General features: G+C 33.2%; 3 protein-coding genes, 1 non-coding gene and 2 pseudogenes across 21 annotated transcripts; 3 read left to right on the top strand and 3 right to left on the bottom strand.

Annotated features, from left to right (window-relative positions):
- Positions 1-30,804: 30,804 nt before the first annotated feature.
- Luzp2 (leucine zipper protein 2) lies at positions 30,805-502,406 on the bottom strand. Of its 4 annotated transcripts, none has more exons than XM_021728306.3 (13): positions 501,727-502,406; positions 308,508-308,625; positions 304,783-304,853; positions 299,193-299,274; positions 285,500-285,562; positions 166,264-166,326; positions 162,799-162,861; positions 112,188-112,223; positions 108,668-108,742; positions 100,842-101,006; positions 52,634-52,726; positions 38,546-38,623; positions 30,805-37,727 (listed from the first exon to the last, which is right to left on the bottom strand). In XM_021728306.3, the coding sequence occupies exons 1-13, from the start codon at positions 501,786-501,788 to the stop codon at positions 37,623-37,625; spliced, it is 1,074 nt and encodes a 357-aa protein (XP_021583981.1). In that variant the 5' UTR covers positions 501,789-502,406; the 3' UTR covers positions 30,805-37,622. The 4 variants fall into 4 exon arrangements, with proteins under 4 accessions (XP_021583981.1, XP_077902450.1, XP_005328116.1 ...); XM_078046324.1 differs by lacking the exon at positions 501,727-502,406 and adding an exon at positions 366,258-366,326; XM_005328059.4 differs by lacking the exon at positions 112,188-112,223.
- Positions 167,904-168,446, top strand: LOC101956859 (vesicle transport protein SFT2A). Its single transcript, XM_040284593.2, has one exon. The coding sequence runs from the start codon at positions 167,943-167,945 to the stop codon at positions 168,420-168,422; it is 480 nt and encodes a 159-aa protein (XP_040140527.1). The 5' UTR covers positions 167,904-167,942; the 3' UTR covers positions 168,423-168,446.
- LOC144377071 (uncharacterized) lies at positions 501,197-912,372 on the top strand. 15 transcript variants are annotated; one of them, XR_013437681.1, is made up of 9 exons: positions 501,197-502,139; positions 502,589-502,653; positions 605,046-605,105; positions 779,753-779,958; positions 781,995-782,127; positions 784,802-784,899; positions 786,699-786,796; positions 884,764-884,814; positions 910,848-912,358. XR_013437681.1 is itself a non-coding variant. In XM_078046328.1 (5 exons), the coding sequence occupies exons 1-4, from the start codon at positions 501,787-501,789 to the stop codon at positions 561,073-561,075; spliced, it is 519 nt and encodes a 172-aa protein (XP_077902454.1). In that variant the 5' UTR covers positions 501,197-501,786; the 3' UTR covers positions 561,076-561,093; positions 561,331-562,798. The 15 variants fall into 15 exon arrangements, 10 of the variants coding, with proteins under 10 accessions (XP_077902454.1, XP_077902457.1, XP_077902458.1 ...); XR_013437684.1 differs by lacking the exon at positions 502,589-502,653; XR_013437685.1 differs by lacking the exons at positions 501,197-502,139; positions 502,589-502,653 and adding an exon at positions 569,827-571,383 and having other exon boundaries at positions 910,848-912,372.
- On the top strand, positions 538,308-538,498 carry LOC120890114 (U2 spliceosomal RNA). Its single transcript, XR_005734366.2, has one exon. It is a non-coding gene; the product is annotated as a U2 spliceosomal RNA (small nuclear RNA).
- LOC101965643 (ribonuclease H1 pseudogene) lies at positions 791,040-791,896 on the bottom strand (annotated as a pseudogene).
- A 226,713-nt stretch (positions 912,373-1,139,085) lies between the features above and the next one.
- LOC144376768 (succinate dehydrogenase [ubiquinone] cytochrome b small subunit, mitochondrial pseudogene) lies at positions 1,139,086-1,140,348 on the bottom strand (annotated as a pseudogene).
- Between the last annotated feature and the right edge of the window lie 13,085 nt (positions 1,140,349-1,153,433).

The following is a 1,153,433-nucleotide window of genomic DNA, read 5'->3' on the forward strand; positions in this document are numbered from 1 at the left end:
TATCCTATGCTCATATATAAATACATAACCAGTGTAACTCCACATCATGTTCAACCACAAGAATGGGATCAAATTGTAATGGGTTGCACCCCATGTATATATAATATGTCAAAATACCCTTAACGGTCATCTATATCTAAAAAAAAAAAATAAAAAACAAGAATGGAGCTTAAAGAAATATTACAAATTATACTAAAGATGTGTGATCCTTAAATTAATCCCAGACCAGAAAAATTATATGAATGGGAAATTTGGAAAAATATGAATAAGTTCTATAGCTAAGTTAAAAGTATTTTATCAGTGTTAGTATCATGGTTTTGCATATTGTTTTACAATTACATAAGACGTGATATTTAGGAATCTGGGAATGATGCATACAGAAGGGTTTTCATTATTTCTCTAACCTGTTTAGAGTTTGAATGATTTTATAAATCATCATTTTGAGCAACTCAATGTTAACGTTTTATATATATATATATATGGTTATAGGTAAAAAAAGATAAAATCAAGGTTTTGATAAAATCAAGGTTGTATATTGCACAACTTTTGGACAAAATAACAAAAGAACAAATTATACTTAAATTGGTTATTATTGGCCACATAATTATTGGTCATATAAATTAGTGTATGTGTTTTAAATCATTTTAATTATAATCATGTCTGAAGAAAAGTGCCAGTATACATATAAATATAGCACAATCATTTTTTGGCAGCGCTGGGTATCCATCCCAGCTCATCACACATTGCTCGGCCAGTGTTTTACCACTGGGTTACCCCAGACCCAGGACAGTTGTTTATCATCAATTCTACCTCCTTATTACCAGGGTAACTTTAATTTTACCGTAACAGTAATCATACAGATTCACATCAGTTTTTTCCAGATAGTTTCCAATGACTGTCATTTTTAACTTTCATTAAAAAAAATGAAGGCAAGAATGTAATAAAAATATCACCAACATATATCTTAGTGCAAGAGTCCTACCAGTAATATATTTAATCTGATATGTATAGATAACTTCAGATAATATAGGAAGTTTTTTTCTCAAAGATTTGATATAAATTTGCCTTTATGTTAACAAATTAATCTTATTCATTGTTAGTTTTGCAAAATACAACTATTTTTCTAGTGACACTTTTTGTGTGTGATGTATGTGGATGGCAGGGCCACCATAGAAATTTTTCTTTTTAAAGATTTACATATTTTTGAAGAATAAGTGACATGATCCAATTTTCATTTTAGATGAATTACTGACATCCATTATGGTTTCCTGAGAAATAAAAATTTTAAAAAATATTAATATATACACTGAAGTAGAAAGTTCTACTGCAAAAGGGACTGGATATACTGTTTATAAGAAAAATTGTTTACGCCAAGTACAAGAAGTCTAAGCCTAAAATATCTTTTTAAGAAAAACGCCTTCGAGTTAGGTGGAACTCTGACCACCAGCACATCAGGCCCAGCAGCCTACTGAGGGGCAGGCCTGCCCTTGCCTGCAAGGTAGGTGGAACTCTGACCACCGGCACATTAGGCCCAGCAGCCTGCTAAGAGGTGGATCCGCCCCCTCCCTCCATGCCTGCAAGTTAGGTGGAACTCTGACCACCAGCACATCAGGCCCAGCAGCCTACTGAGGGGCAGGCCCGCCCTTGCCTGCAAGGTAGGCGGGACTGTGACCACCAGCACATCAGGCCCAGCGGCCTGCTGAGGGGTGGAGCCGCCCCCTCCCTCCGTGCCTGCAAGTTAGGCGGAACTCTGACCACCAGCACATCAGGCCTAGCAGCCTGCTGAGGGACAGGCCCGTCCCCTCCCCCCATGCCTGCACGGTAGGCGGACCTGCGACCCACAGGTAGGTCAGGCCCAGCAACCTGCTGAGTGACAGAGCTGCCCCATGCGCCTCCAGGGTAGGCGCACCTGCGACACACCAGCAGGACAGGTCCAGCGGCCTGCTGAGCGGCAGGTCTCCCCCTCCCTCCGTGCCTGCAGGGAGGCGGAACTCTAACCACTGGCACATCAGGCCCAGCGGCCTGCTGAGGGGCAGGCCCGCCCCCTCCCCCAGTGCCTGCAAGGTAGGCGGGACTGTGACCATCGGCAAATCAGGGCCAGCAGCCTGCTGAGGGGTGGAGCCGCCCCCTCCCCCCACACCTGCAAGGTAGGCGGACCTGCAACCCATGGGCAGGTCAGGCCCAGCAACCTGCGGAGGGACAGAGGTGCCCCACACGCCTGCTGGGTCTGCGGACCTTCGACCGACCAGCAGAGTAGACCTAGTGGCCCGCCAGCGTGGTAGACAGATTACCCCAATTGGAGGAGGATCACAGCCACTACCTGCCCTGCAAGGGAGATTTTTCAAGTATACAAGAGCCATATAAATAAATAGAGGGAAAATTTCAAAAATACAACAGTTTCACCAAGCAGAAAGAAATGCCAGCAGTATGAAAAGACAAGGAAAGAAAGGACCACAAGCAATGCAGTTCAACTCAACTTTAGAAAAGGTAATAGCTGCAACACATGGAATGTCAGATAAAGAGTTCAGGATATACATGCTTCAGATGATCTGGAGTCTCAAGGAAGACATGAGACAGCAAAATCAGGCAATGAAAGATCACATTGACAAGGAACTACATAAACAAATCCAGGAAGTAAAAGATCAATTTCACAGGGAGATAGAGGTAATAACAAACAAACAAATAGAAATCCTAGAAATGCAGGAAGCAATAAACCAACTTAAAAACTCAATTGAGAATACTACCAGTGACTCCACTTAGAAGTGATCACTAGATCACTAAGTGATCACTTAGAAGATAGAACATCAGACAATGAAGACAAAGTATTTCAACTTGAAAAGAACATAGACAGCTCAGCAAGTCTGCTAAGAAACCATGAGCAGAACATCCAAGAATTATGGGATAATATTAAAAGACCAAACTTAAGAGTCATTGGGATACAGGAAGGCACAGAGCTCCAAACCAAAGGAATAAACAATCTATTCATTAAAATAATACGTGAAAACTTCCCAGACTTGAAGAATGAGACAGAATCCCAAATCCTAGAAGCCTACAGGACACCAAATGTGCAAAATCATAAGAGATCCACACCTAGACACATTATAATGAAGATGTCCAACATACAGAATAAGGAGAGAATTTTAAAAGCTACAAGAGAAAGGAAGCAGATTACATTTAGGGGTTAACCAATCAGGATAACAGCTGATCTCTCAACACAGATTCTGAAAGCTAGAAGATCCTGGAATAACATATTTCAAACACTAAAAGAAATTGGGTTCCAACCAAGAATCGTGTATCCGGCGAAATTAAGCTTCAGGATGGAAGATGAAATTAAAACCTTCCACGATAAACAAAAGTTAAAAGAATTTGCAGCTAGAAAACCATCTCTTCAAAAAATCCTTGGCAAAACACTACAGAAAGAGGAAATGGAAAACAACAATGAAAACTAACAGTGGGAGGTAGGACAGTAAAGGGGGGAAAATAATCAAAGAGGAAAACAAATCAGGTTTAGTAGCATTAATAAACAAATATGGCTGGAAGAACAAACCATATCTCAATAATAACCCTAAATGTGAATGGCTTAAACTCACCAATTAAGAGACACAGGCTAGTTGAATGGATCACAAAACAAGACCCAACAATATGCTGCCTACAGGAGACACATTTGATAGGAAAAGATATACATAGACTGAAGGTGAAAGGTTGGGAAAAATCATATCACTCATATGGACAGCGGAAACAAGCAGGAGTGTCCATACTCATATCAAATAAAATAGATTTCAAGCCAAAGTTAATCAAAAGGGATAAAGAGGGACACTACATACTGCTCAAGGGAACCATACACCAACAAGACATAACAATCATAAATATATATGCCCCAAACAACGGTGCTGCTATGTTCATCAAGCAAACTCTTCTCAAGTTCAAGAGTCTAATAGACCACCATACAATAATCATGGGAGACTTCAACACACCTCTCTCACCACTGGACAGATCTTCCAAACAAAAGTTGAATAAGGAAACTATAGAATTCAATAACACAATTAACAACCTAGACTTAATTGACATATATAGAATATACCACCCAACATCAAGCAGTTACACTTTTTTCTCAGCAGCACATGGATCCTTCTCAAAAATAGATCATATATAATGTCACAGGGCAACTCTTAGACAATATACAGGAGTAGAGATAATACCATGCTTCTTATCTGATCATAATGGAATGAAACTGAAAATCAACGATAAAAGAAGGAAGGAAAAATCATGGATCACTTGGAGAATGAACAATAGGTTACTGAATGATCAATGGGTTTTAGAAGACATCAAGGAGGAAATTAAAAAATTCTTAGAGTTAAATGAAAACACAGATACAACATATCGGAATCTACGGGACACAATGAAAGCAGTTCCAAGAGGAAAATAAATTGCTTGGAGTTCATTCCTTATAAAAAGAAAAAACCAACAAATTAATGATCTCATACTTCATCTCACGATCCTAGAAAAAGAAGAGCAAAACAACAGCAAAAGAAGTAGAAGGCAAGAAATAATTAAAATCAGAGCTGAAATTAATGAAATCGAAACAAAAGAAACAATTGAAAAAATTGACAAAACTAAAAGTTGGTTCTTTGAAAAAATAAATAAAATCGACAGACCCTTAGCCATGCTAGCGAAGAGAAGAAGAGAAGAACTCAAATTATTAGCATACGGGGTGAAAAAGGCAATATCACAACAGACACTTCAGAAATACAGGAGATAATCAGAAATTATTTTGAAGCCTTATACTGCAATAAAATAGAAGATAGTGAAGGCATCGATAAATTTCTTAAGTCATATAATCTGCCCAGATTGAGTCAGGAGGATATAGACAACCTAAACAGACCAATAGCAATTGAAGAAATAGAAGAAACCATCAAAAGATTACCAACTAAGAAAAGCCCAGGACCAGATGGGTATACAACAGAGTTCTACAAAACCTTTAAAGAGGAACTAATACCAATACTTTTCAAGCTATTCCTAGAAATAGAAAAAGAGGGAGAACTTCCAAATTCATTCTACGAGGCCAACATCACCCTGATTGTGAAACCAGACAAAGACACTTCAAAGAAAGAAAACTACAGACCAATATCTCTAATGAACCTAGATGCAAAAATCCTCAATAAAATTCTGGCAAATCGGATACAAAAACATATCAAAAAAATTGTGTACCATGATCAAGTAGGATTCATCCCTGGTATGCAAGGCTGGTTCAATATACGGAAATCAATAAATGTTATTCACCACATCAATAGACTTAAAAATAAGAACCATATGATCATCTCTATAGATGCAGAAAAAGCATTCAACAACAAAGTACAGCATCCCTTTATGTTCAAAACTCTCGAAAAACTAGGGATAACAGGAACATACCTCAACATTGTAAAAGCAATTTATGCTAAGCCTCAGGCTAGCATCATTCTGAATGGAGAAAAATTGAAGGCATTCCCTCTAAAATCTGGAACAAGACAGGGATGCCCTCTCTCACCACTTCTGTTCAACATAGTTCTCGAAACACTGGCCAGAGCAATTAGACAGACGAAAGAAATTAAAGGCATAAAAATAGGAAAAGAAGAACTTAAATTATCACTATTTGCAGATGACATGATTCTATACCTAGCAGACCCAAAAGGGTCTCCAAAGAAACTATTAGAGTTAGTAAATGAATTCAGCAAAGTGGCAGGTTATAAAATCAACACGCATAAATCAAAGGCATTCCTGTATATCAGCGACAAATCCTCTGAAATGGAAACGAGGACAGCCACCCCATTCACAATATCCTCAAAAATAATAAAATACTTGGGAATCAACCTAACAAAAGAGGTGAAAGACTTATTCAATGAAAACTAGAGAACCCTAAAGAGAGATATAGAAGAAGACCTTAGAAGATGGAAAAATATACCCTGTTCATGGATAGGCAGAACTAACATCATCAAAATGGCAATATTACCAAAAGTTCTCTATAAGTTCAATGCAATTCCAATCAAAATCCCAACAGCATTTGTTCTAGAAATAGATAAAACAATCATAAAATTCATATGGAAAAATAAAAGACCCAGAATAGCAAAAACAATGCTAAGCAGGAACTGTGAATCAGGCGGTATAGCCATACCAGACTTCAAACTATACTATAGAGCAATAGTAAAAACAACAGCATAGTACTGGTACCAAAACAGGCGGGTGGACCAATGGTACAGAATAGAGGACACAGAAACCAATCCACAAAATTACAACTATCTTATATTTGATAAAGGGGCTAAAAGCATGCATTGGAGGAAGGATAGCATCTTCAACAAATGGTGCTGGGAAAACTAGAAATCCATATGCAACAAAATGAAATTGAATCCCTTTCTCTCACCATGCACAAAAGTTAACTCAAAATGGATCAAGGAGCTTGATATTAAATCAGAGACGTGGCATCTGATAGAAGAAAAAGTTGGCTATGATCTACATACTGTGGTGTCGGGCTCCAAATTCCTCAATAGGACACCCATAGCACAAGAGTTAACAACTAGAATCAACAAATGGGACTTACTCAAACTAAAAAGTTTTCTCTCAGCAAAAGAAACAATAAGAGAGGTAAACAGGGAGCCTACATCCTGGGAACAAATCTTTACTCCTCACACTTTAGATAGAGCCCTAATATCCAGAGTATACAAAGAACTCAAAAAATTAGACTATAAGATAACAAATAACCCAATCAATAAATGGGCCAAGGACCTGAACAGACACTTCTCAGAGGAGGACATACAATCAATCAATAAGTACATGAAAAAATGCTCACCATCTCTAGCAGTCAGAGAAATGCAAATCAAAACCACCCTAAGATACCATCTCACTCCAGTAAGATTGGCAGCCATTAGGAAGTCAAACAACAACAAGTGCTGGAGAGGATGTGGGGAAAAGGTTACACTTGTTCATTGTTGGTGGGACTGCAAATTGGTGCAGCCAATTTGGAAAGCAGTATGGAGATTTCTTGGAAAGTTGGGAATGGAACAACCATTTGACCCAGCTATTCCCCTTCTAGGTCTATTCCCTAAAGACCTAATAAGAGCATGTTACAGGGACACTGCTCTATCGATGTTCATAGCAGCACAATTCACGATAGCAAGATTGTGGAACCAACCTAGATGCCCTTCAATAGATGAATGGATAAAAAAAATGTGGCATTTATACACAATGGAGTATTACTCTGCATTAAGAAACGACAAAATCATAGAATTTGGAGGGAAATGGATGGCATTAGAGCAGATTATGCTAAGTGAAGCTAGTCAATCCTTAAAAAACAAATGCCAAATGACTTCATTGATATAAGGGGAGTAACTAAGGACAGGGTAGGGACGAAGAGCTAGAGAAGAAGATTACCATTAAACAGGGATGAGAGGTGGGAGGGAAAGGGAGAGAGAAGGGAAATTGCATGAAAAGGGAAGTTGATCCTCAGGGTTATACAAAATTACATATAAGAGGAAAGGAGGGGTAAGAGAAGAATAATACAAGCGGAAGAAATGATTTACAGTAGAGGGGGTAGAGAGAAAAGAGGAGAGGGGAAGGGAAGGGAGGGGAGGGGGGATAGTAGAGAATAGGATAGACAGCAGAATACATCAGACACTAGAATGGCAATATGTAAATCAATGGAAGTGTAACTGATGTGATACAGCAATCTGTATACAGGGTAAAAATGGGAGTTCATAACCCACTTGAATCAAACTGTGAAATATGATATATTAAGAACTGTGTAATGTTTTGAACTACCAACAATAAAAAAAAAAAGAAAAAGAAAAACGCCTTCATTTTTTCCAGCAGGTTAATTACTTGTTACTATTAATACAGTGTGTCTTTTTTACTCATGATATTTCATAGCTGAAAGAAATCTTATAAGTCATCTCATCCATTTGCTTGATCTTATAGACAAAAAACATTCTCAGAGGGTTAAACCAATTTACCCAGCTGAGCATAACGAATGTTGCCCTATCATATCACACAAAATAAAATTATATCTAGTTATAATACTGCTTTACACATTTTTTAGTGTGCCGTTTTACACTAAGACAATGGTATTTAATCTGCCCAGCTGGGGTAAAATCTCATTTTGTATTTTTAGAGAAATGGATATATGAAAGTGAGATTAGACATTAGAAATGACAAATGTTCATCTTGCTATTTTTTATTTATGCAAATGAGAGAGGGTCAAAGCTGAGAGAGGTAAAGCTCTAATCAGAAAAAGAACAGTGCAGTTAACTGTAGCACTGACCACCTTCTCAATACTCCTGTTTTTAAAGTATTCTGTGCTGTTAGAAAAGATTAATTTTTTAAAATGCAATTTTTTTTTCATTTTTGGATAAACTGTTCAGGAAATTTAAACTTCGCAGACATCAAAACACATATTTTAAACATTTATTTATTTTGTCCTAAATGATATACTTATGACTAGAGTTGTAAGAGAAAGCAACTTAAATAGAATCCCTGATCCTTTAGAGTATACTGTCTGGATGAGAATTATAAAATAACAAAAATAAGGACATTCAAAAATAGTTGTATATGTGTTATGATATATGAAACACATCGCATTGTGATAGTGCACACAGAGGGTGCAGAATTATTCAACTCTTGCTAAAATAATATTGTGTAACAAACCAGCACACACACAAAAAATATCTATCTTTGTTTTCTATGTTTTTCTCTTGTGGAAAAGTGAGTAGTAGAACAACCCTCCCAGTGTAAATACAGAATTGCACTAATACAGAGGAGGCAATAGTTTTCAGCAATTGAATGATACAATCAGGGAATAACAGAATCTGGAAGGTAAATTTTTCAAAGATAGAGACACTTGAATAGTAATGTAGGATCCCAGGAATATGCACCAACAATGTATAAATTACAGATATAAAAGTTCAAGGTGACCAACCAATAAGTGAACCACTTATCATAATAAAAGTAGTCCTTTTCAGAGGAAAGAAATAAATGCAGAGTTTGTACAATATAAATTAGCAAGGTCCAGTGCACAACATTTAAATGGTTAATTATAAAGAAATATCAAACATGGGACTGAATTTACATCATCACAAACACATAAATGTCCAGTGTTAGACTCTGAAGATCTAAACAATATTACATTAAATAAGTTATATGATCTCTATTATTGCCATATATTTCTGAAGGGGATCACCTTGTTTTCAAGGTGAGATAGATGAAACCTAAGCAGAGCATGGGAGTCTTGCCAAAGGAGGAGATGGATATTAGCAGTCAGGGGAAATAGAATGTTCAGTGAAAATTACTAGGGAAGAAAGCTACCAGGAGAAATGTTTCCGAAACCTTCACAGATATCCCTTTGAATTTTAACCGAACAATAAGCTGTAGAGTAACCAATTCTTAGAATTTATAAGATAAAAAAGTGTTCAAGTTCCAAGTAGCTTAAGTGATGGTTAAAATCCCAGAATGGTTACACATAAATCATGGGGCTCAACTTGTTTGTATCCTTTAAGCCTCATTATGTAAAACTGCTCCAGAACATATGGAATATATGAACATACAAAGGAGGGAAGTGTACTACATGAGAAGAAAGCACATACAAAAAGGGAATTACTAAAAAATAATACATATACCATTCACTAAATGGGATTACCAGTGGGTAGCATCTTGCAGAACAAAAGATCAGTGAACTTGAAAAATAGAGTAACAAAAAATGCATTTAAGGGATAGTATGTGTCTAACTCACGTGTACCTGGAGTCACAGAAGAAAAGAGTGAATGTGGAAATAGTACAAAATTGAAGAAACAATGTTCATTGTACATTTAGCCTTGCACAGTGTCACACTTCTGTAATTTCAGACAACCAAGATAAACCTTGTTTCAGTATAAAAATATAAAAACATTTATTTGACAATGTAGCTCACTGGTGGAGTGCCCATGGGTTCAATCCCCAGTACTGCAATAAATAAACAAATGCATATCTAAGGTTAAGAAAAATTTTCTTTATTGCTATTTTGATCAAGTTTGATGCAAATTCTAAATACAGAATCCCAAAATTTCTCAAAAGAGTTGGAAAAAGATAGGCACAAAGAAACTTATCGAGGTAGTTCATAGTCAAATGATGAAATTCATTCATGAAAAGAAAATAAATCATAAGGTTAAGCACACAGATAAATTATATTCAAAGGAAAAGTAGGACTTGTTTAATTATCATAATCAATGCAAGGGCAAAGGAAGCAACATTTATTCATCTAGTTTAAAGGCTAAAAAGAACCTCTGGCTCATGGTGCAGGCCTGAAATTGGTCAAATTGTCCAGGCTGGCCTTGAGCTCATGATCCTTCTGCCACAGCCTCCTGAGTAACTGGGATCACCGGCAGTTTTTTTTTTTTTTTTTTTATCAAAGTAGGAAAAAAATCACAATTCTAAAATTCTCATAGAAACTCAAAACATCCAGAAGATAATAAAAGGAATCTTGAGAAAGAAGAACCAAGCTATAAATATGGCTTTTCCAGAATTTAAAATGTTACAAAACTACAGCAGTTAAATCAATGTGGTACTTAGGCATAAAGACAGACATATTGTAGAAAAATAGAACAGGATCAAGAGCCCAGAAAGAAACCCCTGTATATGTGGTTAACCAAACATTGGTAATGGTGCCAAGATTACACATGTGGAGAAGGTAATCTGTTCAGAAAATGACATTGAAGAAATGTGCAAAAAAAAAAATAGAAATTGGACACCCATCTTACACTATGCATAAAGATCAACACAAAATGGATTGAAAACTCATGTGTAAGAACTGAAACATTAAAACTCCTAGTAGAAAACATAAGGTAAAATATGCTTGTCCTTAATCTTAGTAACAATTTGTATTGAAATTAAAAACAACAAAGCAATTATGGACAAATGGAGCAGTATGAAACTAAAAGGCTGTATAGGGCATAACAAACAAACAGAATGAGAAAAGAATTCAGAGCAATGATTTGAAAGTCTAGTTATGTGGTGCTATTCTCTTCTCAAAAATATGTAATGCTTTCATTTCAGTATATAAGATAAAATCATAATAAACGGCCTATATGGTCATTGTTAAGGCGAGACTGCAATAAATCACCAATTTGATCTTAAAGCAGGAGATGGGTCAAGGGGCAGGCTGCAAGTCTACCTCCTTCAACCCCCTTCCAAGGTTTGAGTATACCTTTTATAGTCCAAAACCATATTAAAGCATAAGTGGCTGTTGCTATGATTCAAAACCATAAACAAATGTCATGAGATAAAATCCTGAGCAGAAAAGAGAGAGGGCCAAAACGTCCCTAGTTAGGTACAAGTTAGAGAATGATCACTAACATCTAGACACTCAATCTCTGACAAGGTACAATGTCCAAGAAAAATGGGAACCAAATAGAGAACACTTTTACATTGTATAAGAATTGCCATTTTGTGTTACGAAACATGCTATACTAGGCAACTGTTGATGGGTACAGAGGTGGGGCTTTCCCTGGGAGAAGAATTTCTTACATGATATGGAGTTTCAGGGCAAAATGGAGTCTGTCTGGTCATTGCCAATATTGCCTGGCCTAAAACATCATATATTATTGCATTCTCCTATTGTCTATTTTCTTACTTTCCAACCCAGTCATTTGACTCTACCTTATGTATGTTCAAATATGCCATTCATATTAACACCTCTAGAGCATGGAATAATCTTTATAAAAGTACATTTATGGCTTGCTTCCCTTCCTTCTCAGTGTCAAATTATCAGTGAGGTATTTCATGGCCATTTTATTTAAAATGGCAATATTCATACTCCACCCACTACCACACTTCCTTCCTTTCCAGAGTACCAGTTTTATTGCTTACCAGCATTTGACCTTGCTGTTTTTTTCCATTGATGTATTTGTTTCTTGTCTGTTTCTCCATCTCTGTAGATATCCACCAAAGGCTTCATATTCCATGAAGCCATTGATGTCAAAAGGTTATTTATGAGCCTAGCACAGTGGTGCATGTCTGTAATCCCAGGGGCTCAGGAAGCTGAGGCAGGGGGATCATGAGTTCAAAGCCAGCTTCAGCAAAAGCAAGGTGCTAAGCAATTCAGTGAGACCCTATCTCTAAATAAAATACAAAATAGGGCTGGGAATTTGGCTCAGTTTTCAAGTGTCCCTGAGTTCAATCCCCAGTACTGAAAAAAGAAAAAAAAAAAGGTTATTCCTGTGTGTTAGTTATTGTTGTAAATCCAATTCTTAGAACAGCATTGTACACACATCCATGTATATTTGTGTGCGTGTGAGTTTATGTATGTATATCAAATGAGATTCTCTGCGGAATTGCAGATAAAATTTTAATTTATATAAAAGGGAAAGGATCACTAGGTATATCAAAAACAAAATTCAGTCAATACAGAAAATTATATATATATTATTTATATATATATATATTATATATATATGTATTAAAGAATGTGGATTTTATAAGTAAGATAGAGGGGTCATAATTTCAGCTTATCCTGTGAACTAGTATATAGTATATTCTGCATGCAAGCAGTGGGGATCAGCCCATATCCTGTTTGCTTGACTTCATTGTGACCACACTTTAATTGTAAACTAAGTGTGTGTGTGTGTGTGTGTGTGAAGTCAAGCAAACAGGGTATGGGCTGATCCACTCCTGGCATGCAGGATATACTATATACTAGTTCACAGGATAAGCTGAAATTATGACCTCTCTATCTTACTTATAAAATCCACATTCTTTATATTGTTAAGCATGATATGGATGTTTGCTTGGAAAAAATGCCTAGTTTATAAGCTATAATTATTTGGGAAAAATATTTTACAAGTAGTAATAATTATATTTCTTCTTTTTTAAATTTTATGACACGAATAGGAAGAGACAAACTGTCATCTATCCTAAAAATTAATAAATATTAAGAATGCTCTTATTTTGACCATTATTGTTATTTTTAAATTGCAAGTGTACATATTGTCTTGACATATTTTTAATTAATTTATTTTAATCAGGTATATATGACAGCAGAATGCATTTTGATTCATTGTATACAATTGCAGCACAATTTTTCATTTCTCTGGCTGTACAAGATGGAGCATCGCACATTGTGTGGCGTTGCACCCCCTGGGCCTACCTGGGAACCCAGGCCTAGCCCACCTCCATTTTGAGAAACTGCAGCCATCACAATAATTTTATTTCTTGATGACTAAAAAATCCTTCACACCTCTCAAACCTACTGTATTTCTGACAGCTAAACAATCATTTGATATGTGAAGATTAAGAGTCCTTGTCCTTCATCATGCATAAGTGATCCTTGGAATAAAAAGTCTTTTTTAGAGAAACAAACAACTCTAAAACCTCTATGAGGTTAGAGAATGCCCTTATACACCTCTCAGGAAAAAAAAATGAAAAGAATTTGTACAGTGATTAGAAAAGAGAAAACATTTTCTACAGTTGCACAACTTCTTTGAACCAGAGTTTCTGTGAATTTAATATGAGCAGCCGTAAGGATCAAATGGAGATTCTCTGCAGAATTGCAGATAAAATTTTAATTCATATCAAAGGGATAGGACTACTAGGTATGTCAAAGACCTAATCCAAACAATGAAGGAAACTGACTTTCTTAAGGCTGATGCAGTAGGGTGAGGAGCCTGTATCTGAAGCAGAGTGTCTCCATGAGAAGGTTTTGCCTCATACTTTTATAAGGAGGACTGTACAAATTAAAGGTAATTTAGAAGGAAATGTTAGTCAATAAATAGAAAAAAAAGTGTATTGTCATTTTCTTGTGATTTCAGAGTGTCAAACAATTCAGCTAGCCTTTATAAACCAAAGGACAAGGAGTGGGAGAGTCTGATTTTATCAACAAGAACTAGCAGGACAGCCTCTGTTCTGTCTCATCACAGGTAAACAAGAGTCACCTGCAAATCTTACGGGATTTATAAGAACGTGTGCACAGTATTTCCAACTGTGTCATGTGGGGAAGTCTAGTTCTTTGTTTTGAGCTATTTCCTAGAACACAAAATAGCAGGGAATTTCTTCATTGTTCCTGTTTTCCAGAAGTGAATGGTTCAGGGAAAGTTCAATATTGTCAAGATCATAGTGTCATATTCCTTATTACAAGATATGGGAGATAAATGGATTCTTTTTAATGGAGAAGTGTTAATATTTCACTGTGCCTTGTGAACAGAAGATGTTTAATGTGATCTGTTCATCATTAACATTAGGATGAGTATTATATCATTACTTTCAGTAATTGTGCAGCGAGTTAGCTTCTCCTTCTCACAAATAGAACATGGAATGAACTCCTTGCTCATTTTACTTCCGTGGACAGAGTTTTTATCCTATGACAGACTCACTCACAGATCTTCTATAAGTTGCAATTGCCTGGCTGATCCTAACCTACCAGATGAGGTCCTAGAAAATTGCCAGCAATATTTGGCTTTCTGTGCACCCAAAGCATTTGGGTTAGATGGTGGGTGTGTTCCCATTGCTTTTTACATCAATCTGTAGTCTGATAATTTACACATAATTATTCCCCCCAGGGAATTCTGTCAATGACTTAGAAAATATATGTTCTATGAGATAAATTGGTTACCTAGTGCCAAAGAATAAACAAACACACACATAATAAATTCTGCAGCTTACTCTATAGATGTAAGTTTCTACCATGATTCACTTTGGGTGCACCCTGTTTGCCTTAGGTTGTGCAGTTTAGAATGAGGAGTTGCTTTTTAATAGCCTGTGCAATGCAGGCTGAAATTGCTGTGAAGTATTTTCTCCTAATGTCTTTTTCTTTCAAATAATATTCATTTTTTAAAGCTTCCATTTTAAAAATGGATAACGTATTGTCACATGCACAGCATTTTCCCAGCTGCAATTTTCAAAATAATGAGTTCCATAAAAATTATTCCCTGAATGAGAGACTATAATTTGCAACAAATTAGCTTAAATATAGTTTTTAAAATATGGTTTTGAATCATTACCTGCCTTTTTATTGGCTCCCAATAGAATGACATTTGCAGCATCTTCTGCATATTAAGCCTTCAATCTCAGACAATTTCGCTGAGGTATTATCAGGACTAAAGACCTTTATTCTGACATATCTCTCAATCACAAACCTGCAAAAATCATTAGCCCCAAGATTCCTCTGTAATCAATAGATCAATTTCCAAGTAAAATTTAAGTTTTTACGGAAATAAAGTTTCCCTTAAGATACAGAATTTAATCATGTATGTAACAAAGTGGAAAAATACACATGAATATAGGAACATTTGAGTTGCATTAAAACTAACATAAAAATTAAAATAAGGTGTTCTGCATTCAAATTAAAACTGTGCAATTGCAAGTATCATGACATTGGGCAGGTTAGTCTTTCTGCATTTCATATTTTTTTTGATAAAATGTAAGAATATCAATGTTTAAATATAATACATAAAAGTCATAGGATATAAATAATACAGCAAAATTTAAATGTGAAGATTTAAATTCAAATTTAAATCAGTGGTGCTTGATATGTGTTGCACCACAGTACATGTAAATTTTCTTGCTGAAAGATGTCACATAAAGCATATGAAGGTACTTCCATATACCACATGCTTAATCAATGCCTGATAAGTGCTAAAAACTGCATGTACCTATACTGGATAAATTAACACAATATGCTTAAAAAGTTATTATTCCTCTAAGACGTTAACACAATGTCTTATATTTCCATACAGATGTGATAGTGTCAGAAACATACTTAGGTCACTTGTGAGAATAAAACTTAGAAATTGAATTGAGATGGACATGGTGGTCCATGCTTGTAATCCAAGTGTCTGGGGAAGCTGAGGTAGGAGGATAACAAGTCCAAAGCCAGACTCAGTAAGTTAGTGAGATTTAGACACTAAACAACTTACACCCTGTTTCAAAAAAGAAGAAAAATAATAATAAAATAAACAAAAAAGGGCTAGGATGAGGCTCAATCGTTAAACACCTCTGGGTTCCATCCTCAGTACCAAAAATATAAAATACTATAAAATTAGATGGAAGTTTTATCTTCTTTTTCTATTTTCTGGAAGATACTGAAGAGAATTAGATTTTTTTTGTTATTTTTGTTTATAAATGATAAAATTTTCAAATGAAATAGTTTGGTCTAATTTTTATCTGAATGATTAAATTAGAACCTAGTTTAAAAGTTCTATGAATTTTTATGCTATTTTTCTATTTGGTGAGACTTGATACTTTCTACTTTTGAAGTGGAGATTCATTTTTATAAATATACTTGTTTATGTAGAGATTTGTTGTTTTTTTCATATTATCTTTTTAATGTTTTCAGAGTTTGGAGGTGAAATACTCATAAACTAATTGTACATTCTTTTTATCATTTTTAATTCATTTTATCTTTTTAAATTTGTCATTTCACCCAGATTTTTATAATTTCTTTTATTTACACATGACAGTAGAGAATATTCATACACACACACACACACACACACACACACACACACACACACACACAAATCTGGAGTACATCCTATTTTAATGAGAATTCCAGTCTGTGGTTGTGCATGATGTGGAGATGTACTGTAGAGTATTTATATATGTCCATAGGAAAGTTAAGTCAGATTCGTTCTACTGTCTTTCTTATTTCTGTCTTCACTCCATTCCCTTCTTTCCCTCTTGTCTAATCTACTGAACTTCTATTTCCACCCTCTCTGTTGTGTGTTAGCATTCACACATCAGAGAGAATATTTGATCTGTGTTTCTTTTTTGGTGGGGGTGTGCGTGTGAAAAATTGGATTATTTTGCTTAGCATAAAAGTCTCCAGATCCATCCATTTCCCTGGAAATGCAACAAAGTCACCATTTTTTATGGCTGAGTAATATTCCATTGTGTATATATTCTCCATTTCTTTATCCATTCATGTGTTGTAGTGTATCAAGGTTGATTCCATAATTCAGCTATTATAAATTGAGCTGTTATAAATATTGAGGGTGCTGTGTCATTGTAAGTCCTTTGTATATATACTGATGAGTTGGATAACTGGGTCTCATGGTTGTTCCATTCCAAGTTTTCTGAGGAACCACCATACGCTTTCTAGAGTAGTTACAACAATTTGAAGTTCCACAAGTAATGTATGATGAGTGTACCTTTTTTTCTCATATTCTCACTAATATTATTATACTTTGTATTCTTAATTATTGCCATTCTAACTACTCTTCTTCTCTAAAGTATCTATTCAGTTCCTTTGCCCATTTATTGATTGGGTTATTTGTGTTTTTATTTGTTTATTTAATTTTTGTTATGTTTTTTGAGCTCTATACATATCATGAAGAATTATACCCTATGCGAGGTGCTGATGGAAAAATTTTCTCCCGTTCTACAGGCGCTCTCTTCATGTTTTAGATTGTTTCCTTTCCTGTGCAAAAGCTTTCTAATTTGCTACCATATCATTTATTGATTCTTCATTTTCATTCTTGCACTTGAGTTCACAAATTGAGTTTTTCTTCAAGCAAAGGACGTTAGCAGATGTTGGATGTGATAATAATAGGCTGTGTTCTTATGGTTGCTTACCCTTCTGGTTTAGTCACATGTTCTGTCATTCAAGAAAATGAACTCTGGATTGTACTGTGGGGGCCCCTTGTCCTCTGGTTTCTAGATGAGCCATCAGAGAATCTGCAAGAGTATTGAATAGAATAGAAGGAGACACCTTGGGATTTGATCCTGTGCTGCATTTCTGATATTCCCTTTCTTCCTGACTGAGGCCCTGAGAAGTTGCAATATTTGAAGATTGGAGCTTCAGTGTGGAACTCCTTTTTCCACTGTTCTCTACAATAGCACTGTTTTTTCTTCTTGCTCCTTCAGGTGTAGATGTGACCAGAACTGTTCTAGGAACAGGGCACAGTAGGGTAGCTCAAGAAATGCATTAAATTAGTTATAATTAATGGAAGCCTAACATCACATACACCACATGCTGATATTAAAACACTACAATCGTCGAACAGTCTCTGCAAATATGTCACAGATTCCTTAGAATTTGAAAGTGTTCCTTGATAGTATTTCTACTTCTATTTTTAGTAATTAATGATCGTGGTTTCTTTAAGCACTTTTTAAATCTTCCATTGTACTCTCACACAAGATGTGCTAAAAGACAAAGCAGTTTTATTATCACTGCTTATTTCCTTCCTTTACAAGTGAAAATATTTAATGGAGCCAGCTTAAGTTATTTACAGCTGCTACAACATAAGATTTATTTCAACTTTATTTCTTATATGATAAACATCACATTTCCTTTTGAACCAACTTTTGACTTTTGATGCAGGTAATACCATTGAAGACAGGTCAGCTGATTTTCCTAGAATAATTGAGTTAGAAATATTTTTTAATCTATTAAGAAATGAAAAAAAAAGGAAATTTCTTTTTCCAATATTGTTATACATAAAATATTTTTGCATGTTTTATTTAATTATTTTCTGTATAATAAATGAAATTTACTCATCTGATAAATTTTGGGACTAAGAAAGAAAAAAATTGGGGAAGATTATTACCATTATAACAGGAGTGAGATAAAATCTCAGAATGGTTTTAATATATATTTTTTTCTGATTTGCTTGGGATGTTCAAAACTTTTTCATGTATTTGTTGGCTATCTGCACTTTTCTTTTGGGAAATATTTATTGAGGGCATTTGCCCATTCATTAATTGCATTACTTCAGATTTTTTCATGTTGTTTTTTGATTTATTTATATATTAATAATATTTATCAACTGTCAGAAAAGTTGCTGGCAAAGATCTCCCATTCTATAGATCCCTTCTTCACACTCTTAATTATTTCCTTTGCTGTTTGGTTTGAGGTCATCCCTTTTATAGATTCTTGGTTTTAATTCTTGATCTTGTCTTATTAAGGAAGTCTTTGCCTGTGTGTTTTGTTCAGGTATTGAACCTAGGTTTTGTTTTGTTTTGTTTTTCTGGCAGCTATCGTGTTTCTGGTCTAATTCTTACGTCTTTAATCCATTTTGAGTTGTTTTTTGTGCAGGGTGAGAGACAAAGATACAGTTTTATTCTTCTATATATGGTTATCCAGTGTTTATGGTAATATTTGTTAAAAAAACATAATGTTTCTCGAGCTTATGTTTTTGGTACCTTTGTCAAGGATCAGATGACTGTATCTATATGTATTTGTCTGCAATTTCTATTCTATTCCATTTGCCTTCATGTCTGTGTTTATTCTAATGTAATGTTTTGTTACTACAGCAAAATAAAATGGAAATTTCTCAAATGACTAGAAATGGAACCACAATATGACCCAAATATTCCACTCCTTAGTACTTATCCCAATGAACTAAAATCAGCATACTATAGTGATATATGCATATTAATGTTTATAGTAGCAGAATCCACAATAGCCAAGTTATGGTACCAAGATGCCCATAATATATACAACTGGGTTCATAGATTAAGTCTTTCCTACAAGCAAAGGACATCAAATAAGTAAAGAGAATACACACTGGAGTTTTACTGAGCCATAAAGGAGAGTAAAATTATATCATTTACTAGTAAATGTATGGAGTTGGAAAACATGCTAAACAAAATAAGCCAGACTCAGGAAGTCAAGGGAAAATTGTTTATTCTCATATGAGAAATCTAGAGAGAACCAAGGAGTAAAAAAGGGGAATCTCATGAAAATAGAAGGGAAGAGTGGAGCAGAATGAAATTGATCAAATTATGTTATGGGCATGTATGAATATTTCACAATGGATTTCACTTTTATGTATAACTATACTGTACCAATTTTTAAAAAGCAATAAGTAAGGAGAAAGAATATCAGTAAAATAAAATAAGAGCATCTGGGGAGCAATAGGGATAGAATAGGGAAGTACTGAGGATTGAAATGAAACAAATTATGTTTATGCACTTATAAATAAGTCAAAATGAACCTACTATAATATATAACTATGATGCACTGATTTTAAAAATTCAAAAAATGTATATGGAGAAGACCCTGAAATAACTACCTTTCAAAGCACATATTGAAACAGTTTTTAATTGTGCTAAAAATGCATTTGTGGCAGTACTGAGAATTGAAATCAGCATTGCTATACCATGGAGTCATATCTGCAGTTTTTTTTAAATATTTGAGTCAGGGTCTCACTAATTGCCTAGGTTGGCCTTGAACTTGTGATACTCCTGCTTCTGCCTCCTGAGAGAATTGGCAGTATTTGATACCACACTCAGCTGTAAAATGTGTATTAATTTACCACTAAACTTTTTCTGCACTTAGTATATAATATTGTTTATTTTATTCCAAAGTAAAATTACTTGCCATGCATTATTAAGTTTTAAATAGTTTTTTTTATGTCTTACCATATGTAACATCTATCCATGAACCTCTTCCAAAACCCTCCTCTTCTGCAATTTCAAATTGTGTTGTTTAAAAATTTCCTGATATTTCACCCAACTAATACCTGCTACTCATTAATAAATGTGTATATACCTGTATTTTTTTTTTTACCACTTTTCCTTCCACGTCAGACAAATAACCAGAGGATTTTCCTTCAAAACTGTGCTTCATGGATGTTTCAGAAGTGGACTACAGTGCAACACTTGTCCAATTTTCAATAATGTCTGCATACCATGCAGAATCACCTTTAAATTAGGCCTAATTATTCTATCCTTCAACCTCTGATCAGAGGAAATTCCTCTTAGTTATGGGACAAGAGACAAAAGCACATGTGGCATGAGTAGAGATAAGTCCTTTGAGTCACTTTCTCACGAAATTTACTTGCACCTTCCAAGTTTGCTCAATCTGATTTCATATATACTGCTTCCATTCAATGACAGAATGTGACTCTTCATGCCTTCCTCATGACTAATTTAGTTCATAATGTTCAATTCTCATGGTAACTTGGCAGCCCATGATTAATTGTTCAGTCTCCAAGAATGCTCAAAAGGAAGTATAAAGATATTTACAAAGGCCAGTATTTGTCCATAAAAGAAGGAATTGTTTTTTCTATAAATTCCCAGAGATGGGTTGTTGTTCATACATAGAGGTCTGGCAAACACATTGAATATTTCAAACAGTAATTCTATTTTCCATATTTCCTTTTCTTTGATATAAGGAGAGTGACTTATAGTGGGATATGGCACAGGAGCATGGGAGGAATAGATGAACTCTAGATAGGGCCGAGGGGTTGGAGAGAAAGGGAGGGGACATGGGGTTAGAAATGATGGTGGAATGTTATGAGCATTATGATCATAAGTACATGTATGAGGACATGAATTGGTGTGAATATACTTTGTATCCAACCAGAGATATGAAAAATTGTGCTCTATATGTGTAATAAGAATTGTAATGCATTCTGCTGTCATATATAAATTTAAAAAATAATTTAAAAAACTATGATCTTTTGTTGGATTTATTTCCTACTTTCTAACAAGCAAATGTCTCAGTTATATACTACAGTACTTACTACATCTTGATCCTTAGGTATAGTCACCCTAATATTTTCTATATAATTCATTGATATGATGTACTATAGAAGAGAAATTCAATCAAGTTTCCTTTACACTAAATTCTAAAACAAGCCTAGGAAGTTGATAGAGTCCAAAGGTAAGATATTAAAATGTATTGGTAGCCTTCTCATCTAAAAATAACCAGCTTCTGGTAATTTTTTACTAGAAAGTTTTGAGAAAAAAAAGTGCCAGATTGATAGCTACGTTCTAGGTACGTGGGCATATGTCAACCTATCTGTGTCTTTTAATCCAATTGTGTATTCAATAACATAGACTTGGATCATGATTTATTTTACCAGTTTGATTAATTGCTGCCTTATAAAGGATTTAATCAACTTACACTTAAGGTGATTTCTGATAAAGTAGGATTTATGCTTGTCGCTTTATTATTAACTATATGTCATGTCTCTTTCTGGTTTTCTATCCCACCATTAGTGCTTTCTTTCATGTTTAATATTTTCTAGTGTGCTCTTTTAATTCAGGTGTCATTTTCTTTGCCATATCTTTAGATTATTTTTTCTTAGTAGTCCATCTGAGAATTGCAATTAAATTTTAATTTATAACAATCTAGATAAGCCTAAATACAAAGTAATTTCAATAATAAAATTTTTGTTCCTGTGTGATACGCTGCCCCCCTTATGCCATTATTATCATATAAATTACATCTTCACATATTGTGTGCCCCTCAACACAAATTTTTAATTATTATTCTATGTATTTTTTAAAAAATAATATTTGAAAAAAATAGTCAAACACTTTAAAAAACATTTATCCTATGGACAGTAATCTGACTATGAGTTTTTATCGTGATCATTTCATTGCAATTTAAATACCATCTATTCTAATTTTCAAAGAGCAGGTCAATTAATGTTATGGTTTGGATGTGAGGTGTCCCCTAAAAGCTCACATGTGAGACAATGCAAGGTTCAAAGGAGAAATGATTGGATTGTGAGAGTCTTAATCCAATCACCGAGTGGATTAATCCCTTGATAGTGATTAACTGATTGGTAGGGTATGGGTGGAGGAGGTGGGAGTAGAGGCATGGCTTTGGGGTGTATATATGTATCTGGCAAGTGGAAGGCTCTCTTCTTCCTGTGAGCTATTTCCCTCTGCCACCCTCTCCCACCATGATGTTCATGAAGCCCTGGGTAATGGAGTTGACGTTCTATGGACTAAGACCTCTGAAACCCTGAGCCCTCAAATAAACTCTTCTTCCTCTATGATTGTGCTGGTCTGGTCCTTTAGTCACAGCAGGGAAAAAAAGCTGACTAAAACAATTAACTAGGAATTCTGTCAGCTTTGCTTTTATGCTAATGTTTCAATTTTACTTTCTTATCTATCATGTGCTGGCTATAATTTTCCATGGACTACTTTCTCTTTTCATATATTTAGTACATCATCTGATGGCTTTTCGGGCTTCTGTGGAATTGATGTGGATTGAGATGCCAGTGTTACTGAGAATCTCATGAACATGTTAGGCCACTTTCTTATTTCTTTCAAAATTTTCTTTGACTTCCCATAGTTCTACTATTAAGTGTCTAGATATGGATCCCTTAAATTTAAACTAAAAAACACTGAAATTCAAAGACTTCAGATTAATGTTGTCATCATATTTGAAAAGATTTCTGCAATTATTTTTTTCAAGTATGATTTCTGCTGCTTTCTTCTGGGACTGTCCCCATTATCTCAGTTAGTGCACATGATGTTGTCACAAGGGTCTTTGAGACTTCAGGCAAGAAGATGTGATAGCAGGACGATGTGAAATTACAGAGGCCCTAGGCAGAAGCATCTAGACTAATCAAGGAGTAGCCAGCACTTCAGCATATATAAATACAGTTGAGTAGAGGAGAGGATAACAGGAAATCAGGACCAGCCCAGGAGTGAACCACTTTGCAGTAGAAGGTCCCTAATCTCAAAAAAGTGCCACAATGGTTTTAATGCTTTGCTGTTATCATCAAAGGATAATTAAGGATTTTTAAATTTTTTAATACCTTTTTATTATTATTATTATTATTATTATTATTATTATTATTATTATTTTGTGGTGGTGAGGATTGAACCCAGGACTTTGCACATGCTAGGTGAGCACTCCACCACTGAGCTACAACCCCAACCCAAATAATTAGTGATTTTTGAGTAAGCATTTCATAGTTTTATTTTGCTTTGAGTCTAGAATATATTGCTGATACCTTAAAGAAGACAGACTTAAAGGTATGGACAGGCACCCTATGAAAGATATTTATACTGAATTTTATTTTAAGTGGACAAATATTAGAATGTATTAAGCCAGAGAGAGATCTGGTCTGCTTTGGTGGTAAGCACACTGGTTAATAATATGGATTCTGAAAGCAGACCACTCTGGTTCACATCAGCTTTGTCATTTGCTATGTATGTGATTTTAGACAACTTACTCAACTTCTCTTTGCTCTAGTGTCCTTGAGTATAAAATGAGAAATCGATTCAATTTATCAAATTGGTTGTGGGCTTAGGTATGTGTATTATATGTGTGTTCCTGTGTATATATGCGTGTGTTAAATGGGTTAACATATATGGCATGATTAGATATTATTATAACATTATAAGTACTGTATATTAATAGTTTCATAGCATTACATATTATGTATAGTATAATATAGGATAGTAGCAGTTGTACTGTTTAGTATTAATTATATACTAAGAAAGATATAGTATTAGCTAGCCATTGTGATAGTAGCATTACTAGGATATTAGTAACAAGTTTCTTAATAATCAAAGACTCATAAAGTAGAGGAAAGGGACAGGAGGAGGCAGAAAGATAGAGAAAGGGAAAATAACTGAGGAATGATATTGGATATTGGCCAAATTACATTATTATATTGTATATGTAAACAAATAATGTGCAGTGAATCCCACCATTATGTACAATCATAATGCATCAATAAGTATATGGGGAAAAATGCTGCTGGCCATTTAGCTTAGACCAGGGATAGCAGTGAGAGAAGAAGTGACAAAAAGGGAAGTTAGATGTGAAATAACGAGTGGTCAGATCTTGTTGAGTTTGTCATCCTTGGTGAGAAGCTTGGGCTTTAAGAAAGAGAAATATTGATATTAAAAGAGTGAAATGCTCTGGTTTGCATGTTATTCTCGAGGTTGCCCTCTCTCTATTAAAGATTTAAGCTCCTGTTTTGTCTCAGAATCCACTCAGAAAATAAGAAGAGGAAATTTTTGAATTTCTGCTGCTTGTTGACATTTTCAAAATACAGCAACTTCACTGAATTCAAGTCTGACTTCACTCCTTAAACTTCCATGAAATCACAGAAGACTTGTGGCTAACTGTACGGTGTACTCCAGAGACCATTCAAGTCCAGGTCCCTTCATGGCTCACCAAACACTTGTTGAAAATATTCTCTTAATAACCATTCTCTTTATGACCCTTTCAAAGTCACTGACTACATCCAATTTTCTTCATATTACCTTCTCAGACAATAGTGGGCAGGGGGGGGTGTGGAATTTCTTGCTCCTGTAGTTTGCTTTGCTCTCTAATCCCCCTGTTCCCGAGAATAGCTGCACCTTTTTTTTTTTCCTCTACTAAAAGATATTTGCAGGTTCTTGTAAATCCAAGATCCATTGTCAAACCCAAAGCCTCTGGTCCTGAGGGAGAAATATAATCACAGTTCAAAACAATTTACAATGACATAAAAATAATGAGGCTAGCAGTTTCCAAAAGGAACTGTTGTTATGGAAATCCCTTTCCAGTAATCTTGCATGGCAGCCAATTATATAATTATTGTTAGAATAATTGCTACTATTATCAGCCATCAGTTACCATATTCATTGTTTTAATACATTCCTGTAGAAAGGTGTAGCAAAGCCATTATCTTGCCAACTTGGTGGCATAGTCTGATACCTTGTTTTTTGCATAGAAAATAAGAAATTTAAAAAGAAAAAAAAATCGCCTCACCACCTACTGAAAAATTGCAGTACAGGAGAGAGGCGGAAAGAGATTCTGTTGTATAGAGTTAAAAGGATCCATAAAGAAAAATCTTAGAAGAAGGAAAAATTTATAAAACTACATAGATACCATATATCTACAAAATGGGGCATCTATGGGGTACAGATTATTGTAATTAAGGTCATGTTGTGTCCCAAATACTTCAGTGATTTAAATATTATTTTGCATAGTTATAATGTTAGTGTAAACAAAAACTTAGAGTCCAGTTCCAGAAAAATCCAGAATGTGACCCAGGAATCAGTTTTTTGTAATGTTAATTCTCCTAAGGCTAGATACACAGGATACATTAAATACTAGGGAGGTAAGAAGACACTGGATTCCAGATGTAGGAGGAAAAGAAAGACCTGGTTGATTTAATTCACAACCTGGTAAATTGATGTACTATATAAAACTTTATTATTTATTTTGTTGTATACTAAAAATCACTTATCCTTATTTCAAATTTGTTCATCGTTACTATTTAGGAAAAACAATATCTGTGACTTTTCTAAATTAGATTTAAAGTTTATTTGTTTTCAACTCTTTTGTAGCAATTTAGTTGTGAAGGATAAAGTTCCAATATTTATAGCCCCACAAAATATTAATGCTTAAGCTTTCCCACTTTTTCTGAGTCACTTATCCAAGGTTATTACACTTATTTACCTCCAAGTTGCAGAGCAGTGGCCTGGCCTCAAGACTTTTAGCTTATTTCAACTTCTAAAGTTGAAATAACTTCACTTCGCTAGCATGATAGGAAAGCATGGAAACATTTGAGAAAGAGGAGTGTTTATTTATTTATCCAGTTAATACCCATTGACCACCTACTTGTTCCAGACTCTGACAATATAGCAATGAAGAAAACAAAGCCCCTAGTCTCTAGGAAAGAGTGTATTAAAAGTAGAAAATGAATAGATACATATACTGTCAGATATTGATAAGTTTCATAAGTAGAAGACAAGCTAAGGGAACAGAATGATGGAAGCAGAGTGATGGGGAGAAGTTACAATTTTAGGTCAAATAATCAAGAGTCTTTTTTTTTTTTTGTATCAGAAATTGAAAACAGGGCAATTAACCACTGAGACGCATCTCTCGCCATTTTTATATTTTATTTAGAAACAGGGACTCACAGAACTGTTTAGGGCCTAAGTGGCTGAGGCTAGCTTTGAACTCTCAATCCTCCTGAGCTGCTGGAATTAAAGGCATGTGCCATTGCATCTGGCTAATCAAGAGTCCTTCTCAAACAGTGGTATTTGAATAGAGATTTTTTTAAAATGTGAGCTGCATGAATATTTAGAGAGAAGCATCCCTGTCAGACATGGACAAGTACTAAGACCCTGAGATAAGAGCTTTTCAGCAAATTCAAGGCACGATGAGGAGGCCAATAAGTGGAGCCTAGGTATTGGGGCAAAGAATGGTGGGAAATGAGGCTGAAAGGAGGCTGGCCAGCACAGCAGGGCCTCGAAGGACACAAGAGATTTTCTTGCTTCAAATACAGTGAGTTTGGAAACCACTGTACAGTTTTAAAGAAAAAAACTATTGTCATATGTTTTAAAAAATTTTTTTAAAGAATCAGTATGAACACTCTGTGGTGAATAGACTGCAAGGGGCAGAGGTGACATGAAATGACAATTAGAAGCCTGTTAGAGCAGTTCAAAAGTGTAAAAACTTTGTATCTAAAGACTAGGTAGGTTATGTGAATTCTAAGTCTTTCAAGGGGCTTTTAGTTTCTCTGGGACTATCTCATTTACACCCTCAAAAGAAATTTGAGGGCACATCATGAAGGTATCTATTCACATGCTTTTCTTTAATAAAAGGCAGGACAGGAAAGAGGGAAGATGTAAAGTTCACCAGTCTTTGAAGCTTTGAAGTGGGGATGAAGAAACACTGAAAGGGAAAAATTGATGCTTCTATTTCCTAAAAGAGAATAAAAATCTAATTTCAAAAAAAAAAATAATAATGTGTATAGAATCATTTCTATCATACAATTTGAAATGAGGCTTGGTTTTGATTAATGATTTATAAGTCTTTAAAGTCCCTGTAAAACTAGTACAGGGACCTCTTACACATTTAAAACATGGGCAGCAAAAAACAAAACTGTAATTCCAACACTTGTGCATGAATTTTATATATCTTTTTCAATAAAAGTATTATTGATTCATGCAATTTTTTATTTTTACATCAAGTTACTAATGATTTTTAGAAATGACTTTTCAAAACCCCTCAGTTTATAATCTGTAATTCATCTTATTATAATTATTATACATGTTAATTTTGGCAAATACATTTCTAATTATTTCCCATATCTCATTCATTGTTTATTGTGATTCAATAAGAAAAAAAAATTCTAGAAGATAATTTATATCAGAAGAGTAAAGGAAATAATCATATTCTTATAGAATTTTTGGGAAAAATGCACCAACTCCCAGAGTTTTAAATAGTACTTATGAATAAACACAGGAGAGAGAAATAAGATGATTTTAGAATATTGGCAATATTGATTGAATAAACAAATAGTCACTTTGAGGTAGGGGGAGAAAAAGAACAGCTAGTATAGGTAATAAATATTTGGGTCTGATTGGGAAGATGGGGGCTGATTAGAAAGGACAGGACATAAAAAGCTAACACCTCGGGACATTTCTCCCTCATCTACCTGTGGACAAGATGACCTGTCTCCAGGGATTGTTCCTCCCTACAAGGAGCTGTTAATGAATGAATGCCTCCTGGGCTAATACCTTCCTTTCCCACCCCATCACTCCATCTTTGGCCCACCTTTTGGCCACTAACCATGCACATAGGATATGGGGAGGAGAGAACATGAGAACAAAGAAAATCTAAAAAGTATGAAAGGGAGAGAACACCCCCACTTCCTTGGATACCAGCTCTGGATCCCCTTATTCTTCCTGGGAGAAGTCTGTCTCTGTTCTGTCCCTTAAACAAAACTTGCTTTCTACCCTCTCCTTGGTGTTTCTCAGGAGTTCAATCTTCACATCTGGGGAAACGGGACTAGGCCCATCACTATATCAATTTGATGCCTCCGCGCAGGGATTTTATTTTATTTTATTTTATTTTATTTTTTATTTTTTTGGCATTTAAAAAATCTGTTTTAATTAGTTACACATGACAGTACAATGATCTTGACATATCATACATTTGGATCAGATGGGCTATAATTTCTCATTTTTCTGAGTGTACAGGTATTAAAAGTGTGATTGTAAGATCAGGCAGCAGCGACCAAAAGAAGGCAGATTTTAAAAGGCTACTGAATGAGACTTTATTGAGATTTCACTGCTGGGTAGGACTCTCAGACCTACAGAGTGGGTCTAAGGATAGCACCAGGGGCTCACCTGAACTGGAATTTTTATTGGGCTTAGGGCAGGAAGGGAGGGCTGGGGACAGAAAGAGGGGTTTTTAGAGTCCCTTGGCCTACTGGGGTTGATTGGGGAAGCTGTATAAGATCCAGGATTGGCCAAGAGACCCCCCTGTTCTGTCAGTGCCTGATTTGTGTTTCTTTCGCACATGCAGGTTGCTTGGTGCTTTGTTCCTCAGCCACCTCCATCAAACTAACAATGATAATCAGATCTTAATTAATTTACCTTTAGAAATTTGAACTCACCATAAGCATATGTAGACAAATTCCCACATTTTCTTCAGGTAATAAAAGTTAGCGTTTCTTTGGAAATGAGACAAATAATAACTTTTGCTCACTAATATAGACACCCGCCCTCCCCCCCCCACACACACACACAGAGAGAGAGAGAGAGAGAGAGAGAGAGAGATACTGAACATGGGCTCAAATCCACATGCATAATAACTTTTTTATAGGGTATTTTTTGAGGCATTTATGTATGCATAGTACCTATAAAACAGATACAGCTAGCATTTTATTATTGGTTATTTCCAAGAGTGTGTGTGTGTTTATATAAATATTTTTTAAAAAGAACTATTTTGCGATTATTGTTTACAGTATGCCTGATTTATATAGTATAATATATATTTAATATTTATCTTCAGGTTATCTAGGAAAAGAAAATTATACAAAGCACACCAGATCTTCAAAGTCAATTATTCTTGACAGTTGCACCATAAAGTGCTCAGTATTTTAATACTGCATGTTATAGGCATATATTTGGTTGTGTTTATCCCAAATTTGTAATAAAACACAATAAAAGCTGAAGACAAAACATTAGCAAACTATTTGTTTTTTTCATAAACAGACATAGTTTTTTTGAAAGTATATTGAATTTCAATGTAGTTAATATCTGGAAACTTCTATGGTAAATTTCTTTCATAAGAACATTCTTCTATTACCATTTGAGATAAATGAAACAAATTGCCCCCTTTCCTTGATCTTTATGATTACATTCATTATTTTACCAGAGCACTTTTGTTTTCATCTGATTCAATTACTTCATTTCCTCAAATGAACAATAATAACAAAAATGTTTTGGTTATTATTAGGATAAATTATAAAATCTCTTTCAGGCTCCATACACACAGGTTCACACTGACAGAAATCTCTGCTTTAGGGTATCTGTAGAAAAGCTCCACATTTAAATCTATAGTCTAGATTTTTCCGAAATTGAATGAGCTGACACAAAAAAAGTACAGGAGCTAAGCCTGTGTCCTTCCAAATAGTGGTGGTTTTCTGCATCAAATGACTGATTTGGTTTGCAAATATAGTGTATCCATTCTTATATCCTGGATTATATAGTATGTTCATTGTGACACTGGTGCACATATATGTGTATGGGAAAATATTTAAAATTATCGGGTTTTAGTTCATAGATGATAGGCCAATGAAAAAACAAATGATTCCAGAAACTTCTAATATTTATTCATAGACTCCAAAATCTAAAACTTTTACATACCTAAAACTGATATGAAATGGTAATGAAAGGGCTATGATAGACATTTCAGATTAATATTGTAGAGAAATATCTGTACTAACTTTTCAGTCAAAAAAAAAATTCTATCATAGGCAGAATGAGTATCTGGGCAGAATGGTATTATGTGTATCTCTCTGAAGTTTTATGCTTTCCCAAACCACAGATACACTCATGTTCCTTTACTTAAAATGAATTTATACAAATAGTCTGTTTAGTTTGCTTCCAGGGAAATAAAATATGTGAAGCTGGAGTACCTTTCTACAATAGTACAGTTAATTTCTTCAAGTTGCTGATGACCTACTTTACTCTTTTTGAACATACCTAGCTGATTCACAGCTCTCCTCAAACAGATAACATTTATTACCTTTTCACATCTTTTCAAACTTATTAATTTGGCTAATAGTCATTAAAATATATCATTTAGGAGTTACAAATGACTGGAAACACATCTAGTAAATAATTCAGTTTATTCAGGCTTTATTTAATTCAACAGGATCTATTTCAAGAATCAAAATAACAAATTTAAAATGTGCTTTCCATTACCTATTCCCCAGTATTACCCTGTTCCTCTTCATTTTGCTTCTCTTTCTCTGTGTAAAAATCACCTAAGATAAGCCATCCTTAGAGGTTTTCATAATCAAAGTATCAACATTTTGTTCATGTGGGAAACATGACCATTTCAAGATGTGAACTCTACCAAGTAAACACTCTGATTTTCACTCAAGACATTATCTCAAGGAGAGGCATGAAGGGAGATTTTGGATTTCTAGCCCAAATAAATTTTACTTTGGGAACAAGTATCAGGAGATGTGATGGGGTTCAACATGATATTTGCTGAGCAGAAGTTGTCATTTTGCTGTCATAAATAAGCTGCCAATTTGACAGGCATCCTTCTGTATTCTGCTATTTGCCCTGAAATTGCACTGGGTCCAACTGCTGAAGGTCTGTCTCTAGACTTGCTTTGCATGGGCACCTCATCATGAAAAAGTGTTAAAGATAAGCCATTGACAGGACAGCACCCATAACAAATTGTGCTCTCCTGTTCTCATTCTTATAAAGACACATCCAGGGGGTAAGCTTACTCCACAATTAGCTGCTGAGGTTAAGTTCTTCCAGAAGCTTCAAATAGTATCACTTTTCAGAGAAAAAATGTCTTACATTATATGTCCTTCCCAAGTAGCCATTGCATTTACATGGCTTGTAGTGAAATGGTGCTCTCGCAAGAATCATGGGACTTAGGAAGGTGGAATCACTAAGGATGAAAGGGAAATCCAGGAGAACACATGGCACACTAATCCCAGCGGCTTGGGAGGCTGAGGCAGGACAATTGCTAATTCAAAGCCAGTCTCAGCAAAAGTGAGGTGCTAAGCTACTCATTGAGACTGGGTCTCTAAATAAAATACAAAATAGGACTGGAGATGTGGCTCAGTGGTACAGTGCCCTGAGTTCATCCCCTTAAACCCTTCAAAAAAAGAAAAAAAAGAGAAAAAAATCCATTCATATCACATTTGCTTGCATTCTGGTTCAAATATTCTAACTATTCCATGGGTAACTTTGTTGATTCATTTTAATTAAATATTTGTTTTCTGAGACAGAGAGAGAGAGAGAGAGAGAGAGAGAGAGAGAGAGAGAGAGAGAGAGAGAGAGAGAGAGAGAGATTGTAGTAGGCAAGCATTGATTTGGGAGTTTTCCTCATTAGTCATTGTATCCCTACACACTGTAAGTTCTGTTAGGGCAGGTCCCCACTATTTTCAGGAGAGGCTGTTTGTTGAGATGGTTAAGCACATGGGTTCCAGGAACTTATCTCCAGTTCCACAACCCACCTCTTCCTCTTTCTAGTGTGTGATTTTATTTTAAATATTTTTCTATCTTAATTTCTTCCTATTTGAAAAACATGATAATTATAATATCTTATCAATGATTTCTAAAAGTATTGAAGCAATGCAATTGTAAGTTATATATTTAACTGATAGTATTCATTATTGTTGCTATTAAAATTGGATCTTTAACAAGGAGAATAGCAGCCACGTTTTGAGATGTCAAAAATAATTTCTTGAATAACTGATCACCTCATTGACTAAAAGAGCAAATGGGAAGAGGGGATCACAGAGATCATCTTAATCTGTCATTTTCAGATCACTCCGATCTTGGATTCCTTTTCTCCATTAAAATCATATGTATATTGTGCCCAGGATTTGTGACATACACCTGTAATCCTTGGGAGGTTGAGGCAGGATGATCACAAGATCCAGGCCATCCTTAGAAATTTAGCAAGACCCTCAGCAACTTAGTAAGACCCGTTTTCAAATAAAAATCAGAAATGGCCGAGGATGTAGCTCAGTGGTAAAGCATCCCTGATTTCAAACTCCAGTACCCCCCAAAAGAGGAACATATTCCTGTTTTAAATGGCACCTTTCTATATGCCTATGATATTTAGGAGGAGGAGGAGGGGGAGGAGGTGATGATTGTGAAACCCTAAAAATACATGATAAAAGTATAAATTCTCTAGTTGAAAATGAGCAATATGGAATCCAGGGTCCAATCCTCTTAAATCTCCTTTACCTCCTCAACAGTTCTTTAATTGCTTTTACTAAAGGATTAGGTCTCCACAGAATGTATAGAAAAATTTTGGTTCAACTCATTAAAACCTAAAAGATTCATGTGCTAGTCTAAAATAAGAGCTGGGTATGGTCGTGTATGTGTGTGATCTCAGTGACACAGGAGGCTGAGGGAGGAGAATGGCAAGTTTGAGGTCAGCCTTTACAACTTACGGAAATCCTGTCTCAAAATAAAAATTAAAAAGAGCTGGAGATATAGGTCAGTGATAAAGCACCCTGGGTTTATAGCCTAGTACCACAAAAAAAAAAATTGGGCCCTTGTGCATGTGCAAGGGTGTGTCAGAGCTGCATGCCTATTAATGATTCAGAGCCCATATGATATACAGGCATATACTTTTTAGTGATATTTTGGTCATCAACAGAATCCTTATGATACAGTGTTCTCATAAATTATAATGTAGCTGAAAATTTTCTATTGATTACAATTTTGACTATACATTTTCTCTGTTTAGATGTGCAAATACCATTGAGGGATAATTGCCTACAGTATAATGGCATGATGTACAGGCTTGTAGCTGAGGAGCAATAGGTTGTATAGAGAGCCTAAGAATGTATGTGGTGGGCTATCCCATCTGCATTTTTGTATATTCACTGTGACATTCACAACAATGAATTTATCTAATGGTGCATTTTGTAGAACATGTTCCTGTTTTCCATAGCATATTTCTATATGCCTATGATATTCAGGCATATAGTAATTAATCCAGGAGTGCTGTATTCTGCTTTGCCTGAAGTCAAGATATACTAGTCTCACAGAGAAACCTTTCAGAGAGAAAGGTAAAAGAAGTTTAGTCTGTGAACAAAACAAAACAAAGATGCACGTAAAACATTTATTTTCTTTTTCTGAAACCATCGCTCATTCTGTTTTCATAACAGAATGTGATTCTTTGCCATTTCCTTTGCTTGTTTTATGCTGCTTCAGAATCTGAATTATTAATTCAGCAAATATTTGACAGACTTCTAGAAGGAAGTTAGTTCTAAGATCTTGAGATCTAATTGTGAGTTCATGGGTATGTAAGTTAGCTGGATATATCCATCCCAGAATGCATAGTTATATCAACACATCGCATTTTGCTCCTTGAATATATGCAATAATTATTCAGCAATTAAAGCTAACATTCAATGAAAAAAGACAAAGTTTCTGCCATCATGGAATTCTACTTTTAAAAACTCACTAAATAAAATAAAATATTTCTGGGGCATTGTCAAAGAGACTGAAGAAATTTCCAAGGTGGCATTTCAAAAAAGTTCTTAGATTGTGATACACAGAAGAAAATACTATTTTTAGTGCTAACATTTGTTTTTTCAGTTAGCTTATGTAGGATGTTATATAGTCTTGGTAACAAACTTTTACTGAACAAGAATATGCCTTTTTCACCACCTTTTATTCTTCACCATGTGGCCATTAATATTATATAACACAATTCAGATGGACACATCACTTGGGGAGATTGTATGATTTCCTTATTCTCTAGGTTTGGCCAGCTCACGCTACTCTATGGTATCAGTAATTATTTTAGTCTCTCAGGCCATTAGTGCTAATCACAGTACCTTTTGCTATAAAAATACAATATTCCATTATAGCAAAGTTCATAAATATTTTTTTAGTCCTGCAATGCACATTGTCCATCAAAACAGTAAATGTCTCCTTCATATATTACTGTCTTAGACTTGTAGTTGAGTATATAGTATGAAAGAGAATTGTAATGAAGCCATAGTATAATACTAAATATTTGCTTGGACTTAAAAAAAAGTTAGCCTCTTATTATATTCAGTATTCTGATATTTGAGATTACACAGAAAACTACATCCAAATGAGTGTCTGAAATCATTCACTTCTCTTCAGAACAGGTTGTCATTGGAGAGATACAGTCAGCATTCATTTAGGTCTTGTACATTTTAGGCACTAGTTTAATTTACATAGTTAATGCACATAATAGGAAGGACAAAGTCCAAAACAAGTTTCTAACTTAGAAATGAGTACATAGTATTTGATTAGTATTTTAAAATTTACAGAATACATCAAAATAACTAGAGAGAAATCAAATTTCTGTTAGTTTGGTAATACCTATATCAAAACAAGTTATTCCATTGGACAATGTTTTTTTTTCTATAGGAATCAGTCCATATTCTGTAAGATATCAGTAGTTTTTCATTGTTTATGATTACAGATACATAATCCAATTATATTATCCATAGTCAACATTTCAGGTAATATTTCTTCCATATGAGGATAGTTAGAACCTAAATTGTAATTCTTCAAAACACCATCTGTTTATATAATTGACAATTAATATTGATAATTAGTAATGAAACCTATTTTATAAACAAACACAAGTCAGTAAAACATTTTAAGCCTCTCTGGTCCTATTTTAAAGCAATTAAAGGACCAAGAGAAATGAAATACGTTAATTAAAGTACAGTGATGGATCATATTAAAAAGCACCCCCCTACTCAACCATTAAAAGGAATTCCCAGAATATTTCTTTAAAATACTTATAGAAATCTCATGATACCGGTTTTTTTTTTTTTTGGAGGGGAGGGAGAGAAGGGGTTGAATTTATGCAATAAATATAGCATGATAAACCTTGCAGAATGCATAAGGCTGTGTATTTTTAATGTACATTATAATGATTCAAAGCCCATTTGATCAAGGCAGTAATTAAGAAGAGCAAATGAATTACATTTTCACATACTAGAATAGTGATTCAGAACACAGAAAAAATAATCAAGTATGAAACTGCTCGTACTTCATTAATAATAAGACAAATCCTTATTTTTCAATGTTATCTCTCATAACAACTTTAGATGTCTCAAAACATTCTGAGTTAAGAAAACTGGTGATCAATGTTTCATAGAACCCATAGGGACTAGGACAAAAGTTTAGGACAAGAGGATGGGTGACAGAGTAGTTCTAATTTAAAGCTAAATTATCTCCTTTCCTTTTGTAAAAGGAGATGGATAGGGTACCTAGATACAGTGGGAAAATTATAAGCAACCAGAGTCTGGAGACTAGTACCCCACTCCCTTGTAGAACAAAATGAACTTTTTTGCCTTTCTTTCTTTCTTGTTTATCTTTTTTCTTTTTCATTTTTTTTCTTCTTTTTGAATTTGAATTGAGTAAACTGGAATTTCTGACCTGAGTCTTTTATTTTATCTTGGCTGCTTCAGCTGAAAATTGTATGGATCTTTTAAAATATCATTTATTTTCTGATTAGGCTGTTGTATGAAAAATATTGATAAAGAATACTGAGCTGCTTTGCAAGTAGAATTGCCACATAACTATACAACATTTCTTTTACTACTAGTGATATTTTTAAATTCTCCAATTCACTACATTTCTTCAAGTATGCCATTGTGCTCAAATTAACACCATTCTATCCTAGAATAAGTACTTCTATTGATCACAAATTAAATTTTCATTTAATATGTTTTTATAAATTTCCATATAAGAAAGTCCAAATGTATTCATTTTGGCTTTAGAGATTCATTTTATAAAATCTGTGGTTTTATATGCTTTCTGAATTTATAAAATGTGTCTGTTACTCTATTAATTTGAGTCTGCAAGTTTGATGCTCCATTGATTCTACCAGATTATTATTCAAGTGTCAATTCCCTTTGATTCTGAGCTTTTTTCAGATTTGAATGCAGTTATTTAATACTGACATCCACATGTAGAAACCTAGTTTGGAGGATTAAAACATAACAGTGATTACTTTCAATAATACATTAATTTAAAAAATATGACTCTTTTTATTTTGTGTGTCTACATAGTTATTTTACTTTCTTTAAATACCCATTTTTAAATATATAATGTCTTCTTGCTTATTCTATTTTAGAACCTTCCTCCTATTCTATATTCCACTACCCAAATTCATATCAAAATTTGTGCTGCTCATTTCAAATAGATGGATTTCTAGCATGGAATAATTCTGGTAGAGAGAAACATATGTATTAAGATGTGTCTACAAAATGTAAAAGAAAAAGAGAATGTGTCAGAAATTTGGCTATTCATTCAAATATTTTGTCTACATGATGCAAAACATATTTAATAATTTCTGTTACCTGTATACATCCTTGACAAAATTGCCTTGGCATTTTTTACATAAAAAATTATTATTGGTTCAAAAGAATAAGGACAGCAATAACCGCAATGACATGAAGAATGTATTCAGGTAGAGAAATTTCCAATCTTGGGTAAAGTGACCCCAGTTTGCTAGAATAGACTGAAATCTTTTATAACATGGTTGTGATTTGAATTTTCAGAATACTGAAGACCCACAACAGTTAATTATCCTCCAGTTGATTTCAACAACTAGATCATAAAACAACTAGTATCAGATATGCAAATGAATAAAAATGATTAAAAGTTATGTGGCATTTTAGTTCAAAACAGGGCAATTTATACTGGGCAATTTGGTGATGACATTGAAATACTTATGATCAGAAATCCTCTTCCAGTAGGTTATTGCTCAAGGGTCATAATCAGCTTGGAAACTTTCAGACTACGTGGAGATTACTTTATAAAGTTACATAAAATCGTGAAAAAAAATGCATGCTTTAGAAATTTAGTATTTCCATCAAGCTTGTTGTCTAAAAAGAGTATGAATATAAGAGCAAATGGATGTTTTAAACACAGTTTCTTGGTATTTACAGTATTTTCTCTTCTCTTGCCGCCATCCCTTCAAAGCTGGTTAATTGTTTCTCTGGAGCCTTTTTCACCTCACATTCAGAACACAGAGGCATTTGCAATTTCTGTCAAATAACATAGAAACGCAATTAGAAGAATCAAAATAAAACCATTTTAAGGTAAAAATATAAAATCCTAAAGGATGGTAATGAAAATCCATATCTAAATCAACGCCTTTTGGAAAACTAATCACAGACACAAATCAAAAATGTCAAATTGCTAATACTTTTACTTTCATGGAAGTTAACATTTTGTACAGAAATAGCTGGACTTCCAATAACTGCTTTCAGAAAATTTTGATTGAACCATTCACGTCTGATCAATCTAACTCTAATAAAACGTAAGATTGCTATAACGGAATATTTTTGGTTGCTTATAAAAGCAAAACAGAAGAGAATTCAGAATGAAGCCTTTGAGTTGTGTTGATAGTTTTTTTTTTTGGGGGGGGGCAGGGGAAGGTGGGATAGGTACCCCTTTCCACCTTGCTTTCCCAAATCTTCTTTATTCTTTTTCATCCCATAAGAAGTTTATTTTGCATGTATTTTGTACTCTGTTTACACACACACACACACACACACACACACACACACACACACACACACACACACGTATATATACATATATACATTTTGTATGTACATATACATATTTTTGGTTGTGGCGTGGGTGAAGGTGAGGGACAGCTCCTTCACTGTGAATCTTATGAGAATCTTTAGTGGAAAGCACAGGGCCCGCACAGGTCCAATGGCCCTTGTTGAAGGAACTCTCTAGTACTAGTCAGTACCACCCCCCCACTACAGCTAAAGCAAATGCACTGAGTGCAATGGATCCAAGAAGTACTTCCCAACATAATCAAAACAAAACAGACCAAGAAAGCACATACCTGTGGGACAGGCTGTGATTCTGCAGTTGCATTTCTCGGGGGACTGTCCTTGTGTTTTGTTAAACAGGTCCTGCCCTCCTATAAAAGTGGCAAATAAAAATAGGTCAATTGAGTTAAATTAAACAAAGAAAAGTGGGAGCAAAACTCTTTTGAAAAATTCCCTTTAAGAAGTTCTCATCATTTTGATGAACACTGAAAGGGAAGCTAGGGACAAAATCAATACATCGTGAGTGGGATTTCAAGAACAGATCAAGTTTTCATGGTCAGTTTTGAAATCTCAGCAGTGCTTATGGAAATCAGCTGCTACAAAGAAGTTCAATTCCAACAGAAATCTTGTTTCCTTTTTTTGAAAGTTAAAAATAAGGGAAGAATTTTAGAACTACTATATTTGTGATGCGTGTGGACTCAAAATTTAAAAATGTCAATAACCTCTGTGCTGTAGGAATAACAAGATTGCAAGCCAGGAAGCAAGTGAAATGATACTATCATCAATGTGTCTCACAAAAAAGTCTTAAGTATCATGACAAAATATGTTATTTTTAGAACTTAAAATTTTACTAACCAATGAACTTTATTTTACTATTATTATCATCAATAATGTTGGCAATCAAAAATATTCCATTTCAGCCTCATTTTTGGTGCCACCTACTCAAACTCAGATTTTCTTTTCACCGTCACTATTAAGTACACACAAACACAAAACTTTTTGTCAGATCAATATTTTCTTTGCCTGATTTCCCAATAGTACTTTTAGTAAGTATCATTTTCTTTAATTCTTATTGCTATAACCTAAAATAGAATTCCAACTCATAGAAAGAGACAAAAAGTCCTATTTGTATAAGAGATTTTATGACTAAGCACAACAAGGTTGTGTTTGAACCCATTGACTAAGAAGTACATGATTTCCCAATGCTCAAATTCTTAAATTTACTATTACTTCTTTTGTGGCCTTGGACAAAGTACTCAATTTTTCTCGATCTCAATTCATATATATTTCATTATTTTTTTTCCAGTGAGGAACTTTTGCTCCTAAGTATTCACAGGAATTAAATTAAAATATTTAGGGCACTTATCTCAGTGCACCTAAACCTACTAAGATTTCAGTACATTGTTTACCCTTTAATGATGAAAATTATTAACATAATGAGACAACCAATGTCCAGAAGCTCTCTTCGCTCATCCTTTAATAAGGATGTACTAAATCATAACTGTGTTCTTGGTAGAATAGCAAGCTCACATGCACACACACACACACACACACACACACACACACACACACACACACACTACATGACACAAACACCAATACTGCAAAAACATTTGTCTCCCTCAAGCATCTTTGCTGCAGTCTGGCTGGGCAAACTAACCGGAGAGTGATGAGCAACTTGTGAAGATTGATACAGCAGGAGCGGGAAGCGCTTTATTACCGGACAGTAGAGGTATATATACATTACTGAATACACAGCTTGACTCAATTTAGCATCATCCAGTTATAGCAATTAGTCATTAAAGAATCATCATCATCTTAATAATTATACACAGCTTAACTTAATTAACATCATTGGATACAGTAGTCAGTCATTAAGGAACCTATCATCTTAATGGCTCCCTGGCATTACTTCTCAAACCACTCCTTCTGGCAAAGTGCCAGGCGCCATCTTGACTTGTCTATGGCCCTCATCATATCTTTGCCATATTATGTGGCAAATATCTTGGTCTTAGGTATTTAAAAAATAATTCAGCAACTGAATTATGGTATTTGGGGGAGTTAAAACATTTCTTTACTATGCCTGTTACTTTCATACAAAAGGAAGACATTGATTTAGAGTCTAAGCAGGGCAGTGGTTATGATTATGATTTTAAATGCTAACACAAACATATCTTCCAACACTTGATTATAATGAAATATCTTCAAAAGAACAATATGGAAAATTGTCAAAAGTTTGAATGGTTAAGATGAACACACTATTCATATTTCTTAAGAAAGTCCACATGGATAATGAAGTGAAGAAAGGTAACAATAACATATGTATCATTATGAGATATTTGAGGATAAATTGAGATCAAGAATATCAAGCTCCTAAGCAGTGAGAGGAACAGGCTCTGCATTCAGAAAACTTAATTGTGAGTTCACTCATTAACTTGTTCACTGTTGGACATGGGAGCTGTAACTCAACTGCTTTTGGCCTAGGGATCATGTTCCTTATTTATTTCATAGGGGAAAAAATAGAAATTATGGGTTGTTCACAGATTTTAAATGAAGAAGGAATTGGGAATAAAATATCTGACACATTTTAAATACATAATAAATCAATCATATCTAAGGTTAATATAGCAGACTACTTGATATTATATATTTAATAAATGGCAATTGTAATGATTTATGATACTGAAAACTGATATAGTAGAATTATGCTAACATTAATAAATAATTATTAAAATGGTTAAATATTTTGTTTCTAAATGAAGAAATAAAAGCAATACATGTTTTATCAGCAGTACATATGAAAATAGACTTCTCTGTCTACTAACAACTCTTCTGTCTGTATATCTCTTTTATAATGATAGTATGCAAATAAATTTATATAGTTTGGAAATAATTTAATAAAATTAACACATTATTTTAAATATTTTCATGGTATGGCATATTTTCATTTTGGATATTTTGTTTTCAGAGGAAATAATTTGTTATTGAAAGAAAATGAAAGTAAAAGAAATTTGCACACAAAAGTAATCATTATGGGATTGTATATAATATAAAAGAAAGAATACAAAATAATGGTTGTATAAAATAGTGGTTGTACATAAGTAGGAGAATTGAATAATGTTGAAAAAAATGGATAAATAATTTATAGCTGTGAAGAGAATGTTCTTCAAAGATACTTACATAAAATATATTTAATCTGAAAACACATGATAGAAAATTATACAGACAATATCAAAATAATGCAAAGCTAGTCCACTGAAAATAGATTTTCATAACATTGTCAAATGTCAAAGCAAACAAAAAAAATTAGGGATGGCAAAACATACAACTTTATTGTTGTACTTTGACATTTGTATCATTTTCAAAATAATATGCAATTATTTTTTTCTCTGCCTCTCTGATCCTACATTTATCTATCTCTATGTGTATCTCAATCTATCTCTCCATCCTTCCTTTGATTTCCTCCCCACTTGCCCTTTATTCAGATCTTTTCCTGTTTTCTATCTTCTCTTTCTTTCTTTCATTTTTCCCCCACCATTCTTGTGGATATAACTCATGTGTCTCTTTATATTAAGTATTACTATCTATACAAGGATTATCTGTTTTCACTTGGCCAATAGATCAATGCACAGTTTTGTAAAAATGTAATGTGTAAGTTAGAAAAGTGCCTCTCTAAGCTCAACCTTCTTTATCAATTTGAACCTCATTTATTTTCTTGTGCAGAAAGAAAAGTTCAGATGTAATTTTCCCTCACGCATGTATAATTAAACAATACTGTTTCACTTGGGGAAGAAAGACAGAGATGTAACAGGGTATAGTGAATGATGGATTAGTTATAAAAAATAATTATTTTTGTCTTAAAAGAAACAAAGTTTTGTTAATTGTCTTGGGAATTTTATAAAATGGTACAATTAAATGCTAGCACAGGCCTTCAAAACACTTCTGTGATCTCAATTAGGTAAAAATTCAACCTGATTAGTAAAGTATCCAGGTCTTTAAATTAAAGCAACAAAATATGCAGACTGATCAGGAAAGCATGTACAACTTCAGCTGCTTCAATATTCAGCTCACCTACTCAATTATGTAGGAGACCTAGGGAGGAGTACTGTTGCAAATTTATAAATTATGAACTGGGAAGAAATGAAATGGGCCGAGCCATGAACACATCTTTATTAAAGTGATTAAAAATAGTCTCACACACATACACATTTTCAGCAACAACATGAAAAAAAATTAGTTTGCTTCTGAGATTTGTCAATGAACTGATACCTGAAAAATGTTGGCTTATGACCACAAAGCAATTTAGGTAACAAACTATGTAGATGAGATAAATCCTGCTAATTACTTACTTATATGCATAAGAAAAACCAGGTAATCACAATGTTTGGTGGAGGGGTCTATAATACAGAGGTATTCCTGATAATTATCAGGATTCTCATTGTGATGGGGAGAGAATAATCTCTGAAGTCACACATGAATGAATTTGAGTCCCATCCTGGTCTTCTACTATTTGGGATAATGTGGACATGCTGATGAACACTGAGCTTTCTAGTCATTAGCATTATTAAGTTTAAATTTTGATATTAGAGAAGATAAATCAATCAAAATGCAGACTACTATATTTCAGAAAGGGCAGTATTTTAATATGAAGAACATTTAAAAGAATTGATATCAAAAGAAATTATATTTAAAGAGGGGGGTTAATGGAAAGTCCATTAATATGTAGTTATTTGGATCTTTGTTTCATTTAAATTTGTCTATAACTGTCACATTGAAAATTTCACAGGACAGGACAGTACTTGATGGTGGAATGTTGACTGAAAATAGCAATTTAATCTCATTTATACTCTCACTTGTGAAATGAAGCTAATGCTGTATATATTCAAAGTGTTGACATCACAATGGAGTGAGATAATAGAAGTAACACAGCAATGTGAACAAAGTTAGCCATTTCTACCTTAGAATTCTGGTATTTGTACACACTTCAAAATACATATGTTGAAATTCTAAACCAAAAGGGGGTGGAATTAGGAGAGCAGAGATATTGGGGGAGGGGGTGATTAGGTCATCAGAAACCGCCTCAAATGTGGGATTTTTTTTCTTTGTAAAAATGTTTCCAGAGAGATCCCTCACTGTTTCTGTCCTGAGGTTTCAGTGAGATAGTGGCAATTACAAGGAAGTGGTCCCTCACCAGACATTAAATCCACCAGCACTTTGATGTAGGAATTTCCATCCTCCAAACCTGTGAGAAATAAGTTTCTACTCTTTAAAAGCCACTCTGTTGATGGTATTTTGTTATAGCAGCCCCAATGGATTAAGACAATTTTTTTTTCTTTGTTTTGGTCCTGGGGAATGAACCTGGGGCACTCAACCTGCAAGTCATCTGGTTGTACATGATATAGAATTACACTGGTCATGTAATCATATTTGCACATAGGTTAATAATGTCCAATTCATTCTACTATCTTTCCTACCCCCATACCCCCTTCCCCTCCCTTCACTCTCCTCTGTCTAATGCAAAGTACATTTATTCTTCCCAGATCTTTTTATTTTTACTTTGAGACAGAGTGTCACTCTGTTGCTTAGGGATGCCTAAATTGCTGAGGCTTTGAACTTGTGATTCTCCTTCCTCAGCCTGCCTAGATGCTGGGATTAAATAATTGCATCACTGAGCCTGGCCCAGACAATTTTTTTTAACCCCCAATAGCTGTATAAACTTATTTCAACTTACTGAAGTTGTAAATTCCTTAATTGTGAGGTCAACAAAACAACAATGACTTTAACAGGTTATTAGAAGAATTGGATTATATATATATATAATATTATGGGAATCCAGATGAGGAAGCAGGAGATAGGCAAGGTTAGAACATAATTAGTTAGATTAAGTGTTGTTATTCCACAGTGTTGTTTAGCCAGTGTTTTTATAATAATTATCAGCATCATTATATATATATATATATATATATGTAAAATTCCTAATGGAATATTCTGCAGTTCTCAAGTGCTCAATTTAATTTAATTTACATTTTTCCTCTTCTTTTAGCAGCTTTCCTTCAATCAAAATTTCTGTTCTTAATAAATACTTAAGTTCTATGGGACTCAGTTGCTTTAATTTTACTATTCTGATATCAATATACTGACTGGTTGTTATAGAATCTTGACATTGTCAAAAGATTTAACAGCTGCTTTTTCCTTCTAGGTCTGTGGTTCTTGTTCTCTCTTTTTCTGTTTATGATTAATAAGGAAAGATAAAAGTATTATTAATTATCCTTAACTTTAAAGGATTCTTTCTTTTTTTTTGTCTTTTTTTTCCTCTTCAGCAATACCATTAGATCAGTCCATATTATCTACTTAGCCATTCAAACACTTGTGAAGAGATACATTGTAGGTCATGCATATATTTGAGTTCTATGCAAATTCTCAATTGGAAAATTATTTATGAAAATAAAGTTACATATTCAGAATAACATTTTCAAAAAGATCACAATAATTGAATCAACTATCAACAGAATGCTTATAGCAGAGAAGAGTCTCTTGATTTTAATGTACTTTTAATTTTATTCCTATTCTCAGAAATAACAAATAAATCTTTAAGAAGTAAAGCAAAAGGAATCATTTATAGAGACTCATGGTCAAGTATTTTAGTTTGTACCTCAGACTCTGACAATTGTTCTAATTTTGTTATTAGTATCAAACACTTAGTTGTACTGCACAGGAGAGATTAATAACATTTCTTATGAACTTTTTCTAAAACATTAAGTAACTCAGAATAATTAATGCAAATATAACAACTGGGTAACCTGAAGTTATACCAACAAAAAATCTATGACAGATATAAAAGTGATTCATTCTCCATATTTAATTGAGATGGGACAAACTAGAGGCTAATAACTACTATGTTCAGAACATTACAAATGAAACCAGAATGCAATTAAATATGTTACTCAGAAACATAAATGAATTTTGGCTAAATTTTTCTTTGGTGTCACCTTTGTACACAAAATTGATTTGTCATATTTATTGCAGAACTATATGTATGAACACATACTTTCTTCAGTACTAGGGATTGAAACCAGGGGCCACTTGTCACTGAGCCAAATCCCCAATCCTTTCATCCCTCCCTCCCTGCCCCCCTTCTCTCTTTCTTTATTTCTTTCATTTTGAGACAGGATCTCCTTAAGTTGCCCAGGCTGATATCAAACTTTCAATCTCCTGCCTCAGCTTCCCCAGTTGATGGTATTACAGAGATGTGGCAGTGTGTCCAGCATAACACAGTATTTTAGAAAACAAAGAATTAAAAAATTGAAAACAAATATGCTGAAAACAGGTGACAATTCTCTATTCAGCTGCTAGAGAGGACAGCAGTAGTTTTAGGCTGTAAGGAAGGCATGGTTTAATATCCATGTCCCTGAAGCAGCTGCCTCCAGGCATATAATAGTCCTTCTCTAAACCTTAATTTACAATACAAAGGTTACTATATCCTCATTCTTTAAATCAAACTGAGAACCTCATACAGATGACTAAAATGCAAGGTGAACTGAAATGAAGGACAAAATACATTTATCAACCAAATATTATGGGAATCCAGATGAGGAAGCTTGAGATAGGCAAGGTCAGAACATAATTAGTTAGATTAAGTGTTGTTATTCCACAGTGTTGTTTAGCCAGTGTTTTTATAATAACTATCAGCATGCTGTTTGCTATATTTTACCTAACAAATGGATATTGTAACCAGTATTAAAGCTTTTATGCTGCTTCTAGAAAGAATTTACAACTGAGTTTTTTTTCTTTTCTGCTTGTTTAAATTAAGTTGCTTATAGGGGGATAAACATAAAGATTTATATCCAATGGGAAAAGCATACATTGAAGACCTTTGGAAACCATTTACCATTTTTGCATTACCCATAGGCATGCCTGCTCCTTCTTGAAATACCACAGTACCATAATAAAGAATGCTTCCTAGTAAATCAACCTCTTCATATGGTCTAAGGCCCAGAATGTCAATGTTGTATTGTCTCTTACCCCAATTAGAACAGCACATAGTTTTTCTAAAATGTTCAGTTTAACCACGTACAGGCTAACAACTCATCAAATGTCACACAATCAATGTGGCCTAAATCAGGAAACGAGAATATCTTAAATCTCTGACAAAATTGTTTTACCATGAAAGAATTGGCGTCATTTGCCGCAATGCAGCTCTAGGGTTTATTTTCCTCAGATTTTCTTCTCTCCTTTCCCTAGACAATGCTGTACTGTTTAATAGACTCCCTTTGCTCAGAGACTCCAAAGCAGGCATAATGGCATGAAGCTGAGCAAGCTCTCCCAGCCATAAACATGAGCCATTGTTGTTTTGCATTTTCTTAGCACATTAAGAAAAATTAAATGCTTGCTACTTATAGGAATCACAAACATTGCAAAATGCACTCACATTGAGCCTTAACTCTGAATCCCTAGTGAAAATTAAAATAAAATGCTCATTGTCTTTAAATCTCAATAAGCTAATAAACAATATGAAGAACATTTGCAAGCTGCAGGAAAATGGGATAGGGTAGGTACATCTTTAGCTTTCTCAATGTGATCCAATATTACCATTTAAGCAAAACAGATTTTAAAATAATTTAAATATACCCCAGACTGATGGTTCAATGTAGTGCTAAGCTTTAGTGAACAATTTTAACTTTTATTTTTCTACTAAAAAAGAATTAAGGAATCCAGAAGACATTTTTTCTAAGTCACCCTATTTGGCTTGTAGAGAGCATAGGCAAGAAGTGGAACAAACTCTCAAAGGTATCTGTGAAAAATACAAAGTACAGTGATCCATTTTCAGAATATAGGATTTAGCCTTAAATGTAAAATGGGGAATGTAGGAAAAGCAGCTGGAGTGTAAATATAGCAGAATGGTAAGTTAGAAGCAGTTAACTCACACATTAGCACCATATTCTATGGATGTGACAGATCCAAAGTCCTTGAACCTAAACAGCCCCTTGACAAACACAAAGGGGAGGAAAAGGTTTGGCCTAACCAAGAAAGAAATCTCCCTGTTAAGAAATAGTAACTTAGGTAAATTAAAGTAAAAGTTTTATATGTGTCAAAATGCATTCATGTAAAGAAGACATTCCTGACACATGAAAACAAAGGGAAGTGAGAACAACTAAGGTATATTTCTTTAAGTAACCCAGTAAAAGTAAAATCTGACAACATTCAGGAAGACTGTATAGACTATAATATTTAACCAGTGAGGAAACAGGGGAGGGACCTTGAACACTAGGGGAAAAAATGCTGATTAAATGCATCAAGACCATCGCTTTCTCAGTATCTTTTCTCTCTGTCTCTTCTGTGTGTTTGGACAGGTGAGCATGCTTCTCACAGTATCAAAAAAAAAAATCATTCAGGATATATTACAAACTTTAATGAAGGAATAAAGTTATAAGAAATCATACAAGAGAAAACTTTCTGTTCTTGGAGAAAATATTTTGGTTTTCTTTTTGATAAATGCTCATCAGAATCTACTTTTCAACATAATCTGACATCAACAAATGGTGTCAAAGACGTGGAGAAACTGGAACTCTTGCACATTTTTAACAGGAATGTAAAAGGTGTGGCCACATTGGAAAAAATTTGTTTAAAATCTAAGCATGACTTTACAAAAAAGCCCAGTTATTCACCTTATAGGCATTATCCCCATGGAAATTGAAACATATGCCCCCACAAAGATATTTATGTGAATGTTCATAACATTATTATTCAGAATAACCACAAAGTTAAACAAACCAAAATGTACCAAATAGTAAATGGATTAAAAACAAAAAAGAGAAATATAATCATATGATAAAATCCCATCAACAATAAAAAAGATTTAACTATTGATACATTCTACAGCATGTCTGAACTAAAACTCATTATACTAGGTGTACGAAGTCAGATGAAAAAGATTACATTTCATGTATGATCGATTCATACAAAATTTATGGAAAAGAGGAAATGTATGCTTATGGAAACTAAGTTTGTGATTGACTAAGAGACAGGGGTTCACTGTAATAAAAAGGCAGTAGGATCTTAGGAAGATGGAAATGTTTCAACACTGGATTGGGTAGTGGCTGGACAATGGAGTAAATGCAAAGAGTCACTGAAATATGCACTTGAAATGGGTAGAAAGTATGGTGTTCAAATTTTATCTCAATAAAGTTGTTTACAAAAAACTATCAAGTTTTTCACAAATAATTCATTCCATTTTTCCTTTTCATTAATTCAAAGTATTGAGAGAGCATCACTCTCTTCTGTTCAGATGTACAAATGTTAACTTAAAATATCTGTATCTCCCTCTTTGTTATATTATCTGAGAAGAGCGATGCAAATTTTCAGTCAATCAAACTTTGAGGGTTCATATTAACCTTTATCAATATCTTCACTCAGTCTGAATTTAATGGATCTTTATTTTTGCTCCTCCCTTGTTTTTTTGTTGTTTTAAATCTTTTCTGTTATTACCTTCATTAAATACTTATTTTAACTTACTTGTATTATTTTTAAAAGTTCTGAAATAAAATTAAAATTCTTTGAAAAACCTTTTTACAAAAGGAAATAGGAATAAAAGTGATAACCATTAATTCTGTCAATTAAGGTTATTAAGATTAAAATGAAGATACACTATCACCTACTTTATTTCCTTGTATAAAACTGAGAAGCACTGATTCAATTTCTGATTGAAGAAAAGTCATAAGAAGGCATATGCCAATATTTTATAATATATACAAGATTTACAGAATATAAATGAGAAAAATGAGCCAAAAATGTATTTTGTGCCCTTTTATTTTTCTTAAGTGAAGGAATGTTCTGCTTTCTTGGTCATTTGAAACGTGCAATGAAGCAATCCAAAGATGGAACTTAAATCTCTATCTTTGTATAGTGTCAGGTTGGTTGAAGATATTTTTATATTGACATATTGAAGTTGAAAAGATATATTTCACAATCCTTAACAAAATTCAGAATATTCTAGGTGAATTTCAACAAGTTCAGGGACAATAACTTTAACCAATCCAAATATAATCCCACTTTTCTTTCTGTAAGTTATAAGAAGTCAATAGATTTTAATTCAACACTGGGGAATCATAAAAATAAAATACAGCGTTCTCAATGCTTTAGATTAATCATAACCCAGACTCTGTAGTTTAGAGTGGTCACCATCCACCAGCTTTCTCTAGAAAGTCTATCAATGAATAAAATTGTATCCAGCTTATTAATCAATAACACAGACATATATAAGTAGAAATATGTGTATATACACACATATATTATATATGCATATATATATATTGAAGGTGATTATAGAATAAATGAAGGTTTCAACTAGTATAGATGCACTGTACCCTTTTCAAGCTGATACCAAAATTGTTCATTGTCAACATTACAGAAACTCACATAGAAGTTTTTTTCTTTAAAATGCAAATATAGGGTAATAGAAGTAAAAAAAAAGTTAGCAATATATGATAACTACAGAGATTATGTTTTTTCAAAAGCAAAGTGCTTCAAATTATGGACCATAATCCTCAGGATAACCTGGATTGGAATAGAGTTATTAGGCACATGCTATTAAAAAAAAATTGAAAATCCACCCAATCCACCCAGTTCTCTTTATTTAGAATACTTGAGTAGTTGCACATAATCTTAATTTTTCAAATGATTTTATGATTATTTATATATGAAAATCATTGTTAATAAAAGTGACCTGCACTTTAGTATTGTGTGGGGAAATTTAAAAATAAGTGAAATAAATATCCAGGTCTCACTCACAAGAGAGCTGAATTAAGTTTCTTGGAGTGCATCTTGGGGGATAATATTTTGCAAGTGTTCTCTAGGTAATACAATGCTAAAGACAGGGCTAGGAAACACTGGTCTAGAACTTGAAAACTGATGTTTTCACAATTTCCACTAGTCCTTATAGGCTATGTTGACTGATTTCATTAATTTTTATTATTCTTTTGGCCTGCAACTGTGACTGAATCTATAACCTCTGAACACTGAGCACTGTTTACACTAGAAATTGCAGCTGCTTAAAAGTAGACACAACAAACCAAAATCTACTGAGGTCAGATTAGAGAGAGAATTCTTCATATTTGTGCTAGTAGAGGAAGTTTTTATTTATTTATTTATTTTTTGCTTTGTTTTTGTTTTTGGTCTGGGGGTGCTGCAGGTTGAACCAGAGGCTTTGTGGATGCTACGTAAGTGCTCTTCCATGGTGATACATCACCAGCTCTAGTGGAAGAAGAGTTTTAAAGGGATTCAGACAGGGACCACTAGTGAGTAAGTAGATGTTTATGAGACTTACTGAAGGCAGGGAGGAGTTGCTACAGATGATGAAGAGGAGAGAAACAAAGAGCAAAATGTAACATGATTTTGAAGGCCCAATTCTTGGTAGAAAAAGTAGAACAGAATGGTGTTTTGGGGACACTAACAAACCACACATAACATTCCAGTGTCTAATGAGAACGTGTTTTTATATAGTTTCTGAAAAATACATCAAAATACAAAAACAACTTCCTTAAAACTAACACCATGATTTTCTCACTAAGTTGGTCATAAATATTAGAAATATTAACTATCTCCCTAATTCAAACCAAACTCCTTAGCTTGGGAATTCAGGGGACCTCACTTTCTAAGTGTTAGAGGACAAACAGATGAGGATGGTGGGACACAGGATTAAGAGAATAATTCTATAAAGTGGGCCTATTGTGCTGATGCACATGTGCTTTCTTTTCAAAAGAAGAAATTTATCTGCATCCCTGCCTGGCCTAAGTGGACAGGATATGTCACATTCCTCAACAAGCTACCTGTTATCTGCAAAGAAATGATGCAGGAAAAAAATGTTCATAGGAGGAACCCAAGTTACATTGAAAAGAGAGATTTTTGTGATGCTTTCATAGACAAGATTCTGGAAGATACGTATAATTTCCCCCAACCATAAAATCTGTAAGAATGTATGGTTATGAATCTAATTAGAACCACTCAGCATGGACACAGGGGACCTAAAATTGGCATGGCAGAGAGTACTTAAAATTTTCATGTCACTTTGCTGTCAGTCAAAAGTCAAGAGGTGGACCCAGATGGGACTCTTAGAAAACTTCTGAGATCCCCCAATAAAGGTGAAGTGCAGAAGAGACACACTTTCTCTCTCCTCTCTGAGAAGACCCACTCTGTCCCTTGAGAGTGTCCCCTTTCCGTTTTTCTATCCTTTCAGTAAACTCATTTCTGTTATTCTGAGTGACATGTCTGAAATCCTTCTCACTTGATCATAAAAATTGGGGCTTGAAGGATGATTCTTTGCTCTACCTCAGTTTCTTGGAAGGCCCCAGCTCTGTAATTACAAATTAATGTTTTGGATACATACCTCACCACTTTCTGCACTGTAATCTCACCGCTGTACTGCTCTGATATATTTTTCTGCTTCTGAAAACTTAATCACATTGTGAAAGTTCTGCATATCATTCAAATTAAAAGAAAAAAGATTCCTTTCTCTCCTGAAAGCCTTTCTGACTGTTCCTTTAGAAACATATTGCAAAATATTGTATTTCTGCTACTAGTTAAGTTGCTGTTCTACATTACATAATTTTGGTACATGTTTCATTATACAAAGATTTAAAGGTAAACTATTGAGAAATCCCTCTTTCTAAATCCAGTTTTGCAGACAACAGAGGAAAAAGGGATGATATGATTTATTTATTTTTCTCTCCCCCTTATTTCCTTCTTCTGCTGCCCGGATTTCTTCAGGTATGAATGATCTGAGTACGCACTTTCTAATTTTTAATTTAGTCTAATTAAATCTGCACGACACAATTGGCATTTGTTGTTAAACCTAGACATCATAGATCTGCAAGCTTAATTCTGCCACACTGAAACTTTAAAGAGCTAAAATTTCATTACCATCATTTTGAATGAAAAACCATAGGACTCAGGTCTATATTTTCTAATATCATTTGGAGGTTAAGTATTTTCCTGCCTATAATATGATGTCTCATAATACTTGGATTATTTGCCTTAGCTGGAGAATATTATAGAATCATATTATGTGTTTGTTTTTTTAAATTTTGTTTTGAAATACTTTAATGGCTTCCAGTCTCTTGGTTGTGGAAATGAAGCATGATGCTGATTCTGTGGTCACCAACTTATGCCTCTAACATCTGTTCACAGTTACATCCTAAGGATCTGGTGGTGGAACTCCCTAATGGAATGACTACCTAGTTCATAACTAGAATTTGCATTATCACATTTAGGATTTCAAAGTTTATATAGCACATATTACATGTGATTAGAAAGTTTCATGGAGACATGAACAAGAATTTTAAAATGCTTATGTCCTTTTTTTTCAAACCACTTTAAGTTAGTCTTACATCTTGAGAATCACAGGCAATGGTACTTGGATTTTCTTTCTTAGTTGATTCAACTCGAGTGTTTTCATTGTTTCCAGTAGCACTTTGCTGGGGCTTGAGAGAGAGAGAGAGAGAGAGAGAGAGAAAGAAAGCATTAAAAACAAGAAAAATGGATTTAACAAACAGATTCACATAATCATTGTAAAACATGCCACAAAGGCAGCATTGTACTCAGAGAAAAACAAGAAAGTAGCAATTTGTATATAACAGAGACCTTACAATTGTGCCTTAGAAATTATTCACATTGAAAAGTAATACTTTCTGTTCAAATTTTCATTGGTGATGTCCACTGGGATTAATTTTCCAATGAATATATTCATTTTCATAGTATCATATTATTTTAAAGATCCTGGCCCTCAAAAGCCAGATACCACACTGGGTGCCATGGCATGCACCTGTAATCCCAGTGGCTTGGGAGGCTGAGGCAGGAGGATAGCAAATTCAAAGCCAGCCTCAGCAAAAGTGAGGTATTAAGCAACTCAGTGAGACACTGTCTCTAAAGAAAATACAAAATAGGGCTGGGTATTTGGCTCAGTGGTCAGGTGGCCCTGAGTTTAATTCCAGGTACCAAAAAAAAAAAAAAAAGGCCGATACCCGTTCTTTCTCTTTATTTAAATCCCTAGCATGCTTCATTTTCTTAATAATAAAGAAAATGTTATGTAATACTTCATAAATTACATAGAGGATTATATTCACTCCATTGCTTCACTAAGCAAGTTCTGCTTTATACCTTTGGGAAACCTAAATATAATTCTAGAATTTATCTCTTTAGGAACACTACATTGAACAAGAAGTTTCCTGGTTTTTTTAACAGAGAATGGTATGCCACAACTAATGTATTTCTATATCACTATAGATAGCTCTAAGATTATCCACTCAAATGTGAATGTCTTTTTCAGGCAGAGCTGATTTAAATATGGTGTTACACTCATCAAAACATGAGGGGACTTCTGCAGAAGAGACAAACAATAAATTCAACAAATGCTATTTCCTGAGTCTGAAACTTTGATCACAGGGGGAAAAGAAATATATAGATAGATACACACATACCTATATAGTATACCAATTTCATTTGGTATAATAAGAAAAGGCATTGTAGACAGGGTATCTTTAAAATGTATTTCTGAATAGTTCAGCAAGAATGAGGAGACTCTCTGTGTGAAGGTAATCATTTAAGCAAAGACACAAAGGAAGAAGGGTCCCGTGTTAGCTAGCATGTGGCTTTATAAGGTAGGAGCAGATTAAGCATGGAAAAAATACAGCAAAGTAGAGAGCTACAGATTTGTAGTACAAAGATCATACTTAATTTAGTAGCCAAAAGGAGGTCCCTTGGATATTTTGAAACAATTGTGGCATGGCCAAAACCTTGTTCATAGCAGCACAATTCACAATAGCTAGACTATGGAACCAACCCAGATGCCCTTCAATAGATGAATGGATAAAAAAAATGTGGCATCTATACACAATGGAGTACTATGCAGCAATAAAAAATGACAAAATCATAGAATTTGCAGGGAAATGGATGGCACTAGAGCAGATTATGCTTAGTGAAGCTAGTCAATCCCTAAAAAACAAATACCAAATGTCTTCTTTGATATAATGAGAGCAACTATGAACAGAGCGAGGAGGAAGAGCAGGAAAAAAAAAGATTAACTTTAAACAGAGACATGAGATGAGAGGGAAAGGGAGAGAAAAGGGAAATTGCATGGAAATGAAGGGAGACCCTCATTGCTATACAAAATTACATATAAGAGGTTGTGAGGGGAATGGGAAAATAAACAAGGAGAGTAATGAATTACAGTAGATGGGGTAGAGAGAGAAGATGGGAGGGGAGGGGAGGGGGGATAGTAGGGGATAGGAAAGGTAGCAGAATACAACAATTACTAATTGGGCATTATGTAAAATTGTGGATGTGTAACGGACGTGATTCTGCAATCTGCATTTGGGGTAAAATTGGGAGTTCATAACTCACTTCAATGTAATGTATAAAATATGATATGTCAAGAGCTTCGTAATGTTGTGAACAACCAATAAATAAATAAATAAATAAATAAATAAATAAATAAATAAATAACCTCTAAATCCCCCCAAGGGGGGGGGGAAACAAAAAACAAAACCTTGTTACCATGATGTGACAGCAGCATACAGGTAAAAATAGAACAGAAGACAAAGAAAGCAGCAGACTAATAAAGAAGCCATTAAAATGAGCAGGAAGATGGTAACAAGGGCCGGCGAGTTGTCAATACTGACAATTTAAAGCAGACTGGACAAGTATTATATATTGAGATAAAAGGTTAGAATTGATGAAATTTGATGAGTTCTACAGAAATAGACAAACTGGAAGAAAAATATCTTTATAGCAAGAAGGGTGACATTATATTTCCATTAGAGAGTTTAAAGCATTTAGGACTCCTAAATAGACAGGCACTATTGGATAGCAACATTAGAAAGAAAATCAATTTTAACAAGAATCAAAACAGCTATTTATTCAGCTAAAATATACTGAACATCTACCACCTGTCTTCCCATAGCCTCCAACTTACAGTCACATTGAGGAAACAGGTTAAAAAGAATAAAAGCAATAAATAAACACTAGTACTGAAGGAAAGTCTCCCCTGGCTCACAATAAGAACTACAGCTGCAGCACTATGAAGAATAGATTAAATCACTGAAACAGAAAAGGGGCAAAGTTAGTATATTTTGTTTCTACTCAACAAACAGATAACTGAATATATAGTCCCTGGATTGCCTTGTAAATTTCTTTTAATATTTAACAACATTTAAGAAAAAAGAAAACTATATTCTCACAATAGTTATTTTTATTTCTCAATGCCATCGCTCAGTCTTTGTCAATATTAAAATGCATGGATATCTTATATAGCCACAATTTTAGCCCCCATGTTCTAAGTACTGTCTTTGCACATCTAATATAAATGTTGGCACCCTTACATGTTTTTATCTATGATTAATAGGTATACAATTCATAGGGTATAATTGGAAAACTGTGATGCACTTGAATATTTTGACAGTTTTTAGTTTGGGGTTATGTGAATAATATTGTCATGAACATCAACCTTCTTGTCTCCAGATTGAATGGATATTTCATATCATTCTTGACATTGATTTAAACATCTGCCTCACTTAATAGGCTGGGAGTTCCCAAAAAGGTAAATATCATTTCTTTCTTATTTAAAAAGAAAATTTACTCTTTTAGTTATTTACTCATTTGCTTTTTGATCTTTTTGTGTGTATGGTACTGAGGAATGTACACGGGGGCACTCTACCCCTGGGCTATATCCCAGCAGTTTTTAGTTTTTATTTTGAAACAAGTTCTCTCCAAGTTACTCAGGCTGGTCTCAAAGTTGCCATCTTCCTGCCTCACCCTCCCTAGTTATCCAAGTTTAAAGGAGTGTGCCACCATAACCAGCTCAGATATTACTTCTTATTCATCAATGCCTTCTTGGAAGCTAGTGCATATTTTGAAATCAATTTATTTTTGTTTACCTTTTCCCTTGTGTTGTTTATTTGCAATAGGTTTTTTAGGATAAAAAAAAAAAGGTCAGAACTGAATCAAAGGGAACGTACATATTTATGGTTGGGAAAGCTTTTCAACAGTGGCAGTTTTAATTACTCCAACAATGTAAGACCACAATATTTGCTATGCATACATTCTATACAAAATGTTTAGAGCTCAAAGATTGAAAAACACAGTTCTTTATCTCCGAGTGCACCTGTTTGCTCATCCTAAAATGTTCCTCGTTCCTAATCATCTCTGATTTCTTTCTTTAGGGTTGTGTTTCTCTCAAGGTATGGTACATACTAAGGAATGTGTTCTCTTTCAATTTCCTGTCTTATGCAAGATATGAGTATGTGATCCAAGTTAGGACATTAGTAGCTGCATCACTGGAATTTAATTTAATTTAATTTAATAAGTCTGGACTGCAACATACACAGTGGAGACAGACTGGTTTTAAATGGGCTGGCTGCAACTTTAAGCTAACAAGGCCACAAAAAAATCGTACAACACAGACATAATTTTTCAAATCGAGGACAGGACAGCTCTTTAACCTTAAGGGTCAGCTTCCCTGCTTGGAAGAGAGCCAGAACCCATGATCCATTTATTTATAGGGGAATTAACAAAGGATTTTCGATAGAATGTTCTTCACCACATAGGCAGGGGTTGGGCTGGTCAAGCCCCAATGAGTAACACCCAGGTCCAGAGCCATGGGAAAGCAGACTTCTTTGCTGAATGAAGGAGGAGGCCACCTGCATCAAGCAGCGCAAACAACGTGCAATGCTAGACCAACACCCCCTTGGCTTAAGGGTGAGAGAGGATGCTTAATATAGCTCATGGGTGGCTCCCAACAAATAAAGAGCACTGCTACAGTGATTAGGTTCATTACTTCTGGTTGGATGCCTTGGCTCAGTTATTCCTTATCATTCATGAGTCCCTGGAGCAGCCTTTGTTTCTGTTTTCCCCAGGCTTGTTTCTGCAATTCTTTCTTGATTTTATGATCTTCTGATATTCTATCACTGAATTCCCCTTCACTCAATATGGTCAAATTAGCACTTGTTGCATGTAACTAGGGAGGGCTAAATAATGCAAAATGTCAAAGCCATAAGTTGAAATTGACAACACAGGGTAAATGCCCTGATAATGGTCTACCATGGAGCCAACCAGATTAAAACCTAACTGAATTGGACAAGCTCAAGAGAGGCTCTTTAATGATGGAAATAATATTTCATGGTGTTCAACATATTCCTAAAAATATACATTTGTGCAGATGATACATTTTCATGCTTGATTAATGACATATTCTTGTGCAAATGTTTTACATTTATGAAAATGTTCCCAGACTTTGGAGGTGCCATAGAGACAACAATATGCCCAAAGTGAGAAGTTTTATTTATTATTTAACTATTTATTTGACAATTTACTTATCTATAATTTTGTGAGCCTTTGATATTTTGAATGAAAGATAAAAGAGCCTTTATTTTATTAAGCTGACAAAGAGGGAAAGACTACTACAACTTTCTTTCTTCATAAATTTGCTAATATCTTCCCCTGTTTTCATCAACTAAATAACTGCGGTGCCTGGTTTTCTACATTTTATATTAAATACTGAGGTTATCACACTTAATTTTGCTTCAGAATTAAAAGAACTATAGTAATTACTTTTAACAATGGAAAGAAATTATATATTACTGCAAAGGTATAAGCACCGATGCATAAATTTTTAAAATTTATTTAAATAAAAAAGCATAGCATTTAATTAAAGCACAGCTTGCATTTAAGCCTAATATATGTATTTCTCAATATAACTCTTTGCTGTCAATGACATCTCTTCTTTATACTTTTGTATAAAGAAAGCAAAATGAAAAAATATATAAAACTTATTGAATCTGATAAGCGAACTTGAATTTGAACTGACTTTGGGGATAGATAATGAATTTTATAGTCAAAGAAATGTGGATTTCAATCTTGGATTAGCACTTAAATGAAATAGGGCTTCAGACAATTTATATATCTTTGCAGGACTTCTGTTTCCTGCTGCTCTGCCAAAGGAGGGCAAAATCACTTAAATTGCAGTGTGCTTTTTTTTTTTGTTGTCATTTATTTCAGGGGAGTAGGAAACTAAATAGAAAGTGTCTGGTACCTTCTGGGAAGCTATTGCTTTAAAATTTACTATTTACTTGAATAAATAGAGATCTCCATCTTAGTCTGGGAGAGTATGGCCCTGAAATAGAGTGACTATATTTGTAAGCTAAATGGTGGACTTGGGCTGCCCCCTAAAAGTTATGCCAATATCTTCTGACAAAAGATGGAACATTAACTTCTCTGGCAAAGTATATGATGAAATTAAGGATCCCAAGATGAGGGAATTGCACTTTTATTGCTCATTATGGACTGAGAAAATGAAGTACTATAAATAGGGTGACTTAAAACAATAGCAATCTCTTTCCACAGTTCTGGAGGCTAGAACTCCCAGATCAAGGACCTGCAGAGTTGCTTCTGGTAAGGACATTATTTCTACCCTGCAGTTGGCTGCCACAGCACTCTATCCTTACTATGCCAAGAAAACAACCTCTCTGGTTTTTTATTAGACACTGATTTTGTCAGGTTATGCTTGTGCTTATTTCCCACTTAACATTTAAACTTAATTGCATCCATAAAAGTCCTGTCTCCAAAAGTAGAGTCAAGTTTTAAGAGAATATAATACATTTCATAGCACATTAGATTATTTACATGGGCCTAAATACCATCACAAATGTGCTTATAAGAAAGGGGAGTTCACAAACACACAGAAGAGAAAGCAGAGTAAATATGGAGGCTGAAGTAAGAGTGATGTAGTTATGAACCCCAGAATGCCCAATAACCACCAGAAACCAGAAGAAGCATGGAATAAATTCATATCTACAGTCCCCAAAGAGGATGCAATCCCGTCAGATTTCAAACTTCTGGATTCCAGACATGTGAAAGAAGGTGTTTCGGTAACATATAGCCATCATGTTTGGGAGAAGTCATTACAGCAGTAATAGATTATTAAAACAACCATACCTTCCTCTAATTTAGAATGTGCTAGAGATTCATTTTCCTAGCTCTTGAATATACTTTATGGTCTTATTCAAGAAAAATAATTTATTATTCTTTCCATAGAATAACTTTCATATTTTGAGATAAAAAGCGAAGCCTAAATATTTTAAATAATGTTCAGAATCCATATTGAAAATCATTGAAGCCTCAATTAAAGAAACTATTTCATAAATGGATAAAACTAGAATTTTCATTCAGACACTTTCAAGTCAAGAATTCCAGAACAAATGAAATATCATAGTCCTTCCCATATATTTTAGAAGAAAGAAGTAGTATGCATACTACATACGCATATTCTAATTTAACTTGATTTTTATATAGTGTGCATCTTTTAACAAAAAGGAGTGGAAGTGAATTGGAAGAGGTAATATGTAAAGGTCTTTCCTTAGAGGTAAAAAGATCCAGAATAATTTTCTGGGAAAGAAAATGTAGCTAACATGGAAAAATTGGTTTGTTTCTGGACTCACAAGTGTCCTCATAGTGATACTAAGTATGTACATATGTAGGGATATAGAAATAGACTGAATATATAAGATATGTATCACTTTATATGTGTATTTGTATGTACAATCACCAAGTATACCTCAGCTAATTGATAAGCATTTTAAGTGTAGTCTTTTGTCTCAAAACCAAATGATATTAATTATGTTTATGAACAGGACACAGTAAACAATAAACAGATTTACTCTGATATCTGAAATGCAAAAATAAGAAATAGTAGTAATGAGGAAACCGACAAAAGGCCACGAGGAACAGTAACTCCTGAGGGACACAAAGGAGATGCATAGAATCTATACCATTGTCAATCAGATGCCAAGAAAAGGGCCACAAACAGCTGAACCAATGAGACATAACTAGTTCTAAAGACCTATTCTGATAGTGAATAACGCTGACCAAGCCACACACACAGTGGGCTCTTCAGCTTTCTCTCCAAGGGCTTAATGAGCATTATCAAGATGAATGACATGATTGAAATTGTTATTTTGTTCAATTGACTTGATGTAGTTCCCATGAATCCTTACCAAAAGTGAGATTATGAACACTTTAAAGATAAGGACAATATTTCTTTTGTCACTGTGAATTTTCATACCTACCATCAAGACTGAAAAAAAAGTATTTGATATAATTTTTAAAAATAAGAGAACTCTTGAAATATTATAACAGAACTGTGTGTGGCAGATATTATTGTTTTCATATGTTAAGTAAACAAACAAACTCTGGAAGCTACACTGATTCAGCAATAAAAAACTGTTATTTGTATCATATAGTTAGTGACTTAATCCATGCTTTTAGATTTCAATTTCTTTGGTTTTTCAACTCTATCTTAGTACTCCCCCCTTATATTCAAGAATGATTGATGAGTTTTATCTTCACTATATAAAGCACCCTTTTTAAGCTCAAATTATGGAATGACTTCCTCCAAGGTCAGGTTTCTCTGTATTATTTGCTATCTGTTAAAACAGAACAAAACAAAAAGCAATAAATAAATAAATAAGAAGAAAGAAAAACAAAAAAAGAAAATTTTACAGAATCTGTGTATGCAGTACAGTTCACCAAAATACATTTCAACTTCAGTAAGCCTGGTTGGATGGCCAAGTAATTGTTTTGAGAAAGCAGAATAGAATAAAATAAAATACATAAACATATAAAATGATACAGAGTATAACCAGAGACATTTTCTGTAACAATATTTTAAAATATTGTTAACATCCAAGTGCTGTGACAAGTTCCTATAGTCTCAGCCACTCAAGAGTCTGAGGCAGCAGATGGCTTGAACCTAAAAGTTAGAGGCCATCCTGAGCAACAAAACAGAATGTTGTGTCTAAAAATCAATAGATAAATAGGCAAATAAAAACAACTTTTCAAGAAAAATATTCCAGAGTGTTTTAGAAAATTTAAAAAGAGAAGTGGAAAGGAGAATATATGTCATTGCTCCTCCTCTCTATCATCAGATGAGGTCATTTGGTGCAATCAAAATAAAGAATAGATATTTTTCAAAGTTGAACTAATACTTTGCATTAATATTTCTTTGTTCTTCATTTATTAAAGTCCTTCTAATATGCATCAGAAGAAAATATGCATCTTGGTTACCCTTCTTCCTTGTTTACCTTTGCAGGAAATACCAGGAAGTACAGAGATATAGATATATTTGTCTTTGGTTACTTTTATATGCCTCACCCTTAAGGTGTTTCCCATATAACAGTTTTAAAATGAAGACACACAAGGTTCAAGGTAATGTTTCTTTCCAGCTTTCCAATTTCAGATTCTTTGCTAAAGTAAGATGATTGCTAAGAGGGATAAGAAAATCTTGTGGGATTTTGTATAATAGAGTTATTTCTAAACAAGAGTCAATGAATAATTCCCTAGTGGCTAAATAAATGACTTGATTATTGACAAAATCAAATCTTGGGCTTTACTCAAAACTTCCTTTGGTCTAATGTGTTCAGAAACTATGGTATACAGGATGGTTAAGCGCTATCTCTAATACCAAAGATGAATGTTTTAGATAGGCACTCCATCGCAGCAAATTCTAGGAATTCAGTGTTTTCTGAATCAGTCCTACACAATCTTCTGTGTCTTTCTTCAATTTGTTCTACTTATTTCAATTTACTTTCTTCCTTGGATAAAATACAAACCCTGTCCATGCTACACGGCCAGGTTCAATCACACCTTCCTTCCCAAGTACTTTCTGAGAACATTTCTGTGATTCTAAGTGATGGAAAAAAATTTGACACTATTTAAGGATATTTGTATGGTAGGGAGTGCTAGAGTAATAATATAACTTAATTCAAGGAATACTAAAAGATAAAGAAAATTGTGCTTTAGAATCCCCATTTTTGTCAAAAAAATAAATAACACAGAAACTCAGATATTGATTAAGACACTTCTCCAAAGTCCTAGTGTTACTGAGTCTGAAACAATACCAACATACTAGTTTTCCTCTGTTAGTGTAACAAATCACAACATACCAAGTTAATGGACATTCATTATCTTAAAGTTCTAGTGGCTTGATATCTTTATGATTTTCAGCAGGCTAACATTAAGATTCCTGGTGGATCTTTGTTTTGCTCTTTTTTGTTTGTTTTTCTTTCTGAATGTACTAGGACCAAAATTACACTTCCTGGTCTCCTCCATTTGCTAACAGGCATTTCACAGGCTTTGAGTCTTTACTCCCTTCCTATTTACAGGCCTGCAACATTGTATCTCTCTGTGCCTGGCATAGTAGCAAATCCCAACTCCCTCTGGTCACTGACCATTTTTAAGATCCCTTTACAAGTATATTGTGCTCATAGAGATAAATCGGTATAATCTCCTTATTTTTGTCAATTGGTTTTCAATTTTAATTTTCCCTTTTCATGAAACCTATTCAAAATTTACTGTTTCTATTTTTAAAAATACATTTATGAAGAACTCATGCATCCAAGAGAAATTCATAATAGACTTTTAAAAAGTCTTAAATTGGATTTCAAATAAAAATGGTATATTATTGGGGGCCATGAGTAAATTATTGGTTTATTTGAGCCATCTCAAGGCAGGGAGGTTTGCTTTTCTGAGAACTCTCAATGAAACTCCACCAATTTGAGACAGCCCAGATTATGCTGACACCCTGCCCTGGTCCAGGCAGCCCTAGGTTCAAATACAGCAGCCAGAAGGGAGAGGAATTAGACATAACCTGCTAAGCCTCAATCAAATGTGTTTGCCAACTTCTCCCTATTTTCCCCATTGCTGTTTCCAACCCATTTAAATAAAGACTGCAAGCTCCATTTTGGTTTTAGATCCAGCTTCCATCACAGCTAAATCATCCCACCATGTCGCCAGCTTTTCATTTATTTCTGAATCTTGTCTTTATTTATTTATTTTTTTAGTTTCTCATACCTTTAATATTTCTAATCTGGCTTAACTCCTGACTTTTCAGGAAACTGAGTAAAGACCATGGGGGTCATGATAGTTATTTTAAATATTTGGAATAGAGTAAAAGGAAACTTTTGTAGGAAATTTATAAATTCAAAATGCTTAGACATAAAAAGAGAATAAGGCAAGTAACTTAAAATGTTAGGAAAATAGTTCAAATAAGGGGGGGAAGCTGATGTGAGAGAGGAGGAACAAAGTTAGAAAATTTTAGTATTTGAAAATATTAAGGCATAGTAAATGTAATATTTCCTGAATATCAATGTCTACAAAATATATTATTTGGAGCAAGGAAGTTGGTGTAAATTTATTTACAGAAGTTTAGAAGATAGGGTTAGAGATGCGGTTCAGTGGTAGGCTAGTCCTTGCCTATCATGTGCAGTCTTGGGAACATCATAAGGAATAAAATAACAATAAAAATGAATAAAATAAAATCTAACAAAAATGATACATAGGCCACAGACAATACTGTGAACACTTTCCTATGTTAATCCATGGGAAATCGGCCACTTTCTTGAAAAATATGACTTCTCAATGCTTAAATAAAATGGAAAATTTGTTTATGAAAGAGATCAATAATATAGTGGGGAAATCATATCACACACATCACTATAAATAGTTGTTTGCAAATCAAAAGGTTTTAACCAGAATATTAAAAAAAAGATTCTCATGAATATATAAGTAAATAACAAATTTCAAATTAGAAAAAGAAAAAGATATAAGTAACCATTCTTCAAAATGAAAACCCAAATTGCATGTTACATGAGCAAATTATGGCTTTATCTTATTAATATTTAAGAAAAAGCAATTTAAGACCCAGAGAGCTACCAATTTGTATACTAGACTGGCAAAATTTAAGGCTTAAAGTGGTAAGTGCTCGTAAGTACATGGAACAGAATGAGAGTGATCAATCTTTAATATTTGTAAATCTAAATTTTAAACACCTATTTTTGGAAAAAATAGTCTTCAATAATTCATAATATTGTCAGGGATGTGGTTTTAACCACACATTTCTCTTCCTGGTTATTTCTTAAAGATTTTTTTATATGTGGTTTTACTCATATGATATGAAACAGACTGCTCATCACCAAAGTGCTCATGAGAACAAAGAATGAATTACCCTAATTTTTAATCAATTGGGGATTAGCATTAATTTTAGTAATGAAAATCAATTTAAATACAATTATAAGCAACAAGCATGAATATATTATAGAAATTTTTGGAAAAAGTTCCAAAAATTGTAAGGTGCTATTTTTATGAAATTCAAAAACAATAAAAATTTTTATCTCTTAAAGCCAAAAGTATACAAAGGGAATATAGACATATATTATAGAAAAGCTTGTAAATAACAAACACAAAATTTAGAACAGAGATTGCACATGAATCTTAAAGCTAATATCAATAATATTGATAACATACCAAATCATGTTTGTTGGTGGGTAAGTTTGCTTCTGTGTGTTTATTTTATAATTATTTACATGTCTTACATAAAACATGCAATAGTTACTTTGGCAGTTATACAATACAAGTTTTAACATGGATTTTTTTTTTAAATCCAAAAATAAAATAGTTCACAAAACATTGTGTGTAGTATCATTCTCTTCAGTGAAAATACAAAAAGCAAAGTTGCTGAGAGAATGTATGTGATGTATTTTTTTCTGCTTCAGGAAATTATGAATTTTTTCATGTTCTTGTAAAATTATTTGCCATTTTCAGTATATTTTTTTTACTTGAAACAGCATAGATTTTTTTCCTAAAATGAAAAATGATCAAAATATCAAATACTGTATGTGTGCACGAGATTAACTCGGTTGTCCTATATAGAGGATGCACTGAAATTTGAAATGAGGAAAAGAGGAGATAGAGAAGATTACTTAGAATTCAGGAAATATGAAATGGAGAAAAAGATGAAGGAAGTAGTAAACCCAGTACATGAACATACTCCAAGGAGCAAGTAGAGCAAATGCTGTATCAAGTAATGTGTGGACTTGACTTCCATGTGGAGGAGTGTGGAATCCATGCTATAGGCAAAGAGAGTGGATGGTATCTAAACCCTAATGTTTACTATATCAACAGCTGTAGATACAATTTAATTTTAGCAGTTGACACACAATTAATTTAAAATTCTATATAAATTAACAATAATGTATAAGAAGAATGAAAAAAGTGCATTTTAGGTGTTTTTAAAATTCATCTATGCTAACAATGTTGGTAATAAAAAGCAAAACTAATGCAAATAACAGCATACAGCATTTATTCAAGAGAGTTATTTTAAATTAATCATGAGTAGTAGAATATTAGATTTCCAGAGTATTTTGAAGTTGAATATTGCTGTACTAACATGAATTGCTAATTAATAAATTATTAATAAATGTTTGTATTAAGATTTGAAAGTGGCATAAATACTTGTATTCACTAGAAGTACTATGTTTGTAATATATTCTTTCTTATGCTAATAATTTCTGAGAAATAATCAGTGAATATTGCCTATCTACAACTGGATACAGGAAAATTTTAAAATACTATAATTATTCATGAATCTGTTTCTTATTATGTTTGTAGATTTGTGGGATCCAGGTGTATAATGGGAACTATTTGCAATTATATGAATATATATGATTAAAATCTACAAAAAGAATTCAATTTATATAAGGGCAAAATCTTTCACAGGTTTAAATGGCTGAAACAAAATAATTAAATGAAAAAGTATCTCTGAGATTCTCTCATGTGTGTGAGTGATGAGGGGTAACAATAATAGTGACAATTTACAGATCCCTTACTATATGCAGAAAAATTGTTACTTATGTATATTATAGTCTATCAATCAGTCATACTCTTAAAGATGAGGAAATCACAGGACAGAGGGTAAGAAATTTGCCCAAACTTAACAAAGCAAGTAAATTTAGAGCTTACTCAGATACTTCTAATAATTAGTTCTAGTACTGAACATCAATAAATATTAAGAATTTAAAAATCTACATTAAAAAATAAACTTAAGTTATTTTGACCTATATTCCTTTTACTTCACTCTCCAGAGCATCTAAAGGATTTTCAGGAAGAACCATATTCACAATGTAACAGTTTAAATACCTTGTAACTCAAATTTTGAATCAATCAACTCTCATGCATATCCAGAAACTTTTCTGTTAAATTTTGAAAATTGTTAACTTTCATGTCATTTTAACACAAACATGCAAGAATTTGAAGTTATAATCCAGCAATATTTCATCAGCAACATAGAGTGCCCAGATAACTTTCAACTTCCCAGTCTAAAATCAATTTTGTAAGTTTTTAATAAGTATCTCCAAACATAACATTCCTTAGGTTTATATATGATTATGCCACCAGTGAAACTCCACATCATGTACAACCACAAGATTGGGATCTTAATTAGAATAAGTTATACTCCATGTATGTGAAATAAGTCAAAATATACTCTATTGTCATGTATATCTAAAAAGAACAAATTAAAAAATGATTTCTTAAGCAGATACCCATTTATACTAAATTATGGGTGTTTCCCACTGGAAAGCTCCACTGAGTTTATGATATTATTAACATCTACAAAGTACTAAAGATAAAGGACACGTGATTCAAAGCACCTTCCTTATGTCAATATTACCATAGGGCTGGGAATGCAGGTTAGTGGCAGAGCTCTTGCCTAGCATGCACAGGACCCTGAGTTCAATCACCAACACCTCAAAAATAATATCACAAACACACATACACACACAATATTGTCATAACCCAAATGCCTTATACATACACCTTCTTTTTAGGCTAGCAGTGAGTATTTAATTCATTTGTTCTTATTTCACAACCAACAGCTTGGGTGATCATGATGTGGTCAAAAACAGCAGATTGCAAAACAGACATGAGCCCTGTGTTCATGGAACATTCCATCTGGGGACACAAGCTACTTCAGAAAAATTTAGTTAAATGCAATTTGTATAACTGACATGAAAGAAAATTTTAGCCTCATTCGAGAACACAGCATACAACACTGTGAGCTGACCCATATAGAAGTCAGGTGTGTTCCCTGAAGAAGTGATGTCAGGTATGAGTCCTGAGAAATGAGCAATAGTTCTCCAGATGAAGAACTCAGGGAGAGCTTTTCATAAAAAGGAAATAGAAGTTATACTGGAATAAGGAGTGAGGGACTATTATAACTTTAATAACCCCTCACCCTGCCCTGCAAAGCGATAAACCACAGATAGGGAGAAATCCAGTTGAAGTGGAATCCATGGATGTCTTACTGCTGCCCCTAGTCCTTCTTTCCATCCTACATTTTTTATCTTTGTCTCCAGATTCATCCTCATTGTATACTAGTAGCTTCAAAACTGGTCTCCGTGTTTCCAATTCTACCATTTTTCTCCATCAATAGTACACTCCTTGTACTACTCTGTGTAGAGCAGTGATTTGAATCGTGGCTTGTGACTGTTTATGCCTGAGTTTTGCTGGGACCTTCCTGTGCAAAAGTGAAGGTTCAGATGGCCCAGTTGCTCTGGTGATGCCAGCCAGAAGAGGCTACCTGCAAAGCCACAGAGCTGAATCAGTCAGAACCTTGAGCTCAGGATCCAGTTCTCAGGGATAGACAATTTTGGGCATAACAACATGTCCTCAATGTCTTGCAAGTTTCACTGCAACCTTCAAATCTGTCTGCTTTTCTAAAAATTTCCCATAAATAAGTTTTTGATGACAAAATCTATATAATAAACATGCTGTGCTAGCTCTGGGTCATTCATCTCTCATCAAGGGGTATAAAGTCCCACCTGGCCTCAGTTTTCTCTATGTGTATCTATTTATCTTTTCTCTATCTCCCATTTCCTTTCATGTTTCTGAATTGATGGCCACGCTGTTAGGGACTACTCCATGTTACATCCTCCAAAATTCTGAGAAAGAAACAAAATAAAAGATTAAGGTGAATCTGATCATGTTTCTCCTCCTAAACTGGCTTCTACATTCAGGTCAACAAGAATATTCCTGGATCTTGGTCAGAAGTTCCTTTGAAAATTCTTTGATGCCTCTTTCTGTCCATGCTAACTTACTCTTCTCACCAGCAGCAGCTCAACATTCATCATTATACACCCACTGTTCTTTTTTTTTTTTAAGAGAGAGAGAGAGAGAGAGAGAGAGAGAGAGAGAGAGAATTTTTAAAAATATTTATTTATTTATTTGTTTATTTATTTATTTATTTAGTTTTTGGGAGACACAACATCTTTGTTTGTATGTGGTGCTGAGGACCCAACCCGCTCCGCACACATGCCAGGCGAGTGCGCTACCACTTGAACCACATCCCCAGCCCCCACTGTTCTTCTTATATACCCACTGTCTATGTCTCTGTTTTTGTTTGTACTTTTCCTCCCTGTCTCACCTACACCTGCACACACACTTTCACATAAACACACGTGTGGATGTACATAGACAGTATATTCATGTCCTACATTATTCATAAATATGCCCTCCTGATCCTGCTCCTCTGTCTATGGCTAGAATTTATACTTCCCCTTACCCTTTTCCTTGTAAATTCTCATTCATCCTTGGAAACACCATTTGAATATACCTGCACTAATGAGTCTCCCTTAACTTTTTCATGGATCTCTCATCAAACTATTCTTCACATTCTGTTATTTCATAGATTTTTAAATAGATAGACAACTCTTCACATCCACAAGAAATTGGTTCCAACACACTCCTCTCAGGTACAAAAAACCCAGGATATTTTTGTAAAATAGTGCTGCTTTTGCATATAACCTCTTCACATCCTTCCATATGCTTTAAGTTACCAACAAGTTACTTATAATACTTAATATAAATGTTATGCAGATAGTTGTCCTAATGGATTGGTAACAAAATAATGAAGGAAAAAAGTCTGTACATGTCCAGGACATACAAAATTTTTGTTCCTCAATATTTTTAGTGTTCATTTGGCTAAACCCACGGACACAGTGCCTGGGGGTATGAAGGGCTGGATGTAGTTTACCTGGGGGATTGGGTGGTGACTAAGTGGTACAGCACTTGCCTAGCATGTGCGAGGCACTGGATTCAATTCTCAGAACTACGTATAAATAGATAAAATAAAGGTCCTTTGAAAACTTAAAAAATAAATATTTTTAAAAAAATTTATTTAAACTACACACTTTTTTACACACAAAAGACTTGGTATCAGTTAAAAATCACTTATTTGTGAGTTCTATAAGCTTCAACTAACAGTAGTGTAAACACCAAGGGTTTATTATCTCAAATATGTAATCTTTAAAATAGAAGGGGTCTAGAGTTGGTTAGTTTTGCAATTAATCTTCATCACAAAGATCTGGGGTGCTTTTCATCTTTCTACTCTACTGTATTCAGAATACCCCCTAGTAATTTTGAGATTACTGTAACAGTTCTAATTTAATAAACTCTCCAAATTACTCAAATTACTTTATTGGCTACATACAACCCTATGCTTATTATGTATTTTATATCTTGTAATGTGATCAATAGAAGGATTTTTGAAGTAGACATCAAGAAGAATTATTAATTGTTAATTGGGCACTAACATGTCATAGAAATGTAAAAGGCTTCAAAAATCAAAGTATTTTTAAGATATAACATCTGTGCAGGAGAAACAGATATGAAAATAAATAATGCTGGCAGATATTTAAATGTCAAATCAAAACTGAAGTGTTTGATAATGACAGAATATATTTATTGTTATGTACATCAGCACCAGAAATATAACTCTAGAGGAATGACAGCAGAAATGAAGTTTATGTGACTTGTGAAACACAAGAAGGATGCATAGAACGCAATAAGAGTGATTCTTCAAGTGAAGGAGAATGGAGCTTTGTTCTAAAAACCCCATGAGAAGCTTCAGGAAATAGGCTTGGAGGACCTGGCCATCCTGATGGACAATATTATGAAATAAAAATGGCCGGGGGCGGGGGGATGGATTATTATACTTTATTTGTTAATGATAAATGGAAGATGATTTTTCTTGAACACTTCATTTTACAAGTTTCAGAAAATGACTTTGGTGGCCCTAGTTAAAACAGACACGTGATATTGGACATAGTAGTCTTCCCAAAGTGAACATCCTTTCTGGTAAAGATGCTGGGAAACTATTCATGCTTGTTCAGATAAAAATGTTAGAAAAGAAAAAATAATTACATTTCCAAAAAGATTTTGACACGCAGCAAGTTCTACAGAGAATAGTCAGTTATGAGACGAGAAACCTATAAATCCCTTCAAATATTATGGGTCTTTAAATAATGTTATATCAAAGCACATTCTAGGATATGAAACTCTGAAGTCATTTCCAAGGGGTAAATTATGCAATACTAGATGAAAACAACATGCCAGTCATTCCCTCACCCACATTTCTGCATGAGACAGTGGTTTCAAGGTGATGGTGATAGGTCAGTGTACATTCATCATTTTTAACAAACATATCACACTGGTGCAGGACACTGGAGGATGCTGTGCCTGTGTGGGGACAGTGAGGCACATGAGAACTCTGTGCTGTTTGTTCAGTTTAGCCATGAACCTAAAAGCACTCTGAAAAATAAGAACTTCTTAAAAGAAAAAATATATTGACAATCATAGTATTGGATTATAACCAAAAGACAAAATAAATAAATATCTACAAGTTTATACTAACATAAATAAAAGATTGAATAAATACATACACATAGAAGAAGAGATAAATATTCCTCATGGAAGAATTCTGAATAATTTTTATATGCGTGTGTGTATATATATATTTATACTTCTGCTCCTCCTTTCAAAAGGAAGGTGCTTTATTTTATACACACACACACACACACATAAATGAATATATATAAATATAATATGAAGGCCCCTCCCTTTGAAAGGAGGAGCTTCAATCCCCTTCCTTTGAGTGTAGGCTCAATATAGTGATTCAATTCCAAGTAATAAAATATATAAATGAAAAATAGTAAGTTTTTAGAGAAATCTGGTAGATATCACCTAATCCGAGTCATGGTGTTTAAAATCTCCAAAATTTCATGTGGGTATCAGGAGTCTATTATATGCTACTGAAGAGGATCTGTGATATTATTTACAAAATCTGGTAATTCCAGTCTAAGCACGCAAATCCATCTGACAGAACCATTTGGCAAAATTTTCCACAAAATATCTAACAGTTCCTCTCCAAAAATGTAAAGGTCAAAACAAACGAGGAAAGACAAAAACAGTCACAGACCAGGGAAGACTAAGGAGACAAGATATCCCCCAAATGTAAAGGTCATAAAAAATGAGGAGAGACTAAAACAGTCACAGACCAGGGAAGACTAAGGAGACAAGATAACTAAATTCAATGTGGTACCATGTATTGCATCCTGAAATTCAATATATAGTGGAGAAACTTTGTAGTTTGGTAATAGTAATGTACTGATGTTAAATTAGTTTAGATAAGTATGCCATAGTTATAAAGGATGTTAACATACATAAAGTTTAGTGAAATTTATACAGAAAATGTATACTATCAAATAATTTTGTAAGTATGAAAGTGCTCCAAAAGCAAAATGTATTTTAAAAACATGAGGGTAATTGTGTTTTTCGTTTTTGCCTTTTTTGAGGATTCACATGAGTATAAATAAATGCCAACTTATATTAGTATTATTACAATTTAAATATTTTCCAAATATTATCTGTTACAACTCTATATTATTTCTATAATAAAAATAACCAATGTGATTTTAATCAGTAGTTGATATTACATATGGTTAGTGTTGGGTAGCCTTATGTTAAGAGGAATGTAAATGTTACAAAGAATCGATATTCTACACATACACACAATAAGTTTTTCTGAAAGTTATTAACAAATGGCTCAAAATTAAATTAAAATATAAGAATATCTGGCATGATTATATGAAATGTATATTTTTACATTTCAAATTAAAATTAAAATTACATGTATATATAACATTTGTTTTATATATATATGTCTATAAGATATTAAGCTTATGGGTATGTTTTTAGTGTAGTTTCAAGTAAAAGTTTAATGAGACCATGGAATGCATTTGACTCCATTACTAGTGATGTAATCACATTTGAGATTTTAATGGGCCATTTAAAGGCCTTAAGCAGGGTAATCGGGAGGGATGAGGAGAATATGAAGGGTTTTGAAGAATGGTTCCAAAAAGGGTTTCAATGGGTATGGACAGTTCAGTCATGGCTATACACTATATTTGAAGGTTGAGAAGAAAGGATATAAATCAGGCAGATGTTTTTTAGCATTACTGCCAGCATGCAATAAGGAAAGCATCAATCTTGTCCACACTTCCTGATTATTCATGTTAGAGACTGATCAAGATACAGGAAGTAGAAGCATATTATATTCTGTCTAAGTGGGAGACCTGAGAACATGTCAATTAAATGCTCAGCAAAACAGATTGATATTCAAGAATTAAATATAATCATAAGATGAACAGAATGCAGATTTTCTAAAGCATGAAAATGAAGTGAAATATGCGGTATAACAAATAGTTCACTTTATTTGTATGAGTTTTGAAGCAAGGGTGCTGTAAGTGGTGGGGAGGATTCAGTAATGAATATCAGTAATGATTCTGAAATGGATGAGACACTTCCGGTAATATTCAATGGTAAATTTACCTGTGTGGAACTGGGAGTGGCAAAATTAAAGTAGTCCAGTGACTCCACCTCTGTATTTTAGTCAAAGTCTAGACAAAAAGGTACTTAGTTTAAAACAAAATAATAATAAAAAATGAAAAGGGGCCCAAATATAAATAACCAATGCTCACTCCTCTTTTACAAAGAAAAAACACAATAACCAATAAATAGTTGCATTTTGAAGTAATCTAGCAAGGGAGGGGTAGGAACCTTGTGGGATAGGACATCTGAGGTAGTTGCATAGAGCATGGAAGAAAGTACACTAAAACTGTAGCCAAAGTTCCCTGGCTAAGGAGACTTCACACTGGGATTTAGGGTAAAAGGTGAACAATGGAGTCCCAGCAGACACCAAAATTGTGGACATGAGCAACCTGGCCACAGACAAAGGATTCAAGGTACAAGTTTAGAACCAAATTAGGGGAGTTTTCTGGAGTCTGTTCCATAGGTTTGCTCCAGAGAGGGAACATGCCTTGTCTCTCACTTAAACACTAAATCCCAGGATACGTGGAAGTCACATTGGAGACAGAACTACACTTCCATTCCTGTTACCACACAGTTTGTACTTGATTATGTCACTACCCTAATTAACCCAAGATGAGTAATCAACCCAAACAATCTTTATGACCTGGTGAGGCACCACCACAATCCACCCAAAATGCACAGTAGGCCCAGTTGTGAGCATTCCATGCTGCAACGTCATGTTGAGCTGCCTCCATTAGTTAATTAGAGCTGCTGTTATCCCCTGCCCTGGCTGTATAGTCAGTTAAGCTGTCATTAATTGAAAAAACAGTGTGTTGGGAAAGCTGCCACCCAATGATTGAAGACAAGTAATCAGTCACCTCTGCAGTCAAGCAAAACCAACATCCAAAATATTACCATACCCAATAAAACAAAATCATGATTTACCACACATTTAATAATGTTCCTATGACACTTGAGCAAGAAATTCAAAGTAGAATTATTTTTAATGCCAAGTTTGGGCCATCCCTATTTGGCCCTAAGTAAAAGTAAAGATGCAGGGAAGAGGAAAGCACACATTGGGATGAGGAATCAAAGGAGTGGTAGTATCAACGGTTAATAGGCCAATTTATTAGAAAGTGAGACCCTGAGACCCTATTAATTATAATTTACACATTTATTTTTGATTAATTCTTAAATACTTGAACTACAAGTGAAAATAATCTGTTAAAAAATAATACCTTTAATTAGTCATGGGCATCTCAGATATTCTCAAAAATGAAATCAAAGAGGAAATAACAGGTTTAAAAAAATAACTTGAGTGTCTCTAATCTCTTGTGGGCTATAATAATACAGCAATCTCTTTACACATGTTTAATGTAAATAAAACCCTATAAAATTAGTTAATAATTGTATGTTTTATTGGGTCATCTGATAAAAAGTATTATGAATTTATGAATATTATAATTAATACTTTAATAAATCCAGACTTTATTTGTTATATAATAGTTAGATATTTGAGAATGTGTTACTTACTATATGTGGAATACAAATAATAATTAATAATATAACTCATACGAACAATGACCTACATTGACTAAAATTTGATTGTAGAAATTTTCAAAAATCACTTTTTGATTAAGGTTAAATAAAATGTCATTTAAAATATGTATCTTATTTTATTTCCATTTATATTTGAGCATAATCAATTGAATTTTGGTTAATTTTGTATCCTTTGTTAAGATACTCGATTTCATTGCCCAATTTGTTGGAATATTTATTGTATTGAAATGATATTTAGAGAAATTATTCAGAAGTTTCATTTTAAAGACATGACTTTTATATATTCCTTAATTGGTATTTGTATTTATTTACTCATTTTTTGAGGATTATGGCTCTTGGAAAAATGTTAAATAAACACAGAATTGGATATTAAAAACAAGTCCTCTGTTCACAATTATTTCGTAGAAAATTATTTACCTTATAAATTATAGTAATTTCTGATCAGTTTTAGTTACACTAACATAATACTTTTTAATATTTTATATTTCCACAATTAAGTCCTCACTATGTAGTAAAAGTACATGAAAGCAATCATTTCCCTCCCTATTAATTAGACAACAAGGATATGTTTGAGGATTAATCCATCAAAAATGGTACTGAATATGTAATCAGAGTGTGAGTCCAAATGTGGATTTACCACTTATTATTTTTACAGTGATTGACAGGATATAGGCTCTCTGTTGTTTTGGTTTCACCAAACATAAATAATGTTCCTATGACACTTGAGAATACTATGCTCAAGTGTCATAGGAACATTATTTAATTTTTAAAAATCAGAATAATAATGGGACTTAACCTATATAGTTATTTTATGTATTAAAATATTCACCTGTGTAAAGTGTGTCATAATATGTAATACATTGCTTGTGTCCTTTAAAGTGTAGTCATTATTATTCTTGGTGATGAGAATGTATTATTATATTTTATATTTTGAACCAAAAAGAATAAATATACTTTTGGTTTCCCTATAAATTTGTCAGTTACACAGAATTCATGAGGCATACTAAACAAATGGATAAATAAATAAATAAATAAATAAATATCATAGCCTTATGCAATAAAAGTACACCTAAATTTTAACTTTATAAGTGATAGCTTCTAAACATTAAAAGCCATGCATACTGAATCTGTAGAAAGTTATTTTTTATTATTAAGATACTACATAAAATTCTTTAGACTCTTACACTGTGATTGGAAGATAAATTCCTTACTGAAAGAAAAATTTTAGTTTTCTTTTCAAGTGGATATCTTCTGGAAATTTATTTGTCATATTTTGCCATCAAAATTTGTACATGTCCAAAGTGAAAGATGTCATTGAGAGAAACATTCTGAATAATTATAGGAATGACACTTATGTTTTCAGGAACAGGAGGAAATTTTTTTTTTTTTCTGTAGCTATTTCTCAATGCAATGTTCATACCTTGGCCTAAGGTTTATTTGGAATCAGGAAGTTAATGGAAGGTTTAACTTGCCTTTTCCCTGCTTGTAGAAGTGTAACTGAAGTGCAATAGGTGTGTAAAATTAATTAGTCAGAGAGAGATGGAGGTTTATAAAGTTGAAATTGTTATACCCAAGTTATTCAAAGTGTGAAAATAATCATATTTGAAATGGATAAGGCTCAATGGTATTAATTGAAAATGTACATTATAGATTTAAATATATGAAAGAGACAAATAACACAAAATTAGGATTAAAAGTTTAAAGTACATTCTTGAATTAGCAAATATAAGGCCAAAACAACAACAAAAAGTGTTGACATTGATTCCTAACAGATAGAAAAATTTCACACTCAAAATGGCTTTTAAAGGACTTCAGCTTTCAACAAACATGGAGTAACAAAAACTAAGTATCTTTATAAGAGCAAGTAATTAGAAAATCACACAAAATTTATAAAATGACCTTCCTTTGATATTAGAAAATGAGAGGTAAATTTCACAAGCTTCAAGCCTTTCTGTCTGGAAGCAATTCTTTGGCACAGGACCTGGTTTCAATGTACTTTTTTTTTCCCCTCAAGACTTCAGGTGTGGCTAAGTCAGTCCCCATTATAGTTGTGCTGAGATGGTAGAACCTTTAAAGATTGGTCCTAATGAAAGATAATTAGGCCACTGACATAGCTCCCTTAAAGGGATTAATGCTGACCTTACAAAGTGGGTTATTTCTCATAAAAGTAGTTTGTTATGCAGTAAGGCCACCCCATTTACTTGCTCCTTCTGCATGAGGCCTTTTCCCCACTTATCTTCCATACCGTGAGGCAATTAAGGGGGTGCCCCCATCAAGCACGACACCACACTGATAGGAATGGCCAACCACCAGAATAGTAGGCTAAATAAAACCATTTTTCTTTATACATTATCCCCAGTCAAAGTAGAGCCCCAAAGTAGAAATACTGCTAAGTTGAATACAGGCAAGTAGAGTTTAAGAAGGCTGAGAGCACTAGCTTTTATGGAATAATTATAGAAATTAGAGAGTTAGGCAGGAACTGGATTTCATCCAGCCATTATTGTTCAAGGATAGGTAAAACTTCTGGAGGAGCTGTTATTTAAACAACTGTAACCTGTTAATTCTCAGAGGCTACACAGTTTGGGGGACCACCATGGTGGAATATCTGTCGTGACCCCTCGCCGGCAAAGGAAACACGACGCAGGATTCTTCTTTCAGCAGTTTACTCAGGACCTTTGAATCATGATGAGAAAACAGGAACAAGCAAGGAAAGAGCGCGAGCAGCCGGTCTGCCCTAGCTTAAGTACCCAGCCTCGCCAATGAACTAGCACCACGTGGAGAAGTCTAATAGGTGCAGCGCAGCGGAAGCAGGCCAGAGCCCAGCCCCACAGCCTTACTAGGAGTTGTTTACTTCTAACAACTCTAACCGCTAAGTCATCAGAAGCAGGAGGCCAGCGCCATTTTCAGGGTGCGGTCGCCGGCTCCCAACAAATATTCTCACTCCCAAAATATGGTATTTGATGGAAAACTCAGAGATTTCACAATCTAAAGATTTATCCATGAAGTGAGGAGTACACTAGACTATTCCAGAGAATTTTGAAAGAGGTCTTGAGGGATGAGTGATTTCACAAGAATCTGTTTAACTGGAGAGAGAGAAAGAGAGAGAGAGAGAGAGAGAGAGAGAGAGAGAGAGAGAGAGAGAGAGAGAGAGAGAGAGAGAGAGAGGAGAGAGGGAGAGAGGGAAAGGGAAAGGCAGAGATAGATAGATACAGATGCATTAATTAAAGGATGAAAAAATAACTTAAAAATAGCAATGAAATCATGAAGCATGTCAAGAATGAGAAAACTATGGTTTATAAATAAGAGAAACATCATTCAACATAATCTTATGAGAAAAATACTGATAATATAAGTTTTAAAGATACAATTCCTATATTTAATTATCCAAAGACAAAAACAAATAAAAGAGAAAAATATGATAAATAGTGGCATGAACCTACAGATAGAAAACTTTAATATTTGAGATATTCAATTTATTACAAAGTTGGTAAGAACTGTTTTTCTCTATATTATATTGTGTTTGTTATATACCGAGATTTGAACCTATGGCCTACTGTTCAGAGCTAGATCCCACTTTTTAAAATTTTTATTTTCAGAGAAGATCTTGATGAGTAGTCTAGGCTGTCTTAAAACTTGGAGTCCTTACTTCTCAGCTTCCCTAGTCACTGTGACTACAGTCTACCATTCCTGGCACACTGTAATTTATTTTTATACATTGTCAAAGGTATTTAACAAATAAAATGAAGAAAATGAGTCTATACCATTCAGAAGAACAAAAACATTAAATTTTAATATAGTTAAGTAATATTATTCCTTCTGCTTATCTACAGATTCAATTTTATACCTGCAAAATTATAGGTTAATTTAATTTTAGAAATTGACAAGATGATTTTAAAATTCACATGAAAATGCAACAATCAAGAATAGCAAAAGTGACTTGAAAAATAAAAAAAACAAACCTTCATAAATAACATTTCCTGATTTTAAAACTTTACTAATCCATAGTAATTTACACGAACATTGGAAGAAAGACAGGTAGACAGATTAATGAACTAGAATCAAGTGCAGAAGTAAATACTTATATCATGGTTTATTGACCATAAAAAAGACACCATGACAATTCCAATTTGATAAGTACTTTCAAACAAATGAAGATGGATAACTGCCAAATACCACACAAAAAAATGACCCCAGACTGGACCACACACACACACACACACACACACACACACACACACACACCATTAACATACCGTGTTTTTAAGTTCATGTGTCCATATATACTTAGATGTATGAACTTAAAACCATGGTCTTTTAAAATAAAACAGGACATAATCTTCATAATATTATATTTTGCAAAGTCTTATTAAATTAAAACAAATGTGCAACACAAAAATAAATATACACATATTGAACTTCTTCAAATTAAAAAAGAATGTGCTTCAAATGGTATATTCAAGAAAGTGAAAATATAACATAAATAAGAGAAAATTTTTATTAAAAAAACAGGAAAAATGTGAAATAATTTAAATGATATAATATTAATCACGCAAAAGATGGTGTGATGATTGTAATCAATCAAAGTTATCAGAACAAGAACAATTAAGGGAGAGAAAAAGGACCTTCTATAATAGCACAGGGTGAGTTTGTTAATAATAAATTAAATTTCTAAATATATGTATACATTGGGTTCCTAATAATAGCTGGGAGATGCAAAAGCAAATAAGGGTATGAACTACTAGTAGAAGGCAAAAGAAGATTGGTACTCTCACCTTCTCTGATATATTTCTCAAGAGAATGTTACTTAGAGGAGAGCTGCAAATAACTCACATGCTTAGGACACAGATAGGTTTTGGTATTGGCTGTTTAAATTCTAACAGTTCAGCTCTTTTATTTGCCATTCAATAGTTGTTTATTTTATTGCAATTGAAAGACCAATGAAAACAGATCTGCTGGAATTGATTTGTATTTATCTCCCATTCCACACCACTTAAGTGGTCTGGCCAGGTGAGTCAATATAGCACAGCACTGTTCTTTTATTCAGATAGACAGCCCTTAAACCAAATCCCAACTCTTCAGTTTTCATTGAATCTTTAGCAAGGGTCTATTTTCCCAAAATCTTAGATCTTTTTAGTTAATGGAGTATTGAAATTATTTAGTTATTGAAATTGATGAAGATTTGTGTGAAGTGTTGCATAATTCTCTTGAAACTTAATAGATAGTAATACATTTTAAATCTTGTCACTTAGTAAAATTTTCAAACTTTATTATTGAAAAATTTCTGGGAAAATTGAAAAGAGTGTTCCAAAAATGTGAATGATGCTAGCCTGAGGCTTAGCATAGATTGCTTTTACAATATTAAGGTATGTTCCTGTCAAATCAGAGACACGGCATTTGATACAAGAAAAAGTTGGCTACGATCTACATACTGTGGGGTCGGGCTCCAAATTCCTCAATAGGACACCCATAGCACAAGAGTTAATAACTAGACTCAACAAATGAGACTTACTCAAACTAAAAAGTTTTCTCTCAGCAAAAGAAACAATAAGAGAGGTAAATAGGGAGCCTACATCCTGGGAACAAATCTTTACTCCTCACACTTCAGATAGAGCCCTAATATCCAGAGTATACAAAGAACTCAAAAAATTAGACAATAAGATAACAAATAACTCAATCAACAAATGGGCCAAGGACCTGAACACACGCTTCTCAGAGGAGGACATACAATCAATCAACAAGTACATGAAAAAATGCTCACCATCTCTAGCAGTCAGAGAAATGCAAATCAAAACCACCCTAAGATACTATATCACTCCAATAAGATTGGCAGCCATTATGAAGTCAAATAACAACAACAAGTGCTGGCAAGGAAGTGGGGAAAAGGGTACACTTGTACATTGCTGGTGGGACTGCAAATTGGTGCGGCCAATTTGGAAAGCAGTATGGAGATTTCTTGGAAAGCTGGGAATGGAACCACCATTTGACCCAGCTATTCCCCTTCTGGGTCTATTTCCTAAAGACCTAAAAAGAGCATGCTACAGGGACACTGCTACATCGATGTTCATAGCAGCACAATTCACAATAGCAAGACTGTGGAACCAACCTAGATGCCCTTCAATAGACGAATGGATAAAAAAAAAATGTGGCATTTATACACAATGGAGTATCACTCTGCATTAAAAAATGACAAAATCATTGAATTTGCAGGGAAATGGATGGCATTGGAGCAGATTATGCTAAGTGAAGCTAGCCAATTTCTAAAAAACAAATGCCAAATGTTTTCTTTGATATAAGGAGAGTAACTAAGAACAGAGTTGGGAGGAAGAGCATGAGAAGAAGATTAACATTAAACAGGGGTGAGAGGTGGGAGGGAAAAGGAGAGAGAAGGGAAATTGCATGGAAATGGAAGGAGACCCTCGTGGTTATACAAAATTACATACAAGAGGAAGTGAGGGGAAAGGGAAAAAAAACAAGGGGGAGAAATGAATTACAGTAGATAGGGTAGAGAGAGAAGATGGGAGGGGAGGGGATGGGGGATAGTAGAGGATAGGAAAGAAAGCAGAATACAACAGACACTAGTATAGCAATATGTAAAACAGTGGATGTGTAACCAATGTGATGCTGCAATCTGTATACGGGGTAAAAATGGGAGTTCATAACCCACTTGAATCAAAGTGTGAAATATGATATGTCAAGAACTATGTAATGTTTTGAACAACCAACAATAAAAATTAAAGAAAAAAAATGTGAATGAGTGGAGTGGATGTTTAAAAACAAAAAAAGTTGGAAGTAGCCATACACTTTAGGTAATACAATAATAACACACATGTACAAAATTTTAAATAAAAAGGTCATCAAATAGGCTAATTTATAAGTCATAATATTTTGGGAGCATTATTGTAATTTCAAATAAAATTTAAAATAGATGACAGGAAATAGCAATATTTCTTATTTGGATTAGAAAATTTCCAGGTATGATGAATCATGTCATGTGGAAGGAACTCTCACTTCCCTTTGAGCCATTCATTCATGCAACAAATAGATATTGAAAATTTTCTGTATGTCACTTCCTGTTCTTAATGTTTGGAATTTATTATCATGCAAAGAACCCGATATACCTGTTTTCATGGAGTTTGTTATCCCTCAGCTAATTCAATTAACCCAATTCAGTTAAAATTTATTCTGCTTTATCACATTTGATGGATTGTATTTTCTAATGAAAAAGTATGGTGAAATGGTTCTCTCATAGCCTCCCCTTTCTCTATCACACACGCAAGTGCACGTGCGTGCGCACATACACAGAGTTTTAAATTGATGACAATGGATTTTTTTTAAACTATGTGTAAGATTAACTCACAAACTTTGGCAGTAATCTTCAATTCAAGACAGTAGTTACTAAAGGAGTATTTATTTACTAAGAGCCTGCTTTCTGAGTGTTGACAATAAAATAAAATCTCATGAAGGTGTTTATTTATGAGGAACTCACAGCCTAGTCAAAGTGTTCAGGTCAGAATTAAAATGTTGAAATTTTCAGAAGATGCCATACAAACAGTATAGAGCTCTATACATGCCATAGAAGCAAAAAGTAAAAAGTCAAAGAGGTGAAATTTGAGATGAATTCATTAAAGAGAAGTATAAAAGTTCCTGAATATTTGAGTAAGAATTCGACTATGAGTGAAAAGTATTATTGACCCAAAAAAAAAAAAAATCAGGAAGGATTTGCAGGAAATCCTGCTGACCTCCATTTAGCTCCTTTTCCTTTCTAACTTGAATCAGACTTTTAAATCTTCAACTCTTAGATTGTCTAATAATATAATTGAATATGTACTAACTGTGTCAGTCTCTTTCATCCTCTGTTTCTAGCAATTGCAGTTGCAGTGAATCTCTTTCAATGTCTCCTCTGGACCACTCCCAGGATATTCATAAATGATTTTCCTAATTTTATCTTTGCATTCATCTTTCAATTCATCATTGTTTTCACAGAATAACCAAGTAGCAAACAGTTAAACAATTTATTACCAAGGCTGAGTCGTATATCTCTCCTGATGGTAAATTAGTGATTCTACTTGACTAAGAATATTCACATTTTGAAAAACATATTGAAATAACTGAAATTAAAATTTACAAATAAATTGCAGCTGCTGCAGTGGTCTTGACCCATAATTTCAATTATTGAGAGGCTGAAGCAGGAGGATCACAAGTTTGAGACCAGCATCAGCAACTTAGTGAGTCCCTCAGCAACTTAGTGAGACCTTATCTCAAAATAAAAAACAAAAGAACTGGGGATGTAACTCAGTAGTAAAGAGCTCCTGGATTCAGTCCTCAGTACCAAAAAAAAATACAAAACAAAAACAAAAAACTAACAACATGGATGGATTGCAAAACATATGTATGTAAATTATAATTTTACACACAAGTTGTAAAAAATTACATGCTGTAGAAATTTAAAAACTCAGTAAACTTCAAGTGTATCCATTTGATTGTATTTAAGTTACTGAAGATATAGGCATCTGAAATGCTGTCAAAGGAGATAGTGAAAGTTGAGTGCATTCCTTTAATGTATGACAAAAACAACTCATTATTCTGCTAGCATTGTCAGAAAATGTTGTACTGGCTCCCATCATATTGTAAAGGTCAAAATATTTTTAATTCATTGAAGGAAATCAATAATTTTCTAGTGATGACATTCTGAAATATATTTCTGCCGAGGAAGATGTCAGTGCAAGTAAATTTGGAGAAATGTAGTCATACTAGTGTAAATACTATCTGGAATACAAACTAAATGGAAACATTTCTCTGTCACTTCCTACTCTCTGGGCACCTAAATTATAGATATTGTCTGTCTCTATTTAATCCTGTTTCTTGAAGAGTCCTGGTTTAAATTGTAGTCACATAATCTTGATGATCCTATCAAGATATACAGTCCAAGCACCTTGTCATTGAATCAAAGAAGATTTGTGCCACTTTGACCATTAGAAATGGCAAAAGAAACACTATATGACTTTCAAGGCAAACACATAAAAGACATGTCACTTATTTCTATTTTCTGAAATATCCCCTTTGAAGTCGTGTGTTTGCCAAGAAAGTAACCTGTCTAACTTGAGATTTTATTATTGAGGAAGCCAAAAGTGAAGGGAGAAGTTCTGAGTAAAAATTTTAGCCTATGACCCCAACATGTCTATCCTTTGAATTATCCCAATACTCACCTAAGTGAGTGATGATACCAGATAAATTTCCCTCCCAGTCATTCAAGTCTTCCTAACTGGGGTCCCACTCATTATGGATCGAACAAATCACATTCAAATTCCTGAAGTATAATACAGTAGTTGTTTTTTGTTTTTGTTTGTTTGTTTGTTTGTTTTTTCAGTACTACATTTAACTTTGTTGGTAACACAGGCAAGACTTCCAGAAATCTGAGTATCCAGCTCTGAAGACTGGGAAGTTCAAGATCAGAATGCTGATCGGAATGCATGGTCTTCATGCTTCCAAGATGGTCCTTTGTTGCCTTATCATCTGGAGGAGAGGAAATCTGTGCCCTCATGTTACAGAGGACAGGGGCAGAACAGGGCAAACTCTCCATCAAGGACTTTTATAGGGGCATCTAATTCCACTCATAAATGCATAGCCACCATGATTCAATTATCTCTTCATAGCCATAGTCCTTGATATTGTTACAGTGGGATTAAGTTTCAAAATTAATTTTTGATGGAATAAAAATGTTCAAACCATAGTATATGGGTAACAGGTAAACATTGGCTTTTCCAAATGTATAACCCAGAGCAATTTGTGTATGAATTCAACAAGCTTCATTTTTGTTTTTTGCCCATAAAATAATGTTGACAATGGTGCCTAAATGTATTGAGTGAATAAATGTTATAAATTCATGTTTAATATTTAACATTTTTCAGGTTTTAAGATATTTATGATGATTACTTTTATTATAAATGTTATGGAATATTAATGCTTTCTATTAGTAATTGAATCCCACACTTTTTTCCCTTGAATTCCCCAATGCTTTTTAATGAACTGGACCTTGAAGTTCAACAATGAAGAGAGTTATGAAACTGTGATAAAACTACATTGATTTTACTAAAAAAATTGCCACATTGTCTGTCACATAACAGGTGGTTAATGATTACTTTCTTACTAAAGTAATAATGAAAATTTCAAGTTGGTTTTACATCTTCTTTACACAGATATAGCAAATTCTGAATTAATGAGTTTATGAACAATTACTGCCATAAATTACAGTTGTACATATAGTTATGTAAAATAATTTTGTATCATGAAATATTTATTTATATGTATCCTCATTTGATTTCAAAAGATATTTACAAAAATATTTATCAGGAAGTGCATTTACTCAATTAGTTTTATATGGCCAAAACCTTGCCCTTTTTAAAATAAAAAATAATACTTTCAAAGATATAAACAATAGTATTAAGAAAACAGAAACATGATTTTTTAATTCCATCTATCATAAGTTTCAATTATTTGCATGTAGCAAAAAGAAAATAAATGAAATTGACAGTTACTAACATGAAACTATGGTAATAATTACCAAATTTTAAATTAATGATAGTTATTAATCAATAAATATGATATTAAATAGCTTGTATGTACTATGTAATGAATGAATATTGATTAAAAATAAATAACAATTAGTAAATGAGAATAATAAAAATTCACTCCTGGAGATGTATATTATTTTACATCTGTAGATAGCTCAAAAATTTTATAATATCTATATCCTGTTAAATTGAAGTCCATATTCTACATAATTCATTTTTTGGATACTTTTTCATAATCTCAAATGTTCTTTTAAACACCTTCAAAAATATCTGCTGAATGTAGCAGTGACTGTATATATATTTTAATTGGTTTAGCACTCTACTAGTGATGTTTGTTTTTAAGTTTTAAGAAATATGCTAGCTCATAAATCTATGTTCAATTAACTTTTAATAACAGTTTCACTTTTAATAGAGTTGAAAACTGCATAAATGCATACTATAGAATCAGAGACAGGAGCAATTTTTTGACAGACTTCGTGGTATGCTTCATTATGTACTAAATGTTTCCCACTTTAGTAAGATGTCAAGGTCAGATATTAAGATGCAAATAAGAGAATAAGTTATGTGAGATGGAAAACTATGGGAGTCTCTGTTCACATGAAAATATAGAAACTCGGCAAAATTTGATGAAGTTATGCAAATGTTTCTTTAAATAGAAACTAATTTCATAAAAATATATAGTTTCTTTTCATATATGCACATATTTTTGAGCATATGAAAAAAAGATTAACTAAAATATTTTCTTCCCTTACCAAAGGTGAGACCTGAAATATATAGTCTAGGTACCTCGTCATTGAGTCAAAGAAATATGTTGAGAGAAGAAAAGTAAGGATTAAAGGAGGAATGGAAAGGAAAACAATACTAAAGCCTAATAGTAAATTTTCTTTTTTAAATTGCAAAGAACTAAAGAGCTTGCATTTGCTGGAAAGCCAAAATCTGTACACTTTTAAGACATTTGGTCTTAAATGGGTTTAAGTGGGTATCTACCAAACCCTACCAAAAAGGGTTTAGTAGGTATCTTGTACAAAACTGATATTCAATTTCAAGGTTATAAAAATGATATCTTTTTTATAAATAGTTTTTCTAAAAGAAAAATGATGCATGTAAATTTCTAAATAATACTTGATATATTCAAGATGCTGAAGGGCTATTTATTAAATTCATGACCCAGAAAAATGAATGTACAAGGTTTAAGATATACTGGTGCTTCAGGAATAAGGATTAAAAGTTCCAAATTAGTCTCAAAAAATTTGGTGAGACTCTGTCTTAATGAAAATTTATAAAGAACTGGGGATTTAGTTCAGTGGTTTTCTTGTTTAGATTTTTTATTTATGCATGATATTAGGATTCATTTTGATATAATTATAAAAGCATGGAATATAATTTGTTTCAATTCAGTCCCCAAAACTTTACCATATGTACTCTTCTCCCTGCCCGTTCTTCTTACCTATGCTTTTCCCTCTACTCAACTGATTTTTCTGCTATTTGGTTATAGGTTTTTGTTTTTTTTAATTAGTGTTTTGATAGATGATGATGAAATTCACTGGTTATACATATATATTTACATAGAAAAGCTCAGTGGCAAAATATCCTTGGATTCAATCTCAAGTCCTGGAAAAAGATATTATTAAAAAAGCAAACATACATATATATTCATTCTATTACAATCCCAGTAAGTATAAATTATATGTATAAATATAAAATATATATATTTTATATATGTAAGTATAAAATATATATATTTTATATATGTAAGTATATATATATTTTTTTTATATATGTACTGGGATTGTAGTAGAATTTGATGATAATAAATCTGATAATATTTTTCTTCTTAATACTATAATGTAAATGACTAAATAGTCAAGTTTTCTGTGATTTGCAAGATAATTCTTTGATATATCATGAGTGCGTTTTGAACATGGATCCTGCCAATCTAATAACATGGATTATAATTTAATACAAAGAACATGATCTGGGGGGCCTTGAGAAAGTTATAAGAGATAATGATTAATCACCAATTTCTGCAGTAAGATAATTAAAGAGGAAGTCTTCCTAGAGTCATATCTACTCAATTTTAGTCAATAATAATTGTTTATTGTATGATTGAATATATGGTAGCAACCTGCTATCAGTATGATACATAAAAGGCAATATTTTATATTATATATTTGCTATTGTCCATCTATTTGAGTTCTTATCTCTTATCATACAAGAAGCATAATCAGCAGCAAATTGAAAATTATAAGCATATATGCTTGTCCTTCAAAAAAAAGAAGCAATACAGTATACTGCAAAAAGAGATCGTTTTTCTCTTAGTGTATAATTTAGGTAATAATTTCTATACACTCAGTTATAGACACTCAGAAATTGTTCTTGCTTTCATAAAAAATGTGAAAGACTGCCATGTATCCATATATGTCATATGAAGATTGAGTACAAGCACTAAAGGGAAATCCAACATCCTGTTTATGATTTCATGATAGCCTGAATGTCAACACATTCCATATACTGATGAAAAACAAAATCAATATTTCTAAACTTCTATGATGCATTTAACTTTCCAGTCAAGACACCCGTACAATGAAGTTAGATGAAATGATAAATAATTTCTCTGATCTTTCATAAGTTCTAGCACTAAGAATATAATTACTTTTGGAAAATACAAAGATCTTATATTTTCTATTGCTTTTGGAAATATTATTGTATAAATTCTTTTGAAGAATGTTCATATATTTGCTTATTGTCAAATGTTGTTTACAGAGTTTTTGATGAATGTTCCCCCAAACATGATCTCACAACCTTATTTTATTAAACCAAGTAAGTTTGAAACTAGTAATATTCATTTTATCCTCAACACAGTCCTTTGAAGAAAATAGCACTATTGTTTCCATATTAATGGTGAGAAATAGTTCAAAAAGTCATCTCTACTATTCTACATCGTTGAATGGAGTGTCAGAAAACAGATTCAAACCCAGTCAGTTAGCCTTTTAGAGTCCATACTCTTAAACACTGAACATTCTACATATGTGGTATCATGTTATAGATTGAACACATCCACATTTTTATTTATTAGAAACATTGTATTGTTAGCTCTGCTTTGCAAAGTAATAATCAAAATCCCCAGTATAATTACTTAAGTCTCACTTGCATAGACTAATTGGCAAAAATCAGGACTTTCACTTGGTTTGCTGAATTCCAAATTGTGTTCTCACACAAGATTCTTGGCACTGATTAGCTGATATTTAGGCACAGATTCCAACAAAGTACTCCAGGTCAGTAGAATTAAAGGGAGAAAATGTCATACTCAGTTACTTATCTAATTTAGATTCCCAATGTCTTTCAGAACCTGTTAGAAATCAGCATAAGCCTACAATCCCAACAATTTTTCTATTAATTTTTCTCTACATGTATCATTATGTTATTCAAGTAAAAATATATATAAGCTAAGCCTATCTCTAAAGAGAGAATATTACTATATGAGTCACAGGTAAATTCTAGGAGACTTCTTCTCATAGTGTATTTTATTTTCAAATTAAATTTGCTTGAATACACATGCATATATTTCTTTTGGAATTTATTATGAATTTTAGTTTTTATTTTATTTGTTATTATTTTGGCTTTTATCTTGGTAAATTTTGGTAAACATTCTCTCATGATAGAGATGATACATAGTAATAAGATTTTCCCTGAATATAAATATAACTTCTGAATTTGCATAAGATAATATTTTCACAAAGGATGTATGTTTCCAATTTATTTTAATTGTAGAAGGATTAAATGAATTACATTTGCTAGTTGATAGCAAATAGTCTTTGAAATGTCTCTATATTAACCTTTGTAGAGCTACCTAACTACTTAAGTACCATAACTAACTTTCTCATTATATATGTACCAAAAATAATGAATAAATGAAATCTTATGAGGATTTAGTTTTAAACCATTTCTGGGTATAGACTTCTAAAACTGTTTTTAAAATATCATAGAATCCTGTCGGATTTAGTATTCATATTTACTACTCTAAATTTACATTTTATGATTTATAGTATGTCTTGAAATATTCATGTGCATATAAATATGCTATTATAACAACATGTAACATACAATGACAGAATAATGTCCAATCTGCTGAGTAATTAAAAAGCATTAAGACTTGTGTGGCAAAATGGAATCCAAATGAAATTTCTTATTTGAAATATCCTATGTTAAAAAGATGTTTTAGAGTCATCTCTTCATTTTTATAGTCCCATTTTTAAAAGTTTAAAAATCATCTTTGTTCAATTAAGTAGATACTGCAGGTAACCTACAACAATAGAAAATTCATCGGAGCCCAAGGTAGTGAGTTGCATATAAAGAAGGATCAAGTCAGACAGTAAATAGTAGTATCCTGGAACATGATGATATTGATTTTTCATAGCACAATTACACTTTTATAAATTGTATTATGTATGTGAATCACTTCTCATTCCTGCTGTCTTTCACCTTTTTCTTTCTTTATGGCAATCACTATAATGATGCCTTGCAATAAATGCATTGTAAAAATTGTGCATTGTTTTGTGATAAAAATATTAAAGTTGTATTTTGAATAGATGTATACTCATACATGAAAAGCAAAATGAAGTAAGCAATATAGTTTTATTTATAATTAAATATTCAATTTAAAACTTTCTTTACATTGTTTTCATGGTGTTATTTTGCATTCTGAATACCATAATATTTATATATTTATGGACTACTCTCAGTGTCCTGTAATGCCACCTATGCTGACATTGTATATGAATTTTTGTATTTGATTTCTACATCAATTGTCTGAGGCTGCACTATTATTTTCTTAATTTAAGAGTTAGATAAATAAGGTTTCTTCAGAAATATTAAATAATTTGAACAAATTATCAAAATTAAAAAATAGGAAAAAGGAAATTTTTACTTATTCAGCCTAATATATTGCATTATTAAATTCTATAATTATATTCTAATTTTAGTGTTAATCTGCACTTTTACATATTGCAGTTTTTAATTTTTGTTGGAGTTTTCAATTTACATTTTAGATTTCAATTTACAACTGTAAATATCAAATATATTTCTGTGGCACTAATTCATATACTTTCATCTAAAAGTGATAGAATTCTTGGTAATATCCTTCTGGTTTTTCTCCTACATTCATCTATTTTCTGAATTAGATGCAATCGCATTTAATATCATATATAACCAGTTAAAGCATTATTGTTGATATGTAAGGATTAATTATTCTTTAAAATGTGGTTAATTAAATAAACTTTTTGTTTAATAATTATTTTGCTTTTTCTGTGTGCAAATATGCATCTAGCTCTACCATGTAAAGATTAGAAGAAAAAACCTGAATATGTTGATATTGATGTTTATATATTGATCATGATGTCCAGTAGACAGATCTTAAATACTTTGCACACAAAGGAACATGCTGTCCACTAGTTCTCTGTTTTATAGAATACTGATTTTTACTATATGTTAAATTCTATGTGATAAATACTAGAATTTCAGTCTACTAATGAGATGTCACAAAAAATGAGATGGAACAAAATACACACCCTTATATAGCATTTCCACTATATAAATCCAAAAGTCATAATATTAGCTATTGTGAATTGTGCTGCTATAAACATTGATGTGGCTGTGTCCTTATAGTATGCTGTTTTTAAGTCCTTTGGATATAGACCGAGGAGACGGATAGCTGGGTCAAATGGTGGTTCCATACCCAGTTTTCCAAGGTATCCCCATGCTGCTTTCCAGATTGGCTGCACCAATTTGCAGTCCCATCAGGAATGTATTAGTTAGCCATTTTTGCCACATCCTCACCAACACTTCTTGCTGTTTGTATTTTTAATAGCTGCCATGCTGACTGGAGTGAGATAAAATCTTAGAGTAGTTTTGATTTGCATTTCTCTAATTGCTCGAGATGATGAATACTTTTTCATATATTTGTTGATGTTGTTCATATATTTGTGATGCCACCTGCTTCACTCTTTATGCTAAGGATTGCTTTACCTATTCTGGTCTCTTATTTTTCCAGAGGAATTTCATGACTGTTTTTTATATTCCTATGAAGAATGCCATTGGAGTTTTGATCGGAACCACAAAAAATTGTATAGTGCTTTTGGTAGTATGGTCATTTTGATTATATTAATTCTGTCTATCCAAGAGCAAGGTATATCTTTCCATCTTCTAACGTCTTCTTTGATTTCTTTCTTTAGGGTTATGTAGTCTTTCACCTCTTTCTTTAAGTCGATTATCAAGTATTTTATTTTATTTTATTTTTCTGAGGCTATTGTAAATGGGTAGTTTTTCTCATTTCCCTTTCAGAGGATTTCTTATTGATATACAGAAATACCTTTCATTTGTGGGTGTTGATTTTATACCCTACTACTTTGCTTTGAGTCTTCTAGGTATATAATCATATTATCAACAAATAGTGCTAATTTGATTTCTTTTCCTATCTGTATTCCTTTAATTTTTTCTGTCTGTCTAATTGCTCTAGCCAGTGTTTCAAGAACTATATGAAGTAGAAGTGCTGAAAGAGGGTATCCCTGTATTGTTCCAGTTTTTAGAGGGAATGTTTTCAATTTTTCTCAAATTAGAATGATGTTGGTCTGGGGCTTTGCACAGATAGCCTTTAGGATGTTGCAATAAGTTCCTGTTATCCCTAGTTTTTCTAGAGTTTTGAACATGAAAGTGTGCTCTACTTTGCTGAACACTTTTCCTGCATCTATTGAGTTAATTATATGGTTCTGATCTTTAAGTCTATTGGTGTAATGAATTACATTTTTTGATTTCTGTATGTTGAACCAAACTTGCATCCCTGAGATGAACCCCACTTTACTGTGGTGCACTATCTTTTTGATATGTTTTTGTATTCTATGTGCCAGGATTTTATTGAGAATTTTTGCATCTATGTTTATTTGAGATATTGGTCTGAAGTTTTCTTTCTTTAATGTATCTTTGCCCGATTTGGGAATCAGGGTGATATTGGTCTCATAGAATGAGTTTGCAATTGCTCCCTCTTTTTCTATTTCCTGAAATAATTTGAAGAGTATTGGTATTAGTTCTTCTTTAAAGGTCTTGTTTCCTTGTTGGTTGTCTTATGATGGTGTCTGCTATTTCATTGCCTGATATTGGTTTGTTTAAATTGTGTATATCATCCTGATTCAATTTGGGCAAATCACATGACTTAAGAAATTTGTTGATGCCTTCAATTTTTATATTTTATTAGAGTACAAGCTTTCAAAATAATTTCTAAGTATCTTCTGTATTTCTGCAGTGTCTGATGTAATATTTCTCTTTTTAATATGTATGTTAGTAATTTGAGTTTTTTCTCTCCTTCTCTTCATTAGCGTAGCTAAAAGTCTGTCCATTTTACTTATTTTTTCAAAGAACTAACTTTTTGTTTTGTCAAATTTTTCAATTGTTTCTTTTGTTTTGATTTCATTGATTTGAGCTCTAATTTTAATTATTTTCTGTCTTCTAATGCTTTTGGTGTTGATTTGTTCTTCTCTTTCTAGGGCTTTGAGATGTAATATTAGGTAATTCATTTGTTGACTTTTTCTTCTTTTAAGGAATGAACTCCATGTAATCAACTTTCCTCTTATTACTGCTTTCATAGTGTCCCAGAGATTTAGATATTTTGTGCCTATGTTCTCATTTGCCTTTCAGAATTTTTAAATCTCCTTTTTGATGTCTTTTGCAACCCATTGTTCATTCATTAGCATATTCTTTAGTCTCTAGGTGTTGGAGTAATTTTTATTTTTTTATTTTGTCATTGATTTATAATTTCATTTCATTATGATCTGATAAAATGCAGGGTAGTATCTCTACTTTTTTGTATTTGCTAAGAGTTTTTGTAACATATTATATGGTTTATTTTATGTAAGGACTTATATGCTGTGTATTCATTTGTTGAAGAGTTAAATATTCTATATATGTCAGTTATGTCTAATTTTTTGATTGTATTTTTGAATTCTAAAGTTTTTGGGGTTAACTTCAACTTTTGTGTGGAAGTTCTATCCATTGGTGAAAAGGGTGTGTTAAAGTCACTCAAGATTATTGTGTTGTGGTCAGTTTGACTCTTGAGCTTGAAAAAAATTTGTTTGACAAACATAGACGCTCCAATGTTTGATACATATAAAATATATAATGTTTGATATGTATATATGTAAATTTATTTATTTTATTTTTTATTATTGGTTTTATTTTTTAAATACATGACAGCAGAATGCATCATACTTCTTCTTACACATATAGAACAATTTTTCATGTCTCTGTTTCTATAAAAACTGTGTTCACACCAATTCATGTCTTCATATATGTAATGGATAATGATGTCCATCATATTCCACCATCCTTGTTATTCCCCTGCCCCTTCCCCTCCCACCCCTCTTCCCTATCTACAATTCATCTATTCCTCCCATGTTCCCCCTCCCATATGAAAAAAATGTTCATCATTCTAGCAATTAGAGAAATTCAAATTAAAACTACTCTAAGATACCATCTCACTCCAGTCAGAATGGCAGCTATTGTGAAGACAAACAACAATAAATGTTGATGAGGATGTGGGGAAAAAGATACACTCATACCTTGCTGGTGGGACTGCAAATTGTTGCAGCCAATATGGAAAGCAGTATGGAGATTCCCTGGAAACCAGGAAATGGAACCACCATTTGACCCAGCCTTCCCTCTCCTTGGACTATACCCAAAGGTATAGTTTACCAACAGTATTCTATAGGGACACAGCCACATCAATGTTTATAGCAGCTCTATTCACAATAACTAAACTGTGGAGCCAACCTTGATGCCCTTCAGTGGATGAATGGATGAAAAAAATGTGGCATATATATACAATGGAATTTTACTCTGCAATATAAGAGAAAAAAATCATGATGTTTGCAGGTAAATGGAAGGCAATGGAGAAGATAATGCTAAGTGATGTTAGCCAATCCCCCCCAAAAGAAATGCCGAATGTAAAGAGGGTACATATATTTATGATTGTTATGTGTTCTTGGTATATGGTTCCCTTGAACAGTATGAAGTGTCCTTTTTTATCCCTTTTAATTAACTGTGGCTTGAAGTTTACTTTATATGATATGAGAATGGAAACCCCTGTTTATTTCCACAGTCCATGTGAGTCCTTTCACTTCAGTCCATGTATGTCTTTTCCTAGATGAGTCTGTTGGAGGCAGCATATTGTTGCTTCTTTTTTATTAATCCAATCTGCTAGTCTGTCTTTCAGTTGGTTAGTTTAGGCCATTAACATTCAGGGTTATTATAGAGATATGATTTTTATTCCCAGACATTTTTGTTTATTTTTGTTATTTAACTTGACTTGGTTTCTCCTTTGATTAATTTTTCCTTTAGTGTAATACCTCCCCATGCTGATTTTCATTGTTGTTTTCCATTTTTCCTTCATTGGGTATTTTACCAAGGACATTTTGTAGTGCTAGTTTTTTAGCTATAAATTCTTCTAACTTTTGTTTATCATGGAAAGTTTTTATTTCGTCATCAAATCTAAAGCTTAATTTTGTTGGATACAAGCTGATTGGTTAGCATCCATTTTCTTTCAGACCTTGATATATGTAGTTCCAGGATCTTCTAGCTTTCAGGGTCTGGATTGGAAAATCTGTAATTATCCAAGTTGGTTTCCATCTATATGTAATCTGATTCCTTTCTATTGTGGCTTTTAATATTTCTCCTTATTCTGTATTTTGGGCATTTTTGTTTTAATGTGACTTGGTGTGGATCTGTGGTTAATTTGTACATTTGACATCCTGTAAGCTTCTTGAATTTGGTTTTCCAATTAATTCTTCATGTTTGGAAATTTTCTGGTATCATTTCATTGAATAGGCTTTTCAATCCTTTGGTTTAAAACACTATGCCTTCCTCTATTCTAATAACTGTTAAATGTGGTATTTTTATGCTATCCCATATTTCTTGAATGTTCCTCTCATGGTTTCTTACCATTTTCACTATGTGATCTACATTTTTTTCAAGATTATATATTTTGTCTTCATTGTCTGAGGTCCTGTCTTTCAAATGGTCTAATCTGTTGGTAATGCTTTCAATTTTTTTTAAAATTTTGTTTATTATTTCTTTAATTTCAAGGATTTCTGGTTTGTTTTTTTGTTGTTGTTGTTTGTTTTTTAGAACCTCTGTCTCCCTATTGAAGTAATCTTTTGCTTCCTATGTTTTTTTATAGCTCTTTGTTGAAATAACCTTTTGTTGCATGTATTTGCTGTGTTATATAATCCTTTAATTCACAGAATATTTCAATTATGTACATCCTGAACTCCTTCTCTGTCATTTCTTCTGCTGTGCTGGCCATGAATTCCAATATGTGGTATATTGATTTGGTTGGGGCACTTTCTTCACTTGTCTTTTTATGTTGCTCATGTGTCTTCACTTCTAGCTCTGAGTGTCTGATGTGTTATCATTTTTATCCTGTAGGCTTACAGTAATCCTGTAGGGTTCTAAAACCTCTCCTTTGTGGGGAAGAACAATGTTAACAGATCCAAATATAAACAATATACTACATATAAACAATTTATTGCTATTAAATGTTTACAGTTTGGTCACAATGTACAGAAATGTTGAATTCAAATTTGATTATTATCTATAATATAACCAGCAAGTTTGTAAAACAGTTTACAGTTTCTGAAGGTGGACAATGAAATGGGGGTGAAGCATAGGGTTATATGCTGTGGAGGCAGGATGTGAGGATATAGAGTTAGTATATCTTAGGAAGTGTGAAAGAGAAATCTCATGGAGAGGGTTAGTGGCAGGAGAATAGACAGGAAGTAATTTGGGGTAGACAACTACATGGGAAGACAATAGATACATAAAACAAACACACATATGTATTCCAAAAAATAAAGAATGTTAAAATAGTAAAAATTTGAGTAAAAAGAAAAAGAAAGGGCATATACAACACAATTATTATATATTATTCAGGTGTCCCAGTCCTCAAAAATGCTAATTTATGCAAAGTACTTGGTTTCACATATGTTGGAGATGTGAGGTCAGGAGGATAGAGGAGGAGAAGAAAAAGAAAAAAAAATCTCAAAGGAAGAAACTAGGATTGTTAATTGTTTTGGTTGGAGATCATTATCTTTCCTGCTTCCTTTCTTACCCAATAGGTGGGGTCATCTCTTGTTAGCTGGTATCTCAGCCCTTAGGATCATGGAGGTAACCATGGTGGGAAAGCCTTTCCTGGTGCAGGACACTTGGAAGTGAGGTGTGGCACCCACCAGTCCCTGCAGGGAGACTGCACCTTAAGGGTCTCTTTTGGGGTCCGCTCTTATGACTTGAATGCCCAGTCCTATTTCCCCATCTTGCCTAAAGATTTCCCATTTTCTGGTCTCTCTATTAGTTTCCACACTTTTGAAAGGTCTCCCTCTCTCTTAACATTTCCCAATTAAGAGACCTATCTCACCTGGGCTTCCATGGGCAGCACCTTCTATGCACTGCACACCTGTCCCACTGAGAGCTGTTTTGTGTTGGGCAGTTATTGTGCCAGGTTACCAGCCACTGGGAAGAGAGGCGAGTTGGAAACCAGGTACCTGGCCAGCTGGAGTTCCAATCTGGGAACTGCCCCCACCAAAGATGGTGAGGAAGGTGACCCAAGATGGAGATGGACCACTTCCAGCGCTGGAGTGTCAGGTAGGGGGAGCCAGGCAGTGGTGTTGTGCGTTGTGTTCAGAGATGAGCTCTGTGGCATGCAGTATTGCGGCTTTGGCTGTCTTCAGAGCTTTTGAGATGTCCCCAGGTGGAGGCAGTCTTCTGTGCATAGAGGATTATGACAGTAGCTGCAAGTTTGTAAAACGCAGTTGGCTTGGGGAAGCCTTATGTTGGTAGATGGGATTCCACACAGGAGTGGCAGCTGGAGTTTCTGTGGGTGGGTAGCAGATGAGTGTCCTGCATGGGAACAGATTGGGGTCTGGGAGTTCTGCAGTAGTGGTGATGTGGTGATCCTACTTAGGCACTTTAACCCTGTGTGGGCTAGAACTTTGTGAGCTGGGTGTCAGGCCTGGGGAGTCCTGCTCTGATGCTGAGGCCATGATTTCTGTGAGAGAGCAGCTATGTAGGGGTCCTCTATGACACTCAGACAAGCAGTATTCCTACTAGTTGAGACCCAGGTCCCAGAGCTACACAGAATGCTGCCTCCTTCTGGCCCACCATCTTGAATCCCTCCCATGTACCCCTCTTAATCATTAGGTCTTGTCAGTTTTATGCCTTAATAACATCTGGAATCCCATTGTTAATTTTTGTCTTATAGCCAGGTCACAACCATGTGCTGCATGGATCAATGAAACCAATTGTCACTGATTTGTTTGTTTCTATTCTAGTTAGGACCCTTTTATGCAGAATAAAAATCCGATTTCATAATTTAATCCTTTCCATATACCAGTTTTTAGAAACATTATCCACATAACATATACTGTATCTTAACAAAGAAATTACAAATACATCCTCTCATGTGCATTAGGAACCTAGTATTTTCTTAGTTTATCTTTAATCAAAACTATTTGGATTACAGAATTCCAAACACCAACATCAAATAAAAATGAAAAAAAAATGGACTGGTCTCTTATTAATAACAGGACTGTATTTTTCTTGATTTGTCTATAAAGAATTAGACTGCAATCACCAAAAGATCAGAACCATGTCATTTCAAATTTGCTTCCCCAGTTATTAATATAGTCTTGGTATATAGATAGAAAACAATATAGTTGAACACAAAGCAATTAATAAGTACTCAGTAAATTATATTCTTCTAAGTTGCAAATGAAGAAAATGTCTAATAAGGAGAGGGACATACAATAAATGCCACTTCAAATGGATTCTCTAAAGACTTTGGACACTGAAAAATGTCAAGCAAATAGATAAACAAAGCACAATCATCTTCCTTAAAGGGAAAAGTATATGCAGAATTCCCTGCATTCAAGGTATGACCAAGCAGAGGGTAGTAAATCCTGCCATCAGAGGAGAAAAATAAGGCTAAGTTAGAAGAGAAGAAAAAATTCATTCAAATTAGGGAAGTAGACATAACAACTATAGAAAACACAATGTTGGAAAAGAAGGCAGTATACTTGATTAAAGGTCCTCAGCAGAAACACTATAGGAATAGCAGGTTAGATAAATGGGATGTACCAGAATACAAAACAAATAAGGTTGGGTAACTATGTACAAATTAATTTGTAAGCAATTTCTGGTTAACTCTTATCATTTCAAACTCTCACTCTAACCTTTGATTTTTAAAATCAATAGTGAGTATATATGTACTTACATGTGGGTATATATATATATATATATATATATATATATATATTCATTCTCAATTTTAGTATATGAATATAAATTGCATAATAGTGGATATATACACATACATATATAAATAATGAATATATATGCATGCATACATATACATATATAATAATTCCAATATATAGTGCTTGTATGTATATGTATGGTATGCACATATATGCAGGTAGCTACAGGAATAAAAACTTGTTTATATTACAAATCTCTTAGAGAAAATTATATAATTTGGGGGCTATTTCATCTTGTTCCATATGTGAGATGAAATTTGTGTTTTTAGATGTGTTACACAAATTTGGAGGGAAAAACATTCAGATGCCCTCTAAAATAGGGCTGAAAACTGTAAAACCAAACAAGAATAGATGAGATTGATCAGAAATCATGAAAAAGAAAAATATATATATTTTTAATATTTACATAATAATAATTCTACGAGATGAGCAACAAGGAAACAGAAACACAGGGTAATGATCTGTTGTGGCTATCAAACAACTTAAAGGGACAAATAAAATTAGTCTTCTCTGAAGGTTTCCCTGACTTTAGGGTGGAAATGCAGCCCAGTGGTGGAGGCCTTACCTAGGTAGAACTTAGCTTTTGTATGTAGAGATAAAAAAAAAAAAAAATCATTTCATGACTGAGAAGCTATTTTTTAATACACCTCCACAACACATTTTATTATTAAAGATTTTAAAATATATCACCTGTGAAGTGCTTGTATAGAGATTAAGGCCCAAACATACATAAAATATAATTTCTGTCACCACTAAAAAGATAAAGAATATGGGAAAACATAAACCCCAGACAAGCTTTTAATGCAATGCTATAATATAAGATACTCTCTAGTACATTAACTTGGATTTATTGAATTTAATCTTAAATAATTGGATTTTTCCTGTTACTGGTTTTTGAGAAATGAGCAATCTCCAAACCAGGCTCATTTAAATCCTTACTTTTGTTTTCCATGGTAAGCCAAAAGAAACAATATATATTTATTTACTTCAATGATGGAAAAAAACATTTATTCCTAGAAAATCAGTTAAAGGCATAATCAGTAATATTCTTCACACATTGAGGGTCATAAATAGCCCAGTTTTAATACTGGGCTTAAGAAAATATATTTTAAATGGAAACAAATTAATATACCCCCAGAATTACAAAGCTGTTTTTCCCAATAATTAGGTGTGAGGAGCCTCAAATTCACCTCCTGCCTTAGACTGAAACAGGAGGAGGAGTCATGGTGTGGCTTCCTGCTGGGTGGATGATATTGTGTGGTAACTATGCATTTGATCATTTGCAAGGGATTTACCCAGGATTTTTCATGAAAAACATAATGCAAAATAGCATTATCTAGTTTTCTTATCTGAGTTAAGTAAGCAAATTCTTTGAAGCTAGAGTTTTTAGAGAAAGGGACAGAAAAAATAAAGTAGAAACCTATTGACTTCAAAAATTTTAGAGTTCTTTCAGTATAAAATGAGATGAAAGATGATAACAGAATGGAATAGAAATACTTATTTTTTAAAAGATTTTACAGAATAATATATTAATACCTCATGATAAGATTAGATAGAATAAATTTGTATAGGTATACATTGACTAGTAATATATAAAAACACAATGTTAGAAAGCAAATAATCTTCTAATAAAGCAAACAAACATTACTTATTTCTATCTCTCTATCTCTACACTATAAATTTCATTTATCTCCTTCAATTCACATACAGGCTATTTCAGAAATGAGAATTAAGAAAACACCATGTGCAACACGTCACTCAGTATTGGCATCAGTGGTCCTTGGGTGGTTCAGGGATTGCATCAGAAGTCAGACTGATACAATGGCACTCCTTTAATAACAAGTGATACAAGATCAGGGAGACAACTCCTTCAAAGATATTGCTTAAAACAAAACTCCTCTGTCCAGCAGGAATTCCAGGCTGTCTGGATTTATTCACATGTAAAACTCAGTAGGCTGGGTATCTCAAGATGGAAATGGGCAGCAGTGAAATGTTCTCTTTCTGTCTACAGTAGTGCAATGGGGAGGTTAGAGAAAGGATTACTTAAATTTATTGTTCCCAAACTTGGTTGAAATTAAAATTCCCTGGAACTGTTAAGAATTACTTGTGGCTAGTGTTCTGCTCAAAACTATCTGAAAAAAAAAATAGGACTGGGGTCAGACCCTACGTATCAGGATTTTTAAAAAATTCTCACGTGCAGTCACTGTCGAGAGCTGTGGACTTACCCTATAATAGAATATTTATGTCAGAGTGATATGTATACTCCCAAAGACAGCGTCAAATCTGTTTTGTTTATTTTAATACAATATAAGATACTTCTTTTAACTCATTTAAAATTATTTTTGTTGCTTTCATTGTTTTAATTTTAAAATTATTTGGACCTGCCTAACATACAGGCTCTCTGAACAAAATCTGTCTTCCAATCCTCTCCTTGTGATTACAGAGACCTTAAAACTGGTTACAATCTTCCATATACCTCCTAAACTTTAAATAAACTGAATATCTTACTCAGGCTCACTCTGTTGATGTACTTTAAAGACAGTCCAGTACTTGACATTACTTTTCAAAGCTCTGATAAAACGTACCTTGCTTTTTGTCTTTTCATCTGGAATCTTAGCAGCAATTGTCCTAGTTGGAAATAACATCTGAGCTGGATTTGTTGTGATTAGACTCAAAGGTGGAGGTTGATCACGGAAAACTGATGTCAAACAAAGCTGTACAGTCTCTTTCATTGCTTTCATCTGTGACTCCTAAAAACAGAAGAGAGAGGGGCATTAGCATTTTCACATATGGCTTTGGTCATAATATTCCACTTCCATTCTTCTAGCCTACATTTACTTCCCACACAAACATATATCCCAACTTATAGGTTCATTATCCCAATTTATAGGTTCCATTATGACATTCTTTGTCATTCATGTTCAGTCTATTTCTAAGAGATAATGTGTTTAGTGACATATTTTCAACACCAAAATTCAGATTGCATTTTATTTTTCCTCTTGAATTGTCATGATTTCAATCATGATAGATTCCTAAGAAGGAAATATACTCAAGTTATTCTGAAATTAGATGCCCTTTTTAGATACATGTCATCTTTCTATTGACATCAATCCTCTTTATTAAGAATTGCTTCCCTAACAATGCAGGATACTGTGTTTCTCAGAATACCTAAAATGTGTTCTATTTTAGGTATTCTGAGAAATTTCCCATATAATGGGAAAAAAATGTCTCTGATAGAACTCTCATTTCTTCTGAACTTTGTTTGGCAATAGAAATTAATCTGATGGGCTAATATTACCTGTGTCTTATATTAGCATATCAAAATATTCCACATCCTTTCATATACAAGAAATAGTTTTATGCTTTGAAGCGTCTATATAAATGACACTATTATTACTATTTTACATGGAAGAAAAGAAGATTCAATGCTTTCACACAGGACGATTTCTGGTTTGAAAACAAGGGAGACTGATTAAGATAGATGACCATCTGTAACTCCTATCTATCCAAACCATCAATTATTTAAAAATAGTTTTAAAATGTCAGGATTAATAAAAGTCTGAACACAAATAATAGAAAGATCCCCAGTTACTAAACTGAAGATATATAAATATTTTAGAAAAAAAAATGAATGGGCTATTCTTATAGTAACTAAAAAGTAATTTGGGGCATGACCAGATAAATTGGTGTCATATGTATATCCATTTAGAAGCACTGAAGGGTGCCTTTGGACTATGAGAGAGGAGACAGATTAGTCACTGGAACCAAAACCCAAAGACTAGCTGGTGCAAGTGGAGTTACCCTTTTAGCACACACATAGATCATTGCAGAAACAAGGTCTGTGTTCTCAGATATGACAAGCTCTCAGCGCATTCTTTAATGTTATATACCATGCCAGGTATATATATATATATATTTATATAGCACCCTCTCCTATTTCCTGTTTCTTACTATAAAGCCCTGTTGGTCAATTTCTGGACAGTTGACTTAGATCCTTTCTGAAGCTTGCCATTTTGCTTTTTGTTAATATTTATTTTAAGATGAGAGTGCTTACTGATAGAATAGCAATTCAAAATCACTCTTTAGGCCATGACAAGAAATTAAAAACAACATGACAGCAGTGGCAGTAATATAAGCAACTGACCATGTAGTCGAAATAGAACATGCATGAATTTCCTTTTCATTACTTGTGCTCCGTCAAGTTGTCTCAGATGAAATAAAATTTATTAAGGGGCAACCTCTATCAGGGGCCCCTCTTGCCTCTTGGAGAGTTCTGTTTCTATTTTTTACACTTGAATAAATTCTGTTCCTTTCAAATCTTGTTTCCATTGCCTGTGAATTTCATTCTTCAGATTTATAAGACAATCTGAAAGATTTGAACTTATTAAGGACTAGGATGGAGGAGTATGAACTGGGCATGGAGGGAGGGACTGAGCTGAATGATGGCAATGATGAATTCAACTGTTTTATTCAAATTGATCCCTTTTTATAATTACTCTAATACCGAGATTCTTGCCTCTCTTCACCCCACTATTTTCCACAACTGATTTTGTTTCCTTTCTTCATAGAGTTTCTCAATAATTGTGATATTTAAGTATATGCACTCTTGTATATGTTTGACAGAACTCAGCATAATCCCTGATACTACAGGGTCTCAAAAACATCTTGAATAAACAACTTAAAAGTTACTTGAAAGTAGTGTTTCTGTACATCAGAGAGGAAAATTTACAAGTTATTTTCAAAAAACAAGTGGAAAAGGAGTTATAATCAGATTTTCTGATCTACTTGTTCTTTGCTGCAATCTCAACTGACCCTTTTCTTCTCTAGGGACATACTAGGAGACCATGGCATTGAATGCCGTGACAGGAGCTAAATAATGTACATAGCTGTGAGCAATTTAAATATATTTTCTCCTTTGCATGCTAACACGAGACAGGGAAAAAGAAAAAAAAATGACTGCATCAGACATATCTTGACCAAGAACCAAAGCTTTTATGGCTTTGAAATGTTGAGTTTGAATGCTTAACCATGCAGGAAGCAATGATGTTTGTTGTGCTCACTGTACTCATATTTTGTTTTCTCGTAGCACTATTTATTTAAAACTTTGGTCTATGGAAGTTTTAAAGTATATGCTGACATAATATACAATTCTCTAAAGGTGAGCAATGGTGGAACTCAGTTGCTAAAAATAATGAATAGTATCAACTGATTCAAACATTGATCGTTAGTAAATGTTGTTTAAGCAAAACAAAAATTTTAAAGGAACATTGAAAGGGATGCACATATATATTAAATTTGGGTGCCTAAATATTGGTGCACTCATCTATTTCCACAGGTCTCTTGACCTTGCCAGGATAACCCCAGGTTAGCAGTGTAAACATTATAAAATGTGCTCTCCACCTCTTCCTTTTTCTATTATTCTGGGAAGCTAGCTTTCCTTCATATTTTAACCTATTCTTAGTGTTTTGCCTACTAGTTTTATTTCCTTGGGTCACAAGGCTGCATCAAGACCTTTCATCTGGAATTTCATACAATTTCTTGAATGTGTTGCAGGATTTTCTGCCAAAGATTATGGATTGCTGCAAGCAAGCTGCCCTGATTTGACCACTTTCTATATGACCCCTAATCAGTGCCTCTTAATGTTTAACAGGGCCTGTTGTTGATATTACTCATATTTGGCTCGATGGGGTTCCATGAACAGGACCCAACAATTTTACAATACATATAAAATTTATTGCATTTTCATTTATACTGCTAACTGAAATCTGTCTTAAAGCTGTAGGCTACTGCTCACTTTGAAATTTCGCTACAACAGGATGTCCCTTAATGCACTGTGATGTACCTCATATATAGTGTACTTTCCCCTAGATCCTAAAACCTATTCTCTTCCAAAGTTAATCTTGTTTATGCTGTCTTTGCCCTCACTGCATCAAACCACTTTTCTATATGCTATTATGATGCAAATTTCTTAACTATACCCCTCTGCTTGTCTTGGTATCCTTTGTTTATAGCCCCTCAAATATCCCCAGCTGCAGATGCCTTACCCAAAGGTCCACTTTGGAATTTTTACTGAAAATGCTCACACACTTAACTCACAGTTTATCTTTTAGGAAACAGATCTTGAGTACCCTTTCTAAGAATGTGCCTTCCTTTAAGCCACTATTACCTTTCCTAATATTATGTCTTTCTTAGCCTTTACATCATTTCAATTTATTTTCTTGCATATGTGTTTATGAGATCATCAAGTTTTGAAATATAATGCATTATCTTTGAGATTTGGAAGCTTTTCTGCAGCATCAGTTTTCAACTGAACAAATATTTGTAATTAAAAAAAGTAAAGAAAATCCTTCAGAATGTAGAGGCTAATGCCCTATTACATGAGGAAATAACGAAATATTTCTATTTTATCCAGCACATTGGGTAATACAATCATATTATTATCACAGATATTAAAAATACTTATATGTGTACTATATCCTATGGAAAGTTCATAAGAAATAACTGTTATATGTGATTTTATGATGGTGAGAAACTTAAAAAGTAATATTTCATGTGAATATATATTAGTGCTTTTCTCCTAAAAATGCATTTTCTTTGGGGACAATGAAATATATCCTAGAAATATAATGCTTCTCCTAATATCTCATCTCAGAGTAAGGACAATTTACAACTATTCATGGTCATCTTAACTCTTGTACATAAAAACACTATCTCAGAAAGATCAGGGTGTAATATCAGCTGCTGGCTTCAGAAAGACCATGAAGAGTTGAAACTTTATTTCCTCAACTTTATTTCTGACACAAATCAACTCTACAATCCCAGGAGTACTCAAAATATTTGGATCTGTACACTAGTAGTCCCCAAATCCCTTGGACAATACTATGAAAACATCTTTATTTATTTGGTAAGTTATGTCTTCATTTATGTATTCAAATAATAACAATTTCTTGTAATTTGGCTATAAGTCAAATACTATGCTTTTGCAAAAAGATTTCTCCTTTTGACAACTTTGTCCTGAGAATCTAGGTAAATCTTATCTGCATTAATGTATGATTTCCTATGTAAAATTTTCTGAGACTCAGATGCTATACAAAATTTTTTTGGTATGAAAGGTTGAGGGATTTTTATACCTTATGGCCATTTTTATATTCCAGTTGTGAAAGCTGACCATAGTTCATAAGATATTGCCAAATAAATAATTGATTGTTTGGAACCTCAAGGTTGATTTTTAGATTTTGAGTTTATTGCTGCTTATATTAGAATAGTAATCTGAGACTTTTTTTTTTTTTTTTTACTATATATGTCAGGAGGACCAAGTTGGAGTTTGAATGTTTTTATAATATTTTTGAGGTATTTAATTAAAGCCAAGATATACCATTTTTAGGAGCTAGACACCTGAATAATATAAAAAGTCTCATATAAAGATGATGGAGAGAGGTGAAGAGCAATTTCATTAAACTGGTTTTTATCCATTTTGAAATAAGCAACATTTCTATTTGACTTTATGACTGCTGTTTATGTGCCTCATACATACCTTACATGAGGTGTGTGGAACTCAACATCTAATATGAAACACTTTTATAGTTCACTATAAAAGGAGTGACTCAATCCTAATGGTTAAGGGGGAAATTGTTTTAACAGAGAGGCAGGCTCTGTGAGCTCATTCATTAATAATAATAATGACTGTTTTGCATGTGACAGGTATTATTCAAAGCACTTTACTTTTCTAATGCATAAAAATCTCCCATCACCTTTATAAAGTACTTTGTATTATTGATCCCAGAGAAATTTAAAGAGTTTGAGGGATTTGAACATGGTAATTCAGCAAAAAAAAAAAAAAAAAAAATGTTTTAGTTTGAAGATAGGAAGAAAGATTCTGGGAATCATTATTTAAGCAATACAACATGCAAACTCCCATCTTAAATCCAGACTGTGGCATGGTATGGGCTGGGTACATAAATGCATATGTAAGAGAATGAAATTGGGAAGGAGGAAAAAACATACATAAAGATGAAGAAGCAACTCTACCTTAACCCTGGGTTTAATGACACAGGCTCAATTATAATGTACCAGTGAAGGGTTTTGTGACTATATCATTGTAAGTGACCAATTATACTTACATTTTCTGTGATTCTATTGTCTTATGACTCAGTATATAATTATTTACTAATTGTTTATGCTCAGGAAATTATGACACATGTGGGAGTCAAAATCAGATATCAAATATTTTCTATTTCCCATAATACCTAGCACAAGAAAAAACATTACAATGCTATTAATTTATTAATTTATGAAAAGCTTCTGTGAAATCTAATCAGGAAAAAAATGTAGTATCAGTTTGATCCAATAACTAGATATGATAAAAACTAACAGAATGTCAAGATCATAAGAATTCAATGTGTTTTAGGACGTAAAACGTATTATAAAGACGGTGGTAGAAATGACAGAGAAAGGTATTTTTTAAAAATTTTTGTTTTAAGTTGGTCTACTTGAACTTTAAGTTTATATGTCGCCTCTGAATTTCTGATTTCACTAATTCTATAGTTTCAAATGCCTTTTTACAAGTAATGTTATGTAGCATGAGTTGGATATGGTCAGAGATTAGTCTGTATGAGTGTACACTTCTTTTCTATGAGCTAACACAATGCTTTACAAAACTAGAGTTTTCATAAATCATATTTTATCTTTTCCACAGAATACCAGACTCCCCTAAAATTATTAATTATTTAGGTAAATTTATTTAAAATACAGCAATAATAAGAAAGTTAGGTTGTTAAGATAACAAATTACTCATTCAAATGTTTATTGATCCCAGAGTTCTAAGCCTTATAAAGGAATATCATTAGCACTCACAAATACTCTTAGTAGCCCCTCTAAAGGACACTGCCCAGATATCCTGTTTGACAATTTGGCTATCTTAGCTGTGATAGCCATCATAGTTTGGTCATACCATACTGAGGCAATGAATAAAGTCCCTGAGAAGTGGAGTCTTAGCCTGGTCTTTCAAAACCACTGCATAGTAACAGGTGGCTGATGAAAGACATCAACAGAGCTCAAGGTAAAACCAGATTTAAATATTCCATCTTCTTTCTATTTTCTAGCCAGTTTGTTATTAGGAGGCACATTCCTTTCTTTGAAAAATTACAATAATACACTGTGTATAAATAAATATATTGTATATATTTTTTATAAGTGCATTAATTTTTCTTGCTTAATTTTCTCAATAAAAAGACTACTAATCTGTAATCACAAAATAGAACGCTCTTGAAAACAGAACACAGTTTCTTAAAATTTAAAAAATTATTTTGCTGACTCTACAGAACAAACTAACAAATATCAAGGGAATAGAATTCCTAATTAAATGTTTAAAAAATATTGCATTAATTATATAATTTATATGCGCTACATACAATATTTTACATAATTTTATGACACAAAAATTGTAACATATACATAAATGTAATATACACATATGTTGCATACCTCAAATGTACATCCCCTCCATATATAACACATGTATGTAATATATAAAACATACATGCATGCATCTGTATGTATTAAATATTATTTTTCTTTATCCATTCATTTATTCAAAGTCAAAACATTTGAGATTGAAAAGTGCTTCTTGCAAGCATCCCTAGTATAATTTTACTCAGTCTTTTCCCAAAGGTGATGACTTCTATGAATTTGATGTATATCTTGTCCTTTAAACTGATTTTATGATACACAATAGTTTACATATAGTTCATGTATTTGTATGATTGTTAAATACTGTACATATAATGCTGAAAAATTTCACTCAACATTATATGTTGTATGTGAATCAATGTTGATACAAATATATTGTTGGTTTATTCATTAAGTTTATATTTTGCCTTCAAAATATCATTATAGAAAATATATGAACTTTGTACATTAATTCTACTAAAAATAAGTAATTAAATTACTCCCACTTTTTAATATGAACATTGATGCATTTAATGTGCTTGTGCATATTCCCCAGTACATAAATTCTAAGACCTACACATTTAAAAACTAGTTATAACAATTGAATTTCAATGACTATTTCTGTTTGCTTCACAACTCATTCATCCAGAGTTAATGCTTAACATCTTAGTTGGTGCTATAAAGTATGTTTATTCATGGTGTTACATAACAAATGTAGGAATAAGTTAAAAATTGAAGCCATGAACTCACAGAGCCTGAAACTTTAGTAAATACATTGTAGCAGCAAAAATAAGGAAAAAAATTGGAGTCCATAGAGACTATCACATATTCATGAATTCTATAACTGTCTTATATACAGAGCATCTGGAACAGAATTAATAAATCAAAGAAAGCAATGAGCATACTATAGCATTTTTTTTTTTTTCAAAAAGCAAAGTGTGATGGCTCATAGACGTAAACTTACCCTGTCAAGAGCTGCTTTCTCTAGTTCATTTTTGGCTACAGCTAATTTTTGTTCCAGATCAGTAAGCTGTTGGGCCTGTAACATAAAAGAAAAGCAAGTCTTTTCAGTAAATTCTAAAATCTCTCAGCCTATTTTAAGTATCTGTCATTCGTTTCCAATGAATAAAATATAGAAAAGAAAAAAATCACTTTATAAATTTCATTTACAAATTCAGGTTTAAAACATAATTTTGCAAGGTCATTTGATCTGCATGCAAAAAGTGAAATATTCTGAATGAATATGCACTAAATGTTTCACTGGACTAAAGCATATGTTTCCAAAATTTCAACTTAAGTCTTTGAAATATTGTGATTTGATCTATCAATTATGTTTCCACTTCTTAGGACTGAAATGTATCCCCCTGAAAATTTCCTATGTTGATTGAAATTCTCACCCCAAATATGACTACATACTTTTATTGGCTATAGAGGTATTAAGGAGGATAATTAAGGTTAAATGAGTTCATAAGGTTTATCCCCAATTCTTTGAGGACACATGTTCTTCTAAGAAAAACATGAGATTTTTCTCTACTAAACCACATTTAATAACCATGTGAGGACAGAAAAATATAGTACTACCAATAACCCAAGGAGAATCTTCTCCAGAAACCAAATATATGGATATCTTTATCTGGGGCTTCTAATGTTAAGAGCAGTAATAAAATAAATTTATGCTGTTTAATTCACCCATCTGTCATTTTGTTATGGCAACCCAAGCAGATCAGTGCACTAGTATTCACTGTGTTTTTTATTTTTGAGTCTTAAACATATATAAATGTATCCCATCATATGTCTGCAATTCTTAAATACCATAACTGTGTTCTTTAAAGAAAACAGCAATGGCTTCAGATTTGAAAAATACATATTCAAATCCTGCCTCCATCTCTTCCTAGTCATGTGATCTTGGCCAAAGCACATGACTTTTCAAAATTAAAAATGACAATACATTTCTACACCATACAACAACATCCAAATGAGAAATATTAAAAATTGGAAGTTTCATTGTCAGCATACCTATAGCATTTGTAACACCTTGATTTGTTCCATTATTATTTTGCTCATCCATTTATCTTTAACTATTTCCCATATTTCTACTCTTCCCGACACTGTGCTTCACCTTGAGTATTGCAGAGGTTAATTTAAAAATTATCCTTTCTCCTAACTGACCTTTAAGCTTGTTTTCTAAATCTAGTTTATTATGGTATAAGTTAAGAGAGAATAATTGAATACATTTAATTTGTATTATGAATGCTCTCATCTGATTACTTACTAGAATTAAATCAAGCATTTCATACACCAAACAATATTAGTTTGCTGAGTGTGTGTGTGTGTGTGTGAAAAAAAAAATATATATATATACACACACACCAGGGATTGAACTTTTGGGGTGTTTTACCATGGAGCTACATCTCCAGTTCTTTTCAAAATTTTAAAAATTTTGAGACAGGTTCTCACTAAGTTCCTTAGGACCTCACAAAGTTGATGAGGATCGCCTCACACTTGGCAATCCTCCTGCCTCAGTTTCCTGAGTTACTGGGATTACAGGTGTGTGCTACAGTACTGAGCTTGAACTTGGAACATTTACCAGAAACTCTGCATTGATGGTAATTAAAGAAATCCCTATTCTCAGAGAGAACAAATTTGGTCATATACAAACACACATATGCTTACAAATTCAAATAGTTACAGTGGCTGAAGAAAAAAAATATGGCATTCGCTGGTAAATTGATGAAGCAGGAGACAATCACACTAAATGAAATAAGCCAGACTCATAAAATCAAGTGTTGAATGTTTTCTCTCATATGCAGAAGCTACACAACAGTGGAGGACCCTGTGAAGTTTAAAGGGATATTAATGTGATTGTGGAATTGTGGAAGAAGATAAAGGGGAATGAAGGAGTGATGTGAAAAGGGAGGAACTACCAAATGAAATTGACCAAATTATGTGATGCATATATATAAATATGCCACAGTGAATTTTTCTTGTTGTGGATATCTATAAATCACTAATCAAACAAAACTATAAATAAATATAAGAAAAATCATTAAAGTAGAGGAAGAGGAATGGGGGGAGGAGGTGGAAAGGGAAATAGGAAATGCTTTTGACTGAATGTAAGCAAATTTATTTCTTGCATAAACAATTGTGTAAAAGTGAAGCTCACTATTACATATAATGCACTAATGAAAAAAACTGTAAAAAGAAAACTAAGAAAAGAAAATAGAAAAATAGTCAGGTTATAATCATAACTTATATCCCTACACTTCATTTCATTTCTGTCTTCTTCCACATCCTTGGCCACATTACTTGCATATCTTCCCATCAAGAGATAAAGCATATTTACTTTTCCTTTGATTTTGATTGTGTCCTTGGAAGTTACTTGAAACTGGGCTTTCTCTCCGATTTTTTTGACATTACATGGGAAGGATAAAACTGAGTTAAACTGCTGGAACAGAACTGCCCCTGTTAAGTTCCTCTGGAAAAACCCAGGTTAGAATAGGCGAATAAGTAGATATGAGCCATGCAGGGACCCAGGAAAATCATTGACTTTCACCAACCCACAATGATTGTTTTTAGCCTCTGCGTTTGGGTTGTTTGTTTCAAAGTAAAAACTATTAATATAGATAGAGAGGAGAGCTCTTCTGAAAGAAGGATGAAAGAAGCAAATCATGCTTGGAATTTTAAGACCTTTCCATACAAATAATATTAATCCTTTTGAGCAAAAATAAGCTGAGAGTATACATACATAACACACTGAGCAAGAAGCAAGTGATAAAAAGATGAGATAGTGAATGGAACAATAATGCAATGCCTTATCTGTGACAATAAAGATATTATTTTAAATCAATAAGTGCATAGAGGAGTATGAGAACTTCAAAACTTGTATTTTAATATCTTATACTGCCTTTTCTACATGTAATTGTCTTCTTCCACAAATATTTAGTGTTACTTATGCAAAGTTCTCCATTTTTTTCTACAGGTATAAGAAAATGTTAGTTTTCAAAGTTGTGCATCAGTCTTCCATATTGTTGTCCTCCACTGTATAGATCCAACAGAACATAGATTGTGGCTATTGAAATTTGAGGTCTGGTTCCTCCTGTTTACCAATTTTTAATCCATTGGGAAATTTGATAAATGCATGCCTCAGTTTTGTCTTCTATAAAGATGAAAACAATTGTAGTAATTAACTGTATAGGATTAATGATAAGGATTAAGTGAATTAGTATATATAAAACACTTTAAAAAGTATGACATAAAATATAACAATACTTGGTAAAGGATGTGTGCCTTTTTATGGCCATATATACTTCTAGGTGTGGTCTGATATATGTATGTGTATACATTCATATATCTCAGAAAAGAAACAATGTATCCCAATATAACCATCTCTAGATCTTACATCAGGTCAATAAAAATGAACTAAAAATAAAAAATTGCTCTCAAAGCTATTATTGCCATTAATTCATAGGATTTTAATTATTTACCTTTTCTAGAATCTCTTTGGTCCCCAGCAAAGAGATCTTGAAAGAGAGTAGGTAACAGAAAGTATAAAGAAAAATATTAGAATTGCACATGCCATCATATTGCTTTTATATTTGTTTCATTTTGATTTGCTTTTTTGTAGTACTTGGAATTTAACCAGGAGTGCTTTACCATTGAAATACATCCCAAAACCTTTTTATTTTGTATTTTTAGACAGTGTCTCCCAAGTTGCCAAGGCGACCTTAAATTTGTGATCCTCTTGCCTCAGGTTCCCATGTTACTGGTATTACAAGCACATACCATTGGGCTCAAATACCATCATATTATGATATGTCAGTAATAGCTCAGATATTGGATTAGCTCATGCATACTAGTTGTATTATATGCCACAAGAACATTTCTGTGAATGGTAAAATATTAGAAGACCTCTGAAAGTTAGGGAACTTAATAAGATAGTACACTTTATTTGTTTTGACTTAATAAAGTTAAACTGAGAAAATGCAATCTTTTGTAAAATAAATATGATTTTAGAGACTCTGATAATGATCCAAGGGTAGCTCTAATTCACATTCAATTATTTAACAGAATTTATGAGGTGATTAATTGTTCTTAGTCCAGGCGACATTATTTGCATACATAAGTTGTAGATATGCACACAGGAAGAAAATGCACTTGAAATTAAAGTAATCATATAAGATTCTAATTTCTAAACTGGAAGTGAATATAGGCTGACACTGAGGGAAGAAGGGAAACTTCTCAGTGTGGTCTAACCAGTCAAAATGTCTTCTAATAAAAGTAATAACAGATAGCTATAACACTCATTTTCTCACCTGTGCATTTCTTATTTGAGCTTTATAATGTGTCATGATACTAGGGTTCATATCTTAATTCTTCATCTACTAAGAAATATAGAAGTACAGAATTCAAAGTATTTATAGACATGGAACTCCAGGGCTTCCTTGACTCCATGCTCCATTACTCTAAGCTCAGAACTTCTGAAGTTGTTGCTTTTTTGTTTTTGTTTTTTGTTTCTTTTGTTTTTTTTCTGTTTGTTTTGTTTCTAAGGATTAATTTTAAATTGAACTAGATTTTCTCCTGAGAAAAATGAAGGTGTACCTTTGTTAGACGAAGTAAAAATGATGCTAGATGGTTAAAATTTAACTGAAATTTCAATAAATCATTTAACAAAAATTTCACAAGTGACTAATTCTATGAGGTTCTAATTTATTGAATATAGATTAGTCTGTAAGTCCAAATTGCTGAAAAGCTTAGACACAATTTATTTTATTTTTTTCCCTACCTTCTTCAATATTTCTTCTCTTAATTTTTCTCATGAAATTCCATGAAGTCATAGAATGTTAAATTCATATACATACATACATACATACATACATATACACACACAATATATGCATATATAAAATAAAATATATACATACACAAGTATACATGTATACATTTATATGGTACATTTGTATTATATGTTGATATGTGTATCACACATATATGTGTATATAGATAAACATATGTGTGTCTATCTGTGTGAATATTATCTGTATCTCCCTTACCTTCTTCCAGAAAGGACTTCACTTTAAACATAGTAAAATGTTAAATGACAATGGAGGATACCAGTGAAGCCAGAATTGGACAGGTAGTTAGTATAGATAGGTAAATCGTGTCAGGTTGGATCAAGGAGGCCAAATCTGAATGAGTAGACAAGTTGAAGATTGTCCCCTGAGAGATTAAATATTAATTCCTTCAGAGCCCTTCCTCCACCCTTATCAAGAACCTGCCCCTGCTCCAATCTGTTGCTAAAGTAACCTATTCCAGGAATTGCCCCTCCCTACAGCTAGCTTTAAGGTTGTTAATGTGTCCTTGACTGCTCCACCCTGCTCTTCCCCCTTCAGCCCACCTGTTTGCCACCTATTGGCCATCCCAAGGAGCATTCCTGGGCCTAGTCATTGAAGGAAGAAAGATAAGGGGAAGAGGGCAGGAGAACAAAGGAAGCCTAGGGCATATAAAAAGGGCAGAACACCTCATTTCTTGGGATATGAGAATATCTGAAGAAGTCTATCTTACCCCTTTTGAAATAAACCTTGCTTTATATGCTTGCCTCAGTGTGCTTCCCTAATGTTCAAACTTCCATATTTGAGGGAACAGAACTCGTCGCCAATAGTCGGCTGTATCACCAGGTCAATGGCAAATGTGCTCAAATGTCTCATGAGTGGAGTTTGAAGATAAGGTTGGAGCAGCAACAGCAGAAAAAGGCCTTGATAAGTGAGCTGTTAGCTTCTATCCATTTTTCTTGGCTGAGCTGTAAGTTTTGTTCCAAAATTTCTGTCAGCCATGTAAAAATGAATGTTATTGGCTCAAAATTTTTAATTTTCAAAGATAGTATGCATCTCAGAGACACAAAAGATACTGAGCTTTTCCAAGTAATGGCTATTTAAATTAACAAACAAAACATTATAATTCAATTCAGGAAATCATTTTTTTATTGGCCACATCAATAAAATCCAAGTCCATGATTCACCTTAAGCCCAAATTAAAAATTAAAACCTAGAATACTACGAGTCTGTGAGTGTGTGTGTGTGTGTGTGTGTGTGTGTGTATTTTCCCACCAAGTCACAGAAAGCTCCATAAAGATTCTGTAAAATTGAATTGCCCTGCAGTGCATACATAGTATCTCCATTCTCTTATGCATTCAAGATTGATCAAAATACAAAAGAATGATAAACAGCTTAAAATCTAAGTTATGAGATTACAGCTTTTTCCCCTTATAATTGAATCTTAACAGTTAGCTAGTTATATTTTTATCCCATCAAATGAGAAAAAACAAGAAATATTAATGAAATATCTTGGTCAATGTTACACAGAAGGGAAATAGATTTGTAATTTGAAATCAAGTAATATATATCTCTATATAGCTGGCACTCCTAACCACTGACGTCTATAATGTCTTTCTGCTTAATCACACACTGATAAAAGAACAAAACTGTAGTATAAAGATAAACATTGGCCATTGGATTTTTTAATGTAGTACCTGCTCATTTCAACATGAATATCTTGAGAGAAATACTGGGAGACTTGGCGATGAATGACTAATATAGGTGTAAGAACTAAATTTAGATCCCACATCACACACAAATAGCTTAGTATTACATCTAGTAATATGTGCTATTGAAAGAAAATTTTAATGTGACAAACTTATAAAGTTCAATAAATTTTGTCTTGGAGAAATAAGTGAAAACATACAATTTTCAAGGTTAATTTTAAAAATTAAATTATGTTGTCATCATATATATATATATATATATATATATGTGATTATTATGACCACTTTAAAAAAATATATCATGGAGAATTTTTTATGTATTTGATATTGAATTCCTTTCTCCTCTATAGAGCACCTAGACTTTGAGACAAATTTTTGTACATTCTTTGTCAGTAATGTCTTAGGTGAGATATCAGTGCTCAATTCTAAAAATGGGGGATGTGATTTCTTAAAGCATTTACTTAATTTCAACTACCTAGTCAAATCATTGTGATTGGATTTGGCACTTAATTAACTTCAGGCCAACTCTAAGAATATATGTACCTTTGGTGATAGGAATGCAAAATATCTTGTCTAAGTGAAAACGAAATATATTCCTTGCTTTTTCCAGTAGAGTATGAAAACATTTAAGTCTAAACTCAAATATGCACAATTGCTAGAATAACAAAAAGCAACATGAGGCTACAACAGTCAAGAAACAAAGATAGCAACAGATAACAAAGAAAATAGCACAAAGAAAATAAAAGGTAAATATATAACAGGCTTCCGTGACTTCATAATCAGACCATACCTGTAATCAAGGGTCTTATGTTTTTAGTGAATATATGAAAGCCAAATTTCCTTATGTTAATTAATTTCTAATTAGGTAATTATATTTTCTTTTATTTAAAAATAAAAGATTCAAATCCTCTCCTCTAATACATAACAGAGTAACCAGTGATAGACTATTCTTTCCACCAACCACTGTGAATCATATGTGCCAGGCTAGGAACCCTAAAATATGAAGAATGTAATAACTACACTAATTTTCTGCCTGAGGTCAATTTGTTAACCAAAGTACAGGGAGAAGTGACCCAAGCAAGGATCACTGTGCTGTAGAGATAGAGATTAGTACCTGGGCAGATTAAATGGCTATAACACATGGGGCAGGGCAGCAGAGAAGAGTAAAGAGAAAAATGAAACTCCCCTAAGTTAGGATAGGGGATATTCCTTTATATCCTTCACTGAGAGTTGGTCTACATATGCAAAGTTTAATATCTCACTGAAGATAAATCTTAGAGAAGCTATAACATGGCTAAGAACAGAACAAAAACAGTCAAGTTCATGTACTGTAGAAGGGTCTTGGAGTTCCAGAGACATGAGCCAAATGTTGCTGCTAACCCTTCAGGGGTTAAAATGACAGCTGTTAGGTAAAAAGTGAAGCACAAGAGAGGATTGGTAAACTGTAGATCAAAGACCAAATCTGCCCCACTAAATCTTACTGTAAACATAATTGTAAATAAATTCACATTTTTCAGTAATGTATTTTCTAAAATCTTAAATATATTGTATTTCTCATTATTATTCTACTATTTGTATTCCCATGCACATGTTAAAATGTTTAATATGATGTTGAAGATCTTTGAGTCTTGTTCAGATTTCTCTAAGCATATGTTTATTTTTAACCTCTTTTACTTGTTTAAGTGCTGTCTGGAAGCTTTGTGTTACAGTGGTGGAATTGTGCAGTTTTCGGAGAGCCATGTGGCCTGCAAGGATGGAAATATTTAATCTGTGACCCTTTACAAAGAAAGTTTTTTGAGCCCTGCCTTAGATATGGCCTCTTGTAGGTTAACTTTACAACCAGAGATATGAAAAATTGTACTCTATATGTGTAATGTGAATTCTAATGCATTTCGCTGTCACATATAAATTTTAAAAATTAATTTAAAAAAAGAAAGGCAAAATCAAAACCTAGATATAATTTGGAAAGGGAGAAGAAGCAGGTGTTTGGAGGTGCAGCTCAGTCAAGCTACAGGACTTTGGGTATTTATTAACTTGAATGTTTTATTGATCAAGAACTTAAAAGGTATTGTGTTCTTAATGAGAAAGATTTAGGTAATCTTTGCACATAAGCTGAAAAAACTAAATAGAAATTATAGGAAAGAAAATTTTGTTGGATGGGCTTAAAGAAATAAGAATGACAAAATAAAAGACCACTACATATGAATTGATACAAATAGAAATGATCAATTTTTAAGATGAGTGAGAGGAAAAGTCTGAGAGAAACATAATCAAGACCTAAATATCTTTAGAATAATATCAACAATTTACCATATGTGCATTGCAGTAGCAGGAGGAGAGTGTGAAAAAAAATGTGTTCAAAATTGCCAAGGATAGCATAAAAAGACCAAAAGTTCTTTCCTAAACGAAAGAACTGAAAAATCACAACAATGAAAATTACAAAACATTACTGAGAGAAATGACAGACGTTATAAATAAGTGTAAATATACATATACAATGTCTATCAATTGAAATAGGCCTTGTTTTTGAATAAATATCTAATAATTATGTCATTTGTTCTTTTAAAAATAATATACATCTGAAATGCAAATCAGATTAAAATTCTCACAGTATCTGTTTCACAAATTTGCCAATCAATCTGGAAAATCTATATCAAATAATTTTTTGAAGTGCTAGCATGTAGAGTTTATGCCAGCAGATTTCAAGATGATCTCTATAGCTACATTAATAAAGACAGTGTGGTAGGGCATAACAACAGGCATGCAACAATTAATAAAAAAAACTCCACGAATTCACCAAGATCTCTATGGTAAATCAAAAAACATGCATAGCGATTTTAGTTTTTAAGAAATACAAATATGTGTGTGTATATATATATATATATATATATATAAATTTGTAAATACTAACTTCAATAAATGGTAATAAAGAAAGTGGAGATTTTTTAAACATATATAAGTGTGTATGTGTGTGTGAAACCAACATTGACTTGCTCTTCAACATTATTCACAAATGTAATATGAAATTATTATAGACCTAAATTTAAAGCTAAAAATGTAAAATTTCTAAAAGCAAATCCTTGTGAGCTTGATATAAAAAATTATAATATAGAAATAAAAGTTCAAATAGAAAAAAAATAAATAAAACTTTATCAAATAAAAATTTTGCCCTTCATTAGTGATTAACAGAATAAAAAAGGACAAAAACTAAAAGAAAAAAAATGCAGAATATTTAACAGAAAAAGTATTTTTATCCAAAAAATGAATAAATAAATAAATAAATAAAATTTCATAATAAAACTTAATAATCAGAGACAATCAAATACCAAAATAGAGGTCAAAAAGTGAACAAACTACAAAAGAAATATCAGTAAACTTATAAGATGATAATATTTGACATCATTAATTATCATATGGGCAATAAAATCCACAATAAAATACTACATCCCTGCTACAAGACTTATCTAGATCATGCTTAAAGTTCTCTAAAACTTATTTGAAATAGGCCATGTTTTTGAATAAATATCTAATACTTATGTCATTTGTTCTTTTAAAAATAATATAAATATGAAATGCAAATCAGAGTGTGGTAGGGCATAACAACAGAAATTTATTTGAAAATTTAATGATCTGTGAATCAGAGATATCTCATGACCTTGGCAATTTGCTGTTTGATCTCAGTTTCCTAATGTGTAAAATGAAAAGTGGAGTAGATATTTTAATGTCTCTTCTAGCTAAAGGCATACTTTGATTAGTTTCCATAGTTTAAAAAAAAATTACAGTAATGTTCTAAAATCAACAAAATAACCTCTGTCTTTATTTTCTAAGTTTTATAAAAATAATTCATTTTAATATTTGACATATATTTTAAATTTCTCCTTCCTTCAATTCTATTCCTAAGTCTCTTTTCAACTATTATGAGTAATTTAAATTTATATGTAAAAATGTGGTACGATTTTATTAATAATTTTAATAATAGTAAAAATACTTTGTAAAATGTCTTAATTTATGCACCTTCCTCAATATTTACTTCAAACTCTTTATTCTTATGTTTTTATATTCTATCCTGAAATAACACTTTTGAAACCTTAGGAAATCCATTCAGCCTTTTTGTGAGTTAGTAAATCATGATATTATTATTTAATGGTTATCAGATTTTTTAAATATTTTTTCTTTCAAAGCAGAGATATTTCAGTGAAGCTTTAAATGTTAATTGGAACAGTTGGCAGATTCTTTGTGTCTCCTCAGAAATCTGAGTGTGGGTCTAGGGAGAAAGCTGAACAAACAAAGCTTTCAGAAGAAAGCAATCCTTTAGAAATACATTTTTATGTTGGTGATTTTCACAGAATATTTACTACACTATTAATTTTACTAAGATATAAATTCTTAAACATACAATGTTAATTACATTATGTGTGAATAATTTATATCAAATCAAAGTGGAGAATGTGATATAGATTCATAAGAATCTATAATTCAGTATTGAAGATAATAATGTTGCTGTTGGCAAATTAAGCTATATGCCTAGAAATCATTTTTACCATCTTTGTTTCTTAAATTAGTATTGGGAATCAGGATAAGACTTTCCAGCTACTTTTCCTAACACTCTTTTATAACTTTTTAAAAATTCTTAACTAAGCCAAATTAAAAGTTCAATTGAAAGCATCACAAACAGTTTAGACCACTTGGAAGACAGGACCTCAGACAATGAAGACAAAATATATAATCTTGAAAATAATGTACACAATAAAGTGAAAATGGTAAGAAACTATGAGCAAAACATTCAAGAATATGAGATAGCATAAAATGACCAAATTTAAGAGGTTTTGGAATAGAGGAAGGCATATAGTTTCAAATCAAAGGAATGAGCAATCTACTCATGACATAGTATAAGAGATTTTTCCAAACTTGAAGAATGCATTGGAAAACCAAATTCAAGAGGCTTACAAGATGCCAAAAATACAAAATCACAACAGATTAAAAAAAAAAAAAAGCACATTATAATGGAAATGCCTCACATGCAGAACAAGAAGAGTATATTAAAAGCCACAACAGAAAGGAATCAGATTACATATAAAGGGAAAACAATTAGATTATGTGCAGATATTTCAACCCAGACACTGAAAGCTAGAAGATCCAAGAAAAACAGAAATCAATCTCTGAAAGAACATGAATGCCAACCAAGAATCTAATATTCAGTAAAATTCAGCTTTAGATTTGATGATGAAATAAAAACCTTCCATGATGACCAAAAGATAAAATAATTTACAACTCAGAAGCTTGCTACAGAATATTCTTGGCAAAATACTCCATGAAGAGGAATTGAAATACAACAATGAAAATCAGCAAAAAACTAATCAAAAGAGAAACCAAGTCAAGTTAAATACCAACAATAAACAAAAATGGCTGGAAATGCAAATCATGTCTCAAAAATAACTCAAAAAGTTGATGTCTTAAACTCACCAATCAAAAGACATAAACTGGCAGATTGGGTTATTTTTTAAAAGTACCCAAATGTGTGCTGCCTCCAAAAGACTCATCTCAGAGAAAAAGACATCCACAGATAGAAGGTGAAAGATTGGGAAAAATCATACCACTCACATGGACTGAGGAAGCAAGCAGGGGTCTCCATGCTCATAGCAAATAAAGTAGACTTCAAGCTAAAGTTAATCAAAAGGGATAAAGAAGAAAACTACATACTACTCAAGGGAATCATACACCAACAAGACATAACAGTTATAAATATATATGCCCAAAACAATGGAACATGTATGTTCATCAAACAAACTCTTCTCAAGTTCAAGAGTCAAATAGTCCACAACACAATAATTCTGGCTGACTTTAACATGCCTCTTTCATCACTGGATTCATCTTCCAAACAAAAGCTGAACATAGCAACTATAGAAATCAATAACACAATCAATAACTTAGACTTAACTGACGTATATAGAATATTTCATCCTTCAACGAGAGAATACACTTTCTTCTTAGCAGCATATGGATCTTTCTCTAAAACAGACCATATACTATGCCACAAAGAAACTCTTAGCAAATATAAAAAAGTATTGATACTACCCTGCATTCTATCAGATCACAATGGAATTAAATTAGAAATCAATGATAAAATAAAAATATAAAAGCTATTCCAACACCTGGAGACTAAATAATATGCTGCTGAATGAACAATGGGTTGCAAAAGACATCGAGGAGGAGATTAAAAAATTCTTAGAGGTGAATGAAAACACAGATATCAAAATCTCTGGGACACCATGAAGACAGTACTAAGTTTATTGCATGGAGTTCATTCCTTAAAATAAGAAAAAAAGTAACAAATAAATGACTTAACATCACATCTCAAAGCCCTAGAAAAAGAAGAATAAATCAACAACAAAAGCAGTAAAAGACAGAAAATAATTAAAATCAGAGCTAAAATCAATGAAATTGAAACAAAAGAAACAATTGAAAAAATTGACATAACAAAAAGTTGGTTCTTTGAAAAATTAAATAAAATCGACAAGCCCTTAGCCATGTAATGAAGAGAAGGAGAGAGAAAACTCAAATTACTAACATAGATGATAAAAAAGGAAATATCACAACAGACACTAAGGAAATTCAGAAGATAATTAGAAATTATTTTGAAAACTTGTACTCCAATAAAATAGAAAATATCAAAGACATTTACAAATTTCTAGAGTCACATGATTTGTTCATATTGAATCAATATGATATACACAGTTTAAACAGATCAATCTCAAGCAATGAAATAGAAGATGCCATCAGAAGCCTACCAACCAAGAACCAGATGGATACATAGCCAAGTTCTATAAGACCTTTAAAGAAGAACTAATACCAATACTCTTCAATTTATTTCAGGAAATAGAAAAAGAGGGAGCACTTTCAAACTCATTCTATGAGGCTAATATCACCCTGATTCCAAAAACAGACAAAGACACATCAAAGACAGAAAATTTCAGACCAATATCTCTAATGAACATAAATGCAAAAATTCTCAGTAAAATCCTGGCACATAGAATACAAAAACATATCAAAAAGATAGTGCATCACGATCAAGTGGGGTTCATCCAAGGGATATAAGTTTGGTTTAATTTGTGGAAATCAACAAATGTAATTTATCACATCAATAGACTTAAATATAAGAAACATGATCATCTCAATAGATGTAGAAAAAGCATTCAACAAAATAGAGCTCCCTTTCATGTTCAAAAACTAGAAAAACTAGAGATAATAGGAACTTATCTCAACATCATAAAGGCTATATATGCTAAGCCCCAGGCCAACATCATTCTAAATGGAGAAAAATTGAAGGCATTCTCTCTAAAAACTGGACCAAGACAGGGATGCCCTCTTTTACCACTTCTATTTAATATAGTTATTGAAACACTGTCCAGAGCAATTACACAGAAAAAAGAAATTAAAGGGATACACATAGGAAAATAAAAACTCAAATTAGCACTATTTGCTGACAATATGATTCTATACCTAAAAGACCCAAAATTTCCACCAGAAAACTTCTAGAATTAATAAATGAATGCAGCAAAGCAGTAGGATACACAATCAACACCCATAAATCAAAGGCATTTCTGTACATCTGTGACAAATCCTCTGAAATGGAAATGTGGAAGACTATCCCATTCTCAATACTTGGAAATCAACCTAACAAAAAAGTTCAAAGACCTCTACAACTGAAACACAGAACACTAAAGAAAGAAATTAAAGAAGACCTTAGAAGATGGAAAGATGATCTCCCTTGTTCTTGGATAGGCAGACTTTATGTTGTCAAAATGACCACACTACCAAAAGCACTATACAGATTTCATGCAATTCCAATAAAAATCCCAATGGCATTCCTCATAGAAATAGAAAAATTAGTCATGAAATTCATCTGGAAAAATAAAAGACTGAAAATAGCTAAAGCAATCTTTAGCAAGGAGAATGAAGCAGGTGACATCACTATACCAGATTTTATACTACAGAGCAATATTAACAAAAACAGCATGGTATTGGCACCAAAATAGACTGGTAGACCAATGATACATAACAGAGGACACAGAGACTAACCCACATAATTACAGTTAGCTTATATTAGACAAAGCAACCAAAAACAAACATTGGAGAAAAGATAGCCTCTTCAAGAATGGTGCTGGGAAAACTGGAAATCCATATGCAACAAAATGAAATTAAACCCTGTCTCTCACCATGCACAAATCTCAACTCAAAGTGGATCAAGGACCTAGAATTTACACAAGAGACCCTGTGTCTACTAGAAGAAAAAGTAGGCTCAAATATCATTATGTCAGATTATGTCCTGCTTCCTTAAAAAGATTCCTATAGGGCAAGAATTAAAATCAAGAATTAATAAATGGGATGAATTCAAACTAAAACACTTCTTAGCAAAAGAAACAATCAGTGAGGAGAATAGAGAACCTACAGCTTGGAAACACATTTTTACCACTTGTACATCAAATAGAGCACTAATCTCTAGGGTATTTAAAGAATTCAAAAAGCTAAACACCAAAAACAAAACAAAACAAAACAAAACAAAACAAAAACAAATTACCCAATCAATAAATGGGCCAAGGACATCAATAGACACTTCTCAGAAGAGGATAGTCAATCAATCAACAAATGTATGAAAAAATGTTTATCATCTCTAGCAATTAGAGAAATGCAAATCAAAACTACTCTAAGATACCATCTCCCTCCAGTCAGAATGGCAGCTGTTAAGAATACAAACAATAAGTGCTGGTGAGGATGTGGGAAAAAGGCACATTTATACATTGCTGGTGGGACTGCAAAATGGTGCAGACAATCTGGAAAGCACTATGGAGATTCTTTGGAAAACTGGAATGGAACCACCTTTTGACCCAGCTATCCCTCTCCTCAGTCTTACCCAAAAGGATTTAAAAACATCATACTACAGGGGCACAGACACATCAATGTTTATAGTGGCACAATTTACAATAGCTAAACCATGGGACCAACCTATATGCCCTTCAGTAGATAAATGAATGAATAATCTGTGGTATATAAACACAATGGAATATTACTCAGCAATAAAAGAGAATAAAATCATGGCATTTGCAGGTAAATGGATGGGGAGTTGGAGAATATAATGCTAAGTGAAGTTAGTCAATCCCCTAAAACCAAATGCTGAATGTTTTCTCTGATATAAAGAGGCTGATTCATAGTGGATCTGGGAGGGGGAGCCTGGGAATATTAGATGAACTCTAGATAGGGCAAAGTGGTGGGAATCAAAGGAAGAGGGCATGGTGGTAAAAACAACAGTAGAATGAGATGTACAACATTACCCTAAGTTCATGAATGAAGACGACACAAATGGTGTGAATATACTTTGATACAGAGATATAAAAAATTGTGCTTATATGTGTAACATGAATTGTAATGTACTCTGCTGTCATATATAACAAATTAGAATAAAAAAACAATGGAAATTTAAATATTAAGTATTTCTTCTCACTCCCTCAACAGTTTTCCCAGCACATATTATGTGAAGATATGTGTTAGAAAAATTATAGCATAAAAATAAAATAATAATTACAATTCACTATGCAGTACTGGGATATTTTCTATAATTTTCAAAACTATATTGTGAACTTGAATAATAGCATAGTATTTCAGAATTTGGTAAATAGTTTTATGAAGATAAATAATTCAGTCATATTGGTTAAATTTGGACATATTTCATGTAGTAAATTAAAATATACATATCTATATCTATATCTATCTATCTATCTATATTCTTAAGACAATCCAAAGTTTCTGAAATATCCTTTATTTAATTCTGAAATATCCTTTATTTAATTCTATTACTCTCAATGTATATATTTTGCTTTTAATTATTTTGTTATCAATTTGTAATACTTATTTAGGGGGATGTCAGAGCTTCTACTCTGTTGATTTATTTTAAATCCACTTTAGATATAAACATAATAACATAAAACTAATTTAAGATTAGAAATGGGCTGTTTTTAACTGTTGTTTTAGTTTGCATAGTGGGAAAAAAAGAAACTATAAAACTTAAACTTGTTAATTAGCTTTTGGCAAACACAGTTACAAACATTCAAAAATCATAGTTTATTAAGGTTTAATAAAATGTGCTGATAGCTGTTAAAATAAATAAATAAATAAACAGATAGACAGATCCCTAACAAATGGGTCCTAGATATTAGAGCACACATGTAGAAATTCTGAAATATTCTGAAACTGTCAGGAACTTTTATTCATTGTGACTATCATTAAGTACACAATATTTTCACTTTCATAAAAAAAAGGATATTAAAAATGTCCCTTTAAATAGTGCATTGATTTCTGTGATATATATGAAGTGGTTTTAGTACATTGTTTTGAGAAAGGATCTAGAAGAATCCATTTTTCTTTATTCTGGAATTTATTTATCTTGTGAGGATGAAAGTTTCCAAAAGTAACTATGTATCTATTTTGACTTTATCTATTTAAAATTTCTTAAGAGGTAAAAAATTGAAAAGATAGTTGGTCCTAAATCATAAGAAACTATGCAATTATGCAAAAAAATGCAAGGGAGTATGGTCTCATGTTGAAATGTACCATGCAAATATTCTTTTGAGAAAAATTGGGACAAAATGAAGAACATCTTCTTTAGCTTTTCTTAGACAAATATCATGGGCTTGACACACACTCAAATATTTGAAAATCCTGGAAAATAAGTGGTCCTATAAACTACAGATGTAGTTTGATGATTGATTTTAAAAAATAGCAGCTATTTCAAATAATTCTGGGCTGTTAGAAAGCAAAAATAAATTGCTACTTCTATATTTTTGCATTTATGATTTGTTAATTCAGAATTGTCATTTATCTAATAGTGGTTTCTTTCTGCTTTATCATACTTCTGTTTCTCTCTCCTTTTTCAAGAAGTATGAAAATAAATACTATTTTACTAGAAGGTAGTAAAATGTTTTGGTTCTCATACATTAATACTAAATATTCTCATTATTCCTAAGAGGTAAATATTATTATCCACATTTGACACATGGCAAGTTTCTCCAAAAATGTGCATCAAGGGGAATATTGTATACTCTTGGTGGGAGTATAAATCAATACAGTCTTTTTGGAAAACCATATGACCAGCTGTCACAAAAGTACAAATGTAATTGACACATGACCCAGTAATTTCACCCACGGATATTACCCAATAGATTGAAATCAAAATGTCAAAGGACATCTGAACTCTCAAATTCATTGCAGCACTATTGATAATAACCAAGTTATAGAATTAAACTATGTGTCCTTCAAGAGATGAGTGAATTAAGAAAATGTTTATATACACAATAAGATATTATTCAGCCTTGTAAAAAACATAAATCCTTTTATTTGTAGTAGATGAATGGAATTTGAAAACATAAGTGCAAAAAAGTAAGGTCTGTAAACTCTGCATGATTCCACTTTTAAGTAAAAATCTAAAACAAAATGAAACTCATAGAAGCAAAGTAGGAAAATGCTTACCAGAGGCAAGCAAAGGATAGAATGGGGAGATTTTGATCAAAACATATAAGGCCTCAAATTTAAGAAAAAGCAATATTTTTTCTTTTAAATATATTTCACAGTATGGTGAATGTAGTAAATATTAATGTATATTTCAAAATTGTTGAAAATAAATTTAAATTGTTCTTACTATAAAAAAATGATAATATTTGAGATCATGGATGTTAATTTAATTGATTTAATTATTCCATGTTGTACTAGCATCACTTTGTATCCATATACATATGCTTATAGTTTGTCAATTTATAATAAAGATAAAAATTTCTTAAAAATAAGAAATGAATTATGAAAGACTAAATATATAATATAAACTATGTATTAATAACACATCTATCTAGATCAAAGATTATCATTGCAGGCTATTTTCACTCTAATTCTTTGAAAGCTGCAGGGAACAAGATTGGTCTTATGTATAACAAAATATTTTTAAAATTTCAGACCATGGGTGACATTTAACTATATATATTATGTATCATTGAACATTTTTTTCCTGAGTCCTGTGGAATTTTAATCTAGAAAATATTTGATATACTTTTCCTTAGTTCCATGTATGGGCAAACACCTAAAACCAAAAAGTTTTGAAAAATACAAATACACTTCATGAATATTGTATACTCTTGGTGTTTACAAAGTTCCTCATTTCCCCGGAACTTTACATGTAGAATATTTGGCAGTAGATTTTTCAGGAAAAATATTCATTAAAATGCCTCAAAATCTTTAATTTTCTTTCATTTATTACAACTCTGTTAATATATATATATATATTATATACGCACATATATATATACACAATATATATACATATATTTATATATTTACATATTTGCTGATTCTCATTTGGTTCTTTTTCTTCTTTCTCCACTTAAATTCTATTCAAATGTAAGAGTTCACCAAAAACTCTAGTTCCATCTAAACCTATGTTTGGTGAACACTTTCTCCATGATTCCAAGAACAGAACTCTATTACTTCATTTATGGAAAAATATATCTAGTTGTCTTATGCTATTTATTCCTCAAAACAAGCTTGTATATAACCCTAGACACAACCTTCCCACTCTTTCTATTATTGCCAGTAGAACATTTTATTAATTTAGTTTTCTCTCTCTGCTTAATGACTGTCCTAAAGCAACAAAATTCTATTACCATAATGTTTTGCAATTTAAGAATCCATATGTCTTACTGGACTAAAGTCAAGACATCAACAAGCCTAGTTGCTTCTGGAAGCTTTAGGGAAGAACCTGTTCCTTGGTGTTGCTGCCCCAAATGACCTGTATTCCTTTGCTTTGGGCCAGGTCACTCCACCAAGACATTGTCTGTGCTGATTCTGACCCTCTGTCTTCTATATTAAGACCTTTGTGGTTACACTGGTGTCACTCAGATAGTTCAAGACAATCTTCCTGTCTTGACATCCTTTTTAAAAGGAATACACATCTAAAATTCACTTTTGCCACATGCAATAATATGTTCACATATTTTGGGCATTACGATGTGCACAATTTTAAGAGGTCATATTTGTATAATCCCCAACTTTATCTCTACCACAGTCTCAAAGGACTTTATGCAATTTTACATTCCATTTACCCCACTCTGTCATCCCCATAAGGGCATCCCCCATGGTCTACTGTGTTTATTTTTTTTATGAAATTTAATTTGAAGATTTTCCTCTTGTCAAAACAGAAACTTTAGCTTTCCATTATATTCAGTTTGATGCCTTTCCCAGTTTATGCCCACCCTCTCCACACTCTTATTATTTTGTTTATTTTTTCTTTTTATTTTAAGCTAGGTTAATGATAGCACTTCCTTTTACCATTGGTCAAGAATTTAATTGATATTGCATTCATCTTCTTCATTAAAATTCACCTGAACAAGTCAACAAAAAGGAAGTTCTTGAGAGAATTGCTTTATTTCACTAAATAATGGTCTCAAATTTCATCCATTTTCCTGAAAATGACATAATTTCATTATTTTTTAAGCATAATAAAAAAGCTCCATCTTGTATATTTTGTGAATTTTCTTTATCCATTCTTCCATTAATGGACACCTACACTGGATCCATAGTTTGGCTACTGTGAATTTTGCCGCTATTAACATGAGTATATGAACATATCACTATAGCATGATGGTTTTAATTATGTGGTAGTTCCATGCCTAGTCTTCTGAAGGACTTTCATACTGATTTCCATTATGGTTGTCCTAATTTACAATCCAACCAACGATCTAAGAGTGATCCTTTTACTCCACATTTTCTCCAGAATTTATTATTATTTGTGTCCTTAAAGACTGCCATTCTGACTTGAATAAGATGAAATCTTAGGGTAGATTTGATTTCGAATTCCCTAATAATTTTGAACACTGTTTTATATATTGTTGGCCATTTATATTACTTCTTTTGGAAAGTTTCGGTTTAGTTCATTTGCCTGTATATTAATTGCATTATTTGGGAGGGAGTTGGTGTTTTTGAGTTCTTTGTATATTCTGGTATTAATTCTGTCAGAAGAGTAGTTAGTAGAGATTTTCTTTCTTCTGTAGATTTTTAAAATCAGATTCTTAATTGTTTTTTTTTTCCATGCAGATGCTTTGAATTTTATGTCATCCATTTATTAATGCTAGGCATTATTTCCTGAGCTTTAGTGGATCCTTTTATAAAAGTTGTTGCCTGTGTCTGTATGTTAGAGTGACAACCTAGTGTTTTCATTCTTAAAAGAACACTTCTTCTTAGTTACATAGTTTCTGGTCCAGTTCTTAGGGCTTTCATCTATTTTGAGATGCCTTTTGTGCAGAGTTAGATATAAGGGTCTAGTCTCATTTTTCTACCTATGGATAAATGGTTTTCCTGACACTATGCATGTTTTCTCCACTGTGTGTTTTTGAAAACTTTGTTAAGAAACAGATGACTGTAGTTACATAGGCTTATGTCTGTGTTTTCCATTCTGTACCACTGGTCTATGCATTTGTTTTTATAACAGTACTTTTCAGTTTTTTACTATATAGCTCTGTATAATTTGAAGTCATGTATTATGAGGCCTTCAGAATTTGATTGTGTCACATGTAATTACTTTATAATTTTATTCTCTCTTATTCCATCTTTCTTCAGATATTTACTACAAACGAAATAAATCACAGACATTTTGCCAATTTCATACTAAATAGAAGACTTTATTTATTCTCTCCTCCTTCTTTCTTCCCTCTTTTGGTTCATTGATTCCTTCCGTTTTTTTTTCACACTTTAATTAACCAACTATTATTTTTAACAACCAATTTTAAAATCAGTTACAAATACCACACAACCCGAAACAATGTCACTATCTCTAAGAAACTTACAGTCTGTAAGTGCTTCTTCAGCATTTCTGTATTCATGTCTAAAGCTATCCATATGCCTTCCACATGCTGAGACCATTTAATTATTGGTTTTCTAGTTAAACCTCAGAGCTCAATCTTTACTCGTAAAAATATCAGTGTTTTGCTAGGTCATCAGAAGGGTTATTTTGGCCCTAGTGCATTGTATTATGTTCCTTTGACTTTCTTTACAGTTCATTGGATGAGGCACATTCTCTCTCTCTCTCTCTCTCTCTCTCTCTCTCTCTCTCTCTCTATATATATATATATATATATATATATATATATATATATATTAGTTTTGTAGTTGGACACAATACCTTTATTTTATTTATTTATTTTTCTGTGGTGCTGAGGATTGAACCCAGGCCTTGCATGTGCTAAGCGAGTGCTCTACACCCACAATCCCAGCCCCGAGGCATATTCTTACAGACTTCAGGAGCATCATATTTAATGTTGTGCCTAAAATCATGAAAAATTTCTTACTATACTATACCCTTATCCCAAGCATAATTTAGATACTATTTGAAATGCTAATTCTCATAGAGATGCATTTATGAACTATAAATATAATTGTAGTATCCTTGAAATAGTCTCCTCTGAAATGATGTCTTATTTCTTCCTAATATTTTCACCAGTTATGATAATCAAAATATAAAATGATTAATATGATATTGACATGGATCAATGAAATCTCTGTCCTATATGCTTCAGTAGGTTCCAAGAAACTCCCTGCCTGATGTGTTCCAAGCAGTCAGGCAGGCACTGAGCCTGGTGAAAGCACTTAAGTTGGCATGTCACATTCCCACAGATTCATCCAGGAAAAAGACAATGAGTCCAAATCAATTTGGACAGTTTATTACTCACACTCAAAGCATAAGGGAGATCAGCATGGTATTGGCAACTCACATTCCTTGTCTCTGCATGACAACAGACCAGGGGTGCCAGATGACAGAAGACACAATTGGTGGGTCTCTCTCCCATTGTGAATCCAAAGCTGCACTATAGACTACAATTTTATAGTCTACATTTGTAGCCAAAAAGGGGAAGAGGTTCAATATAAAAATTCCAAGCCTTAGTGGCACCAGAGGAACAGATATAAAATTGGTTCATTTCAGTCTCCTACATGATAGCACAGTAGATGATAAAGCCCTGTGATATCTTCCAGTTTTATCTGTCCTTTAATTTCTATGGAGAATCACTGAGTATTCCCCCAAAGACTTGAATTAAACTATAAGTGAACCTTTCCTCTTTGATTTATGAGTAGATCTGTAAGGTTATCAGGCTATTGTGTACAAGCCATTGTGCTTCAATAGATAATTTCCATTTATTAATGTATAAGACCAAAGAGCCAGGGAGAAGAGGAGGGTTCTCGGAGATGGGCCAGGATGGAGAGAGCAATGGCTACCTATCAGTAGGTACAAAAGTGCTTTAATATTAAATAATTTGCATGGGTATATTAGTACAAACAGGTTAAACTCCATTCCTATTTAATACAGTTGTCATCTGTCATTTTTCTGTTTGATTGATTCATATCTCATTCCTTCATTACACATTAGGCTCATTGACAATTGGGATTTGCATCTGATTTGCTAATCATTGAATCAGTAAGTTTCAAAATAATGCTGGATACATAGAAAACACAGTAAATATGGAGTGAATGAAAGAGTATGTGAATGAATTTGATGATGATGACACACACTGAATTAAGCAAAAAAGTTGATTATTTTCCTCCATTAAACTTGTTTGTGTTGTTGTTGTTGTATTTGTTTTCTCAATTAATACTGATCCTTATAATTTATAAGTACTCTGTAGTTACTTAAATGTTTTGAAGAATTTACATCTTGCCTTTAACAGACCAAGGGATGTAATCCATTTTTCAATCTTTTTTCTCTGGTGGTTCATTGACATGACAGACAATAGCCTCATTTTCTTCTAAAAGCAACAGAAATCCATGGTTTATCAAAATTAATAAGTTGCTGAATAGAAATCAAATAGAATCCAACATGAAATTTTGTAGATATCAGGATTAAATCAATGAAAACGTTTCTGAGAGTTACATTTTCTTCCTACGTGAATTTGCTTGAATGTCAAGGTCTTCTGTATTTGTATAAATCCTTCTGCCATTTGAATGTTGGACTAAGTCAATTGTTGAATTTTGTCACTGCCAAAGTATAGCAGCTGCACTGACTGCTTATCCCAAACATCCTTTCAAAATTTTTATCCCATTAAGTGTATTTTGTTGAAAGCAGCACACATTAAAACATCTCTATGCATACCAGTTTATCAAATGCCTTACCACACTAAATATTCATTTTCATTTAAATTTATTTTAATGCATTGTAGTTGAGATTTTTAAATAAATTTCCATAGCATGTTTTCCAATAGTGTCTTTATTTGTTTTTTGTTTTTGTTTTTGTTTTTCACTTGAATTTGAAAGTATAAGCAAAAGAAACAGAAAATGGCAAATTTACTTATATGTGGCAAGCAAAACTCTAATGAATATGGAAGCTCTCGAAATATCTAGCCCCAGAGATGAAACAAAGAACTTTTTATTCTGTGTCAATATTCGACCTCTCAAGTAATTAACACCTTCTAAATTATTTTACTACATTAGGTAGCAGTTAGTTCATGCAAGCAAAATTCTAAAAATCATATAAATATGTTTAATAGTCAAACAGTGAGACAAAAGTATGCCTTTTCTGGTTTGTTACATGTACAAACAAAAGGTTTACCTGTCTAACACTACCCTAGACCTAAACCCTAGAAAACTACATATTTAAAACAAAAACGTAAATAAATAAAATTTAGCTATTGATGACTTCAAATCCCATCCTTTGGATTTCCTCAGCTCTCAATTCCTTACTTTTTCAAGTCTTTTCTTGAGTGTCCACTGTATAAAGAAATATACTTTACACCCTTAACACTACAAATTGCTGCACTTCCCATCTGAAATTTCCAATCATGTATTGTTTTGTACTTTTTCCTTTAAGATGTACTACATAAATTATTTTTCTGTTCATATACCCACACTCTACTGAAGTATGAAATCTTTGTTCACTGATAAAACCTGGAAAATGATTTGACAATATTTGTCTCTCAAAAAATTGTTGATTAAATGCATTACATTTACAAGATGACTTAGGTCTTTGTAAAGATTAAGAACTATTTTAGGGGCTGAGGTTGTGGCTGAGTGTGTTTGCCTAGCATATGTGAAGCACTGGGTTAGATCCTCAGCACCACATAAAAAAAGAAATAAACAAAATAAAGGTATTGTGTCCATCTACAACAACAACAACAACAACAAAAATTTAAAAAGGAACTGTTTTAAATGTCATTGGAATATAGGGTGCTCAGTAAATGATGAAGGTAATAATGATGATAATAATAAAAATGCTCTATATTATATTTAAAGAGATATCCTTTTTATTTAAAAATTATTTTTTAGTTGTAGATGGATATAGTTCCTTTATTTCATTTGTTTATTTGTAGGTGGTGCAGGATCTTGAACCCAGTGTCTCATGCATGCTAGGGAAGCACTCTAGAAGTGAGCCACAACCTCAGCCCTAAGGTTTCCTTTTTATATAAGGCTACTTTCATATTATTTAGTTTCTGGCTATCTATTACCAGATCTAACATTCAGTTGAGAGTAAATACATCTGCTGAATTGTTAACAAAATAATGACCTGCATTCAAATAATTTTGAGTTGATTCTATAAATATGTATCATTTATATCCTACAGATAAGTCAATTGTATATTAGAGGGATTATAAAGATTCAAAAGACACAGATCCTCTCTATGCAGTACATACAGTTATATCCCATTTTATAGCATTACCACAGTAGAAGATAGTGCATGGTCCAGCGAGGATTTCATTTAGGACTAATTTTTACTATATTTTGAGTGACAAAAAAAAGTATGCATTTTCTCCATGCTACAAAACAAACACCACCTACCAACAAAAACCAAAACTCCCAAGTGGTAGTACTAGATTGGAAAGGTTGATTAAAGATTTTCTAATATCTAGTAGTATCAAAAAAGTTTATTTTTATTATATTTAAATATATTTTACTTGAGCTAATTAGGATAATTACTGAAGTTACAAATAAGAATAAAAAATAATTGGCTCCTAAGGACAAATTTTCATGGTACAATAACATAAAATTTATTTAATCTATTATCCAATCTCAACTGCTTATAGTAAATTAAGTGCTTACAGTAACAACAATTACAAAGAACAATGAAATGTAACTTGAAAGTCTATATTTTCTTCCCTTTTTCTTTTTGCTTCCTTTAAGATCATATAGAAGGTTATTTTTACTTCAATTTTTTTTCTGTAAAATTGTATTAATAGTATCAACATAAATTCAGAAAACAATGTTTATGTGACAAGAAATGTACTGGTATTTAAATATGTTAACTATTTTAAGCTTTACAAACTCTAGGTATTGAAACTACTTATTTAGCAAAGGAGGTATGAGAACCTTAAAGCAGCTTTAAAACTGTATTACTCCAGATTCTCACTAGCATTTGGCAGTTGGTGCTTAATCATACATCTTATTATAAGTCTTCACCTTATTAAGACTACTCTGTATGAAGTTAATAAGATAATGCACATTTTTATTACCAATTATTGTGCTGCTTTGGTCTTCATTATATGCCAGATGTTAGTAAGTAAAATGGGATATGAACTTACTTCTTCTTCCTCTTTGATAAAAGATCAAAAAACTGGTGAATTACAAACCAGGGTCTTTACCTGAGATATTTCATGAAACCACCACAGATGATACAGAAAGAAGATAAGAACCTTCCTTTTGTCTTTTATTCTTTTTAGGCAAGTGCCCCACTACCAAGCTATACCCACAACCCCCAAGAAATAGTCTCATTGACATCTCCATTAATACATTTTTCATAGTTGAAGAAACCTTAGAAATACAATAAACCTAATCCTCATTTGGTTTTCTTCTTAATAAATAATACTAAAATATTTAACTATATAATATAATTGTTCTTAAGTATAAAAGTGATAATAAATGCAAAAAATAATAAAGCTGAAACACTGAAGCATGACATTTTTGATTCTTTAAAAAATTGTCCCTTGGTATAATTAGCTGGAAGTTAGAACAAAAGCTAAGACTTGAACTTTGTAATTCATTTCAATAGCTAAGTTGCTTCTCTAAAGACAAAAAGAACTATTTAATTTTTTATGTACCTCACATGTCACTGGTCTCTTCTTATAGTTACACAGATTGCATTGCATGCCTGAAAATATATTCTGTCCCAAGCAAGTTAAACACTTATTTCACCTTTTTTTTTTTTTTTACAGTTATCAATTTACTTAGTTTCCAAAAAGCTTGGTGTGTTCTCATGTCAGGACCATTATATAATTACAAGGAATTCACCACTGGATGATTAATAAATCTCTCCTCAATAATACCATTCTTCAATAAAAATTTGTAGAGACTGTAAGGATATGCTATGGTTATAGTTCCTCTTTTATTTCTGCTTTCATTTATTCATCAATCCATTAATCTTACAATTCCTCTTTTGGCTATGAGACAATACATCCATTCAGTATTTATTTTCTACTCACATCTTTCTCTCTCATTATCCATGCATTCCTTCACTTATCTCCCCATACATCCAGATATTTATCCACCCCTTAATTTATTCATCCCTTCATTCATCCCTCACTTTTTATATGTATTCCCTTTCCCCTACCCAACTTGATAATCTCTCCTGAGAGCTCAGAGTGGAAGAATAAAAAACAAAAAGAGGAGTTTTAATAGTTTTTCAGACAAGAAAGAGTGAGGCTTGATTTCCTTACATTAGAGCATCAAAAAGTTTATAAACTATTTTCAGAGAAATATATTCATTTCTCATTTGTGCATCTTTATGCATTTAAATAATGAATATATACATATATATATATATATAGAGAGAGAGAGAGAGAGAAAGAGAGAGAGAGAGAGAGAGAGAGAGAGAGAGAGAGAGAGAGAGAGAGAGGAGAGAGAGAGAGAGACCCATGATTCAAAAGAAAGTGGTAGCCTCATGGTACTCCTAACAAAATTGGAAACAGCAAATCTGACAGTATTTCGCAGAGAAAATCAAGGAAAAAGACAGAAAGAACATAGTTCTGAGATTGCACACAATCCTAGGTATCAGGATGTTACACGTACCAGGCTATGCTCACTCAGGAGCAGAGTAACACATGAGCCAGACTGAAAGTATTCTTTAAGCCACATAACCATTTATCAGCAAAGGACAGAAACTTCAATGACAATTTACTTATCCACAATTTTTGATGAAATATGATTGGGAAAAAAAAAACCTACTGTGATTCAGGGATAACTCCTAAGAAGCAAAGATTAGAAAGAGAAGCAGAAATAAATAGAAAAAGTAATTGAAGAAACAAGAGCTAAAATATTCCAAAATATTCTGAAAAGATTATTATTAATATTAAAGAGTCATTCCATGAAGATCTGAAAGTCTATGAATGCCAATAGTTATACCCATTTAGGAGAGGAGAAGAAACATCTAAGTTATTAGTCCCTGATTAAACTTGAGACAAAATTATATATTCCTTAAACTATAACCACAGTGTCCAAGCCCCATTCAGAAAGCCTAGAAAATCTAACTGGCTAATGAAGCTGAAGAAGGACTGCTAATCAACAATGTCTTTGTGGGAGTCTAGGAATGACCATGTTGTAATCTTCTGAGTGATGAAAACAAGGACGGGGGCAAAATCTGAGTGGGAAGATTTGAAGATGTATAATTGAGGGAACAATCTTCACAGATTTAGTTTAGCAAAGTCACTAAACAAAAAAATATATGAACAAGAAAAGCAATAATAAGAACAGCAAATCTCAAGAGAAAGAAGAAATCAGAATCAAGATTTGCCACAATATATTATCAAAATGTCTACTTTTTTAACAAAAAACATTCATAGACAGAAAAAGAAATAGGAATGTATGACTTAAAAGTTGGTTTTTGGTAAAAGAACACTGTGGAAATTTTGGAGTTGGAAGAAAATGGTCAAATAGAAAAAAAAATACCACTCAATAGATATTTGACCTGGAGAAAAGGAGAAAGAATTGGCAAAACTGATAATGGATCAACAAAATTGATATGATTAAAGAATAGAAAAAATGAAGAAAATGAAAGGAACCTCAAAAATATGAAACACCATTCAGCACAAAGATATGCATAATGGAAATACTAAAATAGGAAGACAGAAAGGAAGAAGTATAAAAATTATTTGAAGAAATAAAACCCAACATATTTCAAATTATTCCAAAATATGGGAAAAAACTAACCAATGGAGTCAAACTCTAGAGTCTTCATATAATATAAACACAAGGAGATCTAGGTTAATATGTATCACAGACAAAGTGTTGAAAGGAAAACATAAAGAGAATATTTTGAAAGCAGCAAGAGTAAAACTTAGCACATACACACAGTGATTATCTCAACAAGACCAACAGTTCACATCTGATAAGAAACAATGGAGGCCAAAGGCAGTGCAGTGAAATATTCAAAGTTCAGAGGAAAAAGTGTCACTCAAGATTACATATCCAGAACATCTAGCTTTCAAAAACAAAGACAGGAGTGGGTGGGTAGGTCAGTGTTAGAGCACTTGCTTGGTGACTGCCAAGCTCTGGGTTCAGTTTCAAGCACTAAAAAAAGTAAACAAAGGCAAAACAAAGGAATTTCCAAATGAACAAAAACAGAACTTATTACTAGCTGATAGGCTTATAAGAAACCCCAAAGGAACTCTTTAGACTGAACCAAGGGATGAAGGCCAATAATTCAAATACACATGAAAAAAAAATAATGCCAATAAAAGTAATTAAATTAAACAAAAGAACAAAAGTACAATTTATCTCACTCTAATCTTTTATTTCTAAATAATTAAAATAATTATATACTCTATACATGGATACATAGAATTATTATATGTACATATACATATATGGGACTTAATATGTAGAAATATAGTATATTTGACAATAACAGCATACAGAAGACATGGTAGAAAACTGGGTGGGGGAAGGGCACTAATTTATTATTTGAAATCACAGTAATGAAGAAAGGAAATTAGAAATTAAGAACAAGAAGGTCAATATAATGCAATCTAAAATTATATATTTGCTCTAATTCCTACTCTCAGTTTTTAGATGGCAAAAGATAACTTATATAGTTATAATGTTCATACCAATAATAGAAAAGAATAAGAGAAGGGGTAAATGGAGCATATAAACTTTAATTCCTCCCTAGAAATATCAGTATAAACCTGAGGTAGAATGGCTTATGTTAAGATGTATAAAACAAGTAAATTTAAGTACACAGCTCAAAAAAAATTTACCTCTAATTAAAATCAATTAGAATATTTTATTAGAAAGCATCACATTATACAAAAGACAGCAAAATAGCATCAGCAAAACAATGTAGCTATGAAATGTATTGAAAAGCAAAGAGAAATGCACACATATACTTAATTAAATCAATATTAGCATTAAATGTGACGGTACTAAGCAATCCAATCAAAGGACAGATAGTATCAGACTGCATACAAAACAAAAAGAGAATGTATTTTCTATCACCATTATTCATTTCTAATATGTAGAGAAAATCTAATGTCTATAAGCTGACAAATGGATGTGTACATCCATCCAATGGAATACTGTTTGGTAATAAAATAAAATGTATTAACATACACTCTGATATGAATGAACCTTGAATACAATGGAGTGAGCCACAGAATCCAGTAACAAAATAACAAATAATGTTTGGTTATGTGAAATATTAAAAGCATAAAAAAACACAGATAAAAATTAAACTAGCTATTGCCTAGAACTTGTGGGGAAAATAAATGGGTAGTTACTGCTGGTGGACATGGGTCTTTTTTTTACAGAAATGAAAATATTCTAATATTTGATTCTGGAGATGGTTGTACACATCTGTGAATATGGTACAAACAATGAATTTTTTTGCACTTTAAGTGAATGGATTGAATATTCTATAAACCATATCTCAATACAATTATCTCCAAAATTAGCAAGAAATTTCCAAGAATAGAAAATCAAGAAAGATGTGTCAGGAAAAGAAACAAACATTAGGGCAGAAAGCATAGAAGTAGAAAACTATGAGAATTTCAGGACTCTTATTGCCCAATGTTTCATGTTGATGGGACTAAAGAAACTACTCAAGATAGCTCCTACAGAAGCTTGGAAGCTATACTAATGAGGATGAAATAATTCCCATAAGACCTGGATGAATGATGGTAAAATTAGTAGCAAAAAATAGGCAAATTTGAAATTTGTAAAACAGAAAACCCTTCTTGCCACATTGTATATGACCATTGGGTAGAAAAGAAGATGAAAATCAATCTATTTACCATTCCTGAAGGCCTTCAGGAATGGTAAATAGATCCTAACCTTCAGGATAGGTAAACGAGTCTGAAATAACACAATAAATGTGAGGATGTAGAAAAATATTTCAAGGGAAGATCATAACTTTTCTGTGTGGTTATAAATAAATGCACCTCAAGCTGGAAACATCTTACTGTATTTTATTGTAGGTTTCTGAGTTCCAGAAAAAGTAAGATCATCTGCTTCATTCCCCTGGCTTTCCCATTATGAAAACAGCAGGGAGGAGTGGGAAAAGATGTGGAAAGCATGCATTTTGACATCCAATTATATTTTTAATCACTAGAACTGGCAAATAGGACTTTATTCAGGGATGTGTGCTTCTTGCCAGTGGCATCTGGCAATTAATACTGAAATGTGGTTTCCAACTTGCAAAGAATTTAGAATTTCACTGAATAGATTTAAAGTTAATTGGCCTTCACTAACTGTTTTCTACTGCACTGTACTCAAAATCAAAATTATGTATAAATGTAGATGTGAACATATAATCTGCACTGAAACTGAATCTATCTGTGCCTATTTTCTGTTAAATTCAGAAAACCTTTAATAAGTAGTAAAGTTTGAAGCTTTTATCATGGAATACAAGGCATTCCAACGTGAGGCTGAGGCACATCCTTCAGCTCTGACTCCAGGACTCAGCCTCTGCCAGATCACCACTGGCTCTTTCACTATTTGCCAAATTGAAACACCCTATGCTGTCTCCTGCCTTGGGCTGTTGAACATGTTAGCCAACTGCCCCCAAAGAGCCTTCACCAGTTCTTGTACCCAGATAACTACCATTGTTTTCAAACTGAGGTCAAACCTCAGATTTTCTTCAAAATGTTCCAACCCTAACATGTTCCAAATCATGCAGATTACCCCAAAGTTACATTAGGTTTTTATGCTTGTGCTAAAGTAGGTTCTGCCAATTCTTTCACATTGTTGTCTACATATTGTGTGTGTAAACAAGTAAATAACTTATGTTTTAATGTGTACACGTAAATTTAGGTATGAAAAAGCAAAATGCATATATTTATCATTTAAATTTAATTGAACTTTACATAATGTAATATTTCACATTACATTGGGCCTTACAACTAAGTGCCTTAATATTTCAGAATCATAATTGCCTCATCTGAATTCTGGGTTTGGTGATATTGTGACTGAGTTAGGGCAGTGTTTCTGAAAGCCATCTACACATTATAATAAACTGAGCAGCTTTGTGTCTTTGCATTTCCCACAGGAATTTTTTATGTAATTTGCCTAGTGTGTTGCCTGGGTTTTAAAAATTCTGAAAAATCTCCAGATGGTAATTACATTCAGACATGTTTAGTTATTTTAATACTTAAAATAACTAAAAGTTATTTTAAGTATTAAAATAACTTTTATTTTTGTTTTAAAAGTTATTTTAAGTATTAAAGGTGATTATGAGTTAGTAGCTTATGTCCTGCCAGTAGTTGACAATTAAAATGATAATTGCTATTATTTTTTTGTGGACTTTAAAAAAGCAGAAACCATACTCTTCTTATTTTTATCTGTGGTGCATAGATGATAGACATGATACAGGAAGAGTGGCAGTCAATAAATGTTTTATTGGTAAAATAAATTAGAATAAATCAATGGTAGATTAACATAATCCACCGTGACAGCTCAGAGTCCTATAGGAAAAGGTAACTGACACATAACTAGAGAACACATCATGAAATACTGAGCTCAGAGTTCTATGACAGTAGAGCATTCATTGGGGGAAATGTATTTTCCTTGCCTAAAGTAAGGATTCAACAAAGAAAATTAAGTGGAAAGAATGTATAATAAAAGGGTTAATACTTACAAATCATCTGATTCTCTGTTAGGCATTGCATAAAACTATGAAATAGCTGAATTTTACAAATGACACTAAGAGTCATAAACTATTTTCTCAAAATTACTCTAGTCACTGACAAAACCAAAATGGATTACTAAGTTTTTTACAATTCTGATTCAGAATACTTAAATCTGCTGAAATGCATGGAAGAAGATTTACTGCAAAACTCTAATCAGAAGAAGCATATATAGAATACTTATGCACGTCTCCATGACTTTAGTGGATAAAAAATATTAGGACTATTCAAAATGTTTCTATATACATCAGTTAGTCTATCATCAGCTTAATTACAACTATGTGATTATGAACCTGCCACAATCGGATATTGATAAAGAAAACAACTCCTCAAAGGTTAACTCATAAAACACAAAACCTAAATTCAGGTGGATCTTGTATATAAACACAAGAGTCAAACACTATAAAATACCTAAAAGAAAATGTAGACACAAACTGGTGTGGCCTTAGGTAAGACAAAGATTTCTTAGATACTACAGAAGCTCTAACATCAAAGACACATAACTTGACTTTATCAAACAGAAAGACATTTCTTTCGCTTCGAAAGTCCTACTTAAGAAAATGAAAAGTCAAGACACATACTGGGAAAAAAGCATTTGTATATTATGTATGTATTTAACAGTGACCTTGTATCTAGAATTTTTGAACAACTATTACAACTTTATTTTATGAGAAAATACAGTGATATAAAAATGAAATCTTAAAAAAGAACAAAAAATTGAGAAGACCCTTGACTAAGAAAGATATATAGCAGGGCATGGTGTACACTCCTGTAATCCCAGGCTGAGACAGGAGGATTCCAAGTTCAAAGCCAGCCTTAGCAACTAGTGAGGCACTAAGCAACTCAGTGAGATCCTGTGTCTAAATACAATACAAAATAGGGCTGGGGATGTGGCTTAGAGGCTGAGTGTCCCTGAGTTCAATTCCCATCACCCCCATGGGAAAAAAAAGAGATATGCAAATGAAAACTAAGCATATAAAAAAGTGTTCCACTTCCATTGCTTTACATATTGCCATCCTAGTGTCTGTTGTATTCTGCTGCCTTTCCTATCCTCTACTATCCCCCCTCCCCTCCCCTCCCCTCCCCTCTTCTCTCTCTACCCCCACTACTGCAATTCATTCCTCCCCCTTGTATTATTTTTCCCTTTCCCCTCACTTCCTCTTGTATGTAATTTTGTATAAACCTGAGGGATAGTAGAGGATAGGAAAGGCAGCAGAATACAACAGACACTAGGATGGCAATATGTAAAGCAATGGAAGTGAAACTGATGTGAATCTGCAATCTGTATAAGGGGCAATATGGGAGTGCATAACCCACTTGAATCAAAATGTGAAATATGATATATCAAGAAATATGTAATGGAGGGGTAAGACAAGATAATACAAATGGAAGAAATGATTTACAGTAGAAGGGGTAGAGAGAGAAAAGGGGAGGGGAGGGGAGGGGAGGGGGGATAGTAGAAAATAGGACTAACAGCAGAATACATCAGACACTAGAAAGGCAATATGTGAATCAATGGAAGGGTAACTGATGTGATACAGCAATCTGTATACGGGGTAAAGTTGGGAGTTCATAACCCGCTTGAATCAAACTGTGAAATATGATGTATTAAGAACTGTGTAAGGTTTTGAACGACCAACAATAAAAAAAAAAAAAAAAAAAAAAGAAAAAAAAAAAAAAAATAAGTAAATAAAATAAAGGTATTGTGTCCATCTACAACAAAAATAAATTTTAAAAAGAAAAAAAAAAAAAAAAAAAAAAAAAAAAAAAAAGTGTTCCACATCATTTATCTTAGGAAAATATAAATTACAATTATATGTCCATCACCAGACATGCATTAGAAAGGCCAGAATTTAAGATTTACTAGTCCAAGAGTCTAAGTTATCAGTAAGAAAACAGTGTTTTGATGTCTCTTATACACTGTGGGAATTTAATGATACATCTAATTAGGAAACAATTTGTTAGATTCTTGTAAAATTAGGCATCATATGACCTAACTATTCTACTCCAGGGTTACTCCCCCAGAAAACAAAACGTATGGCCATTCAAACTCTGAGTGTTCAAAATAGCATCACTCATAACACATCAAACTGGAAACTACTAAAATATTAATAGCTGGTAAATAGAAAAAATATTGCAGTGTATCCATCTATGGAAATTAAATTAGCATTAAATAGGGATAACATGGGGCAGGGGAACGATATATTCAACAGTAAGAATGAACACAGAAGCATTACACTAAGGCACTATACTCCTATGACATTCTGTAAACATTCTATAAAACACAAAACTACAGACTGAAAGCAGGGCCTGCCTAGACAGAGGAGAGGGGGACCAACTGCCAAGGGGTTAAAGTATTTTTTTTTAAATGACAACGCTATAGGTCATGATTATGCTGACAATAACACACCGTACATATGTGTTTAAAAATTAATGAGTTGTTCAACTAAACTGATGCATTTAACTGAATGCAAATCATATCACAAAAGAGCTTATTTTAATATATGCAAGTTCAATATATAAGAACTTTTTATTCTCATGGGGATGCAGGATATGTGGGAATTAGAATATGAAATGTGGAGTAGAAATTATATTGTGCTGGACAATAGGACACTACCCAATGTTTTCATTTACTTCCATGGACTTTATGTTTCCTATAGAAGGTAGTATATTTAAATCATGTTCTAATACATGGACTGCATGTAAAATAGTGTCTGAACTATTGGAGTTTCTTCAGAAGCATTAGTTTGATAGATTAATTTCTTCTTGGTCCAGCTGATGAATTCTAATTTACAGACTAGTGTTTCTTTTTCATACTTGTGCATTTAAGTGTTTGTGATTCATATATTTGTCTCTAAACAAAGAGAATAAGAGCTGAGCATTCTAAATAAAGAATAATGGCATAAATTGTTTTAAATTGCCCATCAAAATACTATCATTGATTCAGAATATCATAATTAGTTTCAATAGATTAAACCCAACTGTGATATTCAGTAAAGCTCATTAATGGTGTGAAGTATCAAACATTGACAGCCAACATGTTGAGAGGATGTAGCACCTTCGTGTATAGTCATAGAATAAACAAACTTTCCACATTTCCCTTGAGATAGCAAGAGGACTCTAATTGCTGTACCTAGTGGTATTCCCTATGGATTCTTTTTCTGTCCCTTCTATTTAATAGAACAGTAACTCTCACTCCAACCCCAGAGAGACCTAAGAGCATCATGAACATGGGAAAGCATGTGTATCTATTCTTCTCTGCACATCTTGAACAAAATAAAACAAAAAATCCAGCAGAGTTGATATAAGCAACTAGCATTTGCAGAGTTCCTGTCAGGTTGCTGGCTCACATAACCTATTCTCTACATACATGCTTGTGTAGTATAATGGTGCTATACATTTTGCATTTGGGAAATGGCTCAGAGGTTATGCAACTCACTCAAAAGTAGAAACAGCCTGGATTGAGCCTAAGTTCCTGTTGGACCACAAATACTTAGTTTGTGGTATTATGATAAAAAGTAAAATTCCCCTTTTTTATGCAAAAATTACTAATACTGTTCAGTGAATATATGCCAGACAGGATTACATGCTGATAATTTACTTATATTAATTCATTGAATTCTCAAAATAACTATATGATTTGAAAGCTATCATTAAAATAATTTTATAGATGAAAAAATAAAGGAGACAAAGTTTACTCATCTTGTTCAAATCTGTATTGTAAGTGACAAAGACAGTATTAAATCTAGAAAGCCCGGGTCCATAATCTCTGCATTTAAATTCTGCACTGTCTTGCCTCTTATATGGATTGAAGACAGTAATACCAACCCCAGTTGTGGGTAAAATGCAGTCTTAATATGCTTGAAACAAGTAAGACCAATCCAACAGCTCCCATGTTCTTCCCGTTACACAGAATATTTGGGTTCACTTCTCCTTTCACAGTCAAGTAATTAACATTAAATGAGATGTATTATATTTAATTAATTAGAAAGAAAGACTTCATTCTCATTAAATTGCAAATTAGAGAGAAATATGAAAATATTAGATTATGGTATGCTTTTTAACTCCATTTTTTAAAATTTATAGACCTCCTTTCCCCTCTCACTTTGTCTTATGTTAAAGTCAAAAGACCTTTAAGTTAGCACATTCATCATATCAAACATTTTTCATTTCTTTTGTGTTGTGAGCAGTCAAAATTCTCTCATTTAGGTATTTTGAAATATACGATGAATTATCACAAACTATAATAACCCTGTCATGCCTTGTAGAAATCTGGAACTTAATCCTCAAACCTAACACTACTTTTTTTTTTTTAATCCATCAACCAAACATTTTCTATCCTCTCATTCATCCTACTTTTCCCAAAACTAGAAACCACTATTGTAAGCTTTGTCTAAGAGATCACCTTTTATTAGTTTCCACATATAAGTGAGACTGTGTGGCATGTCTTTCTATGCCTGGCTTATGTCACTTTACAAAATATCATTTAGGCTAATCCATGTTGCCACAAATTTGTGAAACGACAGGATTTCATTCTTTTTGTGGTTGAATGGTATTCTATTGTGTATGTACACCTCGTTTTGTTCATTAATTCTCCACTGATGAACACCTAAGTTATTCCAAATCTTGCCTATTGTATATCATGCTGCAATTTACATGTGTGTACATATGTCTCCTCACATGGTGATCTCTTATCCTTTAGATATATGCCCAGAAGTGGAATTGCTGAGTCATATATTAGTTCTAGTTTTAGTTTTTTGAGGCAACTTTGTACTGTTTTCTACAACTATATACAAGAGTTCCTCTATCTCAACATTCCTGCTAGTCTTTGATTTTTTTTTTCTTTTTGATGATCTATACTCTGAGGATGGTAAATGTTGTCGCTTGATTTGAACATTGTATATTGCATACTTGTTGAAAGATCACACCACAATTTATGAATCTGTACAATTACTATATGCCAATAATAAATAACATAAATTAAAAGTAAAATATCACAAAAATTTCAAAAAAGGTAGTAACTATTAAAAGAAGAATAAAAAGAAAGACAAAAAATTAGAAGTAGAACCAATGAGCCTGCTGATCAGTCAGAAGCATCAATTAATGGCTATATTATTGCTGGTCTCAAGAACTGAAAATATAAGCCAAGCCCAGGACCCATGAGAACAGAAAGGCAAGTCAGAGAGGGAGCCTGATTACAAGATGCAGGGCAGCAAATGCTGGAGTCTTTTTCCCATCAGAAAAGGAAAACACTATATATAAAATCTTTTCACTTTTCTCTGAAGTTTACTAGTATCACCATCAGTGTCTCTCATGATTTGTCTCCAACTTATCTTCTCAATCTCTTCCCTTGCCTTTCTCCACATGTGACATACATTTGCATTAGTTCCTGTGACAATTTACTAGTGGTTCATCTTCAAACCACCCTCAATATAGACAACACTCCTTACTTAATTACTCATTCTTTTCTTTCTTCTTTCCTTCTTTCTCTATAGATAATACTGATTACCTAGCAAGTTTGTGCAATGCCTACAAGGTCTAATCCACCACTCTTCCAATAAGCTACTCCCAAGATAGAAATAATTTCACCGATTTTTTTTTTTTACCATTTCTCTGGGGTCCCTTTCCCAAAGATTTGTAGATAAAATGTTTACAAAACACAGAGCATGATTTATTAAAAGCATTTGCAAACTAAACTACCTCTCTCACTAGACGGAGAGCATGACAATTTTTTTATGCAACTTCATTTTCCTATGCCAATTCAAAGTGTCACTTGAATTAAGTGAGAAAAAAGATATTAATAATAAAGGCAAACACAGTCATGAATCCCATAATGATAATTTGGTCAGTGATGAACTACATTTATCACAGTGATCCCAAAGATTATAATGGAGCTTATAGCTTATCCTAGCCCCTATTGATTTCAGATCTGTCTTAATGTCATAACACAGTGCATTATCCACATGCTTGTGTTGATTCTGGTAAAAAGAACATTGTGTTGCCAGGAGTATAAAATAAAGCGCATGCAACTGTATGGTAAATAATTCATAATCATAATAAATATGTTACTAGATTATGTATTTACTATATTATACTTTTTACCATTATTTTAGACTGTCTTCCTTCTACTTATAAAAAAATGTTTGCTATACACAGTATGTTGTGTTACATTGGCAACAGCTCCAAATATAACATGTTTATTTAATTATACCCTGTTTTTTACACAATGATGAAATCATCCAACCATGCATTTCTTAGAATGTATCCTCTTTGTTTCTTTGTGTCTGTACCATCATTCAGAAATTAACATAAAACAAATCACTAGAAATGGCTAAAATGGATTTTAAATCACTGGATTTCTAAAGGTTATTCTTTCAAACACAAATGTCTGGAGAATATTTAAATTAAGAAAAAAGAAGAAGAGGAAAACAGCCCTGTCAAAACCCTCGTTAGTTAAGTGGGTAAGGTCTTGCAATTTTAGAGTGTGGCCCACAGAAGTATCAGAGGCACTGGAGTGTTTGGGCTTGTTTGAAGTGCACAATCCCAGCCCCTCTCTCAGAAAGACAAAACTATAATTTCCTTTTAACATGATACACAGGCGTTTCTCACATGATACAATTTGTGAAGAACCAGCAGAGCATCATCTTTCAGTTTGGCTCAAGCTGAGTTTTGTTATCAAAACAGGTAGAATCGAACAGGCAATCTATAAGACTACTTAATTGCTATTGAATTCTTGTGTACTAAAATAACATTAAAATCCAAGCACTATGCAAATAAAAGTGTTCGAAGAAGTGAAGATATCAATATGAGATCACTATTGTCTCCAATAAATCTAAAGTAAACAAATATAATACACAAAAATGGGGTAGTGGTATTACATTGAGTTAACATAGTTTCTGATTCATTTTTTAAAAATCAAGAGAGCTATTTTCAATAATATTATTTAGAAGACTTTAAAGATGCTAATGAATACATTATGAACATAGCAACATATCAAATATGTTCAAAATGAAGCTTAGGATTTTGTTGAATAATTGTAGTAATTTTCTTTATGTTATTAAAAACTGGGACGAATTTCTATTATACCTACAAATAAGTTAAAGATAGTTGGAAAAGGGAATACAATCTTTCTGTCTCCAGACAATGGTCAACTGCAATTGTGTTTAGCAATTTTACTTCTATTTTGTTCTTTACATTATTTCTTTTCTTTAACTCATGTAAAAACTTTACTAGAAAAAATCCTTATACCCTAATATCTCATGTCTGAATAGATATTGGTTCTTTATTTCTTAATTGCTACATAACTATCATAAAACATGAACAGCTTTCTCACCAGAATGTTCCTGAGATTCTTCTGCTCTTATTTATAATTAATTAAAACAAATACATTTATACTTAAATTGAAGCAGATGATCTGCTTTTCTCCTGACTTCCAAGAATATTTCATATCTTAAAGGGAAAAAAGTGGTGTGGATTGTAATTATGTGTCCCAGACATGGCTAAGTATGAGAATCTGAGTAAATGAAGCTAAAAGTAATAATTCTTTGGACTGCAAAAAAATGAACTGTTAATTTCTTGAAAAATAAATTTTCCTCAACAACAGAAAAAAATAATTCATTGATCATATAGCATATATAAAATATTTTCAAGGTACATTTGCATGAACAATTTCATTTGATCTTGAGGTATGAATTCTGATCTTATTCATATTTCACTCACCAAGGAACTAGTATTCAAATGTCTTTATGTAAGTATAGTTTCTAGATTTGTAAAAGACTAATAGAGAGCTCAGTCCTCTTATTTCAAATGTGTACCCTTTTTACCACATGAAGCTAAATTTATAAACAACAAGAAATTTACAAAACATTCAGTGATGATGCCCAGGCTTACTATAAGTAAGAAATTAGGTACATAGATTAGTCAAAGTTGTAAAACATTTTTTTAGAAGTAATTTTTGTTGCTCCTTTAAGGGTAAAATGCAAAAATTTGAGCACTCATATTTTGTGCTTTTTAATTATACAGAGTGAACAGTGTTTTGGTTTTTGTTTTGTTCTGTTTTGCATTTGTGTTGTTTCAGGAAGCACCAAATGAACATAACCATCTAACAAAAATACAGACACAGAATTCTCATAAGATGTATAATACATCCCATATAGATCTTTTCCACCTCGAGGGATTTTTACACTTCTGTTTTTTTTCTGGAGGAGAAATGGCAAGGGTTGGGGGAGGGTGGGAAGATGTACTGGTTATGAGAGAAACAAGAGTAGAGATTATTCATTGAAATGAAAATTTTAAGATATTTTAAAATATAGTGAACTTGACTATAATACTTGGCTTCTGGCTAAGTGGGTTCAGAGCTCTGAAATGATATTCATTGTCTACAAAAGTTCTGCATTGGACCTTACCTTCTGAGTTTATTCCATGGTTTGCAGGGAATTAAACTCTATTCTTGCTTAAAACTACTACCATTCCTGGGACTGAAAACCTATTACAAACTGACCTTAAATTCTTCTAAGAAAAGAGAGTAGATAGAATATAAAGGAAAGACAGAGACAAGGAATAAAGAAGGAACAAAAACAAAAGAATCATGGGAAAACACACTTTGATAGACAGGAGCCTGGCATCTCTGTTGGAACCAGGGAGGAATATAAATTATCTCTCATTGAGAATGACAAGGGGCTCTTTAACACAGGATTTTGTAAATGGGTAAAAGCACCTTTTGCCTTAGAGTGTTGTGAACCTTCAAAACTAATATTTGTAATGACAAACAATGCCATTGGGGAGATTGTTCTATATCTTGTAGGAGACTGGATCAGAAGCTGTTTCCAGGATCATCCCAAGGTAAAGTCTGATGGCTCTTGAAAATGTCCTCATGAAGCTGATGTGACTTGTTTCTTCAATGGGGGTTTGTTATGCCCCAGTGACCAAGGTAGTGGTCAAGATACTTGAATATTTCTTTAAAAAGATAAATCCAAGTAAGATGACTTAACTGGTGATGTTCACAGGTCAAAGTCTCCCAGTGTGTAGTGCTTAGGGATTCTGCTTTTGCCTCTATAAGCTCTAAATTCCTTTTCACAAACTACAATATTTATGTAGGTGATCTCCATCTCCTTTTTAAATTACTATAGACTGTATCTGCTGCAGCTGCTTTCTTTGCAATTACCTCCAGAGGTAATTGGCTTCTTCTTTTTTATTATGTGTAGGTTAACAAACACCCTTGAAAGTAAGTAACAATAATACAATGAGGTGAAATCAATCAAGTAAGTTCGGAAATATACTTTTGAAATGTTTCCTGTGGGGACAGAAAGATAATGTCGAAATGCACTACTTTAAAAAGAGAATAACAATAACAAAAGAGAACAACAATAACTTGCTCTTGTCTTCTGAAATTACTTGGCTTCACCACTAGAATAGAGGATACAGAAAACAGGTATGTTAAAAAATTATAATGAGTAAAATTACTGATTGTTTACCATTCTTTCTTTTTATAGTTTGGGTCATAATAAAGTTTACATTTAGAATAGAGATGCACTATAATTGTTTTGTATTTTAATCAGAGATGAGAATTATTTGATGTGTAGAATTGTCCCTGGGCAGTAGTTTCAGAGTGCTCAAATTTAATTCTGAAAAAGGGCATAATTTCTAGTCAGAGTACATTTGAACATTCCATGTGCTCAGAAGAATATAATATTGTTTTGTATTGAAAAATATTTTAATATATTTGTAAGAAGGAAACATTTAGGCAATAAAAAAAATCATTAAATTGACTATTGCTATGCCTATAGCTGATCCAGCAGTATTTGAGACAGTTTCATGAGGAAGTGGTTTCCACAAAGATCATGTGAGGGCACCCCTGCTGTATATATACTCCAAGCAAGGAAATTTGCAAAGTCATCTAAACTTGGTTAAGGTGGAAGACCATTCTCAGTGGGAATACAGTATGTTAAGCCAAGAAACAGGTCACCTAAGGGACAGGACCAGAACATATAGGGAAGGTCCACAATTCAGGGATCAGTCCACCTCCTCAGACCAAAAAGGAACATTCTGTGATTGGCCTAAAATTAGTTGTTATCAATTTGCTTTTAAGTACAAGAACTCACAAGTATTCTGAGTTTTGCATTCTATTCTGACATTCTTTAGCTTATATTCCACTTTTCTATCAAGTCTTGGAAAATATAGCAAATATTGTTTATTATAGTGTTAGAACAGTAGTGAGTGAATATTGAAAACAGCTTTTTAGAGCTGCTTAGAGGTTTTCAGAGGCTACTATAAGCAAAGTATTAGTAATTCACCCAAAGGAGGAAATGAGTGTCATCTTGAATACTGACTCTAAATATCTTTTAAGAAACTGTTTCAAATCTTAGAATGAGAATTTGAGGCTAAATCCAAACTTTGTGGAAAAATGTACTATGACTCTTTAGCAAGGATTGGAACAGGTACAGGGAAGGACATGAAGAACACACAGATGTATTTATATTTTCAAATGGATCTACAAGTTCTGTCACTCCATTTTTAATGTTTTGTTCTATTCTGTGATGCACCTTTTTTTTTTAAATCCTGGATTAGTTTAAAATGTGGTTTATAACAACCCAATTTAAAATATGAAAGGTTAAAATTTATATACATTTTAATGGAACTGAAGATCAAACCTGAACCTGGAGTATGCTAGGCTACATATATTATTTAAAGTTGTAAATGTTTTCTTTAAATTATTACTAATACTATCAGAAGCCTGGCGCATATATATATATACACACACACACACACACACACACACATATACACATACATATATGTATATATATATGTTTTAAAACTATGTGTATGTATGTGTATATATATATGTTATAAAACTATGTGTATATATATATATATGTTTTAAAACTATGTGTGTATGTATATGTGTGTATATATGTATGTTTATATATATATATATATATCCCTCAATTTTAGAATATATATATATATATATATCCCTCAATTTTAGAATATATATATATATATATATCCCTCAATTTTAGAATAAATGAATAGAACAAAAAAGAGAAGACAAAACTGTGAACAAGCATGGATTATGACCAATGACAGCCAGAGAAACCTCCTCCAATTTTTTCCTGTGAATTCTTAGAATGAAGAAGATAAGCATTAACATACAAAGCAATAATTATTAAAGTATTAAGGTTTAGCTCAATATGCACCAGCAATAATCTGATAAATTTTATGAATTTCTAAGAAATATGATATATGCAAACCTATGAAAATTTTGGACAAGTTCGAAACAGTCAATGCCTTCTTGAAATGCATTATATATTGACTCCAAACCCCTTACTAAAGCAAGAAAGCATCTTGGCCAAGAAGAATACATTGCTCAGTGCTGGATATGTACTACATGTGGAGTAGATGCTTTTGCTCAAAGAAATGAATATGAAATCAAGAGACTTCCATAGAATTTGTCAAATTGTAGATAAGTAACTTTAAATATCTGGACACGGTTTCTTCAACCAAAATTTCTTTCAAAATGTTACACTAAACTTGATAATAACATTGATTCTTAGTGTTTGGAAATTCCCATAGCTTATGGAGAAACAAATTCAGTATTCATTTAATTTTAGCTTTCCATGACTTCTAATAAGAAATAAGTGTGACCTTTTAAAAATTTCATCTCTATTACAGTTTTAGTGAGTAATTAAAAATAAGTGAGGCTATTAAGCTTTTGTACTTTAAGCATGGAAGTAATAAGGCTGAAAACCTGGGTTGACTCTTGCAGTGAACTCTTTCATGATTCTTATCCACAGAATATGCTCTTAACATTCTCTAAGACTATTAAGAGTGGATCACAAAAATAAGGAGTCTTAGAAAAGACACCTCTATTCCAAGCAATTGTCAATTCTAAACTGAAGGCATCATATTTTTATACTGAAGACATTTATTTTTAATAAAGTACAGTGAGTTTTATTTACCAACTAAATTATTTTCTTTCATGTTACCAAACTTGTAATTCTAGCTATTCATGTCTGACTTTTAGACTTGGAGTGCATTAAAAAATATTCCTAAAAATACATAATATATAAATCATCTTAAGATACAAAGTAGAAATATCGCTTGGCACCAAATGACATTGAGAAAGACAAAACCCTTACACTCAGTTGCCCCATAATTTCAGGTGGCTTTTATAACTGCTCTCTGTCTTGATTCTCTGATCCATCATAAAGAAGATCAAGTTGACTATCCAACTGATCATAGAACTATTTTGAGGCTCAAATGAATGTGTTCTGAAAACCTTAAAGCTTCTGGATTCATGCAAGAAAGTAAAACAATAAAACAAGTAACCACTCAAACCTCTTTTACAAAGTGCCTACAATTTAGAACCTTACTTCATTTAAGTGGTGATAATTTGAAAGTAACAATGAATGGCACTGAAAATTCTTCAGCTCATTTATAAATTTGGTTTAATATATGGATGGAATAAGTATAAATTAATGAGAGACAGATGCACTAAAATTGCACAAGACTTTAAAAATTAAGGTACAATAGTTTCACAAAATCTATTATAAATAACCGGAATGATGATATATTTTTGACACTCACTGGTATCCAGTCTTGGAATCAATGTGGAACATTCTCTGTTTGGAAATAGCTGACAGTGGGGCTATGAAATTTAATATGTCTAGTTTGCAGAGGAAATAGCAATGATGGCACTTGCAATTTTGATGTCTGAGTTTCAGAAGGAATGGATCTCTTCTAGAGTTATAGATTTTAGAATAAATATCAGCATTTGATATGATTACATAAGCATATATTATAGGAATAGCTACCACAGTAAAACCATAAAACCCTGCCAAATACACTAGATTCATTTATCCCAACAAGTTATTTTTCATAAAATATAAATAAATAAGTAAATACAAGGTGAGAGCTTCTATTAATAAATTTGTTTTACTCATAAATATTTTGGTGGTTATGAGTAAGGATCAAACTTCTCTAGGTCGCAATTCTTTCATTGTGTAATGGAATGCAAAACTCTTCCTCTCTCTCTCATAGGAGTTTTGGTAAGGGTTAGATGAAATAATATACATCAAGAACAGGATAAATTATAAAATGTGAGTCAAGAATGCTACCTCAAAGAATGGCATTTTGGCTTGCTGAGTACTTTGAAGTGAAAGGCTTTGGAAGAGACTCAGAAGTTCTCTCTCTGAACATCTGCCCACTTCTCTTCTGCAAGGTGAGTCATAGAAACCAGAACCTTTGGTCCCCAAAGATATCCATAACACTAAGAAATGACACTCTAACCTTCCTCTGCCTTTCTTTGGAAGAGCTGCTTATAAAGAAATTCTATGACCTACTTTTCCTAATAGTAGGTTGTAAGACTCTCATACCAGAGGAGTCTGACCTCATCCTGAGGAGCAGGGGATGCTATACAGAAAGGCCAAGGAAAATATAAACAGACAGACATTTCTGGGTACCCACCCCTGCAGTCTATAGCTACTACATCATACTTTTTTGTCCAATCACATTTGTACTTGGTTCACCATTCTTCAGCAAATATAAGCAAAAACAAACAAACAAACAAACAAAAACAGTTTTTGCAATTTCTTTGGTCTTCATGTTGGAAAGATCCTGTGTCATGTAATAGTTTGATTAAATACATTTATTATGCTTTTCTATTGTTTACTTGCTTTTCACTATTCAATTTCAGCTATGATCCTCTTATGATGGAGAGGGAAATAAATATAGCATTCTGCCTCTATAAATGCAATCATATCTTACATTAAATTTCAATTAAATATATAAATTTAATTAATCGATTACTTTTGTAAAAAGTAGTTTAAATCACTATTTCAAATGCCAAGGAACACATGTTATCCTCAAACTGGTTTGTTCAATAAATAACACGTATAATCACAAAATTATCTTTGCATAGCACATTTAATATATAATTGTCTCCCTTTTAATTTTGTCTTGTTTTTGTTTTGTGAAACCAATAGAATGCATTGAAAATCCCCAAAAGTTGGAATATGGGGAGAAAGAATGATGATTTTGGCCCAAAATGCTTTCCATCTGAAAACAAAAGTCAGAACATAGATAAAGAGTTCATAAGCATCAGAATAAAAGCAAGATGGGATTTTCAATATGTGTTGCAACTACATTAGAAAGAACAAAAAAAATTTGGAGTGAAGAAAGTGGACAGAATAACTAATGGTCGGCAAGCCATCAGTAAAAAATAAGGAAACATGATGGAGCAAACAGAGGAGCAGGGGAAGGATTCAATACAACTCCAGACTTTGCCTGATAGATTTGAACTAGTTGTTAATAAAACACTACTTTAATTACCTTGAGTAAATAATTTCTCAGGCCTCATTTTACACACAAAAACACACATTATGTATACATGTTTATGCATATGTACACACAAACACATATCTCATATTCTCATATATATCTAAGTTGTCTGGAGGAGCAAATGGGATAATGCATATAAAGCACATAGCAAAATAGGAAATGCATAGGTATTGCTCAATATATGTCAGCTTTTTATAATATCAGAAATTTTCTAATTCTATTGATTCAAGATTATGCATGTAGATGAGACAAATAAAACTTTGGGAATTTTTGAAATCATGTAATTTGGGCATACTTAACACCTACATATCATTTATTATATTTATAATGCATAATATAAATATATACAGTATGTATAATAAATGTATGTATAAATAATATATAAATATAATATAAAATATATAAATATAATATAAAATATATAAATGTAATATTAAATGAAGTGATATTGCACTTCTAATTTTGTTTATGAATGTGTAATACACAATAAATGTATACATAAATGTATATATAAATATATATATGTAAATAAACAAATGTAACATAATTATAATATATATAAATGTAACATGAAGTGAAGGTTGATTGATATTATACTTCTTATTTTAAAAGCCTAAGTGGGAGCAGTCTGACATGTTGCACCAAACACTTGACAATTGTGTAAACATGTCAGTCCTCATAAAATTAAAATCATGGCCAAAATTTATGTTCGAAGACCTTCCCAGTCAAGCTGTATTTAATTATAAGCTTATGGAAGATGAAATGAAGTTCAGAGTTAATTTCCAAATATGTTCGAACATTTTTCCTTTTAAATATGTTGTCATAAGTCTTAGTTTATTATGCCTTTATTCAACAGAGTAGTTGATAGTTTAAATTTTTGTGACCAAAAATTTGTGAAAATTGACTCAATTTTACCAAAATAAGTTAAATAAAAATTAGAAACAGAAATCAAGTGACTAATATTCTAAAGTGTATATTCAACTGCAGAATTATGAATTGTATAACAAACTAAAAGGATAACTTTCATTTTATAATCTCTCAAAACAACAGTTTGTTATTGCTGTATTGTATTTGTTAATTTTTATAATTACATACATACCTACTTATTTGGTTGTGTTTCATTAAAGAGAATGCCCAGTGAAAAAATAAGTCTTAAACTCAACTTCATCTTATTGAACTGATAAAAATGAACTGATGAAAATGTAAATTGTTTTTATTTTCTTAAAAGTAACCAGTATAAGTTATTGCTTAATCTTATTATTACAAATAATAAGGTTCTTATGAAAAATGACAAAATTAAAAGAAGAAGGCATTGTTATCACAATGTAAATTAAAATCTTATCTTTCATATACATATGTATACACATATACACATTCATGCACATTTAAGGGAATGGTTAATTCACTTTGGCATATTCTTATAGAAGATTATGCATTTAAAACAAAAAGACCTCTTTATGTTTTAAAATTGTGTTTTAATTATAATTTTATATGTGTATCACATGGTTTCAATTATGCATTTTACAAAAAAACTAGATAAAAATATGACATATGTCAAAATATTGTTTGTGCTTGTTGTGAGTGATGGTATTTGAAGTATTTGCTTATAGCATTATATTTTGCAACTTCTCTTCAATGAGCAAATAACCCTCTTGAAAGTAAATATCTATAATATTTAATATCTAATAGTATATATGTATATATATGGACCAGAAAATGGAGAAACAGAGCATAGATATTATAGAAATGTCAGCGGCAAATGTTATGATGAAGGATTAAAGGTAACTCAAGTACTAGCAATGAGTGAGTTGTCGCCTCCTTCTTCAGTGGAGAGTACTTTCTGTAGCTGACTGACTTCCCAAAGCCAAAAACAGTTTCCAGGCTTTAATAAGGACACTGAATTTATCATGGTGCCTTGGAATTGTCAGTACATACCATTGTTTTTAGCATTAAATTTCTAAGCTCCATCAGCAAGTGCTGCTCCTTCAGTCTCTGCATTTATCAAAAAACATCAATTCAATCCAAAATTCAACAGAATCTATGGGGAAATCACTTGAAATAGAATCTTCAAGTTATCATCTCAGATATCAGCAAAGTATCATCAAAGAAAATTTGTAGACTCATTTTCAAAGGTATATGAGTGAATTTCTGTGGGAACCTACTGCTTAGTGCCACATACATGAGTTTCTGTGATCTAAATCCCTGACTTGTTTATTATTTAATATATGTTTATTCAATAGTTAATAAACTAATTGATATTGCATTAAGCAAATCAGATAAGTTTGCTGTCCTCATGATAAGTGGATGTGTAATGCTCATTACAGCAGAAGCTAGTAGGTTGCTTCCTGCAGAAGCTGTGCATTGCCTCCTAATCAAAAATTCCCTTCCTTTCATTTTATACCTAAAAGAAACATATTTCAGAACAGAATCTGAAAATGTTAAGGTTTTATTTTTCATAGATCAAGTTTATGGAGATCTCTCTAAAATTCATCTTCTTTATGAAAATAATAACCTTGAAAGACATGTACTTCCCTTTTCTCCTCTCCGCACATTTGGATGAGGATACCTCTTACACATCTCTAGCAACCATCATGAAACAATGAGGAATCAGAGCTTAGAGCAAATCAAGTTGAGGGTGGTGATATGAAAAGGTGGAATCAAGACAAACTGCAGTCTTCTTGTCATTGTTAAGCTAATGAGAAAACTATAAATTTGTCATACTTTCAGACTTTTTATTAGACTTTTCAAAAATCCTGCTATGAAATAGCTTTTGAGGAGGTTAACAGCTTTGTTTTCCAATAACACACAGTTCTCCCAATTTTGTATATTTGCATTGCTCCTAAAGTGGCACAAAATAACGAAGATTATAAATCATGTTCCAGTTTTCACACAGTTTTTTCAGCAAACTTTGATTTGAGTAACTTCTGAAAGTTGATAAATTATGAACTACATTCAACTGGCTTATAACAAAAAAGAAAATCACAGAACATTATAGGATATTCTTATTCTCTTCTCCCAACTTTTCCAAAACTCTTATTTTGAGAAATATAATTCAAAAGATTCAAAATCCTCATATGATCTATTATCTTTGCAAAAGTCTCTCAGCCTAACACCTACAGCTCATGAGTGCCAAGGAAACTAAATTTTTTAAAAATACTTCTAAACTTGTGTAGTTAAACTAACTCACAGAGAATTTGATATTTCTTTGGAAATGATGACAACACACACACTCACACACACACAAACAATTTTGTTGTAAATTTCAACTGTTTTTTTTTTTTTTTAATTGAGCGAAAAAGCTAAGTCCAGGCTGAATGGAAGAGTTAAGTTAACCTGAGCTCCACAGTCTTAGCATGAAAAATTAAAGGGAGAAAGCAAATACCCTGGCTTTCAAGTTCATCCTATCTATTTATCAAATAGGGTGCTGGGAGGTGAGGTTACTAAGTATCAATGGAATTAATTCACAATTTCCTTGGAGTACAAGGAAATACCTTGCTCTAAATAAAGCCAAAGAAGTGGCAGAAAGCATATATATACATATATATATATATGTATATATATGCAAATGGCAATGTATGCCCAGATTCATGTTTGCATGGGATAAGTATTTAATACACATTGCTTGGCATAAGAAGAAAGTATTTCTATAATTCCAAAGCCAAGAATAAAGGCACCAAAGTAGAAAGATGAGTCATTTTGCATTGTTCTCATTAAAGAAATTGCTAACTTTCTCAATTATTAAAAAAAATAGGGAGTTATTCCTTTTTATTTTAAACCTGACTTTTGTAGTTTGAAATGATTATTGTGAAAATTTGGTTAAAATATATTGAATATAAATTAATTTATATTATTGCAATGACAAATTATCATTATTACTCATAAAAACCTAATGCTATATCACTCCCTTTCATTTGTCAAGGCAGATGTACAAACGCATATTTAAAATATCTGACTTCTTACCAAAAGTTCTCTATAGGTTAATGCAATGCCAATCAAAATCCCAATGGCATTTCTTGTAGAAATACATAAAGCAATCATGAAATTCATATGGAAAAATAAAAGACCCAGAATAGCAAAAGGAATTCCAAACAGGAAGTGTGAATCAGGTGGTATAGTGATATCAGACTTCAAACTATACTACAGAGCAATAGTAACAAAAACAGCATGGTACTGGTACCAAAACAGGCGAGTGGACCAATGGTACAGAATAGAGGACACAGAGACAAATCCACAAAATTACAACTAACTTTGATAAAGGGGCTAAAAGCATGCAATGGAGAAAGGATAGCATCTTCAACAAGTGGTGCTGGGAAAACTGGAAATCCATATGCAACAAAATGAAACTGAATCCCTTTCTCTCGCCATGCACAAAAGTTAACTCAAAATGGATCAAGGAGCTTGACTTGATGTCAAATCAGAGACTCTGCTTCTGACAGAAGAAAAAGTTGGCTCCAATCTACATATTGTGGGGTCAGGCTCCAAATTCCTTAATAGGACACTCACAGCACAAGAGTTAATAACAAGAATCAACAAATGAGACTTACTCAAACTAAAAACTTTTTTCTTAGCAAGAGAAACAATAAGAGAGGTAAATATGAAGCCTACATCCTGGAAACAAATCTTTACTCCTCACACTTCAGATAGAGCCCTAATATCCAGAGTATACAAAGAACTCAAAAAATTAAACAATAAGAAAACAAAGAACCCAATCAACAAATGGGCCAAGGACCTGAACAGACACTTCTCAGAGGAGGACATACAGTCTATCAACAAGTCCCTAAAAAAATGCTCCCCATCTCTAGCAGTCAGAGAAATGAAAATCAAAACCACCCTAAGATACCATCTCACTCCAGTAAGATTGGCAGCCATTATGGAGTCAAACAACAACAAGTGCTGGCGAGGATGTGGGGAAAAGGGTACACTTGTACATTGCAGGTGGGACTGCAAATTGGTGTGGCCAATTTGGAAAGCAGTATGGAGATTCCTTGGAAAGCTGGGAATGGAACCACCATTTGACCCAGCTATTCCCCTTCTTGGACTATTCCCTAAAGACCTTAAAAGAGCGTACTATGCGGATACTGCTACATCAATGTTCATAGCAGCACAATTCACAATAGCTAGACTGTAGAGCCAACCTAGATGCCCTTCAATAGATGAATGGATAAAAAAAAAATGTGGCATTTATACACAATGGAGTATTACTCTGCAAGAAAAAATGACAAAATCATGGGATTTGCAGGGAAATAAATGGCATTAGAGCAGATTATGCTAAGTGAAGCTAGCCAATCCCTAAAAAACAAATGCCAAATGTCTTCTTTGATATAAGGAGAACAACTAAGAACAGAGCAGGGAGGAAGAGCATGAGAAGAAGATTAACATTAAACAGGGACAAGAGGTGGGAGAGAAAGGGAGAGAGAAGGGAAATTGCATGGAAATAGAAGGAGACCCTCATTGTTATATAAAATTACATATAAGAGGAAGTGAGGGGAAAGGGAAATAAAGAACAAGGGGGAGAAACAAATTACAGTAGATGGAGTAGAGAGAGAAAATGGGAGGGGATGGGAGGGGAGGGGGGATAGTAGAGGATAGGAAAGGCAGCAGAATACAACAGACACTAGTATGGCAGTATGTAAAAACATGGATGTGTAACCGATGTGATTCTATAATCTATATATGGGGTAAAAATGGGAGTTCATAACCCACTTGAATCAAATGTATGAAATATGATATGTCAAGAACTATGTAATCTCTTGAACAACTAATAATAAAAATTAAAAAAAAAACAAAGTACATGTATGAAGACACAAATTAGTATTAACATACTTTATATAAAACCAGATATGAAAAATTGTGCTATATATGTGTAATAAGAATTGTAATGCATTTCGCTGTCATTTATTTTTTTAAAAAATCAATAAAAAATAAAATGGACAAAAAAAAATATCTGACTTCCATCACCCCTGATCAAAGGGGAACAAGAAATTATCTGTATTCATTTTTCTTTGCTGTTATAACAAATTACCACAAACTTAGTGGCTTAAGATAACCCAAATTTGTTGTCCTATAAGTTTCAAGATCAAGAGTCTGAAATGAATTTTTTGGAATAAAAGTCCAGTGTTGGCATGGTAGCTTCTTTCTGGAGGCTAGGGAGACTCTTTTTCTTTATCTTCGCTTCTACTGCTTTTGTAAACAAATGTTTTCTTTACCTTTATTGCCTCATTCTTATAAGAATTCATATAGTTAAATTACTGCTTAACTAGATAATAAAGATAATTTTTTTCATCTCAAGAATCTTAACTTGGGGCTGGGGTTGTGGCTCTATGGTAAAGCACTTACCTTGCATGTGTGAGGCATCGGGTTCCATTCTCAGCACCACGTATATACAAATATGTTTATAGTTAAGTTTAAAATAAAATAAAGGTTCATTAGCAACTAAAAACAAATATTTAAGTTTTATGTATAAAAGAAATTTAACTTAGTCACGCCTACAAAATATCTTTTGCCTGTAAGAAAATACTCACCAATTCTGGGAATTAAGATTGGAATGTCTCTGCGAGACCATTATCCAGTCCACTGTATATATAGGTTGTGTCAGATTCCTAATTATTCATAGGATTTGACCAGGTAGTTTTGTAATGAGAGTATCAGTCCAAAACCAAGCAATCATAATGAAATATGTGGACTCTTAGTATCTTTAGGAACTTCTGAAAATCAAGAGTCTAGGTCACTGGAAAACTTCTTTGGATTTTGCTTAATGTGTACAAACTTTGCAAAAACAATATTTTCCCCATATTGAATTAAAGTAACTGGGATTGAAAAGGAAATACTTTGTAACAACATATGCATTTAATAAGAAATGTACAAAAGAAATTATATTTATCTACATTAAGTGAGCAAGAACATTAAAGTATCTTCAGTGCTTTAGCTTGCAACTCTAGTTCTTGACAAAGTATAGAAATAAAGTTTAAGCTAAATAACGGTTTTGAAAGTTTAGATATTGAGCTAGGAACTTGGAGGAGAGAAAAGGATGCTCACCTTAAATAACAAATCCTTCTTCCCATAACGAAGTTCCTTTAGTTGGGCTTGGATCTTTTTTGACTGTAAAAGAAGAAACATAGATTAGTACCTAAATTCACTTATATTTCCAAGCTTATAGATTCACATTTTTTCAGACTGCACAAGCGTAAATTTGTAGTGAAGCAAAATAGAACTCCACTACTTTGGAAATAAAAAAAAAAGAACACTTAAACTCTGCTTTGGGCATCAAACATTCCAACATCTGAGACTGAAAGAGAAAAGTCAGAGCCTGTTTTTAAAAAGTCTTATTTTTAAGAAAAGAGTATTACTTAAAGAATTTTACTTATTGCTCTTCCCCACTCTTTAACCAAATACACAAAATTTCTGTCACCAAGGCATTGCTGAAAATATAATTTTAGATGTTAAATATATTTGTGTATGTGCGTGCCTCAGTTGTCACGGTTGATATAAAATGACTTATTTTTACATATCAACTATAACAAAATTTAAATTGAAGAGCATTTTTAAATTTTCCACTTTTCTAATGGAGAAGGAATTAAGCAAATATTACTGGAGGAAATATACTTAGGAAGAAGATTACTTAGGAAGAAGACATATTTGACTACAACACTAAATTATGTTCTAAGACATAGATGATGAGCATGCTTTCCAAAATTTTCAGAAGAGATTTAGTTTCCAACATTTTAATGTAAGGAACTCAGTTTACTGCATTTTTATACCTTAGATTTTGGGTCCTGATATTTTATTCAGGAGAAACACACACACACACACACACACACACACACACACACACACACATACACACATGCACACACACACGCACACGCACACGCACACGTTTATCATGGTCACAAGAAGAAAAATAATAATAATTAAACATACTAGTTGATTTTTTGCTTCTTCAGCACATATACTAAAATTAGAACAATACAGGCAGGGAGAGGTAGAGAGAAGAAACAAAGGAAAGAATGTGAGAAGGAAGAAAGGAAAGAAGAAAAAAAAGAGTTTTAAGAGTTTGACATATTAACAACTCTGTACTACAACTCTAAACAAGGAAACAACAGGAATTTGTAATTTCTTATAAGATTGTTAATGTTTTCTCATTTCTATAAAAATTCACTCTTTTTTTTCATGATAGGAGTACTGAAGTGCATGGAACATAAGAAAATAAAAAGATGTCATTATGTGTCTATATTTACTAATATTTTATTCAGAATTTAAAATTTTGCTTGAGCCACCAGCCCTTTAAATTAATAAATTTACTTCAAAATTAACAATTGCTACAGCTCTGCCCATCCCCCAATTTTCACTAGTGTCCCAAAATAATGATGTTTTAGACATAGCATCTCTGTCTCTTATTAGTTTTCTAAGATAATCCTTAATTTCCTGGCTGTTATGTTGTGATACTCATTTCAGTTAAAGATAATTTCTATTAGGTTTCACAAATTGAATGCAAAGTTGATTGACATTTTGCCCCTTTTGTCACAGTCTAGTGTCTAGAACCCATTTATACCCAGGCTGGATAGTCTCTTACGAAAATATACTTTTTTCCTAATTAGTGTTGACAAGTATCAATGGGAAATGGGAGCTTGTTACTACATTCTGTGTAGGTGATGTGCCCAACTCCTTTTCTAGCCTTTTACTTAGTTGGTGCTCTTTCAGGTATCAGAAAGAAATCATATTATGTCATTTGGGCTACTATTTTTTAATGAATATTTATGCTGAATGAAGAGAAAATATATATATTTAAATTTTTAATCACTATTAAAACATCAATTATTATATTATGTAATGATTCATTCATTAACTACAACAAAACTCAGATGGTGTTTTTCTTCAGTTAGCAACCACAACTTGGGAGATTTATTAAGCTTTGTTATAAAAATAACCTTCAAAAGTTCTTCTTGTGGTCTCTCCTCTCTTCTATCAATTTTCTAATATTTAGTGAATTAACATTTAGTGAATCAATTAAGCAAATCTGTTCTGAGCATTTGATGATGAATTATGAAACAATAAATTTTGATTAAGCATATCTCTTTTGTAATGTAAATCAACAGGAAGCACAGTTGACATATTGGTTATATTGTTAAGAAGATTTTGAAAAACTAAAGTCATCAAAAGAATAAACTTTATATACTTGAGAAATTACTATATTTAGGATTTTTATGATGTTCTTTTTAATTACAAAATAAAATATAAATTTAATTTTAAATGTTGTGTGTAGATAAAGAGTTTTTGTTTATTTGCTTGTTTGTGAAGGTATATTCTCTCCTTGGAGAGAAAAGAAATCCAAATTTTGACTAGGCATGTGACCACTCTAATAACATTTTTCAATATCCCTTCAACTTGGTAGGCATGTGACCTAGTTCTGGCCAAAAGGGTATATGATGATGGACAATTTCCTCCTTAGAGTACCAAAGAGCAGTGCTTATGTTCCACCTGAAATCTTCCCTTCATCTCTCTCAGAAAGATAATGACTGGAAAGGTGTTTGGGGCCCAGGAATGGTAGCTCTGGTTCCATGTTTAGAAGATGGTAGATCTGTGTGAAGAGCTCTCTGCCTTATTTCTACACAACAATGGAAAATGGGTCGAATTTTCAACATGCATGTGTAAACCTTTGCTCTTATTCTTCCTAAGACCCTTCCTTCCCAACTCTTGCACAGGTATTAGGTCTTCATTGTGGTGTGAAAAAGTTTCTCATACCTGTTCCTTATCAATTAAAGGCTTTTCATGGAATAAATCTCTGCTACAATTACTCCTTTCTGTGTGTGCTTCTTGCAGGATACAAGTAACACAATGAATTCCGTCTCCTCACCTTGAGGAATAAAAGATCACTTCCAATACTATCATTACTATTTTATTGCTCACATTAAAAAATATTTAATATGAACTACACTCCTACATTAAACACAGGATCATAGAAAGATCTGAAGATGAGAGGTGAAAGAAGTTAATTATTTTAGGTAAGCCTGGATGAATCAGAATGACTTTTTCTTCTCTGAGAAATGAATGAGACAATTTTGCTGCACAGCAAACAGAACCAAAGAATGTATTCGTTTTACAAAGTTTATGATCACTACCAGCATCTTCATTCTGACAATCAATTATCAGTACAAAACTTTGTAGAACTCAGGTAGACAATACAAAAAAAAAAAAAGGAAAATTGAAAATTGATTAACTTCCAAGAATTTTCTATTAAGGAAGTTCTGATAATAGAGTTAAGGGAAGAATCTAGGATATCACCCCAATGAAAGCAACATTTAGCTAACTTTCTTAGTTTTTTCTTTAGCTGTAAAATGTTAAAACATTCGAAGATACAGAAAAGCTTAAAATGTGTTTTATTATTCTATTCCAAAGTTTGATTTGTGTTAGGAAAAATAAATAATCATTGACTGGATTAAAAAAAATATCGGCCATGGATATTGTTTTTCTCCAGTTGAAGCTAGAAGAAAATTTACTCACCTCTTCTGCATGGATCCCACACAGCTTGCTTCCTGACAAAAGTTTGTTTTTCAAGCTTTTATTCTGTGGAAAGAAAAATGGTTTTATGCTCAAAAGTAATAAGATACTAAGAATTTCCTTAGTTTTACCAACAACATTATGTTTAGTTCATAGGCTAGATCTTCGTGATATATAGAATTTGTAAAAAGCTGAATTAAATCTGTAATGTAAAATAGAGTTCTTTTTATTTAAACAAAAATTTTATGTACTAGTATTAACACATTCATTTAAAAAGATAAAACTACTTAGCCTCTCGTTTATTTTTATTTTAGTATAGTTATGTTTATGATTTTCTAAAGTAATATCAGTTACAAATCAGTAATGCCTGGTGGTTTCTTAAAGCACCATTTGAAGTGCAGGCATTTATTCCCACTGCCATCTCTGCTGGTCATCTTGTATGCTATCATAGTCTTCATTCCCTCTGACAGTCATAGCTTTAGATTTCTCTACATCCCTTATCTCTGGACATTGCTCTTAAAGGTCTCTTTCAGAAGCATTTTATACCCCACCTTAGAGGTGTGCTTTCTCTGTTGAGTGTAAGTACAGACAGATCTGTTAACCTATTTAAGTTTCTCATAATTGGTGCAGGTTAATAGGAAAAAAACTTGTTCTCTAATACTACTTCTTAATCATCCAAATACACACACACACACACACACACACACACACACACACACACATACAAACACATACACACACATATAATATATATATATATTTTTTCTTTTTTTCCTTTTTGGTTCTGGGGATAAAATCCAGGGTCAGGAGAATGCTAGAGAAGTTCTCTACAACAGAGATACCTACATTCTCAGCCCTACAACTATAGATATTTATTTATGTCTCTTACACACAGATTTTTCTGTCTTTTGCCCCAGTAACTGAGGAACAAAGACCAGATGGTCAAACTAACACATACACACACACAAAAAAAAAACAGAAATTTGAAAAGCACACAGAATTTAGATCTCATAATGACTCCAATGGGTAAAGTTGTAAAATGGGAAAGCATGCTTTTTTTTTTAACATAATACATAATGACTCTAAAGATGCTCAATTTGATGAGTAGCTTGAGCAAACTGTACAAAATCAAATGTAGACGAAACAAACAAATGAATGGGCATATTAAATTTAAGAGATCTCCACCATAATTCCTATGTGATCATTTTGGTTTTCTTCCATTAAATTTTCAAAATTTTAATTTATTCTTTTAATGGTACAATATGACTATATAAAAAGTAGGATTTGTTGTGACATACTTGTATATGCACATAATTTGGTCAATTTTATTTCTTATATGATTTCAAACATTGTTTCCTATTTTGTTTCCCTTTTATGCTTTAACAGAGTGCAGATGTCCTGTTTGAAAGTTTGTTTACTTTCCTCTGTAGTTAATTGTTGAAATTCTGGACAGCTCATTTAGAATTTTAGTACAGTGAAATATTTTACATACACAAGGAGAGCGTTACATTGATTCATTCAGGTGAGATTCTTTGGGGAATAACTGTACTTATACAATGATGCATAAGATTAATGTTTGTGAGGAGAATCTAATGTACATTATTCCTACATTTAGAAATATGACAGGTTCCGAGTTTCCGGGTGGACGCGAGAGGCAGGCTCTGCGGCCCGCAGACTGGGCCATGGAGAAGTTGCGGTGCGTCCTGAGTGGCCAGGACGACGAGGAGCAGGGCCTGACCGCGCAGGTCCTGGATGCCTCATCTCTTAGTTTCAACACCAGATTGAAATGGTTTATCATATACTTTGTGGCTGGCATTTTCTTTTCTATCCTTGGAACTGCATTGCTGTGGCTTCCTGGCGGCATAAAGCTTTTTGCAGTGTTTTATACCCTTGGGAATCTTGCTACATTAGCCAGTACGTGCTTTTTAATAGGACCCGTGAAGCAGCTAAAGAAAATGTTTGAAAAAACTAGAGTACTTGCAACAGTCATTATGCTTCTCTGCCTCATATTCACCCTGTGTGCCGCTCTTTGGTGGCATAAGAAGGGACTGGCCTTACTATTCTGCATATTGCAGTTCTTATCAATGACCTGGTATAGTCTGTCGTACATCCCATATGCAAGAGATGCGGTACTTAAATGCTGCTCTTCTCTTCTAAGTTGAAAATCAGAAACTGCTCCTGGAAAAGCACCTTGGGATGCTGAGAGTCCCTTGCTAGTGAAGCACACTATTCCTGGTGCAGTGGTCACTCCAGCAACAACCACAGGACACCGTAAGCCCTTCTGCATACTGGTCAGACCACACACTCAGTTAAAAAGCTAAATGTGCCTAGCTTTAACTTTGCTGTATCATTAACATGCTCTTCCAAAGATAAAGAGATTTTAATCATTGCCAATTTTAAATAATTTTAGCCAGTTTTTTAAATCTTTTCAAAACAACTTTTAAAATGTGAATATTTAAGGGAGAAATCTGTGCTGTGAGAGATCCTTAGCTTATTTGGCTTTTTAAAAGTGTCTATGTTTTTAAGACATCCTTTTTTAAAAAAACTTTAAAAATGTGAAACTTTTTACTGTAAGCTTAAAATTGCTTATTACATGTAATAAAAATAATATATGTGTATATATCTTTAAAATTTGAAATAAACCCATCCTTGGAAAAAAAGAGAAAGAAATATGACAATAAAAGGCTATATGCCGCTATATTCTAACTCTCTAATGTTGCTTCAATTGTAGAGCAAACCAGATCTCTTTAGGACTCAGATAAGTACAAATAGTAGGATGACTTATGTACCAAAACAAAGAACCCACACCTCAGTGGCTTTATTAGATATGAGAAATGACTACAAATTAATGGCGGCAATAATGTATTTAAACATTGGTCTCTGTACTCTGTACTACTTAAAATTTGCAACTCCACTTAAGATTAATTTGTCCTTTCTTCTTTATTTTTCTTCTCCCTCAGTGTCTGAAAAAGAGGATGCTGCAGTAGGTTCTGAAGATTGATTTGAATAGTGAAGATCATTATACATACTAATTTCAATTCTTTAAAAATGATATAGATTGATATTTGCCTGAGAAACAAATATGCATTTTAAAAATGATAGACTATAAATCACCAGTTTTCAAGATGTTATTTATCATTTATCTCTGATTATATGATTTAATTCTAAAAATAAATGGTTCTTTTTTTTTTTTTTTTCCTTGTGGTGCTGGGGATTGAACCCAAGGCCTTGTGCATGCAAGGCAAGCACTATACCAACTGAGCTATATCCCTAGCGCTAGACCATTTTTTATTGGTTTGGAACAGTTTTTTTTTCAGTAAAATGAATATGTGTCTCCCACATTTATAGATTCATAAGCAGTGCTAAGCATCCTACAGAATTTACAAGGTTTTCCCTGTGCCACTAAGATGATCAAGTATTGATATTGTGGCAATATGGGTTGAATAAAATTAAACAGATTTATTTTCTGTGAAATTCTTAGAGCCTTTATTATAATATTGTTTATGGTAAAAAATGTTTTTCTATAATTTTTTAAAAGTGGGTTATTTTTTACTAGAGCATTTATCTTTCACTAGAATTCGAGGAATATCATTATAAATATTAACAGATGTTAGGTATTAATAAAAGAGGCAAAAAGAATCACACTAATATATTTTGTTGGAATTTAGGTCATCTTTTTTTTATTTTTATAATATTCAAGAAAAAAAATTAAACATGTTACAATGGTTAAAAGAAGATTTTTTTTCAGAATTTTTGTAATAAGTGTTGAGAGTTTTAAAATAAAAAGGAAAGATGGGACTCGACTCCTAATACAGCAAAGACAGCTGAAAATGCAGTCAATAAACAGAATTAGGAGGGTCAAGGGATGGAAATTTTTCACTAGGAGCCATTACCCTGGATAGGTTATTGCTAAACAAACTTCACAGGATTCTTGGTGAAGGCACAATATTAAGAGTAGGGATGAAGAATTAGGTTGCATTCAAATATCATGGGTGAGGGATCTCCCTAAATTGATTTAGCAGAATTCCTACTACAACTGGACAAGGCAGACCAAAGACAAGGCTCAGTCTAATAAGAAGGTTCAAAGGAATCAGTGTTAGGTTTAATTGAAGAGTCTTGGTAGAGTTTTCATTTTGTATCTAAAAAATCTGCTCACCTTAAAGTCCAAAAGAATTTTACTTAAACTTTTCCCTAGAATTGTTAGTTCTTGATTGTGCACTTATGTGTAATTTTCATTAAGTTAACCTGCTCCTTTAAACACAGGTTTCCAGGTACTTGAACAGCAGCTGGTGAAGTGACTCTTCTTTGTGTACTGACATATCTAAGAGCCTTTTACAAAAATCAGTTGAGCAAATAACTTCTTGGGCCGTTATGGAACATTAGGCAACAGACCTTCCTTCTTGCCATGAACAAGTACACAACCAGATCAAATATACTAAGCAAATGTTTCAGACATGACAACAACTGTCAGATCATGGTCCCAGAAAGAGTAGCAAAAAGTTAAAGAACTTTGCGATCTCTGGCTTTCTATCTAGAGGCAATTTATGAGTTATAATGCAAAAGAAAAAGCCAGAAAGAATACAGAAGTTTTGATAAATATTGAGAAGTGTCTGACATTAGAAGAAGTTTGTCAGGAAGAATTTGTGTGACAATGTACCAGAGTGTTGGGATCAATGTAGAAAAAGAACTTCAGATTTTTAGTGGGTCCCCTTATTCCTTTATATGAATGGAAAATTGCATTTGTATAAAGTGACCTGCAACAACAACAGTTAAGAACCAGTAGGAAAGAACTGCAAGGTGAAAAATCATTAGCACTTATATGAACATTCAGTTTCCAATCAGTCAAAATCAAAAGACTTAACAACTAAGGTGTTTAGTAAAGAACTCAGAAGGGACTGACTTAAAAATAGAGCTAAATTAATTTAGGGAGCAGGGACAGGGAAAAGTGAGAGAAAGAGCAAGTACTGGGAATGCAAACAGAGTAAATTACATTCCATACATGTATGATTATATCAAAATGAAGCCCACTATTATGTATAACTATAATGGATTAACAAAAACTCATTTAGATCAATCTTACATAGTTTTAAAATAAGGTTCAAAATAACCACATTGAAAAAGTGCTATTCAGGGCTGTGATTGTGGCTCAGCAGTAGAGCACTTGCTTAACACAGGCAGGACCTGGGTTCGATCCTCATCACCACATAAAAATAAAGGCATTGTATTGTGTCCATCTACACCTAAAAAATAAATGTTAAAAAAGTGCTATTCAGTGACATAAAATTTAAACATAGAAGAAATAAAGTTCAGATACTCAAAAAAGTTATATTTACAATTCAGTATTCACTGAAGATGGTAAGACAAAAAAAGAAGTAGAAAATGAGATCTTCAAAACACAGGCAAAAAAAATGTCAGTATAAAACATTATTATGTGTAAAGAAAGATAATGTCATTGATTTAATATAGCATTATATTATGCTATGTTATATTGTATTTTATTATGAAAATTCTTATGTTATATTGTATTTTATTATGTTATGTTATGTTATATTGTATTTTATTATTTGGACCATGATTCTGAAAGACACAATCCTAAACACAATATTACTGAATGTTGAAATCCTGACAGATCAAAATCCTTAAAGTTCAAAACTCCTAAACGATAAAAGTTCCAGAAATATTATTCTGGCAAAAACAGTTTAAGTTCTTTATAGATAATTAATTTGTATTTATAAAACATATTTATTTGTCAAACACATAGAAACAGAGTGAAACACCTCACAGGCCATTTTGCACAATATAAAAGGAAATGATAACACACATATTTTTCACACATAAACAGCAGGTATGCTACCAGTTATGAGCAGATGAACCACATTCACAAATTAGGTCAGAAACTGAACTGTATAACTGCATAACAATATGGTTTGAAATTGTGAGCAACTTGATTTGCAGTTTTGGTCATGTGAAATTCTATGAGGGACAATCTCATTCTTTTGATGAGATTGATCAAAATCCTGAATGGGTCACCACTGCATATGCAATCACTAGAAGAGCTATCATCTGGAGGAATTATTTGTTTTGCAAATTAAGATGTGTTAAAAAGACAGATCCTCATTCACATTGTAACAACATTTATACCTACAGGAACCATGCTTACACCTCAAAGTCAACATTATGATAATGCAATTTTGTACTGTCAATTTGTCAAAAAAGGAATAAAATGGATTAGCTATCTTGTAAAGGACTTTACTGAACTTTTACCTCTACACCTCCAGTACAGGAATGGGATGGTGCCTGCACACAAACAGGGTGAGTCTTCCACACATAGTCCACTCAAACTCACACAAACTGCTCTGGTAACATCCTCACAGACAGACACATTAAAAAAATGTTTTAATTGCATTCTAGGTATGTGAGCTACATAGCATTTTTAAAATTTCTCTAACATTAAAATGCACGCACCCCTTTCTCAAAATTTAGCTTTCTACTCCATTGTACAGTCTTTCTTTCTTTTCTTTTTCTTTTTTTTTTCCCATTTCATCACTTAATCATTCAAGATCATAATTTGGGGGGACTTCAAACTTTAGGAACTTGGTTTTTAAGAATTTCAATATTTAAGATGATGGCATTCTGTATCATGTCTTTCCTAATAATGATTGGCACTGATATTCAAATATATAGAATTTGTTTTGCATCAAATGTTTTGACAGTCTTTTTGGAAGCTTACACAATTAAAAATTGTTTTATCATTGTGAAGAGTTCCTGTCTCTAGCATTAATATAAAGCACCTCTTAATTTCTGCCAAATTTCTTTTATCATGCCTTATTTATCTGATACAAAAGAAGGCAACTGTTTCTCATGTCTACAGAGCATGTCTATTTTTATATTTTTATTTTCCTCTGATATGGGTCTTTATATATTAAGAATTTCTTTTACAATCATTATATAATTTGTTCTCATATTTCTGTGCAGTCTGGTAATCTCTCTCTTTCAATTGAAGTATTTATGTGTAATATGTTCTCCATTATCAAACAATTTGATTTTCTTTTACATTTTAAAAATTTTAGTGTCTACTTATCTATTTAGAAGAATATTTAGAATTAATATTATTCCACTTCACACCTCAGACTCCATCATACTTAAATACTAAGTCAAAAATTATAAAACATATATTAAATGAGAAGACCTGTGAGCCATGATAAACGCATTAAGGACACCTAATTTGAAATGATTTAATCAGAATATTCCTGAAGAGGCACTTAGACATGACTTGTTAACAAAAATGAATAAATTGAAATATTTCTAAAAGTTTCAGTCATCCAAACAATGAAAAATATGGTATTTTTCTCAGGGTTCCACTTTATCCAGTTTAAATGAATTGAAAGAACAATAATCCGTGTAGGTATAATATGTCAAAATGCACTGTTCTATCATGTATATCTAAAAAGAAAACAATTGAAAAAAAAGAAGAAAGGGGGAAAAAAAGAACACTGACAACATTATTTGAAGAAAAAAAAAACAGACTAGGAAAATTACCAATCTCCTCATCAGTTCCAAAGACAATCTTTGCTATTTTCTTTTTTAATTCTGTCTCAGAAAATGATGTCTATAAACTGTCTTGATTGAGTTTAACACATGGTTTCATGTGCTAGGGATCTACTTTTATGCCTGAGTATTTTTGCCTGCTTCTTTTGGTACTCCAGTCAATTTCCTGATGTCTCAGAAGACCTTTGGCATACACACAAAAAGTATCCAATGAATAAAAATATGTAAATTTCACAAGAGATTAGGAGTATTCTTTTCAAAAACTCTCTTTAGAAAAGGAATTTTGACATTTCATCTGTATGTGTGCACCACTCTGAAATGTCTTGGTTTTACAACTACTTTTCAAAGAGGGAGTTACTACAGTTTCGCTAGAATCTGTGCCCACAAGTAAGAAAACAGAACACATCTACTGAAAGTTTTGATAAGCATGACTTTTAAGGAGCAAACTGGATGTCCTGGATGTGCTTGACTCTTCCTCTTCACCTATTCTCTTCTCATGTTGTTTCTCGTTATGGAGATTTTCTCAAAGACATGCTTCATGTAAAAAGGCATGAAGAATCATGTACTTTTGAAAATATTTTTCTTTTCTTTTTCTCAAGAGGTGAGTCTTCCTGATTTGTTCAACTACACATATCTCAGTATCTATTGCCATTGAACATATTTGTATTCAAATGAATACTATAGATTATTGTACAATTTTAAATTTCCATCATTTATTTTACTAATATGCAAATTTTATTATGATAATTTCTTGTTTAAAAAGTATGGAGAAATCTATGTGAAAGGAAAAGGAATGAGACAACCCTGAATTTGAAATTTGATTTTCTTGTGTAGTTTTTCTTTCAGGAGTATTCCTACACTTTGATCACATTGTCCTACCCTCAGCCCAGACTTCCATTTGCCCAGTTTATCAAATAGCCAATTCTCTGGTCTACTCATGTTCTCTGTGACTTATCATATCTGAAATGTTCTGTTATTAAAGATCTTAAGAGATGACTAGAATCACACTGACTGAAAATCTCTCATGAAATATTTTAAAGGATTAACACTTTGACTTTCAAAGGATAGAAAATGTGACAGTATCTCCCAGACCATCTTCTGCCCTAGAAGACACACTGTTGTGGTCCAGTGGATTACTCCTTCCTCTCCAGACAGGCTGAATTGCCATAGTTTACAATTATTCTTCTCATCCATGTGTTTGATGACATTTTGTTTCTAAGTTTACTTCTGAAAATTTTCTGCAAACTTCCTACTTATTCTGATAGAACCACTCTTCCCAATAACTCCATCCAATGAACAAAATGTCCAGAAGTACTTTTTTTTTTTTAATTAAAGGATTCACTCAGGCACAGGTACCAAAACAAACAACTGAAATAAACAACACACAATGTAAGTTATAAAGCCATCAAAAACAGTAAATTGGGTTCATAACTAATCTTCTGAGTAGATTCTTATGTTAAATTGTATTTAAGAAAAACAACTCACATGGGCATACACACGAACTTCAGCTAAAATTATGTGGAAAATAATAATAATAATCCATATGTAATTGTGTGTGTGTGTGCGCGCACACACTTGCAGGCATCTGCATGAAATACAATGGAAATTTAAAAAGGCATGTGTGAGTCTTTAAATACTATGTTATAATATGAACTGAAATGCAGATAATTAAATCAATCCGTATTTTGAATTCAAATGTGTGAAACTTAACTGTGTATATTTAAACCTAGGAGACAGGATAAGCAGACAAAAATTTTTGTGTGATTATGTGATGTGATTATGTATTATTTTCCCAAAGAATCTATGTTGTCATTTTAATGGAATTTTATGCTTCACAAGTAAATATCAAAATGAAAGTAAGTGGTAATATGGAAAATAATATAACGAAAGTGGGGATATGAAAAAACAGTGGTGTGTGTATGTGTGTGTGCATAAGCAAATGTGCATGTGTATATATAGAGAGAGTGTGTACATATATATATATATATATATATATTTCTGAGAATTGAACTTGGGTAATTATATATATATATATATATATTTTTTTTTTAATTGTAGGTGGATGCAATGCCTTTATTTATTTAAACATGATGCTGAGACTCGAACCCAGGGCCTCATACATGCTAGGCAAGCCCTTTACTTCCGAGCCACAACCCCAGCACCCAGTACTTTTTTTTTTAATGTTTCCTGTTTTTACTGTGGATTATGCTCAGTTCCTAAATATATATCAAAGTTTTCTGAGTTAAGAGTGCCAAAAACATTATCCTACTTATACTTATTTTCAATGAGTGTTCATGAATAATATTTATAGATGAATGAATATTTGGTTATAAAGGTAATGTTATTATTACTAATGAATAAATTGGCAGGTCATCACATGTATGTGACATTATTTTTTTATTATTTTATTTGATAATAACAGTATCTTAAATGCATATCTTCAAAACATATGATAATATTTATCTATCTTTGTCTTTGTTATACTTCTTGGGGAAAAGGAGATAATTATATAAATAGGTGATATATTTGGTGAAGTATCTTTTCCTAATGACTTGGGATTCCAAAAAAGCAACAGGGTTATATAGACTATGTTATATAGGCTGTGTTGTTCAAGGCTTGCAAAATAGCATTTATTTTAAGAAGCATTGCACTATTTTATATTTATACATTATTTTTTTTCTTGGTATCCCTTTTATTTTCAAATACCATTATACATATATATATATATATATATATATATATATATACACACACACACACACACACACACACACACACATATATGTGTGTGTGTATATATATGTATATATATATATATATTTCTTTATCTCCTTGTTTTTTTCTAGGAATTGACAGAATTCACAGATGCACTTAACCACTGAGCCACATCTCTGAAAATGTTTATATTTTAGGGACCTGCTAAGTTGCTGAGGCTGGCTTTGAACTTATGATCCATCTGCCTCAGCCAGCGAAGCCACAGGATTACAAGCATGGATCACTGCACCCATTTCAAAAACCAAGATTCTTATATTGTTATATATCAGGGGGTATTCTCATTTAACTGCACAAAGTAGATGTTCAAAATGTAAATTGAATGAATGAATTTCATAACCTATGGAAAGGTTGTGATCTCAATCTGAAGCACTAATATGCACATTACTTGGTTGTCAGGATGTAGCTAAAAGGTTGCCCATTGAATCTACACTCATGAAAGAGACTAATATGAATAAAAATATTTTAGGTTTTATCTGTGAACATATTTCAGGGAAAGAAATGTTAACACAACACAATACCTATTAATAAAGCATATATAAATATAAACAGATTGCACATAAACTTTTAAATTTTTCTCAATAGCAAAGACTTCCATCATGAAGTTTAACTTTTATACTAGACACAAATATAGATGCTATTAAATATGACTAAGAATTGTAGCAACCTTTACTCCTCCTGTAAAGGGCCCCAAATGATCTTGATAACTTTTCTATATTTCCTTTTGGAAGTTTCCATTAGTCTCTCATGCAAACATGTATATACATGTATATGGTAGCCACAATATCAGTAAATATAAAATTATCACCTGTGAAATAATGCATTTTAAAATAAAAATGAATAAATCTAGAGTATGTGATTATCCCCACCAACCCATATTTTGATGCCACTAGTTAGGCTTCCTAGTGCAATAGAGATTCATGTACAAAAACATCTCATGGCCCTCTTTGCTTATTCTTACTTCCCTAACTGAAGTTTTCACAACCTTGAAATTCTCATTCATACATCAACTCTACAAGATTGTTTTGATTGGATTAATCTGTTAGTGACCACTCTGTTTATAAATTGTGATTCAACTTCACTTTGATAATCAAACTAAAGAAGTTGCATGTGGGTACATCCATTAAAAATATAAAGACAATTATTTTTTATGTTATCAGCATCATAAAATACAGCTAGGCTATCTGAACATATATAGTATGGACTTTTTTAAAGCCCTAATAGCACTGGTACCAATCACTTCATTACTTCTGTCTGCTTCTGTTAATGGTGTAATTTAATTTGCTAAACAGAAAAAATCATTCAGCCATAGTCTGGCTGGGCACAAATCAGGAGCCACTGAAGCAGGAACAAACTTTATTTCTGAACTCCACCAGCACACTCCACACACTCTCCCAGGAAAAAATGCCAAACACCAAGCCAGGTGGCTCCTCCCAGGATAAACGACTCCAACAGGAAATCCCTTCTCCGGAATTCCCTCCTACTGCATTTCCCCAACCAATGGGAACTCTCTGGAGAGCTCCAAAGTAGCCTCGGGAGAGTAGTCTCAGGAGAGCTCCAAAGTAGCAGGCAGAGGCAGACAGCAGGGGTCTAATCTCCAATTGAATGCATATCTTAACATAATCATTATCATCTCAATGGCTTGCTGGCATCACCTTTCAACCAAAAATGCCATGCGTCATTCCTACTTGGCGATGGCTCTCAGCATCATTCTTTTGATGAATTCAGGGTATGGGCTTGTATCTCATATCTGCATCAACAGGATTCAAGAGAGAGTGAGAATCTTTTTTTTACAGCTAGTATATGCTTGTTTTTTTTTAATGATAAACTTGCTTATTTGTTAATTCACATTGAATGTTACATATTACAGAATAAGAGCTGGAGGAGAACTTGTGTATCATCTCAGTCAGACTATATTGACTTCTATAAAAAAATTCTGTAAAAACTCCAACATCACTTGAATTTTTTTTTGTTTATTGTGTTCAATCATGAGTTAATAAGGCTGTGAAATGAGCATCACTTCATTCACAGTATTTTTATGTACTTAGATAAGGCACCTGAAGTTGACTATGGAAGACTGTTGCTTCTGAACATGAAAATCCTGTGGTTACCCACAAATGGCATGATTATAATGTGTGACCACAGTTGACTCTAGAATTTGGCAATTCTGTACAACTGTGCAAAGCAATATGTTTCTGTGAAGTTAGAAGTCACTGCCAGAGTTTAAAAATGAAGCTATTTCATTATTTAGAAATATATCAATTAATTTGGGAATACTTATTTAAGCAGCCATAGTTGGGCCAATTTGGGGGCACGGAGGAGACATTCATCAAGAACCATACTAAGACTATTGTAGGTATCATATTCTTCAGAAACATGGATGGCTCAGTACAGTAAAGAGAGGGTTCTGACTATCAGATAATTCACTGATATAACCAACTCTTGATCATACTATTTTATTTATTTCTGAAATAATTAAAGTTTGATATTACTTAGGCATTGATAAATGAAAACATAGGTTTTAAAGTTTTGTAATCAGAATCCTATCATTGCTATCTGCCCCTAAACAATGGATCCTATCCTCTTCAGATATCAAGTCTTTTATAAGATCTAAAATAAGAACACATAATTGGGTTAGGTGGGGAACACCTGTAATCCAAGCAACTCAGATAGTTGAGGCAAGAGGATTACAAATCTGAGGCCAGCTTCAGCAACTTAGCAAGGACATAAGGAATATTTCTTAGTGTTTAAATGCCCCTGATTTCAATTTCCTGTCTTTTTTATTAAAAAATAAAAATAAAAAGGAACACATATTTAACTATACTCAATGTCTGCATGTATTATATTTCATTTGAGGGCCAAAAAGAAAAAGAGTTTAAAAGATTCACTGAATGTTTAAATGGCTGTCATATCTGCTGCCAGCCTCTACTATACCTTATTCTCTGAATCATACACTGAGTTTTCTCATGGAAAGACTTTCCCTAAGTTAATTTCATGTAGCATTGTGGCACTAACTTGACCCACATTATCAAGGAAAGGGTAATACTCAAATACACTCATTTAGAAATGTTGGTCTATATTTGGTAAAATAACAGAATGATTAGTGGTAATTTCCACATAAATATTATTTTTTCTGTTTCCTGGGGAAAATGTACTAATAGGCACCACTAAGAGAGAGCTTATCTGATAGTGGACTATACTTAGAAAACAGAGACATGACTAGGGGGAAAGAAGTTCTGAGCATGATAATTCTGATTACTCCACCTCCTCACATTGATAAAACCTCATCTGATGCAAGGTTTATTATTTATTTTTGGCTTTTTTGGTTACATGCTTTTACCCAACCACCTTGGTCCCTTGACATCATGCTTAAACATTGTGCTTCCTACACATGTAACAACCTTCGATGATGTCCTCATTCCTTTACCATTCAGACAGCAAAATGTCATTATTAACCAGGCTTATATTTCATGCTAATGCCAAGTTTACCAGGCTGTAAGCAGAGAATATATCCTCCACTTTTAACCTCTGTATATAAAAGGTAAACTGCGCATACTACCAGCTTAGTTACTACCTTTTAAACGGATGGTGTAGCTGTTATGTTTTGGATATGAGGTTGCCCTCCCCAAACACTTATGTTAGGCAATGGATCTACTTTCAAAGATGGTATGGTTAAATTATGAGAGCTGCAACCTAATCAATAGATCAATCCATTTGATAGCTTAAAATTCATTATTGTTGATAACTGGAGGCAAGTGGGGTATGACTGAATGAAGTTTGTGACTGGGGGCATACCCTTAGTTATTATCTTTTGTCCCTGGCTCCTCTCCTGCCCCCCATCTCTCTGTCTCTTTCTCTCTCTGCTTCCTGGTACCATGAGCTGAGCAGCTTTCCCTTGCCAAGCCCTTCATGTTCTGCCTCACTTCAGGCCCAGAGCAATAGAGTTTGCCAGCCATGGACTGAACTTATGAGACTGTAAGCCCAAAATAAACATTTACTCCTCTAAGGTGTTCTTGTGAAATAGTTTGGACAGAGCAATGAAAAACTGGCAAACACAGTCAATCAAATATCCCTGAAATTTTGGGGGAGCCTATACTGCACACACATCATCACTAAAAATATCATTTAACATTTCCCAATACTTGTAAAATAAAAAATAGCAAAAATTTGGCAGCTACAGGTAAATCATTCTCAATAAATATATATTTTTATCCTTTTAATCTCAATATGTTTTTCACGCTAACCTCAAACTCCAAGGGTTCAAGTAAACCTCTTTGCCTGAATCTCCAAAGTAGCTTGGAATACAGTTGAGAGGAACCACTCCCAGCTCCAATTTACATTTAATTTTTTTAACTGAGAACTTAAAATATACATTTCAGTATAGTTTGTACAGGAGCTCAAATTCAACAAAAAATCCAGTCTAGAAAACATAAATGAATGATCCTAAGTCAAGTATACCTCTATAGTCTTGCTATATGTAACTTTTTTAAAAGTGAAAATTACTATCAGCTTCCATCTTACATAATGTTTTTATATATAATCAGATATTAATTGGGACTCTTACTTCAAATAATCATATTCAGTAATGACTAAATGAAGTAAAAATGGACTTATTAGAATAGATTTTTTACAATAAAGAGAAAGGCATTAAATAAGGCTCAGATGAAGGTGTCCATATAATGGGACATCTGAAATCATCAGGCAAGGACAGTGATTATGGCAATGAAATGAAAGGCTGTAAGTCAATCCACATAAAGGTTGGAATGATGATGCTTCAGTGAATATCCATGTTGAAACCAATTCCAGGACCACTTAAGATCATTAAAATATAATAAATCATGTTAATGTGTTTGTTACATTAGTTTATAGATTTAAATAAAATATACCATTGTGGTCAGGGAGCTGAAAACATGCATAAACATGCATTTATTTCTCCATAGTGCAATTAAATTTAATCTGAAAGCAAAAGCACCTGCAGAGGCATCTAAAATAAAATCAGAGATTGCTGTGTCTGATTGTTGAAAGCAACTCTTATTTTAGAACTTCCTAAAACTGATTGTGCAGAAAGCACTTTATTTGACTGCTTGAGATCAATGTTTCTTTCAGTTTTAGTGCTTTTAAAAATTATTAGAAAATCAGTCTGCCCTTTCAAAAATGTCATTATACAGAGGAAATCTTATATCCTGCATAGCAAAAGCACTAAGGTTTAGGTGTGATATGGAAAAATACTTTGCTTCTAAAATATTGTCAGATGTAATATTTTATAGATTCCTTCATAGTTCCTTGCCTTAATTGATTTAGGGTCCTATAATCAAATATATTTTGGGTAGCTCATCAACAACCAAAATTTGTTTTTTAAACTTGTAGAAATTGGGATGTTTGAGATCAAGTTGCCAGTGGAATTCATGTCTCTTGCAGACCTATTTCCCAGTTCTTATATTATACTTCCAGCTGTCTCTTCACCAAGAGGAAAGACAAGGAGGCTCTGCTGGGGTTATTTTATTAAGTCAGTCAACTAACTATTCATGAGGGCTCTTCCCTTATAGCCAAATCACCTTCGAAGGTGAAATTTCCATAGCCCATCTTCTAAGATGAATGTACTGGGTAGTAGGTTTCAACTGATAAACTTTGAGTAAACTCCAAAAAAAAAAAAAAATTCAGACCACAGCCTCCCTTACTGAAGGAATCACAGGAATCAGATGGAGTAGTGAACATAAATCGAAACCATGTATGTTTATCTTGGAAATTCTTAAATGCATATTTTTTTTCAAGATGCAGTCCACAACACTATATATTTTCCTTTAGTCTCTGAAGGACACTTTTTCCAAGATAGTTGGTTAAAAAAAAAAATAAAGACCAATACAAAATAACATAAATGGCTCTATACCATTTAACATATCTTATTAAAAAGTTCTTCTTTCAAAGTAAAAGGCAAACTGATAAGTGAAAAGGGAAGTAATTTGTCTCCCAGCTAGAAAATCTTAGCAGTATAGAAAGCAGGGGGAAAAAAGAAATACACACTAGGCATTTTAATTTTTTCTTAGCTATTTGAATAAAAGAGTGGGTTTTTGTACAGAGGGAGTTAAATTTATCTGTAGAATTGTTTCATATTGTTAAAGAAGAAAAGTAACCAAAAAAATCATCCACATAGGATATATAATATGAATTCAGAGTTTTAAACCACTGAAATATTTTTTATTAAACAAAGACTTACAGATATTTTTTTCTGAAATCATAGAAGAAATCATATGTAATTAGTGAGAATGATACTTAATTGAAACCAAACTGCTTCCATTAAAGTTTGTTTTCCAAATTAGTCCTTTGTTTAAATATATTATAGTCTATGTGTAGATCAGCTGCTACTTTATCGTCATTTTGTCATGGACTGTTTCAGGATTAAGTAGAGTAGGTAATCATTTCATTCAAAAAGTTTAAATAAAAGACCATCATACAGCCATGTCATTATCAAAATGGTAACAGGGATCCCAGTAGAGTGCTGACCTTGCCAACTTGAATTGCAAATCAGTTGCAGCTGCAACAAAACTTTTACAAACGCACAGAGATTTTCTCATTCAGGTTATCTGGGGGTGGGGCAATGCATTTAGCTCTTATGTTCATTAGTAATTTTATGAGGACATTAAGAATGTCCCATCTTATCAGAGCACCAACATAACTCTAATAGCTAGTATGAGAGTCTTAGTACATAGATTATATACATGTGTATGAAATAAAGGAACATGTGGAAGTTTGGGTTATTTGCATTTTCATAACTGCTGAATTTGGAGTAAGTGTCCCTCAAAGGCCCAAAAGTTAAAGGTTTTTTCCCCCACCCATTGTGCTACTAAGAGGTGGAGCCTAGTGGGAGGTCTTAGGTAATTGGGAGTTGGTTTTCAAAAGGAATTGTGAAAAACCAGCCCCTCCTTATTTTATTTCACTCTTGGCAAGGAAGTGAAAGGTCCTCCTTCACCAAATCATAGGAAATATTTTAATTAATAAGTCTTTTAATTTCTCATATACATAAGGATATTTGGTGTGAAAGTCATTGTACTGATATTTATATCTATGTCAGATTTGTTCTTCCACTAATAAAGACAAGTCTTTAAGATAACCTGAGTTTTCTATTATTAATAATTCCTTTCTATTATTGGAGAGCTCTAGTTCTACTGGTTCAAAAATGGGCTCTACATATGGAATACCATTCGCACCAGAAAAAACTTTATGGAAATACATATATAACCCCATCAACATTTGTGAAGTCCTTCTGTGTTCTAGGAATGGGCTATAACAGTCTTTACTTGAAGGAGTTCACAATCTGTGAAGGATTCTGAGAGTAACACTGAGAGTCTCTGGGGAGGCTTCTGCTCAAAGAGAGGCATTGAACTGTCTTTAGATGTGTAAAATATTTGGGGGAAAAAATAGGAAATGCAAGAGAGAGACAAAAGTTTATGCCCTAGACCCAAAAAGAAAAATGTGCAGTGAAATTATGCATAGGGGACTGGTGAAAGCTTTAAGAGGTGAAACTGGTTAGACTCTCTGGAATTGTCCCTATGAACTCTGTAGGTCAAGACATGGAAATCATAGAATTGAATGCTTACTTTGAAAGTCATATTATCATATTTAGACTTTATAAAGATAAAGTAGGAAGAATTTTGAGTTGCAATTCAGTAAGTATAAATGAAAATCCATAGAAGGTAAACAAGAAAAATTTTAAGCAGTATTTTACAGGGAGAAAAAAATACTGGGTGTAGAGTGTGCATACATTCAACATTTCCAGGATGTTTATTTTGTGCCAGGTATTATTATACAAAATTCTTTAAAAATGTTATTTTATTGAATCCTCTCAGCAGCCCTAGAGGCAAAATACTTAATCACTTCGTTTTAGAAATGAAAAACCTGAGGCTTCATGACTTTATTTAAACTCTTTTTGGTTGAAATGGCTATGTTCAGGGAGTTTGTTTTTGGAGTCTTTACCCCAGATACATATAAGTTTCAGCAGCCAGTCCAAACCCATTAGACAATACAATAATTTACAGCACAATAACTATGCAAAATAAATTTGTTATTAAATCCTTTCCTAAAGTTCAATAACTTCTGAAGATATTTTTGTCTTGATTGACCCAGTAAAGACTTGAATGACTGCAACCCTTTCCTGGTAATTCTGTTTGGAATTCACAGGCAAATAAAAACATTTCCTCTAGGAACAAAGGTGAATGGAAGATTGATAACGGATTCTTCTCTTCTTGGACTGTTTAAAACTGAATTCTACTTTTGAAATTTTAACAAAACCTGATAACATTCTTCAAACCCAGCATATAAATCATTCTACCTATTTCCACATTCAAATACAAGTACTCCATGTGCATAGGACATGGCAAAGCTGTGTCATTTAAAATATATATTCAACTAAAAATATATATTTTTGTTCAATGTTTGCTTGTCAGTCCTCAGAACATATATGATAACTAAAGGATATTATCAATACATGCTCATAAAAATAAATTTGGACACAATTTATTACATATGAATAAACTGAAATTTGCCAAATATTGACAATTGTAGGCAATTCCATCTTAAAGCCTTAAGTTTTCATGTTAATGAAAATTTCATGTTTCAGTTCACACCAAACAAAGTAGCTGTTACAAATTTCAAGGAAAGATGTTTTATTTAATACTTGGGAATTTCTTCTAAGCATCACTGGAAAATTACTCCCATGGACCTAAGACCAGTCTCATCACTTACTTTCGTGTTCCAAACTCAGGGAAGTTAGCCTTACTGATGGTTTTACAAATACGTCTCTTCAGTATTGACAGAATAACATTTTTGTCTTCTTATTATAAAAAAATCTAGCTGTATTAATACAGAACTTGTGAAAGTCAAAAAATGATCAAGGTTGCTTCTTATGCTCCTACCCCCAAATTTGCTACATACTACCATATATGCATGCATCTCTAAACTCTATAATTTAAACACACACATACACACACACACAAACACACATAAAACTTTTCCCAAGTATCTTGTTAAGTGTGCAAGTTTCTGTTTTGTCTTTTTTGTCTTATCATCAATATTTGTTAGAGTCAATCATTACCTCTCCTCAGGTATATATATATATATATATATATATATATATATATATATATTTTACTTGCTTCTGGAAATGTTCTTTATTCATTCACTCTCTTTTTCTTTTTCCTTTCTTTTTCTTCCTCAAAGGATTTTTAACAATTAATTTTTTTCTTGGACATTTCAACTTTAATTTACCATGGTACTTGAAAACTTTCTGTATTTACTCTCATGAGTGATGCTATTCAGGCCCATTCCATTCATGTTTATGACTCTATATAAATACCAGACAATGATTTAAAAATATATATCTACTATCTAACTACTCTTCCAGATGCTAGCCACTATAATTGTTCATTATACATAGTCATCTCAAATGTATACAAAATTAAAATAACATGTTTTTTCTCCCAGCTTCCTTTACCTATAATTTTGTTTCTTTCATTTAGAGCAAAATCATTTTTCTGTTTGTTCAAGCTAAAATTCTCTTCTCACTCTATTACAATGCTATACATGACTTAATATTCCATAATAATACATATATTCAGAACTAAACTTTATATCTGCACTATGCTCTGCAACCTCCTCCCCTACAACCTCTTTACTTGATATTAGGGATTGAAGTCAGGGGGCTTTACCGCTGAGCTACCTATGTCTCTAGCAATCCTGCCTTTTCTTTCTTTCTGTTTTTTTTTTTCCCCCTCAATGAGTTTGCTGAAGCTGACCTCACACTTGTGGTCCTCCTGCCTCAGCTTACCAAGTCAAACTCTCAAACTTTCACCCAGTTTCCATAAACAAAACAAAATAAAAACACAACTTTTTATTTCATTTTGAAAAATTTTAACCTCATTGCTTTAAATATGCTAAGAGTCACCATATCGTTTTCCGAATAAACTCAGTAAATAAATTATTTTTTATTCTAAATGGCTTAATTCATTTTTATGGTTGTTATTTTTATTTATTTTTACTGGTGCATTATTATACATAATAGTGAGATTCATTATGTCATATTCGTACATGCATTAAAATAATTTAAACTTTATTCCTATTTTAAACTATTTTTTTAACTTTATATACATACTTTTTCTAAGAAAGGTTTGTATTTTTTCTTATATTTTCATCTTCTATTTACATATTAGAGTTACTTGAACTATTTATTTTAAAAATAAAAGCTAGCTCACAATATTACCTACTCAGAAATTTATTTGCTAATTTTATCTACTGTTTCTTATCAATAAATTGATTGTTTAGTTATCTCTATTTTGTCATCAGACTGTCTAATACTTCTACTATCAAGGAAACTATGTATCGTATTCATGAATCTTGTGCCTTTCTAAAATAAACAAAATAATAAGTGTATTTACAAAGGAAGAAATTTCATGCAAAAGTTCTTTTACTTATAATAAGCAAAAATACAGAGCATGAACTGTACTTGGGAATATCAGCAATGAAACTCCTCTGAGATACACATTCATTAATTTGCAGCTATTTGATCTTTTCAGGTACTGAAACCATTCTGATCTACACTCCCAAATACTTTAAATAAAAATAAAGTAAGTACATAATTTATATCTTCACTGAAGAATTTGAAATGATTTGAAAGCAATGTGTGACTAAAGTTTTCACTTATAATCATTACAATTAATAAGAATAATTTTTATTTTTGTAGTCAATATAATTTCTTTTCTTTTCTGTAATTAATTTGTACCTCATTTCAGTATCATAATTTCACCTTATATGTATTTTCTAACAAGAATTGCAGCTTTTTATTTATTTTTATGTCCTCGCTTTTTTCTTAAACTTATGCATATATTTTGTGCATGTATTTATTTATTCATATCTTATGTATTTTTGTCTTATGTATCAAACTATTGATTATTTTATAATTCAAACTTTTTAAAATGTTTGGTTTTTCAACATAGTATTGGAATTTTAAGGTAAAAGATTATGGCTTTTTTAAAAAAAATTTCTACCTCAATGTCACTTACAATATTTATCAAAGAGTATCAATATAATAAAGTTTGAAGTGAATATAGAAATGTACATATGATGTACTTCTGCAGAGAAATGAATGATAAGAAATTCACATATTTATTTTCCTATAATTCTTCAAATTAAGTACATATATTTATAGCTGTTCAATTATAATCCTTAATGTTGGACTCAATTTTGGAGCTGATTTAAAAGAAAAAATAATAGATGCCATATTTCTTAAATGAGAATCTGCTTAGCTAAAAACATTTTAATTTAAAGACCCTTCTCAAAACGTAATACTTGAGCCAGACAGAGTGGTACACACCTGTAATTCCAGTGACTTAGTAGACAGGGGCAGGAGAATTTTGAGTCAAAGCTATTCTCAGCAACTTACACCCTATGCAACTTAGCAAGATCCTGTTCCCAAATAAAACACAAAAAGTGGTGGGGATGTGGCTTAGTAGTAAAGCCCCCCTCCCCAGGGTTAAATTTCAATACAAAAAAAACATTGATTTTATATTGTGATATTCCACAACATTTGACAAACATGAAGCTCCTGTGAGATTCGACAAGTTATTCATTAATCAAATTGATGAAATTTTGCTCTGCACACATTTAAATATTTAATAATGAATCCCACTAATATATGATTTAAAAGTAATGTATGAATATATATATATATATATAAATAAACATAGTGTATCAATAAAATTTTTAACAACTTAAAAAAGAGTTGTAGTAATTTTTCTCAAACAAAAAATTTCAAATTGTACTTCTTGGAATGAGGTTTAGAAAAAAAAGATTTTTACATATAAAAAACACAAGTAATTTAATATAACTCTGTAGAGGAAATATAAAAAATGGTAACTATTGCTTTACTTTCAAACATGAGATATTTATGTGTGTTCCATAGATATATGCAAAAATAAAATAGGCAGTACTCTAATTATTTAGATATATGCAAAAATAAAACAGACAGTACTCTAATTATTTATAAATATGACCAAATCAAATATTCAATGATTCTAAAGCTCTTTGGTAGGAAATAGTTTGCTATAATTAGTATGATTCAGTTCTCTAGGATGTTACACTTCTCTTCATTACAGAGCAAACTGAATTCAACATGACTTAATGGATGGAAAAAAATTGAGATATATTAAATTCTTGGCATCTGGCTTCTTCCAGATGTCGGCTCACCATCCATGAGACTATTTAAAGCTGACAAAAATGAAAGATAACTTTTCATTTTTCCCTGTTAAACAAAATAAGTTCAGATGAGTCAAGAAAGATGCTGGAAGAATGTGTGATAACAGAGTTAAATTGCACTTTATTTAGTGTCAAATTTACCTGCTATTACTTTTTCTTAAATCCGAGTTTGTTATCTGTAAGTCTTTGGTTATGTACTTTAAATACCAAGTGTTCTTCCAATATCCTTGTTTAGTTATTTAAAACTTAATAACCTTGTTATAGCAACTGTATTCCAAGTGAGTGGGCATGCTGTGAGAAGAACAGTCACTGCCAGTGGTACACACAATCTCTCCCCTAAAAGGAGTTATATCAGTATGAATTCTTTTGCATGTGAAGGAGCACTTCCATCTTGGAGGAAACATCTGTGTTCTGAGTATATTCTGAGTGTTGTGGAGGATGCAGCTGCTCCTAAAATGATCTTGAAGCATTCCATGGAAAGGCTACTTCTCATCATTTCAATTTTAGCCCCTAGTGATATCAGAAATCTCACCATAAAAATCAGAATTCTGTTTTTGAGTTTAATCATTTTATAATTCATTAATTAATTCATTCATTTCAAATTCATTTGTTCATTTCAAATAATAATAATAAATGCTCCTATGATCCATGTATGATGAATACACAAAGTTTTAGCATACAATATTGATGCTTAAGATCATGTGTCAACAGAGAATCACAAATGAAATCAATAGTGATACACCACTGGATACCAATTAGAAAAATCAAAATGCAAAAATTGAAACATTAACTACTGGCAAGGATGTGGAGAAATAGAAACTTCCATTCAGTTCTAACAGGAATACAAAATTGAACATCCATTTTTCAAGACATCTAGGTAATTTCTTATAAAATTAAAACAAAATCAAGTAATCATATGTCTTGATATTTACCCAAAAAAGTTGAGAGTTTACCTTTAAAAAATATCTACATGTGGATGTTTATAACATCCTTATTTCTAATTGTCAAATTTTGGAAACAAGTAACTAATATGTTCTTCAGGAAATTGTGACACATTCAGACAATAAATTTTTATCCAAATCTAAAAAGAAATGTCTTATCAAGTCATAAAAAGACATGGATGGATCATAAATAAGTGAAAGAGGACAATCTGAATTATACACATTTCGTTTCTAATTGTATGATATATTAAAACAGATAAATCTATATAGATGGTGTTTTAGTCAACTTTTTTTGCTGCTGTGACTAAAGGACCTGACCAGTCAATTATAGAGGAGGGAGAGTTTATTTAAGGGCTCATGGTTTCAAAGGTCTTAGTCCATAGAAAGCCAGCTCCATTCCTTAGTGCTCCAGGTGAGGTTGAACATCATCATGGCAGAAGAGTGTGGCAAAGGGAAGCAGCTCACAGCACAATGATCCAGAGAGAGAGACTCCACTGGCCAGATACAAATATATACCCCAAAGCCAAGCCCTGATTCCACCTTCTCCAGCCACACCCTGCCCCTTGGGTTACCACTCAGTTATTCCCATCAGGGGATCAAATCATTGGTTGGGTTAATACTCTTATAACCAGATCATTTCTTCTCTGAATCTTCTTGCATTGTCTCACACATGAGCTTTAGGGGGACACCTCACATGGAAAACCATAACAGTGAGACAGAAAATGGTTGCCAAGGGTAGGGTATAGGGACATTGGAATAGGTGAAGCACAGAAGATGTTTGCTTCTGTATGATACTGCAGTAGTGGGTATATATCATTTCACATTTGTCCAAACAGAGAGAATGTTTAGTACCAAGAGTATATGCTAATATAAACCCTGGATTTTGGGCGGTGATGTGTCAAGAAAGGTTCATTGATTATAATAAATATATCACTCTGGGCTAGGATGTTAATCATGAAGAAGGATGGGAGAGAGGTGACCAGAAATATAGGAATTCTATTATCAGTTTTGCTGTCTAAAACTGTTTATCAAACATTTTTAAAATGTGAAAATAAATACATGAGCAAACAAACCTGTTCAACTTTACTTTAAAAATCAATATTTGATCTCACAATCTACATAAAAATAGATTAAAATAAACAGGATTTTCACCATGTAAATCAACTACACAGGACATCAATGCAAAATATGTTCCCTAAGAAGTGATATCAATATGATTTAATACAGTAGAGAGATGGATATTATTAAAAATATCAATAATCTTTACAATGAAACTACCTTTATTTGCATGAACTGGTCTTGCACCACTGAGAGCTATCTGAAAGTCTCTAAATTAAGAGATTAATTATTAAGACCTTAAGATCTAATGGAATAATGAATTTTTTAGCAGATCATAAACTTCAAATATTTACTTTATTGTTCACTGAAATAAAATAAATAATAAATAAGCACTCTGAATAAAGAGGATTTTAGCAATGTATTCTTATTTATATATATTCACTAATATACATACAATTGATTTTGTTTTTCCTTGTTTGATCTTTATAAACTCTGCAAAAAATATTTTCTATATAATTTCAATATAATATTTACAAAAGTATTTTGTAGCAACTTTGTCTCATGAGGTTTTCATGAATATTAGTAAATATTTTATTCCATTTTTATTTCCACTGGAATTATTGATTATTATTTTCCTCATATGACAAAAGGTTTTGAACCAATCTTCTGAAACTGTATTCCCTGGCAAGAAAATATATGTGGTGGGTAACCATGTGTTTGTATGCTGGGTTATACTTCTCTGAATATTTGAAGCATTTTGATATTAACATCAGATACTTTCAGATCTTTCTGGTCATTATTCACATATTCTGAGCAAGCAAAGTCAAGAGTACTAGCTTGTGCCATGAACACCTTATGTAAAAGCACATGATTCTTTGTGCACATGAATCATTCTGATCAAATTATTACAGAGACAAAGAGATACTCAGACCTACCTTTAATCCCAGTTTTATTGCCAAATCTCTCTTGTTAAGACCTCTGTTCTTCCTCCACTTTTTTTTAAACCAATATGTAGTCTCTCCATTTTATTCAAATATCTTTATCAAAAATAACTCTTACTTCCCTTAAATTAGAACCTAACATCTCTCAGTTAATGAAAAATAATATAATTAAAATTTAACAGCATTAACTCATTCAAGACTTGAAATAACCTCTTAATTTATGATTAGCTCAACTGAGTTAACACACATGACATCCCATGGAGAATACTTGGGAAGTTTAGGAAATATCTTAAGTTAACATGGCAAATGAAAAGCAAAGCCAAGTTTTAAACCCCACTTTTTTTTTTTTTTTTTTTTTGAACAGCATCAGAACTCCTGTTTCCAAGGCCTAAGCTCATAAAATTATGTCCTGACTCTGACTGAAAAGCAAGTCTGGGCACATTGGCAACTCACCTTAGGGGAAATTCTCAGTGTGGAGCAACTGTCACCACCCTATGTGTCCATAAAAATCATTTCTGCAACATACATATATTGAAAAGAACACATTACTGCCTGGAAAAAATTATCAGGGTGAAGGAATAGAAAGCAGTTTGAAGCAGCTAGGGAAGTTTCAACTCTGAAAAACCTTAGAGGTATGATAAAAAGATGCAGGCTTTGCCACCCAGGAATTTACAAGGTAAAATCTGTGATACAGAGTATGAGGGCATTTGACAACCCTCAGAGATCTTGATGCAGAACATGTCTGCTTACCTAACACACTCTGTGCAGACATTCTATAAGCCACCAGATCTCAAAATGTTCTCTCTCATGGTCTGGGTACTCATTAGAAATGTAAATTTTTAGGCTTAAACTGACTCAAGCCTACTAAATTCAGAAACTCAGAGAAGGACCTCTCCTTCTGCATTTAACAAGCACTTCAGGTGATTCTTCATCTCATTCAAGTGTAAGAAGCAACATAGAAAGCAAATATAAAAAATCTGTCTCAGATTTATACAGTCAGAATCTAGTGAGAACTTCATTTCTGGTTTTATACTCACAGCTAAGGAAAATCTCTCTATTTCACCTCACCTACAAATATTCTAAATTAAGAATTTCCATTCTTTTATCTCTGCCATACCACTTTGGGTGATTTTGAATAATGCAGAGTATCTCACTAACACATGACTACCTTTATATGCTACTCTACTATCATTACTAAGCAGCCCTCTCAAGTAGGGCAAAAGCACACCCATTAATCTTACTGGCTGCAGTTTTGTGATGGGACTATTTTTCATGATGATGTGAATACGACTGAAAAAGCCTTTAACATAAACTTTGCACTGTACACTCTTCATGAATAATAAACCAGCCACCTGAATCACCTTTCTAATGTCCCCATCACAAATATCCCTCTGATATTATTAAGGGCCTTGGAAATTAGCATTGCCCCTGCTTGATGTTGAGTTCTGGCTCTGGCTCCCAGCAAACTAATCAGGGTTTTTGTGTCAAATGCAGACTGATTTGTGTTCCACTTTGGGCTTTTTGATCTGGAGGTCATTTGAGGAATCTCATAGCCAAGAGTTGGAGATAGTGTTTTGTTTTTGTTGTTTTATGTTTGTTTGTTTGTTTTGTTTTATTTTCCCCTTAAGTTGCTCTGTTCACCTTAGGATAGTATTTTCACCATAGACTGCCTTGAGCAGTCTTCTTATATTCTTTTCTTCTGTGAGTCTCCTAACAGTCTTAGGAGAAAAGTGTTGTAATACACATTTCGCAAGTGAAATAACTAAGGCTCTGCATTCACAGTATAATATTGCAAAGTTCTAAATCTAGGTGCTTACTTGTTGCTTTCATTAGAAATAATTGGATTTACCTTAATGTGACAGGATCCCAAATTAGCAGTCTTAAACAGATAGAAGTTCCTTTCTTTCCCTGACTTCCTGACATGAAAGTCAGAGTGTTGGGACTGTTAATTGAAAGTATGAAGAGATAGACTCCTTCTTTTATGTATTGCCACCTCTATGATATTTCCTGGCCTCTTTGGTCTGATCCTCATCTCTATGTCCACAATCTACAATCAAAGGAGGAGAAAACTAAAAGAAAAACAAAAACCAAAAACCAAAAAACACTTCTTTTTTTTTTCCCCCTTATGGATGTAACCTGAAAGGTGATGACATGTGTTGTGTTCTTATACCTGTGATGGGACCTTTGGTGCCTAACCCCAAAAAGCTGCAAAGGAGGCTGGGAAATATTTTTTCTGGATAATAATTTGCATGACTAGAAGTAGAGTCTTTTAAAACTGAAATAATAGCTATTTGGGGAGATCTATTAATCTTTTACCACTCTTTCTCAATTCAGACCCTGCAATCTTTTTTTTTTTTTTTTTTTTTTTTTGGTTCTGAGGATTGAATTCAGGGGCACTTGACCACTGAGTTACATTATAAGCTCTATTTTGTATTTTATTTAGAGACAGTGTCTCACTGAGTTGGTTAAGCACCTTGCTATTGCTGAGGCTGGCTTTGAACTCCCAATCCTTCTGTCTCAGCCTTCCCAGCTGCTGGGATTACAGACATGTACCACTGCACCAGGCTGGAACCCAATCTTAACTGAAAATAGAAAGTAAAAACTGGAGGAAAAACAAATATTTAGTACTAAAGTTAATTGCTGAATGCAGAAGAAGCACCATTTTCAGCAGCAAACATTTGTCTAAGTGCCTCATACCCATAAGTCTGCAGAAATCAATTAATTATGAACTCTAGTCCTTGTTCCCAAGGCACTTATTATCCATCTGGTAAGACAGCTGCATCATGGATGGATTAAGTCAATATTTCTTTCACTTTCCTAAAAGTCATCTGGGGTACTTATTAATAAATCAGAATCCCAGACCAGGTGAATCAGTATCTTGAGTCACATGGCCCAAGAACCTGCATTTTAGCATTGCTCTCAGAAGAATATTATGCAAACCAAAGGAGTTTGACTTACCCTCTAGCTGTTACTAGAGCTCTGGGACAGACAAATGGATAGGTTTTTATTCTTTCAGAGTTCCTCTACCAGAACTTTATTTTCCCATTAACAATGTTGTTCTACAGTATCTGCTGGTAATTCTTTTCTTTTATGATTGCTGATCTCTGCTGTACCTGACATTGAACTCAAACATTATAAGAGGGAGACATATAAAATCACTGAAAACAATTATCTTATTGTTATTATCACAGTTATTATCTTATAAAATCTTGACATCCCTGTGAGTTGGCTAGATAGATATAATATTCCTATTATACAAATAGACCAACTAAACTGATACTCAGAGAGATCAAGAGAATTGCATAATGTCCCATAATTCTTAAAAGGAAATGATGTCATGCACATCCTTATCTGGCCCCAGGCCTGTGCTCTTCTTCTTCTTGCAATTGTCTCAAAAATAATGAGCATGAGAGCATCACCTTCAGCATTCTGAGCTTCAGCTTGGCCACCTCTGACCCATGAGGTTCATTTTGACACCTCTCTCCTTGGCTTCTGCAATTTATCCCAACCAAAAATTCAGCTTAGTAATTATTAATGATGCAAAGTGTATTTAAACTCAAAGCATCACTCTGAAAGAAGAGAAAGGGAAGGAACTGTAACTTCTGAGCTGTTCTAAGAACTTAGCTAGGCTTTGTACACAATGCTGATGCTAAAATTCACATAGAATACAAAGATCCAAGTGTTTACTGATCTTCCATTCTGACTTATCTTAGGCTTCTGATATATAAATGATCTATGATCTTGCATTTATGTTTTTTTCTAATTTCAACATTTGAAAAATAGTAACTCATAAGGAATTTAAGAGCGATGTAGGATGTTGAAATCACTAAATACTATATCCTTTTGGAAGACCTACAACTTGTACAGTTCTGGGCCTGGATTTGATTTTCCTTGCAGTATGCCTGCTGTGATCTGTGCTTTTAGACTAGCACTGGGGTTTGAAAGCATTAGAGTCTGTGAATGAACTGTCATCACATCTGTCTTAATTTTATTTCCATCTGCTCATGCAGTGTGCACCTGGACTTGGATGATTAGACAAGAACAAGGGGAAAAAAATCGTAATACCCTTCTTCTTTCAGTCAAAACCAAGGCTTTTCATTTCATCTTTGACAGTGTTATAGAGGAAAACACATGGAACAGAATTCACAAGATATATGGTCCAGTTCTGAGTCTCCCATTCACAAGCTGTCACCATTGGCTTTTTTGTACTATGACATTTCTAAACTTCAGTTTCTCCATCTGTAATGTCTGCTTCCACACTAGGTTAGTGTGGGCATAAAAGGAAGCAATGAATGTGCAAGCTATGAAATATTAAAAAACACAATTTTGCATATGCCATATATTCATATGTCAGTTATGCTGAAGTGTAAACTAAAACCTGCAGGGTGTAGGATTTTCCTAAAATAGTTTTCTGATGTATTGAAAAGATCCATGTGTTTCTATTTCTTTCTTAGGCTTAAATTGTTCTCGGTTATGGGTAAGTTTAAAATGGGTGATAAAAACATGAAGGAAGAAAAGACTATTGAGAAATTGATAGGTAATTAACATTTTAAATATGCTTTTTAATCCGACAAAATGTTTTAATCCCCCTGAATGGTTTAATAGCTGCACTACTGAGCTGCTACAATGAGGGCAGAGAACAAAGTACTTAGATTAGGGTGTACAGCTGAGACTGCAGCAAATAGAGCAAGCAAATACAGCGTGAAATTGTTCCAGATGGATATAAGTACCCATAATTAGTAGCAAACATTGAGCAGAGCATATTAGTGGGAACAAAACTCCTTTAGAATGCTACTGACTTAGACAATCACTGGCATATAAGGTGAATTTTCAGCCATTGTATGCAATACTGAGAAAAGCCTGTGGTGGTAACTACTCCTAGGTAAGAAAAAGATAGCTTTAGGCAGAGTCATGTGGGGAAGGATGGTTTCTGCACATAGAAAGAAAGGATAAGATATAGACTATATAAATAGCAGGGAAGGAGAAAGTAGAGGATGAGAGAGAGGGGCCTGGAGATAGGTGGGGGTAAACAGAAAGAAAAGTGGAAAAGGAGAAAACTATATGGAGGTTGGAGTCAAAGATCACTAATGGTTTCCATGTTCCATAGCAAGGTTGGATTGTAAAAGAAAAAGATAATCTTGTGACATCATCTTAGTTTGGGATAATTACAAAGTATCTGTGTGGTACTTTGCACATAGAAGCTCATTCCCAAAATGTGGGTTAGTCCTTCTTTAAATAAATATTTTCATCAACTTCATGAAAGTTTGTATTAAATATTTTCTCCAGGTCTGGTAAACATTTTTAAATGTAGAGAATACTGGCTGTCTGTGATTCTAGGAGTAAAAATATTACAAATAATTCTGTAGTTAAATCTATTTATAAAATTTTGCCCTCGGCTTGAGGACATATCAGGACCTGACTTAAAGAAAGCTTGATCAGAGACAGACTAGAAGTTACATCATTGAAAATCAGTCTCCCTAAAAGAGCCTTTCTGATAACTCAATGTGAAGTGTCCAAAGGGATTAATTCAGATTAACAACTGAATTATTCTCTGGAATAAGGTACATTATAACTGGTTGTTGGGAACAGTCTATAGGAGAGATCACACAATCGCCAAGAGACTAATAATAGCCAGAAAAAAAGGCTATATTAGTGGTTAAAGGTCAATATTCACCAATTTCCATAAAGGAAATGAGGGTAGCTGGCCTCACTAATAATAAATGTAATTTAAATTCATGAGATACTTTTTATATCAAATTTATTTTTAAAAATTTTAGAGGTAATCAGGAAAATTTTAAGTATAATAAAAGAAATTTTTAAACACAACTGAAGAGATTATAGATTTGGATAACACTTTGGGAAATAATTTGTCAACTTATTTAAATACCTTGTAATTTTTACTACATGATAACTCAATATTGCCAATTTTAATGAATGAACCTAAATACAGTATAAAGGAAAATACATGCTCAGGAAAGAAAATGTTTCTTTACCTAATATTTTATACTAATATAAAAAATGAAAACAACCTAAATAATTTTCAGTGCAAAATGGAAACTGAATGGATACACATTCACACAATGGTGATTGAGTTACCTGTGGTTTTCCTTGCATTTGGATCATAACCTGGGACACTAGTAGAGATTATGTGCCTTGAATGTCTTACCAATGAAGTGATCAATATAAAAACTCAAATTATATTGTTTTTATTTTAAAAAAATATTATCCAAGCTAAATCCTCTTCAGACTTTGGTAACTGTTGTGATTAAGATAGAAATACAATCATTTTATTAAATGATTTTGAACCAGTATCATATTCTTCAGTCAAGTCTACACTAAAACCAGGGCACTATATTAAGAGTTGGTTTTCTTGGTCTCAGGAAACAAAATAATGTTGGTCATCTAAAAAAGAAAAGAAGTGTGTGTGTGTGTGTGTGTGTGTGTGTGTGTGTGTGTGTTTTCACAGATTCTAATAATATAGGGTAACTCTAAGATGATGGTTAGAGACAGGACAGTACCCCTGGGATCCCAGGAGACTGGGCAGAGGAATAATGATCAAGATTATGCTATGGCTGCTTTCAATGTATCCTCAAAATTATTATGCAAAACATTCAAAGTTCTGGCAGAAAATGTATAATTGGTAAGGCTTATGTGATGAGATTTGCAAGTAGATGAATAGGAGAAGGTCTGTCCTTTCTCAGTCTCTATAAAAGGGCAGAAGCAGAAGGCAGTAAGACAATAGCCAATAGGAGAAGTCTCCTGATGGAGGAAAATGATGCCTATAGGAAGAGGGGGTAAGTTGGATGTTCAAAAGCCAAAAGCTGACCAATTCTTGAAAAATAACATTTAGGGTTGCTTACTACTAATAAAGGGCAATATAAATACACAAAATAGTTAGTCTACTCATAGGATCATGTTCTTGCTGAAAAGAACACAAATTTTCTCATTCTCATGGGGCGATTGCACATTGTACCCAAGTAAGATTAGTATACACTAATTTCTTCACTCTCTCTTGTCTATCAGGTCTAGCCCTTTTGTTATAATTTATTATATCATTTGCTGCTTTTATTAAATTCTGTGATTCCTGTCTAACTATCTCATTAGGAATGACAGTTACTGATTCTGGGGAGGTAGCATACATAATTGTCTCATTTTCCTCTAATTGATGGGGAAATGTTCAGAGTTACCTTCAGCGTATTTAGAATATCCAATTCCTCTTCCTAGAACTGTGTTATGGTTTAGATATAAGGTGTCACACAAAAGCTCTTATGTGAGACAATGCAAGAATTTTCAGAGATGAAGTAATCAGATTATGAGAGTTGTAACCTAATCAGTGGATGGATTTGCCCGTAGATTAACTGGACAGTAACTGTAAGGAGTTGGGGTGTGGCTGGAGGAATTAAGTCACTAGGGGTATGAATTTGGGGTTCATATTTTGTCCTTGGTAAGCAGAGTTCTTGCTTTGCTTTTGATTGCCATGTTCTGAGCTGCTCTTCCACATCCTTCCACCATGAGGTTCTGCCTCACTTCAAGCCCAGAGCCATGGAGTCAGCCAACTATAAACTGAACCCCTGACACCTTGAGTCAGAATAAACTTTTCCTGCTATTGCTATTGTCAGACCTTCTGGTCACAGAGACAAAAAAAAAAAAAAAAAAAAAAAAAGCTGACTAAAAGACACTGTTGTCTGTAAATATTTGGAGAAGTTCTAGGAGAAAATTTCCCACAGAGTATACATGCCTTAGATACCAGGATAGATGCATTGTGCCAAAATTTTCCTTTTCCTATGTGCTTCCAGTGCCATTTACTGAGATTCTGCTGTGCAACACTCATTGTGATTGAAACTGGAATATACAGATGAGTGAGACATCTGCATGCTTCCAGTATATAATTCATTGAAAATATAAAAATAGTTTGAGACACCTATACTACTGACATGGCAACATTAGATGCTGATATTAGCTAGGATTTATGGTGATCTGGAGGAGGGAAATTTGATATTGCTGGAAGACTGGGGAAGCTGCTGACAAATTTAGGCTATATCTTGAAGATTGCAGTAGATGTCTCTCAGTTTCTATGTCTCTCTTTCTTTCTCTCAAAAACACATACAGGCATAATCCAAATATAAACCAACAGGTGCTTAACTTCTGAAGAAGTGGAAGCCTGAAACTTTAACTTAGGTAAACAGTACAAGAAATCGAAATTGAGCTTAGAATGAACAGGGTGTGAAATTTAGAAAAGTTTCCAACCTAATCTAGAGTGGCTTAAGGATCACAAAACTATTTGAACTGTGAAGTTTCATTAGGGAAAAAAAAAATCACTTGGAGGCAACACTGGAGGAAAGAACAGCCCTTTGTGTTGATGTGCAGTCTTGTCCGTCACTTGAGAAGGACACATAAATGTGTCAGATGAGTTTGAGAAAAAAGGTGTGAGAGTTATATTAGGAAAGGAAACAGTGGGACTGTTTCTTGAAAAAATACGAAAGGAAGAAATATCAGTTTTACATAGGGGATCAATGAAATACCTGGCTTTTGGTTAAGTGATCCTAATTTATTTGCTTCTACCCAACCTCAGTAGCATTTTACCCTCTCCAATCTAAAATGTCATTTTGTTCCCTTTACCAGTATATTTCAGGGAGAATATTTTTAATCCTACATCTGCTCAAATTACTCAACTGTTTCTCAAAATTGCCAATTGAAGGCCTTTTCAAAGAGTTGAATATATCTCTGAGTATTGAGGTTAGTTAGTTCCAGTGATAACCAAGAAAAAAAGGTGAGAGATGTATGGTCAAATTGATCATACCTGTTACAGGAGAACAATTTTGGATGGCTACTCATTCTCTTTCCATAATTCTCCAGAATTGGTTTCTCTTCTGTACTTATGTTTACATCTAAGAGGAAGTCTTAATTTGGTAGTCATGATTTTTGATACCGATAATCTGCCTTTGATGAGAATCATGCCAATCTGCTTGAGATGAGTTCTCATGAAGTAGGAGATAGAAACATAAAGATTCAAGGGAGCTGGAATTATCTGATGCCAGTAGTACTAAAGCTTAAAATCCCTTAGGAAAGGTGTGTAATTTGAACTACACTGCAATCAGAGGGCCTCAAGCACGTGCTCACGATGGCATGATCTTCCATTTTCAGTAGGTTTCAAATCTAGGTTATTGCATTTTGTTCAAGTTATGGTGACAGTCTCAGAGGTTTAGGAGGAGGAAGTTGAGACACGCTGTTTAAGAAATGGCTAGACAGACTTTTCAGTAAGATCCTGTCCAAGAAAATCTACTTTTTGTATTCACATTTCTCAGAGTACCGTCACCTTTTAAATTATCACCTCAGGTTCTTGTTTACAAAGTTATTTCAGAATTTTCATATCAGACCTGATGAATCATAATACTGAGAAATGTGGAACCAAAGTTGCATTTAAAAATACCTAGTTGATTCATTCGTCTCACAGTCTGACAACTCCTGATGTAGATAAGTAGAGGAACTAACACTGCCTTTACCCTCTGTCTGAGTATGTGTTCGGAAAGAACTTCTGAGGTAAGAAAATATGAAATTTCCTAGAAATTTCTCCCAGTTCTGAGAACTTGACCCAAGTTCCTTGACAAGCAAAGACGGTGAGCATTAGAAGCACCAAGGTCATGTCTCCTAGGACACATAAGTACAACAGGAGCATTTAGAGCTCCATGAAAATTAATCAGTCCTGTCAACAGAAACTCAAAGACCTGGGAACTGTAGCCACATGTAGCATAAGATTAACCATTAACCAAAGGTTGACTATTGCACTTTTTGAAGCATGATAAAAGCAAGGTTAAGACAAGAATTAAAATTTGGGATGATGTGCAAATAAATAAATTCACTAAACTCAATGGTTTTTTGAAATGTTGTCAAAATGAACAATATGAAATAACTTTTAATAGCCATTATAAGTGAAATCATCATCAACATGAAAATTATATCTGATAAATCCCTGGACACTATACATCAAAGTTCTTATTTTCTTGAAACTTGTATTTCTACTTGAGGAGAATGCAAGATATTACAATTGGCTCATAGAAGGATTCCTTTCTCCTTTCTTTGGAGTAAATTTACCTTTTTATTAATTTACCTTTAGCAAAATAAGAAAGACTATGGTTTAAAATTTATACTCTATCACCTAATTGGTTGCCTGCTAACTCTTCTAATGATTTTTTTTTAAGTCCAGTTGTATTATTGATCTCTTATAAGAGTCCTGCTTTCCTGGGAAAGAGTTTTTAGACTGGAATTGCTGCTATTAGCAGCAGATTTACACTTCAGAGTGTCCAGACCCATCTCCCACTAAACTTCTGTCATAGTGGCAAATTCATGTTCTAATTAATCTGAGCATTTTTTAAGCACTGATATTATATGTTTGCCATTATTTCATGTGCCAGACTTCTTTATGAATTGAAATTCTACTAAATTTACAAAGCCTAGAAAAATATTATAATGGCTCCAATGAAATCTTCCTGGATTTCCAAATACCCAAACAACTTCCTCAATTTTATCATGTTACCAAGTATGATGGCAGACATATCTAGATTTCCAACTGTAGTGACATATATGTTAGGGTGGCTGGTAACTGATTTTTGTTCTCCCTGTGTGTCGAACAGTGCTTTGCACAGTCATATTTGATAAGCATTTTCTACCACATTTCTTCTTATAAGTAGTTTTTCTGTTTTACAGAAAAATGGTTGCTTATGTATATTACTGAGAAGATTAATAAAATTGGCAGTTATTGCTTTGTTTCTGAAAATTAGGAGCAGGTTTCCTCTTAGTACGTCTTATTTCAGGATGTTTCCCATGGCTCATGTCTGCCAGATTATTATGGAAGTTACTATAAACTTCAATAAGAAACCATACCTTACTCACATTCTTGGTGTAGTGTTTATATAGAAAATTATCCACATTCGATTATTTCTAATTTCTATGAGCCATATATATTGCTGAGCTGTTTAGTTATAGTCTTAAGAGGACATCAAGAGAATAATGGACTAATGAGTATAACAATATCTGAAGAGGAATGTAAGGTACAAATAAAAAGCAATTTAAAAATATATGCACTTGATAGGAAAAGAAGTAGTAACTCTCTGTTTGCCAACCATATGATTTTATATCTAAAAGACCCCAAACTCTACCAGATGACTTCTAGAGTTTATAAATGACTTTAGCAAAGTATCAGGATACAATATAAATATCCAGGAATCAGTAGCTTTTCTATACTCCAAAAGTGATTCAGCCAAGGAAGATATCAGGACAATTATCCCATTCACAATAACCTCAAAAGTGTTTAATACTTGGGGATTAATCTAACCAAGGAGGTAAAAGAAATTTATAGAACACTGAAGAAAGAAATTGAAGAACTTAGAAGATGGAAAAACTTTCCATATTCTTGGACATACAGAATTGTTATTGTCAAAATTCACATAATATGAAAAGAAATATATGGACTTAATGCAATCCCCATCAAATTACCAATGACAGTCTTCACAAATTAGAAAAACAAAATCTTACATTAATTTGAAAGAACAAGAAATCCAGAATAGCCAAAGCAATACTAAAGCAAGAATAAAGAAGAGAAGACATCACAATACCTGATCGAAATTATATCACAGAGTAGTAGTAACAAAAACACCATGGTATTGGCATCAAAATAAATGAAGATGAACAAAATAAAAGACACATATACAAATCCACATGCAGATAGCTATTTGATAATTGACAAAGCTGCCAAAAATATATTTAGAGAAAAGAGAGCCTTTTAAACAAGTGATGTTTGGAAAACTGGATAGCTACATGTAGAAAATAAGAAACTAGACTCATATCTTCTACCCTGCACAAGCCTCAAATCAAAATGTATGAAAGATTCAGTAAGTAGACCAGAAATTTTACAATTACTAGAAGAAATTGGGACAACAAATTATTATATAGGTATCATCAAAGAGTTCCTTAATAAGAGCCCAAAGAACAAATTATAAAACAAAGAATCAGTAAATGGGATGCTATCAAACTAAAAAGCTTTGGGATAGTAAAGAAAATGGTTAAAAGCATAAAGAAAGAGAGTACAGAAAGGGAGAAAATCTTGGCCAGCTACTCCTCCAATAGAGGATAAATATCCTGAATATACAAAGAATTCAAAAAACTTAACAACAACAACAAAAACTCAACTCAATCAAAAAATGGAAGAAAAAACCAAAACAGTTAATTTTCAAAAGAAAAAATACAAATGGACAACAAATAGATGAAAACAATACTAACAAACAAACTAACTAAACAATGATAAAAGATCTCTAGCAATTAGGGAAATGGAAGTCAAAACTACACTAAGATTTCATCTCACTCCAGTCAGAATGGTAATGATCAGGAATATAAATGCCGGTGAGGTTATGGGGAAAAAAGGTACACTTATATATTGTTAGTGGGATTGCAGACTAGTAAACATTCTGGAAAGCAGTATGGAGACTCCTCAAAGATGTAGGGATCGAACCATCTTACAGTACAACTATTCTAGTCCATGGTATCTTCTCCAAATATCTAAAATTGGCATATTGCACTGACACAGCAGCAAAATTCAAAATTAGTAAATTATAGAATCAATTCAGATTCCCTTCAACAGATGAATAGATTAAGAAATTGTGATATTCTCTCTCTTTCTCTCGCTCTCTCTCTCTCTCTTTCTCTCTCTCTCTCTCTCTCTCTCTCTCTCTCTCTCTCACACACACACACACACATATACACTAGTTCTACTCAGCTATAAAAAGAATGAAATTATGGTGTTTGTCAGTAAAATAATGGATGGAGAATATCATACTCAGTGAAATTAGCCAAACTCAGAATCTCAAAGGACAAATGATTTCTCTTATATGTGGAAATTAAGGTTTAGAATTAGAATTTGAATTTGGAATTATGTATTTTCAGATTAAAATGCTCAACCTGTGTTTATGCATACATGTATATCAACTATCTATCTATTCAAAATAATTACTGGAAAATATAATGAAGATATTCAGTGTGAATTAATAGAAGCTCTCAAAGGCATGTAAGGTGGGAACAAGAACACTTAGTAGGCAGAAGGGGGTGGTGTTTTGATAACCCTAGGACATATGTTAAACTATGCTACCCCTGCTGTGCCCACACAGGCCTATGTAAAAGGGAAGAACAGTAAAAGACTTGGACACACACACACACACACACACTATATATACACACACACACACACACACACACACACACACACACACACATCTACACATACTGTAGATGGACAGTTTCTTTCTTTCTATTTATGTGGTGCTGAGGATCGAACCCAGTACCTCACACATGTGAAGCTAGCACTCAGCCACTGAGCTACACCCCTTGGAATCTATATATTTTAATTTAAAAAAACCTCATTATTTGCTAAATATTTGTAATGAAGAAATTGAGTATATATGTACAGTTTATTTAAACTTCTTGACAAATACTTTATTCATATTAAATTGTTCTACCTTATAAATGTTAAAACGAAGACAATAGCATTATCAAAAACAAGCAAATGAACATACGTGGATAATGCTCATGAAGCACTTTTCAACTTCTAAGATTTTTTTCTTGCATCAAATGTCAGGTTTTGTTGATAATATAAGCCACATTTTCAACGTCACACAGAGGATTATAAAGCAAACTTGTTCTAACTCAGCTTATTCTTACTCCAAGAATATTACCTTTAATTGTCATGCTATAATTCTACCTGAGTGTGATGTTTGCCAGAATGCACATCATTATCCTAACCACCAGCATTAGTACTTAACACCATTTAGTAACAAATGCAGAATCAAAGGAAATAGATACATCAGGAGGTAAAAAAAAAAAAATTCTGATTTCAAGTCTTATACCACCAATACACAGGTATGAGATTTTTGAACAAATCTATAATTATCTGAAAATCATTGTTTAATGCAACATAGTAAACATTTGTTATTTACCCCATATCTTGTCTTTTTAATGTGGAAACTACTTTGATATTGGATGGTGATGCTACATTTTTATCACTTTCAATTGTGTCTTGAGGGATGAAATTTATGAACCAGTATAAACCAGTTCATAACTATAATACCCTGGTCAGAATATGAATATAAGTTTAGAAGAACAATCATCAGCAGGGAGAATTTCCTGACCTTTACTTAGGATGCTATTTGCTCTTTATGACTAAAATGGTGAATAGAAGAAAATTGCAGTCACCTCCCATTCCCTGATTTTCCTTCCTGCCTGGAAAATTCTCTTCCATTTTCTGACTGTATGGACTTGCCTGTTCTAATAATATGAATGAAATCATGCAATCCTTTGTGGGTGGCTTCTTAATGCAGGAACATTTTTTTTTTCATTCACACTGGAGCATGAATCAGATATTTCAGCTATTTTATTGTTCAATATTTAATTTTATGGATATGCCTCATTTTCTTTACCTATTCATTGAATATTTGGTTTGTGTCCACTTTTTAGCTTTATAAAAGATGCTGCTAAGAATAATCGTATACAAGTTTGGTGGTGAACATGGGTTTGTCTTGCATATATATTTAGGAATGGAATTATGAGTCTTGTGGTTTTTCTATGTTTAACATTTTGATGAATGGCCAAACTGTTCTGCAAATCAGCTACATTGTTTCACATTTCCACCAGCAATCACTGAAGGTTCCAATTCCCTCACAGCCTTGCACTTGTAATGAATGATTACACTAAACAGGTTCCTGTGTGCTTATTGGCAATTTTGTATCTTATTTAAAGAAAAAAAATTCCCATATTTGATGCTTAAGAGGGATATATGCATATATAATCTCCATATTTTTCTGATACAACCTATTATATTATCCAAATTTAAAAATATCTCGCCTAGTTTCCATTTCAGAGGATTTGTCGCTGATATACAGGAATGCCTTTGATTGATGCATGTTGATTTTATATCCTGCCACTTTGCTGAATTCATTTATTAGCTCTAATAGTTTCTTTGTAGACCCTTTTGGGTATGCTAGGTATAGAATCATGTCATCTGCAAATAGTGATAATTTAAGTTCTTCTTTTCCTATTTTTATGCCTTTAATTTCTTTCATCTATCTAATTGCTCTGGCCAGTGTTTCAAGAACTATGTTGAACAGAAGTGGTGAGAGAGGGCATTCCTGTCTTGTTCCAGATTTTAGAAGGAATGCCTTCAATTTTTCTCCATTCAGAATGATGCTAGCCTGAGGCTTAGCATAGATTGCTTTTACAATGTCGAGGACAACCACCCCATTCACAATATCCTCAAAAATAATAAAATACTTGGGAATCAACCTAACAAAAAAGGTGAAGGACTTATTCAATGAAAACTACAGAACCCTAAAGAGAGATATAGAAGAAGATCTTAGAAGATGGAAAAATATACCCTGTTCATGGCTAGGCAGAACTAACATCATCAAAATGGCGATATTACCAAAAATTCTCTATAAGTTCAATGCAATGCCAATCAAAATCCCAACAGCATTTCTTCTAGAAATAGATAAAACAATCATGAAATTCATATGGAAAAATAAAAGACCCAGAATAGCAAAAACAATGCTAAGCAGGAAGTGTGAATCAGGCGGTATAGCGATACCAGACTTCAAACTATACTATAGAGCAATAGTAACAAAAACAGCATGGTACTGGTACCAAAACAGGCGGGTGGACCAATGGTACAGAATAGAGGACACAGAAACCAGTCAACAAAATTACAACTATCTTATATTTGATAAAGGGGCTAAAAGCATGCATTGGAGGAAGGATAGCATCTTCAACAAATGGTTCTGGGAAAACTAGAAATCCATATGCAACAAAATGAAATTGAATCCCTTTCTCTCACCATGCACAAAAGTTAACTCAAAATGGATCAAGGAGCTTGATATTAAATCAGAGACGTGGCATCTGATAGAAGAAAAAGTTGGCTATGATCTACATACTGTGGGGTCGGGCTCCAAATTCCTCAATAGGACACCCATAGCGCAAAAGTTAACAACTAGAATCAACAAATGAGACTTACTCAAACTAAAAAGTTTTTTCTCAGCAAAAGAAACAATAAGAGAGGTAAACAGGGAGCCTACATCCTGGGAACAAATCTTTACTCCTCACACTTCAGATAGAGCCCTAATATCCAGAGTATACAAAGAACTCAAAAAATTAGACAATAAGATAACTAATAACCCAATCAACACATGGGCCAAGGACCTGAACAGACACTTCTCAGAGGAGGACATACAATCTATCAATAAGTACATGAAAAAATGCTCACCATCTCTAGCAGTCAGAGAAATGCAAATCAAAACCACCCTAAGATACCATCTCACTCCAGTAAGATTGGCAGCCATTAGGAAGTCCAACAACAAGTGCTGGAGAGGATGTGGGGAAAAGGGTACACTTGTTCATTGTTGGTGGGACTGCAAATTGGTGCAGCCAATTTGGAAAGCAGTATGGAGATTTCTTGGAAAGTTGGGAATGGAACCACCATTTGACCCAGCTATTCCCCTTCTCGGTCTATTCCCTAAAGACCTAATAAGAGTATGTTATAGGGACACTGCTCTATCGATGTTCATAGTAGCACAATTCACGATAGCAAGATTGTGGAACCAACCTAGATGCCCTTCAATAGATGAATGGATAAAAAAAATGTGGCATTTATACACAATGGAGTATTACTCTGCATTAAGAAACGACAAAATCATAGAATTTGGAGGGAAATGGATGGCATTAGAGCAGATTATGCTAAGTGAAGCTAGCCAATCCTTAAAAAACAAATGCCAAATGACTTCATTGATATAAGGGGAGTAACTAAGGACAGGGTAGGGACGAAGAGCTAGAGAAGAAGATTAACATTAAACAGGGATGAGAGGTGAGAGAGAAAGGGAGAGAGAAGGGAAATTGCATGAAAATGGAAGTTGATCCTCAGGGTTATACAAAATTACATATAAGAGGAAAGGAGGGGTAAGAGAAGAATAATACAAGTGGAAGAAATGATTTACAGTAGAGGGGGTAGAGAGAGAAGAGGGGAGGGAAGGGGAGGGGAGGGGGGATAGTAGAGAATAGGATAGACAGCAGAATACATCAGACACTAGAATAGCAATATGTAAATCAATGGAAGTGTAACTGATGTGATATAGCAATCTGTATAAGGGGTAAAAATGGAAGTTCATAACCCACTTGAATCAAACTGTGAAATATGATATATTAAGAACTGTGTAATGTTTTGAACTACCAACAATAAAAAAAAAATATCTCGCCTACACTACGCCAAAGTTCTATATTAAATGAATGAGGAGAAGCAGCTTACTAAGTATGGAGGGTAAGGGTAGGTATAGAATGGCTGATAAGAGATTCAAGAAAAGTGATGTGTGATTAAAGTGTGAAGTTCTATAAAAAAGGTGAATGAATAGCAAATGATTTGTGATAAGCAGAAATTAATCCATTATGTTTACTTCAATTTATTCCTTTTCTAATACTATTTTATTTTAGTTATAATAAACTTTGTGTCCTTTGAATTATAATAGCATGTATAATATTGTCATATGCAATTATATTCAATATATTTTTATATTATTCTCTTATTAATCTGTCTTTGGTTATACATTCATAAATTTATTTATGAGAGGAAAGAAGAGATCTTTCCTCAACTATACTGGCTAATTAACAGGCTGAGAATGAAGGTCAATTAAAAATATCACAGTAAATTATAACAAAACACAAAAAATGTAATTGAGTTCAGTTATTCTGATGTTTAAGTGTGTTATATCCTCCTGAAACATTATATATCAGAACAAGGGTGGGGTAAACCAAATAATGAAGCATAAGAATGGACTGTCAGACAAGGCCTGAAGCTATCTTGCAAGGTTTCCTGGTATTTGTCTTGCTGCTACAAGATATTTGTTCCTTTCCCTCAAGTAGTGCCTGCTCAGCATCACTCATACCAGAGCTTGCTCTGATTTTCACAGGCACAGCCTGACACTAAGAAACTACATTGTTCACAGACCTATTGCCACTCAGAAGACAAGGTTGTAGCAATATTTTCTAACTTTAAATGGATCATTAAAGTTCCTTATATTGGGCAACAGCTCTTCTATTTTTCCAAATGCTCCTGCTGACACAATCAACTCACGCTGGCATACATAGAAATGTGACATTATTTTATGCTTCATTTTCTCTAGATGTGATGATAGCATCTGCATGGAAACTTTTTTCTCCCAGTGAGAAAGAACAACAACTTTGTCCAGGTTACTTGAGTTGCCTGGGAAACTATTATGCTGTTTAAAAATAATAGTTTTATCTTTAAAACCAGATAGCATCTCTTTTAGAGTGGTTATAATTTATCAAGAAAAAGAAGTAAGGTAGAAAGACAATTATATTTTCCATTTGGGGAAGTGAACAAAGCTTAAATGACAACATTCAGGAGGACTAGAAAATAATGTTGTATTAAGGATAAATTCCCAATGTACTGAACGCTAATCTCTGAAGAAGTTGTTCTCAGAGGATTTGCAAAAGTCAATTTAGGTAGGGGATTTGTGAAACTTCCTACTTCTTTCTGGAAAAAAAAAATCTAGTTATTGGATATGAGAGACACCTTGGCATGTGTGATAAAAGCTATGAGTCTTTTCTTCAGGTTCAAAAAAAAATACTGCACAAAGGAATCTGCATATCATTATAGGAGTCCAGAAAGACCACTTGAATCTGATATATGAATTCTGGATTCAAGTTCCCCAACTAGTGTGTACTTTAATCAAGATAACCATAAGATTACTGTGGTTAACTAAGGTGATATGAATATCTGTTAAATATGTTTGGATTTTTAGCTTACAATTTTTAAGATATAGTGAAGATACAGGACTCGGAGATTGGGAAAGCTGGGTACACACTAAATGACTTCCAAAAAATTGAATTTAAATGGAAATTTTCTGAATGTAGCTCATGCTAGTAAATAATCATAGTACACTTGTACCAGGTGCTCATATTGTGCCAAGTACCATTCTAAGAGTTTTATGTATAATAACATTGATTTAACATTCACAGTCAGTTAAAAAAAAAAAAAACAAGTTGTATGCCATGAGACACAGGAAGAAAAACAATGTATTATGAGTGTGCACCTGGAACAAGACATTGCCAGGATTCCACACAAGAGGATTTGACTCAGACTAAGATATCATAGCAGTGTTAATGTGTAAATAATTGAAATAAATGGAAATGATATTACTTGTTTACAGATATTTTTTGAATCCCTATGATGCATCATAGGAATTTAAGTACTACTCAATACTTGATATGATTTCGTGAACAACAAGTATATACAGACTATCCACCAGAATTTTATAGTATATTCCAGTGGATAAGGGAGAGGGGCTACATGGACTATAAACAAGTATGCAATATGAAAAATAATTTACAACCAGGTTAACCTCAATAAAGAAAACAAACAAGTTGTAATGGTAACAAATTGCTGTGTGAGGGGGAAACCTGCCTAGGGTGGTTGTGGAAAATATTTCAAAGAAATTCTTAATGGGGAGAGAAAGGATGAGAAAGAAGACATGTGGCGGACAGCATTCTAGGCAGAAGGCTCAGTATGACATCACAAATAACTTTTTTGTTTGTTTGTTTGTTTGTTTTTGCTTAAGAGCAGCAGAGTGGGAAAGTAGCACTTTGTGAAGTAACCTAGATCATGAAAACAAAAATTACAAACTATAGTAAGTGGTGTAGATTTTAATACAATGATGAACCATTGGAGAGATTTTATTATTGAGAAGCTATTTTGACAATTCTGTCAAGGGCAGTTCATAGAGTTTTATCATTGATACTCTCCGTGACATTGCTAACCACTGTAAAATTTAGCTCATTCCTAACCAATACATTTTAAAAAATAGTCTTCTTTATGAGGTGAACTTGGTGTGACAGTGTGGTGGTTGGTCAGATTCTTAAATGAAGGTTAGGTGACCAGTTCTTTTTCATTCCCTTACTAGTTATTAGACATGTGTAAGTCAACTAATCATTTTATTTCTTGCTTCAAATATGTAAAATCAAACTTACATTGAATGATTAAGAAAATTTATTCAACAAATACATATATATGTATGTATATATATATATATATATATATATATATATATATATATATATATGGAGGAAGAGAGTGAGGGAGGGAGGGAGAGAGAGATGACCTTCTGTATGCATGAAACTTCGTTATGAATTCTAGAGGAAAAGTGAAAATTTGCATGTCTCTTGATCTTCAAAATGCTTCAGATTTGATAGAAAGTATTTGTGAAAACAAATTATGATAATATAAATGGCTTTAATGGAAGTGTTTTCAAAGAGAAACAATAACACAAAAGATGTCACATAGACTAATTGAGAAAAAGCATCAGGCATGGCCTTTCACACACACATTTCCCCCTTAAATAAGAAGGAATAGAAGGCAATTTCCAAATTGACAAAGGATTATGCATCTTTTCAAACAGAATAATTGTGTTGACCAAGTCACATGGACCGTACCATGATGTCGAGTTGTAGGAACTGAAAGTACCATGTGATTTGTAAGTACTGGTGAAAGAATATAAGAGGCTGGAAAGAAGAGTAGTGGTGAGATCAACCAAAGCAATACATGTGCAAAGAGGTTCAGATAATTCTTGTGAGAAATGGTTTCAAAACACCTTTCTAAAGAAACACCATATTACTACTATATTTCATCTACATAGTATGTTCCTTTAAAAATGTTCTCTTAATATTTATATTAGGACACAGAAGAACCATTGATCTTGCTGCAGTTTACATATTGATTCTGTATCCAGTAACCTACAAAAATTTTGTTAGTTATTTAGGTTTTTAAGTACATTTTTTTTTGTCTGATGCAGGTACCATATACAGAGGTTGACATAAATTTTAATGATCCTAATAACTTTTTATAAACCAAATATATCTGTAAAACAAACAGATATCAATAAATAGAGTAGTAACAATGATCTAAAAGCCTCATTCACTCTTGCTTAAATGGCAAAACCCTTTGTCATAGTTTTTTCACAATATTCTCTTACTTCATAGTTTATTTGTATATGTATATTTGCATCTCTCTTTTTTGTTGTTTTTAATGTTAACTGTTTTATTCATATTTCTTTCCACCAACAGCTTCAAAATCTGTCTCAAGAGACCTTTAAATATATCAATTTATATTTCCTTGTTTTCTGGCTCATCACTCTTTCCTTTTTTCTTTATTATTTCTTTTCCTGAGTTCAAATTGCTATTCTCTTCTAGGTTTCTGTTGGATATTTGGATCATTAATATTTTCATTATTATTTTTAATATCAGAATTTAAATGTTCCTTTTCACTGAATCACTTGTACAGCTTCATTGTAACAATCCTAACGTAGCATTTTTATTATACTAAAGTTTAAACTTTTAGCATTTGTCACTATTGTGCCCTCTCTCACAAATGGGTTATTTAGAGTTGTTTATTTGTAAACAGCAGCAATAAAATTTTGTTATTGGTTTGTAGCTGAAAGTTTAGAAAACATGGGACCTGGCTTGTGGTAGAGCACTTTCCTAGCATGGGTGAAACACTTGGATTTGATTCTCAGCATCATATAAAAATAAATACAATAAAGGTATAAACTAAAAAAATATGTTTATTAAAAAAAGTTCAGAAAACGTAAGTTGGTAGTTTATCAGTTTTATTTTGAAGTTTAAAAGATTTGTTTATTCACTAATTTGGGGGGTGCAGAGTTAAACATTTGCTTATTAAATTAATCATTTGTTTGCGTTACTAAAATTGTGTACATTACTACTGACATTTTCCCCTATTGATCTAGCTAATATCTAGATTAATATGTTGCTTAGAAAGCTACCCTAGCTGTTCTACTGCATACATTTTAAAGATATTTTCTTAGATTCATATGTGCTTAGAACTACTATATCATCTTAGGATATGTATTTTTTCATATAAGATAAGGACATAGCCAATAACTGGTTTTGTCTTAAATATCGTTTTTATAATTTTTTAGTAATCACTACAAATATTAGTCAGTGATTTTTAATTATATCATCATTTCCATATCATTTCATTTTCAATAATTTTGAGCATTTATAACATATATTTACATTTTTAAAGTTTAACTAGCACAGTCTAGATTACAACAATGGATATTTTAATCTCTTTGCCTTCATTTTGATAATGTGCAAAGAGGTTCAGATATTCATTTAGTTTACTTATACTATGCTATTTACTGTTATCCATTTAGTTTACTTATACTATCCTGATATTCATATTCTACAAAATCTTCAGGGAGATATTTTATCGTCCTATTACAAGTTTTGGAATCAAGATATCCTATGGAAGCAGAAATATTTCATTATCAGTTCCTCTTGCTCACCAAATATTAATACTTTCACAGTGAGTTTAGCCTCTTTAAGCATCCCTGATTCATTCACAGGTTTAAGGTTTATAAACCAAGGCATATAATATCAATGTGCTAGTCAATTTGAAAGTGCCATTTGATCTTAGGATATTCTTGACTTCAAGTCACTTAAATTTATTTCAATTGTTTAGTTGTCAATTGGAATATATTTTCTTTCTTGAGGTGCTGAAAATAATTTTAAAGTAAATGTGCTATAGTTTCTGAAAAACTAAGTGTATTACAAGAGAACAATTTTAAAGCATATATAATTTGTCATTCAGTCCATAGAATTCCATCAACTGCCACTTCACTTTTCTTTTTTTTTTTTTAATTGATCTCAGATTGGGCTTGTGTAACAAAATTTCATAGAGTAGATCACTAAAGCAAGAAACATTTATTTCACACTCTTCCAGAAGCTGAGAAGTCCAAGAATCAGGTGCTGGCACATCCAGCCCCCAGAGAGGGCCAAGGTCTTGGCTTGTAGATTGCTGTATGCTTATATGGCAAAGAGAAATCTAGTGCTGTGGTCTCTTTTTCTCTTAATATGATACCAGGCAATGATATTAGTTAAATATATTGTTTTATTTTGTGCATGTACAGATATATAACAATGAATCCCATCATTATGTACAATGCAACAATAAAAATATGGGAAAATTAAAAAATTAGGAATGGCAGCAGAATATAACAGACACTAGTATGGCAGTATGTAAAAACGTGGATGTGTAACTTATGTGATTCTGCAATCTGTATACGGGGTAAAAATGGGAGTTCATAACCCACTTGAATCAAATGTATAAAATATGATATGTCAAGAGCTTTGTAATGTTTTGAACAACTAAATAAAATAAAATAAAATAAATTTTAAAAAAAGAAAAAAAATTAAAAAGGACACTAAATCTATGTTGGACACTAAGGTCATTCTCATGACCTTATTTAAAACTAGTTACCTTCCAAAGCCCTCCCCTGTCCCAATAGCATCCCATTGTAGGCTAGAGTTTCAAAAAATGAATTTCATGGGCATAAAACACCCAAACATCAAAAAACCTATAACATCAATCCAAAGTCATCATATTCTGCATCCTACAAGAACATCATTGAGAACAAACAGAGGCAGATTAAGCCCAGTGACAATTCTGCAATAAATAAACCATATAATTATGTTTTAAAATTGCATTTAAGTCCTATGAAGCCAAGTATGCATGTGCAGAAATGTTGAATATTTTGGATAATGTTGCATTCACATTTTGGTTAGCAAATTTATGGCTCTTGGTAGAATGAGGTTTACAATGTAATGTATTAAAATGACATGTTCTGGGCCTTGACCTAAATATCAAGTCATTAGAGATATGCTTTCTCTGTTCTTATTCATTTAGTTCTTTGATAGACTTGGGGAAATCATTTCACCTCATTGTCTTAACCTTGAGCAAAAACCCTGAGTTCTGATTCACCCCAGATATTCTGATTAAATTTTTCCAGTGTAGAGTCACAAATCAGAATCTCAGGAGGAGAGGCCTGTGTATAGGTGTTGTTTACAAGCTTCACAGATAATTTTATTGTCTGCAACTCATTACAGTTTTTTTTATTACTAAGCTTTGTAAAGTCTTCGTAATTTCAACAAAGCTCACAATTAGATATGATTTGGTGTAAACAAACAATTTGCTATACATCAAACCTTTCATAAGCAAGGTTATACCACTCTCTAGTGAGTCCTGCTACAGAACATGTTGACATTGGTCCTGAATTTGAATAAACATTTCTCTGTTTTAATCCTAAGAGTGGGAGGGGTGTAAATATGAAGGAAGAATGAGAAGATACTGATTTTTAAGAGTTTCTTAAGCACAGTCTACAGATCCTGAGCCTGAAGACTCTGCTGCTTAATAATAAGATTGACTTTTAAATATATTCAGAAAAATATACCACACCTTCCCTGGAACAGTCACAAATTTCAGGTGCCATCACTTAAAATTAAGAAATATTTGTAGTCTTCATCAACATATCAGAAACATTAAATGGGACCATGAACCACTTCTCCTCTCTTTCTATGGCAAAATATGAGAGGAAATAGATGCCATGATATTTGAGTCAATCAAGAATACTGAAATTTAGGGCATGGATTAAGTTCAAAAGAACTCTAATTATATCACTAGGCTGTATCATCAAATATCAAAAGTAAGGAAAAAAATCCTCACTTCCATTTATATTTTGAGTCACTATCATTTTGATTCTTTCCCTTGGTTTATGAAAGATCAGACAGGAACAAACTGAGCAGTGATAATCTGACTGTCACACAAAAGTACCCTGAAAGTGTCTGAAGGTCTTTGTTAGTTTCGTGGAAATTTCTTTTCTTTGAAAGTAATTGTGTTTTAACAGTAAGATACCTTTGAGTAGATCAGTCATCAGATTTTCTCCAGGAACATTTGCAATGATCATTTAGCAGGGATAAAAGATTCCATAAAGATAAAAGCCTAAGGAATTTCCTTCTCATCAATAATGAATTGTATTATAGTGCTAACTTCAGCAGTACATGCAATTTGGGATATTAATGATTCATAACCTGACTTGATTATATTTGGGACCATTTTTATACTATCTGAATCGCTATAGCCTGGAAGGCTTAGCCTCAATAAAAATAGATGGTTTCTTAATAAAAATAATAAAAAAAATAGATCAAAGTGATTTAACTACTGAGGTAAGTCATGTTTCAGAAAATAGATCACTCTCAGTAAAACCACATCAGTGATTTAAAAGCATGTTTGCAACACAGGAAAATTTTCCATAGGCTTACAAATACAAATACTATGGTTTCTAGAGGATCATTTCTAAACTACTTAGAATTCAACTTTTAATAGATTATTTGGAATAATAAGTACAAAAATAAAAGAAAAAGGAGAGTGTAGGTGAGACTAAGATACTGTAATTTTGGAAAAGAAATGCTGATGACAAGCCAATCTACAGCATGATTTCCTCACATTTAAAATTAAAATATTAATTTTAATAATCTCATGTCGCTGCTTTTTAGGGGAAGATTGTACATCAAGCATGAAGCATTCAAAATATTTCCTGCAATATAAATGCTAACCGTGGCAGCAGTGATCATAGAGGTGGGAAAAGAAGTTAGTTCTTAATTTAGAATTCAACTGTAGGTTTCGTGGTGACTTCAAAATGCTTAGAACTACATGAACATCATTTTTTAGCATATCCATTTTTAAAGGATAGTGTTCCAACTTTTCATCACTTTTAAAACATCATAGACCCCAGATATTACAATCTTAATTTAGTAATAGGGGGAGAACACTTCAAAAACAAAAACAAAAAAACTTCTCTTAGCTTGTTCCTAGGGAAAACAGCCAAATGATTTTATTTTACTTTTTTTAATGTACAATGTGTGAGGCTCTAGCAAGAAAGATATGGGTAATCAAATGTGTGCAGAGAATAGTACTGGGAAAGAGTCTTGTTTTTGGAATCAGAACTGAACTGTGTCCAATCTAATTTACAACTGTGGACAAATGACTTATTTGAGCCTTAACATATTTTCTAAAAAAAAAAAAAAAAAAAAAAAAAGGATGCTAAGATAAACCAAACAACATCTCACACACAAGTTTATAACATTCTATACAAATATTACATGCTGTAAAATAGGGTTTACAACCTACCATGACTATTATTGACAAAATAAAGCTGTTCCTCTACAATAAGACCAGAAGAATATAATACTTCCCTGTTGTGTATGTATCATATAGATGAAGTTTTATCTTGTTTCTACTTAATATGAGCAATGTGAATTTGAGAAAATTACTAAAACTTTTTTCTATGCATGGTAAATGGGGAAAATAATAGCATATCGCAGAGCTATTAAATATAGAGTGTGTATAGTAGTGCCTGTTTCTTTATCTTAGGTTACCTGTTATCGGTCTTATGCCCTTATAGTCATCCTGCACCTCTATCTGAAGTGTAATATCTTCATGTGAAAGAAATCAAATAATCATTCAAAATGTTATTGCGAAAATCGGCACAAACACTATGGTAACCTGTAAGTATAAGACTGAGATGGTAGACAGTGTAGTTTCGATCAAATATTGAGCATGCACAAATACATATTATAAGATCACCAAATTTCAAGTTATGTAGTTTCCAAAAAACCCAAAAGATATATCCTATACACAGATGAGGACACAGAATTCATGTGAATTGAAACAATTCAGCCAATCTGACATTCAAATTCTTCCTTTGCCTTCAAGATCTATATCTATTCATTGTTGAAAAATAACTGTGTTTCCAGGTAGATTTCCTTATGTGAGACCATATTTTCCCACAATCTATTTATAAAATGTACAGAACCCTAATCATTTTCTCATAACATCCCATTTTTATCCTCATTCCAGAGGTCTTTGTCTAATGAAGATTCATTTTAGAGCTACTCTAGCTCTAAGGCAATTCATGAATATAATGTAAAGTTGTCATTGGGTCCTATATGATCAAAGGCTTTACATTACACTCTACTCATCTTGAGTAGCTACATCTTGTCCAAGAAAATATCTGTCCTGTGTTTTCAGACGTAAATATCTTAGGTAATGTAATTTAATAATTATTGTTAATTATTAATTGGAACTTTATATTTAAACCTATGAAAAAGTACAAAAACTGTAAACATGCTATATAACTTTTATTGACAATTTACTGTGTGTCAGAAATGACAGGAGCATGAAGGAAAAGGTATGACATACAAGCAAAATGTTTTGGATGGATTTTTGAAGGACTTCAATTCTATTCAACATTCATGAACATTTCAAATTCTGCTGCTATTCCTCAGTGTTTTATGTTATTGTGTATATATTGAAAAGAAAATTAGCAAGTGGAGTTAAAATTTATTTTTTCTTGTATCACTTGAATTGTCAACTTGATGGCAAATGTATCCTCACACTTAATAAAGCATCAAAATCAAGAAATGAGCATTGACACCTTGATACAGTTTAACCTTGTGTTTCATTCAACTTTTCCCTCATCTCAATAATTATCTTTATGATAAAAAGTTCGAGACCAGAAGTACATTTTGCATTTGATTGTCAAATTTCTTTATTTTTCTTAAAATAAGCTAAGTCGTCTTCTTTGTGGCTTTTATGACCTCAATGTTTTTGAAGATTAAAAATGTTTCTACCTTGGAGTTTCTGTTATGTTGTCTTAATAAGATTCAAGCTATTAAAGAGTTTTTTTTAAATCCAAAAATGACTCTGTGTTTTCCTCATTACATCATATCAAATGGCAAATAACTCTGATTTGCCTTTTTACTGTTCATTGTAAACTGTATATTTTTGTCTCTTTCAAAATTCATATGCCAAATTTCTAATGCCCAGCGTAATGGAATTGCAAGCTGAAACATTGGTAGGTAATTAAGTCATGAAGGTAAAGCTCTTGTAGATGGGATTAGTGATTTTTATAAGAAGAGACACAGTAGTTCTATATCCCCCTTGTCTTCCATCCATGTGAGAACTCAATGAGAAAAACGTTATCTGAAAATCAGTAAACCAATGTTCATCAGACACACTGGGTATGACAGCACTTGATTTTGGAATTCTCTGCCTCCAAAACTTTAGGAAATTAATATCTGTTTTTTAAGCCACCCAGCCTATTATATTGTGTTATAGTAGCCTGAACTGACATAGACAATGCTGATATTAGCTTTGATTTAGGTGGTAAGTGCCACCACTTCTCCACTATAAAATTACTGTTTCCTTTTGTATTTGAGAGATATTTAGTTGTAATGAATATCAGAATTAGAAAATCTTTCTTATCTAAAACATCTCCTTTATTTATGTTTCATTTCACCCTTTTTATTTTTATTTTTTTTCTCATACTGGAATGTTGTTATTTATTTTGATGCTTAATTTGTCCTAGGTTCAAGCTGCAGCTTATTTAGAAAAGGTTTCTGTGTCCCTTGTTTGTCCCTTTCTGTGACAAAATCATTATTTGAGAACATTTTAAAAATAATTTTCTGGTAAAATGATATTTTCTCTGTTCATCTTATATTTCCCAAGCCAAAGCTCTGAAATTATTTATATCTTTAAGGAATACATGTTTTTGTAGGATATTTAAAAACTAAGAACTTCATGCTAAGTGGGCTTATTCCTGTTGGGATATTGCAGATCTCAGACCTTTTGGGTGCTGAGTGATTTAACATGCACTGTATGTTTATGCACATAAACATACATATGCTATACTTAAAACAAATATTTTATGCATAATTATGCTTACATATGCCTATAGTATTGTCTTTATAATCATCTTCTCAAATAGCAGGGAGCCTACTTCACCTTTAAGTAATTTATTTAATAATTAAACAATATCATAGTACATGCTCATCTAGCTATTGTCCTTGCCATCTCCAGGGACACTCACCTCACTCCACTTGAGATCCAACACTTTGTGCTTACTCACCCTTCTCTCTCATCACTCAGGCTCAGGCTGCAGTCTCTTATGTTCCCTAATTGGACCTGTCACTATCAAGTTTGAGATAATGTCAACCTCATTGATTGGGAAGTTAGTTATTTTCATATTGAGTTTTTGATCTATTTATTATTTTTTTGAATATTACCTGGTGTAAACAAGCTTTATGGACTTAATAATTATTGATAATATTAAAAACACTGATCACTGTATGCTCAGGCAATGAACTAACCTCTTTTACGCATTTCTCACCTAATATTCACTCACTCAAATCACATATTCTTGCTGGGGTTACTGTTGTTACCATTAACGTTATTGCCTGCTCTTAGACAATGAGACAGTAAAGGTCAAGGAATTTATGCAGGGTCACTACAGCCTTAATGCTGAGAACAGAACAGCCAGAATTTTCTTCCAGCTGTGTCTGAGACTGAAGCCCATGCTAATGACCCCAACAATGCTGGGTGCCATGTGGCATCTGTGTTCTCATCTGGAGGTCAGTATAACCTAAGTAAGATTTAATTTTATCTTTTTTTCCCCTAAGTATTTCCTTTTGAAATTTTTATGATTAGCTTCTTGATATCACATGGAAATGCTTAAAAAATGACAATATTTGTTATAGTTTAATCTTCACTTAAATACAGAAATGCATTGTATATTGTGTATTAAGGAATTTAGGACACCAAGATTGCTAATTTCACACTTCTAAATAGTTGCAAAATTTCTCAACCCTATTTGCACTTGAATGTGATATGAAATGAAATGGGCATTAGGGCATTAGGCAATTTGGATTCTGGTCTAGCTTGTTCAATTTTCTGTTCTTTTTTTTTTTTTTTTTTTTTTTTGCCTTATACAATAACCTCACCTAAGAGTTAATTTTCTCATATATAAATTGACATAGTTGTTAAATTATGAACATTGACTGCAGCTTTAAGATGCATCATTTTATAAAATTTAAAACTTCAGTAATTACAAAATATATAGCACTTTTAGGAAACATAAACGTGTTCTATTATTGCCAAAAATTTGCTTTCCTTCCTTATGAGACAGCAACCCATATATTTTTCTGTATATCTCATCACAAGGTAAATACTGAGGAAGAACTCAGTAGTTGTCTCAACCATCTCAGGACTAGGGAGGAGAGCGAATTGAGTGAATTTACACCTCACTTTAGTCTTCTAAAAGAATTAAGTGTGTATGTGAGGGGCAGACAGTGAGCCTGAAGTGATTCTTCTATTTATTTGTACATGTAATTAGTATGGTGGTGAGAAATTCTGAGAAATTTCTGATTAATTGAACTGAAGGGAAAACTAGGAATGAGCACTTTTACAAAATGCTCCTAGAAAGCCAAGGTTAATATCTGTTTTGAGTTAGTAATTATTAGATGAGCAAATGCATGAAAGAGATTAGTCCATTGCCATAGCTTAGTTAGAACTAAAAGATCTCTCTATACTCATGTCTACCCAGAAAACCTGTCTGTGAATCACCCTCCACCTGTTAGAAACACTTTAAAAAATGCTGCACATCCTCAAGAATTGAAAATGCTCTAATATTTTTCTGAATGTACTAAATAACAATTATTGGAAACCAAATTTTCTCAACACAACTAACACTGGGATATTTTGTTTTTTTATTAGTGCCCATTGTTTTGGTGAAAATTATCTTTCAAAGTTCTTGTTCTTCTAGCAGAGTTTTCCTCAGTTTTGTAATTGGAAAATGTGATGTAAAGGAGACAAAATACAGTACAGAATTGTTTCATTATCATTCAACACACCTGTGTAAGTTTTCTTTCTTTTGTAAGTAGCTGTAATTCATTCTAGATTTTTCTGAGTTTCTGCATTCATTCTTCACTTATTACTTATGTATATAGCTGTAAGATCATTATATATTGATAAAACATGTCACAAAGAGACACCCTTGTTAAAATGCCCTGTTTCAAAGTCACATAAAACCCCAAAGTTTAAATGATTAGTACAGAAATCACCTGTGCAGTTTGTCAGAACTTATATAGGTCCTTTGTACTGAGTGGTTTTCATTAAACCATGCTGATTACACAGGGCACTACAGTACAAGTTACACATGTCATCATTTATATATTTATATACACTTATAATAGAAATATATGGTAATATATCCATCTAATTAAATATTGTATTATTTGAAATATTTCAATATTTATGTAAATGCTTGAAATTCTTTACAACTTACAATAATGAACTTTATAAGACACAAACCTTTACAAATTTTATTACTTTTTATATATGTAACTTTGATAGACTGTTTTTCAATAATTAGTCTATAAGAATGATAACAACTTTTTACAATTTGTCAATTTTACACATTTTGTAGTTTATCTTTGATTGTTTCTAGATGAAAAGCAATGGATCATTAACAATATATTACAGAACACTAATTTCTTGTATGTAATATTTTGCTTTACATATACAAAAAAGATTTTTTAAATAGATTATACTGATTAGGGAAATTATAGCTGTTGCAATTATCATGAAGTCTATTTCATTATTTAAAGACATGAATTCTCTATAAAAGGGAAAAATAAGTTATTTACTATTTCATTTCTCTTTTGGTTGAAGGTAAGGGCTGTCACAGAGTATAATATGATCATTTAGTAAATACATACTAAGTCAAGTGATGATATTAAATTTTTCCAGTATGAAATCTCCTCACATTTCATTTATTCATTCTTTCAAGGTCCATTGTCTCAATAATGGCTTTCATTACTCTAGGTAGAATTGCTTTCTTTTTTCTTCTATTACATATCACAAACCCTCCTCTGTGTTATATAAATTTGTATTAAAATAAAAACTCCTAGGAAATAAAGTGTTTCACATTTTGCTCATGCATTCACTTATTCAATTTACATGTATTTACAAGTATTTACCTACCACTGTTAAACATACTAGAGTTGTTAACAGAAATGTACAATAAAATCTTCAAAGAAACATTCTACTCATTGTTTTTTGGGTCTCTTCCAAGAACTTACATACAAAAATCACATAATACACACTGATTTTTTTTTGGGGGGGGGGCTTTGGTTCCAGGGATTGAATCCAGAGTCAATTAACCACTGAGCAACATCTCCAGCCCTTCTACTTTTTATTTTAAGGCTGAGTCTCCCCAAGTTGCTTAGCTAGCTTTGGACCTGTGCTCTTCCTATCAGAGCTGATGAGATTACTGGCATGTACCACTGTACCCAGCAAGTATACACAGAATTGTAAGATTTACTTATTACAGATATTTCTTTACCAGACAGATGAAAAGGAAAAAAAAAGGTATTTTTTCTTCTTTTTTTAACTATTTTTAAAATCCCTTTTCTCATGATGACTGGTTGGTTCTCTTTCTTTAGAAGATAATAAAACCAGACAACTGAAATGCTTTCCTGTATTCTTTAAATGATATACAGTAATGTTTATAATAATAGAGTTTGTGCTTGACTTCTATTCACAAGGTCTTTTTTACACATAAGGTAAAGGCAGTCATTAAGTAACTTTCCAGGTTTCTGGAATAGTTAAGATGATCCATAATATACTTTATACATTTTTTAATGATTTGTATTTAACTGCCTGTTACTTCTTTCAAAATTCCTCTAAGAGCATCTTGTTTTCATTTCTTAAAGAAAGCTTCAGCTTCAGTGATCCTTATTTTATATAAGTTTCTTTACAAGACCCAAAAGAACTCTACCAGAAAACTTCTACAACTTATAAGTGAATTCACCAAAGTAGCAGGATAAATAATTAACACTCAAAAAATCAATTGTGTCCCTATACAACTATGATGAATCAACTGAAAGGGAAATTAGGAAAAACATCCCACTCATAATAACCTCAAAATACAATAAAGTACTTGGGTATCAATATAACAAAAGAAGTGAAAGACCTCTGCAATGAAAACTACAGAACACTAAAGAAATCAAAGAAGACCTTAGAAGATGGAAAAAATTCCCATGCTCTTGGATAGGCAGAATAAATATTGTCAAAATGGCCATACTACTAAAAGTGCTATACAAATTCAATTCAATCCCCATCAAAATTACAATGATGTTCTTTGTGGAAATAGAAAACAGTCAAGAAATTTATTTGTTAAAAAAAATAAACAGAATAGCTAAAACAATCCTCAAAGAGAAAAGCAAAGCAGGATGAAGCCCAGTACCAGAACTAAAATTATACTATAGAGCTATAGTAATAATCAAAGCATGATAATGCCACAAAACAGGCAAGAAGACCAATGGAACAGAACAGAAGGCACAGATACAAACCTACATACATACAGTTAGCTTACAAAGGAGCTAAAAACATACATCAGAGAAAAGTGGCCTCTTCAGCAAACACTGCTAGGAAAACTGAAAATCTATATGTAATAGAGTGAAATTTAACCACTATCTCTTAAACTGCACAAAACTCAGCTCAAAATGACCTAGGTATTAGACCAGAAGCCCTGCACCTACTAGGATAAAATGTAGACCAGTAATCTACCTACATTGGTTCAGAAACTGACTTCCTTAACAGACTTGTAAAGTGCAAGAACTAAAATAAAAAATCAATAAGTGGGATTGCATCAAACTAAAAAGCTTCTTCACACCAAATGACAAAATCAAGAGGAAGGAGAGACTACAGAATGGGAGAATATCTTTGCCATCTATACCTCAGATACAGCTTTAATTCCCAGAATATATAAAGAACTCAAAAAACTTAACACCCCCCCAAAAGAAAAATGATCAAATCAATAAATAGGCAAAGGAAGTAAAGAAACACTTCACAGAAGAAGAAATACAAATGGTCAACAAATACATAAACAAATGTTCAACATTTCTAGCAACAGAGAAAGCAAATTAAAACTACACTGAGATTCCATCTCACTTCAGTCAGAATGGCAATCATCAAGAATACAAATAACAATAAATATTGGTGAGGATGTGAGAAAAAGGTACACACATACATTGCTGTTGGGACTGCAAATTGGTGTGACCACTCTGGAAGCAATATGGAGACTCCTCAGAAAACTTGGAATAGAACCACCATTTGACACAATTATGTCACTATATTCCTCCCGTGGTATACATCAAAAAGATTTAAAATCAGCATATTAAAGTGATGCAGTCACATAAATGATTATAACAGCTCAGTTCACAATATCTAAACTATGGAACCAACCATGATGCCCTTCCACAGATGAATGGATAAAGAAAATGTTGTATAAATGCACAATGAAGTATTACTTTGCCATAAAGAATGACTTTATGACATTTGCCAGTAAGTGGATGGATCTGGAAACTCATGCTAAAATAAAATAAGCCAGTACCGAAAAGGCAAAGGTCAAATGTTTTCTCTGATATGTGGAAGCTAACTCACAATAAGTAGGGGTTAAGGGAAAGAATAGAAATTCAGTAGATTAGACAGTGTGGAATGGAAAGAAGAGAGGAGGCATAATGAAAGGAAAGACAGTGGAATGAATCTGATATAATTTTTCTACATACATATACAAAAGCAACACAGTGAAGACCACTATCATGTACATCCAAAGAATGGGATCATAACTAGAATAAGATATAGTTCATGCTTACATAATTATACCAAAATGGATTCTGCTGTCATGTATAACTAAAAGAACCAATAAATTAAAAAAAGAACGATGCTTGCAGAAGTGACTTTTATACTGATCAAATGAATTCTCTGCATGTTTCAATGTAATACTCGTTCAGACCAAATGTTCTATTGAATCTTCCTACCCTTTGAGTTAAGGAGCTCAAATAATAATGAGCAAACTATTGTGATTCACTGGTACAAGAACATCAATAGGAGTTTGTTTTTCTCATGTGTTTATGCTGCTAGACATGATGTATAAAGAAGTGACATCAATCATATTTAGTAACTGCTAGATAGTCAGCTACACTTTGCCTTTGTTTTCAATTTGAGAGGTAATACAACTTAGAGGCCAGGGTCACAGGTTTGGAAACAGACCTCTTGAGGTTGCCTACCATTTTTGCAAACAGAAAAATTCTGGACAAATTATAAAATTTCACATTTTTAATCTAGGAAATAAGGTTATCAGGGTCTGGTGTTGCAGCTCAGTGGAAGAGCATCTGCCTAGAATGTAGTAAGTCTTAGGTTCAATTCCTAGTGTACGAAACACACACACACACACACACACACACACACACACTACACACACACGCGCACACAATAATAGTGCTTATTTAAATTGTTCTTGTTTTAAGGAATTCAATATATCTAAAGGTTTTATAGTAGCTAATATACAATAAAATATATTAATAGTAGCTATTACCATTCATTTAATATTTGTGTGTCTTTTATATACTATTCACTGTTCCAAGTCTTGAAAACAAAGCCACAAGGTATTCTTGGTTCCAGCCCTCCATCAAGTGGGTATATTATAAACAAAAGTCAGTCACAATTTGTCTGATGTTTTATGCTAGGAGAAATAGGGGTAAAATGAATATATAAAGGAGGAAATTGAACTCAAAATGGAGAGGGAAAGTGGACTATCAAGATATTTATGAGAAGGAAGTAATACTTGAGCTAAGATCTTAGGGATAAGCCAAAATGTACTAAATGTGAAATATACCATGGAAATGTGTAATATAAGTAGATTTGCAATAGAAGCAATTATGAAGCCTTTACGTTTTTCATAAAATTTATATTTTGCTTATTTGAGTAGAATCAATAATATTCAGTACCCTTCCTACTCATTTAAGTTGTTAATAATTTTCATAAGTCTTTAAAATCTATTTCTTTACATCCATGCTATTCTGTCTTCCTTAAAAGAACCAAGAAAGAAATAAGGAAATCCTACCATTTCTTAAAATAAGATCCAAGTTGTATTCCTCCACAATTGTGTTTTGCAAGAAGGCAGCATCAGTAGTTAAGGACTGATTGCTGAAGTCGCTTCCCCTTAGAACATTAGGAAATTACATTTCCAAATTCAGCTTTTCATTTACATAACACACATGCAGTCTTAAACCTCACACCATGATCAGGTTCCTCTCTTAAAACTTTAACAAGAATATGTCAAGATTATTGTAATGTTTTGAGCAACTAATAAAAATATTAAAAAAAAAAAACTTTAACAAGACACCATTCTTGTCAAAGCATAGCAGCAACAGCCACCACCAGATAATGTAAACTTCTAATTTTACCTTTCTCTAAACAACAAGGTAACATCATACGTCTGTGTGTTTTGATGTCTGCACAGCAACTGTCCATCTTCCTACATTTGCTAAATTGTTATTAAATATTTCTACCATTGGGTGATTTCAAAATACAGACTTTAATGACCCATGTTGGTGTGTTTGTAATAAGAGTGCTGTGATTTCTCCAATGTGCGGCTTGTATGATTTCTTTGCTCCTCTCTCCATCTACAGTTTTTATTTATTTATTTATTCATTTATTTGTTTGTTTGTTTGTTTTTGTTTTCTTAGGACATTTCTTCATTTTGGAGTGATCCCTGCCCACCTCTGAACCTCTTTATTCCTGCTAAGGTCTTGATGGGCATTCTTTCTCTCTTTTGTCTTTCTTACTTTAATCCCTTCTCTCCTGAGTCATTCCTTCATTTCTTTTTGTTTACTCTCTGAAGCAGGTTACTCAGGCATATCTATCCACTTCTGTTCCTCTTTTCATAGGGAGTAAAATAGTTGGCAGTGAAGCTTTTCTCTATCAGCAGTCAGCTAGTTCTTTCTGAGGGAAACTAACAGGGCTTCATCCTGCCTTTTCTTTGAAGACACAGGAGGACATGTCAACATCTTTCCACTTTCTTTTAGATTTGAAGTTGCAACCCAGGCCTCTGTCTGTTTTCTTACCCACAGAGATCCCAGAGTTCCATTTTCCTTCTACTTGCTGCTTTTTATAAATCACAAGGAAAAAAAAAAAACTGCACACAGTAAACTACAAAGAAACTAAAAGCAAATTGACTTTTCTTTATGGCCCTCTCTACCCTAATACACACCCATGGTTTTCGCAGTCCAACTTGACCATCTCTGGGTAGCTGCCTCCCCTGTAACTCTGGCTTAAAGAATATAAATACTGCTGATACTGAGACATTGAATTTTGAATTTTGGTTTGTCATTTATTCATTGTGTGAAATAACATCCAGAATCTGGTAGAAATTCACCAATCCACTGAGCAAAATGAGTAATATTGATAAACATATCTACTCCAAAGATGGTAGTTGTGTAAAATATGTGTAAGACAGGAGATCAATAATTGGAATATCAATTAAATTATCCAATTATTAACTTAGAAATTTATCATATTTCTCTATTACAAGTCAACTTTGGAATTTTTGTATGCTCAATGGAGCAGTAAATATGGTTAATTTTTACAAAGGCAATTAGAGACACTTCTAACCTACCAGAAAAAGGCTGTTAATGACTTTTGGTTTTACACACAGAACAAATCAATTATTCTAGGAATATTTTTGCATATGATAAAGAAATGCTTTATTATTGAGTTAGATTATATGTGACAGTAAAATCCAGTGAATATGCTATTATTCAGATGCTGATTTGCGGGTTATAGTTTATGTAATCTGGTCAAAATAAATCACCAGAATCACTCACTTATCCATCTTTTATTTTCTGTTTTTTCCTCTTTAAACACTGTTATCTTTCTTGTATACATCTGTGTGTTTGCCTGTGTTTCAGTCTCCTAACATTTTTGGAACTGGGATAAACCCTATAAATCATAGATCGACAGCAAATCTTAAATTACTTTTCAGCGTGTCCTAATCTAATGTATGGATGTCTGTGGGAATCTCCTGTAGCTTAAAGTTTGGTCCCCTATTTTTTTTCCTCTCTGGTAGTTTCCTTCTTTCAGTAAAAATAATTTTATGTTGTTATTATTATAATTATTAGTGCATACTAATTTTATAATATAAAATTAATTATTAATGCATACTAATGGGTTTTTAAAATAATATAATTTTATAATATTACATAATTATTATTGCATATTAATGGGTTTCATTTTGACATTTTGGTGAATGCATATGTTTGTTGAGACTCACCCTCCTTACCACATTTCTTTAGTCCCTCATTTCTCACCCCAAACCCCAGTTCCCTGCCCTAAATGGCCCCCTTTTACTTTCACGTTGTTTATTTGTTGTTGTTGTTGTTTCTAGATTCAAAATAAGAGAGAAAAAAATTTTGGTGTTTATGAGACATTTATTTCACCTAACCTGATGATCTCTAGTTTCACTCCTTTTTGTGAAAATGACACGATTTCATGCTTCTTTATGGAACTTACATTCTTTGTACACTTCATTGTGCACATAGAGCACATTTTCTTTACCCTCTAAAAAATATGGAGATGAGGTTGCTCACACTCACCACTTTTACTCAACATAATACTAGAAACTTTAGCGAAAGCAATCAGTCAAAAGAAAAAAATAAAAGGGAGGGAAGGAGGAAGTCAAATTAACCCTGTTTGCAAATGAACCACACCTAGAGAACCTTAAAGAATCCAGGAAAGTCTCTTAGAACTGAAGAAACTAATTCAGGAAAAGAAAATAAGAATATTTAATCCAACTTTTAAAAAAATTGGTAGCTTTCCTATACACCAGAAATGACGTCACCAAGAAATTAATCAGAAAAAACATTTCTATATACAAGAGCCTCAAAAAAATACCTGAAGATAAAAAAACCTAATCAAGTTGGTGAAAGACATCTACAATAAAAAATATAGAACATTGAGGGTAACTGATGTGATACAGCAATCTGTATACGGGGTAAAGTTGGGAGTTCATAACCCACTTGAATCAAACTGTGAAAGATGATGTATTAAGAACTGTGTAATGTTTTGAATGACCAACAATAAAAAAAAATATAGAACATTGAGGAAAGAAATTAAAGAAGACATTAAAATATAGAAAGACCTCCCATATGCATGGATTGAGGAATTAATATTAGTGCTTTATTCACAAAAATGGTTTCTAATGGCAGCCACCAATTTGTTAGAGGACCTGTTCTCAAACACAAATTAACATAGATAGCAATATCTTAGTATATGAAAAACCCCAGATCAATCTTAAGAGATAACTCATTTGGAGATAGAGTTAATATTGTGACATACACATTATTTTTGTATTCTCATCTGCACCTATCTTTTCAGACAAAACTTGCATGAAAATCTCACTCCCTTTCTTTTTAGTCTTTTTATCCTGTTACAATTCATTTTCTCTGAAATGTTCTCTTTGGTCTTGAGATTTTTGTAGCTAAGGTTTCTTAAGAATTGCATGCTATTTTAACATTTTGTTAAGGTCTGACTTCATTGCCAGATGGTGAGGATCATTAAGGCAGGAATTTTGCCCTCATTGATGGCAAGTTCAAAGCCTCATCATTCTTCTTGGATGTGGAGGCTATTTAATAAATGCTGGTAATAAATAAACAATAAAAGCATAATGCTAATGAAGCATTCTTAGTCATCTCCTTGCAATTTATGCAGAAAGGACTCTAGACCTGTAGTTCTTTTGAACTTCAAAAAAGCAGAAATCTTGCTTTTTTGTGTGAGGGATAACCTTTGAGTTTTGACTCCCTCTGCTTTTATAAGTGACTATATTTCCTAGCAGAGTCATGATCATTGGTGATTAAATGGTGCAGATCTAAGGTTTCTCATCTGAACATGTTATACAGCATAAATTTATAAATTAGTCATCCAATATTCTACATCATTTATTTTGGAAGGTAATCAAGCCAAACTTATGCATTACTTTTGCATAGTTGTATCATTATAAGAGATTAAAAACTCAGTATTAATTTCTAATTAAAAAAGCAATGACATTGTAGTCTTATGAGGAGAATTACATTCAATTTAGATATTCCTTTACATCAAGATATTCTTGATTTTGCTTAGTTGCATATTATAGACTCCTCTCTTAGGTATAAAAATCATATGCCTTGTTGGTCTGTGAGTAAGCCTATTTCAGGTTTATGTAGTTCTACTTTAAGTAATACTATATCATTGTGTATTTAATCTTAAACTAAGTATGTTTGCCACTTCAGAAAAGTTATTTTTAATTTTTTTTTGCATGAGATGTTTGTTTACTCTTCAGTTACTTAAGAGTTAAGTGCCTTCATTGAATCTCCAGGTTCTTCAAAATACAGAAAGGCCAGTTTTTAGAGTAAATGGTGAATATTACAATGGAAAAATTGATTTGTCTTGTTCTATTATAGATGCTGCCAAAACAATTGGTGTCGGTGCTATTACCACTTGTTTGGAAGGAAACTGAAGTTAGGAAGATAAAAATGAAGCTTACTCCAGATGTAGAAGAAAATTTTTCCAGTGTTTTGTGAATTTATTACCTGGAGGAAGTCTCAATGCATCACAATGTGTTTCTTTGGCATGAGTTTTAATAGTGTAGGAATAACATGATCTTTTGACTTACTGACAGGCAATTTGATTTTTCCTTAATTCAAGCCATCTCTGAATCTCAATGGGACACAATTATTACATCAGTTTCAAAATCTTTACTATTATCATTACAGAGAATTGGTCTTGAGAGCTTATATTTTTATTGGTTATTCAAAACATTACAAAGCTCTTGACATATCATCTTTCATACATTAGATTCAAGTGGGTTATGAACTCCCATTTTTACCCCAATTACAGATTGCAGAATCACATCGATTACAAATCCACACTTTTACATGATGCCATATTAGTGACTGTTGTATTCTGCTACCTTTCCTATCCTCTACTATCCCCCCTCCCCTCCCCTCCCATCTTCTCTCTCTACCCCATCTACTACAATTCATTTCTCCCCTTGTTTTTTTCCGCATTCCCCTCACAACCTCTTATATGTAATCTTGTGTAACAATGAGGGTCTCCTTCCATTTCCATGCAATTTCCCTTTTCTCTCCCTTTCCCTCCCACCTCATGTCTCTGTTTAATGTTAGTCTTTTCCTCCTGCTCTTCCTCCCTCCTCTGTTCTTAGTTGCTCTCATTATATCAAAGAAGACATTTGGCATTTATTTTTTAGGGATTGGCTAGCTTCACTTAGCATAATCTGCTCTAATGCCATCCATTTCCCTGAAAATTCCATGATTTTGTCATTTTTAGTGCAGAGTAATACTCTATTGTGTACAAATGCCACATTTTTTATCCATTCATCTATTGAAGGGCATCTGGGTTGGTTCCACAGTCTAGCTATTGTGAATTGTGCTGCTATGAACATCAATGTGGCAGTATCCCTGTAGTAAGCTCTTTTAAGGTCTTCAAGGAATAGTCCGAGAAGGGCAATAGCTGGGTCAAATGGTGGTTCCATTCCCAGCTTTCCTAGGAATCTCCATACTGCCTTCCAAATTGGCTGCACCAATTTCCAGTCCCACCAGAAATGTACAAGAGTACCCTTTTCCCCACATTCTCACCAGCACTTGTTGTTGTTAGACTTCAAAATGGCTTATTAACACCAGCTAAGATGAAATGACAGATTATAAATACTTAAGTTTTTTTCCCTGAAGATGTTACTGTAAATTTAAAAATCTACTTCACTTACAATGGAGCTGCAAACTATTTTTTCTAACTAGTATTGATCTGGGAGTGTATATCATGGAACATAACAGTCTTCCATTAAATTTATCCTATTCAAGAGGGAACAACATCAGGTAAAGCCTATGGGACACTTGTGAAATATTAAGGAAACATTACATTTTAAAACTCATGATCAAAGAGACAACCCATATTAAATACTAATTGGTAATTTTTTAAAATATATATTTCTTCTTTGGGAAAACAATAAAAAATATCTACTCCCTTTACCACTAAATTCTACTCATGCTTTATTAAGATGATGGTTAATATTTCAATACCAAAGACAACATCAAGTTCAGTGTCTGTTAAAATATAAATTTTGCATAATGATACTGGATATGTGGCAAAACAGTTCTGTCACACAACAAGGGGGAAAAGCAGAAGAAAATATCCAAAGTGGAGGATCTAAGAATGGGGAAGTACAAAAAGTATAGGCTTTCAGTTAGGAAAAATAGTGATATAGCAATCAGAAAGATGTTAGGGAAACTACACTATAACAATATGAGTGTTCTTATTAAATTGTTGCCCTTAATGAGGCGAGAATGTAGTGGAAAATTTGTGTTTGTCATATGTAACCTAACTCTTTTTAATAGAAATATTACATACAAGCTCAGTTTTCATAAGAATGCACATTAGAATTGAACACAAAAATTAGATGTCATCTTAGACTTAGATTTATTCATTTATTTTATGAATAAATCCATAAAATAATCATACATATTCTGGAAAAATGAATAAATGGATAAATATTCTGCCTTAGTATGTGTATGTGTGTGTGTGTGTGTGTGTGTGTGTGTTTGTATAGGCTTATATGTGAATCCATATGTAACTAATTGAATCTTTAAAGCATCAGATATAAATTAGTTTCACAGGGTAAAGCTTACATGAAATAGTCTACATTTATAAATTAATAAATAAATATGGAATAAAGATGAAGTTTATTTTGGCATTAAAATGTAATTTAGCATGTAATTTATTGTATTAATAATTGATAATGAATTATCATTTACTCTCATGGTACTATGCATAAGCACAAAATGAGATTTTTGAAAGAACATAATACACATAATGAAATATCAGGAAGAAACACACTTTAAGTATCAGACAAACATACAAAACAAATTTTATGGGAAAGCTACTGGTATTTGTAGTTTATTTAATTTTTTTTACATTATAAGACTTTATATTTGGATGAAAACTCTAAAGCCGCCTAAATAAATTCACATATTAAAACAAAACATTTTTTTTTGTTTGTGGTACTGGTGATTAAACCCAGGGCTTCATACATAATAGGCAGGCACTCACCCATTGAACCACACCCCAAGTTCCACATGATGAATCTAAGATCAGCATGATTTTGTGGCTTATTTCTTAGCCCACTGTTTACTAAGACAAAGAAAAGCTGTAACTCAGGTCTTCTGAGTAGTCCTCCAGGAATCTTTCTCAATGATGACATATGTTCCCTAAGAAAAACACCTCCAAGATTTCTCTTCTATAAGAAATGGAACAGTTAATGCATTTATGAACACATATTCAGTGCGTCTCTAGCAATTAGATAAATGCAAATAAAAATTACACTGAGATCTCATTTTAATCCAGTCAGAATGGCAATTATCAAGAATACAAGTAATCATAAATGTTGGCAAAGATGTTGGTGGGACCGTAAATTGGTGCAAACACTCTGGAGAGCAGTATGGAGATTCCCAAAAAACTAGGAATGGAACCATCATTTGACTCAGTTATCTCAGTGCTCAGTATATACCCAAAGAATTTAAAATCAGTGTACCACAGTGACACTGTTGTATCAATAGCAGCAAATTCACAATAGCTAAACTATATAGCCAATCTAGGTGCCCTTCAATAGATGAACAAATAAAGAAAATGTAGTATATATTCACAATGGAGTATTACTCGGCCATAAGAAAGAATGAATTTTTGACATTTGGCAGTAAATGAATGGATCTGAAGAATATGGTGCTAAGTGAAATAAGCCAGTACACCAAAAAAAAAAAAACAAAAAAAAAAACAAAAAAAAAGTTGAATGTTTTCTCTGATATATGAATAAAAATGGAGTAGACAAAGGGAAATGAGGGAAGAAAGGAAAGATGGGAAAAAGAGAGTGTAATGAATCTGCCATAACTTTCCTATGTACATATATTAATATACTACAGCAAAACTCACCATTGTGTACTTCTACAAGAAATTAATTTAAAAAATAGTTACAGATAAATTGCAGAAAGATCACTAGATGCAAGCAATCAAGAGGTGGGGAAAATGAAGGGGAAGGAAAAGTAACTGGGATCAGAATTTTAATGACATATTTCATCCTTTTTATAATTTTGCCAGAATAAAATCTATTGTCATGTATACTTAAAAAGAACCAATAATAAAAATAGATGAAGAAAGAGAAGGAGAAGAAGGAGTAAAAGAGGAAGAAAAGGGACGGGGGAGAGGAAGAGCGGAAGAAGAAAAGAGAAGGTAACACTCATTTGCTTCACCCCAGACTTTAGAGATATTAGTGTGTCTCCATACACAAGTACTCCTTTCACATTTGGAATAAGATGACGAATTCTATCTTCAGAACTTGCTCCATGCTCACTATCTTCACTGCTGCTAATGTAAAACATGGTTCTTCTTATCCAGATACTTAAGAGGTCACCAGGTGGACCTGTGCTTCCCCTGCTGCCTCTCAATCGTCCGTTTTCCATAAATGGACAACACTTTTCTCTATTTACCAAATCATTGCTAAAACTCACCAAGACTGACAAAACCTCAAGGCTTTCAGCTTTAAAGTCTTCCTGAAATTCACCGCAGATTTTAATATGGCTGCTTCCCGAGTATTTGGGATGCAGTTGAAATGTTGCTACATGTTACGGAATCCTACCATGACTTAATACAATAATACAATAATGACCATGTATTACATAGCTCACTGTATTAACATCATAGTATTTTTTACTACCTGAAATTCTTATTGCAATGTAAGCTCCAGGAGAATAGGGACAACATCTGACTATCTCTTCACTGTCTTTTCAACTCCAGAATAGTTCCTGACATGTGTCAAGTATATAAGAAAATGCTGAATGAATGAATTGTTGTGATTATATCCACACAACAAACGGAGAACATATAATTTCAAGTTTTCTTTATGTAAAAGGCAAAAAATGGACAAAACTGGATTTTGTAGCATAATTTTTCAGGTTCACACACAGGGAAATAGTAATTAAGTATGGCATATCAACCACCATTCAAGCTACTGAAACCTTCATTGACTTCATAAAGGAACTTGCTTTTAAAAAATCATGCTGCACATTTATTTCTCAAAATGAATAAGAAGCAATGTGAAACACTACCCTATATAGAAACACAGTCAGTACGTAAATAAGTCAAGGAGGTGGACATGCTGAGAACTTGGACCAAACTATCGTCTATCAAATAAAGCTTACTATTGTAGAAAGATAATACTTCTGTATCAGACACTTTTCATGGGAGTTAGAATCACCAAAGAATTATAATATTTACAAAGAATGAGAGCATAAAATGATATTCTGGTAATATTATTAAAAGCTAAAAACTCTTACAACTCAGTAGTAGGGCTCTTTCTTAGTAAGCATGAGGATTTGGGTTTGTTTCCTATACTACTAAATATAAACAAATAAATTAATCATAAAATTGATAAATGTTTTCACATAATAGGCAGGCACCACATACATATAGCACAAACACACACACATAAATATATGCACACACATATATACACATACACATCTGTGATGCACATATGTCATAAATTTACATGTATTAAATCCTGAGGAAATCTAAGGATAATTTTAAAATGTATGTCACATACAGTACTAAGAAAGCTAAAATAGGAGAGATACTTTTTTGTTCCATTGAGGAAAAGAGAAAAATCGATGACAGTTATAAATATAACCAATCCACAGAAATAAAAAGGAAAGAAGACTGGCAATACAAGCTTGTAATTTCAGTGACTGGGAAGGCTGAGGCAGGAGGATCACAAGATTGAGAATAGGCTTAGTTACTTAACTAGAAAGTGTCTTTAAAAAAAAATGAGGCTGGAGCTGGGGATGAAGCTAAGTGGTAAAATGACCTTGGGTTCAAGTTCAATCTCCAGTAACCAAATAAAAAAAGAAAGAAAAGAAGGAAGAAAATTATCATAATTATCATTTGAAATGAGACTTCCTTATCAGGAGAAATGGGGAAATAATATCCATAGAGGATCCAGAGTGTACGGCATTGTACCAGAAACTTCACACAATGCTTTTGCATTTTTTTTCCATTTAATTGTCACTTCTTACAATAATTCTATGAAGGATATAACTTAACCTAATAATTGGAAAGAAAAATATGTAATAATATTAATAACATAAGACATCACATAACAAATTCTCTGTTAGACCAAGATGTGAATATGTTAGTGTGACTACAGAATTTTCATTCTGCTTACCAATTAATATTAAATCACATCATTTCATTATATTGATCAACTTTATTGACCTATAATCCCATCATTTTAAATAGATGTCCTGCAGTAAATTTTTTGAAAAGACTGCAGTCTGCTACACCTGTTTATACCTCACCTATACTTTTATCATTTTTGCAACTGTTCTTTATTATTATAAATGCAACAAATATGAACAAGTACATTTTTACCTATAGCCTCCTTAAAAAATGTACAAGAAGATAGTCTGCGTTTAAATAATTTACCCAGAATTCAGTAGAAAATGGAAAGCATCAAACAGCCACATTTCAAATAAAAACCACTCAGAGGTATGTTTACTAACATAAATTCTAAGACTTAGAGTCAAGCAGAATTTGACAGCAGTGTGATAAAGTCCTAACAATATGAGCTGAAATGTTGAAGAAGTAGCTAAAATAGCTATTAGAACTCTTCCTTAAGTTATAAAAGGTGTCACTATTTAGAACAAAAGTACCAGAGTATAATGGCTAAAAATAGCATCTGGAGAGCAGGATTAATTCCCTTCTTTACCTGTCTTTTCATTCATTCTACAAATAACAGATGAAAATGTTGTATTCTAGGCATTGACTTAATGTAAGGAAAAGTGTATATTTGTATATGCCACATACCACAAAAAATGCTTAATTAACTACACATTAATAAATACTTTCCACACCCTCAAGAAGAGAAGGAAACAAAGACTAAAACAATCTACATGCTGTATTAGATTTGCTTTTAAACTTTTGTTCATTTTCAGGACCTCATCTTCCTGAAATATGAAGTCGAGATTTTGACAAATCATTATCCATACAACACTCTCTGAAGACATCCAAAGTCTTCCATGGTCAAATTTGTTGTTTTGCAGATCCACTGATTAGCTGCAAAATGGAAACACAAACTCTGCATGTTTCCCAGGCTTAGATCATCCATTGAAGCCACCACAAATTGATGAACTTCAAAAACTCCCTCTGTCATAGAATTCACTAGCTGAAAAACATTGGTTCACGTGACATCCAAGGTTTTACCATACTATGCATTCCACAACACAGGTAGGTAGGTTTGTCTTAATGTATGTCCTCTATACACTGCTGTCCAATGATAAAAAAAAAATTAAAACCTTCTTTCTCATGTTTCATTCCACATTCCTTTGTTCAATCAGTCAAATTATATTGGAGATGACTTTCAAATCCTTATATTTTCAATAATCCTACTGTCCATTTCCTAAATTTCTTGTTTTCAGGTTTCCTCCCTAATCCATCTGATATCCTAATTCCCACATCAGACTTCCTAGAACAAATCTAACCAAGGTCTCCCACTATGTTAAACACCCTGGTGGGTTATATCACCTCACAATCTAAACCAACTTAGTGTTTTTATCTCTGACTTCTTTCCTGAGAGTTCTTGAAAGATTTTCTTCCTTACACAACATACACATCCACAAATATACAGTTTGTTCTCCCTGAACCTGATATGGATTTCCACTTTGCTCTAATGTCAGATATGCTGTTCTCTGTTGTTTCCTTCAGGATCTGGCTGATGAACACCCATCTGAGCCATGAGATAGCTCTGTAATGCCACTTCCCTAATGAAATCTGTCTAAATCCTCAGGCCAAGTGCTCCATTGTCAGTGTGTGTAATCACTTACTATAACAGTTTCCACACTTTATTTCTTTTCTTTGTCTCATACGGCTAAAATTACCATGGGAGTACAGAGTAATGTTTTTTCTTGTGTACAATCATGTACCCCGTAACAATGTTTTGTTCTGTTACAGAATCTACAATAGTGGTTCCAATAACATTATAAGGGATATGAAACATTCCTATGGCCAGGTGGCACATAGCCATAGTAATGAGGTAGTACACTGTGGGACTCACGTGGGTACAGGGATGCAGGTGTAAACACAGCTACTGCACAGCCAGTCATAAAATTATAGCACATAGAATTAAGTGCAGTATATACAATGCTTGACAATGACAATAAATGTCTACATTACTGTCATATGTTTTCTATGCTATACTTATTACCATGTTTCAGCATGTTGTTGTGAAATGATATGCCATGCTATGCTAACAACAGCCTCACATATTTTGTATTTACCATTCCATCTCTTCAGTGCATAATTTGCTCTTGTGCTTGAATTAATGTTGAAAGGTTTTATTATTCACTGTGGCTCTAGGAGAAATAGTCTATATGGTATACGTATATGTATGAGTGCATTTTAGGCTAAACCACCTGGGTCTAAATAAACACATTAAATACATTCTGTGATGTTCACACAAAGACTTAATTACCTAATGATGTAATGCCTTTCTCAGAATGTATCCTTGTCATTAATCAATGCATGACTTTATATAGAACCTTTAATAAATGCGAATTGAGTGAAATAGATTCATTTTCACTCTCAGCTTCCAGGACTTCTTCATATAGCTTTTCTCCCCAGTGAATAAAACGTATGCATGATTATAATTTAATACCTATCACAGAAAGAAAAGAATTGTCACTTTCTTTTAATGCACCTAATGCTTTTTGTTCATATTTTATTATGTCTTATGTAAAATAAAGAACCACATTGTGGAAAAAAAAATCATTATGAAATCATCTAAATGTTAACTGTAACACTTAAATTTTTGATATATTCTGTTGCTTACTTAAAAAAAAATAAAACAAAAACCCTCTCTGTGATGAATGTGTAAAAGAAAAATCTAGCTTCCAGGCAGGTGATATGAATTTGATTAATAGAATCGTACTATGTGTCATGAATTCTTTACAGTCTCTAAAATATAAAATATGAAAAACAATTCAAAATGATGATTTGATAAAGCACTTCAATAGAAAGTTTTAAACTCCAGGAATATTTATAAATGTATAGTCCTATAAAGTTCTGTGGATATATAGACCACAAGAAATGTCCAAATGACTAAACTATCCAAACATCCCAAAGATATGGTGTGGAGATTTGAGTCCAGATGTAGCTTCTCCCCAAGAAACCACTACAAGAGGGGTTTTCCCTACCTGAAAATTAAATGTTATCATTCTCCAAAAATGTCTCAAAATTTTTCTCTCCAAAATCATGTACATGAAAGTCCCTTGGGTTAATGGAGGGCTTCTCAAAAGATGTTTCCCTCCCCTTGTTTGAAATCATTTCCTGGCCTATATTATGCCTCACTCTTTATTAATCTAATTTGTATGTTCCTAGGCATGCTGTGATGGAAGGCTTTCTCCTCCACCACTACATTGTGTTTGTCTTCCCTTCCTTTCTTCACAGAAACAAAGAGAGCCTTCTAAGCTGTGATAGTGATGCTTATGAGAATGAGTGGATGTAATGACTCTTACCTTGATCAAATATGTAGCCAGCTCAAAGCAAATAATTTTTGAATGAACAAATAAATAACAAAGTAAAACTTTCCCACAATATTACATACAATTTCTAACAATTTCTGACCTTCTTTAAAGAAATTAAATGTTTGAAGGCTCAGGGTTTTTCTAATAAATTAAACAATTAAAATGTGCCCGGATACTTGAACCTGGCTAATAAATTTAATTAACTATTCTCATAAAGGCAAAGAAAATTGTCCTATTGGAACTTTCATAGAAAAGAAATCACTTTTGTTGTGTGCTTTCTTGACACAAAGAACCTGAACATCATCCACCTTCAAGATATATCATCCGTTTTGTCATCTCTCTGCATAGACTGCTTGAATTTCCCAGTGACAGCTGACTCCATTTTGCTAATCTATTTAGAGGATTGGAGCCAAAGTTGTTTTAAAGAGCTAGACTTCTGCCACCCACAGAGCTCAGGGAGTTTTCTAGCTCAGCGTTAAATGTTTTTATTTAATTATAATATGGCTTGTGTGTGCCATTTTTCTAAAGCATAGATTTAATAAGTGCATGTAGCCTGCCCATAAGGACAAAAACACACTAATAAATCTTATTATCCCCATATTTGCTAGAATAGGTTGGGAAATATTCCATAATACATGAAAACATAATAGAGCATATGACAGATAACCACAGATGGGGAGAAATTAGTAGTTGAGGAATTGTGATGTCTTACTTATTGTGTTCCTTAAACAGTGATTTTTTATTGCATTTCATTCTGCAATTTAACACAGTAGACAAATGTTGTCTTTGCTGAGGACAATTATCGGTATATATCCTATGCACAGAGTTGTAATAGTGTGAATCTTCACTTGATGGCTTTCAACAAAGTATAATTTCAATATCCTCAGATATTTTGGAGAATTGAATTTGTTTTTGTTTGTTTATTTTTGGAGTGCCAGGGATTGAACTCAGAGGCACTCAATCACTGAGCCATGTCCCCATCCTATTTTGTATTTTATTTAGAGACAGGGTCTCACTGAATTGCTTAGCACCTGACTTTTGCTGAGGTTGACTTTAAACTTGTGTCCCTTCTGCCTCAGCCTCCTGAGCTGCTGGGATTACAGGCGTGCACCACTGTGCCTGGCTTGACATTGTTCTTGAAACATTTCTATTATCAATCATTGTAATTTAACCGAAAGTATGTGGAATTTGAAGAAAAACAAATGTTCTAAAATTTGGATTTCAGATCCTAATTCTGCCACTTAAGAGTTTTATAATTTTCTTTGGACAGTTTAACCTCTCTGAGGCTGTTTTATTGTAAATTATAAATATTATATACTTCATATAATAAAACTATGAGACATTATATGTTGTTGATATACCTTTTAAGAGTACTGAAAGGATTGTAGTTTTGACGAGACTCCCTGGGTCCTGGTCCTACCTATCTTAGCACACTTTAATGCATGTCTAGATAAATGTTTGTTGTCATTAATGATAACACTTATTACAACAAAGCATGAAAAATTAAGATGTTATTATTCTCATTTTATTGATAATGAGATGGTCTTGTGAGGAGTACCGTAAATTGCCAAGTTACTAAATGACAGAGCAAAATCTGAATCCTTAGGTGTAATCTCATAACCAATAATCTCTGATCATAGTTTTTTCCAAATGATTTTGTAAAAATATATATTTCAAAATTCAATTCTTGAGGATAGGGTTTATGTCTTAAAGCATGTAATAGGATATTTAAAAATCAGTTATTTCTTGTTTTGGGAAAAAAACAAAATTGTTATCAAACACTACAAAAAAAAATTCTAACAATATCACTCTGGAACAAAATGCAAACTTCACCCCAAAAACTCTTTTCATTACATGTCCTGTATGTCACCTGTCACCTGAAAAGTAAAAATAATAATAGGATCCACCACAGTGGTTTTATGAGTTTGAAGTGAGATGATAAATGTGTATGACTTAATTAACACAGTGCTTACTAAATTACCAAATGTAAAGGAACATCTGAGTTTGGATATCTGATTTCATAACATCAACAAAAATTAATAAATATCTGGGGCAAAATTATTGCTATACTGTTTTACCTGGTGAAAGTATTATAAGAAATATTTTTAAAGCACAGACACACACTTACATCTTAATATTATTATTAAATAAAATAAAAATATTTTCTAGCATTGAATTTCTGTGTGTGCTACTAGATTTTATTTGTTTTCACATCTTTTTAATTCTGTAATGAACTTAAAGCATGCTTTCCCACTTCATTCCACTGTTCATTGCCTAAATCTAAACTTTTTACTTTGAAGTATCAGAAGGATACAGAGTGCTAAAACAGAACAACAGCAAAAATCAAGCTTTAGAAAACTAACATGACCCAACCATCATAGTATATAAGGAAGGGTCCACACAGGACACTATCTTGTCTAAATCAGTATCTGCCATCTGGAGTGTGCTTATTGCAGAGACTAGAGATGTCAAAACATTATCCCTAATCCTCACAAAAGTTATGTACAATTTCCTAATGATAATTTCTCACATGGTGAAATGGGTGGATTAGAAAGTTTACATATAAAGGGATCAACACACATACATACATGCATAAAAATACCAGGCTCATAAAAGTCATTATTTTCTTGACTATAAAAGAGAAGATGAAGAGATACATCAATACAAACCACCCTGGGCTTGATGGTATACACAATCTACTCTTATTTATATGTCCTCAATGACTGAGAGAATTATGTTACTAAGGCAAATGAAACTTTTACTAATGAGTTATTTTTAAACTTCTCACTAAATGAAGGCACTAAAATATTAAGAAATTCAATTTGACAGCTATTCTTCAAACTACCTTAAGTTAATGTCTTGATTTATGCTTCCGATTATTATCTGGGATATAATTAGTCATTTCTTTCAACTCTCAAATTTAAGAGAGAAACTGTTTTTAGAAACAGTAGTAAACATACTAAAAGTAAGAAATAAAATTGGTTAACTCACAGTTATGTAGTCATAATAATATTACGCTTTGTTATTAAATTATAAAAATAATCAAATATATCTATCAATATGCCATTTTATAAGAAAATTTGTATGAGGTGTTTTAATTGTAGAGAATGAAACACATTTTCCATTTAGATGAAAAATCTTAATTTTTAATAACAAAGATTTCGATTCCCATGTTCAAGCTAAGATATCAGTACTTGAAAAATATAACTTGTGATAAAGATAATAATTATTATTTTGTATTAGTGTTAATTCTTCAAAAATATTAATAAAATCCTAACATACTAGACCTCTCTTTTTTTAAGCACACCAGGTCACCATTACCATAAGTCACATGGAACTTAGTACCAACAAGAGCAACCAAGAATTTCATTTTCTGAATCAATTAACTGAACAGTTTCAAGTAGAGGAAGACATTTCTTAGGTGTGAAACTGAAAGAAAAAGATATCATATCCATTTCAGAATATGAGGAAAGATGATGTTCACATGTTTTCAGAAAGAAGTTGATTTCTTTCATAAAGACTTCAAGGACTACACATACATTCCCAAGCAATAAAAAAGTTTTTCTTTTTTTTTCTTTCTTTTTTGACAGAAATCACCCAATCTCATTGTCCTTTCAATTTTTCAATGCATATTTATAGCACATCTCTTGTGTTTCAGGATTTGTATCAACAGACAAGGATGGAAATATAGACATTTTCACAGTTCAGTAAACAAGTCAGATACATAATCAAATAATTTCAAGTAGTGTCAGAATAATTATCTATAATGTAGAAGATAGGGGGAAAGAAGAAACAATAAGTTTTTCTGAAAATAAGGAGAAACTGTGATAGAAACATTTCCAAAGAAAATTAAAAAAGTAACATTTGGCATAAATTCAAGTGGCCCAAAATATAATAATAATAGTTATGTGTGAGATACAGGTGAGTACTTTTAAAACATTAATCACATCATGAGCTACTCATGACAACATTGGTGTACATTCTATTATTATCTCCACTTTGTAGTTGTCAATCTGAGGTACAGAGAAGTTCAGAATTGTGCCCAATGTCTTGTGGAGGGCCTAGGGACTGGGATTTAAACTCAGGTCAATGCCTCTGACCATTATACTATACTGCCTCTCATGTAGAAGGAAGGAGCAATGTCTCAGAAAATAACATTCAGATGCCAGAGGTGTGTCACCACATTGAGTAATTCAGCATATCTGGAACAAAGCTCTATTTAGAGAGTAGCAGGCATAGGACTGGATAGAACAAAGAGGTACCCAACAAGAACAGCAGGGAATGTTGTGCATATGGAGGCCAAAGTATGCAAGCATGAGCCTGTATTACAGGAGGTCAAATGAATATGATCACCGAAGTCAACAAGAGATAGTGGTGGTGGCTCGAAATACACAGGATGACATGATCATCAAGATGCTTAGGAGGAAGACAAGTGAATTTTAGAGACACCAGTGTGTCAAGTGAAAATGAGAAAGACCACAGCGATTCTCAGGTACACACCTGTGTGGCATAGTGTTAAGTTGACATAAAACAGAGTTAAAGGGTGAGAATTATTTTTCAAGGGACCAACCAGATCCAAGACCTACAGAAAGTAAGGACATCTTGAAGACATGTATATGCAAGTAAACAACGTCTACAAAAGCATCTTCCATTTACTAGAGATTTCTCTGAGTGTGAAAGCGCTTTCTTGAATGTTTTGGATGGGCAACAATATATCCTTTGATTCCCTCTCATAAAAAAATAAACACAAAAAAATAAACAAAACAAACAAAACACAGTATCTTCCCTCACCCTAATTCATGCAAAGCCACAAGACAAAAAAATAAACAAAACAAACAAAACACAGTATCTTCCCTCACCCTAATTCATGCAAACCCACAAGAAGATTCTAATTTCCTCCTTTATGTGGGGCATCAAATTGCTTTGCAAATGTTATCTCATAGGTGTTTACATTATTTACATGACACATACCAAGGGACAAATTAGGACTACATTTAAAGACTAAAGAGAGGTTACATGACTGATTGAGGTACCAGCAATAAAAGCTCAATCTGGATAATCAGCTCATGTGGAATAATATCGGGTAAATGATTAATGGTATTTCATGGCTGGATTTCTTGGTCATCAACTAGCAGGAAACAGAGATGAAGAAGAAGGGGAATTGAAAATAGGAAAAAAAAAAAAGCCTGCATATTGGGTATCTTTTCAAGGTAGAGCTGTCAGAATTTCCAGAGATAGAATATGATTTGTGTGAGAGTTTGAGAGAGGCATAGATTTCTCCATGATATCTGATTGAAAAGCAGAAAGAATGAACTTGCTTTTAACTGCCTTTGAAAAATTATGGGGGTAGTATATCTGTGCTAGAAAGATTTTCAGGAACAGAGTTGAAGATATACCATATTTGAAACACCTGTTAGATATTAAGAGTGCACCAATATATTAATTAGTATTCAATTAAAGAATCAAAATCAGTGCCAGTGATATGAAACGTAAAATTTATTTTAGAGATTAACACTTTCAGGATTTATGATCTAGAGAAGAAGTCTAAGTCTATGAGTCTGGGTCTGAAACTGCAATTGAAGTAAGTCAGGAAGTCTGAGAGTCACTAAGAAAAGCTAGAAGAGAATAGATGAGTCAGAACAAAGTAGAACCTTGAACAATCAACTAAAACTTATAAAATCAAAGTGGAACAGCTGTGGATAAACTAAGACTGTAATCCATTTCTTAACTATCTCTAACCTCTACCAGAAGAAGCTGGTATTGTTTGTCATGAAACTTACAGTTCAGGACATGGAAATTTAAAAAGGAGATCTATGAGTAGCTTTAGGAGCTTCAAACTTGGAGACTGATGGGTATCAAGTGGCAGATCAGTGATACTGAGCATATGCTGTAGTAGCACTTGACACTTGACATCCTATAATGGCCTTTAATGAACATGGCTACTATTCTTCTGAAGCCATTCAGAAGACTGGCCCTGGCCATTTACTTCTATCAGAACTTTTTTTTTTTTTTTTTTTTTTTTTTTGAGTTTGTCAACTATCCAGGCAGGACACAACTTTAAACTTTTTCTGTAGGTATGTGCAGAAAATTTGCTATATTCAGTACTTAACTGGGGAAAAGCATAACTCTAGACTCTCTGGACTTATTGTATTTTTCATGATCCTTTAATGGGTAGCTTTTTCTATTCCAAAATTATAGAAAAAGAAACTCTGTGTAATATACTGAAAGTTTAAGGATTCTCTCAATTACACTCTAGTAACCTAGGAAAATGCAGCCATTTCTCATTGAGTCACACAAACACTCTCTCTCTCTCTCTCTCTCTCTCTCTCTCTCTCTCTCTATATATATATATATATATATATATATATATATACAAATATGTAAATATGTATTTTTTCCATTTTTCTAGGGGAAAATAAAGAATAAATCTTATTCTAAAATATTTTTAAATTTCAATTTAAAACCCCCTTGTTTTCAGAAAACAACTTCTTAACAAACGGTTCTACATTATTATTCATTCCTTCCCTCTCTACCTGACAAATATGTTGTGGTATTCTAACATTATTTATTCCTTACAATTAACTCTGGTCAAAGTAAGGAAAAGTGAGATCTCCACTTATAGGAGATATCATGAAAGAGGAAACATTTCTTAGAATGAGAAGTTGCAGGTTCAGGTAAGATACTAAAATGGGAAAAGGAAAAAGTGGGCAGTTGAAAATGGAAACTCATCCATTGATTATTTGTGACATGTCATTAAATTACTAGCTTGTTTCCTCAGCAATTCTGTGAGGTAAGACTGTCTTTTCTTACTCCATGTTTTATTCATTTATTCATTCATTCATTCATTTCTATTTGTTCTCTTCTGTGTTTGAATAACTTGAGGTTAATAAAATTACTCAGGCTGAAATAACTTTCATTTGATGTTTATTTGTTGACTTTCTTATTGGCTTGCTTATGTATATTTTGCTTTTTGACAATGTGGTTTGAAACAGTTTTAAAGTCATACATTTAGTAAGTATTAATGCTCCTATTGAAACACAGATCTCCTTTATATCAAACTTTCTGCCTTGACAGCTAAAGCACATCAGCCATTATTAATGTGAAAACAGGCTCATTAATAGTTATTGTACTAAGGATTTACACTTTCTCTGTGCAAAAGGACTGACTTTTCCCAAAAACAAAATGAAATTATTTTAAATTATTAATTTATTTTTTCTTAGCTCAAACTAAGCCACAGTAATTTTAATTAACATTGTACTTCTAAGAAAGTATCTTGAAGAAAATCATCTCTTAGGTAAAATTTTCTCTCTAATACTCTGACACACTAATAGCTTATTCAGTGGTAATAAGGAATCATTTTATCTTTAAAATTTTATTTGTGGACAATTCTAATTTGAGCTGGTTATGCCTCTTCATATTTTTAAATTCATACACATTTGTCAAATGTATGGGAAATGTGTTAGTCCACTTTATGCTGCCATGACAGAATACCAGAGAAAGGATCATTTAGTTGAACAGAAATTTATTTAGGTCATGGCTCTAGAGACAACTAATTTCAAGAGGATGACACTTACATTTAATGACGATTTAGTGCTGTCGTTGCTAAAGAGAAGGGCAAGATAACAGCACAAGATCAAATTTGAAGCTTAAACCCCTTGATAACTTACATGAATGAATTCATTAGGGCAGAACCCTCATGACCTAAATACCTCCCAAAATGACCCCCATCCCAAAACTCGTGCATTTGGGATTAAGATTCCAATATATGGCCTTTTAAGGGATACATTCAAGCCACAAATAGAGGGAAAAACTCCTGCTTTTTCATTTCTTTAAAATAGAAAGCAAGTCCTATGTACAAATATTATTTGTTTATGTGGATTTTATTAAGACTATTTTTTTAATAGAAAGCTAGTTATTCAACTCAAGGGACTCTTTAGATATAAAACATGAAACTATGAGTTAATTGAGCAAGTACGGACTTTATGTATTAATGAAATTTGATGAATTGTTTGTATTACAGTGATTATAATTTTATATATTTGATCACCTGATACTGAAATACACAAAGATGAAACTTAATCTGAAATCATTCTCTTAAAGTTGACAGCTGGTATTTGTTTAAATGCTAGTAGTTTTCAGTGCATTAGGGATAATCGATTTTAGATATTAAACTTTATATTGAGATGTGCCAAAGGAGAAGGCCATTTCCTACAGTAAACAAAACTACATTTTTTATTAGTACATGGACCAGATAGGGTTATTCCTTCCTTGAGCACTTTAGAGTAAATCCATATAAGAGCTTTAAATAAATCAAAGTATTGGATTTTAACTTAGAATCCTAAAAACTTATCTGTACTGGAAAATGTAATATTGGACTTTCAAGTAAGAAGTTGTGTTTGGAAACTATTTTTCCCATTCTAGAGATTGGCAGAGAAATAATTAAATTTTCTTACCCTCATTTTATCAGATAATATCTACAGGAAAGGTTATGTGACTATTGGAATTTGCCAACCTTCAGAACTGAATACACAGTAAATCCAGTCAGAAGCTTAAATAAATATAAGATAACATGTTAGTGACCTTCACAGAGACATGTGCTAAACACTAGAACTTATACTGTGCATATCCCAAAATATCATTTGAACTTGTGGAGCTTATGGACATGACAGTAATATGTATTTTATCATAATACGTTTGTATTAATTATTCAACCTGTTAGTTTAAAATTGGAGGTGGCCATTTAAGTGGTAGTCCTTAAAAGACTCGAAAATTTAGATTTTGCAACACTAGTGTCTCTATTTCTGTTGGTATTAAAAGGTTTTTATATTTATCCACTAATTTTATAATTTAGAACTTAAACTCTTTCTGTAAAAACATGCCCCCCAAAAAGTCAAGAGACAAATGTATTCCATGGTAACCATACTTTTATTTTTCTTTTAAACTCAGCTCCATGTTTTCAGGGTAACACCAGAAACACAAAACGCCATGTATTGCCAACATCAAGTGTGTGAATGTCACAATGGGCAATAACATGAGTGCCCATTTGTGATATTTTCAGACACTGTGTCCCCTTTACTGATTTATGTTCTTTGAAGGATAACCAATCAGATGGTTTACATTTAATTGTGTTTAATAAAATTATTCACAAAATCATTCTTTGCATTTTATTTTTAGTTTGTTTTGGAAATGTCAAACCCCAAAATTCAATAAACTCATATTTAATTCCATAGAGGACTGTCTAAGGATCTTACCTTATCCAAATAGTCCTTCTGAGAAGCGGACTAAGGCTTTTTTTTTAATAGTTTAGGCTTGGTATGGATATTTTTCTATATTCCAAAGTCTTATTTCAGGAAATAAAGCTAAGGAGCAAAAACTATTAAGTAAACTGATAGAAATAACATGGGACATCATCAACAGAATTTAAAAAAAAATAACCTCAAATTCTGAATCTCTACTCCCTTACCTCTTTCTGTATCCAAGTCCATGTTTACTTCCCTACTTCCTCTTTCTCCATCATAGCAATTACATAGCCATATATATTATTGCTAATACAGAGGTAATATTATTCATTTGCACAAAGAACAATAGTATATATAATGTTTTTAATATTTTAAAGACTGATGGCCAAAAGAGTTTGCAAAAATCTGCACAATTTTGGTGATGCACAGAGAAACAAGCTTTGGGGTAGTGGAAGCTAATTTATTACATTTGCCAAATTCTGTGGTGTAAATATTCCCATGATGTCCAATTTCATGCTACCAAGGGCAGAACAACTGACTCAAAAAAATCCATGAATATTTAAAAATTAACACCCACCAATTGATAAGAGCCAGTTGAGTCACCTCATTCTATGTTCTTACCCCAAGCTATAATTTACCCATGACAGAATAAGTCTTTCGTTTTGACCTAGTTTGTTTAGTGAAGACATTTCACCAGTAAATACTTTATATAAATTGGCATCTGTATAACACACATTTAAAGATTATATTGCTGGCCCTTCTGTATCTTCTTATTTTATTCTTTGTATGCAAATTTAGTTCTACATCTAGCTCCGGGTACCTGCATTTCTTTACTAGCTGATTGTCTGCCAAGGCACATTTTTCTTGCTTATAAAACAAGACAGAAATATCGTGGAATTGAAATCCCTGAAATCAGCCCTCTGCCAAAATTTAAGAGAAATTTTACAATGGCATCCAAAGTTTTCTCTAGGAAGACTAAACTCCATCAGTTTTAACTGGCTACCTTCCTTTCCTTGTCTTATTTCTGCATTATTCTGCTACTGTTTATTATCTTACCCAAATAAACTACTTAGTCTTTTGAATTTTTGTCTTAGAGTCGACTAGAGCAGAAATCCAAAGTAAGAAAATAATTAGGAAAATAGTGGGGTAAAAAAAAGAAAAACTCAATGATGGCTTTAAGTTTGAATTTTCGACATTCAAGATATTTTGTCAAAATTAAGTCAAGATTATTTCTGACATTTTTAGGCTGAGAGCATCTATTATTTTTTGTCATTGTGTATGACAAATACAGGTGACCTCATAAAGTTTTGCCAACTAACTTTATATGAGAAAACCAAAAAAATATTTGAAAAGGAGTATAAGAAGCCAGGTGGAGGGATTTATGAGATGAGGTTCAGGGTCTGCTACCCCAACATATGGCACCTTGGCATTTGAAGAAACAAAAACAAAGGTTTCTAGGATCTTCTCCTACCTTTTTATACTGGAGCACATGATAAAATAATTCTCTGATTACCTCTAAACTAAGTTATAAGATTTTCATCCCAGAGGCAGCTTCCCTGTAACTGGAAGAAAAAAGTGTCCTTATCCTTGCAGACACTAAGGTGCTAGAAAGAATCTGAGGAAACAGGCCTTGCCACATTTCCCAAGTTTATTTCCACCAGACCATAACTTTTTGTTCTTCAGTCATGTTTCTGTATGATTACGCATAGAAATAAACACGTTTTTTTCTGTTTCTTTGGGTCTTCATACTGAAGGCCAACATGTCGTGTAAAAGTTGTGTTTCTCTTGTCAATCAGCCTCTTGCTATAGAGGTCTCAGTCATGACACCTGATATGAATGATATGACACTACTTTTTGTCTCCGGCACTATCAACCTCTGAACCAGAAATTTAGGCTTTATCTGCATTTCCTGGATGTTCACTGATACTTCAATCTGCCAATAATTTTCGTTCATTTTAAAAAATTATCTTGTGATATCATAAGAAATACAATTAGTTTGTGCTTCAGTTCCTCCTGAGCTTCTAAACACATGAACAGTCTGAGGGTTGAGAAAGAGGGATGTATTTCATTATATGTTTTTGTCTATAATTGGTGTCACATCGCTTGTAAAACTCTAGGAATTGTGGGGGTGCACATCTTCCATTATTCCTAATAAGTTCCTTTCAACCATACCTGATTGTAGAAGATGGTGTCTGGTTGCCAGAAGAACTATTGATGTGATTAATGGGTTAGAAGACTCAGCTTCCAGAGAAAGGAGAGGGGCTAGAGATTGACTTAATCACCAAGGTCTAGTGATCTAATCAATTATGTTTTACATTATGGAACCAACATAAAAACCTTAAAGGCCAGGGTCCAGAAAGCTTACAGGTATGTGAGTACATGCACATGCCAGAAATGTAGCATACCTCTACTCTACAGCACAGAAGATTCTATGCTTCTGTACCTTGTCCTATGTACTTACTCATTTGGCTGTTCATCTTTACCCTTTTATAATGTTTTATAATAAACAAGTAAGTAAAATGATTCCTTGGGAATCTTTGAACCATAATAACACATTATTTAATTGGTACCATTTGGACAAAAATATGCAGACATACAATTTTGTAACTGGTGTCAAATGTTGGGACCAGTCTTGTGGGACTGAACTCTTAACTTGGGTGTTCACACTGACTCCAGTTAGTGTCAAAATTGAAGTAATTGAACTTTCTAAGAATTCCCAGGAAGGTCACAAAGTATTGGAGAACTACTTAGTGTAGACATATTGACATATTGGCTGCCAGGAATGTCATGAAGATGAAACATTTTATTATAGTTGAATCCTTCATGGCACTTGCTTTGTGTGTGCTTCAGTACCTCAGGGCCCTTCTCCAAATTCAGGGTGCTCTTGGTTTGATCAGAAAAAGTCATTTCTCATGTCTTGACTTGAAGATACTAATGATTATTATGATAATAATAGTCAACAAGATTGTTATAAAGTGCATAAAAACCAACACACATCAAATGCACATATCTTTCCTCAGTACAATATATATGATGTGAATATACTGTACAAAATTATTCTTTGGAGGGGCTGGGATTGTGGCTCAGTGGTAGAGCACTTGCCTACCATACTTGAAGCACTGGATTCAATCTTCAGCACCACATAAAAAATAAAGAAATAAATAAGATAAAGATATTGTGCTCACTTACAACTTAAAAACAAAATTCTTTTATACAGAACAGTCCCCTATCTCGAATCCCAGTGCAACAATGTTGAAAGGTGGAGCCTACTGAAAGGTGTCAGGTCATGAGGGTCCTTCATGAGTGGATTAATGCTGTCATAGAAGAGCTTAGTAGAGGGAGTATTGAATCCTTTTGCACTTTTGCCTTCTGAAAGCTGAAGACCAATTTTCCTCCCATCTGGAAGATGGAGAATTCATGGTGCCAACTTGGAAGAAGAGAACAGACCCTCACAGTCACCAAACCTGCTGCTGCCTTGGTCTTAGACTTTCCAGTCTCCAGAGTTGTGAGAAATAAGCTTCCATTCTTTAAAAATAAGTCTTGTGGTATTCTATTAGGGCATTACAAGTAGACTAAGACAAAAGCACACCACTTACATCTGGGAATTATTATTAATGAATATAAAGCAGCTAAAAGACCTGAAAAAATGTGTCTATAATGGAGTAACAAGGAAGTTTGGAGAAGGCATTGAGGGTTTGGGGAGCAGAGGTAGGCAAGTCTGTTCCTAGACTAGGGATATGATGATTTGTCAGCTGTGTTTTAAATATGTACCCCTCTGCGAAGATTAGCAGAAACTTTCATCAGCATCTCCTTGATGTGATAAGTCTTGTGTTGATTCATCAGGAAGAACATTCCCTTGTGATTCATGAATCTTTAGAAAAGATTGATTTGTAAATAAAAGTTCTTTTAACCAATTTATGTTTGGGAGCTAAAATAACGAAACATGAAACAAAACCAGATTTCATGATATAACATGAAATGAAGGGGGAAAGGTTAACCTATCCTGTATTTTTTTGCCTCAAATTCTTTTGTTTTGGTAGCAAATACAAGTAGATCTCACAATAGCTTCTGGTTATATGTTTGACACTAAGAATGTATAAAGTAGATCGTAATTAAAAAAAATGATTTACAGAGTTTGAGGAGAAAATCCAGGAAAAGCAAATTTGAAGAAAATAATTATTTTATTTTCCAATTTCTCTTTCATTTATAGATTTTAACCTTGACACACTTGACATGAATTTTTTTTAAACTGCTCAAAATAAAGTTTAAAGAGTCTGTTCTGTCAAGTAATGCTCAGTTTCCCAGCAGGTGCAGTAAACTGGTGATGAATGTGCTCATCATCTAGGAAGTAAAGCATTAGATTTCTTTAGAATCTTTTGGGTTAAATGATAGGTATGAAAATATGACTTAGTTATGTCACTACAGCTCTGAGTTTGCTTATCTGGGGAATTCAGTAATACCAGCTTGTTGTCTGGCATCTAATCTATTCAGTTATTTTTATTTATTAACTTATTTTTATTCATTTATCAATGCTGGGTACTGAACATGGCTTCAGACATGAAGTGGTTTACCCCTGAAGAAAATCCCCTATTCAGCAATTCTTGATAGTAGCAATGTCATATACCAGGTGGTTCTGTTGACTGCCAAGTTTCATGTTAGTACGATGGGACAAGTCACAACAATGGGACACATGCAGCCTCCTCCTAGATAGGGCTTTGGCAAGAATTTCCTACTTAGGGCTTTGGCAAGAATTTCCCAACAAAATCTTATCAAAACTTCTACAGCAGAAAGAGAACTTTCAGTGATGTTTGTTTCAGGGCTTCATGCAATACAGAGAACATGGATAGGGGAAAGGGTTGAAGTATCCTCTCCTTCCCAGAATCCAGCCCTGAATAGAAAAGTGCAGGAATGGGCACAGAACAAGTAATGGGAAGTAGGACAAACGAAAGGAGAGGCTGTGTGTAAGTGCTCTAGAATGGGGTTAAAGAGCTCAAATCTGGACCCCTGCCTTGCCTCTTTTCTATTGAGTTCTAAGGTTGTATAGATTATCAAGAAATTTAATTAAGCATATTTTAAAATTTCCATTTTCTGTAGCAATTAGAAGAATATCTCCAATGCCTTAGCTTAAGGAAAAACTTAATTTTGCTTAACTCTTTCTGATGAAAATATAACAAAGTATTACTTTCATGTCCTAATAGTCATTTGCATTATTGCCAGGAACAACAACAACAAAAAAAATCATTACTTAAAAAAAATTTGACTTAATATCTACCATATCATGAAGTAGTTGCTAGTATTATTATTTATCCAATTTTATGGATGAGAAAACTGAGAACAAGCAGTCTAAATCAGTTTATCGTGGTTACAAATTAGGAATTTGGAAGACCTGGTACTAAAACTCACTTTTGCCCAACTCTACAACAAAAAACTAAAACATCTTCAAGGAAAGAACATGAAGTCAGATGTTCTAGTGTGGATTTGGTATCTGTAAACCCTGTACAAGTTTGTTCCTCATTAGTTTCCCTCAACTTCTTGATATAGAAGTGAAAGCTTTCTCGTAGAATGTTGCAAATGGGCTGTAGGTATAGCTCAGTGGTAGAGCTCTTGCCTAGCATGTGTGAGACACTGGGTTTGATCCTCAGCACAGTATAAAAATATATAAATAATATAAAGGTATTGTGTCCATATACAATTAAAAAAAATAAAGAATGTTGTGACAATATTTTTGTTTGTTTATTTGTTTTGTTTTTTGATACCAGGGATTGAACTCAGTGACACTTAACCACTAAGGCACATCCCCAGCCCTTTTTATTTTGACTTTGAGACAGGGTCTCCCTAAGTTACCTAGGCATCCCAAGTTGCTAAGACTGGCCATGAACTTAGAATCCTCCTACCTCAGCCTCTCAAGCTGCTGGAATTATAGATGTGGGGTTGAAAATCAAAGTTGATCATGCATATGACAAAGTGCCTAGAACAGTGCCTGGATCATGAAGAGGGCTCACTCAGCTTGTGGAGATGATGACAGTCATGATGATGACAGAAGAGGGACAGAAACAGATGTCAAGAAAACTCGTTGTTTTCAGAGATGAAACAAGTTTTCCACACTAAGTGAGTATTCTACTACTCATAAAACAACATGTAAATTTCTTGTAGCTGAAAATCTCCTTTCCTCTTGGAAGTAATATCAGACAGAAAGTGAGGAAGTTCACCTAATCGAAAATAAGTCTAAATATTCTGTGTACTCCTTGCACTAGGGGTAATGCATGTGTCCATAATTTACTGCATTATTTCTAGAAGAAATGCATGTGGGCTCTTCTGGTTCTTTCCCATCATTTTACTGTCATCCAAGCTCAGGGAAATCTCTTCCCCTCTTCTAAATGCAGGCAAGAAAAAGTGAATGCTCAGCTAACAGAAATTATTGGTCCTAAAACGCTCAGAATCCTGTCTGTAGAAGGAAGTCTGTACATTCCATCTGAAGTCTCTGGAAAAAAAAAAAAACAGCCCCTCTTCATTCTGATTTGGTATTTCTAATAAAACATATTGAAATTTAGGGAATGCCACCTTGTCATAGAAAAAGAATTTGATTCAAGCCATTAAACTTAAACAACAAAATAAAAGATGCCCCTGACTGGAAAGAAATCATGTTTCAATTTTTAAAATAAAAAAAATGAGTAAATAAACAAAACTATAAAAACCAAATACTCATGTATTTCACACAGCATATCAGAGTAAAAGGAACCTTAAGAACAAAAAACAAAAGATAAAAACAAACCTTTTTCCATTAATGTATGTTGTATTAGTAAATTGGTCCTATTATCAAATATTCTTACTTTGTATTTTCCTTTGTGACATGTTAGACAAAGCCACTCATTGTTTTCTTTCTCAAATAATAAAGGCTTTAAAATAGATTGCAAATAGGGAAAAAACTGCAATTTGGTAAATGCTGCACAACTTTGGTCCATAACTCTCATTACTGTCTTGCCTGCAGCTTTTTATTTTATTTATTTTTTTACATAGATGACAACAGTGGAGTGCATTACATTCATAATTATCCATTCACAGCACAATTTTTTTTGTAACTCTGTATATAAAGGTGTTAAGAATTGCCTGCTGTTTTCTAAGAGAATTCTGTCAATAAAGAGAACTCTTAAACTATGTCAGTTGTTTCATAGGTTTTGTGACATGAATCCTAAAATTTGTTGGTATTTTAGCAACAGGAAATTAAGATGCTACTGATAAAATGTTTTTCCCCAAAATGATCATCTATGAATACCCTGGGAGCATTTTTATGAAAGACTGGCAGACTTACTGGCAAGAGGAAGGTTCTCTGGGGCTTGAATCCTGGCTTTATTGCTCATTTGCTTTCTGACCTTCTATAAGAGTCTGAAAATCCCTGACTTCCCATTTCTTTGCATGTGAAATGGGAGGAAAAAAATCTTTTTCTTTACAAAATTGTTTTTAGGATTAAACAAAAAACCTTAGGTAAAAGACACTCCATAGAGTATTTATTAAATATTCAATATTCAAGAAAATGCTATTACCATCATGATCTTCATCTACACCATCAACAGTAGCTGTCAGAATTTCTACCTTTCTTGGATCAACAATTCTAGTCAATAACTCTTGAATTGAGCTAGACTATAACATATGACATGATAAGCTTCTGATGAACAGGACAATAATTTTAATAATTAGGATACAAATTATGATGTAGAATAATATATCTGCATATGAAAGGAATTTAAATTTACTGTTTCCTCTATGTGATGGGCATAAGGGTAGTTTGTAGGTAATGTTTGGTAGGGGATGCTCACTATCCTAGTATTTTTATGTGAATCCTATTCTTTCCAGAATAAAAATATAATCTGTTAAAAAATGCTAACTTTATAAGCATAATATTTTAAAATATGTACAATTTAACCCTTAGCCTTGATTATAATCATCGTGTTTCACATATTCAGATATTTAACTCTACCTCTATCAGTTATTAGAAATTTCACCCAGTGTATTTAAACACTTACCACATTCCATAAGAAACCATGTTATAGACTTAAAAGCAATGCTTTCAAATGATAAAGAAAACACATGTAAAATTTGGGGAATGGAGTAGTTTCAGAGTAATGAAAACAGAAAGTGTCAAAAAGTAACAAAAATGAAAATTAGGACATAGAGTATCAAAAGAGTCATTTTAAGGGATAAGGATGTAGTTCAGTGGTTGAATATTTACCTAGCTTGTGAAAAGATTCTAGGTTCAATCCCCAGAAGTGAAAAAAATGAATGATAATAAATAAAGACATTTCAAACCAAAAAAAAAAAAGAAAGCAAGAAAATTTAGATGCTGTCATTACTTTTCAGTATAATGTGATAATGACATTCCTTTCTTACTATATGTCACATATTATATTAGGTGCTTTATACATATTAATTCACGAATTTTCAAAAGATCCCTATGAGTATACCATTATTTTCACCATATTTTTATGAAGTACTAAGGCTAATAGAGTTTGAACTGTTTGCCCAAAGTCAGCAATAGAGTGATGAGCTGGAATTGGAACTGAGTTGGTTTAATTTCTGACCTGAAAATTCCAACCCAAATTCACTGTGCTCAGTTGTCTTAAAACCTAACTGTACTTCCTTCACATAAGAATGGTTTACTACACAAGATAAAAGATGAATATGCTGATAGTTTGCACTGAACTTGAGGAGAATTAACTTTATCTATCTGCATAATACATTCAACTAAGCTTTTCCAGATACATAATTGAAAACAAACTTTGTACACTACCTAAATCAAACCTAGTATGAAGCAATGTTTCACTTTAAACAGCCATTATAGGCAATCATGGAAGAAGGTTCAGTTCAATTTGACCACAAGAAAGTTATACCCGTTAGAGCTCCACAGGAGCCTGATCACAAGCCAGATCTGTGTGATTTATACCTTGTGATCCTCTTTCCCTCACTTACATGCTTTGACTTTCCTTTTTCTATCTATTGCTCTAACACAAACACACACATACACAATGGCTATTAGCAAACCAATTTAGACTTGTAGTATTTATAAGCAACCTGTATCTGTTGGTGAGAAGAATCACAATTTTTTTTTTGCTAATAATAAAATAGTATTGTATCTCCTGCACAAAAAGTGTTATGAAAAGAGGTACAGAGAACAAAAAAGGCAGAATATGATAAATACAGAAAATTCTAATCAGGCTATTCAAAAGGACAGACCCAAGTGATTCTGAATGAATGCAGTTTGCTTTGTATGTGCCATTTACTTGAGGTCTTGAAAGTACCAAAGCAATTTTTTCTCTAAATCTTATGCCCTTGTTTGTTCATTAAATTTATTCACTACACTGTGAATACAAATGAATTATAACTGGTTCCAAAATTCGATTTTGCCCTCAAAAGTCAAGTTTTGCTACATTTAAGAAACCTCAGAATAATTGCATTCAGTGTGTAAAAGTAAGACTCTGATCCATGGATGGGATGGGAACCTTGAGAAGTTCCTTGCAACACAGTAGGGAGTTTGCTTCTTAACCACTCACAGAGACTGCACTGCAGTGCTCTCTATAGCCCCCAGGACTGCAAAGCAAAAGTGCTTAGCTCAGTGAAGTGGTATGTAGTCCTGGAGCAGCTGGAGGTGAGCTGTTGATAGTAGGTGTATGATCTTAGTGGAGCCTAGGGCTCTGTGTTTTCCTATAACTCTCTAAACCAAAAGCTCAAATCTAAATTACATAAGAACACTTAAAAAATCAAGGTCAGGAGCATGAGTACACCAAAATACTGACAAATCAGCAGCAGAAAATGCTGCCAAGAGCCCAGGTGTCAGAGTCTAAAGTTTTGATTTAGTCGTGAGAGTTGTACTGACTCCTGTAAGTTCTCATAACTCTGCTCCTTAATCAGTGAAATGAGGCTAGTACCTTCAAATTCCCACAGATATTAGGAGAGGTTATACATAATGAAACTAATGCAATGCTCTATAAGATGCATTCTCTTCAGTTAATTATTATTGCTACTATTCTTTTTTCCATAATTTTATATTTCTTTAATGATGTAGGTATTAAATGTAATCAGTGAATAATTCATGAACTTTCTGCATGTAAAAATAAGTATTATATACCTGACCTTCCCATTATTCTTGAGAGAAGACAGTAATAGTAAAAAAACAAACAAATGAAGAGAAAGAAGGTGGTAAGTGAGGGGAACAGGTTTCTTAAAGATATAGGGAAGATCAGTGGAGCAGATGAAGGAGAAGGAGATGAAGGAAGAAAGACAGGAAAGAGGGAGGAAGTATGATTTGGATTTAATGAAATCAAATTATGTGCATACACAAATGTTCAAAGGGAATTTCACCTTTGTATATATGTAAAAAGTAACAACCAAAAATAAATGAATAAAGGAGTGAACAGAAGATCAGTGCAGGAGAGGAGGGAGAAGATGGAGAGGACGGAGGGGTGGAAAGGTGGGCAATGGTGATTGAAATCAAATTCCATGCATGCATGATTTTGTTAAAATGAATTAATACTATGTCTAATTCTATTATAAACAAAAAGGAAAGCAAACAAACAAAAAGGCAAAAATATAGTGACTATGAAAATCTCAAATCACTTTTATGTTACAGGAAAGATGAAAATACTACAAAGAAAACAAGCTCACTCATTATAATCTGTTTCATCATTTAATCATACATTTTAATAATGTATTGAATATTAGTGTTTAAGAAACAAATAAGAATAATTAAGGACTTTTCCAGTAAATCAGGAATGCTTTGGTGAATGTAATGGACTAGGAGATTAATAAATTAGAGTTCTATATTCTATTTGAATTTTAAGAATATTTAATTTTCACTAGTTATGTTCCAAACAAATCAATATATTATTCATGACCAAATGATCTTAAAAATCTACTAATATTTTAAAAGCTTTTAATTCCTAAAATTGACTTCCTGGTTACCAAGGTTATTATGAAAGTCAAATTTACTTTTCTATTTTATTAATGACGTAGCATCTTATGTCCTTTGTCTCCAAGTATACTTTCAATATCATACTTTATTTGAATCTTGATTAGTAACTTGGAATCTTTATTAGAATCTTAAAAGAATGAAATTTCAAAGAACACTATATCTTGTAAATGAGAAGGTAGACAAATTGACACAAACAGAAAACATTGCACCCTTCATTTGAATAAATCATGGCACACTGTGTTGTAACTCATAACCAGTTTATACAAACATCAAATATGTGGTAGTACTTAGCTCAACTGAGTGAAGAACATGGTGGGGAGTCAGATTGGGATTTTAGTTTTCATGTTAGTATCTCTTGATTTCATTTAAAAGAACTAAAATCACAGTCTTTCTGAAAAAAAACACTATTATTAGGCACTGCCAGGATTAGGAAAAAGAATGATGATGAATTTGTACACATTCATTCCTCACTACAATCAAAACTCATAAAATTAATAAATAATAAATCCATCTCTATACTTTAAAAATAGCACATGAGGTGTCAAGTATGTGGCCTTAGTAGAATATCAGAGTAGGCTGTGTGGGGTATAATTATATGAAATCAATCTCTCCAGATTTCTTTTTTCTGGGTCAAAATTTAATGATACTTTTTAAAACCCGGAATAAATCAGTTAAGGGGATTTCATAAGCCCAACATGATCAATTTCTTTGATTAGAACATCAGATGAAGAATTTCTTATTTTCAAGGAATCATCTTTGCCAACTTGTTACTGGAAATAAAAAATACAAGGTCAAAGTGAAGAAAAATGGATTTTAGTTTCTTCTCACACTCATATATTAGGAAGATTATCTTGCTGACTTTTTATTAATAAATTATTGAAGTATTCAGAACACAAAAGAAAAAAAAAGATTTTGTAATCTTTTGTAAATGTAACATCTGTGCCTAGATTGGATAAAGAGAAAATCTCTCAAGGCAACCAGTAAAAAACGTTAGGGTAGCTATTCATGCTTTCAAGTTGTTTAGCAGGTGTGACTGCAGGTGAAATAATGGAAAAGACTTTTGAGTGACTGCTAGTGTTTCACAGAAAATGAGGTTTGACCAAGGCAACTTTGACACTACCCTCACGATTAAACTTACATAGCCTGACTCTGAAAACCTCTGAAAAGAGGTCTGGATCCCTCTTAGAGAGTTTATTTTAACAAGTTTATAATTGTAAATTTTTTTCTTGGCTTCTGTGAGCTCTTACTCTTAAAACCAATGAACAAATCTCTTGCCACTTTTACAGGGAACCAAACAGCCTTTAGCAAGCACAAGTAGCTTATTTGCAGAAAAAAAAAAAATTTGCAAACTCAGGGGTAAGTCAATTTGTAGGGTTCTTTACACTAATTAATCTCCCTCATACCTTTATTTAGTATTGTTTCATGGGAACCAAACCATAGTCCTTAGTTTGTTTTTTTTTTTTTCCTTACTATGGTTGAGTTCAAAGTCGGTTCTGGCCTTTCTTCCTTGTTATTGTAGCATTGAATAAAGTCTTTCTTAACACTTAGTTTCATCTGGTGTACTGTCTCTTTGGTCACGTTTTGCCAGGACTTCCTTCTTTTATAATTCAGAATCTGGAAGATTCACACAAACCCTTTCATTGTAGTCTGTGAGCAGAGCACATCTCTACAGATATTTGAAGAGAGAAGTATCAACAGGGCCAATGTGAACTGAAATCCATTGGGTCCAGGTTCATTTTCACAGGATTACCCAGAATTCATTCAAAAATAAATCACAACACAAAAATTTCAAACCAAGATACAATTGGTGTTATACCTACAAAGCTGAAAGGTTTCACATTTTAAAACTAAAATTTAAAACTATAAAATGTTAAATATTAATAATTAGCATATCTGTAAAGATAGGAAGGGAATAAATCTGACCTTATTCATGTAGGAATAGAATGAACATGTCACACGAAACCCTTTTCTGAGCATCTAAATAAAGCACTAGGAAGAAACTTACCCATAGTTAACTCAGTTAAAATCCAAGCTAAGACCTAAGAGGAATGGATGGTTAAAGCAAAAGAAGACAATGAACTCAGAAATAGAGCAATCTTCCAGGAAGCAAGAAGCCAAGAACTTTTGCCAAGAAGATGGGGAAAATGACTCAAAAATACAAGCCATGGAAACTGCTTCAAGGGAAGTTTTCTAGGTTTTAGTGGGTATACATTTTCAACAAGATCAGGAACCTATCTCAAGTTTGCCATAGAGTCCAATTAGGTAGAAGCAGAATGTGGGCAGAGTTGGAATGACATCAGGAGTCTACTTTCAACAATATAAAGGAATTTGAGAGACAGATTATCCTTGCTTTAAATCCAGACTATGTTTTTTATTGTTTGGGATAAATTAGGTATCCTACCTTCACAGTATTTCAGTATATATTACTATTGTTCAGAGATTATATTATTGGCTTTCTGGATTGCTATAAAGATGAGAAATAATATACATTAAAAAATCCTAGAACAGACTTCATATAGAATAGGAGTAGGTGCCCAATAACTGATACTAATATTGTGCTGTTATATTGTTATTTACCTTGCATAATGTCTCATGCCTTTGAAAATGGAAGTACAAGAAAGAAGGACCAAAGAGCTAAATATACATTTCTATACTTAAAGTACATGATTGGATAGTTTTTAAATGGGTGATTAAATTTCAAAGCTCTCAAAGGTAAAAAGGAAAGAAAGAACCACTGTTTATTCATATTGAACAAAAATATACTCACTATAAAAAGAACACTGAGTATTAGGAGCAAGTCTTTAACATTTATAATATCAAAGATTTTTGTTCACTCTTTCTTACTCCATCCACAATTCCCATTGTTTGAAATGTGGATGACAGAAAGGAAGTCTCTAAGTTTCTGTTCAAATTTTTCTAAAATTTTTCAGTCTCTAAATATTAGGACTACAGTTTGCAACGATAAAATAACACATAAACAATTTCTTATGAAAGAAAATAACAAGTATATTCTTTACTTAAAATGAATCCTAATCACCCTAACCACCAAGGTGAAAGGAAATATAGCCTCTATGAAGTGATTAGGAGAAAGAAATCCAAGGAGTTCAATTGTTCCCTCCATTATATGGAGACAAAGCATGGAGGCACCATATTTGATTTAGAAAGTGGGGACTCACCAGACACCAAATCTGCCAGCACTTTGATCTTATTCTTGCAGAACTATGTGAAACAAATTTCTATTGTGTGCTATACACCCAGTCTATGGTATTTTTTTATAGCAACCTCAAAAAGCTAAAACAAGCTACATGGTAACTAGGTTGGCAGATGTGCAGGAATATGTGAGAGATCACTGCATATAACTTATCAGTCAGTATTTTATCAGGAAAGAAATGAGACAATCAAAATAACACAACTTGAACAGGTTTGAGAGACTATTTGCTAAAATGTAAGAAGTGTGATAAGCACTGCAATAGCTTGAAGAAATGATTCCTTTGTGCATGAAGGGCACAGACATAAATCCAAGAGACTAGTACATAAAGAGGTAAATGCTGAGAAGAACTATGAACTTTGGTTGACAATCCTAACAACTCTTATTTACCATGAATTCTGCTATCAAGAATTTCCCTTGGTGAAACCCAACCAAAAGCCAAAAGTCAAAAGCACAAATTGCTGCAATTCATAGAGTGCATATTTCATGGACACATGCTAGTTTAATATCAAAAAAGTAAACTTGTAAGAGTAAATATACACCAGACAGAATGGATAGCTTATATTTTCTTGATGAAATAAGTAGCAGTGATTGATGGCTAATTTTATGCATCAAGTTGGCCACGCCACAGTGCCTAGACTTTTGATCAAACATTACCCCTGATGTTTTGGGGACTCTGTTTTTGGATGAAATTTTGAATTACATTTGTAGACTCTGAGTAAAGTAGATTTCCCTCTATAACATAGGTAGACATAGACCAGTTTTCTGAAAGCCTGAATGAACAAAAGATAGACCTCCCCTGATCAAGAGGAAATAATGCAGCAGACATGCTTCAGACTTGAGCTGCAGCCCAAGATACAGATTTAGGAGTTGACACTCTCCATAATCATATGAACCAATTATTTAAAGTAGATGTTTATATAGGTGTTGAAGGTTTAGGAATATGTTTATGTGTTTTAAAAAGAGCACATGTGCATGCTTTCAAGTGCACACGCATACACAAACAAAGTAGTCAGACTACTGCATTTGCAAGTTTTGCATTCAAGGATTTAATCAATTGTGAATAGAAAGTATTACTAATAAAAAATATTCCAAGAGTTCCAAAAAGGAAAACATGAATTTGTTGCTTGCCAAGAATTATGCTAAACCCACATGAAGCGGTAGATGTAAGCTCCCTCAATTTCTCTGATCCTCAGTCTCTCACACTCATGTTTCAATGTTGTTAAGCTTATGTGTTATTTATGCACTATGTAGCTAGGTCTATGATAGCTGTATCTCTGACATGTGTGGACATTTTTGCTTTATTTTTTCCTTTATAACTAGAACATAGCACCTATTTTTTTATATATTCACATTTTATTATGTAGTATAAGTAATCTAGAGATGACAATTCACATGGAAAGATTACTTATGTTATATGCAAACACTATACTAGATGAAATAGAGACTGACCATGTGCAAAGTTTGGTATCCACAGGAAGTCCTGGAGCAAATTTTCTTTGAATACTGAGGGATGACTGCTATGATGTGAATGTGGTTTGTCTCCCAAGGGATTATGTGATGGGAGCTCAGTCCCCAGGGGCACAGTGATAAAAGGTGGGGGCTCATTGGAGGGCCTCAGATCACTGGAAGAGTTGCCCTTAGAACAGAGTAGGGAAGTTCTTATGGGACCTCTCAGTTATCAAGAGAGTAATTTGTTATGAGAGCAAGTCCAAACCCAGTATCACACTCTGGCTCTATTTTGAGATGTGATTTCTTCTTCCTATATGTGTTGCCACCATTACCATCTGCCAAGAAGTGATGTGGCCAAGAGAAGCCCTCACCCAAACCTACAATAATCTGTTTAGACCTTCAGCCCCTAAAGTGAGGGACTGAACAATCATCTTTTTTAGTTCTATTAGTTCCTATTCATTTCTTTTCTGTGGAAACACGAATACAAGTACATCAACAAATAATTTTTTGTTAGACTCAGGAATTTGCAGTTAGAGGACATAGATTTCTGTTATAGTGGATTAATTAATGTTTTGCTAAATATGTAAGATTGCAGAATTGCCTAGCAGTAGTAAGGGCTCAGTTAAGAGCATTGAACATTAATTTAAATTCATAGTTAATAGATTTTCACCAGCCACAATCCTTTATCCTTGCTCTCATAACAAATTACTCTCTTGATAACTGAGAAGTCCCATAAGAACTTCCTTAATCCTTTAGCAGGCACAGGGAAATGCACATCTTAAGTAGAATTAAGATTTAGCTGTGCATGCATGACAAAGGAAAGGTGGGTAAGATTTACAGTGGAATAGTCAAGGGAACATAATACTCCCTTATATTCATTATAAGGATGAACAATACATTCTGGATGAGAAAGAGGAAAGGAAAATTCCAAGGACTGATTGAAGGACAGTGAAAAGGTCATGAGATCAGTGGGTGCTGTATGGTCACCAAGGCCAAATGAATACACAAAACAAAAACCTCAAATGAGTTTCATTAATTAAAAAATAACAGCATATTGACAGTTGTAAAATAAAGACTGTTTCATAATTACAAGTCAGGTGAGAGAAGATTTTAATATTCTGAGCTACAAAATGAAATAGGGGCCATAGGCTGCTGGGGAAAGTGGCCACAAGCCATTGGAAGCTGAGGGAAGGAAAGGCACAGTGACCAAGAATTGTCTTGTAATGTGCATAAAACCTCACAGGTAGCAGCTCTTCAAAGAAAAAAAAAAAAAGTCATAGACGGTACCAAAGTATCTCTGGAAGAAGTTTTAATTTTTACTTTCTTTTCTGTGATGTGAATCCGTTTTCCCTGGCTGACAAGATATCTGGAGAAGGCATTCAAGCCAAATGATTTCCAATTGCAGAATCTGGTCTTTTGGTCAGTAACTTTCCATATGGCTTCAACTTAATCATCTTGACAAAGCATCATATATTAGAGTATCAGTTTCTAAGCCCTAACAAATGTATATCTCATACATAATAACACCTGATAATAGGTAGGGAAAAATAAGGAAAATACTATCTTCATCTAAGTCTGAGAGATAAAATTTGAGAACTGTTTCACATGTATGCATGCATACATGGGTATATGTATCAAAACAAATATTTACTTGGGTAAATACTTATGTATGGTGCTATATATTATAGGAATAGATAAATTAGTAAAATGTAGAATAGAGACAGAGATGAAACTAGAGATATGGCATAATACATTTAATTCCTGTTTTCTATCTCTTTACTTATGTTTCTCTTGTGTGCTGTAGTGCTTTAAATGTTTGTGATAGCATAATCAGACTTTCTTTCAGAACTCTCCATTCAGTTTTAATGGTCATATCTTGTTTTTCAGTTTTGTAGATAATGATAAGAAATGGCCTTTAACAAGGAGAATTAATGAATAAATGCAGGTGTTCCAATTGAATTGTGTCCCAGCCATTAGCTCTTGGAGTGACTGAGACTTCACATTCAGCAGCATCAGCACTAACACACTGATGATAATGGTTATGTTGATGCCCCAGGTATACCAAAACCAAGGACCTAGTTTTATGAACAATAAGGACAATTATTGAATATGAACCCAACTTTTCTGTCTGTTTAAGATACCAAAAAGATAACAAAAAGGACTTTCAGAGAAAATAAAAAGAATCAGATGTTAGATGGAGAATCATGAATATTTTGTCTAAATGAAAACCACTAAATTAGAACTACCAATTAAGAGCTTTATTCCACAGTCATCCCCATTGCTACTTATTCTTTCATTAGAAATAAAAATTGCCTAAATATAGTATGGAATGTTATCCATTTTACTGTTAATTAACAATTCTAGTAACCATGTTGATTATAGTTAACATTAATGAGATGGTGACTATGTGCCAGTAACTATTCTAAATACCTCTATTTCACAATACATATGTGAGGTGACATTACAATATGATCGTCTCTATTTTATAGTCAAAACAAGGATGTGATTCAGCAATATTCCTGAATGTATAAAATCAGAATATATTTATTTTAATCATTTTTTGCCAATATCTTGAGTCACGGACTCAAGACTTAACTGATACTTAAATTCAACTGATATTTATATGTTGAGCTTCAGGGTGTAGAAGATTTGAAATATTCAAACAGGCTTGGTTTTTGAGATAAACTAATTGACCAGAATTTTAGAAGGGTGTCTAAAGATAGCTATTGAAATAATAAGGTATTTTTAAAATCATTTCAAGAAGGAGCATGAGACAGAGCTTGTGTTACTGGACTTAACAAAAACATTTAATTAATCCAAACTCTCATTCTTCAATTGCATTGACAATTGTGTCTGAATGGGATAAGAAAGGCTGTCAATCCTGCTGTATTTCAGGAGAAATTATTATTTTCCAAGTGTGTAATGCCCACTGAAGAAGGCACTGATACCATCCTTCTAATTCCTGACAAAAAACTTTCTTAATGAAAATTACTACAAAAATGACTAGAAGATAATGTATTCAAATACTTAATCCATTCCAGGATAGAGAGAGTTTTTTGATCTAACCATTAAAGCAGAGGTTGAGAGGGAAAATGTGATTGACTTTTGCAGTTAATAGAGATTTGCCAATATGATGACAATTTTAGATATCATCCCCCAAACACACACACACACACACACACACACACACACACACATATACATACACACAGCTTCTAGGGAGAAGTAATTGTTTTAAATAAGCAACCATTAACATGAGAGTTACCAGAAATTTGCGGTATTATTAGAAACTGTGTATAAGTTGAAAGAAAAACAGAAAAGTCATGTCTAAGCCTCTAAGACTCATGTGTAAAAGGAGAAGGATAAGTTAGATGCTGTCTGAGATTTCTTCTAGTTCTTATAGTTTATATGTTTCATAAATAGAATAGTAGCCATAATTTTATTGTTTGAATAATGATTTATCTTAACTGAGTTTTTTCTCCTTCGTATTAATCATATTATAATAAAATATTAAGATTGAAATTAACACTATGATCAGTTCATCAAGTTTCTTAATAAAGTGTCAAACTCTACTACTGATATGCCATTAAAACTCCTAAGTAAATAATAATGTCTTCACAGGTTGCTTAAACATACTTAAAGCACTCTGCTAAACATTTCCAATCAATGCCCATTCTCCATTTAATAATTCACAGATTGAAAGAATCCAAGTTATGATACCATTTTCACCCACCATTGATTATAAATTCCCTGCCCATTCATACTGCCATGTCTGAGATTGTTAGTTCCTTCTTTCCTGGCTTTCTCTCCTTTTCAGCACGGAGAATCCAAGAGTATAATCTCTCTTCAGAGCATAGTAGATAAAACAGCCACAGTAACAGAAAATACCCAGCAAAGTGGTGAAAGCCACAATAGAGCTGTGTTCCAAATGTGATGTCAACAGATGATAAAGTCAATCTGTTTACACAGGAGAGTCTAAAAGGCATCACAGAGAATTCTTTGAAGGAGCAATTGGCTTGAATGGTATCTGATAGCAGGAAGAATGTTATGTGTGCTACATGGTAAAACTGAAATCTGGTATGGCTCTATCCTTTTGACAAAGGTGTGGGAATTGTACTTGGATCAAGTTTTCCAAAAGCTTGCTCCCAGGTAAATGCCTGGCTACTTAATAGATATCTATATGTCTGCATATATTTATGCAAATATATTATGTGCCTACATGCATATACACATACTTAAAAATTCCAAAACTAATCTATTAGAAGATAAAAGTGACAGCAAGTTGTCATGCACAGTATGCCTTTTTAGAGCTCACAGTACGTGGTGAAAGAAGCACTCCCTCCTTATTGTCACCAATTCCTGATTGCCCTATTTTAGTAGAGACTCACTCTTCAAATGAATATGAGTCTGACTGTGACTTTAGACAAAGAATCTGGTTAATTACTGCTAGAAAAAGAATTCAGCTTTCTTTTGAAAATAAACACATAAGCAATTAACCTTTTTTGACAAAATCAAGAACAACATCTAAAGAATGGAAGAAAAATATATTTATGAGAAAAATTTTAATAGAACCAATACCAGTGAGTATGTATACTGATGATAATATAGGCTAAAATTCATCTTGTCACCATTGTTTGCTCAAGGGAAATTTTCAAAGGTTCTTAATTATAAAGTAAGGCATTTTAGTAGATATATTCCATATTATTGATGGTAAAAATTATTGAGAATTCTAAACTTATGAGGTAAGAAAAAAAACGAAGTAGAAAAAAAATGCCCATTTATGGGGCTTAAATTTCTTAAAAAGTTTGCTCTGGCATTATTAAAAGAAAAAAAGTTTCTTGTTTTTTGTATAAATGCTGTTTTTATGCTGTGTTTGTTCACGTAACATCAGTGTAAAGTAACTGGTAACAGATTAAAGATGTATGGCTCTGGATGTGTTTAATGATGCTGCACAGGAAAGGCCTAGGAAATGCCTAACTGGCACTATTTTCAATAAAAGTTTCACTCTCCAATAGGAGGTTTATTCCTACAAAAACAGATGTTATAATAAAAAAAAGAAATGAGATAGACCTAGAGATATCAAAGGTTAAAGGTTTACTTGATTACTGATTAAGAACTTATTATATATCACATACTATCCCATAAAGTAGAGATGATTTGAAAACAAGTAGTATTTCACCCCCCCTGTATAATAGACCCACACATTGCAATAAAATATCTTTTGAGAAAAGAGAATTTTAGTGCAATGCCAGTACACATATGTAGGGGACATTAATCTAGCTATGACAAATTGTATATAGGCTCTATAGGGTTGAGTCAAAGTTTTCCACAAAAGGCAATAAATGTAAATTCAGATATGGAAAGAGTACATTGCCTTGTTTATGAAAAGATAAGAATAGAAAGCCTCTCAAATAAGTCATGTAGCATATCCTGTAAGAAAAGATCTAGTTTGAATATAAAAAGTCTTTGAAGTCTAACCCAAACTTACTAAATCATACTGAATAGTTTAACAACAGTTACTCAATGTGTTAGTCTGCTTTTCAGAAATATGTTCAAAATACCTGAAAAGAACAATTTAAAGGAGGAAAGTTTATTTTGGGCTCAAAATTTCAGAGTCTCTGTCTATTATCAGACAACCCTATTACTCTGGTCCCGTGGTGATACATAACATATGACTCAAGGGCATGGTGGAGGACATTTGCTCAGCTTATGGCAGTCAAGAAGTATATATATATATATATATATATATATATATATATATATATATATATAGAGAGAGAGAGAGAGAGAGAGAGAGAGAGGAGACAGAGAGAGAGGTACCTGGGACAAGATATATAATCCCACAATGGCATGTCTCCAGTGATCTACTTTCTCCAGCCATGTCCTGCTTGCCTTTAGTTACCACCCAAGGGTACATTGAAATTATCAATCCATCAAATGAATGAATCCACTGGTGAAGTTAGAGATCTAATCATTGCCTGAACCCCACTCTGAACTTTTCTGCATTGGGGATCATGCTTTCAAACATGAGCTTCTGAGGGAATATTTCTAGATCAAATGAGTGAGAAAAGTTAACTTTATAGAACAACCACAACTTTCTATGATTTATATAGACATATAATTACAGATTTACTCATATTCTTTGGCTGGAATATGGTTATAAGCACTAATTATGTGCAGAAGATATCAGGAGGATAGAAAATATGGTCCCTATTTAAGTAGGTAAAAATTTCCAGCTAAAACATGTACAATATTACCAAAGGAGAGACTGGGAGAATACTAGTGGATATGTGGCTGATTCTATCAACCATCTTATTTTAAATTGAACTGGGAACCAAGGGAGAAAGAAAGAATCTGACATGGTAAATGGTACAAACAAATAGAGTACAAAACATAATACTTGTATTCTTAAGTCTAGAAAATCTATAAAATTTATGAACCTCTGAGATTATCCACAAACACTAGCTTTACATAGACTACATTAAAATAAAATTCATTTCACACTAAGTATTTTCAGTAACTAAAATTTACTATGTAAGAAGAGATTATTTCCCCTTCTTTTCTTTTACATGGTAAAATATTTCAAAATGTATAGTAACACATCACTTTGTTATGAAATTTTGTTTTCAAATATAAAAAAAATTAGAAAAATAACAATTTATAATTTAGATTTTCAATCCTTTTATCTCTTAAAAAGTAGTTTTTTTATTACAGCTATCATGTACATTTATCAATTAAGTTTTAATTATAAGAAAAGTTATAAATTTACATTACACTTCTCTGTAAGTGTAACATTATTAAAAGACCAGAGTAGTATTTCTCTGCTCTGTCTACACCAGTGTAATCTTATTTATAAAAGAGTGCATGTTAGTATGAGAGGAGTAACATCCAATAGAACAGGAAATGCTTAATAAAGAATCCAGAAAAAGTTTTTATTTTAGTTATAGCACAAATAGACAGCTTAGACAATGGACACCTTCATATGAAATTTAGAAGATTAAAAAAGGCAGTAATTAAGGTAGTTAGTGTCCCTTTTATTTCCAAGTCTACAGTAATGGGGTTGAGAGAACCCCACACACAGCGAGGAAAGCCCCAGAGAAGCAGTGAGAAAGTTGAGTGCCTAGTTCCTTCACCCTCTCCTTCAGCTGTGGGATTAAGCAACTTGGAGGCTATCTAGGATTTAGTTTTCTTTATCTCTTTCTTCCATTTTGAAATGTGGTTGGCCTGACTTACCAGATTGTGTAGAAACTAAGTGAAGTTATATATTCAAAAAGCTTACCACTAAGAAGAGCAATTAGAAAGGTAACATGTGAGCTCCAAAATTGAAAATGGTGGCTGGGAGTTATTTTTTTTAATTACACTTAATAATTGTACAAATTTAAGGGGTACAATGTGATAATGTAATATATGCATGCAATGAATAGTGATTGAATCAGGGTGTTTAGTATTTTCATCTCCTTAAATATTTATCATTGGCTGGGTGTGGTGGTGCATTTCTGTAATCCCAGCAGCTGAGGCAGGGGATCAAGAGTTCCAAGCCAGCCTCACCAATTTATTGAGGCTCTAAACAACTCAGCAAGACTCTGTCTCCGAATAAAATTCAAAAAGTGCTGGGAATGTGGCTCAGTGATTAATTGTCCCTGGGTTCAATCCCTGGTATGAAAACAAAACAAAATGAAACAAACAGTAAAATTTATCATTTGTTTGTGTTGGGATTATTATCCCTCTTGTAATTCTTCATGAAATTTATAACAATTTATTGTAGGTTGTAGTCACAGGATTGGGCTATAGTTTTAGCAGTAGATTTAACTGGGTTTATATTTAATTGTGTTTTGGTACTTTTTATCCTGCTTCTTTCTATATCCCTTTATTCCTACTCTTCCCAACCTCTAGCAATTACTATTCTACTCTTCTATGAGATCATGGTATTCGCCTTTCTGTTCTTGGCTCATGTCCTTTAATGTAATGTCCTGCACGCATATCTATATTGCTGCAAATGACAAGATTTTGTTCTTTTTAAGACTAAATCATATTTCATTGTGCATATACCTCTTTTTCTTTATCTATTCACCTATTGCTGAAAGGTCAGTTGATTCCATATCTTGGCTATTGTGAATAGTGCTTCAAAAAAGCTAGGAGTGCAGGTATCTCACTGATTGCTGATTTCATTTCCTCAGGATATATATCTAGGAGTGGGAAAACTGGGTCATCTGATAGTTCTATTTTAGAATTTTGAAAAACATCCTGTTCTCCAAAATGGCTGAACTCACTTACATTCCCACCAATTTGTATGAGTTTCTCTTACTCTGCTTCCTCATTAATATCTTTTTTTTTATTGTAACCATTTTTACCTGGGGTGAGATTTCTCATTGTGGTTTTGATTTGCATTTATCTGATGAGTAAGTGATATTGAACCTCTTTGTTTGTATACTTTCTGGCCATGTGAATTATGGGACATTTGATCAAAATACTGCAGAATGCATATTCCTCTCATCAGAACATAGAACAGTCTCCAGGAGTGTCCCATATGTTAGTACAAAGCAAGTGCTCACAAATTTAAAATCATCAAATAATATTATGCATCTTTTCTGACTAAAATGAAATTAAGCTAATAATCAACAAGAGAGACTTTAGAAATTCATATATATCGTGGAAATTAAACAACATACTCATGAAGAACCAATGAAAAAAATTTCATTTTCTTTTGATAAGCTATTTTTTAATTTTAGAAATGGATAAATCTAGCAGCAAAATAATTAAAACATACTTACTGAATATTGACTATGTGATAGGCATTAGATACCTTGACAGTGATAGCTGTTTATTCAAATTGATCCTCATCTTCCTTGGCTAATAAAAGTATGTGAGGCCCAAGATATACCATGGTATATCCTCTCCAAAATTGCACATAGATTGTACTTCTGGTGCAACACACATTACTTTTGAAAATTTTCCTTCCCAGATCTTTGGAGTCACTGAGTCAACAGATTACCAGTGATCTGTGTGACTCTTTGCCAGTAAATAGGATGATTTCACCTAAATCTAAGAAAGGCAGATGGCCAACTATCTAGTCACTCCCACTGAATCATAGACTCCAAACAGCTTTTAGGAATTCACACATTAAGGAAGCTCTGAAAATGATTGTTATCAGCCAATCAGCACCCGCCTATCAAGCAGCATTTGACAGCCACTTTTTAGAGCCTAACTATTCAAAGTGTGTATCCAAAAACTGCTTTAAGATCACTTGGGCACTTGATAGAAATGAAGAATGTTAGGACCCACACTTAATCAGAATCCTCAATTTTATAAGATCCCCAGGTGCTTCTCATACATAATAAATTTCAGAATCACATAGAAAGAAACCTAATTTAAAAAAATTTATTCCTTAAGGAAGAGGTTAGAAGTTTATGTGAAATGCTAAGTTTAAATCATGTGTGGGATATGATTTCAGAGGCAGGAATGTTCTTAATGTTAAAAAAAAGGGGGGGGACCTTTCTATGAAATAGCTGATTTGCAATTTTTAATACCAGTTTTATGTATCTGATATTCACCACAGTGTGTAAAAAGGTCTACATTTTATGAAAAATGTGAAATGGTACAGAAATTGAAGTTCCTCCTACCTGTGGCTATAAAACCTCCTGGAACACAGGTCTCAACTATTGAAGAAGATTGCCCCATCTAGTGTTGCCTTCTGCAACTTTCAGTCATAGGTTGAAAAAGATAAAATATAATTTTAACCTTCAACCTATTTCAACAATGATAAAATAGTGCAGAGCTTAAAATATCTCTACATTTCTTTGAGTTTGAAGGGCATATATGATAACATTATCAAATATCTTATAATCAACCTATTTTAAGTATGTCAAAGTGAATGGAATATTGACAAAATTGAAGGAGGAAAGTTTGGAGGCAGAAGGACACAAGATGGTGTATCTCAGCTGTTCATGGAAATTATATTTAAAATAAGGAAAAGAGTTTTTCAAACTAGGTTTAATGCAAACATGGTAAAGACTGAACCTAATTTCATAATTCATATTATGAAGTTTAGTTGAAAGGAGGCAATATTAACTTTTATGTCAGGAAGTCTTGGTTGAAACCCTAATTGAATGACTGATATATAACTTTTAATTCTCTTTCAATTGTTTTGTGTTAAAACTGTGTATGACAATGCAACAAGGAAATCTTTGCTGAGTCTAGATCAAGTTTTGGTTAGTACATTTGCTAGTATTTACTACAAATTAACTGAAAAGTAGGTAGGCATGGTGGCCCATACCTATAGTCCCAGCATTTTAGTCCCATGGGGCTATTTCTATCTAAGATGGTATAATGTGTATTATGTGTTTGTTGGTCTTTGGTCTGTCCCTGAAAAGAGAGAACTTGAAAAGATGGAGTAAGACTGTCTAGAAATGAGAAAGAGATATATTCCTGTGTTACCTTGTATTATTATTTAATACATGGAGTTCTTGATTGTTTAACTGTTTAGAGTTATTACTAAAAAAGATTATGTATTTGGATATAGCACAGCTTATTGATGAATAATATGGGGCTGGGGATGCTACTACTAAGGTGGTAGAGAGCTTGCCCAGCCCATGTGAGGCACTAGGTTTGATTCTCAGCATCACATAAAAATAACTAAATAAAATAAAGGTATTATATCCATCTACAACTAAAAATATTTTTTAAAAAATAATAAATATACTGACAATTATTTCCATGTGTTGAGAGATTAAATGTGCTAAGGGTCTTTCATGCATTATTTTGATGCAAATTAAATTGAAAACACTTTGAAGTACATAAGAAAAATAAAATGTTTGCAAAAGACATAAGAATAAGGAGTAATACTTTCCCCTTCCTTTGAAGCAGGGTAAATATGACTAGATATTCCTCTATCAGGAAAGAGAATAAGTGACCTGGATGCAGGTAGAAAGACAAGAAGCACTGCTTGATCTGTTATTTCTAATGTTTTATACAAGCTAAATATCCAGACAATAGGAAGGTACTCAGCACTCAGTGAAATTGATTCACAGCAAGTCTAAATAAAACAAAATCTTATGTCGACAAACATAAATAACCCCAAGACTGTGATCCTGACTTAATCGGAAATGATGAGTAGAAATTCCATGCCATCGCAAAGGAGAAAGTTCTTAGTAACAGTTGTCTGATAGAAGGCACCTTTCAGATTTAACTTTCTGTATATTATACTTCAGCTGTATCGATCAGATTGGCTGCCCCAGCATCGGCTCATAACTAATACAGCCTTCATGAGGGTACTGCAAACATGTTCATTAAAAGTGAGCTGACCTGAAGTTGTACTCAGAAACAACACATCTCCAAAAGCAACCATTTCTTCCAGTCAATAAAGAACAACTCTTCACCTACAGGGGAACTTTTCATATATCAACTTTTTAAAAAAATGTTTGCTTTCTTGGTTTTGAGTGAACAGCTATAAATTTCGATTCTTTCATTCCTTTCACAGGCACCATTCGATGAAAGCCTTCAGTGTCCAGTCCATGTGCCAGGTTATTGTCCTTATCTGTTCCTTTTTTTCATCCATGTTTTTGTTGTTGCAGTATAGCTATACACAATCGGGAGATTAGTTATTATATATTAATATATGCAGACAATATAACAACATAATTTGGCTCATATCATTCTCCAGCATTTCCTCATTACCTACCCTCCCTTTCCCCCTGTCCCTTTACTCTACTGATCTCTCTTCAATTTTCATGAGTTCACACCAAGACCTTTCTTTTCCCTTTTCCTGTCTAGTTCCACATACAAGAACAATCATGCGACCCTTGAACTTCTGATTTGGCTTATTTTGCTTAACATAATGATCTCAACTTCCATTTATTTTCCTACAAATGACATAATTCTATAATCCTTATGACTAAATCAAACTCCATTTTGTATATATACTACATTATCCATTCATGCATTGATAGACACCTCAACTGATTCTATAGTTTAGCTATCGTGAATTATGCTACTATAGTATAGTATGACTTTAATTCTTAGGGCAAATATGAAGGAGGGGTATAACTGGGTCATATTGTGGTTCTATTTCTTTTTTTTTTCTTTCTTTCTTTTTTTTTTTTTTTTGTGATGCTGGGGATTGAACCTACTAGTGCTTTCTGCATGCAAGGCAAGCACTCTACCAACTGAGCTATATTCCCAGCCCTATTCCTAATGTTTTGAAGAAATTGTACATTTATTTCCAAAGTGGTTGTACTAATTTGCAATCCTATAATAATGTAAAAGAGTATCCACCTTCGTTCAAACCCTTATTATTGTTTGTATCCGTGATGGCTGCCATTATAACCAGAGTGAGAAAAAAACCTTTACTAGTTACTCTTCTGACAGGAGATTAATAAACAGAATACATAGAGAACTAAAATCCTTAAGATATACACACACCAAAAAAAACCCTAATAAATCAATTAAGAAATGGGTAAATGAATAAAACAGTCAGTTCTTAGAAGAAGAAATACAATTGGCCAAAAATACGAACAAATGTTCAACATTGTTAGAAATTGGGTAAATGCAAATTGTCTGCTAATTTTCAAAATTTTACTCAAAAAATGCTTGTTTCTATCTGTTGTGTATTAGACTTACTTTGTGTAATTTTAGTAGTGATTGACATCTACATGGTAAATATGTCACATATTACATAATATTTCTCATTAAATTTCTGAAGGTCAGACAGAATTTTGTATAACTGAAATTTCATAATACTTCCATCTTTCTAGACTCTAGTTCAATATTGGGACAATACAAGGAAGTAAGTAATATATTCATTATAGTAATAAATATATGAGTAAATATTTATATGCATATAAATAAATAAATAAATAAAAACATGCATATAAGTAAATTGAATACTTCCCTAGGCATACTTACACCAAATAAATTATTGCCTCTTTTCTTGTTTAAAAAATGATTGAGTTATGTTTGGGGAATACACAAAAGTTTTATGTATACATAGAATCTCAGAATGTGAATTCATTTGGAAATGGGTTCTTTTCAATTTTAATTAAGTTTTCAAAGTTCATTTGTATTGGCATAGGTCCTAAAATGATTAACTGGTATATTTATAAGAGGAAATAATACACAGATCCACAGAAAATACACTGTGAAGGTGAAACAGAGATAGAGGGCAACACAACTGCACTCAAAGAGTTTCAGAGATTTCCAGGAGGCACCCAAAGCTAGGAAGAAGCAAGGAAAGATTACTCTGTAGAACCTTCAGATGTACCTGATGTGTCTGATGTACCTGAGTGTCTGTGGGTTTTGAACATGTCTGTATACCTGTGAGAGGGCAAACTTCTTTTATTTTAAGTTACCCAGTTCAGGTACCGTTTACAGAAGTTTAAGACCTAATACAAATGAGTTACAATAAATTTTAAATATTGAATACAAAAAAGTCTGAATAATCTGTTGCTTAAAATGTTTCCTAAATCTTCACTCAAAAAGAGCCACATCACCAGGATAAAGTGAAAAAGCTGTGAAAAAAATAATTTAAAGACATTTGAGCATGTCCTGGGCTATGTGTATTTGACTTAAGCTGTTAGAACCATTCATCTGCAGGCAGGCAGAGAATTCATTTTCAGAACGATGACCCTGAAGCACTCTATCACGTTATGAAATATCCCAGCATCTTCACTTCAGAGTGTTTGCTGAGGCAAGAAGATGGGATAATTTATTTTAGAGAGATTTAGAGCCAAGAGGGTTGAGCCAAAATGGGTGTTCTTAAAATCTACTCAAGTTTTCTTTACATCAGTGGTATTTATACTTTATTAGTTTTAACTTCAGTCCTGGTCTCCCTAGGAGAATCTCCACCTTCCTCCTAGAAAAATATACACAAGCACATATACCTTTTTTTTTTCCTGTTATGTTAGCATGATCAGAGATTGCCTGATATTAGTCTTTATATTTTGTAGGGTCTCAGAACAATTCCATTGGAGAGAATAGCCAATCAACAAATTGGATTTTAATTCCAAATTAGGAGGTTGTGTCTCATATTTCTTTAATTCATTAGTATTAAAAGAAGATTTGATGCATTCCTTATTTTTAATGCATATATATAAAGCCCTGGCTGTTTATTATCTTGTGAAAAAAATGTGAATTATCATATTTTATGGTAGATTTCTAATTTCAAGGAGTCTACATCCAGTTGCTAAAAAAGTAAGACAAAAGAAGATTAAAATCACAAGATAAATTTGATGAGTTGCCATCTATACACCTGAGATGTTGTCACACACACACACACACACACACACATTCACACACTTGAGTGCTAGGCAGTTGTCTCAGAACATATTTCTTAATCACTCAATGCCCTTCAATGATGGCCTGCTGGATGCTAACGCCACACACTATAACACTTTGTTTAGAATTTCTGTTTATACATGTTATCAATCTTTGGATCATTGTTTCTACAATGTGAATGCTTTCTGTAGAGTCAGTTCCTTGTTTTCAATGAAAAATTAAAGCAGAGAAATAAAAAGTGAATAAGCAAGCTCTCTCCACTTCCAGAAGACATTGCAGTGTTAGGGCAGAAATGACTTAAGCTCTGCTCATCAGACATAATCCTTAAAATACATACCTCTAAAAAATGTGTTACATTTGAAACCAGGGTAACTTTAGTCCACTGTCTTTGTGAATGACATTAAGGCTATATGGTTCTCAAGGCTGCTATTGTGGGTTACCATACAGACAGGACACTTCTGGATCTGGCACAGGAGACCCATTCTTTAGTCTTGTCAGAAGTATGTTTGAGGAGCTTTTCCTAAAGGTCAGTATAAAAGCTATAACTGCACTTCCTCTAATAATTTTGTGGAATAGCTATATAGCCAAGTAATTTTCTTTCTTAACCATGTACTTTGCCACAACCATGAATTTTACTAACTGCTATACTACCCCTCACAAGCCTATTCCTTATTCTTCTATGTCTGAACATGAGTAAGAGTGGTTTGCAACTATTTGAAAGCCCAGAGATACTTATGGGAAGGTGCTCTTCCCAGGTATTTAGAGAAATGTCAAACAAATTTAAAAGAAGATTAAATGAATTAATAAAAAGAGCTGTAGGTGACAGATTGTAAACTCAAATTTGGATTAAACTTTATGGTCCCTATGTTACTGTAAGTAGAGAAAAATGGAACCATGAAATAGAGAGAAAGGCTGACTAAGAAAGTAGCTTTTAGGAGTTCCTAATTTCCGCCACTGAGAAGACTGAAGCACATTCATTTTTCCTGGCCTTGTTTTCAGAGTGATTCCTTATTTCATCATTATCTGGAAGTATCTTGAATGCATCCCAAAGGGAAAAAAAAGTCAAAATCCAGAAAAAACAAATAAACAAAAACTACCACCATAGGAAAGAATGGAGGAAAATATATCTCCTGTCTTGTCTTCCCTCTTTTCCATTCCCTCTCCTTCCCCTTGCTTCCTTCCTCTTTTCTCAACCTCCCCTTTTCCCTCACACATTGCTATGCACTCCCATAAAATGTCCTGAACATTGTTAAACTCAATTCTTTCATTAAGGGATTTCAACTTATCAAGGATGTTTGTCACAATGCCTGATGTGCCTTGTGTACTAGCCTGCTTGTTCCTGGAGCCTTTCTTTTATCTAAAACCATTATAAACAAACTAATTTGATCCCAGCAGAAAATTGGAAGAAACTCAAGAAAAATAGAAGTGATAATAGAGAAAGAGGGAATTGAAAGTAAAAATTCAAAATGAAATCTCAGCTTTGCATGGCATGAGCTAGACTATGTTAGATGATGCCGTGAACAGATATATGGAAGTCAGGGAAGGAAGACTGAATTTTTTCTTTGTTTTTTATTTTATTTTTTATGGGAAGAAATGTTCCTATAAATTTTGTCCTATGATATCCAAATAAAAAATTGAAAGTAAACATGTAAAAAATGTGTTAAAATGAATTAAAACAGAGATCAGGCTTTAAAGGCTACCTGAGCAGACAAGACCAGTTAAGATTCATTAGTGGCCTTAACCTTGCTTGATTTGCAAACATGAACAAAACTTAATTGGAACCACTTCTTATAAAAACTCATTAAATCAAAGAGAATTCAAGCTTAACCAATCAGAAGAAACTAACCAATAACTATAAAACTAGAGATTTCCTAAGGGGATAGCTATATAAGGCAACTGTATAACTGTAATCAATCTAATATTTTCTTAGCTTTACTTCTGTTTGTCCTATAAAATCCTCTCTCTAGAGCTTCCTTGGTGGAGCTCCAAGTCACTTCTGGTTTGGAGTTGCACACTTCACAAATTACTGGCTGTTCAAATTTACTCTTTAAAATATTTATTGTGCCTCAGTTTACATTTTAATAGCTGGGTTGCACTGGAAAGATAACAACAGGCATAGATTAAGAAGTAATGGAAAACATTTTTTTTTTTGCTTCATGGGAAAGCTTATATTCTGCAAATTGCACACAGAAAGTGCAGTTTGAGGGAAAAAATAGAATTAGTAAAACCACTTATTGTATAAATCTGTAAATGTAGTATTACCAAAAACAACAACAGAACAAATAAACATACAAGCAAAATCTCATCTTAAACTCAGGATTTAGTGTCCTAAGATGTAGATTCTGGAGGGAATTGGCTTCTTATAGAGCACATTAGCATAAAAATTAAAATCTGAGATGGATTTTTCATTCATCTCTTGTTTTCATGCAGATGAAAAATTCTAATAGAATCTTCTCTATTCACAGTTTAGCCAGATATCTTGGTGCAGTGTAAAGCATAGGAATTTTGAAAGCACTAAATCCCACTATAAGTATAGGCTTTTCTATAAATTTTCTATTTTTCTTGAGTTCTTTATTGATTTAAAAAAAATTCTCAAAAGTTTGACAAGGCTATGACCCTATTGCTTCAAATCTTAACATATTGAGGGGAAATATGAGTTTTAAAACTTATATAATTCTGTCCTTTATTAATTGCTAATTTGCTGCAAGGAAAAAAAAACTGAGAAAAAGTAGATTGGACTTGAATGTTCCATAAAAAAGAATTTGAACAAGAGGAGAGGCCCAGGAACTGAGACTTGAAGACACCTAGTTCTCAGTAGAGCTTTCATAAGTAACAGCATTCCAATTCAGAGGCTAAAAGTCATGCTCTTGTGAAAAAAGGTGAACACAGAGGTATATGCGCAATGCTCTGATGAAGTACTCAGAGCTCACCCAGCTTCCAGTACCATTATTCTCCCTTCCCCCTGTAAAAAAGAAAAAACCCACTAATCATTTTCCTCTTTCATCTCCATTTTGCTGTCTGTATTCTTCCCAGTTACAATTATAATTTCTGACTCCACAAATCTCTGGGGCACAGACTCCCATGTAGTCTGTTCCAGATAGGTATGCCTGGATGGGGACACTGGGAGGTTTTCTTGCATATGAAGTCCTTACATTAAAAAATTATAGTCTGAATAAACTTTTCCTCTCCAAGGAATAACTTAAATATTAAAATCTAAGCTACTGGGAGCTAATGTAAAAGTGCATTTTATGCCTTCACATATGAAAAAAAGCTAATTTCTTTAATAATGTTTCAAAAGTCTCATATTGAGAATTCACCAATACTTTAATTCAAATGTTGTCACTCATAGACTTCAATTCTGTTCTAGATATCTATTTATACCTCTATTGTCTCAATTGCTTGTTATTGTTTTGTTTAATAAGTTTATTTGTTTCATTTGTTACTCCTGGATATATTTCATATCCATATAATTTCAGTGTAGAGAGTATGGGTCAATTACTTTATTTTATAAATTTGCTTCATTCTCACCATACTGACAACTTGCCCAAATAATAAACACAAACATTCAAGTAATCATTCAAGTGAAGAAAGAGAATTTTAAACATTAAATTGATATGTGTCCAGAATTAGGTTCTATTAAGAAGTTTAAAGATTGTTTGGAGGTTTTCAGTTTATATCCCATAGATTTTCAATATCATGAAAGTAAACATGAGTAAATTTAATTATATAACTTATATTAAGCAGATCTTACCTCTGTGAAGATATAGTTCTTTCAAAATTCTTTAAGTCTACACAAGTATCAAATTAGAAGTTCTCTATAAAGTGATCCCGTAAAACAAAATCTTTTATCAGTCTTTATATTTACTTACTAGGAATAAATTAAACTTCTATTTTTCAAAATTCTTTTTCCTAAATTGAATATTAGAGTTTTAAAAAAACATCTTAGATTAGAAGTTAACTGATATTACTTACAAAATAACTAATGAACCCAAAATCCACTTCTCCAGTAGCTGGGTTCTTATTGCTGTGTATATGTGTCTGTGCATGTGTGTGCAGCTGCAAACACACTTCTTATCATATTTTAGTGCTTATTTTAACATTGTTTTAAACATTTACCTTACTTTAAATTATATGTTGGCCCTTACCCTCTTCCACCTCCTTCTTCTTCCCTTTTCCACCTCCTTCTTTCTCTTTCCCCTCCTCCTTCTCCTCTTTCACTTTTTTTTTTTTAGTTGAGTAATTTAATCTTTCACTGAGCTTTAACTGTACTCTAATAAACAGGTATTTATCCAGAATATTCGATATTCTGATAACTCTGATCTGCTGAAAGTTATCACCTTAGTCAAGAAATCTAGAAAATACAATGTACATCCTAGTACACTTGCTTGAGAAGACTCAGAAAAAAAGAAATCATTAAGAACAAAATTAAAATGCAATAGAATCATTAAAACAAAGTTGAACTGTTATTGCTTTCTAATCTTCTGTACAACTTTTCCAGATTTTAGTCTTTTAAAGTCATAATCCAGGTATAAATGTAGAATATTGGTACCAAATATCAAAGATTATTTTTGAGTTTGAATACCAAGAGGGAAGCCATTTGGAAATAATAAAGTTCATTTGCTGTTTAAAATATCTAGAAAAAAATAAAAGTAATGGAAAAGAACAAGAGGGAGGGAATAAAGAATGAATAATAATGAAGACAGAAAGGAAGAAAGGAAGAAAAATATGTGCTAAAAAATATTTATTTGGGATTCAAAATAGGCCATAGTTAGTGGAATTATTCAAGTAAGATTTGTTACTATTTAGTAATTGATGATCAGAATTGCATAATTGCACTTAAATGGAAATAAAAAGTGATCAAATCAGAAAAACAGTAATTATATAATTAAAGAGAAGAAAAACATGGTAATAGGGCCTCATATGTTAAAATTTATCATGCAAGTGGTTATAGCTCATTTATGTCAAAAATTACAGCTGGTTTATGAATTTGAGTTTTTCAGGAATGCACTTTACATTCCAGATTATTTTTTGCAACCAAATTCCTCCTTGCTTTTTTTAAAGTGCTTATGATATCATTTAAGAGACCATTAAATTCATGAAATAAAAATTTTAATATCAGCCTAACAAAATATAATTAGCAAAATGAGCTGGGAAATTTAGACTAATACTACTATCAAATTATATAATCATGGAAATTATTCACTATTTGAAATTTCTAGCCTCAAGTTTTCTCGCCTTTATTCATCAAAGGTCAAGTCAGCATGTGATCAAACCTCCAAACTTGTAGCAAATTTCTGTGTATATTTTATGTATTCTGTGATTTATACAAAATGTTCCTGAAATATAAATCTTACCTCATTTTGGAGGTCTCGGATCATTTTGGTCTTTCTTTCCACTTCAGTCTTTAAAAAGTTAATCTGAAAATGAATACAATATTATGTAGATCCATCCAAAATTTATTTGTATGGGTTTTTATTTTTGATTATTTTCAGGTACAATAAAATGAATGTCCCTTTTTTATCAAATATTGAAAAAGAATAATTAATTAAAAATTTTCTTAATCAAAAGCTTCATTATTCAATTCATACATATATTTAAGGATTATATGAAAATATTCTTTCTCAGGTAACAATAAATTCATTTTTTTTAAAGTTGAGAAACCATGCATATTACAACTGTAATTCATTTATTTTGCTAAACAATATGTTTAGAAAATTGAAGAGGGAAGGGATGGGAATAGGAAAGACAGTAGAATGAATTGGTTCATAAATGAATATACAACCAGTGAAACTCCACATCATGTACAACAAGAAGAATGGGATCCTAATTAGAGTACTTTATACTCCATATATTTATAATATGTCAAAATGCATTCTACTGCCATCTATTTCTAAAAAGAACAAATAAAAACAAAAATATTACAAAAAATGGTTCTTAGAAAATACATTCTTATGTCAAGTCTAGTAACCTAGGAATTTCCCTTCATAAACATTCTAGTGTTAAATTAGTCCTGTGCCCAGCTTTGAGAGCAAATGTATGGTGATCTACCTTTTATAAAGGTATGAAATGTTATATAAACTGTATCTAAGAAACTGTGATGTTTTCTCTTGGTGATCATATTGTTAGCATCTACAGTTACAACTTTAAGGTTGTATTCCAGGTGTATTTATTTGAATAGATATTGCATTTTTATCTGACCTGAGTACTTTGAAAGAAAAGCAGTATTACACAGTGTTAGAATTTTTATAAAATGTATAGTCTTTATAATCTCTGAGTGTCCATAATGGTTAAAAAAAGACATGATAGTTGATGAAACATTTAATTTCTCAAATTTGCTGCTTTCTGGTAATCACATATTTTAAAAAGTAAGAAGATGGGTGAATTGATTTTCTTGATATGTTTCATTCAGTAGATTTAAAATACTATTATTTGTACATTTAATGCATTTGTGTGTGTTGCTGGGGATGGAACCCAGGGCTCTGTATATATTAGGCAAACATTCTACCAGTGATCTGTTGCGCTTCCAGTCAAAATAGATTTTTTAAAAATATTTATTTTTTAGTTATAGTGGGACACATTACCTTTATTTTATTTATTTATTGTTACATGGTGCTGAGGATTGAACCCAGGGCCTCACACATGCTAGACAAGTGCTCTACTGCTGAGCCACAACCTCAGCCCCCATAATAGATTTTTAATGACAGATTTACATTCTTTATTTGTAGTCTGTATTTTAAATTTAATGTTTGTTTTACATTCATAGCACATCTGTCTTTGGACTAGCCATACTTCTAATGTCCAGTAACTTCATCTATTAGAAAAGATAGCTTTAAAGATTCCTAGAATTATGAAAGGGAACCATTGTATATATTATCTTGGACTGCAAAATAAGTCATTGGGCTGGAAATAAAGTTTAAAAGAGGGTTACTTTTCACCATAAACATAGTTTTAAAAATTGATTATTTATAAAATATTTCAAAAACAAAAGAGTAAGTAATATGTGAAATGTCCTGTGGGCCCACCCCTATGCAGATAGAATTGTTTTGTCCAATTTCTTTAGCTATTTCATAAAGAAACTGTTATAATGCCATTTAAACTCTGCCTAATTTTCCTTCATTTATTCTTCCCAAAGGTAATAACTATCCTTGAAGTTGATGCACATTTTTCCTCTCATGCATATTTTGACCATTTTATTTATTGCATATGGCCCCATGAAAAACATGTATCACCTTTTTGTGTTAAAGTTTCCAAAAGTTCTTTAGATTTAAAGTCTATATTTGTGAGTAATATCTATGTTCATTTTATGTAAAACCAGTTAATTTGTTGTAGATGATAAATTTATCATCATAATAATCTAGTAAAAAGTACAAATTACTTAATTAATCAAAGTAAAGACTATTACTGTAACCATTCATAACTACAACCATTTAAATAAATGGATACTATTTTTCTTTTTTTATATATAACAGTATACTAGTATGTGACCATTCTTGGGGCCCATAAGTGAGTGTCCTTGATCTAGAGTTCAGATTTGAATGTTTTATGGTGGGGATAACATCTCTGGAATCTGCAACTGTCCCTTCATTGCTTCCATTAGCACCATTTCCTGATCACTAGATACAACAATTCCAGGGCAAAGAAGAAGTATAGCACAAATTCTGACTCCAAAATAGAATCTGGGCATATTAGATTTATTATGATACATTTAAATTAGGACCCCAGAGAGAACTAGCTAGATTGTAGCTGAAACAGATAAGGAATGTGGTAGATTAATGTAGATGTTGTGGTAAGTCAATTACTGTACAAATAATGAGCAGAGGAGGTCAGTTGTTAGAGTGATAGTAAGAAGCAGGGAGAATTAGCTGAGTCATTGAAGTACAGAATAACAAGAATGAAAATCAGCGGATTCCTGTTTTTCATGTCTTCAAGAGCAGCAGTAGCTCTAGAACCACCTTGACAGAATTATCACTTCTGACTCCTGAGCTTAGTTTTCTATGAGATCAGTTGGAAGCCTCATAACTGTTAGCATCCTTTCCTTTATGGCATGGAGAGAATGCATGACTAAATGATAGCAAAAACCCATACCCAAACAACTATGATGGTGAAAGTACACATAAAACAGGAGGAGTTTAAGAACTAGCTCATATCTACTGTTCTGGTCATATTTTCTTTTCTATAATTTTTAAATTGGTGCATTAAAAGTATATATGAACTAGCTCGATTGACTGACATATTCATACATGTATATAACACTTGCCATATCAATTTTTTTTTTTTTTGGTGGTTCTGGGGATTGAACCCAGGGCGCTGTGCATGCAAGGCTAGCATTCTACCAACTGAGCTATATCCCCAGTCCACCATATCAATTTTTAAGGTTACATTTGAACTATAGGATAATGACAGCAACTCAAATCATTAGTCATACTTACTATCTAATTAGGTAGGGAGCTCAAGTCAGTTGATAAAACAAAGGTATTATTTGGAAGAACTTGATGCAATTTGAAATTAGATATGCATGCAGTACAGTATGCCTCCCTACAGACAGATATTTACATCTATTTCTACCCAAGAATTTTATTAGAACCAGAAAATTTCTATATATTGCTGATTTGTCTTTAAGCAATGAACTAGTGAAAGACATTTCAATTATATAAGTCATCTACGTTTTTACTGGTAGCATTATTTTCCACGAATCTTCACATATTGGGATTATTCAGTATAAATTTTCCATAACTAAAAATTCAATTAAATGAAGAGTATACTGAAAATATGCCTATAATTCTTTAAATATTAAATATTGACATAAAAATTTGAGAATGTGATATTTATTCAGGACCAAAAAATTTCAGAATATTTTAAAAGCATTAGCATTTTATAATCACTGGTAGAATCCCAGAAGGATATAAGATCCTTAGAGAAATAAACATCCCTAGCAGATAGTTACAAAATAATTTTCAGAGATGGGAAATACCATGTGTCTACTTTGAATAAAGAATGAAGCACAGTAATATTTCTTCCTTAATGAGAATAAAAGCTTTAAGGTAAGTTTGTTTTAGAATAATTATGTCTCACTTAAGACAAGTTAAGCCATAAAAATTAACAAGAGTAATGAAATGCATCAAATGATCATCAATATCTTTAATTATTCTGGCTACACCTGAGAGCTCCTTCTTCTTTGCTATACTTTTCCATGAAGAAGACAAGTTTGAAAGATTTGTCACTCATTACTGGCTTAGGGATAAAAATAATTATTCAGTTCTCATAAACAACATGTATAAACATTTAGATAAAGACAAATTTACCCTTTTAAAATTAAATTATTTAGAAATGTATCTTTTTATATTTTTATAATTTAATAAACAAGACTGCCTTTATGCTTCATATTATTTTACTTGGGACTTAAATAGATACTGTTGTTATTTGTAACCTAATTTGCAAAAAAAAAAAAAATAGCGTTTTTTTTTTATGGGAGAAAAAGCATAGCCTTTGGTATTTAATCAAAGTCAGCAAAAAATCTAAAATAGTACAAAAATATTTGTAGAAACAAAGCCAAATTCCCTCCTGATTTGAAAGAAAGCAATTACAATTACTTTAATCTCTTTCTTATGCAAATTTCAGTTACAACTATAGCTTTTTAAACAGTAAAACAATTAGTAATGACTCACAACAATAACAATGGTGAGAATATGTATAATTTAATCCTTACTTAGTGTCTTCATGTAGCAATACAAATCACAAAGCATTCTGTTTGAGTCTACCCACATTTTCAAAAAATGATCTCAATAATATTAAACTCATATTCTCCTGGATACTAAATGCATAGGAAAAACATGAAACAATCGCAATTTACATATTTTTTTTTGTATGTGAAATCTATAAAAAATATATATTTTATTTATTTCTGGACTTACTTCATGGTAAAAACTTTCAAACTTTGAAGTATTAGAAGATATCATTTATTCAATTCAAATATAGAGCACATTTCTCCAAAGTGAACAGTATAATTTCTGTTACATGTAGATGCTTTCATTCATTGATCAAAATATTTAATATATTAAAGCATTCTTAGATTTGTTTATTTGGGATTTCTACATCAAAAAGTCATTATAAAATATATCTGAGTATAGGCATATTATCATTTATTGATTTTGGAATCATAAATATACATGTGCATATAGTGATATCAGAGTTCTAACTCTTTTTCTCTTCTCTAGGAAATATTGCATATATTAGAGATGATTAGTCTTTAAAAATACAGATGAGAATCACTATTAAGTGGTCCGTGCCTATAATTACAGTTGCTCAGGAGGATGAGGCAGGGAGATTACAAGTTCAAAGCCAGCTTTAACAATTTAGTGAGGTCCTGAGCAACTTAGGGAGATAATGTCTCAAAAAAAAATAAAAATGGCTCAAGATTTGACTTAAGCACCCCTGGATTTAATTCTCAGTACTGAAAAAAGAAAAAAAAAAAAAAAAAAAACAATACTTCTCATGCTACAGTTTGAAAGTTTGGAAAAAGTACATCTTTTCATATATTAAATTTCTAAGTATATTGGCCTATTCAAGTACTGCATTCTCTAGCAGAAATTTTGAAAATGTGTGTTTATCTAAAGCTTTAATGGAGATTTTCAAAACTTCAGTGGACACTGTTCTAATGAATTAATTTGAACTGTGAACATAGCTACTTTTCTTCTTTTACTCAATATTATAAAATTTGAATAACTATTTTTATTCTGTTTTGCAACTTATTTTATTTTTTCAATTAAATTATTTTAACAAGTTACATAAACATTATTTTACATATTAAGAGAGTAATATGATATTTCAATGCAAGTATATAATATATAATGTATACATCAGGTTAACATATCTGACTTAACAAGCATCTATAATTTCTTCATGGTAAAAATTTTCAAATTCTTTCTTTTTTTTTTTTTTCAGAGTAGAAATTAGAAGTTTATTAAAGGACAGCAAAAAATACTTCTCCCGGAGGAAGAAGGGGACCCAAGAGGTGGAATCCTTCAAATTCTTTCTTCTAGCTTTTTTGTAAACTATACAGTTCTTTATTGTTATCTGCTGTCTAATAACACAGAAGAACTTCTTGCCTGTGTTGAACTAAAACTCAGTACCCATTGATCAACCTTTCCCTCTACATTTTTCAGTCTCTGGTAACCACAATTCTGCCATTAAGTTTTCTGAGATCAACATTTTTAGATTTCACATGAATAAAGTTCAATGACACTTGTCTTTCTGTGCCTTATGTTACTTAGCACAATAACATCCAGTTTTATCCATGTTGTCACAAATGACAGGATTTTAATCATTTTTATGGCCTAATGGTTTTCAATTGTATCTATATACCACATTTTCTTTAGCCCTACATCAATTGATAGGCATTTAGGTTGTTGCCTTTTCTTGCCTGTTGTGAATAGGTGGCAATAAACATTGGTGTGCATGATTTCATTTCATTGAGATGCATACTAATTAGTTGGATTAGTGAATCATATGGTAGTTCTATTTCTAAATGATGGGGGACCCTCCATATAATTTTCCATAATGGCTGTGCTTCCTTTACATTTCCACCTATAATGTACATGTACTGTTATAAAGATCAGTTGACTGTCGATGTGTGGATTTACTTTTAGGACCTGTATTCTATTCTTTTGGTTTATATGTCTGTATTTATACCAGTATCATTTTTTTAATTACTGGATCATTGTGGTATATTTTGTACTCAGGTAGTATAATGCCTCTTGTCTTAGTCTTTTTGCTCAAGATGATTTTGGCTATTCAGGGATTTTTTTTTCCTGTTTCCATATTAGGATTGTGTTTTATAGATCTTTAAAGGGTATTATCTTTATTTGAATAGGGATTATATTGAATCTTCAGAATGATTTATTATGGTCATTTAGAAAATATTGGTTCTTGCCATCAGAAACACAAGATGTTCTTCCATTTTTGTGTCCTCTTCCAGTTTATTTCATTGATACATTAAAATTTTCATCATAAAGACATTACACTTCTTAGTTTTAAATGTATCCATAGATAATTTGTTGCCATTGTAAATGGGAACATTGTAAATCACTTTCTTGATATCTACTTCAGATAATCCACTGTTGGCTTATATGACTGCTATTGGTTTCTATGTTGCTTTTTGTATTTTATAAGTTTGTTGAATTACATCATTAGTTCTAATATATTTTAGGATGGAATTTTTGAGATATTCACGTCACCTGCATACTCTGACTATTTGAATTTTTCTTTCCTGATTTAGATGCCCGATTTTTCTTTCTCTTGCCTGATTGCTCTGGCTAGGGCTTTCTGCACTGTGGAAATACAAGTGGTAAAAGTGGACACCTTTGTTACATTCTAAATCTAAGAAGGAAAGCTTTTGCTTTTCCCTACTCAGTCAGTGTCAGCCATTTCCTTAGGAGAATGGTGTTTATTGTATTCAGGTCTGCCCCTCTTCTACCTACCTTGTTCAGCATTTTACCATGAAGGGCACTTTATCAATTGCCTTTTCTGCATTTTTTAATATATCATGTTAATATATCTGTCTTATCAAACATCTATAATTTCTTATAATGATGTGGTGTACTACATTTATTGACTTGTATATGCAAACCATCCATCCCTACATCCATGGAAGGAATCTCCCTTCATTATTGTGAATAATCTTTTTAATGTACTATTGGTTAATTTGCTAGCATTTTGTTACAGATTTTTATAACTATGTTTTACAACTATGTTCATTTTTTTCTATGGCATACCTATTGTTTAGGTGTTAGGTGTCCCCAAAATACTCATGTGTGAGATAATGAAAGGAAGCTTAGATGAGTAATGATGGAATTATAAAATATTTAACAATGAATGTATTAATCTAATGACAAGAAATAACTGGGTGGTAACTATAGGCAGGTTGGGTATGGCTGGAGGAGGTAGGTCATTAAGGTTGTGACTTTGATGTGTACATTTTGTTCCTGAAGAGTCTCTTCTTCTTGGTGGCCTTGTTCTGACCTGCTTTCCTCTGTCGCAGGATGCTTTGCCTCACCTTCAGTCCAGAGGAATGGAACTAGCTGTCTGTGGACTGAGACCTCTGAAACTGTGAACCCCCAAATAAACATTTCCTCCTGTAATTTTTCTTGTCAGGTCCTTTGGTCAGTATAGATGAAAAACTGCCTAAAACAGCCCATCAAGAGTATTTGCTTATAGTCTCCTTTTTCCCTTATATCTTTGTTATGTTATCAGGGTAATGCTGGTCTTGAAGAATACATTTGGAAGAATTCCTTCATATTAATTTCTTTTGAATAACTTAAAAAGTATTGTTATTATTTTCTCATAAATGTCTGATGAGATCAAGTAGTAAAGCTACTTTGTGTGGACTTGGGCTTGTCTTTATTGGAAGAGTTTTTATACTGCTTCAATCTTCTTATTTCTCATTAGTCTCTTCTCTTTCTTCATTACTTTACTATAGTCTTTATTTTTATTCTCATTTGTTCTTTTGAATACTCTATTTATAATAATCTTTTGAAGAACTCAGCTAAAATGCGAGGGGAGGGCATGTCTATCTGTTTTTGCAGCTGGGAATCAAATCCAGAACCTCACATATGCTGGACAAGGGCTCCCCCACTGAATTACATACACCCTAAGTGCCTACTTGTTTTATCTTATTGCTTTATTGTCCAAACTTTATAATTCTTTCTTTCTTTTAAAACTGATCTTGACATTTTGCTTCTTAACCAGTTTGTTGAGTTATATTTTTCTTTAATATTTCCTAATAAATACATTTAACTAATTTAACTATTTTCCCCACTGTTACCTTGGCTTGTGTTGTTTTCATTTGTTTAAGTGTTCAGTATGTTTTACAGCATTTTATTATTTCTTTCTTTCTTTTCTTTTCTTTTCTTTTCTTTTCTTTTTTTCTTTTCTTTTTTTTTTTAGAGTAGAAAGTAGAAGCTTTATTAAAGGACAGCAGAAAAGATTTCTCTGGAGGAAGAAGGGGACCAAAAGGTGGAATCCATGGAAGGAGAAGGTAGTCCTCTTTTATAGCTAAGGTCTACTTTCAGTTTTCCCAAATTTCTGTCACGTTCCTTTCCTTTGTTCTGTTATCTTGCAAGTGGTGGAATGTAGATGGGAAAGTCCAAAGGGTGGGGGACAGGTGGGCTGAAGGAGTAATATGGGCAGGAAGGGGTTTTGGATTAGCATCTCCATGTTTTCTGGAAGCTGTTAACATTTCCTTGGGATGGGCTGGGGCCTTGGGGGCATTAACATTTCAATCTCCCCAAGTGCTGCTCTGGTTTCCTAGATTCCATTCTCAATAATGGCTTCCATCTTATTTATCTTACTTGATATTAAACCTGATTTACCTAACTACACTAACTACCTATCTGTAAATCTGGCTTCATTTCCCCCTCTAATTTTGGGAACTCCTTAGTGCTGTAAGGAAAGAGGGCAATGACCATTCTGGCTTCTTCCAGCTAAAAGGGGGCGGTGTTGAGCAAGCAGTTTTGGAGTTCCCCCTTTTTAAAAATTGGGTCTATCGAGTGGTCCATGATAGTGGTCCATGATAGAAGTCCGATTGAGAAGTAATAAGCTGGAGGGCCATTTGAGTGATGGGTGGTCTCAGTTAGATCTCAGTGGGGAACATCCAATCTGTTATTGGTGAGGAGTCCTGGCTTCCTCGAATGCTGAAGTATAACACCAGAGAAGTACACAGAGACAAGTTTAGAGTGGAAAGTACAAGCTTTATTAAAGGACAGCAGAAAAGACTTCGCCAGGAGGAAGAAGGGGACCCAAAAGGTGGAATGCCTATTATTTCTTTTTAAGGCAAAGTTTATTAGGAAATGTGTTATATATTTTCCAAACTTAAGGAATTATTTTAATCTTACAAAATTATTACCTTTATTACAATGGGTTTGAATAACTTATTATACATGCTATTAATATTCTTGAATTAACAGAACTTCATTTATGTGTTAAACAATTTTTTTATATAGCATAACTATGAATGATTTGCCCCCAAAAATGTCAAAAATTTGTTGGAGATTCCCTGTTTGTGTAGTAGTTTAAAATTATGAAATATATTTTTTTAAAATATTTGGTGCATCTACTTTGGCATTCCCCCTATTATTTCTATTATTTATGTTTTGCTGGATGTTTAACCTGCATTTCAAGGTAGAAACATGTATTTGGACTTTTTAGTTTGTTTTTATTTTTTTGTTAGTATACATAGTCTTTGCTTTTTATCTTTGTTCTTTCAATTGTTTGCTTTCAGGTATTAATATAAATTGTTAAATATTTTACATGATGTTTCACAAATATTTTCTTTTCTTGATTATATTAAGTACATGATATTTTCATTTTTTTAAAAAAATTATAGCATATATGAAACTGTCCTGTTCTCCTCCTTTAAACTCTTTTGCCTCCTTTTGAAAACTATATCATGGGGTTAGGTGTTACTCAGTGGTAGAGCTCTGGCCTTAAATGTTCTCATACATGAAGCCTTGAATTTAATACCCAGGACTGAAAAAAGAAAGAAAGAAAGAAAAGAAAAACAACAACAACAACAAAAAATTATAGTGTTGGTAAATTTAACATCTTTTAATTTACTGTAACTTCTAGTCTATTGGAATTTGGGCCAATTAGAAATTTTTTCTTTGTATTGGATAGTTTACTTTTTGTCTGATGTTCACTCTACTGGGATGTTAATAACGTCCCAGCATATGTTATGCTATATCATATGTGAAGATATTTTTCAGCCTCTTGTCCCAGAATGCTCCAAGTTGACAATCTTTTAGGGGTAGAGTACTGCAAAAGGAATGGCTCCTACTTAAAAAAAAATCTAACTTTGAAGCTCTAGAAATTAAATCTGGCATTTTTTTTTTCTCCATGATAGTTTCTCCTTTTATGTCTTCTCCTGTCAAAGACCCAATACAATACAAGCAGTTTCTTTACATTTGTACCTTGGATAATCTCAGGAATGACTCTATTTGGAGTTGCCACTTGTGATTTTTTATTTCTGCTGGGACTTGTTGCTCTAGTAATGCATATTTGCTTCAATTTTGTCAAAAGTTGAAGGAACAGATGTGTACCTTTGTTAACTTCAAGAAAGGTATGGGAATGGTATTAGTTTAATGTCTACTATGTACTACATGTCATATATAATTTTGGGGGAATTATCTTTGTTATCTTAATGATACTCACCTCCTAAATTGGATCAAAAAGCAAACTTGCAGAAGTTAAATAATTTGTCCAAGTTTCCATAGTAATTAGCCCACTAGGAATTTGAACTCAGAACATACATATTCTGAAATGCAAGCCTAGTTGAGGGTCTGCAGAGTTTCTGGTTTAGTACAATAGTGGAGTGAAGGAGACGAACCCTGAAGTATTGATGATGACCCATAATGATGGCATTGCAAGCCTGTTGAGAGGAAGAATTGGTGACACAGCCTGTCCTGTCTCTCTGTTGCTTCCCAATTGAGCACTCTTTGTCATTTTCCACAATTGGATAGTATAACTTGGGCTTATGATCTTTCAAAAGTTACAACTCTATTCATTTTGAACCTTGGTGAACATAATATACTAGAATTTTTTTATTCTCTGAATACTAGCTATGGAAATGCAAGCTACAGATTTGCCTTTTTTGAGTTCTTTACTTTTCAGTAAAGAACAAAACATCACAACATCAACAAATTAAAACCTAATGTGGCTTTGTTTTGAGGATATGAGAAAATAGTACATGGTGAGCACTTCTGTTCTTACTGCTGTCATTTGTTTTCAAATTATATATGGATCAGATAAGTCCAGATTAAATATGATTGATCAAGGCATAAATAGAATTGCAATTTGAACTGTTCTGTTGAGAGCCACAGCCGAAGAGGCCCCAGCAAACTTCCAGCTGATTGGCTCACTGTGGCCCCAGCAAACTTCCAGCTGCCAGATGATTGGCTCCTCTGTGGTGATGCTCATTGAGCTGTTTCCCCGCCCTTTCAGACCATGGAGCTGCTCATTGGGGGATTCTTTTGGCTCTGCCCATGCAACTCAGCCAATCGGCCTCAAGAACAGGAGGAGTCGGGGGTTGAGAGGCTCCTGGGAAGCCAGTGGTGGCAGTTGGGCTCTGAGGGAATTCCTGAAGAGCTCTTGTGATGTGTTGTGTGTGTTCTAAAAATAAAGTTCATTTCTGCTTGACAAGTGACTTGTGAATTGTGCCCAGCCAGACTGCGGCACTGTTCAGTAATTTGATTAGGTGTGGAGAGGTCAGATCATCATGCAGATGCTGAAAACTTGTCTATTTTGTGTGTGTATGTGTGTTAATTTCTAAATGTAATACAATTCTTCAGCTAAAACAGAAATAATGAGACCAAATGTTTTTCAAAAGTACAATAGAAAAATACTGTACACTGGTTTATTTTTCCAAACAAGCAATACGCTATTTACAAATAAGCACATCTTCAATGATAGAAACTTGTCTATTTTTTAATGTAACATTTGTTCTACATAGAACCAATCACTAAGCCTTATTACAAATAAGCAGTGAATGTTAACATAACATGGAAGGACCAATATGTCTGTCCTTACTGCTGGGAAGAACCGATAACAGTAAGTCTTTAAAAGGAAACAATTCTGTTTCTAGGTACATCAACAATCTTTATGAGAAACACTATTCCCAGGGATCAGGTGTCTCAGGTGACAGAATGAGCTGAATTTCAGAAGCAAAACTCCAATCTAATCAAGGTTGTTTAAAGAAACCTTGCAAATACAAGGCTGGATGGGTGTTTAGAGGACCTGGGATTCCAGATAACTGACCTAGAATGGAGATTCTACAATAACCATATTTCTAATTTCTGTAAGGTTGATGCTTTATCATATGGTTTGTCCAGGTAAAGTTTGGTCCTACACTCATGAGCTGGACTCCACCTTGTTCTGAACAATCCCATGATATGCTTGAGTTAGTCTGCCTTATCTACCTACCCTCCTCATTAGAGTCTGATGGAAGTCTTCCTCCTAGGATCACTTTTTTTTTTTTTTCCAAATGCAAAACCATCAATCCAGAAAAAAGCAGTTTCAACTATCCATTTTCTTGGGCTTTCACATTTTGGGCCACTAGATTCCCACTCTAATCACCTCAGAGTTAGGTACCCACAACTTGTGAAAGCTTGCATGTCACAGAGACTATGGAAATAATTCAGACTGGCAATCCTAAACCTCCCTACTCTGCCTCACCATCGCATTGCCTCAGAAACTATAATCAAGTCTCCTGCCCACAGTTTCCCTTTGCCTCATAACCCATCTTCCTTACAGGTTGCTATTCCTCTCAGGAGTCGTAAAAAATAAACTTTCTTTCAATAGTAGTTTCAGATCTCTTAGCATTTATTAAACACCATATAGTCTATGAGAATACTACCTTGTAGAATAGGCTGAGGTCCTGGAAAAATGCATAGGGCTCAATCCCTATAAGTGGTGCATAGGTGGGTCAGCAAGAAGATAGGACTTTCCCTTTCAGAATTGCTCAGAAGCACCTTCCTCCTATAGTAGTTTCAGGAGCAGAAATGTGGGAGTCAAGGGAACATCATTTTGAGAGAAAAAGATCTGGAGACTAACTTAACCTTTAAGCTTTGGCATATATCAGATGAATGACTTACAGAATTGATTAAGCAGGCAGTAGTTATGGGCCTGCCTCAGAGATTTCTTTCAGTGGGTGTGGGGTATTAGTTAAGAATCTGGATACTGTAATACTTCAAAGTCAGTTTCACTCTCAAATCCAAAAGCTGTTGTTGTGGAGTCTGAACTAGGGTGTTTGCTGAATTCTGTCCCTTGGATTATTATCTATAAAAGAAGATTAAAAGTTGTCCCCCAAGAATCAAATATAACAGTAATATTTTCTTGGAATAAATGATGATCAAGTATTCATCCAATCATAATGACTGAAGCTTCTTTGTAGTATTTTTATTTTGACTTTATATAGTATATTTTTCCATAGTGGTTTTGAAAAAAAGAAAATATCAGTTTCACTCATTAAAGCAAAGGGACAAAGAAGAACACACTTACAGTAGCCTGGTGTTTCTCTGCTTTCTCAGATGTCTCTTTAAGTTGATTTTGTAGGGCCTCCTGGAGAGACTTCATTTCTTCTCTAGTTTTTGTAGAAAATAGCAAAAAGGAGATATAACATAATTCCATTATTTTCTATGTACATTCTAAACAGAGGTTTGCAATCTACCCACATCTAGGAAACAGATAACCAGAACTGTATAATACTATAGTTACACAAATAGAATATATCTAAATATGGAAATAAAAGGTTTTCTCTCCTATGCAAATGCTAAAAGTAAGCTGTATTTCAAGAAAATTGCCTTGTTATTATGTTTTATGAGAATCCCACTGTGTGAATCATCAGTGAGCTACATAATGTGTTAAACCAAATCAATATATTAATTTGAGTTGAAAAGCTAATTTTACTGACAGCATGCCAGGTTGTGAACATGCTGGTTAGGAAAAGTCACCACAAACTTTCTGATAGGATAAAATCACCACTCCCTTCTGATGCCTCTAATTGATTAATTCTATAGTGCTGTGCTTTAGACATCTTCTATTAGGCCTAAGACTTTTTACAAAAATAAAGTAAAAAGAGACAATTCTGAATGGAGTGCTACTTTCTTTAATGGGCAAAATAAAGGAAATGCATGACTATACATTCATACCAACTTCATCTCAAGATATAAGTACATATGTACCCTGTGTACTTTAATAAAATAGAAATATTTCCCTAAATGTACATTCCTCTTAAGGACTAGAATGTAGCCATAGAAGTCTAATGAATTGTGTTGGTGTGTTTTGATTTTGTCACTCAAGCTATGACTTCCAAATATTAAGTGAGGTTTAGTGGTGGGGGACACACCACTTTTGGTTAGAGAAATAAACATCAAATTAATAGCAGCAACAAACAGAAAGCTTTTTTAGTGCTGTCAGCACCCAAACCAGTTTGAAATTTCCGATCAAGTGCCAACAATCTAGCTCTGGTCACTTGGACAAACACCTTTCAGAACTAGTTTCGTCATCCATAAAATGGGCACAATGATACGACTATATTATAGGCTTGTGGTTAGGTTTAGATGAAAAAAGTAAACGAAATTCTCAAAATAATACCCTGGAAAGAATTAGTCAATAAATGTTAAATCATTGTCACAAGCACAATGCTATCCCCTGTTCATCCTTGAGCACCATGTCTCACACAACCACAAGCTACTCTTTCATTTAGTAGTACTTAATAATGCTCCCAGATTTCTTGCTCTAAGAACTCCTAGATCCTCATTTAAATTTCTAGTGTTTGAAATAGCTCTGTATGTTTATTGAAATGAAATTGGACGTTCTTTGGCAATGCAAATATATACAGGACAAGTTATAACATAGTTATAGTCACTTTGGTTCCAAGACGATTTATTTATATATGCTTGACTAAGGATATATAATTTATGTATATATGCTTTACTATCCTTTGCTTAGAGCATATTTTTCATTGCAGCTGCCATTACAGGCTTCACTTGACTTCATTTGTCAGATTTGCTCCACCTATCGACACTTAAAGCTAGGATTTCATTATTATAGTCAATATTTTTTAGTAATAGTATTCAAGGCATTTTATATATATATATATATATATGTGTGTATGTACACACACACACACACACATATATATATTATACGTGTGTCTATACATTATATACATATAAACATATACATAAAAACATGATATAATATGATATAAATATACATACATACTGTAGGCCTGTAATGTGCAAGGCATTGTTATAAGCCTCAATCAAACTATGGTATCATATTACAGATTGAACTGATGTATAGAAAGGTGGTAGAATTGTATTCCGAAACTTTGTGCTAGAACTCTAGAGTCACTACACTATATCTATTAAGGAACAAGAAGGAAGGAACGAAGATGGAAGGAAGGGAGGAGGGAAGTGAGGACGTAAATGTTGAACTGAGTACTCAAATCTTAATAAAAACCTGAATGATATATAATAAAACTATATTTTCAGCTAAAAATTATAATAATGTGTTAAATAGTTATTATTTTAACATGTTATTTCAATCACTTTCATTTTAAAATCATATATAAACATTTAAAACAAATTAGTTCATAAGATATATTTGTTATAAACACATCTACCATACAAGCTGGGCAAGATGGCACGTGTCTGTAATTCCAGCAGCGTGGGAGGCTGAGAAGAAGCACGGCATACTCAAGGCGAGACTCAGCAATTTTGCAAAGCCCTAACCACTTAGCGACACCCTGTCTCTAAATAAATAAACAAATAAATAAATAAACAAATAAATGGTACTGGGGATGTGGCTCAATGGTAAAGGGCACCTGGGTTAAATCTCCAGTATCCCTACCCCCCCCAAAAAAAAAGAAACCTCCCTCACTGTGATATATACATGCAATTTAGGAAACCATAAAAAACAAACAGGAATATCTGTTAACAAAAACTGTAGACATTAGTAAATTCTACATATTTCATGACAAGGAGCTTGGACAGCCTGGAGAAGTGTGTCTTTAATTTTTCAAATCTCTCCATATACTTTTCTACCTTCCTTTCTGATGCCTTCCTTCACCTGCTCACTGCTCCTGGGCTTTAGGTGGCCTAACACTTCTGCCTCACAGACTATCACTTTATGCCCCATTGGGGGAGGATTCCTGACTTGCATTTTATCCCTTGTGGGAAGTGATTCCAGACTTGCTTCTACTCTACTTTCCTCCACCCAGTGGGGTTTGACCAACTATTTCTAGCTGTTCTAGTTCCCTATTTGATGCTGAACCAAAGCTCTAATTCTAAGGGAATGATGGCTCCAGGGGCACCCATGACAGATTATTCAATGTTGATATGTGTTAACATAGAATTTGATATTACATAATCTTTTTAGAGCACTTGGTTCATACCTCTTCCATCCCCAATTATAAATATAAGAACATGTTTACACACCTCACTCTATGGCACAGCACATTTTTCACGTGATTTTTGAGCTTGTATTGCAATAGCATCACAGATGAAGAACCTGCTGCGGTCACAGCCATTCTTTTACATTTCAGAGAACACTGCTCTGAAATCCTCGAGTATACCTACTGTCTTCCAGGAATCTTCATTCCACCAATAGTCATAGAAAATAAAATGCTTTATTCCATTTTTCTTTTCAAGATAACCTTTCTGACATTCTGGGGCCTTCTCCTACCTACTCCTCAATGTCCCTCTCTCTAAACTGTTTTTTTCTTCACCCGTCACAATTCTTTCTTTCAGCCCTAAACAATGTTAGTAGAGTAATTTCCCTCAAATATTTCTTTAATAATATCATGTTTCCCAGAGCTACCTAAAATGAGTTATTTATTTCTTATTATTTATTTATTATTGTGATTTACTCTGATGGTGATTGCAATGAATCAAAATTTAAAAGCTTTTAATTGTGGTACCAGGTCTTGCAAACAGATTTATTTTCTCAACTGCTCAGCCTCAATCTGTCTTCCTCAGTCACTGCAACCTCTGACTGGTGCTATATATCCATTGTTTGGAGGTAGCTTCTGTTATTATGTTTTGTTTAACATTTTTCTGCTTCCCTATCATGAAATACTCCATAGAAGTATCATTTTCTGCACATCTTGGTATCTTGATCAGTTATTTTTCCTTTTTTTAATATTTTTCAAAATATTGTTCACTACATTCATTATACGGTACAATAGATCTCGAACCTATTCTTATTTAGCTGACAATGTACACTTTGACCAACATTCCCCCGTGCTCCCCCTCAACCATCTCAGCTACAATAATCAACATTCTGTTCTCCACTTCTATGAGATCAACATTTTTAGATTACACATAACAGTGAGATCAAGTGGTATTTGTCTTTCTATACCTGGATTTTCCTCCATGTTCAACAATCTTGTCACAAAAACACAATTCCTTGGTTTTATGTTTGAATAGTATTCTATATTCAAAGTGTTTAATTCTGCATCACTAAATTTATGAGCCACTAATACTTGTAGAATATTGAGCATAAGTGTTTTAAAAAGTAATGCATTTGGGGCTAGGGTTGTAGCTCAGTGGTAGAGCCTTTACCTACTACATGTGAGGCACTGGGTTCAATCCTCAGCATCAAATAAAAATAAATAAAATAAAGTTATCGTGTCCATGTACAACTAAAGATATTTTTTAAAAGGTATTGTACTTTAAACCAATAAAATCATTTAAAATGAGGTAATTTTTGAAAACATGCTCAAATAAATATTTTACTCAACCTTTTTTGATATTGGACTTTGAAGAGAATTTCATGTTAAATAAATAGTAAATGTCATTGCAAATAATGAAAGCCAATACATGACACTTAATTTAATATTTTAACAGGTGTCATTTACTCCATCCAAATGAACTCCAGTGAAAAATTTCTGGGTCAAGAGGCAAGGTCAGTGTACGTGACAGAGTCTGACAAGATTTAAAAGGGACAACGCTATCATGATTGTGAAGAGCTTTTCACTTTGTGATTAGTGACCTAGTGTGGAAAGATATGGCTGTCGAGTAAGAGAATGGATTTTAAATTCAACATCCAACTATGATAGTCCTCAAATATTGACTTAAACACTGAGCAACAATTTCTTGGGAATAATAATATCTACTAAAAAGGTAGTTGTGAGAATATAGTACAATTGTATACAAAGAATCTAGAAAACATTCTAGAAAATGAATAGTAAATATTTGATTGCTTCTAGCTTAAAATTCCTCATTTATAATAAAATTTAAAATCATATGGCTTGTAAAAAATAAAATAAGCAAACAACATTAATAATATCATAACAATGGCAATTTTGTTGTTAACATATTTGCCCTCTTCCTTACCACACCACCATACATTGTACCCATGATATCCAGGTGCTGGTTGGTTTTTGTTTTTGTTTCTGTTCCAGTGATCGAACCCACTTAACCACTGAACCACATGCTCAAAGCCTACTCCTTTTTTGTGTTGTTATTGTTGTACTTCAGAGGGCACTTTACCACTGAGCCATATCTCTTACCCTTTTTGTATTTTATTTTTAGACAGGTTCTCCTTGAGTTGTGCTTAGGACCTTGCTAAATTGCAGAGACTGGCTTTGAATGTGCGATCCTCATAGCTCAGCCTTCTGAGCCACTGAGATTACAGGCATGTGAAGATCAAGTTTTGACCCTTTTCTTCATGATTCATTGTGATAAATAGCATCCATTCTATGTAGTGATGGGCAGACTTTTCATGTTCTATCGGTGCTTAAAGAACAGTGTTACAGATCATTATCATTCAAACCATGATATGCAGATAAGGAACAACATTACCATCACTAAGGAACTCCTTAGAAATACAAAATTTCAAGCCCCACCTCAGATCTACTGTATAAGAATCTACACTGAAGCAAGAATTCCCCAGTGAATTATACACAACACACACACACACACACACACACACACACACATATGAAAGTAAAGTTAAGAAGATAAATACATTCCTGAATTTTAGTAAATTTCCAGATATACTTTGATGGAACATCAAAAAGAATGTAAGAATGTAGGGGAAAATTACAAAACAAAAACAAAAAAAACAAACACAGTCTTACCTTTGTTTCTGGCCTAATTCCAGAAGCTTCTGAACATCAGTTTTGGCAGATTGCTCATCACTTTTTAAAGACTGACAAGAAAAGTGGGAAAAGGAAGTCTTATTTAGTGAAACACCGAGGCTCACTTTCCTTTAGTCTACCTCATACATGGTATGACTGCACTTTTGACCTGTGACAGAAACGTAAAAAGGAGGCCCTAATGGTCCTCCTAGCTCTAAAGATCCATACAGAAGTCTGTGACACTTTCCAGTGCATATCACACACTGAGTCAGAGGGGTAAGCTTAGACTCAGCTTTGAGAGGCTTGTTAGAGGAGAAAATACTCTACAAAAATCTAGGTCTTTTTCTAAGTTAATATAAAATATATCTTCTACACTTTCTTTGAAGTTTTACTGTGTTCTCTGAGGGCATGTTAAACTAGCTCTGGCAAAGTTTTAAAAAATACAAGGAGACACAGAAAGCCTGTCTGTGTAAGTCAGGAAATAACACAATTAAAGATAAAAGCAGTCAAAAGGCACATGCCTGTTTGGTCTTGTCCTGTTATTATTTGTCAGTAATGTATTAGGATCCACAAAAACATAGGGCCATGTAAAATTGTAAATGATCCCTACAGATAGGGTATTTAAAAAAAGAAAAAAAATACTGTATATATATATATATATATATATATATATATATCACAAACAGATACACACTATCTCAGTCATTAGAGATTATATACTCTAACAAATTCAGGATTCTGAGGCCATCAATTGAAGTAGAAAAGATCCCCAAGCTTTTTCTCATTAGGGACACTGTCATATTAAACCTTCCCTAATATACTCAATAAACTATTTAAGAGAGTAACCTGTCATTCTTGACATTAAAATTTCAAATGAAAAGGAAATACAATTGTTTATATAGCAGCTTTGACAGGTAGAGAAATAATAATAGCAAAAGGAAAATGCTTTGTTTTCTTAATATTTATTTAATAAATATCTATCATGAATTATGCAAAGACTTGTGCCTGCCTTCACCCATTTTTCAATCTCATGCCTAAAAGAGAACATGAATATAGTATGATAATTATTATTATTAAGATGTAGTGGGATAAACTGTGCTTGAAAAATCTCCTCCCTAAAAAGACTGACTGGGGTATTCATTTGGAAGCAGACAAGAAACAGTGTTCTGTCTACCTGGGAAGAGTAGCTTCACATAAAATACAAGGAAAGCAGGATGAGGAATTCAAATGGAAAAAAATGTCATAATTTGTGAGATTTACTGATCAAAGTCCATCATGGTTGTTGACTTGGGGCAGTTCACAAAATCAACATTTTGACCTCCTTATTTGTACGCTAAAGATGAAATTTCTAAGCAGCCTATTTTAAAAAGTAATCTGACTCAAAGAATTTAAGTAGACATGTGAAAGCATTGAGAGAATAAGTACAATAAAATATGCTTACTACTCTATTGATCAACTTTTATAATATGGATCAGAAGAAAAGCATGAGTAAAAGGTCAGGGAATTATACTTGGCAATTTTTCTTTTCCATTTCTTTTTTTTTTAGATTCTCAGCACTCTTCAAACCCCTCAAAAAAAAAAAAACGAAATAAAACAGAACAAAACAACAACAAAAACAACAAAATAATTCCACAAACCTGATGCAGAAATGGAAGGCATATGTACACAGATGGGATCAGCAAGGCCAATCCAATTAGAAGAATGAGGTGTACTTTATTGTCATTTACTCAGCAATATCCAGGGAAGCAGGGTATAACTCTATGAAAATAATCTTGTCCCTATAAGGATACTAATGGTTTATATAAAAACTATTTAGCAAACATGTTTACTTATTGTGCTATATTATCATCCCATCTAGGTGCTATGGTTACAAAGATGAACAGGACTTTCATCCTTGAACTTTCAAAGTTCCTTCAGCTTATGTTTGAAAAATGCTGTGTACAATGGGCTATACATTTACTTGTAATTCTGAAACCTGGAATACTATTTATTATATGTATGATTTCAGGAAATTCCTGTGGCCTCTGTGACCTTTGCTACCTCATTTTACAATGATTATAAGATGCTCTTAATGCTGTGGAGATTTTGTTAAAAGAATTTAGCAAGATGAAAAACATCTTGCATAGTGGCTGGCACAAAATAAACAAAAGCATTTTAAAAATCACAGCTACATGTAAGAGTAGAGTTGTTAACTTTTCAAAAACTGTAGCTCAAATAAATAAATAAATAAATAAATAAATAAATAACTGTAACTCCATGAAGATATACATTTCAATCAATTTTCTGTAATTAGATGCCTTGACTTCTATAGAGGGACTTAATGTCCAGGGAGCTCTGTGAACACTGACCTCGCCTGGTCATTTAACCACATGCTTGCAGTATTTGCAATGTGCCCGATGTTCCATGACTCTGAGAGGTTCAGATTTCTTGAAGATTCTTCCCCGTCTTATTCACCTGGCAAATTTCCACTTACATAAAGTACATCTCAGGCACTGGTTCCTGCAAAACTCAAAATCAATTTGCACCCCCTTTCATCCTGGTTATTGTTTGCCTAGTGCTGTGTACATTTCCAGCATGGTGCTATTATTGCACACTGCTATTATCCTGCTACCTCCCTCTGTGTCCTACTGGGTTGTGGATGGATGTTTTTTTCTTTTTCTTTCCTTCTTTCTAGACATCACATAATCTCTGGAACGGGAGCTTGAACACTGGGTTTAAATACCAGCTCTGTCCCTCAATTATCTTTGTGTTCTTACTTTCTTCCTTTTTTTTTCCCCTTAACTCTGCTTTCTCATCTATAAAATAAGACTTAATAAGCCTAGTATAGTTTTCATGTTGGAAATTCTAGAAAGAATATCCAAAACAGGACTTTGACCAAGTTCAACAAGTTCTGTTGGTTGCAGATAGCATCATAATTATCCCCTGGGAATAGAAAACTGTGCAGTAGAGTGTGGACAACGGTAATTCTACATGATTTATTCAGTTACAAATAGAAAGAACCTAGAGCTGGATTTCTGGCATTTAAACTTTGGCTTCTTTTGTGACATTCAAAATAACGTGTTTTTTTTTTTTCCTGTAAACACAATTGCTTGTATGAAACAAGGAAATCACAATAAAAGTATTCACTTCATGGATCTGAGTATTGCATCATGCAATATACACAAAATTCTTAGTATACAGTAAGTATTTAATAAATGCATTGCTTAAAGTCCAATATTAAAACATTACAGGTATGTCAGAAGTATTTCTTATCTGAAGTAGACTTTATTTCCACTTTAGTAATTGAGATTTCATTGTATGAATACATTTTTTAGTCTCCTCTCTAAAGCATTTACCCATTTCAGTAATGAAGTTTATTAAGGATTCTTCAGAGCTCTCCTAGGGGGAATTTAATATTCTCTTCTAGATAATATTCCTATATTCATTTAACTCTTGGTCTAATTACTTTTCATCATTTTATAATATGAAAAACATAAGGGTCAAACTGATCTTAGAAGCTGAGAGGAATTGATGGTTTTACCAAGCACACAATTTTCTTCTTTTTGTAATTGCACACCTCAGATCCCTAGACTGCATTTCAGATGGCATTTCATTTCAAAGCTTATATAATAATAAATAATAACCACCATGGTCAAACTCAAAAAGGTATTAAAATCTGCTTTAAAATGCATATTAATATGGGACTGCTCATTCTTTGCTGCTGAGCAAATTAGTTCTCATCTCACCTGAAGGTTGACTTTAATTCCATCAAGCTCTCTTGATGTCTTTGTCAGCTGACGGAGGATGGTGCTCCGCTCCTTAAATACTTCTTTTAGCTGCTTTTCTAGCTCTTCATAGTCCTGTCTAACACAGAAAGAGAAGGTGTGAGAGCCCTCAAACACTCCACTTCGCATCAGTCATAATCAGGAACCATCATATTTTAGTAAAATCTAGATAAAAATCTTAATTACTTCATATAGAAGAGAATTTTTGAAAAAAATAATATCTCAAAAGTTTTTTTTTAAATGAGAGGTATTTAGGCTCCAAAGAATTTCCATGCAATATTTCAAAATTTCTTTATACACATAAAGCATAAACATAGTTTAGCATAGTTTACCAGATAATTCTTGGAAAACAAAATGGATATTTTTCATTATATCACTAACCTTTTTTTTTTCCCCTCAGATCCTTGAAATTTTATAAGGAGAGTAGTGATTTGGAGATATATGTTAGACACACAGAAGAGTTTTGAGACTGAGGGAATAAAGGGTAAAGCCTGAACATAAACCCAGGGTGTTGGTTTCTTTCCTAGTTCATAAAGAAATAAAACTCATTGAAAAGTGCCCCCTTTCAAACATGTCTAAGAAAAATAGCTGATATAGCTACTATCAGTCAATAAATTCAGGAATTATACCCAAAAGATTAAGTTACTACTTATTATTTACCCAACAGATTAAGTTACTACTCTATAATTCCTATTCAATAAGATAATAAGAATGAGTGTCCATGCTTGTGTATGTTTGTGTGTGTGGGTGTGCATGTGTGTGTTTGTTTGATGAGTGGGAAACGGGGATAGAAAACACGTGATTTGCAGTGCAATCTAAAACTTCACCTGATAAAGGAAAGTCACAGTGATTAATTGGAACACATAGAAGAGCTTCAAATCCTTTCTGGAAAAAGCAATATGAAATAGGTAGGATGTATTTTAAAAGACAAATGGAAATCAGTCATCTGCAAAGTGAAAGCACTTCTAAATATTAATGAAAATAAACTTGCTTAATTTCTTAAAAAGTGAATAAATCTCAGAAGGTTTGAGACTTAATTGAGGGGCGGTGGATTTGCTGATGATAGAAGAAAGTAGAAGGATGTGCAAGCCTTGTAAAAGATGTTTAGGAGTTAGGGCACTGTTAGGAAAGTAAAGCCATCAGATGAGGGTCTTTAATTTCACTATTTGCAAACTTAAGAGTGAATTGGGGCAGAGAAACCCCTGGTGCGGTGCTTTAGAGAACTTAGCATTGCAATAGTCCAGGCAAAAAATGGCCCTGGCCTTAAGAGACCAGAAGCTGAGACAAAAGGGATGATTAGTTTGATTCTAGCCAAACATTGGAAAATAAATCGATAGGATGGTTGTTTTTAAAATTATTTTGTCTGTGTGTGTTGTGGGTTGAGTGTAAGGTAGTTAGGTTATAATGATGCCATGTTTTGGGCTTAGGTAGTACACTTGGAAACAGTCCTACACTGAGAAAGAAGTCATAGGAAAAATAGTGTTTTTAGTGAAATATGGGCCGAGAAGTTCAGTTTCTAATATGTAGAAAAATGTCTCCTGCTCTCCAACCTTTACTTTTTTTTTTCCTATAAAATCTAACATTGACTTCATCCAATACTTTATGTATTAAATGGAGTAACTTATATAAAGTTTTGAACTCAAAAAAGAATGAATTTGAATATATATGTATAAAATTTCTATTACTGAGATATTTGATAAATTTTATAATTATTCTGCAGAATTATAAAAAGCTATATCCACAAGGGACCATAATAATAATCAATAAATGCAATGAGTCTTGAAAAGTTTTCTGCTAAAATTCTTTTTCTCATTTGCTAAATGCCAGTGTCTATCATTCTTCACAGTCTTCCTGTTGAAAGGAAACTGGAATGGACCATTGTTAAGACATACAATATTTCTTTTCTCTGATCTTGAGATTTTTACTTACAAACAATAATTTGTCAGTAATCAGATGATTATTAACGCCCCAGATATATCTATTCACTCTCACTGCCAACGCTAACTAGAAATGGACAAGTCACATTTTCATTTTATTCCAAATTCACTACTACTTCATGCTTCAGTTTATTTCTCCTAGATAATGAAAATATCTCCAAAGTGATCTTAAATAACAACGATGTAATATTGGTAAATAAGGTGCATGGACAACATTTTAAATATAGCATGGTGTTATACACACCAACTCATTAATATTCGGTACAACTCTATGAGATAAGCACTAGTTATTAACCTTATTTTACAGTTGAAGAAATTAAATCACAGGGTCAACAAATTACTTCCAAGGATATGTCACCATAAAGGAAACTGTATCAATCAACCGCTGGAGTTCAATGTCTTGGTCACTAGGCTGGAAGAACATGCTGACTTGAAAATGAATTAATCACAATTAACTGTCACTATGCCTGTCATATAATTCGTCTATTACGTATATCAATTTTCAATATTAAAATTATTTACCATTTATTATTTTAAATTAAATTAAACTGTGATGTTTCTTTGTCTGATATTTTAAATAATTTGTACACATTTCTTAATTCCATAATTGTATTTGGTCTTTAAATAACTTCATGGGTATAAGAGAATCAATCAAATGCTCCCAAATTTCTTTTACATAGACATTTAGAAATATTTTGCCTTTTTGCCATTTAGATTGTTCTCTATGAGTTGATTATTTTCATACTAATGCACAAACTTATTTTAACTCTATTTTTTTGAGTTGTCTATTCTGATTCACTAATGAATTTGTCGATCTCAGTGTCATATCATGGCTTAATTATTAAAACTGTGTTTTACATTATAATACTTCCTATTTTTGCCCCCCTGTTGTTTTGATTCATAGTTTTATTGACAAATTTTATATTTCGCTTAGAAGTTTAGAATTACCATGTCTATTTCATAAAACACCTGCAGGGAATTTAATTGAAACTGCATTCACATTAAAAATTTAGAGAAATAGATAATAGTTGTTCATCTTCCCATCCAAAAGCATAGGTTGCCTCATATGTTATACTACTGTTCTCCTATGATTCATCAATGCCTTACAATTGTGACACAGACTAATTATGCTTTTGTTAGACTTACTGCTGATGTTGCAGGTAAACTTTTGCATTTAATTTCTAATGAATATTGCCGATTCATTAAGCTATTAATTTTATAGGTTGATCTTTATTCCATAATTTTTACTAAACATCCTTATTTGTTTCTGTATCCAGTTAAATCTTTGGGCATTTTTAAGTGGGAAGCATTTTTGATGGATTTAACAACAATATTTTCTTTTTTCTTTAAGAGCTATAACTGTTTTTCTTTACCAATTCTATTGGCAATAATACCCAAAACAATATTGAATTGGGGAAGTGGCAGAATGAATACCTTTTATCTTGTCCCTTTCTTTAAGACAGAAGTACTAATTACACTTCCTCCCTGAGTAATATGTTTTCTATAAAGTTCTCGTGATACTGTTTTCTCAGAATATTATTTAAATATCTTTTACTGAGGTATAACAATCACAGAATGTCACACTCCATGAACTACATATAATATTGTTATATATACATTTACTATAATATAGGATATTTAATATAGCTTTCACTTTAGAATCTTTCTTTGACCTCAGTCATCAATCACCTTCACCTTCCCGCCTTCCCCTCAAAATAAAACCAATATTTTTATTTCTATTGTTTTATAATAGTTTCCATTACTTTGTTATTGTTATTCCCATGTAATCATCAATATCATCTTTTGTGTTTGACTTGTTTTATACAGTACTGTTTGTAAAATTACTCCATGTTTTATAGACAGTTTATTGGTTGTTACTGTTATATAGTAATTATAGTGTTCTGGCAAATAATTATACTGTAATATATTCCAGTGTGGATAGACACTTGTTTTTTTTTTTTATTTTCAGTTTTTTACTGATATTCATATGCTGCAATGGATTTTTGGTATGCCCATGGTTAATATATGAATACATTTATGCCTGGTGGAATGATAAAAGTAGGTTCCTGAAACATAGGGCATGTATATGATATATATGTTTATCTATGTATTTGGTAAATTTGACCAAAAAAAAAATGAACAGGTCAGTTTTAGAGTAGGAGAGATGGAGAATTTAGATTTCTTCCCACTTTTGTCCACACTGGTATTGTCAGTATTGTTTATTTTTAAAAATTAATTCTATTAATTGTGTAACAGATCTCCTCTTAGCTATAATTTGTATTTTACTAGTGACACAGAGAGAGCATGTTACAAAAGATGATATTGACATGTTATCTTTTATGAAATGTTTGTTCATGACTTCTGCCATTTTCAATGTTTTTTGTTATTGATTTATTGGAATTTATATACTTTATGTATGCGCTTTTGGTTTTTAAATATATTAAGAATAAAATTACCAGTTTTTTTGAATTTTGCAGTCTCTTAATGTTATCTTTGGAAAAGTTGTAGATAAAATAAATATAGACCAGGGGCTGGGGATGTGGCTCAAGCAGTAGCACGCTCGTCTGGTGTGCAGTGCGGCCCGGGTTCTATCCTCAGCACCACATATAAACAACGATGTTGTGTCCGCCAATAACTAAAAAATAAATATTAAAAAAATTCTCTCTCTCTCTTTAAAATAAAATAAAATAAAATAATAAAAATAAATAAATATAGACCAAATTATTAATCTTACATATAAGGATTTTCCATTTTATGCTCAATGTAACAAATGTAGTCATATTTACTATATTATGTCCTAGAAGGTTATTAAGTAATTGGTTTTCTTGTTTAACCTTTCACTTCTTGGATCTGTGAACAATTTGACATTGTATTTATCTGTGTTGCACATGTTAGGGGTTAAAATGAACTTATTTTCATATGCATATACAGTTTTTGTCTCAGCAAAATGTATTGAATATATAATGAAAATTCAATATTTCAGTGTAATTTTTTCATGAATAAATTGTATAGGTATCTGTTTCTGTATTATTTAGTCTGTCAAATTAGTCTGTTTGGGAGTTGGGCTGTAATTCAGTGGTAGAAAACTTGCTTAGTCTATGTGAGTGAGTCCCTGGCTTCATGTATAGCAATGAAAAGACTTAAAGTTCTCTTTGTCTATCTTTTTGTTAATGTTAATCACTCTTAGTTTTTGTGGCGTTTTGAAAGTATAACATATAAATATCCAGCATTCTAAAAAGGTAAATTTTATAATTTTCTTCAAGACTGTTATGAATATCCATGATTCCTTGAAACTTCATATACCTTTTAAAATCGGTTTATCAATTTCAGTAATATTAGGAATCTGTATTAACATTTTGAAAGTACTGAGCTTTTCATTTATTAAACAATTTATATATTACTATTGACTTAGAGCTTTCAATATTTTCTCTCAACAACATTTTGTAATTTGTATGCGTTTCATACAATTTAGATTATTTCTAAATATTTGAAAAATTATGTGATTATAAATATTGTCTATTTTAAAAATTCATTTTTTAAAATTTATTTTTGTTATTTAGAATCAGTTATACATGACAGTAGAAAGCTTTTCAATTTGTTGTATACAAATGGAGCACAACTTTTCATTTCTCTGGTTGTACACAATGTAGAGTCACACCACATATGTAAACATACAAGTATCTAGGGTAATGAAGTTCATCTCATTCCACCATCTTTCCTGCCCCCATACTCCTACCCTTTTTTCCTTCCCCTTTGCCCAATTAAAGTCCCTAATTCTCCCCACGCTCCTCCGTATATTATCGATTGGCATCCATGTATTAAAGAAAACATTTGGCCTCTGTTTTGCGGGGATTGGCTTAATTAAAAATTAAAAAAAAAAATAAAAGCTAGATCTCTGTGGTATATGATGAAAAGAAGACTGCAGATGTGGACCCCACTTCAAGGGCAATCCTGTGATGCAAAAGACAAACAGGAAAAGTTAGCAGTGGACGTAGGTTAGGAAAAAAAGGTTTTGTTCATATTTTTGGACAAATCCTTTGGACTTGATCATTTTTCTCTGTTGAGTAGAAAATAGCTAAGAGAGAAGTTGAGAATAAAGATTCAAGAGAGAGAGACTAAGGATTTGTGCAATCTCTGGGGGAGATGGGAAGGAAGGCATCAGGCACAGATCTGTTGAGAGGAAAGACAAGAAGATAGATGTGGTATGGACAAGAGTCAGTGGGAGGCAGGAACTGAAAGGATTTCCACTGGATAAGCTCTCTTTTCCCTGTGGAAGAACAAGCCAGGTTATCTGCTGACCATAAAAAACTTGTGTTTGAAATACTCACCCAGGGAAAGAAGATTATTGGTGGGATTTTACATATAACAGTAATAACAGATACTGTACAGTGTTGAGTAAAACACAGCAATCTCCATAATTATCCAAACACTGATATGAAGAAGCTTTGAGTAAACTTTATATAATTATTTAGCTCTTCTTATAAAAACAATTAAAAATAAACATTCATATTCAATTTTATATGGTCACATATAAAATGGAGCTTTATATGATTTTACATTTAGTAAACTAATGATTTCTAAAGTTATTTGTAGAATTTTTGAAATTTTTATATGTATCTTCTATAATGATAATTGATCTTCTTTTCTCTTCATTTATTATTGGGGATCATTCTATCATGTTCTATAGAATTGGTGATATGAACATCCTCATCTTATTCCAGATTGCAAAGGGAAGAACTTTCAATCTTTCACCACAAATATGGTATTTAGTGCAGACATTCACAATCAATATTATTTCTCTTCCTCCTCCTCCTATCTCTTCTTATTTTTAAATGTAGAATGTTTATTTCTTACTGTCTTAATAATTTCAGTTTAATCATGAATAGAATTTGAATGTTATCAATTGTTTTCATTGTGGTAGTTGTTACTATTTGCTCACTATTCTTTTGTTCCTATCTTCCTTTGCCTCATTCTTATTACACATAAAGACAGATTAGAAATCATCACACCTTTCAGGGGGTCATATGACATTCCAATGGCATGCAGGAGAATAACACCCCAGAGTTATTAAATGTTGTTTGTATTATTTTGCTCAGTCTCTGTTTCTTGTGCAAATGTAATTGAAGAGATTATATCAGATAACTGCTTAAACTGTAGGATTTTCAAAAAATAAAACAGGAACAACAGAATTGATTTGACCCATATCCTAAAGCAGAAACACTCTCAAGATTTCAGCCTGAATTTGAAAAATAAGATTTTTATTTTTAAATTAAGTCTTAAACTTTTGTGGTAATTTATAATATAGCAATAGCTTAGCAAATGTTTGTCTATTAAATGCATTCATTTATGCTTTCACATAGATTTTTCTTTTATACTGTTAGTGTGCTGAAATACATTGATTCATATCACACATATGGTTTGATTCATTAACTCAATCTCAAATTGTTGGAACAAATTTTAGGCATAGCTCTGCTATATTCAGTTTTCTAATATTTTGATTATGGTTTTTATGTTTATTCTTATGGAAAATTGTATTTGCTGATGTTCTTTCTTATAATGTCCTCCTAAAGCTTGATATTCCAGTTATGCTTAGTTCCTGAGATGAATTGGAAAATGTTTCCTTTTTCCTATTATCTGAAAGAGTTTGTATGACATTGATAACCTTTATTCCATGAGTGAGAAGAATTGGTAATTAAAATAACATGGCTTACAATTTTCTTTATGAGAAAGTATTTATTTAAATAGTCAGATTTATAACTATTTAATTGACATGTAACTATTCAGATAACCTGTTTCTATTTCAATATAAGTAATTTACATTATTTTAAATATTCTTTTTTATTTCATTGTTATTTACTTAGCTCAAGTTCTGCATATAAGCTATTGTTCTTATCTCATTGGGAAATTCTCCAATTTGGTTAGACTAACTCTATGATCATTTACTGGTCAGCCAAATAATGTTTTTATGGTGAACTAGCTGTCAGTTTGTCAATGGAGAGGACTTGGCCACATGAATTTGATCCTCCACAGGCTAGCCTGGGTTTGTTCATACACCACTTGATCAGGGAACTTAAGAGAATTAACAGAGGTAAAGTAATGTTTTTCAGGTTTAAGTTTAGATTTAGCACAACTTCATGTCAATCATATTGTATTATTCCCAAAGTAAGTCATATTTCCAGGCTGAACTCAAGAGGAAGAGAAAGATACTTCACTTCTTGACTGGAAAAGCAACGTCATCCTATTGTAAATGGACATAAGCATAAGAATTATGGTCTGATTTGCAATCTGTACAGAGCCCTAAGTGCTTGGTTACCTTCTCTGTGATTCATTTCTTAGAAGTTGGCCTTTTGAATGCTTGCCACAGCATGCACTGAAGGTTTTTCAATGCCTTGTGAAGCATCTTTATTTTGCATTTTGTCCATTTTTCCATTGACTTCCACAAAAAGGTTTTTTCAGCAAGAAGATTGACAAATTTGTCAAATTTCACTGAAAATGAACACTATTTGGGTCATCATTTCACTATCTTCTTTATTTGCAAAGATAATCAATTGTTTGCTCAAATCTAATCTTTTCTCCACCTCTAAATATATGCACACATTTATTTGATCCACTCACTTTTATGGTCCCAGTTAGATTATAACTCCTAAAATATTTATGGCACTAAGATAATTGATCTTTTTTATTCTCTAATCCATTTTATCCATAGCTTTCAGATTTAGATTTTTTAACTTAAAATTCTACTTGGATCAACTTGCAGTCCAAACATCAATGACTTCTTTGGCTCTGTCAAGGTCAAAGCTGTCTGCTTTCTGGCTTCTGGCTTAAATTTATATTTTTTCTCTTGCAGTTGCCTTTGTCAGGATTCATGTATTTCCTATTATGTGTTCTCTGTTTATTTATTAATATAAATAAAATTTCTTGAGGATATTAAATATGTTTCTACTTTGTGTGAATTTACTGGATCTGAGATTAAATCAAATCTCCAAGTAAACATTTGCTTACATTATTTCTAATCATCAGAAACATCCATCAGCCATCAAACTCCTCAACAGTCTTTAGCTTCTAACTTATGACATAAAACCTCCACAATAAATCCAGCCAGTCTCTTCCATTTTTATTCTTGTGTCAAAGATTTCTATATACATTCTATTCTTCATCTCCATGTTTTCCCCATTGTTGCTCTGGTGGAATGTAATGAATGCTGCTTAATGGCTAAGGTAGAAGAAGTTAACAACTACTGAACTCTACAGAGAGAAAAATAAAATTAAAAAACACCACCACAAATGTGAATAGAGGTCCTACTTTGTTCTGCAATGATGTGGACCTACTTTATTTGCCTCACCCCAGTAATTGTTACATTTCTTCTTTCAAGTTGACTAAGCATACTTGTGTGTTCTTTTATTCTATTTCTTTCTTTTTTTCTTGTCTTTCTTTCTTCTTTCTTACCCTTTCTGCTTCCTCACTCTTTCTCTCCTGCTCCATTTCCCTCCTTCCTTCCTTTCCTTTCCTTTCTTTCCCTCACTCTCCCCTTCACTCCCTCATTCCCCCCTCCTTTACTTTTCTTTCTTTCTAAGCCAGTTTTGGAACTATGTCTGAATATCATAAATATCTTAAACATAGTTTCTGCCTTTGTGGAGCTTTTAGCCTAAAGTGTGACAGATGCAGATATATAATTGCATTAAAATGGAATATATTTATGCTGAAGTGCTAGAAGTGTGTGGATCATGATAGATAATATCCTTATTGTGCAACTCAGGCAGTAGTGATCTCCTTTGATTAGAGAAATCCACATACACCTGAGAAAAAAATAACTGGCTACTTTCAAAAAGAACTGTTAAAACAATCAATAGGGCTAGGCATGGTAGCACATGCCTATAATCCCAGTGGTTCACAATGCTGAAGCAGAATGATCGAGAGATCAAATCCATCCTCAGCAATTTAATGAATACCTAAGCAACTTAGCAAGACTCTTTCTCAAAATAAAAACAAAACAAAACAAAAATTAAAAGGCTGGGAATATAGCTCAATGATAAAATGCCCCTAAGTTCAATCTCCAATACAGCCCCTCTTAAAAAAAAAAAAAAAAAAAAAAATCAGTAAGATTTTCTGTGACATTGGCATGCAATGTGAAGCCATAAATCACAAAGAAAAATAGCCTTACTGATGATGTATGATCAGTGTGTTAGTTTTTTTATTAGTTTCATTTAGGTACACAAAGCAGATGAACCCATGGTTGTGCATTCTGTTTGGTGCATGAAAATGAAGCCAGATTTAAAGTTAGGTAGTCAGTGTAGTTAGGTAAATGGGGTCTAATACCGAGTAAAATCTAAAATGGAGGCCATGCTGAGAATGCTGGGAAATGCAGGACAACTCATGGAATGTTAATGAAGTCCCGAAAAGGCCCTAGGCCAAAGTCCACCTCAAAGAAGTGTTAATGAACAGCCCCCAGCAGATTTGAAGATAGTCCATCCCAAAGAAGTGTTAATGAAGTCCTTCCTGCTCAGACTACTTCTTTGGCCCACCTGTGTCCCACCCCTCAGGCCTTCCCACCTACATTCCATCACTGAAAGAACTATAAAAAGGGGAGACAACCACACTTCCACAGGTCCCCTTCTTCCTCCAGGAGAAGTCTTTTCTGCTGTCCTTTAATAAACTTCTAATTTCTACCCTGACCTTGCCTCGGCGTGCTTCTTTGGTGTTATTTTTCAACATCGGGGAAGCAAGGACTCCTCACCGGTCAACAGCGGTAACAAAATGAATCTTCTGGATGGAGACTGATAGGGCTCACATCAATTTAACAAACCTCTCAAGCTGAGTAGTTTCAGAACCCGCCATTCTGCAAATTCCATCTAGTCAGAAAAAGACTCTAAAAGGAGAGAAAAGTTTATGACCTACATGATATCTCTGAGTCTACAGGGGGACAATTTCAAACACTCCTTTAGAATAATAAAATCACTACCTTTCATTCATGTTATACTTTTCCTTTCAAGACTTCTCAGTGGTTTAAAAATCCCACCCCATTGATTTTCCCTTTCACTCCTAAAGACACTGACAGGATCTTATTAAAATGTTAAGTGGGTCTTCTCCAGGCAAGTGGCAATCACAGTGAACTTGAGGTCAAAAGAAAAACTTTCACCAGAGGAGATCTTTTCTAAAACTTTCCAATGACAGAACCTGCAGCATTGTGGGGTCAGGCCCCAAATTCCTTAATAGGACACCCATAGCACAAGAGTTAATAACAAGAATCAACAAATGGGACTTACTTAAACTAAAAAGTTTTTGCTCAGCAAGAGAAACAATAAGAGAGGTAAATAGGGAGCCTACATCATGGGAACAAATTTTTACTCCTCACACTTCAGATAGAGACCTGATATCCAGAGTATACAAAGAACTCAAAAAATTAGACAATAAGTTAACAAATAACCCAATCAACAAATGGGCCAAGGACCTGAACAGATTCTTCTCAGAGGAGGACATACAATCAATCAACAAGTACATGAAAAAATGCTCACCATCTCTAGCAGTCAGAGAAATGCAAATCAAAACCACCCTAAGATACCATCTCACTCCAGTAAGATTGGCAGCCATTAGGAAGTCAAACAACAACAAGTGCTGGCGAGGATGTGGGGAAAAGGGTACTCTTGTACATTGCTGGTGGGACTGCAAATTGGTGTGGCCAATTTGGAAAGCAGTATGGAGATTCCTGGGAAAGCTGGGAATGGAACCACCATTTGACCCAGCTATTGCCCTTCTTGGACTATTCCCTGAAGACCTTAAAAGAGGTCTAAAGGGATACTGCCACATCAATGTTCATAGCAGCACAATTCACAATAGCTAGACTGTGGAACCAACCCAGATGCCCTTCAATAGATGAATGGATAAAAAGAAAAACGTGGCATTTATACATCATGGAGTTGCAGCACTAAAGAATGACAAAATCATGGAATTTGAAGGGAAATAGATGGCACTAGAGCAGATTATGCTAAGTGAAGCTAGCCAATCCCTAAAAAACAAATGCCAAATGTCTTCTTTGATATAATGAGAGCAACTAAGAACAGAGCAGGGAGGAAGAGCAGGAGGAAAAGATTAACATTAAACAGAGACATGAGGTGGGAGGGAAAGAGAGAGAAAAGGGAAATTGCATGGAAATGGAAGGAGACCCTCATTATTATACAAAATTACATATAAGAGGTTGTGAGGGGAATGGGAAAATAAACAAGGAGGGAAATGAATTACAGTAGGTGGGGTAGAGAGAGAAGATGGGAGGGGAGGGGAGAGGGGGGATAGTAGAGGATAGGAAAGGTAGCAGAATACAACAGTTACTAATATGGCATCATGTAAAAATGTGGATGTGTAACCTATGTGATTCTTCAATCTGTATTTGGGGTAAAAATGAAAGTTCATAACCCACTTGAATCTAATGTATGAAATATGATATGTCAAGAGCTTTGTAATGTTTTGAACAACCAATAAAAAAAAAAAAAGATCTTGGGTCTGCCTTCTAATCTGGACAATGCAGGAGATGGTAGCAAACCAAGGAATGGCATCATCCACAGAGGACAGGGCGGGGCAGCATTCAGCATTTGTGGAGTAAGGAATCTTCCCTAACAATCATAGCAGAGATGGAGGATCTCCAGGGATCTTAATGTGTTAGTAAGAGAAAGAGATATCAGATTTCCCTCTTCCCAGGGGATGAGATAGGCACTCAGAATGTTCTTAAACTACATGTAAAAGAAAAAAATGAGAAGAACTGACCACTTTCCTGCAAATATTTCTGTTGGAGAAATATAAGTAACAGTTCCTGGCACTCAACAAATGTTAAATTAATATTTTTAATCCCTACCCCCATGTGACCAAAATATTTGAAAACATAGCAGTTATCATTCTTGACCTCATGTTCTTCATAGAAATAGATTATAAAACAAAGATATCACTATCCAGTAATTTCCTATGCTGTAGAATATGTCTATTCCCTTGACCTTGGGAAAAAGTGCCAAGTCACCACACAGTACACAGTAAAAATATTCCCTTTGCCATACAGATAGTCCCATTTCCACAGATATCAAAGCATTTTAAGCTGTCATTCAGCATCTTCTAAAAAGTCAATCAAATGGAGACACTTTTTTTTCCTTTAACTTTCAACATCATGAGCACATCTCTTAAATTGCTGGAATCTTGAGCAGCCAGTTTGTCATAACAGTTTGCATATGTCACTTTCATTTGAAATATGGGCAAGTCCTTTATAGATTATGAATGTGTTTATACAGATTAAATTAATAGCCAAGTTTGAAAATGTAAAATGTCACTCTTTAATGGTCCAGTCTCTTCAGGAAATACTTATTAATCAAGGTGAGCAATCAGGACAGTGGGCAACACTCCAACTTTTGGAAGTGGTTTGCAGCATTATGATTACAATTGTACAGCTTCTGTCCCTTGTATTTTCTGAAACCTGGGAAGTTCATGTCTCATCTTGTGTCATCCATGTTGAATACTCAAACAATTTTTAACAGGCAGCACTACTTTCATAAAATTATTATTAGCAATGTGCCTCAATAAATATCCAGAGGAAACTCTAAGGTCAGCAGATATTGAAACTAAATCTTTAAATCCCTGAGTCTCAGATCTGCTTAGAACACTGTGCCCAGTTCTGTGAATTTGTAAATTCTATGACTTGTCTGTTAGTCTTCACATAAGATTTTTTTTTTTTACTCAATAATAATCAAGGTAGGATAAATATTAAGGAAAATGAAAAGTGACTTTGAGATATTCTGATATATACCCTGTTTCATATTTCCTTCTCTTGTGTCAGTTACCATTTCTCCTCTTGCTTCATGTTTTTAAGTGAAGGGAGAACAAAGTGCTCTCAATATAAAAGACTATAATAGAATAAGAGTAGTTGTAGAAAGGTAAGGTTTTAAAGTCTTATCTTTATTCACAATTCAAGATTGGATAAGATATTTTCTTAATAAATTAACCTTTTTTCAAGGAGGAAAGGAATAAAGAAAGCAGAATAATATTGTTTGCATAGAGAGAGATTTTAATTTTAAGACTTACAGTTAACTGACTGTTATATATGTGTACATGCATATGAGTTTGCAGACAGCCAGAAAGATACGGCCACTCATTCTAAAAGCCGTGTGAGCCCAAGCATTTGTGGTAATCAAATTATGTGAGTAATAAATATTCTCCCTGAGGTTTCCTTTTTGGTTTAAAGTATCTGTAGTGATCCTGTGATTACAAATAGTTCATATCTGTACCATGATGTGACTTCATAGTTAACTTTAATATTCTCCAGTTTATCAAATTAACCCATCTTTTATGTTCTCTACTAGTTTAATCACAAAATATTATCGGCTGCAGATATGTGTGATTATAATCTTTTTTGTAAATATAATGGTTTAAAATATTAGAGTTTGAACAAATTTGAACATATGATTATGTAAGAGTAATTATACCCCAGAGACTTATTTTAAATTCTCTCATATACCTACTCATTCAACTCAGAGAAATATCCCTGACAATTAAAGCAATACAAGTTCAAACTAATTAATGCCATACAGAAAATAAAGTGGTAAGACATGGTACTCACCCACTTCTTGTTAATTCTTTTCTGACACTGTGTTTTTAAGAGCATTGTCTAGATGTGTGTGAAAATAAGAAATATGGATTACACTTGTAACAAATGATAGAAAAAAATGGGAATCTAGAATAAAAATGTTGTTAACTTGTAATAAAGAGAAAATCAATCCCTATTGCATTAATTTTTATGCTATTTCCTAGCAAAATAGAGTTAAGTCCAACTCTGTGCTTGTTTTGAAATGATGAAATAGTGGTTTGGTCCATATGCTCATCCTCACAGATCTCTAAAGAAGAGCTTTCCTGGTAAGCCAGAGTACACATGCTCCCTTGTTGGTGCACATGTAAGTATGTGTGTGTGTGTGTGTGTGTGTGTGTGTTTGTGTGTTTGTGATAGAGAGAGAGAGAGAGAGAGAGAGAGAGAGAGAGAGAGAGAGAGAGAGATGTTGGTGGATTAAACAAACTCTTATTGAAGATCAAAGTTCAATTTTACTTTGGTTAAAGTTTATGTCTATGATGGTTCTAAAATATTAATTAATTTAGACAATCAAATTGTTTTCTCTGTTACTCAAATTACTTAAACTATCTACTATGTGGCTATAACTGCAGGAATTATCTTACAGTGAGAGACATTAAACTGGTTGGTGAATCATTCTTTATTTATGCATGATGAATCCTAAAAATTCCTTCACTGTGTCTAATTTAGTGGTGCTCTTGATTATTGTTCTATATAAAAAGTCTTCTATACTTCAGATTATTCAGGATCAAAGCCCTCCTCTCCATCCCCAACCCTCAACTCAAAGACTTTTTTTCCTATGATTTCATATTAAACTGCTGCAATTTTCATAATAAACTTCTGGAAGAGTCCACCATACCATCAGCAATACATGTGTGGATTTTCAGATTGTTCCTTGTAGCCATGGGTGACTTTCTGGGATCACTTTGTGAGTTGTTGCAAGCTTATACACACAAAAGCCAATGGAAATAATAGTCCCAGGAACCTGAGAGAGGTGATGAACAATTAGATGAAAGCCCAAAGGATTTTTAAAAATAATAACGAAAACAATCTCAGCACATATACTTGAAAATGCTGTATTCTGTCACTCCTATTGCCATAGTTCTATGGTCTTTTGGCTAGATATCATTCATATGTTTCTTATATGTTCCTTCCATATTTATCTGCCTCCTTATCTATCATAAATTCCATGTTTTAATTTCATCATTATAACTAGCGTATACATACATATATATGTAGAAAGTTCCCAACTTCACAGTGATTAGACTTAACTTTTTTTTTTTTACTTTAGAATAATGTAAAAATGATATATGGTTAGTAGAAATCATACTTGTAATTTCATATTTTGATCTTTTCCTGGGATAGCAATGTGATATGATAATATCTCCTGAAGCTTAGCATGTGGAATTTCAGTATTGAGAAAGGGTGATTTTAAATTAGATGATCTTGGAAAGCATTGCTAAGATGCTGATATCTGCTCAAATCCTAAAAAGTTAAGTAAAACAGCTATATACCAACAGGGAGGATAACTCTCTAGGGAGAGACAGTGGCAAAGTACAAATTTGGAGAATGAATTGTGCCTTATGAATTCCTTTTCCCTCACAGACATTTTCTACAATCCTTTGATTCTGTTAAAGTAACTACATTCTTCCCATCTGAGTTTCTCAGGATTCTCCATTTATCTCCTTTTCCTTAGGGTGTCATGCATCCCATAAGCTCATATTCATCTCTATTCTGATAACTTCTGAACACATATCTCTAGGCTAGTCTCTATATTGCTATAGACATGTCTTCACATTTGCTTCCATACCTCAGACTTATTGCATTCCAAATAAAATTCTTATTTATTTCCTTGTCTTCCCCAAAGGTAAAACGACTTTCTTCATTTCTCTACCCAAAGACAGTCATGTTTGATTTCTACCTTTGCCACATTTAATACTCAATTCACCAGTAAACTCTGTAGATTATAGTTCCTAATTTTGTTTCAGATAGACATGGATGACTCTTCCCAAGTAGCCTGGATAATTGTTTTCAAATATTGAAGTCTGATAATTGTGTACTCTGTTTCGTAGTTTCCAATGGCATCAGAATCCACATAGGACAAAACCCAAGGTTCTTCCCATGACTTCATAGAAGTTTAAAACTCTGCCTTTGCCTAATCACACATTTCATTATGTATTTCTCCTAACCCAGAAAGCTTTAGCTACACTTGTCTTCTAAACACTCAAGGTACTAGTTCCGCTATACTTGCCTTCCAAACACTCAAGGTACTAGTTCCGCTATACTTGCCTTCCAAACACTCAAGGTAGTAGTTCATTCTTTGACTTAAGGCTTTAACACTATAATTTGTTTTTCTTAGAATTGTTTATTTATTTCCTGTGCCTACATATAGCTATATCTCTTACATACCATGGATAACAGCATATATCTGTATATACATACGTGTGTGTGTGTGTGTGTGTGTGTGTGTGTACATCTTTCCTATCCCTATGCATCCTCCTCCCACCTCCCTTCCCTTTGCCCCATCAAAGTTCTTCCATTTTTCCCATGTCTCCCCCATTATGGATCAGCATTCACTTATCAAAAAGAACATTTGGTCTTTGTTTTTTTGGGATTGGCTTACTTCACTTAGCATGATAAGTAGACTGTTTTTTGATATTGTTTATTGTCACATTTTGAATCTTCTCTATTGAAGTCCTGATTTACACTTTTTTTTCTTTTTAACATTTTATTCCAAGTGTTTTTAAAATGGTAAAAAAGAAAAAAAGTGTAAAACATAAAACATTTCTGTTCATTTGTTTATTATTCCCCTGGTACATAATAGTTTTCAATAAATATATCATTGAAAATGTATTAATATGTTATTATGAAATAAAGAGAAATTCAGTTTGACAGAATGTATATGATACAATTTCTGAATGCATCAGAATCTGATTATCTAGATTATTACGGTGACTTTTAATATTGTGGTTGATAAATTCCTATTGCAAAAATAAAATATCAAATTGGCAGTTTAGAAGAAGGCATAAAAGAGAATAATAGACAAATGAACAGAAATGTATTATGAGTTTAAAGTACAAGGTCATTTCTGTTTGTGTGTGGCCTCAGATAACCTTCTCTCTGTTAAAATATCTGTTGGCAGATTCCAACCACATTGTTTTTGAATAAATAAAGCAATTTCATCTTATTTCCTTGTTCTACCCAACACAGTGAATCTGATTTTCTTTAAACAACATTCTTGCCAAAATACCTCTCTATTCAAAGACCTTCCATCCATGACTTCCTAATCACACAAATCAAATAATTAAATACTTAGACTTAATTTTCAGGGTGATCTGTCTCTAGACCTTAAAATTTCTTTTCTCCGATGTGAGCTTCAAAGACTCCTATTGAACTTGTATATCTGACATTCCCCTAGTAACCTCCACCTCTAAGCACCTACTCCAATTGGTTCTTCTATTTTATTCTCTTGTTCTTTCTCTACCTCAAAGGATTTTAAAAATGTTTATGCATTTTTTATATTCTTGTTATATTCAGGTAATGTATAAATTCTTCTTCACATTTACTTTTCTCTCTGCCAGAGTTCATTTCCCAAAGGCAATGGCTATTATTACTTTGAAGTACAACCTTAAATGCCCTACACATATCATAGGTACCCAGTTTTAAGGCAGATATTCCTGTCACTCCACATAACTACATCATCTCATACTGATTCCAAAACTCACTCAGTCACTACTTATATATGTCTCTGGGATGATTCCATTTGTAAATGTGTGAATCTTCCACATTTAGTTAAATCTTGCATAATATTTCTTAGAATGGATTTAAAGGTGAATTGTAGTGCTAGACATTGAGAGTGTGTCTAGATATTTCTTATTACCAAGAAATTCTGAAAGAGAGGAAAAAAGTTTGATGTGATGTTTTAGTGATTCTAGATGCCTGAAATAGAACATTGAAACAAAGACACAAATAAGGTTACCTATGGAGAGGTAAAGGAGTGGAAAATGCTATATAGTGTTAATTAAGATAGTCAAGGTAACCCTCTATCAGACAGTAAGATTTGAGTGAAAGACCAAGCAGGTGAAGAAGTTACAAATTCTTCACCTAGAACTTTACATATTCTTAATCTACCAATTTGAATCTTTCTTTTCTCACCTTTTTTTTTTTTTTTTTTTTTTAGACAGGGCTTCACTGAGTTGCTTAGCACCTCACCTTTGCTGAGGCTGGCTTTGAACTCAAGAGCCTCCTGCCTCAGCATCTTGAGCTGCTGAGATTACAGGCTTACATCACCATGACTGGACCCCCCACACTTTTATATATGTATAATATATATTCTGTTATTAATAGATTATTTTTTCTAGTCTGATATTTTATACTCAATTCCTTCCTAATTAGGGAGGGTACACACAACTTACCCATTTATTAGTTTTGTTATATCTTCTCTATTTTAGTCACTTATTTTATGTTGATAATATTCAGCTTTATAAATTTATTCATGTATAATCCTTAATACTTTTTCATTTTTTTTAATTTTTAATTTTTTTATTGGTTGTTCACAACATTACAAAGCTCTTGACATATCATATTTCATACATTAGATTGAAGTGGGTTATGAACTCCCAATTTTACCCCAAATGCAGATTGCAGAATCACGTCGGTTATACATCCACAATTTTACATAATGCCCAATTAGTAATAATGTGCAGTGATTTTTTTCTAGTGTCTTTGCATTTTTCTTCCAGTCTCTACCTTAGTCAAGTCAAAGTAGCTAATATATAATACAGAAAAACTGTCTTTTCAAATGAATAACAAATGAAATGCATAGTTTATTTTTAAGAAAAAACAAAGACTTCTAGTTTCTATTGTAAAAAATGACTAATTATATACTTTAATTGCATAAAAATCATTATACTTTCTATCACTTTTCATCAACTTACCATCATGAAAACACTCTAACCTATTGTTTTTGAAGATTTGTTCCTGAGGTGGTCTTGTGAAAAAAGCTCAACGTATTATTTTAAAATTTACAGAAAATACTTTAATTCTAGTGGCTGAATAGTGCAGTGTCCCTATGCTGTACAAAGACATTACTTTAAAAAGAAAGATATTATTGATTGGGCATCAAGAATGTAGGGATACGGAAAAGGGAAGAAAATTAATGAGTAAAATCAAAATGCAAAAGTAAAAATGAACACTAAATAGAAGATAGCCAAGACTATTAATTCTTAATAAGTTATTTTGGTGTTACCTGGTAAACTAGCAAAGTTAGATTTCTATTCACTTTTATTGAAGAAGAATATATAATTTAGGTACTTTGTAAAATCCAAGGAGAAACATGGAAAAGAATTGTAACTCATATGTGGAGTAACATCAGAAGGGAAAATATGGAATATCAGCTATGATAATCAAATAGTTTACCATGTATAGTTATTTGCAGGGGAAATGGTTTGTTTTTAGCCTTTATTGTATTTTCCTCATTTTATAAATTAAAAAATAATGGCTTAATATTATTTTAAGTTAGAAGCCAAAGGTAATACCTTATATTGTGTCAACTTCGAGTTAATAACTTACTTAAGTTAAAGAAAAAAATCATAGTTTTATTTTATTTTGTTTTCAATGTATAGCCAAATGTCATAGCATGTGCTTAGTAACAATTGCTAACTTTTCAGCTAGGCAAATTACAATGAGAAAACAAGGCTAAATCTGAAATAATGACATTAAATATATGACATTATAGAAATTAGATATTGTGTTGTTCCCAATTTTTGGTAATATGCTATTATAGCACACATAAAAACTGCAATCAGACTACATTTCTTTCTTTGCAAACTTGTTTTTGAAAGGTTAATGTTACGTTAGAAAGAACTTCTTGTTCTCCTGGGGTATATTTTTGTTGTTGCTGTTTTTTGTTTTTTGTTTTTTTAGTTGTTGATGGACCTTTATTCATTTATTTATATGCAGTGCTGAGAACTGAACACAGTGTCTCACACATGAACCACAAACTCAGAACTGGTTTTTGATTTTTGAGTTGGGTTTTGCTGTGCTGCCTACACTGGTCTCAAATTTGCAATCTTCCTGGCTTAGCATCCCAAGATTTTGGTATTATACATGTATGAGTGCCACTGTTTCCAGCTCAGAACTTCACATTCATGACACAGCCATTACCACTTTGCTTCTTGGTAGCTGTATCACCCACTGGTAACTGTGATGTTTTTGCTGACATTTAGCCGCTAGATACATGGAAGATGTCAGAATCCAATAGGGTTATGTTTTAGCAATTTGTGCTTCTGCTCAAAAACCATGATGTGTAAGGGCTATTTTCATGACTTGTGTGAAGCTCTAGAACAATTCTTGCTTCACAAGAAAATTTTGGTTTTTTTTAATTTCTGAATAATACTCAATTGTAATGAAATTCCATAACTTCCAGAAGTTGATTGAGGAAAGGGTTAAAGAAAATATCATATTAATAAATAAACTAGAAAAAAGTCTCCCAATCTCTGTGAGTACAAATATAATTTAGCCAGAAATAATTAATATAAAATAATTTCATCTGTAAGGTTTAGAAGGCACATGATAATATTTAGTTACTTTTTCTATTAAAAAATAATTTATAATGAGTGCCATAGAATATTCCTTTTAGCACAAACTAATCAGATAAATCATTTGATTCTTTTTTCTTATAAACACTGCTCTTTTTTCTTATAAACTCTTATAAATCACTATAAAAAATAACCCCAAGTCACAAACCAAGTTTGATTAAGAGGGTTCCATTCAGCTGTCCACAAGATGCCACTCACACAGATAGAATCAAATGATGATCCAGGACAGATAAAACACAGGGCCATAATTTTGGAAAATTATACAAATAACACCTTCTCAAGTTCCCTTTCACTAGTCACATGATTCTAATGTAATGGCATTCTTTGCTTTTCTCTTATTTTGTTCAGAATATTTATCTCATAATAAGTCTTCTTTTTCCATGTCAGTCCTGATATGTCCCAAATTCTCAATTCTATCCAGCAGCAGTAGAGACTTACTTATCTTCTTATCCATATTTTAGGAGAAAAATCTTAAAACACATTGCTTCAAACAAAAATAGGAAAGGGAGGGGAAAACAGGTATTTATGTTAAAGAAAAAAATTCATAGGTTTACAAAAAAAAAAAAAACAGAAACCACAAGAACTTCCAAATTCAGAAAAGATGACAGGATTTTATTAACATACTATCAGATACACCTTTTATTCTTTGATACTGGCTGGGAGTGATGTATGGAGAATTTTCCCAAGGGAATACTGACTCCTTGCATCCTTTCCTTTCATCTATAGTAATTTTGCCATGTGTATCTGCTGTGCCAGATTTGTCAGGGTGAATGCCTCCCATGCCATACAGTATGATCTGAAGCACCACTGGGCTGAGTAGAACACTTGGCAGGCATATGAATAGGTTTGTTGCTTGTTACACTCTACAGATTTTTAGGTTAAAAAAAAAAAGGTAAGTTCTATTCCCTGAGATTCCCACTGGAAAATAAATGCACTGTATATTTATGCTAGTGAGTGTGTACCTTTGTTTGGACAGAAGAGGACTTCCATGTTGACAGGCATTAAAGAGAACTAAATTGTCTTCATGTCCTTACAATTTATGTTCATGATGAAAGGAGTTTAATACACTATTTTCTGGTTCTGTATATTTCAAAACTTATTTTGTTGTTGTTGTTGTTGTTTTCCCCATAATGATTTTTTTTTTCAATTGCTGAGAAGGTAGTAAATGTTCTATTTCTGATTATACCCCTGAACTTGTAGCTCCATATCATGACAACTGGGATGTTGGTACACTGGGAGTACTGCTCTTCCACATCTCCCATGGTATGAAGTAATATGACTAAATGAGAACCCTGTGCATCTATATTCCTTGAAAATCTCAGTAAGTGCAGGCTCAACTCAAATTTCCCTTTTGGATGGATCACTATGATTCTACTAGTACATTAGTACAAAATGAAGAAACTTGGAAGGATATCACAGTGAAAGAAATTGAAAGTTATTTATCTTTTTATTTTTATAAATATTGCAACTAGTTTAAAACTATGTGAACACATTTATAGGATCATTCCCAGATCTTGAGAGGAGATTGTGCAATTAGAAAGTCTAGAAGTTAAGGTTCATCAGCTTTATTTGAAACCCTTGAGTAAAGTGGGAAGAAAAAAATCTAAAATGAAGAAGGAAAGATATATATATATTTTTAAAAAAATGAATGTTTTTATGCAAAGGCTGTTTATTAAAAATTCTCTTATCTTGAAAAATTAGAACAAGATCCTATAAAATATATTAATCATTAAGCAATTTAATTAATATCAATTAATAATTAATAACAAAATTATTAATTTATAACAATATGACTAAGCACTATGGTATTGAACTCTTAGCAGAATGAAACATAATTCTTGTAGCAAGAAAAATCTATGATGCCAAAGTTATAAGAATTGATTTCTCTTCCTATCCATTTGTCCCTTCAGGCCAGTGCCTTAGCATTTCTGCTTAAAATCAGGAAATAAATACATTTGTTTAAAGAAAATGTTTTGTACCTCTTTTGTATCTTCTAAAACATTCTCTAAGATTTTCATGTTCCAATTATTTTTACTGTTGCTAAAATAAAAACGAATGTTGGTGAATAGTAAGAATTTATTTAAGTGGGACACAAAGAGGCAGAAAGAAGAAAAAAAAGTCAAGGATAGGAAACATTTTGAATAGGCAAGGGATATATAATAAGGAATAATTGAGGGTCAGGAGCATAATCCAGTCCTGAAAAACCAAAGAGTAATACATACTTATAGATGTAACATGAAAAACAACAACAACAACAACAACAACAAAAACAGTTTGAAAGGAGCTTGTTGGCTCCAATGAAACAAGACTAGGAAACAAGTGCTGGGAGCTCAAACTAGGTCTTTTTACTTGGAGATGAACAGTTCTAGAATTGAGATGGCAGAGTCAATCTTACGTTCTTTTTGTTCGCCATTCATAACCTATTATCTAGGAGGTGTGATGGCATATAGGAAAGGAAATCCCAGTAGTATCATTGGAACTCAGGCTCTGTTATTGACTACAGACTTCTTCATATACAAACACAGCAGGAAAACACATACCAGTCACATGCAGTGTTAGACTGGCATTGAGTCAAAAGTGAGACAGGTCAGCAGAGTGTATGTGAGGAAGAGGTAGGAGAGGAGACAATCTCATAATTAGTGGGCCCTGTATCATGAAGAGCTAACTATCTGGACATCTGTTCCTAGTGTGATAGGAGCCTGACTGCCATCTCCCTAGGATTCATCTGAGCATCATCAGTGTGTCATGTGCAAAGAAAGCACTTTTCAAAAAACAGTGAGAAAAATTTTATTTTCTCAATAGTACCCATATAAGAACATTGGGCTTAGAAGAAAGATATGTGAGTTTAGGCTAAGAATTCGCCTAAGAAAATGTGCAAAAGGCAGGAATGTAGGAAGAATGGCAGCCTACAAGGCATCCTTTGCTTCTCCTTTAGCCTAGGGATTTATATTGATGGAAACATCAGAAATAGATTGCTTACATACAGAATTATGATGCCAGACTCCCTGTTCTGATGACTCAATAATTCTCAGTAAAAATTCAGGACCTAAAATTATTTGTTGAAATGGTATTTTTTAGGCTGTAAAGTGAAGACAAGAAAGATAAACACAGGATGTGATAGAAATCCATCAACAGCAGGAATTCAGAACAAGGTATTATAGCAAAAACATGAACCTCAAGAACCTTTTTTAATAAAATCAATGGGGGATGAGAGGTGCAGAGTTCACATCTGTTAGAAGGAATTTGAGTCAGTTTTGAAGATGAACAATACCCAACTAACTCCAGGTAACAGATAATAGAGAGAAATGGGTGTCTGATACCAGAGCTATATCACAATAAACCACATCAACAGAGGAAGTTTCACTTGATTCAGAGCCACTTGCTAGAAGGAAGTTAAAGATTCCAGAGCCTTCTACAGAATTTCACGTAAGGAGGCAGAAAAGAATAAACCATGTGGTTATTTAAGAAGTGAGAGATGTGAAAATCCGAAAGGCTGGTTGAGACAGGAGTTGAAACTCGGCCAGGGGCAATACTCTAAAGTGAAAAGATGAGTCTCTCCTTTCTCTCAAAGGTAATCACCTTTCCTAACACTAAGTCAATGTTTCTTCCACTTATCAAAAGGAAGAGCAAAATAAGCACTAAAACTTATCTCCAGTGTTGGAGAAGGAGGGTATATGAATGCCACACTCAAAACTGCTCCTGCATGGGAACCCTAGCATCATGAAGGCGTCTCTGCTTTCCACTGTACCCACAGAGTTACCACAAAACAAGAATTATTGTAAACATCCCTACTAAAATATTTATGCACTGCTGTGATCTCACCAGTAGATAGCTTTCTCCCATAAACAAAACATGGATGAATGAGGAAAATGTGCACGCATAGACACACAGTGAAAATCTTTAAATATATCTCATAGTATGAAATGTAAGAGAGGGAAGGTGAAGGTGGTGCATCTCCTACATATGAAGAGACTTAACTAACATCATCAGGAAAGACAAAGCACACACAGAGTGAAATAGAGGAAAGAGCAAGCAAGTCCTTTAAGAGATAGCCAACATGGGTGAAAATTGACAGCTACAGAAATGAGAAAGGCTGCATGGATGTAACTTTTAAGAATGATGATTACTTTATGTTAGCCTTGAAACAGTATCTAAACACAAGTGGTTTATTTGGGTATTGATTCCTTGAAGCCCTCTTTGGGGAGTTGGGCAGTGAGATAAGGTGGGGAAGGAAACAATTCAGGCAACTTGAGAAGAAGGCTAGCCCTAGAATCACCTGGGGAACCACAGAGCTAGACACCTTTATGAAATACCAAAGGAAAGGCCTAGAGATGTCTTCCCACAGGGCATGGGAAACAGGATACTTCTTCCTTCAGGGCTCATCTGTCTTCAGCTGACACTATTCTTGTGTCTTCAACTTCCCAGTGCCTGTGGCATGGAAATCGCAAGTGCCCAGGGCACAAAAACATTATCAGCAACAGCTATGAAAATTTGACAAGACCTAAGTAAAAGGAGAGAGTAATCTTTGGGACAGAGAAACCATGATAAGCAAGTAAATATACATGGAAACTGTCAAAGAATACCAGGGATAATATGCAACATGATTGTTGTGAACTCTAAGTGGAGTGAAGGGAAGTCCAGATGAAACAGGTTTGGAAAATAATAAGCTAGCAGTCTAGGATTAAAAGTTCAAATCTTCTCATGTGAGGACAACAAAGCTAATCTTCAGAAAGTTCAGCTTCATATCAGGTGGAGAAATGTGTGAGCACCATTAAGAAAGAAAAAAAAATATGATGTATAAGGTAAGGAACCTTGTGCAACAGTGCTGAGAGATGAGACACTATACATATTTGTCCTTCTATCAGGAGACGTTGGCAGAAGACTGAAAAGGGAAATTAACATTTCCATTTTTTCTGCTTCTTGGCACCACTGAATTGACACACAGTATATGATCAGTTCCTACTACTTGCCTGGGAGTAGAGGAGCAAGAAGAAAAGGAATAGAAAGTTAAAAGGAAAGACATTATTTAAAAAAGAAAGAAAGAAAAGGAAAACTACAAGAGAAGCTAAAAGACAAAGAGAATAGTGTCCACAGTAAATTCTTGCCTCCAGGTATGCACAAGGAAGGGCACAGAGTTGCTAATGCCTAGCAGAAAAGGAGCTGGGCTAATTATTTTTACATTTTTGCAGGTTTCTTGCATCTTCCCCGCAGCAACTAGATTTGCTTAAATGACTCATGTGTCAGAAGGTTTTTAAATCTTTTTAAAAGATTGCCTGGGGGCCTCTCCTTCAGGAAAGGATTAATGGTACCCTAAATGCATTTCTTCAGTGAGAATACGGCACCAATCCAACCCTGACTGCCAGGTGTGCCAGTCCTCCTTTAACTACTTTTTCTTCTATTAAACAGTACGAAATGGTTGAGGATCTGAAGGTATGCGTCTTAAGGTTGGACAGGTAGCAAGACTGTGTAGGGAAGGATTTTCAATTTTTCTATCTTTTGTTGCAGCATTGCTGGGCTATATTTGTTATCTGTGCTATGAGCACATTAGCTAAAAAAAAATTGTAGTGCATCGAGAAATAATAGACCTCTCTGTTCATGGTATATCTGGTAAGGAACTTAACACATCTGTTTTCAATTAAGAGTTACAAAAACTATGGGAAAGATGTTATCATCTTCATTGTACAGGTAAAAGAGTCAAGAGTCATACTCTAAAAGCAGTTAGCTTGTCCAAGGCCACAGGCTAATACCAGTGTAACTTGGCTTTGAAAACAGATCTACCCTGCTCCACACTCCCCCCACCACCCAAAAATATTTCATGAACTTTGGACTCTTCCAAAAAGCAATAGCTATTTGTCCAACAACTCATGCAAACTTTAAGGAGTTTAACTTTATAAACATTGAGTCCACGATTTTCTTATTTCTCTAAAAGATCATGTTTCTGAGATTCTATGACCTTGGGAGCCTTCTCAAACATTCATTCATGGAGAAGTTCCAAGATATTAGACTCATTTACAAAGAAGAAAGAGTTAGGAGGTTAATAAATATGCCAGTGAAGAAATAAGAGGGGAGGGACTTCTCTTGAGTTTACAATTCTTGAAAGAATTCTTACTCTCTGATGTTTCTTGTATTTATATTTACAATTTCCTTACATTTATTTTCACATGTTTAGGGAATGATAGTAGGAACACAATAGATATTAGATTCTCAATATATCTGATAAATTATTCAGGCTATCTGGTTCAGCTGGAGTCTTAAATGTATCTTTTCGTGTCTTCAGCAAATGGAGAATGAACTTTGCAGTTTACAATAACAACATTTGGTTCATTTTAATTTATCTTGAATTAATAGACTATGTCTGCAATGTTTATGTTAATGAAAGATGTTTTAATTTTCACTCCCCCAAATTATTAGTCTATTTCAATTCATTTTGTCCTTTATGCTATTTACATCATTTTACCAAGTATCACAAAGCTAACTACATGGAATTTTATGGTGTTTTTCTAGGAATAGATTACATTTTCTTGGAAAATTGGGAATGGAACCACCATTTGACCCAGCTACCCCTATACTTAGTCTATACCCAAAAGACTTAAAAACAGCACACTACAGGGACACAGCTACATCGATGTTTATAGCATCACAATTCACAATAGCTAAACTGTGGAACCAACCTAGATGTCCTTCAATAAATGAATGGATAAAAAAAAATGTGACACATAAACACAATGGAATATTACTCAGCAATAAAAGAGAGTAAAACCATGGCATTTGCAGGTAAATGGATGGAGTTAGAGAAGATAATGCAAAATGAAGTTAGCCAATCCCAAAAAACCAAATGCTGAATGTTTTCTCTGATATAAAGAGGCTGATTCATAGTGAAAGGGAAGGGAAGCCTGGGAGGAATAGACAAACTCTATATAGGGCAGAGGAGGGGAGGGTAAGGAGGGGAGTATGGGGTTAGAAATTATGGTAGAATGAGATGGACATTATTGTCCAAAGTACATATATAAAAATGTAAATTTGTGTGAATATACTTTGTATACAGAGATATAAAAAATTGTTCTCTATATGTGTAATAAGAATTATAATGCATTCCTCTGTCATATATAAATAAATTAATAAAAAATAAAAATTTTTAAAAAATAATTAAAAAAGGAAATGACCTTTCCAAGCTAATAGTCACTTTTATTAAAATGCAAAACCTCTAAATGCATGTGGAAATGTTTATAAACTCTCTGAAGCCAAAAGGAAGAGTTAATGCACATTCTCAAGTTGTTTCCATTGATTTTCCTAACCTACACTGCATTTTAAGAAGTCCATCTCAGAATTAGCAGCAAAGTTCATCTTAGAAAAACTCCAAGACAATCCCCAGTGAATGACTATTGGAGGTGGTTCCAAGATACCTCATGTTCACCAGCTTTCAGTATACATGGAGACTGCTTGAATAATAGATTATGTGACAGAAGCAAAAAAAAAAATGAAAATTCAATAAAGTTCAGTAAATAGTTTTATCTTTTTTTCAATTAAGGAAAGTGTATTATGACTATGAATAGCAGCATTTATGAAAAGACAGGTATTTGCTTTTGCTTTTAATATACCAATTGGTAACTGCTCAGGGAATGGTACCTAAAAGATTTCTTTAATCTTTTAAGTTTTTCTTCTTTAGTTTTGTAACCAGTATTTTGTAAACAATAAAGAATTGTTTTAATATATTGGAAAACAGGCTGTAGGCCATACAAAGGGAGTGTTGACAATTGTGTTGCTTCCCTTCACTACATTTTCTAGTCAGATTTCTAAACTTTTTGAGCAAAGACTAAATTAAGGATTGTCAGTACTTGGGAGTTATTTTGAGGTTGACTTAATCATATCATCCATGTCACACAAGAGTGGATACTGCACAAGGTCATCCTTACTGACTTAGGTGCTTATCTGAGAATCTTGATTTTTCTAAAAACCTTTTGGTGCTTTGCCAATTTACAGGTTAGCTTCAACATTCATTTCTACTCGTTTTTAATTGAAGTAGTTTTAAAATGTCACTATTGTAGATATTTGCATTTGCATAATTTCTTTTTCTTTTCTTTTCACATAAGTTTACAAACTTTGTTGATAATTTCTAGATTAAGCCTTACACAGCACAAGTAAGCATGGAAGTAATCTTCTATCCATAAATCTGTCATCTCAACATATATTCAGTAAGCATATATTATATGTATGTAAAACAAAATAAGGAAGACACAGTATTTATAGAGAGGAGTTAATATTCTAGTAGTACAGGTCATGAAGCCAAAGATTGTTACTAGGTAAGGATGGTGGGTAATTGCAGTAGAACATTCCAGAAAGGAAACACTATTCCATGCATCTCCTTCATACCACACAATTGTCCTAAAGATTAAGTACAAATTCTAGAAGTTTACCACCTGAAAAATAATAAAAAGATAAAACTTAGAAAATGCCACCTTAATTTCACTACACTTAAAAAAAAACTTAAAGCTAGTTATTATTTTTTAAAAATCTTTAAAATGGATCCAATGGAAAGTAAAGTGTTACTCTAGAGGGAGACACAGCTGTGTTTTTTTTTCCTACCATTTATACCTAACTTACTATAGGGGATAAACAAAAATTTTGAAAGAAACAATGAATTGAATAAATGATTTAAGAAACATAAGGAAATATTTCTATTTCCATGCCTAGGGTTTTCTGTTGTTTCATGAAAAGAAACTTGTGTACATTGTTATTGTCTTTTCTTAAAGAAACATGTTTTGAAAACCTTATATGTTATTGCATTGTTGGTGGGACTACAAATTAGTACAACCACTCTGAAGAGCAATATGGATATTCTTAAAAAACTAGGGACAAAACCACCACACAACCTAGTTATCCTACTCCTCAGTATTTATTACCCCAAACTAAAATCAACAGGAATAGAGTGATACAGGCTCTTCAATGTTTTATAGCAGCACAATTCACTATAGCCAAGCCAAGATATGCAACCAGTCCAGATGCCCACTGACAGATGAATAAATAAAGTGTGGTATATTTAAACAATGGAATTTCATTCTGCTGTAAAGAATGAAATTATGGTACCTGCTGGTAAATGTAAGGGAATAGAGAAAATTATGCTAAGTAAAATAAGTCAGACTTAGAAAGTCAAGGGGCAAATGTTTTATCTCATATCTAGAACAAAAGAAGGGGAAAAAAGAGGAGAGGGGGTTCCAGGAAAGTAGAAGAGAGAACAGTGGATTGTGGGTAAGGAAGGAGGAAGAGGAAAAAGGAGGAATGGTGAATGAAATTAACCAAATTATCCTATGTACCTATACGATTATGTCCTAGTGAATTTCACCTTTATGTATATTATAATGCACTAAATTTCAAAACTATAAATGAAAAGAAGAAAGATCAGTAGAGTAGAAGGGAAAAGAGGTATAGAGGAGGGAGGGAAAGGGGGTGTTCTGGGGACTGTATTGTAGCAAATTATATTTCCTGCATACATGTGTATGCCCAAATGAACCTCAATGTTATGTATAACTATAATTTATTAAATACAAATTGTGTCACCTTTTGAGAAAGGAATGTTAAAACCTTATAACATTGCCTTGTTAACAAGACAATGAAAGTCGGACCTAAGATGTGGACATTCATCTGTCTGACACTTAGGAAAACCACTGTCTTCCCATGACTAACAGTTCCTTCCACTAATGAAATAACTGAATTCATTCTAACAATATTTTATTTTATAACCCAGTGAAAATAATCCTATTTAGCAGTGGTTATGACTATATAAGCTTACTGAAATGTTACTGTGATCAGAAGTTTGAAATGAAAAATACCTCTCACAACTCATTTCCTAGCAAGAAGACATAACACTTAGTCTAAATGCCAAAGATTGTCTTTTGCAGAGCGGGCTTAGATGCCTGGATGCAACACTATATCTTATTTTGTAGAAAACAACCTTTCAAGGAAGAATAAATACTTCTCAGTGATGATAGGAATTCTCTTACCAACACATTCACCTCTCATTTTTCAAGCTTAAATTAACATTTGGAGAGGTGCTATGAAAGTCTGTAGGTCATGTCTTTGAAACAACCTTATTCTGATATATTTTCATGTTTGTAAGTATATATTAAAATAACAATCAACCTAAGTACCTGCATTTATGTTACATACTTGACATATTTTTCTTAAAAGTAAATAGTGTCTTAGACATTATTTGGAGCTAGCTATTGAGTATCATAAAATTATTTGATAATATAAATCTTAGAACACAATCAATTTTTGGTAAAACAGTTTAGGACAATTACAAAAAGAAAATTGGAAGTACAAATGAAATAGAAACCAGGCAAAAGTTGTACAGAAGAGAAAGAGGACATTGTACTGTAGCGTAGGGTCCAATTATGCATACAATATAGGGTTATTTCATATGCATTTATTTAGCTTTAAAAATTAGATAATTATTCTTTTGTTCGTTTTTTTCATTTACTAATACTTGGAGGATATACAAATGAACTAAATGCTTGCTATGGGACATGTTCGTACTAGGCGCTAGATAAATTTTAGTGACATATGGTCCTCACCTTTACAGAATCAGCAATGGTCAAATAAACAAGTCAAAAACAATAAAAATAATTTACATTTTTTTCTACTAGTCTCTTCTTTTCCTCCTTTTCTCTCTCTTTCTCTTTTTAGTGTTCTTCTCTCTCACATATATGAGTCTGATAGTGTGTACCTTGTATATTTGTATTCCTATTTACAAATTATTTAAAGAGCAAATAAAGAAAGAACAATAAGCAAAAGTAGAGTCAGACCTACCTAGAGTGCTCAGGGATGATGTTGCTGATAAGTGATATATAAAGTCTAAAAGAATGTAAGAATGCCTGCTTTGCAAAAAGCTGGAGTTTCAGAAGTCCAGACAGCAGGAAGATCATGTATGAAAGCTCTAAGTTCAGAGCAATCTTAGGTGCTCAAGGACATTTAATGGGTCAGCTACATCTAGAAGAAGAGAGAGGGTAGCACAACCTAAGTTAGTGAGTTTGGTGGGTCATACAGAGATGGTGAGATATTGGGTTTGTGATATGTGGGAAAATACCAGTATTTATTATTATTTCATTGTTATTCTAAATGCAAAATGGAATGCTAAATGTTATTTGTTATAACAGGAGAATATGAGGGGTTATTACTGGAGAATAGTTTGGAGGATGTGTATAATGAAACTAAAACTAAGTTTAGAGTGAAAGCAGCTGGGAGGTACTTGCAATAGTGCCAGGCAGCTGAGAATTGATGCTCAAATTAAAATATTTACAGTGAAAATAGACAAAGGTTGTTATATTTGGTATCTCTTTGAAAACAGAAAATCGGGGACAATACATTTAATCAATTTGTTTCTTCTGTTCACCATTGCTCTTTTTATTTTTAATTTTTTATTAGTTCTTTTTAGTTATACATGACAGTAGAATGTATGTTGATGAACCATGCACACTTGGAGTATAATTTCCAATTTTTGTGGTTGTACATAATGTGGAGTTACACTGGTCCTGCATTATATAAGAATATAGGAATGTTATGTCCAATTCACTCTACTGTCTTTCCTGTTCCCACTCCCCATCTCCAATCCAGTGAACCTCCATTCCTCCCTCCCCTTCCTCTTATTGTGAGTCAGCATCCGACATATCAGAGAGAACATTCACCTTCGAGTTTGGGGAACTGGCATACTTCACTTAGCATGATAGTCTCTAGCTCCTTCCATTAACTGGCAAAGGCCATAATTTTATTCTTCTTTATGGCTGAGGAATATTCCATTGTGTATATATAACACATATTCTTTATCCATTCATCTAGGTGTTGAAGGGCACCTAGGTTGGTTCCAAAGTTTAGCTATTTATGAATTGAGCTGCTATAAACATTGATATAGCCACGTCACTATAGTATGTTGGTTTTAGGTCCTTAGGCATGTGCTGTCAGACCTACCTAGAGTGGTCAGTGATGATATGGTCCAGGCATGTACCAAGGAGTGGAATAACTGAGTCAAATGTGGTTCCATTCCAAGTTTTCTGAGGAATCTCCATAGTGCTTTCCAGAGTGGTTGCACCAATTTGAAATGTTAGAAGCAACCATTGCTCTTTTCAATTCCATCATTTATATTGTTATTTTGGAATGTTCAATTTTGTAAAACCAATGGGAGGTTTTTCAAAGCATATTGAACTATTGGATATCACTCAGAAAAGTTCACCACTATTTTTCCATCAATCAAGTTTTTTCACTCTTATTATATTAGTTGTATTTATTTATTTTTCTATTTGTTTTTTTTAATATTTTTTTAAAGAGAGAGAAGAGGGAGGGAGGGAGAGAGAGAGAGAGAGAGAGAGAGAGAGAGACAGAGAGAGAGAGAGAGAGAGAGAATTTTTTAAAAATATTTATTTCTTTTAGTTTGGCGGACACAACATCATTGATTATATGTGGTGCTGAGGATCGAACCGGGGCCACACGCATACCAGGCCAGCGCGCTACCGCTTGAGCCACATCCCCAGGCCCTATTTTTCTATTTGTTAGTTTCAATAGTCATTCTCTTAAATTGCTCTATGCAAACCTCTGGATTGTTGCATCCTAATGATAGTATTGAAAACTTTTATTGGACATATTTGGATTATATGCTAGTTAATGCTTTGGTATTTTAAGAACAAATTTGTAAATATCCCCACTGAAGGAGACATATAGTTTCAACAGATCATTCACACTTTACAGAATTTTTCAGAAGCTAGATAAATGGAGTTATTTTGGCTTTAGAAAAATTACAACCTATGAAAGTCAACTCTATTGAAAAATGCTTTCATGATTCAAGATTATTTCACTGACTGTTAAACTTCTTTTTCAGTTACATCAAAAATAAAAGAATACAAATCTAACACTAATATTTTGTTTTTTGAATGTTTTAAGAAGTATGGAAAATTAAGAGTTTCATAGGACAGAAATATTAATAGTAGTAATTTGGAAAAAGCCGGTATTTTTTGAAAATATCTTTAAAAGACTAAATTTATTTTCATTATTTTTATTTTAATAGTCACTATATGTTAAAAATGATAAAACATAAAAAGAGAAATTTTTATTCAAATGTCAAGCTTATGTAGTGAAGTTTGAACAAGGAGAATATTCCATTTTCAACCATGATAATTCTCTTTGAAAATCTCCTATGATAAGTTAATTTTCCATTGAATAGTTCTGCATTTATAGTACTGTGCAAAATGAAAAAATTCCATAACAAATAAGCAAAAAAAACTGATTGTATGCAGATAATTTTAAAATTTGTAAAAATAACCCAAGGGGCTGGGGTTGTGGCTCAGCAGTAGAGCACTTGCCTAGCACATGTGAGGCCTTGGGCTTGATCCTCAGCATCACATAAAAATAAATAAATAAAATAAAGGTGTTGTGTCCAACTACAACTAAAAAAAAAATAAATATCATTTGAAAAAAAATCACTTATGGACCCTAAAACTGAAAAAAAAAAAAAAAAAGAAAGAAAAAGAAAGACATTCTCAGGAATAATTGGTAGGTTTTCCGTTTCCTTAATAGCAAATGTAGGAAGCTTCACTGAACAAATTTCAGAAACACTAAGTATGTTTCATTCTGTAACCCTGTTAGAGAAAATGGGGTCTATTTTTCACCTCGACATTGGTCCATGGCATAAAATTAGTTTTCTGATAAACCAATTCTACTTTTAATGGTTTATCGATTCACCTTGTACCTGAACTACAGCCTAATTTTCTCAAAGTGATCACAGGATAAAAAAACATCAAGGTCGGGTCTACTGTAAAGAAGAGACTGTATCGTATCAATTTCTAACCTCAACAGGCAGGTTAAAAAATGTTGTCTAAATTTCTATAAACCATCTTGCAATTTCCTTCTGCACATTTTAAAGATAAAATCAACAGAACATTTCCCTTGCTATATAGGGAAAAGGGAAGACTATCTTAAAATTTCTGAAATACCGCTTTCAAGCTTTCAAAATTCTATCTATGGGGTAATGACACAAGGGAATCCTATTGGATCTTACAGATGAAATTGTTAAAAGGTGCAGAGGTGAGATGGGCAAGGAAGGACAAGGGAAGAAGACAAACAGAGATGGTGAATCCAATTCTGTTTTCTTTTGTTTGTTTTTTCTTTCTAACTATTTCCAAGGGCAGTAACACTTGCTTTATATGCAATCTTGGATAACTTACTTCATCTTAGAAGGGCCTTTTCTCAACAATGTTTCCAAGCCGTCGAATTAAAACAATTCAGTAAATTGAAGTAGATATTATAGCATACAAATGTAGATAGTATTTTATAATAAATGTAAATTATCCTATAATAAGTTTGAAATCAGTGCACTAACTGTGGCTTTCTAAAAATAAAAGCAAATAAAGAAGATTGTGAAAAATTATAATTTTAACTATATTTTGAGATATAGTAGATATGGTATCATAATGCACTCAGGGAGACTAATTTCACCATACTAATGATTTTACAATTACTATCAAAAAGCATAAAGGCTTCAAGAGAAGAGTTGCCTCAGTGAGCAAGAAAAAGTTGGGCTCACTGCACAATTGAGAATACACAATAACATCGCTTCTTCCCCAAAATGTGTAGATAGGGTCCATGTTTTTACAGAACTAGATTGAACAACATTTAATAAATCCCACACTGAGAGTCATTCCTCAATTGTAAATTCATTTGTTCTGGAATGTGTTTTGTTGAGAAGCCCATTCCCTTACAACATTCCCTGTCAGTCTACTGATAAGCTCTATGCATGCCAAAGCAAATGAGTTCCCCCTCACCCCCACTGCTGAGAACAAGTAAAAGGAAAAGGAAAAATAAGTAAGTAAATAATCCTGAATTGCTTTGAAAGATAAATTAAAATACCTACTTCTTATACATTTAGCCTGTTACATGGACACTCTTAAGATTTTACAGTCATTTCTAAAGGCTTACTAGGAAGATTTAGCTTATGTAGCTCAATTAGTTTAGTGTAATATTCAGAGAAAGGAACTACTTTTAGATTATTTTGCTTAAAAATGCAAAGGAATCTCCAGTTGTCCATTAGATATTTCTCACATTGAAAAATACCTTGATAAAGGAGCACCAGTCATTACCTAAGCATTAACAAATATATAAAATTTGTTTTAAAAAAATGTGTATGTGCTTAATGAAAAACTGTCTTGGCCAAGAAAGATGAAAACAAATAAAACAAAACAAAAAATCAAAACCAAAGACTTTGTGGCATTAGCATCTAGTATTTTGTTGTGGTTGTCTGAAAATCAACTGTTTTCATATGCAGATATGTCCATAACAGTTTTTATTAAAATAATAAAAATCAGAAATAAGTCAATCTATTCATAAAATGACAATTGTAAGAATTATGTGAGGGAAATATTTTCAAAGAAGGAGAAAATCTTAGATACAACTTGTAAATCAAACAGAATAAACCCACTGGAATTGAGTTAAACACAATCAGAAGTACAGGAAGAAAACATTTTAAACATCTGCACAGATACAAAGAAGGACTTAGAGACACAAGAGTAAACTTCAGTTGTCTTGGCATAGAAGACTCACAGTCGGTAGCACACACATCAAATACACAAGCCCTAGACAAAGGATTGAATCACTATAATTTCCATATTGTTAGACTTTTTAAAAAGAATTTTTTTAAAAAAAGGTTATTTTAATATTCTTAAAGGTAAACACATACAAAAACTCAGAAGATTTTTGAGAAAGATAAATGAGACAATTAACTTTAATACAAAGTGAAAATGTATTTTGAAACCAATCTAATTTAGATTGATATTGACTTAACTAGTCATATAGAAACTATCATATTAAAAATTATTAGGGGAACCTAGATTATTCTGTCAAAAATTCTAGGTAAGAACTATTTAGCCCTTTTAATGAAAATAAAATGCTACATACTGATTTTGCATAAACTAAAATAAATATCTAATCAGTTATGTTTTAATTGAAATGAAAAGAAAATCTAAAACTGTTAGAACTTTTACAAGGTGTATTAATGACGTTTGCTATAAATTTATTAAAAAGTCCCCAAATTAATTTTATCAATATAGGTATAAAGAATCTGTCTCAAAATAGATGTGTATGTGTATCTCTCTCTCTTTCTTCTCTCTCTCTCTCTCTTTCTTTCTCTCTCTCTGTCTCTGTGTGAGTGTGTGTGTGTGTGTGTGTGTGTGTGTGTGTGTGTGCGTGTTTTCAAAATACAGAAAATTAGGCAGAACTCCATGGTAACAGTTTGTTAGGTACTCCATATTCAGCTAGAAAGATGGACATTTGATGTAGCAAATGTAACAGTTTCTAAGCTTACTTCTAATATGAACCCACTTTAGGTTTATATATACATATTATTGATCTGAAATATTTTGGTGTGTGTGTATATATATCTTCACTTTATCCATAAAATGAGGATAGCAACATTATGGAGTTAACTTATACTGTCTCTAGAGGATATTTATATCATAATAGTCTTAACAAAAGAAAAAAAGATGAAAAATTATTGTTGTGAAAAATATTTCAATAACAGTGAAGCTAATTGTCAAAGGTGACAGAGTTATTGGTACTAAAACTATAACCTCAGCATAGTATTTAGTTTTATTCCAGGTCCAGTGTTTCTTCTATAACACTATATTTTCAGCTATCAAACTGAAAACATGAGCATATATTAAGCAAATGTTCTCTAAAGGACATTTACTGAACTACATTTTATTTTTTCAATTTAAAATTGTAGAATTGTTTTAACTAAAGTCATTCAGTGTAAATATATAACTATAATGGAAACATGCTTTCAGATTTTTAATTAATAGTTCAGAATATATCCAGATAAACTTAAAATTTTTGATTGACTCAGTGTGTTTAGTATCTTACCATTATGTATTTTAATTGAAATGCTCATAAATAAGGTCATCTTTGGCTCAGAGCAAGTTTTTTTTTTCTTTTTAATACTCTTAACATAAGCCTAAATAATTACCTTTTTGAAGTGTAGAAAGACACTATTTGCGTATTTTGTATAGTACTACCAAAACACAAGTCCTCAAATACTGAACATGAACACTATACCTCTAAATCAATGAGGGGAAGCTACTGATAGTTATTACAAAATGTGTCACCTTAAAATAAACCAAAATACCCTATCTTCTCAACCACAAATCTAAAAGATTGATATGTCTTAAAGTGGCTGTTTTCATAGCACAAAACAGTGAGAAGATAAAAGAAATTAGGAGCCATTGGCAGTTTTCTTCAATAGGTTTAAAGAAATGTAACATTGCATTGCAATCCTCAAAGACTCGCTCTATGAAAACACACATTTAAAAGCAAATCAGAAATATTAATCAAGACAGCATTTAGTATACCCAGACAGAATTTTTTGTTGTTATTGTTATAAGGATAGGTTTAAAATTGCTGTACTTGAGTGAGACTGCAAAATAAACACAATTTTAATTGACTCAATGTGTTCAGTCATATATTAATATAATAAGTAATAAATTTGGAAGAGAATATATGATTCATAAGTAGAAGAAATTGCTCATTTTTCTTCTGGATAAACCTAGGCACACACACACACACATATTGTTTTTGCTAATTAGCAGATTCCCTCCTTCTATTGACAAGAGATCAAAATATCAAAGGTAATTTCTGTCAGTTGAGTTGGGTCTTAAAGTCAGTTCCTCTGATTTCCTTTTCTAATGTTGCAACTTTTTGGCAGCTAGTAGCAAGTTAATGAGATAGTATTTCATTTTATACCCAGTATTTCTGGTTAAAGGAAAAAACAGTTTAATGAAAAACTATAAAGTGCAGGAAGCATTCAAATGCAAGTTAAACTAATTTTTCTTAACATTTTCTAAAACTGTAGTTACAAATTGCCGCATAATAAACTTTTAAATATCTAGGAAAATCTTTTGCTTGTTCAAGTTTTTCTTGTGCAAAGCCACACATTATCCACACATTATTGCCCCTCTTTCTTTTCATCTGTGTTTGTGTGCATTTTATTTCCCAAGAGGAGGGCTGAGTTTCAAAGTAGAGCTGTTTATAAGAAGCAGAGTTTAAGAGATGTGCATTATAACAGGTACTAGTTGTTTCACTGCCCATATCAATTCCCTTCCCTGAAAGAGCACAGGACTTTACTAGGGAAGTCACCCTCGCATGACTTTGTCCCATGGAGGGGAGATGAATTGGTAGACTCCATGTCTTTGGCTATGGTGATTCATTCAGTGATGAGACACAGGCCCTGTCTATCCAGAGTATCTCAAATCTTTTCCAGAGTTAACAGACTAAAGTGATGGTCTCTTTTTACAAAGGTTACAAAGGTTTCTGTAGAAGTGTTCATAGACCTTCTAGTGCACAATTTGTCTCCATATGGACAGAGCTAACTTAAGAATAAAACTACAAGGGGAACAGACAAGATAGGAAGAAACTTCCCTCAAATCCTGAGGACTTGATGTTTTTACATCCAGCCATGACTGAAGCACAGTAGACTCTTTTCAGGGTTCTTCATGGAGACCAGTGAATTCCCTCTTTCTGTTTAAGTGTTGGAGTCAAGTTTCTGTTATTTGGCAAGCACAAAATATTCCCAATAAATATCAGCAGGTGAAACCAGTGATTAAGAAGGCCAAAAAAAAAAAAAAAAATCACAGTGGTTTTCTTTTAGTAAACTATCAGACTTGCACAGGGAACTCTTGGAGAAAAGGAATGTACATTTGTTCAGTTCCCTGCAGTCCTCAATATGACACTTGCCATCCTAACACTGATATTAGCTATTGGCAGTTTTGTTGCTTTACAACTCTTATTCTCATCAAAACTAATTAATAAATTCATAGAGAGAACTATCCATCTATGAATTCTCTTCATTCTTTGAATTTTAGCATTGGATAAATTTCTGCTCTTAAAGAAGTGGGAGATGAGTTTTGGGTTGGTTGGATGGATGAGAAGGCAATTCTGCTCAGTCAATACAAACAGAACTCTCAAGGTCTTTGACAATTCTGAGTGTCCATAAAACTTGGTCCACTTGAATGGTAAATTTTCTATTTTTTGACTAAGCCTACTTATCACTTGCTGTGTTTGCTCAAGTCTTTGACTTGTTGGGAATTAAATGTTCCTGAAAAACCTGAACTGTAATTCATATAGCTCAGGAAGGAAAATCAGCTTTTTGAATGTACAAAACCTGTGTCTTCTCTACCCTGCCAACTATTGTGCAAAGTGCATAGTTTAATTACTTTAACATAATGCAAGCATTAAAATTAAATATTAACCCTTATACATTCAAGAGCACATGTATGTATAGAGCTGAAATATGATGTATTTATAATATGAAGATGAACAGTTACCCTTAACCTATTTGTGGGCAATACTAGTGCCATTTGGCATGTACATAGCATGCTATTATTATTAAAGAATATTTATATATCTCATCTCACTTTTCTTTCACAAATATTTCATATGAAAACTTATGATTGACAATGAAAATGGTAAATGACCCATACAAAGCTATAACATGAGTGAAAACTAGAATGAGACCAGAAAAAATTACATAATAATGCATTCTGTCCACTGTTTATCTTCTTCATGAATTTTTTTCAGCAGAATCCAGGCTTTTGTCTACTTTTATTTCATTTTATTTTACTAAAAACATCCTTCATAACTTCTTTAGTAATAACCTTAAAAAAATTATTTCAAATGTTGAGAACAGGAACTTTTAATATACTGATTTTTTTTTTCTGTGAATGCTTACATGATTAAAATCTAAATGTATTTCTTCTTCCACTTCAGGGGAAAAGTTCAATTATATAAGTTCCTCTTAATTTTAAGGCTTTTAATATAAAATACTAGAAAATCAAATCACCTCTGAATGAGATTTTGGATTTGTTTTTGACGTTGTGTTTATTTTTAGTGTAGGGACTATTTTCAAGCAGGTCTCAAGTTTTCATCTCACTCCTTCATTTCTGATGCCAAAGATGTTTCTTAATGAACTTTCAATCTCTCCTATATAAAGAATTCTCTATGACTTTCTTATACAAACTTTGCCTGTGTCAGTCATATCTTGGTATTTTATTCCTTATAAAATCAATGGCTTGGAGCAGGTGCTACCACTGTTTTTAGGAGGTTATTTGTTCCCCGGGTTCTCCATCTTCTTCTGCAGGATTTAGCTAGTAACAGAAGCCATTGATTCATTTTGGCCTTGTTAAATTGCCCTCCTGACTCCAGTTACAACCTAATTTTCAAAATAGACGCCGTGTACAGTAAGCGGAGTCTCCTAATGTGTAAATATAAATTAACAAAATTGTTCTGGGGAATACTTTTTATTGAGTTTCACAAATGTTTGTTAAATAAACAGACTGCTTACCTCAATAATGTTATAGTTAGAAATAAGCTCAGGAAAAAAAAAAAACACTTGAAACACACACAAAAACATATTTGTAAAGATGGTCACCACAAGGTGGGCACAGTGGTGCATGCCTGTAATCCCAGCAGTTCAGAAGGCTGAGACAGGAGGATCATGAGTTCAAAGCTACCCTCAGCAATGGGGAGGTGCTAAGCAACTAATTGAGACCCTGTCTTTAAATAAAATACAAAATAGGGCTGAGGATGTGACTCAGCGGTTGAGTGCTTCTAAGTTCAAACCCCTGTACCAAAAAAAACATGGTCACAACATTAAAAATGAAGCAAGTTTTTAATAATAGACCATAATTAAATGAATCACTACACAACTTCTTGAAGGAATTAAAATCAGAAAAATAAATGTTAGAAAGCAAAAATACTAGAAAGCAAAAAAAGATTAAAAAGGTGTATATTAGCAGCATGTAGAGGTACATGCCTGTAATCCCAGCAGTTTGGGAGGCTGAAGCAGGAGGGTCAAAAGTTCAAAGTCAACCTTGCAAATTAGTGATAAAGAAGAGGGGGAAAAAGGCATGACTGAACACTGTAACTAAAAAAAATATATATATTATAAAAATTAAATAATGATTACTACTAAATTATCTCCAAAATATAATAATATAATCACCAACACTGTAAATATGAGCCTGGAAGAAGAAGTGCTATGTAGAGTGCATTATAATGATAAAAATTATTATGTTTGGAATGCAAGATTAAGAACTTACTATTTTTATTATTACTATTTAGCTCAGGTATTTTCCTCAGTCCTGATTTTTCCAAATCTTTTCATTGTTTTAATGAATTTTTATTCATTGAAAGCCTTCATTGTCTCTCACACATATACACTCCCTGCTTCTCATGCTTTGTTCTCTCTTCAAGAATAAATATTATTTTTTAAATTCCTTAACCAACATTCAAGAACAGTTAAATAACCATATACCAAATCATCAATGCCCTCTATCTGGGCTTAGTAGTTTACCACCTTGGTAAAAGTTTTATTTTAAAATACTATGATTAAATATGTAATCCTAGGGACATGGGAACTTACATCTCATATCTACATCTCTGAATATATAATATGATCATCTATAAAATTATCATTACTGAATTATTTTATTTTTATTATTTTCTGAAGCAGAACTTTGTTCTTTTTTTCCCAGAAATTCGCATTTTTTTTCTACATCTCAATTTTCCAAATTACTTCATACTATCTACAAATGAATCTTATCATCATTATTCCCCTTAGCATTGCATGAATTCTAACTATTTCATCTTTGGTTTTCTTAGAAAGATTCAAAAATTTTACTTCTTTGAATATTTTATTTCCACAAATATCTTGTGTTTTTTATTTTTAAATTTTGTTTTGTTTTGTTTTCCTCTAGAAAAGTTTATGAGCCATGTTGGAGTCTCAGAATCTATCCATTTTATCAATTAACTTCTGTATAAAAACATTTCTTCATTTCTCCTGATTGCTGACAGCAGTATTAATCTGAGCATTATATTTAAAGTCTTAAGACTAGTCAAACTAGTTCAGCTCTTAGAAATATATAAATAATATCTATATTGTTTATGATAAAATTTAGGTATTTAAAGAGAAGACTATAAAATATATATTTAGGTATAGTTTTTAAAGAAATATATAAAAAGTCTCCATGGTCTATATCTGGTGATTTTTCATGACAAAGTTTTATTCTATGGTTGTGATATGTTCTCATGTCTCTGAAGCAAAGAAAAGTCTTATTTTAAAGCCTCTCATTGCTTATTAATTCTATGGGTAGGTATTTAGGTTTTATTTTTTGATCTTGGTGCTGCTTCTCATCTATTTTATTGTTTTCATTTTTTTTTCAAGAATTTTTTTGGTGCTTGTTGATTTTCTGCTTAATTTAACATTTGAAATTTCCTGTTTACTCATCTGTGTGTATTGTTTCTGTTTACTGTAAACTATATCTAGTAATTTTGAAAAAAGTGACAAAGCTGTTGAAAGTAAAAAAGAAAGAATTTGTGAATTGAAGTTTTCACTTTTAAATGTGCTGCCTCCTTTCTCCGTTGTGTTGTGTATCTACTTGGGGCATGCTTTGTTCTCTCTTCAAGAATAAATATTAATTTTTAATTTCTTAACCAACTTTCAAGAACAGTTAAATAAATATATACTGGATCCTTAATGCCCTCTATCTGGGCTTAGAATTTTACCACCTTGGTAAAAGCTTTATTTTAAAATACTGTGATTAAATAAGTAATCCTAGGGACATGGGAATTTATCTCCCATCAATTAAGAAGTAGAAGCTGATAAAAATCTAGTGTGAGATGGATTTCAACATAAAGGACAACTGAGCTCAACAGTCCTGGCAATTCTCAAATCTAATATGCTAAAAATTACAGTGGGCTGACAAGGAGACTAGATGGGAGCAGAAAGTACATACTGACTCTGCAGCTCAGCTGTGCTGTGCAGGGGGCACATCTGATCCAAGCATCTGTCTGCAGCTCATTGAGCAGACCCCACAGAGTCTAACAAGGTTGATAATTGTTTCAAAAAGGCGGCAGGTGCTGAGCATGTCTTAAATTGGCACAATCTTCACCAAGTTTCGTTCCTCTTCATATGCCAATGTTGGATTTTCTTTCAATTAGCAATCACATGGCAATGAAGTGGAATAGCTCAAGCTGCATTTCTCCTGTGACTTAACGTTTTATTACTAGCTCTAGACTGCTAGACTGGCGAGAACATTTCTGAAGAAAGAATGTAAAAACACATATGTACTTCTTTTAGAATATTAGAGAATGAAATCCTAAAAATTAAAAAAAAATCCTGCTGAATATTTCTCCTTTAAAGACCATTTATAGATCTGACTTGGAAGCCAAAATCAATGTGGTCTCTAAAATTCATTTTTCTCCTCTCACCATAGTATGACTCCAGTATTCTTGATGGAGTTAAATTACTTAGTAATGTGTCCCAGTAGTCATACACATGTTCAAATGCCTGCATGTAACATGTAAGAACATATAATTTAAGTGTCTTGATTTCTGATAAAATAATATACCCATTTCTAAAATACATAATGCAGGTAAGGTTGTTAGTTAATAACATTATTTCATGTTGTTCATCAAAATATACAGTTTTTTAAAAAAATCAACCTAATTAAAAAGAATAAAATTTCAAAATATTACCAAACTGTTTATCTATTCAATAATATCATTAAACAATGATTAATTGAAAGGGCATCCTGTTTAATTTATTTATTCTGGGTAATTGAGGATTACAGTGAATAAATATATTTTCCGTTTAATATAAACAGTTCTTTCTAAAAATATTCAGTCCACATTTTCTCAGAAAGAGTCTTTTCAATTTTTTTTTTAGTTGTAGATGGACACAATACCTTTATTTTGTTTATTTATTTTTATGTGGTCCTGAGAATCCAAAACAATGCTTCACATGTGCAAGGCAAGAACTCTACTGCTGAGCCATAGCCCCAGCCCTTAGAAAGAATCTTTATGAGCTCAAGTGCCAGAAAACTTCTAGAATTCTAAAGGAATTCACCAAAATAGCAGGATATAAAATCAACACCCATAAATCAAAGGCATTTCAATATATTAGTGACAAATCCTCTGAGAAGAAAATGAGGAAATCTACCCCATTTACAATAGCCTCAAAAAAAAAAAAAAGATACTTGGGAATTAACTTAACAAAAGAGGTGAAAGAGCTATATAATGAAAACTATAGAACCCTAAAGAAAGAAATAAAAGAAGACCTTAGAAGATGAAAATATCTACCTTGCTTTTGCATAGGCAGAATTAATATTATCAAAATGACCATACTACCAGAAGCACTATACAGATTTAATGCAATTCCAATCAGAATTTCAATGGCATTCCTCATAGAAATAGAAAAAACAATCATGAAATTCATCTGGAAAAAAATAAGAGACCCAGAATAGCTAAAGCAATCCATAGCAGGAAGAGTGAAGCAGGTGGCATCACTATACCATACCTAAAACTATACTACAGAGCAATAGTAACAAAAACAGTATCATATTGGTACCAAAACAGACTGGCAGACCAATGGTACAGAATAGAGGAAACAGAGACTAACCAACATAATTACAATTATCTTTTATTAGACAAAGGTGCCAAAAACATGCAATGGAAAAAAGATAGCCTCTTTAACAAATGGTGCTGGGAAAACTGGAAATCCATATGCAACAAAATGAGATTAAAACCTATATCTCACCATGCACAAAACTCAACTCAAAGTGGATCAAAGATCTAGGAAGTAAACCAGAGACTCTGTGTCTAATAAAAGAAAAAGTAACCCTAATCTTCATCATGTGAGATTAGGCCCCAACTTCCTTAATAAAACTCCTATAGTGTAAGAATTAAAACCAAGAATCAATAAATGGGATGGACTCAAACTAAAAAGTTTCTTCTCAGCAAAAGAAAAAATCTGTGAGTTGAACAGAGAGCCTACATCCTGGGATCAAATCTTTACCCTTCACACATCAGATAGAGTACTAACCTCTAGGGTACATAAAGAACTCAAAAAGGTAATCACCAAAAAAACAAATAACCCAATCAACAAATGGGCCAAGGACCTGAACAGACACTTCTCAGAAAAGGTTATACAATCAATCAACAAATATATAAAAATATGCTCATCATCTCTAGCAATTAGAGAAATGCAAATCACAACTACTCTCACTCCAGTCAGAATGGCACCTATTATGAAGACAGCTATTATGAAGGAAGCTATTATGAAGACAAACAACAATTGTTGGCGAGGGTGTGGGGATAAAAGTACACTCATACATTGCTGGTGGGACTGCAAATTGGTACAGCCAATATGAAAATCAGTATGGAGATTCCTTGGAATTCTGGGAATGGAACCACCATTTGACCGAGCTATTCTTCTTCTTGGACTACACCCAAAGGACTTAAAAACAGCATACTACAGGGACACAGCTAACTCAATGTTTATAGCAGCACAATTCACAATAGCTAAACTATGGAGCCAACCTAAATGCCCTTCAGTGGATGAATAGATTTTTTAAAAAAATGTGGCATATATACACAATGGACTATTACTCAGCAATAAAAGAGAATAAAATAATGTCATTTGCAAGTAAATGGATGGTGTTGGAGAAGATAATTCAAAGTGAAGTTAGCCAATCCCCAAAAAACAAATGCTGAATGTTTTCTCTGATATAAGGAGGCTGACTCATAGTGGGGTGGGGAGGGGGGAGCATGGGAGGAATAGATGAATTCTAGATAGGGGAGAGGGGTGAGAGGGAAAGGGAGGGGCAGGGATTAGCAAGAATGGTGGAATATGAGGGACATGATTGTACTTCATACAAAGTACATGTATGAAGACACGAATTGGTGTCAACCTAATTTATATACAACCAGAGATGTGAAAAATTGTGCTGTAAATGTGTAATAAGAATTGTAAAGCATTCTGCTGTTATTTTTTTTAAATCAATTTAAAAAAGTTCTTCACTTGAGTTCATACCTCTTCCTCAAGTAATTCATGGATAGATTTTAGAATATCATTAACTTTATTAGAGAAAAATTTCACTAACCTATAACTAAAATGTAGTATTTTCTTCCATTATGAGTGTCAGTAGCAAATTATAGAAAAAAAATTGCCATTCCTGTGACTCTGTTGCGAGCAAAAAAAAAAAAAATAGATATTTTCTCATAGCATTATAATTATAGCAGATAATATAGAAAAGTGGTTTATGGTCTTCAGCATTTTGAAAGGATGGATGTTATGAGATCTAATGATAGTTCCTTTTATGTGTCTTTGATTTCTATTGCTGTGTGACAAATATACTGTAAACGTAGTGGTTTACAACTATGTGGATCAGATATCCTGGCAACATTTAGCGGGTCTTATGTTTATGATCTCACAAGGCCACAATCAGGTTGGGTCTATGACTTCATTTAAGAATATGGGTGTTCTTTCAAGCTCATATGGTGTTTGCAGAATTCACTCCTTGAAGTGGTAGAATGCCTGGTGGCTTGATTCTTTTAAGCTAGCAGAGGAAAGCCTCTTTGGAGTTTAGTTTCTGACCTTTAGACCCAATTTTAAAGGGTTTATGAGATCCACCCAAGATAATCTTCCTTTTGATAACAATTTAAATAATCAGGGACCAAATTACATCTCCAAACATCTCTTCAACTTTGCCATATATATTTCCTACTGCTGGGAATGGAATTCATCATATTGCAGATGCTCATACTTAAGGAGAAGGGGTTGTTCATATCAAAACACAGTAATCTTAGGACAATCTTAGAATTCACATATATGCATATATGTATATACAAACACTCAGCCACAAAAACAAGCACACATATGCACACAAATGAAGAAGCATATGAATTATGTCACAATTTTAAAATATTTTGATAACTGTATTTTAGCAGAGTGTTATTGTTTCTCCTATGTATTTTACTTTATGTATTTAAAAACATTCTAAGTTCTATTGACAACACTAGGCTACCAAGATGGTGACTAGAACTAAGTAAGTTTAAAAATTCCATTTCAATAGCACTTTATTTACTGAATTGCTCCGTCCAAAATTGAGAACTTATTTTTTGTTTTGCTGGTCACCAATATTTAACATATAATTTGTCCTATTGGCTCTCCTTTCAAAATATTATCTCAAATTCAAACTCTTTTATTACTTCTACCAACTCTTCTAACTTGTGCCTCCTTTGTTTCTCAATTTGACAGTTGCAATAATTTTCTATATATCTTTCTTGCTTTTATTTTGTGTGTGTGTGTGTTTTTGCCTTCTTGGTATTTCATTTACATAGAAGATTCCAGTCTTTTTCCATAACATTAAGGAAAAAATATATATATATTACTCCTCATGTCTGTGGAGCAAAACACTATGATGAAGAACATTATTATCTGCCCTTATTTCTGACAAACTTTCCACGTCCTAACCCCAAAAAGCTGTGATTAGTTTCATGGCTAATTGGACTTTAAAAATATAACAAAAGGTCAGATTGGGATTGTATCCTGGAGTATCCAGATGAGCTCAATCTATTCACATGGTCCTTAAAAGCAAAAGAATTTCTCTGCCTAGAATCAGAAGAGAAATGAAGCAGAAAAGCAGAGGAGGAGATGGGAACGTGTCAGTGTAATGAAGACTTGGCCTGGTGTTGCTGGCTTTGACTTTGGGAGAAGGACAGACCTTACTCTGAGAGTGCAGGTGGCCTGTTGAGTGGCAACCAGCCAACTTCCAGCAAGGAGGTAAGAAGCACAGTTTTTCAGTAACATGAAACTCAATTATTCCCCAACCAGAAGCGTCAAAGCAAATGCTTCCACAGGGCATCCAAGAAGGCATTTAGTCCTGCCAACAGCTGAATTTAGTCAGCATCAGACTTTTTCATTTGGGGGCAAGGGTACCTGGGATTGAACCCAGCAGCACTTACCTACTGAGACATACCCCCAACACTTTTTTTATATTTTATTTAAAAACAGGGTCTCATTAAGTTGCTTAAGCTTCACTGAATTTGCTGAGGCTGGCTTTGAATTTGAAATCCTCCTGCCTCAGCCTCTTGAGCTTCTGGGATTATAGTGTGTACCACTAGGCCTGATAACCTGATTGATTATCAACTCATTCTTCAATTAGTCAGCCTAGCAACAGAGGTCTTTATCCTACAGAAGCCTCTGCATTTGTTTTAACTTAATACTTAGCCAATACAAAATTAATGCAACAAGTGTATTTATTTTGACATTAGTTAGGAACCAATGTGTACGTATATAACATTTGTTCTAGAAGATTAGGATACTCCTGATCAATAGTAGGAATCTGATACTAATAGATTTATCTTCCTTATTTTGAGTTCCATTTATTTTTATTTGAAGGGAAATATAAACTTTAAAACAATCATAACAAGTTCTTGAATATTTCACATCATTTCTTAGAGAAATGAAAAGAACTTTGGGATCAAATAGAATTCTGTTATTATCTTATTGAGAGTGGGCAAATTATTAATGATTCACAAGTATCAGTGTGCTCAGTTATAAAAACAGGTGTATTCTTCAGGGTATTAGTTAAGGGAAATAGAGTTACCATACTAAAACCTCACTTAACACAATGCCCAGAATCTACAGGATATTCAAGAAGTGTTTTTGAGGACCTAAGCAACTTATTGAGACCCTGTCTTTAAATAAAATATAAACAGGGCTGGAGATGTGACTATGTACCTTGAGTTCAATCCTCAGTGCAAGGTAGGGGGGCAGAGAAATGGAAGAAAGAAAGGAGAAAAGAGAAAGGAAGGAAGGATGTTGGTTTTCTCGCTTTGCACCAGAGATTTGGAAAAATTGAATAAATAAGCAAGTAAAAAGAAAAAAAAAACATGACAAACTGTTTTCAAAAGTCTTGGGGAATATTACCTGTATGCAGCAAACTCCATTGTTCACACAAGTTGGTCACTAAATTCTGAACACAGACCCTTCTCTAAAGAATTTCACACTGCACATTTCTTTCTTCTTGAGATTTTTTTACAGAGCATATAATCAGAGCAATGTATCAACCCAATCCGCACACATTTCTTTTCTGGCTTCCACAGGACAATATTTTAGTTTCTGTTTTAGCAACTTTGATGGCAATTCCTGTAATAGCACCCTCTTAAGCATCTGCAATCTGAAGAGCCTCTGGCTACTCAACATCATCCTGCGACCTGGCAGGTGCAGGTAGCTCCCTTCCCAGACCATAACCCAGATGCTCCCTGCAGTGTTGGTGTCCCTGTGAGGGGACATACACAGACAGCTGTTTCCCAAATTCCTCTTCAGAGTTTAAAATGCTTAATGTATTGAAATTACGAATAATTACAATTATAAACACCTTCACATATTTAACAAAAGAGTGATTTTTGTCTTGAACTGGCAGAAGTCCCTATTGACACAATTAAACATAGTGTCTTAAATATACCCATGTAAAGCAGAAAGAGTTTAAATTGAAAACAACCTTACTTTTCATGGTTAACTGCACTTTCATAATAAAATAACCAATGTTCACACAAATCATAAACCCTACTTTCATATATTATTTGTAGCAGACTAATCTTCATCTTTTAATACAATAGCATAGAAAATAGTTTTTTAAAAACTAATTTTTGGCTTGTCTCACGTTCATCGAAGGGGTAGTAGCTTAGTCTAAACATCTACACAAAATTGCCAAAAAAAAAAAAAAAAAAAAGGCCAAGCTTTATGTGTTCATTTTTCTGGGAAGAACTTTCACTAAATTCTTAATTCACATAATTCTGAAAAATATTAACAAAACTTATTTGCTTAAGAAGTTAAAAATGATTAAACTTTCTTTCTTTTTTTTTTTTTTAGAGACATTTTTATGCAAAGCTAGGGCCAGGTGGGATACTGAACTCTGATGGAGGAACAGTGACCCAGAAATAGCTCTGCAAGTTTATTATATAGGGTCTTATAATCAGGAAGTTAAATTATAGGGGCATTGTAAAGTTTATGAGGTTTTTAAAATTTTTTTATATTTTTTATTAAACTTTCTAACTTCTATAAAATTAATGAAGACCAGAAAAAATTTCCTAGTACAAACGTGGAATTAGTTAAGTAAATGAAATATTAGGCATATCATTCTGAACAGTAAGTGGACGTGTCAGTTACTTTAAGGGATCCCCATACTTTATTACACATAGATCTGTGTGTGTGTGTGTGTGTGTGTGTGTGTGTGTGTGTGTGTGTATTTGCCCTTGCTGTGTATGAACTGTCTAGTTGTTATATTGGGTCAACCTCTGTACTTTTGTCTTTCTTCTTTACCTTTTGCTTAATGGTATATAATTTCTCAGTAGTGGAGAATTTTTTTTTTTTCCAGGGAAGTACCAAAATTGTTTAAGGGTGTGTTTATTCAAACTCCAAATCAAATATTAAAATTTCAGAAAGACTTCAACGTATTAATATTTGATATTCTATCCTCTCTTTGTGCACATTTAAGTAATCACTCTTTCTCTCTCCATTATCATAATTTTTTTCAAATACAAACTTGCTGCAAAATATGTGGCACTGAAAAACTTTCCTGGCTATTTTCTAAAATCTCAGATTTATGCTGTAAAAAAATTTCTTGAAGAAGTTATCTATACTCTAATACCTATCTTCCTACTATCCCCGAGTCCAACATAATTTCTACTTTCATCTACACTGCCCTTTGGAAGTAAATTTTGTTAAACTTGTTGGTCACCTCTCGGATACAAATATCCGAGATAAGTTTTCAGTCCACATCTTACTTTGACCTATGGGCAGATGCATTTGTAGGCTCTCTTCTAGAATCATACTTCTTTGTTTGATTTCTGGGAATCAATTATTCCTCCTCCTCCTCCTCCTCCTCTTCCTCTTCCTCCTCCTCCTCCTCCTCCTCTTCCTCCTTCTTCTCCTCCTTCTTTCTCCATTCTTCTTCTTTTTTTCCTGTCTTGATTTGCATGGTTTGTATTACTTTTCAGACTCTGCTTTATTTCTTTCTACAATACCCAGTTCCAAGAATAGAAAAACAAGAAATCCTCAGAAGACTTATCTCTCCTCTATTCAATCTTACTTTGTGGATAATCTCAGCTAAACTCACGGTTATAAATCTCTCAGAAACAAGAGAGCAACAAATATAAATCTCCATACTTGCTGCAAATATATATATGGAATTATATATGTACACGTATATATATAATTTCATATATATATAATTTAATATACATACACATACATATATATACTCTTTATATATACACTCATGTATATGTACACATATATATAGTATAATGCACAAAATGAGGATGGAGGTGATTGTTAAGAATCTTCACAACCCTTAAAAATTAAGTTAATTTAATTCTTAAAAAGGAGATACAGTGATAGAAATTTGCAGTGATCAAGGAATTAATAATAATCTTGTTATTCAGAGCCCAGAAACGCCACTTATGATTTGAAATAATAAATGAAATCAAATATTGAGGAAGGCTTGTGCCTGTGATAGAAATAATCTTTTATCAGAACTCAGCTCTACCACTTGCCCTCCTGACTTAGGAGATAGTATCCAGGGCTATTACTGGAGGCTTAATATCAAAATAGGAGAGATGCAAATTACCTAATCTCAAAAAATATCAGTGACTTTTGAATACCTGAAAAGAGCAAACTTCAAGGTCATTAATGCTTCTAAACAGTGTTTCAGTGATAAGAACATTATGAAAAAGATAATATGCCTGAACATTCAGATTGGGTGACCTGCACATAAGACCATTTAAAATTGGAAATTTAATCTTATATGAATCTCACTAAGCTAAAACCTCCTTCCTTCCCTCACAATTTAAGAGGCTTATTCAGAATTAATGTATGCCTCAAGTGAGGTGGGTTTGATCCAGCACAAATAAAAATTACTCCCTGAAAGTAAATAGCCTCTGAAAAAGGATAAGCATGAAAAAGACCTGAGACCAGCATACGCCCACAGAGCCCTGCCCTCTTAGCAGGATCTTCTGGTTTTTTTTTTTTTTTTTTTTTGTGGGAAAGAATCTACTGGAAAGCTTCCTTCTTACCCTCCATCAAAAGTCACTATTTCTCAATGGGCAAACCCAGGAAATGGAAGTACATTTTCTTTTCAGAATAGAAAATCTTTAAAAATGAGAAAAGCCTTATAAAATAGAGGCTTATGAATGTTCTCTCCTTTTCCTTATTCAGGCAGATGTACAGCCATTTTTCTTACTTCCTTTCATTATGTTAGAGAGGATTAGTTACAGGATGGATCACATGCACTAGAATACCCTTATATATATATGAGGGAGAAAACTCTAGTAATGATCAAAAACTAATTCTTCACTTACTGGGGCCCCGTAAAGAAAATAAATGAACTATGCAGTGTTTCTTTTACATTGAAGTTTGCAGAGAAGGAGAAGTTTATGGTATAGTAATTTAAATTTATTCAAATAGTCTTTATAGTTTTAGTTTCTACTATCTACATAGTTTTGGGACTCAGTACTCAATTTTGATTTACAGCCTCCATGGTCTACCTGACTCCTTTGCCATGGTACACTCACACCCCAAGACCTGCAGCTGTACTTGCATTTTAGCTTCTGGAAGTAATCTTCAATCTCACCTTGACATTACATTCCCACACACAAATATAGTAAAAAAAATCAACATTTTGTGCTAAATAGCTCATGTGTTAATGTCACAGGATGTTGAAAAATATTTGCATACATTATTTTGTGACTAATCAGAAAGAACCTACATACGAGATCAATTGAATGTTACAATCAGTCCCTTAAATTTGTAGTGTGTATTAGAACAGGTACATATATGGGAATGTTTGTGTGCATATCTGTGAGTGTGTGTGTGTGTTTGTGTGTGTGTGTGTGTTTGTATGTGTTTGGGGGGTGGGTAGAGAGCTGGGAGGCTGAAGAATTGAAAAAAAATATATTACTAAAGTGGACAAAAGGGATAAAATGCTAATAACTACCAGGTTGCATGCATGAATAAGCACAGGGATATTTGTGTTAAGGAATAGAAATTTAAAAACAGGGAAATGTCCTGGCTTTTAAAAGATAAGGAAATGGGTGTTAGAAATGTTGAATTAAAGATGGCATGCATTTAAATAGAAAAATATTTTTTATGTCAGTGGTGAACATAAATCTGGCACTTACAAAGAGATCAGAGTTCAGTTACAGAGTTAAAATCATTAAAGTGAAATAAGTGAAGTCATGGAATATGGGCAGAAGGATACTGGCATGGCTCAGAATGTATTACCAAAGGAAAAAGGAGTATGCACATTAGGTTAGGAAAGATAGCCCTAATGAAAATTTCTATGAGTAAGGATGGAAATGAGGACACATTGTTTGGTGAGCCATTAGTTAGTTCTAGACACATTTTGTCTTTAAAATAATTGGTAATGGGAGCAGGAAGTACTGTATCGCTCTTGGATATCAGAATATTCAAGGAATATTCAATTTATATTATAGGTAAATATGAAATATTAAAATATCTGTTTGATATTTTAGCTACAATAGAAAGAGAAAAAAGACTAAAGCAGGTAAAAAATTAAAAAACAGGAAAACAAACAAAAGTATCTTGGAAATAATGAGAGTCGTGATACAAGTTATTAACTTCAAAATAAAATAAAGCAAAAAGGTAAATAATTTGAGAAAGATAATAACATAAGCTACATACCAAAAATGCTGTTGATATTTGTTTTTGTCTGTGATTGTCTATTAGCAAAACCTTTAGTATATAATTACATTTCACTTTATTTCATTTAGTTAAAAAAATCTACTTTCTCCAAAGAGAAAATAAACCTCCCTGGAGTTGTTTTGTGTGGCATAGACACATGCCTTTTGGAAAAACAATACCAATAGTTTTTCATGAGTTTTTAGATAGTAGGAATGTTCTTTTTTAAAAAAGTTTATTTAAATATTGGGTACACTGAGTCCTTACAATTATCTTTCTCTATAAATTTGATCAGTTGTTCATACAAATTTAAAAAATCCTATAGTAATAGAAGGCAGAAAAATAAAGAAAGGCGTTTTTTCATTATGCTAAATTAACTAAATGATGCATGGACTGAGAAACAACTGCAAATGTCCTAGGAAGAGGGTGAGCTTGGTGTATTAGAGGAAGAAAAAAGAAAATCACAATATGCTGGGGAAGTGTGGAATGAAATGAGAGCAGGGGAATTTCTCAAGTGGCATTTCTCCCCTGCTGTTTCTTTTTTGAGGTAAAAGAGAATAACACAAATAAGGACTCATAAAAAAAATCTCAACTTCAGGATAAATAACCCCTCCTACGAGGGGTGAATTTAGACTTCAAAGGCCTGAAGCAGGAAAAGCCACTAGAGCTTCTTCCTCATTCATAATTCAATATTAAAACAATAAATACTAAATGATAATATGCATATATAGAAGTCTAAAAAATGCTTTTGTTTCCTGTGATGTCTGTTCAGGCCTGAGCTCAAAGTCACTCATCTAGTCCTCATTCCTTTATTGCTTTCCTGTGATTGTAGCTTTGGTACTATTGTGTGGAGCATATTCCTCACCTAAATATGTGTTTCCCTAGTTACCTTGAAACTTTGAGGGACTCCTGGATAGAATATCACCAACAAGACATCAACAAACATCTCAGAGGGAACTGGGAAAAATCACTTGTTTTCTTGAATGAAGAGGAGCCAAGGTCAAGGACACCCTCCACACTCAATCTGCCTTCCTTCCTTGAACATACATGTGGTGACTCAAACAGAAGCAGTCGTCTTTCAAGAATGAGACTACAAATTAGGAAAGCAAGGGTCCAAATCCTAATATGGAAGAATATTAAAATAGAAAAATCAGAGTCCTCGGTGACACTGAGCCACTGAAACTTGTCTGTAACAATACATCTTTGACTTGTTTATGTGAGAAAATTAAACACTGTGCCTTAAGGTGTTGTTGTTTAGGCTTTCTGGCATGTAAATTTAAAAGTAGTTTTGATTATTTAAACACTGATGTGACTTATAATTATGAATGTGTATATTTACTGTTTGCAGAGCTGGAGATTGAATCCAGGAACGCAAGCTTGTTAGAGGAGTGCTCTACCAATGAACCACCCTCTAGCCCTTTTAAAGCCACTATCATTTTTACTTTCATAGTTTTTGATGCATCATAGGCTTGGGTTGGATGCATTTATTCTGAGCTCTATGGACATAAATCTGGGAAAAGCAACATTCACTAAGTTCTTATTAGGAGCAAAACAAAGACTTTGGATAATCTGTTGGACAGATGGTCTGTCCAACAGCTCTGCAATGCTATCAAGCAGGTGTGACAGCATTCACATTTAACAGATGAAGGAGCAAGCACAGAAATGAAACCATCCCAAGACCACACAATTAATGAATGGCAGTTAGAAAGGAACTAAGGTTGTATTGCTACAGGGTCTCTGTCCATTTCTACAGCTTTTGCCTCTTAAAATGAATGAGCCATTAGATTACACAAGACTTAATGGACCAAGTTAGTTTTTTTTTTACATAAACTTTATTTTCTGTGGAAAAACATGTAAAAAGAGAATGACTGTCTCTAAGGAAAAACACACACAATCTTAGTGTATATGTCCAAATCAAGTGTCCTTGTTAACTTTTTGTTAAAAGTTAACTTGTCTATATAATTATAACTTCGTGCTTTCAGACATAACACCAAAGCAACTTGGCAAACATCAGTCTAGTTGATATTATAAATGACCAAATAATATATATGTCTACTTTGTTGTGGAAGCTATTTTATGAAAAAAAAATACTGACAGATTGTTAATAGACTAAAGTAGCAGGTACTCCACTAATTAGATAAATTAGACACAGTATGCTTCTGTTTGCTTTGGAACCTGAAATTTGTGGAAACATTTGAACATGAGGATGACAGCTGTCAAATGCTCTCCTTGAGTTAGATTTTCCCCGTTGTCATGGCATTCTTCCAGTGCCCTGTGTACCCAAGATACTCTTGTCAATCTAATTTTAAAGTAACATGAGTGACTATAGGATTACATGAACAAAACTTAAGCAAAAAAAAAATTAATTTGATAGATATAGAGACTTTAAACAAATGGGCTGAGTCACATTATATTTAATATAGATTGTATGTGTGTGTTGGGGCTGTTTCTGGAAAAGGATATGGGAATTATTGAGCATATGTCTATACTATTGTCTGTGATTTCTCTTGCTCTGTGAAAACTTCTTTCTCAAATTTGCAAAAGGTAGAAGCAGTCTGATAGTAAACTAAGAATGCAAATCATTATTAGGCAAAATACCAAAAGGCTCCATGAAAACTAATGCTATAAATGAACAGTATGGGACTTGAAAGAAAAATTTAAATTATACTTGGACAAACAAAGAGACACAAGTAAAAATAATAAGAAGAACATTAGAACCACTGTTTCTGAAGTGATATACATTAAATAGTCACTGTCACTGAATAAATATAAACTTATGGTGATTTTTTTTCCCAGTTGTCTGTTATTTAATCCAAAATTCTTTGCCAGCAATGATATCTTTTACTTTTTTGATTTTCTTTGTATCTGATTATAGCAAAACTACATTAAAGGAACAAATAAAGAGACACAAACCAAACTATCAAAAATATTTAGAAATTTATATTCTGGCATAATTAAGAAATCCTCCCGCCTTGCCTTCCTTTTCTGATCAAGTGTCCTGTGATTGAGTACCTGTTGATTTGGTGACTTGAACACTGGCATCCATGTTGATGTCGCATTTCCATCCCTACTTGAATCCTTCAATGTTCTTTCATTTTCTTGTGTTCTAGGGTAAATATGAATATTTAAAAAAAGAAGAACTATCCATTGCAAATAAGCCTGCTATCATTTTAGCTGTTTATTCTAGCTATGTCCATATGGTTTGGGTACTCATGCAAAAAAGGGATACTGAACAGGAGGAGAGTGTGTATAGCATTCTTCATGATGCAGTGTGAGTAGGAGGAGCAGAGCAGATGAGTATTTACCCTTCATTGCACAGTGTAAACAGCATCTTCATGGGCTGTGGGCTGTGCTGAAGTTTCTGGGGAAGGAAGATTGTGGAGGAGTCTCCCTGGCACTGTTCTCACAACCCATGTCTGAAAGTTCCAACAGGTTAGGGTAAATGCAGGCCCAGCTGCTGGCAATTGATGTAAACACTGAAGAGCCAAGAAGGCCATCCTTCCAAACAAGACAATGAAAAAGATGGCTGAAATTATGGATGTTTATGTATGTTGGAGGCTAACTTTCAAAGGGAGACACCAGGAAGTGAAATCAGTTCCCTACATACTTTGTCATGGGATGGGAGTATTCAGCTTTCAGAAATGACCACTGAGTCATGGAGTGAAAATTCTTTGCCTATGCAGAAGTAGTGTCACCCAGAAGAGGAAATATAATTTTTTGTGTGTGGTCCTAGAATTTTAGTTGACCTGACACCAATTGTGTTAATGAAAGATAATTATAGTATGAATATAACAAGACCACTTTATTAATTAGAATCATCCCTGAATTATCTCCCTGTACAATTGTACAGTCATGAAAAACAGAAAACCAAAATCTGCACTATATATTGGCAAGGAAACACTTCCCTAGCTGTAGTTATGTGAAGAGAGTAGCCCTTTTATGTGGCCTAGTTGAAAGAATAGTAGTGAAGTTAGCCAATCCCCCAAATAAATGCCAAATGTTTTCTCTGATATAAGGATGTTGACTCATAGTGGGGTAGGGAGAGGGAGCATGGGAGGAATAGATGAATTCTAGATAGGGCAGTGGGGTGAGAGGGAAAGAGGGGGGAGGTCAGGGGATGAGCAAGGATGGTGGAATGTGATAGACATTGTTATCTAAAGTATATCTATGAAGACACAAATTGGTGTCAACATACTTTATATACAACCAGAGATATGAAAAATTGTGCTGGATATGTGTAATAAGAATTGTAATGCATTTTGCTGTCATTTGTTTTTTTTTTAATCAATTAAAAAAAGAAAGAACAGTTCTTTAATTCTAATTTAACAGACAACTCTTATACTATGGAACACTATTTTCTTTAAACTTATTCAGCCATTGAATTATCCCACTTTTACTTTCAAAGTATTTCAAATTTCTTCCACTGCTTAATCTCTACTCAGTCTCTATTTTCAACACTAATAATTTAAGCTGTCAGCACATTTTGTCTAGATCTTAGCCTTCAGAATTCTCTTTACCTCAAATAATCTTTCCTTAACAAAAATTTAGTCAGGCACCTCTAAGTTGTTTTATTACTGTGACTAAGCTTTATCCTCAAGCTTCCCTTTACAAGAGCAGAAAAGCTACTCAGCTTAGTAAGACCTTCTTCCAGCCCCCCACCTTCAATTTTTGATCCCCCTGGTCTGTCTTCACAAGAATCCTTTCAAGATAGTTTATCCATTATCCAACTATCTCTGAGGATGTTTACTCCTAGTAATTTTGTATGAATTGACTTCCTCATTGCTACTTGGTTAGTTACGACTCTTTTCCTTCTGTGCAGATTTGAGCCCAATCTGTCTTCCTTAACACCAAAATTTCACTGCAGTAGTCTCCTGAATAAAGTGTTCCTTATCATCTTTGATGAATGTCAGAAGAATGGTCCCTTCATATTCCCCACTGGCTAAACCAAGTGAGATTTGTGAATTCAAATCTGAGCATATTAACCCCTCACATAGAATTACTAATGATTATTCATTTTGACACAGTGGTTTCCAAATTTTTTGACATGTGGAAATTTATATAGAAATAAAATTCTATATGGAGAGGTTTCATGAGTTTGAGGAAGATTGAATAGGATGACAGAGGCACTTTTTTTTTAGGACATCACATTCTCTATAATATAGTGGAAGACATATTATACTGTGAATTTGTCAAACCTATAGAATTTTACAATGTAAAAAGTTAACTATATAGCAGGTGGTGGTGATGCATGCGTGTAATTCATTCCTGTAATTGTGGAGGCTGAGGCAGCAGGATGGCAAATTCAAGGCCATCCTTGGCAACTTAGCAAGAACCTGTACTAAAATTAAAAAAAAAAAAAAAAGCAAGGATTGGGGATGGAACTCAGTACTAGTATGCAAATTTATATACTATATTTTAGGACTATATTTTTAAATATGATTTTTTTCTCAACAGTTATGTTTGGGTATGAGCTAAAGTCAAGTTTAAAATATTTATTCCATTTCTTCATTTATTCCACTCAATTATTATATTATAAATTGTGTTGTTTCCCTTTTTATACACAACATTGTCATACATTGATACAGTTTCAATATTCTCTTTTGTTTTTTAGTTATTAATCAGCTCTTTAACTTATTGACTTAACATTTATGTTATTCTTTTTATATATGTTCTATAATTATTATTGTTAAAATTCAGAGAATCTCTTTTGCATAGTAGAAAAGTGGATTTGCTAAATTTTATATACTGAAATTTTGAGTATGTTTAGACTAATTTATTTTATATTACCTTATTATAATATGTTTTATCTTTAATGCTAACCTTATTTTCCAACCTTTCATGTGTTTTTGATTGTGTTGTTGTAAACGGAACTCTGCCCAAGTAGATTAAAAAATAGGGGTAGGAAGAGTGAGCACCATTAAAATGTTTTAAAAGTAACCCAGGACAGGCATGGTGGAGCATGCCTATAATTTCAGTGATTCAGGAGGCTGAGGTAGGAGTACCAAAAGTTCAAGGATAGCCTCAGCAAATTAGCAAAGCCTTTTTTTTCTGAATATTTCTTTTTTTATTATTATTAGTTGTTTAAAACATTACATAATTCTTGACATATCATATTTCATACATTTGATTCAAGTGGGTTATGAACTCCATTTTTACCGGGTATACAGAATCATATCGGTGACACATCCACGTTTTTGCATATTGCCATTACTAGTGTCTGTTGTATTCTGTTGCCTTTCCTATCCTGTACTATCCCCCCCTCCCCTCCCCTCCCCTCCCATCTTCTCTCTCTACCCCATCTACTGTAATTCATTTCTCCCCCTTGTTTTTTTTTTCTCCCTTTCCCCTCACTTCCTCTCATATGTAATTTTGTATAACAATGAGGGTCTCCTTCCATTTCCATGCAATTTCCCTTCTCTCTCCCTTTCCTTCCCACCTCTTGTCCCTGTTTAATGTTAATCTTCTTCTCATGCTCTTCCTCCCTGCTCTGTTCTTAGTTGCTCTCCTTATATCAAAGAAGACATTTGGCATTTGTTTTTTAGGGATTGGCTAGCTTCACTTAACATAATCTGCTCTAAGCCATCCATTTCCCTGCAAATTCCATGATTTTGTCATTTTTTAGTGCAGAGTAATATTCGATTGTGTATAAATGCCACATTTTTTTTTTATCCATTCATCTATTGAAGGGCATCTAGGTTGGTTCCACAGTCTTGCTATTGTGAATTGTGCTGCTATGAGAATCAATGTAGCAGTATCCCTATAGTACGCTCTTTTAAAGTCTTTAGGAATAGTCTGAGAAGGGGAATAGCTGGGTCAAATGGTGGTTCCATTTCCAGCTTTCCAAGGAATCTCCATACACCAATTTGCAGTCCCACCAGCAATGTACAAGTGTACCCTTTTCCCCACATCCTCGCCAGCACTTGTTGTTTGACTTCATATAGGTTGCCAATCTTACTGGAGTGAGATGGTATCTTAGGGTGGTTTTGATTTGCATTTCTCTGACTGAAGCAATTCTAAGCAGGAAGAGTGAATCAGGCGGTATAGTGATACCAGACTTCAAACTATACTACAGAGCAATAGTAACAAAAACAGCATGGTACTGGTACCAAAACAGGCAGGTGGACTAATGTACAGAATAGAGGACACAGAGACCAATCCACAAAATTACAACTATCTTATATTTGACAAAGGGGCTAAAAGCATGCAATGGAGGAAGGATAGCATCTTCAACAAATGGTGCCGGGAAAACTGGAAATCCATATGCAACAAAATGAAACTGAATCCCTTTCTCTCACCATGCACAAAAGTTAACTCAAAATGGATCAAAGAGCTTGATCAAATCAGAGACTCTGCATCTGATAGAAGAAAAAGTTGGCTCCAATTTACATATTGTGGGGTCAGACTCCAAATTCCTTAATAGGACACCCATAGCACAAGAGTTAAAAACAAGAATTAACAAATGGGACTTACTCAAACCAGAAAGATTTTTCTCAGCAAGAGAAACAATAAGACAGGTAAATAGGGAGCCTATAACCTGGGAACAAATTTTTACTCCTTTCAGATATCCAGAGTATACAAACAGCTCAAAAATTAAACAATAAGAAAATAAATAACCCAAAAACCAAATGGGCCAAGTACCTGAACAGACACTTCTCAGAGGAGGACATACAATCAATCAACAAGTACATGAAAAAATGCTCAGCATCTCTAGCAAAGCCTTAAATAACATAGCGACTCTGTTTCAAAATAAGAGTGCAAAAAAAGTGGGGAGTGTATCTCAGTGGTAAAGCATCCTAGGAGCAATCACCAGTATTCAAAAATAAATAAACAAATAGATAAATAAATAGTGGTCCAGGCAAGTGATGATTGTGAGTAGGATGAGAATGTTAGTTGTATAGATAAAGAGGAAATCATATATGGTCATGTGTATGAATCAAATGAGAATACCAGCATGTATTTACATTATTACAAATACTTGACATACATTATCACATTTGCATTCATATGATGACATTAGTATATTTACTCCTCTGTATCATTGGAAAACACTGAGATACATAAAAATCACTACTATATGACACAAATTTACTATTCAAGCCCAAGAACACAGATTTGGAATCCACACTCTTGAGCGCCTATGTAAAATTACATTGTTTTATTTATCACCCGGATTCCATATTGGTTCCTTCCAGTTATTGCTCATTGTTTTCTGAATAGAAAAATATTCTTGACAGTCTACATATTTGCTGATGAACTGCAGAATATACTGTAGCTGAAAACATCTTCAGTTTGGGATGCTGATGCTGACACAGAATACCATCCATCACATTATCAGTTAGGCAAATAAAACTCAGTGTTCTCTCAGCCTGTCTCACCATGGACAAATAAGAAAATCTTCCTGGCTCCCAGACAAGCCCCACTTATTCCAGGGTATTTATTTCTTATGGATAATTTAGAGCCAATGTATTTCTTTTCAGCTGACAATGAGAAGCTCCAGAATAGATTGCCACCCAGTGTGTTTTCTCCAAACTTCCACTCAGACAATATGATCCTTGTAAGAATGGCATCCACTTTTCCTCTCATTCTGCAGTCACCCACTGCTTGGGTAGGCTTGCAATGTTTGCCTGCACTTATATTTAAAGTAAAGAATTGTTGTGGGGCTTCTTATAAATACTGAGATTCACTTTAAGTCAACACTGTCTCTTAGCTTTTATGTCCTTGAAGGTAACCTGAGTTGATTTGTTCCAAGTTTTACAACATCTGATATCCTCAGAATCTCTCTCCCAGTTTCATATTTTTTTTTCTTTTTTTTAATATGTTTCTTTAGTTGTAGATGGGCACAATGACTTTATTTATTTTTATGTGATGTTGAGGATTGAATCTAGTGCCTCACAGGTACTGAGTAGGCACTCTACCACTAAGCCCCAACACCAACCCTAAAATTTCTTTTTTATATTAAAAAAATCTTTTAGTTGTTTTCAATTGTTATACAGAAGACAGTAAGATAGAAATACTTGTGCTATGATAACTTTAACAAAATTATCATTGCTTTGATTTCATTTAAATTGAGGAAAATAATTAATTAGGAAAAATAACATAATAAATACTTATTATTTAAGTAGGAAAACAGCAGAAAGCAAACTATATATTCTATTAAATCATATTTGGTATCCAGATTTATGAGAAATAATATGTTAATAATATGTTAACCAACTAAATTTAGTTTGGTATTTACTTTGGTGACAAATATATTTTAATGTAGATTAAAATGTTTTTTTAAAATTTATTTTGCCTTAAAAATATGCACACATGATCACACACACAAAACTTTTTCTGATCTGATATTTTAAATCTTATATATTGCATTTAAAAGTCAACTTCTGATACAAAAATTGTGTTATGAAATGTCAAGGTGAGATCAAGTGTTTATTTTTTGTAGTACTGTAATAATTTTATAAATGTCATTACTCTTTATGCATAGAAACAAAAAAGTAAAACTGTGAATTGTTGATTTCATTAGCTTTTGAGAATTGTTTTTGAAGTAATAAGTATATCGTTATGTTATTATTAAAGTTGCTGTGGTAACTAATGGAAGTCAATTGAGAGATGGATCACTTGAGAGACTGAATTAACATTGCATTCATTTGTTCTTTTGGTACATATCATTCATCCTTACTAGATTCATACTAAGAAACACTAGGCTGTTCAGAGCCAAAGAAGCAAAATAAGGCATTTATTTCATTTGATGCTTTGTTTTGAAATATTGGAACAAAGAGCAGTGATATCTTTAACTTCATGATATCAAACTCCTTCCTCCTCCAACTTGCAAAGTTAAATGACTACAAGGGCTGAGTAGGTATAACATAAAGGGGCTGGGGGGACAAAATAAGCTAGAAACCAAGCCAAGACTCAAGCAGCTAATTTTCCATGAAACCATGGATCCAAAAGAAAAGTATTTACTTTTAAAAAGCCGCAGAGCTAAACACTGGGACAACTTGAAGAGGATATTTGGTCCTAGTTTGAGGAAATAATAAGACTTGGGAACCCAAGAAACTAGACAAGCAAACTATTGAACTTAGGGGTATTTGTGATAAGTGGCACATCTTTCATATATTCTGACAACTGTATCACTTAAAAGGAATTATGTGAACCAATAGATTGACAACCAAACAAAAAACAAACAAAAAAATCTAGACTGAAGACAATACCATCATGTTTATTTCTGATCATGGTATAATCTCATCCTAAGGTTTGGAAAATAATTTCTATGTCACATTTTGAGCAATACTCTCATTTTAATATCATTTTTTCTTTTACAAATTTTCGCCTTTATTTTCTTGAACCTCATTCCAAGTCTTTGATTAATTCATAATGTTCATAAGGAGGTAACAAGCAGAGAGAGATGAATAAATTGCTCAAGATTATATCATAGTTAAATTTGAGAGATAAATAAGTTGCTCAAAATTATATTATAGTAAAATCTTGCTATATAAAACCAGTTTAGGCTATATTGTTTTTAAATAGACATATGCAAATATTTTGCCAGTTAAAAATATAAAGAATACTGTTTCCCCCAAATTGAAAGATGTCAAAAATGATGATTTCAGTGCACACGATTTTAATTATGCATAAGACTTTAATAAAATAACTAATTGTTAATTTTGTGTATAGGGGAAAAATCTTTTTTTACTACATGTTTAATATCAGCAATCATATTTTGAAATTTATTCAATCATTTAAAAATACTTATTCATTAATTTTAAAAGAATGATGGATATAGAAAATGGATCAAAATTCACAGTATAAATTTGGCATACAAACTTGGCCTTTTAGAAAGTTGTTCTGAAATTTTTGAATGACAATATTTCATGTATCCTTTGCTAAGAAAAATCACACTTAAAGTCACCTTTAATATATTTGGTTTAGATTTAGGGTGACCTAAATATCCTCCTTTTATATTTAAATATTTGAAAACACTATGGCAGACCTATATTTTGGTTTTGAGATGGAGTATATTTTGTGTTCTCTACTATAAAATGCCTTTGAATGTGAGACAAATCAAGTGTAAATAACTTTGCAAGATAAAGCATATACATCGAGGTACATTATATGTGGCTATTATGAAAAAGATAAGACAATCACCAGGACTGAAAAAGGCTGGACACATCAACACAACACTATCTTTTCCTCCTGTTGCTCCAATTTACTTTCTGAACCCTATAGTTCTTAACCAACCTTCTTTTCTCACCAAACAGGAATTCAGCAATCTTTTCTATTACATCCATTGGTTTCAGTTCTTTTCATTGTTTAATACACTATTTTGCTGAAGCAGTTTAAAACAGTGTTCTCTCAAACAAGATAGGGTGAGTGCTAATATCCCACAACACCTGAAAGACATGTATCTCTGATCATTTCAGGCTTTCTTGCCAATTTAGTTTGTAGTCTGTGTAACATCCTGTATTACCTTGTTGGGAGAATTTTAGTCTGCCACTGTGATTAAGGTTAGTCCATTGTATTTATTTGCCTTTCTCTCATATGATGGAGAGGATCCGGGAGACTTTGGACCATACCTGCTTTTAAGGCACAGATGTTGCTTGTTGGGGATGCTATCAGGATTGATATCATGAACAGACAGAGATTTTGAAATGCTAATTGGTGATCACCAGGGATTTTCACAAGGAAAATTCTGTGATTCCTATACAAGATTCCTGAAGACATACATTAGAAAGCATATCTGTTATATGTATACTGCTAGCAGTGCTCATTTATTGCAATGCACCAAATATAATGGTGCAGAGGAGCTTAGTTAAGCATAAATCATCTTTTCACCTATATACAGACTCCATGTCACTTTCACACATTTTAGGATATTTGGTCCAGATTTATTTTAAATTATTTTTTGTGAGAAATGCGTATTTGATCAGAAAATGTCAAGTTCTTTCACAATGTTACCACATGCATAATATTTCCTGTGAACCTCATATTATCTGACTCTAAGGATAATTATTCTATTTTGATGTTACATAACAGCCTCATATTCCCACACAGGTACTTCTAAATTTGTTTGACAATATAACTCTGAAATGTCTGTTTTCTAGGTCTTTAGTGTGTTGGTATATATTGGCATGACCTCATGCGTGAAATGACTTTACTTACTTGTTCTGATACTAACAATAATATTAGGTACCTAGAAATACCTGAATTCTACAGTAACTAGTAAATGCCTATCCATGTAACATTTTCATTATGCATCACTTACAATGCCAGAAGTAGGCAGTAGCAGCAGGCAGTCTTCAATTTGGGTCAGGTATAGTGATTGTCACATTCACATATCTAATTTTGTGTACTAATTTGTGTTGTCTACTGAGAAGATAAGATTGTCCTAGAAAGTTCTGCATTCCCTATAGAAATTATCAATTTGCTTTGTTTAGATGTATGTCACACTACATCTTATATTTATGTATATGTAAACATGTATGTGTGTGTATGTGTATATATATATATATATATATACCTACATATATATTATCTTTCTGTTAATTTCTTTACATTCATATGCAAATAAGTATGCACTATGTATTCATTTGCACATACATATGCTCTTACATTTATTCAGCTATATATAGGAGCAAAAAAGATTGAGGCAATTACCTAGAGAATGCTTTTATAATTAATGAACCAGGATTAAATTGCACCTAACTTCAGAAAAGAAGCAAGCACCTCAAGGATCAAAACAATGATCCCAGCCAAAGTCTTAAAACTGATAATAGGTAGGAATGAATAACAAGGAAAGAACCAATTTTCATTTCCGTGGATCTATGGTGCATTATTAAATTTCTGAAATCCTTTGAACAAAGTAAAAAATCATAAGTGACCAAGGAAGAGAATGTTTTTTTAAAGATAACTAGCATATTTCTACAGAAATAAATAGCGTAAATTTCCCAAGTGTGTGTGTGTGTGTGTGTGTGTGTGTGTGTGTGTAAAGAGAAAGATAATTTTATAAGAATTTTCTTTCTTTCAAAATATAACATTATACAACCAAAAAGTGTATCATCCCACAATTCTCCCAGAGTATAATTTTTGTGGATGAACTATCAGCAATACAAAATGGTACCATAGACTAAAAATCCCCCAGAGAATAAATATTTCAGTGTGAAAGTTGTTTGACTAGGTTGATCATGATTAGCCTATTTAAAATATGTCATGATAATTAGTAAAATGTAGTTAAATATGCACTCTCATTGAATAAAAAGGGGATATAGTAGGTATTTAATGAGATGTGAATTGTTTAATGTTGTCTGAATATTGGTAAGGCAGTGGCACTCACCTGTTATCCCAGCAACTCATGAGTCTGAGGCAGGAAGATTGCAAGTTTGAGGCCAGCCTCAGCAACTTAGTGAGATTCCCTCTAAAATATTTTTTAAAATTAAAGAACCTATTGGGGAGGTAGCTCAGTGGTGGTAATCCACCGCCCTTGGATTCAATTCTGAGTACTGAAGCCAGATTTACAATAGGCAGTCAGAATAGATACATAAATTGGGTCAGATTGAAGAAAACATACTAAACCTGTGTAGGTCTGAAAGGCAGGAGACTGCACTGTGGGAGATTGAAATGTTAATGTCCCCAAAGCCTGGCCTCTAATGCCCCTCCTAAAGAAGTCAGCAACCCAATAGCAGACAGGAAGCTGTTAATTAATTTGCCTTGGGCCTTCCTTTCTACCAAGATGACTACATCCTGGCCCCTCCAGCACACCTGTTTCCCACCTTTTGGCCTATGGCCAGCATCTCCTGATCACAAATGCAGGATAAGGGGAAATGAACAAGATGAGATGGAAAAATGTAAAAGAACAAAGAGAACTTTAAATTTATAAAAGGGATGGGACTTAATTATTCCACGGATTCTGCCTTTTGAGTCCCCTTGTTCCTCCCAGGGAGAATTCTGTTCTACTACCCTTTAAACAAAGCTTCACACTTTCTACTCCACACTTTTCTTGGCATGCTTCCCAGGTGTTATACTTCAACACTCGGAGAAGCAGGCCTCGGCAAGGTAACCAGTAACAGCTGTACCGGAGCCAGAATGAATAAAAATTTAAAATTCTAAGAATTATGTTAATTATCTTCAACTAATCAAAATATGAGCTTTTGTTGTTGTTGTTTTGTTTTGTTTTGTTGAAGTATGCTTAGGGACATTTTATTTTCACAAATTAATAATGTTGGTTGATTACATCTAAACTGAAAATTAGAAGTTTTATTTTCTTACAAAACAATGTTAGTCTGAAGTAAAAATGCAGCTGTCACTGACAGCTTCAGGATATAGAACATAGGAAGTGTGATTACCATAAGTCTAAGAGATAAAAATGCATCTCCTGTATGGATATGCAAACAAAGGCTTTCTGTCACAACCACTCACCTCTGCATGAAAGCAGCCAGAGATAATCAGAATGAGTGTGGCTATGTCTTATTTTTACTTTATTTGTAGAAGGAAGCAGCACATTTGCCCAGTAACGTGTGGAGCTGGCAGATCCCTGATATAAGAAAAACCCAGAATATATCATTGTACATGTCACATGGAGGAACATGGTACTTTCTGTTATCCTTTGTCATATACCATCTTGGAGTCTAAATCAAGGTGTTTTTTTTTTTGGTTTTTCTTCCTAGCCATAATAAAGTGAAGCAGATGCTCAATTTCATGACGCCTATTATTTTGTTAAATGTTGATCAGAGTTCTGAAAAAAAAAAGTTGTTGTCTTTTTATATTGCTTTTAGCAGTCATTTTGATACTGAATAGACTTTGTCATTGTGTTAGTCTGTAGAGTTGATTCATAATACTTTTTTTCTTTACAAATAATTGACTATATAGTTCAGTAACAGTTGCATGGAAATTATCCAACTGGCTGTCATTTACAGTCTATGTGCTTCATTGATTACTGGTCTCCCATCTCACTCCTGTAACTCACTGAAAGGTTTCCATGGCACTGATGAAAGTCTACTGCATTCAAGACAGTAGGAACTATTGATAGAATGTCTAAAGGGGGAAACATAATTATAATTCATTGCAAAATTACACTTAAGAATGCATTTTTAAGATTTTACAATTTAGGGGGCTGGAGTTGTGGCTCAATGGTAGAGCACTTGCCTAGCATGTGTGAGGCACTGGGTGCAATCCTTAGCACCCCATCAAATAAATTAATAAAATAAAGGTATTGTGTCAAACTACAAATAAAAATATTTTAAAAAAAGATTTTACAATTTAGAGTAGTCTGATTTATTTTGCTCGTGCTGATAGCAGTTATTTTAAAACTTGCTGAAGATATTGTAATGGCAGCTCCTGCCTTTCTTTTCAGGAGATAGGATTCCACAAGTGAGGGCATACTGGCTCTTCTCTGGCACTCTTTTGTCTCTGTTGAAGTCTAATTCTCCCACAGGACCCCTGTAAAACCAGCTAATCTTCGGGGAGAAGGATAATGAAGATGTATGCCATTTATTAAGGAGCAGCCAGTATCCAGCAGGATCCACCCCTCTTCAGCATTTCACAGACACTTTCTCACTGATCAGGACAATAATCTTTCAACGTTGGTACTACACAACAGAAGAAATTGAAACAGAAAACCTTAGGTAAGATATATATGAAACATTGACATGCTTTAAGATATTTTCATTGCATATTGCTCATGTCATGCCACCTAGCTAATCTGAGCTCTCTGTATCTTGAGCAATATCTTTTGTGGGTTTGGTTATTCCCTATTTCAATTGAGCAGTCTGAAAGAAGAATCAGAAAACGTTACAATCTATGTGGATAACACAAATAAACACTTAGGACCTATGCTCATAACAAATTTCAAGTATACAGCTGTATTATAAATATGCTTACCATGCTTTAGGTTAGTTCTCTGGAAGTTATTCATGTTGCATAACTAAAAATTTGTACCTTTTGACCAACATTGCTGTTCTGCTCCCTAATCTCTCCCTTGATGATCACTAATCTAGTTCTATTTATATGATTCTGTTTCAGTTGCCAAATGCAAGATCATGCAGTATTTGCTTTTCTGCCTGCTTTAGTTCATTTGCCATATGTCCTCCAGTTTCACTAAGTTGTTACAAATGACATGGTTTTCTTCTTTATCAGGGCTGAACAATATTACACTGTGGTTGTAGAGGTGTATCTATGTGCCACACTTTATTTATGTTGTTTATTTTTCTTGGCTGTTGGTAATAATGTTACAATGAGTGCATAAGTATAAATATCTCTTTGAAATCCAAATTTCATTATATATATATATATATATAGATAGATAGATAGATATAGATACACACACACACACACACACACACACACACACCTAGAAGTGGGATTGCCGAATCATATGATGGTTTTAAAATAATTTTTTGAGAAAGTTCCAAACTGTTCTTTACATGGCACAGTAATTTACATTCCCATAAAAAAATTGTATGTTTCCCTTTCTCCAAATCCTCACTAATACTTACTATTTTGTCTTGTTAATAGCTGTCCTAAAAGGTATGACATGATAACTCATTGTTTTGGGTTTGTATATATTTCCCTGATGAAATAAATAAATCATGATGATCAAATATGTACATGATGATGATTAGTGATGTTTTGGATATTTTCATGTACCTATTGGCCATTTGTATGTCTTCTTTTGAAAAATTTCTATCCAGGTCCTTTACTACTTTTTTCCATTTTATTATTTTAAACTCCTCGTATATTTTGTAAATTAACCGCTTATAAGATTTATTATTGCTGAGAATAGTTGGGTATATTTGATTCTTAGCACTTGGAAGGCTGAGGAAGGAGGATCACTTGAGTCCAGGAGTTCAAGACCAGCGTGGCAATATAAGGAGAATCCATCTCAAAAATTGCTTTTAAAAAAGAATTTACCATTTGCAAACACCTTTCACATCCACTGGTTGCCTCTTCACATTGTTGCTTGTTTTCTTTATGTGCAAACACTTCTTTAATGATATGTGACTTGTATAATTTTTGCTTTTCTTGCCTCTGTTTTTAGTGTTATGATCAAAACATTGTTACCAAGACCAGTGTTAAGAGGCTTTTCTCCTATTAGTGTTTTTACAGTTTCAAGTCTTACATTTAATTCTTAAATTGTTTTGACTTAGTTTTGGGATATGGCATGAAATGTGGGTTCAATTTCATCCTGCATTTGTTTATCTGCTTTTCCCAAATACTGAGGAGACTGTCCTTTGTTTCTCTAAATCTCACGCTCACCTGGGTATTCATTGTTTCCTTTCTCTCACTCCCCTCTTCCATTTGTCTTCACTTCTCTTATTCTGGACATTTTCATTTTACCACGAATTGTCATCTTCTTTTACTTCTTAAATACAGACATTTTTAATGATTGTAAAAATCAGAACAGGAACAATATTTTGAAAACATGAAGTAATGGACACTATGTATATATATATATCATTTTATATTATCAAAATGCAGAGGTGAAGCTGACTGTTCATAGCTACACAATGAATCATGACATCATTAGAATGAAAAAAGTAGATCTGCCTTTCTTATTTCAAGCTCCATACTTCTCTTTAATTCTGAATTATTACCTCCATGACTTAGACCTGTATGATCCACTCCAGTAAGAAACTCTCACCAATATCATGAGCTCCCCTCTCTCCTTATCCTTCTACTACTGGAAATCTCAACCTCTGGAATTATGACTGTATACATAATTTGCTCCTGAAAAAAGTGACATGAACAATGTTGAAGTCAGTGGCTTAATTCTGTTCCTGGTTTAATTATTTGAATTCTTGAAAACAAAGATGATGATGATGATTACTACTATTCCATTGAATATTAGTCATTATTATCTTTTGAATAAATTAATATATTAATGGATAATTACAGATCCTTTTGTGACATCTGAAATCCAGGCACTGAGATCAATATTGCTCTTATTCTATATGAATTATGCTATAAAATCCATCTTACTTATCTGGCATTCAGTTTTTCTGCCTGTAAATTAGAAATAATATTAATACTGTCAACATGCTTCAAATAGCTAATATTTACAAGATATTTATAAGATGGAATAAATTATGAATGCTAACTAGCTATACAAACAATAAATACATGTAAAATACTAGTAGTTGATACTAGACAAAGTTGTATCTTCATAAGCATTACATGAGATCAGTAATACATTAATGAATGGAAAGCAAAATATAGTCACAGCAATTTTGAGCATTTAATGAATGTTTGGCAACATTTGAAATATTCTAAATCATAGCTATGATTGGTTATGTAAATCCTAGCTCACATGGGAAGGACCATCAAGTGGCAGGCAAAAAGTAGACCCCTGTGCTTCTTCCCATTAGAGACTACAAAGTTCATCCTGTGTCTTTATGTGAATCTGTGTCATACCAAAAAATGAAAAAAACAAAACCTAAAAAGAAAAATTGCCTTTCCTATTCACAGTTAAGATTATTAACAGATTCTTCCTCAAGCAACCCTGATTTTATTATTTTAAGCCACTCTCAGGATTTTACAAAACATTTAGATTTGAAACATTTTTCCTTAGAGTTTGTTAGGCTCACAGTCTATAGTGAGAACATGTTGGAATTTTCACTAATAAAAATATTAGTTTATATTTTGTGGTTTGCTTGTTTGCTTTTATTCAGTAAATGACCACTCACGTCCCATCTTTTAAGCATATCCACAGCTTGAAGTGTGGAAATGCTTTCTTCCATTCCACTGGGATAGAAGAGAGACTGATGAAAATCAGCTTACTTGCATTACTAAAAGTTACATTCAAAACAGTTTTTCTTTTTTTTTCTTTTTCCCTCTAAACTACAGTACTGATTTTTAAAAACAATTCTACATATAGTTTGAAAATTAAAAAGAGAGTCAGTGTAAGAATTCCTCAAGGACAGAGATAAGCAAATCCACAATGTGAAAATGAAGGCTGAAGGGATAATATTGATTTTTCACAGTATTTTCAAGTTAATTACATATGTTTCCTTCATACCAATTTTAGGAAGTGGGTATTATTATTATTCCTTGTTTTTTTTAGCTTAGATGTATAATCAGTGGTTCAGCAAGATAGAAATATTTTCCCAAGCTCCACTTATTAAGCAGGTTAGTTAGAATTTAAACTGAGAACTGAATGGTCATTAAGATAAGTCTCTACTATTTTCCAATCTGCAAATCTAGCAGCCTAAACTTTGTGAGTGAGTTTTTTTTTAAGTATTTATAAAAATTTATATGTAAAGAAGTTTTATGTAAAGAGGCATCAAGAAAAATCACTAAGGAAACAGAATTAAAAGATATTAGAATGAATTTGTATGTTTTTCTTTTTTATAAGTTGAAGGAGCATTGAGACCAGTTAAGTAAAACAGTAGTAAAGACAATGTTCTATCAAGAGAAAGGGAAAATGGATGTCATGGCATGCTATTTGAAAGTCCTCTGTGAGAATAATGAAATAAAAAGCTGTTTGAAACAGCAAAACTTTTCAGGAAAAATATGGCATATGTATAGATAGTGCAAAAGAAAGTGAAAATACAATCATAAAACTTTCACAAGTAAGCATCGCAGACTTTTAAATTAATGACACAGAAAGCTTAAAACTTCAGTGGCATTTGAATTCTATTGCTAGGTTCAATAGAGAACATTTGTTGCTAGAGTTCACATGGGATGAATCATTCAATAGAATGAACCACGTCAGAGATAAATAGGAACTGCTCAGCCAGCCATGAATACCCAGTGACTCAATGGGAGGAATAGATTTACCTGTCTCTAAAAAAGCAATGTGATATAGCTGCCAGGAAAGGGTTTTAAAGTCAAATAAACTCTAGTTCAACTCCAGGCAGAATTGCTATCTGACCTTGAGCTGCCAGTGTCTTTTACAAAAATCTGAATTTTCTTATCTTTTCAAAACAGGAATTAACCAATAAAAAAATTCTATAGATGATTAGCACAGAACTGGTTATAGACAGCAAATAAAAGAACTTTAAAAATGCTCAGTGATTACAACTACAAAATATACATACACACACACACATACACATATATATATATACACAAATTTGAATATATAAATAACTTAAAAAAGGCAAAAATAAATTTTACAGAATACAATTACACCTATGACTGAAAAGTGAGGACAAGTTTTATGGAGAAATTCTTATGGAATGAATCAATAATCAATAGTTTGAATTTAGTATGCTTCTGTTTGCAAAATATAATCTCTGCTTTTTCTCCCGTGAAATACAACTAAAAGCCCTGGCCATTACATGCAAATAAATCACAACGAGACTCCAAAAGGTGGAAAAAAGAAAGCAGACAAACTAAAAAATTCATGACTTGAGCAAATAAGTGGATTTTCTTTTTTATTTTCTCATGTATCTCAGACTTGGTACTAAAAAAGCCACAAATCAGAAACTCCTGAGGTACCCACAAGATAGAAGCTACAACAAAATCTTGCTCTCTCACAGTGAACATGAAAGAGGAAAGCCTAGCAACCTGAGATACACAGGCTATAACTTCTCCATTCTAGTCAAGCACAGCAGAAAAATAACTGTGGCCTCAGCCTGACTCCTGATAGCAAATGTGGAATGTGCAGCCTAACCTTCACTGGCCCCAGCTCTAAAATAATACCAGCAAATGCCAAATAGGAACCTGAGACTTTCATACCCCAGGGCACTATTGACATCTCCCCAATGTGATGGTGGAGAAATTCCGAAAAGCCAGAGTTTATCCCTCATCCAGAATGATGAGATTCTTCTCTCATTTCTGGCTATGTTGCTGTCACAAGGGACCTTTTGGAGATTCAAAACTTTCACCTGCTGCCCAGTGGTAAAAAGGACCCATTTCATCCATCCTTCAAGAGGAGTCATAGTAGGCCACAGGGATAATATAAATCCCATACCTGCCCAGCGCAAATGAGAGGTCCTTTTCCCAGAGGTGAAACTGGAGGTGTGGTGATACTGGTACTTCTACCATTATATTTTTTATCTTGCCAAATCAGTGTCAAAGGAAGCCAACTAATAAATGATTTAAATAAAATCCATAATACCTCACATACCCAGGCTCCAATTTAAAAAATCTTTCATCATACAAAGAACTACTAAAATTTCAACTGAAGGAAAAAGAACACCAACATAGAAATAATCCAGATATTATAATTACCTGAGAAAGATTTTTTTCTTCAGATCCATCAATGGAATAATTATGGGCATACTTAAAAAAATTAAATGATAGAATATTTCAACTGAGAGCAAAATGTTATAAAGAAAAACGAAAGGAATTTTTAACTGAAAAAATATATTAGCCAAAATAAAATCTGAGTACAGGGGTTCAAATATATCACAGTATAAAAATCAATGAAAATAAAGATAGTATGATAGAAATTATCCAATCTAAACAACAGAGAAAAAATAAAATGAAAAGTATATCTTAGAAGTACAGAACACATAGATATCTGAATAGAATGCTACAAAAAATTCTACTAACATAAACTTGACCATTTAGATAAAAAGCTTTTATTCTTTAGAAAGTATTAACTACCACAGCTTGTCTAGTATTATAGAGACAACTTGAATAGCTGAATAGCTACTAAAGATAATCCTACTTGCAACTGAGTTAATAATTAAAAGCTCACAAAATAAATTGCCAACTCCAGATTTTGTCCCTGGAAAATTCTGCCAAATGTCTTCAGAAGAAATAACACTATTCTATGTAGTTTCTTACAGAAAATATTGTATGAAGCCTGTGTTACCCAGCTATCAAAACAAGGGGAAAAAAAGAAAAATAGATCAAGCATTACATATCTGCATTTCTCATGGATACAGACCAAGATTGTCTATCAAAATATTAACAAATATAAATCAGCAGCATATAAAAAAATTCTGCCTGACAATCAAATGCATTTAAATACTGAAAATTTCCGAATGTTGTTGAGCTTCGTAATTATCAATAAAGGAAAAAATGATACATGATCATTTCAATTAGTAAATAAACATGAATTGCCAAATCTAATTGCTAAAATTCTAAGAAAACTAGAAATTAAACTTCAGAGAAAAACAAACAAAAAATAAAAGGGAATTTTTTTGGATTAAGACTAGGAGAGAGAGAGAGAGAGAGAGAGAGAGAGAGAGAGAGAGAGAGAGAGAGAGAGAGAGAGAGAAGGAACTATGATTCATAAAAGGAAAAATGAGCAAAATACATTTCATAAATATTCAAATTTTACTTTTGTGTAAGACACATTAAGAGGATAAAAAGCAAGCTGCAGACAGGGATAAAATATTTGCAAATCATTTTTAGCATAAAGGACTAATAATAGAACAAATAATGAACCTTAAAAAAAGCTGTATAATAATAGAATATGTGTTGGGGGAAGCAATATAAACAGCCCATGCACAGAAGAACTAAAAAGATATTCCACCAGTGAGAATAAACAGATTTCAAAAACCCATGACAAAATATTCATCATAATTAGACACTAGGGAAATGTATATAAAAAGCATGATGAGATATTATCACTATGCACCCATGAGAATGTCTAAAATATTATTCATTTTAACACAAAATACTGACAAAGATATGTTGAAACTTGATCAATATACTTTGTATTGGAAAGGTAAACTGTTATAGTTCCTCTGGAAAATTGATAGTTCTGCTTAAAACAAATCATGCCTCTACCATTTGATACCAGAATTGCACTTCTGAGGATCTGTTCTAAAAAGTGAAAACTTATGTCCACCTAAAAGCTTGCTCACAGATGTTCATAGCATCATTATTGATCATAACTCCAAAACTGGAGGAAAAAACTCTAGTTATCCTTCATTCAATATATGGTTAAACAAACTGTAGTGCCTCTAAATACTCAGAAAAAGAAATTATAAAATGTACTTCTAGCAGAAATTTGCATTCGCACAAATATCTAGAGAATTGTGCTGAGTAAAAAATATAAAGAAGTAAAACTCAAACCTTTGCATATTATATTATTTGATTTATAAAATATTCTTTAAATAATAATGTCATGTTTTAGATATTAGATGTCCTCCAAAAGCTCATGTGGAAGAAAATGTAAGAAAGATTAGAGGTGAAATGATTGGGTTACAAGAACTTTAACCTAATGAGTGTAATTATCTGATAATAAGGGTTAACTGGGTGGGCAGGTAGAGTATGATCAGAAGAGGTGGGTCACTTGTAGGGAGGGACCCTTTGGGATACTCTTTTGTTCCTGATGAATGAAGTTTCTCTGTTTCCTGGTTGCCATTTCCTGAGCTGCTTTTCTGTGCCAAATCCTTCTACCACAATGTTCTGCCTCATGTTGGGCTAGAGCTGTAGTCTATGGAATGTGATTTCTGAAACTCTAAGCATCAAATGGAACTTCTCCTCTCAAATTGTTCTTATCAGGTCTTTTGGTGACGGCATTGGAAAAGCTGACTAAAACAGATAATAATTTGGAAATGAAAAAGAACGCAGAATTTTTTAGATGTGTTTTTAATTTTAACTTGTAATATATGACAACAGAATGCATTACAATACATATTACACATATGCAGCACAATTTTTTCTCTGATTGTACACAATGTAGTCACATCTTTCATGTCTTCATACATATACTTAGGGTAATGATGACCATTGCATTCCACCAACTTTCTTATCCTTATGCCCCCTCCTTTTCTTTCCCTTCCCTTTTCCTCTTTGTCCTATTTAGAGTTCATTTAATCCTCCCATCACCTCTCCACTCTTCCCACAACACCCCCACCCCACAGCATGTTATAAATCAGCATCCTTAAATCAGAGAAATCATTTGTCATTTGGTTTTTGGAGATTGGCTAATTTCACTTAGCATTATATTCTCCTGCTTCATCCATTTACCTGCAAATGCCATGATTTTATTCCCTTTTAATGCTGAATAATATTCCATGTGTATATACACCATATATTCTTTATCCATTCACCTATTGACAGTCATCTAGGTTGGTTCCACAGTTTAGCTACTGTAAATTATGCTGCTGTAAAAATTGATGTGGCTGTGTCTCTGTAGTATGCTGTTTTTTTTTTTTGGTGAGGGTTTTAAGGTCTGAAATATGTGAGTAAATTCATTGGGTATGACTAAAAAATGGCAACAAGGAGTTAATCATTGGGGAAATTAAGTGAAGGTACATGGGATTTTTCTGTATTCCTTCTGTATATAGATCTACAAATATATTGAAATTAAAAGATTATAATTAAATGTTTAAGTCCATAAAATCTATTTTGGGAATTAGGAACAAAAGAGCCTGGAAAACTTGAAAATTCAAATTGTATTGTTTGTTTTTTGTTTTTTAATGACAAGCTGTAAATTTTAACTTATGAGCCTGGAGGAAGACCTGAAGATCAACTCATCATTTTAGGATTTCATTTAAAGTGGGATTCTTTTGTGTAATTTTTATATTCTAAACATTTCTCTTTATGCTTGTGATATAACAATACATAAGATTGGTAGTTGGTGATGCCAGGAAATCACATTTCAATTGGGATAGAAATTATAAAAAATAGTAGAATCAAGAAGATGGTTTTAAATGATGGTAAATACAAAGGTAAATAAAATAAAATATGGTAATGCTATGATAGTAGTCAGTAGGGACAGGTGAGAAAGTCTACTTTAGGTGTATCATGAAGGACTGTTTCTCAGAAAACAAAACGACTGAAACATATGACTTTTTGAGGTGAAATACTTCCCAGGAGAGGGAAAACATAACACAAACATCTAAAGCAAGACAAATTGTCATGCATTTGAGCAATAGAAAGATCATTCTGGCAACAATAGTGTGAATGCAAACAGAAATTGGCAGAAGATGACATCTAAGAGATAGATCAATGCCAAATCAGGTAGGGCCATACCTTCTATTCTAAGAAATTTGAATTTTGCTACAGATCATGATGAAAAGATTTTGAGGTGTTAATTGAATTACATGCTTTGGATATTTTAAAATGTGCAAATATTATAGGTGAATCAAGGGTGGAAGAAAGATGACTAAATGACATGCATTGCAGAAGCCCCAGAAAGAGAGAATGATTCTTCAAATCATGGTAGAGAGATAGTGGAGATGGAATGAAGTCGATTAAAGATGTGCTTTCTAGAACAGAGAAGACTTACAAAAAAATTGGATGGCATTCATGGGAGAGGAAAGAGGAATCAGGATAACTCTTCAATTCTTATTTAGATAACTGTAAGCTTTGTATTTTTTAAAGAAACAAGCTTTTGAAGAAAGCACTAATTTGAACATTTATTCTACAAACATTTATGATGATCTATTAAGTCTGTCCTATGACAAGTGCTGTGGTAATGGTCTAAGAGTGAGTTTAGTATAGCAGGGAAAGAAGCAGAGCTGAGACAGCATGCACAACCAGGTAATAGACCATAACACAGAAGTGGTGAAAATTAACCCTCCAGGATGACAGGAGTGAACTCTAAATTTATTGATAAAATGTTTTTGTTGGGTACCTTGGATGCACAGAAGTTTCACTTTGGCAGAGGAAGGATTTTTGAGAGTTTCTGAAGGAAAAACCGAGGTTTACAGTATAACAAGTGACTACTTCTGAATTAAAAACATTTTGCAAATAATAGCCTTGTAATGTTTTAGCATCATTGTTTTTGCAATCCTTCTCTCTTTCCTTCCATTTAAAAAAATAATCATTTCATATTCTCTCTCTTCCTGGAGTCCTTAAGTCAGAAATACTTATGGTTCATGGTCACAATTCCTAAATTTGGATTCATTTTTCAAAGTGATGTAGAATCAGCTAATTCTAGATTTTTGCTGCCTCCTCCCACATATATTTCCAATTTGACATACCCAGCTCTTATTTCTTCCAGAAGAATATGAACCAGGACTCATTAATGACAAAAATTTCCACAGTTCAAGTTGCAATAATTAAAAAGAAAACTGTATTTACTTTTAAAATTTACCTAGATACATTCTTTATCTTACTCTATCATTTTGGCTTCTATATTTTCAAATTATATTTTTAAGTGTTTTTTTAAATAAACTAGAAAAGAAAAGGAAATAGAAAAAAGTGTACATGTGTGTGTATGTACCCAACACAACACAAAAATCTAAACAGAGAAGCAAAATGTGTATAAGTTCTAAGTTCATTTTCTGGCCAAGCATGAAATTATCACCTCTATGTCAAGCCATAGCCATCCTTTTATTTTGTGTATATTTGTATTTGTTCCTGGCTTTTGTAGGTCACAGAAAGACACCAGAGTCTTGAACAAAATTACTCTCCTACTAGGTAATATAGAATTGAGACATGGGAGGGTCTCCAGGAAACCAGGAAGGACTTAGAGATAGATTGCCACAAAAGGAGAGCTCCTTTGTCAATGTTCATTGTGAATTTCTAGAGTAGAAATGGGAGGGACTTTTGTTCCTTTGGATTCTTCAAATATAATAAATATTTAAGTGTTTACTTGCTAAACAGTTGTTAAAACCTCTAGATTTCCCTAATCATAGGAGGAGGCAAATATCAAGTGAAAGGATTTTTGAAAGGGATCAATTTCTAATGAAGAAAGAAAAGATGCACATCTTTAAAGAAAATCTTTAAAAAGTCTGGATGGTTTTGTATCCTTAAAATGTGCTGGGAAAATCCTTTGTAATCTGTGCAGAAGAAATTAAATAAGTATCCTTATGTAAAGAAAATAGATTAGGTCATGCAAGATTGTGTTTCCCAACTGGAGGGCCCATACCCAGCAAAAAATAAAATAAAATAAAATTATATATATATATATATATATATATATATATATGAATTCAATGTTCACCTGTTAACTTTGTAATAATTAATTCTCTTTCATAGTAAAACAAAGCTAGCCTCATTCACAAAGATGCAAGTGTATAAGTAAAAATAAGATATAAATACAAACTATATTTTAGAAAGGAAGGTCTAGACCTAATAGGACACCTTCACTGTAAACATGGTTTCAATAGAGATGAAAAGTTACATATTTCTATTTAATGAGAATATGTCCATGATAAAATGACACCTTATTATGATGAATATAGATTTATAAACTCACAAATGGAATGTTTAGTCAGTTTTAAACATTTTTATCCGATATCAGAGACATTAAAAATGCAGCCCATTTAAACCTACATTAATTAATTTCCATCAAACTTATTCCTCTGCTGCATTTTCCCTCTGATAATGACCCTCACCTCTTTATCAATTCATCCAGGTGTGAAACTTTGTAATTGACATTTCTTTCTTTCTTTCTTTCTTTTAACCTCTTGCCATTTAAATGATCACCACAACTGTCAATTCTACTCTAAATATAATTGGATTTGAATTTTTTACTTCCAATGACCGTAACTATTCACCAAAGCAACTCTCACGTTTCTTGGCCTAGAATTTCATAATTTTCTCCTAATTGGTCTTTCTTGATCACATTTTCTCTAAATGATGATCTTTTGGAAATGCATAAATCCTTATAAGATGCTCCATGAAATCATCTGTGACATATTTTTTCAAGTCCACATTCCTTGGCTCAATATACTGTTTGACTCAAATCTATTTTATAGTATTTATCTTTTATGTTTTTAAAAATTTTCTTGCTATATCATGGTCTTTTGAGAGCCAGTATATAAGAAATAGTATATTTCTGTGCACTCACTTCCTCCATTGTAAAAGGTGACAAATGTGGAAACTATCCTTGGGCTTATTGTGAGGTTTTAAAAGGGTTAACTCACATACAGAACTTGCACATACCATCTACTGAGTCCTCACTCTATGCTTGATTTGATGATAAAAAAGAGTGATCATGTTAAAGAAAAACATTTATGTACATTTATGTCATTTTTATTTCCCAAATGAATCACCCTTTCCATCATAGTTCTCTACTTGCCAAAATGATTAAATGTGTCTTTCACACGATCTAACAAATTTTGTCTGAGCTCACCTACATCAGTCATAACACATATCACATTGCAATATAAATGTTTAAATTTATTTTATTGGGTAAAATATTTATATATGTGTGTATATGTATAGATAGAGTGAGGATTGACTTTATTTCACTTGTTTATTGAAGTTGAATCAGATGTGTAGATTTAATAGTGAACTATACAAATACTAATTTAATTATTATTTCACTGCTTTAAATGTTGAGTTCTTTAAAGCTAAAGATTGACCTTCTTCAGTTAATAACTCAAACCTTGCACCTAGTAAAAGTTTAATATTTTTGAATAAAGTATCTAAATATGTTAAATTTCATAGAACTTGTAAATATAATACAAATTATAATATCTTGATATCAAATAAAGTAAAATATAGCATAAAGAAAAAATATAATATAAACTAAGGGATACTGTAAAAATTCAAAACCTAAAACATGTGAGTATAACACTGATGTATCTATATTAGAAAAATAATACTTTGTCCTTTGTTTCAATAATAATGAAAAATATTATTTCCCTCTCTATATTGTGTTTTATCCATTCTAAAATTCTTGTTTTTTGAAAATTTTGGACATAGAGAAAGGAGTTAGTCTCAAATAATCAACTCACAGAATAAAACTGAAATTATTGGTTTTATGGGATGTTGTTATCTTGAATACACTTTTTTTCATTGTTACCATAAAAAATGGTCACATTGTAGGGCAAGGATGCCTGAATACAAATGGGATCATTGACTTATTTATTCAATCATTCAACAAATCCTTACTTATTTAACAATATTTTATAATTTTTATTTCTCAATTCATAGCAAAGCAAGACCAGGAAAAGAGGAATTTCAAATTTTCCTTTTCTTTGAATTATCACTGACATATTATTTCCTAAAGATAACATACTTATGTATAAGATTAACAAAAAGAAACCCTACTTACTTGGTAACTTACAATAATATGGTGTGTTTAATAAGGTATTATTAAAATAAACACATACACACAAACACATACATATATTCATACACACTATTTTCCCACCAAAAGCGTTAAAAGTGTTAAAGCCATTGAGAAGACATATACTAAACATATAATTATTTTAAAATATAATTACAAATCATGGTAGGGTTATGAAGAAGTACAGATGGATATGAGAAAACAAAAAGGTATGAGCTAATTTAATTTAAACATGTGAAACAATAATGGTATCCACAAGTAATTATATTTCAGATGAGATCACCAGGTCAAGTAACACTTAAATAGTAAAGATTGGGACAGATAATATAGGTCCATTCAGGGGGTAGAAGAGTGTAAAGGAAAAATCTGCTTTTCTGGAGCTTTGTGGGTAAGAGAGGGTGGATGAAAGGAGCATCCTGGGGTCAGTGACTAGATCATGAAGGAAATTGTCTTAGATACACTTAGAAATAAACAGTTGATAAAGGAGGAAATTGATTCATTTGTATCTCTCACTCTCTCACACTGCAGAGAGCTCCTGAGTTCAGGCTATCTGACCTCTTCATCAAGGAAGAATATATCATCTTGATAAAGAAGTTATTTTAGAGGAAGAATGGAGTCCATGTTTATGATCTTTCATTTATGAGCTATCTGAATTTTAATAGTTTTCTTAAAAATAACCTCATATATAAAATGTAAATATAAATATACCTATTTTATTGTGTTTGCACGTGGATCAAATAATATAATGTAGTAATCCACTCTTTTTTGTTATTATTGTTAATATGATCATCTCCCATCACCTCACATATTGATTAATTATGACAATCATTGTATAAATGTTAAAATAATAAACTAAAATGTACACATGATAAAGAGCTAGAATAGAATTATAAATCATTGCTACAGAATTTTATGCAAGTAATTAATTATACTCAGGAATGACTCTGGCTAACAGCAATAGTTTTTTCTTCTTTCTTAAATTTCTTAAAGGTAAATATGAACAAATAAAACATTTGTAAATATCACAAATGGAATTGTGTCTACTTCATACAGATTCTTTCAACAGACTAGAATTCATTTGTCTGTGTCTTTCCTTATCTCCCTTTAGAATCTTCCTTGTTACAATTTATTCTAATTCTTTTTTACAGAATTTAGAATCTTCACCAAGTAGTCATCCTTCTAAGATGTCCTGAAATTCCTGGAAGTGGATGATTAAGCAGCTCAACATTCCTTAGATCTTTTCAATAAATGGTGTTGAGTAAATTTGACATTCATATGTAGAAGAATGAAACTGAACATTTACCTCACAATATATCAAGTCAAAATTGATAATTTAAGAAATGTGCAAGATTATCAGTTTTTTACATGAACAATTACTTTGAGAAACAAACAAAAATCTTTCAAAGTTCAATATCTTGGCCAAGTCAACAAATGGTAAAGAATAGGTCTAAAATGAATACTCATTTCACAGCATCCAGTACCAGAAATCATGTTGTCATCCTATATGCTTTGTATACATAGTACCACTTTTTCCTCAATTTCTTCACATTCTAATAGAATATTGCATAATTCCTATTTCCCTATCTATATAGGAGACAAAATGCAAATATAAAAGAAAGCTACAAAGTGCTTATTCTTAGTTATGTCTTGAAACTTCAACTTGGGAATGATAAGATCCACTTCAACATTGCTTAGCATTGTATTATTAGCACATATCACAACTTAGATCACATTATAACTTCAGTAGTTATCTTTCAAATTAATAAAATTTTCTAACACAGCAATGTCTGAGCAGGATACCTTCGTAGTTTGCAATAAGATATTAAGAAAATAAATTGTGCTTTCAAGAACTCAAATTTAGTGGAGATTCCACCATTAAGACATGATAAAAAAAAGGTAAGTCCTAAAAGATACAGCATGTGGAGGACGGTCAGAGGACAAGATTAGTTGATAGTTATCATTTTATTTAATCCCAAGCTAGAGGAAAAACTAGACTTACATTATTGTATTGTTATTTACACAGAATTTTATGCATAAAACCTTGATAAATTAGTCATTTGGTGAGTAATTTTGTTAGAATTTTACCTTAACCAATACAGAGATTTATGCATAAAGAGATTATGTACCATGATAATGTGGCTAATATTGGCAACTTAAAAGGAAATGATAAGCCAGGGTGTGACTCTAGTTCCCTCCTCTGATTTTCAGCTCTGTATCCCTGCATTTTCTGTCTTTTTTTTTTTTTTTTGCCTCACAGAAAGGTTTTACAGAAAATATATAAGTTGGACTTATATAAGTGAAGTGGAAATTATATATTCTCACTTATTAGACTTATATAGAGACAGAAGAAAACACTCAAATTTATATATAGTTTCCATATATATACATATATATATATATCTCGATATATCTATATCAATCTCTCTCTATATATATGTATATATATACAAATATTTTAGCTCACACATATATATGTGTGTGTGTTTATATATATACATATATATGTGTATATATATATAAAACATGTATACATATCTGCATGTTTGAATTTTTCTTTTTTATTTGTCTCTTCCACTACAAATTGCATAAAATATTTCTTTGGGAAAGAATTGTCAAGAGAAAAACCACATCTTATATTTCAGGCACATAAAGTTTCTCCTGAATTCACAGTGTTGTAGTTTCTGTGTCATATTTCTGGCTCTTACTTGGATGATATTCAAATATTCCAAAAGCATTAGCATCTGGAAGGCTTAGATAAAGATTCCTCTGACATGGAAACTAATGAATTGTACCTTTTCTTAGAAAATTGTCTTCTCTTCAAAAAATGAGTCCACTTGAGCCGGTTTTTTGGGTCACTCAGAAACAACTTTGGAATCCCACATAGGGGTCAGCTGCAAAGGCAGCTTGGGGACAGCTGGCCTCATGAAAGTTTGATGGTTTCTACACTTCATCTTGGGATTTCACATTTAAAAGCTCATGCCATTATACTTTCCTAAAATAGCCTACCTCTCACACAATTGGAAACCAAATTTAGTGCTTTTCATATATTGTTTGGAAGCAAGTATGCCACAAACATATACAAATGACATAGAAAAAAAGGATAATACATTGCTTTAGAAACTTGCAAATTGATGTGCAATCATTCTAACACCTGAATATTCTGTCCATGTTATGGATTCTGAAATAAAGACATTATTAGGTCATTATACTTGAGAATAGTTGCTCTATCATAAAATTTTTATTTATATCAGATATAAAATAATGGGAAGAGATTTATGCTTTTTTCTTATCTCACTTCCTTTCTCTTCCCAGTGAAAGAAGAGCGAGTCATCCAAGGAGAAGCCATTGTTGGTGAATAATTTTGGCATCAGAAGGAATGTAAGAGACCCCAGGTATGCCCATTCACACAAGATACATTTTTATTTCAGTGTTTTCAAAAAATAAAGTTGTTATTTTTCTTTTTATTTGTGCATTTTAATTGATGGTAAGCTAAGAGGAATGTAAATAATTATCATTCTTGAAGTAAAATGCACAAAATTTGGACTACAGCTTCTGAGAGGTAACAATCTTCTATCTGAATCATGCATCCAAATCTTCAAACAAAAAGATTCTCACATGGCATTTCAAATATATTCAAATTTAATTCCAATTTTAACAGTGAAAGAGAAACATACAATAAGAAAGTGTCCCCTTTTGTGTGGGGGCATGTATCTGTCTTTATATGTATGCATCTATAGAAATGTTTGTATTGATTGCTATTATGCTCAAGAATATCGATATATAGTTAAGTCATGGAGATTTCAAGAGATTCCACATTGCGTCATTATAACCCATATTTATTACTAATAAAAGTAGTTAATTTAATTTTTGTACTGGTTTACATTGAAATACAATCTAAAAATTTAAGTAATGGTCCCCATAAAATTATTGGCAAGGAAAATTCAAAACAATTTAGTGGACTACTGATAACATAATTCATGAGTTATTTTTACAAAAATGAAATTAACTATCAAGGAAGCTGGTAAAGTAAAAAGAAACCAAAAGAGGAGATTAAAAATATTACATTTTATTCTGACTGCATAGTTATATGCAGTGTTCTATTATTGCTTAGCAAACTATCACCTACCTAGAATCTTGAACCAAATTCCATTTACTACCTACAATTTTATATATCAGAAAATATCCTCCCCAGCTGGAATCTCCACACTTAATGGCTCCCTGGGGTTACTTCACAAACCACTCCCTCTGCAAAATGCCAGGCGCCATCTTGACTTGTTTACAGACTCTAACATTCTGGATGCGCTCTCCAATAACAAAAATTCAGGCATTCATAAGAGGATCACAGAAAGAAACTTTTCAGGCTTGTTCCCTTCGTTGGCAAAATTCAGTTTCTTAAATTTGCTTAAGTCTAGAAATTCTACCTTCTTTCTAAATAGGTAATATGAATGCAAATTGTTAGCACATCCCTTTACTTTCTCCTCTGATTAGGATTGTAGAACATTTTCAGACACAATGAAACAAGAAGCATTTACACCCATAATCTTATTTAGTTCTACTAGGTCTAGAAGTGTTGAGTACATCAAACAAAAAGTTGGAGTATTGATACATGATGAGAGGTTGAGAACTCACTGAAAACTACATGTTTTCCAAGTGAAATAACCACAATTTGAAATTTGCTTTTCTAAATGTGACACTAATCCAAAAACATCAGGGAAACTTTTCTTAGCCTGTGGTGATCCAACCCTTCTGTACTATGTATAGCTCCCATAGCAAAATACCACAAAACCTGGGGGCGGTTTAAAGGACATTCATTCTCACAGTTCTGGAGGCTAGAAGTCAGAAATCAAGGTGTCAGCAGGGCCATTCCCTCTTGGTTTGGGGAGGTTGTTGGAAATGGGTGCCTGCAGTTACATATTTCCATCTCTGATTCTTTGGTTATAAAAGCTTCCCTTCTTCTGTGTGTATGTCTTCACACTATATGTTTCCCAACTAGTTGAATCATTATCTGTGTCTGTCAACCTCTACTTATAAGGATATTAGTCATTGACTTAAGGGCCCACCTTGTTTCATATGACCTCATCTCCATTTACACTAAGACCCTGTTTTCAAATAATATTGTTTTTACAGGTACCTAGGGTTAGGGCTCACTATGTCTTTTGGAAGAACGCATCATAGTTGGTTTCTTTATAGATAAGTGTACTTGAAATTTTTGTTTGTTTTTAAATATTGAAATTTGGGTTTTGCCCCATCAACAAAATTTACCCAAAACATGTGAAAAGAAAATTTGAATAAGTGGCAAAGGACTTTGATTCATAAAAGATTTCAGATGTACACAACCAAAACAAATGAAGAGAATTTCTTATGTATTTCTCAAATTTGGTAGTTTCTTCAAAAAGTTAAAAATATGATTAACAAATACCTCAGTACGTTTTAGGTCTCATGAGACATTCAGATGATACCACATTTTTATTTGTATTTGTAGTTGGACACAATAGCTTTATTTATTTATTTATTTTTATATGGTGCTGAGGATGAAACCCAAGGCCTTGCATGTGCTAGGCGAGTGCTCTACTGCTGTGCCACAATCCCAGCCCCTGATTCCACATTTTAAGAACAACGTTTAAAAACTAGAATATAGTTAATTATGTAGGAGGAAAAAACAATAAACAAACAAAAAAAAAATGAGAAGGAGGTCAGAAGCTCAATAGTTGATTTTCTTGGACAGGTGAATGCTAACTGTTTATGTTTGCTTTGTTGGAACAGGTGAAAGTATTGAAGCAGAAAAATGATTAGGCAATGGGTGAACCCAAGTGGGTAGGCATAATGGGTATCAGTTATGGGCAAAATAGGATTTTCTGGCAGTTAGTGTCCCAAAGATAAAACATTTCTACCTATGTAGAAAGTAAGCCATCAGAAATAATCAGAGATACTCTGGGCATGACAGTGTGATGGGAATTAAGTCATAACCTAAGAGCTAGGGCAATAATGCACCTCATGTGAGAACCTACAGCAGACTACTTCATGAACTTAAGAACAGCGGTTTCCCTTTGGAATCAACATGTTCATATGTTTTCCAAAATCCAAGTCCTCAGGACCTAAAACATGCCTGTTCTCACACCTTCATCTCTTTGCTGCTGGAGAAAACGTTTTCCACCCTAGAGGGAAGCTCAGTATTTGACAGCCAGATATATAGTAGATAATTCAATTAGAACAACACCTGAGAGACTCTGCCATCTGTCATCACCTAGATTACTAATTTAAAATAAATACCTAAGTGTACCAAATGGCCTGGGGTTTGAGAGAAAAAGAAATAGCGGTCATTTGGATAGAACCATGGATTTCACTGTAATTACTAAACCAACCTCTCATTTGTCCCTGACTTTCTGGTGTCAGCAGGCTTGCAGAGTTGGCAACAAGCCTATCTTCCAAATTGCTTCTCTGGAGTGAGAGACATCCTATTGTGCTGTCAACATCTGCAGGCTTTCCATGTGCCATAAGGATGAGATTTAGATAGGAAAAAAAAAAAAACTGACTCCTGACTATTGCAATGCTCTATTTTCGTATATGAGATGATAATCTGCCTCTGCCAAGGAGTCATATTTCTTAATAAGGGCTTTCATTCCTCTGGTTGTAATTAGCTTATTTTCAGAGACAATATGAAAATATATTTCTTCCTCTGAACATAGAAAGGTACAGATTATTTGCACCTGTTAGTCTGTCTCCAATATCACATCCATCTAATCAGCCAGTACACTTATATTTGTCATCCATCTGATTTTGCTTGAAGATGTAAATCACACTGAAGTTCTATAAGAAACCATCTGTTAAACCCTTGGCCTTTCCATTTCAGTTTTAGGAAACTTCTATGTTTAGGCAGTTTCAACATTAAAATTTTGGTCAATATAAAGCTCTCATTTGCATTTATTTGCTTGGTATAAAGAACTTTGTACAAAAAAAATGCTCTAATGGCTTAAATTTCATTAATTGATGTCATTTCTATATTTGACTGTCATGAGACTTCTTCTGGAAAGAATAAGTCCATGGATTTCTTTCCATATCTCCAGAACCATGTCTACCATTTCTGTATCCACAAGGGATAAAACAAATGCTTAATAAGTGTTTATTATGTTACTAAAGAATGAATAATTATCACTTTTTAATAGTCTAAGCTGATTTCTAATATGATGCTATATAAGGGGAACAGAGGCAAGAAGGTAAGAGTTTATCCAAAAGAACAGTTCAAGAAAAGTGTAGTCTTATTGCTTTAAAAATTATTTTTTTTTATTGCTTTACTTAATTATCATTGAATTAAGTCTAGTCATGAAACATAAGGACAGTTCTAACACTCAGGTCTTGTACTTTGCTAATTTTTGTCACCCAAACCAATTAATCATTTTTAGAAGGACATCATGTCTCATTGTGTTTTTTTTTAATTAGGTTGTATTTTCATGTGTAATTACATGCATATAAGAATTTGTTTAACTGTAGTACCAGACACACTATGGGAATTACTGCACTTCTGAATATATGGGCTATCTTCTAAGGGTTTAGGTTAGTAAAAAAAATAAAGTTTTAATTAATAAAAATTAATTAATAAAAATTAATCCCACATGGAATTACTTTCAAGGAAGATTTGCTAAAGCAAACACATGTAGTATTATTCAAGCCATTCTGCTTTGAATTTGGTAACAAACCAAGTTAAATGCACTTATAAAAGTGTTAAATATAAACTGAAGAAAAACTGATAATTTAAAAATTTTCAAAGATATATCTATGTATATAGTTATGGATAGATATGCATACACATGCAGTATATATAATTAATATTTCACATTTCATTTTATGTCTTCTCTTAACTCCTTGTAATGCATACATATTACTCATGACTCTAAAAATTTCCTCTTTCTAATATCACTTATAATGGCAGTCCCTTTATTTGAATCATCATGCCACCCTTAAAATAGATTACGAACAGTGGTCCTGGTCCCGTTTAATCAAAACATAATATGGTTGTGTAGACTGATTTCATGTGTCCTTCTCATATTTTTTTACATTTTAAAGTGCTGAAAGTCAGAGATTAAAAATTGTTGGAGTTTTGTTTCTGGAAAGCTGAGATATCTTAAGCATTGGTAGAATATTGTAACAAGAGCAGCTCATTTCTGATATCTTTTTCCTGCAGTTTGGGCCCTAAAATCCAGTTCTTGGAAGAAATTCACTTGATCATTGAAGAGTCCTGAACCAAGATTTTTGTCTTTTTTGGAATCTTAAAGCAATAGAGATTCTTCCCTAAAATATTTTCTTTATGAGCATAGGTAGAATTGGAGCCTATTACTTACAACCAGTGTCTTTATGACGGAATTTTTTAGAAGACATATTAAATGTTCTGTAATGGAGTGACAGACTATTTAGGCAATTTTCAGCTAATGTGCTGAGAAACTCTGCAAACTCCTTGATCCCAATAACAAAAATTATATTTTCCTGAATATTTTCACTATTTTCTTATCAATGATTATGATTCTACCAATTCCTCACCTGGAAATGTCCACATAAATCACTTTACTGATAGAAAAATCCTAAGCCAGCCCAAGTGCAAACTCTACATTTTTTTTTAACCTTGTCTCCTGGGAACATTAATCTTTCCTCTCTTAAAAGATACTCACAAAGTTTTAACTCCAATTTTAAAACTTTTTCTTAAGTTTTATGTATGATTCTTTGTTGGAACTCAGAAAATAATTTTAAAAGTAATATATTGTTTGATATGAAGAAGAAAAATAAAATTCAGGATAGATGTGAAATCACTGACGTGATGTCTCAAGAAATATAAAATTGATACCTTGGGGTTATATTTCTTTGTGCTATAGCATGTAGCTGTTTAGTTGACAAAACTGAAGATTTTTTTTTCAAGTATCGTATCATGTTCTACTACCATAGTTTTAAAATTCTCCACAAAACAGATAAAGTCAATTTGGTATGTGCATGACAGTCCAACATACACATGAAGCCTTCTGTATAGATACACTGAAGTAAGTGTTTTGCTAAATGTTCTCAAAGTTCTTAGCAATCTAAATAAAAAAAAAATTTACTTCATGTCTCTAGAGCCAAAAGCCCGTTCCTTAGGGTCAGAGAATTGACTTGAAACCTTGAACTATGCTGACTATGAGCTTCTGTAAAACAAGGGCAATAAATATTGACTAGTTGAAATTCCATCACCACACTCACTTGCCATCTCCTTATTGCCACAGACAAAGTCATATTCTCTTCTACCATCCTGAGTTCTCTTTGCAGATGCCTCTGAAATTTTCTGATCCTGGTCTCATCTATTTATAAATAGATAACATCTTGCCTTCTAAACTGGTTTTTGAAAAATGTGAACTAATTTCTTAAAATGTAACATATTGATATTGGAATTAAATATCTCAAAAGCAAATAAGTTTTTTTATACCAAAAAAAAGCTCACAGCTGCACACTGATTTTGAAACATCACACCATAAAGCAGGAACTGCTCTGTCTTGGTTTGATTTCTCCTAAAGTACTTTGCCATTGAGGAGGAAGAATCTGATCTACTACTGACCTGTGCCTAATGTAAACCAGTGACCTAGAAAAGTTTCATGTCCCAATTCCAATTAGTTTCTCTCTGCTTGTGCTTCTCTGCTCCTGCTTGGAGCACCTGACATTTTAAAGCAATTAGAGGGCATTCGGATCTACAAAATTCACTGTGTCAATACTCAACAGAGCTGAACTTCTGAGCTTCAGCCCTTGTAATAAAAAGGCATCAGAACAACTGACAAACTGAGACCACCTCTTTTTTGAGAATCTCATAGAATTGGCTCTATGTATAGACAAAGATTAAAACTGCCTCTGCTAGAATTTGAGAAGCACTATGTTTCCCCTCCCTGACATCAGTCTTTTAAGAAACTGTAACCATGTCCAAAATCTGGGCAGTGAAGCAGATTTCTATGTAAACTTATAGAGATTAATGTTTAGATAAAAGTCCTCTACTTAGGACAAGTTAATACATGATATACCTCTTAATGAGTAGTGGATAAGTCTATTTTTTTTCATAAAATTTAGCTTCGGACGCAATTCAGTTCATTTGGGGGAAACAATTATGAACTGTTAGGGGACAAGTAAGAAAAATTAAGACTGTTCATCTATAGACAGGACATGTCTTGCTGTGACAGCAAACTATGAATCCTATAGTTATATATTTTTCCTCAAAGCACAAAAAGTTTCTGGAAATACTATAGTGGAAATAGTGTCTCCTTATTTGTTTGATTTTTATTGACTCCCAGAATTATAGATACATAAAATAATTCTCAAAAGTGCTTGCTGCCACCTTTCAAACACTACCTATGACTCTACCAAAACATTGCCCAGGGTCTGGAATCATTAATAGACCCTTGATAGTGCTCATTATTGGTCTAGGCATAAGAAACAACTTTGCAACTTTATACCTATTTATATTTAGCTGAATAAAAAACAGCCCCAACAATATTTTTATTCTCACAATTTTGGGGGGGTGACTAAATTCAGGTGGATAGGTCTTGTTTAGGACTTCTCGTGAGGCAGCAGACTTTCTCTTAATATATTTTCTCTTTTCTTTATTCTTAGCCCTGATTCAAACTTGTCATCTTTAGCAACATAATCAAGATGTAATCCTAATTAAATAAAATTCAATGGAGTTTTTGCTTCAAGTAAGAATTAATAATAATTTAAATTAATGATGTCTTTTTGTATTGATTTTTTAATAATTATTATGTGTCTACTATATGAAAAGTACTCTGGAAGATATAAGCAGAAGCAATGCAATGTAAATGTGAATTAAATCATGCTTTCTGGAAGATTACATAATACATGGTTTGGCAAGGTGCATCTTCGAACTATGGCTGCAACAATATCTCCATTATAGAGTTCTCTTCTGCAAGGTAACCTTGTCACTCCCTGAAGGTGAGGATTAATTTCTGAATTGGAGCTGGGTTCACTTGACTAAAATAGGGAAGCTAAGGAGATGACAAGTCACATCAGAAGTTAGATAATAAAAAATATTTCAGCTACTGTAAGAAACTTTTGGAACAACCTCACTTTGGATACTGTCCTTGAGGAGCTCAGTCCTAGGCTATGGGAAGCCTAAGCCTCCATGCATTACTATCTCACTTTGCCCCAAATTGTGGAGATTCCCAGGATGTTATTATTTTAGTGCTAAAATTGAGAATATCCTACGTGAACCAGGACCAATAGATTCACAAACTCTAGAAGATAAACCAATTATAGCTGTGCATATGAGCTGCACAGCTGAGTTCCCAACCCACTGGCAGCTATATGAATAAACTAGAGCTGCTACCCACAGCTTTCAACTGACATCTGACTGCTGCCTCACGAGAAGTCCTAAACAAGACCTATCCACCTGAATTTAGTCACCCCCCCAAAATTGTGAGAATAAAAATATTGTTGGGGCTGTTTTTTATTCAGCTAAATATAAATAGGTATAAAGTTGCAAAAAGCAAAATTGTTTAATTTTTATATATAATTTATTTATAAGATAAGATAATGATACATCTCTATCGGAGACAACGAAATACGGTACTTTGAGAGTTCCAAATGAAGGAAAGTTGATTTTTATTCAAAAGCCAAAGTTAAATATTCTAAGCCTCTGAGGGAAACTAGCACTGACATAAATAACAAGTATGAAAAAGGAAAAGAAAGAGTAGTGATGAAATATTTCAACATTAACATAGAGTGAAAGAAAAAAATGGTGGAAGAAATAAAGAAGAAAATGGTAAGAATAGAAAAGTGAAAAAAAAACCCTGTGAATTAATCTGATGATTATGTAATGGAAGACCCTGATTGACCTTAAGAAGAAATGAGAGGCAAGCAACTTTAGGTATATAGTGGGATGGGGGCCACAGGAGCTGAGGGTCCTCTTGGGAGACCATTCCATCTTCTCCTGGAAGCACAGTGAATGCTAACTATTCTTTAAAGCTCTGAACAGGCCAAGTTTCCCACATAGGTCCCCATTTATCCCACTACCGTTTTCATTCAACTTTAGCTAGAAAAAAAAGGTAAAGTTTTATATTCAGAATGATTTATGTCTTAAAGGAAAAAAGTAAAGGTCCATTTGAGACAGAAGGATGCTAAAGAATGTGCCTCATTTGACTCATGCATCACTTGCAGATATCTGTAATGAACTCTGTTTTTTCAAAATACAGGACATTCTACTGAAAGACTAGTCTTGCTGCAATTTTAATTCTCTTTGCCTATTCCTGTCACTACATAGCCCTGACTTTCAAAATAAATATTTCATTCCTACCTACTCCTCATTGCTTCCATCGCTAACATCTTTAGAAGGTTATCTATACTGTGCTGTCTTTAAATCAAGAGAGTAACACCCAGTTTTGGCTCCCAGCACACCACCATTGCTTCAAGAGAATTACACAGGTTCTGCTACAAATGTGTCTTTTGTTAACATTTAGCATTCGTAAGACAATGCAGAGGCAATAGGGAAAGAGTTCAGATATATTTTATGTCATTTATAATGTCAACAGTCATGTTGCAACAATGAGAATTAAGGAACACATAAAACTAGAAAAATATCATGAAACACAAAGCTTCCTGTAAATCAGGATGCCAATTTCCTTTGCTTACATTGTGTTGATTCTCCCTTAAATAAACAATTGTCTTGAAAAATATCTTAAGGTTGACAGTATTTCTGCTACAATGATGTTGAAAAATCAAAATCTCAATTAAATGTGAGATGCTCCTCAAATTCTAATTACTAAGGTTCATAAGAAGAGTAGATCTGATGGAGAGAAATACTAAGAGAATTACAGTATCTCATAATAGAAATGCATGTTGTCAGGCAGAGTGAAACCTGAAGATCCCAATACAATATCCCGATTAAAGAACTTGATGTTTGCTTAGAGTAAAACCAATAAAATTCACAGTGAAAAGTGCTGGTCACCAAAAGGTAGCCATTCACAGAATGTGTCCTGGTGAGTTTTTTCCATTCCCTATCACAACAATCACTGCCCGGTTCATTTTCCCTGATTGCTCTTTGACAGTCTGTCCTAAGTGTAATGAGTAAATATATTACAAGACAACCATCACTGGCTGAAATGGAATGAAAACCAGCATGCATTTGTTTTTAATTAAAGGACTGTGTACCCCGAACAAGAATTGTTTGATTATTTTTAGTGAATCTCTTAGAAATAAATATTTTTAAAAGTTTTCACTCTTTTGTACTTTATTGAACGCCAAACTTCCTCTGAGTGCAGGCTTTCTAGGAATTGACTGCAGTAAACTTTGCAGAAATGTTTTCATATATTACCTATTATTATCACAATTTTCAGCAAAGAATAACATTGGGAAATTGCATATGACTTGCTCAAGGTGATAAAATTCCACTGAAATCATAGTCATGCTCTGAGTTTGAGGGTCTTTGTACTCATCATGAAACAAATTAAAAGGTAAAGTCAGAATTTGAATGCAGTTGAAGCAGAAGTCAATATATTCTTGCTATAACAATCCAAATTATATTTATCTCCTCAAAGGACTGCAGGAAACAGCAATTATTATTAAGTTATCTCAACTTCAGAAGTTAGACAAGTAGAAGGTCAGTGAATCAACTGATATCCAAAATTATCAATATGCAATTCTTGATACTGGAAGATTATCAGTGGGAGCATTTAGAAAGAGTTTGAGCTTCAAACATAGACTCACTGATGTCTGAAGCTAGACTCCATCCTTCACTAGGTGTGTAATCTTATTCAAAAACCTGTCTTTCCTCCACTTTTGTTTTTCCACATGAAAATAGTGCAGTGCTGCCTATTTAGAAGCATATAGTATATTGTAAATCTGTTTGATAGTACACATTATAAATGTTCAAAAGATAGTGTTGTCAGTATTTCTTAAATGATAGATTTGTGAATACATCAAGAAACAATAGTATAAAAAATTCTAATGTGCAATCCATGTGAAAATAAGACAAGGTACTGCATAATATTCATGGAGGGAAAACATGCACCTCAATATTGACTTTAGACACAATGGAAATGGTTAATATATTTTCTCTTTTGGGTGCATTATTGTTTTGGAAGTCTCCTAAAGACTCTTAACCAAATCCAGAACTGTTCAGAGATAGTGTTTCTGAGAAGTGATTGGATCACAAGAGCTCTGAAGTCATCAGGGGATTCATAATCTGAAAATATTGGGAGCTGGAAGAGGTGGGAGATAATTTATGGGTGGGTCTTAGGGACAGTTCTTGGGGAATATATGTTGCCTCAAGCCCCTTCATCTCTCTCTCCCCTTCTCTTTACTTCTTTCTCTCTTTCCAGGCTGCCAAGAGCCAAGCAACTTTTCTCTCCCACACCTTTCCACCATTATTATTTGACCCATCTCAGGCCCTAATCAATGGAGCCAGCTGACCATGGACTAAAAACCTCTAAAATCTTTTTTTCCTTTAAGTTTTGTGTCAGGTATTTTGATCACAGCAAAGAAAAGTTGATTAACACATAAGGTGATGCATATATTTTTAATGACACTAGATATACTTTAAATGGCCTATAAAGTCAGGTCAATATTTTTTTTACAGTATTTAAAAATAAAGTACTTATATATTATCAGACAACAAAAATAAACAGTTACAATTTATTATAAGTATAGGGCATTTCCCTAGACACTTTACACCCTCCCTTACAGTGAGCTAGCCAGCCTGCCAAACACCTGAGACAGGGGCAAAAGACGGATGGCACTTTCCAGCACAATAATTACCCCCTAGACACCTCTTTTCCTGCCTTTCAGCCTTTTCTTGTCTTTTGGTCACATAGGCATGAGATGAAAGGAAACCTAAAATCTATGAAGAAGCAAGACACCTCATTACCCATAGGCACCAACTCTGGGTCCCCTCCTCTCTGGAGTTTCTCTCTCTCTCTCTCTCTCTCTCTCTCTCTCTCTCTCTCTCTCTCAAGATCTGGCTGGGCCCTTGGTTCAGTGTAATTTGTGTATTATAAAGAGATGAGGGCAGGACCCTGGTTCAGCTTGGCTTGTGTCATTAGAAAGAGAGAAGGGTGAGGCCCTTTGTTCAGTATGTTTCATGTCCTTATATGGAGAGCATCATAAGCTTTAATTCAATATGCCTTGCTTCATTATTTGATGGTCTTCTCTCCTATTTAGCTGATACTCATAGTGAAATATTTTAATTTCCTTACCTCTCATTTTTGGAATTCTCTATAAGCATTTCTTTCTGGTTCCCAAGGGGTTCCATTTAACATGAGAAAGAGATGCCACTGAGATGTGAATCTATAACAACATGAATTCAGTAGTGTACAGATGTGGCTGCTGTAACTCTCCAACCCTTGGCCCTCACTTACTGATGTTATGGTGTCCTATATTGTATTTAATCAATAGAGTAGAATAAAATTGGGGTATTTTAATACATCTTTCTCTTACATATTGTAGAGAACACAAGTAGCCCTAGCTTTTACAATTTCCAGGGGTCTTTCTGTCTTCAGGAAGACCTGAGTTCCATTCTAATGTCCTTCAAGGCAACCTGAAGAACTCCCATCACACAGGGCACATCTAGTGGGAACCAACTCCTGGGCTCTTGTTTATCAGGTATTGTAGTTTGAAGGTGTGTATCCCTCCAAAATTCCTGTTGACAGTTCAGTCTTGATATAGCAGTACTGAGAGCTGATTAAGCCAGGAAGCTCCCACCCCAGGGATGGGGTATGCACATGAAGAAAGCTTCTCTGGCATGTGCAAAGACCTAGTTCAGTTCCCAGCACTGTGCACACGTGCACACACACAGACACACACACACACACACACACACACACACACAAATACGTTTTTTAAGCTGGGCACAATGATGTATGGCTATGTTTTGATTAGCCTTTTTTGTCCCTGTGACTAAAACACCCAATAAGAACAACTTGAAGGAGGAAAAGCTTCTCTGGGGCTCACAGTTCCAGGAGTCTCAGTTCCTAGATGAGTGACTCCATTTCTCTGCCCAAGGTGAGGTAGTCCATTACAGTTGGAAGGGCCCAGTTGAGGAAAGCTCCTCAGTTCAGGGCAGTAAATAAGCAGAAACTTTGAGTGCAGATGTGATGAGTTGAGTTAAGATGTGATAAGTTAACCATAGAGTTATTACAGATTTTCAGATTCGAAGTAAAAAGCTAGGAGGTTTTTTTTTTTTTTTTTTTTCCTTTTTATTCTGAGAGAGCCCTCATGTCAAGTGCCAGAGCTTCGTAGCCATCCTTTCCAAGACCTGGACCACTGTGCCTTCCTCTACTGCTTACTGTATATATTCTCTCACCTTGAGCCAGTGTATGCCTTCCTCTACTGCTTACTGTATATATTCTCTCACCTTGAGCCAGTGTAAATGGGGATTCACTTGCCTTGAGTCAGTGTATATGGGGATTCACTTGCCTTAAGTCAATGCAGATGGAGACTTGCTCCCCTTGATGGGCTGTGGACAAACATGCTCCTGTTGAGCCAGTGTCAACTTGATTCACTTTAAGCTGGTCACTTTGGCCAGAAGGAATCCTTTTTCTTGTCTTCAGGCTCCTCCCTGAAGTGTGTGGAGAGGGTTTCAGTTGTTGGAGAAGATACCTCTGGCAAGGTATTGGAGACTCCAGAATGTTCTATGGCTTCATTTCTATAATCCCTTGTGCAGGGAGCAAGAGCTGGGCCAGTAGTCAGGGATGGGCCTGCTGCAGCAGTGGCTGTGTGCTTCACCACATGCCACGCAGCCTCCCTACCCAAGAGCTCCTCCCGGTTGCAGCTGAAATTTGTGGAGAGTGAACACATGGCATTTGAGGAGCAGAAATGTGAAATCTCAGGGATGCTGCTTACATAAAAGAATAGTGCATCCATGTGAAATTCTTCTTATCTTTGGGTTCTGTTGACACTGAATTTTGTAAAATGAAGTGCACACAAATAAAAAGTAAGAAATACTCAGGTTAGGACAGGAGCTTCATGCGCCTTCCAGCTCTGGTATCTATGCAGCTCTGGTACGCCCAGAGCTGCTCTCAGAGCTGCTCTGGGCAGCTTCCTTCTGCTTTACCCTTTAGTAGTCAAAAATTGATTCATTGGTTATATCATATGCAAATGAGAGTTTGAATATCCAATCCTTTTCATGTTTTCTCAAAACATCCTTAAGACTTCCTTTTTTTGCAATACTAGTGACAATACAGATGTTAGGTGGTTCTGTGCAAATATTGAAGAGGGGGATGATCTTAGGCCTTAACTCACACATCAGCTGCACTTCCTACAGAATACTCTGCTTCCTAACCCAGGCTTCTCCTTGGTCACCAACATAGCAGATGGTCAAATGGTTTCCAGCTTCAAATGTCTTAGTCTATAGAATGCAGGCTCCATCGATGGGGGCTCCATGTGAGGCAGAATATCATGGTGGAATCAAAATACCAATCAAAATATTAACAAGTATATTAATAAAAAGCTAACTATCCTTATATATTAATGATATGAAATAAACTATTATCACCTGTGAAAAAAATAAAGATGTTTGTGTAAGCAGTAGCTATAGCAACCTGTTCAGAATGACAAGGCATAGCTTACAAAGTGTTATATTCTGCTATAGTTATACACAGATAAGTATTGATTTAAGGAAGTGAGTAGGTGATTTTACTGTAATGATATTCTATAAAACATTCACATTTCTTGATGGAAGATTGAATGCCAAATACACATACCAGGAGTGTAAATTTTTATACTTGTGAATCAAAAGAAAAAATAGAACAATTTTAAATGCACATAAATCAAACTAAAATAGTCCATATACTGACACCCAAGTTAGAATGTTAAACTTAAGAGAAAGAACTAGATTCTTTTCAAACTCCCATCATTTCAGTTGTGAGCATAATTGCTGTCATTTCATACCCAAGATACAGTGTTTGAATTAAAAATGTTCACTTTTAGATTAGATGAGCTGAAAGAGTTCTTGTTCAACATCCAATTATAAACCGAATTGGCAAAAAAAAAATGAGGCCACATGTCAAGGTCAGACTAAGTAAGAAAAAAGAATTTCCTATGCCCTATATAATCTCAAGCAGTGACCTGTTTTTAAATGCTAACTTACAATTATATCTGCATCACACAATTTGAAGAAAAAGGGAAGATACTTCTTCCAAAGTTATAATCCAAGCACTCCTCTGAGAAACATCAATGTGAAGAGTTTTTTCAATTCTTTTGTGTTTCTACCCTCCCATCAGTTTATTACAATTCCTGTTAGAATCAGCCTCAGCAATAAACTAAAATATTTGGAGTCTGATTTTTTTTTGGGGGGGGAGCGGATATACCTTAAATAGCAAATTAACAAATTACAGATGATGTAATCACCGAGCTGCTGGAACTGTAGGGAGAAACAAGTGTGATCCTCTACTTTTAGTAAGGTGGAAATTAAGAGTGCTAAATTTTTTCAAGCACTTTCACATGTGTCCTCTCACTTATCCTCACAGCAGCATTGTACAGTAGAGACTAAGTAACTAGGGAAACAGCACAGGAGGAGAATCCTACAGCAAATCACTGGAAGAAAGAGAAGCCCTGGGGACACTGTGATCTTAACTACAAGCAAAGAAAACCCAGGTGTCAGTGGTGACAAATTGGAGACATAGAAATGACTAGAGAGCTGGAAAACAGTCCCAAGGGACAGTCAGACAGCATGTCCAAGTCTCTCAGGATTTCTGGGAGTACAAGTTTATTTTCATGAATTGAGAGAGAAATGAGATGGATAAATGCCAAAATTAATACATGATGATCAAGTTAGTGCAGAAGTACAGCCTACCAACAAGATGGTAAGCAGGATTCTCTGCTACTTCAAGCTCGAGTTGGGTAGGAAACACAGGCATTATATGTTTTTGGAAGCAATCAAGAAAAACATAGAAATGTGGTCAGATTCTTCATTTTTGGTGGTTGGCTTCAGAAAAGTCATCTAACCTCTTCTCAGTTGTTTTTTTTTTTTTTTTTTTTAACCTCTAAAGGAAGTTTCTTCACAGAATTATAGGAATTAAATGAGAAAATTTAGGTGATGATTAAGAGCCTAGATTTCCATAAGAAATCAACACAACAACAATGTTATTATTAATGTTACCATCATCATCATTTTAAAATATAAGCTAATCTTGAGAAAAATCAACCCATTTATTTATTTGCTTGTATTTAAATAAGCCTAAACCTGGGATTTGGAGATGGGTAATAGTGTGGGGTATTTTCCTGGAGACATAACTATTTTTTTTTTCCTGTGGTCAATACAAAGTAGAAAGCCAGTTTCCTTTTCCTGAAGCTATCTTTCTTCCTTTTGCTATCCACATTTCCTGGCAACAACTTTTTCATTAAAAAAAACAAAATCCAGTGCTCCTGACATCTTCAAATTGGCAGCCAACTGAAGACACAAGTGACCACAGAGACCATGCCTTACTGTCACTTTCAATTTTAAGTCAGCTCTGCAATTTCTAATTCACTGACAAACTGTAAGTTCTGGCACTTAACTCTTTCAATCCTTCACTATTATAAGCTGCATGATCCATGAGTGAGTCAAGGATGGCAAAAAAAAATTAAGGGATAAATGTAGAGTAACCTGATAAGGGGAGTTTTCTTTCTTTTAGGAAAAATAAATGATCGAAAGAAAGATCACATTCTAATTGAAGCCAAGAAAGGTAGAGAAAAGTTGCAAACAGATTTATTAGTAGCAAGCAAAACATTTTAAGGGTGTTAAAACATTAAAATAAAAAGAGCCTCTATCTTGCCACACTAAAATTTCCTGTGTTTCTCTTCACATTAAACCTTGCACTTATCTGGGTGGTCATCTGACTTGGATGCCCTCTCCTCCATTCCTATAAGTGAAACCCAGGTGAATATATAATGTCCAGAATCCCTGCAATATTTTAGAAACCCTCCCTGACAATTCTGAAAAATACATACTGTCTGTACTGTTTATTCCTCTCTGTTCCCATAGTTGTTTGCAGTTATCATATATATTTCATTTACTTCAAAATGTTGAAGCTGAGAATTGTTTATATGTGGAGATTCTCATACTTTTTTCTATGTCTCTATTATTAAGTAAAGTGCTAAGTGCCCACTGAGTATTTAAGAAATAGCTACTGAATATTAAATTATCAAAAGATGCTTTTAGTTTCTAAAATCTTTCTAAATATTTTCCACTAAAATTTATATTATTGTATTTCACAGATGTCTTCATGAAATTAAGAGAGAACCTCACCCTTATAGAGGGGGAAGAACTTCAGGATAATCTGACCATAAAGATTCTCTAAGAGTCATAAGCCTAGGAAGATAATCTTACCACCCAGACAATGTCATCTCTTTCTGTCTCTGTTTTTCTGTGTTCCTCTGTCTCTGTCTCTATTTCTCTCTTTTATTGGAAGAATATTTGCTCTCAGTAAAGACAACTCCAGATAAGAAAGTTTGAAATTGGATCTTTTGGGTGAAATCATCACCTGATTTTCCTTTGTACAATTCTTAGTTATACCTTATCACTGAATCTTACTCCAAGATTCCCTGGGTCCTTTCATGAGAGAAAGATATTTGTATATGTTATCAAGGCAAAATAATGACAAAATCCATTTAAGTATGATTAAAAATATAAGTGCATGTTTATACTAACTGAATTGTAAGATTAAAAACAAAAGAATAAAATTCTATATATTTCTTGCTCACTTAGCTAACTCTGTGCAAGAAAAAGTAATGGTCATATTATAAATTGTTCATATTATGACACAGAAAATCACTCTACTCATTTTTCAAAAGAAAATTTGGGACAATGAATAAACTTAACTACTTTCATCTATTTACACTATCCAAATGAAGAAGCTAGTGACAGGAGTTGAATTCAAACTCAACACAAATAACAACCTTAAATCAATTGATAAGTTAAACCTAATTAGAAACTGCTCTGGGATTATGAATATTCTAGAAAATAAATTTAAAAATAATATGCCCCCAAATAATTTTTGTAATTGATTTTTTTCTACATGGACAATAAAGGATTGGATTCCCTAGTGAGGATTAACTATTCTCTGTGAATTTCATGCATTTGAATTTAAACAGTAGGGCATCCTGCTGACTCCATTCATAGTTTTCTTTCTAATTCAAAATAGAGTACTGAATCACAAGGATCAAAAATAAGGTCATTTGTCTTTTATTAAGCCAAAAAACAGATGAAAATTTATTTAATGGAGATTGTGACTTTCTAATGGTTATTGCTTCTTTGAAATTCAGGTCACTAAAATTATGATAATTAGCTCCTTGGAGGGAGAGGTCAGCATTCACCTTATTAAGATTCTTATTATGCCTGAGTAGTGGAAATATCTTTTTTAGAGCTTATTTAGAAAGTCATCATATGCCTTAGGAAAAAGTAAATATATATGTGAATTTTGTAAATAAAATGACCTTACAAAACAGAACAAAGGCATAATGGTTTCATAAGTGGAAAGCAGGATAAGATAGGGGAATGTGACATGAAGTCATTGTGTTTGAGATTGGGAAGGAAAATGCTAGATTCATTGCATCCACTGAGTATGATGGAATATGCAAGCTTTGATTTGTTTCTCATTTTCTACAAAAAGTGCAGATAATAATATTTGAAAGCATGGTCTCCTTTCTGACATTAATTCTCTGGGTTTTGGTCCCTTTTGTATCACTGCAAAAGATATTTGAGGAAGAAGAAGAGGAGGGGGGAGGAGGAGGAGGAGGAAGATAAAAGGATAATGAGAGATAACATTGTGGAATTTGTTGGCATAATTTAAAAAATAAAAGTTTAGCATACATTGATTGTAATGAGTAGTGGTCATTATTTAAAAATGCATTTAAAATTTCTCTGTGGTTCATTTCTCTCTCCTCTTGAACACAACTAATTATAAATTGGCTAATTTTTGAACTCATCAACTATATATAATTTAGTGTTAAAAACCATCAATCTGATATCATATTATAATGGTTCAGTCTTCCGTGAGGGTGACAAAGAAACCCCAAACAACAGAGGCAAATATATATCTAAAAGCAGCTCATTCACAGTGTTCTCTTTTTAGGTGTATGTCACTGCTACATTCAGCAGCCTAAAAATATTCACAAGGATTCTTAAGAAACACTTTTAAGCCAAGGTCAAGGGACATTATGAGCAGATTTAAAAAATTCTCAATTATAAAAGAGAAAAATATAAGACACTTATTTAAGAAGAAGTGTGTTAGTGTTAAACAAAACAGCTTATGAAGTGCAGAGATGAGAGTGGAGAAAAAAAAAAACTAAGATGGAAAAATCCTTTCTGTTGATTCAAGCAATGCAGTGAGACATAAAATGATGACTCAAGAAACTAACAGCAATAAAATTCAATTTAGAGCCTACTTTGGCTATTGATTCAAAAGCAAGACTCAGTCCTAAATTCTGGCTGGTGGCTGCTGGTTAAGTCCAGTCAAATACAGTTTCATTGAATGTAAAGAGCAGAACTTTTCTATTAGAAATATTAATATTGAGGTGCTGCTCTTATTGTCTTTCAATGTATGCATATTTTGAATAAATATTGAATACAAAATGGGGGAAAGGTCTGCATCTTTTTTTTTTCCACTAAATTTGCTCCTGTTTATATTGTCCTCCTAATTTTTCACCATTAAGACTACAAAGAGAGCATCTAAGTGTTCCATGTGGATGCTGACCACAGACAACATTCATTAACCTTTTCAGGCCCAGGCTCTGCCACTTGCTGAGAATGATTGTGAGAGAACATGTCCTTGTAGGTAAAAAGTAATAATAGCAACTACTTCACAGAGTTGCAGAAGAATAAAGGTAGATTGTACTGTTGGCACGTATGTGAGTGCTTAGTTCATTTTAGTTTTCCAGAAATAATAGTTATTCTCCTATCTAGAACACTAAATATGGTTGTGAGGTTACTAGCCATGCAGGATAAAATTTTCATGACTTTCTGTGGCCTTTGTAATTGTAGTTGAAAGTGATCTAAGTTTTCCTCAGAGGTTTACTTATTTATAAGACATTTTCACCTTTGTAAGATGGTAGGTAATGAGGAAATTGCTATAGATAATATAATGGCAGACCCTATAGTCAAGACACACACACACACACACACACACACACACACACACACACACACACTCATAGCCTAGCTTAATTATTAAATTGAATAATGTAGTCACTTCTTGTAGATTATCTAAGCAATTGAAAAAAGAACATTGCCATGATAAGACATTACTGAGAACTCTGTCTGATTATGAGGTAGTAAGTTATTTAGCTATACCAAATTACTTGGGGAAGCAATAGATCAGATGTATAATTACAGAATGGAAGGTATCCAACTGTTTTCTTTGATGAATAGAAATAAATGACTGTCAATTTCAGCACAAGCATTGGTAATTAAATAAAAATGAACAATTTTCAAACATTGTGAATCCTGGAAGAAAATTGAATATCATGGCAGAATTTATGTTAATCAATGACTAAGGTAGGTGGAAGGTGAGTCGAAGATGAGACCTCAAAGTCTGAGCAATCCCTGGGTAAGGGTAGGACAAAGAGGGTGGGAAAGTTGATATGATCACTACAGACAAGTTCAGTGGTTGGTATGTATGTTAGTCCACTTCTTATTAGTTGGCTAAAACATATATTTGGGCTCAAAATTTGGTGGGTCCATCCCAATATCATGCAAACCTGTTTGGAGTGCTGGATGGCAAGGGAAGCAACATGCGATAGAGTGAAATTCCTCTTGGACAGGAAATAAAAAAAAAAAAAAAGACTATGTAGACTAGGATACCCAAATCCCTTTTGGGCATATTCCTCCAATGACCTAAGTATTTCCAAAAAGGCTCCTTCTTCTTTACAAAAGATCCACTACCTCCCTCCCAAAGGCCCCACCCTGGGATCTAGGCTTTAATATATGGATCTTTTAGGAGAATTCATTATCTAAATGAAGCCAAGGCTTTTGACTGGAACTGTGGAAAGGGAGCCCAGGTAGGCTGGAGTGTGGGTGGTAAGCACAGGCTGTGGCCCTGCATACCTGTATGGGCCTGATGAGCACAAAGCTAGGGTGAAGGCAGGCCAGAGCATGTCCATCCATCACCTTGAGGTCACCTGGTCTGATTCAATGAACCACGGGAAAATATAAGTGGAGGCAGACTCAAAAGTTCAGTCCTGAATGGAGGAAAGTTACTCAAGGGCTAAACAATAATGTTGATAATTTCCAACTTCTGATTAACATAGATTTGGACCTGTAGTGTGGACCCAAGAACTATATGAACTAGAGCTCTCAAGCAGCAACTCCTTTCAGTTTTCCTCTTGCCATTCAATAATTCTGTCTCTTTTCTTCCCACATGAATAAATCCTACTATTTTGTACTCACTTTTTCATGTCAGTGGATTATATTCTTTAAATTTATTAGAAAAGAACCTAGAAAGAGGAAGTTGGTGGCTGGTGAGTTTTGGGGCTCTTCTGCAACACGGGAAGCCTTAGCCTGTCATGAATAGCTGTTATAAACCACTCAATGTTCATTATAATGGTGAAAAATCAAACTTTGCCAGCTGCAATTCTCAGAGCTGACACCAGCCTGCATCCTCTGCCTTGATTATCTGCTAACACTACAATAGACTTTTTCAGCTGCAGTCCTGCAGCTTACACAGACCCCTCTCAATAGCAGGAGTGGAGAAGCTTCAGTTTTACAAACTATAGCATTTTGCCTCTGGCCTGCAAAGTTTCATGTAATCTCACAATACAAAAGGAATTTATTCTATTTTATTGTGTCTCAAATGTCTTCACTAGTCCAAAATTGCTCAAAAGTCTGAGTCTAAACTTAGTTCTCTAAGGCTCAAGTCAAACTAAACCATTAGCTCTTTTAAAGATTGAAAACAGAATTAAATATGTTCAAAACTCAATGGTAGAACAGGGATGGAATAAACTTTTCTATCCAAAAGGGGAGAATAGAATAATAATAATGAGAGATCAGCCCAGAGAAATATGGAAGCCCAGTGGAGCAAATCTTAAATTCTGAAACTTTATGCTCATAATCTGGTATAGTTTGTTACAGAAAATTGGGTCACCCCATGCAGGATTGCTGGCTTCAACCCACATGACTATTTTCAGGACAAAGTTTTGCTCCCTATTCAACTGCTATTTCTCATTTTTAGCACCTCTTTCTTCCTAGAATCTCCATTGCAACTTTGGCTTCACTCTCAAAACTTCACGCCTTGCCTTGTCTGGGGTTCCTTCCAGGAACTCAGCACACTGCAGCATCCCATTCATTCTTTAAAATCTCAGTGGAATCCATCATGGATCTATAGCACTTAAATTCTGTATGCCTGAATGGACAACATCTCATGGATGACATTAGGATTTGGCACTATGGTTAAATTTTACCTGGGCCCTCTTGAATTATGGCCTCTGAGAATTTCCTAGCTGAACCACAAGGAATGGAAGCCTGAGGTGCTCCTGAGCACACAGGGATCTCTTCTGAAATAATTCAAGTTGGATACAAGATCAACATATACTCCAATGCTGAATCTGCTGAAAAAGAAATTAGGAAAACTATACCACTCATAATAACCTTCAAAAATACTTAGGAATAAATCTATCACAGGATGTTAGGGACCTCTATAATGAAAACTACAGAACACTGATGACAGAAATTGAAGAAATCCTTAGAAGATGGAAGGACTTTTCATATTCATGTTCTTGGATTTTCAGAATTAATATTATCATAATGGCCATACTAAAAAAGTGTTATAAATATTCAATGCAATCCATATCAAAATACCAATGACATGCTTCACTTAACTAGAACAAGCAGTTCTGAAATTTATTTGGAAAAAATCAAAGACTCAGAATAGCCAAAGCAATCCTTAATGAGAAAAGTGAAGCAATTCTAGACCTGAAATTATACTACAGAGCTATAGTAACAAAACAACATGATAGTGGTGCCAAACAGGCAGGAATACCAATGGGACAAAATAGAAGACAAAGCAACAAACCCACATCAATGCAGTTATCTCATAATAGACAAAGGTGCCAAAAACATACAATGGGAGAAAAAAAAGAAAAGAAAAAAAAAACACAAGCTTTTCCAAAACTGATGCAGGGAAAACTGGAAATCCATATGCAGAGAGTGAATTTTAACCACTATCTTTCATCCGCCCAAAAGTCAATTCAATGTGTATCAAATACATAGGAATTAGACCAGAAGTGTTATAACTGCTAAAAAAAAAAAAAATGTAGGCCCAATAGTCAAACATGTTGGCATAGGAACCAAATTCTTTAGCAAGACTCCTAAAGTGCAAGAAATGAAACCAAAAATAAATAAATGGGATTACATCAAATTAAAATAAAACATTCTGCATAATAAAGGAAACAATTACAAATATGAAGAGAGAGCCTACAAAATGGGAAAAGATTGTTGTCACCTGCTCCTCAGGTAGGACATTAATATCCAGAATAAAGAACTCAGAAAACTTAACACAAAAGAAAAAAAAATAACTCATTCAATAAATGGGCAAAATAACTAAACAGGAATTTCTCAAAAGAAGAAATACAAATGGTCAACAAATTCATGAAAAAGTGTTTACTATCTATTAATTAGGAAAATGCAAAACAAGACTACATTGAGATTTCATTCAGTTCAGTCAGCATGGGATTTTCAAGAATACATATAATAGTGAGTGTGGGAGAGGATGGGAGGGGAGAGGATGTGGTACACTCATATATTGTTGATGGGACTGAAAATTAGTGCAACCCCTCTCGAAAGAGGGGGGAGAATAGAATAATAATAATGAGAAGATTATTGGAAGTATGGAAGTATGGGAGAGTCCTCAAAAAACAAGGAATAGAACCACCATATGATCTACCTATTCTACTACTTGGTGTATATCCCAAAGATCTCAAATCAGCATGCTGTAGTGATATAGCCAATCAATGTTTATAGCAGGAAATTCACAATATCCAAGCTCTGACAACCTAGGTGCCCATCAACAGATGAATGAATAAAGAAAATGTGATATATATACACAACAGAGTAGACTATACTGCAGTGAATCTCACCATCATCTATATCCACAAGACTAACAAACAAAACAAAACAAAACAAAACAAAACAAACAAACAAATAAATAGCAGAGAGAACAGTAGAGTAGAGGGAAGGGAGCTTGAGGAGAGAGGAGGGAAGAAAGGTAGAAAGGAGGAAGGAAGGAAAGACTGAATTGGAGAAAATTATACCCCATGCCTTTATAATTATGCAAAAATGAATCCTTGTGTTATGTATAGCTAAAAACAACCAAAATAAATAAATAAATAAATGATATTCTGGTCTATAAAGTATTTGAATCAAATTAGCATTTCTTCTGTTTTAATCCTGTGATGTGTGAGGCGTCCTTGAATATTTTTTAGATATTTTCTAGAATCATCCTTACCATTTTTGTGATACAAGTTTTTTGGCTTATTTTATCAGTGCTAGCAACCCTAATCTCCTTGGTTGCACTTTTATAGATGTTAATTTTCTGCCTAAACTGCAAATTTTCCAAATCTTTCTGTTCTGCTTCACTTTGTTCTTGACTTAGATATTTTTAGCTAAAAATATCCAGTAATATCCATGCCTCAGACTCAATGCTTTGCTACCTTGAATTTCCTCCTCTAAATAACCTAGTTCATCACCTCAAAGCCAGAATCCCACAATTATCAGGGTGTTATGGTTTGAACATGAGTTGTTCCCCAAAAGCTCATGTTTGAGACAATGCAAGAATGTTCATAGAAGCAGTAATTAGATTATAAGAGCTGCAACCTAATCAGTGGTTTAATCCAGTGAGATGAATTAATTAGGTGGTGACTATAGGCAGGTATGATATGGCAGGAGGAGGTAGATCACACGGGGTGTGCCTTTGTGGTATATGATTTGTCCTTGGTGAAAGGGGCTCTCTCTGCTTTCTGGTTGTCATGTCATTAGCTTCTTTCCTCTGCCTTGTCCTTTTGCCATAATGTTCTACATCACTTTGGGCTCACAGCTATAGAGTTAGTCAATCATGGACTAAATATCTGAAACCATGAGTCAAAATAAACGTTTCCTTCTCTAACTTGATTTTATCAGATTTTTCAGTGATAGTGCAGAAGTTAACTTAAGCACAGAGCATGAACAAATGCACCCATATTCTTTGCCATAGTGTAACCAGAATGATTTTTATTTCACTTTTCAACAGAATCCTCTTTTCCATGTGAAACTCCACTACTGTAGCCTTCATTATCCATAATTCTGTCAGCATTTTGGTCTTTTGAGGGTTTACCATAATTATACATTAAGCTCTGTTTATAGTCTATCTTTCCAAAGCCTTTTCCTCCAAACTCTTCTAATCTATTTTTATAAGCCAATCCTAAAGGCTTTTCCACATCATCAGTTGTAGCTATACTCCATAGCCCAGCTGCATGGTAAATATTTTCTGTTTGTCAGTTTTCCATTACAATAACAAAATAACAGAGATCATTAGTCTAAAAATAGAAAAATATTGGAGCCTCCAGTCTAAGATTAGGCCTATTCTTTTGGGCCAAAAGTGGGTGTGCTGGGTATCAGTGGTGGGGAGAATTGGCATGGAAAAAAATGCTCACTTCATGGCCAGAAAGCAAAACTAGATGGGCTAGAGTTCCAAAATCTCCTTCAGGGACATATATCCAATGACCCAAAGAACGCTTACAGGATCCCATCTCCCAAATGTAAAATCATTTCCCAGTAGCCCCTGGGACCAATCCTTTACAATCACATGTAACTTTGGGGAAGATTCAAATTCTAAACTGCAGTGGTATCCAAATGATGGTTACTTCAATAGTGACAAAACATTCTTTTGATCACAACTTATCACCAATATTTATAGGAAAACGTGGTAATATGTGAGTAATATGATAATATAATTAGAAATAACTTAAAAGCACTGATAATTTGAATTAGTTTTAAAATAGGATATTATATTTTTAAGAATAATTTAAAGATAGTCCCTAGTCACTCTACCTAAAACCATAACCTGTTTTATTTTTAACTTTGAAATTTACACTAATATATTAAGCATTATAATTAAACCCACAGTATTTACTGTTTCATTTCCTTATTAAAATTAAAGCTTCATGTGCCCAAGGAGTTTTGTTTATTTGCATTTTTCCCACTTACCAGCAAGTTGAACAATGCTTAGAAATTTTTCTTAGACCCCAGCAAGTGATTCCTTTCCCATGTCTCCATATCTCTTAGGATCTGCTCCAGACCTCTTGTTTTCATGATTTGTCTACATAGAACACTAAATTCAAAAGGATAAAGGTATGTGTCCAACCAGAATGTTAACCTTCTTGTTTTGGAGAGGCCTCCAAGGTTTTATTATATACAAGTAATTGTAATTACAGGATGTAAGAAATTGAAACTGGCTTCATTCTTTTAAGAACCATTGCATTATGAAAAGCAAAAAAAAAAAAAAAATGTGTTTCCCAAACAAAACCACTCAAGGAAAGAAGCAAGCTTGGTATAGTGTAGTGAAGTGGGTAGAGTTAGGAATTACTAATGTAGGCTCTGGACCAAGGCTTGACTATCTATCAGCTCCAACAGTGACCTGATAACTATCAGGAATAGTTACTTAATCCTTAATTTCCTATTAATGAGATGAGATAATAGCACCTAACCCTTAACATTTTGTTATGGGAATCAAAAGAAAAAAATGTGTTAAGTACATAAATAAAGACAGGAAAAGAGTAAGCACTTAAAAATTATAGTTATATACATCATATATAAATATGTATGTGCTTATTTTTTATATTATTATTTGGAGATTACTAAAGAGCATGCATTGCAACTTAAATGCAATAGTGAGTTATTTTCAAATCCTGCAAATTAATATCAATTTTTATTTGTTTGTTTTGTTAACTTTTTATTGTTTTGCAAGTTGAATAACAATTTTTCTTCAATAATAGAATTGTTATTACTGCAATGAAAGTGTACACATGGAAGGGATGAGATATAAGATTTATATATGAGGTATCTACCAAAAACTTATATATAAGACCATGCAATAAATTGTAGAGGTAAAATGATTAGATCATGAGAGTTGTGACCTAATCCAGTGCAAAAATCCACTGATATGGATTAACTGAGTGGCAACCATGATGGGAAGGGTGTGACTGGAGGAAGTTGGTCATTGGGAGCATGTCTTTGGGGTTTATATTTTGACCCTAGTAAGTTAATCTCTACCTGTTTCCTGTTGCCATGTCCTGAGCTGCTTTCTTCCCCACACCTTTCTGCCATGACATTCTGTCTCACCAAGGACTGACACCTCAGCAGTAGGCTAAGCATAGACTATATCTCTGAAATTGTGAGCCTAAACAAACTTTTCTTCCATTAAGTTGTTCTTTTCGGGTCTTTTGATTATAGTCAAAAAAAGCTGACTGAAATATTTTCTTTCCTTCAGAAGAAATGTTACAAAGCTAAGCTTTACATACTCAGGAGTCTACTATGTTGCTCAAGATTGAGGTAAACAAAAACAGCCTCAGAACTTTGAGAAATAAGAATAATTATTTTTTATGTAATTTTTTCAGCACATGATATCTGGGAAAAATCATAACAAAACTAAGTAGATTTTCACTTATATTTTGCTCATAATATGTATATAGCAAGTTAAATGAGCAATAGTTATAAAAAGTTTTTATCAGTGAAATGAATTCTGCTTACAATATTACAACAAAATTTCCTGCCAAATTTAAAAAAAAATAAAGCTTTTCTTATTAGCATCATATAGTACATTGATGCATGCATTTTGCTAATGAACAGTTTTCAATTCATAAACATGAAATAAAATTTATAATTTTGTATGGAAGTCAAATTAGAGAGATTCATTAAGTCTGCAGAACCAACACTAAGTATTGAATAATTCATCAGCTGTTTAACACATTTACAAAAAATGCAAATTACTTTTATTACCAAGTTCGTTTTAATTTTTTTCCATTTTGTGAAAGGATTATATTTTTTCAGTGTGAGATTCCAAAAGTTTAATTGCAAAGTGATTAACATGGAGCTTTAGCTAATTAAATCAGCAGAAGGAGATTTAGGATGACACTATGCTAGGTGCTCAAATTAAGGGATTGTCCCATTGCATTAAAGAGAGTGCATTTATCACAGATAAACTCTCAGCCTATTTATATGATATGACAGCAACAGAGAAGGAGAATGAATCTGTACAGTATTGTAGGCAACATATACACAGCTGTTTTACTTCTAATTGCCTGATCTACAACTTTTGAAACAATTAGAGAGAATTTAAACAATGTCCTGAAGCAGTGCCAGAATGCAATAAAATTGAAAGTTTCTTCTCAATAAGTTAACTAATCTCTCAGAACCGAATAAAAGGAATTTGCAGATGTGCACATTAACATCTCTGAATTAAATTGCAACATCATTAAATATCAGGGAACTCAGGAAATTTTAAAACTTACAACAAAACTGAAATAACAACTAGGATATTCTGTACTTCTTTAAAATGGTAAAAATAATTGAAATACTTAAACAATCTATATCTTATTTTAATAAATTCTATTCATTATATTTTTTCTACTTCCATATTATCGGTGTTTCATGGTGGCCACGAAGATGAATGCAATTATTATAAATATTATCAACAAACATGGTTCTTACCTGTAAGTATTATAGCTGTCTCAGCAATTTTTCAAGACAGTTATTACCAAGACAAAACACTATTGCCTGGTGTAAAATATGTATTCAATTAGCATTTGTAGATTATATAAATAAATAGAGTATATTATGCAATTTGGTGATATTTTTTACCTGGTTTAGATTAAAAAATGTTGTCATAAGATACTCTTACTTCTTGTTAGAAGGATAAATTGATTATGATCATTCTCTACACCATTATGTTCTCATTAAGTGATTTAATTTTAAGTGCATTTACTTTGTATTTTGGGAACATCCCAACTCACGTCCACAGGGTCTCTAACAGCACTTGACCTACCTAAAAATGTGTTATTTGAACTATATGATTTCCAAATAAGAACAGAGAACAATAAAATGACCATCTGAAATGATTCCTATTATTGTGATCACAAAATTATTTCATTTGTTCCATAATTTAATACTTAAGTTGATATATGGAATATATATTTTGATAGCAAAGAATCAAAACTTGAAATCAGAAGCAGTTTTAAACATTTATAATAACTTCACCATTTATAATTCTGCAGAGGTAGTAGTCTTCTTTGCTCTACAACAATATGAAATTGGAAATAATAATAAAACAAAATGTTATAGTAAAGCTGAACATTATTAAATATCTAGAGTCAACTGTGCCATGCCTACAGCTTATTTCTCCCATTTATTCCCCTGGATTTTGGGGATTAAACTCAGGTTCCCTTTACCACTGAACCACAACCACAGCCCCTTATTTATTTTATTTTATTTTTTAATTTGGATATGGGTTCCTACTATGTTGCCAAGGGAGGCCTTGAATTTTTAATCCTCCTGTCTCAGCCTCCCAAATTGCTGGGAGTACAAATGTGAAAATCAACACCAGGCTCTCATATTCGTGAACTTTCAAAATGTCTATCAGAAATATAAATTGTAATTCACTTAAGAAAAATTAAGCTGTGATGTTGCATATAGTCATGGGCTATCATTATGAAGGTTAATGCAATTAAAAATAAAATGTTCAAATAATCCTGTGTCTCAACACATTTTTACAGATTTCCTAGATCCCTCCAACTCCTGTTGATTTTAACAATATGAAAAATATCTTTAAAATACATGTGATAAAACATTAAATACAGCATTAGTTTTGTACTCTGCTATATTATATCTAAATGTTTGAATGTTACTGAAGACCAGGAAAAGAAAAGTATATGCTCTATCACAGAGATTAAGAACTCTAGTTTTGAAATAACACAAAGTTTCAAAACCTAGCTCTACTTTTTAAGGAAGTAAAAGATTTCTGGTTACCTGAAAAATATGCACTGACTGTTTAACCTCATGATAAAAGTATCAGATCATGTTTGATAATAACAAAGAATGAATACAAACAAATATAGCACATACAGTTAATTTCTGAACAGTTAAATCCAAGTGAAAGTTTCTGTCTGGGGTTTCTAATAAAACTTCTTCAAATGGAGTAAAATAATGACATTTAAGCCTTGATTTTTTTTCCTATTCTTTCTCCCAGTCTACAAGAAGCAATATATGGAAAATCAGGATAAAAAGAAATGCTAAAGATGGCTGAGCTCTTAGAAAATATTCCTTAATTCTGGACTTGGTGGCATCAGCCTAGGCCTGGAATGACATCCTCCAAACCTCTCATCATAGGAGCAAAATATCATTTCTTTTTTGTTAAAACCACTATTTTCTAAATGTCTTAATTGTAACTTAATGAAATGTTGAATGGATACTAACTGTATTTCCCTATGTATTACCACAAATAAAAATTACTCTGAATTTCAATTTCTTTATCCATAAGATAGGCATGAGAGCAATAATTAGTTCATAGAGATTCACTCAGGGGAAGGATTGAATTAGAAAAAAATGCAGATAACTGAATTATTTATTACAAGGCGTGGCACAGAATTGGCTTTAATTTATTATATGTTTTTATGTAATATTTAAAAGTGCCATCTTTCTTACCTTTTTCTCTGCTTGACATCCTACAGAACAAGGTAGACATTCAGATAAATGATAATTTAATTATCAAACAGGGTTAACCTTGCTGGGTTCAGTGGTGCACAATCATAACCCCAGCAAATCAGGATGATCAGGAAGAGAATCACATGTTTAAGACTATCCTGGGAAACAAAGTCAGATTTAGTATACGATTAAGATTTTTAAAGTAATTATATTCATTTTAATTATGTTTGTAGCAAAAGATGGTTTTAAAATAAAAATGAATAAATATAGGGCTGGGGATGTAGTTCACTGGTAGGTAGAACACCCCTGGGTTCAGTCTCTAGCATTACAAAATATATAATACATATGGTTAAAGTTAAGTTGTTACATATTTTTTTTATTTTTAAATCTATCAATACATCTAATCATGAAATGCAGAATTTACAAGGCACACAATGCCTCTGGCACATTGGGAGAAATACACAATGAATTTACTTAAAAGTCTTATTTTCCTAAAACTTGCCCTGATTGTACAACCTTGAGAAGTCCCCAGAGTGAACATCTTTGTTAACATCTAAATACAGAAAAAATTGTTTGCATTTAAACAAGATACACTAAAGGCTCATGAAGTTATGATTTAGAAAAATATATGTATGAAGATGTGAGAAAAGAAACAGAATAGCGTTACCTTAGATTAGGAAGAGAGAAGTGATGGGAGGGGAGGGAGGGAATCGGGGATAGGAAGGATATAGTAGAATGAAATAGACATTATTATTACTGTGTGTTTATATGTGACTGCATGACCAATATGATTCTGCAACCTGTATACTCAGAAAAATGAGAAATTATATCCCATCTGATTCAAATGAATGATATGTCAAGGTCATTGTACTGTCATGTGTAACTAATTAAAACAAATTTAAAAATAAAGAAAAATAAATGATAAAAATTAAAAATTATAACTTCAGTTTGAGAATCTATGTCTTATACATGAATAATGTCAGAAAGGCATCATATTTTGATTTCTGCAAGCCTATATAAAAAGGCAGAAGTGGTGTCATTTCAGGCAGCAGCTGATTTTTTTTTCCCTCAGAAACAATCACATATGTACTCACCATAAAATTTGCTGATTGTTTTAAAAGCAAATTAAAGTAAATACATTTGAACAAATGTATGTCGAAAGCATAAACTTATATTCTGTGAAAAGCCAAATCATCTATTCATTCATTGTAGAATATATTTTTTAAACAATTCTGATTTGTTGTACGATTTAAGTTTTTAATATTAATCATAGTCATTTTAATGAAAATTCTAAGTAACCACGCAAGTTAGAGATAAAAAATCTATTATAATACTCATAAGAATACATCAAAAAATCTGTGGAAATAATTAACTTGTAGAATGATTAGGTTTACTACATTTTCCTTTCATTTCAACTACTGTTCTATCTTTATTAATACACATACTCCAAAAGTTAATTCTGTATAATTCACTGAAAATATAATTATTATCCTTTATTCATTTGGATGATTGTTTTTCAAAAGTTTGTGGCTTAAGCTCTCTATAATTTTCACTTTGACAATATCTTTCAAAACATGAGTTTGATGTTGTTAATTAGCATCATCTGTACCTATGTGTTTTCTCTTTTGAAAATATTTATTAAATCCTCAAATTTGATAACTCATTTCCTATCACTTTTAAATATGAAAGTATATTGGTAATAATAAACGTATCAGAATACAGAAAAAAAACTGGACTGAAATCTAAATAGTCAGATTTTAGTGGTATATTTAATTGATGAGGAAATAAATGCTAAAAGCATAGACTCTAATTAAAATCTAACTAAACATTCACTAAAAAATGATGGATATAATGAAAAACAAAGACAGAGATTGTGAATTATTTTAGTGCAGATTTCCTATTCAACTGAATAATATAGGGAAAGAAAAAAGTCCAAAGAGAGAATAATGAGGGAAAAGGGAAAGGAATGAATAAAGAAGAAATTTGCTTTACAGGAAAGAGAAAAGGATGCAAAGAATGGGACCATTGGAGGAGAGTTCATTAGTGATGAGAGGCATTGAATGTGGTTGAGGATAAGTCTGATCTAAAATACAGACTTTTACATTTACACACCATGTGAAATTTCTGTCTCAGTAACAATTTTCTCATCTCTAGAGGGGCAAGAACAAAGTGCTTCCTTGAATACTCTAGAGATTAAATATATAATCAAGCTAAAGTTCTTAATATAGCTCTGATGAAGGAACACTCATGCATGACAATTACTAATTTGGCAGAACATAGGATAGGATTCATGAGTCATGACAACCATTCCCTCCTAAACTTGTGCTGAAACATAAATGAATAAATCAAGACCAAGTCAATGAAATATAATGATAACATCAAATTAAGAGACCTTATAGATACAAACACCAAACTACTCATAATGTAGTTTCAGTAATGGTATCTAGCATAACAATCAACCCAATAGAGGAAAAGAAAAATAGACCATTATATTGAGAAGGAAACCGGTAAGGTTTTTACCATTTATTTTTATTTTTTGTCTTTTTCATTTATTTTTGTTTTGTTTTATTTATCTCAGGTAGGGTCTTAAGCGATAATAAAAATTAAGTTAGAAAGGATCCAGATGAACACATCCTAAATATTCACACATCTTTATTATTTCTCCTTCTCCTTCTCCTTCTTCTTTAATTCCTCCACACTTCCATAAAACTGTACTCCTTCTTTTCAAAAAATTTACTATCAGGTAAATGAATGGCGTTAGAGAAGATAATCTTAAGTGAAGTTAGCCAATCATAAAAAAACAAATGCCCAATGTTTTCTCTGATATAAGGAGGCTGTTTCGTAGTGGGATAGGGAGAGCGAGCCAGGAATAGAGGAACTCAAGATAGGGCAGAGGGGTTGGAGGAGAAGGGAGGGGGCATGGGGTTAGAAATGATAGAATATGATGGTCATTATTATCCAAAGTACATATATGAAGACATAAATCGGTGTGTATATAGTTTGTATATAACCAGAGATATGAAAAATTGTGCTCTATATGCTTAATAAGAATTGTAATGCATTCATCTATCATATATAAATAAAAAAATGAAAAACATTTTTATTTTAAAGTAAAATAAAATATGAATGTAATATGGTCAAGACTTTAAAATGTAAGAAATAAGGACTCCTATGGTGTGGGTTTTAAATATACTCCTGAAGTTCAGGTGTACAGGCTGATGGTGCTGCTGGGAAGTGGTAGAGACTCCAGGAGGCCTGGTTGGAAAAAACTGAGTCACTGGAGTGTGCCTTTGAAAGGGATACTGGGACAGGGCCTCTCTCTTTTCTATATTTTCCCTGCCACCATGAGGTAAGCACTTTTGCTTCACCAAGTGCTTCCTGTCGTGTCCTGTCTTGTCACAGGCCCCAAAGCAACAGAATCATCTGGTCATGGACTGAAACTCTGAAACCATAAACCAAAATGACTCTTTCCTCTTTTTAAATTGATTTTCTTATGTATTTCGTCACATAAGTAACATAAGTTGATTTTCATAGTGATGGAAGGAATACTTCATGAGGAAATAAAATAGATGATTTAAGACTTTTGATTTAGCAAAGAATAATCTAAAAAAGTAATGATCAAGATAACTTCAAGTTTCCTCTAATCTTGATGAAATTTTAGATAGATTTCTTCCTGACTATATCGACATGATATCCTCTTTAAAAAAGTTTTTTCTTTACAAACTTGCAATCTTAAATTATTTCTTTTCCATATTAAAATATGCCTTCTGTCTCATGGTCAGTGTTATAAGCCAGAAAGTAATTTTCTTCCTGAGAGTCATATTATCACATGTTCATGGTTTTGAAGAATTAATATTATTGAGATATCCATATGTTTCAGGCAGCTTTTTGCTGCTATAACTCAAATACCTGAAAAAAAAATTAGGGGAGGAAATATTTATTTTGGAATCACCACTTCTGAGGTCTGAGCCCTTGGTCAAACAACTCCATTGTTCAGGAGCACATGTATGGTCAATTGATTTTCAAATAAGATGCCATGAATACAAAATAGGAAAATAATCTCTTCAGTAAATATTACTGGGAAAACTGTGTAGCCACATTCAAATGAAATAAATTTTACTCTATCATCACACTACATTGAAAACCCAACTAAAAATAAATGAAAAACTTATACACAAACCAAAAAACTGTGAAACTATGAGGAAAAAAATATAGGGTAATTTTTTTTTTTTTTTGGTTTGTGTCCTCCAAAGTTAAGACAACAAAAGAAAAAAAAATGAAAGGCAATTTGTCAAACTAAAAAACTACTGCACAATACAAAACAAGAAGTATGCAGAATCAATTTATGTATTGAGAGAAAGTACCTGCAGATCATGTATTCAAGATGAGGTTAATATCTAAAATATGTAGTATTTCATACAATTTCATAGCAAAAAAAAAAAACCTCTCAAAATATCCTGATTAAAAAGTTGACCAAGGATATCCAGTGACATAAAAACAACACAAAACAAAAACTAATCAAGGCACCTGAAGAGACATTTCTTCAAAGCAAACAAATATAAAGTCAACAAATATATGAAAAATATTCACTATCACTAATCATTAGGGAGATGCTATGAGTCACAATGACATTCACTTCAACCCTTTCAGAATGAATATTATCACTTCATCCCTTTCAGAGAGAAAGCAAGTGTTGGTGAGATGATGAAGAAGTCAGCTTTTTTTTTATTTTTTATTTTTTTGCTACTATGACTGTGATCTGAGGAGAGCAATTTTAAGAGGAAATGTTTATTGAAGGGCTCTGGGTTTCAGAGGTCTTGGTCCAGAGACAGCCAGCTCCATTCCTCCAGTCTGGAGATGAGGCAGGACATTATGGTGGAGTGTATGGCAGAGAAGCAGCTCACATGATGATCCGGAATCAGAGGGAGACCTCACTCTCCATATATAAAATATATATCCCATAGCCATGCCCCCAATGAACCACTTCCTCTAGCTACACTCCACCTGCCTCCAGTCACCACTCAGTTAATCCCTTCAGGGATTAATCACTGATTAGGTTAATGCTTTAACCCAATCACTTTTCCTCCAAACCTTCTTGCATTGTCTCACACGTGAGCTTTTGGGGTACACTTCATCTAAAACACAACAACTGTTGACAAGAATACAAATTAATATAGCCATTAGAAATTGTATGGAGAGTTCTCAAAACATTAAAAGTAGCATTAACCTAAATCTAGCCATCTCATGACTGGTTTACCCAAAGATTTGGAATTAATTTGTTGAAGTGTATCTGTGTGGTCATTGCAGGATTATTCTCAATAGTCAATTTATAGGATCAAACTAATTGTCCAACAACACATCAATGGCTAAAGAAAATGTACTATGTATGTATACATAGTACATATATGTGTACTATGTGTGTGTGTGTTAAATGTTACATTTTATATAAATTATGCATACTACATTTTCTTTATCTATTATGTTCCATTGTGTGTGTATATATAAACTAGGCAGATAATCATTGTATTCTATTGTGTTTGTATCTATAGCTATTGATATCAATGTGGTGTGTTAATTTAGTTTATCTACAGATATAGATACACAAGGAAACACTTGTAAATCTTAAAAAAGGAAAATCTTTCATTTGTGAAAAAAAGAGATGGAAGTGGAGAAACTTATCAGTGAAGTAAGCAAGGCACAGACAAATACAGCATGTTATCACATGGAATCTAAAACGATAAAACTCATAGAAGTGCAAAATGGAATGGTAATTACAGAGATTGGGGATTTGATAATTTAATACTTCAAGTATAAAATCCCAGATAGACAGGAGGAATCTTTTTCAATTTTATAGTATAACTGTGTAAATATAGTTTAAAATTGACTATTTTACATTTCAAAATACCCTAAAAAGTAAGTTTTCACTACAAAATATATTCAGTGTTTCAGGTGATAGATGTTTAATGATTGATTAAAATTTTCCATATTGTATACATAAATCATAACATCACTGTGCTCCATAGACATTCAATTATAATTCACCATTTACACTGAAATAAATTAAAATATTTAGATGAATTTTATAGTAAAAAAAAAACATAAGAAAGAAAGAACTCTTTCATTCCTGTCCCTGTGGGAGGGGAGTAACCTAAGACTAAGTGCCTATTAAGAAATGCAGATGATCTATATGCTTTGATCTACCATCCTATTAATTTCCCTCAGTACTCTTCCAATTGTTCACCTCACTACTAGAAGATTGTTGACTTTTATTTAAAGGGGGTTTCAACAGTATTGAATAAAGTCTACCTTGCCAGTATAACTAACTTAATGTAGTTTTTCATTGACAATGATTTTATTCACACCCAAGATTATAAACATTATACATTTTCCAAAATAGCAAAATTTTTGCTTATACTTTCTTTCTCTCTCTCTCTCTTTCTCTCTCTGTGTGTCAAACACACACACACACACACACACAAACATGAGACAGTAAGAGGAAAGAAGAAGAAAAGGAAGGAATAAAACTCAAGCACAAGTTAAAAGAATAATCCAGTTAAATTTAATAAAAACTCTTTTATGTATGAAAATATTTGGATCAGGTAACTTGAGAGCTTTCTAAAGTTTCTATGTCTGGTGTATATATATCTTTAGGAACATTCACGAAGAAGCATAAATTATATTGTTTGAGATGGTTTATACCATGAAAGATGAGGAGATGTACCAACAAGCTTCTCATTGTACTAAATAATTTCTTGAAACTCCCCAACACCTCTAAATTTCTCTTCCTAAGACAACAAACTGAATATGTCAGGGACATAACAGTTTCAAATGTAGAGTGGGCTTAGAATTATAATTAACATGATAATATACAACAGAAAAAAAGTAATAAATGTTTTTGAATAGCTACATTGAAATGCTGTGACAAGCTCTTCCAATGTGTTTTTGAAAATGTCTCTTCACTAAAAGCTGTGGGAAGCCTTAATTAGTACCACAACTTTTTAAGTATTAAACAAAAGTTTAGAAATGGACAAAGACCTAATAATTGGCAAAGGTGGAATATAAATCCAGGTGAAAGCGATGTCCAAGTTGAGCTAGTGCAGAATTTTGCACTCCCTGCAAAAAACCACGAAGAAGAGTGTTTAATATTCTCATGTGCTCCAGGAGTGTGAAATAATGAGCATTGGAATATATAAGGTACTTTTTCAATGCTCTATTTAATCTTCTTTTCTCTTCCCATGTTATTCATTCAAAGTCAACCAGCTACATGAGGCGAGTGAAAAATTTATTGAGCTTTGGAGCAGGTATAGGGAATGGGTGTGAGAATGGTTTTTAGACAGAATATAGTTTTATGAATGGTTACAAAGAAGATTTACAAACATCCATATTTTAAAAAAATATTTCCTGGTGGTGATTTTTTTTAACTTTGATATCTCACAGGTTTTAAATAATGCCCGTAGAAATAATATATTTTATTCATAATAATTTCATTAATTTATTTTTTTATCCAGTTCTCATGGCCTATTTCTGTTTTCTACTTACATGTCAGGTGGAAACCAACTAAAGAATATAGTTGTCTTTCTATTGAACTTAAATATTTATAAATATGTGTCTGATAATCTTAATTTGAATCTTAAATTCATTTGCATCCCTGTGCTTGAGTACATTAAAGAAATGATCTCTATTAAAAGAAAAACATTTTTTGTACCTTACCTTTTTAAAAAAATAAGATATTTTGGCTTTAGTTATTGTGAAATTATTTTACAGATGAGCAGTTACACTATTTTAAGAAGCACCGAGTCTAAATTTAGATACAAGGATATTTTATTTGAGATGTCTTGTGTGGAACAGACAGTCTACTCCCTCGCAGTTTCTGGGCTTCACCCCTCAGTTTGTTTTTAGCTTTTGAATGCAACCATGATGAATTGTGGAAAGAAAAATGGCTGTTCCTAATTTTTGCAGTCAGATTGAAATATAATTCCCCCTTTCCATTTTCCATAGCTCAAAGAATAATGAACCTTATATTTAGACATGGGAAAGCAGGATTGCAATGAGTCCTCAGAATTAAACCTCTGTTTAAGAAATTAGGTATATAAATTATTCATTTAATATCTGTATTATTATTAATATTTATGTAAGATGAATACCATGGAAATAAGATGGATGAAGTCTACAAATCTAAATTCTTAAATTACATTTTAAATGGATTTATAAGAATATAAATAAGATTTGTATAATATTCTAAAATCTGAAATTTTTTAGAAATTTCAATTTCTAGACTTTTAATTCATTTAGGATAATTTTTAATTTGACTAAGGTTTTCAATACACATTTTATCATAATCTTCAGATCAATGCTAACTTAATCATACTAAGGTGTAAGAACTTCACATCTATATGTATCCATTCTCTTCCCCACTGCCACTTTGTGTGCTCTGTTCTAGTTGTATGTCACAGAACTAAAATTAGAGGGTTAAAATTAAAGTTGTCTTCTTATAATCTTATACCATTTAAAGAAACTGAGAGAAAAGGATGATAAAATATATTTCTAATTTTTAATTTTCATATTTACTTTCCATGGTTCTTTTCATGTGTACCTGTGGACTTTCAATTTGTTCTCATTTGCTCACTTCAGTATATCAATGCTTTATTCCCTTTCTTTCATTTGTGTCATTATTGTCAAATATGTGGCATTTACTTATGTTTTATTCTACAGACATGTAACTTCTTTAAATTATTGAAGAGAAGAAAGGAGAAGATACATAAGTATTGAATCTTCTATATTACCTATCTTATAAATGTTTGTGTATGTGAGTGTATGTGTGTGTGTGTGTGTGTGTGTGTGTGTGTTTACAGTTTAAAATTCCTGGGTTGTATAACTTCTGTATAGCCTGAAGAACGGAACTTCTGTTGGGATTTTTTTTTTCATGTACATGGAATGACCTTATTTCATCTTCATTTTGTAGTTAACCATTTTACTGGCTATAAGATTCTTTGTGTGACTGTGAGTGTGTGTGTGTGTGTGTGTGTGTGTGTGTGTGTGTACATACTGTACAGGCAATTGAACCTGGGACCTCCCATGTAGTAGGGAAGTGCTCTATTACTGTTATATTCTCAGACTTCTGGATCAATACCTCTTTTTTCCCTTTCAACAAATTTGATGTGTTGCCCAGCTTTCAGGCTGTCATTGATTCTGATGCTTCTGACAAGATGTCTTCTTCGTTTGTCTTATTCATTTGCCTAGTATGTAATGAATTAACTTTCTATTTCTGTTTTTAAGATTTTCTTTTTAAGTTTGGCATTCAGGATTTTCACTATGATATGCTGGATATAAAGGTACTGGGATTTATCCCATTTGGACTGCATTAAGCTCAGTGAATATGTAGATTAATATTTTCATTAAATTTGTGAAATTTAGTCATCATTTTTTTAAAAAATAATCCTGCTCATTCCTCTTTCTATGGCACCTCATATTGTGTATATCGGGGTGCTTACCCCATGTGCCTAACTCTCCATGCATCAGTATATTTTTTCTCTATTTTTTTTCTTGTGGTTATAAAGATATGATACTCTCTATTTGTTTATATTCAAGTTTATTGATCATTTTTTGAATCTATCCTTGAGACTTGTTTGTTATTTCACATCCAGATTCTCTAATTATGTTTTTTTTTAATAAATGCTTTCAATCCTTTTTTTTTTCTTGCTATTGGCTAGTTAATAATTCAGGAATATTTTCATTCTTTCACTGTAATTACTTTTGTTCTCTCAACCTATTTTAAATACTTTTTTCAGTCTTTGCCTTCTATGCCCAATATTTAGGCCCACTAATTAGAGGTTACTTTTGCCTGCTTTATTTTTCTGCTCATGGGTTCTACTCATTCTAGATTTTCATTTCTTTTTCTTTTTTAAAATTATTTTTGCTAACTGGAAAACCTTAATAATTTGTTTGACAGTTCTTTGTCTTATCTTTATTCCTTCAAAATTAATTAACTAGCTTTGCTTGATAAATAATTATTTTTAAGAATAAAATGTATTAATCTTCTACATTTTAGTATTGTAGAGAAACCTCACATTATACATTTCACTTACCTGAGTACAGTGTTTACTTCTTGTATTTGTTTTCTAATGTAGTATGTTAGTTTTATTTTGCTGCTGGTATTTTTCTGCCTATGTATATGTAAGATTGTTTATTCTGGAGAATGTTTTTTTTTTCTTTCAGCTATATTATCTATTTGGTCCTATATAAATATTCATCTTGAAGCCAGTTATTATGGTTTGGATATGAGTTGTCCCTCAAAAGCTAATGTATGAGACAATGCCAGGGGATTTAGAGGTGAAATAGTTGAGGTATGAGAGCCTTGACCCAATAATTGAATTAATTCCCTCATGGGATTAACTGAGTGGTAACAAGACAGATGGGGTGTGGCTGGAGGAGGTGGGTTATTGGGGGTGTGTCTTGTTGGTGTATGTTTTGTATTTGGCAAATAGTCACTCTCTCTACTTCCTGAACATCATGTGAATTACTTCCTTCCACCATACTCTTCTGCCATGATGTCCTGCCTTACTTGGAGCCCCAAGGAATGGAACCTGTTGTCTGTGGACTGAGATGCAGAAAACTGTGAACAGACTGTCCCTCCTCTACCATTGTTCTGGTTGGGTCTTTTACTCACAGTAGCAAACAGGCTGACCATCAATGAAATCCTCAGAAGTCCAACCTCATATATACTTTACTATATCCATGATTGCATTTTCCATTCTATTTTGATTTAGGCTTTGCTGATCTTGAATGACAGTATTTCTCAAAACCATTATTATTTTTCTCAGAATATTTTTTGCTACACACTCAAAAAAAATTAATTTCATGTCACATATTCTCACAAAAATGGTGAAAATAATTTCCTCAGTTCCTCTATCTACATAGTTTCTTTGGATTTCTTGGTTAAACATCAAGGACAGTTTCAAAAGTTGCCGTCTTCAAGATATTTTTTTCTATTCAATGAATCTGCTTTCCTGGGGTTTAGCATGTGCATTAAATTTTCCATAAACTAGTACTGTATATAAAGTTTAGGAAATGATAGTACCCAGTCTTTTTCAAAGTCCCCTCCCTTGCCCAGCACTGATAACTCCAGGTTTGTGGAAGGGATGCCTTTACTTCTTAATAAAAACAAACAGTAGCTTAAGTCTTTTTAGCAGCTCGCTCAGGGCAGAGCACAGTGTGATTACAAATAATATGTGGCTGGAACCATGGCACAAATCTTGAATCCCAGTGATTTGGGAGGCTGAGGCAGGAGGATTATAAATTCAAGGCCATGCTCTTTAATTTAGAGACATTATCTCAAAATAAGAAAGATAAAAGGCTAGAGAAGTAGTTCAGATGTAAAGTACTTCTGGGTTCAATCCCTAGTACCACAAAAACACTAGCACTAATGCTACTAAAAGTAATATTATATGGATTTAATGGTGTAACCATTTACTGTATGTCTGTTGCTATCCTCAGACAATGCAATGCTAAATTAGATGACCTGAATAGAGTTTTTCCTGAGCTCTCTAAGGAATTCATTCCTTTTGGGAACAGTAGACTTGAATGGAATATTTATTCTTTAACAGTAGACTTGAATATGTATATTTATTCTCTCTCTTCCCCTCTCTTTCTCTCTCATTTATTTATTTATTTATTTATTTATTTAGTACTAGGAATTGAATTCAGGGGCACTCACCTACTGAGCCACATCCACAGCTCTTTTCCTTTTGAATTTTATTTAGAAACAGGGTCTCATTGAGTTGCTTAGCTCCTCGATGTTGCTAAGACTGGCTTTGAATTCGGGATCATGCTACCTTAGCCTCTTGAGCCACTGGGATTATAGGCTTGCTAATATATATATTTTCAAAGTCATAAGAATCACCTAAAAAAATTATACGTATGATATCCAAAATGAGAAAATTGCCCTGATTACTTTACGTTCAGGAATATTATTAGTTGAGGAGATGAAGTATCATTTTAAAAACTGTGGATAACTTTGTTTCAGCTGGTTACACATAATTATCGACTCACTTATTAACTACAAGCAAGATGCTGTACTGGTTGTAGCTTCAAGATGAATTAGACTAACCAGCTTTGGAAAACTGTCCCAGTTTTGCTCAAGCTACTGGCTTGAGAAATGCAAATATGCTGCTCTTCTTGAGGTCTTATACCAGATGAGATTGAATGGTTCACTAGCAAAATGAATATCATCTGAAAAAAGAATTACTTCTGTCCTCTGTCAGGATTTTTTTTTTTTCATTATGGCTCACAAAAAATAATGTAGTATTTTTGTAATATAAATTTATCTCCTTTGTATAAACCCATATCACAGTTTCAGCAGTATTAAAACAAACTTTACTTTGTTAATGCTGCACTTTGTGCTAGCATTCTAAAAGCAGGTATCCAGGTGTCATGCAATACTGGTTTCATTCTTTGAAAGAGGAAAGAGAAAACCTTTCAAAACTTGGCTATTTGCATATTAAAGGCTGCAGAGTTCATTGAAAGACCTTATAGCTGGAATGCAGAATTTGTTTTGTATTTGAATACAGGTCTTTGAGATGGAAAATTTTATGTTCAAATATCAAGCTCCACATATTTTCATCTCCTGAAAAAAGAACTGAAGATGAGGCAATCAGATAAAGGGGACATTTCAGTGGACTAATAGTCAAGTTAGGTGAACTCTCTCTTGTGGATAAGTCGCAATTTACATTCTCTAGGCTTTTATTTTTTTCTAAGGAAAAAATTAGGAGATAATTTTGAGACCAAAATACTTTCTCTTCAGTCATTAATCTGCTTCAAAAATCAAATAAATGAAAATAGAGTTATAAAGCACATATTAAACATTGAAAGAACACAAAATGAATATAGAATAAATTTGTACAGCAGATTATTTTTATAATCATACTAACTTTAATCTTCTTATGTACATATGCCATATTCTCCTTTATCTTCTCCCATTTCCATATATTAACAAAAATGAGTTGATTTCCCTTGAGTTGAGGTTAAGTCAAACAACTACCTGAATCACCCACATTGCCATATAACTGGTGACACTCAGAAGTATGGATGGAACTCTAAAATGAAGGATGCAGTGCCTGAAACCAGGTGATGTTTTATAGAATCCCACTTAATCTCTAGACATATATGGCAAAAAAAAAAAAAAAAAAAATTCCCTGTCTTACAACAGAAGACTTTGAAAGAGTCCAGCAAGTAAGATCCATGAGGGCTGCTTCTCTCAATTATATCTTCAAAATTTAAAAAGCACCCACAAACAGTGGTCAGTAAGTATGAATTTAATAAATATTTTTTTTCATGAAAATATGAAATGACCCCTTTATTATCTCCCATAGAAAGAAACTGTTTGGCTATTGATATAAACCATACGTTACAAAAGGTATTTTCTTGTTCCCTTCACGTTCTTTAATTGCTGCTCCCATTTCCAATGATTCTTTCCCAACTTCAAATAGGATGAGAAAATCATGAGACCCTTCTTTGTTCCAAGTTTCACGTTTCTTGTTCTCTGTTCAGGTGGAGCTAGTTGTTTAAGTAGTATTACTGAATTTTATTTTTGCAAAGACAATCACCAAGAGGAAATCTATCAGCCACAGTCAGTATGTCTGCCTTATGTTTTAGACAGCCTTACAACTCCTTGACAAGAATGCAGTACCCTAAATTTAATAACATCTTACCTTCTTTCTAGGCTCAACAATCCCATCCTTCCATAATACCTCATTGTTTGACCCAGTTATTCATCTTAACTTACTTACCATTCCTTGTTAGTAGATTCTTGGACAGGTAGGTTTAGAACTAACCTCAAAACTCCTACCTGGTTTTGCACTTTCCTTTTGCCAAGAGTCATTTCAGAAAATAAAACCTACCAATGAAATGAAAATTAAAATGAAATATATCCCACTTTTCTTTCAAATGGATAAATGTTTGTTTCAGAAATTATCATTGAGTTACAGCCAAGAATCCTGATCCATTGAGATTATACTCTCAATTCTCAGCTTTTCAGTCATCTTACATAATATGTTGTAAGGCATGCCATGTGATTTAAATATGTAATGACAATATCTTTATGTATTTACAAATGTTTTCTGTGAAACACTTAATTACACAGTTCTATTTTTTATAGTACCCATATTGTTATCATTTTCATTTTTAACCCTCTCTGTCTCATTGCCAAAAACAAATGTAGAGATATTACACAAAGTCTCCATTGCCTCTCACAAACATATCCATTTGTTATTTATTAAAAACAAATAATAATTTTGTAAATGTATCACATGCTTATTACTGAGCCAGCCAACTTGGGCAGAGCATGGAAACAGAGAACAAAATTGCTTTTCTAAGAAACAATGTCCAACCTTTCACATTTTTGGTAAAAATTTCAACTTGATAATGATAAAATGAGTGTTACCTTGATACAGCATAACTAGTTGTATCATTGCATATATAATAAAACTAACATTGTTCTTCTATAATCTCTATTCTTAGAGTTATACCTGCTTTTATTATCAGCTTTTATCTGAATTTACTAGGGAATGGGATGATTTTGCTTTTGTTTGTTAGCAAGGATTGACTTGATTCTGAAAGTCTTGGGAAAAGACAAGTCAAGGAATGGATGATACACTCCAGGATGTCAAGGAAATGGAGGGAGGATGACACACTTATTTTTTAGAATCCTCTTCTTTTCTCTTCCCAGCCACACATCATTCTAACTGTACCATCTGAAAACACTGTAGTTTTCTTTTTTCATTTTTTTTAGATTTTTACTCCTTTCTTATATGATATCTATAATTATTAGCAATTACATGATATATTAAAATGATCTGATTTTGTATTCTTTCTCAATAATGCTACAAGATTTTTAAGAGATAAAATTGTATATTATTTATCTGAATCTAACATATTGCCTGAAATATACATTAGAATTTCAACAAACATTTATAAATTATCTGCATTTTCTAATACTGTCAAATTTAAAGTGAAAATATTCCTTTAGAACTCTGCTATTTTTGTTGTTGTTGTTACCAGTAATTGAATCTAGGTACCCCCAAACATTGAACCATATCCTCAACTATTATTATTATTATTATTATTATTATTTATTTTGAGACATGATTTCACTAAGGTGCATAGGGCCTCAGTAAATTGCTGAGGCTGGCCTTGAAATTATGATCCTCCTGTCTTAGCATCCTGAGCTGCTGGGATTACAGGCATGAGCCACCAAGCCAGGCTAGCACTCTGCTATTATCTATTTATCTATTTATTTATTGTTGGTACTGAGGATTGAACATAGTGGTGCATTTCCACTAATCTACATTCCCAGCCCTTTTTGTTATTTATTTGAGACAAGTTCTGGTAAGTCTGAAGGTATGACTTTGCTCGTACAAAATTCAATTATTATTGAACTCATTTTAATGTAGCTATGATTTTTCTTTATTCTGAAATATAGAAATATTTAATCTTTACTTTTTATAAAAGTCTCAAGACAAGTTCACAGTTTCTGATCATTTGTGGAAAGCTACTTGACATATTTCAGCTGTTTCCTCAGGATATCAGAATAGTTTGCCATCAAAAAGTTTAATTACTTGCTGATAATTTAGCATGAAAAGATGTTAGCATGCATTCTGATCATGATTCCTGTCTCTCTACAGATTCTGCCTCCAAACTTAAACTCACAACCAGTAGTCATAAAAGGAATACTACTTAGAATATTTATGAACAAGGTTGTGAAATTTGTTGAAAACTCCCAAAATCTATGAAGTTCTTTCTATTAGACATGGAAAGAAATGGAAAGTATACCTGACAATCAGGTTTTTAATAACAGCCTTTATTTTACATTGCAAATGAATACCATTTTTTTCTATGTGAGTTCAGGTTTCAATTGTTATTGTTTTTTTTTCCTTTTTACTTATTTTGGTATTACTAGGCTGAATAGGATTTCACAAGCAAGCACAAATTGCCTACAAAAGTTCTTTAGTAGGTTTTCTTATTTTATATCTTTATTGATAAAAGTCTGATTAAAATGTCATAATGCATTTGTGGTCTTTAAGTTTTGGTTTTAAATGTTATCAATTATAATCTACAGAGAGTTTGCTGATGTATCACAGATACATAAATACATACACAGTTTACATATATTTCCATGCATGTGTGTATCTCTATGTGTATGTGCATGTGTTTCAGCCAGTGATTTACAGTGTAACATTTGGATTGCATATTCGAACATACACAGGGTCCTTCTAAAATTGATTAACTAGAGGGTCCTTCTAAAATTGATTAACTGGAGAAAAAATATTTTTTTCTCAGGGTCCTTCTAAAATTGATTAACTAGAGAAAAAACATTTCAAATTATTTCACAAATATTTTAAAACTATCTAAATAGTCATTAGAAGCTACCATGATAAGAGCAACACATTTATTTAGAAGTGCACTTATCAATAATAGACATGTTACTCAATTTAATATGTCTTCAAATGATAAGAAATAACAGTAAAATCTTGATTTTTTTTCCTTGAGTTTGAATTTTGCTGTCTCTTTGCTGGTGAAGATTTGGAATTTACTATACTCTTATTAGGTACTTAGTATAAAACGTTTTTATTTTCAATTATGTTACTTATTAATGTTTTCTACACATTTACATCTTCTGTTTGTTTCTGTTTATCTCAAATCCAAACATGTCTTCTGTCCAGACAGATGCTAAAGACAATTTTAATGAAAAAAAATTTGCTTCAAATTTCTAAGTCACTTGACACAGAACCATGATCGCGCTGTCCCCCATGACAACAGGTTTGCACAAGTCATATTTCTGTTCTATCAGCCAACAATATGGCAAGACACCAACATGCCCCCTCCATGTTCACTCCTCCATTCACTGATTCAATAATACATATCATTTACTCATTACTGGCAAAAACAGTGCTGAGTTCTGGGGGTAAGAGAGATAGGACTCCTGTTGTCTTCAGAACAGGCACCTAGTGTCTAAGTGAAGATAAAAAAAAGGAAAAGGTTACAACATAGTGGGATCATGATGTAGTGCAGAAATTAAAAATAGCATTGGGCTGGGGATGCTCACCTGGCATTCACGGGGCACTGGGTTCCATCCTCAGCATCACATAAAGAAATAAAAAATAAAGATGTTGTGTCCACCAAAAACTAAAAAATAAATATTAAAAAATTTTCTCCCCCCACCTCAAAAAAGGTAAAAAAATAACATTGGAGTGCACCATATATTCATTAAGTGGAACAGAAGTGAGGGCTTTCTGAGAGAAAAGAGAGCTAAAATGAGACATAGAAAGAGAGGAAGTTAACTAGAAATTAACTTGGGAAACGTAAAATGTGGGGGATGGATGAAAATATGGAACATTCCAGGGATTTTGATTAGCAAACTAAAAGTCACAGAGCTCAGAAAGATTTGGGGAAAACAAAGGGAATAAATTGGTACCATATGACAGAGTAAGTAGCTTCTCATGTATGCTTGAATATTTCTGAGTACATTTGTGTTGAAGGGACAAGGAAAGAAGGAAATGACAAAATATTCTATTGAAGCAAAAATTTTAGGGGCTTATAAATCATGTTTAGAATAAAGATGAAGATGATCTTAATCAATATTGGAGTCTAATAATTGCAAGCTAACTCTTGGTTTCCAGGCAAACAAATGACTGGTGTGATTGTCAAGAAAGATATGTACTATTCTCTGTTTCTGCTATGTTGTTCCCTTTTCCACCTTAATTCCACATATTTCTTATGATTCCTTCACATGCTACATCTCTCATAAAATCTTTCTTTGTATTTCTTAAGTGAATTCATTTTCTCTCATTCCCAAATCACATCACAGTATTTTTCTCTGATATAATATGATAAAATCTTCCTTGACATATGGGTATTTGGAAACTCACCTTCTGCCTCAGTATCAGATTCTTAATGGAAGGTGATTATTAAATTATACTGTATAATACAGGTTTATAAATTAATAAATTGAAGAATGTAGTATGTTCACATTGGAAAATTAAGAAAATTAATTTTTTTCAGAGAAAAAGTTATAGTCATAAAAGCAAACACAAAGAGTGAAGCATTATGCTCCAAATTTTGAACCCTATGAGATGGCAAGGGTTGAAATGCATTCATTTTTTTGTTCATTTCAAATAGATAATGTTAATTTTGCGGATGCTACTGAACTGCAATTTAGATGATTTTCAGTTGAAGAAGCCCCTTAACAACTCACATAGAGATAAAGAGCTCTGTGCTAACTTGTAGGTAATCAAACATGAAAACCAAGGAAACAGGTTCAGATGAGGGTAATATTATCCAATTTTGGATAACAGTTCTTTCTCAGGACAGTGAGCTTGCCAGTTTCTGTAATGCTTGTCTTTGAATGAAGAATATTGTTTTTTATGCAGTGGAATCTATTGGTTGTAAATGAGTCAGATTGATCTTTCTGTGCAATTGGATGCTAGTAAGTCAACTAACCCATGATAATTTGGAGGGGATTCAGAGAGAGGTTGATTTTAGTTTTATAAAACTTATGCTTATTACTTCTCCATCTATAATGTGAATATAATACCCACAAGGTGGCTGCCTGGATTGAAGAATTTTGCCTTTAAGTATTGTTCTTTTGAGCAGAGTTGAAGATCTATTAAAGTATTACAATAACTGTGTTTCATATCATTTAAAAATTATGTTTTTATATATCCTAATGTTCCATGTTAAAGATGAAAAAAAAATTCTTCTAAATACCATGGTCCTAATACCTTGTAATTTCTTCTGTATCACTTTTGAATCTTCTTTTAGTAGGTGAAATGTATTTAAATTTGCTTCATTTTCATGACTGAGCTGTTTTGAGTTCATCTTGAATACACCAGCAATCAGATCAATGCAGGACACTAATGATAGCTTGACCAGCCAAGAAGGACTTTCATTTACTTTGCTCTGAACACAGTATTTCATGCCTTATAATTCCCTAATAGTTTTCTGGGAAGCCAAATTTCACTAATGTCTTCCTACATTTATGGCTAAGATTGAAAAGATGTTTTCTTAAACTGCTATTTGCAAAATTGCATCTTCCCAGTTTTCTAATTGAGCTACTAGTATTACTTACATCCCAATTACAGAATTTGAACAAAATGAACTTTAGGGGTAACTTTAAAATTGGTTCATTTTTACTATGCTCCATTACACATTTTCTAGATCCTTAAACTCATCATCTTTAACCAAAAAAAAAAAAAAAAGCATTAAACATCCAGGGATAATTGTAGTTTATTGTGCTGTACAACTAAAAACTTCTTCCATGAGTTTCATACACTCAGTGATTAACAATGAGTCACTAATGAAATTTGCACGAAAAAATTGGAATATTTTTCAGTAGTTATAAAAATATTTACAGAGTAAATATTATTTTCAAATGACTTCACTTGGCAAAAATTGAAAGTGAAAGAAAACAGAAAGAAATAAGTTCCTTAAAATTATTAGGATTAAAGTAGAATAGGAATCACTAGAAACTGGGAGGGTGGAAGACGGGGTACAGGTAGATGAATGGTAGATAGATGTTTTAGTCACAGTTTTTTCACTGCTGTGACTGAGGACCAAACCAGCACAATTTAGAGGAAGAAGAGTTTATCTGAGAGCCCACAGTTTCAGAGGTCTCAATCCATAGAGAGCTGGCTCCATTCCTCAGAGGTCTAAGTGAGAAAGGAACAACAGCAGAAGAGTGTGGCGGAGGGAAGCTACTTAGGTGGTGATCAGATGGCATAAAGACTCCACTTGCCAGATACAAATATATACCCAAAGCCATGCTCCAAATCCCACCTCTTCCAACCACACCCTACAACTTTAGTTACCACCTATAAATTACTGATTGGGTTAAGACTATTACAACCCAATCATTTCTCCTCTGAATCTTCTTGCATTGGCTCACACATGAGCTTTTGGGGCACATCTCACACTCAAGCCATAACAATGGATAGGAACAATTCATGACACAAATAGGTGGAAATATCACATTAGACTTCATCATTCTGTGTAATAAATAAATAGATAATAATTATTCTCCCCAAATTAAATTGAAGCTTTAAACTAGAGGAACATATCACAGAGCAACATTTATGAAACATCACTTTACTCCAGATATAAATATATTGTAGAACTAATAATACTTTAATGTTAAAGGACATCTGATAAATCACTTTTGATTCTAAATATGAATGACAATATTTCCTTTAATAGGCATGGTTCTCCATGGGTATGTTCAAACACTATATTATACAGAGATTCTTAGAAAAATAAAGAAAAAAAAGTAACTCATCAAGAAATAGGATTGCAGGCTGGGGTTGTGGCTCAGCAGTAGAGCACTCGCCTAGCACATGTGAGGCCCTGGGTTTGATCCTCAGCACCACATAAAATAAAATAAAGATATTATTTCCATCTACAACTAAAAAATAAATATTAAAAATTGCATCTGCCTACATGATCTTAATATTCTGCCTCTAGCAATTTTCAAATTAAGCATTTCATATCTTCTCTCTTCGCACACTGTACTGTATATAGGAGCTGAAACCCAGCCATCAGCTCTTCAGCATCATATTCACAAAGAAAAGAAAACATCAAACTCCTGGTCTTCTGTGAACTACAGAGCAAATGTGCCAGGAGGAAAAACAGTTCCCTTGCGCATGCCACACAAAGGCGTACGTACTTCCTCAGAACCTGGGAGAAAAGCACTTTCAAGGTCCTTTCAACCTCAAGAAGGCTAGAGGACACTCATGGAGATGGCACATTTACTCCTGTCTTCTTACAAAAAGAGAAATTGCCACTAAGAAGAATGGCTTGCTCAAGTGAAACAGCTATAAAATGGATTTTTTAATTACAAGTATTTAAAAAGAAATACAGGCCAAAGATGTTGTGATCACAGATATAACTTGGCTTAAGAAAATAATTTCTTGGGTGGTAGCAGAAGTATAAGGGAGTGAAGGGAGGGGAGGGAAGAGGATATAGGGACAGGAAAGATAGTAAAATGAAACAGACATTATTACCTTATGTATATATAAGTCTGCATGATCAATATGATTCTCTGACATATACCATTAGAAAAATGATAAATTATAACCCATCTATGTATGATATGTCAAAGTATACAAATGCATTCTACTTTCATGCATAACTAATTAAAACAAATTTTTAAAAAGGAAATAATTTTTATATTCTTGTGTCTTGATCTAGGACAAAATGCACTCCACGTGAAATTGTACCCCAGAAAGAAAAAAAAAAAAAAAAAACCAGAAATGGGCCTCATTTAACTTATTTATTTGTTACTGGATAAATAACTTCATAAAGAAAGAATCTTGTTCATAGATCCTGTGGTCATGACTTATCTAATTTTCTCAGTGTGTGCTCAGTCTTGTTGAGATATAAATTTCTTACTGGATTTAAATATTCAGAGTATGTATTTTCATTCTATCAACTGTTTAATAAGGATGTCTTTAATGCTTTTATCATACTACTCTTAATTAACTTTTCCTATTTGCAATAGTTTTCGAGGAATATTAATGCTCTTACTGTACAAAATATTATTCTACTTTTCAGAAGTGTGGTAGAACTCATGCGTAAAGGTATCTAGCCTGAGTTTCATTTGCATTTTGCACTACAGGGATTTAATGGTTGTGAGAAGCTAATGCACTTGATTTTCATTTATAGTATTTTACACGTATAATTTATTCAAGACTTTTAATTCTTCTTAACTTAATTTTAGTATTATATGTTTTTCTAGTAATTTAAAATTCATAAAGTACTCACTTTTGTTGTTGCTGTTCTCTATTTCATTTATTTCTTCCAACATTTATTTAATTATGGATTTTTTAATTTACTTTGGTCCTACTTTTTGAGCTTGTATACTGATTTTAATCCAACTTCTTGAACTGAATGCTTATTTTACTTAAATATATTTATAGATATAAAAGTAATTAAAGCTGCAATTAGACTTTCCTACATAAAACATGACATCTACAAAATAATAGTTTTACTTCTTCCTTTCCAATTTTGATTACTTAAATATTTTTTTCTATTCTGATTGCTCTTGGTAGTAATTTCAGTACTATGGTGGCTAATGTTGGCATTCTTGTTTTCTTACCAGATATAAGAAGAAAAGTTTCCTGTTTTCCCCCCATGAATTATGTATTTAACTTTGGGTATTACATAATTGTCCTTAATTATGTTGAGAAAATTTTTTTATATACCTAGTCTCTTGAGTTTTTCATAAAATGACATTTAATTTTGTCAAATACATTTTCTGCATCTATTAAAATTATAGTATTTTTAATCTTTTATTCTGTCATTTTGGTATAGCATGTAGACTATTTATATTAAAGCAAAGTTAACATAACATCCCAGAGATAAATCCCACTTGGTTCTATTATAGTCTTTTTGAAGTGTTGCTCAGTTTCACTAGCATTTTATTGAGGTGTTTGTACCTATATTTATAAGAGATCTTGGCCTGTAGCTTCTTTTTCTCACTTTGTCCTTATCTGGTTTAGATACTGCCAAAAAATAAATAAGTAACCACTAGATCAATGGACAAAAGGAGAGAGACATAGTAAGAACAGCAAATAGAGAGGTAGCTAATATTCAACAAGGACACCAAGAAGACATAATAGAGCAAACATAATCCCTTTAATAAATGGTGTTGTAAACTCCATATGCACAGAGTATAATTGAATCCTTATCTTACTCTATGCAAAAGTAAACTCAAAACATATTGAACATAATATCTGAAACTACCAAGTTCCTAGAAGAAAACGGAGCAAATTCTTTCACATTGACCTTGGCAGTGACTTTTCAGATATCACATGAAAAACTCAGGCAACAAAAGCAAAAATAAATAGGTTGGAGTAGATCAAACCAAAAGGGTTCTGGATAGCAAACAGCCAACAAAATGAAAGAGCCCACAGACTGGGAGAAGTTATTTGCAAACCATATATTAGATAATATCCACAACATATAAGGTTAATATTAAAAATATATAAAGTTCTCTCATATAAAGTTAACTCTCCATCTCTCTCTCTCTCTCTCTCTCTCTCTCTCTCTCTCTCTCTCTTTCACACACACACACACACACACACACACACACACACACACAAGACAAAGAATACAAATGAACATTTTTCTAAGAAAGACCTGAAATGGTCACCTGGTTTACAAAAGTGTGTTTAACATCATTAATCATCAAGAAAATGCAAATCAAAGCCCCAATACAATTTCATCTCAAACTATTAAATCTTTATTTTGAAAAAAAAAAACAAATTGAGATAACAAATGTTGTTAATGCTGTGGAAAAAAAGTAAACCTATGCACTGTTGGTGAGGATAAAAATTGGTAGAGCAATTATGGAAAGTAGTATACAGATTTCTCAAAAAGTTATAGACATTTTTTATTGGTTCTTTTTAGTTATACATAATAATGGAATTCTTTTTTACATAATTACACAAGCATGGAACATAATTTGTTCTAATTCAATCCCCAGTACTTCCCTTTTCCCTTTCTTCTTCCCAATCCTTGATCCCTTCCCTCTACACTGCTAATCTTTCTGCTATTTTCTATTGGTTTTTCATATGACCCAGCACCAGAAATAGGTAAGCTATGCTTTGGTATTTATTATGACACCTTTCAACACAGCCAAGATATGAAAGCAAACTTAGTGTATGTCAATGGATGTACAAATAAATGTTGAATATAAATATTTGTGTATCTGTGTATGTTTGTGTGCTCAGCTGCAGAAAGGACACTGCTATTGGCAACAATATGGGTAAACCTAGAGGACATTTTGCCAAGTGAGATAAGACAAGTACAGGGTGAAAAAAAGACTGCATGATCTCACTAACATACAGTACAAAATATAAAGTACATAAAAATGGGGTAGATAGAATGGTGGTAACTGTGGATGGGGGATGTAGGTAAAGTGATTTAAAGTTGCAGTTTTGTAGAAAGAAGAAATTTGGGATCTGATGTACAACCTAAATAATGTAGTTTAAAAATTGTGTTCCATATTGGAAATTTGCTAAGATAATTGATTTTAGGTGCATTTACTGTATACTCACATCTATAGGTACCTGTATGATGTGATACATGTGTTGTTAATTTACTCAAATTCAGTAAACCTTTCATTACATATATGTATATATATTCATATATATTTTCATTATACACACACACACACACACACACACACACCTGGTTCTACCTTTTATACATAGAAAATAAAAAAATAAAAATAGATTTCACCCACACACACACATACACACAGATACATTTTATTCTATTATAGGAATATCATTTACTTATATATTTTCTCATTTAATACACATTTATTGAAAATCAAAAAACAAATTACTGTTCTAAATTTAGTACTATTTGGCTTTTTAAATTCTATTAGACAAAGAAAAATCACAAATTAGTGTGTCCCATATGACAGTTTTTCTAACCTTAAGTAGCAACAAAGATATTTTGAAATCTTGAAATAGTCTCATGAAAAATATTGCAGCCAAAAATTTCGAGATAAAGTCAAAACCACTCTCAATTTGTTTACTGTTTTATTTAAATATGAATAAAACTAGTTTATGTTTATGTTTAAAGCACTAGAGCTGACAAGATTTTATCTTGTGCTTCAATGTACAAGAACATGATACCATCTATAAATTATTTTTTGTCTATAGTTGCATCTTTTTATTTTTTCTTATTTATTTATTTATTTATTTTTGTGTGTTTGTGTGTGTGTGTGCTGAGAATCGAATCCAGGGATAGTTTATCACTGAGCTACATTCCCATTCCTATTTTTTAATTTATTTTAATTTTGAGGCAGATTCTCTCTATATTGCTGAGATTATTGCTAAATTGCTGAGTCTGACCTCAACATTGTAATTCTCTTGCCTCAGCCTCCAAAGTTGCTGGGATTATAAGTATGCACCACTGTGCTATACCTGTATCTTTAATGTCACATAGAAAATAGATCCAAAAGTCTTGTTCCAAAAACTAGAGGTAAAAACAATGAGAAAAACCATTACAGGGGGACCTAGTTTAGCCCATCATAAAAAGTTCAATTTGATAAATTTTATGATTTTCAAAAGTAAGATGTATTCTCAGGCTGTAGAAGTGACCAGGCCATTTGTCTCTATCATACATTCAGGTGCCTTGAACCCAGGTAGGAAGCTGCCCTATAAGATATCCAAATATTTTTCAACTGTAAAACATAATACTGTATGAAAAAGTCCTAACAATCCTGGCACAGTGGGTCATTCCTCTAATCCCAGTGGTTCAGCAGGCTGAGGCAGGAGGGTTTTGAGTTCAAAGCAAATTTCAGTAACTTAGGGCAGCTCTAAATAACTTAGTGAGACCTTGTTTCAAAATTAAAAATAAATAAATCAAAAGGTCTGGGGACATGGCTCAGTGGTAAAGCATCCCTGAGTTTTATCCCTGTACAAAATAAATAAATAAATAAAATCATAAAAAACTATCCAGTTGCTGGCATGATTCTTTTTCTTATAATGTGCTAATCAAAATTGAAATAATGTGTGAAATTTATTTCTTATCTAAGCCAAGGTACAAATTTAAGACTAAAACAAAATGAAATTTCAAAATTATTCTCCAAATTATGTCTTTGCTTTATTTTTTTAATACAAAAATGTAGGCAGGTTCTATTTTAAAACATTTCTAGCACACTGTCATTTATAGCAATTAGTATCAGAATAGCTAGCTCATCTGAATCATTGCAATGAGATTGACACATTATTCTCTACAACAGTGAAGTAGATTCACAAAGGTTCTCAAACCTGGTTCTGTTTAAATATGTCACATAATTATGAGAACATTTTTTTATGAATAGGCACTCAGGTTATTGAAGGGGGTGAGATTTCTCCTCTGTATATGTATAGTTAGGTTTTATTATGGCCTAGAGAATGGTGACCACTTTTTATACTTTTTATTCCTTCATTCTATACAGAAGTCTTTTTATTTTTATTTTACTGAATCTTCTAACAGATATACTCCAAATTACTATCAACAGCAACATGACCATTTGGGTGACTTTAATTAAAGTTGTAGATAGCTGGAGATATATAAGTTGTCAAACTCAAAAGTATCTAATTCATCAATACCTACAGAAAATTTTCATTTCATTATTACAATCTTTCACTTTTGCTATGTGTGTGGTCATAATTGTTGAGAAGCACTCTGTTTTATTTGGAACACCATATAGCTTTGGAAGAGTACACAAAAACATGGCTTATAGTAAATCTAGTGTTTTTCATTCTATCACTTCACTTTCAGAATTCCATTTACCATTTTTTCTGTTTTTTCCCCCTTTGGGTTTTATTTGCTTGATTGTGTGTGTGTGTGTGTGTGTGTGTGTGTGTATGCATGTTTATTTGTGTTGTTATCATTGCTCTTTATTTGAAAGGAAAGAAAACAGATTACTTCAGAAGTCCTAGCTAAACATTTACCTCCAGAAGCCTCACTCACTGATCAATAAAAGAAGGTTTTTGTGTTTATTTTGTTTTGTTTTTGCATTGATCTACATCACAAACTTGTGACAGTTAAATCATTAAAAATGACACAGAAAGAATGAAGGCCCATTTGTTTTTATTAATGAAAGTGATTAGCAGTCATTATTAAACAAATTATCATACTTCCAAAGACTTTTTTTTGAATATGAAATAAGGGCTTTATCCATGGGTTTACCACACTAGTTAGTTTCACTAACTTGGAGAACTGAATGTTTATTCCTCCTGCATCTCTTTCCACATGTTCCTCATAATAGCTCCAACTAGAATGTCTTTTTCACACTCAGGAATATTCTCCCAGTTCACTTAACATTCGGTTATAATATAACTATTTGTGGTTGATGGCACATGAAAGCCAAGTTTAAATTCCTGCAAATATACTTTCTCCTCTCTACTCTCTTAAGTTTGAGAAACTTGTGGGCATAACCGCCTGCCTTTGAAATGCACTGGTGACTCATAGACATGTTCTGCTGTCTGCAAGGTGCACAGCTCCACTGTAGTTTTGAAATTTAGCTTGAAGCCTCTCCCTTCCTTCACAAAGAACATGGATCATTCATTGAGCAGGGGTGGAGAAAGCAATAGAGTGGATCTTCGTGTTTCAAATTTAATTTTTCTCTGTAATCACTCTTTCCCTCCATATCATTTTTAGTTTCTATTTATGTTTTCACGAGCTTTTTAAGGTATTCTTTCTATTTTACATTGTTGAGAAAGACATATTATACAGTATATGCCTTTGGTATGATTATGTCACTAAATTCAAAATAAATGAACCTCTTGGATGCACCATAAATTTCCTATAAGAAAAAAAAACAACTCTTACTCAAAATTGTGTTTGATTAAAGATAACAAAATCTTTTTATGATGACTTAAGGTGTTTGTTATATAGAGAGAAGTACAAAGTTAGTTATGGTGAAGCTGATTAATGATAATTTTAGAACTTTAATCTATATTTATCTTTGTACCATGCCTGCCTTAAAACATAGTTCATTATTATTAAATTTGTCACTTGATTGCGCAGCTCACAGGACACAGCCTAAATTTGAATAATGATTTAATTTGCTCTTAATCTTATCTTAATCCTAAGAAAGAGTTAACTGTCATGAGAAATCTATTGTTTATTAACAAATAGATAGGCCTATAGAAACCTCAAGCAGTGAGTCAAACAAACAAATAAAATGTACAGGTACATTTGTGAGATATAAAGTTAGACTGAAAACAAATAATAAAGATGTTAAAAGATGAGAAAATAACTATTTCTTGAGTTCAACATCCAAGGATGGTTTCTCAGTAGATATAAATTAAGTGTATTATTAGAATAAAAAAAAAAAAAACAGGCATCAGATTCACTGTCAGAGACACCCTGCTAAATTATGACTTAGCCAGACCTTGCTTACATGTTACTTCTTCAAGCAGCCAACAGTGATCAAACAGCTAAAACTTTGGGCTACCAAAGCTGTAGGTGGTTGCAGTTAATACGCTACTTAAAGTGTGAGTGGCCATTTTTGATATAGAAAAGTGATTATTAAATGGACTTTGTCTGCTTTGTTTAACTGTTTTCTTTGTTTTTTGTTTGTGTGTGCGTGTGTGTTATTTTGTGACTTCTTTAACACTTCTTTAACTGCATCTATTTTCCATGAGTACCATTGTGTAACTTTCTTCAAACATAATACATTGCATTTTAAATCCATCCTTTCTCATCTTCTAAACTTCCAAAGTTATTATTTTTTTTTAACAAGGGAAAAACTGTTTCAGAATTCTCACATAGGGAAATCGGGATGCTGTGTTAGTCCACTCAGATGGCCATAATAAAGTACCACAGACTGGGTGGCTTAAACAAACAAACGAAAATTATATTCTCATGTCTCTGGAGGCTGGTAAATTGAAGGTCAAGGTGCCCTCCTAATAGGTGAGAGTGTCTTTTTTATTTGCAGAATGCATTATTTTTGATTTGTCTGCACATGGCTGAGAGGGAGAGGGAAATCAAGCTTTCTGAATCTCTTCTCTTAAGGGCATTAATTCCATCCTGAGGGATACACTCTCAAGAACTCATGTAACTCTAACTACTCCCCAAAATCTCATCCCAAAAACTTTCATATAAGGGGAAAAAGGGCTTCCAAGTATGAATTTTGTGGGGGCACTACTAATAAATCTGGGGCTGTAACTATAAACAGAGAAATGACTTATCCAGTTTTGTGTCTTGGTATTCTTTTACGTTTTCTTTAAAATTTTAAAAATCCAAAATGCTATATTATCCAACAACCTGAAGTTTATAAAGCTTGCAGATTTACATAGGTTTCCATAACAATATTTTAAGCAGATCTTTTAAACCATGTAAATCATCCTAACTTGGGGAATGTCAAATAATTCATGTAATGAAAATACATGTATTTTATATTTAAATATACCTATGGTTTCATGCCCACACATTTACATTTTATTGATAATAATGATGAAGAGGACAATGAGACAAAGAAAAAATATGACCACAAAAGCTAGTACTTATTGAGTGATATCGTACATGGCAGAGAATGTCTTTAACAAATTTATATGAATTAATTGCTATCAAGTGATTTTCAGAGGCTTGTTAGCTAACAAATATTTAGGTACTTAGTGACCAAGTGATAATTCCTTACCCAAATAGTGGTATTAGTCACAGTTCCAAAGCTTCTTGGGCTAACAATTCTACTGATTTGCTATCAATGTACACATGCTTCTGTCACTATTGATTACTTGGGTATTTTTCCTTGTTGGATCTAAAAGTATTGTAAATAATATTGAACACATTTTTGAGAATAGCATGGGAATGTTTACACCAGGGCCAATATTTTCCTTAACATTGGAGAGAGGAGGAGGATAATGTTTAAAAAAGCAGTGGGAATATGTGACTTGAGATGGTTTAAAACTTCAGAACCTTCTTCCTTGTGCATCTACACTTAAGGATAGTCAGATAGGATGTACAGTTGTTATGGTGAATAATGGATTGTGGAAACCAAGTCATTTTCCAGACTGAAATGGTGTGGTACTAATAATTTCAACAGATAGCATATAAAAATTCAGATTATCTATGGCCACAGAACCAACTGTTGTCCTGCTTACCTGCTCTCCACTATTATCACACAAAATTGAAAAATAAAGAGATGTGTAGGTACATCTGAATGTTTGGTTCTAGAACAATGAAAGATCTTTCTTCTAATAAGGCAAAAACATTTCTCATATTTACATTATTTAAATTAAAGAAAAGCAGCTATATAAAAAAATTTTTAAACATTTTAAAAATGTTTAATAAGTAAAATAATGCACTAATTCAAAGCTCATTCTATCCCATGGGTAAGCACTATTAATAACCTATGACATATTCTTCTGGATAATGTGAACAAGTATATTTGTGTATATATGTTTATACTTTATAAATTCATATAAATAATACATAAGTTGTTTTAATTCTTTAACATGCATCATGGGCATCCTCCAAATGAGATCCTATAAAATTAGTAATTCTGTGAAACTGATATGTCTTTTGTGCATGACACAACATAGGTAATCAATTCTCCCTGATGGACATTTACACTCTGTCTTTAACTATTACAAGCAGTTTTGTGCAAACTTTTACTTATGTACTCTTGCTTTCTCAAAAGTATTTCTACAAAATAAATTCCTATGGGTTGACTTGTTTTGTCAAAGTTATATATGTTAAATATATGTAATATGTTGTCAATGATATACTAACAGATCAAGCACTCCATGATTCTACACCTATTTATGATCTCAATTTTCTACAGGAGTTTACCTTAACTGCAGTCATCAGAAACAATATTCACTTAGAAAACAACTTTATTAAGATAGAAAGTATATGCTATAATGTTCACACTTTCAAAATGTACAGTTTAGTGTTTTTAGTATATTCATATTTAGATTTTTTATCATCTCAAAAAGCAACACTCTACTCACTAGCAATTTACTACCTTCTCTGCATTTTGTGTCATCTAAGAAACCAATCAGTCCAAGATCATGAAGATTTATTATTCCTTTCTTTTTAGAATTTTATAACATTACACTTATATTTAGATCTACAACCCATTTATAATTAATTTATTGAATATTATTTGTAGTGTTCTGAATTTATTATTTTAAATGTCCAGTGGCCCATTATTTTATTACTCTCTTAATTTTGTCATTTTAATATTGGAGAGGTATTACCTTATTACTTTCATTTGTACAGTGAAGATTGAGGTTATACATATGTCCATGTTTAACATAGCTTTTTTCATCATTTGTGAATTGTGTATTCATATTTTTATTCATAGTTTCAGATATTATTTATTTGAAGATATAGCTCTATTTTATTAGTTTTTGTCATAGGTAATATACAGACCAAACTCTTGCATCAAAATGTAAGGATAAGTAGTATATGAAAACTATTTGTAAAAATTTATAAAATTCATTTTATTCTAGTTTCATAGACCTTAGCAAAAATAACTTCTAAACTAAAATTGATTTTAATGTATGTCTGAGATTTTGGGATGAACCCAAATATTATATATAATCAGAAAACTCTAACTAAAAAACTTAAAAATTAAAATAAAACTTCTGAAACATATTTTGATAAAATTTAACACACATTTTTTTAAAGAGATGAAATTTTACAAGAAAAAAAAATGGTCTTTTAATTGGTAGTCATCACTCTGTACTACCAAAAAATAAAAGACTCTTTGATTTGAATACTATGTATTTTACTTAAACATTTAAATACTTCAATACTACTTATTTGTATAGTTAAGTCTGTGTTTTAGTAGAAAAATGTTGGGATAACTTCATTATTCAATATTAGGATGACTTAGGAAAACATTACAAGAACTAAATTTAGAATGCCAGAAGTAAAGACCAGTGTTCAAAAATTACAAATATAAAGAAGGCAAAGGATTTATTTTTAATTAAAAATGAATTGAATTTTAGAGAGTAGAATTATGTGTACCTAATTGGATATCTTTATTCTATATATCCTTTTGTGATTCAAGAATTTGATTGTATTTAAAAGGCATGCATAAGTCAATGATTTAATTTATTTTAAGAAGCTTAGTCCAAACAAATTAAACAAGATTACAGAGACAAGACAGGCTGGTTCCATATATTTTCAAGGAACATAAAATGGTGTTCTTCTTCATTGCAAATATTTTGTTGACAATATCATTTATTGTATGTTCAAAACCACTAAAAGTCTTACATAAGAAATGTTTTTTTTATAATTAAATGCCATAATTTTTTTTTCTTTTCAGAGATCCATATGTGTCTCCTAGTGATAATTATATTAAGGGATTTATATGTGGTTTCCCTAATTTTTCCAGATTCAAAGAAGTTCAGAAATATATTTAATATTCAGTTACCTTGACAGTCAAAAATATATACCTCTTCTTTTTAAACATTACTAGATTCTATTGTAATGTATACATACTCATTTTATCTATCTATATCTGTATTTAAAGACATCTTTTTATCCAGCAATAGATCCAAAGTTATTATAGAACCATATAAAGATCTTCCTTTATTTTCTCACTCTTTCTCTCTATATGTAAATAAATAAATATTTGCTCTATTTTAATGCATTGCATATATATATACAACCATAAATATATGTACTATTTTAATTTATATTTTACTTCAAAAGTGTTTTAAAAAGAGGTAGAATATACAGAAAAAATAGCTTTCCTAAAATTAACATGTTACAATACTCAAAACTCCAACACTCACCTCAAATTAATAAAGTATAGATTCTGAGACTTGTATTCAACAAACAAATAGAAAATTGCTAAAGAAACTCTTTTACTATTTGTCCCCAGAGACTTGGTTTGCTTACATTTAGAACAATATTATTTGCTTTATTTTATTTAAAGAAGTACTCGTTTTTCACATAGCTTAAGGAGTGATCACTGTTTGTTTTCAAAGCAGAAAGATGCAGAATGCAAATTGGGAAGGTAGAGAGGAAGTATACGAAGAAATCTAATCCCTATGTACTGTATATCTACTATAAAATATAAACATAATATTCATCAAGGTAGATGACACACTGAATTTTATATATGTACACACCAATAATGATAGACATAATTTAAAATAATTTCCACAAAGAGTTGATAAGTGGTAGTTTTTAAACTTAAACAATGGCAAATGATTATGTTTTCAAAAATATTAAAAGAGGCTCCTGCCAGGGACTATGTAAAAATAAAGGAAGTGCTAAATTGGATACATAAAGGAAACCAGCAGGAATAAATTTTATGTTTATACATTTGTATCAGGAGACCAAAATATTTTAAATCTAGGCATATTCTTTTGAAAATACATTGGAGAAAAAATTAGGGTATCAGGTTGTAAGGCAAAAAATAAAATGATTTGGGGCCTTGGAGCTTTCAATTTAAACTTAACTAAGGATAAGACAAATAGGCAAATATTTTCAGCAATAAATAAGTGAATATGAAAATGCCAATTTTAAAGTAAAATAAAAAATAGTTGAATACATACAAAATAACTTTATTACAAAAATATGCATACACATGAATAATTGCAAACATTTTATTGTGTCACAAAACAAGGCTATATTATTAAAGATCAAAGTGGTTGTAACTAAAAGGAACTAAAATGGAGGGCAACTGATGAAGGCTGGCATACCACTTAAAGGAGTAAAAATGGTTTTGGTTTCATTAAAGCTCATAAAATATGTTCAAATTCCACACCTTTGTTTTAATGCTGAAACATTATCATCAGTGTCCTTGAAAGTGGTTAAGAAATTCATGCATTATACTTACAATTGATTAAGGAAAAAATTAAGCATCTATTCTACCTTTTCATTACAGCTATTTCAAAGTACACAAATAATTAATCAAAGAAAAAGTCTTTTTCCTTTTAGATTTCCACATGTATCTTGGGAGAATGTTGGAAATAAACACTCTCCATCTCATATTTCTAATAAAATAATGGATAGAAATAAGAATTAATGGTTACCAAAACAATTAGGTTAAATGTAAATGGAGGGTGTAATGGATGGATCAGGCTATTTTATAACCCACAGATAACTCCCTACATCACTTTATGTAGGAGAAGACGTGATTGGTCAGTGTGAAACATCACATAAGTGTTCAAAAAATCAGGATGATCTACAGAAAAATATTTTTTCCTAAAAATTAACATGTTGCAACACCTTAAAACTCTAAACCTAGCCTCACATTGAGGAATTATAAAGATATAAAGATTTATATGTAATAAATAAATATAATATGATTACAGAAAACCATTTGCTGGGTATGAATATTAGCTAACAATAATTTGATCCTGAATTTAATAATGTTTCTAGAAATATTATAATGACTTACAACGGTTCCTTGACATCATAATGCTGAAAACAGAAAAATCTGAGATGTAGATTTTAACAAATGAAACAATATCTTGGGGTTGGACCTGTTATTTTGTGGTCCAGTGTTTGCTCAGCATGCACAAGGCCCTGGGTTTGAGCCCAGCAACACACACACACACACACACACACACACACACATCACATCACATCACATCACATCATATACAGACACAAATGTTTTCTTAAATAATTATTATGAAAATACAAGAAAGATATGAGGAAACATATGTGTTAAAAATAATAAAATTAGCTAATTTTAAGATTTGAACACTTTTTAATATTTGACTTGTCTAAATAAATCAATACACATACTTTTCATATAATACAGGAACTTAAACATAGATCTTATATACTATATCAAGGGATTATTGTTGATTTTATTAGGATAGTATTTGCTTTTTAAAAAGTTCTGAAATATTAGTGGATTAAATCATATTATGTATGGGAATTGGTATAAAATGTTCTAATGGAGAATAAAGGGTTGTACACAGGTGGGAATGGTAAATATTTTTTTAAATAGTAAACTATTCATAAATATTAAAGCTAATGATAGTTATAGAAGTTAATTATTGTGATGATTAATTTTCTGTTTCAACTTGATTGAATTAAGTATTTCTTAGAAAACAAAAGATCATTTGTAGGTGTGTCTGTGACGGAGTTTCCCCAAGGAAATAGGCTCATGAATTGATGGACCAAGAAAGGAATATCTGCCTTCAGTGTAGGAAGGCACCATTCAAGCTATTGGGGGCAAAGACATACAAAGATGATTTCCTCTCTTGTCTGGAATATGCTCTTTTTCCTTGTGGACATGAAAACTCAAGGTTTTACATCTACTGAACTTCAGGGTTGACTCCAAGGCCCCTTTACCCTGCCAGGTCCTCAGGCCATCTGTCTCAGACTGAGTCACAGGATCAGCTTCCCTGATCTGAAGGCTTTGACCTTGGACTGAGCCAGGCTACCATCATCCCATAGTCTGTAGCTTACAGATATGCTGGTGGGGGATGTCTCAGTCTCTATCACAGTATGAGTCAATGCCACTAACAAATTCGCTCTCCTTTACCTATTGGTTCTGTCTCTCTGGAGACACTCGACCAGTAAAATTATATTATTTTTATGTTGAGAGTGGTGGGAGTTAAGAGAACTGTACATATTGGAGTAATTTTTAGAAACTAAGTTGGATATTTGCTGACTGACTGATTATGAGGATTAGAATATGGAAAATATTACTCCTAGGTTTTTGCTTTAACCACAGTGTACATGTTTTTGCAATTTATTGAAATAGCAACACATTTTGGCCAGATAATTTGGAAATTCCTAGTGGGAATCTAATTTGAGTTCTTAAGAGGCTAGTATAATAAGCCATCTGTGACTAAGGGGAAGGGTCAGGGAAATTTAAATTTGGAAGTAATAAAAATATAGATGTTATAGAAAGTCATGTAATTTATTTGGATAATTTAACTCAGAAAAATGCCAAAACACTGAGATACAAAATGTATGAGAAAGAGCCACCAGTGACATGTAAAAAGGAGAAAACCACCAATTAGGGTCAGAATGAGGAAACAAGGAATTATTAAATTCCACTTCATCCACCCCTCCAAAATAAAGGAAAAAATTCTATAAAATGGCCACGTGGGTTAATTGCTGCTAATATATATGGAAATATAAAAACTAGATATTAAAAAATGGCAGAATGATAACAACTGACATTGAAAAGAGCAAGTTCTATAGTGGCAGTGAGAGAAGCCACATTGGAGCTGGTAGAAAGGGAGAGACAACATCAAATACAGAGTTTTCTTTTAAGAAATATTTTATAAAATGTTGTAAAATGTGACTGAATCTAGACTGGATACAAAATCCAAACAGTACTTATTGTTTATTATATATACCCTATACACCTTTATTTCATATGTATGTAATCCCATGTTTATGTATGTATATATGTAAATGTGCATTATATATATATATATATATATATACCTGTGTGTATATGTGGTGAGTGTGTGTTAATCTGCTTGGTGTGTGTGTGTGTGTGTGTGTGTGCGCGCATGATGGCCCAGACCAGTGCTTAGCACATTAGTGATAATTTAATAAAAAAATGAATTTGTAGTCCCACCTGAGAACTGTTACAAATGTCAAGCAGAAAAATTGTCAGGTCAAATATGCAAATGCTAACGTTATGCATTTAACTTGCCCTGAATTCCCAAAGTAATGAGCATTAAGTAATTAACTCTGGTGAATTCACAATCATGAATATTGCATTTGAAAACTTTTGATGGCTTAATATTAGAATCAGAGCATTTTTGATTGAAGTAACTGAAGAAAGATACCAACATAAAATGTGTAACAAACAAATGAAAGAGATAAAAGAAAGCAAAAATTAAAATATGTCACTGCTCAAATTTTGTAAGACATTTTAACTAAAACTTTCACAAGAAACAGCCAAAGCTATAAACAAAATGTTTTTCTTTTTTTTTCCTTTTTAGTGAAAAAAATAGTTCAAATTTGTTTTTTCTTCCCAGAGAGGTTTGGGAATTATAAAGTATGAGTATTATTAAGTTAAAATGAAGATAAAATGGAGATTTTTTTCTAATAGCCTTTAAAAGCCTATTTATAGATTTGTATATGTATGTAGAAAACCATGCTAATTATTTAAAATAATGTAAAATTTCCAAAAAATTAAAGGTTTAAAGATTACATTTATGTAGATTTTGACAGACTATGTATATTTAATGATTGGCAATTTTGTACTATAGACTAAATTTATAAAGCAAACTTATTCATTTGTTCTATTAAAAGGTGAAGAATGCCATGCTTTGTGGAGAACTTCTGTTGTACAACCAATGGTCTATGAATAAAATATTGTTACTTGCATATAATTTAATATGAAGTACTTAAAAGGCATACACTTACTGAAAGCTGATGTTAACCAAATGTACATTAACCTCTATTTGAGGATGGAAACTAATTGCAAGAAATATCATCTTTTCTCATGATGCCCATTAATTAAATGTACCTATATTGTTATTTGCTTCCTTTTCAGCAACTACCAGTTACATCTTTTTTTTTCCCATTATGTCATGTACTTCAGTCCTGTGACAAACATTTTCAGGTAATTTATGATACGCAAGTGTAGATTAGCACTTTTTTTTATTCCTTGGAAAGCTAGTGTATAATGGGTTTATTGCTGCATAGTTGATCTCAGCAATTTGATCCTGTTTAGTATGTACACAGATGGAGACAAAACATGAAGGCATTTCTTTACTAATTGTAATTACTGGATAGTTGCAATGTACTGGTTACTATGCTAGGAATTCTGTATAAAGACATGATACACTAAAAATAGATGCTGTCTTAAGCAACTTATGGTCCAATAGAAGTAAAATAATCCTCAAAATTATACTTGTATGTATGATTATACCAAATGAACCCCATTATTATATATAACTACAATTCACTAATACAAATATGAAAATTATATGAACAAAATTGCACAAAATTACAAACTGGAATTAATTTTGTCATGTGGAAGTTGAACATGCTATTATGAATTAAAATGCCAGTAGTACCTGATTTGGATGAAGGGTAGGAACAGGCATTTATGAAGAAGTGTTTGAGGATATATATGTTTTATGCTAAATCTAAGAATAAATACAATGTTTTGAAACTTAATTTTGATTTAACTCAGTTCTCTTTCAATTGATCACATACTATGTGTTTAAAATAGTCAATTTTCTATTACTATGATAAATACCTAAGGTAATCAATCTATAAGGAGAAAATGGTTATTTTAACTCATGGTTTCAGAGGTTTTACTCCAGGATTGGTTGTCCCTGTTTGCTTTTGTGCCTGTGGTGAAGCAGCATATCATGGTGGGGAGCATATGGTGTAGCACAGCTACCTCACATCATGGCCAAGAAATAAAGGAAAGGAAAACTAAGGGGCTAGGGTCCCACTATACTCTTAAAGGATACCCCCAATGACCTGAACATCTCCCACGAGGAGGCACCTTTTAAAGCCTCTTCTATCTCCCTGTGGCATGAGTAGAGATCAGTTCTTAATCACATGGACCTTTGGTAGATCCAAACTATGGCAAACACTAAACTCAAGAAAGAGAATGCAATGTAATATCATATAGGACTTTAGACTGATGTCAACTGGGAATGGTTGAATGTTTTTAACAATCTTGGAAAATCTGTCCAGGAAAAGCTAATAAAGTAATTATTACTATTTGGTTGTGTTATGGTTAATATGGATTGCCAACTTCATTGCATTGAAAGTTATCTAGGAAATGGCTAGGAATGAGACTTTTTGGTGTATATGTGAAGGTCCATAGACAACTAGCATCCTTAATTGCAAACTAAGGGAGGAGAAAAGGCCTTGAATGTGTCCAGTAGGCTGATCCCAGATGTAATAAAAAGTAAAAGAAAGAAGAAGTTTCAGCACACACAATCTTAATTTTTCTAGAGTGGGTGGGTCTATTGCTGTTGTCATACCCTTTGGGCATTAGACTCCAGCTTCTTTAGTCAACCAATATGGACTCGCACCAGTTTTTCTCCAGGGAGCTTCCAAGCCTTTAGATTCAGAGTGGGGCTATAACATTAGTCCATCTTTTTCTCAGACTTCTGGATTCTTGGATGTAGTATTAGTGATTCATTTACCTCTCCAGTGTGCAGATGGCCATTGTGTGACTATTTAGTTTATTATAATGGAAGCCAATATAACTACTCCCATTTAATAATATATATATATATATCATATTACTTCTGTTCCTATAGAGAATCTTGAAAGGGAGTTAGGATAGAAGATATTTTCAATGCATTTTAAGTTTAACTTTCTAGAATGAAAAATCTCCAATATACTTTTTTCTTTAAGGTGATTCCATAGAAAAGAACCTGGCAGTGGAGGTAAATTAAGTGGAATATTTTATTGACTATTAATAAGAAGCAAATTATTCTCAAACAGGTCACTACTGGTCTCCAGAAAGGAGATTTTACTTTTGATTAGAATCACCATCTAAAAACTATTTATAATGGCTGGATATGTATCTCAGTGGTAGAGCATTTGCCTAGCATGCACAAAGCCCTAGGTTCCATCATCGGTGCCACAAATGTAAAACCATTAAAAGTATTTCATCAGCATTTATGACTACATTTTCTAATGTGTTTCAAAGAGCTCTGCTTCCAGTAAGATGTTCTTTATTGCTAAATTAATCTGGTAATTTATGTATAGTTACTCATTCCTCAGAGATTTTTATGCATTAGTATATCAAAGATTATGAAAACTACTGCCATAAAGAAACTTGTTTAACTTTCTTAAAGCCAGTACTACCCCCAAGAGGATTATTTTGTTCATTTAATCTCTATTAATGTCTATGGTAACTAGGGTCCCTTGAAACATGCTGAGAAAAGTGATTTTGAATGTAAAATTATTTACTTCCGTTTGCAATTTTAATTAGCCTTCAGAAGTTCTGAAAGAAAAAAAATTTATGCTTTGTGAACAAAAGAGAACTTCCTGAACCCACTAGGAACTGAGGAAAGACCCATAGTTTCAATAACAGTCTCTCAGAAAGACTTCTGTGAAGACATCTGACCGGCAACGGAAGTCCAGCCCTGTGAATTTGCAATTTCCTGCTTCATAGAATGCTGATCTCTATAGTCACAACCCAAATCCTCTAGCACTACCAATTATAAATTGCTCTCTATTCAGGTCCATTTATACTCTGAAGTTTGGGTTTGAAAGATTTTTAAGACTCTTCTCTGGGAAAATTTTAAAGCTTTAAAGGAGAGTGAAGCATTTGCAAAGAAAACGAGGCAATGACCCAAAAGCAGACTGTTGAGTGACCTAATTTATAAGAAAAGAAGAATATGCTCAGTATAAGGTCTGCTTTTCTCAAGGCTGGATTAAGTGGGGTTTGTGTGTGGGAGGGAGAGAATTAAAGAATAGAGGCATTGAAAGAATAGAAAGAAAGTTCCTGAAGATTGCAACAGATACTGAATTGTTCAGAAAAGAGAGACAAGCAGTAGATTGACTAGCAGACAGTGGGAGATGGACAGACACAGTGCGCGCACACACTCTCACACACACACACACATATGCACAGGAGTGTATTTATTAAAGAATACTAAGGAGTCACACTGTACCACACATTAACCTACTATACACTGAAATATTTAAAACTCTATCCAATTATACCACTACATGTCAGAGAGAAAGTCATTATATTTTTTATCCTTGAAACTTGGAAAAAAATATTTTAAAAAGCAAATGCAATTGAAACAAATATGCAACTAATTAAAATTAGTGCTGTTTTACCTTCCATTTAGAAATTTATTTCAACCTACTTTTTTTTTTTTTTTTTTTAATGGAGACATTCAGGAAAGTCTTTACAATAAAGTCTGTTCTTTTCTACCAGGGTACCCCAAGATCTGAGCATTTCTTTTCCAAAAGATAAATCACATAGAGAAAAGAGTAAAACAATGTCTTCAGAATATAATTTTTCAAGTTCTCTTTAAGAGATAGTTATTTCAATTTTCCTATTGAAGCAAAATGTTAACTTCCAATATCCAAAATGTGATGAGAATTATGATTAGGGTTCATTGCTGTCTTATTTTTTTTTTTATTTCAATAAAGACAATGAAAAGTAAGAATTCAATTTCCACTGTGTTTAGCTGTTGCAAAAATCTGTGATTACCAACCCTATGATCAAGCCAGTCAGAAGAGTTAATCTCTGAGGCACTCAGAGCGTTGCAGAATGCCCCTTCCCAGGCTGGTGGTGAAGTCTCTTCCAGTGTTGTGTGAGCACTACAGCCACAGACACAGAAGAAACCTGTGATAGAATGGTCCCTTTCTCTTATGTTCTGAGATTTCTATCTCAATATCCAAAGAAATCCTCTCACAGAAAGGGAAAAAATGAATATTTAATTTTGACAGGTCTTTAACCATTAAGGAAATTCAGATTACTGGTAAGATTTAAATACACCACTGTAATGGTCAGGCATTTGCACATATCAAAATTATGTGGCTAAATGATCTGTAAGCATGAGATATTTAACAAAATCATGTAGAAAACACAAATAAAAAGAAAAATAGTATTTTCTGACCATATGAAGACCAAAATAAGCAGGAAAGGGTTATAATTAACATTTCTTAACATGTTATTCAACAAACACTGTTTTTCACACAAACACAAAAATGAGAGGGAGAGAATTAAAATTACTTCCCTAATCCAAGGTTAGTGGTCATAATTTAATCATTAACTGTGTGAAATCATAACTTGCAAAATCATAACTTTTGAATCAGTGAATCACATCTGAACAAAACCTCAATTACTTAGGTCTTAGTTAAGAATGCTATCCATAACAGAGGCGATATGCACTCATGAGCTGATTTTTTCCCCTATGTCATGAGTTATATAAATGATTAATTAGTGTTAATTGATTTATTAACTTTGGAGCCCTGCAGGATGTGAAGCAGTCACAGTCAAATGACTGTTTTAGGAAACACAAAGAGAAACAGATCAACTCAGTAACAGAGACTGATACATACCTTGAAATAGCCTCTTCTGTAACAAGAGGGGGACCAAAAAAAAAAAAAGAAGAAGAAGAAAAGAAAAAAAGAAAAAGAAAAGGAAGGAAGGAAGGAAGGAAGAAAACACTTTTTAAGTGAAATATATTTCCCCTTAGTATTTACATCTATGATATTTTGGTTGGCAACCTTCCTTAGAATTATGAGTAAAAATAATAAAACATTACTGTAGACATATAATAAAAGCAAAACTCAAGTGTAAATGGGACTGACCCTGGTCACCTCCCTTATATTTTTGAATGACATCTACTCCCTTGCTATTTTAATTCAAGATTTTTCCTTAAAGATGCTCAAATTAAATATGTCATCAAAATATGACATGTCTATGATTTCCTAGAAGGCCTTCTAAAATACACATTTGCCACTAAGGAGTGTGTGTGTGTGTGTGTGTGTGTGTGTGTGTGTAATGAATCAGAAAATTTCCAGACTAAAATCTTCAAATTGTGTGAAATCAGGAAAAGAAAGTAATATACTAACACCTATTATTATAATCTTTCCCTGGTTTCACTAGTATCAATCTAATCCCAATTCTCCTCAATCACATTACAACACATTTAATCTGACCCCACCTATGACCATACCTGTCTTCCTTAAGGTACAGTCATTTCAAGTTAGTTTGCTTCCAGAGCTGAAAGTCAATATTTTTTACAAGCTGATTACTCTGACTGGAAGTCATTTTAAGGATAAAGTCACTTATGATCAAAGGTATGATGTCAAAACTATTAGGAGAATAGAAATACCAAGAAAGCCCCCTCATGTTTTCTAGGGTTTTATGAGGAAGGTGATTTCTTTATCTCTAAGAGAAGCGACATAACTTCATTTCCAGAATTGCATGACACTCTTCCCCATGACACATCTACTCATTAGCACTATTTTAAAGAATAAACAACAAGGCAAAATACATATAAGGAACATTGGTGTTTGGAAGACAGCAGAAAAGAATAAAGAAAGAGAAAAAAAAAAACCCAAAATGCTTGCTATTGTTTGAGACAGGCACCTCAGTACGCAGAACAGTCTTGGGAAGAGAAGATACCTGAACACCAATTGGAGATTGCATTTCTGGATATTGAAGGATGAGAAATCCTTTTTTTTTTTTTTGGGGGGGGGGAGGAATTTTTGCTTACTTTCCTTAATTTTTTCCCTGATTCTTTTCCCAATTATCTATTTCTGTCTTCTACTTGTACCCTGTCCTAGGTATTGAACATAAGGAAAGTGTTGACCAAGTACCACTGTTGTGTGGCTTTGTCCTCCATATGTTCCCTTAAACATCAGCCATGACTTGGGGAAAGGAAGAGGAACTAGTTATGACTGGGAAAACTACAAATCCCAATCATTATCACATGCCATCTCAGGGAACCCTAGTATCTAGAATATCAGAATTGGATTGGCTGGGGACATGCCATAACTTTGTGATACTTGTTTTCTGTTCCCCTCATTCTTAGGTTCTTTATTCATTAAACCATAATAACTATACTTAAATTTTTGAGGATTAAATCTAGAAATTTCTTAGCATAATATCTAATAAATAAAAAAATGAGCAAAATATATTATGTTATTCCTGTTATCAAATTTGCAAATTAAGTAGCAATATCAATGCTCAAATATTCTGAAAGATATTTAGTAGGATGGTTTCCAGTTATAATACTCCTTTTCTGAATATTTAAGCTTATGTTCTATCTCTGGTCAAGTACGTAACAGTGTAATATTCAGAATGTCTGGAGAAGTTCACAACTGTGGGAAGATGATTTGGCACATCCATCACTCCTCTAATATTCTCCAAAGTTGCTAGTCACACACACTTTTGTTACACTGTTAAAATCCATACTTCTATGGTGACAATTAATACTAAAACTCACAGAGAGGGTCCAATATTAAAATAAAATTAGAAAGAAAACTCTCCTATGTTTCTATTGAATACACAATCCCTTCTTGAATTTAGGAAAGAATGTGCTTGTACTTAACAAGTGAGCTTCCTTTGCACTTTTTATATTAAACTAATTAGATAGATCATCTTTGTTAAAGATGCATGACACTAAAGGTATGCATCTATGAAATGTGTGTCACCATCACATGTTTTCCTCTTTAATATAATACATAAAGTTTAAACGTTTTGTAGTTTAAAACGTTTTGTAGGTGAGACCAATATGTAATATTAATGAACTCAAGAGGTAACACCTGAAGTGATGGTTAAGAGTGAGAATCCAAAATCATCTTCCCAGGCACATTTTTTTTCTACTTTATTCTTTCTTCTTTTCTCAATAATGTATTAGGTAAACTTTGGAAATAAAGTTTGGAAACTTAGGATTTTTTGACATCTATATGCTTATAAAATGCATATAAGAGAATCTCTCTCTGAATTAGATTTAAATGATGGATTTTTATACTATGACATACAACCTTAAGCTGAAAGTATCTTTTTTCAAATTTTGACAGACATTCTAGTTCTTAAGTTACTGCCCCTCAAGATTTAAAGAAACGTGACCAGGAAAAACAGGACAGTGCTCCAGTAAGCCATAAAACTTAGCAGTTAATCATTACTAATTAAAATAATGAATGTCATAAAAATACTTGATCACTTCCCTTGTTTCCTTTCTTTTCCTTTTCTTTTCTTCCTTTTTCTTTCATTTATTGATGCCTCTCAATTGCCTGTAGATTCCTATGCATATGTTAGAAACAAGAGAGATGTTGTAATTTCTATCTTCCTACAGACATAATTTCCTCTTAAACTACAGTAAAATATAAACACCAGGAAATTGACATTGATATAGTCCAGGTACAAAAATATTTCTATCACCCCAAAATTAAAAAAAAAAATATCTCACGTGGCCAGTCACCATCCACCTATCATTCCCTTGATGCTCCTACTCCAGTTTTGATCCCTGAAAACCATTCTTTTGTTATTCATTCCTATAACTCTATCTTTTCAAGAATAGTATATGGATTGTATCAGATTGTATGTAAGCCTTTGGAAGTGGCATTTTTCAACCATCAAAATTCCTTGGAGATTGATCAAAATTGTTGCACATATCCATATTTCATTCCTCTATACTGATGCATTCTGTGTTCTTGCCAGTCTGCTTACTCATTCACTATTATAGATTCTCTCAGTTCTTGGTTATTGTAAATACGTCCTCTATGAACAAATATGTATGAGTTTATGAGTAAACTTAAGTTTTTTATTTCTCTGTAATATGCCCAGGATCACAACTGGGCCATTTCTGGGTTATATGATAGCTCATAATTCCATGTGTACTTTATTTAAAGAACTGATAAGCTGTTTTCCAAAATAATTATAGTGTTTCACATTCAATGTGCAAGTGATCAATTTCTCTGTCTTTTCCAGCATTTGAGGTTATCATTGTGTTTTATTTCATTGATTCTGATATGAGTACAGGGATATCACATTGTGATTTTTAGTTGAGTTTCTTAGATAGATAATGATGTTGAGCATTTTCCTTGCATTTATTTACAATATATCCTCATGGGTAAATTGTCAGTTCATGTCTTTTACCCATTTTCCCATTGGAAAGTCTGTTTTATTACTGCTAATTTTTCCTTTTTAAAAACCAGTTTATGGGGGCTGGGTATGTGGCTTAAGTGGTAGCACGCTCGCCTGGCATGTGTGCAGCCTGGGTTCGATCCTCAGCACCACATACAAACAAAAGATGTTATGTCCGCTGATAACTAAAAAATAAATATTAAAAAAATTCTCTCTCTCTCCTCTCTCTTCTCTCTCTCTCTCTCTCTCTCTCTCTCTCTCTCTCTCTCTCTCTCTCTCTCTCTCTCTCTCTCTCTCTCTCTCAAAAAAAAAATAAAAACCACTTTAGGGAACTATGATTGACATATAAAAACTCTAGTTATTTAATGTATACAACTTTGGCATCAGATAGGCACCTGTGAATCATCAACATCAATGATATACAGATATCACTCACCTCCAACCTTTTTATACCTCTATTAACACTGAGTTTTGAGAATTTTTTTATATACTCTAGGTACTAGTCCTTTATTGGATATGTGATTTGCAAAGATTACTCCCTTCCTGCAGCTTAAATTGTTCTTAGCAGAATCATTTGTTGCAGACCAAAAGTTTCAGATTTTGATCAGATTCAATGTATCAGTTCTTTATTTTTGGTGCCACATCTAAGAAATTCTGCTTCAAACAAATGCAGTTAATATCAAATATAATAAAAATATAGTCATATACGATACACTGTTCTGTTCATTTTAAGGATACTGAAGAAAATTCTACTTACTCTATTGTATACTACTATCTCTGGGAATCCATGTAAGCACATTCTTTTAATCTCAATTACAGGTAATAGCATACTTTCCTGAATGAATGAATATTCTCAAACTATGTAGCAGTTGTGAATTATATAATTTCAACATATTCTCTCTCTCTGTGTGTGTGTGTGTGTGTGTGTATGTGCATATGCTGCAAACTAAATATTTAGTGCCGATTTTTGGCCAACCACTAACAACCCTCCTAATTTAATCTTTTATGTTTTATAACTTACTTCCACATGTTTATCCACATTATTATGTTGCCCTCATTTAATCATGATTATTATTTTTCTTGATAAGGCAGGTATATTTTTCTATGTGTTTCTTTCTAAATTTTATATGCACAAGGTGCATATATACATACATTAATATGTCTTTTGAGATATATTAAATCATAAAAGTAGAACTAAAGAAAATGTTGTGGCTGAATTACTAAATGACTTAGTGTAGTTGGGAAGTAAGGAAGCTTACTTAACATTATGATTCCTTTCAAGTCTACATCTACATAATTCTGAAAATGACATCATCACAACAGCATATCAAACCAGAGGAAATTTGAGTGCAGGACTATTTACAATTTCTCTACAATGATGTTGCATCAGTGGAGGCCCTGTATAAAATTTTGAATACTGGCAGTGGAAATTTGAGTAAAAGGAAAGATTCTTATGTTTTTCAAGAACCCTTTCATTGTACCTATTCTATGACCCTAAACTAATTCAATAAGCCTTGTAAACTCGAGGTAATTTAGAGTCAGTTTACAACTGAATTTTTTCAGGGTCATGATATGGACATAACAGAAGAGGATCACATGTAGTTGTTTGATCTGAAAAATTATTATTGAGTGGGTTTAAATGACAAGGCATTCAATGCCAGAATTTTGATATAATCTTCAAGGTCTACCAACACCATCCCCCATTTATTTCACTTTTTTTAAGAATTAGTATTTGACATCTCATAATCAAGGAAAATCATCTCACTTTGTTGCAACTGTTCCATTAGGTACTTCTTCTATAGGTGCTGGGTCAAGGAATCTGAAAGAGTTCATGTATTAAAGTATAAATAATATTTTTCTTGGGTTAAATAAAAATAGCATTTCTATGGTTTATAGTAGGTTTTAGGGAAAGGGTTGATTATCATTACCTTAACTATACTTGAGGGATTTAAATTCTCAATTAGAACAAGGAAAAATAACATTATTTCAATTAGATCAGTCAGAAATTAATAGAATGAAATATTTCTAAAGTAGAGTCCTTGTCTCTAAAGGAAGGCCCTATGTCCAGCATGTTTCAGAACAGCATGAATCCTCATGAAGACCCAGCTCCTTATAAATGGGCCATGAAATTTTACATTAGCACAGTATATCACTTTGGGTGATAGATTAGCATTTGTAACTTGAATTGTAATGTACACTCAATATTTTTTTAATTTTTTAAAAAATTCTAATACATTCAGTTTTATAATGAATGTAGCATTTAAAATTATCATTTGGCAGAAAATAGACAACTAGCCAGGTCAATTTCTGAAACAGTTACAATATCCAAAGAAATTAATTTGAGAACAAGACTTTTATTCCATATCAGTATCTGTCCAATATCCTTGTTTAAGGTAAATTAAATTCTGACTCATTCATGAGGCAAATGAATGGATGTATCAAGTCAGGCTTTCACTGCCCTTATACCTCACCTGCTCTCAAGATTTTTAAAAAGTCTTCACAAAATATTATATTAAGAGATTTTCATTTTTTTCATTTTTTGTTCATATATATCTCTCTATATATCTATATATATGATATATATGATCAAAGCATTTTTAGTTTTAGGTAATGTTTTATGCTTCACTGTCTCTACTGCTTTAAATGTATACATGGAGTTGTAGTCAGAGTTAATATATTACAAAATAATGTTGCAGGCTTATAATAAATGCTAAGACTATTGAATCATTACCTATTCACTGAGATTAAGTATGACCTAAATTAAAATAATAATGCATTCTATTATGACTCATTATCTATGAATATTCGTTACCAGAATTCCTGACCCATGGCTAAGTAGTCAGTCTAAACATACTTCTTGTCAAAATGAGAACCATTACCAATATCTTCAATGTATCAGATTTTTAAAATAAGATATTTCAAAAAGTTAAGCCTTGATATTGTAAGTGAATCACCATATATGTTTATTCAGTTAGCATCATTAAAACACACTATCCATGATCTGTGACATGAAGAATTTATATAAATGTGAAAGTTAAAATTGAGTAGTTTTTTTGCTTTTCTCTATTTTCTACATAGTCTATAGTGCTATAAAAATATTTTTATTTGAATATTAAACTGAAATATTAAATGTTGTCTAGAAAGACATAGTATATGGAAAAAACTTAGATTTCTTAAACTCAAAAGCAATTTTAACATATAATGAATGAACCTTCTAGAAGGATTCTCACTGTGTGGCCAGAGGTTGAAAGCAGGTCATAAAAGTTTTACCATAGGAAAAATTGCCAGGCCTAATTGTGTGCATAAGTTTGTGTGCATATGTATAAAAATGATTTTTCTTTCTTATGGAAATTGGATTTGCAAAGATTGTTTCAAAGTTTTTTATTGCTCTAAATCATAAATATAGAATGTCTTTAAAATAAAAATCTTGCTTTAAAATATCAGTCATTCTGAGTAGTGTCAAGACCAAAACCCCAATTAAAAGCTCAACAAGCTTCTCATTGTCAACAGGATCAGTGCACATTTAATCTCAGACCTTTTCTTAGCTGACTATATAAAAGCCAATGTAGAGTATTTTAGGATTGCCACTTAGATTTAAAGGTCAGCTCAAATGCAGCCAACCTGACAAATTATCAAACCACACATTTAAAACTTGAGTCTGACTTTAGACAATGGACTTTGCAGGATACCAAGCAGCCTGACAGACCCTGCCCTCGGAGGACTTTCAAAGCAAGGAGCCTCCACTTTGCTCACATGTCCAAGACTTGCTTACAGATGCACTGAGGCTCCAAAGCCATATTCATATCTTTGCACTGTATATTTAGATGACTTGAACAGATTTCGCTTCTTTCAGAAAAATATACAATAAGCTAAGCCAGAGTCTTGATAATGAGGTGACTTTTAGAATAAATCTTATACAATTATCTGAATATTTATACCAAATTTTCTGTCTTTTTAAAAAATACTTATTTTTTAGTTGTAGTTGGACACAATACCTTTATTTATTTATATTTATGTGGTGCTGAGGATTCAGCCTAGGATCTCGCACATGCTAGGCGAGCACTCTACCACTGAGCCACAACCCTAGCCCCAATTATTTGTCTTTCCTCACAGGTTTCACAGTTCCTTCATGAGTTTTAAGAAAACATGCCCTTCTGATGAAGCATCAGCAACAACCTGTTGGTTCTGACTTCCTACCATATTATTTCTTTGGTGTTCTCTCCTCAGATAATATACCTTTATGTCAAAATCAGTTAATGTATTTTGTAGAAAAATAGCTGGAAACTTATGCTATTAAACCATTCAAAACAGGTTTCTTTGCAGCGTCTAATTTCTTACAGTTTTGTGGGAAAAGTCATTTCCAATATTTGGTCACAAACTGGTGGTCAAAGGCAGCATGCTTATAAAGCAAAAAACATTTCTAACATTCATCTTCCATAAGCATGTTCATGACCTAGAAGTGTTGAAGTCCTAGCTTTTCTGGTATTCAATGGACATGCCATTTAGAAAAGGGAAATCTGAATAGAAAAAGAAAGGCACCATCTGTTTTGAATTGCAAAGCAGCTGCTACCTCATTGTGATCTGCTTCACTGGAACCAGAGTTATTAAACTTGCAATTCCAAATATATTTCCTCTTAATTAAACTATGTGTGGTGACTTCTATGAAAGTTGTCTCATTACTCTGTGAAAAGTAAGGTGGGGAATGACAAATTGATGCATGAAGTAGGTATACTACTGAATCCAAAATAAATTTGTCCTTCCTTAGCCTTGAAATGTGATTCTCCTTTTTCTCCTTCCTAAAGAAACATGCCCTAAAGACTTTTAGCTTAGCCTTCCTTTATTACTCTGTTATCATCAAATATAATTACATTGTTGTTCTTAAAAGGTTACATACAGATGAGATACATATTCATTCATATTCATATACAGAAACACAAAGCTAGGGGATTGAAAACATCCTGTCAGCTGTCAACATTGCTCTACTTCCTTCTAGAGCTAACCAGGGTGTAGACAGAGCTGCCACTGCCACCCTCTTGACTGCACTACAACCCTGGAAAACCTTAGTAAGGCAATTCCTATAAACTCCAAGTTGGATATCAGTTTAATGACAGAACTCCAGCAATCTGGGAGAATATATTTAATGATATAATAGAACTTCAGAAAATATTAGATGTGTAGTAAAAGACAAGTCTTGATTAGATATTTGTTGGCTATTCTTTATTCTATACCATAGTAGTATAAAAGCTCTATTTTATTTCACCTCTATAACACCTTAAATGCATGTTTCTATGCAATAATCTATTTTTGGCAATATATTAAAGATTTTACAAAAAAAAATCTTTTTCTGGTTTTTATGTTCTTAGAATACAGGATCCATATCCAATTCATCTATGAACCTGAATCATGGATTAACAAATCATGTTTCATTCTGTCAGCCAAAAAAGCAATCTTAATAACATTTTGTTGCCATAAACATTTAAGTAGGGGAAAGTAGTGTATCCTACAGATTCTTAGGAGAAAATAGGGAGCAGAGAGGCAATTTATAAAATGGTGCCTACTAAATCATGGCTGCTGCCCTGAAAGTTCAAAATTTGCAATTAACAAGAATAAAGTTCATTTCATATTGTCAATTCAAGGTTTCTCAAGTGTATTTCAGTACCAATCTGGCTTTTAATTCCTTTTATGCATATATGAATAGCCTCAATTTAATTTTTCTATAAATCCTTATTTTAATAATTTCTCTTTCTTCACATTTATCCATAAAGCTTTAAAGAATCCGGTGTCCCAAGTTTGCAACTGTGTTCTGCAGGGGTTAGATAGTATGCTCTTTTGTGTGGGATTTACAACAGTGCCACCTTGACAAATGGTATCTTCTTCAGAAACCTGAAGGTAAAATGCAATTGTGTTAATTATTAAGGGTTAGCTTATGAGATGGCTACTTTTATGTGTCATCTTCACTGAGCTAAGGATGCCCAGACAGCTGGTGAAATATCACTTATGGATGTGTCTGTGAATATGTATGTAGAAGAGACTAGCATTTAAATTGGTGAACTGAGTAAAGCAATTGCCCTTCTCCAGTTTGGGCAGATCCCAGCCAATATTCTGAGGTATCAAACCACAAAAAGTAGAAAGACAATTCACTCTCTGCTTGAAATCATATTCTTGTGCCTTTGGATGGCAGTACTGCTGGTTCTCAGGTTTTTGGCCTCAGAATAAGTGCATCACTGCATATATCAGAATAAGATGTATGCAGCTGGCCCCACAATTCTCTGGCTTTCAGAATTATACCGAATGATAAAATAAGCTTCCCTGGTTCTCCAGCTTCCAGATGGCACATCATGGAACTTATTGGCTTTCATGACCATAAGAGGATTCCTCAAGTAAATTTTTCTCCTCTCAAATGCATGCACATGTACACACACACAAACACACACACTTATCCTGTATAACTTGTTTTTCTCTGGAGAACCTTGAGGGATATAGATATAAGTAATTATCCCTAATTTTATCAAAGCCTGAATGAGTATATGGTTGATATATTAAGAGTTTTGTTTTATGAAACACTTAAAGTTTAACAACATTGTTAGATTCCTGCCAGTTTCATTTTTTTTCCAACAAATTCAAGAATTATTAAATTCAATTTGTAATCTAAAATATTATCATTGAATTTTGAAGAATACATTGTTTCACTTTCCATCATCTCTTTTCTCACATGCATTTATTTTAAGAACTTTATTGATGTATAATTGATATGCATTAAAGAAGCACATTTAATTATAAAAAAAAAGAGTTTTGTTTGGAATACAAAGTGCCAAATTTTGATGGAAGTAGTCCTTACTGGGAAGCAGCCTCTTCTACTTAAAACAAGTTTAGGAGTATTACTTCAGGGGAGTGCAGGTTGACAAAAATCTACTCTGAGAGTGCCTTTATTACCTGAAGTAGAGATTGTAGATTCTGAAAGAATACATATACACTTCTAAAGGCAAACTAGAATTTTCTCAAACTAGACCAGGACAAGCTCCTTTGAAGCACAACTACTTTAGTATACTCAGTAGACAGTCCTCATTTAAAATAAGACTTCCAAGATTATCTGGGAAAACCACTCTCAGCAAGATTTGGGTCCAAAAGATGATTTAATGGTTCTGATGATGAAAGGCATCCTGAATTAACTACAAAGAAGATGATGATTTTATAGTCAGAAGAAGAGGCAACAGGGCTCCCTCAGAAGCAGCCTGGTGAAGTCTATGCATGATGAAGACTCGCCATCTTGAGCTATATGGACATGTGTGGATGAGAGGCTGGGGTTCACACAACACTTCTTCAAGGTGACTAAAAAAGAGTAGTAAGACACATAGAAACACACGACAATAACTAAGCAAGTAAATAAATGAATCATTCTGTCTAAAGGTGAGGAAAAAGAAAATAAAAAGAATAGTTTTCACTGGCCAAATAAATGATATGGTTTCACTGGACAAAGATAGAAAGGTAATGTGAATAATCAGTTACCACTTAGATGTCCTCCACATAAATGAATGAATGTCTAAGCTATTCCTCAGAACTGCCAACTATCCTAGTTCCAATTAAAGTTCATATGTACTGTGGGTAAGAACCTTTTAATTTGTCTACTGATATACAAATGTGTGTGTAAATCTGCTCCCTATGTCTTGGATCAGCTGCAAGGCTCATGTAAATTCTTTACCTCCCCAAGCATCATTTTCCTCATCTCCATAATGACAGTGATTTAAAATTAAAAAAAAAAATTCAATTATGCTATGAAGTTTCTTAAGAGGAATAAAATGTATGAAGTATTTACTATAGTGATGAGATCAATGAAGTTTTGGATATTATTATTAATATAATGTTTGACAATAACAATAATTATTGTCATTATTACTATGATCTAATAAAGACTTCATTATCCATGGTTATTTCCCCACAGGGAAGTAAGAAAGTGACTACAAAACCTTAGTATCTAGCACCATTGTATTTTGTGTCTCCTTTTCAATGGTGATACTGAAACTTTAGTTTATCCTGCAAGTTCTTTTAGGTTTAACTGTTAGAGTCTGTAAACAAGTCCGGATGGCGCCTGGCATTTTGCCAGAGGGAGTGGTTTGTGAAGTAATGCCAGTGAGCCATTAAGTGTGGAGATTCCTTATTGGTTGACTGCTGTATCTAGTTTATGTTAATTAGATAAGCTGTGTGGAATGTATAAATACTGCTCCTGTCCTACAATAAGTGCCTCCCACTCCTGCTGTATCAATCTATACAAGTTGCTCATCACCCTCTGGTTAGTTTGCTGCAGCCGTACTGCGGCATTTAACTAATATGATGCTTATTTTGCTGTATTCAGATTGTTGGACAATTCCATTGACCACCTCAGACTGACTTAGTTCTCTCCCTTTTTTGCTCATAGTTCTCAAGAGTAACTAAAGAATGTTCTCTAAACATAATATTCTGAGACAGAGAGGAACCAGCTGAAACATTCCTGGCCTTGTTCTTGTCCGTCCTATGGAATGCGACATGTTGAGCGAGAAAAGAACTGTGCGGGATAACACATGCTTTATTCCCCTCTCCACTAGAAATAAGACATCTTCCAGAGTGTTGCCCAGTATTTCACCCTAGCCCTGAAGTATAACCTGGTGGTCTGAATCTGTAGCCCCTCAGCTGTCCTGTGAAGTAGGGAATGTGCAATCAATATTCCTACTGTCTTGGTCAGCTTGCTTTCTTTCTTTCTTTCTTTCTTTCTTTCTTTCTTTCTTTCTTTCTTCCTTCCTTTCTTTCTAACATTAACATTTTTATTTCCTACGTGAAATTTATCTAATGTATCTCTTACAGACATAGCAGTTTCCCAGTTTAAGAAAGAAATAGTAACAACCACAACAAAAAGATTTCATCAGGACAATATCTGAAACAGGTTCGGAAGAATCCCAAGTTTGTTTTATGCCAGATTATTTGATTTGCTATATATGATATTTTTTTTAAAGCAACAGTAATTTATGCTGCCTCAAACTAACCAAGGATTTGAGTGAAAATTCCTACCATTAATATCATTTCTTTTTTTTCTGAAATTCATTTTATAAGTTATTTTTAGTTATGAATAATGATTCATTTTGATATAATTATGAAAACATGTGATATAATTTGTTCTAATTCAGCCCCAATAATATCCCTTTGCTTCCCATACTCTCTCCCCACTTCTCTTCCCTCTTGGTCTACTGATCTTTCAACTATTCACTTAGTGTTTGTTTGTTTGTTTGTTGTTTTTGTTTTAATTAGTGCATTGTGGAAATACCTAAATGTAAGATTCACTGTGGCATATTAATATATGTTCATAGAAAAGTTAGGTCAGATTAATTCCATTCTTCTTTTTGTTCCCATTTTTCTGTCAGCCCCCCCCCAATCAATCCCCTTCCTCTACTGCACTGTATTGATGGACTTCACCCCTACCCCCCTCCTACTTTTTTTTGTTTTTTATTTTTTGTTTTTTGGTACTATGGATTGAACCTAGGAGCACTTAACCACTGGGCTACAGCTTAGGGCCTTGCCAAGTTGCTGAAGTGAACTTTGAATTTGCAATCATCCTGCTCAGCCTCCTAAGCTTCTGTAATTAAAGGTGTGCACCACTACACTGGGCATTATTTCCCCCTTATTTCAGACTAGCTTCTGAATATCAGAGAAAACATTTGATCTTTAAATTTCTAGGTCTGGTTTATTTCACTTAGCATCATTGTCTCTAGTTCCACTCATTTACCTACAAATCTCATAATTTCATGGCTCTTTAAGTCTGAATAATACTCCATTGTGTATGTATACCACATTTTCTTTATCAGTTCCTTGGTTGAGGCACCTGAGCTGGTTCCATAGCTTGACCATTGTGAATCAGACTCCTATAAACATTGATGTGGCCACATTTCTTTACCATACTGATTTTAGAATTTTGGGATGTATACTGACAATTGGGATAGCGGGGTCATATGGTGATTCCATTCCTAGTTTTTTGAAGAATCTCCATATTGCTTTCCAGAGTGGTTGCACTAATTTGCAATCCCAACATATGTTGAATAATTAAACTAGATCTCTATTTATCTGTATTTCTCACCCTATACAAAAGTCAACTCAAAGTGTACCAAATACCTGGGAATTAGACCAGAAACCCTGCACCTACTAAAAGAAAATTTGGCTCAACCCTCCAACATGTTGGCACAGGAACAAACTTCTTTAACAAGACTCCTAAAGCATAAGAAATAAAAACAATTTGGATGGCATTAAGTTAAAAACTTCTGCATTGCAAAGGAAATAAGAACATTAAGATGGAGCCTACAGAATGGGAGAAAATCTTTGCCACCTGCTCCTCAGATAGAGCATTGATATCTAGATTATATAAAGAATAAAAAAAATGAAAACACACACACAAATAATTCAATCAATAAATGGACAAAAGTACTAAGCAGACATTTCTCAAAAGAAGAAATGCAAATAGCCAACACAAATATAAAAAAATGTTCAACATCTCTAGCAATCAGGGAAATGTCAATTTAAACTGCACTGAGATTTCTTCTCATTGGTATTAGAATGACCATGATCAAGAATACAAATACTAATAAATGGTTGCGGAAATGTGGGGTAAAAGGGATGTACTTACAATTGATCCAAGATTTCTTTTCTCCCTTGTTACCTACTTATCCAAAATAAATCCATTTCATATAGCTTGTTGCATGTTGTCCCACCACATTCAGACAAATATATTCCAAGTTCATAGTGGAATTAACAACATACCGGGATGTAGGAGACATGAGTATAAGGACTCTTGTTTCTGGTGTTTGCCATAGCAATGGTTTTTGCAATTTTATGTGCAGAGAGACTTTACTCTTTGAACTGCTAATTAGTGAACCTGCTTTATGCCTACCAAAATTAAGTATCTGATATGGGTACAAGCGCATGGAGAACTGCATACATGGCATAAGTTAAGGGCGTTTGAGTGGCAAACCACTCCCCCATGGTAGATGTGTGAGTGGCCAGGCAAACCGCTTACCCTGTAGGCACAGCCCTGGGCGTGAGGCCATGTGTTGCACTCCCTACATTTGCTCCACAGCCCACCCTTCCATTGGTCTCTGCAAGGACAGTTAGCAGAAACTGTATTGGTGGCTGCTTGTAATTTGCTTAGCTACTACCTGAGTATATACACATGGTAACTGCATAATAAAATCAGACCTACTTCCTGCTTGGTCTCTGGAGGTCTTGATTAGCTACTCCATAGTCACACTCTCCTCTACCCTGTTCTGTGGACTTCCTTGGTAGTTGAGAGAGAGCCTACGATCTGGTGCTTCACTGGTATGTCTACTATGTATTGAACTATAGTATCAAGGTTTCCTACACCTAATCAAGGCCACATATCAATTCTCATATGAGTAGAATTCATGCTGGACTATGCTTCTTTATACTCCGTCCCCTCCCCAAACAAATGATTAGCACATTATTATGGTATGTGGGTGAGAGACAAGTCCAACTATTTCAATTACCATAGCTATCTTGAGCTAAGATATGTGAATTTGTGAATAAGAATGTGGGATATACTTAACTCTTCTTCAAAGTGAGTTAAAGATAATAGGCAAACATTCTATTAACTCTTACTCAGTAATTCAACCTTTTGTTGTTGTTGTTGTTGTTACAGGGATTGAACTACTCAGGGGCACTCAACCACATTCCAGCCCAATTTTGTATTTTATTTAGCCACAGGGTCTGAGCTGCTTATTGCCTTGTTGTTGCTGAGGTTGGCTTTGAATCCTCCTGCCTCAGCCTCCTGAGTCCCTGGGATAAAGGGTGTGCACCACCGCACATCCTTTATCAGCACTTTATAGAAATTTTAAGTTTGCAGACACTCTTCTGTGCAAGTATAACAACTGTATCAACTTGTACTTGATGTGTATTTTCTTTGAAGAGAAACTCGAAAGTTACACCTGATTTCTATTGTAGAGATACTTCAAAACCATGTACAAATGCATTCATGTGCATCAATTTCCTTTTATTCATCTTTCTATCATGGCTTCCATTTCCAAACCCTTCCTTTAGGTCATAGACATTGATCCCACAATCCTCTTCCTCCAATTCTCCAAAATTAAAAATTGCTGATACTAGGGATTTTACCAAATAACTATATAGTTTCTGAAATCAGATAATAAGCTAAGGAAGCCAATGAAACTAAATCATTAGTTTGTGACAGTACATGACACTAATAGTTGTTGTTGTTGTTATATTGTATCAGCAGAGTGAAGATAGTTCCAGTCCTGTGTTAATTACTACATGTTCATAGATTGTCTGAACTGAAACATTTCTAATAATTAGATACACTCACAAATTAAAAGATAAGCCAGAAAATGTTTTGAAAAAAAATGAAGTGCTCTTTTTTGTTCTGTATGTATTTTAGAAAGTGCATAGTGACTAGAATTTATTCACTTTGAGAAGCCAGGGTTCTGCCAAAAGCTGAGGGATAGCCTTCACATAACAGACAATAAATAAATGACCTTTCCAAGGAAATCAAAATGTGAGAAGAGAGAACATTTTAGGACATGTGCAGACCTGCCTCACTCTGTCTGAAATGAATGTGAAAACTTCTTTGCAGATACTTTTCACAGAGACAGTTTTAGAGGGAGAAATAGTGTGTCTATTCTAATATGCTCACTATCCAATCACAATTATGGGAAATTCATACTTCTTTTGTCATTTTTCTTCAAGGAATTGAGCACGAAACATTATGAATATATAAAACAATCAGACTTCAAAGAAAAAAAATCTTTTATTGAAAACTTTGTCTTTTTCCTTAAACTGACATCTAAGTTCCTGGATCTTTCTAAATGACAGATTCTATTTTTCAAAGTGCAAGACTCTCTCAAACTCAAAACTCATTCAAATAAATTATGTTTGAGGAGTGTTTGAGGAGTAATCTGAACAAGATTTGTGTCCGGTCACTTCTGTGACAAAAAAGTGACAGAAAAAAATGATTTAAAAGGAGAAAATATTTATTTGGGATCATGTTTTCAGAAGTTTCAGTTCATGGTCAGTTGCCCCCATCAGTTTGAGCATGTGCCAAAGTAGAACGTCATGTTGGGGTGTGGGTGCTAGAGCAAAACTGCTCCCCTCATTGCCTCTAGTAGCAGAATCAGAAAGGACATCTCTCCACAACACCATCAGCTGAGGATCAACATATATGCTTCCAAGGACATTTAAGATACAGGCCATAAACAGTCTTTAAATATGATCTTAAAGGTGTGATAAACAACTATAGTCAATACATGAAGGAGGACCTCAGAAATGAGAACAGTCTGGGAGAGAAAATTAATTTATGAAAACATTCTCTATTAAATACTTGTACACTAGAAACAAAAATATAAAGACCAAGGAGAAAATGACCCTAATAAATGTGCATAAAACCCACATTCATCTTCCAGTGTTTAGTCATCAATATTCACATATAAGCATTGTCATTAATAACTCTAAGCAGTTTCTTTTACATTTTTTCAAAGGGAAAGGAAACATTTTTCAGTGAATAGGTATAGAAGGATATCTTTAGATATCTACTTATTTTGTGCTAACCCAAACTATAATTATACAATGCTACAAGGAGAAAACAAGCATTTCAGATCTTTCTTCTGAATAATTCAGAGTTTTATACAAGTATAGCTGTAGTGATAAAAAAAGTCATGTTTTAGTTTTATACAGCTCTGCACTTAAATTCTGATTCTACCATTAACTAGTTGACTAGGAGAAATGATTCTCTTAACTCATATAAGCTTCATACCAAGTTAAATTACCTAACTTACTAATTAAATGAGGTAATATCTAACACATAAGTAATGTCTAATTTTTCTCTATCTTAATTTAATAAGAACTATTTTATTTATTTATGAATAAGGTGTAAAAGGAAAAGGTTCTCTCCCTTCATCTCAAAGAATCATTTCCTCTACAACATTTGCATTTTATTTCCCAAGTCAGAGGAGCTTTAATGGATACAAAGTGTTCAGGGAGCATGTAAGCATCTCACATTTGGAAACAATTCCTGGAATGTGTCATTTCAGAAATCAAATGACAAGGAAATTGTTATTTTACAGGAGGAAAGTTATTTTCTCAGTGATACAAATGCAGAACTTCTACATCATTAAAAAGAGACTCTTATATACATACACATTGGACACATAAAGATTTTTTTTTTCTTTCTCCAGACACAATAAGAAAATGACACTGGGTGGCAACAGAGATATTCTTCATTATGTTGAGACAAAATTCTCATTTAGTTACTTAAGCCTTTTGATAAATTCAACATTCTTAAATGGATTTCCAAGAAAATAAATTATGGCTATCATATAAAAAAAAATTAAACCCCAAACAAGTAATGTGATTTATGATCTCTTTGAAGTTGTTCATATTTTTGGAGTCATTGTTTAGAAAGATAAAATGATATAAAAATGAAAAAAATGGTAAAGATTTTATCTGAAATATAATATTCATGTATAGTATTCTTAAACTTTAGTAAAAATTGCTTAGGTAACTGCTGTTTTCAAACAAGATTTCATGTTACATTTCAAGATAAAACAGAATATATGATAATGAAAAAATACTATTTTGTATCAAGAATAATTAACAGAGTAAAGTAATATATAAGGTAACAAGAAATCTCAAATCTGAAAAATAAATGTCAACAGAGGGTATTGGAATATATATTTTATCAAATAATGTTTTCTACATTTAATGGTCACATAATTTGTATGTGCTTAACCTGTTTGCATTTTATTTTCATGGAAGACCTATCCCATAGATATTTTTTGCATTTAACATCATGTTTGTCATTCAATGGTAAATGATAGTAGCATATACCAAGTAAGTATAAGTTTCCACCTTTATAAAAATATTTTCTATTAATCTCCACCTCATTATTTTTACAAATCAGCTAGAGGAAAATCTCACATAAGTAATTTTCCACAGTCCTTCCAAATCACATAATTAGTGATGTGGAACATTGGGATTCAAAGCTGGGTGAACTAGTCTCTGCCTCAGGACTGTCTTCTAAGGTGAAAGTTTCCTTTGGAAATTTGATATGCAGGAGATGAATGAGCACTTTCTAAAGAACGTGAGAGAATGACATGTTAGGACAAAGGAGTTGAAAAACGAAGTGGTCCCTGACAGAAACCAGCTTCACCTAGCCCCCAGGTAACTCAGGAGCACCAAATGCATCCCAGATGTGAGCCCACCCCAAACCCAACCTGAGAAGGAGTCTGTTGTTTTTTTCCTACATATCAGCCACACGCTATTATTATTATTTTATTTTACTGCTTTTACACATTGCTATTCTCTGGCTGGAATTTATTTTCACAAGCAAAAACAAACAAACAAACAACAACAACAATAACAACAACAAAAAACAATAACTGAAAACCTTTTAAGTTCTGAACCCATAAAAAAACACAGGTACTTCTGTGATAGCACACTGTACTCTCTCCTTGAACACAGGACCTTGCATATGATAGGAAAATGCTCTCTTACTGAATCACATCTCCAGCAAGAGAATTCTTATAAAAGGAGTAAGTTACCGACGTGATTCTGCAATCTGCATTTGGGGTAAAATTGGGAGTTCATAACCCACTTCAATCTAATGTATAAAATATGATATGTCAAGAGCTTTGTAATGTTGTGAACAACCAATAAAAAAAATAAAAATTAAAAAAAAAAAAAGGAGTAAGTTGTGCCTTTCCCCTTCTCTCTGGATTCCTGGTTTGTGATGTGATCTTTCTCTTTTATTGAGTATGGTCCTGCCCAATCTTAAACTTCCAGCTTCCAAAACTATGAACTAAATTCTTTTTTTTTTCTTTAGGAAGTCACCTAGTGTCAGGCATTTTGTTATAATAATGCAAAACAAATAAATTTATTATTCTTCTCATTCTATTATTAGTTTCACCATGGACAAGGAATTAAGAACTCGTTCATATTCTCTCTCTTTCTCTCGTGTGTGTGTGTGTGTGTGTCTTCCAATTTGTCTTATATGTCATTTTGTTGCTTAAAAATGAAAAAAAAAGTCACTCAACACTCAGTGGAGGATTTCTCTGCTGCCAATTCAGATCGCTGTTCAGTAACAGTGATGTAAAACATATGTTTATTGATGGTCACTGTGCTCACCACTCATGTTTAAATCATTCTGTTTTCCATAGGTCTGCTTTTGTTCCCTAGCTAGATGAGATTGTTATAAAACATAGCCAGTGAATCCTGTCTACATTGCTAACATCAAAACACTAGGTCAATTCTGGTCTCACTGGCTCCTCCACTTAGCATTCGGTTTGGCAACTCCTATTTTTCCATCCTATTGTCTTTTTCATTCCTTCTTTGAGGTAAACATTGTCTGCCTCCAGTCTCTGAAAGGTTGATGATTTCCTAAAAGAGCAATTCACTTATTTCTGCCAGAACTTAACCTTTGCTTGGTACTAATGGAATGAGTTGACTGTTCTTCCATTGTATATTCTAGGCTTTAGAATCAGTCTAGGACCTAAGTCCTGGCCTTAAAACAGTATAGCTACAAGGAATGAGGGGCAGAAATGAGTCACAGGCAAAATGATATGGGTCCTGTATTGATCCTGAGCATACTAAAATAAATAATCTTTACCCTTTATTTAAAAAGCAGCAATATAATTTCAAAGTGGCTATTGATAAATTTATATTGTCCCAATATCTGATAATCCTTTGGGATATAAGTCTTGGCTCATTAAAAAAAAATCTCATTTCTTTGTTGTTTTTAATTGCTGCACTGATAAAAAATAAAGTAAAACTTTACCAATGATTACTAAAGAATGAAGGCTAACCATCTAATGACTACTAAATTTTCTTCTATGTAAAGATTTTTTATGGATGAGATATGATCAAAATTTTTTGTGACTCTCAAGGTAGATGAAAATTGTTTAATTTTTGACGATTGGTATGTCAAAAATATTTTTTTAACTTTAAAAGAAGTTCATGGTAAGTAGGTCTCCATTAACTGAGAGAAAATCATGTTAATAGCTCAGATGGCAAAACAATCATCATCCTTTATTTACCTTAAAAATGATAATAATAATAAAAAAATAAAACAAAAGTAAAGTTATGTCATATGGGAGAAAACATAACCAAAAAGTCCCATTTTGGTAAGTGAAGCTATATTTTTTATATGTAAATTAATATGAACTCTGAGTAAAGTATTAGCACCACATAACAGCACAAAGTTATTGTAATTTTTGAACATTCATACTTTTTGGAAAAGAACAATTTAGACATTTGAAATGAAAACTACCATCATGAGCTATTCATAGTTTTTCTAGGAAGTTTCAGGTTGATTAGGGAAGCTCAAGATTTTAAGGAGTGTTTCTCAGTTTTTATGAAAGATTGTGGCTGGATCAAGCAACAAAATGTGTAATGTGAGTATTGTTCTATTTACCCCCTTCTCTTCGTTGTACTGTAAGGCAATTAGATCACTTCTGGTAATCTGGCAGCCTACGACATAAGAACCTCCCTATCGTAATTCATAAATTGGAGTAGAAATTAAAGGCCCAACAATACATGAAATGATAGAATTCTGAGAATGTTCTTAAGATTTATACTACCACTACTCCACCACCATCATATGTACTTTTCTCAGCTTGTGACTAAATGCATGCATATCCTTCAGTAACCCAGTAGAAACATCCAGCCCCTGGGCATTTATTTATTTATTTATTTTAGTTTGCAACACAATACATTTAGGAGCTCTCACAAACATTTTCCTCTAGAATTAGCATCAAAAATTAACTCTTTGGTTGGATTATGTATGCAGTATTAATGTACTCAGCTGTATATCAACAATCATTAAATATAATTTGCACACACACACACAGTGTACACACATACACAAATACTCCTTGACTACCAATAAGGTTATGTCCTGATATATCATTCTAAGTTGAAAATATCCTAGGTCAAAAATGCACTTAATACATTCACCTAATGAACATGATAGCTCAACCTGTGATCTTAACACTTTAGACAGAACACTTCCATTAGCCTATGACAGGGCAAAATCATCTATGCAAGACTGGTTTATTATAAAATGCATTGAGTATCTATAAGAATACTGTATTGAAACTGAGAAACAGATTAATTGTACAAGTAGTCACCATGAATGAGCATATGTGTATTAAAGAACAGTTTATACTGAATGTATATCATTTAACAACTTATGAAGCTGAAAAATCTTAATTAAGCCTCCATACCAGGACAACCTACAATGGCTATATACATGTCTATATATACACTTGATTGGAGAATTTATATTGTATTTAAGATGGTAAAACTGTCTTTGTACCATAGGAGTTATAATGTAGTTTCTTGTGTAAAAGTGTTTGTGGGGGGAAATGGCTACATTATTACATTTTCATGTTTGATTTCTCTTTGGGAAGGCCAACATGTAAGAAACATTGTAATAATTCACAGAATTCAGTTAATTACAAGTAGTGTGTTGCTAAACACAACATATTGTCAATAACAAGATCTCAGAAAACTGGAAAATATCTATGTATAATATATATTTATTAAAATTGTATTAATTTATATGTAACTTATATGTATACATATTATATATACTGTGCACACATACATACCTGTACTGCAATAACTTTGATGTGAGATCAACCTTTCCTTTTAAATCATTTTTGGAATGAGCATGTTCTATAGGTAGATTAACTAGAATAGATATGACTGTAGCACTTCACAGTGCCATCTTCTGATTATTAGTGGAAATGCAGTTCCAGTAAAATAGCACTAAAATTTCCTAACAAATAACTGGCTGCTATTTATTATTGTTATTTTGTATTCAAGACAGACTATGTTCAGATGAAGTGTCTGTTGCTTTTCACATCTGTAAAAAAAAAAAGATGATACTCTTTCCAAATGGGATGCCTTGAGAGTCAGCTTGCAAACAGGGAGCTTATGCTACTGCATTCTGAGCTCCAACTCAGCTCATGCATTCATGAGTATCTATGACTCAAGTATCTATGACTCTTCCCTGCCAATTTTCATGTGGTTTCCAACAGGTCCTTTACTTCCTGAATTACTTCCCAAATCCCTAGACATCACAAACTTTTATGGTAACCTTTATTGACTCAGATTTCTGACCTTCAGGCTAATGCCTATTAAATCATGGGTTCAAATTTCATCTCTATTCTTTATTATTATTATGACCTTAGGTTTATTAACTTCTCTAATTCCTAACATCTTAATCTATAAGGTACATTCATGAGGTTCTGAAAAACATTAAGTTTAATAAAACCTAGAGAAATTCATTGTATAATCATTACACACACACACACACACACACACACACACACACAAAATAACCTATAGCTACTGTTAAAATTTTATTTTCAAAATTAAAGTTTAAGATACTTCAATTAGGTTGAACAAAGGTCAACATGATTCCTACACACTTGTTCCTAAGCCCCACAGTTTACACTTGCAGGACATCTGGAGCCAGGCAATAGAACTATGAAATTCATGGCATATTTTAATACACCTTACACACAGAAAGACAATTCTTTATGGGACTAAGATTACGTTTCTTTCACAATAAAACGAAATAGGCAATTTACAACTTTAAGGAAAGAATCTTCTGTCATCTTTAGTTGAGATATTAGAGGGCATCTGAGAAGATGCTGCATTTTGCTTTTGTTCTTTCACTGCATGTAACATTTTCAGCTACCCATTCCTTTAAGAAGAATATTCACATTAAACCAGAAATCCAACCGCCTGCAAAAGAAATCAATACAAATTCATTTCAGTACTTGACTTTACACACTAGGCGGTGCTGTAGGATATTGATTCCAAGCAAGAGCCCAAGTGCTGTTTGTGGTCTGAACTTAGACTGGCTCTACCATGTATTAGTTTATAACTTTGGGCAAATAATCTCACTCCAGTGAAAGTGGAAGTGTCAGTAAACATCTCCCAAATTTAAAACATCTCCCAAATTTCCAAATTCATTCATTCCTTCCTTCCTTCCTTCCTTCCTCCCTCCCTTCCTTCCTCCCTCCCTCCCTCCCTTCCTTCCTTCCTTCTTTTTTTTTTCCTTTCCTTTCCTTTCCTTTTTAATTCCAAGAGACATAACTGATTCTACAGAGAACAGTAAGAAAATATGGGTAGCATAGATGCACTTTATACTTAACACAGAAAATGAATCATTCCCTATTTTTTTCCACATCATGAAAAACGGATCACCACTAGGTCATAGGGAGTTGATCAAACCTTTATTTTCACCAGGCTAAATATTGCTTACACTTTGTCTGAATATTCAGACCTTCTGCCTCTATTAGAAGACAACAAGCATTTCTATGGCATCATGGATAAGGCCTGGTTTTACTGCCTACCGTTTATGTAAACTGAAGTGACGAAAGCCAGGGAAGTGGCACAATCAAGTATCCATTCTTCTAGGTGCACCTCAGAGATTTCCCTTTACTCTCATATACTTTTTAAATGGAATATATCCAAGGGAAGGGTGAATCCATGCTCACCGTTACATATCAGTTAAATTATTTGAATATTTGCTATCATTCAATTTGTTTGACTATTTTCTCAGCCCTCTGCAGAAATGTCTATAAGGCAGAGAATAATTTTCATGTAACTTGGCTCACAAACACAACCTGGTGGATGACTTATTAAATATATTTATACATTGTCAAAACAACACCGAATTCCTGTCCTTTGGACTTCAGAGGCAAATATTTTCTGTTGAGTACATGCCAAAGAGGTGTTCAAACTCCACAGTTCTCAAATATTAGAGCAGTGGTTTCCAAGCTGTTAGATGTACCCTAGTTCCACATTAAGATTAAAAATTAACTGCTTCCTTTCTCAGAGAATCAAATCTAATCCACCTAGCATAGAAACTGGAAGCTGCCTTTATAAGAAGCACTCCAGGAGATTCTTACTGAGGTACACTGAGGAGTATATTTTGAGAAACACTCACCTGTGGACATATATGTTTTCTATACAGGAATAATTAAATTAGCTGGCAAACTTTTGTATTTATATTAAAAGCTTCAACTTGGCTGCTGTTCAAACTAATGAATTTCTTTGGCCGATTCATCTTAAGAATAATTTTAATGTAGCATATACCATCTCATGGCAAGTTGTTATTTGCCAACACCATTTGGAGTCAGCATCCTTATATGTAGTTTTTCTTTTCTGTGTGCTTTAATGAATAGATTAAATTGTATAGGCAACACTATCATTTAATTCACAAAGCAATTCCCAAAACGATGGCCTGATATCTGTTCACTTTCTAGCTGAAGGAATATGGGCTAGTCATTTAATGTGTAAACAACTCAGCTCTCCCTATTTTATAAACCATGTATAGATATAATGTGAAGCTAAGACACAAGGTTTATGTGTCTTAGCTTCACATTATATCACAGTGTATTTTTTATTAAGGATATTATAGATTTTTTTGATTAATGTTCCTAACTAGGATTGGTTTGAATGTTAGTGAATTGCTTTCCAGTAACAGAAGGTAAACAGCTAGCACATATCCAGGGATACGTAAGTTACAGTTCTATAAAACGACCAATTGAAATAAAGATACATATGGAATATGCAAAAATGATTCAATATATTTCAGCATCATTCTTAATGGTAGTTTTTCAGGAAAAGAATGATTTACCCCATTTGGGGGTGAACTTCTTATTTGTTAAATGAGCTCATATCTCAAGGGAAAACCTACATGTTCTCAACAATATGGAGTTTCTTCAACCACTTCCGCTTCTTGCCAACATGTCACTTTAATTTTTCATGCTTTTTTTTTTTTTTGGTTCTTTTTGTAATTCAAATATTCTTTCTATTTTGCTATCCAGTTCTAAATGCTTAGTTTACTGTGAAGATCAGCAATGACTACAAGCGTTAAAGGAAATTATAAAAGAACATAGAGCAGGCAGGCAGCTGATGGGAACTTTCCTCTTCATTCTTACCATCTCTTGCTATGCATATGACAGTCAAAGAGCTCCAGTGTGCTACACTTCCCTTTTCTTCCTTCCATTCCAGCCTCTCTTTTGGACCCCTCTGTAGTAGTCATTACCAAACTTACTCCATTGTGGGACCACTTAATTTTAAGAGTCCAGAACCCTCAATCTGTCAGATTTCTCAGTTTTTATGCTTTCCTAGTTTAAGGCGGATTCCTTTGTTTTTGACATATTTTGCAAACTACAGTACTAAACCTTTTTTGGAGGCATTAAAGTCATATTATGAGGAGACAATTTTAATAGCTGTTTTTTTTATCATACCGTCAAAATAATTTGGAGTTTTCAGAACTCTTGCAAATGCTCATGTTCACTTTTTATTTTTTATTAAGGATATTATAGATTTTTTTTGATTAATGTTCCTAACTAGGATTGGTTTGAATGTTAGTGAATTGCTTTTCATATTGGTTTCAAATGGCCTGCATGAACTTGAAGGAAAGCATTATTATTTTTTTTAGTTTGTTTTTTTCTTTCTTTCGTCTATAATAAGGAAGGATAAGAATAAGCCCCAAAATCTCGTCTGGAAAAATTCTGACTTGCTTATGGTGTGTGAGAGGAGTTGTCATTAGGATCACTTTTTCTAAAGTGCAAGTTCACTCTAGGAGGCTAAAACATGTCTAGTCCCTTTAATCACATAATATAAGAATGACAATATATTGAATTGCAGTTCCCCAAGCTGGACATTATTCTCTATATACATTAGCTTAATTAATCCTCTTAACAAATTTATCACCGAGGCACTGTTATCACCTTTTCACTGAGCAGGAAAATGTGGTAAAGAGATGTTAATTGACTATTCTAAATTCATGTAATTCTAAGTCTCTGATTTCATAATATTAGGATGTAACCGCATGAGACAGGGCAAACATCTCTGGAGATATTCAACCTCCTTTTCTACCTTCTAAACCACTAAACACATACTTAAGAGTAAGTATGTCTAGATGATAGGAGCAGGTTTTGAATCAGGTTGAAAGGTAAAAAATTTTGAAACTCTCATAATCTCTTGAGGCTAGGAATAAGTCAAGGAAAGTCATATCCTCCATAGCAGACATGAAACAAACCTGTATTAACCTTTACTAATGTCTTAGTTCAGCTGCAAGGACTAGTTTGGAAGGGCACAAATTCATGCCACATTTTTAATTCCAGTGTTTCCTAAGCAAGAAAAGGAAAAATGAAAAAGGAGACTGAAGATGAGAGGTCAATGCCTATAACCTTTACTTACTTATTTATAAACAAGCATTAGAATTTAGGGCACTGCATTTTCTTTTTAAGGACTCTCTAAAATGTGTTTTGCCATAGCATGAAACACATTCACTGCTCCCCACTCAAGAAGAATACTAATAAAAATAAACCCCAGTTTTATAATTTGGTATATAATAGTCTAGAATGTTGAAAATAACTAAAGCAATATATTTTTCTTGATTTTTAAACAAATTATTAAATTGCATATGGATTGCTTGCGGTATCCTGTAGAAAATCAACACACTAAATTGTAAGGTTACAATGTGTAATGATAGGTAAAGTGACTTAGGATTTACTGAGTGGCTTCAAGGTACAGCTATGTGCCACATGTAAAAATACATATTTTTTTCAATCCTACTCATCCTAAATTGTACATATTATTGGTTTCCATTTGCTAGAAGAAAAATTTAAGTATTATCAGGTTTAAGTAACCTATCTAAAGGAAAAAAAAATTGTGGTATGAGCTGGGTGGAGGACATTTTCAGAGACTTGACCCTAAAGTTGTTATAGTTATGGAAGAAACTATATAGAAGAAATACAAACCAAACAAATGTACCATAATCTTACATTAATGCTAACTATGAACATATTTAGGAAGTCATTTTTTTCAAGAAAGTAAGTAACTGCCCATTGAACAACATGTAGAGTTTTAGGATATATCTAACATGTGAGAAAAATCTGAGCAAGTACCTTGGAACTATACTTACAGGAAAGAGTTTCATTGACTTGATCTCAAAGGCACTAAAAATATCACCCCACAATAGACCTGAAAGGTCAATACAAACCATTTTAGTGTGTCCTTTGAGAGCTAAATTGTGTGCAATGGTGAGAACTCATTAATGACTCTGCCTCGGGTTTTAAAAATGAACTCTCTCTCTCTCTCTCTCTCTCTCTCTATATATATATATATATATATATATATATATATATATATATATATATATATATTAGTCCAGCTCACTCTTCAAAAATCACCTGAAAACAGGGTGACAAATGGTGTTTGCTTTTTCATTCTCTCATGTCCTTTGTCGATAGTGTGTTGTTCTATCATGATGTCATGCAGTCAGGGAATTTGTTTTAAGACTGCTTTCTATGTCACAATAACTAGAATAGTTGTAGATACACCTGAGATATTAAAATTCACACGTTGCTTAATAAGAGAAGATATATATTCTAAAGAGCAGTCACATAATAGAACATAAAAGAACCTGTGGAAAGTTCTGGGTTTTAGTTTTACCTTCCCTCTGTGGCCTTGGATAAGTCCCAACCACTCTCAGCCTCAGTTTTCTCATTTCCAAAATGGTAGTCTTTGGACTAGAACACAACCTTGTATTCACAGCATGTTTCACAATAAGTAGACTCTTTAAAGTACACTTGAGGAGATTAAAGCACTCAAAAGCAACACCAAAGAAGTCAGACATAATTGCAAAGCAATCACCACCTATGGTATAATGGCATCTCCTGGTGTTCTTGATGGCATTTCAAAAGCATACTGATCACTCTGTTGACCTTCAGCTTGTGTCTGAGAGGAATGGTCTATTTTCAATATTTCTTTTCCTTCCATCATCCTGGAGACAAGTTCTTGAAAGTTTTAATAAACATGTGCATTCCTTTGGATGCCAAATGAACATGATCTGAACCTTTTATTTCCATTTAGCCACAAATGATACCTTGTTTTATGATCTATTCAGCTGACATTTGTCATTGTCAATACACATCCACAAACATATATATATATATATGAAATAATAAGTATTTTTCATGGAATGATCAGCATTGCATGACTTAACTTTGAAGAGGTTATTATATAAGCAAAATAATTGAATTAGAATATCACTAAGGCAATTTGCCAAATTGTCTTAGTATATGGACCCTTTCAGATGATGATTGTTTAGACATGTAACATTTGGTATTTTTCTCTACCAATGATTCTTAAATTGTTTTCCATAGAAGAAAAAAAAATGTTCTGAAGTCAGATATTCTTCCTATATATTTTTTAAGTTTTGTAAATATTAGAGAATACTAATAGATGGTGAAACCTATGAACAAGTAGAAAATGTAGTGAAAAAAAATATGTCCATTCTGCCAATGTGATAAGGAAACACCATTTTTCAATTGTTCATCCACACCTCTGCTCATGGCTTGGATTTCATATTATAATTCATAGAGTGTCAATGCAATTATATTTTAAAATAGGAACACGAGTAGCTGAACATACACTTTTGTGTTAAATCATATTCTAATTAATTAATTAAATATCTTTAATTTTCACAATGTTCATCAAAGAGTGCAACTATTCAGGCACAATATCACTAAAACACTACTGAGAAGGACTAGCAGAGCTACCAAATGACCCTATTACATCTTCTACAGCTTTTCTTCTTTCTTTATTTTATTTAGATCATGACAGATTCTTTTCAATTTTGTGTCACTCAATTGATTTATGGTCAAGTTTTCCTTTGTTTTTCTTTGACCAGATTCATCAGAGATTGGAAAAAAAAAACCTGAAAATAATAGTAATAGTATGGTGAAAGCTGAACAGATTAACTCTGTTGAATACTGTGTTCCACCTGTGTTCCATGGAACATACCTAAATTCTTTTCAAAATTTATTTTTTTTAATTTTTTTTTCTGTGGTGCTGGGGAACAAATGTAGGACCTCAGACATGCGAGGTTAGTGCTCTGAATGCTGCTTAACCTCCAGCCCTCATTCAGTCTTTAAAACAACATAATAGGTAAGTTCCATGAGGTACACTGTTTTCCTCAGGGGTACCACGATTATACATGATAAGCAATTTCCATAATATCATACAACTAGCAATTGTTGTATGATACTAACATTGATTATGAAATATTATTCACCTCATCATCCTTAGAAAATAGAAGTTACTATTGATTCTCCTTAAATTGGCATTATTGACTCTCTTCTCCATATACACGTACAACATTGCATAAAATTTTGATATTGTCTTTCATCCAATTTTTTTCCTATAGATACCTTTTTGTGTATATAACTAGTTCTAGGGATATATATATATATATATATATATATATATATTCTATTGTTTCATTGTCCTTACGCCTCAAGCAATAACTAACTGCTTGTGAGCACACTCATTATATGATAATGAAAACCTAACAGACAACTCTGAAGGGATAAAGATAAGTTCAGGTAGTTTTATTTTTAATTCCTCAGAGAAAAAAAACATAATCTTGAACAGTGTCTGTTTAATCAGGTTCCTTAAATGGTTTAGTCCCATTTGTTCAAGTAATCATAACAAATCCTCTAGAAGTCATTCAGGAACACACACACAAACACACACACACACACACACACTCACACACACACACATAAAGTGTCTCAAAATGCATGTGAGAAAATTTCATTTCACAAACTCCTCAGTGGTTCCACTGATGTTTACTTCCTGGTTGGAAGGTCAAGTTCTCTTCAACCACTTACTCATTTTGGGACAATTGCACAGCCAACACATAAATGTTTTGGGTGTCGCTACCATTTAGTCATAGAAAGAATTTAATCCCCAAAGATAATCTCCAAATAAATTGTTTCAACAATAGACAATTCAGGGATAGAATTGAAACCTCATATGTTGTAATATCTCTTCTTTCCAAATCTCTTATGAAAATTATTTCTCTACCTTTTTTACATAGGATATTCCAATACATTTCACAAAGAATTTCATCAGGGTAGCCTAGGTGGTTTCACATAAAGGGTCATGTGTAGCTCACGCTGTGTAAAATTAGGGGAAACAACCAAATTACCTCACACTATTCCAGAGGAATTAGAGTGAGACTGCCTCCCACATCAAATATAAAATATTTGTGAGTGAATTCACATGCAGCGTAGCATACCTGTGAGCCCAGCTAATTGGGAGGCTAAGCTGCAGTATCATGAGTTCAAGGCGGGGTCTGGGAGCCATAGCAAGATGCTGTCTCAAAAAATAATTGTGTGTAAGTGTGGGTACTGATTTTGTGTTTACTGTTATCTTTATCTTTGTCCTTTTCTAAACTTTATCCTGAGGTTAGAGTAAGTCACAGAACAAACAGGGGCCTGGGGCATTCTCAATATATAATATCATCTAAACATAGACTCCAAGCAAACATGTGGTGTGAGTGCTGATCAGAGGGCCCAGGAGAGATCTCTAAGGTGACTCCTATTGGGAAGACTATAACCGACCATCTGCTCAGAGTTCTTCCTTAATGGAAAATCACCAGAAGTATGTGGACCTTCATTCTTCCCTGCTACATCTCTCCCCATTAAGTCATTTAAAACTTAACAATCCAGAGGCATAAAGAATATAGCCACAGCCTAAAGGAACAGAGATTCAGGAGACTAAAGAACAAACCTTCTCCAGTGCCCCATGAGTCCCTTTTCACCAAGAACTTCTAAAGAATTTTTCACCCTACTATTCTTTTTAATACCTACACTTCTTTCTGAAGTGAATTACTGCCTGCCTTGGAATAGCAATTTAATACCTCTACAGAATGAGGCTATTTAAAAAGTACAGTCATTCTACTCTGAAGCTATTAAACCAACACATATGTTTGCTTTCTTTGACCACATTTATTTGTGCACAGGTTAAATGGGTCTCTGTATTAGCTACATTATTCATATTATTAACTTGACGTTTTGAATTTATGTGTACTTTCCAAACAAGAAAGACAATATACCAGTAAATTAAACAGCTCTTTTTGACTCTATGGAATTTACCAGAAAAACAGAGAAAAATTCTTGGCTACTGTTGACAGTGACATTTATCTTTCTCATAGCAAAAAGCAACTCTAATTGGAGGATAATTACATTTTTTTTCCAATGAAATTTGGGGATTTTAGTGAGTCAGAGTCTAGAGTTGCTACAGCACATGAGAGGAAGAGGAGGAGCAAACAGAAACAACTCTGTTCAAAATTGTCTATTTAAAATTCAGAATTGTGTTAGTTTCCATTCCTTTGGCATAAATACTATCAAATAGTGACTTTTCTTAACTGCAGTATTTCTTTCAGTAACTTTTTGCTTTAGTTTACAATAGAAACCAACTTTAGACTTATTGGGGGAAAATACTAAAGTATGGAGGAGCTATATTCAGAGTAAGAGATAAAAGAAATACTTTTTTATTATGCAAAAGGGTCTAAGCTGCATATTCCCCACACTTTACAAGGAAGTTGACATTAAAAGACAAGTGACATTACCCAAAGGTTATAGGAAAAAAAAACAACAACAGTAATTACCACCCTCTGCTAAGGCATTCTACACAGCCTAAGAACGTGAAATGCCATTTGCTTCACATATAGGACCACTCACTAAGAAACAAAGTTAACAGTAGTCTTTGGCTTGAAAATTCACTGTCACAGGTGGCCATGACTGAGCTGCACAGTTTTTCACAGCAGGACAGTAAGTTCAACCTCACTAATGCAACTGTTCCCACAAAGCTGTTCAGTTTGGGTTCTAACCTGCACATTATCCATATGCCTTTAAGAACTGTCAAATATTGCAATGAAAATGGCCTTCTGTTAGACTTCTTTAAAACATATTCTCTTTTTTGCAAAGTGACATACTGATAGTAGCACATTAATTTGGAAATGTGTTCACCATCACAAGGTAATATGGATATCCAGTAAAATAAATTCCTACAGTGTATTCACATTAACAATATGTGGTATTGATTATGAAATTTTTGTCTTTTCAAGCTTAGTATTCTCTTTTTGAAAAATTTAAAGACCTGTCACAATTTTATACATACAAACATGGCAGAAGTTTTATATCTAAAGAGATCAAGAAATGACTTTCAATTTTTTTGTTATAAATGTATTGACTTTTATTAAAGAAATTTGTTTTTATAGAAATTAACACTTTAATATCAGAGAAAGAATATGGCTATTTGTGGTTATATTATTAACCCCTAAAACTTTGGAGATGAGAATTTACAGCTTTCTCAGTCACTTAAATTATAACATCTTTAAAATACAAATATACTTTTGGAAGTTTGAAAATTCTTACTCCCTTTAAAATCACTGTACACTGGGTTTCCATCACTTAAATGTTTACTATATTAAGCATATGTTGACTGGTGTCTACTTAAGTGCATAAACTTTGAAAATTTCCTTTCTCTAGAAGACTACACAAGAAATTATTAAACTAGAACATAAGAGTAAATGACAAGAATTCAAAGAATCACTGTGATATATAATAATCTGTTTAGAGCTAAACACAAATATTGAAATTGTCTATGCATTTGGAGAAAGTTATGATAATACTCAGAGGTAAAGTGGTATTCTTTAAAACCATGTGCATCTTATGAACCAAAGTGACAAGCAAACCTTAAGGAAAATAAAATTTAAATTGTGTTTTAGTCTGAGAAATTCACCTGGGCTTTGTGTGCAAGGAAAGACTAAATCCATCCACTTAATGGGGCTGAATGAAACAGCTCCAACACACATACACACACACACACACACACACACACACAAAATAACAAAGTTTTGAGAAGTTTTGAGGAGAAGGTGTATAAATTAGGAATGGGATTAAAAATTTTTACCATTTTCATTTTAAAGTGGTAATGAGCTTTCTTTGTCTTTTTCCACTTCAGAATTATAAGCAATTCTATATTCCTTTCTTATTTTCTATCAAATGCACCATCAGACAATGTTTCTATTCATGTAGATTTGAAAGAAGCCTCATCCTCTGTGTGTTATTTTATTTTATAGTAGCCAAGGCAGAGTGGTTTCTGCCAATATGATGCTGAGGGCATGCAGAATAAAGACCCAGTCCTGGGCAATGAAACAGTCCACCCTTGTGTTATGCTTGTGGAAGAAGAAAGCAAGCCCCTCACCAACTTTGGACTTGGTCAACACTAGCAAGTCACAAAACTCTTCTCAATCACTGCATTTTAAATCTCCACTAAAAATAGCTCCTCTGTACTAAGCCTTTAAGTCTCATCTATGCCCAGTGATGGAGTACAGTGCTTAATTGTTTCTGACTTGGGTCTCTGCATCAGCACTCTGAGAATGTTTTCTAACTTTTAATTGCCTTCTGTGCTCTTTAATTAGACCTATGCACAAGACAGCCCAAACAAAACACCTATCACTAAGCCTGCCCAAGAAGTCAAACAGACCATTTTACTAGTCCAAGAACTTTTGCACAAGTCTTCAAATCTTCTAGCACCTTCTGTTTGCCCTGGTTTTCTATATCTTAAAATCAGGCACACTGAAGCAGGATGGTGAGTTCTTTAACTATTACAACAGCTCCAGCAGTGAAGACACTGCCTTGTGACAATCCCCTTCTTGTTTCTCTCTTTCCTTTCTTAATTTTGTTCTATTACCGCATGTTTTCTGTTCACTGCTACTAGAGCTATAGAGGAAAAAAATGCCTTCTTTCCCTCTGAAGAGAAGCTTTTGGTCTCTGCTGGAAGCAATCCTAAGACTTTCTCCAAGGGACTGGGTTAATTAGAAAGGGTATCTGTTCTCCCAGAAGGATGTCTGAGACCAAATCTTACAGCAATTCTCTAAGGCGGGAGATGCAAACTGTTAAAGTGCCTTTGACCCTCTCTGGTGACACGCAGTAGGACTTACAACGCACAGGCAGCGCCCCTTGGCACAGGTCACTCTCGTTCCTGGACTCACCTGGTGCTGAGTACCAGCGCTGGCAGGAGAGGCAGCAAGTAGTGCGCGGGGCTGAATTTCATGTTGTCGCCTGCCGGGGTCCTCCTTCCCTTGCTGCCTTGCCTCCTCCGGGTCCTGTCGCTCCTCAGTGCCCGGCTCTGTCCCCAGGAAGTGATGAGCACTCTCCAGTGGTTGACTGATGGAGACGGACAAACGGACGGACGCCAGCTAAGGCAGGAGCTAGGAGCTGGGAGTATCTTCGAGAGTGATGTCACCGGTGAGGCTAGCCTTGCCTGGGATTGTTCAGCTCCGCGGCTCCGGAGCCCAGAGGGCGCGTTGTCACTCCAGCTGGAGGCGGCGCGGGAAGAGGGAGGGGTGTCCAGCGATCGCCCCGCGCGCGGCTGCGGTCACCCGGCTGCACTCTGGTCACTCGGGTGAGCACCAGTCGGGAGCTGATCATTTATTCCCTTTTCTCCGGAGGACTAGGGGGTGGAGGGTGGGTGCAAAGAAAAATCTAATCTGCCAATAATTGAACTGACGTGTTTGGTAAGGGGGTGAGAGTGGATTCAATAAGATCAGACTCTTGGAGTCCTAGGCAAGGTGTCTCTCCCCTGATTAAACCTACTTGGAAGAACGGAGCTCTGAAGAGTGTTTAAAATATTGTTCTAATTAGAAATGCATAATGACTTCCCTGATGCGGATGGAAAGAGAGCAGGAGTAAGCAGCCTCCAGAAATGCACCCTGAGCCTATAATGCCATCTCAAGCTTCTTAAGCAGAATGTGTCAACTACAAAGAGGTTTTGGGACCCTTGAAAAGTCGGCTGCTCCTGGGTTTTGAAGATTTCTGATATTCCTCTGATTCCAATTTATCTGTTCTTACCAGCTACCAGCAATGGGTATGGAGCTGGTGGTCCATGTTCAAGCACCTGAAGGAGTCCATTTCCTCAGGTGAGACCTGCCAGGGAGATACTGAAAAATTCATCAGAATTGCTAACAGTACTGAACTCCAATTGATGGTATTGGAGAGAGAGGATTTTATGTGTCATTTGTTTTCTCTGTTTTACAATTCTTTTATAAGAAGCAGCCAATATTTAATAAGCTTTATTTAGAAAATTAAACTAGAAAACAACAACACAAACCAAATACTAGATTCCTTTTGCAAAATCAATTGTAGAAAATGGAATTCGTCACCTAGAGACACAGTGTGTTCTAAGATTTTTATTAACTGGTGTGTGCTGTACTATGTATGTGAGTATGTGTGTATTACAATAGCATATTTTGGTGAAATAAATGTATAAAGCACTTCTCTTTACTTGAAAAAAGAGACATCTTAACAAAATAGAAATTCACATTATCATTGTCTTACATGTAAGGAAAGTGAGGACCTTAGATATCTGAGTTCTATTTTATTTTTTAATAAATATCTAGTTCTCCAAAGTACTAAGAAAAACTAACTATTGCCATGAATGTCACACCTAGATCATTTACCCTATATTAGTATTTAGCAAAGACTATGTATGTATGTTTGTGTGTATATATGTATGTGTGTGTGTGTGTATATATATATATATATATATACATATATATATATACGTATATATATAATTTTATATATGTGTATATACAAAATTATATATATGCACATACTTAAAATTTTATATATACATATATATAATTTGGTTCAGGGATAAGACATTTACAATAAAGTTTAGATGAAGCATCCACTTTAAATCCATTTTCATATTATTTTAGGAACAACGTATGTGTTGTAATGATTTATTTTAGATGATGAAAATGCAAAGAGTTAATCATATAATTTACTACTGTGCTTCATTTCTGGTTTTAATGAGGTTAAGATATTCATACAGATAGATTTTCTTTAGAAATCTCAGGCTACCAGAATAGACAAGTAATAATTGTTGCAATGAATATCAATTCCTTGAGTGATAGTAAGATCCTCAAAAGATACAACTAGGCATATATAAATCAACTCACTGTGAATTGCTTACCATTTTCAGAGAAAAATGGCACCATACTTGGCTAACATAGAACTCTGACTCCAAGAAATGATAGGAACTCTTGTTTACTGCCATCAGAGTTTTCTAAAGGTTGATTTCTTGCTCATTTTTAAAGATAATAACTGAAGTTGCATACTCAAATGAAACATACAGCTAAGTGAAAATTTTAAAAAAATGTTTATAATAGCAAATAACACTAACTTCTAGAACCCATTTCTCACTTGATCTTAGCCAAAAGGCCGAGAAGCGATAGAACCCATTTCTCTTTACAAATCACTTTGAATTATTATTTTTATGTCCCAAGGATAGGAACCAAAAGTGATCTTCAATTCTATCATTTTCCTCTCTTGCAGTAAAATTGACAGAGTGATCAAGTAACTTGCTCAAGGTCACTTAGTAATTATATAGTGCAGCTGGTATCCAATTTTTTACAGAATTCCAAATATGTATTATTGAAGAAAAAATATATATATAACTTTGAAAGAAAAGACTTTCTTCAACCTAAATTTATTTATTTGTACTAGACATACAATGTAAAAGAACAGTTAAGTAACCTAAGATTGTCAACTAAGAAAGGAAACTAACAGAGTGAACTTTCTTTAGACTGTGTCCCAAAATCCTGTTGTGCCTCCTGTATTGGATGCCTATAAAGAAACAAAAGGTTTGTTGGCTATTTTGAACTTTCTGCAAGCAAGGAAAAAAAAAGATAATCTAACTTTAAAGGGCATGAGAGAATTAGAGAAGCACATCTTCGAAGGTAAGCCTACATGAGATTTTGGAACTCCTGAAGATTTAGAGGATTGAAGTATTATTCTAAATTCAAATACAGAGGTATGTCTTAGCAGAAGATTTATCTTCTTGGGCAATTGTGGGATCATGAGTCACCATCACCCATGACATTCTGTCCACATGATTGTAAGAAAACTCAAATCCAAAATTGATTTCATGGTTTCAGAGAGTTGGTATGTGAATTTTAAAGATGCAGTAGTGCAGACAGCAGATTCACCCAGCTGTAATCTCTTGTCCTATGTTGAGTTCCAATACTAGAATAAGCAAATGTTGTTTGAGGTAACTATACAAAGTCTGACAAAGAAGGACAAGGGAAACCACATAGCTACACTGAATCTCCATAAAGTGATGGGATGGGGAAACACAAAAGGTAATTCTTTGAACAGCTTTACTGAAACCCTAATTCAGATACTAGAAATTTCAACATTTTACAGTGTATAATTCAGCATTTAAAAACAATATATTTACAAGGTTACAAAACCACCACCATCTTTACATGTGACCAGTGGCCACTTATACATATTTTTGTAAGTATTTTTATTCAGATTCTTTGCCTACTAAAATTATTTCATTCAAATTTTATTTTTTACTTGTAGGAGTTCTTTATATATTTTGGATACAATTTTCTTTTAAATGTATGATTTGCAAATGTTCCCAAGTTTATATTTTCAGTTTTCTGATGGTATGCTTTGCAACACAAAAGTTTTTAATTTGGGTGGAGTCTAATTTACTTAATTTTTTCATCACTTATGTAACTCTGGGATATTTTTATCATCCCCACCAGAAACCCTATATCCATTGGGATCCACTTGTCACTCCTCTCCTTACACATTCTCCCAATGTTTTGGAAAACAGTAGTCAAACTTCTGTCTGTAATGAATTCTCCCAGTATTTGACATTTTATCTATATTATTTATTACTACATGTGACCTTAAATTTTTTTACATTTATGTCTCAAGATTAATCCATATTATATCATATATCAGTGTGTCATTTCTTTGTATTGCTGAATAATACTTCATTGTATGCATATACCATGTTTTGTTTATTTATTCACTATTTAAAATACATTAAGATTTTCCCCTTGGTTTAGCTATTATGAATAGTGCTACTATGAATATCCTTATAAAAGTGACTGTGTAAATATTTTTTCTCAGTTATCTTGGATATATGTTTAGGTTCATATAATTCTATGCTTAATATTTTGAGAAAATGCAAAAGTGTTTTCCAAAATAGTTGCACCATTGGGCTTTCCTATAATTAATACACAAAGGGTTCAATTTCTCTACATCATTGGCATTGATTATTATTTTCAGTTTTTAAATTTTTTGTCATTATAAATATGCTAGCTGGTGTGAAGTGGTTGCAAGGTGATTTTAATCTGTACTACCTTATCATATTGAGCCTCTTTACATGTGATTAGTGGCCACTTGTGTGTATTTTTGTAGATATTTTTATTCAGGTTCTTTGCTTATTAAAATTTTTTCATTCAAGCTTTATTTTTTTACTTGTAAGAGTTCTTTACATATTTTGAATACAATTTCCTTTTAAATATATAATTTGCAAATGTTCCCAAGCAACAGTTTATATTTTCAGTTTTCTGATGGTATGCTTTTGCAACACAAAAGTTTTTAATTTTGGTGGAGTCTAATTTACCTGTTTTTTCATCAATTATGCTCTTGGTATTCTAAGAAGTCTTTACTTCATCCAACACAAAGTAAATTGATGCCATTTTTTCTAAAAGTTTTATGAATTTTAGTTTCTAAATAAAAATCTATGATCCATTTAGAGCCAAGCTTAAAATATTTATGAGGTAGGCGGTCTAACTCTATTTTATTGCATGTAGATTCAAGTTGCCCTAGCATCATTTGTTGAAAATTGTATTGTTTCTCAATTAAATTTCCCTGCTATTTCTTCTTACAGTAGTATCTTTTTTTCTCTTTTCTAGTTTTCATTTTCTATCCTTATATTCTAAATTGTGATATTCCTTGAGTTTCATCCTTGATCATTCTCTTTCAAAATTCTTTACTTTTATTCCTAAATTCAGCTTACCATTTCTACAGTTTTGCTAACCACAGTGTGGTTATGAATCTCAAAATTTATGCTCAGCTTATACATCATTACTGAGCCTTTAGTGATACTTTCTGTGCACACCTCAAAATCAAGTTCAATCACAACCAGACTTCTTCATCCTCCCTCTGTTCTATCCTCTCTCTATATATATTTTTCCTTAAGTCAGTCTCCCAAGTTATAAGTACAGGATTTTTTCCCTTCTCTTTACCCATCAGTTCTCCTCCATGGAAGCAATCACCTTTTCTTACATTCTTTATTCCCTAAGTATTCATAGCATTATAGCATCACCCACTCCTGCAACTCCTAAACCTGTTTTTTTTTTTTTTTTTTGTATCAGGGATTGATCCCAAGGGCACTTAACCATTGAACCCAGCCCTTTTTATATTTTTATTTTAAGTCATTCTTGCTAATTTGCTGAAATTGGCTTTGAACTTTTGATCCTCCTGCCCCAGCCTTCCAAGTTGCTGGGATTATGGGTGTATGCCACAGTACCTGACACCTGGGCTTTATATAGGGTTTTTCATCTATTGATTCCAAAGTAAGCTGCTTAATTTCAGGTGGATTTTTCTCAAGTTCATTCTCTTCCTACAATCTCTAAACTGCAATTATCTCTAGGATTTCATAGCTCTCAGAAAATTGTTTCAAATATGATGTTTAATAGATGCCTTTTCTCCATTCTTTCTTTACACTCCATGCTGTACTTTAAACATGGTAAGGGGAGTTTCCTTTTGATGTGTCAATTTGTCAAGACAGTCCTTCTTCAAATGTTATTGCACTCATCTCAACTGAGTAACTGCTTTCTCATATCATCAAGGCCACCACCTCTTCCTAGAATATCCCCTTGTCCATCTGCCATCACAAACTTGAGATCCTCCTTTTCTATCTTATGACATGGTAGATTACCTTGATATTGCACTTACTATTTTACAGTTATATTCTTCTGTTCCTCTTCACACTACAAGTATGTAAAAACTAGAAAAAGAACATTTTTCATTTTTCTAAATACTAAGGAAAGTGATGATAATGTATAAACCTATGCCATTATTATTTAAGTGTTCTCTAAGCAAAATTCTATTTTTCTACTGATTTTTGTAAATCTGCATGCTAAAGAAAGAAAAGATAAAGATGATTTACATGATTTATTGAAAGACAATTTTTCTGTTTTATCCTTGTTGCTTTATCTCTGCTAATCAGAAACATTTACAAGGACTTTTTTTTTTTTCATTAAGGCCAATATCCATTTTTGAGTAAGGCCAGCTTTCTCCTGAAAGAGTAAAGAGAAATATAAGGCCAATATAGATGACTGTTCATTGTATAAAGCAAAAGCACAGCCAAAAAATAAAAAAAACAATAAAAGTAGGGGGGAAAAAAGTACAGCACCAGATGCCTTCAAGTTTCCTTTGAGTTAAACTCTTTCACTGAACGGCTTTGACCTATTTAATTTCTTACCTCTTATATGTCACCCTCCCAATTCACAGGAATGATGAGCCCTAAGGAAAAAGGGTGAGAGAACCTTGTTCACCCTGCACATATTCCTGGAAACAATCCTGTTTCATCCTCTTTGCCAGCAGCACCATGTGTGCATTATCCTGGGACTGGGTCACTTAGATAATGTCTTTATAGATCTACCTGATTCCTGACAGTTCTCATAAAATGCTCTGATTCTCTTTATTCCAATACAGTGGATACGTTATAAATCTGCTTTTGGCTAACAACCACATTGGGAATCCACCCAGGTACTAAATCCTCAACGAATATTTTGGTAAATCGAATACAATCTTTGAAATGAGCACAGAAACACCTTAATTTCTAAATGCATTTTTAATCCTTTCTGATTTTTTTCAGTATATTCACATATTTTAATATACTTACAAAGGAATTTGGTCTGTTGAACTGATACGTTTGCTAGAGATCAGGTTATGAACCCAGAGGTTCTTTACCACTGAGCTGCATTCCCAGACCTTTTCAGTTTTTTTATTTTGTGACAGGGTCTCACTAAGTTGCTAAGGGTGGCCTCAAACTAGTGATCCTTTTGCCTCAGCCTCAGAAGTCACTGCAAGTACAGGTGTGTGCACTCTTGTCTGGCTCTACCCACTATTTTGAATTCATCATCTCTTATTTTGTAGGATTAAGTGTGTGTTTTCTTTCTCCACAAGTATTTGTTTGCTTTTTAGTAAATTTCTTAGCACAGAAATTTAAAACTCTACTTGCTTTATGTTTATCTCACATTACAGTGCTGCTGCTCAAAAGTATTTAGGCCTAAATCCTCCTTGCTCGCTGTATCTAACACTGGGCAAATGACTTTTCAAAGAAAGCCTCTTATCCCTATTATATTTAATGTAAAGGATAAAAAATAATGAAATTTCTGCTTCTGGGCATAAAAACACAATTGATACCAGATTTTCGCTCCTGTACAAACAAAAAAAAAATGAAATTTGAAAAACTATGATGTAACTGTTTTAAACATCAGAGAACAGAAATGACATCACAGAAAGAAAATTCTTGCAAATACACGATTTATAAAGAGAATCATCATAGTTACCATGCTATAGAAAGGTAGAGTACAAGAGAACAATTTCTTTTGAGCTTGGGAGATAGAGGTCAGAATTTTGATCTGATTAATTGTGTAGGACTTGTGGGAAATGATACAGGAGAAGAAAGAACTTTGCAAAAAATCCCCCAAAGCCTGACTAGAGTTCACTATGGGCCCTTAGCCAAAAGCAGTGCTATATAAGCAAAGAGTGGGACTCTGATAGACCAAGTTCTGCTACCCTGCATTTACCCTGAGGCTGAAAGAAGAACATAAGTGACAGAGTTCTCATGGTATTATGAAATATTGCAGCCACAGAGAAGAAGGCCAAGGAAGCTTTGTGAATACTTCAAAAGCTTTTGTTTGGAACTCCAGAAAGGCCAACTTTTTAGAGTAAAAATCTTGTCATAGTTTAAAAGATGTGCCTTACAACTAAGGAAACAACTGGTACAAACCTCATTATAAAAAGTATATTTTTTTAAAGTCTGACAAAAACAGTAAGATCCTGGTTCACATAGGAAAATGGAATATCCATTAAAGAAATGTGGCATAATACAGTATCTCTACAGTGTATCCAGTCAATGTGAAGAATATAATTCAACTATCGGACACATGAAGAAGCATGAAATGTACTAATAATAAAAAAGTCAATCAACATTGACAAAATCCAAAGCAACATAGATTTTTTTTTTTTAAAATGAGCAGACAAGGATTATAGAAAAAATAAATTATAAAAAGAATCAAATTTCAAAACTGAAAACATGATAACTAATATAAAATGCAGAATTAATATTGAAGAATGACCATTAATAAGTTTGAGGGCTCATTAATAAAAATAGTTTTATCTAAGAAAAAGGGCAAAAATAAGTGAATATATGGACAGGTATGTATGGAGCTAGAGTATCATAACAATTTGTCTACTGAACACCTATTTAAAGTTACAGAGGGCTAAGAAAAATATTAGCACACACATGTAATATTAAAAAAACATTGATCAAAATACTCAATGTACAAAAAACGTTGTTCTATGTTTATAAGAAGTTCCACCAATCTTAAGCATGATAAACAAAAAGACAGCCACACATAGATATATCACAGTAAAACTGCTGGAAAGATAATATGAAAATCATAAATGGAGACATTCAGTAGAATAACCCTACATTCATAACTGGATTCTCTACAAAAATATCAGAATGCAGAAGACGATAGAACAACATTTTCAAAATGGCATAAAACTTTTAATCCAGAATTATACAGTAAGAAAAAATACCTTTCAAAAATGAGCATAAAATAAAGACATCAATAAAATCTGAAAGAATTTATTAGGAACAAATCTGCTTCAGCATTTTTGATAGCTAATAATTTTTTAGGTTGAAGGAAAATCACAAAATTTTAAAACAAGAACTTATAGAATAGAATGAGGGGTTCCAAAAAAACACATTTGTATTTGAAATAATATATATTATATGTATATTATTCATGTTTGTATGTATGTATATTTGTATGTTTGTATGTATGTATATTATATGTATATATATGTATATTTGAAATAATATATGTATATTCCAGGTATGTTAAATAAATATATATACATGTATTATTCCAAATATAGACATATATTATTTTAAATACAATAATGAAAACATTACGCATTATATTATAAGATTTGAATATGTACAATTAGTACATGCAAACATTAGGATAGGTATCATAAATGAATTATACTGTTGAAAACTCATTTACATGAATTTAGAAAACATTAAGCTTAGAGAAATTATGAGGTAGATGAATACATAATATGGTCACCAGAGAAAATAAAATGATAAACAAAAAGCCAATGCAAGTGCAATTTGCATTTGAGAAATATTTCAAAGAAGGGAAAACAAAAGCAACAGGAATAATTCAAAAGAAGAGAATATAGTAGAAACTGAGGAACAACAAATAAGATAGAAAAAAATAAAAATCAAATAATGAAATACTAGACATAAATCATGTAACAAAAGGACATTAATAAAATTTAATTAAAAATGAGAGGTTGTTAGATTGTATACGTATACAATAAAGGCTGTCTATAAGACTTTTTAAAATATAAAGACAAAAAACTACATGGAAACCATAAATGGCTAAATTAATAATAAAAAGAAAATTTATTAATATAGCATAGTGCTAGACATAAAAAATAAATTTCATAATGAGAAAAGAGTAAATAATCAGAAATAAAGAACAATATGTTTAATATAATTTTTATAGTTAAAATAAAAGAAATTAAAAGTTTGGTACGAGACATTGCAGGGAAAATGTCATTATAGATGGAGGTTTCAGCATATAATTTTCATACCTGAATAAAATAGTAACAAACATCAGTTAGGAGCTAGAATATTTGAAAAATATAATTAACTAATCTTATTTAAATTAGCATTCATAGAATATCTTACCTAAATATCAGAAAACACATTTTTGAAGTATATATGGGGCATGAACCATGGCAGATAAAATACTGGGATATAATATAATAGCATACACATTTCATAATATTGCAACATTCTGAAGATGTAATCTGACTGTAACAAATTAAATTAAAAATTCAATGCCACATTTCCAGGTATGTTAAATAACTGATATATTAAGGAAGAAATGACAGAAAAATTGAAAATATTTTTGTCAGATAAATAATGAAAATATAACATCACTATAGATGTATGATATAATTAGAAAAGTTTTTAATAGATGAATGCTCATACAATTTTTAAAAGAAATCTTTATAAAGAGTTAGAGATCAGAGGAAGGGGATTTATATGGAGAGAATGGGGACAGGAAAAGGGACCAATGGTGGAATGAAAGCGACCAAATTATCCTATGCACATATATGAATATACCAAAGTGAATTTCCTCTTTACATATATCCATAATGCACTGATGAAAAAACTATAATCAGAATAAAGATCTTTAGAAGGAACAGAGGGAGGATAAAAAAGAAGAATGGGGTAACTACTGCAAGCTGAATTGAAGCAAATTATATCCCATGCTTATATAATTATGTAAAAATGAACCCAATATTATATATAATTATAATTTACTTATTTTTATTTCTAAATTTGTTTTAATAAATTATTATTTTGTTTTAATTACTTATTTGTTTTAATTATACACAACACTAGACTGCATTTCTGCACTTTGATATATCACACATAGATGGGATAAAATTCCTCATTTTTCTGAGTGTACATGTTGTGGAATTACTTTGGTCATGTAGTCACATATATACATAAAACAATAATGTCTGTCTTATTTTGATATCCTTCCTAACCCCACGTACCCTCTCCCTCCCCTTACTTCTCTTCACCTAAACTAAAATAACTCTCTTCTTCTCTAGTGCCCCCCTTATTGTGAATTAATACCCGCATATTAGAGAAAACATTTGACCTTTGTTTTCTGGTAATTGGTTTATTTCACTTGGCATGATATTCTCCAACTGCAACCATTTACTGGCAATGATATAATTTCTTTCTTTTTTAAAGCTGAGTGATGTTCATTGAATATATATACAACATTTTCTTTATCCATTTGTCTAAATTAGTTCCATAGTTTAAATATTGTGAATTGAGCTGCTATAAACATTGACATGGCTGCATCACTGTAGTATGTTGATTTTAAGTTCTTTGGGTATAAACCAAGGAGTGAGATAGCTGGGTCAGATGGAATCTTGGTTTCATTCCAAGTTTTTTGAGGAATCTCCATACTGCTTTCCATAGTGGTTGTACCAATTTGCAGTCCCACTGGCAATATAAGAGTATATGTTTTTCCCCACATCCTTGCCAACTTTTATTGTTGACTGTATTCTTGATAATTGTGCTTTTGGGGTCTTGTTAAGGAAGTCAGGACCTAGTCCAATGTAGTGAAGATTTGGGCCTGCTTTTTCTTTTATTAGGTGCAAGGATGGGATATAGAGGTTTAATTTCATTTTGCTGCATATGGATTTCTAGTTTTGCCAGCACCATTTGTTGAATAGCTATCTTCAGTGAATATTTTTTGCACCTTTGTTTCATATGAAATAATTGAATTTATGTGGGTTTGTCTCTATGTCCTCTAATGTGTACCATTGTTCTACAAGCCTATTTTGGTGCCAATACTATGCTGTTTTTATTACTATAGATCTATATTGTAGTTTAAGGTATGATATTGTGATGCCTCCTGCTTTACTTTTCTTGCTAAGGATTGCTTTGGCTATTCTGCAGCTCTATTTTTCCAAATAAATGTCATGATTGCTTTTTCTGTTTTTATGAAAAATGTCATTTGGATCTTAATAGGAATTTCATTAAATCTGTATAATGCTTTTGGTAGTTTGGCCATATTGACAATATTAATTCTGCTGATTGATGAGCATGGGAGATATTTTAATCTTCTGAGTTTTTCTACAATTTTGTTCTTTCCTAGTTTTCATTGTAGAGGTCTTTCACCTCTTGTTAGATTGATTCCCAGGAATTTTCTTTCTTTCTTTCTTTCTTTCTTTCTTTCTTTCTTTCTTTCTTTCTTTCTTTCTTTCTTTCTTTCTTTCGGCTACTGTGAATGGGGTAGTTTTCCTAATTTCTCTTTCATTGCATTCATAACTGATACATAGAAATGTGTTTGGTTTATGTGTGTTTATTTTATATTCTGCTACTTTGCTAAATTCATTTATTAGTTCTACAAGTTTTCTGGTAGGATTTTTTGGATCTTCTAGATATAAAATCATTCTATCAACAAATAGTGATTGTGTGAGTTCTTCTTTATTTATTTGTATCCCTTTAATTTCTTTCTTCTGTCTTATTGCTCTAGCTAGAGTTTCAAGGATGATAACACCAATACTCCTCAAAGTATTCTATGAAACAGAAAAGGAAGGAACCTTTCCAAACTCATTCTATGAGGCTCATATCACCCTTATAGCAAAATCATACAAAGACACATCAAAGAAATAAAACTTCAGACCAATATCTCTGATGAACACAGATGCAAAAATCCCCAATGAAATTCTGACAAATCAAATACAAAAACATATTAAAAAGTTAGTGCCCCCAAATCAAGTGGGGTTTATCCCAGAGATGCAGGTTTGCTTCAACATACAGAAATTAATAAACATAATTCATCATATTAATAGACTTAAAAACAAGAATCATATGATCATCTCAATAGATGCAGAAAAAGCATTTGACAAAATACAGCACACCTTCTTGTTCAAAACACTAGAAAAACTAGGGATAGTAGGAACATACCTCAACATTACAAAAGCTATATATGCTAAACCCAAGGCCAGCATCATTCTAAATAGACAAAAATTGAAAGCATTCCCGCTAAAAATTGGAAGAAGACAAGGATATCATCTTTCACCACTTCTAATTATAAAATTTTTAAAGGAATTAATTTTAACATAGAATGGGCAAAATGGAGAGCAAATTAAATTCAAAGTAATTACATGAAAAGAGATAAAAAGGATAACAGAAACCAATAATATAGACAATATTTACAAGAAAGGAATTATGTATAGCCAACAATTGATTTCTTGGAAAACATAACAACACTGATAAAACCCTTAGCAACTTTAAGAATAAAAGAAAGTTATGTAGTATCAATTCTCTGAATAAAAGAGGGATCAGTAATATGAATCCTACAAATAGTAAGTTGGAAAACAAGAACCAATTACACTAATATGTTTGACAGATTGGGTGCATCAGTATATGAAAAAGAACTTACTGAACATCATCCAAGAAAAATCAGAAAATATATATTGTCATACTCAATTGAACCACTTAATAATTTAAAGCATTTTCTAAAAAAATTTCAGACAATTTTATTCATGAATTCCATCAAATGTTGAAAGTTGTCAGTATACTTCATGAAAGTATATGAAATATATTAATTGCTCTAAATATTTGATATTAAAAGAGTAATCTTATACAAATTATTTCAGAAATACAGGAAGATTTATTCATTATTTCTACATTTTTAATCATCTCATGATTATTGTTACCTTAGTAAGAAAGTTCTGCACAATCATTAGATATAAGAAAAAATGGTAGTATAATTTCTCTACTTAGCATAAAGATCCTTAAGAAAATAAAGCAAATTGTAACTTAGCAGTATTTAAGAAAGAAAAGACATTATTCGAAAAGAGATAGTTTTCTGTTTCAAAGTTAATAAATATATTCTTCCCTATTAGAGTAGAATACAGGGAGGAATTTCATTATCACTTCAATCAGCAAAGAAAAATATTCTAACAAAATTTAATAATCATTCAAATATAAGTTTTATAACACTTAGAATAAATGGAAAATATTCATTATGACATAGGGCATTCATAAAAGTCCTACATGATATCCAGTGATGAATGATTATGCAATTATTTTTAAGATTGAGTATTAATCAAGGATATACTCATGCCACTTTAAATATAAAAACAGAATACATAGGCCAATACATTTTTTTAACTTAGGTTTGGCAAATATTTCTTAGGGAAAAAAACATAAAACGACAAGAAAAAGATATTAAGAACATTTTTTTCAAAAAACAAAATAATTACCTTTGAAAAAACCACTAAGAGAATGAAAATCTAAAGTAAATATTGGAAGAAAATATTTTAAATAGTTTGAAAAACAAATTATGCCAAGAATATGTAATAGATATTTCAAATCAATAATGAAGACAACATAATAAATATAATAAAAAGCTCAATAAGACTTCACAAGGCATTTCACAAAAGATGGCATTAGAATATTAAGGGAAGCATATAAGTGAGGTACTTAACATTATTAGTCACTAGAGAAATTTAAAAAAATCAGCAGTCAGAACTACATATAGATACCTATAGAAATGAAAAATACTCTACTAGATTAACTAAAGGTTCATAGTCTAGTAACACAAAATATTGGCAAGGACATGGTACAATCTGTACTCTTACACTTTCTGTTTAGATTATAAAAATGACACATCCTTTGGAAAACTGGCTTCTTGTAAATATGTATATTCTATGACTCAACTATCTCAATCTAATCATTGACTCAAAGGATTCCATAGCAGGTGTCCACATAAAGATTCATTGGATATATTTATAGCAGCTCTATTTATATGAGCCCCAAATAGCTCTCAATCCAAATGTGTCTCAAGAGGAGGAGGAGTGGAAAATTTGAGATTTATTTATAAGGTTTTTAAAAAGTGAATCACTGTTACCCCCAAAATGTTTATAACTCAAAAGTGAGTATAAAATTGAAGAAACATGACATAAAAGTATGTACTAATTCACTCATTTTACCTGAATTCCAGTACCCAAAACTATCCTGCAATAATAAGAATCAAAACAGTGATTTACCAATGGGAATTGTTTATTGAATGGAATTCAGTAGAAAGAGATTTTTCTTGATTAATGAAAATCATCCACTAATGGTTAGGATGTTGGTTGTTTACCACTGTGTTAAAGTTTGGCAAACTCATAAAATTGTAAAAATTTAATTTAAGAATTTTATCACTTTATTATGACATGAAACATGAAAATTTACACTTAAGATCTATACATTGGTTTACCTAAATTTTACTTGTAAAATAGGATTATGATAATCACTTTTTGTCTCATAAAACACTGTGTAGGAAATCATTCACTCACCCATCATTCAGTTGAGCTATCCATATACATTTTATCAATGTTTATTGGAATTGTCCTAGTTAATTGTGCTTGTCTACCACTGGTTAATGTAAACATGAACATTTAAACTAATTGTGTAAGCAAAAGGTATTAATTAGCTTTTGAATTGGAGGGTTCTGCTCACAGAAAGTAACACACTTATAAATCATGAAGTACAGAAAGATATTTACTAGGCAAATCAGATGGTCAATGTTAGTGTCCTGATTCAATTAGTGTCCCGATCTAAACTGCTACTGTTCAAATACCACACTGAATGTGAATAGTTCTAAGAAACTGGATGGTAATCTGATTCTCTGGAAAATCTTTGGTAGTGTTTTATAGGATTAATGAGAGGATTAAATGTTGGGGAAATTTGATGACTTCTCTCAGATTCAGATTTACCAGAAGTTATAGAACAAACAATGGATTACATATTCATGCCTAAGATTTATTACAGCAAAGAATACAAAATACTAGTAATAGGAAAATACTCATTGTGCAAAGTCCAGAGATGTCAGTTGAAGGTTTCTGATTTATTCTCTCATGAGAGTATCATAGGAACCACTTTCTTCAGTGAACTACAGAGACACATGTGAGATATCTCTGCCTTTGGAAACCCAATGCATTTCAAAATTTTTCTGGAGGACGGTCATATAAACACATACCTGTTTTGCAACGAGACATATAACTGAAATTTAGGATTCTAGCATAAATGCCAAGTGTACACATGAAATTTTGCTAGACTATTCAGATAAGCAGGTACATCAAGTTGGAGTGATTCCCAGGCCTACATTATAATAGTGTTAAACTTTAACATTAAGTAAAAACATTCAAGGGCTACATTGTCAGGCATGGATCAAGTGTAAATCATGTTACTAACTTGCTCTGGAATCATGTGAAAACTGAGAAGCCATAACATGAATGTTTATTCTTTCTTCATCTCGAGATATAAAGAACTAACATAAACATAGAAAATAATAGCACCTGTGTCATGGAATCACTGTGATGATTAAATTTGTATATACCAACTGAGTTTGGTGGCACCTAGCTATAATCCAAGCAATTCAGGAGGCTAAGGCAAGAGAATCGCAAGTTGGAGCTCAAACTTCACCCGTTTTGGGGAGGAAGACAATAAGGTACCATCAGTATTAGTATGCACATTCTACAACTTTTTATAAAACCATTGTAACTCTATACTATTCAAATAGAATGCCCAATCAGTATGTGGATTACTTGAATGGAAATCAAAGAGCCGGCAAGTAAAAGAGGAACTAAGAAGAAGTATATAAGGCAAAATCTCCAGAATTAGGTGCTCAGACTTTTGATACAAATCCGCTGTGGCAGTGCTATCACAATGTGCACTGCTTTATGCTGTAAGCCTTGTCTCTCTTTGCATAATCCCACAGCAATTTAGCAAGACCCTAAGAAACTTAATTAGACCCTTTATCAAAATAAAAAAATATGGATATGTAGTTCAGTGGGAAAATACCACTTGGTTCAATATCCATTACCAAAAATATTATTTTAAGAATAAATTTAAAAATACATAAATTTGTATATGCAAAAGGATACAGGAAAAGCTTAATAAATAATAACCATAACAATAAAAATAATTATATTTTCCTTATGCTATTACTGGGGAAATGCATATACTTCTTCACTAAAGTGAAGAACACTATAGTAGTTAACCAGAAGAATGATTAAGGGAATGACTAAGGTGAAAAATAAGACTAGAGAGTTCCAAAAAGTCAGTATCATAAAAAACGTTGATTAGTATGGTACAGAACTTGAATTTTATCCTGAAGATGGTGCATTTCCATTTTTAAAAAATAGAGAAGTTTTGTTATGCTCCAAATTAGTTTCAATGATCCCTCCTTCCTAGTCTTGTTAGATTTTCATCACTGTGACCAAACACCTGTCAAAAACAATTAAGAGGAGGAAATGTTTATTTTGGGCTCAGAGTTTCAAGAGGTTTGGTCCATGGATAGCCACATCTATTGATCTTGGCCATGAGTTAGATCACAATAGTGATAGGCTGTGGTGGAAGTAAACTGCTCAGCTCATGGCAGCCAGGAAGCAGACAATGGCCATGCAGAGAGAGAGAGGAAATGGATCATGGACAGATAAGACTAGAACAAGTCCCCAGGACCTACTTCCTCCAACCATGCCCCACCTGCCTTATGTTAACATCCTGTAGTCCATTCAAATTATAATGCTATCAAATGAATTAATCCATTGATGAGGCTACAGCTTTTGTAATTTAATCCTTTCACCTCTGAACATTCCTGCATCTTCTAACTCATGAGCTTTTCTGGGGACATTAAAGATTCAAACCATAACATTTGTACACATAACACGTGTAGCTTCCTCCCACATAGTATTGGTATATATTTCTGTGATCAAATGAGCATGGAGAAATTAATAGTATATGTTTATTCTGTGGCCACATTACAAGAGAAAATGAGATTTCTCTTTGACTTGTCTTCTCTCTCTCCTCAAACCTGTTTTTCTTCTCTTTCATCCTTTACTTTAGGGAAGATTCCATATTTTCATTTGCTGTCATATTGTCCCTTCAATAGGACCTTGTGATGAACAACTGAGGCCAGCCATCCTGAGCAAACTTGAAAGGGAATCTTTTATTTATTCCGTCAAGTCTTGAGATGATTGTATCCTTGTTGAGCACTTGAATGGAAAGTAATTAAACACCCAGAACCAAAATTAGCCAAGTAAGCTGCTTCTGAATTCCCAACCACCAAATACTGAGATGAAAAGCAAACAAAAACAAAAACAAAAACGAATCTTTTTTTTTTTTTTTTGTACTGCTGTGCCTTAGTGACTCTTCATGCTCCAGTAGATAAAGAGGGGTGTGACATGAACAGAGGTGTGCTTAAAACCCTTACTCAATAACTTACTACAGGATTTAGTTTATATTTTCAATTTTAAACTCCACTTTAGCATTTTAAAACTGGAGACAATTTTTTTTTAAAAGACTGAAAATCCGTTTGTTGACTGTTTTTCCAGGACAAATGATACTCTTTGTCAAGAAATCTTCAATTTCATATAGTGTCTTAATAGTTTCACAGTGATATTTAAAGCAGGCATTTTTTAAGTATTCTTCACAATTCTTTGGAGTAGGAATTTTTGCCTCCAGTTCATAGATATAAAATCTGAACTCAGAAAATTACATGAGTTACCTATAGTCATGCTGTTAACAAGATTCAGGATCTATATTTGAGCACAATTCACCTATGGTATTCTAGAGATGTGAAAATTGAAATCTTGTAAGTACCTTGAAGTTGATAATTGATTAATAGAAGTGAAGGGCTTAAACTCAAATTTTCTCATTTTCAATATGATTATTTTCTATTTTACTTAAAATAATTTTTCTGTAACATTCTTTCTCTAGAAGTAAATTAGTTTATTTCATTTAATCTTCCCACTTGATTAAAATATAGTATCATAAAAATATAATAAACATTTTAGGATGTATATAATTTTTTTTCTGTTTCTTAAATTAGATTAATGTTATCCAACCATGTTAAGGCTCAAATATTAGAGCTGTAATACCAGTTATATATAACCACTATGTACAAGATGTTTTCAAATTGTTTAAGCTTGTCCAAATTTATACTTTTTTTAGTGAAAAATGTTTGTAGCATACTTTTTTCATAGTTCCTGTCTATTTCAATATTATTGCAAGACACCACTTTGGACCTCCTTGGAGAAAATATAATGATGAAAAAAAAAACATTGTAATAGTACTGAAGAAGTGATTGATGCACTCTATTTTGTTTTCCTAGTAATAACAATATTTCCATTTTCCATTTGCCTTGGTCTTTTCTGTTTCTTTTTCATAAATCTCAAATTAAAACCTTTCACTTTGCTATTGATTATGAAATTTGTTTTAAAGACTCAGAAATAGAAATACAAGAGTTCTTCAGAAGATCAATGGATAAGGAAAATGGGATACACACACACACACACACATATGTAATGGAATATTAGTTAGCCATAAATAGGAATGAAATTAATGGAACTGGAGAATTTCATGCTAAGTACAATAAGCCAGCCCACCATAACTAAAAGCCAAATGAGGTATCTGATATGTAGAAGTTAACCCACAACAAGGGAGGATATTGAGGGGAAGAATAGAAGTCCATTGGATTAGAAAATCGGGAATGAATAGAATGAATGAGACATAACTTACCTATCCTTATATATAAATACAAGACCAGTGTGACTCCAGATCACATATAACCACAACAATAGGATACTAATTATAATAAGTTATACTCCATGTATATATAATATGTCCAAATGCACTCTACTCTCATGTACATCTAAAAAGAACAAATAAAAAGAGAAGAAAAAAAAGAATTTAGGATTTATTTAGAAATTATTTATAATGTTTAAATAGAACAATAGATCTAACAAATGAGGGAAAAGAGATATATGAATAAACAAATCAGAGTTCTTAGTCACATTAGCAAAAGTTCGCATTTATTCAAATCAGATTAACATAACATGTGTTATTCAGTAAAAGTTACTGAAGTAAACGCTGAAAGTGATATTAAAACCCAAGTGAAGGAGACTTTGTTTAAGGATCAGGACATAGGCTATTTCTTGCTCTACTACATTTTCTGAGTAGGAAATTATTGATGACTATATCATGCTTGTTATTATATAATACACATAAAATGCACAGTGTATAGCATAAATATGCCGTATACAAGAATTCATATGGAAATTTTGTGATCCTGTTCATTATGCTCTCTTGTCTATTGGCTCTGCCTTTACTACTCCATTGCTGTGAATACCCATTGATTCTCTTCTTTGGTGAAATTCCTGTTTCCTTGGTTGTGGGGTGATATTGGGGCCTAGGTGTAGAAGTAGGCATGTCTCTCCAGGATGGTTCACCAGCATATTCTTCACTATTCTTTTAATATTGGCTTAAGTACAGGGTCTTATGAGTACAAAAAAATAAAACACAAATTACTAACCAACCAGCCCATCTCAAGCATCGTGTACTCACATTTGAACTTCCATTTTACTTGATTTTCATGACTTCTGTGACATTTAAGAATGATGGCTATTGATGAATTTATTTTGTTTTTCTTCCACTGTTAGCTATGGTTGTGACAAGTCCTATGGTGAAGATCTTGCTTGCCTTCACTTTTCAACAGTTTTTAAATGCATTTCCCATTCTGTTTTCTTGAACCTCTATTTAATGTTTCCTTGCTTTTTTTTTTTTAAATCAAACCTAGAGATGTTGAGATTTTACTTATTTTTATGCACTGCCTCATTGGAATTATCAGAGGCATATTTTCCTTCATTTCATTTTAGTACCTCATCTCCCAAATGTGAAAGTAAGTATAAAAGCCATGTAACATTTAAGTCTGTATTTAGTGAAAGTCTCTTTTTTTTCATTTAATAATTTATCTTTAGTTTACATCCACTGTATTCCATTTTTGTGGTGTCTATGGAAATCAGTGTACTGACTAAGCAACTGTATGGATTTATACTGAGATTCTAGCCATTCACTGCAAAATCAATCTGATTCAAATGGAGTATGTACCTCTTTGAAAGAAACTGATTGCACAAGTTTTTGGTTACAATTGCATAAAAATGTAATTGGGCGATAAAGCAGTCTTTACAACACTCTGAAACTCTCTGAGTATGTGGGAAATAAAACCAAGTTGTACCATTATAGCAAATACAAAAAACAAATCACAGCACAGTAAGTGACAACCAAGGTCATCTCAGAAACTAAGAAACTATCTGAGAATTTTTGCTGCTAAAGAAAATATACCACTTTGATATTTTAATTACCCTAGTCACTGCCCAGTCATTTTTAATTGCAAACCAGCTAGGAAAGGCATTCTGTTAGTAGCATGAAGAACACAGAAATTGGTAAGATATAGCACCCACATGGAAATTAGAAGCTTTCCTGATTTTCCTTCTTTGCTAACTTCAATATGGGCTGAGCACTATATAAAAATACAAAAATACTATTGCCTAGTTAGTTTACAGTTCTCCCCTTAGCCTCTAATTCTATTTAGGAGAGAGTGCACTCTTCAAATAATAGATTTCAGAATCTTCTGATAATGACAAAGAAACTTCTTTTCTCAGGGTGACAAAAAATTTTGTTGCAATAGGGAGTGACTATAGAGTCAAGTTTAGGTTCCCTGATTAGAAAGGAGAGATCATTTCAGCATTGTTCTGTATGAGAATGTAAAGAAAGAAGCTGGTTTTTGCCTTTGAGTCCCCTTCTTGAATTACATCTTAACATGAAAGGATGTCAGGAGTTTCAGGCAAGGGGAAGTTTGCATAAAGTTATTCGGTATCATAGGGTATAATTTTGTTGTTGTTTTAATTGTTTGGAGATCTTCATTTTATATCATTAAATGGGAAGTGCTATGTTCTAAGGAGACACAACTAAAACTAATGTCTCTGAGGGAAATGAAAATAAATGACCATTTGTTGAATATAATTTTTCTGACACTATATGATATTTAAACTTTTGTTATTTACTTAATTTCATTTAATAGCCCCCCCCCCAAATTGAGATAAGCATACATCTGTGAACTATCAGAAAAATTAAGACACCTATCAAATTCATTTTGGGGACAGAATTTTGTGTACAACTACGCAGTGCATGATGGTTAGTAAGGTTAAATTTGTGTAGTTTTAGGTAATTATTCCTAATTTCATCAACTGTAAACAATAATGGAATTTTCCTCTTAAAGTTGGAAAGCCTTACTGAGATGCTACGTGAAAACATCTTAGAACAATAACTCACATTGAGGACTTGCCTAATGAAGCTTTCTAATTATAATGAATACTTAGATGCTTTGCTCAAAACTCCTCTTCAAGGCCCACATATCCTCCCTCTCTGCTGAAAATATAATTTGGAGATGACTCATAAGTGTTCTTCTTCAAAGAGAACTGTTCTCTACTGTAGAAAAAGATCTTATCAAACGTACTTCCAATTTCATGGATATCTTGTTGTTCGGTGATGGGTTCATGTGTGGATAAAACGGTCCATTTCCTTGCTCAATTTGGGAAAATGGAATGATCATGTCTCAATACCAAAGTTCTCTAAAGTAACTAAGGATAACTCAGCTCCAGGTGCACTGCAAGTCACTCTCCCCTCTGTCCAGGATGCCTTCCTCTTGTTATTTTCTTCTAGTAATCTCTCCAGAGATTTCTTCCCACTAAATTCACAGGCAACACTTTGTCTCAGAGTTTGTTTCTGGGGAACGTTGTCTAAAGCACTGAAAATAATGATAATAGTGGTGGTGGTGGTGGTGGTGGTGGTGGTTTGTGTGTGTGTGTGTTTTCATGAAAGACAGAGGTGGGGAAAAAAGAGGGGACTATGGTGCTCTACTAATGAAACCTGGGACTTCAAGGTTTCTACTAAGTTAGCTCTACTAATGAGCACCTGGGACCTCAAGGTTGAACAGTACTGTGGGTAATATAGACAGCACTGGGAAATACAAACTTCTGGAAACTGTAGCAAACTGCTTATTTGGGTCACACTTCTTCATCTGTACAATCAAGTCATGATTATTTCCTAATACATAAAATGAATTTTTTCTTTTAAGAATTAAAACAAATATGACTTCTAAAATTGTCTGCACATAGTAAATACTCAATAATGCTGATAATCATATTCCAGGGCTTTTACCTGAATGGTAAGTTATATGACCTTGTACGACTTCTGGGAAATCAAATGATGCAATAAAAGTGACCAAAGGATTATCAACAACTACACAAATGTAAGGCATTTGTCGTTCATTACTTTACAGAGAAGAAAAGTACTAATCTAGAATTTAATATTTTACCTTAGGTTCTGTCAAAATGAGGGTACAATTTTTATTTCAGGACCATAATTATGTAAGTATTCTGTAGAGTTTACAATAGTGTGGCAAAAAAAGAAAAGAAATTGAATCTTTTGTCTTTTTTATTTGTTTGTTTACAATGTCTACAGCCTCTATTAGCCTAGGATGAGTCACCTAATACTTTTGAGCTTCAATTATGTGCTTTCAACTCCAGAAACAGATTGTATAATAGAGGTATGATGAGACTATTAATTGAGATGACATTTGTAAAGCTTTTGGAAATTCTTAGATGAAAGATTTCACATAAATAAAATGAATTATTTCACTGTTATTTAGGTGAAAAAAACAACATAAAGCAAATTCTCAGTCAAAACACTCTGACGATAAAAAGTAAAGTCAAATTATTATATAAATGGTATTATATTAATTCTCCCAAACTTTACATTTGGTCAGTAAAGACAAGGCTTGACCTTTTCTACAAGTTTTAAAGGGCAGACTTGACTAAGCTCCTTTGTACAGTACAAATGTATAAATGTAAAATCTAATGATATAGATTCTTACTTTTATAGGTCCTTACTTTTAGACAATTTTATAGTTTTAGAACAGAGTTTGTACTTAAAAGCCCATAATCAGATACCTGCTGTTATCAAGCCCTGGCTCTAAAATACATTAAATATGTAACCTTGAATAAATGATTCACCTCCTCCCTTTGATTCAGTTACTTCATCTGTAAAAGAAGAATGATAATAGTATAAACTTTATAGAGTTGTGTGGATTCAATAATTAAACTAGGTCACCTAAGAAATATTTAGACTATATGTAATAAAGAGGGCTATAGATGAGTCTATTTTATTATATGTAGTCTAACATCTCAAAGTTAGCAATGGTTTAGCAGACTTGGACACATAGCACAATATTTACCAAATAGAAGTTTGCACTGGAGTGTAACAGAGTCAACATTGAGTATTGTGCAAGTTGTTAGCAGTTTCTCATGGAGAGACTGCCCAAGAAAGTTCTCCAATCTGCAGGAAAAGAGGGACATTTGGTTTCAATCCAAATAAAGTAATCAGGGGTTAGGATAAATTCATCTTTAGAATCACAGATTTGCACATTTACATGTGACTTCTATTTAAAGGAAACTTGAAAATATCACTTAGCTTCTCACAATATTAGATCTTCTTAAGGTAAGAACAGGAATCCTGCTGATGTCGGTCAGCTGTCTCTTTCCAGTAAAGTTAAAAACTGCACACATGAAATTGGACAGATAATTGGGGTGATTCCAGAAGCAAATGGGAATTGCTCCATGAATCCTCAAGCAAATCAAGTTCTTTTGCTATTCAAAGCAGTACATGAGCTATTATACTAAATTTAAGCATTACTCTAATTTATCTTAAATCATTCACATGCAAGTCACATGTAAAAATAAATTATATTTATATTGGAATATACTACCAAAAACAAATGAAGCAGACTACTCATTAGTTAGTCTACTCAGTACTCATTAGTTTCTCATTAATCTATTCATCTAGCATTTCCTCTATTAAGTATAATAACACTGTAAAGAGTATTTGGGGAAAGAATACCAGACTATAATATATAGACATTGATAGGTAACTTTGATTATTGGAAGACTTAATGAAACCAAAGGGGGTACTAACACAACAGAGTGATAAGATAGACCCTTGTCTCATTTTAGACATTTGGTGACATTTATTAATGAACTCTACTTCTTGCCTTATGTCCGCACTATTCTCTGGAATAATGCTTTATTATTCTTCTGGGTTTAAGATTTCTAAACTTACATACTGTGATTAAAAGAGATACATGCAAAGCTACTACAACAGAATGACCACCAAATACATTGTGTGAGAAGAAAGTTAATATGCAAGAGATTGATTAAAGAGTGTGTTCAGGATTAACACTAGTGAAAGAATAAGTGACAAAGTGAGCAGGGTTTAAGCAGAGGTGACATAGAGATATAATGCAGTTTGGTGGGATCCTTTGGGGACTTCTGAAAATGGTATGATCTGTAAAAATCTTTTAGAATTTTTTTAGTTAAGGACATTCAATATTTTTCACATATGCACACCAATTGGTCATTAGATGGAATATACCTAGAATAGAGACCTTGATCATGGGTCAGGTAACTTATTTCAAAACTAGAGGAAATTCCAAGGGGACTAACAACTGAGTGCCATCAGCCCTCTCAGAGTTAGAATGGTCCATCTTCTGGAAGGTATGTCTTGGTTTTATTTCATACTTCCATCATGTTTCATGGTCTCCTTCCAAGATATAGTTCTTCTTCTTCTTCTTCTTCTTCTTCTTCTTCTTCTTCTTCTTCTTCTTCTTCTTCTCCTTCTCCTTCTCCTTCTCCTTCTCCTTCTCCTTCTCCTTCTCCTTCTCCTTCTCCTTCTCCTTCTCCTTCTCCTTCTCCTTCTCCTTCTCCTTCTCCTTCTCCTTCTCCTTCTCCTTCTCCTTCTCCTTCTCCTTCTCCTTCTCCTTCTTCTTTCTTTTTTTTTTTATCCTTGAGACAGCCTCTCACTATGTGATCCAGGCTGGTCTCAAACACTGAGCTCAAGCAGTTTATTTTTCCTGCCTCATCCTCCTGAGTAGCCCAATCAGAGATACACACCATTGCACCCAGATAAAATATTATGTTTACCTCCCAAAGCTATTGAACCCGTGATTTTAATTTCTGCATCATCTTGTTGTTCTCCTGGGGATACAGGTTAGCAACTTGCCTTCTTCTGCATTCCATCTCCTTTACTGCTTTACCATATCAAGGCCCTGTCTTTTCTCAGGTCCTGAAATATAAAATTGGAATTCACCCTGGAATATGCAGTACATGCTTTAAGTTATTCATCTTATTCACTTTTTTAAGACTCTGGACACATATCATCCCAGCATGAACTGTTCCCTATAACTATAGAACTACATAGGGATTACTCTTAACTTTCTGCCTTTACACATTCATGTTTTTCTGATTTATTACACTCGCTTCATCTTATATCAAATTTAATCTTACATATACTTTATGATTAAAATTATGTATTATTTACATTATTCTATTCACCTCATCATTTATTCCTACTTTCCTATTTTTTTAATATTTATTCTTATTTACATTAGATGGTATAATAGTTGCTGGTTTACTTGTTTGACTACTTCTTTGGACCATGAGCTGCTTCTCCTATTTTTATTTTGTTGTTGTTGTTTTGTTTAATGCATTTTGTGTGTGTGTGTGTGTGTGTGTGTGTGTGTGTGTTTAAGGGGTGAAAAAAAAAGGGATCTATACAGTAATAGTGATTTGAATGTATTAGGTTTTATTTATTTCACTGCCTAACATTTTAAATGGTTAAGTTTATCCAAAGACAATATAATTTCTTGTCATAACTCCCTGAATATTCAAGTTATTTTCTTTCTTTCTTTCATTTTTATACCAGGAATTGAACCCAGGTTTGCTTATTCACTGAGCTACATCCCAGCCTATTCTATGTTTTACTTTGAAACAGGGTATCTCTAAGTTGCTTAGAATTTCCCTAAGTTGCTGAAGCTAGTTTTGAAATTGTGATCCTCCTGTCTCAGCTTCCTGAGTTTTTGGGATTAGAGGCATGTACCACTGCACTTGGCTGTCCCAAGTTTGTTTTATGTCCTTATCCTAAACATATAGAAAGACATCTAAACTCAAACATGAACACATGATGAATACAGAGTGAAAAATCATTTCAATATAACTTGCAGAGTGATGAAAACCTTAAGGACAAATAAAAAAGAAACAGGCTTTCACTGACTAGCTTCTTTTCACTAGATGTAAATGCTTGAGCAGTGCATGAATGGTCAATATTATTGATGAAACTGATAATAACGTGAGGATTTCATGGTGTCTGCTAGCTCTGAAACTCAATAATACAATGAATTTATGTATCAGCAGAGACAGAGGAATACAAGAAAATAATCTTGCTCTGCTTTCTTAAACTTAGTTTGATTCTTCTTCACATAACAACTCTGAAACTACCCTATAATTACGATGGTATTGCTAATGGAACATTGATAGTGGAGGAATTGACATTGCCTTTTTTGATCATTACTTTTTGTCTTTATGTACATATGTCATCATAAAATCTAACTTCTAAATATTTTATACAATATGTTTTTTAACATCTTTAACATCTTTAACCCTAACACAAGTATAAACCACCCTTTCATTTAGTAGATTAAAACCTACTGTGTCCTGTATACTGTTACTGATGCTATGCCAATAAACAAAACATATACAGTTCCTGGAAACTTAGTAGAAGCACAAAAATTATATGAAAGAAAAAAATAATAATATTTAATTTATATTTAACTATTTTTATTAATGATTATAAAAATGTGAAACATTGCAAGGGCCTTTGGAATTATAGAGCTAGGGAGTTACTTCATTTGTATTAATCACATATGATATAGCAATTGATCTAGATACTTATCATTTTTTAACATCACAGAAAACAAAAGAGGTAGTTGAATTTTATAAGTATTTTTTTCCAATAAGATTTTTGTGATTCAGGCATGTTAGGAAACTGTCTTATCACAGAAATTTTTTGTTAAAGTTGCAGTAAAAACCAGATATTCTTATACCAAAACATGTGCAAAAGACACCATAACAGGTAATTTTGGGCTTTCAAATGAATTTTCAGTCTATTTTACTATTCCCTGCAAGGAGAACTCAGGTTTCTGATCATATTAATCAACTGGTACCAAGAATGTAGGCACAGAAGGAGAAAGGTGGAAACTTGTTTAAGACCAATAGATAAAATCAGCTTGGATAGTATGGAAGTCTATTGTATAAAAGTCCAAATGTTGTTTTATGTTACAAGATTTCATTAAGGCAGCAGAAAGAAGAAAAAGTAAAAGAAAAATTATAATAAATTCATTTGAACAATTAGCATATTTCAATTTCCATTCTTTTCAATATTTTTTCCAGGATAAACAAATAATTTGAATCTGTTTTTTGGGGAAAAACAAGAACATGTTTATGAGCCATATTCTTTTATTTTTAAATATATATATATATAGCAGAAAATATAACTGATGCTGAAATGTTGTAGTGGTTTTATGACAGCTAACAGCAAAGTATTAAACATTATCTAAAACCACCTGCAACTGCTTTGCATTTATATAGCACTCAATATATTTGAAAAACATATTTTTCCCATCACTGAAGTAAGCCACCACTGCAAACCTTCTTGCTTTGCAAATGAATAACAAAATGTCACACAAAGGAGCTAGTATCACTGAATTTTAGATAAAGAAAAAACTTAAGAATTTTATTCAGTTCCACATTCTTATTTTATAGATTAGACAAGAGGGTCCCTAAGTGGAGAGTTGATTTGCTCAAGGTCACATTGCTATTCAACACAGAATTTAACCTAAAAACAATACCTTTGATTGCTAGCCCAGAGCATTTGTAACTACCAGTAGGATTATTTGTATATAAGGCAGACTTTGAACATCTATTGAATCATGGACTCTCAAAAGCTTGGCAAAGAGGATGAACTTTTTAAAAAGTGTTGAATAAATGAATTTCTCTCTTTTCTTTCTTGTTTCCTTGACTCCTCTTAAGTCTGCTCACACATTCAGAAGGACTAGATTTACATATTAGAATATTCTGCTGTCCATACTTAAATCCTCTTAGTTATTGGTAATTGCAATGTTAGAGCCTGAGAGAATAATATTATTTACAGTAGTTATCCTAAATTTTAGAAAATATAGAAAAAATAATCTTTGTTAGTCATGTATGAGTAATAATGAATGTTGAAGGTTAGGCCACCTGCATTTGGCCCTTGGTAAGTGTGTCAGAAAAATTAAATATGAGTCAGGTATATTTGAGAATATTCAACAGTTATTTTCCAGGCAGAAAACCAATAAGGAAACACAAAATTGTAGCACACTATAAATGTAAAGAATTTAACACAAATATACCAAACATTGATTGCATCCAACAGCACTGAGTCATTTTTTTTTCAAGTTCACACAGAAATTTGGTCACAAAAATACTCTTAAAAAATTTAAAATTAAAATGTTATAAAGTATCTTTTCAGATCACAATAGTATAGAATTAGAAATTAGTAGCAGAAAGAATTTCATAAAAATCACAAATATGTGGAAACTAAATAGAACAGTTATTAAAAACCAATAGTCCAAGAAGAAATACATTTTAAAAAATATACCTTGAGACAAAAGAAAATGCAAGCAAGACATGGCAAGTTTTCTGGAATTTAGCAAAAGAAGTTATAAGAATGAGAAACCAATAGCATCAATACCAATATTAAGGAGAAAGAATGATCTCAAAACTAAACAAACTAATTTTATACCCAAAGGAACTAGGAAAAAGAACAAACTAATCTAAAGTTTATCAGAAGGAAGAAATTAATACAAATTAGGGCAGAAATAAATAAAACAGAAACTAGAAAGATGATAGAAAAGATCAATGAATCTAAAAATTAGTCTTTTAAAAAAGATGGTTAAAATGGACAAACTGTGATGCAGGTTAAGCAAAAAATAAAAATAAAAGAGAGAGAGAAAGAATTCAAATAAAATGAATAATAAAAAATGAAATTAAAACTGATACCACAGAAACTCAGATGATCATAAAAGACTACTAGAAACAATTATATGGAAACAAACTGGGTAACCCAAAGAAACGGATGATTTACTCAAAATATAATACTTATTAAGACCAACTCGTGAAGAAGTAAAAAGTATGGACAGATAGATAATGAATAAAGATATCGAATTGGTAATTCAAATCCTCTCAACAAGAAAAGCTCAGGATGAGATAGTTTCTACAAAACATTTAGAGAAGAATTAATGCTAATCATTCTCAAACTTTTCTTATCTCCAAAAGGAGGAATAGTTCCAAATTCATCTCAAAACAATCTACAGAAGTAATGAAATTCCTATAAAAATTGCAATATTTTTATATAAAGAGAAAATATGATCTAAAAATTTGTATGAGTTCCCAACAGAGCTCAAATAGCTAAAGAAATTTTGAGGAAGAAACAAAGGTGGAAAGCATTACCTATCCTAATTTCAAACTATATTACAAAGCTTGAGTAATCAAAACAATATGTTCCTGGTACAAAATCCAACATCTATATCAATAGCAGTCTGCAGAGAACTGAGAAATTAACCACACAAAGATTAACTAATAATCTTTAACGTATATAGCAAAAAAACCCACACAATACTGAAGGATATCTTCAATTAACAGTGCTGTTTAAAATGGATGCAGAAGAATGAACTTGGACCCTGGTCCTATATTATACCATCATTAACTCAAAAAGAATTAAGGTATTAAATGTAATACCTCAAACTAGGACTTTTAGAAAAAAGAAAGAAAAACGTTCCTTGACATTGGTTTTGGCAATAGATATTTGAATGTGCCCTTTAAAGTCACAGACAACAAAGGCAAAAATGAACAAGGGGGACTGTATCAAAAATATTAAAAGTTCTCTGCATGGCAAAGAAAATAGTCAACAAACCATAAAATGTGACCAATGAAGAGAATATATTTCCTACCCATATACGCAAAATACATTAGGGAAAACATTAAACACAAAAGAAAAAAAAGATTTAAAAATGTACATAGTTGCTGAATGGAAAATTTTCCAAAGGAAATATTTTTTAAAAATGGCCAATAAGTAGATGAAACTATCTAAAAATCACGAATCACCAGGGAAAAACAAATCAAAACTACAGAAAGTTATTACTTCATACCTGTTGGAATGTGGGAAAAGTGATAAGAGATAACTAGTCATGGTAAAGTAGGAAGAAATGAATTCCCATGCACTTTTGTTGAGAATGGAAGTTGTTTTATCATTAAGTCCTTGAGTATATGGCTAAGACAGTAAGTTTCTGAAGAGCTGTAATCAGAGGAGGATTAACATGACTAAAAGTGGACACAGAGGACTCATCATTTTTGGTAACTCTGGAAGTACTCCAACAGTAGTGGGCAGTTTATGTTTGGCAAGAGTGGCAGTTTGGAAGGGGCAATGAGTATGTGCAATTGTATGTTTAGGAGTGTGTGAAACATAAAAAGTGTTATATTTAAGTTGAATATAAATCACCAATTAAAAACTCTGAATGTAAATCCACCAGGAGAGTCAGAAGTTTCTTCCAAATGCTCCTTTTTTTTTTCTGATCAGCCACCAATGTAACTTACTTATGAAAATGATGTTTCTAAATTTCAGTGTTGCCCAAGTGAATTTGGTATGTACCCACTCTAGTCTGACTAGACTATATTGACTTCTGTGCCTGGAGCTCCTTGATAAGAAAGGCCAAACAGCTCCTAAATTGTCATGTAAGAAACTCTCTTTCCCTATTTACCCATTTGAGGGAAGAGATGACTCATGGCTCTGACCCCCATCATCATATCATTGTGAAGCAAAAGTAGGTACTGGAAAGTAAAGAGGCTGAAACCTTCTACAACCTTCTGTTGGCAAAGGAGTGTAGGATTTTCATTAAGCATGATTTCAGGATGAGAGTGCAGGAAAAGCCGAAGGCTGGAACAAAAGAGCAATTCTGTGCTACCCACACTATACCAGGCCATCTGTCCTCTTGGGAAATAGACTATAATTGGAAAGTCTTCAAATTACTATTATAATATTTATTATAGCCTAGTTTGCAGTAATTTTATTTGCCTTTCAGAAACAGGGTTATGAGCACTTATGTCTATCATTGGTAAAAACTTAATGAGAATAAAATTGATCTTATCAATTTCCTGGCACTACTCAGGTTACTATATTCAAAATCTGTTGTATATTTGTTCTCTCTTCCTCCTCTTCCCCTCCTCCTTTTCCTACTCCAACTCCTCCTTCTTCCTTTTCCACCCTCCATCATTTTTTTAAACTTTCCTTACTTGGAAATACCAATCACAGTGCTTGTTTACTTTGAAATTTTTTTGTGGGAGAAGGACCACAGCTACTAGAAAAGGAGCAACATAGAAATGTTGCCTAGATCAATGATGTGCATTTAACCTGGAAGATGGTCAAGATATTACAAAATCTGGCAAGAAACTATTATTTATCTTTCAAATTATAATTATTTCTTCTTATTATTTTTAATTGGGAATATTTCTACCCTGCTAAGTAATCAAATTTATTTTTGAGCCTTGGCATCACGACTAGGTTCTAACTAGTGAGAAGGATAAAGATGCATGGAACTTATTCTATTTATGATGGTTCCCTTTATTCTCCTCTCTCTCCCTCCCCCTTAATGCCTGAGAAGTAATTTTAATCACTGAAGTACCACATCTGTGATGTGACCTTAAGAAATGAAGTCACATTGAGAAGGATACAGCTTCCTTGGAACATCTTATAGGTTGGTTAACATCCAAACTCCTTTAAAGTGAAGGGGATATAGTTCTATCTTGCTTAAGTAATTATTTTTCCAAATTATTTTAGTGTTGGTCAAAAAGGATCCTGACATATTGCTTGCTGGTGTTCTGTAAGGCAGGAGTGAAAATAAGGTAGATGGAGTACAATATAATCCCCCGACATTCTTTCCCTCTGGAATTCAATATGTAGGTACTGGGAGAGGATTATTAGCCTTCAGTGAGAACTGAAGGAAAAAAAAAAAAACTGCAAGAAGACTTGCATTATTAGTGTGCCTGTGTCATGTTAATGTGGAATTCTACAATGAATATCAACAAATTCTTGATGTGCCCGAGGCTAGGAGACATCTTGACTTCTTGCATAGCCTTAGATCATGAATTGTCCTGTATGAAGAATCCTAACAATACTACAATTCCAGAAGTCTTGCAAAATTTGCTAGATTACAAATTTCTTTACTAATATATATATATATATATATATATATATATATATATATATAGTTATGATAAATCTCCAATACATGAACTAAAGAGGTTCACACATTTTGGTTTCTTTCCATGACCTTCTTTCCATGGCATTTCTTCATGCACAGGTAAAAGACCGCATAAAGGAAATCATTGGAAGTCAACAGTCTGCAACCCAGAAGAAATCCCATACAAGGTCCTAACTATACTGGCACCTGATCTTGGGCTTCCAGTCTCCATAACTGTGAGAAAGTAAATGACTATAGTTAAATCCATTCCACATATGGTGTTTTGATAAGACACCCTAAACAGACTAAGTCAACCATCCATCAAGTCCCTCCTCAGATATCTCCTCTATGGAAACTTCCTGTCTCCTCCCTCTCCATCACCTATCAAATAAATATATTTCATTGGAAGATCAAAACACTTTTTCATAGCACTTAATATAATATCTTATCATCCTAATATACTATATGGTATTTTTTTTCTTGTGGAAGACAACACAACTTTCTTTTTTTCTGAACTACAACCACATTATTTGAAATTAAATATGTATTCAGTTGAATAGAGTAAACTCTCACTGACATTATTAAAATTCTTTCCCTGGAATAGGGTGGCCAAAGCTGTAATGTTAAGATTCTGATCAAATTGACCAAGTTTAATACCATATTTTGTATAGCCATGTAAAATGCAAGGTTTGAAAGGTGTAAATCTTTTAAAGCTCAACATGAATGAATAAAAATTATAGATTGAATGAGGAAGGAATAATGAGATTCAGTTATTGAAATTGTATAGCAACTTAAATTTGATTTGGAAATTAAGTTCTTTATCCTTGATAAATATCTAAGATAAAATGAATGCATTTCTTATCCTGTGCAGATTCTTTACATATATTTTGTTCTAAAAGGAAATTAGGGAACCCCAGAAAAAGGCTAGAGAATAAACAGAAATACTGAAACATCTAAACCACCAATCAATTCCTTCTAAAACTGTTGAGGATGGGAGTGATCTAAAGGGTGGGAACTTAGATCACTCTCATCCTCTTAAGAAGATACAATGTAGCACTCTGTTGGGCTTATATATTTAGTGTTATGTTATGTTATATATTTAGTGTGAAGTCAAGGCTGGGAACCAGCTATTATGATTAATCAAGGCAGAAACACTAATTCAACAATTATGTTCAAGGTCATAAGCCTTAACTTGTGAGCAAGTGCCCCCTTATGTAACCTATTTGCAGTGTGCCTTCTTTGTTTGGCCTGCATATAAAACAGGCTTATGGAAAAGACTGGAGGACTAATTGGGATTGATAAGGGCTAATGGGACAAAATGGGGGCAAAATGAGTGTTAAAATGGAAATTGGCTGAGAGCTAAATCTGAAGCTGGAGGCTGTTACCATCTCTGAATAAAGTGTGTCTACTCTCCTAAGGGTGTCTTCTGTCCTCTTCCACCTGCTGAACCCTGAATTTGTTTCCTGGGTCAGGGCGCCCAGGTGACACACTTTCAAAACAGATTTTGTAAATAGATCTGAATTTATATAATGACTTTCCTCTTTTCCTGAATGTGCCTATGAACAAATTACTTAACCTCTTTAAAATCCTCTGATTCTCCAGATATAAACTAAATGGGCACTTCTGTTTTTCACTTGTCTTTACAGACATTAAAAAAGCCAACAAATATAGAGAACCAAGTTTTGGTGATGTTCTTTTTCCCTCTCAGTTTTAATCATCTAAAAGTTTTTTAGACAGAATTGGTATCATCATTGCATGTATGATACTGAAGTGGATGGAAGTAGTAAGGAGAGATGAGAAACTAAGAGAAACAATGAAAAGATAATTTTAAAACAGGCTTTTAAAGCATCTGTAATCAACTAATTTTCTTATTTCAAAAGATGTCTTAGGTTTTGATCTTACCTATGACTTGCAGGATTTTGGTATTCATTATTTTTCTCCAATCTTGTCTCTGAAGAGCAATTGCCCATCTGGCCATCATCTTTACAGGAATAAGCATAACTTCTGCAATTTTCAATAGGGACCTTTAAGTTCTGCCTTTGAATGAAGCAAATAATGATAAACTCTAAATGTCAAAAGGTCCTTTGAAACATACTTGATGCAGCTATTTAAAATTGTAATTCAGAGGTATTCCTTTGTAAATATTTCATAACTCTAAAGTATCTGCAATATAACTGCACTTAAAATGGACCATGGATACTTATTGTCAAACTGGAGGAACATCAATCTTCAGCTGCTTCCAAGTAATGGATCTTTTTGATATATTGTTACCAGTTAGTCACTCCTAAATGTGGACTGGATTTTATAAATATTATGTGAGTATTTTGTAAATCATGGGAATGGGAGCTGTGGTGAAAAGATACAAGTATTCTCCTAGTACTGTAACTATAGTTCTACTGTTGTTTGATTGTCGATACAAAGATACAAAAGAGAATTAGGAAAAAAAAAAAAAGGAGGGAGATAAAATAAACCAAAGTGAAAGTGAGAGATGCTACTAAGTATATTCCCCAGGTGGGGTGCAGTGTCCCATGCCTGTAATCCCAGAATTTGGGAGGCTGAGACAGGAGGATTGTGAGCTCAAAGCCAGCCTCAACAATGGCCAGGTTCTAAGCAACTCAGTGAGACCTTGTCTCTAAGTAAAATATAAAATAAGGCTGGGGGATGTGGCTCCTTCATTGAGAAAAGATGAGGAAAGACCTTTGGCCCAGAAGATTATACAGATATCAATTAAATACATGGAATATTTAACATCATTAAATATTAGGAAAAGACAAATGAAAATATAATGAGATGTCACAATATGGCTATCAGAATTGCTGAAATTAAAAAAAAAAAAAAGAAGAAGAAGAAAGAAATCACAGAACTCTAACCCTAGCAGGACAGAGAGAAGCTAGATCACTTACACATTACTGATGTGAATATGAACTAACATAACCACTCTGGAAAACACATAGTTTGCTAAAAAGCTACCCATCTGATCCCAACACTGCACTCCTAAACATTTACTGCAGATAAATGAAGACTTATGTTCACAGAAAAATATGTGCTCCAATGCTTACAGGAGCTTTTTATTCCTAAAAGCCCAACTGGTAGCTTTATACCATGGCATACTAACTCACTGACAAAAAGAAACATATAAAATACTTGGACACATCTGCAAAATATTATGCTGAGTGCAAAAAGCAAATTCCAAAAGTTTGCATATTGTATAATTTCATTTGCATAATGTTCTTAACATGACAAAATAGATATGGAGAACAGATTAGTTCTTGTCAGGGGTTAAACAGGGAGTAGGAGTGTGAAGAAAGTGGGGGAGGCTACCATAGGGCAACATGAGGGACTGTTCTGGTGAAAGAAATGTTCTGAATCTTCACTGCATCAATGCCAATAGTCTTCATGTTGCTATACAGTTTTCACCAAATTACCTTAGGGAAAAACTATAAAATAATCGAATCTGTCTGTATTATTTATTTTAACTATATCTGAACTTGTATTTCTCTCAAAATAAAAGTTTTAATTAAAAAAAGAAAAAGACAACACAATTCCATTAAGGGCTGGGAATATAGCTCAGTGGAAGAGCATTTGCCTCACAGGTGTGAAGGCCTGAGTTCCATTTACAATACCAATAAATTATATATATATATATATATATATATATATATATATATATATATATATATATATTAGAAGTACTAAAAACCACAGAAAGACTAAATAAAAACTTTTCAAAAATGCAAAGAAGTACAAAGAATAAACTTGTGGCTGGGGGATGTGGCTCCTTCATTTGTTTATTCTCGGAAAGAAGAGACCTGCAAAAATTCTTATATCATAAATCATTTCACAAAAGAGAAGTAATAGCTTCTCAGTCTTTTGGATAAAATCAAGCATGGTAGCTGAGTTTTTTTTTTAATCAATTTAATAAATTCTCCATTTGAAAGGGCTATATTAAATGGGCTTTTGAAACTAGGGAATGAATAGGAATTTGTTCTGTTCATTTCATACATTGTCCTGGTTTTGCAGTATTTCCAGGAGCAGTGTCCCCCAAGGGATGGGGAGGAGGAGGAAGAAGAAGAGGATTAATCAACATGTGGAACTCAAGGTGCATACAGCAGGTGGGATAGGGTCGTTGGATCAGTGAGCAGTAATGGCTGACTGAAGGAATGTTCATAAACGCAAATCATGCAATGTATTTGGCAACTTATTTTCCACCAGGGTTGGCCAAATCAGGCCATATAATTTCCTGTACCAAATATCAATTTCTTTCAAAAATCTCCACACTCATCGAGTAATTTCTTTAACACCTCTTCACCTCCTAGAAAATTCTCCCAAATGTTCTCTGACAGTGTTATTTAATAACACTTCATTATGACAAGTGATCTTGAATATTTTACCTTAAGAATCTCATAGAGATTGCAAATACTAGTTCCTATGATTATAATCGCATCTTCAATCTGGCAGAAAGTTCTGCTCCCCTCTGGCAAACCTAACTACTCTTTCAATCCCAATTACTGTTCCATATCTAGATCTTCTTTCATTGTGACAGACAGACTGATTATGAAAGTGGAGGGGCTTGTTTTGGAATAATTACTAAAGAGAAGTACTGTAAGTTTTCATATAAAAAATTATGAAAACAAAAATGTTAAGAATTTGCCATGTGAATAGGTCTTTGAAATGAGTGAAGAGCTTAACTATATTCAAAAAACAGCAAACACACTTCATTTTTAGGAGACAGATTTTCCTGAGTCCAGCACAGGTAACATCTGCTGATTTTCTCTAAGATATACTGATTTCAAGGCATTTTTATTCTTTACCTTGCCATTTTAATCATGATAAACATTCACTTAGCAAGCATAAATAATCGTACAATAACATTGCAGTTTGTTATTAACTGAAGGTATAACCAGGTGCTATCATGTCATTTGACATCATCCGTTTTATGGTTTTTCATTTACAGGCAGTGACAGAGTCATTAATTTTTGCAAGTGAAATAGTGAAACTTTTTTACCTATCTTAATAATTCCTTATGTTGAAATATTAAGTGTAGATTCTCCTCAGAGCATTATCATCTTGTGTTTTTCTTTGCTCCTCTAAACAGTATTTTTATTAGGAAATAATTAGGCATTACTTATCAAAGTAATGGGTAGGGTTCTTCCACAGAGAGAGGGTCAATGATTCTCTATGGTCTCACAGCTATTACCAGAATTGGGCTAAAAACAACAACCTTACATGGAGGAGAGGGAAGGGAACTGGCATTTATTGATTATCTATCATAGGCCACATGCTATAATAGACTCTAGAACCAAAATTTTATTTAATTTTTTTCAAGGCAAAAATACACAGAGCTAGTGTGGCATCCTCATGAATGTCCTAAAAAAAGACTTTGAGACTTGGAGGAACAAATCAATTAACTAGAAGTCTACACTGGAAGCTGGGATAAAAATTTACATCTTCTGATGCCAGATGATGTTGACAATATGCATGATGGCATTGATCCCACACCTAACTTGGATAAAAATAATATAATATAATATGTACTGAATATTTGGTATGTGGCAGACATTAAATATTGGTTTTGGGGATTTTGTTGTTGGTGGTGGTGGGTGGTTTTTGTTTTTGTTGTTATTTTATTTTCTGCAATATATTTTTTGTTGTTCTTTTGTTTTCTTTGTCTGTTTTGTGCTGCTGGAGCTCAACCCCAGCACCTAATGCATGTTAGTCAAGAATTGAACCATGAACAACATCCATGCCCTCTACAAACAAATTTGTTCTTCTTCAGATAATAGGGTCGCTGCAATAAGCATCCTCCCTATCACTATATTTTATTATTTCTATAGGCACTGGCAGAGGAAAACTTCTTCCCTCTCTGATCATGCAATTGTTAGTTTGGGATTAGACAGCAAGCATTCTTATATTATGGGGAATTTTATCTGATAGAACAAAGAAAGCATTCAGAGAAAACACATTTACAAGAGTCTTTCTGATTTAAAAGTCTTATTTCCAAAGATTCCTGCAAGCATTACATATAGATTTACTGCGGTTCAGGCTAAAGTTTTGGGGTGTCAATCAATTACAGTGCTTCTCACTTTCTTGTTTTGTCTTAGCAATCTTTATTTTATTCTTTCACTTTAAGATACCTATAACAATAAAAGAGTTTTCCATATATGATTACATTTGATATTCAAACTGAACTTGAGATATTACATTCACTATTCATTCAGTATTTTGATATTTTTGGGGGGTGTTTCTAAATGGTAATTACAATTGAATTAATAGATCTATTTCATATTTGAAACAAAATAAAGTCAAACAAATAAATACATAAGAAAGTAAACCATAAAGGTAAATTTTACTGTATATTAACCAAATGTGTTAATCAGGGAAAATTCTAACTTAACATTAGAATTTTAATTTAGGAAGACTAAGGATAGTTTTTTCAACATAGTTACATAAACAACTGATAAAATCTAATATCCAATAATCACTTCCATATAGGTAAAGAACAGACCAGGTGAAATTATAAACATCTGTTAGCATACAAAAATCTTCTATTTAAGAACTTAGAGAACTAGTAAATTACTAAACTGAAATACAAAGAGCTAAGATTGTGGAGAAAGATGTATTACAGATATCAACTGATCTTCTGAAGTAACTGTTCTCTTGGGTATATTTGTTTACTCTGGGCTTTTATTTAAAGTTGAAAACCCAGGATTTATCTGAGCATGAGGAAACTGATAGGGGAGAACTTTCACATTGAGTATTTGAGAATTGATTGTATTTTCACATGCTCAGTTACCATTCTTCCCAAGGTAAAAGCCTACAAAGTTTAGTTAAAAAGTTCTTAAAAATAGAACAGAATTTTTGGATGTACATTGGCCAACTATGAATTGATGTATTTCAATATAGCCAGGTCATTGAGTAAGGATCAATGGAGACAACTAATTACCTTTTATGTATCAGCAACAAAGAATAAATACAAACTAGAACACAAAATAAAATTAATATGTAATTACAAAACATCAAACAAACATGAGTAAATCAACAAAAACTTGCAGGTCTCTAGAAAATTAAAAATATTTTTGACAATTTGTAAAGAAGATCTAAATACAGAAACATTATACAAAGGGCATATTTCCTTGGTATATAATGCAACTGACATAAAAATCCTGGCAGTTTGGAAATGGGCAATATCATTCTAAAATATTTCTAATAATTTAAAGAATCAAGAGTATCCCAAGCAATCTTGAAGAAAAATAACTCATCTACAGGATTACTAGATATCAAAATCATTGAAATGGAATTAAAGTAAAATGTTGTCAACACAGGAGAAGACAGTAGGAACCAAAGAGAAGGTTCAGAAGGAGACCCAAATATGTGATTTTTTGACATAAGTAGTGGATCTTTATTAAGTGATATTTGATGGAATTTAATAATAGACATGAAATTTAAATTTTATTTCATATCTATGGTAGGCAGAAAATCAATGTTCAATGATGCCAGTGTCCTACTTCCTAAACCTCAGAATGCCTTACCTTACATTTAAAAAAAAAAGAAAAATTAAAATTGCTGATTAAATTCAGTTTGTTTAAAATGGAGACATGCTGTGTGATCTGGTTGGGCCCAATGTAATCCTAAGGGTTCGTAAAAGTGGAAGGATAGAGAGTGATTTAATACATGGACATGGGTTGCCTTTGTTGAAGATGGAAGGTGTCAAGAACCAATAAATGAAGATGGATTCTAGTTTCTGGAAAAGACAAGGAAATAGATTCCCATCAGTGAAACCAGAAAATAATGAAGGGATGTTGACATGCTGCTTTTAGTCCAGTGAGATCTGTGTTAGATTTCTGACCTATAGAACTTGTAAAATAATAAATTTGTGTTGTTTTAAGCCATTTAGTTTATGACAATTTGTTACTAAAGTCACAGAAAACTAATAGAGTTCCATAGACAAAAATAAATACTGGAGGAACTATAAACCTGAAACTAAATGTCAAAGGCAGATGATTTTTTTTTATACAAAAGAGAAGAATATCTCCAAAATTCGGGTAGATAGAAATGTGTTAAACAGAATTGGAAAGGCACTAAAACAGGAGACATAGAAAATTAGGCTATATAAATTTCATATTCATTTTCTAAAGTGCCATTTAAAAAGTAAAGTCAAAGAGTAGTAGATGAAGGTATTTTGTAGTACATATATCCATCAAAGTAATTCACATAAAATATATAATGTTCTACAAAAAAATAAAAAATAAAAAGATTTAGAGACTCATTAAAACTATGGGTAAAATCTCAAAGAGCAACTTTACAAGTGATGATGTGCAAATTTGCCAATAGTCCTCAGTCATCATAGAAGCATAAATTAAAATCACAATTCAAGACCACCACAGGCAGCCGTGTGTGGTAGTGCACCAGTAATCCCAGTGGCTTGGGACACTGAAGCAGGGGGATCAAGAGTTCAAAGCCAGCCTCAGCAACTCAGAGATTCCACAAGCAATTCAGTGAGATCCTGTCTGTAAATAAAATACAAAAGAAAGTTTGGGGATGTTGCTCAGTGGTTAAGCACCTTAGTGGTTAAGCATCCTTGGGTTCAATCCTTGGTTTCGCCCATGCCCCCCCCAAAAGACCACCACAGGAGGTTTATTGGAATGTCTAAAACGACAGACAAAAAGATAGATACTGATTTTTTAAAAAAATATAATCTATCTTTACTCACATAGAGCTGATTTAATTTGGGACAAACATTTGGAACGCTATTTGGTAATATCCAAGGAAGTTGAATATGTACATATGTTTTCTTCAACAATTCTATTCTTAGATATATATATTCATTATATTTTCACATGTATTCTCTACAATAAAAAATACACAGGAATGCAGAGAAGTACAATTCATGATATAAAAACTAGAGAAAAACAATATTCATCATCACTGGAATGGATACATGCATAACATTCAAACCACTGAAAACTATCAGGGATCACAATTATTGAAATAACTACATCTACTCATTACAATGTATATATTATAACGAATATCTGAATAAAAGATTCTTAAAGTAGAAGATGACTTCTGAAGTATTCCCACTTATATAAAGTTAAGAAACAAGCAGTACTGACAGATGTTTTAGAAGGTGACAGCAGTCACCATTATTGTGTGAAAGGGAGGGGAGAACAAAGTGAGTCGTTTCTTTTGTGCATACAGTAAATTTTCTATGATCTAGGTGATAATTAGAGGAGTGAGGTTATATGCAGTTTACAATTCAATCAAGAAATTAATAAGATAAGCATATAAACTTAATTCTGATTCATGATAAAATATCAAACAAAAAAGAAACTGCTTCAATTTGTTAAGAATACTTTTATTTTTTTATTTTTTATTTTTTGCATAATCACATTCAACACTTCTATTTCAATACCAGGAACACAACAGAAAAAAATTAATAATCACCAAATCAATTCAACAATGATTGAAAAAAACCAAAGCAGTAATAAAAGTACAAAAACATATAAACATTAAACATGGAAGCAACACTATCAGTCTTTGGAAAAATTATGATAGTCTTAAAAAAAAAAGTAAAAGAAAATCAGTAGAAATATATTAGAATTAATTACTGAGGTCTGAAAATTGTTAGATGTAAAATTAACATAAGATCCCTTCAACCTTAATAGCAGTAAAATTTTAAAAACGAATTTAAAAACATTATAATAATAAAGGTAGAGATAAATAAAAATCAAGTATTGCTTGTTTTTAATAAAAATACATGATCTTATTTGCAATAATAATAAAATACAAGATGCTTCTAAATAAACTCAATACATGGATGAATTTTTTGAAGAATGTATAAAATATCAATTAGAGCCCTTACAGAATGAAATGATTATTTTTCTAAATGTTCTAGGAGGGAAATTCAGAGATTTTAGAATGTTCATTCTCCTCCAATAATCATTTTAAGTTCAACACAATTTCAATTATAATTACAGAAGGCTTTTCTAAATGTAACATTTGGAAAAACAGAAACAATTGTACAGAGTAGTGGTTTATTCATATTTAATATGGCAAGAAAAGTATAATTTGGGGGAGGAGAACAGAACTGAGTTATTCCTAATGGCTTCTCTGTCATCACTAAATGTAGAAACTGGATTTTTATTATGTATATATTTGAAAAAAACTGATAAATTTAAAAAGATGATTTATTTTAATATGCTCTTTTCAGAACTCATTCTCTGTATTATCCTAATCCAATTATTGAACATTACTAACTAAAATCAAATATCACAGTAAAAACTCCAGCTCTTAACAGTTGGTTGGTAGAAAAAATTCTCTGATACACCGTACACACACACACACACACACACACACAGATTCTGAGAATGTAGAATGTGAAAGAATATGTAAACTGAGGATATATATGTTTATCCTCAGCTGATATAAATTGCTAGCACTTTACCATAATACATATATTACATGAATATATTAGTTTTTTAGAAACAACTTAAAATTTGGTACCAATTTTGTGAGTATGAGAACTCGGCACACATGGAGGCAATAACAGAGTAGGACTTGAGGGGAAAAAAATCAAGTTTTTAGTGAAATAATTTGGTTGATCAGTAAACCCACCATAGAAGAACATTGTATCAGATTCTGTTTAAATGATAAATTATATAGCACTATAGTAAATATAATATAGTAGATTGTGAATGAGAGGGCCTCTCATTCTAATCAACTTGACTAAAATTATCAACTACAGATGATATTCTTACTGTCTATAAGTTCTTTTACTGCATTTACTTTAGAAAACTTGGAATTATAAATATTTATTTTCTTTGTCATTGAATTGTAATTTATTTATTTTCTCTGCCTCTTGAAAGTTTTACAACCCAGGGATATATTTCTGAAAGACCCATGTGCCAATTCTTTGCAAAGAAGTCAGCAAGAAAGATAATGCCCCTGACTCCCAGTTTCTTAAGAGAGAATGGGAACCTAACTCAGAAAATAACTTCTTGGTGATAAAATCATCAGGTGATTTGGATCAACTTTCCCACTTCCTACTTTAACACTAGCTTACCACAACAATTAAATTATCTCTTATCTTTTGTTTCAACAGAGTTGAATTCAGACTCTCCACTCTATTGCAATAGTCCATAATAAAGTCTTTCTTGACTATTTAACTTGAATGAAAAATCTCTTTACTTCTATTTTTAACTTTTGACAATGGAGAAGCAAAACAGTTTTGAAAATGATGTGATTATGTGGTATTATGGAACATACTGAACTGCTTCACTTTTTGTTTATGTTTATCATTTTAGCCAAGGAGAGAATCTGTGTTCTACTTTTATATCTCTCTTCCCCTTCCCTCAACACCTTGGCAAAATAACAGAAAAATTACTTTTCATGAAGACACGAATCAGAGGGTAAAAAAGAAGAGTTCGGGCAAGTACACACAAAAAACATCTATAATTGAAGAGAGCCCATTAGATTTCAAAAGCTAAAAAACAATGAACTATGGGGATGTAGAATTAGGAGAGGTGACAAAGACTTTCCTTTATAAAGACACTTGAGCATGGATGGTGGAAGGAGATTCTCATCATTATACAAAATACATGTATGAAGATGTGAATTTGGTGTCAACATACCTTATATACAAACAGATATGATAAATGGTGGTATAAAGGTGTATTAAGAATTATAATACAAAAACAAATAATAAGAGAGCTCATGTATAATGGCATACTTTGGCATGAACATACTTTATATACAGAGTTATGAAAAATTGTCCTGTGAATGGATAATTATGATTGTAATGCATTCCAATATTGTCATGTATGTCAGAAATACAAAAAAAAAGACATTTATATGTTCTGAATTATAAAGCCTAGGAGAAAAGGACAGAGTGAGCTCTAAGGATGTGGAACTGCATATCAGAACCACAGAGGGAATTTAAGGGCCTGAATGATCAGGAGAAAGGATACAATAGAATCTATCAGGATTTTAGAATCTCAGCTGTTAGACATTGGACAAATCCCTGCCTATCTCTAAGAATCAGTTTCTATTGCCCTGAAGAAAAATGGTTTCAACACAACGATTATGTATGAAGATCAATGAAAATTATATAATTTTATGTTTCATAGCTCAGTGAGGTAAAGAATAATGGGCCTATTTTAATACTGGCTTTTACTTATTTAAGCAATTAAATAATTAACAAACATGTTACATAAGAATCAGAAAGCAAATTTGAAGGCAAGTTAAAAAAGATTTTTGTTGTCTTTCTATTGTTGTTGCAGTTTTCTTTTCTGTTTTTTTTAATCTAATAGGAAAGTGGCACCACATTTGGCTTCATGGCTCAGTGGTTCTGAATACACAAATACCCTAAGAGACTTTCACTCATTCTTTTCTAGCCAATTCTGCTCTGTTAAAAGCCACTGAAGTGGTATCTATTGGTATTAGAGTTGAAGCCAAATTGTTCCTTTTAGTTGTGACCTTTGCAAAAGAAAAGCTTTGTGCTAGTGGAAATGAAGGGGGAAAAGGATTATTCTAATATCCGATTATTAAAATAACAAAATGACATTTCCAGTGTAGGAGGTCATTTCAGTGTTGCTTTCTTGCTTGTTTATGGTAATATAATTTTATTTGCTGAGTAATGATGGGTGCAATTAACCAATTAGGGTAATAAGTACTTGTCCCCTAAATTAAGCCTGCAAACATCCCTGGAAATTTGGCATTTGAAAACAATTGCAAAAAGAAAAATGTCGCCATAAAGAGATAATTCCTTGCCCCATTTTTTTGAATTTTAGCTTTTAATATTAAACCAAGTGAGTGAATTTCTGTTATTGATATAACATCATTTTTTTCTTCATTAAAAATTTCCACACTATGAAAATATTCATTAATGTTCTCTGGCATGGTTACAGAATTAACTCACAGTTTACCCATATATTACCTCCAATGCAATGTGTTTGCTTTTTATATCTTACTGAATGCACATTGCTTAGGAAAACTAATTTCAGTATCAAAAAGTAAATTATGACACATCACATTAAATACAAATCTGTAACTATTAACTTTCCACAAATATCATGTCATTCACTGAAATAGGTTTTGAGAAGTAAAGGAATTCAAATATAAAGCTTACTCATATCTCTTGTGTTCTTACTATTCTTTTGATTGGTCTTGGTGTACAGAGGCAATATATATGATGGAACTTTAAGAAAGGGAAAGAATTTTCCCAGTGGATATTTGCTGATAAATACTACTAAACTCAATAATGGTATATTTTGAAAAATGCTGTCTATCTTGTGAATGAATTATAGTCTTTGATTAAATGGCTGTTTTGTAAGCCTCTGAGTCTCACTTTCTATCTGTAAAAATGGAACCATACAATTTAAAATAAAAAATAATTGACACCCTACTGACATTACAATACTTCTAAATAGATGTCAGTAGTGCAACTATCGGCATTTAAAAAAGATTAGGAAAAAGTGCTTTTGTTTCAATTTGTGAAAAATATAGTATGGTGTAACTTTTTTTGTGTGTAAAACATCTTGTGAACTCTATGACAATTTTAGTGGGTTAAGTTATTATTATGTCAATGCACTTCCACTGAAGAGAAGGCCCACTTATTAAAATAGGGACCAAGGAATTACAGGAAGATAGTATTAGTCATTCTTGCTGACTCTCATCTGCAATAAGAGGCAGACTTATTAGCAAAATTGAGGGCTTAAGCTTCAGAACAAAATTGGGTGAAGATAATGATGAGCACACTCCACAGGGGATGCAGATTCTTTTCTTGAGCCCATAGCCTTTCCCAAGGATGCTTCCTGGATCTTGCTGGCTTCATTCTACCACCGACCTGCAAAAGAAATAGATAAAATGAGGTAGGAGTGTACAGATGTCAAGATGGTCCAGGCAGGGTACAAGAAAAATTCCAGCTGGAGTACATGATAGAGAGATGAGTCATCATGTCCCTGTTTAGGCTAAGTCCTATTACCATGGCAACTCCCACCACCTAGGGCTTAATACAGAGTCAACTTCTCCCAGAAGTTCCATGTTCTAATTAGATAAAATACACTAACAAATGGGAGCAAATAGGGTTATGTATTCAATCAGGTTTGCAGGGAGGGGAATGAGGCACAGATCAGCATAGAAGATGAGACATACCTAGACATCAGGAGCCTTGGGCCACTCTCTCTCCATCAGCCCACTGGGATCTATTTTATGAAGGAATATTACTTTCACTTTTCATAAATCTGTGCTCTGTTGCTTTTGTGTGTCTCAGTCAGTTTCAGTTATTTGTTTAGGATGCCAAGAACCCGGACCTCCAACTGGTACTCCATCAATATAAGAAAGACCAAAAAATAAACATTGAACTTTATGCACTTTGGTCATTTTTCCATCTTCTATCTGTTTCATATATGGCAGGAAGATGAACCCAGCCAGTCAAGATCCAGCAGGTCCCTGGGTTAGCTGTCAGTAACAGAATGAAAAAAGCATAATGATCAAAGCTAGATAGGAAAGGATCATAAGTCTAACCACACTGAATTAGAAAATGCTTATTTTTGACATACTAGATTTTCATTGTTGTTGTTTTTTAAATTTTCTAAAATATTTCTGACAGAGACAAACTACCTCAGTTGTGTCATTTATCTCTGAAACACTGTTAAATTGATTGCATACAAAATATATCAAAGAGAACTGCAAGAAAAATATACTACTATTTTAAAGTTCGTGGCACTTGTAGATGTTCAATGCTAACATTTTTGTGGAATATTGAGGAATTACGGAGTTTTTTGAGAGAATTATAATGTATTAATATTTGGACAAGTCATTTTAAATTGGAGCACAATTTTTATTTGTAAATAAAATAAACGAACTCTTCAAGTAATTCTAAATTTTTTCTATTAACATCATTAAAACTTTCTTAAATTAAAACCACCAGCAAATTCCAGAATACAAAATAGATACAAATCATTGATGAGATCTATGAATCCTAATTTGTTTACTAAAGAAACAAGGCACAAAAATTTGAGACTCCAGTTATACCATGCGTTCAAGGAACAAATGATTTTTATTAGGTATTCAGAAAAAGGTAAAAAGAGAAAAGTTCTAAAAACACTTTATAAAATTAGTAGAATATTGATATAAAATCATAAAAGAGGAATAATAAATTAGGGAAAATATTTGAAATATAACTATAAACATTTTAAATAAAATATCACAAAATAATATATTAAGTATATGTACATATGTTTTGTATATATGAATACATAAACAGATGTATATGCATATATATATGAATAAACTTCTTGATAAATGTTTTTTTAGTGACCTTAAGTGTGAAGGAAACTGGTTTGCATAAACAGTGTTGGTGGGAATGCAAATTCTCCTAAATTCCATAGAAGACAAATAATATCGTTCTAAGTGCATGGTCATTTGAATCAGTAATTTTCTCTTTTCCTATATATCCTTTTATATGTATTAATTATATATGAATAATCAGGTTAATTGCAGCATTATTTTCAATAACAAAAGATTGAAATAAATCCAATATCCTGCAGCAAAAAATTGTCAAGTACCTCATAATATAGTAGTCTAATGGGCTTCTGTATCTGCTTAATTTAATAAAAGAAAATTTAGATGTACCAATATGAAAATTTTTCCTATATATTGTTAAATGAAAGAAATACATTAGAGTAAATTTTTCTTTGTGGAAAAAATGCAATTAATTTTGAAATACATAAAATACTTCTAATATGAAATTGTTAGCACTGTTTGCTTCTTGAGACCTATGGGTTAGAAAAAAAGAGATGAAATATTAATTGTGCATTTTTATTTACTATATATATAGTGTTTTATATATAGTGTTTTGACATCTAGGACCTTGCAGGCTCTGGAAAGACTGCCTTTTCCAAGGCTGGCCAATTCTTAGAAATAGCAAATGACTTGTCTGTGAACATATTTCTCATATGTCAACCAAACAACACGGAGCCCATTAACTAACCACCCTCTTTATTAGATTATTTCACTCAGTGCCAATGTTTTCCTTCCCTAATCACTGCAAGTCCAAGTACCAGAGAACATGGGACAAAACCCAATTCCAAGAACCCTCTGAAGTGTTTTAAATCAGCCAATTCAAATATTGCTTACCCTGCCTCCTTTTCTTGGAAACCACAGTAAAAGCTCTTTCAGTATTTTATCTGCACTAACTGCTATAGTCGGTATCTTAATTGTCTTCCAAAGAACCTTGGGTTAAAGCTTTTATTCCCAACTTGGAACTACTGGTAGGGGGTCAAATTTTAAGATGTGGGGCCCTGTGGGAGATCTTAGATCATTGGACTAATGCCTTTCAAGGGGGTAATGGGACTCCAAACTCTTTCCATCTCTCTTTGCTTCTAGCCATGACTTGAATGGCTTTATTTTGCCATATAGTCTCCACCTTGATGTGCTGTTTGGCCGCAAGCCTGAAATCAACAGGGCCAATGATCATGCACTGGAACTTCCAAAGCTCTGGGCCAAAATAAACCCTTTCTCTTTCTAAGTTGAATGTCTCAGGTATTTGTTACAGTAATGGAAAGCTGAAAAGCAAACTCTTACCCTTGGGCAGGTATTTCCCTCTGTGTCCCTGTGTGTCACATTATACTTCCAACTCTTGAGAACTGTGGCAAACCAATGATAATTTCAATGTCAGTTGTCTCCTTATCCGTTGACCTCACCACACTGAATAACAACAAAAACTTAACTTTGTAAACAAATTATCAGAAAACATTTTAAACTGCTTGACATTTTTAATTGATGCTTTCCCAGTTGTAAATGTTTTTTTAAAATAAAAACTGTACAAAAGGAGCTAAATGTCATTATATAAACTCAAATGTATATTAATAGCAGCCAAAATTACAAAATAAATATTACTGTTACTGAAAAGTGAATATATGTCCTTAAAAAATCTAGAAAAAAGTATTAAATTATGTGCCATGCTATATTATCCAGAAACAAATATATCCTTTTGATCAAAAATTTAAAAATATGTCCTTAAGGAGGAAAACTAGAAAATATGAATAGAGGAAACAAAAGTTCTAAATAAGTGCAAATATAGGTAGAATTTATATGTGTAGTTACTTGTCATACAAAGAAAATATTTACCCCTAAACACACCAATAATCCAATGTGAAGTTGAATAAAATTTCTACTCAATTCCTTGTAATGTTCATAGGAAAGTTTAAAAGGAAAAAATAGACAAGAGTGTTCTAAAGAAGATAAAAAGCACTTGGCATTCAGCATTAAAAATTATTACAAAGACAGAATAGATAAAATTATGTGGAGAGGCATATAGATTAATTACATTATAAAACTGAAGAGAAAGCTCAGAAAAAGATCTACGTGTATATGGAAATTAGGAAGTTATATTATTACAAATCAGCAGGAAAGAATACACTCTAGTCAAGTGTTTATCAATAGAGGAAAATTGTATCTCTAACATGCACCATTCACAAATAAATTTCAGTATTTATCTCAGCCAAATATGTTAGTGTAATTTTTAAACTTGTAGATGTAAATTTTTATGAAGTTTTTGAAAATATTTGAGTGACATAAATCATAAAACAAAAGAAAAAATTCTGGCTTTACGAGTTCCACACTCCATTCATCTCTTAGATTTTTTTTTTTTTTTTTAGGGATTTCTGGACTCAAAAGAGCAGTGTTCCAGACAATCTTAATTTAGTGCAAAGATCCCCCTGATTTATACAAATCCTCCATGAGAGAAGAAAACAGCACATTTCTCTCATTTTTAAGGCTAACTAACTGAGGTACAGAAATGAGAATAAGCCATTTCACCATCTGTATATATCCCATAGAATCATGCTGTGATCCTCAAACATGCACAAAAACCATTTTTTTTAAAGGAGATTACTATTTGATCAAGGCCAGGCATAACTAAAAATGAGTGAAAAAAATAATTCAACAAATGTCTTAGGAATGCACTTCATATTAAAATACACAAAAATTTCAACCCTCATACATTCTGGTATCATATAACACTACAATTATTATCAACTCCTCTGCAACTTATTTCATTCTACTTTTAAATATGTACTGAGTTTTTTAAAATGTGACATTTTCTTTCTTTAAACAGTATCATGTAGATTTTGAATAAACTGTGAATGCTTCAATTTCATTGAACAAAAAACAATTTCAATTTATTTTAGAGTTAGGAGAAGATGCTCCACAGTAACATTGAAAAGAGATGCCCCATCACACAGAAAATCTTCAAAGCATAATCTGCTCTAATAACTTATTGTAATGTAAGTCAAAGCTGGATTGTGCCTGTATGCATTGGAGTTACCAACTGTCTTCTATGTGTCAGTAGTTTTCCTCTTTTTAATAAAAAATGCAGTCAAAGTTACCACATATAATCTTCACTGAAGAATAAGATTGGTGAAGCTTTTACATCTGTAATAATATCACACTGGCTTTCCTATGCTGATTTTCCCTGTAGGTTCCAAAGAGGGTTATGAGTACAGGAGTGATCCATTTGCAAATGTCTTTCAATCAGCGTGTTAGTACAGAGGAAAACAATTTCATGCCAATCAGTTAAATTTGAATTTATATTCCTTAACCCAAACTTCTATTGTAATGAATTAGAATATCTGTGTTAAAAATACTGCATTGAATTCAGCTGAGTTTCTTGGGGGAGGAGCTTTACTTTCATTACTCTTCAAACCTCCATAATAGTATATAGCGTTGATGTACAATAGAAGTGCAAAAAGCACAAAATTTCTGTGTACTGAGGAAAAGTAAGTGTAGATTTTACAATGTGTTCTCTCTATTTGTTTTCTACAAAAATTCTATTTGGTATAAGAATATGCTATTGCTTAGATTTTTTTAATCTAAGATTAAAACTTTTAATAATCATTTGTATAACCACCTGTTGTGTTCAAAGAACTGAATTAGGAGAGTATTTGTGTAGGTTATGTAGGTTTCCTGACAACCTTATGATATATGTATTACTATTTTTCATTTTCCAGTGAGGAAGCAGAATTGTAGGTAGATTATTAAATATCCCTAGTTCACATCGCTATTAAATGATAGTGAGTATGTGTTCAAGAAGGTATACATATACATTCATGGTGAAACTGCCAATTGGTTCTACTGCTCTGGAAAGCAGTATGGAGATTCCTCAAAATCTAGGAATGGAACAATCATATGACACAGCTATCCCAGTTCTCAGTATGTATCCAAAAGATTTAAAAGCAAGATTCTACAATGATGCAGCCACATCAGTGTTCATAGCAGCACAATTCACCATGGCCAAGCAATGGAACCAGCCTAGGTGCTCTTCAATAGATGAATGGATAAAGAAAATGTAGTATATATACACAATGGAGTATTACTCATCCAACAAGAAGAATGACTTTATGACATTTGCTGGTAAATGGATGGAACTTGAAGCTATCATGCAAAGTGAAATAAGCCAGTTCAAAAAGCCAAAAGTCAAATATTTTCTCTGATATATGGATATTGATCCACAAATAAGGAAAAATAGAAAAAAAATATCAGTGGATAGACAAAGGGGAACGAAGAGGAGGTGGAGCGATGTGACAGAGAAGGACAGTGGAGTGAATCTGACCTAACTTTCCTATGCACATGTATGAATGTGCCTCAGTGAATCTCACCATCGATGTGCATCCACAAGACACAATTTAAAAACAAGACAGTAAAAAAATAATCTGTTAATATGTAGCAGAAATATCAGTAGAGTACAGGGAAGGGAACAGGGGAGAGAGGAGGGGAATACTAGGCAGTGAATTAAAACAAATTACATTGCATGCTTTTATAGTTATGTCAAAATGAATAATAATGTTATGTAAAACTAAAAAGAAACCAGTAAGAATAAATAAAAAAATAAAAATGAACCTTTATTCTACTTTTTAAAATTGAGGTATAATTGGTGTGTACTAAAAATTACCCTTTTGTTGGATACAGAAACGCATTTCTTTATACCAAATTACCTGTAAAGTAATAAAACTCTGAGAAAATAATAAAGAAATGTGGCAAAATTGCAAAAGCAAGCAAGCATGTTTGCTTTTCCTCTTCATTCCGTACTTGAAACAAAAAAAAAAAAATCTGTACTTAAAGACACAATAAACTAAAATTGTGAGGAGGGGGAAAGGGCTGTGACTCAATCATTTTCCTTATGATTAAATGGCATTTGCCATACTATAATTTAATGGCAGCAAATACCACATGCATAGAAGGACTTTCAATGGTGCTGTTATGTTTCCTTTATTACATCTCTAATATATTAAAACACTAATTTTTAAACAGGAATTTGGAATCTTAAGTTTATTGGAGCATTATTCCCTGGCATCTCAAAGCATGTTTTTCTTTTCCTTGTCATTTCCAATGGCTTTAAGCATTTAAGATGTTATAATAGCCAAAAAAAAAAAAAATCTTTCACATATTTGATTAATCAAGCTCTGTAATTATTCCTGAGACTGCCTGCTCTCATCAAGTTTATTCCCAAAGTCATTGGTAATCAGCATGGCTCTGACCTTAAATGAAAATTCTAATTATGAGAAATGAAAGTAGCTGAACGTTTAAAGTTTTGTATATTCAATGCACTCATATCTGGTTGGTTGTTTTGGCTTCAGGAAATCCTACCTGGATAAGGAAGGTAGTCCACTTTTTCTGAAAAATCAGGATTTGAGGCAGCACAACATTATACTAGTTTCTGAAACTGATTCCTTAGGGAAAGAACAATTTTCCTTCAAACCCTCATGAGTTCTTAGTTGGAAGGAACCTGCAAGCACAAAAACAAGAGAAAAATAAAGAGAATTTATTAACATACATATTTCCTCTATACCAGGCAATGCAAAGTTATTGAAGTATCTTCCACAAAGAAAAGTAAAATATTAAAGTGACAATACAGTGAAAAGGATCTTTGAATCTCTGGGTGGAAACTTGTGGGAAGGCAAATAAATGGCAGAAAAAAAGCCAGTTTGTAAAATTTATTAATATAAATTTAGTGCCATCTGCAGACCAATAAGGATCTAAAGAATCCTGTAGCAGTTTCCTTGTGTTCTCCCCAGGAAAGAGGGTAGATGGGATAATTTTTGTCCCTTAATTGTATGACCAGCTTTTCAGAAAATAATTGAGAACAGAAGTTTTCTTGTATCTCAACATTTGTTCCTATTATAGGGTGGTAGATTTGGTCTCTCATAATTCTAAATGTGCTGCGGAATTAATAGATATGGTTTTTGAAAGGTACTATTAAAGAACTATTTATTTGCTAAAGATTAAACTGAGAATAAAATTCTCTTTCTATATATGTATGTAACACTCAAATAGAAAACTCAAATATATATTATAAAACAAATATTTATAACTTATGTATATATTAACACAGTTATATATAACTCATATATTAATTTATGCATATAACTAATACATGTATATGCATTAATTTATATAATTTTATGGCTAATATGTATATAGAGTTCATATGTATATATATGAAAAAGAATATATACATATATGCACACATGTGCACACAGAGAACATGTACATCTCATCTATTTAAGGTTTATGACTCTTCAGTAAAGGATTATTTAAACTGGTAAAAATAATGACCATTATGATAATAATTTGCCAATTTCTAAGATAATCTTTTTTTAAAGGGTTATTTTTCGCTTTCCAATTTTTTATTAGTTGCTCAAGACAATACAATGTTGAGATATGAATCTTAGAAATGAAAATAATTTATAAGATCAAAGAAAGAGATAATGAAACACTCAAAAATAAGAGAACTCATTTTATGTAATTTGTATGTAACTTTTTCTAAAACAATTATCTATTTGATCCTATATGTTCCAGAATTACTTATGTAAAAACAAAAAGAAAAACATTCTAGATTCCAGAAAAAAAAAATGATGATTTGAATTTTCAGGGAATGATGCAGGCACCTCAGGAAGAAATTTATTTTTAAAATTAATCTAGATATCTTGTTCTGTTTTATTTCCTTCCTTTTCAAGCACTCAGATTTATAAGTTATGTAATTAAAAAGGTTCATTTGAATGGGGATATTTCAATTTTTTAAAAAAATTAAATCTATGCCAAATTGCGAATCATTTTAAAAAAATATCTATATACTTTAAAAAGAATAACTTCCCCAAATTTCTCTTTTCACACGGTTAAGGACTTTTGAATGAATGATCTCTTCCAATTCTTATAACAGCTTTGGTAGTTAACGTGTTTGCTTTAAAGATGAGGAAATAGAATGTGAATAGCAAGAATTTTGTCTTTAATGCTGCTCATAGGCAAATTGAGAAAAACATTTACTTTATTAGTTAATTTATTCATCCAACAAAAAATTTTGCCGCCACTCCCAATATGCATTTTGGAATGTGAGAAATCATGAGTTTTCAATTCATCTATTCCCTCTCAGTTTTTAGAACACATAATGACTGGTGGGATTGAACTCACACCAGCTCCAAGAATTGGATGTTACTTGCTTTTCAAGCAGGCAAAGTCCCATCTCTCTACTAATGTTAGTTTTTTAATAAAGGATAGATAACCATGCCACACATGAATGACTGATTCAGGAGTGGTCACCATGGTTGGTCAATCAGCATTGATGGAGTGAAGTTTCATCTAATATGTAAAGAAGAGATTCTTACAGTTTCTCTGAATGAACAAAGAATCCTGTCATTTTCGGAACTCATATGAGCTATCAGTGAGTATAAGGAAGAGCAAGCAGACACTGAAGGCAGGCCATTGAATAAGAATGAAACTGGTCCTTGGGGTCCATTTGAAGTTGCTGGATCATAATAGTACCCACTGTCACCATACCACTAAATATGCCAGTCCACAGGCTAATTAATCTTTTCTGCTGTTTAAACTACTTTCTATTGAATCCCCTTTTACTAACAACTTAAAGACAAAGATAAATTCTAATAGTATGTTACCACTTCAACTTGGAAAATTTGCATTCTCTTTTACACAAAGGCAAGCAGAAATGTCTAATTTATAGTCAGAATGTTTTTCACTTATAAAGATGGGATGTTTAATGTTGTTTTATTGATTTTATTTAAGAGGGGATCTTGTTATTGATTTTTTTCTCTAACTCTTGCAGTACAAGACATGCTATGCAGCAGTTTTTCTCAAACGAGATTGTTGCAGATGGTGATGAAATTCCCAAATGCCCCTTCTGCTGAAAGATAGGCAGGACTTCCGTTACCCTCATTCTCACAGATCATGACTGAAAATATCTTTGTCTCAAAATGATTGTCAGCTTGAAAATTTCCACCCAAAGCTGAGGATGGTTGTTTGGATTAGTGACAAAGTGATTGATAGAGGCATGTGAAGTGCATATTCAGTCATACTGAGAATAAAATCCATGAACAAGTTTTGCTGAGCTGGACAAAATAACTGAGTGAAGTAGACAGCGGAGGCTATATTCCACCCCAAACAGGTGAAAAGGTAGACAAATTGAAAACAAAAGAGATTTGCATTTGAAGGCAGAGCATTTATACCTATCAATACAAACATGGGACTCCAAAACTTCAGAATATTGACTTACAGGAAAGAAATTTGAATCTTTAAAATTAAAATGGAATAGGAAGAAAGTTCTTGGTAAGAGGATAGTATGTTGGAGGTCAGCTTCAGCAACTTAGCCAAACTCTCTCTCAAAATAAGGAGGGCTGGGTATATGGCTTTGTAGAAAACACACACACACACACACACACACACACACACACACACACATACACACACACACAGAGAGAGAGAGAGAGAGAGAGAGAGAGAGAAAGAGAGAGAGAGAGAAGATAGAAATAGGCAGTAAAGAGTGAAATAATCAGACATCAAATCTAAGCAGCATGTGAGTTAGAATGTCATCTGAATATAATGGAGTCATGAAAACCTAAAAAGGCAAGGTTTGACATACATGTCAACCCCAGATAGTTATGCTATTTAAGAAAGACTTGAGTTCTAAACCTCCCCCTGAATTTCTAATGGCTTATATTATACAGGAAATTGAATTGTCAGGTGCACTAATTGCCTCCAACATTCTTTAACTGCAGTGTATTATCTGAAGTAAACATTTGGCCTTGGTCCCTACATTTAGGCAGTGGTTGCATTAGATCAAATACGGATAAAATTGATAGAGTAAATATGTGTTGGGGGCTTAATGTTGTTACATCCAGAGACATCTACATAGTATTTTTTATTTAGTTTTTTAAATTTTGTACAGTTCAATTCATTGTCTTTAGTGTACTATTCTTTAAATTTAAGACAATCATATGTTCTTATATAATCACAATATAAAATATACAGAATGTTCCAATGTTCCTCAAAAAATTCTCTAGCACTACTGTTTTAGTCATCTAAATGAGCTGCACTGATCTATTTAATTTTCTTAATTTTGCTCCTCTAAAAGTACACAAATGAAAACATATAGCTTGTAGTTTTCTGAATCCGGCTTCTTTTCCTTCGAAAAAATATATTTGAAATCCATCTCTGTTATTGCATATGCCAGTAATTTATTTGATTGCTAATAGTTTGAACAGTACAAACATTCCTTTTTTTTATGTACCTCATTTTGTTTATAAATTCCCTAATGATATTTGGCTTATATTTAGTTTTTGTTGATCAAGATTGAAACTACTGTACACACTGTATGAACTTTCATGTTTGTGTTGTTTTTGTGCATGTATGTTTTCGATTCCATTAAAGAAATAACACAGAACAGGATTGCTTATGAGATTTGTGAGCCTATGTTTAACTGCATAAGAAACAATCCCTGTTTTCTTAAGAGCAGTATCATTCTTCCTTACAACATAAATCTTTCAATAATAAATATAAAAATTAGAAAAATAAACATCAAGTCTATAGTACACCTCAAAAATATAACCAGTTTGTTATTAAATTATCATTTATAAAACACTATCCACTAACAATCCGATTATATATGCATACTTTTTAAATCAAATAAATATGGATCACTAGTTCAACCTCAAGCAGAAGGTATGTATATATACTTTTTAGTAATTTTTTGTTAATTCTCTTATGCTGAGATAATATACCTTTTATGTTTCAAATCATTTAAGTTTGTTAAGGTTTGTTCTTCTGTACAGATTAGTCCAGGTGGTTTAGTGATGGATGTTGAAGTACCCAAATAACATTATGGATTTTTCTATTTCTCCATCCAATTCTATTGTTTGCTTAATCTATTTTGAAGTACTATTTTTAGGGACCATCATATTGAAAACCAGGAAGTCCTCTCTGAATTGAATGGCTTGTTTTGGCATTCATTAATGATTTCCTTTTTCCGTTACTCCTGGTAACATTTCTTCCTCTGAGGCTTACTTTGTCTGATACTAAAATAACCACCCATCTGTCCTTGGGTTAGTACTTGTATGATATATCATTTCCCTATTTTCTTGCTTCTAACCCAGCTATCACATTATATTTTAAATGAGTTTCCTCTAGACAAAATATCGTTTGCTCCTTTTTTTTTTTTCTTTTTTTTTTTTTTTGGCATTGGGAACTAACACAGAAGCACTCAACTGCTGAATCACATCTCCAGCCCCATTTTATATTTTATTTAGAGAAAAGGTCTCACTGATTTGCTTATAGCCTTGCTTTTACTGAGACTGACTTTGAACTTGAGATTCTCTTGTCTCATCCTCCCCAGCCACTGAGATTATAGTCATATGCTAATGTGCCTGAGTTGACTCCTTTTTGTAAAAAAGCTAATATGACATTATCTGCTTGTTAGCTGATGTATTCAGGTCAGATAAATTTAACATAATCATTGATATAGATTTACCTAGGTCCATTGTTTCATTACTTATTTTGTATTTTTTCCTTTAATGAAAAGATATTCATTATGCTTCATTCCCCATCTTTTCCTTTGAACACTTAGCTGTTTTTAGCATCATTTAAATTTATTTATTGCTTTTGGCTGTATGTTTTTGTATTTTTTAGTAATCTTCTATGAGCTTAATTATACCTGCCAGCCTTTCTCACAACTGCAGTTACTCTGCTGCTACTTCAGGTAAAATACTGTTTCTCTTACTTTTCTTACTTCATGTTATAGTTGCCATATATATTTTGTCTGTATTCAATGAGGATCCCTTCAAAAACTAACATTTCTGCATATTTTATGAAAGTTGTAGGAAAAAAATAGTACTTTATGCTTATTCATATATTTGCTTTGTCTGTTACTCTTTAATTCTAACCCTTCTGATTTCTCTCTGCTATTATTTTCCATTGAACTGTATAAATATCTTATCAGGAGGCTAGGTTTGGGGCTCAGCGGTAGCACACTTGCCTAGCATGTGTGAGGCACTTGGTTCAATTCTCAGCACCACATATAAATATAAAGGTCTATCAACAACTAAAAAATAAAAAAAACCTAAAAACTAGTAAATAAATACCTTATCAATTCTATCATAGCAGATTTGTGATGTCAAATTTTCTTACCATTCACCAAAACATGAGTTATTCCCTTCAATTTCTGAAAAATACATTAGTCTGATATGAAGTTTGGAGTTGAACTCTCCACTTTAATGGCCTGAAACTGTCTCCTGCCTCTCACCCACCAGGGTTTCTGTTGACAAATCTGCTGCCATTTGAATCACAGCTTAACTATAGGTCAGTGCTGTCTATCTCAATTAAGAAAACATTTCTTTTTCTTTTCTGTTTTCTTTTGTTTTCAGAAATTTTAGTATGATGTTTGTAGTCATGTTTTTGTAATGTTTACCTTATTTGGGGATGGCTAGGGTTTTGGAATCCCTAAGTTATAAAGATTCACAAATTTGGGGAAATTTTTGTATTTTTTCTTCTTCTAACTGTTTTCCTTTACCAATCTCTTTTTTTCCTTTATTCTAGGTCTGCAATGGCCCAAATATTAGTCCTATTGATCCTGTGTGACTACTTCCAGATGCTTTGCGTTTTTCTTTCAATCTTTATTTATTTATTTTTCTATTTAAAAGATTGGTTAATTTTTATTAATCTTTTTTTTTAATTTAACTTAGTTTCTTTTTTTTATCTTAACCTGTCATTCAGCACATCTTGTCATTTTCTTCTTGTGTTTCACAATTTCATTTGGTTCTCCTTTACTCTTCTCTGTTTGGCACTTCCATTTTTTTTCCCACAAATTTAATTGTGATATTCATGAAATATCAGAATAATAGTGGTTTTCAGTTAGACTCATAATTCTGTCTTTGAGATCATTATCATACATTGATTTTCTACTGAAATTTGATCATGATTTTTCTTGACCAACTTTTTATTTTACTTTTAACATTTTACTTCTTTTGTTGTTATAGGGACAGATGAGGCAAGGAACTGAAGATAGCAGGACACAGTTTTATTTGGCTGCAGCCAGGTTCAGAGGGCACAGTTTTTGCTGTAATCAATTAATCCCCTGAAACCCGAGTTCAAGTAGTTTCAGAATTTTATACCCAGCATGTAAGGGGAGGAGCTCAAAAGTTCACAGTCTGCAGAAGTTCACATAAAAGCAGTTTTTTTTTCACTATTTTGGGCAAGTTAACTCTTCAAGTACAACACCAGAGAAGGAGAGAGCATTTTCTCCCCTTTGTTCCTCCCCCTGCCAGTTGTTACCATGGAGCCCAGGAGATAATTTCTCTTCTCTTAGAAATGTAGGCATCTCTGTGAAGCTCCAGCTCAAGTCCCGAGGCCTTGTTTACACATTTCTACAAACTACTATACTGGATAATGTTTGTGAAAAACTAGTAAGGAGGTGTCCAGCTCCTGGAGCACTGATTTCTTCCAGGCTAGCAGCCAAGTAAAATAGGTTAATACGAAAATAGCAAGTCTAACTACATTGAACTCTTTTGTAGAGACTCTTTAGCTTATAGTCTTAAAATTGATTATTGTGAAGATTTCTGGAGTAGCCCGGTTAAGACTTTTTGTGGAGAAAGGGGGTTCCACTACACTGTCCTGAGACATTAAATCTTTTGAAGTATGCTTATTTTCCTTCCTTTATTTCCTTTTTCTTTCTGTCTCATTTAACTTAGTAGATAACAAACTGCATATTTATAATTTCAGATTTTTCTGAGATTTATGAAGTATTTTACACTTAGTGAAGGCCTTACATTATACAATATATTACACTGTATACATATGTATGTGTAAGATAAGAAAAAACAATTGGCTTGGTTAATCATCAAATTCTAGAATTATTTATCTCCCTCTTTTTAAAAGTAGAATTTTCCCCACCACCTCCAGCTTTAATTGTTCTCTTCTTGCTCACTGTTGAGAAGTGTCAAGTTTGTGTTGAATATTTTGTTTTCTACCCAGTTGCACAACTATGTAATTAGGGCTCATTCTCAGATAAAAGCTGCAAAAAAAAAAAAAAAAAAAGAAAGAAAGAAAAAAAAGAAAAGAAAAAGAAAGAGAAGAAAACAATAAAAACAATAGACTATATTAATTTGGATTTACATTATTTCTTTACATATAAGTCCCTTTGTTGTGAATCAAGAGCACTGGTTTTGAACTGTGGCTTTGTCCATGACCAAAACCTCCTGCAGCTGCCTCTGTCCTGCTAGAATAGCACTGAGCTAATGCCCACTTATCTCACTAGGACCCTAGCTTTCAATTCATCTGAAAACAAGAGTGGACCTGAAACATGTAAATTTAAGCATTGCACTTATCCTCTTTAATATGCAGAGGATTCAGGAAAATTCATCAGGAATAGCAAGGATGACAGCGCAGATGACAAACCTCCTAAATTATTATTTGGCCAGTATTGCAGTTGCATTCAATCCATGTCGACAGAGTGCTCAGATACAGCAAATTCAAAAAGTGTACAGACATGTTCATAAACAGAGAAGCAGAATGGAGTATATTAATAATTCTATTAAGATCTATTTATGGCAGATAATACCATAATCACCTAAAGAACTTTTCTGAAAACAAGTTTGAATAAAAATATCTAAAATTATTAATAAAAACCAAAAAGGAAATGTCATATAATGATTTATTTTTATCTGTCTTTCAGCAACAGAGAAGCTACTAATAGAATTAAAAATTAAAATATGTAGAATCAGAAACTGCCTATACATGTTCAGAGATTTTTTGACTTAGAAAAAAGAAGTTGAATGAAAACAGTTTTATTCATGAAAGATTTTCTGAGTAGTCAGAACTTACAAAATTCCAATATTATTCTAATTTCCATTAAAGATAGGTTCTAATACCTTCTGTTTAAAAATTTCCCATATTGCCATCAGAATAAAAATTTAGATAATTTTCTTTTTTTTTTGTAACATGTGACAAAATTTTTATTCGGAAAATTTCACATTATTTATATTTCTTCTCCTAATTTATAGATTGGTATAGAAAGGGATTATGTTTCCATTCAAAATATACCTATTAAAAAGTGTATTTATAAACCATTTTTTACATCCCAAGAGTTCAATGAGATTGTGCCTGATTTTGAAACTTTGAAAATTAAATGCAGCTCATTTTCAGGTATTTCTATTTAAAATATTAATATGAGAGACAAGCCTAATTTTAAACAGGTTGCTGTCTTTATTTAGAAACAGTTCAATATTCAATTCTGAAAATGTTTCAATATAAACTCCTAATAATTCTGTTTGGTAGAAATTTGGGGGCTAGGTAAGCTGTGTCATATTTTACCTAATAATATTTTAAAAATTTCTTGGAGATTTATTTGACTCATGAAATTTAGCTGATTACATATAATTCCAGATAGATTTTTAAATTCTGTATAAGGTCTCAAATACTTTCTCATTCTTACCTTTGATAAACCTAAAATACAGAATGAACCTATGAAGGGGCGACTTTCCATTAATTTTTTTTATGCAATTATTTTTGGTGAAACAGAGTCATTAAAATTATTTTCAGGAAGTATTTGTTCTGGGTAAAATGAAATATCTACTTTCATGGTTTTCATCACAAAATTATAATTTAAATCTATAAGTCAACTTGTCAACATGTTTAACCTTGAACTGATGAGGTAATGCAGAGGGGTGTGTGTGTGTGTGTGTGTGTGTGTGTGTGTGTGTGTGTGTGTGTTTGTGTTTTCCCTCAGGCTTTTGTTTGTAAGCACTTCTTAGCAGAAATAAAATTAAAAGTTCATATCCAAAAAATTTTTTAAGGTTTAAACAAAACATAATCTTTGCTTCTTTTGTACTTTTAAAACAAGTGTTTGTATGATAGAACAACTTTTATCTGATTACTTCAATGACTAGTTTGGTGAAGACATTATGCTGAACAGAATAAATGCCATCCCTCCCAAAGATGTCCACTTATCCTAATGCCATAACTGTGAGTGCTTGTTTATCTTACATGGTAAAATTAACTTTGCAGATTTAATTAGGTCGAAGACACTGACATGAAGAATTAGGGAGTGGATGCAGGTGAACATAATGTGATCACAAGTGTCCTTGGAAGAGGAAGCCAAGAGGGTCAAAGTCATAAACACATGGGATGACAGAAGCAGGAGTCACAGTCAGAAGGACAAAATGGCTATGTTTATTGCTTGAAGATCAAGGAGGAGCCATGAGCCAAGAAGCATGGGCAAGAAGCTTAAAAAGACAAGGAAGCAGATGTCCCCCTGGATTCTCCCAAAAACAATGCAGCCTTGCTGGTACCTTGATTTTAGGCCAGTCTGTCTGATTTAGACTTCTGACCTCCAGAGTTATGTTAAATTTCTATTGCTTTCAGCCAGTACATTTGTGTCAATTTATCAGCAGCAAAAGGAAACAAATAGTATTATCTTGACGTGAATTTGTATGGTTAACCTTATTAAATTTCTTATGATTTTGTTTACCATTTGCCCAAAATAGAAAATGATTTCACAACATTATCCTAAGAATAAAAAGTAACATAATAAAATTAACCTACTGCAAAGTTATAATCACTTTAGTGAGTAAATGAGTGAGTCATGGGGTGGCTTCACAACAAGGGCTTGAAATTTTTGATGAGTCATTGTGATGTGGGCCTACATTCCCTCCCTAAGAATAAGGGCTCATCTATTCCTTTACCAATAGAATATGGTAGAATTTTGGACCCCTGGAGATGGTTACCTGATATAAAAATTGTTCCAAAAAATATATTACACGTTCATGGTCTACAATATTAAAGCACAACTTCTGTATCCACTGAATTATTTACATCTTCTAAAATCTACAGAGATTATAATACTGACTTCATTTTGGACTTGCAACACTTTTCCCCCTCGTTATACAAATGAGCTCAGACACCATGCTTCAGGCATCTTAGCAATTATCTTCCTTGTTTTTTCCTACACAAGTTAGGAGCCTTCACAAGCAATTTTTATGTTACAGTTAATTTTGTTCTTTGTTGTTCTTGTTGTTTTAACCCAGCAGTTTCTTTTGTAGAAAATATGTTATATGTTAGGCTTAATAAAAAATTGGGTTATAAGGAAAAACTAGAAGTAAAATGGTTCGATTGAAGAATCTAAGGTCTAAATGATTTAAAATTTTCTGGACTTTTTAAAAATTTCAGATAGTTAAAATATGGATTGCCATCAAGTGAAGGACTGTACCATTTTCTTTTGGCAAAAGCAAGTGAAATAGATCTAAATATAGTTCAAAATATTCTTTATCCTTTGACTTTGATGCAAACAACAGTGCTATAACAACCATATTTAAGCAAAAGAAAATAGCAACTGTATAGCAATTGTTTAAGGGGTTTGTTTGTCCAAATCCAAGGAGTTATTTAATATACTTTTTGAACATTTTCATGTATAGTGGACACATCTTCCAGTTTATTTATGCAAATGTGTAATAAATAAATTTAATCGGTTTTTTTTTTTTTTTTGCAGGGGGCAGAGATATATTGAAAGCTCTCATTGAGCTAGTGCTTTAGAAAAATGGCAAACCTAGGGCAAAGTTTGATCATCTTAAAATATTTGGTACAAGCTCTCTGATGTTTACAACTCAGCTGTTAAAACCTACATGACACATTTCCCTCCCTAAGTAGGCTGTCAAAACAAGAGTCTTCTGTCACACACAAAAAAATTAACAAAAGTTTTATTCCAAGCCAAAGACCGAAAGGATATTCATGATCTTTTTTAAAATTTTTTTAATTTATATATGACAGTGGAATGTATTACAATTCTTATTACACATATAGAGCATAATTTTTCATATCTCTGGTTGTATACAAACAATATTCACACCAATTCGTGGACATAATATCTTTTTTTATTAGTTGCTCAAATACAATACAATGATCTTGACATATCATACATTTTATTCAAATAGGGTATGAATGATCTATCAAAGGATAATGTTCAGTATCTTGCTATTTAGAGTCAGATGACACCAGTAATTGTCACTTATATAGGTAGAGTAAAATAATATTTAATTTTTCTTGAATTATTAACTGGATGAGGGAATATCACTAAGAATTATCTCCTTCAGAAAAGAGCATCAAACTGATTCCAGGTGGCAGTGTACTGATATATCATGACTTTATCCAAAATTATTGACCAGTGTCCTGGAGGTAGGATAGTGACAGATGGTGAAAGTCCAACTGTTATTGGACCATAAACTCCTTGGTTTAAAAAATATTTTCTATTTCTAAGTAAAATATATTCAGAAATTGTTAGTTTCTTTGCAATACGAAGGAAGTGCAATGACACCAAAGAAATTGTAATTTTTACTCAAATGAATTATTTGTCTACTTAATTTCTAAAGAAGACTTTCTAATTATCTGTCTTGGCTTTGCCTCCCATTTCATAATCTCATATCATGCCTTCCTCTGTCATATTTTCAGTTCCATACTATTTGACTCTCATACTCACCTATAAGTGTCCAGAGAACAATAACATAGTTTTGTTCATCACTGTATCTCTTGTTTTTAGGGTAGTGAGTAGCGTGTAGTAAGTGTTCATTTAAAAGAGGTATCATGAGACTAATAATGAAAAACAATAATATTTAGTATGATGCAATTTAAAAATGCATTCAGAAAGAAGAATAATCCTCATGTGAGAAAGGACACCCATTCAGATTTGATTGGCTGAAAGAGAAGTGAAACAGGCAGTATAATAGCTTTGGGTAAAGTAATGAGGTCTGCAACTACAGCAAGCTGTGGCAAGAGGAGCAGGGTGAAGCTTAACACATGAGGTATAGATGCCAGTACCTGAGTCTATATAGGTAAAAGGAAACAGATTTTGAAAGAATTTTTCTTTAATGTGATTTTGCTGACAAGAAGTCATGAAAAAACTTTAAACAGGAGATAACAGGACAAAATTTTTAGTTGAGTAAATAAAAGATCTGCAGTAGATTTGAGGGTAAACAAGAGTAACTACACCCTGTAGGCTCAGTCTCCCTGATCTTTGCTTTGAGTCTGTGGACAGCATATTTAAAACAAATTTCTTGTTCTGTTAAATTGGATGCAAAGAAGCAGAGGTATGTAAATTTATAATTTGACTGAAGTTTGAAATTGTTCTGGATCTGATACTTTATCTAGATTATTCTTATAATTTGTAGTTTTATATTACTTCCCACATTTTATTTTTTTAATTTTTATTTAAAAATTTTTTTTAGCTGTCGATGAACTATTGATTTATTTATTGTGCTGAGAATGGAACCCAGTGCCTCACCCATACTAGGCAATCACTCTACCACTAAGCTACAGCCCCAGCCCTAGTTCTCAAATTTTAAATGTAAATTCAAGCCTATATAGTTCTATGGCATATAGCATAGCTCTATCTGATGATCTGATTCACATCATCTTCCTAAGGTAGGTTTTCCTTCAGATGATTGTTACAGATTGAGAACATAATTTGTCTTTGATATAAGCATGTATCAAACAATTATTTTTATTAAGCAATAGGATATATAAGAAAGTAACATTGCTGTTTAACCCATAGGTATTTTTGGTACTAAATACATGTTCCAAAATAAAGATTTCCATTTTGACAACTAATAAAACATTTTGGAAAGGATTGGCAAATTAGAGTTTACATTCTTTGCTTTTATGATAATAGCTGTTACATTAAAACTAATCCCATGTTTAATTCCCTGAAGAGAATATCTACTGAGAAGAATCATGATATCATTGTGTTAAAACCTAATGCATTCATATAACATGTATTGTCTGATATATAAAAGGCTCACTTATAAGTATCACAGAGTAACAATGAAGAAAAATACATTGTTTGTACAATAGTTAAGGCAAAGAGAAAAGAAAAACTTCAAATAAATATAGTAACTTAAAATAGATGAAGGTACCTATTACCATAAATACGATTTACATAAAGTCTCATGAATGGGGTAGCATCTGTGCCTGGCTTACAGCACCAAAAAAAATTTCCTAAGACAAAGCCTAGGCTAAAAATGCCAGTGGAAACAGAGATGTAAAAAAAATTTCATTGTAAGGGAGGCAATTATTGTTTGTGTGTTGGGAGGAAAGGTTATTTTGAAAGTGTGACTATAAAGTACCAAATATGACACTAAAAATTTTATTATGCAGAAGTCTGGGAGGGTCTGGAATGTCTTGCTTTACGTCAAGAAATACTGATTTAGTGCTCAGGAGGAAATAAAGATAGGATTTGAGGTGAATTTTAATATAAGATATTTTTATATATGGGAATTTGGGGCTGGGTTAGAAATAAAAATGGCATTGAGGGCAAGCTCATTGTAATAGTGATGTTTTAATTCAATACCTTCAGGAAGATAGTCAGAGAACAGATAAGATAGATTAACCAGAAAGAGCTAAAAGATTAGTGATCAGGCCAATCTTTCTCCATTTTCCTTAGTCCATTCTATTGAAAAAGACTCTATTTGTGTTAAATGAATTGATTAAAACGGAAAATTCTAAGACATTATGGGCCATTAGACTTAAGCTACATTTTGTAAACTAAGTGACGAATATGCAAACGAGCCAATAAGAATGAGAAAATTCTCAGTAGTTCTTCCAAACATGGAAGAACTAACGATTACACAAAGAGATACCTTCTGTAAGGAATTGTGAAATCCCCACGAAGCAAGCCCCCAAAATAACATTGACTTTTTGGTGATTTTTTTAAATTTTCAGATGGAATAAGAGAATTAAAATAAATATTTTATTTTTATTTATTATCATTTCCTCTGACATGTGTTCCTTTTAAGTGCACAGAGTTCCCTATCTTAAGAAAAAGTACGTGGTAGTTTGTAAATAAACATTTTTGAAGTGAAAGAACTAATGGAAGAATTAATCTGTTTGACAAGCTGTTTTGTGAAAACTGTAATCAATTTTAAATGTTTTGAAGTCTAGAAACAAGATATCTTTCAAGGCAACATATAATTATTTTAGCCATTTTAATAAATACCTGATCATTACAAGTTAAGCTTGTAATGAATTAGAAAATCAAAAAAAAAGTCTCTTTTTATATTTTCTATTAAGGTTATGCTTTCAAGTCAAAGAACTTGGACCCAATCCTCAAGTGTTAAGAAGTATAGAAATTTGGGATGCTAATGGGGATTTTCTCTCTTGAGTCTAGCACTATTTGGGTTACTGTTTTAGTCATCTTTTTCACTGCTGTGACTAAAAGACCTGATCAGAGAACTGTAGAGGAGGGAACATTTATTTGGGGACTCATAGCTCCATTCCTCAGGGCTGTAGGTGAGGGTGAACATCATGGCAGAAGAGTATGGCAGAGGGAAGCAACTCACATGATGATCAGAAAACAGAGAGGATTCCACTGGCCATATATAAAATATACACCCCAAAGCATGACCCCAATGCCCTACCTCCCCCAGCCACACACCCCTGCCCTTCAGTTTCCATCCAGTTAGTCTCATCATGGTATTAGTTCACTGATTGTATTAAGGTTCTCATAGCCCAACCATTTACCCTCTAAACCTTCTTGCATTGCCTCACACATGAGCTTTAGGGGGACAACTCACATTCCAACTATAATAGTTAAATCTAGTGGTACTCAAGGGGACATATATTCTCTACAGTGAATCAAATTCACCTGGAAGATGCAGGTATACCTCAGGTATGAAAGCTGGTAGTTATTCTCTCACAACTGCAGGGCTTTGTTTTTCCTTGCTCAGACAAAAATTCAATTACTAGAAAATTTATTGTCATGATAAACCTAACTGATGGCTGTGACAAAGGAGCTGTGAAATGTAGTAGAAATTAATGTGTTTGTCTTCTGAACATCTGGGGTTTAGCATGTATCCTGGCTCTAACACTTACTGGATTGAAAAATAGGGTAGTATATGTAGCACATGCTATAGAATACTTGAATTCCCAGTAAAATGGAAAGAGTAGGATAGATATTGGAAGTCCAAATGGAAAATGTAAAGTGAAATACAGTGCAATGGTTCTGCATTGCATGCTATTGCCCTGAACTGTGCACTTAATAATAATGAGCTTATGATTACACAAAATACAGGAAGGAGCTTCATGCCATAGAAAATGCTAAGGCAGATCAGCCTAGGAAATTGTAGTATTTTTCTTTCAGAATATGTTGCTGGTGTGCAGTTTTGGAGTTTGGGCGGAATTACCAAGACTAGGAAAAGAATATATAAGATTTGTCAGAAATAAACGTGCACTGTAGAAAAGACCCCACACAAGTTCTCATTTGATAAACAACAATTATTTTTGAGACTATACTTCAAAGTAATGCCTTAGTGGTTTGTCTACCATGTTTCTGTTTCAATGCTCCAGATATAATTCTAGAGTATCTTGTATTACTTTTTACCTAAACAAAGAGTAAATTTTCTAATACCAGTAAAGGTCACATAAGGCCATGTCTGCTTCCTTTTTCACACAGGAAGTCAATGACTGAGTTCATATTGCTTCTTCCCTGCTCCCATGACAGTGCCTGACACCAAAGACAATCAAAATATTAATGGGTTACTGATGAGCAACTCAAGTGTGAATGAAAATGAATTTAGTTGGCATCATGTAAACAAGAAGAGAGGATTTTCAGTGAGTATTAATGCATGGAAATTTTGATAAGTCTAATTTGGGGGATTAATTTATTTTAAAATATCTAAATTCCTGTTTTTGCTTTCCATAAAAGAGCAGTATGTCTGCTTTAAGAGGAACTTATTCTAAAAATTAAAAGAGATAAAAATTATAAACCCAAATCACCTGGAACGAAATATAACATTTCCAAATTTGAAAAGCATCTTTAAAATCCTCCACCTGGTTCTAGTCTACCTGTCACCCACAGATGTTCACGCTCTTTTTTAAAATTTCAAATTCCCTATTATTGCTAGTCTTACTGATATGTCTTTACTGATAGGTAACTCTTTCAAATACTTAGGGGGTTCAATGTGGAATTATTTTACAGTTGAGCCATGGAAATAAATGCCAACTTTGGAATCAAAATCAATTTTTCTTGCCTATGTCAGTCAACTAAATATATTATGGTCAGAGAAAGTGGAAACTAAAATAAAATTTTTCATGTATTTGAATTATATAGGAAATATTCTTCTTTTTTTGCTAGCATATATACTGGTGGTATTGCTATTAGCAAAGAATATTTTAGGATTGAAATCACTTGTGGTGGTGCATTCCTGAAATTTTAGGTCAGCCTTGGCAACTTATACACTGTTTCAAAATCAAAATAAAAGGGGCTGGAGTTATAATTCAGTGGGGGAACACCACTGGGATCAATTCCCAGAAATAAATAAAAAATTTAAAATGTACTGTCATGTAACATATTTATATAGACATAAATATGTTTTATTATGTTAAAAATGTAATCCTGGATTTTAAGTTGGATAAACAAAGAGCAAGATACAGATAACTATATGTAATAGGGATCCATTTCCATGAACACTTTAAAACACACAAAAGTAGATGATATTCTTTTCATAGATGTATATGTATGATAAATCTATTTTAAGTAGGCAAAGGAATAAGAAAAAATATTTAAAAGAAATTCAGTATACTGGCTATTTCTTGAACAGGAGATTTAGGACGATGAGAGGATCAAGTAACTTATTGGAATATTCAAACTTTTTAAGTAAGAGAATGTTCAACAGTGGCTCACACAATTGTGTGTAACTTACTTTACATGTTTATGGTGACATAGGTACTTGATTCTCTAAATATGCTAAATGCATTATTTTGTACATTTAAAATATTTTATAGCTAAATGCAGCAATTCATATCCATAAAATGAAAAAAGTATCGACAAAGTATCAACACATACATATTCTCTTTTATGAAAAAGTATCTGCACATACAAATTACAGTAAATAAAAGACATTCTAATGATATACACTTTTCTCAGGAAGGTTTCAATCTGGGATTCAAAATGTACATTTAATTTAAGCCTTTATAATTATTACTAATGTGTCTGTTTATAATATTAAATAGAAGTTTAATTCCTAAATATTGCAGTTTTTGCTCATGTAATGAAAAGCAAAATATACAAAAACAGAAAAATGTAACCTATACATGAAAACGCATGTTTTATTTTAATAAACCTCTAACAATATCTACTTCCCCAAACAACATATTTTCACATTTTTCTAAATGTGGAGCTAGAATTCTATTATTAATAATTCATGAAAACACACTAGAAATGAGAGATGTGTCTTTAAGCTGTTAGCTCTGAAAACAGTTTGATGGCAGAGAAATAACTAGAATTCTCCAAGCTTTAGTTACATATCTCTGAAAAGAGAAGTGTGGATTAATAGAGCTCATTCATCTGTAAACTTGTATGAAATGTGCTGGAAAAGGCCCTCGTTGCACACTCAGTCTTTTACTGTTTCCTCATTCGTACATGATGTTCTAAGAAATATTTATCAAAAGTTGATTCTCACTTCCCCAAAAGAACTGAGTATCTATCACTGTATAGAGTCTGAGAACACAGTGTTCTCCAATACCACCTCATATTGACACAAATGCCTTCTTAAGTCTGTTAGGTATAGAAGTGGAGTGGTCATATAAAGTCAGGTACACAACTCATGTATGTGTTTCCCCTCTTTTTCAGTCTGGTGTTTTTCATAGCATTTTTATAAATTTATTAGTTATTCTTAAACTAAGATTTGTATTCCAAACACACAGTACTTTGCCTTTTGTATAATGAAAAAACAACTTTAAGCAAGTGTAAGTCATCATTATAGTTTTTTCTAACATTAAAATTTTATAATATAGAATTTTATGTCATCATTTACCAGAAGGGGTGTGTGTGTGTGTGTGTGTGTGTGTGTGTGTGTGTGTGTGTGTGAACAGCAAGGATGCAGATGGTGGGAAATACACAATATTAATTCTCATTGCATTTGCAATTTATAAACTCAAGTGAAAGATGTGAAGAAGGCAAAATATAACAGTCTCATAAAACCATAAAGTGATGAGCTATTCTTTTGTGTTTTTCTAAGTTCCAAGTCTAATACATGATTCCCATTGTATCTTTACAACAACCCTAAAAACCAACTGATGTAATTATCAGTAAAAATAGATTAAGCTCCACACTGTAAGAATTTTTCTTAAGGTCACAATTGTAGAGACAGTGGATCATTGAACTCAAGTCTGAATCAAAAGTATCTGCTTTCTGATTGATCCTAGGAATTGACTTTGGTTTAATTTACTGTGCAAGGACTACCTGTGTAGTCTCTGGATATTTGAAAAGTGATGTAAATGCATACTTAGTACAACAATTTCCATTGATTAGATCCTTGAAGTTTATATTTCCTTTATCATTAATATGCATGTGTTATACTTCCAACATGTTGCCAATTACTGATAGGAAAATTTCATAATCTTCCTTTTTGTGTTAGGAATTATCCAAGAAAAAAGTAAAGCCCTCATATTCACCAACTTCTCAGGCAAGGATGATTTAATCCAGCTTTAATAAATGTAAGAACCAAGATTGAAGCTAATAATAAAAAGAAGGTTTAACTAGTTTGACATAAACATTCACTGCTTTCTTCATTAGCTTATAAGACCCTTAGGTTAGACTTTAAGTCTTTTTCTCTTTTTTGGTCCCAATGCTTGGAATATTGCTGGCATGTATGAGATGTTCAGTAGAAATGCAAGTGACCCACTAAATACTCGTTGAAATGTGTGTGTGTGCGTGTGTGTGTGCGTGCATATCAACTGCTCATTTGATGTTACATTACTATAATGATAAGGATTGCCGTTGTGAAGTTCTACAATATTAAGACTTAAAGTCAAGGAATATGACAATTTTATTTCTCTCAGTTTGTATTCTTCAACTATTCTGTGCAGCTTTTCCCAACTGTCACTTCCTTGATATGAAGATTATATGTCCATTCAGCTAGGTCATAGTACCCATAGTATCCCAAATAGGTCAAACACCGATCTAGATATTGCTCTGAGGATATTTTCCAGGTATCATCCATGATGAAATCACTGCATCTTAAGAGAAATACATTACCCTTTGTTTTAGTCAGCCTCTTCACTGCTGTGACCTTAAACCTGAGCAGACCAGAACAACTGTAGAGGAAGAAAGATTTATTTAGGGGCTCATGGTTCCAGAGGTCTCAGTCCAAAAGTAGCTGGTTCCATACCTCAGGGCTCAAGTTGAGGCAGGGGGAACTAGCTCACATGATGATCAAGCAGCAGATAGACAGACTCCACTTTGCAGATACAAAGCAAAGGCCCAAAGCAAAGGCCTCAATTCCCACCTCCTCCAGCCACACCCTAGTACTTCAGTTACCACTCAGTTAATACCTATCAGGGTATTAATTCACTCTTATAACCCGATCATTTCTCCTCTGAACCTTCTTGCATTGTCTCATATGTGAGCTTTTTGGGGACACCTCACATTCAAACCATAACACCCTCCATAATGTACTGTGCCTCATCTAATAAGTCTAAGGCCTTTAGGGATAAAGACTGAGCTTCCAGAGGATAAAGAAATTCTACCTCCAGGCTCTCTTCAGACTGGAGTAGTAAAATCGACTTGTCATGGCTCTTGAGTCTGCCTGTCTGCTTTACAGTGTTTGTATTTGTCAGTCCCAACACTTAAATCCAATTCCTTAAAATTTCTCTTCTCCTCTGTGTCTCTCTAGATAGATATTTAGATGTAGACATCCCATTGATTCTGTTTATTTCTCTGGAGAGTCCTATCATCTCTATACTTGAAGCAATGTTTGGGCAGCCTTATGCCCAGGGCTTCCTTTACTCTTCATTTGAGACACAAGCTGTAATTCTTTCTTTGTACGCCTTCTCTCTTTCCCCCTTCATATGCCTGAAACCCAGAGAAAAGGTAATTTTTTCTGCTATTGTCTGAAAGTATGTGTATTGTGGGATACACTATTTTCTCTAAAGTACTGTATTAGAAGTAAATAGGCCAGGACTTGAAGACCAGTTCCACCTCTCATTAGCTGCATAGCCCTGGGTAAAATAAGCCTCGGTTTAGATATTTTTAGACGGGGTTTTTTATAATCATTAAAGAAATGCATGGGTTAGCACAGGTTAAAAAAGAAATAATCAATATTTTTATTAGCTATTTTAGCCAGTCAGGAGAATAAAATGTCAATAAAAGATTTCCTTGTGTTTTATTAGGACTGCTTCAGTTTTACTCCCTGAAAATCAATTGCAACTAACATTGCTGGGTCAGTATGCATTAATATTTTGCAAATGCATCTATTAAAGATAAATAAGTTTGATGACTTGAGCTCAAGATTATTTTCAAGAGCAGATGATGTGATGAAATAGTCAAAGATCACAAAGAAGTAGGTACTATGTGGGACTTGTTTAATTAATTAATTACACAGGTAATTAATTACCAACTATGTTAAGGACATGGGTTTTATCTTAAAACTTCTTCTACTGGATGTGTTTTAGCTTAGATATCTGTCTTAAAACATTCTCTTTTAGCAGATATCTCCACAAAGCAGAAGGGGTTTGTTTGTTTATTTTGTGTTTTTGTTTAAATGATACAGACAGAATAGTTTTCAGTTGAACCCCTTTCTTCTTTTTCAATATTAATCATTTATCACATAGGTTTTCAGGGAACAGTGTCCCGTACAAAGCAGGGTTTATATATGCCTTTGGCTCATCTGTCACAACGGGCAGTTCTTATCCATTCCTGCCATGATCTTAGAACCTATTAAATTGCTCTGGTATGATTCTTCTCTGGCACTTAGTTATATTGGGTCTGGTGCTGCTGCTCTCATCCTGCTTAATATTATGGTTTGTATATGATGAAACAAAATAGGAGCCAAGACATTCATTTATGTATACTAAAGGAATTCACCCTTGGGGATAGATTGAATTCTATAAACTAATGTCATTAATCACAGGGATTTAAACTGTTTTCCAAAATTTAAAGTAAGTTCCAAAACTTCTGATTTTAGAGCTGTAACTTTTTTGAAAAGCTTCTCTTTACCTTGATGGAAGAAGTCATGCTACCCATCCAAAAGATATGCTTTACTTCATGCTAAAGTAATGCAGATTTTGTTTGAATGCTCAGGTGTCAGTCCCAGGGCATTTGATAGTGATTTTTCTGGAAGAGGTGAACACACAGTATAAGGGAGAGGAAAATTAGGAGATTTTTGAGATTGCCCTTCCTGTTAAAAAGACAAGCCCGTTGAATTCATGTCTTCTTCCTGTGGGATACTGTTTGATAATAACTGGAGATATGACTGGAATATTCAGGCCATGAGAATAAATATTACCAGCCTTTTTAATATCCAGAAGATTCTGCTAGTCTTCTGTTGATAGATGTGTACATCTGGATCATTCCTAATATTATTAAGTGATTGTACCAATTCTGGGACTTTCTATGTAAAGATTTCTAATTCAGTGACACAGTGTCTATTTTTTAGACCTGTTGCAGTAGAAGATTGTGTTTCTTGCAGCTAAATGTTTTGCTGATAAGTTGGAATGTAGCCTCTTTCTTGTCCCTTTGAGAGAAATGGGACATTGGCAGGTGGACTGATACCAAGAAGTAGCCTAGGGAGACAGATTTGGGTGAAAGAAAGTGAACACATGAAATACAAAAGAAAAAAAATGCCTACAAGGCGAGTGTCATTTTAAGTCATAATGAATCTCAGAGATTTAAGCAAAGGGAAAACAATATCTTTAATAAAGTCCGGGGAGGACACTTGATTCTAAGAATAAGAGGTGAACAGAAAATGTCAGAGAACCTCCAGATAGAGAAATAAAATGGTTAAATTCCATGAAAACACTAGAGCTCAAAATACATGCTTTTGAAGAGAAACTGCTACAAAATCAGAAGGATATGAACTATAATTTTTTTTCTTAAAAAAAATCCCAGTATCCTTTCAAATTCTCTTAGCCAAGGTCCCATATAAAACATACTGTCTCCTATTTGGAAATGACTCATAATCATCTGATAGCTCCAAATAGATGATTTCATAGTTCCTTCCCTCCCTCCATCCATCCCTTCCTTCCTTCCTTCCTTCCTTCCTTCCTTCCTTCCTTCCTTCCTTCCTTCCTTCCTCCATTCTTTCCTTTCCTTCCTTCCTCCATTCTTTCTTTTCCTTCTTTCCCTCTGTCTTCCTCCTTCCCTCTCTCTTTCCTTCCTTCCTTCCTTCCTTCCTTCCTTCCTTCCTTCCTTCCTTCCTTCCTTCCTTCCTTCCTTCCTTCCTCCCTCCCTCCCTCCCTCCCTCTCTCCCTCTCTCTCTCTCCCCCTCACAGAATACCAGCAAAATCATCACTCTTTTTCAGCAAGTAACCTGCCAAGAATATATGTGGGAGACTTGCAGATGCTGTGTGATATGAATTCTTCTCTCCCTTTACAATTCATGATGAAACCTAATTCTCATTGTGGTGATATTAAGAGGTGGGACATTTGGCAGGTAATTAGCACATTAGGGCAGATTAGGTCACAAATGGGATCACTACTTGTTTTAGTCAGCTTTTCTACTGCTGTGACCAAAGGACCTGACAAGAACAATTAGAGGAGGAAAAGTTTATTATAGGGCTCATGTTTTCAGAGGTCTCAGTTCATATGTGGCCAGTTCCATTCCTCAGGGCTCTGGTCAAGCAGGACATCTTAGTACAAGAGCATAGAAGAGGAAAGTAGCTAGGAGAATGGTACTAAGATAGGGAGGGAGGAAGAGTGAGAGTGTGAGAGGGAGAGAGAGAAGGAGAGAGAGAGAGAGAGAGAGAGAGAGAGAGAGAGAGAGAGAGAGAGAGAGAGAGAGAGAGAGAAACTCTGCTCAACCAGGACAAAACATAAACTCCAAAGGCATGCCCCTAAGGACCCATCTCCTCCAGCCACACCATATCTGCCTCATATCTGCCTACAGTTATCACCTAATTTATCCCTATCAGGGGATTAATTCACTGATTGGGTTGATGCTCTCATAACCCAATCATGTCACCTCTAAACTTTCTTTCATTGTCTCACACGTGAACTTTGGGGGACACCACATATCTAAACCATAATACTGCTCTTATTAAAAAAAAAAGTCCTAAGGGAACCCTTTTGCTCTTCTGCTATATGAGGACCCAGAGAAGGTGCCATTCATGAGGAATGGGCTCTCTCCACACATCTACTCTGCTTGAGCTGTTATCTTGAAAATTCCAGCCTCCAGAATGGTAAGCAATAAATTTCTATTGTTTATGATTACTCATTATAATATGTTTAATTACACCAACCCAAGCTAAGATACTATGATTTATAGATTTGAGATTAAGGGACTTTTCAGAGTGTTCCATGAGTTTGTTCTTGTGTCTGTTATTATATTTCAGAAATCAAAATGCCATAGTGTATTGTTATTTTATATAATCCACAAAGGCTTAAAGTAAATGACGTTCTTTCCCTTAAGCTAGCTTATTCTTTCCAAAGTGGTCTTGCATCTTCAGATTCAGTAGTTAGTTATCTAACACAAGATTAAATAAACATTCATCATTTTTCCTTCAGAGTATAATCATTAATAAGGTTTGGTTGGCCTTTTCAAAGAAGGGTACAGAAGAAATGAATTAGTATTTTTCTGTACATCATTTGTCAAGACCTTCTGGAATATCTGAATGTATATATTAACTATGGCATCCATTGAGGTTACTAGATCAAGCAACAGAAAACATAGGAAAAATATTTTTTCAGTGGTTATCAGGTAGCTCTGAGAATCTCCTTGAGGGACATAGAACCAAGTCAGGAACTGTGCAGCATAAGAATATGGAATTATGGTGCAATAATGTCCTTGTATAGACATCACTGCCAGAGCCAATAGTGGTAGACATGGGTACTTACAGTAGCCAGTAGGGGTGGACATGGGCACTTACAGAACTGACCTTAGATATTGGTGTTGTTTTTGGAGTGGTCACACCTTTGCTTCTGTAACCTGACATATCTGGAGCTGCTGATTATAACCTCAGAAGAAAGGATTCTGGGTAGTTCTTATTTCTTCACATCAAGATAACATTTTTTAAACACTCAAGTTGATGCATGTGTTGGGAGGATTCTGAATATGTCAATTAGATTTGTTGTGAAAGAGGACAAGAGAAATCCCTAACATTTCATATTTTTACAGATGGTTTTATTTCATAAGGTGATTTTCTATTGTCATGAGGAATGCAGATTATGGATTAACAAAAGAATAGCAAATATACACAAAGCAGCTAATTATCTTTCTTACTTCCTTTAGTACTCCTTCGTTAATCATTCTGATCATTTACTTCAGTCATAAATTTCTCTTTTATGATAAAATAATGTATGAATATATAAAAATATGCTATAGCAAACTCAGTATTCATAAGGAAACATTATTAACAATTAATAAATTATTAAATTATCCAATAAGTGGTACCATCTTGATTCCAAACCATGGAAGTCACCCATACTCATATTATTTCCATAATTGCTTACTATGATCAAATATACCTCCTTAAAATAATTGGTTGTGATTAAGACTTATGTCTAGATACAATATATGACATATGTGCAATGAATCTGTGTTCTGGTTTTGCAAATTTTATCCTGATACTGGACAAGGTAAGTGGTAGAGATGTCTATCTTCTAGGTGGCTTCTCAGCTTGCTTCTTGCAGAACCCCAGCTAGTAGTAAAGAGTTGAGTGGCATGGAATCCTATATTGTTTGTTAACCTGTGTTTCTCCAGACCTGGTAATGAAGCAGCAATAACATTCAGTGGTGGATACCCCTGCAATAAGATATAGAAATGTGAGTATAACCAATATCAGTGAGAGTCAGAAGAGACGATGTGACAGACAGGAAGAACATTTTGAGAGCTCATTTGTAGTAGTAGCCAGAGACTTCCTAAGCCAGTGAGTAATAAAAGAGGCTTTCTTACAAGTGTTCCTGGATTTGCCACAACCCTCCTTGTTATTCTCCTTTACATTTTCATTAACTCTGTACCTACTGAGCTATTTAAGTGTAAGGCCAAATGCAAGATGAAAATGCAGGGCTCTGAGTTTGTAAAGCAGGAATAATGTGTGTTAATGGTACTGAAATGAAAAGCTTTTTACTTTCTTCAATTCGCTCTCTCACTTAAATTTATCATTACTCATTAGTAGTATTGTAACTTACAAGAAGCAAAAAACTTATTAGACTAAATTTTACCATTAAACTTTACATTGTACATTAATTTTAAAATGTTACATTTAATTTTATGCTTTAATAATTTAAAAAATACACTAATTTTAAATGAGAATGTTTAATTCTATACAACAAAATCACTAAAAATATAGAAGTTGTTTTATAGATTCTATAATAAACATTTATTTATTTGGATCAGAACATGGAAAATGCACAAAATTAATTTGGTGTTTTTATGTCACTGTTTGCTGCCTGCACATTTTACCAATACTTTCCATATTTATCTTCCTGATTAGTAAAGAAGCACCAAAGGCAATGAAGCAATGAAATATGGTTGCCAAGTATTTTGCTTTTCTTTCCATGTTACCATTTGTGTGTCAGCAAGTAACTAATACAGGAAAATGAAATGAATAAGAAATAACATGACAAGGTTACTTAGTCCCCTTATTTCTTAGAGTGCTATTGCTTTCAGAGTCTAAGAGTTTGCCCATCCATTGCATACTGAATACATGGAGCATGCTCACCTTTTGTTAATGCCTGGTATCACTGACCTCATGGTTCTGCCATAATTCTTGGATGGTAGAAAATTTTAAATTATGCATGCAAGGGACGGCTGCAAGAAGATGGGGGCAGGGTCACCCAAGTAGTGCACATAACTCTGACCTCATCTGTGTTCTGTAGTTATCAGACTTGAGGCAAAAAAAAAATGTTTTCTCTGATATAAGGATGCTGATACATAATGGAGTTGGGAGGGCATGGAAGGATTAGACAAACTCTAGATAGGGTTTGGGTGGGAGGGGAAGGGTGGAGGCATGGGAGTAGAAAAGGTGGTGGAATGATATAGACATCATTACCCTAAGTACATGTGTGAAGACATGAATGGTGTGACTATAGCTTGCGTACAACCAGAGATATAAAAAATTATGTTCTATATGTGTAATATGAATTGTAATGCATTCTACTATCATATATAATAAGTTGGAATAAAATATAAATGAATAAATCAAAATAAAAGTTCAAAGAGAAACACACAATAATTACTTAAGAAAAGTTTAGAGGACTAAACGAGTCAGAATTCTCTGAGTACACCCATGTCACAAATTCAAACAAGACAAGGAGCTCTTTATACTCTGCTTCTTCTTCCATCCCCTCTCATAGGCTACAAGTAAAAATTTTGTAAATCAGGTTTTAAATTTATCATTTCTCATTAGTAGTATTGTAACTTACAAGAAGCTGAATTCAAAAGACTTGAAGTAGAAAATAAAGTTTTTAGTCAATTCCTCTGTAAAGGGATAATAATCAGCCTCTACTATATTTTCTTTGGGCATTTTAAATTTTAGTTTACAGAGATTTTTATGTACATAAATTTTGAATAACCAAACTATAACATATGTATATTTTATTGTACTTTATTTTATATATATATATATATGTGTGTGTGTGTGTGTGTGTGTGTGTGTGTGTGTGTGTGTCTTTATATATATATATAATAAAGGTATGCAGGTACAAATTGCTGAGCACTTAACAGATAACAGACATAACACTTTGTAAAATAAGTTGTTGAAAGCATTTAATATGCAAAATGAATATTATGACCTCTCTTATAGATAAGAAAAAAACTAAAATTATTGTAAGTGATTTCCCAAAATCACATGAATAAAGACAGCAGCAGCACAAGCCTAGCTTTTTTCAATGCCATACTGAAGTTCTCATGCCACATTGCATTGATTTCCTATTGTAGTTAGGAAATAGGCCTGATTCACTTTGGGTCTAACTGTGTATATTGAAGAGTAGTCTGATAGAGAACTGAGCATCATTCATAAACATTTATAACACCACATATGTGTGATTGTGATATCACTGAGCAAGATAGAAATAAAAGTATATTGTAAAGGAAAATGATTCTACTGACAAAGTTCTATTTTTCAATGGTAGATAATCACAGATTTTTAAAATGAGCAAATAAATTTAGGAAATCTATTTCAGAGAATCATTGTGCATTTCTGAAAGGGTTTGTGCATTTGGAAGTAGATATTTTAAGTCACAATCAAAGATGTCAGTTTGACTGCACAGTTCATTGCTGCCTGATTTTTTAATAGGTCCAGATGCCAACCCTTGCTTGTGAATGACTGTTTCTCAGACAGCATCATTCATCTCATGCTACCATTTCCCAAGAAAACATAGAAATGTAGGCTTTGTTGTGAAGCTAGCTTTTTAAATATTTTTACCTTTCACTTAAACACACACACACACACACACACACACACACACACACACACACACACACATATATATAGTAAAGTTATATATTTTTTTATTTCATGACATATATATTTTTTCATGATCACTCCTGTAATTAAAATTGCAAAATTCAGTTTTGAAATCCCACACATCATTGACATTCATTTATTTGTATCAAGAAACAGACATTCTATTTGAAAAGTACAGAGGAAGGTTTTGTATATTACAACATGTTTGATCAATGCTAGAGTTTAGGAGTAGTTTGCTGAGATTCCTTTTAATTTAATTTTTATTTTTTTAAAAGAGAGAATGAGAGAGAGAGAGAGAGAGAGAGAGAGAGAATTTTTAATATTTATTTTTTAGTTCTCGGCAGACACAACATCTTTGTTGGTTTGTGGTGCTGAGGATCGAACCCGGGCCGCACGCATGCCAGGCGAGCGCACTACTGCTTGAGCCACATCCCCAGCCCCAAGATTCCTTTTTATATTAACATTTCAAAATACTTGAAGGACTCTTCTAAGTTTATTAATATTATTTTGAGGCAGATTTTCTCAAAGAAATGAGGAACAGACATTTCTTACCTTTAAACACCTTATGGCTCATAATCATAAAAAGGGGTGATGGTGGTAATTTCAGTAGTGATGGTTTTGATTACTTTTGACCTGTATGTATGCATGTGTGTGTGTTTATATGTGTTTGTTTGTGCACTTATGAGTGTATGCTTATAGGAAACTAACCTCTAAATTTCAATTCCCAATATTCCTATTATTCAAATTTTTCTCCCATTGTATTTGTAAACTGATAATATCCAGTCAAATCTTACACTAGTTTCATGTTGTGTTGTAATTAACTTCTACTGTTCCTTGCATGAATTTTAATTCTAAAATACCACAGATTCTAAATGCAGCATTGATTTATTAACAGACTTATTTTCAGAGATAAGTGAACATTTCACTCTGAAAATTTCATCTAATTTTTAAAAACATAGAATGGAAAAAATTATTCTTTGGATCAAAGAAAGTCAATACATATTTATCTCTCCAATTAAAAAGTGAGTTTCTTGAGGGAGACATTAATGGTTTAATTTCCTTTCATTATTTTCTGAAGGCAATGAAGCAATGAAATATGGTTGCAAATAATTACTAATGGAAGGTATATGTCCTGTTTGGTATAAAAAAAGCAAATGTTCTGGGTAGCTTTAGTTTTTTTGTGTGTGCAAAATTATCTCATTTGGTTTATGAATTTTTGAAACCTAAAAATTATTGATGGAGTATATCCAAAAAGCTGCACACCATGAACTCAGGCCTATCCTGCTGTTGTACATCTGTGGCTGAGCACAGTACTGAGTGAGAGAAAAGCTGTTCTAATCTGGAATTCCAAATGACCCCTGCAGCCTGGGGCAGGCACTTGAATTTGTGAAGCTGGCAGGCGCCAAGGCACAGGATTCTGTTGTAAATGCATAGTTTAGAGCCTTTTGCTATGGTAAGAATAGGATACCTTGGAATATCTGGGTGTTGACTGTGGCCATCAGCTTTTGCCTTTGTCACCAGCCATGTTCTATGTGCCACAGTAGCTTGTCATGGGGCATCCAACTGTATATGGCAAGAGAATTTTAGAATTCTGCAGAATTCACCCACTTTGTTCCAGTGTCCTAGATATATTTGCCTAATGTCCTATTTATGGGATGCTTGTATGTGTAAATTATGCTGAATTTTTCCCTGTGTCCTTCTTATAGGATGATCTAGATTTCATTGTTAATAATAGAATGTATAAACTCTAGATTGTGATTTTCAACCTATTTTATTGAATCTGTGTTAATTTCATTGAAACATCTACAGAGTTGAAATCTCGGTGTGTAATGAGTTAAGGGACATATCTCATTTACTAAATCAGATTAGTTCTTTGGCACTTATTTCTGGAAAATCTTCTTAACAATCCTCAGATGAATGGAGTAGTAACATAAGTGTATGAATGGGTTCAAGGGTTAACATTTCAGGACATTACAGTACGGTTATTTCACACCTTAAATCATAAGTCAGGGTGTTCCAGTCTTCATGTGTTAATAAACTTAATATTCACAACAATCTTACGAGACACATAAAGTACTATTATTATACTTCTATAAAGATAATAAAGCTTCAAAATAGAGAAATAATATGTCCAATATAAAATACTAAAGTGGGAGCTTTGAACCCAAGTTCATCTGTATCTCGTTTTTGATCATTTAACCACTGTGGTTTCCCACTACCCTAAAAAAATCACCATTCTCCTTTTGCCTAGATCTAGTGGGGACTCTGAAATTCGAATGTGTATCTATCTGCTGCCTGTATCACTCTGGGATTGTGGAAGCAATGACTTCCAAAATTTGCCTTAAATTGCCACAAGGGGGCATCCTTAGAACTCTGAGGAAAGTTGTAATAACACTACAGTAGGGGGAGGATATCCAATGCTTTCCCCCAGACAGGTGATTGTGAAAGTGCGTTTTCAGAACCAACAATGTTTAGCAACATCTGGGAACTGGTTTAAAATGCAAATCACCAGGAAGTACTATTTGAAACTGATTACTGGTCTCTACCACCAGTTTGGTAGAGACCAGTAATCAGTTTCAAATAGTACTTCCTGGTGATTCTGATGTATTACAAAGTTTTAGAACTTGCTTCCTATTTGATTTTCTTTCTTTAATTTCCCTGCACATTGATAGTCATAGCCAAGAGTAGATAAGCATTTTCTTGCATCTGGATCTTAGATATCTTAATTACTAAGAAGGAGTATTACCCATTGCAAATAGCAACAAGTGAAATTCAGACTTATTTTTCTCTCTAATCTGTGTTTGGTTTGGAGAAAACTACAACCAGGAGGAAATTACATGTGGAGTATGAGAACATATTATTCTCTGTGTGGGAGATTCTCACACAGGTCTTATATCCACTCAGACTGCCGAGATTCTGCTTGTAGAGCAAAATTTTTCCCTTACTTGCCTTGGTCACTAACCATGAGCCTGCAATAGTACCTGAGGTAAATACTACAAGAGAGTTGACATGATAGAAGTGCTTTTCAGGAAAAGATGATAGGTGTCAGAAGAACAGTGTTAAAGACACTTATTTCAATAAACAAAAATACAAGAAAACAAGTCACAGTGATAGAAATATCATGGAAATTATATTGTACCACCTAGAATTTAGGGACCCCCTTCCAGATGGGATAGCATCTCCAAGTATGACAGATATTCTCAGATCAGTATGCATAGATGATGTTGTCATTAGACAAAAAATGTGAAGTCCTTAGCATTCCCCAGAAGCAAGCTGTTGTCTTTCTATGTGCAGTCATGACACTCAGTCTCAGTGTTGTTATTGAATATTGGCCCCAGTGATTACTAACTGTGTGGTGGCAGGGAAAAAGTCATTGTATCTTCTAATCACCAATTTCTTTTTCTACCAAATATACAGGGCAGGACAGTTTTAATAATATATGAATGTAAAATATTTGTGTAGAAATTAAACAAAATGTAATCTAAATACTTTGGGCCATACTTGAAACATACTAAGCCCTCAATATAAATTCCATCCCATTATTTCAATCTGCAGTAATTATAAAGAAAACTGAAACCAGGCACTATGGCACAAGCTTATAATCCCAGCAATTTGGGAAACTCATTGCAAGTTTGATGCCACCTTCAGGAACATAGTGAGACACTATCTCAAAATAGATTTTTTTTTTAAAGAGATAAAAAAAGAGGGCTGGAGATATAACTCATATATAAAATGGTGTCCCTGAATTCAATGACCAGTACCAAAAAAGAAAACAGAAAACAAACAACAACAAAAAAAGCAACAATAAACTGTAATATTACTCATTAATTAATTCTTTTCTTGACACAGAAGGAATAAGAAAAGTACTAACCTTAATCTATTTTCTTCTTTTAATAATTATTGGGAAACCCATTGACCAAAATCCAGGAGGATTTGAACAAAATTAACATAAATTGGTACACTAGGACAACCAACAAGCAAAAAATGGTGGAGACAGATTCAAAATTTTAAGCAGAAAATACCTGGAAAACACATATACTCACATATATGTGTATAAACACATTAAAAATGCAAACATGCCACTTGAAAATGTATGTTTTTGAATGCAACAAAGGAATTTCTGTCAATAAGAAACTTGCAGTAAGTTTGACATTGTTTTGATTTGGACTTTAGAACCACGGTAATGAATGTAGTTGTAAGCCAGCTAGATTTAAAACAATATAAATTACAAAACAAAAATGGAAGACTAAGCTAATTTATTTCTAGAATGTTTGGTTTTGCAAGGATAGCATCAGATGAATTGATTAAAAAGTACTTAATTTACATAGCAGCTCAATTCACGATAGCTAAGCTCTAGAACCAACCTAGATGCCCGTCAACAGATGAATGGATAAAGAAACTCTGGTATATATAAACAATGGAATATAACTCAGCATTAAAAGAGAATAAAATCATGGCATTTGAAGAAAATTTTAGAGAAGGAAGCTATTTTTTCAAGACTCATATTATTGATAGTAAATTGCATTTTCCAATTACTGAAGTTATTGGTGTTATCAAATGAATGATAAGAAAAGTGAAATATATGGAACTTCACCTGTATTTGAAAATGTGCAGGACAATCTGGCAAATCAATGTAAGTCAATCTCCCTCAAAACGAAGGCCAAATGTTATCTCTGATAAGTGGATGCTGATCCATAATGGGAAATGGAGGGGAATTGGAGGAACTTTGATTGGACAAAGGAGAGAGAGAGGAGGGAAAAGGTCATGGAGGCAGGAAAGATGGTGGAATGAGATGGACAACATTACCCTAGGTACATGTAGGACTGCACATACAGTGTGACTCCACATCATGTACAACCAGAGAAAAGAAAATTTGTGCTCTATTTGTGTACAATGCATGGAAATGCAGTCTTCTATCATGTATAACTAATTAGAACAAATCTAGAAAACATAAAAAGATAAGATAATAGCAAAAAAAAAAAAAAAAACCTTGACAGAATCACAATATGCTTAGAACAAGAAAGCAAAAGGAATCAAATGAACAAAAACACAATTTGCTTCTGGAGATGGGTTTGTCTCCCTTTACAATACCAACATCTTGTCAGGTAGTTCTTCATCGTGCATGCTGTCTTGCAGGATGCTAGCCAGAGTCTTGGCCTCCACCCATTGGATCTTGATGGCACCTCCCATCTGCCTAGTTCCAATCACCAAAACCCCTCCAGAGATTTACAAATGTCCCTCATTGGTACAAGGGAGTTTGTATTGAGAACCACTGAGCTAAATTTTTGGTCTAGACTTTCAGAGGAACCTCTGTTTTTCTTTGTCCTTTTAAAATCTTTTTCTTTCAGCACAGGTTAAGTGCATTACTTTTCAGCATATCAATCTGGGCGATGCATGATGTATGGATCTGTATAACAATTATACTGGAACTTAGTCAAGAGGATTACTCTATTTAATTTAAATATGCTTTCAAGTGTACTCAACTACACAGTCTTTGTGTCTGGAATAAAATGTGTATTTCATTCTGGATATCACACAAATTCACAGGAGGATGTGTATATATAGAAAACATATAAAAAATTTAGTTTAGACCTGAAGATATAAAATTTTGGAAGGAAGCCACTTTTTCAAAATTCATATCATTGACAGTAAATTGCATTTTTCAATTACTAAAGTTCCTAGTATTGTCAAATGAACGATGAGAAAAGTGAAATATGTGGAAATGCACCTATATTTGAAAATGTGCAGGACAATCTGGCAATTTGCTTGAAGTAGCTGCAACATGTAAAGTATCAGTGTCCTTGAAAGCATGCCTTTGTCTCTCTTGGGCTTGGGTATGCAGTGAATGGAAAGGAGAATTCCCACTCCACCTCCCAGAACAGACTTCCTGCTCTCAGGTATTATGGAAATATTTCCTGACTCCAGTCCTAGCCAAACAAGACACTGCATTTAAGTCAAACAGCACAATGCTTGCTCTAAAATGCAAAAGTAGCCATTTCTACAGAGGTCCTAATCCATCAAAATGTAACAGGAGGAAGCAGAAAGTTTTGCAGAAAATAAATGCTGCTTCATTTTTCTTCTGGCTCCCATGTGCAATTTTCCAGTTTATGTTTTGCTTGCTGAATTTGTTCTGTGATTAGTGAGATGCTCTTCTTCAATTCCACATCTCCTTGACATCCTTCTATGGATCCTCTGTAGACCTGCATAATCGGGTCTTTCTGACTTGATGATAGACTGGTGACTCTGCTGTATTAAGGTGACTCCCAGAAAAAACTTGGATAGCCTGATTTGATGTTTCCACGATTTTACCATCCCCATGTTCTCTTACAGTTTTCACTTTACAAAATACCAGTAGAACTATTACTTATTAATATTTTTTAAACTAATGGTTTTTCTATAGGGTAGGGTTAAGCATTCATATTCATAAAATTGATATATTAACAGGTTCACTATTTGTAACAGGCATTAAAGATGTTACTATTTGTGTAAAGAATATCCATCTAATTTAAACCTATTATTTTTATGCTCAGTTATAAACACAACAAACATGAAGAAACACAGGTCCAATCTGTAGCTCAAATTCTAGCTGTCCTGGTTAAAGCTGTAAGAAAGATCTAATTCCAGGAAAGAAAGAAGAAACACTACTTTTGCTGCTGCCATTTGATGATTTAGGAATCCTGCATTTTGAACTTAATACTACCTGATCTCCTTTTTTAAAAACATTAGTTCACTAATGCTTACCACTTAAAAACTAATACTTAAGGTGATATTTGAAAGATCCAAACCAAAATGAGTATATCCAATCTAAGAATACTATTCCCTGAAAATTAGACTTCAGAAACTAAGTAGATAAAATATTTCTCAGTGAAGGAGGAACTGAATGTATTCAGCATCAGTAGGCTGAAATTAAGTGAAATATTTAAGGGAATCCTATGTCAGAAAACAAAAATACTATAACGACTTTAGGAAAAAACACAAAAAAGAGCAAAACTCATTGGTGGGGTAGATACGCAACTCAAAAGGAAGATGCATCAAATCTTATCACTACAGAAAAATACCAAATAACACACATACACAAAAATAAGTAAAGGACAAGGAAGAAAGAATATAAAAAACATTTAGGAAATTCTTACCTATCAATAAAGAAAGAAAATAGACTAAATTCTGCATTCAAAAGCTATGGAACAGTCAAATGGCTAAATCACTTTAATCAAAATAAGAAAAAGCATACATAACAGTCAAGCCAAAAATTAACACAGAAATATGGGAGTTAAATTTTGATATAGAACAAATAAACATAACAGATACTTACAGACAATTTTATCCAGCAGCTGAAGAATATATATATCTCCATATCTCTTGTAAGTATATAGAACTTTCTCTAAGATAGACTATGGTTTTAACAACAAAACATTTGCCAACCATTTTTTTTTATATCAGAGTCACATTAAGTATCTCATCTGGACAAAATATAACAAAACTAGAATCAAGCAACAAAAACTTTAGAAATTGTCATTAATACATGAACAAAAACAAAATAGTAGTGAATGGACAATGAGAAGAAGTCACAAAGGAAAATTTTTAAAATTTTAAACAAATTAAATGAAAACACATGCTACCAAAAGGAATGGGATATAGCCAAAGCACCACAAAGAAGGTATTTTATAGCAATAACCACCTGTACTAAAAGAGACTGTTTTTAAAAAGGTTTTAAAATAAATAACCTAATAATTAAATTTAAGGAACTAGAAGAGCAATAACAAATAAAAGCAAATTTTTTGTAGAAGGAAAGATATAGCAAAGATCATAAAAGAAATACTTTAGCTAGTTTAAGAGTAAAAAGAGGGAAAACGTTTCAAAATAATAAAATCAGAAAGGAGACATTAAAACTGATATACTGGATAATGTAGGAACTATTATGAGCAAACAATTTAAAAAACCTAGAAAAAAATGGATACATTTCTGAACAAATATACCTAAAAAAGTTCAAATCATGGAGACATAAAAATACAGAAAATTAATGATATTGAATCAGAGGATTCCCAGCAAAAAGATACCAGGGCCTTATGGCACTAATGCTAAATTCTACGAAATATTTAATGAAAAATTGAAACTAATTCTTCTCAAACTATTCCAAAATACAAAAAAAAAAAGGAAAAAAGAAAAAACTCATTCTATGAGTTTGAAATTATTTGGATACACATCCAGAAACATATATAAGAAAAAAAAGTAGGAACTTAAAGACAAATAACTTAATGAATGTCATGGTTTTGATGTGAGGTATTCCCCAAAAGCTCCTGTGTCAATGCCAGAGCATACAGAGAGCAAATGATTAGATTATGAGAGTTGTCAACAAATTAGCAGACTCTAACTTGAATGGAATGACTGGTGATAATTTTAGACACATGGGGCATGACTGAAGGAAGTGGGTCACTGAGGAATTTCCTTGGAAGGGTATTTCTTCCCCCATGATCCCTTCTGCCCCATCCCATGATTCCACACTATCATGAGGGGAGCAGCTTTCCTCCACCATGCCTTCCTCCATCATGTTATCCCTCACTTTGGGCCCAGAGCAACAAAATCAGTAATGTATGGAGTAAGAACTCTGAAAGTCTCAAGTGAACAATTTCTACTCTAAGTTGTTCTTGTCATGTATTTTGGTCAAAGTAACACAAACCTGACTAAAATAATAAACATAGAGGCAGAGGTTCTCAATAAAATACTAGCATAATCGGTCTTGCAACACATGAAGAAGATTATACACCGTGATTGAGATTTATCTAAGGAATGCATAAGTGGCTTAACCAGCAATACATCTCATCAACCTATTAACATGTTGAAAGACAAAAACCACAGAATCAACTCAATAGGTGTAAAAAAATATTCAATAAAATTGAAAATCACTTCATAATAAAAACTCTCAACAAATTAGGTATAAAAGGCATGTACCACAACATAATAAAAGATATATATAACAAACCTGTAGCCAAGACTAAACTAAATGAGGAGAAAAAAGTATTTTCTCTAAGATATGGAACAAAATGAGGATATCTATTTTTCCTACTCTTATTCAACAATGCACTAGAAGTGTTAGCCAGAGTGAATAGACAATAAAAAGAAAGAGGTGATACTCAAATAGGAAAAGAAGAAGTAAAATTCTTCCTTTTTGAAGACAACATGATAGTTTATATAGCAAAACATAAAGATCCTACAAAAAAAGCCCTCTTAGAACTAATGAAATAATTCAGTAAAGTAGTAGGATACAACACCAAAATATAAAAAGATATCATCTTTATACACATCATAACAAATTTGCTGGAAATATAAATCAATAAAATAATCCTATTCACAGTAATAACAAAAATTATAGAACACAAAAATGGAAACACATCCTATGTACATAACTGGAAGAGATAATATTGTTGAAATGAAAATACTATGCAGTGCCATCTACAGAATCTATGTAATACTCATCCAAATACCAATGACCTTCTTTATTTAAAAAAAAAAATAGAAAAGAAATCACAAAATACACAGGGAACCACAAAAGACCCAGACTATCCAAAGCAATCCTGATCCAAAAGAACAAGGCAGAAGTCTTGTATTACTTGACTTCTAATATACTATTAGACTTTTCTAAACAAAGCAGCATGTACTTTCATAAAATCTGTTTCATTGATCAAGAGAACAGAACACAGAACCCAGAAGCTAAGCCACATGCATTCAGCAAATTTGTTTTTTAGAAAGCACCAGGAACACACATTGGAGAAAGTAAAAGCTCATCAATAAAATAGTACTGAAAAAACTGTATAAATATGCAGAAAAATGAAACCAGGGCCCTTCCTCTCACATATACAAAATTCAATTAAAAATTGAGTGAAGACTCAAATGTAAGAAAACTATAAACCATTAAAGGAAATCTTAAGGGAAATACTCAAGACAGTGGTGTAGACAACGGTTTTTGGATGACTGCAAAAGTCCAGCTGGGCAAAATAACCGAGAGGTGACAAGCAACTTGAAGGTTGAAGCGGGAACTACTTTATTGCGAGTGAACTCAGCGGGAACTGAGCCAGAACTCAAAGTAGCGGTCACCCAAGGTAGCAGAGCCACTTCTCTGCCGGACCGCAGAGATACATATACCCAACTAATTACACACAGCTTAACTTAATTGACATCATCTAGACACAGAAGTCAGTCATCAAGGAATCCTCATCATCTTAATGGCTCCCTGGCATTGGCTCACAAACCACTCCTCCTGGCATACTGACAGGCGCCATCTTAACTTGGTTGTGGCCCTCAACAGATGATACCTCAAAAACACTAGCATAAAAGCAAAACTGTACAAATGGGATTACATCAAATTTAAATGCTACTGCACACTAGAGAAAATAAGAGAGTAAAGAAGCATTTTATAGAAGAAAATATTTGTAGAGTCACCATTTGGCAAAAGATTAATATACAACATATATAATAATCAGCAATGAATCTGAATAAATATTTCTCTCTCTCTCTCTCTTTCTTTCTCTCTCTCTCTCTCTCTCTCTCTCTCTCTCTATATATATATATATATATATATATATATATATATATATATATATATAGATGTGGTTAACAAATATATTAAAAATGTTCAACATCACAAATCATCAGGGTAATGCTAATCAAAATCACAATGAGATGATGTTTCATGTCACTAAGAATGGGTGTTACTCAAAGAACAAAATAATAATAATAATAATAATAATAATAATAATAATAATAAATGCTGGCAGATATGTGTATAAAGAAAAGTCTTATACACCATTAAAGAGAATGTAGTTTAGTGTGGCTAACATGAAACACCCATATGGCAGCTCCTCAAAATCCTGAAAAGGCAACTTCCATATGATCTGGTAATCCCACTACTGTGTGTACATTCAGAGAAGTTTAAATCATTTTTCAAAGAGATATGCTTACATCTATGTTTATTTTAGCCCTGTTTGCAATACCCATATAAAGAATCATAATCATTTCCACATGATAACCAATTTACAAATCATATTCTTCAACACAAACCTAGTTCTATCCCTCTCAACTTGTCGGTGAAGTCTTTGTCCACTTGATTGCCATGTATAAAAATATCCATCTCTATATAATTTAGATTCATTCATTTTATGTTCAGTTACAAACACAACACACATGAGGAAACACAGGTCCAATTTGTAAAGGTCTAGCTGTCCTGGTTAAAGCTGTAAGAAAGATGTAATTATAGAAAAGAAAGAAGAACCCCTACTTATGCTACTGCCATTTTGATGATTTAGGAAACCTGCACTTTGTTCTAAAATCTACCTGATCTCCTTAAAAAAATAGTTCACTAATGTTTACCACTTAAAAACTAATACTACTAGCGATATTCAGATGATTCAATCCAAGATGTGTGAGTGAGGGGCCTGTGTACCATGTGCATCTGGGTTGATCAGCAAGTCAGAAAGACACAAGCGATAGGTTTGACTCCCATCACCACTCACCACTCCATTTTCTAGCATTTTAGTGTAGCTGGATAGTAAAATCCTCATTGTTCAACCCCTTGTCAGAAGTACAGATGACAACAAAGTTTGCTGTGGTCTTGGCAGTGAGTTAAAATTAAAATCTGCTGTATGGGCTCTTTTAAACTGAATACGTTAAGTTGAATGATAGTCTTTCCCCCTTTATATTCTCCAGCATGGTAATCCTTGGATCTGTAGGAAATGCAGTCATTTTGTGATTTAAATATTAAAAGTCTTGATCTTACCTGCAAGAGACAGCAGAAGCCATACCTTACATTTCTGTGGTTCCTCATGACATCTCTGTGCTTCCTTACTGGCTAAAATCACTGCCTTAGGCTGTCTTACCAGGTGAGTAAAACAAACTTTCTTAAATGTCAAAACATTATGTGTTAGGTTTTAAGATATTTTCAGCAGAGCAAATTTGTTGATACAGAGACTAAAACTATCAAAAGAATGAATTAATCAAGAAGCAACTAAACATTCAGACCCGTGGAAACTTTGAGAGTGTGAATTCATGAAAATGTATATAAATTCCTCAGAGGTAACTGGACTTTCTATGCATTAAGAAATAGGAGATAAATCGATCATATTGATATTCTTACCTGTATGGTGAATTAATTTCTTATCTAGATTGTATATATTTTCTATTTAGTTCATATTCATTCTATTCAAAATGCAAAGTAAAAATATATTTAGTTCACTGGAATATCCTGGAGGGAATCAAGGGGAGGAACATAACATTTTTTGAGTATTATGTGTCAGAAATTTTAAGAGGCACTTTATACTACATCACTTAATCTTCACAAGAACCTTATACCATATAAATAATTATCTCATTGAAGAAGGAACTAACATTTGTAGAGAAATGTATCCCCGTTTTCAAAATTAGCAAGTAGGAGAGCCACTTACACCCACTCTAGCCAGATATGTTTTCCCCTAGCACTTCACTGAACCTGCTGTTGTTAAGGCTCCAAATCCAGGCATGTTAGTGAAACCGGTAGTTAATCCTCAGTTCTTGAATTCACTTCTCTCAGCATTTGCAGTATTTGTTCTCTTTCTTTTCCTGAGTTCTGTCCTTTAAGTAGCTTCTCATCCGAGTTGCTTGCTTCATTTCTCACACCTCACTTGGCAAGTATTTACAATTCAATAACTTTATATAGTTTCTTCTATTGTCATTTTAGTTCAAGCCACTATTATTTCTTGAATGAAAGTAAAAATGAACTTGCAAATTACCTACATATTTGTGTTTTACTCTCTGTATTAGTTTCCTGTGGTTGTTGTAACAAATTACCACAAAGTTGGTGGCTTAAATGAGCACAAAATTTTTATTTTACATTTGTGGGGGTCAGAAGTCAAAATGGGTTCACTCTGTCAAAATCATGGTATCAGGTGGATCACATTCTTTCATGTAGCTGTAGGTAAGAAGCTTCTCTTTTGCTTTTTCAACTTATGAAGACCACTGCATTCTTGGTTGGGGCTTCCTATATCTTCAGACACAGCAGGTAGGGATTCAAAGCTTGGTATTTTTTTTTCCTTCAAAACTTTTGGTGATGTGGAACATACCTGTAATCCCAGGTGCTCAGGAGGCTCACACAGGAGGATAGAGAGTTCAAAGCCAGCCTCAGTAAAAGCAAGGTGGTGGGCTGGGGATGTGGCTCAAGCAGTAGCGAGCTCGCCTGGTATGTGTGAGGCCCGGGTTCAATCCTCAGCACCACATACAAACAAAGATGTTTTGTCTGCCGAAAAACTAAAAAATAAATATTAAAAAAATTCTCTCTCTCTCTTTAAAAAAAATAGAAAGATTTCCCATATATGTGTGATCCCACACTTGCACAATATGATAATTTAAAAAAAAAGCAAGGTGCTGAGCAACTCAGTGAAACCCTGTCTCTAAATAAAACACACACACACACACACACACACACACACACACACACACACAAATAGGGCTGGAGATGTGGCTCAAGGTTGAGTGTCCCTAACTTCAATCCCTGGTACCCACCAAATATTTTGGCTAATCTCTGAACATAATTTTGTATTTCTTCATATATAAGTGCTGCTTCACAAAGTTTTGTAACTGGATTGTAGTTAATCTCTTCACTCAGTTCATAGTGAAGTAATTAAAAATTTAGTAACTGAAATAAAACTTTACTTTGTTCGTTATTTCTTTAACAAAATAAATTTTATGCACTATTTTTATTGTGCTGTAAAAGAAATTTATACCACAAATTCTTATGAGCTTTTTGTAAATATTATAATTCTGTTTATTTTATTAAAATTGTTTTACATGATGGCCTCCTATTGAAACTTATGTTGAAGTCTTCTTCTATGATAATAGTAAACTTCTACTATGATAATAGTTAGTCCAGTACATACATAATCTTGTGTTTGTAAATTTACAAACTAGTTATGGATATGTGATAAGCTGCAGTGCCATGACTTAACATGTGATCAGTAATAAATATCCTTTTATTCTAGAAGATATAGTAGAACAAATAAAATAATATTTTAAGAAAAAGATAAAAGCTATTTTGTAGTAAAACTGTATTATTCTGATTTTGACCTATGTGTTTCAATTCACTATCTACATTCCGAAAGGCAGATTAAAAACTCCTCCATATGCCCATACCTTATATTCACCTGTGAATATATTTTGTTACATGGCAAAGGGAACATTGCAGATATAATTACAGTTGCTGATAATTTAGTAAATTTACTGAATTTTAAATACACAGATTATACTGGATTATTTGTGTAAGCACAATCAAGTTATAGGAGTTCTCAAAAAACCTGAGTCTTCTTTTCCATCTAAAATTAGCAATAAAGAGAGGAAACCATAGGGAGGTAAATCAGAGGGGAGATCCAAAGTGTGAGGACATTACTCAGAGTTGCTGGCTTTGAAGATTAAAAGGGGGGCCACGAACCAAGAAACATGAGTGGCTTCTGGCTAAGAACAATGCCCCGATAAGAGTCAGCAGGGAAATGGGGACTTAGAACCAGGGAGAAGTTATTTCATCTAAGAATCTGAACGGATTTAGAACTGATCCTTCCCAGAGACAACACTGAAGAACACAGGACCAACCACCTTGCTTTTAATCTGATGATACTTGGAAAATTCTTATCTTTAGAACTGTGAAAAAATAAATCTGTGTTGTTTTGAATGGCTTAAGTTTTGATAATATGTTACACTAGCAAGAGAAGACAGAAACAGCAGTGCATGAAGTTTACATAGTTGTAGTCATCATGTAAATGTAAATAGAATTTTGGCTTTTTAAATACACACTTTCCTCTGTGTCTGTGAGACTTTAAAATTATGAATGACTGTGTTGTCATTTTCTGTTAATAGTCTACAACATACTATGATATTCCCTTATAAGTATTTGTGATATTTCCTATTTAGATTTATATATCTCTTTATAGTTTTTTTAACATTTGGCATAGAATTATAATAAATTTTGATTGGACTTGCATACAAATACACAAACACACATATCAGAGAAGCAGTTACAAGCTGTAACAGGCTCATGCTGGGAATTTTATAGTATTTTTTCTGAATGAATTATACCAATTTAAATGGTAATTTTTAAAACTTACCTGATGATAGAGGTCTTAAGAATACACAATAAATAGCCCCATTTACATATGCAATCTGACAGACTGTCTCATTTTCCTTGTATGATGAAGCTTGTTTAAAAATGCTTGTTCAAATTTCACTCATTTCATTTCTGTGCTTAGGGTCAAACTTAATAAATTGCAGCATGGTTTCAAAGGCTTTATTTCTCTACTTCTAAAATTATATGTAAAACTAATATTGTGAGAGAACTACTGAAAGAAACATCAAAATTCATAGGACTGGATTTCATTTTTAGCCTCTCATATAAAAAAGGTTGATGGAGCAATCTGCCACCATTTCCAATGTCTTAGGAATATTAAAGTGAGAGCCAAGTGAAATGCCTCTCCTCACTGTATATGCATTTTGTAAAGAGAATAAAGAAGAACCTGTTTCCTAACACTTGAATGCTTTCATCCATTTCTAGAATTAAAACAGATAAGGAGAGTAAGGAGAGCAGAGAGAGAGGCTAATATCCAAAGCTGTCTCCTGCTGTAAGTCTCCACATAGAGATAAGTACAGGAGCTGCGGCCTGATGTACTGTAGTGAGAAGCTTATGGAGTTCACATGAATTAATTTGAAATGTGTTTCCTTTAGTAAGAATCACAAAGAACTGACAACTGACACACATATATGAGAAAATACAAGTGGGAACTATCCAAGTCTACTTCCAATCCTGAGAAACCTAAAAGGCAAGAATTTTGTGGATAGTTTCTCGGAAGTAAGGCAATACTGGGATTCTTTTTCTGACAGCATCTGGAAAGCCTAGAGTCAAAATCCAGTGTTATAAATGCTGTGTTATCCTGTATTCAAGTACTGAGTGTGAGACAACTTTTGGCTCTTAGAATGATTAAAATATGAAAACAAGATATTAAATCCTGTTAAAAAAGACATTGTCTATTAAACTGCAGAACCACTTGCAACAACTTTTGTAGTAAGAAGCATTTTACAACAACTTTTGTAGAAGGAAGCATACATACTTTACCCCAGCCAGATTGAACCACAAATATAACATTTTAGAGAACATTCATTCAAGATAAGGATTTTATAAGTCCCTTATGATAGAGAAATTTTGCAATGATACCAGTTTTTTTTTTCTTTTTTTAGGAATCTTATTCCTTCCTTAGGCCCTTAAAAAGAAAAAGAAAAACAAAATACATTCTAACTGTGTGCTCACAGTTTAATCATATTTTTTAGTTTTTATTTTTCTTAAATAGCCAGTTTTATCATATCATTTTTCTATGACCTGAACAAGACACACGAGTCTTTCAAATATGACTGTTGGTCATCTATGTACGTTACTAAATGGATAAAGATCAACTCATTCTACCACTATTTCAGAGAATATGACTACAATACATCTCACCAAAAGTACAAATGGCTACATGTAAAAATACTTATAAGTAATCAAATTATTTTCATGGTTAGTGTGTTTGGATCAATGGAGACATGTTTTATCCTACTTTATATATAATAGGAGAGTCATCATGAAGAATTGATTTATTGGGCCAAGAAGTGCCATGATATGTCTCCTTTAAGCTGGAGACTCAGGAAAGCCCATTTTGTAATTTCATCTCAGCCTGAAGTTCTGTAGCAGGCAGCCACTGGTATAAATCCCAGGCCAAAGTCAGAAGACTGATAACCCAGCTGAAGCCAGGAGGCAGAGAAAGAAGGTGCATTCTCCCTTCCTCTACTTTTCATTTTGTTCTATTCATGTCCTTATCAGATTGAATGATGTCCATTCACAATGGGGAAGTCCATCTACTTTAATGAATCAATTTATTCAAATGCTAAACTTATTCTGAAACAGCTTCACAGACACAGCCAGAAATAATATTTAATTTTTTGTATTACATGGAGAAGTCAATTGGACACATAAAACTAAATACCAGAAGTTCACACACTATGACATATTTCAAGAAAGTTGCTGATGTTTTGGATATCCTCTTTTGTGACATTCCAGCATTTTCTACATGCTCATAATAGATCCCACAGTATTGTGGCTTATGATAGATCTAACTGTTTCCCTGTTAAATTAAAAAGACTCAGAAGGAAGAGAGAAGAGAGAGAGTATATGTTTTGGGGTAGGTTGAACACTCATACCTATTTTAATGCCTACAGTAGGTGTTCAATGAATACTTGTAGAATAAAATAAATGAATAGATGAATTATGTGGGTATTAATTATTCCAAAAAATGTGTTACCTGTAAATGGAGAATAACTATACTACTACTTTTTGATTATAAATTAAATCATTTTCAAGGTAATGAGTTATATATACAATGCTGTGATAAGAGTAAAATACAGGGTGAACATTGTGTAAATGCTATTTTGGGTGATTATTATTAAAATTAATTATACAGGACATTAAGGATTGCTGAGAGCCACAGCCGAGTCTGTATGGCTCCTGGGCATTTTGCCAACAGTATTGATTGACAGGCGAGGCATTATCCGCCTCTGCCGCTACTTTTGCGTTCTCGCGCTAGTTTTGGACTTCCTGCGCTATTTTGAGTTCTCACGGGGATTCCCCTGGCGTTCCCATTGGTTGGCGAAGTGCTAGAGGAGGGATTTCCCGGGGAGCTATTTCCGGCTGGTCGGGAGGATTCCCCAGGAGCCTGTGTGAGGTTTTTCCTGCAGTTAAAAAATAAAGTTTGTTCCTGCTTCAGTGTCTCGTGATTTGTGCCCAGCCAGACTGCGGCAAAGGATCACTCCATAACACATATTTAAATTCAGAAACCATGTAATTAGAGGCAAGAGACAAAGTTACTATAGGATATTAGTTGATAAACTAGGAATAGAGACATGAAAAAAACTTGGTTTCTATTTCTACAATCTTGATGTCAACATTTAACTAACCCCAAAGAAGCTTTTTAGTTGGTACCCTGATATGGAAAATGATTAAAACATTGTTCCATTACTGAATTATTATTAAAAATTCTCAAGCCTGTAGCCCAATCAAAAATGGTTCTCCAAACTATAACCTGAATTTTTCTTTGTGCAACAGAGTTGATATGATTTAATGGGGATATTATGCCAGTGTCTACAAAAATAGATACATTACAAAAGTATAAATTGTCAAGTGCTGGGAAGGAAAAAGCTGCATGCTTCTTAATGTTTTGTGTCTGGTAACTAGCACCATAGATTCTTTTTGTTGTTGTTATTTTTACCAGGGGATTGAACTCAAGGGCACTTAACCACTGAGGAACATCCCCAGCCCCTTTTACTATTTTGTTTAGAAACAGGGCTCACTGAGTTGCTTAGGGCTTTACTTTGTTGCTGAGGCTGGCTCTGAACTCGTGATCCTCCTGCTTCAGACTCCCAAGCCACTAGGATTACAGGCACGTGTCACTGTGCCTGGCTGAATCAAAGATTCTTATACTCATTAGCACCAATATAGAATTTGTGCTCAAATATACTCCTATAGAATATTGACTCATATTATTTTTAATGGTTCAAACAGAGCATAACTATTCATAAATACACTATACATTATCCAAAATGAATTATCTAAAAAAAAAACATGGTAAAGAGAAGACTTGCAAACTTGAAAGTGTGACTTTTAATATCTATTTCCATTTTTTAAATTTCTATTATTTATAACTTGCTCTTCCAAGTGTGTTTGAATGTCATGCCTATGTCATTCATCTCTTGTGTTAGATTTTAGCAAATCCTCCAAAACACAAAGCTTTGTTGGAGAAAAACAAACAAAGAAACAGAAGAAAAAAAACCATTTAAAGAACTTTGACAAAAAATCATGGGGCCAAGGCATGGCAGTGCATGCCTATAATCTCCATGGCACAGGAGGCTGAGAAAGGAGGATAGCAATTTCAAACCCAGCTTCATCAATTTAGAAAGGCCCTTCCCAACTTAGTGAGACACTGTCTCAAAATAAAAAAAAAACAAAAAGGACTGGGGATGTGGCTCAGTAGTTTAGGGTTCCTAAGTTAAATCCCTAGTACCAAGTAAAAAAACTCATGGGGGAAAATTTATGACCCTGAAGTTTTCTTTTGTCTGCAAAGATATAATCAGGTGCTTTAAATATTGCCATCAATAGATTTCATGCTACTTCAAAATATAACATCTCACAATGAAAGAAATACCTATTTTGAAGTTTGGAACTCAAACTTTCCAATAATGAGCCTTTGCTTATCATTTATTCAAATCACTTTTATGGCTATAATGAGATTCAGTTGGCAAATTCATTCATTCATTGGGCAGTGGTGATGGAGGGAGGTTACTGAAATTGTTACATCCAACAAATCAAACATTCAATGAAAATGTTCACTTCTCCAATATTTCTGGAATTGTAGATGCATAGCGAATACCATTATATAATAGAACTAAAAGTGCTTTCAGAAATCTATGCTAAAATTCTACAACCATCTATTTTCCTGTTTCTTTGAAAACAATGTGATTTTCTAGTGGACCACATGTGTATTTCCCTTTGTTGTTTTTTGCCAGTATTTGCACAATGTACAACCAAAAAGTGCTTATCATCTTCCAATTATCTAAACATCCAATTCTGGGGAATATAAGAGCAAGTCATCAAATGGTGGATTGTTTTTCTTCTTTCCCCTACAGACGTTTATTGTTGTGTTGGCAATTTTGTTGATTTTTTCCTTCTCCTTTTCAGTGTCAAGTGGCAATACATATTCACTTTCAGTTATACTTTTAAAAAATAGGGAACTGTTCTGGGAAGATACACTATACTTTAAATATATTTGACTTGTTGCAAATGGATGATTTGTAATGATTTGTAAAGTTTTAGGAAGACAGATGTTCTTCCATGTCTGTAGACAGTTAAACTGAACCTTGTAGCAGCAGAGTGCTGAAAAAGCTGACTTTATGGACACAAAAAATTGAATTTTGAGTAAACATTCCAGTTTGGCTTCACCCAATAGAAATGATATATTCTTTAGAGATCTAATAGGTATTATAAGGACTACCATTTAAATTTCTTAAAATAATTATCTTCTAATTTTTTAAAAAAAGATTAATAACGATTATGGAGAAAATATTTTAATGAAATATAAATTATTTATGATCTTTTTCTGTACTAGCTTTTTGTTTTCCTAAAAATATAGTGCAATTCTAATGGTTGGTTAGCATTGTGGAGTAGTACATTATGTACACTCATACATTACTTGGATTTTCAGAGCTAAACTTTCAATCTAACTTTTAATTTAATATATATTAAATTAAAAGTTAGATTATATATATATATATATATATGTATATATATATATATATAATTCAGTGGGAATTCTACTTTGTAAAATATTATGACATTTTATGACTGATTGACTCTTATGCTTTCTGGATAATCTTAGTATATTTGTTTTCTACTCTTCATATTTTCATAGTAATGTCAAAGCTATTATTATATTGTTTTTTTACCACTGTATTTATTTTGAACTTGGAATCATTTTTAATCAAATTATATGCTATTTATGCACTATGAGATATGATATGAGAGGAATTTCTAATACAACACCATAACTAGAAAAACTTTTGCTTGTATTTATACAATAGAATGAAACCAAATATATATGAAGGGTATTTCAGAAGCAAAAATTCAAAATCAATACCTAAAAACCTACAAGGAAAGTTGCAATCAATATCTTTCCTCATATTTCACAAATAGTTTCAGAGACAGATGATAGCTGATAAATGTCTAGGAAACTTAATGTTGAATACATTTAGTATACTGTTACTAAATGCACCACCAGATAAATTATTTAAGGGTTGCATTTTTATTCTTTATATCATGACCTTGTAGCATGATACCTTGCTTTTAGACTCCTCCACATGTGATTAATTCATGAATGATCTATCCAATAGAACCTAGTCAGAAGATGAAAGCAAAACTCTTTTCTCCTTTGCCATATAATACAAAGACTGTGTGGCTACTATTTTCATATAACATTTCATACCACAGTTATATAAGTAGAATATCACAGGAAATGGAAAGTGTTTTTCTGGAAATAACAACCCCAGTATTTCCAATAGCTCAAGTAAGCACAGGAAATAAAATATTGTGTTCCTTTTACTATAAAAAAAATGTGCATCTATAATGACTTGGGGATTCAGGTTTTAATTTAGAAATCCAGAGAACAATGGAGTTATTCCCAGGGACTTGGTGGCAAAGGAAAACTAGGTGCATGGCCGACCCACTTGTTTCTGGTTACCTTCTCTACCTAGTATCATATTTATAATGACTCAGTCTGCATATCCAAGCTCAATTTTCATTGTCTCAAAAGCCGGAACAGATAAGTCCTTGAGTCTGAAGTTAGAGTCATCATGATTGCGGTCAACTTTTGGGAGAAAGGAAGAGGCTCAAGCTATGGAAGGAGGCATGAATCTTGTTTGCAGGGCACAATAGGGTCCAAAACTGCTGTAGGTACTCAAAGAGTGTTAAGAAGGGCTCCTGGGCATCCTAGGTGCCCTTTGCCCAGTGAACTTCTTTCTGTTTAGAGAAGGATCAAATAGAAGGAAGGCCTGAAGGGTGCTCTCTGAAATTTGGGAGCCTGGACAATTGTACTTTCCCACTTGGTCAGAGGGTAGTATTACTTATAGACCTCAAATTAATATTTCCTTCTTAAAAATTATTTACTATTTGTCCTTGGTTAATGTTTTACCCCTATAATCTCTAGTTTAAAGCCGGGAGACTACATTGAAATTTTTGCTCCAGCATGTAATTTATGAGAAAATTATTTAATCTCCTTTTGCTACAGATTCCACATGCAAGACCTGGGTGATAATGAAATCTGCAGAGCAACTGTAATGTGGATGAGGTGAGTTCAGAAGTACTCGAAAAATATCTAGTATATGGTAAGCATTATAGATTTTTCTTTAAAAACTAAAAATACCATGTTTTTCTACTGAACAAAGTCTCATATCCCTCAGGAGATGATTGCAAAAATTATAGAACATTATGTAGAAATTATACAAGTGCTAGGCTCATAAGAATTCCAGAAATTCTAATTAATAATGTAATTTTAAAAGAAAATATTGTGCCCCAAATTTACATTACAAGATTACAAATCATAAACTTTTTGCACTTTTGCTGTTGTGTGGCTTAGGTATACATTGAGGTTTTACTTTAATAGTTAATGATATTTCCACTAAATTACAAGATGTGATATTTCTCTTGTATATAATTGGCACTGTTGTTCATGAACATTAATCTGAGCAAATGGAAAGCCCATGGTCATCATCTTTTTTAAATTTTTTCTTAGTTATAGATGGACACAATACCTTTATTTTATTTATTTATTTTTTAATGTGGTGCTGAGTATGGAACCCAGTGCCTTACATATGCTAGGCAAGCACACTATCTCTGAGCTACATACCCAGCCTCACATCATATTCTTATTAGGATCTAACCCATTTGCTCAGAATGTGAGCATGGTTATATGTCCAAATTTTTGCAAAGCTATGAATAATGTAAGAAATCATCAGCTAAATACCTGAGCCTGTTTTTTTTATTCTGAAAAATATTCTACCTATATTGATACACAGTATCTTTTCACAAAATAAAATTAAGTAATATTTAAGGGATATATGTCCACTGTGGTGTTCTGAAATTAAATTTAGACTGGAACTTGAAGATAAATAAGCTTTTTGTCTGTGAAATTCATTGCATCTACCAAAAATGAAGAGGGCTTATTCCTGATTTAGCACAACAGAAGATGGCAATCTGTCACTTTAAAGTTTCTAGAATTTTTCAATTATTTAAAAATGAATGTTCATAAAATAATTTATAAAAATGCATGTAATTTTGAAGCTATTTTATTCATTATTGAAAACTTTTGACTAAAATTTCATTTATAATTCTGTTGTAGAGATTAAAATGTTAAATCTCTATTTAAAAGCTATTTCTTGAGATAAGCAGAACCATAAAAAATGAATTATGCATATGCACATTGGTTGCTGATATGTTTAAATGATTCCATACTGTAAATCATTACTGATTGTTTTAAATTATTTATTGACATCCCTATAGATAAAAATATGCTTTTGTAAGCAAAGTGTTTTCTAACTACTGATAGTCTAATCATCTGCTGCCAACTGCTTTCTTAAGACTATTTTATCCCTTTTCCTAGTGGAGAAGAAAACAATATATATATAATTTTCCCAGTAAACTCGCACATTGATGTATAAGGATTTCTACGATTCTTATCTGTTCCTTAAAAATAAGGATTGATTGAATCACAATGCAGTAGTTTTGAGAAGTTCATCTTTGAGAATTTCACAAAAATATTTAAACCGTCATTTATTTTAAATTTTTAGAAACTCTGACACTTAAACAGCTCTATTTCTAACTTTACAGAATTCCTGAACTTATTCAATAAAATATGGCATCACATATTGCAGGGTGACCAGCACCCCACCAATGTAGTTTTCTGTTCAGGTGATGATGAACCACCTGAGAAAATGAAAGTCTGAAATAATTAGTTAAGAAATTATTTTTTTAAAAAACCAGAACACCTGATAAGTCCTCTGGTCCTGATAGAAGCTACAATGGCTAAAAATGGCTCTGGTTCTTTATTTAAGGTAGATTAAATCAAAGGCAGGGATGAGGTGAAGCAGATTGAGTCTTGCAGTCATCAGATTGATTGGCATCTTGGAAAGTCACACCCATCTTTGAGAAGTTGTGTGATATGCTGCTCCATCAGGTCACCCTAACTACAGTGCAGTGCTGAACCTGAGAGAACTAGAATCATGTGTATTGGGCAGTCTCAAACCAGCAGGAGTGAGGTTGGGAGTTCCCAGATACCAGACTTTCCTACCACCTGGTTTCCATGCCAATTTGGTTCATGCACAGTTCATTGATGCCTTCCAGCAATCACACTTATAAAAACTACTTTTACTCCTCATTTGCAGAATGCTTGTGTAATATTTCCACAAAAGTTTCTAAACTTTAAAATTTTGTGGAATATAATGACACAATATATCTCCCCAGACATAATACAATAGTTTACCCAGATCTATCATAGCACCTGATTAAAAACACACAAATTCTTCCTACTTCTGTCTTTTTTCTTCTTCTTCTTCTTTTTTTTTTTTGTAGAACCACTTTTTCTTAATGTTTTAATACTAGTAGGCACTCTCTCTCATACTTTCTTTTTTTGAAATTTTATGTTAAATTGTATACAAATAATGATGTGGAAAGTATATATTACAGAGGATATAGATATCTACATATCATACATATAATAACAAATAATATATGATGCAGAATACACATAGGTATGTACACATACATGCAAATAAATAAGAAACATTAACCCAAATGCAATCTTTATAATAAGTATGTATAGTCCAGAACTTATTTCTTAAGAATTCATCTTGTTTTCAAGGCAAGTGCCTTGCTTTATTTTTAATTAATGGTTGTCTACTAGTTAAGACAATGTCACTTTCTCTAAAAACATTCCCCCAGATAAAAATATTTCCCCAGACATATTGGATGTGTACTTTTTGCTCACAGATCAGAGAGATGGTCATTCATTTGGTGATTCTCTTCCAATTGGTCATGTCACCATCTTTAAATGGCCTTAAGTAGTGTGATTTTCTATAAAATTAATCGTTAAAGAAAGAGTATTGCAGCTTGGGAAGCCTTGGCTAGCAAGGGCTAAATGTGGCTCAATTTCTTCATGTTCTATTGCTGAAACTCAATAGAAAGCCACAACCAACTTCAAAGGAGACTGGGAAAGGGAATAAGGGGAATTAAAAAAAAAAGATTGAATTTTATTGTCAGTAAAACGACATGGGAAATCTCAAGATATTTTAAAATTGCAAACTAGAATTAAATAAAAATTGTCCTTTCCTTAGTGAGCTATTTCATTATGATTAACAGTTTTTCTGGGAATAAAAAGGGAGATACCTTTGCAAAAACAAAGGGTGATGACAACAAAAGTTATATCCATGATTCCGGTGCAGTGATTTGAAAATTAATAACATTTTAATGAATAAAAAAGGAGCTATCATAGTAAGATTATAACTGGTTAAAAAGGACTACTTAATGTAAAGAAAAACAGCATCAAAAAAAAAAAAAGCTCTACAAGAAAACACCCACTGTTGTTAGAAATAGCTGAGTTGAGCAAACTCAATAAGGAAATGCAACTAAAGAAACTTTGCATACAGTGTGGAAAAAAAAAAAAAGGATAAGTCACCTAACATGATAGTATGTTCTGCACACAGTAGAAAGATGTTAGTCTGAGGTGCCAGTGGGGTGGGAGTCCTGACTATTCTGGGAAACACTGTGCACAGGATCAGACAAGAGGAGAAGCAGTGCGCTCTTCCTTCACAAAGTAGTTCCTTCTCCCCTGAGTGCCCTGAGGGGTGTTTATGGTAGGATCTTAACTTCCTAGAGCAAATATCTTTTCCAGCACAGAGAAAAGGTCTTTTAGGCCCAGGGAGACCTTGAGTAGCCTATGGGAGGAAAAAGAAAGAGGGCCACTGAAGATCTTGAGTGGACATGGTATCCCAGGAGACAGGGAGTGACAAGAGATTTGGAGATTTTATTTTTGTTTTTGTTTTTGTTTTGGTACTTGGGATTGAACACGGGGGCATTTAAACACTGAGCCACATTGCCAACCCTTTTTATTTTTATTTAGAGACAGGGTCTCACTAAGTTGCTTAAGGTCTCGCTAAGTTGCTGAGGCTGGCTTTGAACTTTCCATCCTCATGCCTTGGCCTCCCCAGCTGCTGGGATTACATTTGTGCACCACCATGCCAAGCTAGTTTTTTTTTTTTTTTTTTTTAATGTTTTCTCTTTGTTAGGAATTTTTTCTCATGGAAATGAGAGTTGGATTATATAAGTTTTATTTCTCTGTTTTAACTCTATCTCTTTCTATCTATCCATCCATCTATCTATATGTATATACATATATATCACATTATGTCTTTCTATTTTAGAGTCAATGAGTATGCTATAATTTAATTGTCAAAGATATACTATTTAATTATAGAAACTTTTAATCTTGGTTTCTATGTTTTAATATTTGTGATTTTATTTGAGGAAAATTTAATTCTAACAGAGATACATTTATCTTTCACTGTTTGCAAGGTGCAGAATACATTTAGTCATTTCCTAATGACTGGTCTGAAAACATGATTTGTCTCTAAATCTAATTAAAACAGTCAAAACTTCATATTGTTTTCATTTGATAAATGAAAATGGTGAGTAAATATATGAGTTAACCCTGATAATTTTTTTAAAAAGGAATATTTCAGTTGAGCAACTATTGGTCAAGTATCCCTATAATTATTACTTGATTAAATCTGATTACTTTTCCCTGATGACTTCAAAAAACAGGAAACCAATGCTAAGATCAAGGTCACAGGATGTTTGATAGTTGGTTGTGAAAATGCTCAAAGATTATTTGGCATTCCCACTTGTTAAATAACTAGAAATATATTTCAGTGTTATTTGAGCTGCAGAATTTTATGGGTTAAATTTTTGTCCTGAATTAAAAAGTAATCTCTGAAATTCAAATATTTCAAAACTGTGAAGATGTATTTAATAAAACACAATTTTTGTTTGTTCTTTTTAGTTACATATGACAGTAGAATGTATTACTGTGACATATTATACATATGTGGAGTGTAACTTATTACAATTTCTTTGTATTTCATTTCCCAGCAAAGTTAAAATAAGAACATGCTTTTAAGGTGAGCATAAATTATAGGAAAATTTGATAGCAAAAAAAGAGTATAAATACAACATATGCAACATAAAAGCTCAACTTTATTTATAATCCCCAGAATTAAAATATAGAACATATCTCTGAAAGGTTATACATTCTGGTTCCTTCCCACACAATTTATATACATATATTCCCTCCCTAAAAATTAACAATTTATCAAATTTTTAATTTAGTTTTGAGATCTTTAGTTCCACTAAACTTCCTTCTTTTAGAAGTGTCTATGTGTCTATGTTTATGCATTATTTAATCTTTTGTGTTGACATTGTTTCTATGATTTTTTAAAAAATTGGTTATTTTGAAATTTCAATGAGTTCTATGTTGATTACATAAACAGGTATGTCTATCTTTTGGTTGGATATGGCTTTTTTCTACCAGCTAGATTTTTCTATAGTTTATAGGGATATAGTTTCCATTTATCATTATGTAATTATTTCAGTCACTTCATTCATTATGTAAATGGTAGCTGAAAACCTACTAAATGGAAAAGTGATACATTCTGGTTGTTATGTACATTAACTTCATAATCATTTACTTGATTCAAATGCCAAATCTATAATGTATTAGCCTGTGACTATAGTTAAAATAACTTTTCTCAATTCTGGTTTCAATTTTTGTTACTGAAAAATGGAGATAACATAATATCTATCCTATAAGGTTATGAAAATTAAGATAATAATTCATAACTTTGGGGCCAAAATTTGACCCCTTATACTTTTTAAATAAAAGTTGACCTTGCTTTTTACATTTAAAGCTTTTATTCTTCTTCATTAGGCAAAATACCATGTGCTCAATATACAAAGTCATAAATCATAGTTCCTACCTTCAATCATCTAATGGATTGAAAATGTATGCACAAATTTAATGTGGTGTGGCTAATGAGATGAATGAACAAGGTGTTATGAGAACATAGTGGGAAAAACCTGAGTTGCACTTGAGTTGGTGGTGAGGTGAGAAAAATTAATTTGTTCATTAATTTTACCCCAAGTACATGACCACTGAATAAGGGATGGTCCTTAAAATCTCAAACTTACAAAATCCTAAAAACAACTGTCACAAGCCTTTGCATCTCTTATGACAGCAAGAAAAAAAAATGATTTTATACAAACATTGTTCTCTATTTTATATGCATATTATAATTATCTGCATATCAAGTCCCACTTATATAACTTATGTTTATATACTAAAAATATTCAAGCTTTTTTCTTTTATTACCTTGAAAATATTCTTTCTCAGGAATTGACTGTTATTTCCCTTAAAGAGTATACTTTAGCTTTTGCTACTGACAAGTATTTTTTAAATGATATTGAAATTAAAAAAAAACTTGGGGTTTAAACAGATTTGGACTTCAGTCCTGTCTCTTTAAAATTTTATTTTTTATTAAATAATAGCTCAATTATCCAAACTCTCTGAGTCTGTTTCTTAAGAAGGAAATTATGCACCTCAAAGGCCTGCTGTGTATATTAAATGAATAATGAATGGAAGCATTTTGTGTAATGCTTTGATGATACACATGTAACAGAAATTAGCTATCCTAATTCTGCTTTTCTTTAGTGGAATTCTACCCTCCTTTGATTTGTGACCAAAATAATTTGGTTATCTTTGCACTTTTTCTTCTTTCTTCTTTTATATTCAGTCATATAAGACTACTGATATTTTTCTAAATCTAATTTATCAATATCATTTCTTTCTTTTAAGGACATAGCAATTAGGAAGCAGAGATGGAAACTAAGCTTGGCTCACCAGAGACAAAATATATATCCCAAAGTCAAATCCCCAATGACTTACCTCCTCTAGTTACACCCTACCTATGTACAGTTACCACATATTAATCCATTTTGGGTGGATTAATGCACTATAATGCACTATGAATACTCTCATAACACAATTCTTTGTACTCTAAACTTTTGCATTGTCTCACACATGAGCTAAACCACAGGAATTACATTAGTGAACACTAGCCCAGGTTACATATATTGTTACAGAGAATACCTAGCTGCAGACCAAGTAAAATGGCTCAGAGCTCTCATATCTTACCCAAGTTCTTTCTTGGCAGTTCATCTTCTTTCTCAATCCTCTCTATTGCTCTTAAAGATTGCTCTTATCCATTTGCCTGATAGACCTCTGCATACGCATTTGCATCCTGGTTTTCTAAATTGCATATAATCTCTAAAAATAAACACACAATACAAACACTACTCTTTCAAAATATGTTGCTATGGAGTAGCCTGTACTTCTAAAATCTACTACAGATAGTAAGTAGTAATCCTCTTGAGCATTTTTAAAATCCATTCTATGCATTTTTTTAAGAAATAATTTTGCTTGGAACTTTATGGTCTATTCGGTGAATAATACAAAGGTCCGTGAGTTTGTGTAAGATGGGAAAAATGAGGAGTAGAATAGGAAACGTGACAATGTGGATGTTTTCACCATTCAATTGGCCAGAGATTAAAATTGCAACACTACTGTAGCTTCTCTTCCTAAGAAGAAAACGTGGCAGGAAAATTGCATACTATTATAAATAGGACATCTGTACCTCTCTAGGGCTCTAGAGATGGTCGCCTACACTACCCTGGATGGTGACACTCAGTAAACATGTCCAGGTGTGTTAGCACTATCTCTTTTTTTTTTTTTAAAGAGAGAGAGAGAGTGAGAGAGGAGAGAGAGAGAGAGAAAGAGAGAGAGAGAGAGAGAGAGAGAGAGAGAGAGAATTTTTAATATTTATTTTTTAGTTCTCGGCGGACACAACATCTTTGTTGGTATGTGGTGCTGAGGATCGAACCCGGGCCGCACGCATACCAGGCGAGCGCGCTACCGCTTGAGCCACATCCCCAGCCCAGCACTATCACTTTAATATGCAGAATAGGAAAATGATAATCAGAAAGGTTATGAAGTGCTTTCGAGTTTATATTATTAACTACCAAAAACATTGGCACTAAATCTATATTGTCTAGCTCTATACTCTTTCTTCTTTCTAGTGGAGCCCTTTGCAAAACCACTTTAGTAAACTTTTCGTGTTTCAGTTATAAGTTTTGCTAATTCTTTCTTAAATTTACATTTTTAAGTCAGACATCATATTGTATATGCTGTAAGCACATTCCTGAGGAATGAGAACAGAATAGGTCTTCAAAAACAGGTGTGATTGGTTAGTCTTATATAGATTTTAATGTGGGGGATGCTTTTTAGGACACAGAAGATACATTTAGGTAACAGTGAAATGTATATAAAAGGCTCAATATGTTTTCATTCTAAAAGCAAAATGCTTCACTATAGATGTTGCCAATTTCCTTTTTTATTAGCAATCATATTTTCATCTGCAAGCATATGCTCATTGGTAAGAGTAGACACTTGTGTGTACAATTACCAATTCTTAATGTACCAATGGATGTATAGACTATAACAAGCAAAAAAAATTTTTTATTGGTTCTCCTTAGTTATACATAAACTTGGGACTTATTTTGAAAATGATCAAATATTTAAACTTCCATTTGATGATAGATATATACTTTCCTTTTTGGAAAACAGGACTTTGAAAACCATAGAACTCAGAGTTTTAGGAACAGAAAGCAAATTCTCTGAGCTACTAAGGTTTAAGGTAATTAAACCCACCGGAGATTCTACCCTTGGTTCCTGTACAGAGCATGACATAAACTGACTTCAAAAAAAAATGTTTACTGAATCCTTGATGATAGCAAAGCTTCCTTGGAGCACCCTAGCTAATCATCCTTTGTAGGCATGGTAATAATTCTTAACTTGCAGTATTTGTCTCTGTTTTTTTTAAAAAAACTCCCAAAGTTAGAAAGGCAAACAAGCACTTTTGCTGTACAAGAAAGAAAAATGCTTTGTGAAGCTAAAAAACGAAACAATCTAAAATATTTTGAAATATAAATCATTTTTACTTTCAAAAGTCAATTGAGAAATATGTTATGAATGCTTGACAAACTTTTCTGTAAGTAACATTAATATAAGCTGTCATTTTCATATAAATGTGCTTTTGGCAGTCAATTTTTTTTCAACATTCAGGAAAATCTGGAAAGGCTCTTAATTTTTCAAAAAAAATACAAGTTATGTTTGAAGCTGTTTTCCATCGATTTTTATACATAACACAACTGAAGCTGTAACAGTTGCTGCCACTCACATTAATATGAACCAAAAATGTGAATATAGCACTTTTGTAGGTTATACTAAAAACCTGGCTTATGGCAAATAAAATGCATAAATAAAAGTTTATGTATTGGCTTTATAAATAAAAGTTATAAATGTATTGGCCATTTTACCATGGATTTCATGTAATTGTTCTAGAGTCATTATTCTGACTGTGTGTGGGGTGTGTGTGTGTATGCATGTCTGTGTATGCATAAGTTGTATCATATGAGATAAAGTATAATAAAACACATACCCTCTGTTCTCAGAAAGCTGCTCATATTCTGACAAAGGAAATACATTCTCTTTTTAATTTTTTTTTCTCCTTTATTTCCCCCTCCATCTCTTCTTCCCCTTTCTAATACTTATGGTTACTGGAGACTTAGCATAACTTTTATATTGGGAAGTTCCTTTAGTTTGGGACAGAGACAGCCATTGTCTAGCCAGTGATTCAGGATTTCAGCCTGATGTCTGAGCTTTTCTTTAGTCTGGTTATTAAAGCACAATTTTCCCACAGTTCTAGAGTGCTCAAGGGGCTCCTTCCTGGAAAACTAAGAGAAAAAACTTGCATTACAAATATTTAAAAATTTATTTGTATCTAAGATGAATAAAGAAACTTTAAAAATCAATGACTAAAAAGAAAATACAAATAAAAATCTAGAAGACAAAAAGTTTTAAGTATTTTACAGAGGAATAAATAGAAATCCGTAATAGCATTAATTATTAGAGAAATACAAATAAAAACCACAATTAAAATCAAAGGTTGTACAAGGGTGTTGATTAGCTGGAACATCTAATACATTGTTTATGGAAGTGTAAAATACTACAAAGAATTTGAGAAACTATTGTGGCTCTTTTGTTGTTAAATATACACTGATTAAATGACAGTGATTCTTATTTAAAAGATATCAAAATATATATTCTTAAAGGAATTTTGACAGATGGCGTAAGGGAGGAAATTCAGTCTCTACTGTTGGAAAGAAGTTAGAAACTCAGGGTGGTAGTCAGACATGACTAGGAATATGGTTTACAAATTGCCGGAAACTGTTCATGGCACATATTTATGAAGTGCTGAGGAAGCTAACCATTCTTAATGATCTGAGAACAGAAATGATGCCTAATGGATTTTTATAGCTTTTTCAGGGTTCTTAACTGATATACAATGTTCTTCTATGCAGCAAACTTTTGAAGTAGAGAAAATGTTCCACATTTATTATTCATAACTCTAAAAAGGTATAGAGGCCAATGAACTTGCATCTACATCAGGATTTAAGTAAAACATAAGGTCTATAAAACCCCATTTGAAACGCACATATAAAATTTGGAGAAATGCTTGTGTCATTATTTTTACATTTCTACACTCTTCTTTTAACATTCTCTCTGAAGCTTCCATGTCCATATTAAAAAAAAAAAAAAGAGAGTCAGAATTACTTTACTAGCCCTAAAAGCATTGTTTTCTAAATATATAAGTATTGATTTATGCCAGGTTGGTATTTTTCTTGAAGAGTTCAACTTGAATACAAAGACATTTTTAATTTATATCTTTTCTCTGGTAAGGTGTACCTTATTTAAAAATATCTATGAAGGAAATTCTAAAACACACTACTCTACAAAAAGCATTATATAGAGTTCTGCTTTAATTAAAACAATAATTTTAAATGATTTATTTGTTTAAAAATAGTTTGAAATGATTTCTGTGGCTTTAGCCAATAAACAGGAGTAAAAGTAAATAGGTAGCATTTTAATATAAAAAAGGACAGGAACAGAGGGTAAATAAAATATATTCTTGAATATCTACAATAAGACCTTGTATCTTTATTGAGGAAACCAAAAGCCATATTTTTTTCCCCTCACTAGGGCAAAAGAAATGTACGGGTTCTTGTCTGTTAGTTTATTGTTGTTGTTGACATTGTTGTTTTTGCTAGAACAAAAGGAATCTATTTGCAATCTTTTCAGTGTTATATAAGAGGGTAACAATTATTCTTGATATTGAAATCTAAAAAATCTTCATTTTTATTACAAAAATATACATCATGAGCTGTTGCAGAATCCATTATTTATAACTACAATCAAAACACCAATGCATTTCCTACAGTACTTTTTCTTATGACATAATAGCTCAGCTATTTCAGCAAAGACACTTTTCTAAATGACCAAAGCAATGTTTTCAGCACATCCCTCTTGAATGGTTGGGTTAGACCATAAAAGAAATTTAGGCCAACTAAAAGTGTGCACCTCTCCAACTGAGTTAAATACACACACAAAACAAACAAACAAACAAACACACATACACACACACACACACAGGAAGCTATATGTCATGTGAAATATTGCTTTTGGAAATAACAATATTTGTGTCAGCCTCAATGGAATGTATATGCAAAATCAACATTAGTTTGGACGTGTGTGTGTGTGTGTGTGTGTGTGTGTGTGTGTGTGTGTGTGTTTATAATGAAACCTATAATGTCACAACCTACAGATGCCATAATTTTGCTGCTCTGGATGAAGTATAGCAGGTTTGCCTTTCCTATGTCCCTTAATTCTCCTGGCTTTTAAAGTACATATGTAAAATATTGCTATGTATTCCCTACCTTTCATTTTGTTGCAGTGAAATGAAATATGGGGGAAAGGAAGTAGTGAAATATATTCAGTGTGCTTCTGTGATTGGAAATGCACTGCCTTGTTTCTGTGCATATGAGACCTTTTTATAATGGTTTACCATTTAGAGAGGATTACAATTTGTATACATTTTTAGGTCAATGAAAAGACTAGGTGTTAGATGCTGATAGCTTTGATTTTATGAAACACAAATTGGTAATTTTTAAGATAGTTTTTTAGAGGAGTTTTAAATTGGCAACAAAATTGAAAGGAAGGTACAAAGATCTCAATACCTCCTTGATTTCATGCATGAATTGCCTTCACCTATATCAACACACCTCCTCAGAATATGCTTTTGCTATATTAGGTGAACTTACATTGACACAGCAGAATCACTCAAATTAGATGGTTGACATTAGAATTTACCCTTGATTTTGTATATTCTGTGGGTTTGGAAAAATGTATAATGACATGAATCCATCATTGTAGTGTCATATACAGTATTTTTAGTGCAATAAAAATCCACTATTCTTTTTTCTCTTCCCCTTTTCCAAGCCCTAGAAATCATTGATACTTTTACTTTCTCTATAGTTTTCCTTAGTTCAGAATAGTATATAGTTGGAATGATACATTGTATAGTTTTTTCATACTAACTTGATTCACTTATTAGTATGTATTTAAGATGGCTTTGTGTATTTTCATGGCTTGGTAGCTCATATCTTTTTTAGCACTGAATGATACACCATAATTTGGATGTTTCCCAGTTTATTAATCAAATTAACTACAATTATGCGTTTTCTAACTTACAGAATTATTTGTTCTGGGAACATTGAATTAATTAAATACATGGTTTATCTATATGAACCTACCTAAACATGATTATGATGTAATGTCTGGGTATGAAACAATAAGCTTTCAGGTTTTCTGTTTTAAAAAATGTAACTTTTGAGAATTAATGTTGACAACACTCTCACCATTAATAAGTTCTAAACTTTATACTGAGTAGACATGAAATAAATTACATTCCATTTCATTGGAGTCCAATATTCCTAACCCAAACACAGTTTTATCATTTTGCTTTGTGTTTTATTCCTGGTATTGTTATGGAGAATCTTTTTGATGCAACAATGGTAAAGTATAAATGAAGTAAGTATATTCTGAAACTTTTCGGCATTGGGCTTGGTTCACAGGCTTTCACAGTAAACCTTCACCTGATTCATTGCTATCCTCTTGTCATAAATCTCTGTATTTTAATTCCCTGCATCCTAACACTTCCTAATGCATGTAAATTATATTTAGTACATAAATTTGAAATATTCATCAATCTAGGAATTTAAAGAGAGAGAGAGATTGAGATGTTATAAAAGAAAAGAGAAAAGATAGCTATCTTTAGTTATTAGCAGCAAGTGTAGAGTCTTATCTGAGAAGGTAAACAACATGTATTATGATAGTGAACACCTATGGATCACCTAGGATAGTGAAGGAGAAGCCAAGTATATTAGCAAAAGACTCGTTGAAGCAATAATTTTTGAGTTGTGTCTTGAAAGATAATGTACTTTTTAGAAAAGGCACAGTAGAGTTCGGAAACACTGTGTACATCGAGTAAACCATGCACAAATGTAAATATTCAAGTAGAGAGATATGAACAGGAAGTGATGTATAATAATTTATTTTTTTCTGTGAGCCTTGAAATGGAAGAAAATGGGACCAGAGAGAAAGTCAAAGATGAGCTGGAGAATTTTCTCTCTTATTGTTCCTCAGGCAAAGTACACATGGATGGATTATGTACTATCTATCTAAAGTTTTAAAAATTACACACTAATTTAATTACAGGTTGGAGATAGAGCTTAGTGGCCAAACTCTTTGGGTGTGTTTGAAGCCCTGTCCTATGCAGTCTGTACATGGAACTGTCAGGTTTCTGTGACCTCTTTCCTAAACAACTATGACATCCAAAGATTCTTAGTAAAGAACTGTCTATATAAGTAAGAATTTAGTAAATGTTGACTGGATAAATATGAGTTTTCTCTGGAAAAGAACATGGGATTTTTGATTAATTATTTTTTAAATAAAAAATATCTTCTTATGAATATCTGAGTCTTCAGTCCAAATATCAAATGTACTTCAGTATTCAATGTTGAGAGCCACAGAAAAAGGGGCCCCAGCAAACTTCCAGCTGCCAGCTGATGATTGGCTCACAGCAGCCCCAGCAAACTTCTAGCTGCCAACTGATTGGCTCCTCTGTGGTGATGCTCATTGGGCTGTTTCCCCGCCCTTTCAGACCACGGAACTGCTCATTGGGGGACTTTTTTGGCTCCACCCATGCGACCCAGCCAATAGGCCTCAAGAGCAGGAGGAGTGGGGGAGGTTTGTGGGAAGCCAGTGGTGGCAGTTGGGCTCTGAAGGTTTTCCTGAAGAGCTGTGTGGTTTGGCGTGTGTGGTTCTAAAAATAAAGTTCATTTCTTTTGACAAGTGGCTCCTGAATTGTGCCCAGCCAGACTGCGGCAATTCAATTTGCTTAAAATATCTTTTTTTTCAGCAAACATCCATATTTAGGTATTTATAAGTATTTAAAACATAAGCTCTAGTGCTAGATGGTGATACTTTTTGTATCTTCATATAATAAATTAAGAAAAAATAGTATCTAGTAATTATGTTCTTTATCAATTAAACAAGTAGAAACATAAAATGTAGCAACATACCTGGCAAATTAATACAGTTAATATTTAACAGTAATTATTATAAAAAGAAAGTTTATTATGTAAGAAATGATTTTTTCAGGTATATATATTTAACAAAAAGCAAACATCAAGACAGGTAATATATTATGGAGAACTGAAATTTATATTTGTAATGTAAAAATAAACATTTAAAATGTGCCCTGTTATAGAAACGTATTCTTCCCTTTACCAGCCCTCATCTCTCTAAGAAGGAGCATTTGGATTAGGAGTAAAGCAGAAAGAGAAACTGAGACCAGAGAGAAATTCGAAGATTAGCTGGAGAATTTGATTCACTTAGATTAATTTGAGCTGAGGAGTAATTCTCTATTTAAATTTTTATCTCTCAGGGAGAAAATATTGGGCTTTTAAACATGACTACATGTTTTTTTTGTTGTTGTTGTTTCCTTTTGAAATAGATCACATTTCCTATTTCAGTGTTCACAGACCTAAAATGAAAGAGAGAAAAATAACCAGAGTGGAGTTATTGATGATGTGATAGAATGTGAATGTTCACAGAACAAAGATCTCATGCTGGTGCTTATTCTGTCGCTTCCTTTAAAAAAAAAAAAAAAAAAGTCCTTAAGTTTTTTTTCTGTTTTCTATTGGAAAATTATGTTGAGAGAACCTGGTCACTATATGTTTCAATATCTAACTATTATCCCTATTTCAGTACCATTGTACTGAAAGTACAATCTTTATCATTCAGCCTACTGTTTGCTGAACAGCTTGAAAATGCAGATAACAGAGCTAATAATGCAGCTTCAAGCTTTTATTTTGTAATCTATCAAGGAATCTAGGAGGCAAAACTTATTATTTTTTTTCTATTTCATTATCATAGCAAATCCCACAAGGAATGTGCTGAGTTGACTCTATTTTGCAGGTTTTCCTGGAGGATATGGTTTACAAATTTTGTCCACTACCAAATTAAAAAAAAAAAAAAGATAAATCCCTGCCAACATGGCCCAGGTAGATTTATTAGAAGGAAGTTTAACTTTGTACTTATTTCTTCTAGTTTCCTAAATTATGCTGTCTGTGGAGCAGGTCACTATGGAGAAGGAATCCTTCTCTTCATGTTTCTACTTTTCCCGAAGATAAAAGTTGAGCAGATTCTATTTCATGTACAACTGTAGTCTTGAAGACTATTTCCTCATAATCACTGGATATATCCAATGGCTGATTTTATGGCTGCTTAAAATAAAGGGAGATTGTACCCTAGATTCCAACTTTCACCTTATAACTCATATATTTTCACTTCTGAAATGTTTCCACTCTGCATTTTCATAAACTCTATTTGTTGTTGAAAACATGATCAAACTTTCAACTCCTCTATGAACTCCCCGTTGTGACCCAATGTAAAATGAGCTTTTGACTCTCTACAGCATTGACTCTATGTGTCTATCTTTTAAAATATGACTCCTGCTTCAGCAAGCATGCATTTGGCTATTGTGTTTTCATGTGTATTCTGTTGTATTCTTCTATGAACTTGTCAACTCATAAACAGAACCATAGTGTACACATGGGAAGTTGTTCCCTCTAATCTAAGCTACAGAATTTAATAGGAGACCACCTTCTTGCCTGGGTTTAGGACAAGTCTTTAATTTCCAATCACAGGTTAAACATGAGGTTGGCAAATTAAGAGCTCTGGGATTGTGAAGCTGAAACAAAGCCCTCCTCTACTGTTAAAACAAAAATTACATTTCAGTCAACTACTCTGGAGGAAAAACTGAATTATCTTCCTGTTCTTTGTTGTCATGTCTGAGATGGACTATTTATAGCTAACAAGGCAAGCAAAGCAGAGGAACAGAGGTGACTTACTCAAGTAATTCAATGTTCCAATTAAAATTAACGTTGGGGAATTTTATAATTACTGGTTATTTGTCACATCTTTAAAATTGATATGCTATTCCTTTTTGTAATTCTAAATATGTGTTTCTTTTTGAACCTAATTTTGTATGCAGAGTTATGCATTTTTCCCTCTCTATAAGAAGCTTCTCAAAATGTTGATCTACCATCCAAAACCTCCAGCTTGGTGTTCTTGAGGCACCATACATTCAAGAAACCTAGCTGCTCTCATGGATTGCGCCCCCTAAACAGAATTCCTTTTCCTGAAGAATTTTTCTAACTTAACCCTCCCCCCATACTGAGTCAGTTCCCTTCTTCTGAGCTCTGGTCACTGCATGTACTTACCTCTAACAAACAGCCCCTTGCTCTCTATTCCATTTTGTTTATACCTCTTATTTCTCCTTAAGGCTCTTAAGTCTTCAAGTAAAGAGACTAATAATAAGTCATGATAGATTCATTTTGAATACTTTTTGACTTGCAGTTGGCATTATAAACAATTTTTAATGTACTTAGAAGGCATTTCTGACACACTAATAAAATTCAGAATTTACTTCATAGATTCATTGATTCAGTTAGTAAGTAAATATTGCATACATACTATTAGGTGAGTGAATAGGATGCAGAGCCTGCTTTGATTGCAAGAAAAGTAATGAATATGCTCCTAATTATGTCCTAAAATACTTAACTTTTCTTGAGTACTTATTCTACTGTGGACATGAATCTAAGTTCTTCACACTTATTAACATATTTAATTCTCATAGATCAGATACAACATAAAGATAGAGAAGCCAGAGTGTTCAATACATAATAAACCTGTCCAAGGTTACCTATAGAGTAAGTGGTAAGTCAGTCTTTAAAACAACTAATTCATGCTGGATTCCCACACCCTTCAACTACCAACCTATTGGTAAAATTCAGAGCAACTTCTGTACCCAAGAACTTTGGTTACTAGGAAGAGAAAAATATATTACAGAGTACAGCAAGACACAGTGGCATTTAAGCAACTAAAAATGTTTGTATATTTTTTATCCAAACTTGTTGTTACAAAATAATGAAAGTATAAAACCAAAGCAGTATTATATAAGTCAAAAGAGTAAGAAGATGTAAAGACAGAAGCTCATTATAAAGACTGTTTTTGGTTTCCCATATATAGACTGATACTCTATGATAGAACTTTTTATGAATTAATTTAAATCTAAACAGCCACACTGTGACTACAACATTGTTGTGTTAGTCAGCTTTTCATGGCTGTGGCTGAAATACTTGACAGTAAAAACTTAGATGAGGAGAGATTTATTTTGACTCATGGTTTCAGAGGATTCAGTCCCTAGTTGGCTGGTTCCATTGTTTGGGCCTAAGATGAGGCGAAACATCATGGCAGAAGGGCCTGGTGGAGGAATGCTGCTTAGCTCAAAGCAGCTAGGAAGCAGAAGGAGAGAGAAATGAAAGGTCTGGGGAGAAGATAAACTCTTCCAGGGCATGCATCTCTTTAGCCTCCTACTTCCTCCAACTAGGTCCCAATTCTTACTAGTCCAAGTATCAATAGATAATTCTGTCAAGTGGATTAATCCACTGATGAAGTCAGAACTATTTGATCCAATCATTGCCTAAAAGCCTCTGTTCATAAGAGAACTTTTAAACCTGAAGTGTGTGGATATATTTTTTTCTTCTCACATTTTATTGTCTGCCTAAAATTGAGGTAATATAATAATATATTCATTAGATTCCCAGTTTTGGATGTTTAGATTATTGATAATTTTCTCTTCCCAAAACAAACCCTAGAATCAATTTTCAGTGTATATATTTTTTTCTACTTCTGTTCCTTCCCATCAAAGTAGTGTTACTATTTTAAGAACTCCTCTCTCTCTCTCTCTCTCTCTCTCTCTCTCTCTCTCTCTCTCTCTCTCTCTCTCTTTTCTGTGGGGTTACTGGAGATTAACCTAGGGGTACTCAATCCCTGAGCCACATTTTCAGCTCTTTTTGTTTTTCATTTTTAAAATTTTGAGACAGGGTCTCACTAAGTTGCCTGGAGCCGTAGTAAATTGCTAAAGCTGGTCTTGAACTTGCAATCCTCCTGCATCAGACTACCAAATGGCTTGCGTTACAGGTGTGTGCCATCACACCCAGATTAGCAGCTATGTTTCTTAAAAGTTGATTTTGCATTAGCTAATTCTATTAGTGTTCATCACACACTGTATCATTTCTCTGCCTTTTTAGCTCTGGATTGATATATTGATCATCACACATCTACTTTGCTATCATTTTTGTAAAATTTATAATTACCTTTTTCAGATTTGTATCATATTTCATAATCTTGTAGATGTTATTCTTATTAATTCCATCTATATTATACCGTAAGTCTATTGCTGAACACATCCCATTTAAAAGATATTTAAACATAAAAGAAGGTGACTTGCATATAAACAGATCTTCTGATATATCTAACAATTAGATCAGGGCCTATGAAATTTTAAATGAATTATTTTTAATTTTTCTATTTAGACATTCTGTATATTTCATGGGCTAACTATGGAGGTTTGTGTGTACATATATATGTATGTATATATATATTTGTATATATGTATACACACATATATATATACACACACACACACACATACACTCTTAAAGGCTATTTGCCTGTGGACTTGGACATATCTCCACATTGTAAAACCTGGTGAGAGTCTTAATCCCTAAATAGATTTATTTCCATTTCAAATAGTAAAGTATGGACTAAGGTTCTCTATGCCTCCAAGGGATCCCATAAGGGAGAATGTTAAAGGGCCTCCTTGCTTATTATAAATGGAGAATGAAATATTCATTTACATCTATGATATATTTACAAGTTCATTTAAGATGCTAATACAGAGCTATTGAAGCATTTACAGTGTTTATTTTAATTAAAATATATCCAGATACATGTGCTTTGTACACAAAAGTATGTGCACAGTAGAGAAGTCAAATACATTGAACTCACTTAGACCCTTCCACTGTGTCCCTGCTGTCTGCCTTGTAGGTCTCCATATATCTGATTGTTAAGTACTGCTGCCTCTTAGTTACTAGTGTACTTCAGGGTTTCTTTTCAATCATCTTGCCAAAGGAATGACAGCTTTTCTCTATACTCTTGCATTTTTTTTTTAATTTGGTGGAGTGGTTCTCAACTAATAAAGTTAGAAACATCAAATCTTAATTTCCTTTATACCCCATTCGAATCAAATGTATGATATATGATATGTCAAGATCATTGCAATATTTTGAGCAACCAATAAAAAAAAACTCTAAGTAAAGGGAGAACAAGAACATCTACTCAGGTAGAAGCCTGTAAAAAGTTTAGTCAAGCTGAAGGGAATATTTTCATTTTGGTCAAAAGATAAAAATTATATTTGTTTGCTAATAAAAATAGCCAGACTATCTTCAAAATATACATAAAATATTTAATAGAATTATCTACTTTAACAAAAAACTCTTAATTTCCTTTTAATTAATATAGTTATATAATGAACATCAAAGAATGGTCAGAAATTGGGCCATTCCCTAAACGAGGCTAACAGCACAGTACATTGATATTATTAATACTTTAGGTTGCAGTATAGTGCATGGCAGAAGTTTTCGCTTCCTTTTCATTTTTCCTCTTTTATTCTAGCATACATCCTGCTTGGTCACTGCATCATTCTTCTTACTACTTTTATGGCTTTTAGATTGTCTTCTGCTTAAGTAATTCATGCTCACTGTTGCTTAACTACGTTTTGTAATTTGTCTATCATATTGTTCTCAGGCTCAAGAGAAAAGCTCCTTTCTTTAGGAGAAAATTAAAATTCACTAAGTTGTATAGCATGGTAAAACAAGTCATAGAGACTCCATATTTGAGTTCTGCATTTGCCATTTAATAATATTATAATTTTGGATATGTTGCTTACCTTTTTTTGAAAGACAATTTCATTGTGTGTAAATTCCCCCCCTCTCTAAAAGTACCAGAAAAGTTAAATGAGATATGCTTGAGGGCAGAGTAAACATTTCCTCTACTATACCACAATGACCACATTTTAAAGTTCTTCCAGAAATATTTTGTAAATTGTTGACACTCTAGAGTAGATAATTACAAAGAGTAAGGATAATCAGGTGGCTGAGACTAGAGAGCAAAAATCATTTTTTTCAAAATATTCCTTAGAATTTTCAGCAAGATGACAAGATGATAATAGGAACTTCACTTGCACTGGAAATGTGAATTAGAAGAACCAGAAGCCAGGGAATAGGAGATACTTAAAGAAGTTACCAAAGATAGTGTTAGATTGGATATGATTGATGATGCTAGAAATAGAAAAAAAAGATTGGAAAAATATATGGTGATATTTGGGCTTGATGATTGATGAGAGAAAACTGTGTGGGAGATAAGATAGAGATGTCAAGGATGATGTTCAGGGTAATGGGTGGCACCATTTATTAAATAACAGTTATTTTACTTTATTTCTGGGTAGAATTTGTTTTCCTTCAAATAAAGTACAAGTTTCTTAGGCCCATAGAGCATGATATAAATTTATTTACATCTTTCCTAATTCTCTATTTATAATAGACATTCAGTAGATGTTTGATGAATGAATAAATAGTCAAAAAGAAAGAAAAAAATTGAAGGCAAGTGGAGTTCTTTCAGTAACAGGTATTCTCTGGCTTTCTGAGATGGTAGATCACTGGGTGCATGGACTCGGATTGTATGCATCCCTGGCCTCTCACTGTTCTTTTTGTCTTTCTGTTTCCTGGGTTCTATTTGCTTTTCTCTACCATATCTTGCAGCCATGATATTCTACCTCACCTCAAGGCCAGAGCAATGGAGTTAGCTGATCATGGACTCAGAACTCTGAAATTATGAACCCAAGATAAAGTTTTCTTTGTCTAACTTTTTCTTATCAAGTATTTTGGTCAGAGCAATAAAAGGCTAACACAGTTCATTTAACCTGAGTTGACACACTTATATTAATTTTTAATGTTCACTCTGAAGTGCCTCCAGGATTAGGAACCATCTCAGTAAGCTAATTAATTAACCCATTCATATTATCGCATCTCCAAGGTACTTTAATTTGATTGAATTCTTTTAATAGGAATTCGCAGTTTTCTAAACATATTTTTTTTTACAAAATGTTTTATTAGTTCTGGAAAATTATTTTGTATATAAATTTTCAGAGTATAAAATTTCTCTGTGTTGAGCAGTATTATACTTGGTGTGAAACATAAAATGTGTTGATGGGAATATCAGCACTAGGACACTAGCCTAGCATGTGCAAAGCACTGGATTTGGTCCCAGCACCAAAAATAAAAAAAAAAAAAAAAGCAAAAGCAGAAAACCCCTAAAGTTAAAAAACCTATTAAAAGCCTTTAAATTGAAATGTGTTAATGATTTAGAAAAAGGGTATAGCTTTGTTTGATTATTCTGAAATCAAATAACAGAAATTCAGGAGTGTAAACGATGAATATTTATAAATATGTTTATATTTTAAAAAGAATTTTCTTTGACTTCTCAAAAAGTATTTTATAAATTCAAATTTATGTACTTTATGTTTCTAATATGTATAATCACAATCTCAGATCTCTGATTTAATTAGCTTCAGATAAGTCTATCCTACTCTGGGTAGACAGGTTTTCCTTTGGAAAGTTGTCAAGTAAAATACAGGAAAGTATCTGTATTAGTCAGATTTCTCTGGAGGAACAGAACCAACAGGATATATGTACACACACACACACACACACACACACGTATGTGTATATATATATATATCATTACATAAAGAGGATTGATTAGATTGGCTTCACCACCAGACGCTGAATGGTCCCACAATGACTGGGTGCAAACTGGAGAGCTAGAGGAACCAGTAGCTGCTCAGTTCAAGAAGATGGAGCCTCAGAACAAGGGAACCAATGGTGCAGCCCCTATCTGGGATCAAAGGACTAGAAACTATATAGAGAGTCACTGCTCAGAGTTTGCTTTAGAAGAGTGAAGAAGCTGAAGTCTGATTTCCTCAGTGGTTGCAGCAGCAATTGAAATATTTCAGAATTGAACTTTGTGTCTTCCTCTGCTTCCTTGTTCTTCCACCTTTTTATTCCATCCAGGGACCCCAACCAATTGACTTCTGTTGCTCATATTTAGGGTAGATATCTGCCTCCATTTGCTGTCCCATGTGCCAATCATTCTTAGAAATAACCTCCTTGAGGGCTGGAATTGTGGCTCAGCAGTAGTACACTTGCCTAGCATGTTTGAGGCTCTGGGTTTGATCCTCAGCACCACATTAAACAAAATAAAACTATTGTGTTCAACTAAAAAATAAATATAAAAAAAGAAAGAAAGAACCTCATTGAAACACCCAGAAATTTCCTAATCATAGACTTTTTTGATCCAATCCTGTTGACAATTCAGATTAACACTCATAGTTTCCTATAAGCAAACTAAAGAATCTAAGAAGAAAATTACACTTCATTCTTTTAAAAAATCCACATTTACTTAGCTTATACACAGAAATTTTTAAAGTTTTTTATTTTCCTAGAAATAGAATGAGATCTAAAAGTCCTTTGAGCAAGATTCCATTTCTCTATTGCATTTTATTGTACTTTTCCCAAGTAACTATCCAATGCATATTTCTGAGAATCATCATCATCTCAGTTTTAATAACTGGAAACCTCAATTCTCATGGATATGGGCAAATGAAGGAAAGAGAAAGATATTGTATTTCAGCTCATACCTTTCTTGGGTTGCCATTTTGAATATGTGTCTCATGTGTTTCTAGAAATTTTAGACTATTTCAAAATTTAGAATATTTAGAATATTTCAAAATTTTTCATTTTTATAACCCAATTAACAAAGGTATTTCAAGAAAAATAAATAAATAAATATGGTCAACAAACGATGTCCCAAGTCAGACATATTCAATGATTTCCCCATATTGAGGGAGGTATCTCTATTTTAGGTTCATATGACTAGGTGAATCCTCAATGTGTAGATATGTATATGTACCAAGGGGATTCTAACTGTTTATGCTCTTGCCATGCCATTTATCCTGTGCTGGGGAGAGAATATTTTTTTTTAAGCCAGAAGGGAATAACATTTTTTAAATTTCTATTTTCTAATATGAAGATAGAGTAATTTTGGATGATCACCTCCATGACATCAATATTTCAAAGTCCGTATATCCATGAAACAATTCATTTCCCTCATCTCTTCACTTGTAAATTAGTTCCATTAACTGTCAGAGCTTATTTAGTTCCAGGGAACAAGTTTCATCAGCACCCTTAGAAGCAAAGGGACTTATTCCTTTGAGGTAGATAGAATTAATTAGATGTCTACATTTTTTTCCCTAGTTCCAGAAGGTAAGAAGAATAAAAAAGTACAAAGCTCTATGATATTAAAAAGAATTAAGCATATTACCTTAAAAAGAGAAAATGATCTACTGAATTGCATTTTGAAGTGTAAAGCCTATTTTTTTATAAAAGATCTTTCAAGCTTAATAATGTGTCACAGTAATCTTTCTTAGGGATAGATCAATAATGCAATTCTCAAAATAATGGGTATATTACTGAAAAATATTGATGATAATAATAGAAGATAATGAGCACTTAAAACCTGTGATTATTAATTAGGAAAATTTAATTTAATTTATGTGCCTAAAATTAACTATGTTTATTTAAAGTTTAAACATCAAGTGAGTCAAGAAACAGAACAGACTTATGAAGATAATAAAAGTGGATATTTATTAATCATTTCTGTCTTGGATAGATCTAGAAAATGTATACATACTTGCAAAAAAATGATAAACTGTGTAATTGAAAAATGGGAGAAGTATACTAGAAATAAAACCAAGTAATACAGTAATATCAAAAATGCAAAAGATCTAAATATTTTACTTTTAGCTTAATCGTGGATCTTGACATATTAACTTCTTAAAGGATTGTTTCCTTCGTAATCCATTCAAAATTCATTGTGGTGACACCGTGACATCAGTGAAGTTCCTATTTATTTGATTGTGTAGGGAAATTCCAATAGTATGTTTAATACACATTATTTCACACATATATTCAAACTATGGCTTCCTTGGCTCTAACGGTCTCTACCACCAGCAACCAACACCAAATACATTTTTAATATATTTTTTTTCCTGTACCAATCTCACCCTTTCACCTCTTTCTTTCTTTCTTTCTCTCTGCTCCTGTTTGTAGGGGGTTGAGGGTGGGGGAGGGGGAGAGAGAGAGAGGTGCAGGACAGATAGACTGACAAATTGCATCTGTACATAAGTATGTATAATGTGGAGGTTCTGGAGAGGAGTTTTTAATATATTGGTGTATTTAATTACAATATATTGATTAGAATTACATAATCAGGAAATGCTTCTACTTACCTACTGTATCCCTGAGGCCTACATGGTTCTATATACAGAATAGAAAAATCTATTGCTAGTCAGGATTCTGGCAAGTAAACATTTTATAACAAACAAATGACCCACATGAGCATCAGAACAACAGACCTCTCCATGTCTTTCTGTTCTTGTGTGTCTGTTTTGGAACACTAAGTTCCTTGGTTTTAAACACACCATCCAGCTTCTTTCTAAAAGTGCACTGGGGAAGAAACTATGAATAATATCGTTTTATATTGACAATCTACAGATACTATGTTTCTGAGGCAAATGTTAATTCCAATACTCAGATTTCCAAGACAAAGATTTTTATTTATCACAGTCTCTCTCTGTAAACCAATAATTGCAAGCCTACAGGCTTATTGCTTAATGATGAGTATGCATTAAATCAATATTTACAAGTCTACTGTTATTTTCGATTCAGACCTTGAAATGAGCAAGATACCATTCTTTGAACCATTTTCTCCTGTTGATGCTTATGGCTTTTTCAAAGACATTCGATAATTGAGTACAGGATTCCAGATGAAGAACCTTAATATGTGTTTATGATGAGCTAATAAGCGTTTGGATCAAGCAACTTCTTGTGTCTATATCTTTTAACTTTGTGTTCTGGTAAATGTGACCTGCTTTCTATGTTTTTTCTCAATGATTTAACTTCATTTCCTTTTTCCCTTGAGTGTGAATTTTAAATGTACATTTTAAGTGTGAGTTATTGCATTTCCACATATATATTTTAAATGTATCTTTACTCCAAGGATGACTTCCAGAAAGATTAAAGATTAAAGATTTTCATCTTTATATGTACATATTTTGTCAAAATTTTGTAACCACTCTTTATATAACGAGACATTTCTCTTTGCTTCTAACATGATAAAAAATTATGAGGTGTATTATAAGCTTGAACATATAATTACCACCTTTTGTGCATTATTTTATCAGAATATTAAGGAGTTAGATTTTTTTTTTTTTTTTTTTAGTGTTAGGTCTTTATGCAGATATCCTGGCATTATTTGAAGTATCAGTCCTAGGGACTCACAAAAACATAGAACATAAAATTCTGCTTTGCAAATTGATTAACCCATATTTACAACTAAATAAATGCAATCATTGCCTTTTAATAGCCACATCAATATTTGTAAAAAGAGAAGTTACCCTTGAAATGCTGGAATAAAAAATACTAAAGAAATGTAATAATGAAAAGAAACTATGTGTTACGCTATTTGAAATAACTATGTACTGAGCTACAGCCTTTAACACAAACAAAGCAACTTTTGAACTTCATTAGCAGAAAGTTTTCAATGTCTACTCTTAATAATACAAAACACAGAAGACTGAAGATACATTTTAAGAGCATATCTATTTGAGGAGAAATGATATAAATGTATTAAAATTTAAATGCTATTGTTCAAAGCAAAGACACAACATAGAGGATAGTGCACTTAATAGTTAACTGCATGAGAAATAAGAAACATTAATTTAGAAGGAGGAGACATCCCTATGGGAAACAAAAGCCTGCTTGCCATGGAAGCCCCACCAATCTCCAAAGGACCATTAAGAAAAACTGTTTGTCATCTAAAAGCTTCCCATAATGTCCAATTTTATTAGTATATGGTGAGCCAAGAAAATCCTCTGCCCTTAATAATGAACATGTTTCTTTTTGTGAAGTGCTCCTAGTCTACTCACTTTCTCACTTTTTCCCTTTTGACCTGCTAAGTAAGTACTTCTCATGAACCCAAATCCCAAGTAGAAAATTTATGTTTTAGTCAGCTTTTTTGATGCTATGACCAAAAGACCTGACAAGAACAATTTTAGGAGGAAAAGTTTACTGACATGGCAGATTAAAAGTATGTGTGTGTGTGTGTGCGTGTGTGCGTGTGTGTGTGTGTGTGTGTGTGTGTGTGTGTGTGTGTGTGAGAGAGAGAGAGAGAGAGAGAGAGAGAGAGAGAGAGAGAGAGAGAGAAAGGAGAGACACTGTTCTACTCATTGGCTCAGCAGGGACAAAATATGCACCTCAAAGGCATGCAGCCAGAGACCTACCACCTCCAGCCATACTCTGCCTACAGTTACCATTCAGTTCATCCAATCAAGTGGATGAATACATTTTATTAGTTTAAGGCTCTTATAATTCAATCTGTTAACCTCTGATATTTTTTTGCATTGTCTCACACATAAGCTTTGTGGGGAAGACCTCACACCAAAATCATAATAGTATCCTAGTTACAAACATCCCATTTTAATAGAAGAGCTTTTCAACAAGAATGAGATTGCAATAGCTCAGTCTTTCTCTTTTCTGCTGCACACACTTTTACTCTCCTTTATAATATCTTTGAAACTTCACCAAAACAAAACCAATGGCAAACTAAATCCCTTGACATGATTTATGGTTTATTTTGAAGTTTTATCTTCAATAGCAATATTGACCAACTAAACCAAGCATGTTTATGTTCGTTGTTTTTAAGTACAAAGTTGGATTGTATTAATTCAAGAATCATATATTATCTAAAAGTTTAATTATCCTGAGACTAGAAATCTTATCTTTTTTTGAAATTACCTTTTAACAATATAATTTTAACACCATCATGTCTAATATAAGATTTTAATTGTTTTTTTTTCCTTTGTGAAATGATCAGAAAAAAAAGGAAAAAGAAAAATCAAATAATTTCTCTAGTTAAATATGACAGTTGTTTAAAAAAGTACTGCTATAGAATAATTTATGCACATGCACACAAGCACCAACACAAACATTACTCATGCAGATACAAAATCATAAAGATTTTCTATCTTTAGTTAAATGAGATAATTGATAAACTGTTTAGAAAGAATTCAAAAGGAAACACTTAACAGACATATTTATAGATCATTTAACAGACATATTTATAGATTCATTTACTGAAATGAATTTGTAAATGGATGTAAACCTTGGTTTCCTTAGGGCAATTCAAACTTAAACTTAAAATAATATCAATTAAACTTAAAATAGAAAAATCAGACAAGAGTGTGTGCCTATATATAAAAATCAATTTGCTTAACATTTAATTGAATATGTTACAGTTTTTAGAGAGTTGTGAAACAACTTAATAAAAGATAGAAATGCACATGTATATTTCTATACTTTTGAAAAATCTACAATAGCTCTTAGCATTTCAAAAAAAGGATGTTTGGTAATCTTTTGTGAACTTTTTTATGTGGCTTTCAAAAAAATTGAAAACAACTAAGAAAAAACAATATATATGAAAATGCCAACAATCCAATGCTATTTAACCAGTCTCTGTGTAGTGTTGTATTTATTTGTTAAGGTTGATGGAATAAAATGATGGAGTTGGTAGACTCCATGAGAAGAGAAAAAAAAAATGTGTGTTGGGGAGTATTTGAATTAGAAACAAGAAAAGCACACACACTAATGTCCTCTCATCTATTCCTCAGTGTTAGTACAATTGAATTCCTGCCACATTCAAGCCTTTTAATAGAGACAAAGATAAGAGTGCAACACATGTTGAAAATAAGCCCTGGTGAAATTACAGTATGTCATACAACATAGGTAGCACTTAGAGGGTATTTATACTGTGAATGGTCCTGTTCATTCATTCTAAGTTACTTAAATATATTAATTCATTTAATCTTCTCAAGAGTCCTGCAAGATACTCTCATTATACAAAACAAAAATGTATAAAGAAAAATTCATAAAGCTTATGATACTAGAAAATTAATTTGATACTTCAATTTCTGGAATTCTGAGATGGTCAGATTGTGATCTACCCCTTCTCTACATTGGTAATAATTTGTATGATTCATTTAAATATGAATCCAAGGAATACTTTTGGGGAGAGAGCTCAGCTCTAAGTTACCAGTTTACAATAAAATAAACAAAATATCTTATTTTTTCTGGTTCTTCACTGCCTGTGATCATCATTAGAAAGGTCTCATTATGGTAGTGATAACTATGAAAATTGTACAACTATGTAATTCCTTAAAGCATATATATATATATATATATATATATACATACATATATATATATATAAAAAAACATTTATGACACTCCTTATGTTTAGATGAAGACATGCATCATTAAAATGACCAATTCATGTTTTGTTTTGTTTTGTTTTTTAATATTGTTTAGTTGTAGGTGGGCACAATACCTTTATTTATTTATATGTGGAGGATGGAACCCAGTGACTCACATGTGCTAGGCAAGCATTCCACTGCTGAGCCACAACCCCAGCCTCTGATTCATGTTTTGAAGCTAGCAAATAACCACTAGGGTTTCCTTTTTTCTTTCTTTTATTCTTTTCACTTGTTTGTTTAATTCTAGCTCAGAAAATTGGATAACAATTTCTAGGCATTTCAGAATTGCACCTATTTATCAGTATCTGTATGGAACACCTGGGAAATATAAAAATACTGCTTGTTATGTGTATGATTTTTAAAACCCAAAGTAATAATATAATGTCCTTAGAGATGTTTAAAATTCAAGGAAATTTCTCTATTAATAGTAATTTTAAATAGTCTGTTTATCCTTATAATTTATAGAATGGCAAGTAGAAATGCAAGTTGCATATTTTTAATAAGTCAAATAAAGTATAAGACATTTTTTATTTTGCTTAGTTAAAGCAAAGGCAAATGGACTACACCTAGAATCAGCTTTTCTCAAAATCAATTGTCACATGTAATCAGTTATTCCACTTGAGAATAATATGAGATATGGATACACAGGAAAATATGAGGGTTTTTCAATCCTTAATTATAGAATGTGGTTAATAATATTAAGCAATATTAGTAAGAAAAGTATTATTTGAGGGTAAAAAAAGGTGATACACTCATTAAAATTTATTTATGCTAAATATATAGAACTTAACAAATGAGAATACCTTAAGAAGCAAATGTTTCTAAAGAGTAATCTTTGTGGCTGTGATAAAAGTTATGAATATTTAATTTCAACTAAATATGTAATATGTAAAATTGTATAAAAGAATCAAATGCATCATGAAAAAGAAGTGAGGCTACCTTAAAGTTTTGGAGGTAAATAACATTACCTGTTTATGAGATGATGAGTAAAACATCATCTTATTAGGAAAACAGTTCTCAAATATTAGTGGCTGCTTTCTTTGTTCCAGAAAATATTAAAGTGTGTTTGTGAGTGTGTGTGTGTGTGTGTGTGTGTGTGTATGTGCACTCACGTACATGTGTGTGTTGCTTTAAGATTTCATAATACTCAACAAAATGGCAATTGTGACAAAGGGATGTTGTTATGTAAGATTTGAATCCTACTGCATGTACTGAGTTTTTGACTTTTGGTTTATCAGACATGACTCAATTGTCTAGGCTTTGTAAAAGTTAACTTTTGTCATAGGAGTATGAGAATGGGTGGTCTGGATTATACCAATGACTTTGTCCATTCTACATTCTTTCCCTGCAAATACTTTTGTTGTAGTTTTTTGTTTTGTTTTGTTGTTTTGTTTTGTTTGTTTGTTTTCTTGCTGTGCACTAGTTTAAATTAAATTCAGATTATTTAAAGACAAGGGATATATCTATTCTGTTATATAAAATGTATTGCAACAGAAGCTACAGAAATAGACTGTCATATTAAGCATCAAAGTGTATATTTTCTTCATTCTAAAACACATAATGGAATGAACCTAAGGGTCCTCCAGAGCAGAGGCTTTAAACCATCACAAAGAGAAATTTGCCAAATGAATGCATTGTCAGCCATATTTCAAGTACACTAAATGCATAGGCTTCTATTAAATGTAGAAATACTCATTCACATTATAATAAGCTATTATTATAAATAAAAGAGCAAGAAGAGTTGAAAGTAGTGCTTTTAATTTTGATGACTTGAGTCTGTCACTTTCATCACCAAGCAAGTAAAATAAACTTCAATGAGTCTTCCCTCCGGAAATGTTCCTTCCCTGCTTTTAAAGCTACCATAAAGCTTCATTCAATAATCAAATATTGACTCCCTGACTGTAGCCTACATGCCTCCCCACAGCATGTTGTCTGCCCATGTCTGTGCCTGACCCTTTCATTCATAGGCTCTCTCGCTCACTCCTTACATTATAATTACATTCACTTTCTCTCTCTTCCTTGAACAAACCAAGCTCCTTCTCACCTTTGGGCTTTTGCACTGTTTGCTTCTCTTCCTGCAATCCTTTGCCTTTGCTCTTCAAATGGCTAGTTCCTTCCCATTATTTAGCATTGGGAAAGAAACTGTCAGCTGGAGTTGACATTACGTACAAAGATGACTTTCGACAAGAGTATAATTTCTTGTGTCATATTTGTGAAATAAAGATAATAGTAGCACCTTCCAAAGGACATCTTTATGAAGATTATGTGAAAAAACATTTATACAGTGTTTAGAAGATAGCCTGGTGCATGAAGTGCCCTGAAGATTTATTGAAAGACAACTGAGATCTTATTTGAAAATCTCCAACTTATCTTCTCCCTTTTCTGATATTTCCTATTTATTAACCAGATCTTTTAATTAAAAGCAACTTTCAAATTTGGTCAGATAATGTAATCAATGTGTCTTCTTTTGAATTATCTGCTTTTGGTGACATGTTTCTTGCTGCTGTGGTTCAGGCTTGGGTTGGCTGGGTATGCTGATGGGGGATGGGAATATCAGTCATCCTGGATTCGTAGAGTAGAAATGAAACTCTGAGTATTTATATTAAATTGTGGTATTAATTACATTTATTCAATATTAAGAATGTGTATTATGTTAACTGGAAGACTAATAATTTTCAGAATTCCATTTCACCTTGCAATTCTAAGTAATATAATCTACTCTCTAAGCATGACGCTTTTCTAAAACATTTAACACTGAAATAATTTGTTTTGCACTGTCAAAAATATATTTTTCCAAAACATGTGTCATCATATTTTATATAAGACCATAAAAATGTGTACTCAGAAACAGATCAGATATTTGACAAGATTTGGACATCATTGAGTAAGTAAAAATAATTTCTTGATTATCCCTTAGTTATGTTGTCTCCACTGCCACTTGAAAGAGTAAGCTTTGGGCTGTCTCTGAGCAAAAAGGTCAAGTTTAAATCCTCAGCTTGTCATTCAAAATCAATACATCTTGTCCCTTCCTTTCTTTTCTGATCTGATCCTGCATGAAACCACCAAACACCTGTTTTTCTCCTGCTTTTTATTTGTATTTGTGGTTTCTGTTCTCTTATTGGATCTCAAGAATTGCTTCAATTTGACACTCTTGTCTTGTTCCTGGCCCACCAGTCACATGGATCATTCGGTCTGCCCCACATAAGCATAAAGAAAAATCAAGGATCTGAGAGCCACTTCAAATTCCACACTAAAATATTAATATTTGCTTCTAGCTGGCCTCTCATGTCCTTCTATTCTTCCCTGTTACTCTCTTTTACATACTTTAGGATTTCTAGCACTGCCACCAAAGAGTAGGGAAATATACATTTGACAAATAAAAAGAAAATATAATGTAAAAATACACTATCTGCGCTACAATCCTTAAAGATGGTCATAGACAATTCTTTTCCTCCCCACATGTGATCACTGGAACCCTCAGCATGTGGTTAAGTCTGTTTCACTTGAATATGAACCAGCCTAATGACATATTTTGTCCAACAGATAAAACAATGGGTACCTTTTGGTCCATGGTCCATGTTCATATTTTATTCAGAGTGACAACTTTTACATTTTTTCCCTTTGAAATGACCTGCGCCTTACTGAGTCTACCACCCTGAAGACACATGCTGTTAAGAAGCCAAGGCCTATGTGGAGGATTCATAAACAGCTCTGTAGGTGCAAACTCCCAGGACTTTTCAGTCCTGCTACCAGCTGAATACATCTGAACTAGTAACCCCAGCTGCTCAGAAGCCACATTCATTCTATATAGCACCCCGAGAAATTGATAAAGTTATTTTATGACATTTGGTTTTGGAATGTCTATTACTTAATGCTAGTCAATTGAAGTAGTGTCTTCAAGTTCTTAGAATAAAAACTAAATATAAAATATAATATTAGAAACAAAACTCAAAACACTGGGGAATCATTGTTGAATTTTATCTATGATATTGGTTCATCATTATTGATTTTTTTAATAAATTATTTACTGGAATGTAAAACACTGCCTTCTTCACTCACTAGCTCTAAGAATTTGAACAGGTTACTTGATTTCTATGGACCTTAATATTATTCTCATTTAAGTGAAAATAAAAAGAGATTTGTGATTCAAAGGATTTACAGAGCTTGTAAAATAATGTCTATAAAAGGGATGAGAAAAGTATCAGGCTTATAGTAAAGCTACATAAGCACTGTAATTCTGATTAGCATTTATGATTCCCAAAGAATGTTAAGTTTAGAAGAGGGATGAGATTAAAAAATTTGCTCAAAAATCATTACTTTCTGTTAAGTCTCATTTTTTAAGACATGTGTGATGATGCATACTATAATCCCAATGATTCAAGAGGCTAAGGCAGGAGGATCATAAGTTCCTGACTGGTCTGGGCAACATAGTGATAACCTGTGTCAAAATAAAAAATAATTAAAAATATAAAAAGAGCTGAGGCTGTAGCTCAGTATTAAGCAACTCTGGGTTCAGTCCCTGGTGAAAGAAAGAAAGAAAGAAAGAAAGAAAGAAAGAAAGAAAGAAAGAAAGAAAGAAAGAAAGAAAGAAAGGAAGGAAGGAAGGAAGGAAGGAAGGAAGGAAGGAAGGAAGGAAGGAAGGAAGGAAGGAAGGAAGGAAGGAAGGAAGGAAGGAAGGAAGGGGGAGAGAGAGAGAGAGAGAGAGAGAAAGAGAGAGAAAGAAAGAAAGAGAGAAAGAGAGAAAGAGAGAAAGAAAGAAAGAAAGAAAGAAAGAAAGAAAGAAAGAAAGAAAGAAAGAAAGAAAAAAGAAAGAAAGAAAGAAAGAAAGAGGGAGGGAGGGAGGGAGAGGGGAAGGGGGGAGGGGGAGGGAGAGAGAGATAAAGAGAAAGAGAGGAGAGAAAGAGAGAGAAAGAGAGAGAAAGAGAAAGAGAAGGGGGAGGGAGGGAGAGAGAGAGAGGCAGGGGGGCAGAAGGAGGGAGGGAGAAAGAAAGAAATTATTATTTTTAGATCTAAGAATTGTGAAAGAAATTTCATTTGAGCTAGTCCAAAGAACTAGCATGTTTTTTCCATGTTTCTGTTTTTCTTTTATTAAGAAGTTTCAAAGTTCAATTTATATTTAGTACATGAAAATGTGTAGAATATTGAAAAAGAATCATCTTTCTTTAATTTCTTCTAAATATTTTCAAATATTAATTTAATTTCCTATAGCTATAATATTTTAATTCTCATTTATAATTTTGCATTTTTATTTTCCAAATTTTTGTTATAAATTTATAAAGGAAATTTATCAAGTCCTTTTATATCCCGTATTTTGTCCTAATTGTTAGAGATGTAAAAAGTTGAAATATGAAACTAAAAATCTGCAAAAAGGATATCTCTGAATTTATGGAGAGTATGTTGTAACCCAGGATTCATACACTTTCTCTATATATTTACTTTCAGTGAAGACTTCTTTTGAGAGCTTATTCAATGACAATAAACAATTTTCCTTCTCTGCTTTACCTAGACTAATTGTGTACTGTTTGCTTTGCTCATTCCTAAGAAAAATTGAATGAATGTTGCTAGTACATTTCCGTCTCTTCCCCAATTCTAGATCTCAGATCAGAGACCTTAGTTTTAATCATTCCACTTGACCTTGTACTTGGTGCCCCATTGCTTCTGGGGTTAGACTGCACTCTTTCTTTACTATTCTTTTAGTTTTCACATAAAAGAGTCCTTATCTTCTGTTGATAAGCATGAGTACCTTATTTTTTAGTTCCATGTGCTTCTTCTCATCCTCCTTAGCACCTGAGGGTGCTAAGTCTCATTTTTTTCTTTGCCCACGTTGAAATAAAGAACCATATTTTCTATTGACAAAGTCCTAGATAGAATATCTGTTTGCCAAAATTATTTACTACAATTCTTGCCAAACTTTTACATAAGAAAATTTGAGGAGGAATTTGAGTGTTACTCCTTCTAGAGAATTTTCGAGTGAGGTTCCCCACCCCGCCACTTGCTGTGGTACAGTGGGTAAGAATTCTTGTTCTGTTGTTCTTATCATTAGATTTTATGAATTAAATAAATCCCCTTTCTTCAAATATACTCTCACCCCACAAATTTATTTCAATGTGTTCTTTCAATATGCAGGCTATTAAAATGTAATAAAGAAATGTTAGGTTTTCTTTGCTGAGTACAAAGCAAAAATATCACATGTTTTTTCTCTCAAGCTGGTAAAGTGCTTTAAAAGCAGTTTTTTTTCTAATAGCATTTATGCATTTTTCTGAACTATCCCTCACCCTCATCGACCTCTTCAATATTTTAGTAATGTAAACTTTTGCAGAAAATTTTATATCCAAAGAGTTAATTTTAGCCTATGTATTTAAGTTACCACCCTGAGATATCTAAAGGGGAAAGTGAATAAATAAATAAATCCTGTTTATTTATAGCTAATAATATTTCATAATATTGTCCATAAATCAGTAACAACTCTAGTTTGGATTTTGAATGCTGCAAAAAGCCAATGTATCAGAAGCCTGGTCTCCAGGGTGGTGCTATTGGAGGCAGGGATAATAAGAAGTCCCTAGGTCATTAGGGGGTGCCCCTGAAGGGAATGATGGGACTTTGTCCCCTGCCTCCTTTTTTTTCTGCATCCTGGGTCATAAAGTAAGCAGTTGTGTTCCACCATTCCTATTTGTGATTATGTGCTACAGGCCCAGTGAAGCAAGGACCAAAATCAATGATGGACTGGAATCTCTCAAGCTGTGATACAAAATAAGCCTTTTCTCTTTGGAATTTAATTATTTCAGAATTTTTTTTATGGTCATGGAAAACTGCATAATACAGTAACCTAGGCAACTTGTTAGACATGCAGATTCTAAGATCCACTTCTACACTTAATGAATCAGAAACTCTTTAGAGTAGAGCTCAGAAAATTGTGTTCTGACAAGCTGTATTGACCATGGCAGTGTGCTGCTTAGATCTCCCGCTAAAGGGAGCAATATTAGCCATTGACCCCAACTGCTGCCCTTTTGAATCTGTCCCCAATTTGTTCAAAGACTGCTCCCATCCAATGACTAATTAGCCCAAGTATATTAAATGATGTATTCTGCAAGGCATTCTGCAAGATGCAGGACTCTTTTCACAATCCACTTTGACCCATCATACTAGACTTGCCAAAACATTCTTAAAACTGTATTACAGCCTGAGACCTCTTATATTAAATACAATTTCTTTTTTCTTCTTTCACACTGGGGTCATACTTATCCCTCTCCCATTCCCAAGTTCTGGGGATCAAACTCAGCTTTTATGCATTGTAGGCAAGCAAACTACTGAGTTACACCCCAAGTCCCACATGCACATCTTCATATGAATTATTTTACCATCTTTTTTTTATCCTCTTCCCCTCCATCTTTACCAAGTATTTACTCCAAAATTGCATGTCTTCCTAATATCTTCATCAGTATAAGAGAGGATCCTTCTTAACCCCCAACTGATGCCAGGAATGGTTCAAGGAAATGGAATATTGACAATGTTTTGGAAACCCTAAACTAACAATATATTCAGGTGTTCTCATGCCCATTAAAATTTGACAAAAATGCTATAGTTTTTTTTTCATTTTTTTATTATAGTTATCAATACTTGTGGAACAGAGCTGTTATGTTAAGGGAATTACCAAGTGTTTTGTATTTTAATATATTGGTACTAAATGTCTTCCTGAATTATAAGGAAAATTGGCAAAAGCACAATTTAACCATGTCTATTAAATTTTGAGTCCTACTGCAGATAAAACAGACTGAAACGATTATCTAGCAAGAAGACATGCTGTTACAGAAATCTTACAGAAGTGAAATAGAGTAAATCAGGATTGAAAAAACGTTCTTTGAGAAGAATAAAGTATATGAAATGATAAAAATATAAGTTAATTTTTGTCTGTTTTTTAGCTTAACAGCATTAAACTACCCTTCCACATGACCCTCTGAAACGGATTTTCTTGAATTCTTATTATATCACTTAGGTGATTTCATTCACAATGATCAAGGTGATAGCCATTATTAAGCAACATGCTCAATGGGAACACATTCTCTTGAGTTGAAAAACCAGTGAGTCCATGCACAGATTTAGACTTCCACCCTTTTCATGTTATCAATCTTCTGAGACATGATAGATAATTTTAGAGAAATGACTGCAGATATTCAGAGAAACTATTCCTGGTTTCCAAAATAAATAGGCTGTGAAAAAGCAAAGGAAAATTATTACAATACTTTCTCATTTTTACACATACTATTTCAGATATTACTTATTAAAGAAAGAGATATTTTAAACATAATATGTTTTAATTTTTTTTCAATTACATAAACTTTGTTCTATATTTTGTGGGAAAGGTATAGTACAAAACACTGTTTTGTGGAAATTGTCTCATACTCTGTACTCAAGAGAAACTGAAAAATGCCTACTCTGGAATCCAGGCATTTTCTAAATTAGAATTTATTCCAGCTGGGCTGATGATGAAGCTCTGTGGTAGAGCACTTGCCTAGTGTGCACAAAACCCTGGAATTGATCCCCACCACCACGAGGAGAGAACAAAACAAAATAAAAAAACAAAATCCAAGCATTTATTCCATTATCCTGGAAAACAAAATGTTTTACTTGTTTATCTTAGTTTCATTTTTTAATATAAAATAAATTATTTAAATTAAAATCATTGAATAACTCATTTTAAAAGCAATGATTTTATAAATTTAGTTTGACCAACTGAAACATATCTGAGGAAATATTTGTTTTTACTTTTGATTACTTCAGCAAAATTTGATAAATATATTCTATCCTATATCTTAATCCTGCCATTCCCAGATCATGTAAAATCAGATTTTATGTGAATCATTTGATTAACAGATTACTTTTGAAAAGCAATAAAGCACAAAAATTAGAAAGTTAGGCTCTGACTCTGCATTTATGCCCTGATTATTACTTAATGACAATGCTCTTAGACTTTTTTTTAACACTAAAATTTCTCATCTATATAACAGGATATTGCTTGTATATACACTAAAATCGTCCAATTTTAATGCTACTACTGAATTAAGTTTCTGTGTTAATAAAAATATCAGCTAAGTAGGAAATAAATTTTAAAAAACACACATCTTAAATACATTAATTTGAAATGTATAAATATACGTTCAAGTGCCCAAAATGAGACATCTGAACTAGGTTTCGTTGAATGATGTTCTGATATTATCTTTAAATAAACCATAGACAAAATGGAATTGTCCATAGGAAATAAATTCTTTATGAGACAATATGATAAGGTAATATCCCTAGATTATTAGGTCTTTCTATCAAAATTTTACATTTGCCTCTTCTATATTTGCTTGCTTGACAAGTAATATGTTATATTTCTTGAATCTGAAAAAAATACATTTAGAAAGGATTTTACATGAGAAAATACAACTCTTTGGAAATTTATTTTTATTGTAACTTATTTTACAGCCTAGTAAATTCCACATACTGCACATAGCTTAAATATATTGCTTGTTATATATTTACATATGTATATATACTTCTGTAAACATTACTGAAGCCAAAATGTAAATTATGTTCTTCACTTTAATGTTTCCCTTATGTGTCTTATTCTTGCCATTTAATAACTTTCACCCCAAATATCATATCTGCTCTTTGAATATTATCATCACAGATTAGTGTTTCCAGTTCTGATCTTTATATTAATGGACTTATGTAATATGTATACTGTTTTGTGATTAGACTTTTTTAAAACATAAAATATTTTTTAACCCAAAAAACTAAATTTTCATGTTTCTTATTAGTTTTTTTTATTTTTAAATTATATAATTACAGTGGCAATCACTACTAGTAAAAAATGTCTCTCACTAAATGTACATTAAATCTGATAAGCATACTTGATTTAGATTATTTACATAAAAATATCAGGAACCTTTTTTGTCAATTATATTTATAATATAGTTTGGAATAAGGATTAATGCTGGAATTAGCCAAAATATTTGACGATGCTGGGAAAGTGAGAGTGCATTTTACACAAATGATGAATGTGTATTGAGAGGAAAAGAAAATGTGAATTACAGTGGGTTGTAGAGTACTCTCCTCTCTAAAAACATTTTGTGTACCTAAAGTCTTAAATTTATAACAAGTTAAGAATAAGTCACACTGGATGAATTGAATGGGACCAGTGTTCTTCTAAGAAAAGACAAGGAGATAAAGACTTGTGACTATCCAGGTAAAGATTGGAGTCCAGCAGTCCCCACATATCTGCCATTTTGCTTTCTGTGGTTTCAACTGCCTGAGGTCAATCATGGTTCAATTTATTAAGTGGAATTTAATGGAAATAAATAATGTATAAGTTCTAAAGTGAACACTATTCTCTAGGATAATAAAATCTCACTGCATCTTGTCCCATCCTCACTGGAAAGTGAGACTCAGTTCACGAGTCTCCGTGCTACATATGCTATCTTTCCATTAATCATATTGAAGCTGTCTCAGCTGTTAGACTCCCTGTCACTAAAGTTCATGATTATGTTCAAAAAACTTTATTTTGCTTAAAAATGACTTCAAAGTGCAAGAATAGCCATACTAGCATTTTTATCAGAGAATTATATTGTATCTTTTCTGTTATTATTGTTGTTGATTTTTGTAGCACTGGGGATTGAATTGAAGACTGCTCTACCACTGAATGAAACCCCCAGGCCTTTTATGTTTTAAATTTTGAGATACAGTCTCATTCAAAATTTGAGTTTGGCCTCCAACTTTGTATCCTCCTCCTCAGTGTCCCAAGTACGTAGGTGTGTGCCACTGCACAAGGTTTCTATTTTATTATTAGTTACTGTTAATCTCATGATGTGCCTAATTTATATATTAAATTTTCCCATAGAGATGTATATACAAAGAAAATCACAGTATATATAGGGTTCATATATTTAAGAGCTAAAATACTGTGAATTAGTTATTTATTAGCCAACATAGTTTTTATCACCACTGTCTAGAGACTTTGGTACTACTGTAGTTAAAGAATGCTAACCATCTTTGTGTTGTAATTCAAGACACCTACTCATTCTCTCTTATATGAAAAGCAGTACAGAGATTCTTTGGAAAACTGGGAATGGAACCACCATCTGACCCAGCTATCCCACTCCTCAGCCTATAGCAAAAGGACTTAAAAACAGCATACTAAAGGACACAGCCACATAAATGTTTATAGCAGCACAATTCACAATACTTAAACTGTGCAACCAACCTAGATTCCCTTCAGTTGATTAATGGATAAAGAAAATGTGGTGTATACACACAATGGAATATTACTCAGCAATAAAAAGGCATTTGTAGGTAAATGGATAGAGTTGGAGAATGTAAGGCTAAGTGAATTTAGCCAATCCCAACTGCCAAATGTTTTCTCTGATATAAGGAGGCTGATTCATAGTGGGGTTGGGAGGCGGATCATGGGAGGATTAGACAAACTCTAGATAGGGCAAAGGGGTGGGAGGGGAAGGAAGGGGGTATGGGGGTAGAAAAGATGGTGGAATCAGATGGACCTCATTACCCTAAGTACATGAAGACAAGAATGGTGTGAATATATTTTTTACACAATCAGAGATATGAAAAAATGTGCTCTATATGTGTAATACATATTGTAATGCATTCTGCTGTCATATATATAACAAATTAGAATAAAACATTAATTAATCAGTTTAAAAAATCATGATAAGCTTTAGCTCACTGGCTCTACTAGTAAGAGGGACATTTCTTGGTGTTTTATATAGCTTCTCTCAGGCAGACTTACTGTGAAGTGCTTTTACATTCTTCTTTTGAGCTCTGCATCAAAAGATTCTTCTTTCCTTCCTTATCCCTACCCAAGAAGAGAAAAAGACTATCAGTTTCACCTCCCCTGCCTTAGGGCACATGTGCATGGACAATATGGTCTCCCTAACCTCTCCCTCAGAACTTTAAATAACACAAACACCTTCACAATCATCAGTTATTCTACCAGTCCAATTATTTATCTCATTTTAGTGACATTTATCCCAGTCTGCAGGCCTTTTCCCACCTGCATGGGTAGTGATGATACTGGCTGCAAAGCTGATGATTCAGGATTTTTCTTACTGAAATTACCATGGAATTTTTCCTGAATTACACTTAAATTGGAGCTTTGTATTCCTTGGGCTTTTGAATTTGTGTCAGTGCATTTCCTCTTCTTGATTTAAATTCTTTGGCAATAGGCACATTCCTAGAGCTTATTAACTTCCAGAAAGTGCACTAAGAACTTTGGGTACATTTTTTACTCATTTAATCCACACAGTGGAATTTCATACCATGAATTGTGTTGTTATCACTGTTTTACAGATGAAGAAAGGCTTAGGGAACATTAATACTTCCCCAAGGCCACAGAGTAAGTAAGCTTGGACTTAAACTCAGATCAATTTGACTGCAAGTCAGTGATCTGAATCAGTTTATTATAAAGGTGTCAAGAGCATCAAAAATTCCCTAGGAAGATTGGTTTTCTTAATTTTTAAGAGTTACATCATAACTGAAACTTTATTTTTATTTTTTCTTTTTAGATATACATATGACAGTAGAGTGCATTTTGACAAATTATATATAAATGGAACATAACATTCTAATTAGGATCCCATTCTTGTAGTTATACATGATGTGAAATTTCACTAGTCATGTATTCATATATGAACATAAAAAGTTCTGTTCAATTTATTCTACTGTCTTTCCTATTCCCATCTCTTCTCCCTTCCCTTCATTCCCCTTTGTGTAATCCATTGGACTTCTATTCTTCCCTCCATCCACCATTTGTGATCTATGTCAAAGGGTAGTTTAGGTACAAAGAATCTGTGGACTAGATCTAAATAAATCAATGAATTCATTTCAGTTTTTTTTTTCTAAAACAACTATTACAGGATGCCTTTAAGAATATGAATGTAGCCAGGTGAGGTGACACATGCATGTAATCCTGATGGCTGGGGAGACTGAGGTAGGAGATCACCAGTTCGAAGCAAAAGTAAGGCTCCAAGCAACTCAGTGAGACCTTTTCTTTAAATAAAATGCAAAAAGAATATAAATGAAGCCAGATGCAGTGGTGCACCATCTATAATCCTAGCAAAACCAGGGCTGATGCAGGAGGATCGTAAGTTCCAGGCCAGCCTCACAACTTAGTAAGGCCCTAAGCAACTTAATGAGACCCTATATCTAAATAAAAAATAAAAAGGATGTGACTTAGTAGTTAAGAGCCTTATAAGTATGTATAAGTTAGTAGATTTTTAATAGTTTATGGCCATGTTGTCAGCAAAAAATTAAAAGAATATATTTCATATGATGTGCTAAAATATTTTGTACTTTTATTTTCATGTGAAAAATATTAAGATCATCTCTTTGAAAATTCTATTTCTTTAGAATTAAAGTCTTTGAAACCTTGAACAATGAATAAAACATATTTAAGAATTAATTCGCTGTTAATTTAACTGTGAAAAATGAAACATTTTGCTTACATGAACAATGTTAAATATTTTCATTGACCAAATAAACACTTCTGCTTTAAATTGGAGAACTGAAATTTGTTCAAATTAAGGTATTTGTAAAATATAATTTATATTAAATACATTTTTTCAATAAAGTGACACATTAACCAGAATAAAGGGGGAAAAAGAAATATTAAAATATAGAACATTGTCCCTTCCCTAGTAGAAACATGTATTTCTTCTTGCTTTATCTTTCCATTCTTGATAGTGTTGAACATGTGACTTTTGCCATTTCAAATTTCTGAGTACCACCTTCTGTGGGGAGATTAGTTTAAACAGCAGGAAACAGAGTCAAATTCACAGGGCTTAGAAAAAGAAAATTTATTTATCTCTTTTATAAATATGTAGAGGTTTGCAGCCCAGAGATTATATGTGCTCTGATCTTTCATTTTTGATGTGTGGCTCCAATTCTCATAGTTCAAAATGTTGACTTTCATATTATAGACAGCAAGTAGGAAAAAAAAGATGAAGTAAAGACTTACACATAAACTATGTAAGTAGAACTCAGTCAGCTATGTAAGTAGAAAGATATGAAGATTAAGGCTGGGGTTGTGGCTCACTGATAGAGTGCTCACCGAGTAAGTACAAGGTGCTGAATTTGATCCTGAGCATCATATAAAAATAAATAAATAAAATAAAGATATTGTGTTCCTATACAACTAAAAAAAATTCAAAAAAAGAAAGATATGAAGATGCTTGGGAATATAATCCTTCTTCTAGGTGGCTGTATTTTAATGGTTACGGTGTTATTTAAGAATTATTTAAAAATACCTTTAAAATTAGATTACCTGAATTTGTAACCTGGGTCTGTCACTAACTTGCTGCTTGATCCTCTGCAAAATACAAAAATCTTGTGCTTTCATTTTATCAAATATGAAAAGAGATTATAGTAGCAGTTATCTATAAAGTACACGTGAAGATTTCATGAGTTATAATATATAAAATGAGTGCAACAAATGTTAGATCTTTATATTATATCCAAAGATTCCATTTTGTATTCATAAACTTCCACTGATTTACTAATTAATATAACAACTTAAGCAGGAAACTTTTTTCTTCCATGAAACAACAAAATGTGAGCAACATTATATTCTTAAATTTTATTTTGCTAAAGATTGGTGGAAGAAGCTTGGATCCTTCATTGACCCATAAATTGTATCTAGGAATCACCACAATAACCAGTAGTCCCTGATGAGATCCAAAGATGAATTTTGGTTATATTTTACTTCACTATGCAAAGCATTTTAATTCTGTGTGTGTGTGTGTGTGTGTGTGTGTGTGTGTGTGTGTGTGTGTGAGCATGCGCATATGCTGGGAATTAAACCCAGGGGCCCTTTACCATTGAGCTACATCCCCAGGTATTTTATGACATTATTTTGAGACAGAGTTTCACTAATTTGCTGAAGTTGGCCTTGAATTTGTAATCTTCCTGCTTCAGTCTCCTGTGTGCTGGGATTAGAGGCATGCGCCATCACATCATAAAAAATCATTTTCTAATCTACAATTTAATTTTTATAATGAATCCTAAAATTGTTACATAAGATATTCTAGATTTTTCTAGTAAAGGAAAATATGAGCATTTGTTTCATATCCATTCCATAATATATTGTGATTGATATTATGGCTAACTTTAGGTGTCATTCTACAATGAAGTGGATTATGGGTTACCTAAATGGCTTGCAAATAACTAATATGGATATATCTATGAGAGTGTTTCCAGAAGAGATTATAATTTGAATCAGCGCAAAGACATACCTCACCCAATTTGACTGGACACCTTCCAAACGACAGTGCAACTATGGGCCCGGCTAAAGCAGAAAGGCAAAGAGGAAGCTATTCTTGGAGCTGCTACACCCTTCTGTCCTTCAAATACAAGACTCCAGATTCTTAGGCCTCTGGATTTTTGAATTTGTGTCAGTGGCCCTTTAATTTTTTTAGTATGATTTTTTTTTTCTTAGACTGGAGATGTGCAGTATGAGACAAATTATAGTAGGCTGGAAGAGTGAAAGGTGGCTAGAAAGAACCTGAAGAACATGTCTCTGAAATGTCTAACTTAATAGATGGATTGAGCATTCAGACTCAGGCTGGGATTGGCTTTCACATTATAACTTCCCTTACTTATAATGTAAAATGTTACTAATGTAACAATAGTTACTAATGTAATTAGTAACTACAATGACAGATTAAGAAATTTAAGAAGCAAACTGTAAAGTGACTGCTTAATCCATCATCTAAATAGTTAAATAGATCTGTAAGTATCAGTTAAAAATGTACCTTAAGTATTGCATAAATCTTTCACTCATGGCTCTCATATATCCAAAAATTGCATTTTGAAAAATCAAACAAGTAAAAACACTAACATTTTCTTCATCACCTCGTAGGTAACTTAGAAGCAATATTTAAAGAACTACAGATCACCATTTCTTGCTTTTGGCCCAAGGCTTGTGATTTTTGAAATGATAAAGTCTTACCTGTCAAGGTCTTTGCATATGTGTTTCTGCAAGAAAAAAAAAATAAAGAGAGTTATTTTATGGCAGGTTTGACTTGCAATAGCTAAATATTATTTTACTCCATGGAGTACTTTACCAACATTTTCATTTTTATCTTCATGTTTTTTTCCTTCATAATTGATCTGTAGGCTAGTTGCTCTTGGCACTGAAGTGTTCAGAGGGCTCCACTGTGGTATATGGAGGCTGGTTGCTAGGCAACTTTACCTTTAAGAGGAACACTGCTGGGCATCTTACCTCTGAGGTTCTTGTTTTTAGAGATTCTAAGGCAAAAACTACTTCTATCTCTTCTGTTTTGGGGCCTCAAAAGCTTGGAGATTTGTGATGATTACTTAAGGTGTTTACCATGGACTATCATGAAATAGAAAATCTCAGCATATTAATGCTTTATTCTCAGACTTTAGGTGATATCATAAAAACTCCCTTGGCAAATTTTAAATATTAGAGCAATGATTTATCAGTGCTGAAATTTTAAGTTAAAAGAGTAGTACACTTGTTTCTTTTATTTATAGATTCTTATTTCTGACCTATTTATTTAAATGACAACTTCACAGTGACTTCAGTGTTATATAGTTAAATAATATTATGGATATGCTTATTATATTTCAAACAAGATGTTCTTACGAGATACTCATTTCAGGGGAAACAGCTACAAATGAAAATTTGAGAAATATGATAGGACTATTGTGTTGTAGGGCAGATCTGCCAGAAAGCACACCCAGTCCCAGTTTTGTCCAAATCGAAGAGTCCTCATTTAGCCGGCTGGCTGGTGACTACTCTCCAAAGGACACATAACTGTCTCTGCAAGGAACAACCCCAAGCCTGAGCATTTTAGGATATTTAAAGGCAAAAACCACATCTGGGTTGAAGTAGCTGCAAGCAAGCAGATACAGAAGCTGAACTGGGCAGTTAGCAAGACAATGCAATGGGTACATATGGGACTTTCCAGGTTGGCATAACAGCAAGCAGAAGGGAAGTGGTTCAAAATGACCCTAGTTCAGTACAACTTAGAGAATAATTACTAATGTCTAGACAATCAATCTCTGGCAAGGTATATTGCCCAAGAAAAATGAAAACCAAAGAGAACAAGTTTACATTGTATAAGAATTGCTATCTTGTGTTGCCAAGTATGTTATGCTAGGCAACTATCAATGGATACAGAGGCGGGCTTTCTCATGGTAGAAGATTCTTAGGGTATGATGGAGTCTGTTTATTGTCCACATAGCCTGTCCCATAACAGTTGTTCTTGATGATGCAATTTTATGTCCATGTCTACCAAGTAAGAATTAATTATGATCCAGTTACAGCCAAGAAGAATGCTGAATTTTGGTTTATGGGGAAGCAAATTTTTACATCAGACAAGAAGTAAATAAGAGATGATTTCTCTGAGGGGACACAAGGGCACAATTTTCTGCCAATATGAAATTCCTGCTCCTTAGCACAAGGTGGGAGGGTTGGTTGGCTCACAAATACAAAGCTACTGTTTAAATGTAATCCACAATGTAAGAGCAATTTGCACATAGGATTGCTTATTTCCCTAAAAGTCAGGGAGGTGATGAATAAGCTTTTATGGCAATAATAGTAAAGAACAAGAAATGTACAAATACCATTCTTCCAGAGTTTTCCCTGGGTGCATTTTCATATATGAGAGATAGTTTTGATCATTTTATAGGATGGATTTTTGTACATTCATATGTGTTTTCATCCTCAGCTAAACTAAGTTGTGTGTCATTTTTATTACATAGGTATTCATGAATAGCCTCAAAATTTAGGTCATTTATTTGTAATGAAATTGTAATATGATGGCTTAGTAGGAAAATTTTTCATGGGAACAAAAACAAATTTAGGGAAAAATGCTTTAATTCTCTATTTTAAACAACTTTTTTTTTTTACATTATCAGTGAATCTGTTTGAATATCTAAAGCAAATGTGATGAACATAGAATGTACTACCCAGGCAACATCAGCCTTTTTTTAGAACTGTTATCATCTATCACCTCCTTATATAAACCTTCTGAAATAGGTCAATGGTAAATGTGGGAATCATGATTTATTTAAATATAATCAATTAGAGTGTACTCTAAACTGTGATGAAGCAATTTTTTTTCTTTTTTTTAAATTGTTTTATATTTTCATTCACAATAAATGAGTTTCTTATTTGTTTAATATATTTTTAAAAGCTCTTTTAAAGTATGAAATGGGCATGAAATGAAATCAGCAGAGTAGAAATATTTTTACAAACCTATTTTTGAAATATAATGTAAGATACTTTTATTCATAGTAAAAAGTAATCTTCCTATTATAAATCTTGGCATCATACTCTAAAGAAGTAAAGTGAGGCTCTATCAAAGGGTCAGTTCTGCTTAGATCCTGTTATTGGTGGTGACCTATCATGAGGGAGATGTTTATTCTGAGTTATAAAACTATGGCTCTGTACTTTTGCCCTTATTATTTCATTATCTTTCATGTGGGTCATAATTAGAGTAATCAGGAAATTCTCCTTTCAGTGCAACCTTATTATTCAAATAAATGTGAACAATTGACATGACACTGCTTACCTTATTGTTCTCTAGATATGTTAAAATTTTATCTTACCTAATCTAACATAAAATTTAAATTATAAATCAGATGATAGAACATTTTAGAATTCCATAGTTCTAGGTTAGTTTCAATATTGAGCTTTTGGCTTTCGATATTAAGGCTTTTGTGCTACTGCACAGAATAGAGGGTCATTAATTAATGGAAAGATGAACCCATAAATGTCCAATCACCACTCTGCAAAACAGAAGGCTATTGATATTTCACAGGTAAAAGATCTTGGAGTCATGTTTTAGGTATGGAAATGGAGAGAAATACATGAGTCAGTGAAATATTTAGATGTAGAAAATATTTTTGGATTAAGGATACATTATATGGTGATGAGACAGAGGGAGCTATAAAGGATGACTTTCAGGTTTTTTGGTCATGTATCTTTGACATTTTTAAAAAGGCATTTATTGTGAACACATGTATCTGACATGAATCCTATCTTCTTAATTTGTTTAATCTAGTTATGTTTCCTTTCTTTTTTCCTTTTATTATTCACTATTTGTGGTTCAATTTTTTGTGTTCCTTTACAAATTTCTCTTTATATTCATATTTTATTTTATTAATTGTCAATGTCACAGCTAAATAAACCATTTAAAATAATTTCTCTTATATCACTTCTATTTAGTACAATTTTACATACTCTTTCTCCCTTCCAGAATCTTTTTTAATAATCTACAATTTTTAGTCCAGATTTAAACTTAAAAAAAGGCAATTTTCTTTAAAATTATTTTCCAAAAATTTCAATGTTTCTTTACAAGGAAGTTATCAAAAGCATTTACCCTAAGTCTATGTTTCATTTGCATTTCACACAATTTTTAATGCATGTAACACTTTACACCTCTTATTTTTCTTTTTTCTTTCTTTTTTTTTTGCCAAAAAGAAGTTGGTGGTTCTTTATTCTGATTTATTTGAATAGAACATATCTTTTTTTTTCCTTTACAAATGAAATCATCTAAGAGAAGATGATAGTATTAAATATGACAAATCTGATGAACAGTACATATTGACAATTTCAAAGTAGGATTTAAATAAAAATAATTTAAATAAAAATAAGTTTTTATATATTGAAAGATAAATCTGGTGTTCAAAATATTGTTTTAGATATATGTAACCATGATTTTTATTTATTTATTTTATCTTAGGGTATGTAATGGGAGATATTTAATTTACTTTTTTTGAAAATGGTTTGTTTTAAATATAGATATGTGTCACTGATATTCTAAACCTAAATTATAAACCCTAATTATTTAAATTAGTATATATCTAAAGCTGCATGGAAATATTTCTTTAAAATATGTATGGCTGTAACTTGATAAGCTATATAACTTTTTAAAAACATGCATCTTAGGTAAGAAAAATAATCTACTAATATTTTTCTGCATAGTCATTTCATATAGACTCTGGAGCCACAGCAATAACCATATATATAATCACCATATCTGAGTTGCTCCCAAAGAATACGTGTGAGGTTTCTTGCTAGGGGTAAGTTGACTCTATTTTTCCAGGAGGTTTGAGAGTCATTACTGTAGTTAATATAAAGATAAATCAAGCATAATTTTTTACATTTAAAAACTCTTGAATTCCGTAGAGTGGGCAAAAATTATGAACATGACAAAAAAAAATGGAAATGAATAAGTTAGAAAAAGAGAGGTAAGGTATACAAGGTATATGGATTCTGCTCAATATTGAACTATTTCAATATTTTGCTTCCAAATTAATATATTATAGTTATGGTGCTTGCCATTTTAAAATTCTATTCCAGTGATTTTCACTTGGAAATCTCAGAAAGTAGGATGAAAAAGGGAGCCTCCTAGTGAAGTGTCACCCCCTTTCTCCACAGAGAAGTCTTAACTGGGCTTCTCCAGAAATCTTCACCATGGCTGATTTTAGGACTGTCAGCAAAAGAGTCCCTGCAAAAGAGTTCAGTGTAGATAAACTTCCTATTTTCATGTCACCCTATTTTACTTGGACACTGGCTGAGAAGATACCAGTACTCCAGGACACCCCCTTACTAGTTTTTCACAAACATATCCAGTATAGTACTTTGTAGAAATGTGCAAACAAGGCCTCTGGCCTTGAGCTTGGGATTCACCGAGATGTCTACATTTTTAAGATAAATTACCATTTGGGCTCCATGGTAACAGCTGGTATGGGAAGAAAGAAAGGGGAGAAGAAGATTTCCCCTTCTCAGGCATTGTCCTTGAAGGGTTAACTTGCCCAAAGCAGTGAAAGAAAAAGCTGCTTTTATGTGAACTTCTGCAGACTGTGAACTTCTGAGCCCCACCCCTTACATGCTGGGTATATAACTCTGAAACTACCTGAACTCAGAGTTCAGCGGATTAATTGATTACAGCAAAAGCTGTGCCCTCTGAACCTGGCTGCAGCCACACAAAACTATTTCCTGCTGTCTCCCATGCCTTGCCTCGTTTGTCCCTACAACACTATGAATATATTTGTAAATAAAGTTATACTTATATATAAAAGGAGAGAGATAAAAAAGAAAAATAGTTATGTAAAATTGAAAAGAAATTATCAACTATACACAAATAAGGTCTATATCTGTATCTATGATTTTCTATGTTGAGAGAAAATTGAGCATACTGTTTGCATAAAAGTGTACTCAGGTGACTATTCTGATTTCCATGGAACATCACTAGGGAATGGTGATAACTGCTGGACAGTTATATGGCCTATAGAACCCACTACAAAGAAATACATGGATATTGGACAATTTTAAAAATCCTATACACTTTTAATATGTCTAATTATGGAATGACACTCATCCACAAATTTATGCTTATCTTTCCTTTTAATTCATAACTCTGCATGTAAAATCATTTTTTCAAATGAACAAATGTGTATAGTTTGAAAATAAGCTTGTTATTTATTAGCTGAGATCTAAATGTGAAAAATTTAATTTTATAAGCAATTTAGATATTCACAAAGAGGTTTATTCAATCTGGATAAAAATCCTGAGGGAAGTGTACTACAAATTTCTTCACTTTGTGATGAATGTTTTAAATATTATATCTGAATTTTTTTTTTACTTTAGCTTTATATATTTTTGATAGTATCTTAAGAAGAAGCATAGTTTTAGTGATTCTCTACTAAGTCAAAAAACTTTACAAATTTTGGCTTTCAATTAATTTAATTTTTATAAATATTTTTAGAGGAAGATGTATAAACCTTATAATTTATATTTTATATTGTGACATACATATATATATATGCACGCGCGCGCACACACACACACACATATATATATATATATACATACATATATATATATATATATATATATATATATATATATGGCTGATGCTACTTCTTCAGCATTAGTAAGTAGATGTACTGATATACTTTGAGTTAATTTCTACTTGTGAAAAAGTACTTTGCATTATGGGAAATTTGTGCTGAAAATGATTGCTATGGTCTGGATGTTCGTGTCTCTCCAAAATTCACATGTTCAAATGTAATCTGCTATGCTAGGGATGTAGCTGAGTGGTAGAGCACTTGCCCAGCACGTGCAAATTCCTGGCTCCAAACCTAAGCACTGAAGACAAAATCAATAAGTGAATAAAAATTATCTAATGCCTGATGTGCTGGTATGAAGAAAGAGGGCCCCTGGAAAGTATGTCATGAGGCCAAAGCCCTCCTAAATCTGTTCCTGTTATGGTTTGAATGTGAGGACATCCCCAAAAGATCACGTGTGAGACAATGAAAGGTTCAGAGAAGGAATGATTGGATTGTGAGAGTCTTCCAGAAATCAGTGAATTAATTCCCTCATGGGATTAATTGAGTGGTAACTGAAGGCAGGTAGGGTGTGGCTGAAGGATTTGGAAATTGGGGGTGTGGCTCTTGGGTTTATATTTGTATCTAGGAGGGGAATCTGTCTCTCTGCTCCCCGATCATCCCTTGAACTGGTTCCCTTTGCCACACTCTTCCACCATGATATTCTGCCTTACAATGAGCCCTGAGGAATGGAACTGGCTATCTGACTAAGACCTCTGAAACCATAAGCCTCCAAATAAAGTTTTCCTCCTCTACAATTGTTTTGGTCATATCTTTTACTTATAGCTGTGAAAAAGCTGACTACAACAGTGCCCTTTTAAAAGAAGCTTAAAAGAACTGGTTCCTAGTACATTTCACACAATGAAAATGTGCATAGAGAATGCTGTCTGTGAGGAATAATACCTTAACACGTGTCTAATCTACCTGCATCTTTATCTTAGACTTCAGTATCTAGAACTGTAATCAGTGTATTCTTTTTGTTTATTAATTTCTCAGTCTAAGGTGTTTTGTGATAGAAGCTTAGATGATAGAGATGGTGGTCCTAATCATCATCTAACTTTTCCATTGTGTTATTTTGGTCATTAAAAATTTATATTCATGAGATGTCAGGTATTTAAATTCCAAGAACAAGTCACTGCAACCCTATAGAATTTAATAGAAAAAAAAATGAAGAAAGTAAAAACTAAGTGTTGTGAATCCCTCAATGCCTTGTGATACCAGAACATTTGTGTTTTGTTCAGTACTGTATCCCAGTGCATAGGATGAAGTTTTTGTAGAATGAATGAGTGAATGGTAAGTGAATTGCAAATCCAGTACTAGAACCTCAGCCTAGCTCCAGTATATCAAAGTTTTCACTTCCTGTTGACTGACATGCAGATTTAAGTGTGGTAATCTGAATAAGGAATGCAAGTGTGCCTTTAGAAGACAAATTAAATTCCAAGGGATTACCCTGACATTTATATTCTTTAAACTTGTCGTGGAACATAAAAAGTTATTCATTTATAGTGTTTTGCCAATCTAGTTTACACAGCCAAGTTGAAATAAAATATATCTACTTGATAGCTGGATATAAGAATCTGCTATTGTCTGAAAAACATTTTCTTTATGTAATTTAGTGACTTTAAACTGGGGGCATAAATGATGATACTTTTGGAAGCATGATAGAATATTCTATTTATATTTATTTTTATCTGAAGTATAAGAAGTCAATCACATCTACTTATTAATATTTGGATAGATCCTGCACTCTCAAATATCCAAGTTTTCTAAATGCAGCTATATTTATTTTCTCCTCTTATTCTGTACCTACCCCATGTAGGTTAAGGAAACTTTCTTCCTCTAGATTAAGGAAATACTTAATGAGTCTTCATTGTGAGCACAAACTTAACCTTAACCCTTCTGCATCTTCACCCTTCTGCACTGTTATTGCAATAGGTATGCTTGGATCTTTCTTTCATTTATCAGTAAAACTCAGCTAGAAAACATATTTCCTTTTTGCTTCTTCTCTGGCAAATATTACAGTAAGCTTGAACATGTTTTTGATTCCTCATCACAACACAGGCTGTGAAGAGTTTGGGTAAAATGATTGATCTGGAAGTAGGGTCCTATTTGTTAGCTGTCACATGAGCTATTAATCTTCAAACCTGAAAATTCATGAAGATAGATATATAAAGACTCTGAGATATGATAGTATACTCAAAAGTTGAATGTAGAAATTTGTCTAAAAGAAACAGTTGGCTATATAGGAATATTTTTAAAACTTGATGTCTTTATAATAAGTGTTCAGTAACCAAACATGTTAATTTTGAAATGTCACTTAGAAAAATTCACTAGTACTTATGTATACCAATACTCTCAAAATAATAAGATTAGTTAAAATATAATTTTTACTAACAAAAAGTAAGCTTAAAAAGGATTGAAATGGTATTACTGATACTGGTATTTCCTTTTGAATAATCGTTATCTGGAGAGAATTGTAAGATTCTGAACCTGTATATATCCTGGTGGGACTAGGACTACAACAACTTTGTTTTTCCTTTAATTTTTTTTCAACAGTTTGCTGCTATATCAGATTTGCTATCAATTTTTGTTTCTTAAATAGGGCTTTTATTTAGTTTTGTGCCAACGTGAATTAAGAAAGTGTCTATCAGACTTAAGTATCTATCTATATCTTTTTTTAAAAAAAATTATCAAAAGATTAGGTGGCTTATTTAGTAGAGACATGTGAAAAATGCATTTCATATAACATTTATTGTTTAGATTTTCTTGTTGTGGTAACCACAGACAAGTTTTCAAAATCTAGAGAAATCTTTGCAAAGAAAATGAATACTTAATTAAAATATTGATAAAATATAGTTTGAGTCCTATTTGTTACTCAGTTTGTCTTGGAAAGAAAGACTTTGTATTGAATTTTTTCCTTTTTCTTTTCTTTAATTTTTTAGGAGAATATACTTTCATCATTTTTGCTCATTTCCAAATTGTGCATAAATTAACTATATTTTTGCAACATGCATTTTAGGATTCAAATCTAATGCATTTTGAAGAAATATAATTCTCATAAACAGCAATGTCTGACAGGTTCAGCAACACTCACTTGATCATTGAGACATGTGCTTTCTGAAGGATTTCTAGAAGAGCTTTGGTGTTTGTGTTACATGGTAAATGTACAGACAGGATGCTGACTCTTTTGTTTTGCTGGGGAGACTTTAAACCATGATTATGTCAATCTTCATGGAACCCACTACACAGTGCTTCTAATGACAAGCAAATTGACTTCAAATTTGATCCCTGAAAATCTAAGCATTAATTCTTCTGAAAATCATTTGACACCCACTTAGCATTCATATTTGGAACAACTTTCTTTTGATTTATGTTATATAAGGTCTCCTATAGTAAGAATATCAAGGGTTATTCTTTATTGTTTTCTGCCTTACAGTTGCTTAGATTAATGATTGTCTATTCAATTGACATGTTTATACTCAAGGATATGGATTTGCTCACATGCACATCAATATGTCTGCTAATCCCTCTCAAGACCCAGTGGATGCCTCCCGGAGGGACTCCTAGTGTTTTTCTTATATTCCAACTGCTTTACAACCTAAGCAAAAGTAAATAAAATATTCATTTAGGTATTTTCACAGGATGAAACACTTATTGGTTTATTATCTGATTTGATTTACAAACACAAGAATTTATATACAGACAACAATTATGTATTTACTTAGAGTGAAAGATCACAGGCATTTCTTTAAATGAATAAAATTTCTTAATAAAATATGTCCAGTAGATAAAAGTTTAGTTTATTTGGACATTTGAAATCCTAGTAAGACAACATTGGTTTGTGAAGTCAACATTTTCCATAATAATGTATCAATTTATGAGCATTCTCAATGTTCACAGTGCATCCCAAATTAGATTCTTAACATTCACAATTTTGGCATGAAAGTTGCATAATTGGTATTTTAATTTAAAAACAAAATTAAGAGCATTAGCCATTACATATTTTTTACATACACTGGACTGCTATTTTCAATTACTTACTCTTACTTCACTTTTATTCCAAGGTTTGCTGTTACTTGTATAGAAGAAGGACTTTACCTGCCATTTATTTATTTATTTATTCTGTTATGCATCTGCTCTTCTCTTGGAGTGATCTGCATATTTATATCCTGGGTTGAGAATAAACATAATAAGCACATAATATGGAGTATGAGTTTTAAACATTATATATATCAAGAAAAATAAGAAATATTCTTGCTTAGCTTGAGACCTGAGATTTAAATCAAGGTTGATTTAAAATCCCTCCTTCAGGGAAGTATTTTACAGCAGACATTTAGACCAAATGGGGAGAGAAACTAGTTCAAAGTGTGGTCTGCTCAAGAGACTGTGTCAGGGAAGGGAGGTTGTAAATCTTTTCAGAGAAATGATTCTTTTCATCTTCATTGACCTTGTAATTGTAAAGAAGAGATATAAAAAGTATAATTCTAGGAAAATGAACATTATACAATCTGTTCATTGATTTATATTTCAAACTAAAATTATCATAGGTAGATGAAGAAATAGATTACTTTGTGAGTCTGTGAAATGTTCCCAAATCACTTATGTATATTTTGTATTTATATTTCATATTAATACAATATACATTATTTGAAAAGAATAAATTTGAGATGCATGTGTATGTCACCAAACTTTATTACCTAAAGTTAATGAATAATTTGCTGAAAAAAATATACTGTAGAAAAATATTTAATTTTTTATGGTACTAGGTGTCAAACCCAGTGTCTCATGCATGCTAGGTAGGTACTCTGTCACTGAAATAAACCCAGCCATCAGAAAAATATTACTAGAGTGTTGGTAGCTGCCCTGGATACAGATGTCTTTACGTCCTGATGCACAGGGTTCTGAACAATTATTGCATTCCCTCTGTCATGGTAGTACCAGGTCATAGTAATTTGGGTGTTACCCTACCTTGGATAACAAGGCATGGCTCCAGGAGTAGGTGTCACCTGTTGGAATTGAGTTACACTCACCTGTTCTTTTATAATCTTACCCCTTTGCCCTTTTGGGAATAGAATGTTCTATGGAAACTCCCCTTGTGTGTCCCCTACATAAGAATAAAGAATTTTAGAGGCTCTCTCTTTTTCTACAGACTCCTAAGTTCAGAGAGCCATCCCTGAATTTTGAAAATGTACTTCTGTGTGTTTTAGTGCTTTCTTTGCTGCTTCCTTAAGTTATTGGAATAATCAGGTTTTGTGAACCCAGCTAGGGTAGATGGCAATACTATAGTATTGATATAATGTAGTTATAGGGTATTACATTGCCTGCATTCAAGTCTCAATTCCATTAGTATCTACCTCTATGTCTCTAGCAGAATATTTAAAGTCTATCCTTTCCTTGTTTATAAAAGTCCTTAAGTAGGAAGACAGTATTTAGTATAATAGAAAGCCCTCAGAAGTATTCTGATTTAAACTATGGACACGACCACCACTTTGCACGATAGTTTACCATTCATGTGGGTTTCTTTCAGACCTGTGCCTTCAGAAGCACAAGATAGTATGTGACTTATGTTCTTTGACACTGTAATACACAATAGTCTTACAAAGCATGATGGATATAAGCAGTTATTATTTTGCTTTGTGCTGTGGTGACCTTACTTCTTGGTTTGCTCAGGACACTTCAGTTTTCTTCTGGCTTTCTGATAAAATTGTTAAGAATTTTTTCCATTCTCAGAATCCATTGATGTAAGTTTATTTACAAGTAATTTTCTAGCTGCTGTTTAGAACTTAAATATAGTTCACATGCATCTGAATTTCAATATCTTTGTATTCAGGCTGTATCAAATCTACCTGACCTATTTACATGAGTTTTCCATAATGATTACTTTCTTTGGGGAAAGTCCAATGGTTTGGTTGTTATTTTTGTTCCCTTTTTTACTCTTCCAAAATGATACATATTCTTATTTTATTAGATTCTAAATAAGAATTTTGACCCAATTTCATCAGAAGTAATCAGCCATATATATATATGCTTATATTATATACTATCTCAGCATTTTTCAATATTTTCATATCATTCCACCTATGAGTAACAATATAAGCTTGGAAGATTTAACAGAAATAGAAAAACAAGAGGCCTGATAACATAAGTCTTTATATTATCTTAAAATTATACAATCATAAGAAAAGTGTATGTTATAGAAAGATGTGAAATATTAAATTTATATAAAACTTTAAAATAAAACTTTCTAACTTCTAAAGAAAAAAATTTAACCTGCTTCTGTAAATAAAAATTTTAAATCAATTTTGTTTCATAAACATTTAGATATAACTATTTTAATATAATCTTAACATTGTATTTCCACTTATCATCAGTGAGAAATTACACACATGCATAATACAGACATATATGTGGATCACTCACTTAAAAAAATCTTTGACAATTAATCTTTATTGTTCTGTTTATTGCTTTAAAACTTATGTCAAGCTATAATTACTTTTTATAAATGACATTTCTATTTTTAAGAAATATATGTTGTGTTAAAATGACTTGTAAAAATGTATCTAAAAATCAATTAGAGAGCTGGGGATGTGGCTCAAGTGGTAGCGCCCTCGCGCGTGCGGCCCGGGTTTGATCCTCAGCACCACATACAAACAAAGATGTTATGTCCGCCAAAAACTAAAAAATAAATTTAAAAAAAAATTCTCTCTCTCTCTCGCTTAAAAAAAAAATCAATTAGAATTCTCTATCTTAATAATTAAGTAATTAGGTTTCCCTAAAGTATTTGTATTTGATCTCCTAGTCTGTATATTTGTTTATTTTTAATTTGAAAGTGTGTTCTTCAAAGTTAGATCTCCAGCTCTCCCTGTGCTTCTTCAGTATATATCAGTTGTTCATGGACATCTGAATTTCTGTGTTTGCCAGTTCTCCATTCATCAACTTAGATTTGGAGATTTCTCCCCTAAACTATTTGGCCCCATTGCTTTGGGCCTGTGGTAAGTCAGCACATCAGAATGGGGAGTGTGTGCTGCTCACTTTATGTTGAGAAGTGAAAAAGAGAGAGGAAGCAGTCTACGTCTCAATATTTTCTTAAAGGTCGTATCCTGTGTGATCAGAAGACTTTGCAATAGGACAGACTCTTAAAGGATTCATGACCTCCCAACAGCTCCACAATGAGAGAACCAAGCCTTTCCACATAGATCTTTGGGGGATGCTTAAGATCCTCATTATAGCAAGTTCTATTAAGTTCATTAAAGAATTCAACAAGGTCATGGAACTAACTTATTTTAAGAAAAGCAATTATCATTCAACAAACCTGCAAAGTGCAAGTCTTTTTCAAATTCCTGAGTGCACAAACTATATTTTTTCTTTAGTTTTTGATTTTTAAAACAAATTCCTTGAGTTATAGTTGATACACAAAAACTGGCAACTATTAATGCATACGATTTTATAAGTTAGGGCATATACAAATCTGAAAAGCTATTGTCACATCTCAAAAGATAATATATATATCCATCACTTCAAAGAGTATTGGAAAGCTTGTTTATTACTAAACTCATTCTTCATATGCATCTCAGTATTTTTCCAGTGACAATATAAAAACCCATCCCTCTTCTTTCATTGCAACCCCATATTTGCATACACATAGGTTTCCTTTATATCTTATTTTTAAAAGTACTTATTCAATGCTTTAAAGTTTGTTTCGGCATATTTTTGAAGTACGCTTACATTTTATTTCAGGAATTCTATCCAGTCTATTAACTGCAAACAGGTACTAATAGCTGTAGATCTACCACTCTCAAGAGAAGATTTAAAAATTCAATGATTAGAAGCTTTTCAGTTTGAATTCATCCCATTTATTGATTCTTGATCTTACCTCCTGTTTTTAAGGAGTCTTGTTAAGAAAGTCAGATCCTAAGCTGATATGGTAAAGATTTGGGCCTACTTTTTTTTCTATTAGGCGCAGGGTTTCTGGTCTAGTGTCTAAGCCTTTGATTTACTTTGAATTGAGTTTCATGCAGAATAAGAGATAGGTTTTAATTTTTTTTTACATGTCAGCAAAGGAACAAATCAATAATGTTGAATACAGAATAAGAGAAAATATTTACCACATGCACCTCAGATTAATCTCTAGCACATATAAAGAGTTCAAAAAACATAACACACACACAAAAAAACAAACAACCCAATTCAATAAATGGGCTAAGGAAATGAGCAGACACTTCACAGAAGAAGAAACACAATTGATCATCAAATACATGAAAAAATGTTCAACCTCTTTAGCAATTAGAGAAATGCAAATCAAAAGTAAGATTCTATCTCACTCCAGTAAAAATGGCAATTATCAAGAATACAAACAACAATAAATGTTGGTGAGGATGTGGGGAAAAAGATAAACTCATACATTGTTGGAGGGGATGCAAATTGTTGCAATCATTATGGAAACACTATGGAGATTCTTCAGAAAATTCGGAATGGAACCGCCATTTGAACCAGCTCTCCCACTTCTTGATTTATACCCAAAGGACTTAAAATCAGCATATTATAGTGATGCAGCCACATCAATGGTTATAGTAGCTCAACTAACAATAACTAAACTATGAAAGCAACTAGGTGCTATTCAACAGATGAATAAATGAATATATATATATATATATATGTACACACATATAAATACACACACAGACATATATGCATATATTATGATGAAATATTACTCAGCCTAAAGCATGAAATTATGGCATTTGCCAGTAAATAAATAGAGCTGGAGAATATCATGCTACGTAAACTATGCCAATCCTGAAAAACCAAAAGCCAAATATTTTCTCTAATATACAGATGCTAATTCACAATAAGTGTGGGGGGGGTCTTCGGAAGAATAGAGTTACTTTAGATAGAGGAGAATGAAGGAAGGGAAGGGGGTATGGATGTAAGAAAGATAGTAGAATGAAACAGACATTATTACCCTTTGCACATATATACCTATATAATGGGTAGGATTCTATATTATGTAAAACCAGAATGAGATATTATACTCAATTATATATAATGTATCAAAGTGCATTCTACTGTCACATATAATTAAACCAAATTTTAAAAATTTAATGAAAAATATTCAGTGATCATCTGGGTTTGTGCTGTCTTTGTGTCACCTCATATTTTGTCACTTGTAGTCATAAGAGTTCATTTGGATAATAAATGTTTTATTTTGTGGTGAATTGATGTGTAACAGCATTGCAAATTTCAATAGGTTAGGAAAATGAGCAATTTTGTCATTGTGTGTGACATTTTACTTTTGTTTCCTTTTTGTTTGAGAGAGAGAGAGAGAGAGAGAGAGAGAGAGAGAATTTTTTAATATTTATTTTTTAGTTTTCAGTGGACACGACATTTTTATTTTATTTGTATGTGGTGCAGAGGATTGAACCCAGCGTCCAGCACATGCCAGGCGAGCGTGCTACCGCTTGAGCCACATCCCCAGCCCTTACATATAGTTCTTGATTTTAATAGTTTTAAAACAACTTCTTGAGCTTGATATTAAAACATAATTGATCTCATAATAGCATAGAATTTCTTAATTCATACTTAAAAAACTGAAGTTAGTTTAACTTATTTACTTTACTTTGGTTTGGTGTGGGATTTGGTTTAGCATGGATGTTTCATTTTATTACTTTATGATCTACTAAGTCCCCTTAGCCTGAGAAAGAGAAATATACTGAATGTGAACTAAATGTGATATTATCATTACAAATAAGAGCTGTTAATATAAGAGATTAGAAGGATAAAAATATTTTGTATCAATTTTCATTGAATTCAATAACAAATTTTTTTAAATAATAAATTTTATGCTATGTAACATTTAAAATTTTGAAAAAAGTGTGTAAAGTTCTTATAAATTATCAGATCAAATCATTTGACAATGTTTATTTTTATCAAGAGGCACTAATTGGTAGTTAGAGAAAATAAGTAGCTAGTCCTAATGGAATCATGAGCAAGAATTTGATAAATCTTTTAATACCCAATGTATGTACAATTATATTCTACAGGGAAATATCCATTACCAAATAGTGCTGCTAATATTATTATTAAAACTATGAATCATACATACATTCTTTACAAAGATTTTTCAAAAATTAGAACTGGCTTATCCTAAAGGAAACAAGAAATTTTACATGCAAGAAAAATGAAGAACTTTGCTATCTAAATTTTATCTAAAGGAATAATCACATTTTCTGGGTATTTCAAAGAAAAAGGTGAGATTCTGTGAGACCCCAGAAGAATGTTTTTTTTTTTTTTTGTCTGCAGGTGCTATGCATAAAATATGTTGTACCCAAATAAAATATTACTTGATGTATATATTTTAGAGAGGGTACTCTACGAATACACAAATATTGCCCAAAATATTATCACAAAGGTCACACAATTTTAAATGTTTTTTAAAATAATTTTGAATATTTTATCACTATCAAAATTCATAAACATTAGTATTTCAAAATTGTGGCTTGTCTGAAGGTTATATTATGCTCAGTTTGGAAACTCTGTATTATTTATAACTTTATTTATATAAAAAGTAGCTTAACACAGATAACTGATAAATTCTTTCCAAAAGGTATTATAAATATAATGTAGGCATTCTGAGTATACACAATTATTTTGAGTGAACTATTCCCTATTTTTATTTAATTATTTACTGATTCATCTATTTTATGGTACTGGAGATCAAACCTAGGGCCTCACACAGGACAGGCAAGGACCTTACCACTGAGTTACATCCCCAGTGCCTCACCAGGATTTTGACTGGAGTTTCAGAAATTTTTTAACACTGAATAGGAAGATTACACACAAAAATGTAGAATATCTTTGAAGTACATCAATTATAATGCTATAAATATATGTATATCTTGCTTTGACTTTACTAGAGTGTTCTATATAGAAATTAATACATGTTAGGTCTAGAAAATTCTTGTGAAATAGGTGATTATATTATAGAACAAGAAATACCCTAAGATTAGTTAAAAGATTTTTGTGGGGCTGGGCATGTAATTCAGTGGAAGAGTTGCATGTCTCCATCTGTAAAATTAAAGAACTCAGAAGTTGTAAACTCATAATGCCTGTGTGTTTTAAAAATAAATTTTTTATGAAACATTTTATGGGTTGTGCTAAACTACAATGAAAAATTTTTTAAAGAGAGAAAGAGAGGAGAGAGAGAGAGAGAGAGAGAGAGAGAGAGAGAGAGAGAGAGAGAGGAGAGAGTTTTTTAATATTTATTTTTCAGTTTTTGGTGGACACAACATCTTTATCTTATTTTTATGTGGTGCTGAGGATCGAACTCAGAGCCCCAAGCATGCCAGGAAAGCACAGTTACTGCTTGAGCCATATCCCCAGCCCCTGAAAATATTTTACTAGGGTAAATAATGAAAAATCAAAATCCAGAATGAGCAAACAAAATCAAATAGGAAGACATTGCATAAATCAACATTAATAACTTTTTAAAATTTTTTTCACATATTTTTATCATTACCTTATCTAGGAAACAGGGTTTTCATAAGGATCCTATGATCATTTTGTTTTGAAATCAAATGGAATAAAATTTCTGAGGATAAACAATATATTTTAAAAAAATTTTTACTAAAGAGGATGCATTGAAAGGATACTGAAATTATTCTATGAAATAGAATCACTACAGCGTTCAAAAAGAAACAAAATATTAGTGAAGTTTTTTTAGCAGCAAGATTAAAAGTGCAAATGTATTATTTTCCTTGATTAATAGTGGGGTTTTTTTTGAAAGTTTTTCTTTCAATTTTTTTCCTATTAAACAGATAACCCATTATTCAGAGGACCTAATAATGTAATGTGAAAATAAAGACAAAAATCACGTATCACATCCACATATTTGGGTTAGTAGTTTTTATATTCTATTGATAGGTAGCAGGAATAGAAAAAAAATCAGGAAAAAAATATAGGCTCATTTGGATACAATAACAGGAAAATTAATATAATAAAAGTGAAAAATCAGACAAATAGCAGCATTGTGAACTTCATAGAGGCGGGCACCTGTGTTTTATTTCTGCACTAGCCAAAGGCCGAGCACATGGGAAAAACATGTTCATTGAATGAATGGAGGAGTAAAAGGATAAGGAACACTGTCAGAGCTTGTCTGATGCAAACAATAAGATAAAACTTAGCAGAACAAAGGACATACAAAATTTAGAGCCAAAGGTGAATCTAGGTAATAATGAATCAAAGATACTGAACTTGGCCTGAACAAAAGTAGGCTGTGTGGACTGTCATTATTGGATTATTTCACTTATTTAATGACATACTTTTTTCTCATGTCACATTCATTCCTAGTTATTCCTAGTTATTCCAAATCAAATCAATTCCAGTTTATCTGCAATTCACAAAATAGTTTTGTGGGCACAGTCTGGATAGGGGAAAGAATAGACACATTGAAAAATATTTGCCTTCAAGAATTAAATATAATGACCCAGGTTGACTATCTCCGTTTGTGGTCCCAGGGAAATAAAAATTATTCACTATGTTTAACCCAATGAAATATTAAGTCTGAGGCATCCCCCATGCAGTGACAACTTCAAAAGATTTTCTGGAGAACTTAGACATTTCCTGTGGCATTTCTAGAGGTGAGTAGGTCTAGCAAACATAGAACCAACCACTTGCCATCTTAACATCTTTGAGTTAAGAACTCTTTTCTGTTATAGAAAGATTACAGAAGTCTGCACATCATAGTCTACTCAAGGGGACAGAAAACTATTGTCTGGAACAGAGAAGTATGCTTACTCTCAGGTTACAAAGAATGAAACCCAGAGGGCAAACTTGAAAGCCAAACTTCAGTGACTGTCACATCTGGGAGTAATGTTTGAGATTTTCTTTGCTAAAGAGGGTGTAACTCAGTGACCCTTCTTTTTTCTCCCATCTGTGCTCTGCTTTCTTGTAGATCACTGTTGAATCACCTCAGTGTTCACAGCAGTTGGGCAGGAAGCAGAATGTCAGGGTTCAGCACTTTAAAACCTCTGAGGTTGTTTTTGCATTCTTAGTCCTCTGCTGAGGTGCTAGCCAGGTCCAATGTAGTGACACAGTAAGAAGTAGAATGTCAGTGCTCATAACTTGGGCTGGGAGTTTCTTCATCCATAATGTGAATTATTTAAGGGCAGGGCTTGCTTGCCCATTTCCTAGGTATTCCTTACTCCTAGAACAACAGTGCATACTACACACTATACACCAAGAGGTGCTTGTTGAAAGCAGGAGAGTAGGTAGACACGCTATACTTATATCCACCCTCAGTGATAAAGCAGTGGGCTTATTCTTTCTTCAGTCTTTCTATCCTGCAGTTCCTCTTCCATGTCATTGCTCATCTATCTCTGTATTTACTCTCCTGTTCTTAGAAGAAAAAAAAATATCAGTTGATCTCCTTGATAACCTATACATTCTGTGGTTGAACACTGACCTGCTTAGGGTACAAGCTATCATTGCAGCCCAAATATTTACCACAGAGCCTAATACAGAGATGGTGCTCACAAATACTGTGATGAAAGTCAAATGTATACAATGTGCACCTACCATATATTACCCAAGGCAATTCACAAATTTGGCTACCAGTAGTTGCAAGTCAGTGTTTGCAAAGAAATATGTGTGCTAGGTACCAAAGGCTATATATATTAACATGTAAGAAATGATCAACACTCTGAAAACAGAATGAGTCTTATCCAAATGGATAAGTCAATCAGATAAGTGAGTCTAGAAGGCTCTGTATGTGAACACATCCAGAATGTGGTTGAGGAATACAGGGAAAAATCAGAATAGAAATTCAAAGATAGACTGAACACATTTTGGCTAGGAAAGACAAGGACTCTTGATGGGAAAGGAGATGATATGTCTCAGCTTGAGAGAGTACATGCATGTGCTGAGGAAGCTGAGGAAGGGCATGGCATCAGGACTGGTTACCTTAGTGCCACACTGTTTCTATTTCACTATACCCCAGGCTCACTCCTTTTTTCCAGTTACTCAAATGAACCACATCTTTTTACTTACCCAAGAACTGTTATTCTTCTTTGCCTAGAATGTTTTTCTTCCCTTCCATCTTCTTATTGCACCACCAGTTTCCTTTAAGTTCTCAGGCAAAATTTTATCTTTTAATAAAACTCCCCTCTGTCTCCTTTCACTTCTCATCCCCTAAAATTACCACCCTTGCCCCATCAGGACAGCTTCTCCTGTATTAACATTTCTTAGTATTTCATAAATCTTTCTCGGATATCTACCATGACTGTAATTAAATGAAGTAATTAATTTTTAATTTATTGTTAATGGTCTTAATTGTTTTATCACTGGACTGTTAGTTCCATGCTTGAAGAGTTTTTATCATTCAAATCAGCAATTGGAATAATAATTTTCACATGACATGTATGCATTAAATTCTTATTAATTATTAAATAAGCAGGAGCTTTCTAAAGTAGGTCCAAATTTGAGCCCCATAATATCTGGGGTAAAATTTGATAGTTCACATTGGCAAGACTTGAAACTTCTAGACACTGTGGATGGCTATATCAACCCAAACTGAACAGGCAGGAAGTCAAATAAGTTTCCTGATAACAACAAATAAAATGTGATTGCTGTACTTATTTTAGAAGATACTCAAGGACTCAACAGCATCCATCTTGAATGTTGAGCAAAGGTTTCAGTCTGATGAATTCTCTAGATGGTTTCTTCAACCTGTGCCTAACGAGTCAGTTCTGCCCTATGTCTCATCTCTATCATCTTTGTTCACCTAGAAAATTCAGTTCTTTGTAGACAAGTTTCATATTTCCGCACATCCAGTATAATTATTCCACACTCCTTCTTTCCAGATACCCTTAACACATGCACTGCAGCCCTCAGAACACTTTATTATTTTCACTGGTCTTATGTCTCTTTTCTCTTGTTTTCACAATGTAGTTTCTATCTGCTTGCCTCAGTGACAATTGGATGTTACCAGAGGGCTCTACTTTCCATGTGTCCTTTTTAAACAAAAGCCATTTAGTTTCCTAAATTCCACAGATTTAAGAGTTTAGAAATATAACCTGCCATCTTCAGAGTCTTTACCAGTTGTTTCCAATATTACTTTTCCACTTGCTTAAAACAAACAAAGCATAACACAACAAAATCTTTCTTCTCTGAAGTCCTGATCCCTCATTTCATTGCTGTTGAGCTCACTCCCTTTTGTTGTGGTCACCTACAAAACTCCTTTATCCATTTCTCCCCGCTGAGGATTTTTCAACTGATTTTCTATCTTTCAACATCACAATGCTTCTTATTATCAGGCTGATTCATTGTCCTTGTAGACAAATCATAGACTATATGAGCTTCAATAATTCATGTTGCATTAAAGTCAACAAATTAATTCCCTTTCCTCTTCAATTATTTTCAGATCCATTTTTTAAAATTATTTAAATTTCAAAATACATTTATCATTGTTACATTCTGGAACATTTCAATTATTGTATTGTTGTACAATGTTAATATTACACTACAGATAATTTTGCAAACATATTCAGACAAATCTAGAATGAAATTCTCAAGTCCACCATTTTTGTCATGGTTTGAGTTGGAGCTTTTCAAAGAAGGGTGTCTAAATACCTATGCATACCGATGTTTTGTCTCCTCTGAGATCAGCCTGTTTGTTTTCTTCACTGTGTTCTAATGTGACAAAATGCTACTTTAGATCTGATGTGTGCTTAAATAAAGTAAAGCCAATGAATCTATGAGGAAGACAAGCTCCAGTAAAATGGGAGAAATAGATTCACTTTATCAGAAGCAATATTGACTTTCTACAAAGCCATGAGTTGACACTTGATTTTTTCATATGTAAAATATTAAAACAGTCCATCCAAGGGATTACCTATATCATAGGATGCTGTTTCAAATATGTCTCCATATTAGTGAGATAAACTATGAGAATTGATTTAAGTACTAGGATTGAACATGGGAGCTCTTAACCAATAAGCCATATCTATAGCACTTTTTTATTTTTATTTTGAGACAGGGCTTTGCTAATTGCTTAAGGCCTTGCTAAATTTCTGAGGCTGACTCTGAACTTGTGATCCTCCTGCCTCAGGTTCAGAAGCTACTGAGATTCCAGATGTGTGACATTGCATCCAGTGACTATGAGAATTTCAAACAAAAGTTTGCACAGTTTTATCTATCAAAGGTTTTAAATATATAAAAACAAAGGAGAAGACAGAAAGTCAAAAAAGAAGAAAAGAAAAAGAGAAGAAGAAGAAGGAGGAGGAGGAGGAGGAGGAGGAGGAGGAGGGGAAGAAGAAGAAGAAGAAGAAGAAGAAGAAGAAGAAGAAGAAGAAGAAGAAGGAGGAGGAGGAGGAGGAGGAGGAGGAGGAGGAGGAGGAGGAGGAGGAGGAGGAGGAGGAAGAAGAAGAAGGAGGAGGAGGAGGAGGAGGAGGAGGAGGAGGAGGAGGAGGAGGAGGAGGAGGAGGAGGGAGGAGGAGGAGGAGGAGGAGGAGGAGGAGGAGGAGGAGGAGGAGGAGGAGGAAGAAGAAGAAGAAGAAGAAGAAGAAGAAGAAGAAGAAGAAGAAGAAGAAGAAGAAGAAGAAACATGAAATTATGGCAACATTTAGAAAAGGCTCCCAGTAATTTAATAGGGAACACTTAAGCAGGAGGATTTATCAGTTTAGCTTTATGTCATTCTGTGGAACTTTCTCCTGTTCTCACACATACTACATATTCTACCAGATGAAGTTCTGTGTTGCTGAAAATGTTCTGTGCTCTGTGATACAATAGAGCTTAGTTGTGCACATTTATTCAACATTTGAAAATTGTCTGATGTGATTGGAAAATTGAATTTTAAATTTTATTTAACTTTAATTTATTTGAATTTTAATATATATAGCTACTTGTGTCATTTTGGACAGCATAGTTGGCAAATGGTTTTTATTTTTTAGGTTTTAATGCTTATTGCTCTCGGTTGTCAATCTTGAACTTGACCCTTTTATTATTTCTTTCCTATATCATGAACTTTATGTAATTTTCTTAAATATTTTCCAATATTTATCATATTTATGGGACATATTAAATTCTCAAAACTGTATATACAATAAATGTTTGAGTACAGAAAGTAAATATTACTACTTCTCCAATCATTGTGTGTATGTGTGTGTGTGTGTGTGTGTTGCAGTAGGCTTGCATACTCTAGGCAAGTGCTCTACCACTGGTAAACATTCCCAGACTTATTTCTCCAATTCTTAAACATGTATTTATTTGCTCAAAGTTTAATTAATAGACCACATCTGCTGACCTGTGGGGAGTTCAGGCCCAGGGTAGGCACGGGTCCACCCTGCTGACTGGCAGACCCATGCTGGAGCTCAGGTCACAGCTCAAGACTGCCACTCCCACCCATGTGGGAGTGCAGACCCAGATCCCCCTGTACTGGGAGCCCAGGACTAAGCCACCTTCATCTTGGACACAAGAGCCATTGCCATAGCATTCACCATGCAGTAGCCTCTACCTAGCGACAAACAGTCAGGGCATAGAAGCAGCTCCATCTCAGAAAAGGCATTCCGAAGCCAGTATAAGGCCCACCTTTTTAGCCCCATCTCTGAAAGAGGTTGCATCCATCTTGGAACACCCCACTGCTATCAAAAGTTACCTCCATTATTGCCTCCATTATTGCATCCATCTTGGGACACCCAACTGCTATTTTGTTACCTCCATTATTGCCACCACCTATAGTTACAGAAGCATCCATTGTGGGACACGAGCAGAGTCTGGAAGCACAAGCTGAGGTACAGATAATCTGCACAGATACTATAAGATTATAGGGTAGAAACTATAATACTTCAGATCCACACTGCAAGAAAGGAAGCCACATAGAAAACATGAAAAAAAAAAGAGCCCCAGACAATTTAGGATACTACAATAACTGAATCCATGGACAGAGCAGTTGATGAAACATCAGAGAAGGAGTTCAGAATGTACATAATTAAAATAATCTGTGAATTAAAGAATGAACTAAATGAGCAAATACAGGCAAAAATTGATCACTTCAACAAAAATTGATGACACCAACAAAGAGAAAAGGGAGCAAATACATGCAACAAAGAATACTCTAAGAAATAGACAGAGATTCTGAAAAAAAAAATAGAAATCTTTGAAATGAAGGAAAGAATAAACCACATGAAAACACAATAGAAAGCATGACCAACAGACTAGATCCCTTGGTAGACAGAATGTCAGATAATGAAGACAAAGTATACAATCTGGAAAATAAATGTAAGCATACAGTGAAGATGTTACAAAAGCATAAACATAACATCCAAGAATTATGGGATACCAAATCTAAGAGTTATTGGGATAGAGGAAGGCACAGAGTTTCAAACCAAAGGAATATACAATCTCTTTAATGAGATAATATGAGAACATTTTCCTAGCATGAAGAATGAATTGGAAAACCAAATACAAGAGGCTTACAGGGCACCAAATGTACAAAATTAAAACAGATATACACCAAGTCATATTATAATGAAAATGTCTAGCATACAGGATAAGGAGAGAATCCTAAAAATCCTAAAGGCTGCAAGAGAGAGGAATCAGGTCACATATAAGGGGAGACCAATTTGTATCAGCAGATTTTTCAACCTAGACCCTCAAAGCCAGGAGATTGTGGAACAACATATACCAAGCTCTGAAAGAAAATGGTTGCCAACCACGAATCTTATATGCAGAAAACTTAAGCTTCAGATTTGATGATGAAATAAAGACCTTTTATGATAAATAAAAGTTTTAAAAGAATTAACAGTGAGAAAGCCCTTACTACAGAGATGCCTGAGCAAAATATTCCAGGGGGAGGAAATGAAAAACAGCAATGAAAATCAGCAAAGGGAGGAAGTACACTAAAGGAAAGGCCAGTCGGAGGAGAAATCAAGTCAAGTTAAAAACCAAAATAAACCAAAATGCCCAGGAATACAAATAAAAATAAAAATAAACCAAAATGCCCAGGAATACAAATAATATTTCAATAATAACCCTGAGTGTGAATGGCCTAAATGCATCAATTAAAAAACATAGACTGAGAGACTGGATTTAAAAAAAAGAAAGACCCAACAATATGTTGCCTTCAAGGGACTCATCTCACAGGAAAAGACATCCACAAGCTGAAGGTGAAATGTGGGGAAAAAGGTACCACTTACATGGACTAGGTAAATAAGCAGGGAATACCATCCTCATATCAGGTAAAGGAGACATCAACCAAAGCTAATGAAAAAGGAAAGATGGACACTTCATACTGCTTAAGGGATTTATACATCAACAAGACATAACAATTATGACTATCTACACCCCAAACAATGGGGCACCTATGCGTGTCAAACAAACCCTTCTCAAATACAAGAACCAAATGGACCACAATACAATAATACTGAGTGACATTTACATACCTCTCTCACCACTGGATAGAGAGTCTAAATAAAAACTAAACAAACAAAAAAAATCATAGAACTCAACAATACAATCAATAATTTGGACTTACCACATACATTGAGAATATTCCATCCATCAATGAGCAAATTCAGAAATCAAACTTATGATCCAGAATAGATCATACGTTATGCCACAAAGCAACTCTCAGCAAATACAAAACCTAGAGAAACTACTCTGCATTTTATCAGATTATAATGAAATAAAACTAGAAAATAAAAAAATAAAAGCTACTCTAACACCTGAAGACTAAAAAATGTGCTACTGAATGAACAATGGGCTGCAAAAGACATCAAGGAGGAGATTAAAAAAAATTAAGGGCTGGGGATGTGGCCCAAGTGGTAACACGCTCACCTGGCATGCGCACAGCACTGGGTTTGATCCTCAGCACCACATAAAAATAAAATAAAGATGTTGTGTCCACCGAAAACTGAAAAGTAAATATTTAAAAAATTCTCTCTCTCTCTCTCTCTCTCTCTCTCTCTCTCTCTCTTTCTCTCTCTCTCTCTCTCTCCCTCCCTCCCTCCCTCCCTGGCTCTCACTCTTTAAAAAAAATTAGAAGTAAATAGGAACACTGATACAACATATTGAAATCTCTGGGACACTATGAAGGCAGTACTAAGATGAAAGTTCATTGCATGGAGTTCATTCCTTAAAAGAAGAAAAAGTCAACAAATAAATGACCTAACATTACATCTCAAAGCCCTAGGAAAAAAGAAAAAACAACCAACACCAAAAGTAGTAAAAGACAGTAGATAAATAAAATCAGAGCTGAAATCAATAAAATCGAAATTAAAGAAACAATTGAAAAAAAATTGACAAAACAAAAAGTTGAGTCTTTGAAAAAATAAATGAAATTGACAAATCCTTAGTCATTCTAATGAAAAGAAGGAGGGAGAAAACTCAAATTACTAAAATTTGTGATGAAAAAGGGAATATCATGACAGAAATTATTGAAATACAGAAGACAATTAGAAACTATTTTGAAAATATATATTCCAGTAAAATAGAAAATCTCAAAGACATTGAGAAAGTTCTAAGGCATATGATCAACCCAAACTGAGTCAAGAGGATATACACAATTTAAATTGATCAATTTCAAGCAAGGAAATAGAAGATGCCATCAAAAGCCTACAAACCAAGACCTGATGGATGCACAGTTGAGTTCTACATGACCTACAGGGAAAAATTAATATCAGTATTCCTCAAATTATTTCATAAAATAGAAAAGGAAGGAACCCTTCCAAAGTGATTCTATGAAGCTGGTATCATTCTGATATGAAAACAAGGCAAAGACACATGAAGGAAAGAAAATTTCAGACCACTATCCCTGAGTAACATTAATGCAAAAATTCTCAATAAAATTCTGGCAATTCACATACAAAAATTTATTTAAACAAGTGGGGTTCACTCTAGGGATGCAAGATTGGTTCAACATACAGAAATCAATAAATATAAATCATCACATCAATAGACATAAAGATAAGAATCATATGATTATATCAATTTTATCAGTTGAGACAAAGAAATCATTTGACAAAATTCAGTACCCTTTTATGTTCAGGACACTAGAAAAACTACCTCAATGTAGTGCAAGCTGTCTATGCTATACCCAAGGCCACCAAGATTTTAAATGGAGAAAATTGGAAGCATTCCCTCTAAAACCTGGAATAAGACAGGATTGTCCTCTTTCACGATTTTTATTGAACATTGTCCTTGAAACTCTAGCCAGAACAATTAGATAGATTTAAAAAAAATTAAATGTGTATGAATAGGAAAAGAAGAACTCAAACTATCATTATTTGCTCACTACATGATTCTATACTTAGTGGATCCAAAAAAAAAAAAAAAACTCTACCAGAAAACTTCTAGAACTAATAAATAAATTCAGCAAAATAATAGAATATAAAATCAATAACCATTAATCAAATGCATTTTCATACATTAATGATGAATTCTCTGAAAGAGAAATTACCCAGTTCACAATAGCCTTAAAAATAAAATAAAATACTTAGGAATCAACAAAGGAGGTGAAAGATCTCTACAATGAAAACTACAGAACACTAAAGAAATAAATTAAAGAATACCTTTGATGATAGAAAGATTCCCATGCTCTTGTATAGGCAAAATATTGTCAAAAAGACCATACTACACAAAGCACTATACAGTTTTAATGTGATTTCAATTAAAATACCAATGTCATTCTTTATAGAAATAGAAAAATCTATCATGAAATTCATTTGGAAAAATGAGAGACTCAGAATAGCCAAAGAAATCCTTATCACAAAGAGTGAATCAGGATGCATCAAAATACCAGACCTTAAAGTATACTACAGAGCAATAGTAACAAAACCAACATGGTATTGGCACAAAAACAGACATGTAGACCAATGACACAGAATAGAAGACACAGAGATAAACCACATAAATACAGTTATCTCATACTGACAAAGGCACCAAACACATACACTAGAGAAAACATAGCCTCTTTAACAAATAGTGCTGAGAGAGCTGGAAATCCATATGCAGCAAAATGAAAACAAAACCCTATTTCTCACCATGCACAAAACTCAACTCAAAGTGGATTAAGGACCTAGAAATTAGTCAAGGGACCCTGCTTCTAATAGAACAAAATGTAGGTCCAATTCTTCATCATGTCCAGATTAGTTCCCAACTTCTTTAACAAGACTCTTAAAGTACAAGAAATAAAATCAAGAATTAATAAGTGGGATAGACTTAAACTAAAAAGCTCCTTCTCAGTGAAAGAAACAATCAAAGGGAGAAACAGAGAGCCTACATTTTGGGAGTAAATTTTTGCCACACACACTTTAGATAGAGCACTAAACTCCAGGATATATAAAGAACCCAAAAAACTTAACATCAAAAAAACAAACAACCCAATCAATAAATGGGCTAAGGAACTCAACAGACACTTCTCAGAAGAAGATATATGTTCGATCAACAAATATATGAAAAATGTTCAACATCTCTAGTAATTAGAGAAAAGCAAATTGAAAGTAAGATTTCATCAGAATGGCAGTTATCAAGAATACAGACAACAATAAATGTTGGTGAGGATGTAGAGGGAAAGGCACATTCATACATTGCTGGTGGGACTGCAAATTGTTGCAACCAATATGGAAAGCAGTATGAAGATTCCTTATAAAACTTGGAGTAGAACCACTATTTGACCCAGCTATGCCACTCCTCAATCTATACCCAATGAACTTAAAATCAGCATGATATAGTAACACAGCCACATTAATGGTCATAGCAACTGAATTCACAGTAGGTAAACTATGAAAGCAACCTAGATGCCCTTCAGTAGATGAATGTATAAAGAATCTGTGGTATATATACATCATGGAATATTACTCAGTATCAAAAGAGAATAATATCATGGCATTTGCCAGTAAATGGATGGAATTGGAGAATATCGTGCTAAGTGAAGTAAGCCAATCCCAAAACACCAAAGGTCGATGTTCTCTCTTATAAGTGGATTCTGATCCATAATGGAGAGTGAGGAGGGAGGCTTGGGATAAAATGGATGAAATAGGGCAAAGGGGAAGGAGGTTGGGAGGGTGCATGGGGGCAGGAAAAATGGACATGGAGATGGAATGAGATGGACATCATTACCCTAGATGCATGTATGGCTGTACACATAGTGTACACACATAGTGTACGACCAGAGAAATAAAAAGTTGTGCTGCAATTCTGTGCAATGAATGAAAATGCATAACTAGTTAAAATAAATAAATTAATAAAAATGTTTTATTAGTAATATTGATTGTATATTAAGGTTGTAGAAATCTTATTGTCTGTTTAGAAAAAAGGATACCATTTTGTTGCATACATGCTGTTTAAAAGATTATTCTGAAATTTTTATTAAAATACCCTTAGTCTGAAAAATAATTAAAATAATAAATGAAATATTTTAAAGAAAACAGAAATTTTTGAAAGATATTATAATGCTTACTTATGAGAAATTGTTTTATTTGTTCTAATGAATAATATTTTAGGGATTATAGCTGCACAAAATTGGATAAATCTTAATCTATGCTTCCATATGAATTTCACCCTTGAATTATCTAACAATTCCATCCTAGGAGTTTATCCTAAAAAAATAATAAGAGAAAAGACAAAAATCACATATAAAATCACATTTACTTTAGCCATAATCACCTAATAAATTATTGTAATCCACTTTTAGATAATGAGGATATAAGTTATTATATCTCCACTTTGAAAGTTCATGCAATCATTACATTTAAAAGCATAATGTGACAATATATTTTGTTTCAGCCTGACTGGGCTAGGAAATGCCCAGATAATGGTAAAATATTATTCCTGAATGTGTCTTCAAGGATATTCTTGAAAGAGTTTAGCCTTTGAATTGGAAAGGTGAGTCAAGATCTGCCCTCAACACAGTAGACAAGTCTTATGGGAGGCTCTGAGGGCTCTTCTTTAGAACAGAAGGGTTAGGAAATGGTGACTTCTCTTCTTCCTAAGCCATTATTTTTCTGAGCTCCTGTTTCTTGGGTTTCAAATACTATACGCTGGGATCTACACCAGTTCTTGACCTTCCTAGAACCCAGTGTTACACCACACTCTGGTTCTGAGCCCCTCAAATGCAGATGAGACTACACCGCTTGCTTTCTTGGTTCTGTGGCTTGAAATTGGCATTACATGGCAATTTTTGCCTCCATAATTACAACAGCAAATTTCCATGCTAAATATCTCTTGTAGCTTCTGGTTCTATATTTCTGGAAAACTCTGACCAATGCATATAATGTCAAATATATTAAGTAATATATATAATAAATAAACAAGTAGAAAGTTGAACTGTTGCTCACATGGCATGTTTTTTTTTATATAAAAGATTTTGTGATTTTATTTTTAATTGTTGGTCTTTCAAAACATTACACAGTTCTTAATACATCATATTTCACAGTTTGATTCAAGCGGGTTATGAACTCCCAACTTTACCCCGTATACAGATTGCTGAATCACATCAGTTACCCTTCCATTGATTGACATATTGCCTTTCTAGTGTCTGATGTATTCTGCTGTCAGTCCTATTCTCTACTATCCCCCCTCCCCTCTCCTCCCCTCCCCTTTTCTCTCTCTACCCCTTCTACTGTAAATCATTTCTTCCATTTGTATTATCTTGTCTTACCCCTCCTTTCCTCTTATATATCATTTTGTATAACCCTGAGGATCGCCTTCCATTTCCATGCGATTTCCCTTCTCACTCCCTTTCCCTTCCACCTCTCATCCCTGTTTAATGTAAATCTTCTTCTCAAGCTCTTCGTCCCTACCCTGTCCTTGTTTACTCCCCTTATATCAAAGGGGTCATTTGGTATTTGTTTTTTAACGATTGACTAGCTTCACTCAGCATAATCTGCTCTAATGCCATCCATTTCCCTCCAAATTCTATGATTTTGTCGTTTCTTAATGCAGAGTAAAACTCCATTGTGTATAAATGCCTTTAGATGTAAAAGATTAAGATTGCTATTCACTATGTTCATTGCCCATGTTTAAATGGGTTTGAATGCATATGTCAAGGTGGGCTCTTCTGTTATCCTGGTAATTTATAAGGTGAGTTATGATTTATAACCTGAGTTATTTATAACCTGAGTCCACCATTGCCTGTGATGAGCAGAAACCATCTGCCATTCCTTGTTTTACTTACAGTATAAACATGAAGCAAACACTTCCTTTATTAGAGATCTGAGATTTTATTTTTGGTTATTTTTTCATAAATTGGAATCTCCCAAATAAAAGAATAAATCTTGGCAACAGTTTTGAGCATAAATTACTGATTTTGTGACAAAGTATTACCTCAAATGTTCCTAAAAAGAGAACAAAAAAATTAATTAGTGTTTTCACTCATGTAGAAGAGTTTTACAATACCCACTGTCACCTCAAATTTGTGATAGAAAACATATTGAAACAACAGAAGGATTGCATATTTTTTGTATGTAATGTTTCTTTAACAATATCTGGATCATAGTGAACATTTAGAAAATGTAGCAAGTGGATTCTGTTATTTATTGCCACTAGCATTTAAGAATCATAGTTACTTGGTATTTTAATCTGGAATCTTAATCTGGTATACAAAACAGCCTCAAAAAGTATATGAGGTATGGAAAGTCAGGATTAAGCTTAAAGAGAATTGACCAAAATTTATTTAATGTAAAATGTGATTTTATATGTAGGAATCAACGGGATAAAAGGTCAAATGAGCACAGATGGAGTCATGATAAATAGAGTCCTAATTACTTTATCAGCAGCATCATCCTTTCCCTATTATAAACAGAATATACTTCTTGGATGTAATTCCATTGTGGGAAACATTCTTGATTTAATAGAGTTGATAAAGTATCTCAACCATAAAAACTAGAGCATTCAATTAAAGCAAGCTGTGTAAAGGGAAGTTCATGTTCAGTAGGCAAGAAATTAGACATGTCATAGAAGAGATAAGGAGCAACAAATTGCAGTAGGAGGAATAAGAAACTTTCAAGACATGAAATAAGTGCACTCTGGATGCTAGCATCTGATCTGAACAAATACAGTATTCTCAGTATCTAAGATAATTTCTGTTGGAACACAGATGATCTTGACATTCTCTGAGACAACTAAGATCTGGATGCTGCCTTGAAAGAAAAGTCATGTAGTATTCTTTCTGACTCTCATCTTTAGGCTTGGGAGTGAAGAATAGAATCTTTATTTGACTTCTATTAGGAAAAAGTAGGCAGGTTCTGGAGAACAACCCTCAGAAGTAAAAAAGACCATATTTTTCTCAAGTCTCTAAGTCAGCACCAACTTCTAATACCTTTATGCATAAAAATTAACCACATTCGTATTCATCTTTCCTGATTACAAACTGCAAGCACTCTGCTTCTTTCAAATGACCTATACAGATATGGAGCTTTTTCTACTATTACAAGAGAAACTTTTATATTAGCTGTTAAAATGTATTTAAATAATGAAATAAAACAGAGATAATATACATTTTTACTATGAAAAAATATTCGGAACATCTTATTGATTATATTATGGGGGAAATATATAAGATAGTGCTAGTTTATGAGAGAAATTTCATTTTATTCTCTATGGTAAGATTTTTATAAAAAATAATATTGACTATGCATTCCTTCATAATCATTACAAAAAAATTTTTTTCTTCCAAGAATTAAATTGACAAGGCAGAGCCATTTTAAAGACTTGACTATCTCAGGGAAAATTTGAAAATGATACAATGATACTTAACCTAAATGAGCATTAGTGAATCTGCATTATGTGTAAATCTGCATGTTTATTATGATGCTCATTCTCTGTTTCCCCATGGATGATATTATAAAATGGATTTTTTTGTGTGTGTGTGGTGAAGGAGAGAAGTTAGAAAAGTATCTCAAATAATAGGAAACTATGACAGAGTAACAAAGTAACAATTAAATAAAATTGATTAACATAATGACACTTTATTCCTTGCCTTTCTAAATCCAGTGCAGAAAGCAAGTTTTCCTGATTATACTAGTCTATGAAATGGCTAAGGAAGCTCTGTGAAAAATGACCTGGGATATGTAACAAGCAAAGCACACATCACAGCCTTTATTATTTGTTTTGTTATAGGACACCTAGCCAACAAATGCCCTGTCAGAGATGACTTCTGGTTTTCTCTCACATTTTACATATTTTTTCATAACTTTAAGGAAGATATCAATACATAACTTCACTTAAATGAAAGTAAACAATTTAAGGTAAGCAAGAAAACAATCTAAACCCTACAAATTACTACTCCATTCTTTTAGTCTTCCATTACGATTTTATTTATAACAGTACAACTTCTGACCTGTCGGTTGCTATATGTTGTCTCTATATGTCCTTTCCATTCTTAGAAATTTGTCATCAAAGTTCAGACTAAGTGGCCATGCACAAGGTCCTGTGCCCATTCTTTAGTGCTTTCCTGTGTTTAAAAATAAATAAAATGTGTTTAATTTAATTTCATTTTGTTCTCTAAAATTCTCTGTTTTTTTTTTATTTTTTAACATAAAAGTAGTAGTAATTGGGGGAGGAAGAGAGGAAGAGAGGACCTTGAGAAGGGGAAAGGAACAAAAGAGGGTAAAAATGATAAAAACACATTATAAGCATATATGGAAGTTTTATAGAAAAACCCATTATTTTGTACAATTAATCTAAACTATTAAATATTAATTCCATATAAAACATATGTGAAAGTATAAAAATACAATTTTTTTAAAGTAAGCTTTGCTCAAAGTGTAGTATTAAATTGCTTTCTTAACCATAATTTTGTTTTGGTGTTTGTGTAAAAGTCTGTTCTCTTTTTCTTAGTTTCTAGATGCTTTTTTAAAGAAATTACAGATTTAAAAAAAATATGACTTCGAGAAACAGAGAAAGTAAAAGATGAAATTGAAATAATCTTGTATTACAAATGTTAGAAGAAAGAAAGATATGAAAATAAAAGAAAAAGAAAGAAATTGCTATAAAAACAAGATTCCTAAACCTGGGAGCTTGAGGTTGTAGCTCAGGGGTAAAGCATTTCCCTAGCAGGTATGAGGCATCCAGTTCAATCCTCAGCACTGTATCAAAATAAATAAATAAATAAAATAAAGGAATTGTGTCTATCTACAACTTAAAAAAATAAAAAAATTCAAAAAAGAATTCTGAAAACTCAGAGAACTTTACATTAAAAATTGATAAATAGGGCTGGGGGTGTGGCTCAGCGGTAGAGCGCTTGCCTAGTATGTGAGAGGCCCTGGTTCGATCCTCATCACTACATGAAAATAAATGAAGATATTGTGCCCAACTAAAAAAATAAATAAAATATTTTTTAAAATTGATAAATATACTAATGTGCTGAATAAATTTGGAACACATGGGTTACTGGGCACGGTGGCGCATCTCAGGAGTCTGAGGCAGGAGGATCATGAATGTAAAGCTTGCCTGGGCAACTTAGTGAGGGTCTGTCTCTAAATAAAAAAGTACTTATTTCTAGGATATGGCTCAGTGGTTTAGGGCACCTCGGTTCAATCTCTGATATCACACACACACAAAAAGGAACATATGGACTTATATTTCAAACTAAAAAAAAGAACAAACAACAATAACAAACAAAAAAACTTTAGTAAAATATCAATTAATAAGTTTAAAATATATATTTGGTGACTAACAGCAATAATTGGATTAGATATAAATCATAATTAGATCTTAAAATTAGTAGGTGAAAATTTAATGAGGAATAGCAGACTTATTTTCTCAGGATCAGAATAATTTACCCATAATTAAAAAGAAGAAAAAAATAATTGGAAGGCAGAAATTTTGTGGACACCAGTTAACTGAGAGATTAAAATTAACATCATTAACAATGGGACAAATCAACATTATGAACTTCCTAACGTGATACACTGAGAAGTGCTAGGTATTGCTATTTGAGTGCTAGGTATTGCTATTTGCTATGGAAACTGCAAAGACATAAGTTAATGCATAATCATTAAGTGGATCCTAGATTAGGAGAAAAAAATAACAATAGAATAAATTACTGAGATAACTGATAACATTTTAATATGGAAGGTGGATTAGATAAAATTAATGGATCAATGTTAAAATCTTATTTTCATAGACACAATATAGTTTTTAAAGTCAATTTATTACCAATTTTGAAGTAATTTATTATCAATAAATGCAGAAAGAGAAAGAACCCAAATAATGAAGCAAAGGGGTTGATTAAAGACTCTTGGTAGTAGGCTTGTTTATTCTAATCTTCAATTTTAAAATGCGTCAATATAAAAGTTATAACAATATTTATTCAAAATAGCCTATAGTATGATTCTGACCATTACAATGATGAATTTAAAAGTTTTTAAATTCTTAGGTGCACAAAAGAGAATCGTGTTTCATAGGCATATACTTCAAAATAAAAAAATAAAAATATTACACGAATTTATAATTAAAATTCAATAAGCCCTCTAATATAAGGTGACTGTTTGAAATATGAAATAAAACAAACTAAAATATCTAATGTTTAATTTTTGTACTGTTGACAGAAAAGTACATCATACTAATCTCCAAATATACTTTCTTTATTTTCCAAAGTAAAATGATTTCAGTCTATAAAGTTAGAAAATACAAGTCTAAATGAAAAAAATAATTACCAATTTAGGATTACTTATAGATTACTAATTAGAGATTACTCTATTAGATTAAAGAATATGGGTTGTTTGACTCTAAACATTATCTCCATGATACGATAAAAGAAACATCATCTTCCATGCGGAAGGAAAGAAAAAATGCAGTTTCTGAGAGTGGGTGTCATCATGATAAACCATGGGGATGTGAACATGTTGGAAGCTGAAAAGGCCCAAACACTGCGTAATTTTCTAAACGAGATTAAAGTGGATGTCAGAATCTATTGTCCCATAAATTTAATGTCAAAATCCTTAATACATTCTGGAAAAGATTTATATGGATACTGTTTGAGATCTCTGGGTAAAGAACTTAATGAACCATCACAGCTAATCAATCTATAGCATTTCCTCTCTCTATGTGGTAGAATAAGGCAGTAATTTAGGCCTGAAGTGTCTTGGTTCAATAATGCAGTCAAATAATTCTTTCATTATAGTTTTGGAAAGTGGAAAAGTAAGGGTTGAAAAACCATAGAATACAATGTGTGCATAAGTGGTTTACAAAATCATTCTCAGAGGGTACCACTAACTGAAACAGTATCAATACACATAGTTATGTTAAATTGCAGAACACAGTGATTTGTTTCTCACATTCTCCCTTGAATTTTCTGCATAAATAACTGTATGAAGATGTTACCTTTTTAAAACTGTACCTTTTTAAAACATCCAGTATGTAATCTTTGAAGTTGGCTTCCCCCCCCCCCCCGCAACTTGATATTTAAGTTTATTTGCAGTTCATTTGAAATGCTGCTATTTTAAGTCCAATAGCCAATTCAGTTTCTAGAGGTAGTGATTATTGTTAATGTCTTCATATTTGGTGGTTTTATTGTGCATGTAGAGCTATCTCCTGGCTCTTTCCACTGACTGCTTAGAATTTTGTTTTATTTCCTAGTCTCATAGCAATCATCATCTGTCTTTTAGTCACCAAAATTTTGCTACTGTTATTTCCTTTTTATGAGTTTTGTTTGTCCTTTGGAAATACTTTTGTTGCTGTTTTGGTACCATTTTAGTGGAAGTAGAAGAAAATTCATATTTTTTCATCTTTATTTTGAAATTTGCCACATTCTTATTTACATGCAAAATATCTGAACTGAGGGCAATAGAGTGGGGACAGATTTCCAGTTTTTATCATGATGGCTTAACAGTTAAAAGAATTTACCTTTGACACATTTTCTTCCCAAATGATAAAAAATAATAATTACACATGTATGTGTTCTGTATGTGTGTGTGTGTGTGTGTGTGTGTGAGAGAGAGAGAGAGAGAGAGAGAGAGAGAGAGAGAGAGAAAGAGAGAGAGAGAACGCATATGTATATTCCTATATTTAAGACAGGAAAATTAATTAGATGTCATTTTACATATTTCCCAGGTTTGCTATAAAATGTTATTGTATAGATACATCAAAACATAACACTGGAATATTTCATTTAACATAATTATGTCATTTATAAATTAATCCAAAAATTAAATCCCTTAAGTGCCTTTTGAAATAATTTTCTTTTTATGCTTAATAATTTATATTATCATTGAAATTTTACTCTCATTACAGCTAAGTATTTTAAGCAGGCAGTTTATAAACTAGTTTGGTAGGACTTTACTTGTTCTTATAAGTTATATCATGTATATATACATGATATATGTAAGTACACAATAGAATTAAACACTGATTTGAGAAATGAAGAACCAAAATTCTAGGTGATCCACTAGTATTACTTCATGGCATTAGAATATCATTTTATTTATATTTCAGTTTTAGAGGGAACTAAATTAAATTTTTCAAATCCCTAGAAAGTTTCTTGCCATTTCTACTTACCACACTCATTATTTTCTTTTCCAATCATTATAGTTTTCCCACCATTAAATCAGTAAATAAATTAGTCTTAAAATCATTCTTGGTTAAAACTTCAACATGGTCTCTAACAATGAAGTAGATTGGTTACTTAAGATGAAATTTGTTTACTATCAATTATCAGAAACTTTTAAGACTCTCTTAATTCTAAAATTAAATGTTTTCTGTTGTTCATTTTTTTTGTTTTGAAAAAATGTAAATATTTACTTTCTTCATTGCACTTACTGAAACAATTTTATCAGCTTTCTGACTGATGTGAAATGAAGTGATTTCATAAACCCAAATGTCATTTTCTCTTTTGATGGTACTTAGAAAATTGTACTCCAGTGTTGTATTAATTATGTTTCATCTCAATGGACCAAGTGCAAACAAGGCAAGAGCCTCTTGAAGTCCTCAATGTAAATGACAGTGCATGAATGGTGGATTTGTGGACTCAGTGTGAATGATCAGGTGAAGTCCACACAGGGGCAGAGAGGATTTGATGCTTTGTATAAGTTCTTTAAAAACTGAAGCTATGTACTTCTGTGACTGAGGACCTCTAAGTGGAAAATATGTCTGAAAATAGATCTTTTAGTAAAAAAGTTTTATGTGTAATAAAATAACTAAACACTTCTAAATACTGTGAATATTTCTAAGAGCTTCAGTTTTACCTTTGCATTTAGTACTGTGTAGACAGTTACAGGGCTATTCCAGAGAGCCCTCAGCAAATGAAGAGTGAATAAAAACACAGGTGAGAACGTTTACTCTATGCATTTTTTTACTTGTTCTTATAAGTTATATATGAGAGTAGAATCTATTTTGGCATATTATACATATATGGTGTATAACTTCTCATTCTTCTCTTTGTACATGATATAGAATTACATTGGTGATATAATCATATATGCACATAGAATAGTAATATCTGATTAATTCTACTATCTTTCCTATTCTCATTCTCCCTCCCTTCCTTACATTCACCTTTGTCTAATCCAAAATACTTTTATTCTTCCCTAACCACCATCCCTGCCCCTTATTGTGAATTAGTACCCATATATCAGAGAAAACATGTGGCCTTTTTTTTTCAGATTGGCATATTTCACTTAATATGATGTTCTCCAGTTCCATTCATTTACTGGCAAATGTCATAATTCTATTCTTCTTTAAAGCAGACTAGTATTCTATGGTTTCAATATACCACATTTTCTATATTCATTAATCTGTTTAAGAGTACCTAGGTTAGTTTCATAGTTTAGCTATTGTGAATTGAGGTGCTATAAATACTGATGTGGCTGCATCACTATAATATGCTGAGTTTTAAGTCCTTTGGGTATAAATTGAGAAGTTGGAGAGCTGGGTCAAATGGTGGTTCCATTCCTAGATTTCTGAGGAATCTCCTTACTACTTTCCAGTGTGGTTGCAACAATTTGCATTCCCACCAGCAATATATGAGTGTACTCACCAACATTTATTGTCATTTTTAATCTTCATAATTGCCATTCATACTGGAGTGAGATGGACTCTTAGAGTAGTTTTGATTTGCATTTCTCTATTTGCTAAATATGTTGAACATTTTCTCATGTTTTTGATGATCAATTGTATCTCTTCATCTGTGAAATGTCTGTTCAGTTCCTTAGCCCATTTATTGATTTTTTGGGGAGGTGTTAAGTTTCTTAAGTTCTTTATGTATGCTAGAGATTAATGCTGTATCTGAATTCTGCTGACACTTTCTTTATGTTCTTGATTGTTTCCTTTGCTGTGAAGAAGCTTTTTAGCTTGACTCCATCCCATTTGTTGATTTTTGAGTTTTTTTATTGTCATTTAACAGTCTTGTTGAGGAATTTGGTTCCTGAGCTGACATAATGCAGACTTCGGCTTATTTTTTCTTCCAGTAGATTCAGTGTCTCTGGTGTAATGCCTAGATCTTTGATCTGGTTTGAGTTGAGATTTGTGCAGAGTGAGAGATATAGGTCTAATTCATTTTGTTACATATGTATTTTTAAGTTTTCCCAGCACCATTTGTTAAAGAGATTGTCTTTACCCAATGTATTTTTATGTTGTCTTTGTGTAGTATGAGATAACTCTCTTTATGTGGGTTTGTCTCTATGTCTTCTGTTTTGTACCACTGGTACCAAATATACAAAATCACAGCAGACTCATATCAAAGCACATTATTATGAAAATGTCTAACATACAGAATAAGGATAGAATTTTAAAGTTTTTTGAGAAAAAACTATACATCATATTTAGAGGGAAATCAGTTCAGATCTCAGATGATTTCTCAACCTAGACCCTCAAAGCTAGGAAGTGTTGGAATAGTATACATCAAGCTCTGAAAGAAAACATGTGCCAGCCAAGAAGATATACCCAGAAAAATTAAGGTTCAGAATGGACAAAGAAGTAAAGACCTTCCATGATAAACATAGTTTTAAAAAAAAATGCCTCCACTACTAGAAATGCTTCTCTACAGAAGATATTCAATAAAATATTTCATGAAAAGAATTGAAAAATAAAAGTAAAAACAGAAAAAATAGGAACTACTCAATAAAAGGAGACACTAATACAAATTTAAAAACAAAAATAAAATAAAAATGACAGAGAGTAAAAATTATTTTTCAACCATAACATTGAATGTAATTGACCTAAACTCATCAATCAAAAGACATAGAGCAATAGATTGGATTAAAAAAACATGACCCAGCATTATGATGTCTCTATGACACTCACCTCATGGGCAAAGACATCCACAGACTAAAAATAAAAGGATGGGGAAAAAAAAAAAACATCATTCACATGGATATCATAAGCAAGCAGAGGTTACTATCCTCCTATCAAATAAGGTAGACTTCAACTTAAAGTAACTGCAAGGAACAAAGAAGGACATTTTATACTGCTGAAGGGAATTATACATCAGCATGATTTAAAAGTATTAAATATTTATCCCTAAATGATGAAACATCTATATACATCAAACAAGCCCTTCTCAATTTCAGGAATCAAATTGACTACCACACAATAATACGGGGTGACTTTAACACACCTCTCTAAATACTAGATAGATCCTCCAAACAAATACTAAATAAAAAATTATAGAACTAAAAAATACAATTGATAATTTAGAATAAACAGAAATATATAGAATATTTCATCCCTTAATAACTAAATACACTTTCTTCTTAGCAGCGCAGGGAAAGTTCTCTAAAATGGACTATATCTTAGTTCACAAAGCAACTCTTAACAAATAAAGAGAGAGAGAGAGAGAGAGAATACCTTGCATTCAAATCAGATCATAATGAAAAGAAATTTAAAATAAACAATAAAAAAATAGAAACTACTCCAACACCTGAAGACTAAATAATATGTGATTGAATGACCAATGGATAGTTGGAGAAATCAGGGATGAAATTAAAAAAAATACTTAAAGGTAAATGATAATAGAAATTCAACATATCAAATATCTGGGACACTATGAAGGCAGTTCTAAAAGAAAAGTTTATTGCATATAGCTCATTCATTAAAAGGTTAGAAAGTCACCAAATAAATAACCTAACATTACATTGCTGGTGAGACTGAAAGTTAGTGCCATCACTATGGAACACATTATGGAGATTCCTCAGAAAACTTGGGATGGAACCACTCCTTCTATTCTTAATGGGCCTTTCTCTCAATATACACCTTGCATGTATAATTCTATTTTGTCACTTGCTTTGCAGAGGACTTGAAGTAAAATAAATGGAGCCAAAGGTGTCAAAGAAATATAGGCAAAAATATGATGCTTGGAGATTGGCTCACATACCATCTCCCAGGCAAAGAAGTCCCCATTCTGAATCACACAGCTATTAGACAACTTGAAAGACCAATTACTGATGCAATTGGTGATCTGGGGAAACACCACTTGCATGTGGGATTAAGACACTTGAAATAAATGAGAGGAGCACAGAAAAATGCAACAGAGTTGTCTGGTTATTTCTGAATGCTATTGATGAGTATAGAGTCTTTAGCAAACAGTTAAGGGCTAAATGTGAAAGCCAAAGAGGTCTTTATAGCTTAAAAGAGGACTTCATTTCCTGAAGTGGTAAAATTGGAATGCATGATCAGTAGATTGAGGATCCAGTAGAGTCACAGGGCTCTAGCAATGTGTAAATGTTTATCCAACACAAACCTTTTATTTTAAGTTCAGGACCTTGTTTGGCAAATCTGGGACTAGGAAATATAAATGGAAACATATGGATGAAATTCATGATGTTTTCTTCCCATTGGATTTACCCTAAATCTCAGAGCTTGGAAAAGCTGGCCTCCCTTTCTTCATAAATCCTGGTAGATTCACCAAAGGCCTCTCCAGAGCAAAGTGACACCTTATTCTTCAGCGCTGCCCGTTTTTCCTGGCAAACAGGCTAATAACCATGGTTAAACTCCTTTATAAATTAGCCAGAGACATGCTGTGCTTAGTAAGTGATAAAATGTTTTACCAGCAAAGGCCCTGATGTAATCAGTTTACACATCTGGGAAGAAACATGCCTTAGGATGGGATTTTGAGCATATTTAAGAGGGTCAGAAGTAGCTAGAATCCATTGGCTCTTGTGCATTTTCCAGTATATAGGATTTAAGCACCCTGGCAAAAATCCAAAAGATGGAATAAAATTGTTCTTTGGGTGGCTTTCAGAGGCCCAGAGAATCAGTCAACAATGAGTAAAGTAATGACTGAATTTCCCTGGCAAGCTCTAAATAAAAAAAAATTAGAAAAGTCGTGCTGGAGTGAGTACATAATGTGAGAACAGAAACCTCATAGAACCCATATTTCACAGAAGGGTCCAAATAACACACCTTTCACTAAAGTCATTGAGAAGGTTCTAGTAAAAGAAGAATCAGCATCACAAAAATGTCCAATAACAACTCTTCAGCATAAGTCATTAGTGACATAAGGAAATGTGGCACAGAGCTGGGATCTGTAATATCCAATAGGATTATGAGACTTCATGTAATAGAAGGGAGAGATGAGTAATAAAGGCCAAGGTCCCTGATGCTTCAAATGTGGTCACTTCTAGAGAGAAAGCTAAAGAACTTATGTGCAAGGTAGTATAAAAATAGTTGCTAGAGTATGTCCTCTCTAGAAGAAAAATAAAAGAACAGATAATAAGGGTCACATTTAACATCCATAACCAGAAAAAAAGAGAATAAGACAGAAGGCTTTGAGGGTGATCGCCCCAATACAAAATTGTGATCAATCTCAATTTTCAGATCTACAATTCATGACTAAATATAATGCAGCCGACAAACAACATAATATTGAAAACTACTTGCTTCATTATACTCTACTTCCTTTTTCTGAGTTTCCCATTCAGGGAAATAAAAAAAAGTCAATAGGAGAAAATAATATGCATGGAAAACATAATCAGTGTGGTTGAAAGGGTAACATATTGTGGTCAAAAAAGGCTCTGTTCTGATTAATTGTGAGTTGCATTATTGACTGATGGCTCCAGAAGATTCCGGTGTGAGTTACCAATGGTATTCACACCAAGGCCATTTTCCTTTGTCTAATCTTTAAGGGCTGATAATGGAAGCAATTCTACTTTTGAAACATTCCTCTATGAAGTTGAATACCCGGGCTGGGATTGTGGCTCAGAGGAAGAGTGCTTGCTTTGCATGTGTGAGGATCGATCCTCAGCACCACATAAAAAATAAAATAAAAATATGTGTCCACCTATAACTAAAAAATAAATATTTAAAAAAGAAGTTGAGTACCACTGACAATTCTGACTCAGTAACTCTCCACTTGCTTGGTTGAATTTTCTTAGACTAATGCAATAGGCTGAGATTCTTACTATACAATATTTCTCTTGTTCTTTAAAATTATCAGAACTACACATTGATCTGCAGATTCTTCTTGCCTTTTAACAATTTTCTCCCACTGGTACTTCAAAATGGCTTTCCTGAATGAAGCTATTGCATTTATAATTCTGACTTCCTTCTGTTCATTGAAGGACTTGAACTGATATGCTTTAACAGTATCTTGGAACAGACACCAAGTCTTTAAATTAAACTGTGTACCAAACACAAAGTCTAATGAGCACATATAAATAAAATGCATGGATATATATGTGGTAAAATTATTTTAATATGGATATAGATACTTATCCCCTTTTTAAAAGACTATACACAACAGAAATTCATGATTTTATCCAAAATAGAAAGAAATTTGAAAAACAAGAGATGAAGCAATCAATCTGCTAAATTTTCTGCCATTTGACATTTATGAGTTAAGAGAAATATCAGAACTTATAACTTTTAAGTGTGTTGAATATGCTCAAAAGTTATTAGCAGTATATAAGAAGCAGAATACAGAAGTTAATCTTTGTCTTTCTTATATAATCACAATAATTTTTAAATTAGTTTTCATAGAAACAAGACATTGTGCATGTAGTTATTTAGATGAAGCTCAATAGAATAGGAGTATCAAAACAGATCATAGGAAAAAATTACTCCCTGTGGTGATCTGGATTTATTAGTTAGTATTTCTTCTCCCTCAAGGATCTTGAGAGTGATGAAAAGAAAATCAATTATGAGTGAAATGGCATGGGTAAGCTTTTAGTGCTTTAAAAATTGTTCTGGCACAGCTACAGTTTACTGTCAAGCAGAATGTGAAAAAAAATTGTCTTTGACAATTAACAAGTATTTATTAACTTTGGAAACTTCAGTATCCATAATTATAATAATGTAGATACCAATTACGATGCAGCAGTAGAAGACGGTGGATGAGAAGAAGGGAGCACTTTCCAATTAGTTGCTCCCTCAACTTGAGATTCAAGCACCAGGAGTATTTCTTTACAACAAGGTAGGTGACTCAAGGATTTCAATGAAATTCAACATTGAACAGGAAAATAATTATAGAGACACAGAAATTCAGGAGTTTTGAAAATAAAAAAAAAGAAACAATAGATTAGAGATGGGCCAGCTTTCTGCCCCTTCCTGTTGCTGTAGTTTTAGTTTTTAAATTAGCTTTCATAGAAACTAAAGTTTAAATTTATTTGATATGAGAATGAAAATCCCTGCTTGTTTCTGCAGTCCATGTGAGTGGTATGATTTTTCCCAAAATCATACTGCCAGTTCACCATAGAGAGGAGGAGCAAAAAAAAAAAAAAAAAAAAAAAAAAAGCAGAAAGAGATAGAAACATTACACTCTTTTAAAATTTGCAAATTGTTTATTTATTTATCTATCTATTTTCAGGAGAACCTATGAACATAGAGAGAGGGTGATCTTAATTGAACCAGAGACAGTGTGGAAATCTGATGATTTAAAAATGCTCTTAAACTCTTGGCTGGTGAGTGGAGGGTTGAGACAGGAACCATTTGCAAGTAGCCTTGTAGGAGCTTCCAATGTCAATAGCTTGGGAGTTTATAAAAAAAAAAAATATTGACAGACGCTCACAGTAAATGCCTGCCATGGGGTACAGTACAGCCCAACTCTAACTGTAAAAGGCACAGGGAGGATTATGCCCAGAGGGATCCAGGCTGAGTAATCCAAGGGTAGAGAGGCTTTTTTCCCTTTATTTCTGGTAGCTAATATGATCTGCTGGGGAGAAGACATGTCATGGTTTGGATGTGAGGTGTCCCCCAAAAAACTCACATGTGAGGCAGTGCAATAAGTTTCCAAGGAGAATGACTGAGTTGTAAGAGTCTTAACACAGTCAGTGATTTAACCCCTGATAGGGATTAACTAACTGGTAACTGAAGTGGCAGGGTGCAGCTGGAGGAGGTGGGAATTGGAGTGTAGCTTTGGGATATATATGTTTGTATCTGGCAAGTGGAAACCTCTCTCTGCCACTTATCACTGTGATGTGAACTGCTTCCCTACACCACACTATCCCACCATGATGTGCAGCCTCACCTCGAGCCCTGAGAAATGGAGCTGGCTTCTATAGAATAAGACTTCTGAAACCATGAACCCTCAAATAAACTCCTTCTCCTCCCCAGTTGTGCTGGTGGGGTCTGTTAGTCACTTGGAAGACAGAACATCAGATAATGAAGATGAAGAAGTATACAATCTGGAAAATAAAGTTGACCACACAGTGGAAATAGTAAAAAAAAAAAAAAAAAAACCAAACTGTGAACAGAATATCCAAGAATTATAGAATAGCATCAAAAGTTCAAGTCTAAGAGTTATTGGGATAGAGGAAGGCACAGAATTTCAAATCCCAACAATGCACAATCTCTTCAATGAGATAATATCAGAAAGTTTCCCAAGCTGAAGTATGAATTGGACAATCAAATACAGGAGGCTTACAGGACACCAAATGTACAAAATTATAACAGATCTACACCAAGGCACATTATAATGAAAATGCCTAGCATACAGATCAAGGAGAGAATCATAAAGGCCTCAAGAGAGAGGAATCAGATCACATATATGGGAAGATCAATTCGTATCTCAGCAGATTTTTAACCCAGACCCTCAAAGACAGGAGATCCTGGAACAACATACACCAAGCTTTGAAAGAAAATGGTTGCCAACAAAGAATCTTTTATCCAGAAAAATTAAGCTTTAGATTTGATGATGAAATAAGAAAAATCCATGATAAACAAAAGTTAAAAGAATTTACAAATAGAAAGCCTGCACTACAGAATGTCCTCAGCAAAATATTCCACAAAGAGGAAATGAAAAACAATGATGAAAATCAGCACAGGGAGATATTACATCAAAGGAAAAACTATCGAAAGGAGAAACCATGTCAAATTAAATACCAAAAATAAACAAAAATGCCTGGGAATACAACTCATGTCTCAATGATAACCCTAAATATTAATGGCCTAAGCTCATCAATCAAAAGACATAGATTAGCATATTGGAATAAAAACAACAACAACAACAATATTCTTCTCCAAGAGACTCATCTCATAGGAAAAGACATCCATAGACTGAAGGCAAAATATTGGGAAAAATCATACCACTCACATGGACTGCAGAAACAAGCAGGGATTTTCATTCTCATATCAAATAAAGTAGACTTCAAGCTAATCAAAAAGGATAAAAAAAGACACTACATACTGCTCAAGGGAACTGTACATCAACAAGGCATAACAATTTTAAATATAAATGCCCCAAATAATGGAGCACCTATGTTCCTCAAACAAACTCTTCTTAAATTCAAGAGTCAAATAGAATACAACACAATAATTCTGGGTAATTTAACACTCTTTTACTACTGGATAGATCTTCTGAACAAATGCTGAACAAAAAGAAAAAAAAACTATAGAACTCAATAATATAATTAATAACTTAGACTTAACTGACATATATAGAATATTTCATACTTCAATGAGTGAATACACATTCTTCTCAGAATCACATAGATCCTTCTCTAAAATTGACCATGTATTATGCCACAAAACAACTCTTAGCAAATACAAAAAAAGTATAGATACTACCCTGTATTGTATCAGATCATAATGGAATAAAACTAGAAAACAATGATAAAACAAAAAAAATCTACTCCAACACTTTGAGACTAAATAATATACTACTGAGTGAACAATGAGTTGCAAAAGACATCAAGGAGAAGATTAAAAAGTTCCTAGAGGTAAATGAGAACACTGATATATCAAAATCTCTGGGTCACTATAAAGGCAGTACTAATAGGATGTTCATTGCATGGAGTTCTTTCCTTAAAAGAAGAAAAAGTCCACAAATTAATGACCTACCACTACATCTCAAAGCCCCAGAAAAAGAAGAACAAATCAACACCAAAAGCAGTAGAAGACAGATAATAAATAAAATCTGAGATGAAATCAATGAAATTGAAACCAAAGAAACAATTGAAAAAATCGACAAAACAAAAAGTTTGTTCTTTGAAATAAATAAATAAAATTGACAAACCCTTAGTCATGCTAACAAAGAGAAATAGAGAGAAAACTCAAATCATTAACATAAGTGATGAAAAAGGAAATAATACAAAAGACACTACAGAAATAGAGAAGATATTTAGAAATTATTTTGGAAACTTGTACTCTAATAAAATAGAAAATATTGAGGGCATCAAAAAATTTCTAGAGTCATATGATTTGTCTAAATTGAATCAGGATGATATATACAATTTAAACAGATCAATATCAAGCAATGAAATAGAAGATACCATCAGAAGCCTACCAACCAAGAAAAGCACAGGACTGGATGGACACACAGCTGAGTTCTACAAGACATTTAATGAAGAACTAATTCCAATACTACTCAAATTATCTCGTGAATAGAAAAAAAAGGGAGCACTTCCAAATTCATCCTAAAAGGCCAGGACTACACTGATTCCAAAACCGGACAAAGACACAGCAAAGAAAGAAAAACTCAGACCAATATTTCTAATGAATATAGATGCAAAAATTCTCAATAAAATTCTGCCAAATTGAATACAAAATATATCAAAAAGATACTGTAACCTGATCAAGTAGTGTTCATTCCAAGGATGCAAGGATTTTTCAAGATATTGAAATTAAAAAAAATGTAATTCATCACATCAATAGACTTAAAAATCATATGATCATCTCAATAGATGCAGAAATATCATTCAGCAAAATACAGCACCCCTTCATGTTCAAAACCCTAGAATAATGAGGGATGACAGGAACATATTTCAACATCTTAAAAGCTATTTATGCTAAGCTTCAGGACAACATCATTATAAATGGAGAAAAATAAAAAGCATTCCCTCTAAAAACTGGAACAAGATAGGGATACCCTCTTTCACCACTTCTACTTAACATAGTTATTGAAACACTGGCCAGAAAATTTAGACAGATGAAAGAAATTAAAGGGATACAGATAGGAAAAGAAGAACTCAAATTAGCACTATTTGCCAATTGAGGGCATCTAATAATTCTACACTTATAAGATCCAAAAAAAATCCACCAGAAACTTCTACAACTAATAAATGAATTCAGCAAAGTAGCAGATATAAAATCAACACCCATAAATCAAAGACATTTCTGTATATCAGTGACAAATTCTCTGAAAGGAAAACAAGAAAAACTACCCCATTTACAATAGCCTCAAAAAAAAAAAATACTTTGGACACACACTAACAAAAGTGGTGAAATACCTCTACAATGAAAACTAAAGAACACTAAAGAAAGAAATTAAAGAAGACCTTAGAAGATGAAAAATTCTTTCTTGTTCTTGGATAGGCAAAATTAATAATGTCAAAATGACCATACTACCAAAAGCACTATACAGACTTAATGCAATTACAATTAAAATACTAATGACATTCCTCATAGAAATAGAAAAAGCAACCATGAAATTCATATAGAAAAATAAAAGAGACCCAGAATAGCTAAAGCAATCCTTAGCAAGAAGAGTAAAGTAGTTGGCATCATATACCAGTTCTTAAACTATTTTACAGAGCAATAGTAACAAAAACTACATGGTATTGGCACCAAGATAGACTTGTAGACCAATGGCCCAGAATAGAGGAGACAGAGACAAATCCACATCACTACAGTTATCTTACATTAGACAAAGGCACCAAACTGTACATTGGAAAAAAGATGGTCTCTTCAACAAATGATGCTGAGAAATCTGGAAATTCATGTGCAACAAAATAAAATTAAACCCCTATCTCTCACCACGCACAAAACTCAACTCAAAGTGGATCAAAGACCTATGAATTATACCAGAGACCCTGCATCTATTAGAAGAAAAAGTAGACCCATATTTCCATCATGTCAGATTAGGCCTCAACTTCCTTAATGAGACTCCTATAGAGTAAGCATAATCAATAAATTGGATGGATTCAAACTAAAAAGCTTCTCCTCAGCAAAAGAAACAATCAGTGAGGTGAATAAAAAGCCTACATTTTGGGAGCAAAGTTTTACCCTTCACACGTAAACACTTCCAAACTCTAGGGTACATAAAGAACTCAAAAAGCTAAACACCAAAAAAACAAATAACCCAATCAATAAATGGGCCAAGGAAATGAACAAACACTTCTCAAAAGATGCAATACAATCAATCAACAAATACATGCAAAAATATTCAACATCCCTAAAAATTAGATAAATGCAAATCAAAACTACTCTAAGATTTCATCAACTTCTACAACTAATAAATGAATTCAGCAAAGTCCAAATGGCAGCTAGTGAGAATACAAACAATAAATGTTGGTGAGGATCCGGGGAAAAAGGCACACTTGTATATTGTTGGTGGGACTGCAAATTGTTGCAGCCAATATAGAAAGTAGTATGGAGATTTCTTAGAAAACTTGGAATGAAACCACCATTTAACTCAAGTATCCCACTCCTAAGTTCATAACCAAAAGACTTAAAAACAGCATGCTTGGGCTGGGGATGTGGCTCAAGCGGTAACACACTCACCTGGCATACTCCGGGCACTGGTTTCAATCCTCAGCGACACATAAAAATAAAAATAAAAATGTTGCATTCACCGAAAACTGAAAAATAAATATTAAAAAAATTCTCTCTCTCTCTCTCTTACAAAAACAAAAAACAAAAACAAACAAACAAACAAAAAAACCCAAGCATACTACAGGGACACAGCCACATCAATATTTGTAGTAGCAGAATTCACAATATCTGAAGTCTGGAACCAACCTAGATGACATTCAGCTGATGAATAGATAACGAAAATGTGGTTTATATACACAATGGAATACTATTCAGCATTAAAAGAGAATAAAATCATGGTATTTGAAGGTAAATGGATGGAGTTGGAGAATATAATGCTAAGTGAAGTTAGCCAATTCAAAAAAATAGCCAAATGCCTAATGTTTTCTTTGATATAAGGATGCTGATTCATAGTGGGGTTGGGGAGGTGGAGCATGTGTGGATTATAGGAACTCTAGATAGAGCAAAGGGGAGGGAAAGAGGAGAGGGGGAATGGTGGTAGGAAATAAAGTGGAATGAGAAAGACATTATTATGCTAAGATGTATGAAGACATGAATGGTTTGACTCTGTGTACATCCAGAAATATGAAAAATTGTGCTCTATATGTGTAATATGAATTGTAATGCATTCTGCTGTCACACATAACAAATTAGAATTAAAAAATAACATTCACAGAAATAGAAATAGCAATCCTAAAATTCATGTTTATATGCGCGTACACACACACACAGAGACACACACACACACACATACATTCACACACATAAATCCAATCAACCAAAGCATCTTGATCAAAAAGAATAAACCAAAAGTCATAATGATACTTATTTTTTATTACAAAATATTCTACAAAACTATGGTACAAAAGCATGATATTGGCATAGAGTCAAATGCATAGGCCAAACAGAATATAGAGCTTAGGAGTAATCACATCTACAGTAAACTGATTTAAAAGGAAATAAAGTGCTAAGGACACACATTAGAGAAGGGAGAATCCTCAAAACATGGTTCTGGGAAAAATTGGGTAGCCATATTCAGAAGAGGGACTTTAGATCCTCATCTCTGAACAACTTACAAAAGTCAATAAAAATGGGTAAAAGTCTTAAATGGAAAACCTGAAACAATGAAAGGACTAGAGGAAAACAGAGGAAGTGCTTCAGGACCTTGGAATGGGCATAGATATTTAATCACAGGAAATAAAAGTAGTTTGTCTCAACAGTGAGCAATTGGGATACTGTTGAATTCATAGTCTTCTCTAGTGCAAAAGAAAAAATCAGCAGAGAGAAGAGATAATCTACAGAAAGAAAATATTTACACTTCATGTATCTGATAAAGAGTTGATATCCAGCATATATAAGGAACTCAAACAACTGTATATCAAAAACAAAACAACAAATCCACAATTAATCCACTTTTAAAATGTGCAATAATCCTAAGAAGATGTTTCTCAAAAATAGACATAAAAATGTCCAGCAGGTATATGAAAATAATGCCCAACCATCAATAATCATAGATTAAATTCAAGTCAAACTACAATGAGACATCACTTCTCCCCAGTTAGAATGGCTATCATCAAAAATACAAAGTACAGCAAGTATTGGTGAGGTCATGAAGAAAAGGGAACATTTGCACACTGTTGATGTGAGTACAGTTAATGTGTCATTATAGAAAACCATGTGGAGTTTCCTCAAAAAGTTTTGTTTAAGAATGTTTTTGTAATGGGGAACCTATGGTATGTGTTCCTTAAGTCTGTATTTTAGACTGCATCATGATTTTGAGGTTTGTTTCTGTTACTGTGTGTATTAGACTTTATTCCTATTTAAATTGCTGATAGTATTTAGTTGTGTGAACATACCATGTTGAGTTTACCCCTTCACCTTTGGGAAGACATTTAGGTGAACATTTTGGTTGATATTACAGATAAAGCTTACCATGAAGAATACAAATTTATTTTATTTAGATGGTATTCTTATTCTCTTGGCAAACAGTTGAGAGTGGAAAGACTAGATTGTAGGATAGATCTAGCAAAGATTTCAAGAAATAGAAACATTATTTATCACTCCTATTGACAAACTGATAATTTCATTTACTCATATTTTGATAAACATTTTATATTTTTAGTCAAGAGTTTTAGTTTATATTTTCCAGGCAACTACTCTTCTGTCATAACTTTCATGTAGTAATTGTGCATTCACATATCTTCATTTGCAAAATTTTCACATATTTTGCACATTTTTGACTATACTTATTTATTGTGTTTCATGCATTATACTCTATGGTTAAAGTTATACATGAATGTAGATATTCTGTAAAGAAAGCCTATGTCAGATACATGTTTTGAGAATATTTGACTTGGGATAGTATTAACTGTTTAGTTTCTGTACAATGTCATATAAAATATGTTTCATTTTAATTTTAGTAGATATATACAGTTTTTTTCTTCAAATTCATGGTTTTTCTGCATTCAATTTAAGAAATCTTTGCTTTTACAAATTTCACAAGAATTTTTTTTCTCATTGAGAAAATACACAGGTTTAGTTTTTGTAATTAGGACTAAAATAAAATTTAAGTGTATATTTTGTATAGACTGAGGCACTAATGGATGCCTTTTCCCTCCATATGAACCTCTGGTGGTTTTACCACAATTGTGAACAAGGCTGTCTTTTTCTCATTACAGTACTCAGGTTCCTTCATCAGATCTTATTTGAAAACCTACATGTGGGTCTACATTTGGACTTGCTTCCTCATGGATATATAAGTATATCCTTATACCATTACTATACTGTCTTAATATCTTTTCATTCACTCCTGAAATCGGATGCAAATTTTAAGTTTTGCTAATCTTTTCACAGTTTTTCAATCTTCTAGCATATCCATACCTATACAAAATTCAGAATCAGCTTAATGAATTCTACGAAGAAGCTGAGAGTGATTTTCATTTGTATTAAATTTAATCTACAGCTTAATTTGAGAATTATCAATAGTCATAGATAAATTCAAGCCAATTATTATGCCTTTACTTTACTTTTGCCTTTACTTAAATGTTATATTTCATATATATATATATATATATATATATATTATGTTTGAATTTGTTTAAATATGTGTGTGTGTATACACATACACACACACAATCGTATGTTATATTTACTTGGATATTATATTTACCTTAACAGAATTATATAGTTTTTTGGTGTACAAATCTTACATTCTTTTTTCCAAATTATTCTTAAACATTTTATATTTTTTCATTTAAAAATGTGATTCATATAATTTCATCTTGTGATTTTTGGTTATTAGTATAGATACGTATGCTTTTTTTAGTGTTGACCATGCATTTTACAAGCTTGATAAATTTACTTATTACTTATATAAATTATTTTATCATGCATTTGTTTATGTTTTACATAGAAATTTTTAATATATTCAAATAGAATTGGTTTTGCTTCACTCATTCTAATCTTTAAAACACTTTTGTAAGATTTTCTCTATTTTTCACTGGCTATAACTTGTAGTTCATGATTAAATAGAAATAATAATGGTATCGTTGCTTTGTTCCTAATATTTATAGAGAATAATTCAGGATTTTACCGCTGGGTATGTTATTAGTTGTACAGGGAAATATTTTATAGGTATGAGAATCAACATGTTGAGAGTTCCAAAGGTGAGAGATCATAGAACAGGCTAGTAAATTTTCAAATAGTTCAATAAAATCAGAGCAGAGAAGATAAAACAGGGATTTGAGAGTGTTGGGGCTAGAGCAGGGGCTCCCGACACCATGGGACTGCTTTCGCATCTGTGTAGCAAGATTTCTCTGTCCTTCCTTCTTCAGATTTTTTCTATTTGTAGGCCCTGCATTAATTGCTGAACACACCTTTGTTCAATTACTAAACTACTGGATTTATAATCTCTGTAGTTTTATATTTTAGTTCTAGCGTATAGATTTGCCTTAACTATACTTTTTTAAAAAATTCTTATCAAAGTCTTTCATTTTCTATTTGTTCCTAAAGCATAACTGGAGACTATGGAGAAAAACAAATGAATATGAAAAATAGCTTCAGGCAAATTCCATTCTCTGTACTTTTTGAGTTGGCTAGTTTTTTTAGGCCCATTTTCTTCCTGAGATTTTTTTAGGCTAATTTCGCATTGTAAGTTCATCTTTTTATGATGAGACTCCATAATGTAAAGAGAGTCTGAACAATTAATCCCAAATAGTTTATAATAGTTTGAAGAGTGAAACCGATTTTCCTCCACAAGCCAGTAGAATCACAACTACTTATGGAATTATACAGAATTTTAAAAGTTGAATAGAGATTTGGCAGCTGCCATAGTGACTAAAAGCACAGATTTGAAATCATTTAAACCAGGATAAAATGTCTAATTTTCCTCTTATGACTGAGAAATTTGCCTAAGCTTCCTATTTCTATCTTTCTCTTTTTATTTAACCTCATCAACAAGTATAAATAATATTGAATACCTTATAGATTTTCTGTGAGAATAAAAGAGCCATTGTTGATAAATTTCTCAGAAACAAATCGACACATCTCATGACTCCATCATTTCTGTTTAGATCACTGACTTGCATCTACCAGTAGTTATGCCTCTTTGCTGGATGGCTTTATCTGGCCCCTAGAGTCTGCTTTTCACATAGATGTGGAAGGTTGGAAGACCTGTAGAATTCTTCCTGGCAGTAGATCTTAACCAATGATTGACAGAAGTTGGTGGATAAATATTTCAGTTTACTCTCTGCTAGAGTGGAATTACTCTAAGGCATAGGATGACTAATTACTATCAAAATTTAGCATCCGTTACACTTGGAATATGATTCAGGAGGTATTTTTAGTTGTACATACATTTTTATGTTAAATAGACATGGTTCTGATGAAAGTGCCTCATTCACTACATTTTGAGAAGATCTGACCTAGCATATGCATATTAAATATACTACAACTCTTTAAACTTTTTATTATATGCACTACTCTGTTTATATTTCTAGCTTGGGATGATATATAATGTTACTTATCACAATCCAATTCAAACAATGAGAAAATAGAAGGAATTAAATTAGGAACAAAACTGGTTCACATTTTTCTTGCTAAGAATCGGTAAACTGAATTTTCTCGAAGGATAGGCAAGCACCTGAAAATCTGTATGCTTCAGAGCATGATTTAAAAATACTTATCTAAAATTTTGCTTGAGAAGAATCTGTTAACTAATACAAGGATATTAAAACTAGACAAAATATTTTAAAACATGCAAAAACATACATAGATCAATGGCATTATAACTTTCTGTCTGAGAAATACTTCAGTTCCTTGGCATTGACACTATTGTTGGCAAGTTTAAAAAGAGAATGCGTAAAGCTCTGCAAATTTTGGCAGGACTTCTTTTTCTCCCTCTGCATACTATGCAAATGACCATTACAATCTGTCTACCAGAGCAGTTTCAGGAAGGAGGCTATAATTAGAATGAATCATTGACCTCCTCTTAGAGAATTTCAGCGTGAATTCATCCTGCCTTATATAGGTTCTAACTTCAGTAACCACATACACACACACACACAAAAAAAAAAAAAAAAAAAATCAATGCTCATAGTTTATGTTTCATTTATCTGTATATAATTCTTTTTCCTATCCCATCTCCTGGTGATTCAAGCATTTCCTCTGTGACCCTTGGAACTCATAATGAGGCTTCAGCAAAGTTATCTCTATCGTAAAGTCTTGTTTGAATCCTTTCTTAGCTTTCTCACTGTAATAACAATCTAGCTGTAATGTTGTAATGTTAGGACCCTGGAGCACAAAATAGTATTATTTTATATTCAACCTTTGCAAGTAAGTGTCATATTTCTCCCTATTTACATTTGCATATCAGTTTCATTCTTTCTTCTCTAACATCTTCTTTGAAATTTATTCCCTCACCTGCTATCCTGTCTTGTTGCTGGACAGTGCTTGGCATCTTTCATTTCCAGATAATTTTCTCCGTCTTTTTGACAATGCTCTGGACTTTTAGGTTTTCAGACCTTCCACCAGCTGTGACCTTCACATCCCTCTCCCAAGTTTACCATTGCTTTATGCTTTTTCTTTCCTGTAATGTCATGCCTTCTAAAACATTAAAGCATCTCATTTTCCAGTAACTATTCTGTTTCCCTTTTACTCACTATCTTATTCCATTCATGTTCCTAGCCAAATTCTAACTAAATCAGGCTTCTAACCTAATTCTAAAGAAGGGGTGGCTTTCAAACATCAGATATTTATTTCTTATAATTCTTTTATGTTTAGCACACCAAGATCAAATAGAAAACTAGGTGTCTGGTAAAGGCTTATGTCCTGGCTCATAGCTGATTCTGTTGTCATGTCATATGATAGAAGGCTAAGGGGCTACCTAACAGAAAAACTTTCTGGTTTGAACTTATTGTACATTAAACTATCCACTACCTATTTTTTTCATTTTCTTATTTCACTCTTTTTCTATGGTCTAATAAAATGAAATATTTGCCTGTTTTCTTAACTCTATTGCCTCTCCCTGTGTTTGAAAACTCACCCAATACAACTGCAAACTAAGCTCAATACTTATATCTCTCTCCTCATTTCCAATGGGATTAGAAAAAAATATTCAATTTATTAATTTGTTTCAATATAAAGTTATGTACACTTGAGCCCTGAGCCCATAAATTCTACTCTATTTAACCTGGTAAATTTATTCTACTGAACATTTTTTTCCTGCAATTATGCCTTCTCGAATTTTCAATATTCTCTGAGGAAAACATAGAAATCAGGATAGGATTTCCTTGTAATTCCAATACCAAATCTACCAGGATGCTTTTGCTACATTTCTAATTTTTCTTGAATTTCAGTTGATATACTTAACAGTGTGTAAAAGAATACTTCCACTCTGCACTCTGCAATATTTCTTATTTTCTCTGCCTACTGAAACATTTTGCACTAACGTAGGCTATTCTACACTCTTCTCAGTTATCTTTTTTATAAAAATAATCTCTATACACATTCATTACCATTACTATATGCAAACACACTAGAAGGCTTTTTAAAAAGCCTTACTCTGTCCACATCTCTGCCTGCCAACTTCTATCTCTACCACTCTTTCCAACAAAATTCTTTGGACAGTTGTCTCTGTGGGTCTACTTCTTCTTCTATTCACCTTGAACTCATTCACCTCCATTAAAGTTACTCTTCCCAAGGCCATATGTATTTAGGCTCAAACCTTGGAATTGCATTTTCTTTTCACTTTTTCACACCTAATTTATTAATAAATCTTGTAGGAAAATTTCACTGCACTCCTCAAGTCAATGCTAAACAGACTGCATCATCAGTTACCTGGATTATTATTAACTGCTTAATAGGTTCTGTACTCCCAAACTCCCACATAAATCTATTATTCAAACAGAAATCACTGTGATTTATTTTCAAGTAATGTCAAATTATGGCAAGCTTTAAAAATCCTCCGATAACTTCTCATCTCACAATTACTATAATTTAACTCCAACATTTCTACTGTTGCCTGTACTCTCTACATGACTGGGTGCCTCTGCTATTAGCTTGTTCTTCTAATTTACTTAATTCTTCTAACTTAGTCAGTGCTTGATTTTTCCATCTCTATGCACCTGTCCTCTATGCTCTTCTTTGACCATGCCAAAAATCTCCAGTTGAAAGATCTTTTTAATTGTTTATGTAGGGAACTCTTTCTAAGGTATTAATTTGATACTCTTTCAGTATAAACTTGCAAAGTAAAAACTAAACCATTTCTATTTTAGCAAGAAGCCAAAGAAGGATCAACACCTAGATTAATATTGATAGGGAAGGAAAATGAAGTGAGAAAATAATGAGGGACTTTGAGAATAAACAGTTTATCAAAAAAGGGTCCAATTCTTTAAAGGTATTATCACTTTATTTAATCTCCTCTCATTTGTTTGTTTTCTCAAGATTTCCCCAACTTACACCAAATTGATAAGGGAGATGATTCTTGTTTGCAATGTGGACTCTATATCCATGTACATGGTTGAAATGTGGAATTCTGTCATAGCAAATATTCATCATAAACAGATGGTGTTATGGTGAATTCAAATCTCTTCACAGTAAATCAACAGTCCTTGATTTAAGGTCACACAGAACAGATTTGTAAGAGTTCTGCTTTAAAGTAGTAAACGAAACACATTTTTTATTAAAATCTGTGATGTTGACTTTTTTTTCAATGTTGATTCTTTTAAACTCTTTTATTCATCATGGATCTTAATTTTAAATATGTAATACTTGAACTTATAGATCTATTAAGTGCTCAATAAAAAGTGGATATTTATTTACTTAAAAGTTTTGTTTACTTAAAAGTTTCTTATAACTGAAATTCTTTTATAACTTTGTTAATTAATTCCAGGTATTAAATATTCATTAAACATCTCTTTGGAAGATGCTTGACAAAGGGGCATTATGAAAGAGTTCCATGCTTTTACAATTATGTCAAAAAAATTCTACTGTCATGTATAAATAAAAAGAACCAATACTTTAACAAAGAAAATAAGAGTTTATTAAAGCTAAGAATATTGCAAAAGAGTGTAAAACAAACAACAAATAAACAAGTACATTCAAAAATATCAAATTTAAAAACTTGTTATAACCAGCAGTTGCTCTATTGACCACCAGAATAGGTCAGACTCAAGACGTCCTTTTGAAATGTTTGTTTTTCTTCTTGTTTGAAGTTCAGTCTGCATGTATTCCAGACTAGTCTTTTCTTTATCTATCAATATTACAATTTTCCAGTTTCTAGAGCTTTATTGAATTATCTATCTATTGACTTATTTCTGCTTCTTATTGTTAGTATTATTATTTTGTATTTTAGGGGAATTTTCAAATAAGTAGAAGTATTGCAATGTGCTCAGTCTATTATTGTCAATGAGAAATTTACATTATCGTCTGTTAAACTATGCCTATATTTTCTCAATATACTTTAATCCCCTCTTTTGATTTTTTTTGGTAGGATTTAAGTACTCATTGCTCAAAATCTATTTTCTGAAATTTTTTTTTGTTGAAAATACCAAAGGAAAATCAAACAGTTGTGATTTTTTTTGTTTCTTAGGCTACAAAAGGCTGTTTATCAAATTGAATAATTATATGCCCAACAGTAAACCACATATGTCCTCTCAGTTCCCACACAAACACCACAAATCAAACCTACACAAAATCCACAACTCATCTTCTCTTATGGGTAGCTGATAAGTAATGAGCACTTGAAGAAAGATAAAATTTGGAGGAACAAAAAGAATGAGCTAGATTGAAGGAAGATTTAGCAAAATTTTATGAATGTAAAGGTGTCAATGTTGATAGATTAAAGATAACCCTACAGGTTTTGTTTTCCTTGTTTTTCTCTTTTTAATTTGTGAGGTAGGTGGGTAGTGGTATCATTCATTGAGTTTAGAAATCATGAGGTAGAAATCATTTATTGAGTTTAGAAATCATGAGGTAGAAATCATTCATTGAGTTTAGAAATCATGAGATGGGAATTGGGGACAATGATTAATCAGTTTGTGGATATGTCAATGTTTAAGTTCCTGTGAAACCTCCAGATAAAGACAATCAAACTTTATTTACTATGAAAAATTTTTTTTTATTTATCATAGTATAACTTTATTTTAGTAAGATAAAATGTTCAGCAGTCCTGATTTTCCTGAGATTTTCCTATTTTAGCACTGAAAGATCAGTGTTTCAAGAAGCCTTATATTGTGGCCAATTGGAAGAGGGGTTCACTTAGTTTTTAAATAAATATCAACTTACAGGAAAGTTTTACAATTGTCTCAAAAAATATTTCTATTGAACAGAAGTTTCTGAAACAGTGAAAAAAAAGATACAATGAGTCATGCATTCATGTCACAGATGTAATGTAAATTTTCTCATAACCTCATTTAAAAAGCTAAAATAAATGTGAAATAAATTGTAATGTTATAGGGCTGGGGTTGTGGTTCAGTGGCAGAAAATTCGCCTAGCATGTGCAAGTCCCTGGGTTTGATTCTCTGCACCACATAAAAATAAATAAATTTTGAAAAGGCACCATGTCCAACGACAACTAAAAAATAAATGTTAAAAAAATTTAATGTTATACTTAACATTACCTGGCATATTCAAAATATGATCAATTTAAAATATGAGAGTGGGGAAAGATAAGGCATAAAGTAATTTCATAATGGAAATTTAATAGGGATATTTGGATTATAGCAGAATCCATTTTAAACTATTTTTGAAGCTTCTTTCTTCTGTCATTTGCTTCAAAAATGAAGCAGGTAATTATTATTTAGGATTTTCAATTACCCATTTAATAGTTCCTGCACTGTGTAGCAGCAATCACTATCATTAAACATAATAGTTAATTAATACACAGCTTGTATTAGTATAAAATTTATATTACAGAGATGTTGGTATAGCTCAGACATGTCCAGTCTCCATATATGCAAATATCACAAATATCAGTAGGACACATACACTGACAGAGTACACAACCTATGCAAAGAAGCAATGCCAAAACCATAATGGCAATACCCCAGGAGGCAAGCAATATAAGTATGCTTATATACAAGAAACAAATACCAACCTTGATTATATTAATATTCATGTCCATTAAATTCATAGACATGAAACTGCTATCAAAGATTTTGCATATGAACATTTTCACATATATGTCTATGTTGCTTTCAAAATTGTACCTTCTGCATTATAACAATAATATAAAAAGCCTAGAGTTGTAGAATGTGTCTTTGGGTGTTCATTTGGAAATTCTCACCAATTCCACAACTTTTGAAAGTTACTAATACTTAATTCTAAATGAAAATTTAGAAATCTCTAAAAAAATCACATTTAGGAATTTAATTCATGTGGATTCAACTTTGTGTATATTATAAATCACAAGTTTAAGAATTTCGTCTTTGAAATTAATTTTTCCAGCAATGTCCATAATATTATTTGATCATTTCCCTGTTCAATTAAAATGACAATTTGATCATATTCAATTTTTTTTGTTCACTGATAGTTTGGGTTTTCTGTTTTAATGGGATATATATTCACTATTATGGGACAAGGCAAATTTTACTAGAAATTCGGTCTAAACATTACTTAAACCACACTAAAATGGAGTGTTCTGGTGTGAGGCAGGTTGCTTGCTCACTTGTCTTTAAAAGTTAAATTATTTAGCTCATGATTGGTTGAGACAAGAGGTGCTTTACCTTTCATTCCAAGAACTCTCGAAATTAAGAAGGTGATTGTGCTTCTGTGGGCATTCCAGTGTGATTTACTATAGAGGCGTGGATTTTACCAGAGTTGATCAAAGGAATCCTGAATTGAAACCCAATGCAGAAAGTCTTAGATTTCCAACTATTGAGTTTATTCTTTGTCTTCAAGTCATTTCTTTGCGCATTATATGAAGTCATTCACAAAATATAGCCCAAATAAAAAGGTTAGTGGCTACAATCGATCACAAACATCGGTATCTCCAGCATGTTTTTGTCAATTTTGTCAAGAATCAGGTAGTGTATTTGTGTGGGTTTGTCTCTACGTCTTCTCTTCTTTAGCTTTCATCTGGGTGTCTGTTTTTGTGCCTGTACCATGCTCTTTTTGTTATGCTGGTTCTGTAGTATGTTTTGAATGCTGGTATTGTGATGTCTCCACTATTGTTCTTTTTGCTCACAATTGTTTTGGCTATGTGGGATCTTTTGGCTTCCTGAATTTTATAGTGTATTTTCCAGTTCTTTGAAGAATCTCTTTGGCGTTCTAATGGAGATTTTATTGAATCTATAGATTGTTTTTTTCTAACATAGGCATTTAAAAATATTAGTTCTGCCAATTCATGAACATGGGAGGTATATTCATTTTTTATTGTCTTTAATTTCTTTCTTCAGTATTCTTCATTGTGTAGGTCTTTCATCTCCTTGGTAAGGCTTTTTCCTTGGTATTTTTTTAAACCATTGTAAATGAAATTGTTTTCACATTTTCCTTCTTAACATATTTATTATTTGTGTATAGAAAAACAATTGACTTATTGTTGCATGTTAATTGTACAGAATAATGAGTCTTATCATGGCATATTCATACATTCATTAACATGATAGATTTTATGATGTTGATTTTATTTCCTGCTATTTTGCTGAATGTGTTTTCAGATCTAACATCTTCTGGTGAAGTAGTTAGGGTTTTATTGGTACAGAAATTTACCATCTGCAAAGAGGGATAATTTGGCTTTTTCCTTTCTTCTTTCTAGACCTTTCACTTGCCTATTAGCTCTGGCTAAAAAACTTTAAATATTATATTGAAAAATAGTGATGTAAGTGGACATCCTTGGGTTTTTTTGTGTGTATGATTTCAGAGGAAATACTTTTCATTTTTTTCCTTTCAGTCCGAGCCTGATGTTGACTATAGGGTTTTCAAATATAGCTTTCTTATAATAAGACAAGGTTCTTCTTTACTTCTTATTTTAAGACAAGGCCCTTGTGTACTTCCAGATTTCTTTTTAATCATGAAAGAGTGTTGACTTTTGTCAAAGGTTTTTATTTTTTGCATCTCTCCAGATTATTATGTGATTTTTATACTTGATTATATTAGGTGATATGTTTTGAATAGAGGGCGAGATAAAATTAAAGAACAGGGAGAGAATCAGAGAAGAGAAAGGGAATCAGAAAGAACGGGGGGAACAGAGGGTGATAATGGCATGAATATATTTCTAAGTATGTTATTTGTACATATATGACATAATGAAACCCATCACTTTGCGTGATTAAAATGAACTATTTAAACATGGACTATGTTACAAAAAATAGAATGGCAATATCTTTCTCATTTTCTTCTTCACCCAGTGTGCTAGCAGACATACTATCTTCCAGAATTCCAAGTTAACCTGTTTTCTTTACATTTGAGCATGCTGTATGTGCACACATGGAATGTGTGTACTCATTTTCCCAGTTATTTGTTCTTGTATCAACATGAATATGAATAACTTGCCCTATGAAAATGACACCATTTTGTAACTGCATCATAGAAAATAAAATCAATCCCAGCACTCAAAATTGACGTGGACATGAAGACTAATGAGATTATATATGTACCTAGAGGTTATTAATAGTTTCTTACATGATGTAGTTTCCTGGGGAAAGAAATCAGGCCCCCTAGTATTAAGTAGCTTTAATAAAAAATGTAGGTGGTGGCTTTGTTTTCTATTCCAATGAAGTATTAGATGAAAGAATCCCAGATGAGAGGACCAGTGTCTATGTGGTTCCAGTGTCTCTACCTTGCCAAAGGAAGGAGTTACTGTCCTGTCTTAGTCCCTTACCCACACATGAGGGAAAAGAAAGAGGGAAAAAAAAAGTCAGAGGGAAAAGAAAGAAAAGGAGGTTTGAGGCTGTGATGTTTCAAATAATAAATATTGTCTGGTTTTGATTAGTTTTATCTGATTAGTTTTGTATGAAACATGTATTAATTTTCTTAAAGGTTTGCCATGAATATAATGACAATAAATTTAGAATAAGTTTTCAGCTGCATATATTTTCATTGTATTAACATTAAAACAAACCATATCTACATTATAAAAATTAGTCCTAGAAGAAACTAGATTTTTGCCTTTGAAAATATCCTTCAGCATTATGCATCCTTAAAAAAATACGTAGAGACTACCACAAAGAAACAAAGGAAAAATTAAATTAAAAATAATGACTGTAAACACTATTGTGGGACAAACACTGCTTTCTTAGAGATTTCCAAAAAAAAAAAAAAGTTATGATAAAACTCAAGCTGTATTTACATGTTATTAAGATGTAGGAAAATTAAGCTATTTGCTTGAGGTCAAACATCTAGCAATTTGAAGATTTAAGGGCTTGAGGTCAGTTTCACTTAACCACAGAGTTCCAGCACTTTCTTGATGGAATGTTCTATTTCCTGCCAGTGCTGATAGTGCTTTCATCACAGGTTTCACTCAAGGGAACTGAGCTGACCATTCCTGATAACCTTGTAAAAGAGCAGTGTATATTTTAATTTCTCTGTTTCTAATAATCATTCTTGCTTTGTGTTTCTTGTACATTCTGTTAATCCTTGTTTGCTTCTCTTTTCAAAGTAATTATGATACACTGGTTTAAACCAGCTGCACAAATTCTTTTCTCTGTAGTAGAGAAAAATACAGCTAATTCAAAGAAAAAGATAATAGGCGGATATTTTTATGACAGGGAGGTACTTTCAGAAAAGACTACTTGCTTTCTTTTGATATTTAGGTAATGGGTAAATATAAATTGTCATATAAAATTCCCAAATGCCTACTTGTTCATCGTCCTGTGACCTCCCATGCTATTCCTTTGTACCTCCATAATCTCTTTGAACTCAAAGTTGGACCATTATTTTTCTAAGGATCATGATACATTGGAAAGAGCACTGGCAAAACCATCAAGAAATATGGTTTGAAACTAATTCTGCTATGTACTGTTTGTAGAGATGTTAAAAAATATCACTTTACTTCCGTAATTTGTAGTGACCTACCTCATTTGTAAAAAAAAAAAAAGAACAACACAGGTTGCACAATAATAACCAAAGATATAAAACCTAAAATCACCCCAAATCCAAAACTTCTTGAATGTCATAAGCTGAAAATTAAACAAATTGAAACTTTGTTTCATGTGCAAAAATTTTAAAATATTGTTTAAATTCACATTAATACACATAGTGTGTGTGTGTGTGTGTGTGTGTGTGTGTGTGTTATACTTGAAACTTGAGTGTTCAGACTTTGGTCTAACATTAAAAAAAAAAAATCTGAAAAAACAACAAAACAACAAAATGCTAAAATCAGAAACCATCCTGGTTCCAAGCACTTTGGATAAGGGATACTAAAACTTTTGGTAGCATCATAGGGTTACTTTGAGAATGGCAAGAGACACTGGCTTGGAAGCATTTTGTAAATTGAAAAGTGCTATTGGAATATATTAGAATGTGAGATGTTATTTTATGCTAATATGGTGTCACTTACCTGTAATCCCAGCAAGTTGGCAGGGCTGACACAAGAGCATTGCAACTTTGAGACCATCCTGGGCAAGTAAGTGAGACTGTGGCTCAAAACAAAACAACTAAAAAAAAAAATCAAGTATTTCAGGTTAAGATATATTCTTAAAAAATGAAAAATGTTACAGAATGGATACCATAGCTATGCAAAATTGTAGATGTATCTATAGGAATAGTTACTGAATTTTTTTTTGCTATTGTTACGGGTAATATTTAAAGAATATTTAAATAAATCACTGAAAATTCCTATTATACTCTAATATTCTATATTCCTTTGCACCCTCCAAACATTATCTAATATGACACTTTACAAAGCCTAAAATAGCGGAGAATTAAAAATGGTGATATCAGCAGGAGACTCCTACCCTATCAGCAAATGATTTTGGAAAACTGTTCATGGCCTAAGCATGTGGAGCGAAGGTTGTGCACAGTAGTGAAAATACTGTTTCCTTCACTTTATAAATTTAACTTTGTAGGAAAGAAATATAGAATTTATAATTTTTTTGGTTTAGGGTTTTTTGTTTTGTTTTGTTTTGCAAATAAAAAAATCTACTCTCAATCTCTCAATTTACTGTCATTTACATTTTGTTTTCCTCTAAAATTTAAGGAGTTAATAGCTATAAATAGACTATTTTAGTGGTAGAATAATCATAGACATATCTTTTCCATTGCAGTTTAAAGTTCCAAAACAAGAAGCAGTCCTAAATAATTGCTCCAAAGATAATTTTAAAACTTTTTGATCTTTTATTCATTAATGATTAACTAAATAATATAGAATAAAACTTCTAAATGAGGAAAACCTTAGTATTCTTTTATGGTCTGTGGCCTCAGGATATGGGTATAAGACACTTTCCACTACTGTCATTCTGTAGTTTGGTTTGGATTAAATACAATATAGTACATTAAAATTAAGTAGAGCCAAATATCATGTTGCATGCCTGTAATCCCAGTGGCTCAGATGGCTGAGTCAGCAGGATTAGTAGTTCAAAGCCAGCCTCAGCAAATTATTGAGACCCTAAGCAACTCAGTGAGACCCTGTTTCTAAATAAAGTACAAAAAAATGGGCTGGATATGTGACTCAGAGGCTAAGCGCCTCTGGTTTCAATCACTACAACAAATAAAATACGATACAATAAAATGAGATAAATGGGCACGGGTAGGTATTTAGATAGAAATTGTGACAATATTTGAATTTGTACCTTTTAGAGAAAGTAGGTCTTATTTAATTCCTGATATGATTCTTCCAAAAACTGTAAAATATGCTTGTAACAATGTGTCTATAGGGAATAAAAGTGCACGTTTTTCACTTTAAATTTTATCTTAATTTATTACAAAGCTGAAAACTGCCTAGTTTTATAGATACTCTCTTTCCTCACATCAGATTGCTATTTCATATGAGGATGGAGATCAATATCATTCTTTTTAATGGTGTCATTGTACTTCATCCTATGAATCTACTGCAATTTATTTCATTGGTTTTCCATTGATGGATAGTTATGTTCTTTCCAGTCATTTGCTAGTATAAGTGATATTGCACAACTCTTTTCTATTATTTTGTGAACTTTTGTGATTTTATTGATAACATAAATTTCTAGAAGTAGACTTGCTGAGTTAAAATGGAAGTTCATTTTCAATTTTGAAAGATATTTTCATTTTGCACTGTGAAAGATTCACTGTTGTATGATTTCACACACTTTCCCCTGCATTTATCAACCCGAGGCATTATCAAGCTTTATGTTTTCTGTTAATTTGATATCTGAAAATGTTGGTCTTGAGATATAGTTTATTAAATAGCTGTAGTTTTTATTTGAAGCTTCCAACTGAGATCTCTGTACACAGATTTGCCTTTATTGCACTTTCTCAAGCTGAATATTGCTAGTAGGAAATTTGGCAAATTAAAGTGCAAGAGCAGGCTTTTATGTTACTATTGGGATCTCATGAATGCTGCCCATTATTCCCTTAATAAAAATTCAGCAAGAAAACGAGCTACACGGAATTTGTAGCTTCTCAAATTTTCTTGTATCAAATGAGATAGCACAAGAAAGCACCTTATAAAATTTAAAACAAATTGCACCATATAGTAGAAAAATGTGAGCTCTTGTACCTTAAAAGATATGATGAAGGTTATTTTGGCAAATGGGAAACTTTTATTTTAATGACCATCCATGCAAGATTTGTTTGCTCAAGGAGCAATAAGACTCTTTGATTGCAGCCTAACAACAATTACTAAAATAGTATTAGTTCAATAGGAAGTTAATGAATGTCTAGTTATGAATTTAAAAGGCCTTCTTATTTTATGTAAATTGAAATTAATTCATATTTCATGTAAATATACATATATATACTATATATATTTATAAATGTATATATATGTTCACATATCCACACAAACAACTATACATATAATTATTATTTGTGGAAAGGGTAACATGGAAGCATATGGGTGAGATGTTAGTCTCTTCAATAAATGGTGCACAAAAAATGGACATGATATGAGCTTCCTCTCTCTGATAAGACTATGCTCTAGCTAATCTCATTGAAGGATTACAAATCTAGCCTGAGGAATTTGGGGCTTTAAAATTTTTATTTTATTTTTTATTTCCATGAATAAATTGTGTATGTTAATGTATTCACCCTGACAATTAAAAACATGTATACATCACACAAATGAAATCCAGCCCCCCATGTCTTTCTAATCCCTAATACTTGCTTTTGAACATTCATGTAAACAGTATTTCAGCTTCTACATATGAGAGAGAACATGTTATATTTGCCTTTCTATGTCTGAATTATTTTACTTAACATAATGTCTTCTAGTTGCATCATTTTTTTCTGAAAATGAAAACATTTATTCTTATTATAACACAATATCCCATTGTTATATGTGCCACATTGTTTTATGCATTCATCCATTGGTGGGAACCAAGGCAGAGTCCATTTCTTAGTAAATAGTTCTGCCCTAAACTTAGGTACACATGTATTTATTTGGTATGTTGAAATCATTTATTTTATATGTATATACCTAGAAGCGGGTTGGCTGGGCAACATGGTAGAAATATTTCAGTTTTTTGAGGAACCATTGGCTGAATGAATCTACTTTCCCACCAACAGTGTGTGAGAGTTCCTTTTAGCACACATTCTCACTATTTTTCATTTTCCTTATAGCCATTCTAATGGGGTTAAGATAATATCTCATTTTAGTTTTTATTTGCACTTCACTGGTGGCTAATAAAGCTTGCTGTTGATGACTTGCTCTGATCAAAATATCAATCTCTATATCATAATAATTTCACTAAAGCAGTAACACCTAACCTAATATCTTCTCTCTTTGCTCTACTCAAACTGTGGTGCATTCACACTTAATAGATATGGAGAAATAGCATTTTTATTCATAATTTGTGAAAAGGCAAGGGAATTAAAAGCAGCTATAACCATTTAGGAATTTTGAATGTTACTGAGGGAATGTTTTTGGACTTCCTGCTGCTCTTCTGATAATGTTACTTAGTGATTCTTTGTGCATATTTTGTAGATAGCAGGAATACCATGTGAGAAGAATTAAAAATCTTTAAAATTGTTCATATGGACGCTGGAGTGTGTTTCAGTGGTAGAGTGCCTCCCTGACATGCACAAAATTCTGCATTTGATCTCCAGCACTGTAAAATATTAACAAAAGCAATAAAATATAAAACCAGACATATCTAGACTTTCTTTGTTGAGAAATATTATAAAGGTTTAAAAGTAACAATAGATATCCCTTTAGAAAACAAAACCCCAGCATTCCACACCTAAGAATAATATCTATATTTCTCACATGACTATTAAACTTTGTGAATCTAAGCAATAGGAATTCTTGGTGCCTGGTAACAAGCTTCTTCCAGATTATACAGTAATGAAAAAAATCACATAAAAACTAACTCATGATTAGGCTGGGGCTATAGCTCAGTGGCAGAGCACGTCCCTAGCATGTATGAGGCACTGGGTTCAACCCTTAGCACCACATAAAATTGAAACAAATAAAATAAAGGCATGCTATCCATATACAATTACAAAAAAATACCTCATGATTGATCTATATATAATCAAATGATCCCAATAAAATTTTCAAATTGGCACAATGACTAAACAAGCAGACAAGTGGAACAGAATAATAAAACAGACTCAAGGTTACATATATATAATTGTTACTTTGTGGAAAAGTGGCAATGCAATTATGGATGAAAATATAGTCTTTCAAATAAGTGGTGCTACTTCATTTGGAAATTCATATGCAAACAAATAAATAAACCTTGAGCTTTAGAGCATACACAAAATCAATCCCAGATGAATCATACATCCAAATGTCAAAGTTTTTAGAAAACAGAGGACAAATGATTTCTTAGGACAAAGAAAATACCGACTGATTATAACATGAAAGATAATGATAAATTAGGTAATATTGACAAGAATTACTCTTCATCAACAGCTACTAATTGAAGAGAGAAGAGGTATAGAGGGAGAGGTGATATTTGATATATATGATGAAAAATAAAAGCAATACCCAAAGAGCTCTTGAAAATACCAAAAATATTTTTAAATTAGTAAATGAATATTTCACAAAAGAGATCATCAAATATCAATAAAAATAGAATGCTGACTTACATCATTAAATATTATAAAAATGAAATCAAAGCTATAAGATAATATCTATGAATGATACAAAGTAAGACTAAACAGATAAATGATTATAAAGTTTCAAAACAGCAGGATTTCTGAGATATTGTTGATAAACATTTTGTAACACTATGGAAAACATTTTGTAGTTATGAGGTCATATCCATACATTCATTACCATTCTATTTGTTGTATATGTTCAGTATAAGACATGGTCATGGATATGTGTATTATATATGTGTGTGTTTGTGTGTGTATAGTGAGGTAGTGAGGTTTGTTTTTATTTTTTTTTGTAATAGACTCAACTGTACCTCTCCCAAATGCCTATTGACAATAAAATATGTATGAGTTATAAAATCTCAGTAAATATTAATGTTATAAAGAAAGGTGAATAAACATTCTATAACTATCATAACTGAATCCTTTATAGATGGTCAATTAAAACAATCTGTAATACCAGAATAATTCTATCTATGTGATGTTCAAATTCAGCAAAACTAATGTTGATGCTTTAATTTGCAATAAATGTTAGTTTCCATGTAACTAGCAGAAGTCCTGATCAGGAAGATGCTAATAGCCTATCTTACTCAGACTCAGCATGCTCAAAATAAAGTCTGTCTTTCACTACTGGGTTTGGGAGAGATGCTGGCTTCTGAGATATATACTCTGAGCCCTCGTAAGAGTATTTTTTTCATGCTTGTGACTTTAGCCAGGTTGTATTTATCATTAATGACTGGTTTTATATGTTTGAGACCTTGGAATATGAACATAACTTTTCCTGAAAATATATAACCAATGTGATTTTGATGAATGCATGGAATTGCAGGGTCATAGACTTATGCACCTTTAGTTGGTACAATAAAATGATTTCCAGTGTTAGAAAGTAATCTGTAGTCTCAGAATTCCTGCTGTTTTTAAATGTCGTGAGCTTTGAGTAGCATTAGTCTTACGTTGTAGCATTCTTAGGTGCCATATTATAGCTTTGGTTTCATGTTTCTGATGATTAATGAAGTGGATCAACTTTTTAATATATATTGCTATTTGTTTAAATAAACATAAGCTGATTTGAACAAAAAGATTGTATTGAACACTTGTTTTTGCTGGGGAGGATTGTGGAGAGACAGCCACAATCTGAGTACCTGTGGCATGCAACAATGAAGCCTATGTGAATAATCCCCAGTAACAACCCAGACATTAAAGCTCAGGTAATCTTTCCTGTCTGGCAACACTTACTTTGTGTTTGCAAATGTTATTCATGAGCATACTGAGCACATTCCTATGTGACTCCACTGAAAAGGACACCAGGAACCTTGTGCCTGCTTCCCCAATGTGTGTCTTTCTTGCTTTCTTCAGGTTGTAAAAAAATCCATAACCATCAGTATGAACACTTTACTAAGACCTGTGAGTCCTTCCCCAGAACCAGCAAAATTCTGAAAGTGGCACTGTGGATCCTTGACATAGAGTCCAAAGGGAGAATTTTAGTTGCTGATAATATTCTTTCACTTAACCTTGAGGCTGAGTAAATGATTGGTAATTTCTTTGTGAGAATTCAGCCTATTGTACACTTACATTTTTTATGTATTATATGCTTCGATGCATTTTTTTCAAAAATATTCTTATTTATGGACTATTTAATTGTGTTAAAACACATGCTTAATCTAGGAACAAATAAGACAGTGCATTTTTATATCACAGGATAAGCACAGTAGGTGTTAGAGTGGAGCACCATTGAATAACATAAAAGCTACTATTCTTTGACCATTATAGAGTTTTTAAGGCTAAAGATATGCAGTTTGTAAGTCAATACAGTAGCTCAGATAAGATTCTGAAACTCTAAACGTGACAGTTTGGATGGTAAAATCACTAATATTAATTGGTGAAAGAGAGCAAGGGGGTCAAGGATGTCTACCTTGTTAGAAACCTGTGTGAATAGCCATGATGCCTTCTAAGATAAAGTCAGCTCAGGGAAGAAGATAATTACATCCATTTTGGACAAACAGAGCAGCTGCCTCAAGGCCATTCAAATGTACGTGTATGGCATGTACAGAAGCAAACAGTGCGATGGTTGGAGAAGACCTTTGAACCTGAGATATCTGCTTGGGAATCATCTGTATTTAAATAGTTACCATCTAGAGAAGCTGTAAACTCAGAGCATTTAGAGTGAGAAAATGTAATGAAAGTAGTTAACTGCATATGGAATCAAGACATCGAGGAATGAAAAGAAGGCTCAGAAAACAAGACTAGTCCTCAGAGATCTGAGAGGAATGAGGTGATCTAAGAGTGGTTAGGATGGAATAGTGAATGGTGCTATGTTCAGCTTACAGCTGCAGAAAAACAGTCTGTAAACTGTCAATTTGATGTGGCAACTTGGAAGTCCTTGAACTTGTGTAGAGAAATTTAGAAGAGGAAGCAAAATTACTTTGCATTGATGACTGGTGAAAAATTAGGCAGGGCAAAGTGTCTTTTGAGTAGTGACTCAGAAGTGGGGAAGCCAGGGAATGGTAGCCAGGGAGAATCTGCAAAGATGGAATAATACAGCATGAAGATGAAGCATAGTGGTTAAAGTTTAGATGAAAGCATATGAACTACATAGAGACTTTAAAAACTTATGAGAATTATTAGAGAGTAGAGCAGTGCAGAGAGAACTAAAATTCAGAGGAGTCAGCACAGTAAGAGAAATGAAACTAAGGAAGGAGATATGAAGCATTATAAAAACCAGAACACATTGTAAGCAAATTAAGATCTGCAGTAAAAGTGGTAAGATAATAAGGATATAAAAACTGATGTAACTAACAATAGAAATAGCTTTGATGTACTGTAGACAAAAGAACTCTAGGGGAATAAAATTGATTCAAGTACAAAAATCTGTAAGATCACTCGGGCCCTCTTAAGAAGAATGCACATTGAGAGAAATTTAGAAATGATTCAGTCACAAAAGTGGCTGTATGAACTAAAATGTTGACAACTCCCTTAAGACAATGATTTTGTGATAAAAATTAACTCAACCCTCTGCTTGTTATGATACATATAATTTATTTGTAAAAAATATTTTGAGGTATTCAGGACATTTATGACTGTCTTTATGACTGTGTGTGTAATTAATCTCCAACAATTGCACATTTCACACCATGTGTTTGGGGTCATGTGTGAAAATAAAAATACGATTTCATTGCTAGGTGGGTAACTATGACCACATGAGACTTTGGTGCATTAGCTTTTTCATCTATAAAATAGTGAAATAATATTTTTCATTTCTATCATAGAAGTATGTTGTAAGGTTTGGTTGATATAAACATATTTGAAGGTATTCTATGAATTGTAAGGTTATTTTGGAGTTGCATTTGTCTTTTTGTTTGCAACATTTGGAAATGACAGGCATTCATGTATACTAGGCAAGTGCTCTATCATCTAGCTATATTCCCAGACTTTTTATTTTAAGATACATCTCACCAAATTGCTCAGGGTGGTCTCAAACTTGTTTTCATCCTACCTTAGCTTCTCAAAGCATGAAGATTATACCAAACACAGCTGAATAATAAGTTTCCAATATTTGTTTTAGTGTGCTAATTGCTATTATCATTATCATCACTTCCATTATTATGAATCAAAGTAGTGGAGCAAAAAGCCTTCTCACTTTTGCCATCTTCTTAAACAGATGAAATTTTAAACTATAACAAATTATCTGTCCTTCCATTTGTTCACCTATGTGTGTGTTTTCCTAGTGTCAATTAGTGGGGAATAATTACAATGAATCAGTGCTAGATCTGAGAAGAATATACTATTGCAGTTCCCTGGATGACACTAATATTCTTTCTATCCTAACCTGAAGCCCACGGTGATGGTACTTACATTATGTCTGATTCTTTCTTCATAGGTAAAATGTTACAATTTTAACATATACAAAATAAAGTCATAGAAACCTGGGAATAATATATAAGAGAGACTACACATGCAAAACTTGTTTAATCAATAGGAATCAATGAAATTTGTAGTTGAGATAACAGACGGAAATAGCTTTTGCTTTTCCTATTGAACAGTTTTAAAAGAGCATGAAATAACATAATCCTATTAAACATCTTGAAATAGATTTTAATCCCAAAGTGCATTGCTTTGAGGAACACTCTCTTCACTTGGAGTGTTTATAACTTAGGCTATTAAATGCAATAATATGCAAAAATTTTTCATCTCATTACCTTTATGTTTTATCTCTCCCACCCCAATTAATTCTGAAGGAAACAGTGATTATTTTCTCTTTACTGCTTTATGGTAATTCTGATTTATTACAAATTCACTTAAATGTCCATTGCCCTATTAAAGTAACTTCTTTTCATTGAATTATTTTAGTTTGATTACACTATTATATTTATATGCATATACTTATATCCTTATTATATTCTCATATTCATCTATATGATTCATATTTTATATACATTGTCAAACAAGGAACTATAAAATACATTTATTTAATGTTTGCATTCTTAATACTTGTTTCTGAGAAGTACAAATATGTATTTATTTGTTTAGATTATAATTATAGGAAAGAATAAAAGACATTTTGTGTAATGACATTAACACTTTTGCAAGACAAAGAAAATATAAAATATGATTCATATTTTATGGTTATACTAATTTTATTATAAATTGGGAAGTTTTTAATTCTCAATCATGGACTGAAAATCATTGAATTATATAATCTCTGTCCCTATATAGAGTCTAAATAAATCTGTTTCAATTTATTTCATAGATATAAACTATAAAGGACTTTTATTTTAGAATGTTTCATTTTAGTACTGGAAGATTTTTTAAAAATATTATTACTCAAATATATACTTCGAGTGAGATTTCCTGCTATGTGCTTTTATTCTCCAAGTGTCTGTCCAACTTGCTTGTAACTCTGTAGAATTGAGATTCTCATTCATACAATGCCATGCATTAACTTGATGGATAACCATAATTATTAGAACAGTCTTCTTTACAGTTTCCCTGTGGCTTTCACCAAATTGTCTAATCTCTACCCTTGGGACAACACAAAAAAAGTCTCATTCCTCTTCCATAGAGCAAATCTCCAATATTGGAAGATGAACATAATTTTTCCTCTATATATTTTCTGCAGGCTAGTCATTCCTGGTTGCTTCAGGCTCCCTTTTCATGACATACTGCTGTAGTTCGAATATGACTTGTTTCTTCTGAAATGCATTTTGAAACTTATTTATCATTGTGATGGTGTTGGGACATGGGACCTTTAACAGCAAATTAGATCTTTAATTGGGATTAATGCTTTTCTCCAAAGAGAGAGTTAATTCTCAAGGGAAGACATTAATTATCCTAAGAGTTGTTTGTTATAAAGTGAGTCCAGCCCACTTTATCCTTTCCACACCTGCTCTTTCACCTTCAAACATGATATGAAGCTCTTGCCAGATAATTTGGCATGCTTTTGGACTCCCTAGTTTTTCAGAATTGTGAGCCCAATAAATCCCTATTCTTTACAAATTACCTAGTCTGTAGTATTCCATTACAGCAAAAGAAAGTGGAACAAAACAAATTTTTTTTTTGTCAAATTTAAGTGTGCATAAACTTCAATTATTTTTCTTAAAGAAAGTTTCCAAAATGAGACACAAGATAATTCTGCTGAGTCTGAAAGTTTAGATATAAGGGGCCTATTCTTGGCATCATTTTTCACTGAGACTTGGTTTAGGACAAGTACAAATATCATTCTACTTTATTCCATACTAAAGAAAAAGTGGTTCTTTTTGTTTTACAGAATTATTTGTCTTTACCATAAATTTTAAACACTCCTCTCCCATTGCAGGAACTCTCCCACTGGTACCTTTTATGAGCTGAAGCACATGGTGAAATTCTGACATCCAATATAAATATAGTTGGAAATAAAATCTTTAAAGGGGTAACAAAGACTAAAACATTATAAATGGTGGGGCTCTATATTAATACATCTATAGTTCTTATAGAAATAGAAAGAGATATTCTGGATATATATTTATAGAGCAAAACAATATGTGCAGATAGAGCAAGAAGCCTTCCATCAACAACACAAGAGAGGCTTCAGAAATAAAAATAAAAACAAAACAAAACCCACCTTGTAATCCTATCAGCACAGGAAGCTGAGGCAGGAGGATCCCGAGTTCAAAGCCAGTCTCAGCAATGGTGATGCACTAAAGCAACTCAGTGAGACCCTGTCTCTAAATAAAATACAAAATAAGGCTGGGGATATGGCTCAGTGGTAGAGAACCCTGAATTCAATCTCTAGTATCCCCCCAAGAGAAAAAACATCTTGATTTTTGAATTCTAGCCTCCAGAAATATAAGAAAATATGTTCAACCATAAGAATGGGATCTGAATTAGAATGAGTTATACTTCATGTATATATATATCAAAATAAACTTTAATGTCATGTATATCTAAAAACACTTAAAAACAACAAATAAAATAAATTTATGTTTTTTGAGCCCTGCAGTTTATTGGGTTTTATTTGTTTGCTTGCTTTAAATGTATTCCTAAGAGAACAATAAGGCATGTAAGGACCTTCCCTTTAACATGAAACCACAAGTTCCTGTAGCTGTGAATAAAACTGTAAGACCAAATTTCACAGCCACATTCTCATATTTTTTTTTCCTTTCACTCCATAATACCCAGTTGTATATATTCTGGGGTACAAAAAATGTTTTGGAAAAAAAATAGTTGCCTTTCATAACAAAGACTCATAAAATCATCTAAATATTTATAAGCCTCAAAAGCTAATTGACATTATTTTTATAGTCTGAAGATAGTTGAAAGTGTTTCAGTTAAATACTAACAGATAGGCACATATATGTGTCGAGCCAATTTTCACAATAAGTTGTTAGATATTAATTTACAGATAAGAAAAGGAAAACATCAAATAAACTTTGCTTGAAGAAACTCTATCTTAAAAGTTATTTTCTAGATAAGTTGATGAACTATATGATAAAGGAAAAGATTTTGATGCCCTAAACTCAAGGAATACTTCTATCAGAAAAGTTATTTTAAACAAAAGAAAACATTAAAATTTGTTCTTATGTGCATCACTTCCATACTATTTTGTGAATAATATTTTAAAATAGGTTGTTTGGCAAAAATATTTATATATATGGACATGAATGTAGGTATGTATGTATATATATATATATATATATATATATATATGCACACATTTGAAATTATACATGTGTCTTATAGTCTGATCTGAATACTATAGCCTTTATGAATGTAAAGGACAAAAGGACTTGAGAAAGTTAAATATGTCACTTTTTAATTGCTATTGCTAGTAAGACATTCTATTATATATTCAAATAAATTTCCATCAGGCTTAAAGATGAATTTCAATAATGTCTTACATATTTTTTATAATTTAAAGTAGTTAAGTCTTCAGACACCAAAATATTCTGCCATATTTTGGTTCTACAAAGAGAAAAATGGTTTTGTTAAATGATGTTGAAAATTACTTCATTTCATTGATAATAAAATGGATGGCCTGTAAAATTTAAAATATATGAGTAAAAGTAAATGATTCTTTGTAGGGACTCAAATGCCTTGCTTAATTGAATTGAGCAAATAAAAACGTAAGTGGAAGACATTCTAAAATATAAAATATGTTATTAACATCAACTTTAATGATTTAATTTCTATTTCTGTTCTTTGGATTTGTTATTATTTTTCAACAATTTGATTTCACTCAATATAATGCTAGTCTCTGAGAATGCATCTGTGAATAATAGTTTCTTAGTAATTTTGTTTGTTTCTGCAAAAGTTAGAAGTACAGCAGTTTTGACTGAGTAGGTCAGAATGAATCCAAGGCCTATCCCATGTATATTTTCAGGATTTGTAGAGAAACAACATGATGAAGAGAGCAAGTAACCACAGAGACCACATCAACTGATACTATAAATAATAATAATAATAATAATAATAAGAAGAAGAAGAAGAAGAAGAAGAATTACATTTATTGAACTATAACTCTATAATATGGGTTTGAAGGCTGGGAGGAAAGTGGTTTTAATTGGTCTTATTTCTCAAAATCAGAACCTATTTTAAAATGTTTTCTCATGTAGCTAATAAAACTAGAAAGCTCTTAATTTAAACAAAATAATACTGGCTAATTAAACCCCTACAAAATTGATCTGCTTCTTATCTTTTGAAAAAGTTTCCAGAGTTTTAATATTATTTTCACAAAAAGAGCTGAGCTACTTTTGCAAGTAAAGTAAGCCATTTTCTTCAAGTTTCTGTATTATCCAAGTGAATTTCTAATAAAAGGAAATTATCTCCCACAAATAAATGATTCAGCTTATTTATAGAATGGGCAAATGAGAATTCAATTAAAGATTTATGTGGCTTTATTTAATTAAAATAATTATACAATATAAAATTCTGTGAATTATTCATTGAATTTTTCTGAGATTTACTCATTAAGTTTAATGCACATGAGAAATCCAGAAACATGAACATTTTATATGGATTCTATTGAAACTTATCTACTTAAAGAAAGTCGAACTGTTTAAAGACAAACAAATGAACATGTGCCTCAGTTTCTACCTGGGATACAAAAATACTTATCTCTAGAATGAAAAGTGCAGCAGTTTGAATTCTGTTAAGAATGAGTTTATAAGTTTCTATGTGGCCAGACATGTTGGCACACGCCTGTATTCCCAGCAACTTGGGAGGCTGAGGCAGGAGGACCATAAGTTCTAAGCGAGTCCTGGCAACTCAAAATAAAATATTAAAAAGAAATAAAAAGTGCTGGGGAATTAGCTCAGTAGCAGAGTGTCCCAAGATTCAATCCCCAGGACAGATGAGGCAGATGTAAGAAGTGCTAATGAAACCCTTATGAGATGATGTTTCATTTACACTAGAATGGCATAAGTTTAAAAATCTGACAAAATCACATATTGATTGACAAAGATCTCAGATCTACTAGAACTTTTATGTAGTGATTTTGGATATGTATAATCCACTTTGGAAATTGGAAATTTCTTTTCAAATTAATCAGCTATCTAATTTATGATTATGCAAGTCCAATTTTGACTATTGTCAAAGTGGGAAAGAGATGTTCCCTAAAAAGTTACACAGAAATGTTTCTAGCCGTCTTTTTCTTAAAAACCCCAAATTAGAACATTAAAATGTCCCCTAAGAAGAGAATGTGTAAAGAAACAATGACACATGAATTAATCAGCAATGATTAAAATCAGATCATCTCAAAGCAGTACAAGAAGGGAAAGATCCACAGTTTTAAAATAGTCTTTCTCATTTGGTAGGTTGTCATTTCACTCTAATGATTATTTTCTTTGTTGTGTTGACACTTTTTAGTTTAATATCTTTGTCTATTTTTCTTTTGTTTCCTGTGCTTTTCTTGCCCCACCCCAATTCCTTCCCCATTCCAATGTCTCCAAGCATTTGCCCTAAGGTTTACTTTATAGCTTTTTTTTTAAAAAAAATTGTTAGTTGGTTTATTTCAGGTCTACATGCATTTTTAATCCATTGGAAGTTAATGTTTTTAGGTGGTGAAAGAAGAGTCTAGTTTGATTCTTTTCAATGTCAATATACATTTCTTCTAGCATCATTTGTTGAAGACTTCTTTTTCCAATGCCTGTTCTTGGCACCTTTGCTGAAAATCAGTTAGCTGGAGATGCTTGGGTTTAATTTCAAGCGCTCTATTCTGTTACACTGGTTTATGTGTCTGTTTTTATACCAATACCATGCTATTGTGACTGTAACAGATTTTTACATTTTTACAGTTGGTAGTGTAAATATTCTTGCTTTGCTCTTTTTGTTGAAGCTGGCCATTGCATTTTGTTTCTGCTTCCATATAAATTTTAGGAATTTTCTATTTTGAAGGAAAATGTCATTGGTATTTTGATGGAGATTTCAGAGATTGCATTGAATTGTTTTGGAATGTCTGGACATGTTAACAATAATAACTTTTTCAATCCTAGAACATGAGAGTTTCTGTGTGTGTGTGTGTGTGTGTGTGTGTGTGTGTGTGTCCTTTTCAATTCCTGACATCATAGGTTTCTAATTTTCATTTTAATTTTCACTTTTTGGTTAAATTTATTGCTAGGGTTTTTAGTGTTATTATTTTGTTTTTGATAACTATTTTAAATTAAATTCCTCTCATGATTTATTTCTCAGTTATGTTGTTATTTATTTATAAGAATGCCACTGATATTTCTACGTTGATTTTGTATCCTGCAACTTCACTGAATTCATCCTCCAATTCTAATTACCTTCTAGAGACATTCTTAGCCTTTCCCTTATAGAAAATCTTATCATTTACAAACAAAGGCTTAATATCCAGCATATACAGAAAAAAAAGGAAGAACAAAATACCTGATCAAAAAGTGGGCAGTAGATATAGTTATTTCTCAAAAGAAGACACACAATAATAAACAGGTATATGAAAAAAAAAACTTCAACATTACTAATAATCAGAGCGATACAGATTAAAACCACAAAAATGCCCTTCAACAGATGAATGGATAAAAAAAATGTGGTAAAAATGCACAATGGAATATTACTCAACCTTTTGCAGGCAAATGACATTTTCAGGTAAATGGATGGAGCTGTGAAATAAGCCAATCTCCAAAAACCAAAATCTAAATGTTTTCTCTTATATGCAGATGCTAGTTCACAATAAGGGAGTGAAGGCTAGGGAAGAATACAGGCATTTGGGGTTGGACAGAGGGGAATGAAGGGAGGGCAGGGAACATGTGGTTAGGAAAGATAGTAGAATGAATCAGACATTATTACCCTATGTGCATATATGATTACAAGAACTGTGTGATTCTACATCCTGTACAACTAGAAGACTGAGAAGTTGTATGATCTATCAAATTGCATTCTACTGTCATGTGTAACTAATTAAAACAAATTAAAAAGAACAAAGAAATGTAGCATCATTCCAGTAAGAAGGGCTATTATCAAAAAGACAAAAAGGGTGTGGTTGTAAGTCACTGGTAAAGGACTTGCCAAGCATGTACAAGGCCCTGAGTTCTATCTCCAATATAAAAAATGAACAAACAAACAAAAACAAGTTTAACACAAGTGCTACTGAGGAGCATGTGGAGAAAAGGTAACTCTTCCCCACCTTAATTCTTCTGGCAAACAACTTCAAAGAGAAGTGCAATTGTGGATAAACCTTGAAGAGTTATAATTTAACCACATGATCCATATTCTCTGGGTGTTGGAATTTCTTAATTTCAGTAAACCAAAAATTCATCAATTATGTCCTCTCAAGCTCTGCTTTTTATTACATATTAGATTCATAAATTTTAGTTTTTCAGGATGAATTTTTGTTTAATCAATTTGAGACTATGAAAAATGCCTTTCTTCCTCTTCATCATTAGCAGCATAATCACTGACCAGTGTCTGACACATACTGAGCAAACAAATTTATCCTTGAATGGAAGAATAGTGAATGGAAAGTCCTATTTCTTAGGAACAACTGTGGGCTGAATAGTATTCCTCTCCAATTCATTCATTGATGTTTCCATATATATATCACATTTTTTATTCATTCATGTCAATTGACATACAAATTTCATTTCCTTTGTGTATTTACCCATCGATGACATTACTGGATCATTTAATGTAAATTCTATTTTTAATCTTTTTTCATTTTTTTGGGGGGGGGGTCCTCACTATGCTGTTCAGTGAGGTTTTGTTAGGTCTCAGGTAATCTTCTTGCCTCAGCCTACTAGATAGCTGGGAATACAAGCATGTGCCACCATGTCTTGCTTATTTTTAAATTTTTAAGGGAACTCCATTCTGTTTTGCATAATAGCTACACCTATTTAGATTTCCACCAACAGTGCACAAGGGTTTTCTTTTCTGCTCATCCTCACCAGCACTCATCATTGACTTTTTGGATAGTAGTCAACATTGTGAGATAATATCTCATTGCGGTTTTGATTTACATTTTTCTGATGATTATTAACCCTGAGCATCATTTCAAATACCTCTTGAATATTTTTTTTTGGAAAAAAATTGTACTCAGGTTCTTTGTCTCTTTTCATCTTTTGTTTTTCCTTTTGTTATTGAGCCATATAGATGTCTTAAATATTTTGAAATGTGTTTGTATATGTCTCCATCCCTTAACAGATATATGATTTACAAATGTCTCATTCTATAGCTTGCTCTTTCTTTTTCTTGATTTCTTTATTCTCTGTATGCATTTTAGTTTGGTGCAAATTTATTTATTTATTTTTGCTTTTGTTGCCTATTCTTTTGATGTCAATTCTAAGAAATTTAAATAATAATAGAAACTATAATAGCAAATAGTCACTGAGAATCCGTCTGTGATTCCAGTTCACATATGTGATTTTACTAACTTACTGGATGGTATGAACTTATCTTCATTTAATATACATGGAAACATAGAACTGAAGAATGTGACTGACTATATGACATATTCACCAAAGTCTCAAGAATTACACATTTCCAGAGCTAAAAATATTTTTATGTCTGACTCAAATGTCCTTATTTTAGCCATTATATCGCAGGCTACTGCTATATTTGCCCTTCATTCATCCTATCATCATTTAACCCCTTTTCCTCAAAATAAAATCATAATATTTTCTATAGCAACTGCAGTCATGTCCCTTGGCCAGGGAGAAGAACGGCACCATCTCTGCAGTTGTTCTATCTGCAGAGTTGTAAAGAATACCTTGAATCTACTTCCCATCTGAGATGAGGACAAATGATGTATATAGTACTTCTTCCTATTTGAATATGACCATCTCAAAAATCACATTTTCATAAGTTGTCAACATATGTACTTGTTTAGACAGAAAACAACCATTTCGACTAAAAGGCAACCACTGTTTTTCTTCAGTAAGAAAAGAAGTGCACATCTACCATGAGGAAAAAGGACTGCAGCTTCACACATAAAGTCTTCATATTCAAATGCTAAATATTGCATTCCACCATTTATTTGAAAATATTTCTAAAACTCATAAAATATTAACTGTCCTGCCTCATGCTTTAAAACAACAATATTTTCTCAAAATGAAGGTCACTTCTGAAATAAGTTTTGAATTATTTTCTCTAGGTATTTACATGTACAAAGTACAAAAATATATATTCTACACAATTCATGCTACAGAGAAGATTTATTTGAGTAGATAACAAAGGTTTGTAACACCAAATCCTTTTTGTGCCAAGTTATCATTTTTTACTTTAAAATTGTTCATTCTTCTGAGGCTATTTTCAAGCTTTCTATTTTCATACTAATTTAAAATATTTCCTACATTATAATGAAGATACACTGTTAGATTAACTTCTTGAATTCTATCAAAATGGAAATGTGTTAACATACTTTATGTCTGTATTCAGAAAATACATATATTTATGCAAATAATTTTCACTTCACACTCAATAATTATGAATGCTTATATACTTATTGTTGCATTCATTTTGTAGAATTGCACACTGAGATAAGATTAAATAGATTATGACCAATTGAAATGTTGTATTGGCATTTCATTTAGATGTTCTCCTTAGCAGTATTCATTTTAACACATCTTACTATGATATTTAGGATTTTAAAATTTTTTATTATGAGAAAAAATTTAACAGTATTATAATATATATGTGTATGTGTGTATATATATTTGAAACTTGCATCAAAAAGGATGATAAACCTGAATTCATGCCAAAAATAACTGGATCACCTGGCTAAAACACAGAACTAATTAATTTGAGAGCAGTATGAGGTAAAGAACACCCAGAAATTAAAAACTAAGACCTGGAGATGACATTTACCTATCAATAAATCTAACAAAAATGTGCTTAATATTTACACTTTAAGTATAAAACAGAACTATTTTACTCTTTTCTTCCCACAAAACAATAAAATCCTCAGATGTGAAATATGAAGAAACAATGATTAGGTTCTGAGAGGCCAAGGAAAAAGACCACCTAGGTAGGAATTTTAGAAAAACACCAGTAAAGTTCCCTGATGTGTGTTTTTTTTGTGTTTTGTTTTCAGGTATTTTTGCTTTTCATATACATGAATGGATTGAATTAGTAAGTAAACAAAGCAAATGAAGTAATTTCCAAAACCCATCAATAAATATGAAGTAATGAAATTATTCATGAGGAAAAATAGGTACATAGATAATTCTGATAATAATATCCAATATGACATTGCATGAAAATTTATTTGAATGTGTCATCTCTCTAATCATCAAGAAAATGCAAAATAAATCAAAATATTTTGCTACTTTACTGTCTCCAGAAAGAAACAAAACACCAAGAACTATCAATGATGTGAAACAATTTGTCCTCTCGCAGATTGATTGCAGGAATTTAAATTAGTACAAGCTCTTTGTTGAACTATATGGCAGCATCTACTGAAACTGAGTCTACACTTCAGAGCAGAGCACAGCAATTCTACTTTTAGGTACATATCCAACAAAAAGGCATAGGCATATTTATCAAAACGCATACATCTTCATTAACAGCGTTATGCAAATTATCAATAAAATACCTTCCAACAGTTCAATGGATACGGCATATTCATAGGACCTAATACTCTACAAAAAAGAGAATGAATAAATGAATGACCACTGTCTGTTATAGCATGAATGAATATGATGAATACAATAGCAACAGAAAGAAGCTTCCCATGAATTTAATGTACTATGATCCCATTAAAAAAATTATATTAAAAAAGGCAATCCTAACCTATGATGTTATAAGTCATAGCTATAGTAGATAATAATTATCTATCCTCAAGGAATTTTAGTTGTGGGGATCTTTGGGGTGGTAGCGATATTCTCTTTTTTTTTGGTGTATCTTCTGGCTATATGGAGTGTTGTTGCTGATAAAATGTATTAAGCTGTACACTTATGAATTATGCACTCTTATTTACATCTTTTAATTAAATTAAATTTATATTTTATTATAAAGTATTGAATCTCTACAACTAGAATATTTACACCAATGTCACTACAAGAAAAAGGTTGAAAAAACAACATTGAAGATTGAAAGGGGGAAAAAATTTATTTATGAGGTTCCTGTGAACAAACAAGATGAGTTTTTAAGCATATTAAGGATAACCAGCTAGCCCTAGGGTTTCCATGTCTTGCAGCCGTTAATCAGTATGTGTTTCAGAGGGCATAGAGAAAATTGGTTTGTTTAGGAAAGGGATTCTATTCAACACAGTAATAGAAGTAATAACTTTCAATTTGATATCCAATTATTGATACATAGAATAGATGAATAGTTGTTGTTATCCATTTAATACTTAAATCGAATCAAATCATACATCTCCATTTCTGTTTTGAGTTATCATTTGATCTTTTTTTAATATTATATTTTTTAGTTGTAGTTGGACACAACACCTTTATTTCACTGATTTGTTTTTATGTGGTGCTGAGGATTGAACCCAGGGTCTTGCACGTGCAAGGCAAGTGCTCTACTGCTGAGCCAAACCCCAGACCCATTTGATCTTAAATACGTTTTATTTAAATAATTGGAAGGCTTTTTTATTTGAATAAAACACAACATGTTTTTACCTTCACATTATGTTGTGCAATATATTCAGATTATTTATTGTATCTTCAGCAAAGAAAACTTCCAGGAATGAATTACGTTAAAATAGGTGATGTTATTCTTTTTCTAAACAAATATTTTAAAACACATGAGGAAACATGGTCTGGTATGGACAGGAAATGCTCCCTGGTGAAGATAGAAAATGAACAGATGTCTAAAAGGCATTTAGACATTCCAAAAGCTAAGCAGTTGAGCAACCAGTGTTCAACAATGTTTTTATGTGCTTTCTGTCTTTCTCTTCCCTTTCTTCCCTTTCTTCCTCCTTCTCTCTCTTCTTTCTCTTTACTTTTCTCCCCTTTCTCTCTCTCCTTTTTCTTAATAATATAACCATGGCATTTTATTCTTTATTCAATATGAACACAAATATAGAATCTATCCCATTACAAATGTTGTAAATATTAAATACGATGTAGACATTAAGGTAGTCTACATAGGACCTGCAATTAGTAACCCTCAAAAAAGGTTACCTAGGAATGTTGTTTTATTATTTTTCATTGACAAGAGACATATAAGTTTAAAGAATGACAAGTAAGCAAATTTGGTTATAGAAAAAACTTATAATGGTAAAGAGACTTATATGAACACTGTTTTCCTGGTTTAGGTTTAAAAATTCTTAGGAAACAAATTGTCATATATTCAGTCCATTTTTGCCAAGAGTCTAAACCTTCCAAGAGTGCAGCAATTTTTCAGTCAATAACGAATGATATTCAACTGATTTGAATAGTGTTGCATATTCTAAGATATATTTAAATAAATCAAGGTGAGCAAAATCACATAGATTTTGTTTCTCATGATACAAATGTCAGCATCTTTTAAATTCTTGTATTCACTCTGTATAAACTAGATAGAAATATTATAATCACTTTTTTTTTCTGTGAAGTTGAAGCCAGAATTAGATAGTCAGTATAGATAGGTAAATCAAGTCAGGTTGGATCAAGGAGACCAATTTTGAGTGAGTCTGGAAAGTTGGAGACTGTCCCCTGAGAGATTGAAATGTGAATTCCTTTGGAGCCTTTCCTCCACCCTTATCAAGAACCTGCTCCTGCTCCAACCTGTTGTTAAGGTAACCTGTCCAGGAATTGCCCTTCCCTACAGAGAGCTATAAAGTTGCTAATTAATGTGTCCTGGGCTGCACCCTCTCCTTACCCCTTCAGCCCACCTGTTTCCCACATTTTGACCATCCTACCAAGCAGTTCTGGGCCAAGTCATGGATGCAGAAAGCAGAAAGATAAGGAGAAGAGGGCAGGAGAACAAAGGAAGCCTAGGACATGTAAAAAGGGCAGAACACCTTGCTTACGGATATACCACTATACCAGCTATGACCCCCTTCTCCCTTGAGGGAGAAATTTATGTTATCCCTTTTTAAAGAAACTCTGCTTTATATTCTTGCCTTGGCCTGCTTCTCTAATGTTCAAACTTCAACATGTGGGGAAGCAGGACTCCTCACTGGTAACTTGCAGTATCAAAGTCACTTTTTTATTGGCACACTATAATTATACTTGTTAGTGGCTTTCATTCTTCCATATTTGTACATGCACATAAATCACAATGAGAACATTGTGAATATAATCCATCTCATTTCCAGCACCTTCTCTTTCCCTCTTCTGATCTGCTTGTTCGACTGTACCAATCTGTAAGGGCTTTTGTAAGTATTATTTTTAGTTGTTGATGGATTTTGTTTTATTCATTTATTTGAATGTGGTGCTGAGAATCGAACCCAGTGTCTCACATGTAATGAGGCAAGCACTCTACCACTGGGTCACAACCCTAACCCTGTATGCACTTTTAGTAGGAGAAGGAAATGAAGTTTAGATTATAAACTTTAGTATATTTTTAAGAAAATTTATGGAAACATTGGGAAACTTAATGTTTTGAAAGAAGAGAACTATGTTTGCTACTACTCTGTTCTCATTGTAATTTTCCCTATAGTAAACTATTTCTAGAAGTTACATTGTTTAAATTTGTCACTTTGAGAGTAAAATATAGCATACAAACTATTTATATAATTTTGTCTGCTGCCTGTTAACTGATCTGCCCAAGAAATATCAGCTTGTCTGCATTTTCTATAACACCTTTAAAATAAAGGATTTGACTCTTCAATGTAACAAATTTTCCAGCATTTTCTCTTCTACTCTATTATTACTTGACAATTTCAGAGGAAAAAAAATACATCACAAGCTATGCTGTGGATGATGGCTAAACTCAAAGCCACAGAGCATGGACTTTGATCTTGAACCCAAAACATCTGATCATTTCAGCCACAACTACATTCTGCCTTATGTTATGGCTACAGACAACACTCTATTCCTAAGGTTACATCTTCTCCTTTAATCAACCATTGTTTAATCTCCTTTAATACAAACACTCTTTCTCCAATTCAAAAATTACAAAAGTGTAGATGCAGCAAAGCAAAGTCAGTTCAAGAAACTCATATTCTGATTAAGTGCTATTTATTATACTAAAAATTGGAGATGGATGACTTCTGTTATTTCAGTATTCCATTTTTATTTTATTTTATTTTTGCAGGTTGCTTAGGTCAGATGGAGTGGTTTTTGGAGTCAACCTGAAGTGTTTGTATAATGTTTATGGTATGCTAAATATTGAATTGTATCTATTAGCAATGAGGAGAGTTGAAAGTTTGAATTAGAAAAAGGGATAATAAAAAAGATATTTTACTATTAAAACCAACATGTTTTAAATCTCACTGTTTACCTGACCCTGTTTTTAGTCCCATGGAAAATAAACAAAACTTACTTTCCTTCATTTCAACATTTCAGTTGAGTCTGAACAAAAACATGTAAATTGACATATTAGGAAATATTGGGAAATAATATGATAAGTGGTATAAAACATGAATCAAGTGCTATGGTGCACTAGAAGTCTCAAATAGTTGAACGCAAGGGGTTTGGAAAATCATTCTTATTTTAAGATTAATTGGTATGTTGTGTGAGGGATACAGTAAAATATAGATAAATAGCTCATTTCAATTACATAGATGATATTTATCTGGGATTGTGGTATTAGAATCATAATTTTGTGCGATATATAAGACATTTAATTAATTATTGTTATGATTCTCTTTTGTTTCCAGATGAAATTTACAATTTTCTTCCCTGCCTTCTCTCTCTCTTCTGTAGGATTGCACTTCTATTAAAGGGTCCAGTTTTAGCTTTCTTATTATTTAAAGTTCAGAAGTCATTTTTACAGGACACCACAACATATTGTGGTAACCTATAACACTCCATTTCCTGGGGCTCAGTTGCTCTGAGTTTTAAAATAATTTGCTACCATACTAAGACCTGACTCATCCTTCATATTCCATTGCAGAAGAACAATGTTTCACAATCACATTGAAGAGTAAATCAACACTTTTCTCTGGGATTAGTCCACACTCTGTCTGTCGCATTCACCATCTGGATTTTTTGTTCAATGTCCACAAGACATTCTGCTGAAGTACTAGGGATAATTCAAAGTCCCTATCTGAAAATAGTTACAATACTTTGTATTGAAAGTTAGAAAAAATAAAATAAAATCGAACATCTTTCTTTAAAAGAGGTAGATAAGGGTCAACAATCATTATTTTGTGTAGGAGAATGATATTAGATGTGTTGTTCAGAAAAGAAAGTAGTGAGAAATTAACATGTAATCCACTTTAGTAGAAAGGGAAAAGATGATCTAGAAAGAGAAAATAGCTTGAGATAAAAAAATTATCTCTTTAAATAGCTTAAAAGTGCAAGGGGGTTGAAAGAGGGGAAGTAAATCATAAAGATTTGAAGATGCAGGCACAGAGCAGGTAAACTACAAGTAAAGTTATCGTATGATCCAGTTTGTCACAAATTACTGGTTTATGTCTATTTTCCAAGCAGCATTATTATTAGTATTAATAATAGTAGGTAGTACTAGTAGTATTTTGTACTGGGATTGAACCCAGGGGCACTTACCAACCTAAATACATCAACAATTCTTTTACTTTTTTAATTTTGAGACAGGGTCTTGCTAAGATGCGAAGGTCTTGCTAAATTGCTGAGGCTGATCTCAAATTTGTCATCCTAGTACTTCAACCTCCCAAGTTGCTGGGATCACAGGCATGGACAACTGTGTCAACGCTAAGCATAATTATTAATAATGTTCCATTTTATTCTCGAGGGTATCCTAACTTGGAGGAGAGTTATATAGTTGCTTAGTATAAGGGATATGGCAAGACGTTTGAATGTAGTTGATAAAAAGCAGGAAGCCACTGCAGGTTTACACATAAAATTTTAAATATTATTCCAGCAATTAGGCAGAGGTAGATCAAAAGGATGGACAGTGAGATGAGCAGAAAACTTAGAAGGAGCACATTGACCATGTAAGAGATGATAAAAGCCTCACCTAGGAAAATGCAGGAATATAGAAGACAGCCAGATATAGTTGAAACTATACTTACCAGGTAGAATCTATTGGCTCTGTTGGACTGAATATGAGGATAATAAATTGTAATATAATTTTGTTCACTTTTGTGACATCCTTTTGAAATGTATATTTCTGTATTAGATTATAAAGTGAAATACCAGCATATATCCTCAGAGCCTTACAGAGTGTGTTTTTCTTCTCCACATCTAAAGAACGAGTTTGCCCTAAATCATCGGTACAGAACACCAGAGAATAATATAAATATGAAGGTAATTTGATTAAACAAAAAGCCTATGTTCATTTCATAACAGAGGTAGGGGAAAACATTTTAATTAAGCCATCCATTGTCTCTTCGCACTTTTCCCTTTCTTCCCCAGGCATCAAAGAATTTTTACTGATGCTTCATCTCTTCTACTCATTTACTTTTTCTCTATGCTTGGTGAAACAGCCATTTATACCTTTTTAATCTCAATTTTTTCGGGTGACTGGTTTCATGGAAGTGTATTTGCTTTTGCTATGCCTGAGGCTCATTTCTCTTATATTGAGCTTTGTAAATCATGGCTGATGTTTACCAGATGCTTGTGTATGTAGCAACTTCCCTTTTTATATGACCCCTGATTTACAAAATACTTTTTTATTCAAGCTGCATATGCAAGAGAAATTATTTTCTGGGATGAATATTGAAAACTTGCATTTCTCACATCCAAAAAGATTCGTATTTATAGAAAGGAAAGTTACAAGATGAAAATTCCAAAGACAAATTTTTAACCAGAAATAACTTTAACTTGTCTATTACTCCCTGATATTTACATTCTTTTGGAGAGAAATAGAGAAAATAAGAATATTATTCCTTTCCTGAGAGTCATCTTTGACAATGATTAATGTTATATGAATACTGTGAAAAGCCACTTTAAAAATGCATTTTACAGGTGCTCACAGTAAGTACAGTTATACTGTACTAATTAGATGGGATTTAATGCACTAAAGTATGTGGAGCAGAAGTGTCATGATTATTGAGTAATCTATATAAAAATGACCAGGATTAAAATGTAGGTATCAAACTATTCTTTCATAAGAACTACTTCATTGTGTTGTGAAAGAAATAAGGAATCTCATTTAACTGTACATTCAAAGCAGAACAGACTCTTTTAATCTAACTGAACTTTTTATTCAATTTCCTATTCATTTTTTTATATAAAAAAGAAGAAATCGCTGATGTCTAAGTACAAAGCTGCCCAAGCATCAGTGAGCACAGAGGTTTTCAGTCAGACCTCTCCTCCTCAACCAGGAATGAAAGTCAGAATTCCTCACACTGCACATGCCCTAGGCTTATCCTTGGGGATATAATGGAAAGCAGAATCTCTCCAATTATTAATGTTGTGTTCTCTCAAGCAAGTTCAATTAGTTTGAAACCTAGCTTCTTCATTAACTTGTTACTCAAGCTCATGAGCTTTGGTTTTCTTAATCTGTAAAATGAACACCACCATAGTACTGACCCAATACTGACTCTGTCTTTTGTCTTTATGTAGTCAACTGTAATCTAATTTCGTAAGTGAACAAACAGTAACCTAATTTAAGAGTATATTCTTTTTTTTTTTTTTGTACCAAGCAGCTGAGCATCCATCTATCATAGGCTGCTAACTACCAGACTGCATTCAAGTAAGATAAATGTGAATTACAGTCAAGTTCTTTCTTTTTGCCACTCTGTTTTCTGGCTACAATTTCTTCCTACCCAGATTGAAGCAGAACTTCTGGCCCTCTTGTTCTTGAGTACTGCCTGATTCTCAAATCATTTTTTTTAATCAATTAAGCTGTTAAATTTAATTTCCTAAGAATTTCCATTTTACAAATTCATGGTGCCTTAATTTTTTAATCTATAAAATAAATGCCACGATGGCAATGTAATTACTAGACTTGTTATGAAGACTGTTAACTGGTGATCTATTTCTTATAAGTATTGAGTGGGTGGTTAATCTACTTATAAGTATTGAGTGGGTGGTTAACCACAGGCAGGTAAAGTGTCTGGAGGAGGTAGATTCCTGGGGCATGCCTTTGGGGTTTATGTTTTATCCTAGTTAAGGAGAGCACTTTTTCTGCCTCCTGGGTGCCATGTTTCCAGCAGCTCTCCTCTGCACACACTTCTACCTCACCTCTCATCCCAAGGAATGAAGCCAGTTGTATATGGTATGAGACCTCTGAAAGCATGAGCTCCAAATATACTTTTTCTCCTTAAAATTATTCTTATCAGGGCTATTGGTTGCAAAAGTTGTGCAAAACACTACATAAACTTATAACATCTATAAAACACATAAGATTACACCATAAGACAAAACTGGCATTTTTTTTGAAAAAGTTGAGTGTGCATCATAGCTTTTTATAGTCCTTACTCAGAATTTGCCTGAAACTGCTGTGAGGTTACTTTAGGGTTCTGCCATCCTAACTTCTTCATAAAATTTCTTTTAACTTACGGACAGTAACTCAGAATCCATTGCTCTGAAAGTATATGTAATAAATTGCATGATGTCTTCAACAAAGGATTCTGTATTTTGCTGACCACCTACTATTACAGAGTGAGGCCTTCTGGGAAACTGAGGCAGTGTAAAGGCCTCTCCAACAAACCTTGATTCTTGTGATCAAGTCAGAAATATTTCAGACATGTCGCTCGGAGTAATGGGAATGGGGTTCGGAAAAGGTAAAGGAGACAACATGGCGTCTTCTGCACTCCAGTTTTACTTGGGATCCCAGAGAAATTTTCAGAGAGTCCTGCCTCAGGCCACCTCTTGTCTTTTGACTGATTGCAAGATGACATCAGACTTTCAAGTACCCACTGCCATGATCACTTGAGGTTATCTTGGCTCAGGCTGACCAGTTCTAATTGGACTCTTGGTCATAAATTCTTACAGATTTTGTTGTTAAGAGGAATGATCCTTATTTCCCTGAGTTTCAAGATCTTGTCACAAAAGTCTCCTGGGTTCCTTCCTGAATTTCTCCTGCAGATAATAGGTAGTTTGCTGAGGAATGTGACATATCCTGTCCATTTAGATCAGGCAGGGCTTCAGATAAATTGCTTCTAGGAAAAGAAAGCATCATGGGGTCACCAGAGTGGGCCCATTTTATAGAATTATTTTATTAACCTGTGTTCCCACCATACACATCTGTCTGTCCCATAACAATATTACCTAGGTTTGAACAATCTCTCTGGTTAGAATAAGAATTTAGATAGATATTACAGATATTACCTTAGATAGATGATTGATAGGTAATGGATGATTAGATAGATAAATAGATAGATGAGCTCTAGCTGTAGCAATAGCTGTGTGACTGAAACCTGATCACAGAATAAACTCTGATATTCAATTTGGAAGAAAATAGTAAGTAATGACTTTTTATAGACTTTTTAGGAGAGTGTATATTGTAATAGGCACATAAAATAAATCAAAACTACATAATAAGAAAGATATCTAGCATAAAATCATAAAGACACTGAGATTGGGACTTCATTAAACTAAAAAAAGAATGATTTTTTTTTCCTTTCAGAAACTGAAGTGTGAATGCTACCTAGACATCTCCTTCATTCCAATTTCTATTGTCACTTCAACTTATTTCACTAAGATGGTTCATCCCACTATTTAGTTTTATGTATGTGTGTGTTCTCTTCAATGCCAGGAATATCACTTCAGTAATTGATTACTATAGCCATAGTTAAAATACTTACCTCACACCATAATGAAAAAATAACTCTAAATGAATTAGAATCCCGAATCTAAGGTCTAAAACTATACCAAACCAAATGTATTTAAAATTAGCTTAATTGAATTTTTTTTGTAATAATAGTAGTGAAAATAGAATGAATTCTGTTTATTTTATTGCACAATTATAGATGGAAGCTTATCTTCACAGAATTCATATGTTGAAATCCTTGCCCAGTTGTAACTGTTTGGAGATAGGCAGGGAATCTAATTAAGGTTAAATGGCGTTATAAGGATGGGGCTGTAATGTCACAGGATTGGTAGCTTTATAAGAAGAGGAAGAGAGTAAGAAATACTACTCCATGAGCACTTGTCATTGACATGCCATGTGGACACAGTGAGAAGGCATCTCTGAGCATAGCAGAAAGAATGTCCCCACCAGACACCATCCACCATGCCCACCCTAACCTTAGACTTTCAGCCTTCATAGCTGTGAAGGTATATATTTTTGTTGCTTAAATTACGATAGTATTTTGTTGTGGTAGCCTGAGTAGATTGATACATATGAAATAAAAGCTAAATACAAATTATGTATATTTGTGTGTGCATCTGTGTGTATACACACACACACACATATAACATATATTAAGCACTATTTTTGGTATACACACAAATATAATATTTAGTATATTTAAAATAAAAATGATTATGGAGAAAGGATAAAAATAAGGAAAATATAAAAACACATGCCACAAAAAATAAACGAAATAGCTTAACACTTTTATAATGTACATTGTAATGTCAAAAAACTGTGAGATGAGGTGCATCACAGCAATTCAATTCAGAAAGAAAAACATTGAAGTATAAACTTTAGAAGCAGAACTACTGAAGCACATATGGAAAACAAAAGGTTTTACTGTTATGAATGTGTGTTCTGGGGAGAGAAATAAGAGATCACATTATCATGAGTAAAAATAAGCAAAATATGCAAAGAAGGAAATGCCTCTAGAACAGCCATTGATTTTTTATCTATGCTCGTGAGAAGAAAACTAATACTAACTTTGAGTTCTCACTTTCCTCATAGCATTTTATATTACTATTATACTCTTAACTATGAAATTTGAATAGTTGATCTTTAAGGGTTTCCTTATCCCAGAAGTGATTTAATTTTCCATTCAGAATGCTTAAGAGTCATAGCAAATACATGAATACATACTGTTAGGTTTGGATGTGAGGTATCCCCCCAAAGCTCTCATGTGAGACAATGCAAGAAGGCTCAGAGGTAAAATGATTGGGTTGTAAGAGTCCTAATCAATGGTTTGATCCCCTGATAGGGATTAAATGAGTAGTAACTGAAGTGGTACGGTGTAGCTTGAGGAGGTGGGAATTAAGTTGTGGCTTTAGGTATATATTTATACCTGTAAAAGTGGAGTCTCTGTTTCCAGATCACTGTGATGTGAGCTGCTTCTCTCTGCCACCTTCTCCTGCCATGATGTTCAGCCTCACCTTGAGCCCCGAGAAATGGAGCTGGCCTTTTATGGCCTAAGACCTCTGAAACTGTGAGCCCTCAAATAAACTATTCCTCTTCTATAATTGTGATGGTTGGATCCTTTAGTCACAGGAGCAAAAAAGCTGACTAAAACACATACTATGAATTTGTTCTAGCACATGGGTTTATGGCCTTCACTCACATCCTCTCCAATGCAACATAAGGATTATTTATTTTTCAAATAACAAATGATATATTGCAATCTTAGCCCTCTTTTTACATGGGTGTTACAATTAGTAACAGGATTGTAAATAAGATTTCAGGAATAGTTTTGGGCTTAAGCTACTATATATGAATGGTTGCACTTGTCTCAACTCTTAACATTAGAAATATATATCAGAGAGTCTTGCTAAGGAAGAGCAGAAAAGAAAGCTTTTATCTCTGGGACCTTACACCCATCACAGGACAGCAGGGTCACTTGTTACATCAGGAAACCATTGGAGGCCCTGAGAGGCTATTTTATCTGTGACCTACTCTGAGTTTTGAAGCACTGGAGCAAAGATCTCTGGCAGTGAATATTTACCCCATAATTTTTCCTTGGAGACGCTGTCAATTTAGCTAGTTCTTCAATTTTGCTGGATGACTCCTGCAACCCTAGTTTTGAAGAAATTTTAGAAATTAAGTTATTGTGAACTTTATTCTGAAATTGTTGGTGACATAACAAGAGTACTGCTCACAGTTAAATGACTGTAGCAGTTAGAGTTTGAAGACCATTGTGGGAATATTTCATAAAAATTATTCAATTTTGCTTTTGTTTTATGAATTATTTGAATAAAAATACATGGATATATGTATATTATATATATATATATATATATATATATATATATATATATTGAGCATTGCTTAAAAGGAATCAGATACTATATCCAGTTAACTTGTAGGGATGCCATAGAATAATCATAACATTTTTCAAACATTGCTCTTGTGGATCCTCTACCATGTTAGAGAAATGAGGCTTAGAAAGGTTTAGTAACTTGATTAACTTCATCCAATTAAAATTTTTAAAAAATTATGAAGTATTATGCTTGAATTATTTCATAAGGATACTATATTTGAAATATTACAATTTTCCTGAGGTTTATGTTATCATTCACTTCACTAATTAAGACTTCACCAACTCTACAATCAATGCTTTAACAAAGAGATTTTGAAGAAAGAAAATATGAGTGTTTTTCCAGATTTGGTTTTAAACTTTTGACATCTTAGGGAACTCTGACTAAGAGAGAGGTTTAAGAAACATATTAGAGATGAAAATAAGCATCCCGAACCCCCAATGGCCCTTTTCCTTAAAGTAAAATATTACATAGGGCTATGCAGAGAAGAAAAATGGAGAAGAGATGATATGACAAATTTGTTTCTAGAATCTTTTGAGAGAAGTTCCATCTGCTGTTTCTTAGCCCAGGGTAGTGGGAAAGTTGTGATAGAGAAATTGACATAAAATAAATGTAAACTTACCAAGTTTGGACAGTCCCACAGTTATTTCTGTCAGTCATGTTGGGTAGTAAATTAGACTTGAAGAAATTGCAGTACTAATGTCAATGCTGTTTAGAGAATCCAAATCCATTTCATTGTGAGTATGTTTGGATTGTATTCTTGCCAACTAGCTGCTTTGTTATGAGATAACTGGTTAAGCTCTGAACTGAGAAAGTATTCAAAGAGTTGGTTAATTTTCCCCTTATAGAATAGGGGGAAATTTTATAATACAATTTTTATAATAGAATTTTATTTTATGTGCATTTGTAAACCCTAGTTTTTTTTAAAGAGAGAGTGAGAGGGGAGAGAGAGAGAGAGAGAGAGAGAGAGAGAGAGAGAGAGAGAGAGAGAGAGAGAGAGAGAATTTTTTAATATTTATTTTTTAGTTCTCGGCGGACACAACATCTTTGTTGGTATGTGGTGATGAGGATCGAACCTGGGCCGCACGCATGCCAGGTGAATGCGCTACCGCTTGAGCCACATCCCCAGCCCCCCCTAGTTTTAAAAATTGGTAAAGAAATTGAAAAGGCGCTTCACAAAAAATGTTACCAAATAAATGACAAATATATAAACAGGTAATCAGTTTCGTTAATCAAAATTCTGTACCAATACAACCACACAGGAATAACTAAAACAAATTATTCTACTGTGAGCATAACACTTCAGCATATGGGACAGCTACTATTTCTATGCATGACTAGTGGGAATTTAAATTAACACAATTCATTTATAAAATGGTTTTGCATTATCTAATAAAGGTCTACATATGTATATGCACTCACACACACACACACACACACACATGCACATACAACGCACAACTACTAACTTTATGGTCAGCAATTTCTACTGCTCACTAGGGGGAGGGGATAGAAATATCATAAAAATTAAAATTAAAAATAAAAAAAAAACTTGAGAATGTTCATTACAGCACTGTTCTTAATATGCTGATCTAGAAACTGTTCAAATACCAATCTCTCCTTGAGTGGATAAGTCATATATTAATATAAAAGAATACTAAACTGTAATTAGTATGCATGATTTATAGTAGGCACAACAACTTTGATTAACCTAATTAACATAACATGTAGTGAGAGCAGACACGAGAGTATATTTTGTACGGTTACATTTATAGAAAGTATAAAAACAATCATAATTTAAACCTGGTTAAGATAAGGAAGGAAAGAGTAAAAAGATATCCTGAGGTTCTGTGAACACAATCATTTAGTAAACTGTTTACATTGTTCTGGTTGTCAAAATTCATCACTTTTTGAACTTAATGATTCATATATTCCTGTATATATAGTGTACTGTAATATAGCATTTAAAAATAAAGCCTAATTCAGATGGTAGTTATTCAGAAAATGAGATTGTTCATATAAATGTTTTTCAGTTCTAAAGAAGTCCAATGAAAGATGGACTCAGTTAAGAGCTTTATCACTTGTCTAAGTTCCATCGTGGGCCGGATTCTACATTAGTATTCTCAGTTCTTTGTTCTCTAGCTGAGATTAGTAAAAGCTAGAAGAAAGGTACACATGGTGCGTTTGCAATTTGCAGAACCTCTTCTTTAGGCTACGAAGCTTCATATTCGGTTGTAGTATTCTAGGTGTGACAGACAACTGAGGAATCAAACTCTGTAGCATGGGGCTCATGTAGGTATGCTGTGTTATCCTTACATTATTATTTTTTTGCATACTGATCTTATGTTTTAGAATAACTAGTTTATTGAAAAAATTGAATTTCCTAAGGGTTAAACCAATCTTAAAGGGATCTGATTATTTTTCTGGCTCTGATGGGGCAGTGAATCTACTTTGATTCTGGTGGAAACATGCAGCCACCTCTGCATACCACTGATAGGCCCCTCATCCCAATTAAGAATAGGGAGCCCATTTTAGCTGGAGATCATCCTACCCGCACATGTAGCATTGAAAATAAGGGTAGAACTATTTAAGATTCTGGCACAGAAATTGTTCCTTAAGCCAGAAAGTAGAACAAATATGAATTTCTAATTTTTTGGTAGTCATTTTTAAAGGGAGAATAAACATAGGAAAGACTCCAAATACTTGCATCTTCTGGTACAGCCTCTACATTTTATGAAGAGTTTTCTGTCCTGCAATTCCTATTATATAGAATAAGACCTAGTCTTGCATTAGCTAAGGCAGGAGGAAAAATTGCAGCCATCAGTTGTTTGTGCAATAAAATTTTCCTCAAAAACTGAGGAAAGTTTGTTTATTGAATTTCTGTTCTTCATTTGTACTTGTTTTGTTTGTAATATAATTAAAAACAATTTTCAATAGTGCTATCTTCTCCTTGAGATATATATTTCTATTAACATCACATTTTATTTATATTTGAATTCCTTGTCTTTTATCTTGTCTTCCTGCTTCCATTCCTTCTTTCTGTTTGTAACTCCCTAACATATCTTCTTTATTTTAATCTGTTTTTTGGCTCTATTATATTTACCAGTTTCCATGTGAATCTGTCTCTCTCAAAGTCTTTTTGTGAGTTGATAATCAGTTTATGACTGGTGCTAGAGTCATTTCAAAGCTTTCTTATCCAGACATGGAGCCGTCAATAGTGGACTGTCCACTGGAAGGTCAACTGCTACTGTAAATCATAACTTTTTCATGTGCCTTGAGCTTAAGTTCTTAGAATAAGCATTCCAAGAGAACCAGAGCAAAGGGCTTTCCACATTTTATGCAAAGTGTTGGGGCTACATAAACTCAGTTTCCCCATTATCACAAGACCAGTCAGGTTCAAGAAGATGGTCCATGCCCCCACCCTGTCTTGATGGAAAATGTAACCATCTCATTGTAGAAAGAGGATGCAAGATGGATCATATTGTAGTGACTTTTCATTTTTTCTAATGAACGGTAGATAGCTGTCACAAATTAGTTCATGTATCTTTTTGTTTTTTCCTCTCATAATTTGGAATTGACCACTGAGACATATTCCCAGACCTATTTTGTACTGAAAAAAAAAATCCTTTGTCCAAAAAATCCTTTGTTCCACTCTTTGTTCTTAGTTACAGTTCTTAGGTGGAGATTAAAATAATTGACAACTGATTTACACCTAAGGGAGAAGTGACTCATATAAGGAGTAGATTATAGGTAGATACTCATGGAAGCATTAAGCAAACTATCATGTTGAAGATAATTCTTGAGGGTTTTTACATGTTCAAAGAATTAAACATCCATGAGCTCTGTTTGGCTAAAATTTCTATTTCACATACTTGATTTTGTTCATGCTAATATTATTTGATGCTATTTGATTATTTACATAAAATATACCACTGTAATGTCACTAGTAAGATTTAAATCATACTCTCATCGTGTACAGTTATTGTGTGATAAAGACATTTATATTCATGCTCTTGCCTGTATTTTTAAGTAGAAATATACATTTGAAACTTCATGGTACTTGATTTCACAACTACCAGGACTGATTTATCTTTATCTGTTGACACTATGGACATGTATTAACATAAACTAAAAAAAAAAATCCTTTGTCCAGTAAAGCAGAGTATTATACTGACTACAGAGTACATACTATGCCATGAGATGAGATTGTCTTGAGATTGGAAGAGCAGTTTCATGACAATTTTACCAATTTCTAAATTAAAATAACTTCACATCTTCTGACTAATTAATTACCTATCAGCTTAATATTGCAAACACAACTATTAAAGCATAAAAGGGAGAAGAAAATGGAAAATTATGAAGGATGCTTTATCCTTACTATTGCATTCTACAAAGTGATTTTTTTTATTGGTATGTGGGATTGAATTCAGGGGTACTCTACCACTGAGACATATTCTCAGACCTATTTTGTATTTTATTTAGAGACAGGATCTCACTGAGTTGCTTAGTGCCTCACTTTTGCTGAGGCTGGCTTTGAACTTGTGATATTCCTGCTTTAGCCTTCTGAGCTGCTGGGATTACAGGCATGCACCATTGCACCTGACATAGAAAGTGATCTTAATAAATTATACAAATTAGATGTGACCATTCCCAAACTTAATCCTAAATTCCTTAATTTCATGTAGTATACTGAAATAAGCACTCATCATTCTTGTCTCTGTTGTCTATGTGTGCCCTCCTCTACCCTGCTAGCTCATAAGTACATTAGTGCCAGAGCTTGTGTCCAACACTGGTTCTTGAGTAGAAATGATGTTTAGTAAAATATATTTTTGTATTATTCATGTAAATATAACTTGTATAAAATCAGAGAAATAAAAAATTGTGCTCTTTATGTATAATAAGAATATTAATGCATTCTGCTCTCATATATAATTTAAAAATAATTAAAAATTAAAGATAAATGATGGCATTATAAAAAACAAACAAACAAATAAATAAATAAAACAATACTTAGAACACACCAGGATCTGAGAGAGCAGAATTTTGGAAGAAAACAATCATAAGTCTTTGACTTTTCATTTTTATTTTCTTATAGGAATATTGAAATGTTGAAAAAAGTAAAGAAAGTGATTTAGTGAGCATGAACATTGACATGGATTAACTCTTTTTCTTGGGGTGGGGGCAGGTATTGAACCCAGGGGCATTCAAATACTTAGCCACATCCCTTACCTTACCCTTTTTTATTGTTATTATTATTAGTAGTAGTATTCTTATTTTGAGACAGGGCCTTACTAAGCTGCTGAGGCTGGCTTTGAACTTGTGATCCTCCTGCCTGAGCCACCCAAGTTGCTGGAATTACAAGTGTGTACCACCACACCCAGATCTGATTAACTCTTCATAGGTCCCTCATGTTGAATTTTCATCCACGAGTAGAAGATAAACAGTTTCTCCTTTCTTTTTTCTATAAATCCAGAGAGATTAGTCTTCTTTTGCTCAACCACATCCTTTATGCTGAAGGACAGGAAAAATAAAGTCATTTCAAATTCAAATGAGATTCATCATTATAACTTTTATTCAGCACCAAAATATGGAATAAAATTTAAGATTTGACTTCAAATGAATGGTATTTATTTATGTATATAAACTTCAAGGTTTTTTTTCTTAAAAAGTATTTATTAACACGTTTCCTAAAAGGAAATAAGCTAGAAAATAATAAGATTTTATATAAATCTAATTTAGTGCCTGTTATAACTCCTCATAACTCATTATTACAGAATATATGAATCAATTTTGTTGTATAAGAATACATTCTCTTCCTGGGCATGGTGGCCCACACCTGTAATCCCAGTGGCTTGGGAGGCTAAGGCAGGAAGATAGAGAGTTCCAAGACAGCCTCAGCAATTTAGTGAGGCCCTGAGCAACTTAGCAAGACCCTGTCTCTAAATAAAATATTTAAAAAGGGCTGGGGATATGGCTTAGTGGTTAAGCATCCCTGGGTTTAAACCCTGGTAACAAAAACAAAAAAAAGAAGTATGCACTCAATGTGATAATTTATGTTAATACTGATGAATATATGTTAGGCATAATCTTAAAGATGAAATAAAATTGAATTTATTTCTATTGTTACTCTCTGATAGAAAAAACAGCTTAGCTAATTTTTAAATTAATTTTCATAGAATATACTTATTTTTCAAGCTATTATACAGTAATAAGTGAAGCTTGAGTTCATTTATGAACCAACCAATATGATTATTTGAGAATAAATAAATTAAATTGTAAGCTAATTTTTTCTATTGATAACTTAAAAAATAGTGATAACGAGGATTTCAGTAAATTCCCATTTGTGTGACATCATTTGGTCAGTGGTTGCAACAAAATGGAAGCCATTTCTCTTTCTTTTCTTCCATTCCAATTCTTGGGATAATTGAGGATATAATGTATGAAGGGAAGATTTGGTTAGAACTAGAAGGTAAAAGGAGAAGAAAATAATCATAGTACCTTCTTTTTCTTATCACTCTTATTTTAAGAGTTCCCCCAATGCACTTTTTTTTGGGGGGGGGTCATTACCTCTTGTCGTCAGTGGAAGTGTTTCTAATGAGTGATTACCTTTTAATCACTCTTTGAAGGAAAAAGAGCATAATCTTTTTTCTCATAAAACAAATCCCCTTTAAAATATTTTCCTCCACATTAAAACCATGTATTTATTTTATGGGGCAATAGTCCTAGGAAGAGATGCATTAAATGTACTCTGAGGATTCAGACAAGGAAGGATGGTAATAAATGAGTTTGAGGGAAATAAATAGGGGGACTGGGAAACTTTATGAGAAGGAATCATTACTGACTTTCCTTAAAGGATAATGAGATTGAAATTTGAAATACATCACAGAAGTCTATTTCAGTTTAGAAAAAAGGTCATTCCAAACTGTGCCAACACTTTTTTAAAGTAAAAAAAAAAAAATGTAAAGTAAATTCAGATTATACACAAGAAAGAACTCTATTAGGGACTACTAGAGGTTGAATTGAGTCTCCTACTCCTATATTCTCGTATTAAAGACCTGACCAACAAGAGCTCAGAATGTGACCATATTTGGAAATGAAAATCTTTTCAGTACTGATTATATCAATATGAGACCACTCGTGTGGGCTCCAGTTCAATGCAACTGATATCCTTATTAAAAAATGTGGAAATTAGGCACAGACATTTACAAACGAAAGATGATGTGAAGACACAGTGATAACCAACAACAACCCATAGAAAATGGCTTGGAGCAGATCCTTCTACAGAATACTAAGCAGGAGCCAACCAGACCAATGCTTTGGTCTCATGTTGCTGGACTCCAGAACTTTGGGACTAGTGTCTGTTCTTTAAGCCACAGTCTGGGTGCTTTGTGGTAACTGTACACTAATACAGGCATGCACATTTATAGATGACTTTAGGTGCCAATTTGTTTTTTACTCAATTTTAGCATCTTTATCAAAAATATTAGAAAGCCAATGAATGATTGCTACTCTAAGCCTAATATAAATTAGTATATCATTAAAGTGATCAATAATAGTGTATCATTAATGCACACCATCAATGATATGACAAGGCACTGATAAATAAAGCAGGAAGAAGAGAAAACCATTATATTACAAATAATGTAGAAACAACAGGCATTGCATAAATATGAAACCAAACCTTAGGGTGGTAATGTTAATAAAAATTTAAAAGCTCTTGAGAAACCTAATTATATTGAAGGTGACTAAGTGAAAATTCAAATTCTTGGAATTAATGGCTTTAATTTGATATTTTTCAATAATAATGTGGTTCTACTACACATAATTATTTGTAATTTTTGTGTTTGAAGCAAGTGAATACATAAGGGACACTGTATAGAAAAGGGAAAATAATCAATGACAACATCAGCACACAGGCCAATTAAGATCCTATTTAGCATTCTCATTTAGAATTTGGAGGTCACTTAAATTTCTATGTACGCTTTAATTAGATAGCATCAGGATATTAGCCAATTTGAAGACATAGTGCCAGTTGGTACAGTTAATGACTTAATTTTTATTTAATAGAATTAAAGATATCTCTCTGGTTAAAATTTAAAATATTCTCTTATGATATGTATAAATTAAAATGCTTTGTCAAAACAGTCCATAAAAATCTTAACATTTTGGCTTAGAAAATTTGAAGTTTATTCTTTTGGTGAATAAAGTAGTTGACATTTTATGAGTAAAAGAAGCACACATTCTCAAGTTACAGAGAAAGTCTAGCAAACTATGTCAAGATTACAGGAAAGAAAAACTCACAGATGAAGAGGGGCCATTGAACAGCATAGGCCGTAGGGAGAAGATGGGATGGTTATGCTGTGATAAAGTAACTGAGGAAGCAATTTGGACAACATCCTGAGTCTGATTTTTCTGAGTAGATTATGAGCGGAGTGTAATACAAGGCCTGTAACATCTGTGGCCTGGGAGATGAATTGAAATAAGAAAGAGGGGTAAGGAAGAACAAAAGGAGAATAGAGCTGACCTGTAGTTCAGCAAAATTTGTCTTTTGATTCAAACTGGTTGTAAATCTAATTAAAGGCTAATAGAGCATGGTTAACTACTTTCTCATGAGATATTTTATAATTCTATTGATTCAATGTTAAAAACTCAATTTTAAAGAAAGAAGCTTCGGTAAAATAACTTATCTCGTTTTATTCTTCATAGTTAGCAGGTGGTGCAGAGGAAGAAATACTGCAAATAGCTACTTGGCATTTTCAATCCCCTCAATCCCCATATGTGGGTGACTACTATGATTATTATGACATTACCTATTCTAAACATCATTAAGGAAATTTATTTGAAAGATAAAAATCTTAGCTGTTATTGAATTCAAATTCACCTTTGAAATTACAAGTGAATATTAATATTTATTTACCAAATTAGTAGCAACCTATCTAGAATATCACAGAGATGAGAGCCAATAGAAATCAAATTTTTAATTTTATTTTTAAATGTTATGATAAGGGTGTTGTGATAATGCTTTGAAGTGTTATACATTTGATTTATACTTTCTATACATAATATATGCCTACATTGGTTATATTACCTCATGCTCATAGAGAAACATCAATACTGCCCTCATTAGCCTTTTATCTGTGAGAAAACCAAAATTCATGGAGGATATGTGACACACAGAAGATTACACACCAGTAAATAGCCAAAAGTACTGAAACCCCTGCCTGCTCAGTCCAGTTGCCCAAACATTCTTTGTAAACAATTTGTCGTTTGTTTTCTTCCATGATTTACTTCCCTTTAAAACAAAAAAGATTCATGCATTCATATTGAAGTCATACTTTGTAAGGAAACATAAAAAAATCATATTAGAGCTGACAGTCATCTTTAACTGCAGAATTGAGAAGGCTGATGAGTAGTTGTGACATGTTAGAGCTGTTATTTCCTGACTCACATTGATTTCTCAACTGTAAAATTTGAAAGCTTTTGAACTGTTAATAGCATTATGAAAATATTTAATTTTAATGGATTTCCATGCCTTTTGTCTTTTATATTTTTCTATCTACATATACCATCTAAATGGTAACAAAATTATTTAGTATTGTATTTATAAAGGTAGGCTACTGAGCCTAGCTAAACTTACTGTGTCCTGTAAAGTAGTACATGGCAGAAGTCAGGAAGAATCCAATCAGATATTTCAATAAAAATGCATATTAGAAAAAAATAGTAATGATTGACATTTCTTATGACTCTCTGAGAGTGTACCATCTCCTTTGAACATTGGTCATAAACTTTTCCTTGGTGTATTAAATGTAATATTATTAATCAATACCTTCTTAGACTGTCTTAGTCTGTTTTGTGATGCTATAACAGAATCCCAAAGACCAGGTAAATAATAATGAATAAAACTGTATTGCCTCCTGAGTCTGGAATCTGGAGAGTCCAAATTTAAGGATCTGGTGATGGCCTTCTCACTGCATAATCTCATGGTGGAAGGTCAAAGATAAGTGATAGAGAAAGAAAGAATGAGCAAGTGAGCAAGAAGAAACTAAACTTGTCCTTTAATAGTGTCCACCCCCAAGGTAAGGAACCCAATCCCACAATAATCATGGCATTAGTCTATTCATAGTAGCAGAGCCCTCATAACATAAGAAAATTTTAAAAGTCCCACTTTCTAATACTTCCACTTTGAATCAAATCACTAACACATGAAATTTTGGGGAAAATTCAAAACATAAGAAGGACCCTGAATGGTCAAGAGGAGGCCTGGTTAATGACAACTTCATGGTTATAGGAATCAGCTTCTTTAGATATTTTATAAAAGGAGATGACAGAACAGTCCAACACTTTCTGAAATGATATATATGATTTTCTGAGGTATTTATCTTTCCCTTTCAATTAGAGTCTATCTAGAAGTCTATCTAGAATCTATCTAGAAGGACTGTAAAATGTATGGACAAACTAGCCCTAATAAGAATCTCATTCATAAACATTTTTAGGCATTTTTTTCTCATTTAGCAATAACAAAATCAGCCAAACTATCTCAGCTACAAGTTAGGCAACTCAAAAGTAATATACTTTCTGTTTTAATATATAGGTCATTAGGTAGATGGTTTTGATGGTATCTTTCACCATTGGGCTTGATTATGCATCTGTTAAGTTTCTTTTCCTATTTTACAGTCAGACATTCAGCCCAAGGCACACACCTCAGCTTCCCAAGCAAATGCTGCCCATTTCTCAAAGGCATAATGATTTGCAGTGTTCCGCTCACCAGAGGCCAAAATCATTATGCTTAAGATATTACATTGCTGCAAAATTATAAGAAATGGTTGTAAATGTTTACTCCACTATCATGTATTGTTTTACACACAGTGCTAGATTATGGAGATATAGTGTGGTAAAACACAGACATTGTTACTGCCTTCACATAACTTACAATCTAATTGAGAATAATATTTAACATATATGCACACACAGAAAAGTGTGGTTACATATTTAGATAATTACAGATATAAAAACTTAATTAAAATTGGACAAAGGGGAGAAATTATAGAGAACACTTTTATGCCTAAAAAATATGACATCGAAAGCACAAAGGAAGCAGGTGTGTTAAGTAAGTGGAGTGATGCAAAGGGTATTTCAGGTGAAGAGTCAAGTACCTGCAAAGTAAGGAAGCCAAAAAGTTTATAACTTGCTGAACCAAAGAAAGAGGCCAACATGGATTGATGTGAACTGATGAAGTGAAAACACTGGAAGATTACCATGGTGAATAGGAAGGCCCTCTTAAATCTTGAATGAATTTGGGTTGTATCTTAAGCACAAAACCCTACAATGAATGACTTCTATGCATCAAAGTGTGATCTCATATGCCAGCTTTGAGCAGAATAAAAAGGGTAGCCATTAATGTCTGTTGGGAGATAAAGTAAGAGAATATTTGCATGGTGGAATGATAAAGCGCAAATGGATATATGTTCATGGTTTGGAGACATATTTTGGAATTTACCCAATGGTGTGTGACATGTAGAAAGATGTATGAGGAAAAAAGGTAGATTTAAGGTGATTCCTGATTTTTTTTTGATCTGAGCAGACAGGTAAATACAATAAAGTTATTAATAAGAGATGAATTTATTAATAAGAGGAATTAAAAAAGAGCAATCAGTAATCCTAGCCAAATTTAGTAATCCTTTGTACCCACAGACCAAATCTGAATGTTGATCACTATAGATACACCTTCTTTTTAAACTAACTTAAGCAAAGAATGAAGACTGACTGGATTTTGGGAGTTAAAAAGTAGCACAAATAGCATTCTATGCACTTAAACATGAAACTAAAAATAGCAAAGTTTAAAAGACCCTTTCTGCTTAGAAATAATTTAAAAGTACATATTAATACTTTTTCCAAAGAAAGTGTAAAAAATGTGATTTCAAAATTTCTTGACAGTAGTAGTAAATATAAGATATATTATGAAATAAAGCTAAAGCATTATCAGGAAATTTATATCTTTAAAATACCTATATCAACAAAATGAAAGTAAATGAAGTAAATGCCAAATTCATTAAAAAATAATTTTAATGAGCTAAAAGAAACCAAAATAAATAAATAAAAATCAGTAGCATAACATGAGATAAATTGTTAAATATTAAATGTTAATAATCCTAATCTAAGAGAAAATTAAAAAATTTACATCATACCCAAGTGATGTTAATCCCCAAAGTCAAGTGTATTCTGAAATGAAGACAACTAATTAAAACATTTATATATATATATATATATATATATATATATATATATATATATATATATATTATATGCAGGTCAAACAATGACAAACAATGACAGATCATGGCTAGAGAGAAGCAGCTGTCATGACAAACATAATGGTATCTGGCTAGAAATGGGTCCCACTTGATTTCAACACTCTACCTACACTGATGACAGGTTACGTAAGTGGACACATGCCCACAAGCAAATGTTTATGACCTTGAGCACATATGCTGAATCAAAGTGTGTGTGATATATATATCCAGAAAAAAAGATTTCTGAGAAAATATTAGCATCATCAATTGAATATTTGGTAAAATAAGAACTTATAGATGATTGTTTAAAAAGAAAATTGACTATTCATAAGAAATATACCTCTGCTTAAAAGGCAGCATCTTAAAGTAAAAACATTAAATTATTTTGCACCTAATTCAGGAAGTAGAAGAAGTTTTCATAAATATTAACATTGTGTTAGAACGTAATGAATTGCCAAGGCATTAGTATCAGGTGACAGGCAGAAGGTGAGCTCAGGTCTGGGAAGCAAGGTTCTGGCTCCAGCATTTAAAAGAAAATGTGAGGGCTGGGGATGTGGCTCAAGCGGTAGCGCGCTCACCTGGCATGCGTGAGGCCCAGGTTCGATCCCCAGCACCACATAACAACAAAGATGTTGTGTCCGCCGAGAACTAAAAAATAAATATTAAAAATTCTCTCTCTCTCTCAGCCTCTCCCCTCTCTCACTCTCTCTTTAAAAAAAAAATAAAAATAAAATAAAAGAAAATGTGAGGCATGGTTGCAATATTAGTTATTCTTTATTCAGAGTCAGCAATAGCATCTACCAGCCTAAAGCCTTTTCCATAGGTGCTCCTTATATGAAGGCCAAAGACAGCACACTGATGACAGGTTACATAAGTGGACACATGCTCCTTGAGCATATATGATCAATCAGAGTATTTCTGATTTTGACTACACACTGATGATAACACAGCTGATTCATGGCCTTGGTTACACACTAATATATATATATATAGAGAGAGAGAGAGAAAGAGAGAGAGAGAGAGAGAGAGAGAGAGATAATATATCTCACAAGAAGCTAGCTAGGGAGCTTAACTATAGCCATTTGGGGACTGACCCAACAATCTACCCTTTTAGGATTCCTTGCTGCACAACCTATGGGTTTGATGTCTTCCACAGTGATCTCTTAGCAAGGAGGGCAGAAACTTGCACCTGTAGGCCATAGTAATAGATGTTCTCTTTACCACAGTAACAAGAAATTGTACATGCTTGCAAGTCACACTGGAGCTTCAGGACAATAAGCATTTCCAACCACAAGAGTTTCACAGGAGGTGATGTGGGATAAGGTGAATTGTTTTAAATATGTATGAAAGAAAACATTTCTGTGAGATAAATCAATAAATAGCTAGAAAAACAAAGTGAAGTTTCCTGTAAATTCAATAAAGTGTGCCAGCTGGAAGGAGCCTGGTATCTGGCTAGGAATGAGTCCCACTTGATTTCAACACTCTACCTACATATACTCTTGAAAATTCCTCCTTCATCTAATTTTCCTCCTTCACTGAAAGTAACCAGGGAATGCTGACTCTCTCCTCATTTTGTCAATTAATGGGAGAAAGAATAATTAGAGCACAGCCAGGAATTGGAGAATGGTCAGTGCAGCTGCAGCTTGTTAAGTGGAGTGCAGAGCAGAGAAACATGCCTTGTGGACAGATCATGGCTAGAGGTGCATGAAGAATATATGGAAGAATGAAATTTCATTCTTTCAAGCATTGTTTGCTTTCTGCTCATTGAATTATTTCCTTAAATATTACTAAAAAGCACTTTGAAAATATTTATTCCTTTATTCTGAAAATAATTTAATTATTTCTAAAATAAAGAGAAATTATGCAAAGGTACAATAATTTCCAAAGTTAGAAACAACATTCAAAGCTAGTTTATTCTAAACTATTAACTTAGAGACACAGCATAATCCAAAATTATCTTCCTTCAGTCATTAAATGAATATTCAAGTGCCATCTATTTGTCTCTTAGGTTCTGTAGTGGGCATAAAAAGATAAAAAAAAACTAATTAACTCTTGTTGAGCCATGTATGAAATAGCAGAGAGAATACCATGCAAAAAAAAAAAAAAAAAAAAAACCAGCTCCAATACAATGTGGAGGTGACAGTGAGGACTAGAGTTAGAACCATCTAAAAGTGTCTCAGTGTTTGAACTCTCAGTTTAAATATAAAGATGATGGCCTGACAAACTTTAGGAAATGCTTGTTGATAAAGATGTTTACATGGAAAAATCCTCTATTCCCTTCATCCCAGTGTGTCTGTTCTACCTGAAATTATCATCAGTTCAGCTGTCAACTAAAATGTCATGGAAAAAAAAAAGGACTAGAAAAAGCCATTATGTGTAATATCAGATAAGAGAATAATTCACTCGAATACAATTATAACACAAAATTAAGCACAATGGACCCAGGATAAAAAGGCAGTGTCTGGGAAATACTTTGGCAGGAAAGCTAGTCCCAGCAAGCCTCCCCCAGGACACTCATGATGATGAAGAGATTGCCCCAGGTCATCAGCAGTCCTGTGTGCCACAAATTTTAATATTAAAAACAGAAGTGATATTAATGCATTTAAGCACTTGTTTACCAACATTAGTATCTTAAACAAGCAGCTCAGTAAAACCTATGTACGTGCAATTATTGTTTAGGTTTGATGCACATTTTATCGTGAATGTTTCTATCCAGGTATTAAGCCAAGGGTAGAAAAAAAAAATTCTAGATTCTATTTTGGAACATTCACCATTTCTTATTTAACCTATAATAAAATAATTTACAAACACTAAACAGAAATAAATTTTTAATATATTGCATTTACATTTAAGGAGTAAATTCAATCTAACTTTCCATTGGCTATATTCAAAAATTCTCAAAATTTAACAATTTACCATAATTTGCAGTGTGTGCTGCAGAGGAATTTTTATTCCCTTTGTAGATAGAAAGTAGGCACATGGAGAAACTCATGGACACACACAGAGTGGACAAGAGGAGAAAGAGGATTAAGAGGTAAAGAAGGCACAAGAAAGGAACTAAAGTTATTAGAGGGATATTAAGATATTTTGGCAAAGATTCTTCTGTCTTATGGAGGAGGAAAATGAAGCTCTGGATGACTAAATAAACTATCAAAAGTCACACAGTAGGGACAGAACCAGAAGAAGAGACCTTTATTATTTTTAGATGAATTCTCAATATTCCTTGAAATAAAAGATTTATTTATTTATTTTCTAGTAGTCTACTCCATAGTTATTTCTGACCCAATTTCTAGTTTGGATTTTTATTAGTCTTTCAAATACTGTGGATTTTTGACATTATTCAACCAAATTTTCTAGTCCAACAGCTGTAGGAGACACCATCTCCTGATTGGAACCGACAACCCCTAGCACTGCTCTTCATTTAAAACAAAATGCAAAAACTCATCTTGATATTTTCAGAAAGTAAGGGTGGCCTTTTATAAAATGTACTACAAATGAGAAAGTCTATTATTTAATTTTTTAAAAGTTATTTTTAAAATAATTTAAATTCTTAACTTTAATCTCCTTATCCCTTTTTGCATTTTATTTTGAAGCACATTTTTAGATATGAAGACTTTTATCCTGATTCTAACCACCTTCCAAACAAAATATTTTCAAGTTCTGTTGATGTTTTTTGACATGTATGACTTGTTTTTCTTTGTTTCTCTTTATTTCCATAGGCATCTCTGGGCTAACTATTAAGATCTAATGAGAGAAATGTAATGTATAGTGCTTGCAGTTTGAGGTCGCATTCTCTATTAGATGTGAGTGATGGAAGAAGCATAGGAAGAGTAAGCCAAAGAATGCAGTGCTGTTTTATATTATCCTAAAATTCTTGATGAATTACTAAATATTGAGTATGAGATTCTTGCATGAATATCTGATAATGGAATTGATTTGCACAGTTATTAAAAGTATGCCCTGATATACTTTAAATCAGCAATGACCTTCACCTACACATATCCTGAGATCTTACTTAAAAAACAAAGCCATAAAGTGGAAGCAAACGCCAGAGTTGCTATTCTTATTTATGTTGAAACTTGATGTTACTTTATGGATAGATTTTTAAGGGGCAAATCAAGCAGATATGTGGGGAGAAATATGCCAGTTTTATTTTATAGTGATTAGTTAAATTATTTCCTCTACATATGGAAAATTGAACTCAAAGCAACTGGTTGCAGGGATAGAGAAATGACTTACAGAGCTATTACACCAAATTTTATTCAAACTTCCATTGTTCATTAGGGTAATTTTATAGCTTCTCTATAATAGTATTCTAAACACTAAAATGACTGAATAAAAATTTCAAATATCACCTAGAAGATAAAGTTCATACTGAGTAATACATAGGGTTAGTGATACGTAAGATGCTGAAAAATATATGTATGGATACACATCCTCTCACACACACAACTACCTGTATATAACTTCAGCTACTATATTGAGGCAAATTTCTATTTCAAAGTTTATTCTGTAGGTGAACACGTCATTGCCTGAGGCAGCAGAGAGGTGAAGGTCTTGTATCCGAGGATCAAGTATAGTTTTTGTGCAGTACAAAAATTTGCTAATATGTTGTAGTGGCCAGCTCATGAATTATTCGTCTTTGTTCTTTCCTGATACAGTTCATGTCTAGGGCTGAGTTATTAAAAATGGTTATAGGAAACATTCAGAAAACAGAATAATTTTCAGTGTGCTATAGATTCTGAATTGTTTTTACATTATACCCTATTATATGTCTGTTGATTTCAGCAGATTTAAATAAAACTTGGAAAACTATTTTTATGCCCTGAGGAATATTTGGGGGAGCATTCTGTTATTTCCAGATGAGTGTAGTTTATTCAACTAATGGTGAAATTATTTTTGCTTGTTTTCTTCATAAGTCTCAAATGACCATGATCTCTAAATAATGCTTGGCCAGAATTCAATTCTGGATGTTTATTTGTCATCTAGAGAAGAACATTTGTAGAAAAAAATGCCATGTAAACTTTCTTATGGAAAATAAATAATTAAAATAAGAATTTTCTGTAAAACTTTCCCATAATAATGAAATATTATATAACTAAAAAAGTTTGGTTCACTCTGAATAACATACTCAAGAATAGATTCTAATATATAAACATTTTCATTGATTAAAAAATGATACAAATTCTTTTACTACAATTATAAAATTTTAAAAATTACTTAGAAGTGATTAAAATATGAGTAGTCAAAATTACAGTTGATGGATTTTCAAAATGTGATATGACATAATGTGGTAAATTGTAAATGTTTTCTCAAATGGTTTTATTCATTCTTTCTTGAATTTGACTTTTTTTCAGATAATACATAATTTTTTCCTATTTTTAAGCAAGTTTATGAAAAGTAGAGGCATCTTAACTAGGAGAAATATGGGAGCTCATATCCAAGATCATTTTTAATAGCTGTGTTTTTGTCAATTTTTAATTTTTTCAGACCTACATTCCACATGTGTATAAAATGAAGATTTTATTTCTTACTTCAAAGAGCTGTTTCCTGGATAAGATTTGCAATTTAAATGTCACGATATTTGATACATAGTAGGTGCTTAATCAATGCTAGTTCCCTTCCCCTTCTAATATATGCTAATTATCATTTCATTTGTAAATGAACAGCTTTTTTTATGGGGGGTGCATTCGCTCTTTGAATTTTAATAGCTTTTGATCTCATTACCCATTCTTGACAGTGATTGCATATATAAAATACCAAAGCATTTAGTTATTTCTGATAATCACTCCATGTCTTTGTCTGCAGTATGCTCATCAACAATTAACTAAATTTGATGGTATGCATTTGCTATCAAAAGAACAAAAGATTCTTAAATAAGGTCAAAAGTTCAAAAAAAAAAAAAAAAACAGAGTCAGTACTTATAGTTTAAGCATTGAAAATAGCCTGAGGTGTAGATGAATTTTGTATTCACAACTAAAAGTGTTGTTCAAAATCTTTTGCTGATGGTGATTTTTTTCATTGTGGTCAGTTGGAGATATAGTGGGAAAATAAGACTGAAGAAACAATTGGAAATAAGATCCTGAAAGATCTTGTAAGTATGTCTTATTGAAGTTTATTAAGTTAGAAATTTAATTAAGTCTGCATTTCTCAATTGTCCAAATTCTCTGAATAATGTTCTGCTCCCATTTTTTCTTTCTATAGAAAAATAGCACAAAGTATCTACTACTAGGTCTGGAAGAACAGAAACTGGAAAGCAGAAGAGAGTGTTTTGTATTCTGCGTTTAATTCCCCATACCATATATGTCTTTAAGAAATGTTTTGTTCTTTTTCCTTAATGGAAATTTCAAATAGCAGAAATGTTAAATTTTCATTAGTTCAGCTTATTATATTTTCAAAGAGAAGTTGATCATACTTTCATAGATTACTATTTTATGTCACATTAAACAGATGTTTGCCCTTAAAGGTCTTGAATATTTTTTCTGTATTTCTAGAAGTTTTATAATTTTACCTCGTATATTTAGATCTCATTCATTTTGAATTCATTTTTTTAATTGAAAATCTTACCCTTTCTTGTCAGCCTTGACATTTCTATTGAAATCAATTAACTATGTATGTGAGGCTCCTTTTTTACTCAGTTTCGTTTGAATAATTTGTTTCCATCCTTTCACAAATATCATATTCAATTACTCTTAAAATCATATAGTATAAATCCTCCATCTTTGTGCTCTATCATAAACTTTGGAAATTGAAGCTACTTTGTTTTCTGTATAAATTTCAGAATCAATTAGTCAATTTTCACAAAAATAATTCCAGAGAAAATATTAAAATTTATTATTAGGTCATATTTACAGTTCCCTTTAATAATGTGAATATTGTGCATAAACATGATATGTCTCTCCATTTATGCAAGTTTCATTGAGTCGAAAGTTATTCTCAGGTTTTTGGCTTGGGCATTGTGGTTTTGCCTGTCACATATACCTACTCCCCTCCTTGCTTATGTGTCCTGGATTTGTTTCAGATAGCAATGTAGCCAACTGAAAACTTAATTTCCATAAACCACATATGGGTAGGTATAACCAAGTGCCATAACTTTTGCCTAAGAGATATAGTAGGAGTCTAGGTGTGGCTTCTGGAAAGCTCTGAATTTCTGATCTTTATTTTAACAATGTAAACACTCATCAGGACTCTTTTCTCCTGTGCCTACTCCTCTTCTCTGGGTGGGTGTATTGAATGCTTGGTAGACAGGAGTTAAGATGTAACTGAGGAAAGTAAGTCATTATATGATGAATGACAAAGGGGGAAAAAGGAAAATATGTTTCTAAAATCATTGTTTAGTAACTATCTCACCATAACTGCCTTTTTTTCTAATGTTTATTACACAAAACCACCAAAACTCCATTTATCAAAACCTGTATGAACTGATTTCTTTTTTGTTACATGCAGCAAAAATCATTTTGGATACAATCATACAGAGAGCTGGTGTTATCATGTACTGATATGTGCAAGAAAGAAAAAGGAATTATGTCTAGTATCATTCCATTATGCCATTCCAGGGTAGGTATAAATGCCCATTTGTAAAGGTGAAATTTAGAATAAAGTAGAGAAGGCTGTTGCTTTGGTTTTAACTGTAGAGAATAAAATTGAAATACTACTATTGCACATAAAGCTTCATACATTTTGTTTTGTGCTAATGGTATATTTGTCATGGAACAAACTTGTTTCAAAAGTCACACATTATGCTTTGGAAATAATGAAATACTATCTTAATTTTTTATTTTTAAGTGAGCCACATTTATATATACACCTTATGTTCCTGGAAGAAGAAATGATATATCTAGCATGAACCTATTTTCTGCATGTCTTTAAGTCCTGTGAATTATGTTGCTTACAGTGAATCATTGTCTTTGCCTTAACAATCAATAACTTATTTTTCATTAAATATGAAATTGAGCTTCACATTTTTGAAATGTGTCTTGAATCCACCAATTTTTTTATTTTTATTTTATTTTTTGTATCCTTCTTTATCTATAGCATCATATTTTTAAAGTATCATTCAACTTAGCTAATAAAATATGAGTTCTTAGTAATATATGCTAATTTTTTTCAATCATAATGAGAAAAAATTTAATGGAGAAACATAAGACATAACAATTGTAGAGGTAGCAATAGAGTGACATAAATAAAAAAATCACATGGAACAATATCAAATAATTTCTAGGAATTATATGAGCCACCTAAGATCTTAAACATTAAATGCAATCTCCATCTGAATATCCAATAAAGTAGAGGTAAAGCTAGCATTATTTAATTCATATTTAGAGGCAGGTTTAAAATGATATAATATACCATTATAGGTATATTTCTAATTATTCAGTTTGGCTTAATTTGATTCCAAAATTAATATTTTCATTACAATTTATTCCTCATTTATTTTTGTTCTTTAAAATACTTCTCATTATTTCACACCAAGACACAAGGTAAAAATGTTCTTCAACTGTCAGTCAAAATCACCTGTTTTTACTTTAATACTCCTAGAGCTTTGCATCATATTTCTACCATAACTTTATTGTCTTCCCCTCATGCAATATTTACTTGTACATGTCTTTCCCATAAGGAATTCTGTTACTTCAAGGTAAATTCATGGCCTTCTTCTCTTTTTGCCTTCTGTTAATACTTTCTTTCTTCCTATACTCATTAAACATTGTTTCTGAAAGAAATTTTTAAAAACTACTATTATGCAAAGTGTAAAAAATAATAACATTTATACAAATATCTGAATTATTTGATATTGTCTCTCATAGGCATCATTATTTTGAAATTATTTTCTTTATATAGTATAAAAAGTAATTAAGAAACTATAATGGTTATTTTTATTGTTAGAAAGGATATAATTATTTTAAAAGAAATTGAGATAGAAACTATATAATTTAAACCACAAGCCTCCTTTTGTACTTTCTTTTTTTGAAATTTTAAAATATACTTCTTCCAGGTTTTTCCAGTGAAGTAGGCTGGAAACAATGCCCCTCCTACAGTCATGAGCATCCTAATCTGACAACTTTCTTTCTTAATGTCTTCATGTAAGGGAATAAAAAACAAAACCAAAAAACATTGCCTAGAGAAATGTTTAATTTTAGTTATGACTCTTCCATCAGTTCTGTGTCCAAGAAAACCCTTGGACTACAAGTTTTTCTTGATCTTTTTTTCATTTTAATGTTTTGGTCCAATTTATCTGCCTCTAGTTAGTCCAATTTATCCTCAGCTCCCTAACTAGCCCAGGTGTTGAAGTATCTTGATTATTTGTCATCCACTTAGACGAGGAAAGGGAGCTTCTGAGGTCTCAGTTTTTCAGTTGAAAACTCAAGTCTGTTCTGTTTCTTAACATTCATGATTGAGAGCACTTCACTGTACCATCCTGGGGAGCTTTCAACCAGGAAAAGTAAGAACATATCTCTCTAGATTATACTAGGTGCTGGTGCACACACAGAGATTCTCAGAAGAAACTCACAGGCTTATGTAAACTGAACAATCATCAGAAAAGCATAAAATATTAATCTTCACCTGGTACTTGAAGCAAAACAAAGTCAGCCAGGCATGGTGACACATGACTGCTGTCTCAGCACCCAGGCAGGAGAATCTCAAGATTGAGCCAGGAGTTGGAAGCCAGCCTGGGCAACACAGAGAAACTCCATCCCTAAAGAGAAAAATGAAAGCAAAGAAAATCCCTCCTCTGCTGCCAGTCTATGGCTTTCTGTAAACTTGAAGACGATATAATTTCATGTTTGAACTCACCTTGGAAACCTAGACACCTAAGAGGAATCCCAAAACTTCAATACACTCTTATAATTTATTACAACAATGTACCTACCTATCCCTACCCTCAGTTCTCACCATCTGTAGTATTATAGCAAAAATAGAACTAAGAGGGAGAGAGCCAAAAATCCATGTTTAACACAGTATTTTCCAAGAGTTCTCTGGATACTTGTTAGATCATAAACCTATTTGTATATTTTATAAACATTTTCTTTCAATGTTGTTGATGATTTTTCCCACAGGATATTTAAAAGCTGATGTGTATGCATCCTCCCTTCAATGTCAGCCACAGATCAATCCAAAGGAAAATGGAAGGTTGCTCTCTGATGTTTAAATGAACTCCCTTCACCTGCCTTTGCTGTCTGGCAGGCAGCTTCCTGGCACACTACAGAAGTGCAACAGAGATAAATCAGTCGTGACTAAAGAAGCAATCTTAGTTAAAACTAATGAGAAAGCTAATTGTAGTCGTTTATCTTCATGTCAGGTTCATTACTGTACTGAAGCTCTTCTTTGTGTTAAAGTGGTCAAAGTGTTCATGTGAATAAACAATTGATCAGTTTTTGCATTGTTGAAATGAGGGCATCAAAATGGAGTTTATTGCTTATTTAACTGATGTACATATGAGAATAAATGTATTATTCCCATTGACTTTTCATTTTTTAAAGTAAAATCTTATATATCTATACTCTTCATGAGGTTTATAATTGAACTTCATGAGACTTTGCAGACAATTTCTGAAGAAGTTTCTACTAAGATATAGCAGATATTATAAGAACAAAAATTTAAAATACATTTGATACACTTTCTTTGATGATTTTATTACAAATCAAAAACTTTTTGAAACATGATTTTCTCTAAAGAATGCACTTCTTTAAAGAGCAAATCATAGTGCTTTTACAAATGAAATATGCCCTTGAAAATTTTGCCTGAGTTTGTTGAAAAACAAGTCAACAATGACATTACATATCACAACACAGATTAAATTACTTATAATTATCATATTACAGATTGCATTATGTGTTGTAATTACCACATTACAGATGTAAGTAAATATTTAAAAGCACCTGGTGACTTCCAAGTCCAATCTCTTGCCACCATATATGATAGGAAATTATGATATATCTCAGTTTTTGGCAAAAGAGTGGAAAATATTGGAAAAACTGATGGTATAAATGGACTAAAAAGTAATGAAGAGTCTATTTTTTAATGTTGAAAGGTGAAAACGTGATAAAGAAATGATGTATATACAGGGCCAGTTTTTCAGTTGAGTGGTTTGTGAATGTGTAAAGATTATGATCACATAACAGAGTTCTTAACCCAAAATGTAATTTTCATAACTTCCACTTTTACATGCTTTCTAGCAGGTGACAGGGATCTACAAGTTGAACTGCATGATCCTGGCCAGTGGTCTGTGAAAACCTTGATTTTGGCCCGAGGATATTTACCAATAGATCTCTATTTCACTATGCATGCACCTCCAAATAAGTTCTTTCTCCCTTAACAATGAAAAATAATCTCATTACTCAGAGGGTCCTCTGAGTAAGTCACACTTCAATACACATTTGAGTTGAATTAATGCTGTACCTGTCCAGGGGCTAAAAGACTCAGCTAGGGCAAACTCTATATGCAGTGGACTACATGAGATATGTCTCTCTACACTAATTAAAGAGTAATAAAATCATTTTTCATATCACTAATAAAAGCACTTGAAAATTGGTTGAAAATTGAGCAAGAAATCAAGAATGACATTACAGATAATAATATAGATTGCATTTTCTGGTAAGTGCTGTAATTAACACATTATAAATACTCTTCTCTTGCTGAATGGCAAAGCCTGATTAAATTTATATGCATACATTATATATATTTTATAAAGATGATTAATTGGGATTAAATAGAATGATGATATAAAATTAATATTAAAAGATCCCTGGACAGAATCTTTGATAAATGTCAAATAAGAAAGGACAAAATAAACAAAGGAAAGTAGTAAAGGATAAAGGAAGGAATGAACTGGAGAGGGAGGGAGTAGGACAAAAAGTAGCATAATTCTCTTTAACTCAGTAGCAGAATGATTAACAAAGACCTGGGATTAACTCTATTTTTGAAGCTAAAAAAATTTCTACTGTGCATGTTTCACCTTGCCAATCATTTGTTCTTTTTACAATTCAATTTTTATGATTTTTTACCTTCTGAAAAAAAATATTTATGCTGAGTGCTTCCTTTATATGATGATAGAAAAATAAAAATAAATATCAACCAACTCTTATATAGGAATGGTGGCATGTGAAATGATTTATTTTATGTAACACACTAAAATAAAAGCACATTAACAAGCAGGGAACCAGATCCCATGGACATCTGGATCGATATCACACATATTAGCATAAATATGTCAGGAATTATTTTCAAATTGATATCTTTCAGGAGATATTTTATAATTTTCCTCATTTTTCCTGATGTCCTTCATCATATTTTTCTTTTCTCTGTCTTTATATGCAGTTTAGAGAAAAGGATATAAGTAGTATTTAAAGAAAAAATACATAACATTTTATGAATACTTTTAACATCCAGAAAAGTAAATAATTGCCTAAACTTAGTAAATATGGTGAATGATATTTCTAAGAAATGTGATTTAGATGAAAATAAATGTGATGTCATGAAATTATAAGGCTGTGTTTGTTTGGATCATGATATTAACCTGAACATCATAAATTGGGGTTGCAATATGTTTTTTATAGAATCCTTCAAATAAGGGTGTTATTATTATAGCATAGTGACTCTGTTAAAGGAAATACCATTTAGAAGATTATTTATGTCACCAAAGTAAGTAATCACAGATCAGTTTATTTTTTAGTCTTATACCATTCTCTTAATCTTCTTTGTTGCCTCTCTCTAAAACACATTTCTTTCAAATCTTTCATGGAAATAGTTTTCCTGCTATATAGTCTCTTGTCAGCCTCTTTCTCCAATCTCTTTGCAAGAGAACTGACTCTCTCACAGGGCCATGTTTGACATGTTGCTTTAAGACTTTTCATACTAACAAGGTAGGAAAATAAGACTCTGATTTTGTTTGTTTAAAACACAAAAAGCAGAACTGGAAAATATCTGTTCATGTCCTTTGTCTATGTTTTCATTGGGTCTTTTGCTTTTGTTGTTTTTGCAGTTGAGTTTCATGAGTTCCTTATATATTTTAGATACTAACTGATTATTAGATATGTGGTTTGGAGATGTTCTATCCTATTGTGCCTGCCTTTTCATTTGTTAATTGTGTCCTTTGCCTTGTAGAAGTTTTGAGGCATCAGGTAGTTCCACAGGCTCTTTTGTTTTTGTTGTGTAGGATGTGCAAATGACCAACACTTATTTGAAAATGTTCTCAAAATCATTAATCGCTAGAAAAAAGCAAATAAAAATTACAATGAGAGATCATCTCATAATCACTAAGATGTCTATGTATATGTAAAGTTGTGAAGTAATTGGAAGCAATAAATTCTGAGAATATAAATGAATAGAAATTATTACAAATAGAATGGAGATTCCCCCCAAAAATAGAAATGAAAATTTCATAAGATCCAGCAGTCTCACAGCTGGGTATATATTGAAAGGAAATAGACTCACTATTTGAAAAAGTTATGTGCATTTCCATGGTCACTGTAGCATTATTCTTAGTTGGCAAGATATGAAAACAACATAAAAGCGCATAGACAGATGAGTAGATAAAGAAAATTACACATACATAAATGCACACAAACAGGATATAATATTATTTTGCAAAGAAGGAAAACTTGTCACATGGGCAATATTTATGAACATCATAATCTTCATGCCAGATGAAATAAGGAGTCACTTAAGGACAAATGCTGCATGATTGAACTTAAAGGAGGTATTTAAAAATAGTCCCCTTATAGAATTAGAGAGTAGAGCAATGGTTGCCAAGAGTTAGGGAGAGGGAAAGCAGGTTTTTGTTCAATGGGTTTAAACTTTCAGTGATAAAAGATAAATAAGTTCTAGAGATCTGTCACATGAGACAGTGCCCATAGCATTTTACTGTACAGTATAGTGACCTTCAATTTCATTAAGAATATATATATCTGTATTCTTATGACATGTTTTTTTTTAAATAATGATAGGAAAAATAAATACCCATTTATATTACCTGACGTTCCTTGAATTATTGAAGAATATAATCTCAAATACAATCTGTAATTTTAAAGATACAGAACTGGAGTTCAGGTCTGTCTTCCCCTACAACTCACCCTTTTAGTTGCTAGGCTACTTTGCCCTTTAGAAATGCAGCAAAATATTAAACCAATTGTGGTTATTCACACCATGCTGCTTCACTTCTGTGCAATAGCTCATGCTTTCTTTGGGCTGGAGTGCCTTTTTAAAGCTCCTCTATCCTACTACCTGCAAATTAGCCTATAAAGCACTCTTATGAACTAAAGATTATAGGAAGACTTCCCTGACCCTGAGACTAGGTGGAAGAAGGTAGTTAATCTCTTTCAATCTTAAAATATTTTTTCCTTAAATCACAAGACTTTTCCCCCCAATTTTAAAAGTAAACTCATAATGTGATTAATTTTCAAAATCTTAAGCCTTTAATGGTTCCAAAATATTTAAAAACATAAGTCCAAAATTCTTACTTAACCTTCAATACTCTTCCCTTCCTAATTTAACCTGCTTGTTTAGCTTGGACTACTTCTACTTGTCCCGTACAAGAATCAACATTCTTCCATTGCGTGGGCTAGGGTTGTGGCTCAGTGGTAGAGTGCTTGCAGAGCACATGTGAGGCACTCGGTTCAATTCTCATTTATTTGTAAAAATAAATAAAAATAAATGCATTGTAAGTCCATCTACCACTAAAAACATAAATATTCTTTCATTGCTAAGTCCTTATATCTAATATGACTTCCCTTTTCCTGTCTACCTTCCTGGGCTCACTTTGGGCTAGTATATCCTGTCACCATCTCTGCAAATTAAAGTCCTTTCCATTCTTCAAGAATGGAATCAAGAATCAAAGTAACTTCTTCCTATAAATTGCTTTCATCACCCAAACCAAATATGAATTGTCTTCATCCTAAACTGCTTTAGTTTCTGTCTCTTTTTAAAATTCTTTTCTGCCCTGTAGTTTTCATGATATATTTCATTACATAAAATTCAATAAATATTTTCACCATACCTTTTAAATATAAGTGTTGTTAGAAAGATTTAAAAATGGGAGAGTGCTAGTTTAAGTCATATAAGGTGAATTATTGGGTAATACGTAATGAAAAGAGTGACCTGTAAGTGTTTTGTAATGAGGATTATTAAAAATAAAAATAAGGATATTACAATCCAGAACCAAATCGCTTCCAGGGAGAGAATATGAGACAAGAAAGTAGCAAGGTGTCATGCTTGTTTAAGGAATAGTGAGTGCTCTGGTTTTGCTGGTTTTGTGTTTGTACATCCCCTTTAGTGTTGTCTGATGGCTTGGCAACAATAAACTTAACCATTATTGCCTCAAAGTTGTCTGAAGAGCTTCCTCTGGGGTGCATTCAGAGAGTGCCCAGAGTCCTCTTGATTGCCAAAGGGACAGACAGGATGGCCTGGTTCACTGAGCCAAATTCCTCCATCTGAGATTTTGCAGGAGCCTTTCCCTTTGCCTGTTAAGCATGGCTCCCGCAGTGACTGCATCTGCCTATGGCCCCATTTTGTTGAGATTGTTTAATAGTCACCCATGCTGGGAAGGTTTATTTACTCACTTGCCAGACACCTGCACCTTCTGATGATTTTTTTTTCCCTATTCTTTCATAAATCAGAGTGAGGGTGAAACACATTTTATGTCCAGTGAAAACGTTTAGGCATGACAGTAGACAACACATTGTTTTAATTTCACAGTCCATTGGAAACATTAGCTCATTAACAAACTAATTAAGAAAGAGGAAAGAGAGGTGATTTGGGATGGAGTACATTGTTCACTCTAGTGAACAGGCAGTGGCAGAGCCCATAGATCTTTAACCATTAAGCACACATAAGATCTCTGCCTAACCTCCATCGACTCCTAATTCTATTAGATTTGGACTTCTTTCTTTCTCTTCTGTGTCACAGAAAATAAAATCGTTTCCCTGACTAGAAGTGACCGGGTCAGTTTTATATCCATGTTAGTTTTGTATCTTGGAAATTGAATGGAATGATGCAGAAAAATAATATCTTCATTTACTACCCCTTGTCTTCAATAATTAAACATTCTGAAGAGTTCACAGCCGTGGGAGGGATGAGTGAAACATAGCCTTTGCCTTTCGTTTTATTCTTGAAGACAGATTTTTAAAGAAGGATTTACAGTGCAAGTAAATGACCAAATTATACATCATAAAAAGAAGTGAAAAGATGAGATGTTTAGGGAGTATTTCCCATAAAAGATGTCTATTTGAAGTTAGATATTTAATTTTGTTTTTTAATACACTGCATTACAATTTTACCAGAATTTATATATTATGTTCTTCTATAACCATAACCCAAAGAGGAGGAGAGATTAAAGAAATACAAGTTATAGTAGCTACCATTGTTTGTTTCCTAGTTGGTTGGCCCTGCTGTATGTGCCTGGCATGAATTTATTTATTTATTCTTTATAAGGAAAATACCATTTTTATCACATCCATTTTGCAGCTTGAAATCACAAGCTTAGAAATGTAGGGTAATTACTCAAAACATCACCGAAAGTAAGTTGCAAAACCACAATTCAAACCCAGGCAATCAGATCCCCCTGCATTTGGTTATAAAACTGTGAAATGGAAATGAGAGCTGTTGAAAAAATGAGACAAAATTCTGCAGGAACATTAATCTGTTCAGGGTTCAGTCTGGAGACAAGTACCACACCAATATTTGTAATAGGGTAATTTTAACTTAATTGTCAGTTATAACTACATTTAGAAGTCAGTGAAATTTCCTTAGGAAAAACAAATTAGGAAGACAGCTACCATGGTCATGCCTTAATATATTTAATTTATTGGAGGCATTGTCTCTGAGACCCACTGTATTGTAGAGAAATTTTCTGATCTTCCAGAGATCTAAGGGGAGGAGGGCAGTAAACCACTACCTTCTATCTTCCATGAAAAATTGAGCCGGCACCTGTTTGATTCTACATGTAAAGCTTTCCAGAAGCGATTATTGGGAACTCTATGGCATCGCTAAGCAGGAAGCTGGCAGGAAAGCCCTAGACCAAGAAAAAAAAGTACCCACACTGACAGTGGTATGAGCTCAATATAATGCCAGCTAGTAAGCAAAGGTATGTACAGGATCGAGCTACAGTAATAAAAAATCATGGCAAAAATGGGTTGATTTGCAGCACAGAGGCAATACACTGGTAACTGATATGGAACTGAAGATTTTTATAAATCTCAACATCAAAAATGCAGTATTTGAGTATATGTTATCCAAAATAAAACAATACTACTTTATAAAAAAATAATAATATATTAAAATGTTTTGAATTTTCTCTAAAAACTAGATTCATATGTAAACACACATACAAACACAGACACTCAAAAGTAATAAATCATTTCAAGTAAATGATCTGTAGTTTAATATATATATGCTTTGTTTATCTATTGAAAAATCTAGCAATGGGGACATCTCTTCTCTAAAAGCCTGGACTGTAGACAAATAATGCATTTTTTATTAAACTTACAACAATATAGCTTTTCCTTTTTTACTTTATCTTTTTTTTCATCTTTTGGAAGTTTTCCCATCTAGAAAATTTTCCTATTGAGAGTCTTAATCCTTGAACTACATGTAAATTGTTTCCCCTCCTATATCATAATCCAGTGTTCTGAAATGAAATTCTTAAACTGAGATTGGTTTCATATCTGTATAAATATTGTCCTCTTACACTATTTTAAGAATATGAGCCATGGGTAACCTTTTACTCCAATACAAACAAAGTAAAGTTTGTTTCAAAAGATGTACCATGGCTTGTTCTTATCCACTCCCTAGAACCTTAAAAAAACCCGGACTCTAAAGCAACACCTAAATTAGTACAAAGAGAACAAGATTATGACAACACCATTTGTTTTTGTGTTATAATTGATGACTTGGTCTTCAGATAGAACAAATTTGGTCTTTGAAATTACAAAGCTATTAGGTTTTTTTGGCATTCTGCAAGATATTTTTGTTTTTTTTCTGTTTTAGGGAAATAACTCTATGAGTCTACTATACCAACATGTCTCAGGGTGTGAGAGAAAATGTATTTATAATGTCATTTATATTTAGCACAGGAGTTATAGAACAAGTATGGATTTGATTATCCAAAGAATATCCATTCATGTGTTTTAACTTTTTTCTGGATTTATTTGCACAAATTAAAATAAACATGGACCACCAAGCAAGCTGGTTCACTCGTGTAATCTCAGAGACTCCACAGGCTGAGGTAGGTGGATTCAAGTGCAAAGCCAGTCTCTGAAACTTAGCGGAACCTATATCAAAGTAAAAAAATGAAAAGGACTGGGGATATAACTCAATTATGGAGGACCCTTGGGTTCAATCTCCATGACCAAAAACAACAAAAACAAACAAGCAAGCAAAAAAACAAACCCCATAGATTACAATAGTTCATTTCTAAGCCTTTTGTGGCTTAATTTCTATGATTTTATCTTGAGTAAAATTTTTATGATGAATAATAAATTTTTTTTCAAATAAACTTATGAATTAGTCATTGTTTCATTAGTCAATACCATGTAACAAAGATATCCTAAAAAATAAATATACTATGAGATTGATTTTAGTATTTTTCATAGATATACAGGAAAGCCATTAAAAAAGTGTGAAGTATCAAAAGTATCATTATTTTTAAAACTTTAAAATGAGACATTTTATTTCCAAATTAGAAAAATACTATGATTTGCAGTTAGAATGTTCATTGATGTTTTGGTGTTCTATAATATCCTTCATATTTAGAAATTCAGTACATTAAGTATATGACAAATTTAAAAAAAAAAATCTTTTGGGTCAGTGCATAAGGAAGAGGAAGGAATTACAATTCAGAGTGATTATATTAATGGACTGACTTTTTTTTTTTTCCAAATCACAACAAGCTATTTAAACTGTTGTTCAAAGATTTTTTTTTATTTTCAAGCTTCTGCAATATCCAAAGTTTTTTTTTAAGTGTTAAAATCTCATTAACTTTTCAAGGAGGGTATAAAAAATATTCAGTAAGATATTGAAGTATTTTCAGGAGTGCAATGTATTATATAATGCAAATAACAACTGACAGTACAAAGAATATACTGTTCCTTATTAAAAACACACCAAGGAACACAATATTTAATCTCCCTTCCTTAACATCCTTCAGTGTTTTTATAGACTCAGAAATTTTTATTTTTCAATGAGAATGAGAAATATTAAGTCAGTAATCAGTAATTACAATCAGCTTGTTTAATTTTGTTTAATTAATTCTTGGGCTGCCTCATAAAATATTTCTTCATATTATCAGCAGTCAAACTTGATAAAACTCAAATAAGACCTTGGATTATAAAACAAATGAGCTCTTGGGCTGGGGATGTGGCTCAAGCGGTAGCGCGCTCGCCTAGCATGCGTGCGGCCCGGGTTCGATCCTCAGCACCACATACCAACAAAGATGTTGTGTCTGCCGAGAACTAAAAAATAAATATTAAAAAAAAAAATTCTCTCTCTCTCTCTCTCTCTCTCTCTTTAAAAAAAAAAACAAATGAGCTCTGTTTGTGTTTTCTACATAACCAACTTGCTGTATGTGCATTTTGTTTTTTTTCTTCAAATGTACCTGATATGTAGATGGGTAAATTTTGCTTTTAGAGACATTAATTTTATAAAAGGGTCTGGTATTACTATTAAGATCACACTCAACTTATATGATTAAAAAGCAACTGTTTTAATTAAAATTGAAAGATATTCTTGTAAAGAAATCACACTAAAATAACTGAAAGATCTGCTTCTTTTAGAGAATGAAATGGATATTGTTAAAGATTAGTCTTACCAAGTTGAAAAAAAAGGTTTAAACAAAGACAGTTGTCTCTACAATTCAGGAGATCTTGCACAGTTATATCTTCTTCAAAAGAGTTGTCTTTCCAGTCAGCAACAACATTGTGCATTTTACTGATGTAAGTTGCTATCCTTATAGACAATATTTTTCTTGATTTCAACTTGACATATATTACAAAATTTAACTCAATGTACTATTTGTTTGATTAACACCTATATATTTTTTGGAATTTTTAAATGTACAGCTTGATGAATTGTCACAAACAGTGGACACACCCATGTAACCACTCTTCAGGTCAGGAAGTCAAATTCTCTGAGCACTCAAAAGCCCTCATGCCTTCTCAAACCACTACCCTTACTTTATTACCAAATAAATACTAGTGATTCATAATTGCATAGTTTAGTTTGGCCTGTTAGTATTTGCATAAATAGAATTTCACAGTGCATGTATTCTGAATTTTTTGCTCAACGTTATGTGAGACCCATTACATGTGATCACTCATTTTCATTACTATATATATATATTGATTGTATTCTAATTGCTAATGCTGTAAAACAACCTCCTCCAGCCCAGAAATTTTCAATAGGATAAAGCAGTAACTTTATTATTCAAACTGATTGTGAGGAATGGAATATGGGCAGGTCCTACTAAGAAGTATTTGTTTCTGCTCCTCATATTTTTAGGTCTTCATTGAAGAATATGTGAAGGCCAAGGGTGTATCAATGTTTTGAGTTGGAACCCCTGGAGGCTTCCTATCACATGTCTAGTAGAACTCTTAGGATTCCTATGGGAAATCTGTCTTCAGAATTACATGGGTCTTGTCTGTGAATGCTTGTTTGGACTTCAGAACTACAGAATGACTGAGCTCTAAAAGTAAATATCTTCAAAAACCCAAGTGACATCATGACATCTGCATGATCTAATCTTAGGGGTCACATAGCATGTCTGCTTCCATTCTCTGTTGTAAAAAAACAGTATCAAAGGAAAAGTTAGTGTAAGTGAAAGAACTGTAAAAAGCATCATTATATAGGAGGAGAATTAAAGTCAGTTTTTTTAAGAAAGGCGGAAAGGATGGGAGATACTGCTGTAGTTGTTTTTGGTAAATATAGTCTGGTACATGCTGTATTGAAATACAAGGGAGTGAAATAGAAACATAGGTAGTGAAAGAATAAACATACATGTTGATAAGCTTCTGATTTATTTACAGGTTATTTCCTGTTTGAGGCTATTATGAGCAATGTTGTTGTGAATATATCTGCACATAGTATTTGGTGTACAAGGTTTGCAATTTACTGCTGGGTCTGTTCCAAAAAGGGAATTTCTGGGTCACAGCAAATTCCAAGTTCTATTCTCAAGAAGCAGTAACTGAAACACATATTCAAATATAATTGATTTATCTAGGAAGTGATTTAAAAAAATACATAGGCGTGAGAGAAGCAGAATACAAAAAGGAGAAGTGTAGCTAGAACATCTTTTCAGACAAAGTCAAGACTTGGCCTCATCTGCAGTAGGGTCTCAGGTATGAATCATATTGCAGTGTTGTTTCCCCCAGGAGACATGGGAGCCAGAATTCTGTAGTATATCAGTTGATCTCAGCATGTGAGCTGTTCACCTCATTGAGTATAACAATTGGAGATTGGACAGTGGAATAGTGCCTCACTACAGCAGTGTCTACTGCCAAGTGAGGGCAACTGCCCAAGAAAAGGGGCACCTCTGAACTAATAAGAGGCAGTACTCACAGTAGCTGGGGTAACCAAATAGAAATCTAGTTGGAAGCATTAGCTTTACTTACCAAAGTACAGTGTCCCTTTTGCACTTGAATCTCACATCCAATTCATTTCACCCACCAAAGTATCTGCATTCTTGTTTCACAATTCCTAGAATATTGAAGAAGAGGAAAGTTGTTGGTCTGAACTATAAACTTCTCCAGTGCAGTTGCTCCCAAGACTGATTATTGCTTTTCTCCTCCTTTACTTAATATTTCTCAACACCTATTCTTCACTCCCTTGGCAACACTTCTTATGGCCTCAATTACTTGTCTTGTGGAATCACCCAGATGCTCAAATATGAAACGTTAGAGACTTATTATTTCATATTGCTATACATGTCAATTTATAATTAAAATTTGGCATGGGAATAAATACAGGTCCTTCGGAGGATCGTAGTACAAACACATTCCTCCCACCCACCATTGGGTAGTGGAAGGATTATCTCCTCATGATTACTATGGATATTTATCCTTGGAGGTATGCTAATTCCTTTTCTTTGTAACCTACAGATAGACTGACTCAAGGTAAGTACTTAACCATTATTCAGGGTTTTATGTTTAGAGGACATCTTTCTGTTTCCCCCAGGTAGAAGTAGTCCTTCTGTGAGAACCAGGATTTTTGGCCAAGTGAAATACACTTTTTATAATCACTGGAAATTGTGGTAAGTCAGGCCATCACTACTTCAACTCCTGCATTCTGAAATCTATGCCTTCAACTTACTGAGCCCAAAGAATCAGCCAGACACCATTGGTTTAGGAAGCACCTAACATAAAAAAAATGCAACAAAACTGGTAATTATTACCTTTTTGTTTTAGTTGTTAAAATTTGTGTTTAATGTTGTCTCTTTTCACTTACATGGAAGTTCTCTGTGTTGGTTAATTTTGGTAAATATTGTCATTGACCTTTTAAATATCCTCTTTTGCAAATTCCTATTCCTGTCTCTTAACCACTTTTCTAATTTAATTAATTACCATTTTTTTCTTATTGATTTATAAGTATTTTTTTACACATCTTGAATATAAAACCTTGTCTTGTTACAAGTTGCAAAATCTTCTACCGATATGTAGCTAGTTTTTCACTTTATTAATAATGTCAATGATGAACAATTTTTATTTTAATATAGTGTATTTTGTCAACTCCTTCATAGGTAGTTATTGCATTTTTATTTGGTGCTTTAGAAATATTTGGCTAGTTCAAGGTCATAAAGATCTCTGTTGTTACCTTTGTTGTTTACATATGCAAATATATAAATTACTGTTTTACCATTAATATTTAGAATGAAAATATTTCCATATACAATCATGTATTGTGGAGATTTTAAAGTGGTTCATTACTTAATTCTTTTTTTTTTATTATTGGTCGTTCAAAACCTTACACAGTTCTTAATACATCATATTTCACAGTTTGATTCAAGCGGGTTATGAACTCCCAACTTTACCCCGTATACCGATTGCTGTATCACATCATTACTTAATTCTTAATTAAAAGAATTCAGACAGTGAGCTAGGGTTGTAGCTCGGCGTTAGTGCACTTGCCTAGCATGTGCAATGCCCTGGGTTCCATCCTCAGCACCACATAAAAAAATAAGTAAATAAAATAAAGGCATTATGTCCAACTATAACTAAAAAAACAAATAAATAAATATTAGAAAAAGAATTCTGACAATAATATACCCCTTATCTTTTACTTTGTAGAATTAAAGTGAAGATAAAATAACTTCATTCTATTTTGACGGATTTTAATGGCAATATAATTCAATGATTTATAGACTAATTTGAATTGATTTTACAAATTTTTGCCAATTTTTGGTAATATTAATTGAGGAAATTTGTTCCCATAAATTTACTCATAATATGGATCTTCTCATAGCATATCCTGCATTGTTAGATTCAGGTAGTGATTTTTTTATTCTAGCATTCTAGTACTATTTGAATATGCTCAATTATTTTTAAATAAAAATAACATAACTAAAACAAAGAAAAAAATTGTTTTTTAAAATATGTAAATAAATGAGAAATTGGAAAATCTCCTTAACCAAAAGGTAAAATATATTCTATTCCTCATGACAAATTGAAAACAAACTGAACAGTTAACAAAAATAGACAACAGGATGTTGTGAACATTTGGAATTTGCCTTATTTTGAGATTTGGTTTTAGATGTCATTGCTTTAGATGTTGTGTTTGACAATTAAATACATGTTTATTAAAAGCAGGCATATGTAATTTCTTAACACTGGGGCCATGTGTTTGTTATGCTTTTCTGAATTGACAATTCTTATTGTTATTCACCAACTCAAGAAAGCTTATTAAACATTGATGGCAACTCACTTATGAGAATGTAGCTGGGACTGTTCAAGGGAGCCCTAAAATACATCAGCCTGTTTCCTAGAAATGACAGGCCCCAATTCCTTTAGCCACTTACTTCCACCTGCTATCTCCACATTTATTAATTTTTACTTTCACATTGTAGAGAACAACCAAGTCAATCTCTCCACATCAGACTTTACATTTTCCATTAGGTCACCCCACTCTTTAACTGACAATGGCCCTATAGACAACTCCATCCTGCTGTATCCAATGTCAGTATATACCTTTCTAGAACTATGAATGCATGTCATCCCTGAATTTGGTTCTACTCTTCTAGTTCAGTGCAAAATAACATTTGTTACCACTGTGCAGTCCTAATAAAATATGACAGGATATTTATGAGCTATTCAACCCTCTGTAGTACTGTCTTTTTCACTTGCATAAGTACATGAAGATTTTGCTGCCTCATGACATTTCTTGATCTAAAGTACCTGTCATTACTTGTGACATTGCATTTCAGACTAAAGCTCAGCCTGCAGCATTGAGTCCAGTGGACCTTGAGTTCCTGAGAGTGGTTCTATGCCACACAACTTCACTGTGGCTTGTCTGTCCCAGGCTGGGGCTCTCCTGACACAAAGGCTGCCTTGCTTAAGGTAAGTCTATTATTAAAGTTTTCTGGCTTAGTGAAAGAAAGAAGGTCTCAACAGGCAGGTTTTTGAAATAATATAATTATAAAATCATTTTGAGAACTAAATCTGTTATTGGTCCTCTGCCACACATTTTTCTGCTAGATTTTCAAGATAATACCAGATTTTCAGATTGCTCTGTCCATATGATATTCTAAGTGACTAAAAATAAATTGATTAATAAATAAATAGAAAAACGACTAAATAGGACAAAATAGAAAAAAAAATTATAGTATAGAACTCAGGATTCTTATGACTAACCCTTAGGACAATGGTGATATGGAAGAAAAAAATAAGTTACAAAATTTTATTCAGCTTCTTCATGTGCCTTTCACATACCAGTCCATATATATATATATATATATATATATATATATATATATATATATATTGATTTTATATATATATATATATATATATATTGATTTTCATTTTTGCTAGCAAAACTCAAGTGAAATTGTTACTAGCTAAGTCATTGTATAGTGGAGAATGAAGGCCCTGGAAGATGTAATATAAGATGAATCATCAAGTGAAATGATATCAAGATTAAATCTTACAGCAAGTATAATTTTGAGTGGACATCTTAAATGTCCTCAAGTATTAAAAAAACTTTTGCATGGAATACATAAAAGTGATTAATTTGGTAACATTGCCAAGGAGTTAGATTTCATTATAAAGACTAAAATCATTAATAAATGGTAGATGAAGTTATTTTTTAAAAGTAGTTGATAAATCAATGAATGAATACTATTAGAAAGAAATGCTATTATAAATTGACTATAAAACATAGTTTTGGAAGCTGAGGACCCTTTAAAACCTGAGATTCATGGTAGGTACGACTTCAATAATCTAATCTGGGATGTTCTGGGTAAAAATAGTAGACTGAAACTAAACTAAATATAAATCCCACTGAAATTACAACAAAAGGAATATTTTAAAGACATATATCCATCAAAACAGAGAAAATGAAAAATTGAACGAGAAAAACAAAAGTTTAGAGGAAACAGAAATAGAATTAATCCATTTTTCTCATTGTTTCAGATAATGAAGCAAGTATATAACCAAACTATACTATATGATGTACCATATATTTATATCATATAATTATATATGATTGATGATTTATTACATTATAATTATAATATTAGTTAATACAGTATATAAGTTTTAGATTATTATTTCCAACCTATCTTAAAGTTTCTTTCTCATTTTTTTGGAACATTCACAGAATTGAAAATTTGGGACTCAATGAATTATAAGAGCATGATACTGGCATAAAATCTCTTATGAACATAAGTGCAAAAATTTTCACTGAAATACTAGCAAATTGAGTTCAACAGCACATCAAAAGGATCATACACAACAATCAAGTGGGATTTATCACTGGATGCAATGTTATACACAATGTTAGCAGAATGAAAAATAAAAATCACATTTTTTCCAACAGATGCATAAAAGCATTTGACAAAGGTCAACAATCATTCATGATAAAACTTGAAACAAAAGAGAAGTAATTTTTAGAATTTAGACTCCAGGACATACATGATCACATGTGTAATAAAGGATCACTAAACTTGGAGACCAGGTATTTGCTTTTTGGTTGCACCAACTGTGAGACCATGGGCATGTTATTTTTCTGTATGATCTTCAGTTGTTTCATTAAAAAAATAACAAAGATTTGGATTAATTACATGTTGTTAAAGCCCTTTTATTAATTCACAAATTCAAAGGGAAAATGACAAAGTTAATTTATAGTCATTTATGGTTGGAGTGACAGTCACATTTAGAAATGACAAGGTCAGATTTGCTGAGATGAGAGTGATTCTTCTAGGAATTTGTTGCCTTCTGACTTTGCTTATTCCTAGGAACTGAATGATATTTTATATGGGAACCAGCATCTGATGACCTGAAAAGAAAACAAAATAACTTGAGATATGTTCTCTCATTCCACTTGAGAGATATAATTTGGAATAAAAAAATAGTGCAACTGGTGGAAAACTACAGCTATCGGCTTCACTTCTTTTATGCTCATCTGTTAAGGTGTGCTAAAGATGGATTTAGTGCTAGGAATTGAATCTACACCATAAGTTTTTCTAGTTGTTGAATGCATTAAGAAACATTAAACAATGTGTTGTTTAGACAAATGACTTCAGGATACATGTCCTTAAGAAAATATAATTTATGTAGAAGAAAGAATAAAGAATGTCTCCAACCTGTATGAGCTTCACAAGTAAAAGATGGAGTCATTCTTTTTAACAAAACAATCAGGACTTTTTGAGAAGTCTTGGAAAACTAGCCTGGACTAAAAAAAAAAAAAAAAAAAAAAAAAAAATCCTGGATTCATAGTTTTTCATTTTCATTAAACAAAGATATTATTTGAGTTTTCCCTGTATACTTTTATTTACAGAGAACATCACTCAGTTAAAACAAATAATTATATCAAAATTTACATATGCACTTATAAATGCCTTGCCTTGAAGAATACCACCAGCAAATAAATGAAAGAGGGGAAACAAATATTTCAGTGTTCTCTTCAACATTTCTTCTGCTTATGCTACTTAAATTCTACAAAATGCATATTGTTAATAGTGCTATAGAAATTACTGGATTATTTCATATTGGTCTTTCTTACTGGAAACAGGAAAGCAGAATTGCATATCCATGTACCAACAATGAAGCTTTGGGACTCCTTTAAATCAAGAGTGCAGGGTTTGGTTATAACCAGGAATTCTTCCTAGGGTAAGTTTTATGGCGTTCAGATTTTAGTCGATATTCCAAATGTTTGTCTTTTTCAAATATATTTGAATTTACTGCATTTTAATAATCATCTTGAACCATTTGAAAGGAATAAGTATAGTCAGTGAGGTAACAGGCTAAAGCAATGTGACAATTTGGTTAAAACATGGTAACCTTTCCATCACTAACAGGTATTTATTCTAAAATAAGTTCTTTAAAATCTTCTTCTGTAACAAACAGCTGAAATTGTATGCCTCAATATAGATAGCCATTTTCAGTTTTGTATGATGTTTTAAAGGGTCAAAGTTTCAGAAAATGTAGCATTTTATTTAGCTTTATAAATTACAATTTTTTTTCCAGGGAGAACTCCAGATTATAATGTATGATTAATACAAGTACTTTTAAAGAACTTTCACTACTCTCATATCGCTCAAATAAGTGTGGAGCAAGTGTACAAATAATAACCCAGGAATAATAGTTTTCTTATATGAAATTCAGGCATGCTGGTGACAAAGCAGATACTAAAGTTTTATGGTATAGGCCATCTATTATTTTAGAAAATGGGCTTCTTCAATTGCAAAGTATCTTTTAAAATATTTATAAGAGCACGTATATGAATAACAGCACATATCTTAGGATATTCAATTGCAGTTCGTCACATTTTCAAACTAAGATTGAGAGCAAAGGCAAGTATATAGAAGTTCATACCCCTCTTTTATTTATTGGTTGTTCAAAACATTACAAAGCTCATGACATAACATCTTTCATACATTTGATTCAAGTGAGTTATGAAGTCTCATTTTTACCCCCAATACAAATTGCAGAATCACATCAGTTACACATTCACATTTTTACATAATGCCATATTAGTGACTGTTATATTCTGCTGCCTTTCCTATCCCCTACTATCCCCCCTCCCCTCCCCTCCCATCTTCCCTCTCTACCTAATCTGTTGTTGTTCAGTTCTCTCCCTCTTTTTTTTAGTAGCGAAAATTTTAACTCCTTTTCCTGTTTCCAACTCAATTTTTTTTTTCAAAATAAAGTAAGCATATAGTGTATTAACTATTATAAGTTGTATCTCAACTATTAAAAGGAATTGAGGTTCAGGACATTCAGAGTAGCAAAAAGTATTGATAAGTCTCTAAGAACTTATGGCCCTGAACAAGCAGGGCATACACATGCCAAAAATATCCAATGCAAGGTGGAAAGGAACCCAACATCAAATAGATGTAATTAAAGTCAATAAAGAACAGAATTCGGGCTGAGGTTGTGGCTCAGTGGTAGAGCACTTGCCTAGCACATGTGAGGCACTGGGTTCGATCCTCAACACCATATGAAAAAGTAAACTAATAAAACAAAATTTAAAAATGTTTTGAAAAAAAAATAAAGAATAGAATTCAAGAAAATTATTTATGCCCGTGGATAACCAGCAAAACATAGTACAGAAGACTGCATCCAGGATACTGAGTTGGATATGTGCACACATAAAACAGAGAAATGGATTTATTGTACAGACTGGAAAATAAAGGGAACATGAAAATAAAATCATAGAACTGTTACAGAAATACTAAGAAATATTATTTGACTTGAATGTAGAATGCATAAAACATTAGGAAATGTGGCTGGGATATTTTAAAGATGCATTTTAGTTATTTTTGGTGACATTTCACTATAGTTTATTTCACATAAGTTTTTAATATTCATGGACTCATTTAGGAAAAGTCCCAGTTCTATGGAAATGTAAAGAAGAAAAAAAAGCATTAAGTCATTCTCACACTATTTTTTTAATTTAATTTTTGCAGTGCTGGGGATCAAATCCAGGGCACTGTGCATGTTGGACAAATGTTCTACCACTGAGCTACACCTCCAGCACCTCATGTTTCTTGGTTGTGTTTTTAAGGTATGAACATTGATGTGTCATTTAAAAAAATAAATACTGAGTTAAATATCATAAGGGAAACTCAAACATTTCAAGATTCTGTATAAAATCATGTTTATGTTGTTACTGTACTTGCCATAACTAAAGAAGGAGGAGAGATTCAGTTTACCTATAGATGTTATCAAAACGGTAAATGGTTGAGTCGACTTTGAAATGTAAGTACAGTTATCTAAGTCCTTGCTAACATTTGGGTAAATGGCTTGTGGGTCAAATGTTATAAGTTTAACCTTTTTTTGGCTGTCAGTAAAAGGCAATTGTCAACATTTCACATGGGTAAGAAGCAAGAAAGGAAATCAATCAACATCTCAGTGATATTAAGCATCCTTTCACTCTTTTCTCCTTTGACATATAACAAAGGACTATAATTCTTATATTGATCTTTCCTATGTGAGACTTAGAATCCAAAGCAAGGCCAAGGGCTTCAAACTTAGGTGGTTCTGAGAACAACAGAAATGAATACAACTTGATGTTGGTTGTATAGTTTTCCAGGGGCAGAAGTTAAAGCCTTTGTGGCAAATAGAAAATTGTTTTCTACATGAGTATAAACAGTTAGATTTAACATAATAAGATTTCATTTACAGATATAGGCAAGAACCCAGATTTGACTATAGGCAACAGTTTGCTTACCCATATTTTTAATTTTTTTTGTTATACACTGACACAATATCTTTATTTTATTTATTTTTATGTGTTGCTGAGGATCAAACCCAGTGCCTCACATGTGTGAGACAAGTGCTCTGCCACTGACCCACAACCCCAGCCCTGCTGACACATATTTAAATTGAACCCATTACTTCCATAACTATATGTTATAGTTTTTTTCTGATTTGTTTTTAGAGGTCTTATGGAAACATTTCACATTGGCTGCTCAGACATTTGTTGTCTCTATCTCCAAAAGAATTCAAACTCCAACAAGGAGGGTTCTTTGTGTTTTTCATTTCTATATTCTCAATTCTTAAAATAGTCCTGGTTCCCTGTTATATTATTGTAGATTTCACTTTTTTAACTAATTCTTTACTTCTCTTTCTACACATGCCTTTTGATTTTTATGTTCAACTTCAACACATAGCTTCAGATATGTACACATAGGATAGGTAGGTCCAACTCTGACTTTGCATGCAATTTTTTGATCTACTCTAACTTCTACTATTACCAAGATGAGAAAATTCCCTAGTATCTGATAGTTCATGAAAAATGGCAGATGTGGAGCACATAGATCTAATCTGCAACATTACTAAAAGGTATGCATTACCCAGACTTTGAGAAAAACCCTTTTAGTAAAGTATTTTACTTATTACTAGAATTTTAGATGTTTCAAACATAAGATATGTTAAATCCTCTCTAAGTCTTAAATGAGTACACTTCTAATACTTGGTGCATCAAAAGAATTCAGTTAATGCTATCATAATTTTCCACTGTGTGTCCTTGATAAGTCCCTTTCCATCATATTCAAAACCTCTGCATTGTCATTTCAATGATTTCTACAGCCACAACTCCTATTGGTTTGGGGAAAAGTAACTAATTTCTACTTCTAAACTTCTTACTAGGGAAAGTGATATGTTATTAATAAGGTTTAACAAACAGAATTTTTTATTCTGCATAATTCTGAACAGTGGTTGCAATGTTTGGAAATTTGATTTCATTATTCATGAGCTACTAAAGGCAAGGGGTGGAAGGCTGTTCTGGAAATTATCACTGAGAACATTGTTGAATTATAAATTTTTTTCCTTTCTCCATTTTACTTTATTTTTTTATTTTTTATTTTTTATTGGTCGTTCAAAAATTACAAAGCTCTTGACATATCATATTTCATACATTAGAATCAAGTTGGTTATGAACTCCCAATTTTACCCCAAATACAGATTGCAGAATCACATCAGTTACACATCCACATTTTTATATAATGCCCTATTAGTAACTGTTGTATTCTGCTACCTTTCCTATCCTCTACTATCCCCCTCCCCTCCCCTCCCATCTTCTCTCTCTACCCCATCAACTGTAATTCATTTCTCTCCTTGTTTATTTTCCCATTCCCCTCACAACCTCTTTTATGTAATTTTGTATAACAATGAGGGTCTCCCTCCATTACCATGCAATTTCCCTTTTCTCTCCCTTTCCCTCCCACCTCATGTATCTGTTTAATGTTAATCTTTTCTTCCTGCTCTTCCTCCCTACTCTGTTCTTAGTTGCTCTCATTATATCAAAGAAGACATTTGGTATTTGTTTTTTAGGGATTGGCTAGCTTCACTAAGCATAATCTGCTATAGTGCCATCCATTTCCCTGCAAATTCCATGATTTTGTCATTTTTTAGTGCTGCATAATACTCCATGGTGTATAAATGCCACATTTTTTTTAATCCATTCATCCATTGAAGGGCATCTGGGTTGGTTCCACAGTCTAGCAATTGTGAATTGTGCTGCTATGAACATCGATGTGGCAGTATCCCTGTAGTACGCTCTTTTAAGGTCTTCAGGGAATAGTCCGAGAAGGGCAATAGCTGGGTCAAATGGTGGTTCCATTCCCAGCTTTCCAAGAAATCTCTTTACTGCTTTCCAAATTGGCTGCACCAGTTTGCAGTCCCACCAGCAATGTACAAGGGTACCCTTTTCCCCACATCCTCGCCAGCACTTGTTGTTGTTTGACTTCATAATGGCTGCCAATCTTACTGGAGTGAGATGGTATCTTAGGGTGGTTTTGAAATATCCAGAGTATAAAAAGAACTCAAAAAATTAGACAGTAAGATAACAAATAACCCAATCAACAAATGGGACAAGGACCTGAACAGACACTTCTCAGAGGAGGACATACAATCAATCAACAAGTACATGAATTATAAATTTTATGTGGGGGAGCCACTGGGGATTGAACCCAGAGGTGCTTTCTATTGAGTCACATGCTCAAGACCCATTTATTTTGAGACAGGGTCTTGATAAATTGCTCAGGGGCTGGATAATTTGCTGAGGTTACCTTTGAAATGCTGATCCTCCTGCCTCAGCCTTCAGACTCACTGGGATTACAGGTGTGCATTGTTGCACTCAGTGAATTATCAATTTTTGAATATGCATGGAGTAAGAAGATACAGATATCTATTAATGTAACTGGACTTTGGACCTGGATAGCCACAAGACGGGGTTGTAGAATTCTCTGGATGATTACGAAAGCCATCTTAACTGTATATGAGGTTGCTAAAAAGATTATATCTCTCTTCAATTTTATATTTTTAATGTGGCTTCTTGGAACTGTGGTGCAAAGACCTCTGAAACAGCAAGGTCATGACTCTTAGAGTTTATTTTTATTGTAGAGTTAGTTTCTTAATACATTCCTAGTTTGGATGTCTGTCCCATTTCCCCTTTGTATTTAGTGTATTCTCTCAGGTATTTTTTCTCATATATACTTCTGAATTTTGATACAACACATGTTAAGTTGAGGCTTTATTTTCTGTATAAAATATATGATATGTCAAATAATTTCCTCTAAGACTCCATATTCAAGTAGTCTTAGTTTTTAAACTTGGCTTTGTGATGTTTCAGGAAAGGATAAATATAACAATTTTATTTTCTTGCATCTTTTTCAATTTTCCTTCAGGTGCAATGCTTCCTTTTTAGAGTTTATGTTATTTTATTAGTATTTCTTTCATTTTTTATGTTATTTTATTAGTATTTCTTTGTATTCATTTTCCATAATTTCATATTTTCATATATCTTACACTATATTCCCCTTATAATTTCTTCTCATTTGTTCCCAATTTTATCTCTATTTAATATGCCATGGCATGCAGAAAGGAGAATAAAGAACTACTGCTTTGGAGACGTTAATATATGCCAGACATTCTACTACTGCACTATGATAAATTATATATATTATTTATATACATAATTTTTTTCCTGTATTCATCTTTTAGCCAATATTCTTATAAAAATCAAAGTGCAAAAATTTTAGGCCAGACTGCAACAAAATAAATGGAAATATATCAAACCTAATAAGCATAAAACTGATCTCAGAATTATTGAGTTTCAGACGTTTACTTTCCGACACACTTAAGCAGTTATTATCAAGATGTTTATTGGACCCCACAGTGCCAGCTGGAAAGCTGTCTACCCCTCTACTGCAGCCGTCCATTCTGTGAGGTCTTAGGTCCGCACCAGGGAATGATAGCCACAAGAGCCACTGCTTGCCTTCTTCTGAGTACGCCAGGGACTCCCCTCAGTCTGGAGAAAGCTCAGCCCCTTCTCTTGCCAGCCTATCAGCCTTTTCATTCTCCACAAATTGCAAAATACCACGGACATGCTTTGCACTGAATGTCCATGCTACAGGTGAGCTCCTCCAGCTTCACGAAATCCTCCTTGTTGATCATCTCCTTTCCTGCGCTCGTCCTCCACTGGTTCTTCTTCAAGCTTTGGACCCAGTTAGTGATGCCACATAGAGTAAACATGCTGTCTATATAGAACCAATTTATTCATGTTCTGAACCCTTGGTTTGTTTGATGGCTTTGCAGACTGCTTGGATTTCTGTTCTTAGGTTTGTCTGTTGCCTGGGAAGTCTCATGCCTACAATTAACGCGTGACTGGACCCAGTAGACAACTATTCCTGCTCTTGCTCTCCTCTGCCCATTACTGGAGCAGCAACCATAAGTGTAGAATCTGCCATCACAGATTCTCCCATATAAGAAAATGTGTCCTTGCCCATGTTAGGGGCTAGCTTTTCATTCTGTCTTGAGTATTTTGTGCTTTGCTCTCAATCTTTTTCGTTGAAGGGCTTCCGGAGCTGCTTGGTTACTTTCACTTGGGACACCTGGACATGAGTATTCTCCTGCTCTTCTGAACTATCTGGGTTGGCAGTTTCCAACAAAAGCACAGGCCACATCTTCTGTGGCAAACTTCTTAAAAACTAGCCACACGAAACCGGTTCATTTATGCTCTGTGCTTATTCCAGCTAGGGAAGAAGCCAGTCCTGAGGCCACTGAGCAAGTTTAGAACATCTGGAGCCTGCAAACAGCTGTGGCCACAGCATACTGTTTCCAAGGAGACTGTGCTGGCCAGAGGCAACAGCATCCTGTGCATTGCTCAGCTGTGTGTGGCCCACCACATTGTACTCCCAAGCTCCAATCCCTGGAGCTCACTTCCAGAGGAGGCATGGAAGATGTATATTAATATGGATACATTAATATGGAGAACCAAAGAGGTGAAGTAGCACATCTAAAGGCTGCACATGGTGGAGGAGTAGCATATGGTTGAGAGTGGTGTTCAGATTGTGTGAGTGAAAGCAAAAGTGAAGCATACAACTAGGAAGGTATCCTTATTTTGTCCTTGTATTTCAGAGAGCTATGGGGATTCACGATGGTTCCTTAAGATAACCATGACTATGTGGAGACACAGGAAGAATTTCTTTTCTGTGACACAAATACGTGCTATTCAAACCGAATTTCTTGTGGCTCAACAATAAGGAAAACAGCAAGGCAGAAGGATATTAAGTAGGATTCCAGCAGAGATCAAAGGGCCTTACCAACAGAAAGTCACTCACTTAGTTCCCTTAGTAAATATTTAGTGAACAGGTCAGGATCTCTTTAAGTATACAGACTCTTTTTGGATCACAAAATCATCCTACAAAAGCACTTATCTTCTTTTCATCATGCATCTTCTATTTAATTTTCTCATTAATCAATTATATTTTTGACATTTAACCTCATAGATTTTCTTCCTCTCTTTGTTTTGTTTCATTTGTCAGGTTTTATTCTCAGCCACACTTCTGCAACTTTCCACTTGGTACTTTAATCAGGAGTGCATTATCTCTGAACCTACATTGGTTTATTGAAGCCCAGGAACCTGAAAGGCATACCTACTGGAAACTCTTTAGTTCTTCTCAATGTATTGGCTTTCCACTTGGAGTATTAACAAGAGATAAATCCAGAAAACTGCAAAACTCCTACTATCATTCAGAAGGAGAAAAATGTTGAGCTATAACTGAAGCTGAGTGTTAATTTAACCACTTTGAACATCATTGCATTATCAGTTTGTAAAAACAGGAAATGTTGAAAAATTTGAGAAGCAACATTTTCTTACTACATCAGATGGAGGTACAGACTTAAAAAGTAATACTAACCTTTCATGTGAAAGTGTACTAAGAATATAAGGATTGCAAAACAACTAGAAAATGGTTGAAATTTATTTGATCTTTTTGTGGCATGGTCATGTGAACATACATTTCGCTGAAAGGTCAAACTTGTAAATGTTCCACTGAATATTCTGCGCCTCAGTATCTAAAAATGTGACCTTTATGCTGTGTTTATTTGGCACAGGCAGAATACACTCTTAAAATATTAGGCTATTATCTTGATAGATTTCAGAGCTTATCTACTGGTAGTTGTCATATGCATATGTCTTTTGCTGAAAGATGCTAGTAAAAGATATTTTCCATAGTGCATGTAAAGGAGCATATTCATAATTGATCAGCCATTTGGAAACTGGATAAATCACACCAGCTGCATTTATGAATCATGGAGTTTCTGCTTTACTTATAAAAATAGTAATTACTTCTTTTGAATAGGTGCATTGCAGTTCTAATAGGTGAATTTATGTGTTTTAAAAATGTATTTCTATATTTCTTGTTTAAACTCTGAACTTCTTTTTCAATGAGACATATAAGTAGAAATCTTTTGAATAAATGACTTCTTCATTAGAACAGTTGGTAAGAAATCATATTTCTGTCTATCAAAGGACGGACACATCTATTATAGAAAGAGAAGAATGAACTTTGTAGTACACACCCACTTAACCCTGACTTGATCACTTTATTATTTACGTGATATTCCCTAAACAGTCTATGAAATAATTTATTGAACTGTGTCACAAAGAAAATTGAAAGTCTTTGGAGATATTGCACAGGGAAGAGTAATTATAGATATAGAATACTTAATAAAAATTATAAAAGAAATGAATTACAGTAGATGGGGTAGAGAGAGAAGATGTGAGGGAAGCGGAGGGGGGATAGTAGGGGATAGGAAAGGTAGCAGAATACAACAGTTACTAATAGGGCATTATGTAAAATTTTGGATGTGTAACCAACGTGATTCTGCAGTCTGCATTTGGGGTAAAATTGGGAGTTCATAACCCACTTCAGTCTAATGTATGAAATATGATATGTCAAGAGCTTTGTAATGTTGTGAACAACCAATAAAAATAAATAAATAAATAAATAAATAAATAAGAAACTAAAATGAGTAAAATACAATGAGATTCAATAGAGATAAATGTATAGATAAACAACAGAGAGATATATGTATGTTTTATATATTTATATTTCAGAATTTATTTTTCAAAAAATATAGTTTTCATAATAATATTATTAATTAAAGCAGTTAGAAGAAGAAAAACCTGTTAAAATATAGATGGCTATGTTCTATCATAAAAAGTCATTCTCAGGAATAAGTTCTCAATTGTGAACTTGAACCTTGGAAAACTCATTTTACTTTTTAATCATAACTTCATTTTTTTGCAAGTGAGGTGATCACATTTCTATTCTATCAGTGATATATTTTTCTTGAATAACATAAAATTAGGAAATGTGATGACATGACTTAGATACCTGGGGCAGTGATAAATCAGTAGGTTAAGAGAGTAAGTTAGAAATGAGACACACTTGAAAGAAAGATGCATATCCCCAAAGAGATCAACAGAAGAAAGACTGCTAGCAGCCCTAGGTATGCATATTTGTACTTTCATCTAGGAAAGTGGAGACTCAATAATAAAATTGAGGCCTGCAGAGATATCTTATTTTACTTTGGAAGGGATTCTTTCTTTGAATTGAGGTTTTGTAGAGACACTTGCCATTTAGTGTCTTGTAAGGAAGCCCTCATCCATTGATCTTTTACACAGAGCAACTTCCTTTGTGAACAGATTACTGAACAAATCAACAAGGGATACAGATATAGTTCAGTGGTCGAGTAGTGCTTGCCTGGCATAAACACCACCTTGGATTCAAACTTAGTACTACCAAAACAAAAGAGAGAGAGAGAGAGAGAGAGAGAGAGAGAGAGAGAGAGAGAGAGAAGAAAAAAAAGACTTCAGTAAGTTTTAATTATGTAATATATATATATATATATATATATATATATATATATATATAATATGTCTGCATATTCTTGATAATCCTATAAAAGATACTAGCAAGTTTATGTGAGGATAGAAAATTCAGAATCTGATCATCAGAAAAAAAATCATGTTAAAAAAAAAAAGAAAAACACGTCTTTTAATCTTCTGATATTATGCCTTCTCTATCAGGTCATATCAATTATAAAGCAGAAGGTTTCACACCTTATGTTAACCAGTATACAATATTACATACCAGGAAAGTTATATTGATTTAGTATTGAATGAGGATTCATGCCATCAGATAGTAGAAACAGTAAAAGAAAGGATTACAGATTTTTCTCCAACTCTCTTTTTTATCTTGAGCACTAACTGGAACCCAAAATTCCACTAGAAACCATGCTGTGCTGGGCAATTGCTGGGCAATTGCTGCTTCTTTTCAAATCCACCCTCACCTTTACCCAGTTATACTGCATCATAGCAAGTCAAATTTCCTTGCCTGGGTAGATTATTTTCTGGGTTATTGTTTTTCTGTGTAAATGTTCAAGAATATCGGTATTTCCTTAATTGGAACTTCCTGGTGCCAAATGATTATTTGATCTTCTTGAAAAGAATCATTTAGGAAGCTTTTCATTTGAATCTAATTTTACTCTCACTGGATCTATATATATTTGATCTCTTCCTTTGTTCAGTGGGACAACACGGTTTATAAGAATTTTAGTGAACTAAGTAACTAGGCATTTTTGTTTTGTAGTCACATGGAAGGAAAAGATTCCTAAATCTAATTTTACCATCTATTATGCCTGTCAAATCTCCCACTAATTTTAATTACAACTAGCTATATTTGGCTAGTTTGAATTATGCATATGAAACTATATTCCTGTTTTGATGTAATTTTTTAATTAAGTTTTAATTGTTTTATTGTCATAAAAGGCCATAACAATTTAGGTATTTGTAGTCCATTGTTCTTTAAGCATATCTATTTCAAGATTCATTTGAGTAATTTAAAATTATATAATTACTACTAGTAATTAATGAATTACTAAAGAGAATGGCTTCACATATTGTTCTTTTACAAAAGAATTTTTTCTTTCAAATGAGAAGGTAGATAGCAGATGACTGTGTTGGGTATAATTAGCTCTGATTCAACCTGTGGTTTTGCTTATATTTTCAGTGCATCTATAGATAGGAAAGAGTAATGGGAGGTTAAATATTGAAGATGAGGAGATAGGATTGAGAGAACAAAGTTGTTTTCATCATGACAATACTACCTGATGTAACATATAATGCTTGGAACTTCAGTATAGTATATGTAGACTTTCATATAATATGGAATTAATGGATGATCAAAAAATCAATGTCTTTGAGAACTCAACACAGCTTCCTCATTGCAGCTGGCTTTATGTAGTGTCTGCTCAACCAGAAACTATAGCAACAAGGTCATTTAGAGTCTTACCAGTGCTCATTGCAAGAGCACAAAGTAATTAAGATTCTTGACTGTGAACAAGCAATCTCGAGAAGAATGCTATTGTTTTCTCCACTTGTTTCATTGCTATTTTTGTTAATTATGCCATATACTTTGCTTTAATCTTTTCCCCTGATATTGTTCAGTCACAAGCAACCAGCTTTGCTTCTGTTTTTTATTGTTTTTTTTTAATTGTAGGTGTACAATAAGGCGTACAATAATCAGATATACATAAACATAGTGAACTGATGAGTGTAGCTAAGCTCATTAATGGCCTCTCTCTTCACTGTCCCTGGTGCTTTCCCTTTGCAAGATTTTTTTCTTCCTTCTTGTTCTGCTGCTTAATGGAGGTCTTTTAAAATATTTTCAGGAGTCAGCATCCTCATAGGTTTATATTTCCAATTGTCCAACACCATCATGGTCACTGTTTCTCCTTTGGTTCTTTGAGTATAGTACGATTTTTCCTTAGGCTAACAAACAAAAAGTGTCTTCTTTCTTCATTAATTCTGTGTAGGGACCCCAGCATATTGATTATATTTCTCTTTTCTGATATTCCAGGTATAAATGAAGCAATCACAATCTAATGGTGTCTGAAAAGAACATTTATTCCTCGTATATCCTATGATGGATAGAATGATCAAAATCAAGCTTTGTGTACTTTTTGTTTGACATAAAATATTTAAATAAGGGATTATTATTGACCAGTCTAGATGTATGAGCAACTCAATTTTATTCACTGAAAGAGAGTGAAAAATCCTTTCTGGGAGTAAACAGAACAGATGGCATGAGGTCATTTGCATAAAAAGGAGAGGCTTTGTGTTTAAGAGTGAAGTACTAATGAGGTTCCGGGAAAGGAATCAACACCAGGAATGATGGCCTCTAAGCTTGTTGCTTGACCTTCTTCAGCTCCACTAGGTACAACTAATCGATTTTGTCAATGTGGTGCTTATAGCTCTGGTTGTTCATATGCCTTGGCTATCCAGAGTCAATAAGTACTATTTTGAGCCACTAAGGACACAGTTCATGCTCTGAATGGCAAACAGATATATTTATTAAGAGCATATCCTTTTCAGGGATTTTTATTTAAAGGCTTAAAGAAATAAGTAAAGCAGACATTTTTGGAGATGTGCTGTAATAAGCCCTAGTACATATATGCAAAAATCTATTTGAAACCATCATATATCTGCTATGTCTGCTCTTATATAAGAGGAGGGAGTAAGCAAAGAAAGAAGTTTCTTTGACAATTAAGTGATCAATTTAAAAGACAATTTGTATATAAAAAATATATAATAAGAACAAAAATGTATCTTAGAACCTGATTCTTAAACTTTTCACACCCCTCCATAAAAATAGAAAAGTTAGTTTCAGAGGAATATTTGAGTATCTTTGTTCTGTATTATACTCTGGAGAATAAAATAAGAAATTTGAAATTGCACACAAAATCTTATCTAAAATATGCTAAAATCTCGGCAGTGGCAAAATTCTTTACTATTGAAAGAGCTCTTCAATTATGACAATTTTGTACACACTTGGGTGAACTGGAAGGCCCTGATATCACCTTGTCAAAATTTTCTGGAAAGCACTTTTAAGTCAATTCCATATTTCACTCTATTTTTGAGAGAATAAACTCCATGGAGCTGTATATAATTAGCCCTGTGCAATGAGCCAAAGTACTCTCTCAATGATGCTTTTATCAAAATAATGGAAAAAAATGGATTAAGGGGTAATCTGAGGAACCTTCAGTTCTTTAATATTCCCTGAAGATAATTGGCTATAATCTATGACTGATAAAGAATGAAAGAAAAAGGAGAGTAGTGAGGACTGATATTTCCAGAGATGCAAGACATAAGACATTATTTTACTTTCTCTGTGATCTGGATGAGTACCAAAGAATTCCAGAAAAATAATTTTGTTGTGCTTTCAATCAGAATTCAAAGGAAATTGGTGTCTCCTTTAAAAACCTATTTTTAAAAGTGCCATAAAATATAATTATAATTAAAAGTGACAGTTCTTATACATCTTCCCAATGTGTCTTTGAATAATGTGATAACAGATATGACTTAAATTACTTTTTGCTACCTAGTATGAAAGCATCATTTGGAAGATGGAGATGTACAAAAGATGGGGGAGGGTGGTAGAATATTTAAACTCAAGTTTAATTAGCCTAATGGTGGCTCACTTTAGAAAATTAAAGTCAAAATTATTATCATTTGATATAAAAATAATGTGCACATTCATTCATTTATTTTTCTATTCAATGAATGCTTATTGGGCATATATTATGTGAGACATTTAATTGTGATCTGAAAGTAAAAATGATATTTGCAGCTATCATGAAACACATAATATTTAATACAATAATATAAGTACTATTGAGGAGATGTATATGAGTTTATTACTTAACATGTGGTCTATGCACCATCAGCAACTGGTATCACTTAAAAGTTTATTTAAATCACAGGATCTCACATCACATATGAGATCTTCTAAATTAGAATATGTAAAATCCCCTAGGTGATACATATACATATTCAAATTTGTAAATCACTGGAATGGAAGATATGATCAGAGAGAAAGAATAAATTATCGCATTTTTGGTCAAAAAGTAACCTCATTATTTTTGCAATTAAAAAAATTTGGGGTGCATATCGTTTACATTTTATAATGCAAGGACTAAATTCCTCTTAGATACCACCTAAATAAACTACAATTTTACAAAGCCGCACTTCATAGATAATCATATTAAGCTAACAGCCCAGTGTATGATTTAATATTCATTTATGAGTTGACTGTTTGTTTGGTCTAGACCATGGTTGTAAGTCACATTATTACATGTTCTAGTTCAGGCTCCATAAATAATTTGGAAAATATGCTCTTGACTAACAAATTATTTGTTGTGGGAGAATCAGCCCTATATTCTATTTTTCTTTTTTCCAGATACTGTATAGCACATTATATGCTATAGAAAAAAAAGTAGCTAATGTACATGTGCAAAACTAAATGCAAATGGAGTTTTGAGACACCCTGTGATTTATTGTACATCTCTCCCTAAGGACTGCTTCCTCAAATCTCTATTATCTAAACTCTCCTATATTTATGACTCTATCTGGGATGAACAAATAAGCCACTGTATTTCTCTCTCTTGCAGACATCTACTTTGCATGCAGTCATCAGTTAGTTAATTAATTAACCTGAAGATACTGAATCCAATCATTTTTACTAGACTCATTTCTTATTTTGATGATAATTATTGTTGAGAAATAGTATTTACAATTCTCTGTTTTACAGAATTTTTATATGTTTACTCAGAACAGTTAAGAGATATCATATTTTATAAAAACAAAGTGGCATTATAATTATGAACTAGGCTTGGCATTATAGGAGCTGGATATAATGAAAGATTATTTTCTTCATTAATTTCTTCTGGATTTCATTATAACTTATAATATATGTTTTAAAATTTAATAATTTGTAAACATTATTTCAGCTACTATCTGAATTTTTAAAAAATAGTCATGATTTAAATTAAATATCTCTAATCAGCCTTTAAGTGCTCTGCTAAAGTGTTGTACACAGATTTTTGTCTTTCTTTAGAGAAACGGCACTAGATTTCTTCTTTGAGAAACAGACAGGTTTAAACTGTTTAGTTTTTTTTTGTTGTTGAAAAAGCATTAAAATATTCCACTTTTTGGTTGTGATTCTCTTTAAAATACACACATTTTAAAATTTCAGTATCATGTTTATTCAGCAAATTCTTGTAGATTTTTATTTAAGGCTAATCATATTATCTGTATGAAGACATGCAAATATATGTTTTGAGTAGACAACAGCAGCAATCAATAGATATTTAAATATAGTTTTACTACACTGAGACTTCATCTCACTCTAGTCAGAATGGCAATTATCAAGAATACAAGTAAAAATAAATGTTGGTGAGAAGGTGGGAAAAAGGTACATTTACACATTGATATTGGGACTACAAATTGGTGCAAACACTCTGGAAAGCACTATGGGTATTCCTCAGAAAAGTTAAAATGGAACCACCATTTGACCTTGACCGAGTTATCCCACTCCTGAACATATACCTAAAGGATTTAAAATCAGCAAACTGTAGCATCATGGCCACATCAATATTCAGAACAGTTCAATTCACAACAGCCAAGCTATGAAACCAACCAAGGTACCTACCTTCAATAGATGAATAAATAAAGAAAATTGGGTACATATACACAGTGGGATATTACTCAGCCATAATGAAGAATGAAATTATGTCATTTGCTGGTAAATGGATGGAACTAGAGGCAATCATGCTAAGCAAAATAAGCCAATCCCACAAAAGGAAGAACTGAATGCTCTCTCTGATATGTGTATGCTGACTATAGTCACACTATAGTCAAGGGAGTGGAGGGGCAGGGAGTGAAGATTCACCAGAACAGGCAAGGGAGAAACATTAGAGGGAACAGGCAAAAGAACATTCTCTTGTTACTCAAACCCAGATTTAAATACAACATCCTTTGTTGTCACCTGGACCTGTGTTAGGGTTGTTGTGCAGTGCAGTAAAGCTTCCACAGAAGCTGATCCCCCTCACTGGAAATGTTCATTCAGAGCTCTTAGAATGACCCAGAGGTGCTGTGCACACCTTTTCACAGAAGGAAGGTTGGGTGGAGTTGGAGTTCTAGGTCCTTGCTTAAGCAGGTTGTTATCTCTTATTCTTTTTTTACTATTTTATTTTTTGATTATTAGTTGCTCAAGACAATACAATGATCTTGACATATCATACATTTGATTCAAATAGGATATGAATTCTCATTTTTCCACATGTACAGATTGCAGGATCACATTGGTTATACATCCATGTGGATACATACAGCAATTCTAGTGTCAGTTGTATTCTGCTGCCCTCCTTATCCCCCCTCCTCTCCCCTCCCTCCCATCACTATTCTCTACCCATTCTACTGTGATACTTATCTCTCTCTCACTTTTTTTTTATTCTCTTCCCCCTCACACCTTTTGTGCACATCTTTTGTGCAATTCCCTTTCTCCCTCCCTTTCCCTCCCTCCTGTTTTCCTTGTTTCGTGGTAATTTTCTTCTCATGCTCTTCCTTCCTACTCTGTTTTTGAGTCACCTCCCTAATATAAGAGAAGACATTTGGCATTTGTTTTTTAGGGATTGGCTAACTTCACTTAGCATAATTTGTTCTAGTGCCATCCATTTCCCTGCAAATGCCATGATTTTGTTATTTTTTAATGCTGAGTAATATTCCACTGTGTATAAATGCCACATTTTTTTAATCCATTCATCTGTTGAAGGGCATCTGGGTTGGTTCCACAGTCTAGCTATTGTGAATTGTGCTGCTATGAACATTGATATAGCTATGTCCCTGTAGTATGCTCTTTTTAGGTCTTTTGGGTATAGTCCGAGAAGGGGAATAGCTGGGTCAAATGGTGGTTCCATTCCCAGCTTTCCATGGAATCTCCATAATGCCCTCCAAATTGGCTGCACCAGTTTGCAGTCCCACCAGCAATGTACAAGTGTACCTTTTTCCCCACATCCTTCCCAGCACTTGTTATTGTTTGACTTCATAATGGCTGCCTTTCTTACTGGAGTGAGATGGTATCTTAAAGTGGTTTTAATTTGCATTTCTCTAATAGCTAGAGATGGTGAGCATTTTTTTTGTGTGTGTGTGTATTTGTTGATAGATTGTATATCGTCCTCTGTGAAGTGTCTGTTTAGATCTTTGGCCCATTTGTTGATTGGGTTATTTGTTTTTTGTTGTTTAACTTTTTGAGTTCTTTGTATACTCTGGAGATTAGTGCTCTATCTAAAGTATGAGGGATAAAAATTTGTTCCCAGAATGTGGGCTCCCTATTTACCTCACTTATTATTTCTCTTGCTGAGAAAACACTTTTTAGTTTGAATATGTCCCATTTGTTGATTCTTGATTTTAACTCTTGTGCTATAGGTGTCCTATTAAGGAATTTGGAGCCCGACCCCATGAGATGGAGATTAGGGCCAACTTTTTCTTCTATTAGATGCAGAGTCTCTGGTTTGATTCCTAGCTCCTTGATCCATTTTGAGTTAAATTTTGTGCATGGTGAGAGAAAGGAATTCAATTTCATTTTGTTGAATATGGATTTCCAGTTCTCCCAGCACAATTTGTTGAAGATGCTATCCTTTCTCCATTGCATGCTTTTAGCATTTTTGTCTAATATAAGGTATTTGTAATTTTGTGGATTGGTCTCTGTGTCCTCTATTCTGTACCATTGGTCTACCCACTTGTTTTGGTACCAGTACCAGGCTGTTTTTGTTACTATTGGTCTATAATATAGTTTGAAATCTGGTATCACTATACTTCCTGATTCACACTTCCTGCTTAGAATTGCTTTAGCTATTCTGGGTCTTATATTTCTCCAGATGAATTTCATGATTGCTTTTTCTATTTCTTCGAGGAATGCAATTGGGATTTTGATTGGCATTGCATTAAACCTATAGAGTACTTTTGGTAGTATGAACATTTTAATGAGCAAGGTATAACTTTCCATATTCTAAAGTCTTCTTCTATTTCCCTCTTTAGTGTTCTGTAGTTTTCATTGTAAGGGTCTTTCACCTCTTTTGTTAGGTTGATTCCCAAATATTTTATTTTACTTTTTTGAGGATATTGTGAATGGGGTGGTTGTCCTGATTTCCCTTTCAGAGGTTTTGTCACTGATATACAGAATCTCTTCTTTATGCCTGCAGACTCTTGATGAAATGAGATGTGCAGCTTCCATTGAATCTGTAATTGGGTTGCCCATTGCTGCACATCTTGACCTGAAAAATGAGCCCCTTTGTCACTTTTTGTTGTGATGGGGCTTCAACATGGTCAGGGCATGAATCATAGCACACTGATTTGCTTGACCCCTGGACCAGGCAAACAACAAGCCTGGTGCCATATTCACTGCCATCAAGGCAAACATGTCCCTTTCTGACTTCAGTAAAGCACCAATGTAGTCAACCTGCCATAATGTCAGAGGGATTCATTCCTACATTACCTGGCCATCTATGGCTCCAAGGCATTGGGTGTGTGGATATTCCTGAGCACAAATGCCTTGCAATCCTCTACCAGGGTATTTGATTTTAAAGACAGACTCCATTGTTTGACTACATTTCACATAGTTTTCACATCTGTATGCTGTTGTCTGAATTGAGCCAAGCCTCTAAGTCAGTGTTAGGCACCTGCTGTAACAACTACACCCTAGCCAAAGCATCTGATTCATTATTCCCTGGACCAAACAGGTGGTATGACAAGTAACTTGCCCTATAGTCAGCTTTTGCTACAGAACTTGTCCCTAGTATACAGAACAACTTTTGAGCATATCACTATGGAGGATGCTTTATTTACTATCACCATTTAGCTCAGTTAATTGGCTATTTTGTCTTATACTATAACCAAACTGGATGATGTCTGTATTCAGCACCGTAGCCAACCACTGTCATCCACACAGGCAATTCTTCATCAATGGAGTCATTTGTGTACCAAACACAGAACATTATAGGTGCCTTACCTCCAAGGTATTGGGTTGTTTATGGTTCATCTCTATAGGTAATGGACCTTAACATCTCTCTCTTTCGGGGCCCCTGCCAAGCTCTTAATACACTTGGGCTCTCTCTTGGCACACACCAGCTCCTGGCACACCTGGGCTTTATTGTTCCTCACTGATCTTCAGCACATGTGGTTTTTGCAGAATCAATAACTTGTAGTACATGGGATTTCATGCCTCTGTCAGCTCTAAGCACCCCTAAATCTCACAAGGGTAATATCAAAGTGTTCAGGGGCTCTCTTGGCCTCTGTCCAAATTATTTTCCCAGGTCCACCAATTCTGCTTTGTAGATGGTTTGTGTTGAACTTGGTTACCTAGGCTGGCCCTGCTGGCAGCTGCCTGTCAGAGCCATCAGCTGCTGCTGTTTAATTTTCTGCATTACCCCTGGCTAGTCTTGCAAGCATTAATCTTCTTCCTCCTCCTCAAACTCCAACAGTACTATGACAGTGTTTGAGGAGTATTTTCAAGGTACAGAACTTCCTCCAGTGACCATACTTTGGCTATTAAGGCCTCTTTCTTATCTTGTAACTTCCTCATCTTGTGAATCTCTTATAACTCTGTATCAGTTTTTGCTCTCAAGCTGTAAGAAGCACTTATTCCATGAGCCCAGTGGCTGTGATAGCCAGCTCCTCAGGTCATTTGCCTCATCTGAACTGCCACGGCCATCTTTGTCCTTGTCCATGGCCTGGTGGCTGGGCTCCATTGCTCAGTTCACAGTAACCTCCACTGGATCCAAGTTTACCACAAGGAAATCATAAGTCTTTATGTTCATAGGAAACCCATCCACAGTATCCCAACTATACCCAGGAGTTCATGCTAATGTCATTCATTTGGCAACCAAATGCTACATGCTGCTCAATAACCACAGTTTCCTCCTGTCTACCAGGACTTAGAGTATACATGTTTAATCAGAGTGTTCTTGCCTTGGCTAACCATACACAGCTAATTCCCAGCCCAGGCTACACACTAAAAACATAACCAGAAATCTTGGTAAGGGAGCCTGACTACAGCTGTTTTGTGCCTGCTCAATCAGGAATACAAGTCAAAGAGGCCAAGGAGAGCCCAGCTCCCTCCCTACCTTTGAGTCTAGTGGCTTGGAGGACCAGCTGAAGTGGCTGGAGAATTGAATAGGTGCTTGTGACTATACCCTAAGCCTGGGAATTCAGGAAAGGCAGGGTCCATGGGCAGCAGAAGGGGCAAAGAATTGTCTCCTCACCCACACAAGTGGAAATCTGGAGAGAATCCTGGGATTTAGTTTCCCAGTGTAGATCACCAAATGCTGGGCCCTAGAGATGCATTGATTTAATATCTCCAGACCAGTTGACACTCAACAAAGCACTTGGACGCTGACTAGACTTAATCCCTGCCTTTAAGAGTTCCACCTACAGCAACACCTGTCACAGAACTCTTCAGGGACTCCACCCAGAGAGTGGACCTGACAATACTTCCCTTTTCACACTACCTCATACTGCCTGGAAGGAAAGCTAAGAATTTATGAACTTTAACTGGCAAATTGGTGTACAACACACAAAAAAGGAAGGGTTTGACTGCTTACAGTCTCCAATTTTGTGCTCAATACATACCTTAAGAAGAAATGGAAGAAAATACAGTTGGGCACGACAGTGAACACATATTCTCATTGACTATTTTGACCACTGCAATGGAAATTATTGTTTAATTTTTCATCAAGAATATCTTTTTATTTTTTCTCTTCTCTCTTTTTCTTCTGTCTTCCTTTTCCTGATCCATTTCTCCTCCTCCTCTTCCTTCTGTTCTTCCTCCACCTTCTCTTCCTCCTCTTTTTCCTCTACGTCCTCTTCTTCCTCCTCTTCCTACTCATCCTCCTCTTCTTCCCCCTCTTCTTCCTCCTCTTCCTACTCCTCATCCTCTTCTTCCTCCCTTTCTTCCTTCTCTTCCTGCTCCTTATCCTCTTCTTCCTCCTCTTCTTCCTCCTCCTCCTTCTCTTCCTCTTCCTCTTCCTCCTCTTCCTCCTCCTCCTCCTACTTCTTCTGTTTGTCTGTTCTAAATGGTTTATGGAAATTTATACATAATCATATTGGCTTCTTGTCTCTCATTTATACCATTTTTTTTGATGGTAGTTATTTTTTCTTTGTCTTTTGAGGGTTAGGGTTTTGGATTAGCATATATGGGTTTTGTTTTTTATTGTTTTTCATTTGTATGTTTCCCTTGTTTCTCTTTCTCTCTCTTTTTTTCCAACAGCAAAGTTCTGTTGTTCTATTTTTATTTGTTCTTTGATTTTTTACTAATTTTTCTCTCTTCCTCGTAGTCATCACATTCTATAGATTATCATTTTCCCTGTTCATCTTTTGAAATTTCAGACCTATCTATTCCTTTTCCTCTTAATTAACTCAACTCCTAATATATTTTAACACTAATTGGTTTATATAGCACCTGTCTCCACCACTCTCTTACAATTATTAATGCAGTAGAGGTCATAGATGACATCTGTTGTTTATTTTATGCCAGACATAATACATGATCACTTACTATTTTTTCCTAATGGCAATTGCTGTTCCTAACATTTTAATTTATTATGCCAATTAACATTGTGGATGTCATAGTAGGAACTAAGTATTTAGTGCTGTATATTGTGTGCATTGGGTGTTGTTATTATTTGTTTCCCTCTAATATGTGAGGTACTAGAAACTTATAGGGACATTATAAGTCCTGCTGCTTCAGATCCATACTGATAGATGAGTAAACACAAAAACAATATGAAAAAGCCAAATAAAGATACTACAGAATTAAAAAGTGCAATTAATAATTTAGATTTAACAGACATTTATAGAATTTCATTCATCAATGACTAAAATGCTTTCAGCTTAGCAGCAACACATGGAAATTTTTTTTAAAAAAGTAGATTGTGTTTTAGGCCACAAAGCAAATTTTAGCAGATGCAAAAAAAAAAAAAATAGAAATAATTCCTTGCATTCTATCAAATCATAATGGAATTAAATTAGAAATAAATGATAAGATATAAACAGAAACTATCTAACACCTGGAAACTAAATAATACACTATTATACACTATTAAATGATAAAGGGAAAGCAGAAGAAATCAGGAATGAAATTAAAAAGTACTTAGAAATAAATAAGAGCAGTGATACCAAATATCAAAATCTCTGTGACAGTATGAAAATGGTTCTAAGAAGAAAGTTCATAGCATTGAGCTCATACATTAATAGAAGAGAAAATAACCAGATAAATAACTTACATTACATTACAAGTCACTATAAAAAGAAGAAAACACCAAAATAAGTAGAAAAATTAAATCAGAGCTGAAATCAATAAAATTTAGATTTTTAAAAATTCAAAAAAGTCAATGAAACATAAAGTTGGTTCTATGAAATAATAAACAAAATTGTTAAACCCTTAGCCAAAGCTAACCAAAGGAAAAACACAAGTTATTAAAATCTGTGATGAAAAAAATATGTATATATCACCCCAGACACTACTGAAATACAGAGGATAATTAACAAATTATTTTGCAAATTTATACTCCAATAACCTAGAATTAATATTGTTGATGAAGAGATCAACAAATTCCTACAGATATACGATCTATCCAAACTAAACCAGAACAATATAGAAAACTTAAACAGATCAATTTTATGTAATAAAATTGAAGATATCATCAAAAAACCTACCAACAAAGAAGAGCCCAACACCAGATAGATTCTCATCCAAGTTCTACTGAACCTTTAAAGAACAAATACCAATCCTCCTTAAGGTATTCCATAAAATAAAAAAGGAAGAGTTCTTCCAAATTCATTCTATGATATCACCCTGATATCAAAACCTGATAGACAAAGATAACTCAAGTAAGAAAACTTCAGATCAATATCCATGATGAACATGGATGCAAAAAAAAATTAATCCTTTTCATAACAAATCACATACAAATATACATTAAAATGATAGTGCACATTATCAAGTGTGTTTCATCCTGGGGATGCAAGATTGGTTCAACATACAGAAATCAATGAACATAATACATTTTATAAACTTAAAGCAAGAATCTCATGATTGGCTGGGAGTGGTGGTGCACATTTGTAATTCTGGTGGTTTGGGAGGCTGAGGCACGAAGATCCCCGGTTCAAAGCCAGCCTCAGCAAAAGTAAGGTGCTAAAAAAACTTAGATCCTGCTTCTTAATAAAATACAAAATAGTACTGGGGTTGTGACTCAGTTGTCAAGTGCCCCTGAGGTTAATCCCCAATACAAAAAAAAAAAAAAAGAATCACATGATTATTTCAATAGATGCAGAAAAAAGCATTTGACAAAATACAGCATCAATCCACGTTTAAACACTAGAAAAACTGGATATAGAAGAAACATCTCAACATTGTGAAACCCATATAAGACAAACTCAAGGTCATGTTGGAACCTTTTACCTCCTTTGGTACCAGGGCCATTATTGGGTGTTGGCTGAGATGGCCTCATGGGCTCTTCCAGAGCATTTTCATATAAGTGACCTGGCTGGATTGGCGTGCGGGCTTTTAGCCCCAATGCGGGCTTTTGACCTTAGCCCCGCCGAATGGTTTAACCTGAAATCTGCCTAGGCCCCTAGTGATAGTGACATAACTGCCCCCTATTGGTTCTCGCTACTTTCTCTTCTTACCCCCTCCTTCTATCACTATATAACCTTGTCCCTAACACAATGAAGTTGAGATTTTCAGCACCTTCACGGCTGACACAACTCCAGGCTCAGTGTGGTTTCTTTCCAATCTTTGGATGGGGACTGGGCGGCGACACTTACACTCTTGCTCAGCCCCTCAGAGACGACAGGCTGGTCCTGCCTGTCTCCCAGGTACCCTTGTTGCAGGGAGCATCACTCATACATTGTTGGTGGGACTAAAAATTGTTACAACCAACCATGCTCTGGAAAGCAGCATGGAGATTCCTCAGAAAACCTGGAATGAAGTCATATTTGACCTAGTTATCCTATTCCTGGGTATATATATCCAAAGGACTTAAAATCACCATACTATACTGACACGGCCACACCAATGTTTATAGCAGCTCAATTTACAATAGTTAAGCTATACAGCCAAACTGGGTACCCTTCAACAGAAAAATGGGTAAAGAAAAAGTTGTATATTTAAGCAATGGAATATTACTCAGCCAAAAAAAATAATGACTTCACAACTTTCGCTGGTAATGGATAGATCTATAGACAATTATGCTAAGTGAAATAAGCCAATCCCCAAAACCAAAGGACAAATGTTTTCTCTGATATGTGGAAGCTAACCCACAATAAAGAGAAAAGGGGAAGAATAGAATTTCAGTGGATTAGACAAAGGAGAATAAAGGTAAGGGGGTACAGATAAAGGAAAGACAGTGGAATGAATCTGACATAATTCTTCTATACATATGTGAACACATCACAGTGAATTTCACCATCATGTGCATCCACAAAACTCGGTTCCTAATTAGAATAAGATATATTCCATTCTTGTATAATTATATCCAATTTGATCCTACTACCATGTATAATTTTAAAAAGCCAATAAAATAAAAAAGATGTAAGTAGGTTAATGTTCAAAAATGTAGATTCATCTGATAATTACTATCCAGAATATATATGGAAATTAACTCAAAAATGTATACCACTAACTAAAACTCTGGTTGACAGACATGGATAGTCCTTTCTTCCATAAAATAGAATATATATGTGGTTAAAATATACAATTGCAATAATTTTATTAAAATGCACATTAATGTCACAGTGGAATACTTTTTCACATATTGTAATATAGCTAAACTTTAAACAGTAAAAGGTGGGAGAACAGAATATGCCTCCTCAAAATGTGAAGGCAATTAAGAAGAAATGAATAGATGAGAGGTCTGAGCTTTCCATTTGCCTAAGACAAAGAATACCCTTCTACTCTTTATGCCACCAAGAACAAAGGGGTAACCACTTTAACAAATGTCATTTACAAACCTTCACCAGACAGTTTTTTGCTTTCTTCAAGTTGCCACAACTTTACATTCAAAAGTGCCGTTTGTCTTATTGCTACCCTAAAAATGTGTTTGCTTTAGTTAATGATGCTGTATGAAAGGGAATTCAAAGTCTCTTTTCTGAGAAGGATTTATTCTCTGTGTGTTTTCCATATGTATATGATGTAGATGTGTGAATAAACTTCTGCTTGTTTTCTTTTGTCCATCTTTCTTTCATCACAGGGGTGTATTCCAAGTAACAATGTATGGGATGTTATTTTTTCTTTCCGCACAAAGTTAATAAAAAATGTTAGTGTCACTGAGATACAATTGGAAAACTTGTATTTTGCTGCTGGGTATGTAAAATTTTATGGTCATCATTAAAACAACTTAGAAGTAGTTTCTTATAATGTTGAATAAATGCTTCTCATTCAGTCCTGTATATTTGTACAAATCAAACATAAAACCTTTGAAAGTACTTACATAAATTTTCAATAGCGTTTTTGTTCAAAGTATCCCAAAAGTGGAAACCACTCATAAATACATTGTAGTAGGTCTAATAAAAAACAACTGATTCATGAAACCACTTGGGTCCAACCCATATTCAATTTTTTTTTCTTGTGCACATTAAGCCGTATATGGAAGAGTCCATATGGAAAAGTTCCATATTCTGGAATCTGTGTTCTTTTTATACTGAAGAGACTTTTGACGTTTTCACTTAAACTATGGTGACACAATTAAGTATCTGATGTTATTTTATAACATAAAGTGGTTTCCTAATATGTGCTAGCTTTTTACTTCTATGATCATAATTAATGCTTACAAAAAATTCTGAGATAGTTATTAGATGGGAAAGCCAAGGGTCACAGAAGCTAGGAAATATTAGAACAGATCATATACATAAATAGACACTTAAATTCAAGATCATCTGTCTACAAGTATCTGCTACTTACTGTCAATTTCCATTCTAGATATGATTGAGGGAAGACCTATAAGCAAAAGGTGATCATTTATCTCTGAATTAAAATTTTTTCAATAACTTATTAAAATTATAGACAAAAATTTGAAATATCCGGGAATTGAAGTGCACACTTATAATCCCAGGGGCTTTGGAAGCAAAGGCAGTAGAGCAGCAAATTCAAAGTCAGCTTCAGCAAATTAATGAGGCCCTAAGCAATTTAGAGAGACGCTGTCTCAAAATAAAACATCAAAAGGGCTGAATATGGGACCTGGTGATTACATGCCCCTGAATTTAATTCCTGATACAAAAAAAAAATAGTGTAGTTATCAATGAAATAGACTGTGTCACAAAAAGTTCATAATGAGTGGTTTTATTTATTTATTTTTTAAGTAAAGAAATACTGGATTTCTTTTCTTTTTCCCTTGTTTTATATGAATGGTAGTTATAATTGCAGTTTTTCAACTATCAGTGACCCATAAAGAACTACTTGGCCAATATGTAACTCTGGGAATAACTCCAAGAAAGAGGCTCATATAGGAGGCAAATACACATTTCTCTAAGGCTTTCAATACTCTTGGAGAATATTGCCTTTTCAGGTCTAAGATTCTCTCATTAATTTAGTTCTTTCATGGTTTATGAATACCTATCAATAATTAAAGACATGCAAATCTGTTCATGTTATTAAAGTTCAATTTTTAAAAAAGGTGGTTGGATTAATTTTTAAAACCTCCAAATTAGAGAATGAAACTATGATTACTATAGAGTTAGATCATAATATTTTTTGTAAAATGATGAAAGAGGCCACAGGATAATATTTTATATGAAATATTCAAAAATATTTCATAATTTCATGTAAGACCATACTCTCTTTAATTAATATATTTTTGTGTATGCTGTAGCTCATATTACTGAAGTCAGAAAATTATTTTGATTGTCAAATGACATCAACAAGAATATATTTCTAAGTGTTTTGTAACAAATTCTAAAATGCACATATTGTTTTCTACATCCATCTCCAGTTCTTGGCAGAAAGCTTCTAAAGACCTTGAAGATGGGAGCAATAGAAGAATCTTCTGTTTTGATCTTCAGTCCTTGACTGTAGTTGTTGATCAAGGGGTTGTAAGACCTTTGTAATTCCCTGCATGATAAGAGCATCCTTTGTCTAATGAGCTGTTGTTTGGTGGATTCTAGATAATGCCAGATTGTTGACTGGTTACCAGGGGAACAAACCAAGGGAGTAGAGGATTGGGAGTTTTAATCTTGGTCCCTGATTTCCAGGTAGGGGAGAAGAACTGAGTGCCAAGTTGGTCATCAATGGCCAATGCTGAAATCAGCCATGTATATATAATGAAGCCCTTTTAAAACTCAAAATAACCCAGTTTAGTTAAGCTTCCAAATAGCTGAACATATAGAGAGATTCTTGAAGGAGAGGCACACCCTGCTGGGGGGAATTCTTGAAAGCTTCGTGCCACTTTCCCACACATCTTCCCTTATTCATCTCTTCTATCTCCCTATTTGTATCTTGTGTAATGTCTTTTATGATATAATACATGGGTAAACAGAAACATAGTGTTTCTTTGAGATCTGTGACCAATTCTAGCTAATTAATTAAACCTGACGAGGGAGTAGTGGGAACCCAGATGTGTAGCTGGTTAATCAGAAGAATGGGTGAGGTAAGGCAGTCCTGTGCAACTGAGCTAGCTCTCTGTCTGTGGGTTGTAAGCCATCTCAGGTAGATAGCGTCAGAGTGGAATTAAATTTAGGGAATGCCCGTTTGGTAATCAGTGGCAAATACTTTAATGTGTAGAGAAACACCCACCCCACTCCTCCACATACATCTGGTGTCAGAAGAAATTGTATAAGGAAGTAGGAAGATCATTTTGGTTTTTCCGATATCATTAGTTGAGTATTTGAAAATTACAAAGGATGATAGCCTTCCCATTAAGATCTCAGAGGCTCTCTGGGGAAAAACAGTTACACATCAATGAGAAAGTTAAGAATGCCAAATGGACAAAAGGGACATAGACTGAATGGCTCATAGGAGATTTCTCAGAAGAAGCAAATTTTCAGTTAACTTGTGAACATCTCTTGAAAATTTCCCTATAGTTGTAATGAGATGTGTACTAGCATGATTTCATGAGCTAATTCTACTTCAAGTTGAGGTAGCATGTTTTGTTACTAAGGAGTCTACATTCAAGCCAGTTTTATTTTTCCTAAATGTTATCCATGCAGTCCGGGAAGGTCGATCTCTGCACCTTAATCTGTGCTTTTCTGTCTCTGTGAAATGCCTTTTCTTTTTTTTTTTATTGATTGTTCAAAACATTACAGAGCTCATGATATATCATCTTTCATACATTTGACTCAATTGGGTTTTGAACTCCCATTTCTACCCCAAATACAGATTGCAGAATCACATCTGTTACATACTCACATTTTTACATAATGGCATATTAGTGACTGTTGTATTCTGCTACCTTTCCTATCCCCTACTATCCCCCCTCCCCTCCCCTCACCTCCCATCTTCCCTCTCTACCTCCTCTGCTGTTGTTCAATTCTCTCCCTTTTTCTCCTCCCCCTTGCCCCTCATAACCTCTTATAATTTTGTGTATCATTGAAGGTCTCCTACCATTTCCATATTCTTTAGGGAAAGCATATGAAATGCCTTTTCTTCCATTTCCTTACTTTCTTCATTAATGTCTCATCAAAATTTAGTTCAAATATCAATTCACTCTGGACTTCTATGATCTCAACACAACCAGATGTGATCTTTGCTTTGCCAACCTTTAAACTCTTCATACTTTGGTTTATATTTGTATTTTTGCATGCATTATTACATTTTCACAAACTGTGAGGTTTTATCATGAGGCTATTCAATTATTCATTTCTAGCTCATTAATAGCATTCATTAATGTTGGCATACATTGATATCAGATAAATAAATAAAAGTTGTTAATGTTGATACTATTACTTTAGAAATTCTTTATTATGTAAGAATGACGGAGACATCTACAATACTGCTCTCTCTAATATGTTCTCAACCTCTGCAATCTATCAGGAAAGTCATGTTCTGAAAACCATTTCCTGCTGCTTTTGTTAAAGTACCAAGAAATCACCCCACAGAGAGATCACTATGTGTTTCTCTGTTCTGTCTAAATCTCCTCCATTGACTTCAGAGGGAAGAAAGTAAAAGTGCAGAATAATATTCAAAAATAATAAAAATAAAATAAGTTGTAACCCTGGTCTTCACTAGCTGAGACTAAAATTGGAGAGTATTGTATAGAGAACACGAAATGAACCCTGATCTACCAGGATGGTATGTATTCCTCTAAACTCCAGGCAAAAATGAGTCCTGAAACTCAGCCAGTCATCTTCAAAATGTATGGAAATTTTTGTCTATACTCCTGAAAATTCTCCCAGTAATTGTATTCAACTATGTCAGAAAACATCATTAAATTGTGAATTAAATATAACCCTTAGTAATAAACCCTAATGATGTCCCCACTTTTGGCCACATTCGGCCATGTTGAAATACAGAATTTTCTGCAGACTTCTAAGGAATGTCATCATCTCCTTGAGAAATATAAATGTCCATTTTTTGTTGTTTCAAGTGTTTGGCAGCAGAATAAGTGAGTCTGAACTGTGAGGTTCTCCTAAGTTCCTAATGATATTTTTTTCCTAATGCATTTGTTTGTATTTCTATATAATTTAGTTTGTTAACTATTCTACAGGCTTCTATTTCTTAGGCCTCACATTTTCTCCATTTGTTTCCGCTCATGTGAGAATATTTTTTAAAGAAATTTTTAGAGCATAATAATATTTTTCTAATACTAAATATATTTAAGGGGAAAAACTTTTTAAATATAAGAAAGTTAGTTTGTATCACAAACTATTTCTTGTTTCATCATTATGTTCATTTTGTTGAAATCTATTTTGATTCATTAATTATGTAAACATTTGAAGAAGTACTCCTGGTGCTACCCCCAAGACCCACTAATTGTAGAAAAATCGGGATTTCTTAATTGCCTATTCAAAACATTCTATTCTTTGAGCCCTTTGCACATTTTGTTATTAGCTTCTCTTGTTTTATTTCTTGAGGTAGCAGTCAAGCATGTCAACAACCTGTCTCTAGAATGTATATTTATCTTGGTTTATGTCATGTAATTTAACAAAGTCTTAGTATTGGAAAACTGTTAATCCAGCACAAATTTCCTAGGGTAACTCTCTGTGACCTAAGGCAGTACTCACCATTTTCATAAAATGCCGGTTTTTAAACAATTCTCCTTATTAACCTAATTCCAGTTATTAATTTTTCGAATATTTTTCTCCCAGTCATCACATTAGATGCAAAAGCCAAACAGAAGAAATATGTTTCCTTTCAAAGTTTGCTTTATATCTTGGGTCTTTTTGAATTTTGCTTTCTCTGACATACATATATTTATATTCATGTATACTATATATACAGAATGAAGCATTTCATTCCATGTCATTAATGTGCATCACCAATATATAGCACTTTTCTCTACTTAAATGGAACATCATATAAACCAGAACTTTCTGAATAACAAAGAACGCACATGATTATTAAGTATAATTTTGATTCCATTTCACAATCTCTATGCTATCATTCTAACATGGAAGAAATTATTTTAATTATAATTAATAACTCTTGGATGGTAGGGAAGCTGGTAGGTGAACTTGGAGTTCACCTAGTGATCTTATGACAAAGACATAAGAATTTGACAAAAGTAATTGCATTTGGTTTGTCAAATGTAAAAGCCTTTATGGGGCCTATGGGTATTTAAACTAATTGCTTTCCAGAAGGTTAGGTTTATTGTGAATATGTTGAGCACAGGACTGAGTTTAGATTGGATAAATCATAACCTCAATCAGCTCAGTTCACTCTTTCAACTCATTAGGCAATTAAAGAAAGAAAAACAAACTCTTCAGATGTCAAGTTTTTGGATTGTAAATGCTAAGAATTTCAACAATGTTTCTTAAACCTAAGGTGACTGCTAATTAAAAAAAAAAAGAAGAAGAAAGACAGAAAGAAAGGGACTCATATTTACACACTAATCACAATCTCAATTTAGATATATAGGGGGTAATTTTGCATTTGTAGGAATTGGTAAAATACAATTTTTTTTTTGTAAAATTAGTGGGCTTGGATAAATTTGCCATGGACTAAGAATGTGAAAATGTAAAGAGAAAATTAAAAGGATCACGTTAGAATTAGCAAGTTATAAAAATAAGATTTATCAAAACTTTGGAAAATATTTACCAAAAATGTAAGTAATGAATATAAATATTTATATGTGAAAAATATATCCAAAGAACATAAATTATACTAATACTCTCAAAATTATATTTGAACTTTGAAAATTATGAAATGTAAGTTGCTTTAGAAAATCACATCTGAAAGGTGAGAAAAGAACAAATTTACATGGTAGGAAGACAAAGTAAACTGTATTATTTCAGAATTTAAGGTGATCTCAGAAGCCAAAATGAACAGAGTTAAAACTAGTGGGTAACGTACAATGAAATACAGAGGTACAATATTTAAGTAGAATTTGGATACACATATGAGGAATAATTATTATCTATCATTGTTTTTGATATTGTTAATGTTCTGTCATATTCTCTTAGCTCTATTTATTGCTTAGTCTGTTCAAGTCACTATAAAAAAAAATCACACCTTGGCTAGCTTAAACAACAAATGTTTATTTCTCAAAAATTTGGAGGTTAAACCCAAGATCAATCAGCACAGAGGTCTAATGTCTGGCAAAGGCCAGCTTCCTGGTTTGTAGACAGCTGCCTTCACATTTTATCTTCACAAGGGTAGGAGTGGAGAGGGAAGAAACAACTTCCTTGGTTGTTTTTATTAGGGGGTTAATATCACTGATGTGGACTTCACCTTCATGACCTCATTACCTCTCAAATGACCTTCCCTTAATATTAACATATTGGGAATTAGGATTTCAACATAAACATTTTGGTGGGAAACAAACTTTCAGACCATTTCACTGTGCTTTCTGGGATAATACCAAAGACTAAAAAAGAAATGCATTAAAAATATCTGTCTAGCTCTATTTAATCTCATATTCCTGGGACATACTTGACCCCAAGACCTTTGTGTGTCTGAAGAGGTGATGATGGAGTTTTCCTATTTACTCTATTGCCATATAGGGGACATAGACAAGTGACCAAAGAGCTGGCTTAAAACAAGTCTAGAAAGGAACCTGAATGAAAACTGCCCTTTCAAACAAGAAGGATGGTTCCATGAGCCCTCTTTTCCTTCAGAAATTTAAATAAGAATAGAGAAGCAGAGACCAAGGTTGCTACAGAAACAATGGTCAAAGTATATCTTGAACGAAGGTATAAGAGAGTAAGCCAATGTGCAAGTAAATTTCCAAGGAGCTTATAACTAAGTAAAAATGTGTATCACAAATGCCCAAACAATTATAATTTTTTAAAGAATTGTAAGTGCTAACAAAAGATCAAAAGAATACAGGAGTCCAACAACAGATGAAAGGAAAAATAAAAATGTGTATATGTGTAATGTGTACATTTGTACAATATGTACAAAGAGTATTTAACTTTTAAAATAATATGAATTTTATCCCATAACATGTATGAATGTTGAGGACCTTATGTTAAAGGTAATAAGCTTGTTACAAAAAAATACAGATATTTAAAAATTCCATTTGTATGAAATCCCAGAATAATCGTATTCCCACAAATAAAAAGTAGAATGGCAGTTTCCAGAGGCAGAGGAAGAGAGGAATGGGAGTTACAATTTAATGGGTACAGAGTTTCAGTTTTACATGTAAAGAAGTCTAAAGACAGGTGATAAGTTTGATCACACAACAATGTGACTATATAAATTGCATGTGAAAATAGTTAAGATGTTAAATTTCATGTTAGGTTATTTTATTGCATTTAAAAGTAATTTTATAAAAAGTGAAAGTTTCTGAATATTATAGGATTTGTGCAAACCCATGTACATGTTTCATGGCAGAAGTGTAAAAAATTAGTTGAATAATGAAATTTGCATAATATCAATAAAGGAATTTGTTTATTCTGAGAACTATTGACAGAAAAATGTAAATAAGCTCAAAATTTTGTGATAAACTTTCAGCAAATTGGAAATAAAGGAAATCATCTTTTGTTTAAGGATATATATATGCACACATAATCCTCAAACAAAAAAACAAAGCAACAAAAGCTCTAATGGGCTTAAGTGAAGTATTTAGTACTGTATTTAACCTAAGACTGGAAGCTCTTTGGCACTAGGTCTGTTCAGTTATCAGGGGGAAAAAAAAAGGATCAGAAAACTAAGAATTGGAATAGAAGTTATTAAAAACAAAAACAAAAACAAAATCATACATTAAGCTGTGGATGTTAAGGGCTGGGGGTATGGCTCAGTGATAGAATGCTTACATAGCATGTGTGAGTACGAGGCACTGGTTCAATAAAATAAACCTACACTGACAACTAAAATATATTTTTTTAAAAAGTTGTGAATGTTAAAGATTTTTTTGAAAAATAAAACTAGTAAACAAATTTAGCTATATCATTTAATGCAGGTTGATCATAATAGTTTTTATTTTATATGAACAAAAATTAAATAAAAACATGAGATATGAGATATTTTATATTATATATAGTACTATAAATTTGAAACACCTGAAAATAAACGTAAGGAAGGATGGATAAAATATCTACACTAAAAAATTCAGAAATGAGAAAAACAAAGGAATTGATAATTGAAATGATAAACTACCATGAAATGGAAAACTAAATTTTATGATGATGTCAATGCTCTCCATACTGATCTATAGGTTGCAAGCCATTTCAGTTAAAATCCCAACAGATTTGTTTGCTAGATTGTGTGGTAATTAACAAGCTGGCAGAAGATATTTATAGATGAATGTGGAGAACAATATCTATTTCAATATTTTAAAGCTAAGCAAAGTGTGTTAGTCCTAACCTATCAGAAGTAAGGTCTATTAGGAATGCATAGCATCCTAATAAAGACAGTGTGGTATTGGCACAATATAGGCAAACCTGCAGAGAAAGAGTTTATAAATAAAACAAAATTATCCCACTCATATGTGATCACTTATTTTTATGACTATGGTAGTGGTACAGTAAAGAAAAGATGATCTTCAAATAGCACAGCTGGATTTGATATTAATATAAAAATATGCCTGGACTAATAGACAATTAACAAAAATTAACTGCCGAAGAACTATGTATCAACAGGTACTTCAAAAAATATTAGAATATATAACATCTCCCTTGGAACAGGTACATTTTTTGAAAGAGGACAGTAGTAGAACTAACCCCAAAGTAAGTAATAATAATAATAACTTGGTCTAATTTAAAACAAAGAAATTCAGTTCATCAAATGGAATCATCAAGTAGGTGTTAATCAAGTTGTCAAATGGAAGAAGATATTTTTGATGCATCTAGTAAATAGAAAGTTATATCCAAATAAATACAGCATGGCTCCAGACAAAAAGAAGACAGACAACTAATAGAAAACTGTGCAAAAGACAAATATACTTCACACAATAGGGTCCACCATACATGCGTAATAAAAAAAAAAAGAAAGAAAAAAAGTCTATGATAGTTTTTATTTTTATACAAACAAAAATTAACTAAAAAAACATGAGATTTTATAGAATATATAGTATCATAAATTTCAAACACCTATTATAGCCTTCAGGAAAATGTAATTTAAAATTATGGTGGAGTATCATTATACACTCTTTAATATAGCTGGACTGAAAAATGAAAAATACTGTCATGGGTCTGTTGGAAAGCAAGTTCTCTTCACAAAGTCTAAAGTGTAAGGCTTGAAAATCATATGAACAATGTAATCACTACATGGTAGTTGGAAATGATTAAGAATTTGTTTATTCATTCATCCATTCATTTGTATTTGACATTATAAAGATAAGAGGAAGCATACTTTTTTCAGGGAAAGGTAATATATACTTTCATCAATTTCCCTTTGGCATTTTCCATTTTCCATTTCTCACAGATCCAATTCCTTCTTCCCTTTCTTCACAACATCCTAGACCTCTGGCAAAGAGAGTTCCAACAGAGCTATAATAGACCAGGTCCAGCTGCTCACCCACCCACCCATCCAGAAAAGGGAAAAGTAGTGATGAAATGGGGAAAAAAAACTTATTCTGTGGGAGAGAACCGGGAGACTAAATATCCTCAGCCTTATTGTCAAGGAGCTCATAAGGATTAGAGGAAAGGAATAAATGGTGAGGGACATGTATAATGAAACAATCTTGGCCAAATTGTGGTCGTGTTCATCATTATCTCAGCATGGCCACCAGGAGCCTTGTCAATAATAGAAAGTTGCTGCTGCCTGGGAGAAGTTTGGACTCTTGTCACAAGACATTTATCACTCAGACCTGCTGGACTTGGAAACTAAGGTGTCTGCAGGCAAGAATGACTCAGAGAAGAGGACAAGTCTTCCTCTTGAATGCATGCTCTTTCAAGTTTATGGTAATGACCAGAAATTTCTAGGTACCATTCTGATGATTGGGAATAAGACATTTTAAAAACCTGTGATTGACGATTTCTCAATCAGTATAATCTTGCAAATCTTGTAAATAACTTAGTTATTCTTGGTGTCTTCAGTGTTGCAGAGGAGGATGACCAATTATAGCCAAACATTTCTTACATGATTTACATGTCTTTGTGCAGAGTTGAGTAGGAATTTAAGCAAAATTTAAGGTAGTAAAGAAGACAAGTGCAAAATTAAGGCAGATATGTCAAGCTTAATCCTGCTTTAGTTACCCATCAGGAATTTCAAGGGCCAAGTGAAGATAGAGTACATTTTACCAAAAACAGAATTTAAATCCGTTTGACCAAAAGAGGAATGCTCTTGTCCATGGGGGTATGTTTTCACTTTTGTTAGGAGATCCAGCTCCCTCATGTCTCCAGTGGAAACTGTCAGTCCCTTGTAGCTTCCCTCACCTCTGTTGCCAGGGTAACTATTCTGAGCACTTAATGTTAAGTTCACTTGGGGAGAAGTAACATGTCAAACTTTTTTGATAAAATCTGGCAAGATGTATAGTTCCTGATTGTACTGTCTCAGCAGGAATTCTGGTAAACCAGTAGGAAACATGTTGTCAGGCAATTAAAAAAATACCAGTATATTACTCAACACTCCTAGCATAAAATCATGCCTTCAAGGATGATCTGTTTCAAGTTTCTTGTATTTGTAATGCAAAGTATCACAGCAATTTAGTATCAGTATTCAATTCAATGAGCACTTTTGTGTATGCATACAATCAATATTCAGAATTATACAAATTATATACAAATAAATTGATATGGACTCTCATCCCAAGAGATATGACTTCTAATGATGCAGATAGAACATGTCCAATCACAGTTAAACCAAGTTTTAGTGGCAGATGAGAGCACAAAACGTGGAGCAATCAGTTCTGAGTAAAATACCTACGATGCTTTCCTAAAAGATAAAATTTGAGATAACCTCTTTCATACCTATCGTGGTAAGATGATTAAGAGAGAGAGAGAGAAAAGTGAACACATATAATCACAGACATCATTTTCCAGAATTGCTTAGAGAAAGACAAGAGTACTTCTAACTTTCAGTATGCATGAACATGGTGGTAGAAGAAAAAAAAAAACTGAAAAGGCAGACAAAAAAATAATTTAAGTATATTTAACACCTATCTTTCAAGTGATTTTATAATAACAATTTCACCATTTCTTTCCTAATATATAATCTTAAAATTCACAGAAAATATGACTTTTTAAAAGTTTTTTAAAAATACAATTGTTTTAACAATATCAACTTTTTGCTGTTGTAAAATATTACATTAGGTTAAAGGATATGAAACCAGTAGTTTGGGAATTATAAAAGTTCAATGTCAAATTTTCCACTAATAATATTAATAAGCAATATTTGCATGACATTAAATACTGCATAATTCACCAGTCCACAGATCCTCAAAAATTGTAACATTCATAGACATTTACTGAATTTCTTTTCCTCTAAATGAGTGCATCCTACAATACCAGATACATTTACAGATGTATTTCCTATATGAGAGTTGCATATTTTGTGTATGAGGAAGTAGGTCCCATATAGCACAGGGTATTTAATGTGTGTGTGTGTGTGTGTGTGTGTGTGTGTGTGTGTATTCCCTGAATATAGACGTAGTTATAGTTTTAGATATCTTTGGATAACAAAAATAGAATTCATTTTTTTTCTTTTTTTTTATTGGTTGTTCAAAACATTACAAAGCTTTTGACATATCATGTTTCATTCATTAGATTCAAGTTGGTTATGAACTCCCATTTTTACCCCAAATACAGATTGCAGAATCACATCTGTTACATATCCACATTTTTACATAATGCCCTATTAGTAACTGTTGTATTCTGCTCCCTTTCCTATCCTCTACTATCCCCCCTGCCCTCCCCTCCCATCTTGTCTCTCTACCCCATCTACTGTATTTCACTTCTCTCCTTGTTTATTTACCCATTCCCCTCGCAACCTCTTATGTGTGACTTAGTATAACAATGAGCAGTCTCCCTCCATTCCCATGCAATTTCCCTTTTCTCTCCCTTTCCCTCCCACCTATTGTATCTGTTTAATGTTGATCTTTCCTTCCTGCTCTTCCTCCCTGCTCTGATCCTGGTTATTCTCATTATATCAAAGAAGACATTTGGAATTCATATATTCATAGGCAGATTATAAAACACATTCAAAATATAAAAGCAGTGGCCTTGTTACTCTAATGATTCCTAACCCAATAAAATTTAAAGTTTTGTTATACAGAAGTGACTTTCTCATCTTTACTTTCTAAGGATATGTTTTTTCTCATGAGGCTATTAGAGCTTTGAATTAAGCTGACAGAGCCATTGATTTTTTTTTTCTTTTTGTTCTGGCTTATGCTTTATTTTATGAAACTATTTGCAACAAATTACTTACAACCATGAAGCACAGACAATTGCTCATATCACTGACTGATGCCTATAATAAAAATTGAAAATAACATTTTTACTCATGAAGAGGCATTTCTCCTTTTGCTCATATTGAAAAGAAACTGGTATAATTCACTTATAGAGTTTAGTAATTTTGAATTATTTAAAACATCAAAATTTTGTCATATATATGATTAAATATTATTTTGTACTTCAAAAATAATTGCTTCCAAAAATTAAAAGGAATAACTGGTCATAATTTCCAAAGCTAAACCCAAGATTTCAAAAGCTAATGGTTTATTTTGACTTTCTCCTAAGAATGTCTCATAATTTTGGTTCCATAATAACTTTATCTGATAACATTTTTTTACTTGAAACATAAAATTGTATATATTTATGGGTTATGTGAGGTTTCAATACATATACACATTGTGTAACGTTCAAATTATGATAGGCATATATATCTCCTTGATCATTTACCATTTCTTTATGGTAAAACTTTCAAAATACTTTCTTCAAGCTTATCTGAATTATACAATCATTTTCATTAACTATTGTGCAATAGAACACCAGAACTTATTTTCCTTACCTAAATTAAGTGTAGGTCAACTCTTTATAATTTTGTAATTCCATGTTGAAAAAGAAAAAAGAAGGAATATCAGTACTCAGAAAAACTCATAAGTAAGGGGTATAATGTGGCCACGTTAATAAGAAGTTAATTATGCTGGAGAGAAGCTCAAAGAAATCAATCTCAAATCTAGTTCTTCTTCTCTTTTTAGTTGCTACCTCTTATGGATTAAATATGTGATATTCCCTAAAAGCTCATGTAAAAGTCAAAGCAAGAGAATTTAAAGGTGAAATAATTAGATTATGAGAGCCTTAACCTAATCAGTGCATTAAGGTTCTAATATTGATTGACTTAGTGGTAACTGTTGGGAGGTAGTGTGTAGCTGGAGAAGGTAGATTACTGGGGTTGTGCCATTGGTATAGATTTTTTCCCCTGGTGAGCAATGCTTTCTCTGCTTCTTGATTACTATGTCCTGAGCTGCTTTCCTCCTTCACACCATTTCGTGGACACCTTGGGTCCAGAGCAATGGAGTTGGCTCCCTATGGACTGATGCTTCTGAAACTGTGAGCACCAAATAAACTTTTCCTCCTCTAAAGTTTCTCTTATTGTGTGTTTTAGACTCTGGAATAAAAAAGCTAAATCACCTCTCATGTCATGATAATGCCTATCAAAACTTCCTTTCTGTACTATTCCAATAGTCATGATTAATATTCCTCCCACTATTCTTTCTTCCTTCTAATCTATTATCAACACAGTTGGAAACAACATAGATCTGAAAGAGAAATTGGATGGATTGCCTTTCAAAATCTTCCTCTTTCTAATAGAATAATGTGTAGTATGACACATAAATCTGCTGATGACCTACCTTTCTTATTTCAAAGTGTCATCAATTAACACTTTGTTCTTTTTAACTAAATTAAATCATTTGTTAATCTCACAATACATCTTTCTGATAGTCATCATTTTTGTCAATGTGACATAAAGAACCTGAGAAAAACAACTTAAAAAAAGGAACGATTTATTTTGGCTCATGGTTTCACAGGGTTCAGTCCATGGTTGGTTGGTTCTATTGTTTCTGGACCTATGATGACTCAGTTCATCATGCTGGAAGGGAATAGGAGATCAAAGTGACTCCCTTCATTGTAACTAGGAAGCAGAAAAAGAAATCACAGGGCTGCTAACAAGATATAGTCCCAAGGGCATGACCTCAAGTACTTACTCCCTTTAAGTATGTCCCATCTCCTATAACTTCTAATACTTTCCAGTAGTCATTTAGCTATGAATACATCAATGAGTTAATCTATTGATGATATTTGAGCCTTCATGATATAGTTACTTCCCAAAGACCCACTTTTGAACATGGGGAGCAAACCTTCAACACTTGAGACTTTGTGTGATATTCTGGTTCCAAACCTTAATATTCTGCCCTAGCCCCCAGGAACTAGCGACCATTTTGCAATGCAAAATGCATTCATCCCATCTTTAAGTGTTCCCCAACCTCTGAAGCTCTGGCATTGCTCAATAGTTTAAGTCTGAAGACTTCTCTGAGATTCAGAGCAACTCTAAGATATAAACCCCTTTCAATATAAAAAAGCAACAGATAGTGGTGAGATAGGCACAGGATAAAGGTTCCCATTTAAAATGGAGAGATGGTGTATAAAAACAGGGTGTGGGCCCCTCTTTTGAGTTATCTCAGTTTGCTTCGTGCTCTTTTCCTTGGCAGACATACCTTGCAGTTCTAAATTTCATGATTTCATTGAATCTTTGGCTTCACCTTCATAGCTTAACATATCATCTTCTTTGGGGCTGCCTTCAGGGATACAGAACCTGTCTCAGATTGCCTGGACTCTCGGGCCTTCCTTTGAAATCTCTGTAGAAGCCTACAGAGCCCCACATCTACTACATTGTGCATCATCAGGAGTGACAAATGAATCATTGCTTTGAACTGTCCTGGAAAGCAGACACCCGCCTTGGGAATTTCTAAGATGCTGAGAAAACTGCCCATTTGGGGTGGCCCCTGTTAAGAGAAAACATTCTGTGCTTATCAAAGAATGTATTGGTTCAATAGCTTTACGTTCAAAGAACAGGTGGCAATTTGCCTGCTTCACCTTTCCCTTCCCCTTTGTGGTTCTTGAGGTTTTGAAGCTTGCTCTCCATCTGCAGTAGCAAGAGCGAAGCCCACCCCCAATGCATAACCTAGGATCTGACTTAGAAAGTCTGACGCTGTTCTGAGTAGAGACAGTCTGTCAGATTCTCCTGACAATAAACATTCTTCTGCCTTGCTTCAGTGGGTTCTAGTGATTCAGTCCTGTGCCACTGTTCTAACAAAAGTAACATTGTATAAAATCATATATCTGTTTTCTCTGCATGACAAGTAAATGAGATGACCTTCTGGGAAGAACTTTTGCATATGATGCTTGAAGAGGTACTCTGGTACCTCAATGTGCAAAAGGTATACAACCCCTTATGTCAACGGATCTTTGAAATTTCTACATTAGTTTGAAACAACCGTAGGTGCTTTTCTTCAATTCCATTTTTTATATAAATAAATAAAACAGGTAAGTACAAAGAGTAAAATGGGAAAAATAGGACTTACAATCTGTGTAATTTTTCTGTACAAGTGATAACTATTTTCACTAAGTGCATAATATTGTTCCCTCAGACAAAGCGCCAATGAAATTCCATCCTAGAGACTAGAGATAGAGCAGCACCTAAAAACATGGTTCTAGAATGGGAATGGTAAGTATAATATATTATACTCCCAGTAGGGAATCATTTGCAGAATTCTCTCTCAGAAGAAAATTTAGACTTGTGGAATTGAATATCTTGACAGACTCTACAGCTTTAACATAGCAAAGTTTACCCCTGAGGATGGTGAGTGTACCGTAGAATTGACACTATATTTCTCAGACCCAGGCAGTAAGTGTGCTACAAGAATAATGATAAATAATTCACATTGATAGGAAAGACATTGTATAGTTTAAAAGCAAGAAGAACTTGAGCAGTATGCCAGGAAGAATTCTATGATTCTTCATAATACATGTCTTTGTATTTTTTTTGTGTGTGTGAGTACAGGTGGGATCTGTGAAGATTATGGGCTATCATTCCTGTAATTGTTATCATGTGTGGCAAAGATGAAGTAATATGGCTACTCTGTGACTTAATTTCCCCATTCACTATATATAGAGGGGTACGGGGAGTGGAAAATGTTCTTTGCATGATGTATAAGATATAGTTTGCATTGAGTGATGGATACATCATCTGCATTAACCATATGCTCTCTAAAATATTATGACATGATTCCTTTTAAAACTCCTATGTATAAATACTATGAAGTTTTGGGAGTCATACACATTATAAAAACACTACATCCTCTAAGAATTCTTCCTGATTTCCAAGGTACACATTAACTTGAGTACTTTTCAATTTATATATAAACCTCTAATTTTTACAAGGTCACCAGTGTTGTTTTTCTAAAAGTTAAAATCTTATTTGCCTGATTAAAATCTTTTGCCTACTCCCAATTCCTATTTTAATATTATTTTTAAGGCACAGAAACTCTTAGTTCAATAAAAATGCTAGAGAATTGGTATGTAAAACAAAAATAGTCCCAATATTACACTTGAAGTCGAATTGCAGGTAGTTATCACTGAATTCTGAGTTATATCTTGTACATTTCCATGAAATTTGAGGGCTTTCAAAGTGATCCCTCAGGATCTTTGGAACTTGTTTGTAAAACTCTGTTTCATTACATTAAAAACAAAAATTTCAGGCATCACAGAAAGACTTATAATCCCCTTAAACTACTGAGGTAGAAACACATACCTCAAACATCACGTCATAATAATTTAAGTTTTAACCAAAATGTGAGGGAAGAAAGTAACAGAGAAACCCTGTATCTCACCAATTTGGATCTATATTGGACTATTCATAACTAAACCATCTTGACATTTTCTGCATGTACCTTACCAAGATATTCAAAGTTGATTTTTAATAGGTCACAAATTGAATATAGATACACATACAGAAAATAGACTTGACCTAAGAGATTTGAACTATTGAAATATACAGAGAATGGGAAGAGATAAAAAGTTTGCAATACTTGCTAGAACCACTATCTAGAATATTAAATTGAAAGAAACATAGTATTGAAAGAAATAACCAACACAGAAAATTAAGTTTAGACTATCCCTCATTCTCACAGTTGCTCTAATTTTTCACTGACCTGGAAAGCAATATCATCCAAATGTCTGGATGATAATATATTCCTTAACTTTAGTTTATTCTGTTCTCTGATAGATAAGTGAGATCAGATCACATAATTGCAGTAAAGGAAAAAAAGTGTAAAAGTTATAGTTGGTCTTAGTTATGTAGTCACTAAGTCCTGTTTGTACTTCATCACTGAAATCCAGATTCATTAACTGAAGGCTCTCATTCTTCTTTGGTCTTCAGTTTCACTTTTTTAATTCTGTAATTTTAAAATTCACAGGTAAAGTCATCTCTTTTTTGCAGTTTTTTGGCCTGTTTGGCCATATGTCTTTGCCTGGGATGCTGGTGCAGCTTAAGACATCACATAGAGCTTGGAGTGGGAGAAAATGCAGTATTGCATTTCATTTGCATTTTTGTTCTTTTAGGAACCTTGGATTTGGCTACCTTGGTAATCTGAACTCCAATTTTTCTTTCTCTAACCCTGTAGCCCAGGCATAGCTATGTTAGCTCTCTAATATTTATCTGAATCCTCACTCCAAAATTATCTCAGCATTTCTCCTTTTTGTAAAAACTGTCCAGATCACTAAGCTTTCAAAATGCTACGTTCCATCTCTGCAATTGCCTTTTCTCTGGGATATTCCATCTTCAAGTTCTGATTGTCTCTAAACTTTTTTGTCATTGTATTCAGATACTTTTTTTCTCCTTAGAAATATCTATCTGCAGGTAAATTAAGAATAATTTAAAATTCAGTACCCAATGATTTAATTAATATGATATCAATTCACAAATGAATTATATTTTCATTGATTTCTGAATTTGGACCTGTATTATAATAGGCTGAACAACACAATATTTATTTTAGGTAGTTTCTTTCCTCTCTGACTCAGTGAACTCCTAACCTTATACAGAGAGCATGATAGCTAGAAGTTGTATGAGATATTTTTTACTCAGTTCTTGGCAAGTGACAGAATATTAGAAGTAGGAAAAACGTGGAAATTTTGATATCTTTTAAAAACGGGTACCCCAGCACTATGGGGTCTATTGGAAAATAATTTTACTTGTGCTATCTAACCATTTTTTTCCTATTTATTTATTGACTTATAAAGTACTAAGAACAAGCATCCTTAGTAATGGAATGGCAGTTTTCATGCAGGACGCAAGTAGAAGGGTTTTTGGATAGAACAAACAAATATGGAAGGCTGAGAACAAATGTATAATAAGAATTTTAAAATTGCAATTTGGGACACTTTCAGGCTTGTTGGGCTGGGCGTTGTAATGGCAAGACAGATGGCAAATTTTTAGTAAAATTTGGAGAGATGAAGAGATATTCTGCTTTCATAGTTTGCACATACTCTTTAATTTTAATCTTTAAAATTCTGTCTTAAATACTGTGTCTTTCAAATAATACCTCCTGAAAAATCTTGATGATCTTTGCTCACAACACTTTCCCTACTGAATGCTTTAGAATTATTTTTATATATTTTTTTTGTGAGGGTTAATTTTTGTTTATAGCTAATCCATAAGTTTTTGATTATGTATTTTGTGTTAATTTTCTATTGCTGCTCTAGAAAAATATGCACTAAATAGTAGCTTAAAACAACATAAGTTCTCATAGTTCAACATAGCAGAAGTAAACTGGATTTACCCAGTTGTGGTAGCACACACCTGCAATTCCATCTACCGAGAAGGCTAAGTTTGAGGCCAATCTCAAAAACTGAGTGAAACTCTATCTTAAAATAAAAATTAAAAAGGTCTGGAGTGTAGCTCAGTGACAGAGCTCCCCTGGGTTCAATCCCAACAAAAACAAACAAATATACTGGGTTAAATCCAAGTGTCAGTAGTGCTGTTTTTTCTAGAATGTTTAAAATGGAGTTAGGTTTCCTCATCTTTTCCAGTCTCTGGAGGCTGCCTGTACTCCTTGACCCACAGACCTGTATCACACAGGCCTCTGTTTCCTGCCTCCTTCACAAGGATCACTGTGATTATATTGACCTCATCCAGGTGTTTGTGTTCTCATTTCAAGATGCTTAATCACATCTGTAAACTTCCTTTGTATATTTGGTAATACAGTTACATAATTAGGCAATTAGGATAAAGAAATTATGGGGAGGTCATTATTCTACATACCAATGATTATGTATTCTTTTATAGTTCTCATAAATAATCCAATATAGTATTCAGAAAAGAATATAAAGTTTCAGGAAAAAATCTGTTTGCTTGTTGGAATAGTCTACAAATTCTAATGACTACCTGGAATACATTTACTGAAGTAAATTTATGGCTGGCAAAACATAAGTACCAAATACTGAACAGAAATGGATCACCAGTGATCCATTTAATGGAGGACTATTTGGATTGTCTTTGCCATACTGAGATGTGTTTTCTCTAGGCAGGAATGTAAATGTGAGCATTTATGTTTAAAGAATGAAGATTTCCAGTTGAGTGTAGCAAGACTTTATTACTTCTCCATATACTAACTATGCTTTGAGCTAAATTGGTCCTCATAGAAAGGTCTATATAATCTGGGCAATTTTTATCATATTTTCTGATTAATCTCTTCCAATAAATGTTTATTTTGGAGTAGTATAAAATTTATATATGTGTAACTTTTATATAACAAAACAATATATAACATAAATATGTGTATATAATGTACATATATACATACATTATCTATGTCTCTCGTATTATAAACTTCTTACACTAAATTACTTTTCCCACTTACCATATGGAATTTAAAATAGATTATTGACAGCAAAGCATTATCACTATTTTTCAAAAGAGAACACATTTTACTTACCTAGTTACCTCATAATACTGGGACCACTAATTTCATATCACATTTACATTGTTTTTTATTTAATGAATTGAACTGTTAACTTTGAATCCATGAACCTTGCAAACAACAGATGGTTATATGGAAACTTATTTCCCTTAACAACTATAGGGCTTGGTATTCTGTGATTTCCAATGCCAAAAATATAAGGAAAACTAATTATGTATTAAAACATGATATATTTCTTTAGAATAAGAGTACATATTTAAATATGCAATGAGTATTTTTATATTTTTATTCAAAGCAGATTTAATGTTATTGAAGATAGTCAAATGGTTTTGTTTGTTTGCCTGCTTTTTTTTTCCAGAACAGGGGCCCATCTGTGTAAGCAAATAACTAACAAGGAGATAATAGCAGTGTGGCTTATTGCCAGAATACCTGGTTGATTTTAAAATATCTATTAAATCAACTTGTCAGAGTGGTAGGTTATGTTTGTATAGAGCAAATAAAATTTTACAATGGAAGAAAAACCAATGACAGCAATTAAAATAACAATTGTTGTGTTGATTGGAAAGTAATCTTCCAGACTCTGGAGTAACGGTGATGGCCACAAAATTTTATTAAAACCTCATAATAAATCTTAAAAATCAGCTATTAAAATCTCCTTTTCATAGATGATTATACTGAGATAAGCGAAGGTTAAACAATTCATTTGAAATGATACTATTTTACTTTGGTTATTTTTTAAAACTAATTAGACTTAATAAATTAATATTAACAAAAGTATTTATGTATTTCCCTTGGCTTTACTATGTATTCTTTTAGCTTCTTCCTTCCCCTACAGTCAAGGGGAAGACTGATGGTTAGTGTTTGCCTTAGAAACTCTGTAGTTGTAAATTCCTTCTCTATCCCTATGCTACATAAATCTTTTTGAAAAGCCTCTTACTGAGCTTTAAAACCTAGGAGTGTCTTTCTCAAGATCAGCATCTTCCTGTCTCAAGGGAAATGTTATCATCCTGGAAGACGGTGGCCCATCTCTCAATCTCTATGAGATGGTAAGAGTCTAGGACTGGTGGTTGACTTGCCAAAAAAACTGAAGGCTGCCAAGAAGATATAAAAAAATAATAATAGTTTTCCTTTGGGGAAAGTCAATTAAGGAACAACAAAATTGGCCTATAATGCCTGTCAGTAAATGGCCATTATAAATTTTCAGTGGAAATCAGACTTTTTTCTTCTTCACTGTAAAATTCTTGAATAAAGTTTCCCTTCATCCGGCGAAGTTTGTACTTTGAAAACGTTAAGATTCCACTTTTTTTCAAGTCAAAATATCCAAGCTTCCATTTCAGTGTTATTACATTATAGGAACATTATTATTATTATTTTTGCTTCTAAATAAAAGTGTGCATATCTTGATTTTTTTAATTTTGTTTTTCAACTGGACAATAAAAATTTTAAGAAGTGCTACATATTAATGGAGTAACATGGAATAATTTGTAACACATACATTATATAGTGGTTAATGGGGTAAACATGTATACAGAACATTATTTTTACCAATAGTCACCCTATTATACAATAGCACATCAGAACTTCCCTCTCCTAATTGTAACTTTGAGCTCATTGATTGACATTTCCTCATTCCTTCCTCTATTCTCTCCTCAGACTCTCCTAATCCCATTCTATTCTCAACTTCTTTGAGATTAACTTTGTTTGATTCCACATAAGAGTGAGATCATGTGGTGCTAGCTTTCTATGACTGAATTAATTTACTTACCATAATGATGTTCAATCCCATTCATGTCACAAATGGCAGAATTTATCTCTTTTTTAATAGCTCAATTGCTTTGTCATTGTGTATTTTTACCACATTTTCTATATCCATTCATTAGTTGATGAGCATTTAGGTTGTTTCCATTTCTTGGATATTGTAAATAGTGCTGCAATGAATGGAAGCACAGATGTCTCTTTGACATACTGAGATATATATATATATATATATATATATATTTATTTATTTATTTTTTCCCCTTTGTATATATGTGCCCCAAGGTGGAATTGTGGGGTCAAATGATAGTTTTATTCTTACTATTTTGAGCAAATGACATACTGTATTGCACAATAGCTGTACAAATTTGCATTTCCACCAACAACATGCGATATTTTCCCCCACATTAATACCAGAGTTTGTTATCTTTAGTCTTTTTGATAAATAGCCATTCTTAATGGAGTGAGGACATTGATAACTTGTGGTTTTGATTTGCACTTCACTAATGATTAATGATGTTAAGAATATTTTCATGCAACTGGTGACTATATCTATTTCTTCTTTTTGAGAAATATCTACAGATCTTTAATTTAGTTTTTTGTATTACTTTTTGGAGTTATTTATATATTGTGGAGATCAACTCCTTGTCACATGTATAGAATGAAAGAATTTTCTTTCATTCTGTAATTTGTCTCTCCACTTTATTGATTTTTTTCCTTTTCTGTATAGAAGCATTTTAGTTTTATGTGATTCCATTTGTTTATTTATTCAGTTGTTTCCTGTGTTGTTAGGGTCTTGATCAAAATGTTCTTGTCCATTATAAAATCTGAACCATTTCTTCTATATTTTATTTTAGTACTTTCATAGTTACAGTTTTTATATTTAATTCTTTGATTCATTCTAAGTTTATTTTTGTAACTGGTGATAGATAGGGATCTAGTTTTCTTCTTCAGCATCTGGATATCCAGTTTTCCCATCACTATATATAGGAAAGTTTTTCTATTTTCCAATGTTGGTCCTTAGCACTTTTTTAAAAATTAAGATAGCTGTAGAAGCAGGAGTTTACATATAGGTTCTCTCTTTTTTTATTATTTTTTTAAAATTTTTAAAATTTATATATGACAGCCGAATGCATTACAATTCTTATTACACCTATAGAGCACAATATTTCATATCTCTGATTGTATACAAATTATATTCAAACCAATTCATATCTTTATTCTTGTATTTTAGATAATAATGTTCATCACATTCCACCACCATTTCTTTCTTTTTATTTATTTATTTATTTATTTATTTTTACATACATGACAATATTGGAATGCTTTACACACATTATTACCCATTTACATTTCTAGCCCCATACTTCCTCCCTTACCCTTCCACTGATCTATGTTTCTGTGTTTATGCCTATGCCATGCTGTTTGGATTGCTACATCTTTGTAGTATATTTTGAAGTCAAGTGTGAAATTCTTCCTGTTTTGTTATTTTTTCTACAGATGACTTAGTCTATTCATGTCTTTGTATCTATATAAATATTATGATTTTTTTCCTCATCCTATGATGAATGTCATTGGGGTATCTTATTAGGGAATTGATATAGCTCTTGATTATACAAGTATTTTAATGATATAATGCTTCCATTCCATAAACATAAAATTTCTTTTGACACTTTGTGTGCATTTCTTTCACCAGATAACAGCAGATCTGGCTTCTGGTGAGGACAAATTTTATGAGTTTTGTACAACTGCTTTCTCACTGCATTCTCATGCAACCAGGAGATAAATCATATTGTTAATGATTTTTCTTAAAACAGCTTTAACTCCATTCATGAGGGGTCCAACTTCAGATCTAATTACCACAAAATGGCCCTTCCTCCAGTCTGATTACACTGTGTGTTAGAATGTAAATATATCAATTATGAATAAACATGACACCCATACTTACAGGTAGCCCTCTACTCTGTATCAATTATCAGACTATTCTTGATATAATACAATTGATTATATCAATTATATATTGATATAATACAATTCTCTTAAAGAGAATCATTCTTTAAGAACTATATGGATACAATGAAATTTATTCAAAGGACACAAACTAGGGTACAAATATGTTGAAACTCTGTAACAAACAAATTGAAAACCTGGGGCAAAGTACAATCTAGGGAAGCAGCTTTGTAAAGGAGGTCTAATAGTCTATATTACCTAAATTATAATCTGGTTATGGTTATTCGAACTCTAGGGAAATCCATGTTTTTACAATCAGAATTCATGATGACATTAGCTACTTTAAAAAGTTACTCATTGGCCTCTTTAGACATTTGAGCCTCACTTTACAACTTAAACATATAGTATGGGCCTGAAAATTTAGATGGAAAGATGAATTTGTTACTCTGAATGGCTCTCTTTTAACTTTTAAATCTAGCAAATGTAATTATTGAGTGACATGCCAGTTTGCAACTGTATAAGTTGTACAATCTCAGTTGCCAGGGAGACTATTATCTTTGTGACATGGTTGCTGGCTGAATTTCAGCCAACTTATCACACTCATGTTTTAGATTCTAAGAGAGTATGATGATTGCAACTGCTGTAGATAGATAGTTATTTTTGTGCTTTGAAATTAAGAGACTAATATAGATATATAATCATCTTTCTACTTTATTATTTATTATAAAACCATTTTATTTTTAGGAGGTAAACCAAAGAAAATTATTGTTGGTAAAAGAAATACAGTTGTGGTGAGGTTAAACAAACAAACAAACAAACAAAAAATCCTCAAGCTGAGTTTTAATTTGATGGATTTATTGAGGCTCCAGTGATTTTCATTATTGTGTTACCTACACATTCATTAAAAATAGACTTTAATTCTATCTAAACTTGGGAAGCCAAATATCAGAAGTTGCCTTCCGGGCCAGTGAAGAATTAGAGCAACTGTAGGGATGAAGGATAGTCTAAACTTAATTTTCTATGCTGGTAATTTTTTTTCTTTTAATACTATTTCTTTCAATTTAATACTCTAGATAGTGGTTCTAGCAAGTATTGCAAACTTTTTATCTCTTCCCATTCTCTGCACATTTCAATAGTTTAAATCTCTGAGGTCAAGTCTATTTTCTTTATCTACAAGTTCTTATTGGAGAATCTCACTATCTTTCATGTACTATTTACAAAGTTACAACATAAATTATGGAATCTAATATCGGAAACCCATTTGAAGAGCTGTGGTAAGGCACATGATTATTTCCATCACTTTTCTTCTGAAGGGAGTATCTCTGAAATATACATTTATTATGTTGCAAATAAAGGAGATGAAGCATTTTTATCATTCATTCCTTTAATATATTTTAATCAACTTACAGTAAAATCCTATATTGCATCATAAACTCCAAGAAAACTTCATTGATATAAGTTAATCATGGACACTTTTTGCAATCTCTGCCTAATATTTTTAAAGAAATGAAAAACCTTTTCACAGATATTGCTTTCATAGATAAACCCATGTGATTATCCTACAAATCTCTGCATTCTTAGTTTGTATCTAATAAGACCATCATTTTTGCTTAGTATCTCTTCTAGGATTTATTTTTCCTAATTTGTTTCAAATCTCAAGTTTTGTATTAGGTGGTGTGCTGAATTATGAAAAACAGTGTAGAGTGAATTTAGAGATCAAATTACCTTTCAGTGTTTTTCTTTATTTAACATCCAACGATAGTTATGGAGGACTTAAAATGCCATGGCTACAGTGTTACATAGAGTTCACAGGTTAACACATGAGCAGACATGATTAACTATAAGCACTCATGTCTATTTCATTAGTGGAATATAAACAGAAATAGGTAAAAGTAATCCTACACCAAGGGGATTAGGGGACATGATAAAGCAAGATTGTAGAAAAAGGAAATGCAGAGACTTGACATGTAGAAATAGAATTAGAGAAAATCAACTTTGGAAGAAAGGAAAGCAAAAGTGAAGGCACAGTGAAACTTAATAGAAAGATCAACATATTTTGAATTAAACTTTTTCTTAAATAGGGCTTTTAGTGTTTTAAAATCAAGCCCATTTTAATGTCATAAATAGTTAATGTGTAAGATGATATATAGATGGCTCACAGACAGTGGTTTGACTTAGATGGTTTCAATTTCATAATGTTACCAAAAGATAACCCTTCAAAAGAAATCATACTTTGAAATTTGATTTTTTCTTCTCCTGGGGCCAGCAATATATGTGGTGAGCCATTTCAGCGGACCGTGGCCGCCATTACAAGATGGCGCCGGTTTCCGCCGTGGTCTGCGACAAACAACTCCTTATTAGGGAGAGTTGGCACGTCGGATGAGAAAGGTCCACGTGGCGGCTTTGCATTGGGGCTTGGTGTGCTTTATTAAGTGTGGGAGGCGCGAGTGGAGAGAGAATGCTTAAAGATACATTTGAGTAAAGGCCTGAATAAACTGCTGAGAGAAGATTCCTGAGTCGTGTCTTCCTTGCTGGCGAGGGGTCACGACAAATATACAGTACAAAATTCTCTCCCAAGGATGGGCAGAGATATGGAGCTTTAGTTCCCAGTCATCCATATGATCCTATGGGCAAACAACAATTATCATCTGAATGTGACTTGTACCCTGAACTCATGTGGGAATTTGATATCCAAAGTCATAGGATAATGGTACTAAAATGTGGAAGCCTAATGAGACTATAGTGTTCCTAGGTTAGGGCTTTGGGGAATTATTAGAGTAGAGTAGGTCAGATCCTGGTGGATTTATACAGAGAAAGATGGAAATACACAGAGGTATGCATGTATACTTGCCATGAATTAATGTAGTCAAAGAACTCTCACAAGAGTCATGCTATCTTCCAGTCTCCAAAATTATGAGAAAAAGAAAACTCTTTACTTTATAAAGCACACTGTTTTATGTATAATATAAAGAGACTAATAGAACAATCAATATTCTGTATACTCTGTTGCTAAGGCCTGGTGTTTAGCAGGTTAAGTATAGTAAATGCCTTTTCTTTCCTTCATTTTGTGTGATGCTGGGGTGCAATTCAGGATCACATATTCAGATAATGTGCTCTACCTCCGAGCCACACTATCAGCTCCTGTATTTTCAACTTATGATATTTTTTACTTATATGAGTTTATTGGGATGTAACCCAAATCACAATTTGAGGATAATCTGTATAGTCTATCTTGTCATCAGCAGGGATAATAAAGTGAAGCCCGATGACATATGGAAGGAAAATTAAGATTTGGATCTAGTTCCACTCTATTTTCACAAGTCTTAAAGTGAACTTGTAATGTCAAAGGTCAAAGGGCAAGATAAATACCTAATGCAGAACAGTTGTATGTCTTTTACCCTCCTGCTTCATAATAACTAGACCAGAGGACCCCATCCTATGGATCAAACCTCCAAAGGATTAAAACAGGTAGCTCAAATAATTTGTCTTATATGATTACTTAATATTCAGTTCAGGTTCTCTTAATTTTGTCACATTTTAAGTCATTGGTTGGGCTTCTACAGTTTGTTCATATTAACCTTCTTTCTTTGTATCCAGATTCCAGATTTGCCAATTATTATATATCATGTAAGTGGCTTAGCTTAGGTTACTAAGCACTAGCTTTCTTCTCAATAAAAAACAAACACAATAATTCATCTATTTGGAAATATGATTCATTATTATAAGACATTCTAGTATTAATATACCTCTAAGAAAAAAAAAGCATTTCCTGATAAACTTTATTCCTAACAAATTTTTATTTTACATCCAATGAAAGATCTCTTTTCATCCATATTGCATGAAGGCTTTGTTATTGTACCATTCTTATATATTTATAAAAAGAAAAATACAAAAAAAAACACTTAAGATTTTTAGGTAGAAGTTAAGGATAGGATAGTAGTTAACAGAGCCTTAGGAGTTAGGAAAAGAGTAACTGGGATGGGTTGATCAATGGGTACTAAATTACAGTAAGATAAAAAAAAGCAGTATGGAGTTTTATTGTTCAGGAAAGTGACTATAGATAACAACAATGAACTTCATTACAGTACAGTAGTGCACAAAACTAGAAAAAGGATTTTGAAAGTTTTCATCTTAAAGAAATGACACATTTTGAGGATGTAAATATTTTTGATTTTAATATTATTCAATATGTACATGTTTTGAACACTACATTTCTCACTAATATGTTCAATGTTTATGATTTTATGTAGGAGTTATATTATTTTGAGAAGATTTTACTAAATATTTTTACATTCAGTGTCTGAAGTTTCTTGCTGTTTTCAGCTGAGTCATTAATTCACTTGCATTTACATACAATATCCTTTGTTCTATAAATATCATTGGTGATAGAACCTCTCATAAGAAATCATAAGATATTATAAAGCAAAATGGCACTAAACTCTTAAACTCTACTTATATAAGCCTACCATAGACTTCAATTTTAGAAATGTTTTTAACTCTATAACTCTTCCTACATTTGCTTTCTATAACTCTTTGTTCCTCAGTAGTTTCCTTGGGATTTTTGTTTTTGTTTGTTTGTTTGGTTGGTTGTTGTTGAAACTTAGGGTAGAAGCCAGGGGTGCTTCTGATCTACACTGATCTACAAAACCAGTGCTTTTTTTTTTTTTTTTTTTAGACAAGTCCTCATTAAATTGCTCAAGTTGACCTCAAAATTGAGATCCTCCTGTCCCAGCCTCCTGACTCATGGGTACTAGTGTGCACCACCATACCTGTCTGTCCCTCAATTTTAAAACAATAATATTGCCTCTTTAATATTGCCTCTTGGATTTTCATCCAAGTCATTGCTATCAGTATGTGAGTTTTTGTAATGGTAGCCATGATGAATATAAATGTTGAAACATTGACAATCATGTCATGTATTAATCCTGGTCAACACTGACTGAAGGTAAACTTTGATGTTAGGGATCTCAAAACATGAAAGAAGCAGTACTATGAAACACTATACTATAGTAACAATCTCTCAATAAGATTGATGGAGATTATTTATTAAAAGATAATTTTCTGAGCACTTAGCCAACTGTTTAGGACAAAATAAATTCTGGTTTTGCCCAGTTTGAAAGCTGATCAGCCTTTTTCTCAGGAACATTAGTCTTCTTTAGGTATCTCACTACCTCAACAAACTGAGAATAATAAAACCACTATTTTATCATTTAATATTGAATCTAACTCAGATTATCAAGTATCAAAACAGGCAGCAATATTGCTATTTTCAGAAATGTTATAAAATATAAAAAAAATTTAAAGAGTTTCTGAACAAATATAGTTCTCATACTTGTTCTAGCAGCACATTCTAAAATATCATATAAGTCATAAATATTAATATTTATTTTATAACATTTCTGTAGCAACATATCACCTCTTCTTTACAGAGACTTTTCTCTGGCACTCATTTTAATCCTATAACAAGAGTTCCAAATATAATAGCATAGGACAAACTAAGGAAGATAAAAAAAATGGATACATTTTGTACATATCACTTTGTGACAGCATATATTGGAAAAATGAGAGTGCATATTATTTTTTTAGGTAACTGAGATATTTCATTATAAAATATTCAGTCTTCCAAAAAATATTTCTTTTCTGGAATTTTGATACTGAGATTCAAATCTATGAAGTAGTTTTCTTTAAGTGACTAATTGAATAAACACCCATAGGAAAGAATCAAACATAACATGTCTAAATGTCTTCCTGTCTTCAGGGTTATGGGCCTGTAGTGAGGTTGAGCATCATGGTGGAGAGGGCATAGTGGAGCAGAGCTTCTCATCTCATGGCAGTTGAGAACCAGAAAGAGAATAGGGAGACAGGGACAAGACACCATACCCAAGAGCACATCCCAAAGGACCCACTTCCTTTAACAGATACCACCACCTACAGTTTCCATTATCACCCTGTAGTTCACTCAGCCATCAGTGGCTTTGTCCACTGATGAGGTTAAAGCCTTCATAATATTTTTACATCCAAAAAGCCCAACCTCTGAACATTGCTACACTAGGAAACAAACCTTCAACATGAGCCTTTGGGGGACATTATAGATTTAAAGCATAACATACAGTTAGTTATCACTTCACCTCGATCAAAACAGCTCTTATCCAAAACACAAAATTAACAAATGTTTGCATGGATGTGGAGAAAGGAAACTCATATACTACCAGGAGAGACACAAATTAGTGTAGCCATTATGGAAAGCAGTCAATTTCCCTCAGATAATTAAAAAATAGAAATATTTTCTGGGCACAGAGGCACAAACCAGTAATCCCAGGAACACGGAAGGCTGAAGTCAGAGAATTGCAAATTTAACTCCAGCCTCAGCAACTTAGTAAAACCATGTCTTAAATTAAAAAAAGAAAAAAGAAAAAGAAGAACTATGATGAGATCCAGAAATTCCACTATTATACATTTTTTAAAAAAGGAAATTAATATATTAAAGAGACAGTTGTTGTACACCTAGATATTTTGCAGTGCTAATCACAGTAGCTCAGACATGAAAACAGCTGAAGTAACCATTGACCAAGGAACAGATAAAGAAATGTTCTATGAACATACAATGAAATAGAATTCACCCAAACAAAGAATGGAATCCTTTGATCTGCAGTAACATGGGTAAAACTGGAGACAATCATGTTAAGCAAAATAAGCTACTCATAGATAGAGAAGTACTTCATAGCACCACTCAAGTGGAATCTAAATACGCTGAATCTTATGGGGGTCACAACAGAATAGGGACAGGGGTGAGAAGGAGTGATGAAGAAAGGTTGATCAATGGATACTGGTATAGTTAGATAGAAGCAAAAACCTCTACTGTGCTATTGCAAACAGGAGATTATGGATAAGAATGGTGTGCTATGTTAAAATATTTTAAGAAAAGAATTCTAAAAGTTCTTACCATAAAGGAATGATAAATGTTTGAAGAGATAAATATGTGTAACCTGATATAAATATTAGAAAGTATACGCATGTAATTAAAAATTTCATGGTTTTATTAATTTGGACTAATATGTCTAATTTTTTTAAATAAATTTAAAAAATCATAAATGTAGTAAAAATTCAAAACAATTTGGAAAATATTTTCAACAAAATTTGAAACACATAGTTCAATAATATAAATAAGAACAAAGTTTTCTAAAAATTATTAAAGTACAGTAAGATCAAAATACTTAAACATACACAAGGTATAATCATAAAAATGCCAAAAAATAAAAAAATTCAACTTTATTATATTTAAAGATACATTAGTAACTACACTGTGACATGATCCAACTTTGTGCTTGTGTTTTAGAGGTATGAATCTGGCTTGCACCTGAGGAGGCATGGGTGTTAGTTATCAGGACAAGTGGCCAGTAGCAGTTGCCTTGGAGACTAGTGAAAACACAGAATAAAACTTGTTGACAGATTCCAGATGCATGTTAAAGTTCTGCATGTTCTAGATCTTGTTTGGATAATGAATATGAGTATGAGGAGAAAACAAGAATTAGAAATTTTGGAGTCTGGATGGTGTTGCCATTTTCTAAATTAGGAAGCACAGAAATAGAACCAAATAATATAAATTGTATCCTATTATTTTTCATTTATTTTACAGTGAGCATAAATTATTTTTCATTAAAAATAAAGAATAAACTGAATATCTAGTGTGCCTATGTTATCTGTTTATACTGAACATAACCTCCAGAAATACTATCACTTGATATTTTATGCAGAGGTAGAAACAAATAATCTATAAACACATATTTTCATGTCAGGGGGACTTGTCATAATTTTGAGGTCCAATAGGCCGTGACACTTTTACTCCTGAAAATATGACTTTACTCAGAATAAGTTATTAAATCTATACATCTTCAGCTATAAAACAGGGTAAAAAAATGCTTACCTTATGCAATTGATATAAAATTTAGTGAAATTATAGACATACAATACCTTGGAGATTACCATTTACATAAAAAAATGAATTTTCAAAAATGGTTCTCCATTATCACTTCCAAAAAATATGACACAGAAAGGAAATTATAAAAATATAGATATAGATCTTTAGTTAACCATTACCCTCTTGAAAAACTCAATTGCACAATAGAGATAATTCAAGGAATTTTTTAAAACTTTTGAAAGTTAAAAAATATGATTGATTCATTTGCATATCATACAGTAGAAATTAAAGGACAAAATTAAATTTACTAGCTACCCCTAGAGCCTGGGGTAGCTATTAGACTAAAACAAAATGCATATATGTAATCTAACTCCTTTTATGTCTTTCTTCTATTATTGTTCTATACTCATTACCAGTTCATGTGTAATACATTGCATGCCAAATGCTTCATTTTCATAGTTTAATTTCTGGGTAAATTATTGTTTTAATATATCCATTATTATAGTTGGTAATATTTCCATATTACTAACTATAACTGAGCCTTAACTTTTAGAATTCGATTGTTAGAACTAGTCATGAAATTAATTCAATTGATATTCCTAAAATGTCTAATGAATTAAAAAGTCTATTGCAATTGATAGTCTATTGTGTGGATGTCACACTTTTATAAACTGTGCATAATTATAGATATGCTTATGAGATCAGCAATACCTTTATACATTGATAAATTCCTAATTGCAATGATACAATATTACTTGCTCACAAAGAGAAGAATTAAAATATGAAGATTGATTAATTTTAACTTCTATATATAAACTTACGTTTATATCTTTTCCATGCTTATCTGATCATATACGGTTGAATGTTCTTTCTAGACCTGTATTTATTATTATTTAATTTGTATTTCACTTATAAAGACATGTGAGTTTTAGACTAAGTTTAACAAAGAGGTTGAAAGTAAAACGGAACCTATGCTGGAGATCAGAGTTCTAGTCTCTTCTTTCCTAATAATAATATATGAAACTTTATGTAACTTCCATTATTTCTGGGAGTGTTTCTACATGTGAACGTGTGATCTATGAGCACCCATTCATCTCTGACATACTCCATATGCCTCTAATACAATGCTGTAATAGGTTGTCATAGCAACAGAAGATGCTTTTATTGTTTGTTTGTTTGTTTGTTTACTTCTTTGTTTTCATATCCAGGACAAGATTTACGTGAACAGTAAACATTTCTTTACTGATAAGTAAATTTTTAGCCCATAACATCCTTCCTTTGGGACTGAAAAACACTTGACATCTGTTTTCAGAGTAACATAACTTTAGTTGTAGGCTTTACATATTAACATGTAAATAAAAATTAAATAGTTATTGACACTCATTAGGATTTTTAAAAGTCCAAGAATCCCTTATATTGGAAACAGATAGTGGACGAGGCATGTGTTATCAGTAGCAGAACATATTATAGGACTTTTATGTAAGAAAATGGCCCCTGAGTTAGTGTATATGACTTATATACTCTTTGGAGGGTGTCAAATTGTTAGATTCTGGTATGATAAACTTATCAACAAAAATCTATACAGATAATGGAAATTTTTCAAATCTAAGTTCAAACACAGAAAAATAAAAACATGTAAAAACTAGAAATGTTTAAAAAGACATAGGAAAGAAGACTGGACAACCTCTCCTTTTAGACCAAATTATTAGTCTCCAAATAGTGTTGTTAGAGACCACAATATTATTATATTTATATGTTTATTTTTATCTAACATTATTTAAGAGAAAGTTAACACTAAGGACCTCATTTCTCCCCTGTGTCAGATTCACACGTCGCCTAAACAAGTGAGGTCTTCCAGGGAATCTGGTTTTTCACAAATTTTACAGAGACCCATTAGTTCCAGGACTTTTCCTAAAGGCTAAGGGTGCAGGAGTGACTGAAACCAAGGAAAGATCTGCATCCATGGGGTTATCACTCCAAGCATGTTTGCCCCCTTAAAGTTAAGACTGAAGGCAACTCTGGGGAAATACCACATGAAGTATTAACTGACACTTGACCTGTCACAACTGTATAATGAGTTTCAACATCAAAAAGAAGCCACCAAGCAGGCTCTCTGATGATATTGAAGATGAACACCCTGGGGGCTTCCCAATTTACTGTGGAGGTGATTATCAGAGAACTAAATCAGCACTGGCCATGCACTTGGCTGAATTATCATCTCTCCCATATGCCTTGCAATTTTAGATAGCCAATGAAGAAATCTGTAGAAAAAATAAAATAAAATAAAAGGAAGATGATCTCATGTTCTTGTAATCCTCTAGGACCATTTTGTACCAGATTCTTAGAAGATTCATAAGTGAACAATAGCTGAGAGTGGTGGCATATACTTGGAATCCTAGGCTGAGGCAGGAGGATTGACAGTTCAAATCCAGCCTCAGCAACTTAGTGAGAGACCCTAAGCAACTCAGCGAGACCCTGTCTCTAAATAAAATATTTAAAAAAAGGACTGGGAATGTGCCTCAGTGGTTTAGAGTCTCTGGGTTCAATCCCCGGTAACAACAACACAACAAAATACCACTCACATTTTCCATCTCTGGGTTAGGAGTTTAATGTTTGTGATATAAAGTACATTTTTGCTGTGAGTGAAATAAAGACAGTTGAGAAAACATACTGGATTGTCATGAGCTAGCCATGGGCTGGGTGTGTAAGCTATGAGTATTTGAACATATGGGAGGACTGGCCTGGTGTTGCGTGCTCTTTGTACTTTTCTCTCACACTGCCTGTGTTTTCACACAGCACCTGAGAAGGGTGTGATATGCCAAGATGTCAGTCAAATCTGCTGACCACAGGAAGCTAGACTCAACCCCCTGAAACCTGGTCCCTTGCCTTATTTGAAAAGACCATTTCATTGAACCTCCCTTTGTGTCCCCCACTATAAAAATAAAGAATCCAGGCATAAGCTCTCTGTTTCCATCAGAGCTGCCCCTAATTCTTGCTAGCAAAAGGTATTTCTGTGTGTTGCATCCTTTTTTCGCCATCTTCTTAAGTTATTGGTACAGTCAGCTCTTGTGAACCTAGCTCAGGTTACCAGCCCAGCTAGCTGGCAATACTGAATCTGTCAAAGTCACACAGTGTGCTCCATCTCTGGCTCTCCATTTAGGAAACAAAAGGCTAAAGTGATATTCTGTGCAATGCCTCCTTCACAACATCAGCTACCCTCAATCGCAAGACTAAACCACAAAAACCTACTCTTGATCAGTGACAGGCAAGTGGCTCTAGAATACATCTCTCACCATACTCCAGTCTCCTTTTTGTCTACTGTCTTCATTGTACCCCCATAAACTTCATATATCCTCATGTTCTTCCAAGGATGCTCCTTTCACTCCTTAAACATTAGCAATGTCTTTATATTTGAGTAGAGCATTACCTTTCTCCTGTTTCCACCAAGAAGTAAAATGTTCCTACTATAACTTACAAAAATATGTCTCTTCACTTTTTGGAACAGTAGCAATTTTAATTGGGTTATTTGTTCAAAGTTTAAATATTTTTATTATAAATTTAAAATGTAGAGGATAGTATCTTTTTTTTCCTCCTCCTGCCATGGTACACGACTAAAATACAACCATTCAAATATGAATTAAATACAAATGAGTTATCTTGAGAAGTAACATAATAGCAGACCTGGGTGAGTGAAATGGGGCGAACTCACAAATTATACAAAGTAATAATCATGGTTTCTAATCTCAGGATGTTTGTTTCTATATTTATGTGTATTTTCTTTACCCCATAGAGCTTCATTATCTGACTATTTTTTTTAACACTAGAAAATATAGAACATCTAAATAGGCTGGAAACTCATCACAAATTCATTAATGCCATATCTTTTGTAATATCTTACCAACCTTAAATTTATTGCAACCTCAGAATTTTGCAAAATGACTTATTTTAGAAACTCTCGAAATATCAGTATAAGTCTCTGCCAACTCCAAGGACACTTTGTATTTCCTTCCATTACAAAGTCTAGCATATAAAGAAACCATAACTCAAATCTACAGAGCAGTAAAGTTGATTTATCTTTGTTTTCAATAATCCCTCTAAATTTTATTTTTCTCAAGGGATATTTTTGCTCAAAATAAATGTGAAAAGACATGAGCAGGATTTTGACATGGAATGAGAGATAAGTTAGGAAGAAAGGACCAGGTAGTCTGAAAAGGAAACACAATTACATGGGGAATATAAATGTCCCTGATCTTCCTCTCCAGCTGAGGTCAAGACTAGATTACATTAGCACTTAGACTTTATCCACTTAGGCTGCTCCTCAGTCTTTCTGCTGCACTGTGTCCTTAATGTCTTCCTTGGTGAAATCAGGGATATCCACTGAGGTTGAATCACACAAACCCAAAACTGCCAGCTTACATTCTTCATACTTTTCCATCACTGAGTCATGACAATGACGCCTGCTTCTGCCCTAAATGAAAACATTTCTCTCTATAATATTAAGCAATCCAGGAATGACAGCATAGTTTATAATGAGTCTCAATTTTTTTTTTCAGTTTTCTACCTTCTTCAGTTTCTGATGATGATCTTCCTCTTTTAAGATGTCTCTAATCGAATCCTTTGAACTAGGTAGGGGAAAATATTACATAATTATTTGTTACCCTTTTTCCTGTTTCTTTTGTCTTAGTGGAAAAGTTGGCCAACATTTTCTTCATTCTCAAAATGCCATATCCTATTATGATATAAACTTTTTGAAATATAATTGTAGTAGGTACAGCTATTCAACCAGAATTTGAATATCAGATCAGGTTCTGCTTGGACATCCTGCAGAAATTCAATAATTTGATGACTGACAAAAGAACCTCTGAAAAACCAGCAGAAAGCAGCAGACAGGAATCACTATCTTGGGCATATAGGAAATCTCTGAATTCAATAAGTAGACTTCACCTAACTTCAGAAGCTGGGAAACAAAAAGGAATAAGCCTGTTTAAAATAATTAGTGATAGTCAATACTAAACACGTGGCAATAAGCTTAAAGTGTCATAGGTACTGATTTTCTGAGATCTAGTGTTCTACCTTGCCTCTTTGGATTTTCTCATTTGTTCATTAAATATATTTTTCTTTAAATTTTTAGATCCTGAAGAACAGAAGCTACTATGGTCTGAATGTTTGTGTCCCCTCAAATTCCTGTATTGAAAACTCATCACTAATGAAGATGATAAATTAGGAGATGAAGTCTTTGCAATTAGGTCCTTATTAAAAGTCTACCAATATCTGCTTTATCATTTCACCTTGTGAGCTCATAGCAAGTAGGCTCCATCTCTGGTCCAGAAGAAGGGCTCTCACCAGGCATGGAGTTTTCTAGCTTTTTTCCTTCCCACTTTCAGAACTGTAAGAAATAATTTTCTCTTATTGTATAAGCTACCTGGTTTATGACATTTTATATAAAAGCCCTGAACAGACTAAGACAGGAGCTGTAATATATTTATTTAATACAAGTCAATTTACTTGAATTTAATTTAGATTAATAATGCAATTTTATTTTACATACTAAATACTAGATACATGGTTGTATATTAAAGACACAATTACAAAGAGAGGTTGGGTTAGGGATTTGCATTTGAACATTTATTGCATTTTAACTTAAATAGTAGCATCATATATGTCACATCTCATGGATGAATAATTAGAAGTTAATCATCAAATTAGTGACTAAACATAAGTTTGTTTTCCTTTGAAAAATTGTATCAAAACTAGCTTAATGTTTAGCTCTGACACTTCCATCTTACTTTATGTTGCTGTTTCAAAGACACAATAATTTAAATATGGTTTGAAATGAAGACTTTATAAATTTGTGGGTAAACTAAGAGAATCTAGGTTAAAACAATTAGCATTCTGTTTGTGGCATACAATGATTTTGTAAGTTTGAGATGGTTGTACTTATTTATTCTGGGATGGCCTATTATTCTATGTGACTTGAATTTGAGGAATGAATATTGAGATGCGAAGGGGATTTTGAGCTTGATCCTATATCATTTCATTGAGATCTAATGAGCTGGAAGTTATAAAGTAAAAATCATCATTATAAATAGTTACAAAACCTTTACAGCCATTATCTGAAGATGCTCTATTAATTTAAAAAGTATACACCATTCTATTATTTATCTACTTAATAATAAGGGATATTATTTAAATGGAAAATAAATATTTCTGAAAAAGTGTTTGATGGTTTATGACCATAGCAAACTGTAACTGTCCTTGTGATTTCTTAGAATCTTAGAATGTCATTTTCCCCATGAGCAAAGTGATAATGGTTGGGTTTAAGAATTATAGTCAGCACTAAAAGTCCTATCTCTTAGGTGGAACAGACCTGAATCTAGATTTTGAACACTCCTGTCCAAAAAAGTAGGGTACCTGGCAGGTGAAAACTATGCCTGGAATTTATATAATATTCCTAAGAGGTAATGGTATGGATGCTAGTATTATCTGAGTTTGGCTTATGTTGAACAAGAATATGAGTAAATCTCTATTTTTTACCTTATTGCTATACAACGTGGGACACCATTTTCTTTTAAAACTACATATGTATTGTATAATGATGCATTTTCTACCCTGCATATTTGAAACAAAAGTGCTCCATTTCAATTCTGTAGGTCGCTGTGCTGTTAGCAATATAGTTAAAGTTCTTTCCAACAAATTTCTAACATGTACACTCATCCTCATACATACTATTTATTGAAAAAAATATGTAAAGAGTTCATAACTGTAAAATGTTTTTCTTTGATTGGCTCAGATTATTTTCCCTGTTAGACTTTGTAAATCAATTTCATTTATTTTAATTATATGATCTTTGTGGGTTTGAAAAGTCTCTCAGTCTTTTCTATGCAACTTATTGGGTGAGAGGAAGAAGCAAGAGACAGAGATTCAGGATCCACACTACTTCTTTTGTTAAAGCTTTGTCCCAGGTTTTATAAACTGACTTCCAGACCACTCATGTATAATTAAATCAAGCCTTTATTGAAGTACACCTGTGGCAACTGACCAGAACATAAAGCTGTTCCCCTGATCAGCCCCGAACAATTGCAAGGGCGCTCCTCATAAGCCTGAAAATCGCAAAAGGGATGTTCCGGGGTCTAGCCAATGCAAGCAAGCCAGGTTACAGAAGAGAGACAGTGCAGTCAAGCGGCAGGAAGCCTAACCAACCACAGTTAGCCCAATCACCCCAGTTACAGGAACAGAGCCCCTTTTACCCTAGTTACAGAAACAATGCCCCATTAGGTAGTTCCATGTTCTTAAAGGTTTCTATAGCAAAGGAAAAGAACATCTTGGCCCAGTCATGATCCTTTTCCTTGGCATGGTTGTTTTACAAAATGGAGTCACAAAAGAAAATGGGGTCACATTTGATCTTACTATCACACTTTCACTAAAGAAGTTCTGCTATCTTACCCATTAAGGTGTCATATAATCTCATTTAAACAGAGTTTTATTTCTAAAAGCTAATGTAAACCTAGAATCAATAAAATAAAATTGCTTTCAAAACAATGACATCTGGAGAGATAATAATTTTCTTGTTTGGGGTATGTATATTAGGATTTAGGATATCTTCCATGACTTTTATTGTTTTTTTTTTTTTAATACTTGAATTCATTCACAGAAAAACAGAGGAAATGTTCATCTTATTTACTTAACTTTGTGATGATTTTGATGCTGAAATTAACTCTGTTATAATTTGGGTATTTCTATTGTGCCTTCTAAGAATGATACATAAGAAATACAAACACAAATATGAAAATCTTGGTAAGGTAAATATCTGCTTTTTTAACTTTCCTTTTTTAATAAATATGTTTAGTTGTAGATGGATACAATACCTTTATTTTATTCATTTGTTTTTATGTCGTCCTGAAGATCGAACCCAGTACCTCACATGTTCGAGGCAAGCACTCTGCCACTGAGCCACAACCTCAGCCCTTGTTTTAGCTTTCTTTATTAAACTTTTAAAAATTGTTATATCCATTTTATTTTAATATGAAGTTACTTTATGTGCTTTAGTATAAGTCATTCCATAAGTCTAACTTCGTTGGCAGAATCTTGTAGGTAATGTTGAGATATTTATAATGAATATTGAATTTTGGAAGGTGTTTTTTCATTTGTTTGCTTTTTGTTCTCTAAAGTTTGCTTCTGAAAACTTTGCCCACATGGAATGGAAGTGATGCTTCTCCTTAGAGACGTCTCCTCAACCTTGTTTCTTCAAGACTCATCATAATCGAATTTCTTGAGCAATAATCATTAGGCTTTTTCTTTATATTTTCACTTAACATGGATTTAGTGAATGTACTTTACAACAGTCGACAGACATATGGATTGTGTCAACAGACTGGATGTGAAAACTAGATCTATCAGCAGCTTCAACTTTCAGCTGTATGAATTTTGAAGTATTTTAGGTCTTGCTGTGGTTTAAATATGTCCAGCAAAATGTCCTGTGCTGAAGTCCTAATTCATGTGTTAATGTATTTGATGTGGGATTTTGGGAGATAATGAGGCTTAGATGAAGTCAAGAGCATGGTGCCCCCATGATAGCATTAGTGACCTTATGAGAAGAGGAAAAGAGAAACAAGCTGTCAACTTGCTGTGCTCACCAAGTGGTGTCTTCTGCTGTGTAATGATGCACAAGCAGGCCCTCACTAGATGTCAAGCAGCTCGCCCAGATTCCAGAAGCATGAGCCAGATTAACTTCTTCTTCTTTTTATTTTATTTTTTAATAAATTATCAGGTCTCACTTTTGTCTTCTAGTATTTTTAGGTCAATAGGACACTTTAATCTAATTCTTTCTGTGATTCTGAATATTGAATATTGGCCAGGTTTCTTGTCCTTCTCCTTCTGTAGTCCTTCTCCTTCCTCCTCCTCCTCCTTCCAATTTTCAGTTGCATTGAGAAAAATTTACAAGCATTCCCAGTGGTGAAGTAAGATATTTACATATTTACATATTAAGGAAGCTTCTTCTTGACCATGGATAAACCTGTTCCTTACACATGAGCATCTGTCTTTGGCTTTCTTGTATGTGTGGATATAATTTACTAGCTTTTTGTTTCTGGTTTGCTCCATCTCAGTTCTCCAGGATTTGTTCAGAATGTTAATTTCAGTGTTTTAGTCTCTGATTTTCCAACTCTTGTATCTTCATTACTCTTTCACCGGGTAACTTCAGAAGTAGTATGGCCACTGTGGAGAATAAGCAGGGACTTCAGTGGGAATAATTTTTTTTCCAATTTCATTCATAAGATATCATTAGTAAAATTAAACAAATATGTGTTTGCTACTTTAATATAAAAAACATTCAGGTAAAAATATGGGTCAATGGCAAAATAGAACCAGAGTAATAATAATGTCTATATTGTGATTTAAACATATAAAAGCGTGTACAAAGATACCACACAACATGAATTCTACTCTTGTGTGCAGATGTGTATCCATAGGTGTGTAACAAGTATGTGATGTGTTTTTGCAGAAAATTAACCCATAGTATTTTTCATAGAGTGAGACAGAAGTAGATAACTTTGTTATGTTCAGCCTACAGAGAGAACATGGATTAAGTGTTTTTGACTTATTGATGTTTAGAAATGATAGAAATCCTGAAAACAGTGTATACATTTCTAGTATTTGGGGAATGCCTTACAGGGTAAAATATACACATTGCAACAGCATTGCAAACCTTGTCTCATAACTCAACCACTTTACCTGCTTCAGTTTCTGTAATTTTTCTTATGGTTGTCTGTACTACTCCTTTATTATTCTCAACAATATATGTTTATATGCTTTCTACATACTGTCAAAAAACATTACATTTATCAGTAATTCTCCAACTTTCTAGACTAGACTATGATTTATTTAACAACCAAGGCTTTAAATCTCATTTGTCTTTTACCCTCAAGGTCTAGCAGATAGAAAGAGCTCAGTAACATTTTTTAATATGAGAGGCATAATGTTATGATTTACTTTGTACTCCTTAAAATTCATCTGATAATCTGCTTTCTGGAAATGTACACTACAATAGGTATCCTTTAAATTCAGCATTCTCCCTTTAGGATTCTCTTTTAAAAAATATTATCTCGGAGCCAACTAAAGAAGTGAGAGAAATGCTCAAGTAGGGCACCACTAAATCATAGCATTTAGTATGCTTATGTTACAGTGCTTCATAAATTGCTGAATATAAGCTTGGAAATAATTTTTTTTTTCTTTCATACTGAGAATGCACTCTTAAGGCCAACTGAATGCAGGTAGAAAACAGAAAGGTATATACAGCAAGGAGTTCATTCACTGTTTGTCTTTTTGAGGCAATCATGTGTGAAGACCATAATCAATTTCCCAGTGAGAACGTGCTTGAAAAGCCATGAAAAGAGCTGCATTTAGGCCTAACACTTTTTATCATTTCATCATTTTTTATCATTTTATTTCCTCTTACCTAAGGATATTATATTTTTATATCATTGCCATTGCCTGGGGAACATAAATACCGTCTTAATTTTCTATTGCTTCTGTAATGAAATAGCCCAAACTTCCTGGCTAAAACAACCCAAATTTATTATTTTACAGTCTCATAAGTCAGAAGTCTGACACAGGTCCCGGGAAAATCAAGATGCCAGCAGGAGTGAATTGCCTTTTGAGTGCTCTAAGGAAAATAGATCAACTTACTTGCCTTTTCCAGCTTCTAAATGATGCCCACATTCCTAGGATGGTGGCCCTTTACTTCTCCCCAAGGTCAGGAACACTGCATCTCTCTGACCATGACCCCATGAAGTTTATTCCAATAATACAAAATAATATCAACATTTGAAGCTTACTCTAATACACAATAGAATAAAGGATAGGATTCGATAATCTTATTTTGAACAGGAAAAAAGAAAACCCCAATATTTTCCAAGCTGATCTTAATCTGTTGGTTCTGATGCATGCTGTTTTAGTTCAGAAACTTCCATTGTATGTGAAAATTGCACTCACCTTTAAAAGAATCTAAAGAGGCACCAGGTGCAGTGGGCTGGTACATGCCTATATTCCCAGTGGCTCAGGAGACTGAGGCAGGAGAATAATAAGTTTGAGGCCAGCCTGGATGACTTAGTGAGGCCCTAAGGGAGACCCTGTCTCAAAAATAAAAAATAAAAGGGCTGGAGATGTAGCTTAGTGGTAAAACACCTCTGAGTTGAATCACCAGTAATGGAAAAAAAAATCCCTGAAGTTTCAAAAAAGACATATCTTGATCAAAAGCTAAAACAAATAAATCATTGATTCTTACAATAGTTATCCTTGAAATATTAAGTCGATAAAACCCAAAGCATACTGTAATTTAGAATCACATTCTATGTTTTGAATGTAAATTATTATATAAATGCTTTATGTAACTGAGAGTACATCCGGGCTCTACTTTCTAAACCATCTTTTCTTTCCCACAAGACAAGGAATTTCTGAAGCTAAGATGGCTTCTGCTAACAATAATTTTAGTGTACAAAAGTCTTTCTGGATTTTGTATTGCCTGTTCATCTTTTTTTTTTTTTTGGTGGTGGTATTTTGTCAATACAATTTTTTAAATATTTCTGGTCCTTATACATCTTGTGGTTCGAACATTTATACAAAAGCTAGATTCACAAATTTTTACTAAATAATATTTATCTCCCTTGGGCGGGTCTTCTGTAGGGTAGCTATGAAACAACTTAAAATTTGTAGTTGTTTTGTTCAAGAGAAAAGATTTCTAAGACATGCCATTGAGTTATGTGGAAGGAGTTACGTCTGGGTACCACTGGCTTTCCTCTTTCCTCTTTTATACAGTCATATTCTCTTTACATGCCCTATTTGGGCCACTTTTCTTGCTAGGACCTTGAATTATCCTTCTGGCCAGAGGTCATTTGTCAATTTTAATACAGAGAATAAGATAATAAGAATCAGTTTTACATTCTATCCATAAAGATTCTTATCCCTTTGTATTCAGCCTTTATCTCACTGACTTTTTTTAAATTTTATTTCAGGCCACAGAAGATAATTAGTGCCTTTGGCAATCTACCTGAAAACTCTCCTTAGCTAGACAACATAGGTTCATAGTTATTTTTTCTATTTTCCATATCAATGCAGTTTACCATGTTGCTAAATATTTTGCCACTACAGGGTAAGAATAAATTTTCTATGACTTTTAGTATCATTGTCCTTAGTACCTTTACATCCATAAATCTTTTGTAAATAGTTTTTTACAAAGTCCTTCTAATTTTTCTCCTAAATCTACTTCTATACATTTAAGATTTTGCTATTGCATTACTGTGCTTTCAGGTACAAAAATATTATACAGTTATTTCTGTGTAGCATACTAATAAAAAAACTTATTTGTTTGAAACAAATACATGGTTATTTATTATTATGAAAGACAACAAGTATTATCTCCCATTTTTAGATTGTTCTCACTTACTGATTGTTTTCTTAGCTATAAAAAGCTTTTTAGTTTTTGTTATCCCATTTGCCAATATTTGCTTTTCATTCCTGTATTTTTGAGGTCTTATTAATAAAATCCTCACCAGAGCAATGTTATGAAGTATTTTCTCTATTTTTTGGGAAGAAAAATATTCATCAGTATCTGGTCAAGGGAAGAATAATATCCATCAGTATATACAAAGCTACAATGAGAAGAATAAGTGTTGGTGTCTATTGTAGAGCAGGGTAACCATAGTCAACAATGTAGCTTTGCATATTTCAAAATATTTGGAAGAGTGGATATTGAATGTTCTCCTAAGAAGAAATGGAAATGCTTGAGGTGATAGATATGCTAAATACCCCTATTTTATCTCTATACAATGTATAGGCCTTTGAAAACATCATACTGTATCTCATAAATATTTAAATACTTGTAATTATTCTGTGTCAATCACAAATAGAATATAAATTTTAAAAAGTAAGTAGTGGTTCACCAAATCAATTGGTCTCCTCCTGCCCTCCACCCATTTCTCTTTCTAAGTGTTCACTGATCTATTGGTTTACTTCTGATATTTAAATGATTTTTATATTAAATTCTTTGAATTCATAAGCAAACCTGAATCCTAGAAGGCTAGAGCTGTATGCAAAAATTTTACATTCTCCCTTTTAGATGATATTTATAATTTCACTCAGGTTTATCATTTTCTCATAGAAAATAATTGTATTCTAGAAAATAAAATACACTTGGATTGTTAAGTGCTCACTGCATAATCTATTTTGTAGTATTAAAATTATATCAAATTTCTCAAATAAAATGCCTGTCAGGGCTTAGGGCATTCTATTCTCTTTTCATCAATCTTGGAAGTGTTAAGAACATCTTGGAAGTGTTCAGAAGCAAACAGCTATCTTTACCACTTGCTCTCTCACTTGTTCTTACCTAATTAAATCTTAAATATAGGGTGGAAGTGTTGGTGTAGTCATCTTTTGGGGTTATCTTTGGCTATCTTTTTTCTCACCAGTCTCCGATGGTCCAGAGAATAATCCCACGAGGGTTTTTCTACAGAAAAAAAAAAAAACAATTTATCCTCTTTTTCCATGTATGAGTGGGTATGTAATCTTAATTTTGTGGAGAAACTGAGGAAAGTCCATATTTTCCCTTAGTCATGCCATGTTCTGCAACTAAGTTATAGCAGGAAACATCCAGATCCCTGTGTTCTTTCTCATCCCTAGAAACTCCCATGAAATTCATCTAACAATAATGCAATCCTTCATATTTGCTTATTATTCAATGTGTGCCATTCACTTTTCAAGTCTTATCTTTGGAGAATTTTAAAATAAACAAGTGTAGAGTACACTCAAGTTGTTACAATGCTTTAAAGAGAATGAAATTGAGACTTAAGGAGGTGAAATAACACACCAAAGTTCACATAGATGTTTAATGGCAGAACTAATGGTGAGATCTAGGTCTAGAAATAGGAAATTATACTGCAGGAAAATTGCAAACCCTTAAAATGCACTTAGGTAATTGAGCTGAAGAGGGTGGTGCATTAACCCTGAGAATCTGAACTTTCATACTTGATTCTGCAGGTGGGAATTGTCAAGATTTTTGACACTTGTACCATTACTGAGATCTCTTGCCTCCAGGGATCCTAGGGCTCTGTGTCTCTCTACACTAAGGATACTCATGCAGATGACCCACTTAACATACAGAAGAAAACTTTTCACCATTTTGTTACTTGGAAATGTGAAGAAATTTAAGTAGAAAAGCATGAGCTAATCACAGCTTTTGCTGTCTGAGCACTTGAGTCTTTCGCAGTGTTAATGAGTTTTAACATCGTTCCTTCTTTGTTATGGCCTTTGCTTCATGTTCTACTTTAGTAGCTTCCCCCCCCCCACATTAAAGAAGTTTGAAAATTGCTCAATGAAATCTCTATCCATTCTAGTAAAACTGCCTCCATGATTAAATTCCTGGCTGAGTAATTTTGCTTTTATGGTTCTCAAATCAGCTCAAAATTAAAAAAATCATGATAGCATCTTTTTCTAATCCAGGCATTGAGTCAAAAACTGATATAATGGTGGAAATGGATTTTGTCAAGTGTCAATGATATAAAAATTTTCAGCTGTGCTTTTCTCCTTAGTAAAGACCATTGATATGAATTTATCTCAAAGAAAGGCACATAATTAATGGATAAAAGATAAGCAAAAGTTAATACAGAAATGACAATTTATTACGATGAATTAACTGGTCAAAGCTACATTTTCTTTCCACTTTGCTTAGGATTTTTTGGCTTTCATGGATTAAGGTTTAGAAGTGAATAAAAAATGCAATTGTGCAGTGCACCTCCTAAGTAAACAGGGAAGAGTCAGATGTGTGAAGCAAACTGAAAACTATTCAAATTCAGAGAATTGGACCTGTGCAATAGCAGGAGCTGGCTGAGCAGTCACTCTAGGTCTTTTATGCAGCTTGACGCACACAAGAAAGGCAGACAGAAAAGGATGATAGATATGAAGTTGGGCAATCAAGGCCAGGATGGAACTCACAAGCATGAGCTGAAACCCCTCAAGGACAGTTTAAAACTCATGTTGGTTCTTGTTTCCTCTGTTATGAGTGACAAGGTTTTCCTGCAGAAGCCGGTACCCTTTGTCAGAGATAAATCACACACTTAGCTAAGGATGCATAGAAGTTGAAGGAGCATCAGGGGAACAAGGTAGGAGACTTGCCGATTTAGTTGCTGCTTTATGCAAACAAACATGAGGAAAACAGATCAGCCACAATCCATGTGGGCTACAAAAATGGAGCCATTTTTCTGCTACTCTTCAGAACTCCCGTAAATCTCTCTGATACCAATCTTAAAGAGAAATGTATTTAAAAACTAAAAGTTCTGAAACATGTAGTGCAGTCTAGCTAAGTTTATACGTGAAGGCACCCTATACTCCCCAAGATAGGCATGGGTCTCCTCTGCGAGTGTGGAAGATTAAAACACTATGGTCAGAAGTTGTGTTGGAATGTGGTTTTGTTATGTTTTGTAGCTCCTTTCTGCCTTCCACAAAAATGAGTTTCTTCCAGAAGTGAGCTGCAGTTATCTTGACATCTGGGTGGAGCCTGGAGCACTGAGGGTCTTCTCATTGTTCTTCCTCCACCTCCAGCTTTCTCTAGTATCTCAAGTCCCTCATTGTTTCTGTTTGTTTAGAGGTCATGCTGGTGTCAGCAGATGTTTTTCTGTACTCCCTGTCTACCTCTAATCTTAGGGGTGTTTTTAATGGGCCTTGCAAGTGGAGCTTTCTCATCATTCTTGACCTTCTATCCTCAGGAGCAGACTTGGCCTTGCATCTAATGGGACCAGAGGATGTGTGTGCATATTTATTTGTTGATTTTTTTTGTCTGTTTATGTGTGCATGTCTTGGGTAGAAGAACATTTTTCTCCTTTTATGGAATACTGCCAGATAATTGTTTCTGTACTGGTGCAGGATCCTGGGCTCTCCATTTCTCCTGAACCTCCTTCCGGGGCAGATGGTTTTGCTTCTACTGTCCTGCATTGGCAGTATTCCTTTGCCTGGGGCTGGGAACAAGAGACCTCATGCATGGCCCCTACTTTGTCCTCAGAAAGTTTACATGTATAAAATTGGTGAGGTCTACTGACTTTTCTTTTTAAGAGTTTCCACCTGTAATATTTAATATTTAAGTCTTTACTGATACTCTTTCTTTCTGTTTGTTATGGTTTAGATATGAGGTGTCCCCCAAAGGCTCATGTGAGATAATGGAGGAAGGTTCTCAGGGAAATGACTACATTATGAGAGTTATAGTTTAATCAGAGTATGAATCCACTGATATGGATTAACTGGGTGGTAACTGTATGCAGGTAGGATGTGGCTGGAGGAGATAAATCACTAGGGGCAGGCCTTTGGGATTTTACATTTTATCCCTGATAAATAGAGCTCTCTCTGCTGCCATTGATCTGCTTCCTTCTGTCATATCCTTCTGTCACGATGTTCTGTCCCATCTTCAGCTCAGAGCTATGGAGTCAGGCAATAAGGGAAACCTCTGAAAACGAGAGCCAAAATAAACTTTTAATCTTCTACCTGTTCTTATCACGTATATGGGTCAGTGATGAAAATCTGACTATAAAATCTAAAAGGAATATACTTTATTATTTCAGGGCTCTCAGTTTTTTTTTTTTTTTTGCAACTTTTGAATTTTAGATGAATTGAAAACAGAATAAATTTGTTATAGAATAAAAAAATCTGACTATAACATTACACATTCCCTATTTATCATTATTCCCACATGTCCAACACATTTGGTCCAGGTCATATCCAGTAGCAAATTAGGGAAAGTGAGATCTCCCATCCTTGGGTGTTTAGAAAGCTCCAAGCACTATTATCAATGGAAGAAGTAAAAAAGTCTCTTAAAAGCTGAGTTTCTGTTTCTGGTGGGCATCAGAAGAAGTAAGGGAGATTTGTAGTGTGAGGGAGACTTCATAATAAGTCATTGCTGGAAAGGTGGAAAGGGCCATATGAGAGAGAATGTGGGCCTGTTTATGTAGCTAATAGAGCCCCTTGATTGGGATCTCAGTCTTAGAACCACACAAACACACACCCAAAGGGTTCTGCCAATAAGCTTAAGGAGCCTGGAAGGATATTATTTCCCAGAGATCCAGTTAAATGCTTTCACCCCGTCTAACACTTCAATTTTTAGCCTTGTGAGAGCCTAATCAAAGAACAGAGGCCCACTGACCTGAACTTCAGATGTTGAACTGTGACTTAATAATTAGCTCTTACTTAAAGTTGTTATGGTTCTGTTAATTTGGGAGGCAGCATTAAGAAATTAATATACTAGGTCATATTATAAATCTCAAACTTGCTTTTCAGGCTGGCTGTATCATTTTTATTATTTCTGCAATGTGTGAAAATTCCAGTTGGGTGTCAGCAGCACTTGCTGATATTAGACACATTTTCTTGTTGACTACTGTTTGTGTCTCGATTTTTTTGCTGATTTTTATATTGGCTTTTAATTTAGTTTTTGACAATTTAAAAATATTCTTCATATATGTCCTTTGTCAGCTATCAGATAAAAATATTTTCTCACAAGATGTAGGAGAAAATACTCTCTCAGCATGCGTCACGCATAACAATTTTTTTTTTTTGAAGAAACACAACTACCTTCTTTTTACACACTTTTTGCTCTTGGCGTCATATCTAAAAAATATTATACTTAACCCATGGTCACAAAAATGTCCTTTTATATGTTGTTCATGAATTTTTATACCATTAGCTTTTTAAATTTTATTAATCATGATGAAAAATATAATGTATAACTCACCAATGTAATAATTTTTAAGTGTACAATTTAGTGACGATATTTTACATTCATGTCATCACCATCATCTATTCCCAGAAAAAAAAATTTGCAAAACTAAAACTTTGTATCTATTAAACAATAATTTCTCATCTCCATCTCCTCCAAGTTCCTAGCAATTACCTTTCCACTTTCTGTCTCTATTAATTTTAGTAAGCTACGTACTCCATATAAGTAGAATATTGCAGTACTATACTCTTATGACTGGCTTACTTCACTCAGAAAAATATCCTCAAGGTCTTACCATGTTATAGCAATGAGTCAGATCACCCTTACTTTTTAACACTGAAAAGCCTTGCAATGTGTGTGTTAAATTTAGCTTATCTATTTGCCTGTCCATGGACACTACATGGCTTCTAACTTTTGTCTATTAGAAATAAGGCTGCTATAAATATGGAATAGAAATATATCTTTGAGACCTGATTTCAGTTTTTACCTCTTTCCTCATTTTTATTGGTGCATTCTAGTTGTACACAATGATGGAATTTGTTTTTTAAATATTTGTACATGCACAAAATATAACAATATAATTTGGCGAATATCACTCACTAGCACTTTCCACCCTCCTCCCTTCCTCCTGCCCCTGAGTCCTTTTCTTCTTGGGATCTTCCTCTGATTTCAATTATTTTAGTAATACGATTGGAAGGAGAATTGCTGGGCTATATGGCAATTCCATTTTCACTTGTTTAGGTACCACATTATTTTCCACAATGCCTGCACAATTTTATGTTTCCACCAACAGCCCACAAGGTTTCTAATTTCTCCATATTCTTAATAGCATTTGTTAATTTCTTCTGTTATTGTTTTGGTTTTTGATTCTTTTTTTTGTGTGTGTGTGTGTTTATCTGATACAATATAAATTCTAATGGATATGAGGGGGTTTATACATTTATGTCTTACATTTAGATTTATTAGTAGTTTTGAATTAATATTATATAAAAATTATTATTTTACATATTTATGCATAACCCAAACATATTTTGATAAAAAATATTTTTCTCTATTACATTACTTCTATATTGTCAAAACTATATGGAAAATTATGTGTATGAGTTTTTTTCTGGGAGTTTTCTTCTGTTTCATCCATCTATATGTCATTTAACTATATTTACACTGTTTTTATTTGTCTTTTGTTGCTGTTTTTGTTGGTTTTTTTATTTTTTTAAGGGGGGTACTGGGGATTTAATGCAGGGACCCTAAACCAGCTAAATCTCCAGCCTTTTTCACTTATTACTTTGATACAGGGTCTCATTAAGTTGCTAGAACCTTGCTAAGTTGCTGAGAGTGACCTCAGACTTGCAATCTTCCTGCCTCAACCTCCCAAGTCACTGAGATTTTAAGTGTGCACCACCAAGTCCAGCCTTCTAAGCTGCATTGATTACTGCATCTATTAGTGATCCTTGATTTCACGCAGAATAAATCCTCTAACATTGCTCTTCTTTTCTAAGTTATTTTGACTATTCTAACTCTTTTCCATATAACTTTAAAATTAGCTTATTGATGTTTACAAAGAATGTTGATATAATTTCAATTGAGATTACAGGAAACTTGGGAAGAATCAATGTGTTAATAGCCACAATTTCAAACATCAACGTGGTATATCAATTTTTAAGCTATATTTTAAGTCTCATCAGAGTTTTAAAATTTTTTCCATGACACATCTTATAAATACTTATGAGACTCATACCAAAAGATTTTTGGTACTAATAGAAATGGTACTATTTTATTGAAATACTGGGAATTAACTAATACACAGAAATGAAATTGATTTAAGTATATTGTTCTTCTGTCTTGTGATATTGCTCAATAATTACTAGTTCTTAGAGCTGTCTTGTAGACTTCTTTACATTGTCTATTGTGGGGGGCCACCCCTGAGCTATTTGAGAGTCTTCACTCAGCCTTGAAACCATGGAGATTTTAGTTTGGCATTGCAAGCTATTTTGTGGCCCCCACGTAATGGATTGCACAATGCACATGACCTCTGTCTTCACTTGGCTAGGAAGACTGATCTCATTGCTCTGGAGTGGGAATGACCCACTGGGAACTGGACGGCCCACCTCTTACCTTAATTGGCTAAGAACATTCTGTAGAAAGCCTTTAAAGTTCCCCCATATAAATAAAGAAAACAGGGGCTCTAGCTCTCTCTTTCAAGCATGGAAGCTCAACCCTTAAGGTCAAAAACCTGTTCTGCACCCACTCTTTAAAGCTATTTTCTGTGTCCTGTGATTTTTCCCTGTATTTCTCAGCCAGCACACTCCATGCATGGGAACCTGGCTTACATTGCCTGCAAGGGCTAGGCAACAATCTAAACAATCATGGCATTTACAAAAGAAAATTTTTTTTCTTCCATTTAATCTGTAAGCCTCTTCTTTTTCTTTCCTTATGTAATTATTCCAGTACAAGTTTGAATAGCAATGATAAGAGAAGGGTATAGGGACTGGAGCTGGGGCTCAGCAGTAGAGCACTTGACTTGCATGTGTGAGACCCCCAGGACCACATAAATAAAATAATAAGGTATTGTGTCCTCCAACAACTACTATATCTCTATCTATATCTATATCTATCTATCTATATATAGATAGATAGATATCATATATATATTATATGCTTATATACAAGAGAGAAGCATATTATATATATATAAAAGAGAGAAGCGTATAATTCTGGGGCATCTTTTTCTCCTTATTGTTTATTGCAAAGTAGCTATGCTTTTATTTCTTATTATTTTTAGATATACATGACATTAGAGTGTATTTTGACATAATATACATATACAGAGTACAATTTGTTCTAATTAGGATCCCATTGTTGTGGTTGTGCAGGATGTGGAATTTCACTGGTTATGTATTCATATATGAACATAGGAGTGTTATGTCTGATGATTCTACTGTCTTTCCTATCTGTATCCCCCCTTCCTTCACTCCATTATCCTTTTTATAATTCACTGAACTTCTATTCTTCCCTCCCTGCCCCTCTGTGTAAGCATCTGCATATCAGAGAGAACATTTGACCTTTTGGTTTTGAGAACTGGCTTATTTCACTTTGCATGATAGTCTCCAGATCCATCCATTCAGCAAAAGTCATAAAGTGATTATTTTTTATGGCTGAGTAATATTCCACTGTGTATATATGCCATGTGCTCTTTTTCCATTCATCTGTTGAAGATGCTTTTCTTAAGGAAACTTTAGATGATATTTTCCCAGTTACTTGTTCCAATAGATATAGGAAGGTAGTTTTATAAATATTTAAGAGATGAAGGCTAAGAATGGAAAAACATGCTGGAAAAAAATATGCAGGTGTATGATAAATACAGAACAAAAAAAAAAAGAGAAAAAAAAACACTTCTTGTCATCAATCTCAAACAGGTTTGAGCTGTCAATATTAACCTTCTACACTGTACATTAAGTGGTATACAAAGCCAAAAATTCTAGAAGACACTACTATTGGCTTGCTTCACTAGAAAATAATTAGTCTCTGTTAAGGATTTTAGAAAAGAATTTTTCTGCAAACGTGAATATTTTTATGCTATCCAGGAAGAGATTAGAGGCCAAAATATTAGGATCTAGGAATGTGACCTTAGAAAGAAGGCAGGGAGACACTGTCCCATAAACCATTATCTCTGACATTATTACTAAAATGGGTGACAATGTGACACCCATTTTTAAACAGTCATGTCTTCAACAGGCTCTCTAGGAGAAACCGGTTAGATATGTGGAATTAACTAGAAATTATAAATTTCTCCTCTTGTGATGCGTTTCTCCTTGCTTATACCCAAACCTGTAACAATATCTCACCATAATTTACTATCTGGTTTCAGCTGTTATTATACGTATTTAAAAGATCAAATGTAGTGACTACACTTGGGACAAAGTAATACACAGGAAAATGGTAGTAGCCTGGAGGAACTTGTCCAGGATCTTCAGGAGGCAGCTCAACCCAAGAGAGATGAAAGAGTAGGAAGTGGCCAATTGGAACAGAAGACTATGCTCAGGAGAGATCTGTAACAAATGCGAAAATCCTCTCATTAGTCAGGATATGCCTAACATGACTGTGGGAACAAATGAACAAATGGCACAACAGGAGCCCCCACAGCACAGTAGGAGGAAAGATGGAGTGATGAAGATAAATTGCTTTATTAAGTAAAACGTGACCTTATAGTGATGACATTGCAATATCAAATTCATATTAATATCTGACTCAATCAAGAATGAATCACTCAAAATGGCAGCCCATGTGCTAAAATGAACATATGATAGCTTCAGCATGAGGAAAAACAATTAGAAAACAAAATGCACAAAATTAACTCATATCCTATGAGAACAGAAATAAACACAATAAATTTATTGTTAGTTAAAGAGGAAATAGTTGAGTGCAGAAAGAACCTCATTAGGCTTTGGATCTGGGCCAGTTTGTTCTCATTATGACACATTTTTGGGCATAGGGATACAAAGATCTGTATAAACTACCCAGAGAGCCCTGCATTTGTTCAGGAAAATGGATAGGGCGGACTGCTGTCTGCTGAATGCTTGTGTGAAATTGCCCCAGTGCACAATTGCAATGCCTGTGGGATATCACCTTCCGTGCTTGTGCTTGCCGATTGTAGTCTGTCTGAGAGGAGCATAAACAAGGTTTCTTGCCTAGACTTGTCTTACAAATCACATCCCTGGGCCAGTCTTTCATCAGCTGTAGTTATGCTTAGATACATGATTAGAAACGCCTCCCCTTCCCACCACCACCACGAAAGAGAACATTTTGTAGGATAACTGTTATGGTAGAGTCTCATCATTTCCTCACTCATTAAATATTTGTTAAATGCCTGTAATGGTGTGCTGACCACCTGGAACACGGAGGGATATTTCTTCTTTTGTCTACGAACCTAAGCCAAACAGGTCATCCAGATCTGAAAACGAATAACTTCAACAGATCCCTCCACAAAGCTGCTTGACCCCGGGCAGCCCAGGGGAACAGTTGGACAACATGGAAATACTGCAAGCATCTATACGTATCCCAGGAGAGGCTTTGCTGAATCTAAATTATGGAGGGTGAGGTGCAGTCTCTCTTTGGAGGAAAAACAATAATGATGTGCACGAGTGATAGAGATATTGTTTTTTTTTTTTTTTGCATTGAACTATATGTGTTTAATAGAGACAATTCTGGTAGGTAATTGTTCCCCTTCTTTGCTTTGCACTACAATATAAACTTGAGAGGGGCACAGGTTTTGTTTGTTTGTTTTTGCTTTTTTCTGTCATTCACCATGTAACCTCAGTTCCTAGGACTAAATCTTTGATATACAGAAGGCTTACTTGAACTATGAAACAATCTGGAGAGGCAAATGTGACACCACCCCCATCTTGTAGATGAGAAAACAAAATTTGAAGAGTTTCTTGACTTGACTGAAAGCATACACAAAGCTAGTAAGAAGCACAATCCCTTGACATGGACTCCCTTCTCTCTGGGTGTTATCAAAAACCTAAGTCTACACAGCAACTACCTGTCAGTAGTTTGTTCTCATTTAAATGATATGAGGAAGGGGTATTACCAGAGAAAACCCAATAAAATCTGGCACTAAGAAAAAAATGTTCAATATACAGAAAAATCTGAGAAGAATAATTCATTAACTTTTAGAGTCCAACACTTTACTGAATGGCCATAACATGAGGAGTATTGACAAGAATCTCTGGGTTTCATTAAAATTGCTTCCTGGAAACCTCAACAGCTCAGATAACTGTTAAAACAGAAATTTCAGGGTTTTATTTAAATGTTTTATCCTCTTCTCCATAATTTTCTCTGGATATTTCAGTTTGTTTATTATTTGCATGTCATCTATTTCACATCCATTTAATTGTCATGATCCTTAATAAGCAAGAAAGGCAACTGAAATTAGATTCCTACTTTCAATAACCTTATTTTGGTCCCTGTGAGTTCATCCTAAATTTTCCTATTTTAAAATAATTATAATTCTCTTTTAAAGGAATTCTAGATTTCAATAGTAGCCACATTTTATAAAATGATGAAAACGATAAAAGAGGCCATTCACCTATGTATGTCTAGGATCCATTTTGAATTGCACATGTATATTTTTATGATATGTCACAGTGTTATATATCTTTTTCAATGGCTGAAAGTACATAATATTATGATGTGGAAAAAGTGATTGGCATTAGTGTTTGAATTTCTTGCTTTATCAGAACTTTCAAGTGCTCCATTGATTAAAAGCAGACATTGATTAAAAGTTTCCATCTCTGATACTCCAATGCAGCAACCTTGAAGTAATTTAAAGTAACACATAAAAAGATCGTCTAACTGATATGGATCTCCTCTGACCTACTCAATAGTAACACATTCTTTTATTTCTAAAACTACCTGAAACACAAAAATAACCCAATATGGCCTTACACTCACTTCCAGGACAATTATTGTACTTTTTACCCAGGTCTCTTTCAATTTTATTTACATTCTCAGATGTATGAAGAGTGAAAAAAAATTACCAAAAGGACTAAAAATTTCTATGATATGTTTATTTCCGCCCTTTCTTTTAACACTCAGAGACAGTATAAAGTGGCCTAGAGGTGGATTGTTTTCTATTTTTTCCATGGTGCACCACCTTTCAGACATTGGTATATACTCTATCAACAGCTTCTAAATTGTCAGAATAGAACTTTTTATTCCCATACATTGATTTCCACAGAACACCAAAATGAAAGTGAAATTTCTCCTAAATGTTTCTTTTTGTTTTCTTTAGTAAGGATTGGCCTATGATCCTTCATGCATGTGGGATGTAGGACAAATTTTTATTGGAAGAAACATTTGTGCTTCTGCTATCTGGGCTCAGAGGCTATAGAAACAATGAAACAGGTATATGTGACCTAGGCAAGTGGCTTAACCTCTCTGTGGCAACATTTTCTCCTTTTTAAAATGGGAATACTGTTTACCTCATAAAATATCGTGAAGTGAAGAATCATTTTAAAAATGTAGTTTTAGGATGATGCATGGCATTCTATCCTTGAGAATTTGAATTATTATAACTCACTACGCATACATGTTTTCTTTCATTATCATTGGCATGATTGATATCTGCTTTCCTCCTTTATATAAAAAATTCCATTGCTTCCATTAATCTTGTCAATAATGGATTTTGTGTAGTAATTACTCAAAAAGATTTTCAGGTTAAGAGGTTAAAACTTGTAAACTTTCAATAATTTTCAGCTACTGAATTATGTAAAATTTCTTAATCTAAATTTCAAGAGCTTCTACAAAATTGTTCCTGTTTATTCCTGTCCCCCAACATTTATCCATGCTCCAAACATAATAAACTCACTCTTTTCTTAGTTCTTCCACATATTACCCATATTTTGATATTAATACTCCTCTCCCTAACAATATTGGTCTTAATTTTTTCCCATCCTTAGTTCTCAACTCAGATTTTGGTTTGGTCATAAAGACTTCCCAAAATCTCCTGCTGAATTGGATTCTTAACGTGTTCAAGTAGTTTTTTCTCTCTCTCCCTCTCTACTCTCTTCATTCTTTCCTTCTTTCTTCCTTCTTTCCCCTTTCTTAGTATAAATCTTTCCCCATAAGTTACATATAACAAAATATCTAAATACATGTTACCTACAGAATTTCATGAATTTTGATAAGTACATATGGCCATATAATTCAGACTCATATCAATTTATAGAAAATTTCCATCTTCCCAGAAAGTTACTTTGAACCTCTTCTCAATCTCTATTCTGCTAGCTTCGCTTGCTTCAAGACTTCCCAAGAAGGGAATTCCCCTTTGAACATACTGGTTATGAATCAAAGTTCTATGATTGTAACTTGATAATCTAGGCCAGACACAGCACAATATTTAATACAATTTAGATAAGAAATTTGGAAAGCCTTAATTTGTAAAAAGAGGTGAAAGGCAAGGAAAGTAGAGAGAAATTAAATTACAGGTCTCTGGGTAAAACTTCTACAGTAAATAAGAGCGAGATCTCTTAAAATTAAAGATGGCTGAATCCATTTACAGTTGTTGTTTATATCACATAGATCCTCTTCTGATACTCAGAACTACTTATGCGCCTTTGCTCCACACTGAACTTATGGGAATACTATTAGAGGAAAGAAAGACAATATATAGCTCAGCAACTTGAATTGGAAAGGAGATGGGAGCTGCAGAAGGTCAAGCAAAACCATGTCAAGAACTTATCAGAAATGGAGAATTAGAGAAATAAATTTCCCCAGATTTAGAAATTATTATGAATGATATTCACTTTTCTATCATATTAGGTATTGCATCCTTAAGGTAACTTTAATAAATGTCAAAGAGGTAGGTGTTCCAACAGTTTGGGAATTGACCCTGCCTTAGTAATTGACAAGTGGCATACTACAAAAGACAATCTTCTTCCTAATTTGGCCCTGATTTTCCTCATGCCATTTATCTTGATTCATGGTTTTCTTCATTTTCTAACATTTTTTTTTAACCCCAGATCATTTTACCTTACCTGTCCTTTTCCTAGCACATTCTTTTCCATCTGTTCTATTGAATCTCCTGTTGATAATGCAGAATCAAATATAATATAATTATTTACTCTGTAAATTTTTCAGTTGAATTAAATCACAGCTGGAGGATTTGGAGACAGTTGTTTCTCCTAATGTTGGGATTTTAGAACAACCTGACATTTAAATAGGTGCTTCTCATTTTGTTTACATCATACATACTTTGTACTTGGGTATCAGTGCTTATCCTACCTTTCACACATGGCTGCATTAACTTGGTATTCATAAAAAATAACTCAAGACCTTGAGAAAAAATAAGTTGAGCCTGGAGAGTACTTCATCTGGCCTTCAGTTCAATGCCTGCCTAGAGCACTCTAAGGGAATTCCCATCAAACAACTTTTACCTTGTTTAGAGACAACTGTGTAACAAATTACCACAATCCAGCAGTTTAAAACTATGCTCATTTACTTTCTCACAACTCTTTACTTCAAAATTTCAGGTAGACTCACCTGATTTTCTGCTTAGGGCTCATAAGACCAAAATCAAGATGTGGGCTGGATTGGATCCTTACTTTGATGTCCTGGGGAAGAATATTCTTGTGAGATAATTCAGAGGAGTTTCTACTGGGACTGTTGTCTAGTCTATTTCTAAAGTCTGTTGTTCCAGGTCCTTGTTATGTGTCCCACTTTATCTCAATCAAAGAGATCTTCCCTCATATTGAATTACTTCTTTATCTCTGACTTCCTGCTGTATTATCAATTGGAGAAAATACCCTGCTTCTAAAGGAGTCTCACAGTTAAGCCCACTCAAGTAGTCTCCCTATGTCAAGATCAATAGATTAGTAAATTTAATTACATCTGAAAATTAATTTTTCCATGCAGCTTAGTAAAAAATACTGGAATAAAACAAGAGAAGACAAAGGCAATTGGGGTACAACTTAGTATTACGCCTACTATAAATATCTCTAAAAGGCCATGTTTTGTAGCTCTGTCCATACTGTATATTATGCTACAGCTACTAAGTTGGTACTATTTGTTTAAAACCTATTAGTAATTGACCTCTGCCTAAATATATAATGTTGTCAAAACACAGGGAAATTTTCAATCACTTTTGGTTAAGTATTCAATGTGCTGTTGCAATAAATAGAATCAAATATATTTAACATTCACAACTACATATTCTAAATCTCTGGATATCAAACATTTGGATTCTAACTAGAAATCCCTTGGTTTGGTTTTAAAATAAAGATTTCACTTTTAAAAATATCCAATCAAAAATTGACTACATTCAGGTATTCCACCTTGAAGGTCCTGTGTGTATTTCCTTTGTAGAACCCTTCAGGGTGCTTTTAATATGATGCTATAAGTACATAGCAAGGTATTATTTTCTTTGGTCTTTATTACTTACTTTATTTTCAGTGCATTTCTAACATTGATCACTCACTGTAACACCTAGAGTTAACTATGAATGATGTTTTGTGGGTCACTAAAACCAAATCACCTTCAATTGATAAATACATAAGATAGCACAAAAATACTCTTATGAACACAATTCAAAATCAACTGCCAAAGCAAATATTAAAGGGAAATTCCAAAAACACTTTGAGCTAATGTGACAGTATTCATGTTTATATTTAAGAAATATATTCATACTAAGAAACTCATGAGAATGCAGAGCTTACTTAGCCAATTATTCTCAAACTTCTGAAGTCTTCTATGCATGAATATTTATATATTACTTTTTGCAAAGCATAGCTTTTATATAGTAAACAAGATAGAGCTCTTAAAGCAAAGAGTCCAAAGTATAACAGAACTAAAAGAATTATTTGATAATTAATCACCAAGATAGTGATTATAGAAATTCTTATATATGTGATCTGGGGCAGGTTGTTAAAATTCTCTAAACTTCAATTATTACATTAATAAGACAGAACTATATTTGTGAACCACAGATAATGTGTTTGTAATATTTGATATGTAGTAGGCACTCTATAAATTAAAGATTTTTTTTATAAAATATAACTAGATAGTTATAGAGAACATTTTATTACTAGCTGTTTTTAAATATGTTGGAGAATCATTAACTATTATTAGACAAACTTAATAGAAAAATATGTTTTAATGGTTTTCTATAATTGAAATAATTTTTTAAAAAATTATAATGACTTTCAATTTTAAACAAATATTAAATATTTTATATATTTTCATATCCAGGACACTTATTAACACATTAACTCTGTTGATCACCCTGGGCCACAGACTTCAAAGTTTCCGTGTAATATAAAACATGATCAATGCAATGCTACAATATTCATGTTCTTTTGTTAAATCTTACAAAACTTGAAAATGATTTTCTATTTCAAGGAACTTAGCTGTAGCTAGGAGATAAATGCTGATTCCTCATTGTTACCACATTGTAGACTTGAATGCCATAGGTGTTTGTTGGTTGTTTTTGCCTTTCCATATCTAGATTTGCATAGTTTATCCATTAATACAGATCACAACAATTAGTTCAATAATTAGTCCTACCAGTGCTCTAAGACTTCCAGTCTGTTCCCCTTTTGTCTGAACTCATATCTATGGCACATTTCAGGTAATGAGCCACTTGACTAGTTTCTTAGCATAGTAGATTTGGAACACTGTTCCCAGCCATCTGATTTTCTTTCATTCAAATCATCCTCACATTGTTACCCTCTGTCATTCAGTTCTTTCCTGGAGAGTTCTGTCTCTGCACTTTTTTTTTTTTCGGATTTTGATGCTGGAATATATCACATACAACTCACTGTAAAGTGAATGCAAACACTTTTAAAGAATCCCTTAAGGAACCTTCCATAGTTTTCCATGCATTTTATATTTTGAGCCAGAAAAAAAAACATTATTAAGTCAAAATAACATAAAGACATCCTACCAATTTGATAAATGATATATGATAGATATGAGTCATATATTTTCTCCTACCATGCAGGAATTTCCAGGGGTAGTCATAAGGTAATAAAGTAATTTTACACAACTTGCTCCTCTTATATCTTGCAAGAAACATTGCCCCAAACCTCTTGGATTCTAAAAAAGTGACTTGAAAGGCAAGAATAAAGGAAATGAAGTCAAACAATGGAAAAATTGAGAGAGATAGTTCAAACAAATGATCTCGATGTATTATTGGGACTGAAAACTCTGTCACATAGTAGCAAAATTTTTCAGTACCTCAGTGGGTGTATGAACCAAGTAACTAATTTCCAACTGAAATGCCAAAAATACATAGTGCTAATGTCAGTTGCTGCAATGTTGGTCTCGGAAGCTCTTCAAGCTCACAGCCCACACAGTGTAGGAAGAAAGAGTACAGTGTGCTCCTTTCACTTGTTGACACCCCTACTCTTTAACCTCCTTTTATGCTTTCCCAACTAATGCTCTTGAGAAGTAGCCACCTTTAATGTTTCTTATGGTGTCAAGAGGGCCACATTTGGTTATCAAATTAAATAGGAAATTATTACTTGTTCTTAAAAACTTTCTATTCAATAAGAATCAAATTATATAATATTTATGACTCAAATCAGTGAAATGAATTGTATGTTAAGATAAAACCTATAAAATGCTGAGGAAATTCAGAGATTCAAAAATAGAATCTACAGTACACATTGGATGCATGTGTTAAAATATCACACTTTATCTCATAAACATGTAGAATAGTTCCGTGTTAAAAAAAAATTTGAAAACATTTAAAGAATGGAAATGCTAACTAACCTGATTTAATCATTACACATTAAATATATGCATTGAATTATCCATAAATGTGTACACTTAAAATGATAATAATTAAGAAAAAATTTAAAGAATTTGGAATATTTCACCAAAAAGTATGCATTTAAGGTAAGGCTTCTGCAAAATATACTGTTTCTAGAAAACTGTTTGCATGAGTCCTGGCAGAAACTTCTGTTGAGAAAAAAAAAAGTTTATAAAGTGTTTTACAGCTAAAAATATTCTGCCTTTTCAAACCAATTACAGTCATATGTCAGAGAATAGAATATATTTGACTAATAGATTTGAGAGGAACATCATTAAGCTTTCGGAAAACAATTGACAGAAGGCATAAAGAACTAACAATTGAACATGAGAAATGTAACTTTCCCAGACTGTATGGACATAAAAATACAGTAAAGAAACATCTTGAGTAAGATTGTGCAAGTTAATTTGACAACTTACATGATTTGGATACATTCCTAAAAAGATATAAACTATCAAAGTTCAATGTATTAGTAAAGGTTCTCCATAGAAAAGACCAACTGTATGTTTGTGTGTGTGTGTGTGTGTGTTGATTGATGATTGCTTGATTAATGAATTGTAAGAAATTGGTTCATGTCATTTTGGAGGCTGACAGACCCAGGAATCTGAAGATAATTTGGGAAGCTGGCAACAGGACAAACACTAGTGTAGTGACTGAGATCCTACCCTCAAACCAGCAGACCTGAGAATCAGGAAGAGGAGATGTATCAGTATGAGTCCAAAAGTAGGAACAAGCCTACAGCCCAGTTAAAAGGCTGTCAGCAGGATAAATTTACTCTCACTTAAGGAAGTGTCAGGCTTGCTATCATGAATCCCACACACATAAGAGGGCGATTTGTTTTGCTTCTTCTTCCAGTTTGAATTCTAATCTCATACAATCAACTTCACTTCAAAAAAAAAAAATATTTGTACTTGATGACCCAGTTGGAATTGACATAATTAATCAATATACACAAGAAGAAATAAATAACATGAATAGTCAATATCTGTCAAGCAAATTAAATTTTAGTTGTAAATCCTCTTAAAAAGAAATCTTTATACAACATTCATTTGTAATTTCTATGAACACTTAGGAAAATAGTAATAATTTTACATAAACTTTTCCCCAAAAAATTGAATAGATAGTAACAGTAGCAAACTCATTCTAAAAGGTTGGTATTATTTTGATAATAAAACCAGAAAAACCTCTCACAAAAATAATATAGACAAATATTCCTCATGAATATAGTGCAGAATTTCTTAGAAGATCTTATGTTATGTGATATAAAACAATCTGTAAATTCCGAGATTTTATCCTAGAGATGTAAATTTTTTAACATCAGAATCTTAATAAATGTAACTTTCAACTTAATAGGCTAAAAATAAAAATCATATGATGATGTAATGTATGCAATATACAATTTCTCTAACGTCATTTCATAATCAAAATGTCTAACAAACCAGGAATAAAAGAAAGCTTTTTACATCTCTAATAACTGATGATTTATATTATACTTGAGAGTATATAGCTCAATACTTTCTTCTTAAGAATAGAAACAAGGGAATTTTATCTTTCCTTCTCTTTCCATGTTTTTTAACATGATACCTGAGGTTCCTATTAGTTAAATAAAGCAAGAAAAAGAAAAATATCTAGGTAGGGAAATAATAAATAAAAACTACTATATTCATAGATAAAATAATCAACATTTTGAAAAATTAAATGCAATCTATAAAAATGCTATAATAGAATAGCTGAAAAGTTAGTTTATCATGATTGTAGGATATAAAAAAACAATATTCACAAATTTTACTTCCAAACAGTAGCCCAAAACAAATTTAAGCAGAAATTTTTAAAGATAAGATATGATACTATATGATAGTAAGAAAATAAGATATGATAATATAATATGCTTTAGTATAAATTTGAAAAAAATATGAGCAAGATGTGTATAGGAATTATAAGAATTGATATTGTGAAGTTGTCAATACTTTCAAAATTGACATACAGGTTCAACAAATTGACAAACTGATTAGAAAAGTAATATGAAAACACAAAATAACTGGAATAGTGAACCCATTTTTGAAATTGACAAATTTGGAGAACTTAAAATTATTATAAATTATAGTAATCAAGGGAATATGTAATTATTTTCAAAACTGAAAAGTAATTCAATGGAACACAGAGTTTATAAATATACACAAATATATGGTTAATTAATATAGTAAAAGTTCAATATCGATTCAGTGCAGAAATCATGGTATTTTCAGCAAATAGTACTTGAAAAATTAAATAGTTAAATATGATAAAAACTATCACTTAATCCATACTTTTGCCCCACATGTACATATCATCTCAAAATGAAACATTGATCTAGTGTTATTCCTAAAGTACAACATTTCATATGAAAGCAGAGGCCTGGGTTTAGGAGAAAAGTCCTTAGATGAGACACTGCATCATGATCCATAAAGGAAAGAGTGATAAATTGAATTTCATGAAAATCAAAATCTTATATTCTTCAGAGATAATGTTAAGTAAATGAAAAGATAAGTTCAAGACTGAAAAAAAATTCTGCAGGTAATTTATTTGCTAAGTGGTCTTTTATCTATAATATAAAATAAACTAAAAACTCAATAATAACAAAATTTCAAACTTTTAAGAAAGCAGTTTACCAAAACAAATATATGGATGAAAATTAGCACTTAAAAAATACTTGAATATTTGTTATTAGGGAAATGTAAGTGAATACCACAAGATAAAACCTATATCTATTGGATCTAAATTAATTCATGACTTAACAAGTGCTAATGAAGATGAAGAGCAATGGAAAGCCTCATATACTGCTCCTAATAATTTAAAATGGTATGATTAATTTAGTCTGTATTCTGAAAATTTTAAAAATTTGACCTTACAACTGCGTTATGTTCTAGCAATACTTATTCAAAAGAAATGAAAAAACAGTAAATACACCTACTAGTACTAAGATGGAAATATGCAAATGTCCATCTACAAGTAATAAATAAGTTATGGTGAGTATATATAAACAAATACTTCTCAGCAACAGAACAGACATGGCTGATTCATGCCATATCATAGATGGAGTTCAGTATAAGTATAATGAAATGCATCAGAAAACAGTATATTGTTAACTTTGTAAATGACTTTTAAATTTGAAATTGCCATATCACTTCACTTGTACAAAACTCCATAAAAACCAAACTGCACAATTTTGCTTATAGGGCCTCTGCAAAATGGAAACTGATTTATAATGCAGAACAGATAAAAGATTGTGTAGGGTTTAGAGGGGTAAAATTAGAGTGTTCAGAGAAACACGAGAAAACTTTTGTTGTTGAAGGATGTGTTCATTTTCTTTAAAGTACAGATGTTTTCCTAGATGATTCATATGGCTTTATAGGCAATAACATCCATATAGATTTTAAATACGCATAGTTCATTTTATATGAATGGCATTTGAAGAAGCTGTAAACAATTATGACAATGTGAACACATTTTTAAAGACTCTTTCAGAGTTTTTAAAACATTCTGTTAAAGAGAAGCTAAAATATTACCTCTTTAGTTTTTTTATAGACCTATACTGCTTACAAGGTGCATCTAAACCTATACTGAACAATGTCTTAGTCCTTAAATGAAACTGAGGTATTATTGTAAAAAAAAAAGTTCAGAGACATTTTAGTGATTGCAGCTCTACTCCGCCATCTGTAACTGTGTGGCCATAGACAGATTTAAAAATTGGCTCATAAATCATAAGCAGGCTATCAGAATTTCACCTATTCATGGCTAAACAGTTAAACTCCTCTAAAATAGTAGCAGTAGTTAAATAACTAGCCAAATCGTAAGACAAACTACAGACACATTTCTATCATTTACTATTCTATTAAATAATTTATGAAAAACCTGGGAAAAGGAGCTTAGATTTAACCTAGGGGGAAAAAAAAGTACCATATTAGAAATATAAGTTTAGAAAGACTCAGGTGTTTTCTCAATTAGTGTTCCAAAAGAAGGAAAAAAAATGCCTAAAACTTTATTTGAATAATTACATGTCTTTCTTTTCCCTTTTACAACCACTAGAAAAAAACTTAGAAGTGTTAAAACTAAAATATTGGACACTTTTGATAATTGTGAGATAGATAATTTTATGCATAATTAACAGTGAAATATATAAGGGATTAGAACAAACAAATAACTTGCTAACATCTTGGTCAGTAAATTTTAAAGCTGATACTTAAAACCTGCTGGTTCAAAGCCCATGCCCATTCTTCCTTCTATTATATATGAAAATTGTGGACAACAAATGTGGTATTTGTTTCCAGTACTGTGAAAAATAACTTCTAATGGTAGGTTCCTAGATAACTTATGAATGGGGTCATTCCTTTTGATTTTGTTGTTTTTAAAAGACACTAATTAGGAAAGTTCAAAACATTAATTTTAAAAGATATATGGTATTCATTTCTTTTATATATTTTTCTGAATGTATTTAATCTATTTTCACAAAATATCTGACAAGGTGTCTCATAATTTTGGTCTGTAATATAAGGTTTAAAGGCTGCATCCCTTCATCCCTTCATTTTTCTTAATATTATTAAATCAATATACATTTATTGAGACTTTGAATTCTCAGACATCTTCACACCAGGAACCAGAGATACAAGGTTGAATAAGAAACATTTTTACCTCCAGGTCAATCTGTAGTGAAAGAGGCAGGACTCAAACAGAAAGTTACCAAACCTAATTAGGGTGCAAATAGAGTACTGTATAAGGTGTCATTGAGGACAGAGAATAGGTGACAGCAAATTCTGCCTGAGAGACAAGAACAATTTCACCAAGAAAGTGGTTTTATTGAATAAGAGATTTTCCCCATTAAGAGTGGAAATTTCCTTGAAGAAAAGGTCAGAGAGGGCACTTTTCAGACACAATAACCAGAGCCGAGACAAGGGGATGGGGGACCAGATAGAGCCTTGAGAGAACAGATTGTAATTTGATACTGATAGAATGTAAAGTGTTTTTTTTTTTTTTTCCAAAAAATGTGGCAGTTAGAGACTAACAGTTTTCATGGAGACAATACTACACAATGTCTTGTAAGTCAACCTAGGAGTGGGGTGACTCATGCTAACTTTTCAGACATTTTTTTGAACATTATAATTCTGTTTGCTGTGATAGTCATCTTTACATCACTGTGACCAAAATACCTGACAAGAACAACTTAGAGGAACTGTTTATTTTGAGTTCATGATTTCATAGTTTCCTTCCATGGTCTGTGGACACCATTGTTCTGAATCTCAGATGAGGTAGAACATCCAGATAGAAGAGCATAGCAGAAGAAAGCTGCTCAGCTCATGGAGCCAAGAATAAAAGAGAGACTAAGGATCCAGGGACAAAACATAAACCCCAAAGGCATGCGCCAGCGACCTACTTCCTCTAGTTACTCCCAACCCACCAGCAGTTGCCCCCTAGTACAGTAGTCCTTTCAAGTAATTAATCCATCAACTGGATTAATCCATTGATTAGATTATACCTCTCATAGACTAACCATTTGACCTCTGAACATTGTTCTGTTGCCTTGTATGAGATTTTCTGGGGGATACCTAATTTTCAAGCTACAGCATTGTGGTTTAACCACCTAGTGTTTAACCCTTCATTTCTTCTTCTTCTTTTCTTTTTCCTAATAAAATAATCTCATTTTTGAAGGTCCAATTCCCTCTCATATTTTGTCAATGTGGTTTTATTAATAATGAATTTACCCTTTAGATCCAAGAATAAGAATATAAACTATGGCTATCAGGCTGTTTATTCCCTCCACTGACCTTAGTCACTAATTCAGTAATAGATGTTACCCATGTTGATCCTTAGACAACAAATCCCAGAAATGTTGCTATATGATGTAAAGAACAGAGATTGATACTAGGATCTAATCAAAAGCAATAAATGCCCCTGAAAATTTCATTGTGAATAGTAGTTATAAAAAATCATATTTTTCAAGCATGTTGTAATAATTGAGTCAAAAATAGCCAGAATTTAATATGATTATATTCCATAATGTAAAATATGTTTGTATTTCAGACACAGATGGCTGAAACTCTGATTGCAGTTTATAGCAGAGATTACAATGAGAGAGAAGGAAATGAGAAAGAGAAGATTAAAAATGTTTTGTAATAGAAAAATAATGATCAGTATCTAGATTAATGCAATGGTCTTGACTATGGAGGCTAGAGAGCTGTTCTATTTTATTCCATTTTGAATAATGAAGTACAAATTCAGATCCTAGAAGAGAGTGTGTTCAATGTACAGTTATTGAGTAGGTAAATTTAAAATAAAAACTAAGAAAAAGTATGGTCTGCTGTGGAGGAAAAGAGAAATCTAGCAAATGCTTATATTTCTAGTGAGAGCAACATGTTGAATGGTAGTAGCATTCCATAAGTTAGGGAAAGAGAATGAAAAACTAAAACACAGAATGGAATGGAATAATGGTAAATGAAAAATTCAGTTCTCCATATTTAAGGATAAGATAAAAAATTAAAAAGAAGGTCAAGTTTCTTGGCTAATGGTGGATACATTCTATGTAATACACTCTTTGTCTATAGGTTGGGCCTCTGAATCTAATAAGACTTCATTCCTATGATTGGCATATATTACATAGCAAGTATGAGAGAAGCCTAAAAATTGGGATTGAAAGGGACACTATCCTGAGTGGGTCTGCCTTTACCGAGGACCTGGGCCTTTGTTGAAAAGAGAGAGGTTCCTGGCTTGCTTTGCAGAAATAAGACATCAGGGTTAAGAGAGCCTTGTGTCTACATGATGAACACTTTCTAATAGACAGGCTCTCACATTGGACCTGGGAATCAAGGTGGAATAATCAAGGCCAGACCTTGAGCCTCCATTCCCAGGATTACCACATCAGTCTACACCTTACATCATTTCCTGAAGAAAATGCTGCAATATTGTGTTACTTTTTATTTTATGAAATTGTTCTCATTTTGGGGATATTATACCTAATGAAAAAAATTTTATATTCCCTATTCAAATTTGAGTTCCTTAAAGTCAATTTTTACGTTTCCTTCTTCTCCCATATTTCCTTAGATTTGCCTTGGACATTTTTTTGATGCTCAAGAAATATGTGTTAAAAATTAAATAGAGGGGCTGGGGATGTGGCTCAAGTGGTAGAGCGCTCACCTAGCATGCGTGAGGCACTGGGTTCGATTCTCAGCACCACATTAAAAATAAAATAAAGATATCGTGTCCACCTAAAGCTAAAAAATAAGCATTTAAAAAAATTAAATAGAGATTTAAAGTTCTCAGATTCTCAATAAACATATTTTACAGAAATACAGTTGTTAAGTGTGTATATGTGTGCTTGAGACACTTCTATGTTCAGGCTTTAGCTTCAAAATATATCAAGAATCCAAACACTTCTTGCTGCCAAAGGCAATTGCTCTTGATGCTCTGTGTTCATGCTTTCAACACTCACCTTTACGTGCCAAAGAGTACTTGTAGCAAGCATGCAAATCTCTGAGGACTTTTCATCTGCTATGGATGGATCCTTGGACAGCAGGAGGGCAAAACAGAAATTTATTTGTAAGCATTCCTCAACTACTGATTAATAGGAATTTGACATAATTCTCTCCTAGCTGCCTGACTCTTTGGCTGCAATTCTTTGAAGCATGTTCTACACATTCTACTAGTGTTCTTTGGGAGGAACTGGATACCAGGTACCTGCAGGCAAGGGTCACTTATTAAATTATACATTCTCTGCTGGTTTTCTTTAATTGATATACAGAAATACATGGAAAACAAACAACAAGAGAATATTTCTAAAAATGAAAAAGGAATTCAATATTTAACATTCACATGTACACAAACACAGACACACACACACACACACACACACACACACACACACACACATACATGCACACACATGCCCTATACTCAACTTTCAGACATTTCTTGTATTCTGAATAGGAAAGTTCAAGATGCAGGGTAATTAGGGGTTTCTCTGTTCTTCATTATTCATAAATAGATTTCATTCTACAAAGAATAGAAACAGGGGCTAGCAGTTTATGATTTCATTAATTAATATGATGCCAAGAAAGACTTTTGGCTTCTTTTAGTTTTCTATTCAGCACTACTGACTGACTAGAGCTGATACTCACCCACATTCATTTCTCCAAGTGCCCAATTTAGTTTTAAGTTGTGAAATTTTTAGAGTTTTAGCTTCCCTTTAAGTTGTGATTGGGCTCATGAGGTTTTCAAGATAACTGGTACTTCAATAGTCTACTTGTTTACTTTGCTGTTATTCATCACCTCTTAAGAGAAATTTCTAACATTCCCAAGTCAATAGAGATATCACAGTCTCTTTAACATAAAAAAAAAACAAAGCAGGCTTTGCTCTAGCTGATTTTACTTATTAGTTGTTGGTGATAGGCAGTAAATAATAAATTGTTAGCAAATACATTGTATTGAATTATAAAAGGCTAAAGTCGATAGAAAAATAAATAAACAAGAGTATTGGGGATACATTGGTATGTGCTAAGCATTTTAATGAATTAAATGGGGGTAATTCTCTTTAATTATGTTCTCTAAAAGGCAATCCCAAGATAAAAATTAGTGAGCAAAATGGCTTAATGAAAGGGGATATAGCTCAGTTGTAGAACACCTGAGGTTTGATCACCAGTATAGAAATTAGAAATATGGTATTCAGAGAATAATAAATGGATTGGATGAATTGGTAAGGATGAAGAAGCAAACAAAGAAGCAATTGTAAGAAAACTTTGGTCTTCACCCTTAAACTGCAGATATGCTGTAGACTGTAAATCAGGTTCTCTCTTGACAGAAGACAAGAAGTTTTATGGGCAAGATAAATTTGGTCAAAGACAAAATTTACAGAGTTAGTCAAGCAGATGTTAAACAGGAGATAATTTCAATAAATGGAAAGAGTTTAAGACAGGGTCCAATCATGATTTAAATGAATTAATAAATTTTCTGAAGTTTCCTTTTAAATTTGGATCCAAATTGCCTACCTCTTTAGTGTAAACGGGGTTATGTGATGAATCAAATAATAAAGAAGTGAAGGCATATGGAATCTGAAACAAGATCACATTAAGAATCTGTCTTGTCTTTACTTAGTCTGGATGACTTATTCCAAAAGCAGACAGTTGCACTGTCATGAGCGCATCTGTAGCAGCCCCAGAATGAGGTCCTGTTATGAAAGTATGAAAGTCATGCCTCCTCCATATAGCCATGGTAATAAGTCTCCTTGAAATGGATCCTCCAAGCCTAGTTAAGCTGTTTTCTAGCCAACAGCTTAATTTCAAAAATCATAGGAAACACTGAATTAGACTCATCCATCAAAGCCACTCTCAAGTTCTTATCTCATATAATCAGTAAAATTATGTAATTTCTTATATTTTATGCCACTGAGTTTTGGGATTTTATTATTCACCAGAAATAACTATTACAGTACCTAATTGGGACATACCTACCATGTTCCAGAAACATCAGAAGCATTACTTTGATATAAAAAAGACTAATTTAGTAACAGAAAGACAATTATAATGCCAGATTTTTCTCAATTAGCTATATGGCTTATTGTAGATTGTTAAAATCTTAATCACATTTGTGAAGTCAACTTTTTTATGTTAATAACATAAACATTGGTTCTAAGGGACATGGATATCTTTGGAGAACCATTATTCAGCCTACCTATGTTGTTAATGCTCATTTAAACTAAACAGGGCTTGCAAAACTAAGGTCTGGGAAAGACATTTTCTGCAAAGGCAAATGAGGTGATTAAGTTTTCTTGTTTTTTTTTCCCCTATGCTACATCTTGAAAATATGTGATATTAAGATTCATTAGGATCTAATTAGAATGAACTGGCTTCAGAAAGCATATTGCTAAATTTTCTTGAAAAGAGAATGGGGTTTAAATGCTTGATCTGTGTAAGTTTCAATTTCTTTATTTCACCAGAAATGACTAAAATAGCTATTTCAAAGCATGCCAATCAGGAGGTAGAATAAAATTGTAAAACTTTTTTTCTTTATTATCTAAGCAAAATAGTAAAAAAGATGGGCTGGGGTTGTGGCTCAGCTTTAGAGCACTCTCCTAGCACATGAGAGGCTCTGGATTTGATTCTCAGCACCACATAAATAAATAAATAAAAACAAGAAAAAGGTGTTATATCCAACCCCAACAACAAAATAGTAAAAAGATCCCATACAAGTGGAACAATGGTGAACAGCTGCAGTAAAGGAAAATAAGTCATGGCCCTGAGACGTGGAAGAGAAGCCACCACAGTGTGGCTACTAAGTCATTGTTAAGAAGAACAGGCAACACCATTTTAAAACATATCCTCCCTCTTAGAATAAGAGTCACCTCATAGTCACTCTGGCTCAACCTGAACTTAAACCCCAGACAATACCTCACGTCATGCAAAGAAAGGAAATTGTTATCTGGAACCAGAATTCTGAAAATGCCTGTTCGACATGGAAACTGACCACCTCAAAGAATGGAGGTGAAGATCAAAAAGGACAATTGCCTGACTGATAAACCCCTAGCAATGACCTAACCACAAAAATTTGCCCCACTCTCTCATTCCTCTATATCTATACCAAGTTGTAAGCAGAAGATGGGTCTTAGTTTCCACTGGGTTCCCTTCTGCAGGTTTGCTCCTGAATAAACCTGTGTTACTGTTGAACCACCTCTCCTCTCTCTTTATTTTCTTCATTCTCTTCTTTCCTTATATTGATGATCTGTATTGTAACAAAGATAATTAAAGAGGGCAGGAAGTGACAAAGATAGAAGGGATGGTGAAATTCTGTGAGGAGTTAGGTAGAGGAATATGTATTTAGTTTATAAATCACAAGTCATGTTACAATATCATTTCTTATTTGGAAAACATAAAAACAGATCAGAAATTTTTTCGTGATTTAAGAATTAGTATTTAAGAAAGGCTGAGAAACATTTCTTTGCAGAATGCACATGCATAATCAAACACATAAATAATGATTTGATGAAAATAATCCACAATCAATTCTATTTTCCTTCTCTTAATTCTTCAGTATATTAGAAAGGGTTATAAAATATTTAAAATCAAACAGAATTGCTCCACAGAATCTCTGTGTCAAGTGCAGCACAGTAAAATTCTTTTATGTAGGAGAAAAGCATTAGGAGGGAAGAAAAGGCACGAATGCATCTTTAAAATTCATATGAGCTAAAACTGCACAACAGGCAGCTTGCACTTAGCATAGTGAATGATGGTTGATTATATGAGTGCAGTCGGTTGAAGGGATAAGAAAGGCCATTTCTAACATGTGCTTTGAATACATCTTCAAGGCAGGTTCACTGAAGTGTAATTTAGGAGCACAGTTTTATGAATCTTGTCAAAAATATACATTTATGTAAACACTATCATAGAAAAGATGTGGAGTATTTCCATCACCCTTAAGTAGTTCTTCATTGCCCTTGGCAATCAATCCACTCCTTCCCCTTTATCCCCAGAAACCATTGGTCTGTTTTCATTTTCAATGCTTCTGCTTTTTTTGCAGTGTCCCATGCATGAAATCATAGTGCATAGCTTTTGAGTCTTTATTTTACTTAGATATTGCCTTTGCAGTAATACCCATATGATTGCATGTACTTTACTTTTCTTGTTAAGTAGCATTCTCTTTCATGGACATGCTTCAATATGTACAACATGTTTAATACAGCTATGCATAACATTTGCACACATTTTAAAAACTGGCCTGAAACTAACTTTACATACTTAAAAAATGCAAGCAGTAAACTTTGATATATGTGTCTACTAATGAAAACATTGCAATTATAAACATGCATGTCACCCTCAAAATTTTCTTTATGCTCTTTTTAAATCCCCTTTGCCTGCTGATTCCCTTGCTCAAGCAACAATTATTTTTCTCTACTAAGTAGCTGGTATTTCAAAAAAATGTGTATAATAAGAATTATATAGTCTAGTGTTTTCTGTCTTGCATCTTTCATGAAACATAAATATTTTAAAATTCACCCATGTTGTTATATATATATATATATATATATATATATATATATATATATATATATATATAGAGAGAGAGAGAGAGAGAGAGAGAGAGAGAGTTTATTTTTTAATTGCACAGTAGAATTCTTAATGTTCTTTCACATAGATGTACCACAACTTGTTTATCTATTTGTATGTTGATGCAGAGGTAGTATGTTTTTTTTTAAATTTTAGGCTCCATGGACACTTATATTTATTCATGTACATGTTCATTTCTTTCACTGCTATAAGCTAATACCTAAAAGTAGATTGACTAAATCACATAGTAAGAAAATATTTAATTTATAAGAAACTGCCAATGTGTTTTACAGGTGGTTGGATGATTTTACATATAGCTCATTAATGAATCAGATTCTAGTTACTTCATGTCCTTGACAAAACTAGCTTTGGTACAAATTTTACATTTTATATATTTAAGTACACCTGTAGAAATCTCTAGTTGCAGTAGTAATTTACATTACCTTGATGACTAATTATGGTATTAGTATTTCTAATATACTTGGTTGTTATCTGTATAACTTATTTTATTAAGTATTAAATCTTTTGCTCATTATTTATTGGACTTTTTTCTTGTTTTTATTCATGATGTGTATACTGTTTCTGTTTCTAGGATGAATAATGATCTTCCATTTGGGGAACATCTTTTAACATTCCTTACAAGGTAAATATGCTATTATGAATTCTTTCAGTATTTAATGTCTACTTTTTCATTTTATCATCCAAATTGTTCATTAGTTATACCTTTTGTATTATTAGTTTTTTCTCTAGTCTATAAATGCATCTTGCATTTATAATCATCAACAATAAAGTAATGTTATGCACCTGTATATAAGAAATTTTCAATAAAATATATTACATTTCAGTCTCTTTTTTGTACTATTTTATTATATATTTTACTTTCATTTATCTTATAAATGTTGAAGTATCTTGATATCATTTCACTTGCAATAGTCAATTGTCTTGAAGATTAATAAAAATATTGAAGATGATATCATGTGGTGATGTTCCTCAAATATGTTCAGAACCCTTAAGTTAGCCTGCAGTTAGGCAAAATTATCTAACACAAAGTGTATTTTACTAAGAATGGTTGGTTTTCTCCTAAGTACATAGATCGTCATTTTGTAGACATGAAGGAATGTAAAAACACAATACAATATCCAGAAGATGCTGATAACACCGTATATATATTCCAGATAAAGGTTATTCTTTTCATATGATATTGAATGGATGGAAGCTTTGACTCACTGTCACTGCCCAGATTCATGAGAGAACGTTTTACCTATTGTTAACCCAGGAAAATGTCAAAATAAAAAAAAATAAGTATGAGTTACATTAAGTGCACATTGCTTTCAGATCTTGTATAAAATTTCAAAAAAAAAAAAAAAACAAGTAAAGTCAAACAATCTTAAGTACAGAACCATCTGGATATTTACATTTGATGCTATTCCTAAAACATTTCTTTGTCTAGATCTAAGTCTCTGTCTGGTGTCATGGTTCACTTGAAAACTTTTCATTAATATTTCTTATCTCACAAGTATGTAAAAGTGTTCTTTGCCTTTGTTTTTCCAAAAAGGATTATATTTCACTTTTCTTTTCAAACTATCTTTTTTCTTGAATTTAGAAGTCGGGGTAGACGGTATTTTTGTTTCTATACTTTAAGATTATTTTATTACTTTCTAGTTAAGGACTTTATGATGAGAAATTTGTTGTAATACATATTTTTATTTCTCTTAGGTTATTTGTAAATTTTTTTCCTGTTGCCTGAAATACTTTTATTTTACCTTACTTTTTATCTGTTTGGGGACTATGATGGTTCTAGTGTGCATAGGTGGGGGTAGTGGGGTTAGTGCTATTTCCATTAGCAGTGAAATTGAAACAGCTGAGAAAAGAATCATATGAAAGTATAAAATGCTGAAATACAAAAAAAAAACAATTTTCTTCAAAAAATGTATCATGGAGCTATAGGACAATAGCAAAATATTATTTGGTACAACTGAACCTCCATATCATGGGTTTGGCATCCTCAGATTCAACCAGCCATGGGCTGAAATGTTTGAAAAAAAAATGCCTCTAAACTGAATATCTACAGACATTATCTTTCTTATTGTGATTTCTTTACCAATGTAACAAACCATATATATTGTATTATGTATAATAAATAATTTAGATATGATTAAAGTGTAAAAAAGTTATATGCAAATACTATATCATATTTGGTAAGGGACTGGAATATCTGTGGATGTTGGTTTTTATGGGGCATAGTGGATCCAATCCCCAGCAGATACTGAGGGTTGACTTTATTTATTCTGTTAGGGATTCTTTGAGTTTTTGAATTCTGGATTAATCATCTTTTATTATTTTGAGAGATTTTTCATCCACTATCTCTTAATATATTTTTCTGTCCCATTGTCACATACTTCTACTTTCCACACTTCAATTAAATTTACATAAGATAATTTATATTTTTAACACACCTGAATTTTTTTTCTTGAGTTATTTTGCTATGATTTTGTTTTCCATTTTTCATTTTGTGTTCCATCAATTTTTATTGCCTTAAGAATTCTTTTCTCAATTTTTTCAGCTCTGCTTATCCCATTAAATTATTTTCTTTTCTATCACATTTTTATTTTTGTAAATCCATTAAACTCACTTTCATAATTTTATTCTCTCTGTTGAAATTATTTCTTTTTTTGCAACACATTTTGCATTTTTCTCTTTGAATCCATTTAAGTATCCATCATAATTATTTTAAAGACACTGTCTGATAATTCCAACTTCTTTAGTCATACTCTGAATCTGGACTTTTTTTATTATTTAGTTTAAGACAATGTTTTTAGTATTTTAATCAAAAGACTTGGGCATGACCTGACACATATTAAAATAATATATGCTTCTTTGTCCTTAGTCTGTCTTCCTTAAATGATGATTTTGAAGAGAACATATATTGGGATTAATAATGAACTAAGAAACTTCCATATCTACCCTTCCTTCACTTTTAGTGCTTAGCACCATCACAAAGCAAAATGATTGTTAATGTTTAGTTCTGCCTATAATGTTTTTTTTCTTGCATTCTACTAATGATGGTTGAGTTATTATGGTGTAGATATTAAGTGTCCCCCAACAGCTCATGTGAGAGACAAGGCAAGAACATTCAGAGGTGAAATTATTGGGTTAAGAAAGCCCTAACCAAACTATGAAATAAGAAGACAACCTATTTACCTTCTACACACACACACACATTGGGTTAAGAAAGCCTTAAACCAACCAGTGAATTAATGCCCTGGTGGGGACTGAGTGGTAACTGAAGGCAGGGAGGGTGTGGCTGGAGGATGTGGGCACTGGGGACATGCCTTTGGGTATATATTTTGTATCTGCTAAGTGGAGTCTTTCTCTCTGCTTCCTAATCAGGTCCGAAGCTGCTTCCCTCTACCACACTCTTTCATCACAATGTTCTCTGCCTCACCCTGAGCCCTTATGAATAAAGCTGGTTGTCTTCAGACTGAGACTTGATACCATGAGTCCCAAAATAAACTTTTCCTCTTCTAATCGAGTTTGTTAGGTCTTTTGGTCACAGCAGCAAAAAAGCTGACTAAAACAAGGATAGAACTCAATTTTTTCAAGCTCTTTGAAAATAATGTCACCTGTGTAAAAGAGCAAATAACTGTATTTCCCATACTAAATTAATAAGCTCATATTCTGGGGGCTTGTTAACATGCTTGAATATGCTTATTAAAGTCTGGATGGTACCAATTATAAGGAGAAGAAGAGATGATATTAGCATACCATAAGGAAAAGGCTAAGGGAGACCAACAAGTCACACTTTTCTACTATTTTCAGTTTCAAGGGAAATTCCATGCTTCTGATATTTAAAAGTTACAGATTAAGGTATGTCCAACAGAATTCACATCCATAGTTTTGGAGCTGGCTACCAGGAAGTCACCATTGTGATCAAAAGATTTTATAAGGTAAACCCTACAACTTGCTAGCTTGATTGTAGCCCAGATATGCTACAGTAAGGCAGGTTGGATGCTTGAACCATTCCTAAAATTGCTGAAAATCAATGGAGGGAACTTAAAAATGAAATATCCTCTGGCTTAAGTTTCCTAGGGTGATATTATAGGAAAAATTTTCACTACCATACCAAATTTTTCCAACTCTACATTTCTAGGCAATTCTGTTCATCTCCAAAATTACAAAAGATGTAAACACTTGAAGGATCCAAAAGGGGACATTTTAATGGGACAGGCTTACCTTACAGTGACTTGTAGTCACTCACGTAGCTACAGTTCACAGAGGGGAAGCCTGAAAATGTAGTTTTGCTCTTTACCATAGGGAGTATGGAATAGATTCTGGGGAAAAAATATTAATATAGGCCACATCTTACTAATCATTAAATACTCATTTTCCCCTAATATTATATTTTTTGCATTTTATTAGTTTGTTTTAGTTATGCACAATATTAGCATTATTTTGAAATAATTATACAAGCATGGAATATAATTTTCTCTAATTCAGTCACCAGTAATTTCCTTTTACCTCCTCTGCTCCCTTCCCCTGTTCCCTTTCCTCTACAGATAAATGAATGCTTCCTCTCAAACCGCTTCCTTTACTCTACTGATTCCTCTTCTATGTTCACAAAATCCCCCAGACCATTACCATATTTAAAAAATTATATTCACTCATTTTCAAAAAAGATAGCATAAATCATCTGCATATGATGTACAATCTTCTCCATTAAGTATACTATATCTGCTTATTGTCTTTCAAACTGTTAAATAAGAAGACAACCTATTTATCTTCTACACACACACACACACACACACACACACACACACATACACACAAACATACACACACAAAATACCACCACAGCTGCATGTGAAGCTTGGATGATATTTACAGAGGATAATACAAATAAATACTCACATCCAAAATGAGAGAGACACAGAGAAACAGAGCGAAGAGGGTGAGAAACATAACAACATTCAATAGTTTGCAGCAATGATATCTGGCATAACTGAGAAGCCTTGCATTGGTACCACAGGACCATAGACTCTGGCTGGGCTGTCAGGTGAACGCCCTAGTCCATTGTTCGCTAGAGCTTTGGGAATCTCCCTTCTGTGCAAGAAATTATCAAGCCTTGACATTCATCACTCTTGTTAAAGTCCCTTGAACCTAGTTAAGAGTCAATCTTGGAGAAGAATACACAAGGAAATTAATAACAGAGGATGGTTCATTAAAGATTTGTGGTGTGGCACAAATCTTCTCTTCAAGTAGTTCCCATTGTCATATGAGGAGAATTAATTGGAAAGCAGGGTTGAAAATCTGGAAGATGCTGTAAACTTAGACACATGCTTTGGGCCCATGATACTTTCAACAATATCAGAAAATTTAAAGTTTTATTTAAAAAGAACTTGTGAAGGGCCAGTGAGTCATATTGATGGAAAGTTTCATGACATGGAGCATTTTCTTTCATGTTCAAGGGTAATCTTTTCTATTTTTTTAATTCTTCTAAAGGTACATGGTACCATCACAAAAAGTCATCACATGAAATCAACCTGCAGTTTTCATTGAAAAAAAAAAAACAGAAATAGCTGACATTCCTTTATTTCAGCATCGGACAAAAGATGAAGTACTCAAACTTTAAATTAGTACAATATACATCTGATAGCCTCCTCCAACCTTAAGAGTCTATTCTTGTCAGTTTTGTATTTAATTTTAAAAAACTGGTATGTAAGCCCTTGAATAAAAGATCTTCAGAGGGACATGAAGGATCATCAATTCCAAACTCCTTATTCTATGTACAGAGATAATTAAGAGCAGAGAGATTTGATGATTTCCCAGGGTTATCAAATTAATTAATTAACAGTAGAATCTCAAATTTTAGCTGTCTTTCCAGGAAAATTAGTATCTAACACGGTTTTATCACTTGTCTCTTTGATGTCAAATCACACCTCCCTCCCATTCTTTTCTGTCATGATAGGGGAACTGCTTTTGTCAGCAAGGAAGCATCCCTTTTCATCAAACTGGGGAGAGAACAGTTTTAATATCAAGTAGTTTTAATATCAAGTAGCACAGTGCTAGCAACTCAATATTGCTGTCTCTGTCCTAAATTTTCACACAGAAAAGAGCAGTCATGGTTTGACAGCTGAGGAAATGCTTTTTAAGAGAGATCTTGATAGCATGCAGATTTTGAACATTTTTGTGCTGATAATTTTCCAAATAATGCAGGCAATAAAAAGATATTTGATGTATTATTCATAATAACTAGTGTGGTCAAGAACAGTGAAACTGATCTTGATGATTTCTATTTCATATGTATGTCTAAGTAAAAAAAAAAAAAGCTTTTGTTTTCAGTGTTTGAGGAAAAAATGAGTGATTGCTTTTCCTTTCACATTTAGTTCTTGGATTCTGTGTTTGCCTACATTATAACCTAAAGACAAACCTGAATTCATCTAAGCATATAAAAGTAAGTTTTGGGTTGTGTTAGGCAGCTTTCTACCACTGTGATAAAAATATTTGATGGGGACAACTTAGAGGAGGAAAAGTTCGTTTGTACTTAGAGTTTCACAGGTTAAATTCATAGCTGACTCACTCCATTGCTCTGGCCCTGAGGAGAAGCAAAACATTATGGCAGAAGTGTCTAAGAAGCTGCTCAGCTCTTGGCATCTGGGGAAAAAGAAATCAAAGAAGGGGCCATGGAAATATGTAGTCCAGGTTTCCATCACATTTACCTACTTCCTCCAGCCACACCCTTACCTGTCTACAATTACCACCCAGTCTATTCAAATTATAAACCCTCCAAATGAATCAATATGCCAATCAGGCTGTAGCTCTCATAATATAATCAGTTCATCTCTGAAAAGTCCTGCATTCCCTAACACATGAGCTTTGGGGGAACATTAATGACCCAAATCATAATATTCAGTACTAAGAGAAATATAAAAATGTAATAGCAGTGCTAATATAAAAATATTTTATCAATGTTTTTATGCAAAAAACCCCCAATACCTTAGGAATTGTCCTGTCTGTATTCTAAATACTATTAAAAGTTGTGAATGGGGCTGGGGATGTGGCTCAAGCAGTAGCGCGCTCGCCTGGCATGCGTGTGGCCCGGGTTCGATCCTCAGCACCACATACAAACAAAGATGTTGTGTCCGCCGAGAACTAAAAAATAAATATTAAAAAATTCTCTCTCTCTCTCTCTCTCTCTCTCTCTCTCTCTCTCTCTCTCTCTCTTTCTCAAAAAAATAATTAAAAGTTGTGAATGTAGAATTGAATAGGGCATAATTTTGCTTTCAAGACCCAGGAAGGGTGTGCCCAACACCATGGAAACAGAGAGCCAAGTGATGCTTGTCCCCTTCTTAAAGCATATAAACAGACAAAAGTAGGAATATGTTTTACTTCTTAGTTTTTCTGAGTTATTTTAGATTATTTTCCTCTCTATAGAAAACTCTGTATTTGGACCTACTTGACCACACACATACTCAGTCTATTCATTTCTAAAGAGGAAATTTTGATGCTACCACCTAAAATCAATCTTTCCCCTTGAACACTAGATCTATTTGGTACTCAAGGATATGACACAGGCAGTTTCACTAAGTCCACTTTAATTGCCACTTTTCAGTCTGCCTATAAGTTATTTTCATCAGGATACAAACATTGTTGTGACTCCTTACTTGTTTAAAAGAATTTAAATTCTACTTCCCAAATAGCTGTCATTCTATATTCTGGATCTATTTGGAGGACAAAAACTCTCACAGAGTTGTCTGGACATTGTATCCATTCTTTGTGCATTATTTTACACCATTTTCAGATAAAATGTATTCCCACCACTCAAAAACAACAATCATTTTAAGATTGCCAGAGTCCTACAAGATGCTGAAACTGATGGTCATTTTTTTTTTTTTTGGCCTCATTTAATTTGACTTGTGAAAAAACTTGACTTATTTTCTTAACGTGTATTTCAGATATTATGATTTTCTCCTGCCTCTGCTTCTATTTATTTATTCGCTTTTCATATCTTAGTCTTTTCTTAGCCTATGGACTTGATTACAATGCTGTTTTTCTTTTCTTATCCGCATTGACTTTTCTCTAGTAATATCATCATGTCTCAAGTTTTGTCTCTAGCCCAGACCTCTCTTCTGAATTCCAAATTTGAATATGCAAATGCTTCCTTCTTGTCTCTACTGAAATATATAATACATATCTCACATTCAGTGTAACCAGAATTGAATCTGTCAAGTACTTCAGAGTTCACTCTCTGATAATGTCAACTCTAATTTCACAATTCCTGAGGACAAAAACTTTTGACATATTCCTAACACCCCAAATACAACCTATCAGGATATTTTTCTTGACTTATATTCAAAATACATTCAGCATTTGATCACTTTTCAATGGACTTATTGCTACCATAACTGTCTGAACCAACATTGTCTTTATTCTGGCTGTTCCTAGAACATTCAATTTTTTACACTTAGGGCTTTCTTTTAAGCTGTGACTTTTTTGTTAGTACTCATTTACAAATTGTCTTTACTTTTTTCAATCTTTGCTTTTATTGTCTCTTCTAAATGAGGGTGCTACTCTAAAACAATCATATCTGATTTCTGTACCCCTCAGGACAATTCCTAAGATATGTTTTTTTTGCATAAAAAAGTTGATAAAATATTTTTATATTAGCACTGCTAAAATATTTTTATATTAGCACTGCTACATTTTTATATTTATCTTAGTACTCAATATTATGATTTGGGTCATTAATGTTCCCCTTAAAACTGAATCTCATCCCATTTTCTCAAATCTCCAAACTTCTTTTAATATTTCTCTTACCAATACTACTTAACATCTTCACTTATTTAGAGTACTAGATTTAGAATATACAAAGGTATGTCCAGTTAAATTTGAATTTCAGATAAAAAATGCATAATTATTTAGTATTTCATTGTTTATATAAAATTTATATTTCATTCATTATTCTGTATTTTAACTTACAATTCTTTGATCATTAGAATCTAAAGTATAAGTAGGGAAATTTTGTTACAATTTTTTTAAACTATTGTATCTTAAGTGAAGACATTGGCTCATACATAGTATGTATGCTTTACATATTTATTAAATTGAATTTATTTGCTTTGATTATTCTTAAGAAATTATATGCCTCATACTGGGAGAGAATACAAATTATATTAGGAAAAAAATTTTCTTTACATTATACTAAACCAACATCCTGATTTTTTAACATTAAAAAGTTTTTGATAAATAGCGTTACCTGAATGACAAGGTACAAATATAATTTGAAACTCTATAAAAATAGTGGAAAATTGATTCTGACATCCATATATTATAGGTTGGGATAAGTTAAAATAAGTAAAGAACTGTTTTTGATATCAAGGAATGCTTTTTAAAATAAAAACAACAGCAATAAAATCTGCTTATTTCACATATTCTGAATAAAACCTGTGCCAAAATTCTAGAATAATTCTACAGTGTATATGATCATTTTCTATAGAATGGCGATGTTAACTGTGGCAGGTTATATAAGTGAAATGCACACCACCTTGCATTTGTATTTTTCCTTTTATGGTAATTAAATTTCACATATTATAAAGGACTCTAAAACTTACATGCAACTGAAAAGTCTCACAAAGAATAGACGTTCACTTTAGGAAATAAAATGGGAACCAGGGTTAATATAGTTTAAAATTATGATGATTACAGATCATAATAGATTTTGTAAAAGAATCTGGAGTCTTACTGATTTGCTGCAAGTGCTGAGCCACTTGTTAGATGGCTTTCATGTGTAAGACCAGGAATAATATTATTATACTAGGTTCAGATGGGTTTCAGAAAAACAGTAGTGTTTTGATGTATCATTATTCAGTTGTGGTTTCATCTTCAATTTGATGTTTATAAGGAGTTTCATATTCATGTCAATATCACATTGATTCTGAGTGACAATGATCACTTGCTGTAATATGTTTTGCAGATGTGAAATAGCTGCACTTGTAGACATTCCTTGGGTTTCAACATTAGGTCAGTTGTTAACAATGCTGACTGCTATGTAGGAGTTGATTATACAGTCCAAGTTTGGATTTATTCTTCATAAATTTATTCTTCTCAGTATTGTGTATCGGTCATGACCACAATACTGAGCATATTGATTAGTCTTTGAAATTTTATAACACTCATATTGGATTAAGCCATATCATAGAATTATAGGATAGATGGGTTTTTAATAAACAACATAAAAATATGTAATGGCAATAAATTTGCAGAAAATGAAGTCTAAGCATGCTTATCAGATGCCTACTCACTGTGCATTATATGCTTTTAGCTATGATAGTGGCTAAGTTATTTCTTTTGTTTAAATAGGCTTACTAATGTGACTTACTTAATGTAATGTGAGATACCACAAATAACATACCATTCAAATAATATACCATTCAATAACATATCATTCAAAATTACACATTATGGTATCATGAGTACTATGTTCTGGGGTTGATGAAATCTGCAGAAGTTTACTCTCTCTTGGACAGTAACAGAGAATGTATATAGAAAGAAGAATATGAACTAGGTCATGAAGTCCGTGTTTAATATCACCAAGTTTATAAAAAGCAGAAATGTTCTATCCCAGAACAAACTAGATTGAGCTTCAAGTTCACTTAGTTAAGCAACTTCATTTCAATGATGATGAAGCTGAAGGTCAAAAGGTTATAGGAAATAGTCAAATTCTCATTTTGAGGAAGAACATGGATTGCAATCTATAATTACTCATGTATGAATCATCTTTCTGTTATTTAATTTTACATCTCTGAGTGTAAAGAAAGGATGCTCATATATTCTTCTAGTAAAACTTTCACTCTTTTTTCCTAATGACTATCTAAGAAAATCTATAATATTTTTCAGTGTCCACTTCTCATCTGAGAATAAACCTTAATAATTGTAAATTACTTTTCTCTTCATATTAATTACTATGTGAAGAAACATGATGCAATTCATTCCAATATGATAGCTGTCAGATTTGACCTGCTATGTAGGAGTTGATCATACAGTCCAAGGTTGGATTTATTCTTCCTTAAATTTTCTTCATAGCCATTCTTAAGGTCTTTCTTGTAATAGGATCGGTCCCTGACAAGTTATCCAGGACACTTTTTTTAACCTAATGTAAACTGGTGGTAGATGTTAACCATATCCACAAAACACTTTTACAGCAAAGCCTACATTAGTGTTTAATTTTAAAATTGACTGTCATAGCCTAGCCAAATTGCCACATAAAACTGACCATCAGGCATGGGTAACAGAAAAAGCCTCTGATAAAGGTCTTTCTGCAGTTTCTGGAAAATTGTCAGTCACTGTGCATCCATTGGGTTAGTTGAATTGACACACTACAGATGTCAGGCAACATCTCCTGTGGACACAACCCATGTGGTTTTCTTCCCAAGAAATAGGTAAAAAACTTGGATCTGGAAGGATATTGACCTAACTAATCTTGGAGGTCAGTTGTTAACCATGGAGCTACTTTTATAAAATGTTAAGACTTCTTAGTGTTTGGACCATGTCAATCAAAACTTACTATTGCTTGCAGCTAAGACCATCCTATCATACCTCACTCTTGATTATCCAGTAGCAGAAATTTCAAAAATGAATATTAAAATAGAAACATTTGTAATATTTCTTGGTTTTGAATTCATTAAATTCATTTATTTTCCATGAAATTTACCCAGGGCTTTATCAGAAAAATGCAAGTTGTTTCTGCTTAATTTAAACATTCTACCCAAGTTTCTGGTATTAATTGGTATAATTGTAGAATAGCAGTATGCTTTGCAGCAAGTTGTTTGATTAGTGAATAATGATTTGAGGTCCCTCATTAACTACAACACTTGCCTTTGGAGAAACCTTAATTAGCCAAGTCCAAAGTCTTATCAGCATGTGGGCTAAATTTGAAGTTAAAAGTAAGTTAAAAGCAGTGTTAAACAGAAGTAAATCTGCTTACCTGCTGGGAATATCCTGGCAGGCTTCACTGTGGGTGATGGTTTTCCATAAAGACAGTGAAAAATCTGCTAGACATCACAAGACCACTTGTACACAGCTTTGTAAGTGTAGATAGAAAAAAGTGATGCAAGATCAAGGTGTAACTCAACACTCATGTGGAACTATGTACAGTATTTTTATATAGATATATGTCCTCTGGGCATGGATACAGACTGATAGAGGAGTTCTTATAAAGAAGTATGCAGAATTGTTTTAGTGGTTATATCTAAGTGTGTGAAATTTGGAAGCGATTCTTATTCCCTTCTTCTCACTTGTTTTAATTTTCTGTAACACTAAGTAATATTATAATGTCTAAATATTATTTAAATGAAAACTCATGATAGGACTTATATTGAAAATGGTATTTATTTCTCAAATACATTATATAGCTTATTATTGGGGGAATAGCTCAGATATCAGAGGCATTTCTATATAACAATCCTGGATCTACTATCTATTAGCTTGGTAACCTTGAGTTAGTTACTTTCCTATCTTTCATTGTACTCATTCATAAAGTAGGATCATAACACTTTGCTCATATTTTTGTAGTGAGATAATGCACATTAAATTCATATAAAGGGCTCAGTAAGTAATAGACAATTTTGTTGTTATTGTTGCTGTTCCTTCTGTTATAAATGAAGTCAAGAATAACTACTATTACTTCTGTTTAAAAAGAAGATACATTCTTAAAATCAAAACTTCTAAGTAAGTATATATAATGGTTTAGATATGAGGTATCTCCCAAAAGCTCAAGTGTTAAATAAATAAACAATGCAAGAAATTTTAGAGATGAATTGATTGGGTTATGAGAGCCCTAACCTAATGAGTACATTCATTTAGTTGAATAGATTAAGGATCGTTACTATAGGCAGGTAGAGTTTTGCTGGAGGAATTATGTTCCCAAGGGTATGCCTTTGGAGTTTATACCTGGTAAGCAAGATTTCTCTCTCTGCTTCCTGATTGCCAGGTCTTGAGCCATTTTCATCCTCCACCACCATCTGCCATGATGTTCTGTCTCACCTTAGGCCCCAAGGAATAGAGTCAGCTGTCTTTGGACTGAAACACAAGCCCCAAATAAACTTTTCTTTCTCAGATCCTTTGGTTACGATGGTAAAAAAAACTGACTAAACCAGCATTGGAATAGAGCATTAATGTAGTAGGTTTCTAGGGACAACAAAAGACATTTGTAACTCCCAGTCTCCCTTTTCCACCTGAAATATAACACTGGTTACTTTCATAATTATAACCACAAGGGTCCAGGTACTGGGATAATCTATGGATAGTAATCTTCCTTGCTTATCAATTATTTTAATAAACTAAGTTATCAATATCTCAAGTCCTTTGAACATATAAAATTTTTGTATTTACATTTTATTTACTTGAATAAGGAAAAAGAGTAAGAACTCTAAATGGAAGGTGAAAATCGACGAATCTCTAAATATTTATTGAGCAGTATAATTTTCCATGCAGGAAAGCAATATATAAAGAGGAAAGTATATATTTCTTATCATATCACAATCATGAAACACTGTCTCCTCAACAACCATACACACACACACAAACGCACACACACACACATACACACACACACACACTCACACGTGCGCGCGCGCACACACACACACACTCTCTCTACAAGGTGCAATGATGACATCATCTGCCACAACAACTCTAGACCTCTTTACAATATGACACTCATGCATTATTTTGAGCTGTTTCCTTTTTCAGAAGTGTCACTATACACTGTTACATGAAAAGGAATCACTCTTACATATTTCACAGTCAATGTAGGTTACTTTACTGCTTTCATGTTGGTGGCATGTGCACAGCATAGCTGCCTATCATGCTGCATGGAGACAAAGTTTTGAATACTGAGAAATTCACAAAAGTTTCCAATAATATCCTCATCCCTGGTTGACTTGCAAGGACATTTTTATGTATATCAATTATAATAATGTAAATGTATAAAATATATTGTAGGATTGTGAAGTAGAAATAGGAAGAATTTTTGGAGATACCCAGGCTAGGTTATAACCTGTCTAAATTTATATGATTGATTTGATTTGACCATTTGAGTCTAATTTTTTTTCTTCTAATGAGTATAACCTTACCTGTTTCTCAAAATTGTGAGGATGAAATAAGCTGGGTGCAGTGGCACATGCTTGTAATCTCAGGGGCTATTTGGAGGCTGAGGCAGGATGATCATGAGTTCAAAGCCAGCCTCAACAACTTAATGAGGCACTTAGCAATTCAGCAAGATCCTGTCTCTAAGTAAAATACAAAAAAAGGGCTGGGGAGTGGCCCGGTGATTAAGCACCCCTGAATTCAATCCCCAGTTAAAAAAAATAAGATTGTGAGGATGAAATAAAAGAACTTAAATAGAACTTCTGTCATTCAGTGGGGTATCTAAGAGGCAGTTAAAACACACAAAACACATAGATTTTCCTCTCCTTTTCACTTTTTTTTAAATTTAGCATATATATATATAATATATCATATGTATTTATTAGTATGTATGTGTGGGTATACACACACAGATAAAGAGAAAAGTACACACACATATTGGTAAATTTCTGTATGTGTTATACTTTAGGACTTTTTGTATGGTTAATTAAAAACATGCAAACAAAGCATTCTCAGATCTCTGGAACACCAGATTGAGAAATAGATAGTAGAGCATGTATTCAGAGGACATAGGCTTAAGGAAAAAATAATGAACTTGCAAACTTTCTAGGTCAAAAGTTGTTGAACATTAGCAATTATATATGGTTTAACATGATATTATACATAGTCTGTTATGTCTATTTTGGAGAAAGCTGTGAGACAGAGTATGTTCTTTTTAAATAATAACCACTTTCTGTTAGAGAGCAGGTGGGAAAGAAGTCTTTCTTGGGATTAGGATAGTGTCCTCATTGTGGAAAGACCATTTAGACTAGATCAAGTGAAATACAGTCTACCTACTGTTCCCCATGAAAGTTAGAGGCAAACATACACCTTCCCTGCTCAGATAATGTATTCACATTTCAAAGGAACAAATGAGTTGATACTTAGCAATGGTTATTTAAATTATTTTATTTATTATGGCCTACATGTGTTGGGTATTTTTTAGACCAGAAGAAATTCACTGTGATGCTTTTCTTCATAAATAATCTTTCTTCTACCAGGACAGGTATTTTACTAAGGTACACTCATTACAGTCCAATGCTTCATTCCAATCAAGTTGTTCACTACAATTTCTAGGAAATAAGGTGTGATTGTGCTTCAATATAGGGTTATTTGCTGAACTCTTTATATTGTCAACAGAATCATGCCTGTGGCTTTTGTTTGGTGCAAAACTTGAATTCCTTGATGCATTAAGTACAAATTATGACAAGCTTAAATACCGTGTCTGACACTTCCAGCTAATGAGGAAATCTGTCAGAAGAAGCAGTGTTTCCATGCTGTGAATGTGCTGTGCTAGATTAGATTAAAAAAAAAAAAAAGCTTTGGTCTTAGATAATTTTCTGTCAGAAAAAGTCTGTTACTTACTAGGACTTGGACAATTAGCTTAACCCCTTCATTTCTTCATCAAAAAAAAGGATGCAACATGACAAGTTCCCTAATAGAATTTGTAAATATTAAGGTCCATAAACGTGTCTTAGTTCTTCAAACAACAAGTAGGTAGTTATCATAGAGAATAAAACAGGGTCCCTATTCTCAAAGTTTCTATATACACAGAAGAATAATAAATTATTTCATTTCAGTGTACTAAGGACTGGTGCAATAGGTAATTTATTGATCTTTACCATGTCTAATATCTACCACTGAAGACTTTACTCACATAATGCCATGAAATATTCCCAGGAACCTGATGAAATAAGCATCTCTTTAAACTTTATTTTGAAAATCTAAGCAGATTTTTAAAAATATGAATGTAATTTTCCAAAGTGCAAGAGAAGAGAATTGAATTCTTATGCATTTAAATCTTTGTAGACAAAAATTTTACCATCACACTGTAGTGCTAGGATAGGATAAGAGCACCTTCTAGAAAGCAACAGTAACTCACCACATTCATTAATGTTGAAGAAACGCTAGAATATATTTATGGGAAAGGTCATGGTTTGGATGTTTGTCCCTCTGAATGTTCATGTATTTGAGACTTGTTCCCCAGGGTGGTTGTATTGGGAAATGGTAGAGCCTTTAAAAGGTGGAGGTTGGTGAGAGGCCTTTAGATTGTTGACGGTGTGCCCTCAGAAAGGAATGGTGGTCTCCTGGAATGAGTTCTTACAGGCCCTAACTTCACCCAGTCATTTCTCTGTTTTTCTCTTCTGAAATAGGATCGCTTGCTTCCTCACATACTCCTGGGATCTGCACAGGGCCCTTGTCACAACCTGTTCATGCTGACTGGAATTTCAGCCCCCCAAATTGGACCCCAAATAAACCACTTTCTTTAAAATTCCCTCAGCCTGTGGTAATGTGTTTTTGGCAATGGGAAACAGAAAATACCTGAAGATAACTAAGTTTCATTTTGAAAAATGAGTAAAAGTTTTTAGAATAATAATAGTAATGTAGAAGAAAGTTTTAGAGTTATAAACATAGGAAACAGATTTAGCAAAAAAAAAAAGTGTAATAATATTGAAATGGCATGGAATCTTTTTTAGGACTCTTAGTAAATATTTTGTCACCAGAGCATTCTTTGTGAAAAAAGAGAAATAAGTGACCAAAGGTAGAGAGGTAGGGTTTAAACCGTGTTCTAGAAGATCAACTAGGGAATTATCTTACTCAAAAGATAATGAGAGTCCACTGAAGAGTTATAAACTGGGGAAAATCATTTTCAGACTTTCTTCTTGAATATGACATCCTCTAGGGACAAAATCCAAATGATTAATAGAAACGGAAAGCCCTGAGTTTGGACCATGTTAAGTAAAGATGATAAGGACCAAATAAATTTGAGAAATAGTAATGTTGTAAAATCAGTAGGACTTGATGGCTGATTGGTATGAAGACACTATTTACAAATCCTAAAGTTATTACTTAGGTGGCAGGCTACATGGCAATGTTTTTTACTGAGATGTGATTACAGAGCATGTTTACTATTATGATTATTGTTACAGAGATATCAAATTCTAACAAGTGAACAGATTACATACCCCATTTTGGAAACTACTAGAATCAATTTAGAACAATCAATTGTATCCATTAATATCTATTTATTCAGATGTTCAGGTTTAAAAATATTTATCATGTATAAAGTTTCGGGCTATATGAAGATTCAGTGTGATAAATGTAATCATATAGTGCCAAAAAAAGCCTACCTAGTAAGCTTTATAATGCACGTTTGCTATTTCTCAAGCTATACTTTAATTGAATAAATATTTTAGTATAACTACATTATTTTCCCACTACACTCAAATTTTTTTAATCATGGTGACTGTTACTAACTTCTGATTACCTAGCAAGAATTTTAACACTTGGAGTTAGTCAATTTCCAAATAAAATGTTCTTTTCTGGATGTAAAAGCAAAACCAACCAAATAAATCACTAAAGTTTTTTTTTTTTATGCTTCATTTTATTTTCAATGTTCTGTGTTGTACTTGGGTTGAGAAAACAGTTGAATTAAATTCATCATAAACATCTCAGCTATACTATAATCACCAGTAAATTGGTTATTTTAGGGATAATGTTTTCAGCTAGTATCATTAATGCCATATATTTTGTCAGTCTAGCTCTTGTCAGTTATATTGACTCTTTCTAAGACTCTGTATTTATGTCAGTATGTGAGGAAATGCTTCTGGGTGAATTGAATTCCTGAAGCTTATATGCAACCATAAAATATTTATCTTTGTTCCTTTCACATATTTTCATATTAATTTTTTTCTAATAACCTAAGGGATATAATTATGAAATGTTCATTATGATCATTTTAGTCTTTAGAAAACTGCAGGCATTAGGTGACTCCAATGAGGGCAGTGGATGCTTCACTATTATTTCTAGTATGTTAATATTTTATTCTTTTGTTTGTGAAAATTGCCTTTCAATGGAGACCCTATTTATCTGTGTCTGTGTTCAAACTATAATAGCTTATTATTTTTCCTTAGCAAACACATAAAAGTGCCTCATTAATTTTAGCTGTTTTCTAAAGAATCCCTTACTAAGAAACACATCCTAGGACATGTTGAAAGAGTCCCACGCTTTTCTTTTGTTATCTTTTTTTTTTCCTTTTTGCTATTCTTTTGATATCTAGAGCACATTTCTTGGCAGCTGAAAAATATTTAATTCCTCTTCATTTTACAGTGTCAACTACTGAGTGAAGTGCAAAAGGGGCTAAAGCATCTCAAGAAGGAGAATATCTAGGGACTCAAAATAAGGTTTTGAAAATAACTCAATGTGATAAGTTGAGTAAGTACAAGGTACTAATGCAGCAGAGAGGAGAGAGCCATTAGCCTTGCTTTGGAGATGGACATTTCTTTTGGGACATGTCTACTATCATGTTTGAATGCTCTTTTTGAGCATTTAAAGATAACTGAAGACATTATCAGTTATGCTTATAGATGGGCCAGTCTCCTAGCCCATAGCCAATACCTCACTTTTACACTTCCATTTTCACATTCTACAAGAACAACATCCTTCTTAGAAACTCATCAGGAGAACCTTGAAGACTCATTAATGTAAGCTTTATGATACCGTAATGTTTAGCCTTACAATATTTATCTGGTCTTTTCTCAAGGAAAGCAAACATCAATTTTTCTATGTTTGGAGTAAGAAATTAGACCACAAGAGAACTGAGGCAGATGGAGTTTTCAGAGCAGAACCCAAAGATGGAAGCAATATGATATAGAGCTCCAGAAATCTGAGCAAGGTTTTCCTTAGTTGTTGATTTCACAGCTAATTGCAAATGCATTCTTGTTTAAATTCTTGAAGCCCAATAATCACTATTTAAGAAAGGAGTACTATTGTTGTGAAGTGAAATTAGCATATCCAGAGCTTGAAAAGTGTTTGGTAATACACATTGGTTGATACCAATGTGATCAAAACCTGAAACAATTTTTAGAAGCCCACCCACACACACACACAAAAAAAAAGCAAAAAATAAAATTTAACAAAAGGCTTTAGACTTTAGTAGCAAGGCCAAACTTGCCATTGCATAAGGACTTTTCTGAGCATCACCTAACATAACTTAAAGCAAGCTTTTAGAGTAACACACAGAGACAAAAGAATGAAGGACTGTGCCATTCTTACACAAGCACAGAACAAAGGAGACAGAATACTGCCCAACTCATTTTATGAGATCAGCTTTTTCTTGATACCAGAACCAGAGAGGGAATATATTACAAAAAAAAAAAGCAAGACTGCTAATTACTATTCTTCATAAACTTAAGTATAAGTATTTTGGTAATGGAATCCAGTAGTATTTAAATAGGGTGAAGTGTCATGATCAAGTATATTTTAGGCAGATAATATAAGATTAATTTGATGTATTGATTGATGAGTCAATCAATAAAACAACAGTCAATTTGTTTCTCAAATGTAGAGGGTTGAAAAGTGTTCCTGCAGTATACACATTCATCCAAAACCTTAATATGTGACTTACTGTGGAAAGAGGTCTACAAAGAATTAATTAGTAAGGATCTAAAAATGAAAGAATTCTGGATTTAGGATGAATTCTAAATCAAAAGTCTGGTGATCCTCGTATAAAATTTAAAAAGAGAAAGATTTACACATGCACAGGGACATCATGGGCAGACAGAGCACAGATTGGAATCATGCTTCTTGAAGCCAAAGGATGCCAGGAGGTGCCAGAAGCTGAAAGAGGCAATGGAAGTTTCACCCTTAGATCCTTCCGAGAGAAGGTGGTCCTGCCAACACACTGACTTCAGACCTCTGGCTCTCAGAATTATATTAGAATTAATCTTTCTTGTTTCAAATCACAAAATTGTCATAATGTCATGACAGGAAGCTAATACAACATAAAACCAGAACACAGAAGAAAATAATACTTAACCATTTCAATAGATGGGGGAAATGAACAATGTACTGTACATCCATAGTAAAAACTCTCAGCAAATTAAGAAAGTGCTACCTCAATCTGATGATAAATGTCTACAAAAACTTTTGTCTTACCTGACACATACTGATGAAATGTTCAACAATTTTGAACAAACCTATGAAAAATTTAAGTGTCCTTTCTCTCTCTCTCTCTCTCTCTCTCTCTCTCTCTCTGTATGTGTGTATATATGGTATATATATGTGTGTGCGTATATATGAGATATATATATATATATATACATATATGTATCATATATATATTTAACTGTGTGTATAACAATCTGGAAACAAGACTTAATGCCTTCTTTTTTCATTAAGTTCCTGTTAGTTAAAAACATTGATTAATCAACAACAACAACAACAACAGAAACATTTCTGAGTGAATTTATTAATGCCACAAAATAAAAACTCACAATTCATTCTTCCCTATCTTGTTTTGGATTTGTTCACATAAGTCTTAAAGCTCCTAGAAAAAGATGAGCAGCTTTGAATATAAGTTTTTGTATCAATAACCCTGAAGATTAGTATCAGAGACTCTAGTAACCTAAGCAGCTCAACATATACAATATAAAAGTATTCACACAACACAACATACCAAAACACCACAACATTTATTTTGTTAGGTATCAATATAATGTATTAATGTAATTAGCAAGGACCAGAAAACTGTGATAAAGAACTACAATGGATTATAGAAATAGAAAAATATACTCTGCATTTCCAACAGTAATGTAGCATCATTACAGTAACTTTGGAGAGCAATTCTACAATACATAATAACAACTGTAAGAAATTTTATGTTCTTAGAACTAAGAAATCCAATCAAGAGTATGTAGTCTAAAAACAACTATGCATATTTCCTGTCCCTTCTAAAGGGAAAGAAATCATGGATGTAAATGTCTATTTTATATTTTACACTAGAAAAAAAGGCAAATAATTCCAGGTTTTATTTTTTGGTAAATATTTATGCAGATGATGAATTTTAAATATGGAAGTATTACATAACTATATAACTCTGAAACTTTGAAGACTCTCTCAGTGGTTATAGAAGAAAAAAGTAATTAATTAAGAGGAGAACATAAATAATTCCATTCCTTTAAGAATGAAACTGATAGGGAAGGGATTAATATTTGTTGAATCTTTTTGAACATCTCTCTCCAATGCCTGCTTCTTAGGCAGACTACCTTACAATGTTAGGATTAGAACTGCTTTTTCCCTCAGAATTACGCAGGTTTATTTTAATTATTTATAGATTTGAAAAAAACAATAGCAATAATTCCATATGTTTGTTTGGGAAATAAGTGAGGATATGTTATTATTGATCAAAATGATATGCAACAATAGAATCATTTTATGTTTCAAACAAGGCTCAGGTACAGGATATTTCTCTGCATCTTAAAAAAAAAAAAAAAAAAAAAAACTTCCTTGAACAGTCTCTAATGACTTTCTGCTATAGTTTTCAAAGGTCAGGCATCTGAACTCTGAAGGCATAAAGGAAATGGAAGCCTTGTGGGTGATGGGACATTGCACTCAGGGTTTTCCTAATTATAGAGTCTCCAACCTTTGTCTCCATATGGATAAGATTTAGTGGTAATACAGAAATGGAACATCATCAGTAAATATGCACCCTGGTTATCTATTAACTAGGCAATTCAAGAAGGTATCAAGGAAAATGATGATAATTAAATTGAGCAGGAAGGACAGTCTGAGATGGATACCAGAATGACCAAAGGTAACTAGAGAGAAAGCTGTGGAAATAGCAATGAGTAAAGATTAGGTAATTCATCTTGGTAACCAAAACCAAACTTGCAAGGAATTTTCCCAGTAGATGTATAGATCATTTCCTTTCTATGAAGTCCTGCTTATCAGAATAAAAGACAATGCTGTGTGCCTCCAGGCATTAAAACTGTCAAATGGAAAGCTTTGTGTGTATTTTTCTAGGTGCTTGCAGGTGAAGTGAGGGTGTAGATGTTTGAAATACATCTTAGCCTTTTCTATAATCACTCTATCCAAATTTATTAATATGCTAACCTTTCTGAAGTACATGGAGAAGTGCAGTATTAGCTACACAAAGCTAATAATCTTCTCCAGTTCATAGTATAATTCATAGATCTCTGAATAATGATATAGCACAGAATTTAAGAACATATGTTTTGGAAATTGAATATATATAACGCTATGCATGCTATTTAAGAGCTTTGTGAATTCGGATAACCTATTTAACTCATTGTATCTTAGTTGGCACAACTTGATATTTAAATCATCATTTTACCTCCTTCATGAAATTTAAGAGAAGCTTAAACTAGGCCTAAATAAATAGCATAAAATATCGTTGTTCTTTGTGCTGTATCTTTGTATGAACAGAGTACTTTGGAATCCTAGAGAATAAAAGTGAATATTCTGATAGAGAAAATAAGGGAAGATTCTTGTTCTTTAAGTTAGAGGTTGAGAATAAAAATAATTTAGTGGGTTGACAAATACAGGGGGCATTCTACATGAAGAGAAATAGAATGAAAAAACAGAACTCTGGAAAGTGATAGGCACTGGGGGAACTGCAAGCCCTAAGATGAGCCGGGCTTCTTTCTTACCCTTTACTTCTACATTTATTCCAACAAAGCCATTGCTTTTGCAGTATGCTTCTGTGATAGAGGGATGGGGTAGCATTGTAGAGCTAAGGAATTCCAGGCTGCCCCCTCCTTTGCCTATATTGACAGTTATCCAAGAGTTTTCTCTTTTTCTGCCTTTGTTATCAGGGACCCTGGGGGTCCTTCAGTGTTCATTTGATCTATAGGAGAAGTGGAAGAAGAGATTTTAGAAATGAGTGTGAATAAACAAATGAGGTTTATAGGTAAGTTGAGCCCAGATTCTGAACACTCATGCCCAGGCATCCTTAGAAAATTCTTTTTGCAGGGTTGGGGGTGTGGCTCAAGTGGTAGCGCACTCATCTAGCATGCGTGAGGCACTGGGTGGGATTCTCAGCACTGCATAAAAATAAAATAAAGATACTGTGTCCACCTAAAACTAAAAAATAATTTAAAAAGAAAATGGTTTTTGCTTATTGTTTTGTTGAATAATAAAATAAAACTCAAATGTAGGGTATGTATTTATGTTTATGAGAATATAAGGTATAAATAGCTATAAATATAGCAGAAGTCCTTTAACCTTTACACTCTAGTAAGGAAACATCAATTTTTTTTTTTTTTAGATATTGGTCTATGACTGGGTCTTTATTTAAATAATAAAATCAACACAACATATTTTTGCAGCTGTGCCGACACTCCAAACATTACGTTTTTTGCTAGATTTTTCACTGCTATGAACAAAAAAAAAAAACAAAAAAAACAAAAAAAAAAAACAGCAAGAGCAATTTTGGAGGATGAAAAGTTTATTTGGGGGCTCATTGTTTTAGAGGTCTTGGTCTGTAGATAGCCAACTCCATTTCTTAGGATGCGAGGTATGGCAGAATATCATGGCAGAAGAGTGTCTCAGAACATTGTACCAGAAAGCAAAGAGAGCTTTCCTCACCATTAGAAAATATAAACCCCAAAGGCACGCCTCCAATGACCCACCTCCTCCACACACATCCTACTTGCTTACAGTCATCACTCAGTTAATCCCATTAGGGGATTAATGCACTGATTAGGTTACAGTTTTCATAACCCAATCATTTCACCTCTAAACTCTTTCACAATATCTCACACATCAACTTTTGGGGGACCCCACATATCTAAACCATAATGCTATTATAACCATGATTTCTAGTACAAAGTAACAAGGCATATCCATGAAAGTCCTACCTTCTATTAGGGATTTGTCAACGCCTAATTCAGATTATTAGTATTATTCATATCAATATAGTATATTCAGTTGATGTCATTAAATGCCTTTTTTATACTAGGTATTGAAGAAATGGTTTATTTCATTTTAGAACTGATGGTATAGACTTACATATGCATAAAGTCAGAAAAGTATTCTAGCTGGAGGAACAGTACACACAAAGGCAGGTAAGTGTGAGATAGGAAATAATAGTTGGGTATAGGGATTTCATCATATTTTCTCATTGTTTTTGTGTTTGTATACTATCATTGGCTATAGTTGATAGGTAGCGGTAAGTAAAGATGAAATAAAGCTCAGGATAGTTGAAACAGAAAATTGTTTAAAGATATTGGAAAACTGAGACACCAAAGAGCTGATATCTTTGATCTGTAAAAGAATTCCAGATTCATAGAAAACTTTCAAGACATAATGAATTTTATTCTACTTTAAATGAATAAATTTCTGTCTTCCCTTGGGAGAATTCTATGAAATAATTACAGTCACAAAATACCAATTCTTATAAAAATTTATAACTTCTAAAAAAAAGGAACTCGAAAATTAAAAAAAAACTGAAATTGGGTGCAATAGATCCTGATTTTAATCAGGTTTGTATTTAAGATTCCACCAAAGGTTAAATGAGCTCTGAGGAGCTTAAATGACTTTTTTCCATTTAATTTTGTTGAATCCAAATGTTTTTATCTCATGAGTCACTAGTAAAGCTTTACAAAATTTTACAGCTAAAAAAAAAAAAAAAAATTAAAGTGCTCTCAGCATCCAAGTGTATCAAGAAGAAAATGTCCCGAAGAAGGGAACTTTCCTCAATCATTGTAACCACTAAACCACCTGTGCTAAAATCCTGACATAATTATCACCAATTAACTCAGAAAACTTCTGAAGTAGGTATGATGGGTAGAATAATGGATCCTCATATATGCACACATCCTAATCTCTGAAACACATAAATATTTTGCCTTAAATAGCAAATAGGCTTTAAACATCTGATCATTGTAGGACCTTGAGTTGGAGAGAACACTGGACCATGAGGATTCTCAATCTAAACTTGTTGGTCCAGAACAGTGAAGAGCCTTTCCTGGCTATAAACACAGGGAAATGTGATGCGGAAGAATCATCAGATAGATGTGACATTGCAGGCTTTGTGATAAAAGAGGAATGTGAGAAACCTCTAGAATCCAGACAAAACAAAGGAACAAATTCTCTCCTAGAGCAAACCAAAAAGAACTCAGCCCTTATGGCACCTTGACTTCAAACTAGTGAGCCTCACACTAGACTGTTGTAGAAGGAATTATACTGTCTCAAGGTGCTCAAAATTGTGCACAAAAGAAGAAAAAGAAAAACCTAGAAATCATTAACAGTATCTATCTTTACTTTCAGCATTTTCATGTAGCCCCACTGTATCTGGACATTATATCATTATGGAGGCAAACAATTTGCTGCCAGTCACTTATGTTTTAATTTGTTCTTTAAGGACCAAAGTCAAGTTACTAAAAAATAGAATTCAATATTTTCCAAACACCCGAAGCTAAAGTTCTGATTACATTTTTTGATTATCTCCATAGACGACATTGTTGTATTTCTTTCAGTAATGAAATTGCTTTCTGAAACTCTTACAGCGACATTGATTGTAAGAATTAAAAGTCATTCACAGCTCATACTTTCTTCGATTAAATTATAATATTTTAGCATTTTCTAATGAAATTATAGAATTGAAAAATCTATTACTGCCATTTTTAATATGCAAATTTGTATGATAGACCTCAATATATCGATAACTGAAAAAATTCCCAGTTCACATATTTTAAAATTCATTTCCACTATCCCATTATCAAGCTATTTGATGAATATATTTTAGTAAAGCTAGTTAATAATAACCAAATATTTTTCACTTCTAAAATGTGTAAAGCTCACATTGTGATAAATAGAAATATGCATTATGCTTTGGAGTGTGCTAAGCTATAACTCCCACAAACCATTTGAGTTGCTATGCTGAAAAAAATTATTAAGGTTTTGTTTGTCCATGAGGAAGTCTATTGGAAAAAAATCAATCATCACACTTGGGAATACAAAGCTATTTCTACCATGTAGCCCTAGGGAACCGGTCTGTATATTCACCAGGAGAAGAGAAGAGAGACATTTATTTGATCTCTCTATGAAACCTTATGACAAAAAAACAGGGACTTTATTTTTTTTTATTTTCAATACATATATATTTAGATTCTATTCTTTGCCAAACAAATAAATAAGACTCGTTATCTACTTCCAAATAACTTTGATAGTCCAAGAATATGACAGATATTGTAAACAAGAATTTTCAAACACCTTAGTATTGTATAACTTCTATATAAGGTGAATACATAGAACAAAAGGAATCAGCAGTTATCCTATTGCAGGGTGAGAGAATGATAAGAAACATTTATGTAAAGGAAATAGCAACTTTTTAGATGACATGTAAGGAAGAGACAAAATGCAATAGTAATAATGAATGACATGGATTTTTGTATTACGTGCTAAATATTTTATTTGCACAAATGAGATTAAAATATTTAAACTCATCCAAGTTTTGACACAGGTATTATTATAATCTCTAGTTTGGAGATGAAGCACTGAAGCACACAGAAATGCAAAACTTTGCCCCAAAATATAGTTAGAGTGAGGAGACTTACATTAATCCAAGCCAAAGCCCTGGCTCCAAATGCATACTTTACAGATGCTCCTAAAGAATTTGTACGTCAGCTTTCTGTCACTTGTCAGAAAATCAACCTAGTAGGAAGAGATATTTATTCTTGCTCACTCTTTCAGAGATTTCTTTCCCTGCTCACCTGGATCCATGACTTTGAGCCCAAGCGAAATGGTGAAGAGTGGATGGTGGACCAAAGCTGCTTGCCTATGGCAATGGGGAAGCAGAAAGACACCAAAAGTAAGGAAGGAACAGAGACAAAATACTCCACCAATAACTCATTATGCTATATATCCATCAGTGAATAAGCCTAGAGCTTCGATAATCCAATCAACTCCAAAAAGAGTCACCTTTAAACAGTGTTGCATCTGGGACCAAGACTTCAAAACATGCGTGTTTTGGGGACATTTAAGATTCAGACCATAACAACATTCCTAGAAGATATCACATGTGCAAAAGACCAAGGTATGAGACTCTGTGTTGATAGAGAACTATTGAAAAATTTAGCCTTGCTGGAGCAAGATATAAGTAAGTATGGTAGGGCAGGCAATGGGTGTGATGGACACACCAGATACCAGACAACAGGGATGGCATCTGCTTGGAATATGGAAGACGAAAAGGAGAACTATACCAGTACGTTAGGTAGCAGTACAATAGTCAGGCCAGAGGATTCCATTAGACCGCATCAAGCAAAATAGTGAGTAGAAAGAGGCAAGCAACACTTAGAAAGTGGGAGATGACAAAGATGACCAGATTTGGAGAGTTGTAGGATGTGGTAAATAAAAAACCCTGGAGCGATTCCCAGATTTATAATCTAGCTAACTTGGTAGGTGCTAATATCACATCAAGAAAACATAGAAGACGGCTGCTTTCCCACATGTTAGGGTCCTGTGGTTTTCTTCCTTTGATAGTTTCATACACATCCTTGAGATATGCCTATGTCTATTAATCAATTAGAAGAGCAGTGACTTTTTATCAGAAACTGAGTCAAGTCAGACAAGATTCTCTCTTTAAACTTTTATGCAACCATAAAGCAAGGGTGTCTCCTTTTGAGGCAATAAAATCTCTTTCTTTGTCCCTGATGTTTGTAAAATTATTAAAAGAATCCAGTTTCATGTATATCCTCTTCAGCATCTGGGTCAGAAAACCCAACAAGTTGCTTTGGAAATATTTGTCACTTTTTTATTTTTTGGTAAGGCATTCACATGTTTTCCTAGACATTATCTCACCAACAATCATTTCATTGGGTGTGATAGGCCAAGGAACAATTTATTCCTATCTTGAAAGAGTAAAGAGGTTAAATGACTCATCTTGGGAGATGGAAATAGAAGTTGTCTCCGGAATCAGCTCAGTGTATAAGAGCAACTGCCAAATGATTTCATGAAACGGTGTAAGATAAAGATTATTGATGTTTCATTAGCCATCAGCTGCTGGGGTCAGAATTCACTGTTAAAAAAAAAGCTCAGAATGGAAGGGGGACTGTTGACTGTTTACTCAAGGTAGGCAGTTTATTCTGTTTCTTTTTAAGATTTCTTCTGATGCACAGTATTTGGTTAACAAGAAATTGAAGATTATTTTCAACACCAATGGCTTATTCACAGAATGTGGACAGAAATGTTATTGATTTTTAAATATTTTATATTATAAATTATCCATACTGTGAGTGATCATTATAGAAAAATAGAGCAGTATATATGATATATAATGTTTAATGATTTTATGTAATTCAGATGATTCTGCCTTGTAAAAACTTTATAAGAACTTATTGTTTCTTTATCCTTTATTATATTCTTGAATGCAAAAATGTAGATTCCATTCCAAATTAAAGTGTCCTTTCATTTTGTGGAAAGATTGCAAATGATCACTGTCTCTTTTAAAAAAAAATGTTTTCATCTATCCTTTAGAATTAATAATCATTTGATTTTCTTTCTATGCTTCTGGTTATTTATTCTTAGTGTGTCTGATCATTCCTCCTCAAATTACTGAAATCTTAGGCTTGGGCCTTTACACTTGCTGTTCTGTTCTGTCTCCAGTGATTTCCAAAAGACATTCACAATAATTATTTCCTTAACGCACTCAGGCTTTTCTTATTCCTTGAGATCAGTCCCTTTAAAATATTTTTTTTCTCATTCTCACAACTCAGTCTTTTGTCTTTGCTTTATTTTTTCTCTGTTGAAATCATTAGTATTTTGTATATTAAAATTTTATTTATCTTATTTATATTCTATCTCTTTACTACAGTATATACCTTGTGTAGGTAAAACAATTGCTCTGTGCTCTGCTCTGTACGTAGGACAGTATCTCAGACACAGTCTTGATTCAATGAATATTTACTAAATAAATGAAGGAAAACTAATTTTATGATTAATATAGTTAACTAAAACTTTTTAAAAAATACCAGAATTTAAGCCACTTCATCATGAAAAATTATTCTTATTTGTTACATCTATAAACTAAACTATATGAAGTTGTCCATTTTTCATTCAGTTTGCATCGTGAGAACTTAAGTTTCTTTTGCTTTAACCTATTATGTTAAATGAGATTCTGGAGGAAAAAATATACATATATATAGGTATCTAGATAAATATTCTATCGATAAAAAATATGGTTCTCTTTCTCTCTTTCTCAGTAATGATTTCTTTTCCTTTGAATTTTTGAGGATTTCAAATGCAGTTCTTCAGTTATTAAATCTAAACTATCCAGAACTCAACCTCATGTGACAAGGCCCTGCCTCTGTAGTCACAGGAGGGTTAAATAAAGATGTTCTGTTACCTCATGGGAATGTCTCTTCCTGAACATATCTGAGCTTTTGGACCCTCATGAAAGTATGATTAATTAACAGCTTTTCCATTTTTGTTGGAGGAATGCATAGAAAAACTCAACCAAATCTGTGAAAGACCTTTAAATACTGAATTTTCCCCCGGTATTTTTTATGTTTTCTTTAAGTAATCATCTTCTGAACAAATTTAACTCTTTCAAATCATGAAAAATTCTTGTCAATTTTTTTAAGTAGAAAAAGAGGGAGAATAAGATGAAATAAAAAAGAAAAATCTTCTGGTATTTATTCTCTACTTTAGAAATTGGTCTTATTTGTCTAGTTCAATCTATCTTTTTCAGATATAATAAAAACCTTTAAGCATGTTGAAACCATTGGGATATGAAACTCTCATATTTGGTCCACTTGGGACTGTGAGCCAAAAGAAATATGTCTTTGTAATTTTGTGGTGTAAGTTCAAATGAAAACTAAAAGGCATGGACAGTTAAGAAGTAAAGCTAAATTAATAGTCACCAGTGATGTGTTTGCTGTGATCATTGCACACGAGCTTATCTACAACCTCTTTATATGATTTTGTTGTCCCCATTATTCAGACAAATTATCTAAAAGAAATAAGCTTGTCTAAGTCAACATGTATTTTGTTGATGATATATGCTTTGCCTGGTGGGAAAAAAATGAGAGAGTTTAAGATGGTATAAATAACAAAGATCTAAAATTAGATCTCAGTTCTGTTTAATATCAATTTTTTGGTCTCTCAACAAACCGTGCTATAATCCCTTTGGCACAGGAAATCAGGTTAATGACCATGTAAGTACATATTAAGGACTCATCTTTATGCCATCCAAAAAGATTAAAACTAACTAGATTCTGAAAAGTGTGACCAAGATTAAAAGCATTCACCATTTCTAGTCAATCAAAAAGAGACTGAAATGGTTATGACTCATCCAAAAACTGTTTCATTCTAAATTAAATCACGGTGCTTATATTTTGATACAATCCCTTTATAAAACTTAATTTCATGGAGAAAACTCTATTCTTACTATTAGAGTCTACTGGCAGCTGCGTACATGATCATTTCTGTATCCTACAAAATTCAAGAATCTTTTTGTTATTCTTTGATGAGTTTTCCTGCCTGAACTGGTTCTTTTGCCTCATGTGGCAAATCTCCAAAGATGAAGAAAATAATCTTTTCTCAGGTTTTAACTTCTGAGTCCAAAACATTTTCAAACATTTCAAATGCATACAATATCTTCAGATGTTTCAATACACTGCATTATTTTTCATATTACTAAAATGCATTTTAATTTATCCCTGTATAAATAAATCCTTAGATACTGAATATATTAAATGTATGTAAGACAAGTATATGGTTCTAGGGTTAAAGTCAGTTCATGTGCTTACAAATTCTAGCTGTTGATATGAAAATGTTTATTGCAACTAAAAAAAACCTTATGACTAATTTCATAAGCTTAAAGGTTTCAAATTAAATTAGTTGTAGTTGACAAAAAATTAAATGGCCCAAGAAAAAAATATCTTAATATCAAAATTACTATTAGCGAAATAAGTTCAAAAGACCTATCTTGCCAACAACATGTAATAGTTCATTATGTTATACTGGATGCTTAAAAATAACTAAAAAAGCAAATTTTAAATGTTCTTTCCACAACTAAATGTTAAGGATATAAGGAGATGGTTATGTTAATCAACTTGAGTTAACCATTAAACAATGAATACATATATTAAAATTTCATATTGTACATAATAAATATATACAGTTGTATTGGTCCATTAAAAATAATTTTTACAATGAAACAATACAGAAGAAAACTTCTTAATACCTTCTTAATTCCTGGAACTTAGGAATATGACATATTGCTTTATGATTATATTGTGTGACACATAAGTAGAATGTAATCACATCCCCTTAAAAGGAGAACTTTGGCCACAGATGAAAAAGTCAAGACTTGAAACTGGAGATGGGTTTTATGCATTTTTTGTGACTTTGAAGATGCAAGAGGCTACATAAGAAGGAATGAAGAAGTCCTTATGGAGCCAAGAGATACCTCTTCTGAAACCAGCAAAGAAATAGAAACTACAGCTGTAAGAAACTAAATTTTAGACAATAACTTTAATGAGCAGGAAAGATATTCTTCCCCACAGCTCCCAGATTAAAGCCCAGCCTGTTTGACACTTTGATTTTATGTCTGTTATACCTCCAATATGGAACTCATCAGAGCCTGCCCAGTCTTCTGAGTTATTGCACTATGCACTAATAAGTGAGAGTTATTTTAAGTCATTAGGTTTCTTACAAGTTTGTATGCAGAAAAACTAATGCAGTTGGCAGCTGAAATGTGTGTCCTGTTGATATTTGAAAGTCATAACTGAAGAATGGCAACTTTCAGTGTCTCGTTGAATGGCAGAAGGGGTAGAATCCATCTCATTCAGTCAACTTAAAAAAGTTGTCAAGTTAGTGGGTGAACTGGACCCATTAATTATTGCAACATTCACTATAATAATTAGTATATAATAATTCTGTACTCCAAATGACAAGATCTGTGTGGCATGAACTTTGCATTGTAAAGTCTGTCATCTGTAAGGAAAAATGGAATGATTTATTTTCTTTCTTTTTCTTTTTTTTATATATGACAACAGAATGCATTACAATTCTTATTATGCATATAGAGCACAATTTTATAGTTCTGGTTGTATACAAGTATATTCACACCAATTCATGTCTTCATACATGTACTTTGGATAATAATGATCATCACATTCCACCATCATTTTTAGCCCCATGCCCCCTCCCTGTCCCACTCCAACCCTTTTGCCCTATCTAGAGTTTGTCTATTCTTCCTATGCTCCCCCTCCCTACCACAATATTAATTAGCCTCCTTATATCAAAGAAAATATGCAGCATTTGGTTTGGGGGGATTGCCTAACTTCACTTAGCATTATCTTCTCTAAATCCTTCCATTTACATGCAAATGCCACGATTTTATTCCCTTTTACTGCTGAGTAATATTTCATTGTGTATATATGCCACATTTTTAAAAATCCATTCATCTATTGAAGGGCATCTAGGTTGGTTCCACAGTTTCGCTATTGTGAATTGTGCTGCTATAAACATTGATGTGGCTGTGCCCCTGTAGTATGCTGTTTTTAAGTCCTTTGGGTATAGACAGAGGAGAGGGATAGCTGGGTAAAATGGTGGTTCCATTCCCAATTTCCCAAGAAATCTTCATACTGCTTTCCATTTTGGCTTCACCAGATTTGGGAATTGTGAGTCCTACTGACCCTGAAAATATTGATCTCAAAAAAAAAGCTGGAATAGTAAAGGCTAATGGGAGAAAGGCTGGAACTAGGTGTAGGAAGTTTAGCATAGAATGTGCTTCTCAGGACACTCCTGTTGCATGAATGGATCCACACTGCCTGAACTTTTGGCACATGAGCTACTTTCTTTTTCTACATTCCTACACATTTATTTCTTATGAATATGCCACTATTGATCTAGACTTCATTTTCTTCATGTATAAAATACAGGCAACTATATTAGATCTCAGAAATTTAAAGCATTTCTAAGAAACTTTAGTCATCTGACATGTGTGAAGATTCAGAGTGCTGTCGGATAGTTTGCAAATGATCATAGGATGCCCTCCTCTTGAAACTACAAAGTGTTGACTTACATACACATACAAATAAGACTGAGAGGACCTGGACTGCAGGAAAGTACTTGTGTTTGCTTTCCCTATCTCTTATCAAAGTGATACCTGTTAAACCTGCAGCCCCACCCAAAGCACCTTCCCTTTAGAATTTTGTGCAAATCAGCCTGATTTCACTTTGGTCAGCTTCTGTTTTCATTTACCAGATGGTATTTCCTGTTTTTAATCCTACATGTTCTACCTGCCCATGAGAGACCAGGGATGCTGAAGGTTTAACTCCACTCCCCACTCTAGCATCCTTCTCAGGGCTGGAGTTTTAGTGTGCTCTACATTTCTCACACTTCAAGGAGTTTATATGACACTGCATTCTCTAGGCTCCCTAAGAATTAAGTTCCAGTCCCACCTTCAGTCATCATTGGTCCCAAAGCATACCCTTTAGGCTAACAGTACTCCCTTGCTCTTCCTGTCTAATGTTAACATTACCCCCAAATAAAACATATCTAACTCAGGGTTTTCCTGCTTTCTGGGTAAGATAGAATCCAAATTAAGATACATATTTAGAGAGTAGTGAGCTACAATACCTCACTAACTGTTTCCAACTCCACTTTTCCAAGACCCAAAGGTATTGAGATTATTTCTGACTGTTCTCGTACACAGTCTCCAACACCTGGCTTCCATGAGCCACTTAATAAATGCTTGATGAATAAATTAATTTCTCCATGGAGCAATGCCAATAACTGTTGGCAAAGGAAGAAGCATGAACTCAGGGGCCGTAACCCTTGGTTTTTATCTTTTGGGACACTTAATAGAATAGAGGCTGTGTCCTGGCTGTGTCCACTGTCTGATTGTTTGATACTGCTGGCCTTTTTATTTCTCCTGTCACTTTTGTCTCCAGTAGTGGTGTCTTGATGCCCTTTTCTTCCCTCTCCATACTTGCACTTTGATGAATACATAAGAAACTCTCATTTTATCTATGTCCCTGAAATCCACATTCAATAAATGGGGAAAAAGGCTTTTATTGAATCCAATAATCATGCCATTATGGATAACCTCCTAGGTGTCTCATGATGTATTGATATATGCAATTTCACAAAATCATCAAGGAAGCCATACCTAGATATTGATAATCAATTTTGCAGATGAAGAAGGCTCAGAGTACCTATGTAATTCTTTGCAAAGTCATACAACCATTTAGTGGCATGCTAGATTTCTACATAAGTATGTAGGATACCTGTACTAAGTGCCTCTTGGAGTGGTTTAGTTTTTTCCCCCCATTTTTAAATCAAATTTACTAGTATCTCTTTAATACAAATTTTTAAAAAATATTTATTTATTTTTGAGTTGTAGATGGACACAATACCTTTACTTTATTTATTTATTTTTATGTGGTGTTGAGGATCGTACCCAAGGCCTCACACATGCTAGGCAAGTGCTCTACTGCTGAGCCACAACCCCAGCCCTATTTAATACAAATTTTTAAGAACAAAATTGACTCCCCTTCTTAATGTCCATTAAACTCCAAATTATTTTTAGTTTTTTAAAAATCAGGTTTATTGAGGTATAATTTGAGAATAATAAAATTGATACTTTGAATATATTGTTGAATGAGTAAAAATGTTTTAGATTTTTACATAAATAAAAAGTAGAAGTGGTTTCAAATATCAGGTGTGTGTGTGTGTGTGTGTGAGTGTGTGTGTATGTGAGTATAAAAAAGTAAAATATTATAAGTTTCAGCTTGTGCATTCTTCTACTAGAATGACATAAATAATAATAAAGTCTAATTCATAGATGTTGCTAAGCAAAGATCCTAGCAGTAGGAATTAGGATGTGAAAATAATACATTTTTAGACCTTTTGGAGGAGGTGTGCCTTTGAAGAATTAATAAAAAAATTAGTATTCCTCAGAGAGAAATTTCAGGCACCAGGTCCAAATTGCTGACTGATTGATTGTCAAAGTCAAGTTCATATTTCAATGAAGGGCTTAACTGACTTAGTTAATAAGCTGAACAGAACTAGGTGTCATAGGTCTGAGGTGGAGCAAGGATTCAAAGTTTTCAGTGTCCACAGTTGTTCTTCATACCACCTCAACTTCCTTCTCCTTCTCTGTCTTAACTTGTGTAAACTTGTCTCCAGTTTTGTTTGCATTTTAGCTGTGGAGACTAAGAAAATATTAACTCTTGGTTGATGTCTACTTTTCTACATTCTGATCTGTTTCTAAAATCTACAGACACATTTTAATATTCCTGCTGTCAAATGTATACTACTATCCATAGTTAGCAGTTATTACTGACCTGTTTTTTGACACTAGCTAAAATACAGGATAGACTATTTATTATGAGTAAAAATATGCTGTACATTTTTAAATATGTTCACAGTTTAAAAAGAATCTACATTTGTTCTATATCTAACCTTCAGATTTCATAGGGTGTCCTCCATTTTAAATCATTAAATTTGCCAACCTTGTTATGTTCCAGAAACCATATCAATCACTACAAGTGCATTGTTACTGTTTGTATTTGCAATGACACTATCAGGTAAGTGGAGCTACTATCTTCATTTTACAAATGAGTTTTACACATGTTCAACAAGAGGTTCTGGGTCATATAGCTGTTTGAGAACACACTGAGCATTACTATACCACTTCATACGAGGGAAAAAGGAAAAAAGCTCACCATTTACTATGGTTAGCAAACTTACATCAACTTTTATTTTTCAGGGTAAACCTTTAATATTCAGGGACATTTCACCTGTGAATAAAAAGAGTCTGGGACTTAAAGGGATATGGAAGTTAAACTTCACTTTATTTTAAAATCTGTTTGTTTTTTAACTTTATATTTTGAAATAATTTTGACAAAAAAAAACATTATAGAATACAACAATTATTTAATTATATTTTATTCAGCTTATCCAAATACTGAAATCTTATGTAATTACAAAAAATTAATCAGAACTAGGAAATTAAAATTGATGCAAAGGAGTTAACTCTTGCCATTTGTCCCTACTTACATTATTATTATTATATTATCATTATCATTATTGTTATTATTATCACTATTATTTCAGAATTCAATACAGAGTTATGCATTATTTAACTTGTTATATTTTCTGGTCTACTCTAACTTGGGATAGCTCATTTTTTCTATGTGTTTCATGACCATGGCACATGTGTGGAATAATGGCCATTTTAAAGAATATTTATAAAGTAAACATAAATGTTTATAATCTGTGTCACAGATAAGTGAGTGGGGAATGCTGTGTTTAGTAGCATAATTGCAAATAACAAATTTAGAAGAAATGGCAGAAATAGAAATTCACCTTTGATAAAAATTATGGTAGTCACTATCTGACTAATAATCAATAAATGGTAAAAGTAGTGGGTAAAATTTATGATGTCTAAGCTGACTAATAATCAATAAATGGTAAAAATTGTGGGTAAAATTTATGATTTCTAAGCTGATAATCTTGTGTTCATTTTTTACATCAGCAATAGAAAACAAATTGCACATATTACGAATCTGTTAAGATTTACACTACATATATACAGATATATATATAAAAAACAATTTATAAACAAATAATTTATAAACATTTTATATTCAACTACAGATGAATTTTGAGATGTATCAATATTTAAACTCACCTGATCCTTTTTTTCCCAGTACTTGGAATTGAACTCAGGGCCTTATACCTTCTAGGCAAGCACTGTAGCCTGAGCTACACCCCCATGCTTTATTTTGGGATACAGTCTCTTAGGCTGTCTTAAAACTTGTGGTCCTTCCTGAGTAACTGGTACAATTTATTCATTTTTACTGATCTATTCTTCAGTTAACTATATAGCCCTGGTCCATGGATGCTTTCCATCATCATTTCTTTTCTCCGAATAAAGAAAATAAGTTTGCTCTTCCCCAAAATCCTTTCCCCATGATTCTATTAAAATTGCTATTTTAAACTTTCTGACACATAAGATTTTTCTTTTTCAAACATTCTTGGTAATACATTTCCTTCAATCTTTTGTTATCACACAGAAAGTATTGAAGACACTTCTACGTATCTTCTGTGCATGTGTATAAAATGCTCAAAAATAGATAATTAAGTGGAGCTGATGAGTAACATAAGAATGGACTTTGTCACATTTCTGGAATTTGCCTAATTGTTCCACAAACTGGTCCTGTTTATACTGTTTGCCCATGTTTTCATCAGCATTTCATCTTAGCAGGTGGTATGAATACGAGATGTGACTCTCAAGTAAAAAAGTGTGGGATAATATTTGTTTTTCTTAGGGAAAAGTCTAAGTTTATCCAACAAAGAGATAAACAACATAATAGATAAAATAACATAAAAATTTGTTTATATTTAGTATCTAAAATAGAGTAGTCCACGGCTGAGAGTTGGGCTCTGCCAGCCTCAATCCATTACCGGAAGGTTTTTCTAGCTCTTATTATTTCCCAGATAATTGAATAGTTTGGGTAATGGGGGGAAAACTTTTAGTTTTTAAGGTACTGTCCAAGAATACATACTTCACCCCTTCTCATGTCCTGTCAATCCCCTAATAGTCACAAGGCGTCAGCTAAGGGACAATGGAAACACTCTATCTTGCTGGATAATTAAACATGGATGCATGAGATCCTATTCCTAAAGAAAGGAAAATTACCAGTGACTTCCATAACCCATGTCTTCAAACTCCTAAGCAACTAGCCACATACACTCTTCCCAAGTATGGCATGTGGGAGTTTCCTTAAGAGAAGCAGAAAAGCCCAATTCAATTCTGCATTCTACTCAAATTATAGGTGAGAATCAATCAGTCTTCTCTATGGAAGTTCTATGCTACCCTGTGCACTACTAGAGTAGAACATCAAGTGCAATAAAGAGCTCCTGCAGAGTGGAGGCAGGAACACAAAGCAGTGCCTTTCCAGAGCATTGAGGCAGTCCTCAGGCAGACAATGAGATGCCTGCCACTGCAGGGATTGAAGTAATTGCTTAGTGTTTTTCTGACCACATCCCAACCCTCTTTTCCCTTTTTGTATATTTCCTTCCAAACAAATTCAAGTTAAACTATTATGTCCAAATAAGGTTTTAAAACAGTTCCTAACACTGCAGATTTTCTACAACCTACTTTCTTTTAGCTACTTTCAGACTTCTCTGCTTGCTTATTCATTCCTTGCCTCCCTCATTAGTGACAAATGTCTACATTTCCTCTGCAATAAGTGTTAGGTGAGAAGACGCTTAGCCTAAATCAGGCTCACATGGACTAGCTAGAAAAATTAATAAGAAGAGAAAGAGATGCTGAGAGAAATCTTATCTGCTTTCTTTTGGGACAGATGAATAGTTTACTTTTGAACCCACTGAAAGTTCTGAAGTTCAAAACTCTTAGTCAGATGATTGGTCATAGGGTAATTTTTAATCTATTTATAGACTTCTATTTTTTCCTGACAAAGCAATTATATAATTAAATTCTGATTATTATTTTTTTAAAAATTGGTACAATAGTAAATCTTCTGCTACTATTTTTTTTCAGTAAAAATGGACATGGAAATAGCATATTTAGAGGGAATCATATAAGCCCAAATAGTAAAGAGTGCTAAGTACTTGCTAATAAAATGTCTTTTTTCCTGCTCTGTCCTGACCTTGACTTTCTAAGTACTAGAAAATTTACAACTCTGAATGGAAAAGATGTACATATTTTTTATTTTCTATTGAAGATGCAAAAAGTTTCTACCCAGTGAAACAGATAACCACAGAGACGAGAGTCATGAAGATAATCATTCAACATTAAACATATTTCTCATTCTAAGCCACCATTCATATCTTATCATGATAAATTTCCTGTTGCAGTTAATTTCTTAGGAGGTTTTAGACTGGTTTAATGTCATTGATTTTCATTTATTCATGAATTAACTAAAATTATACCTGAACATGAACAATGATTTTACATTTATAAAAATTATATCTTAATAGGTTATATTAATATAATTATTCACTAATAAAAATTATTTCCCCTAAATCCTACTGTATTGTTTCTGTTCAATATTAATTGTTACCATTTAACAACTAAATTAAATTAAAAGTTGAATGAGAACATATTGCAATGTCTAAACAATGATAATTTTATGTTGGAACAACACCGTATTTGTAAGAGAAGGTAATACTCAAATATTCAGAGATTTAAGATAAATGTAGATCATTTCAAAAGTATTAGCATTTCTAAATTAGGGGCCTAGCTAGAATTCAAGCAGGATTTAACACCATGGGCTAAGTAAATATTTCCAGAAAATGTTTGTAAAATAATTCTCAGAAAGACAAGTTTTAGTTTTTTACTTTTGCTTAACAAGATAATAATTCTTATTCTTCATGAAAGTCAATGGTTATTGAAGAATCTTAGTCTTAGAAAAGTTGTCAATGGTCATAGAAGAATCTCACCCTTAGACAAGTTGTGTTTCATATAGAAGAAGGCAATCCATAAAAATCATAATTCAAGAAAATGGAATATAACAAAAAATACAGAATGAAATCTTTCAATATTTTGGTTATACCTGAGAATACATTGGCTTCAGAGGTCTATGAAAATTTACTATATATACATGTTTTTAAAAGACAAAATGTATACAGATCAAATAATCATAAAGATAAATTCTAAAAAAATAACATAGAAAAGGTTTTAATAACTTTATCAGAAATAGACCAGAATTTCATTATTTTAACTATAAAATACACATAATTCAGATACTAAAGAAACTTTCTTTTTTTAATTAAAATAGTTATTTATCAGGTAAGATACAAAAATAATTCTAATACAAACACATATTTTGTGTGCATAGTTCTTGTATACTATATACCTTTATGCATATTTAGAAAAAAAATTCTATAGTAAGTAATATTCAATTATTAGAATTTTAAGGTGCTGGAATCATTACTGATTTCCATATTTTTTTTTTCATTTCACAGTTCTGAGCAGTTAATTATTCCTTCTCTCAGTGGTCTGAATAATTCCTGTGTTGTATTCAGCAGTATTCACATATGCCATATTTATTATCCATTTTCATCAAAATAGACATTTGGAGTGTAATTACTTACGTATATTTTAGGAGAACATTATTATAAACTTAGTATGTAACTCTTAGGCATATGCATTTGTTCTCTTGAATGTCTACATAGGAATAGTGTTACTTAGTAACTGGATACATATAAGTTTAATTATAATCTAACAAAAAATTGTTCAAAAATTTGCACCCCCACCTTTATTGTATTAGAGTTTCCATTACTCCATATCTTCATTAACATTTTGATTATAAAGATTTAAATTTAGCCATTATGGCAGATGTATACCAGTCTTGTGATTTAGTTTGCATTTACTAATTGACTAAAGGTTTATGACACAATTTCATAGGCTTCATGGACATTTTGATAACTTTTGTGAAGTGTCTAATCAAGTATTTGCTTATTATTTTATTGGATTGTTTTTCTTATTGACTTGTGGAGGATACTCACATATATGTGACAAATATGAGAACCTTGTCAGACATAAGTTGGACATGCATTCTGCAGTATAAGCTCTCATTTATCGAATGGTTTCATTTGATTGGTATATACACACATATTTTCATATAAGTAAACTCTATCTCTAACAAGTAGATAGATGTACATAAAGACATACATGAGGATATTCATATGCTAGTAACTTATTAGCCAATATAGGTAGTCTAATAATTTGTGACCTATTTAAGAAATATTTGTTTATACCAAATTATTCTTCAATGTTTTCTTATAGAACAAAAACTTGGGAACTTTGGCTTAAGCTATATATCATATATACCATTTTGAACTATTCTTTTATATAAAATCTGTGGGTGTGTTCGCTTCACTTGGATCATATTTTCTTCAGCAGAGTTTTTTATTCAGATTTTCCTTTTCAATAATGCACTGAATTTGTGTGAAAATTGCATATATATATACGTGTGTATATACACATATGTATACACATGCAGATATTTTTAAGAGAATGTGTTTCTATGTTTTCTAACCTGATGTTGAACTCTTGGACTCAAGTGATCCTCCTGCCTCAGCCTCCAAGTTAGCTGGGACTATAGGCACATGGTACCACACTTGGCTCTAAAAAGTATTTTTTTAAAAAAATAACTGAATTTATAGTGATTACACATATATAGGTTGCTTCCATACTCTATTCCACTAATCTGCTTTTTTGAAATTATATTAATATATCACTAGATTAAAATGTTAACATTTTTGCATGTTTATGTAAAATATGGCTGTTTACATCTTCTAAGATTGTTCTTTATTTTAAATTTTCATTTTTTATATCCTTAGTTGAAACATTTTTAACAACTACAAAAACCCTATGGAGATATTGATTATGATTGTGCTAAATCTATATATTTAAAATGAATCAGGGCTGTGGTTGTGGCTCAGTGGTAGAGCACTCACCTGGCATGTGTGAGACCCTGGGTTCAATCCTTAGCACTACATAAAAATAAATAAGTGAAGTAAAGGTATTGTGTCCAACTACAACTTAAAAATAAATACTTTAAAAAATAAATAAAATGAATCAAATTCTTATGACAATAAAAACTAACAACTTGTAAGCATTATAGATTGCCCATTTGTTTGGATACTTCTAGAAATTTTTCATAAATGTTGTGTAGTTGTTTAGTGTTTTATACATCTTTAAAACATATTTCTAGGTATTTTGATATTAACATTAGTATATCATTTTTGCTTTTTATTTTTATTTGTTTTATAGATTTTCAAAAAAGACAGCAGAATGCATTACAATTCTTACTATACAGGTATACCACAATTTTTCATATCTCTGTATATAAAGTATGTTGACACCCAATTCGTGTCTTCATACATGTACTTTGGATAATGATGTCTGTCACAATTCACCATCCTTGCTAATCCTCTACCCACTTCCTTTCTCTCCCACCCCTCTTCCCTATCTAGAATTCGTCTATCCTCCCATGCTTCCCCTCCCTACCCCACTATGAGTTAGCTTCCTTATACCAGAGAAAACATTTGGCATTTATTTTGGAAGGGATTGGCTAACTTCACACAGCATTATCCTCTCCAACACCATCCATTTACCTACAAATGCCATAATTTTGTTCTTTTTTATTGCTGAGTAAAATTCCATTGTGTATATGTGCCACATTGTTTTAATCCATTCATCCACTGAAGGGCATGTAAGTTGGCTCCTCATTTTAGCTATTGTGAATTGTGCTGCTATAAACATTGATGAGGCTGTATCCCTATATTATGCTGTTTTTAAGTCCTTTGGATATAGTCTGGGATAGCTGGGTCAAATGGTGGTTCTATTCTCAGATTTCCAAGGAATCTCCAAACTGCTTTCCATATTGGCTGCACCAATTTGCAGTCTCACTAGCAATGTATGAGTATACCTTTTTCCCCACATCCTTGCCAACATTAATTGTTGTTTGTCTTCATGATAGCTTCCATTCTGACTGGAATAAGATGATATCTTAGCATTTTTGCTTTTTAAAATTGTATTTAGTACTGCAATCACATACAATTAAAATTTTTTGAGGTGACAATATATTAGCTTAATTTAATAATCATTTTATAATGTATTTGTACATCAAAATATCACATTGTACCTATTAAGTATTCTTGTTTGTCAACCACACTACAATAAAGCTAGAAAAAAACTCAAGAATAATAATGATGATGCTTTCTCTATATGTCTAATTCAGAGATGAATACAATATTCTAGAAGTGATCTGACTAGTGCTGTTTCAAACACTTCTTTTTGAGAAATGCTTTTTATCTAGTGACTTTGCTACATAAATTTTTGGTTGTAGATATTGTTCTAGATTCCTTTGGATTTTCTAAATGCCAATTGTGAAAAAAATCAAATTTCACTTCTTTCCTTTTGTTATTTATTTATTTTCTTTCAGCATTACAATATGTCAGACATCTAGTATAATGCTGCATTGATATGATCATAATGGACATCATGTCTTATTCTAATGGGGTGGGGCCTAAGTTTAATACATTATCTCACCAATAATGATGACAGCTTGTTTTGAAGTTTTCTGTGCAAGTCATTTATTAGTTGAATAATTTCTTCATATTCATACTTTATTAGAAATTGTGTCATAAAAAATGATTGTGTTAAATGTTGTCCTTTGTCTATTGAGATGATCATCAAAATTTCTCTGCTTCATTTGATAATTTTGTGAACTGATTTTCAAATGTTAAACCTCCTATTCATTTTTGTAATAAACTCAGCTTGATCATTATGTATCATTCTTTCAATATATTTATGGTTTGATTTTCTAACATATTCTTATGCAACTTGAATTTATACTAATAAGTAACACTGAACAGTAATTTTCTATTTAATGTCTTTGTTAGATTTTATGTTAAGGCTATGTGGTCCTAAAAAAAACCCAAAAAGTTCATTTTGAGAGTTATTCCAGTTCTTCTATTCTCAAAAAAACTTTGTTTTAAAATTGGTACGATTTCACCTGAATATATTTGGTGTATTGACCAGTGAAGTTATTTGGGCATGAGTTATCTGTTCTGGTAACATATTCAACAGCAGAATCAAATGTTTTAATTTTTATTTTCAATTATCTTTTGTTTGATTTAGTAACTTGTGTTTTCAAAGAACTCATTGATTTAGTATAAGCCATATTTCCTGTTAAATTTTTCTGTAATCTGTTGTTACCATTATATCCTATTGTATTTTTATATGGGTGATTAACATTTAATTCTCTTAAGTCTTGATCATTTTCATTGGACCGTGATAAATTTTACTATACTACTATGGCTATAAAATTTCACAACAAATTATCCCTTTGGTTACTTGGGGGGAAAAACCTTCTAAGATTTTTAAGTTGATTTTGAATCACCTCCTGAATAGACTTAATTACTTCCATAATTTAATAAAAAGAGAGAAAGGAATAGAAATATATCTCTTCTGTTTCTTTTTCTTTCTTACTTTTTGTTTTCTTTTGCTTAGGAAAGAAGAAAATTGTTTGCAAAGACACTTGAAGATTGTATTGAAATAAAATAATAAAACAAACACCAAAAAGCAATTTTATTTTAAAAACAAAATACCTGGGGGAATAGTAGAGGATAGGAAGGGCAACAGAACACAACAGACACTAGTATGGCAGTATGTAAAAAAGTGGATGTGTAATCGATGTGATTCTGCAATCTATATACGGGGTAAAAATGGGAGTTCATAATCCACTTGAATCAAATGTATGAAATAAGATATTTCAAGAGCTTTGTAATGGGGCTTGGGATGTGGCTCAAGCGGTAGCACACTTGCCTGGCATGCGTGCGGCCTGGGTTCGATCCTCAGCACTATATACAAACAGAGATGTTGTGTCCACTGAAAACTAAAAAATGAATATTAAAAAAAAATTCTCTCTCACTCTCACTCTCTCTTAAAAAAAGAGCTTTGTGTAATGTTTTGAACAACTAATAATAATAATAAAAATTTTTAAAAATGCCATCTTGCAAAAAAAATGCTATTGTGTGATAATGTTGGGAGGTGTATAATGCAAAGAAAATAAAATGAATATAAGCCTATCAAGGCAAAACACTATTTCTAAAGTTGTCACACCAAGAAGTGAAGTTGTCAATCAGAATATAATACTTGAGCCTTGATAATAGAACAAAATCTCTCTGCACTCTGCTGTCTGCATGCAGAATTCTTGTTAACTCAAAGCATGTTGTTGTCAAGCCCTCTTCATGAGAAGTGAGTCTTTCTGTGAAAGAGGGAGGGAAGGAAAGTTTACATTTGAGTGTTAGAGTGGCCTCCTCCTGGGGCGCAGGAAGGAAATTTGTGATAGAAGCAGCATTTACTCTATTGGGTAGCAATCTTCTTAATGAGACTCAACTCTGCAGAACTTTGTGAAACCCCAAAATTCTGTCAAATATTTGTTGCACCACCCATTTGCTTTTTATAACAGATGGCCAAGGGAAAGTCATTTTTATATCATGGCTTTTATGACACCTTTACATTCCTTAACTCTAATGAAAATGAAGGAGTCATGACTATTGTCCAGGTGGATACAATCCAATTGATTAACAGGTGATGAGATTCCACTATCCAGCACAAACACTTTCGAATCTAGTATGAGGCCTGGTTCTTCTCTGAATTTTGTGGAGGGATTCCAGCACAAGATCACTATGTCTGAGCACAGACAAATATAAGAACAAAGTCACAAAGGCAAGCGGGTTATGAACTCCCAACTTTTGAACGACCAACAATTAAAAAAAAAAAATTAAAAAAATAAATAAAAAAAAATAAAATGTATTTAATACATCTAACATAAAAAAAAAGTCACAAAGGCAGACAAAAGTTCAATTCTAGCCAACATGAGGAAGACATTAGACTACAGTGTCTTCACAAGTTACAGTCTTGGCCCTTCTCTTTCCTTTCTACCTGCTAAGCAGAAACTCATTATCTTTGTGATCAAATATTTGTCCCTGTCTTTGCAGAAAAAACTAAAAAATGAAATAGGATTCCTGAAACCATATGAAATATACCTACCACATACCCAAACCTTCTAATGCACTTCATATTCCTTCTAATGAGATCCTCCACATTTCAACCTCTGCCTCTTGATATGCTATGTCTTTTCCAACAAAACACAAATTTATATGCTTAATGGTGTGATCTTTGCCTAGAAGATACAGACCTTAGGAACAAAGTATTACTATAAAAAGATCTGATATTCTTTTGTCTTTAAAATTATTTTTTTCTTTTAATTTCTTTTTTCTTTTCCTTTTTTTCTTTTACAAAATGTTTAGACTGGTGGAACAAAATTCCTTAAGTAAAAATAAGAGAGAGGAAAAAATCAACAAAAATTTTCTTGTTTTTATTAGATTCCCTCTCTGGTTCCCAAGAGACAGGATATAGGATTTCACCTCTAATACTATGAAATAAGCACATTAAAGAGAACATCCCAAAAGAAATAACTATTAACTCAGCAAAATAGAAAAATTCTCTGGAAGCTGAACAAAGGCAGGCAGATTTTGCAGTGAGCCATAACATGAAATACGGAATGGCTTAAATGTTTTCCAAGTTCACAGTTTTGTTTTAAAGAGTAACTACATTTACAGCAAAGAAAGCTGTAATCCTTTTTGAAAACTCATCTTACCTATAGAGCAGGGTTGACACAAATTGGGAAAGGGAAGGGGAAATCCAGGGATGGGGAGAGATCCAGAAAAGAGCCAACATTCCTTGTATAAATTTTACCTAATTGACAGACTGATTCCTGAAACATGGATGTAACCAGAAAGTCTTTAAACAGTTTGCAGTTTAAACTAGAAGAACTAAACACATTGCAAATTCTATATAATACAAGAAAAAGGGGAAAAAAGAGTTAAAGTTTAAGTCTAACCTGATAAAACATTAGTGCTCTTCGAAGAAATTCAGCATTGTCAATAGTCTCCATGGGGTAGCATAAAGTGTATCCAGAAATTGTGATTGATACAATCACAAATGATACAATTATAGAGAAACTGGAATAAGTCAAATTTCTCTGGAAAATTTTGTTTTTGTTCGGTGGCACTTTTATCTGGTTGGACTCAAGGTCCAAACTCTCACTTGTGTAGGAAACAGCTTAAGTCTTTGCACAGTTCTTTCAGCATCCACCTGCTTTCTTGGCTCAGCTTCCCACATTTTCTTCTGAGTACATGCAGTTCATTGTTCAGGTAAGTATTTGGGGAGAGTTTATTACAGCTGTCTGTTCCTGCAGCTCCTTCCTTTGCAGGGTTCTAACACACTCCTGTTAAGCTGACAATTCTGAATATTGTATGCTAACTTAAACAGCTCATAAAAGTTAAATTTTCAATAGTAATATACCAAGCTATTTCCGAGCCAAAGCAACATATATGCAAATATCACCAGGGTCATTTCCACTTTCAGGAGGAGAATTCATTTAAGTCTCCTCTAACTTTAGAAAAATCTATAGTTTTATTTACTGTTTTTTAAAAAGTCATACATTTTGTCTGAACTTAGTATTTATCTAGTCACAGGTTAATGTAAACAAATTACTGAAGTTCCTAGAAGCTGAATTCCCATCTTCAGATTGTGAAACCATTATACATGCTCAATGGCAGTCAAATTCTGTGGTGTTTTTTGTTGTTGTTGTTATTTTTTTTTGTTATTGTTGTTATGCTGGGGATTGAAGCTGGGGCTTTATACATGCAAGATGCAAGGCAAGAACAACCAACTGAGCTATATCTCCAACTCCTTCTTCATGCTTTTCAGTAGGTAGAAACTTACTAGGATCTATATGATTAAGGTATACAGGGTAAAATACAGTAGAAAATCAAATGTTAATTTATATTAAATATTTTTTCTAAAATATTATTATACATTTAAATATTTAGTAACCTTCCTATTTTCTGGATTCTTTATACAAGAAAGCATCACTCTTTCCATGTGGTTCCAACAATACAGAACTTTTTCTCTCTTTAATGTGAGTTTCAATGCTTGATTCCTTACTTCCATGAACTCTTATATTCCAGAATTTGTGTCAAAAAGTTTATAATTTCATATTATCCACTCTACCAAGATCTGAGAGAAGAAATAAATACAGAGGAGAAAGAAAAGTCTTCCTGATTCTAGGTTCTATATATTTCTGAACATTTTGATGTTGCTTTGCAGTTTCCCAAGGACAATTTAAAACAAGAAAAGTGAGTCACAACTTGATGAAAAATTGAGGACCACTTTAATTTTAGCTCTGAGGACCATACTCTGCTTTCAATTATTGCCAGACACAATAATATTTAAAAAAATGTAATGCCAGTAAGTACAGCTCTAAGAAAACATAGAAATTTATGACATCAGCTAATGAACTTCAGTGCCCCAAGAGTCCAATGGAATGAGTTAAGCCTTGATCTTTATATAAAGTCAATGAGAGAAGAAACTGCTCTACAAATAAAGAGAATACATAAATCATGTTTCTGCTCTTCCTTTGAAGTTTTCCTGTGTTTTCTGCAGGCATGTTTATACCTTCTCCAGCTGGTTTCTACAAATATAAAGGGAAATAAACAGTACCCTACATAAACCCAAGCATCACACCAATCATGATTACATAAATCCGAGGTGATTAGCTATTTGTTCCTTTAGATTTATTATTTATGATCAATAAATTTAGTTTAGATTAAAAAAGCTGGAAAGAAAATTAAGGAGGGTGGTGAATCTCATGAAAATAAAAGGAAGTTCAATAGAGCAGAGGAAGGAAACCAGTCAGAGTTTGAAAAGGGAAAGGGGAAGAGCTAGGGAATTAAATGGACCAAAATTTATTGCTTTATTTTGTGCATAAGCAAATATGTAACATCAAATCTTATTGTCATATAGATTTAAAGTGTAGCAACAAAAAGAAAATTAAAAAACTAGAGAAATAGAGGGCTACATTAAAAACTTCTATAAAAACATGGTATTTAAAAAGAATATTAAAATAACTAATTCCTTGATCAGTAAAGTCTTCATTTTTCTGAAGAAATAAACATTAAAAAAGAATAAATGAAGATTATTAGAATTTGATCAAAGTCTTTTTTTTTTTTTTTTTGTGGTGCTGGGGTTTGAACCCAGGGCCTTGTGCTTGTGAGGCAAGCACTCTACCAACTGAGTATATCCCCAGCCCATTATTCTTTTTGATGGTAAGAAAAGCCACAAAATGATTCCCAAAGATTCCTGTCTACTAATACTCATTGTCTTCTGCATTTATTATTCTTACTTTAAGAGTAGGCTAGATTTATGTCTTATAGAAGAAATAATAAGGTCTTATTTCTGATACTAGATCAACAAATAAACTGTGCTTTCTTGTGTGTTTCTCTGGTTCTCTCTTGTAGTCTTCAGCTTGGAAATAGTAAGCTAGAAAAAAAAAAAAAAAAAAAAAGGACCTGCTCTCTGACAAGAAACTAAGGTCTGGCTAACAGCCAGTTAGGACCTGAGACTATACCCTAGCAATATGAGTGTGCTTGGAGGCCAGTCTTCCTCTCGGTAAATGTGAGATGACCATACCCTGGCCAACACTTTAATTTCTTCCTGTGAGTGACCTGAAAAACAGAATCACAATTAAGCTACCATCCATAAGCCTGACTCAGAAACTATAAGATTATTAATACTGTTTTAAGTGACTGTGTTTTTAGGTATTTGAAATTTAGCAGTAGAAAACACTTGTGCCCTCTTATTAAATATTTCCTAAGAGGTTTCGTTGTTGAACACAATGCCTACTCTGTCAATGCAACCTCTCTTACGTTGCATTGGAAGTTGAAAAATATAATAGCATAGTTTGTTTTAGTCAGCTCTTTCACCACCATGACTAAGTGACCAAATTCAAACAACTGTGTAGGAAAAATAGTTTATTTGAGGGCTCACAATTTCAGTGGTCTCAGTCCATAGAAGGCCAGCTCCAATTCTCCAGGCTCAAGGTGAAGTGGAACATCATGGTGAGAGATGTGGCAGAGAGAAGTTGCTCACAGATGATCAGACAAGAGAGAGAGAGAGAGAGAGAGAGAGAGAGAGAGAGAGAGAGAGAGAGAGAGAGAGAGAGATGTCCACTCACAAAATACATATACCCTAAAGCTATGCTCCCAATGCCCAACCTCCCACCCATACCCCACCAGCCTCTAGTTGCCACTCAGTTAATCCCATCAGGTGATTAATTCATTGATTCAATTAAGGCTCTCACAACCCAATAATTTTACCTCTGAATCCTCTCACATTGTCTCACACATGAGCTTTTGAGGGACACCTCACATCCAAATCATAACATTGGTTTTCAGGTAGAAGAGCTGAAGCTGATGGGTTACTACCTATAAATAGCAAGACAGACAACTCTTATTCTTTTAAAAAATATTTACTAAATACTTCTTATCATTTCCCAAAACTTATATAGAGTTCTCCACATAAAGGCTGCCATCATCAATCTTTCAGACTAATAATGGAATTGTCATGAATATTACAAGAATAGAATTACAACAGGAAATTCTCCATACAATGAGTGGATGATGATTTTAATGTTATAACCCAGAAATAGTCAAGGAAAGACTGCCAATTTGGAAATAATATCTTCATAATATAAAGTAAGAAGGAAGACTAAAGTAAGAAAACAAGTTATCAAACATGCAATTCAGAGAACACAATACATAGGCATCAGCTAGCTGATCTTGGGGAGGTCACTAAATATAAATTTGTAAATCCATTTTTTAAAAGGGATAATTCTAATGAGCTACTTCAGGCATTGTATAAAGGATCAAGAAGATTTTAGCTATTTAAATGCATTTTAGCAAAAATATCACATGTATATTTCTTGCATTAGTAATTATTTCCTACATCCTGGAAACTCTAAAAGGTACAATAGTATGAAAAGCAGAATCTAACCTCAAATGAAATGGAGAGAAGAAAAGAGTGAGCAAGAATAATTGAGAAGTCTAAGCATTTCTCAATAACCTTTCTCCAAAAGTGACCAGGAAAATGGGGTGGGGTATGTCTCTGAGAGCTGACCTTAGCTCCTATTATAATAAGGAAGGCTGACATCACTCTTATCTGATTAACATAATTCACACTGAGTGCTCTGGAATGCCACCCACTCCACGTGCTGTGAATAGAGTAATGATTAGGATATGTAAGTCCCCAGACTTCAGGGAGCGAACTTGCAAAGAGTATTTACAATGGTTTATGGGCTTATTCAAACCTGGAGTCAGTAATTATATTTTGGATGAATTTTGGCAGTTTCATTTGTCTAATCAAAGTCTCATATAAAACGCAGTAATGATATTTACCTTGTAATGCTATTGATAAGAGTCAATGAAATCAAATATCTAAAAATGCACATTGTTCAATGTTTGATACTCAGTAGTCAAATAATATGTGATAATTTTATAATTTATTCTTCTACTGTCATGAGGGTTGATTTAACAAGTGTGTTTCTAACTTGTAATAAGCATTTTGTCCAAGATTTCTAGATAAGCATACAGAAAACTAATTACTAAGGAGTGTTTTGAACAATAATTTCTTCAGAATTTCTCCTGGCTGTGAGATTTGAAGAATTCAAGAATGTATTTGTATTGTTCTAGCTGTACCATATTTGTGATAACTCTAATGATGAGGTACTGAAACACATTCCCAAACTTATGTATTTGGCAAATTCTTTACTTGGTGTCTAGGCATTGCCTAAGTGTGCCCCACCCTTCTTTGGGTCCGAGGGTCGGTGTCTCTTGCATGGGTGTGTCTTGCTACAGCCCCACAGATGAAGCTATGCTCACCTGTTCCTTTGTAATATAACCCCTTGCCCTGTTTAGGATAGAATCTTCCATGGAAGTGCCTTGTGTATGTCCCCTTCTTTTACTGTGCCCTTGGGTGTGGCCTACCCAGGTGTCAGTCAACCTGCTGACAGTGGACATCATGAAGATAGAACAGCCCCCTGAAACCTGACCCCTTGCCTCATATGAATACCTTCTCCTCAATAAAAGGGGTCAGAGTGTGCTCTCTCTCTCTTTCTGCAAAACCCTTAAGGTCAGAGAAGCCATCACAGAGACCCCAAAGAAAAAGGTATTTATGTCTCTTGTGTGGTTATTTTGTGCAGCCCAGTTAGCCCAATTTAACTGGAGTGACTCCTGAGCCTTTTAGTCGCTAACAAAAACCCGGCACATATATATTTATTATTATTAATTTATTTTTATGTGGTGCTGAGGATCAAACCCAGGGCCTCACATGTTCTAGGCAGTGGTCTACGGCTGAGCCACAAACCCAGCCCTATCTGTCCTTCTTTAAGGGCTTTTTAAGTGTTTGTCACATCTTCATAATTATAGCACAGAAAAAATAGGGAGTGGGGTGCATATATGAGAATGCACAAAAATCCTCAAATAGCATGCCCTTGGCATTTAATTTTTTGGTACTGAGGCTTGAACCCAGGGGCCCTTTGTTGTATTTTATTTAGAGACAAGGTCTCACTGAGTTACTTAGCCTTGCTAAATTGCTGAGGTTGGCTTTGATTTGGCAATCCTCCTGTCTCCCAGCCTCTGAGATTACAGGCATGTGCCACCACACCTGGCTCTTGGCATTTTTGAAATCTGAGATTTTAACAGTAAAAAACAGCCATATCATTATCTTTAACCTTAACTTTTTAGTAAAATACGGAACAATGATGCCTTATTTATGTTTTTCTCATTGTTATCTTTATTCTTTTTTTTTTTTTAAAGAGAGAGTGGGACAGGAGAGAGAGAGAGAGATAGAGAATTTTTAAATATTTATTTTTAGTTCTTGGCGGACACAACATCTTTGTTGGTATGTGGTGCTGAGGATTGAACCCGGGCCGCACGCATGCCAGACGAGCGCGCTACCGCTTGAGCCACATCTCCAGCCCATGTTATCTTTATTCTAAAAGTGGTTAAAATAAAGCAACTTTATAAGATTAATATCATACTTGTTGCTACTTGCAATAAGTCCTGGTAAACCACTGAGATCCCTGTAGCTACCTAATAAAAGATATTGCTTCACAGATTTTTGGAGAATTTAAAAAAAGCTGCATCTTACAAACATGACAATATTAACAAATAAAAGCATAACATTTCCATCTATAATGAGTTTCCGTTGTTAATTCCTCCTTTTCACTTTTTTGTTTGTTTTTTGTTTTTTTTTCTTATTTTTATTTATTTTTTTATTTTTTTTATTGGTTGTTCAAACATTACAAAGCTCATGACATATCATCTTCCATACATTTGATTCAAGTGGGTTATGAACTCCCATTTTTTACCCCAAATACAAGTTGCAGAATCACATCGGTTGCCAAATGTCTTCTTTGATATAAAGAGAGCAACTAAGATCAGAACACGGAAGAAGAGCATGAGGAAAAGACTAACATTAAACAGAGACGAGTGGGGTGGGAGAAAGGGAGAGAGAAGGGAAACTGTATGGAAATGGAAGGAGACCCTCATTGTTACACAAAATTACATATAAGAGTTTTTGAGGGGAAAGGGGAAAAAAAGGGAGAGAATTTTTGTTTGTTTTTGAAGTCTTTGGGAATAATCATATCTATCCCTTTTGAGAAGAACTATAGAATGGCTCATTGTTGAGAACTACAGTCTTTCTTCTTGGCATTGTGATTTACACTAACAGCAATCATCCAGTAATCAGACTGTTATTAATTCTTCAAATTGTCTCTGTGATCTCACCAGCAAAGTGACATAATAAATACAAAGCTCATTTTCATGTTCTTCCAATTATGCATCCTTAGTCAGTGCCTCATTTTGCAACTCCCAAATGTATGTGGCAATAAGCGCTTTTCCAAAATTGTTTTAAATGCTTACAATTTGTCATAATACTGACTATCACTTACTAAGCACATACTATATCTTTAATGGCATCTTATTACATTAGCATAGTGATTTAATCTTCAAAACAAGAAAATAATTAATATTCACCTTATTTCACAGTTGAGAAATTCAAAGTACTGGAAGATTAAGTAAACTGGTCAAGGAAATATTTCTATTAAAGTAAGTGATTCTTCAGCTGTTTGAACATAGACAATGCACTAATGTGTTGTTCATTGATTTATTCATTTAAATATTAAAATTCAGAGCAGATGAAATTCACATAGGAAAAGTAAAAATAAAATCTGGACATCCTCAAGTGAGGTAAATTTGGGTGTGATTTCGTACAATCATGTACTGATAATTTCTTTCCCAAGCACAAAAATAGTATTTACTTGAAGTTACAATGATCTCTTTTTTGCAAAAATAAGGAATCCAAACCTGAAATTCACATCCAATTGCAACAGACTACAAATATCCAAAGCAATATTATAAACAACAAAACAGTTGGAGGACTAATAATCTCCAATTTCAAAACTTCTAAAGGAATAAAAACCAGTAATATTTACATTAGGACAGACATAGACAGAATGGAAATTAAAGAAAAAAATAAACCTTGGTGTTCGTAACCAAATTATTACTTTTATTTCAATTTTAATTAAGCTTATTTTAACATGATACATAAAAGTTGGTCAAATAAATATTATTTATATAAACACTTTCATTGTATAATGTTTAAATCAGGTTAAACATACTATCTCCTCAAACACTTATCACTATTATTCGAAAAAACTTTCAAAAAGCCTTTCTTCTAGATTTTTGAATTGTGAAGTACATTTTTATTATCTATATTCACCTTATGTCCAGTAGTACAACATAACTTCTTGGTACTAAGCTCTAGTTAGAAGCAGTGTATACCCACTGAGCAAACTTACCGCTCTATTCCTCTCCCCTCCTTTCCCCTGCTCCGGTAACTAAGCTCTACTCTCCACTTCTATGAGATGGAATTCAGTAGATGCCATAGATGAGTGGGGTCATGTGATACTGGTTTTCTGTGTGTAGATTATTGCTCTTAAATGTTCAGTTCCATCTGTGTTGTCTAGATTACTTTGCTGTTTTCTTGGGTTTTGTTTTGTTTTCCATTCTCCCTCCTTTTTCTTTCTTTCTTTTTTTTTTTTTAAATGGAGTACACTGGATGTCTCTATAATTTTGTTCTGATGACTAAAGAACCTGGAAAAGCTGATACTGCCATTGAGGCATAACATACTGCTATTTTTAGTCTTTTTACATATGTATATGTGTATATAATATATTATATACACATATATGTATATGTGTATCATATATGTATATGTGTATATAATATATACACATATACACATATAATTTGAATTTTTGGAAACTTTAGCTGTGCTTTCTATTTTGGAAAAGGTATCCCAGTTTAGTGTGTTGAGTTGCCATTGTGCAGAAATTAACAACAATAATAAAACAAATGACAGGATTTCATTCATGGTTCTGGCTGAACAGTAGTCCCTTGGGAATATATGTCACATTTTTTGTGTGTGTGTCTATCCTTCAGCTGATGCACACATAGGGTTGCCTCCATTTTTGGCTGTCACAAATAGTCTTAAACGTGGTAGTTCAGTGTGTCTCTTTGACAGTACTTCCACTTCCTTTAAATTGGATGTAGGATTGCTACATCCTTTGGTAGTTTTATTTTAAATAATTTGAAGACTCTTCATGTTGTTTATCTTAAAGGATATACTAATTTATAATTGATTTTTGAAAGGTCCCAAGAAAGCCATGAAAAAAAAAACTATCATGAAAAAGTTTAGTCCCAATCACATTCTATCTGCAAAAATGAACCAAAACAGATCAACACACTACTTACTCATAGAAGCTGAAACTACAACTTAATAGAATAAAACATAGGAATAAAGTTTTGTGGTCTAGGATTTGACAATGAGTCCTTCAATTTGACCCCCAAATATTAAGTAACAAAATAGCTAAAAGAATAATTTAATCCCATAGACTATTTTAAAAAATTATATCTAAGAAAATTATTATGAAAGTAAAATGACTACCTAGAGAATGGATAAAATATTTCCAATTTAATCATTTGCTAAGGGCTTAACATGCAGAATATACCTAAATGCTCTTACACTTGAAAACACAAGCAAACCAATTTTAAAATGGGAAAAGAACTCAAGTAAATATTTCTCCAAAAGTATACAAACAGCATAGGTGTATAGTACATGAAGCTCCACATCAGTGGTTAATCAATAAATGTAAATCAAAACCAGAATGACTTACCACTTATAAACCTCTAGGATAACCATAACTAAAAACACATTAAATAACTAGTGTTATCAAGGATACATTGATCATTAAATAATAAAAATTAACAAGGATGTATTCAAATAAGAACCTTGTATCTTGCTGGTGGGAAAGATGGTACAGTTCCTATGGAATACAGTTTTGTGGCTTTTTAAAAGTTAGAAGGTAAAAATAGAATCACCTTGTAACTTGGTAATTCCCTTTCTAGAATGTACTCAAAAGAAGGGGGAAAAGTACCCAAATAAATGCTTGTTCATGAATACACATAGCAGCATTAGTTACAATCACTGAAAGATCACAAAACTCAAATACACATCAAGGGATGAATGAATATACACTTTGTGGTATACACAAATAATACAATAATATCTAGTCATACAGAAATAAAATACTGATAGATGTAATAATTTTGATGAACCTCAAAAACACACAAATTGAAGGAATTCAGGTATAAAATGTTAAATATTCTCTAATTTATTTTATATGAAATATTCAGAATATACAACCTTATAAAGACAGAAAGCAGATTAGAGATCACTAGTAAGTGGGAGAGGAGAATGTGTGGCATGGTTCACTGAGGTGATGCAAAACTTTGAAACTAGAAAGAAGTGGGGGTTTGTATAATATGGAGAATGAGTGCTACTGAATTGTGCACTTTAAAAGAATTAATTTCATGCCATGAAACTATCTTAATTTTAAAAAGTCTCAGGTTCTGCATCCCTCTTGTATGTAAACATCTTGCCAATATTGCCATATTTGGTGTTATTTAGTATTTAAGTATTAATTTATCACCCTCTAGCACAATACCTATATGGAAGCAAATAAATTCACATATTAATCAAACAAAGAAATAATAATTTTTTCCAAAGAAGGGAAAACAGCTGTATTGGAGTAATTTACTGTCCTAGTGATAAATTTAAGTAATTATAGTAATCTTTTTAACAATTTACTTTAAAAAACTTTAGATTTATAGAAAATTTGTCAGGATTATGCAGCATTCCCGTATATTTTTCACCCATTTCCTCCAGTGTTAGCAATACACATATTCATCATATTTTTGTCCAAATTCAGAAATTTGACATTGGTTCTACACTACATAGGCTATAATTTTATTCTGATTTGAGCAGTTTTTCCAGGAATACCTTGTTCTAGTGTGGTGTCCTGTCCAGAACATAGTATTGCATTTGGTGATTATATCTCTATTTTCCTCTAGTCTGTGACATTTTCCCAAGCTTTCATTATTTTTAATAATCCTGACAGTTTTGAAGAGAACCCTTCGGATATTTTGAATAATGTCTCTTGATTCAGGTTTGCATAATGTTTCTCAAAATAAGACTGAGGCTATAGAATTCTGAAGAAAACAAATAGACAAGAAATAATTCTTCACATTATGTAGGGACACGTGATATCATAGTGACTTATCACAGGGGACATCCCTGATTTCTTGTGAGGTGAATTGCTCCCATATGAAACTGCTTTTCTCCAAAATGTGATCTTCAGTGGGAAGTCACTAATTGTTGTACACATAAAAAGAAGAGAGACATTAGACTTTGCCAATTGAATGTGTAGGTATCTGTATGGTTTGAGATTCTTCTGTAAGGAAGACTTTTTTTTTCTCCACCATTTGTATATTCAATTATTTATATCAATGTACACTCAAATATTTTTTGTTATGATCCAATATTATCAGTCATTTATTGTTGCTCAATTTTTTCCATTATTGACTCTTCTGAAATATTTCAGGTGGGCTATGTCCTTTTTACATGCCCCAATTCAAAGAATTATTTTATCTTATAATAATTTTGTTATATTTATTAGTTCTTATGATTGAATCCAGGAGCTTGCACATGCCAAGCCCATACTCTATGACTACTACTGATCTTTATCTCCAACCCTGCTTCACATTTTAACATCAAACTTATTTATTCCACTGAATTACTCAAGAGTAGTGATTCTTAAAGTTTTTAGATTATCAGCCCTGTAAATCTGATGAAATGTATGATCCTCTACCCAAATGTGAAATGCACTCCTGTACATCTAAAGTCTTATCCAAAAAAAAAAAAAAAAAAACCATATTCCCTGAAAGCAATCCCCTGAAGTTATTCTGTGGACTCCCTGTATCCCCACATGAGCACCAACTTCACTTGTAGTTTACACATTCTAAAGTGTAATAATAACATACTGTACCCCAGTTAGAATAATTTGTATTCTTTATAGATGGTCTGCTTAAAATAAATAATGTTGGTTAACCTGATAGCTTTACTGAAAGAAGAAATGTGCATGCAGCCAGAACTTTTTATTTACATCTATGCTATTTGTGGATTTAGACATATTTATATCTGTTGGAGATATTTATATCCATTAGAGAAGCGGAAATGGAACTTTAGAGAGAATTCTGATCAACTTTCTGTTCAGGAACAAATTGAGTTTCCCAGGAGGAAATGTTGCATTAAATAGTTGCTATGGTGTCTGGCCTTTCTCAGCTGCTGATTAGGTCACGTTCTTAGAACTAGACATCGCAGTGAGCATGTATCAGGGTCTGATCCCCTTGTTACATACTCCCGCCTTGGGAAGTAATACAAATTTATTCCTTTGGCAATATCATTTTCTCTTGCCCCTGAGCTAACTGTGATTATCATTTCCTAGGACCAGTCTCACTTTCCATTTTAATAGGTCCCTGTCAGTGTCTTCAAGAGCTGTCATGAGGATCAGTGGGATGGCATTTCTAAACCACTGTGAGCTCTTGAAATAAAAAGATTTATACAAATGAAAGGTGATAATTTCATTACTACAAAGGTGCCTTTGGAGATTTCCACATGCTCTCTAAGCCTAGAAATCATGTAGGCTTTATAGCCTTTTCATTTTCTCATTGAAGAGTCTTTTCCTAATTGGTACAATGTGCGGAATGACAACTCTGACACTACATAGCATATCAGGATGGCTAAATCAGCCCAGCTCCATCAGTCGGATGCATGCAACAGAAGCTTTATTTCATAAATCTAAGAGAAGGCTAAACCATGGATTCCTCCTCTGGTAGTGAAAAACCTCATGTAGACACACAAAGTTAAACAGAAGATGACATGTCAATCAGGTATTGACAACCCCCTTTTTTTTTTTCCCGTAGCCTCACATTCTATGTTCAAAAAAACTTTTCAGAAAAGTTCTATCACTTTGGAAAATCATATATCACATTTCATTTGGATTGAAATAAACTATTCAGAATTGATTTTTTCTCAGCAAAAATGAATCACTATGTAATTATACCCCAGTATTCATGCTAGATTAATTCTAGGACTCCACAATCTCTTTGCAAAATACAACATGCTCTGTTCCTTTATGAAAAATGGTATGAAATTTACGTATAACCCCGTGCATTCTCCTGTATACTTTAAATGATCTCTACATTGCTAATAATACCAAGTTTAGTGTAGATATCACACAAATAGTTACTATACTCTTTGTTGAGGGAATAATGTCATAAAAATTCTGTACATGTTCAATACAGATGAAACTTTTTAATGTTTTTAATTCACAATTGGATGAATACAAGGAATAGGGAGGGATTTTGAAGGCTGGCTATAATTTATTTTTTCCCCAAAATAAATGACATTGTATGTAGGCTTTTGTAGATTTTCCATGTTTCATTTTTAAGTAGAGACAAGACAGTGGCTATGGGCTACATTGTATCCTCCCAAAATTTACATGTTGCAGTCCTAATCCCCAATTTGACTTCTTTTGGGGATAGGATATTTAGAGAGTAATTCAGTTAACTGAAGTCATAGAGTGTGCCCTTAATTTGATAGGGCTGAGGTGCTTTTTAGAAGAGGCACCAAAAAGCATATTTTCATCCACCATGTAAAGATTCAACATAAAGCTTTCTGCAAACCTGGAAAAGAGCCCTCACCAGAAATCGGCTGTACCAGAACCTTGATCTTGAACATTCCAGTCTTTCATATCAAAATTTCTTTTAAGCAACGCTAAGTTAATTAAACTCTTCATGTTGTTCATCATGTGTACTTTGAAAGTTTAATGTATATCCATAGAAATCATTAAGTTATAATCACAAAAGTAAAATGCAGGACCTTCAGCAATGGATGAACACTGGAAATGATATAAGATAAATGAAGGGCTTCGCAAAGAACAAATTCAAGATTTTTCTGTTTTTCTGTTTCCAGTTCATTTTTCAACAATATGGCTCTGTGGAGACTCTAACAGGTTTGGATAAGTCATTTTTTTTATGTTTGATGCATGGTGCTGCCTATGATATCACAAATTTGAGTTGTTCCAAGTTAGAGAGTCCCAGAACACTGGAGAGCTCTGAAGTATTGAATAAGAGTGCATCTTTAAGCTCTTATTGAAACATTTAGGACTTTTTGATAGTACCACTTAGGAGTTAGTTGAAGACCCTGTAAAATTTTCCCCCAAAATTCACTTCAATATGAAGCTTGATTGCTAAATTTGGGGCTTTTTGAACTAAAATTCATGATAAATTTAAATATTTTCATCATTTGATTTAGTGGTTCTCAAGCATTTATAGTGGTTGATCACTGCAGAAAACATATAAATTCAATCCAGTCTTTGGATTATGAAGCCATCCTATGCAGTCTGCATCAACTAGGTTGTAGTTAAGATCAAAAGAAATACAACAGTAACCTACAGAACCATGAAAAAAGTAAACAACTGTTTGATATGAGTAAAGATAACTCAAAGGAGGCTAGAGTGTTCTAGGAATAAGACCAGAAAGCTATAAAGTCTTCATGCAAAATTATCTTTTAGAATATCTTTATATTGCAGATGGAAATAAATGAAATAGAAATGATAATCAGAGCTGAGACTAGCAGGTCTATTTAAGCACATTGTTATTCAATATTCCAAGAAGGAAATTATAGGGTTTCCTATCTCAAAGTCTGAAAACATGAAGGTTGGTAATATAAATTACATGTGAAAGGCAAACATGAACCTATAATATGAAGGGATATGTCCTTCAAATCACTTGTTATTTGTTACTTATATCAGAATTTATTTTAGAAAATAAATCATAACTTTTGATTTTCATGTTTTATTCTCTAATCTATTCTAATATTACTGTTTGAAAGAAAACTCCAAAACTCATATTCTGAAAGCTGACTTTAAATTGCCAACTAATTTCCCCAATTTTTCAATAATTATTTAACTTATTAAAATGTGCAGTTTGAGTTCTGTTTCTATAAAAATTTTCATTGAGTGTTAGATTTAAAAAAAGATGCATGTTCCTTTAACCTAAGCCTATGATTGCTAAGATCCTAAAATATTTTGTAAGTTTATTAGCCTTTTTTGTGTGTTTTAAATTATCTGCTTAGTGATTTAGCATTTCAAAATTCAGTCTATTTTTTTCCTTTAACTAGGAAATATCTTTTATTTGGTTTGCTCCCATTCCATTCATTATCTCCCATACTTCTGGCACTATGATAAATTTCAGAAATAGAAAATTAAGTGTTCCACAAATACAGACATGTCATTAGAGTTTATAAATTGATCATACAATAAACTCTGTGAATTAAAAAAAATATAGACTTTACATAATTGTATCTCCCTGTGTCTATAATTATTGGCATCTAAATAATTTTTATATGTCCTCAAAATACCAACAAAATAATCTGTTATAGATTATTATATAGTGTAACTGACTTTACACTCTACTAACATAAAGAAAGCCACAAACTATGAATGCATAGGCATGGGTGATTTATGATGGTTTTGGGGTGAAGTTTAGCCAGGTCTTTAGGGCAGGAGAGTGATAGACCCGCAGGTGATATTTTCTATGAGGACCAGATTCATCAAGTTCATGGCTGATGAATACATTAATGGGAGGATTTCTAAGGAAGTCTTAAAACAAGAGCAATCATGTGATAAGCTACATTTGTCCAAAGAAAGAGGGATTTATTCGAACGATAGTTACTTCAGTACATGACTCAGATACATATGTTTACATAAAACTTTCTGAAGTAAACAATTAAGGTATTTTGTAATTTCATCTTCTTGGAGTTACAAAGTTCTAGAATATAAAAACCACATTAATGTAGATAATTAACTATATGAATACATTTTTTTCCAAAGGAAATAGGTGCCCAGAAATTTGAACCAAAATTGGGATCGTTTACAAAGTCAATTGGACAGGGTAAAATGTAAGAGGATTTTTTTTTTTTTAATGTCCTGGTGCTTTAAATAAAACCCAGGGCCTCCTGCATATTAGGCAAGCATTCTACCACTGAGTAACATCTCCAGCCCCTGGAAGAGGCCTTTGTGAGAGGTGAAAATGTAGATATTGGGGTAGAAAATAAAATTTAGTTTCAAGATATAAACAATGTCCATGTACAGAAAAAATCATCACTCTGCCTGATTTTGAGTAGAAATCGGGTTTACTTAGTGCCTTTTATTCCTGTCAGAACATTCTAGCATTTGTGGCCTTTTGACCTCTCAACTTCCCCATTTCTCAAAGGGACTTGCCCATTCTGGCAGCAATGAAGTTTCCTTTAATTCCAGATGATATAGCTGAATTTACTTGTGTTTGCAATATACAAAATGCTGGCTTTGCCCTAAAACATTAAATGCAGTTTATATAAATGACAACCATAGTAATAAACAAATAATCAAATGTTCATAGCAAGAGGTGTACAGATTAAAATTCTTACATCCAGCAGCCATATGATTTAAGAAGCCTAATTAATCTTTCTGAGCTTTAGTTTCAAGTAAACATATCAACATCATTTTGGTTAGATATGTTTGATTAGATATAGCATTACACCTGCATTTATTATTTTATTTATGTAAATATTTGAATGGTTATTTTTGTATGAAAATATAGGCTGAAGTTGAAGGTAAAGTCATGATTTTAAGATGACGAATAAATCGATGGCTTATTTGATCTGTGACAGGAGTAATAGAAAATGTAATTTTGCGACAGGAAGAGTGATGGGGCACTGAGGAGAAAGTGTTGGGTAGGGATGGAAAGAAGAGAAAAGGAAAAAAGTAAAGATGTAAGAAGGGTGACAGATGACACATAGAAAATGAGACAGAACAGAGACTAGACAGAGAACTTGGGCAGGGGAAATTTTAGAAAAAAATGACTCATAATCTTGCAAGAATAATGATGTCTTATATGCTGCAGAGGTTCACCTTGGTTTCTTAATTATGCTATTTCCTGATTTTCCCACATTTTTTCAGGAATTGTTCCATTTGTGTTGAAGGTTGAGAGCCACTAAAGGAAAGTGCAAGACTCAGTCCACTTTGGTGTCCATATGAGCGATAGTCTAGAGAATAAAGAAGGAAACACAGAAAAGAACAATCAAACATAGATCAAACTAACATGTTTTACTGGGTATTTCAGGGAAGAATTCCAGAAATTTCCTATTGATATTAATCAGAGAACACTGGATTTCTATCTGCCTGATATGAAGATATAAATCAAGACAACTTTCAAATAAATCTAAAAGAAAAAGAAAAGTAGGATGCTAAAGGCTAACTAAGCCAGTGATATTTCTGTTAAAGAAAGTATATATGTGGCGATTAGTGGGGACTCCGTAAATGCTATTTCATCTCCTTGCATGTGTCTCTGTCAGTATTCGAAAAGGTGTGTGATAATTTCCAGAGGACTATCATCATTATCATCACCACCATCATCACATCATTGCCCAATGCTTGACAAACATAAAAACATTGTGTTAAAATCCAGGGTTCTCAGAATGTATCTATTTCATTACCCATATGGAGAGGGGTAATTCACCATACAGCACATGAAGGAAAATCTTCATTGTTCCAGGAGGTACATGAACTAGCTTAACTCTCACATAACACCTGTAAAAACCATAAACTTTTGGAAACTTTTTTAACATATGAACATATCTTTCACTGAAAATAATAATAACAAAATGGCTATGTAAACTAGAAATTAGGTATATTCCCATTTGCTCTCTCATATACATTTTAAATTATGCATCAAGATTATGAGGTAGTGAATTAACATTTTCACTTATTACATTAATAGCCAAGATTAAAAATCTGGAGTTTGTCTTTTTAATGGTGCAGATGGCTTATCAAAGACCTATTAATCAATCAGAGGAGTAGTGGTGTTTGGTGATATTCTAATCATTGGAGACCATTTGCAATATTTTAGATATACTTGTTTAGTTTTGGTATCCAGTTTCTTGTTTTCCAACATGATCAATTCATATGTTATATTTTTATCATTAGGTTGCTGCCTTCAAATAGATTTCAACAAGCACAGCTGGTTCTTACTACCAGTCACAGTGAATATGTGTTGAAAGGTCTACTTTCAGTAAATCTTGAATCATGGAGCTTCACAATTGTTTAACCCTATATTTCTAAAGAACACCATACCTCATTTAGATTTCTCAAATTTTGTAAACTAGTTCATTTGTCTTCAAATCCAGACTGAATTTGTTTTCTTCCAACAATAAACAAAAGCCTAGTTTTAAAAAGATGGAATCAGAGGATTGTTAGGAAAAATAAAACTTGACTGAAATCCTCTTGAGTTTTTCCCCTTAGTCTTTTTATTCTATTACCTTCAGCTTTATGTTGTTATTCTAGAAGCAAGTACAACTACAAAAGTTAAAAAAAAAGAGAATATAATAAAATGAACATAAAATTGTAAAATAATAAGTGTCTTCTCTTTTACCTAGTGGGGAAATGTGTTTCTTAGAAGAATTTATAATGATAACTTGCAAAGTTCATAGTTCAAATAAAATCATACTGTGTTTGCTATGCTGGAATAATTACCTACACACAGAGTTACTATGACATAGTAATATTCAATTAAAATTTGATATGTAATGTCCATCATCCTTTCTAAAGGTGGTATTGTATCTCCGCAAACCAATACTGCTTTCTTTCTGTATCCTAACTACAATTGCCTATGAGTCCTTTTTAACTATTGCTTATCTGATTATCAAAACATATACATACATACATACATACATATATATATATATAATTATATATATAATTATATATATATATATAATTAGTGTTCCATTTTGTATTTCTGTAATAACCACTGAGGGTGAGCACTTTTCATACATGTACTACCAATTCATATTTTTTTTATTTGAATCTTTTGTTATATATTCATATGTGTATATGTAATGTTACGACTAGAATTTCAAAGAAGAGTTACTTTTTTATCTCTGCTTTATCCCATTAGAATCAAAACAGCCACTAAGAATAGAACAGGAAGGAAGAGCATGAGGAAAAGACTAAGAGTAAACTAAGACGAATGGGGGGAGAGAAAGGAAGAGAGAAGGGAAAACATATGGAAATGGTAGGAGACCTTCAGTGATACACAAAATTATAAGAGGTTATGAGGGGCAAGGGGGTGGGGGGAAAAAGGGGAGAGAATTGAACAACAGCAAAGGAGGTAGAGAGGGAAGATGGGAGGGGAGGGGAGGGGAGGGGGGATAGTAGGGGATAGGAAAGGTAGCAGAATACAACAGTCACTAATATGCCATTATGTAAAAATGTGAGTATGTAACAGAAGTGAGTCTGTATTATGTATTTGGGGAGTTCAAAACCCAATTGAGTCGAATGTATGAAAGATGATATGTCTTGAGCTCTGTAATGTTTTGAACAATCAATAAAAAATAAAAAAAATAAAAAGAAAAAAAAAGAAAAGAAAAAAAAAGAAAAAAAGAATCAAAACAGTTCATAAATATAACATGAAAAATGAAGATTTGATAAAAGAATAAATGAAAAATCTGTTACTAGTTTAAATGAGAATGAACTCTAGGTTTTATAGCAATCAGTATCATTCAACTTTCTCTTTATGTGGCTCAAGCGGTAGCGCACTCGCCTGGCATGTGTGCCGCCTGGGTTCAATCCTCAGCACCACATACAAACAACGATGTTGTGTCCGCCGATAACTAAAAAAAATAAATAAATATTAAAAAAAAAGAAAAATGCATTTTATTTATGATTTTCCTCAATGTAAAATTTACATACTCCCATAAGAATTCACATAAGAGTTATGTGCTTTAAGATAAAATATTAAATTGTGTCATCATGCATTAAAGTTTACTATAGAAAACAACGTGTTTCTACTTTTTTTTTGGATGTATAAGTAATAGTATAAGAAATGCAAAATCAAACTTCTACCTGTGTTGCTTTCTTTCATTTTCATTATCAAGGCTAATACATAATGCTAAGAAGCATTCAAGGCAACACATGATTAAATCTGATAGTATATTCAGTTGCTTCATCCTGAGAACCTTCAATGAGATAGACATTTTGGCAACATTCCAGGGCATGTCCACAGTGATTTATTTTCTTGTCATGACTAGGCCCCACTCCTTAGTTCTTTAGCTTCCCTGTACATACAGGAATTTGTGTGTCAGATGGAAAGTCCAGACTATAAGTTAATATCAGTCACTATGGTAAATAGTAAGTCTTCCAAACCACCAGAAATAAAATTATTAGAAAACTGAGAAGTAAATATTTGGTGACGTCAGATATATTGGGACAGAGGAAAAGAAAACAGTTGGGTAAGAAGAGAGATATTATGAAAAGCGAATAAATATGTAGAACTGGAAAAAATGGGGAGAGAGAGGCATGAGCCTACTTCTGATGAGAAAAAGATAAGTCATACCTAAAGATAAAACATGAAAAAGAATAAATAACAATTTCAAAGGAAGATTCCCTTGGCAGTAGTGGAATAGGTTGAAGAGCCTAGGTTCTATGACTAGATGAGGCAGTAGGATTAGAGAATATGCCTAAAATGAGTAGAAAGGATACTTTTCATTTTAGAGAGAAAAATCAAGATCAATAAGCAGAGTGTGGAACACAGGAGATAAAATAGCACATAGCAGATGAAAGTCCAGTGGCATCACTAGCATGAAGTGTTTCCATTTATGTCTATGGGTTTTGATGAACAATCAGAACACACAGAGAAAGAAGCCAGAGCCACATTGTGTGCAATGATCCATGCTATCGTCAGCACTGGAAAGAATCTGTCAGTAGACAAGCTGTGAAGTAGAAACAAGATTCCAGTTGTTAGGAAAATGAATGCAAAATGCAGTTGGGGACCCCATATTAAAGCCCAGGTATTATCTGGAAATGTCGTCTAAAGCATCCCATGACCAAAACCAAAGAAAACCACAGACCAGCCAGATAGAATTTTAGACGCTTATATAGAACAGATATTCTGAAGTTTTACTGTCAATTTAAATAAGTTCTGTAAAGTTATTAATTGGTTGATATTGGACCATATGTTAACTCCTCACTGATAAACTGGAGACCAAAGGGTGAAATGATTATGAGGACTATGAGAGATTTTAAGAATATACATAATGTTTAGGAGAGTATATGATACAAATGTTCAATAAATGTTAACTGTGTTTGTTAACATTGTTATTACTTCCTTAATCCATTTTGTGTTTAAAAAATAAATCAAAGAGGAGTGGAGCTATACTTAATGGGCAAAAATTCCCTAAGAACAAAAGATATTGACTGTTAAATGGAAAATGATGAAGACTACAGGGAGAACAAAATGCAGGAACCCATCTCCAGGAGGCAAGGTAACTACAGGATGTGGAAAGATTGAAATCTGATGGTTTAGGTAAAACCATTTATAGTGAAATCTGTGACTTAAAAATTGTCTTAGTAGCTCCAAATATGTTTATTCCTACAGAATTGTTTTGGACATTTACCTTCTTATTTTTGGTCTACATATTTTAAAGCAAACTATACTTCAGAGGCTGTGTTGCTTGCTTATAAATGAACAATATTCTCTGGGACATTGAGAAATCTCATCACATTTATGAGCTTCAATGCCACTGTAAAGACAATCAGCTGACTGCATAAGCAGGGACCCAAGGATGCATTTGGAAATACACAGTGCTGTGGTTTAGCACCAAGGTCCAGAAGCACAGACTCTGGACAAACCACTTAAATACAAAGCCTGACTCTAATGTTTACTCTATGACCTTAGGAAAGTTATAAAAAGTCTCTGAGGTCTGGGGATATTCCTGAGTGGTACAGCTCTTGCTGAGTGTGGGCAAGGCCCTGGGTTCAATTCCCATCACTGGGGCAAAAAAGAAAAAAAAAGTCTTTGAGCTTTAATTTCCTTATCTATGAAATGGAACTAAGATCAATACTTGGTGAGGAGTATTAATCTTGGATACAAAGTTCCACCCAGACTGCCTGAAATTTAGTGTTAGCTTGCCAGCCAAATCGACTGCTGTCTGTATCAGTGATTATTAAACTTTGGAATTTCACAGATATATAAATACCCTCCAAATAGATTTGGGGGAACAAAGTTCTCTACATTTTCACTCTTTCCAGAAAGGACATTTTAAATCAATGAAGTCTCCTCAACTCTCAGCATTTAAGAGGATAATGGATAGTTTCACAGGAAGAATCAGGTTTGAAAAGATATTGTCTCAAAAGGAAAGATCATCCATTAAATTTAAAAAACCATTTTAATGTAAAATTCTGGCATATATTATTTTTATATCCCTTTCTCAAATTTTCCTCAAACATATAATCTCTCATCATCAATCAAGTTTGTGGTACAACTCAGAGGATCCTTTAATCATACAAGTGGTTAAAAACAAAACAAAACAAAACAAAAAACCTTTCTCTGTTGAGTTCCAAATCTGTATCTCCAATTCCTCAGCATCTCTAGTACATACTGAAGGATCAATGAGAGCCCAGGGTATGAAAACTTCATAGGCCTCAGTGGTACTGTAAGGTGGCTGAGGCCAGGCTAGCTTAGGAAGAATTTACAAATATCCATAGTAAGTAACCACAAAATTGTTAAGAGTTTTGGATGTCACAGTGCTCATAAGCATTGGACCATATCACTGCTAACAGAGTTCAAAGCCAGCATTTGGAAAGCCAAACTCCTGAGAAGTGTTAGATGGTTTTCTACAGATGCCAGAGGAGAGGCTATTTGGATGGGCACATAGAACAAATTCAATGGGAGGAAAATGCAAATGTATTTTGAACAGATGTACTTAAATCTCTAGAACAGGAAAAGGAGTGGGAGACTGATTTTGTAATACATATTTTCTGGGATGCTTCACTTCACAAAGGGAAAAAGAGGCTTCATTGAACATACTGAAGTTCCTCTTGTACTCCTTCCTGCAATGAGCTTGGAAACATTCCAAAGTTGCTTTTTTGTAGCTAATGCTGAGAAAACTGTCTGGGAAGCAACTGTTCTAGGAGATGAAGGAATACATATTAAGCAGAGAATGTGGTTTTCAAAGGAAATTGAAAGCTACAACATCCAACTATTTAAATGACAAAGAAAATTCAGTAAACATTCAGTTTGCAAACCACATTTTTCCTTCACAAATGTTAAAAACCTTTTCACCAATGTTTTGTAAGAAAACTATTCACATTTTCTTATTGCATAGTGTAAACAGAAGTATATGATGACACATGTCAATCTCAATACTATCAATGTGATTGCTTTACTCTTTCAGTGTTATGATCTAAAGTATTTTTTAAAAATAATTCAAGAACAAATAGTACATATGTAATAGTGTCAATCGAGCATGAGAGAATAATTTGAATGTGCCATTCAAGTAAATAGTGATAGAGTATAATTCTTGCTTCAGTACTTTCATCAAAAATATTTAGAAAATATTTAGGAACAGAACATATTAATACACTAGGTGATCTCATATTATAGACAAATCTAAATTTGTCTTACATCATGGTAGGACCCGAGGTCTCATAAATTTAAAAAATCATGTCAGCTCTTAGAGAAAATCACAGAATACATACAGAAAGGCATTTGAGACTAATGCATGGCACAGGCACAGAGAAGATGGCCACTAAACCAGAGTCAGAATGAGTGAGTGGTGAGGAATGTTTTCTAGAATGTTAGAGCTCGTTATAATATGAGAAGGAGAAATGAACAGCCATAGTTATAGTTCATGGCAAGTAAAAAACACATCAGGAAATAATCATAGTGCTTTTGGAAAACTGCAACTATTTTAATATTGATTGAGGTAAAGACTTAATTAGGTAAGGGATAAAAGGAATAGATAGTTAGGTAAGTGCTGAATCCTGTGGACAAAAGGAAATCATTCTATCCTCAGTGTGATGGATATCTGCCTGCCATACTCACTGATCCCATGTAAATATCATTCTGGAAAAGGCTAAGTTAATATGTGAAAGAAAATGTCAGACATTTGATTTTACAGAAAGAGAGATGTTAACTTAGAGAAGGGCTTCAGAAAAGGCTCCTAGAAACAAAACTGTCATCTTGTATCCAGCTAAACTCCAACACTTCTAATGTACTTTCATATATTATGTTGCTAAATATAACAAGATTTGTTGTTTCAATAATCCCTAGCAGACTTTACTCTCATATAGGACTTTATGGAATTGGCACTTTGGGGAGAATGTGGTTAAAAGAAAAGTTACTATTTTTTTCTTGGAATTTAACTGGGGCTCCAAAAAGGAAAGAGTTTTAGTAAAGAGATGAGACAATAGACCAAGTGTGACTAACACAACATGAGCCCTTCCAAATCCTGGAAATATTAACAGAAGGTAAGTTAAAGTTCAAGGTCTAGGAAGAATTGTTTTTAGTTGTTTGTTGTTCTTGTAGTAACTGAGAGCAAATGAAAGGATGTGAAGACGCTTTCAGAGAGATGCAATCTGATGGACTAAAAGGAAACAATCAAGAAAGTCATGAGAGTTAGAAAGCAATTATAAGAATCATAGAAAAAAGTTTTGAAAGTTTACTTTAGAGAAAAATCAGTGAAGAGAGAGAAGATGGGAAGATGGAGAAATGTTATGGAAGTAACATTTCTAGGACATGGAAATTTGACAGACAAGAAGCCTGAATGCTACTACTGACTGCAATCAAGCACTTAAGTCTGTTCTTTGTGTCCTAAGGAAGTAATGATGAAAGGATGCTGGGTTCTATTGTGAATGAATTGACTTTTTAATATCCTTTGCAAAGTTTGAAGATAAACATGTGTGCCAAGAAAAGTCAAATCTCAGGTTGTTTGAGGTAGGCCATGTTAGATCTTCAAAAAAGCTGCATTGAGGTTGGCACTGCTGATAGGTAGGGGATATCTCTGAGGAATATGATGTCAATGGGGAAGAATTAGATGCAGATGAGAAAAAGACAAAATTTCCTTGTAACCAGAGTCAACAGAACACTTTATGCAGTGCTAGGAGGTGAGACCTGATTCTTTGGAAACAGTGCTCTTAGAGAAAGATAGAAGAAAGTGGCAATTCAAACTTCATAACTAATATAAGACTTGGCACCATTTGAGCATCTCTAATAATATGTAATTACATAATACTTATTTGTATCAGGGGAAAAATTACAAAGAAAAAGTCAAGGTGAGAGAAACAAGAAAGAATAATGAAAAAAGAATTAATAGCACTGAGTAAAATTCTTTCACCCAGGTAGTCAGAGGGGAGGTAGTTTCCCTGATGCCCTAATGGCAGAAAAGGAGCAAAACTCATTATATCCACATTCCTAAAGCAGCTCCCAGCTTCCCTGCACTGCTTCTGTAGCAGTATAAACCTGCTTAAAAGGCAAACATGTCAGACAGATTATAAATCGTAAAAAAAAAAAAAAAAAATCACCCCAGGGCCTTCCCCTCACAGAGCAAGATTAGCAAAGCCCTTGAAGATGCTTTTTCAGCATTTCTCAGCTCAAGCCTACCCAGAGGTTTCCATGTCCCCATCTCATTCCATACAAGAAAAAAACACTTGATTGGTAAAGAGCAGGGATTTTCTCTAGGTTGGGCAGGGAAGAAGCCAATGATAGAACCAATGTTCAGTCCCTTCTCCACTTTCTCCATGCAGCTTTCCTGGGGGTAGAGCTTTTGACTGTGCTTTGAGATAATTAACTGAAGAATCTTCCTGGGATGCTAGTTATTCAAACCTCTGGTCAGAACAGAAAGAATGACTTGGGCCACAATAAATAAATAAATAAATAAATAGATAGATAGATAGATAGATAGATAGATAGATAGATAGATAGACAAATTAATTAATTAATTAATTAATTATAATATTTAAAGACTGCATATATCACAGGTGAAATCATATTCAGTTTTAACAAACTGAACCCCAGAGACAAAACTCACAGTCAACCTGTATCTACCTACATGACTAAAGTTTATATTCTTTCCAAGACCTGAATTTCTTTTAAGCAGTGGAACACCTGCTAGGTATAACAAAAAGTTCAAACTTGTTAAATATACTCCAAGAAACTATGGTTGTTATTTTCTAAATGATCATGTTTCTGAGATTTTATCATCACCAGTGTTCTTAAGCAATAATTAATATAGAGATTTAGAAGTTTTTATTTCTTTTTGCATGAAGAAAGAACTGAGTGGCCAATGTGGAGCACTTTGTGAGTAAAGGCAATACTTAACATTTGCTTTTAATCTTACTAGTGGTTAAAGGAAGAGAATTATCACTCACGTTATTCACTCTATCTTTACCCTTGTTACATAACCATGTGCATGGATGGTGGTAGCAGCTTATTTGAAATAAATATTGATGAACTTCAGTGTTTAGGTACTATATGTAATGGCCTCCAATTAATCATATCTCCAGTTCTCCATGTTGTAGAGTAGTACCCACCCACATAAGTTCTGAGATGTCTATGTGATTTACTATGGCCAGTGGGATATCAAGAAGCCCAGCATAAGCAAAGACTAGAATTGCATTTGTCCCCTGAGGTGTGCCTCTTTGGAATGCTGTCAATACACAGTAAAGCTAGACTAACACTAACTTGCAGGAGCAGCATTCTGCTATGCCTAAAAATTATAAGAATTTACAGGAAAGCCAGGAATGTACTCTATTTCCAATTCAACTCTCAGTAGATGTCAAATTATTAATGACTTTCTAAGCACTTTGATTTTCTTCCTTTGGGTTTGTCTTTGTTTAATTATTCATATAGTTGAGGGTTTAAATAGACTTGGCAAGGTAATGAAGCACATGTTGCTTCACCTCACTAACTTTCCTAGATGGGTTCCAATATTTCTTAGGAGAGGAAAATTGAAGAGCTATGTTGTGTAAAGGGGATTATTGAGAATTGAATTAATCACATTATTGTCACACACTACCAGGTTGCATTGTGGGGGGTGTTTTCTGATTTTAAGAGTTTAGCTTCTCAAAATCCCTAGATAGTATGACAACCTGCTGGACCCATGTTAGACCTACTGCTCTTTCATCTCTTTTTTTTTTTTTCTCTTTCATCTCTTAAAGTTCTTTCTAATCAGACTTAGTGAAAGTAAATTTAAAATGTCATCAGCATTTATTCCAGAATTTGCAAAATTCCTTCTTTTTTTTCCTTTCACATTATTTTTCAAAGATGAAGTGTGAACATGCATCCTTTAATTTTAAGCAAAGGTGCTATAATTAGAGGGATTCATTTATTCATAGAGTACCCAATGTCTGCCTATTTTGCCTAATGTGGTGGTTTTAATAACATAAGGACAAATGTAAAATATATATTCCTATGCATACTTATATATAGCCAGTGCAATGCATAATGATATTATTAGTAGAAAATTTTATGGACCTATGTAAGCACATTAGATAAAGAACCATCTGTCATGTCCATATCCCATGATGTACACAGGATAGTTTTAAGAGTCAATCCAGCTTGAAAGATCTAAGGGAAATAAGAATAGAGGATACAATATCGTTTTATACTTTAGAAAAACAAAACATTTTGGAAAATTACATGAATATATCATAATTTGACGAGGCAATGAAATCTTCAAGTAAATTTTTAACAAGATCAAACTAAAGTTGAGGAAATACAGTCTCCCTAGGCTTATCTGAACAAAAATAATGATTAAAAAATAAACAAAAAAATACTTCCCTTATGTAACCAGTAACATTTTTTCTACCATAAAAATAGCATTCATAGAAGTCAATTACACACTAATTCTCAATTAACTTTGGAATAAAAGAATTTTAAAGCAAATACTAATTTGGTTATGAGAGACAGTGAGCAATTCAATATCCTTAAGTGGCCTAGAACTTTTAAAAGGGAAAATTTGTGGATATCTAAAATGCATATGTGTATACAGTTTCAAAAACTAACAAATTCTGATATAGTATTTTATGTCTTAGCAATAATGGATAAATAACATTTAATTAATAATTGAATACTGCTAAGATATTCTTATGTGCAAACACTATGGTCTTTTTACATAATTTTATATTCAACAACCCTTTGATTGGAAGTTTAACTCACAAAGTAGTTTATCCATGTAAAGTTTATACATGTAAAGCATTTCCCATTGCTCTTTACACAATGATAATCTGTGACCAAGTATTCCTATCAAAGAATAATGGTTAACATTTGCTTAACACTGGATTGTTGAAAATCATCTGAATACTTCATCTTGTTATATGGGATTATATCCATTTTAATAATAAAGAAATTTGGTAAAGTAGAAGAGCAGGATTTTATGATCCTGAAACATGGCTCTGATTAATTTGACAGTCTGATTATATGGTCTAATTTGACTAACAAATTCTTCAAATCTTATTCACAGCATGACACTTAAATTCAGTGTTATTTCAAGAGAATTAAGTGAAGAAATGGAAAAGAATATTTGAGGTTGTTTTAATAACTGTAAAGGGCTTTGATATTAAATAGCAATTCCAACTACAAACAACCAAAGACAAGTGCTGTCTAATAGAAATGGCCAATTTTAAAACTTTAGGGAAAAATATTGAAAAAGTAGATAAAAAGTGTTTTCCTCACCTCAACTTGAACTTGTGTGTAGAACTGTCGTATCATTGGATATATTATTGTTGGTTTTCTTTTTTTCTATCAACAATTTCCAATTTGTATACAGTAAAGATACAAATTTTGTATATAATATAAAGTAGTGGAATAATTTAAATATTCAACAATAAAAGTTGAGGTTAGGGAATTAAGATATCAGTCAAGTATGATTTGCAGCACAGGTGAATAATTAGATATAATAGTTATAATGAAAGGACAAAATACTACATTTATAAAATATAAGTATCTACATGCAGAAAGTAACTAAAATTCTGTAAGAAATGTAAGACTAGAGTAAAACAAATGTGTATCTTGTATCTTGAAAATGTAGATTATAGTATTTTCATGAGAAACATTGCTGAAATAAAATAGAAAACAAAATATCAGTAGAATGCTTTGTAACTATTTAAAAATATGTCTAAAATATTTAAAATAACAGCAAATAATGTTGGCAAACTAGTTTTAATAAAAATCTATTAAAATTTGTTTTACACCTGAACAATATTAAATATTGTATAAAAAGCTCAGAATCCCTGATATATGGAAACTCAACATATGATAAAGGAATTGTCTCAAAGCAGTAAGGAAAAAGCTGTTCAGTGAATAGGCTTGCATATTTAAGCTACTTCAAAAAACTAGAAATTATAAAGAGTTGAATCCTTTTTTTTACCTACACAAACTTAAGTACTGTTGGATTAATATGTTAAATACAATTTTTAAAAAGCTTAACAAATAAGAAGGATATATATGTGTGAGTGTAAGTTTATGTGTGTGTTTGTATATGTGTATATATATATACGTATATGTGCACATATATACACACATACAAACATACACATATATATACACACATACAAACATACACATATATATGCATATATATGCATACGCACACATATATATGCATATATATACACACATACACATATATACATATACACACATACACATATATATACGTATATATGTATATACAAACATAGGTGTGTGTGTATATATGTATTATGTATGCATATGCACACACACATATATATACACACATATATGTTTTAGTAGTTTTGAAATATAAATACTTTCTAAATTAAAATTAGTAAAATAAAAAGAAAAACCTTAATTATCTTTAAACATGTAAATATTTATAAATATGACCAAAGGACTAAAAAAATAAAGAAGAAAAAAACACATTGAAAATTATAAGACATTAGACAATTTGCCTCTGTATAAAAAGATGTTTTTTTTAAATATATACACAATAATTTAGACTATTGTGTAGGGGAATAAATCTACCATTTTATAAAAAAAGGAAATCAAAATAGAAATAAATATCTGAACATATACTTAGTTTGATTTAATTAAAGTTGTGCAAGTCAAATATACAATTAAGTAATCAAACAGTAATGATTATTTCTTATTTTTTGGCAAGTTTGGAAAAACTATAGGTTGGTAAATGTGTATATTTTTGTAAGGGTTTTGAAGCAAAATTTTGCAACTCCAATTAAAAAAAATTGTGCATACCCATTGACTCAGTAATTACTCTCCTGGGAACCCATCTCATGAATAAAGTTAATCAAAAAGCAAAAGGATGTTCTCAATGGTGGCCATTTTAGCATAATTTTTACTGTTCTTCTGAGAAAAAAATAAATACAAAGTTTACTGTATGGATTTTAAAGATATATACATACATATTGCCATGTAATTAATTCTTAAATAGAGTTTTGTGAGGTTCTAGCAACAGGATTTACTTTAGAAATGATATTGAATTACCAATGTTGATTACAGAATAGATATGAAACAGAAGTTGAATAAATAGAACACAGGTCCATCATGTTCACAATTAATGTTTGGTATTATTAGTGAAATAATCTGAGAATTATCTCTTTACATTTAAAAAAAATGTATCATCCATAAAAGAAATGAATAAAGCAATAAAGCAAGTTTGGCCTCCAGGTAAATATTTGGGACTTTAATAGCCCTATTTTTCTCTCATAATACCCAATGCTGTATTCAGGGACATCAGGTAAAATAAGTAGATGCAAATTTTATTTGAAGAAATATTTTTAAAGAGCCACAACTTTTCTAAATAACAGTGACTAGAATATATTTTTGCTCTTTTAATTTTCATTTTCAAATAGTTTATATTTAATATATTCATTGCAACTGAGTTGATAAAGATATAATTGTACTTCATTAATATTTTATTAAATTCCAAAATAAAAAAAAACAGTATTACTCTAATATCAAAACCAGGTAAAGTAGTGTCAAGGAGAAAACTTTGAACCACCATTATTGATGAACATAGATGCAAAAATTCTTAATACAATATTGGTAAACTGCATGCAAAAACACATTTAAAAGATGGTGCAGCATGATCAAGTGAATTTTATCCCAGGGATGAAAGGTTGCTTCAACATATGGAAATCAATACATGAAATTCACCACATAAACAATGTTAAGATCAAGAATCACATAATCATCTCAATAGATGTAGGAAAAGCATTTGACAAATTCATGTTTAAAACACTAGAGAAACTAGAATAGAAGGAACATATCTCAACATTTTAAAGATTATATATGACAAACCCAAGACCAACATTATAGTGAATGGAGAAAAACTGAAAGCATTTCCTCTAAAAAGAGGAAGAAAACAAGGATGCCAACTTTTATCACTTCTATTCCACATTTTTGAAATGTTAGAGCAATCAAGCAAGAGATACAAGATCAACACTCACAAATCAATCACACTTCTATACTCCAACAAAGAATCCACTGAAAAAACACATGAGAAAAACCATCACATTCACAATAGCCTCAAAAAAGTGAAATAAAATATTTGGGACTCAATCTAACAAGAGAGATGAAGGATCTCTACAACAGAAACTATAGAACACTAAAGAAAGAAATTCAAGGAGATCTAAAAAAAAAAAAAAAAAAAGACTTCCCATGCTCTTGGATAGGTAGAATTAATATTGTATAAATGCTCTAACTACCAAAAGTGCTATACAGATTCAAAGCAATCCCCATCAAAATAGTAATGACATTCTTCACAGAACTAGAAAAATTGTGTGGAATTAAGTTTTGCAAAACAAGAGATATAAAATAGTCAAAGCAATTATTTGCAAGAAGAACAAAGCTGGAGGCATCACAATACCAGACCACAAATTATACTACAGAGTACTATAATTAGTATTGGCATGATACTGGTATCAAACAGGGATGAAAGCCATTGGAATAGAATAGAAGTCACAGAGACAACCTCATATAAATACAATTATCTAATAATAGAAAAAGGTGCCAAAAATATATGTGGGAAGAAATGAAAGATAGTCTCTTTCACCAATATAGCTAAGAGTACTGAAATTCCACATAAAGTATTACCAAAATTCTACATGTAGGAATATAGAATGATGAACTTTGACCCCCTTCACCCTGTAAAATACAAGCTATATATTGAAGTTTTTGCTATCACATATGCTTAATATCTAACTCTTATAATATATCAAAAGTGTGCTTATTTGGCCAAAGATATTTAAATATAACTAATTAATAAAAAAATATCATTAGGGGAGATCCAAAATGGCAGGCCAGAGGGAGGCAGCCTTCTGTGTCACTCTGTGACCTGGAACTCATGAAGTGAGAATACTGCTTTTCTGTGAGAGATATTCCTGCTCCTGCACAGAAATCACGGCCACTGTGCCCATGTAGGGCTCCAGGCCTTAGCGCCAGAGTAGATCTGGTCATGGGGAGTAGATCTGGTCATGGGGAGTAGATCTGGTCATGGGGAGTAGATCTGGTCAAGGGGGAGTAGAGGGGTCATGGAAAAAAATGATGGTAGAATAAGATGTATGTCAATACCTTAAGTACATGTATGAAGACACGAATGGTGTGAATACACTTTGTATACAACCAGAGATATGAAAAATTGTGCTCTATACTTGTAATATGAATTTTAATGCATTTTGGTGTCATATATAACAAATTAGAATTTAAAAAATCATCAATTGAGTATTTCTAAAATTTTCTCCTTGAATATATGATTCAAATAATTTGCTAGGATAGTGATTTTTTCATTGCAAGGTTTTTAATAAAAGTATTCCTATTATTCAAAAGGCTACAAATAGATCACTTGAATTAGCACTAACAAAATATGACATGGAATGCTGACCATTTCATGAAAACTTTGCTATTGGGACAGATTACAAAATGTAAAACCTTAAACAAAAGGATCCATCCTCTCACTAACATATATGTATCTGTGTGTGTGTGTGTGTGTATATATATATATATATATATGTATATATACACATATATATATATACTAAATATGTATTAATATACACAAAAGTATCATTATGCAAAAGTATTAACACAAAAATATTCATAAAATATTTGCTTGTATATATCTAAATTTTAATACAAATATATTTACATTGGTGAATGTATTTATATTTTAATTGTATAATTATAAAATATATAGCAGTATATTATTATTATTTATAATCTATATATTATATATTCACATCCTTTTTATTTATTTCTGATTGAGCAGCTCCAGGTAAAAATTCCTCTTTACTACAAACATGAGTAACACATACTACAAAATAAACTGGGTTTAAAAAATTTAGAAGAAAGTGGACACTAAAAAATATGTTTCATGGGCAGTTTATGGGAGAAAAAAGGGGAAAAAAGTGCTTTTTTTGTGCTTATAAATAAGGCTAAATTAAATATCTTCCTCCCTCTCTCCCTCTCTCTCTCTCTCTCTCTCTCTCTCTCTCTCTCTCTTTTATTTTTTTTAAGCCACTCTGTTTGAAGATTTAATAATCCTGATGTCTAAGTATTGCTTGTCCAAGGTCACAGAGCTAGTGATTATTGCACATGGAAACTAAGCTAGGTCTTTAGATTGCTCCATCTGTGGTATGTTGCCCTGCTTCTTCTCAGGGACACTTAAGTTAGCGAGGGTCTGTTTTATTAAAATCCTAGACTTAGCGTTCCAGGAAAAAATAAAAAGGACATAAATGGGATCAAATGCGAGGGTAACCAAATTATCTAATGAATATCAAGAAAGACCATTTTGAAGTGTTTAGTATTTACAAGTTGGAAGTCTGGGTTATTATGTACATTTTTCACTTGTACACAGTGACAGTTCAACTCATGCCTTTTCTTTATTGTCTGCTATTTTTATTTATATTGTTTCTCTTCAGAGAAGATGAGTTGATGATTAAATCATCCCCCCATAATTGATATTTTTAAATTATGAAGAATATGGATAGATGATGTAAGAAATATCTATTGTTTTGGTTTTGTTTCCTGATCTATGACCCTTTCTTCTTTTGGAAGGAGCATTTTATTCTTTCCTAGTGCATCTACCCCTGTCCTCCCTCAGTTATATGATAGTCTGTCTGGTCAATCAATATTTTGTACATTCGACTATAAAAATGCCTTCAAAATGGATACCTAAAGTCCAATCAGGTCCAATCAGAATGAATTTCAGAACCTACTCAGGGGAATCTGAGGAAACTTGAGGAAAAATCTCTTCCCACCAAGGTTGTTAAATTTAGTATCTTGTAGCAGGTATTTTGTTTCCTCCTGGAGAGGATTGTGAGTGAAGTTGGCAGAGTAAAAGCAAAAGAAGAAGAAACATAATGAATACTGAGACTATTGTTTATGCCATTCTTTCTATATTGAGATACCTATTTATGGGGGGAAAATATATGGATACATTTTTAAAATCTACCTTTTTTCAATGTCAGTAATAAAGTTTAACATACTTGTAGCACTTTGCTGTATACTAAACAAATTTCCTCAAGTTATCTCCTTTCAGCCCTACAAAAATTCCACATGAAACCAGATGAGTAGACTCATAAGACAGGTTAAGTGATTTTTATAAGCCAATATGTCACTATCAAGATGCAGTTTTCAGTAATGAGAGACAGCTAAAGCATTCTATCTCATAGGAAGCCAGTATGCCTTGGAATTCTGTATTTTACAAAGGAAAGACAAGAGAAATGTAGGCACATTGATCCAGTGATTAAAGTGCAAGTGGAATCACTGTAGTTGATCTTTGATATTTCAATTGAATGTGTATGGTAGGACTCCTGCAGGGCAAAGCTTATTTTCTGTTTGACCCTTACAGTACACAATATAGTGTCTCTTTCATGCTAGGCATTCTTGCATTTTAGATCTTTTGTTGATCTACAATATTTTTTTTCAGAGTTTCCCAGGCTCATTCTAGCTGCATTTATGGTGTTAGTTTTCTCTGAATCATATTGTATTATTAGTATTATTTTTTTGGTATTGGTGTTATTGTTTAGTTTTGGTTGTTTGTGAAAAAAATTATCTTTTCCTGCTTCCCCATATAACCTATACATTATTTTCTTATTTTAGTGAGTTATTAATGGTTTGCTGATCTCTTTAAGTTCTTAAGTTTTATATATGTATGTATACATAAAATATATATATATATTTAAACCAGAGTTGTTGAACAGGAGTATTACAAAACTCTGAAGAGCACTAAAAGACTTCAGTTCTTAGAGTTGATGAATTGTTGGAAGGACAGTTCTAATCTGCCAATTCAATTTGGAACATTTTCCATGTCAATTCTGAAATCCGGGGTCATAAAATCTAGACTATTCATAAGACTTTTTTAATTTTTCTGATCAAAATTTTCACCTGGTATGTTTTATTCACTTATTGCCAAGAAAGTCTTTAGATTGCTTGGATTAACTGTTCTTTGGAATCTAGACTAGAGGGCAGAAAGCAAGTCAAGAAATCTGGTCACTTTAGCCCCACTCTCGGTGCCCTTCAAAATCCATATCCCACTTCCCCACTTTCCCATCCCTGGTCTACAAAATCCATAATTTCTTCTACTTGACAGGGAGTCAATAAATTTACTTAATTTAGGGCTTATGTTGTTTTATTTTATTTGAGATACCTATTTATTTGGGTGAAAACTATGGATAAACATTAAAAATCTACATTTGTTCAATGTCAGTAATAAAGTTGAATATACTTTAGCATTTTGCCATTTTCAAAGCAAATGTTTCTCACATTATCTCCTTTTATCTTTATAAAAACTCCACATGATACCAGATGAAGAGAGGTTAAATGATTTTTTATAACCAAACACTGTATATTTGAGCAAGAGCCTGAAACACAGACTTATGACATTGGCTTAAGTATATATTCCACAGTGTTTTGCTCCTGTGTGAGTTTCTCAGCACAATTATTTATTCATTAGTTACATTTTTCAATAGTTATTTAGAAAATATACTCCCAAAACATTTTGCCTTTCAAACTTTGAGGACAAGAGCTTCTATTTAAAATGAATCTTTCTCCTGTGCATTAATCTTCCCATCATTTATACATAATTCCATCTCTGAGGGAAAAATCTCTTAGGTAATGAGAACTTATAGAGATTCCTATTTACTTATATATGTGCATACATATATATGTTGTGAAATACAAATAAATATACACATACATATATATACCTAAGGCTCTGTAAAATTTGAATCATTCAGAAAAGCACAAGTATTCATTTTAGCCTATGTTCGGATGTACAATATAGAAACTGAATTCATTTGAGTTTTCTGATTAAAAACTTTGCTTGGTGGGGCTGGGGATGTGGCTCAAGCGGTAGCGCACTCACCTGGCATGCATGAGGCCCGGGTTCGATCCTCAGCACCACATACCAACAAAGATGTTGTGTCCGCCGAGAACTAAAAAATAAATATTGAAAATTCTCTCTCTCTCTCTCTCTCTCTCTCTCTCCTCTCTCACTCTCTTAAAAAAAAAAAACTTTGCTTGGTGTTACAGACGCTTTCCATAAATTTTGTTTGTTGTCTTGGTGCTAGTTTGTTTGAGTCTTATGACTACTCTTAGGTAGTAACATGGTTACAGTGTTTAGTATTTAGAAGTTGGAAGTCTGGTTATTATGTACATTAGGATAGAAATTTGTATACTAGGATAGCCCAAATATAAAGATATTTGGGCTTCCTACAGCTCCACATCCCCATTTATGAATCTCCCTTTGATGCAACTAGAGATAGATTCATATTTGAGTTGAAGTCCTCCGTAAGAACAAATTTAAATACAGACATGATTTATGTTATAGTTTGAGTATAGAATGTCCACCAAAGATTCGTGTATTGAAGAATTGGTCCCCAATACAGTAACGTGCAGAGGTGGAGTTTGGGGAAAGTGATTGGATCATGAAGACTCTAACTTCATCAATAGATTAATCCATTGATGAAAATCATATCTATGGACTAATCCATTAATAAATTCATATCTGAATCCAGTTGGAAAGTAGTGGAAACTATAGGAGATTGGGCCTAATTGAAGACAGTAGGTCTTGTGTGTCTGCTTTTGGGTACTCCCTCTCATTCTCTCCCTTTCTCCTTCCTCCTCCCAGTCACCCAGGGGAAAGCAGCTTTGCTCTGTCACACCCTGCCTTACCACAGGTCCAGAAACAGTAGGGCAAGGTGACAATGCACTGAAACCTCTGAAATCATTACCCCAAATAAACCTTTCCCAAGTTGATTTTTTTAAAAGTATTTTGCCACAAAGATGGAAACCTAAATAGTGCAATTTGTTACCAGAAATGCTGTCCCCTGTATCATCTTGTAAGACTGTTCTGCTTAGAAAATTAGGACTTTCCACCATTAGGGGAAATGAAAACCTGCCCAATTCATGCCAAAAATTATTGTTAAAGAGTAATAGAAGTTTTAAGTGGATGATGAGAAGTTCTTTATCAGTAACCTTAACATCTGAAAATCCAACAAACAAGTTTACCTGAAACAAGAAAATGTTTCATGCCTAAAGATAATCAGCACATATAACAGCAAAACCTTGAAATAGTTATATATATCATGATAAAACTATGATGAGTCAATCAAAAGTCCTTTAAATATTTCTTAATGTGTTTAAATATTTCATAAGACCAAAGGGATCATCAAGATTAAAACAGCATAAAAATTAGAGTCAAAACTGCAAACACATATAGGGCTAAAAACCAATGAAAGACAGTAGAATGAATCAGATATATCTTTCCCATCCTCATATATAAATATATGACCAATGTGTCTCCACATCCTGTATAACCACAATAATGGAATCCTAATTAGAAAAAAATATATACTTATTCTATGTACATATAATGTTTAAAAATATACTCTACTGTTATATAAAAATAGAAAAATAAACTGACAAAGGTTTTTGACAAAACTTTAAAGAATCTTGTTGACTCTAGACTCTGATTTCCCTTTCCTTTTTAGAAATTTCTCTGCCCCCACAAACATGTTTTATGTATGGTACTGAGACACAGGGGTACTCTATGACTGAGCTATACTTCCAAGTCCTTTTCTATGTTGTGACAAGGTCTAAGTTTCCCAGGCAAACCTAGAATTTGCGATCCTCCTCCCTCAGCCTCAGGAGTTGCTGGGATGACAGGCCTGGATCACCACAGCTGATATGTAGATCTTTTTAAAAACTTCTTCTCAATTTGTAAAGCAAGATTACCTTTCTCAAGCACCCTGGTGTTAGTTATATGACATATAACCATCAAGGAACTGAGCACCTCTAATCAGACTTCTGTAGGAGGATAGTTGCCTAATTATGATGAGAATATTTTCCAAGATGTAAAACTGCCTCCATCATTAAAAAAAAAAAAAAAAAAAAAAAAAAACAGAGGATATTTCTTTTTCCTTTACATAAGATAATTAGCAAGCAATTATCATGGTACATTAAAAATTGGGACTGCTTTTTGGCATCAGTAATTTTTTTTTCGTTGTTTTAATCATTTTACTCTTTCCTGGTTTTGCTATACCATTGAATAATTCACTATGTGTTTGCATATGTATATGTGTGTGTGTGTGTGTTTAGTCATTTATACCAAAACATACTTTTTCTACTCTCCTTTTATGTGATAGTTTACCTTTTATACAATTTTTAGTCCCAAACAAATTACCTATAGAACTCTAAATGTGTTATATCCTTTTCTAGTATACAGTATTGCCATTGAGTTCATGAATGAATTCAACCTAATGTTTTTGTTGATAAACTTTATTTTTTTGTCTCCTGACGAATTTCATTTTAAATTTTATTTTAGTTAATTTTAATTTAATTTGATAAGTTCTAAATCTTATGACACAGATACGTTTTGAATATTATACCTGATATATTAGCCAAACAAACTTTTAAAACTGTAGTGTCTTTTTACTCCTTTGCAAACTTTTAAAAAATATTTTATTCATTTGTTTCTATTATTTCCTCAATTCTTCTTTTGTTTTATCCAGCTTTTCTCTGTGCTGTGAGTAAACAACCCCATCAGAACAATTATGGAGAAAGAAAAGTTTGAGGACTCACAGTTTCAGAGGTCTTAGTCCCTACAAGGCCAGCTGCATTCCCAGGGGGCTTGAGGTGGGGCAGAAGAGTGTGACAGAGGGAAGCAGCTCCCATGCTGATGGGGAGGGGAGAGAGACAGACAGACAGACACTCTACTCTCCATATTCAAATATATACCCCAATCATTGACTGGGTTCAGACTCTTACCACCCAACGTTTTTCCTCTGACCCTTTTTAGCATTATCTCACAAAGTTTTGAGGACACCTCACATCCAAACCATAACACCTGTGGAAAAAAAATGATAATGACATTATTTCTTCTATGATGATTTTTTTCTGAGGTAAAATCTATTATTCTATAGCTGAGCTCCTTTTGTAATTTAGCTTAATTCACATATTTTTAATAGAAGCCATATTAGTAATTCTTATCGTCTCTAGTTGCCAGTTTAAAGGAAAATTTTGTTTTTATAGATGGGATAACTTCTCCTTGCTTCAAGGCTAGTAATCGTCATACTTTAAGTTTCATATTTGCCTTTTGAGCACTTAATTTTATATACTTGTGTTTTGGATTTTCTTTATGCTGTTTACCTGGGTGCTTCTCATTATATATTTTACTCAAGGTCTGGGTGATTATTAATTTTGTTCCTATCATTTCTTTTGAGGATGGCTCTGTGTTTATCTGTGAACATTTTTTTCAATTTACCATGCATTCTATTTTGCAATTATAAAATAGTTCTAAAATTATGACTTTGGTGTGGAAGATGCAAAAGGCGGATCCACTGTTTGAATTTATTTACTGGGTATTTGTGATTTACTCTATTGATTGATTGATTGGTTACTATTTAAAATATGACTATACTTCCTTTAAATTAAAAAATAGCTCTTTATTTAAGCAATACAAAAGAAAAATAAACTTACTAAGAAACTACTAATGCTTTTTTTTTGAAATGTTTCCCAATCTTCTCATTTTGAAATGTTTCAAAACAACAAAAAAGTTTAAATATGTGTACAATAAACAACAAAAGTCCATCATCTATTATCTCTAATTTTGAATACTTTACCTACTCTGGGAAAGCATCATTTTTTTCATGAGTTTCATTATTAAGCTATATAAGTCTAGATTCTTAGGGAAGGGTAAACCAAAGTCTCATCAGCCCAACAACAGAGGATGAAGAAACTTCAATGAAAAAGATAACTGAGCCATATCCTCAAGCCTAATGTACTGAGAAGCAAGCTGTGCTGACAAGGACACAGGACTGGAGCTGAAAGTTACCTGCTGACTCTGCAGCCCCAGCTGTGCCTGTGACATCTGATCCAAGCATCTGTCTGCAGCTCACTGAGCAGACCCCACAGAAATCCGAGAATGTATGCAAATTATTTCAAAAAGGCAGCAGGTGTTGAGTGTGTTCCTAAGTTGCAACAGCCCTCATGAAGTTTCATTTAACTTCACGTGTCAACATTTATAAGCATTTTCTCCTAATTGGCAATGCCTTGACAATGGGGCAGAGTAGTTCAAGCTGAAATTTTCCTGGACTAAATGTTCAATATTGCTTCCAGATTGTGGGCTATTGCTGAAGGAATAAAGTAACAAAAGAAAAGCACTTTTTAAAAATATATGACAGCTTCAAGTTCTTCCTGGTATTCCAAAGTTCTAAAAGGAATGAAGTAATTTTTTTTTATTTTATAATATATTCCAATATGATTTAATTATTGAAATCTGTGCTGTCCCAAAGATTCACTTTGTCTCTCTTAGGGGGTTATGAATTCCATGTCTTATAGTAGATCAGGGGGAAAATGAAGCATGCGTACAAAAAATAATATGAGTGTAATCTATGATAAAATTCTTTTTTGATTATAATATAGAGGAGTATAGGTCATGTTTCTATAACGTTAACAAGTATAGAATACATTTATATTTTTGATAAAATGTTATACAGTTTTTTCATTGGCATATTAATATCAATTCATAACTCCTTTTAAACAATACTTTTTTTGGCTCTACTTGTAAACTTAAAGTTCTTGTTTCTACTTGTAAACTTAAATCTTTTTTGGAAATTGAGTGAAAATAGTGAAGTGTGGAGACCTAACTTGGAAGCTCCAGTTGCTTCAAAGTGTATAGCAAAACATCTACCAATGGACATCAGTCTTATTTAATCAATGATTTCTTGATAAGTGACGATTATAGCAAAAACTAGTTTAGCCAAAATTTAGAAAGTTTTCACAGAATAGTAGTGAATATTCTATATTAAACAGGATACTCCAAATCAGGAGTCCTTAATCCAGGGTCCTTGGATAAAAATCAGGAGATTGTGAGTTTGGATGAAAATATTTTATCTTTATTTCACTAACCTCTGATATTTAACAAATCCTACAATTGTATTAGCAATAGTGATTCTGTCCTCAACATACAACAGAGAAATTTTTATATAAAATGTGATGCTTGAATACAGATCCTACAAAATGTCTTTTGTTGCCATAACTTTGAAATGAGTTAATATACCTGTTGTTGGATCTTTTTATTTACAATGTTTTAATAACTTCATTTTCTACATTTCATTTTCTTCTAGATTGTTTATTGTATTTATTTGATAATATTCCTAAAAGCATCTCCATGCTTCCTCAAACTGAAAATAGTGATCCACTGCACAATACAATTTTGAGATTTCTAGGTCTACCCTAAAACTATTCCTTTTCTTTCACATATCACATTTAACACGAATTTGACCTGTTCCCATCTTCTTTAGAATAGATATCAAATCCTTTTGGTCATCTCCACTATATTTGTATGATCAAGCCACAACCTTACCTTCCCTACCAGGATGACATGGCCTGACATAGTTGTAAAAGGTCCAGCCCAATCTTTTCAACCTCTCTCAGCTATTCTCTCTCTACCTTAATATACAAGAGAAATTATACTCTTTTGAACTTTTCAGGATTAAAAATAAAGAGAAAAGTCTGATATGAAGAACAAAAGGAGGGAAACCAGATATGAAGCTGATAACTTAAATATTCCTTGATAAAACTAGATAGGAATAGTGATCATAATAATAAGAATGAGCAAAAATATTTTGAGCAGAACGTTGGCTATATGTAAACAAAAGCGATTCATTAAAGGTCACTGCATGTGATTAGATTTAAAAAACCCAGAATACAATATGGTGGAAACAATCATTGAGAGGGTATTTTTTAAGTTACCTGGTTTGAACTATTCATTTAATTATTTACTCAGTCAATATGCTTGTGTGTATGTGTGTGTGTGGGGGGGGTGTTAATATCTGTTATATCCCAGGTCTTATTAAGTATAGAATACCATCAAGATTAAGGGAAGTTCTTCCCCTTCAAATATACAAATCCTGTAGAGAAGACAGAGAGTCAACATAAAATTAAAAGGTAGCATATGAAATGGCACGATATGGATGAGTATGGAAATGTAATAGAAAAAGATAACTAATTATTTCAGCAAAATATTGTATTAGCAATAGTGATTCTGTCCTCAACATACAACAGAGAAATTTTGATATAAAATGTGATGCTTGATACAGATCCTACATGTTAGGGTCTGTAAACAAGTCAGGATGGTGCCTGGCATTTTGCCAGAGGGAGTGGTTTATGAGGTGGCCATTAAGTGTGGAGATTCCTTATTGGTTGACTGCTGTATCTAGTTTATGTTAATTAAGATAAACTGTGTGTAATGTATATATACCCCTCCTGTCCTACAATAAAGGGCTCCCACTCCTGCTGTATCAATGTACACAAGTTGCTCATCACCACCTCCTCCCACCCTTACTTTGCTGCAGCCGGATTGCGGCACCTACAAAATGTCTTTTTTTGCCATAACTTTGAAATGAGTTAATATACTGAAAGATGAATACATGTTTGTCAGGGCGTGAATAAATTATGGGTTTGTTTGGGCCATCTCAAGGCAGGGAATTTGCTCTTCTGAGAACTCTCTGTGAAATTCCACAGGTTCAAGACCATTCCGATTATTCTGATGCCTGGTCAGAGGCTCAGACAGCCCTAGGTTCAAACGCAGCAGCCAGGAAGTAGAGAAGGTAGGCGTAACCTGCTAAGCCCCAACCAAGTTGTTTTGTCCATCTTCACCCTGTTGTCCTCAGGTAGTTCTTCACACTGAATCCCATTGATGTTCCTATCATATAAATAAAGCCTGTGGGATCCATTTTGTTGTTAAAGCCAATATCCACCAGAGCTGGTTCCCACAGGATCCCACCATTTCACTTATTTCCATATTTTCTCTTTATTTTTGAATTTCTCATACCCTTAAGATTTCTAATCTGATTTAGTACCCTAGCTCAGGGAAACTGAGTAAATAACATGAGGGTTGTGACACAAGTTAACCAGAAAATAGTGTGCAGAAGGACATGTTTAGAGTTTGCAGGGAGAGCAGGCTTTTATCTATGGGTGACAGAAAATGTTGGTTAGATCATGGCTTGTTTCAGCATGTACAAGTCACTTGGCATGCATAGAATTATGGTATGATAAAAGTAATGCCAGGAAAAAGCAAGTTTAAAAAAATGTGGATTTTATTTTGGTGACCACAGAGGAATTTTGGTATATACCATTAATCAAAAACAACCACATAATTGTCCATCAAATCTAGGACACCCACCAGGTGTAGTGGCTCATGTGTAGAATCCTAGTGACTCTGAAGTTTTGGGATCACAAGTTCAAGGTCACCCTCAGCTACCTAGCAAGACCCTTTATCTAAATTTAAAAATTATATTATTTATGTAAAGGTGGGTGAGATTTGGGCTGGGAATATAACTCCGTGATAGAGTCCCTGAGTTCTATCCTCATTACTGCAAATAAATTGTAGGGAACCTTTTAGCCCTAGTATGTTCCTGGAATTAATAGGGTTTTTATTTTCATTTTGACATCAACTATTTTGACTTGAAGTCAGAATAGGAACTTAAAAACAGTTGTAAAAATTTTTTGTGTCCTTGTTTGTGACTTTTAAAGATCAATTTGAACTTTTGTGTACAACAAATTTGCTAAAATCTCAGCTGTGTTCCTCCTATATTATGGATCTGGTAAACCATTTAGATTCCAGACTGGGATATACTTTCTAACTAGCTTGTCAAATTACTCATTACCTCAGGGGTGCCTGACAACTCAGAAAAACGTAATTGTAGATTCAAAAGTTGAACTCAGAGTCTTCTAAGAAAACAGATGGAAGAAAATTTTTAGAAGTCACATGGGAAAATAAAATCATTTAAAAGAGTCCACACTAATCACTAATCACTGAATTTCAAACATTGAATCTTAATATTGCATAATATACATATTTATACTCTTGTAAATCCCCCCCCAACATGCAAACCAAGCAAGAGATCATTTGTCTCTGCATTCATTTTTTTTTATAAGCCGCCTTTGAACATCTAATATTTTATCTTCCACCTCACCAATTTTTATGCTATTACCTTTTATAATGGCTTTTTAAGTACTTCCAACCTAAGAAGATTATTATCCCCTGGCCCTGAATGTTTAACACTAACTTGTAATCCATCACTCTCAATTCATTTCCACATCATAATTCAAAGTAGTCTTTCATGTTTCTCATTATTCCAAAACTATTTTTCTAAAAGAGCTATAATGCTGATATCATTATTTAAAAACTTATACAATCTGTCATTTCCCAAGTTCCTCGTTCAAGTTCTCCAGGTAACTATAACCAAGCGTAATTAGAATTTTAATCTCCTGAATAAATTTAAACAAACACCCCTGTATTCTTGATGATTTATTTACTTATTGACAAGAATTTAATAATAATAATTTGTATACTAAAACAAAGTAAAAAATTAACACAAGCAGGAAACTCACAAACTCAGATATCTTTTTATGATGTGTTATTACTGTTCCTAACAATAAAGCAAGTTTAAATAAACTTAAAAGCATGTTCTTATTTTCTGAACTATGTTAGCTTTTCATTTACATACAACTAGAAAGTGTAGGATTTTTATTGTTTTATTTTAATACAGCATATGCAAAAATAAGGAATATATTAAAGCCAAAGTGGAAAAGTCTCCTGAAATTAAAAACAAACAAACCTATTTTTGGTTATAATTTTATTTTTAAAAAAATAGTAATTTCACAAAATCCCTGATACTGACATATCTGAATTTAAAACAGTAAAAAATTTGAGTACAAACATAATATACAAAATCATTATAAATAACATAGGTAAGAGTTTATCGAAAATGCAGCTTCCCTACCTGGTTGTTGAAAGTGAAGGGCAGTTTAACTTTTCTAGAAAACAAGCTAGCCATATATATTAAAAGAAAGGAAACTAAATGCATATTTTTATGCCATGATTTTTAGGAATTTATCTTAATCAAGTGTCTATTATCTTGGTAGAACTTTATAAAAGTGTTTAACCCAGAAAATATTTAAAATGGTAAAATTAGAAGATTATTTGAATAAAGCACTAAATTCACAAAATAAAAGATTCTTAGTAAGGATTCTGGCTGTGGAAATGTACAAGGCAGCATTCTCCTGTGAGCAACCTCTCGGAGAGTAACAGGCGCCCTGGTTTCCACACTTGGAATATTATACAGTTTCTTCCTGGAACTAGTAAGATAACTAATGCATGCTCAATGCCTAGCTGCAATGGTAATGTCCTTTGTGAGGAGACTATGTGCTAGATTCTTATCAGCCTCAACCTTAATCTCAGACACTCATCTTCTGGGAATAAAGGAAGTCTCTTAGACAAAACCAGTGTGTCACTGCACCTCAACCTACCTACATAAAAGCAACTTTATACAATGAGCAATATATTCTAATGATGCCAATGTCCTAATGTAACCTATGGATATAAGTAAAGCTGGCAGTTCCGACAAGCAGCCCCTTTTACTTCGCTTCCTCACCTTGCTTGCTTCTGGCTCTCTTTTTGTTTTTCACTACAATTCTTTTTCAGTCATTAAAATTAAGATGAAAAAATAGACTGAAAAGGATAGAGCTTTCTAGAATGCCTAAATAACCTTGTACAGATAAAAAGTAGTCACCAAAAAAAAAAAAAAAAGAAAAATAAATAAAAGGAAAGATATAGCCTGGTGAAGCCTAAGGATCTCTTTAACATCTCCATTCATGAAACAAAAATTATCTTATTTCTGGGGGGCATGCAATTGTCCATGTGGCTTATCTACAAAAACACAGGAAATGTCACTTGAGACTTGAGATATAGGTTGGAAAAACCCTGCAGGAAAAGATGTTAGCTTATGATGAGAGTAGTTTTCTTTAGAATATGCTCCTTAACAGGGAGAATACAGTCCTGATGATACGCTGACAAATATTGGGGGCAGGGGGCGTTGTCCCTATGATGTAGAAAGTCAAATTACTTGTGGCTAAAATATTCACAAGTACTTTTTAAGGAAGTGTAATCTTTAGCACCTTAATGCTTATATAACAAATAATGTGTCAGTGATGGGGAATTTAGGGATAGAGAATATGTATGATTGGCAAGTCAGGAGAGGAATTTGCCCAAAACCTATACAAAATTGGGAATTTAATCCTCACATCCATATCTTTAAATAGAAGTCGTTTCCTGCTATGGATTCAGTTGTGGAGAACGATTCAGAATTACAAAATATTCCCAGGCTCTTTAATTTAGCCTAGGTTTATATTAAGGATAATCCTCAAAATAAAATTAGGTTTTCCAAGGATAGGTGAGAAATCTTCCTGGCATGGGTGCTCAGACTGCTTTGTTCATATTAAAGTTGTGGTAATTTGGTAGGGTAATAATAATAATAATTTTTTTAAAACTAATGAAATTAATAATGTCATGTGTTTGCATAATTCATGTTTGTTTACCAAGATGTTGAAAAGTGACTATGTAAAAAAAAGTATGAATATTTTTAAGAGCAGGTAGAAATAAAAGTGCTATTGAGATTCAGATACATTTCAGAGCTATAACATATAGTAACCCCTGTATCATATATTACAAATATTAGGAGTAGATGAATTCTAGATAGGGAAGAGAGGAGGGAGGGAAAGGGAGGAGGCAGGGGATTAGCAAGGATGGTGGAATGTGATGGACATAATTATCCAAAGTACATGTATGAAGACACGAATTGGGAGTCAACCTACAGAGATATGAAAAATTGTGGTACATATGTGTAATAAGAATTGTAATGCATTCCACTGTTGTGTATTTGAAAAAATAAAATCAATTTTTTAAAAAAAGAATTTAACCTTTAAAAAAAAGATTAGGAAATAAGGGCCATGAGACTGATTTCTTTTATCATCTCAATTATATAGATATGAGGAAGCAATGATGGTAATATTCCTAAAATTAGAATACAAAGGAAAAAGAAAATATAAAAAAGGTTATATGGTTTCAGAATAGATAAAATGAAAAAGAGTACAACTATCATGTTTCATTTCTGGATAATTAGAGAGTGGTGATGCTACTGAAATTAATACATGGGACAAATTGTGGGCTTACAGACAAGTTGTTTTCAGCTTTGGGCATACTGAATGGGGTTGCCATATATTTGAACAGAGAGATCATGCCATTTTGGGGTGAATGTAGATTTGGAGTTAAGTGAGATCTCAGGGCAGATACAGGAAATAAAAGGTCATTATCTTGGAGGATGTGAGTGAAACTATGGGGCATGTGCCAATGGAACACTCAAGAATGAATTCTCAGAGGAAGAAAGCCCTGATAGAAAATGTGGAAAACAAGTTAACAAGTTAAGAGCTGAATGCATATCAAGGAAAATGAGGATGTTTGGTATGGTAAGAAACCCTAAAGAATTTGCTTTAGGAGAGTTTTGGGAAAGAGGGGAATTCAGAGCACTATAACTATAGAAAACTAAGAAGGGAATAAGTGGTATGAAAATACAACTAGACATTTTTTCACAGTCCCTGAATTTTGCTGGGAGAAAGAGCTATAACTGGTAAAACTGGTATTGTAAATGGTAAGGAGATTGCAGTTCAGCAAGTTTCTCAGAAATAATGACACAGTGATGGTGGGGACTCTTAGTGCTGAGATAACAGGCAAAACTGGAAAAAAAAAAGGAGAGAGATCAGTAAGTGTTATACTAGAAAAGAAAATTTTAAAAGTTAAAAGAAGTTATGTTTAAAATGCTATATATTTTATTCCCCATCACTGATGTCTATAGAAGTGGTCTTCAAGCAAAATAATGTTGGCATAGTATTGCTTACAATATTATTAAGTTGGAAAAGATTTCCATTTCAAAAAAAGAGAAAATAATTGTTTTTATATTATTTGATTATCCTTATGTTAGATCATTATGCATTTATTATCAAATTATATAAAATTATTATAGCACAGCACTATCAGATATAAATAATAAAATAATGTTTTCAGTCAGTGCTATACAATAGAAATACAATAGACATGTAATTTAAATAAAAACAATACAAAACTCTTAGTGAACATATTTTAACAGTGTAAAAGTTAAAAGGTAAATATAATGTTAATATTTTACTCAAACCAATATATTCAAAATAGTAAATACTATCATTTTAATACTTAATCAGTACAAATACATTTTTATGGTGTTCCTTTTTGTTTTTTTAGATGTATCTTTGAAATTCACTGTGTATTTACACTTAGAAGACATCTCATTTCAGACCATTTATACTTCAACTGCTTTATATCCACATAGAGTGCTAGGCAATGTATATTTAAATAATTCTTTTTTATTATAGGGTATTTTACTTCAGTGTGACCATTTTCTAAGTTTAGAGTTTCAATAACATTAAAAGAAGGCATAACTAATTATGAGATTAAATAACAAAATGTTTCATCTTCTTAAAGAATTTTGACTTAATTCTCTTCTTTTTATTCTGTTCTCCAATTAATTTATGCTTTTGTTTCATACTGTTCAGGCTAACCATATTTATTCAATAAATACTAGTCAGTAATAGTACTTTTTTTTTCTTAGTTTCACATGCAAAAAGATTAAATGTTCACACTGGTATATATCAACCAGTTTCTCCAAACCAAGTTCTGAGTAGGAATACTTTGCTTCATTCTCTGGACTTAACTATATCCTTCTGCATCCAGAAGGGGCTTGTTGATACTGTGGTCTCTGAGTTTCCATGTTACTTCCCCTTGAATGATTAAATAGGTAAAGACTCAGGGGATATCTCTCAAGTGTAGCTATTGATCATTTAACTTCTGTCATATAGTGATAATAGCAGGGATTATGGCTTTTTCTTGTTGTTGCTGAGTCAATTCTGGATTTGTTTACAAATTTATAAATGTCTGTCTTCTGTCTTTATACAGTACAAAATGGCAGCTGAGGGCTGAGGTTGTGGCTCAGCCGTACAGTGCTCGCCTGGTAAGGTAGAGGCCCTGGGTTCGATCCTCAGCACCACATAAAAATAAATAAATAAAAAAGATATTGTGTCCAACTACCACTAAATAATAAATATTAAAAAAAAAAAGGTCAGCCGATCCCAAATTAGACATTTTCACTATCTGTAGACATTGCCATTGCACTTGCTGTGCTGGAAAAGAGATACCAACCATGTGGTTTCCGTTATTAAATGTGATTAAATTGTGTGGTTTGAGTTTTGAATATTTTTTATACCATTTGAAAGGACATTTACAAGTCCACACAATGACCATATCACATACCAGAATCCCACACAAGAGATTTATTGTTGGTAACATGAAGTATACTGACAAGGATGTCCCTCTGTGGAGAGCAGCAGCCTGTTGGCACTCACAGAGCACCTTTATAGGCCTCATAAACTGCTTAGGGGTTTTACCTGGGGTAGGGTTGATTGTAAACTGTTTAAGCTGGGGTGGGGTTTATAGCAGGCACCTATTCTTATGCGAAGTTAAGCAGCTTTGCCTTAGAATCAAAACTTTGGAACCTCTAGATAAAATTGCCCCCAACATAAAGTGTCAAATCTGATGCCAATATTCCTCCCTGTTTTTATAGCTACCGGGGGTGAGGAAGATGGTCTTTCTTCTGTAGCTTCTTCCTGCTGGTTAGGGGTGAAAAATATCATCCTTGTAAAGAGGGCCAAGGGGGATTTTATGTGGGGGCAAAGTCTCTGGGGTTGAAGGAGTTGACCCTCAGTCATAGGTGAGGAAGAGTGTCATGATGGGGGCCTCCATGGGGAGACCCAAGGCTGCCTGTCTTGCTGCCTTATCAGCTTTGCTATTTTCCTTGGAAATGGTAGAAGTTTTGGTTTGAAGGGATCTGCAATGAGTCATTCTAATTGCAGTGGGGAGGTGGGAGGCCTCAAGCAGGAGCACAATCTAGGAAGTATTAACCACTGAGGTCTCCTTTCTGGTGAGGAGTCCCTTCTCCTCCCATATAGCTGAGTGTGACAAGAGAATGTGGAAAGCATATCTACAGTTGGTGTAAATGTTAAGGGTATAGCCCTGAGCTAGGGTAAAGGCCCTCATGAGAGCAAGAAGTTCTGCCTTTTTGTTGGAGGTGTTGGCCTGACTTTGCTGATTTCATTAAGGGATATTACAAAGTAACCAGCCCTGAAGGTGCACTCATGAAGAAAATACCTTCTATCAGTAAACCATGTGCAGGTGGCATGTGGCAGGGGACCCTCTTAAATGTCAGTAGGGTGAGGTAGAAGTTCTTCTAGGGTCTTTATACAGGAGTGTAGTGGAGCATAGAAGTGTTTTAAGGGAGAAAGGAGAAGAATGCTCAGATTAATTGGTGAATAGGGTTGAAAAGACAGTGTAGAATCCTCTATAAGGGCAACTTGAAGAGAAGTAATCCTGGAGGGAGGAAAAGTTTGAAGGTCTTTGTAGGTAAGAAGTTCAGAGAGGTGATGTGGAGAGAAGATTGTGATAGGGGACCCAAAGGTTAGTTTTTTGATTCCTGTACAAGGAGGGCTGCCAAGGTGAAAGTTCTCAAGCAGGAGGCTCAATCTTGGATGGTTATATCTAGTTATTTGAGAGGTATGTGACCAGAGCAAAGGTTGGTTCCAGTTGGTGTCCCAAAGCTCCCAGAGCATATCCATTCTTTTCAGTGACACACAAAGAGAATGAGTGAGTAAGGTCAGGAAGATGGAGGGCAGGGGCTCAAAGGAGGGCTTGTTGAAGCCTGTGGAAATGTGGTGTGATAGGATTCAGAAGTGGTTCAGAGAGGGGACCACATGCATTTTCATAGAGAGGGAGAGCCTAAAGGGAATAGCTGGGAATCCAAGACTGGAGGAATCCTGCCATCCCCCAAAAGGAGAGGACTTCCTCTTTCATAGTGGGAGATGGTAGGGAATAAATTAAATTCTTTCTATCAGTGGTAATTTCCTTGTAGGTTGGTATAATGAGAAGACCCAGATAAGTGACTTGGAGAGTAGATAGCTAAATCTTTTAGAGTGAGACCTGATATTCATTGTGAGCTAGGAAGTTGAGGAAGATGTTGGTGTTAGTGAGACTGATCTGTAAAGAGGAGCTATAAAGGAGAAGGTCATCAACATTTTGAATAAGTTTAGATTGGGGGAGTGAGAGGGAAGATAGTTGTTTAGAAAGGGTTGGCCGAATAGATGGGGACTATCTCTAAATCCTTGGGGTACGACAGTCCAAGTTAATGGCGTGGAGATATGAGTGTCTGGGTCTATCCAGGTAAAGGCGAAAGTGTACTGGGATTGGAGGTGTAAGGGAATGGAGAAGAAATGGGTGGTGTGTGAGGAAATGATGTACAGGAGGATATATGGGCTGGGAACTACTGGGTGACTACTGGATCACAGCTGTATTGATGAGGCGAAGGTCCTGTATGAGTCTTTAGAATCCGTTTGGTTTCTTGACTACTAGAATGGGTGTGTTAAAAAGGGGAGTTTGTTTGACTTAGAAGGTCTTTTCAGAGAAAATCAGAGATTAAAGGTTTAAGACCCCTGAGGCTATGGAGGTAAAGTGGGTATTGGGGTCATGGTGAGAAATAGGTGGGGTCCTTGATATGTATTACCAAGGGATGGTAGTGGGTAGCTATGGAGGGGTTTCGGAGGTCTCAGATCTAGGTATCAACCTCTGAGGAAGGTAATGGGTAAAGGGGGTTTGCAGAATTTGTCTGGAGTACTAGCAGGAGGGGGACCAAAGGCAAGCTGCAGTTGAGGCGAGTCTCAGGAGTGAAGGTAATGGAAGCTCCAACTTTGGCTACGAGAGCCCTGCCTAAGAGAGGAAGTGGGCAGAAGGGAATTACCAGGAAGGAATGGAAAAGGGTAATGACCTGAACTATTCAGTGAAGCAAAGGGGTTTGTAGATGCTGATAAGGTGTTCCTTCTACCATGACAATAGAGGAAAAAGAAAGAGAAGTAGGTCCCCCCAAATTTCTATAGGACCAAGTATGTGGTTCAGTGTCCAAGAGGAAAGAGATGAGCCTACCTGCTACCACAATGGTTACTCTGGGCTTCTGAGAAGTGGTGGTAGTGGTTGGGTAAGGGGGTCCTGGGCCTCCCCAATCATCTGTTGCCAGACCTAGAAGATCCACTTGAAAGGTATCAGAACTGGATGGCCTTGTACCTCTTGGTTTCTGAGGACAGATGATGGCCCAGTATCCTTCCTGATGGCATTTGGGACATGCACCAGGAGACTTCCAGGGATTTGGGCACACTCTGGCTCAAAGACCCATTTGACTACATTTAAAGTAGGAGCCAGGGAATCCCCTGGCTGCTTCCTAGGGAGTGGGGATTCCCGAGTGCCAGTGGTAGAGGCAGGTTGTAAGTCCTTGACCAGTGTCTAGTATTTCTGTTTGTGGACCTTCTTACCTCTCCCATTATACATCTTAAAAGCCACTGCCAGAACCTCTGCTTAAGGAGTTAGGGGTCCCTTCTCTAAGCATTTGAATTTAGCCTTAAAGTCGGTGAAACTCTGAGAGAAAAAGTAGGCTATTAGTAATTGTTTCTCATCTGGGGTTTCAGGATCTAGATTGCTGGTTCTATAAAATGGCCTTTGTAAGGTGGTCCAAGAACATTGCGGGGTTTTCATTTTTGTTCTGAATAACTTCTTGGAATTTCTCATAGTTAATACAGTTAATAGTCTACGGGCCCATTTTTTTTTTTTTTTTAGTCCCTCCATGAGGCAGGTAATAAATTGGTTCCTGTTAGTGATCCCTCCATCCAAATTGTAATCCCAGCTGGGGTCAGTATCAGGGACTGCCTCAGTGCCAACTGGGTGAGCAGGGGAGGTTTGGTGGACCTTATAGGCATAGTTTCTGGCCAGCTCCCAAACTCGCCTGCACTCTTCAGGTTGGAGAGTATTGGAAAGGATCGTATGGACATCATGGAAAGTTAGATCATATGATTGGGTTAGGTATTGGAATTTCTTAATGTACCCTGAAGGATTGGAGGTGAAGGACCCTAGCCTTCTTTGAATTTGGGAGAGGTCACTAAGGGAGAAAGAGGAATGTACCTGAACAATTCCTTCTGACCCTCTTACTTCCCCAAGTGGAAGCAAGGGCGCAGGCTGGGTAGAGGGGTTCATGCGAGAGCGAGAGGGAGTAACAGGTGGACTGAAAGTAGGTGAGGGAGGTCCCGGAGGAGTCAGAGCAGAAGGTAGAAAATGGTGGGGAAGGGGTTCATCATCAGGATCAAAGTCTGGGGTTTGGGGAGGGTCCTGAGGTCAAGAACAGAGAGTTTCAAGAGCCAGCACAATCTGGGCCCCAGAGCAGGAAGAGCAGAGGGATGGTTTGGAACAATGGAAAGAGAAGTCCTGAAGATAGAGGATCTCTTTCCATTTCCCTGAGCACTCAGAAAAGTTACAAAGGTCCCTCAAAATTTTGGACTCTAGAGTGCCATTAAATGACCATTTGGAATCATTGTCTTAGGTATAAAGGGGCCAAATTTGGTTGCAGAGACTAATTAGTCAGGAGTAAGGTGGAATGAGTCTGAATTTGCTAAAAGGCAACCCAAGGGGGTGTCTAAGGAGATGGCAGAGGTGGCTGCACCCATGGCAAGAGAGAGAGAGAGTCCGTAGGGAGAAGCAGAAATTTTCCTCTGTGTTCTTTTATACCGAAGGAGGAAAAAGCTAACCGCTCTGGGAGTTGTCACTGCCTCAGGACAATAGCTAGGAGTAAGGCCCATAGGGTTTCTTGGTGCCTGGTACCAGGGCTTTCGAGCCCAAAGAGCAACTGAGACCCAGAGAGAGATTTTTCCCAGGGCTAAGACCTTCGAGTTTATGGACTCAGTCGACGATAGAGACCAACCATAACTCTGGAAGCTGTGGTTCGGGTTCCCCCAACCAAACAGGAACCCTGTGAGTGCTGGACATTCAACAGTCACTTCCTGGGGCTGCAGGTTGTTTGAGTCAACCCAAGGCAGGGGAACTTACCTGAATCAGTCTGTGATGGATGAGAAGTCCAGCACTCGGGGAAATGGAAAGCCGGTTCTTGGTGAGAGTGGCCTAAGACCAAGGATAGGATCCCAAAGTAGCTCAGATCCCTAAAGAGAGAGCAAGGTCAATGAGAGAGCCCATGAGAGTCACAGCACCAGTGAAAGGACACTCGCAGAGTCCACCAAAGTCCAAAGACTCCTCCACACACCAGAATCTCACATAAGAGATTTACTGTCAGTAACATGAGGTTGGTAACAAGGGTGTCCCTTCGAGAAGAGCAGCAGCCTGTCAGCCCTCACCGAGCAGCTTTATAGCCCACAAAAGGAATCTCATAAACTGCTTAGGAGTTTAAGCTGGGGTAGGGTTGATAGCAGGCACAGGTTCTTAGAATAAGTTAAGCGGCATTATCTCAGAATCAAAACTTTGGAACCTCTAGATAAAATGGCCCCTGACCTAAAATGGTGAATCTGATGCCAATACCATTTAAAATATTTTTAGTGTTAAGTTTTATTATTAGTGACTTATTGGATCATTTTGGTGCATTTTATCTCTTTCTTCAAGTAAAAGAAATTTACTTTTAAGTAATTTCATTATTTCAAGTGAAATTCTTTCCTATATTTAATAAAATACCAATCTATTCTTCAGTAGAAAAAGCTTTATCTTTCAAACCTGAATTATTTAAATTCTAATGTAAATTTTTGGGTGGATATTTTTGTCAGAATTTTTTTTTCTTATTTCTGTAACTCCACGTTAATCTCTCTGTTTTGTCATCATATCTGTGAGATCCTGTCATATTGATTTATATTTTAAGAATGATTTTGTGTGTGTCTGTGCATTTTGTGCTTTTCTTTTAAAAAATAATTTAATGTCTTAGTATTTCTTTACTATCTTTTGTACATAATTCTATTCTTTTATTTCTTACCTTTAATTGCTTTGCCTGGATAATATCAATTTTGAAAAGAGATTTAATGTTAATTATTTTCTTTATTATATTACTTGGGAATTCTCCATCAGTATAGTGCCACCTGACCTGCATCCTGTTGTCTTCCTTGCTGAACCACAATCTATATGAGCATATGTGTGTGTTCCTGGAGGTAATCAGGGGTAGGGAAAACTCCCATGCTGTTTTTATCTATCTATCTATCTATCTATCTATCTATCTATCTATCTATCTTTTTTTTATACTGTTGATTGAACCAAGGGGCACTTCACCACTGAAATATTTCCCCAGTAATTTTTACTTTTTATTTTGAGACAAGGTCTCACTAAGTTGCTGAGGGTCTTGTTAAACTGCTGAGGCTGGCCTTAAACTTGCTATCTTTCTGATTCCCTCCTGAGATGCTGATATTACAGGAGTACCCCACTATGGTTTGTCATACTGAGTTATTCTTAGAGTTTGCTAAGATCCCTGTTTCAGATTGAGAGATTAGAATATATACTTATTCTAAAAGCAGTTAACACTTGGATAGACATTTTTGCTCCTGTATCCAAATATTTGCTGTAATACAAAACCTCAAAAAGATAAAATTATTTTAATTTGGGAATGTTATTCCAATATACATTGCCTATATCTAAAGTTTGAACTTTTACAACTTTTTTTTTTACAAGATAATCTTATAGCCCTTGCCACGTTGTGTTACACTGAAACAAAACATAATGAGTACAAAATAATTCTTGTGCCTTTTAGCCTAAATTCAATTACTATGTATATCAGAATACTTGTACAAAGAAAATTTAATCTGACAATGTAAATGCACATATATAATGAAGATATATATTTTCAGAAGAACTGTAAATTAAACTATGGTGCTGATATTGCTACAAGTATTATAAATAAGGAAGACACTATAAAAATCTAGTTCCTATAATTTTAATAAAAAATGAAGTCAAGAATGTACATTCTTTAAATCCTCAAAACAACTATTGAACACCTCTCTGCAAACATGACTTTTCTAGGTTTAGAAGACACAGCAAAAAATTAGGCACACAGACTCTTATACTGTAAAGACAAACTATTAAAAGAGTGAGGACAAAGAAGAGATATAGATGGCTATTTGGTGACACCAATTTTTTTCAAAGAAACCTAAATAATATGTATAAATATTATGATATATATATATATATATATATATATATATATATATATATATATATATTTAAACCAGGGATGGAAACCAGAAGCGCTCAACCACTGAACTATACCCCATTCCTTTTTTAGAGACAGGGTTTTGCTACCTTCTGAGACTGGCTTTGAACTTGAATACTTTCTGCCTCAGTCTCTAGAGACTGTGGAATTACTGGGGTATGCCACTGTACACAGTGTATTTAATGTATTTGATGAAATAGTTTGGAGGATTTAGTTTGGGTAAATATTTTCAGTTCATTTGCTTCAAAAATTAGGTCTTATCCCTCTGTAGGACAAGTACTCACAAAAGAGAAAACACTTCTGTGTATCTAGGTAAGTGGATGCTTCTTATGTGCATAGTAAGAGAACAGTGAAAAATAAGGCAATTGTATTGATGATGCAAAAGCAATGACAGAAGCATATAGGAGTATTAGCTCCTATTGAATCTATTAAAAGACAGGTGAAGCCAAATGCAATATTACAGGTGAGCACTGGTATTTTAGTTGATACCAACCTTAATAAAAAAGCAAGTTAAATAATGACATATACATGTAAATTCATTAAGTTTTAAAATTGGTGACATTTCCAATTTATTTGTAATGAAGCAACATGACTTGAAAAATGTCCTCTTTTCTATTAAATCTTATTGTCCTGTGGGAAGATGCAATACATACTTTTGTAATGAGAACAGAAATCACTATTGAAATACCTGCTACAACACAATTATACCAAATTTTGCATGCTTTGCCATTTTCCACACACAAGCTAAATAAACTTCCTCTGATGATTCAGTGTTTTAAAGGTAGCGTCTTGCTGGGGATTCAGAACTCAATGCAAAATTCAAATTAAGTTGGTGCTCATTTTTCCATCTGAATTTTTAAGTGAATTTATTTAAAAGGTGACCAACAAAATGTTGAGATATTTAAGAGGACATTTGGGAGCATGTAGAAATGTTCTATGATACATTTGGGAAAACACAACCTGAAAAATAAAACACTGAGAATCTATGAATTCATTAGTAAATGGAAAATTTACTACTTTAAAAAAGTAAATAATTTGTACATGAACTTTAAAAAAATCATGACGTTTTTATGAGCTTTTAAACTTCTGGCCATGTAAATGAGCATTGCAAGTTTAGAATCACATGTGTCATAATCCATAATGATTATTAATTTGGGTATGTTTCAATACCATGTTTTATAATGAGAATAGGACTCACAGTGGCCAAGAGTTCAGATTTTCTTGATAGTGTATATCCAAACTTAAGTATAAAAATAAATTGATATGAAATATTATTTATCTAGAAAACAGTTTTAAAACATTATGTAAATGTTAACATTCTATGATAAATATTTAATTATGTGTACCATTTATTAAATATTTGGGCTTCATGTATGAGTTTATTTAAAATAAATTGTTCCTCTGCTAGAAGAGTTTTGAAATTAATTTTATGGAACATATGAAACCATTAAAGGGTACTCAAAGGACCATATTTAAATTAATTTAGGTTCTTAATACTAGGCAGTGAAAAGTCTATCAAGGTAAATATGATAGGATATAAGAGGAAATGTAATAACTATATTAAAAGTAATTGCAAAGCATAGGTAATGAGAATTTGATTTATGCAGATTACAATAAAGATTGAGAGAAAGGAAAGGCCTCAGATGGATTCACAATTATATCTACAATTAAATAAAGATGTTTTATTGTTTGGAAATGGGAAACAAAAATGTATACTGTTTTATAATGATAAGAATTATCATTTACAAGGCTCATTGTATGGTGAATCATTGGGAAAAACAGGACAAGGAACACATTCTTCTCATTGAACCCAGCAGTGCAGATCTGTGTCTTGTGAGTGTTGCCAGGGTAATTTTAATACTTCCACTCACTGAGGGCAGATTTTACTCTTTTGTAAAATCCTTTTTTTTGCAATCTCTTGGCAAATACATAAAGACCACTCAGTCATCCCAGAATATGGGTAGACTAATTATAATAAACTGAGTCAAGTGATACTGAACCCTGAGAATTTATTGTAAGGTGAATGGAAGAAGGTGGATGAGGTAAACTGTTCTAAAGTCATCATTTGTTTGTTCGTTAATGATGCTCATTATTGGAAGATACACACATAAGACTGAATATTCTGTACTTCATTGTTAATGATGCCTTTTCTTGAATATCTCCAATATAGAGGGTGCTCACTTCTCCATGGCTACACAATTTAACTTGGAAGAATTCTGAATGTAAAAAAACAATGCACCCTCTTCAACCAAGCTGGTATTTCCTTCCTTCTCACAGAGGAATACTGGATTTATTTACACTCTAGAGCTACACAAAGCAAAAACTAACTTTTCTTCAATTCAATACTGTTTTCAAAGATGCAGGCACTTTTCACATTTACTCTCTCTGATTAGTAAAGACTTCTATAGGTGAAAGACTCCAGCTCCCAAGTCCCTGCACTGACTTCTTAGGTTACATGATTTCAGTACTAACTAGGGTCACCTAAATGTGCTAAGTATTATTGACTAGAAGTGTTCAACATTTGGATTTAGTTTTCTAGGAAAGTCATGCATTTATTGAATATCCATGAGTAGCAAATACTGTTAATACATCAGCTATATTCAAGAATTACACCAATTTATCTCAAATATTTATTGTTTGTGTTCTATTTCTCAAGAGTATTTTGTAGATACCTGTTTCATAAATAGTAGAAACAGAGGCTGAGAATGTTTAACAACCTGCTCATGGTGAGAATATCTTTAATTAATTTATTTTTATGTGGTGCTGAGGATCAAACCCAGGGCCTCACCCATGGCACACAAGCACTCTACCACTGAACCACAACTCCAGCCCCCAAACCTGCATTTTTGATAATTTGCGCACAGTGTTTTGACTTTGATTTCATAATAATCTCTCATTAAACCAATTTTCCCTCTGCAGGTGAAAGCCTGAAATGATTTAATGGAACATATGTTTCTCCACACATTTCTACATACCCTCAAAAAATGAGCATTCAACATAAAAATGCTAAATTATTCAGTGTTTACAAAAGTAAGAGTTTTTCCCTTCAATAAAAGAATAATTTTCTGTGTTACAATGGATTCTCTTATCTAATTTGTTGGAGTAAATTCTATACAACTATGAAATCAATTTTAGTTTACTCTGGGTCATGAATAACTACTCTAGCTTTGGTTAGTGCAAAAAAAAAATGGTGCCAACAGTAATCAATTTTAAGTTTTTATTTTAATTTAGTTTTTATTCTATTTTATTGTTTCTTTATGAGAAATGATAGGAAGCGGCTTCTTTCTTTTTTCAAAAATATTATTTATTTATTCTTATTTATTATATATGATGGCAGAATGCAATTCAATTTATATTACACATATAGAGCATGATTTTTCAAGTCTCTGTCTGTACACAAAGTAGATTCACACCATTCATGTCTTCATACATGTACCATCTCATTCCACTGTCTTTCCTACTCCCATGCCCCTTCCTTTCCCTCCTTCTCCTTTGCCCTATCTAAAGTTCCTCCATTCCTGGAATGCTCCCCGCCCCCATCCCCAATATGAGTCAGCATCCTCATATCAGAGAAATCATTTGGCATTTGTTTTGGGGAGATTGGCTTACTTCATTTAGCATAATATTCTCCAATTCCATCCATTTATCTGCAAATGTCATGATTTTTTTCTCTTTTAATGCTGATTTTAATTCCACTGTGTATACTACATTTTCCCTATCCATTCATCTACTGAAGGGCATCTAGCTTGGTTCCACAATTTAGCCATTGTGAATTGTGCTGCTATAAACATTGGCTGCATCCCTATAGTATGGTGTTTTTAACTCCTTTGGGTATGAATTAAGCAGTGGGATAGCTGGGTCAAATGGTGGTTTCATTCCCAGCTTTCCAAGGAATCCCCATACTGCTTTCCAGATTGACTGAACCAATTTACAGTCCCACCAGCAATATATGAGTGTGCCTTTTCCCCTGCATCCTCACCAACACTTATTGTTGTTTATGGATCAAGGACCTAGGAATTAAACTAGAGACACTGCACCTATTTGAAGAAAAAGTGGGCCCAAATCTCCATCTTTTAGGATTAGGCCCTTACTTCCTTAAGAAGACTCCTATAGCACAAGAATTAAAACCAAGAATCAATAAATGGGATGAATTCAAACTAAAAAGCTTCTTCTCAGCAAAAGAAAGAATCAATGATGTGAATGATGTGAGCCTAAGGAATGGGAGCAAACTTTTAGAACATGCAGATCAGACAGAGCACTAATCTCTAGATTATATAAAGTACTCAAAAAACCTTAACACCAAAAAAGCAAATAACCCAATAAATAAATAGGCCAAGAAACTGAATAGACACTTCTTAGAAGAAGATATACTATCAATCAAAAAATATATGAAAAAATGTTTAACATCTCTAGCAATTGGAAAAATGCATATCAAAACTACTTTAAGGAAGCAGCTTTTCTATTGACTATCCTATCAAATGTATAGGATGTTCATCTCCTCCTATATGATAAAAAATCCAAATTCCTGTAGCTTAATTATTCCTTAGTGTTCATAAAATTGTACCTTACAATAGCCAAACTAGATTTCTATGATCCCTGATTTGAAAGAAAACCAACATTGATATCAAAAAGTCCCAAGCTGAAATCTGACTTTATAGTTTTCTGGTTGCATGACCTTGAGAAAACATTTAAGCATATATAGTACTTATATTTTATCTTCTGCAGAGTATCTTTACATCATGAAGTTGAGTTGAAGATAAAAGTGATGGTTCATGATACACTACTACTATTTTCTCTTATTTGGTTCATTCTTGCCAAAATTAAGGAGTACGGTTTCCATCGGGACTAAAAATTTTAGATGCTTTTAAAGCCTTTCTAAACAGAAGGGAAATAAGTCTCCAAAAATCAAGCAAACAAAGAAAATTCAGCATTTATCTGTTATTAGGCTGAAGATTTGGACGAGGTTCAGTTTCCATGCACCTTATTCTAATGATCTTTCTTATTTCCTTTCATGAGTCCCTCTTGTCTTTTTACTTAAGTATTTTTAGGTTTCTTCCCTTCTTAGGTATAATGCTAGCTAAAATAAAGCCAGCTGGCTTTAGGTGCAATGATTTGTATTCTCACATACTATTCACCTAAATATTGCCAGTTTCCTAATGAAAAAAGAAAACATGTTTTCAAAGCAAAGAGAAAGTGAAACAGAGCAGCCATGGGTCAGGGGTAAGAAACACACAGACAATAATACTGCCAGGTCATCAAGCTTTCCCTCTTAGCTTTGCAGTAAAGATGAAAAACATGAGTTCTATTGAATATTTTAAAAGCTAATTAACTCATTTTTTTAAAAGCCTCTTATCAAATTGTTATTTGCATAATGGAAAAGAGTTGAACTGAGAGGGCTGCAGCCACTGACATTTCTTTGAAATGCAAATCGGTCCTTGATTCTTCAGCACACAAGACCCTGAAATTAGGCCACAAGTACCTGGAGAGGGAGACCCAAGGAAATGGGAGCTCTCACTCAAGAGTATTTGACTTCTTCAACATCTGTGCACAGCATCTGTGTTCAAGTGTTTCCACAAATAACTGTTTTCAAACAAACTGAAACACACTTTGTTCAGTAAATCTAATTAGCAAAGGGCCCAGTAATTTGTCTCTTAACAACTTGTTATTATTTTTCTTGAAGTATTTTTCCAAAAAAAAAAAATTAAGACACTTATTACCTGGTCATTTTCAATTCCATTAGGGCTGAATTTTGGCATTTGGCTCATATTTATTTCAGAGACAGAGTACTAAGTAATCTTTAAATACAATTAAATATGAAAAATGCATACAATTACCATATATGTTATCTAGGCCCTTTTTAGCTCACTCTCTTACACCATGAATCCTTAACAAACCAGAACTTGCACATGAAGTCTGTATATTTTGGTCCTTTAAACCTTGTATAATAAATGGACCTTAATTATAGCAAGTGATATTGGGGAGTGATTAAAAGTAGGAGCAAAACATGGCTAAGCTTACATCTACATTCTGCTCTGATTAAATGAGTAACCCTGGACTAGTTCATTTCATAATTTTGAACCTCAGATTCTATGTATATTTTACTCTATGCTGCTATGACAACATACAATAGACTGCATAATTAATGTATAATAGAAATGTATTTCTGTATTGCTTTTAAAGAAAAGAGGGAGTAAAACACCATTCCCTGAATACCTCCTATCTTCGCCCAACCCCAAATACATAGGAAAGTAATAGGAACAATTAGAGCAAGCCTGGGTCAGAAAGTGCAGATACTTTTTTTTTTTTTTTTTAATGCCAGGGATTGAACTCAGGGGGTGCTTAACCACTGAACCACATCCCAATCTGTTTTTATTTTTTATTTTGAGAAAGTGTCTCACTAGAATACTTAGGGCCTTGCTCAATTGCTGAGACTGGCTTTGAACTTGCAATCCTCCTACCTCAGTATCCCCAGCCACTGTGATTATAGGTCTGTGCCATAGCACCTGGTCACTATTCATATTGAAGAACACAAGGGAAACTAGGGCAATTTGTGTTATCTCTAGAAAACTACTTTCTTGCATTATCTCTAGAAAACTACCAGGACAGTTGTTCTTAGGGATGCTGGTCGTACAAGCAAAGTAAGCAAGCTAATGCTGATAATGTCACTGCTTCTACAATCTGACATGGGGACATGCTTCTGCAACCCTTCTCTGCATGGGGACAGGTATGGAACTGAGGATACTGTGAAAAGGATTTGTGTCACTTGTCCAGCCAGCTACCCTGGACAGAACACTGAGGGAGAGTAAGCTCTGGCTGCTCATCAAAACACTACGAGGGGCAGAAATGCTGTCTGTCACTTATGGCCACTGAACTCTTCTTGGAACAATATCTGATCTCCACTCCCTGGAGCAGCTGGCCTGTGGGTGACACAATGTCTCCCAGTGCTAGCAGTGGCAGGGCGAAGGTCCAGTAAAGGCCTGGTCTCTGCTTCCAAGATTGCATTTTGAAAGCTGGTCCTGGAACAGCTATGATGGCCAGGACAGAAAGGAAAAGGGAAAAACACATGTGAGGCCTCTCTTTAGTTGACATTCATCATCTTCCACTATCACATACCCTCTAGTGTTCCACATTACTCCATCTAATATTCCACAAAATAAAGCCATAACATTGGTGAGGGCATTTCAAAAAAGTAAGTATTGGAATCAAAACAAACACACCATAGAAATGCATGAACTATGAACTATAATATCACTATATTCTGAAGGTTGTTGGAATACAAGAATGCAACTTGACTTAAAGGCCTGCCAGGCACTTAGGAAGAGTACAATAAATGCAGGATTATAACTTGTTGGGGTCCAATCTCCTGAAGTCATGGAAAATACACCAGGAAAATCTGAACGAGGAAATCCTATTTATTAGCCAAAGTTAAGGAGGCTGGAATGCTAAATGTGGCAGGACAGCAATAATTCCTCATGGTAGGCTAATTCTTCTGTGGCACAATGACCCTGTTTAAGGAAGAAAAATAAGGCCTCAACGGTACTGCCTGGCACTTTCTGAGAACATATCCTGTTTTGTCACTGGGAAAAATGTTTTCTTGGTACTAGCAAACAAGTTAGTTGTTTTCAGTATATTATGCCATAGTTAACATTTTGTTAGAGTCTGTAAACAAGTCAGGATGGCACCTGGCATTTTGCCAAGGGGAGTGGTTTGTGAGGTGGCGCCAGCGAGCCATTAAGTGTGGAGATTTCTTATTGGTTGACTGCTGTATCTAGTTTATGTTAATTAAGATAAGCTGTGTGGAATGTATATATACCGCTCCTGTCCTACAATAAAGGGCTCCCACTCTTGCTGTATCAATGTACACAAGTTGTTCATCACCCCCCGGTTATTTTGCTGCAGCTGGACTGCGGCAACATTTAACCTCACAGTGTCCTATATAAGCTGTGCTGTGCAAGAACAAAGCAGGCTGCAGCAGTGCAGGTTCCCCAGCTCCCCCGTTAAACAAATTGTCACCTTTAAGACTCAGAATTTTTGTGCATAAATGACAGAAAGCCCAGCACTAGTTTATTCATGGCAATAACTGAGTCCCCAAGACAAAATAAGTAGAAGTTTTTTGTTTTTTTTTTCCCTCTTACAAGATGTGTGAAGCATTCTCCTCCACTAGTTAAAGTCTAAAAATACACATTCTCTCCTCTCATCAAGCTGACTAGGCTTTCTGTAATCCCTGAAATTATCAGTTCAACTTTGCTATCTTTGTTAACACAAAAATGAACTAATACTATCACAAAAAGACTGATTTGCAGAAAGGGACATTGTAATATGGTCTCCCAGCATCAAGAAATCTGAAATCCTTGATTTTTATCCAGGCTTTGAAAATGCCAGTTTCCCCTAGGACTTCCTCTTATGGGTCCTTTTTCTTTATATAATTCATAATCATGTTTGGTAAGGTAAAGTAGATTTGAAGCATGCCCTCTTCTTTCTTTATTGGTACCACCCTGATTAAACTGTCTATTCTCCAAATATCAATACTTACTGTTTGGTGTGTGCTGTGCCTCTGGCACATGAATCTGATTTGGTGATCCAGTAACAGTCTCTGCTGTTTCTCTTCATTAAGCTCAAAGTAACCAGATTGAGCACAAGTGTAGTATGGCAACAACACAGGAAAACAAAGAAAAGGATCAAAAACTAAATGTATCAGATTTTCCAAGGATTACATGGTGATAGAAATTAGGAAAGTGTTTATTTTTTAGTGACCAAGAGGCCAACCATCATCTTTCTTTACACATAAGTGTATAGTTTTTTCTATGAGGTGTGAGGGTACAAGCATCATTTGTCTGGTGATTCTGTTAGAGACTCAAATGTTTCTAACTTAAAGCTTCACTATTTAGGGGTTTTCACTTTTGTTCTCCTGCATTTAATTTTATGCTTGTAATATGATTATATTTACTGAAATATCATATTCATGTTCCATATCAAAAGACATGTGTGGGAGGCTTTCATGTATGGGGAAACACTAATTTTGTTTTCTTTCTTCTGTAAGTAAATGACTTCTCACAACTACACAAAAGAATTTTGCTTATTTCTCATTGGTCAGATGTGGGTGAAACTGTTACTTCCAGATGAACAGGACAGCAGGTTGTAGTGGGGGAAATCACTAACTCCAAGAAAAAAGGAAAGAAAAAAAAAGGTTGGAAGGAAAAATGGAAGAAAGGAAGAAAGGAAGGGGGAAGAAAAGGAAAGAAACTTTTGTTCACAAGAGAATGGGAGATAATGAACAGGTGGGTAAGCTAATTGAGTTTCTGCCACCCGAGTTAACAATAGAGATGTCAAAATGTTTAAGACTTGCATATACTCATTTGAGGCTTAGTATCTAGTATTTTAATATTAGGTAACATCAGCAAATAATGAGAGAGTAAGAAATTACAAATCCCTTCCCTTAATGAAAGCAACAAAGAACTGGCAAAAACTGGCGGACTGTACTCTTTTGGAACTCCAGAAAGTAGGCAAAGTCTTGCAATGATTCCAAGAGCACATATTCAAGAAAAACAGCTGATGAAAAACAGCAAATATACTATTCTAAGTTATCCAATTCTCATCTTCCACTGTCCAGTTTATTGGAAGCCACAAAAATAACAGTGCTAATTTTCTGTAGCATAGGGTTCAGTGTGAACCTAATTTGCAAAGAATTATAATTATTTGATCTGGTCTGTTTGGTGACTCTCTGGAATACTGACTCAAGATGCCTGCTCCTATTTAACTTGAAACTGGCTATGTAAGAAAAGGAAATAACAAAGTTTATAGTAGAAATCAAAATAGAAATACTATAGAGAATCATTGAAATCAAAAGCAACTCGTCAAAAAAATAAAATTGACAAATCTTTAACTAGACTGACTACAATAAAAAGTGAGAATGCATATTATAAAAATAAGCAGTAAAGACAAGACATAACTAAAGATTAAAAAGTTATGGAATATTATAAATTTTGTAAGATCATAACAATTAGAAAGAGGTAAAATGATCTTTACTCAATAAAACAAGATCTCATAAAATACAATAAAATTTACAAAAATATTAACATGTAAATTTAGCAATCTAGCAGTCCATGATATCAATATGTGAAAATTATTATATTACTAAATTAGAATACATTCCAAAACTAAAATTAAGAATATAACTCCATTTGTAATTGCATCAAAATTAATATAAGGATTACAGATAAATTCACCAAATAATGTACAATATTAGTACTTGAAATATTATAGAAAATTAAGAAAATAAAACAATATTTAATTAAATTAAGAGATATACTATATTCATACAAGACTTTTTATTAGATAGCACTTCTTCCAAGATGATATATAAGTCAATGCAATGCTTAGGCAAACTCCAGAAAGATATTTTTATAGCAATTGGCAAGCTGATCTTAAAATCATCATATAATCTGAATAAGTATTAAGAATAGAATACATGATTCATTGATTTAAACCAAAGATGATTTTGGAATTATCTGGAGAAACATTTTAGCAGTCATTACTGAATAATGTCCAGGCATGCTGTTAAACATCCAGCAATTCATGGGTCATCCCAACAACAAAAAAGTGTTATTACTGGTGCTGAGTTTGAGAAACTCTGACTTAATTGCATTAACAGAAATAGAATAATAACTCCATGCCTCCACTCATGTTATTTCTGGAGCAAACATATCTCTTAATAGAAAAGGAAAAGAGGTCTTTCACAATTTGAGCATGCCTTAATTGACACTGCCAACTCTCTTCTTCTGCATGTCTTAAAAATTTTGTTTATTTTATAGACTCTTTCTTCCATTAACCAGTGAGATTTCATAGTGATATCTTGCCAGTTTTGTAGCTAAATATTTTTGCTTCTTTATGATCTAGAGAACTTAATATTTTTTGAGAAAAAATACTTAAAATATCACATTTCTTGTACTTTGGAGCACCTTTCTGTAGTATGTATAAACTAAAAATGTACAATAAAAATGCTTCAAAATAACTGACTTATTTTGTCATTTTTATCTATCAAAGAGTTGATTTTTCATGTTTCTTCCTTTATGTTTATTAAAAAACACAAAAGTCCCAATGTCCCTAACCAGTGCGTAACTCAGATCTATGAGGTTCTGTGCTTCTGGGATTCTCAAAGAATAGATTGCTTTGGGAAATATTAGTACTGAAATGTAATAGTAAAATTGATCAACTGCATGTAAACTAAAAAGTACATATTTGGCTTTCTTCTAAAAAATGATTATGTGGCTCTGAGGTAAAATAAACTTGTATTTATAAGATAGTATGTATAATGTGTTATAATATTAATAGAATAGAAAAATGTGCTGTTTCAGTTTGGATACAAAAAAGTAACTTCTGTCTTAGGAAAACATAAAAATTGAGGTCGTGAAACAAAATGTTATATAGTGTATTAAATGACATGTAAGTATTTCCCATGATCTTTTGGCAAAAACCATCTTTTAATTTGAATCAAAACTTGCATTGTTAGCCATGACAAATTGAAGAACTATTCAATACAACAGCTTCTATTTCACTTAATTATCATTAAATCCAATAATAAAAACCATCTTCTATTTCTCTGATGATTTTCCTTGCTATCATTATATTAAGGGTAGTTATTTTCCAATTTTTTTTTCTTTAAAATAATTGGGCATAGTGAAGCAAGTTTGAATTATGAAACTGGCCGTTTCATTTACAAAACCTTTAAGTTTCATTGATTACTTTTCTCCTGCTTCATTCGAGAGCTGACTAAAAGGTTACTTCTCCTTGCTGAAAGTCCACAAGGAGCTATGGATGAAATGACTAAAGGGGGAAAATGCACCTGAAATTTACCATGAAATTCCACCTGGGAGTCTTTTTTTAGACTTCACAGTTGACAAGTAGTTTTATTTGTTTTCTCCTGCCATAAACCCAGTGCTTTATACTGGAGTTGATTGCTGTAGGATGCTGAAATGACAGTTGCCAAATTTCTTTCCTACAGACATGATTGAGGAAATATAGCTTCTTTCCTAATACACTTTAACTTATCTGAAACCTGACTTTTCCCCAGGCCCTCGTGCATGTCCATCTTTTCCCAATCAGAGTTTCTCAAACTCAGCACCAGTTAAGAATGGAAACAGTTGACATCTTTTTATATTACTTGTGTCCAGTCCTCTCTAGCATTTACGAGGATAATAACCTTCTAGGTTTGGCATTATTAATCATTTTATAGACCCTTACACTCAGAGGACCTTAGCACAGGGTTACAAACCTAGTACATTGATGGTAGCTAGCACTTGAGTTGTACAACTTTCTATTAACCATTGATTTGCCCTCTTCCCACATATTATAAGGTCATAAAATGGAAGAAACCTTGGTATTCTCCAGGACATTCATACTACTTCTTGTTTATTCCTCTTGCACCCATGCATATAATAATGTTTTGTTTTTCTAAATCACTGAACTTCTTTCAGTGTATCGATGTCCTCTACTAATCTCCTGGTCATTCTCAATAGTGAGCCTTTGTCTGTGGTGTTGAATGATTTTAGTATTCATGTTGACAACATATTTTTTACCCTGAGAATAACATCTCTTCATCGTTTCTCCAAGGTCCTGCAAATCAACCCTCAATGAATTCTACCCTTACCTTGACTTTATTATTACTCCAAATGTTTCACATAATGAAATGCTCAACTCCAAGCTCTCACTCTTAACACATCAGTTATTTTTCCATCTCCATTCTTTACTCCATTTCTTTCCTTCACCATCATCTGTCATGTCTTGAAGTCTTCATTTTTATCTCAATCTATAAATTTCCTGGTTCATAAATGACTGTCTCAGTACAGCAAAATTATAAAATCAAAAACAAAACCTGCCTTACACTGTTTTGTTTTATTTAATTTTTTTAGTTATATATGAAAGCATAATGTATTTTAGCAGATTATACATACATAGAGTGTAACTTACACCATTTAGGATCCCACTTTTGTGGTTGTACATGATGTGAAGTTACCCTGGTCATATATACAAATAAGACGCTAAGAAAGTTATGACTGGGCTGGGGATGTGGCTCAAGCCGTAGCGCGCTCGCCTGGCATGCGCGCTGCCCGGGTTCAATCCTCAGCACCACATACAAACAAAGATGTTGTGTCCTCCAAAAACTGAAAAATAAATATTAAAAATTCTTTAAAAAAAGAAAGTTATGACTAATTAATTCTACTGTCTTTCCTATTCTGCCCCTCACTTCCTCCTCTTCATTTCCCATATCTAATCCAATGGATTTCTATTATTTCTATCCCCAACTTACCTTGTTGTGATTAGCATCAGCAAATCAGAGAGAACATTGGGCCTTTGGTTTTGGGGGATTGGCTTACTTCACTTAGTATGATAGTCTCCAGTTTCATCCTTTTACTGGCAAATGCCATCATTTCATTCTTCTCTAAGGCTGAGTAATATTCCTGTGTGTGTGTGTGTGTGTGTGTGTGTATGTGTGTGTGTGTGTGTGTGTGTGTATATATATATAATTGCATATATATATATGCAATTTCTTTATCCGTCCTTCCATTGAAGGATACCTAGGTTGTTTCCATGGTTTGGTTATTGTGAGTTGAGCTGCTGTAAACATGCATGTGGCTGTGTCACTTATTATGCTGTTTTTAAGTCCTTTGGGTATAAACCTAACTCCCTCTTCCCACAGGTAGTGCCCTGTGGAGTGCAGTGAGATACAGACCCTTTCACTGTTTTTTAACCACTATGTGTTAGATGTTATCACAAATGAAGATCATAGAGGTGTGACAAAGTGCCCAAATTCTCACAGAGAGTAAATGACTAATTAGGACAAGGAAACACATCTGCCTCTACAATTCTGTCATGTTCTTTGACGACACATGCTGCCACCATATCAGAGCTACAACAATTCCTTAATTCTCTTTCATTTTTTCTTTTTTTTTTTTTTTTTTGGTCAAAACTGTTTTCACCTGCCCTGTAGATCTCATTTTTTGAATCACTGTTCACTCCAAATGGACAAAACATACTGCTTCAGTGTCATTGTGAGGCATGTGTCATTGTGAGCCATGTTTTGCCTGTAAGCAACAGAAAATGCAAACATTAGCTATGTCTCAAACATAGTTTCCTATTATCATTATTAGTCTTTTTGTGCAACAGAAATTTGGAAGTAAGCAGTTGCAGTTATTAGCTTAGCAGCATAGCAATATCAACAGCAGCTTATCCTTAAATATTTTGACCTTTAACTTATGAGGTCAATCTGATGCCACAGCATACACCTTTTTAAAACCTCCCGTGGACGGGACATCTACTTTGTTCATATTGGCCAAATTTGTTTCATGTGTCTACTGAATCTGTTTTAGAGGTGAGAAGGGTAAGTATCTAGTCTTGCAAATTTCAGTAGTAGAGCCAGGGAGCTTAAAAAGTAAAGAACACAATCAACAGTATCTAATACAGCATGTATTTGTGCTTTAGTGTTTTCTGTCTTTAAATACAAAAGGTTACATAAAAGACAACTGTGCCAGGTACAGAATGCCAAGTTGTTCCTGTGTGTTCAACTTGTTTCTTTCTCTTCCCTGCATGATATTTTGTCACTCAAGTCCTTGTCTCTACAAGAGTCTAAGTTAGTCTCTTCACTGTTCGCAAGACTCTTCCCTCTAAATATTCTGAACTGTGACTTCTTCTACCCTGACATAGAATATGTCCATTTATCTTCCTGCTTTATGAAAATAAGCTGTTTCATGTGCTAAATTATTTTTGTTTCCTTTGCAGTTATGAATGTCTACATATTTTCATTCCTTTGTTAATATTTTGATTCATTTTTGATGAAAAAATAAAGTTCTATTCAATAGACCATCTCTAACTGAAATTTTAAAGACACACAGTGTCATTATTATTTCATTCATCTGCATAGACCAGAAGATTGTGCATGCTCGAAGTAAAGATAATCAATTGATGTTTTGTTATTGTTTAATATTCAGAATTTATACTGGTTTGTACATAGAACTCAGTTATAGGATGTGAGACAGAAAAGGAAGCAAACAAAAGAGATTAAGAGGAAAAATAAGAAAAGGAAAGAGAAGAAGAAATGAAGGAGGAAAGGAAGTGGGAAGGGAGGAAGGAAAAAAGGATTTCTGTTTTAACCATTATAATCTATGAAAATGCAGGGCAAGTCTCACCACCAGTTTTCTCCTTAATACATTTATTCTTTTTTATATTATCTTAAATGACATTCTTAACAATAGATTGTGCAATGCACACTATACAAACATGCTTATATAAATGAAATGATTATAACATAATAGAAGCCATTACATGACAAATGTTGTCCTTTCCAGTGAGTATTACCTGACACCCACTCTGTGATACCACTGTTTATGGTGCTGGAGATACAATGGGGATTACACTAACCAACCCTGGGCCACAAGGCATTAATAGTCTATCACCTCCTGAGGGGTGGAAGATACACTGATGTCTCAACTCACTTTACTAAAGACACATGACATACTGTGTTTTTATATCACTCCATGATATTCCAAACCAAATAGAATGAATGGAACAACAATAATCAAACCTTTTCATTCTAGTTGGCATTAAACTGACAAAACATTTGTACCTAAACTCTGGTTATTAAGTTCAAGTCACAAATATTTTGATTTTAATTTTCTAAGTCTTTGAGTTGTTAACAATATTTTTCACCCTGAATTTTTATATTTGTACTCTATGCTCATATTGAGATTTTGCTTCTTATTCCTTTTGAAATACAATCATTAGGAGATTCAGTACTCTTTCTCTATTCATATATTTGGGAAATTAATTGATGACAGTGTATATTCCAAGCAAAACTGATTTATTGAAAAGAATTATTTATTTTTCTATACTTCATGTTATATTGGAACACTGCCACATATGGTAGGCAATAATTAAGTAAAAATGGTCATATATAATTATTTTGGCTTTGGGGTAAATCCCTCTAAAAAAGTAAAGAAGAGAGAAGAGATGAGTAAATGGTTATAGCTTATTTTTTCTCATAAACTATGTCAAACATTGCCTCAGATTTTATATTAGGCTTTGGAGGTGAGAGTGCTTTGTGGTATATTTTCTTAACAAATGAATAAACAGTTCTTAGTTATTTTAAATAACTATATTACTTGCAATTAAACAGCTCTTGGAAACAACTTACTGATGCCCAACCTGCATACACAGGTGCTTTATGGGCCAGAATGCTTTCCTGAAGTGCTCTTTCTTTAGAAGTAACACAAGTAATAACATAAGTCAAGAGATTACATACTCATACTATTACTATTTTTTTTTACAGATTTTGGATTGATTAAGAAAAGCAGAAGAGACATATGGTCAAGGAAGGTGAAGAGGAAAGAAACAACTTATCACCCCGTTATGTAACTCCTCTGTGTCAATGGCAGAAATTGTAAAATGCTTTAAAAATGTACTTTTTACAGGAGATTATTCCATTGACACAGAAAGCTGAATAAATAGAGAACTATGGTGCTTTCAAGTGTGAGAACCTCGAATTTTAACTATTGAAAAGGGCCTTTTAAACTCCAGTCAGTTTTTTATTTTGATTGCTGAATCCAACATGGAATTTGTGCTCAACAGCTTTTGAGGCTAAGTGGGAAATGACATGTTTTCAAGTCACCAAGTAGGCAGCTCGATGCTACTAGAAGAATTAAGGTATAGAGTTAGAAAGATTGCACTTGAACTCCAGACAATGTATGCTCAAGAAACTTTTGCCTCTGAAATTTTCTCTTGTCTTTAAATATATGATTTTAACAATGAAAATTATAAAATCTTTAAAGGAGGACTGATATATACTTAGCATGTTAACAGTGTTCATATATTTTTGTAATAGCATATACTAAACAATTGGCAACAAAGACCCTCCCTAAGGAACATGAATGCACAGAAAAATATATACAAGTAATTAAAAAATTACAGTACAGGATGGTGAAAATATACATGGAAAAAGAGCATGGTGTTGGGACATAGAGAAGTGTCTTCCAGATGGGCCAGATTGACAGCAGACATTGTCAAGAAGAGACAAGGTCTCAGCTGGTTTAAGAATGAGAAAAGAAATAAGTGCAAAGCAAGACTGGAAACTATTCTCAAGCCAGAGGAAATGGAAATTATCCCTAAGTCAAAGCACACAGCTAGAGTCCACTACTGGACTGAAGTCCACTCTAAAGGAGTTAATATAGTTAAGGAGCCAATGAATGAGAACAGTAGCAGCTACATTACTGCAACAGGAACAAATAGCCTTCTGGTCCAGGGTTAACCTGGGAAGCTTGGCCATGGCAGTTACAGAGGTGTAGGACCAGGACAGTTCCATGCAGCTTTTGTGAAGCTCAACACAGTGGCCATTTCAAATTGCTCTTAAAAAATGTCAGCTCCTAACAACCATTTTAATCATGCTTTTGTGCACCAGCTAAATATGAATCCTGGATTTTCAGCCATTGACAGTTGAGGCACTTAACACGCGCGCGTGCGCACACACACACACACACACACACACACACTCACTCACTTTATAGAATTCAATTGTTAATTAAATTCACAATTTGGAATTAGATACAAAATATAATTTATGATACTAACACCACGTAGACTATGTCATCCATCTAAATTGACTTACAAATCAGAGATAATCACTTTTGTGTAGAATTTGCCATTCTTCAAAGCACGTTCACATTCTAAAATGCAATTGACACATTAATATGGTCTGGTAGATGAGCATGTGATCAATAATTTATAAACACACTTCCACTGAACTTTCATTGCTGTCGTATTACCAGGAGCAAAATGGGAAATGATATATCATTGTATCTACTTTGAGAATGAGGAACTTGAGAACTGGGAGATATAATGCATTCTGATAGCTAAAATGAGTTTGGTATCTCTGGACTGAAAAATTAAAAGAAATATATATATATGGATATAATCATTTAAAAATTAAATAACTGTCATAAATGTTCTCATTTCATTCTTAATAATTTTTTAAAAGCCAGGAAATTACTTTACCCCCAGGTCTCTAAGCACACAAGTATTAGAACTAGATTCTCATCTCAAAAGTTTCTTCTCAATATGTCACTTTAATATGGAGTTAAACAAAGTTAGAGTTTAGTTTTTAAAATAGTAACTAAATCTGCCTATTTAGTGAAATTTTGAAACCAAAACTCAGAAAATACTTTCAGTTAGAGAGAAAGAAAAACAAGGATTCCAAATGAGACCAACAGAGAATATGGGTTAAAAAAATGACTAATTTTAGTAACTTTTTTTTTTAATATTCTGGGTAGTCTTTGTAATAGTTACTAATGAAATTGATTGCACTCACAAGGTACTCTGTAGATACAGAAGATATGATTTTTACACTCAGAGAGTGATCCATCTGATTTGATATTACCGATAAGAAAACATTGTAGAAAATATTGAGGTTAAACAATACTTTAGCTAAGCATGGTAGCCCAACCCTATAATCCCAGAAGTCAGGAGGCTGGGGCAGGAGATTCAAAGCCAGATTCAGCAATTTACCAAGGCTATAAACAACCTAATGAGACCCTGTCTCAAAATTAAAAAAAAAAAAAATTAAAGGAGGGCAGGGCAGTGGTTAAGAGCCCCTAGTTTCAATCTCCAGTAGTACCCCCCCCCAAAAAAAAACCTTAAAAGCAAAATAAGAAATATCAGAGTAAACTTTCTAGTCAGTATTTTTGACAAATTTCTTTGCAAGACTTTTATCCACAATGGATTCTAAGTAAAAATATATTATTACAAAATAGAATAATATTAGCAAATACCTATATGTGCACCTGTAAATACACATGTGTGTATAAATATATATACATATTTATTCATATATTATATAAATATATAATATATATTCATATATTTATAAATATTATATAATTTATAATATTTATAAATTATATATATTTATATAATTTATAATATTTATAAATTATATAAATATATACTTATAGATATTTATATAATTATAGATATGTATAGATATTTATATAATTATATATTTATATATATATGTATATTTATATATATTAATATCTTATATAAACATATATATTTTTATCTTATATAAATATATATTTATGTATTTATATTTTAATATATTATATACATATATTTATATATTTATATATATTTATATCTCATATAAATAATATATTTATATCTTAATATAGTATATATAGTTAAGGAGCTAGTATAGTTAAGAAATTAATATAGTTAAGGAGTCAATGAATGAGAACAGCTACACCACTGCAACAGGATCCACAACCAGGATCCAGATCCCAGATCCTTCTGGTTTGAATGCATATACACTTATACCCACACATATATGAGTAGCAGATATGGTAAAAATAAAATAATTTATTTTTCAATAAAAGGAAGTTAAATAATGATATTAAAAATCTGGATAAGAAACTAGTTTAACATTGAAATGCATAAGAAAAAAACCCACAGGCATTAAAAGAATATATAAATGCAAAGGGTAACATTGGAACAAAATCATGAAACTCCTTCAATATTCTAAAAAAGTGTTAATGAAAGATCAAAGATATACATCTTCTTAAGGGAACATAGAAAGTATAAAATATTATGATGGGATTGTGTTTAAGCATATCAGTCACAAAGATTGAGTTTAAAGGACTCAATCTACCCATTAAAAGAACAAATTTTTGTATTTGACCTACAAAGAAAATTCCAACTATGAACTATATACAAGAGACAAAAAAGTAAAGTGAGATAAAAGGTTATATGTAAGTAAAAAGATGGATAAGGAGGGTGGGAAAAATAGAAATACAATAGCAGTGATTCAGACAGTGGGTAAAGTAGAAATCTAGTTCAAATAATATAATCAAGTGGGTAGTTCTTATGGACATGTAGTATATTATACTTTAATAAAGAATAAGAGTTGTTTTGTGTATCCATACCACACAAAAAATGTTCACAACAGTCACTGAAGGTAAATAATTTTGCAATCCATGAAGCAGATGAATTGCATTCCAAATCTAAAAACTTGTGAAAAACTTCAAAGTACTCCAGAAAGTTTCAAAAGTGAATTTTAAAAGATAATAAAATATCCCCTTTTCTTGTTTTAATGTATCACATTAAGATGTCAGTTCTCCCTGTGTTGAATTTATAAAAATACAATTCCAAAAATTTTCCAAAAATAAAATTGTGTTTACAGTTAGAGAAATTGGTTCAACACTTAATAGAAGTTGGTTCAGCCAAGAAATGGGTAAGAATAGCTGGTAAAACACTTACAAAGATATACAACATATTAGAATTTTAAAACCGATAAATAAGATACTATAACATACTGAAAAGACTATGATTAAGACTGTGGTGCTGGAACATGAGCAGAAAAGATTAGATATGGGTGTACTATAGCTTTTTATATAGCTATTCAATTTTCAAGGCATCATTTATTTTTTAAAATTCATCTTTCCTTCCATGGTCTGAAATACCATCTTTAGTATATCATATAAAACAATATATTCAAAATGTGTCATAGATATAAATGTAAAAATTGAAATCATAAAAACACTAGAAAGAAATGTGTGTTGAAAAAGGCAATATAAACATGACTTTTATTGCATCCGGAGGCAATAAAAATTTGAGAATTATGATTATATATATTTTTAAGTTACATGGTTAAAAGAAAACTTTAAAAACTTAGGAGGGAATTGGTAAAGGGTGAAAAACTTTCAATTGTGTTATAGAATTGAGAAATGGAGACAAAACTGTCACAGAATATGGATGGGTCATGAACACATATTTAATTAAAATGGGAAAATGGTTATGAAATTCATGAAAATAAACTCAAATGCACAATTGAATGAATGCAAATCAGAAAACTATTTATTAAATATCAGATTTGTCAAAATTAGAGTGACAGCATATTTTGTTGAAATATGTGATTAAACCATCATTCTCACCCTCTGCTGATGGAAATACACTATGATGAAGCTGACTGGTGAAAAATTTTGAAACAACATGCACTGGCCTTTTAACCTAGAAAATCTCCGTCTTGGAGTTCACTATAAAGATGTAACAATACAAGCTTGTATGTATCTTTCACGGAAGAGCTATTTGTAACATCAAAGCATCAAGAAAAGACTAAATGCCCTACAGAGGAATTTTTTTGAATAAATCATGACAAATCAACAAAATAGAGTGTCATACAGCCATAAAACTAAAAAAAAAGGACAATTTCAGTGAATTTAGATGTGTGGATTTTAGCATATTTGTCAAGTAAAATATTCCAACTGAAAAAATATCTCTTTTTCCATTTCATGCAGTACAAATGTCATATTATACATATATGCCAAAAAAATGAAAAAAAAAAGAAAAGAAAAAAGAAATCCAGCAATTAAAACTCCAGAGATGAGAGATGGGCTCAGTGGCACATTCCTGCAATGGCAGTTACTCCAGTTACTCAGAAAGCTGAGGGCAAGGAAATCACACATTTGAGGCCATCCTGGACAACTTAGCAAAAAGGTCTAAGGAGTTCACTGGTAGAGTGACACTGCTCTCCTCCCCAGGACTGAAAGAAAAAAAAAAAAAAACTAAACAAATAATGGAAACAAATGTGACAGAAAGCATAGATTAGAACTTAGCAAAAATAATAAGGAAGGGAAAACAGTTTAGAAGATAGGAATGAAGTGATGCTTACTGGATTATTCACTTTTAATATCTTATTCTTCAAGCCATAGTAAAAATTTCACATTCTGCCAAAATGAATTATTTCAAATCAACCAGGAAGGAGACAGAGGGCAGATTGGCATACATGTGGTTACAAATGACCCTAAATTCATCACAAATACATATATTTACTTACCTTCCTAATTTAATATCACTAGTACCTGTGAGATAAAAGGTTAATTCTAGAAACAAAATTTTGATAGAAATATAGACTAACTGTACACAGTTATTGTCCTATAGTTAGTAAATTTATTTTCACAGAAGCAAAAGTTAACAATTGTGAAACTGTGTATATTATAGACTTAAAGAAAAGCATGAATGTGTTTCTTATAATTCATTCATCAAGAAAAAATAGCAAATAAATAAAAGGGAAGACTGCATGAACTTTTAGTGTTGTATTAGAATCATAATTTTAAGAAAGTAAAATCTGATATATATATATATCAATATATCAGATGAAGCAATAGTAAAAAAATGTGTATATAAATAGTAATTTTTTAGCTATGTCTCTTGAGAGGGTCTAGAAAACACTAACATCTGTGTAACAATGAGTTAAGTATGGAATCTTCACTTCTTAATATCACTGTTATATAAAAGAAGTCAAAACTCCATTGAGAAATGGGCAGGTTCTAGGGTTAGAGCAGAGAAAGTACCGTAAAAGTTATAAATATTTTGTGGTAAGGAGTGCCTTGTTGTGATAAGAAAGGGCTTTGTTATGATGGGGTCATGTTGAAATCATATGGAAGCCAGTGGTCAAATCTGGGACAACATAAGCTAAGTAAGGAACTATAGAGATAGATTAAAAATCATTATGAATAAAGCAAGTATTAGTAAGTCTGTACTGATACAAATCATTGAAGAAACAAAATAAAGGTACAGCCCTACTCACATTAGAATTGAACTAGTAAATGCAGAAAGGATAGCAGAAACTGACACTTGGCAAACCACAAAGGAGTTCTTCCTATAGGAAAGACTAAACAAGAATGCATAAATCAGTGAGTAAAAATTCGATAAAAAAAGAAGAGTGTTATAATATCAAAGTATTCCCCCAATACACTTGTTGAATATAAAGGTGGAAATGATAACGTTGCAATTGGGAAACATAATTTGTATTACTTATCATGAATAAATGATTAAAATTAGAATCATAGGTAATAAGCAATTTCAAAATCATATATCAAGTCTGAAATTATTTAAAATACTAAGTTGAAAGAAAAAAAACCTGGAAGAGGACTTAAGGATTCATCTATTTCTTCATTATTTTGTTCATTCAACAGACAAATATTAAGGCTTAGTAGAGTATGTGGTGAATATTGCTCTGGGAGTAGAGACAGACACATGGCAGATAAACCTCATTTCCTTTGGACCTTCTGTACCATTTGAAAAAAAAAGGAAAGATGCAAAATAATTTCACAAAGAAGGAGAAGTATCTTTTAGATTTACCAAGCAAAGGAAAATAAAAAAGAAGAAGAAGAAGAAGAAGAAGAATGATGTAATTGCCATTACAGATGGGCACACTGAAAAGGGACAATTTTATAGTGGTGTATTTGGTATAGCATCTAGGCAAACTAAACCAACCAAACACCAACCACACATGAGGATCCAACAGAAAGGGAAAGATGTACTTTGGTGAAAAAAATAAAGGCAACTGAACCTAATAAATCAATTTTTCATCCTAAAAAGAATGTGTCAGCTATATTATGTGCATTAAATTAAACCTTACTTTCCTGTACCAGACTTAAAATGTCAGTGATAAGCTATTTACACACAGGAAATTAAACATTACATTATATTCTTGAAAGAAAGTGTGTCAGTTGATAAGGGATATGCTTATCTCACTGGAATCTTTGTATCCAGGACAAAATATAGAACTCCAATATTTACCTAAATATAAATGTTTTGCTGACCATTGATTCCTTTTGACAGAAGAATGGCAATATCCCATCTACAAAAATGCAGTGTTTTCAAGTTAAATTTAGCTGTGCATAATCGATTATGTTTCCAAATGGAAAGACCAGTACTTTAATCAAAACATGGTTACATTGGAAACTAAAGTAATATTTATTTAACAAAAAAATAACACAACAGCAACAAAAACAGATTCCACACTAACAACAGTGAATTTTCAGATCAGAAACTTGATGTCATTTCCCAAACAAGTGAAACCATGAATATATTTCTTTTTGAGAAGCTTCAGACCAGAAGTTGTTATCTTCCATCAAAATGTTATTCACTTCTTATATACTTTGTCTTTGATAATGGCCTCCACCTCCACAATATGTTCAAATAAAAAAAAAATCCTCTTTTCTTTTGCCATAACTCCTTGACATAGAACTGATTGTCACATCAGTTGGATTATGTCTGTCATTTATTCAATTGTGATTTTTTTCTCCTTTTCTCTTACTGTATGACCATTATCTGTGTTCAAATTCTCATCATCTTTTCCCTAGACTATCATGCTTTTCTTCTACTTTATCTCTCCTCCTCAGATACATTCACTACTTGATTCAGCTCTCAACAGATAATCTTTTGAAAGCATATGCTTTTCATGCAATTATCAATGGTTTGATAGTTTTACAAATCTAACCATACTGGAATCATACACATAGAAAGTTCCAAGATTTTATAACCTTTGTATTCTATGATTACCTTAATATTATAATCACTTCTAATTGGTTGCCATTTCCCAAATATATTGTGCTTTTAGAAAAAGAAAGTATATTTAATGCCTTAAGGACTGGGCACTCTAGCATTACACATTCTGGTTTAAATTCTGCTTTGCTACAGACAAACTGAGTGACAGAATTTGTAGAAGGAAATGAGGGTCAGGACACTGAGATCTAGAAGTAATACTTTATTAGCTGCACCACAGCACAGAAGGATAAACCCCAAAGTCTGAACTCCAAGCACAGCAGAGCTTTTACTTTTATATATAAGCAACGTTTGTGTATATCAAAGCAAAGAATTTGGCACAATTCTATTGGAGGGTAAATTCTACATTTCTTATATGATACAAACTTATCAACAACCTGGGGACTCTTAGCTTATACAGCTTAGGGACTTTTGTTGCACTAAGCCTAAAGGGGGGTTGTTTTGTCCCCACTACATTGTTTCCTGCTTCTGCTACTGAAGTTATATTTTACAGCTACCTTTAGCCTCTACAAGTCTCTATGGTTAAATGTCAGTAAGCAAAGCTATTGTGCTTCAGCATGCAAAACCAGAGCCTGTCAGCTCTTAAGCTGCTAAAGTTCCCATTCTGTTTTACCACAAATTCTCTTTTTACTGCGATGTGTTTTTGTTTGTTTTTTTGGGTTTTTTTACATATGAAATAGTGGAAAATATGGTCACTACATCTTTGGCTACTATAAAGGTTAAAAAGGTCAACCTCATTAAGTTAGGGACAGAAGGGATCCATGATGGTAGAGATCAGGTGGCTGCAGACCTCAATTCCTCTCCAGTTTAGAATCAAAACAGAGAGAGCAAACTGCTCAGAGAGAATTGGAGGGACTCATAAATTCTGATTACCAGAGCAGAAAACTGGGGAGATTTTATTTACCCAGAATCAGTACCTGCAGCATCAGGGAAGGGTAAACAAAGGGATAATGAGAAAGAGGCAAGGCTAAGAAGCTTACTTCAGAAAGAGCAGAAAAGAAAGTCAGACAGAGTTCAGCTGCGACAGGAGCTGCCAAGCCACTTGGTGAATGAGAAGGGTCCCATTTTTCTCAATCTGCTGGCAGAAAACTGTGGCAAACAGCTGATTTGTAGAGAACATGTCTAAGCTTACCACTCAGCAAGCAGTTAAAACTCACTGTACAGTTTCATCCCATCTAGATATATGAGCCGATATTAGCATGGGGGATGCCTCTGAAACAGTTGAGCTAAATAATCTTTGTAGTGGAATCAATGAGAACTGAAATATGCAGAGCCTTCTCTCCCTACCCCCCAGCATCTGCAAAGAGTGGGGTGGAGTGGAGTCATGGACACTGCACTGCCTGGGATGGTGGCAGCCAGGGAAGAGAATGCATGCCTCTGCAGCAGGCCTTTGCCCAGAATTTCTACTAGAAATTGTGGCACATGGGAAGGAATACAAACTTCTGTCACTAGTTGCCACCCTGTCTCCAGCTGCTGGCCTTGGCTCTGTGCTGAAATGGCAACCCTGTGTCCTGATCATGGGCCACTGTTATGTGCAGCAGCTGCTGTGCCATGTCCAGTGTCCTACTGCCACCCTGTATCTCAGCCTCCAGCTGCCACTCTGCTCTAGCTTCCAGGATGTCTCACACCTCTGCTATGGGCCACAGTAGCCCACATACCAAAACCACAATGGTGAGCGCTCATCATACCTTTATTTATAATTAGGAGAGCATGTGAAAAACTTGTCACGATTTTAAATAACTCAGCAAAAAAACATACTGTTTTTTTTTTAATGATTGTTGTTGCATTACTTGTTTTGTGGGAAATGATTTGTTGTTTCTTTCCTCAGTAATTGTTTATTCATGGTTCTACTTAAGTTTATGTATTCATTAATTTATCCGTATTTTTTTCTTGATACCCCCTTTCTTCTTTCTTATCCCCATTCCCTTCTCTTCCCTTTCTTCCTTCTTTTTCTCTTCATTTTTCTTCCTTCAGCCACATCCCACCTGCCTGCATTTACAACCTAGTTAATCTCTATCAGGAAATAAATGCACTGATTAGGTTAAGGGTCTCATAACCTTATCATTTCATCTCTAAAGTTTCTTACATTGGTTTGCACATGAACTTTGGGGGCATACCTCATATCTAAACTATAAGAATGGGTTTAAATAATTTATATTTTATTCTACTAAGAAGCATAAGTGATACCTTAAGGCAGGTCTCTATAGCTCTGCCTTTCAATTATATTTGAGCTACTTAATACATCTCTTAGGATGTTCAGGAAAGATATTACCAAAATTTAGCATATGAGGAAGCATATTTAGAATGAGAATACAGTTCCATCTTTGCAGGTGCTAATGTTATTGTCATATGGCTAATTAGTGGCACATAGTATTAGAAACTGACAAACTTCAACATACCAGAAAATATCATAAGCAGAGTAAGCAGGAGGGAGTCTTAAACATAAGCTGAAAGAAAATGTTTATTCCCTGGCTCCATATTAATGATTTCAATTTGGAAACTTGTAGAGGATTTATAGGATCTAATTTTCACTCTCAAACTCCAATAATAAATAAAAATCATCTGACAAATATAAACACCATAATTTCTGAATGTTCGAACATGGAATGGCTCGTAGCACCTACATTTCCTTTTTTTGTAGGGTATAGTCACATGTTTAGCTGGGTTTTTATGTATTTATATTCATGTGCTAGCATTACCATCATAATTGAAACTGGCATGAATGACAAAGATGTAGGGAAAGCATTATGATTTCTATTTACTCTCTTTAACTCTATTTATTAACAGAAAATTTAGCTCTATTTTAGCATTGTACTAATATTAATCCTTTAAGTTCTATTTACACTTATAAGATATGAGGATCTTAGCTTTTTATTATGCAGAGATATTTTGAAACAAGTCAAATAGAATATTTGGCAAGCTAGCATATATGTCCTTCTTTTCAATAATTACTTTCTTAGATATAAATGTGTTTTTAACAGTAATGACATGGATTTAATCTATAGTGGTAACAAAGAAGATTAAATTTACCAGTTTGTTTCTTATTTTAAGTAGTTGAGTTACTTTGGGTAAGACATATTGGTTTTGAAGATTATACTGCTTATTATATCTTGAAAATGTGTCTTTATCGTTTAGTTATATGCAAATAAGTTGTCCTTGCAACATTGTTTATATTCAAAATTTCTATGAACAAGCAACTATATCTATTCTCAATATTTTTCGTGCACAATTTTATTTAATCTTAACATAACTCCTTAAAAGTAGATTTTATTCCATAAATATAACCAAATTAATATTCAGCTGAAGGTCACAGAAGTATAATATGGCACAATAGGGTTTTCACTTAGATCTAAGAACTGAGGTTTCTACTACATTATACCAACTCCCAAACATGAATTTTCATTACATTTTAATACAAGGAAATTAGAACAATAAAATTGAGAATCCCCTCCCCATCAGCAAATGCAACCCATGTTTGTGCAAATGACTGGGAAAAGATTTAGATTGTTGTAGTGCCTGGGTTGGATCTGGAACATTCCCGAAAGTTTCATGTGTTGGAGGCTTGGTTCCAAATGAAGCAATATTTAGAGGTGGGGCTTTTGGACAGGGACTGAATCATCAGGGCACTGACATCATCAGTGGATTAATCCATTAATAGCTGACAGGGTAACTGGGTGGTGACGGAAAATATTGGCAGAGAGGCATGGTTGGAGGAAGTAGGTCACTGGGAGTATGCCCTGTGAAAACATTTCTCATCCCTGCACCATAACTCTCTCTTTCTCTCTGCTTCCTCACTGCCATAAACTGAACAGCTTTGCTATGTCACACTCTTTCACCATGATGTTCTGCAATGGTGCCTGTAGAACATGACCTTAAAAAGTGAGCCAAAATAATTTTTACTCCTTTAACTTGTTTTTCTCAGGTATATTATCACAGTAATGAAAATCTGACTAAATATATGCATAATACAAGTAGGCCAGAAAGCAACACAAATTTTAAAACACCCTCAAACCTTCATCACTTACCAAATTTAAGATGTTCTCTAAATTACTAAACAGGTTATTGATATCTACATCAATGAGTAAGATTCTCAGATTTTTTTCCATTTTAATAATTTAGAGGAAATACAAGCATATTTTGAGGAAGATAAGGATTACATACATGATGATGTATGACAAACATTAGAAGGGATTGGGAGTTGTGTAAACTGCATGGAAAAAAAATTATGGAACAAATTTGCTTCTTGCAAGCTTTGGAACAGTCTGAAACAAAACGATAATTTAGACAATGGACAGAATATTACAAGGTAAGCTTAATAAAGGATAATTTGAAGCAAAATATGAAAGGATTTCCTAGCAATAAAAGTGGCCCAAAGATGAAATGGGCTATTTTCTATGAGGAAAACTGCCAATCAAAGAGAGGTCCGACTGCTTGATAGTGAAAGTCTGTAATGAATCCACTGATAATTTAGAGTTGAAGTTATGATATTGATATCAAATGTGAATTAGTAATACTGATATTTCTTCCAACTCCTTTGCTGTCTGTGTGAGCACTTTTCTTTGTAATTATCTCAAAGCCAATGAAGTGACTCTCTTATTCTCATTTTTTTTCTTATTCTTATTTTTTCACTGGTGGAGAAAAAAAAAAATCTGACATGGGAGATGAGAATTCTTAGTTGATAAACTACACCAAAAAAAAAAAAAAGCTTGCAATAGGCTATTCACCTAAATAACTAATTGAAAAGAAAAATCTAAAGAGCACTGTATGAATTGAAAGAATAGAAAACAACAATTTGGCCATTGAACAAACACAGGGATTTCTTATATTGGAAACATGTCTGTGTTTTGAGATTGTTCTCTGGAAGCAGATATATCCCAGTGTGCTTTCAACAGCTGTAATTTTTAATACCCCATAAAACTATTTTAGTAACGCACAAGCCAGATTCCTTATTTCATTTTGCAAAGCTTGTTTTCTAAAGATCATATAATCTCCCTGAGAGTTACCTTTCTAAAAGATATTCTCTTTAGATATATCTAATTTAGTTCTTTTTCATGGGAAATATAGAGTATATTTTTCATTATATCAACACATAGGGAATGTATATCTATCTATACTGTCTATTCAGTCTTTTCCATTACTAATCTTAGTTGCTGACATATCTTTTCTTTTGGATTATTCCAAAATGGGCTTACATATATTACTCAAATGTCCACTTCACCTCCTGCTTGACTCTCTGGGAGGCTTCATCTGACTTCTCAAAATCAAAAATGGAAATAATAGTTTCATTCTATAATCATTGAAATGAGTTTATCTCCTATAAGAAAATAAGAATTCTGCTGGGAGACCAGAAATTGTGTCTTTCTCATTATGTTTTCATAATCTGGCCCAATACTGTTGTGCCTACAAGACAAAGAATAGGCACTTGGTGAATGTTTACTAGCCAAATAATGGATGGTTCAATATTGTTTTTTTTACAGCCTAAACTTCTCCTTAATGTGAAGGCAGTGGGGACAGCTATTCCAAGGAATACAACAATAAAAATTCTCTCATTTTGCTTTATGACACACAGGATTTCCTTGCCATAAAACTGAACTAGTTCTAGAGCTCATGCAGAGGTTGTTGTTCTGATTATATGTACTTTCCATCAACAGATGCAACATCTCCTCTTCAGAGGTACATTATATCTCATCCTCTTTTTGAGTCTGTTACTGCTTTCCTATTTAAAACTGTCTATGTTCAAATATATTTGAACCCACACCACCTCAAACTATACCCATAATATGTGAAGATCTGGTACCTTTGTGTACACATGGGTCTAGAAATCTGATTATAGAAAATTAAATGATGTTATCCCATAACTAGGAATATTTTGAATAAGTTCACTCTGTGGAAATCATGTGGATAATTCTTCAGTAAATACAACTTCCCAAATAGAAGACTGGCATGAACAAATAATCCAATTATACGTTCCTTTCTCTATATTTCAAAGATCAATTGAAAATGGTTTGGTTTTTCATTTCTTCTGTCCAGAGATATCTTAATAGGAGTGTTTCTGTTCTAAAACCATTGTTTTGATCCCTATCTGCTAATATTTGGATCCAATGGTTCTGAAGTTCGCCTTTCTAGACACCCATGATTTCTCTACTACATCTTCTATTTTACCTCCTTTTTCTAGACCCTGAATCAACTTTGTTAATTTCAGCGAAAAAAAAAGTAGAGAAAATGGAAGCAAAATAAAATATGCAATTGAGTCAATGAGAGAACTAATGAACCTAGGATAGTTATTCTAATATAAGTATTCAATGAGTCATATAGTAGTCTTTAAAGTCAATGTACTCTCAGAGGTAGATGGACAGAGCAATACAATCATAGACTGAATGATGTTCTCAGGGAGATGATGTAAATTATGGAGAAAAATAACAGGACCAATGGTGGATATAAGTGATCACATAGATGATATAATCTGCAGCAGATAATTTGAGAAAATAACACATAAAAAATCTGAGGAGAACAAAACTAATTATGGATAAAGGGCAGAAGGAAGAAAATAATATTTAAAGGAGAAATAACACACTTTTACACAGAGGCTAGAAAGGGATTAGCAAAGTCACATTACAGATAGCATGTGAAACATGATTTAAAGAGTGGAAGTGAGAGACTACAGGACCATTTCAAACAATAGGTTATTTAAACTAGAAAGCTGACCAAATGGAAAGGAATCATGAGAAGAGGTTATACGATAATTTGGGGATGAGATCATGCAAAGTCATGAATTCATTTATTTGGAAATTAAGTAGGAGTTAGTATGCTTTCAGAAAGACTAGTCTAATGGTTCTGTGAAGTATAGATGGGAGTCATAATTGAAGAAAATATTCTGACTCAGAGACTCTTCCTGAGACTGAGTACAAACTACCCTTTAAAATTCTGAACATGCTCAGCCCTATAAACAGAATCATCTATATTCTGATATCTCTTTCTTTAGTTTTCTTACTAAAGAAAAGCAGACTCATTGGTGAGTCATTCCATTTTAAAATCACATTCATTTTTTTTAGGGGAAATAATGTTTAAAGTCTATTTGAATCACCAGACACTGAAGAACTGGCATTGTTCAGATTTTATGTGTTACTGATACATATCTTCAATGCATTCTATTCTTAAAAGCAAAAAGAATTTTTCTGAAAGACATTTCTCTAATTTTCTATTTTACTCCTGTTATCGGTTGTTTCTGACTTTTAAAAGAAATAGTTCTCTCTTATATACTATGTAATAACTTGATCACCAACATATTTGGAAGGTGACTTATATTATGCTTTCTTTTTTGATGCAAAGAATGACCCTCAGTTTATTCCTAGTAGACTATCTGAATACACAGACTGCTTTAAATGGGTCTTATTGAATCATTTATCATTCAGTAGAACAAGTTCAGGCATCAAATCTGGCCTTGGGAAAGACTTCCAGGTATAATTTGGCAACCATGGACAGAAAGTCACCTCTAGACAATGGTAACTGAGACATTTAATTGCTCAAGACATATAAAACATGCTGACTGCTTTCATAGCACATAATGTGCTTTTGTGCACATTTGTTCCTCACTTTTAAATCACATTTAAAGAATTGTAATGTTAACAGTACTCTTCCTACAGGAATGAGAAAAAAATCAAAATATCAAATATAAATATATCTCACAGATATTATTAAGAGACAAGACAATAGTTATTCTGTTCAAATGTAACACTAAGAGATATATGGTACCACAAATATTTGGTACATATTGCTGTCAGAGTGCAATCTCATTTCCTGTCAAACTCTTCCAATGAAAACGGCTAAAATATGTGAGGAATGCTGTCAGCTGATTGATAACTATAGACAAAATATGCCCTGGTGGGGTTTTCCATTTCATGCCAGCATGGCTCAGTACTTTTTTTCCAAGATATCTTTGTTAATCTGCAAGGGACTCAATAGGAATCTTACAGGACAATAACAATTTGCCAAAATAAAATTTAATGAATATGGGAAGAATTTTTTTTTCATTAAAGGCCAATAAATCCTGGACAGCAGATGCATAAGTCTCGATAAGGTGTACATGAGACACGGGTATGTTTGAAGGTTATCCTTGCTGTTACTTTTATTGCAAGTGGCACTTGTCTTCCTTCATAGTGCAGCCTGCTTGGGAATGTTGCTACATGCATCTTCACAGCACCATGAGCAGGTGTCAAGTATTATTATCCTGCAGGTGGGAAATCAGAAACTCAGAGAAGTTACACAACTTGATCAAGGTCATAAAATTACCTATGGCTACAGCTGCTCTGGACCTGTTAGATTTCTTATTAAACTTAATGAGGAAGACCAGTTAAGTAGAAGAGGGGAAATTATCCCTTAAAAATGTCTATTTACCAGAGTGATAGTTTATGGTATTATTTAATCAGATGAGAAAATTAGGATTTTAGAAGTAGTGTACATTGTCCAAGTTCTTAAAGAAAATTAAGAGGCAGAGACAAAATTTGAAATAAGATGATTTTTATAATTCTCTCATTTCATTTTCAAGGTTGATCTTCATCACTATGGGAATGTATTTATCATTATCTGCAGAGGTGAATGCATAGAAACAGTAATTATAAATCAGCTACCTTGAGTCAAGAAGGTTAGGGAAGTAGGAGATAGTTGAAAATACCAATACACAAATATATCAATTTGTACTTTTAAAAAGGCAGCTTGCTTTGATCATTCTAAAGACTTTCCTGTGACCTTCCTACTGTGGTGTACCACAGTTTGCATGTTGAGGTTGAAAAAAGATCTTGTTCCCCACCCCAGATTTAAGAGATGAGAAATCCAACAAATTGTTTCTGAGTACCAATTGCCTATACAGAAACTCATCTACCCATTTTCCTTCTGTTCTTGCTCAGATAATCCATAGAAAAAAGTCTAAAAAGAAGATAGCATGGAAAAACTCATTATCTACCTCTCATGCACACAATTTCAGAATAATAGCACTTATGTCTCTTTCTTTGCACATTTTGTTTTTATTTTAAAATGGTAGACACACAAGGCATTGTGTGTCTGAAATTGGGCTGATATGTTAGAAAGGATCGATATAGCAGAAAATTAAATATAATGTAAAAAATATCAGAATAAATACAAATGCACTTATCACTCATTTAATGTCAAACTTTACAAGAAAAGTTTTCTTAATAAGGATCTTGGATCTGATGTGTCTGAGTGTGTGTGTGTGTGTGTGTGTGTGTGTGTGTGTGTGTAGTGACAAAAAAACCCTAAGTTTCAGAAAAGAAACTAAAGACTTGGGGTAAGAAATTAAAAAAAATGACACAAATTCATACTGTCAAAAGGGAGAAAAGAGCTAAGTTTTGCTAACCCCAAATCATTAAATGTTATTTGAATTTTAATGGACTTTTAAAAATTTTTATTAATATTTTTTAAAAATTTAAGTGAATTAAAAATTTTGGGGGGACATTATGATTATACACAGTATTGGTATTCATTGTGACATGTGCATATACATATTACATCATATTAACACTGGGAACAGAAATGTGGATTCAGATTATGAATCTGAGGTCCAAGAATCCTATAACAGGAATGCAAAATATTAACTAATTCAAATATCTTAATCCTATATTTGTTTCTGGATTGCTTTCTATTATAAACTCTGGCTACCTCACCTATTTTAGAAACCACTAAAAGGATCACATCTTGACAAGTCTGTTGTTTTTATATCAAAATTTAAAAAGGGAATATTGATAAGTACAATGAGCAAGCAATGAAAATATTTAATTTTTATAGGCTTTGCTTGTTTGAAATTTGAAGTTGCAAAACTAGGATCTGATATTTATCAAATTCTAGACAGAGTTGATCTAAATATAGGATACAAGATTTAAACATATAGAGAATTTTTCCTAGGTCTATAAGATGAGTTAATTTTTACCAGTTCACTTATGAAAAAGAAAATTGCTTAGCGAATATAAGATAAAAAAATCCCATTTGAAGTCTGGAAGTAAATACATAGATATGGACAATAGAAAAGTTTCAGAAGCAAGTGGTAAAATTTAATAAAATTGCAAAATTCTTATTGAGTCTAAAATTCGGAAGTAAATTTTTGATATATTTCTACTTCATAATCTGGTGGGTTAGATTAGGAGTTAGTGACTGATTTTTCCATAATCTAAACAATTAGGAGATGAATCACTTTCAAAGCAATGGCTACCTTTTCCTCTTATTTCCAAGCTTATTTGCATCACTCATTTGAATCTCCAAGGAAGCTATTTCAGAACAAAGTAGATTATAGTTAATTGGGCTGCATCTGCAGGTATGGGGAAAAAATCCATATGTTTCATATTCCTATATGGGTAATTATATTTGTTTCTTTTTTTTCTTGGAGTTTTAATTTTTCTTCTTAAATATGTTATCAGTTTCCTTCTAAATTATTTTAAATGCTACAGTAATTGATTTAGAGCTGATGCTGCCGTATACATCAGCTAGATGACTTGTTTCTCTGGTGTGTGTGTATGTGTGTGTATGTGTGTGTGTGTGTGTGTGTGTGTGTGCTATAAGTTACATTTACTGTATTTACTGTAGGTTACATTTTCCTGTTTTTTTAACATCTCATAAGTTTTAATTATATTAAGAAGACTGAGTATAAAAGAACTGTTGGAGACAAATATCAGAATTTTTTTCAGAAGCCCTTTTCCCTAGCTGGAAATCAGGGCATGGGCTATTCTTTCTGATGTCTTCAGAAGTTGATTTGTTCCAGTACAACAGGACCCTGCAGCTCCAACTAAATCTCACCTGTGATCATTCCAACCAGCAACCTGACATCCCAGAAACATGCTTCCTTTCTGTTTACCTTCCATCTCTTCCTTCTCTCCTTACACCTCCTTATACACATCCTTATATGTACATGCACACACATACACACACATATATATATATATATATATATATATATACACAAGTGTGTGTGTGTGTATCTATATATATTTATATAGATATAGATAGTGTCATTTTGGAGGGATCCTACCAGGAGGCCTTGGTCTGTTCCAACATAAATGACTAAATTTAAACTCATGAAGGTGATATACACCAAATTGTGTTACTATAGTTTGCTGTGCCCCTCCCCTGACTCAGGCAATGGCAAGGCCCTACTGAGGTGGATGGTGCAAGGCGTCCATCCTCTGGAGGAGCGCAGTATGTTTCTGGGAATGGGCTGGTTTGTTTTTGTATTCCTTTAATAAATATAGTTTCGATTTCTCATATGACCATTAAGTATAAAGGAAAAATCATGACTTTCCCAATCAATGCAACTACTTCTAAAGCATAGATCTGTTTGCTCTAAATGCAATGATTCAGCTGTGGAGTATAAATTGTTAATGTCTAATGAAAAACTCCCTGTATTCCTGTCAAGGAAGTTTTTGAGAAATTAAATTAAAATCTAGAGAAGAAAAATTAATGTTAAGAAGATAGATTAATGCTTAGTACTGGGCAACTTGTTCTTGTTCCTGTGCACAATGGTTTGTGCTCTTACTCCTGTTTGATTAAAATTAATAACAAGTCAACTACTTGCCGTAACCATGGCACCGGTTCCAGTCAGTAAGTCAAGAAAGAATAGTTAAGGCCAATAGTTTGGGACATTTTTAACTATTATTAAAAGTTAACTAAGCAGAAACTGCTCAAAACAAAATGCGAACTGAAAGTACAAATGCTTGCTCATGCATAAGCCAAGATACATTCTTCTATTCTAATTGTAGCTACGTATTATTTTGTTTCTTTGAATAATGATTCCTGTTTTGTAACCACAAAGTACTGTAAGCCTGCCAAAATGAAAAGTATATATGATCAACTTCACAAGTAAAGATTGGGATCAACACTTTCACTTTGGTGTCTGTGTTGTTTCTCCACCCCCTCTTTCACCGACTCCTCACCATCGGTTCGTCTCCTGAGACCCCCTATTGGAGCTGGTCTCAGACAATAGTTGGTCTTTTCCTTGTGTAAATGTGTGTATTGGCCTTCTGAGAAATAAGACAGATGTGAAAGGGATGGTTGGAAAAGACATATTTGATGAAAAAGTAGAGAATGGAGTCAGAGAAAGTAGAAAAGTTAATCTGACTTAAATAAAGGAGAGGAGGAGGGAAGGGCGGCTGTGCAGCTAGACTCTCTGGTCTAGCACAGTTGCAGATATGTTTGACCAAGGCAGTGGAATGGTCATGGAGCCAAAACCTGAGGAGTGATACAGGTTTTGTAGAATCCGATAATTACTTTGTAACACACTGCTCTGTGTGTTACAGGATGTGTACCATCATCCTTGGGCTCTATCCACTATATTCCAGAAATTGCCCACCACAGTGAATACAAAAAAATGTCCCTAGATATCAGCAAATGTGCCCTTGTGCAAGTGCAGTTTCTTGCAGATGTGAAACATAACCCTATACAGGGTCTTCTTTTTCTCTCTTGCGAGTGTTAACATACATCGTATGTCTACCCCTTTTCACATGAGGTTCTCCCAACTGCTCTTTCATTTATGTAGACGTGTGGCATTGCTTAAGCCTTGTCTACATTCCTTGTTCATAAAGCTTCTCTGCAATGTATGCTTCTGATGCCTACTAAGCAGGGACTTCAGCCTAAAATCTTCCCCCCACCTGCCACAGACATAAGGTATTTCCCCTATGTCTGATGTGTGATTAGGTTGTCTTGTCACTGAAGCCTTGCTCATACTCACTACATACAAGGCTTTTACCCTGAAATGTGTCCTCTCTGCAGTGAGAGTTGAACTGTGTCTGAAGCCTCGTCCACATTCTCTGTACACAAAGAGCTGATCTTTGGAGTGGGCCACCTTGCTGCACCTGACTAGGTTTACTTTTTGGCTAAAGCCTTGCCCATACTCTCTGCAAACATAAGCCTTCTCTACAGAGTGAGTTGTCTGATGACTGATGAGGTGACTTCTGTTGAAAGCCTTGCCTTCATTCCCAGCACACAAAAGGCTTCTCACATGAGAATGTTCTCTGATGTGCACTGAGAATTGAATTGTGTCTCAAGCCTCATCCATATTCTCTACACACACAAGGCTTATCTCCTGACTGTGTTCTCTGGTGTGTAGTGAGAGCTGCCTTAACGTTAGCCCCCAGCCCACACTCCACACACATACTGATTCTCCCCCAAGTGTGTCCTCAGATGTGTGACCAGGTTTGACTTATAACTAAAACCTTGTCCACATTCCTGGAACTGCCTTCTCTCCTGAGTGTGTTCTCTTGTGGTTTATGAGATATGATTTCTAACTAAAGCTCTGGCCACATTCACTACATAAATGAGAATTCTCCTGAGTGAATTCTCTGATGTTTGCTGAGAGTTGATTTATCTTTGAAAAGCCTACCACAGTTCCTGCATACCTAAGGTTTCTCCCATGAGTGGGTTCTCTGGTGTGTGGGAAGGCTTGACTTATTCTTAAAGGCTCCCCCACACTCCCTATACCCAAAGGGCTTCTCCCCTGCCACTGAGTGTGTGCAGAGGTGTCTGATGAGGGTCGACTTTTGGCTAAAACTTTACCCATACAACTTAAATGCAAAGGGCTTCTTCCCAGAGTGTGCCAACCTGTGGGTATGACCTCTGGCTAAAATTTGCTCACACTCTGTGCAAAGATAAGACCCTGTATATAGTCTCCTGTGCATGATGACAGCTGATTTGTAGTTAAAGCTCCTGTCACACTCACTGCAGATGTGTCCTCTGATGAGTAATTAAGAGTAATTTCTGGCTGAAACCTGCCCTAACATTTCCACAAATGACTACTTCAGAACTGGCATGTCTATCCATTTTGACACTGTGCGTTTCCACAGGGTTTACCTTCTCAGCTGAGCTAGCCTGTCCTTCCTCCCCTGTGTTGCCTGTCTCACAGTTTACATGCTGTCCTACAGGTAGGCTGAACAAGTTATTGAAGCAACACTTTTCTTTGTTCTCCCAAGAAAGGATTTGGAGCTCTCTTCTTTGCCTGGAACTTAAACTCTCTCACTCCAGAAGCTTTGAAAAGAAAGTGGAAGCTGATGCTCTTTCTTCTGGGCAGTGACCCACTATTTGGAGAGATCCTACAGAGAAGGATGGGCAGACTTGAAGATCTTATGGCACATGACCTTATAATTGCTGACTGCAAAAGAGGGGTTGGGGAATAGTGTTGGATTTTTTGCACTGGTTCTACTGAACAAGAGCTAGGAAGATACTGTATTTCCACACTCTAGGAATCTTCACCCTCAAGTAAAATGACAAGTGTTGGTTTGGAAAATGGAATTCCCAAAGAGACCAAGATTACTATAATTTTCTAGCATCACATCCCTATAAAGTGTTCTCTGATCAGAGCTCAATAGTCTCCACTCTCCCTGGGTGAATTCCACAGCTACATCATGAAATAGCAAGAATGGTTTACTTCTCCTATATCTTAGCAGCCCCAAAGCCATTTTTTTTCCTTTTTTCTGGTCTCCTGAATGGTGTTCCCAGAGTAAGTGAGGACTTATCCTCATTCAGTCTTAGCGAGGACTTATCCTCATTCAGTCTTAGCTCCCACTCAATAGCATTGGAATAACTCCTGAGGTTGAGTCCATATTTATAAAGTTCCCAGTTTTGTCACTGTCTGAATGGTTATAGCTGGTAGGGACATGCTTGGGATGTCTGTTATGCAACTAATATGAAAACACTAAAAACCTATTGACCACAGGCATGCTGTCATGTCAGCTACATTTCTTTTACCCTAAAGCTGTGATCCATCTCAAATTCATCCTTGTATATGGTATAGGATAGAAGTGAGTCATAATTTTATACAGGGATATTATAAATTTTTCCAATAATACTTGTTAGAGACTTTTTTCTCCTTTGAATTGACCTGGTACTTTTTGTTAAAATTGATGGTTTATGTAAGTGTGGGCCTATTTCCTGACTGCATTCTGATCTCAATTCTGTTAGCTTTTGATATCTGTTTTTTAGTTCGAAATGTTGGCTGTAGTTTCAAATACACATGACTTCATTACTGCACAAAGTCCTAAAATTCAATCATTTGAAGACTAAGAGCAAGTAATATCTCTTTACTTACCAGGACTTTAACCATTGTTTCTTTCTTAGATATAAATGAAGAGAGAATAAAGAGAGGGGTGTAATTCCTTAGCAAAGCTGGGTTTTTCACTCCATCCCTCCAGAGTTCTTCTCCTCATTGCTGGCAAGAGAGGCTTGATGTAAACCTGACTATGGTTGGAGATGGAGGTGGCTCCTGCTGAACCCTTCTCTCTGCGGGGCTTGTTTCTTGCTGGAATTCAGAGCATTTCACTTCTTTGAGTCCAGTGTTCCTCTCTTGTCATAGAAGGGTATGATGTTATTTTATTTTGTCTTTTCTTCTTATTATTACTGGAACAAAGGTCTTTTCTCTTTTTACATGCTATCTGCTAGCTAAATAATTCCTGGTATAGAAAAAAAAGAAGGGGAAGCTTACTATTGTTCACAGAAAAATAAGTTACATTTTGATCTTTATGCTGTCAAATTCTTCCTCTCCATCTCAGGGCCATCACTAATTGCCTAGTTTTAGCAGCCATTAGGATTTCCTCTTAAACATTTAGATCCATCTGATCTTTGACTTTAGCAACATTATTCTAGAAGGAAACATCAAAGTTTTCTTTTTGTGAACTGAAAAAGAAAGAAGAGAAGAGAACAGTATAGGTTTATATGATGATTAAAGATCATGATTCTCCTTAGTAATTTTTTACTCTCCATTTTTATTTGACCATTTGGTATGTTATCAAAAAGATTTGTTCACCAGTCCTTTACAAAGACTTTTTTTATCAGAGGCTGAATAACGTAAGAGGCCAGATATTTGCTTGTTATTTCTCAATTTAAAAAAGCAAGGCATATACTATTGAAATACAATACAATGTTATAAAGTACAGAAATAAGATTTTTTAAAAGTCTGTTGATTTAAGAGATGCAGTGTCTTTACATGATGACTCAAGGTGTGACAATAATGCTTAGTTTTGATTAGAAAATATCTATTGATTCACAAATAAAGTTCCTTTTAAATTATATCTACAGGTATTTGGACATGCAATGGGAAAAAGAGCTTCACTGGATATACACACCGTTTCAAGCAATTTTTTTTTTAAGCAGCATTCACTTCAGCTCTTCTACAGTGTTTAAGATATGAATATCTGGGAATGGCTGGGCACTGTGCATGTCTGTAATCCCAGTAGCTTGGGAGGCTGAGGCAGGAGGATAGTGAGTTCAAAGCTAGTCTCAGCAAAAGCAATGTGCTATAAGAATCTCAATGAGACCCTGTCTCTAAATAAAATACAAAATAGGGCTTGGGGTGTGGCTCAGTGTTCAAATGCCCCTGTGTTCAATTCCCAGTACCGCTTTCCCACCAAAGATCTAGGAAATAGACAAACTGAAGGAGGAGAATCATCTCTTTGCGTGTGCTCCCTGGTTTTCTTTTATCTACCCATGGCTAGTATTACCTAAGGCAGTGTTTCACATTGAGATTACACAGGAGGACTATTTTAGTGACATTACTCTTTACACTGTGGGACCTGATGAAATAGTAATAATAATAATACTGATAAGAAGAAGAAGATGATGAAGAACAGTCACAATAACAATAATAATACAAAAATGACTTCATGTTCTATGTAGGGTGGGCTATGATGAATGCAGGAGAAGAGCATTCAAGAATCTAAATGTCTCCTCTAAAATTCTGGAATAGAGTAATTTGAAAAAGTAAATTATCAACATTGGCAAAAATAAAATAAAGCAGAGAGGTTAAGCATCCACAATAACAAACTATTACAATTTTACATTCATGAAATATAAAAAAACTGGAAGTTAAGAAGTTGAGTTTATTTTCTAATGGCACTTAATGCTTAGGAGAATGTATGTCAAACTAAAAGATTATATAGGAAATCTTGTATAAGGAAAAAAGCAAAGCCCCCAGTTCACAAGAGCTTTATAGAATAAACTTTTGAAAAAACAATATATGCAATTTAATGAAAGACAGTCTATAAACATCAGTCTTACATAAACTACAAGTAGAAGGAAAGAAATAAGGGGGTTCTTAGATCCTATGTGTCTGAGAATCATTTAGCTAATTAATCTTATATATGCCTTGTTATTAAAAAATCCTGTCAGATACTCCAATATGCCTAAGTTTACCCTGAACCTCCAAGATAAGGAGACAAGATGCAATATTCTGAAAATCGTTTGTATAAGGAATGCTTTCCCAAGAATATCTTATAGGACTATCATTCTGAAAGTATGTTTTTCAAAAATCAGACCTTATTTCAATAAACTGTCTGGATTCTTCTATAACATACAAGATCCAGATCTCCTCTTATCCAAAAAGAAAGCAAAATATCTAAGAGGAACCTTTTTATTGCATTTATAGCTCTTTCAAAGTTTTGATGGAAATTGAAACTTTTTTTCATTAAAAGTAATCAGAAGAACTCAAGATTTAGGAAGAAATGTGTATAATATATCATTCATAAGACTGTGATCATTGTTCTTTGTTAATGATCATGCTTAAGTAGTAGTGTTGGCTTCTCATATTCTCTAAATATAAAATGCTTCTTATTCATGTAGGGTGCTTTGTGGCAGTTTTCTGCCTTTTAAAATTATTTGTACATGTATATGCATATGTGTATGTTTGTATGACTTGAGTTTCAGAACCTCTTATGGATCTAAACAGTGTGATCCAACAGGAAACCAAACCATCCAAACAAACAAAAAAATCCTGTACCCATCTTGTTTTCCAGACCTATAAGGGTGCCTATAGAACACTTATGGGACCTTAAAATAAAAGTGTCTGAATGGCTGCTTCTAGCTCCTTCTAAAATCCATACATTTTGCATTCTAAAGTTGGCCAGGCAATTTTCCCAGAACACATCAAACAACTAAATAAATATTTCTAATTATCTAATCTGGGGTAAGTGCTAAGGATTTTTCTATTAGCACTGTCCTATCATCAAGGTACTAAAAAAAAATGGAGCACAATTTATTTACTAATAAGAAAGTAGTTTGAGTTTAATAACTTCAATTAAGTCATCTAAATAACTGACAGGAAGCCACTACTGCAGTACTACTTAGACTACTGAGGGATTCTAGTATGATCAAGATAAATCGACATTTATTCACTCATAACAACATAAGAGGCAATACCTTGGAGTTATAATTATAGAAAACATAGAAATTAGTATTATTCTTCCCTTCAGTTTAACAATTACAAATTTATATAACTTTCATCATAAGTCCTTCCATCACAAGGATTCAATATAAAAGGCAATTTACAAATACCTCAGGTACTAGAGAACATATTGATACCATCACAGAATTTTGACTAGGGTTCTGTGGTAGTAAGCAGTGGGGAAGGCATAAATATATGACCTTTTGGGAGATGAGGTAAGGATAAGTGGAGGTGAAAATCGAATTAGAAAAAAATTGCAAAAGAATAAAAGCAATAGGCAGTTCTTATTTAGTTTACACTTTCTCAGGAATCCATATAATGTCAATCAGCATGAAAGCAGGAATTTAGTTTTGTTCATGCATTATCTACAGTGTCTAGGATATATGGTGAATGGAAGGCACACTGAGATATATACAGAAGAAACATATAAAAGACAGGGAGATAATGTCCATGCTTTAGGGCCTGGGAGGGATTTCATATGAAATTCCAAGTAGTTTTTTCTTATAATTTGTTTATAACATGAAAGATCAAACAATAAATTTACAAATATTTAGTAGTTCTTTTCTTTTTAAGTTTCTCTATCATGCTCTCTACATACATGATAATGTCTGTGGTCCTTTGGAGAAGTTTTGACGTTTTTTATGAATTTTTTCTTTCCCAAGTCAGCTTTTTAATCTGTATACTTGAGTTGAAAAAGGTACAATGGGCAAGATACTGCCATCCAAATAATTTTGGTGTAAAATTATGTCTGTTTAGGATCATAAAAGTCCACACTTGGAGGAGAAAAATGTTAACAATAGGGTAACATGAATTAGGTTCACATACTCATAACTGCACCTTAGCAAAGGATTGAAGTTTGATTGTATTTAAGACTGAGTCATATAGTTATACTGTGAGCCTACCTATACATATGATACTATGTATAGGTAGTCTCACAGTATAAGTATATTCTGTCATCTTTCTCATCTGAGGGATGAAAAGTTGGAGTATAATGGGATTAAAGCAGATACCATAATCCTACAATAATTAGTAGAGCCAGTGTTTCAAACAAGTCACTCTTGCTCCAGTCTCTAGGTGCACATCAGTTTGATGTGTTCTCTCTCATTAAGTAAATGCTGACAGTAGTCCAGGCCACTGCATGGGAAGCTGAGCCCTTATGCAGAGTGGAGAACAAAGTGACAAAAATACCTTCCTAACAATCATTAGAATATTACAAATTGTTTGATTCACTATGTGTTTGTTTAACTTCAAAATAACATAATCTTGTCTTTAATTGACAGTGATTATATCTTAAAGAGGTTGGTTTAAACTTTGTCCTATCAATTATAAAGGAAGGTCAAGAAGATGAATGATGGTAAAGAGCTGACCATAGAGGATTTCTTAAAAGCACATACTATACTCTTCCTCATGCCATTGCTGTCATTTGCCTTCCAGTCCTGTGGCAGAAATGACTGCATCTGACCTGTCATCTTGAATGCTCACTCCTCCAACTGTAAATCAGTGGTAAGGACATGGATATGTCATGCTTCTCTTTTGAACTCTCCAATAATTAAACAAATAATATTGTCCTTGTAGTACTATCTTCTAAGTTAACCAACACATAAAAGATAAGAAAAAGTAAGAAGTGTATCAACTCAAAACCAATATATAGAATTGATAGATTATCAATCTGTTACCTGAGTCAGAAAATATAGATTTTATGAGATGTATGTTAGATACACTATTTTAATTTAATATAAAACAATACCAACCATATATATAACATTTGCAGAGTTTTAGAGGAAAATGTGAGTGAGCCGTTATTTATTAGACTCCTAGTATTTACAAAGAAAATAAGAATTATTAAGATTAAGTCAACAATTTTAAAATCTACATAAAATTTTACTGATAAAAATTTAAAATGGTATTTATTCTATACTTTTAATTCTTAATTTCTAAAACTAATATTTTAAAATTAAATATCAAGGCATATATCTGAGTAGACTATAGCTCAGTTTATTTGTGGTTTATTTTTATAATCTGTGAGGAAAAGTCACATTGAAAATTGTGTGAACTGCCAGAATAAATCAGACTTGAATATATCTTCAAGAAAAGTATTTTGAAAACTCTAAAACAGGCTATAATTAAAGTCTGTGAGACAACAAATATTTTATAATTTGTCAAGATTCTTCATGCATATTACATAAATTATTGTAGAGGTGTTAAAAAACCAATTTACTTCCCCCAAAGTAAAGCAATGCAAAAGTAAAATAATGGCTCCAACTGAGTAGAATGCGCTTCCAGCATGGTTTACAAAAGGCAGCAGTGGGATGGGAGTCCTGTCTCTCTACTAAACTGCAAGTATAGCGTAAGCAAGGTAATTCCTTGTCTGCAGCTCAGCTCTTCATCAATAAAATGGAGAAAATAATACTAGTCTTACTCCATAAGATTGTGGAATTATATATATATGGCAGGGTGGTTACTTTTTTTTACTTTTCATAATATTAATAATGCATCTTTTACCTCTTTAATGAGATCTGTTTCTAAAAATTAAAAAACAAAATTTGCTTGAATGTTAATGATCTTTCTTCATATCATTAAATGGCTGGAACCATCCAAATACATCCTAATGTTAATTTGTCAACAAAAAGAATAAGAGATGTTTTCTGTCCTGAAAAATATGAAGCCATGCTTTGTACAACCAGAAGTTCTGTCACTGAACTTAGTTTGAGCCAGGCAATTCAAGAGTGAGACATACTAAAATAGCCTAGAGTATTGACACATATTTAAAATTGGGTTCTATTTAATCATCTGACACATAGTTTTGAGTAAAAGCATAACCAAAATGAGAAAATTTCTACTTATATTTTGCTTACCTTTGCATGGGGCACTGAAATAATTAGCTTAATTTTTTTAATCATTTCAAGTATCCTAGGACAATAAAGTATGAATTGCTAAAAATAATTAGTTTCTTTAATTAAAAGATATAGAAAACTATTATGCATTATTTTTATGAATTATTATTATGAATTATTTTTAAGAATTATACTAAAAATTATTATGAATTATTTTTTCATAATGAACACTTCAGTAAAATTTACAGAATAAAATTATATAATTCAGTATAAAATTCAAATTAGAGTCTCACTGAAATCTGTATGTCTTCCAAAGATGCACAGTATTGAATAATTCATTAGCTGTTTAACACATTTGAAAACCATGCAAACTGTTTTTATTACTGGGCTTTCATTGTAAAAAATACACACACACACACACACACACACACATATATATATATATATCTGTGAGATTCTAAAAATTTAGATGCAAAATAATTGATATTGAGCTGTTTCTAATCAAATGAGCAGAAGAGATTTATGTGACACTATGCTAGGCACTCAAATTAAGAGATTGTCTCATTGCATTAAATAGAGTGCTTTTATCACAAATAAATTCAGCCAATTTATTTGATATGACATTTGATGGAGAAAAAAATGAATCTTCTTAGCATTGTGGGCAACAAACTTACAGCTGACTTGCTTCTAATTGTCTGATATAGAAGTTTTGAAGCAAATAGAAAGAATATTGTCCTTAAGCAGAGTCACAAAAAGATAAAACCATATCATATGTTTCCGTTTCATTAGGTTGAGTAGAATTATTGAACTAAAGAAAATAATTTTCAAGGTGCATTCATGAAGATATGTAAGCTGTATTCAAGCATGATGAAAAACATCTGGGCATGCATAACAGCTTAAATCATACAAAGCATAAAATTTTAAATTTTTACTAACCTGTGCTTTTTTTAAATATCATAAAATATATTTGTTCAAAATATTTTCAAAATATTTCTACTTATGAATTTACTCACATTTGTTGATTTATTATATGTCAGTGATTATGCTGAATGCTACTAACTAAAATGAGGAGCAATATATGCCTTTTGCTTCCAATACTTCTTTTAGAAAATGAGAATTTTGCATGTGAATATGTATGAACTTATAGTTAAGATTTAAGATTACTTAGTAGTATAGAAATTGTGAATAAATATTGAGAGTGGTTTAAATAAGTTTTTAAATATTAACATTTGACTAGAAGGCTTTATTATTGTTTGGTAAAATAAATTGATTTTAGAATTGATCACATTAGTGAAGTGTTTTATTTATTTATTTTTTTAATAAACAGTATGCACTGATTTTCTTAACTGCCATTTCCTAACAAACAAGTGATGTTATTTTTAATGTATTAATCTGAAGTTGGAATGTTTTTAGCTAGTTCACTTCCATATGGCCTCCATTTGCATCTTAGCATATTTAATAATGTATTATGTAAACTCCATAATTTTCAAGAAAGGGCCAAAAAGAAACAAATAATTCCCAATTATCATGTAATGATTTCAAATATCACCATGATGTGGGGTTTGATCAAACTCAGGAATATGAGCTTGTAAGGCAAAGAAACAAATGCTAAACTACAAGCCATTTGGTTATTTACAATAATTTTTTACTGGTATTCTTTTACAGAAATATGCTTCTATGTCCTATAAAAATGAGGAATGAAAATAATAATAAGTCAACATTTCTATAATGATTTTGAGTTTACTTCACACCCTAAAATAAATTGTCTCATATCTATATAGCATATTTCTTATTTTTGACATTTCACTATGTTCTCTGACAGTTAAGCTACAGTTCAATCAAGTAAGATAAATTGTGAAATCGAAAATGTTTCACAAAGTTTCAATTATCAGGAGAGTAAACTAAAACAAAAATACACCTTTCACTTGTTGCTTATGACTCACCATATTTATATAGATTTTCTTTACTACTCCAATCTCTACCAATATACACATTTGTGACATTTATTAGATTCAAAAAATGGTTTTCCATTCCAGTCCAGTCTTTTTAATGTGACTGAAGTCAGAGAAACTAAGGGATGTTTTATGTGACCACTGACCATGATCTACCTTTGGTTTAGTATCAGAAAACTCAAATTTAAATCCTATTTCTGGTTTCCTTTATACATATGATCTATATTTTTGTTAGTTTTTAGGTGGATTCTCACCTTTTGCTCTTTTTCTCACTAGAAAGTCGACTTTGCTATAGGCCCAAAGAGCTCAGATAAAAAGTAGTACTTCTTAGTGCCCCCATTTTGCAACTAAGTTTGCTGATATGATATATTTCTGTCTGATGATACATAATTACACGTTTTTACATTGTAGAGGCTCAAAAAAATATTTTAATAACGAGCAAGGAACTCCTGAGGCAAGAAACAGGTGAGTACTGGTCTTGCCCTTCTTTATCTTCAAGAGAAAGGAAAACTACATGTTAGAATTCAAGCAGCCCTTGTTTGACTAAAAAAAGCATGGGCACATAGCATTGGTGGACAGTTTTTACAGAAATATCAAATAGCTTTTTTAATATTTATTTTTTAGTTGTAGTTGAACACAATACCTTTATTCATTTATTTATTTTTATTTTTTTTTCACGTGTTGCTGAGGATCAAACCCAGGGCTTTGCCTGTGCTAGGTGAGTGCTCTACCACTGAGCGACAACCCCAGCCCAAAGTGTCACATCTTGATATTACCATGGTGTTGCCAGGTGAGTCCTGAAATTCCACCTCCATATTTTTATAGGAGAAAAAGTGAAATCCTTATGTTAAGCTAAAGTTAACTTGGCTCACTTTTTAGATGAGTACAATTGCTGATTAATCAATTAGTATAACTCATGAATAACATATTAAATGCAATCAGAAATTCAGCTCAAGAGTGACAAAAAATCCATTTATAAAGTGAGTCTATCAGTAATTGTTTTATTAAGTGAGATAGTCAAATAAGAACATAAAGGTAAGAGACCCATTACAACACTTGCCACAGAGATTGAGCACACTGAATCATAATTATATTGCTGGTTGCTATTTGGAAGACAGAGCTTTTCCATTCATATCTTTTCCCGTTTTTAAAAATTTTCCACTTCATATGTACCATGTGTTAAAAAATAAGGCAATCAAATATTTAATGCCAGTGTTAATGTAAGATAATCATGTATCTTTACATATCTTTTGTTGTTAAATCTAACCTGCTTTATGATTTTTCAGAATAATCAAGAATTATATGAATTATAAATCAATTTAGCAAAATCATTTTCATTGGGAAAATATCAGTAAGAATTTATATGAATTACTTTTTTTCTTAGTGCAGAGGAAATGAACCAGGGCCTCCTGCATGTTAGACAAGCACTTTACCACCGAACCATATCCCCAGCACAGTGTGTTGCTTTAAAAGCTTATTTTTCTAAAACTTATTCTGTATTTAAGCTTCTGTAAAATCTCCTGAGAGAGCACTCCTGTTTAATTTAAAATGCTGAAATATATTGATTTAAAACTGGATAAACTAGTTCTTTTATAAAAGCAAAATATAGTTATAAGTAAAGGAAAAAGATGGATATAACTTGAATTTCTTTTTATAAATTTACATATGACAGTGGATTCATTTCAATTCATATTACACATATAGACCACAATTTTTCATATCTCTGGTTGTATACAAAGTATATTCATACCAATTCATGTCTTCATATGTACTTGATAATGATGTCCATTTCATTCCACCATCATTTCTAACCTCATAACCCCTCCCTTTATAGCAACACAATTCACAATAGCTAAACTGTGGAACAAACCTAGATGCACTTCAGTAGATGAATGGATAAAAAAAAATGTGGCATATATACACAATTGAACATTACTCAGCAATAAAAGAGGATAAAATCATGGTATTTACAGGTAAATGGATGGAGTTGGAGAATATAATGATAAGTGAAGTTAGCCAATCCCCAAAAAACAAATGCCGAATGTTCTCTCTGCTATAAAGAGGCTGATTCATAGTGAGGTAGGGAAGGGGAACAAAAGAAAAATAGACAAACTCTAGACATAACTTGCATTTCTGTGTCTTGGAAGTGAATATTTGTTTTTTTTTTAAGGCTCGAAGGCAGACACAAGTGGTGTCAATTTTGACACTATATTGCTTCAGACCAATCAGAAATGAAAAAAAAAATAATACAGTAAATGTATTAATGATTTGAAGAAACTCTTGTAAAATGGAAACAAATTGGTCAAACTCAAAAATAAACAAATCAAAAACAAATGCTGAATGTTTTCTCTAATATAAGGGAGGTGACTCAAAGTGGGGTAGGGAGGGAGAGCATGGGTGAAAAATTACCTCTAGATAGGGAATAGGGTGGGAGAATGGGAATAGCAAGGATAGTGGAAGGAAATGGTCATCATTATACAAAATACATGTATGAAGATGTGAATTTGGTGTCAACATATCTTATATACAAACAGAGATTTGATAAATTGTGGTATAAAAGTATATTAAGAATTTTAATGGGGCTGGGGATGTGGCTCAAGCAGTAGCACACTCACCTGGCATGTGGGGTGCTGGGTTCGATCCTCAACACCACATAAAAATAAAAAATAAAGATATTGTGTCCACCTAAAAAAACCTAAAAAATAAATATTTAAAAAATATTAAAAAAAGAATTGTAAGGCAAAAAATTATGAATGTAATGCACTCCTCTATTGTGATGTATGTAAGGGGAAAAAAGTGTTATAGTATGCCAATGTATCTAAGCCACTGGCTAATAATAATTATTAATGTTCATTAGTCAAATATATATAGAAATTTAATAGAAACTATGACAATTAACTTCAGTTTTATACTCTGACTAATACAAAAGAGGAAAACTTAATTTTTTTTAAAATAAATAAACAAAAGCACAAAGCAAAAATCTTACATGTTCTGTGGAAAGATATATCCATGTTTCTTCATTTTCCTTCCATGTTTCCTCAAGATGAGTCATCTGTTTCTAGTGAGTTAATATGTAATTAATATATGCTTAATTAGTGTCTTACATTCATATTTATAAGCAGGCATGCAAAATCAAAATAGAATATGTATTGTGATCTTAATATTTGACATTGTAAAAGAGCACCTGTGCTAATAATTAGAGAACTGTATTATTAATCACTTTTAAAAACAACTGACAGTGGCAATCAGACACAGACTTATTCAAATGTGTATTCTTCTTCCAAATCCTTCTCACAAGTTCCTAAACTGAGGCTTCCTTTATTCACATAGACACTTTGTGAAATTAAAGCATATAACCACAATGCCTATATTAAATAAAGGAACTGGACTAGAGGAAAATACTACTACTAAGTAAAAAGTGAATTGAAATATTGCTCAAATAAAAACATTATAAATATATTTATTATCTGTTTATCTAAAAATAGAAAAGGAAGAACAGGAGCTTTCTGAAGCTTAATTGAAGTTTCTTTCTTTCATTTATTCACTTAAAATATTTAGAAAATGCAAATTGTATGTATTATATGACTTAGTAAATAAAATAAAGGCTGTTAGTTATCTCAGCCCAGGATTCTTGTCTTTTCATCTTTTATTTATTTGTTTCCCAATAGAAAAAAAATAATGTATTAGGAAAAATTATGAAAGAAAAGGCAGGCATGCAGGAGGCAGTACTCAGCAGTGAGTAGGGAAAGGGGCAGGGGAGGGAAGGACAAGAGTCACTGTCTCATGGTGACTAGAAGCATGACCTGGGAAGAATATGGGTCTTGTCTCCAAAAACCAGCTGTCACTTCTGCCACCTGGTCTTTAGCTGCATGTCCCTCCTCTGTCTAGTGAGGATAGCAGCATCAGCTCCACAGAACTCTTGTGAGGAACACAGTCTATGATTGCCTCAAGGTGTCTGGCAGAGTCACCACTTGATGTGTGACAATTTTTGATATCTCACCAAATCTATCACATAAATTGCCAGTTTTGAGGCCCTTTCTATCCCAAATCCTTGTTAATAAATTGAGTAAAGGACTCAAGAACAAGAATTCAAGAATTGCATGAACTCATCAATTTAAATAATTAAATTAAACTAATTCACATGCATAATAAAAACAAAAATTATTAACTCTAATAGAGCAAGTAAAAGTAGAAATGCAGGGTAAGAATGGAGTAATTAAACAAGCTTGAAACAACAAAATAAATGCAGGTAATGAGAAAAAGTTTAATTGCGAAGGGTGAGACCATGCCTGGGTCTAGAGACCTGCCTTAGCTTCTGCTCTGCCTTAGCCATTTTCATTATTTTTAGGCATAGTCACCATGTTATACAATAGCTGTCTTGAATTTATCCCTGATGTCTAACTGAAATAAAATTTATTCTGATTAAAATTCCAAATAGACCCTATAGGTATAATTACAAGTTTTATAATAGAGATTGAAGAAATGGACAGCTGGTAAATTGCACAACGTGTGTGTGTGTGTGTGTGTGTGTGTGTGTGTGTGTGTGTGTGTGTGTATCTTAGTCCATTCAGAGTCCTGTAACAAATTACCATAGACTGAGTGGCTTATAAACAAAATAAATTTATTCCTCAATCTTGGACACTGGGAAGTTCAATATCAAAATGCTGGCAGATTTGGTATCTTGTGAAGACCTGCTTCCTTCTTTGTATATGACCACTTTTTCTGTTCTTTACATGTAAGAATGGGCGCTTTCTGTGTTCTCGTTATAAAGGCACTATCCCATTCATGAGGATTCATGATTGTCTACACTCATGATAATCAGTTTCCAAATTCTCCACCTCCTAATTAGAGTTATGATTTCAATAACTGAATGGGGGGACATAAACATTGAGTCTAGCAACATCCTATGTGATTCTGTTTATCTGCAGAACCTTGACAAGTACACTGATATTACAAATTCAACATTGTAGGAGATCTCTAGAATATATATATTTGAAGACTATATATATATATAGTCTTCAAATCCTCAGAAATCAGTATAATTAACTAACAGTCTGAACAAACGTTGCTTCTCATGAAATTGAAAGCAGTATTTTCAGTTTTTACAAAATCATAAATAGCAAAATGTATGATTAAGAGTTATATATTTATTCTAAAATATTTAGCCAAATGCTTATGCTGCTATGTTCATGACACAGGCATAAAAACATTTATGTATTTATTTTTTAAACTGAGGATTTTATACATCTCATCTAAGACTACAATAATCCTTTTTGTAAAATATATGTATATGCACTTTCTTTCCTCAGAGAACAATGTATCCAATAACTTTTTTTAAAAATAGTGTTAGCAATTGAACCAAGGACCTCATGGCCTCATGCATAATAGGCAAGCACTTTACCACTGAGGTATACCCCCAGATGGACTATGTAAATTACAGACTTTGACCAAAGGAAAACCCCAAAGAGTTGGCTGGAAAATAGAATAAAAAAGTTTACTTACAAAAGAATTTCAGACATCTTCGAATATGATAAATCTAAAATAAATTGTCTTGTGTAAAATTTCAATGACTAACAGACTTTAAAGTTGGAGAAAATAACACATGTAAATGTACATATTATTAGCATTGCACAGTATCATTATAAAACAAACTAGAATTAAAGTTTTATACATGGTAAATACTCCATTAGCTGTCAGTTATGTGCAGTTTAAAGAGCAGGGTTTTGTTTTTTTTTTTTTAAAGCTATGTATGAAGAGTCCATGAACACATACTCTGCAGATCTTCTACTCTTGAGAGGCTAAATGACCAATGGATTCAGTTTTCATGCTCTGAACACACTTCCAAATTAGCAAGGAAGTTTTTCCTAGTTATGTTATTGGAGTTGCTATTTGTGTGGTGCTCTTAGAGTGACCTTGAAACAAATTAAGCGAGTGATGCATTTTCCCATCTTTCTTTCTATATATGTAAAATGCATGCTGTATTTTATCAGTATTTTAATCATTTGTAACAAATTATTTTTCTCTTTGGAATATTGCCACAGTGAGCTTCCATTATATTTTCTAAAAAACATGTAGTCATTATTTATTTACTATGCAGAAAGATTAAATTTGCTAATATTTTGTTTTATATTTCCAATTTACTTTCATATTATCATTTGAATTTTTAAGTTTGTATAATTTTGCCACTTCATACAAATGGATTTTTCAAATTCTATTTAATTTTATAGTAAAATAAATCCATAAAACATTAGCTGTTCTAGTTATCTGAAAGAAAAAAAAAACACTATATAATCATCTGTACTAGAGGAATTTTAGAAAAGATTTTTGTTTCCTAATTGTCTTTCAATAAAGTACTCTCCTCTTCCTAAAATCAATTCTAGTTTTTCATTTTGTTTTTTGAACTAAATGATATTTGAGACTTTTATTTATATGACTATGAATTTTTCTTTAGTTGACTTACATTTTGGTGTTCCCTATATTTGTAATTTTATTCTCTTTACATATTATTATACATTCCCAATTCCTAGTTTTATTTTTAGCTAAATCATTAGTAATTTTGCTTATTTTAAGATAAATTATCTCAAAGCATATTATTCTGACTAAAAATTATGTGATTTTGTGGAAAATAAAATATTATTTGGAACATTCACATATATCAAAAGTAAAGTCTCTGAGAAGTCCTAAAGGAAAAACAACTATTTATTTAATATAATAAACAAAAATAATAATTATCACAGAACCATTACATTCTCATAACATTCCTGACTATCCAATGAAGTAACAATTGACAGATATAATCTGACAATCACTAATCAATCATATCTTTAACTCTGACTCTGAACAAGCTTGTAAATATATTATTATTATTATTATTATTATTATTATTATTATTATTATTATTATTTGGAGGGTGGGGGTGTGCCTAGGATTCAACTCAGGGGCAGTCAGCTACTGTACCACATCCCCCAGCCAGCCCCATTTTGAATCGTAGTTAGAGACGGTCTTATGGAGTTGCTTGATGCTTTGCTTTTTCTGAGGCTGGCTTTGAACTTTCGATCCTCCTACCAGAGAGCCCCCTTGAGCTTCTGGGATTACAGGCATGCACCACCATGCCCTGTCTTATTATTTTCATTTTTTTGTCAAGTTTATTAATGTTTACTATGTTTATATATTATTTTCTTACCTTGTTTTCAAGCTTTATTGGTTAAAATTTATCTTAATCTTGTTCAGATACAATTTTCCTTTTTTTCTCAGAAACTCCTAGTGGGATCATTTTAAAATATCTGAAAGTATCACTGAATTAGAATGTCAGAGTCAAGGCCTCTATGTTTTGAACTCTTTCCAGGTGAGTCTACAATGTGGCTGTAGTTTCCCTCTTGTGACCAGTTAGTAGCCCTACCTCTACCCATCTCCAGTGTGTTTTCCCAATGGAGTTCTGTGGTTGTGAGGTCTCTAAAGTGGAAATTGAACCTCATATCCACGTAAATTACCTTAATCGGGTGGTGGAGACCAGTACATGTCACCCCAAATTATGGCTGAAAAATTCAGAACATTCTTCAAAGAATATGCTGTTCTGAAGATTTTGCATATTAATTATTTTGAGCTGAGAATTTGGGGGGAAAAAATCACCAAATTTAGGGAGGGGCTCAGAACTTCTCTTATCTGCCTAATCACAGATCCTTCCAAAACTCCAATATCATAAATCTTTTCCTCATAATATTGGCCAAATTATATTGTTATATTTTGTGCATGTATAAATATGTAAAAACAAAGTCCATCATTATAGACATGTGTAATGTACGAAACAAACAAACAAAAAATCTGGGGAAAATAATCCCCTCAGGAATTTCCTCTATCAGTAAAGGCTGACTTGTTACAAAAGAGAAGGGGGTTGATTCATCTTTCCTAAAAATCATTTACTCTCCCCTAAATGATCTACATCCCCTTTTCTCTTATTAAGATGATATATAAACTTTCAAATATTATGGTATTTGTATGTTTAGGTTTTTCTATGATGCCTCTGTTCTTGTAATATTTAAAATTCATACATTTGCATACATTTATTCCACTTAAATTTTTGCCTCACATCAGTTCACTTCTTCATTAGCTGTTCCAATTTTCTAGGATGTATATACTTATTTCCTCTCATTTCTCTAACCCTCTTATCTCTAAGAACTCAGGGCATGTATCCATGTCACTGATGAATCATTCCAGATTTTATAATTGCCAGGTAAAATTCAGGATGCCAATTTGTATTTGAACTTCACATAAGAATAAGTTTTAATGAATACAATGTCTCGTGAAATTCCGTAAATGTAAAAGAATTCCTTTATCTGGAATTCATATTTACCTGGGTGTACTATGTTTTTCTGTTACACCTGACAGCCCTTTCTCTTTCTGCACCATCACTAATGAGGTGATGGGTCTGTCCTGAGTGCTACCACAGGAACTTCTGCACACACTGTTCGTGTCTCCTCCTTCCACCAGGACAGTTGAAGAGGGACAGGAATTGTGGCTCATCATTCTCGTCCCCAGAACCTTTGCAGAGACTCATACACAGTAGAAACTTATCATTAATCTTTTCCTTAGTTCAAACAATGCCTTTGTTCATTTTAAGTATCAACTCTTATGTATCATTTATTGATTTAACTCAGATCTTTTCTTATCCTTCTCAAAGGAGAAATTTTGAATTTTCTTCATGCCTTTGTCAGAAGTAGAAAAGCCCTGGACCCACTGTATACTTTCTTGACTTTTTTTTTTTAATCTTTTTTCCACTTACATCAGGGTTTCAAATCAGCTGGAAATCAAAAGGCTTTAATCACTTGCTGGTAGCTCAGCATGAAAAGAATGTTAATTTATTTTTGGAATAAACCTTCCATACACTTATACATAGCATCTGCTATGAAAGTTGTTCTTTCTCTCAAAAAACTAAAGTAAAAGAGAAAGATTATGCCCATGTCTTATAACCAAATACGTAGTCATTTCTGACAAGCTTTGCACACATCTCAACCATCGATGCTTTCCCAATGTGACAGGCAATTCTCATTCTATTTTTCTTTAGTCAGCAGTATCTCAGGATTTTATAATATAGTGCAAACATCTTATAAATATGCTTAGAACAAATGGCTTTTCTTTTTCTTCTCCAGAAATGGCTTTATCACAGACAATTTGATTATTGTAAAATGTCATAAATCTTTATGCTTATTTATTTAAATTATGGTATGGTCACTCCTATTTTTATTTTCAAATATGTTACACACACACACACACACACACACTTATCCTTAAGCATATTGTTATGATTACGTTTCATCAAAATATATTCTCCATATATAGGACTAATTTCCTACTTGTCTAATCTGTGCAGATTTTTTTCTCTGCCTCTCAGAATAACATTAGCTTTTCAAAATTTTAGTGTTATATCTAAACTGATGATCATACTATCAAAATATTTAAATCAATTTTCAAAAGTAAGTTTGACTGCTCCATAGGTGTGCAATTCAGGGCACACTGTATAGGAGTTTTATTATAAAGACAAAAAGTATTTTACAGCAAGAGAAAGAGAGTGCAAGCAACCATCTAAAGTATGTGAGATGATCTTGTGGAAGCTGTCAAGGGCCTTTTAGTGTGCACTACCAAGAACTCCACAAAGGACCTTGATTTTGGAATAATTCAAGCAGAAGCTCTCTTAAGTGATCGAGACAAGCTTGTCATACCAGTTACATATGATTGAAAACCGTAAGTAAAGAAATTGACTCAGAGGATGTCCAGAAAATTTTTTATCTTAACAGTGTATGATAAATGCAACTGTCTATGTTGACCAAGGGTCAAAAAACAGATATCAGCCAGGTGCAGTCACACATACCTGTAATTCTAGCCGCTCTAGAGGTTGAGGCAGGAAGATTGCAAATTCAAAGCCAGCCCCAGTAAAAGTGAGGCACTAAACTACTCAGTGAGATCCTGTCTCTAAATAAAAATACAAAAAATAGGGCTGGAGAAGTGGCCCAGTGATTGAGTGCCCCTGAGTTCAATCCCCAGTAACACCCCCCCCAACAACAACAACAACAAAAACCATCAGATATCCATGTATTTATTATTCAAAAATAGCCAGGCATGGTGGCACACACCTATAATCCAAGCAGCTCACAAAGCTGAGGCAAGAAGATCACAAGTTCAAAGATGGATTCAGCAACTTAGTGAGGTACTAGGCAACTTAGCAAGACCTTGTCTCTAAATAAAATATTTTTTAAAAGGCTTGCATGTGACCCAGTAGTTGAGTGCCCTGGGGTTTAATCTCTGATACCCTCCTCCAAAAACAGTAAAATAAAAATAAATATAAAGACATTCCAATTGAGTTATAAGTCTATAACATCACAGTCTTACTTTTCATTATTTTTTAAAAGGAAAAACAAAAATAATGAACATAAAATAAAAATGTGATCTTAGTAAATGAAAAACCATAGTTAACAAGGTTATTTAAAATTTCACTAACCGATATCAGACATCATTCATGTCACCCAAATTAATATAACCATTAGAAAAAAAATCTCTATTATTCACTTTTTCCTCCTCTGTTGTCTAACTATTGTTCTTTGTCTTTGATGCCAATGTCTAGGACATTCAGTGTGCCTTTATTTGGCATGAAACATAGAAGAATTTTTCCTTTCACTATATTGCTATTAATCTCTTTTTCTCACATTTTAATTCACCATTTGCTTCCATTTTAAGTAAATTCCAGAGAGACATTGTTTCACTGATTAGTTATCAGAGCCTTCTCTAGAAGATGCCCCTGTCTATTCTATGCCTCTAGTCACAAAAACATTTTATGCTACTGGTTTGGATAGTCCATATTTATACTTTATCAATTCTTAACACACTAAGATGGTATTTTCTGTAGTACTCATATGCTCACTCATTTAATGACCCAAAGAATAATTGCATAATTCATGTACAATGCTTAGCAACCACAGTGCTGAGTAGTGGAGAGAGAAGAACAATAGAGTTCCTGCTCTAAAGAGTTTACAGGATAGAGGATACAGAACAAAAGCAGGAAATTGCAACAATGTGGTAAATGCTTTTAAATTTAACTTTATGTGTCAACCTAGCCAGATTAAGGAATACTCAGGTAACTGGTAAAATGGTATTTCTGGATAAGTCATTTTTTTTTCCTGCAAGAGAATTGCATTTGAATCAGTGAATTGAGAAAGGAAGAAGACTGTCACCAGTGTGAATAGGTTCCATCTAATAGCTGAGAACCTAAGCAGAGCCCAAAACAATGGTCTCTTTCCATTTGTCTGTTTCCTTGTCGCTCATCTTTGTCCTAATCTTGGATATCAGAACTCTTAAGGTTTTCAGGTCTTTGAACATCAAAGACTTGCTCTACTCTCACCTTCCCGTGCCTTCCATCTATGGGGCCTGGGACTGAGAATTTCTCCCTCAGCTTCCATGACTGTGGGGCCTTTGCCTAGGGTCTGAGTCACACTACTGACTTCCTTGGTTTTCCAGCTTGTAGACAGCACACTCTGAGCCTCCAGATGTGTGTGAACCAACTCACCTCTTCCATAGCTCTGTTTTTTTAATTAATCAATTAATTAATTTTAATTAGATATATATGACAGCAGAATGCATTTTGATTCTTTGGGGTAATGATATCCATCTCATTCCACCATCTTTCTTGCCCACATCCACCCTCCCCACTCCTCCCTGCTTTTTGCCCCATCAAAGTTCCTCCATTTTTTCCCATGTCCCAGCCCCCAATTATAGATCAGCATCCATGTACCAGAGAGAACATTCTACCTTTGCTTTTTGGAATTGGATTACTTCTTTTAGCATGATATTCTCCAACTCCATCCATTTACCTGCAAATGCCATAATTTTATTCTCTTTTAATGTTGAGTAATACTTTATTTTATATATATATATATATATATTATAGTTCTTTATCCATTCATCTAGTTGCTTCCACCATTTAGCTATTGTGAATTGTGCTGTTATAAACATTGATGTAGCAGTGTCCCTGTAATATGTTGATTTTAAATCCTTTGGGTACAAACCCAGGAGTGGGATAATTGGGTCAAATGGTGGTTTCATTCCAAGTTTTCTAAGGAATCTCCATATGACTTTCCAGATTGTTTGCACCAATTTGCAGTCCTACCACCAATGTATGAATGTGCCTTTCCCCCACATCCTCACCAATATTGATTATTGTCTTATTCTTGATAACTGCCATTCTGACTGGCTTGAGATGGAATCTTAAGAGTAGTTTTGATTTGCATTTCTTTAATCACTGGAGATGTTGAACATTTTGTCATATGTTTGTTGATTGAATGTATATCTTCTTCTGAGAAGCATCTATTCAGCTCCTTAGCCCATTTATTGATTGGGTTGTTTGTTTTTTTGTTGTTAAATTTTTTGAGTTCTTAATATACCCTGGAGATTAGTGCTTTATTTGACATGTGTGTGGCAAAAATTTGCTCCCCAAACATAGGCTCTCTCTTCACCTCATTATTGTTTCTTTTGCTGAGAAGAAGCTTTTTAGTTCGACTCAATCCTGTTATTAATTATTTATTTTATTTCTTGTACTTTAGGATTCTGGCTAAGGAAGTCAGGGAGGTGAAAATAAACCCCTGTCTCTCACCATGCACAAAACTCAACTCAAGGTAGATTAAGGACCTAGGAATAAGACCAAACACACTGTGCCTAATAGAGGAAAAAAGTAGGCCCATAGCTCTGTTTCTATGTATGTATCCTATTCTGTTTCTCTGGAAAACCCTGACCAATCATGCTTAAGTGGATGGATTGAGGCACACAGGAAGTACCCAATTCTGGATGCATTGAGGCACACAGGAAGTACCCAAGATGGGGTGAAGGAAAGATCTTCTGAGGAAAAGATTAGCTACAAGATAAAACAAACAAACAAAAAACAGAGAAAATTATACTAGGATATACTAGAGGAAGTAGATGGAGATATACAACATTACAGACAGAAGAATCAGATAGCTCTTAAGGGATTTGAAAAAGTGAAAATATGAAACCAATACTGGGTATCTTAAGAGAGAATGAGAGAAGGGAGGAGAGAGAAGACTGACACAGAAGGGAAGAGCCCAGAACAGAGCCTGGTGCAGGGAAATAAACCTTATCTTTCAGGAGTGAGGAGGTATGTAGCAAAAGTCTCAGCTTTCTGGGCTGTCGTCCCAGGTCCCATACTGGAGCCACAGAGGAGCTGCCTGGCCCTGAGCAGGGTTTCCCACATTAGCATCTTTTCACCTCTCTCTCTTCCCCATGTGATTTCAGCCATGGATCTATAAGTTTTACAGTCTCTTTTGATGCATCTATCATATACCATCTCCTTCATGAAGTCATCCACTGAATTCATTGGGTAAATATTTCCCTTTTCTCAATCTGGTAACTTTGGTTTTGTTTGTTTAAAGCCGCTAATATCTTGAATACACATTCTTGATCTGAGTATATTTGTAAACTTCTCTTTCACTCCCCTTAGACTGGCTTCTTCTTAGAAGACCTTAAACATTTCAAAAAGCTCTAGAAAATGACCATTCAAAATTTATTAAATAAAAAAATTTAATTAGGAACTGATGAAACTATGAAAAGCAGATGCTATTGTTTTTCATAAAACTTACACATTACAACAGACTATTCTGTATTATTCTGTATTATTACTAAACTTGTAAAACTATTTAGAGTGGAAAGGTTGAAAACTCACAGGGGATTATTATTATTTTACCTTTATTCATTTATTCATTTTTACATTCATTATCTTACATTCATCTAATTCTTATTGTCAGTTTTGCTGCGGCTTCTGAAACTGTAATTTAGAATGTATGTCTTAGGTTGAAAGAACACCATTCACCACTGATTAAAGATTGTAGGAAATAATAGCTAGCAGGTGGGTTGAATAGAAGAATGAACTCAAAGGAAAGTAATTATATCTATGTTTAAATAGCATGTATACCTGAGGCAGATAAAATTTGCCAGATATCTAAACGTATTTCTTTATTCTGAGAACTTTGTTTTAACATAATCATTCAACAAGTTTTGGGAATATGAAAATATCATTATATTTTCCATTTGGATGAGAAGCAATTAATTTCTCCTTGATGATTAATAGCAAAAGGTGCATCAATTTCCACTATCTATATCTGCCATACTTTATAATTATTAACCTGGTTACCCATACATTTTCCTGCTCCCAATGTCAACATCATTATCAACTGCATAACTGAGTTGATAATCCTTCAGTGTAAAGGAAGGGCATTTCAGGTATAAGTGTACTACAGCCATAACATTGAATAATACAAACAGCCATGTTCTTTAGATTTATGAAATTTATTTAGGTCTCCATTATTCTTATAACTACCCATAGTTATGCATTTGGCTTTTTCAGTTTTCCAGATGAACAGAAGTTGAAGCAGAGTCTGGAGCAGAATTGTTCAAGGACACAGCTCTAAAGAAAAGACACTATGTGACTTATCATCAGTGCGCCTTAGAAACCAGGCTTTTCCCCAGTGCATTCTGCAACCTCAGGCTCATCAACACCAGGGTGAATAGTGGGGCCACTGTGCTTAGCCTGCATTCTCCTTTAGAGCCTGTGTGTCCTCTTCATTTATTACCTTTCACTGTGTCACCAAAAGCAGAGCATTCAGAAAACTTTTGAAACCATTTTTTTAATTTAATCAGATTGGAGTTTTATTTAAAGGATTTTGTGCTATTTGATGTTTTTGCTAGCACTGCGGCTAATGTATATAACCTAAAGAATAGGGACAAATGACTCTGCAGAAAAAAGTTTTTTATTTCAATTGCTTTCAGTTATTGAATAAATTTATAGTTTATACACTGTATGAGTTTGAAAGAATATTAAATGATAATATCCCTGATAGAGATGGGATAAGACTAATAGCAGTACTTCTCAAAGCCTCCAGTTCTCATCTCTGGATAACAGAAAAAATCTTTCCTATTTGTACTCTCTGTTATCTTTTAAATATTTGTGACTAAAGAATACAGGTGTTTCTCCTGTCCTCTTATGTTCCATGATAGACAGGCCTAGTTCCTTCATTTATTTTAAGAAATTTTCTATTTTACTTTATCAGTAATCATTATTAATTTAAAATTAATTCTAAGTTGTATAAGATTAATTTCTTTGGCAGCTCCATTACATGGATGTTTAATTAAACATACAGTTAGCTAACATGCTTAAGGTGTCTCAGTATATACTTATATACAGAGCCACATATTTCATATTAGCTATCATTACTATTTTTCTGAAAAGAAGGAAATCTCCACAAGGTAAATACTGGTCTGTGGGCATCATTTTATATTGAATAATTAATTGAATAATCTTTGATATAAGCATTAAATACATAAGGCTGGGATTTATGCATTTGATATACAGAGGCATTTATTTCTCCAACATTAATAAAATCAATAAGATATAAGATAATTACTTTAAACAAACAAATCTAGGCCTGGGTTGTGGTTCAGTAATAGAGAGCTCGCTTAGTATGTGTGAGGCCCTGGGTTCAATCCTCAACACCACATAAAAATAAATAAATAAATAAATAAAGGGTATTGTGTCCAACTATAACTAAAAAGTAAATAAATATTTTTAAAAAACTAAAAATATTAGAGATTAATTTTCATTTCAAAGGTTTTAAAATAATCTGAATTGAAATTGAAGAGAAACAAAAAATATTTTCTTAATAAAAAGTATAAAGAAAAAAATTAAAATCAGAAAGTTATATGAAAATTATGCAGAGTATAACATTTTTTTCAGAAAATAGTTTTATATTTTTATCATTTACTCTTAAATGTTATTTTATGATAAAACATTTCAAAACATGAAAGAAATAATATATTTCAACCCCATTATCAAATCCCACTATTCATTTTTTGTTTTCCCTTTGTCTCAATCCCAATACATGAATAATATAGAGGTGAATTTTAAATATTTGATTTAATCCTAGAACTATGTATCACAAAAAAATCTGATAATATTTATATAAATGCCCTTAGAATATTGAGAAAATAAAGCATCCCATGGAAAATAAAGCTTTGCCTAGCCAAATTATTTGTTTTCTGCAGTTGAAATTCGCAATTTAGCTTTTTAGGTTCTCCCTACTCACAGTTAAGACTGGATCCAGAAGCTACAGCTTAACCAGCAAGACTCTGCCATCATATTTCCAAAGTGAAGCAGACATCAGGCTTCTCTGCACTACAGAGCAAGTGTGCCTGGAGAAAACACAGCCCCTGGTGGAGCCTTTACAGGGGCTTTCTTCCTCAACTGTAGAGAGGCACACTTCCAAGTCCTCTCAGTCCTGTGAGAGCTAAGGAGACCCATGGCCATGGCAGTGGTAATCATTTTCTTCCATACAGAGAGACATTGCCACTAAGGGAAGTGGCCTCCTTAAATAGCCCAAGTACGACAATGGATTTTGGCATTCAAAAGATAAAGATGAAAGTACACACAAAACGTTTCATTTGGGATATACTCTGGCCCAATTTAGAACTGCCATTTTCACTTGTTTACCTCTAGATCTCTGAAACATAGTATATTGAAGGGTAAATTAGCATTGGGAGAGGTGAAGAGAGAGAAGACTACTTTTTTTTAATGTTATTTTTTTATTTCTTGCATACATAACAATAATGGAGTGCATTACATTCATAATTATCCATTCACAGCGTAATTTTTCATAACTCTGTATATAGAGTATGTTCATGCCAAATTATGCCATTATACATGAGCTCTATTATCACAATTCTTAATAACCTTTATACCACAATTTGTCAAATCTGTTTGTATATAAGGTATGTTGACACCAAATTCACATCTTCATACATGTATTTTGTATAATGATGACTATCTCCTTCCACTATCCTTGCTATTCCCCTTCTCCTTCCCTTTCCCTGCCATCTCTATTCCCTATCTAGAGGTAATTTTCCACCCATGCTCTCCCTCTCTTCCCCACTTTGAGTCACACCCCTTACATCAGAGAAAACATTTGGCATTTTTTTTGGTGGGGGGGATTGGCTAACATCACTTAGCATAATCTTCTCTAATGCCATCCATTTCCCTGCAAATTCTTTTTTAGTGCTAATATTCCATTGTGTATAAATGCCACATTTTTTTATTTATTCATCCACTGAAGGACATGTAGGTTGACTCCACAGTTCAGCTATTGTGAATTGTGCTGCTATAAACATTGATGTGGCTGTGTCCCTGTAGTATGCTGTTTTTAGGTCCACTGGGTATAGTCCGAGAAGAAGAATAGCTACTTTTATACTAAAGAATTTTTGAAAAAATGATTGCTATTCTGAAACATATCTTCATTCTGTAGTGGGGTTTCTTCCCATGACTGTGGTTCAATTTGCGCAAAAGCCTAAAACTAAAACTACTGTCCTTATTGAAGATTATTGTATGGGCTACTTTTTTCACAGTATTTATTTATCTATCTATCTTAATTGATTGATTGATTTTGGTGCTGAAAGTAGAACACAGGGGCTCTCTACCACTGAGCTGTATCTCCAGCCATTTATATTTTATTTTGGGGTAATGACTTGCTAACTTTACCAGGATGTCCTAAAACTTTTGATCCTTCTGCCTCAGCCTCCTGGGTAGCTGGGATTCTAGGCATGAGCCACCACACCTGGCCTTCTTACAAGTATTTAAAATTTAATGATGAACATTAGGCATTAAGACCTCAGTGAAAGAAGGCAGATTTCTAATCATGAAATCAATTTACATATTTCATATTTTATTTTTACGAGGTTCATCTGGTGAGAGTGTAATAAAAGCCTTTACAGAATGTGTGCTACAAACAAAACACTTTCTACATATTTTATCATTTATTCCTTATTATAAGTATGAAATGTATAAATGTTCCCACTTCAAATTGAAGCTGTTTAAAATATGTGAAGTAACTTGGTCAAATTCAAGCAGTTGATAAGTTGCATGATAAAAATTTTAACTCAATTGCACTGGCACTTGAACCAATTTAGGCTTTTATACATAAAATCTAAATACATACACACACACATAAACAAGGATGAATTAAAAAGTTAAGTATTAAGGTTTTGTGATATCTGTTAACTGTCACAGCTATTCTGTTGATATTATCTTTCAAAACTAGCTGTTTTTATATATAAAACATATGGCTGTGTTCCAGTAAAATTTTATTTATAAAAGCAGGTTGCAGGGCTGGGGATGTGGCTCAAGTGGTAGTGCGCTCGCCTGGCATGTGTGCGGCCCGGGTTCGTTCCTCAGCACCACATACCAACAAAGATGTTGTGTCTGCCAAAAACTGAAAAATAAATATTAAAAAATTCTCTCTCTCTCTCTCTTTAAAAAAAAAAAAGCAGGTTGCAGGTCAGATTTGATCTCAGGGGGGTAGTTTGCCTACTTTAACATTAAATAATACAAAATCTGGAACAAGTTTCTATTAAAAATGTAAACTGTTAATATAATGTAACAAGGAATAATTGTTTGTTAAAATATAGAATTAGCAGGTAGCCTACTAGGAGAAAAGGAGTAGCTTAGGATAGAGTTCTTACCTGACATCTGTGATCAATACATAGCAATTTCCCTTCAAAAAACCAAAAAGTAACGTATTACCGGATTATAGTAACAATCACACTAACAGCTCAAATATACAAGATGTCTATGTGGTTTTTGTAGCTCCAGAATTAGATTAAAATTTCTAGGTTCAGATAAAAAAAAATCAATTTTTAAATGTTTTATGCAAATTTTCCATTGGGCACTTGGATGTCTTTTGTGTACTAAATTTTTAATTTCTGTTTTCACAACATAGAGGTCAGACTGATGTGTTTGATACATGTAGTGTTTCGTTACTAGACCTTGGTTTGTTTTATAGTATCTGTATTTCATATATTTTTCAAGGCTATTTTGTAAACTAATGGTGTATTTTTTCTTGTGGAAAACACAATAAAAGTAAACAGCAAAAATAAAATTAAAATCAGGAGGATAATAATATTAGTTTGTTATGGAAAATTATGGCAGTGGAAAGAGACAAAGAACACTTGGAGATGAGGAAGAGCAAGGTTTATTCAGCACCATTGTGGGCTGAGGGGAGTCTTCTCCAAAGGCTGAGCATCGCCCTTTTCTCTCAGTATCTTTTGTAGAGTGCAGCCTTCTGGGTTTCAACATTTTCTCATGCAGGTAGCCTTGATCCCTCCCTGTTTCTCCAGGCAGCTCTGGTTCCTGCCACAGCTGCTGAGGAAGCATGATTACAGAAGCAGAACCTAGCATGTTGCAGCTATTAACAGACATAAAGAGAAAAATCCTAGCAAGAAGTTGCGGCTTCAAGTTAAGATGTCCAAAATTCACAATTATCTAAATTCTCAATATTTTGCCAATGGATTGTGTAGGTTTCAAGAGAGAGACTATTGAAAACAGAAGTAATAAGTTGCAGGAACCAAAAAACTATCTACATAGTAAATTTAAAACAGAGAAAGTCAGAGACATGTAACCAATAGACAGAAATGAAGTCTCAAGGGTTACTGTATTAAAAATTCTCTTATGCTGGATATTAATGGCCTATCTGAGGAGAAGGTGGCAAAGATCTTCTCCCATTCTAAAACAAGCACCTTTGTCTACTATCAGATAACTGTTTATGTGGGTTTGTCCCTGTCTCTTCTATTCTGTTCCATTGTTCTTTATGTCTGTTTTAATACCAATACCATGCTGGGTTTTGTTACCATACCTCTGTATTATAATTTGATGTTTGGTGTTATGATATTTCCAGCATCACTTTTTCTGCTCGGAATTGCTTTGACTATTGAGTGTCTTATTTTTACAAATGAAAATTAGAATTGCTTTCTCTAGTTCTGTGAAGAATGCCCTTGATATTTTGATGAGAATTGCATTAAACCTGTATTTTTCTTTTGGTAGTATGACCATTTTGACAATATAAATTCTGCCTATCTAAGTACGTGGGAGGTCTTTCCATCTTCTTTGGTCTTCTTCAATTTCTTTCTTCAGGGTTCTATCATTTTAATTATAGGGGGCTTTCACCTCCTTAGATTGATTACCAAGTACTTTTTTTTAGGTAATGGTAAGTGAATTTTTTAAAAATTTCTTTTCCAGCACGTTTACTATTTGAGTATGGGAAAGAAGCAATTGATTTATGTATGTTGACCGTGTATGCTGCTACTTTACATGATATGTTTATCAGCTTTAGAAGCCTCCTGGTGGAGATTTGGGGGGCCTTCTATGTAAAAGATCATTTCTATCAGCAAACAAAGATAGTTTGATCTCATTTTTTTTTTCTTATTTTTGTCCCTTTAATTTTAGTTTCTTGCCTGATTGCTCTGGTTAAACTTCCAAGGACTATGTTGAATAGGAATGTGAAAGTTAGCTTCCTTGTTCCTGTTTTAGATAATTTTAATTTTTCTCTGTTTAGTATGATTTTGGCTTTGGGTTTGTCATGTATATAGTCTTTACAATGTTGAAGTAAGTCCCTTCTATCCCTAGATATTATAAACATGTATAGGTGCTATACTCAGTCAAATGCTTTTTTTGCATCTATTGAAATAATTATGTGATTCTTGTTTTATGTGATAAATTAAATTTATTGATTTCCATATGAGGAACCAAACTTGTATCTCTGGGATGGAACTCAATTGATTATGGTATACAATCTTTTGATGTGATTTTGTATGAAGTTTGCCAATATTTTATTAAGAATTTTTGCATCTACATTGACCAAGGATATTGGTCTGAAGTTTGCTTTCATTCATGTGTCTTTGGTTTTGGCATCAGGTGATACTGGTTTCATATAATTAATAAGAACCAAACAGGTACTTCCCAAAGGAGGTACAAATGGCCTGTAAATATGTAAAAAAAAAAAAAATTAACATCTCTAGCAATTAGGGAAATGCAAATCAAAATGACATTAAGATTTTATCTCACTCTAGTCTGAATGTCAATTATCAAGAAAATTAAAAAATAACAAGTATTAGCAAGGATGTGGGGAAAAAACTATACTCATACATTGGCGGGACATCTAATTAGTGCAATCACTCTGGAAAGCAGTATGGACATTCCTCAAGAATCTAAGAATGATACCACCATAGGATCTACCTATCCCACTCCTGGGTATATATTCAAAAGATTTATAAACTGAATACTACAGCGATGCAGACACATGAATGTTTATGGCATTAAATTCATAATAGCCAAGCTATGGAAGCAACATAGGTGCCCTTGAACAAATGAATGGATAAATAAAATGTAGCATGTATACACAATGGAATAGTAGCCATGAAGAAGAATGAAATTATGGAATTCACTGGTAAAATGTATAGAAATGGAGATTAACATTCTAAGTAAAACAGGTCAAACCCAGAAAGACAAAGGGTAAATGTCTTCCCTGATGTGTGAAATTTAATAAAAAATATAGAGAAAAAAATTGACAGATGAAAAAATGAAGAGGGGAGGGAAGTCATTAAAATATCAGTGGAATTGAGGAAGGGGATTGAGGGAGAGTGAGGAGAGGCAGGATAAGTGAAGAACATCAGAATGAATCTGATCAAACTTTCCTGTACATATACAAATATATCACAGTGAATCCTACCATTATGTATTTCCACAAAGCAGTAATTAAAAGAAAATCTTTAAGTAAAGAGCTGAAAAATCAGCAAAGAGAGAAGGGAATGGGGGAGGCAGATGGGGAGAGAAAAGGGAAATACTGGGGACTGTTAGAGCAAATATATTCCATGCTTTTATAATTATGTCAAAATGAATCATAATGTTATGGAGAAATGAAAATAATCAATCAAAATTAGAAAAGAATGAAATTGTCAAAAATTTCAAAATCAGTTTATTTAAATAACTGGTTATATCATCCTATGGTGGAATCATACAAAAATTCTCAGATAAGTACTTTAGTCATTGATACCTCTTCTCTCCAAAAACAGATAAAGTAAAATGGATTGTAGTTGTACTCCTATCTCAAGGAATTGAAAAATAGAAAAAAAAATCCTACAACGATAGCTGATAATATTGAAAATCACATCATACAAAGAGTGATCTCTGAGGACAGAAACAAAGAAGACAAGAATTATAACCATCCTAGTTTATTGCAGGACTAATTTCTAAGCTAAAATAGAGTTCTGGGAAAACCTAGGAAGAGGCTACTGGTCTTTCTGGGTTGAGAAAAGAGAATTAAATATCTATAAAAATAAAGATGGCTGGAATTTGCCGTAGAGAATAGAAAATGGAGCTGCACAGCAAGAGTTTTGGAGATCTACAAATGATCACCCTGAATTCCTTAGCTGAGAAATGATCAGCATATTAGATTGAGGAAACCATTCAAGGCCTGTGAGAGGAATACTTGCTATTATTATGTTATTACTTAGCTAAAATAAGACAAGGCCAGAAATAGTTAAGGTAGCTACTAACCAGGAAGGAAAATTTTGTGATTCACTAAGCAATAAATAAGGTAAGTATTCAAAGAAGTTTAGTTCCATACTGCCGCATAATGGATCTTAAACTAATGGCTTTTCTGTTTAAATTTTTGAAATAAGTCTATGAAAGATTAACTTTAAAAAAAAACTTAAACCATTACCTCACTAAAAGCTCAAAAATATTTATAGGGTATATATATATATACCCTATAAAAGCTCAAAAATATTTATAGGGTATATATATATATATATACCATATATATATATATATATATATATATATATATATATATATCACCCTAGAAAGTAAAATTTAAACTGGCATCTAATAAAAAATGACTTCATGCAAAGAAGCAGGCAATTCATAAGAAGGTGTAAAATATAAAATGAAAACATACCCAGAAATGCCAGATTATAGATTTAATTAATAAGAACAGGAAGACAACTATTTCTAACTGGGACTATAATTTGAATTATGTATAGTTCAAGAAAATATAGCAATGAATGTAGAAAATATGAAAAAAGTCGCTCAAATGTCTAGCAATGTAAAAATAATGAATACAATGGAAAAGATTAAGAATAGATGATTTACTGGGCATGGTGGCACACACCTGAAATCCCAGCAGCTAGGGAGGCTGAGACATGAGGACCATGAATTCAAAGCCACTAAGCCATTTAATGAGACCCTGTCTCTAAATAACATATGAAAACTACAGCTGGGAATGTTGCTCATTGAATCAGTATTGAACTTGAGTTCAATCCCCAGCTACACCCCCCCACCCCCCACCCCCCGGCAAATAAAACAATTAGATGAACTCTCCTGTCAATGAAAATATTGGTGAACTTGAAGACATGGAAATAGAAAACATATAGAATAAAATACAAAGCAAAAAAGATACATGACTGTCATAGGACAATTCAAAATAGTCTAATATACATATGGAATTCTCAAAGAGGATCAGAAATATATGAAAAAATAATACAGAACCTCTTCTAAGTTGATGGTTTCTATCCACCAGAGGCAAGGGTGGATAAAAAACAGAAAGGACTCACTAATGGGTAAGAAGTTGGGGGACAACAACTCTGCATTGATTCTAAAATGCTGTTCTTCAATGTAGTTGTTTTCAGCATTAAGTTTTGTCTATCCACTAAAACCAATCCCTCTCTAATAATGTCATTAATCTACTTCTATAAAAATATGGATTTTTTTGTACCACACTTCTAAAATATTTTTAAAGGATACAAACCAAAATCCTAAAATTATTCTTTAATGGAACCCCCTCAAATTATTTCTGCCTTTTAAAAACAGAAATGTATGAAGCCACTATTTTTAAATATTGTCTCCAGAGTCACTTTTATGGGGATGATTAATGAAGGCCATATATGTGATTCAGGGTAATGAGATTGATGTATTACACTTCACAAAAATAAAGTTGGTTCATATGTATTTTCAAACCCCAAACCACTGAAAAGATTGCTTAAAATAGTTTGTATAAAAAGAAAAATCATACAGACCAAATTTAGAAGCTGAACACTTCAGAATCATACTCATAGGATTTTCTACAGCAGCACCAGGTGCCTTAAACTAAATCCTCTTTTATGAACTGCTGCAATTTTGTTTCTTTTATTATTCTGAATTTTTCTACTGATATACATAAATAGGCCATTAATGGCAGCAACAATATCTAGTTATTTTGGCTGAAAATTCTAAATAAAATACTATATTCAATGTCATCCATAGGCATCTACTTCAAGATGAAAAATTTGAGAATAACATTGCTGCTCTCTGTGTGTTCACTGTACAAATGCATGGGAAAACTAGAGTGCTTTCAACCAGAATTAGAGTGATCTGAAAGAGCTGGGGCTTCAGTTACCAGAGGAAGTTCTATTAGACCCAGTTAATCCAATTTAAGAATTCATTAGATGCATATTCAGTATTTAGCAAATATTTTCATAACTCAAAGTCATTTCTAGCAGGATTTTTAAATATTCTTAACTATCATTTGCAGAACCATGTTAATTAAGAATAAAATAAGCCAAATAAGTCTTTTTCTATTAAAAAATTAATCAGTTTTCTTGGACAACTCTTTTACATTCGTTATGTCATTTCCCTTATAAATGAAATCATTGGGGGAAAGAAATAAACAATACTGTTCCTAGTGGAAGACAAAAGAAAACATAATTTTTTTGGTAGAGTACCAAACTATGTAAATGCCACTACTTGGCTTTGATGCCTGTTTATTCTTTTGGAATGGGGTATACATAAAGGAAATACCTTTCTTTTATTTTAATGTTATTGAAGCAGTAACTAATCATTGCTGTTCTCTGCAACTTTTCCTGGAGTCTTGTACCAAATCTTTATTCCCATTCCACATGGAAAAATTTAACAAAAGATTAGCCTCCTAAATGGTCAGATACAAATAAATCTAATCCTCTGCATTAATCTTCACCACAATTCTCTTCTATAAATAACTGCTAAACTGCAAACAGTGGCACAGCCATTCATCAGAGATTTGGCTCATCGCTTTTTATGACTGAAAGTGACTATTACCTAATTCATCATTAAGCTAATTAACTAGAATATTGCATAGGAACAGTTTTGTATAATCTCCTATAGCACTCTGTGAAAGGCACTGTTCCAGAATGTCCCTAGATAAACATACTCATTAACTTTGGAAATTGATTAGCTAACCCCACTTCCTTCCTCCAACTGACCTATACTATTTATAATATAAATGCCAGTAAGAACATATTTCTTTTTTTTTCCTTTGGTGACTTTCATTTCCCAATTAGTCCTGAAATCACCACTATGTCCCAGAAAGCTGGGTACATCCCATGAAATGCAGCTAACACAAATATCAATATATTAGTACATTTTTGTTTTGCTCAAATCATAAATTCATGTCCAACAAATATAATTTCTAGAATATTTAATAAGTAAAGAAACATGTATTGTAAATTAATGTCACTGCTCCATCAGTGATGTTCTTTAATAACTGTGTTACCTTTCTGAGGAATGCAATTGATGTGAGACAAACAAATAAATACTATTTTCTTATCTGTCAAGAAGTACAAAGGTAGGAACCCATGACCAGTGAAGCTGCTCAAGTCTTTAAGTCCACCTTTATTTCTGCTTCTCCGTCATTAATCTTTGTTCTTTGTACTACATATACCTATTGACAGAGATTAAGTAAGTGAATACAAATAAACAGGATTTAAATCCACATTTCTTTGGCTATAATTGTAGAGTCACCATCCCTCCCCTCTGACCCTAATACACAAACACCAACTTCATGAAAACACAGCTCATTCTCTTGTTATTGACCAGCAAGTGTTGGTAGAAACATTGCCATTTGAAATATTTGGGGCTGAAAGGAAAACACACACACACACACACACACACACACACACACACAGCTCAGGAGGCTGAGGCAGGAGGAAATTCAAATTTCACTGGATAAATGGTAGGACAGAGGTATAGAAAGATGATTTTTAAAAACACAAGAAATGGATGAACTTTTAAATCTCTGTCTCAGAGACAGTTTTCACTAGATGCAAGTTTTCATTTGATTTCAAACTGTTCCTGATAAGTCTCTGAATTTTTAGAAGCATGGAAAACCAAAAGGTATAGGTTAATTGAAGTGGGTTAGTATTGAGATATTCTGTTATTAAACATTCTTTTTTTTAAAGAGAGAGTGAGAGAGGAGAGAGAGAGAGAGAGAGAGAGAGAGAGAGAGAGAGAGAGAGAGAGAGAGAGAGAATTTTTAATATTTATTTTTTAGTTCTCGGCGGACACAACATCTTTGTTGGTATGTGGTGCTGAGGATCGAACCCGGGCCGCATGCATGCCAGGGGAGCACGCTATCGCTTGAGCCACATCCCCAGCCCTAAACATTCTTTCAACAGGTAGTCATCATCCATTTGATGTCTTATCACATGGACTGAAATAGTGTAAGAGGGTACATTCAACCCACTGCTGTTTTATTTTGGTATTTGGGGGATTGTTCCAAATGCTTTATTATTTTTAGTTATGTTTTTAATTATTATTTTATTTTGTTCATATCACAACATTTAATATTTTATCACAGAATAACAATTATGGTCCAAAGATACTGAAAAAAATAATCTTCAAAGTTCTCTTATCCCAGACTTTATAATTTTAATTCTCACCATCCAATTTTTGAAACTCAGTAACATGGTCTGGAGGACAAACAGTGTGCTCAGCCTGGGGTGTAACCAGAGATCAAAAGGACAAAGAAAAAAAAATGATTGTTTATTTAGCTTAGTGTTTATGACAGTATTTTTATTTGTTCTGAAAAATACAAATCCCACGTGCCATGTGTATTTCCAAGATTAAAAATCCATATGCTAAAGATATTTACTTATTATACATTTAATTATTCTGTGTCTTTCATACATCCTATTTAGGGAAACACTAAATGCCTCATTTAGCTTTAAGTTTGCAAGTGTGTATGTGTGTGTGTGTGTATGTGTGTGTGTGTGTGTGTGTGTCTGTATGTGTGTGTATGTGAGAGAGAGAGAGAGAAGTGGTGATCAAGGAAAGTCCTATAGATGGTGGTGATAATGCTGCTAATAATGGATGTTGAGGAAGACAATGATGATAACAGAAGTTAATTTTCACAAAGGAATTTATTGTATAATACGGATTGTATATGTCTATGTTATGGTTTGTAAGCAAGAAAAGCCTTTTTCAGGAGCTACATAGTTCCTAAACATTATCCCAGAATGTAATGAATCATAAAAAATAGAACAACTTTCATAGCATGCAGACATCATATTTAATAATACATTTTAAAAGTATACTTCTAGGCCATGCACTGTGGCACACACCTGAAATTTCAGCAGCTCAGGAGGCTGAGGCAGGAGGAAATTCAAAGACAGCCAATTTAGTAAGGCTCTAAGCAACTCAGAAAAACCTTGTCTCTGAACAATTTTTTTTTTTTAAAGAAGTAGCAATGTGGCTAAGTGGTAAAAGCACCCCTGGGTTCAATCCCTGGTACCAAGATACCAAAAACGTTCATTTCTAAAGTTGAATCATTTTACACTCCACCTTGACTATGTTCTCTTGACTTACTGATCAGCACTGATTTTTTTTAAATTTTCAAATTTGGCATATAAAAATTAGAGTGCTATTGGTTTTTATTAACAGGAAATTAAAATATCTTTCACATATTTAATTTCTTTTTAAAATAGCCTGTCACATGAATTTTTAAATACCCATCTTTTAGCAATTTTCCTTTAAGTATATTTCAATAATTTTAAGCACTTTAATGGGTTATGAAGCTGTGCTGATCTTTTGTGATTTGGTATAGAACTGTGAAGGGAGGAACAACAACAAGAAGTGACACCAACCTGTAATTCCTATTGAGGAATCACACAGATAGCTTTAAATTATATTTCTTTTCTCTAACACAATTTAAGTTTTTGAAAAAAAAAACTATACAAAGAAATAAAGCTTCAAAATGTGAACTACAAACTGGGGTAGAGCATGAGAGACCTCATTTAGTGATTCTTGTCTTAAAAAATATGCCCACCCAATGAATTTTAAAGCAATCCTTAAGCAAAGGTGACACTTTATTTTTAGGAGTCACTCTTTTTATTAATACAAATGCATTTATAATTTAGATACATATGTGTTTGATTTAAGTTAACTATAATCCTACTAAAATAGTAATACTGAAGCCAAGTCATTGTAAGGGTTTAGGACTGCTTTAAAAATCACATAGCAAGAACATAAATGAATACAGAAAAAGTACTGGAGATTGAAATGGAGCAAACTATGCTAAATGCATTTAATAATAAGCCAAAATGAACCCTACTATTATGTATAATTATAATGATCTAATAAAAATGCTTAAAAGGAGATAAGTAAAAATTTTCATTTTTGTTCCTTAACAAAAAGGATATATTTTTGATAAGCACATTTTACATTTATATGCAAATGTCTTTGACAGAAATGATTATTAATTTCATTTTAGAAATTAGGTTTGTATTTATTTTGTATATAACATATATATCTTAACTACATCATCATAAGGTTTGATAGTTTGTATCCAATTTAGAAGCACAGAAAAAGTGGGCACATTGCCTTTTTTTCCCCATAAGGTGTAATATAAACAGATTAAAGAGCCAAGATCATTGTTTTTGTAGTTTGTGGTGGCAAATGTCTATGAAGAGTCTTAAACATTCATTTTACTTCCTATGTTCTACCTTACCAAGAGTAAGCCAAAGAAATAGTCCCTTCCATATTTTAACTTCTTAATGATATTATTCAACATGTTGCACAACATTCAGTGAAGATGTTCTTTAAAAATGAATGTTTTATAATTTAATGCCATGAAAAATCTATGTTCTGTATAAATCAACATGATCTTTTTTCTGATAATTTCATGAAAAGATTCATTATTAGCTTATTAAATATTCTCATTTGCAAAACAAAAAAAAAAAACAAACTCGGAAGCAAGGTTTTCCTCTGTAACAGCATTTATCTCCTGGGCATGGGATATACCTCAATATTATGACTTGTCCCTAGCATTTACCAGGTTCTGGGTTCAATTCCCAGTAACTGGAGGGAAGAAAAGAATGTTTACCTCTCTTATTTTTGACAGTTCTTTTTTTCTGTTGTACAACTGCATACATATATGCTTACTCATGTGCATCTATGTGATTCACAATTTAAATTGTTTCTAGGAAGACATAATATACAATAGGTATGTATATTTGTTATAAAAATTATCTTGATTTAAAAATGGTCTCAGGTTTCCACACTAACATGGCATTAAGAAAATTCAAAGATATGAGCACATAAACATGTTTTTAGATAGGATGTGCTTATTCCCTCTCACACAATATTTTTGCATTGAATAAGAGTCTTTTTAAAAACCTAAGTAAATGAATATTGTTTTAATTATTTTCTATGTTCCAGACTCTGAAAAGGTAAAGAAACCTAATTATTTTTCAAAGAGAAAAAAATTATAAAATGGTAAAAGAGATGAGTGGAAAGAAATAGAAAATTAGGAGAAATATTATACAAATGTGTTCAGTGCACCATGTTCAGCTTCAATGCTATAAATATATTACCTCTTTCAATGCTAATTCTTTCAAAGTATTATAAAATTGACTTCCATGTATACATGAAAAGTGAGGCAAGGTGCATAATTGCTATAATTGTTTCTGGGTTTTTTTTTTTTTTTGGAGTTCCCATGATACTTTTGTAGACTACATCTGGAATTTTTTTTTAATTTGGTTTGGTTTGGTATCAGGTATTGAACCCAGGGGTGCTTAGCCACTGCACCATATCCTCATATCCCTTTGTATCAATTTATTTTGAGACAGGGCCTTGCTAAGTTGCGTAGGACTTCAATTAAGTCACTAAGGCTGGTTATGAAGTTGTGATTATCCTGCCTCAACCTCCTGAGCTGCAGGAATTACAGGCATGCACCACGAAGCCTGACTGTTTTCTATCTATCTATCAGCTATCTACCTACCTATCTACCTACTATCTATCCATCTGTGTGTTATTTGTTCATTTATTACAAAAGTCTTCTACTCTAAAATTATATATGTCTAAATTTAAGGACAAATTAAAGTAACAAAGAAATAAATGTACTTGTTGTCTTCATCTAAGGAGAGCATTTGAGCATTGCCTGGACAGTAGAGAATGGGAGCAGATGTCCTTGCTACTAATTCCAGATGTCCTTACCTCTATGAGCTCACCAGTCTCCATACTTCTTTCTATATTTACATTGATTTATGATAATTCAGGAAATGACATCATCATAATTTTCTCTGTTGAATTAAGGGGAGTTTGATTTGCCAAGACTCTTGGACCCTTTCCCTGCAGCAGAGATTATTATTCATTGGTTGCTCCATTTAACAATCTTGAAAGCTAAAATGGATTGTTCCATTTTGGCAAAGATGAGGACAGAAAAGATACTACATTCTTATTTAAAGTTACTTTAATTATTCCTGTTCCATGACTTACATCTTATTTCATAATCCTTGTAATTTGTAGTTTATTCAAGGTCAAAAGCTTATAATCAAATGACTTTTGAGTTCAGCACACCATAAAGGGGTGAAGTGCTTTCTTCCTGATCTTGACAATTAACAAATAATATATTTACATTGCATGATATTTGAGGCCCAGGCTTTTATATTCTTCTCATATGCTTAGACTACTGTTAAAACTACTGCTTTTCAATAATTCCCAATTTTAAGTTGGTTGATTAATTTGATTTGGGAACGGTTGTGTCAAATGAGAGCTCACTTCCTCCTCTGGATGCTGTGCCAATGAATATAGAGCAGTTACTGGATTAAAGCACAAATTATGCTATTTTCTGATTAATAAAGTCATCCCATTACCTTATAACATGAATTTTGGGAAAATAATTGATTATCATTTGATATTTAGTTATTTGGAGTTTATATATTTGACATCTGAATGAGAAAGCATATATAGATAAAGTTTAAAATGAGAACACAATAGTTGAGAGAATAGAATCCTTCCATGAAAGGGGACTTTACAGAACATGGGGCTTTATTGCAACCTTTATTTCAACAAAGTATTAATTCTCAACAAAACAAACATATCATCTTTTGAACTGGGCATAACTGGTTAATTTAGTCCCAATACATTACATTGTATGACCAAGGTAAGAAATCAGCAAGAGTGACTTGAGTTACAACATGCATCCTATAAAAAACCATATTTTATTTTAAAACATAATATTTAATACTATTTTTTTTGTAATGAGATGTAGCAATTAAAGTCTCTATTACTTCACAAAACTTCCCAACTCAAATCCTGAAACATGTCCAGGTTCCAAGACCATGAATTTGTAAATCAGAGTCTTACCTGTATCAGCTCTATCCAACATCCTTACTTAGGTGAAATTAAATTGAGAATCATCACTATAATAAACTAAACAGGGGGCTGGGGCTGGGGCTCAGGAGTAGAGTGTTTCCATTGCATGAGTATGTCACTGGGTTCTATTCTCAGCACCACATAAAAATAAATAAATAAATGCCACATTTTTTTTTAATCTATTCATCAATTGAAGGGCATCTAGGCTGGCTCCACAGTCTAGCTATTGTGAATTGTGCTGCTATAAACATTGATGTGGCTGTGTCCCTGTAGTATGCCATTTTCAGGTCTTTTGAGTATAGTCCAAGAAGAGGAATAGCTGGGTCAAATGGTGGTTCCATTCCCGGTTTTCCAAGGAATCTCCATACTGCTTTCCATAATGGATTTCCAGTTCTCCCAGCACCATTTGTTGAAGATGTTATCCTTTCTCCTTTGCAAGCTTTTAGCACCTTTAGCATAAGGTAGTTTATGCTAAGTGAAGTTAGCCAATCCCCAAAAACCAAATGCCGAATGTCTTCTCTGATATAAGGGAGGTGACTCAAAATGGGGTAGGGAGGAAGAGCATGAGAAGAAAATTACCTCTAGATAGGAAAGAGAGGTGGGAGGGAAATGGAGGGAGAATGGGAATTGCATGGAAGATGGAAGGAGACCCTCATCGTTATACAGATTGCATGTGTGACAATGTAAGGGGAAAATAAAAAGAAGTGCCAAATGCCAATGTCTCGGCTTGGCACAAGATCACGAGCCACCACACAGCTTTGTAGGTTCAAACAGCAATTCTTTATTCCCGATCTCACACCGGCTCCACACAGGTCCAGGGGCAATCCCCAATCTCCCACACAATTCACGACCTAAATACTTTTTCTCCACCAGAACTCAGCAGGAACTCAGGCAGCAGGCATGCCCTACTCCCAGCAGCAATAATCTTCAACCTCCAACTTCCCTAAAACTCCTTTTGTCTTAAACCGGGAACACCCTAAGGAGCGGGATACTTCCTCAAACCTGATCAGCTCTAAACCTGGATCCGCCTTGGTCCTTGAGCAAGGTCACCTTTCTCAAACACACAAGCAAGGGCGCAGCAAATTTCCAAGGCAAGTCCATTTAACATGGGGTACGCTGGCAAGGATTACGATGCGTCATTCCTACTTGGTAATGGCTCTCAGCAAAGAAGTGTATCACATTAGATTGGGTAGAGAGAAGTGAGGGGAGATATGAAGGACAGCAGAATAAAATAGACACTACTATTGCTGTATGTATATACATGACTGTACGACCAATGTGATTCAGCAACCTGTACACTCAGAAAAAGGAGTAATTATACCCCATTTGATTCAAATGTATGATATGTCAAGATCACTGTACTGTCATGTGTAACTAATTAAAACAAATAATAATTTAAAAAAGGAAATAAATAAATAAATAGTGTCCTTCAACGACTAAAAAAAAATGTTAAAAAAATAAACAAAGCAGAAAATCAAATAAATTGTTCTCTCTTCTTATGCTTTACTTAACCTGCAGCCTTTTGAAAAGTTTTAACAAAAAAAGAATAAGTTAAAGAAACTTCATCTCACATTTTCTAAACAGAATAATTATAATGTAAAAGATGCACAATAATGTTTTCTCCAACACTGCTTCTAAATTTCAAGATTAGAGATACTTTACTATGACCAGAATTGGTATACTACAAAAGATAAGTTGTAAGTATGTACTGACAACCAAATAAACTAACAATTTAGCTACCTAGAAAAATTAGCTAAAACCTCATTTAAGTTACTAAAATAATAAATTTACTTCACTTGATTCATTTATCTGGATCCTTAATTAAAAATATATAAACATATCTGTTGTGCTAAGCTGATAGGTTTAATAACACTTCTAACATATACATTTTAATGAATTTGTTAAGTGTGAACTATCATTGTCAGAAAAATAATATATATTTTTTCAGTAAGCTAAACTTTAAGCTGGATTAATATCAAAGAATCTGTAAATTGGTAAGTTAATTAAATGGACCTAATAGAAATCACTATCAAACATTAATTATACCTTATTCCATCACTGTGAAAGTACTCATTGAAAACAGCAATAGTGCTCAAGTGCTAGAATTACAGGAGGCTTTAATTTTTGTTTTTGTATTTTCAAAATTAGAAAATGGGTATATATAAGATGTCATTCTAGGAATTAGTTTCTTTGAAAAAGAACTCACTTCATAGTTTTCTACCCTCAAGAATGCTGAACCGCTAAGGTGTAATTCATATATAGACTGTAGATAAGAGCTGCATTAATTAAGTTTAAAAATAAATATATTGGTGCACCATAATTACACATAATAGTGGGATTCATTATGCCCTATTTAGACATTCCTGTAATGATTTGATCAATTTCATTCCTGACTACCTTCCCTTTCACTTCCTTCCCTCCCTTATCCATTTGCTCTACTCTACTGATCCCTTACTATTATAATTACTATCATCATTTTAACTAGTGCATTATAATTATATATAAACATGTAATAGATATGCATGTTTTATTGTGGCATATTAGTATATGGACATAGCATAAATTGATAGATTTTGTTCCCCAGTACTTCCCATACCCTATCTCTTCCTCACAGCACCCATCCTCTACTCTATTAGTCTTTCTTTTTTCCAAGTATTGGATGAAAAGTATTTTTACAAATAATTCCCAATTAGCTGTAAGGAGAGGAGGAAGTATAACCAACATATATACAGGAAAGAGTCCTCTCTTTTATTATTCTAGTGTATTAATTATACTAAATTTTGTATTGTGTATTGAATAAATCATGGTAGTTGCAAAACAAGTATCATAGCAATAATGACTGGAGAATTCAAAATATATACTTTATAGGTGAAAGTGTCTTCTCACATAACTACTTTATATTAAGTAAAAATATACGTTTTTCTTTAAGATCTGTTTTAGATCATAAATGCAGAGCCAGATCTAATTACTCAGTAGATAGTATAATTAAGAAAGGTAGGATTATTATATGTCCTACCCTTAAATCTACTATTAGTTCTACAAAGGACAACACAAGATTAAAAAAAGAAAATTAAATAACTATGAAAATTTGGTAATTTAAATCAAAATATATTATGGCTAATCTAAAATTAAAATAGTATGAACAAAATAGTTGTACAAATAAACAGTTATAATAATAAGTAGAAGGTAATAGATTTGTAAGCGTATGACAGATTCACCTCCATAGCTGATGCTGCCTAGAACCCAATCAGGGTTTAACTTTTTAAAACAATGAGATGATCTGTGTTTTGAAGGCTGAGATATAAATTGGACAGAGAAAAGCAGGAAGATGTTTCAGGTTAATATTATTATACAGGTGAAAGAAACAAGCTAGGAAGAAATAGCTTTGACATGAGTGTAGATAAGAAAGAAGGAGTCTGTGTGATTTTGTGTGTTGAGACTGACACACACAAAGATAAAGATACACATAGAAAGAAAGAGAACATGGAAAATATGGTGGAGATTAAGTGGTTCTCTGGTGCTTAACTCTATGTAGTTAGAGAATACATTTTTAGGTGTTTGCTCCTAGATTTCAGAAATCTGAGATAGTTTTAGTATGTAAAGTTTGTTTGGAAATTATCATTATTTTGCATAGAGCATATACTAGACATATAACTAAAAACTCTCATTATCTTATCAAAAGTCTGATCATGACACTCAAAGAACTTTTATTTATTGCACCTACTAGTTTCTCCCAACTTACTATATGAATCCTAAAAGGTACAACAGTGTTTAGAGGTCACCTGAAAATGCAGAACACCTGTTTTTTTTTCTTTAAATAATAATGATGTCAACACGTCAGGCAATTGAAATGATCCATTCACAACATTAAGAAGATTGAGACTCAGGTCTTTCCCCTGAAGGGTTTCTTCTTGATCCAAATTGTTTTACTTATTTCACAAGTCTGGGATGTGATTAGAGACATACTTAGCATTTGGGGGAGCTATAGATATACTGTTTATTGTTCTTGTTGTTGTTCATGAAAACATGAAGAGACTTAACAGTTTGACGTGGGTGTTGATGAATCTGCTGTCATAAGAGTCATAAGAGCAGGGTAGTTTGTTGTTCTTGTTGTTGTTTTGTTTTTTCCCCTTATCCCTTAATATTTTCAAAACAAAAACAAAACAAAACATTAAGCCACTTATTAGCTATTCAAAATAAGTTCCTTGGTCAAATTTAATTTGATTCTATTTTATCTTAATACAAAAGAAAATAATATTTAAACATTTCAGTTGATTGAGGTGAAAGATAAGTACAATGGGGGAAATTATACTACTAGGAACATTTTGAACATTCTTCCTCCAAAAAAATTTATATCTTCTAAATATAGGAATAATTTTCCATAACTTGACTCTTCAGAACGGTTGCAAAATGGTTGACATGTAAGTTAATGTATATGGAGTCACATGACCTGGTGTGTGGCAGCCTTATTGTATGACTAGAGCTGGGAAAACTAAATCAGATTCCTGAGACTATTTCAGAGACATTAAATTTGAAATGATTCCAAAATCATTATTCATTTGCTTGATGCTACACTTAGATTATAGGACAGAATATAAAGGAGCCTAGGACATCAATAATGGACATTCCCTTAAAACAAAAAACAAAATAAACATATATGTAACTCAGTGGTGACTTCAATAAGGAGGACTGCATTTGCCTGATGTAGAATCACCCAACATAAGTAGGATTGCATTTCTTTCCTGGAATGTCTCTCTCTCCAAATCAATTTAAACTCAAAAAACCAAAGAAGATATTAGAACTTAGCATAAAGAAATACAGGTTGAGCAGAATAAAGCCTTCTCAAGTACCTCATAAGTCTGCTTTTATCAAGAACCATTAAAGAAAAATTTATGTTTCTTTTCCATTTAATGTCTAGGCTCTTTCCTTCTGAATAACTGACTGCCTAGTAATAGCAATTTAATTACTACAGAATGTGGGGTTTTGGAAAGTACAATCTTTCTATGCTTCATGTGTTAAACTGACACATGCTTACTGTCTTTAACCATCATTATTTGTACATATGTTAAATAAGTTTCTATATTTGCTGTTATTCATGCATTTAAATTGCATTATACTGAGTTTATGTGTTACCTCCTTAGGGGAAGAACAACTTGTCAAGATCAAATAGCATTCATTCTCTCTGTAGGGTTTACCAGTTTAAAAAAAAAATGCTTGGCTTTTATTGAAGTCTGAATATTGAGTTTTTCTGCAGGGCAAATTAAATAAAAAATAACTGGAGGCCTCAATACTGCCCAAGTTTTAATGTAAGGAAAAGAGCTTCTATAGTTGCTAATGGAAGGGTGAGGGAGGTAAAACAAAAATAGAAAATTACATAAAATTTCATACTTCAAGATCCATTATCCCTGTAGCTATAATAACATTATATAATGACTATAATCTCTCTAATTGCATTTAACACATTTCTTTATAAAAGTGCTGATCTTTCAACCTTCCAAGTAAAAAATATCAAAGTATTGGGTAATATAATGTTTTAAAATTAAAAGTCTCAACTTCACATTAACTCTAAACCAAAAAGAATTTTACTTGGGCTATGCATGGCAATTACTTAACAAAATGTAGGTTAAAAAAGTCTTGAGCTAAAAAAAAAAACCTGTAGTTAGTGGCTATTGATGAGCTCAGCAGTTTTACCAGCAGTAAAATGAATACCTACCACTACTGTGACAGTTCTTGTAAACATGTCTAGCTCAGACTCTGGCCTGCATATTAATCATATGTATACAATACTCTTGAAGGAAAAAGGTGAGGAGAGATGAGGGAAATTAGAAGAAGAAGAGAAGAAGGAAAAGTAGTAACAAATTATAAAAATATTCGAGAACAATTTTTTTAAATCATCTATATTTTGTTATGTTTTGGGAAAATAACTAAAGAGGAACATTAGATGGTATCCTATTTTAATTACATGGGTCATAGGATAATAAAAAGCCAGGGGAGAAAAAAAAGTTCAACATTCTGTTAAATCTAATTAAAACATTAATTATTTTCCTTACAAAATAAAACACATTTTGTTCTACATTCATTCTCAACTTCATTAGAAGTTATGATGGGACATGGGTAATCCATCTAAATAAGTTAATTGTAATCAAACCAATAAAATATTCTTTGTTTTGGGTGGATTTTTCTTTTGCAAGAAACTTATTTTGTTTCCTTTTTTGTTTTGTTTTGTTGATGATTTCTGGATGAAAGGAAGGAAAATTTAAAAACATAATCCTTCTCAGTCTTCATATATAACCATAATTCAGAAGTTTATGTTATGGTTTGGATATGAGGTATCCATAAAAAAAATCCTATGCTAAGGCTGGAAAGCTCAGGAGGTGAAATGATTGGTTTATGAGAGCTGTAGCCCAATCAGTTCATCCTAGTTTGAATGGATTAACTGGGTGGTAACTTTAGGCAGATGGGGTGTAGCTGAAAGAGGTGGGTCAGATCAAGGGCATGTTCTCTGTGGACTCTTTGACCCTCTGTCTCTCTCTGCTTCCTGTCCACCATAAAAAGAGCTACTTTCCTCCACCCTGCCTTTTTACCATGATGTCCTGTTTCATCTTAGACCCAGAGCAACGGACTTGGCTGTCTATGGACTGAGACTATTAAAATTGTGAGAGCTAAATGAACTTGCTCTCCTCTAAGTCATACTTGTCAGGTAGTTTTGTCACAACAATGCAAAGCTATCACAATTTATAGCCCAGTTTAATACTAAGAATGACTGCTATAATTTCTGTGCTAACATTAATTTTAAATTAGTCCTTATCCTTTTTCAAACTCAAAGGTAAAATAAAATGGGTTATTTTTTTCTTTCCTTCCTTCCTTCCTTCCTTCCTTCCTTCCTTCCTTCCTTCCTTCCTTCCTTCCTTCCTTCCTTCCTTCCTTCCTCTTTCTTTCTTTCTTTCTTTCTTTCTTTCTTTCTTTCTTTCTTTCTTTCTTTCTTTCTTTCTTTCTTTCTCTTTCTTCCCTCTTTCATTTCTTTCTTTTTTGTCTATTTAACCATTATAGAATTTTCCCAGCCTGGAACTTAAGATTAAAAAACATAAATTATAACATGTACCCTTGCAACTCTAGTTCTCTTATTTCCTTTGCCCTTAATACTACTGACAGTTTTTTTGTACATCATATCTGGATAATAAACATATATAGACAAGTAATTAAGTGCTCCATTTTGAATATTTCTTTAGAATAAATACACAACTCTAAAATTTTAACACAATTAATAACTTTAATTAAATATGTGCATAATGCTCAATTGAAATAACTGAAAATATTACAATATCTGTAAATGGAACAAATTATAAAAATATTAGAGAACATTTTTTTAAATCATCTATATTTTGTTACATTTTGGGAAAACAACTAAAGAGGAACATTAGATGGTATCCTATTTTAATTACATGGGTCATCTAAACTTTATCTACAAGAGAAGACAAATCATAAAATAGAGGAGAAAATGTACCAACTGTTACACTTAGTTGTGCTGGATAGAGTAATAGGTATATCAGTGAGGAATGAATTAAATATTTGTAAATGTTCATTGATAAAATATCTTCATTTGATAAAATATGATTTTCATACTTTTCAACTTTTATATTCATATCTAGCCCACTATTTTCTTATTCTTCCCTCCAAATGCACTATTTAGTGATATTTCTATGCATGAAAATTCTGTTTACTGAAAGTTATTTCATTTTAAATTATAAGCACAAGATAAAATGTCTGTGGCAATTGCAAGTTATTCATAAATAAAGTGAATCTCTGGGGATGAAACAATGCAAATTTGTATGACTCTGTTTTTAAAACAAAAACAAGCATCTCATGAATTTTGGGCCTTAGTCAAAACTAAATAATCACATAGCACTTCAGACATGTGTTTTAAATTTTCAGTAAGTATTACTCATCTGTGTTCAAAATACAAACAATTTCAATGAACATCCAGTGTTCTGTTTGTAAAATAACTCATAAAACTAAACTTACTAATTACAGCAATTACAAAATTTGGAACAAAAATATTTTTAAAAAAGTTTTAAGACACTAGCAAATCACAAAAATCATCATCCATCCAGAGTATGGTAGGTAGATTCAATTGGAAACTTGCCTTAGGAATAAGAGAATGGAGTTGGCTTCCATAGTTCCTAAAAGTTTATTACAAAGGGAGGAGGAACATTCTAGAATGGGGATAAAATAAGAAGGAGAAAGTCCCCAGACTTGTGGACAAACTTCCTTTATATATTTGTCTGTCATGGATATTCTTCTAGCCAAATACATTAATGAAGAATAGATTTACCCTTCCATATGAACTGACAAAATGACCACACTCAAAATGTGGAACGATGGAGTTGAAGGCAGTGGCCACAGGAAAGAAAATCCATTGACTCATCTCATATTTCTCCCTTCATCGAGGGATCAAGAAACAGGAAAGGACACCAAGGCAGGGGCCATGGAGCTATGTGAGTTAAGGAGACTAGCATGAGAATTCGAGAAAACTGAGATTGCTAGACTTCCCAGAACTGGGGAAAGAGGACAGAGGGACACAGAGTATACACAGAGATGACATTGAAAATCTTCAGAGAAGCTGCCACAATACTTAGTTGAGTATGATAAACTTATGTACATAAAGAAGTGAGTGAAAGTTGTGGAAAAGATTCAATCAAAAGTTTTACTGGAAAAAGTCTTCAACAGTCATAGAGTCAGGAATAGTGTCTGTTCCCATCAACTGGAGTGGAAAACCACATAATTTACATGATAGTGTTCTAACAAGAATCTTGCCATAGGAGTGAGGATTAATTTGAGATTAACATTGTTATGGTCCTACCGGAAAAACATGAAGGCAAGACTTTGAAAGATCAATCTCTAATCAAGTTTGTAAAAAGCATTCTAAAACAACTCAAGGATTATTTTAGAAATATAAAAATATGAATGTATATAAATATATAAAAATATGAATGCATAAGCAAAAATCAATCCACTAACCTGGAGATGATACATGATTTAATTAGGAGATTAGGATACCTGATAGATTATTACATCTATAACACATGTTATCAAGAAGAGAGAATAATAATTGTGTTAATATAGACATATGAGGTATTTTAAGAACTCAAATCAAACTTTTGAAACAGATATCATTTTCTCCTTAATTTCCTTTTTCATAAAATTAAAACAGTGATTTAGTATAAACCTATAGTGTACAAAACTCTAACTAATAGTCACTTTTGGAAACAGCCTTGAAATGGAAGCAGTTCAAATTGAGATATGCTATATATAATACACAATAGGTTTTGAAGACATTATGAAAAATGTTTTAAAATATTATACTAATATATTGATTACATGTCAAAGTGATATTTTTGTATTAGGCTTAATAAAGTATACTATAAAATTAATTTCACTGGCATTTTAAAACTATTGTAATGGCCACTATAAAATTTTAAATAACCTGTGTGCTTGTTTTCATGATTCAAACTTTATTTTTAATGGACATTGTTGATCCCAGTGATATGGAAACTATGTCCTAGACAAGGACTCAGGCTTTGCATAAATCTACCTGACACTGTTCCTCAATGAGTATTCCCAAATCAAAGATGCATATACACTCAGCATTTTGATATACAGACACAAAAAAGACAAAATAGGAGTTAATGTTGCAGGACTTGAAATGTTCTTTATATTGTTTTGTAGAAATTATCGAGAAGTGATTATATTTTCTAATTTTTTATATGGTCTTATTTGCAATATATTTTACATTTAAATTTCCATCTTTATTATGTATTATACACAATACCAGTATATGATATCAATCCAAATGTGCATTAATGGATGGATAATGAAAATAGAATAATATATGCAATGGGATACTATTCATCTTTAAAAAGATGAAAATCTTGTCACCCATAACAATATAATTCCAATGTGGATGAAGTTACGTTAAGTGTAATAAACTAGGCAGAGGAAAACAAATATCAACAAAATGTTGGAACTGTTTGATGAATATACATTTAAAAAACAGCACAACAAATTAAAAACATAATTCACATCTTATAAAACCAAAAAATTAATTGAAGCTGAATTACTAATTTAAAGAAAAAGATTAAAACAATAACATTTATAATAGATAATATGCAAAATATTTTTTATCACATTGAGTTATTCAAAATCTGATATTTATATGTGTACATGATATATATATGATGAAAAAGCACTAACATGACACATAGGGCTTCAACATGATGAAAAAACTAATTTTGCAGAGGGAACAATAAAAATAGAAACTATCACCTAGAATTGATAAACTTAAAAAAGGTTAAAATACTAAGAACAGTCATGTGATGTAGTGCAGCTATATCTCTCATACATTGTTGGTCAGGGTAAAAACTTTACAACCACTTCCCAAAATAGGGTGGCTCTATCCGATATATGTATGCCTATTTGTGTGTATGTCTGTATATATATATACATATATATATACATGTATATATATGAAAAATTATATATATATATGAATATAATACCCAGAGGAATTAAAACCAAATATCCTTGAAAATATCATACAAGAATATTCTTAGCAACTTTATTTTATTTAATTTTAGCTAATGCACAAAAACAAAAAAAAATCTTTTATTGAAGTATCATGTGATGTTTCATTAAATGTATACATTGTATAACATTAAAATTAGGTTCAACCTACCAATATATTGAAACAGTTACCATTGCTTATGATGAAAATATTCAAATCCTCTTCCAACTTTTTGAAATACACAGTAATCATAATTTTCTGTAGAAACCTTATTGTGTAACAGAATACTAGAACTTCTTACGGCTAACTGAAATTTAGTACTCATCTGTCAACCACTCTCATCCTTCCTTCTTCCCTACTTCCTTCAATTTCTGGTAACCACCATTCTGCTCTCAGCTTCTATGAGATCAAGTTTCCATTCCGCATGTCAATGAAATCATGCACATTCATTAGTTAACATGGTGATCTCTGGTTCCAACTGTAGTCAAAAATAACAGGGTTTTATTCTTCTTATGGCTGAACAGCATCCCATCTGTGTATATGTACCATTTTTTAATCCATTTATATGTTAATGGACAATAGATCCTTTCATGTGTGCTGCAATTAATATAGGAGTGAAGTTGTCTCTTTGACAGATTATTTTTGTTCCCTTTAGCTTTACTCCCCAAGAGTAGGATTTCTAGATCATCTGGCAGTTCTGTTTTTATTTGTTTTTAGAATCTCCATATTGTTTTCCATAATGGCTATACTAATATACACTTCCACCAACAAATCTAAGAGTTTTCATTTCTCTCTAGCATTTTTTACAATAGGCAGAGTGACCACAATTCCAATATACATGAACAAATAAAAGGATGAAACAGATTGCAATTTTTCACACAATGGAATATTTTACTTTGCATTGAAACTACTATTTATTGAAAAACAAAGAGAGTCTGAGGCTTTTTATTAAATGAAAGGAACTGGTCAGAAAAGTATGTATACAGTATGATTCCATTTATAAAAACTTGTAAAACAGGCCAAATCAGTCCATGGCTTAAAAAATTAAAAGTTTTTACATTTTAAAAGGTAATTTTTTAAAAAGAGAGGCACATGGTGAATTTCTGCATGATTCAAGGAGAACATAAACACTTATTTATGTATTATGAATTTGTCAAAATTCATTCAGCTATACCCTTATAATTTGTATAATCTTGTATATAAATCCTTCCTTGTTTCCTTCTTTCCTTTGTCCCTTTCTTCTTTTCCCTCCTTTCTTCTCTTCCTCCTTCCTTCCATTATTTATTTATTTATGTATTTTGAAGTACTGGGGATTGAACCCAGGGGTGCTCTGCCACTGAGCTACAGCTCAAGACTTTTTCATTTTTTATCTTGAGACAGGGTCTTTGCTAAACTGCCCTGGCCATTCGTGAACTTGCCATCCTCTTGCCTTAGCTCCAAGTCCCTGAGATTAGAGGTGTGCCCCACCATGTCCCACTAAACCAGACCTTTAAAAAACTCCATCTGGATGGGGCCAGTGAGAGTACCAATACTTCTCACGTGCCTCTAGTCACAAATTGCCTTGTTTGCCATTTGTTTAGCTCAGCTCAGAGAAGTCCCCAAATGAAAATATAGGTGTTGTCTCACCAGCTACTCTCCCTCAGCAATTGAAATAAGTCATTTTGTAATTCCAGGGACTTTTCTTTCATTTTTTAAACAAGGTTTAATACATCACAAAACTTGTCTTCTCTGGCTCCCTATACAATATAATCAGACAACTATGTTGGGATTACCTGTGACTGTTAAGACAACTCAGACCACTGCCTGATAACAATGTCGTATTTCTCTTATTTGGTCTCTCTGTTTTCTGTGAATTGCATGCTAGCTACTACTAAGGCTGAAGAGCAACAGGCTGTCTTTATTATTACTATTATTTGTTCTAATTAGTGATGCATTATAGCAGAATGCATTTTGACACAAATGGAGCACAACTTTTCATTTCTCTGGTTGTACATGATTTAGAGTTACACCACATGTGAGTCATACGTGTACTGAGGGTAAGGATGTTCATCTCCTTCTACCATCATTCCTACCCCCAGACCCCCTCTACTTCCCTCCCTTTCTTTGCCCAATCAAAGTTCCTTCATTCTCCCCATTCTCCATTAATGCATGAAATAGAAAAGGAGTGAACCATTCCAAACTCAGAATGAGACTAGTGTCACCCTGATACCTAAGCTAGACAAAAACACATCACGGAAAGAAAACTTCAGACCAATATCCTTGATGAATGTAGATGTAAAAGTACTCAATAAAAATCTGCAGGCTGTCTTTAATAGTGTGTGTGGGGGGGTGGGGGGGGGAGAAAATCCTGCAAACAGGAAGCAGTCCTGAGACTTCTTTCTGAAGTCCTTTGCTGCAACAGTGGATCCCAACCATGAACTCTAAGAAAGGAGATTCGCCTATGGCTGAGCGATGTGCTTTTTACTCCAGCTAATGACCTACAGAAGGACCAACCTTGCATTGGCAGTGCACTTGGACACAAATCTTGGATTCACCTGGTGTTGAGGACCAGCTCTAGCCAGACAGGTAACCAGTTGTGGGTGCCCTTGGCTGAATTTCATGCTGTTTCCTGCAGGAGGGCTCCTTCCTTCAATGCCTGGGTCTCCAGCCTCCTCTGCTTACTGTCGCTCCACTGCTTCTGAGTCTGTCTCCTGCAAGTGGCCGTCCTACTTCAGCAGTGAACATTCCAAGACATATTAAGCGACCTTCGCCTACTTAAGGAAGGAGTTGGGAGCAGGGAATCCGCTGCGGGACTGATGTCACTGGAGGCCAAGTAGGGCTCTGCCTGAATGTTATTCACCCGGAGAACCTCTTTGTCATTTGCCCAGGACTGGGCGCAGGGAGAAGGGCGTGTCCAGGAGTTGTCCCACTGAGCTCTGTTACCAAGGCCACCTGACTACAATTTCATTGGGGTGATCATTTATTCCCGTTTCTCTGGAGGATACAGAGCCACGGGGCCACGGGGCGGGGGCAAGGAGAATCCCAACTTGCCAGTAGTTGAATTGGAGAATGCCTGGCAGAAGGTTAGATTCTAACCTGGAAATACTAAGGTTAGATTCAATTCACTGGAGGAAACTCTCAGACGCTTAGGCATGCAAGCAGGTCGCAAATGAATGACCCTCGCAAGATTATACAGTGTTTGATCTGTTTTGTAGACAGAGAATTTATAATATTTGTTTCAATTAAAGATGTGTAGTGAACTATTTAAGGCAGACACTAAGGGGGATTATGGAAGTATAACAGGAATGAACAACATCCAGAAATTGCAACATTGTACCTTTGACTTAATAATGGCAATTTCCAACTCCTAAGGTAGGTTACTTTTCTCAGATGAGACCCATCACATGTACATAATGGATTAAAAATACACCATACTTAGATTAGTGGTGGGATTAGATGATTTGGGATATTGTATTTTACATTTTTCTTTCTATTAGAAAAATTTTATAAGGATGCAGTTCTTAGTTATCTTAAACTCAATAAACAAATTTGAAAAACAATCATTTAAACAAATTTCAAATTGTTGTTGAAGCAGATAAACTCCAGTTTCTTTTAGAAACTTGATTATGAAAAGGAGCAGCTTTCTTTAACTTTACCTTTTAATGAGATTTAAATTTAAAATAAATATAGAATAAAATTAATGTATTCAATTATTTGACTACTAAAATATATAAATGTTTTGCAAGTTTTGTTACCTGGCCTTTAGGTAACAGTAATAACCGCAGTAGATATAACTGGGTATGCACAAACGAACTCAACTGTGAATGGCTTGCTATTTGGGAGGAGCAAAATGACAGAATACTTTGTTAAAAACTGACCTCTGAGAACTCCCACTTCTGGGAAGATGGAGACATTCATTTACAATTATGTTTAAAATTATATTTAAATATGATTCCCTCTATTCTTCTAAGTGCAAATAGTAGCCCTGAATATTTTGTATAAAGTAACATAAGAAGACTTCTAAATGCAGACAGAGTGATTCAAGTCTTAAGACATATGGAATGACAGACTTTTGTGCTCCATATGTTTTATTTATGCCTTGTATATACTTGATGAAAAAGTTAGCAACCTGGAAATACTAATAATCTAATAATCAGAAAAAAATGCATAAAAATATATCCCCCTCCATAAAAATCTCTCTCTCTCTCTCTCTCTCTCTCTCTCTCTCTCTCTCTATATATATATATATATATATATATATATATATATATATCTCTTGTTTCTAGTCAGAGGATTAGTAAATTAGAAAAGGAACAACCTTGCAAGGCAAAAAATTTTAAATAATGCTGCTCTACAAACAACAGAGTTTTGGGGGAGGTGGGAGCCTGGAACCACCACAGCCCCAATAAAACCCTTGGTGTCACTGGAGACCATTAGGAACCTGGACTTTCACCCCAACTCCCAGAGTAGCAATGCTCTCCTCTCCATCAGTCCTGCGATGGTGTCAGTAGAGATAAGAAACTCAGGACTTTATCACTATTCAGAAATAAAACTGTCAACTCTTCATTCCCTATAGTAGAGGCCATCCCTGTAAAAGGGATGCAGTAAAACTGTCTCCTTCTTCTTTCAGCCAGATGTCAACAGCAGAGTCTTAGGAAGGAGCCTGAACAGAACATTTCCTGGCAATAATGAAGAACCCTTACCCATTTGGGTGTCAGTGGAGGCCAAGTGAAGAATGTGTACTTCTTCTGTCAACTGGCAAAAATGATAGGAGATATCTCTGCATCTATGCAATGATATCAGAGAAGGCTTACTAAAACAGTTTTAGATAAGATCCAGAATCATATAACAGAATATCCAGAATGTTCATATTTCAACTGAAAAATCACCAAAGTGAAATAATGAGAATAAGAAAATTCTCAAACTAATGGGGACAAAACAAAACAATAAAACAATAGTCTCACTAAGATTGCACAGATGTTAGAATTACAGAAATTTGACGAGAATTAAAAACCAGTCATCATAAAAGTGTTTCAGTCAGAAAAATGAACATTCTTAAAACAGAACACAAAGTCGGAGCAAAAAAAAAATTGTAAGTCTTTAAAAAAATATATACAATACGAAGAACAAAGTACAAATTTTAGTAGTGAGATAATAAAACAACCAAGATAAATAGATGGACTCAATTGAAAAGAGAGAGTACAGAAAAATGAATCACAGAATTTGAATATAGCACTAAAAATAAAATGCCTAATTTGAAGAACATAGAGAAATACACCTAAAAACAAAACAAACAGAACTAAGTAGGCCCTGAGAGACATGCATAATGGGAGATCCAGAAGAAGAGAACAAAGAGAAGTGAGCTGAAAAATACTTAAAGAAATAGACATCAATTAATTTCTCAAATTTTTAAAATGATTTTTTAAAAAATCTAAAAAACAAACATAAACATAGATTCATGGAGCTCAAAGAAGGTGAATTCAAAGAAATACAATAAAGACACTTCATAGTCAAACTACAGAATATAAACACAAAGAAAAAAAATTCTAAAAGCAGCCACATAAAGCAATGCTTTATGTACTGAAGATTTGATTTCTGACCAAAAACTACAGGGATTAAAGGCACCCTAAATGTGTGAACCAAACAACAGAGCTACAAAGTGCAAAGTACATGAAACAGGAGAAGAAGATCCAGTAGCAAATATCCAATTACAGAGACTTTAATAATATTCATCAATAATTAAATTTGCAATAAAGTAAACATAACAATCACCAAATACATAAAAGAAATGAATAGCACTACTAGCCCACAGAACCTGCTAGACATCTGTAGAACTCTCCATCCACTATCATCTGAACACACAAATTTCTTAAGTGCCCTTGATTTATATACCGAGACAGACTATAGCCTGTACTTTACAATGGATCTCAAAAAAATGTACAATGTTTAAATTATATGGAAAATATTGTCTGACCACAAATATATCAAAGCATAATCGAACAATAGAAAGGGAAAAGAAAATTCCAAGTGCTCGGAAGTTTCCAATAGACTTTTTAAGTGATCTCAGGATAAAATAGGAAGATTCAAGGAAATTAAAAAAGAAACAAAACTTAAGTAAACACAAAAGCAAAAACAATCTTTCAACTAAATGAATATGAAAATGCATTTCAAAATTGGTGGGATTCAGATAAAGGAGGAAATCTCTTAAATCAACAAATTAAGCTTTTGATTAAAAAAATTAAAAGAAAGTACAAAATAGATTTATAGTAAACTGATGAAATATCTAATAAAAAAGAAATTCACAAAATGTAAAAACCAAAAAATAAAGAAAAGACTGTTTTTAAAAAGAGTAATAATATTGAAAAAATATTTACAAGTCTCTAAAAGAAAACTGAGAAAAAATACGGCTACAAAGGATCATGCTAATGTGATCTTGTACAGTGTAAAAAAGTTAAATTCATACAGAGAATAAAATGAGAACCAGAAGATGGCAGATATGTGTAGATTGGGAAGATGTTAGTCAGAGGACACAGTATTTCAGTGAGAAAGAGGAATGTGTTCAACATGTCAACAAGTTCAAGATATCATTGTACATCATGGTGGCTGCAGGTAATATCAAAATATCATATAGTAAAAAAAATGCTAAGAGAGAGGATTTTAAGTGTTTCCTACACACACATGCACACACACACACAAAGGTAAGTGTGACTTTATTTGGACAAGCATATATATGTATGTGTGTGTGTGTGTGTGTGTGTATGTGTATCAAACATATTGTAAATCAAAAATTTTTACTTGTCAGTTAAATTTTGGAGTAGATCGGGAGCTACCAGGGATTGAACTCAGGGGCACACAACTTCAGAGCCACATCCCCAGCCTAATTTTGTATTTTATTTAGAGACAGGGACTCACTGAGTTGCTTAGTGCCTCGCCTTGCTGAGTGTGGCTTTGAACTCAAGATTTCTACTTTAGCCTCCTGATCTGCTGGGATTACAGGCAGGCACCACCACTCCCAGATAATTTTTTTTTATAATAATAATAAACAAACAACACTATGAAAACTCTTTGCATATAACTTGATGATGTGAAGTTTACTATATCTTCAAAGAGTAAAAATTACTATGATTTACCCAATACAACATGGAAAATTTGAAGATCACTGTAACTATGGAGAAAATTAAATTTGTCCTTAAATGTCTCCCAAAAAAGTCTGCAAACAGAAATTTACCAAATACTTAAAGAAAATTAAATAAAATTTGTAAGATAGAGAACACTTTCCAAGCCTTCTGTAAAGCAAATATTACGCTGTGCCTTGAAGTGAATTGTACATTCCCTCAAAATTCATATATTGAAATCTTATTCCCAATGTGCTCCTGGTTAGAGATGAGACGTCTGAGAGATAATTGTTTTTTTATGAGGCCATAAGGGGGGGGGAGTCCTGATGAGATTAGTGTCCTCTTCCTATAAGAAACACCAGAGAGCAAGCTCTGCCTTTCTCTCTGCTATATAAGGACATAGCAGGGAGAAGCATCAGCAATCAGGAAGGATTCCTCTCCAGAATTTAAGCTGGCTGGTACATGATCTCAGACTCGTTTTTCACAACTTTGAGGAAGTGAATTTCTATTGTTCAAGACACTCAGTGTATGGCATTAGCAATAGAAGCCAGAGTAAATGGATATTTTGATACCAACACCAGAAAGATAGTACAAAAAATGAAAACTGCCCAGCATGGTAGTGCATACCTGTAATCAGAGAAACTCAGGAGACTGAGGCAGGAGGATCACAAGTTTGGCAGCAGGCTCTAAGCAACTTAGTAAAACCTTGTCTTTCAAAATTAAAAAATAAAAAGAGCTGGGGAAGTGGCTTAGTTTGTTAAGCACTGCCAGATTCAATCCCTGGTACCAAAAAATAAAAAAATAAAATAAAAAGTGGAAGCTAAAGATTATTTTTCCTCATAAACATGATTTGAAAGTGTTCCAGTATTCAAATTGTAAAAATACTTAAATATATCTATATTAACTTAAAATAGATCACATATTTGATTAATTATAACATGTAAAACTGAGATAAAATCTTAGAAGACAATTCAGGAAAAAAATTTGGAGGACTTAGGGGTTGATAGAGCTCTGAAACAAGGCATCCAAAGTATAATACACGAAAGGAAGAAGTAAATGAATTTTACTTCATCAGAATTAAAGTTCTATCCTGTAAAAAGCCCTACAAAAATCACAAAAGGACAGGTACAGATTGCAAGACTACATTTCCAAGTCACAAGGCTGACTGTAGACTCATATCTATAATATATAAAGTACTATCAAAACTGAACATTGAAAATTAAAGTATCCAGTTAGAAATTAGGGAAGAGAAATGAAGAGATATGTCAGTGAAGTAGATATAGAGATAGCAAATAAGCACATGAAAAGATGTTCAATATAACTAGTCATTAGAGAAACAAAATATAGGGTAATAATGAGATATCAGTCCAGATATGCTGTCTGAAGAGTTACCAGATATTTTTTTCTTAACATAGCATTATCAAATGCTCACAATAATGTGGAGAAACTGAATTTTTCAGATGTATTTCTGTTAGTGATATAAAACTGTACATCCACTCTGGAATATACTTAAGCTCAACATGTATTTATGATATAACACAGCTATCACCCTCCTGAACTTATCACAAAATTTACTACCATATAAAGCCTGTTCATGAACATCCATGGCAGATTCTATTTTTATTACCGTGATACACTAATACAATGAGTGACCTACCACCCGTCCTTTTCATAATGCACTAAAAGTAGCTTTGTGTACTTCCTTGCCAGAATCTTTGTTTCATTTCTGTAGTCTTCTCCATTCTAGCCTTGCACAATGGAAAGGTCTGCTTGCAGAACACATTACACTCTGAACTAACATTAAATTATTAGGGAGGCAGAACAGTTTCAAGAGAAATTTTTATTTAAAACAGAATTTATACTCCATTTGTTCAAGAACCATATTTACTTTTCAGGATATGCATTCTTGTCAGGATGAACTTTTTAGGATAAACCAGGGAAAGAGAAGAGTTGTTCCACTTTAAATTGTAGTACTTTTTAATGAACAAACCAACATTACACATCAATCCTTATCAATCATATTAACTCAAGAAACACTAGAATGAATTTGGTTTTAGAGTTGTTCCCACCGTCTGTCCAGGATGTGCCATTCCATCGGGTGACCACAAATAACTTTGAAATTGGTTGGTCTATTGTTCATTTCTTGCAAGCAGGAAAAAAAAAAGCCATAATTTAGAAGGTCTGTAAAATATCATATAAATGCATTTTGGAAAATCCGAATAAGTAATATTTTGGAAATTCCTGCAATTTTAAAGCATTGAATAACTATATGCTGAATTCTTGTTGGGAACGACAAATGAATGGTTGCTTTGGGTTTCTCTCAGTGCAATGGTGCTATAAGACACAACCACTTGTAGGCAGCTGCTATTATGGGATAGATTCTATTCCTGGAGTGGAATTTATGGGTTTTATAGCTTTGAATTCAGATGCCTGGTACCCTGGGGTGAAAGAAATACCAGTACACCTAGCAATCCTTGTGGCGCCAGCTGGCTGGAGGAGGAATTACTGTGCAAGTGATAACCAGGCCAATTCCCCATAGCTTCTGACTTCTTGTTTACCTTGAAGAACTCCACCTCAAAATAAATTCCTTTGGTGTGTTTACCTATAAATAAAGCATTTGCAGGCTTTTCCCAGGTTAGGATTAGACCCATCACATCTCTTCCACCCATCAGGCGCCTGCTTCAAAAAATGTTTTTTCTGCATCTTTTTGCTTTGTCTCTTAATACTACTTTTCTACCTTTTGTTTCCAGTGGGCACATACCTCCAACTGGTACTTATTCCCTTCCCAGAAAATCCATGGCCCAGAAATTCTGATACTGTTTTTCATCTTAGCAGCAGTATTGTAGTATTTGGAGAATAATAAGTCCACAGTTATCACTGCCTGTGACATTCTCAGCACCCATTCACAGGTAAAGTCAAATCTGTAATTGACTTTATGGCTTCGAAGTGTTCATTCAAAAGTTTGCAAGATCCAGCTGCCAAGCAGATACTTAGCAGGCAGTTTTGATACTGTACTGATTCCCATAGAACTGAGCAAAAACTTCTTACAGAACCTACAACCTACCCAGGAAAAGTGGTGTCAGGAGAATCCATGGGATCACACGGAGAGCCCAGAGTTCCTGATCTAGTAGGACTGGGAATCAAGGAGGCTGATTGCATTGAGCAAGCTTTCTGTATAAATAATTCATCCTAGTAAGAGTGATTTGACTTAGAGAATGTCTGAATACATAATGTAATTGAGTTGACCCTGGTTTTTCTACAACTACTCTTTCAGTTTACCATTAATTCTTTCTCCTAGTAAATATTTATTAAAAATTATGTAGTATGTGTTTTATAGTATGTTGTAACTTACTTGGCCCATAGAATTAAATTAGCTATATGTCATACTAAATTCTACTAAATTGAAGTTTCCCCAGTTGATGTTTTTCACTGTTTTGTAAGGACTAATTATACTATTTCATGAGAGTGGTGACTTCTCTATTATTCTTTCTATGCACAGGATTTTATTTAATGACTACATACAGTCAAGAAAGGAGACTTGTGAGTTTTCCTAAGGTCAAACAGCTGAAAGATGACTCTTTCTTTTCTGTGAAATTTGAGATTAAACTGTACATTTCCTGTACATTTCCTCTGTAAATTGTAAATTCTCCACTACTGCAGACCTTGCATCCATCCACTAGAACAATTGTTCCAAATGCAGTCTCCACATTGTATCTTGTCCTGAAGTTTGTTTTTTGTGTTCATAACTGCTGAGGGCCATTACCAAGTAGGAATGACGCATCGAAATTTCCTTGCCAAGCGTACCCCATGCTGCTTAGAGGACATTTGATGGGACATTGCATGCATGCTTTAATGAGGTGACCTTGCTCAAGGACCAAGGCAGATCCGGGTTTAGAGCTGATCAGGTTTGAGGAAGTAACCGGCTCCTTGAGTTTAAGGCGTTGCCAGTTTAAGATAATGGGTTTTAAGGAAGTTGGAAGTTGAAGATTATTGCTGGGATTAGGGTGTTCCTGCTGCTTGTTCCCATTGAGTTCTCGTGAGATTAAAATGGGATTTGGAGAGAGCCTCGTGGAGTAGGTGGTTTGTGCGGGAGACGGCAGAACGTGTTTGCCCCTGGACCTGTGTGGAGGCGGTGTGAGAGCTGGAATAAAGAATTGCTGTTTGAACCTACAAAGCTGTGAGTGCCTCGTGATTCTGGTGCCAAGCCGAGACACTGGCCTTGGCACATAACCTTTATTATGAATAATAAATACTGAGCTTTCTTTTGTTTCTTACATAGTGCCTCTCATTTCAATTTCTTGTATTTTAAACTGCCAAGTGATTATAAAATCCTTGTAATATTTAAATCTGTATTTAAATCATGTATTTTAAAATTTGATTATCTATCTTACATTCCCATCCCCTGAACTCTATTTCCACACTGTCTAAGAAAATCAGACTGTCCATAAACAACTCCCTGGAGTTATAGAATGAACTTGCCTCAGCCATTAACACAACAGAGAAAGGATTTAAATAGGATATGTACCTCTTTGAAAAGAAGTGATTGTGAAAGCTTTGGGTTAAAATTGAATATAAATGTAATAGACAATAAAACTGGGTCTTTATAACACTCTGACACTTTGAAGGTATGCAGGATATAAAAGCCAGCAGTACTATAGTGTATTAATGTGAAGCACAGGGAGTTAAAGTAATATCCCCAAAGTCACCCTGAATGATGATCACTGAGCTGGGATTGTGACACAGAACAAGGGAATCCAATTTACTGGTGTACCAACTATATCCCCTCTGCAAACTTGCTTTTCATTGAGTGCTCCTATGTGTTATTCATTGCAATAGATGTTGTGGGGGAATGCAGGGATTGATAAAATACAGTATCACACGTGTATTCTCTCCCCCGTGTATTTTGATTTCCCCCTTCTTTTCTTTGTTGAACATAATTATTTTAGAGAGTTTTAAATTATTTTAATTAATTAGCCTATAACTTCCTCCTCATTCTATTTTATAAATTCTGCAATCCTTTTTACAACTGCTTTTAAAAACACAGTGCTTTTGATATAGATAGCCCTTTCACAAGATACTATAAAAATTCAATAAGGCAAATAAGAAGTAGAACTGTGTTCAAGGCTAAAGTCCCAACAGTCTCAGGTAATTTAAATACTCTGCCCATGGATGGAAGGCAAATTCATGTTACATGGAATTCTTACTTTTTTCTTTTTTAGAAATGTTAGGTATTGGATTTTTATCATATGTATTTTGTCAGAAACAAGATCCCCCCAGAAAATTTTAGTTATGTAGTCATATTTGCATTACTCTTAGGAAAACTGTTTTTCTGACCTTCTGATACTCAGTTTTACCATCTGATTGCATAATGTCCACAGAGTTGTTTATGCATAAGAGAAAAGGTCTCTAGAGAAAGGATGGTTGATTGAGTCACATACCATTCTTTATATTTAATGAATATAAATATTTAAATTCAGTAATAAACATTTATTGCATGTCTTTTATGTCAAAACACCATTCTAGATGCAAATATGATGACAGTCTATAGGCATTTCAAGATTTTGTGAATGATACAGAATTCTAAATGAAACTAAGAGTGTAATTTAATTTATTCCAGCCATCATTTATTGAACCTCTAATATATCCCAGGTTCTGAGAGACAGTGTAATTATAATCATGCTTTATGATTAAAACATTGATAGGAATTTTACTATATATTTTACTTGAGGAATATCTAGATTTTGATAGACATACAATGCTAATTTTGAGTACAGGCTTTTTGAAAAGTCATAATTAAAGGCAAAGAAAATACTGTACAATTATTGTTCAGAGAACAGTTGTCCTTGCTCATGGTACTTATATAGGTCTTAGCTGAGTAAAAAAGATAATGAGTAAAAAAGATGTGGGTTTGAGGATGATTAAAAGATATTAAATGTTGTAATGGGGACTGTTTCTTTTTATCCTGAAAGAATCAGAGAACAACAAAAGGATCTTGAATATTGATCAAATTTGAACATGTGAATTTATGAGACAACCTTGGCCATCTTATACAACTGAGGGATTTAGATGATGAAAGTCAGAAATCCTCTGTAAATGAAGTCATTCAGTAATTTTTTTTAAGTGAGGGACATTATTCACTTAGCACAATGTCTTCAGTTTATATCCATGTTGCAGTATGTGATATGATTCCTGCCCCCCCCTTTTTAAAGTTAAATAATATCTCACTCATAGAAACACATCAGACTGGTAGTTACCAGGGTAGAAAGGAAGGGGAAATAGGGAAAAAAAATATTTACTTTTTAGTTGTAGTTGGACACAAAACCTTTATTTAATTTATTTATTTCTTTATGTGGTGCTGAGGATCGAACCCAGGACCTCACATGTGCTAGGTGAGTGCTCTACTGCTGAGCCACAACCCCAGCACAACAGAAAAAAATTTAATGAATACAAAGTTTCATATTTGCAAGATGAAAAGTTCTGAAGATTTATTTCACAGCAATGTGAATACACTTAGCTTTACTGGACTATACCTTAAAAACACTTAAAATAATTTTTTATTGGTGTATGATATTTTAACCACAATAAAAAATAACATCACTTAAATGTAAAAGAAAAAAAAGATGAATGTCAACAGCACTTCTTAGGAGACTATCATTAGAATGAAAGATGAAGAAGAACTGATTTTAAACAGTTGCATTGTGAATAGAAATAAATATATATGGGAAATTATGTTAGGTCCTACATTAATTACTAAAGGAGGTACAGATGTAAATATTGCATTGTCTTTGACATCAAGGTGCTCCTAATCTAAGATGGGGGAGTGAATGACACATTGACAGTTATTACTATAATTGAAAATGGAAAAAGGGGGAAGATGATATTTAGAATATTTCAGAGTCCTTCAAAACACAGTGTATCTATCCCTTTGTCCAGACAATTATACATCTTACTTTATAGGAGGTAATGATCAGGATCTCACCTGATGTGTTGAATATATTTACCGAGGAGTGGCTCTATAAAAATGCTCCCTACATTGAAATTTTCTCTATAAGACTCTAACTGTGACTACTTAGTAGGCCATTCAGAACTTAGGAAGCAATAGGTTCTTCCTGTACCTATAAAGAAACTATGGTAAAAATACATGGGAACATTTTTTTTAATAGTTTTGCTGTTGCTAGTACTGTTGTTTTTGTTTGATTGTTTAATATAGATCTCTAACCAATAGAAATGTTTAATTAAGCCATAGGCCATGCAATAAACATTGACTCTTATATATCCATTATGCCATAACTCTATTAGTTGTCAAATTACATTTATTCTATATGTTGGGTTATTTTTAGAATTCACTTTTTGTTAATTACTATTATCCAATGTTCTTGTGTGAAAGCAGAAATAATCGCAGTAGAATTTAATCTGGAGGATTGTTTAACCTGAAGCAGTCAAAGCAAGTAAGCCAGAATTTGCCAATGTCAATCAAAAGTTGCATGTCAAAACTAGAAAACAGAAAACTGCCCCTCAATCACACATATATAAAATCGAGTCCAAAAAAAAATAAGATATTGGCCAGAAATAAGGATTGCAAATGGACCAAAAAAAAAAGGTATTTAGAATATTGCATTAATTTATACTTGATAAATTAATTATGTATTTCCTAAATAAACACATTTATAATTCAGTGGTAACCTAATTTATCTATGGTTATGATCTTTAAAATGCATTATAATAAAGACAACTCCAGTCCTATAATTTTTTTTAATCAAAGACCCAGTTTCCTGGCACCCTCAACAGTGCCTCCAGAGTATCCTTTATAAAACTCAAACAATTACAAACCATGTAAACCTAAGAAGTTCTACTCCCTGCTTTCTTTACAGAGCAGATTTATGTTACTCATGTAAATATCATTATGAAATTTTAGGCATAATAAATATTTATCAGAGTATTATAACACATTCTGAAAATTCACCTGTAATCACAAGTAAAAAGGAATCCAAATATATACAAATTAACTTCAACTGATAAAACTACTACAAAAGAGACAAATTTAGTAATTTGTTTACCATTGCAATAATAATGAATCTTGTTTTGATTTTTTACATTAGCACTGCAATTTCTTGAAATCTACAGTGCTAATTTAGTAGTCATAGAAAATATTCCTTATTAACTCTTCTCTCTCATTCTAATAAAAATCTATTTTGTTAAGGACAATGATCCTGAGACAATCAATAAAAGCAATTAGAAACACATTTACAGATTAATAATTATTCCCTTTGGAATATATAACATAAATTATATATTAATATACTATCTATGTGATGCAGGTCATAATTAAACAACTTTTAATTAAGTTTACTAATGTGTTGGCTATATAACTTCAGGTTTCTTAGACTGTAGCAGAGGTATTAAATAATATTTCTAGAAATGAGAAAAAATAATTTTTTAAAGAAGACAATCAGTATAAATTTCATTCCATTTGATGTCTTTGGGATTTTAATAGTTATAATTTACCTATGATAAAGTTATAAATTAGATCTAGTAAGAAGCTAACAAAAACTAAAAGAAAAAGCATAAAAATTATTTAAAGCATGAATATTTTATTTCTGAAATATTGCATTTAATATTTTCAGACATTGGTTTGCTATGATAACTGAAACCATGGAAGGAATACAGTATGCCATTACTAATCTTATCTCCCTGTTGCCTAATGAACCTATTATTTTGTGTATAATGTTTCCAGTGGATGATAAGTTAATACCTGATTTATTTGTCTGATTCCCTCTCCACATTTTGACTCTTTGCCAAGAGAAATATTATTATTATTATTATTATTATTATTATTATTATTATTATTATTATTATTATTATTATTACTATTGCTATTATCATGTCTCAAATGCCAAATAGAAGCTCTGGCCTCAAGTATATTTATAGACATCCAATTAATGTGTTAGATAAATTTGTAATATATCCTTTGAAGAGAGTTCATATTGTATAAGACTTGCAAGAAAAAAAAAACAGAATTCCTTAATGAAAGAGAAAAATACAGTGTGAATTAGGAGTTTAACAAAAATACAAATGATTAATAATACTGGTGATAGTGAGAAATGAGATGGTATTGTCCTTCTACCTTTAAAATTCATTTTTTTAGAGTACAATTTTATAAGACAAAACAATGAAGAAATCCAATGCAATATGTCTTCTTTTCTATAGCTGAATTCCTCATGATGTGGTATCTCTGGTATTGGCTCCTAATGAGAGTGCCAGAGGAGAGAGAATATCAAATAGAATAAGACATTTTTATGTCTTTCTTGATTCTTGTTATTCTTGATTTTGTGAATGTAGGTCAGCACAGAGTCTGGTCTTCTAACAATGTTAGTAATAACTAGAGCAACAACAGACAAACTATATTCATTTTATATTATTTTAAAAATATTCATTCTGACTTAATAAGGTTTTCATTATTTTATTCAAAAATTTTTACTTTGCACATGATTGACTTTAAACCTAGTACTAAGAATACAGCTAAGAGTAAGGCAAAGTTGTTGCTTTTAAAAATTCAGTCCTAGTTTCAAACAAGATATGAGTTAAAAAAAAATGTTAGTGGTACAATTTCAGTTCCAGTGAAAGTTATAAATTAAAATTACAAAGTAAAGGAAATATAAAATGAGACAAGGGGAGAATGTGTTTTGAGAATTTTTAAGCATATACAATATACAAAGCAAAGCAATCATCTGTGTTTCCAAAAGCCATTTTCTAATTTAATCATCATCCCCAAAATGGAGATATCTTCATTCTTATTTCACAAATAGGATGTTGCAACTCAGAGAAGTCAAGTGATTGGCTTAAAAGCACACAACAATATCAAAGAGGGTTTGCAGAGAACTAGAGCTCCTCTTGAGGACTAGAGCCACGGAAATTTGAGGAGTTCCTCCAAATTCTAGGATGTGGCTTTAACATGATATTCTAATCCATTTAACTTTGCCAGGCAAGATGTAGGCTAGGATTTCAGGACTATCTCAAAACAAAGCACTATTCAAATGTCATTGAGAGTGGAGCTATAAAAAGAGGAATGGGAAGTTTTTTCAAGTGCCAAAATTTATTTTTTTTTTAAGGTAGAAATTTATTTTATTTTATTTTATTTTATTATTGGTTGTTCAAAACATTACAAAGCTCATGATATATCATCTTTCATACATTTGACTCAATTGGGTTATGAACAGAATACAACAGTCACTAATATGCCATTATGTAAAAATGTGAGTGTGCAACCGATATGATTCTGCAATTTGTATTTGGGGTAAAAATGGAAGTTCATAACCCAAGTGCCACACTTTAAAGGCTGCCCACAACAGCAGGAACACATGTGAAAGCAATTGAAGATAGATTTTTATGACAACTCAGGACTTACACAGAACAGGAGTGTAAAAAAAGCACAAGGTAGAGGGAAATGGAGCCCTTGAACTACACAGAAAAAGCTTCCATTTCCAGTCCTTGTACTTGATTACAGAAAAAACAAGCAAATACTTTGAATCTAATCAAAGAAACATGTTTAAACATATTCTCTTTTTTAAAAACTAATATAAATATACAAAACTAATGAAACAGATGCTCAAATATTGTAGATTCATGAATGTTATCTATACTGCTTTGCATTTACATGTAACTTTGAAATTTGAAAATATATCTTAAACAAATCTGAAGTATAACACGTGTGTATTTTGCTAGGGATGTCATACAAAGTGGCTTAAGCAAAAAAAAAATTATTTTCTCACATTGCTGAGGATTGGAATTCTAAGATTAAGATATGGGCAGGATTTTTTTTTTTTTTAATTCCAAGCCCTTTCTCCTGGATCTACAGATACCCATCTTCTCCTTGGGTTTTCATGCAATCTCTAAAGAGTGTTTTTGTTAATCCTCAACAAAAAGTGTACTTTGTCCTCTGGATAACTACAGATTCTTAATTACTGAGGACAGAAAATCACTGATGGAAGGTGAAGTTATATTTCAACAGTGGTTCCCCCCAAATTTTGATGTTATATATTATAGAAGTGTGTATGGTGGGTAGGAGGGTAGTGCAGAGCAGGCAGTAGGAGAAGGATCTAGAAACATTTTTTTTTTTTTTTTGTATTTTGCTAGAAATTAACATGCCAAAGCAATGGAAATGAGGAGCAGAAAAAAAGATACTGGCACTTTCACACAACTTTCAGGTAATAGATGGTCTCTTGTGTTCTCATAAGTTTTGAATGGTGTAATGAATAAATAATTACTTAATGAATACATTTAATTTCTCTCTTTTAATCTTTAAATTAACTTTTCATTATCTTTTTAAAATTGAGATGAAGAATTAGTGAAAGCAAGTGAAAGAGAATACAAAAAGAAAAAAAAATGGAGACAGACCTCAACAGATCAACAATTCTTTACTAAGCATCAGAGAAATACATTTCAAAGGAAAAATGGTTACTGACTACAAGGGTCTGTGTTTTATAGGATTTAGCAGGGTCATATCATGGGAGGAGTTTATCAGATACTTTTAGCAGGCAGGGGAATTTTGGCAGATAAGGGAAATTGCAAAAGGTCAGGGTCCTCAGTTTTCTTTCCCCCTGAGGCGTTGTAAGTTTCAGCCTCCTTCATTCTGGACTCTAAAAGGGGTATAATGAGTTGGGGCAAAGTCATCATCTCTGCTTACTTCGTGCAGAAGAGGGACAGAGTAGAGTATCCCCTGTCAGAGATCTGGAAGCAGACAAGAAGGCTCCTACACTGTCTTGATGGTTGTGACTTAAGAGAGTATAGAGGGAGGGGATTTCAACATGTCCTGGGTGATTATTCCTAATGGGGCTCAGGAGTGTCACATGAGTGAAAGAGGAGAATGACTTTTGCATGTTCTTGGGAGGTCATTAGGTCTAGATGGGTCACCTTGTCAAGCAGTTGCTTCTCTAAGAAAGGAAAAAACTGTTATTACAAGAAAAATGAATATAGAGTTTGTTTAATAGCTATAAACCAAGAAATACAGTTTTTATAATCCCAAAAAGAGAATACAAAAAGAATACTTTAAACTTCAGTTTGAAGAACACCAGCTGGGTAAAATGTTCTTCTATACCTTGTACTTTAAAGACTTACATACTTGGAAGATATTACAAAGAAGCCAGTAACAGTCCCATGATTACACTGACATTGTTGTGTTAATCAAGTTTAGCTATTTAAAGAAAAGTCCACAATCTGTAATGCAGCATAGTACTCTAACCAGTTGTTGTCTAATCAGAATTGTTCAAACCCTAATTCCTTTAAGAATAGTTTCTCTTAAGAATAAAACTTAACAGACACAAGAAATTATCTTAATAGGTAAGAACAGATTCACATTTTAAGAAATCATTTTTACTTCAACCCACAGAGTATTAAACTTTTGTTTATTTATATAAGTATATTAATATTTGACCTTAGGAAAAAACTTGAATAACTTTTTTTTTTTTTTTATTGTTGGTCGTTCAAAACATTACACAGTTCTTAATACATCATCTTTCACAGTTTGATTCAAGTGGGTTATGAACTCCCAACTTTACCCCATATACAGATTGCTGTTTCACACCAGTTACCCTTCCATTGATTGACATATTGCCTTTCTAGTGTCTGATGTATTCTGCTGTCTGTCCTATTCTCTACTATCCCCCCTCCCCTCCCCTCCCCTCCCCTTTTCTCATCCCTGTTTAATGTAAATCTTCTTCTCAAGCTCTTCGTCCTTGCCCTGTCCTTGTTTACTCCCCTTATATCAAAGGGGTCATTTGGTATTTGTTTTTTAACGATTGACTAGCTTCACTTAGCATAATCTGCTCTAATGCCATCCATTTCCCTCCAAATTCTATGATTTTGTCGTTCCTTAATGCAGAGTAATACTCCATTGTGTATAAATGCCACATTTTTTTAATCCATTCATCTATTGAAGGGCATCTAGGCTGATTCCATAATCTTGCTATAGTGAATTGTGCTGCTATGAACATCGTTGTAGCAGTGTCTCTGTAACATGCTCTTATTAGGTCTTTAGGGAATAGACCGAGAAGGGGAATAGCTGGGTCAAATGGTGGTTCCATTCCCAGCTTTCCAAGAAATCTCCATACTGCTTTCCAAATTGGCTGCACCAATTTGCAGTCCCACCAGCAATGAACAAGAGTGCCCTTTTCCCCGCATCCTCTCCAGCACTTATTGTTGTTTGACTTCCTAATGGCTGCCAATCTTACTGGAGTGAGGTGGTATCTTAGGGTAGTTTTGATTTGCATTTCTCTAACTGCTAGCGATGGTGAGCATTTTTTCATGTACTTATTGATTGATTGTATGTCCTCCTCTGAGAACTGTCTGTTCAGGTCCTTGGCCCATTTATTGATTGGGTTATTTGTTATCTTATTGTCTAATTTTTTGAGTTCTTTGTATATTCTGGTTATTAGGGCTCTATCTGAAGTGTGTGGATTAAAGATTTGTTCCCAGGATGTAGGCTCCCTGTTTATCTCTCTTATTGTTTCTTTTGCTGAGAAAAAACTTTTTAGTTTGAGTAAGTCCCATTTGTTGATTCTAGTTATTAACTCTTGCGCTATGGGTGTCCTATTGAGGAATTTGGGGCCCGATCCCACAGTATGTAGATCATAACCAACTTTTTCTTCTATCAGATGCCATGTCTCTGATTTAATATCAAGCTCCTTAATCCATTTTGAGTTAACTTTTGTGCATGGCAAGAGATAGGGGTTCAGATTCATTTTGATGCAAATGGATTTCCAGTTTTCCCAGCACCATTTGTTGAAGATGCTATCCTTCCTCCATTGCATGCTTTTAGCCCCTTTATCAAATATAAGATAGTTGTAGTTTTGTGGATTGGTTTCTGTGTCCTCTATTCTGTACCATTGGTCCACTCGCCTGTTTTGGTACCAGTACCATGCTGTTTTTGTTACTATTGCTCTGTAGTATAGTTTGAAGTCTGGTATCGCTATACCGCCTGATTCACTCTTCCTGCTTAGCATTGTTTTTGCTATTCTGGGTCTTTTATTATTCCATATGAATTTCATGATTCTTTTATCTATTTCTACAAGAAGTTCCATTGGGATTTTGATTGGCATTGCATTGAACTTATAGAGAACTTTTGGTAATATCGCCATTTTGATGATGTTAGTTCTACCTATCCATGAGCAGGGTATATTTTTCCATCTTCTAAGGTCTTCTTCTATATCTTTCTTTAGGGTTCTATAATTTTCATTATATAAATCTTTCACCTCTTTTGTTAGGTTGATTCCCAAGTATTTTATTTTTTGGGGGGATATTGTGAATGGAGTAGTTGTCCTCATTTCCGTTTCAGAGGATTTGTCACTGATATACAGGAATGCCTTTGATTTATGCGTGTTGATTTTATATCCTGCCACTTTGCTGAATTCATTTATTAGCTCTAATAGCTTCTTTGTAGACCCTTTTGGGTCTGCTAGGTATAGGATCATATCATCTGCAAATAGTGATAATTTAAGTTCTTCTTTTCCTATTTTTATGCCTTTAATTTCTTTTGTCTGTCTAATTGCTCTGGCCAGTGTTTCGAGGACTATGTTGAACAGAAGTGGTGAGAGAGGGCATCCCTGTCTTGTACCAGATCTTAGAGGGAATGCCTTCAATTTTTCTCCATTCAGAATGATGCTGGCCTGTGGCTTATCGTAGATTGCTTTTACAATGTTGAGGTATGTTCCAGTTATCCCTAATTTTTCTAGAGTTTTGAACATAAAGGGATGCTGTACTTTGTCGAATGCTTTTTCTGCATCTATCGAGATGATCATATGGTTCTTATTTTTAAGTCTATTGATGTGGTGAATAACATTTATTGATTTCCGTATATTGAACCAGCCTTGCATCCCAGGGATGAATCCTACTTGATCATGATGTATAATTTTTTTGATATGTATTTGAATCCGATTCGCCAGAATTTTATTGAGGATTTTTGCGTCAAGGTTCATTAGAGATATTGGTCTGTAGTTTTCTTTCTTTGAAGTGTCTTTGTCTGGTTTCGGAATCAGGGTGATGTTGGCCTCGTAGAATGAATTTGGAAGTTCTCCCTCTTTTTCTATTTCCTGAAATAGCTTGAAAAGTATTGGTGTTAGTTCCTCTTTAAAGGTTTTGTAAAACTCTGCTGTATACCCATCCGGTCCTGGGCTTTTCTTAGTTGGTAATCTTTTGATGGTTTCTTCTATTTCCTCTATTGTTATTGGTCTGTTTAGGTTGTCTATATCCTCCTGACTCAATCTGGGCAGGTCATAAGACTTAAGGAATTTATCTATGCCTTCACTATCTTCTATTTTATTGGAGTATAAGGATTCAAAATAATTTCTGATTATCTTCTGTATTTCTGAAGTGTCTGTTGTGATATTACCTTTTTCATCCCGTATGTTAGTAATTTGAGTTCTCTCTCTTCTTCTCTTCGTTAGCATGGCTAAGGGTCTGTCAATTTTATTTATTTTTTCAAAGAACCAACTTTTAGTCCTGTCAATTTTTTCAATTGTTTCTTTTGTTTCAATTTCATTTATTTCAGCTCTGATTTTAATTATTTCTTGCCTTCTACTTCTTTTGCTGTTGTTTTGCTCTTCTTTTTCTAGGATTTTGAGATGAAGTATGAGATCATTTATTTGTTGGTTTTTTCTTTTTCTGAGGAATGAACTCCAAGCAATGAATTTTCCTCTTAGAACTGCTTTCAATGTGTCCCATAGATTCCGATATGTTGTGTCTGTGTTTTCATTTAACTCTAGGAATTTTTTAATTTCCTCCTTGATGTCTTCTAAAACCCATTGATCATTCAGCAACCTATTGTTCATTCTCCAAGTGATGCTTGATTTTTCCTTCATTCTTTTATCGTTGATTTTCAGTTTTATTCCATTATGATCAGATAAGATGCATGGTATTATCTCTACCCCTTTATATTGTCTAAGAGTTGCCCTGTGACATAATATATGGTCTATTTTTGAGAAGGTTCCATGTGCTGCTGAGAAAAAAGTGTAACTACTTGATTTGGGGTGGTATAGTCTATATATGTCAATTAAGTCTAGGTTGTTAATTGTGTTATTGAGTTCTATAGTTTCTTTATTTAACTTTTGTTTGTAAGATCTGTCCAGTGGTGAGAGAGGTGTGTTGAAGTCTCCCATGATTATTGTATGGTGGTCTATTAGACTCTTGAACTTGAGGAGAGTTTGCTTGATAAACACAGCCGCACCATTATTTGGGGCATATATATTTATGATTGTTATGTCTTGTTGGTGTATGGTTCCCTTGAGCAGTATGAAGTGTCCTTCTTTATCCCTTTTGATTAACTTTGGTTTGAAATCTATTTTATTAGATATGAGTATGGACACTCCTGCTTGTTTCCGCATTCCATATGAGTGGTATGATTTTTCCCAACCTTTCACCTTCAGTCTATGAATATCTTTTTCTATCAGATGGGTCTCCTGTAGGCAGCATATTGTTGGGTCTTCTTTTGTGATCCATTCTACTAGCCTGTGTCTCTTAATTGGTGAATTTAAGCCATTAACATTTAGGGTTATTATTGAGATATGATTTGTTCTTCTAGCCATATTTGTTTATTGATGTTTCTAAACCTGATTTGTTATCCTCTTTGACTATTTTTCCCCCTTTACTGTCCTATCTCCCATTGTTGGTTTTCAGTGTTATTTTCCATTTCCTCTTCCTGTAATGTTTTGCCAAGGATTTTTTGAAGAGATGGTTTTCTAGCTGCGAATTCTTTTAACTTTTGTTTATCATGGAAGGTTTTAATTTCATCTTCTATCCTGAAGCTTAATTTCGCCGGATACATGATTCTTGGTTGGAACCCATTTTCTTTCAGTGTTTGAAATATGTTATTCCAGGATCTTCTAGCTTTCAGGGTCTGTGTTGAGAGATCAGCTGTTATCCTGATTGGTTTGCCCCTAAATGTAATCTGCTTTCTTTCTCTTGCAGCTTTTAAAATTCTTTCCTTATTCTGTATGTTGGACATCTTCATTATAATGTGTCTAGGTGTGGATCTCTTATGATTTTGCACATTCGGCGTCCTGTAGGCTTCTAGGATTTGTGATTCTGTCTCATTCTTCAAGTCTGGGAAGTTTTCTTGTATAATCTCACTGAATAGTCTGTTTATTCCTTTAGTTTGGAGCTCTGTGCCTTCCTGTATCCCAATGACTCTTAAATTTGGTCTTTTGATATTGTCCCATAATTCTTGGATGTTCTGCTCATGGTTTCTTAGCAGACTTGCTGAGCTGTCTATGTTCCTTTCCAGTTGAAATACTTTGTCTTCATTGTCTGATGTTCTCTCTTCTAAGTGATCTAATCTGTTGTTAGTATTCTCAATTGAGTTTTTAAGTTGGTTTAATGATTCCTGCATTTCCAGGATTTCAATTTGTTTGTTTTTTATTACCTCTATCTCCCTGTGAAATTGATCTTTTACTTCCTGGATTTGTTTGTCAATGTGATCTTTCATTGTCTGATTTTGCTGTCTCATGTCTTCCTTGAGACTCCAGATCATCTGAAGCATATATATCCTGTACTCTTTATCTGACATTCCGTCTGTTGCAGCTATTACCTCTTCTAAAGTTGAGTTGACCTGCATTGCTTGTGGACCTTTCTTTCCTTGTCTTTTCATACTGCTCGCGTTTCTTCCTGCTTGGTGCAACTGTTGTGTTTTTGAAATTTACCTCCTATTTATTTATATTGCTCTTGTATAGTTGGGAAGTCTCCCTTGCAGGGCGGGTAGTGGCTGTGCTCCTCCCCTAATTAGGGTGGTCTGTCTACCACGCTAATTGGTCGCAGGTCTGCCCCCACTGCAGGCACTGGTGGCTGTTCTGCTCTGACCCCACTCCAATTGTGGTAACGTAACTACCACACCCTGGGGTCGTTGGTCCTGATCTGGATGTGGGTGGCGGCTCTGCTGTGCCCCCACTCCAATTGGTGTGACGTGTCTACCACGCTGGCAGACCTCTAGGCCGGTGGGTCGCAGTTCTGCACAGCCCCCACTCCCAATGGGGGTACCTGACTACCTCTCCAACGGGTCGCTGAGCCCCCTCCGGACCCGGGCGGCGACCCTGCTCCACCCCCACTCCAACCAGTGTGACGCGACTGCCTCAGTGTTACGTGTCCACCACGTTGGCAAGCTACCTGGCCTGTCTTGCCAGTGGGTCGCTGGTCCTATTCTAAGCGTGGGCGGCTTCTCTCTTCAGCACCAGCTGCATTTGGGGTTTCATGGTACCACGCCGGCGGGTCACTTGGCCTGCTCTGGGCGCAGGTGGAAGCTCCACTCTGCCCCCACTGCACCCAGCAGGACCCTGGCCGAGAAGCAGTCACCGCCGGTTCCCTAGCCTTGGGCCAAAGCAGCTTAGGTAGCAAGAACCCCGCCTTTCCGATCGATCCGGATACACTCTCTCCGCTGGGAGCTGGCCCCAGCGAGCGACCCCCGGGGTTCCCCAGCCCCAGGCCAAAACTGTCTCAGGAGTCAGAACCCAGTCGCCCCAAGCTCAGCGCACGCTCCACTCGGAGCTCGCCTTCACAGGCAGTCTCCGCAGATTCCTCAGACCTGGGCCCGGTTAGCCCTGGGAACCCAAGTCCCGCGAACCCAAGTCCCGCTGCTCAGTGCCCGGCGCACGCCTTGCCAGGCACGAGCCTTCAAGAGTATTCTCCACAGGATCCCTAGTCCTGATCCTGAGCAAGAAATCTGTCTGCTAGACGAAGGCAAATACCAGCCTGAATTCACCTGTTCCGTAGCTGAATGAGCTGAGATCAGCAGAACAATGGGATGATTACATCATCTCTCCAAGATGGAGGCCGCCGTCCTCCGTGGTCAGACCGGTGACTGGAACCGCCGCTTCTCTCCTCTGTCTCAAGCCGGAACTCCGCACCAAGCGCTGCCGATGTATCGCTGGCAGGAGCCCTCCGAATCCGTATCGCTGTTCTCCCTCTCCTCGCTGTTCTCCCGCTCCGGCTCCCTGCCGATCCCCAGCGCGCGCCGCAGACAACCCGCCGCGGAGCTATCAGGCTATGCGACCCTCTGTGCGGAGAAATGGAGCTCCCACTGCCGCACCTCGCACAATGGAAACCTGTCTATTAGATTCTGTAGCGCCTCAATTTCACTGGAAATTCCCAACAAGATATCCTTCAGCCGTTTCATATCTTCTTTCACTGGCTCAGTGATGCGGCGCACTGGGGTGATGCACTCCCTTCGCAGCCATCTTTCCTCCTCCTATATCAAACTTGAATAACTTTAACTGATTGTGTTACATACAAACTTTTTGAAATTTATCCTCCACAAACCTGATGCAACTTACTTAGATTTCTTCCACTTTCACACTAAAAGGTATTTCCATACCTGTAACCTTCTTATATCTCTTTCCTAGCTGTTGATCTTTTGAAAATCACATTATGAATCAATTCTTATAAAATTTTTGAACTTTTTCCAGTTACTTCTCTTAATAAGATAAAATATTTTATGCTATTTACAGTACTATAATTGAAACACAACTGAAACTTTTTGGACCCTTTGTATATATAATTACACCTGTTAGAACTTTAACTCTTAATAACCTTTAGTGAAGGCCCCAAAACAAAGCAATCTTAAAATATTTTTTCATTTACCAATTTATAAAAACACATTTAATGTTTAAATATATTATCTCATGGAATTTAAAAAGCAGATGATGTCTTAGTATTTTAACTTTAAAATTAATCAGATGTCTCCTCTAACAAACATATTTATGGTTAATTCCATTGATGATGATGTTAAATATAATTTACTTATTTTTAACTGTAAAAATTAAGATATCAGACAAGCGTAGTTAACAGTCTAGCTATCTGTTCCCTATTGAAGAAAAATCCTAGAAACAATGGATATTTCTAGACATTTTATGGAAACCAACAGTCTGTTAATTGAATATCTAGAAAACCTTGTGAGTTGGTAATTTTAAAGCCATATTTACTTTCATCTGTTTACCTAATTTCAGTTGAATCTTTTAAGTCACATAAACTGTTAAAATGGTACTTGGATTCATTTCTCTTTTAAATTTTAGTTTATGAGAGTTCATTTATTCATATGCCAATTTTGATACCATGTACATGATACATGGACACAAGCAAATATGTAAGCACAACAACACAATACACAGGTGTGCTCACACACACAAAACACACAGGAAACAGAGATCTTGAGGTATAGAAGTATTTCTGAACAGGGAGAGATGGCTTGGCCCATGCTTTGGGGATTAATGGGTCACCTCTTTTCCAACAACCTTGGGTCAGACTAAGATTTTATCTCAGGATCCAAGAGTCATTGGGTGAGAGTGCCCTCCTCCATTGGGACAAGTCAATCAGAAACAAAGAGACAAATAGTGGACAAGATTTCATACTTCTGAGGGATGTTGGGGTCAGATTTAGGACATGAGACCTTCATGTATCAACAAGGAGTGGTCCTGGCTAGCTGCCTTCAGTTCTCTCAAACCTTCCTCCTATCCATTTTATCAAATTTCTCTCACAGAAAAAGAACTGAAGCAAGTCAGGACTGACATTCCCAACACCTGGGTAAAGGGGCATGGAACGCATTTCTTGAATTTTGACTAACACCAGACTTTCAAGTCCTCATTTTCATAGCAATTCTAGGTCATCTTGTTCCATGCTGACTTGGTTCTAATTGAACTCCTAACCATACATTCTTATAGATTTCACGGCTAGGAGGAACACTCCTTATCTCCCTCCTTCAAGGAAACGTGGTTTCTTCTTATCAACATAATTTGGGGCCTGCATTTTTTCTGCAGTGAACAGTAGTTTGCTAAGGAATGTGGCATATAGTGTCCACAGAGGTTAGGCAAGATTGTAGATAAGTTGCTTTTTGGTAAAGAAAGCTTGTGGGGGTCAAGAGTGTGGGCACATTTAGTAGAATTATTATATATAACATTGCTTTTATAATGTCACAGATGTTCTAATGAGTTGTAGTTAAGGTGTCTAATGCCATTTGATTTTTGCAAAAAATCACATTATATCTTAGACCAATAGGAGGGATAAATATTGGGTCTAGATAGTCATACTAGCAGACACAGAAACACAGATCAAGCTTGCCTATGTAGAAGGTTAGGAAGATTTGTAGGTCTCATATTGACTCAGAAAAAAGCTTACAATTTTGGAATTCTCTTTTCATAGTTATTAGGCATTCCTGTCTATGAAACTTTCCTTTATAGCCTCCAGCATTATTTACTTTTGGTGGGGGTTCATTTGCTATTTCAGGGACAGTAAATAAAGAAGAGGGCATGATCTAGGGGGCTTATAAAGTGATGAGTCAGTGAGGATTAATTGTAGAGTAGAGCAATTTGGGCATACTGCAGGCCTTGAGAGAAGGTAAAAGAAAAGTTGGAGATAAGAAAGCTCAGGCCATTTGCCATTTCATTCAAGGAAATTATCTAAGTCTTGGAGGATTTGGGGGTCAAAAGTCCCAAATTAAGTCATCAACTTAGGTTGTCTAATTTAGATTATGGCCAGATTTAAGTAGTCTTCCTAATAGGTCATTACCTTTGAGATTAAATTGGAAGTGGAGGATTTTTAAAATTTGTATTAAGACAACCTAAGGGGAAGCAGTCCCCATCTACATAGGAGAGGTTTGAGACTGGGGTGGCAGTTGAGATCAAAGCATCCCTTGATGTCCCTTGTCACCAGACAGAGTTTCAATAGAGAATGACCGGGTGTTCCCTCTTGCAATCCCCATGGTGGAGGACCCCAGTGTCTAGATGAGCCAAAAGGTGAGGGTCTTGGGCAGGGTGCTTCTGTGAGAGACTGGAAGGGACCTTACCTCTCTGAAGAATGAGAAAGCTGGTGTTGCACGCAGGAACAAAATGGCACAAAGCAGCCTCTGATCTGGAGGTCTGAATATATAAGAGAAAGAAGGAAGGAATTGGAGAGGACAGGGTTAGTAGGAGGATACCTCCAACACCAATAACGTACCCAATATAAAAATCTAGCCCAGGATTCGGGATGGTTTTAAGTCATAAAACAGACACCGTCTATAATGGACTTGGAGAGTGTGAACAGCCTTCTTTTCCCAAAGGGGAAAAGAAAGAAATGGAAGAAAGATAATAAGAGAAAAGATGGCAGAGGTTCATTAGGATGGGGAGGAGTAGAAAGCCCCAAACTCTATCATAGGTTTTGTCACTAAATGAAAGCAAATGAAAGAGAATACAAAACAAAAAAGAAATGGAGAGAGACCTCAATGGATCAGCTATGCTTTATTAAGCAACCCAAGTGTGCATTTTCAAGTGGAAAATGTTGACTGGCTACAACAAATGTCTGAGTTTTAGAGGGTTTAGCAGGACCACATCATGGGAGGAGTTTTGGCAGGCTTACTTTTAACAAGCATGGGATCTTTGGCAGAGAAGGGAAATTATGAAAGATCAGAGTCCTCAGTTTTCCCCACCCCTCTACCCCACTCCTACTACCTGGGTTGTAAGTTTCCACCTTCTTCAATTAGGACTTAAACCTTATTAGCTTTCTCAAGGTCATAACTTTAACCTGGAATGCAAGTCTCAGTAAAAAGTTTTTTTCTCATTGCTACTGTGAATAATCAACTAATGAAATTTTAAATCTACTGAGCAAGGACCTGCCCATGCATGTATTCAGTGCCAATTTGTCATTTGAGTACCCAAATGTTTTATGCATGTACAAAATTATTATAAGAACTTCATTGAATTACTTATTGTGTTTTACATTTCTTGCATTCCTCATGCACATGTATTCTATTTCCAAAAAATCTTCATTACTTAACAAAATCATTTTGTAAATATTTTAACATTTTGGTTTAGAAATTATCCAAAAACTGCAGACAGATGGTCTGATGAAAACTGAATTGAAGTCTGTAGTTTCTCTTAATTGTACTGAAACAAAATGCTGACTGTACCAGGCCAAAGGAGAAGCAATGGTGGAAAAAGAAGTTGCAGTTTTATCTTTGCTTACTGCTTTAAGTTGCCAGTGTTACCAGTTTCAATGATTAGACTACCAGACACCTGATGACAGGGATTGTTCTAATATCTTTTAAATACACAGGCTACCTTAATGTTAGATACATATTAGATATTTAACAAATTTAATAAATATCTAATAAGTGGATAACTTAACATTATTTAAAATGTTTCCATATTTTAAATTTGTTGAGAAAAATCTATAATATTCTAATAATAAGCATTTGCTTTATCAATGTTAGATTCTGAAGCAAAAGGTATTAGAATTTTAATTAACATTTTTTCTATTTTTCTGTGCAGTATTTTTTGACTATTATTTCCAATACTATGGAAATAATATTTTCACCCCCTTTGCCCAGTTCTTAATTTGCTTTTGATAGAACATGAAGTGGAAAACTTCTTAATTATAATTTTTCTCCCTTTTCCTTTCCCTCATGCCTAGTGTTTTCACAAGAAAGCAAATATAGCTTAGTGACCAAAAAAGCATAATATGGACCATAGCAAACACTTTGCCAGACAAACCTGAGATTGAAGATCTACTTCCTACTAGCTATGTAGCTCTGGAAAAATTACATTACATTGAATTGCACTTTAGTTACATTTGTGATAGTAATTTAAGAACCATGAGCTATAATTCATGAGAAGCAATGTATGTAGTGCCCAGGAGATGAACATTTTAGGGATTAATGATGAATATTAATAGTTATCTAGTAAATAAAAAATCCCAATAGTTTTTCCTATGTGCTTTTATTACTACCATAATTAACTACCTTAAAACTCAGTTGATATTAACTTTCATTTACTCATTAGACATGAAGATTTTTCAGAAAATACTAGTTAAGGATGAAGTAAAAATAGTAACAAATTTGAGATTCTTGTCTCTAATAGATAACCTGAGAAGACAGTAAAAGATCCCATAGACATTTTTCCTGTGAAAATTATTTCAACTCAACCTATTCTACAATCTGTGCTACTGCCATGATATTGGCTGAGGACTTTCAGGTCTGTGATAAATTCTACTTTAGATGTCCATCTTGAAGCCTTATTAGCAGGTATTTCTGTAAGTCAGCAGCATCTTCTATATGCAATCAGAGCAGATTCTAGCTAAATTCCTTTTTTCTTCCTTTTAAACATTCACCACCATGGATCATGTCAATATGGGCTCTTCAGGACCAACATCTGCCTTTGTCTTCTCTGACTTCATATTCAGCATTTATCCTTCTCTTGCCATGACCCAGGATGCTGCAGAAACACATACTGGTATGATTCATGTCCTTTGTGTGAGTGCCCCTGCTTTGCAGCTGCTTGTGTCACTCCTGACTTACATCATGGCCCAAATATGATGAAGTAAAGGAAAACAGAGATGATGGTCATTATTTCTGAGACAAACACACTTTAAGTTGAACACTAGCAAGTAACCCTCAATCAGTCATGTCTCTGTGTAATCACTACCCCTTGGCTGTAGTAAGGATCTGTGATTTGTTTGTAACTAAAACAATATGGCAAAGGCCATGTGAGGCCACTTTCATATTTTCATGTTATATTATGTTGTATGATTCTATCTTGAAAGCTTTGAGAAAGAGCTTTTCTTTGTCTTTGATGAAGCAAGTGATCATGTGGTTATCTATCTATAGAGGATTACAAGGCAAGATAGTGCAGTGGCCTCTAGGGTCTAAGTGTAGCCTCCAGCTCAAAGCCACAAAGAAGATGAGGGCCTCAGTTCTATTGTCACACTGATACGAATTATGCCAAAAACCTGAAGGAGCATGGAAGTAGACCTTCATAAAAATAAAGGACATATTTTAAGCCAGTTTTTTTTCCTTTTAAAGCAAGTATTACTTTCCAATTCAAAGTCTGCATCCCTAATATATTATGCTGTAAACATGTATGGTTTCTTTTTAAGAGAGTAAACATCAATAAAGAATTCATCAGGCACACTGAAGCAGAGAAGGTGACTATTCATCCAGAAATAGAGTAGAATTTATGTCCTAAATATTTTTGTAAGATTTCTGAAGAACTATAACTTAAATTCTAAAACACTGCTCCATGGTGCTGCTTCTGGAATTCGGGTACAGTTGTAAACACTCAACGTCATTCTTTGCAAAATTGGCTCCACATAGTTTCTGGCTTTTATGTCAACAGCTTCTGGCTCAAATTATTTTATGGAACATATCTGATTGGAGAGGCCTAGGTTATATTTCTTTGTTCAAAAAGAGCTTGGAAAAGTGAATATCTGAAACTTCCTATTTATTTAATGGGAGACATATTTCACTCTATTGGTTGAATATTTCTTATATACAGAAAAGGGTGATCAAAAATGACAAATGTTCATGAAGCAGTTAGAGATCTTGTTCTGTCTTTCTTAATTTTATATTAGAACTAGTTACTTGGTTAAATTAAAATTTTCAGGATTTTTTTTATTTCAGTAAAGAAACATATGAATAAGCTATAATTGATTTACTATACATAAGTAAGCATATTGAGAAAAGTTTATAAGTTGCTTAAAATGGAAAAAGATATTTGGAAGCACCATGATTCATGACAAACTTCAAAGCTTTTGCTTTTTCACTTCTCCACATTATTCTTCAATTTTTCTTTTGGTTCCAAAGGTACATGTTCATGGAAAATCTTCATTTTTGTTATCTGCAAAATGTCTGGATATAGTACATCATCAATGGGGCCTCACAATCTTAGTTTTATTGTCATCATTAGACTAAACAGCAGTGTACTCCTTACATGAGTCAGTGGTCTCAGTTTTTTTCCTGCTGAACTCAGCTTATCTGATGTGGAACTGTTCTATATATAACATGACACTCCTATGTTTCTAATAGCTTATTGTTGCCAGACAATCTGAGTGTCTTAGGTTTGGGGTTGAAATGATAAAGAATGCTGTACTATGTGTTGCATTTATAAAGGGATGTTCTTTTTTTTTTTTTTTTTTTTAAAGAGAGAGTGAGAGAGAGGGGGACAGAGAGAGAGAGAGAGAGAGAATTTTAACATTTATTTATTTTTTCTTAGTTCTTGGCGGACACAACATCTTTGTTGGTATGTGGTGCTGCTGAGGATCAAACCCGGGCCGCACGCATGCTAGGCGAGCGCGCTACCGCTTGAGCCACATCCCCAGCCCCTAAAGGGATGTTCTTAAAATAAAATTAGAAAATCCATGAGAATAATAATGCCAGTAACTGTAGAGGTGAAGGAGTTGTTAGGACACCAGAACACACATGATTTTTTTTTTAACTTTTTAAGTTGTCAATGGACCTTTATTTATATTTATATACAGTACTGAGAATCAAACCCAGTGCCTCACACATGCTAGGCAAGGACTCTACCACTGACCTACAACACCATCTCACATATGTCATTCTTGGTAATGCAAAAGTATCCTAACCAGGAGTGGTGGCACCTATCTGTAATCCCGACTTGGGACACTGAGGCAGGAGGTTCTCAAGTTCAAAGCCAGTTTCAACAATTTAGTGAGATCCTGAGCAATTTATCAAGGCCCTGTTTCAAATTAAAATAATACAAAGAGGAGGGAATGTGACTCATTGGTTAAGTGCCCTTGGGTTCAATCTTTAGTACCAAAAAAAAAAAAAAAAAATCTAGTACCTTTGTATGTTTTTGCATGCAATTCTGATTTCTGACTTCAACATAGCATCCTTAACTGTCTTTGCTGGAATAGGAAGAATATGTTTTTACTATCTCCATCTTTTTCCCAAGCAGCAAGATAGTACTCCATTGTTTGTGTATGTGCATATATTGGTACTTGGGATTGAATCCAGGGGTGCTTTACTAAGCTGCATCCCTGTTCTTTATTATTATTATTATTATTGTTATTATTATTATTATTATTATTATTATAAACATAGTCTCACTAAGGTGTTGAGGGTCTCTTTGAGCTGCTGAAGCTAGCCTAAAATCTGAAATTTTCATGTTTCAGCCTTTCTGTCACTGGGATTCAGGCATGCCCCATGTTATTTCAGCTGTACTCATATTTTTACTTTGATTTCAGTCGTTTGTTTTTTAACTACAGGATCAACTCTCCAGAAAAGTTTTTGAATTGGTGGTTGCTACAGTTTAGATATGATGTGTACCCCACAAGTTCATGTGTAAGACAATGCAGGTAAGTTTAGAAGTGATATGATTGGGTTATGAGAGCTTTGACCTAATCAGTGCATTGATCTACTGATATAGATATAACTGAGTTGGAACTGTAGGCAGGTAGGGAGTGGCTGGAGGAGAAAAGACATTGGGGAAGTGCCTTTCAGATTTATATTTTTTTCCCCTCATGAGCAGAGTTCTCTCTGCTTCCTGATTACGACATCCTCAGTTGCTTTCCTCTTCCACACCTTTCTGCTATGATATTTTGCCTCACCTCAGGCTCAGAGCAATGAACGTAGCCATTTGTGGACTGAGACCTTTCAAACTATGAGTGCCAAATAAACTTTTCCTCCTCTAAAATTGTTCTTATAAGATTTGTGGTCACAGAGGCAAAAAAGCTGACTATAGCAGTAGTGGAAAGAGATGGGTTCAGACCATCATCAGAATAAAACACAATCTTTACTGTTTGTGTTCAATCACATACTTCAGTATTTATTTTTGTGTTTATTTCATACCAACTTGCAAATGCTGTGACCTAAGATGTTTTTACCCATGAGCAGACTCCCAGTGTCTTTTGTAAACCCAGCTATGCCTACAAATAACAATTACATGAAAGATACATAGTACTTTTCTCTATATATTTACTTTCTGTTCCCTTCTTTTCAGCTCACAGTCACACTCACAACTGTATATAAGCTCCAAAAATGTGTTTCACATGCCTGGATATTGTCTAATATATCAAAATGCACTTTCACAACTGCTGGAAATTGATAAGGCTTTTAAACCTGAGTGATTGAGTCATGGGTAATTGTGTGTTTGTGTGTGTGCATATGTGTGTGTGTGTATGTATGTTTGTGTGTATTACATACATATAGATGTCTATACATATATACACATATCTCCTTCCAGTGTTGTTTCTCTGGAGAACCATGACTAAAACACCTGCACTTGTATGTAGATATTTGTGAAGTATGTGTGTGCATGAAGAGATTCATTGTGAAGAACTGGCTCATAAAATTCTGGAGGCTGAACAATCTCATAATCTGTTCTCTCTGCAAATAGGAAACAAAGACAAGCTGGTAGTAATTCCAGTCAGATGAACCAATGGCATAAACACTAGTCCAAGGGAAAGAGAAAAGTGATCTTCCAGCTCAAGAAGTAAGGCAGGAAACAAAAGGTGAAGAATTTCTCCTTTTGCTACTTTTTGTTTCATTCAGACTCTCATCAGTCTGGACAATGCCTACCCACATTAGGGAAGAACATCTAATTCAGAAAATTTACTGATTCTAATATTAATCTCATCTTTCAAAATCTCACAGACATACCAAGAAAGAGTGTTTCACCTGGATACTCCTTGGTCTAGTCCATCTATCATACAGAATTAACCATCACAATAAGGATATATCAGTTATACAAAGCCCTAGTTTATATAGACATGACCAACATAAAATTCTGAATATTGGATGAATATAATGTATAACTGTTCCATATGGTATGTATTCCATGTAGTTACCTGTAAATTGACACTTCATAATTACATTTCAAGTGCATGAAAAAAAACTTGATATTTAAATAAATCCTATACCAAATCACTTAACATTCAAATTCCAGAACACATGTTTACGTAAGCAAAATACACAATTCACAGCTTCTCCTCCACTGATTTCAGTATCTATAATCCTCTGAAGTACCATTTATTGAGAACTCACCTGTGCCAGATGCTACGTTCATTTCCATATACTATCTACTTTGATACTTACAACTACACTGATACTGATATCTCCATTTCAAGAAAGAAACTGAACCCTTCAGAAGTTAAATGAATTTGGGTTGTTTCACACAGCTGCTTGATGTAGCATCTCAGTTTCTGCAGAACTGTCTTTAATTAAGTGCCTAAATTTTGCATGGTACTCTATGGAGTGAATTATTACTACAGATCAGTAATTTGGAATTATTTTATTCCATGTGTGTGTGTATATATATATAATATATATATACACACACATATACAAAAATACACATGCATACATAATAGAGAGACTCATGGTCACCCAATGATATTTCAGTCAACCATAGACCACATATGTAATGATGGCCCTATAAGATCACAATGGTGCTGAAAACCGCTTGCCACCTAGTGACTGTAGCCACTGTAATAGTGTATTGCAAGGCATTTTTCACATGTGGTGTTGCTGGCATGAGCAAACCTACTCTGCTACCTGTCTTACATGTATAGCTCATATAATTATGTAGAATGCATAATACTTGATAATGAGAATGAACAACTATATTACTGGTTTATGTGTTTGCTATACTATATATTCCATTGCTATTTTATAGTGCAATCTTTAAAAAATTACTACAAAAAAGCATTCTATTGTACTAAGAGCAGCCCTAAATATCTAGCATTTATTACTCTTTTGATTGCATGTTTTTCTCTTATGTATGATTAATTTAAATTTCTCCATGACAGCTCTAGGAACAATAGACTATTATATATGTATGTATTTGTGTGTGAGTGTGTCTACATACCACATAACATAGGTATGTAGTAGATTATCTCATCTAGTTTTGTGCAAATCCTTTATGTAATATTTTCACAACAATAAAATTGCCTAGTGAATGACTTAGAACATTTCCCCATATTTAAATGTCATGTGAATGTATGTATAATGTGTGTGTGCATGTGTGTGTGTGTGAGTGCATGTGTGTAGAGACAAAGAAGCAAGAGACACAAAGAGGAAAGATATAGAGACATAGCTTCTACTGCATAGTTATAAATCAATGTTTAGCAGTTTTAGTATCACAGAAGTATTATTGTGGTGCCATTGAATATAACAGTCTGGGAAAACAGTATATTGTAAAGGAAAATGGTTTTACTTAACAGCTGTTTTCCTTAATAAATATTATGGTTTTTAAAATTTATTTCAAAAATCCTACTTATATATAAAAATATTTGTAAACTGAAACTATAAGCATTTAGAAATCACAATAGAAAGGCCTATTTTATTTTATTTTTTAGTAATTGTAGATGAACACAAAGCCTTTATTTTATTTGTTTATTTTTATGTGGTGTTGAGGATCGAACCCAGTGCCACACGCATACTAGGCAAGCGCTCTGCCACTGAGCTACAGCTCCATCCCAGAAAGGCCTATGTTACTACAGAGATAAAAATTCTATGATTGTTGGTAAGTTCAGTTGCTAATCTTACCAAAGATTGGCAAAACTGATTTTTTAAAAATTATTTCTGAGACAACTTTGAGCTTTTTTTTAAAGCTGTGATTTTTGTTCTAGTCTATCATTTTTACTCTCTCCCTCTGCCTGTTCTTATATTTTCAGGTTTCAGCTTTTATCCCAGAATATACTTTGAATTATTAATTACACAAAAATGTGGAAGCTAATGGAGGAATATGGAGAAAAACCTTGAATTTCATTGAAATAAGTAATCTTCTCAGCTGGGTTTTATTGGAGTTTCACTGAGAAACATGTTTAGTTTACTACTTCAAAACACACAGAGAGTTAAATCCTTGAAACATTGTTTTGTGATTGTGTTGTTTACCATTATCTTTGAAGAAATGAGAAAATGGATCATGCCTGACACACAAAGACTTATTTCATGTACTATAACCTAAATTTTGTCTGGTGGTAGTTTTATGAAAATCAGGGTTAGAAGAAGATTTTATATTTCAATTTCCATTATTCAAACACTTTCTTTATTAGATATATAAGCTAAATCAAATGTAGACAGAATGCAAACTATGTTTTATATTGCATTGTATTATAGCAATATTACCTTTTGTTAATTTGTTTCTGGGAAGCTACAGATGTTAAAACACTTGGGATTTTCTAGCAGTTTATTTTTGAGGGAAAAATAAATGCTAAAATTTTGTGACACCCACTTAGATGATATATAATAAACATGTAGAAAAATGTGTACCTTTCTATAAGTGTTTATGATGTATATTTATGTCCTCTATATTATAGTCAATTTCTTCTTCTTTTGTTTCAGTACTGGGAATTAAACCCATGGATGTTCTACCACTAAGGTACATCTCCAGTCCATGCACCCCCCCACATCACTATGACCTGTACATCTGTTAATTAAGAAATTAATTAAGAGGTGATGAGAGATGGAGGAAATACAGATATACAAAGAGAAAAAGCTGGGGCCTGAAGGACCATTACACCCTGATAAGGAAATAATGACCCAGAGCCAGCTCAGCATGTTTATTATATATGCTTTAACATCAAAAGGATTTTGTTTTAGAAAGTTTCTTCAAAGCAAGCAGGACCAAGTTCATAGTTATGGGCAGCCCAACTATAATTATCAATTTTGCACTCATAATTCTTTACCCCTGGCAGATAGTGTCTGAACTAAAGGTCAGAATTGATAGTCCTGGAAGGTATGGAACCTCCTTTGAACAGGTTGTCACCATTGTACCTGGGCAGTCTCAACTGTACCTTTGCACCTGGCATCCCCAGCTCAGGCACACTCCTGTCACAGGACAGTTCAAGGACCTTAATTCAGATCACTGTTCCCAATACACCACCACCACTTCTTTTGCAACCGAGTCTCATTAAGATGCAGAGGCTGGCCTGGAACTTGCAGTCCTCCTGCCTCAGCCTTCTCAGTTGCTAGGATTACATTTATGAGCCACCCCACCCAACAATAGTAAATTTCTTGAATGTGAGAAAGGATATATGAAATTTGTTTTAGTTACTTATTTACTTTAATTACTTATTTAATGCATGATGGAGAAATAGGAAAAGTATTACTAATTTCAGGTGTAAGCTCTAGTTTTCTAAAAAGGGTATATACATATAGTTGTACTAAAGAATCATGATCCGGGACCACAAAGTCATGGTCCTATGAACTATTCAAAACAAATCATTCTTCTTATAGGTTTGTAACTTCTGAAATGGTAAAGTGAGTTATTTTTATAGTTGCAATAATGGGAGCTCAGACTAATTGGGGGTAGGTAGGCACAGCAGTGAAGATTTTCTTTCTGGTGCCTCCACAAGATCTGCATGGTTGGGTGGGTATTTGCATGAGGAAATGGCAAATTTTGAATCCTGTACCTTCAAGGAGTTTATTTCAGTTTTGGTTTTAGTGACAAGTAAATAGTGACATGTATTATTTGAATAAGGGTAAAAATTTAAATTTTTGCCTTTATCAGGAGAAAGATGCAGTGATTAAAAGATATTGAATTCTTGTAGAATTGGAGTATAAATGAATTACAGACTCAGTGAGCATTCTTCATTTAAGCCACATGAGAAAAAAACTACTTTATAATAGTTATTTTCTTAATTCTCCACAATAAGTAATACATAATTAGTGCCATCTAAAACCAATAGAGAAGAAACTGATTATTCACATACAATGAATAATTTAGATCATTAGGGCATACTTATTTTTCTCCTGACTGAAAAACGTAAATTAAAATTCATGCTGTTCAAATATTTACCTGTCTCATTCTAAAAACATTCCTTCTGGACACATAAAGAGATATTGTTATTAATAGTATTCCATATATTGATATGACTGTTGAATGCAAATCATGAATTAAATCTCCTATATAGTAAATAGGTGCTTTGAAACCTGGTCCAAATTACCCCTGGATCCTGGTCTCATTTTAAAATTCTACATTTTATACTATTGTTTTGTATTCTCTCATTTGATAGTCAGATCAACCACAAAAGGAGACATCAGAGAGTTTTAAAAAAATGAAGGCTCTTATATCCATAGATCCTCTCAAGGGGACAACAATGCAGGCAGAGTCACAAGGGGAAGACATCAGAGTGGTAAGGAGGCAGGAGACAGCTGTGGGAAGAAAGGTTGAGCCAGTTTCCATAGGTACTTCTACCAAAAAGACAAACAGCACAGGAATAAATCATTTAGAACTGGCTGTTTTGAACAATTTTGCAAGGATCTACACTTGAGAGGTGGTCCCTCCCTGCCGGGCACTTGGCACTGGGATGATTAATATGACCTATGAATATTTGTATATCAAAGGCATGCCCCTAGCTCAACCATTTGCTATATTTGGCTGTCCTGTGGAAGGACAGTCTTTTCTAGACAGAATGGTATCTTTTTCTTAAAGTCACAATGTTATAATGTGTAAAAAAACGTATATACATGTATATAATAAATACATGTGTATGCGTATATACACATTCACATGCACACTCTGCAACTACCAATCAACTTTTTTTGTTCTTCCTGAGAGTGAGACTATCTTAAAATTTCTGCTATTTCAACTTTTCATCACTCAATGGCATTTAAAATATGTGTACCATTGACTTCCAGACTTCTCTGTCAAAATGGGCACAAGATGATCTCTTAGCATTGTTAACGGAATTTAATAAAATCAGATTTTATTAGACTCTATAAACAAATTTAGAGTTGATTTAAAAACTCCCTAAATCAGTGTTTTATTTAATTGAGAGTTGTGACATTTTAGTAGATCATGAGGTCAAGTATGTGGGTCATGACTTACCTTGTAACAATTGAACAGAATGGAAGTATAAGTAGATTTCCAAATATATATAGTAATGGCAAATATTTTAAAATTTGTTCCATTTGAGTAATATTTATAAATAGTGAGATATATGTAAATATAAAATGCATTGATTCACAGTGGGATAAGGTAAAAATGTCAAAATGTGGCTTCATTATTTCCATGAGGCCCATTTTTGAACAGCAGCATTTGACATCATCCTTAGCATTGCCTGAATTGAAAAGGGAAGGTGGACAGAAAGGATGTGGTAATTTTGGAAAACTAGAGTACGCAAAAGAAAATTAATCATAGAATCCAGCACTGACAGTGACAGATTCCATTGGTGGGAAAAAAGAAAACAAAACAAAATCAATACTAAATTATCAAGCAAAGCCTAACTTTGGGCTTTGTTAGACTTTGTTCAGTGTGTCCATCAGGTGATCCCTGACGTTCTCTGATCTTGAAGGATGATTCTTCCCCAAATCATTCTACTGAGAAATTTTCCTCCCTACTTACCTGTCTTTCTACTTGGAAATGGTGTCTGAATCAGTGATCACATATTCTCATCCATAAGAAAATGTTTCATAGCAAAGAGGAGCACTTGTAATCCAGGTTTGTCTGACACTATTATCTGAACTTTTACTTCATGGACTTCTGTAACAAGTTCATTGTTGTGTCAGAGGAATACAAATATATGCTCTGGCTCATAAATGCAGACCTACTTCTCAGTGATTGGGAGGGATTCCCCCTCTTAAGTTAGACTTGACTTTCTGTTTATCCACAATTACTGACTGTTGTGTCATAAGGACTCTGAGCTAAATGATAAGCTAACAACAAAGACAGGCTATAGGACACAAGTTTCCATGTTTTTCAAAAGTATTTCAACATACACACACACATGCACACATACAAAATAGCAATAACAAAAATAATAACAAAAAAAGCAGGATGACAAATGGTAGACTTAGAACTGGCAAAAAGACCACTTTATTGATCTTAGTCCTTGCTAGAGAACACTCAGATTAATAAAGTGCAGATGATGTTTCCCAGCAAAGTCCTTCCATCATATAAACTCCTATCTAAACATTTCTCCTGTAAAGTATGACATTTATATAAATATTATGCTGAAATATATTCCAGAATTTTGACTCTGATAATGTCTTACTATAAGAAACCATGAGAAAGAAAGGGTGGGGGGGAATAATACTGCATATCTTATAGAATAGTGAAATGTAAATTAAATTATATATGGAAACAATTACTCATATCTGCTATATAATAATTTCTTAATGACATTTCATTTTCAAATCATGGTGATTGTTATTTATTATGCAACTGTTACAAACAATGCAATATGTGTATCACCACAGGTTCACTCTCACAAATGTATACCTCATTCATTTACTCACTTTTGAGCACTTATTGTATGTAACTCTAAGGAGGGCTAATGTATGAGTAAAATGTGCTTCCTTCCACCTATTTTCTACCAGGGGAGAAAGAGTAGCAAACAAATAACTATAATTCATTTTAATGTAACTATAATGGAGACAAAATAAAAATGCAATGAAAGCACACAGAAGGTGTGAATGAAAACCCCAGAGAAAAACAGTATCTTGGTTTACTGCCACTTTCATACATGAGTTGAAAAATGTTTAGAATATAGGACAGAAAATATTGGTGAAAAAGAAGCAAAACAGCAAGTCCTCTTTTCCTCCCCTCTCTGACTTAGCCATCCCTTTAACAAAATAGGAAAGAGATATGGAACTGATAGTTTTTCAGCCTCCCCAGTGTCTTAATTTCTTCCCATACATTATTTTGTTAATGTAGGCATTGCATGCTATATTATTTAACAAACAAACAGAAATAATGGTGCTAGTTCTCACTACCAGATCTTTTGGGTTTTATTGTGAGAAAAAAAATACTAAATAAAACTGATATGACTACAAATCAAAGATGTCTATAAGTTATGTTTTATAATGTATGCTTCCTAGTTCATGGACAATTTTGCTCCATATACTTTTGTGTTTGTGTTTGGATTTTTATCTTTTTTCTCCAATATTGTTTTTGATTTGAGCTATGAAAAGGGAAACTGGGCAAACACACACACACACACACACACACACACACACACACACACATACACACACACACAGTGATTTACTCAGAGTCCTACAGAGGTCATCTTAACATCAGCAGATGTTAAGGACAGAGCCTACTTAAAACTGGAGAGCCAGAGAAAGAAATGCATAACCCTACTCTTCTTTCTACTTTGGGGCTCCACTGGGGCTTTCTATTGGACAAATTAAATAGAAGCCAGGAGCATGGAGAGCTTGTTGATGTAGTTAAATCCAGTAAGCCTCCCAGGACAGAGAACAAGGTTGAGAAGGGCAAAAGAGTGAGTATGGATGAGCATGATGAAATAAGCATTTATTAGGAAAGCACATAGATGATGGTTCAAACACACACAATTCTTACTTCTTACCAGTCTCTAGGGCACAATTTCCTCTTTGATTGCAACACAGAATTTTCTGTAGTCAGAGAAGTTATATTAGCTGTAAAGAATTTTCATTGGCATTATAGGCACAGAGCAATGAATGTATATGTGAGCTAGAAATATTTTTAAGCTGATATTTTTTTTAAATTTTAGTTTTCAAAATAAATAGAAAAATTAATAAATAGATGGCAATAGATGTGACTATAAAACAAAAGTTTCATCACTTTTCCAAAAGGCACTTTCCATAATGACATAATTAGACTTGGCAATCACAGGGGCAGAAGTGTTGGAGAAAAAGATCAAAAAGCATGCTATGCCTTCAGGCCTTTAGTTATGACTGCTTCCCAGAGAAGCTAGTACCTGTTTCAAAGGTTGGGTACATTTTTATTCTGTGTATTTATTTCAGTGTTCTACAGTGGACCCATCTGCAAAATTACTGCACTGCATGCTAATCATGAAACGTGGAGCTAATTTAAATGTGTTTCATAAGGATTCAACTATATAACCTCTAGGTCTAGGGGAAAAATATACTAGTTATTATGTGCATATGATTGCAGGTTTTCAATGAGTAATATAAGGTATTTATAGAAAAGAAAGTCTGTCTCAGATGACTTTCTGCCACAAAAAGTTTTACTTCACTATCACTGGGGCTTTTGATAATGGCCTATAAAAGAAATAAATTATGGTGCACGGTCCTCTATTTGTAAATCTAAAGAAGTTACCTTAGCAATTTATTTATTTGAGATAGCTGTAAAGCATAGAGCATTTTGGTCTCTAAAATCACAGACATGGGCCACTTTTGGAAGGAGACAATAATGGGAACAAAAGAAAACAAAGCAATCTTTCAACACCTAGTTATATGTCCCATCTGCCAGGTAATTTGTAACTCTAGAATCCAATAACTGGAGGCTAATGTCCTAATGGCAAAAGTCAAAGAAACACGGTAACAATTACTTGAATACAAAGGAACTAATCCATTTTTTAAAGTACCTAGAAAGAATTTAGGAAGCAATGGTTACCTAAACTTTCTCTTATTACCCTAAAGCAGATTATCAGCTTCAATGCATTTTTCTTTTATCTTAGTAAATGATTATTTTAAGTAGATTATCAGGTCACTGTCCTATATTAAAATCACCATCCCAGTGAGGTATAATTACAAGTTGTTGGTTGTGATTCACAAAAAAACTGTGGAATCAACCTAGGTGTTCTTCAACAGATGAATGGATTTAAAAAATGTGATATGTACATACAGTGGAGTATTAGTCAAAATATAGCATTCGAAAATATAGCATTTTCCTCTAAATGGATAGAACTGGAGACTCCCATGCTAAGTGAAATATGCCAGCTTCAGAAAAGCAAAGGTCAAATATTTTCTCTGATATGAGGAAGCTAATTCAAAATAAGAAATAAAAATGATAAAGAAAAGATTGGGGAAATTCATAAAAAATAAAAGAAAAATCAATGGATAAGAGGAAAGGAATTGAGAGGGAGGGAAGGCATGGGAAAATGGAAGAAAAATGGAACACATCTCAGATATATAACTTTCCTGTGTACATATATGAATATATCACAGTGAATCTCACCATTTTGTATATCCATAATTAAACAAAACAATAAGTAAAGGGGAGAAAGATTAGTAGCATAGAGGGAAGGGAACAGGGAGAGAGGAAGGAAGGAAGGGAAGAGTACTGGTGATTGAATCCATCCTTTTATGATTATGTCAAAATGAATCTTAATGTCATATGTAAAATAAACCAAGTAAAAATTTTAGAAGCTATTCATAAATATCCATTCATCCAAAGGGAACTTATTACAACATCCAAAAGAAAAAATAGACTGTTCTTTTAATTTTTTTAAGAGAGAGAGAGAGAAAGAGAGAATTTTAATATTTATTTTTTAGTTATTGACGGACACAACATCTTTGTTTGTATGTGGTGCTGAGGATAGAGCCTGGGCCGTTCGCATGCCAGGTGAGTGCGATACCACTTGAGCCACATCCCCAACCCAAGAATGTTCTTTTAAAATGTCAGAATCAATTGGCTTGTTTCTTCTTGCATTTGATCTTCTGCTTGTCTGTATTGTAAGTCTGAAAATGTCCCAATGAGCATGTGGCATGAGGTGACAACCACAACGAGGAAGGTCTGTGTATTAAAATGAAAAACTAAACTACAAATATGAAAAAGCCTGAAATGCTTTCGTTTCTTTACTATTAAATTTCTTAAAAATGAAGAAGATAGTATCCATTTTCTGAAACCATGATTTGTTGTGCAGTTATTTTCACAAATAACCAAGCAAATCATAACCAAATAACATGACAAATCATGTTTTTGATGTTTTCAAACAAATTTGTAGTGGAATAAATTATTATGTGAATACAGAGTATAAGATTATAATTCAACTAACCTAATCAGAACAAGAGGTCATTCTGAGAATATGAACACTTGGGAATTTAAAAAGTTTGAGAAAGTTGTTGGATTTTCCACAAATGAAGAATAAATGTTCCGGCAGGGATTGTAGCCCAGTGGTAGAACACTTGCCTCTCATGTATGAGGCCCTGGGTTTGATCCTCAACACCACCTAAAAATAAATAAATAAAATGAAGATATTGTGTCCATCTACAATTTTTAAAAAGAATAAATGTTTAAGCTATATGATCTAACTACATCTTCCTTACAAATTATTTAGTCTTTCATTTTCTTTTTTCTTTTATAAATTGGTACTGCTTTTACCCTTGAGCTACATCCCTCTATCCCCCTTTTTATTTTGTATTTTAAGATATGGTCCCACTATGTTGCTGAGACTGCTCTTAAACTTTCAATCCTCCTGCCTTAGCCTCCAGAGTCACTAGGATTAATATGCATGTGCCACTATACCAGGTGAACTTCTTTGTTATATATCAGGAGTGTGTAAATATGACCTGGAGGTTAAATAAAGCTGAATTTTTGTTTTCATCTTTCTTGTTTTGGCAGAACTACATCCGCTCCACAACAAACATGGAAGTCAATAAAGACAGGGCCACAAAGGAAAGATATGATTGACAAGGAACACACTATTTTGATCTCTGCAATTTCTTCCATTTTGTGGTACTTGATTATTCTAGAACCTAGTCTTCTTTTATATTTCAGTTGATTCTTGAAAACCTTTTAAACTCCTAAGCAATTTAATGAGATCCTGCTTCAGAATAATAAGAAGAAGAAGAAGGAGGAGGAGGAGGAGGAGAAGGAGGAAGCTGGGGATGTGGCTCAGAGGTTTAATGCTGCTGAGTTCAATCCCTGGTACCAAAATGAATGAATGAATGAATGAATGAATGAATGAATGAATGAATGAATGAATAAAATAAAAAAATAAACTCCTGAGTTATTTTGATGGTAACATTTTTAGAGATTATGGAGATGCAGGATATCATTTTTGTTGGACTTCATTGAGAGAACACTGAAGAGATTTAGACACCTCTATCTTCCACTGCATGATTTCCCTTTTTCCAAGCATTCAGGCATCCAAGTAACATAAATCTACTATAGCTCACATTGGCAGCTATTTGTATTTGCCATCTTTTTGATATTTTGCCTCATTTTGTGCTCTGTGAAACTTTTAATCATCATGATCCATTTAAAATGTAGAGAATAGATACGTGGTTTATGCAATTATTTTTCTTTATAATGGCCTCTGTTGTCCATTGCATCAGTTTTGAGTGTTTTCATCAGGATCATTCATATTAATTCTGGCAATAATGAAACAAATATCTGCTTATGAATGTACAGAGTTCATTCTGAAGAAGGTCAAAATAGATACCTGCCAAGTCCTATCCTCCTACAAAATCTCAATGAAAGGAAATACTGATTTCTATTAGTTAGTCTTATAAGACATACCAAAGAGTGTGAATTCCATCTAATAGTAAATAATGAATGATATAGGCAGTGTACTCATTTCTATTATTTGATCTCATATAGGATATACCAACATGTTTAAATTCCATTTAATAGGAAGTGATAAGCCATACATGTATTGGAATGTAGGAAATACATAATCAGATTTGAAATATGGAAAGATGACTTTGGTAGGTTTGATGGCTTGGATATGAGATGTATCCCCAAAAGCTCATGTGGTAATTCAGGAATTCAGAGATGAAATCGTGAGATTGAGAGGAGTGTAACCTAATCAATGGTTTCATACATATGGTGGATTAATAATTTGAAAAGACTACTGGGCTGTGTGGTAACTCTACACAGTTGGGGCAGGTGAGACATAGTGGGAGAAAGTAGGTCACTAGGGAAATTCCCTTGGGGATTCCTCCACCAGGCTCTTAGGCCATAATATTCTGCTTTACTTCAGCAGAGCACCAGAGCCAGCCAAACGTGATGCAAGACCTCTGACACTATAAGCCCAAAATAAACTTTCTTTCCTTTAGGTTCTTCTTCTTAGGTATTTTGGTCACGACAATGAAAAACTGATAAATATGCAAAATTTGGATTAGAAGTGAGCACGTTATTTTTGTTTTGTGAATTGATTGAGATTGTAATAATCTACTATAAAACTTTAGTTTAACAGTTATAGTCGTTTTTAAAGAATTTCAGTGGCTTCAAATACTTTTAAAAATTCCATAACAAACCTATTTTTAATTATTTTTCCATTACTAAAACTTGAACTATGAATTTATAAATACAAATCTCTCAAAAGTATTTATAATACTTTAAATATTAAAAGGAGCTTGCATATGACAGTGGTGCACACCTATAAACCCAATCCCTAGGGATTGACAGGTTTACCTGTGTCAATCTTTAAGACAAGAGGGAGTAGTGAGCAGGGTACTTCACACCTTCATACCTTTGTGCAGTTTGTATTCCAATCAGCTATAAGAGGCTCAATTTGTGCATACTTATTGGTGACTGTAACCCCATGTACTTCCATAGTATATAACCTATGTGACTGTATAATAACCTTGGTAGAGACTCTGTATTACTCTAGGGATCCTATCATTAGTTAGATGATCTCTGATTTCTTCTATTTCTAAATTTAAAAATCTCCACACTTACATTGTAAAAATATCTACTATTATTTCTTCTAAATATAAAAAATTAATTTTCTCATCTCCCCTCTTACTGTATTTATGGACTCCAGTATGATAAAATAGAAAAAAAGAAAATTAATATGTGATCAGCACAGAATTCTTTTTAAATAATCAATTTTAGTGACTTCAAACACTTTCAAATATTTCACAACAGCCAGGCATAGTGGCATACAACTCAAGAGGCTGAGAAAGGAGGATCACAAGTTCAAGATAAGCCTCAGCAACTTAGCAAGTCCTAAGCAACTTTGCAAGACTCTATCTCAATATAAAAAATAAGATGGACTGGAATTCTCTGTTCCCAGAAGTTGTTGCCTGAGGACAAGGTCTTCACTCATACAATTCCAAGATGTATAAAACCCTTAATAAACTCAGAATTTATAAATACCAATCTCCCCAAATTTGTATAAGAAACTTGAAGTATAATTACTATATTTATAATATTCTAAATATATTTATAATTCTAATATTTTGAAATATAAAAATACCTACATAAGACAGGTATAGTGGTGTATTCGTATAAATGAAGTCATTTGGAAGGCTTAGGCAGGAGGATCACAAATTTAAAGCCAGCCACTACAACCTAGGAAGACTCTGTCTCAAATGAATGAATGCATAAATGCATAAATGCATAAATAAATAAGGTTGGGCTGTAGTATAGTAGTAGGATGTTCTTGGTTCAATCCCAGTACTCAAAAATAAAGATAAAAAATTTTAAAGCAGAGATATGTATAAGTAGAATAAGTGATTTTACTTTCCTTGTTTAATTCTATCATACAAATATATTTATTTTACAACAAGAAACATAACAAAATATAGCAGCCTCATTTTAAAAATCTTGACATTAAAAAGAAAAGCTATGAGGGCTGGGGATGTGGCTCAAGCTCTAGCGTGCTCGCCTGGCATACTCAGGATGCTGAGTTCCATCCTCAGCACCACATACAAATAAAATAAAGATGTTGTGTCCACTGAAAACTAAAAAATAAATATTAAAAACTCTCTCTCTCTCTCTCTCTCTCTCTCTCTCTCTCTCTCTCTCTCTCTCTCCCTATTTTATTAACTACTATGGAATTGCATTTATAATATTATAATGCATAAACAAACTCAGTAAGATGCTCAAAACTCATAAAAGTAGAATGGAGAGTTGGAAATATATTACACTTTAAAATATTTAAAACAGATAAAAAATACACTAAATCTTTTTATAGACTAAATTTCTATTAATAATATAAAGAGAATAAATGCCTGAATTTACACTAGAAATTTATACCAAATTATAGAAAAAGAAAGATTTGTTATTGCTTCATATGAAAGTATTCCTTTTGTAAAATTATTTGTTTAGGCATATAAAATAATTTTTACATGACTGAGTCGCTTTGTTCAACTTTCTTCTGCTTTTTGGTGTTCTATTGTCAGAATCTTATTTGGAAAAAGCATGAGTAGGCTAATGATAATTTTTAGGCAAGACATAGCATGGGAAACATTGTAAAATATTCAAAAGAATAAAAGACAAAAGATATTTCTGGAGAGTAGTGACTTGAACCATAGATTTTGATTGTCTCATGGTTGCATTTACACTGGAAACTTCCTGCACAAAGGTAAAGGTCAAGATGGCTCAGTTGCTTTGGTGATGCTAACCCAAGGAGACTACATGCAAAGGTTCAGAGCTGTATCAGTAGGGACCTTGTCCTCAGGCAACAACTTCTGGGAACAAAGAATTCTGAGCATAACAAGATAACCCTAATGTCTCCCCAGTTCTGCATACTTCAGATGGCTTGCTTTGCTGAAATTTCCCACAAATAATCTTTTAAATGAAACCTATACAAGAAATGTGTTGTACTAGCTCTGGGTCAGTTACCCTCCATCAGGGGGTGGTGATCCACCTTGCCCCAGTATTTTCTCTCTGTATGTGTCTGTTTGTCTTTTCTCAATTCCCATCACCCTTGCTAGTTTCTGAGTTAAGGGCCATGGCAAAAGAAGAAATGGTGTCATGGCAGATTTTGAGTAAACTTAAGGCTTCTATAAATCTGAAAGTGGTGTCCTGGCTATACAATTTTGTGAAAATGTATATAGGATGTTTTATTTTAAGAGCATTTAAATGTTCTAAAAATGTCAGAGAATTCTTTGCTTTGGCAAGATTAAACAACAGATTTTTTTTCTAAAAATACTATAAAATAGTTGAGTATATTGCATAATTATGATTTGACATTACAAATTTTACAACAAATGTCTTGGGAATCTAGAGGTTTGGTTCCCAACAATCTATTTGTTTTTATTGGGTTATATTTAGATACTGTATCTCTATGAACAGTTTATAATTATGTAGGATTGGTGGCTAAATGTATATAAGTCACTTCTTCTCAAGATTACAGCAAGGTCAAGGCAGGCTTGGAAAAACAAAGACAATTCCATGACCATAAACATTAGCTGTACTGGATGGTGTTTACTCATTTTTTTTATTGATTAAATCATTTATTCACTCCATAAACATTTAGGGTAACTAGTAAAATCTGAAAATAAAAGGAAAAAGTTAGTTACTTAAAATAAAATCATTATATTTGAAAAGTTTTCTGAATTCCAAATAACTACCTTTATTAACTACAAAATTTTAAACTGATAAACCTCATAAAAGAAATTCATAAACTACATTATAGAATATTTTCTGCCCAAGAATAAGTCATAACTCCATTTTAACTAGTGAAAGTTAATTAAAATTAAGAATTTACATTGTCACATTCAATTATTATTCAAATATGAACAAGAAAACCCACCAAAAGTGTCTACTTTTAGATTCATTTTATACAGAGTTCAAAAATCCCAGAGAAGTGAAGTTTTCAGAAAAGCCTACAACAGAGCCAAGTGTGCAATTATAGCACCTTGTCATAGCTAAAATTCTGGAGATGTTTTACCCATACCTTGTCAAGTTTAAGAGATTTTTCTCTTCTAATGCAGTACTCTATTTAGTCTTTTAGGCGTTTTACTCATTCTATATTTTGTGCTTTCCTGCCCTGGCAAGTAACAGTCACGTGTGTCCGTGAGCGATTTTTATATCAACACTAGAAAATAAGTCACTCATTGACTTAGAAAACCCAGAGGCTTTGAAATAAACTATGATTTACCCTTATGCATATGTAGTTTGCTGGACATAACTCTACTGATTTCAGAATCAAGCTTGCTTTTTTCTCTGCAGGTGTATCTTCCCATATATCTTCATTTGGTTCAATTAGGACCTAAGATGAGGCTAGGAGGTTCTGCTTTACATGATTCTCAGTCTCTTTGCCACTGCAGGGTACACATGACTTGTACTTCTTGAGGCAGTGGCAGAGACATAAGTGAGCAAACAGCTGTTTTAATGACCTAGGCTCAGAATTAGCATACTATTTCTTCTGCACCTGCCCATTGTCCCAAGAAAATTATATGCTCAAGCCACAAAATGAAAGTACTGAATATTCTTTCTTAAAGATTTATGTAATGATAAATGACCATGATAAATATTACCCAAATTACTAATAGCCCTCTGTGAGTAATATTTTACATTACATATAAATACTCTAAATTGAAGTGCCAAATCTGAATAATTATTTTTATGATTTTATTGTAAACAAAATAAAGCAACAATATGCAAAAGAAATGTTCCCATTTATTACAGTAAAGGTTGGGCGAGTGTTGGAGGAAGAGACCACCAAAAGACTGTCTCATGCAACAGCAAGGGGTTTATTGGGGGACCAGCATGCTGGGGCTCAGAGCTCACTTGAATAGAGCAGAGAGAGTCCTGAGAACAGCTTAAGCAGAGCTTATATACTTTTCTTGGAGAGGGCAGGGAGGGAAGTTCATTGATGGGTCAGGGCGAGTGGGCGGTTTGCCTGCAACCGAGTGAGGGAGTGCATTCTGCAGTTTGGCAGTTGGGGACAGCACATTCTGGGAACAAGATTAGCAAACAGTTCTCAAGATTTCAACAGTGTTTTGTTAAGCATACAGAAAAATGGAGTGACAAGTACCTATTTTATTAACCTTTCATTACAATGATACTCTTTTGTCACACATTGTCTTTTTCTGCTTGGGAATCATACTGTGAACATTTCTTCTGTATGTTAAAAGACATCCCCAGGTCACACATGTTCAACATCAATTGCTGTGATTTCAAAATGGTGTATCCCCAAAGGTTTGTGTATTAGTGTTTGATCTCCATGTTGTAGCTGTTTGGAGGTGGGATGGAACTTTACAGGGGGGAATGTAATGGAAAGACCCAAGGTCATTGGAGGAGCTACTCTATGAGGGAATTAAGGTAGTGGTGTTAGAACGTAGAAGTCTATCTTGAAGGGATTTTAACTGTAAGCAGATCTGAGTTGCTCTCTGGCTTCCTGCTTGGTGGTAACATCTCCTCACCCATTACACTCCTGCTATTATGAGGTCATTCACCATGAAGTCCTCAGCAGGGCTAAGCCAATGTCAGTGCAGTGGCTTTGACCCTCAGAACTGTAAGCTAAATACATCTCTTAATAAAAATTATCCTGCATAATTTACTCCACTGTTGAAATAAAATTGGTCTAGTATGTTTATTAGGTCAGTATCTTTCTTTTGGGGTCTCCTTAGTGTCTATCTCTTTAACCTTTGTGTTATTCTAGATAATCTTGTAATAAAATCATTGTCCTTTCTTATTTTCTTTCTTTGTATATGTATGATGAATTTTCTGAAATGGGATTATAAGTATTAAAGAATATAAATACCAATTTTGTTCCAATTATGTATTATTATTTACCAAACAATACATCAAGTTACAGAGTCTATTAATTTCATCTAAATTTGAGATGTCTATGAGTTTACAAAAACTCATATAAGAACCTTGATCGTTTTTAATAAGTACATTAAAAACAGTATTTCTCAAAATTATTTATGAAAAAAATTAAAACCTATGTTATTTTATACTTGCCTTATATGTATAAAACCCCACTATTGTTTTGCACTATTAAATATTTAATTTTTATAGAAATGTTCAAAAAATGAAGATCTGGAATCCTCAAGAAGTTATGCAACATCTTGCTTCTGTTTGCTTTGCATATGGATTGATTTCAAAATTGTATGCAAGAAAAATATTTTTTCTAACTTGAAGAACTTCTAGTATATTAAAGTCACTTATGTTGCTGAAAATGATCTGTTATCTTGCAGTGAATTACTATAAATAAAACTTTAGAAATTTTTTTTATAATACTATCACTTCTTTAATGCACAACTGACTAAAGAAAATATGAGTCTTATTTTGCTGAGTGTTAAATCCTTTGGTGTTATTGTTCTATGCTCATAATTGTGATGCCAGATTGTCTTTCACTAGGTTGGTTTCTGTGAAGCAATGGTTCAAAGCCCTGTTTCAAAGGGCTTCAAGAGAGCATTTTAACAGAGAAGTAGAGAATGTGATCATAGAAACTTTCTTTTTTTTTTTTTTTATTGGTTGTTCACAACATTACAAAGCTCTTGACATATCATATTTCATACATTAGATTGAAGTGGGTTATGAACTCCCAATTTTACCCCAAATGCAGATTGCAGAATCACGTTGGTTATACATCCACAATTTTACATAATGCCCAATTAGTAATTGTTGTATTCTGCTAACTTTCCTATCCCCTACTATCCCCCCTCCCCTCCCCTCCCCTCCTTTCTTCTCTCTCTACCCCATCTACTGTAATTCATTACTCTCCTTGTTTATTTTCCCATTCCCCTCACAACCTCTTATATGTAATTTTGTATAGCAATGAGGGTCTCCCTTCATTTCCATGCAATTTCCCTTTTCTCTCCCTTTCCCTCCCATCTCATGACTCTGTTAAATGTTAGTCTTTTCTTCCTGCTCTTCCTCCTTGCTCTGTTCATAGTTGCTCTCATTATATCAAAGAAGACATTTGGTATTTGTTTTTTAGGGATTGACTAGCTTCACTAAGCATAATCTGCTCTAGTGCCATCCATTTCCCTGCAAATTCTATGATTTTGTCATTTTTTAGTGCTGCATAGTACTCCATTGTGTATAGATGCCACATTTTTTTTATCCATTCATCCATTGAAGGGCATCTGGGTTGGTTCCACAGTCTAGCTATTGTGAATTGTGCTGCTATGAACATTGATGTGGCAGCATCCCTGTAGCATGCTCTTTTAAGGTCTTCAGGGAATAGTCCGAGAAGGGCAATAGCAGGGTCAAATGGTGGTTCCATTCCCAGCTTTCCCAGGAATCTCCAAACTGCTTTCCAAATTGGCCGCACCAATTTGCAGTCCCACCAGCAATGTACAAGAGTACCCTTTTCTCCACATCCTCGCCAGCACTTGTTGTTGTTTGACTTCATAGTGGCTGCCAATCTTACTGGAGTGAGATGGTATCTTAGGGTGGTTTTGATTTGCATTTCTCTGACTGGTAGAGATGATGAGCATTTTTTCATGTACTTGTTGATTGATTGTATATCCTCCTCTGAGAAGTGTCTGTTCAGATCCTTGGCCCATTTGTTGATTGGGTTATTTGTTATCTTATTGTCTAATTTTTTGAGTTCTTTGTATACTCTGGATATTAGGGCTCTATCTGAAGTGTGAGGAGTAAAAATTTGTTCCCAGGATGTAGGCTCCCTATTTACCTCTCTTATTGTTTCTCTTGCTGAGAAAAAACTTTTTAGTTTAAGTAAGTCCCATTTGTTGATTCTTGTTATTAACACTTGTGCTATGGGTGTCCTATTAAGGAATTTGGAGCCCGGCCCCACAATATGTAGATGGGAGCCAACTTTTTCTTCTATCAGATGCAGAGTCTCTGATTTGATATCAAGCTCCTTGATCCATTTAGAGTTAACTTTTGTGCATGGCGAGAGGAAGGGATTCAGTTTCATTTTTTTGCATATGGATTTCCAGTTTTCCCAACACCATTTGTTGAAGATGCTATCCTTCCTCCATTGCATGCTTTTAGCCCCTTTATCAAATATAAGATAGTTGTAACTTTGTGGATTAGTCTCTGTGTCCTCTATTCTATACCATTGGTCCACTCGCCTGTTTTGGTACCAGTACCATGCTGTTTTTGTCACTATTGCTCTGTAATATAGTTTGAAATCTGGTATCGCTATACCGCCTGATTCACACTTCCTGCTTAAAATTGCTTTTGCTATTCTGGGTCTTTTATTTTTCCATATGAATTTTATGATTGCTTTATCTATTTCTTCAAGAAATGCCATTGGGATTTTGATTGGCATTGCATTAAACCTATAGAGAACTTTTGGTAATATCGCCATTTTGATAATGTTAGTTCTGCCTATCCATGAACAGGGTATATTTTTCCATCTTCTAAGATCTTCTTCTACTTCTCTTTTTAGGGTTCTGTAGTTTTCATTGTATAAATCTTTCACCTCTTTTGTTAGGTTGATTCCCAAGTATTTTATTTTTTTGGAGGATATTGTGAATGGAGTGTTTTTCCTCATTTCCGTTTCAGAAGTTTTGTCGCTGATATACAGAAATGCCTTTGATTTATGCGTGTTGATTTTATATCCTGCCACTTTGCTGAATGCATTTATTAGTTCTAGTAGTTTCTTTGTAGACCCTTTTGGGTCTTCTAAGTATAGAATCATGTCATCTGCAAATAGTGATAATTTAAGTTCTTCTTTTCCTATTTTTATGCCTTTAATTTCTTTCGTCTGTCTAATTGCTCTGGCCAGTGTTTCGAGAACTATATTGAATAGAAGTGGTGATAGAGGGCATCCCTGTCTTGTTCCAGATTTTAGAGGGAATGCCTTCAACTTTTGTCCATTCAGAATGATGCTAGCCTGAGGCTTAGCATAGATAGCTTTTACAATGTCAAGGTACGTTCCTGTTATCCCTAGTTTTTCAAGTGTTTTGAACATAAAGGGATGCTGTACTTTGTAGAATGCTTTCTCTGCGTCTATTGAGATGATCATATGGTTCTTATCTTTAAGTCTATTGATGTGGTGAATAACATTTATTGATTTCCGTATATTGAACCAGCCTTGCATCCCAGGGATGAATCCTACTTGATCATGGTGCACAATTTTTTTGACGTGTTTTTGTATTCGATTCGCCAGAATTTTATTGAGGATTTTTGCATCTAGGTTCATTAGAGATATTGGTCTGTAGTTTTCTTTCTTTGAGGTGTCTTTGTCTGGTTTCGGAATCAGGGTGATGTTGGCCTCATAGAATGAATTTGGAAGAGCTCCCTCTTTTTCTATTTCCTGAAATAACTTGAAAAGTATTGGTATTAATTCTTCTTTAAAGGTTTTGTAAAACTCCGCTGTATACCCATCCGGTCCTGGGCTTTTCTTAGTTGGTAGTCTTTTGATGGCTTCTTCTATTTCCTCAATTGATATTGGTCTGTTCAAATTGTGTGTATCCTCCTGACTCAGTCTGGGCAAATCATATGACTTAAGAAATTTATCGATGTCTTCACTATCTTCTATTTTATTGGAATATAGATTTTCAAAATAATTTCTAATTGTCTTCTGTATTTCTGTAGCATCTGTTGTGATATTGCCTTTTTCATCTTGTATGTTAGTAATTTGAGTTCTCTCTCTTCTTCTCTTTGTTAGCATGGCTAAAGGTCTGTCAATCTTATTTATTTTTTCAAAGAACCAACTTTTAGTTTTGTTAATTTTTTCAATAGTTTCTTTTGTTTCAATTTCATTAATTTCTGCTCTGATTTTAATTATTTCTTGCCTTCTGCTACATTTGCTGTTGTTTTGCTCTTCCTTTTCTAGGGCTTTGAGATGAAGTGTGAGCACATTTATTTGTTGGTTTTTTCTTTTTTTGAGGAATGACCACCAGGCGATGAATTTTCCTCTTAAAACTGCTTTCATTGTGTCCCATAGATTCCGATATGTTGTGTCTGTATTTTCATTTATCTCTAAGAATTTTTTGATTTCCTCCTTTATGTCTTCTGTAACCCATTGATCATTCAGTAACATATTGTTCATTTTCCATGTGATGTAGGATTTTTCCTTCCTTCTTTTATCATTGATTTCCAGTTTCATTCCATTATGATCAGATAAAATGCATGGTATTATCTCCACCCCTTTATATTTACTGAGGGTTGCCCTGTGGCATAATATATGGTCTATTTTTGAGAAGGATCCATGTGCTGCTGAGAAAAAAGTATATCCATTTGATGATGGTTGATATATTCTATATATGTCAGTTAAGTCTAGGTTATTGATTGTGGTATTGAGTTCTATAGTTTCCTTATTCAACTTTTGTTTGGAGAATCTGTCCAATGGTGAGAGAGGTGTGTTGAAGTCACCCATAATTATTGTGTTGTGGTCTATTTGATTCTTGAACTTGAGGAGAATTTGTTTTATGAATGTCGCAGCGCCATTATTAGGTGCATAAATATTGATAATTGTTATGTCTTGTTGGTGAATGGTTCCTTTTAACAGTATATAATGTCCTTCTTTATCCCTTTTGATTAACTTAGTCTTGAAGTCGATTTTATTCGAGATGAGGATGGCCAACCCTGCTTGCTTACGAGGACCGTGTGCGTGGTATATTTTTTCCCATCCTTTCACCTTCAGCCTGTGTATGTCTTTTCCAATCAGATGTGTCTCCTGGAGGCAGCATATTGTTGGATTTGTTTTTTTAATCCATGATATCAGCCTATGTCGCTTTATTGGAGAGTTTAAGCCATTAACATTCAGAGTTACTATTGATATATGGTTTGTACTTCCATCCATGTTTGATTATTTATCCTTTTTTTTAAAAAAAAAAATTTAGTTTGTTTCTCCATGATTATTTTTCCCCTCGCCCTCTGCACTTCCCTCTGGTGGTTTTGGTTATTGTTTTTCATTTCTTCCTCGTGTAGTGTTTTGCTCAAAATGCTTTGCAATGCTGGTTTTCTGGCTGCAAATTCTTTTAACTTTTGTTTATCATGAAAGATTTTTATTTCGTTGTCATACCTGAAGCTTAATTTTGCTGGATACAGAATTCTTGGTTGGCATCCATTGTCTTTCAGTGTTTGAAATACATTGTTCCATGACCTTCTTGCTTTCAGTGTCTGTGATGAAAAATCCGTTGTTAACCTTATTGATTTACCCCTGAATGTAATCTGTCTCCTTTCTCTTGTAGCTTTTAATATTTTCTCTTTGTTCTGTATATTGGATATCTTCATAACAATGTGTCTTGGCATTGGTCTACTGTGATTTTGTGTGCTCGGTGTCCTGTATGCATCTTCAATTTGTATATCTGTTTCCTTTTTTATTTCTGGAAAGTTTTCTGTAATTATTTCATTCAGCAGGTTACTCATTCCCTTGGTTTGAATCTCTGTACCTTCTTCTATCCCAATGACTCGTAAGTTTGACTTTTTTATGTTATCCCATAACTCTTGGATGTTTTTCTCGTGATTTTTTACCAGCCTTTCTGAGTTGGCTAGACTCTTTCCAAGATGAAATAATTTGTCTTCATTATCTGACGTTCTGGCTTCTACTTGCTCCACTCTGTTAGTGATACTCTCAATTGAGTTTTTAATTTGGTTTATAGTTTCCTTCATTTCTAAGATTATGGTTTGATTCTTTTTTATAATCTCTATCTCCTGATAAAGGTGCTTAACTTCTTCTTTTATCTGTTTGTGTAATACATTCTCAATGTGTTCTTTCGCTGCTTGAATTTGCTGTCTCGTATCCTCTTTAAGGTTCCATTCCATCTGTCTAAGGTGTTCCTTGAGTTCTTTATATGACCATTTTTCTGATGACTCTAAGTCCTCCTGAATATTTAGGCTGTCCTGCATTGTTTGTACTCCTTTTCTTCCTTGCTTTTTGAAGCTGCTCATGTTACTTCTTGTTCTGTTTGACTGCTGAGTTACTGTTTACTCCTATAAATTTATTTGATGCTTGGGAGGAAAGGTATTAGAAGGGAAGGGAAAAAGTCACTAAAGAGAATGAGAGTAAGCAGGTAGAATTCAAGGAAGGGGGGATAAGATAATTGAAAAGAAATGAAAAGACAAAAGAAGAAAAAAATAGGAAATAAAAAAAGAAAAAAAATTTTAAATAATAAAAAATTAAAATTGGAAGAAAAAAGAATTTAAAAAAAAATTGTAAAAAAAAATTAAAAAAACAAGAAAGAAAAATGAAAATGAAAGAAAACCCCAAATCAAAATTAAACAACAGCAACAACAACAACAACAACAACAAAAAACAACATCAACAACAACAAAAAAAACTAATAAATGCAGTCTTATAGTTTGATTAACTTCTCTTCCAGTAGGTGGCGCTGTGACCACCAGGCCAAGTTTCCCCTATCAATACGCGGAAACCAATCACTGTGCAGCAGCTCCTCCTCCCAGACTGGGCGAGTCTCTAATCCTGGGTGCCTAGGGCGTCCTCTTGTGTCTAGTCACTTCCCCACTTTTCCTCTAGCCAGGCCCCTCTCACGGGTGCCGCTCACCACAATACTGGTCTGCTGCTCCCGGGAGCCCTGTTGTCATGAATGACTGGGCACACTGTTCCAGTTTGCCATTCCCTCAGACCCTAAATTTGTAGAGCTTGGGGCTGAGAATCCTCAGCGAATTTTACTGCCCCTCTGGTAGCCACACCCCCGGTAGCTGGTGCAAGAGACCTCAGCTGTCAGCACTGGTGGGAGCGGTAGTCCCGCGCCAAGGGTCCCGCGCCACCTCTAATTTCCTCGGTCTGGCTACTGTGCTCACGGGAGAGCTGGGAGGGGTCCTTACAGGAGAGCTGAGATTGGCCCTTAATGTTTCCCCGATGTGTGGAGAGGGAAGGCTAGCGAATTGCACACCTGTAGCCGCAGGTTTCAATGAAGTTATCTCCTCCGCCGCAGTCTGATGATGTCAGTTGTCTGCCATGGTGGTATCTCTTGCAAATGGCGACAGTTCGTTTCCCTTTGCCGGGTGACCAATGCAACGGGTGGGTCCTTACTGTCTCTCCCAAGCCCCGTTTCAAACCTGTGGCCACTACCTATGAAGGCTCGGTTGGCATTTACCTCCGTAGGATCAGAAGGGCTGACCGGTTGTTTCAGCCGGATGGATTAGTGCTGAGTCACAGCTGTTTGTCTGCGGGAAGCAGGCAAACGGGAGCTTGAATTCAGCCGATCCAGGTTCAGTGTGTGTTCTGAGAGGCCCAAACAGCTCGCCCCAGATCCACGTCAGTTCAGCATTGCCTAGTGATCCTGAGCAAACAGAATTAGGCTGTTTACGACTCCCTATGCCTGCACAGCTGAAGAGGTCAGAGACTTGATCTCTCCGCGCCCGCCGCCATGTTGGAATCCCATCATAGAAACTTTCTAGGTATAAAACTGAAATGGAAAAATGAGATGTGTGGTAACAAGAAGATACCAGAGGAAAAAAAATATTTTAACTAAAAAGATACTAACGGGAGTAGATATGATGATGTAAGCATTAATGATTCAAGGAAGGGAGGAGGCAAATGAAAATGTGGTGTTTTCCTGAAGACTGCAGAGTAGGAAATTTAATGCTCACATAAATGGAAGCACTGGATTTTAAGATATTTAGAAGCTGTGTGAATTCTAGGGATGCTGTGGACAGTTAGGAGGTGTAGAAAAGAAACAAAGTGCTGTTTTCAAGTCATTTCTTGTATTATATTAGCTTTATTTTTCCACAAACGACATTCTCATAGAAAAACATTTAGTTTTTAAAACATGTACATGTGTTTAATGTGTTGAGAGCCTTGAGAAAATTCCTGTTCAACTCTAGTGAATACTGAATACTGGTAAATGTACTAACTTTAGCCATCCTGTGTATTTACACCATATATACATATATATCCTAGAAGAAACAACTATTTTGGTTGATGAACATACAGTTCCTTGGTTATGTCTTGAGTATCATTTATCTACTAATATTTTAACATTGTTGAAAATGACATTAGCTAGTTTCCAATTTGGTTGATTGAAAGGAGATAAAAAGTTTGTCAAAACACATTCAAAATATGATCAAATTATATAAATTTTTTACTTCTCAAATGATTTATTTTACATTTAAAATTATAATACTTTCTGAAAACTGAAATTTTAAAATGAGTATATCATATTTTCACCACCTTATATTTCCCTAAATGTCATTTTCGGGAACAAAATGCACTTTGCTAACTGTATCACATGTGAAATTTTTTTCCCCCAGAATCAATATTTTCATGACACACAACAGGAAAAATAAATGTCATCTAACTCTGTGGAAACTTCCAGCTCCTATGACAATATGAGGCTGTCACTGAAACAATGGATTCCATGTTTTCCTTCTAACTGCAGGTGTTTGCTGTTGACAACTGGGTGCTATTGTTTGTGTTCTGTCTTCTTTATTTTCAATATTAAATATCTAGGGATATTCATGTTTTTTTACTGTTAAAACATATAGTTATCTTAAGAAAATACATTGTGAAATGAGTATCTCCCACTCACCACCAAAGGATATGAAATGTTACAAAGACTGAAACCTGGGAAAAGATGCTCATTCATTTATATCAACAAAACTGGTTTTAACCTGATGGTGAAATGCAAGGGACTGTGCATTAGCTGAATGCTAAGGTGGAGAATAACAGAAGTCTTAGTAAACATTCCAGGTGGTCTCCCTCTATAAATTTGAGAATGATTTTTAAAAAGTAAGAAATCATCAGCACCTCCACTTTAGCTTAATAAATTCACAATCTTCTCATAGAAATTCTATTTTAAAATGTTCAGAGAGAAATTTTCAATTGAATACAAAAAGTTCTTGGGCACTTTCTAAATTATCATCTACTTTCCCCAAAATGTACAACTTCCCATATAAGATCTGATTATTGGGTTTTTATTCATGGATAACTAAAGTTTTCAAAAGTCATCTTCAAAATGGAAACATATTAAATTTTAATAAAAAATATAATTTTTTGTTGGAAATTCTATATTTACATAGAAAGTTTGGCCTTGGTTTATGCCATCTTTCTGATGCTTTCTGTTTATTCTTGCTTTGTTTGTTTTCTATTCTTCATAAGTCCTTGCTAAGCATAGGGCTAATAAAATATTGATTTTTTTTTGAAGTTGTGTTTTCTTGGAAATTGGAAGCATTTTTCAGATCACCAGTTTACTAATTTTAAAACTACATGATGGTTCTGAACAAGATGGATTGTCAATATGATGGAATATGCAGAAAATCTCCTGATGCATCCTTTAAAATATATTAGCAGAAATTCTCAAGCAAGATCAACAAAGCTCACAGATAATACTTTAAAGATTAGTTAGTAAATGGAATTTATTGGATTTCCTAACCATAAAGAAATACTTGGACAAAATATTCACAGCAGAAATTCTGAGGAGTATTTCATTTTAGGACATTGTTCTCAAAAGCATCAAAGATAAGTTCATAAAATTATTCCCTAGTGTTCCCTAGTGGCTCCCCATCCTTGGCTTTCACCAAATCTTGCCACCTCATCAGGTTCCAGTACCCATGCACTTAACAAGCACTTGTCCAGTTAATGGTAAATAAAATACAAAGGATAACAATTCTTCCCTTTAATAATGGAAGGTTAGAGCCAATAATTGGACAGTTTCATCAGTACATTGATTCATTTAAATTTGAAACAATTCAGCATAAGAGTTAGGAATGTGTGTTTTCTGGAGTTAGGTAAGTCTACTCCATTTCCAAAGTGAAAGTGCAATTGAAATTTCTAATATTCTATGTCATGATAGACATATCATATTTAACACAAATGGTGTTAAAACAATTAAGTAAATTATAGTTTATTCTCAGTATATATCATTTTATATAATTCTTGAAGGCTACATTCATATTTATAAATTTTCAAACCCTTATAGTTTTGCATTGAAAATGGCCATACGAGGAAAATCTGGCATTCATCTCCTGATCTGTGGACCACTAACTTTTCCTATATCTGATGAGTTCTGAATCATAAAACACACCTTGTATACGTATGTAGACATTTCAGCTTCTTTATACAAACTCAAAGACCCCTGTAACAAATCTCCTTAAGGGAAGTAGTGAGCAGACTACTATATCTTCAGACTGAAACTTGAGGAAGAAGCCTGAGTATGTTCTAGATGTAAAGGTCAAGTCAAACTGGTCCAGGAATTCATATTATCTGATTTTTATAGAAGAGTTCAAATGTACAGTATGGGATATCACATTTGTTGTTTTTTTTTTAATTTCTTTTTTCTTTTTTTTTAAAGAGAGAGAGAGGAAGAGAGAGAATTTTTTTAATATTTATTTTTTAGTTCTGGGTAGATACAACATCTTTTTTTAATACATAAAAGAGTAGAATACATTTTTATTATACAACATTTTATTTAAAAAAATTTCTTTTCATGGAATACATTTTCTTATTATCAATTCCCACAGTGGGAAAGTAATTTATTAGTTTTATATTTGTGGACAGATTATTTTAGGACAAGTAAAACACATTGGAGAATTACATCTGTTTAGAATTTGTAATATTCTGATATGTCTACAAGGAAGACTTCTTCTCTAACTTGAGCATCTCTGTATTCAGAAGCTTTCCAATCTTTCCTTTCTAGGATACAGAAATCTGTAATTTGAGATTTTAGCATCTCCTATAAAGTTTCCCTAGGACATAAAACCATCAGTAGCTGCTATCAACTGGACAGACAGAGAAGTTTCCAAAAGTAAACACCATCTAACTTTTTGCAAAGTCATGAATTAACAGTCTTTCCCTTTGTCCATTATTTCCAAGACAAATGCAGAAATGATCATATACTGATAATATTAAAGCTAAATTCTCTTTAAGAGACTGACAAAAGCAAAAGCTCATACATAAAGCTTAGTCATACTGTGAATCTCATGAACTTGAAGACAACCCCATTAACTCACTAGAATGCAGAACTGGGTCTCCTAATTTCTTGAACACATTTCCTCTCAAACCTCTTCCTCAACAATTAAATTCTAAAATAACCATGTGATTAGAAGAAGGTTTGCCCACCAATGAACTTTCTGTTATTTCCTCCTTACTGTGAGCTGAATGACAGAGCAGAGGCAGAGGCATACAATCAATTCTCAAGTCAAAACGGTCAAAGCTTCCACAGCATGGCAACAGCTTTGCAGATGCCCACTTCATGATAGTTGAAATAACAAAGCCCAGCAAAGGTTAAAGCTGAGAGTGCTAAAAGGCCTGCCTTGGCAGCTTTCTGTGATGCATCCCCATGAACATAATCAGTGACAACTTGTCCAAGGCCCCAGTGACTATGAAGAGTGAGGACTGCAGCCAAGGAGTAGTCCATTGCAGAGCAAGGATTCAAATATGCAGATGGAAGCAGGCCCAGGAACAAAACACTGACAACCCTCTCACTAGTCCAGTGAAGAGATGCAGCCTTGGAACCAGAATGGCGGTTTGGTGACAGGTGAATGTGCTGTGTTCCAGTCCATCCTGGGGTAGGTCGGTCCTGGAGAAATGCTGAGATGTGAGCAGGTCTGACCAATAGGGTTTGGAGGAACAGAGCTCGGCCTCCTTGAGTATCGCAGAGGACACCAAGCCTCAAGAGAACCGCCATCTCGTTTTTGAGTGCTCAAGGTCATCCATCAACCCCTGGATACAACATCTTTATTTTATTTTTATGTGGTGCTGAGGATCGAACCCAGCGCCCCGCACGCGCGATACCGCTTGAGTCATATCCCCAGCAACCTCCCCCCCCCCTTTTTTTTTTAAATTTCTGACTTCCTAGCTTTAAGGGAGAAGGCATGTCAAAAAAAAGAGAGACTGTAGGACTTTCTAACATGCAAAACCTTGAGAAGGAGTACAGTCCCTCTACTTAGCTAAGAGTGATATTGAAAAAAAAATAAACTCTATTTAAGTATCTTTTAAATATCTTTTCTATTACTCTAAGTCATTCATTCACAACAGGGGAAACATCTTCTTTAATGGTATAAATATTGTTTCCTGAGGAAACAACAAAATCTTATTTTTTTTAATTTATGAACAAGATATAAACATAAAATATATAAAAGTATACCTGTTTCATAGGGAGAATAAGAGAAATTTGGAAAAAGATGGATCTAAAAATCTACTTTCAAGGTAAATAATGAAAAATAAGGTTTGGGAAATCATGTACTAATTGGTAGTCTGGAATTATAATAATTGAGTTTGTTTTCCAGATGCAAAATAGTAACTATATGACCTTGGGGAAATTATTTAACTTCTGTGACCTATAGTTTTCTCGGCTCAGTTCTTAGTTATTTTAAATACAATATTTAAAATAATAGCTTTTTCAATTTTTATTGTGTATAGTATATATTTGTCTTTTAATGAAAATACTATCAGTATGTGCTGTTAGCAAGTATTCTCAGTTCCATTTATACATTTAACTGTATGGATATTTCACCTTTAAATAGGTTTAAATTGTTCTTTGTAAGTACCATTCTAAGTAGTTTGAAATACTGTTTTAGCATTTTGTAAATATTATACTAAGTTATTTCTCTCTCCACTGTTGGGAAGCCATTCATTCATTTAAAATCTCTGATAAATGAACACCATGATGTTAGGGTGCTGGACTTTTCACCATAGAGATGTTGTAAAGTATGGTAATATGTTGGCAATCGAATGAAGCTTACTTTATGTATTTACAAAGAAGTCTTACATTGAATATAGAAAACACTGAATTCACTTATTTTATTGACACAAGAAACCATGTAAGACAGACCCATGGTACAATAAGTACAAATCAAATGCACTTTCTGGAAGATATTTCTACCATGCCTGATAAAAGATGCTTTTTCTTATCTCCACATTTTTTTTCTAAAAAAATCAAAAAGAAGGGCTGGGGTCATGGCTCAGAGGTTGAGCACTTGTCTTGCATGCAGGAGGCACTGGATTCGACAATCAATCAATCAATCAATAAAATTTAAAAAATTGAAATGAAAAAGAGAGATTTTCAGTATGACTCACTTCCAAGAAAATACAATTGCAATCTGACTTTTGACAATGGAAAGTTAAAATCTATTTCCCTACAGTTTACATCATTTTTTAATTTATCTTATTAAATAGTGACATGAATACCATAGTTCATATAGACATATGACATCATGGAAATTCTGTGCTTATTTTATTGATGAGTTTAGATTGAAATATCATTTGCAATTGTTTTAGTCAGAAAAGAAATTTTATTCAAACATTTGAAGACCAATTTTGGGGTCAAGTTTAAATGTAGAAATAGATTACATACATCTAAAATTATTGCAAATGTGCTTAAATAATTTATCACTGAAAATTACTAGAAAGGCTATTTTAAATTATCTACTGGGCATTTAGACAGTTTTTAGGGTGTCTAAATTAATTCAATAATCTAATTGCCAACATTAGCCTAGAGTCTTCATCTATTCTAACATAAGCTTCACAATAAATCCCTATCTCTTGAAAATAATCAGAACTAAAGGTTACAAAGGTCACACCAACTCATCATTGGAGAGATCTGCTTCTCATGACTGAAAGTGGAACAAAAATCAAATAACCTATACAACAGTAACCTTTCACAGTTTCATGGAAAATTTAAACTCTACATAAACTTTTCAGTTTTAATCCTTATATCATCTTGAGACTTAAAGCCTCTCTTAAATTTCACATCTGTGACACAGCATTTCGGAGTAAAATGAAGTTAAGAATGTGTGGCATAAAACCAGTAAGAAAACACATATTTATTGCTTATATTAGAAATAACATATCTCTGAGGGGATGTTTAAAGGATAAAATAACAGTTTAAAACACATTAAGTGAGTGTAATTAAAAACAATCCCCCGGTTTCCAATACTACACCTATGTTTTTCAACCTGACCCATTTTTTTCCATACACTTATCTGCCTTCATCTGCACCTCCCCATCTCTAACCTCCCTTCCTTTTTTCTCACTTTTGTTCTTTGTTGCTTTATGACAACATATTTTGGTTAAAATTCAGACACATACATTTTATCCCCAAAATAGTCCAATAGTAGTGTCTCAGATTTTATTATATTTCTACTTAAATCCTGGTAAGCTATTTACCTTCTTTTTGATAGATTATTAGTTCAGCTAATGATAATTTCATGAACAGCAACACCAGATCTATGATAATTCAAGTGTGCTTTATGTTTATTTCCTTAATATTTTTTTTTTCTGATAGGCAGGTGGCATCTTTCCTTTTTGAGGGTAATTAAAGCATCTAGGATTCTTTCATCAAATGACTGTGCCATTCCTTTTATTTAGGCTACACATTCATAGTGCTAAATACTTAACCCCCGAAGGAAAAAGAGTCCAGAGATCCTCCATTAGGATCCTGCAGGCTACAATTGAAAGGAACTCACACCATTTTTCTTACATTCCATTGGCTGAAACTCAATTATATGGCCCAACTTTTTCCCTAAATACAACTGGAAACCTTGAAGAAGTGTTTGAGACTGGAGTAAGAAGTCAGTCCATGTAGATAATGAAGGTTTGGGTGAGGAAGATGGAGGCTGATTCAAAAGGAAATAAAATGCTAATACCTCGAGCACTTCTCTCTCCTCAACCTTTTACCAAGGTCACCTGCCTCCAGAAAATATTTCCTCCCAGCTAAGGCTCCCTTCCTACTATTCTGGGAAGATATTAAAATATATATATATATATATATTTTTAATATATATATATATTATATATATATATTATATATATATATTAAAATATATATATATTTTAATATATATATATAATATATATATATATTTTTAAATATATATATATATATATATTTAATATATATATATATATAAATATATATATATTTATATATATATATATATATATATATATATGGAGAAATACCCCTGGATGAGGTAAGGAGAGGGCATGAAAAGAAAGAAAAACAAAAATCTATAAAATAGGCAGGACACCTCCTCAACTCCCTCAGGGCACCAATATCTCTCTCTCTCTCTCTCTCTCTCTCTCTCTCTCTCTCTCTCTCTTTCTCTCTCTCTCTCTCTCTCTCTCTCTCTCTCTCTCTCTCTCTCTCTTTCTCGCCTGTCCTTTAAATAAACCTTTTTGGGGTTGCCTCTGGAGGTACTGAATCTTCAACAACTGGAAAAGAGGACCCAATCCTCACAAGATTGATTGCAAAATCATGGTCATACAGTACATGTGTGTAAGGTAGCATCTGGATAACCATCTTAAGTGACAGCTGCCATTTTTAAGAAAAAGTTTCACTTTCCTGCCCAAGGGCCTTTCTAAGAAAGGCTCACCACTCCCTCGTACCAACCCCACCCTTAACCCCCTGCATTAGGACCTGACCCCCGCTCTAATCCCTGAGTCTACTTCTTCAAGTCCCAAACCCCAAGCCTGTTTTGCCTCTCTCTCCTATAGAGATGGCTTTTATTTGTCAGCTCTGACAAATAAACTCTTGTGTGTATCTCCTCCTGGTCTCTGGCTTTCATTTCTTGCTTGCCCATCTCCCGGTTTCTCGCTTTCCTTTCATTGATGTTGAAAGCCCAGATAGTGTTTCCCGGTATGCCCGCTTCCCTCTTTGTGGGTCACTGCATGTCCCCAGGCCCCAATCTGAATTTCATAGTGGGACTAGACCCTTCATTCTGCAAACGCCCTCTTTGCACCCACCACTGGACACTCCAGGTAAGACCCCTGTCTCTAGTCAACCTATGGTTCCTGTAAACATCCTCTTGACTGGGTGATACTAGAGACTGGGGAAACCCCACCTCTAAACTCATCTCCTGCGTCTCACGATGGGTGGTCCATTCCCTCCCATAGTCCTCTAAGCTGCCTCCTGACTAACCTAGGATGTCTCTCTCTCACCCTGGACCTGAAACCCCCAAAACTTACCATCTGTGCAACCAGATCTGGCCTCACTATCCTTTGGACTCTAAATGGCTGCTTAACAGCTCTCTAGATCCCAATATTATCAGGGATTTTTTCAACTATTGTGAGTGTTTGGGAAAATGGAAAGAGTTATCATATGTTGTCTTTCTCCTCTTTACATTCTAAGGCCTCTCTCTGCAACTCTTGCTCTTCCACACAAGTCCTCTTAGCTCTCACCTCCCCTATGCTTGCTTCCAAAGGGACAGAAAATTTTACCCAGGACTACTCCTCCTTTGACCTAGCAGATGGGCCCCCAACATACCACAATTCTCTTTCTGATGAAGTTGCCACGACAACTGTCCCCTCGGCCCCTCCACCCTTCTCTCCTCCTACATGCTCATGGGCTGTCACTGCCCAACCCGCATCTCTGTGCCACTGCCCAACCTACATCTCTGTGTACTCAACATGAGGTGGCTGGGGTAGATGGTATAATCCAGGTTCATGTACCTTTATCTTTATTAGATCTTTCACAGATAGAAAAGTGACTTGGGTCCTATACTTCAAGTGCCACCACGTATATCAAAGAGTTTCAGTATCTGACCCAACTATATGATTTGACCTCCCATGATGTCCATATGATCTTAACTAACACCCTCTTGCCTAGGAGCACAGGCGAGTTTGGGAGCAAGCTAGAAATTATGCTGATGAGGTACATCAGACCTCCCCTGCCCATCTGATTGGCACTGAAGCAGTCCCTGATCAGGACCCCAATTGGGATTATAATTCACCTAGAGGAGTAACTAGCAGACACCAATTCATTACTTACCTCATGGAAGAATTTAGAAAGGCAGCCCATAAGACTATCAATTGTGAAAAGCTCTAGGAAGTCATCCAAAATAAAAATGAAAATGCTTCAACATTTTTAAATCACCTAACCAAGGCTTTATTACAATATGCTAATATGATCCTGAGACTTCAGATGGGAGACAACTACTCATGACCTACCTCTATTCCTACATTTCCCCGATATTAAGACCAAACTAAGGCACCTTGAGAGGGAGCCCCTAATTCCCCAAGCTAAGGTTCTGTGAGTGGCTTTTAAGGTATATAACAGGAGAGATGAGAAGGCCCAGAAGCAGAAATATCAGATGCTCGCTCAAGCCCTCCATCCAGCCTCAGCATCTGTCCCGGGTTCCACTGTTCCTAGAAGGGTCCCTCAAGAACACCTGGACCCTGTTTTAAATGTGGTCAGATGGGTCACTGGCTTGTACATGTCCCAAGCCTTAGGACCATTCCCTATACCATCTGCCAGTGCCTTCCCATTACCCCCTTCCAAGGTGGACCCTACTGTCTGGGATGTTTCCAGTCCTTGTATTGCTTCACACCATGAGCCCATTAACATCCATCTCAAAGCCCCCTTCCATTTTCTGGCCCAATTACAATATCTGCTCTTGAAAGGGTAAAGTTTCTAAGCTGCAAAGCCTGAGTTAAAATTAAAAGACTGGGCATTGTAAAGTTTCTAAGCTGCAAGGCCTGAGTTAAAAAGTAAAGGACCAGATATTGTTAAGTTCCTCCGCTATACCCAGAACCTGAAATTCCTGAGGCAGTTAAGACAACGCCCTACTGGCCATTTAGCCTAGGGCCCTGTGCAGCTTGTCACGTAGGCATACAGGGCCTGAATCAATCAGTTTAAATGTGTACCCCACTTAGGAGTGACCAATCACCCCCACCCGACCTGTTCCTGCCAATGAATGTGCTAATCATGTATGAGAGTTGTTGTTCAATTTTCCCGCACCTCTTGCTGATTTGTTCTGATGTATGCAAAGCCCCTGCCCTCCCCAAAAAGTGTACTTAAGCACTGCTCGACCCTTCCCCGGGGCTCTGGGCTGCTCTCCCTTCTTGAGTGAGCCTGGAGCCTCAGCGCGCTGAATTGGATTCTCAATAAATCCCCTTCTGCCATTGCATGAGTCAGTCTCTTGGTGGTCTCTTCCTCTGACTTTTCGCGGGACCCTTACACTCTCTCTCCTTGCTGTTGCTGTCCCTCTCTTTTTGCAGAGCAGCCTTGTCAGGCTTCTGACAATAAACCCACTTCTTAGCCCAGATGTGTGTGTGTGATTAGTCACATACCACTTTTCTTTCATTGATGCCAGTGACTTGATCACATTCTCCTATGAGCTTTGCTCTCCCCTCAGGGGATATGAGCTGCTTTGAGATCCTGGCCTGAGGGATTCTGGCAAGAACAATTACCACAAACCTTCTTCCATTCTCCTAGCCTTTTCTTTATTCACATTCCAGCCTCATTTGGATAAGTGACTTTGACCTTCCACTCCCCTCCTCCCATGTCTCTCATGCATCCCTTCCCCTTGGTGAGTTTACTCCAACTCGCCATGGGGAACTTCTAATCCTGGTGAGTTCACTCTTTGGTCTTGGTTCTCAGCTCCTCAGCAGAGCTTATGAAAGCCCAGGCCAAGCAACCAAGTATGCACAAAGCTCAGGACTAGGAAAGTAGTGGGTAACTCCCTTCTCTCAGTTCCATACTCCGACTCACCATGGAGATCTCCCAAATCCCATCTGAAAGGCCCAATGACCAATTCAACCTTTCAATCTTTATAATTTTTATGAGCATTTAGGAAAATGGAAGAAAATCTCTTATGTTCAGGCTTTCTCCTTTTTCCAATCTAAGCCTTCCTTTGCTCCTCTTGCTCCTCATCCCAGGTTCTCCTTGCCACTAAAGCTCTGGATTCCTCCAAAGACCCTACTTCTAGAAAAACAAGGGATTGAGAACTCTCCAGTATTGTAAAGCCCTAGGTAGCAATATCTTTGGCCAAAACCACACTGAAGCTAACATTGAAATACAAAGGACAGAGTCTGCAGGCTTTATAAGAGGCCTAAAGAATAAAAAAGAAAAAAAAGTGTCAATTTAACTTTTCCCCTGGCTAAAGTAGAAGATTGACTTCAAACAAAATGGTGGGGGACATAAGGTCCTTGCTTAGTATCTGGATGGCCACCTTAAGAGACAGCTACCATTTTTAAGAAAAAGATTTTGCTTTCCAGCCTGAGGGCCTTTCTGTGAAAGGTTCATCACTTCCTCACACCAATCCCACCCTTTACCACTGCATTAGTACCCACTGGCCTATAACTTAAATATAACATATATATATTCTGATCTCCCATGACCATTTTACCCCTATATGGCTGCAAACCAGGGATTTGCTCTAGGGATCCTCAGATACATGCTGTGGTCAATTTTTTCCCCTGTGGCTTATTTATCAAAGGGTCTTGACCCTACTGTTCTGAGGTCAAGGACTTACCAACATTGGCCCAAACCTCTCCACTTATTAAGGAGTCAAAGAAACTCACCTTTGGGGCCCCACTCACCATCCTGGCTCCCCATCACCTAAAGGAACTCCTCACCTACAAGGACTTACATTCCTTACCCACCTTTTATCTCTATAGGTTTCCCTGGCAGAAAATCCCAGTCTTACTTTCCACATGTGCTCACCTTTAAACCCTGTTACTCTTCTCCCTGCTCCTAAGGACTCTTCCACCTCTTCTCTTCTTACCCATTCATTCATTGAAACTCTGGAGGAGTTTCTTTCACATTTCCCCACATATAGGAAGGTCCCTTGTTACAGGCAACATACAGATGGTTCACAGATGACCCCTCCTTCCTTCAGGAGGGAGTTCTTTGGGCAGGGTATGCTCTAATCTCTCTAACCTTGGTTGTGGAAGTGACTCCTCTCCCCAATAATACATCCAATCAGCAGGCTGAACTTGTTACCCTTATCAGAGACTTCACTTTGGCAAAGGGAGCCTCCCTCAATGTCTACACTGATTCTAAATACAATTTCCTCATACTTCTCTCTCACTCTGCTATTTGTAAAAAGCACAAATTCCTTACCACCAAGGGAACTTCAGTTACTAATTTCCCCTTTATCTCTGATCTCCTTCAGGTCTCAAAGCTTCCCACTGCCATTGGAACTGTAGAATGCCAGCTAAGTAATCCCCTTCTCCAGTGGGCACTTCCTTTCCTGATCTCTCTCCTTGTCACAGGCCTTTTGCTAATGCTTGCCTTCTGAGTCATTAGATTTATTCAAGACCAGATTCAAAGGATATCTAACTAAACCATGAACCAGCTTCTGTTTCAACCCCTCACTAAAATTGGGCCCTCTGGAATCAGCATCACCTGGCACTTTTGACCATCACTATTGCCTCAGTGACACCCAGCACCCCTAATAAGGGTCCAGATGCTACCCCTTCCCAGCAGGAAGAAGCTACAGAAGATTGATATATGCCCCTGTCCCTTAAGGGGCCCAGTAACAAATAAAATGGTGGGGGACATAAGGTCCTTGCTTAGTATCTGGATGGCCACCTTAAGAGACAGCTACCATTTTTAAGAAAAAGATTTTGCTTTCCAGCCTGAGGGCCTTTCTGAGAAAGGTTCATCACTCCCTCAAACCAATCCCACCCTTAACCACTGCATTAGTACCCACTGGCCTACAATCCCTAAGCCTGCTCCATAAAAGTTCCAGAACTCAAGCCTGTGTTGCCTCTCTTCGTCTATGGAGAGATGGCCTTAATTTATCAGCTCTGATAAATAAAAATAAACTCTCATGTGAATCTCTGCCTGGTCTCCATCTTTCGTTTCTGGCTTGCTCATCTCTGGGTTCCTTGCTTTCCTTTCAATGTGATTATATGAAATCAACTTATGTGATCAAACACAGAGAACAGCATTGATCTTGGGCAGAAAAACTTTGTTAATTATTAGTTTTATTAAAGGGAAATATAAAATTTACCATTACCATATATATTTTAATTTACCTTTTTAATTATAAAAAAGAAATCCTCTTTAATATCCAAATGCTACCCCATGAAGTGTGCAGTGCAGTCAGTATGTGTGGAAGTTCAGAGAAGGGTGAGATAAATGGAGTGGCTAAAAGCATAATCTGCATCTTCTGAAGAAATTCAGTTTTTTATAAGGACAATAATACTAGCAGGTTGATTATACTAAACCTTAGTGAAAGTGAGATTAAAGAGAGATTGCAAAGTTTCTGTTAAATAATGACAGCAGAGAGGCTTTGGATGGTTGTGTTTATTTTCCATAGAAAAAAAGCCCTGACCAAGGGAAATTGGTGCTTGGAGTCCCTCCTGTGCCCCAGAGCCTAACCACTTCAGCACTGGTGATCTATGAGTGATTGTTTCCTATAGCCTCCCAAAGCAAAAGTTTTCAGACTTTAAAATTTTTCCAATCTGAGCTGAGAAATGATTTCTCAGACAAGTACAAATTTGCATTTTTTATTACATGTGAGACAAAAAATACTCAAATATTTAGGGGTCAGTTTACCTCTTTATTATTTAATTTTACTTTCACTTTTCTTATTTTTCTCATTTGGTTCTTCCTCCTCAGTGTGACATATTTGCATATATATTGCAAATTGCAGACCTTTAGTTGTGATATCTGTGATAGACATCTTCTCTTTTATTACTTGTCTTGAATTTGTTTATTGTGATATTCACCAAGCCATTTTTATTTGTTTAGATGCTGTAAAATTTATCAATCTTAGATTGCTTTTGTTTTCTGAATTATACTTAGAAAGTTTTTCTTTTGGTCAAGTTGTAGAGAAATTTGCCCTTCCTTTATTAGGACTCGTAACTTTATGTTGTTGAATAATTTTATTGGTCAACATACTGAGAAACCAGCCTCTACCTCAGAGCAAAGCCTGTCCAAGGAAGGGGGCATGACCCTTGTCCTTGGAAAGACCCACAGAGACTCCTAGGCACTTACCCACCCTGCTGAGTTGTTTATCTACAAATAACAGGAGAGGTCTGCTGTCCAGGTGCCCCTGACTCAGTCAGGCTGGGGTGGGGGGGGAACCATAGCAACCCCCTAGCAACCACCAATCAGCATGAGACAGGGAAAATACCTGGGATGCCAGATGAATCTCCCAGTAATTTATGGTGGTTGATAACATGTTTGGAAACCACGTAGTTCACCAGTACTCCCCTCCTGGCTTAAACCAATTAGTTCAAAAGAATCCCCCTCTTGTACTAACCAATCACCCTTACCCAACTTGTTCCTACCAGTGAATGTGCTAATCATGTCTTAGAGTTCTTTTATGATTTTCTTGTGGTGTGTGATGATTGCTAAGAGATGCTATGATGTATGTGAAGTCCCTGCCTTCCCCAAAGAGTGTAAAACTGCTGTCAACCCTGGGGGCCCCTCAGTGTCACCAGTTGCTGTGTGCGAGCAGAGGACTGAGCTAGCTCGCAATAAACACCTCTTTGCTGCTTACATCGATCTTGGTCTCTGGTGGCCTTTTGGGGGGTCTTGAATTTGAGCATAACAATACAATATCAAACCATTTGTTTGAGTATAATTTTGTATATTTTAGCAGTAATATTTTCCTATTTTTTACAAATTTTTATTTAAGTTTGAATGAATTGAAATTAATATTTATCTTATAACATTAATACATTCATCTTGTAAAATGTGAGAATTCAGTATGTCATTATCTTTTGTCTTGAAAATAAAGTTTATGCTGTTAGAGTCTGTAAACAAGTCTGGATGGCACCTGGCAAAATGCCAGAGGGAGTGGTTTGTGAAGTAACTCCAGCGAGCCATTAAGTGTAGAGATTCCTTATTGGTTGACTGCTATATCAAGTTTATCTTAATTAACATAAGCTGTGTGGAATGTATATATACCACTCCTGTCCTACAATAAATGGCTCCCACTCCTGTTGTATCAATCTACACAAGTTGTTTGTCACCCCCCACCCCCACCCCCGTTATTTTGCTGCAGCCGGACTGCAGCAGATGGTGGCCTGTATGGGGAGCCCTGAAGCCTTATGCTACTGTTTTATCCTGTGCCGGGGGAAATTTTTATTTATGTAAAAAGCATGAATTATTATAATTTAGCTTTATATCCTACTGCATAAATTCATCATTTTTAAAACATTTTATCATTGATTCTTTATAGCTTTTAATTGTATTATCTTTTTTGAAATGAGATAATTTTTCTACCAATTTAATTTTATAATTGATTTTTTTCTTATTTATTTGGATAGGCTAAGGTAGTGAGGAAATATTACTCAATGTATAATGAATGAATGTGTGTGTGTGTGTGTATGTGTGTGTGTGTGTGTGTGTATATATATATATATATATATATATATATATATCAAGGTTTGAACGCAGGGGCACTTAATCACTGAGCCATATCTGCAGCCCTTTTTGTTTTGCTTTGTGTTTTTGTTTTTGGTACTGAGGATTGAACTCAGGGGTACTCCACTACTGAGCAACATCCCCAATCCTATTTTACATTTTATTTAGAGAAAAGGTCTCACTGAGTTGTTTAGTGCCTTGCTTTTGATGGGCTTTCTTTGATTTTATAATGCTCTAGCCTCAGCTTCCCAAGCCACTGGGATTACAGGCATGCACCATCATGTCCCACTTATAAATGTTTTTAAAAAGGTATTTACTCCTGTTTTCTTCTGGAATTCTTAAGAATCACTATTGAGTTTTATCAAAGGACTTTCATTATCTATGTAGATAATCTTTTTTTTTTTTTTAACCAAGAGTTGTAGATTTAAGGTTTTGGATTCCTTAATACTGTACTAACCTTGATGTTCTTGAATAACCCTGCTGATTATAACATATGACTTGATTTTCATGACATTGGATTTGTGAATGAATATTTTACTTAGTACTTTCACATCTATAACTGGAAGGGAACTGTGGTTATGGATATTGAGTTAGGTCATTCAAATGACAGCAAACAGGCTATTTACTCAGTGGTTGCTATAGCAAAGGAATCAGACACTGTAATGTGTGCTTGGCAAAGACTCCAAGGCAGATAGAGGAATGAGAAAGTTTTATGGTGAGGCAGGAAGTCTTCAGATGTGCTCTTAGAAGTTGTTGGCAAGGGGAAGATGGAGGTAAGCTAACTAGAAGTGGTGCATTTCATATTATCACTTTGAAGAGTTTCCATGGGTTCTTTTGTTTGTTTTTGTTTTGTTGATATGGACTAGGCCAATTATTAAAATTGACTTTTCTTTAATTAATTCACCAACGTAAATGCAATAAAGTGTGTTATGTGCAATTCACAGATGCTTTAAGATGGTAATCATCCTCATTCTTCTTTCTGCTTGTAGAAAAACCAGTGAATTGTTGTATGATGCTTAATGCATAGAATCAGATTTCAGCTTCTCTGTCATTTACATGCTAGTCCTATTGCCACTTGCTCTGCAGTGTCTCTTTTCGCAGTTTCTTCTGTTGACTCTTCCCAATGCCCTGATAGTGGATGAATGGCCACCCTTACACTGCCATATTTTGCTCACTATGGAGGCTGATTCTCTTACCTTCTCTCTATTTTCTATTCCATAGATCACAGACACTTACATTTTTTAAAAATTTCCTTGTATTTTTTTTTCTTTTTACTTATTGACTGCAATGATGGTACTCATCTGTATTAATTTCATTTTCCTGACATGGCTGTTCTGGCTGAAACACTACTTGAGAAACTGCAGCCACTCAGAAGACACAGACAGGTTTAGTTATCTGGAGAAATGTCTGGGAATAGACCCTCCCCCTCCTTTTTTAAAATAACTTTATTCCTTATACACTAACAGTCTTCCCCATCTTGATGCAGGTTTAACAAATTATTTGTAAAATGATGACTCTTCTCACTTTTCATTTCTACCGACCTAGATAGAGTCTTCCAACAAGAATTATACTCTGTAACAGTCAGTTTAGTGGAGTTGATGAATCACTTCCAAATCCAACAGTGCAATTAGTGTATTCAAGAGCTCACATTGTCTGGTGTGCCTTGGAGAATC

Source organism: Ictidomys tridecemlineatus, chromosome 4 (genome assembly GCF_052094955.1).
Source record: "Ictidomys tridecemlineatus isolate mIctTri1 chromosome 4, mIctTri1.hap1, whole genome shotgun sequence".
Taxonomy (NCBI): domain Eukaryota; kingdom Metazoa; phylum Chordata; class Mammalia; order Rodentia; family Sciuridae; genus Ictidomys; species Ictidomys tridecemlineatus.

Coding starts and splice junctions, on each gene's coding strand:
- LOC101956859 (XM_040284593.2), top strand. CDS start 167,943: ATGGAGAAGTTGCGGTGCGTCCTGAGTGGCCAGGACGACGAGGAGCAG.
- LOC144377071 (XM_078046326.1), top strand. CDS start 501,787: ATGTTGTCGCCTGCCGGGGTCCTCCTTCCCTTGCTGCCTTGCCTCCTC. Junction 502,140..502,588: donor GCTGCACTCTGGTCACTCGG/GTGAGCACCAGT, acceptor TGTTCTTACCAG/CTACCAGCAATGGGTATGGA.
- Luzp2 (XM_021728306.3), bottom strand. CDS start 501,788: ATGAAATTCAGCCCCGCGCACTACTTGCTGCCTCTCCTGCCAGCGCTG. Junction 112,224..162,798: donor AGAAGGATTTGTTATTTAAG/GTGAGCATCCTT, acceptor CTCTCTTTCAAG/ATCTCTTTGCTGGGGACCAA. Junction 52,727..100,841: donor ATGAAAAGACAAAAAGCAAG/GTACGTTTTATC, acceptor CTCTCTCTCAAG/CCCCAGCAAAGTGCTACTGG.